Source organism: Canis lupus, chromosome 16, assembly GCF_048164855.1.
Source record: "Canis lupus baileyi chromosome 16, mCanLup2.hap1, whole genome shotgun sequence".
NCBI classification, from domain to species: domain Eukaryota; kingdom Metazoa; phylum Chordata; class Mammalia; order Carnivora; family Canidae; genus Canis; species Canis lupus.
Window position 1 is genome coordinate 8,734,990 of NC_132853.1, and position 1,142,076 is coordinate 9,877,065.

At 48.8% G+C, this 1,142,076-nt stretch overlaps 20 protein-coding genes, 5 long non-coding RNA genes, 2 other non-coding genes and 1 pseudogene across 143 annotated transcripts; 15 read left to right on the top strand and 13 right to left on the bottom strand.

Annotated features, from left to right (window-relative positions):
- Positions 1 to 211: 211 nt before the first annotated feature.
- Positions 212 to 197,029, bottom strand: MED27 (mediator complex subunit 27). 6 transcript variants are annotated; one of them, XM_072778430.1, is made up of 9 exons: positions 196,779 to 197,026; positions 194,646 to 194,790; positions 130,251 to 130,381; positions 65,771 to 65,864; positions 30,353 to 30,460; positions 21,133 to 21,174; positions 2,977 to 3,054; positions 1,268 to 1,347; positions 655 to 790 (listed from the first exon to the last, which is right to left on the bottom strand). In XM_072778430.1, the coding sequence occupies exons 1-8, from the start codon at positions 196,979 to 196,981 to the stop codon at positions 1,306 to 1,308; spliced, it is 843 nt and encodes a 280-aa protein (XP_072634531.1). In that variant the 5' UTR covers positions 196,982 to 197,026; the 3' UTR covers positions 655 to 790; positions 1,268 to 1,305. The 6 variants fall into 6 exon arrangements, 4 of the variants coding, with proteins under 4 accessions (XP_072634530.1, XP_072634533.1, XP_072634531.1 ...); XR_012008414.1 differs by lacking the exon at positions 1,268 to 1,347 and adding an exon at positions 13,296 to 13,677 and having other exon boundaries at positions 765 to 790; positions 196,779 to 197,028; XM_072778429.1 differs by lacking the exon at positions 1,268 to 1,347 and having other exon boundaries at positions 212 to 790; positions 196,779 to 197,025.
- Positions 81,050 to 81,175, top strand: LOC140607632 (small nucleolar RNA SNORA63). Its single transcript, XR_012009592.1, has one exon. It is a non-coding gene; the product is annotated as a small nucleolar RNA SNORA63 (small nucleolar RNA).
- Positions 197,030 to 269,585: 72,556 nt separating the features above from the next.
- Positions 269,586 to 339,551, top strand: NTNG2 (netrin G2). 18 transcript variants are annotated; one of them, XM_072778433.1, is made up of 14 exons: positions 269,586 to 269,715; positions 273,340 to 273,468; positions 273,705 to 274,401; positions 300,564 to 301,207; positions 325,001 to 325,173; positions 328,922 to 328,948; positions 329,767 to 329,904; positions 330,156 to 330,376; positions 333,217 to 333,291; positions 334,744 to 334,845; positions 335,587 to 335,662; positions 336,228 to 336,395; positions 337,869 to 338,003; positions 338,564 to 339,551. In XM_072778433.1, the coding sequence occupies exons 3-14, from the start codon at positions 274,189 to 274,191 to the stop codon at positions 338,797 to 338,799; spliced, it is 2,208 nt and encodes a 735-aa protein (XP_072634534.1). In that variant the 5' UTR covers positions 269,586 to 269,715; positions 273,340 to 273,468; positions 273,705 to 274,188; the 3' UTR covers positions 338,800 to 339,551. The 18 variants fall into 18 exon arrangements, 11 of the variants coding, with proteins under 11 accessions (XP_072634534.1, XP_072634539.1, XP_072634537.1 ...); XM_072778438.1 differs by having other exon boundaries at positions 335,587 to 335,653; XM_072778436.1 differs by having other exon boundaries at positions 273,971 to 274,401.
- Positions 339,552 to 352,407: 12,856 nt separating this feature from the next.
- On the top strand, positions 352,408 to 373,504 carry LOC140605906 (uncharacterized). The gene is made up of 3 exons (XR_012008433.1): positions 352,408 to 352,565; positions 372,859 to 373,084; positions 373,222 to 373,504. It is a non-coding gene; the product is annotated as an uncharacterized lncRNA (long non-coding RNA).
- Positions 352,716 to 433,835, bottom strand: SETX (senataxin). Of its 14 annotated transcripts, none has more exons than XR_012008425.1 (27): positions 433,046 to 433,182; positions 432,282 to 432,397; positions 431,311 to 431,392; positions 427,146 to 427,329; positions 425,924 to 426,134; positions 423,289 to 423,398; positions 413,933 to 414,152; positions 413,034 to 413,153; positions 410,796 to 410,967; positions 410,574 to 410,661; positions 405,873 to 410,093; positions 393,594 to 393,693; positions 384,609 to 384,782; positions 382,383 to 382,615; positions 381,240 to 381,407; positions 380,346 to 380,502; positions 376,674 to 376,775; positions 376,356 to 376,471; positions 374,495 to 374,566; positions 372,307 to 372,456; positions 371,159 to 371,266; positions 367,867 to 368,054; positions 366,753 to 366,841; positions 365,089 to 365,253; positions 360,935 to 361,033; positions 359,774 to 359,861; positions 352,716 to 355,985 (listed from the first exon to the last, which is right to left on the bottom strand). XR_012008425.1 is itself a non-coding variant. In XM_072778446.1 (27 exons), exons 3-27 carry the CDS (start codon positions 431,322 to 431,324, stop codon positions 355,239 to 355,241), a joined length of 8,100 nt encoding a protein of 2,699 aa, XP_072634547.1. In that variant the 5' UTR covers positions 431,325 to 431,392; positions 432,282 to 432,397; positions 433,482 to 433,835; the 3' UTR covers positions 352,716 to 355,238. The 14 variants fall into 14 exon arrangements, 11 of the variants coding, with proteins under 11 accessions (XP_072634547.1, XP_072634546.1, XP_072634550.1 ...); XM_072778446.1 differs by lacking the exon at positions 433,046 to 433,182 and adding an exon at positions 433,482 to 433,835 and having other exon boundaries at positions 366,753 to 366,845; XM_072778445.1 differs by having other exon boundaries at positions 366,753 to 366,845.
- On the top strand, positions 433,399 to 469,649 carry LOC140605905 (uncharacterized). Of its 6 annotated transcripts, none has more exons than XR_012008428.1 (4): positions 433,404 to 433,544; positions 434,409 to 434,522; positions 453,173 to 453,309; positions 454,228 to 469,649. It is a non-coding gene; the product is annotated as an uncharacterized lncRNA (long non-coding RNA). The 6 variants fall into 6 exon arrangements; XR_012008429.1 differs by lacking the exon at positions 433,404 to 433,544 and adding an exon at positions 442,285 to 442,332 and having other exon boundaries at positions 434,211 to 434,522; XR_012008430.1 differs by lacking the exon at positions 433,404 to 433,544 and having other exon boundaries at positions 434,215 to 434,522; positions 454,228 to 454,437; positions 454,530 to 469,649.
- Positions 452,826 to 478,254, bottom strand: TTF1 (transcription termination factor 1). Of its 4 annotated transcripts, none has more exons than XR_012008426.1 (11): positions 478,187 to 478,254; positions 473,496 to 474,548; positions 471,689 to 471,915; positions 470,112 to 470,297; positions 468,394 to 468,472; positions 464,572 to 464,702; positions 462,365 to 462,592; positions 460,323 to 460,412; positions 459,156 to 459,221; positions 456,196 to 456,281; positions 452,826 to 455,548 (listed from the first exon to the last, which is right to left on the bottom strand). XR_012008426.1 is itself a non-coding variant. In XM_072778458.1 (11 exons), exons 2-11 carry the CDS (start codon positions 474,539 to 474,541, stop codon positions 455,367 to 455,369), a joined length of 2,328 nt encoding a protein of 775 aa, XP_072634559.1. In that variant the 5' UTR covers positions 474,542 to 474,548; positions 478,187 to 478,254; the 3' UTR covers positions 452,826 to 455,366. The 4 variants fall into 4 exon arrangements, 3 of the variants coding, with proteins under 3 accessions (XP_072634559.1, XP_072634561.1, XP_072634560.1); XM_072778458.1 differs by having other exon boundaries at positions 462,358 to 462,592; XM_072778460.1 differs by having other exon boundaries at positions 452,826 to 456,042; positions 462,358 to 462,592.
- A 3,372-nt stretch (positions 478,255 to 481,626) lies between these two features.
- On the top strand, positions 481,627 to 612,312 carry CFAP77 (cilia and flagella associated protein 77). Of its 2 annotated transcripts, none has more exons than XM_072778461.1 (6): positions 481,627 to 481,893; positions 556,236 to 556,335; positions 556,872 to 557,100; positions 582,897 to 583,002; positions 587,341 to 587,442; positions 611,447 to 612,312. In XM_072778461.1, exons 1-6 carry the CDS (start codon positions 481,705 to 481,707, stop codon positions 611,567 to 611,569), a joined length of 849 nt encoding a protein of 282 aa, XP_072634562.1. In that variant the 5' UTR covers positions 481,627 to 481,704; the 3' UTR covers positions 611,570 to 612,312. The 2 variants fall into 2 exon arrangements, with proteins under 2 accessions (XP_072634562.1, XP_072634563.1); XM_072778462.1 differs by lacking the exon at positions 481,627 to 481,893 and adding an exon at positions 532,113 to 532,191.
- Positions 612,313 to 622,423: 10,111 nt separating this feature from the next.
- BARHL1 (BarH like homeobox 1) lies at positions 622,424 to 630,413 on the top strand. Its single transcript, XM_072782162.1, has 3 exons — positions 622,424 to 623,477; positions 627,328 to 627,550; positions 629,327 to 630,413. The coding sequence occupies exons 1-3, from the start codon at positions 623,012 to 623,014 to the stop codon at positions 629,619 to 629,621; spliced, it is 984 nt and encodes a 327-aa protein (XP_072638263.1). The 5' UTR covers positions 622,424 to 623,011; the 3' UTR covers positions 629,622 to 630,413.
- Positions 630,414 to 633,464: 3,051 nt separating this feature from the next.
- Positions 633,465 to 703,814, bottom strand: DDX31 (DEAD-box helicase 31). 8 transcript variants are annotated; one of them, XM_072778488.1, is made up of 22 exons: positions 702,602 to 702,618; positions 702,201 to 702,296; positions 698,193 to 698,449; positions 698,011 to 698,086; positions 696,945 to 696,988; positions 695,748 to 695,818; positions 694,699 to 694,763; positions 689,317 to 689,361; positions 687,920 to 687,961; positions 686,883 to 686,947; positions 685,235 to 685,354; positions 685,017 to 685,123; positions 683,784 to 684,019; positions 682,859 to 683,035; positions 679,582 to 679,641; positions 671,004 to 671,054; positions 669,104 to 669,243; positions 664,152 to 664,233; positions 656,856 to 656,927; positions 656,501 to 656,612; positions 650,867 to 651,035; positions 633,465 to 635,166 (listed from the first exon to the last, which is right to left on the bottom strand). In XM_072778488.1, exons 2-22 carry the CDS (start codon positions 702,207 to 702,209, stop codon positions 634,962 to 634,964), a joined length of 2,205 nt encoding a protein of 734 aa, XP_072634589.1. In that variant the 5' UTR covers positions 702,210 to 702,296; positions 702,602 to 702,618; the 3' UTR covers positions 633,465 to 634,961. The 8 variants fall into 8 exon arrangements, with proteins under 8 accessions (XP_072634589.1, XP_072634583.1, XP_072634584.1 ...); XM_072778482.1 differs by lacking the exons at positions 702,201 to 702,296; positions 702,602 to 702,618 and adding an exon at positions 703,478 to 703,814; XM_072778483.1 differs by lacking the exons at positions 702,201 to 702,296; positions 702,602 to 702,618 and adding an exon at positions 703,178 to 703,366 and having other exon boundaries at positions 656,883 to 656,927.
- TRNAK-CUU (transfer RNA lysine (anticodon CUU)) lies at positions 657,446 to 657,518 on the bottom strand. The gene has a single exon. It is a non-coding gene; the product is annotated as a tRNA-Lys (tRNA).
- A 198-nt stretch (positions 703,815 to 704,012) lies between the features above and the next one.
- GTF3C4 (general transcription factor IIIC subunit 4) lies at positions 704,013 to 737,624 on the top strand. Of its 8 annotated transcripts, XR_012008437.1 has the most exons (8): positions 704,015 to 704,469; positions 711,765 to 713,591; positions 716,591 to 716,721; positions 720,170 to 720,258; positions 727,772 to 727,833; positions 731,942 to 732,072; positions 735,902 to 736,023; positions 736,538 to 737,624. XR_012008437.1 is itself a non-coding variant. In XM_072778478.1 (6 exons), exons 1-5 carry the CDS (start codon positions 704,113 to 704,115, stop codon positions 727,786 to 727,788), a joined length of 2,421 nt encoding a protein of 806 aa, XP_072634579.1. In that variant the 5' UTR covers positions 704,015 to 704,112; the 3' UTR covers positions 727,789 to 727,833; positions 731,942 to 737,624. The 8 variants fall into 8 exon arrangements, 4 of the variants coding, with proteins under 4 accessions (XP_072634581.1, XP_072634579.1, XP_072634580.1 ...); XR_012008436.1 differs by having other exon boundaries at positions 731,942 to 736,023; XR_012008434.1 differs by having other exon boundaries at positions 735,902 to 737,624.
- AK8 (adenylate kinase 8) lies at positions 735,241 to 862,562 on the bottom strand. Of its 7 annotated transcripts, XM_072778490.1 has the most exons (13): positions 862,404 to 862,562; positions 859,645 to 859,729; positions 853,767 to 853,816; positions 850,560 to 850,673; positions 838,472 to 838,540; positions 817,593 to 817,674; positions 816,999 to 817,070; positions 815,805 to 816,005; positions 812,378 to 812,509; positions 804,367 to 804,456; positions 784,423 to 784,564; positions 736,729 to 736,809; positions 735,241 to 735,575 (listed from the first exon to the last, which is right to left on the bottom strand). In XM_072778490.1, the coding sequence occupies exons 1-13, from the start codon at positions 862,485 to 862,487 to the stop codon at positions 735,338 to 735,340; spliced, it is 1,440 nt and encodes a 479-aa protein (XP_072634591.1). In that variant the 5' UTR covers positions 862,488 to 862,562; the 3' UTR covers positions 735,241 to 735,337. The 7 variants fall into 7 exon arrangements, with proteins under 7 accessions (XP_072634591.1, XP_072634593.1, XP_072634592.1 ...); XM_072778492.1 differs by lacking the exon at positions 850,560 to 850,673; XM_072778491.1 differs by lacking the exon at positions 804,367 to 804,456.
- A 65-nt stretch (positions 862,563 to 862,627) lies between these two features.
- Positions 862,628 to 872,621, top strand: SPACA9 (sperm acrosome associated 9). 10 transcript variants are annotated; one of them, XM_072778511.1, is made up of 7 exons: positions 862,628 to 862,930; positions 863,697 to 863,751; positions 864,332 to 864,483; positions 864,912 to 865,004; positions 868,164 to 868,344; positions 870,683 to 870,885; positions 871,526 to 872,621. In XM_072778511.1, the coding sequence occupies exons 5-7, from the start codon at positions 868,201 to 868,203 to the stop codon at positions 871,860 to 871,862; spliced, it is 684 nt and encodes a 227-aa protein (XP_072634612.1). In that variant the 5' UTR covers positions 862,628 to 862,930; positions 863,697 to 863,751; positions 864,332 to 864,483; positions 864,912 to 865,004; positions 868,164 to 868,200; the 3' UTR covers positions 871,863 to 872,621. The 10 variants fall into 10 exon arrangements, with proteins under 10 accessions (XP_072634612.1, XP_072634611.1, XP_072634609.1 ...); XM_072778517.1 differs by lacking the exon at positions 864,912 to 865,004 and having other exon boundaries at positions 862,640 to 862,930; positions 871,526 to 871,673; positions 872,554 to 872,621; XM_072778510.1 differs by lacking the exon at positions 864,912 to 865,004 and having other exon boundaries at positions 862,629 to 862,930; positions 864,332 to 864,524.
- A 1,076-nt stretch (positions 872,622 to 873,697) lies between these two features.
- Positions 873,698 to 924,266, bottom strand: TSC1 (TSC complex subunit 1). 12 transcript variants are annotated; one of them, XM_072778474.1, is made up of 25 exons: positions 923,533 to 923,673; positions 915,792 to 915,978; positions 913,993 to 914,055; positions 910,809 to 910,832; positions 907,107 to 907,292; positions 905,759 to 905,862; positions 904,148 to 904,300; positions 902,005 to 902,149; positions 900,430 to 900,584; positions 900,006 to 900,079; positions 893,095 to 893,270; positions 891,841 to 891,956; positions 891,421 to 891,532; positions 891,006 to 891,124; positions 889,131 to 889,200; positions 888,543 to 888,647; positions 887,726 to 888,284; positions 886,772 to 886,815; positions 885,995 to 886,161; positions 884,759 to 884,941; positions 883,620 to 883,730; positions 882,692 to 882,814; positions 879,727 to 879,914; positions 879,480 to 879,641; positions 873,698 to 879,101 (listed from the first exon to the last, which is right to left on the bottom strand). In XM_072778474.1, exons 5-25 carry the CDS (start codon positions 907,210 to 907,212, stop codon positions 878,567 to 878,569), a joined length of 3,507 nt encoding a protein of 1,168 aa, XP_072634575.1. In that variant the 5' UTR covers positions 907,213 to 907,292; positions 910,809 to 910,832; positions 913,993 to 914,055; positions 915,792 to 915,978; positions 923,533 to 923,673; the 3' UTR covers positions 873,698 to 878,566. The 12 variants fall into 12 exon arrangements, with proteins under 12 accessions (XP_072634575.1, XP_072634576.1, XP_072634574.1 ...); XM_072778475.1 differs by lacking the exon at positions 915,792 to 915,978 and having other exon boundaries at positions 923,562 to 923,710; XM_072778473.1 differs by lacking the exon at positions 915,792 to 915,978 and having other exon boundaries at positions 923,533 to 923,690.
- GFI1B (growth factor independent 1B transcriptional repressor) lies at positions 924,045 to 954,316 on the top strand. 9 transcript variants are annotated; one of them, XM_072778500.1, is made up of 10 exons: positions 924,045 to 924,894; positions 940,355 to 940,549; positions 941,601 to 941,728; positions 942,209 to 942,567; positions 949,332 to 949,454; positions 949,942 to 950,079; positions 950,540 to 950,802; positions 951,586 to 951,723; positions 952,699 to 952,963; positions 953,498 to 954,316. In XM_072778500.1, exons 5-10 carry the CDS (start codon positions 949,355 to 949,357, stop codon positions 953,674 to 953,676), a joined length of 1,083 nt encoding a protein of 360 aa, XP_072634601.1. In that variant the 5' UTR covers positions 924,045 to 924,894; positions 940,355 to 940,549; positions 941,601 to 941,728; positions 942,209 to 942,567; positions 949,332 to 949,354; the 3' UTR covers positions 953,677 to 954,316. The 9 variants fall into 9 exon arrangements, with proteins under 9 accessions (XP_072634601.1, XP_072634604.1, XP_072634603.1 ...); XM_072778498.1 differs by having other exon boundaries at positions 924,046 to 924,894; positions 949,335 to 949,454; XM_072778501.1 differs by having other exon boundaries at positions 924,046 to 924,462; positions 949,335 to 949,454.
- On the bottom strand, positions 929,978 to 930,996 carry LOC140605914 (malate dehydrogenase, mitochondrial-like; annotated as a pseudogene).
- Positions 954,317 to 972,402: 18,086 nt separating the features above from the next.
- Positions 972,403 to 987,782, top strand: GTF3C5 (general transcription factor IIIC subunit 5). 2 transcript variants are annotated; one of them, XM_072778519.1, is made up of 11 exons: positions 972,403 to 972,788; positions 975,356 to 975,575; positions 976,872 to 977,070; positions 981,025 to 981,220; positions 982,348 to 982,452; positions 983,524 to 983,638; positions 984,139 to 984,219; positions 984,442 to 984,539; positions 985,420 to 985,502; positions 986,089 to 986,231; positions 987,124 to 987,782. In XM_072778519.1, the coding sequence occupies exons 1-11, from the start codon at positions 972,624 to 972,626 to the stop codon at positions 987,279 to 987,281; spliced, it is 1,563 nt and encodes a 520-aa protein (XP_072634620.1). In that variant the 5' UTR covers positions 972,403 to 972,623; the 3' UTR covers positions 987,282 to 987,782. The 2 variants fall into 2 exon arrangements, with proteins under 2 accessions (XP_072634620.1, XP_072634621.1); XM_072778520.1 differs by lacking the exon at positions 972,403 to 972,788 and adding an exon at positions 972,983 to 973,445.
- Positions 987,783 to 989,791: 2,009 nt separating this feature from the next.
- CEL (carboxyl ester lipase) lies at positions 989,792 to 997,590 on the top strand. The gene is made up of 11 exons (XM_072778518.1): positions 989,792 to 989,952; positions 992,001 to 992,151; positions 992,242 to 992,364; positions 992,521 to 992,718; positions 993,323 to 993,453; positions 993,570 to 993,677; positions 993,796 to 993,913; positions 995,129 to 995,315; positions 995,505 to 995,708; positions 996,598 to 996,795; positions 997,135 to 997,590. Exons 1-11 carry the CDS (start codon positions 989,887 to 989,889, stop codon positions 997,514 to 997,516), a joined length of 1,866 nt encoding a protein of 621 aa, XP_072634619.1. The 5' UTR covers positions 989,792 to 989,886; the 3' UTR covers positions 997,517 to 997,590.
- Positions 997,591 to 1,004,588: 6,998 nt separating this feature from the next.
- On the bottom strand, positions 1,004,589 to 1,032,099 carry RALGDS (ral guanine nucleotide dissociation stimulator). Of its 5 annotated transcripts, none has more exons than XM_072778524.1 (18): positions 1,031,911 to 1,032,099; positions 1,017,281 to 1,017,391; positions 1,015,970 to 1,016,163; positions 1,015,310 to 1,015,408; positions 1,014,658 to 1,014,851; positions 1,013,943 to 1,014,418; positions 1,013,000 to 1,013,215; positions 1,012,581 to 1,012,684; positions 1,012,115 to 1,012,199; positions 1,011,146 to 1,011,214; positions 1,010,617 to 1,010,703; positions 1,010,090 to 1,010,122; positions 1,009,677 to 1,009,798; positions 1,009,422 to 1,009,517; positions 1,008,922 to 1,009,123; positions 1,008,524 to 1,008,766; positions 1,007,260 to 1,007,374; positions 1,004,589 to 1,005,662 (listed from the first exon to the last, which is right to left on the bottom strand). In XM_072778524.1, exons 1-18 carry the CDS (start codon positions 1,032,070 to 1,032,072, stop codon positions 1,005,487 to 1,005,489), a joined length of 2,784 nt encoding a protein of 927 aa, XP_072634625.1. In that variant the 5' UTR covers positions 1,032,073 to 1,032,099; the 3' UTR covers positions 1,004,589 to 1,005,486. The 5 variants fall into 5 exon arrangements, with proteins under 5 accessions (XP_072634625.1, XP_072634626.1, XP_072634627.1 ...); XM_072778525.1 differs by having other exon boundaries at positions 1,015,310 to 1,015,405; positions 1,031,911 to 1,032,098; XM_072778526.1 differs by lacking the exon at positions 1,031,911 to 1,032,099 and adding an exon at positions 1,025,997 to 1,026,188 and having other exon boundaries at positions 1,015,310 to 1,015,369.
- A 9,333-nt stretch (positions 1,032,100 to 1,041,432) lies between these two features.
- On the top strand, positions 1,041,433 to 1,044,790 carry LOC140605919 (uncharacterized). Of its 9 annotated transcripts, none has more exons than XR_012008439.1 (6): positions 1,041,433 to 1,041,661; positions 1,042,348 to 1,042,491; positions 1,042,853 to 1,043,247; positions 1,043,498 to 1,043,739; positions 1,043,851 to 1,044,163; positions 1,044,482 to 1,044,790. It is a non-coding gene; the product is annotated as an uncharacterized lncRNA (long non-coding RNA). The 9 variants fall into 9 exon arrangements; XR_012008440.1 differs by having other exon boundaries at positions 1,041,433 to 1,041,615; XR_012008441.1 differs by having other exon boundaries at positions 1,041,436 to 1,041,661; positions 1,043,068 to 1,043,247.
- Positions 1,044,791 to 1,050,232: 5,442 nt separating this feature from the next.
- Positions 1,050,233 to 1,060,220, bottom strand: GBGT1 (globoside alpha-1,3-N-acetylgalactosaminyltransferase 1 (FORS blood group)). Of its 6 annotated transcripts, XM_072778527.1 has the most exons (7): positions 1,060,087 to 1,060,220; positions 1,059,240 to 1,059,425; positions 1,058,621 to 1,058,686; positions 1,053,971 to 1,054,021; positions 1,053,861 to 1,053,896; positions 1,053,038 to 1,053,172; positions 1,050,233 to 1,051,804 (listed from the first exon to the last, which is right to left on the bottom strand). In XM_072778527.1, exons 2-7 carry the CDS (start codon positions 1,059,308 to 1,059,310, stop codon positions 1,051,120 to 1,051,122), a joined length of 1,044 nt encoding a protein of 347 aa, XP_072634628.1. In that variant the 5' UTR covers positions 1,059,311 to 1,059,425; positions 1,060,087 to 1,060,220; the 3' UTR covers positions 1,050,233 to 1,051,119. The 6 variants fall into 6 exon arrangements, with proteins under 6 accessions (XP_072634628.1, XP_072634631.1, XP_072634629.1 ...); XM_072778530.1 differs by lacking the exon at positions 1,058,621 to 1,058,686; XM_072778528.1 differs by lacking the exon at positions 1,053,861 to 1,053,896.
- An 11,043-nt stretch (positions 1,060,221 to 1,071,263) lies between these two features.
- On the top strand, positions 1,071,264 to 1,082,308 carry LOC140605923 (uncharacterized). Its single transcript, XM_072778534.1, has 6 exons — positions 1,071,264 to 1,071,439; positions 1,072,537 to 1,073,734; positions 1,075,044 to 1,078,196; positions 1,078,388 to 1,078,586; positions 1,078,984 to 1,079,231; positions 1,079,482 to 1,082,308. Exons 4-6 carry the CDS (start codon positions 1,078,417 to 1,078,419, stop codon positions 1,080,009 to 1,080,011), a joined length of 948 nt encoding a protein of 315 aa, XP_072634635.1. The 5' UTR covers positions 1,071,264 to 1,071,439; positions 1,072,537 to 1,073,734; positions 1,075,044 to 1,078,196; positions 1,078,388 to 1,078,416; the 3' UTR covers positions 1,080,012 to 1,082,308.
- Positions 1,082,309 to 1,099,170: 16,862 nt separating this feature from the next.
- On the top strand, positions 1,099,171 to 1,101,310 carry LOC140607420 (uncharacterized). Its single transcript, XR_012009451.1, has 3 exons — positions 1,099,171 to 1,099,362; positions 1,099,760 to 1,099,970; positions 1,100,584 to 1,101,310. It is a non-coding gene; the product is annotated as an uncharacterized lncRNA (long non-coding RNA).
- Positions 1,101,311 to 1,114,918: 13,608 nt separating this feature from the next.
- LOC140605927 (uncharacterized) lies at positions 1,114,919 to 1,117,872 on the bottom strand. Its single transcript, XR_012008449.1, has 4 exons — positions 1,116,719 to 1,117,872; positions 1,116,329 to 1,116,527; positions 1,115,685 to 1,115,933; positions 1,114,919 to 1,115,434 (listed from the first exon to the last, which is right to left on the bottom strand). It is a non-coding gene; the product is annotated as an uncharacterized lncRNA (long non-coding RNA).
- Positions 1,117,873 to 1,120,403: 2,531 nt separating this feature from the next.
- MRPS2 (mitochondrial ribosomal protein S2) lies at positions 1,120,404 to 1,123,173 on the bottom strand. The gene is made up of 5 exons (XM_072778541.1): positions 1,123,048 to 1,123,173; positions 1,122,794 to 1,122,919; positions 1,122,126 to 1,122,255; positions 1,121,023 to 1,121,553; positions 1,120,404 to 1,120,743 (listed from the first exon to the last, which is right to left on the bottom strand). Exons 1-5 carry the CDS (start codon positions 1,123,085 to 1,123,087, stop codon positions 1,120,422 to 1,120,424), a joined length of 1,149 nt encoding a protein of 382 aa, XP_072634642.1. The 5' UTR covers positions 1,123,088 to 1,123,173; the 3' UTR covers positions 1,120,404 to 1,120,421.
- Positions 1,123,174 to 1,123,585: 412 nt separating this feature from the next.
- PIERCE1 (piercer of microtubule wall 1) lies at positions 1,123,586 to 1,127,337 on the top strand. Of its 3 annotated transcripts, none has more exons than XM_072778544.1 (3): positions 1,123,586 to 1,123,874; positions 1,124,970 to 1,125,048; positions 1,126,963 to 1,127,337. In XM_072778544.1, exons 1-3 carry the CDS (start codon positions 1,123,729 to 1,123,731, stop codon positions 1,127,017 to 1,127,019), a joined length of 282 nt encoding a protein of 93 aa, XP_072634645.1. In that variant the 5' UTR covers positions 1,123,586 to 1,123,728; the 3' UTR covers positions 1,127,020 to 1,127,337. The 3 variants fall into 3 exon arrangements, with proteins under 3 accessions (XP_072634645.1, XP_072634644.1, XP_072634643.1); XM_072778543.1 differs by having other exon boundaries at positions 1,123,615 to 1,123,874; positions 1,124,899 to 1,125,048; positions 1,126,917 to 1,127,337; XM_072778542.1 differs by having other exon boundaries at positions 1,123,656 to 1,123,874; positions 1,126,917 to 1,127,337.
- A 3,188-nt stretch (positions 1,127,338 to 1,130,525) lies between these two features.
- On the bottom strand, positions 1,130,526 to 1,139,029 carry PPP1R26 (protein phosphatase 1 regulatory subunit 26). 5 transcript variants are annotated; one of them, XM_072778537.1, is made up of 3 exons: positions 1,138,963 to 1,139,001; positions 1,138,044 to 1,138,141; positions 1,130,526 to 1,136,108 (listed from the first exon to the last, which is right to left on the bottom strand). In XM_072778537.1, the coding sequence occupies exon 3, from the start codon at positions 1,135,583 to 1,135,585 to the stop codon at positions 1,132,037 to 1,132,039; it is 3,549 nt and encodes a 1,182-aa protein (XP_072634638.1). In that variant the 5' UTR covers positions 1,135,586 to 1,136,108; positions 1,138,044 to 1,138,141; positions 1,138,963 to 1,139,001; the 3' UTR covers positions 1,130,526 to 1,132,036. The 5 variants fall into 5 exon arrangements, with proteins under 5 accessions (XP_072634638.1, XP_072634639.1, XP_072634641.1 ...); XM_072778538.1 differs by having other exon boundaries at positions 1,138,094 to 1,138,141; positions 1,138,963 to 1,138,980; XM_072778540.1 differs by lacking the exon at positions 1,138,044 to 1,138,141 and having other exon boundaries at positions 1,138,963 to 1,139,029.
- Between the last annotated feature and the right edge of the window lie 3,047 nt (positions 1,139,030 to 1,142,076).

Sequence of the window (1,142,076 nt, forward strand, 5' to 3'; positions counted from 1 at the left end):
TTTTCAAACTGCAAAAAAGTCTTTGAAATGGAGTATTTGCCAACACTGCCCTCTCTCCTAAAAGCAAGATGCAAGGAAATGTGTCCTCAGAACAATGTTTTAAATGCAGACATTACTAAGTGGTTTTTTTTCTTCAAAAGGGCCAGATCTGCTCACATGTTCACCCAACTGAATGTAGAAGGTGCTTTAAGAAACAGGAGACAAAGCCCTGTCCGGGGTATAAAAGGTTTACTGCTTATTAAAAAAAAAAAAAAAAAAAAAAAAAAAGTTATAAAACAAAACACCAAGCCTGACAATATGTATGAACATGGGCTCTTTCAAATGATAACGGCTCGTGAAAATGACTTAGAACACAGACCTAGGAGGATCAACTGGCCAGCTGCTTACAAGGACGTGCTGCAAATTTTCCTGATTCTGAGTTCTATAAAGTTCCTCTCTGCCTTCCACATACCAGTTATAGTGTGCAATGTGTCCCATCAACACAAGATGGAATCTGCTCTGCAAGAGGATTGGCCTTAACATACGACTTGCTGCTAGGAAAACGGGGCAGAGTGGCGGTACTGGCATCTGGGCAGTGAGGACAGTCCGAGCCATTGGTCTGCTTGTCTGGGAAGTGCTGGGTGGGGCCTGCAGGCAGGACTGGGGCTGGGGCCGGTCACTGCCGGCAGGTGTCATGGAAGGCTTCGAGGGTTCGGAAATCCCTCCACGTCGGGGGAAGGCCATCTTGTAGAAACTTCCCGCAGCGTTGGCACGGGGCCTGGAACAGCTTTATGTAACTTCTTAACCAGGTCTAAAAAGAGAAGTGAAGAGAGAAATAAAAGAAATGGGATCTGGGTGCTTCCAATGTCATCCTTCCCGTCAAGCCTAATGATCTCGAGGCCGGAGAACTCAAGTTGGCTGGGACCCAAAAGATGGCCTGTGATTTCACAAAGCCCTGCATACAGAATCCACAAGGTCATAATGCTGCTGATTTTCAGTTCTGGCACTGCCCTCCCCCACCCCCACCCCCACCCCAACTGAGAGAGTTTTTAAAATACAAATTCCTCCTCTTAGGGGCAGGAAGTGCTCTTGGAAGAGCAGCTATGCCCTGGAGCATGGCCTGTGGCTCGGGGCTGCACATAACCACGTTTTACTTCTGTGCCCTGTGGCTCCTGAATATGTGCACTGATCCTTGCCTTGTCCCCGGCCGAGGGGCGGGCATGGACACGTGTGGAGGAAGACTTTGCATTGATGACAATGTTCAAACTCTCCACTGAGGTCAACATACCTTCTTTCTAATTTGATTTCAGAGGTCACTGCTCACTGTCACAACGTGGCCCAATGCACCTGGGGGAGGGCAGGGACAACCTGGTGCCACCAAATAACATTATAAGCGGCAAATACACACTTGAGTGGTTCAGAGTGCAGAGTTCTCTCAGGCATCATACATAAGGATGAGACTCACATAACTCAATTCTCAAACTCAAGGAGATTCAATACCAAAACAAAACAAAACAAAACACACCGCCCCCCACCACCAACAAAAAAAACCCCAACCCACAACAATAGGCAAGTTAAGCAAGTTCTCACTGTGACAGGGGCACATGAATCTCATCATTTAATGTCGTCCTGAATTACATCGATGAGAGAAAATTGTTCTTTGAAGAGGTAGGTCGAGTGTATTGATACAAATCCTTCTATCTTCATCACAGCTGCCTTCATGGTGGCAGGCTATGGCCCATTGATACTGTCCCCCTTCTAAAGGCCAGGTGTTTGAGGGTTTGGCAATAAATGTGAGAAGGTTGATGGATCACTCAGCTAAACTATTTATCCTTCAGTGCTGATCCAATTCAAATCCTCCCCTAACCCCAAAGTCAGTTACCAAAGGGAAATCGGGCATGACAACAAGTTAGGTTAAATAGCAAGACTAGCTGCCCAGAAATGACTGTCAGCTGAATTGTCCTCTCGACACATGAAGAGCTGCTCTGTGTGTGGCCCCAGCTGAGTGCCTGGGTTTGATCATTCACCCTCCCCAGCACCGTGAAGCAGATCAATAAGTCGGGTTTGTGTCTTCCAAGAAATGAACTGCAGGTATTCTAAGAAGCTCACTTGCTGAGGCAAACCATGATGGGATGAAGCGGGTAAGCACTATTCCACCTGGCTGTCAACACTCATTTGGACTTGCTAACAGGTGTCTTCTGAGTAGGTCTCTAACTGGCAGCCTTCCTAGTGTGAACTGAAAAGGGAGTTTTAGCCTCAGTGAAAGATGGAGCCTACTGAGGTGAGAGCATGAAGCCATGTCTGCATGATGTGAAACACACAGCTGCCAGTTCTGCCAGGATCTGATGGAGCTGGCTGATGGGCCAGCTTGGGCCAAATGTTGGTCATGTGACAGATTTGGGCCGAGGTGTGCAGATGAATCGGCTTGAGGGGTGGCGGGGAATCCTGACTTGTAGTGTTTGCTGATTTCGTGGTGTAAACATTCTGGTTCAATTTCCAGGTATCATGCTTAAATAACCAGGTTGCAAAATTCTCAGCACTTAATAGGATGGCAGGAGGTGACTCCCATACACCAGTGCAATGGCTGTTTGGAGGGTCGTTCCCCATCCCAAGTTTCAACTCTGAAAATGTACATGTCTTGGGGACACTGCAAGATTTGTCTTAGTCACCGCTACCCACTCAGCACCAAGCACAGGGCCTGGCATAGATGAGGAGCTCAATAAATATCTATTGACTAAATCAATGTGGGGAACTGTGTTAGGAGATCACTTCTGAAACCACCATTTGTTCAGCATGACAGAAGACACCAGTTAATTAAGTGGGAAACGGTTTCTCATAAATCCCTTCCCGGTTTAAAGAAATCAGTTCTATGCTGGCCCATCTCCCATTACGAGGCCCTGGTGATCTAGAGACGGAGCAGCCACCTTCTGATCTGCTGGCTCGTACCTGGAGGGAGTCAAGGTTTCCAAAGGAGATTCGGCTCTTAAGGCCACTTACCATGAAGGATCTGACCACGACGTCAGGCATCTGTGGCAGCTGATAGTGAAGCAGGGCAGTGGTGGCATGGTCTGTCACCTGGAACCAAGGATAGCAACTGGAGTCAGAGGCCACCCGAAACCAGCACAGAGAAAACAAAACCAATGCGTTCTCTTGATAGGATAAACCAATCTGCTTCTGAACGTCTCTTGGAGAAAAGGACATCTAAAATAAAATCTCAAGTACAAAAATTAGTTAGCAGAGTTGGGGGCAGGGACCAGGGAGGAGGAGTGTTGTAGGTAGAGAGGACGCAAAGTATCCAGGTCTGGAGGCAAGAGGCGTGAGTTCCAGCAACTACCAGGCCGGGGATAGCCCCTGAGGGAGGGGTGTGGCCAGAGGCCAGCAGAGAGGGGAAGACGGGGCAGATCACAGAAATGTTCTAAGCCAAGTCACGGCAGGGAACACAGCATGGATGCAGAGAAGCTTTTCCACCTGTCCACATTCGACTTCATCTTTACACCAGACCGATGTCCCTGGCAGGGTAACTGGTCTTTCTGTCCCTGCAATTTTCATTCTGTCTCACAATTTGTAGTTGTAGAGATTTTATGATTCCGTCACCCAGCATCTGGTAATTTCTGATGATCTTTCCTTCGAGTCTCACGTTTCCATTACTCTTGTTGAGGAGCCTTGCCACTCAAAGTGTGGTCTTCTCTTCAAAAGCTATGGCCTATTTCAGCATCCTGGTGGGTCATACCCACTGTCCCCAAACTCCAAGTAGGGGCCGAGGGCACGACTGCATTAGACCCTACTAGAGGTCCCAGTGACCAGAAAGAATGCACACTGGGCTAAAGTCCCAGCGCTGTCCCGCGACCTCTATCCAACTACTTAATGTCTCTGGGTCTCAACATCCCTTCTGAAAAACAAAGGAGTAGTCTAAGATCCCCTGTAGTTCTGCAATTTGATACCACAAGCTGCTAATGCCTGCCATTGATCTGCAAATTAATAGATGATACCTAATTTGACAGTTGTGTTCAAAATCATAGTTTAGCTGACTGTCCCTCACTGGGGATTCTTGTCACTATGAATGTTGTGATTAAAAGCCAAAATGAGGGGATCCCTGGGTGGCTTGGTGGTTTCGTGCCTGCCTTTGGCCCAGGGTGCCATCCTAGAGTCCCGGGATGGAGTCCCGCGTCGAGTAGAGTCCCAGCATGGAGCCTGCTTCTCCCTCCTCCTGTGTCTCTGCCTCTCTCTCTCTATCATAAATACATAAAAATAAATCTTTAAAGACAAAATGAAACAACCACACACACACACAAAAAAAACCAAAAAACCCCAAAACCCTACCAAGTAAATGATCAGTTTTGTTGAGCAGGAGTAAACAAACATGGGTCTACCTGGTGTAGGCTCCTTGGTTTTCTACCTGTCACAAGACACCATGTGACGTGCCAATGGACCTAAGCAGCAGTGGGGGGAAGCAATCCAGTGGAAGGAACCTGGAAGGGCCGCTCCAGGTTCCACATGGTAAGTGGCAAACTCACCAGATTCCCAGATGTCAGTTCAGCCAAGGTCAGAGAGGCCACACCCCAAAGCGTGAGGGTACAGGCTCCCTAACTTACAGAACCTGAGCCTCACCTGCCCTAAATAAATGGCCACACATGTGGTGCACCTCCCTTCCAGCCAGGCTACAGCTTTGCCTCTCATCTCCCCTCTGCTCCTCCCGATGCCAGATGAGTACTCTTTCCCTGCTGGACTTCCATGGCCTGCCTGGTGGCTGGAGAATCCACAAGACGATAAGCTCTGTGGGGACAGGCATCATGCCCATCTCGTTGATGTTACATCCTCTCAAGGCCTAGAACATCACCTAGCATCTAGCAGGTGCTCAATACATATTTGTTGAATAAAGAAAAAAAACTTAAAAATGTCCACTCACGAAAGGCCACATACCAGGGACATTTGTACTCGCTTTCTTGAAAATATAGCTACAGGTCATGTATCCAACATTGCTGAGAAATTGTTACCCAAGTGACTTTCAAGATAAGTGGTACTTATCCTTTCAAGCGCAGACTGGTTTTATTTTAAGCATTTCTGACAGACAGCTTTCTAAAATGAGCAATGCTTTTTTTTTTTTTTTAAACAGTAGTAATGATAATTTGGCAAGATGGTGGGTGGTGATCAGTGGGGTGAAATTATGGCTACAAAACACAGCAAAGCAAACTGGGTCGGTCCCTGTGCGTGGAGGCTGCTTCCTACCCACCCAGACCCCTTGCTAAATAAAACCACCCAGGCAAGTGCCATTTCATGGGAAATTTATAAAAGAAAGAATTTCTGGAGAATTCTTTCTGCAGCCCCTACTATTTATTTTACAATGCTTCTAACAAGCCCTGCCCTACACATTAGTGCTGTCATAGCAGGGATGCCAGGCTTGCTGGTGTGCTGCCGTCCCCTAGTTCTGGGTGTGCTCCTTCCTCAACAGCTCATCACTAGCCCCAGGAGTCCCCTGGGACAAGCCCAGATTCAGCCACTTTAGTAGCCTGAGCACCTGTCCTGGGGCCAGGTTCCTCAGTCACACTGGCCACTCAGAGGTCATGCCCCCAGGCTGGGGGTATATTGGCCTTTTTTGGCTGCACATTTTCTTTGCTTTTCTTTGTAGAATTTTTAACACGGAATATTTTATATGACCAACATATAAAATTCAGCAGCATAACTGAAGTGGGTGTATTCTCCTTGTTTTCATTTTATAGAAGAGGAGATGGTGACTTCCAGAGGTTGAGAAGATGGCTAGGTCACACAGCTAGTGAGGTGCAGCGGGTGTTTTGAGTCCAGACTGCAAGGCCAAATCAAACCTGGGCCATTCCTCCCAATAGGAACCCCCAGCCAGCAATGCAGGTTCTGAAAAGGCGCATGCCGCAGGTGCCCAGGCATCGTCTGCCCACACGTCTCAGCCCAGTGAAGTTGTTGGGAAGCCACAGTACAGACCAGAAATGCAGGCTGGGGATTTGTAAATGTGGTTGCTGGATACCTGGCTACTTGAGAGCAGAACAACTGAATGAACCAGAAAATGTGCTCTAGATCCCGCTCCAGATATGCCACATTGCTGTTTTGGCATCTAGCTCCCAGATAGGGCACCTAATTAGCTTCTCTTAGTCGGTTGGCAACCTGGCCAAATTTAGCCACTTTCTCAAAAGGTCCAGTATAAATTACTCCCTTAAACTGCCAAACGGTGGCATTTTTTTTTCTCGTGCTGGTATGATCATTTAATTTCCCATCACTAATGACAGACATCTTAATAGACCATCTTAATAACCAGATTTGTTATATTTTCTTTCCCTTCCTCACAAACTTCTCCATTACTGGTTTTGGGGCTCCTGTGACCAAACTCCAAAGCACCAGGCTAGGCATGGCTGTAGAATGCGGGGAAAATTCACCCTACGATGATTTTCCTTTCCGTAAAAGCATTCTACCTTCACTGTTTTCTTGTTTTACAGTTTTCAATAACAAAGTGGTTTTTTCTTTTTAATTAATTTTTTTTCTTCAGCATCCAAGATGTTGAAAATAAAACAACAACAGGGGGATCCCTGGGTGGTGCAGCGGTTTAGCGCCTGCCTTTGGCCCAGGGCGTGATCCTGGAGACCTGGGATCGAATCCCACATCGGGCTCCCGGTGCATGGAGCCTGCTTCTCCCTCTGCCTATGTCTTTGCCTCTCTCTCTCTCTCTCTCTCTGTGACTATTATAAATAAAGAAATAAATAAATTAATTAATTTAAAAAAAAAACAACAGGCCTGGGGCAACAAAATATTTTTGCTATTAACTAATTTAATTTAAATCTACTCTGTGTTAGCCCGGTGGAGGCTCGGGCCCCACTGTAATGTAAGTACGGCTCATAAGATTCCATTGGGAGATGAAAGCCACCCAGACCAGCAGGGGAGGCTGACGATGGGCACTAATGCCCCTCAGGAGGAAGGGAGGCCATTCATCCCTCCAGTGAGTGCTGGTTAGGAAAGCATCGGAGAACAGATGAAAGCAGCCCCCGAGCCCATGGTAAGGGAGGGAAGAGAAGACAAGAAACAATAGCCAAACTGTGGAAGGAGGCTCGATGCCCTTTCGAAAGATGAATAGATAAAGAAGATGTGGTCTATGTATACAATGGAATATTACTCAGCCATTAGAAACGACAAATACCCACCATTTGCTTCCATGTGGATGGAACTGGAGGGTATTATGCTGAGTGAAATAAGTCAATCAGAGAAGGACAAACTTTATATGGTCTCATTCATCTGGGGAATATAAAAAATAGTGAAAGGGAATAAAGGGGAAAGGAGAAAATATCAGTGGGAAATATCAGAAAGGGACACAGAACATGAGAGACTCCTAACTCTGGGAAACGAACAAGGGGTGGTGGAAAGGGAGGTGGGCGGGGGGTGGGGGTGACTGGTGACGGGCACTGAGGGGGGCACTTGACGGGATGAGCACTGGTTGTTATGCTATATGTTGACAAATTGAACTCCAATAAAAAAAATAGTGTAAAGATTAAAAAAAATTAAAAAAAAAAAAAGAAAGTAACAATACACCAGTGAGGACAGGAGAAGTACAGGCATGGAGAGACAGGGCCACTCACAAAGCTGTGGGGAGGGGTGCCTGGCTGGTTCAGTCCACAGAGCATTGCAATTCTTGATCTTGGGGTCATGAGTTCGAGCCCCATGCTGGGGGTAGAGCTTACTTAAAAACCACCACCACCACCACCACCACCACCACCACCAAAACCAAAAAGCAGTGAATAGCAGCCACACAGGGGCTTTGCCAAGAGGTGTCCCTTTTCACCTCCAAGCAAGGAACACTGCAGATGCTCTGGCTCAGTGTGGGTGCGCTTCCCCCTCTGGCTCAAGGCTGTGTCACACTGGAGAGTTACTCTGAGTAGCATGACATTCCCATTGCCCATCACAAATCCTAGGGGCTTTATCAATCTCACTTTCAGCTTCCTCTTCCTCCTCTGCTAACTTGGGTGTACTGAGATTCTGTCCCCAGCTCAAACAGGCAGAGAAGGGCTTTGGGCACCCAAACTGGCAAGGAACTAAGCTCTGGGGGAGAAAGGAATCTTTCAAGAAACAGCTGCCAGTCAACACTCTGGTGAAGGAGATGCCAGTCAAAACAAGACTCCCGAAGCTCCCCCACCATATTGTGTGCAAGGCTGACGTCTTCACTCCAGGACCTGAGAAGAAGAGGGTGCTTGGGAGATCACGAGTTGTGTTGGCCAAAGCCAAAGCAGAGCTGCCTGTTAAGAGCTGCGGCCCCGCATGAGGTGGTCTACACCACTCAGCTTGGGAGGCATCGGGGCTTGGGAGCCAGACCATGTGGGCCTGAGTGTTGTCTGTTACTTATGAGCCACATGACCTTGGACAAGGATTAAATGTGCCAATTTAGGGAAAGCACTGAACAGCAGCACCCACTCACAGTGAGTCTTTCCCTTTCTCTTGCCCAATCCTCACAACCACTGTGGGAGGGCGCTGTGAGGAGCCTGTCCATTTCCGAGAAGGAGTGGTCACAGCAAGGTTAAGTGACCTGCCTACTCAGGCAGCTCCAGAGCAGCACACCCAGGCCACCTCCTCCCTTTAAAGGAATGGCCCCCAGAACTCTCAGGGAGGGAGGACTTCATGCCCCAGCTCTTGGCACTCACACGACTCTCCCTCTGACTCTTGCCTGCTGCTACATCCCAAATGCCCATCCCAAAAGGGCTGGACACGAAGCTCTCCGCATCTCATGAGTCTCTGGCCATGCAGAATGAGGGGGGCAAGGGGGCAAACACAAGTCTAAGGCTGAAGAATAAAGGGGATGCAGAAGAGAGAGGGTATCAAGACCAAATTCCTCTTCCTACTGGTGGTCTCTGGTCAGCTGCTGGGGAGAGAGGACAGGGGTAGGGCCAGCAAGGCTGAAGGTCAGCCCCACAGAGCCCAGGGTTCCTGGCGGCCACAAAGACCTTGTTTTGTTTTGTTTTTTTTTTTTTTATCTGTTGGGGAAGAACAAAGGACAGAGTGACGGCATGCAGAAAAGGGGCAGCAGGACACAGGGAGGGGGCAGAAGCTCTCAATGTGCTATCATTCCTTGGCAGTTTACTCTTCTAAAAAGATGGTCTGGGGATGCCTGGGTGGCTCGGCAGCTCAGGGTGTGATCCCAGAGTCCAGGATTGAGTCCCACATCGGGCTCCTTGCGAGGAGCCTGCTTCTCCCTTTGCCTGAGTCTCTGCCTCTCTGTGTCTCTCATGAATAAATAAAATCTTGATAGATAGATAGTCTGTTGTACCGATCTTCCCCGACTCACGACAGGGGGTTACATCCCGATAAACTCACTGTTAAGTTGAAAGTGCATTTAATGTACTTAACCTGGCCTACCTTATGCGTGCCCTGAACACTTAACTCGCCTACAGCTGGGCAGAATTGTCCTGCACAAAGCCGATTTTATAATAAAATGCAGAGTATCTTATGTAACGTACTGAATACTGTACTCAAAGTGATGCACAGAATGGTTGCCAGCCTGGGGGTTGGTCACCTCATGGAGGTGGGGCTGGCCGAGTGCTGCAGCTGCTGCCTGGCATCATGAGAGAGGATCATACCACTCCCTCATTGCTAGCTTGAGAAAAGATCCAAATTCAAAATTCGAACTATCGCTTCTACTGAATGTGTGTCGCTTTCGCACCTCATAAAGTAGAAAAATCCTAAGTTGAACTCCTGTAAGTCAGGGATTGTCGATACTGCATTACTTGGTGGCATACGGCCTGTCCTTGGGGATTCCCGGGCTCGCCAAAGGCGGAGTCTTCACCTTGCCTATGTACGGGCTTCCAGGCCAGAGTGGAAACTGTGTGGAGCAGCAGAGGTGAGGAGTGCAGAGGTGAGATGGTGCCAGGTACCATCCCTCAGCTTCTGAAAGGAAGTCTACACTGGGGGCCAGGATGGGTGTGGTGAAGAAGCTCCCCAAGGTGACTGTGACGTTAGCAGCATTAGGGACCACGGATGAACAGGCTGCTGTGGGCTACTGCCTGCTTCCCACCCATGGATGCTGAGCCAGGCCTGGGCTCGGGCATTTGGGTGCCACTCTTCTCACTACACAGCACTGATGGCATCAACTCAAATGCTTGCCACACAGCCCGTGAGGCCCAAGGCCACCCCCACTAAGCCAGCAGAGCTGAGGCTTCTGTTAAAAGTGTATCCCACAAGATTAATAGGGAAAGTTAAGTACCCAAGTGTTTAGGAGCTGCTTATTTAAAAGAGCAGTCTGGTAGAAACCCAGATCCTGGCTTCCCTTCAGCCAATACCTGCTTCTATATACTCTGAAGAGAACATTCTCTCTGGCCTACATTAACATAACCAAAGGCGGCGTGCTGGGAAAGGTGATGTGGAGCTGTCAGGAGACCGGGTTCAGTCGTGGATTCATCACTAATTATCGGGGTGACCTTGGCTGCATCACTCTCCCCGCTGGCCCTGGGAAAGGAGCACAAGGCTGGGATCACTGGCGCCCCAGTGGACGCTGCTGCAGGGCCTGGACACACGTCCTGAGGGTACACCTGTTCTGAGCTCCACCCTCAGGCCTGCCAGGGTGACATTAAAGCCCTTTGTTCTTTTAAAAAGGATGAGCTGATCTGTCCCACTCCAGGAACCTACCCCCCTGCCCTGATGTGACCCTCTACCTCCCCCTGTAGTCCTCAGTTTCTGGACCAGCCACAAAGGGCTTGGAGCACCCAGCTCAGAACCGGGGAGGCTGTCAGCACAGTATGACTCTTGTGCTAGAAGCCTCTTCCCACCTTGATGGGCTTCAAAGAGACTCTGGAGCACAAGCCAAACATGTGCCAGTTGGTTGTACACATGCTGCAAGTCAAAGAATAAACAGGAACTACTTTCATTCACTGGATATACTTTAATGCTACATAAGGAGATCAGTCCAAGAGTCTGGAGTCTCTACTCAGGGTTCTGCCAAGGACGGACCCATCCTTAAGGAGAGGGGCCCTGGGAACCTCTCGGAATGAGAACATTCTCTGTGGGTCCAGGAGTCAAAGATGTGAACCTCGTGTGTTAAATGTTTAAAGAGACAGTAATCCCTGCCAGCAACACTGCTCTGAGGAGGAGCACTGGCTTTATGAAGAATATTTAAAACAGTCCCAGAAGTACTCATTCCATGAAAAGAGAAGCCATCATTATTTCAAAATGGGAATGCTATGAAGTCAGTCCTGAAAGTGCTGGGGGGCTGTGGATGATGGGGGGCAGGGCAGGGACATGCTTCTAAAACCGGGATAAAAGTACAGTAGAGCAGAAGCAGGCAGTTTCGTTTTTATTATGCGGCCCGAGTCTCTACGCTGTACCCTGGATTTGTATGCTGTGGGTTCACCGGGCCTGGAGGCCTGAGGAAAAAGCATCGCAGTCCGGGGGGACTGGGGATTACTCAGACAAGATCAATACTTCCCTCTCTGCTTGATGAAGGGGCCATCTGCACGGGCTTTGATGGGCTTCTAGCTGCCCCCTGGGGCTTGGCGGTGCTGCTGGGGGTAAGACCAGAGGCAGGGCTGTCCAGGTGGGACTGGACAGGTGAGGATGGACCCTACTGCTCCATCTTGCTGGAGAAGTGGCCATAGTCTTGAGATCAAGCTGCCTGAGAGGGGTGTGAGGCCTTGTCTATAGAGTATTGAATATAATATACTAGGGCCTCCATAAAGGAGTTTTTGTTTGGTTTTGAGGGTTTCACTCCTATTTCTTTCTTTATTTTAAAAAAGATTTTCTTCCTTTATTTGACAGAGAGACAGAGAGCACAAGTAGGGGGACTTGCAGAGGGGGAGGGAGAAGCAGGCTCTCTGCTGAGCAGGGAGCCCAATGCGGGGCTCGATCCCAGGTCCCCGGGGTAATGACCGGAGCTGAAGGCAGACGCTTCACCCACGGAGCCACCCAGGTGCCATCCCCCCAATCTCTTTAAAGTGGCAGCCAAGATGCCACGGATGCCCTGAAGGGAAGCCCCTCAACTCCCTGGGTCCAAGTGCAGACTGCCTGCAGATTTTCTCCAGAGGAAAAACAATCACAATAAACCACGCACATGCCCAGAATCTGCAGGGAACTTGGAAACACTGTGGAATGGCATGTGAGGCCCTCGATGACCTGGGTCTCAGCTTTGTCTCCCTCAGGTCCATGACATGCTCCCACATTGCCAGCTGCTCCAAGGATCCCTCCCCATAAGCCTGCTCCCCTGAAGCCCTCCGGCCCCCTCTGCCTGTGCCTCAAGCGGCACCTGTGGACACCCCAGCCCTGCGCTTGCCTGTGACCAGGAGCCCTGCCTCACCCCAGGCTGTGGTCTCCGTGAGGATGAGGCCACGCTGGGCCTACCTCAGGGCATGTATGCAGAGGACAGTGCTCAAAGAGGTGGCTCTGCTCTGGTGCCACTCACCTGACAGCACCCTGATATGTAGACAGGATTCTATTGATTTATTTTTGGCCAGTGGTGTTAGGGGAGCAGAGTGAAAGAGGGATTTGGGAGTGGGAAAGTCTGGGGTCATGGGCCACTGCAGGGAGGAGGGTCTGGGTGAACAGGGAAACGCCAGAGTGGCCACAAGGGAACTCTCCAGAATCCCAACCAGCCTGAAGCTTCTGCCAAAGCCCTTGTGCAAGGCTGAGAGGAGCTGCACACAAAAGGTCCTTGACATTTCCCAGGATTAAGGAATTAAAGCTCTTCATTTAGATGAACGAAAGAGAGTTCAACACTTTCCAGATGGTAAAATGCCAGATTCTGTTGCTGGCTGCCAGCAAAGTCCAAGCCCCAAAGATACCTGAACTGTTCTGTACCCACTTGGTGTGATGTTATTTTCTGCAGGAACAGTCTTGCAGTTAGAGAAACACATCCAAAGACATCTGGGCTCCCAAGAAAATCCAGACAATCCCACCTACTTCCCTACCAAAGCCGAGGCAACTGTAGGGGAAAGATGCCGGTGTGCAGAGCAGGGTGCGGGGAGCCCTGCCAATGAGTTGGCTCTGCCAACACTGTGCCGGCTGCCTTTTGCCCAGGCCTCGCTGGGCAGGGAAACAGGAGGTCACCAGGGGGGCCGCGAGCCCTCTCCAGACATGAGGGAATGTTCCAGGTCCTGGGGCTGTGACTGTGTTGGGATGTTGGGGCTGCCCGAAGGACACTGCTGGGTGGTTGTAATTCTAGGTGCCTTACTACCTGTGTGGCTCACTCTCTGACCAGGAGTGGAGATCATATGCCTGAAGAAAAGAGGGAGGGTGCTGTGGTGGGAGTGTGTGGGGTGTTCATGGCAGCCGGTCTTTGGTTCGCTTCACAAAGATCACCTAAGGTAAAGTGGGCCACACGCATACACCTGGCCATGGACTGTGAGTTCCGTGCCTCTTTCCCTGACCAGGAGAGGAGCGGCAGCTGTCACACACTGAGTGCTTCCTCTGGGCAATCATAGAGCTCAGAACTTCACGTGGAACCTTCAGAGTACACACCCCATGAGGCAGGTTCTATTACGTCCCCTTTTTGTGGCCAAGGGACCTGAAGCACGGAGAGGGGCTACATCGCCAGCCGGCCAGTCCACACAAGGCAGAGCTGGATGTACATCCAGGCCAGTCTGATGCCAGAACCTGAGTCTTCACATCTGTGTCCACGATGAAGAGACCACGGAGGGGCAACGGTGGAAACACGAGGAGGCATGAGGAGTGATCATCAAGGTGAGAGACTGGTGGGAGGAGGAGAGTTTCCTAAAGAGAAGAGGGTGGTCATTGCTGATAAGCACCTGAGAGCAGTGTCAGGTGAGCCCCAGACTAGAAGCTCACCTTACACTTCATGCCTGTGGACTCAACCTCACCCCGTTTCTGTGAGGCAGGTACTCGTATGATGTCTATTTTACACATGGGGAGACTGAGGTGAGTGAGACCAAGCGGTGGTTGGCTGGGGCCTGAACACACGGCAGAATGGATCTCAGCCAATGCCTCTCAGGAAAGGTCACCATGGGGAATGTGGACTGGGGCCCGAGAGATGGGGGCAGGCCCAGTGCTAGAAGCCACCCTGTAGCGCGACGCAGCCTGCTGGGCTGTGGGAATGGGGACCGGGCAATGGTGGCTGGCCAGGCTGCCCAGAAATATTTGCTGGATTCTGACCTGGGCTGTACCGAGGCTTGTGTGAGCCCTCAGGAAGAACCAAGCTCTGGGAGCAAGACGGACTCCTCTAAGGCAGTGAACCAGAAACCAGTAGGGTGGGCGCAGCCTTCCCGCTCCACTTGAATTGTGAATCTGGCTATGTGTGGGGACCTGAACTAGGCTTTTGGTCATTACCACATTCAGCGGTGGTGGATGGAGCCTTGCAAGCGGAGGGTATTGGGGTATCGTAAGGGGAAAACCAACGATCCACTCTATTCTGGATTTAGAAGCTTGAGAATATTCAAAGCTGCCCCTGAAGAGAAAAGGTGGCCATAAAAGGAATTCCAGCAGGAGGGGGAATGGACAGATCCCTCCCTGCCATCCTCAGGGCCCAGGGCCCCTGGGGGCTCACACTCACATTTTCCTTCTGCTTATCCAAGTTGGTCAATACAGCCCAGCTGTCAGCTTAGGGAAGGCTGGTGTTTGGAATGATCCTGGGATTGTGGGCCACCTCCCAGTCCCCGAAGTGCACCGACAGCCTGACACTGGGCTCTGGCAGGCCTTCCTCCTGCACTGCCCTTTGTCTGGAGTCTGCCCACTTGGTCTCACACAAGACAGTGGTGCCCTGGGTTTTATCTGTCTGGGGGCAGCAACACACACTTAGGAGGTGGCAATGGGATGCACAAAAACATAGAGCCAGACGCCACCACATCTGGTCTATAAAACTAAGTTCTCCTCCCTGAGGAAAGTTATTCAGCATCTGAGAGGAAAGGGCACTTGTCAGAGCAACGGTATCTGAAAAAAGGTATCTGTTACCCTTTCGACAACATAAGAGACCCCTTTCTGGGGCCTGCAGAATCCTCCTAGGCGTGGGGGCCTTGGCTGACCTAAGCAGGGGATCAGGTGAGGGAAAGGATGGGGATGTGGCACTAGGGCTTCAAACTCTGGCTACAGCCACAAGTGCTTCAGGTCTTTGTGGCACTTCAGGAGGGCTTTCTGAAAGGAACGTAAATGAGCCACTGGGGAGAAATTTTAGATATTAGAGAGATGGAGATGGAAAGCAACTATTTATTGCGTCTCTTTGGCGATGTTGCGATGCTGCAGCAGATACACATACTCCAGAGACACATGCCACACAGCCTCATTCAAAAGAGGTAGTCTTGTCTTCTGGGAACCATCCTTCATTGGGATGGCTCCCTTTCCAGGGACCTGGGATTAGTGACAAGTGAGGTTTATCACATACTACTTGGACAGGCACTCAATTATGGTAGGTGTTCAATGCATCCAAAATTTCTGATCAGTGACTCTTCTACAGATGACTCCCTCTCTTATATGGAAAAGCCCTGGGTGGCCACTCAGTAGACAGACCCCAACAAAGTCTGCGCGAGTCGGAGGCCAGTCTCCAAGTATGAATGAGGGAGGGAACGTATGAGTAAGCGAATACTGGAGCAAGGACACAGTGGCAGCCTGCCCAGAATGCCGTCTGCCACTGCTGTCCGGACAACCCGCCCGTCCACAGCGATGTTCTGTGATGGCACAGCCCCGAGAGAGCCACTCTTCCCACTGATGCCTCTGGAATGATGACTCTGAGCTGGATGTTCACCGGTGATGACTCACGTGCTTCCAAGTGAAAACACTACAAAGGACGTGCCAGCCCTCCTGGTACTGCCTCTCCCATCTCCACCTGCCTGTCTGTGGCTGCACATGCTCCCCACCTCTTTCCTCAGCGTCCCTGCCAAGACTTAACGCAGTAAGTAGCTGCAGATTTTCTCTCACTTTTCCTAAGTTCCTGGATGAAAATGCACAGTGTTTTGAAATGAGGAGGTTAAAGATCAAAACAGTGACTGCCCCTGCAGAGTTTAAATGTCAGAAAAATATGAACACGCCTGAAACCCTTCCTGGCTCTTTGTGTGTCTGCCCTTTCAGATGCCCCCCTATTTCTAAGTCCCATTCTCTGAGTCTGCTCTGCTGGAGACACGCTGGCTATAAAAAGCCTCTTCGCCCTAGGATGAAGTGCACAGAGCCTCTGGGGCACCGCAGTAAATGACGGGAGCCTGTCAGCAGCCACGGCCCCACAGCAAGCTGTCCCCAGCCCTCTGCCGCTTCCCTGCACCGGGGTAAGGGGTCTAATGAGGAAGAGGGACAGGGCTTGCTGACAGTCCCCACCGCAGACAAAAGGCAGGCCTCATTTAGTTTCACGTGGTGGGACTTGTGACAGGGCCTTATGTGCCTGCTTTAACCCAGGGAGTCCCGCAAATACGGCCTGAGGAGAATGTGACAGGTGTGTGTTTCCATTCTCTTAGCTCCTGGCATTCTCTTCCATGAATAAAAAGGCGAGCATAAGCTGGGGCTGACTCTGTGAGGCAGCCCTCCTCCCACCATCCTGCTTTGTCACACTGAGGGGAAAGACCTGGGAGGGGTCCCACCTTCCCAGCAAGCCTCTCTGTGGCCGCCACCATTGCTGCTTGTGAGCAGGAAAACACACGCAGTCCACAGTGATTGCGACCACATAATGAATACCAAAGAAAGGCAGTCCTGGGGTCCTACACCACAGCAATGCTGGGAGAGAGTTCCCCCAACTGTACTAGGAGGGTCGGTGCTGGTGGCCTGGACTCCTGTCTTGGGAGTTGGGGTGCAGGTCTGGCACCAGTTGCCAGGGTGAGGACGTTCGGGTACAGTGTTCTGCTGGAGAGATCCCTTCCCACTTGACAACAAGGACCCTCCTTGGCCATGTCACTTTAGTCTGAAAGAGCACCTCCCTCCTGTTCCAGGTTGAGCCTTTCTGGACAATGCAGACAACCAGGCCTCCTGGTCCACGCACATGAGTGTAAGCAGACAGATGACAGGCGGGAGGGGATGTTTACCACACGCTTGCAGTGTCTTTGTGGGAAATGCTCCCAGGAACATCGATCAGGACACCAAAATTCCAGTGGGTGGACAAGAAGCAAATAGGATTTCTGAGAAAAAGCTAAGACTAAAAAGCAGAGTTAGAAATGTTGCCACCTAATCCTTCTCTTCTGGCATTTTGAGTTGGAAATGCTAACCACCAACCCATAAATCGCACCAGGCCTTTGGAGTCTGCCACAGATGAAGCGGTCCCAGCTTTGTTTTCATTGTGCAGTCTGTCCCCTGTCCACCAACGCGGCCTGAGGCTAACAGAAAAACAGGCATTGTACTGTCCTGCCCTTTCATGAGGCCACACTACCTGTCCTCCATCCTTCCCACCAGCATCTTTGGCAAGGCAACGACTTTCTTTTAAACAAAATCCCAAACCCCTCCTGTGTGATGATGATTAGTTGAAAGCTTTACCGATGAAGGATGAAGCTTAATTCTGTACTGTGTTATTTTCCAGTATATTCCTTCCTTTGACAGCAAAAAGACGTTTTAGTAGGAAAGACAGAAGACTCCTTAATTCACTGACTCTTACCTGCCCCTAGAACAGGAAAAGGACTTCATTACCTGCAGTTAGTTGTAATCAGAGAGCACTATCTCCCATCCCCAAATTGTGGTTCTTTAATTGAGTACAGGTCAGTATCAGGTCAAGTCCATTTAGTTAAAAATAGGTGAAGGTAGGAATGCTGAAGGAATCTCAGAAAGGGCTCTGCCCACACACAGACAACATGCCATTCACCAGGGGGGTAAAATCCCATCCCAACAAACACATCCACTCTCACTGCTTCAAACACATCACACAGACTGCGAGGGAGAACCTGGCCGGTGCGCCCACGTCTCTCCGACTGAACTAATACGAGTTTTAAACCCTGCTTCAGTGTGTGCTTTAAACAAATACAGAGAGCGCTTGGCAGGTTATTTTTAGGGGAGGTAGAATAAAAATACAGTACTGTCTCTCCGCATCCATGCTTCACCAAATCTGTATTTCACACATTTTACAACTTCCTAATAAACTTTCTGCTTGCATTCAAAAATACTTAATTCTACACAGAACATTAAAAAAAGGTATCTCTGCAAAGGCAAGCATGTGCAAGCCCCTCTCTCACAAGGGGTATTTGAATGGAAATGAGGCCATTGTTAAAAGACCAGTTCCGGTTGGCAGTGCTCTTGGCTCCCTGAAGCCACTGGCTGCCTCTGTGGGGCCTGGAGGAGGTAAGTCACTGCAATACCTCAGAGGACACGGAGATAAACCCAGCTAAAAAAACAAAACTGCTTTAATGTTCCTCACTACTAAAGCAAAACACGATGTGGATAATGACCAGTGTTCTCTTTAGGATGCTTTTCCACCAGCTGCTGGGGAAAAAAAATGACAAAAGCAGTCAGCACAAAGTTATTAGTATTTAAGGCTGAGACTTTAGGTATGCCGAACAAGTAAATGCCTCAGGTATATGGTCACTTAGATAAGAATGCCAAGATTCAAATGTAGCTGCCTGTCCTAGAGCCTACCTATGACCACATACACCTTCCGTTCAGGCTCCTGACTGAGGGTCGGGGGTGATTTTCTCCACTATGCATCTAGCTAGTTCAGCTGAGTAAAGGAGTGTTAGAAGAGTCAAGAGGATTTTGTTTTCAGGATAAACTTGATTTTGGACTGGAAAGGTTGCAAAGATGGTGCGCACAACTCCCATGTATCTCTAGCCCAGTTTCCCCCACTGTTGACACTTGTCATGACCTGGGACCTTTGGTACAGCTAAGAAACCAACATTGGTTACTTATTAGTGACTACGCTCATTTTCTCATTAACCTCTCTTTCTGCTTCACAATAGCATGTTGCATTCAACTGTCATCAGATCGTGAAGTTTTAATGCTTTCACAGGCTTCTAAATGTGTGGCGTTGGGCCTCATACTTCTCTCCTAGCTGTAGGCATCCGTCCTCGGCCTAGTCTTTCATGGTGAGGGGTCTAGGGAACAATGTGAAGTGACGTATTAAACACCATTAGAGAGCTGGTCCATTATGCTGCTTTGATACAGGAGCTCTACACTCACTGCTTAATGGGGACGGGGTTTCCTTTTGGGATGATGAAAAGGTTCTGGAACTAGATGGGGGGGGCATGTCCCACAACATTACAGAAGTCACAGAATTGTGTTAATTTCATGTTATGAGCATTTCACCTCAATTAAAAACAGCCTGCTGCCTGGGAATCTCTCCTTGTGGCTTTTCAAATGACCAGTTCCTCCTCATGAGCGGCCAGTCTCGGTTTAGGTCCTGCCCACTACAGGCCTCCTGTGACCGCCCCAACATCAGGAACCCCTCCTGTTGTTCTTGACTGCAGTCCTCGAGGTAACTCTCTGGAGTTACCTTCCATCCCTCCCTTCCTGTCTGTCCGCTTGTATTCCTGGCACCCAGCATCGTGCCTGGCCCTTGGCAAAGGAGTTCTGTAAGTGATTGTTGCTGGGCTGGTTGGGGCACTGAATGAAACCACAACCAATCCCATTGTGTGTGCTGCTGGAGGAAAGCAGGGACAGAGGGAGCCCTCATAAGCCCCAGGTGCTGAGCTGCTCTGGGTGCTCTGGGAAAGGGCCCCTCTTCTATGATCAGAAGCTGGGAAAGGATTTTCTCTAGTCACATTTCTTCTCACATTTCTGAAATAGCCTTACATGGGGAAGCCTTACATTGGAAAAAGAGGTGGGCAGTGTAAAGTGGGGGTGGTGGTAGGGTGAGGACAGGGCCAGCCTGCCTCCTTCAGCCCATACTAGCACCTACGGAGACCACAGGGCTCTAAGCAACTGAGCTTAAATACCAAGTAGGCTTGGAACAACTCAAAAGCCTCTGTGTTTTAATTTTTTTTTGGTAAAGTATGATGTCCATACTGCAAAATTCACCCTTTGTTGGTGTGAGGTAACAGAAAAAAATGCACACATATTTTTTTTTGATCTGTCCATGGTTCCTGGCATAGAGCTCCTGAAACCCTAATAATTTCCTAAGTGGTAAGAACACTAGGGACACCCCTTGTTCTAATGAGGCGACTCTGGGTGGGCACCTGGGTGGGGGCTGGTCACCAGAAAGGCCATGCCATTATTACAGTAATTAGACACTTAGAATTTTCTCTCATCCCCCATCTTCCAGGAAGGGGAGTGGGGCTGGAAACCGAGTTAATGATCAATTATGTCTACATGAGGAAGCCTCCTTCAAATCCCAGCACTATGGGCTTTGGAGAGCTTCCAGACTGGCCAACACACCACTACAAGAGTGATGATGCACCCCAACTCCATGGGGACCAAAACTCCTGTGCTAGAGGCCCTCCCAGATCTTGCTCTATGTGTCGCTCCATCTGTATCCTTTATCATGTCCTTTAATAAACTGGTAAGCCTAAGTAAGCATCTCCCTGGGTTTTGTGAGCTGCTCGGGAGGACCGACAGAACCCAAGGAAGAGGGGCATGGGAACCTCCGATCTACTGCCTGTAGGACAGGCAATAACCCAATTTGTGACTGGGGTCTGCGTCTCTGGGTAGATAGTGTCAGGCTGAGTGAAACTGTAGGATACCCAGCTTGTGTCCTGTTCCTGTGGGGCAAACCCCAACGTGTTCGGTGATCAAGAGTGAAGTATGGAGATTCACTGGAAACCTCCCCTCCACAGGAAGGAAAGTTTAAGTTTACAGTTTCCCTCTACAGTAGGTGTACAGCTCTGTGAGTGTGGGAACATGATCACCACAATTAAGACACAGAATACTTCCATCACCCAACACATTTCTTCCCACCCCCCACTGGGGACAACCTCCTGCCCTCAGTCCCAGTGCCTGGACACCACTGATCTGATTTCTGTTCCTAAGGTTTCATCTTTTCCAGAATGTCATATAAATGGAGTCATACCATGAGCAGCCTTTTGTGTATGGCTTTTTTTCAGTTTTTAAAAAGCTTCTAACTTGGGGATCTCTGGGTGGCTCAGCGGTTTGGCGCCTGCCTTGGGCCCAGGGCGTGATCCTGGAGTCCTGGGATCGAGTCCCACATCGGGCTCCCTGCATGGAGCCTGCTTCTCCCTCTGCCTGTGTCTCTCCCTCTCTCTCATGAATAAATAAATAAAATATTAAAAAAAAAAGCTTCTAACTTAAGACCAATGTTTTCACCTTTGAGCATCCATATTTCCATTACTGCCCCTTGAGTAAAAAATGAAAAGTTAAGCTTACCTTCTGGAATACTTGATAGTTGGATTTCGACCATATATCAAGCTGGAGGGAAGGAGAAAATATCATGAGCATCAATTTTAGAATTGTAGACTTGGAGAGATGACACTGGAACTACTGCGTTCAGCTTGAAATAATAAATGTGATTATGGAATAACAGAATCATGGCATCGCATGTGCATATTAAAGGTCTTGCCTGAATTTCTTCTCTCTTCACCAGAATTTCCATTCTACAAGGAAATCAACAGAAGGAATATAGGGAAGTCAGCATCAGGCACTTGTTCCACAGCCACATGAGCTGAGTCCCTGGCTCCCTTTTCTTACCTGGGCTCCTACCATGGTTTCCTTGCATGCCAATGTCAATCCTGTCTCAGGATCTTTGTACAGATTGCTTTTTCCCCACAAACCCTCACATGGCTCCTCCTAACATTCTTCAGTTCAAACGTCACCTTATTAGAGAGTCATTTCCCAGTTACCTTGTCTAAAATATTATTTTCATACCTGTTGTCTTATCTTTTCAAAAATTTGAAATTTTTATTGCACTTAAAACCACCTGGAACTTTCTTTTGCTTGAGTTGTCCTGGTGTGGGCCCAAGCATATCATAAGCATCAGCAGGTCCCTGCTGAGTGGAGAAAAACTAGCAGCTCCCAGTTGCTGAGCACTTGCTCCACACCAGACACCCGACTACGCCCTCCACACACACTCAATTAATCCCTAGAACAAGCCAGTGGCTGGTCCCACTAGCAACCTTACTTTCCAGATGATGAGACAATGTTTCAGAGCCATTTAACTGTCCATGGCAATCTGGAGAGGCTTTTTATGGATGGTATGGCCTGGCAGTGCTTAAACTTGGCTGGCATCAGAAGCTGCTGGGGGAATTTTTGTTTTTTGTTTGATATATATTCCTTGGTTTCTCCCCTGGAGTGTCTGAATCAGTAAGTTTACAGTGGGCCTGAGAATTTGTTCATCTGTTTCAGCTTTGTTCCCTCATGGTGGTGTAACTGTGATGGCTAGTCAGGCCAGGGACCCTTGATCTAGGGCACCTCTAGTTCACAAGGGAGTAGGCTGGAGGTCTTGGTTAGGGCTCGGAGTCAACTCAGTCCAGTCTTCCTCTGGCCACACTTGGTCTTGTACAGGGCATGTCAGTGGCTTATTCTGACCAAAAGGACGTTTGCTTTAGTTTTGTATGGTAAGTCGTCAATGCATTCTCACTGTTTTGTGAATTTATGAGTTAAGTATAGCAAAAACAGAATTGTCCCCAATACAGTGTTAGAGGATAGCTCAAGGACAGTGCAGATCAGAAGAGTCAGTATATCCCATGGGTACTAACAAGTCAACTGCAATATATGAGTTCCAGAGCTGAACAAATTAAAACACTTGCTCAATGGGCCTCTTGGAACCTGCCTTTGGGGTTGGCCAGTGGTCAAGGTAGAAACCTGGGATACGACTGTATGGTCTATAGGTTGTGTTATCGATTCTGGAGCACCTGGGAACACGAGAAACAATCACACGGGAAGGTTCCTCTAATAGGACAGGAGTGAAGTGTTGCACTTGACAATGGTTAAGTTTAGAGTTCTGTTTTTGTTCTGAGGAAAACACCAAAACCTGGTTTGTTGCAAATGGTCCTTGGAATTGAAAGGTAGTCTGCACACAGGCATTCAGTTCTCTCTGGCTTCTTCCTGCTCAGAATTAGTTTCATGTGAACTGCGCTGTGTTTGAGAACTTTCAGGCCACGGAGGAGGTTTGGATGATTCTGAGAAGGTCCCTCTGGACTCCAGCAGGGCTGCTGTTGGAGAGTGCCAGGTTTAGCTGATCCAAGCCCAGGAGAAGTACTAGAACTCTGCCTGAAGGTTCATGCGAATGGGTCCACTTCTCCCTCTCCCCTCTGGTGTTATCATCTTGTTCCTGGATTTCCAGAGAAGCCTCTGCCTCTAATTGATCCCTCTCTCCTACTCTGGCTAACCTGCTCTCCAGAAAAGTGACATCAACTTTTAGTCACTGGACCCTACCCTCGCTCCCTGCCTTAAGCCACTTGATCAAAAAAAAAAAAAAAGGCTTTAAGTATTAGAATTTTAATTTGGTAGGTGAACAGTTTGTAGGGGGGAAAAGTGACGTTACCTCCAGATAACGCTGAAGGAAACCTCAAAAGAAACAGAAGGAATTTCCCACATTGTCAATTCCGCTGAAGAAAACTGCTGGCCGGCTGGTCATTCCAGGGAGAATGCGAATTCCTACTGTGTTCCCAGTGCCGCAGTGGAGCCTCGAGCTTAAAAATGCAGCACTTAAAGATTATTCAGAGAGTGCAGAATGAGTAAGAATGATATTTTGTATCCCTCAGTTCTGCCAAATCACCACCAAGATGACGGGGAGATGCCAAAGATTCGAAATCTAAATTTTAGAAAGAGTAATATCATTGTCTCAACTTGGAGCTAGCACAGCTCCCTTTCCATCTGAAGCCCACAGCTGTTTCTTCGGAGGTTCTCCACTGTTTATCCTTCCTGCCTGTTCCCACCATACGTAGGCAGACCAAGACATAAACATGGGGCCACGGAGAACGAGAAAAGGAAGAAGCTGCATATAAACTGAAAAGTTATAGTTTTTATTTAAAAGAGACAATTATTAAAAAAAAAAAAAACCAATAACCAACCCCAACTCTTCAGTATCTGCGGAATGTTTTAATAGAGAAATCATCTAGGGAGAAACGTGGACAACTTTAATTAAGAGTGGACTCTCCAGCCTAATTGTTAGCTTCTCAAAACACACCAAGCTCATTCAAAGTGAGCATGCTGCTCTTTTCTGAAAGGCGGTTTAAATATATAATTCAGGGCCCTAGGGAATAGCTGCAGCCATCTGGGGCAGAAGGATGTTAGACGATATGCCCTACGTACCAGGTGTGCACGGGTAAGAATGGGAACTGGTAACAATGGGCTCCCCTATTGCCGCGAAGGCGCAGCAGGCGGTTTGTACTCGATTTTCTGCTAGATTTATGCCAAAGAAAGCCATGTAAGTGAGTGTTCTGGAGTCAGTGCTCTGCATTTCCTCAGGGCCAGGAAGATTTCAGAAATTCATTTCAGGGAGCCGGGACTGATCCAAGTGAATATTTATTAGCTTCAGCTTATTTGCTGCAAAGGCAGGCATGGCTACCAATTTATTTTTGCTGGCTGTGATATTCAAAAAGGATCATTCTGGAAGCTGTAAACTTTCAGCCTGATGAACAGGAAATTATTCTGAACTACAATGTCAGGGAAAGAAAGTAAAGCACCTCTCAGTATTCTGGGCAAACATTAGATCTTAAAATGGAAAAGCCAACCTTATGGTAATTGGTGGCTGAATCTGCAGTCTTAGGAGCAGCCTCTGGGACTCTGGGGATTGGAATGAGTATTTTGGGGGTAGGAATGTGTTCTATTCTTGGGTAAAATGGAAACAAACCCCACAGATAACCAATTGCTCTAGCACAGACATATTTGCTCTCAGGTTAAACATCAAGATGTCAAAGGGCCTCTTGACTAATAAGAATGGTAACAATCAAATTGACTTACTGGAAAGAAAAATTAGAATGGCCCACTATCAGAAGGCAAGGGCATGCCAGCTATGACAATGACCACTGCCATCAGCATCGCCAGCACACCCATGAGGGCAGACACCATTCACTGAGGACAGTGCATTTGGCCTGCACTATACCTGTGTTAACTTTTTTTAAAAAAATATTTTATTTATTTATTTTGAGATAGAGAATGAGTGAGGAGGGGAGGAGCAGAGGGAGAGGGATAAGCAGATTCCCCGCTGCGTGCAGAGCCTGAGGACACAGGGCTGTTGCATTCTCCCAGACATCTGGATGAGGATGATGAAACCATCCCCAACTCCCAGATGAGGACACAGAGGCTCAGAGAAGTTAAGTAAAATGTCTAACATCACACAACGAGGATGTGGTAGAAAATTCAAAACCAGCTCTGCTGCCACAAGGCCCAGACCTCAACCTGGAAGGAAGATGGCCTTTCAGCTAGAATTCAGGAGGGCTGACTTCGAGCCCCCCTGCCCGACAAGCAGTGGCAGTTGTTGTGGTTGGGGGGTGGGGTGGGTGGTACTCTTGAGGAAATTCAACATGATAAATCTGCTCCGAGGCCTGCTCATGTGACAATCATCACCCCTGAAATTCACTCAGCAGCCAGTAAAAATTCTGGCAGCTTCTCAGAAAGTTACCGATTCTTCATTTCAAAAAATAGTGTAAGATACCATCAATAGTCTAAAATTGACAATTCCAAATAAAACTCATAAGCTTCACACAGGCCTTCAATGTTTAAAACTTCTATTTATTAGCATCTTCACCTTGTAAGGTGATGCGTCCATAGGGGCAGAGGGCCATAAACCAGCAATGGTGGCATGTTTCTCCATGATAACCCAAGTTTTCAAAACCATAAGCTTCTGGGCAGCCCGGGTGGCTCAGCGGTTTAGCGCCGACTTCAGCCGAGGGCCTGATCCTGGAGATCCAGGATTGAGTCCCACGTCGGGCTCCCTGCACAGAGACTGCTTCTCCCTCTGCCTATGTCTCTGCCTCTCTCTCTCTGTGTCTGTCATGAATAAATAAATAAAATCTTTAAAAAAAAAACAAAAACATAAACTTCTACCTGGTCACCTTCTTAATGTACCCACTCCTCCCCGGAGAATAGAAAAGTGAGTAAGTCTCCCCAAAGAACTAGTGTTACAGGTCTGTTGTTCTTCAACTTTTCACTTTCGATCAGGACAGACATTTATTACTAGAAACTGCTGAAAGCACAACTCAGGGCACCGTCGGTGTGCAAATTAGACCGGAGTCCCCTTCCCCAGCTTTTCCCCCTTCCCCCAGAAGGAACAAGAGGCCGCTTTTCTGAAGGTCGTCTGAACAATTTCAAAGGCTATAACAAATCAAAATGTTCCCTGCATCTAATATCAAACGGGGCTGATGCCAACACTTATTAGAGAAATCAGATTCCAGCTTCCCCAACCCCCTCGACCCCCCCCCCCCCCCCCCAGACACACACACATCCAACTTTGAAGTGGGAAGAATGCAGGGATCAGAAATTACCCTGGAGACAGCTCTGGCTGTCTTTGAAGGTTCCCTTTGATACCACTATTTCTTTTCCTCTCTTTCGCTAGGAGGCTAAAAGCTGCCTTTTTTTTTATTGATATGGGGTAATTAATGAAGCTATAGCATTAACATAACCTAAATCCTCTAATAAGATAAATTCAACCGAGACACTTCTATTTTTTTCAGTTAAGTCTGGTGGGTATAAAATCAGGACAATGGCCAGGTATTCAACTTAAATCTGCCTTTTAACATGCTGAGTCATGGCTCTCTGCTCCTCCCTGGTTACAGTGAATAGCGAGTTGGTAAGTTTTAAAGCATTTTTATATTTTATTAGAGAAATTAGTCTACTGGAACTTGGTCTCAAAAACATGCATCCCAGGTAAAGAGGCAGACGATCAGGGTAGTGGTAGTGGTAGTTACTGCAAAGTGCAAAGCGATAGCCTTGCTGGGATTCTGATGGGAAAAAACCTGCTGGCTTCTGGAAATGGGGGGTATGTGTGTGTGGTGAGGGTGGCGCTGGGTTGCTGTTGTAGCAAGAGGGATAATTAAACCTTTTAGGATGTGCTAGTTGCTTTGGGTTTGGGGGACACAGACTTCTGCAGTTGCAGTTCAGACCCCAGCTAGTCCATGGCTTTCCAAGCCACGCCCACATATCAGTGGCTGTGCTTTAGACTGCAGCAAATCACCCCCAGGCAAGTACTCAGGCACCAGCTCAGCAAATGCAGAGCTGCATGTTTGGAACAGTAGAACTGCAAGCAGCAATTTGTTCTTGAGGACCACACCTCAAGCTCCAATAGCTCCTTCCAAAGGTTACATTTTGTTTGGGATGTGCTAGACATTTCAACACATTAATTACACTTACACATATATAACTATATATAAAATCCACATAAACCAGCATCAGTACTCAAAAATAGAACACTAATAATGCCTGCATGGTTTTGCAAAGTGCTCTGAAAAAAACAAGGGGCTAATCAAATTGGCTAGGACTTGATTCTGGGCAGAGCGGTCGTTCCGAGAGCTTCTCTGCCAAATGTGGTTAATGCGTCTTTAAAATAACAAAAGCTTTGGTCCTCTTGATCTTGCTATTCCCAGTTTTAGGGTCCCTGCTGACCACGTAGGCCAATGTGCACAGCTGTAAAACGCAGCAAGAGGCCTCCTGTATCACATTTGTGTTATGAATCATAGCAGAATTCAGGTTCCCAGGCACACTCATTTTCTTTCTGATGAACAGAGAACCCACACTAATCTCTCATTAGGAAGACACATGCCTGTGTGCCCTTGCATGTGTGTATGTCTCCTTCATTGTCTGATGCACTTATGACTCTAATCCCTGCTGCTCTGCTGCTTCTTTTGGTCCTCATCCCTGAGGACCTCCACTTTTCCATTCCAGGTAAGCACTTGCACATCCCAAGTAGGCTTCTCTATTGTCCCCTTCCATATATTCCTGGGCTTCTTCAGCACTCTAGGCACTGTGGCATCTCCTTGGGACGGCATCATGTGAGTGACAGGGTCTGGGTCCCTGAGGTGCTCTTGGCAGATTGAGGTCTGAGGCCTGGTGGGGTGTGACTGCAGGCAAATTGCTGTACATTCTAGGTCTCAGTTGCCTTATCTGGAGAACGAGTCTAATTTAAACAGAACCTAGGACTCGATGACCACTGCAGGAAAAGTTTGCTTAGCACAACACCTACAAGGCCAACATGTGGAGTACTCTTAGTGTGCTTATTAATTGCAAGATAGACATGTAAACAAATAACCATGATGTACTAATTCTAGTCCTAGAAAAAGACTTCAAAATGCCAAGGATGTGTTCATGAGGAGGCTAACTTGTGCTTTAAGCAGACACAAGCCTGGGCTTGCCAGCTCCAGAGCCTGTGCCAATGTAAGAAGCCCCTAGGAAAATAGGGACAGGATGAGAAAGAGGATGGCAGTAAGCCAGTGTGAAGGGAAGAGTGTGTCTGGTGGACGAGGAGGACAAAGCATCTCAGGCTAATGGCACAGGGGTTGTAGATGAGTGAAAGCAATGTGGGAGCCCCAAGTAGCATAAAAGACTGGAGAGGAAGGCAAAATGTACATACAGAATGATGGCAGACAAGGTCAGAAAGGAAAGGAGGGCCAGATGACCTGGCATTTCTATGTGTTGCTAAGGAGTTTGGATTTATTCTAGAAGCCAGGGTTTTCAGAAGTGAAGTTTTGGGTGGGCTAAACATGAGGTACACCTGGGGAGGAGAGGTCCCACCTAGACACAGGTCAGGAGTGATCTCCATGGGCTGACACATGAAACCACGGTACGTATGTATGGGGGGTGGGGGGAGACAATGGTCGGAAGCATATGAGCGGGAGTAACCTCAGAGAAATCCTAGAAGCACATGTATGTGACAACTTTCTAAGTTCCTTGTTTTAAGTGCAGAATAAAAATGATATTAGCTCCTTACTGAGTGGTGACTAGGCGGCAAAGTGCTAAGTGCTTTACATGGCTTGGTTAGGACGCTTCCAGAATGGGGCCATCAAATACAGTGTTAAAGAGATCATACAAAGTAGGTAAACCCTCACTCCTCAGAATCTATCAGAAATGCTTCCTCCCTCTCCCAAATTTGTGACTTTATCACACACTCGCTACTGTTGATTAGCTTTCTATGTTTCTAGCCTTCTCTCCCCAGGGCACTAGTAAATTCCTGGAGGACAAGGGCTATGATTCATATCAGGTGTGACTAACAAGTCGTGAACCTTGAACAAAGGCAACAAGAACCACATCTCTATAACGGTCTCTATACGGTCTCATCTCTATACAGTCAGGACCAGTGACTCAGGGTCACTTCTCCTGCTGCTAACTAGTCTGGAATTGCTCGTCAGAGCTGCTGCCAGGGTTTACGAATCATGTACACACAGACTATGTTGCCCCAATGACATGCTTTATTCTCCACACCTGCTCTAAAGACACTGGTTTTTCCAAAAAAGAAAATCTCCCCTTGAGGAACGCTTTGGCTTTCAATGGGAGATATATGAGAACTTGGCAAAGTCCTTGAAGTAAGAGTAGCTTTCCTTGTTGACAACACTTGTGTGGGATGTGGAGATGCTGGGTTACTAGTTCAAAACACAAATCTCATCACATTATGGGTCATAGCTCTTATGTAACACACTGTTATGTGCTAAGCTACATTTGTCACTTTTTTGAAGAACGTTCTATCCTCATTATAATGTGGCCATTGGGTGGTGAGTGCTAGTACTATAGCATACTTTAAAAATTTTAATGGGATTCATGAAGAGAAAGGAAAGCTCAGGAGAGAGGGGCAGACAGAGGCTTAGTGCAAGGAAGTGGCCAGGGTGCATCCGGGTGGGTATCTCAGGCGGAGCACTCATTACACTCTGGAAGCCAACACAAATGAAGGCTGTCAGCTCCCATTAGCATCCTCTGATGCTCTCTGTAGAGCCATATGGACAGTGTGCAGTCCGGAGAAATTAGGGGTTCACGCCAGTGAACTTTCTATGAAACAAATCACCCATGGAAAGAACCTATTTTTCCAATGGCAGTGTTCAGTATGCACTGCTGCAGATAAGCACTGTCCTTAGGGCTGCTTGTTAATAATTTCATGGGAAAAGATCCTGAGCAGGTTGTGTGTCAAAGTACCTTGAATTTTCCTCATGGTTCTAGGAAAAGCAAAATGCCAACAATGCCAAACCCTGGGCTATTGATGTACTGTACTACTGGGTGGGGGGGGGGAGGAAAGAAAGGAAAGAAAAGAAAGAAAGGAAAGAAAAGGAAAGGAAAGGAAGGAAGGAAGAGAAAGAAAGAAGAAAGAAAGAAAGAAAGAAAGAAAGAAAGAAAGAAAGAAAGAAAGAAAGAAAGAAAGAAAGAGAGAAATCCATTTCCTCAGAAGACACATTTAATGAGGCAACTGGGGTCTAAGGTGATAAATTAGAAATTCAACTAAGGGCATCAAGCTTAAAGGAAAAAGCAGAAGCTTGATGAAAAATGCAAGGGGAGAGAGAGAAATGTTTTTCTGTAAAACGTTCATCTTCATACTGATAAACCATGTTTGTTGATCATTTCAGCTATGACTGCTAGTGTTTAATATCATTCATTTGGGACTCTACTACGTTTGTTCTGGGACAGAGAAAATAAAGGAAAATGAAACAGAAGACTCCAGAATGCTTACCTTGCCATCTTCTGTGTAGACATTTTCACTATATCCCCTTACTATTGTTCGATCAATGAACAGGCTCCGCATGACAACAATCACTTTCAACACCTTTCCCAAGGTCACCTGTCAAAACACATGCATGCAAACATGAAAGCTTACACTCGAACATGCAGAATGCATGAGGCTGGGTAAGATTATGTGAAGAGAAAAGGATCACCTCTCCCTCTTGTTGCTGAGGGGCACATGGGAGAACCCTTGGAGGGAAGGCATCCGAAAGTGATCAGGAACAGGCTTTGAGCAACAAGGCCTTCCTGCAGTGTAACTACACTGAATTTTTTTTTTTTTTTAACTACACTGAATTTATTTGTATTTTTGGCTTATAAATCTCAGGATAAGTTCCATAGATTTAATATATGCTGGATAGAGTAAAATTTCCTTTAATTTTTTCTGTCTTAAGAAAGATGATCTTTTTCAAAGGCTATCCTAAGATTCTGGCATCCTAGGACTTGGTAAACGCATTTATTTTCCTATTCTCTCATGGCCCTATGCACACCCATGGAATATGTAGGAGAATACAACAGAGAGATTAAAGGCAGGCACCAAAGGCTCGGGCCTGGCTGAACTATCTGTTTATAATAGTTGGTAGTAAGTGGAGAAGCAATACCACGTAAGTTCTGAAGGTAAATGGAAAGTAGCTGAATTTTATCTCCAAAAAGGAACATGATCCTGGATATACATTAAGTGCTTTTGCTCTCTTAGAACCTAAGCACGTATTATGGATAAAAAAAAAAAACAAAACAAAAAACAAAATGAAAAACCCCCACAGGGATCCCTGGGTGGCGCAGCAGTTTGGCGCCTGCCTTTGGCCCAGGGCGCAATCCCAGAGACCCGGAATTGAGTCCCACATCGGGCTCCCGGTGCATGGAGCCTGCTTCTCCCTCTGCCTGTGTCTCTGCCCCCCTCTCTCTGTGTGACTATCATAAATAAATTAAAAAAAATTAAAAAAAAAAAAAAAAAGAAAAACCCCCACAAAAATCAACAACAACAAACCCACACACCTAAAAAAAAGTGCAATTTCATATAATGCCAGAGAAAAAGCAACCTGTTGTATTTGCTGGAATGGACTCAGCATTAAGAAGAGAAATAGCACCTTCCTCTCTTTTAGGGGTTCATGTAACTCTTCGGTTACTTTGCTATGCCTCTATTGTTCATTCCCCAGGTGAGCCCCTGGAGGTGGACTCAGAACAGGACCCGTGGTCTGGCTTGTTCGATGAGGCTCCAATATCACAGAATGGGCTGACAAGAGCCCTTGCCCCAATCCTAATTGTGTGACCCAACATAAACTCCGTCGCTGCTGATGCCACCTTTAGGCACCCTCTCCCTTCTCTGCTGTTGGGCTGTCCTCTTCTCTTGGTTAGTCCTGCATATCAGTGAACATTCTGAGCATCTGGTTCCTTCAATAACTTCTAAGTGCTGAGAGGATCTCTCTATTTTTGTATTCCTAAAATGGTCCAGAATTACAAACAGGGTAAGAAACAGACAGGATACCCTTATTTACATTTAAGAGAAGGTTAATAAAAACATCTCATTCCTGTACAGTACTTTCAACTATTGCTACACCATGTAACATTGAATGGGTCACTTCTTGGGTAACTGGGTATCACTTACTTAAGGATGTCAACAAACTACCAAGGTAGGAGCAGTAACTCTTTCTAGTTTGCATGCAATCTACAGGGAGAAAGGGAGAGAGGGAGGAAAAGAATCAAGTTCACAGTTTTGTAATTATAAGCACTGAAATTAACAGCCTCTGGCTGGGCTGCAGTGGAGGTCCAATACACCGTCTCCAACAGGGCCACCATTTTCAACTGTCTGTTTTAACTCTCTGCTAATAAGCAGAGATAACTTAAGACATTATTTCCTTAAAAAAACAAAGTTTGGCTGATTTTAACCAATAAATTGCTTCTGTCATTTGTCAAGGTTTTAAAGATGGAATTCAGAAACAAAACCACACTAAATACACTAGAAATTTTATATATATTTTTTTGTTATTTTTGCAAGTGAATTTTGGTATTTTAAAGCTAATGAATACTAAAAATTTAACTAATAAATAGTTTTGTTATTGAAAAGCCTAAAATTAGAGTGAAAAAGAAGGAAATAGTCATTCAGTCTGCTCTTTTAAATCACTAACATTTGGGGAGATTTCCTTTCAATCCTTTTACTATCAAAGATTAATAGATTTCATAGAAAAAGAGGTCAGACTTATGGTTATCAGAGGTAGAGGGTAGTGCAGGGCTAAGTGAAAGCAGGAGGCCAAACAGTCCAAAAGTCCAGTTAAAAGATAAATATGGGGGATCCCTGGGTGGCGCAGCGGTTTGGCGCCTGCCTTTGGCCCAGGGCGCGATCCTGGAGACCCGGGATTGAATCCCATGTCGGGCTCCCTGCACGGAGCCTGCTTCTCCCTCTGCCTGTGTCTCTGCCTCTCTCTCCCTCTCTCTGTGACTATCATAAATAAATAAAAATTAAAAAAAAAAAAGATAAATATGTCCCAGGGATGCAATGCGCATATGATGACCACAGCTCGTGGTGCTGCCGGATGTGAAGAAAACTGTTTACAGAGTAAATCCTACAAATTTGTTACAAGAAGACATTTTTTTCCTTTTCTATTTTCTTCTTTCTATGGTATCTATACAAGAAGATGGATGTTAGCTGAACCTACTATGGTCATCATTTCACATAAACCACTGTGCTGGGATGCCTGGGTGGCTCGGCGGTTGAGCGTCTGCCTTTGGCTCAGGGCCTGATCTCAGGATCCGTGATCGAGTCCCATGTCAGGCTTTCTGCAAGGAGCCTGCTTCTCCCTCTGCCTGTGTCTCTGCCTCTCTCTCGGTTTCTCATGAATAAATAAATAAATCTTAAAAAAAAAAAAACACCACTGTGCTGTACCCTTGAAACTTATACAGTGATGTAAATCAATTACTTTGTAATAAAACTAGGGGAAAAAGATCTGTTTCTGAATTTTTAAACATGGTTATAACATACTACATACATAATTTCAAATCAAATTTTTATTTAAGTTATGACATAAGCATTATTCTTACTGCTGAGAAGTCTTCAAAAATGGCAGTATGTGCTTCATGGCACTCTACTGGGTGGATAGATTTATAATTTCTTTAACCATTCTCCTATCACTGGACATGAGTTGCTTCCATGTTTTCCCTGATATAAATTTGCCTACAAATGCATACTTTTGTTCACCAAGCTTTTGCTGTGTTTGGGATTATTTCCTAAAGACAGATTTGTAGAATTGCAATTACCGGGGCCAACAGTACAAATATTTTAAGGTTTCTGGTGCAATCTGCCAACTGCGAGCCACAAGGGTTATGCCAGCTACAAAGGTATAAATGTACCTACTTCACTCCTCTCGTCAGTAACAGGTGCCATTAAATCAAAAGAAAACAAAGTAAAATCCATCCCCTCCTGAAAGCAGCAACTTAATTTCTTTAACCCATTTATTAAAAAAAATTTTAGAAGACTTATTTATGTATTCATTCATTCATTCATTCAATCTAGACAGAGAGCATGTGTGCACAAGTGAGGGGGAGAGGGGCAGAGGGGCAGAGGGAGAGACTCCTTAAGCAGACTCCCTGTTGAGCACAGAGCCTTGACATAGGGCTTGATCTTAACACCATGAGATCATGACTTGAGTGGAAACCAAGAGTCAGATGCTTAACCAACCGAGCCACTGAGGCACCCCTAACCCACTTATTATGACATATTTAAACATATACAAAAGTGAGTGAAACAGAATAAAGAACCTCCACAACCTGCCCCCTCCCTCCACAGTTTCAACAACTACAGCTTTTGGCAAATCCTGTTTCATCTCCACCTCAACCTACTTTTCCCTTCCTATGTTATGCTGAAGCAGTACCATTTCATCTGTAAACATATCCTCTGTGTCTCTAAAAGGACTCTCAAAAAAATTCAGGACTACAATGCCATTCCACACCTTAATCAATAAGAACTCTCCAATATTATCAAAGCTGAAGTAGTCAGGGTTCAAATTTCCAACAGTTTTGTAAATGCCACTTTTTAAATAAGTTTGCTTGTGTCAGGAGCTGAATGTGGTCCATACAATGTGATTGGCTGACATGGCTCATGAAGCTCTCCTAGACTGAAGGTCCCCTGTCTCTACCCCTGCCCCCACATTTTGTTTGCTGAAGAAACTGGATCATTTTTTTCTACAGAGTTTTCTGTAGTCTGAATTTTGCTGATGGCATCCTCATGGTGTTCTTTACATGTTCCTCCTTTCCCTGTACTTCCTGTAAATTGGGATGAGGTGAGATTCAGGCTTGATTTCTTTTGGCACAATGAGTTCACGGTCGGTTATGGTCTACCAACAGGAGGCGAGCTAGCTTGGGTGTCTCAGCAGGTGATGTGGGCAGCTGCTGACCCATTAATTCACCAGGGGTTTCAGCTGGCCATATACCAATGGGATCGTTCCATCCTCGTTTATTAGCTGGAACACTTTTATAAAGAAAAACTCTCCCCATCTACTATTTGGCTATTAAGTGGTTGAGTTTACTACACAGGAAAGGAAGGATAAACACTCCATTCTTTCCCTTTATTTACCAGTCTTGAAAACAATGCTTCAGTTCACCAGTTTCCTTCCGATGCAGATGGCTTAGTTTCCACCCAACATTATTATAAACTCATGAATTTAAACATATTTGATGTCTTTGTACCTGATATAATTATTAGTCTGATATTCTTACTGATGCTCACATTGTCCTGTGGCCCATGGGCATCTCCCTGGCTGAGTCCTTTTGACACACTCTAGTCTCTGTGACAGCTCCTGGCTATCTGGAACAGGACAGTCCAGGCTTATCTGGTACAATTCGTGTCCGAGGTCACAAGTCAGCCATTTCCTCCACAGCCCTGGCTCTTTTCTGTGAGAAATGGCATTTCAGAACCATGGCCAGGGCAAGAGGGGCAAATAATTTTGACAGGTTAAAATTTTTGTTTTTCATTTTATGAGTATGAATTAGGTCTGTATTCTCCTTTCTATCTCCCCCCTCAGCTTTTATTCATTTTACGGTGATCATCCCCATGGCTTGTGCCTGTACTGGCAGCAGATTGTGGACAACTCCATTACCTTTCAAATCAGTAAAGCACTATGAAATTTGTCCATTCTTATTTTTTAGAAACCCAGGAAGGACCCTTGTACTCAGCTAGGTGGAATATACATAGGCTTATGGCTTTTGGAATTTTTAACATGGTCATAACGAAATTACGTATACAAACGTATACAACTTTGAAGCCTGACACTGTGAGGCTCTGGAATCAGCTGCACTTGGGAGTCACATCTCAGCCCTACTGCTGGAAAGCCTGGCCGGTCATCTACCTTCTCTGAACATCAGCTTCCTCTCACCCAGTGAGGATCACGATAGCTCCACCTCAGAGTGACCATGAGGGGTCAGTGAGACAATGCACTGAGCAAGGATACAGAACAGGCCCGGTACAGGATACATTCCCAGTGGCAACTGATGCTCCTTGGCCCAAGCCCTTGTTGGGATTTGGTGGAGGCAAAGTCATTTGAAGCCAGTTAACATCAAAGCTGGTACTAGAACAGTTGATACCTCCATTTCAGTGAACTTGCCACTGAGATTAATTTACCCTTCTGCTGTGGCACCTGGGGCTAAAAGGGAGCTGTAGACAGTGGGTGACAGTGGTGCTGGACCCTCAGGTATGAACAGAAACGCGCCCCTGATGGACGACCGCTGAGTGGAAAGTCAGCAAGCCTGAGAATCAGTTTAGACATGAACGAAGCTGTCATGTGGGCTGATGAAGACACACATTGCAGACACCCCCAAAAGGCCATTTAGTGTGCAGGTCAAGTGCATTAGGCTTTAGTACCACATGTGCCACTGGGCAGTGTGACTGGGTATAAGTCTAACCACCGCTCATGCCTGTTTATTTAGCTGTAAAATATGGAGGGGCCCGTGGGAAATCAATCGAACTGATCCATGTGAAACACAGCTATGGGTGTGGTGCACAACACCATGCAAGAGCTGCTAGCCTTTGTTTCTCTTGAGCATGGTATGGTGGAAAGGACCACAGGAGCCTTTCAAGCTCCATCGAGGTGGAGCTTAATGCACACTCTAACGTTTTTTTCCAGCCCTCACATCCCTCTACAAGGATTTGGATTCTCTTATATCTAGACTGTGCTAGTTTCAAATGTAACTGGATGCACCAGGTTTTAACGACCTTGGAGTTCTGGTAGAGGCAATGCATCATATACTGGCTAATATACATTATCCCACAAAGCAGCCAATGTCAGCCAGTCACAGGTGAAACGCCCAATGACAGGGGCTATAGGCTGGTTCTTGGCAACTGGTTGGGATACCACAAATAAAGCTAATGCCATCTGGTAATGAAGCGGGCTTGCTGTTACCAAGGAAACACTTCTATTACTGAGCAGCACATTTCCAAAGAGCTCCCTGACTACTTCTCCTGTGTCTGTCCCCATGAGTGTTCAAATGGCAAGTTGTGAAGAGTCATCAGAAGCCAGTGGGTCTCCTAGCCCATCATTGCCTTTCCAGGGAGGTGTCTTTAGCCATGCTGTCACTGCCTCGGTGTTTGTCAGGTTAATTGTGCTCTGGGCAGGTGGGCTTGCATTGGTAGTCTTCTCTATTGGATCTCATAGCAGTTACCTGCCAGGCTGTATCCCGTAAGAGAATTTCCAGTTTATGATGACAAGGCAAGTCACAAGAAAAGAAGGGAAAGTGGGAAGAAAGTTGAAAATAATAGCAAAAATATTTAGTTTTGCTCTGCCACCAACTGTTGTCTAACACGAACTTAACAAATCTGGTAGATGAGATGTTATCTATACTGGCAGACCAGTGAGCTTACAAGGTGAGAGAAACTGATCACTTAAAAGCTTATTCCCTCAGTGCTGATGCAGGGAGAAAGGCACTTGGAAACTGAGCAGTATCTGTATCCAGGAGACCGGCATGTCCCAGAGGAAGGTGGGTGTGTCCAGGAGAGAGGAGAAGTGAGTGGACCAAAAAGCTCCTTTCCGTGTGGAACCCAGCACAAGATACCACACCCCTGACCAGGCATAAAGCATCTGTGTGGGAGGCGAAGAGGGTAGCATGGTATTTGTCATTCTGACAAAGGCTGCATGGCTGAGCTCTGCTTCAGAGGAGGGGATATATTAATAAAAGGAGGGGGGAATAAGTCAACCATTTGGTCATCCATGAAAGTTATTTTCCAAGTATAATCAAAGTAAAAGTCTAACATGTAGGTATCCTTAAGGGATTTGCTGTACTTTAAGTGGTTCATCAAACAGCGTACTTAGAAGGGTGGAAGTAGGGAGAGGCAGAGGGGCACCTCTACAGAGACTCAGAAACAATTTTTCTTCAGTACAGTATATTAAGGCCTTCCTCTTCATACTAATTCCAAATAAAGAGAAGGATAAAGTGAATGGTTTCAATAAGCATTTATTGAATACCTATGTCTGTATCATGTAAAGCCCTGGGCAAGGACATGGATTTAGAGAATCACACACCTTAGAGCTGGAAAGGATTTTAAAAAATCATTTTTCCTAACTTTCCCATTTTTAAAGGGGCAAACTGAAAGCCTAAGGAGGTTAAGAAGTGTCAAATATGGCTCCAGCCTTGAAGGAGGTGATAAAACTGCCACATGCCTGGATTAATTGCAGGGCACATAAGTCCTATACCAATGTGGGGCTCACGGTGTATGAAGAATTTCGGGGAGGATGGTGTGCTCCATCACTGAGCTGTCTGGCACAATCAGAACATGCCTGGTTTGGCACCTGCCCAATTTAGCACATGTTCTGAAAGGTAGAGTTGATTGTACAGAGGAGCACTCATGGATGGTATTGCATGGAACATTCCTCCAAGAGATGTTCTTAGATGTGGCCTAGAAAAAAAAGTTCAGTGCTACGCAGGCTTTTCCTTAACTCTTGGGGGGTCTTCCACTGCATACTACAGCCTCACCTCTTGACTCTAGGATAAGGACAGACTCTAGGATAAGGACCGGGCATGTGGCCCTATGGCCGCAGCGCCCCTCCTCGAAGAACCCTTGGATGTAGCCCAGCCAGGTGTCTTACTGTCATTCTTTTTTTTTTTTTTTGTCTTACTGTCATTCTTAATAGAAGACAGCTGCAGTTTCAAAAAATTTGAGTCCAATTTCACTGCTGTTCTGTGCAGAGCCAGAAGCATGCCTCATACTGTTCCCCTTCCCTTGAGGAGCCCATGACCCCATACCAGCATCCAAATCACAAGAAATGGTGACCATAGAGTCTTGCTTCATCTAATCCTTCAGCCACCCTGCTATCTTCTCTGGGACTCTGATACGTAGCTCAAAACCTTGCTTCATGAGACCCCTGGTTTCCTTCACAAATGGCTTTAAAGTCCCATTCTGGATCCCATCAATAAAACCCTATTAAAGCACTTGTTCCATCGAATTTTAGCATGGTTTTTTTTCTGATTTGTTTTTTAAACAAAGCTTAGTGCTTTGATTTCTGCATAGATGCTAGGTATGTGTAGTCCTGACACTCATGCTAGGTGAGCTGTAGGCTCAGAAGCCACAGCAGTGAGGGGAACTGGAAACTAAGGTACGGAGGGAGACGGACTGTTGCTTCCTTCTAGGAAAACACTAAAACTGGATATAGCTGTGAGGAAATGGAGACAGACCCACCTCGAGAGGCTGAAAATCTGGCAAGGCTGAGGTGCAAAAGATACACTAACTGTCAGTGGCCTGCAAGAGGAGGCCACTAGCACTGCAAAGTGCTGGCCAGTAACCCAATCATGAAAGAGAAATGGGTGAAGTGACTTGGAAACCAAGGGGTCAAAGCAAGGGGCTGCCAGAGATAAGACAGATGTTCTCCCACACTGAAGGTCACTCATTTTGCTCAACAGGATGGATCAGTTGTACTTCCGATGATAAATACAATGCAACAAAATGCAATATAAGGAAAAAATGAAACCAGAAACCCACGTATGGACTAGACTTGTGGTATAGAGTGCTCACAGCCCCAAGATGGGAATTCTATCTTTCCTTTTGACAAAGGCCCAGGAAAAATAAGGCAGATAAGCCAACTTTAGATTCTGTCTACCAAAAAGTCAGAAATTCAACTTAGCAGCAAGGCAAGAAGGCATGGGAATCACGTTTATGAACACTAGGAGAGAAAGAGACCAGCTTAGATCTTTGCTCTGCCCCTTCCCAGCGATGTGACCCGGGACAAGTTACCTGGCCTGTTAAGCCCCTGTTTTCTTTCCTATCAACCCCGGATAAGGCTGTTGTGAGAGGGAGTGACACCAGACATGTGTGGCCTCAGTACCATGATTAAAACAGACCAAGTGCTCCAGCAGTGGTCAAGCTGGTTACTCCCAGTGATCTCCTTGTCATGGGGGAAAAGCAGCATGGTGCAGGGGCAAGAGCCAGGGCTGTGGAGACCAGAGATTCAAGTTCAAATTCTGCCCCTGCCACATACAGAGAGCAGTGTGGCCCTGGGAAAAGCAACCCAGGGGAGTTCTGGCTTTCTCATTATTGAAATGGAACCGTTATGTGAATTGAACAGCTAGTGCTATTAAGTGCCTGAAGAGGGGGGCGGTCACTATTGGCCTTTGCTACATGGTAGCAATGTTTTTAATTATTAAGCACCTTGCCCAATAGGATGAGGTTTATTTTGCATTTGTTGGCTTATTCTGTTGATGAATGAATTTGACTCACTTGCTAAAAAGCACCCATGTTAACAATTTGGGTACCTGATCCTCCTGAACCCATCCCTCTCTTCTGAAGTCAAACCCTCCCTGGCTGCAGGGGAACAGCATCAGAGAGGACTGACTCATTTGTCAAGTCTCATCGTTTCATGAGAAGGATGGCCTGAGAATTAACTTCCTATTTCACATGCTAACCATAAATTTTCTCCATATCTTCCTACCTCAGCTCCCTTCATGTCTCCCTCAAAAACAGTAATAAAAATTCACATGAGGTCAAAAAAACACAGTGAACCGAGGAAGACGGTCTGCCCTGATCTGGGTCTCCAGCTACCTTTGGGCTTCCCCTGCAGTGTTAGGGAAAATCCCCAAATTTGTCAAAATGAAACTTAGCTTACTTTCATTTATAAAACAGATCTTCAACCATGTCATAACAGCTCTTCTGGGAAAAGAGGAGGGTGCAGAACCAACGCACAGCCTGCATGAAAACAGGGTGTCTCAGTTCCAGAAAGATTTATGTGAACGCAGTGGGGTTCAGGTTAGCTGATGAAAGGAGCAGCTGACTCCTGTATTCTTGAACATACTGAAAATGGTGACTTTCTCCTACCAGATCTGAAGAAGGATCCTCAACAACAGGTACGCTTTACTCATCTCCTGTACTGAACATGACAGGAAGGAAGCCACCGCATGCGATGTTCCAGCCTCACGGGATCTACCTGCACCAAGGAAGCAGGTGCTTCCTGCACTGGAGGAGGCCCGGGGGCAGGTACCTGTCCGAGAGCGACTCTATCTGACCCTATGTGGTGGCTTGGAACAGAAGGTTCTGCCCATACTGGATAGGCCAATTAAACTGCCTCCTTCCAGAATCTGGTCTGCAGAGCATGGAAAAAAGTGGGAACAAGCAGAGCACCTCTGCCAGGAGGCTGTGGAGGAAGAGGAGGAGGGAATGAATGAGTGGAGAAGAAGCACAAATGGACAATCGCACCATGCAACCTAGAACTGCCCTGGACTATGGATGATGGCTTGCTTGCCCTCCCTCTTTCTACCCAACAATATTGCTCAATATGTGTTATGTATGGGCTAGGCATCAGGCACATGGAGAGAAACACAGTCACAGGGCTAACAGGCAACAAATTAGTATATAAAGAAAGAAACACAATTTGCAAGAAGTTCTGAAGGAAATGAAGTAAAAACTAGGTGCGAAAAAAGTGACATTTAGATCATTGAGTTCACTCAAATATTTATTCAACAGACACTCACCTACTATGTGCCACCCATTGTTCTAAGGATTAGAGAGGGAGTGAATGATACAACATCTCATAAGTGGACATTCTTCGGGGGGCAGATCTGGGTGGACCACAAACAAACCTGAGACCATTTCAACTGCATGGGGCTGTGGTTTGAGCTGGGCTGAAACCCAGCTGGTCCGTGTCCAGTGCTGTGCATAGAAGCCCGTGCTGGGGGAAGCCTGTGTGAAGGCTGAGTGGGAGAAGAGCCGGTGTCTCAGGAGCAGAAGGACAGTGCGGCGGGTGAGAAGGTGGCCTGTGCTGGCTGGTGGCAGGCCAGGTTGGCCATCAAGAGCCTCTGAGGCTGATGAGGAGTTTACTTTGGGAGAAATGGGAAGCTATTGTAGGGTTTTTAGCAGAGAAATGACATGTTTGCTGTGAGCTTTTACAAAACATGCCCCTCGCTGGCTCACAGAAGATCAAGAGAAGGCACTGGGGGGACCTGGCAGGGGTGATACCAATAGAGATGGTGAGAAGCAGACGGACTTAGGATACAACTGACACAAACTGCTAGGGACTAGATGTGAGCTGAGACAGAGGGAGCTAGACGCTAAGGAAGCTTCTGGCTGGAGCACCAGGCTGACAGTTTTGCTATTTACCGAGACGAGATGAGGAAGAAGAGAAAACCAAGGAGTGGGGAACACTACTTCCTTTCTGTCAAGTTTAAGGTGCTCTTGAACTATCCAGATGGAGGTATGAGATGGGCAGACTGGAGATGAGGATCCACAGTTCAAGTTCATGAGTAAGCACTACAGTCACTGGATTTCAAGGTGGCCCGTGGAAGTGCACAGGAGCTGAAAGCGCATCTTCACCTGCACACCTGTATGGCATGATCTGGGCTCTGAAGTGCTCAGGGACGCTCTTTCCCAGCAGAGGCAAGTCCAGGTGAAGGTGATCCCAGAGTAGATCTGCCGCTTGCCACGTGCATGCCAACAGGACCCATGGTGCTCTCTGAGACACATGCGTGCGGCCCTGCTACATCTCCACTTCTGCCGATACCCTGTTAGGTAGCACTTGTTTTTTTAAGATTTCGACTGCAGGATGTGTGCCAACTTGACCTTGATGTAGAAAATTTTAATTCAAATCAATACAGGGACAAGGTCACTTTAAAATCCAATTAATATGAATGGGAAAATATGCCCCACAGTTCTGAGAGCTGAAAATGGAACAGGTGCACGTTAACGACAATAAAAGAGACATCCACACGAGCCCGGCTGGTCCTTCTGTGTTTGATAACACAGCTAGCTGTGTCCTTAAATACATACAGGAATTAGAAGACCGGCAAACTTTTTTTTGGGGGGTGGGGGGAAGAAGGGGTCTCTATTTAGGGTAGCTTAAAATTAAACTGTAGTTTGTGTGAAGAAAATCATAAAAGGTACTGAAAACTGTGAATTCCTATAACCCAATTTTAAATAAACTAAGCCCTGGACTTTTCCTTACCCAAGAATCCCTGGAAAAATTTAAGGTGTTAATAGTCTGACTAGCAGCAATTTGCATTTATATAGAACACATTCACAAAACTGTTTGCAATGATAACCGTAACATAAGGGGAAACCGAGGCACTGGTATTTAGAAGTCTTTTATTCTCCTGCTAGCATTAGGCGACCAGGATCCTATGCCACACTTCTTCCTCAGATTTACCACTTCTATGTCTATACTTTGTTTCTTAGGAATGAGAAACATTTATTTTATGCCCTGAATCAGTCTCGCAAAAAAGACAAAACATTATTGTCATTATTAGATTCCTCCTGCTGCACTGCTATCCCGTCTGGAATCTCAGGTTTTCCACCCTTAAGCCAGGCTGGGAGAGAATATAAATGTTCACCCATCCGCTTACCACAGGGAAGACTGCTCTGTAACTTCAAGGAACAACTGCAAATTACCTAAAACTGGAATGAGATACCTGGGTGCCAGTGAAGGAGAAACCAATTTCTTAACTGATCCTATGTTTGGACATTAAAAAAAAAAAAAAAAAAAAGGCTCCCGAAGGGACTGGCACTGAGCTCCATGCGGATTGTCACACGCTTGGGACAGCTTTTTCGGCATCCTAGGAAGCCCTCGTGGAAGTGAGGTGTAGGTGTCCTGCATAGCAGGGCAGAAGAGGAAGCTTCCACCTGAGCCAACAGACAACAGCCGAGGTCACAAGACGACTGTGTGAGTGTGTGCTCGCTTGTACAGATGATACTGCAGCAACAAATCAAAAGCAGCCCAATTCTCTGTAGCCAAAGGACAAGCTGCTGCCTTGCACAACGTCTGCTCTGTCCTCCCCATATAGACTGCTTCAGAGGGTCACTCTCCTTCATTCGAAAGAATGCAAACTGTCCCTCTCGCTCCTCACCAATCTCCAGTTACCTCGTCTGCTGCTAGTATTAATGCTCTTCACATGCTCATTATTCTTTAATGATGCCTGTTTGTAAATAGCAAGATGGGATGCAATTAAACCATGAGAGGCTAAATAAACACACATACTAATTAGGATCTTTACAAGAGATTTCTTTTTTCATGTATAGACTGGAATTTACCTTTCATTAATCTAACTTAATTGCAATAGTGCACCAATAAAGAGTCAACACAAATTAAGTGCTCTAAATGATTTCCCCATATTAAGGGTGAGCAAGCGATCCTTCCTTTGGGTAACAAGGCCTATTCGGCAGCAGGTGGAGATCGAACGGGAAAACGTCACAGCTGAGCATCAGGAGAAGGCTCTGGGCAGTTAAGACAGGTACTGCACCACAATCATAATGTTGGTGCTTCAGATGCCTGACGTTAATGAGGTCAAGGCCATGGGTTCAGACTGCAGCTTCACCCCTCCTGTGAGTCAACTGGCTTTGCTCGGTTCCATGGTACCAGGCGACATCTCTCACATTTGTAAGCTTTCTGTTACCAGTTCTGAGAGATGGAAGTAAAGGTTTTGTTTCAATCGGTTAAAATCCATTCCCACAACTAGAATAATAATGCCCAGGAACATTTGCTCTGAGGCAAGACAGTACACATAGATCTTTCTGTATGAAAAGGACATCTGTTATTTGTGGAAATAGAAGTTATTATGTTTTAACCTCTGATTTCATGAGGTGTGAAAGATTATATACATTTGGCAATTAACCTGAAATGGAGTATGATGGTATATCAACATTAGGTCTTTTCTGCAAAGGCCTTGGGGCACCTAACAATTTATTCATACAACACGCATTGACTTGAGCCCCTCTAAGTAACTGGTGCTGGATCAGGGTCAGGAAACTACTTCAGGAAAAATGTCACTTGCTCTAGAACTCTTTTTATCTTTTACCTAGTTCACTTGTCCTTTCCTAATCACTGATGTTAACCATCTACCACCTTCTCTTTGTCAAATGTGGAAATGCATTGGTACACAGAAGACCCAACTTCCCTCCTCATCCCCAAATGAGCCAGTGGCACCACTGGCTTGGGACCCACAACTCTGAAAAAAAGCCAGGCCCTGAAAGGTCCAGGGTGGCAACATGACTGTGGCAACCTCCCTGAGGAGATGTGTACATTACACTGTATGACTCAGCATCAATGGAATTCTTCAGTTCCTAAATTAAAAATAAGTAGGGAAGTTCACCAAGACAACATTTCCCAACGTGCATTCCATGAAAAAAGGTCCATGGCTAATCATGTTGGGAAAACTGTGTATACCCTGTCCTCCTCTTGAACATTCATGGCACACACAGAACATTAAATGTTCTGAAAAGGACTGCAAAAAGTGTGAAATGAGTCAAGGGAAATCCCACTAAAGTAGAGGCGGGAGACCAGAAGGGGGAGCCACACCATTCAGCAGTAGTTGCAGAAGAATTATCACTTAGAGACCCCAGCAGGCACACCTGCAACAGGAGGGAATCATGACTATGACCCAACAGAATGGAAGCTACATCTCCTATGAGGAATCCACTACCCCAGTGACTTAGCTAGTGAGGTACCGCCCTCACCTTGAGCTCCTGCTTTTCTCCAGTAGCCTTTGGTCCAAGACAGCCCCTCCCAATGTCCTCTTCCCTCATCACAAAATAGTGTTCCTCTCCTTTCTTTGGTGGATTTGTCTGTGGTTTTGCCGTAGTTTGCATGTCCCAAACCACAATTCTCTGCTATTCAACTTGTTTGTTTTGTTAAAATAACTTTTATTTTTAACAGAAGGAACCTTATTTCTATGTTTATTTAACCAGTTAGTACTTCCTGAACCTATGGCACATATCAATTTCCTTAAGAGTTAGTGTTCCAAGAAGTCCACTTCAGGCAACACTGTTAGATTACTAGCCTAATTCGACCAGCTAACAGCAATCTGGATCCTGTTCTTCCAGTGAGACATACATCTTTGCTCATTTGCTCCCTGTGGGCAGACACAAGACAGCAGTTCTGCTCCTCTCTTCCTTACCCCAGAGCCTGGAACCCACTGGAATCAGGCTTCCCCACATGAGACCCACAGAGGCTTCAAGGACCAAAAACAGCTCCTGGATACACTGTGGATAACGATCTATCAACTCTAACATATTTAATTACTCCCAGTTCAAGAACTTTCAAAGATTCACTCTTAAATTTATTTTTATGGCTACACTCTAAGTCTCTGAAAATCCTAGTCTTGAAACAGCTTCACCAACAGCCCTCACTTAATCGCTCTGGTAGATCATATATAAAAACAAAATAGAGCTAAAAAAAATCATTCCGTGTTAGTGAGCAGATGTCTAGCCCATTTGCAATTAATACGACCCACTTCCATACAATCAGACTACTTAAAATTCCTGGAACAAGATGTAAAAGTTAAGATGCAAATGTTCTGATTTTAATGAGAATGAATGGAAACTATAAAATCCTCTCTCCCTTTGAGGGTAGGTACAATCTACATATAAGTCCCAACTGCACACTAAATTTATCAACAAAACAATCATTTGATAGAGCCTGTGTGAAAGAAGAAAATAGAATCGGAAAGTCAGGAGTCTATTCAGAAAGCATTTCTTACCAAAATTAAATGTTATCAAAACCATCATTCTTTTAAGAAGCTTTAAAAAAAAAAACTGGAAGCATTTCAATGCATTTCTTCCAGTTACCTGCATGTACTGGGAGCTTCTTGTATTTCTTTGAATCCCTGGGACCTCCTCATGGATAGAAAGACCAGGACTTTGGCACTTCTTGGATCTCCGTTCAAATTCCAGCTCCACCATTTAATCTACGTTGAACACACTGTCTAACCTGCTGGTCTCAGTGTTCTTGTCTATAAAATGGCAGTAACATCTTGCAAGGAGGGGCTGGTTGGGAAAATCCAATCAGTAAGTGTTCAGAGATGCAGGGCCAAATAGAGGAACACATCGCAGGCACATCACGGTAGCAGTGATTAGAATTACATTCATGGTGGTGGTGGGGACATGCTGTTCTAGGGTCACAAGACAAGTCTCACATTTGATTTTTAGCTCTCCCTTCAGGGAAAGCCTTTCTGTCCGCTCACAGAAATCTCACCCCTTCCTTGGTGATCCAGTTGTTGTGTCGTCTCTCCCGCAGCCTGTATTTCCACTGGGCAGTGGGTTTCTCACAGCATAAGTCCCACCTGATTCTTCAGAGTCAGATGCCCAACTATGCTTCACCCCATGAGCGCTGGGGTGAAATTGACCTTTCCAACAAGCACAGGGAACTCTAGCAACTCTCTGTACACTGGTAAGGTGCCTAATATGGACAGTACTCAAGTCAGTTTTTGCTGAATTAAAACAAACAGGGATACCTGTGTGGCTCAATCAGTTGAGTGTCTGCCTTTGGCTCGGGTCATGATCCTGGGATCCTGGGATGGAGGCACTGCATTGGGCTCTCTGCTCAGTGGGGAGTCTGGTTCTCCCTCTCCCGCTTGTGCTCTGTCTCACACTCACTCTCTCGCATATAAGTAAAATCTTTAACAAACAAACAAGCAAACAAACAAACAAAGAACTTGAACTCTCCTAGCACTTATTTGTGCTCCTGGTTTTTGTTCATTAGTTCAAGAACTATGAACAGGTGCCTCCTTTGTGCAGGCACAGCTCTGAGCCTGGGAAATGAGTGAGAACAAGGAAGAATTTGGTAATGCTGTGTTTTTCTGGAAGACCTCACATGACAGTGGGGGATTTGCGCTCAAGGCTAAGATTGGAAATGTGGGCGCCAAGCCCCACCCCATCTTTGATCTTCTGTGACAGGTGCAAGCCTTGTGAGAACCAGGCACGCAGGAAATATTTGATGACAGTGGTGACCAAAATCAAGATGGGGAGGCTTCAAAAGCAGTAAAACATTCCCGAGATCTGGTGGCAGCCCAGAACAGCCAGAAATGAGAAACTATGTAGGATAGCAGAAACAACATGCATTTTGGAGTCAGACTGACAGACGTTAAACCTTAACTTTGCCGCTTATTTGCTATGTGCCCCTGGCAATTTATATTGCCTTCTGGTGCAGTATCTATCTCAGAGGGCTGGTGTGGGTTACACTGCAAAACAGCACTTCAAAAATGCTTACAGGGCACTTAGCCCGGGCTAGGCACTATTCCAGGCACTGGGGATCTCACAGTCTCTGCCTTCACAGAGCTTATATTCCAGTGGGTGGAGATGGACAAGGAGCTAATAAATACCATGCCATATGGAAAATGCTATGAAGTATAATAAAGCAGAGGTAGGGATAGAGTGGCTGTGGATGGGTTGGGTGCTATTTTAAAACAGTGTGATCAGGGAAGATGTAGGAATCTTCAGGAAGTGAAGAAGAGAGCCAACGGCAGGCCTGATGTGCTCGAGGAGCCATGAGAAGGCTAGGGTGTCTGTAGTGGAGTGAACCAGGGGGCAGGTGTCAGGAAATGGGGCAGTTCATGGGGGGCCTTACAGATCATGGCAAAGAGGTCTCTAAGTGTGATGGGAAGCTAGCAGAGTCTTCCACACGCAGTCTCCAGCTGCGGTGTGCAGAGATGACAGAGGTGCCAGGGCAGAAGCAGACAGGCCAGTTGGAGGATGGTGTAATAAGCCAGGTGAGAAAGAAGAGGCAGGGGAACCTAAGAATTCCAATTTGGGCAACAGGAGGAAGGAAGGTGTCACTGGCTGACACAGCAGCCACTGCTCACACATCGAGTGCAGGTGTTAGCAGCTGTAGGGACTGGAGGCTAACGCCCAGGGAAAGACCTGGACTGAGGGTGTCAACCTGGGCATCATCAGCTAACAGAATGTATTTAAAACCATGGGTGTATGAGGTCATCTAAGGAGAACACGTAGACAGAGGAGGTCTGAGAGGAGGTCTGAGAACTGAGCCCCAGGACACATGGATGCTTTGGGAAGAGGAAGAGGAATGTTCGAGTCTGAGAACTAATCAGTAGGGAAAGGAGGGGAGATGCTGAAAGAATAACAGCAGCTATGATAAAAGGCGAAACCCAACCACACTCCCACTTGGGCAAACCTCCCACCTCCGTAATTTAAAGAATTGGAGAGATGGAATATGTTACATCCTGTAAAATGAGCACAATCCTCAAGTAGCCACCTTAGAAGCAGACACAAAGACCGTCACTGTGTTATTTTAGCTGCAATTATGAGAATGAGAGGCAAAAATGGAAGGTAAGTGTTTTCATTTCATATTCACAATGTTTCTGATCAACAGTCATCATGGTAACTATGTCATGAACCACACCTATGAAATCCCATGACTGTCAACAAAGGTCCAGCAGAAATCACAGCAGCCGGGGGCCCTCACTGTGCTCTTAGCATGCTGCCTGGATTCACAGTAGTGGTAGAGGCAGAGGTAGTGGCAGAGGCAGAGGTAGTGGCAGAGGTAGTCCTCACAACAGCCCCATGAAAGAGGACTCTGAGCAGCTCCATTTTGCAGGGGAAATGACAGCAAAGTCCAGGGAACCACTCAAAGTCACACTGTCAGCAGCAGCCCAGCCAGGATATGGACCCCGGCGCATTGACCCCAGAGCCTGCATCCTCACTGTGGTTTGCTTAGGGGCTGTGTTAGTGATGATGATGACCACCTGCTCTGATAACTGCACATAGCACAATTCAATTAATTGCAATTAAGATGAAACATAATACAATTTATATAACTAGTAATATCATAGACCATGTTACTGTGGACTCATACTCATCTTTTAATCCAATTGTCAATGGAAATAAATTGTGTATGTCACTTTTACTGGGATCGAGCAACTGTTTTATCTCAACACCCCGACAAAAGGAAAAGATTAACTAGAGGAAAAATCAACTGTGTAGATTAGGATTACAGAATAAAGTAAAATGCCAAGATAAACTGCTTTTAAAATCAGTTGAAGATTTAATATAGCTCTGGAAGGTTTCAATTATTTACATGCTTGGTCTATGCAGTGTATATCTGAGCTAATGAGATTCAATTGCGGTGTATAAATCTGAAACAGGACAACCCAATTGTCTAAAGGAAATAGCAGCTTGGGCTCCTGTGTTAATAACTCTTCAAAACAAAGATTATGATTCGGCAAGAGTAACATCATTTTTGCTTCGCATTATTGATTGCAGTGGGCGCTGAGAGAAATGGCTCCATTTGGTCAAATATAAACTCTGAGACAAGGTGCAAGGGGTTTCACAGAATCTATTGATCAGTATCATTGTTCTTTTAATAAGAAAACAACAAAAATAATTTATATCGTCTCTTTGTCCTATGGTGATTATGAAGCCCCAAGGGAACCCTCCTTTGTAAAGTTCCCCACATATAGTACCAAGAGCCATGTAATGCCACATAATAACATGGACCCACAGATGTTCGTAGGTAATTGGCCAGATCACAGCACTTCCCCTTTAGGATTTTCAGGAGGGCTTTGTGCATGTACTAGATGATATTGTTGGTACTGTCAAGTGCATTTTAAAGCAAAGCGACCCATTTCAGATCAATCCATGACATCTGTACACAGTATATTCCTTTAATACAGGTATAAACAGGGCTTAGGAGCACAAAGGAAGAAACTATCTCAGGCTGAAGTAAGGGTGAACTTCTTGAAAGGTAACGCTGGATCCCAATCTTAAAGAATGCATAGCAGTTTTGCCAGAAAGGGCAGGAGGTGGACAAGAATGCCACAGGCAGAGGGAAGGACAGGCACAAAACACAGAAACAAACTGGTATGGAGTATTTGGAGACTCTGTGGTTCCTAAGGAGCCTCTAGAAATGCGAAGGTATTTGCACCTGCTACAGTAAGTGGAGGAGAGCTACTGGTGTTTAGCAGCTTGGGGCCAAGGACACTAAAACTTCTGCAATACACCAGCCAGCTCCATACCAAGAAGAACAATTACATCCAAAATGCCAATGTTGCCTCTACTGGGAGTATTAGAGAGCACGGAGAATGCCCAGGCAGAGGGGAGAGAGGTAAACTGAGGCCAAGCTATAGAGACCATAAAGCTTCTCTATGGAGGAGGGCTTTATATCCTTCAAGCAACAAGAAGCCAACAGAGTAGGACACTGGCATGGTGAGAATTGCCCTTTGGCATGATCACTCAGATGTAGAAGATGGACAGGAGGCAGAATGTCCAGAAACAAGGAGGCCAGGAGACCAACTGGATGGCTACAGCAAGAGTTCTGGCAACAGAGTGGATAGCAGGGCAGATGGGTGGAGGGGCTGGCTGGAAGTCACCAGACAGGGCTGACGGTACATCAGCAAGTGTGCACGTGGCACTCTGTGTGTATGGGGATGGCTCCTTGCTAGAGATGACAGTTTGGGGTTATCTTTCACATGGTATTTGATCAGTAAGTACCTGTTATAAGAATCAAGTAAGTACTGGAACAGAGAGCTGTCAAACTGGGGGCAGGGTGTAAGACAAGGAATCTGGAAATCGGGTACCCTGAAATAAGAACCAACACTCAGCACTGATACAACTGAGTGACACAATTAAAAAAAAAAGTTAATTGTGGTATAGTGCATTCACTCAAGCCACTGTTCACCCTGCCTCACAAAGTTAAGTGCCACCTGTTTCTACCAGACATTAATTTCATATAATGTGTTCAAAATATTTTTAAAGTAAAATCCAACTCCTTTGGAGTTGGAATCGCTTTCTCCAACATTTATATTCACTATTGTAAATGCCAGCCGAATGAAATACACCTGTTAAGGGTGATGGAATACACTTCCCAATATTTGGGGGACAAATGCAATTGACGTGTTGAGGAAAAGTTGTACATCTGAATTATGGGCTTTAGAGGGTATCATTAGAAATGGCTGATGACTACCAGTATACTGGTATTTTGGGGTATGGTTCTAGGGTGCCTCACTGGGCTTTCACTAATTTAGACTAAGGATTTTTAGGGAATCAGGGCAACTATCAAACTAAACACACATTCCAATGACAGATGTTAAGTGTACTGTGCTGCCTCTGGAAATGGCTATGTTGAATTAATAGCTACAGATAGTAAAGACAGAGCATATACCTAGGAAATGGTATTTGAAAACAGGAAGCAAAGAAGGAAGGAAGGAAGGGAGGGAGGGAGGGAGGAAGGAAATAGTATAAATTGCTCTTGAAAGTAATTCTAAGGAAAAAAATGCTTATGTCAGGAAATAAAGACTACGTAACTAAAAAAAAGTTTTTAAAGACTTAGTTGTCAGAAAACTGAAAACCAGATTTAATGCCCAAGCCCTTTTTAAGCCGCTCCACTCTCGTGCCTAAAAGTATCAAATCCATCTGCTTCCTCTATTTGGCCCGCATTGTTAACAGCAGTACTTCTAGCACTGGAAGCCACCAGAAACTCACTTGGAAATGAAGTACAAATGTTAAAATGTACTGAATATAAAACGAGAGGACACAGAGTAGAAGCTGCAGCAGGCAGGTGACCGGCCAGGTAGCCTAAACAGACAGGACTCGGAGCTCTAGCTGGGGTTTAAGACCAGTGTAATTAGCCTTCTCTAGGCACCAGGCACCCTTTCTAATGGAAGCCACAGCCCCTGACCCTCAGGAAAAGGCATTGAAGTGCATCTGCACACAAAAACTGCAGAGATTTCTGGAAGCCAATTCATCACCTTTCAGGGGGTCACGGACCAAGATTAGGATCCCCGTCACTACAGCAACAAATAATTTTAGAAGATGAAGTAGGAACAGGATAGGGAGCCCCCACAAAATGACATCTGTATGTTTTAACAAAATACTTATCTACACAGACCTTAAAATCACATGCTTTCAAAGCTGAAGCCAAGTATATTTAGCAGAAGCACTGCATATGCTTTGCCTAAGAAACCTCAAATTAAGTGGGCCCAGAAAAATGACCAAGGCCACACTCCCCTCCCTCTGGCCCTAGTGCAGTTTCCCATTCCTGGTGTGTGGAGTCCCAAATTCATCTCTGGCAACAGGGAGGCTGGATACTCCAAGGGTAAGTGGCATCATGAGCATGCAGGAAAGTACAGTCACACTGGAAGAGAGCTAAATAACATCGAGGTAGCTTCAGATTAGTTCTCAAAAATGAATGAAAGTCTGAATTCCTGAGTCAGGCAGACTAGGGTCTGAACCATCACACCGGGACTGATGATCTGGGGCTATCTTTCAGCTGCGTGCCTTGAGCCACCCAGCACTTGGGGTCCTGACTGGGGCTGCATGGGGTCCCAAGGTGGAGCACGTAAAGAACAGAGCTCGGGCCTGGCACAGCAAACACAGGTAGTAAACGAGGAAACTTACTAAAGAAATATCTAATATCAGGACAGCCTTGCTACGCCCAATGAATTCTATACCAGAAAGGACAGCGTTTCTTTTACAAATTTTAATCCTAGAATCACGCATGATTACATAAATGCTTGCTTATTTATTTATTTATTTATATTATGTGAAACATTAACATGGTTCTGAAAGTCAAAACTATACAAAAGGTACATTCAGAGTCCTGTCACTCCTCCCCACACACATCCTACCTACACATCTACTTCTCCTTAGTTTCTTTACTGCAGGTTTATCTTTCATGTGTGTTTCTCCTCAGAGATGAGAAGGTGACAGTTATTTGATATCCTCTCTTTCTTACCAAAAAGGAAGCATATTAAAGAACATTCTTACACTTTGCTTTTTTTCTCCCAACAATATATCCTGGAAATCACTTCATAGAAGTCATAGAGGTCTTTTGCAATTTTATTTTTTAAATATTTATTTATTTGACAGAGAGAGAGAGAGAGAGAGAGAGAGAGTGAGCACATAAGCAGGGGGAGCAGGAGAGGGAGAGGAGAGAAGCAGACTCCCCGCTGAGCAGGGAGCCCCATGTGAGGCTTGATCCCAGGACCCCAGGATCATAACCTGAACCAAAGGGAGATGCTTCACCTACTGAGCCACCTAGGCGCCCCCTTCTGTGTTCTTTTTTTAAAGATGAAAACAGGAATGGCGTGGCCCCACGGTGAGGTCGTATCATAATTTATGCAGCCCCTCTCTTCATGGAGGGCATGGAGGTTAGTTCCAGGGTTTCACAATTACAAACTGTAATTCATAACCCTGTGGACATGCATGTTCATATTGTAGGAGGTGTGTGATCGGTGTAAATTCCTGGAGAAACACCACTGGGTGAACAGGTACAATGCACACACAGCTGTATCAAACATCGGCAAAATCCTTCCACAGTGGCCGCATCACTCTGCATTCCCACTAGCAGCGTACGTTAGCGTGTGTTTCCTTATCGGCTCACCAGCATGTGCTGTGATACTTTTTAATTTTTGCCAGTCTGGTAGTGAGAAATGGTACCTCAGGGCAGTTTTAAATAGCATTTCTTTACCGATGCATGAGTTAACATCTTTTCTGTGTAAGTACCATTTTTATGTCTTTTTGGAGGGAGGCATGAATGTCTGTCCCCCCGCCCCCCATTTTCTATACCATTTCTGGTCTTTTCCCCTTTATTTTTAAGATTTAAAAAATGATCTTAGGGATGTTAGCTCTGTATCTGTGATATATGCTGCAAATATTTCCTTCCAGACTACCAACTGCCTTGATTTTACTATGTTTTTGGCCACATAAAAAGCGTTTTCCTTTCTACGATTGAGGCCCCTTTATTATCATACACTAAAGTTTCATATGTACTTGAATCTACTTCTTGCCTATTTTATTCTACTAGCCTGTTTGTCTACCTATAAGCCAATGCCACACAATTTTTTTCCCCCCGCACAGTTTTAATTAGAGAAGCTTTAGAGTATATTTTCATGCCCAAGAGACCAGTTCTTTTTTGGTGTCTTCCTATCCTTTCTTTCATGTTTTTCTTCCATATGAACTTTAATATCAACTGAAAAAAATCTTTTAATGATCACATTAAATTCATTTACATTTACTGATACATACGGTGTCAACTTGGTCACATAACTGCATAGTTATCATGTGCATGGTCTTTCCAATGCTTCCTTCTGTGCGTGATGTTGTTTGTCTTTGCTTGCTCTCTCAGTAACTGATTGACTGACTGTATTCATGAAGGCTTATATTTTTGTTCTCATTATTATCTTTGTATCTATACATTTTAATGTCTGTAGACTCCCATTTTCCTAGCATTTTAGTATCTTGCTTATCAATTTTTAATGGTGTCCTCTCATGTTCATCTATCACATAGTCTTGCTTCAACAACTGAACACATCACATGCTCACTGTCAGTCCCTAGGCACAGGCTCCCCACTCAGCTCTTGGGTGGATGTATCTCATCCTTTGGTAGATTCCACAAGATGGGCTGACAGGCACAGGATTTCTGTATGTTTAAAATGGTTTTTCCTGGTCTTGCTACCTGAAAGACACATATATTCTTGATTTGCACTTTCTTTGAAAATGCCACCACTCCATCCCTGCTTTGTTTTATGTATTGTTTTTGAGACAGCTGATGTCAGTCTAATTATTGTCTTGCAAGTTACTGGATTTTTTTTGGCTTGGAAGCTCTGAGGATTTTTTCTCCATCTTTGAAGTCTGCTAGCATTACTAGTCTGTATCTTAGACTCAATTGTTGCTGGTCAATTTTCCAAAGCATCCGGCAAGCCCTTTTGATGTGAAGATTCAGCCATTCTTTAATTTAGAAATTTTTCTTACAGTCTTACATATTGAGACCATTTGTTCCATTTTTTGTTGTTGTTGTTGTTGTTTTTCTTCTCCACAGATTCAGATTATATCCACGTTGTTTCTTCTTTGCCTGGCTGTCATGTCAACCACTGTCCCCCTGACCCATTCTACTTCTTTGCCTCCTTATCATTCTTCTGGCTGTTTCCCCACCTTTCCTCGATGTTCCTTATTAAACTTCATGTGAATATCTTTTTCCTTGAACATCTTGAAATTTAGTCTTAGTATCTGAGGCAATTTTATCGTTTTCTTCCAAGTTTTCCAGAGTATACTAAATTCTTCTCATTTCTGTTCTGAGTTTCTGATTTGAGGACTTTTAAAAGTCTCTCCCCAAATGCTTGAGGGTTTTAAAACCAGTTTGGAGTGCCATACTCGACAGTTTTCTTCTGCTTTGGGGTGTTTGCTTCCTAGGGGTGGGATAGGTCTTCAGTTGAGGTGTTTATTTGTTCAACATCTTAATATGAAAAAAAAATATGAAAATTTTCAAATATCTAAAAAGTCAAAAGAACTATAGAGTGAACATCCATATTCCCATGAACCAGATTCTGTAACTGTCATTTTGTTCTACTTGCTTTATCACAGATTCATTTATCTATCCACCAACTCATCTTATTTTTTTGATGCATCTGCAAGTTGTAGTCAGTGTATTTCATCCCTCAACACTTAGGCAAGCACATCCTTAAGTAGTTTAACATTAATTTAAAATTTTTTGTAAGGTAAAATTTGCCTATAATGAAATGTATATATCTTTAGTGTACTGTCCTCTGAATTCTGAAAAGTGCATGCAGCCATATAAACCACATCCCTATCAAGATACAGAACACCTGCCCCACCACATAATGTTCCTTCATGGCCTTCCCAGTCGATGCCTGCCCTAGCTCTCTCAGGGTAATATTGTTCCTATCCACCTTAGTCTTGGCCTGTTCTAGAACTTCATGTAATTCAACTATACAGTATGTCCTCTTCTGTGTGAGGTATTTTCCCTTCAGCAAAGGCTAATAGCGAGTACACCAAGTGATATAGTGCACAAGGATTTGTTTGCATTTTCTTTTTCTTTAAATCACACATAGTTTGGACTGTGGGCATTTTTAGTCTTCTAGTTGTGCTTACTATGTGGTTTCTGTAGCTGTATTTTTGTTTTTCTGAACTGTTTGGAGAATTCGTGGAGAGTCTTGCATTTAGATGGCCATCCACAGTGTTTCTGATTGTGAACATGTTCAGACACAAAGGAAGAGAGATTGCTTAATAACCACCTGGATTAAAAAATGATCAAGACTTTGCCACAACTGTTTTATCTATCCCTCCCCTTCCTCTGCGGCAATATTTTAAAGTACACCTTGTATATCATCTCATATCAGTTCTACAAACTTCAGTGTCCACCTCTAAAACAAAGACCTTTTGTTTCATGGTCCTTGTCATTATCACACCTAACAATATTACCCAAAATTCCTTGGCATTGGTTGAAATTTAGACCATGTCCAGATCACTTGGACTGCTTAAGAAAATTTTCTCTTACAGTTGGTTTGTTGAATCAAGATCCAAACAAGGTCTACACTTCACATATTGCTGTTGAAACTTTCCAGCATTCCATCCTTTCTGTTTTTTCCCTGTAACTGATGTCAAAGAAACAGAGCTAGCTGTCTGCAGAATGTCTCCCATCCCTTTGTCTTGTACTTTTTGACTTCTTTTTTAATATCAAAGTTTTCTATTACTAATACATTTCCATTCATATCACTGCCATTGCAACAAACATTTCTGGAACCACCTTTCTGAAATTTAGTTTGACATACTAAGCATTGTAAACATGCTTAGTTAGTTGAATATACTTCTTCCCAAAGTAACAGTTCTCAAACATTTTGGTCTCAGGACCTCTCTTTGCTCTTGAAAAACACTGAGGACACACCCCCTCAAGAAACTTCTGTTTCTGTGGGATACAGCTACCAATATTTACTATATTAAAAAATAAAACAGAAATGTTTAAAGACTACTGGAGCCAATCAATAGGTGTCGGTGTGATGACATCATCTTATGTGATAGAGGTTCTGGAAAACTCCACCGTGAAAGTGCAAGTAAACAAGAGTAAGAAAGGAGAGTGATATCTCAGTATTACCACAAAAACAGTTTTGACTTTGTGGATTTCTTCAAAGGGTCTCTATGACCCCTTGGTGCCAAACCATAATCTGAGAGCTGCTGCCATAAAGAATGGATCTGATCTTTGGAAAAAATGTCTTTGGAATCAGGTTTTGTAAAGCAATTTTGATGTGTCCAAAATGAAGCAGAACTATAAAAATGGATTTAGGGATCCCTGGGTGGCGCAGCGGTTTGGCGCCTGCCTTTGGCCCAGGGCGCGATCCTGGAGACCCGGGATCGAGTCCCACGTCGGGCTCCCGGTGCATGGAGCCTGCTTCTCCCGCTGCCTATGTCTCTGCCTCTCTCTCTCTCTGTGTGACTATCATAAATAAATAAAAATTAAAAAAAAATATTTTAAAAAAAATGGATTTAAAAAAATTAAATTCAAGTTCAATTTGGCTAACATGTAGTGCATTATTAGTGATTCATCAGTTGCATACAACACAGTGCTCAATTACATCTAGTGCTCTCCTTAATGCCCATCACCCAATTACCCCTTCCCTCCAACCACCTCCCCTCCAGCAACCTTCAGTTTTTTTCCTAGAGTTAAGAGTTTTTTATGGTTTGTCTCCCTCTCTGTTTTTTATTTTTCTTTCCCTCACTTCCATGTTCATCTGTTTTGTTTCTTAAATTCCACAAGTGAAATCATATGGTATATGTCTTTCTCTTATTTTGCTTAGTAGCAAAATACCCTCTAGTTCCATCCACGTCATCACAAATGTGCAAGATTTCATTCTTTTTGATGGCTGAGTAATGTTCCACTGTGTGTGTGTGTGTGTGTGTGTATCACATCTTCTTTATCCATTCATCTGTTGATGGACATCTAGATTCTTTCCATATTTTGGTCATTGTGGACATTGTTGCTATAAACAATGGGATGTATAAGCCCCTTTGAAATATTTTATTTGTATCCTTTGGACAAATAACTAGTAGTGCAACCACTGGGTCACAGGGTAGGTTTATTCTTAACTTTTTGAGAAAGCTCCACACTGTTTTCCAGAGTGGTGGCACCAGTTTGCATTCCCACTAACAGTGTAAGAGGGTTTCCCTTTCTCTACCACCTTGTCAACATCTGTTGTTTCCTGAGTTGTTAATTTGAGCCATTCTGACTGTATGAGGTGGTATCTCATTGTGGTTTTGATTTGTATTTCTCTGATGCTGAGTGATGTTGAGCATTTTTTCATATGTCTTTTAGTCATTTGTATGTCTTCTTTGGAGAAATGTCTTCTGCCCATTTCTTGACTGGATTTTTTAATAAATCTTATAAAACGGCATTTATATCAAAAAAGCATTTAACAAAGAATTCCAATAATGTTCTGTGCTGTGACAAAAATGTTGACATGTGGGTGGAACTTCCTAAAGCGACTGCTGTGGAATCATAGAATGTCAGCACCGAATGGCCTTCAGAAATCTCTGAAGGTCAACTAAAGTCACCATCTGAATCTTTATATGTCTGGGAAAGACGTGTTTTGCTACTTCGGAATTGCTGGTAGAGTGTAAATGAGTGCAACCATCTAAGGATACTCTTTGGTGTTTTCACGGGTAATCACATGTCTGCGTGCCCTAATGCACGCTTTCTCTGCTTTGGCACTTACATTGTAAGCTGGACAGCCCTTTAAGGTGGGGGGCTGCCCTTTTCACTTTAAGATGGCTAGCAGAAGGTCTGGGCTCTACCCATTGCACGCCAGTAGCACCCCTCTCCTCAAGTTGTGACAAGTAAAAATGTTTCTAGACTTTGCCAAATGTCCCTTAGCAGGCAAAAATCACCCTGGCTGAGAACTACCACCCTAAACTGAGCTCTGCTTCTAGGAGGAGTGCTGTGAAAAACTTGAGCTTAGGGTACCAAGGATATGAACAAGAATATTCAGAGCACACTGTTCATAGCATCAAAACCAGAAACAAATCAATGACCACTGATAGAAAAAGGGATAACTAAATTAGCATATGCTCATATAATGGAAGATTTCATATCAGCAAAATCAATAAGCTATAGCTAAATCAACTATTTGAATGATATTAAGTAAAAAAAAAATGTCGTGAAAAAATTAAGTCCCTGAAGGTAACATATGATATCTTTTAAAAATAATTAAGTACAACAGGCAAAGTTAAAGAATACGTTATTTAAGAATACATATATATGTATATGTTAAAGCTTCCCTTGTAAAAGGGAAGGGAAGCGAGAATGATAAGCAAAGGGATGGTTAACAGTTCCCTACAAGGCAGAGGCAGGGGATGGGAGGGGATGCTCACCAGGTGTTTGGGTTGCAGAAAAATCCTAGCTCTGGGGCTGGGTGGTAGGTTTAATGTTTACCATATTATTAAAGAAATATGAGAGGGCCACACCTGGATCATGAATCAAGGATCATGATCAATTTAATTTTGTACACCTAAGTTAAAATAAAATTTAAAAAATCCCAGGTCTCCACACAATCTGTGAGTCTGGTCCACTGCTTCCTCAGTCTCCTCTCCTCCCCTGGCTCCCGGCACTCGGGCTATCCTAGACTCCTTGGTTTTATCCGAACACACCCACTGTCATCCAGTTAGGGTCTTTTGTACCTGTGCTGCCCCTCCCGGACCCAGCTCAGCACTGCGCCCCACTGCCTGCAGGTGGAGGGCTTCCCTGACCCCCGCCCTACTCCCACAGCACCTCTGCCTCTCTCCAGCCCCTGTCCTGCTTCCTTTCCCCTTAGCCTTAGCCTCATCTGCCATCATATTGTGCAACAACTGGTTGGTGTCCCACCCATTCCCGTTCCACAACACAGGCTCCAGGAGTACAGGGACGTTGGTCAATGCTGAACAGCACCCACAACCATGCTTTTCTCTCCTCGTGCTCAGAGTATTTACTGAGGAAGTGACTGAATGCTTCAGCAACCTAGCTCATAAAATAGCCTGACACCAGAGCTAGGACTTACCAAACAAACTCGCCTTCACTGGAACTCCAAGACCACAATGGGTTTAAAATCATTTGTCAAAACGTGCTGCACAGATTATCTGAGGCTTCAGTGGGGCACCTGGGAAATGTGCCTCTTGGGCTCTATCCTGGAGCAACAGAATCAGAATTTCTATGCTGTTTGCCATGGATGTGCATTTCCCACAAAGTACACTGGTGATTCTTAGGTCTCCTACAGTTAGAGGACTGTGGAACCCAGTGGAGAAATCAAAGTCTAGAATAATTAAGCTAGTTAAGCTGTTCACCAGTCTTTCCTTCCACAAGAGCTTCTGACAGAGCAAAATGAGATGTGTCTGAATGGTTTAAAAAAGATGTGTCATTCAAAAGCAAGGCATGAATATGTTAAAGACATTAAAGATTAATTAAAATGTATATTTAGAAAGATAGATAAATACGTTTTATCTCTTGTAAAACGTAACATAAATATTAATTTATTAAATATTGTGTATATTTCAAATACTGTGATTGAGGATTCATCTTTTTCTTTTTTTCTACATTTCTATACCTAGTGGATCAGTCAAAAATCATAGATTAATATTTTAAAGGCCAAAAGAAGCCAGCTGCTTGTTCCAGTCTCTGATTCAGTTAAGCTCTTACGATATTTTGACTGTTTGAAGCAAATTAATAATGGGATGTTAGGTGGTAGATTAACTGAAGCTAAATATCAACATAGCTAGATTTATTTTTGGATGGCTGAGCTCATCCCTTAAAGAACGGAAACAGGATTTATTATATCATGAGTTATTAACTTACACAACACTGAAGCAGCCCCCTCCACCCCCCACCAGGGCAGAGAGCCAGCCACAATGTATTTAAAGATTATGTAAGAGGCTGAAAGTTTATATTTCCCATCAGCTAGGACTTGGTGTTTACAGGATACAGTCAATTACCTAAGGCGCATAAAGATGCCAGAAGAAGTTAAGGCAATAACTGTTCTGACAGTTCTGGAATTAAACGAGTACCCATGCTGATTGCCTCTCCCCTGAGCAGCAGGTCCCCACTGTAGCCAAGATGGGCAAACTGATACATATGGAAGAGAAAGATACTTTCATCTGTCATTTGTGTTTCTATGCAGCAAACACTCCCTGAGCACCTCAGGGTCCTCCCTTCCCGCTTCTAGCTCCACCTCCCACACAGGCACTCTCTGGGGGTCCACACGTGTGGAAAGGATACCTGTGTGTACTTCAAGTCAAACACAGTGCCCAGGCCAGAAGGGGACTGCTCCTAGTGGTTCTCATGGGCTCTGAAGCCCTGGTGCCTCCAGCCAACAAAGAAAGGTTGGTTTTGCTTTCAATGAGCCAAACTGACTCCAATCGCCTTAAAAAGTACCAATTCTACCCTCTCCCTTTTCCTTTTCTCATTCTATACTGTGAAAAACCTGATGATAGACTGTGGCTCCCGATTACAGATCTTTGCACACCTACAAAGTTTCTTGGCAGTGACCGCTTGGTGAGGGGAGGAAACCAAAATGGATCATCACCACACTTGCCTTTTGTTCATGGAATGCTCTGGAGTTTAATGACTTTACATCTTTTACTATGTGTGTGCACAAAGAAATCCCCACCCCTGGTACTCATACACCCAAACTGGAAGAGATCTATAACCAGATCAGCAGAAAGTGTTGATTGCAAAGAACAGGTCACTTAACTGGAGCCATTTCTGGACACCCCTGTAGGCCAGTGGGGGCATCATGCTGTTGTGTTTCACAGCTCAAGTGGCCCTGAGGAAAAAGTGGTCTGCTCCACTGCACTAGCCCCGGAGCTTGGTTATTCATCCACCTGTATTTTGGTGTATGTGTAAAAATGCTCAGGCCACCATTATTTAAAAAGCACAGCTGGAAACAACCCAAACACATACAGAAAAAGAATAAAGTGTACATGGTCATAGAATGGACTATTACACAACAATGAAGATGATCCAATTACCAGGTATGACCACCAGCATGGATATACCTCAGAAATCACACACACATGAGAGAGAGAGAGAGAGAGAGAGAGACCAGAAACAATACACACAATCTGACCCTATTTTTATGAATTTCAGAATTTAACAAAACTAATTTGTATATTATTTAGGTATGCATGCCTATCTTGTAAAATGCATTTAAAAGGAAGAAAAGAGGAGGATTATCAGGATGGTGGTGACTCTGGCTGGAGAGGCAGGGACTGGAGAGAGGCATATATTGGTATAACCATAGCTCTGCTTCTTAAATTGAGTGGTGAGCTCATGAGGTTATCATTATGCTTTATATTTGCCATACGTTACACATATCCATTTGTAAATATCAAATTACATCATAAAAAAACCTTAAGAAGAAATTAGCAGCTCAGGACCTGGTAATCCAGGTCTTACTTGCCATCACTACGAGCTGTAACCAATAGGATGAGGAAAGTACCCCAGAGACTTAGGAGCTGTGTCCAGGCTGTGTGGCCAGGTGAACCCCCATCCCAAGTTTTCTCACTTGTAACAGGAAAACAAGTGAAGGTCTACTTTACCATGCAGACTCCTGCTTTCCCAGCCCTGCCTCTCTTTTGCTGGGGAATCATCTCCTCCACTCCATGCAGTTGCACACGGCTAACAAGGCACAACACCCCTCCTGTCCCAGAGGAGGAACAAGCCCAGGGAAGTCTGGTAGGAATGTTTCGCCCAGGCCATAGAGACAGGCACAGGATGGAAGGCAGTGGATGCCGAATCATTTGGGCCAAAGTGTCCCCCCAAAGGACCATCGTCCTGCTCTGGATGCCCCTGGAGCCACCCTGGTTTTTGTTCCTCCTCGCAGATCAGCTCTACCTTTAGGTCTGTGAGCATCTGGCATCATTAGAAATCAAGACCAAGACAAAAACAAACCTTTTCTTATATTAATCAGAGCAGGTTTCTGTTGATTGTGCTCAAGGAAGCCTGGCTGACTCAGGAGGAATTATCATTTTATTAAAAAGCACAGGTGCAGTTTGGGCCTTGGCCAAGGCAGGTAAAAGGAAATGTCAGCAGAGACTGCTCGTGTGTGTCCTGCTTCACCAGCCTTGACTGTCTGTCCTGGTCAGTCTCACTTCCCAAAGCTTTCCAGAATACACGGTACTCCAGATGTATATAACCCACTGCAGACTGATCTCCAGAAAACACCACTTCCAACTCTTGCCTGAACCTCCCACAGGGCTTTCTTAACTGCCTATGGTGCAGGTCCCAAACATTCCCACTGAGGTCATGGGGAGCCGCTGACAAGCAAGGGCAGAAGAGGAACTGCTGGTCCTGCTCTTCTGCCAGGTAAGAAGTCCCTCGGCCTCAGAGAAGGTGTCTGTGGCAGCCGCAAATGGGCCAGAGGTTGGCAACCTAATAAAATGTCATCTTGTGAAAGTAAAAGCCAAACCAAGCAGTGATGTTGAAAGTATGATTATCCACCCAGCAATCTGATTCTGAATCAGGTCTCTCACTGCTGTTCCTATCAACATGCACCACCGTATGTGAATTCCTCTGTCACCTAAGGAAGGTAACAACTAGCTGGCTAGAGGCATAGAAGATTCTGAATTAGTCACGCATGGGGGGAAAATGCACATCTAAAATGAGGCTCTTCCCCTGAATCGAGCCCTTAAACTCCCTCATCGGTCTGTTAAAACAGCGGCTCCATGGGAAAGCAGATGGGGCTGACAGGTCATTGTAACATAAAAGCCCGCCTTCTCAGGTGGAAGTAACTCTGATATCTTAGACCTGCTTACCTATGATCCTTTTCACTTTGCTCATTCTCTTCAATGCCAAATCCCTGTCTCCATCATGAAATGGAAGCTCAATGACCCAGAAATAATTTGAACAAACCTATTTCACTGAGGATGCTCTCATTTTTATCTTCATTAACTCCCTGGTCCCTGTCAAGTATGCTGAAAGCAGGATTTATGTTTTAGCTGCTGGGTCTGGAGGATCTTAAAATTTAGACAATTTGTACATTTAACAGAGGCAGAAGATATTACATGTTTTGTAGACAGATACAAATTGTTTTCTTTTTCCATTAAAAGAACACTGTATTACCTCACACTGTGTTTTTTAACTGTAAGAATTTAAAGTAGCACAATACCCAGATGAAGTTCACTAATTTCTTTCCCATATAAGAGATAACACACATTTAATAAGCCCACATCTCTTCCTTTCTTAAGAGAAAATCACACACACACACACACACAGTAAACCCATTCTCCTCAGGTGAATGGCTGGAGTGAATTGTACCTCATCCTGGGTGACTGGCTCTCTATAATAAGACTGCAAAAGTAAAATGCTAAAGTATGAGGAGTTCACACAAGGCCCGAAAGCAGCAGCAACTGACCAGACACAAAAAACACTCAGTCTTGAAGCTCACCTCCCGATGCCCATGAAAAACCATCACTCTGATTCGATTAATTCTGCTTTCTGTAAAATGTGGTGGCTCCTCCAAATCTGTTTAGAGAAGCATTCTTCAAATTATTCTTCAAATAATTATCACATACAACATTAGAAAAGCCTCCCTTCCCTGAGGTCTCTATGCCTTTCTAATTACTAATACAATTTAACATTTCTATTCCACTGTATTTCCCAATCACACCTGTCTTTGGTGAATTTATGCAAATGCGAACATCAGTGGTATGGGTGTGAAGCCAACTTGCTCAGAGCAACTCAAGATCAGAAACAACAAACTGGAAATCATCAGTGATAAGGTCTTAGAACACTTTCTTCAAATACATAATGGATTTTAGAAGCGATTTTCCGTAGAACCTGGTTCTATTTTATTCTTAGATTTTATTAATTAATTTATTTCACAAAGAGAGAGGAGGTGTATGAGTGAGCAGGGGAGAGGCAGATGGAGAGAGAGAATCTCAAGCAGACTCCATGCCCAGCGTGGAGCCCAACATTTAGCTCGATATTATGACCCATTAAATGGATCGTGACCTAAGCTGAAATTGAGTCAGATGCTCAATCAACTGAGCCACACAGGTGCCCTGAACCTGGTTCTATTTTAAAATAGTGTTTTCCTTAGCAGGATCTAATAGTTGGGCATTTCTATTGTCTTGGGGACAATATAAAACTGATTCACCAAAACATCATGAACGGACTTACATGTAGAATGGTCTTACAGTATAGTTCTCCTTTGGGTCATTCTTAGATGGGCTCCACAACTTCATTCAAAAGCCAAGTTTCAACGTGCAGAATTTTGAAACTACGGGATACCAGTGAAGAGAAAGATGCTATTTACCATCAAGTTGGGATTTAGTCTCTATTCTCTGGATCCTACAACACACAGCTGGAGACTTAATCTTGAGGCTAGGCTTCTTCCACATGGCCCTATAGACAGGTCAAGCAGAACTTACCAGAAGCATTGCTGATGTGCCATTGGGCCTGGATAAGTGGATGGACATTTCAGGAAACATCCTGTCAATGCGGCTGATCACATCGTCTACATACCTAAGTGGGAAAAAGAAATGCACACATATGAACTGGAAGCTTAGTCAAACACAAACCTACAGTGTACTAAAGACTTCTCAACAGTGGTTTCTCAGTGCAATATAGTCAAGAAGACAAATGGGATTTATAAGTCTTTTTATAAAAAATATTACTCTCTCATTCCTCCTTTTGACTTTCAGGACTAACTTGTTTTGGGGCTTTCTTCTGGTATTTACCTTCATATTTCTACACCAAAGGTTTTTTTTTTTAATTTTTTTTAAATTTATTTATTATAGTCACACAGAGAGAGAGAGAGAGAGAGAGAGAGGCAGAGACATAGGCAGAGGGAGAAGCAGGCTTCATGCACCGGAAGCCCGATGTGGGATTCGATCCCGGGTCTCCAGGATCGCGCCCTGGGCCAAAGGCAGGCACCAAACCTCTGCGCCACCCAGGGATCCCTACACCATACGTTTTTAATGCCAGTTCTTGCCTTTTCATTTTATTTTCTAAGTTTCTATTTAAATTCCAGTTAGTTTACATACAGTGTAATATCACCTTCAGGTGTACAATATAGTGATACAACAATTCTGTACAACATCTAGTGTTCCTCACAAAAGCATTCCTGAATCCCCATCATCTATCTCACCCATCCCCCCACTCACCTCCTCTCTGGTGACCAGCAGTGTGTTCTCTATAGTTAGTTAACAGCCTGTTTTTTGGGTTGTTCCCCTCCCACTTCGTTTCCCTTCCTTTGTTCATTTGCTTTATTTCTTAAATTCCACATGTAAGTGAAATCATATGTTATTTGTCTTTCTCTGGCATATTTCACTTAGCATAGTATTCTCTGGCTCCATCCATGTAGTTGCAAATGGCAAGATTTCACTTTTTTTTTTTTTACAGCTGAATAATATTCCATTGTGTATTTTTCTTTTATCCATTCTTTATCTATTCATCAATTGATGGACACTTGGGCTGCTCCCATAATTTGGCTATTGTAAATAATGCTGCTATAAACATTTGGGGTGCATGTGTCCCTTTGAATTAGTATTTTTCTATTCTTTGGGTAAATATCTAGTAGTGAGATTGCTAGATTGTAGGGTAAAAATATTTTTAACTTTCTGAGGAAGCTCCATACTATTATCTAGAGTGGCTGCACCAGTTTACATCCCCACCAACAGTGCAGGAGGGTTCCCCTTTCTCCACATCCTTGCCAACATCTGTTGTGTTATTGATTTTGGCCACTCAGACAGGTGTGAGGTGATATCTTATTGTAGTTTTGATTTGTATTTCCCTGATGATCAATGATGTCGAGCATCTTTTTATATGTCTGTTGGTCATCTGTATGTCTTCTTTAGACAAATGTCTTTTCATGTCTTCTGCCCATTTTTAAATTGGATTATTCCTTTTCTGGTGTTGAGTTTTGTAAGTCCTTTATTTTGGTTACTCACCCTTTATCGGATATGTCATTTGCAAATATCTTCTCCCATTCCATAGGTTGCTTTTTAATTTTGCTGACAGTTTCTTTCATTGTGCAGAAACTTTTTACTTTGATGTAGCCCCAGTGGCTTATTTTTGCTTTGGCCTCCCTTGCTTTAGGGGACCTATCTAGAAAAAAGCTGATATCATGGCTGATGTCAGAGAAATTACTGCCTGTGCTTTTCTTGAGGACTTTTATGGTTTCAGGTCTCACATTTAGGTCTTTAATCCATTTTGAATTTACTTTTGTGTATGGAGAAGGAGAATGGTCCAGTTTCATTCTTTTGCATGTTGCTGTCCAGTTTTCCCATCACCATTTTTGAAGAGACAGTCTTTTCCTCATTGGATATTCTTTCCTGCTTTGTTGGAAATTAACCGACCATATAATTGTGGGTTTGTTTCTGAATTTTCTATTCTCTTTCATTGATCTTTGTGTCTGTTTTTGTGCCAGTACCATACTGTTTTGAATACTGTGGCTTTGAGATCATGAACCAAGCCAAACCAAGAGCTGGACTGAGCCAAGCAGGCACCCCAAATCTCTGCATATATTTTCAGTAGCTGAGCCACGCAGTGGCTCATGAGTACATTTATTTATTTGTACAGCTTTTGGTTTTGCCTTGATTTTCACTTGGTTAGTCATCTATGTGCCTACTATAATTTCATCCTTGAACTCTCTACCTGACTGTAAGACCTCTCTCACTATAGTCAGACATACCAGCAATGTGTCAGTTCTTTTTTTTCCTGGAGACATTCCTCTAAGAGTCTTCTCTTCTTCTGGCTCAGATGGAACCTAACTCTCTTAAGGTTTAATAATTACTGAAGTTAAGTACTTATTATGGTGTCTGGCACACACTGAGGGCTGGAAAGTTACAAATACTCTCACTGGAACATCATAGGCCTGTTCTGTAGAAATGCCCTCTCTTAGAAGGATGAATTTTCCCCACCAGTGGAGGCTCACTGTGATGATGCCAACCCACAGCACTCACAGAGCTAGGTCTGGCTCACATCCTTTGAGAATAAAATTGTACCAGCATTTGTGCTCACCACCCAATCAACACTGGGGATGTATAATACAATAGCTGAGATGCAAAACTATCTATTAAGGGTTTTGCATTGGATTTTGTATCCATTGGATATGATGAATTAAATTATAAATCCATTAGATCAGGGACATATAAAAGCTATGTTCTCTTGGGGGAAGAGGGAGATTAACTCTCCACTCACAACACAAAAAGATTTTAGTTCAAAGCTGGGGTCATGAGATAGCAAACAACATAATGCCATTTGTTAAAAAGTGAACACCAATGTGTCAGTTATGAAAGTTAGGGAGTAATCATACTGATGAACTTATCAGTTTCCTTAGAGACTGTCCTGTACAGTTTCAGACTTGAAGCTGAAGGGAGGGGAAACCACAGAAGGCCCAGTGGTAAGTTACAACAGAATGGAGTAGAGATGTGTGAGAAGAGCTGGTGCGGAAGGCCACTTGCTCCTGGGAAAGGGAGTTGACAGGATATGGACATCTTTCAAGTGTGTGAAGGGCTTTTAGGGACTTAGTACCAAACAGTTCTCTCCCACCTCTACAAAAAAGACCATAAGATAAGGGCAAGGCCTTAAAAAGTGAACTAGCTCAGAAAAAATGAAAGGTATTTCTTAAAAGCAAGGTCCCACGCTGTTGATTTTTTAAAAATAATCTCTACACCGATGTGAGGCTTGAACCCACAACCCCAAGACTAAGAGATGCACACTGCACTGACTGAGCCAGCCAGGCGCCCCACCCCCCACAATTCTGTTGATTTTTTTAAAAGATTTATTTTATTTTAGCAGAGAGAGAGAGAAAGTGCATGTGCGTGTGTGCAAACGGGGGGAGGAACAGAGAGGGACAAGCAGGCTCCGTGCTCAGGGTAGACTCCAATGCGGAGCTCAATCACACAACCCTGAGATCATGACCTGAGATGAAATCAAGATGACTGAGCCAGCCAGGTGCCCCTTCTCATTCTTGTTGATTTTTAAAATGGCTGAGGAAACCACCTTTCCTGGATGGTAAGGAATAGACCAAGATACTGCATATCATCTTGCACTGTTCCCTTCCAGATTTACAGCTTCATGACACAACCTTGGCTCTAAGCATAAACTCTACAAACAGGTAAAAAGATGAACAAAGGAGGCGGCTAAGTCATGTTGCATCACTGCTGATGCTTTTTGAAATGGTGGAAGACATGTGGCAAACTTCATGTCAAAAGTTTACACCAAGTCACTGGAAACATTTCTGTATTTACATACTTTTCTAAATCTGTATGTTGAAACCCAATTACTTAAAAAAAAAAAAAGAAACCCAATTACTTCAGACTCAGCAGGAAGCACAAATCCACTGTCCTGTGTGATTGGAGGTCATTGCTAAGTATATGCTAATGAGGAGGGGGCGGGCAATGTCTTCGGAACCAATCCTCAATCAATAACCATCATAGATATGGACAGGAGGATGCAAATGAATATGCAGGACTTCAGTACAAAGATAACATCATAATTTGCTCTCCCTTGTACCTTTCACCTTGAAGGTTTCAAAATGCTTTCTGGAAAACCTGTTTCTTTAATAGGCTAGGGAAGTAGGGGAATGAGTAGGTTCAGTGAAGATTCCAGAAACCAAGTTCAGCGTGTGGATTTCTAGGATTCTACGCCAAGTATCTGACTTTGCTTGCTTTTAGTGGGGGGCAGAGTTCTAAATGGGCAGAAAACAAATGTTTCCTGCCACTTCTGGATTCCTTTATTTATGAGATCTGTTAATACAGGACAGTAGAGTCTGGGGTGGCATGTTTGGTTTCTTCCCCTGATCAGTGACCTCAGATGAAGCTCAGCAAACTTAATCCAAAGATTTTATGAAGCAAAAATGAATCTCAAGGAGACTGTTTTTCATTCACACGTCTAACATAAAGGAGATGCAAATTTTCTTTCTACAGGTGACATTATGTGTTTGCCAAAAAGAGAAAGAGAGAAAGCTGCGTTTTTAACTGAGGAAAACAATGTCTAAATCCTAGAAGCAAAAATCAAAACATTTCATTTTCAGATACACCCAACCTTTAAAACGCAAATCCACCACTAGTAACTTGACAGAAATAAGGAAAGCTAGGAACATCAAATTAAAAAGCTGGAGACAGAATGACACTTCCTTTTTTGCCTCGGGTGGGGGTTGGCATGGAAGGTGGTCTTCGCTGTACCACCTTCTTGGCAGCACTTCTAGGGATGCTGCCTCCCGAGCCTGTGAGCTCGCCAGCATCTGCGCAGAGCTCAGCAACGTGTCGCGTCCCACTTTGAGTGCAGGACTGAGGACAGGTAGGAACAGCGTGCTCTCCTCCTACACGTCCACCATATGCTCCATTCCGTTCTATGGCAGGATCAAATTCCTTTAATTTTTACCTTTGGAATATAGGCAAACAAGCAGTAACACAGCAGTGGTGACTAGTTTACACTTGAGCAGACGCGGCGCGGAAAGACATTAATTTAGTGCCAAATTGAGCAGTGAGTCACAATTTGCACATATCTGTCAACCTGTTAACAGGGTAATAACTTGGAAAGATTGCTGTTCCTATTTACATTACAGAGGCTTTTCAAAATGGAGAGCTGCTTGAAGTTCTCCTCCCAAAGCACTCGGCCAATGAGCTGGCTTATAGTCCAAGAATCGGGCTAGAAACACAAACTCCTAGAAATCACAGGTTCAGATCAAGGTGTGATTTAGAACTTCGATATCTTCAGGCAGAAAGTTAACTTTAAGCAGTTAGATAATCCAATCTCCCTGTTCTGCTCTCCAGTTCCAATCAGACTCTCAATGGTTTCCAATCCAATTTTTCCCAGTGCGATCCAACCAATTCTCCGTAAGGTTTCTAAAGGCTTCCTTAGGACTAAGGTCCTACCTCAACAACTTCAACATCTCAGTAGCATCAGAAATGATCATGCCATTCTCAGATTTCTTTTTTTGTTTTTTAAAGATTTTGATATATGATATATATATATATATATATATATATATATATATATATATATATAGAGAGAGAGAGAGAGAGAGAGAGAGAGAGAGAGAGAGAGACAGCACAAGCCAGAGCAGGGGTGAGGGGAGAAGAGGGAGAAGCAGGCTCCCCTCTTAGCCGGGAGCCCGATGTGGGGCTCAATCCCAGGATCCTGGGATATTGACCTTAGCCAAAGGCAGATGCTTAACCAACTAAGCCTCTCAGGTGCCCCATTCTCAGATTTCTAACATCAATTTTTGAAGCCCTATGAACCTTGTTCTTTCTGATTGTCTTCAAGTAGCTTGGCCTGCTCCTTACAATATCCTTAATCATAGAATTAAAGAACACTGGGCACACAGAGATCTCTTATCAGAGAACCTGTCAATCTAGGAATGAGTAGCATCTCCAAGAGGTGATCTGCATAAATGCCCCATACCACATCTCACCAGGCAGCCCCTGGACTGCTGGACTGCCACCCCAGAATCTGCACCCAATTACCCCACTGCAGCCCTCGTAGAATGACACACAAACATCACCTTCAGAACCTAAAGGTTTTCTGCAAACACATAAAAGACTAACAGGTTTTCCAATTTCTTTTATCTTCCTGGGTCACAGAACCCTCTAGGAAGGTACTGAAAACTAAAATGCACGTCTGCATAGCATTTTACATACAGCTGTCTGTGGTTCATAGGCTCCTTAAAGTCCATTTGTGAATCCCAAGTTCAGAATAACTGCTCTAGACCTGTTTTGGAATTGAGATATGTTGTTTTCTTCTTTGTTCTTTTCTGAACAGTTTTATTTTTCAACAAAGCTGCCTTCATTTAAGAAGTATGTGTGTACTTGCTGTAGCCTAGAAGTGAACACACTGAAGTAATACAAAGGAACAATGACTCTCACAGTCCTTGTAATCTGAAAATTATGCTTCCATGATGAAGTCCAAGGTTAGTTTTTGTTTGCCTGTGATAAAACACCTGCCTCTCACTGTTACTTAGTCTTTCCAACAAAGTCAAGGACCTACTTCTGGGACTGTAGAGGTCACTGGAGGGCAAGTAACCATTTCTGCCCTCCAAAGCCTTATCACCTGTGTTTTCCAGAAGCTCCTTGCTTGTATCAAGAAAGAGGTCCCTGCTTTCTATATCACTGCTTAAGGCACAGCTCGGTGGTGAGCTTAAGTCTCAAGTCCTAAGGGGATCGAGGAGGCCCTGCGGTCCAGCCTCAGCCAGCCTCCTTCTTTCACAAGCCTGAGAAGGCTTGCGCTACCTTGCATGCCGTGCACACTCTGTATTCTCCATCTAGAAGAGTCTTTCCACAACCACTTCTCTGCCCCCATGCCCAGGTCAGTCCAGCCCCATGCTTCAAGTCTCTGGTCTCCAGCTTAAATGACACTTCCTCAGGGGGCCTTCCCTGGCCCTCCCCTGCTGCCACCATCAGTCATGTACCCTACATCTCACTTTCTATGGCACTTTTAATTCTCTCTGTAGCTCCCATTCCAGTTTAATTAAGCAGTTTTTCTCATGATTATTTGCTTAGCGTCTATCTCCTCAAAAGGATTCTCTGTGGGATGTCATGGCTGCTTTATTCAGTGCTGAATACATGCCATGGTGCCTGGGACCCACTAGACATTCCTTAAATATTTGCTGAATGAGTAGACAGGGCATTAAAAGTAAGCCATGGAGATCCAGGCTAGGCAGGTATGGAACAACTCAAATGCAAAGTTCTCTGCAGTGGATGAAGATTGGAGGTGTTGAAGAGTGCAGTACATTAGCCACCGAAAAGCACGAACAACAACAATCGAAAAGCTCCACAAACAAACCTCAAAGAAAGCAAGAGAGATTCTTCAAAGTCTTACAGCTTCATACGCAGCTACAAAATCCCTGCATCTGTTTTAGTAGAAGCTCAACGACTCTTAGAAGCAAAAGCCTTCTAAAGAAGTGCACTGTGTTATTGACATGCCAGTTTTAAATGTTGCTTTTAACGAACTAATTAATTCTGCAAAAACATTAGTACAAAGATAGGTGCTACCAAATTGGGATTACAATACCAAAATGATAACAAAACAGAATGTGGAAGACATTTCTAAAGATATCAGTTTTGCAAAACATTAATCTTCTATTCCACACATTAAAATATATTACAAACTATTTGTTATTAAGAGCCTTAAAATAATTTGCTGGACAGATGGCTTGGTTCTCTAAAGTCTGACCCCGCCTCAAAAGGAAAAAAAAGAAAAAAACAGCCAACAAACCTGGACTCCAGCCAGTGATCCCGTGTTAGTGAGATGTTTAGCAGCTCAAACCAGATTTAAATAGCATCTACCCCAGTGTGTACGACACATGCTGTTCATTTTCTCCACCCATACAAAATCTGAAAGTTAGGAATGCATATATTAATAAACCACCTTTTTAGGGAGAGGATAATGCCCAGTAGCTATCAAAAAGGGAATCATTTGCAGTATCTGAAAATGATTCAAGATTTTCCTCCACACCTGTCCAGAATGATGAGTCCAAGAGGACTGCCAGTGGGTGGGAACAGAAGGGGGTTTGTTTAATTACTCCGCAAGAATGAGACTGCTGGAGACTCAACAATCGGTCTCAATAAATGCTGAAGAAAGAAGACAGGAAACTGAGGTCCAACTTCTCAGATCTGTAAGATATTTGTATCATGTCTGCGAAAGCCTTCCGGTTATTCTCTCAAGAAAATTAAAAGTATTTTCTCAACTGTACATGAAAAGGCAAGACTAAATGTATCACAGGCAGGAATAAGAGCATTTGCTTAGATTTCTGCCCCATCTTTACCACACTGCTCCACTATCCCTATTATTCTCTTCCAAGGAAAGACACTCGAAACTTCAAAATCTCTTTATGGAAACTCAACATCTAAGCAGAGACGCTGTCAAGATGAGGCAGAGTTGTTTCCTCAGAGTGAACTGGTGACCAAGTCAGAGAAGTGGAAGGGAGCTTTCTCCTGTTCTCTTCTTAGTAGCTTATGAATTTTGAACTACGTGAATACGTTACAAGCAAATATGGGAGAATCACGAGGGCAAGCTGACAAAAGCTCAAGTTGAAATCAATGCACAAAGACCCATCACATCCAGAAACACAGAAATGAACCTGCCTGCTTTCCTTCTTCCAGCATGAGGGTCAAGCAGCAGTCTCGTAAGTTCATAGGTGTATATGAACTAGAACACATGGCAAACAGCATCATAAAACCAGAATTCTTCTTCCACATGATTTAGAGAGGTGAAACACCATTAACTATCCCTATTAGATCTATTAAAGCATATATGCTGAGTGCCTACAGTGCTCGACAAACGACTGTGTTCAGGGAATGCTGTTACATACTCGGGATAGAGACAGTGGAATGAGTTGCCCACAGAAGGCTTTCTGTGAGTACCAGATGGCTGCATGGATGGCTCTTGCCTGTGCTTTCTGCTGGACACTCAGGAGAAGCAAGAAAGAAGGCACTGCTTTCCAGTTTTCAAAGCACTTCTGCATTCTTCATCTCATTTGTTTGCTCGCCAACTCTGGGAAGTAAGAAGGGCGAATCCAAAACTCCCGTTTTATAAGTGACAGAAAAAAGAAGGTTAAGCGACTGCCCAAGGAAGCAGCACAGCTGAGTGGCAGGGCTGAGCCCAGAACCTATGTCTGATTCTCCACTTCTTGCACATCACACTGCTTCCCTGAGGTCTGTAAGGATGCCACGGGAAAAGCAGATTTCATTTTTGTCATTCCCTAGACTTTTTATATAACAACAGAGAAATTTCAGTAGCATAGTAATGAAACAAAATCTATGAGTTCCTTTCTTCCCATTCAGTAAATATTCATTCAGTGCCTATGTGAGCCAGGGATGCAATACTCAGGGACTCTATCCTCATAGGGCTTGCACTTCACTTGCTTATAAGCCATTTTTCTTCAAGGCCACAGGCTTATCTCCAGAAAAACAGGACAACTAAATTAAATTTCCTTCTATTCTCCTATTGGGTTTTTCATTTTGCAACTCTCAATAATGTGCAAAATTGTCAGCTAGCAGGAAGGGACGAAATACTTGTTGTGCATTTTATCTTATATTAATAGCTAAACATTTATTCAGATAGCTGTGGGCCTCAGTTTCTCCTAAAACATTAAAACAATGTATTAAACCTGGAAAGAATTATAATTTCACTCAACGTTTACCTCCTCTACAAGCCCTTACATGTTAGAGAGACGGGGGCGGGGGAGAACCCAAACAAGAAAAAACCCATATTGAGCTTTCCAGCAACACCAATTAGCAATAGTTACTCTATCAGTCATCTCTGGTCAGATCTAGTGAAATGACACTTGGAGCTCAGACGGGCAGTGATGCATGTGTGAACAGCTCACACCGTGAGAAAGCACCCCTGGGCTTCTGACTTTCAACCAAGGAGCTGGTCAGGATAGACAGTGCATGCTGGAAAGCTATACTCCTTCCCAAATTCCCACAGCTTTCCTTCCCAGCCCCAGTTGAGGCCTGGTTTACTTAGTGCAGACTGACCCGTTCAGGTTTGGCACCTCTTGGCAATGTCCTCAGTGACCGTGTCCCACTAATTCAGAATTCGCTGCACACATGTGGAACAAGATTCTGTTCCTATCTGATTTCTAATGTCTCTGAGAACATACGTGGTAGATTTCATGAAGAGAGATGGCAAAGACAACGCAAACAATTGCTGAACACATAACTTGTTCCAATCATAATAATACATTAAGCAAATGCAGAAATGGCCAGAAACAGCCAACACATTTCAGGAAAATACAAAACTTTTTTTTTCTTTTTTTCTCCCCTCTTGGGACAAATATGTTTGTACAACACAAGTTTTATTTTCACTCATCAGGCCATCACTCCTTGAGGAGAGAGTCCAAGGCCCACTCGTCTCCAGTCCCTGCAATGATTTTGTACTTAATACACATTTCATAAGCATTTCATGGACTGGACTGGGTTAAGCAGACTGGATTGAGGCTAAATAAAAAAGTGAAGAGTCTGCAGAACTGTGTTTTGTAATTGCTCCTTTTATAAAAAGTAAAAGTAAAAAATTCTAAACCAGAAAATACCACCCACCAGTTTGTAGACATAGGTTGTTGTTTCTTTCTCTTCCCCTGGGTTAGAAGGCAGATTTGATGACGACAAATGGCAAGGAACTGGATACAGATCTTCCCAGGAAGGATCTCTCGATGGGCACTCAGGGGTTTCCCACACATGGCTGCCTGCAGCACTCATTGCCTGGCTTCTTACCCCTAATCTGACCCCCCTCTGGTTCTCTGCTGGCCCAAACCTTCAGCAGAATAATGGCCCTGTCCCATCACTCATGGTGGCCTTTGTAGTACATTCCACAGTCTCTCCCACACATCCGGAACTGACTGTTTAAGGTTTACCTTTCCCACCAGATGGAAAGCTCCATGAAGGGGAGGCCCACTTCATCTTGTTCCTTCCGCCAGCCCCTGGCACACTGGCACACAGCGAGCTCTCCATGGCTACCTGCCTGCATGGAGACTCCTGGCAGCAGAGCAGAGCCTGAAGCTGGGGCTTAGGAATCCCACGGACCCCAATGCTCTGCTCTCTACCTCACTCTGCCCTCATCTCAAACAAGTTACTTTAGCCTTTCTATGCTTCGGTTTCCTCCTTTGTAATATAAAGGTAAAAGTGCCACCTTCTCCCTCCAGTCACATGGGAATTAAATGAGAATGGAGCATATACAGCACTTGGCAGAAAATAAGCAGTGAGCAATATCAGCTGTTCCTTGTATATGTACAAACACTGCCTTTTTCTCAAGAAACTTTTGCTTGAGTCCAGAGGAATAAAGCCCCAGCAAGTCAACCACAGACTGAAAACTGCTTGAAGAATAAGCATTAAAGGGAATGTTCTTTCTAGTGTCCTGATAACTTTTAAACACACGACAGCACTGTAGCTAGTAAGGAGAGTTCTTTTCCTTATTTTCAAAGGAAAGCAAACAGGAAGGAAGGAAAACTGTTGCTGATCCAGGAACAGGGCTTTGGATGGAAGTGAGATGGAACACCTAGATCTGGCTTCAAGAATGGGACGGAGACTGGGTACCTCTTCTCCCCCTCCACACCACCTTTCCACCCTCCTCCCTATGTGCTGTGCTTCTGGAGGCTGACTTACACATAGGCTACATCAACAAGCCTTCTAACCTCTGGCTTCCAGTTGGGTCTGGTCAATGGGGGACACTAGCTGGACGTGCAGAGGGTGGCTGTGACAACTCAGTACAGACAAATACCAAGGACCCCAACCTACCACAATGAAGGTCTGGTTCATCATCCTTCTAGCACAGGTATGAGCACCAGTGGGTAATGAGGACTAGGACTGGGTGGTGGCACAAGTTGGCTATGACTACCCACTTTAATTTTGTTTCTTGCTGCAGGGGGGTGGTAGTTGCTATGTTTCATGTTTACTGTTTCTCCAGCCCCTTGCCCTACCACCTTAAATAAAGAGCATGGGGTGGGAGTAAGACCAAAGAGACCTGTTCCCTTCCAGACCAACCCTCTCCTCCACAGTGTTCCCTGACCCGACTGGCAGAGCCATGTGGACCTCAACAACAGGCTCCTTTCTCTCTGGCTTCTGGATGGGTTTGGTGGAAGAGAGGCATGGACAGGCGATGTGGAAGGTTGAAGGTGAGGGCAGTGAAGGTATGTACTCTGCTGGCACAGTCACCAGGAACGGGATCTCTCATCACAACTCTAACTCTGGCTTCCTGAAACCACATCCTTGGGAGAAGGACTAGCCTGGGGACTGCATTACTCCCCGTGGTTTCCCTACACTCACCTGGCACCTTTGCTAATAGTCTTCTGTAAAGTCTCCTCAAACTGGAAATAGCCCCCTTGTTGGAGTGTCCTCCCAGGACATGAGAAGACTCTTCTCAAGTAAAATGTACATTAAAACCAGTCCTGTAGTTTCCCCACTAGAAGAAGCAATACAGCCAATTGAAAAATATTCAAATTAGGGACACCTTGGTGGCTTAGTGATTGAGTGTCTGCCTTTGGCTCAGGGAAAGATCCCAGGATCCAGGATCGAGTCCCACACTGGGCTCCTCACAGGGAGCCTGCTTCTCCCTCTGCCTATGTCTCTGCCTCTCTCTGTGTGTCTCTCATGAATAATAATAATTAAAAATTTCAAATTAATTGAGGGTAATACTGATTGGAAAAGTCTAAGGTGGTAACAAAACTTTACAGAGCCTCCGCTTATTACTTTTTCTTTTTAAAAAACTTTTAATATTTATTTGAGAAAGAGCAAGAGTGAGAGAGCATGAGCAAGGGGAGTGGCAGAGGGAGAGGCAGAAGTAGTAGCGGGCTCCCTGCTAAGCAGGGAGGCTCCATCCCAGGACCCTGGGATCATGACCTGAGCTGAAGGCAGAAGCTTAACCAACTGAGCCACCCAGGGGCCCTCTCCTTACTACTTAATTCAACATCATTCATTTAACAAATATTTCCTGGAGTATTTTAACTGTGGCTATGGGTAGTTTTGAAATGTATGGCAGAGAGAATAAAGGAATCACAATGGAAGGATTACCCCCCTGAGAAACAGCAATACCGGTCTCATCTTCTACTCTTCCCTTCATTCCCTCTTTCTTTGTAAAGGGATCAGTGCCTCTGAACTGCAAGCACAGAGCATTCCTTCTTGGACCACCAGAAATACCAGTTTGCTTTTCTCCCAGATTAACAGTTTCTACAATGTGACATGTATATTCACAAAGTGGTACATCAGGTGATGTTAGGTGGCATAGATGGACATTCATTTTCAATCTTAAAATATATGTATACAGAAAAATATATAACTAACGAATAAAACCTGTGATTCCATTTTCAGAATGAGGCTAAGTTATTTATTTTTTTTTCTTAAAGATTTTTTTTTTATTCATGAGAGACACAGAGACATAGGCAGAGGGAGAAGCAGCTCCATGGGGAGCCCAATGAGGGACTCGATCCCCGGATCCTGGGATCATAACCTGAGCCAAAGGTAGATGCTTAGCCACTAAGCCTCCCAGGTGTCCCAAGAATGAGGCTAAGTCTTAAAAATGAGTTTACTGAACGAAAAATGTTATGACCAAGGTTATGGCAAAAATCTTAAAGGTAGCCTGTAAATGATAGGAGTTGAGAAACCCCCTTCAAAGAAAGGCAGATAATTAACCAACTTGGTTCAAAAGATTTTGCTTATCTTTGTAAATTGTGTTCTTTTCCATTCTAAATAAATCTTCACTTTCATAGCTTCACAACACACAGAAAAGATCTTCATGCATACACCTGGAGATATTGAAGACAGAGAAACGGATAAGCATCCTAGGAGGTGCCAGGGTGTTTAGGTCAGCAATCCCATGAAGCAAGGGCTGAGGATGATCAATCACCATGGGAGCTGACTACATGAGAACATGTTTCTGAGAATGTGCAATTTGAGCATGGGGGAAGAGGGTCTCTGTAATAGAAAATATAATGGCTTTTACATAGGCAGCAGCATGTATGGCCACTGGTCCCCAAATTCCTTCTGTCCTCTCCAAAAGGAGTAAAATATTGTGCCATGACACCTTTCTCCCAGTGGAGCCAAAGCTTGGATTCTACCTGAGATAGGTAAGTGATGCTTGCAGGCCCTGAACAAACTCTCAGAGAGCGCCCTCTATAGGTGTACAGTGGCTTTACCAAACTACAAATGACACTTCCTTAACTTCTCTAAACTGAGAAATCTTGTGGCTGTCTTTTCAAATCCTGTACAAACTCTTACACATTGCAAAACAGAGGAGAAACAAAGCCCATCTGTTTGACCTCCTACTCACCCACACCACCTCTGTTGCTCTAAGCTCTACCTACGAGCTCAGTCGCCATGGCACCCTATCTCAAGGAAACTTTCCTCTGCCAGGGAAAGGGGAAAACTTCAGTGGAAGAAGGCCCATCATTTATAAACAAGGAAGGTCACAAGAGTGATTTTAAAAATAAATAAAAGTTCAGAAGGATTTCTTCCAGAAGATACAACAAATCCTACATGGGTGTGCCCCTTAAAAGAGTCAACGATAGGCCTTTCTTAGTACTACCATAACAAGCAGATAGACAGTCAGTAACAGAAGATTTGAACAATGCTCTCAACTAACTTGACCTGAACGACATATATATTCTACAACCTCAAACAGTAGAATATACACACTTTTCAAGGGCAAAGAGCACATTCACTCAGGTAGACCACAAAGTGGGTCTTAAAACAAGCCTAAAAAATCATGCAGAATGCGCTGTTCCCTGACCACAGCTGAAGTTAAAAATCAGTAACAAAAATATATCAGGAAAGTCTCCCACATATTTAGAAATTGAACAACATATTTCCTAACAACTCATGAAACAAAGAATGAATCACAAAGAAAATTAGAAAATATCTTGAGCTGAATGATAATAAAAATATATGAAAATGTGTAGAATGCTGCCAAATCCATGCTTGGAGGAAAGCTTACACAAAAAAGGAAAAATGAATAAAAGATCAAAGATCTACACTTCCATTTTAAGAAGTTAGAAAAAGAAAAGCAAATTAAATCCAAAGTAAGGAGAAGAAAGGCAATAATACATGTAAATAAATGAAATAGAAGACAAAAAGTAGAGAAAAATCATTGAGATCAAAAGCAGGTAGTTGAAAGAAAATTAGTAAAACTGAGAAATCCCTAGCTAGACTGATCAAGGAAAAAAAAGAGAAAAGAAAAAAAGAAATAGAGGGAGAAAAGTCACAATTTACCAATATTAGGATTAAAAGAGGAGATACAAGTGCTGTGTTGTCGTTCCCCCTGCTCAAAATAAAGCTGTTTCTTAACTATACCTGTCTGCTATACCCCTGTAGCAGCCAGGGACGCTTGGTCTCATACATGTCAGTAAAAGTAAAATTAAAAGAGGAGATACCACTCAGATTCCAGAGACATTAGAAAGATAGCAAGGGGATATTATGAACAACATCAAGCCAATGCAATCAATGGCTCTGATGACACAACAATCCCTGAGATATAAATCAGACAACTGATTAAGAAGTAAAAACCTAAGGAGTCCCTATATCTACTTCTTAAAGATTGAATTTGTTATCAAAAACTTTCTCAATAAAGAAAGTTCCAGGCCCACATGGATTCACTGGTTAATTCTATAAAAAAATTTAGGGAAGCAATAACATGAATCTTAGAGACTTTCACAAAAGGAGAAACATTTCTCAATTCATTTAAAGGGGCCAGTATCCTCTCTGATCCTGAAACAAGACAAAGCCACTACAAATAATACATTCCTCATAAACAAAGACACAAAAGTCCTTAACAAAATATTAAGAAATACATAGAAAAGATAACATACCATGACCAAATGTATTCCAGAAAAGCATCCTTGGATTAACATTCCAAATCAATCCACGTTGTAGTGTATACGTACAATGAAATATTATTTGGCACAATGTAAATTATACCTCAATAAAGTTGATTTTTAAAGATTTTTATTTATTTATTTTTAGAGAGCGTGCAAGCATGAGCATGGGAGGTATGGGGGATGGGGGGGTAGAGGGCGAGGGAGAGAGAAACCCAAACAGACTCTGAGCTGAGTGGCGCTTGGTCTCATGACCCTGAGATTAGACCTGAGCGAAAACCAAGTCTGATGCTTAACAGACTGTATCACCCAGCTGCACTTCAATAAAGCTGATTTTTAAAAAACATTTAGAATATGTATTGAATTCTCTGCACCAATCTCAAATATTAATGGACGGGAGTCAAATGAAGTGGTTTTCGGTAAGTCTTGGGAGATAGGCAAGAGACTGGATCCCATGGGGACTCAGTCTGCTTGGTCCTGTGGCTGCATCTGTGCCAGGGAGTCATGAGTGGCATCGTAGTTCCAATGGATGTGAGAGCTAGCACCTTGGAAGTTCCAGTCCCAAAGGCTCAGGTACAATGTTGGATTTTATCGTCACTTCTGTCTTCTCCTTGGAACCTGGGCCTGATCTTTATAGTTGGTGAAAATGGACATGAATCCATCCTGAGGAGATGCAGCCCCCACATGCCAAGCACACCCCACAGCAGTCGACTTTCAGCAGGGCGACCTCACACAGCGAAGCCCTTCTGGCCTCCATATTTGCCCATCTGGACTATTAAGCATTTCACATGCTTTTGAATATAGAAAATATTTTGGGTATATTTAGATCTGTACATCACTACCAAAAATAAGATATTTCCCTCAAAACACTTTTTGGATAGAAAATATTTTCTTTTCCTGTTGAAAGGGAACAATGAATAAACTAGGAAGGCAGTAGTTGTAGTTCAGATCATGAGATCTGGAGCCCCAGTGGATGGGTTCAAGGCCTGGCTCCACTAAGTGAGGCAAATTACTGGGCTTCAACCCTCATCTTTCAAGGATAATAAGAGAACCTTTCAGGGGGTGGTTGTGCTGACTACAGGAGATGATGCATGCGAATAATTAGCACATCTCCTAGTACCTCTTTCACACAGGCAGTAATGCTAGGTTTTATAATGACGACAGTAAGGGAGTATATCAAACTCTCACCCAGAATCCAAGAAACGGGGTCCTTTGGCCATTGTATCCCCCATCACTTGTCCTTAACCCATGGTATGTAGGGCAGGGGGTGTGAAAAGACCAGGGCTCTTCCCTGGCTCTACTACTCACTTGTGGACCACAGCAGGCAGCTCTTCCAGCCTGTCTGGCTTTAGTTTTCTCTTCTTTGGAAGAGGAAGGTCTCTGATGGTCCTTCTAGCTCTACTCAATTCAATATACATTTCCTCAGAGTGTACTATGTGCACAAAGAAACAATTACACAGTTCTAAAGACTCTCCATCTTTGAATGGTACATATGGTAATTATTCTAGAAAAATCGATCAGAACACCATATTCCTTAACCTTTGTGAATAACTGGAATCTACTGTACCTGACAGATTTTAGTAAAACCCATCAGCATTTAATATTTTTTGTTCTTTTTTTTTTTTTTGAGAGAGAGAGAGAACAAGTATGAGTGGGGGGGGGGGCGGGCCAAGGGAGAGGGAGAGAGAGTATCCCAAGCAGGCTCCATGCCCAGTGTGGAGCCCGATGTGGAGCTCAATCCCATGATCCTGAGATCTGAGATCATGACATGAATTGAAACCAACAGCCAGATGTTCAACCGAGTCACCCAGGCACCCTCACCCCCATCGGCATTTTAATAGCAGGCTATTCCAAGAACGGTTCTGCATAAAACACATTGCCTTTGTCACTGTCGGGGGGGGGGGGGCATTTATTAGCAATTTCTGAAGAAACCTATGACCAGAAAAGACCACTGCAACTAACTCTTAGGACTAGAGAGGAGTATCTTAACGAGAGCCCCAGGAAACAATAATTTTGTAATCAAGGAAATTTACAGGAAGGATTCTGCCCACTACAGATCACAAATGAATGTTGACTGTGGCTGAGTAGGCTGCTCTAACGTGGTCGAGTAGGATGTTCAGAGAACATGTGTAATTAAAGGGCACGTTTCGAATATGCCTTTCACTTGAGGATCTCAGAATAAAATAGATAAAAACAATTATTTATTTAAATGTTAACAGCTTTAGAAATACAAGGAGTACAAGCAGGAGTGTAAGCATCCAGGTCCTTAAGTTCTTATATTTCAGACACCCACTCTTGTAAACAGATCTGCCACTAGAACAGACTCAGACAGACTCAGTTGTGTCGTATCAATCACTCCATTTAATCCTTCAAATATCACCATATGCACCCATAAAGGTGTAACTTGAGCTCTGATCTGTGAAGGGGTGGGTGGGTAGGTGCGCACGTGTGTATGTGTGTATGCTTGTAAAAGGGCACACAAACACAATATTTCAGTGGGCAGAACATATTATTTAAGAGTTAGGGACACAGCTCATAATGATAAAACAATGTCACTTTCTCTTACTCAGATCCCACAGTTGTCCTCGACAAGGAGGACTACAGTGAATCACCCTGTGAATGAGTCAACAACACAACGGTGTTAAAATCAACTGCTTAGAATTGTGTTAGTATGGAGGATTATGTGAAAAAGGACACAAAATCATTCCATTTGGGTAAAAACAAGTGCAGTACCAATGTGAGTAATAATAAAAGGATGACAAATCAGAGAGCATGCATGGAAGATGAACACACCAGTAATCCTTTTTTGGAAACAAAGAGTATACAGATGTAACAAGGGGAGAGGGTTTGTGTTTAGCAGAGATGAGAGAGATGAATCAGTTACTCCTAAAAATGCAAATGAAAGTTGCTAGTACAGATAGATCAATTATTCTTGGTCAATGAGAATAATAAGAGAGAGTTCCTGCAGGGAACACTGAGGTTAAATATTAGGCAAAAGTCTCCAAGTGGAAGGATTGATAGCAGAGTACAGACACTACCAGGAGAGGCAAGGAAATGACCGCCTGTAGAGGTACCTGGGGTTAAAACTTGACACTTGCCTAATTAGGAGTGGAGTTATTCCTGCCACAGTTCAGAAGAATGAAAGAAATGTGCCATTAGAGAGGTCTGTTTGGATCTAAACGAGAATGAAAACAAGGAGGTTAAACTCCTGCCTTGCAGCATCCTTAACCCTCTGGTATAAGTGAGGGGTTTTGCCCACTGGGCACAACTCTTGACATTTAAACCCATCACATGTCCATTACAATGGCCTCACATATGCCACAACTAGCAAGAAATCAACACAATGGTGACTCCTTTCAGAATAAAGAAAGGCAAGCTGTCTGGAAGGTGGCTCTCAGTAATGCACATCACAACCACTGAAAAGTATTTCTTCCCTGACTGAAATGCTCTCTGACATTTTTCAGCTTTAATTCAAAGGTTTCTTTCTTTGTTGAGTTCAAAACAATAGCATATTATTTGTTGTTAAACAATGTAAAGCATTTAAGCTTGATTAGCATGACTCCAAAACTTTTCATCATTTTCATGAAGGTTCCAAGGGCCTGCTGACAGCTCTGGGAAATAGCACTTTTCCTAGATATCCACTGTAAATAATGATCGACCACTGGCCTCTGCATTCCAAGGCGTAATGAAGGCAGCAGGGTGTGTGGCTGAACTTTTGCCTTCAATAACTAGCTAAGGAGTCTGGGGGAATTCAGCTTTCTGCCTCCCTTTCACACCCAAATCAGCAGGGTCCGTTCATGGCCACAGGGACAGTACTTCCCTAAGGCTCTCTGCAGATGACGTCTAGCACCACTCCATGAGGATGAAGGGACTTTAGAGAATCAATTTATGCTTGGAAATATATTCCACAAATTGACAGATTTGATTATTATAATAATAGCCCCCAAAGGAATCACAATTCTGGAGCTGGGCAGCAACTGAGAGGCATACAGGCATACAGTCCAAATTCTTTATTCTGTGGAGAGTGAAACGAGGCACCCAAGGGCTGGGAACTTGTTTAAAGCCTTCTGGCTGGCTGTAGGCAAGGCTGGAATGAGAACTCAAACCTTCTGAATCTGTCCTAGATACAGACCTTTCAAATGTGGCTACTAATAAAGATTATGAACCAATAAACCTTTCCAAAAAACAGATTTAAGAGCCTCTTTTAGCCACATGTATAAAAAGTTTTCAGTGTATGTTCCCATTGTTTTTTTTTTTTTTTACAATATTCATATCTACGCTAGCTTTTCCAATAGTAAATTCTAGTCACAGTTTAAGTGTAATTGAAATTATGCCACAAGGTTTTAGGAAATCTTCTTGATCTATTTTCAAGCACAGATTTAGGAGAAATAATGAGTTTGTATTTAAATGTACGCTTGGATGTACTCAAATCAGCCTATGCCAGGAGCTACCCCATGCTCAATTAATAGCTGCTTTGGTATTTTCTGAAAAACTTTTAGAATAAAATAATGATCCAGCCTTTGTAAAGCTTCTCAGCCTTCCTTCCTTCAGAGAAGAGGAAAAGCTGGACGATATACACAGGAAGACAGTTTCATCTCATGTGGATTTCAAGTAACTGGCTAATGATTTTCATTCCGCAGATGTGATGACATTTCAGCATTGATTCAAGCACACTTGATTCATCTATTTTGGTTTGTGAGAAAGTTTCCAATCCAAAAATAAAACTTTAAAAAACCGAACATATATTTCTAAAACCTGTGCTACAATGGCCAGTAAAATATTGGAGCATAATGTTCAACTAAACCATTTTCAAGCCGTACATCACTTTCTGTTTGGGTCCTACCCAACTGTTTCAAAGTTCATTTTTACGGTGTTCAGGGATAATAGCAACCGTATCATTCACAGAAGCCATGTCCAGTCAATTTCTACAGAGGGTAAATGGAATTTTTCCAAATAGATTAAGTTTTAGTGTAGAGAACAAAGACCCCCTGAGGTTAGCATTTCTAAAACAAAATGGTCAGAAATTAAGTTTAGATAATTTCAAGGGATATTTTTCAAGTGTGACTGGATCCAAACTGGAGGCCCACCATCTTAAACATGAACTTTTTAAAAACCTCCAGAAGTAGCAAGCAGGGGGGAAAAAAACGGCAACAATCAAGAGTCCCCTGTCATGGCAAAAGTATTTCTAATACCAATAGCTGTAAGGTGCAAGACTCAACTCCCCATACAAGCTGCCCTCATTTGCTCACCGCTACTGGAGGAAGCGCTTTCTCATTAGCAAAGATTTCCTGGTACCTTACAGCCTACCTCTTTGGATGCCTAAACTTAATGCTATCTGTTTTTATGAATATCTTTTAAAAACAAAGATCTACTTATTCCTAACAAGAAAACAATTTAACTTTTCATTAATGTTAGGAGTACCAATTGAAGGCTTGTGCTTTATATTTATAGTTTTCTTTTTTCTGTTTCTTTTCCTGTTACATAAGCATTGGCTCCTTGCTGTTGTTACTATGTGTGCTGTCTATTTTCCAAATGCGTTACCCTGACAACCTGAAGAAAAGACCTGCTCTGCAAGAGGGTCTTTCACAGCAACGCCAGTTAGGCCTACTCTCATATTTCTTGGCTCTGGACTATGTTCCATTCCGTGACAGGGTCAAACACGAGCAGGGACCATGTGAGGTGCCAACTGCCTGTCTGGTGTGAGCACTTGTGGTCTGACTGTGAGGTTGTGGAGTGGGCAGCAGAGGTGCCAAATGGCTGCAAACCTTGGGCTCTGGTGAACTTAGGCAAACAATCATTACAGGTGCACCTAGCTCAGGAGGTTGTGAGGATTCAATAAGGTATCAAATACTTCAAATAGGCCTGAGGCCAACTAATCATTCAACAAATCACAGCTGTCAGTGGTGCCAGTGGTGGCTGTGATGGTGCTGATGGTAGCAGAGGGAGTGGTGTGAAGCGGCCTCTAGGCTCATCTGCACCTTGATTAATGTCTTCAAGGTCAGTATGGTCAATGAAAACTTCATCTACAGGGGCAAATCACTGTGGTCACATATCAGGCCCACAAATACAAAACCATGGGAGTTTGTAATGACATAAGAGCAAGACGAAGGGATTGTGGTGGTGGTGGTGGGGGGGGGGGGGTTGCCATCATGTTATTGGTACCTAATTCCCACCCCAAACTCTCTTATTTAAACCTTGAACCAAGGACGTACAATTCTTATAAGACGGTGGTCTGTTTTAGAAAGTGGAAAGCAGAATATTTAAGCACAAGGGATCAAACTGGTCTGCTTTGATGGAGTCCTTTCCTATACAAGGACATATTAACCATATTTCAAGCTTTCCCATGGCACTATGCTAATGCATGTTCAATGTTACATCTGAAATCCTGCAACCCTTCCAGCAATTCTATACTCACTTCTTTTAAACTCACTGTATTTACATGCATGCACCTTTCCCAATGAAGGTTTTTTTAAAAAGTGAAAGTATATAAACTTACATCATGTATATGATGAGTTGTTTATCTGGATCTCTATCATTTGCAGGTATTTTCAACTTCAGTAAAAAGGTTTTGGAAGGTGAAAAAGTTGAGATCCCTTAATCTTTTCTTTTGAAAATAAATTATTCATGAAGCTGTCTCCCTCATTCCCAAATGGTTAGGTTTAAACAATTGCTTAAAGTGCTGTTTTTAACTGAAGAACACATTATTCATAAAGCCTACAGCCCAGGAAACACTTACTTGCTAACTGGTCATTTTCATCTGATCAATGACTTAGCAGTGTTGAAACATACCACAGTGGAATGTGCTTCCAGCACCGGGCCAGTAGCATTAAGTGCCTGCCTTTCATAAACAAAGCGAGTTGGTTAACAGTCATTTTATGGTCCACATATTACCCTGAAAATCTATTACAGCGTGGCTTGGTCAACCCTATCTGAAATGATTTGGGGGAACTAAGCAGAGTGGGAACCTTCCTGTAACAGGTTAATGGATCAATTTATTTATTTCAGATTTGTCCTTTTCAAGTTGAAAACCACTAAAGACTTTCCAAGAAATCAGCTCAATAACCATGAGGTGAGGTAGCCATGTTGGATCCGTTGATCTCGGCCCTTCTCTGTCCTTTATGGTTCCTAGGTCGGTGCTGCTGGTGGCTTCCTGCCGGCACAGGGGCAGAGTCAGCCAAGATGCAGAGCTTGGATTTATCTCCAGGGAGTCTCCATGTCGAGGAGACTCTCACGACACCTTAGGTTCAAAGGCATCACTGGGCTTCACTCCTTTAATACAATCCTAAAGTTAAGAAACAGTTCAAATAACAACAACAAAAAAATAGGATTCCATTTAAACAACAAAGCCTAGTCCACTCCCATTTGTCAATAGACACTATCTCAAATTTCTCATAAAAATATGCCACTAATTTTAGCCCTCCTTCCCACCCCCTCCAGAGAATTCACTTTTTAATATTTTTCAAACATTAAAATTCCAGTAATGGTAATCAACCATCAGCAAGACAGCAGGTGACAATCACAGATTCACAGTAACCATGGGTATCTAGAGAGGCCATACACTTTCAAATATGGCTCTGACCCCTGAGATGAAGAGTGCATTCCTGCTAATAATGGTCCCTAACTCGAGATTTCAACACCCAGCAGAAGAGGTTTTATTTTTGCTGGTTTTGGGTCACACGCACCAGGTTAAACACTCATTGTTGTCCCTTACAGAAAGAACAAGCTTAAAATTTCTTAGGATTCTTTTTGCTCTTTTAGCATAGGTCTAATGATAGGTTCAAAGTATGAACTTTGGGGTCTGTGAGTCACCACATTGCTATTGGGCATCATGACACAGCAGGTAAGTACTTGACTCTGGACCCTGACTGCCCAGGTTCCGGTGTTTGCTCTGAAACTAACTAGCTATCCAACGTTGGCCAAGTCACTTCCCCTCTCTGTGCCTCAACCTCATCCTTTGTAAAAGATGCATAATATGGCAGTCCCCCATTATCTGCGGTTTCAATCACCCCTGGTTAACTATGGTCCGGGCACAGATGACCCTTCCCCTGGTGCATCAACAGAAGGCCAGCAGTAGTGAACATTATGTCACCATGTCACTCCTCTCACTTCATCCCATCACATAGGCATTTTATGATCTCACATCCTCACAAGGAGGGTGAGTACAGTATGGTATTTTGAGGGAAATCACATTCACGTAACTTTATTACAATATGTTGTTATAACAGTTCTATATATTACTATTAGTTTACTGTTGTTGTGGTGCCTAACTTAGAAATTAAACTCTATCACAGGTAAATACATACAGGCATCCCCTGAAGGGGGTCTTAGGACTTATTCCCAACAGATGAGGGGGGAGAAGACCGTAGTACTGACCTCACAGGGATACATAAGGTCTAAGTGGGTTAATAAATGCAGAGTACTTAGGATAGAACACAGCACCTAGTAAGAACTATCCATCTGCACGCTCACTGGAAGTATTTTTCATGAGCTGTTGTGGCACAGTTCGCTGATCTGAGTTTCCTCCTCCATAAAACAGGAATAGTAATATTTTTCTCACAATGTGGCAAAGTAACAATGTATGTGACGTGCCTGGCACAGGGCCCCATACATATGTGCCCTACATGGTATGTAATCATCATGATTCTATCAGTAATGGAATGATTTCTCATACTGTTCTTTACTCTGTGCAAGAATTTTTGTGCGTGAACAAACAATGTGCCACAAGCTTATTCAAAATGCAACCCGGGGCCATTCCAATTTGTGAGTGTGTTAATTCAGAAGTATCAGAAATACATAGTACTATTTTCAGAACTGTACTTCACCAAGAAATCTCCCTTAAGTGTGTCCCCCATGACACCGCCACTGTGAATCAACAAAAATGCTCAATGGCTACTTGCAAATGGATAACTGTAAAATTAAAATCAAGTATATGATTTAAGGTATGACTTCTGCTTCTGTATTTCAGGTTGCCTTTATGGCAGAGACTCCAACTCAGAAAACATACTTGTACTTGGGGGTTAGAGTCTGTCTTAAGTTAATAGATACTGATGCTTATAAGAATTCTAGTATTCAGAGCTGATGGAAGGAAACATAGTGGCATTAAGCAGAAGATCCACAGTTGCATAACTGTGAAGGGGCAAGGTGGGGCAAGCATCTTGCTTTGTTTCTGGCTCCAAGTCCATCTTTCCTCCAACCATATTATGGAGCTGCAGTGGAAATGCTCTACTTGTGAACCTAGAGTTTACATTGTCTCAGGTAACAGTTACTCTTCTGTCTTCAACCATAGCATATGTATATGTATATGTGTACACATAAACACAATGGAGAGACTCTGTAGCAGAAAGGCCTAGACTAAGACATCAGTGCTCTTTGCTGGGACAGGTAAGCCTGACTTTAATTTTTTTTTTTAAGATTTTATTTATTTATTCAGGGAGAGAGAGAGAGAGAGAGAGAAAGAGAGAGAGAGGCAGAGACACAGGCAGAGGGAGAAGCAGGCATCATACAGAGAGCCTGACGTGGGACTCAATCCAGGGTCTCCAGGATCACGCCCTGGGCTGCAGGCAGCGCTAAACCGCTGCGCCAACAGGGCTGCCCTGACTTTAAACTTTTTTTGATATTTAATTCAGTGCATACTTAATTACTATTCTAGTATTTTTTTTTTTCTTTTAAAGTAGGCTCCACAGCCAGCATGGACCTCAACACAGGACTTGAATTCACGACCCTGAAATCAAGACCTGAACTGAGATCAAGATTCAGAAGCTTAACCAACTGAGCCACCCAGGTGCCCTTCTAATATCTTAAATGAAATTAATTCTTCTTTTTTTTTTTTTTTTTTTTTTGAGAGAGTGTATGTGCATGTGCGCATGTGAGAAAGGGGGCAGGAAGAGGAAGAGGGACACAGAATTTTAAGCAGGCTCCTCGCCTAACACAGAACTTGCCATGAGGTTCAATCCCATGACCCAAGCCAAAATCTAGAGTTGGGCACTTGAAGGACTGAGCCACCCAGGCACCCCTCTTTTTTGCTTTTTTTTTTTAAGTTTATGTGCCTTCAAAACATTTTAGAGAAAGACTTTTCTTTTATTTTTCAAGGTAGTATTAATCATGGTAAAAAGGGTTAGAGTTTTTAGGAAAAGTTTTATAATTTCTGAGTTGGCCAGGGAGAGACAGGGCCTTTTGTAGGTAACCTCTCATCTACTGTTACAGGGCCACCACTATTCTAGCCTAGTGGGGATTCAGGAGTGAATGTGATGTCACTGACAAGTTCCCATTCAGGTGGCAATGCATATCAGGTACACAGCTCAAGGTGGGGCAAGAAGGCAGCAGGTGGGAGTGGCTACTTCAAGGGTGGCCAGGGAGGCCTCTGAGGAAGTGATGAATTTGATGAGCCAGCATAATTTTAGAATATCTCTAAAGCTCTTCCTGGAAATCAGATAGAACTAGAAGAGTGAGAGATGGATGAATCTTCAGTAAAACTTGATTTTAAAAATTTTCCACAAACCACAAAATACAAATGGGTAGGATTGCCAGGGTCAGCAGCTGTGAGGCTGGGTAGTGTGATGGGAAAAGGGACAACTGATTTCCCCATGGGCCACAAAGCCTTCAAGCCACCAGGGAATACCCTCCTTCGAAAAGAGAGGCCCCACATGAGTGGGAGCCCTGCCGTGGGTATGGGAACAGCTGGGTCACTGAGCATATTCTCTCAGGGTCTGAGTATAGATAACGACACACATCTGAGGCAGGGCTCACCGAGGACTATAGGAGGGTCAGCCAGGGCTGCCTGGGCTGTTGAACTGTCCAACAGCCCTTCACTCAGAAAGGCAGATCCTCCTCCTGAGGGCATGTACTAGGAGGAGCAGTCATATGGAACAGAGTAGGAAGCCCCAAAAGGCAGGAGAGTAGGTTGTTCAGAGCAAGTACAGAGTAGCAAACACAGCACCTAAAGGATGGGCACCCAGCACACTTACTGCCCAGGAGGCAGGGAGTTCTGAGAAGCAGACCAGTGCATATGTCTTTTGTGAGCTGGGAAGGCCACTCTAGCCATGATGCTCAGTCCATGGACCCACCCTCCACAGAATAGGGTAGCCCATCCATCACACAGGGACACAACAGAAATTATCCTGCCCTTCTTGATAGTATAAGAAAAAAAGATAGTGAACAGGCAGGCCACACCATGAAAGAGTGACTGCAAGCAGATAAAAACTGTAACCAATTATTTCAAACTAAGCTAAAGGAAGTCATGAAAACTAACTGATTTGAAAACCAGCACAAGTGAGAAACCAGAAGTTCTCAGAAGTAAGATGGCCAGATAACAGGAGCATATGAAAAAGAACTAAGAAAACTCAGTGAAGTATGAGGGGAAAGAAAGGTTTGGAAATGAAGACCCAATGAAAAAAAAAAAACATAAGAGCAAAGAGACACCCCACAAAGCACAGAAGAGAAGTGGAGGAGAGGGGGAGACAAAAGAAGGATATAAAATTTGGATGTATCATGCGGAGTCTGTTCGGAGAAAAAAATTCACCAACTGGGAAAGGACATTTTCGAGATAATTGAGGAGCCGTGACTATAGATCAAGTAGATAATACAAGGAAATTATTGTTAATTTCGTAACGTGTGGTACTGCCATTGTGACTGTAAAAGTGAATGCCCTTATGCTGAGGAAACAAGTATTCAGAAATAAAATGACATGATGCCAGAGATTTGCTTTAAAATATAGCAATGGGGCATGCGGCTGGCTCAGTCAGTAGAGTATGCAACTCTTGATCTTGGGGTCATGATTCAAATCCCACATAGGGTGGATAGATTACCTAAAAATAAAATAAAAATATATATATTACAGCAGCAACAATTAAAAAAAAATAAAGAAAAAAGGATACAGGGGATTCCTGGGTGACTTAGCAGTTTAGCGCTTGCCTTCGGACCAGGGTGTGAAACTGGCATCCCGGGATCGAGTCTTGCATCGGGCTCCCTGCATGGAGCCTACTTTTCTCTGTGTGTGTGTGTCTCATGAATAAATAAATAAAATCTTAAAAAAAAGAAAAAGGGATACAGAAAACATATCCAAATGATAATGATTTAGAATGCAGGAAACTCTCTCTCTCTCTCTTTTTTTTTTTTTTTTACGATTCTCTTAACGCATGTTAACTTGAAAGAAGGGAAGGGGTGCTATGTGGGGATCAGGGGAGAGCACAGCAGGGAGAAGATACAGATAGTGCTGGGGCATGAGGGGGAACAAACATGGAGACTTCCAGAAGAGGGGAGAGCCTGTGGCTAGAACAGGGCGGTAGGGAGTGGATGGTGAGGAAGCTGGAGGGGCCAGATTATGTAGACCTTTGGGGACCACTAGGAGGAGTCTGGAATATTTTCAGAGTGTGATGGAAAGCTGCTTGAGGGTTTAACCATTAGAGATAGAACTGCTTTGATGCTGTGAAAGACTGCTCTGGCTGCTGTGTGTAGGGGCAAGAATCAAAGCAGGGAGACTAGTATGAGGGGTTTGTAGGACTCCTGGTGTGAGACAAGGCCACATGAGTGATGACAGAGAGAAGGGTAGGGTTGGAGATACTGCTCATGGACTAGATTGGCAGGAAGGGAGGCCAAGAGAAGAAAAGAGACATTGACTGTTGGATGCTGGTCTTGTCATCATTATCTGTGGGATCATAACTTTTCCCCCAGAAACGAGAAGAAAATTTCTTACCATCTATGGTTATCTCTAAAAAGGTGCTCTGTGCAAAGGAGCCTGTATCTCTAAAAGGAATTTTTGAAAGCAATGTCAGATTTAAATCACCATTGGAAGTCTGATTTACATGTACCCTGGCTGAGTCCACTCCCGACACAGATAATAAAGCCGTAAATGTGCAGACTTTGCTGGTAAGTCACAGAAGAGATTTTACTGCGAGGCCTACTAAACTCCTTCACCCAAAAAAAAAAAAAAATTCCATGTTAGCAACTGCTGTCTCCCTCCCAACCCTCTGAGTTCTGGTAGAGACATCTTCTAATCAGATCTGTTCTATCATGAACCTAAAGGTTTCAAATATAAGAGGTCTGAACCAATGAATATTTATTTCAGATCTTTTTGGAGGAAAGAATACTAGAATGACCTGTCCCTTCTCCCTAAATAGGAAGCAAGATCAAACTTCATATTCCAATTTCCAGTTGGAGCAAGTCCTCAATACAAAATAATATGTTTAGATTTATTGGAGAATGACAGCTTTAGCTGTCACACTGCTGTTATTCCTGTATCAAATGCTGATTATCAGAGATGTTGTACTGTCAACAGAGAAAGAGAGAGTTAAGGAGATAGCTATGTAGTTGAAGAACAAAGCACAGACATACCCCCAAGGCAGCAAAGAAGAAATGTCACCTCCAGGAGTAAATTCCTCAAAAGCCAGATCTTTCTCCCAAGGGCACCAAAGTTGGAGGTGATCTGCCCATGTAACCTCTGCAGTGGGTCGTCTGCAGCATGCAGCACCGGGCCTTGCAGACAAGGGGGCTTATTGGTAAGTATCTGCCGAAGGAGTGAATGAATGCTGTCTTAGACTCTGTCCTCCTCCCCTGAACGTTCCAAGTCCCTGGGCTGAATGAAGAGAGCCTCAAGTAGGAGTAATGCTCCAGGGGAAACAAGGTCCAGAAGACTGCAGCTGATACTACAAAAAGAGCTATTATACCACAAAAGCTACTACTGACTGGACACTGAGCCGCCTACAGCCTGCTCCATCAGTCCCATCTAGAAAATCGGGGACAAATTAGGCACCAACCTACAAGGGGGAGGAGCAGGAAATAACTAAGTCACTCAAAGTTTTAAGAAGAAGGTGGAGGGAATGGGCCACCTCTCTGCCCCTGAAGAAGACAAGTACTGTGGGCACGCAGGCTAAGGCTTGAGAAGGGAAGCTAGGTAACATGCTTCTGTATCAAGCAGCAAGTGGGCTACAATGTCTACATTTTTCCCAGACCTCTATCAGAACAAGAATAAGCAGCTACACTACTCCAAATAAAAAAGTGGGAACATTGGGATACCTGGGTGGCTCAGTCTCTCTCTCAAATAAATAAAATCTTTAAAAAAGAAAAAGCGGGAACATTGAGAACACCCAGTTCCTTTGTTTAAAGCATTTAAAAATGATAAAATTAAGCCTAAATATGTATGCAGGGAGAAAGATAAGAAATGTCCAAACATCGTAATCCAGTATCCCCTTTTAAACGAATTTTAAGGGCATCATGTCATAATATAATCAATCAGCACACGTTTAGAAATAAACTTCATAGCTCAAAAAAGTTGATAATTTTTCCAAAACTGATTATGTACTTTGCCACTGAAATGTAAAGAAAGTAATTACCAAAGCAGAATTCATAAACAATTTAATAGAGCAATAAAATTTCAAACACCCAAATGCTCAGAGCAAGAAGATCACTGACATTAATCATAAGCCATCTTCCTGTCGCCAATTTCTATCTGGAAAAATTCTAAATCCTATTTGGATACTTGCTTCAATAGTTACCCTTCCCTCTTTCCTCCTTGTGAATCAAACCCTGACTATGACAGGTACCACCCTTGGAAGGTGACCCAGTTCCCACCTGGAGGGCAAATCCTGAGTAGTCTGACTCTAACCACAACGAGGGTAATGAGGGTAACCCTTGGCAATGACTAGGATGCCAATGGGCATGTGTGGAAATCAGCTGCAAGGCTCCCCTGGAAGGTTTCCTTTTCCGTAACAAGGGCACCAGAAGAGGCAGAACCACCTGTCTTTTACCTTGTCGCGACTGGATGGGCTGCAGCCATGCTGCCACATCTGAGGGAGGAGGCTGGCCTGACAAGGCCAACGTGTTCAGAATGGCAGTCTGGAAACATGATATCCACGACCTATTGAATTACATATTTCCCTGGATTCTAAGACACATTTTCCCCCACATTGAATCACCTCTGAAATCAAATCAGATGTCTTGTAATCAACAGTTCGTCAGTTTAACTGACAGATTTTTCTTAGTAAAATGAAAAACAAGGGTGCATCTAACTTGGAGACATCTAAGGTTTGACTAAATATGGCGTAACTTAAGTACGCCCCCCCAGAGCTACCCTACCTTGGAACTTGCTGTATAACAAACTGTCTTATTATAAATGGTCCTACTGTTGAAATTACACTGGGGTTTCTGATACCCCTGAAGAAAAGTACCTGGCTTAACTGACATCCAGATTCGGAGGTAACCTGGGGTCCCCTGTCATACTGAGCCCACATCCTGATTTCCATTCCTTATCACCTGTACTACTAGGCTGAGATCTTAATGACCCTGGGCACTTGGGACGTTTGATTATATCAAACTATGTAGGTAGGTTTTTATAGGGCAAAGGGCCGTTGGAGATTGCCGAGCTTAATTCTCTCAATGAATGAGAAAACTCAGGCCCTGAGAGAAGCAACCAGCCAGTAAGTGACAGAGCTCGGCAAAGAATCCGGGCATCCTGACTGTGTGGTCTGGGCTATCCAGCACCACCCTTCCCCGGGGCTCCCCAGCCCATGTGCCCAGAAGTGTAGCACAGGAACGAAGAATGGGCTAACAGAGGATCATGCTCAACCAGGATCTTATAGCCTCCCCAATTTCAGCTCCCAGACATTATTTCTGCCGTGGGTGCTCTCCCACTGTCTCTGCTGTGTCCCAGTGGGCATTCTCCACTTGTCCTTTCACTAGTGGCTGCATCTGCGACTACTTCCTCAGTGCTGCTTTTCCAGATCTCTCCTCTATTTCTCATCAGTTCAGAAGGGCATCCACATTTTTTGAGACTGGTAAAGCCAAGAAGTGCCAGGGAGAGCTGTGTAATTCAGGTGTGAAAAGCTTGGGTGGGAGTGGGTGGTCCATGGCCTAAGTGACGCTGTCTGTGTACTCAGTTCTGAGTTTAACTCTTGTCTACTTTCACGCTGACCTTTAAGCCAATGTAAAACACCAGAAAAAGAAACTTAATTACTTTGCAGTCACTTATAAAACTTGTTTTGGTTACTTTTATTTTTTATCCTTTAAATATGTGATTTGGAGAAAGTCTGCTGAATACTTAAATAAGTTTTTATAATATCCTAGAGCCAGTATTTTTAACTCTTCCTTGAATCTTGCCGGCTAACCCCACAGCTTACTAATGCTTCCAACAGACAATGGGCAGAAACAAAGAGTGGTTTTGCTCCATGCTACAACACCAGGAACAAACTGACAGAGAAGAAAGAGGTGTAAAACCAATGGCTACAGAGGAGCACAGTTTGATAAGAGTCCCAAATTCTGATCTAGTTTCTGCTTCTAAATAAATAAGCTTTATAAAGTTTAAGCAAATATCTCTCTGGGTTTCAGTTGTCCAGTTTAAAAAAAAAATTGCTGTGGTCTAGAGCCACTTTTCTTTTTACATGATTCTTATCAATTTATTCATAAAAAATATAAAATAGCTAGAGCCATTCATTCTTTTAATCAACATTTACGACATCCTTTACTGTCATTAAGTGCTGAGGAGCAAAGATGAGCAAGATACAATCCTTACCCTGAAAGAATTCATTGCCTAGACAGACAAAAAGAAACATGAACACTTCACATTCAATGAGATAAGGAATGACACAGAAAAACACAAGGGCATAGAGAGGATACAGACGTCTTTGGGATCAACTGACTGCGAGGAATAGGAATCCAATAAAACCAAATGGAAGATAAAGGGGAAGTTCAATGGCAGGACACCCAAATGTCTCTCACAGACCCAAATAACAGGAAAGTTGCCAGGAGCTCCAAGGGACACAGCTTAGGAACTGAGGGTGCAGGGGTCTAGGCAGCATCTATCCATCTGTCTCTCTCAAGGCTAACTTTACCTGATTCTCTGCAGACTTGGTGGCCAAGAGCCATTCCACTCAACAGGGTCTGTGAGGGAGGACTGTGGGGTATGGAACAGACAGGTCCTCTAAGAAGGCAGAGTTGAGGGTAGAGGTTAACAACTGGTAGTGGCAATGACTGTCTTCTCAGGAGAGAGACGTTCTCTAAGGACCAGAGTGATAATATAGAGAGGAGTTAAAAAGAAATGTTAGAACTCTGCTAGTCCAACTTCTCATGTTAGAAGTGAAGTAACTAAGGTAAACTAAAGTCAGGTGGGCCCGAGGTCACTTGGCCAAACTGAGAAAGCCCAGGAAGGACCCCGCCTCTTGTCTCTCCCTCTGTCCCGGAATCTAACCGCACTTGAGCTCTAAAATGCTTTCATGCTACAGACTCAATTATCCTCTCCATTATCCTGATCAGTTGATGATAAGTTATGGTCTTAAAATCAAAGGCCAAGAAAAAAAAGAGGAAAATTAGAACAGACACTGGGCAGTGGGTACATTAGGTTATTTTGTTACTAAGATGACTGATGGGGCTATTTCCAGGTCTCTGAGGAACAGTCCTGCAACCAAATGGGAACAGATGCTATCACCGACCCAATCATCCAGTACTGTTAGGTTTGCCAATGACTTGAAACCAATCATGATGGGTGGGTGGGGCGCCTGGGTGGATCAGTTGGTTAAGCTTCTGCCTTTGGACCTGATAGTGATCTGGGTCCTGAGATAGAGACCTGCATCAGACTCCCTGCTCAGCAAGGTGTATGCTTCTCCCTCTCCCTCTGCAAAACTATCCCCCCCACCCCCACCACACTCAAGTGCTTACTCTGTTTCAAATAAGTAAATACCTTAAAAACACACACACACACACACAAACAAGCAAAACCAACAACCCCAAAACTCAATCCTTCTGGAAAAAACAAGGCCATATAGGAAAGTGAGCAAAGAATTATCTTCAAAGTCCCCTTTCTCCTTTGACACAGTAAACTTCTGACCAATTTGCTTCATCACTTGCTTTTTAAAAACATATAAACTATTTACAGTGATTATGGAAGTAACTATCCAAAGACACACAACCAAATAATAAATGAGCACAGCAATAAACTGAGCAGGTTCTGTGTCGAAGGTACAATGCTATTATCTAATCAGAAAAGACTGGAAAACAGATCATTATGCTTTAAGAACACTGTAATTATAAGAGGCCTTTCCCATATCTGTTCTCCCAAACCCTGATCACAACCGTTATTTCAAGATTGGACTTGCAGGAGCCCCATTTAAACAGGAAAAGCACTAATTGGGACTCTAGTAGCAGCTGTACTACTTTGATGTCAGTTACTAGGCTGAATTTGAGCAGAATTCTTGACGACCTTGCCAGGCCTGGGAGTCAGGAAGGTTAACCCTTAGACCACTCGTTATTTTAGTCATGGTTTCTAGGACTTTAGTCAAAGCTGCTTCTGCTGGAACACTCCACATGTGACACGTCCTCTGATGGGGGTCTCTGCTCTGTGACTACCACAGAGTAGTCAAGTGGTAACTGCAAAAGGCAAATAAGGAACTGTCAGCTCTAGAACCCAAGACAGTCTGGTCAAAGCCTGTTTGCTGGGAATAGTACTACACTGTGAAAATTAGAAAAATTTGGCTTCTAGTGGCCATTTTGTCACTATGGCTGTAGTCTTAGGCAATCTATCTGGGCCTTATTTTTCCCCGTCTGTAAAAGTAACGTTGGTCTAGATGGTTGTTAAGGAGTATTCCAATTCCTTGAAAACCAACATTAGGGCAACCTGATTTATCCAAACCAGTCCCCAACCCCACAGGCCCTCTGAGTGGTGTGGACCAATGTGCTTTGCTGGCTGGCTCCTGAAGAAGGCTTCCCTCCCTTTGAAAGCTGTGTACTGATCTCTCTTGGGAAGGTTCTGGAACCCAGTTCGAATCAGCTCTCCAATAGCCTGGGGATGCTCTGGGTCCATGCAAAAGACCATCTAAGCCATCTCAACACTGAGTGCTTCTAACCAAAAAAAATTTAAACACCTTAATTTTAAAATAATTAGAAAAAAAAGTGAATTGATTATTATAGAAGGATGCTATAGAACCAACTCTATTTTGAAAACTGGTAAATAAAGGGACAAAATCAAGCATTTAATCAGCCTGTCCTATCAGGTAATCCAATAGTTGATAAGGGGGAGTTTCTCTTTATAGAAGCAATAGATGAACAGAGAATGAGAGCATTAATACATTACCACTCTGTACCCTAATTAATCTAGACACTGAGCATAAACAACTGCTAATATCATCAGAAAGAGGGACACAGAGACATTCTGGTAATGAAGACATTACCATCAATGAAACAACCTTGTCAAAACATCAAGCAAAGCCAACAGGACTCTGACCAACCTTCTAGGGCCAGCTAGTAATTTAGAGCACCTAAAGAGGACAGAGAAACTTGTCCAGCAAAACCACAGGGATGCAATCAGCAGAACCCAAGCCATGAAGAACTCTAAAGCAAACAACCTGGTCTCTTCAAAGTAGGAACAAAACTGGTTGAGACACACTATTGCTCTTCAAAACAACTACAGACCTGGATGAATCACCTCAAAGGGATCTTTCATTCAGTTTTACCTTTACATAAATAAAAACTTACAGCAAAGAAAATTTCATTGCTGTTTTGAATATGGCTAGGTCATCTCTACTTCTCCCATAACACTTGCCCTTTGTTTAATACCATAAAACCCTAAAAATTATGCCAAAAAAGAGACCTTGGTACACAGAAATGAGTTATGATCCTAAACTTCACATACATAGGCAGATCTAGCTACCAGTATCTGGAGACAATCTGGTGTACAAGTTTGAATAGGCAAGTGATGCATCACAATTACGGCTGTTCACTTGTATCTCTTGCCTTTTCCTGTTTCCTGTTTCCCTCCATCCCAGGCCTTGGACCTCAGGAGATCCCCTGGGTATTGTCTGGCTCTGGGGAGGCAGAGAGCTGGAGGCTGCAGACACCAATCTAGGTCAAATGTGGAACCTAGCACCTTCCTTTTTGCCTCATCATTTTAAAGAACATCAAGCCAAGACAGATAAGATGCAATCTCTTGTTTTATAGAGATTCAGAAATTTAGCCTCTAACAGTTTGTCTTTCTTTCTGTATTAGAATATGATTTATATGAGCAAATAATCGGTTTGTCCAACTAAGTTACATTACTTGTGTGCTACTTAATATTTTTTAAAATCCCTGAATTTTATTACTGAAAGAATATCACTTAGGGAATCCTGGGTTTAGTTTTAGTGCTATTTACTATTCCTCTTGCACAGTGCCTGGCACCTAACAGGTGCTCAATGAAATATCTGCTGAATGAAGAAATGAATGGAGCTCTCAATTTAACCTAACTCCTCATTTTGGAGATAGATCATGTGACACCCCCATGGAAATATCTCTGCTCAGTAGTGGAGCCATTTACACTGGAATATTTCTTATCTTAGAATAGGGTTGTTTCCACTAGACAATGCTACCTCCTTATAGAGGAGCACCAGGCACCAGGAAGAAAGATGGATAGATAGATATTTAATAAAATCCGCTCACCCACAGGATTCTATAGGGTCTCTTTTTTTCCTCAAAACCTTAATAAGCTACTTGGTCTGCCCAAAGTGACATTTCCACTTTTCATTTAAAATAATAAAAGTATATGAAGCTCCAATTCAGAATCTCAGCTCAAACCGTAAACTGCCTCTTTAAATGTTTATTGGTCTGCAAACTAACAAAAGTACAAATATATCACCAACAAGAAAATTGCTGTTTCTTCGGGGGATGGAGACCTATACATGCATACAGACGTGTATATCTATAAGCTCACAATGCACAAATGGCCTTTAAAAAGGGGGGGGGGGGGTGGAGGGGAGAGGAGAGGAGAGCGAGCCGCCATTCACAGCACCAGCAGCTCTCAGCACTAAACTGCTTTAGAAAGGAACCAGCCACCTAGTTCATTAAGTATCAAATGCCAGACCAGGCAAAAATTTCTTTGCATTCATGGCACACCTGATTTTGACCCCAAACCATGACTACTGTAATCAGCAGAAGGCTGCAACGATTAAGAGATTCCAGCATTCAGGCAATTCGAAAACAGACTGGCAGGCACCAGCTCATGGCCATAGTCAGCTATTTCATGTGTCTGCACTTTGTCTTTCCATAAAACAAATGGGACCTTAGGGCAAAAAGGTAAGGGATACAAAATAATATATTATTCTTCTCTTATCAGGAAGAATCTGACAGTAGACAGGTAGGCTTCCCAATTAGTTCCTAAAAAAATCAGTGTACAATATTCAATCATCTTGTGAATTCTGCTCTTCTTGGAAGCCATCTCTTTAAAATGGGTTTTGACTGTTTTGTGGAAAAACTGTATAAAAACATTAGCCTGCCTAGTCCCATTTAAGAAAAAAAAAAAAAAAAAGGACAAGAAATGTCGAGCTTTTTAACTACTTCACTGCTACAGCATCTTTAGTTCAATGAGTTCTGACACCTCTCAAAGCAGACAGCAGTCAGCAAAGACACAATTTAATTTCTTGTTAGTGGAGAAACTGTTCAATGGAGCAGATTAGGAACTAAAATCCTGGAGAAGAGTTTCAGTCACCCAAAATTTTTGACAGAATTTTTACATTTTAAAAGCAAGGATTAAATTGCAGATTTGTCACCAGAAATCAACACAGCTTTCTTTATCAAGAGCTAAATCTGGATAGGGGTATGATTTCTTGAAGCAGCAGGGCTCCTAACTGCAACAAAGTACACCAATGACATTGTTACTAAATATATAAATATAATTTCAGAGATGCTGGCAGGGACTCACATTTTGCAACTCTATGAAACTTAATTTCACACCTTGTATAAACATTTGTTCATTCACAGCGATTGTTGCAAGTTTTAAGGAAACCACTATTTGTTTTGGATCAAATACAATAAATTACATGCTTCTGATTTTTGCACAGGATGATGGCTAAGGATGTTTTCCCTCAAAACTGACATATGACATACATAAACCCCCTGGGGTCTGGACTCCTGTGCTGAAATGTAACTAAAATGTCATCTCTGGTAATGAAGAAGTCAAATATACACAAGAAAAGGTACAGATGATCCAAAATTCCTGTCTCCCTCAGCTTGTTTATTTTAAACTGTGGCCATTTGTGAGAAACAGTTCTAACCAATGCAAGCTAAAGAGATCTTCCTTCATCAGCTATTCCAAGAAGAAGGAATTAACTAGTTCAGAGGGGGCTCACAGACTTTACAACCACCTGGCTGGCTGAAGCTGGTCTGCACCCACAAGAGCAGGAAGGCAATTCCTCACACTGATACCATCACAGAACAATGCTGCAAAGTGGGGAAGGAGGGCTCTGGTCAGCCATGCAGGCCCAGAATCATTTTCCTACCACCTAATGTAGCAAGAGAGCCTCAGGGAGAGGGGCACGTTGCTAGGTAAGGAATTCCCATGCTTTCTAACAAAAAGGGGCCTCAGATTTCCATCCAAATTTGACCACTGGTTTGTTCTCTTCCCACTTTATTAGCAACAGGGAAGGTGAGAAAGGGGATTCCAATCAGGAGAAAAAACATCTGGGGAAAGGAGCTTTCCAACACCAGGACCAATTCCTCCATCCCACATATATTCGTGTGTATCAGCAGCAATATCAATGGGGGCCGCAGACCCATTCATTAGGCACCTCTTATGTCCTTCCATGCAGTCACCCCTCCACTGATGGCCCCCAATGGAACACTTCCTGGTATTTATGCTCTTGTGCAGTGTCGCCCACCCCCCACCCAGTCTAGGATGATCTTGTGACTTGCTTCAGCTAATAAAATGCGGCTGTGCTTTCACTGAACTCACCCTGAGTCTCCTCTTAATGCCTCAAGAATGGTACACCTAAGAAGGAAGATTTTAAGACATGGACGCAAAACTAAAAGAGTAAGAGCTAAGCCGCCAAGCAAACTTTCTCATTTCCCAGTCATTCTGCAAACTTTCCCCTCACTAAATAGGTACTGCTAATTGCCTGGGAAGACTGTCCTTTTATTTCAGCAGTAGTTCTTATTTCAAAGGCTGCCTGGAATACTTTACAAAATTGGCTTTGACTTTTGTGTGAGACAAATACATGGAAGTTTATTACTACATTAAACCTAGACTTGCCTTCCAGTCATTAACAATGAATATTTTTAGCATCTAAAAATGTGCATCTCAGACAGATATGTAAATATTTAGCACCATCCTTTGAGACTGCTAAGCTTTCATTTTCGATCACGCAGAGGTATGCAAGTGTTTTCATTAATAGTCTAATTATATCATATATTTTCATTCCACAAAATATTTTGCTTCTATATTTGAAATAATTGAATTCATTTGTGCTAATAAATGTTCTAAATGGACAATTTAATAATTGAAATGAGCACACATTGTACCCCTCAATACAATTTATAAAACAAGAATGAATGTTTCTATTATACCAAGGGAAAACTGCCCATGATCAGTGGTTTGGCTCAAGGTCATGTATCAGCTTAAATTCCTCGTGTTGCACCAACAGATTCAACTATATCTGATCAGGGCCAGTTTTTGACCTCTAGTGTCAAGGAAAAGTCCAGGCATGCTTACTTGGTGTTCAAGGCCCCAGCCTATCTTTACAACCTTAGAGCAATGCTCCCTCTTCTTTCGTGTTCCTCTCCCTGGAACACAGCTCCCCCAGAGACCTCCATGGCTAATCTCTGCCCTATCACATTTGCTCGAAAGTCCCCATCCCAAGCTAAATCTCCCCTCATCATTCTTTTTAAAATGGTAACCCACCTCCCCTAGCTCTTCCTATCCTGCTCCACTCCCCGCCCACCCAAGCACCCATCACCTTATCTAAACCCATCACCTCTAATGTTCTCTAGGTTTCTCATTTGTTATGCTTGTCTTCCTTCCCAACGCTCACTGGCCAGAACGTAAGCATCACAAGGGTGGGAGGCTTTGTTTCGTTCACTGAAATATTCTGAGCACCAAGAACAGTGATATCCACTGTTAAATTAAGAATGATTCATCTGCCAAGCACTGTCATAGGCACTGGGGTTAGAGCAGGGAATGAGACAATCAGGGTCTCTCCTTCTTGCACAGAGATTTTGGCCAAATAATCAAAACAACAACAACAACAAACCAAGGTAACACACCAATAAAGAGTGAAGAGCACTACAAAGATAGTAAGAAGGGGGTAAGACAGAATGTGGCTAGAGAACTCCTTTAGATTGGTTGGTCAGGGAAGGGCTCCTGGGCGAGGGGATATTCCAGCTACAAACTAGAATAAGGAGATATCCGACCCCTGCACATGCTTGATTTTCTGTCTCCCTGATCTGTTGAAGGTTCCTAGGAGGAGTCCCAGTCTCCACCTACTGCTCTGTTTCTCCAGACACTTCCTGTCCTTCCCAGGGTCAGCCATTTACACCATGTGCCTCAAACTCAACTTCTCTAGTATTTATTGCAAACCTAGTTTTTTCTTGGTAAGAAACGCAGGATGTTTTTGTTCAATATCCCTTGAATGCAGTACATGGTAGACTTTTGTTTTCTGGGACAATGAATCTTTTTATTTTAACAGGTATTTATTCCATTGGTGTTCAATGAAAATACAGTATGTGGTCTAAATCTGGTCATCTTATTTTAGGTTTTCAGCTATCACTGCATTGTGTTAGCATTGCGCATCCTGTTATATGGATTGTCTTTCTTATTGCCTTGGGGGGATTGTGCTGCGGCTTTTTTTTTTTTTTTTTAAGTCCTTCTAGGGGTTTTCTTTCTAATTTTACATCATTCACCTAAAACTCTATTTCTCAGTTTAGACATATCTCCGGCTCCCAAATAAGATAAGAGAATTTGCCTACCCAAACTCAATTCTATTTGCTCTGCAAATATTGTTGTACTCCCATGATTTTTAACATTTATCCTCTGATACAGTATTATTTCCAGCAATTATCTAGCTTTGACTTTATATTTAAAATGATTAATGGCTCTGCCAATTATTCGCCATAATGTAAACTGGTATATTTTCTGTGCCTAGAACACAGCTTGGTACATAACAGCTATGTGTGCTGAATGAATGAATGGATCCCTTGACTCCCTGGATTGTCGCTGAGTAGATTTTTAAAGAAGGCTCATGGGCCTTGCCTTGAAATCATGCTCCATCCCCCACCCCCTTTTATTAAGGACTGCTGTCTTTCTGTATAATCAAAGCTGGCTGTATAGAAAAGTCTTGGGTCAAACTTTCCATCCAGATTTCATAGCATTGTTCTACTGTCCCCTGGCAATGAATGAGTGCTGTGGGAAAATGATTCCTAGAACCTTCTGTGATACCTTCCCTGGCCATCAGTTTCCAAAGAAGTTACATTCCTTCCTTTGATTAGTGCATCTTTTGCTGAATCTAACTTCTTTTATTTTTCCCCCATTAGGTGTATGAGTAGAGGCCTGGCACAGAAACCAAAATTTCAGAAAGTTTGGGAACAAGGAATAAAGGCATGGAGATAAGAATGAGCAGAAAGTTGTGGGAATGAGCAGCAGTCAGAAGTCTGACATGATGCAATGCATCCGGAAACTTGCTGGCAGAACAATTTACTTACTTAGTGAGTAAGGGGAGCAGGTGCGAAGGTGGCCAGGTGGGAGCTTGCACTCACTCCACAAGCTGTGTTAAGCTCAGAGAAATGTCATGCCAAACAGGTTCTGTCTTAAAGAAATCACTACTTCTCCAAATATCACACCTGACAATGCATGAGATCAAAATGTTTTCCTGATATTAAATCAGTCTTTTAGGTATTTCAAAAGCATTCTTATTTTCTTACAAATTTACTAATTTTCTATCTCCTCTTGCTTTCTTTTTACATTATCTCAACTGCCAGGAGGACAATATTTTGACATAATAGCAAGCAATTAAAATGCTATGGGCAGTCCTGAAGAATTACAAGTGAAATTGGTCCTCTCTTTACTGCAACAAGTTGCAGAAAACCTCATTAATCTAGATTCTACTGAGGCAGTGGTGAAAGCAGTCTACTAGGAACCAGGATACAGGGGATTAAGTCGGGGGCTGACATCCTGGCTGTCAGTCAGTGGCTGTCCTGCCCTCGGAGTTCCCAGTTACACAAGGAGAGGACACAGCCCAAGCTCCTGTGCAGCGAAAAGGTGCTGTGAAAGGTCAGTTTGTGTCTAAAGACACAGACTGAAATGGCTGACTTCTAGGTTTACAATTTTATTAAAAAAACAATCTAAGGAAAGTTACTTTTGTAAATAAAATAGTCACAAAGTAAAATGAGATTATGATGCCAAAGGGGTCAAATTATAAGCTCTTTTCCCTTTTTTTTTTTAAAGATTGTATTTATTTATACATAGAGACAGAAAGAGAGAGACAGACAGACAGACAGAGACAGAGACACAGGCAGAGGGAGAAGCAGGCTCCATGCAGGGAGCCTGATGTGGGACTCGATCCCGGGTCTCCAGGATCACACCCCGGGCTGCAGGCAGCACTAAATCGCTGTGCCACTGGGGCTGTCCACTTTTTCCCTTTTTCAAAATTTTCTCTAGCATGCTGATTGCTCACATTTTTTAATTTTAAAAAATGACAGAGTAAGTATTGAGAAAATATTCTTTGTTAGCCATTTAGATATGCTTGTTTACACAGGAACAGTTATTAATGCAGCAAATGGTACAGTCCATTAAAGAAGCCATCAATTTAGCAAGCCTAGTTTTGAAAGGAGATGTGCAGAAGTGTGGGGCAATGGAGTGGTGCTGGGTTTCTTTATATTCATCCCCTTACTTAAACTTTTTAACAACTACAAAGCATAAATACCACTATCCCTATTTTGTGGGTGAAGAAGCCAAAGCCTATGGCAATTATATAAGTAATTATATAGTTACTGGAGAAAATTAGAAATGAACACACATTTATAACACTTTGAAAATACCTTATTATTCAGCCTTCACTAATTCAGACAGAGCCTTCCCTTAGCAACACCATGAAGTGAGGAAGCTTCTCTGGTTCTGATATTTTGCCTGGGACTTCCATCTCAGACAGCAAGAGCCCAAGATTTCCCTTGATCTTTCATCCTCTAAAACTGTATCTTAAGAGGTCTCGGCAATAGGTCTGTGGCTGCCAGCCACTGTCTGATATTACCCCTTTGTAGGTATGTATTATTTTTTTTAAATGTGGTAAAATACATATAACATAAAATTTACCACCTTAACCATTTTCAAATGTACAGTTCGATGGCATTAAATCATTCACACTGTCATGCCATGAGCTATATTATTAACTTTTTACTATGAAAATGTTTGAACAAATCCAAAAGTAGAGAGAACTGTCTCATAAACTCCATCAGCCATACTCTGCCATCTAGTTTTCTTTACCCACTCCCCACATAAACATACTTTTTCAAAAATTAAAACAGAGTAACACAAATTCATGGGGGCATCTGAGTAGCTCAGTTGAGTGTCTACTCTTGATTTTGGCCAAGGCATGATCTCAGGATCCACAGACTGAGCCCCATGTCAGGCTCCATGCTGAGTGTGGAGCCTGCTTGGGATTCTCTCTCCATCTCCACCTCCCTCCCCCTCTGCTCCCTCCTCACCCCTCCCACCACCTGCTCTCTCTCTCTCTCTCAAAAAAGAATAACACAAATTCATTATCAATTCATCTATAATGCACTTCAGTATGATATAGCTGTATCTTAACACCCGCTCTTACTAAGCAATATCTTCACCTGTAAAGTAACTGAACCAGCAGTGCCTCGCTCTGTCATTGACTCCCTACTCTTTGAATCTAACTTGAGTCAGGGCCTTCCCATGCTCCTACTTACACACAAACTGTGCAGCAGGCTTTGCTACTCCTGCAGGACCAGCCCTGCCTCTGATCTTCCTCACTGCCTTGTCCTAGCCCACCCAACATTTCCTCCCCACACCTTCTCTGTTTAAGAAAGGCTCTGCTTGGGCAGCCCTGGTGGCGCAGTGGTTTAGTGCCACCTGCAACCCAGGGCGTGATCCTGGAGATCCTGGATCGAGTCCCACGTCGGGCTCTCTGTATGATGCCTGCTTCTTTCTCTGCCTCTCTCTCTCTCTGTCTCTATGAATAAATAAATAAAATCTTTAAAAAGAAAGAAAAAGAAAGGCTCTGCTTCCTTCAGAGTCCAGATCCAATATTGTCTGCAAAGGGTCAGGGTCCTTAACAGTGTTCTCCCTTCCCATGGTGGAGCCCCGGGATACCTTGTAGATAAATACCTACAGCTCATCTCCAACCACTCTGGTTCTCCAAAGAATCAACACCTCTGGAACCTTCCTGCTCTGCTGGCCATCTTCTGTTTTGTCCAGGAGCCTCCACCTGGATTCCCTCTTTCAGACCAACCCTGAGGTTCTTGACTTGGGGTCCTGAAACCGTATCCCCTATTTTATGGTCATAAGACTATTATCTCCATGAGGCCAGGGATCTTGTCTGTTTAGGCATCCCAGATCTCTAGTACATGGAATAGTATCTAGTACACTGATTCCACAAATGTTGACTAAAGCATCCTACACATTTCCCAAAAACAAGGAGGGTCCGTGATTCCAAAAAAAGTTAAGAACCATGGACTTAGTCCTTCTGGATTCACTCTTTGCTCATATGGCCTCCCTGGCCATTGATTTCAGTGTCACTCTAACAGTGTGGTCCCTGGGTTCACCTTGAACTCCATGCTCTGCAGTTCTGCCCCAGGGCCCTCAGTTCTGATCTGATCTAGGATTTCCACTAGAGTAGGAGATCTGGCCACATCATAATTTCCAGGGGACTTTGGCTCACAAGAGTCTCATGAAGGACAGACTATATAAATCATCGGGAACTGATATTCTCTGATCTGCCTCTGAAAAGAATTTCAACCTCCAAGTGGACTATAAGCTCCTCATAGTCAAGGGCACAGAACACTGCACTAATCAGACACGGGGTGGGAAATCCATAAACATTTGTGGTCAGTTCATTAATCAATGTCATTGGCATTACAGGGGCAGGGAACAATGAGACATTTGGAGGTGTGCTAAAGAGCAGAGCAAAGAAGCCCTGTCTCTTAAACCATAACCCAGAGGCACTAAAAGAAGAGCCTGCTTTCTCTTCCAAGACAAATTCTGACAGTTTTTCGTAACTGCTACTTGTACCCAAATATCTTTAAGGCAGCCATACAAAACAACAGATGCTTGCTATGTTCAAGTACAGCTGCATTTCAAAAATTGCAGGTGCCATCAGGGACCTAAGTCTGCACCTGTTGAGAGAGAAATACCCTCAAATACCACCATTCAGAACTTACCTTTTTGGGAGCTTTTTTTGTTTTTAAAGATAGCATGGAGCCTCATCAGCATGGAGCCCAACAGGGGCTTGAACTCATGATCCTGAAATCAAGACCTGAGCTGAGATCAAAAGTCAGATGCTTAACCAGCTAAGCCACCAAGGCACCCCCAGTTTACATTTAAAGCAGAACTGCTATTTCCACATTCTCTAATCCAGCCAGGAACCCATTAGAAAACAAGTTTAAAAATCCTAATTTTGTTAGTTACTGCAGAAATCCAAAGCAGCCTATTTTCTAACTCACTATTAAAAGCAATAAAAACACTTTTGATACTTATCCCTGCCCACATTTCTCAAAGATTTGAATCAAATTCAGGAAGGGTAAGGAGCAAATGTGAGCCCTATAACTAACTGATTCATCCTCTCACAGAAAGCCAGGGTATTCACAATCTAACTTCCTGTTTTAAGGTACCACACTTAACATATATAAATTAATAATTTTCAAATTAAAATACAATAAAATACACAACACAAAATACATAAAATGGAATTTAATTTTTCTTGAAGGTTCAGGAAGGAACTCATAGATCTTTTCAGTGTCTTGGATTCATTAATTATTACTAACCAAGACATTTACCAAAAATGCCTGTTAGGAGTGCTTTTAGAAGTTCATTTGGTGACCTTTGTTACGACATTTTATTATTGTTCATTGCCCAAATCCCATGACGTTATCTGGAAAGAAAACAATGTCCTCCCATGCATAGTGTGTGTGTGTGTATGTGTGTGTGTGTGCACGCGCGCGCACATATACTCAGAAAATATACATGCAAAGGGAGACATAATTTTGCCTGAGTTTAAAACTAATAAAAAAAAGAAAAGCCTCATTCCTGTTCCCACCACCATTAACAGAAATCTCTGCACCTCACAGGACACAGACATGGAAGATGGTGGCATGCAAATAGGGACAAAAATCTGTAACATTCTAATCTATCAATACTGCAACTCTTTGGTGCCCACTCTTAAAAGGAACACATATTCACACAAAGAATAATTCCTGCAGAGCCCGCCTCCACCACAGAGCCCCTCACTGCCCCTCCTTGGAAGCCCAGCAGAACTCACTGCCCACAATATTCATTTTATGAGTCATGCTACTATTACTATAAATAACAATAATCATAATAAATGAGCAGCCAGTGCTTACCAAGTGGCCACCATATGGTGGATACTGCACTCCTGCCCCATGATTATCCCTCTTTTACCAATGAGAAAATGAGGGGTGACGGAAGTTAAGTAACAGCCGTGAGGCACACAGAGAGTTAATGGGAAATCCTGGGTTCAGACCCAGTCGACTCTATAACTTGCTTTTTTAATCTACTTCCTTGTTTATTTTCATACATGCTATGTTCTAAATCCCCAGCTTGACTGTGAATTTCTAAGAACAAGGGCTCTCTGTGTTCCTCACATAAGTTTGCTGATAATAAACAACACAGTAGTTTAACATCAGTTGGTATTCATTTAAAAAAAAAAAAAAGCAAAGCTTCTTTTTTGCAAACCCTTATCATGTCAGGGGGAAAAAAGAGGGAGGGCCTGGGGAAGAGGTAGGAATTAAGACTAGTATTCTGGATCTTAGCCACAATAATAGTCTCATAGAAGAGGAAGGTGACCTTCTCTCAGACAAGGAGACCACCTCTCAGATCCCCTTGAGGAGGAAGGCCTGGTTGCCCAGCTGTGGAGTGTGTAGTCCCTCCAGCTGTCAGCTCATTCAGTGTCAGTATCGGCTCAGAGAGCCACTTCTCTGTATTGACACTAATTCCCACAAACCTGAAGCTTCATCATATCTCGCCCCCGACCCCCACTGTTGAGCATAGGGCACTCAGGGAGTCCTGGCCAAGGTCTGGCTTAATAGTGATTCCATCCACTGGCTCTACAGACCCATCTTGTGGCATATTACTGAGATCGATATACTTGGCAGTTGGCATGATCACTATATTAGGTTCTTGGTCTGTGGAGTATGACCTACCAGAGTGGGGAAGGCCAAGAAGTCTGATACTACCCTGGCCTGTCCCACTCCTATACCCCAGCCAAGACAGTAAATCAAAAACAATACTGCATCTCAGAGCACTGGCAGAGGCCAAGTGCCATCATGAAGGATCCAAAAGATGCAGAAGCAGGGGTCTCCATCATATCTGCTTATTTACCAGTCTGACCCCTACAGAAACCAGATAGATTCTGGAGGAAGACTGTAGAGCATAGGGAGCTCGATCACAGAGGCAGCCCTGATCCTGGACACTGTGTCAAATCTGCCATCTTTTCTTTTTTTTTTTTTTTTTTGCCATCTTTTCTGAAGTAAAATAATACAGCCTCTGGTCAAACAAAGCCACTGACTGAGTGAAATGCATTTGTTTCTATTCCAATCAAAAAAGAAGATCAAAAACAGTTCATGTTCCATGGAACACAGAATACATTTATAGTTCTGCCTTAAAACAAACTTTTGCCCTCCTGGATGTCTAGACATCCCTCAGATCATCCCAGTGATTCATGACATCAATGACATAATGTTGATTAGGTCGGATGTGCAAGAGGCACCCAAGTCATCAGAGGCCTTGGTAAAACACATGTTATGTCTTCCACATCCATCAAATGTTTAGAGATCCAGGGGCCAGACACATGCCAGGACTTCTCATTATTGAGAGACAGATTTCTCACAAGCCCACACATCTGCTGGGCTGAGAATGTGAAGCCCCGACCACTCTTTATCTGGAATGTCTCTCAAGGCTGTGTTTGCAGTGAGCAGCCTTGAGGGATGAGGTAATAACTCCGTAAATAAAGAATAGGCTTGCTTACAGGCCGCTATAATGCAGTGGGTTCCCCAGGCTCAGAGTTCCCTCCTATGATGTAACCCACTCATCCATCAAGCTCCCCATCCCCCGCCGCATCAATCCTATGGGAATAAGGTTTAAAGAGCCAAAAGGATCCTACTGACACTCTGCTCCTTTTGCTAGGACTTCAGCCAGCATCCATGTCACTGTGATAACGTAACATTTTAGCTTACAAGGGGGGAGAGAGGAGTAAAAGTCTTAGGCCTTTCACAGTTTTTAATACCTATCCAAAGTAAAACATGGATTGTTGCATTTTGCACCTCTTATCACAAGGAAAGAAGCCCAATGCACGGTGGGCCTCTCTTGGTGTTGTCCTAAGGTTGAGCCGGCCCAGTAACCATCAACTTTAAGATGGAAGCAGCACATGTAGGGGCTGAGCACAAGCAGAACCAGGGGCTTAGGACCCCAGAGCAGCCACCAGGTGGGCCCAGCATTTCTCCCAAAGCCCGTATCTACAGTTGTCTAGGAGACCCCATACAATTAACAAAAGGAAGAGGGAGAAGTCCATGCTCACTCTATAGATAAGCCACTGTGTTATGTGGGTACAAGGCAACAATGCCTGGCAGCTATACTGCAGACTCACTTGGGATGGTCAGGAAAGACAGCGTGTGGGGCAGGGCAACAAGGTCTCAACCTTGTATGGAGAAATAAGTGACAAAGTTTAGATGATATACAGACTCACAGGCAGTGGTGAGTGGTCAGAATGTTGAGGGTCTAGAAGAAAAGACTGGAAGGAAGCCTCTCACAGGGAATGTCCACTCCAGAGATCTCCTGGGTAGACAAGGCTTTGTCAGGCCTGTGTCACAGCTGACAGCCCCCCACTCAAGCATGCTTCTTCTGCCTTTCTCTCACAGGTGTTGATCCTTACTAAATAAACTGCATCCCCAATTCCATCTCAGCATCTGCTTCTGGAAGCCTTGGGCTGGGACAGGGGTGAATATGAGGCACGACTCTGTCCTGTATGGCTCAGATACTGTGGCTTCTGGAGTCTCAATGCCCATCCACCTAGTGCCATTACTTCCCAGTTGGGAGATGGCACAAGTTCTGAGCCTCAGTGTCATCAAGGAGAGTACCAGAACCTCTCAGAAGACAAATGAAAATCTAAATAAGTGCCTTTCGTACTTTCCTTGTTAACCAGTCCTATGGTGGTTCCTCCCTCACTGTAGATTCAGTTTGGTTGGTGATCTCTCATCTTATTCCTTTGAACTCTGAGTCTATAAATCTGGTCTCATTTGTAGAACAGAAATAGCTGTTCCTACTGGCTGATAGAGTATTGCTTTTCTGCCAAAAAGCAGTGCTAACAGGGCAGAGCTCCAGGGCCACAAGGAACGCTGAAGCAGAAAGCTGGAATTCTTAGCACACAAATGCCGAAACCATCCTCTTTCACCTGCAAAGAACCAGAGTCAACGGGCCGTGTGGCTTCTGCCTGCTTTGCAAACAAGACTCAATAAGAAATCAGTGAAGTATCCCACTCGGGGAAATCTCAGAATAGCAAAACAGGGATGGCGATTCTATGGTTCCAACCAGAAACACTACCTATCAAAAAGACACAATTTTTTAATATTCTGGTTGTTTCTCTCCCCCCGCCCCTTTTCCTTCCCTATCACTCCCACTCACCTAAGAGTGGGACACAGTGATAGAGTATTAGCCAGAGCATTACAGTCAAGAGGTTCTGGTCCTGACTCTGCTACTAATAAATCTCTGTGACTTCTTTGTGAAAAAGATTTCCCTACCTGAAGTGGAGTTTCCTTCACACTGAAATGAAGGCAGAGAAGTAGCTGTCTCCTGGCTCTTCTAGATCTGAGTTTTCATGACACTCTAGGCATGTCCCTCAACAGTATCAGAGGTTCCTCGGTAGGGAGGACAGCACCACATACTGTCTAAATGTCTGGTGAATAAATTGCATTGAACTACTTGGTGTTAGGAGATCTTTAAATGATAAGTACCCTTTGTTAAAAATAAAGTACCAAAAAATGGGGAGAGGGGAAGTTATTCATAACAACCTAGTCTAGTTCCCTATCTGACGTGTAAAGTCACATTTGGTGCATGCCATGCTATGGGAGTGGGGGGTACATTCTAATGAACAAAAAAAGATGGGATTTCTGGTGAAGATAAGGAAAAGGAATTTGGAGGCTTTATTTACTTATTTCAATTATTTTATTTTATGTTTCCCATATTTTATTTTATGTTTTTTATTTTATGTTTTGGTGGTGCACAAATCCACCAAAAAACCCAAAAAACAAGAAACAAAAAAACTCCATGTATTTTGTTATATGCCAGATAGGAAAAGAACATCTTTCTAGAGCTACTGTGCTTGGGATTTATGTTGGCTTAATCAAAGGACAAAAACAAAGGGAAACTTTACTTGAGACTGCGAGGATACTGTCTCTGGGGCGCTGAGATATAAGTGCAGGAGCAGGTGAGTGGGGTGGGAGTTGCAGAGGGGACCAGCCACTGAATTTGTAGTTAAGGGTCCTTAAGCTTCTCCACTGCAGACATGAAGCCCCAGCAAGTCTAACTCTTTGTGTGGGAAGAGGCAACTACACAAAGAGAAAGCCCCTGGAGCCAAGAGCTTTTTGGAAGAGCTCCGAGCCATCTATGTAGAAATATCTCTGCCTGAGCCCCAGATACAGCAGAGTAAGAGAAGCAGAGGGGCATGAGAAGCTTCAGCTCAGGAATGCACAGCAGAGGCCATCTGTGGGCAGGGAACACAGGGGAATCCCAAAAGGCTGTCCTATTCTATTTTTATGTGTCCACCATGATTAGAGACTAGAAACTAAACAAGTTTGATCTGAGACTCAGGCCTGGTAGAGTCTCTCATGGTTACCAAAGAGTTAAAAACAAGGTTTCTAGAGACAAAGATGAGAGGGGTAAGGGAGGACACCTGCCTTAGGAGGAGAGGCAGGGAACATGCCTGGGTCTGTGGCCCACTTTCATAGCAGTTTTCCAGTCTTCCAATCACATCACAGCACACATGGAAGATGGCATCAATAAGACCCCATGGGGATAAGCAGCTGCCTGGACCCCAGCAAGTCTCCTTGGGAACAGCAGGGAGTGGCATCTCTTCACCTCTCTGGGAGGTAGGCTCCAGAAGAGTAAGTGGGCAGAAGAGTAAGGATGCAGGGTGGTTTTACTTGGCAGCTCCCACTTCTGTCTTCACAGCTTCTTGCCTCTGCCCCCTCCTGTTGACTCTTTTTTGGGGATACCAGGTAGTGGGCCTGTTGTAGACTGTTCTAATAGGAGACACCAGCATTGTATTTAAGTCCATTTATGGGGAATTTCACTTTTCCAAGTCCACATCCTCCAGGGAGCCTTTCCTAGTTCCCTAGGGTCAATTTTATGTCCTTCTTTTTGGGTCTGAATGGCCTCTTGTCTCTCCAGGACAAGGAAGGTTGAGACTCACCCCTGACTATCCAGTAGCTAGCATTATTGTCATGGATTTATCTGCTGAATTTTAAAAAGTACTAAAAAGCAGAGCAGACTGCAAATAAATACCAATTAAAGATAAAGAGTAGCAAGAGTCTAGACTCTGGTGGCCTACCAGAAAAATCAGGACAAACTAAATTAAAAGCCTGTTCCCATAAAAAAAAAAAAAAAGGCCTGTTCCCAGCACCAACCAACTCTAGACTCATAGCTGGTATAGGAAAGAAGATGAACAAGGTGGAGAAACACCATGAAACATTCAAGTAAAATCTAGAAGGTCTGGACTCCAAGGTGTTCCAGTCCTTAACTATGATTTCCTCTGAATTCCCCACAGCAACTGGTGGAATGATGAGCACACAGGAGATATTTCCAGATCCTCACCAATCAATCAATATGTAAAAATTTATCTATGATAGGATCTACATTAAGATCTTTTCAAAGCCACCAAAGTATCTTTCTCAAAAGTATCTTCTCATGTAACAGACCTCACCCTTTTCTCTGCACTTCACTGAAGAAGATATACAGATGGTAAATAAGCATGTAAAAAGATGCTCAACATCATTAGTCATTACAGAAATGTATGTTAAAACCACAATGTGATACTACACACCTATTAGAATATCTAACATTAAAAAAACTGAGCACTCCAAGTGTTGTTGAGGATGTGGAACAACTAGAACTACAACCATTTTGAAAAACAATTTGGCAATTTCTTAAGGTGTTAAACATACACCTACCACATGGCCTAGATATTGTATTCCTAAGTGCTTAGGAATGAAAGCATATGTCCATGCAAAGATTTGTACATGAATATTTATTTGCAATAGTAAAAAACTAAAAACAACCCAAATACCCAGCAACAGATGATTGGATAAACAAAGTGTGGTCATATCCATTCAATGGACTGTAATACAGCAGTAAAAAGAAATGATCTACTGATACATGGAATACAAATAAATCTCAAAATAATTATGCTGAGTAAAAAAGTAGCATTAAAAGAAGTATATACTATATGATTCCATTTATATAAACTTCTAGAAAATGCAAGCTAATCTATAGTTGACAAAAGCAGCCCAGTAGTTAGTTACCTGGGGATGGAGCTATGGAATGAGCAGGAATCATAGAAGGGCATAAAGAAATTTTGCGGGGGGATCCTGGGTGGCACAGCGGTTTGGCGCCTGCCTTTGGCCCAGGCCGTGATCCTGGAGTCCCGGGATCGAGTCCCACATCGGGCTCCCTGCATGGAGCCTGCTTCTCCCTCTGCGTGTGCCTCTGCCTCTCTCTCTCCTCTCTGTGTATTCTCATGAATAAATAAATAAAATCTTTAAAAAAAAAAAGAAATGTTGGGGGTGAAGAAAATGTTCATTATCTTGATAATGGTAAGTAGGGCAATGATTTCACAGGTATACACATATGTCAAGTTCTATATGCTTTAAACACGTGCAACAAAGCTGTTAGAAAATGTAACACAAGAAGACTACACATCAGATTTGCAACGAACTGAAATGTACGGTTCTGATTTACATAAATAAATTGAAAAATGTCTTCAACGACAATGCAACATGCTTAGAGATACTAATTTAATGAGAGGGACCAAACCACGATATAAAATTAAAAATCTACCCAAAGAGGAAAAGTAAAATTATCTCCAGTCTGTCTTTTCTGTGGACCAAAGGGTCACGGGCTTAAACTGGTCAGGGACACACACTGGCAGCACTGGTTGCATCTAGGAGCTGATGAGGAAGCAACCAAGTTAGGCTCCACCATCTTCTGAGTTTTAAATTCTAGCAGGTTCCCATCTATGGCATTAAGCCATAAGCAATACGCTCTGCCAAGTCTCCCCACAACAGTCACTCCCCTTGTCCTAGAGGTGTTCTGATGATGGTTCTCATAGTACCCATCATTGGGTACATGACATAGTACGAAGATACCCCCCATCCCTGGAATGTCCCTTACACCCCTCCTGAAGCAGTGGTTCTGAATCTCAGATGCAAATAGGAATCCTCCTGGGAGCTGTTTAAATGTATCAATGATGGGGCCTTGCACCGCAAAGAGTTCCCCATTTGATTGTAATGTGCAGCCCAGGCTAGGAATCACTCACTGCTTGAAAGGTCCCCTCATCTCTGGAGAAGGGTGGAGTCCCCACATGTGGCTGGCTGGTCCTTCTGCTTGGGAATCCATCTAGTCTACTACAGGCATACCTCGTTTGACTGCACTTGACTGTACTTTTTCTAAATTGAAAGTTAGTGGCAACCCTGCATTAAGCAAGCTTATCAGCGCCATTTTTCCAGCAGCATTTACTCCACGTCTCTATATCACATTTTGTTAGCTCTTGCAATACTTCAAGCTTTTTCATTAACATTATATTCATTACGGCAATCTGTGATCAGTGATTACAACTCACGAAAGCTCAGATAATAGGTAGCATTCTTTAGCAATAAAGTATTTTTAAATTAAGGTATGTGCACTGTTCTTAGGTAATAATGCTAGCACACACTTAATGGAACTACAGTATAGTGTAAACATAATTTTTATATGAACTGGAAAACCAGAATTTTCATTTGATTCACTTTATTACAATATTCTTATATTGTAGTGGTCTAGAACCAAACCTGCAGTATCCCGGAGGTATGCCTATACCACCCGGCTAGCAGAATGTCCCCAGAGTGAGAACCGACCTTAATGGCTCATCCTAAGGACTAGCGGGCTTGAGCTCAGAGCTTAATCTAGGTTGAGAAGCTGCTTCCAAACAGAAAGATGACACACTACACAAACTTGGGGAGATGATACACCTAGCATCTCAGGAAGCTAGAAGAAAGTATAATCTGAGCTAAAAACAGTTTTTTTTTTTTCACATTTTCTTATTAAAAATTCCTGAATGAGGACTATCAGAGGGACTAGTGTCACCAGATCAAAGTCCACCCTGCCCTACGAGCCTCAAGCTAAGAGACAAAGCCATTTCCTACTCAAGCCTGTTCTCAGCTTACTGAGGTCACTGTACTTGTTAGAGCTCATAAAACAGATTTCAGCATAGGTGAACAGAGAATCTGGCTCACGGCTTCTTGATCACTTATAACCCTAAATAGAGACTTTCTGGACCAAAATCTATGGGCTACTAATAGCCTACATGGCAGAGAGAGACAACGAAAAAGAGACCACCAAAATGACTTTCTATTAAGAAAGAACAGAAAGACTTAAAACACACACACACACACACAAAGAAAAACAGTTTCAGTTCCCAAAAGCACATTAGATGGGAGTGACATAGTACGAAATATTACCAATCCTGAGACTCTGGCTCTTTGTTAGGCAAAAATGGATTTTAAAAATCCAAAGAGGGAAAAAAAAGATCCAGCTTATATGTGATGAGCTGTACTACACAACCACCCATTTCTTCTCTTCCTTCACCAGTAATGGTCAGAGTGATGTCATAACCACACTAGACAGCTGTCTTCCTGGAAAAAAATCACCTTGGAAAGGAGAAATGCAATTAGCGGATACAACGAAATATAATTTTCAAACTGATGCTGTAGGCTGCCACATTTGACTGGGTGCTTAATGGCCAAGTTCTTTATTATAGTTTTCTATTTTATACAATTTCTCTTTGATTCAGTATCTGTGGAAGACACTGAGACTTAAATTCTAGTTTATGTCACACTAGGTCTGAGATAAACACAGACAGAGGAGCTGAGAGTGAGGCCAGGACTAGAACCAGGCAGTAAGGGGCTGAAGTGCCACCAAGACAGACAGGGATGATGGGGTGGAAGGGCTCCTCCCTGGCTCCTCCCCAACCGACCTCCACCCGGATTCCCTCCTCAATCCCGGGCAGATTCTATCCACTCTTGAGACTTCTCCTACCACCCCTAAGGAACAGATTACCAAAACTATTTCTCCAACAACAATGCAAGTTGCAGATGTATATTTTAAAATCATTCATTGTGAAAATGTTCGAATACATATAAAAGTAGATAAAACAGTATAATGAACTCATCAACAGTATTATATTCTCTTCCCCCAGTTTCAAAGATTGGTAGCTAGTTTTATCATGTTCTCCTCACCCCCATCCCCATTCCCTTTCTGAGAAAGGGGGGAATGGAGACACAAGTCCCTCATATCATTTCACTCAAGACCTATGAGTTCCTCCAACTTAACATGCTTCAAACAGAACTCACTTTGTTTCTCCTGTTTATGGACAGCATGACTTCTGCACTTTCAGAGTTGTAGCCTGATCAAATGAACACCCAGCCCATAGAAAGTGTTTGGTCAATGCTTATAATATAAAAAGTATAAACATACACACTCACACAAACGCACGTGCACTTGTACATACACATGTACGTACATACAGACACAGGAGGGGACCAGACAGCATAAAGCAAAGGCCCAGACGGAGGGTCTAGCTAATAAGACAGGATCCAGGACTTCCTACTGGCTTCCTGCCATAGGCCAACACTTCTGAGTATGGGAACCCTCTGGCTAAACCAAGACAGCAAAGTAGTTCTGTCCATCAAAAGGATGACAATCCTGACATGGTACAGATTTCAGTGCATGGCTATTAGTAGAACTAAATATGGTTCTCTCAAGGGGAGAGAAGGATCTTTTACAACATATATGCTAATGAAGCACAGCGACAGGGAGCATTTAAAACAAAATGTCCCTATATTTATTCTCCATAGACAGATTTTTACATTAATATTTATGAGGGATTCCTCGTTTATTTCTCCCAGAGATTTTTCTCCTGCCCGAAGAGAGGGGATAAAAGATAAGTAACATGAACCAATTATCTTTTAAACAGCTACAAAAGACTACCATATTTATCTGCATTCTGCTACTTGATTAATCTTCCTAATATACCACCTTCCACACACCGGCCCCTGCTCATGAGCCCCCAGGTCCCTCCACTCCCTGCGGACACATGCTGCAAGGCCTCTGCCTGGCTTTCAGATCCTGCTTGCTGCCCGAGCCTCCGGAGCCAATCTTATCCATCCTCACTCAGCAGGGCCAGATCAGCACCTCCAAATCCTCCCCCCACTCCCGGCCAAGATATTTCTGTCGGTCCAAATGGCACCTGGTTCCCAGCCTTTTAAATACCCAAGCTTTACACTTCCAATTTACTAAGTACCATGAGCAGTAAACATCTTGTAGAAAGATGCTCTCAGCCTTATCAGCCAGCAGTGGGGGTGGGGGGGCGGGTAGCCCTGAGGAGCACTAGCTTGTAGGACTGGTTTGTTCAGCCCTCAGTGCCTGAGACAAGCCCAAGCAGGAAAGGGGAGGGAGCCCTGGCTCCCAAGGAGTTTCCAGTCTAACCAAAACACATGACAGACAATGAGTGGCAAATGCCATGGAAGAGCCACAAAGTCAAATGTCACAGCAGTTCTGAGCTGAAGGTTTCTTCCTACCCAGTCACTGGATCCCATTTTTCTGTCCCCCGTCAGTGACACACTGACAGACACACTTCCCTTCTCTACCTGCCAACAGCAGGAGCCCATAAGCACACGTGAGAAAGGACACTGCAAGGACTATTTCTGAGGGTGTCTCCTCTGAGCCCCTAAATGAGAGACTCTGAAGAGCGAGGAGTGCGAGGAGAGCGAGGCGAACAAGGCAACTGTGCAGACACATAGGAGGACGGCTCTACACCACTGGCCTCAAAATGCCTTTTGATTCTATTTCAAGGCAAATGGAAAACAAATGTGAACAGCAACAAGAAAGCAGAGGGAGCAAATGAAATGGTGCTTGGGCAGTTAAACTTTTATAATGCAATTGGGTAAGGCCTGGACTCTGAGGCCAGCAGGGCAGGCTGGCTCCATGGAGCTTGGGCCACAGGGGGCTTCTCTTCATCACTGTCCAGCTGGCCTGCCGTGTTCTCCCCAGTTTCCTAGTCACAATTACAAAAGCTTACAAGAGGCAGACACACTCATTTCCACCAGCCTTTTAACCTTCATATGGAAAACTATAAGTAAGACACTGAAAATAACTGTGGACCAAACAGGGGGAGACAACGAATTATGGGAGCGAAGATCCCTGTGCCGGTAACCCCTCCTGTATACATATTCCTGTCCAAGCTCAAGACCCCCGGAGAGATGTGGGTATATTTTTCTGGGATGGGGCCAGGACCTCTCACCGTTCCTGAGGCGGCACCAGGCTTGTAGGGAAAAGGCAAAAGCAGCACTGAGTCAGAGGGCTTCGACACGACTGACGTGAATAAATGAGCTTCTGCCAGGCTGGTTATTGGAAACTGATCTCTTCCTTATTAATATGGTCCCGCAATGGAGACAAAGATTTCTCCATGTTCTAGAATGCAAACAATGTTTTAATCTTTAATTATATTCTCAATTTCAACTCTTCTGGAGAGTTACAGCCACCAAGGCCTGGGATTATTTCTTTATTACACAGCCTCTCAGTGGTATTTAATGAATATTGTTACTTAATACGTGCCGGTAGGGGAAAGAAGGATTTAGTGAGTTCCTACCCAAGTTTTGATGACTTTTCCAAAACTCGGGAAATTCACAACCGCCAAGTTCTCTACCTCCTTTCAGGGATACTCCATACAGGCAGCACACTTGCTCTGCTCACCCGCCCAAGCTCAGGAAGAGTCAGCCTGCGGAATGAGCATCCCTGGAGAAAGGAGTTCAGAACACAATGCTGTGCGTTTCTAAAGCTCATGGCAATGAACCAGTGTGCTCCTCGCTCGTGGTTTACTAACTGTTGGTCCGCTCAGAGGCAAACTAAACTCCAGTAAGAAGAGATGCCAAATATTCTTGCTCAGGGCTCCCATCTTTGTTTATGTTGAAGAATTTAATATCAACATATTAACCAAATTCTGCCCTCAACAAAATATCAAGATCCTCATGAGGCGAACCAAAGTGGAAGTAATCAGGAAGAAAATCAGATCCCTGAAAGGAATCACATCCATAGTCATGACTCAAACATCTACATCAAGATTTTCGTAACGGCACAAGCAACTACAGAAACCCAGAGCTTCATTATCTCTGTGGCTGAGGGAAAAAAACATGTTAAAAAAAAAAGTCTTGAAAATCAGCAACAGAAAAGATAATGACACAATGGCCAAGAAGCTACAGGAAGAGGCTCTGGGTTTACTGCACTTCACCCTGGCAAACATTCACCTTGCTCAGTTTAAACATCAATGACCACAAGAAGCTCCCACCCTCCTTCATCACTATCGCCAAGGAGAGATTTATGCCACTGCTCTGCTCTCCGTGATTCCTGTCAGTTTCACATTAAGCAAAAGACAACACAGCCTCTGCCTTTCAAGAACAGGAGCAGCATTTACCACACACCCTGGAAAGAATTCAATCATGTGTATAAGCACCGTGTGTAATCTCAAGTTGATGATATTTCTGGGAATTAGTGTACTAAGTGGGGGCAGAAAATGAGCCTCTATCCGATAAATTCCCATAGCCAAATTAGAGGCCCTACCAAAGGCAATCTGTTGTTCAAACACTTGCACCCCTAGGTGTACATGCCGTGTCATTATCCCTGCTATCTCCTGAATTTCTTTCCAGCAACATTTGTCCCTGCATGCTGTTTTTGTGTTGCTTTTGTTACTCAAACCTGAGGCAGGTCATCTAAGACCAGGGGTATGAAGACTCCCTGCGCTCTGAAAGGTAGGAGTTAATACTGAAACAGATGCAACATGTTGAGGAGATGGTACTGGAAGATGCCAATGAACAGTAAGGAACACCAATCAGCAATAAAATGGAATGAACCACTGACACAACATAAATGAATCATCAAAACATCACTCTGAGCAAAAGAAAACATGTTCCACATGACTCCATTTATGTGGAGTTCTAGAAAAGGTAAGACTAGGGTATAGGTATAGAAATTAGGACGGTGGTGGCCTGATGGAGAAATTGGAGAGAACTATTTGGTCAACTCTTTCCAGGAGTTCCACTGTCAAGAGGAGAGAGGAGGCGGGAGCTGTAAGATGTGGATTATAAACCAGGTATTCCCATAGGAGGCGGGTTTGGGTAAGCGGGTTTGCGTACTCCCATGAATAAACCCGAGACAGGGAAATCCTGATGGTGTGGGACAGAAAGGAGAGAAGTTGATAAAGGGCTTGGAGTAGCTGACAGCGTGGACCTAGTGGGCAAGAGGAAGGGCTGTCCCTGGCTGGGAGCATGGACGCAGTGCCTCCCAAGTGACTAGAGGAAAGGTACCCTATGAAAAGTGCCCTTAATTTAGCAGGTTGGACCTTTTCACGAAGGATAATGTGACACAAAAGAAACCGCTGGTCTACACAACTTCTAGGGAACTGGGTAATACTTTTAAAAATAACCTTTGTGTAGAACAATTTCTCCCCTCGAATCTAAGTGAGATCGATCATCTTGATGTGCAAAATAAGAACACGTAACTATTCTCTTGCCTCCCTGTCACTGAGAGCCAGCACTTCATTAGGCCACCACCAGGTGTGCCAGGCCATTCGGCTTGCAGATGTGGATTAAAACCTGTATCCCATGTTACCACAAAAGTGCACTGAACAATGTGTCATGAAGTTGAGACCACTAAGAGAGCACAAGTAAACATGGCCACATCCTGACACCTATTAAATACACAGATACCTCAATATGTAACTTATAGATCAACCAAGTAAGACAGCCACTCTCAGCTGATCTTAATCTTACAAGGGTCAAAAGCCTGATAACATTTACACAGGAAGAAGGGACACAACTCCTTTCTGAAAATGACAGGGCCTTTTCTGCAATGGACTCAACATGAACATTCGGGCATCACAGAAGTGAGGTCGCTTTGTCAGTGCCCTCTGAATGCTAACGCGTGATAAAAGATCTTTCATCATGAACATCTTTGTCTCCTTACAAGCTTCTTTGGAGGAGAAAGATATGAATCATTAATCCCACGAATCACTAATCCTATGGGAACTCAAGGGAAAATCAGAATCTTCAAAGACCACTACTGTTAAAGCCAACTGCATTTTGAAAACAAACACACTGTACAAATCTCCTGCATTCTTGCCATGCCTGTGGTCTCAGCACACTTAGGCAGAGCCATTGGTTTTGTTGCAATAGTCTTACTGCCATCCAAATGCTGACACAAGCCAATACAGAAACCCATCTGTCACTGTATCAACAAGGTGAGTATGGAGCCCAGCCCTGGTCCTCCACTGGAGGAAACTCTTTCCTTAGAATCCTATAAGCCTATGTAAGAAAGCATTGAGCTCTCTTACTAAAGTAAAGCCTCCATTCTTCACCTGGCAGTGACAAATTCAGGGTAAGTTTGGGTAAGCCTCCCTAAGTGGAGGGTCCCTCCTCAGCACCCTGCCCATGGGCCTTCTCCAGGACTTCAGGATCATGCCATTAGGACTTGGCACACATTACTAGGATTCTTGCTACTTGTTTGTTCCTCTGTTTCTGCTCAGAGCTTCCAGAAAGTCAAAATTCTATCTTATTCTTCTCCAAATCCCCAGTACAGTGCACAGAACCAAACACTTGTTGGCCCTGAGTAAATATTTGCTGAATAACTAAGTACATGGGGCTTATGGGTTCAGCCATTCTTCCCTCTATGTGATGACTCTCCTCATCGGCAAGAGTGATGGCTTCAAAATAACAGCCACTAATTCTCTGACAATCCTTCCTTCAAAAGGGAAAGCCTTGTCCCCTCCCCTGGAGCATCAGTCAGACTTAGTGACTCACTTCTCACCAACAGGATGGGGTGGAACAGATGCTCTGTCCCTGGAGGCTAAGGTCATAAAACGGACCAGCTCTGCCTGGCTCTCACTCTCTTAGATGGCTTGTCTGGGAGAAGTCCCCACCAGGTCATAAGGGTACTCAAGCCTCCTGTGGGGCTTGCCTGCCTGCCTGCCATGTGAACGAGCCGCCCTGGACAAGACCTTCAAACCTCAGTCCAACCTTCAGATGATGCATTTCTGGCTGATACCTGATTGCAATTTTATGAGAGAATGAGCCAAAACCACCCAGCCAAGCTACTCTCAGATTCCTGATCCATGGCAAATGTAAGAAATTATGTTTACTGTTGTAAACCACCATGTTTTAGGGCGATCTGTTATGCAGCACAAGATGACTAATGCAGCATTCCTAGAGGGTTTGGGTGTTGTTTTATAAGGGATTTCCTTAATGACAAAGTTAGTTTATTATGGTCATGTCATGCCTGTAATAAAGATTTTGTAATTAGCAGTGTTCTACAGAACACAACTATAACAGAGCTGATTAATGTGCAAATTTAAATGTTCCATAGATAAAATCACACTACCTTCAAGTCTAAAAACTACATTCAATAAATATTGAGATGTGATACTTTACAATACAGTCCTTTTTGGAGGTTCCTTCTTGTTTTTAAACATTATATACGCAGAGAGGGTAGAGAATAATATCCACCAAAACCTTAGCAATAACTTTCTCAGTGTGGCAGTATTACTATGTTTTCCTTTTTTGTCATCTTTGGTTTGTTCACAGTCTGCAAAAAGTATATATTACTAGTGACCTATATTTTAATTGAAAATTTTTTTTATGATTCAGAGTTTAGCAGCTATGTCTTAGTGGTATTTCTATTCCTGACTCTAACAAAGTAAGTATCACGTAGTAGGTGCTCCATAAAAGCGCCCTGAATGCCCTTTAGCTATATAGATCCTGCCTACTGGACAGGTCTCTGAAGGGATCCAGGGCAGCGTGAACCCTAAAGGCTCAATGATGTGAAAAGGCAGCAGTCAATTTTCACAGGAAACAGGCTAAGTATAGGAAATCATTTCGATGTTGTATTCTTAGGACATGGTAACCACTTTTCTCTTTGAAACTAAGTATTTTGAGTGATTTATTATAAATTTATAATGACAGTTGTGAACACCTCCCTTTTTTTGGCACAAGAACAGAGTCTGTTGATTGCCTCGGTGCTTAAAATAGTTTCTAAGTGTCCTCATAATAGCATGTCACCTGTAAACAGGTTTCAAGCCAATGCAAATGAACAAATGGCGAACAGATGGACTAAGAGCTGACTTTTGTCAAGAGAGAGCTAGTAACAAACACTTTTTGGCTCCAGTCTTAAGGGACCATTAGAAAGTCTTTCACTTCTCACCAAACATCTTACCTCAGTAGACAATACACGCAGGGAAAATGACAAGTTACAAGGCCCATTAGACTTTGGAGAGCTGAAAGTTGGAGATCTGCAGGATCACCAAACCAACATATGGGATACAACAGACACTGTTCCTTCAGAAGTTTCCTACCAAAGAGTGAAAACTCTCAGCCTTGCATCACTCAAAGTGCCTGAAAAAAGTACACCTGTGCATCCACCAGGCAGAAAATAACTTGTGAAGGCCAACTGGTTATGTTCATCTTATCCTGGAAGCAAATGTTAATCGTGAAGAAAACCTGAAAAATCAAAGAAATGGTGGTGCAAGTATCCAGCGGCGAGGGGAAAGATCCCCAGAGACACCCCCTGGGACCTCCCAGCTCTCCCTCCACTGGCCTCTCTCCACCTAACGTCACCTCCTTGGAGAGGCCTTCTTGAACTACCCAATTTATGCAGTTTCCCCAACCCCATCTCTTACCACCCTATATGTTCCTTTCTAAGCACTAATCATAACCAGAAATTATTATATTAATTTGTTAATTTGTTTAGGGGTGCTTTTTAAGTCTTTTAAATCCCCCAGCAAACAAAAACTTCAGCAAGATGGGACCACATCTGTGTTGCTCATGAGTGTATCCCCACAGCCTAGGACAGTGCCTGGCAGACAGTAGGTACAATATGTGCTAATAAAAGAGAAAATAAATGGGATTTTGCATAAAGGCAAACAATTGAGTCTCACCTGGAAACACTCTTCTGGACTGGAATTTTTAAAAAGTATAGCTAATCCTTGAACAACAGAGTTTGGAGGTGCATGGGTCCACTTATACATGACTTTTTTTTTTCAGTACAGTACTGTAAATGTATTTTCTCTTCCTTATAATTTTCCTAATAACATTTTCTTTTTTCTAGGCTAATTTACTGTAAGAAAAGAGTTTAAAAACATTTAATATATAAAATATATGTTAAGCAATTATTTTATCTCTAGGCTTCCAGTCACTATTAGACTATTAGTAGTTAAGTTTGGAGGGCACCAAGAGTTATACATAGATCTTCCACTGTGCCCGTGACCCCTGCTTTGTTTAAGGTGTGAACTGTAGTTTGTAACTGAGGATGGAACCAAAAGAGGGTACAACAAGAGGGCAGGCCAGTCTAGGGAATGTGCTTAAAGTCCCAGCCAAGCCGTTTGGGAGTACTGCCTCTCTCAGGGGAGCGTGCACACTCACAAAGTAGCTATCAGCAAAGACTGGTGTGTTCACATTTCTGATTCCACATGGAGTGAGCCTTGGCCTTCATCTACCAGGGCTTCGAGCACAAAATAACCAAACAGATAAATGGATGACTCACTTGTGGCATATTCAAAAGAGTATTACACAGCAACAAAACAGAATAAACAACGTGGATGAATATAACAGACATTATGCTGAGTGAAAAAGAGCTGATGACAAAAGATTGTGTGATTCCATTTATATGAAGTTAAAGAACAGGTAAAATTAATCATTCAAAGAAAGTGGAACACTGCTAAACCTGGGTCGGGAGGCAGCACGTACAGACTGGGAACATGGGGAGGAGCCCTCCTGAGATTCTGGAAGCAGTGGCCACGTGTTCTAATCTGGATGGAGCTATGTGGTGGTGTGCACACGTGAAAACAATCACCAAGCTAACATTTCTGAACCTTACAGTATTTCTTTTCTCTTCTACTAGGAAAAAAGAGGGCTCATAGTTTCTGAGTTTAAAAGAGTAAGTGAGCCTAGCACGACTCTAATCCCTGCTCCCCGGATTCTCTAGGTGGCATACAGATTATCAAAATGGGCTCCTCCACTGTCTCTTCGGTTAAATAAGGACAATTGTATTTATGCTCTGCCAACTTTGGGGATGTGACAAGGAAATAAAGAAAAAGCTATGGTATCTTTAAATCCTGGGTGGAAAAGTCACAAACAAAATATGTCAATTATGAACCACATCATAACTACTTCACTTAAGATCTATGCAAAATATGTTACCTGCATGCTGGGTTTCTAATCTTAGCAGATACCTTTCCAAAAGAAAGAACAATTTCACAAAAAAATAACTTTCCATTAGCCAAAAATAAGCACCAAGGAGAGTTTCCCCAGGACAAAATAATTGTTTCAAACCCATTACTCACTGAGGTGGTAAGACAAGAGTCGTGGGCTGAGCCTTCGGTCTACGTTTAGCAGATACTCCCATCTGGTTAGCAGAACGTTTCAAGGACTGTTGATTCAAAAGGCCAGACGCCAAACCTGCATGGTACTGCAACTGCACAGAGAAACAAAACAAAAGGGGAAGAAAAATACCATTTGGTAAACACAGGCCAAGGGATATAAAACTATCAATACTTGATATATCTTACCCCCTTAGAACATTTTAAATCACTGCAAATGCAGCAGCTAACATTTTGCTTTAAGGAATGTATTTGTAATAGGAAAAGCAGCGTGGACAAGGTTGTTCATCACAGCATTACATAATGATGAACCAGGGACAACCTAATGCCCAACAATAACTGGGAACTTGGTTAAGATGTGGAAAGAAATTTATGACATCATTTTGTTGAATAAAAAACAAACCAGGTTACATTATAAATGGAGAGACACTTAAAAAGACAGTCTCTAAAATGTTAACAGTAATAGGGGTATCTGGGTGGCTTAGTGGGTTAAGTATGTGAATCTTGATTTTGGCTCAGCTGATTTTCAGGGTCATGAGATCAAGGCTCACATTGACTCCACACTCAGCAGGGTATCTGCTTGGGATCCTCTCTCTCTCTCTTTCTCTCCCCCTTACCCCTCCCATTTGTGCTGTCTCTCTCCCTCTCTCTCTAAAATAAATAAAATCTTAAAAAAATTAAAATGTTAACAGTATATTCCTAAGTAGCAGAACTTAAGTAATTTTTACTTCCTTCTTTATTTTTCACTACTTTCTTTCTTTTTTTTTTTTTTTTAGATTTTATTTATTTATTCATGAAAGACACAGAGAGAGAGAGGCAGAGACGTAGGCAGAGGGAGAAGCAGGCTCCAAGCAGGGAGCCTGATGTGGGACTCGATCCCGAGACCGCGGATCATGCCCTGAGCCAGGGGCAGGTGCCCAACCGCTGAGCCACCCGGGCATCCCATATTTTTCATTACTTTCATTAGTATTAGTTCTGGGAACTCTTGCTTATAATAAAAACCACATAACTGGGTAGTCTACTGCATTAACCTGGAGCATGATATGGTCTATCATAAACATATGAAACACACTGTGTTGAGAGCCTCAACATTTGGAACCACTGGGCCATTGTCTTCAGTGCTGAAGATACAAGTATCTTAAGAATAAGCTCCTATAAAAAAAAAAAAAAAGAAGAAGAAGCTCCTGAGTATATCTTACAACAAAACATACAAATGGATATAGGCTCACTGAAGAGAACTGGATGGAAAAGTTCATTACACTCTATACATACGTAGCTGGAACAATACAGTCCAGGGAAGGACCAAAATACTCTCAAGTGAGCTCTAGGCCTGCATCCTTTGCTTTGTTCTAGACAAACTGCCGAGCTTCAAAGTTACTCAGGACACATCATTTTACTTCTCTAGACCTCCATTTCGCTATTGGGAAAGAGAAGTAACACTGCCTAATTCTAAATCCAACAGGACTTAACAATAAAAAAAAATCCACCTCATTTGAGTTACAATTTACATAAAATCAAAGGCACACATTTTAAGTGTATAATTTGATGACTTATGATAACTGTGAAACTGCCACCCCAATCAAGGTACAGATAATGTCCATCACTGCAGAAAGTCCCCTTGTGTCCCACTGCAGTCAGCCTGCCCTCCCCCCATAACTGCTACCATTCAGGATCTTTTGTTTTAAAATATAACTCATCTTTCTTACTCTTTGCCAAGTGAAGGTTATATCCAATCTGACATCTGACAATGACTGCTATCTTCCTTTTTTAATCCCATACTTTTGTATTTTAGATCTTAAGAGTTGTCATCAATTTCTCAATAGTAAAATTATCCTTGAAAGGTATCCCAATTCTGAACAGATGTAAATAAAACATTCAAATATGAAAATGCCAAGCTAAGAATCTGGATTGAGACCATTTATAACATCCAATATGTTTCTCCTTCCCTTCTCAAATTAGGCAAGGTCCTTCAAACATTTATTTAGAATTAACTAAACATACAAATAGTAATTCACTCTGAAGCTCTGAATCAATTTCTTTTCAAAATGCTCTTCCAAGGCATAGATTTCCTTTGCAGAGTCAGCTACATTACAGTTCATGGTAATGAAACTGGTGACCACCATATCAAAGGGACTGGGCCATGCACGCAAAGGGTAATAATGTTTTGAAAAAATAAATGGCCTCACTTAAAGCCAGTGGCCTGCATACAAATACAAAGTGCAAGAAAACAGAACCAACTGAAATGATCTACTTCTTGAAAGTGGCCATAAAAATGAAGATCTCCAGTGACCCAGTAAGACCAAATTGTCTGTGTTTGGAGCATCCATATTGCTTTTTAACAGGCTCTTGATTTACTTGGTCAATTTGCTGTGGGAGCCTTATGGCTGCACAATACAAGACAAAGATGTATCACATTCATAATAAAAATGGACCTCTTCTCAGGGTGGAAAGGGGGGGCATAATTTGGCTTTAAACAACTCATCTTAGACCAATGAATTTTGCTCAAATTTGTTTTTCTCCTACAGATTTCTTAAATGGGAAATCAATGTAAGCAAGGGACAGTACAAGTTTGAAAGACAATGTTTCAAAATGTCAGCGACTTGGGTTTCGATCTTCCCCACCAGAATTTGCAATGAGTGCAATATGCATGGGGCTTTATGGAATTAAAGGGAAAGACAGCTTGGCAGGGGTCCCCTCCTGGCTCAAGGAATCGTCTCTCCTTTTGGCTCTCCTTCTTCTTTGTATCTTATTAGGGTCCATGCAAGCTCAGCCATTCTGGCCCTGCTGACTCTTTGAGTGGAAGAGTCCTGCTAACTATGCAGAGTGGCAGGGTGATTTTGCGTACCTGGCATCATTTTGATCATTTGCTCAAACAAAAAACCCCAAAGAGCAGAAATGCATGCGAGGGGCTGTCTATTAAAGGGTTCCGTTAAAACTTCTACCATCTTGGGCAGTCTCAACATACACTGCACCTCTAAGAGTACACGGAGAGGGAAGGACTCCTCTCTCCCAAAAAACAATATCTGCCCTCCAAAGCTGACTCATAGTGATTAAGCGACATTGGTTGATCATATATACGTATCCCAGTTTCCAGGAACACAGCTCCAACTGTCAAGATCTATAAGGGGCCCATTAAATATTTACCAAACCATCTTTATAATGGGAAAAAAGGTCAAAGTTAATAAAACTGACAGGCAGATCCTGTCCAACTGGATTTATACATTATTTAAGCACCAAATACTCGATTCCATGAAACACAGTTTAGATCTGAAAAGACTCTTGGAAAACGTTCACTCAGCCAATGGTTCTAAAACAGCAGAAGGGAGTTCAGAGCGAATCCACAAATTAACATTAAGAACATATCACTCCCCGAAATGCTGCCATAAGTTTTCAATTACAGGTTCCGTAATATTTTCTATAAAAATGTATTTCAATAAACATACTTTGCTCCAAATGTCTGTGGCATGGAAACAACTCTATTTCAAAAAGCAACTTACCAAAGTTCTAATGCGATTTTTCTACCCAAGATCATTTCTCCACTAACTAGCAAGAATAAAGCGAAAGACGGCAAGAAAGAAAATAATCTATTCTTTTAACTTGTGCATCACACACCTGTGGGGAATGGGAATGTTGGTGTGGCAAGCATGTATTTACTAGTAAACTACCACTCGGTGCTAATAGCTATTTCGATGTTGTTTGGATTTGGAGGGCATTTCTCTCAGCTGCAATTTTGCTATTACTGTCAACTTCCTATTTTCTATAATTGATCTAGGACTTTTCGGTCAGTTCTCAACCTGAAGCCTTGTCTAATCAATTACACCTACTAATTACCTCTATAATGGGGAAAATTTCAGCAACTCATAACCAGTTAGGGAAAACACCTCTTAGAATTAGGAAAGCTTAGATATACTGCATATTTTCTTTAAAGTAACACTGTCTTGGGGCACCTGGGTGGCTCTGTCAGTTAAGTGTCTGCCCTGGGATCAGGTCATGATCCTGGGGGTCCTGGGATAGCGCCCCACAATGTCGGGGCTCGCTGCTCAGTGGGGAGCCTGTTTCTCCCTCTGCCCCACCCCCCATCCCCCCACCCCCGCTCATGCTTGCTTACTCTCAAATAAATGAAATAAAATCTTTTAAAAAAATTTAAAAAGTAACACTGTTTTAGTAGTATTAAACATGCAAAAGTGCCAAGGGTTACCATGTAAGGTCCTTGTAAACTCTCCTGTGCAGGCTGACAGCCTCTGTAACCAGCATCTTTGAAGATGTGCTACCAGACTCTGCTACTAACAAGAACCATGTGATCTTACACATCTCACTTCCCTCTCTACAAAGCTGCATTACATCTTCTCCTCTAGCTCTGAAGTTTCATTCCTCTAGGTTTCTAAAGGAGTTACATGGGTATCTGGTTTTCATCATAAAATGGTAAAAATGATGCCCCCACAATTTCATGCAATAAGCTCTACAACCCTTTTCACCTGGATAGCGATTTCTTTACAGAAAACTTCTGAGGCCTAGATTCAATTAGCTTTAATATGTTTCAAATTACAAATAAAACACATACTGGAAGGAAATATGATTAAGACAAATTATAAAAAACAGGATTCAAATGCAAAGTTTCTGCCTTATGTCTTGGGTTCAGAGAATCAGATGAGCTACGATGTCCTTTGGTCAGCTCTCCACTTGACTTACTGTCTTCCACATTGTTCTGAATGTTTCTCTCTGCTCCAAAACAGATAGAGGCTATGTTTTGCAATGGACAGAAGTTTGAGGAGCAAATAGAAAAAAAAATAATCATACCTATCACATTCATATACTAATTAAGCCCGTGGCATTCAATTAGGTCTAGTACTTAAAAGCTGAAACGTATGCTACAACCTCCCTAGGGTCCATGGCACAGCATCTATTCATTCCCAACATTATCCTACCCATGCCATATGGTCTGAATCCTACTTTAAGAAAACCTGACATTCAAAATTCTCAAAATTTATAAGCCAGGTCAACCAAGGTTTGATTCTCCCCACTGTAGAAATCATGATTTCCTTTTCAAAAATCCACCAAAGGTTTCTTTTGGGGGAAGGGAGGGTGTTTAAAAAAAAAAAAAAAAAGTTCTCCTAACCTTAAAGCATAGTTTGCTTTATTTTTAAAAATCACTTTACATATAATTACATGTGAATTTCTAAGAACACTAGCAAGATACCCCAGTACTTCCGGTAACTAAAGCCTTTGGGTGAGGAGTGAGACAAAACTAAGTTAAACAAATTCTGGCTGGCTTAGACAAGGGGCTGTGGGAGGGGAAGAAGAGATCAAGAGGCTGTGGAGCCCCATCTCCTCCCCCAGTACCTCCAGGCCAGTTTCTCTTCTCGGAACACAGAGCTCCTGCCCATCACTGGAACTTGGCAGCCAGGAAAGGCAGCCTTGTGTTATTTCTTGGTCCAGGAATGAAGCTAAGCTGGCCACCGGGGGAGACATTTCTTGAGGGTGCAGACCTTGTTATTGATTACTCTGTATTCGCAACAGTATCCAGGATAGTGTACTGCATACAGGAGAAGCTAATGAATTTGTCAACTGCTAAGTGGACTGGCAGGTTAGTGGAACTGCTATGGGCTGACCTGGCCTGTCACTGGAGCCAACATAAAGAACAGAATGGCCTCATCAGAAAGTGCTCTTAAGGCTGGCCACTTACAGAAGCAAATACACTGCTTTGTAGGGGCTCACTGTCATGGCAGAACCACAAGGAACTCCTCCTTCCTCTTATTCTAACTGCCAAAAATGGTGGGTATGTCTAAACCTATATTCAGGCTTGAGTTCAGGAAAAGGTATCTATAGGGACTACACTCGGATGACTTCAAATCAGAGATTTCTAATGTCTGGGAAGGGCCTTGGAGACACCAACCTCCACCACCCCCTCCCTTTTTTATAGGAGAGGAGACTGGGGCCTTACAGAAGTCATTGGCCCAAAACCACACATATCCCGAGAAGGAGGGAGGCCATTCAGGATCCACCTCCCCTGTCTTTGTCCCAGGGGCTGGCGGGGGTGGGGTGGTTAAGTGTGCTGCATCTTTCTACCTGGAGGACCTGACATTTGTTACCTCTGCTGCAGCAAGACAGCACAGACTCTTCCCAGACAGGGAACTGAGGCTGTGTTCAGGGAGCACAATGTTAGCTAGCATCACTGGCATCTGCTGCCTTATTTGCTTCCTTCACTTGGACCTCTTTTAGGCATGAGATGTCACATGTTCTTCCGTTCTGATTCCAGTCATGTCTCAAGTGGAGAGTTTGAGGAAAGTTCTAAATTTTAACATTTTAAGGCTTTAATATCATTCATGGCTAAAAACTGTGGAGAAAAGAAATAAAGAAATCATAGAAACCTCAATATTGTCCAAAAATCTAAATTCTAGACTCAGCAATTACACATTTAACCTTCCTGGCATTTCTGCTATTTATTGTTCTATGATGGGGCAACTGCCTAATCTTTTTAATAAATTCTCTTACTGTCCTGTCCGGGTGAGTGCACATGTATAATCTGTTTTTACTTAGGGGTTCTCTTTGAGAATGTGGGTGATACATCATAACTACAATAAAGGACATTGGCCATGTCGTGTCACCTCCCCTGCAGATCCCTGACCAAAACAGCGCTGGTTGGTATGAGTGTGTTGAAAATCCTTCTCAGATACAATGGAACACTCCAGAGCTCACGGCACTGATATCAGGACAATATGACACATGGATCAAGTCACACCCCATACAGGTGGGATATGCAGATGTGGCAGGGTGGAGTCGGGGTGGGAGTCAATCTGAGACTCTCATGCAATCCCTATTTCTTCTAAACCATTAAACTAGAACCAATATTTGTGCAAAACCAGGAACATTACATTGCCACTTTGAGTTGCAAGACCTTTGCCCCTCATTATTGAAATATATTTTGTTTCCAGCTAATGAGAAAAAAAAACATGTATTACGATAAAGCTCTGATTCCTCTTTTGAACATAACCCTAAGGAGAGAAACAAGCAAGCCTGGCTGTTATTAGCCATGCCAAGGAAAACAGCTACAGAAAAATACCATAAATCTAATTGTTTTGCTTAGGGTTTTTATCTAAATATTAGATAATGGTATTAGCTTCTTTCCTCCTTTTATCTCCTAACGCTTCTTTCAAATAGCCAATATATAAAAAAAAAAAAAAAAAGAAAGAAAGAAAAACAACCTTAGATTTGAGCCTTTATGGGTAAATGATGTTTTTACTTGGTCAAAACAGCATCAATAAACCATAAGAAGGAAGCTTCCAATTTATTTGCCTATTTGTTCTCTACTAGGAAGCTGGGTTTCAGGCCTTTCAATTACTAGGACAGCAGGACCTGAGTCAGGGCTGTGCTTCTGCCCACCTGTGGCACCATCTACATGCTAAATGCCATTTGGGTTTCTTTTCTCCTGCACACGAACCCTCAATTGTCCAAACTTCAGAAACTGTCAAAGAAACAGAGAGGATGGGTAGCAGCCTTTTACTTTCTTAAATCTCTATAATGTTTAGTGTCACTTAGAATGGTGCTCGTCCCAGAACTCGCACCTTTACTCACAGGCCTTTCTCCACAACTGCTCCTATTTACACTACAGCTGTATGCATATTATCATACTTCAGAGATGCCAATCAGCTGGAAGAGATATCACTCACCCATCTGAGCAGATTCACTAACGAAGCAAACTGTGAATGTGGCTAAAAATGGAGGGCCTGCAGCAAGGGAACTATCGGTAAAGGAAGAGAATAAAAAGACAAAAGAAAGCAATGAAGGAAAAAGGACAGATGAGGGTATACCCGAATCCATGTCTCCCTGTCTCTGTTACTCACCTCGTACCTCAGACTAGGCTCTCGTCCTGTCTGCCCCATGCATTCCTAGAGAGCAATGCACAGGGTCATAAGGAAGATCATGCTGGAGGCACACCTGACCACTGAAGATGCAGGCAGGAAACACAGAATCAAGGCAAATGTGACAATGTGTCACGAGAGAATCCTAATGGATCATAAAAGCATAGTAACAATGCCCTCCAAAGAAGGACAACATGGTGTCATCTTGTTCACCTGTGCTCCTGCTAGAGGAAAAAGACCACAGCGGATGGGTCATCATGTCCTTGTCTCCAACTAAGCTTGAACCAGCCCAGAGCAATTACCCCTTTACACACTATATACTCACAAAAACAGACTTGTGTGCTTGACTCTCTCTGTTATGACTAAGGACAGAAGTAGAGAGAAGAATGACACATCCCCGAATTATCTGTATTGCTTCCACCAGAAATGCTGAATACTAGTCTCTAAATGCACACATAAGGCTTAGAACGAAAGTCTAAAAAAAGAGACTAGGATTATAACTAAGGCCCCTTCTAACATTGAAATTCTATGATGTTATAAATACCTCTCTTAAGAAAATGCAGTTCTGAACTTGACTTCCTCATGTAAAAATCAATGCTGGTGAAATTTAAATTACTTATGAAGTGCAAACATTTCCCTAGTCACCAAAAGTCTCCAACTGAGGCAGTTACTGAGGGGGGTGGGCAAAAGGTTCCCTGTGGTGTCCAATGCCTGGTATTAGTTGAAACCCAGTGCAAGGCTAGGGGCCTAATGGGCACAAAACATTTACAGACATACCAAAATGCCTTATTCTTCCCAAAACATTCATAGGGGAGGCACAGGGGAAGAACTGAATATTCTCACATAACACATATAGCCCTAGGTATTTCTCTTCCTTATTCCCTTCCAAAAAGGGGGCGGGGAGTTCCCAAAAGAGAAATGAATAAAATGAAAACCACTGTAGATCACAAATCTAGACACTGAATGCTAAGTATTCATCATCTGCCCAGTTATCACTGCATAGATTTCAGTCAAGAAACCAGTGGAGATGATTTTTTTTAAATGACCAATCCAATAAATATAAAATTATTAGATTATCATGAACTTCTGGGCAGTAAAAATTATTTCTATGTGCCTTCCAGTCCATTCAGATTTAGCTGGAGCTTAACTCTACTATCTGCCAATGTCAGTACATGCCCATTTCTGCTCCCAGCACCATTTTCCTTACTGTCCCAGGTAGCCCCCCATCAGCTTCCTCTGCTTCCTTCCTTCAACTGTCAACTGGGGAGGGATGGGTCAGACTTCCCTCCACCCCTGGCTGACCTACTTAGGGCATGAAGCAAGAAGAAGTAGGGAAGAGAGAAAGGTAATGTGGAGAAAACTCGGAAGGAGAAGAGGAAGTAGAGAGTAGTTCTAAGATCCAGAACTACCATGTCGGACTCAGTGAAAAGAGCAGGAGTGGAAGTAGTAGAGGAACAGTTGTAGGAATGAGATAAGATACATGCAAAAGCCTTAAGCACAGTGCCCAGCAAATAGGGCCATTCTTGTGATGACCAGATGTGACTACACCCAGAAATTCTACTCCTCCAACAATGCCAGAATGACTGAGTTTTCACAAAATGGATTAGAATCATCATCTTTTAATCAAATACTGCCACTCTAAACATGTCAGATAATAAACTAGTGTTACGGAAAAAAGGGAAAAACACACCCTAGAGGCTGTTCCGAATGAGCAGCTGTATAGAGAAGGAAACCCAACTCAATTCTTGTACAATCGAGATGAACCCATGACATTGATGGTGCCTCTCAGCCGACTCTAAATGAAACTCTCAATACAATCCAAGACTATATGAGGCCTGTGGAAACATTGTAAGCACTCTAAATAAAAAGCAATTCAGAAGATTACTTGGGAAACTCCTTCTAATATACTCTGGAAGTTGTTCTTTTTAATCTACACACAACCCAAATGCCCACAAAGGTGGTACAACATTGATGCATTCAACAATCAAGTTATAGAACACTTTTTTTTTTAAAGATTTTATTTATTTATTCATGAGAGACACACACAGAGAGAGAGAGAGAGAGAGAGGCAGAGACACAGGCAGCGAGAAAAGCAGGCTCCATGCAGGAAGCCCGATGTGGGACTCAATCCTGGGATTCCAGGACCATGCCCTGGGCCGAAGGCAGATGCTCAACCGCTGAGCCAGCCAGGCGTCCCTATAGAGCACTTCTGACTCAACCCACAAAGTACTCAGCACTGGAAGATCAAAGTCTTTTCTCCAGACTCCCAGGACCGGTTCCCTTCTTTATAGGACTGTTAAAGGTTTTTTGTTGGTTTAAGTTCTGGCTGGAACTGTCTACAAGTACTTGAAAGTATGAGTAGTATCAGAAAAAGCAAAGCAGATGTCAGCCTAAGTGGCAGGATTTTCCTATGATAAATATAAGGCTATGATTTTTTTGTTTGGAATTTAAAAAAAACATAAATCATACCTACTAAGAGTGGACATGTTTTTGGTTTAAAATGAACAACAGGCCAGAGTGAATTTTCTACTGATCAATGTGACCGAGGCATGATTTCTACTATTGTTAATCTAACAAAGAATGTAGATATGTAGTCAGCTGTCTGGATATAAATCACACCCCTGCACTTAAGTGTGTGGCTGGAGGTGAGTTATTCAACTTTCTGGAAGCTCTGTTCTTTCTCTTGTATTACTGGGGATAATGATGAGACTACTCAATGCTACTTGATTACTCTAGAAGCAATCTGGGGTTTCACTGAGCAAAATCACACTCAGGGTCTTAAAGTTAGTGAGAGTTAAGTATATGAAAGTGCTGAGCAAAATGACTGGCACAAAATATACATTCAATAAAGGTTAATTTTGAGTATTATTAACAGGCTGAGGTTTCTGGGCCATTAACAAGTAGACTGAGTATCAAGGGTAATTGAACCAGTGACTGGAAGGCCTTGTTTCTGACGAAAACACCACCACCACCACCACCTTAACCTTAGAGGAGACAGACCAGTGAAAAACAGGCCTATTTCTGGGTGGATCTGGGGAAGGCGAGTGTATAAGGATGGCTGGACCATAAATCTGGAACCCTTGCTCTGATGTGCAACTTACTCCCATGATTTTTGAAGCCCTACTCAAACTCTCCAAATTCTGCTATGAAGAACAAAGCAAGCAACCAAAATGGGGATCAGGAGCACCCAGCTGGGAATGTCCATGAAGGACTATTAACGACACATCTATCACCAATCATATCCAGAAGAAGATCTCAGATGTGGGAAGGAGCATTCTTTGGGACCAGGGGTAGGAAAAGAAGAACAGGAAACTGATGCGACATCCAGTGTTTCGTTTTCATCCACGATTCGCAAATAAATAGGCTGTCTTTCCCTAAGTGCCTGGCATGCAGCTGAGAAGAGTTGAAGCTTGTTCGAGCCAGTCCAGAAGACTTTCTGAAACACCTTTTATAGGACTTTTATTTTTATTATTTCTTAAAGATTTTATTTATTTATTCATGAGAGACACAGAGAGAGAGAGAGAGAGAGAGAGAGAGAGAGAGAGAATGGCAGAGGCAGAGGGAGAAGCAGGCTTCAATGCAGGGAGCCCGATGTGGGACTCAATCCCGGGTCTCCAGGATCACGCCCTGGGCTGAAGGCAGCGCTAAACTGCTGAGACATCCGAGCTGCCCATTTTATAGGGCTTTTATATCACTGTACATTACAGTATTTTTGTTCGTATATCTATCTTCACTCTTTTTCTGAACTGTAAGCCTCAAGAGAGCCGGAACTGTCTCATGATTTTACAAGCCCCACAGGCCTGACTCAGATGCCTACACAGGTGTTCAGTAAGTACCTTTCGAGCACGAGAAGGCCTGTAGGATGCAGAGGGTAGTGCTGGACATGGATAGATATACAAAGAAATGTTCTCTGCTTCTAGAAGGTCAAGATCTACCTAGAATGTAAGCTCTACAGGAGTAGATGAGAGCTCTACAGAGCCCCCAGTCTTCACTGCCATATCCTCAGTGTTTGGAGCAGTGCTTGGCATAATAATAACAATAACAATAACAATAATAATAATAATAATAATAATAATAGCCAGGGGATCCCTGGGTGGCTCAGCGGTTTGGCGCCCGCCTTCAGCCCAGGACCCGATCCTGGGGTCCCGGGATCAAGTCCCGCATTGGACTCCCAGCATGGAGCCTGCTTCTCCCTCTGCCTGTGTCTTTGCCAATCTCTCTCTCTCTCTGTCTCTCTCACTCTCATAAATAAAAAGAATAAATAATAAATAATAATAATAGTCAATGTGTATATAGAACTCACTGTGAGCTGTTACTCTAATTCATCTAATTCACTTCATCTATAAACGACCCTATGAGGTAAGTAGCATTATCTCTATTTTACAAAGGAGGAAACTGAAGCACAGATTTTAAGTGGCTTGACCAAGATCACACAACCTCCAAGAGGCAGGGTCAGGATCAGAATCTAGAGAGACTGGTCCAGGGTCCCTGCTCTGTAACTACTACCCCATTCGGCCTCTCCAGAATTTTCTGTGTTCTCAGTAAATATTTTTTAAACAAATAAATACATATATAGCATGCAAAGAGATCAGAACTAAATGTCACAGTGTGGTAGGAATTCGGGTTCTGAATCCTGCACAAGGTTCTCACACAGAGAGGAAGATTTTGGGGTGTTCCTGCCTGCTCCCTTCCCCAGCTCAGCCTTTTCTGGCTGCAACGGGCAGACCTGCTCAGTTCATAAAGGTTTGCTGTGTGGCTCCATGGGAGGCAGAAGAAACCGGAGATGTGTCCAAAGCAGCAAAAGTTCTGACAGTTCCCCAACCCCTCTTCCTCTGCAGCCCAGGCCTACTGAGCCCCTGGCCACTTGCTGCCACCCCCAAATCTACTGCAGATCACCACTCCACTCACCCTTGCTCGTGTCCACGCCTCAGCCTGCTGCTGTGTGAATGTGCGATTGTGCAAATGCATGTACTCAGTGCCTCCTGAGGTCTCACACAGGAGAAAGAGAAGACGGGACAGTCTTCTGTCTGGCAGAAGAATCTGCCGGTTCAGAGCATCATTTTTCCCCACAATATCAAAAATGTATAGGAAATTCTTAAAGTCAAAAGCTTTCTCCCCAACGTAAGCACCAAACTCCTGTGACAGCAAAAATTGACAGGAACTGATGTGAGTCTATTTAAATCTTAATTTATCTCACTTAGTGTGAATAGTCTAACATTTTGCTCTACAATAGCTGATTACAGGGTGCTGCCCCAGACCCTGCTGGAGAAATTAATGTAATATGTGGTATACAAACCATTCTGCCTTTCAGTAACCCAAAATATTCTAAAATCCAATATACATTCAGATCCCAAGAGCTCTGGAACAGGAGCTATGAACCCGTGCCACACAGCAGAGTGCAGGGTACCCAGCACAGTGCCTGTGCAAGCCTGTATTGCATAAACTGCTGGTGGCCTTTGACGTAGGCACCCATCTCTGATCCAACTGGCCACAGCTAGTCTACAGGGCACAGGGCATGACAGCCCACCTCACTGGAATTCAACTGCTCCACACCAGCTCACTGCTCCCCTGCCACTCTGGCCAGCTTCCTGAGAACACTAAAGCTCACTCCTGTCTTAGGGCCCCTTTCACTAGCTGTCCCCTCTACCTGAGACACTCTTTACTCTGATCTTTGCATGCCTGACTTCTCCTCATGCAGGTCTCAACCTGCACTTCTCAGAGAGCTTTCTCTGGCCTCCTAAACTACAGGAACCTCCAAGTACTCTGTCACACACCATGATGTTTTTGTTTTTTGTTTTTTGTTTTGTTTTGTTTTTTCACCATGATGTTTTTATCTTAATCATATAGTAAACCTGACTAGGTATTTTGTACATATTGTTTGTTTCTTTGTTTAGTGCCTAACTCTCCTACCTCCCCACCACCCCTACCCCCCAACCCATACCAGAACATAATAAGCTCCATTACCTCCATCTCACACCAGAACAATAAACTCCATTAGCACGAAGACCTTAGCTATCTTAGTCACTACTATAGTTTTAGCACCTAGAACAGTGCTTGGCACAGAGTTATAAATAAATACTTGCTGAATAAATAAGAAAACACTCAGACAATACCTGTAGGCATTGCAGGGACTGTGCATAGCCAGACCCATACACCCTGCCTCAACAAATTAAAAATCTATATTACTCCCAAATGGTATGAATTTTTTACATCTTCTGTGGATTTTATTTGGTAGTCTCTTGGGGGAGGGTTTTCACTGAAGGTTCTAAGCAGGGAGTGGGTACAATCAAAGGGCACTACACCTTCAAGTCCTTTTTCAAAGCACAGCCAGAGATCACTTGCATCAGAATCATGTGTGGAGCATTTGCCAAAAACACAGATTGCAGGCTCCCACCTCAAATCTGCTGGATCAGGACCTCTGCAGAGGAACCCTGGAATCAGCACTGTAAGAAGCACCGCAGCACCATTAAGACATCTGAATACGTTCATAGAACAATCTTGGAAATATCTGTGACTCACTGAGGGATCTGAGAAGTCATCTCTACCTGGGACCCAGCAAGAATTCGCTAGAGAGGGGAAACTTCAGGCAGGTCACAGCTGGCTAATGTAAGGCTGTGGCCCCTGTCTGCCCCCCATCACAGGGACTCAGGGTTGCGTCATGGAGGAAGTACGCTTCCAACATTCAAGAGGCCCCCATCCTTGCAACTCGTAAGGGGAATCTGGCTGTTTGATGCACATATTGTTGAAGAGCGGTGGAAAGGCAGCATAGGGACAAACAGCAGACACAGAGAGCTCTGGAATTCTGATGCCCTATTCTGGCACTCAACTCCATCTGATTAAGCAAATACAGAACATCCACTGCAGGAGGCCTCAAATAGTTAAATTTTCAATCTTTATAAAAAAGAAAATCCATCAGGTTTGATTGATAAGTGTACTTTTTAAAACTAAGAGTAAAAAAGTGAAGATTGGCAACATTTTTCGCCATATAATTTGCTTTCTTTGCCTTTTTCCACAGCACTGCACATAAATCAAAGAAATGTTAAAGAGGCCCATATATCACCAACTGGCATTTCAAAACTATTTACCAAGTCTTTAACAGACACAGGCCAGAGTATGGGAAACCATGACCAGGGAGGCAGAAATTAAAGGGAAAAAATTAACTCAGACACTGACAGTTAATTAAGTTTACAAATAACTCTCCAAAGAGCAAATTATGGTATTTAATAAGAACAGGGTTACAAAACATGGAGGGTTGTGGGAAGGAAGACAGGCCAACAGAGTTTTCCAAACAAGAATAATGTATATTTGAACAAGCTGCCTTTCTATGATTAAGCACAGAAATCTGGGAACAAGGCAGGGGAAATGATGTTTTAATAAGGTATGAAATAGGCTTGTGAGCTGCATTTTGCATTAGCCTTGCAAAAGAAAAAAAAGGAAGAAGAAAGAAGGAAGAAGGAAGAAAGAAGGAAGAAGGAAGAAGAAGAAGAAGAGAAGGAGGGTTGGTCCAAAGTTGCAGATCAAGGTATACTGGCTACCATGTGTGAACTGCTGCTGAAGGTGGCACAAAAGTCAAGAGAGGTGGATTTCAATGGGCTGCATTTCCCACACAGAAAATACAAGGATCCCCTAAAGGTAGAATACTTAAATTGGTGGCTTAGGTCCTAGTTTTCAAGGGCGGGAAGATATGAGAAAAGGCTTTACCTGTCTGCATTTGTCAGCTCCGATTCCTAGAACAAAACACCATAGACCATGTGGCTTAATCAACAGACATTTATCGCTCCCACTTCTGGAGGCTGGGAAGTCCAAATTCCAGGGGCTAACAGGTTCTTGGTAAGGGCTCTCCTCCTGGCTTGCACATGGCCACCACCTTGCTGTGTACCCACACGACCGGTTCTTTGCAGGCCCACAGAGAAAAAGAGCACTGGGTCTCACTTCCTCTTCTTACAGGATACTAATCTTATTATGGGAGCGCTACTCTCAAGACCTCAGCTAACCTAATTACCCCCCAAAGACCCCCAACTCCTAATACAATCACACTGGGTTAGGACTTCAAAATAGGAATTTTCGGGGGACACATTCAGTCTGCAACACCGTGCATCTGTTCAAGCGACACAAGCCTGGTGAGTATCTGGCCAGCCACTCACCACTGCTCCGAGAAGTAGGGCGTCTGCACTGGCTCCAGAGCCGCCCTCCCTCCCTGCCCCGACAGCATCACTGCACTCTCCCTCATCAGAGTGCCAGCCGCAGGGCTCTCCCCTGTCCTAGCACAAGGGTAATGGCTCTAATTCTAACAGAGTGGCTGCTTCTTTGAAAAGTTCAGCTTCTAACACTGCCATCTCCCACCAGGTACTCTTGCCCTCAACTATACACTCCAGAAAAGCTAACTGCTAACAGGCATAATAAGAAGAGAGCTCCACTGAGAAAGAGGTTTCAAAGCCAGCTTGTTTGTAAGAGGGAGAAAAAAGGTCAGTCTTTTCTTCTCAAGAACTCAGCATTTTATCATTTCTCCCTCCTGCTATATAATGAAATATTAGCATCAGATGGATCTTCTTAGAAAGCATACTAGGGACCGAGAGACATATTACTCTATTTCAAACCAGCAATGTGCAAATGTCGGCACAAATTTCTTAGAATCATACGGTGAAAAAGAGACCTTAATGGAAAATATAAGCCCATTCCATCAAAATGTACTTTTTAAAACACAAAGTTGTTATAAAGCAAAAATTATGTAAAACAAGAGCCAGAGGTCTTCATATCAAACATGGTAAAATGAAGTCACGTTCACCCTCACTACCTCCTCAAACCACGAAAATGACAGCAGAGGAATAAACGTGGGGTGTCAGCCCCCAAGGACAAAGCAACAAGGAGGAGACAGGAGCAGAAAGAGAGGCCGATCTCATTTCAGAAGACAAGAAGCAAACAGGCTGGCACTACCTTAGCAGGGAGGACAATGCTGAAATCTCACCCTACATGGGGAGGGGGTGGCAGGAGGGCAGAAGTTGTCAGTAAAGAACAAGCTGAACTGGACTGTAGAGCTCTCAAAGGCTGAGCAAGTAGAGGCACCCAGGATGGTGGAGGGTCCATGTGGAGCGGGAATAAAAGCAGGTGTACTGGTTAAGTCTCTTCTAAATACCCATATGGCTGTTCCCATGGGCAGCTGGGAGAGTACTCTCTGGAGAGGCTGACCTAGAGAGGCTCAGGCTCAGGGACAGCCAAAAACCAGGGGACAGATCTACGTTCTGAAAGGCAAGACAGCCCTCCACCCCAAGCCCTCACAGGAAGGAACAACAATCATAGTACACTATATGGCTCAGCTCAAGGCACTTCCTAGTTCTAGTGATATAAAAACTGAATTATCAGTTAAAGCAAACTAATGGAAAGAAGGTGGGATATGAGAGTTAAATCATTATCTTTCACAGTGGGGTGGACAGATAATGTCTAGAATAGCAGGCTAAGCAACTTATTTAGAAAACTGTCAGCAGGTATCCAAAGAAACAGCTACATGAGTTGAAAGGAGATGCCTCCAGGGAGTGGCACACGGAACAGTCAGGCAAAGGACTAATGCTTTTGTTATAAATCTTATAGGATTACTTATTCATCTTTTTGTGTTCCTTTGATGAACATAAAAATTATACCGGGGGGGGGCGGGGGCAGAGCCTCCAAGTTAAGCAGGTCCTGAAAATGTGAGCCCCTGCACACTACAAAATGTGTGTAATCGCCTGGGGACTATTAGTTTCCTATAGTAATACTTAATTTTATTACAAGTTTTACTGCGACAGTTAAAGGTTTTTACAATAGCAGATGCCTTCCCTCCCACACGTCAATTAATTTGCAAATTCACTCAGGTTGTAGAAATAATGAGGTGTGGAAAGCGTTTTCCTCCGGTGAGTGCTGCCATCGGAAGGTGGATGTGGTGGGTGAGGTGCTAATCTGTGGCTGTATGACAAAGTAGCCTGCGCTCTGGGGCCAGGGAACGCTCTGCTGGGAGCCTGTAGGACCCACTTCTGGCTTCAAATCAAGATCATCATGGCAACCACCTTGAAAGATGGAAAACAATGGAAAAATCCTAGACACGCAAAGGAGTGAGAGACCATCTATGCCGCATGAAATAAAATCATGGTTTTCAGGCTCCTTTTTATAGGTTCTTAGGTGGTGTTTACCAAGAAAGTAAACTTTTTGAAAAGATCTGAATTCAACTTTGGACTGTAATTTGGCAAAATTACCTATCAAGCCCACACAGTTGATTTTTTCCTTCTTTCTGAAAGAGCTGAACCGAAGTAACCAATGTTGTTTCAAAACACAGGGGTTGAAAATAGTTACGCCGCCTCTGGCTCTGCCAAAGAACTGTCTCTCTTCTCATTGTCACTTAAATCCTTTTTTTTTTAATGACCTAAATGATAAGATAAACAAGAAGACACTTTTTCATTTTCACCTATGCAAATAACATTTTGTACAGAACAAGTTATTAGCTGCAGATCGAAACTACTTGAGGAGTTGACAGGTTTCCTGAGCCAGAGCTCACCTAGGAGGGGCGCCGCCCCCCAGCACTGCGTTTAGTGTTCCTGCATCCACTCTAGGAAAGGGCTTTTTCCCACCCAGCCTCCCTCCTGGCCTCTTGTACCCTGTCCTTAAGCCTTATGGTGAGGTCCCTCTCCTTGTGGGCACAGCCTGGGATCGCACCCTACGCTGAGCTTTCTTTCTGGCCCGTGATAAATTGTCTGAGTGTGAATAAGCATTTCAAGAGGCTTCCTGCTTTGAGAATTCACCTTTCCAACAAGTGAAACAGGCGTCTCCAGCAGCCTGACAGGTAGCAACAAGAACACATTTTCTACCTCACAACTGGTGCTGAGTAGAAATAAACTATCACTCAAATATTGCTCACTCCCCAGCAGCCAAAAGCAGTCTCCTGCATGGTCTCTGTCTCCCTAAACATATCACACTATTAAGAACGCCCATCATAGCCTCTGGATTTTGAGGACAATAATTTTCTTCACACGCTTAGGAAAGCAATCCAAAGTTCCCCTGACATTTTCTGACCCAGTATTGTCTGTAAAGGGCACAGGTTAACAATGTTTAAGAAAAGATCACATACAATATATAAATCATGAAGACTCCTGGGACATTGTTCGGTCCGAGGCTTCAGATTCAATACCATATTACCAAGAAAAGAAACTGCTTTCCTTTTCACTTGCACACCATACTGGGCTCAAAAAGCACCATTAAAATGCCAACAAAGGCATTTTGGGATCTACAATCATTTGACATTTTTTCTAAGAAAATTTAAATTTGAAAAACTTTGGTAAATTTAGAGTCTTATGAAGTACCACCCACCTCCCCTTCCACTCCCCTAAAAAGGGCAAAAAAATTCATCATCAAAGGTTACCCTCCGTCGAATGTCATCAGAGCGTGGTATTTCAGCACATATATTTGTGTATACAAATCCCCAACTGTTCTGAGAGCTCTGCCATCACTGGCGTAACCAGATGAGTTAATAATGGAACGGCGGCCTTCCTAAGCTCCTTCCTATTTCCTCTTTGTTTTTGTCAGTGGAGCTTAGATCCTTAGTGTTCTCCCTAAGTCTCTGGATCCTATCTGGCATAAAAACAAGAGGAAGACACCTTCCTTTTTCCCCACCAACCCCTCACTCCCCCACTCAAGAATCCAAGGACATTCATAACTTGGCAATCAAAAATATACTTATTTCAAAAGTTCAACCATAACACATTCCCTTCTTTAAAAATTTTATAGCATCTACACTTTCAATTTGAGACTTTTCGTTCATGCTAGGTGAGCCTCTTATGTTCTATATTAAATGCAAGGCATGTGTGATCAGCACTATTAATAATATAACAGTGCCAATCTCAGAAGCAGCAACACGGCACCAATGCACAGCCCTGTACGAATAGATGTGGAACCATGATTACCCCTGCAATCTTTATTAAATATATGGGAATAAAGAATGCAGCTTACTGCTCAGCCCCTCCCTAGCTCAAGAATCAGGAGGTATTTTTTCCCTTCTTCCCAAAGGCATGACATATCATTAGCTCTCATAAATATAAACAGATCTGAAACAGAAAACAAGTGGTTACCTTTATTAGATTCAAGGCAGAAATGGAATGTGAGTTTAAAAGTATACATGGACTAATCAAGATGATAAATTCATCAAAATGTATCAGACTTAAGGTCACCAAAGCCACCTATTCAGCCTAGAACAGTAAAACAAACTGGTTTTCACTCCTCCAAGAACTGGTTTCCTGACAAAGCCTGCCCTTGGCTTTGAAGCCATCATAGTGCTCTGCCTAAGGATGCAACTGGAGAAATGTTCTCTAGAGATGTCTGCAGAAGAACCCCAAAGTACACCTCACTTCAGGTACACTGGAATCCTAAAATGACAGCTTGGGTTCTTGCCATGTTACCTTACCATAAAGACACTTAACTGCACCCCCTCCTTGTCTCCTCACTTTTTATGTACTAGTTACCTTAATTATGGCACGTGGTGGGTTCAGGTAGAGTACCTAACGAGGCACTTACTGTAGCCACCACCCTTTTCCTGTCCAGCTATGAGCACAGGTCAATAAGAAAGGGACCCAGGGCAAGAGGACATTACAGATATGTGTTTATTATAAACCATCAAACTGTCACTTGTAAAAAGTGGGGACTGTTGGTGCTGAGACTTCAGCTCTTAAAACTACCTGTGAACGTGGCCTAGTTCATTTACAGCATAATAAATCCACCAGAGCACACACACACGTGCACAAACATACACATTCACCTCAAATAAGCAGTGTGTAAACAGAAAAGACAAATCAAGAGTCTGAGTCTAAATAACTTCGAAAATAGTAAGAATAGCCTCTAAGTGTCCCCTGTGTGCCAGGTACTTAATCCTCATAATGCAATAAAGGTGAAATGAACCTCACTTCACCCTTAAGGAGGGAAGCTTAGAGAAGTGAAGTCACCTGCCCAGTCACACAGCTGATCTCAGGTCCAAATGAGCCCAGACTGTAAGTTTCATTACTAAGCTGCACTGCCTCGCCAAAGAGAATTTCATTTACTCAATAATGAATAATAATAATAAGTAATAATAAATACGTACTGTGAACCTAATATGCCTGGCACTACTCTAAGTACAATACTGGGAGCAAAGCAACAAACAAAGCAGAAACTCCCACCCTTGTGCAGAGCACATTCCAGTGTGGGGATGGGAAAGATAATAAAAGGATTAAGTAAAACATGCAAGATGATGTGGGTCATAATAAGGGTGGAAAGAAATGCAACAGGGAAGCAGACGGGGTGAGGCAGCAGCAAGAGGGTAGCAACATTAAACGGGGTGGTCAGGGGAGGCCTCCCTGAGCCAAGACCTGAAGGATGCTGCACATCTTTAAGGCAACCAGGAAACTCCTGACAGAGGAGGAGATGCAACCAATCTGTCCAGCACACCTCAACAGTTCAGACCTCAGAGAGGGGAGCCTTTGCCCATGACAGCCACGTGTCACACCTACTTTGTCTCTCTTCCCTCAGGCATGTGTGGGTTGGTGAGCAGGTCTCTGGCCTCACCATCACTACATGATGGCTGACCATGGCTGGTCCTAAGCCTGGACCTCTTCTCTCTCCAGTTCAGTGTGCCAAAATTCACTCCACACAGGAATGCTCCTTTTGACACTTCTCATTGCACACATGTCCTCCAGCACTTGGGTTACATGTAAAACATGGTAATGTGCTTTTGATCACCGAAGGGATGAGCAAAGACCTAAAAACTAGATAATACAGAGTATGAGACACTTAGGCTCTGCTGGCGTACACTGGTACAAGTACTATGAAGGGCAAAGGCACCCAATCTGCCGAAATGGTAAAGGCAGCTGCTCCTGAGCTAGTGATTCTTCTCTCAAAACTTACTATATATCCAGGCAAATACTCACATACCAGGGTATTTGGTGTAGAACTGTATGTAATAATAAAAGACCAGAACCATCTAAATTCCCTCGATGGAAAATCAGTCATGGTGCATCCATAAAGTAGACTCCAAACAGCAGTTCAAAAAAGAATGTGCAAAGGGTAGCAAGGACAGAACAGTGGCCTTTCAAAAGAGCATGTCTACTAACTGTACTGTGGCGGTGGATGAGGATGCCTTCGTCCTCGGGAATAAAAGGTCAGGATGCAGCCTTATTTATCCTCCAATGCTTTGCCAAAACCTGTAAGACTGCTAACATGTACAACACCAACTGGGCAGTACATGTGGTGCATCTAGGTAAAGAGTACAGAGTTCAATGTACTATTCTCGTCACTTTTCTGAAAGCTAGACATATTTTCAAAACACAAAGTTTAAGAGAAGTGTTAAGATCATGGCCAGACCTCAACAGGAGAAGCTCTGCAATACCTAGACCACTGGAGCCCCTTAAAGGGGAAACAGGTATCTGTGTTGGTTCCTGAAAAAGGCTCAGTGGGGGTAGGGGCAGAAGCCTCCTCTTCATGTGTGGGCAACAACCAGGCCAAAGCTTTAGTTAGCCAGAACTCAACTAGCATACTGCCCCCCTGACCCAGCCACAGACACAATAAAGCAAGGTCCAAAGTGGGTCCTCGGTCAGGGGCTGTGCAGCACCCCTCCCAGTCCAACTCAGTATGGGCTGATGTGATGGCTCTGAAAGACCTGCAGGCTCCTCAAAAGGGGGTGGGGGGAATGTACAAAATTAATTCATGTGCTAGATTGTTTAAAGCAGAAAAAGAGATATTTGGGAAACATCTGAAAAAAGCTATAGAACAAAAATATTCTTTGGCTAACATTAATAAATAAGGCTACTTCATTTTCCTAAGCGTTTGGATGCACTCAGAAGAACAGGTCTTTTGGTTTATGTATTATTGTGTTTTAACTGTAATAGTAATTACCATGTCCCCAGTGCCGGCATCCCCTGCTTATTGAGACAGAGCACGCAGAAATGATTTTGGGTTTGAATCCTGGCTCTGCCACTGACCACCTGGATGGTGTTGGTCCAATGCTTTAACCTCTTTACCCCAGTCTCCTCAGGGCAATATGTTCTGTAGAACATAAATAACATGCACACACTTCACGGGGCTGTTGGTGAAAACTCAAACACATCAAAAGCACTGCAGAAACAGCACCAATGCTATTTCTAGCTACAGAGCCAGGTGCCAGGGATAACCTCGTAGAGCTTACAGACTGGAAGTATAGACAGACTTTAAACAGATAACCCCCTAAACTACAAGTGAATGACCTTTACAACAAATGCCTCAAAGGAAAGGCACAGGTGCTAAAAGCCTACGCCAGAAGGGCATTTCCAGCAGAAGAAACAGCATGTGAAAAAGCAGAGGCAAGGGAGCTTGGCATGTTAAAGAAAGCGAAAGAAGAAAGTGTGTGTGAAATGTTTCATCACAGTGCCAGGAACAGGTTTAGCACTCAACAACGGCTGGTAGTAATAACTGACTGCTGGGTAATAAGCATGCCCCTCACCGTCATACTCACATATTAGTCCATTCACCATGGAGAATGGTCAGCTTAGTCACAATGCATGTAAGCAAATTTGAAATAAGTGCAATCTTAATTTATGGGCTCACTATATACAGGGTTGTCATACACTGGTAACCTTCTGAAACAACTTTTTGATTTAGTGTCATCTATTCGAACGGCAGTATGAACAGTAACAGCTGGGCAAGAAGCTCTTCAAGCTCAAGGTTCAGTTAGGTACCTAGATACTACCTCATTCGGCCCAAGGCGCCTGCATAAAACACGGGTAAGCTGGGCTTTTAAAACAGTGGCTCTAGCAGTTGAAAGACTAGTTATTGGCATACAAAACAAACAGCAAGCAATTGAAATCCACGGAGTGGTTGCTAATTCCTATTTCAAAATCTCAAGCTTGGCTGGCACAGAGAACAGATGGCTGTGTAATATGCAAACACATCGACGGCAACGACGGGCTCAGACTGGCTTCGGTGGTACTGAGAACAAGCTGGAGCTGCCGCACCGGTGTGGGGAGGTGAGAACAGCCTGGCAAAGAGTCTCTGGGGAACATCACGAAATGAAAAAAGGCAAAAGAGGCAGCCCCCCACCCCCAACACACACAGCAGTTGGGGTCTGGGCAGAAGTGGTGCGCTTCCTATGTATGCTTTGGCTGACACAGTGCATGCTCCCTTACCGGAAATGAGATGAGAATGCAGATCTCTAGAGCCAACAAAGATCTGCAACCTGCCTCCTCGACCAGCTAAATCCGGCCTACCCCAGGAACACGATGTCCTGGGTGCAGGGAGGACCACTAAGGGCCACATTAACACAAGCAAAATGCAAAGAATCAATAGCAGTTACGGTTGGGAGAATATGCCAGTTTATCTAGTACAAGCTGCTATTTGGTTTAAAAGAAAAAACAAAGGCCCAAAGAGGAAAGTGCCTTTAGCAAGGCTATGTTTTCATCCATTTCTTTCATTCAGTCATTCATTCCTTCATTCAACAACTACTTATGGGCGGCTCCCTAAAATGTGCCAGGCATTGTCTAAGTGCTTGAGAAACATCCACGAAGGATATGAAGAACACCTCCTAGTAGTAGAGGAAGCCAGGCAAACAATAAACTCTTTTTCTACATACCTAAAATATATGTATGTCAGAAAATGAAATGTGTTCATGTTTGAAATGTGCATGTTAGGGGCCTGGGGGAAGTGCTACAAATGGTACATATGGCACTTGAGAGGGTAACTGTTGAGCGAAGATCTAAGAATGAGGATATGGATGCTGGGATACCTGGAGGAAGAATGGCCAGCTCTGAGGCCCTGGTGTGAGATGGGAACATGCCCTGCATGTTTTACAATCAGCAAGGAGGCTGAGGCTACAGCAGGGAGAACAAAGGAGAGAGGAGAAGCAGGTGAGGTGGGGTGGCAGGCAGATCACAGCTGGTACCAAGGGCACCACAGCCACATGGGCTCTTATCCTGGGTCGGGTGGGAGCAACTGCAGGCCTTAAGCAGAGGAGTAACATTACCTGACCTTCCTGGCTAGAGAACTCTGGCGGCTGGTCGAGAAGGAACTGTAGAAGCAGGGAGAGCCAACAAGTCCATGGCAGGCCCAGACCAAGAACATGGAGGTCAACCTGAGTTAATGATGGTTTCAAATCTAACTAAGCAGAATTCTTTTGGTCTTTGTGTTTTCAACTTGGAATTCTAAATTGCAAGGAATGCCACAGAACAAAGTAACTCCCCGCGGAATAAATGGTTAATGACTTCTACATGGGGAAGAACTTTCCAAGCTCAAAAGCAAAGTAAGAACATGACAACAACGATTAGATTTGATGTACAAATATTTTAACTTTATCACCAAACCTGCCGTCTACCGAGTGTGTGCATTGTGTCAGGCACTCTGCTGAGAGGCGGGAGAGCTCTGAGACAAGGTGAAGGGTATGGCTCTGGGGCCAGTTCCCCACCACCTAGTTGTATAAGGTAAGTTCTCAGCCCCCGGTCTCCTCACCTCTAAAAAGAGAACAATAATCATTGTACACACACCTCAGGGCTGTTTAGGGGATCAAATGTGTTAATTTGCGCACAGTCCCTAGCACAGTGCCTGGCACGCGGCAAGTGCTCAATAAACACTGGCCATTGTTATTATCAGGTGCCACAGAGTAGTCCTCCTCCTGGGCACCATGTCACTGTATTGATGGAAGAAAACGAGAGGCTCTCAGGGCACTGGACACTGAGCTGAATTCACACTCAGGCTGCCTGATGTCAAAGACCACGTTGTGTACATTTTAGAAGGGGACCCCTACTTTAAGTGAGTCTACACGGACAACAACAGATGGAGAAGAGGAGCCAGGAGGCGCATGTTCCCTTGCACAAGAATCACTCCCCAGGCAGCCATCACATGCCATGTCCAGTTCGGGGCCAGGGAGACAAAGACCCACAAGACTGGATCCTGCCTCCACGAGCTTTCAGGGGGGTCACCCTTCACCTCTGTGACCACAGGTTCCTCCCTTTAAAAAGAGGGACCTCTGTGGCCTCTTTAGCCTCTCCAGCTCTGAAATTTCATGATTCCATGTTTTTTTCTTATTCTGTTTCATAATACCATAGTAGGAGGGAAAGTATCAATAAGAAAGTAGGACATTGGGCGGCCCGGGTGGCTCAGCGGTTTAGCGCTGCCTTCAGCCCAGGGCCTGATCCTGGAGACCCGGGATCAAGTCCCATGTCGGGCTCCCTGAGTGGAGCTTGCCTCTCCCTCTGCCTGTGTCTCTGCCTCTCTCTCTCTGTATGTCTCTCATTAATAAATAAATAAAATCTTAAAAAAAAAAAAAAAAGAAAGTAGGACATTTTGCTAAACAGAAAACAGACAACATATATTCCCCCTCACGTACACCCTACAATATAATAAATTTCACTGATAACGCCACACGAGCATCAGCTGCTTACACATCACTTTTCCAAACACTGTCAGATACAAACTGATTACTGGTGAGACTTCATCCTGACGTGCTTGGTACCAGTCCCCACACATGGGCCAATCGACACTAAACAAACCTGGGCCTTTCAAGCTGCCGGAGCCTCATTCTCTTCGCTGTTGGCGGGGAAATGAATTAAAAGATGAAAAAAGCAAGTGTTGTCACCTTTTTGTTAGATTTCCCTACGGGAGAATGGTTTAAACCAAACTAGGTAAGAGCCTGTGTGGTGAGTTACTCAAGAGGAGCCATTTATCATGTGCACGTCTATCACGGTGGACATGGCGGGGAGGGAGGAGACAAGATGAGGCGGTCCTACACTCGGAAGGTGTCACCTGACGGCAGCCTGCCCACACAAATGTCACGAGAAAGCTATAAATAGAGTTTGAAATCCATACATTGGGCAAAAGTGGGATGCGGCAAACAAACAGCAAGGCAGCATGTTTCCTTTTAGCCCTGCCCTGCCGGGAACAGAAGGCAGAGCTTAACGACACCCAGACCTTGCAGCCAGCCCATCAAGGCTCAAATGTGGATCAAGGACACAATGGTCCCAATAAGTGTTAAGTGACAAAGCATTATATTCACTAGGCAGACTTTACCTCTTCCCACAACTCCTGCTGTGCCCGCACTTCCCGGCATACCCGCACACTGGCTCCAGCTTCAGGATTTCCCCAGCAGCCTCTGAGGCACAGCACCAACACTGGCACCGTTACTTTTTTGGTTTTGCAAAGTTCAGGGATGAAAGATGCTTACCTTTGCATTTCACCTCATGCTGAGACTGGGCAAGGGAAGGAACCGGCAGCCTTGCTCCAAAGAGCAAAGGGTCAGGACACAGGGGCTGCATCTCACTATCTATCTGCGGAGCAGGGCAATTAGTCCTAAGACCAAACCATGGGCAGCAGAGAAGAATAAAAGAAAGGACCAAAAACGAGCAAATAAAGTAGAAGAAGGGCAGAGAAAGAGAGAACCAAAAAACAGAGGCAGGTCAAAAGAGGGTGGCCAAGACCTCGTGGGCACCCCTCAGTGCCTAACTAGGGTGGCAGCAGGGGTGCTGCTGGCAAGGAACAAAGGCAGTGGGGAGCCCAAGGTGGTGCACAGATGGCTGAGGAGTCCAGGCTCAAGAAGGGCTAAGGTGCATAGACGCTACTAGAGTGTGTGCATGTCTCCATGGCTCTCATACCCACTGTCTCTCACAGTCAGCTCTGTGATCTGGACCCAAGGAGCCATCCTGCAGACTCCAAGCTTTGAAAGAATAAGGTTTGGTATCCATGGGGCAGCATTACACGTGCATTTACCTTCAGGAACTGGACTCTGTGCAGAAGTGACTGTCCTGCCCCAGAGTGCAGTGTTCACAGAGCACATCCAGACCCTCCCATCCAGGGCTGCTACCACAGCCCCACACCAGTCAGTTGGGCTTTGGGGCTCATATGCATCGGACAAAGCTCTAGTTGAGAGCTAACCCCTGCTACTGAAAAAAAAAATGTGCAGCCACAGGATTTGCGGACCAAAGGGAAAAAAAAGATTATGTTTTACAATTTTTAAATATTCAGTGTGGCTTCAAAACTTAGGACCGAAGTCCAAATTAGTACTGCGTGGCAAAGAAGAAAGGGGGAAAATTCTGTCTGAAGCCATCATGTGCAAGCACATTCATGGGGTCTGGCCTATGGTGGCAGCTGCCACTGACTTTCTTCTTCTCAAGAATGCAAATGATTAAGATAGATTAAATACCTACTTTGCTTAAATACTCTTGATAATGAGTTTCTTTCCTTCTTTTAAGGGTGTTTGATGTTGGCAGTTGATGGATCTTGAGTTAAATTGTTTTAATTCAAAACAGCACCATCTGTTGTTAGGATCTGCCGGCTCAAGAGAGGAGGCAAGAAACAGCACTGCTGAGAGCCAGAGAAGGTGACAAGTAAATGATGAGAGAGGTGTGGAGGAAGGCAGGTGGTGGGGTGGAAAGAGCCCCTGCAGATGGGGCGGGGGGGAGGTTCAGAGACCGGGGTTCCTGTCTCAGCTCAGCCTCTGAGTGGCATAAGATTCGGAAAACTCAGTGTCTTCCTCTACAAAATGGTGACAGTGTGGACACTGGCAATCACTACTGCCAGCAACAATTACTAGTGCATTCTGTGTACCAGCCACTGAGATATGCACTGCACATAAACGATCTCATTTAGACCCATTTTATACCTTGTTTAAACTCCTTACGTCCAAGAGTATGTATACCAATGTCCCTGTTTAACAGCTGAGAAACCTGAACTCAGAGAGGTGGAGTCACTTGTCTGAGCTCACACAGCCAGGGGTGGGAAGGCAAAGTATGTGTGTCTCCAGAGGCTGCACTGGTAACCACGGTGCCCCACTGCCCAGCGGCCTTCAAAATGGAAGAGCCCTATGATTTCCACCCTCTAGTACCCAAAGTCTAGTGACCACGATCTACCTTTGCTCTGAGGTGTTGCTGAAGCAAAACCCAGATGAGGGTGAAGCTCTTCCAAAGCTGGACTCTCGATCTGTAAGTGACTCTGCGGCACCTGGCACTGCTGCTAGATAGGTCTTATTTAGTAGGCTCCACCTGCAATGCACACCTGTGATCCGAATGTTGATGTGAGTTGTAAAAATTAAAAGCTGGACTAGGTCCAATGGAAAATCCCCAGCATTTGATTTTTTTGAAAGGCTAGCTAAGTATCTTTCAAGATGCGGTGATTTATTTGGAACCATGACATTGTATAAAAGGAGTGCTCATCTTCCCATTCATCAGGTGTATACCATCTCTACCAACTCTAGATACAGAAACAAAGTAGGCAGGTTAGCACAGACATTCCACAGACCACCAGCTTACTTTCAGAGGGGCAAGGTAAGTTTTCTTTCTTTTTTAAGATTTTATTTATCCATGACAGACACACAGAGAGAGCCAGAGACACAGGCAAAAGGAGAAGCAGGCTCCCTGCGGGGAGTCGATATGGGACTTGATCACATCTTGTGGGGATCACACCCTCACGGGGTGTGTGCGGGGAAAACACCTTGAGCCGAAGGAAGGCAGACACTTAACCACTTAGCCACCCAGGTGCCCTGCAAGGTAGTTTTTAAATTACATTTGAAGTAGGCAAACATAAAGTTCTCAGTAATAAAAGCTCTACTTCCAAACACCCTGAATTTACTCTTCAGAAATCTGTACAAACTTAGGAGGGCAAGGGGGACAAGGAAAAACATACCAACATCCAAGTGGAGAGGGAGTCCAGTGCTTCAGAAAAGAAAGAAAAAAAAAAAATAACAATCATATGAGAAGCCCCAGATTTAGGTGCTAGTGTCACAGTTATTTTTACTGCCAGACCTGGGGCAGCTCACTTAACCTTCTGAGGCTCAATTTTCCCATCTACCATGTTAAAAAAAAAAAAAAAGAGGAATAAAAATGTTCTGCCTTCAAGAAATAATAGGGCAGCCCCGGTGGCGCAGCGGTTTAGCGCCGCCTGCAGCCCAGGGCATGATCCTGGAGACCCTGGATCGAGTCCCACGTCAGGCTCTCTGCATGGAGCCTGCTTCTCCCTCTGCCTGTGTCTCTGCCTCTCTCTCTCTCTCTCTGTCTCTATGAATAAATAAATAAAATCTTTAAAAAAAAAAAAAAAGGAAAAATAAATAATAGTCAAAGTCCTGGATGGTGGCTATCCCAGAGGAACTGGAGGGAGAGGGGTTTAGTGGGGAGGGGCTCACAAGGGCCCTAGCTCTGCTTTTTAAGTTAGGGGGGAGGACACAGGTGTTGACTTTATTATTTTTATATTAATAACTTCTGATATTCATATTCATGATACAAAAACAATCATAGGTTTATATATGAAATGGGACATAAGTTTTAAAAATTGGAGGAAAAAACTATTCTGATTCCCCTATAGTGGAGAGCAAATGAAAACATATGCTATCGGGGGGCGGGGGGGGGGAATCCCTGGGTGGCTCAGAGGTTTAGCGCCTGTCTTTGGCCCAGGGCGCGATCCTGGGGCCCCGGGATCAGGTCCCACGTTGGGCTCCCGGCATGGAGCCTGTCTCTCCCTCTGCCTGTGTCTCTGCCTCTCTTTCTCTCTCTATGTCTATCATCAATAAATAAAATATTAAAAAAGAAAAAAAAAAAGAAAACATATGCTATCGAGAAAGAGTAAAACTGGAAGTAATGACTTTCATTATAACATTATAACTTAAGTTAATAGATGAAAAAGAATTCCAACAGTCAGGAACTTATTTATACCTCAGGACGAAGATTTTCTGGGCAAGAGAAGCAACACCAGACAGGACGGCACGGCAGCCAGAACCCAGGCCTCAGTAAAGATAATAAATGACCACCCCTGCAACCAAAAAGGGCCAAATCCAAACATCACTTCTGGTCCAGGAAGCCAGGCTGATGCCCTGCACTGACAACACACACCAAAAATGGCAGTCACATCCACTGTTGTCGAGGGTGTTGACTGGGAGAGGTATTTTCTTCCTCATATTGGCTCTATTTTCCGGATTTCTATAATTAATCTGTTAATTTCAAAATTGAAAATGCAATTTTTAACAGTGACCTATGAGATAAGTGAAAGGAAAAGAAAAAGGGAAAGAAGGATGAGAGGTGGACGGGACAGACAAAAGGAGAAGGAAAGGTGAGCATGATTCAAGGTTTGGAGTCGGGTGAAACCTAAGCTCCAACACGTGGCAGCAGTGGGACCCAGGGGTAGGTCACCACCTCCCCAGGTTCAGTGTGCCCTCAGTGAAAGGGGGACAGCGGTGCACTTGCTACAGAGCTGCTTCTAGGGCAGGGACCAGCAAAAAACACCCAGCACAGTGTGACACCCGGTGAGTGCACTCTGTCAACACATTCTAAGCGCATTCTTCTTACTTCTCACCACCACCTTGCGCAGTGGTCTTTCATCAGAAACGCATAGCAAAAGAGGGGGGCAAGGGGCAAGGGGAACCTAGGCTTGTCCCCAGGGGCAAAGGGAGGACCACGCAGGCTTCACCTCTTCCCTGCATGCTCCTGGCAGCCTGACTGCCCACTGCGCCATGATTTTCAGTCTGCAAGTGAACTTTGTTTCTAATCATCTGCTTTGCAGTTGGATCTGCTGACCTCACATCTGAAGGACAGTTCCTGTATCCACTTAAACGATCAAAAACAGGGCACATTTATTTTACCCACAAATCCCATGGTTGGAAAATTACCTGTAGAACAGAATCAAATGAAGATATTTCTTTTTTTTCACTTCTGGTCAGTTTTCATTTAATGAGAAGCATGCCATTAACAAGCAAAAATAAAATTTATTTAATTCAGTAGAATGGCACTAAAAACATGAAAAAAGGTTGATTCAGAGTGTCACCTCGCACCATCCACCAGAAGTAATTTTACATCAATTCGAGTTAAAAGTATGAAATTCAGCCACAGACAAGCATGGCATGAATGTCTCACAGCTACTTTCTTAGTTTAAAGGGAGAGAAGACAAAAAGAAAAGGACCAACAGATTTGACTAAACAAACACTAAAAGCTTTGGTGTGTTAAAAAAAAAAAAAAAAAAAAAAAAAAAACAGAACAAAATCTAAGGCAAACAACACATTGGGAAGATACATGAAAAACAAAAAAAGGCTTAATATTAATAGTTTTAAAGAGCAACAATGAAAAATATTTGTACAAAGTATGCCAAGATGTGTGTTCAAGAATACTCCGTGCAGCACATTTAAGTAGAAAATAAGTTGGCAACCTATCAACAGGAGCCGAGTATACACATCACACAGTGCATTCCCACGACAGGATACCGCACTAAGGTGTATGTGCAGATTATCTCCCTATCATTGCATGAAAGGCAATGGTGAAGTGCTATGTTTAGTAGGATCCCACTCTTGGTTTTGGTCATCTAACACCCATACTCATACGCACGAAGTTCCTAAAGGACCGTCCATCAAGCTGTTAAGTAGTTCTATCAGAGTGAGAGTGACAAAGGGAATCCCACCCCAACTATTCATTGTTTATTTTCTAGACCTCTGTTTGTTTGCTTGCTTGTTTTATAACATATTATCTTATAATTCAAAAAAAAACCCAATACTGTGGCAGCCACTTCTAAATGCCTGTTAATATCCATTTTCCTTTACTTTCTCAGTGACAGAACGCCAAGTTTTTAAAGAGGACCCAATGCTATCCAACCAAAAGACTACATTTCTCAGCAACCCTTGCAGCTAAGTACAGTCCAAGTGTCTCTGTTCTGGCCAATAAGATATAAGCAAAATGTTCTGGCAGGTTCCTTAAAAGCTCACGATAAGTGCCCTCTTGCCCTTTTTTTCTTCTCATCTTCTTAGAGGTTCCTGCTAGAGATGAGAATGTGATGGCTGGAGGTCCAGCAGCCATACCAGACAACTTGGGAATGGAAGCCATGCATGGCAAAGCAACAAGAAAAACGGAACCTTGGTCCCTGGCAATATGGAGCTCCTATACTAGCCCTGGAATTATTTTGGGAGGACTATGTTATTATTTTGGGAGGACGAATTCTGATAAAAATAATGCCTAAATTAAGCAGATTAAAAGACGATGGATCAAAATTGACAAATGAAGGGATCCCTGGGTGGCGCAGCGGTTTGGCGCCTGCCTTTGGCCCAGGGCGCAATCCTGGAGACCCAGGATCGAATCCCACGTCGGGCTCCCAGTGCATGGAGCCTGCTTCTCCCTCTGCCTGTGTCTCTGCCTCTCTCTCTCTCTCTCTCTGTGTGACTATCATAAATAAATAAAAATTAAAAAAAATTGACAAATGAAGAGAAGAAATGAGGTACACTGAGGTAATAAATATAAAAGCAGAAGTTCACCTCAGTACTAATCAAGGAAACAAACTAACACAGTAAGCTGCTGTGGTTCACCTATCAACTAAGTACAGATGGGAGTATTCTTGTTTTATTTTTTTTTAAGATTTATTTATTAATGAGAGACACAGAGAGAGAGAAAGAGAACAGCAGAGACACAGGCAGAGGGAGAAGCAGGCTCCATGCAGGGAGCCTGACATGGGACTCGATCCCGGATCTCCAGGATCAGGCCCTGGGCTGAAGGCGGTGCTAAACCACTGAGCCACCTGGGCCGCCCTCTTGTTTTATTTTGACAATTTTTTCCAATGCTCGTGAAAGTACATTGAAATAGAACTAATTTTTTTTTAAGATTTTACTTATTTATTCACAAGAGACAGAGAAAGAGGCAGAGACATAGGCAGAGAGAGAAGCAGGCTCCATGCAGGGAGCCCGATGTGGGACTCAATCCCGGGACTCTAGGATCACGCCCTGGGCCGAAGGCAGATGCTCAACCACTGAGCCACCCAGGCGTCCCAGACCAACTAATATTGCTATGGATTATAAACAGTCATTTTGGAACAGTCATTTCAGAAAGCAATCTTGTAATACATACCAAGAATCTTTAAAAAAAGAAAACCATCTCTCATTCCAGGTCCAGGGAAGAGAGAACAAGCTCCTTCCTCTCTACCACTGCAGCTTAAAAACCTAGATGGAATGTATGGAGCAGTTATTTGAGGATTCTGAGGAATAAACAGCAACATGTGAATTAAAGAAGAAGACCAGAATTCGAAGTACCACTGACCAGAGATAAGTTTATCCACCAGAATCCTCAGCCTGGATTCAATGCTGCCTCAAACTGGAAGTATCCATCAGTGCAAACAGAGACACTCCAAGAACAGTTCTCTAATTCTGGCTCAAGGCATGGGAAAGAGTCACCAATTCCGAGACAGTGGACAAGATCACTTGTTGGTTTTCTTCCTCCTTGCCATTCTCTTATGTCCCAGCCCTTAAACAATCACAGCAGTGGTGGGGACAACAGCATTAGCAGCTATGACAGCCGAACATCTTGAGGATAAGGAAACTCCCTTCTTCAGTCATTCAGTCAGAGGAGCTGTGGTTCCAAGACACTAGAGGATCACACCTCCCTTGCTTTCATTCTCTCTACCCTCTTATTACTTTGTCCCAAATATAACAGGGAGAAGCACACAGCCTAGAAGGGCAAATAAAACCCTACTTTTCTGGCCAAGAACCAGAAAGGAGAAACCTACAGAATCAGAAATTACAAGAGAGATTGCAGAAAAAGAAGTACCTGAGGAAGCAAGCTCATAAAGTTGTTTATGAACTCCTGTCTTCATCGCTAAGCTATATAAGCATGGATTTGACTCTAGAGAGCATAAAACAGACTCTAACAACTCAACTATAGGAGAGATGACCACCAACTCACAGACACTGAGTGGCACACGAGACAGACCAGAATAGCCATGCAAAGTCTTTGAAAACAAAACTAACAGTGAAGCCACCACCCACAGAAGGTGGATCTGAACTGACAACCCAAACTCAACAGGTCAACTGCTTCCTAAAACAAAAATATCCAAATTCTATCTCCTGCCCCACCAATATCCATATTCCCAGAAGAACTTAAACAGAATCTCCTAAGATACTATTAAAATGCCTAAGATACAATCCAAAATTACTTGACATATAAATAATAAGGAAAATCTCAAAACATGTATGTAAAGATGCCACTATGATATGACAGAGATGTTGGAATTTTCTTTTTTAAAACATATTTAAATTCAATTAATTAACATACAGTGTATTATTAGCTTCAGAGGTAGAGTTCAGTGAATCATCAGTCTTATATAACACCCAGGGCTCATTACATCATGTGTCCTCCTCAATGTTCATCACCCAGTTACCCCCACCTCCAGCAACCCTCAGTTTATTTCCTATGACTAAGAGTCTCTTATGGTTTTGTCTCCCTCTCTGATTTCATCTTGTTTTATTTTTTTCCACCCTTCCCCTACACTCCTGTTTTGTTTCTTAAATTCCACATAAGTGAAATCATATGATAACTATCTTTCTCTGGTTGACTTATTTCATTCAGCATAATACCCTCTAGTTCCGTCTACGTCATTGCAAATGGCAAGATTTCATTTTTTGATGGCTAATATTCCATTTGTATATATGTAAGTGATGTTGGAATTTTCTTACAAAGACATTAAATGGATACTATAAAAACGCTCCAACAAGTAAGGGCAAACATTCTTGAAATGAATAGAAAAACAGAAAGTCTCAGCAAAGAAACAGAAGATACAGAAAACCAAATGGAATTTATAGAAGAACACGCACAGAAACATACCACTTAGTCCACTTTGTACCTTTGTAGTGGTTCAACCGATGATTTATGGTTTTATAATAAAGCTCATCCAAATCCTGAAGAATAAAAAAATCCATACCCTGGGGCACCTGGGTGGCTCAGTGGTTGAGCGTCTGCCTTTGGCTCAGGGCGTGATCCCAGAGTCCTGGGATTGAGTCCCACATCAGACTCCCAACATGGAGCCGGCTTCTCCCTCTGCCTGTATCTCTGCCTCTCTCTGTGTCTCTCATGAATAAATAAATAAATAAAATCTTAAAAAAAAAAAAAAAGTCCATACCCTTTCACCCAATAATTCTACTTCTGGGACTCTATCATCCAAGGGGCACCCTTATGTCCTCTAAGAACTTTCTAAAGTTCTCCTAAACAAAGATGAAACACTGTGCACCAGGATGTTTATTCCATCAATACTTGTAACAGTGGTAAACTAAATGTCCAACCTAAAAGGGAAATGATGGTGGGGGAATGGGAAACTATGGTAGAACATTATACAGTTTTTGGTTTTTTTTTAAAGATTTTATTTATTCATTTTTTTTAAGATTTTATTTATTTATTCATGAGAGACACACAGAGAGACAGAGAGGCAGAAACACAGGCAGAGGGAGAACCAGGCTCTCCGTGGGGAGCCTGATGTGGGACTCGATCCCAGGACCCCAAGATCATGCCCTGAGCCAAAGGCAGATGCTCAACCACCGAGCCACCCAGGCATCCCCATTATACAGTTTTTAAAATTTAAGTTTTCTGAATACTTATATAGGAATATTACCACATAATATTATCAAAATTTTCTTATGATATAAGAGAAAATGGGGTGGGGGTAGTTTTCATTATACATGAAGAATAAACAACAAAGCTAAACACAGAAACATTTACACAGAAAAAAGGACTAGAAAGAAAGAATATTAAAGTGTTAACAGTGCTAAACTAAAAGTGGAAGGATTATAGATTACTTTTTCTTCTTTCTGTTTCTCTATGTTTTTCAGATTGGGATAATGAGCACATATTACTTTGAAAACAATAATTAACTGCTTCCCACACACATGCAAAAATTTCCCTATCTTGCAAACATTCTCAAATTATCTCTCTAGACACTAAGTCACGTTATAGATTTTTCAACCAAAATTTTCCTCTCAAGCGTGAAAAAAAATGTTCCTTAAATGTAAGAATCTCAATCACTCTTGTTTCTAGTCCTCCAGTCAACTACTATGGCAAGGGAAAACATCCCCACTGCTGATGGTTAATAAATAATCTGAAATTATGCAGAACTATTCAAATCAGACCAGTCTTCCTTATTAGGAAAAAAAATTTAATATGACACATTTGCAAGAACACCATTCCAAAGTAGCTTGGTCTCTGTGGACAATTACAGAATGTCAAGCTGTCACACGTAACACCACTAATAACTAAACTGTTCTTTTGATTCCTCATAACTTAAAGGTCCCCACCCTCCCAAACTGTCAAGGAGGCCCCTTCCCCTCCATCTGTTCTACAGTACCAGGCTTCACATGAAAGGCCAACAGCAGAACCCCTCTGGACCCGTCAGCCTGGCTCATCAACCACACGTGAAGCCAACCCATTCTGTGGCCACAGCCTGTCCTTCATCCAACACGCTGGTAACGGGGTGGAGAGCAGGGCTCTGGCAACATGCTGGGGTGTCATCCATTCAAGTTAGGATTTCCAAGAACAAAACAGACCATTTCTAAGCGACGGCAGAGTAGCTGTGACTAATTTTCAGGATAAAAAATGCACCCTGGGTTTCTGCCCTTTAAGCACTAGGGTAGCCGCTTAGTAAATTAGAGCTGTGCTGTTAAAAGCAAACAGTACCGAAGGAGAGCACAAAGTCAACTATGGCACCCGGGCAATTTGGTATCTTCTTCAATCTTCCTGAAATGTGATTAAGCATGACCTTTAAGAGTATTGGATCTACCAATCAATTTTGGTGAAACAACCTTGCTGGTGACACAGGAGTGTACCCTGTAGAGGGAGGAGCCTACCATAGCATGGCCTAACCATCTTTTGTACAGGAAAAGTTACCGAGATTTATCTCAATTGATTTTACTTGCAAGAAAAACACATCATAAAACTGCAACCTCAGCAAGACACCAAAGGTCGGTCTTGGCTTCTTGAGGGATGAACTTGATATCAATAGTTATTAGGACACATTCATATAAGATACACAAGAGAGACAGAGAGAAGATGCTGGTAATCTTACTTAATCCTGATGCGGCCCTAAATCAGGCTCTGCAGGCTGTGGGAAAAATCAAGGAAAAACTTCAATATTCCTGAGATGAGATTCTGTACGCATGTGCTTACATCTGGAGCCAGAAGAAGAGCAATGGCAAGGTGGTGATTCCAGAGCACTGTGTGGGGAGACATTGTGCAGGGAGCTGGAAGGTCACCCGTCCGTGCTCCTCTGGCTCCTCGAGATTCTTGGTGACAAACTGGTAAGATCCGGTTCAAAGTCCAGCAGAGTGCTGGGTGCAACTGAGAACATACATGGGATCACAGAGTGCTTATACTAGGACAAGCCCTTACGGTCAGAAAGGGCTGAGAAAGAAACAAAGTGCTTTGGGCACTCTGCAACCCCACCTGTCCTTTCTGGTTAGTCAACTGTCGGCAGCACCGGTTCCCAGAACCCCGCGTTACCCTAACCACACACTCAATCCTCAGTAAAAGCAGCAAATAGAAAACACTGCTGGAAAGAAATGGAGGCAATCCAAAAAGAACAAAAAAAGGTAAAATTTCTTCAAAAGAATCCAGAATTGGGAAATATATATGTGTACACACACACACACACACACACACACACACACACACATAGATTTTGCATGGTCCTAAAATAAAATTATTCCTTTTCCTAAGCCTAATACCACAAAGTCCTTGAGTTCAAGCCCAAGAAACTGGAGAAATAAATCGTTTCCTAGACTGTGGAATGGGGCTGATTATATGTATTACTAAGTTAACAAACATCAGGGCATTACTCATAACGTAATATAAATGGCACTTAATTACAAATCAGGAAACAAGAGTTCTAGTCACAACCAGGTGATATGGGAAACATTCCAGAAGTGAGAGCAGGTGGACCTTCAGGATGAGGAAGGAGAGGGGAGAAAAGGGTGTTTCGGAAGTGGCATAACATCAACCAAAGGGAAATCTGGAAAGTACAAGTATGTTCCAAGGACAGAAAGTTGAATAGTTTGACCAAAGGAAGAAGCATGTGAGGCATCAGATGGGAGATGAGAGGCAGTCAGGGTAGGCTAGGGGCTGAAAGCCAGGCTCGGAGGGTGGGCAATAGCCCACGGGATCACCACTAGAGACTTGGACGTATTTAGCTGACAATGTCCAACACAGGAAGTCACTATAAAAGACCGGGTCTAGGCCCTCCTATATTCACAGGGAAAAGAACACTAGAAAATCAATATAAATTACAGATGCAGAGTATCTTTTTTGACAGTGAAAGATACTAATAGCAACAACTGTAGCAGAATGCCTTTGGAAGACTCCAAGGCTAGATTTCTTGCTGTTTCCTCTGGAGGAAGGAAGGCTCCCCCCAGGCAGCAGCCAGCTGACCCCCACTGCCATGGAGCCTCTGCTCTGAACACAGGCCTTGCCCCAACCCCATCGAAGGAGCCCCACTCCAGTCTCTCCAGCCTTTCGTCCTGCATTATATTGGCTCTAAAGCACTTATAACTGCCCAATTTTATTTATATATTTTTATTTGTCTCCTCTGCCAGAATATAAGCTCCATAAGAGCAATGACCTTGAGACTTCTTTTTTTCATGACTATATTTCCAGCATCTGAGCATATGGTAGGCACTTGATAATACTGGATGAATGAAGACTCAGCAGCGGCCTCAATGTTTCTCAACCAGAACTTGTCCAAGGGACCCCAGGCTCAACAACACATACACATATACAAATCTGACACCACCACCACCACCACACACACACAGTGCTGCAAATACTCTAAGCAACGAATCCTTTCTCAACTCAAGTGTCAAGAGAGTAGCTTTTCTAATCAATTGGGAGATGCATCCCTAATAATGTGTTCCCAATATCAGCTACAGTACATGAGACTGTCAATTATTTACTGATAAACTGAATCAGATTCAAAGTTATCACTGTAACATGTCTGCCATTCATCTGCATTTCAGCAAGCTTTCTTGAGTGTGAAAGGAAGCACTAGAATTACAGCTAGCTGGTATGTGAGTGTCTGGAAGGATTAACCCAAATGCCACATGTACTTTGTTCTAAAATCTGACTATGTGAGTGAGAAAAGAGGGCTTATCTTGGCCACAGACGGATCCCTTTAACTGAGGGTCTGCTTTCTTTCCCATCCCATCGTTACAGCCAATACTTTTCAAAGTCCTATCCTACCTTCCGCCCACATCCCTGAGCCAGATTATCAAGCCTGTGAAAATGTGCAGTTAAATAAATAAAGGGGGTTAGTACTGATCTATATAGTCCGGGATAGCTTTCCAGTCTTGAGATGTGCGTCATCCAATATAGTGCCTATAGGCTACATGTGGCTATTTAATTTTAATTAATTTTTTTAATGATTTTATTTGTTTGGAGATGCCTGGGTGGTTCCGCAGTTGAGCATCTGCCTTCAGCTCAGGGCATGATCCTGGAGTCTGTGATCGAGTCCCACATCGGGCTCCCTGTGAGGAGACTGCTTCTCCCTCTGCCTATCTCTACCTCTCTCTGTGCGTCTCTCATGAATAAATAAATAAAATCATTAAAAAAAAAAAAGACTTTATTTGAGAGAGAGCAAGAGAGCACAAGAGCACAAGCAAGGGGCACGGCAGAGGGAAAGGGAAAAGCAGGTTCCCTGCTTATCAAGGAGCCCAATTCGGGGCTCAATCCCAGGACCCCAAGATCATGATCTGAGCCCAAAGCAGACACAACCAACTGAGCCTCCTGGGTGCCTCTATTTAACTTAAATTTAATTAAAATTTAGTAAAACTTAGAAGTCAGTTCCTTAGTTACTCTAGCCACATTTTCAAGGGCTCAATAGTTACAGGTGGCCACTGGCTACCACGTGGAATAACCCCAATAGAGGACATGTCCATCACCACAGAAGATACTGATGGTGAGCACTGCTCTGGATTCCAGAGAATGTCGCATTCCATACTAAGACCAGAAGAGTTCCAACAGAGGAGACTAAGGTGCCAAAGCAGGCCCCTTTGCTTGCTATCTTTACTATGATAGGGACATTCAGCTTATGATCAATCGTACAAAAGATGAACAATAAAACAAAATGAACTGTGGTCCAGGAAAACGGGTAAGAGGAAAAATAACATGGCTGCCACTCACTTTCTGACTAATTTCATCCAGCTCATGCATTAGCTTTTGCACGTTTTGAGCAAACTGCATGCAGCACAGCTCTGACAAGCGGGGACAGAGGGCCACAAGGAAGAGGGAACTATGAGGGAGACAACAGTGTCAGCAAGTACCCAAATCTGTTGGCTCTCAGAAGTAGTCACCTTAAGATACTCTAACTCTTTTATATTTCCTTTACATACTCTAACTCTTTTATATTTCCTTTACAAGGGATCAGCTATTTGTCTACAAACTTCTGCTTCACAAGCAAAAACAAAACATCTTGAAGAAGAGCTGACATTTAATCTGCAAACTGTCCCTATTTCAAGGTTTAATAATAAAAGATTAATTCAGCACAGTGGCTACCTTGTTGTGATGCAATACGTAGGTTTTTCAAGTATATAATGGCTATCAGGAATAAAGCCTAGTAACTCTTTGTAGAAGAAGCATTTCAAAGGCAAGGCTTAAAAACAGAGGGAAAAAAAAATCTCCTATTAATAAAGCCCAATCAAACTCCGGGCAGTGAGATACTCCCCACACCCCACTCCAGGCCAACTGAAATTACTGCTCTGTTAGGAGTTTTTCTTAAGTATGTCCCTTAATGATTCCATGAAAAGGTTGCTCAGAAACCTGTTAGCTTGGCTACAAAGGAAAACATGTTAAGGGGAAAGAAGGTAATAAGGAGGGAGGTTAAGAATTTCTTTAGGATAAACACCAAAGATCTGAAGGAGGGGAAATGGGAAAAAGAAGGGGGGAGGGGGAGAGAGCAAAAGGGAGATGGGGGAAGAGGGAAAGCAGGAGACAGAGATGTGTGTAGGTATTAGGAAAAAATACCTCTCAAAACACACACACAGGCATATGGACATTCTAGTGAGTGCTTACTATGTGTCAAACCTTATAGTAAATAATTTATAGACATTATGTCAACCCTAACAATAACCCACTCTTCTAGCCCCATTTCACATGTGAAAACTGAGATACAGAGACATTAAGCAATATGCCTGAAGTCACACAGCTAGGAAATGGCAAAAAGAGGCAATGAACCCAGGCAAAACTTCCAGAACGCGGGCTTATAAATCCTGTACCACACTGCTCAGCCTCTCCTACTGTTCTCTTCACATACCTTACATTCCAGGCAAAATAGCAGAGTCTCATTAGCCAAATACAGAGTTCACCGAAGTGGTGCTTACCAGGTGACTCCTGCCTAGTTCCCAGGTGAACAAAGTTTTCCACTTTAGTACTACCTATGTATTATAATGTCTACCAGAACACATATATGACAAATAACTAAATGTCACAAAGTTTCCTGTTTAAAGCAAATGTATGAAGAAAAAAGTTAACCTATTTAAAAAATATCAAGTAACTGAAAGTAAGAATGATATGGGAATATGGCCAACAAACACACACAAATCAAGATGGTAGCATGGGAATCTAATTTGTTTAGATTGGAAAAGTTTAGAAAGTCTAGTTTATTAAGATTTTAATTTTTTTACATTTGCCCAAACTGTCCTCTCTACCTAGAATGGAAGATTCCTGTCCTCTTCCCTACCCTCCATATATACCTGTTGAAAGCACAGACATCTTTCTGGGGCAGGTCAACATCCCCTCTCCTAGTCTTCCTTAGGGTATACTCACCACAATGGTCTCCTCTACAAGATCCTAGGAGCCCTCTGTGCCTACCAGGTGATTATAACCTGCTGCCCTGAGCCACATGGATCTGTGTCCCACCTCTCCTCTCACTGTGCTAGAAGCATTGTGAAGGCAGCGTCCTGTCTTCTCTAGGCCCCCAAAGAGTTGAGCACACACAGCCTTCCACACAGTAGGCCCTCAGGAAACATTTCCCAAATGCCCATGCTGGGGTTCCCTCTGAGCATTCTTTGGAGACAAGACAAGGTATTCCTCACTTCTGTCAACAAACAGCAAACAGTATAAAATCGTTATACCCTAAATATTTCTTGAAACAGAAGACTCCAACAGGAATGTTGTAAGCCAAATCTATAAGGAACTGGAAGTTATTTTCTTATTAATGCTCATCAAGTCTCATTGCAAGTCTGCATGCCACAACTGGGATTGAGCTTTTGTAAGGTCTCCACCACGTGCCTACCCTTCTATGAGTACTTTATAAACAAAATACAGTAATTAACCTTGGGACCATTGAAAACCACATATACGACCAGACGAAATTAATATTTACAAGATCAAACAGGACAGCAAAGACGATTAAATCAAGAAGGATTTAGATGTGGGTCAACTCATCCTCCAAACCACAAATGAAATCTGCTATTAAGATGCCTTACACTCACTGGTAGCACTGACAAGCTGCTTCCAAGACAAAATAAGAAGGGTAAAGCATCTGGACTCAAGTCAGTGCAAAGTGGACTCCCCATTACCCATCCATCCGTTCATGGGAGTCAAGAGCAGCCAGGACCATTAAATCCACCGAGAATGCAAACATCTCATGTCAGTCGAGCATCCGCCCACCCCAGTACAACTGTAATGATTAAAAATTCTAAGAAAAACAGCACTGGGGCGCCTGGGCAGCTCAGTAAGTTAAGCATCTACCTTCAGCTCAGGTCGTGATCCCAAGGGTTCTGGGATCAAGCACCACATCAGGCTCCCTGCTCCGTGGGGAGGCTGCTTTTCTCTCTCCCCTCTGTTCATGCTCTCTTGCTCTCTCAAATAAATAAAATCTTTAAAAACAAAAAAAAAGGCTATTTATTGAGCCCTTATTATATGCCACATATCATTCTAATTCCTTTACGTGTATCAATTCACTGAACCCGGACCACAACCCAGTGAGGCAGCTGCTGTGGTGAGGCCCGTCTTGCAGAGGAGGAGGCACAAAGAGGTTAGCCGTCTGCCCCAAGAGCCCCAGGGAGGAAGTGGCTGAGGCAGAGTGTGAACTGGCCTCAGACAGAGCCCGAGTGCCCGGTCAACAGGGCACACAACTGCGGAGCTCACGCTGAGATTTTACCCTCCCCGTGAAAAGGCAGAACCCTCGCTCCCATTTCCACCACAGTAACTACGGCGCGCTGTTCATGTCTTGTGTTCATCACAGACCCTGTGGTTACACAGGACAATGCCGGCAGTTTCTGCAGCTCATTGTTAGTCCTAAAACATATCCTGCTCCTGCAAGCAATTCAGATCAATCTTCTGACATCTGAATGGACTCCTAGTGGTGCAGTCATGATAGGGAAGAGGAAGAATAGAACTCCGACCCCTGCGGCAGACACGCTGGTGGACGGTCAAGCAAGGACCCATCTCCCGTCCCAGCAATGACACGAGTACTGCTAGGGGAAAGTATTCCCACCTTCCCAGCAGGTAAGTGCCACTTCGAAAAGCAACTTTCCAACTTTCAGAGTCAAACAGAGGAAGGTACAGATGTGGGAACGGAGGGCACGGCAGAGGCCGCCTCTGGGCTACCTCCACAAGACCTCTTCCTCTGAGTGCGGCCCATCTCCGTGGACACAGTCATTAGACCAGAAAAAAAAAACAGTGGACTCCAGACTCTCTCTTGGAGTGTGGAACTAAAAGGTTCTTTATCCGGCCCACAGTTCACCAAAACATAAGTATTGTAAAGTCAGAGGCCCAGGGTGTCCTACTCCCCAAGGGCACCTGTCAGCATCTGCCTGCACTGGAAAACCTGATAGAGACACACAAAGAGGCAGGACAGGAGCCATGGGTCAGTCCTGGAGTGCCAAGGCTGGCTGAGCAGTTGCTCTGGTTCCTGATATCTCTCTGATTTTTGGTGCCAACTGCTTGGGAAGGCCTGGCTCTATTTCCTGCTGATGCCAAAACACACCCAATAAATGCCCCCTTTTTGCTTCCATGAACTCAAGTGAATCTCTTCCTTGCAACCAAAGGAGTCTAGACAAAGGCAAAAGTAAGCCTGCATCACCCATGATGATCCTCAGCCAATTCCATGAAGCAGGATTATTTAAAGTGTTGGGGCTTGTCTGGATCTCCTCAAACTCTAAAGGGTCAGGGAAAAAGCCCAGGTTGTGGACAATTCAAAGCTGTCTGGTTTCAGGCAAGGCTTTCCATGAGCCTTGAGGTCTTCAGCAAACCAGCAGGGACAGCCATGTTCAACTGGCCTGATTCACAAGTCACTGGGAGGACCAAGTGAGATCACGGGTGGGAGTCTGGGCTATCATGTACTGTGACAATCATTTCTATGAGGGAACCACACACGGGCACAGCCCCAGAGAAGGTATGAAAGTGCTCAGTATACCCTAACGAAGGAACACAAAGCTGGGCTGCACAGACCCACTTGGTATGGCTTTTTTTTTTTTTAAGATTTTATTTTATTATTTATTCATGAGAGAGAGGCAGAGGCACAGGCAGAGGGAGAAGCAGGCTCCATGCAGGGAGCCCGACATCCCAGGATCGCACCCTGGGCTGAAAGCGGCACTAAACCGCTGAGCCACCTGGGCTGCCCTTGGTATGGCATTTAAATATTTCCCTGCATATGTGGCCAGTTTCCTTCTGCCTGAAATAATCAGGAATAATTTAGGTGAGACCTCAGTAAACTTCAATTACTCTAGGATAAATATGAGCGCATATCGAAGCCAATGAGAGGCAACAACTTCAATTTCCAGATACAAAATTAGCAACAAGAAAATTCTGCCTACACCTGAGGTTTTCTAGCAGGTGACTCCAAGCATTACTGATCAAAATAAAAAGACTCCCTGAATTTAGTACCGGTAAGCCCTCTGAAGGCAGAAAACTGAGTTTATCCTTCTTTGAGATGCCAGAAAAATCAGTGCACCCCCTTAAATTCCTCAGCCTCTCCTTGATGACCCTGATGGAGAGGTCATGACTGTGGCTCCCCATATTCACAAAAATGGAATGCTCTGTGCCCAAGGAGGAAAAAATATCAAACATACCAATCTTATCTTTTTTAACATTAAGAATTACAGAAGACTTGGCCACCAATTATGAAAGTAAAATCTTTATATTAGGCTGAGTGAAAAATATGTTGAATGTGAGCATTTGAGAGCCATACATAAAAAACGTGATATGACACATACTATATAGGGATTCTCGTCCCCTCTCCCTACGCAAAGAGAGGCAAAGTGCATATTATTTTTAGCAATTGGAAGGTCATGTGAAGGGCATTATATGACAAAAACGTCTGGGCCCTCCAAATGCACAACTCTACAACTTCAGTGACAAGCTAAGGATTTTATAACCAGACCCCATTATGAGTATAGCATATTTCACTTATTCTAAAACCTTCTGAAATCATGATGCATCTTATGATCATGGTGTTTGAAAATTTATCTATGGCCATGCTTTGTCTTTCTCAGTGGTACATAAAGTAATAAGGCATCTTACAATCAATGGCACATTACATCCAGTAAAACAGAAGGAATTTGGTGCATGTGCTCCTCCTCACTGTCCACACTGCCTTCCCATCCCTGAAAAGAACTAATAAACCCACTCTGGCCTCGTCCTGGAAATCCTGCCGTATCTGAAAGAACGAAGCAGCAGTGGTGGTAGATGGACGACATATCTTCACTACATCGGAGAAAATGAAATTAACTCACAGATGAAGATAAAAGAGAACAGTTCTCCACAAGTGAGACGTGATCTACAGGATCAGAATCCAAACAAGTGCTTTCCCACTCTTAAAAGCTTCTAACTCAAACTAGAGTATTTACTTTGGATAGAGGCTGGAATCTCAGGGAGGGCAAGAGGAGAAAGAATCACCCTCAGAATGACTTCAGTGAAGAGCTATAGACCAGCATGGGGCTTAGTTAAAGGAAGACAAGCTTCAAGTTTAAATAGTAATTTGTGCATAATTATCTTCTCAGGTTTATACAAGATAGTTAGATTAAATAAATTAATCAATTACAAATTGCACTGGCAAGCTCCAGTGCCTAGCTTCTCCTAAGGCCAACCTGCCAACCGCTCCAAGGCTGCGTGTCACAGCCCCCAATCGGAGCTGGCAGGTGATGGGGGTAGAGGAGGTGAAGTCACGCGCTGAGCCATCTGAGGGGCGGGCGGAGGGAGGTTCTGCTGAGCCGTGACAATGGAAGCCTTAAACACAAGATCCATTACAGCCTGAACACCCACAGCCATTTACACATCATGGCTGGAAATAAATCCTCGGGAAAGCAAAGACTGGGGGGGGGGGGGGGGGGGGGCAGCCATTAATATGCCTTGCCCAAAACACAGCCCAAGATCTCTGTCTACTGAGATGTGTGACTGGGCCTCATGCCCTCTCTTACCAACCTCCTGGGAATTGTTATTAGGACGTCAGGTTAGTATCAGTTTATTAGTATCAATCTTTGCTAATATAGTTCATTAGCAAGCTCCTGAGAGCTTACACTTACTCAGAGCTAGTAAGTTCTTTACCTAATGCCGATCACCCAAGAAGGTAAGAACTATTATCACTCCCATTTAAAGATGTGGAAACTGAGCTCAAAGGAGACCCAGGGGCCTGCCCAAGGTCACACAGTAAATAAACTGCAGAGCCTGGATTCAGTCTACATATCTACCCTGCCAGGGAGGGAGGGGAGGTTCGAGGGGAGGTTCAAAAATATTAACCAATTAATGAAAATTCAGTTTCCATTCCTTCTGTAAAAGCATAAGTGAGGAGCAAAAATGTGATCCCAAGTGTCGAGATGAATGGCAGAATTAGTGGATCCCTGCTACGGGGTGAAATAGCAGTGACACACCATCCCATAGAACTGCAAACACATGACCACCAGCACAGACACAGCCAGAAGAAGCCGGGCCACAGGAACAAATAACAAGAATGGACAAAAAAGCTGTACAGCAGCACCTTGGGTTTCTGGCTACAGATTCCATCTATGCCCAGGGGACACAGGTATGCCATCACACAAACTCTATGCAAGCCAATTCACATGTGTCCTTCTTTCCATTGGCCAAGGGACTGAGCACACAGAGATAGTGTGTGTTACTGGGACCACTACACAATCCCACTCAATTATCATGTTTCTGTGGATCCCTCATTACAGAGTCACCCCCTCTTAGCTTCTGCAGGAAACTCATCAGACTCCACCAATCTTACTACATTGCTCAGCTTCAAAATTCAACTTTCAAATACAGTTTCGAAACATTTTCCTCCTTTCTTTCAGAGGAAGGGATCCACAAGTCTTACCTTTGTCCCACATCACCCCAAAGCAGCCCCAGAGTTACCCTTCATCAACTAGGACCGATATGAGCCTCCTGTGTCTGCAAGCACTTCTGCAACACAGAAAGACACTTTAGGGAAGAAAAGGGAGGATGCAAAGGAAGGACCATTCGAAGGAGGGACAAGAAAATGGTGAAGCCATGAGATGGAGGCTGAAACACAACTCTAGAAACAAGTTCTCAGATCAGATAGGAAGCCAGAACTACGAAGACCTCATTCACACTAGCACGCACATACGCATACGCACATGAGTGCACGTGCACACACACACACACACACACACACACACACACACAATCTCACCTGCTGGCCCTGGCCCTCTGAAGCCAGCCTTGGCAGGATCAATCCAGGCTGGGTCAGGGGGAGTTGTAGGTGACGTGATATAAAAAGAACAATTCTCCTAGACCTTCTGATTTTTGTTGTAAGATTTTGCTTTTTATACTTATGCTGGTAGGAGATAGTTTTTGCAAATGAAGGTTGATTTGGCATACTTTAGAACTATATTGTTTCAGCTTCAGTATTCTATAAGAATTTTCAGAGTAAAACATGCTCAATCACTAAAAAACTTGTAGTGAAAGAAGGGTGTAAATATTTTATTAATAAAATGCTTTGTTTACCAGCTAAATAAAAGAACAAATACTCTTCCTCCATAGTGGTAGCTCTTAAACTTGCTGGAGCCATAGGCCTCTGAAAGAACCTGGAGGATAGCTAAGGCTTATTCTCCTGGAAAGTGTGCCTACATACATTCAAGGACCCAACAGAGGCCTGACCACAAACCCCAAATTGAGAACTCCTGCCTTTTGTGAAGGGCCTCTTTTATAACACATATTTTATCAAATAAAGACAGGTAAGCACCAGTGAGAGTGGGAGAGAGTGGAAAAGTAACAGGCACAGAATATACAGTTCGGCCCTCCCCACAATCAAATGCTTAAATTCCCTCCCTGCTGTCTCTGCCACATGGTAGCAGAAGCCACAAGAATGGATGAGTGCTGTGATAACCAAGATCAGATATCATGTCTGTGGTCCTAAAGGTTTGTGGAGCTCAGTTATGCTTCAGCCATTCAAATTTAAAGCCAATACCATAAAAAAATTTTAAAAAAATTTATACCTGCAAATATAACATAATACAGGTAAATTAGGGAGTTAGGATTCATGTAAGAGATTCTCCTTTGCCAGCCAATTTATATACTTAAATTATTGACAATGACCTCTGTGATTTATATAAATGCTCAGGAACATAGATTCTATAATTGTTAGTAAATCTTTGGAAGTTTCTATCCCAAAATTTTACTTTGTTGAGACAGCAAAAGCAGACTACAGAATAAATGGATCAGGGAATCAGATGATGTATGAATCCCCTTGGTCACCTACACCTGTGGCTGGGGGCGGGTCACTGATTTTTTAGGAGTGGGAGTTCCCTCTTTAGTGAAATAAGGCAAAGATGCAGTGTTACTAGAGAATCTTTGGCAATAAGGGAGCTTCTCAGCCATGCTTCTTTTATTTTTTTTAAAGATTTTATTTATTTATTCATGAGAGACACAGAGAGAGAGAGACAGACACACAGGCAAAGGGAGAAGCAGACCCCATGCAGGAAGCCCGATGTGGGATTCGATTCCGGGACTCCAGGATCATGCCCTGATCCAAAGGCAGATGCTAAACCACTGAGCCACCCAGGGATCCCATGCTTCTGATCCTCACATAGGATGGGTTTTTGATCTTCACAACAACCCTGAGGGAGATATTGTTATCAATCTAATTTTACAGATCAGGAAACAGGAGTAAGTTGCCCAAGGTCACAAGCAATAGAGGGAAGAAGCGGGACTTGAACCCAGGTAATCTGGCCCCAGAGCTCATGCTTTTAAGGCCACACTAGGCTGCCTCTCCCGGGGCTGATGAGAGGAGGAATGTTTCCAAGCTTGAGAAGCAGCAAGTACTAAATTAAATATAAGGGACCTCTATAACTTTCACTGTATGCTTTCTTTGCCCTTTTCATATCTGCCTCAAAATAATCAAGATAATCTGCCTTCTGTTTGTATCCCCAAACTAGTTTAAAAAGAAAAAAAAAAACAACTTAATATGCATTATCCTTCAGCAAGTCAAGCTGTGAGTGGAATGCACAAACCAAATAAAGACATCTCAGCAGCTGTGTGCTCAGGAAACACAGTGGTTAAAAGTCATCTCTACCCAAGCCTAAAGAAAGTAGGACCTGAAATCCTACCTAAGCCCCCACCTTTTCCCCTCAAAAACACATTTAATTAGAAATTATAATATTGACTTCAAAGATAATTAAGTGACTTATTTAACTAGAAATGTCCTATTGCTTGGTTTTCTTCTGATGGGCCTTGCTGGCCACTGGAAAGACAATGCAAACAGGCAGACGTGTCCCTGTCCCCAGTCCGAGCAATCAGTACTTACAGCTCAACGGGAGTCACACCATGATGTGGGAAACGGTGCAGGCTGCAGAAGTACACAGTAGGGTACCCTGATTTGGGACTTAAAGACTCTCCCAAGTATGTGATTATAAAGACGAGAAAAAATGAGGAAGTATGAGCCAAACAAAAAAGGAGGTGTGGAGCCCATTTAAACAGGATGAGTGAAGGGAGGAAGGCAAACAGGTTAAGTATGGTGCTTCAAGGTGGCTAAGTGCCAGGGCACAGGGGTCACATTCAGACCGTTACAAACTACATTATGAAGTATGTCTTAATGCTACCACAGTAATCATCGACTCATTTTAAGCAGGAGACTTAGGTGATCAAACTTGCATTTTTAAAGGTCATTCTGACAGTGCGGGGAAAGACAGGAGGTGGTGAGATAGGGAAGCCAGTTAGGAGACTATTGCAAATGACCCAGCCATACAAGATGGCCCAAAGTAGGGTGGGAGCATGCCCTCATCCATCTGGCAACAAAAACTCACTCCATGTTTACTGTACGGGGCTCCATGCTAAGTGCCAGAAACCACAGTATAAGCATAGTGCCAGAAACGTGAGGGCTTAGGGCAGCTGGGGTGTAGACTCAGCAAAATCGCCAGAAGGCAGGGATGTTGCCTGGTTCAGCTTTGGTTTTCCTTAACGACCCTGGAGTCTGGCATTTCTAGCTGTCCACTGGACGGAGCTCTCCACATGTCACCCATGGTGAGGCTGGCCTGTTACCCACAGGGTGGGAGCAAGGGACAGGTGGTGCAGTGGTTGGGACCTGCCCACCAGCCCACACCAGGCACAGGGACCGATGTTCCATCAGGACCAAGAGCAAACTGGAGGTTTTCGAGAGGCCTTTCCCATTCTGTGACTCATCAGAATAAAAGCAACTCCCCCGAGACACCTCTGCTAACCAAAAGCTTTGAAAACCTTCCTCGAAAACAATCCATGCCCATGACTACAGCACTGAGAAGGACAACGTTTCACTGTCTGGAGGAAATCTCAACAGGAAACACAACATTCCCCACAATACATCTTGCTGGGAAATTACCACATCCCAGGTTTATAAGCAGAGGTCCCCAAGTACAGCATTTTGGCCAAGAATTCCAATGAACTGCCAGCAGAATAATGTAGTTACGCCGTCTGAGCGACTGTGAAAATGCATTAAAATCTCAATGTTTGAGCTCATCCAAGCAATTAAAATGAACATGGACTGCTCTGTTTTAGACTGGGAAAACAAGGAATAGGAAAGTACTGGCCTCCATAATCCTCTGTGGTTTCTTTTAACATCTTAAAGGCATTCAGGGCTAGCATTTTTGCTATCCATACCAAGCCTGGGGGTGACCTAGCTAAAGAGGAATGTCTCTGCTGGCAAGAGTTACATGTTTAGGGTGGAGGGCACAGTGGATGGGAATACACGGTGACCAAAGGAAAATTAACACCGCTGAGTGCCTACTAAGCGCTGGCCTGGTGCTCAGTGCACTCATCCCCCAAGGAAAAAAGTGTCTTCAAACTCATTTTGCAGGTGGAGAAATGTGGAGAGAAACCATAACATACAGAGACTACTGCAGTGATTTTAACAGACAAATGCACGTCTAACTGAATCACTAAACATAACTCGTCAATGGTCACTTAATCGTTTTCTGCTCCCTGGGAAGAAGTTGAGAATTTGGTCTCTCCTGAAACTCAGGTGATTCTAATTCTCATCACAGACACTATGGATGATGCAGGATTTGGAATCAATGCATTCAACTGCAGGAAGCATACTGAATTATAAAATGTGGCTTTAAATGGTGAGATGGAGAAATAATTGGATGGACAACCAGGCAGGCAGTCAAGCAATCAGAGAGCACAGTGCACTCAGTGGGCCCAGCCTGACCCCGGGTGAGGTGCTGAAGCCAGTACAGAAGGCCACTGTCACCCATGGGCAAAATGTTCCTCAAGACTTCAGGTATTTAAATGAAGTTTAAACAGACCGAGGCGTGAATAAGAATCACTAATGCATTATCACGAAGAACACACGGAGTGTTCTCTTATGATAGAAACAGACCAACTGGGTCAGGTCTGAGGTCAATAGCTGCAAGGAGGGCATACTCTGAAGCTGAATGAGTGTTTTTTCCCCCTCTGGACACAAACATAAGATACATATTTACTGTCCTCTAGAAATCAATGAGAACCCCTTAAGTAAATGCAGCCTTACAATGGACCAGGATAAGGGCAAATAGGAGACATGCCAAGGGCAAGTAAACCAGAAAACTGTATATTACTAGCAATAAATTTGCATTTGCATTAAGCATATGACAGAATTAAAATGCACCAAGCTATAAAAACAGGATGATATTTAAGATATCAAGACTCCAAGACATAATTTCCTCTATGTTCAGACAGTGTTCTAGATCAGTTACATATGCCAGTTAAGTCACCCAGCATGCCATGAGTTATGCTCCTTTCTGATGGTAAAGACTGGTAAACTGAGACATATAAAGGCCCCTAATTAAAAGGGGATGGGGAGAAGACCAACGTTATTACTCTTATTATTAAACCAGGTGCTTTGGGCAGTCAAGTCGTGTAATCAAGTTAGAGATTTGGATATAGATGGGAGACAGGAATTTATCAGTTTAATTCGCTGTGTCTGGAACAGTGCCCGGAACATAGCAGGTGCTCAATAAGTAAGCACCGAATGGATGGATTTGATACTTCCTAGAAAAGAGCATGCTACCCAAAAGCACAGTTTGGGAATTATTAAGATTGAGCATTTTATAACAAGTCTAACCATTGTGAATGCATCCACGGACTCAAAATCTATAGCCTCCAACCCTCCAAAATCTACCATACACAGAGTTATCAGGAGAGAACCAAGCCTGGAATGCTTAGTGGTGGCAACTACTAACAAGTTATCAGTAATCAGAGAAATCACTGCTATTTTGACCAAAAACAATTAGGATACTATGCAATTCTCCAACCCTAAAACAGGTAGACACACACTAATGGGGAAAAGATACGAGCAAATAGCATCTCATGAACTCAGTAGAAGACAATTCCTGTTGAAAAGGGAAAAAAAAAGTGGGGCCTGGCACCTATCATTACACAACCATACTTGCACGGCCAACCCAGCCAGCAAGGGCAGTAAGGGGCACCAAGGCAGTCCTGTTCTTTTCATGGCATGCCCTGCAAAGATGCCACTCAGTTACTAAGATCCCAAATTACCATATCCAAAGCTTAAGGCAGATGAAGGTGCCTGCCTCGCAGAATCTCAGGGTCTGGGGCTGCTTTGCACATGGCAGTCAGGGCAATTCCTCTGAGCACATCATGGCCAGTCTGCGCCCTACACACCCTCACTCAGCACACAGGCTATAACTGTCTTTGAATCACACCTGTCCCCAATGGTTCACTTCCAGGGATCACGTGGACTGACCACTGCTCCTGCTTCACTGACAGAGGTTCAGCGGCTGCAAAACCGCAGATTAAAGATAGTATTTTAATGGGCCTTACCAGCTGCAGGAACCTCTCTGGTGCTCTGGACATTTAGCTGACATTCCTTTTCCAAGCTCCCAGTACTGTGGGTCCCAATTAGAGGGCTGGCAGGATAGCCTTGGAGAAGTCTCCCTCTCTAAAATGAGGGGCAAAGACCTACCAGATCACTGACGTCCCTTTGAGATCCTACACTTAGTCAAAGGAGGTAGAGTCCCTGGGGAATGTTTGGAAATATGGCAGAGTGGGGAAGGGAGGGAAGCAAGGCTCAATTACTAGGTGTCTACTATGTGCCAGATGTCAGGTATTCAAAGATGATGCCACAGTCCCAACCTTAGAGAAAAGGGGACAGACCTGGACAGCAAGCAGCTGCAGCATTGTATGATCAGTACAGCTGCTGAGAGGCTATGGGGCAAAAACAGACAAAATCAGCTCTGCCCGATTATTCCAGAGGCTTCTCTGAAGCAACATTTTCATCAGGCTGGCAGAGGAAGCGATAGAAAATGCGCTCAAGGGGCGCCTGGGTGGCTTAGTCAGTTAAGCGTCTGCCTTGGCTCAGGTCATGATCCTGGGGTCCTGGGATTGAACCCCACACTGGGCTCCCTGCTCAGCAGGGTATCTGTTCCTCCCTCTCCCTCTGCCCATCCCTACACTCATGCTCATCCCTATGCTCATAAATAAATAAATAAATAAATAAATAAATAAATAAAATATTTTTAAAAAGAAGACACTCAAGAAGGTGTCAAGTGCTCCAGGCAGACAGGATGGCAACCAGTAGGCTAGCAAGAGCAGCCATGAATGAAGCTAGGGGTTTCAGAAACAGCCTCCAACCCACAGGGTTGTATTGTGGTAAGTTTACCAGTGCAACAAAGGGAGGGGGAGACAAAAGTTACTGACTTGCCAGAACTGACCAGATGGATCAGCTGTCCCCTGGAGAAGTGAGGGTATTCGGGAGTTCTGTTTACTTTATCAAATCAGCAGGGAAAAGCAGAAGCCAGAGTCCAGGGACAGACTCCAAAACCAGCTCTCCCAAGTTCAGGAAACTGCAATGAGCTGGAGCCTCCCAAAACAAAGAAGTGACTGCAGCAAAAGTAAACCGAATAAAGGGGAATGCAGGCAGCAGCTTGAGCTGGACAGACGCGTAGCTTTGCCTCCCTCAGGTATTCCTGGCAGAGGGTCTGGCTGCCAGAGAATTTAGGGGAAAGCCTTTGGCACTCACCCCCATCCCTCCCCTACAACAACAACCTGAAAAAGTCAAACAGAAGCAAATTCAGAAGGAAAAACATATACATAAATAATCTAAAAAGGAAAAGAGGAAAAAATTTAGAAGCTATGGTTTTATGACACCTTTAGAAGCAGCACTGGCAATAACTACTATTTATTAAATGCCACTACGTATCCTACCTGAACCAGAAACTGCACATTTTCTAGAAACTCAGATTAGCACCAAGATTGCTATTATGCCCATTTATAGTCCAGCCAACTGAGTTCCCAGTCTAAATTCTAGTACAGGAAGAGGCTTAATCTTGTGGGGTCATAAAAAGTCAGAATAGGGGAAAAGCAGTAGAGGTGTAAATACTGGGACCTAATTTGGGTACATTTCAGAAGACTTCCCAGAGGAGGTAACAACTCAGCTGAGACCAAGGTGAGTGAGAGCTTTCCAAAGAAAGAAAGAAGAACATGTGCAAAGGCCCTAAGATGAAAAACAATCATGGCTCCAAGGGGATCTGTGATTAACTTTGTAGCTGAGAACTGGCAGAGTGGCAAGAGAGGAAGCTGAACACTGAAGTTTCGTGATGAAATGACCCACCTGAGAATTGCTTTGAAGTACTCAGAGCCTCACCTGCCACTAAACCAGACTGTACTTACCTTTGTGCATATTTGAAATTTTCCATAATAAAGAGTTTTGCGTTTTTGTTTTTGTTTTTGTTTTTTTTCCAGAAGGGAAAAAGAAGGACAGGAGCTAGAGAAGTGAGCTGGTGTCAGTTCATGAAGTCCTATACCCGGACTGTGGATGGTAAACGGGCAACATGCCAGGCTCTGTGTAAAGCACGCAAGAGTAGGATTCATGGACTCCTCACAGCTACCCTAAGAGGCAGGCCTGTGCATGCCGTGTACAGATCAGGAAACTGAGGCTAAGGAATCTGCCCAAAGGGCTGTCTGCTTCTGGACTCAGGCCCCTCAATTTAATGACTAGAATGTCTCCAAATGCCAGCTGGGGAGTTGGCATTAATCCTAAGAGAGATGGAAGAAACCGCTGAGGAGCAACCAATCAGATGTCTACGTTCTCAACATCCCCGGGGAGCTGTGGAGAGGAAAATAGATTCAAAGGGGTAGGAATGGGCAGGAAATCAGCAGGGAGACCGCAGCATAGTCCCAAGCAATTATGAGGGCCTGGGCTCAGGCAAGAGTAGTCAAGATGGGAAGGAGAGAGTAAGAGGTTTTCAAGAGGTAGAATCAAAATAGATCTTGGTCAGCTGGTATGAGGGTCTGGGCACCTGGCTGGGGCCCAGCACCAGGAGCAGGATGGGGATGGGGGCTTCCAGCCTCATAGGCCCGAGTCTCCCAGTGCAGATGCCTGGCAGGCACTTTGCTACGTGGGTCAGACCTCAGGAGAGAGATCTAGGCTGGCGATGGAGTAAGGTGGCATCGGTGTGTGGCTGCCAAGTGAAGCCGCAGAAAAGATGAAGCAGCCCAGAAAAGGCTCATCCAATGGAAGAGAAGCACTAATTATCTAGTGCCTCTGCCCTGGCTCACACCACCACAAAGGAGGGCAGACAAGAAAATGGGGAGGCGTAACATCAGATTCTTTCTGTACTTGTAATGATATGCTTCCATCCCTACCACCAATGTGCAACTCGCCATGAAGAAAAATGATATGGGACAATTTCCTTTCTACTAAACATTCCTGGAAGAGAAGAGAAAGTGCCGTTTTCAGGCTCTGGTTACAATCTACAGAAGGCTTTTGACAAACCACACCAACCTAATCAGCCCAGAAAAGGCTAATGTAAGACAGCCAGAAAGGGAATCAAGATGAGTCCCCTACAGACAATGATCCTGGGGGCAGGCGCGACACACATCCCGTAGCCTCTGCAGCCTCCCAGGGCGGCTTCTAGACAGAGTTCCTGTTCATTTAGGGGGGAAAAAAATGAGAGAATCACAAAACTGATTCCAGGCAACAATAAAGTGGCAATTTTCAGAAACCACAACTAGTAGCAGAATGTAAAGATGTGGACTTAGGCCAAAGCCTTGGGATAGAAACCGTTTAGAATTACAGGGGCATCACTTGATTTTCATTAACATTTACACTTAGTGTGTTACAGGAGGCCACTGCCGTCTAGAGAACCTCTGGAAAGTGATTTTCCACTACAGTCCTCCAGGCTACTGCTCTGTTCTGGCACATCCTGAGATGCATACATCATACAACAACATACATACATACATACAACAGTCATGCTTCAGAAACATCACTGAACAAACACTACTCCTTCCCACTCCCCAGGTTATGGTTTCACTTCCATAACCACAGAAATGCACAAGTAACTCCACTGACTCTCTGAGCTCAAGCAGAAAGGGACTTGAGAGATCTTCATTCTACCAGCAAGGAAGCCAGAACCCAAAGGAGTAAACCCGCTGGCATAAGCTCACACAGCAGCTCACAAAGCTAGGCAGTGGATGGCAAAACTAAATACTAGTCCCTCAAAACCTCTGTCCCATGCTGCCATAACTACATGTTGCCTTTCAAACACTTCACCAAAAAATATGAAAATATGAAACGGAGTAGAACTAGCTAAGTCTGGAGCATGCCCACAACACACCAGGTACCATTCTAGGTGCTAAGTGTGGGGATGGAGGGGGTAAATAAGCCCCTCAATCCTCACCACAGCCCCGACATAGGAGCTGTTATTAACCACTCTGACTGCTAAGGAGGCTAAGACAGAGATAGGTTGCTCCAAGTCATGAAGCTGATAGAGAGAGCTAGGGATTCAAACCCTCAAAGAATCTGACCCCAGAGCCCGGCTGGTAGCAAGCACCCAATTTACCGAGTGCACAGGATGCAAATGTCTTTTTATACCAGCCTTAGTGTTCAAGCATTTTCCTAAAGAGACAATGTGAGAAATCCTAGACTAGGTCACAAGAGTTTCCCCACCAGCAAAGAGGACTACAGACCAGTCCAAACACTGAGCTCCCGGAGCCTGGCCTTACTGAGTGCCCACATGAGAGGGTCCCTCCCCACTATGGACAAATGGGCTGCCCTGAGCAAAATACTGCCCTTCCCAATCCCTTCTCTGCAGTCCTCTCATTCCTCCCATGGTTTCTTCTCAGGACTGTTGCCCTGCTTTTGCTGCCCCTCGACCCCCACATGTCATCCTACCCTGTCCAAAACCCAGGGCTGCACACCAAGAGGTTAGCTACCCTCCCTACTGACCACCCAACCCTTCACCCAACCTCCAGGTTCTCTGAGGAAAGATCCCCCTCCTGCCAGTTCCGATCAACGTGTGAACTGCTGATGTCTACGCTCAGGCTTCCCTTGGACAGAACGGTGCTGACTACCTAAAAGAATCTCTGATTTGTAGAATTTCAGGAGAATAGACCAAAATCAAGCTCAAGAAGCTGTGTGATAGAGCAGAAATCATGGAAAGACAGGCCAGTGCTGCTTGGAGGTCTGTCCTCATCATTGTTTGTCAAGATGACATCAGCCCCTATAGACCATTTACTCTGTGCCAGGAACGTGCTCCACTTGTATTACCTCATCCAGCCTCATGATAGCTTTCTGAAGTACGTACAATGATCATCCCCATTTCAGTGAAAAGAAAACGGAGGCCCAGAGACGTGAGCCTCACAGCTATCAGACAGCAAAGCTAGGATGTGAACTGAAGCAGTCCAGCTCTGCAGCACATGCTCTTAACAGCTGAGCGATACTGCCACTCCATAAATAAATACACACATACACTATAATCATGCCTGGGAATTATAACTACCGTTTATAGACACTCACTGTATATGAGGCATCTTAAGGTGTTTTATGTGCATTACTTCACACTGTCTTCACTCCAGCACTATAATACAAACACTAGTGTTATCCCCATTTCTCAGAGGAGGAAACTGAGGTTTTAAGAGTTTCTTTCTCACCTGTTCAAGAAAGAGTAAGTGCAGCGCTGTATCAAGACTCAGGCAGCAATTCCAGAACTTAATGGAAGCCAGACATTTTTCACTACTTTCTCCTTTACATCTGATTCCAACAGTATCTAAAAATCCAGAAGATTAGTTTTGTTTTGTTGTCTTTTTCTGTCTGTTACTCTTTGTTCTTTATATAATGACTCCCACAGTATCAAGGTTTGGGGCTGGGGAGAGAGGGAGAGGTTGTAGGATTCAAGGCTAACCAGGGCAGCCACCCCTAGAGCCAAACTCACTGCAGAAGCAAGCCCAATTCTGAAGGGCCAGGGGCTATGAAGGTTGGATGCTGGTGAAAAAACACCCCTAAGAATGGCACTTTTGCTAACAATAAGGACAATCCCAATCTGTGCCTGGTCCTACTTTGTGACGATTAAGGTTTGGAGGGACATCTATCTAAGTGACTGTCTTCACAAAGTGCTTAATGAATCTATAGTCCCCAAACACATATCAGCGAGAGGAATGAGTCAGGAATGGGCCTGGCGGTAGGGAAAAGGCTAGGAATGGAAATCGGGGATTGACGATACATGGAGAGGGACAACCCGAGAGGCTGATGGGGTTGACTCTCCTCTTCCCAGGTTTCTCAGTCCTGCCAAAACAACAGCTGCCACACAGCAGCTGACACCAGGTGCCGTAGCTCAAATTAGCCTGATGTGGTCGACTCCAAAAGGCTTCTATCAAGTCCCCTCCTAATGCACAGACTGTTAAGCCGGCTCTCTTAGAAAGGACACACGGGTGACAAACATCGTAGATAAAACTGCTAACCTCGGCCCTCAAGAAGCTTATCATCAGTTCACCAACTGACCTTACCCTGTCCTTCCAAATTACCCTTCTGGAATCCAGCCCTCGCCTCCAGCACAGGATCTCAGACTGTCTCTCATCTCCAAGGAGTGCAACTGGGTTTCTCAGTAATGGCCAAAAATGGAAATGTCCTTATCCGTGCTTCACTAAAAACACAAGCAAGCAAACCACAAAAGGGGTTGTAAATTAAAAATTCAACATAAAACGCTTTTATTTATTCTTTCATTCATTCAGTGATTTTAACTGACTGCTTCCTAGGTACCAGGCGCCTCTCGAGGTGCTGGGGATTCCCAGCAGGGACCAAGACAGACAGAGCACCTCTCCTCAGGGACATAAAAGAGGCCAGGGTCCCTAAAGGAAGAGGCTCAATTTCAAACAGCCCCAACCCTGTTAGCTCCAAGATGCAGAATACTTTCAAGGATGGACCTGAGCGAGATGAATGTTACAGTAACTTACAGCCATTTAACTAAATTCTGGTAAGAGCAGTTAGGGAGGTGGACTGGAGGAAATGCCTTCAGACTTGCCAACTGAATGTTCTCGGAATAGAAAGCAGCTCTTTCTCTAATAAAAATGAAAAATTAAGCATGGAAAAACAAATCAGAGGCAGCGGCAGTGGTGGCACCTTCCTCCTGGCCCGTTTCCCAACCCACGAAGCAAGTGACACTTTGGGGGCTTGTCTGCTTCAGGATTCCCCTGGGAAAAGCTGCAGTCTCAGCAATTGTTCAGGCAAATGCACAAGTGGCCTCTACCACAAACAAATGAAAAAATTCAAAGTCAGAAACAAAAGCCTGGCAACAGGATGCTGGGAACCTTCAGGAAGGGATCTTTGGAGTAAGTTTAATATACCCCTCGGCATACTGGAACATACGAAGCCACAGAAAGTCCACACGACTGTCTCACAGCAAGGACAGCATTGACGCCAATTATTTTTGCCCTCGTCAAGAGAGCTTGTCAGCCCTCTACAGAACAATTATCTATAGATGCATAATAGTTAAAAGCTAAATTCTTTCCCCAATTCAGTATGGAGCAAAGTGCTGCTCACAGCAATTTGCCATCATTTCATTAGATTAGATTAATTTTTAAATGTGTTATCCTAACAATTATGCCAACTACCATGTAATTAATATTCCAACTGACTTTACAAAAATTACAAAAGCCCCTAAAGAAAATAATTAGTCATTAAGCATGAACGAGACTTTTCTATGGCCAACAGCACATAAAACAGAAAGTTCATCACATAATGGGTGGTATCAAAGCCTTTCCCACACTTCCTTCAATTCTTAGCCAACAGTGCGTAAAGCTGACATTGGCAAGTTACCCCAAACTTCACTTAACATGTTAATGCACTCAACTGGTTTAAACTCTTTGAGGGTAAAATGATGAATGATGAAAGCTTTAGCAATTAAAAAGCTCTCTTCATTTATAGGAGAGGCAAAATAAACACATATAATTGCTTGCTGCTTCCATATCCCCAGCTGGAAATTAGAATACCAGCTTAATTCTTGGGGCTACTTCTTGAGTTTATTAAAGAAATATACATAAGGTATCTTCACCATTGTTTCCCCTCTTTCCTCTCAAAGTTTTTATGTATTCTTATAATCTACCTTAAATTCTTTCTAGAGAAAGGCAGGGAATAAATAAGTCATAGTCAAATAGGACATTATCTATCATAATGGAAATAAAAAGCATGTTTTCCCTGCAGCCCACCTTTGAATAATTGGCAGGGGACACCTAGCCCCAGAACAGAGCTGTGAGCCCTGATGACCTCAGCAGGAAGGCATGCAGAGGGTGATTAGTGGTGTCTGCCCTGGACAAGAGCAATAGTTTGGGGACCCACGTATTACCCATTTGTCATCTCCATCTTTCAATAAACCATTACAAATTAGCAAAATGCATACAGATTCATGAATAAAAGATAACGTAGGAATCGCTTCTAGGATGAATGTTGAAGGAGAAAAATGTTTTCTATAGTCAAAAACCTTAAGCCAAAATGGATTAAAGCATCAGGTTTAGAGGAAACAACACTGACCTAAGTCAGGAAATGCAAATTCTAGTCTCACTGTGAAGCTGTGGGCAGGTCAGTTCACTGGCCTGTTTGCTCAGCTATAAAATAAGGACCAAACTAAAGATCTCTTACTTGTTCTCTCTGTTTCTACTGATCAGTGATACAAGCAGCTTCCAAGCACCCCCTCCACTGGGGCACTAGGAAGCTGATGAACAGGCAGCTACTGTGCAGAAGCTCACCGGGCCGGGGACATGACTAATTCCCCTCAACCCCCGGCTCTCACACTGCTCTATGGGATTTAAACACTATTTTAATCTATAGGATCTCCAGAACAAGAAGTTCCATATACACAATATTTCTCTTTTTTTAATACAACTTCTTTTCCACCTTGGAGCAAATATAAGGGTCAAAAGCAGGGACTTTTAATATGCTATTAAATTTGGTGAATAATTAAGCCACCTTTCTTCAACCTGAAATCAGTCATTTGCACTGGATCCCAGTCACTTGCACTGGATCCCAGTCACTCGTGGTATCTCAATCTTCCCTCCACTGAGAAGTTTCCACAGCTCTAGGCTACTACAAAAACATTACCCACATGACACACCAACACAGTTTCTGGGTCCTACTGATCAGGTCCCACCCAATCCCTAAGTAAACTCATGTAAGGATGAACAACAGTGTCCCTGGGAAAACAAGGAGGACAGCCTGATAGGGCAGCATTGTCTGCACAGGGCTAGAGCAGTCTCAGGCCTGGCTGTGGCAGTAAAATAATTTTCATCTGCCGTGCAACCCCTCCTTTTGGGAACTGCCTCTTCAACTGCAAGGAGCCCCAATGCCTGTGCTTCAGGTGATCTGCACCAGCCAATCAGAGAATCCCAGCCCTGGATTCGATGAAGTGTTTAGACAGGGGCCACCTACCAAGCAAGCCCAAAATCTTCTTTCAGGGTCTGGCATGACACCAGGAGATGACCTGGTATAAGAACCATGCAAATCTACAACCGCTGGGCCATCTCTTCCATGACTTACAGACATCAGGCCAAAGAACAAGAGAGGGACAGGTCCCCATGCCAACAGGGCACCCTGATCCTCAAGACCAAATTGGGGTTCTGTCAACGGCAGCCCAGAGTTTGGGGGACAGCCCTCACTGGCTAGATGTCTGTATCAGAGGCTCAAGTTCTTTCCTTAGTACCCCATGACAAATCATCCCCCCGCCCCCAAATCTCAGACTTAGCTTCCCGGGTTCCACTCCAAATCAAAGTACACTAAATACGGGATCCCTGGGTGGCGCAGCGGTTTGGCGCCTGCCTTTGGCCCAGGGTGCGATCCTGGAGACCCGGGATCGAATCCCACATCAGGCTCCCAGTGCATGGAGCCTGCTTCTCCCTCTGCTATGTCTCTGCCTCTCTCTCTCTCTCTCTCTCTCTCTCTCTCTGACTATCATAAATAAATAAAAATTAAAAAAAAAAAAACAAAAACAAAGTACGCTAAATACTATTGAGAAACTCAGTAAAAAAAATTCTGCATACCAGAAAAACTCACAATGCTCATCTCTCATCAAGAGGGAAAGGGACCACAGACAAGAGGGAAAAGACAACAGATAACTGGAGGGGCAGAGCAGTTCCTAACCAGTAACTGTGAGAACAGTCTCCGGAGAGGTAGCAGAGTCTAGTGAAAAAGGCTTCCAAAATCACTCCAACCTATATTCTAGTTCTTTATCAGCAGGGAGAAAAAATACACACAACAACCCACAGCACCCAAACAAAAGGAGCTTGTCAGTAAACTGTTTCCAGGCTTAAGAGCCTGTTACTGTTATTTTTAGACTACAGTTCAGTTTTCCTTTTACAGCTGTCCCAGGGTCTATGCCACAGGCCTGCTTAATGAACGAAGCCACGAATAGCAAATTTCATGAAGCACATTTAGAACAATGTTCCCCAGATGTAGAGAGTAGGCAATAACAGAATAAACGGTACTCTCATGAGGTTCTTCCAGGGATGAGAAGGGAAGACAGTACAAGTGACATCAACAATATTAGTGGCTGAACATTTAGACCACCAGTCCTTAACCTTCTAGGGGTCATGGACTCTTCCAAATCTGATGAAAGCCAGGAAGTCTTCCCCAGGAAAAAAAAAAAAATGCACATACCACAACACTTTGCATATGATTTCAAGGGGTTCAGAAAAGCTGCTCCCTATATCCAGTCTCTAGGTTAAATACACCTGATTTAGGACTTTTTAAAAAAATTAATTATCTGAGCATTATGATTAATTCTCAGAGATTTCAAAGGACCCTGAAAGAGCTCATAGAGAAATTTTAAAACTTCCAACTCTGTAACCCCATGCCGAATCAGGGAGAGAGAAGAGAAGAGAAGAGAAGAGAAGAGAAGAGAAGAGAAGAGAAGAGAAGAGAAGAGAAGAGAAGAGAAGAGAAAGAAAGAAAAGAAAGAAGAAAGAAAAGAAAGAAGAAAGAAAGAAAAGAAAGAAGAAAGAAAGACATACTTACCCTCACCTTCTGCATTTATGAAATGTAAAAAAACTTGGCTTTTTCTATATTAGCTCCATTTCTGACATGCCTCCCTTACCTTGTTTGACCATTTATATGCTTGCAGGAGTTGACTATAGAGAGGAGTTTTGTCCTGCACAGGATCCAGGCTTAACAGCCCACTGTTATGGAGAGGATGGTTCTCAGATGGCTTGCCTACCAAATTGCTCAGACGTTCCAGCTCACTGAAAAATAAATAGATAAAGCAAATAAACCTGAGTCCACTGAAACTCCAGTTTTTAGCCAACCACATTGGTCAAAGGCTATTCTTCAAACTGTCCATCAGAAGTCTCTTAAGAAGAAATACTTTAAAAGGTTAAGATCAGGGACAATCAAGAAAACCCCTAACTGGGAGCTTATGTTAATTTAAAACCTAGCTCTCTGGTGCCATTCTAAAGGAAGAAAAAAGTTAAGAGCACTGGAACCAGCAAGAGTCCTAAAATCAGGACTGAACAATTCAAATTATCCTCTGGGTAGGGAGGGTGACTTTCTGGGACTTTGAAATGTGGTGTAACATTGCTTCTCACTAAGAGTTTTCAGACCCACATACAGATCATTACATTTGGCAGAACAGCAAGTACCTGAATAGATGATAATTATTTATCATTCACATAGGGCTAAACTAGTACATGGCACTTCACAGATGGTAAAACTTCACAAAACAAAGAAGAGATAAAATAAACAAATGGGATGGGAAGACACCACCGAGGGGGCTGTGTCAAACATACTTCAGTCTAGCAGGAAAACTCTAGAGAAGCTTGGGAAAGTGAGCCAACAGCAAAAGCACATTCCAGGAGCATGTTCTGTGAGGCCAGTCTCAAACTGTCAACAAAAGACTCTCTAGGAACAGCTTCTCATGCCACACTCGTTTTGGAATCTTCAGCCACCTTCTTCTTGGCACTACTGCATAAAGATTTCAAAACGCGATAGGGAAATGCGAACTTTCTAGAATGGCAGAGGGTTATAAGATCCTGAACGTTACCAAAGGGAGCACACGGAAGAGAGCAAAGAACAGCCAGTACATCCCCTCAAGCAGGGAAAGTATTTCCTGGCACCGCGCCAGAGAACAGCAAGTGGATGTGGGAGTTGAGGAGGGGTGTGTGATTTCCCGGCTTTCCACCAAAAAAGAATGGCAACTTCTTAGGGGGAAAAAAAAAATCAAGAGAGGCACCACCCATCATTCGGTCACCACCTCCTCCATTCTACCTCCTCCTTCCATCTGGTTACTAAGGAGACCAAGTTGGGGGAAAAAAAAAAATCCCACCATTCCAGAAATTACAGGATGACTATCTTACCAAATGCCTTTCCCTGCTAAGGTCAGTTCTGAGAGGTAAAAGGCAAAAATCCTGCAATTCTAACCTCCCTGAGAATGGCTGACTTTCTTAAGGGAGGGAAGACAAGTTCAGAACCTAGCCAATTAGAGTCCCTACTACCTGCTGGGCATTTCACAAACATCCTCTCACTTATTTCTTACACAACACTTAGAAAGTAGAAGAACGTGACTTGTAAGAAAGAAAAAGAAATATACCATCCTGAACCTGAAAGGACCGCACATTGATGGGGGGGGGTGAAGGGGGGGCTAAACCCAAGTGATTAAGCTGGCTAAGCCTGAGATTAGGTCTCTCTCTGGAGGAAGAAACTGAACAGGAGCAGAGTGGGGGTGAGGTCCTAATCAGGTGGTTCTGGAGGGGGCCGGGGCAGGGAGAGATCAAGTCCTGTGCTACGGTGTTTGGGGACCGGGCCGCGTGGGGCTGACGGGCTGGTGCTAGTGAAGCCAAGCGCACTGGGGTCTGCGGCAGCGCTGAGCTGGTGCTGGCTGGTACCATCAGACGCGGCGGGGCACGGAGGGCCTACAGGTGAGACACCTGCCAAGCGGAGGCCAGAAGCGGAAGTTGGCGGGAAGAGCACATCTCGTCGGGAACCGAACGAGCACACGCGGAGGTCCCGAGCGGCGGGAGGCAGCCAGGACTGGGAGGCCAGGAGAAGGGAGACGAGAAAGCGGGGGTGGGAGACGAGGCGTCCCCGAGGAACACGCATGGGCCTGGAGAGCAGGGACAGACAGCAAGCGAGCGCGGAATCGAGGGCAGCCCCTGGCTAGGGACACTCGCGCGGGGTCGGGGCCGGGTGGGCGCCGGGAGGGTCCCCGACGCCGGCCCCTCCAGCCGGTACCTACTTGAGGTCCCGGTTGACCGAATGCAAGTTGTCCTGGAAGTGCGCAATGAAGGCCTTCTCCCGGCCCTCCAGCGTCTCCTTGTTCCGCATGCCATCCTTCAGGCAGTCGAACACCCTGCTCACGCTGGAGCGCAGCGCCTGGATGGCACTGATTGCCTGAGCAAAGGCCTCCAGGTTCACTCCGACACTTAGCACGTCCGCCATGTTGCCGCCGCCACAGCGGGCTCTCCAAAGCCTGCTTCGCTTGCGAAAGGCCGCGCTCACTGATGACGCAGACCCCCGAAGGACTCTGGGAAATGTAGTTCTCGCGGGCCTGGGCTCTCCAGGGGCTTGGGTGCAGACGCTGTCTAAGACGGCTTCCACTCAGCTTAAACTAATGAGCGGGTCAGAAAGGAATCACCTAGGTTGGGGGAAGTCCGGCTGCACTCTCGGCTTCCTTAATGGTGACAAGGAACTACAGAAAGTTCCCGCGTTTCCCCGCTCTTGAGCTCGTCTTGGAAATCCTAGGGAAAAGAATTGCTCAGGGCAGAAAAGTGCCTATGGACTGAAGGATTATGACCCGTTGGATGAAATGAGTCCGTATTGTTAGATAAATGAGGGGGAAGGGAAATTTCTTCCCTACAGTAAAATTCCAACTGAGAGAAGTAAAAGAAATGGTAGGAAATTTTTCATTAGGCAACCAGTAGGATGATAATTGATTCGGCTAGAAATCAAGGAATGCTAAAACTGGTGGGTCAAAGTGTGAGGAGTAACTGGATATTTGCATAGTCTCCAACTATCACCCCACAAGACACTTATTACTTAAGAAGGGAGAATAATGATCCAGCAATCTCACTTCCGGTTATATGTTCAAAATAAGGGAAGGCAGGGACAGAGTACAGATACTTGTGCCCTCAAGTTCACGGCAGCATTACTCACAATAGCCAAAAGGCTGAAGCAACACAAGTGTCCATCGTAGGATAAATTCATAAACAACATGTGGTGGATACATACAAGGGAATATTTATTCGGCATTAAAAAGGAAGGAAATTCTGACCTTTTTTACAACATGGTGAACCTTGAGGACAGGATGCTAAATGAAATAAGCAGTCGGGGAAAAAAAAACAAATACTATACGATTCCACTGATGAGATACCTAGACTGGGCAAATTCATAGAGACAGAGAGTAGAACGGGGGTGCCAGGGGCTGGGGGAAGGAGAGAATGAGGACTTAGTGTTCAATCAGCAGGGGGTTTCAGTTTAGGAAGATGAAAAAGATCCATGGATGGTGATGGTGGTTGGATAACAACATGGATGCACTTAATGCTACAGAACTGAACACTTAGAAAGGGTTAAATGGTAAATTTTACTTTGTGTAGATTTTGCCAAGATTCTTATTTCTTAATTCAGCAATGTAAAAGAGGACGGTAATTCTGACTTCACAATGAGCAACCTGACAGCAAGCCTACCAAGAGACCACGGTTGACATCACCACTGTAGGACAAATCACCTCCGGACACAATGCTCAGGGGAAAGTGCAACAGGACTTCTGTGATAATTCTGCCAAAAATGCAAAACTGGAATCTGATCAGGACATCAGAGAAACTCAAAGATATTTGACAGAATGACTGACCTATACTTTTCCACCAAACATCCGTGTCACGGAGGGCAAAGAAGTGTGTGATCTGGGATTCTCTTTGCTGACATCATGGAGACAATTGGTGAGATCTGAACAAGGTCTGTAGATTAGTTCACAGTATTTTAATGCTGATGCTTTCATGGTTTTGGTCACTTAAGTGTGGTGATGAGAGAGGACATCCTTGTTTGGGGAGAATATACCTTGAAGGGATAAAAGAGCGTCATTATGTCTCTATAAGAAAGAAAACCGGATGAAAATATTTAGAGAGAGAAGTATAGAGCAAGTATGGTAAATATTAACAGTTATGGGATCTGGGTGAAGGACATACAGGCACTGTTTGTACTATTCTTGCAACTGTGAAATCATGTCAAGATAAGTTGTTTAAACAGCCATCAATGAAGGGCATGGAAAGTGTAAACACGGTCTAGGTGGTAAGAAAAATCTTCAGTTCTGCCAGACTCTGCAGACCAGCAACGTGAAATTGCGGAGTTCACTTCAAACCCACTTCCTTAATATTTCCCCACTCTTCCTTCTCCATGCTCACTCCTCCCTGCTCCCACACCACCTCAATTCAAATTCTCTAATTGTGGAGCCGTAAAGGTAAGCTCTACTCGAAAACTGGACCCTGCTTCTCTCCATGAGTGTTTAGATACTATTTAGATAAATAAAGAGTCTCAGAAAATAAATAAAGAGTCTCGCAAGAAAAAAAAGGGGGGGTTTCATTGTTTGGGGTTTACATAATAGCTGTCATTTCCCGACATCTACATCACCTTCATAGCATTGCCCTTGGCAGCTTTTCCTACCGCGAAGGGGCAAGAAATAGGGGAATCTTCCAGCTGTGGAACTCTAAACAAGCTCCAGAATTCCTTGATCCTCAATTTTCTCATCTGTAAAATAGAACTAGTAATAATACTTCTCTTTATTAAATAGCCGTGAGGCTTAATAACACCTTGAAGGCAGAGCTTTTGAAATAATGCCTGGCAAATAATAATTACTCGGAAGATCATAGCTGTCAGGAGTATGTGCTGGGAAAGTCTCCCATGGGTCTGTGACCTGTGCTCTATCCCCTCTTGAGGACTCTGCACAGAATCCAGCAAGGATGAACAATGGGCCTACTCGGTAGAATGATCTCTAGTGACATGACCCTGTTGCTAAGAGCTTGTCGTTTAACTGTGTCCTATAATTCACTATTTCTTTTGTTTTTTTTAAGATTTTATTTATTTATTCATGAGAGAGACAGAGAGAGAGGCAGAGACATAGGCAGAGGGAGAAGCAGGCTCCCTGTGGAGAGCCTGATGCAGGACTCAATCCCAGGACCCCAGGATCACACCCTGAGCTGAAAGCAGATGCTCAACCACTGAGCCACCCAGGTGCCCCTAATTCACTATTTCTTGGTGTCCTTTAAAAAAAAAAAAATCTCCTGCGGAGTGTAGGGTTTTGATTTTGGATTTTTTTTTTTTAAGATTTTTGGAGAAAATATTTTGTTAACTTCATAAAAATGAAGGAAAATATCTGTGTTTGTTGGCTTGTTTTGATTTTGGCTTCTGTTCTAGTTTGTTCATCCCTTCTAAGGGAATATTAGAGAAGGCAAACTCTATTATCATGGTTACTCACCTTATTGGGGATCCATGAAGGCTTAGAGAATATGACCCTGACTGCATACTTTGTCCTGAGGAAAAAGATGGACCAGTCTATTTCTGCCAGCACCTGTACATATGTACAAACTGGAGATTTTGCATACAATTTCAGGGAGCTCATAGCTCCCCTAAAACCCCAAACATGGACCTCTTATTCGAATCATGCTCTAAGGCAAGTACCAAGCTGGCTGGTAACCACCAGGTCTCCGGTGCCTGGGGCACAATAGATGCTCAGTGTCCATTTGTGGAAGCAATGAGTTAATACAATATGTTGTTTGCCTTCTTGGATCTCCCTCCAAATTACTTTATCTCTTTGTATACTCAGATATTTCTCCCTTCTGCTCAGCCCACCACCCCCGCCCACCCTCTCCCTTCCCACCCCATGCAATAAAATTTTCCTTTGTCTTATTCTCTGATTCAGTGGTTTAGATACTGATTGGAGCAATAAAGTACAAATATGCTCTGCTCCCACAGTCATTAGTTTTCAGCATTTCTCTCTGGCTCACCTCTTCTGGGAAACTCAGAAATTGATCAGTGGAAATGCACATTTCCCCTGAACCTAGTAAGGAGTCTTTCATCACGGCAACAGAAAACTTTTCATTTTGGAAGGGAATGGACAGAGTTTCTCTAAGGTGCTGTAAATTCTCGAGAATGTTGGCACTTACAGGCTTGCATCTGTGTGTGTTTGTGGGATATAAATTAGTTTAAAAGGAGTTCATTTCGAGCAATATCAGATTTTAATTATTGTGATCTTATGTTTGGGTAAAAGGCAGCACCCTGCTGCTAATATCTTCCAAAATGAACAAGCCATTAGCTTGGTGCTATCAGCTCAAGAGTATTAGAATGAGCAATCAGAATTAAAGTTGTCAGTATTTAATTAAAATATGCTGCAACTCCCATCATATTCAGAGAGCATGTGGTTTAAGCATTCAGACTGAAAAAGCACCCTCATCAATTAATAATTATTAAGGATTTACTAGATGCAGAACACTGCATCGGACTGTTGGGCAGAATGTCACCAGATAGATTTAAACCCAAATCTGCCTCGGATAAGCCACAACGTAACTAAGCCACCTGTCGTAATCAGTGTGGCATAATGCTTAAGACCTTGGGGGCTGCTCCAAGGATTAAATTGAGGCAGCATACAGTTCTAGGGACATAGTAGGCATTTGAATTAGTCATTCAACAAATAAAGATATTGGATGTGCTCGACATTTTGTTAAACAGCTGGGGAGCTGGTGGTAAAACCAGGCACAGTTTCTAGCCCTGATAAATGTCGCTGGAAATATCTGAGGTGGACTGCGTGTTCCTCCACCTTCACCTGAAGGCTCAGTGTGTCAGTGAGTTTTAAATTGCTTAGAATCAGATTTATTAAAATTAATCTTAAGTGAGTATGGTCAAGAATCTTCCTTGGTCTCTTCTGAGCCCACTCCCGTTTTCCTCTTATTTTGTCTGTCGTGATTTTGACATGATGGGGATGATGATGACCAAATGATCCCAAAGACAGGGGATCCTGGGGAGCAGGAAATCAGCCTCGATTGATGTCTCTCAGGCAAAGGAGTTAACCCTCCAGAACCTCAGATCTTGTATCTAGAAAATAAGGAAGTGGGATCACCTCCAGAATAACAATCCAAGAGCATAAGATTAGGAGGAGCATGTTAGTAATTCAAGAAGGAGGAAAGGGAGAGGATCACTCCTTGTTAATGCTGATCACAATCGCTGCACCAGGATTCCTGCACTCCAGGTTCATTCATTTACCCAGCAATGCTCACTGAATAAAAGGATTAAACAAAGATTCCCTGTGGAACCTGTTCCTGTTCTCAAGGCACTCACTCACAGCCTAGCAAGAGAGACAGACACAAATGGAACATGAAACACAGTGAGGTTCCACTGAAGGATAAGAGACCCTCACAGAGAACTTTGAAGTTCCTAGAAAAGGTGGTCATGGCATCCTTCTGCACTGAGCAGGCCTGGAGAAGCCTTCTGAGGAGTCTAGGGGATGACCAGGTGCAGTGGGGGATAGAGGTAGGGAAGTGAAACAGACAGCTTGAAGTGGGTGCTGCGATTAGATCTGTGTTTGTGAAAGTCCCCTCACTAGCTATGGAGAAAGTGGGCAGAAGCTTCCAGGCTTAGAGGCAGAGACACCAGAAAGGCAGGGGGTACCTCCACCTGCAGAGAAGCCAACAATGGACGGCACGTGAGCCATATTCTTCCCATCACAGGAAGCCAGGAGGTATTTTAAATATTTTAGTAAATTATTAATTGCCCATTTGGATGCTCACTTAACCACCAAGCATGTTGTTAGGGACCTCCACTTTCTCCCATGTTCTTACGTAATTAAGTACAAAACACCTCAGGAATGGACCGTTTTACCAACACATTAGGCTAAATCAAAGTGGAACACAATGCAAGTTGTTTGCACAGCGTCCACTGCAGCCCATTTGAGGGAAGGATTGCCTTCTAATTCTATTACTGTGTTATGTGGATGGTGTGTTTTAATCAAGACTGACAATGGACTGCTAGCATCAGAAGCTACTAAACGTGTAGCCCTCACATAGCATGTGGGAGCAGAGGGCAGATGCCATGCTTGCAGGTTCCCAGGGGAAGCCAAGGCAGATGAGCAGCCACAGCAACACAGGGATCCTCATCTCGGGAGCTCTTATTGGCACCCCCCCTACTCTTCCTAACACTCCTCTCTAGTTGCACACCCCCTCTGCCAAGCCTTAGGTCAGACAACAAAAGAAGGCACGTCAGATTCCTGACAAAGAGACAATCCATTCACCTTGACGCTGGAGTCTTATTCTTTTTAATGTGTTGCTTTATTTTACCTAATCACAAACACACACTTTGAAATGTTAGAAACTATAGGGAAAAAACCTACATAAGAAAACAAGGTTATGCATAATTGCACCACTCAACATTTTGGTTATTCACACATATATGTGATTTTACAAAATTGGAATCATACTGTATTGTGACGTGACCTCTATTGTTCATAATACAGCCTAAAAACCTTTTCCTCTCATAAAGTTGTCTTCTAAAACATTTTAATGTCTGCCAAAGATTCCATTCAAGGGCTTTACATAATTTCTTGAATTCCCTCTTATTGACAGCCCCCTTTTTCCACTTTAGACTCCGCAGCTGTAGATACTCTAGCCACAAACCTTTGTGTATAAAGTGAACACATTCCCTGCAGGTGATATCTGCTCCCCATTTGGTGGCAAGTTATTTTGCCTGTTCAGAAATAGTAGGTGTGGAGGATGGCCTCACTAGTTCCCACCATACTGGTAACACCAGTCCATTCTTGGAAGGCGGGGGGGGGGGGGGGGGGGGCAGGGAGAGGTGGAAAGAGCACAGACTTTGAAGGACAGGCAGGCACATATGTTCAAATCCCAGCTGTCCCACTTCTGAGGGATCTCATCAGAGAAGTGTTTGGTTAAAACTAACAATCACATACAACACTACAGTTTAAAGAGAAAGGGCTTATTGGCTTCACATGATAGGAGGTCTGAGGGTATGTAACACGGGGCTGCTGCAGTGGTTCATCGGGGTCCCACACCTTTTCATCAGTCTGCCCCAATACCCTTAGTTCCAGACTCATTCCTATCACTTCAAGGTTGCAGATGGCTGGGTCCCAGCTCTGCATTTCAGGCCGGAAGAAGGAGGAAGGGGCAGAGGTGGCACCAGCAGACTTCTGCCCACATCTCCTTGGCCAGAACAATGTTACATGGCCCCTCTACCTGTGAAGGAGTCTGGGAAACTGAATTCCACCTCTTTCCCAGACCATTTATTAGCACCACTGTCCAATAGAGGTGTAATATGAGCCACAAATGGGAGCCTCGTATTTTCTAATAGTTATGTTTTAAAAAGATAAAGAGCCTCACACCTATTAGAATGGCTACTATTTTATTTTTTTAAGATTTTATTTATTTAGTTCAGAAAGAGAGAGAGAGAGAGTATGAGCAGGGGGAGGGGCAGAGAGAGAGGGAAAAGCAGATTCCTCACTGAGCAGGGAGCCCAATGTGGGGCTTAATCCCAGGACCATAAGATCATGACCTGAGTTGAAGTCAGATGCTTAACTGACTGAGCCACCCAGGTGCCCAAGATGGCTACCATTTTAAAAAGAAGGAAAGAAAATACATTTTGGTGGGGATATGGAGAAGCTGGAGCCCTGGTACCCTGATGGTAGGAAGATAAAATGGCACAGCCACTGTGGGAAAGAGTATGGTGTTGCCTCAAAAATATAAAAAGAGAATTGCTGCATTATTTAGCAATTCCATTCTGGGTGTACCCTCAAAAGAATCAAATGCAGGGTCTCGAAAAGGTATTTGTACACCCATGTTCACAGCAGCATTATTCACAATAGCCAGCCCAAATATCCATCAGTGGGTAAAGGCTTAAGCAAGTGAAGCAAGTGTTGTCTAACTATACAATAGGATATTATTTGGTCTCACAAAAAGGGCATTCTGACACATCCTACAGCATAGGTGAAACTTGAAGGCATCAGGCTCAGTGACATAAGCTAAGCCAGCCACAAAAAAGACAAATACCATATGATTCCATGCACATAGGGTACCTAGAGTCACCAAATCTGCAGAGACGGAGTAAATGGTAGTTGCCAGGAGCTGAGGGAGAGGAAATGAGCAGTCAGTGTTTAATGGACACAGAGTTTCCACTTGGGAAGATAATAAAGTTCTGGAGATGAATGATGGTTGCACAGCACTATGAATGTACTTGATAATGCCACTGAATTTGTACACTACAAAATGACCAAGATAATCCATTTTGTTACATGCATGTTTGCCATAACTGGAAGAAAAAAGGTAAAGAGAAACAGGTGAAATTAATTTTAAGAATATATCCTATTTGATACAATATATCCAAACCATGGCCTTTCAATATGAAAATTACTGAGATAATTTTCATTCTTTTTTGCCTACCAAACCTTTGAAATTCTTCGTGTATCTTATACTTACATTACATTTCTAATTGGACTAGGCACATTAGCTACCTCTCAGCCCACATGCAGCAAGTGGCTACACTATTGGTCAGCACAGAACTAAAATAAAGGCAAGAGAAGCATGGCTAGGAACTGGAGGTTGGGTCAACCATCTTGACGCTCGGCTGAGTCACATAACCTCCCTGAGCTGGGAAATAGGGCATGGACAGTGGTAATGGCTAACTCTTTGTGATTGATGCAAGAATTGTATTGGATGGGGTGCCTGGGTCCCTCAGTTGGTGAAGCGTTTGCCTTCGGCTCAGGTCATGATCCCAGGGTCCTGAGATCGAGCCCCACATCAGGGCTCTGTGCTCAGTGAGGAGTCTGCTTCTCTCTCTCCTTCCCCTCTTCCCCCTCACCTCACCTGTGCTCTCTCTCTCTCTCTCTCTGTGTCAAATAAATAAAATCTTAAAAAAAAAAAAAAAGAATTGTATTGGATAATATGTGGGAAGCCCCCAGCAAACTGTCTGGCACAAAATAGCTGCTCCTGTAAATAGTAGATATTGCTATTCATGTCTCCACGTTTCCATGGAGAATGGAAGTAACAATACAAAAGGACATTATACAAACTGTTTCTTCAAAAGTTTGTAAGACAATAAGGGAAATTTGAATACATTTTGTGAGTTTTTTAAAAATATTTATTTATTTTGGAGAGAAAGAAAGCACACTCCCAAGAAGGTTGGGGGCAGAGGGAAAGGAAGAGAAGAACCAGACTCCCCGCTGAGCCCTGAGCCCAGAACCCAGAAACTGGGGCAAGGCTTGATCTCACAACCCTGAGGTCAGGACCTGAGCCAAAATCAAGAGTCAGATGCCCAACAGACTGAGCTACACAGGCACTGCTATTTTGTGTGTTTTTTTAAGAGTCATCTTTTAGAAGTACATATTTATGGGTGAAATAATGTGATATGTGAGCTTTGCTTCAAAATAAGATGGAGGCACAGAGACAAATGGGAAAAGGATGAAAGAAGATTGGGGGTCGGGGCACTTGGGTGGCTTAGTCGGTTCATAATCTCACTCAATTTCACCTGAGGTCATGATCTTGGGGCCGTTAGATGGATCCTTTGCCAGGCTCTGTGCTGGGTGCAGAATCTGCTTGGGATTCTCTCTTTCCCTCTCCATCTGCCCCTCCCCTGCCTCTCTAAGTAACTAAATAAATAAAATCTGAAGAAAAAAAAAGATTGGCGGTCAGCTGAAAATTGTTGAAACTGGTGATGAGTTTATAGGTTTCATTATATTGTTTGATGTTTTCTACAATGAAGTTTGTTTTTTTTTTAAAGATTATTTATTTATTTACTCATGAGAAATAGAGAGGCAGAGACACAGGCAGAGGGAGAAGCAGGCTCCATGCAGGGAGCCCAACGTTGGACTCGATCTGGGGTCTCCAGGATCATGCCCTGGGCCAAAGGCAGACGTTCAACCACTGAGCCACGGGCGTCCCTGGGGTTGGTTTGTTTGTTTGTTTGTTTGTTTGTTTGTTTGTTTGTTTTTTTAAGGATATTATGTGGATATTGAATATGCCTTGAGTTTTTCAGATTTAGACCTTTTTTTAAAAAATAAGAATTTATTGGTTCTGGTGATAGCCTGGTAGAAATAGATAGAGTGGCTTCTTGAGCACACTGTCCTCTGTGATAGCCATTGCTGGAAAGGAAGATGACGTGGTATTGCCAACAGGCACTTCATTCTCCTGCATAATTTCCCCCAAGAAACAGACTTCTGTTTTATCTCCATCCAAAAAGTGATGTCTTGAGTTATCTGCACTGGTGAGGGTGGGGGGCTGGAGGGAAGATTGAAGGCTGTCAAAATGGTAATTGACAGTATTCCACTGCTTGGTTGGCAGGTGGGTTTTTGTTTCGTTTTGTTTTGTTTTCCACAATGGATTAAATATGTAAGAGCTAAAACTATGCTAATCACTTTTAGTGAGTGTTCAATTACTGAAAGGTGAGGACCTTTTTTTTTTAATAACAGCTCCATTGGGATATAATTCACATGCCTTAATATTCACCTTTTAAAAAACTGTTTTTAATATATCCACAAAGTGGTGCAGCCATCACCACTATCTAATTCCACAATATTTTCCACTCCCCTTAGTCCCTGGAGACCGCTAATTTCTCTGTCTCTGTGGATTTACCTATTTTGCAAGTCTCATATAAATGGAATCGTATGATAAGTGGTCTTTTGTGTCTGGCTTCTTTCACAGAGCACAATGTTTTCAAGGCTCAACCACATTATAGCATGCATCAGGACTTCATTTCTCTTTATGGCCCAAAAGAATAGATATATCACATTTTGTTCATCTATTCAACAGTTGATGGACATTTGGGTGGTTTTCACTTTTTTGATTACTATGAATAATGCTGCTGTAAACATATGTGTACAAGTTACTGTGTGGTCACATGTTTTCAGTTCTCTTGGATATTTATCTAGGAGTGGAATTGCTGAGTCATGTGATAACTGTTTAAATTTTTTGAGAAACTGCCAACATTTTCCACGGTGGCCGTGCCATTTTATGTCCCCACCAGCAACGTATGAGAGTTATGCTTTGTCTACATCCTCGCCAATGCTTTTTTATTGTCTGCCTTTTTTATTATACCCATCCTAGTGTGTGTGAACTGGACTCCCATGGTTTTGACTTGCATTTGAGCTTCTTATGACTAAGGATGTTGAACATCTTTTCTTGTGCCCATTGGCCATTTGAATATCGCCTTTGGAGGAATGCCTATTCAATTCTTTGTTCATTTTTAAATTGGGTCATCTGTCTTTTTATTGTTGAGTTGTAAGAAGACTTATAAAGTAAATTCTAACCTAACATTATACCTAACATTATAATGAATGTAATTGAGCAAACAATAAAAGCCCTTTGAGATATTCATCATACTACGCCTCACCCAAACTGCTAACCAACACCCCAAACTGTTCTGGATGTGACAGGTTTTCATCACAAATAGCTACCATAAGCCAAAATATCTCCAAAATCTTTCTACTAAAGAGAACAGAGGGAGGAGAAGGACGTCATTCCTTTTTATACCTGTGTTTTCTGAGCACCTGTTAGCATCTGGCTGAGTGCTCTCCGGGAACTGGTGCTAACAAGAGCGATACCAACACAAGTCAGCTAAACTTCAACCTACTATAAGATCAAGGCCATCTGAATAATGACCACTGAGTTTGGAGAGAACTTATAGGAGGGAGAGTCACTTTATCTGAGAATCAGAAAGGGCTCATGAAGGATATAGCATTAAAGTTAAGCCAGTCATTCTCAAGTCTGTCTGCAGGATGTTCTGAGATTGATACCCTCAGATTGATCCTCAAACATTTATCCAATAAATATTGATGAATTGAATGTGCTCAGGGGATTCACGAGGGTCCATAGCTAAAACCCCTGCCTTACAGAGCCTACATTCTAGTGAAGAGAAGCAGATGATAAAAAGAATAGCTTTATCTGTAGCACATCATGTAGTGAGAACTGTTAAGAAGGAAAATACAGCAGGATGAATCAAAAGAGTGACAGGGAGTCGGTCATTCTGATAAATCCGTCTGATAAGGAGATCTTTGAGTGGTGACCTGTATGAGCTCAGGAATTGAGCTGCGAGGGTATCTGCAGGCAGAATATTTTTGCAGAAGGGAGCGGAAAGGAAAATCACAGGAGGTGCAAACATCTACTATGGAACAAAACAACCAGTGGGCTGCACATTGATGACGTGTCAATGCATTCCATCAAGTCTTTGTTGGAGTCACTTCAGGTTAATTCTAACAAGTTCGTTGGCATTTTGTATTTTCTCATGGTAAAAGAGAGGGAACAGGAAGGACCTGAGGGGTCTTTTGACCTGGTGCTGTGGTCGTTAGGCCTTTCCCTTTGAGAACCTCTGTGCCAATCAGAATCTAGTCTTCAGGAAAGTCTAACCCCTGAGAAGGTACATACACAGAAGTTCTGGAGGGAATAGGGGTTTGGGTTTCAAGCGAAATAGATAAAATATCCAGCTTCACAGAGATTTGAGACCTCTTCTTTGTTCTCTCCTCTATGAATAGATTCCCAAAATATTACCATCTTTACTGGAGAGAACCTGTTTGAGTTGTCACATTCTTTCCTTAGAGGGGCTGGGCATGATTAGCTTGATCCAGAGAAGATGAGAGCAGGGGGAAGGTTGTGATGGTGACCTTCAACTCACCTTCATGTCAACCATGAGGAAGGCTCCTTCTGTGGCATCTAGTGACAATTACAAGAACCACTCGTGAGGAAGCTGTGAGGAGGAAGTTTTTGCCGTAACATTGCAAAAGGCTTCCTATAATGCGAAAGGCAGTGAGTTCCATGACTAACAATATTCAGATGGAAAGTAAATGGATATTTTTCTAAGATTCTGCACAAGGGATTCTGGCATCTGTTGGTAGGTTGGAGCAGAATCCCCCCTTGGAGATAAAATTCTATAATCAATTGTACTGTCTTCTAGGTGAAAGTCAAGACCATTCACAAACAAGAAGCCCGTGGAACAACGTGAAGGTCACTTACAGTGTGCCCTGAGTCTTTTTCCTCCAGTTGCATGCTGTTAAGGGGGCTTTAATTAAGCTTTCCCCTCCGGGCACAACCAGCCTGTTTGTGGTGAGTACAATATGCCGTCCCAGAATATGTCAAACTTCATTTGCAAAATATCAGACTGCTGTTTTTTTCCCAGAGCCAATCTGCAGAGTAATACGTTCAATAACTTTTGCTCTTTTTGCTCTCAAAGATAGGTCTCTTTTTGGAGCTGATAGCGCAATAAATGCGGAATCTGGTGCAAATTCCAATGGAAAGAAAAGACATTGTTATTTAAAGGCCAAATAACGGCTTAAAATTAGAGTTGCGAAGGATTGAGAAACAGCAGACTTCCCAGATGGCTCTCAGATAATTCACTTTGCACTCAGTCCGTTCACTCGCTAAAAAAAATACTTTTGACTCTGTTTCTCCTCAGATTGAAAGTTGGTGCCTGCTTTAAACATATGTGCTTCTCTCTTTAAATTTAGCTCTGAGTCATGTTGTATTACATTAGGAATTCAGCAGGCAGGCACTTGGAAAATGTACATCAATGCGTTTATTTTTAAATTATATAAAAATAAAAATATATATGTTTAAATATATTAGGCTGTATTTTTGCCCAATTTCAAAATGGTTGTTCTCAAGAACAGATTAGATAAAACAATAATAACGATGACACTGTGGTTCTGGAGCGCTGCCCATTCCGGAGGATCCCAGAGCAACCTGACAAATCCTGGAGCGCCTCGCCCCCGGCCCAGCCAGGCGTGAGATGCGGGATGCAGGATTGGTCGCTGAAAACCTCCACCTCCACAGGGGACCAGGCAGCTCCCTTCACAGCTGTGACTTGCTCCTTCCTCCAGTAGGGACAGTCAGAGGGGCAGAACCTAGAGGGACATCTTTGGCTGAGCCTGTAGGCTTTAGGGTCCAGACACACAGGGCTGGGCTCAAAATCTGTCCTGGCCCCTTCTACTCCATGCATCTTTGGAAGTGATCGGGCCCCATCTGTGCCTCGGTTTCCTTACTTGTGAAATGGATGCTAGTTCCCATTTCACGGGATGGCTATGACGATGACCGGAGATCGTTCATCTGGATACACTTAGTCATTCACAAGGCTTGTGTTTATTAACATCTATGGGACAAAGTGCCGAGTAGGATGAGCAGGCCCACAATCTAGCCCTCATGATGACAACGGCCTAGTGCATAGAGAGACATTTAAGGAATAATCACAGCCGCTGCTATTTCATCAGAATGATGATGAATGCAATGAGGAAGAGTTTGAATGGGAGACTCATTCTGATGTGAAGGCTGAGGAGAGCATCGGCAAAGAAGTTAATGAAGGTAACCAGTTGGATGGTGCCCGGGCACAAAGTAGCTAGCTACTTGTTAGTCTCTGTAGGCTTTTCCTGTGGGCATATATTTATTCTCTTAAAGTTCTGGAAGCTATATATCTGAGATTGGCTAAAATCATGGTGTCAGCAGGACGATGAAGCTTTCAGAGGCTTGCTTTCCCTTGCCTCTTCCACGTTCTAGAGGCCACCTGCACCCCTTGGCTCATGGTCCCTTCTCCACCTTCAAAACTCATCACTCCAAACTCTGCTTGCATTGTCACATCTCCCTTTTTGGGACTTTGACCTCCTCCACTCGCATCCCTCTTATAAGGACTCTTGTGATTATGCTGGACCCCCCTGAATAGTCCAGGATATTCTCCCTGTCTCAAGATCTTTAACTTAATGACCTCTGCAAAGTCCCCTTAGCCAGGTAGGTAACACATTTACAGGTTTCAGGGATTAGGGCACGGACATCCTTGTGGGGGCCATTATTCTGTCTACCATAGTCCAGGAAGTTCAATACCCAAAAACAAGGAGTTTTAGCCCAAAAGAAAAGGGGAGGGGAGCTTATCAAATAAATAATACACAGCAATTTCCCAGAGCTGTAGGGCACATGCTTCCAGATTTAAAGGCCTTCAGAGTGCCTGCCACAGAAGCATGTCAAAAGCTCCCAAAGAGGGGTACCTGAGTGGCTCTCGGGTTGAGAGTTGACTGAGTTGGTTGAGTGTCTGACTCTTGGTTTCAGCTCAGGTCATGATCTTGAAGTCTTGATATCAAGCCGTGTGTAAGGCTCTGAAGTCAGTGTGGAGTCCGCTTCAGATTCTCTCTCCCTCTCCTTCCTGTTCTCTTTCTCTCTCTCAAATAAATAAATAAATAAATAAATAAATTTTTTTTTAAAAAGATACACAGCAAAGCTTCCAAAGGAAGAAAGCTGTGCACAAAGGATCAGGCATCAGGCACTGGTCTTTTTTTTTTTTTTCAACATTATCACTGGAGATTGGAAGATATGGTACAGGGCCTTCATAATCCCAAGGAAAAAAGGTCCCAACCTAGAGTTTATTGGTAATTTTATCAATTAAGGGTCGGTGTAGATTAAATACATTTCTGGCACTCTAGGTTTCATCAAAATTTCCTCACATGTGCCTTTCTCAAGAAGCTACAAGAGGATGTGCTTCGTCAAAATGAGAGAGTAAACAGTGAAAGCAGAAGCCAGAGAATTCAAGACACAGCAGAAGGAACATAAGAGAGAGGCAAAGTTACCCCAGAAGACCTTGACCAGAGGCCTGTATTGGGCTCAGCAAAGCCATCAGCCTCCACAAAGCCCAGGATACAGGATTCAAAGCAAAACATGCAACTGACAGGTTCCAGAGGTTTTCATTATGTTAACAAAAACTTTATAGTTATGATGGAGAGTTTGGGCATAACTTACCAATAGACGAGTACAAATTAAGCAACCAAAAAAGTTGCCAACTCTGAGAAAAATAAACTTGTACAGAAACTGTAATCATAGGGCATTGGGTGGTTGTAGCAAACAGTTTACATAAATCGTTGGACAGCAAACACTGAATATTGATTGAACAAGGGTCTATGGTATTGAAGTGTGTGTGTGTGTGTGTGTGTGTGTGTGTGTGTGTGTGTGAGCTAAACCCTCATTTTCTCTAGCAGGAAGTCAATTAGGTGAAAAATCAGGATAAAGCCAAAAGAATTGAAGGTGGCTGCTTCTGGGGCAAAAGATCAGGTGTGGCATGTGGGGCTGTTTTAAAATATAAGCCTTAAAGTCTGTTTGACTTTTTAAACTATGTAATGTCTCACTTTATTTAAAAAAAAAATTTTTTTTTTTAATTTAAAAGGGAAAGAAGGGAAGAATGTCATTGCCCCTTGAACAAGGAGGCAGGTGTTGGGTTCCAGGAATGCAGCCCCTCTGGCAGTTCCGGGTTTTTCTCCAACTCCAGCCTCATTAAATCACAGGAGGGAGATGATCTCAACAAAGGACATCAAATCCGTAGGAGGTCCAGCAAGGCCAGAAGCCCTCCACCTCCCGTAATTACAGTGGCTGCAGCAGCAAGAGCAAAAGCAGTGGTGGCCAGGGTCCTATGAGCTGTGGGCATCTGTCACTGCCTGCAGTCCTCCCAGCAGGCCTGGCGGCCCCAGTGCCAGAGGTCAGCTTGGGAGTGACAATGCTTCCAGGGACAGACCTGGATAGGGGAAAAGGGGTCAGAACAGGCAGAGAGAGCGCGCTGGAGGCAGCCGGTGAAGTTGGTGATAGGAAAATGGGCTCTCCCTTGTATTCCACCCCCTGACACTGGATATGTGAATGCTGTCTGACTTACTCCAGCAGCCAGAGACACTCTCTGTGTTCACTTCTCTGCTCCAGTCTCCAAATCAGGGAAGATCTCCAGGGAGGGAGGCAGCCCTGGCAGGAGGACTTGAGGAGCAAAAGGAAATGTTGCCCTCCATCAACAATGGAGTAACTGGCTCCTGAGAGGGGAATTCCAGGGATTCAAGAAAGACCCCAGGCAAAACTTGGTTGCACAGGCTCTGACACCCTGGAGCTCAGTACAGTCCCTCAGAAAAGTGGTGAGGAGTTTAAAGAATGTGGTCACCTCTGGTGCAGGGACTGGGGAATGGCAGGTTACCTTTACTGGTTTCCTCTGTCCCTCCTTTATAATATGTTGATGGTCACCACCAAATTATGCTGGGCTTTCACAAGTAAAACACATTTGAGATGTGTTGTCAGAACAGCAAAGCCCAGACTTTCAGCCTGCTGTTCTCAAAGGGAGAGAAGGAAAAGCAGTCTGGAAGCCCTTGAACCCAAAAAGGAATTAAGCTTATTCCCCAAGCTACCCACAGAACTGAAACCCATGTTCTTTGGAACTAACTAGTCTTGCTGATTAGTAACAGAAGTTAAAAAGGTGTGCGTGGAGAGAGCGGGAGTTGTCTAGGGTCAAATGAGTTTGGAAAAGGTTGGATTAAGTTTTTTTAAATGGGCAGGGATGCTCAAAACCCTAACATGCCTTGCAAATATCCTAAAGAGGCTTGTACCTGTTAACAGTTGCACCTGTTTTCAAGAAGCATCTCATGGGTTTCAAGTTCCATGGAAAATACTTTGGGAAACCCTGGCTAAGCATCTCAAGCACCCATCTGCAATATGCTTGATCAAGAACACACATCTGTGCTCTTTCTTCCCCAACCTCAAAATGTTTCAGGAGGGACTTTATTTCTCCTCCACCAGCCATGTGGTTTCTGGTATTCACGCAAAGTGTCTTTGTCTTTAAATTATTTCCTCAGAGATGTAGAAGAGACTTGGGAGATAGGACCTTAGTGGACCTGATTCTTCTGATTTTCTTGGATCTCTCTTTAATCCCTCACAAAATCATCATGAGTACTTTTAGTGCATACCACCCTGAGAATCAGAATTGTTTAGTTCCATGCCTTAGTTCCAAAGAGCCAAGATTTACACATCCATGAAGAAGAGCCCTCATGCAACAGTTTCAGAATACCATAGATCCACTTCCAACAGAGGCTTCTCATGCAGGATTTGTGCCTTCAAGGGCATGGAAAGCTGCGGATGACAAAAGTGATCTCATGAGTGTCCCCTGGCCCAACACCATTGGCTTTCCCATCAGATCCTGATGACTCATTAACCCCATTTCCTTTCATTTATTCATCCATCTGTCCAATTTATACTTAATTAAGTACCGACTCTGAGTCAGGCACTGAACTAGATGCTTGAATACAGTGAATGAGACGGATATTGTCTCCACCCTGGTAGAGCTGACAGTCCAACCTCATAACTGATCTTAAATTACTATTTCTGCAGGGCTGCCATGAGAGGTTGTGCAGGGTGTTCACTACATGAGGGTTCCCGGCCAAGGGTGAAGTGGGAGCTGAAATCTATCTCACAGTCCATTCACCAAGTCAACACAGTTTCAGGCTGCATCTAGCTGGAGGGGCATATTTTTCCAATTTGCACAAAGGTGCTGCTGTATAGGTTAACAGCAACTTGACTTCCTATAAGGTTATAGGGTTTAGAGACCTGTGAGCTGCCTCATGTCCATGATTTCCATGCTTATTATTGGGGCCTTTAAACCCCAAAGTTGATTTAAAAAATTAAACCCCAGAGTGCCTGGGTGGCTCAGTCAGTTAAACATCTGCCTTCAGTTCAGGTCATGATCCTGGAGTCCTGGGATCAAGTCCTAGTTCAGGCTTCCTGCCCTGCAGTGAGTCTGCTTTTTCCTCTCCCTCTCCCCCACCATGCTTGCTCTCTCTCTTTCTCTCTCAAATAGATAAATAAAATCTTTTTAAAAATTGAGCTAAGTGATTGTTAGCCCCACATGACGGGCAGCAGACCTGCATTGGCTCATCTAAGAAATGAGAAATGGTAAAGTGAGTTTCACCAATCATATTAGAATAGGTGCCAACTATTTCCTAAAAACAAGGCTCATGTCCTCTAGCCTTTGTGGAACTGCGGTATTTAGGGTTAGCCACCCAGCTTTGGAAATAAAACTGTCCCCTTTCTCCTGCGCACGCCTTCCCAATCTTGAATCCATCCTGAGTAGCACATGAAGTACCAGAGGGTGCATCAGCAGGACACAACGGCCATCTGGCAATTCTGACCACTTAACTCCAATGTTTCTCACTCTGGGTGAGGGTGGCGGAGGGGCGTGGGGGAATACTCTTTAAGTCTGGAGAGTATCATTCGAGAAACTCTGAAGACAGAATGAGGAAATGTAATGAATCCTTTTGATTTCCAAAGTGTGCACTGTGTTTGAGAGCAAGATTGTTTTTGTGTGTGAATTTCCTGGCTCAGTGCTTCTCAAATTTTAATGTGTAAATGAATCACCTCCATACTTATTAACATGCGAATCATGATTCAGCAGGTGCCTTTCTAACAAGTGCCCAAGTGATGTCGATGCCGCCAGTCCACATTAGTCGCAAGGCTGTAGTACACGTGCTTTGGCATCAGAGACACCTGAGTTAAAATCCTGCTTCTGCCGCTGACTCACTGTGTGACCTGAATGGGTTATTTACTTCACAGAGCCTCAGCTTTTCCTCGGTAAAACGGGCAGGTGAATACCCACTTCTTCAGATTCTAGTTAGGATTACGTGATGATGCACACATGGCAGCCTGATGTCTGGCCACTGGACGCACCCAATCAAGGTGGGCATTAATATTTGTCCCCCGCCTCTTAAAAAAGGAGTATTAGGAAAAGGTGGAAAACTTAAACAAAATCTCAGTTGTCACATTTACCTGGTCTTTGTCACAGATTCTAAATCACAGAGGCTCAGCCCTTTTCCTAGTCCCAGTCCACCCAAGGGCTATGAGTGTGCCTGGCATGCGGCAGGTGCTCAGCAAGCACTTGCTGAATGAGTGACTAACGCACTTCCGTCAGTAACAGTAGCCGAAACTGGCAGTGGGGCCCACTTCTCCCTACGGCAGCAAAATCAGACTATGTAGGAGGTGGAGGTAGAAAGCAGATGAGAGAAGCTCTCTCTAGGACTCTGATACCATGCCCAACGGGGCATCCCTTCCTCCCATTTAGGAATCAATAGTCCAAAGTTAACTTTGCCTTTTCTAAAATCATACAGTTCAGCTCTGTTCATTCATGGAAGCCCCCAGAGAGGAAAAGCACTCTGAAGGCAGCTTGGGATCCCTTGAGAGCTATGCTAGGAAGAAGAGTCACCCTCCCGGGGTCCCCAGCCTTAGAGGGTCCCTTTCCCTGGAGGCCTCAAAGTTCCCTAAGGCTTAGTGAGGTACTCTCTGGAAGGTTGGCAGGTCTTTGGTGCAAGATTCATACATTGTCAGCTTTGCAACCTGCTCTCACTGGCATATCTCTCAGCCGCTCTGCCCCTACCCAGCCGGAGAGGTCTTGGGATCCTTCTGCCCAAGCGTGAAAGCTCCAAGCCTTTGCCCCTCTCTCTAAGCAAAATTGAGCTGTCTCAGCCTTGCCTTTCATTTTCTTCCTCTGTGGGTATAATTGTGTTGACAGCTATGAGAAACCAAATGTTTCCCTACATCGCTTAGAATTGTGTGGCCCATGAGGTTCCCTTTCATTTTGTTGTTTTCATCATGACTGCAATGAGCACAGTTGTCAGGAGGAAAACCTCAAAACATTTTGGGGAAATAGCAAACTTAGACTAATGAATCAATCAGGCAGCCAACTCACAGGGGCTGCCCAAGCAGGATGCACCCAGCTCCAGGCAGGTGTGGCTTGGGGTGCCAACTCAGGGGACTGCTGGGTGCAGCCCGGGGCTGCATGAAGCCCAAACCCAAGTCAGAGCTGGGGGGAAGGGCAGGTGGACATACAAGGTGGGGCCCATGTCAGTCAACCAGAAGGTAAGTTACCAAAGCTCTAGTTAAAAGTAGAGAACTAGGAATTCAGAAGACTGCAAAGGTGGCAAGGGAAACAAAAGTACTGGATTCGATTTATTTTTTTCTCTTAAAGGGATAATTTTTTTCTGATTATAAGAGTTATAGCTACCCATGAAAAACAACTCAGAAAATACATAAGTTTATGAAAAGAAAAAGTACTCACAACTCCACTTTTGGCTGCATATACTATTATGTATATCCCATTGATATATGTTTACATCTATGCTAGCTAGCCCATCTTGTGTGGTTCAGAAGAATCTTGAACAATTGTTGAATAAATTCATCCCTGCTACTCTTTGCTCTGAAGCAGACTCCCCGAGGTTGCCCACGTGGGAAGCAGCCCAACTGCAGACCAACATCTACAATTCTGAACACCACACTCATGACCTTTAAGGCTCATATTAGAATTTGCTCTGTGTTTTCTATGTCTGCAGTATCTTAATATGTGTGGCATAGCATTCAATCAGTCATCAAGTCCTGATTGTTCCACCATCAAAATGTATTTCGACTCCTACCACCTCACACCATGTCCTCTGATGCCTCCCCGGTCATTGTCACAGTCATCACTCATTTAGAATGCTGCTTTACCTTTCTTTCTGGTCTCTTTGCTCTCTGTGCATGCCTCCCTGTGGTTCATTCTTTTCATTGAAGCCAAAAGTATCTTTTGAAACTGTAAATCAGGTAATGTCATCCCTTGCTTAAAACTCTCCTATGACTTCTCATTGCCCTTAAAATCCAAACTCTGTGCTCTGCCTAAGAAGACCCCAGCCCTCCTCTCCACCTCACCTCTTACCACTCTTTCCCTTGCTCACTCCATTTTAGCCCTGCTGGCCTGCTTGCTGTTCCTTGAATATACTAAATGCATTCCCCACCACAGGACCTTTGCAGGTGCTATAACTCTTAATCAGAAACTAAATTATTCCCACTCTCAGAATCTTAAGCTGCAGAATTCCAGAATCTGACAGTCATAAAATTTTGGAATCTAAATTTTACTGTTGTGGAATCTTCATCATATCAAAGCTAAGAGCTCAGGATTTAAAACCAGCCAGTCTGAGAGATACGCCACACAGAGAAACTGAGCACACTGGGATTGAATGACTTGCCCAATATTCAATAGCTAAGGGCAGAACTAGGATAGAATCAGCTTTCCCAACATCAAGGCAGTGCTATGTCTCTGTACCAGTGGTTTTCAAACCAGGTTCCTCAAGCCACCAACATTTCTCAGAAGTATCATGAAGGCTCTCCCTTAAAGGTAGAGATAAGGAAAAGGTGTTCAGAAGTGGATCCTCAGGCCCTCTTCAACCAAAACAATACTACTTTTATCCCATTTATACTGAGACATAAGTAGTTGTTGTCTTTTTATAAAGGGGTATTTCTGGGATGCCTGGGTGGGTCAGCGGTTTGGCGCCTGCCGTCGGCCCAGGGCATGATCCTGGAGTCCTGGAATCGAGTCCCACGTTGGGCTCCCTGCATGGAGCCTGCTTCTCCCTGTCTGTGTCTCTGCCTCTCTCTCTCTCTCTGGGTCTCTCATGAATAAATAAATAAAATCTTTAGAAATAAAAAATAAAGGGGTATTTCTGCCCATAACCCAGTTTCAAAACCTCTGTGCTATATATTATATTCAATAAATAATTATGAAAAGCAACAGACAATTACCTTCCCCCCCCCCCACCAAAGAAAACCCCACAGAACCACACTGGTAATACAACTGAGAGCTTTAGAGATACTGGTTGGCAAAACACAGGCTGATTCAAAATTCCAGCTATATTTCCTGCAGGTAGTGGTGGTGGTGGTGGTGGTGGGTGGTGGTTAGGACAAGAACTGTCTAAACAAAATACAGTCTAGAAATCTGCATCTGAGCTCACTTCTCAAATATAGCCTGGCAATTTCAGGTTCTGGGCACAGTGAGAAGAGAAAAGCCTGTCCTAAAATGTACTTCTGGCATCATATCAAGAACCGCATATATTTACAAAGAAAGCACACAATCCTTAAGAACTGTGGTTGATAATAATATGCCTAGAGAATTGGATGCTGATTAAGACCTTCAGCTACACAAATAAAATCTCTCCATTGATCAAGACTGAATATTCCGCTTACCACCCCTCCAAAATGTATGTTTTCCATCCTGGTGAAGCAACATCCCAAAACTCAAAAAAAGTAACCAAATCCAACCAAGGATTTGGAAGGAAAAAATCAATAGGAATAAATGGATTTACAACTGGTTATGAAAAGGCATATCTCCAGATCTGCAATGTCAACTTTAAAGAGTGATAGCATCTTCATAAATATACTGCTTCCACTCTAAGACACTTTGGGTATGTGTGTGGGGGGTGGGGGAGAGGACAACAGAAAGACACACTCTTTTAGCTTCCTAACTTTTTCTTGGTGTCCTGGTTCCCAAGGCAACACTCTCCAATAGATTAGAAAGACACACATATAAAATGTGCTTGTAAAGCACCTTAGCCCCCAAGATGGGAAACCTCACTTCCACTTTGCTTGGATCAAGATTTGATTTCACTTCAGTATTTCTGTGACTACTGAGAGATAAAAGATAAGGGATATCATCTAAGGAAAGCTACCAAGAGCAGAAGTAATTCTCAAGAGGGACAAGACCCTGCTTTTAGAGACATCTTTGTTTCTAGGGTTTTTAAGCAACCCTTTTGCTTTACTTTGTTTTTCTGCTTCTGACTGTTTTTCACAGACATTCAATTCAGGCTCGTGGAAAACCTCCACCCACAAAGCAGTGACGATACTCTCAATGTCCTTCTGTCTCTGTCTCTCCCTCTCTGTCTCTCTCCGGGTATGCTTTATTTTCTTCATAGCTGCAATTATTTTGACTTACAATCTAAACAACACTATGAGAGTGAAGGGGGCACTACTAGTAAATGCTCTGTGTTTATTTATTTCCTTGTGTCACAGATTTTGTCACTATAGCATCCGAGCTCCATGAATGCAGACTGCCCAGTTGGTCACTGTGTTTTCAGCACCGCGGACAGTGGCCTGCTCGGCGCCCGGCTTGGAGAGGAGGGCGGGTAGGCTGTCAAAACAATGGGATGCAGCCAAGGGTGTGGATGAGAAGTAACCTCATGTAAAACCTGAATGATGAGCATGGGTTTCCTAATGAACACTTGGGAAGAGAATATTCCAAATGAAAAGACTGTCTTCTGTAAGAAACCTGAGAATAGAGTGAGACAGTGGCTTGTCAAAGAGATGGAAGATGAGAGGGAACGTGGGGTAAGATGAAGCAGGCTGCACAGGGCCTCTTGGGGGTCTAGACTCTATCCCAAGGTGGGTGGAAAGCTACTGACACATTTTAAGATGAGCAATGGCTCTTAGTAATAGTCACTTTTTAGGTTCATCTATGTTGAATAATACCTATATACTTCAGGATATTATACCTGACTTTAGGATATTTTTATCTTACCAAATAATACTTTTATATGGTTCAAAATTTGAAAGGAATAATTGAAAAGTCTATCTTTCCCTTATTTTTTCCCTGGATTCAGTGTTATAATTTCTTATTTATACTTTATATTTCCAGGGAGGTCTTGTGCCTACAAAAGTGTGTATGCATACACACACACACACGTACATGTATATATACACATAAGTATATACTTATACTTACATACATACACATATACTTACATACATACATATATACTAACGCATGTATATGTGCGTATACTTTATATTCATATATATCCCTCCCTTTTGTTAAAAAAAAAAGTGAAAGCAGACCTTACACACTTTTCTACATCTAGCTTTCCTCATCTGAGACAATGCATCTTGGGGACCTTCCTCACTATTTTATATCTTAGTTCAGCATTTAAGGCATCTTGTCTTTCCACAGTTGTTTTCACCTATTCCTCATTATCTGTCTTTTTCTGTAGACCAATTAATGCTTTTGATCTAAACCTTTAGATCATTCTTTTCTAAACTGTGTTTGATAGTCATGGACATTCCTATCCCCATCTCACCTCCAAATAAGTTTGGTAATTTCTAGGTTAAACAAGGATAAGTAAGATTTGCTTTGTTTTCTTTTAATTTTTTTACTGCAAAACCTCTCTGGACCCCAATGGACTTTAATATCCACGCTGACTCTCACAGAGGGGATGTGGCGTGCAGCATTTCCCACCTGTGCTAGTGTTGGGAGCTCTTTCCTCGAGCATGTCAGGGCACTGGTGAGCTACTGAAGAGAGGCTGAAGTTGCTGCCTTAGGCAGTGTCTCTCTTCTTTGGATAAGATTGGATGAAGACTAACCAGTCCTGGGGAGGTGTGGGGAGGATGGGGGAGCTGGGTGATGGGCATTAAGGAAGGTATTAGAAGTAATGAGCACTGAGTGTTGTATGCAACTGATGAATCACTAAATTCTACCTCTGAAATTAATAATACAGTGTATGCTAATTAAATTGAATTTAAATAAAAAAATTATTAAAAAGACTGACCAGTCCCTGCTATCCAACTCCCCTTCTTTTAAACTTGCTGCTGACCAATACTTTTCTGTTAATAGTTCTTTTCCAGACACATTAGAGCACAACCGATGTAGTTACCACTTTCTTAGTCAGTCCTGATGATACACCCTGTTCACCTTGATTAGATTTGAGTGTTTCCCAAGTCAGAAAGGCATTCACAGGCTATTTCTCACAGCGAGCAAATGTCCAGATTTATATGTTCTGGGCTCATTCTTAGTAGATCCATTGAAAGAAGTCTCCAGCTCTTAGTAATAGTCACTTTGCCCAGCTCCCTAATGACTAGTTACAGTTCAGAGGGCTTGGGACTCCACCAGCAGTGCTCTCTCTGCTACCCCACAGCTTTCCTCAGCCCGTGTTCCCACACTGGATTGCAGAGGGCAGTTTATTGGACACTAGCCTCCTCTCTCCAGCATAATTGCAAAATCTTTCAATTTTGTTGAAACTTTGTTTCAGGGCAACCCTGGTGGCTCAGCGGTTTAGCGCCGCCTGCAGCCGGGGTCGTGATCCTGGAGACCCGGAATCGAGTCCCACCTCGGGCTCCATGCAGGGGAGCCCCTCTGCCTGTGTCTCTGCCCCACCCCCACCCCCTCTAATAAAAAAAAAAAAAAAAAGAAACTTTGTTTCAGAAACTTTGTTTTCTTCTTCTTTTCATTTCTATACCAACACCTCTCCCTTCCCCACAGTGCCAGGCACACTTATTAATAGTTAATTGATTTTACAATAACTATGAGGGGACAGGTTTCTATAAACTCTCTCTCCATTCTGAGAACAAAAGATGCATCGCTCAACATCAGCTCTGCAAACCAGTGTTCACATGACCCGGCATGCAACAGGCTCTCAACCAATACTGCAGGAAACAGCCTGCTCATCTATTTGAATATTCACAGAACCCAATGATTATAAAGACCGGGAAGTTTTCAAGGGTCATTGAGTCTGACTTTCCCTCACTTTACTTACGAAGGAGCTGCCAAAGAGGGTTATAGCTTGCCCGAGTTCACAGACAGCTGGGACTCAAGTCCAGGTCTGCTGCCTTGCCCTGGCTCTCTGCTGCTGACAATGTTGTCTCATTTGTAAAGTGGGATTGATGGTCCCCACCTCATGGGACTACTTGTGGGGCCATTCAGCTGAAAAGGTGCGCAGAGTGTGATGCTGCTACTGCTCAATGTGTGGTGGTTATGATTGCTAAGCAAATGTCCTTCTGCCCTGATACCTTGTAAGATTGAAAGAACAGGGCTGATTTCTCTACATTTCCAATGTTTATCGGTGCCTTACACTTACTAGGGTCCAGTAACCATTTGATGGTGATAACCCAGCACTCTGTTCATGTAACTTCTGTCTTAGAGCCCCATGCGAAATCGGCCTTGTTCTCTTCTCAGGGACCATAGGGTTGACTCTGAGGGAAAACCAAGGTCCTCTGGGACTTCAGTTAGAAAAGACTCTAAACCCTGCTGCCTCAATTTCCCTTGTTGGTTCACTGAGCTCATACTGAGGAAGAAGGTACAGTAAGCCGTGATTGATGGATTCATTAGGGCTTGGAAAGGGCCTCCGGTCCTGGAGCCAAGCACTGTTATTTAAAGAACACTGATGGAAGAGTGGAGTTAGGTATTCAAATCGTCCTCGGAGGACTGACAAGGCGGCCAGTCATTGTAGGGCATTTAGAGAGCTAATTCCTTGCTTCAGTATTTAAGGCCTTGGAAAAAGCTACATTCATCTTCCATGAAGAAAAAAAAATGTTCTTGCATCTTCTTGCTATCTAGAGATTATTTAGTGCTCTGATATTGACACCGCTTCTGTAGAAAGATTTAAAGATAAAAACGCAATGTATTCAAGTGCTGATCATTTTTCATTGTCACTTAGTGACAGTACAGCCTGGAGTCAATTGCTGCAGATTTATCTTTTGTGCTATTGATTGTGTGCATGTGTGCCTAAGCTGTTTGCAAATACCTGGCTCCAACAGCAAGGGGGCACTGCAAGGGGGGGGAGCAGGGAGGTAGTGGGCAAAAGAGAGAGGGCCCAGTGGGGACCCTGCCCCAGTACCGGAGTCTGGATGAACACTGCCAAGGAGGTCCTGGATCAGGAGACCGAGGACAAGCTGACCATTAGATGCCTGGTGAGTCTGATCTGCTGTTTAGTCATCATTTGAAGCCCCTGAGGCCCAAGGGACAAAAGCCTGGAGCCATTTATGTGCTAAGGCGTATTAAAAATGTACCGAGCTGGATTTTCAGCTTCTTTGAAGTTTTGTCTCTCTTCCTTAAATCGTGATGGGCAGCTCCCCAGTTTGGGAGGCCACTGAGCTCTAACAGAGCACCCTCATCTTCATGACAACATTGACAGAGCACCTACTGTGCACCAGGCACCACATAGGAAGTTTTCTGAACGCACTCCTTAGGAAGAGCCACCTGATAGGGGAGGGGAGCTGCAGAAGACGGGAGGGGCTGGTGGTCATTACCGCACCTTGTACAGAAAAGGCCAAACCTTTAGTGAAAAGATTTGCCCAAACCCCCTGCCTTTTGCTCCTTAATCACTTCTTTCTATGTTATCTCTGGCAGTGGCCACTCCCTGGCCAGTCTTCCCTCAAAGCCAGCCCCAAATCTCATGCAGTGTCCCTATTGGGGAAGAAAAATAAAAAAGAAACAAAAATATTGGCTTAGGAATTTGCAGTGTAGAATTCTAAGCCTGGCTCTGCTGCTAGCTTATTTGGTAACCTCGCTAGTTAGCTTCTGTGGAAGTCAGTTCCTTACCTGTAAAATGGAAATGATTAAAATTAAACAATACATTTTTCTGTAGCACAGAGTTAATATGAAAGTGTATTTAGGTGAAAGCAGTTAGTGTTACTCCTTAGTTGATTCCTGTAATAAATACTTATTGGGATGGGATTAAGGGCCAGACTCCCACTCTGTTCTGTGCAGCATATGTCTTCTATGGTAGTGGAAGGTTCTGGGCTTCAGGGTTTGAATCCCACTGTCACCTTTTCCTTACCGTGTGATCACAGGCAAGTCATTGAACCTCCCTGACCCTTGATGTCTTTTTTTTTTTTAGATTTTACTTATTTATTAGCGACACACAGAGAGAGAAAGAGAGAGAGAGAGAAGCAAGCGCCATGCAGGGAGCCCAACCTGGGACTCGATCCCCGGTCTCCAGGATCATGGCCTGGGCTGAAGGCAGCGCTAAACCGCTAAGCCACCGGGGCTGCCCTGACCCTTGGTGTCTTTATCTATACTATTGAAATATTTACTCCTGCTTTGGTGACTTGGGGGACAGGAGGGCACTTACGTAAAGATTCCCTATGTGTGTGAGTGCCTGTGCATCTGTGTCCGCAGCAGGACACATGCTGAAAGCATAACAAATACCAAGGAACTCAAATGGTTTTTGGGGCATGTCCAGGGTCTTTGCTCTCTGCCTACCCATGCCTATTTTACTGCTGGTGGAAATGCTCCTCTCCAAGCCACCTACACCTCTAGCCATCATGAGCTTAAACACCTCAGGTCCCATAGATGCCAGAGGTGCCCCATCCAGCAAAGGTCTGCTCGAGCCCCACTTTGGGATGGCTGGGCATTCTGGTTATAAATGCTGGGAATTTCTAAGAAGGCTGATCTCTCACTGTCAGAGAGCTTGTTTTTGATATTCAGTCTATATTGTCTGTTCCCAGATTTCATCAGTCAAACCTCCCTTCACTCCATGACTCTACACTTTTCAACACTGGTCCACTTTTTTGGTCTGATACTTGTTTTGATGCTCCAAACACAGCCAAGGAATGAGGACCTCATTTCCTTTCCTGCCACAGCCACAGACCCTAGGCTTTCAGAGACAAGGGTGAGGTGGGGGGCACCTTAGAGGTCATTGAGTGGTCCATGATTTTATTTTACAGCTGGGATAGCTGAGGCCCAGAGACAGCATAGCCTCAACAAAGATCAATGCCTCTGCAAGATCAGCTTTCAAGACAGTTGGCCTTTTGAATATAAATAAATAAGGTTTTTGTTGCGTTTTTTGTTTGTTTGTTTGTTTGTTTGTTGTTTTTTTTTAGAGAGAGAGAATAAGGGGCAGAGGTAAGGAGAATCCCAAGGAGACTCCCCACTAAGTGCAGAGCCTGACTCAGGGCTCAGTCCCACAATCTTGAGATCACAACCCGACCCCAAACCAAGAGTCAGAAACTTGACCAACTGTGCCACCCAGGCCACCCCAACTCTTTAAAAGTTATTTAAGTAATCAATATTAATTATTAATTAATGGTAAATATATTGATTATTTATGATAATTTATAATTAAATATTTATAAGAATTAATCATTAATATCAACATATTAATTAGAGACAGTTAATATAAATAAATATAAAATTAAACAAAATGAAATAAGTCATTGGATTTTATTGTCTAAAATGATACATACAGCTGTCACAGGTAAGGTCATTCGACTTGAGCTTTTAGTTCAGTCACAGCTTAATACTATTCACTGAGCATTTACTGCCTGTGAGGAAAGGAACTTCCCCAGGCAGATGATTTGACTCATCCATTGCTCACAGCAATCCTGGGAGGTGGACACTATTGTCCCATCTCCCAGCTGAAAAGACGGAGGCGCAGAAAGGCTAAGTTACTTCTCCAGGGTCACATGGCAAACTAGAGGCAGAGGTGGGTTTCAAATCCAGGTCTCCTTAAATCGAAGCCGGTCACTTCACTCTTGATGGCATTTGAGAGGAGAAGGCAGGATAGTAGCAAGAAAGCACAAAGAAGCTCAAATTTCAAAGACGGAAGAAGAAAAAGGCAAAGCACTGTCCTTGGGGAGCGAGTCTCTTGGCCCAGGTCCCAAGGAAAGAAAGGGCACGGCAGTTTGTTGAGTTGTTCCTCCTATACTGGGAGTGTCCCGGGCACAGGGACAGGGCTTATTCATCTCTGTATCCACAGAGCCTGGCACAGAGAAGGCACTCGATAAATGTGTGGTGAATAATAAATGGGGAGTGTGGAAAATGACCTTACAAAAAGGAAGACTGGAGAAAAAAGTTCCATACAGAAAACATACTACAGTCTACGTGTCTCCAACATCACATGCTGGGGAGAATACCAGCATGGGACATCATCCCAGCAGAAAGTAGAGACACCTGGCTCAGAAAAGGCTGGTGTCGCGAACTGTCTTGTGCACAGTAATACAGTCATAGAAGTTACATTACTGAACACTTACCAAGGTCAGACACAACACTAACCACTCTAAGTGCATTATTTCGTTTAAGCCTCACACCAATTCCCAAGAGGTAGGTGCTACTCATATTCCCACTTTACAGAAGAGAAGACCGAGTCTCAGAGAGGTTAAGTGATTTGCCCAAGGTCACACAGCTCATCAGAGTTGAAGCTCAAATGTGAAACTCAATCTGAATTCAAAAGTAACCAGTTAACTTGAACTTATAATTATTGGCTAGTGGTTCTTCTCATTGAATTACAGACTTGACACCCAAACGGCCATCAGCCTGGAAGCCACCACTGGAAAAATGTTATTCCGATATCTGTGTACCAGATTTTGACAATGATCCATGTCTTACTTTCTTCATCTTTCCAGATCCTCCTCCCTACTTCTTTAATCACTGCTTGTCATCTATTCATCTCCTGCAGGGGCTGGTTGTTTTTTTGTTTTTTGTTTGGTGTTTTTTGTTTTGTTTTGTTTGTTTTTGAGCTCATGCGATCATCTAGAGGATGATATTTTTTCCAGAAAAGAATACAGTCACATTACCACTTTCTTCTCGATTGTCTTAGAGGCAGGCAGACACCGAAGTACCAGTATAACATTTGCCAGAATACAAGTTCCAGGAGGACAAGGACTGTGTGTGGTTGGATGCCTGGCACTGTAGTAAGTGCTCGCAAAATATCTGTTGAGTGAATGAATTTTGTATATCCTTTGAGCAGAAATGGTACTAGCATCGCCAAGCAGGGTAAGATGCCTTCTCCCCTGCATACAGCCCAATCTCTGATTTCTCAGTCTCTGGGAAGATTTTCCAGAAGTCACCATTCCTCCTTTGGTCCAGAAACCACAAAGGGATGCCTTCAGGGTCATCGTGACTGGCTCTCCAGGGGCCAACCTTTCCTGGCCCACAGGATGAGCCTCTGGGAAATGTACATCTAGCCTCCAGCGAACCAGGATGACCTCACAGAGGAAATTCCCTACTGCTCTGTAAGAACACTTTCCCAAGTAGAAGGTCTGGAGCCCAAGTGACCTGTGTGACCCAGGATGAGGTCCCTGGGGTAAATGAAACTCTGGAGGAGCAGGGGAGCATGGAGATCCCATCAGAGGCAGGCATATCTGTTTGTTTTTTTTAGTGTTCTCCATAATCTTGACCATTTTCCCTCCCATATCACACTTCTAGCTAAGGTTGCTCTCTGCCTGGGCCTCTTTCAGCATTATTTTTGCATTGTTCTTCTCTCCAGGGAGTATCCTGTTTTAGAATTTCCTCCCAATTGAATTTGTCTTTCTCTCCCTGAGCCAAATCTTATTTTGTTATTTTCCATCAATATCTTTAACCCCCTTTGAGGCATCTGCATTACTTCTCTGCCCTTCTTGGCGATAGCAACACCTCCCAATTAAGAATCTTATGCAAATTTCATTAGTGTGCTGTTTACCCCGTCTTCCAGATCATTATTAAAGATGTTAAATAAGAACAGAACAAACATCAGTCCCACACACCGTCGGTGAGGCCGCGCTCTGTCATTTATCTTTGGTTTGCGTGTGTGCACTATTTCATTTCCAGAGGAAGGTTTTTCTCCATCTAGGTTTGAATTTATTTCACAAGAAAAGTTTCATAGGAAATTATGGCAAAAGTTGTGATAAAATCTGAGCTTACAACCATCCACAGCACCCCTGTACTTGTGGCCCCAGCAGAGGAAGGAGCAAGCCTGAGGAACCTGCTGGCGAGTCTGTGGTCTTTGGGATGTTAGCTGAGTTTCCTCCAATATCTCTGCATCACCTCAGTTGGCCGGCCAAGAACATGTATTAAACACCTACTGGATTCCAAGTTTCAGTGTGCTGGGAAGACACAAGAAAATGGGAAAAGTGGCCCTTGTCTTCAAGAACCTTACAGTCTGGGCAGCCTGGGTGGCTCAGAGGTTTAGCGCTGCCTTCAGCCCAGGGTGTGATCCTGGAGACCCAGGATGGAGTCCCACGTCGGGCTCCCTGCGTGGAGCCTGAGTCTCCCTCTGCCTGTGTCTCTGCCTCTGTGTGTGTGTGTGTGTGTGTCTCTCTCTCATGAATAAATAAATAAATAAATAAATAAATAAATAAATAAATAAATCCCTTAAAAAAAAAAAAAAAAACAAGAACCTTACAGTCCAACTGAGCAGAGCAGAGTACATGCACCTGCCACACGGGGAGACCTGAGCAGATCAGGATTCTGATGAAAGCACTATGCAATCAGGTACAGGCTGTGTTTAAAAATATCCGAGTGTGGCACGTGTTTTAAAACTCTAACTCGTCATTATGGAAAATGTCAACACACCCAAAAAGTGGAGTGAATACTAGCCTCCTCCATGCACCCATCACTCCGTACCAACCGCTGCAAGATTTTGCCATTTTTATTCCATGTCCTTGCTCCTCATGTCCCTTTTCCTTTTCCTGGAAAACTCTATTTATTTATTTATTTATTTATTTATTTATTTATTTACTTACTTACTTACTTACTTACTTACTTCTTAAAGTAGGCTCCATGGCCAGTGTGGAGCCCATTGCAGGGCCTGAACCCGTGACCCTGAGATCAAGATGTGAGCTGAAATCTAGAGTTGGACACTTAAAGGACTGAGCCATCCAGCGCCCCTTTCTTGCCTTAAAGCAAATCCCAGATGTCATACTGTTGTACCAATAATTAGTTCAGAATGCACCTCTAACAGATGAGGACTTTTTAAAAAAAATTTTTAAAAAAGATTTTATTTATTTATGAGAACACAGAAAGAGAGAGAGGCAGAGACACAGGCAGAGGGAGAGCAGGCCCCTTGCAGGGAGCCCGACGTGGGACTCGATCCTTGGTCTCCAGGATCACTTCTTGGGCCAAAGGCAGCGCTAAACCGCTGAGCCACCCAGGCTGCCTGAGGACTTTTACTATATATGTGTGTAACCACAATACCATTATCACATCTAACACAATGAAAGGTAATTTTTATGACACGTCATCTAATATCCGGTCCTTGTTTAATTTTTTTCCTGGATTGTCTAAAAAAATTGTCTTTTTGCAATTGGTTTATTTGATTTGGGACCCAAATGAGGACCACATTTTGTATTTGGCAGACACATCCCTTAAATCTTTTAATCTACAATGTATCTTTTTTAAAATGCCATTTATCTGTTGAAGAAACTAAGTGATGTATCCTGTAGAATTCCAAATGTAGTCCATCTTAAAGGACACTTGTTATGTAAAATATAAACACAGAGAGATATAAAGTAGGAGACTGTCTAAAAGAAGCTAAGAACGTCAAGACGAGTGACACAGGGACCCTGGGAGCTGGAAGGAAGCCTAGAGGCTATCTGCACAAACCCAGCTCCTATCCCACCTTCGCCTTGGATACAATGTACCTTGTCAGCAATGACCTTAACAGATGTCCACCCTCTTAACCTTGCAGAGGACCTCACTTTGGGATTCTTTTGTATGGCAAATAGTTCTTTTACCGCAGGTAAAAAATATATATCATTCAGCCTAGCAACAATTACGAGATATGTTTATACAGATGTATAGCGAACATCTACTGACCCAAATGCACTTTGCTGGAAGAGCCATGAAGACAGAAACAAAAGATAGGAAGGGGCCAGAAGTACAAGGAAATCCTGATCGGAGTTAGGGAAGTTTAGAAGGTTGAGAATAGGTGGCGTTAAAAGCAAAAAATGCTGAAGATTGCTGAACTAGAATGTGGCCCTACTATCTCTAAAATCATCTGTGCCTGACCCATTAGATCACTGGGTAAGGCAACAGCAAGGCGAAATGGGCCATACCCAGCCAAGATGGACCGGCCCAATACCATGCTATCTGGGTGGGAGTCCTGCAAAGGCTTCAAGTTTCCAGCCCCAGTCTCCTCCTCATCTGAAGGGTCATTGTGCCCATGAAGCCAAAGGATGTAGGGCACCCAGTACACATGTAGGGCACACGACCAGAGCTCCATGGTGGACAGTGGAGGTATGTGCTTGCCTGGGCTCAGTTCAGGCCATCCCACACCAGACAGACAACCTGCTCACTGTGCCCAACAACAGGTCATTGCCTGGGGAAAATCCATCAACTGGATGGGCTCTAGCAGCAGTCTGATGGGAGACAGGGAGGGCAGTGGTAGCAAACAAGACATTTCACCAAGGCGAAAAAGGGAGCGGTTATTCTGTGAGTGCTTTGGGAAGGTGGCCTTACGAGTGGCATTCCGAGCTTGCATGAGGGACTTGCGAATGATTCCTCTGTCTCTTCTGAGATATTTGTACCGCAGGCAGATCATCTTGCATTTCTGGTCTCATCTTCAGCCTGTATAATTTTCCCAAAATACTAAGTAGGTTAGGCAATTCCTCCAGGGCCCTCGGATGCTCATGGCCTGATATGCTGATGGTGCATTTGTTTACCCAGAGGGAACCAGGTGAGGACCCCTCCTTAGCTTCCTCCTCCCTCCCAACCTGTAGCATGTGTGCCCGAGCTTCCACAGCACTTCATGGGCTTCCATGTGCTCAAATTTAACACAAGGGAGCAGGATCTCAGCCTGCCCCATGCCACTCCCTGCCCTCCCCACAGGGGTCTGGGTGGGGAGAGGTGAAAAGCTGCCTTAAGGATCTGGACAATGACAAGAGAATGGCAAAAGACGTATGAGCCGGGGCACCTGGGTGGCTCTGTGGTTGAGCATCTGCTTTTGGCTCAGGTTGTGATCCCAGGGTCCTGGGATCGAGTCCCCCCCCCCCCTTTCTCCCCCTGCCTGTGTCTCTGCCTCTCTGTGTGTCTCTCATGAATAAATTAAAATCTAAAAAAAAAAAAAAAAAGTAAGAGCTGTTCTTGGTGTGGTCTCTGATACTGATCAGGGCTCCTAAGGCTTAAGTCCTTGCCCTCATCCAGTGGTCCTGAGCTCCCAACAGCCTTCAGACCTCGCTAATTTCAGTGCTCTGCTGAAACCAGGTCAGCCCTGCAGCTGTTTGTTGCCTCCAGCCCCCAGCTCACCCCCTCCTTTATTAGCAGACCCTCCGCTCCTCCAGTCTTCCCTTCTCCCCAGGCCAGCCCTCCATAGGTGGTTTGGTTTCAAGAGACCACCAGAGACACAGCAAAACCCTCCGAAGTCCATTAGAAACCCTTCGTTTAGGGTGGCCACCCCTACTTCCTTCCGGATCCCTCTCCCCTGACCCCAAAGATCTGAAGATCCTTCAATCAGGAATCTGGGTGTCGGGTTTCTGGAGGTAAAAGGCCCGCCTGTATCCTGTACCCAGAGAACGTCAGAGCCAAGGCCTTCCTGTTTGGACGCAGAGGAGCAAAGTGGCTGCTCCCATTAGGCACTGTCTCCCCTCCAAACTCACCTGCAGGCAGGCCTGCGAGGGCTCTCCAAGTCCTGGCAGAGAAGGAAAGTGAGAAAGGGAGTGATTTCTGAGTCCTTCAAAGCCAGCGATTCAGACAGAACTCTTTACTGCTATCCATGTCCAGCAATCGATAGCTTCTTTTCAATAAGCAAGTCTCATATTCCATCCTCCTCTCCACAAGCCCCCAAAATAAACCCAACCAGTCATTAAGGGCCTCCCCTTCCCCCACCCCTTCTTGTGCTCAATGCTGACCCAAGTTTTTTTTTTAAATGGGGATTTCCTCCACCCTCTGCCAGTGACCCCCCTGGTGCTGAAAATATGAAATAGCAGCAACAGAGAGCTGATGTCTTTGTAATTAATAAAAACAGTGACAGTCAGCCAGGCCCACCGCCTCCCAGAAGATCTGCAAGTATACATGCTCTTTCCCTCGAAGCAAGGCCCATGGAGGACTCATTCTCGCTTCTCCAATCACATCGTCAGTGTATTAATAATTTAGCCCTGGGGTGGGGTTGTCTCTGCTGGTGAGTGGCTCTGGGGCCTCAAGTTATCAAAATACTAATGCTACCAATTTATCAGCGCTGGCTGATGGAGTGTCAGAGGTTCCTGGTCGTTGCGGGGGGCTGGGCAGGGGGAACCTATAATAACAGGGAAGACCTCGTCCAAACAGGATTGGAATGGGATTTCCTGTGAGAGAAAACACAGACTGGCCTGTTCTATGGCCCTGGCTTTCCTAGGACCCTTAAGGGAAGACTTTGGCTCAGACTTTGGAGTCAGGCTCCCCGACAAGGACCAAGGGCAAAGGGGAGATAGATAATGTAGCAAACCTGGTGATTTGGATTTCTGAAATCTGGCACGGGGACCCCCAGTGGAGCCTCCTTATGGATTATTTCGCTGCCTGCCAACGTGTGGGACGTGTGGCCCCCAGTGGAAAGTGGAAGGGCTTTAGTGGAATCGGGCGTGATGTTGAGTCACGTTAAATCACAGTAAGGATTTCTCCCTTTCCAGTTCTCTTTCAACCTTCACGTTCCTTAAAGAGAAATCTGTGAGTCAGGTGCTCCTGCCTCTTTCCCCATCTTCATCTTTCTGTCTTCTTTGTCTTTCTCGGCCTCCCTAATACCTGCTTATCTCCCTCCTTAACAAGGAAAGCCGCCCTTGGGCTCCTGGCCTGGAATGGGAGCAGTACTTCTTGAGATTGACAGCACCATTTGGTTTTTGCTCTATTTATTTTTATAGTTACCTGATGTTTGCAGCAAGTTACAGATTTTCCATTTACCAGTGTGACATAAAATATCCTTTCAAAGCACTTAATATTTTTTTGAAGCACTTAATATTTGAGTTACACATCAGATGATTCAAAATAAAACAAATGAAATTGGCAATAGTCTGGGTGGTACAGGGATGTAGCCATACATGGGAGAGTGACCCGGGAGTGCCTGGGGTCTAGGAACCCTGAGTCATTGGAGTTGTCACCGAAGCTGTGAGAACGGGGTGGGGACGGGGCTGCTTAGGGAAACTGAACATCACAGGTACCTCTCCTGCCACTGCCGTGCAATCACAGGCAAGGGGCCAGGTGGGTGGTGGTGGGGTGGCACACACAGTAGATACTTCATGTCTACCTATCTACCTGATATCAAAGACTCACCTTCCTTCGGGGAAGTGCAATGATGGTCCATTAGTGAGCTTGAGACCCAGGCCAAGCCAACAGAAGCCCCTCCCTGAAAGTTTTCATGCTGAATCTAGACAGGAAAGTCCTCTTTTCCCTACAATTCTGGAATTGTAAGGCTGTGGCTGCCCCAGAGCCATTCTCTCTGACAGAATGCGGCACAGAGTTGAGACAACAGAGGGACAGAATGATACATCTCTGCTCCTGACCCAGGGAGCCCTTCCGCCAACCTCTGTTTCTGTGGCCTCTTCACCTAAACCAAGACAAATGCACTCCCTTCATGCTGAGAGTGATTTGAGGTAGGTTTTGTCACTCACGTTTAAGAGAGATGTGATGGAAAAAAAAAAAAAAAGAGAGATGTGATGGGGGACACCTGGGTGGCTCAGTTGGTTGGGCGTCTGACTTCGACTCAGGTCATGATCTCAACCATCCTCGATTCAAGATCCCCATCAAGCCCTACATTGGGCTCTTCCCCGCCCCCGATTGTGCTCTCTTTCTCTCTTTCAAATAAATAAATAAATAAAATCTTGAAAGAGAGAGATAGAGAGAGAGAGAGCCCCGTTGAAATAAGCACATGAAAAGCTGCTCAGCATCACTAGTTATCAGGGAAATGGAAACCAAAGCTCCAGAGTCACCACTTCACACCCACCAGGATGACTAGGATCAAAAACACAGAAAATAACAAGTGTCCACGAGGAGAAATCAGAACCTTCATGCACTACTGGTGGGAAAGTAAAATGGTGCTGCCACTTTGGAAATAATCTGGCAGGTCCCCAAAAGGTGAAACACAGAGTACCACTTGATCTAGAAATTCCACTCTTAGGGACATACCCAAGCGAAACGAGAGCATGTCCACACAAAAATGTGTATGAGCACGTTCATAGCAGCATCATTACTAATAGCCCAAAGATGAAAACAACCTAAGTATACACCCACTGTTGAGTGGATAAACAGAATGTGCCATCCATCCACACAGTAGGGCATGTTTTTGCCAATAAAAGGAATGAAAGCCTGATGCAGGGCACAACACAGATGAATTTTGAGGACATTCTGCTAAGTGAAAGAAGCCAGACACACACAAAATGTCATGTGATTCCATTTCATAGGAAATGTCCGGGGCGGGGTTGGGGGGGGGGCAATCGATAGGAACAGAGGTAGATTAGTCATTTCCTGGGGCTGAGATGGTGGCGGAGGTCACTGAGGGTAGGGAGATGATGGGGAGCAGGAGTGACAGGTAAGGGGAGAGGGGTGTCTTTCTAGGATAATGAGAAGTTTCCACACTTGGTTGTGGTGATGGATGAGCAATGTGTGAACATACTAAAAAGCCATCAAATTGTACAATTTAAGTGGATAAATTTTACAACATGTGAGTTGTCTCTCAATAAAGCTGTTAGAGAGAGAGAGAGAGAGAGAGAGAGCCCCAAGTGATATCATAGTTATAAGTGTGCCTTGGGAGTTGATGGAACCTGTGCAAATTCTTTCCTTTGGATCTGCTCTGTCTCAGGTAGCGCTTGGCCGCCATGGCTACTGGGGTCCCTTTCATTGCCTCTGCCAGCTGGTCCTTTGGAGGTTACTCCGGGCTCAGGGGCCTCAGCTACAGAGGACGGGACCTGGTGGCTGTCACCCTTTGACCTGGGTCTTTTATTTTGCATAGAATTTAAACGTACAGATGAGAGGAGGGAAGGGAAGGGTATTCCAAGCAGGGGAACAGCATAAGCAAAGGGAGAATTGGGAACTCATGGCTCATGTACCAGAAATAACAAGCAGTTGAATTTGGAGTGAAGGGTCCCTGGGGTGGGGGAAAGAGGAGCTCCTTTTCTTTGGAACTCCCCTGTGGTATTCACCTCTTGATGGTCCTCAGTGAAGACTCACTGACCACTCATGTCTTAGGGGCCTGAGCTCCACTCCTACGACGAATGGGGTTTTCATTGTCTTACCACCTCTTCTCTGTGTCCACCTGAGAAAGCAGGATGTGCCCTCCCCAGGGCTGGGCCTGCATGATGATGCCAGCATGTGGGCCGAGGTGATCAACCTGGTAGAAAACAGTTCTTGGAAAAAACAGAACCAGATGAGCTGCCTCCTTAGCTAATCATCATAATAATTAATAGCTGACACTGTTCTTGCAATGCACCAGGATCTGTGCCTTGCACAGTACAAGCCTTGTCTCACTAAATCTTCACATCAGCCTATAAGGGGAATGTTATCTCTGTTTTATAGGTGAGGACACTGAGGCACAGAGAATTTAAATCAGTTATTAACCTATTCATTAGTATATTCATTCCAGACCATCTGCACTAGTGGTCCCCTTGTAGGCAGTTCAAGTGACATGTAGGTAAATTGTGTCACTTCCTACAGAACATGGATGATGGGGAGAAGTGAATAAATAGCACTTTACCATTTACTGAGGGTCAGGCATGGTTCCAAGTGCTCTGCGTGTGTCATCTGGGGAGTCCTTTCAAGAGAGCTAGGAATTGGATTTTCTTTCCTTTTTATTTTTTTAAAGACTTTATTTATTTATTTACGAGAGACACAGAGAGAGGCAGAGACACAGGCAGAGGGAGAAGCAGGCTCCATGTGGGGAACCCGATATGGGACTCGATCCCGGGTCTCCAGGATCACGCCCTGAGCCGAAGGCAGATGCTTAACCGCTGAGCACCCAGGGTCCCAGAATTGGATGTTCTTACCTATATTTTGCAAATGAAGGCTATAGAACATGATCTAAGAAGTTCAGGGACTTGCAGGACGCCTGGGTGGCTCAGTGGTTGAACATCTGCCTTCGGCTCAGGGCGTGATCCTGGGGTCCTGAAATCAAGTCCTGCATCAGGCTTCCCACAGGGAGCCTGCTTCTCCCTCTGCCTATGTCTCTGCCTCTCTCTGTGTGTGTCTCACATGAATAAATAAATAAAATCTTTAAAAAAAAAAAAAAAAGAAGTTCAGTGACTTGCCTGAGGTCACTAGTACCTGACAGAAAGGGGACCCAACCAGGGTCAAGTGACTCCAAGTCCCACCTCCCTTCACAAGCTGCAGGTGCTTGGGGGAGCTGGTTGCTGAATGTGGGCCACGGCCCGAGGGTCTCTGCACCACTCTGCGTGCCCTGGAGCCTCTGTCTCCCCACCCCCCCAAGCCTGTGTCTCCAGGGTTCTTTCCCCGGCATGGAGCTCAGTGCTGCCAGGCTGGGCTGGGCACAGGTCGAGGTCTGACTTATGTGTGAGGCAAGGCCAGGTGGGGCCCGCGAGCGCAGGGCAGGGACCTCCTCCGCTTCCCTACCTATAGATAGGGATATTCAGGTTTCTTCAAGAGCAAATGAGAACAGTCTGGGAAAGTTCTAAAAATAGGGACATTGTTCTATAAAGGTAAGGAGAATGCTTAATGATGTCATTATTTCCTTTTCCCACGAACTCCTGGACCCAGCTTCCTCCCAAATGAGGAAGATTTGGGAGATGCCGATGGGCTCTCCCCTGTGCCACACTCTGCACAATAGGCCTTTGGACACACTCGCTCACCTCCCCAGCCCTAGGCGGTGCAAGGGGCCGTCCTCACTCTCAGATGAAGGTGGGGGCAGAGGTGTGGAGATGTCAGGTGACTTGCCAGGGCCCCTGGCAGGCAGCTGGGGGAGCCCCGGCTCACAGCCCAGGGATCTGACACCAAACCTGCCTTCCTACACCCAACACCTTCCTGCCTGATCTTTTTAGCAGCAGGTATTGCATGGTTTCCAAACCAAAACTATACAGAAAGGAGTACATACACTGAGACATCTGGCTTCCACTAATCTTCCTCCCCCGACCTCCCCACACTGCAGGCAAGCATTTCATTACCTTCTTTTTCCTTCTAGGTCCTCTATGCAGACTCACATAGGGAGATAATATATTATATCGAATGCATATATTCTTATTTTGCTTCTCCTTTTTGTATACACACGGTAGCATCCTATTGGCCCTTCCCTTTGTTGCTGTTCTGTTGAGTGACCCATCTTCGGGAGTCCCCATAGCAGTGCTTGCAGATATTCTCATTCTTCATAGCCACCTAGTATTCTACAATGTGGCTGGAGTATAATTTATTTCAACCAGACAATCACTAAAGGATACAGAATCATGTCTAATCTTTTGTTCGTATAAACAGCACCATGCAAGATGTCTTGCCTGTCATTTCTTACTGGTGCAGAAGGACTGGTGCAGAATAGATTCCCAGACATGGGATTATTAGATGAAAGGGAGCATTATGGAGAGTGTCCCCCAGGCAGTGAAATGGCTCAGACAAGTGGTAGCCACATCTGCCGGTGCATCCCAATGCCCTGTGGGACTTGGTAACCATACAGATTTCAGGGCCATTTCCCAGGCCTCTGAATCTCCAGAGTGGGAGTCTGGGAATTGTATTTTCTACACAGGTGTTATTACAAGCCACAATGACTTTGTTTGCTTGCTTCTAGTGTTTTCTGTCCCTCTCGCTGGAATGTAAACCCCCAGGGCAGGAGCTGTGTCCGGATCCCCAGCCTGGCTCATCAAAGCTGAATAAATGAATGGATAGATGAGGGATGATCAAAATGCCAGCCAGGCTGAGGGGGCCATGAATTTGCTTCTGCCCTCTTCTCCGTAGAAAGAGTCTCCCATGTGGCACTAAAGGTGTCCAATTTCTGACAGCACCAGAGGGATTGGAGGGAAGTAAAAAGGCAAGGTGATGTGTGTGGTGTGGTCCTGGGGGTTGGCAGGACACAGAGAGGGGTCAGGACCCCAGCCATCTGGGAACTGCCACGTAAGATGAACCCTTCGTGGAGCCCTGTCCCTGTCAAAGTCCTGCATGCAGTGGGTACACGGCTAAATGTGCATAGCCACTTGCAGCCCCCTCTCCCTCACCATGGAGCCTGATGGCCCTTCGGACAGCCTGCCTAGGAAGCTAACCCATCCTTTCTGTAATGACAAGAGGAGGACCACCCAGGAACTCAGTCCCAGTCTCATCAGCCTGGGCACTCCTGGGAAGACTGGGGACCAGAATGCTTGACCTGGTTCTCCGAGGGCCAAGTTCACCAGCTTCTGACACTTGTGCTGATTAGTTTCCTTTTTGAGGAGGGAGGATGGGTTTGCACTGAATTCTGCTCAGGGTTACCCAGAGGTGCCCATGGGTATGAGAGGGCTGGGCTTGGGGTGAGGACCAAAGTGTGGTGGAGTGGCACTAAAGAGAATTTGCACTCATCCCACTCATGACTTCAGTTGGTCATCCCATGGTGACTTAGCCACGCCACCCTTTCACAGGAAGCTATAGCCCCTACCATGGCAGTGAAGCTGGAGGAGGGTTAGAGAGAGGCAGGTGGGGATGGAGCCTGGGTGGGCTGCAGGCTCCCTGAGCATGCTCACTATAGGTCTCGGGGCAGATCTTTAACTGCCCCAAATACCTCCATAGAAAGAAGGGAGTGCTGCATGGGAAGGCCTGTCTCAGGCGCCTCAGGACAGTGCAAAGGGCAGTATTTCCCTCTGCAGGGATGGCCATCCACCCCTCCTGTGGCCGCCCTCCATTCTGGGCTTCACAGCCCGCTAGACATTTCAAAGAGCAGAAGGTGCCCTTTAAGCCCTGTTATGGGGTGAATTGTGTCCCCCCCTCAAATTCATATGTTGAAATCCTAAACCCCAAGACCTCAGAATGTGATTGGAGACAGGGTCTATTTAGAGATGGGATCTTTCAAGAAGTAAAATGAGGGACACCTGGGTGGCTCAGTGGTTGAGCATCTGCCTTGGGCTCAGGGCATGATTTCCCCATCCGAGGATTGAGTCCTGCATCGGGCTCCCTGCGGGGAGCCCGCTTCTCCCTCTGCCTGTGTCTCTGCCTCTCTCTGTGTGTCTCTCATGAATAAACAAATAAATATTAAAAAAAAAAAAGAAGTAAAATGAGGTCATTAGGGCAAGACCTAATCCCATATGACTGGTGTTTTTATAAGAAGGGATTGGGACACAGACACAGGCAGGGAGAAGATGGCCATCTTCAAGCCAAAGACAGAGGCCTCAGGAGAAACCAACTTTGATCTTGGACTTCCAGCCTCCAATAAGAAATAATTTTCTGTTGTTGAACCCCCCACCCCCATCCGTGGTATGTGTTACAGCTGCCCGGGCAAACTAACATAGGGTCCCTCATATGGCATGCACCTGGGCAACCACCTACCCTATCCTTTCCCACTCTAGGTATCTTTGACCTGCTTTTGGTGATCAAGGTGTGTTCAGGTACGATTAATCCCACCTTACTGGAGAGGTCTGTGGTCCAGGGCACAGGTGGACCTGGATTTTAATCTTGCCCAAACCACTCACTGGCTGGTGACCCCAGACCAGTTTCTCAGCCTCTCTGAGTCTCCTGTCTCCTCATCTGGAGTGCGAGGGGAAGGCAGCATTGCTGTGGCGATGCAGTGAAATCATGGGTTTAAGACACTTAACGCAATATCCGACACTTGCTTCAGTACATAGTCATTCGCTCTCTTTCATCTGCAATATATACTGAGCACTTATTATGCGCCAAGCACCGTTCTGGGCACTGCAACCTGGCAGTGGATACTGGACAGAAATCCTGTAGGAATAAAGTCCAGAGACTGACAGTAAAGACAATTGGTCCCACTCGGCTCTTAGACTGGCTCTCCTTGCCTGGGGCCGACCAAAGGATGGCCTCCCTCCAGCATCCCCAGCCCCTTCCCCACGCACTCCCCAAAGATAGACCCAGGAAGGCGGGGATTGCGTGAAACTCAGCCTGGCGCCCACAGCTCCTGGCAAGGACCTCGGATTTGTAGCATCTTCCTATCATCCACGGCTGGAAGCGTGTTCTCACCTCAATCTTTGATACCACGTGCCCTCCACACACCAAGCCCCTCAAGCTGAGCCCTGAGGAACTAGTTTCAGCTCTGGAAACTCTTCCCCATACGCCCCCATACCCCAACTCCCAAACTGATGCTCAGGCCTTTGCATTTTGCCAGCAACACCAGCTTCAGTACACCCCTTTGGTTATCATCCATTTCATCTTGAAAGTTCTAAGATTCTCACCGCACCCATCGCTGAGCTCCGGGCAGGTAATGTTCTTAGGTAGATTTAAAAAACCAGACAGCTCTTGGCAGCATCTTCCCCTCCCGCCACATGTCAGCCCACTGCTCCCGCTCCAACTGGCCTTCTGCAACGAGTTCCTGAGCAGGGCTGAGCCACACGGGGCCGCCACAGCCAGCCCCCCAGACAGCTGACTCCCCCCTTGTTCTGTTTGCTCAGGCATTTGGCTAATTTCAGCACAGAAATATCATGTCTGGAGCACCCTAGGCCTTTCCAGAACTTTCCATCCTGCACTTAGCAGACCTCCCTTCCTTTGACAAATGGACCCCATCTCCTCCTTTTAGATGGGGATTCTGCTGATTTGTGTAACATCTACATTATAAAGTATTCATATTGCTCAGCGCTGACAGTGGCCTTCTTCCAGCCTCTTGGCACTGTTCCTTCCCAGGAAGATGGGGACCTGCGGAGAATGGTGACCAGCTGTGACTGTGGACATTGCCCCCCCCCCCCCCACAGGACCTCTTTCCATTGCCTCCTCTTCCAGTCCAATTCCATAAGTGGTCACTGCAGACTCACGATGTGCTCTGAGTTATGTGCTGTGGGGGATCTGCACACAAACAAGAGTTGCCCCTACCTGGAGACACTAGCATACTGGTAGGTGAGGCAGGGCTAGAAATAGAAAGCTCTCCCCATGTCAACTGTGATGAGTCATGAGGAAGGTCCAGACAGAGCCCTTCTTGAGAGCCAGCTCTGGCAGGGACAGAGAGAGCTGCCCTGGGAACACGGCACTTGACCCTGGGTAGAATCAGGGCATGTGGAGTGGAGCAGGAGTGGGATAGGGCCATGAGTGTGACAAGCAGCAGGTGGATCATTCTGTAAGGAGAGAAGGAAACTTGCTCCTACTGAGCATCTATTCTGGGCCAGTGTATTAGTGTTCGGTTGCTGCTGTAACAAGTCATCTTACACTTACTGGCTGAAGACAACACAAATGTGTTATTTTATGGTTCTAGAGGTCCAAAGTCCAAAATTAGCCCCTGACAAATCTGTTGACAAGGTTGGGTTCCTTCTGGAGGCTCCAGGGGAGAGTCCTTTCCTGCCTTTCAGTTTCTATAGGCCGCCTGCACCTGTGCCCCATGACCCTGCATCATCATGACCTCTGCTTCCATCCTTACATCTCGTCCTGTGACTCTGACCCTCCTGCCTCCCTCTTATAAGGACCTTGGTGATCATACCTTCAGCCCAAATAATCCATGATAATCTCTCCATCTCAAAATTCTTAATTAAAGACATCTGCAAAGTTGCCTTTATCATGTAAAGTAGCATATTTACAGGGTCTGAAGATTAGGATGTGGACATCTTTGTGTGTGTGTGGGGGGGGGGTGTCAGGCATTTGACCAATCACAGGAGGGAATTTATGAAGTGCCTCATTTAGTTCCTACCTAAATACACAAAGCAGTTGTTTTAATTCCCATTTTACAGATGGGGACTTGGGTTTCTGAAGGTTTAACAGCACTTTGAGGCTACAGTTAGTGAGAGGTTCATGTAGGATTTGAACCAACCACAGAGCCCTCTCTGCCCATGAGGAGACTATTCTCAGATTCTCTGGAGCAGGGAGGATTTGCAGTGGCTCTGGGAAGATGTCACCAGGAGCTCTGGTGGGAGGTGAAGTCAATAGGAGTGCAGAGGGAAGAGGTAGAGGGAGATGAAAAATCCTGCAGAGGGACACCCATGACTTGGCCCCTCTGATGAGTGTGGGGGAGGGCCCAGAGGTAGTGGGATCAGAGTCCAAGTGTGGGGACCTCCGCAATGGGAAGTTAGTGGGGCTGGCGACAGAGTGGGGAGACGTGCCTGAGGATGGGCTCTGTTGTGGGGCCAGATGGAAAGGCACAGCTGGCAGATAGGGGCCAAAGATATAACAAACAGGGGCTGGAGTCTGAGGGTCAACCTCTCAGGTGCAGTGGAGGCCATGGGGCGGGGGGAGGCAGAACCAGGGAGGGGACAAAGCCAGGAAGCTGTGGGAAGGCTACTGAGATGTCATGAGGAAGAGAAGAGCAGCTGGCCAGGCTGGTAGACAGTCCCATGGATGGCGCCAGACCCTGACAGGAGGGCAAACTTTCAAGAAGAGGTGATCAGCCACTGCAGACACCATGCAGAGCTCTTGGGCTGGCAACTTGGAAGTCACTGGTGGCAAGTGTGGGGATCCTTCCCATTGTCAGCTTTCAGGAGGTCTTGGGAAGGGCTGTTTGGTGCTGCCCAGGCCAGGATGGCCGTGAAGACTGACCCAATCTCAGAGAGACAAGTAAGCCCAGCAATGACCCTTCTCAGCGGGGGAGCAGGATACGCCTAAGCAAGTGGACCGTGGTGACTTGTAGACGAGTCATCTGGTCCTCTGACGTTACTCCCGTAACAACCTCATTCCCTTCCCTGACTATAGACTGGATTTCCTGACTCACTTCCAACAAATGGAATGTGGCAGTGATGATGTGAATTCTGAGGCTAGGTTAGCAAAGGGGCTCGCTCCCTCTTCTCTCCCCTTCTCCTTCTGCCTCTCTCCCCTCACACACACACATGTCTTGGAGCCCTGAGCTGCCCTGTAGGAAATCTGACTGCTTGTAAGCTGCCATGCTGAGTTGATGAATGGAGGGCACGCAGAGGGACAGGTGCCCCCACTGCTGTGAGAAAGCCTCTGCCTCGGGGCCGATGCCAGCCCTAGCCACTGCCAACATGAGAGGGACCCTGAGCAAGAACCACCCAGCGGAGCCCAGCCAGGCCCCTACTGTGGGAGGCAACAGCAACATTTTTTTACAGTTTAAGCCACCAGGCCATTGAGCAGTCTGTTACACAGGATTAGATAACTCGGCACAAGGATGCTGTTGGTAGTTTGGGGTGAAAATTTGGTAGGACAGTCAAGGTCCGTTGGCAGGTATTTTGGCTTGCAGTGCTCCCTCGTTGTGTTCACTCTCTGCCTCTTCCCCCTGCCAGTACACCCCCCACTACTCCATGGGGCCCTCTGCAGGGTCCAGCCATTGGCAACCCCATTGATTGAGTCTGCTTTAGGGGAGCAACCTGTACTGAATCCGTGTGTTTTTCCTTCTGGGGGTGTGAGCTAAACCTACACTTTAAACCTGAGCCATACCTGTGAAAGGAAGAATTTCACTCCACGTTAAAAGGATTGAAGACACCAGGAATGAGGGAGGGGAGAGTCAGTGGATGTGGGTGGGGTCAGCTCTGTGTTGAGGTGGCTCGTTCTCCAGTGCAGGTTATTAAATGTCAAGAAATTTGGTGAGCTGGCTGTTAAACACAACCATTATTAGATTTATTTATTTATTTATTTATTTATTTATTTATTTATTTATTTATTTATTTATGAGAGAGAGAGCACCTGCACAAGCAGGGGGAGGAGCAGAGGAAGAGGGAGACAGAGAAGCTCAAGCCGACTCCCCACTGAACGTGGAACCCAGTGTGAGGCTCTATCTCAAGACCCTGAGATCAGGACCTGAGCCCAAACCAAGAGTCCCAAACAGCCAATATTAAAAATTAAATTATAGGAGCACCTGAGTGACTCAGCGGTTGAGCGTCTGCCTCTGTTTCGGGGTGTGATCCTGGCATCCTAGGATCGAGTTTCATATCGGGCTCCCCGCAGGGAGGCTACTTCTCCCTCTGCCTGTGTCTCTGCCTTTCTCTGTGTGTCTCGTGAATAAATAAATAATATCTTTTTAAAAAAATTAAATTATGTAGGGAAACCTGAGTGGCACAGTCTGGTTAAGCATCTGACTCGGTTTTGGCAGAAAGTCTGCTTAAGACTCTTTCCTTCTCCCTCTGCCCCCCCCCTTCATGCTCTCTCTTTCTAAAATGAATAAATAATATGTAAACTTATAATTAAAGAAATTATCTTAAAACCAGAGGTGATAAATATTTAAAACTCATCCCTTCCTGATTGTTTCGCCAGATGCTACTATTCCTTCCTTGTGAGGTTGTTCACATCTATCTCATCCGTGTGGCAGAGAGGGGGTCCAAGGATGGCCGCTCAGCATCTGTTCCCAAGTTCACATTCGGTGTGAAATCGACCATGGTGAGAACAATTACACCATGGAAATTGGCCAACACTACAAACTAGAGCTTTTTTTTTTTTTTTTTCCTCCCAGAAAACAGGTTGTAGAACTTTCACAGCACACCTCTTTGAATCTGAGGAAACGATTTTGAGACAGGGCTGAGAGGAGCAGCCACGTTTCTCGTGGAGTTCCACCTGACAGCTCGTGGTTGAGCGTGATGTGCCCGCCGTGTAGGTATGCGTGCTGTTCCCACCAAGGCCTGCAGCATCCGTTTGTCCCCTTTTCCCCCTTTTGTTTACACTTTAAGGGCACGCTTTCCTCTGGGTTTGTGTGAATGGTCTGGGCTGTGGATTCATGCCCTCTGCCCACTCTGTTTCAGGTGCAAATGTCCTGAGGTCCTCTCTGAGCCACATCCAGGAGGTGTGGGAACAAAAATGAGGTGAGGTCAAGGTGCCCCCAAGGACTTGCTCCCTCCACACTCTCACACAGACCTTTGGCTCTTCCCTCCTCCACCCCACTACTGGGGGGAGCTCAACAGCAACAAAACCCAACACTATTCTTTTCTTCAAAACATAATTTATTTGGGTGAAACTCACATAACATAAAATAAACCATTTTAAAGTGGCATTCATTGATGTTTAGCACATTTAAGATGTTGCGCAGCCACCACCCCATCTGGTTCCAAAACAATTCTGCTGACCCGAAGTAGAGCTCCCCACCCACTAGGTCCTGTCCCCCCAGCCCAGCCCCTGGCGACCACTGGGCCGTGTTCTGTGTCTAGAGATCTGTCTCCTCGAGGGATCTCATATAAGCGGAATTTTACGATATTTGAATCTTAGGATATTTGTTCACTTATGTTTTCATGATGCCGCATGCGTCAGTACTTTGTTTCTTTTTGTGGCTGTGTCATTCGATGAATCCATTGTGTGGCTCCACTACATCGTATCCACCATCTGCTGGGGCTTCCACCTGTTGGCCGCTGTGAACCTGCTGTGTGAACATGTATCAGTGGACTTGTTTCGGGATCTGCTTTCAATTCCTTTGGATCTGCACCTAGGAGTGGAATTGCTGGGTCCTACAGTAATTCGGTGTTTAGATTTCTAAGGACCCAGCAGCCCCGCCACCTACTCCTGCCCGGGTGGAACGAGGACAGAAGCTTCTGTCATCACATCCCCAGAGTCACACAGATCTGGGTCCCACCACTTACCGGCGTGAAGCCCTGAGCTCTTTCTTCAGCTCTGTTGGGCCTCAGTCTGACCCCCTGTGAAATGGGAATTATAAGGGAACTTACCTCTCAGGAAAGTGGGGAGTATGTCAGATTCTTTGACCAGGGCTTGGTCCACACGTCTCCGTAAATGGTCATGGTGCGCAGATGCTTGTGTCCATAACTTCGGCTGACTTGAAGAATGATGTTGCTGGGAGACCTTTGGGGCCGTGAGGACTCAGAGGCCTCCTTTTCCTAGTGGCCTTGACCCTGCTGTGAGAGCACGTCCCTCCTCTGCTGACTCCAGGGATCCATTCAGGCATGAGCTGCCCACACTCTCAGCCCGCCCAGCCCAGGCAGCTGCCAAGAGAGGCAGCTAAGTTTGGGGGTGGCTTAATTAATGGACCCCACAGACCCTGAGGCCACAGAAAGGATCAGAGTAGGGTCATACCTCAACTGGTTCTTGACTCCCAAGGACAGCACCATGTGCGGCATCTGGGAGCCAGGGCTCCGGAGTCCAGGGGATGGTGATTAGCCCCAAGGCAATCTAGGACCTCAGAGTCTCTGACTCCTCCTCTCCAAACTGGGACGGTAATGGGACTGCTTCACAGCGTTCCGAAGGCTCAGAGCTCACTACATTCACATCTAACCACCAGCCTGCTGACCAGCCAGAGCAAGCTCCCGTTTACCAGGGGGTTTAATCGGTTATTAGTAGGCTGCTGGCATCATTAACGATAAAGAAAAGCAAGAGGGACAGTTATGTTAATAGGCCTTGAAGAGGAAATTTAGTTGTGCCAGGAGGCAGAGGCCTGGAACCTTCTAGCCACGTGACCTCAAGCAAGTCTTTATCCCTCTAGGGTCTCAGGGTCCCCATCCATAAAATGGGAGGGAAGGACCCTGAGGAGGTTTCCAAGGTCCCCTCCAGCGCAGACATGTGAAGATCCTAGGAGTGGCCCCCATGGACTGTCGGGTGCCTCCAAATCCTGGAGGGGCAGCTGACCCACCACCCTGCAGGCTGTGACCAGCCCCAGTCAGACCCTCACCCATCCTCCCCACCAGAGACAGTGCTCCTTCCCAGAGAAGGGTCCAAACAGCTCTCCCGCCACTTGTCCCCCACTGATGGGGGAGTAGGCTTTGTGGAGAGGCTTTTAAACCTCCCTGGTTGCAGCGAGTATTGATTAGCTTTGTTCTTTAATGGGATTCTTCTATGCTGTCTGCCTCCCCTCGCCCAGCCCCCATCACTCTGGGCCAGGACTGCTTCAGGCCTGCTTCCCAGCCCTCCTCTCTGAAGATGCTCCTCACAAACAAGCCAGGCTGCTATCTGTGGGGGACTGGGGCTCTGAGCCCCCTGCCTGTCACGGGAGATAGCTGAGGGCTGAGCTCCCCATTCCTGAGGCTGCTGGCCGTTTAGGGGACAAGTCCTTGGGGCCTCTCTCCTTCCTTCCCTCCAGGGTCCTGGGGAGTGTAGGCCCTCCAGTGGGGGTGGCCTTGCCCCACCACTGAGCCTTCCTTCCCTGATGTTACCAAAGAACCCCCCAGAATTTATTTCTAAACGTTCCACCCCAGCTTCGGGTAATGATGGTGGTTTGGGAGCCGTCTGTTGCTATGGATTCAAACTCTCGGCAATTTGGTGCCTTTCGTTGGCCGCCTGCCTTGGGTTCTCTGACTTCCTTTACAATCAAGTCAATAAAAATGTCACCTCACCCTCCTCTTTTTAGCATTTATGTTTCAGATCAATGTGAGGCCCAAAGCCCGTCGATTGCCCTCCAATGAGTTGCAAAAAAAGTGCAGTACTAGAAAGGGCTGTTTCTGAGATGGATGCAGGGAAGTCACTGTTAAAACGAGTCCCTTCTCTTTCACATAGGGCCACATCTTTTATTTATACGATTGCAATGTCTGCATCTGTTTCAGCCCCATTACCTTCCCGTCGACCTTGGGGGACTGCACATCCACCCCTCTGTACCTCGTGTCCGTTGGCCACAAGCACTTTGCGGCAGCCTCCGGTCTTTTTGCAGGTGTGTGTGCCACCTTCTGGAACCACCCCAGAGGGGGCATCTTCTCAAAAGAGATGGCTCCTGGGCAGCTGCCCAGAGCATGGCACACAAACGAAGCTGAAATTGCCCATTCCTGGCCAGTCTAGGATGCGAACCTGCTTTTGCTGGGGACGTGTAATACTCCTGACGGCCGATCGATATGCAAGGTACAGTGTCAACTGCCCTCGGTTCGCACTTTCCAATAGCTCCTGCTCCGACCATCAATAAAGTGGTAAAGGCGGTCATCTCCAACCTTGTACTAGGCCTAGAGCTGCTTCTGCAGTGGCCTGCACACCCTCTACGTCTGGGAAGGGGACACAGCTGTCTGCAGGCTGGATTTAGGCACCCATGAGAGGGACACTGTGACAAGGGTCTCTAACATGCAGGCTGGAGACAGAGGACCCCCCCATTAACATCCTCCAGGTGATGTTACAATGGGGATAAAAGAAATGACCATCCAGGCTTTGAAAACAGAGAGAAGGCATCCTGAGGACACTGCAAAGGGGACAGAGCGCAGTCAGAGGAAAGGTCAGGCTTTTATGTTTCTGAATCGTTTATAATCTAGGAAGCAACAGAGCATAATGGCAAAGAGCACAGACTTTGGAGCTGGACAGGCCTGAATTTCAGGCCCGGGTCCTCTCCTTAGCTGTGTGATTTGGGGCAAGTGAGGCAACGTTTCTGAGCCATTGGTTTCCTTATGTGTAAGTTGGGAATAATAATAGAGCCTGATTGATGGGGCTGGTGGGGGTGAAATGGAATGATACAGGCAGAGCCTGGGCCAAAGGATACACTTGATCCTTTTTAGCTGGTGTTATTCCTATGCAAAATGTCTGACTCTTTTAAGCACTTTCGTGTACTAGAACTCTTTGGATCCTCAGTAATGGGATGACCAGCCAGTCATCAAAATAGTTTCTGGAAGAATCCTTGCAAATTTGAGAATGTGATGGGTGTCGGTGCCTGGCCTGAGAGGGGGCTCTCTCTTGGGGGAGTGGCGTGGTGAGGGGCTCATGATTAGAAATGCTAGGGCAGGGGCACCTGGGTGGCTCAGTGGTTGAGTGTCTGCCTTTGGTTCAGGGTGTGATCCTGGGGTTCTGGGATTGAGTGTCGCATCGGGCTCCCCTCGGGGGGCCTGCTTCTCCCTCTGCATATGTCCCTGCCTCTCTCTGTGTGTCTCTTGTAAATAAAATCTTTATTATTATTTTTTTAAAGATCCGGGATGACGCCCAGAGCCCAAGACAGATGCTCAACCGCTGAGCCACACAGGTGTCCCAAATACAATCTTTAAAAAAAAAGAAAGAAAGAAAGAAATGCTAGGGCAGATGACAAGGGAGTCCTTGCTGGGGGCCACCTGAAGGAGACAGACCATGCACAGCTGTGTCTCTGGCTTCTCACATGCTCTGTTTCTTCTCTCACTTCTTCTTCTTCTTCTTCTTCTTCTTCTTCTTCTTCTTCTTCTTCTTCTTCTTCTTCTTCTTTGGCAAAATTCATAACATATATTAGCCATTTTTTTAAATATATTTTTTTATTTATTTATGATAGTCATACAGAGAGAGAGAGAGGCAGAGACACAGGCAGAGGGAGAAGCAGGCTCCATGCACCGGGAGCCCGATGTGGGATTCGATCCCGGGTCTCCAGGATCGCGCCCTGGGCCAAAGGCAGGCGCCAAACCGCTGCGCCACCCAGGGATCCCTATATTAGCCATTTTAATGTCAACAATTCAGGGGCATTTAGCACATTCACAGTGCTGTACAACCACTACCCCTATCTGGTTCCCAAACATCAACCCAAAGTAAAACCCCATACCCATTAGCAATCAGCCCTGTTCCTTCTCCCCTAGCCTCTGACAACTATCACCTGCCTTGTCTCTAGGGATGCACCTATTATGCACACTTTTTTGAAGAATTTTTTCTTTATTAGAGAGAGAGAGAGAGCAAACCAGCATGAGGGGCAAAGGGAGAGGGAGAAGCAGGCTCTCCCACTGAGCAGGGAACCTGACGTGGGACTCCATCCCAGGACCCTGGGATCATGACCTGAGCTGAAGGCAGATGCTTCACCGACAGAGCCCCCCAGGCATCCCTCTGCACACTTTATATAAATGGAATATCATACAATATGTGGCCTCCAGACTCTTGCACTCGGCATAATGATTTCGAGATTCATCCAGGTGTCAGGTGTCAGTGATCCATTTCTTTTTCAAGGCTGGATAATATTCCATGGTACAGACCTAACACATTTTGTTTACCTATTACTTGATAGACAGTTGGTTTGCTTCCACTTTTTGGTGGTTGTGAATCATGCTGCTGTGAACGTGGGCGTGCACCCCACATACTCTTAATTGTACTACACTCAGATGTGTTCCCAAACCTGTCACTTCTCTCTTCCTGCCTCTGGGTCTCTGTATGTGCCTGTCTATCCCCAGGGCCCTCTATCCCCTCTGTTAACTCCTACCCAGACTTCAGGGATCGGCTTCATGCCACTTCCTCCAGGAAGCCTCCTTGCTGTGCGTGGACAGAGTGGCGTTCCCCTTCCTCGGGGGCTCCCGGCATCTCCCAGCAAGCCCTTCTGTGGTGGTTGTGGCTGCTCGTGCATCCGTCTTCCCTGAGGGGGATGTGGCTGTGATTGTTGTCACTACCAGTGCACCCACAGAACCTAGCCAAGGACTGGGTATCTGGTAGGTACTCCAAAATGTTTGTTGGATGAATGCATGACCATCATCTCTTCAATTGCCAGGTCTTTGTGGCAGCCTTGTGGATTTTCTGACCTGACTGAGAACAATCGCCTGATTGCAGGCTGCACAGGGTTCTCCTGGGGGAGGGGAACAGCCACCTCCAGTTAATATTCCCAGTGGCTAAAGGCCCCTTGGGAGACTTGTTGATTAAAAATGCAGTATGAAAATGGGAGCAAAGCTGCCATTAAAAATGATTAATTAGAGTCCTGCTCATTATTCTATTTGGAATGATGCTATTAATATTAATGACCCTTAAAAATACTTCACATACAAGCACTTACTCTTTATTTCTGCACTTCCTACAGGGTGGGCCCGTTCCTTACCCCAGCTCTCCAAAGCTTGGACTCTTCCCAGAATCGGTCCCTCTGGAGGGCACGTGGCCAGAGTTTTTGCCACCCGCTTATTCAGGGACCGTCACCACTGTCTTCCTGACCCCCAGCCACATGGGCTGGGCAGCTCAGAAAAGGCTGTCCTCTCTCACTCCAGCCAGGAAGCAGAGCATGTGTGCCTCTTTTAACAGTTTTATTTTGTAGCTGAACGTCATGGTGGTTTCTGGGAAGAGGAGGCCAATATCCGACCCTGGGGGGCAGGGCTAAGCTTTCCCTAATAAGATGGCAGCAGGGATGACAGAGATAGAAGGGGCCGCTTCATTAGGGAAACTGAAAGTCATTCCCGGGAGGGCAGAGTGAAAAGCCAGGGGGCAGCCTCCCCAGGAGCCGGCAGCTCCATGGCAGCTCCAGCAGGGTGAAAGCTCCAATTAAAAATATTAACCCCGCCACCAGGGCTTGGGACGCAGGGCCTGGTCACGGCGTGAGCTGTGTTCTCTGAGGAAGATTCCAGGGGACATCCCGCAAGCAATCAGGAGAGGAAGTGACAAGAACTTGACCATGCTCTGTTGTTTTGTCTGTCCTGATAGAGCAAAAATCATTGGCATGTGCTCTGTGCCTGTTTCCTACCCTTGTGGCATTATGATCATCCATCTGCCACTCTGGGTCTCCTACCGCTGAGACCAAAGGCGATGGCATGGACTCAGCTGAAAACTCTGGCTGGCAGGGACCCTGTCCCCTGTGCTCCCTGGTGTCCAGCACAGAGCCTGCGCATAGATGTGCTTTCAAAATACTCAATGAATGATCCTGATGACATTATCACTGGGTCATTTATCCCCGGTGCACCATAAGCAACTCTCGATTGTCTCTGCACAATCAGGAGAGACAGAGAACATTTAAATGCCTCTACTTGTCTTAGGAATAGCTTTCTTTCTTTCTTTTTAAGATTTATTTATTTATTAGCAAAAGAGAGAGGGTAAGCAAGCACAGCAGAAAGAGCAGAGGGAGAGGGAGAGAGAATCTCAAGCAGACTCCACACTGAGCGTGAAGCCCGATGCGGGGCTCAATCCCATGACCCTGAGATCATGGACCTGAGCCAAAACCAAGAGTCAGATGCTTAGCGGACTAAGCCGCCAGGTGCCGGAGTGGCTTTCTTGAGCTTGCCTTTACTAATAAATATATTTATGTCAGGAATTTAGCAGAAATTTTCTTCTCTGGGTTCAAGATGGGTTAACCACTTTTTTAAAAATACAAGTGACATTTTTTGGGCACTGGGGACAGACCTGGGCCTGCTCTGAGGGCTTCCGTTCAGAAGATAGCTTAGCCCTCAGACACATAGTATGAGCGCAGCCTCACTCCACGGCTAGTTGAGCGCCTAACCACTATGTCCCAAAGAATAGACAGTCTGCTCTGCTCCCCGACATGCACACACACACACACACACACACACACACACACGCAGCATCAGGCCATATTTAGCAATTGGCTAATATAAAAAGATTTTACAAAGCATCGAATGTTAAAAGAATCCCTCACTTTACCTAAAAGTCACATTGCTCACTTTGTGACCTTGATCAGGAAACTGAGGCTCAGAGAGGTTGAGTCAGCTCCTGAGGTCACAGAGCTAGAAACCAGCAGACTGCAGGATATGGTGTTTGCTTACATGCAAATGTATTCGAAACCTAGGCTAACAGCATCTTTTTCTGATATGCTATCACGTGATCTGCTCCCAGCCCTTCCGCGGAAGCAGGCTGGCGCTCCTTCCACCTCCGAGCTCCCGGCAGCCACCCTGTAGCCTGTGGCAGTGTAGTGCTTGCAGGCACAGCCCAGAATGCTCCTCACCTTGCCAGCTTGCTGCAATCTCTCTAGCGATCAGGCTGGTCTTCCCCAGCTCCCTACTTGTGCCTTCAGTTAAAGTCCTCTTTAATTAAACAGCAGCTCTCCCTGGAAAGCAATTGAATTATCTAATTATGCGCTCCTAACCTGATTGCTATCGCTGACGTGGGACTTGGCGACTCAGGTGTTGATGGGGCTCTACAGGAGCCAGCACTGGTGACGGATGTGACCCCCCGCCCACTTCCCTCCCCCGCCCCAGCTCACCTGCTTCCTCAGGGTCAGTGCATGCCCCAGCAGACACTGTCCTAAAGACTGACCAGTCCCGAGCCCAAGGCTGCACCTGCTGGAGCCTTGGCCACCACTGAACTGTCCTGAGTGGCTCCTTCTCCACTTGTCAGTGGCTGTGAAGGATGGGTGGGGGTAGCACAGCTCCTGGAGTCCCCCGCCACTGACTTGTACTGGGCCCTTTGGACTGCTCTGCGGCACCTACAATATTTGGCTCCAGGACCTGCTGGTTCATTTTGTGCGCTCATCTTGTCGCTCTCTGGCGGGCATCTCCTGTGTGCAGGCATGCTGCCAGGACCTGGGCATGGCAGCTGAAACCTGCTGTCCCCTGAATACAGTCCCGGCGAGACCTTCCCACCCAAGCCACTGTCGGGGGTGGGTGGGGGGTGGGCACTGCCTGATTCACCCCTCCCTCCACTCAGATCTTCACTCGGAGGAGGGTTCGGGACATATTTGGGAAAATCAATCATAACTATTAGGATACAATTCTGCTATTGTGTGCACACATAGCAATAATAACTGCATTGTTGAATGGGCCTCCTATATTCTAGCAAGCACTGGCTTCTTTTAAATTAAGCGCAATTGTTTTCTGTTTTTCTACTTTTTAATCTGAAAAAATTTCCAACCTCTGCAAAAATAGCAACCTCCCTATACCCTTCGCCTAGACTCACCAGTTGTTGGCTCTTTGCCACAGGTGCTTTATTCCCCCACCCCCACCCCACCCCCGCCACCCCATATCCCTGGTGTTATTGGTGATGTTTTGCTGAATCATTTAAGAGTAAGTTTGTGGACATCATGCCCTTCAGCACCAATTACTTACAGTTTGTCTCCTAAGAATAGAGACATTTTGTCTCCTTTTTCCATATGTTTTTAAAATGTACCGAGGTGAAATTCGTGTAACGTAAAATTGACCGTTTCAAAGTGAACAATCTCGGGGCATGGAGCACATCCACAGTGTTAGGCAGCCCCTGCCTCTGTCAAGTCCGGAACACTTCCAGCAGCCCAACATCAAACCCATTACCATTAGGCGATTGCTCCCAGTCCCAAAATACCCGCCTTCATTCCGAGGGTCGCTACATTTCAGGGCCTCAGGATGGTGATCGGGTTCAGGAATTTCACACCGATGGAATACTACCAGCCGGTACACGACCCATGTGCACACTCTGCTAATTTCCCCAGTGCTGTTCTTTCCGGTAATTTCCCTTTTTCCCCTTGATGCAGGATCCAGTCCAACAGCCCACACTGTGTCAGGTTGTTTGGCCTCATCTTTAGCCCTTTAGACCAGTTGCTCAGCCCTTAAAAAATTATGTATACATATATTATTGTTTTTTTAACGTTGGAAAATTTTCAGATTTACAGAAAAGTTGCAAAGACCATGCAGAGAGCTCTCCACACCCATCACCTAGTTTCCCCTAGTGTTATCATCTCCTACAACCATTATATATTTGTCAAAGCCCAGAAGTCAGCACTCTTCATGGATTTCACCTGTTTTTCCACTGTTGTCCTTTTTCTGCTCTGGGATCTGGCTTTGCATTAAGCTGCAGCCGTTTTGCCTTTCACAAGGCTGACGAGGCTGACAGTTCTTTGCACGTGTCGTTTTAATCTCCTCAGTGACTCTAGGATGGAGGTACATTATCAGGGTTCCAGAGAGGAGAGGAGATGGGGATCAGAGGTGAGGTGACTCACCCAAGACCACTCAGGAAATGAGGAGGCAGGACTCAAACCCCATCACTCTGGCTCCGAAGCCTACTCTTCGGCATCTGCACCAGGAATGCCACTTGCACACTCTCACACACACACACAAACACACACAGCTTTATGACATAGTCAGCACTTGGCTCGTATAAAAAAGTGTTCACAAAACATCAAATGGTAAAACCATGGCTCATTTTGTACAACAGGTACATTCCTGAAAAGTTAACTGTGGCTCTCTGGAAGGATTTACTAGAAAGTAGGCATGTATGGACTGCTTCCTGAGTGCGACGTGCTTGCATAAGTTTCTTTACCGGATCAGCAAGCAACCTTTGGTGGGATGTGTTTTTGCACCCATTTTAGAGATGTAAAAATTGAGTGCAGAGAGGAGAATTGACTCGTTCCAGGTCTAAGAGCCAGGTATTAGCTAACCCAGCTCCTTGAACTCAGCTTTTTGCCCCTTTCCTCGGAGTGTCCTTAACCCCCGGGCTCAAAACGACCCGCTTTGGGGTCTAGGGGCCCCCACTGTCCTCCTGCACCCTGGACCAGCGGCAGCCACAAGCTCTGGGTTTGATGGCCAGAGAGGCTCCAGGGTCTGGCCAAGCGAGGCTCCTCGCCACTCTGCTTTGGGGCTCCCGCGCCCCTGGAAGCCAGTTCAGCTGCTGGGGGCAGCCGGTGCCATTCCTCACTCACACGGGATATGCTAATCTGGGGCTCCTCTTTAATAACGGGTCCAGCTGGTAGGAGCTTTTATTTCAGCAAAGTGTGAATGCTGTTGCCATGGAATGCAGCCTTATACCCAGGGAGCAGGAATTACCGGGAGGAGAAGCCGCTCTGGGTTGTCTTTCCCTCTCTCCAAGTTTCACTTCCCTCTGTGTGTTTCACCACCGATTTTCATTTTCGTCTGCATGGAAAACTGGCACACGAATGACGTTTGAGTCAAGGCGCTCAGCACTTTCTCTTCCCCACTCTCCATATGTTTACAAGCTACCCCTTCTGGGGCTGGGACAGGAGGAGGGAACGAAATGGTTCTTTTTTCCCACCATGCGTGAAAATAGCATCCGAGGGGAGAGTGGGACACGATTGGTCCAATGCAGCCAACGTCAAGTCCTCATTCCCAATAGGACGGCGATCCCCCAACTGCTTCTCCACCACTCTTGGCTCCTGTTTAAACTTGATTTGAAAGTCTCTTATGAGAAAGACAGGCTGGGAAGCCTTGGTCATGTTTGGCTCGGTGTGTACGCACACGGTGAGCACCCCTCTCCTGCCACACCGTCCTCGGTGGCTGGGAGCACCCCCTTCAGAGTCAGCAGTCCACTCCCCACCACCTGGGTGATCTTGGACCAGTGACTTAACTGCTCTGAACCTCAGTTTCCTCATTTGTAAACAAGGGGGAGAGAATGGTTACAGCACATTGCCGGGGGTATAAAGGTGATGGTTAGAGCACACACGGCCCCACACAAGCCAGCTGCTTGGTTGGGATTTGGTAACAGTATTGCCTTTTCTTTCTAGTATCACTACTTCCTTCTTTCCTTCCTTCCTTCCTTCCTTCCTTCCTTCCTTCCTTCCTTCCTTCCTTCCTTCTTTCCTTCCTTCCTTCCAAGGGGGTGGGGGTGTGAGGGCAGGAAGGCACGGGAGGAAATGAAAGACTAAAATGAGACATGAGTGGTCCCTGACGTCAACTTCTTTGCAGCCTCGTCGAGGTGGGAGCCATATGTCCAAATAGCTATAGTGCAAGTCAGACCGTGATCATGTACTCACAGCCTGTGTGTGCTGAGCGCTCATGATGCGTTACACACCGCTCTGGAGTGTACTTGTGCGTGCTTCTTCTGATCTTCGGATGAAGAGGCTGAGGTTCAGCTAACGTGTCCAAAGTCGTGTACTGAGGGTGGGGCTGGGACCCCAAGCCGCGAGTCTGGAGGCATGAGCTCCATCACCACACTGTGTCATCTCCCCATGAGAGTGGCCCAGGGGCCTCGGGTCAAGGGCTGGGCTGAGTTCTCCTAGGATGAGAGTGGAGGACGGCTTCTCAGGGAAGAGAGCCTCCGAAGCCATGCAGGGCTTCCTGAGACCCACAGAGGAAGGGGTCCCAGCCAGAGGCTCAAATCTGCTCAAATCCATTTGAGCACCTGCATTTTTTTTAAAGATTTTATTTATTTATTCATAAGAGACAGAGAGAGAGAGGCAGAGACACAGGCAGAGGGAGAAGCAGGCTCCATGCAGGGATCCTAGGTCTCCAGGATCACGCCCTGGGCTGAAGGCGGCACTAAACCGCTGAGCCAGCCAGGCTGCCCAGCACCTGCATCTTTGTTCCCACATCTGTGGAAGGCAGATGTGGGCAGGGGCCACTCCCACCCAGCATGTTTGGGAAATAGCCTGTCCCCCACGGACTGAGGCAGGAGGGGGCAGGTAGGTGGGGCGCCATGAAGGGATCGGGAAGGCAAGCTGGGCTGGTCTTGAAGTATCCCTTTTGAACCTGATTTTCTAGGCTGAGAGCTGAGTGTGGCCAGGGATGGAACCGAAGGTAGAAGGAAGGGGCCTGGGGATGACAGGATCAAAGACAGATGACAGGAAGTAAGCCGTTGGCTGGGGAACCCGTATGGATCATCCATGTCTTCCCTGGAGGCATCCTTTCCACTTCCCCAACTTAAAAACTCGCTGGGGTCACACGGAGGAACATATTTCTTAGGTGTTCATAGGGTCCCAGGTCACGGATGTCCAATGATCAGATGCTGCCTAGTGGTGTCAATACCTCATTTTGCACTCCTGAAATCATGAGGGATGTCTGGAATCGTGATGGAGATCAGAACCCAGGGTGGCTTGGCGGGCAGCCCATGGGGCCGTGTGTGGCCATGTCCTGTCTTCCTGTGGCAGGAGTTTTTGGTGCCCCTTGATCCACCTTGGGGATTCCAGACAGGGTGGGAGTGCCCAGGTGGGCCTTTTGAGGCATAGCAACGCCAAGGGATGCACACAGAGATCCATACGCTTTGTTATCGGAGTGACATCAAAGTCAACAGGTGACACACGGGAAGAGCTGACAGTGGAGACAATTTTGTTCGGGGGAGAGGATGAGAGAGGGAGAGAGGAAATGAGCACTGTGCCAGCAAGAGCAGGAAGGAAATTTGATTTTAATATTCCAATTAGCAGCTATACTGACCCTATTAATCCCCTAATTACTCGGCTTTACCTGTGCACACAGGAGTGATTTAGAATCAACACCCTCTTTGTCTTCCTTGCTGGTCCGTTCTTTCAGGTAGCAAACGCTGATTGAGCACCTACTATGGCTTAGACACTGGGAAGTCCACGTTGACCAGATGGTCCCAGCTGGCCCAGCAGAGCTTATAATCCAGGAGGTTGTGGGGAAGGGGCAAGAGGAACCAGGCAATCACAATACACTGTGGGAACCTCCTTGTGAGCAAAAGCCTGGGATCCACTGGGGGCTGCCAGGTCCTGGGTCCCCCGTCAGAGGCCCCCTATCTGCCTCCTGACCCATCTGAGTTTTTTTTTTAAGATTTTATTTATTTATTAGAGACACAGAGAGAGAGAGAGACAGAGAGACAGAGAGAGAGAGAGGCAGAGACACTGGTACACAGGCAGAGGGAGAAGCAGGCTCCATGCAGGGAGCCTGACGTGGGACTCGATCCTGGGTCTCCAGGATCATGGCCTAGGCTGAAGGCGGCGCTAAACCGCTGAGCCATCCGGGCTGCCCTCATCTGAGTTTTATGACCATAGGACTCTATGGGTTGCTTGCTCCCCCAGGCAAGGCACACGGATCGGCCTCCGTGGGTACTTGGAAGAGCTGTCACCACTTTTGAACATCTACGAGCCCAGCCCTGGGCATCAGCAGCCGTTTGATGCTATGGGGTTGCATCTCTGATCTCCTTTTTGTAGATGAAGGGATGTTTTTCGTTTCTCATGGGGGCCTTATGAGTGGCGGAGTGGGGATCTGAGCCTGCTCTCTCTCATGGATGGTCCCAGGGTCCGTTCTCCCCACCCAACACCTCTTTCCAGCAGCACCTGCTGCCTCCCGACAGCCAGAGAGGCAGGTGGAGGCTTCGGAGGAGGGGCAGGTGGGAGGGAGGGAGGAGGGAGATGGCAGTCAGGAGTCACGAATATCTAACATCTTGTGATGCTGAAACTCAAGAGCCCCCTGACTCAGCAGGATATTAATAACCTCTGCTGGTCCTTGGAGGGCGGCTCTGCCAGGGAGGCGAACAGCAGGGCTGTATCCGCCCCCTGCCGCCAGTGGCAGCTCACACACCACCCGTACTCACCTGTCTGTCTCCCCACACCAGGCGGGGAACCTCCGAGAGCAGAAGCTGGTCTGTATCTCCAGCCCCAGCACAGAGCTCAGCACCCAGTAGGAACTCAATCAACAACTGTGAAGTGGGTGCACAGATGGATGGATAAACAGATTGACCCTAAAATCTCCCAGCAACATCACGGCTATTTCCTCTCCCTCCGAATCATCTACGTAATTGCTCGTAGTATGTCCTCAGTAAACGCAGGTTGCTGAGGTCAGGTTTCACATCTTCCTCAAGGAGCAGCGTTTCCCAAGTACCTGTTTGCGTCGGGTACAATTCTGGGCTGTCCACACGGTGGATGGAGACTCATCCCCACCCTCTAGATCGGGGAGACAAGGTGAGGCCTACTATGCTACTATGTGTAGCTCCCAGACATCACAAATCCATCACCAGAGAGCCAGACTCCTTAATCTCAGCCCTGTGTCTTGATAAGCTGGGGTCCCACTCAACACAGCCCTCTGGGTCATTCAGCAAGCTGGGGCCCTGAGGGGTGCCTGGGGATGGGGTCTTCCGGAAGCCACCCATGGGGACTCTGTGGGACAGCAGAAGACCGCACGACTGACCTCTGGGCTCTGGTGGGGGTAGTGTGTGTTTGTGTGTGTGTGTGCAACCAGCAGGGATCATTAGAATAGTTCCCAACCTGCAGGCCCCCAGTGCTGACCAGTGAAAGCAGGTGCCAGGTGAGTGCAGGGGTGAGGCCTGGAGGCCCTGCTGCTGGGCCAGGCACTAGCCTGGGTAGCTGCTGGGCCCTGAGGGTTGCCAGGGAGTGGGTGTTGCAGGGGCTCTGGGCAGTACCTCCACCAACCAGGGAATGCATGAAGCATTTCATCAAATGGGAGAAACGATCCTTGAAAAGAGCAGGGGAAGGGCAGTGGCCCTGCCTGTGGACACCTCAGGCTACGAGGCTTTTTCTGGAAGCAGCCCTGTCACATTTGGCTAAGGAGTTGCAGTCTCGCTCTTGGGTGCCTGAGACCCCGAAGGCACATAGTGGTTGCTCAGGATGTGTCGGACCTCAGGCCTGTGGCTCTGTGTCCCCCACCCTGCCCTGAGGCCACAGCACTCACAGCTCGCCTGGAGCTCGCATGGGTCTCACCTGTGCTCTGTGTGTGGCGTGTAAATGCCAGGCTCCTGGCAAGCGTGTTCTAGACACAGTTGCTGCTCTCCTTGGGGAGTTGTCATTCTGTTGATCGTTTGGGGAGACACTTGTACTGGGTGATCACAGACTGTGGCATTGGTATGGGACCTGCCAGGCCAGCAGTTCATCAGAAAATGCTGGCACTGGAAGGACCCCCTCGCTTGCAACCATGAGGGTCCTGAGGCCCAGTGAGGGAGTGCAAGACTCAGCCAGTGTCCCAAAGCTCACAGGGGACATACTTGGGGCGAGGAGCTCCAAGGCAGGGAGGTGGGGGGTCAAGGGCACTGGCTCTGGGGTCAGGAGGGTCTGGGGCTGAGTCCTGGTGTAGGACGCGGAGCAAGCTGTGTCACTCACTCTCTGAGCCTCAGTACTTCCCTTGGGGTCTGGCACGCAGTCTGTTGTCAGTTGATCAAGATTTCTTTAGACAAACCCCAGGAGTCTCTCCAGAACTCTGCTGTCCAAAGCAGCTGCAGCCACACAGTAAGGGCTGACAGGTGAGCATGGGGGATCTGGGGATCTCAGGGAGGCAGAGTTTGGAAGAGAAAGGGTCTCTTCCCAGCCTCAGGGTGGTTGGTGATTTGATCTGGCCTCCTGGGGAACAGTTCATTTTCATAGGGGAGGACAGGGCACCATTCCCTAGGGGACCCAAAATGACACTCCCTGGGGCTTCTGAGATCCCCTGGTTTGGGTGATCACACTGGGGGTGGTCTTTGCAGCCCTCTGAGCACCCCAAAGCTGTCAGTTAATTATTTAATTGTTAAATCCCCACAAAGAGCCTGAGAGGTAGGTGCTGTTATGTCTCCATTGCACGGATGGAAAAATTAGGTGCAGAGAGGTGCCCAAGGAAACAGGCAACATGTGGGGATTCTAAACCCAGGCTGTCAGGCTTGGGTGGGGGGCTGCTCGTAAACGCCAGAGGCCAGAGGCCCTCACACAGGGTCTGAAGACTGTGTCTGGTGGTGGTGGGGCATTACCACTTGCTCGGCGACCACCCCACAGGTGGGTGGCTCAGGACGCTAGGGGCCCCCACAGCAATGTCCGAAGCAGTGAAAGTAGCTGGGAGGGGTGTTTAGAGCAGTGCAGAGGGGTCCCTGATGTGGTGCTAGGCAGGGCCTGGAGAGGGGTGAGTCATGACGAGCCATATAGCTGCAGGTGCTAGAAAATTTGGATTCAGAAATTAGCAGAGTCAGGATATGAGGAAATTGGATTCAGAGCTTATGTTTTTCCAGATTAATACTACTACTACTACTACTACTAATAATAATAATAATAATAACTCCACTTCTGGGAGTCCTCCACAGGGTGGGATGCAAGAAGCCATGCCCTTCTGCCCATCAGATGTCATAAAAAGTAAAGCCCACAGTCAGGTGACCAGCCGGCTTGTCCTCCCCAGCCCTGGACACATCTGCTAGTAAGAAGGGGGAGCAGGGGTGGGACCAGAAGGTGGAAGAGTCTGGAGGACCCCGTGAAGACAAAGGCTAGTTAGGACCCCTCAGAGTAGGAGGAGCCCTACTGGGAGTGGAGGCGGCATGAGTTAAGTGTGGACATACTAGAGGTTACGGGCAACAGGCAGCAGTCAGCGGAGAGGGACAGTGTCACCTGCGAGCTGTCCCCGTCCATCAGGCCAACTGCCATTAAGTGAGACATGGAAGCCGGTTTCCAGGATCAGGGGTCAAGCTCCACGCGTGATGGGACCTGCAACTTCTTGGGAGCCCTTGTCTTGGGCTCCGGATCCCCCGAGCGGAAGAGCTTGACCAGAAATGAGGGGGAGCCAGGACTCTTCAGAAGCACAGGGGTGGGCCCATCAGAGCAGAGCCACCTCGTGCCCTTTGGGCAGGACCCAGAGCAGGACCAAGCATGGAGGGAGCAGGAGTGGGGCTCCGAAGACTCGGTTTTTGTGGTTTTTATTTTTAAGATATTTATTTATTTATTTATTTAAGAGAGAGAGAAATCATGGGCAGGGGGAGAGGCAGAGGGAGAAGCAAGCTTCCTGCAGAGCAGGGAGCCCGATGCAGGCCTCCATCCCAGAACCTCGGGGTCATGACCTGAGCCGAAGGCAGACACTTCATGGACTGAGCCACCTGGGCGCCCAGGATTCAGTGTTTTGATGGCAGAGAAGTTTGTATGCCCAGTGGCCCTGCAGGTGACAACTTGATGACAAAACTGTTGCACGTTGAGTGTGGGCGATGAGGAAAGACAGAGTTGGAGGGAACGTCCTTGGGTTGATTTATTTCCCCGCACTGGAAGCCGTCTTCCAGAACTTCCAGCTGCCTTTGGTCGCAGGGGCTCTTGCTCTCGGGCGGCCCACACCCAGATGGTCTGACCAGGACGCAGCACATCAGCTTGGTGGCGACCTGAGCGGGGCTCTGGGGCCCAGGCCACTCCAGGATCCCTCGGCTCTCCGGGGAGCAGGAGGGAACCGGCCGAGGCAGCAAAGCAGGTACTTCTATAACTGGGTGATTTTGTGATCAGCACATGTCTGAGGGGAAAACCGCACCTGCTAGCTGTCCTGGAGGCTTTCTCAGTAAGAAAGAGAAAGGTTTTCCTCTAGGCGAGGAGTCCGGGGTGGGAGCAAGGAGCAGCTTCCTCCAACTACCACCACCTTTTCCGTTCAGATTGCCACTTTTATTCAACTCCTCTCTCCTGGCTGGTGTGCACCCCACCTTCAAACACCCCGCGAGCAGCCTGCACACCTGGCGATCACGGGGAGGACCCAGGCGAGGGATCCCACCTTTGAGAGTGGGCATGGTTCCTTCCTCAGCCCCCCAGTTCTCACACCCCCTGACCCTGAGAGCTGGGAGCAAGGTCCCCCACATCGGGAGAGGGATGGGTGGGGATGGGGGTGGCAGTTCAGCCTCCTGAGAGTGGATTTCGAACGGTGGTTTTCGCTAGAGGAGCTGCCCCGGCCTGGAGGAGGGCCAGGGCTGGTATCCCATACATTTCCCAGACTCACTGAACCCCGTGGTTCTCCTGACACAGAGCAGTCCCCTCTGCTGGGCCACTGGCTCCCTCGGGGCCCCGGACTTGCCTTCACCGAGGCACTCAGGGGAGGAGGGCTTGCCAGAGCCTACATTTAGGGAGCACTTACTACGACCAGAGTTAAAGATTCCTACGCGTGTCTCCAAGAATCCTCCCCAACAACCGTAGGGAGTAGGTGCTAGTATCATCCCCATCTGACAGATGACAAAACTGAGGCCAGAAGGGATGGGAGTCAAGGTCTGGGTTCCCACAGAGCCTGGGTATGATAGTTCTCCTAGCTCCTGGTTTGAACTTTCCTCCCTCCTATCCTCTGCTAGGATAGGAGTTAGGACTTGCCTCTGCTGTTGGCTTGGGTTTGTCTAGTGTTCTCTGGCAACGCTGCCAGGCTGGCACACTGTACACTGAGCCTTATACACACATATGTGCACGTACAAATGCACACACACGTGTGTGCGCATGCTCCTTCATACTTCCCCAGACTCCGCAGCCTCCCTAGCTTTACCTGACAGTATCTGGCATGCAGTAGGTGCTTAGTAAACCTTTGTGAGGTGCACAGGCAGCCTGGTTCTGGTGACATGAATAAACTGAAGGCGAGACCCAGTGGACTTGTCACCACTTGCACCCCCAGGGCCTAGTGGGGTGCCGGCATACAGTAGGTGCTCAACGGGTAACCCAAAGTCTCCTGCAGGGAGACGTTACCACCCAGCAAAGCTGGCAGGGCCAGGGTAGTTACCCGCCCCCACTGAGGGAGGGAGGCCGGTGCTCCTGGGTATCCTCCATCTCGAAGACCTGAAGGATCCCCAGAGAGTCTGGAACCCACAGGCGTGAGCAGCAGTTGGCTCTGCAGGCTGGAGACCTGCAATCAAAGGTGCTCAAGGCATCGACTGGGCTGAAATCCCGGCTTGTCTGCTGGTCCCCCAAGAACAGGGATGGGGGGTTTCACCCCTGCATCAGCCACCTCTCCCGAAGGAGCCAAGCAGCGGTGCTTGGAGGAACCAAGCTCTTCCTCCTGGGCTGGGGGTGTTCACCGGATCAGGAATGAGACATTCACACGTGGACCCCAGGATCCCAGCAGGGCTTCGAGGATGGCGGGGGGAGACCATACATCAGTGAGCCCAGCCGTGAGGCCTGAGCTCAAATACTGGCACGGCCCTAACCGAGTCACCCGGGGTAGGCTCCTCAACCTCCGTGTTCTCATCTGAACAGCAGAGAGGACAAGAGCGTCTTTCACAGGGTGGTAGGAAAGCAGTAAAGTAACGTGCTGTGCACCATGCCTGGTGTGGAATACCAGAGCCACCTTGTGTTAAGCACTTTCTAGAAGCCAAACAGGTCTCAAGCATTAGCCCATTAAATCCTTACACCAAGCCTAGGCACTGGGTACTGTTATTATGCCCATTCTCCAGAGCAGACAACTGAGGCTTGGTGAGGTGAGTCCATTACCCAAGGTCACACAACTAGGAAATGGCGAGCAGGAGTGCGAGCCCAGGGCTGCTCATTTCTGAAGCCTTGAGTCCCAACCTTTATTATAGCACATGCCCATCTAAGACCTGGAATTAACCCTTGAAGCTGACTCATCCCATTTTACAGCAGATAAAAAACCTGAGGCCCAGAGAAGGAAAGAGAGTAGCCTGATCACGGAGCTGCTGCTGCAACAGGGCCTCCGACCCCCATAGTTACTGCGCACGTTTATCCAGCGCTTACTCTGCGCCAGGTATGAAGAGCTTTACGGGCATCGCTGCACATACATTTTCCAATAACCCTCGGCAGAGAAATGCTTTTGTCAATCCCATTTTTTGTTTGGGTAAACTGAGGCAGAGAGGGGTGGTAGCTTACTCAAGGTCACCCAGCCAATCAACAGGACAGGTAGGACTCGTACCCAGAGAGTCGAACTTTAGAGCCCTGGACCAGTACCGCTGTGTCCCCGCTTCCCCGCAGAGCCCGAGCCAGCCTTGCCCAGCAGCCTGGGTCCCAGGCAGACTTACCTGCCAGGGGAATGGGGTCTGCGGGACCCCCAGGGCACGGCCACCGCCAGGCAAGGCAGGGTGCAGCCGGAGCCCCCAGCTGCGAGAGCGTTGCCTCAGCTAAACTACCCAGGGAGATGGGCACGGACCCGGGGCTGGCAGGCCCGGCCTGCCTGAAGACCATTAGCCCCCTGCCTCCACGAAGAGAAGTTTATCCAACAAAATGCAGGCGAGCACAAGATCACGTTCTGCTTTATGTGTCTCTTGTTGTAGGCAGCGCACATCTTGGGAGATGTGTGGATGAAAGGCACCATATAAAATGCAATCAATTATGAATCACCATTACTGAATTAATCACATGTATGATTAATACAGTAATAATAATTAATGGGAGTATGGTCTGGAGATTAGAGCGGGGAACTGGCAGGGAGGAGCCGGGGTGCTTCTTGAAGGCTCTGCCATCGCCTGGAGGTGTCACCTTGGGGAAGGCCCCGGGCTTGGGTCTCGGTCTCTCCCGCTCTCTGTGTACCCCTGCCTTGGTTGTGGAAATAAGGGGCCTGGGGATGCCCTGAAACCCTGGACGGTCCTGGGCTAGTTCCCAGGATCTTACTACTCACAGCTGCATCGCAACTGCTCAAGGTCAGGGGGACAAATCAAAATCTGGGTCTGGCATAACAGAGACCAGAGCGCAGGAGGCAGAGGGTGAAAGCACGATGGAGGGGGGTGGGTGTCTTGAGCTTACACTTGACTTTAATCAGTGGTGCGAGCTCATTTTATCTGTCTGTCCTTTTGTCTGTCTGCAGCAGGTTTTGCCTTGTCTCAAAAACCCCAGAGGGCCTGGACCTCATCTGCTACCTCTCATTGCAAAACTACTAGATCATTCTTTTTTTTTTTTTGCGTGTGACTTTATAATTCCTATTATTCGTCTACCCCATCCATGCATATTTCCTCATTGCAAAGGAGTCAAGCAACACAGAAGGAATATGTATATAATAAAGCATGTCATCCCCCCATCTTTCCTGTTCATACTTTGGTATCTTTATTTTATATATATCCTTAAAAAAACATAGATGGAATAAAATTAAATGCATTGTTCTGCAGATGCTTTTTGGTAGTAGGTTTGACATACACAATTCAAATTAAAGCTGCCTAGTGGAGCCAAAACCCTGCCACTGGGGAGGATGGTTGGGCTGCTGGGGGTGGGGGGGGTGTTGTCAGCAAGGATTTTCATCTTATTGCATTTTATTTTGGTGGGGGGAGGGGAGAGTCATTAACACTTTCCTGCCCCTGGTGCTCAGCTTCATTTCATCACCAGGAAAAGGTCATTTGTCATAAGGTACCTTGATGAAGTTTTAAAATGAACATCCCTTGACCACCTGGTCCCTACACAGTCGGATCCTATTTGTTTCCCGTCTTTATAGTTCACTTGACAGGACCTGGGTCTTCTGGATGCTGCATCGGCTACTGTCGGGATCATCACAAAGGGACCCTTCCGGGGCAAATCCTCTCATTATGCAGATGGAGAAACTGAGGCTGACAGCTGGGAAGGCATGACCCCAGGCCACACATCTAGTTAGGGGCTGAGTGGAGAAAAATCCAGTATCCTGACTCAGGGCAGTGCTCTTTCTACCATCCCATCATTTCCAGGGTCTGGAAATGGGGAGACCGGAAGATGGTTTCCAGATGGGTCCCTGAAAAAGTCTATTGGCATCAGCTGGTTGGAGAGGCAGGAAGCACTGGGGAGGTGTTGTAAACATCGTTTCCAGTGGCCCAGAGCTTTGCATATGGGTCACATAAACCATCCGGGTAATAACAGGACGATGCACCCAGGGCCCCTCCACTGTGTTTAGACGAACCACAAATGAGAATCATCTTCCTCCACGTCTTGTTGGGTGTTCCTGACAGCATCCAGTGTCGGTGATGATGGAGGAGCAGGGCGTGGGGGTGACAGCAGGCTGAGGACCTACCCAGGTTATCACTCATGCTGCCTGCACAGAAGTCCCACACTGTGCCCTTCACTGCTGCCTGCAGGCCCAGTGCTTAAAAATCAAATTGCTGGGATCTGTTCACCTCTGACGAGGCTCCTCCTGCTAGATGCTTTGAGACCAGGGAGCAGGTAACCGGGGACTGGCATCTATTCGCTCTCCTAGACATCTTTTCATATGGAGCCCCTCTCCAGCGAGATGGGAGGATCTGAGAGCAAGTGTCGGAGGAGGCAATGGAAGGCCTTGTTTTGACCCCTTGGAAAAGGAAAGATTCACATGTCTCAAATGGGGAAACTGAGGCCTCAAAGCAAGCTGCACTGTGCCTCAAGTTAACCAGTGAGTCAGGCAGTGACAGAGTACCACCCGGGAAGCCAGAGAGCCCTGCCTCCCAGGCCAGAGTCCGCCTTAGCTGTGTGACCTTGGGCAATCTACTTATCATCTCTAAGCTTCATCTATAACTTGGGACTTTGCTAATAGGAGTTAAGTCATGGGTCTGTTGGGAAGAATCAGTGGCTGATACATATAAATCGGTTTGCATGAGGCCTGGCATAAAACAGGTGTTCAATAAATGTTAAATTATTGTTACTGTTATTATTATTAAAGCAGATGAGAGTCTCTAATTCTGTCTGGTTTTGTGACCACAGCTGAAACATTTGGCAGTACAGCCCTCTCCCAGTGAAAGGGGGAACCACCAGCAGGGAAGGGGTCAAGGTGGAGGTAAGAGGCGGTAAGAGGGGGGTGGGGCCCAGAGGTGCCACATCTCCTTCCTGTCCCTGACACCCTCTGTGACCTTGGACCAGTCCCTCTCCCTCTCTGTCCTCAGGCTCTTTGTTCTCGGTGCATCCAAATGGCAGGGCTGGCTGCCTGAGCCCTGCAGTGAGAACCCACCCTGGAGGAGGCCAGGAGCACCTGAAAACCACCCGTCCCCGCTGGAAGATGGAAGCAGCTCTCTGCATGGCCCTGGGAGACAGGGCGGCAGGAAGCTTCCCCCAGCGTTCAAGAGCCGAGGGCGGCTGGCCCAGGGTGGCAAACTCCTTGGCCTCTGCCCGGGCCCCTGCAGGAGTCCTCCCCGCCCTCCTCCCATGCTTGCCAGGAGTGAGGGCCCTCCTGCCCCCCTACTCTGCACTCCCTCCGGAGCTGGCTTGGCTTCATCAAAAGCAGGGCCCATCAGGGTGGAGGCGGCGATGTGTCAGCTGGTATTCAGGCTCTGGTTGTGCGCTCAGATCGCTCCCCCTCCCCATCTCCCCAAATCCACCCACCCACCCTTTTACCCACTGCTTGGGGCCTTCTGGGTGGCAGCACTTCACAGAGGGAGTCAGAGCGGCAGCCTTGAGCCCTTGGCTGTTGGGGGTGGGTGGACTGACTCACTTGGCCCCCTCCCTGGTGCCGATGGGGCAGCCCCCACACCCCTGGGCGCTGGCACCCCGTCAGGCCCCGGGCTTTTGGAAAAGGAAGCTGCAGCCCCGCGGCGCCTGACCCGGGCCGCCTGAGGATGCGCTCTGCGCGCACCGACCCGCCGGCCCCCGAGCCCGGAGGAGATGCTTAGGCAGCGACCCCCCGGAGCAGGCTCGCTCCCGCGGCCGCCTGCTGGGGCCACCCTGGCCGCGGGCCCGCCGGGACGCCCCTGCTGGCGGCGCCCCTCCCCGGGCCGTGGCGCGTCCCCCGAGTCTCGCAGTATTTCCTTCCTGCACCTTTAAGAAGACCGGTGCTCCGTGGTGGGATGGTGTGTTAAAGCCACACAGAGGAAGTTACGCAGCCCGGATCAGACCGAGAGATAAAAGCCCCGATGGTGATCGTGAGAGATGGCAAGAGGATTTAGCCTCGGCATTAACTTGGAGCGGAGTGCAGGGGGGCGGTGAGGCGCCCGCCATCTGGCCCCGCGCCGCGCGGGGGGATGCCCCGGCGCCCCGACGAGCCTCCGCGAAGCCCACCCGGGCCGGGGGCCGCCCGCCGCCCGCGCGCCGGTCCTCTGCGAGCCGCCCCGGGGGCCCAAAAAGTTTGCACTTGTTAGAGGCGACCTTCCGCTCGGCCGGGGCGGGCGATGCGGGCGGCGCGGGCGGCCCCCTCCCCCGGCCCGCGTCTCCGGGACGGCTGCGGGCGGCCCCCCCGGCGGCCGGAGGGCTCCCCGGCCCGGGTCTGACGGCGGCGGCGGCGGGAGCGGCGGGAGCGGCGGGAGCGGCGGGAGCGGCGCGGCGACAGGCAGCGGCCCGCAGCCCTCCGGCCCGCGCCCCCACCCAGCGCCGGCCAGGGCGGGCGCAGCGCCCGCGGGCGGCGGTCCTCGGCCTCCCGGGTCTGCGCTCCGGGAGGCGGCTCCGAGCCGGGGTAAGGCGGGCGGGGAGGGCCGGGGGGGCGGGGGGGCCGGGCTTCGCCTGCCTGCTTCCATTTCTAAAGGGCTTCGGTGAGCACGCAGGCTTCCCCGGGCCCGGGAGCCCCTGGAAGCGGCCCAGCAGAGGCTCGGGTGCAAAAGTTATCTGGTGGCTGCTGCTACTAGCGGAGGACCGGAGTCGCCCGAGAGGGGTGTGTGAGTGTGCATTTGTGGCAGCATCTTAAAGGAAAAGCTTGTCTTTCCGGCTGGCTTTTTCCTCCCAGGGTCTTTTTCCATCGTGTGTGTGTGAGACAGAGAGAGCGTGTGTGCGCGCGCGCGCGTGTGTTGGGGATAGATGTTGCAAGAATGTGTGCATGTGTTTGTGGAAAGGAAATTAACCCTTCTCTCGCGCCACTCCTCCGCCGCGATCTGATCGCCACCGGCGGCGGCACCCCCCTCCGTCTTCCCCGCACCCCCTCCCGTCTCCCCGAGAGCTGGGCTGTGTGAGTCGCACAGAGAAACTCTTGGCCAGCCGGGCTGGAAACTTCTTTCCGTGCGGTGGAGGGGTGGGCTGGTGGGGGAGGGGGTGAGCGGGCAGCGGCCTGGGGGCGGCCCGGGAGGCGCGCAGCGGGGAGCAGAGCCGCGGGGAGGCGGGAAGAGCACCGCGGGCTCGCGGGGGTCCGCCCGCTCCGAGTAAGTTGCCGGCCCGGGCGGGGGGCGGCGGAGGCCCGGGCGCTGGGGGGAGCGGCGCCGGGGAAAAAGGAGGCAACTAATTCCCGGGCGCTTTGCTCGGTGTCTGCTAATTGAGGGAGGCGGCGCCGAGTCGGGGGGCACCCTCGGTGCCGGCGGGGCCTTGATCCAAGGCGTGGGTAATTGCTGCCGGGGCTTGCACTCAACTTGGGGAAGACAAAACGCAGCTGCGGGACTTGGGGGTGGGGGGCACGCCCCTGTGCGATGCACGCCCCCCACTCCGTGCAGCCCACCCGGAGCTCGGACTCTGCCCCGACTCCTCGGGCCGCCGGGACCGACCCCAAACCCCCGCCTAGCGGAAGCCTCCTTCTCGCTCCCGGCTCCCCAGCCCTCAACTTTCCGGGGCTCCCCGGGCGCCGAGATGCCCCCGTTCCAGGGCTGGGGGGCACCCGGGCTGGGCCGTGGCTACCAGGATGCGAGCCGAGCCAGCGGCGCTCGGGGCACTCCCCCACCTCTGGACCTGGCCCGGGAAGGTGACTCGGGCGCGGCGGGCTCCTTTCCTTCCCAGCCCTTGGGCACCACCCCCTTGAAGGCAGATTTCCCTCGGCCCGCAGCCCCCGCTGGGGAGGGAGAGAGGGAACCTCGGGGTGGGCAGCCCCCGGGACCCCCCCTCCGAGCCCTTCAGGGACCCTGCGCCCACAGCGCCAAGTTTCCCAGGAGGTGGGGGCGCAGCCGGCAACTCCGAGAGGACCTGCTCGGAGCCCAGGGAGCTCGCAGAGGCGCTAATTCAATCAGACAGAGAAATCGGAGTTCAGAAATCCTGGTAAAATCTAATTTTCAGGTTTTAATACCCTGGCTATCAGCCCCCCTCGGTTCCTGAGGACTCTTAAAAGAAATAAAGCGCATTGATTCTATTTGTTTCTGGGAGCTGCAGTTTCTTAATAATATCAGGTGAAGATTTATTTTCCAAGGAGAAAATGATCCACCGGGATACAACCTCTTACTCTGAAATTTCCTCTGCTGGCTTCTCACTCCCTGCTTTCCGCCTCGTTATTCCGCCGACTCTTGCTTCTCTCCCTCCTCCCTCCTTGTTTTTTTTTCCCCCTTTTTGGCAAAAGCCGACTGTAATATTCGCTTGCTGAGCTCACAATTCTCCCTATAATACCAGCAATGCCCGGTTGATGGACTAGTTGTAAACACGTTTGTTACCCCGCCCCCAGCAGATTTGGTTGTTGTTGGCTCCATCAGCCCCCATCACCACCCCATTTTCCAGGGAATGCACAGCATTTGAGCCAAAAGAACTGCAAAGCAATTAATAGAATTTCAAGTTGCTCCGCCCTTTGCTCTCCGTGGCCTCCCGGCCTCCGGGCCTCGCTGCCTCCCCGGGCCGGTCTGGCGGCGCACAGTGGAAGCCCTGAGCAGCCGCCGGTGCTGCAGATGAAGGCAGCCCGCAGCCGCGCCCCGGTGCCGCTGCCTGTCAGGAGCTCCCTACCTGTTACTGAACAGTTAGGAGTCCGCGGCTGGAAGAAATAATTAGGGACGTGCTGTTTTCTGGGCAGCAAAGCTTGGGTAGAGGCATCCAAACCTTTGCCGGCCGCGCTATTTTATTTTTACTACATTTTCTCAGGTTGTAAAAATAGTCGCCAGGCGGGTTCTTTCTGAGAGTTTCTAGCAAGGAGCGCATTCAAGGCCAAGCAGGTTCTATAACAGGTTTCTCTTTAAACGGCCAGAGGTGAGCAGTGAAAATGTGGTCCCCCCCCACTAGGCTCCTCATTCATCTCCATCAAGAGCCCTTCAGCCAAGAGAGAGGGGCAGGGGCCTCCCTAATGCAGATTTATGATTCCCCCAACCAGGAGCGTGGGGCACTGGCTGGGGGCTTCTGCAGGGAGCCCAGGTGAGCGGCCAGCTCCCTCTGGACAATGTCCACCTTCCCGGTTTGTCATTTTTGGCAGCAGTGTGTTTGTGTCTGGGTGGAGAACGGGGTTTCATGGAAAAGGGATTAACTCTTCAGGGACTCTTCCATGTAGAGTGGCTCTAAGAGGGTGTCAGGTGAGAATCACGCCGAGGAGGTCAGCACCAATGCCGTAGCAGTTTGGGGATTGAGAGGCACTAATCATAGGTATAATAATCAGAATAATTAATAACGCAGGTGCTTCTGCTGTGACTCATTGCATAACCTTTGCCCTATTGACTAGTATTTTTGGCCAGGATCCCACACTGACTGGACTCAAATTCTCCTGGTGATGTATCAAGTGCCTGGGAACACACCACATTACTGGAGTGATGTTTTCTGCAATGTAACATTTGTCTTAGTTATAGCTCTCTGGGCTCTTAAATGATTATCAGTTGCTTAAAATAGTAAAGCAATAATCATAATAGTGACTCGTTTATAGACACACCCTCTGAGGATTATTGCAGAATTTTGGCCTCGATCGGAAAATCTAACATGACAAACCATAGTCACTTCTGTGGAAGTCTTCAATATCTCTAGTTTCTTAGTGTTGAAAATTAAGTTCATCGCTGCAGAATTTGGAGGGGGATTTATCGGCACCTGGTTCTTACTGGTTGGCCCACACGTGGACCATGCTTTACCTGTACCTGTACGTCCAGACTCATCTGCACCCATGGTGACAGCTCTGACATTTTGACTTGTTGGTCACAGTATTTTAAAGCGACCACTCAATCTTGACTCTTGAGCATGTTTTGCAGTCAGTGACCCCCAAACAGGGGGCTCTTCTGCGGACCAACACCCCCGTAAATGAGGGAAAAAGCGAATCACCTTTGAAATAATGTGTCCAATCTCCAAATGTGCAACTCTGATATTAATAAAAATAACCCAGTTTTCTCGGGAGACCTTGCTAATGCAGCCTCATTTTTTGCACATTTTGCCAGAGAGCTTTTGTTCTTATACATCTTTATCGCCCCCCCTTTCTCTTTTTAATTTGTTGCAGGTGTTGTTGCTAATGAGCTCTCTCCTCCCCTCTTACAATGAAAGACGAGCCAGCCCCCGGGTACCTGGATGGATTGAGAGCTGAAGTGTCAGAAACTTCATAATAAGTTGCCGATGGCTACCAGCCAAGGTCAGCTGGCCCCCATTAGGGCCTGTCCCCACAAAGCAGAGTCAAATAAGCTTCTCCCCAGTTAAAACCTCAGTCGCTTTTTTATGTTGCAGTCCAGCCACACAATTGTGTCACTTTAAGCCCATATGAAAAGAAATCTCTTTTATTGGTCTGAGATGCCAGTCCAGTCCCATAGAGGGAACATGTTTCCAGCTAACACGTACACCTCCTGATTTTATTTTATCTTTACAACACAGGCTGGAGGGTTGTTTTGCAGTTGTGTTGAGCACATCACCCATTAAGGGCCCTTTAAAGACCGGGATTGATTGGAAGGACGAAAATTAAAAGCAATCTGATCCGGCCTCATGCCAGATCCCTGAGGATTTGCTCCCTATCCCATTTCCATCCACTGTCACAATTTGAGAGCCTGCCTGATTTGATCAGATTCACCTCTGGGAGAGGTTAATGCCAAGGTTAGGAGGACACGAAAAAGTTATGGGCAACTTTTTGATCTGCCCATCAGCAGTCTGAGAAACGCTGGCTCTGAGTTTTCCGAATCGGCCTTTGGGAAGAAACAAGTTCCTCGCTCCTTGCAACCTGGCACTGCTCGAGGCCCTGGGACATCCAGCCACCGTTGCCTGGTACATGTGGCACTTCCATGCTGAGGCCCAGAGTCCCGCCTGACCCAGCCGCTGCCTCTCCAGGGCCTCTCTGGGCCACGCCCCTTCCGACAGCGCAGCCATGCTGCACCTGCTGGCACTTTTCCTGCACTGCCTCCCGCTGGCCTCTGGGGACTACGACATCTGCAAATCCTGGGTGACCACAGATGAGGGCCCCACCTGGGAGTTCTACGCCTGCCAGCCCAAGGTGATGCGGCTGAAGGACTATGTCAAGGTGAAGGTGGAACCCTCAGGCATCACGTGCGGAGACCCTCCTGAGAGATTCTGCTCCCACGTAAGTCAGCCCGCTGCTGTTCCTTTTGCTCAGGCCAAGTGGGAGGGGGCCTGGGCCAGACCCTTGTGATGGGTGAGCAGAATGGGAGGACCAGGGGCAAGGTTGACTTTTCCATACCTTGGAGCGAGAGCAGATGGCTGTCCCACCTTGGAAAAGTGCCAAGGCAAAGGCCATCCCAGGCTCTGCGGTCCTGTGATGTCATTCTCTGGGGTGGGGACCTTCTTGGCCAGCTGACCACTAGATCGTTTTCTCTTGGGAAGACCATAGTAGTGATAGTGCCTGCGCCACTGGCCGTGCAGACAAGCCCCGCCTCCATTGTCAGAAACTCAGCATTCTGGGCGAGGGAGCAAGGTGCTACTTGCAATGTAACACTCTGTCCATCCCTTCTGCGGTGCCTCGTCCTGTCCCACCTGATCCAATCCAGCAGGCAGTTTTGCCAGGCCAGTTATGCCCTCACCGAGCCACAACTTTGCCGGGGAGAAGGTTTGATGGTTGTGCAGAGGGGATTCCTAAGGGTGGAAAGGAGACAGACCAGGATGGACGGTGTGGTTCTCATTTCAATTCCATCCCTTTGTGCGGTGGCTGCAGTCACTGGTCAAGTCAGGGGCACGGCAGACGGTCAGAGATTGTCACTTGAGCCTTAATTAGAGAAGGATGAGGTCTTAGAGCAGGGATGACTTCAGTACTTCAGTACTCAGTGTTACCGACAACAACAGCTGTAATGATGGTAGGGACCATTCAAGTGACCTCGTGTGGGGGCCAAGACCTTGATGTGCAAGTCCTCCCGTCAGCTCAGCCAGGTTGATTCTACTGTATGAAGGGGGAGTTATAGGGTGTGGGCTCTGAACTGGTGGCATCTCCGGGCCTCTGTTCCTTCATCTGTAAATTGGGCATCATAGGAATAAGAGAGCTGAATCATATGTGTAAAATGCTCAAAATAGGGCCTGGCACACAGCAGGTGCCCATAGATGTTAGCTGTTGTCATTCTTGTACAGATGGAGAAACTGAGGACCAAAGTCGCACACCAGGAAGTGGTGAGGCTGCGATTCAAGGGTCTGGCTCCAAAGCCACTGAGCTAAACTGGCTGCTGAAAGGGGCCTTCCTGCTGGGCAGTGCCTTGGACCCCCACACACACCCTCTGTCCCCATCCCCATGCTTGGCAAGAGACTGGGCCGGGCTGCCAGGCTGCAGGAGCTGATAGGAGCAGCTCATCGTCACCTGTGGGGTGGTTGCTGCCTCCACGTGTTCTTGAGAGGGCCTCTGGGCCTCTGGGCTTCCACCTGGACTGAGCAGGTGCCCCGCTGGGCTCCTAAGGACACCTCCATCCCACGGGGAGCTGCACTCCTATCACAGAGCAGTCAGCCTGGGAAGATAAGCTTCCTGCTTGGACAGCCAGCAGCCAGATGTGAGGCTGTCACTGTGGATGGTGGCTGGGCCAAAAGAGCCAGCTGGGGATGGAGGGCGGGGAGAAGGCAGCACAGGGCTGGGAGTGGGGACAGGGGGCGGGAGCACCAGATAGATCATGGGGATCACTGCACTGGGGATTCCAGGACTTCACTGGCTCAGGGATGAGCAAGGAGGTCAGCTCCTGAAGGTCAGGGGGAAGCCAGGTTGGGGGCAGGGAGCCTAGTTCTGAGCCTGTACGTTAGGCTGGCAACCCGGCCCAGCTCATGCAAAGACTTCTCCACACACACCCTGAACAGAGTCAACCTCTGCCTCTCGTATTGGAGTCTTGACTGTATTTCTGCTCTGAAATATTAATCATTGCCTTAATGTACTAGGGGGAAGGGTGCGGGACAGGGCAGCTAAATCATATTTCATTGGACCCGTTTCTGGTCAAGGGCTTGAGGGGTGGAGATGACCATCAGATGCAAGTCTGAGGCCCTCTCCTGGCCAGAGCTGGCTCAGGATGTCCTCAGCTCTGGACCTCTGCCCTGCCTCCACCCCCACAGGGAGGACCCAGTGCAGCTGCCAGGGTGGGGTGCTCACCCCACCGCTGATCCTAAGGCTGCCCCACCTGAGCCCGGCAGGTGTCATTGAGCACTGGAGTCTGGGAGGAACTGACATCCCTTCCCTTCCCTCCTGGGAACACAGGAGACGAAGAGCGGTGTCTTCAGCATCTCCCCCATAGGTGTGTCCTCAGTGTCTCCACACCAGGAGACACACGGGCTGCCATCCCGCTCTGCCTTTGATTACAGTTGTGTGGCCAACAAGACTGGGGACTCTGCCTTGGCAGGTGGATGGGGGCTGGCTTCTGCAGGGATCGGGGAGGGGGTGTCATATCCAAATAGTCAGGCCCCGTGCCACCTCCCCTGAGCAGGTCCTGTGTGTGTCTCATGTAATCATCTCTAGGATGCCCGGAGGTGGGTGCTGTTCTAATCCTGTTTTAGGGATTAGAAGGGGTTGCCTAAATCCTGCCAAGGTCACTCAGTTTAAGAGGCTGGCTGGCAACTTGTCTGCAGCCAGGGCCTGTGCTTACCCACTAGGTGTCTCGGCCTCCCCTCTCTGAGCTTCAGTTTTGTTCCCTGTAAAGTAGAGGTGATACTGTTCACACGTCACAGTGCTAGCAAGAGGGAGCAACCTGGCCGGTGCCAGGCCTGGGCTCCGTGCTGGCACGCAGTAGGCACTCGATGTGCAGTAGGTGCGGTGCATTTATTAGTTGTTAGGATGCCCTCGGCAGTGTCCCTGGCTTTGCTTCTTTGCCTCTGTCCAGCCTCGAGATGGCCACACCCTGAATTCCTGGGCTCCGGGCAGCAGGCCTATGCGGGGTGGTTGGGGAGCTCGAGTTCCCGCATGTGTGGCTGGTGCTGTGCACCACCAGGGGGCGCCCTAATGGCAGCCGGCCCCCCGCTGCCCAGCTACCCTGGCTAGTGCCCAGGGGGTCGCTGCGGCCACCTAGCCAACTGGAATGTGAGCCCTGGAGCACCCCCGGGGGTGCAGGAGGGGCTGAAACGTAGCCGCCCTTCCTGGGGTTCAGGATGCAGACCCTCCCTCCTGCCAGGCTCGCCGTCCTTCTGCAAGGCCACCTGAGAGCTGAATTGTAAATTCCAGCCTGGTGAGGAAGGGGCGGGGGAAGAAGACCAAGATAAATGAATAAATAAAAGCGTATTGGCTCTAAATGCACAATGAGAATTAATAGGGATGAGCTCTCAACCAAGGATCCTAGGGCAAGGGCAAAATTTCAATGAGGACTACAGGAGAGGAGGGCAGCCCCAGGCCCCCCACTCCAGGCCCAGCCAGACAGGGCCAGGCTGGCCACACTGCAGGGCCCGGGGGGCGGGGGAGGGATACCCACAGAGGCTTCTCGACCCCTGGGCAGTTGGGTGTAGGAGGCAGCCCCCCAGTGCTCCCAAACACTCTCCCGTGTCTCTGCAGACAAAAGCTAACCCCGCGTCTCAGGAGAGAGAAGGTGAGATGACAGGGAAGAGAGAGGGGGTGAGGCTCTGGCCACAGACCAGGCAGGTTTCAAGCGATCCTACAGGCACCCACTCGTTACCTAAAGTATAGTCCTTGGACTCACCTTGTTAAAAATGCAGAATCCTCGGCCCTGCCCTAGACCTGCTGCGCCAGAAACTGCATTTTAACGAGAAATCCAGGCGATTTGGATGCATGCGGGATATGGTCTGAGAAACCGCTGCTCTCCATAATTGCTTGGTGGGGGGTGCCACCCGTGGCTGACGTTCCCCGGGGATCTTTGCGGGTTAAGTAGGGAGTCCCTGTTGAAGGAGAGGGTGAGGTGCAGGAGGCATGGGGGGCGGGGGTCAGGAGGGGGGGTGGAGCCGGGGGCTGACATCCCTGAAACCCTCTGCAAGCTTCCAAACAGAGGCTGCAGGTATCCTGCCAGGGTGATCTGGGGCAAGGCATTTCGATTCTCTGAGCCTCAGCTTCCTCATCTGTACTGGGGGGTGATTACAGGGGTGACCCTGCCTTGCCCGCCCCACCAGCTTCCTGGGAGGAGATGCCTCTTTCAGAATATCTGGAAGTGCTTGAAGAGGGTGAGTTCTGCTAATCCAATCCATTAATCCAATTGATCCTCTTGATTTTGAAATAGATGAGGGAGAAACTTTGTATCCAAGGAGACTTTCCATGCAGAGGAGAGCCTTGGTCTTGGTCTTGACAGGGAAGCCAGGAAAAGGCCATGAAGGTGTGTCTTGTAGCACACTTCCTCTGCACCTGTTTTACCATCTCTGTGCCTCAGTTTACCCAGATGCAGAGCACATGGCCCTATCCCCCCAGCCGAGGGGACTGTTGGGCTGATTAAGGTAGATGGAAGGTGGATCCTCGGGTCCTTGAGCTCCCCCTCACCGTGACATTGAACTTGTATGTAGAACCAAGGTCATAGCCCTCCTGCCTCCTGCAGACCTCAGTGTTCTCATAATGTTCCGGGGCAGCAGTGCCCAGCTGACTGGCCCACTGGCTCAGGCCTCCTCCCCCCATCCCCCCGCCACATTCCTGGCCCCCACGCCCATGGGGAGAGCATGAACACCTCACCCCAGTGGCAGACGTTACAGACATACACTACTATCAAGGTATGGGGGACACAGAGCTGGTGGGGTGGGAGCCCCCAGGGGATGAAGGCGCCTCTCTCCCAGCTACCCCTGCTTGTTTCAGCCCGCCACACTTCTCACCTCTGCACCTTTGCCTGGGCTGCCTCCTCCATCCGCCACATCTTCCCTCGCTTCCTTCATTTCCAAAGCTTCCCCATTTACCTGGAAAACCCCAGCTCGGTTTTCAGGATTCAAGTTGGACCTCACCTCCTCTAGGAGGCTCTCCCTGATTCCCTAACCCAGGCGTCACATCCCTCTCATGGTGCTCACCAATGTCAGCTTAGTGGTTAAGGGCTCAGGTCCTAGGGGCAGAGAGATAGGGGTTGGAACCCTATGCTGTGCAACCTTTGGCATGAGGCTTAACCTCTCTGAGCCTTATTTCCTCACCCTGCTGTTATGACTAGGACACGCAAACATGACTGTCATGTGCACAGCGCCTGGCATACAGTTGATGCTCGTTTATGTGGTTGTTATATTCGTGGTGTGTGCTTTGGCCTTGGACTGTGAGCTCCTCGGAAGTAGGGCTGTCTCATGTTTCCATCCCCAGCACTTCCCTCTTGGCTCAGTCAGTGCTAGGTAAGCAAGTGGAGGGCCAGTGTGATCCAGGAAGACTTCTCAGAGGAGGAGGGCTTAGAACCAAGTCTTACAGGAAGAACTAGGGTTTCTTTTTTTTCTTAAAGATTTATTTATTCGGGGGGGGGGCGGTGCAGAGACACAGGCAGAGGGAGAAGCAGGCTCCATGCAGGGAGCCCGACATGCCTCCTGCCATGGGACTCAATCCTGGGTCTCCAGGATCACACCCTAGGGCTGCAGACGGTGCTAAACCGCTGCGCCACCGGGACTGCCCAGAACTAGGATTTCAACCGGGACAAAGGAAGCACTAAAAGCTCCTGCTTGTCTCCGTTAGAGGCCCCAGTTTGTGGGATCTGTGGATGACACCAGGAGGTCTGCATAGCTCTGTCCTTAAGTAGGAAGTGACTTTGGAACCTGATCTTCACCCAACCTTTAGTTAAAACCACTCATTCTGATGAAACACCCGAGGCTGGGCCCACCTTGGGACAGGAATAGTTCTGTGCATGACATCCTGTTGCACAGCAAAGTTTCCCTTCCTGGGGAGCAGACAAGTGACAGGCCAGGGGCAGCGCTGCAGTGCGGTCTGTGCCCACATGCCTCAGATCTTTGCCCCTTACTTTCCTTAAGGGGATGGCTTTGGGTCCAGACACCCCATGGAAGGTGGGCGCAGTACCTGGAGTGCAGTGGGGAAGAGAAAGGGCCTGGAGAGGACAGCTTTCCGAAGAGTGTTGGAAGTTCTAGAACTTTCCAGCTTACACGTCCCTGCCTTCCCCAGGCTCATCTTCCTCCTCTGTCGTTGCATTCCTCTGGCCTTGGTTTTTAATATATTTTCATTTTTCTCCGGTGTTGCCTGTATTATCACCAGCTGCCTCGAATCCCACGTGCAGGGGAGAAGGGAAGGAAGGACCAGCAGGCTGCACCTGCTGTGGACAAGAACCTGGCATTTGGGAAGGGGCAAATGTGAGCTACGGTTATCCTGTCCCTCTGGGCAGTGGGACTTTGGATAAATCACCTGTGCTCCAAGGCTCAGTTTTGTCATCTGAACATTGGGATGACACCAGCCACAGGCTCGGAGGAAGGCTGACGAATGAGATGAGACAGGGCTCGGAGAGCCCTCCGCTGGGTGCCTGGCGCAGAATGAATGTTCCAAAAAAAGGGATTTTTCTTTTTCCATCCCAGAACTTAGCTGGAGAGACAAAAGGAGTGACAGTAGCATGTAGCAGACAGAAGACGATGCAGTCGACCAGGCATGGAATGGGAGGTAGAGTCCGCGTGCGCTGTGGGAGTTCAGAGATGGGGGTCTGGGTCTGGGTGAAGGGTCGGAGGGACTCGGAGGAGTGACAGCCAGCACAGAGGGAATGGCAGGTGCAAGGACAGGGGGCAGGGAGGGGTCCAGGGGACATGAGGGCGGAGCACATCGATGCCTGGGAGGGGACAAGCCATGCTGCCACCTCATCCCACTCACCCCCTGCCCTGTAAGCCTGTGGGGTGGGCTGTTTACCGGATCATCAGGCGGGTGACTGGAGAGCCCAGGGCCTCCCTAGGTCTCTTTAGTGGTGGAGCAGGGATTCAGCCTTCCTCTGTCTGGCTCCTGGCGCTGGGGGGAGGGGAGGAGGGCCAGGCTAGGCGTGTGGTGGGAGGGGACCGGTGGGCAGGCAGGGGGTGGTGGGGAGCCCGCAGGGCATGGAAGCCCTGACCCAGGGGCCGGAACAGAGCGTGGCAGCTCAAAGGAGCGGGGGCCCTCGCCACCCACCCCGGGACTGACCGGGTCCAGGCTGCAAAGCTCTGTTCCCATCACACGACCCCGGGGGCCCCGGCTCCCCGGCCTCAGGCCTGGCCAGGGTCCATCTGGCCCGCGAGCGAGGCACCAAGTGCCGAGGAAACTAGGAAGTGGCAGAAACGGTTCTGTTCGGCTTTGGTTTGCAGGTTCTGGTTTGTTTTTTGTCAGCAGCAGATTTGCTTAAATATATGAGAATGTGTTTCTAATTCCCTGAGCACACACCACCTGCTGGGGGGGGGGCGGCGGGTGGAGCGCAGACCAAGCAACGGACGGGAGGAGCCCGGCATCCCAGGTTCTGGCCAAGTGTCCTTGCTGCTGGGGAACCAGGCGAAGCCCCTTGGCCTGTTCCCCCCCATTGTGCCAACACGGGGTTCACCTAGATTCACCAGTGGTCCTGGAAGATGGCCAAGTAGATCCTGGCCGTTTGGGAAATCCAGTCTGGGGTTCAGCTTTGGTCACGAACAGACGAAATGGGGATCCCCGTGCTGATGGAGGGGTTCTTTTTTTTTTTTTAATTTTTAATTTTTTAAATTTTTATTTATTTATGATAGTCACAGAGAGAGAGAGAGAGAGGCAGAGACACAGGCAGAGGGAGAAGCAGGCTCCATGCACCGGGAGCCCAATGTGGGATTCGATCCCGGGTCTCCAGGATCGCGCCCTGGGCCAAAGGCAAGTGCCAAACCGCTGCGCCACCCAGGGATCCCAGTGGAGGGGTTCTGAATGCCGAGCACAGCACTAGACATTTTTTTCCCCAAGTTCAAACTCCCTTAAAAAAAAAAGATGTATTTATTTATTCATGAGAGACACAGAGAGGCAGAGACACAGGCAGAGGGAGAAGCAGGCTCCCTGCAGGGACCCTGATGTGGGACTCAATCCCAGGACCCCAGGATCATGCCCTGAGCCGAAGGCAGACGCTCAACCATTGAGCCACCCAGGTGTCCCTCAAACTCCCTTATTACAGTATTCTCATAAAAGAAAATCAAAGGAAAATAAAGATGTGAATGCTAAAAATATAATGGTGCATCACATAATTTCCCTTTGGTTTTCTAAATTATTTTTTTTATTGAGATATAATTAATGTATAACACTGTACTGGTTTTAGGTGTACAGCATAGCAACTGGGTATATGCATAGGTTGCAAAATGGTCCCCACGATAAGCTGAGTTAACATCTATCACTACCAACAGTTAGAGGTTTTTTTCTTTTCCTTCTTTCTTCTAGTGAGGCCATTTTTAAAAGAATTTTTAAAAATTTTTAAAATTGAGGTGAAATTCACACCACATGAAATTAACCATTATGATTTTTTTTTTTTTTTTTTTTTACTGCAGTAAAACATATAGAGCATCAAGTTTGCCTTTTTAACCATTTTTAAGGACACGGTTTCATAGCATGTAGTACACTCAAGATGTGGTGCGACCACCACTTCTGTGTACTTTTCTTTTTTTAAGATTTTATTTATTTATTCATGAGAGACACACAGAGAGAGAGACAGAGACACAGGCAGAGGGAGAAGCAGGCTCCACGCAGGGAGCCCGACGACGTGGGACTCTATTCCAGGTCTCCAGGATCATGCCCTGGGCTAAAGGCATCGCTAAACCGCTGAGCCACCCGGGCTGCCCCACTTCTGTGTACTTTTGAGAAAGTTTTCATTACCCCAAAAGGAAATCCCGTTTCCATTAGCTGTCACTCTCCAAGCTCCCTCCTCCCAGCCCCTGGCGACCCCTAATCAGCTTTTCTCTCTCTGTCGATCCTGGACTCTTCGTCTAAATGGAATCGTACAATACGTGACTTTTTGTGCCTGGCTTTTTTCCCTTAGTGCTATGCTTTCAAGGCTCATCACGTTGTGCCAGATGTCAGTACCTCATTCCGTTTTTAAGGCTGAATGATATTCCATTGACGGGCTAGACCACGTTTTATGCATTTGGGCGCCAGTTGATGAACATTTGGGTTGCTTTTACTCTGGCACTGTTATGAATGATGCTGCTGTGTACATTTGTGTCTAGTTTTTGTGTGGACATTGCTCTTGGGCATATCCCCAGGAGTGGACTTGCTGGGTCATTATGGTAAATCCATATTTAAGTTTTTGAGGAACCCCCAAATGGCTGTCCACAGCAGCTGTACCACTTTTCATTCCCGCCAGCAGGCCACGGGATTCCCATTTCTCCACATCCTCGTCAGCACTGGGTATTTTCCCTCTTTTGTTTTTTATCATTATGGCCAACCTGGTGGACGTGTGAAGTGGCATCTCGTGTAGTTTTGGTTTGCCTCCTTCTAGTGACTAATGACCCTGGGTGTCGTGTGCTTATTGACCATTCTTGTATCCTCATGGAGAAATGTGTCTTCATGTCTTTTGCCCATTTTTTCATTAGGTTGTCCTTTTGTTGTTCATTCGTACACGTCCTTTATGTATGCTAGGTGCCAGATCCTTATCAGATACATGATTTGCAAATATTTCCCTCTGCTCTCCGCATAGGCTTTCCACTCTCTTTGTGTCCTTTAATGCACAACATTTTTTTTTTATTTTAGTGAAGTCTAATTGATCTAGTTTTTCCTTTTGTTGCTTTTGCTGTGGGTGTATTGTTAAATCCAGGGACGTGACTGTTTACCCCCATGTGTTCTTCTAAGACTTTTATAGTTTTCACTCTCATGTCTAGATCTTTGATCCATTTTGAGTTAATTTGGGTAGATGGTGTAAAATAAGCATCCAGCTTCCTTCTTTTGCATGAAGAAAGCTAGTTCCCCCGGCACCATTTGTTGGACAGACTGTTCTTTCTCCAGTTAATGTCCTTGTCACCCTTACGGGCAGTCCATCGACCATCAATGTGAGGGTTGACCTCTGGGCTCAACTTTTTTTCCATGGAAACACTGAGCATCCCACGTGCAGTGTCTCCTCACATCTTCCCAAATACCTGCGGGGTGAAAACTACTTTCCCCATTTTACCGATGAAGAAGCTGAGACCCCAGTACTGGGTGGACAGTCTGGTCTTGAATCAGGTCCCAGGCATTCGATGCGATACTGTGATGAAGCCTGAGGAGGATGAGCCCAAATGCTCACACTGTCCCCCTCCCTCTCTCCCCTCCCTTCCTTCCTCCTCCCTGTCTCCTTTTTTCCTGAACTAGCTTTTAGGCCAGGATGTTAGCTTTGCTGCCCAGAGGAGGGTAACAGGGGAGGGGTGCCCAACCCGTGACTCCTCTCCGGCCTCAGAGTGTCTCCTCTCCAGCTCCCGCTGCACCCCCTGCCCCCCCACTCGGCAGGGCACCGGAGCCTGGGTCTCACTTTGTCCTACCACGTAAATGCTGCTGCAGATTTTCCTTTGTCTCAAGCAGGGAGTGCAGTTAGGAAGGGGTCTCAGACATCAGAAGAACCTCAACAGCCATGAGCACCTTAATGTGGAACTAACGGCTCAGGGGAAGGTGGGCTCCTCAGCCCTGGCTGCTGATGTCCCCCAGTCCCCGGCCCGGGGTCCCTGAGTCCCCCACCCCCAGGCAGTCCTAGGGCTCCTGTGAATGCAGTGTGAAACCACTCGTGACCCCAGCTCGCCTCATTGCCGACGTGAGGGAAAACTGAGGCCCACCAGGATGAAATAACTTCCTTGGGCCCCTGGTGACGGACAGCAGACCCAGGAGGCTCCACTGTAGGTCCCAGGCTCAGAGTGGGCCAGGGCCCCAGGGACATGAGGCGTTCCACACCAGGTCTCCATCTAGCCACTCATGCCCTGGATTTGGCCTCCCGAGATGGCCTTTGGTGGGGCACATGGGATGCCTGCCTGAAAGCCACCTGCAGCCCATGCGGTGCCAGAGCCACCCCCTTGGGTGGAGTTGTGACGTAAGGGTAAGGCACTTGCCCTCTGGCCCCTCGGGTGAGCTCTCACACAGGCGTGCAAACCCAGGTGACGCGGCTGTGCTCAGGGCCGGCTTTCCTAGGCCCGAGGGCTCCAAGGCCCCCATCCCAGCCTCCCCCGCGAGCTGTGGTCCCCGTGCTGTGGCAGCGCCGTGAAGGTGGACAGGAAGGGGACCCGGGATGTCAAGGTGTGGCTGCGCAGGGGTCACCCCCATTAGAGAGACGTAACCCATCTCTCTCTGTGTCTCTGCATCTTGCACATCTGATCTGCCCTCCCCACCTAAACCTGGGAATGTTCTAGAGCTGCCCCGCCCCCGCCATTAAAGGGACTCTGCTCTCATCAAGGATCTGGCATCCTTGTTCCCCAGACATTTGCCCTGGGGTGCTGCGGGACCATTTGAACCCCTCAGTCCCTCATCCCACTTTCCCTCGTTCTGCCCATGCCATTTGTCCACTTGACTCCAAGTGTCGACCAGGGAAATAAAAGGAAATGAAACATGACCAGGACATTTCCCCTCGGTCGCAGCAGAGTCCATTGTTGGGCAAAGGTGAAAAGGAGGCCAGTGGGAGATGCAGCCGGCACGTAACCCTCAAGCTCCCTCCCTCTGCTCCAGCCCACGTGGATGGTGGTGTCCATTTGGGGTTCTTGGGGAGTTCCCTCCCTCGGGGAATCCAGACACAGCCAAAGGCAGGTGACAATAGAAGGAGAAGCCAGCTAGCTGTCTGTGTCCCTGTCCCCGCTCCAGAATCCTCTCCAACAGCTCTGGGGCTGGTGCTGGGCTGGAACTGGGCTCCCCACTGGACCGGCTTCCCGGGGGCTGGGTGACCTCAAGGCAAGTCTTGGGGTGGAGATTTCCTGCCTGCATGCTCATCCTCAGAAACCCCTGCATTCATTCCCTGGTTCTGTTTCTAGCCTTTGGGACACAGGCTTTTTTAAAAGATTTTATTTATTTATTCATGAGAGACACAGAGACAGAGAGGCAGAGACACAGGCAGAGGGAGAAGCAGGCTCCAGCCGGGAGCCCGATGGGGGACTCGATCCCGGGACTCCAGGATCACACCCTGGGCCAAAGGCAGGCACTCAACCGCTGAGCCACCCAGGGATCCCTATAGCCTTTGGGATTTTTAACCTTGGAGAGGGGGCCAGAGCGGGGAAGGGAGAGGGAGAGGGAGGGAAAAACCAGGAATGTGCCAGGCACCCAGGAGGACCTGGGCAGCCAAGCAAAGCTGGAGATCAACCCTCACCTCAGCAGCAAAACCTCAGAGCAGGGGCTCCTGCCTTTGGGGATTCACAGACCCTCTGAGAATCCGTGGTGCTCTTCCAGGAACAACACACACACACACACACACACACACACAGACACACGCGCATGTCTGCAAATACTCTTGGGCTCCCCAGACCACCCTGAGTCTCCCCAAGGATCCCTATGGTCCCTCTGGGGACCCTTATGCTCAGGAAAATGAAATCTGTCTTCTTGTCACTGACTGGTCCTATGATCTGAGGATTTTCTTGATTTAACATCTTCTTCCTCCCTCTCCTCGGAGGAGCAACAGCTTACATTTATTGAGTGTCTACTGTATACCAAGCACTTGACCTAAACAAGCTCATTGAACCCTCACAGAAGACTTACGGTAGATCCTGTGTTTGTGCCCATTTTGTATATGAGGACCCGAGGTTCAGAGAGGTTAAGGCACTTTCCAGAGTCACACAGCACTGAAATAGGCTTGGCACCTCCACCCTAGGCTGCCGGGACCCAGCACTTAGCTGCTCACCAGGCCATTTATAGCTGATGGGAGGTACTCAGAGTGTCTTAGAAAGCACCTGATAGATCCAGTTGGTTGTCATCTGTGTGCATGCGTGCAGGTGGCCCTTTGTGCCAGGCGAGTGAGTACTGTCCCCCTCTCCTCCCCCAGCAGGGCCTGACAGTCAGCCCGAGGAGGGAGGGAGGGGGCTGGGGAGGAGTGAGTGATGGTGACGGTGACCCACCCCCCTGTCCCCTGAGACATGTCGGAGTCTGCTAATCCACTTATTTGATAATTCAGTTATATCATGTCTATTTGGCAGTGTGCACGCCCCCACACACCAGCTCCGGGGAAGGCGAGATTTCTTTGCCTGGAGGAACCCGAGCTGTTTTCCTGAGGAAGGAGTGGGAAAAGAAATACCCCCCCCCCACAATGGACAGTAATGGACCTAAAAATAGAGGGGGGAGGGAGCGCTACAGGGGGAAGGAGCTGCAGGGAGGAGGAGTGGGGTATCTGGCTCGCATGGCAGCCCGCCCCTTCCCTTCCCACCTGGGGTTCCCCCATAATCGGGTGCCTTTCAGCCTGGGGGACAGGCACTGAGATGGGAGGGATAGGAAGGAGGGGCTGGTTGGCCAGGTGCCACACCCCCCCCCCCCCCATGGAGGATTGTCCCATGCAGGGTCCTGGGGACAGTGGCCCTAACCTTGGCTGCACACTGGAGTCCCGTGGGTAGCTGAACCTGCCTGATCTCCAGGACTCACCCCTGAGGGTGTGCGGCTGTGGGTCTGGGGGGCCCCAGGCGAGGTGAACATAAGCAGTGTCTCCACATGCGGAAAGGGATTCAGGTTTGGGGCCCATCTCCTCAGCCTTGGGGTGGCCTTCTTGAGGGCTTCAGGCCCAGATGGACAGTGGGACTCGGGGTGGGAGAAGGCAGGGCCAGGGAGCTGTGCAGGGTGGGGGGCTGTGGGGTGGAACCTGCACCCCCTATCCCCACGGCCATCGCACAGTGTCTGGGGCTTTAGTGCAGCTCCCCAGGGGGTCCTGGGGCTCAGCCAAGATGCACCATTGCAACCGCTCCTCTCCTCAGACTGCATTGCATCCCCTCCAGCCTTAAGCGCCTTGTTGTCTTTTAAATTCAAAGGCCAGAGGGGGAGAGGGCTCTTTCTCAGAACCATCCTTGGACCCCAGCCACTGGCGTTCCTCCATCCTTGCTCCAGTCTCAGTAGGCTGAGGGGAACCCGTCCCCCTCATCACAGACCCTCACCCTCTGTTCCCAGCTTCTTAACCCCTCTTCCTGGAGGGAGGCTGGCCAGCCAGAGTCAGGGCCTTCCTGCAGCTGCTAAATGTCAAGACGGACGCTGGCTCTGGGCCGCCGCTTCGCCCTTCTCCCCACGCTCCCCACCAGGCCCCTGGCCTGCCAAGTGCATTAACTCCTCTCTTCCTGTGCAAAGTCTGCACATCCAGGCTGCCTTCACTTGGCCTCGCTACCTAGGGTACCTCCCTCACAGCCCGGTTAAATCTTCCTCCACCTGCCCAGACCTCGCCCACCCCTTCCTTCTTCAAGGCCTGCCTTTCTGAAATCCCACCTCCCCCAGGAAGCCTTCCTGACCATCCCAGCCAGTTCCCATCCAGGCTTGTCATCTGTGCCATTTGTGGGGACCAAGCCACAGCTTCTCTGGGGGTCACTGCAGAGGGCTCAGTGCTCTCTCATAAGGGGTCAAAGCGCCTGGGTTACTAGAAGCGTGACCTGGAGTCAGGGCCTGGCCTCTGGGAGCCTCAGGTCCTTCCTCACCTATGGGGGTGATGTTGATAGCGGGGCTCATGTCATAGAATTGGTGCCCTTGTTTGGATCCTCTGTACCAGGCCCCAAACCTGGCCAGGCATCTGAGTCACTGCGGAAGGGGTTTGGTTGGTTTGTTGGTTTCTGGAGCAGAATTCAGGCCTTGAGGAATATTTGCATGCCCTCCCCTTCCAGGAATTTTGATGAGCAGCCAGGTCTGATGGCTGCTGCCTCCCCAGGACTATTTTGCACACAGAGGACATTCAGAAATGGTGGGTGCAGAAGTGACTAAGTAGATGAATGAAAGATTGCTGCCTCAGCCCTGCCACTCCCACCCTCAGCAGAGGATTCGTGCACAGAGTGGTGCACCTGTCTAGGGTTGCTCAGGTGTGTCTGCCTGTGGAATGGACCCAGGGAGCTTCCTCTCCCCTCTGATCCCCTGCTTCTTAACTCCTCGGAGACCAGAAGGGAGAAACCCTTGATGGTCAGTCAGTCTCGGCTTGTGGCTGTTGGCAGAGGCTGTCCCCGTCCGTCTGGATGTTAAATCCACTCCTGAGGCTCTTTTCAAGTTTGGAGGACCCAGACAGGGGACCTGCCGAGGAGTGGGGAGCCACTCTGCAAACCTTGCATATACCAGGTTCCACCTCCGGGGAGCACACAGTGGGAGCACACATTAACCAGAGGAGTTGCTAAGAAAAGCTGACTGAGTGCTCATCTGGGATAGGGACAGGGGCCCTGAGGAAGGAATGGTTAAGCAGACACCGCAGGGGGCAGGGTGGGGGGGTCCAGACAGGGGCTGCCCCATCCAGAAAGCCCAGGGAGGAGGCAGCCAGAGAGGAAGCAGACACTAGGAAGCCTTTCTAACAAGGCAGGAAAATGCCTTCAATAGGATCATAAAATAATTTGTAAAGACATCTGTGGTGCGAAAATCCATTTAATCGCCCCTCAGCCGGGCAATGACTATGCCCCCCTCAGACGGGAGGCAGGGTGGCTCGCTAGGCTTCCCACCCAGCACGTATTTTGGAGCTTCTAACACCAGTCCCGCCTTCTGCTCACCAGAGGGACATTGGCCCCGTTGCCGAGCTGTCCATGCCTCCCTTCTTCATCTTAAAAACAAAATTCAGGGTTGGATTCTAGGTCACAGGATTGTCATCAATAGACAAAATGAGGTTTCACGGGAAAAATCATAATTTCGATGTGCCAATAAAAATAGTGTGGAAGTTTGGGGAAGAAAGACAGAAACAAGGCGGGGGGCGGGGGGGGCGGGGGGCAGAGCCAGGAGCCCTTTGGGTCTGGACTTTGTCTGGAGGGGCAGCCTCTGTGGGGCAGCCCGGGAGCTGAAAGCGCCAGCGTTACTGGTGGTTTCTGAAGAGCATCTGGGTGGGGGCCGCTAGGGGCAGCAGGGCAAGGGGGAGAGGAGGGGCTTCCACCCCTCTAGTCCTGAACCCTCCCCCTTCCAGCAGGTGCTCCGCCTCCCCACCTGGGCTTCTTTAGGGACCACCGAGGCCCCATTGTTCAAGGGCTGCTCCCAGAGAGAGGGAGGGGGCCACTCGCTGCTCTGCCCTCCACCCCCACCCCAGCGTTTAAATCCTCCAGGCCAATTTTTTTTCCTCCATGATAAAATATTCATGTCAGCAGAGCAGGCCCTCTTTGGGAAGGCTGCTTGTGTCTAGCTTAGGCTTTGCACAAGCTTTTAAAGAGCAGGACGCTTTTCCTACTCTCTAAGCATTTTCTGAGTCCTGAATCAATAATGCACTTTACTGGGCTTTTCTGGATGCAGCTTTTCCTCCTCCCTGCACCCTGCCCCCATCCTGCCAGGTCTCTCTCTCTCTCTCTCTCTCTTTCTTTCTTTCGTCCTCCCATCTTCCTTTGTTTACTTTACTTTTTAAAGAGATATTAAGTAAAAGTGTCGGGCTGTTTGGGTGGTGGGCCTTGGGGTGGGGGGAGCGGGGTGTGCCAGAAGAGAGAGCAGAGAGCCTCTGGGCAGCTGCCAGGCGGGCAGTCCTTGGCTGAACAGGTCGTGTCTGTGCGCAGGAGGAGGCGAGGAGGAGCGAGGAGGAGCGAGGAGGAGCGGCTGAGCCTTCACGCTGGCCCTGGTGGGGAAGCATTTGAGCTCCTGACGTCGGGGGAGGAGGAGAGCTTCTCTCAATTCTTTTTCAAACCAATTAGAAAATGTTTACATCCAACCAGAGACAACAGGACCAAATAAAAAAGGAAGGGGGCCTGGAGCAAAGGAAATATGCAGAGTGTGAGCCAAAATATATTGCCAAACTTTCTAGGGAGCGAGCAGTCTAGTTTGGGCCTATCTGCTTCCTATGGTAATGAGTTCCCTGTCACCGGGGGTGTGCAAGTGGCAGAGGAGCCATTCCTTGTCTGAGACGGATGCCTATGCATGTCTGGTTGGTTTTGTGCTGCCAGGTGAGGGTTGGGGTGCAGGAGTTGTCCCTGGCGGGGGGCACACAAAACAGCATGGGCTCTCTTAGACTGGGTTAGAACTTCCCATCCTAAACATTCCTAGAAATCCAGCTGTGGAAAGAATCCACATATGCCCAGGGCAAAACTGACTGTATCCTTTTTTTTTTTTAATTTTTTTTTTTTTTAATAGTATAGCGGTCCCCCCTTAGTGGTGGTTTCAGTTACCCACAGTCCACCGTGGCCTGGAAGCAGAGGCTCCTCCTTCCGGCCTGTCTGTGAAGGTCAACAGTAGCCTAATGCTAGGTCCCCACGCCCACGTCGCTGCCCTCACTTCATCCCATCACGCAGGCATCTTATCATCTCACGACACAGGGGTGAGTGCAACACAGGAAGGTGTGTCCAGAGGAGTCCACGTTCACGTCACTGCTGTTACAGTGTTTGATTATGATTGTTCTATTTTATTATTAGTCGTCATCGATGTTAATCTCTTACGGTGCCTAACGTAGAAATTAAGCTATATCACGGGTATGTACATATGGGACAAACAATGTATCTTGGATCTATCTGGGTTTTCAGGTATCCACTGTGGGTGCTAGAAGGTGTCCCCTGTGGATAAGGGGGGATGCTACTATAAAATTCGAAGCTCCTGGAAGGATGAACTCTGGTCTAGCCAGCCGGAGCCCTGGCAAGACCCCGCCTAGCCCCTCCCTCCCCTCAGCCCCTGCAGGAAATCAGCCCTTCTGGGCCTGCAATCCCCCACAGCAGCGTTTGGCATTTTGGCATTTGCATCCCTGCCCCTCAGGCCCTGGCTTCCCCGCTGACCTTCTCCTGGACAGTCCTCCGGGGCAGCCTGACACCCTCGGGTGGGCAGGTGGTCTTGCTGGTTACGTCTGTCAGGGAAGCTAGAGGTGGGGAACGGGACCTCGGAGCTGGAGTCCCTGCTGGCTGTAGAACAGCACCTCGCCGGCTGCTCCCGCATCTGTCGGTGGTCGGTGAGCCACACAGTCCTAGCTGGGTGGTGCTGGGCAGGTGGCTTACCCTCTCTGAGCTGCAGCAGAGCAATGAGACTGAGTGAGACCAGTGAGAAGATAGATGCCCCTTGAGTAAGCACCCAAGGAACACTCTCGTGGGATCCAATTGCTGGGATGTTCAGCAAATACCACTATACGCAAACAAGTTGTTGGATGGTTCTGGAAGGAGGTAAATCACAGGCAAGGTTGAAATGAAAGGCCACCCTTTCCTCCCAGACAATTTGGGGAACTGGAGCAGTGGGGAACTGCTCTGAGCAGCTGAAGGCCTGAGGCCAGGGCAGGCTTCGGGGGTCCGAGGTGGACCCTTGGCCAGGAGATGTCCACTGTGGCTGGTTCAGAGTCAGGGTCTGTGGGTGATCTAGTCGGTGGGGAATGGCTGCCAGTGTGGCCTCTGGATGCTCACTGCTGAGATGGATGAGTCCGGGGAAGACTGCTTGACCATGCTCCTGGCCTTACCTATGAGTAGTGGCTGGGCTGGGAAGAGATCGCTCCAACAAGAAACCAAACCAAACCAAAAACACCAAAAAAACCCCCACAAAACCACAGCAAGAACAAAAACCCTATCCCAACTAGAGAAGCCTCCCTGGCTAGTTGCAGCTCCTTCTCCGAAATGCCATTCGGGTTGGTTTCCTCTGATTCCCGAGCAGGGAGGCGTGACCTTGCCCAGAAACCCGAAAGGGCAGAGGAGAGAAGCCTGCAGGCCCAGGGAGGTAGAGAGGGGAGGGCATAGGGCCCGGGGTCTGGAACCACGGAGGAGAGGGCCGGGAAGGAGGGGGAGTGGCAAGAGTGGGGTGATGGTTAGAGACCCACCCGGGCAGCTAGAATTAGAATCTGTTCCCAACAGAATCTCATTTCCACTTTGTTAATAATTTATCCCCACTGCAACTTCTTTTACCAATAAATAGGAAATAACTTGTTAGGGAGAAATCCCTCGGCACCCCAGCTTTCTCCCTGGAGTAGAGGGAGGTGGGGATGTGCCCCTGGGCCCTTCCTCCCAAATGGTGTGGGGGACTGAGGCAAGTGAACTTAGGGAGGTCAGTGTCAGAGTTGCTCGATCATCTCATGAATGGGGAAACTGAGGCACAGGTAGGGCAAGGCTCCACCCAAGGTCATACATGGGGTCAAGAACAATCTCCTGAATCCCAGCTCCATGACCCTGTGGGTCAGGGGAACTTATTCTTTTTTTTTTTTTTTTCAGGGGAACTTATTCTTGACTTGGGCACGTGCTCAGGCTGAAAGAGTTTCCCCTGGACTTCTAGAAGCATCATGAGAGGTGGAGGTGGGGCTAGCTCAGCTGCCCATTGGCTTCCCTCACTTTTGCTCCTCGCTAAGTCCTGTTCTGCAAGAGGGAGCTGGTGCTGCCTGGTGTAACCCTCAGTGCCCCGGGCCACCCCTCCCTAGGGCTCTCCGTGGCCGCCTCCCGCCTCCCACAGGCAGATGCCTCCAGCAGTGCCAAGGTTGACGGGCTGAGCAGGAGACAGTTCAGTTGGCAACTCGGCAGACAGGTTCAAAAAAATCTGTCAGCTGCTAAACTGTTCCCTGGGCCTGCCCACATGCTGGGGTGGCAGAGCGATGGGCTGTCTGCCTCCCGGTGGAACCCGCATCTCCAGGGAGCGGCCCCAGGTTTGGGGTGACAGTGTCCTTCCCTTTTGGGTGAAGGACACAGTTTCCTGACTTGTACCCGAGCCCAACTCCCTGGCTTCTTGTCCCACTTCGGCCACTTGGAAGCAGCGTGACCTTGAGATGTTGTTCAGCCTTTCCCTGTTTCTAGAGTGTTCATTGAAGGGCCCCGTCTTCCAGGACAGTGCACATGCAGGGTGTGCAACTTGCTGCGTCCTCAAACCTCAGGGCGGGTGATGACCATGATGACGTCTCTTCATCCATCTCGGGCCATGCAAGGGACTTGCTAGGAGGCACCTGCTGTAATCCTCACGAGGGCCCCGACCAGTCGGCTTCCTGGATTCCATCCAGTCCGCCAGGGTTTCCCAAGCAGCCTTGAGGAGTGCCAGGGTGGCCTCGGCTGCAGTGAGGACGGAGGCAGATGAGGCCGCTGCCTTGGTGGCGCTTCCCCTTTGGTGGAGAAGTTGACACTCGGGGAAGTGAGGAGACATGGGTGTGGCAGGGGGAGCCTGGGCGAGGGGTGCCCCCACTCATCTGGCTACAGATGGCCGAGCCCTTCCCACCATGTCCCTGCACGCTGCCGCACATTCCCCAAACTCGCCCCATGGGTGTCCAGCAACTGAAATTTCATCTCGACACAAGGCACAGGCTCCTTGGTAGGGGTCCAGAGGTCCAAACAGCCCGACTTCCCCTGGGCTCTGTTACCTCCGTCCCTGCTAACAGCCTGCTTTCCCACTCAATTATATTTTTTGCCTGAAGCTTATCTACACTGTTTACAGCCTGGCCTCTGACTCCCAACTGTACCCTTTGCACAGAAAATAACATAAGAGCAAAAGCATTCGAGAGACCAGTGAAAGGTTTGAACATTTTGGGGTACGAAATGGTTTCTCCATAGAAAAGTTCTTTTCAGGAGCCTCCTGCTTTGTGTCTCTGTAGGTCTGTTTGTTCCCACCCCGCTCTCTGGCAGTGTTGTCCCAGCTGCTTGTCCTCCCCTGGTCCTGCACCCCTGCCTTCACCCCTCCCCATCATCCCCACTGCCTAACCTTTCAGGTGACCTGCTTTTGTGTGTCTGCAGAGATAGGAGAGGCACAGAATCTTGGGGCTTGGTTCCCCCAAGATTTATTTCCTTGGCTGGATCCCACTGTGTCCAGAGGGGGTGACGTGGGGCCTGCAAGCGCTTGGTTTCTTCATCTGTGAAGAGGAAGTAATTGTAGCACTGACTGTCCCGGGGGGTTGCTGGGAGGATGCCATGCGGAGTGGGTGGGAGTGCCCAGCCCAGCCCTGGCACAGGGTTCGCCCTCGATGGATGTCATGATCGTCACGCTCTCCTGAGCCTGCAGTCCCCAAGGTAGTCGGCGTCTTGTACAAAGCTCTGGTTTTAACTGTTAACGAACTGGTTGGCCTCAACCTTACTTCTTCCCACTGAAGGTTGCTGGGAGAGCCCCTGGGCTAGTGTATTTGAAGCTGCTGTTTAATAAATATTGCTGCCATTTGGAGATGTGTTCTAGGCATTTCGTACACATTATTTCACACGATGTTGAGAGAGACTACATATTCAGAGATGTAAAGCAACTTTCTCAAGGTCACACAGCCTCAAGGGATACAGCTGAGATTAAACCTAGGATGTTCAGGCCCCAAAGCCAGTTTCCTTAGCTGCTCCAGAACGGGGGTTCCTAACTGGGGAGATGGGATCCCAGTAATTTCCATTTGCATGGAAAATGCAGTATGTTGCATTTTTTTGGAGAAAGTTTCAAAGTTTTTGATCGGGGGTGTGATTTTTATTTATTCACTTTTCTGGGAAGATTCACGAAATGTCTAGAACAATAATTATTGCTTTCCATAGGATCATATGTTGGCTTCAGTATCATCCTGAAAGGTTAAAAGTGTGGCTCCCACACCCCTAACTTTCTCTCAGGTGTTAGGCCAGGTATTAGGCACTAGGTATTGTTTGGATTGTCTGTTTCATTGAATCTGATCTCACAGAGCTCGGTGGAAATGTGCAGACCAAGAAGGCGGGCAGACGCCCCCCTCCAGCCCGGCCCCTCCCTCGCACCTGCCGTCATGAGCTGTCAGACTGAGGCACAGCACTGGGTAGGGGGGGGTTGGGGTAAACTGGGCTCCTGACCCTGGGCTCCTCCTCAGGAACCCTCACTCAGGGAGAACAGAAGGAAAGTGAGCGCAAGAGCAAATGGTGTTTGGGAAGGATCGCAAGTGCAGCGTGGACAGCGCCCTGAACGGGAGCCAAACCCCGCACCCCAAAATGGTTACATGGAACTCCAAGATCTTGGGGCAGGAGGGCGGTGGAAGGAAGAAGAGAAATAGGAGTGAGAGGGAGAGAGTTGTGCTGGCGATGGCTTGAGGTTTATTTATCGTGCTCGCTGTTGATTAAGCCCGCTCAGCAGCAGGCGCGGGGCTGGTAAATACACAGGCTGATTCATTAGTTTCTGACCATCTGCTTCCTGGGCTGAGGAGCGGGGGGCCAGGGGGCCCCGCAGGTTATGGCAGCGTGGTGTCGGCAGCCGGGCTGGAGCCCCCGTCCCCTGGCAGAGCCGGCCGTGTCAGTTTTCCTGGTGACAGGCCGGCATGGCTGGGGGCTGTGTGGGGTCCCATGTCCTGCAGTGGGGACCACCAAGAGACTGGGCAGGGTGAGGGAAGGTAGGGCAAGGGGATGAAGAAGGACTGGGGAAGGTGAGGTGTGGGTGATTCACGGCAGTCAGGGGATGGCAGGAATAATATCAGCATTCAGCGTGAGATATATTAATATTAACCTAATTGTCATTATATTGATAATTATTACTATTATGGCAGTATATTATAATTATTACTATTAATTAGTTATTAATATTAATATAATGACGGTATATTACTATAATGACTGTAATAATGATAATTTAGTGAGTGGCTACTGAGGTCCAGGCCCTACGCAGAGGTTTTCCTACACTGTGCCAGATGAACATGCAACATCCCATGACGGATGACGAGGGAGCTGGGTTTAAATACTGAGTCGGGCATGAAGGGCTTCCTGGAGGAGATGCATGGGGGGAGGGCCCTGAAAACACTGAGGGGGACAGAGTCGCTGCAGGAACACAAGATCAGAGGCAAGAGGGGATGGGACAGCCAGAGAAAAGGCACAGCCTTCAGAGCTGGATTGATAGGAGCTATCCAGGTGGGCAAGGAAGCACGGTGTCGCCTGGTACCCGGGTGCTGGAAGCCAAGCTTGCGGAGGAGGATCCCAGAAAGAGCTTCTGGGGAGATCATGAAAGACTCACAATTCAGTCCTGCCCCTCGGGACCGTTCCTCCCACCCTGACCATCCCCGGCCCCCACGATCCCCGGCTCCCGGCTGAGGACTATACTCATTTGCTGGGGCCCAGGTGGCGTAAACCACAGCAATCTCTCTGCTCACCGCTCTGGAGGCTAGCAGTTTGTTGGAAGACAAGGCGGGTCTGGTTTCCTGAGGCCTCTCTCCCAGGCTCGCAGATGGCCACCCTCCTACTGCTTCTTCACATGGCTTTCCTCCACACGCACTCGCCTCTGGTGTCTCTCTGTGGATCCAAGTTTCCTCTCTGTACAGGGACACCAGTTGTGTTGCATTAGGACCTGTCCTCATGGCCTCATCTTAACTTAATCACCCATTAATGGCCCTATTTCCAACCAGTCACATTCCGAGATCCTGAGGTTTAGGGCCTCAATGTATGAATTTGGAGGGAGCTGCGATTTAGCCCCTGACAAGGTGCTGGGGCCGTGGAGGGTCCTGGGGAGTGGGAAGACAGAGATCGCTGGTTGGCAGGTGGGGATGCCGACCTAAGGGCAAACTGTGTCCTCCCACCCCCTGGTGCATCCCAAATGGCATGACCATGACCATGCCTCTGGACAGAGAGCTCTTCCCTGCTGTGTGCCGGTGGAGGGGCTGGGGCAGCGGCTGGCCCCATGGGCAGGCTTGCTCCTCCTGTGTGAGCAGCCTGGCCCTCCCGTCACCAGGCCTGGCCTCTGTAGGCCAGTGAGCCATCTCCGGGGGCCTCTCGGCCCCTTCACATTCAGGGAGATGACGGCGCAGGATCACTGAGCTGGAGCTGGGGGAAGCGCAGGGCCCACAAGCTGAACCAGACCCTCTCCCTGCTGCGTTGCATGTGAGGTTGCTAATGTTTTCCCGACAGCCCCGAGGCTTTCCAGGACAGGAACAGGTTCATTCTCAAACACCTCCCGCTATCCAGGAGGCCTGGGCCAGTCCCGCCTAGTTCTGGGCCTCCAGCAGTTTCCCCATCTGCTGAATGAGGGGTTGGATTCAGCAGTATCTCCCTTCCATCCTGAGGTTTGTGGGTCCTGAGAATCAGCGGGCCTGGGCCAGGTGGGGTGGACGGTGGCACCACAGGGGACCAAGGACAGAGCTATTTTGGGCAAGGAGGGCTTTGTGGAAGCTGCCTCAGTAAAATCCTGGGCCAACCCGCCCACCCCAGACCCCTGGGCAGAACGTGTCCTCCACGAAAGGGCATCAGCAGTGACCACCAGAGACCACTGTGGTGATGCTGGCGGGGGCACCAGCTCAGCCCCCCAGGAGGGCAACGTGCCTACTCCCCGTGGGAGCCAAGTGGCTCATTTTGGAGTAAGAGATTTTAACTCAGATCCAAGCTGTTTTGTCTCTGAGCAAACCAGACACCTGAAATATTCATCAAAAAGGGATGTGAGTGGTCTGGACGCTGTGGTTCTTCATGGCAGCTTTTTTTTTTTTTTTAATTAATAGACTGTTTTAGAGCAGTTTTAGGCTTACAGAAAATTGAGCCCACAGTGGCAGGAGTTTCTAATGCCCCCGTCTCCCCATGAACAGTTCCCCCCTACTTTTTAAAAGAATCTTTATTTGGCGGGGGGGACATGAACAGGGTAAGGGGCCGAGGGAGAGGGAGAAGCAGACTCCCCTCTAAGCAGGGAGCCTGATGCAGGGCTTAATCCCAGAACCCTGGGATCATGACCTGAACTGAAGGCAGACTCTTAACCAACTGAGCCACCCAGGCTCCCCAACAGTTCCCCCTACTATTCATATTTGCACTGGTTTGGTACATTGGTTATAGTTGACGAGCTACATTGATAGTTATTGTGAGCCAGAGCCCACCGTTTACATCAGGGGCCATGCTCAGTGTTGTCAGCTCGGTGGGTTTGGACAAATGCACAGTATCCTACATCCACCAAGAGAGTGTCACACAGAGACGCTTCACTGCCCTAAAATCCACCGGCCCCCCCACCCCCAGGGCTCCACCTATTTATCCCCCTGACTCCAGGCAACCACCACATTGGTGACATTTTCAAGGCCTCTAGCCGAGTTCACACAATGGGCAGACTCAGGGAATGGATTTGAACTGCCACAGAGGGGAGCCACAGCTGGTGCCCGCTGGGCCCAGGAGTGGGCTGCCGGCCTCCCCGGGGTGGGGTGAGAGGAGAGAGAGCAAGTGGGGGCTGTGTCCTGCCTTCCACAGCCAGTGTCCCCCACTGAGCCTGCCAGGCCTGTGCCAGGGCCCTGGAAATGACTCGCCACCAAGATGCACCCCATGGAGAGGAGCTTGTAGACACCCAGCCTCCTCCCAGGGTGCTCAGATTACGTACGAGGGGGGCACATGGGCTGGGGGGCAGAGGCGGGCATGACCACCACCCTCTGCATCAGATAGGCCTGGGTATAGCTCCCCGCGCTTCCTGGTGGGTGCCTTGGGCGAGGGACACTGCCTTCCCGAGGCCGGGGTTCCTTCATCCGGAGCACGGAGCTCATACTCGCGCTCTGTGTTTGGAGGTGCGACATGAGACAGAAGAGAAATGAGACAATGAGGTCTGTAACAGACATAGAGTCCCTGGCACTGGGTGGCAGTTCAGCAGATGTTTGCAGTGACTTTGACTTCCTCTCCCTCGGCCATTCCTGCTGCTATAATGGTATTATTTTAAAGGGTCAGGAAGGCCTCTTGCTGTAGATGTTTAAAGAATGAAGAATGTGAGTAGGAATGGGGCACCTGGGGGGCTTAGTCCACCGACTAAGCATTTACCTTCGGCTCAGGTTCTGATCCCGGGGTCTGGGGATCGAGCCCCACATCGGGCTCCCTGCTCAGCGGGGAGCCTGCTTCTCCCTCTGCCCACCCGCCCTCCCTACTCAAGGCAGAGTAGAAGGGCACGTCAAGGAGAGGGAATACCGTCAGCAAAGGCTCAGAGGCTCAGACAAGCTGGGTGTGGAGGACAGAAGTGCTCAGGTGGGCCAGGCTCCGGGGGCCCGAGAACAGTGATTCCAGGGATGGTGGGAGAGGAGTCCTAAAGAGTCCTATTAAAGAGGCAGGACTTGGGACACCTGGGTGGTTCAGCGGTTTAGTGCCACCTTCAGCCCAGGATGTGATCCTGTGGTCCTGGGATCGAGTCCCACATCGGGGTCCCTGCTTGGAGCCTGCTTCTCCGTCTGCCTGTGTCTCTGCCTCTGTCTGTTTCTCATGAATAAATAAATAAAACCTTAAAAAATAAAATAGAAGAAAGAGGCAGGACTCTATCCTGCAGGCCATGAGGAGCCACAGGGGCCTTGGGAGCAGGTGACTAACACCTGCCCTTCTTGCTTCTCTGTATCTGGAGCAGGAGCAAGTGCACATTTTCTCAGAAAGCCGTAGGCTTGCCTGCCTCTATGTGCTTTGGGGACACAGGTGCAGGTCGCCAGCCCAGAAGAGGCTCCCAGTGCCCGGACACCAGAGCGCAGGCTCAGCCAGCCCCCGGCGGACGCCCGGGCACACGGTGCGGGGGCCAGGCCGGGATGAGGCTCCCTGGGGCCCCAGAGCAGTCACGCCCAGCCCTCCCGTCTCGCCCTCCCCCCCCCACAGGAGAACCCCTACCTGTGCAGCAACGAGTGCGACGCCTCCAACCCAGACCTGGCCCACCCGCCCCGGCTCATGTTCGACAAGGAGGATGAGGGCCTGGCCACGTATTGGCAGAGCGTCACGTGGAGCCGCTACCCGAGCCCGCTGGAAGCCAACATCACCCTGTCGTGGAACAAGAGCGTGGAGCTGACGGACGACGTGGTGGTGACCTTCGAGTACGGCCGGCCCACAGTCATGGTCCTGGAGAAGTCCCTGGACAACGGGCGCACGTGGCAGCCCTACCAGTTCTACGCCGAGGACTGCATGGAGGCCTTCGGGATGGCCGCGCGCCGGGCCCGCGACCTGTCGTCCTCGGGCGCCCACCGTGTGCTGTGCACCGAGGAGTACTCGCGCTGGGCGGGCTCCAAGAAGGAGAAGCACGTGCGCTTCGAGGTGCGGGACCGCCTGGCCATCTTCGCCGGCCCCGACCTGCGCAACATGGGCAACCTGTACACGCGGCTGGAGAGCGCCAAGGGCCTCAAGGAGTTCTTCACCCTCACGGACCTGCGCATGCGGCTGCTGCGCCCCGCGCTGGGGGGCACCTACGTGCAGCGGGAGAACCTCTACAAGTACTTCTATGCCATCTCCAACATCGAGGTCATTGGCAGGTAAGGCCTGCTGGGGGCACCGGGGCGCTCCCCAGGTCCCGGGGTGTCGCCCGGTTCCCGGGGGCTTAGCTAGTACTCAGGATGTTACCTGGTTCCTGAGATGTTACCTGGTTCCCAGGATGTCGCCTGTTTTCCAAGATGCTGCTTAGTTCCTGGGATGTCACCTGGTTCCTGGTACGTTAGCTAGTATCAGGATGTTACCTGGTTCCCAGAATGTTACCTGGTTCCTGAGATGTTAGCTGATGCTCAGGATATTGCCTGGTTTCTGGGATGTTACCTCTACCTGTGATGGTACTTGGTGTTACATCAAAGGGGCTGCTTATGGTGGCCAGGGCTGCACAGATAAGACGCCTGGTTTTTCCATGGAGGGAGGTGAATGATGGATGATAATTGTCCTTTGTAGGGCCTGGAGGGCTGGAAGGTCTAGAGGAGACCAGGGGAGCTGGGCAGTGTGGGCTTGGGTGAAAGCTGGGTGCTCAGGAGGTGCTCTCCAACTATCCAGCAATTCAGCGAATTGTGCTTGTGTCTGGGGGGGTCCCTAAAACTACCCTCAGGCATAATGATTTTCTAGAACAGACTTAGCAAAACCGTTACACTCTTGATTACAACTTATCACACTGAAAAGCAACAGAAAAAGGTGCATGGGTGGGCTCCCAGAGACACCAGTGTGAGCTTCTGGATGTCATCTCCCCATGCGGTCATGGAGACAGTACTCAGTCCTCCCAGCAATGGCGTGTGATAACATGTGAGGGGTACCACCAGCCAGGGAAGCTTGCCCAAGCCTTGGGATCTGGGGTTTTTGTTGGAAATTGATCACGTAGGTATGGCTGACTGCCTGTATGGTGCACCTTAGTCTTCAATCTCTTGACCCAGAGGCTCCCCTGCCATAAATCACATCACCATAAACCAGCTGATGTGTCCTGAAGCCCCAGGTAAACAAAGATACTCCTACCAGGCAAGACATTCCAAGAGCTCAGAGATTACCTCCCAGAAGCCAGTTAAAGGCCAAACTTTTCTTTGGAATATCCTGGGTGTGGACAATCCCCACCTGTTGAATTAATCCTTTACTCACAGCTTTGGAGAAGAGTATGTTTCAAGGCTACTTTGGGGGGAAGGCAAAAGACCATCATAGATTAAACCAGCCTTGATCCCCTGGAAAGATGGCAGACGATTAAGTGACTCCACACTGTCTGGGTCATTTGTTCATTCACCAGATAATGTGCCGGTCTGTAGGGGCAAGCCACATGACACACTGGTCTGCACTCAGGAGAGAGGCTCAGGAAGCCACATCCCTGGGTCGGCTAGGGGCAGTGATAAGGGGCAGCAGCATGTGATGCTCTCCAAGTGTGACTCTCGGACTGGCAGCATCAGCAGCACTTGGAAACTTGTTAGCGATGCAAATTCTCGGGCCCCACACCAGACCTTCGGCATCAACACTCCAGGGGTGGGTCCAGCAATCTGTGTTCTAACGAGCCCTCCGGGGATTCTGATGCATGTTCAAGTCTGAGAACACTGGTGTGCCAGTTGGGGGCATGGCTCTGGTGTCAGACAGCCTGGGTGGATTCCCGGCGCTGCCATCCACTGGCTGGGAGACTCTGCACGGGGAGTCTGTCCTCTGTGGCCTGGTTTCCCCATCTGTAGAATGGGGATGATAACAATCATGCCCCTCTCAGCGGACGGTGGTGACAGTTAAACGGGCTAAGGTGGGGCACAGTCAGGATCAGGAGCATGGCTCAGGCCGTGGGCAGGGGCCGCACGAAGCACCCCGCTGGGAAAACATATGCTGGGGGCATCTTTCCGCAGCAGGCTCCAAAGACCCCAAGGTTAGAATTACTGATAAGAGGAAAAAGCCATTTGTTGCGTGGTGTCTAGTATAATCCCGTTTTTGTACAAAGTGTGAAACACCCATGTGCATAATTTCTACACATTGGGGAGGCACTGGGAAGAAGTGTGTCCAGGCACAGCAAGAGCACTGGGGGTCTGGGGCCAAGGCTGAAGCTCGTGTGCGGACAGATCGCTGTGGTCCTGCCTGCAGAGTGGGGTTGGGCAGGAAGGTGCGGGGCTGTCGTCTTCCGCTCATGTTCGCATTTTATTTTACCTGGACTATGCGCGTGTCTTCCAAATGGGCCAAGGCAAAGGCAAGCGGTTGAATGAGGCGGTTCAGGCTCAAGGATGGCAGGTGTATATGCACAGGTCTGTGGTTCTGACACTTGTGACTTCTAATCCTCCCCATACTTGGGCAACATATGTTAAATCAGGAATGTTCTGGAAAACATCTGACAAACAGCCACTGTTGTGGAAGCTGGGGGTTGAGGGTTGAGCTCTCTGATCAGTGTCCGGGGCTTTGGACCGCTGGGTGACCCCTGCCTGCCCTGGGGATGCCACGGGGGTGTAAGACCCTCCCTCCACCCTGCAGTCCCAGCCGGCTTAGCAGCATAGTGGTGGGAACCAGATCTCTGCACCTTCTGGGGGTCGCAGCAGCCCCTCTGATCTGCCTCGGGCAGCTGCAGGGGGATCCTCCTCTTCAGTCTGGTCAGCGGCCCTCCTTCCACCTCACTGGGTGATCTGGGGCCGGGTGAGCCTGTTTCAGCTCTGGCCCTCTGCAGCCCTCTCTGGGCCTCAGTGTCCGACCTGTAACCTGAGGACTGGGCGGCTGGAGCCCACGTCTCCCTGGCAAGGTGGCAGGGCGGCCCCTGCTCAGCAGCTCCCAGCTCCCCTTGGCGCCCAGCCTCTGTGGGCAGCAGGATTAGACGTAGCGGTGGCGAAAGGACGGCAATCAATTCACAGATAAGGTAAGTACTCTTCAGGCGGCCGGTTGGCAGGAAAACAGCAGCTTGGCTTATCGATTAATTAGGACTGGTGAGATGGTTCAGCAAAGGGCTGCAACTTCCTCTGCTTTTCCTTTTTAAATTCTGGGGTGGGAAAGCCCAACAGTGCCAGGGAGCCAGAGAGGCCCGGGACGATGAGATGGGGTGGCAAAGGCATACGTAGGCACCGCCCAGATGGTGCCTTGATGCTCCTGAGTGGGCACCTGGAGACCGCCCCCGCCAGGGCCTTTCAGGTTCTGGGATCTCAGACTGAAACCCTTTCTGGGATTCCTTCAGAGTCTCATGGCCCTGAGTGCCTCCCTCTGTAGCCTGCCAACAGCAGTAGCTGATACTTATTGAGCATTTGCTACAGTCTCATTGACTGAGTCTCATTGAGCTCCCAGTTAAGGGCTTCATGTGCATTTTCTTATTTAATTAATTTGATTCCCCAATGGTTATTGAATTGCTAAGATCCTGTAAGCCAAGAATGTGGCATTGAGCAAGCCAGACCTGATCCCCACCTCATAGAGCTTTCTCTACAGAGACAGCACTTCCCTCTACTTCATGTTTCCAGATGCAGAGGCTGAGGTCAGGGAATATAAGGAGATCACACAGCTGAACTAAACACCAGACAGCCAAGATCCAACCCAAGCACATCCAACCTCAAGTGCATCTCTATATAGGCCATCTCACTGACCCCCTCTCCCAAATCCAAAGGTCCCCGGTACTGTGGTTGCTTCCAACTTGCCACTGTTGTCAGCTATTTCCACCTTCAAGGGAGATCCAGATTGAGCGGTGGGAGGGAGCAAGAGGGACCTGGCTGCCAGGTCATGAGGAAGGGAGGTAAAGCAGCTGGAGAAGGCCTAGGGCCCTGGGGAATGAGGAATGAGGACGGGTCAGGGGTGAGAGAAGGAGCAGATGGAGAAACCCCACCCAAAACAGGCTCCAGCACCTCAAGGCCTCTGCCCCCACCCCTGGCCTTGCCTCCCTTCCTCTCTGAGCCCTGGCAAAACATCCTTGCCAGTCCTGCCCGCTCTGGGTCTGGGATAGAGAGAAGGAGCGGGGGATCCCACCTCCTATTCACTCCCATTCCTGGAAGGCAGGAAGGAGGTGGGAGCTATTCTCTCCTTCCACACAGGAGAAACTCAGGTGTGGAGCAGGACAGCAGCTGGCTTCAGCCATGCCCCAAATCTGGGGTGACATCTGGATTTGGGAGGAAATGTAATCATCCCTTTACTGTCCTTAGAGCAGAGACAGAGCCCCCACCTCCACCCCAAGTGGTCCAGTGCAGCAAGGCCCAAACCCAGCTAGCATCCTCCAGTAGAGCTTTTTAAGTTGATGGGTTCCCCAGCTCCACCACCAACAGCCTTGGATCCCATAAGTTTGGAGCAAGGTCCAGAAAGCCATCTCTTTGCAAAGCCCCTGAAGCGAGTTGGAGAGACAGAGGCTCCATCACTGAGCTGAGCCTCAGTTTTCTTATCTGCAAAATGGAAATAGAGTAACTCCCCCATCAGCTTGTGGTAAGGATCCAGTGAGCTTATGTGTTTGCAGAGCTTATTCTAGCATCTGCTTTCCTCTGGCTAGGTGGCCGGAGAGGTAAGGGACGGAGGCATAGGGCCGGAGCTGCCAGGATGGGAGGCCGTGGCTACATCTACCCCCAGAAACTAGAGCTCAGAAAAGATGCAGGGAAGCATGCGTTCTTGGGTCAGTGTGGTGGCAAGCCCAAATGTCTACGGGGGCCTGCAGGACAACACCCCCGGGTAATGTAGACCAGTAGAGACAACAGGGAAGGGTGTGGTCTGTGGAAAAAATGTGGAGAGCAGGCCCTTTGCAGAACAAGAGACCAAATATTGCCAGATTTTCTGAGGTTACAAGAGAAGGCACACAACAGATATCTCTGGAAGATCACTTGATTTTTAACATTTTTTTGGCATCTACTGTAAAGTTTTTGGAAAACCCTGTGTAGGGCAGCCCGGGTGGCTCAGCAGTTTAGCGTCGCCTTCAGCCCAGGGCGTGATCCTGAAGACCTGGGATCGAATCCCATGTCGGGCTCCCTGCATGGAGCCTGCTTCTCCCTCTGCCTGTGTCTCTGCCCCCCCCCCACCACTCTCTCGAATAAATAAATAAATTTTTTTTTTTTAATTTTATTTATTTATTCATGATAGTCACAGAGAGAGAGAGAGAGAGGCAGAGACACAGGCAGAGGGAGAAGCAGGCTCCATGCACCGGGAGCCCGACGTGGGATTCGATCCCGGGTCTCCAGGATCATGCCCCGGGCCAAAGGCAGGCGCCAAACCGCTGCGCCACCCAGGGATCCCAAATTTTTTTTTTAAAATGAGAAAAGAAAACCCTGTGCAGGTACAACAAAACACACTTGAGGCCCAGGGCAGCTCCTGGGCTGACTGTGTGCCCCTCGTGCTCAGAGATTTTCCTGTCTTGTCATAGGTGTGACAGCATAGGTGCTGTCAGCTGTCAGAATTCAGCAGGCCCCTGGCAGGGTGGGCACCTGGAGCTGGGGCACGGACAGCCCAGCAAAACAGTGTTTCCAGTCCTGTCTACTCTGGGTGTAGGACAGAGAGTAGTCGGTGGTCATCCTGTTCTCATCCCCAAGTCTTGACCAGGGGCAAATTCCTCTGCTCAGAAAATTCTCGGAGGCTTCAGGGAGCCAGTCCAGTTGGGCCTTTGTCCACCGGGGACAGGGAAGGAGGGGTGACTTCCCTGTTGCTAGAGGTATCCCAGCCCAGCAGGGTGGTGTTTGTGGGAGATGGTGGAGAGAGGTCCCATGTGTCAGATGAAGGTCCTGTGTACCTGTTCTGTACAATGATAATAAATGTTGATCAAGTGAACAGGAGCGGGAAGAGACGGGCTACATCCCCAAGACAGAGTTGGGCCCGGATGGCCACCTGGCTTCACCAGATTCTGCTCCGAGTCCCTGGGCCGGCTGCCATCTACTCGGTTTCCTCCTCCCCTCCCCTCTTCCCTGCATCTGGCCTTCTCGTCTTCTCCCACAAACGTCCTGTCTCTATTGATCACCCGGTAACTGGAGGTGGACGGAACTCAGGACGAGAATAGAAACCTAAGAGGGAAGATTTCAGCTCTGGGTGTGAGTGTGGAGGGCACCAGGGTACAGTGAGGGGGGGTGCATTGGAGAGAGAGGCACCTTCTGGCCCAACCTGTGCACCCTGCCCTCCTTCTAGACTCTTCCCCGGGTCCTTTCTGCAGGGAGCCAGGGTAAGAAGAGAGCATGTGACCTCCCTGTAAGCTGGGACCCCACTTGAGGCAGAGGAGGTGGGGCCCCCCCGTTCAGTGATTTTTTTTAAGATTTTATTTATTTATTCATGAGAGACACACACACAGAGACAGAGACAGAGAGAGAGAGAGAGAGAGGCAGAGACACAGGCAAAGGGAGAAGCAGGCTCCCTGCAGGGAGCCCGATGCAGGACTCGATCCCAGATCCCAGATCATGCCCTGAGCTGAAGGCAGATGCTCCACCACTGAGCCGCCTTAGCTGAATCTGCTGAGCTTCCCGCATAATTCAAACGGTACCGTCCATCTGCTGAGAGCTGCGTGGGGGTCCCCTGCCCATACGGCTCCTCCCGACACCTCCGCTCTGCTCACCTACCAGGCGTGGCCCCATCTCAGCACGAGGTGGCTCCAGGGGCTCCTGGTTTGTCCTGGTCACAGAAGATGCGGGGAGACCTGCAGGTGGGTTGGGGGACGGGAGCGCCAACAGCAGTGCCTTCCCAATGGCACCGGGGAACCGGGCCCCCCTTGCTCTTGCCAAGGGAGAAGGATTTCCTGGGAGCTTTCTCACTACCGTGTTAATTCATCCAACAATTATTTTGAGTGCACGCTTTCATTTGTGTCCTGGGGCCACCATAACCAAGTACCACAAATTAGACGGGCTTGAAAAAACCAAAACATATCGTATTACAGCTCTGGAGGCTTGAAGTCTGAAATCAGGGGGTGGGCAGGGCCATGCTGGCTCTGACATGTGTAGAGGAGAATCCCCTCCACGCCTCCCTCCTGGCTTCGGGGGCCACCAGCAACCTCTGGCACGGCTGGCTGTAGAGGCGTCCGTCCAGCATGGCCTCTGTCTCCTCCCTGCCACTTGCCCTGTCTGGTGTGCTCTGCAGCTCTTCTTGGAAGGACAGCAGTCATGATGGATTAGGGTCGCCCCATTCTCGGGCCTGTATCACCTCATCTTACCTTATATCTTAATCAACTCTGCAAAGACCCTACTTCCATATAATTTCATGCACCAGTGTATATCTTTTTGGAAAACACAATTCCACACATGGGCCGACACAGGTACCACAGGCCCTAGAGCCTCGTGGGTTCACAGTCTAGTAGGGAGATGGGAATAAACAAAACAAACCACCTCAAAGTGCTAGGAAGGAAATACAACTGAGGGGAGCGTGGGAGTGGGTGGCTGGGAAGACCGGCCTGTCACCAGGACCCAGGTGGTTGGGGAGAGCTCTCCCAGGAGGCAGCTTTGAAGGTGAAGCCTGAAGGGTGAATGGGAGCAGGTAGGGGTGTGGGTGGCTTCCTAGCAGGAGAACAGCAGGTGCAAAGGCCCTGCATTCTACACACATGGCGCTTTCTAAGTATTTAATGTGACGTGGCTACAGGGCGTGCGTGCTGAAAGGCAAGAGAAGGGACATGGCCAGACCCTACCAGCCCTGCCGCCAAGGGAGGGAGTTGGTTTCATTCTAGGTTCAGTGAAAGCTCTCGCCAGATGCTAGGAGGAAGTGACGTGATCTGATTCCTGATGCTTAGACATTGGAGTGGGGAGGGGACCTAAGACTGGCAGGAAACCAGGCAGCTTCTTCCAAGGCTGACAGTGGCCTGTACTGGTTCTGGCGGTGGAGGTGGGAGCCGGGAGCCACCCGGAGATGGGTGGCCTTTGGCAGTAGTCAGCCGTGTGGCTGGTGGGGAGAGCAGGAGGCGTCCAGGGGCCTCCCGGGATGCTGGCCTGAGACACCGGGCCAATGGAGATTTTACCTGGTCACAGGTGGACAGCCATGAGGGGAAGAAGTTTCTGGAGGAAGTTGTTTTTACATTTTTACGTTTTGTCTTTCATTTTATCATACAGTAAAAACCATACCCTCCGGGGGCGGGGGGCGGCACAGTTCTGTGAATTTTAACACATGTACAGATTCAGGGGACTGCCTCCAGCCCTCCAGCATCAAGACACAGAGCACTTCCATGTTCCCATTGAGCTCCCTCTGGCTGCCCCTTTGTAGCTGTGCTCTCTGTTGGTGCAGTTATCTTTCTGGAAATGTCCTATGGGTGCAGTCAGGCAGCATGTGGGTGGCTTTCCTCAACGCAGTGCCTTTGAGGAACACGGTGCAGTTACCTGTCAAGCATGGTCTTCCTTGTTGCTGGGTGGAGTCCCACTGTGTGCTGGGGTGTCCCGCTGTGTGCACCCACTGTATGCCAGGTGCTGTCCGGCTGTGTACTGGGTGGTGTCCCTCTGTGCACCAGGTGGTGTCCTACTATGTGCCAAGTGGTGTCCCTCTGTGCTCCAGGTGATGTTCCATTAATGTGCCAGGTGGTGCCCTACTGTGTGCCAGGTGGTAGCCCTCTGTGTATACCCACTGTGTGCTGGGTGGCATCCATGGTATGCTGAGTGGTGTCCCTCTGTGTGCCAAGTGGTGTCCCACTAAGTGCACCCACTATGTGCTGGCTCTACCTTGTTTCCTGTTGGCCATTCAGCCGTTGTGGGTTATTTCAGCTGCTTCCAGTTCGGAGTGATGGTAAGTAAAGCTGCTAGAAACATTCATGAGAGGGGTTTTGGGTGAACATAGTTTTCATTTCCCTTGAGTAATTGCCCAGGCATGGGATCGCAGTGTCCTACAAGAAGTGCATGTTGCATGTTATGAGAAACCACCACAAGGTTTTCTAGAAGGGCTGCATGTGGGGAAGAGGAGGCTCTGCTCTGGACCTGTTGCTGCAGGTCGCCCTGGAGGCGTCCATGTCTAGAGTGCAGGCCAGATTGGGCCAGACTGGGCCCTGGGGCCTCGGGGGCTTAGGGAGACCCCAACTCCGTGGGAGTACTCACGAACCCCGAGAGGGTGGGGAGATGGGGAGAGCGTCGGGCCTGGGATGGAGCCCGGAGAGGCCGGATAGTGAAGGCCAGACTCAGAGCACGAGGAGCCAGGAGGGAAGAAAGTCCAGGAGGACGGTGCCCAAAACCAAGTGGAACGAACGTGTCCAGGCGGAGCAGCCACTGTGTCCGATGCTGCTGGGGGGTCCAGACAGAGGAGTGCAAGGCAGGCCCACGGATTGGCAACAGGGAGGTCAAAGGCGACCTCTTCCACCTCGTGGTGGACTCAGGGGACAGAAGCTGTCTCGGGGTGTGCTCCAGGGTGAATGCCAAAAGGTGAAAGAAGATGAATGAGGGGTAAAAATGGGAGTGTTGTCAAGGCATTTAAGAAGTGCGACCCTGAAAGGGGCATGAGCTGGTGGGGAGAAGCAAGGAGGAGAGAGTTGTTCCTACAAATGGGGGAGGCACCGCAGCACATTGGGGTTCTGCTGGAATAACCCAGAACCAGTGTGGGGAGAGCGAACAGGGTGCAGGAAAGGGCTGGGGGGGACTTGCACCACACGTGAGGGGGAAAGGCACATGCACGCTGTAGGATGAAATATTTGGGACAGAAACCCAGCTCCCAACACTTCTAAGGACCTGATGTCAGTTCTGGCAACCAAGGATGGCACCCCCTCCCCGCCCCGCGGCTCCAAGAGGTCTCTTGGTGGTGACAGGGCTCTCCGTGTCAAAGGGAAGCCTACATGTGCTTCTGACTCTTTTGTTTCAATTTTTTGGCCCAAGGAAAGTCTCCCAGCCCGGAAGCAAGTTTCCCCACCTATAGGATGGGATCCCACTGTTGTAAGGATTGTCCCAGCACTTGCAGGTTAACTCAAGGCCAACGGGGCACCCTTGTTACCTGGAAGGAGTCAGTTTCAACTCACCTGAGCACAAACCTCATTCCCAGGTGCGTCCCCCACTAGGAGGACCTTCTCCAGCCAGGTGGGACCTCTGGGTCTCATCTCCCATCTGGTGCGGTTGCCAACCCCTGCAGAGCCCACTGGTGGGCAGGGAGAGATGTCCCACGTAGCCCAAGTGACTTGGGAAGACAATGTTACTGCCAGCAGCACAGCAGGTAGTGTGGCCCCCCCAGCCTGGCAGCCCCCTGTGGACAAACCCCAGGCCCCAACAGGCGCTGTGCCCTGCCCACCCCTGAGCTTTGTGACCTGCAAGACCTGGAGGTGTAGGTGGGACACACAGGGCCGAGGAGGGGCAGCGAGTTGGGGGAAGGGAGATGGATTTGAGACTATTTGCAGGCCCTGGCCTCCTCCGCAGAGGGAGCCTGCCGGGGGGGGGGGGGGGGGTGTCATTCTGAAGCCTCGCTGGCAAGTTGCCCCATATCAAGCACGGGGTCATTCACAGCTGCTCCCTCTCTGCACCCCCGCCACCCCCCCCCACGCACCTGTGTGTGTACCTGCCCACCCACAGCCAGAAATCTGCTTCCACAAGCACCTGTTACTTAACACACCACTCGCTGAGCCATCGAGTACACGCTGCTCCCAGACTCCAGCCGTAGGATGCCCTGAGGCCTCGGGGGGAGCCCAGAGTTGGGGGGGCTTGGCTTGGCTGTCTGGGACTTGGGGTGTCTCTGGGCTTCCCTCCTTCTTTTAGAGTTGCCCATTCTGAGCTTGGGATCCTGGAAGCCTCTTTCCGCTCTGCGGGGCAGTGCCCTCCCTCTCCCCCGACTCTGGCCGTGAGCAGGCTCTTTACGAGGACTCCCATCACCACCCTCCTGCCCCCCCTGAGAGGGGCACCACCAGCACCTGGATTTCTTCTGGGGAGATGACTGGCTTCTCTCTTTAGTCTTGCCCTCCTGTGCGGAGATTTTTTCCCCCAAATACAAGTCCAGCCGCGTCGCTTCCCATCAGTGGCTTTCCACTGACCCTAGAATCAAGCCCGCCCTCTGCCGCTCTGCCCCAGCGCCCACAGGCTTCTCCTCCCTTCCTGCCGCAGCCTGGGCTCTGAGTCCTCACAGATAGGGCCCCGGACCTGAGTCTCTGACTTGCTGTCCCTTCTGTCCTCCCCGCCCTCGTGTCTGGCCAGGTCCCCTTCCCTTGGGCTTGGCTCAGCACCTCTCTTGGGGCTTCCGGAGGTTGGTGACCTGGGCAGCCACCCCTTGGTGGGTGTCCCACTCTGGCTTTCAAGGACCGTGGTGGTCCCACTGCTCTGCCACAGCTCCAGCGGCCACCCACGGATACCTGTGACCCCTGTCCCCCTGCCCCACCCCAGGCACTGGGCTGAGCAAGCTGGGTCTGGCTTCTCCACCCAGTGTGGCTGGTACCGGGAACCAGGTGGGCATGCTGTGTATTTATTGAATTCTTTCACTCATTCATCCATGAACAAACGAGCTCGCATCAGTGGCTCCTTCCAGAGCAGGAAGGGAGTGGCAGTAGCAGCTCACAGGCGGGGAGCAAAGCCAGCTGGGCTTGCTCACACCTAACCTGCAGCTGCTCACCCTTCCACCATCACACCCAACAATGCCTGTCACCCTGGCCTGGCCCTCCCTCCAGGGTGCTGGGGCCTTCCACGGGGGTGGGGGGTGGGAAACACCGATCTGGCTTTAGTCAACAGCCTGGCCAGGATACAATGGGTGGGTGGTGGCCTTTCCAGGCCCTCCCAGGCTATACCCCCTGTGCCACCCCCAAGCCACACTCTCAGGCGCCCCTGGCTCCCTTCCACCAGCCTCTCCCGGTGGCTGGGAGGCTGCCTCTGGCTTTATAATGGGTAATAGGATTTATCAATAGTCTGGAGGAGGTGATGTACGTTAAAGCACTTAATACAAAAGGACTTCGCACAGAAGCCCAAATTTGATTTGGCCAATGAACTCAATTGCTGGCCTGACTGCGTTCCAGGAGGAGAGGCAGCCAGCATTTATCCACATTATCCCAAGGAAGCCAGACCCCTCCCTGCAGCTCTGCTCTCAAGGTCCCGCCTTCTGTGGTCTCTGGTCTCAGGGTCTTGGTCTCGTTCAAGTTTTCCAGCACCCAAGGGCCCTCTTCCCTTTCTCCCATACCCAGCCCTGCCCCCTTCCGCTAATTCCCTAGAAAAGTCCAGCATTTTACCAGTAGGCGAAGCATCCCTACTGGGGCCTTCTGGTCCCTTGTCACCTCTTGATCCAGCTAGATCTCTAAGCTTTTCTCCTGACCAGGGCTTGCTTCTGCAACAGCTGCCCATCCCTCTCTACTGCTGCGCCCCAGCCAAGGACATGGTCTCTTCCTTCCTCCCCGCAACAGAAGGTCTAAGGCTCCAGTGGGTAGAGAAAGAACACATCAAAGGATGACCTCTGGCCAGCACACACCCTGAGACCCAGCCGTTTCCATGGCCACCTGCTGGCTGGGAGGGGAAGCCACCCCCACACCTCCAGGGAGCCCCAGCCCCCCTTCCAAGGCCAAATCCTTCCTCCTGGGAGTGCAGACCCTAGCCCTGAAGGCTGAGCCCCTCCACAAGGGACATGCCCTTGCAGATGTCACCTTCTCCCTCGTCCTGCAGAGCACTGTGTCCACCCTCTTGTGCCAACATGTCCAGGGCAGCCCATGTTTGGGGTGTGCCTCCCTATAAACCCAGCAGCCCACTGAAACGTCTCTCCCCACGCAAAAAAGAACCATCTTTACCCAAAGGTACAGGCTCTGTTGGGCAGAGAAATGGGCAGACACCATTGCTGCTTAAAAATAGTCGCTTATCCTAACAGCTCCAGCCTTTAGGGCATGGGGAACATGCAGGTCCCCTCTCCGTTCACCCTGCGTGTGAACACACAGAGACAGCAGCCAGCTAGGGCGGGGGCGGGGGGGTGGGGATAGCCAGGCAGAGGCAACCTGTTACTGAGAACCACCAGCACCCTGGGCTCTCCCCCAAGCCCCTCCTGTGCCTCATGTCCAGGAGTCCCTGCAATTGTCCTGCAATCCTGGCGGGTTTGACCTTGGCGGGGAGCCAGCCCCAGGCCCCTCCTCCCTGCTCCCTGCTGGGCTCCGGCACCCCCCTCTCATCCCCCCCCCCACCCCTGCCCAGGAGCGATGACATCACTCTTTCCGGCTGCCAGGCGTTGACCTACATTCCTCCCGCCCTCCTGTCTGGGAGGCGCTCCAAACACCCGCTCCTCTCGCCCCAAGGAGGGAAGGACCCGCTCACGATTTTCGTGGAGCACTGGTGCCAGGCCCGAGGCCAGATGGTGCTCCTGCCGGCAGCTCCCAGGCACCACCCGCCCTCCCTGTGGGGCAGGGCACGCTCTGGCCTGGCCAGGCCCTGCAGGTGGACTGGAGGGGGTGAGGTCGGTGTGCCAGGCGCCTCTTGGCGGGAGCAGAGCACGGTCCCAGAGAACTGGGGATGTCTCGGATGGCCTTGCCCTGGAGGTGAGGCCTGGCCCTACCTGCAAACTGTGTGGTCCCCTGGGGCTCGTTAGGGACTCATCGATTTGAGAAGGTGGCTGAGGCCCTCCGTCTGGAGGGTGGACAGCAGGGCCAGCTGCCAGTGGGCAAGTGGGTATATACCCCATGCCAGGCCTCAAGAGGAGTCAGGGGGTGGGCTGGAGGGCCACGACTCTGCCATATACAAGAGTAGGAGTGGTGAGTGCAGCTGCCAGATCAAATGCCCAGTTAAATTTGAATTTCATATAAACAACAAAAATTTTTATAGTGTAAGTATATCCCAAATATGTCGTGGGATATACTTATACTAAAAATCCATTCATTGTTTACCTGAGATTCAAATTTAACCAGGCACCCTATATTTTTATATGCCAGATTTGGCTCCTTGGGAAAGTGGCTCCGAGATGACAGTGGGTATGTCCTCTGGTGGGGACCCCCAAGGCCTGGAGAATGGACAAGCTGACCTGGGGGCTGCTGGCTCCTGACAGGCTCCGGGATAGGATGTTGACAGGACAGATGAGGGGGCCTGTCTCAGGCTGGGCACCTGGGGGCTGCTAGGTAAGGCCAATCTTTGTTCCTAGGAACCCCACACTTCACCCCTGTGACCACCAGCCCTTGGCAAGGGAACCAAAGGTAACAGCTGACATCTGTGCAGGGCTCGCTCTGCGCAGGACCCTGGGCTGTGCGCCCCATGTAACAGCGCACCTCCCTCCCGACGGCCCGGTCAGAGGGGAGACTAACACCTTGAGGCTGGTCACCTGCTACCCTACACTGCTCCAGCCACGACACCGCTGGCTGTTAAGGGAGTAGCTGCTCCTTCCTGCATTCAAGATATACCAAGAGCCCCCTGTGTGCCCAGCAGTGTGTCAGTCACTAGCAAGCAATGAAATAGCAGAATTGAAAATCTCTGATGTAATTCAACCCTCCCAACTTGTGAAGGAAAGGTCTGAGTCCCAGAGAAGTGACTTGCTCAAGGTCACTCAGCAAATTAGGAGCAGGGCCTGGCCAAGAGTCTAGCTGCTGACTCAGCACCTCTCCTTCTGTCCCTCTCTCTGTGTCTCTGTCCTCCCTCTCTCCTCTCCTCTCCTCTTCTCTCTCTCTCTCTCTCTCTCTCTCTCTCTCTCTCTCTCCCCCCTCCCGTCTTCCCATTCTCTCTCTCCTCTCACCCTCTCTCTGTCTCTCATGGAGCTACTCCTCTTCTATCAATAGACTTAAAGCCTGGGACTCAGAGATGGGGCTGGGTGGGGAGGGCCACCCTGGTGGGCTGGGAGCGTCCGCTAGCCGGTGGCAGGCCCCCTGGGGCTGGCTGGCCTCACGCTGTCCCTCTGTTCATTATTAAATAATGCTTCCTGATGGATGAGCTGGAAAGTGCTGTGTAGCAGGGTCAGGTGGCTCAGGTGATGGTTTTCTGGTGAGATTGATGGTCCTCAAAGGTCAGATTCAGAAAGCAATTCCTTGGGAAAATTGATCCCCTGGATGCAGGGCAGCGTTGGGGCTGGAAGGGCAGCCGGGCATGGGTACCACCCACCCAGGCCTGCACACGGGCAGAAGCCAGTGTCGGGAGGGCAAGTGGGAAAGGGAATTCTTTCTTCTGTGGCCGCTTGTTTCCTAGGCCAAGGCCAAGCCTCAGAGTTGCTAAGGCTGTGGGCAGGGGCAGAGCCTTGTGTCCCCTCTCCTGGCCTTAGTCCTCTCTGTGCGATCAGCAGGAGGCAAGCTCCAAGACCCTCGAGGTGGGACACGGGCCACGAGGTCCACTGCAGGCACCCGACAACCCTGAGTTCATATCCCGCCTATCCCACCCAGAGGCCTGGGTTGAGTTACTGATACTTGACCTACCAGAATCTTGCACCCTTACCTGTGACGTAGGGACAGTGTGCCTTCTGGGTTTTCACAAGGATTTGGTTAACTATGCACGTTACACAGCGCCTGTCCACATATGAGTGCTCAATAAATTATTGATATATACTTTTTTTTTTTTCACCTCCCGAGGGCCTTCTGAAATAGCAAAGAGAAATCCCGGAAGGACAGCAAGCAGTCGGAGGGAGGGCAGGAAGGGACGTGCCTGTGTTTCAGGGACCATGGGTGGGTCAGACTTCTCTGGGTCCCATGTCTGTCTGACGGCCAGCCCCGGGGACTCCCCAGGCCACTGCCCCCTGCCTGCTTGCAGCTCTTCCTAAAGTGAGGCTCACTGGCTGTGTGGCCTTGGGTGACGTACTTACCCTCTCTGTGCCTCATTTTTTACCTGTAAAGTAGAGACGATAGTAATATAGTAATAAACCCCCATAAGGCTCCAGTGAAGAGTGGGCGCATTTATTCATGGAACGCTCTCAAGATCCCTGTCTCCAGGAGCGCATAAGTTTAAAGAATGAAAAAACCAAGCAGACACTAACATTTGGGAAACACTTCTATGTAGTGAGCAAGTCCTTTATAGACCACGTCTCAGTTGGATCTCGTGACAGCCCTGGAGGTAGATGCTACATCTCGATTTTTTTTTCTAAGATTTTATTTATTTATTCAGGAAAGACACACACAGAGAGGCAGAGACACAGGCAGAGGGAGAAGCAGGCTCCCTGCGGGTAGCCTGATGCGGGGCTTGATCCCGGGACCCCGGGATCACACCCTGAGCTGCAGGCAGACACTCCACCGCTGAGCCACCCAGGCGTCTCTACTGTCATCTCCACTTTACGGATCAGAAACTGAGTTCGTGGGGAAGTTCTGCAACCGTCCTAAGGTCACACAGTAAGTGGCCAAACACTCCAGGCTCGTGTGACCGGGGGCCAGGGCCAGGCCAGGAAGGGGCACAGACCCTGGATGGTCGCTGCCGTGTGCAAGGGCTTCAGTTTCGGCCTCCCTATATGTACAGTTAGTGATGTAGCAGGTGCATTACTTCTGTCCATTTGTCCGTTCCCTCACTCACGAGTGACCCATGCCACCGACCCTCATGACAGCCTTGGGGAGAAGCAGGCTTGTTGCCCCCCCCTTCAGGTGACAAAACCGGGACTCCAGGGCTCCGTGGTATCCCCACCCCCATTGGCCACCAGGGAGCTCAGGCACTGAGTGTGAGCTCTGGCATCGGGCTGATTCGAGTTCTGGCTCTGCCCTTCGGGCTGGGGGACCTTGGGCAGTTCACTTCCCCATCCCAGGTCTCAGTGTCCCCACCTGCTCAATAGCTATCATAACAGTATGCTGTTCATAGGATTGTTAGGAAAGGCCAGTGTGCTAATTCACGTGGAGCTCTCAGAATGGTGCTGCGTGTCAGCCACGCTCACCCAGCAGCCCTCTCTACGGTACAACTCAATAGGTTACTGAAAATAGTAAAACAAACCTCAGAAGTTTCCTAGGAGAGAGATTATAATAAAACCCTGTTTCCCAGGCTTCAGTCACTTGGGTAACCCCTTCACAATTTTCCCATATCCCAATTATCATTCATTCATTCATTTAACTGTTTATTGAGATATAATTTACATAACACACAACACACCCGTTTGAAGTGTACAGTTCCATGGCTTTAACCTACTCACAGGTGCATGCACCCATCCCCAGGGTGACACTCTCAAACATTTTCATCACCTTAAAGAGAATCCCTGCCCTCCTCCCCACCAACCCCTGGCAACCACTAATCTACTTTCTATCTCGGTGGATTTGCCTAATCTGGGCATTCTGTATAAATGGAATCAAGCAGCATTTGTCCTTTTGTGTCTGGCTTGTTTTGCTGAGCGACAGACTTTCCAGGTTCATCTGTGCTGTAGCAGGTGTCAGAGCTTCATTCCCTTGTATGGCCCAAGAATATTCCATTTGTGTGTACTTTGCATTTCTGTTGATTAACACTTGGGGTTGTTTCTGCTCTTTGGCTGCTGGGAAGGACGCTGCTGTGAACATTGGTGTACACGTTTTTGCGTGGACACGCTCGCGTTTCCCCCAGGGGGTGTGCCTATGGGTGGGATTGCTGGGTCACGTGTTGGTGCCAGACAGACACCTGTCCAAGACTCTGCTTGGTCTTGGGAGGAACCGCCAGACTGCTTCCCAAAGCAGCTGCACCATTTTACCTTCCCACCAGCAGTGGCGATAAGGGTTTCAGTTTCCCCACATCCTTGCCAATGCTGGCTAATAACCGTGTTTTTGATAACTGTCCTAACATGCACGTGGAGGGGTAACTCATAGGATCTTTGATTCGGCTGAGGGTTAATGATGCTGAACATGCTGTCAAGTGCTTGTTGGCTGTGTGTCTCTCTCGGGGAAAGGTCTATGCAGACCTTTTCCCCACTTTAAAAATTGGGTTGCGTCTTTTATGATTGGGGTGCGAGCGTTCATTACGTAGTCTAGATAGAAGTCTCTTATCAGAGATCTAATTCACAAAATTTCTCTCCTGTTCTATGAATTGCCTTTTCACTTTCTTGACCGTGGCCTGTGACACACACAAGTTTTGAATTTTGATAAAATTCAATGTGTATCTTTTTTTCTTCTGTTGTCTGTGCTCTAGGTGTCATGGGTAAGAACCCACCACTGGACCCAAAGTCACAGAGACTTGCCCGTACCTTGCCATTTTTCTAGTTTTGGCTCGTACACACAGGTCTTTGATCTGTTTTGAGTTCATTTTTGTTTGTGGTGCAACTTCATTCCCATGCATGTGGTTATCCCTTATTATGTATTTACTTGCTTAACCGTTGCTTTAAATGCATATACTTCATTGCCTCACCAAGACAATCATATTTTTAAGATCCCAGGTTTGATGCGCTTGTCACTTTTTTATTTATTTATTTATTTTTAGTTTGTTGCTTTAAAAAAAAAATACCATGTGTTCAAAAGAAATACTAACCGTGAAACTGTTTTTACGGTTCACACCTACGTCTCCCGCAGTCACATCGTGTGCTCCGCCATGGGAGACGGTGATGGTGCTGATGCTTATTGGGGTGAGGGACAGCATAACAGAGGTGGACGGGGTGGGGATTCTGAGAAGTCCCCCTGCAGGAGTGACATTTGGCCAGGTGTTACCTTTAGGAGAATGGGGCAGGGCCTGGCAGCGGGCTCCAGGTAGAGTGAACAGCATATGCAGAGGTCCATTAAGGTGAGAACAGGACATATGCTGTAAAGAGACATAGATAGAGAGGGACACAAGGAGAGAGCCAGAAAGGCCAAGCCCCATGCACGTGTGTGTGTGTGTGTGTGTGCACGCATGAGCACACACACACACGTGCATACACACAGAGGCAGCGTCACCCAGACCTTCCCGCAAAATCAGGAAGTCTAAGAAGCACCTCCATTGACTGGGTTCTGTTTCTGTGCCAGCCCTGGTGAGGCTTTCCCCCACTATGTGGGCTTCTCCTGGCAGCCATGCCCAATAGGGAACTTCTCTTCTTGGTGGAGGAGGCACTGAGCTCATTCCAGGCCTCGGCTAGGAATGGTGGAGAAGCCAAGATTACCTCTGGGAGAAGAGGCCTGAGGATGGTTGGCCAGCATGGGACTGGGCAGAGCTGGGGTCAGGGTCTGGAGTAGCCAGCTGCATGGCCTTGGCTTCTCCCCAACCAGGACCCCACGGGCCTGTCCAGCTCTGACACCACCAACTCCCTGCTATCATCCTTACAATATGCTTCTCAGATTCAGCTGGTCTTTATGCCTTTTTAACAAGCCAAGGTCAGTGTTATCGCCCAAAGTTGAGATGGCCATCTTTTCTTTATGTAGCTGATATCTAAAAATATCCCGTCCTCAGGCCAGAGGCATGGAGTACATTCCTGGTTCCACACAGCTGAGGTGTTCCTCTCCAGCTAGCTCAGTGGGATATTAAATAGGAATTCAGAAGGGAAAAAAAAAATCTTCTGAGGTCAAATACATTTTGCAAACAAACTTCTGTTAGACAAAGTCAGACAGGTTTTCTTTCCTGCAGGACTTGTCAGAGCCTGTCATATGCTAATGCATGCTGTGCATGGGGGCGATCAGGGAGGAGTGCTGACCAGTACAGTTAAGCACAGGACATCTCTTTGCCAAGGACTAGCTCTGGGGTCTAGTGTCCCTAGGAAGAAGTGTCGCCAGCGCCAACAGGTGCCTGCCCAACCCCCTGGGCCTTTCTGAGCGGCGAGCATGTGGTAGGCCCACAGCACGTATGTGGCCGTGGATTGGAGCTCCGGAGAAAGAGTGAAGTCCAGCTGTGTGCTCGACGGGGTCAATGCCCACGGCAGGGCTGGAGCTCAGAGTACAGACTTCAGCACCTGCTGACCCCACGGACGGGGCCTTGCGTCAGAATTCCCTTCCAGAGAATTCGGGAGACATCCCTGGACCCGAGAACTGAGTCATAAACAGCGGGTGCTATGTGACTTGGAGCAGGGTTTCCCACTCAGCGCCCCCTTCCGAGACCTGAGAGACCCACTTCTCTGTCCTCCCCCGGAGGAAAGGTGTGTGTGAGCTCAGCAACCAACTGCCCTCCCCACCCTGAACCTGACTGCCTGGCTTAAAATAACCTTTGTCATCTACTTACAAATGTAATAACTGCTCAAGACAAGGAACGTAGGAAACGAGCAATGTGACAAAAAGGAAAGTCCATTTATCATCCCGTCCCTTCTGACCTAGGACAACCACACTGGTAGCCAGACACATTTTCTGCTGGTTATTTGGATATGGCTATGTGTATTTTATTTTATTTTATTTTTAAAATTTATTTATGATAGTCACACAGAGAGAGAGAGAGAGAGAGAGAGAGGCAGAGACGCAGGCAGAGGGAGAAGCAGGCTCCATGCACCAGGAGCCCGATGTGGGATTCGATCCCGGGTCTCCAGGATCACGCCCTGGGCCAAAGACAGGCGCCAAACCGCTGCGCCACCCAGGGATCCCGCTGTGTGTATTTTAAATGTAACCAGAAGATGCATAGATTAGTCGGCCTGGGCTGCCGTAGCCGAATACCACACACCGGCTGGTTTAAACACTGGACGTTTTATTTTCGGATAGTTCTGGAGGCTGGAAGTCCCTGATCGGGGGGCTGGCAGGGGCTGGCTTCCTGGCTTGCAGACGTGTCCTCACATGGTGGGGAGACAGCTCTGGCGTCCCTCTTCTTCTAAGGGCACCGTCCCTAGCGGGTCAGGGCCCCACCCTTATGACCTCATTTAGCCTTAATTACTCCCAAGAGGCCCCATCTCCACAGAGCATCACCCTGAAGGTTAGAGCTTCAACACATGGAACTGGGGGGGGACACCACCAACCTCTAACACTACTGACATACAACTGGGGAACCTACTTTCTGGCAAACCCATATTCTCTCCCACGTTGGCTTGGGCGCTGCTGGAGTTGAATAGCTCTGAGTTCCAGTCTCCGCCGTATTTCTGGGCAGCCCTGCAACTCTGGGCAAGATGCTTACCCTCTCTGAGCCGCCTTTTCCTGGTCTGTGAAATGAAGGCGACAGGGGTACCCACTCTCAAGGTCATTAAGGTACTGCGTGAGATGCACACTGGCAGGCAGGAAGCTCTCAGCAAGTAGGGGCTTTTCATTTGTATTAGGAACATCCCCCACGGTTCGAGATAGCCTTTAACAACATGTTTGATCTGTTCTAATACTGTATTAAGAATATATTAATGGTAAATATGATAACATTCCAGAACACTATAATATTTCAATGCATTGATACACCTCCACATCCTTAACCGGTACACAGGATCGTCTGAGGGCAGTGAGAAGCTGCAAGAAGAAAGGCAGCCCTGGCCATTCCCACAGACCACAGGTTAACTAGGGGCTGCACGGCTGGGGGGGACCCGGGACAGACCAGGCAGGGAGTCCTGGCTCTGGAGGGTGGCCCCACACAGAGCTCTGGGCAGATGGAAGCAAAAGGGGACCTGAGGGGAGGCAGCAAGGGCCAAGACAAAGGGTGCGGCAGGCCTGGTGTGCAAAGATGGGGGACACAACGGTTACATATCCATTGTGTGGATGAATGAAGGCCGAGGGGAGACACCCCCGGAGGCCTCAAAGCAGACGGTGCAGAGTGAAAAGCAGTCCCCTGGAAGGTGAGGGATGAAGAGAAGGGAATTGTGAGCCAGAGAAGGAAACAGTCTGGGATGAGGGGAAGGCCACCCATGCCAGGCCTCACTGCTGGGCCTCCGTGCCTCCACCTGAGCCCAGGCCTCTCTTCTCTCCTGCCGGCCAACACCCAGCTGACCTCCCTGCCCTGCTCTGGCGCCCTAGACAGGGCATTCTCCACGGAGCCACCACGGTGATGTTAACTTTGCACTAGGGTGGATGGCCTCCAACCTCCCAGCGGCCTCTGTGTCCTGGGCTGGCCTCCTCCCACCTGCTGGGCTCCTTTCAGACCTCATGGGTGGGATTCTTCTCAGGCCTAAGGTCTTTCCTTCTGTTGTTGCACTTTCCAGAAGGTTCTCTCCTCCTTGTCTGGCAAACTCTTGATCCTTCAGGGGAGGGTCTGTTCTTCCTGGAAGCCTATCCTGCTCCCCCTAGGCTAAGTTAGGACCCCCCACCACCACCATGATACCCTCTCCTCTGTATGATGCTTGGGCACCTATAACAATCGCCATTAATTAAGGATTTGCTCAATGACTTTTGTCAAATTAATAGACTTCATGTTCTGAAGCAGTTTGAGGCTTACGGAAAATCAAACCCATGGTAGAGAGAGTTCCCAATAGCCCCGTCACCCTGGACACAGCTCCCCCTGTCACTACTGTTTGCACTAATGTGGTACATTTGTTACAGATGATGAGCAGTGATGTGTTATCATGAACCAGAGCCCACTGTTTACATCAGGGGTCATGTCAGGGTTGTCAGCTCAGTGGGTTTGGACAAATGCACAGTGTCCTGCATCCACCAAGAGAGTGTCACACAGAATCGCTTCGCTGGCCTGAAATACCCTCACGCTCCACCTGTTCCTCTATTCCTCTCTCCTCCCCTACCCCAGCCACTGGTTTCAATCATTGCCCTTCTAGACTGTATACTCCAGAGCAGGGCCCCACCTGATTTGTTGACCATTCCACTCTGTGTTCCCCAGCCCAGAGCCTGGCACATAACAGGTACCCTCTCTATTTTTTTGCATTTTTAAAATAAAAACAGGATTCTACTCAACACCTTATTCCACAAGTTGCGTTTTACAAATAATGACAATATACCTTGTATCAGAACCTAGAGAATGCCGGCTTTCTTTTTATTATGGGGGATTTCCAACATGCAGGTGCAAATACAGGACCTCCATATATACCTGTCCCCCGACTTGGCCAGCTATCAACTCGTGGTCTCCCTGCTTTCATCCCCATCTCCGGCCACCGTCTTCCTTTCCGTGTTATCCTGAAGCAAATCCCAGACACCAGATCATTTCATCTGTAAATGCCTCAGTGTGTATCTTGAAAAGAGCAGGGCTTTAAAAAACATAACCACACTGCCATCCCCGCACCTAATCAGCATTAATCTAAGATCATCAAATACGGTCTCCAGATTTCCAATTGCTTTGTGAACATTTGTCTATTTGAGTTTAGAGGTTGCAGTCAGCGGATGCCTTTGAGGCTTCTTTTGATCTGGTGCTCCCTCACTGGTTTTGGCCTCCTGCACTCCAGCTGGTCAAGAAGCTGGCTCGTCACTCCTGGAGTCCCCTCTGCCTGCATTTGGCCAACGGCGTCCTGCTGCTGTTGCTCTGTTCGTTCCTCTGCCTTCCATGTTTCCTGTGAATCCGTAGATGGAAGCGGAGGCTCCCTCAGGTTCAGGTTCAGGGTGTTTTGGTGCAACGGCTTCAGGGTGCCATGTGTCCTCGCGTCGGGAAGCTCTGGCTGGTTGGCTGTCGCCGTGAGATGGCAGGCTGCTGATGCTCAGAGCATAGAGCTGTTCACGAAGGCAGGGGTGGGGGGTGGCGGGGCTGCTACATGGCGACCTTCTAATCCTACCTTCCCTCTTTCATAATTAGCTGGATGCTTCTATAAAAAGAAACATCCCCTCATCCATAGTTGGTTACCCAGAGGTACAGTTTACACAGGACATGCTTCATTCTCTCCCTTTATTTACCGGATATCAGAATAATGAGCGGCCTATAAATATTTGAATGAATGAATGAATAATACATGTGTGGATGAACCGACAGGGGTTTGGGAGTTGGGGTTCTCTCCATCTGCCCTGGAGGGTGTGGGTGTGGGCGGAGGCATAGCCCTGGGCGGGGGCCAGGCCCACACGGGGAGGGCTCGTGAGCAGCTCTTGCTACCTGCCAGCCTGCCTCAGTCAGGAGCAGAGGGGATTAGGACTCAGCGTCTGGGTCAAGGTCACCAGCACCCCTGCCCTGGGAGGTGGGAAAGCCCTGGCAGCAGCATCAGGGCAGGGGGTGGAGGCCCATGGTAGGGGATCCAGGGGCAGCTTTATCTCTGGAAAGGTCTGAAATGGTGCTGCTCTCTGAAGAGCAGGGCGATCGGGGCATCTTTGTCCTGAAGGAGAGTTCCAGCAGGTGGGCGTGGTGGTGGCCTCCAGGGTCACCCTCCCAGCGCCCTCCCGGCTGGGCTCTCCCTCCCCCAGGGCAGTGCCCACCTGCCCCAGGTTCACTGACCTCTCTGGCCCTCTGTGTCCTCCCCCCGCCCAGGTGCAAGTGCAACCTGCACGCTAACCTGTGCTCTGTGCGGGAGGGCAGCCTGCAGTGTGAGTGTGAGCACAACACCACAGGCCCCGACTGCGGCAGGTGCAAGAGGAACTTCCGCACGCGGTCCTGGCGCGCCGGCTCCTACCTGCCGCTGCCCCACGGCTCTCCCAATGCCTGTACGTACCGCCAGGGTGCCCCTGCCCCTCCGCCCCGGCCCACGAGGCTGCGGTCTCCCCCACTCTTCGGCCCTGGGAGCTGTGGGTCACACACCCGTGCCCACCTGCCTCCTGTGACACCTAAGCCGCCCTTCCTGCCCCAGGGAACCCCAAGATGAGCTGCTCGGCATCTTTCCCACTGTCCTTCTGCTTCTTGACCCTGCGGGCTGGAGAGAAGGCACCCCTGGGCATCAGGAGGGGGTGGCGGAGACCCCTCACTGCAGGCTGTGGTTAGCAGCCCTGTCCCTCATAACCAGCCTCTTCAGGACATTTACAACCTGCCACGCAGGTACCACCTGCTGTGCCATCCCTGCCCCCTTGACCCTCAGAGTAGCCCCCAGAAGTGGGTCTCTTTCATCCCATCTTACAGAGGGGTCCTCTGAGGCCCTGGGCAGAGATCCCCCCACCCTCTGGGCCTCCTTCCTCTCCATGGTCCTCTCCTCCCACTCAGCCTTCCCGAGCCAGGGGAGTGCTCCATGGGGTGCACCCACATGGGTCTGCATTGTGAACACCACTTTGAGGGGCCCCACTCATCATCAGGGATCCTCGGCATAGTCCATGGATGTTTTCTTGAAATCACAGATCTCAGGGAGCCCCCAAGCTGCAGTGGGGAGTGGGGAGCTGGGGCTGGTCCCTAGGGTGGACTCTCCCTGACCAGCCCCCTGGTGACCTCGCTGATGTCTGACATTTGTCAGGCTCTTTGGCAGAGGCTGCACTAGGCACTTGGTGCACAGCTTCTCCCTCAGCGCGTACCACTGCCCCGTGGGTGTAATTATTATTCCCCCGTTCTCCAGACGAGCAAACTGAGGCCCAGCAGCCCTGGTCCAGCAGCGGCCAGTGCGCCAGCACTGGGCCCGATTCCAAAGCCAGAGCCGGGCGGCAGCCCCCCTGCCCCGGGACCACCCACCTGCTGGGCACCCCACAGGAGCTGCTCCATTGGCACCCTCCATCCACCAACCTGAAAGATTTATGTGGCTTTAGGCTGATCAAAGCTGAAAGCCTCACAGCGAGGCCATGACAGGCATGTCGTGCCTGTGCTGGGCGACAGGCCTTTGAAGGGGTGACTTGCCAGGCGCTCACAGCACTCTGGGCCTTCAAAGGCACCCAGAGCCCCGGGCGCTGACAGCCACCCCTCCCGGCTCCCTCCTCGACTGGCCAACCCATCTCTTTGTTGGAGCCACTGCTCCAGCCCTTTCTTTAGTGGCTGTCACCTCCCTCTGACTGGCAGCCTGCCTCCCGTCCTCTGTCCTGCGGCCTCCTCCTCCCCTGTCCACCCCACCTCCCGAAGGATCTGCCTGAGGTCTCCTGACTCACCCCTGCTCCGACCCGCAGGCTGCACGCTGCGGTGCCCACCCCGTGTCCAGCCCGCAGGGGGCAGATGCGCCTACGCACACACAGCCCACCTTGGCCCCTGGGCCCCCTCCCCTCCGTCCTGCGGGGCCAGGCAAAGCCCCTCTGTCTGGGGGAGCTCCTGGAGCCGGTCCCTGCTTCCCCAGAGTCCCCCCAACCTGCGAAGGAGGGCTTTCTCTGGAATGCCTGAGAGGAGAGCAGAGGTTGGAGGTGCCCCGTGTCCTCACGCTTTCTCATCCGGGACCCCCACCTTCTCTAGGACGGCAGGAGAAAACAGCCCCCAAGACACAGATGGAAACAAGTCCCAGGTTAATTTTGGGACTACCCTACCCCATGTCCCCATCTCAGGAAATGGCACCAGCACCGGGGGCCAGGCTGCAAGTGTAGGGGTCACTATGGATGCTAACCCTTGCCCACCACTGCCACCTCTCGGTCTCTGCATCCCTCCTCGCTGTGGCAAGAGCGACCCTCTCGTCAGGGCCCCACCAGTACATCCTCCCTATCCGTCCTCCCCATCCTCTCCATTGTCTCTGTCCTCCCAGTCTTCCTCATCCTCCCCGTCCTCTCAATCTTCCCCATCCTCCCAGTCCTCTGCATCCTCCCCGTCCTCCTCCTCTTCCTCCTCCCATACTCCCCATCCTCTCCGTCCTCTCTGTCCTCCTCGTCCTCCCAGTCCTCCCCATGCTCCCTGTCCTCCACGTGCTCTCTGCCCTCCCAGTCTTCCTTGTCCTCCTCGTCCTCTCAATCTTCCTCATCCTCTCAGTCCTCCCTGTCCTTCTCCTCCTCCTCCACCCGTGCTCCCCATCCTCTCTGTCCTCCCCGTCCTCAGTCCTCCTTGTCTTCCCCATGCTCTGTCCTCTCTGTGCTCTCTGCCCTCCCCGCCCTCTCTGTCCTCACAGTCTTCCTTGTCCTCCTCGTCCTGTCAATCTTCCCCATCCTCCCAGTCCTCTCCGTCCTCCTCCTTCTCCACCCATGCTCCCCATCCTCTTCATCATTCTCCCCATCCTCGCAGTCCTCCTTGTCCTCCCCATGTTCTCTGTCCTCCACGTCCTCAGTCCTCCTTATCCTCCCCATGCTCCCTGTCCTCCCCATCCTCTCAGTCCTCCCTGTCCTCCCCGTCCTCCTCATCCTCCCTGTCCTTGCTGTCCTCTCAGTCCTCCTCATCCTCTCCATGCTCTCTATCCTCCCCATGCTCCCTCTCCTCCCCATCCTCTCAGTCCTCCCTGTCCTCTCCATCCTCTCTGTCCTCCTAGTCCTCCCCATCCTCCCCTTCCTCTTCATCCTCCCCTTCCTCCTCCTCCTCCCCATCCCCCCCATCCTCCCCACGGCTGCAGGCATGGGGCCCTCCTCACTTGGGTGTCCTCAGAATCAAACCCTAACCCGGTCCAGCCCCCATGCCCTACACAAGGCCCCGTGAGATCACCCTCCTGGGCCTCCCTGGCTGTCCCCTGGGCTCACCCCGGGAGGTCTGTGTGCCACGCAGCCTGCTGTCCACACCACAGCCTCCCCCCCTCAACCCTGGAGGGCCTCCCAAGTCACGGAGGGGGTCTTCACCCTCTGGTCTTGGGAAAGCCTGGCACCAGTTCCTTTTTCTTGGGACTCATGTTCTTACCCTGGTCTCTCAAGACTCCCTGGTCAACCCCTGACCTTAGGCCTTCGTTGGCCCCCAGAGCTTGGACACACACATACAGAAAGGCCACTGCCCCTCAGAGCTGTGTGGCCTTGGACAGGTCATTTTACCCGGAGCCCTGTTTCCCCAATCCGTAGAATCAGGACCCTAGCGACCCCCTGTGGGGTTTTGCGAGGACTGAATTGCCCACGCGGAGCCCGTGCTGAGTACGTGCCTGGCACACGGCGTGCTCACATGCGGCAGCTGCTACGATTCTGTTTCTGTGAGTCCCTGGGCATTCTCTACCTCTCCCCAGATGGGAACCCACACTGTGCTTTCCCTCTGGTGACAAATTCCATCAGCGCCTCCAGTAAGCCTATCTGCCCCCGTGCTGGTGCCCCTCACGTTCTCTGACATCCCAGTGGGCCCCCCCAAAAGATCTCCCGCCTCCTTGGCCTGTGTGGGAGGGTCTGAGTGTCTAACATCGAAGACAATGGTGCATACAAAGCCCCCAGGGGAGTGTTTGACACTTACCCGCAGGTCCCCCAGGCTAAGTCATGGCTCTGAGACTCAGTTTCTCCATCTGCCAGATGAGCTAAGTAAGGCAGCCCATCCCTCTCAGGGTGGCTGTGGGGATGAAATGGGATAAACGGAGCCAGCCCTACATGTGGCCTCTAGGTCTCCATCCCCAGCCCTGCCACCCCCTGCCCCCTGCAGGGGAGGCCCTGTGACCCTCCTTCTCTCCCCCAGGTGCTGCTGCAGGCTCAGCTGTTGGCAGTAAGTATGCTCCAGATCCCCTGCCCTGGGGAAGGCCCCCGGTGCACGAGCCTCTTGACGACTCCCATCGCACCCCATTCACTCCGTCGCCTGTCCCTGCTCCCTCCTGTCCCCTGGCTGTGGCCTGCAGCCAGCACCTCCCACACTTCTCCCCTTGAGCTTCCTGGTCAGTGCTGCTTTGGAAAGGGCCCCACAACCCCTGGGTGAACTCCCCATGCCACCCTCTCCTCTCGGGCAAGAACGGGGATCCCTTCTTCCTGGCCAGAGGCAGAAGGCCCCCCCCGCAGCCTGACATTGGGGTTTGCCTGCCTTGGGGCAGCTTGCAGGTAAGCCGGGATCCTGCCACCTGCAGGCCAGCTCAGAGGGGGCAGACCATGGGACGGAGTGGGGGGGGGGGGGGCTCCAGGGAGGGTTGGGCGGGGGTGCCTGCAGGCTGACAAGTGGTCAGCAAGCTGCTGGCCCTCCAGTGCTCACAGCGCCAGGCACTGGCTAGTGGGGTACTTCTGGTACCCCACTTCCTCCTGGCATCCTCCCCCTGGGTGGGATCTGCCATCAGCTTTTAGAGTCAGCAGGAGAGGACTTGCCAGTGTCAGAGGCCAGCTGGTGGCCCACCTCATATTTCAGAAATGCTTGAGGGAGGGCCACGGCCCACCCTGGGCTGCTCCCTGCTGGGACCCCTGGAGGGGCAGAGAGGGTCCCAGAGGAAGCTGGATCCTGGAGGGGATGCTGGCCCACTTAGTGAGGCCAGAAGTCATTTCTCTGTGTTTCCCCCACACCTGCCAACTCCCCACCCTCTTGCTTTTCTCATCTCTTGCCAGGCATCAGCGGGCCCCAGAAAGACCCCATCCCCAAAGCCCCTGTGGCCACTGTGGCCATGAGAGGGGACCCCAGCACTCCTGCCCCCTCCACATCCACTGGGCAGGCCCCCATGGCCCCCAGCACCCCGCAGCCCACAGGTGGGTGCCCAGGTACAGCCCAGCTGCCCTGCTCTTCCCTACTTCCCACCAAGTCCCCGCCTCTGTTTGTGATGTGTGCTGCTGTAGGGGCATCAGCCCTGGGGCTTGGCTCTTAGAGTAGAGAACATTAGACCCTCGAGCCACGAGAATGTGGGGCTGAGGGGCCTCTAGGCTGTCTGGGCCCACCTGCCAGGAGATCTGGGGCTCACTTCAAGCCCCTGGATGCTTATTCCTCCCAAATCACCGCTCAGGAGGGTCCCAAGACTGGCATGGCCGAGAAGACAGGGTGACTGAGGAAGAGGGTAGTGCTGAGAGGCATCAAGACCACGCAAGGTTCACCCAAAGCCTGTCTCCCAGGGGAGCTCCTCCCTCAGTGCTCCACGAAGCTGGCCCACCACCCCACCCCCTGCTCTGCCTCCAGCACCCAAGCAGCCGACCCGTAGGAATGGTCAGCACAGAGTTAGCCAGGAAGGTGAGCTCCTCTAATCAGCAAGGCAGAAGGGCACCTCCGGGCCAGGCTGTGTAGACTAGGGACTACCAAGCATGTGAGGCAGGGCCAGGCCAGGGCCAGCATCCTGTCCCACATCAGCCACAGCAGCCCTTGGAGACACCTGCTGTCTGGTTTGAATTACCCTCCAAAGCTGGATTGGTGCGTATTCGAGGCCTGGGGTGTGGCCCTCTGGGTTTACCTGTCCCTGCCCGCTGCAAATGCCAGGAGTCTGAAAGGACGCATCCTTCCCAGAGAGTGTCAGGAGGCTGTGTCTAAGGGAATCCCTCCCAGCCCCAGCGAGGAAGGGGTGCTCCTGCAGTGTGTCCCAGCAGAGAGGAGATGGCAGGGGCTCCTCACTCCTGGGCAGTGCCATGACCCTTCCTATCTGCACACGGACATGTGGAGGGGCGGACAACATCTCCAATGGGCAGGAACTCCCCCCACCTTCAGCTGGGGAAGGGATCCACACTCAGCCTCTCCCCCCTTGGGACTCAGCCCTCTCCACGCTGGGTGAATGCTGTGGAAAAGTTGGCCTCATTCCTGGGCCATCTTGCTGAACCCCCCATAGGACCCGGAGGGTGACACAACCCAGCTCTTTGGATTTCTGCCCTCCACCCTTCTCCATAGAGGCATTTACAGGAGGCAGGGTCTAGTCAGGAGACTCAGGGATTTCAGGGGAGCCTCCTGGCCCAGGGATCCTCTTTGGGGTGAAAGACGTAAGCTGGCTCAGCCACCTGATCCTTGGCCAGTGCTTGTTTGTGCTAAGCCTGTGATGGGCAGAAAGGAGCCAAACTCTGTTATAGCAGGTGCCATGTCTGCATGCAAACAGTGGCCTGTCTGGGTGGGAGACCAAATGCTCTATCACCACACACACACACACACACACACACACACACACACACACACACTGAGAAACCTTGAATCCATTTTCTAAGCTGCTTCTGATTTGGTGCAAGTGGTATAGGCAGCCTCACAGCTGGAAGCTAAGGAGAGAGTCCAGGGCCAGGGCAGCGAGTCAGGGCGAGGTGGGCTTGAATCGTGAGGGTCCCCAAGACCCAAGTGGCGAGAAAGGGCACTGCTCAAGCATTCAGTGGGTTGTAGTCAGCTTTGCATGCTAAGCCCAGTGCCAGGCAGCAGGGTGCTCAGGGGAGAAGGTGGCTCCAGCACCACAGCCAATGGCCCGAGCAGCCCATGTCTCCGGGGCCGTTGCTCCTCTTAGTAACTAAAGCCTGTGCCCTGGGCCCCACGTACCCGGACCCCCGCTAATAATGACAATCACTCCAGGTGTCAGAGCGTGGACCTCTCTTGGGCTCACAGCTCTCAGATAGGCAGTTCCTGGCCCCACAGGTGAGGATGCTAAGGCTTAGGAAGAAGCAGCTGGATTTCACAGTGTGTAAATTATACTTCAATAAAGCTGTTTAAAAAGAAAGAGGCAACTGCTGGAGGTAATAGGATTACAAAGGCGCCCAGACAGGTTTCGAACTCAGGGCTCACGGACTCCAGAGGCGAGGTGCCCCCTTGGCCACCCAGTGCTGCCACCCCGCAGCCTCAGAGGCCGTAGGCTGGTGCCTGTCTTTAAAACTCGGCTGGTATAGCTCCCCGATTCCAAAGGAACAAACGGGGCCTCCATCTGGCCTTGGCACACAACAGAGGCCGTTGCGAGACTGTTCCTCCTGCACACCTGAGCGTGCCCCAGAGAGCCCAGCCAGAGGTCTCTCTTGCCCCCAGATAGGTCCCAAGTCCCCCCTTTGCCTCCCAACAGGTGCTCCAGGCTCTTTGGCCAGAGTCCAGCTGGGCCTGTGAACCTCTGGCCCAGATGTTTCTCCCTCCAGCCAATGTCAAGCTGTCTGGAGGGCAGGGGCTGCCGGGCAGGAAAAGCTGCTCAAGACCACTAATCCTCCCCCACAGAGGGTGGTGGGAGAAAAGGCTCCAAAGCAAAAAGCCTTCGGGGCGGGTTTTATTGCGGCTCTAATTAAGCCCTTGCCAATTTGGGCCGTGTAGCCTGCTCTCCTCATTGAGCACCATATTAATGTCAATTTGATGTCCAAAGGCTCCCAGCTCCCAGCTGGAAAGTCTCCTGCATTTTTTAGCTGGTAGGTTTTCTTTTTCTCCCCACCAACCAGCATCGTGCGTAATCCCTTTAAGAAGCGGAAAGAATCTGATTTCTCCCCTGTCCCTCTGGGTTTGTCCTTTGAAATTCAGCGCAGAGCCATGCCTCGCCTTCGCCAGCCCAGCCTGCTTCCCCAGCTTTGTGTCCAGTGAGTCTAGGAGATAGGCACCCGGGGTTGACTCACACTGGGGTCCCGGGTGAGAACGGGTCCTGGCCGTGGGTTGGTGGAGGGGCTCTGGTCCCCACACTGGTGATGGACCAGAAGCCTTCGAGAACCCTTCTGGACATTTTGATGACTCATGTCCCCCTTTACAGTCACTAGCCAGGGACTTCAGCACAGAGAGGTCTGGGCCCAGACACGGGACCGGGTCCAACTCTACCCTCAGTAGGAATGGGGACAACACAGGGAGTTTGGAAGAGTCGGGTAAATCAGGTGTCCCACTGAAGGAAGGACTACCCAAAGCACGCAGATTCTCGGGCTCTCCCCACTCCCCTTATCTGGCTTCAAGTCCACGTGTGCCCTCCACAGGCTGTAGTTGTGTAGATGCTGCCTCTCCAGTAGATTTGGACCCACTCCCATTTGGCCAGTTTAGATAGAGCCGCTGCTTTCACTGCTGCTGCTGCTAAAGGCGTGTGATGCCTCCATGTGTCTCCAGGACCCCCCAGCCCCACCCAGTCACATAACTGGGTTTCTTCTCTTCTTTCCCCCAAGAGTGGATCGGGCCATCTACCGCTGCCCCCCTTGGGGAGAGCTACCCCTGGCCCCAGATGGCCTCCACTGCAGAAGGTATGGGGGGCAGGGCCTCCAGGGGCATTAGACAACCCCCCACCCCAGAAAGCTCCTTAGACCGCAGGCCCCTCCCTCTTTAGTGGAGGTAGCAGGTGCATGAGGTGGAACTGGGGTGGGAGGGGACCCTGTGGGAGCAGAGGGGGAGGGGCCTTGGAGCTCTACCTGCCCCCACCCCAACTCTCACCTTTCTAGAGATGCTCCCCCTCAAGGGCTTTGGAGCCAAGTGTAGAGTCTGCCCTGATAACAGGAATCCTGTCCTGCCAGTGTCAGCCACAGGACACTGGGGACAGGGATGGAGCTCAGAGTCAGTGCAGGAGCCAGGTGATAGACCCAGACCGAGGGGCTGGCTATGGGTAGATGAAAGAAGATAGCGCATTCCAGGTGGCAGGGACAGCTAGGGCAAAGGCTTGGTGGGGGGATGGCAGTGAGCAGGGCAGGGGGTGTCTTAGAAGGCACTGGATACCTAGCGCAGAGCCTCAGTCTCCCATAGCGGTGGGAGGAGACACGCGTGGGCCTGTTGGTAGCCGCAGATGGACGTGCGCAGGAAGCACACAGGGCCTTGCTCGACTCTCTGAGAAGGGAGCCTGTACCCATCCCAGCTCACCTGTTCCCTGGCCATTAGGTCCTAATGCCTGTGTGGACCACCCCGGCCCCACACCTCCCGCCCCTCTGGGAGCAGCGAGCAGGGCTCTGAGCGCCCTCTGCTGGCAGGCAGTTCTGGAGCTGGAACCGCACTCAGGGGCTGCAGTTCCCAGCGACCAGCAGGCGCTGAGTGGGGTACCCTCCCTGGTGATGGAGCTCCTGGAACCATCACTTCCCTGCCCTGGACCAACCAGGGCACCGCAGGCTCCCAGAGGGAAGCCGAACTGACTTTGCTGCCAGGACAGCGTCATGCTCACTCACCAAGATAGGGCCGAGGCCCCAGTGGGTTCCACGCGGAAGGCAGGCCAGGTCTGTGCTCATGGCTCACAACCCCTGCAAGCAGGGAATCCGTGGATAGTAAAGGACGCACTTTGGCTGGAGCAGAGAGGTTGCTTCAGAAAGGTAGCTGCCAAAAAGCCTTGTGAGCCAGGTCCACACTCTTAATGCTCACGGGAGTTAGGACAGGAGAGGGGAGAGCAAAGTGATATCTGCATTCAGTCAAAAAAAAAAATCAGCTTCAGCAAAGCATCTTGCACGTTGTCAGGGGATGCTGGAGGTAGAGAAGTAATGTGGGAGAATTAATACATGAGTGTGTACGTGGTTTCCGGAGGGACACCAAAGGCAGGGCTGCTTCCACATACTCCTAGATGTGCCATGTCCCCTCAAATCTGAGCAGGTGACAAGGCTGCCCCAGCGCATGCCCAGGGCACGGTGGAAGCCTTTGTCGGGCCTTCCCTGGGCCCTGACAGCCTGCCCTGGGCAGCTGGACCATGGCGACGAAGGAGGCTTATTTCTCATCTCTCCAAGCTGTGGGCACCTCGGCCGCTGCCCCTGCCCCTGCCCCAGCCTCCAAACCTTTCCAGCTCAAGCCCAAATCTGCTCAAGTGGTGCCCATTGAAGAGTTCCAAGGTAAGAGGAAGGTCCCCGGGCCAGACCAGCCCTCCTCCACCACCTCTCCCCTCGCCTCCATTGGAAAACAATGATGCAGGACGAAGGACCCAGGCCTGGCTCAGAAAACCCTCCTGGAGTAGCTGGGTCAAGGTGAAACCAAGCCTCTCTTCCCTCCGTCCTCCCTCCCCAAGGGAGCTGGGAGCAGGTATGAGTCAGAAGCACAGTGGGCAGGCACAGGGCAGGCAGAGCGGCTACCAGAAATAGCCTGTCCTGGCTCCCCTGGGAGGTGTGGCCCAGGGGCTCGTCTCAGTTGAAGCAAGAGCTGGGACACAGGGGTCACTGACACTACTCCTTGAGACACCTGGATGCCTCACCGGCTTATTGTGCCTGGAGGGACAGGTGAGAAGGGGGCAGGTCCAGGAGGCCCAAGGTGTGGCATGCCCGCTGTCGCCTCCCGGGCACGGCTCTGAGGCTCGTTTCTCCAAGGTTTCTCCTGCCCTTGACCACCAAGGGACAGCCGCCTCCTTGGGCAGGGAGCAAAGCCCTGGGTCTTCACGATGCCTTGTCTGGGCAGTCATAGGACTCGCCCAGTCCCCAGAGCAGGGGGAGGGCTGGAGGAGACGGCAGGGTGGCACAGAGATCCCTGTCCTCATTTTGGAGCCGTGCACGGGCAGGAAGAGTCTGAAGCCAGGCCGAGACGACCAGGAGGCAAAACGAGATGCCCCGGGGCACGAACCCTAAGATGGCATTCATTCTCAGGGTTGTGCAAGAGGAGGCCCTCTGGTGCCAATCAGATTTGCAGAACAGCTCAGGCTAATAATAAAAGGTCTGGCAGGTGGGCGTTTTCCTTCCAACCATCTTCCAAAGCAGCATGTGGAGGAAGCTCCTGGCCCATTCCATCCTGCCTGGCTCGCGTGCATGCATCTGTCCCTCACTGAGTCCCGGGGTACGAGGCCATGAACCCAGGCACTGTCCTTCGAGCTCACGCTGGCCGCAGGACCCATCCTCCCTGCATGAATCACCTCCAGCCACCCCGGCATCTGTTGGGAATCCTTCTGGGAGCACCTCACCCTGGCGCCCCGCCAGGCAGGTGCTGGTCCCCTGGCCCTCCCTGGATTCCTGCCCCCAGGGCCAGGGGGGAACTGGTGGGTGGGGCCAACACTGGTCCTCGCTCTGGCCCAAAGCGGGACACGCCTGCCTCCTCCCAAATGGTACCGAAGTGCTGTTGGAGGCCCGTGACACCCTCCTGTGCCAGGTCCTGCCTCCCTGCATGTCGGGGGGCTGGTCTGTCCTCGCCCTGTGCCTCAGTTTCCCCTAATACACGGTGCAGGGGGTGGCAGGAAGGCACAGTCTCCCTTGGCTCACTGACCCGTGGTGTTTCTCACGCTCGGCCGGCCCAGACTGTGAGTGCTACGGCCACTCCAACCGCTGCAGCTACATCGACTTCCTAAACGTGGTGACCTGTGTCAGCTGCAAGCACAACACGCGAGGCCAGCACTGCCAGCACTGCCGTCTGGGCTACTACCGGAACGGCTCCGCCGAGCTGGACGACGAGAACGTGTGCATCGGTGAGCCCCCGGGCGGCGGCCGGGGAAGGGGCGCAGGGGGCGGGGACCGCGGGGGCGGAGCTAGCGGCGAAGGGCGGGGCGAGGGCGGGGTCCGGAGACCCTGGAGCCTGCCCCGGGGGAGCCCCGGGAGAATTTCATTTGGGGGAGGGGAGGCCCATTTCCGTTAGGCGTCTTCCAAGGACAGAGGCTTGCGGAATCGGCTTTGTTAGTAACCCACCCCTGCCGGTCATCCCCACAGGCACTGGAAATTCAGAACCACTAGTTAGAGTCAAAGACCGGTTCTGGAGCTTGCTGTGTGCCTCAGTTTCCCCGCTTGTAAAATGCGGAAGTGGATTAGACCAAAGGTTTTCAACTCCGTTTTGGGGCCGAAGCTTTTCTTCCAATGAAGTTCTTCTAATGCTTTATAAGCAGAGGCCCAGCTTATAAGACCCAATGGGTACTCGGTCTGCTCTCTTCAGACTCTGCTGCAGGACTGGCCGGCCTTGGGATAGAGAAACAATCCCTGGGGGGCCCGGGCAGGGGCAGGACAACCTGAAAGGCCAAACCCATGGCCTCGGCCGACACCCACCAGCCTGGAAGGGCTGCCCACCGCCCCTGCCTCTCTCTCCAGTGGAGGTCACTGCTCAGTCCTAGGTGCCCAGCCCCCTGGGCACCCCACTGCCTATCCTCCACCCACCACCAGGTCAGCTCTGACTTCACAGAGGAAGAGCTGCACGCAAGGCTGGAGCCCCTTGTCAGTCTGGATTATGGCACTGGCCTTCAGAGAATTCCATCAACTCTAAAGTTATCCAAAGAGAATTGTGCTGCCCGGGTCACACCGGCCAGCTGCAGGCACAGGGTGGGGCCTCTGGATCCCAGGAGAAGCGTTCCCCCCTCCCAATACCCTCCTCACCCGGGCCCAGCTCTGGGCTTCAAGGACTCCCCGAGTGGGGACATGTTTGCCCTCTCCCGCAGAGCAGATGCCCCAGGAAACCAACTGGGAAGGGGCTAGGGGGAGGCTGCAAGCCTCTGGGGCTGCTCCTCCATCCGTCCTGAAGAGGAGATGCAGGTGCGGCTACAGCCCCCCAAACCCCTAATCGGATGCCCTGCCTCTGATGAGGCTCCTCCCACCTGTGAAGAATCTTACAGCCCTTTGGAGCTGGGAAGGATCAGCGCTCCCTCCAGTTACACGGACGGAGACGCAGGCCCAGAGAGGTGTTGGGGCTGCCCCAGCGCCAGAGCCAGGGAGAGGGCATGGGAAATGGAAGCTAGAGAAACAAGTCAGTACAGTCTTCCCTCAAGATCTGGACACTCGGGCAGCCGTGGGCTCACGTGGACATGGTGTGGGGTGCACCACCGGGGGAAGTGCGGGGAGCCGGCTGGAGGGATGCGGCCCTGGGCCAGGAGGGATGCGGCCCTGGGCCAGGTGGGGGTCCGTGCCCCGAGGACGCCCACGGGTTGTCCTGACCACACGCCATGCACGTGTCCGTCCAGAGTGTAACTGCAACCAGATCGGCTCCGTGCACGACCGGTGCAACGAGACCGGCTTCTGCGAGTGCCGCGAGGGCGCAGCGGGCCCCAAGTGCGACGACTGCCTCCCCACGCACTATTGGCGGCAGGGCTGCTACCGTGAGTGCAAGCTGGGCGGGCGGGGCTCGTGTTGTGGGTGGGGCCAGGGGCGTGGTCCAGGATGGAAGGAGGGGCCTGCTGTTTGGGGGCGGAGAGTGGGTTGCGGGTGGGGCCAGGGGCGGGGTCCGGGGCGGCGGGCGGGGCCTGATGCGACAGGAGAATGGGGTGGGTGTCAGGGAGGTCGGGGGTTGGCTGAGATGGGAGGTGGAGGCAAAGGTGGAGCTGGCGGTTGGTGGGACTTGGCTGGCCCCGACGAGTTTGTGGGGAGGGAGGAAGGGAGGCTGTCCGAGAAGATGATGGGCCGGCGCCTGGGGAGGGGGATGGAAGGGCCCTCCAGGCACAGGGAGCAGCAGGGGCAAAGCTCTGGAGGAGAGGGAGCAGGTGCGTCCCAAGGCCGGGGGCAGTGGCGGGAAAAAGAGCAGGGCCAGGCCTCGCCGGGGGCGTTTCGCACCAAGTGCGCCCTGAGCCTCCAACACCCGCTGGCCCGTCTCAGTCGCCGAAGCTCCAACGAGGTGGGTGGACGGGCCACCGCCCGCGTTAACTGCCCCTCCGCCCCGCAGCCAACGTGTGCGACGACGACCAGCTGCTCTGCCAGAACGGCGGCACCTGCCTGCAGAACCAGCGCTGCGCCTGCCCGCGCGGCTACACCGGCGTGCGCTGCGAGCAGCCCCGCTGCGACCCCGCCGCCGAGGACGGCGGCCTGGACTGCGACCGCGCGCCCGGGGCGGCCCCGCGCCCCGCCACCCTGCTCGGCTGCCTGCTGCTGCTGGGGCTGGCCGCCCGCCTGGGCTGCTGAGCCCGGCCCGGAGGACCCTGCGCCCGGGGAGCCGGGAGGGTGGTGCCCGGGGTGCGGAGGCAGGCGTCCGAGGCCGGGGCGGCGAGAAGGGTGCGGCCCGAGCCGCTCCCAGGTGCTACTCCGCAGAGTCCTCCCGCCTCCTCCCCCGCGGCCAGTGGCCCCGCCCCGCCCCGCCCCGCCCCGGCCCGCCCCGCCCCGGCACTGCCCTCCGCCGCCGCGGGGGGGCGCTGTGCGGCCCCGGCCCCAGCAGCCCGCGGCTTGGGTCTTAGTTTTTCTTTTGTATCACCCGCCGCCCCCACCCTTTTCTTCGCTGGCGGTGGGAAGGGGGTGGGGGGGGCGGGGAGAAACGCTGCTCACCTCCACGCCTCCAGGTCCCGCCTCCCAACACGCGCACACACACACACGCACACGCACACACACACACACACACTCTCACGCGCGCGACTGTTGCGGAGACCCCCTGCGCCCGTCCCTGGCTTACCGTCGGCGGGAGGACCTGGAGGTCCAGATGCCTACAACTCTTCTTTCTTTGTTTTCCTTTGCAACAACCCACCAGACTCCGTGAGGCCTGGTGACCAAGGAACTCACCGTCTGGGGGAGGGAGTTAGGAAGGAGGGTTGGGAGGGCTGCAAACTGTTTTGTAGAGAACTATTTTTGTTTGTATTGATCGTCCCGCGTCAGGAGGACATAAACCGCTGCAGGTGGTTGATGGTGTATAATCCGACGGAGTAAAGAGTCTGCTCACTGCTGCCTCCAGGGCCTGTTTTCTGTGTTCCTTTACACCCGGCAGGTTTGGAGCGTTAGGAAGCCCACAAAGTAGTCTTGGAGAACCCCTTCCCCTGTGAAGGCCACCACCTGCGCGGGCCTTCCTGTGCCTTAGACCGGGAGGGCCCCTCCCCGCAGGTGTGGTTAGCGGAGCCCCTTAACCCCAGCCGTGACCCACATTAGGAGCTTCCTCTCCGTCCTTTCCCTTAAAAAAAAAAAAAAAATCCAAAGTTTATTGGCGCTTTTCCTCAGCTGTCCTTGAATTGTAAAGCACATGGTGGATGTTGGCATCATTGCTGAGAAATCCAAGGGAAGGGAACTAACTGGTGGTTTATAAATCAGGATGGATGTGTCTCTGAGACCCGTGGGACCCCCAGCCTCAGGCCTGCTGTCTGCTGCTTCAGCCTCCCTCCAGCACTCCATGCTGGAATCTTCATGGAGTCTGCAGCTGGCCACCCTCTCCTTCCCCTTCCCCTCCCAAAGATCACCCACGGGGAGGCCAAGGGGACGCAGGGGCAGCCTGGGAGTTGTGAGAGGACACTCTGAAGAATGGGGTCCGTTAGCTGAGGCCCTGTGCCATGGGAGGGTTCCTCGGGTCTCTCCTGCCCTTGGGTGCTTTTACTTTCCCCTTGCTGACTCTCAAGAAGGTCCAGATTTGTCCCAGAAGCTTCTCAGCACCATGGGTCAGTGCTGGCTCCTAGCTGCTCCTAGCTGCTCCTGCAGCACCCACCTGCAGTCACCTCCTGGCACCTGCAGCCACTCTACCCAGGCTGAGAAGTTTAGACCTGCCCCCCACCAACCCTGCTCAAATCCCCAAAGCAAGGTGAGCAAATCAGTTCAACAAAACTTGGCCTTGAGGACATCCTATCAATCCTGATATGAAACAGGATTCCAGGCCCCTCAAGGCCAGAGGCCAACCCTGCTACCCCTCTTGGCATCCATCCCCCACACCAGGTTGCAGAGCTCAGCTCCCAGCCCCTAAAGGAAGTGCCTTCCCTCAGGCCCCCCTGGTTTCTTCACCTTCTTCCTTACAGCACCCCAGGGAAAACCAGACATTCCAGGGCTCCTGGTGTACAGGGGTGGGCATGTGACACAGTTCAGGCCAATGAAATGTAACCAGGAGTGATGAGTGGGGCTTCTGGAAAGGTCCTTAGAAGCCCTGCTCCTCTCTACCCCCCACCAAGGTTTATTTGGCCCAGTATGGGGACCCGCCCTGCTCTCTTGCCCCTCCCCTGGTGCTCAGCCAGCAGGAGGGAGGGGCCCTCTGGCAACCCCGGTGCTGTGAGGGCATCCTTCTCAGGATGGTGGAGCCGAGGAACTCAGCAGAGCCAAGCTCACCAGGCCTGCCTGCCAACCTCTGCACTTCTTCATGTGTGAGAAAAAATAAATCTTGATGTGATTAAAACACTGGAATTGGGCTTTTCTGTTTCATGCAGACTTACCAGTTCCTAAGCTATCGACTCTCCCCCCACCACCACCTACCCCCGCGCCCGCCACAATCCGCTGAGGCCAGAGACACTGACACCCTCTGTCTCTCGGCTGCAGCACCCCCAACACTGCCGCTGACGCTGACGAGGACAACCCATTACAGCATTGGGCCAGGGTACCTGCTGGCTGCGATTTGCAAACAATGGCCCCTTCCTCCTCCTCCTCACAGGGTTAAACTACAAAGGCATCCCAGTAACATACCCCCAAACACACACACACACACACACACACACACACACACACACACACACACGGTGGTTCCCATGTGAGAAGCAGAACTTGCGACAGGGGTTCAGGCGTGCATTTTCTGAGATGGTGAGAGAATTAGGATGTGAGGCAGGAGAAGGCCCAGCACCGATGTTTCTCCTCAGCCAGGTCCACTGAGGGGCTCTGGACCATGCACCACATCTGGGCAAGCGGCAGCTTCAAGTCATTGGTCTCATGCTGCTTTGGGGGGGCTGCAGTATCGCCCCCCCACCCCGTACAGGAGGTGGGAGGCCGTAAGGCCAACACAGCAAGGTGGAGGGCGCTCCCATAAAGGGGCTCTGGGCTGGGCACCAACACCTCTCCTGCACTTGCACACACGCAAGCACACTCTTCCCTTTGTGTCGCCCTGGGTGTGTGCCTGGAAGAGTCCCGGGGATCTAGGAGGAAGGGGCCTCTGTGGGCAGCACTCAGCCAGCCCAGCACTGTGTCAGCCCCCCTGGGACTGCTCCCAGCAGAGGCAGGGAGGTGGAGAGCATCATAAATGAGAGCAGTGGCCCCAGTCCCTGACCTTGGCCGGAGGGTGGAGGAAGAGTTGCCAGCGACCATTTGGAAAACTCTGACATTTTCCAGGCAGCAGGGAGAAGGAGAAAACAAGGTTAGCCGGCCCGGAAGCCATAGCCCAGCCTCCCTTAAACAGCACATCCTGGCCCCGAGATCGGGTTTTGACACCTGCTTCTGAAAGGCCAAGGTATCCAAGGCTTGGATAGCAGCCGGCATCCTTGGGCACAGGGTACAGGAAATGCTCGTCTTCATCCTAGGACAGGTTTCTCAACCTCCGTGCCTTTGACATTAGGGCTGGCTACCCAGGGGCTCGGCAGGAGGCTGTCAGCATCGGGGCCTTGGCCTCCAGCCACTAGATGCCAGTAGCACCTCCTCCTCTGTGCAAAAACTAAAAGTGCCTCCAGGCACCAGGGGTTGGGGGCAAAAATCGCCACCCCCCAGTTGAGAACCACTGCCCTAGGCAGAAGGGACTGTCATACCCATTTCACAGAAGGGAAGGGGAGGTCCAGCAAGGGAGGCAAGGGGAGAAGGAACTGGCCTGAAATCACACTTCTAAGCCCGGGGGGAGGAGCTGAGTCCAGAGCCCAGCATTTAACGCAGGGCCACAGGGGGCAGGGGGGCATCTGCCCTGGGTGGGAGGGGTCCCTCACTGCTCCCACTCCTGCCTGTTTTGCCCTCCGTCCCTGGGCCCCACGCAGCCCCTACAGCGGGCTCCAGAGAAGGCAGAGCAAGGAGCCCTGGGGAGCTGGGCTTCATCCAAATAGCTCTGCTGTCAGGGGCAACGTCTCCCCACCCGCTCCTCTGTGGCAGCCTCACCTCACCCCTGCCCCCACCCGCCCCCTCTAAATAAGCAGGACTGCTGTGTTAGCATTTCCTGCCTCCCCTGCCATACGTCACAGTTATGAGGCACTTACGGGTGCCTGGGGAACAGCCTTCAGCATCGCCAGGCCAGCCTCGGTGGCAGGGCTCAGAGGGGGCTCACCCCATGCCTGCACCCCTGCCCTGGGCCCTGCACTTGTGGCTGGACCCGTCTCCCCCAGTCCCAGAGGGACCCCCGCACGTCCCAGTACATCTCGGACCAGAAGAGTTAAGGGCAAAGGCCCAGGGAAGGGAAGCTCTACTTACTTCTCTTTCCTTTCTAAAACACAAATCATACTGTAGGGAAGTTAGAAAATATAAAAAAGCGAAATAATAATAATTCCAAAAATTAAAATCACCCACAATCCTCCATTCGGAGCTAATAACAGTTAATATTTTCTGATATACATTTCTAGTACTTTTCCATAAAGCAAACCCACACAGTTTTGGCCAGCATTTGTCAAGCCCAGTAGTAAGCACTGGGGTCAGGCTCGACATCCTTATTTTGAGAATCCCAGCAGTAAAGCTGGGCCATGGCTGTATCAGTAGAGCCACTTTATAGCTGACAACACCGAGCTTCAGGAAACGTCCTGGTTAGAGAGCTTAGGCACAGCACAAAACCCAACTCTGGGTGACTTAAGCAGAAAAGATTATTTGAAGGCACATGTCAGGGGAGCTAGATGTACAAAGCCAGGAGGGCAGTTTCCAGCCCACGGTGGCCAGAGGGACCCTTGCCCCAAGCCTGCCTCCTGCTGGGTCCTCACCAGGTGCACACAGCCTAATGTCCAGGATTTCGCCCTCCACCAAGGGAGATGGCCTCTCTTCCCCAACCAGAGGAGGGGCACAAAGAAACAATGACTATCCAGCTACGGAGAGGGTGGGCAAGCCTCCCAGAGTCACACAGCCAGGAAGAAGCAAGGTCTGGGATCCAAATCCAGTCTCTCTGGCACAGAACCAAGCTTTTAACACGGAGCTGCACTCTGCCACCTTTTCTCTCTATTTTGTTTTATTTTTTAAGGCAATAATGGCCTCATCTTATACACACCCTTCTTTGTACCTTGCTTTATACAATTTAGCAATATGTTCTGAATATCGACGGGGGTCTTTTGCAATGAAAAAGAAGTGAAAGCACATCCTTTCATTCTTTGCTTCCACCTAGTACATTCTTCCTCACCCAGAACCCGTACTCTGGGGGCAAGAAGGCTCCAGCTACTTGTTATAAGAGCAACTCTCTGCCAGGCCCCATGGGCTCCTCCTACCTGACAGGACCTGGTCAGGCCCCCGGAGTCTCTGTGACTGTGTTCCTGGTGGCACAGAAGACAGTGCCGTCTTGCAAGAGTGGCCCAAGTCCAGAAGACCAGGTGGAAGTACCTGCAGCAGCAGGGCTCCCAATGACTTCTGGCCAGGCGACACTTCCTTGGCTGTCCAAGCAGGTGGCCCTGGGAACCCAGCCAGGAGAGGTGTGTCACTCAGCTCTCCTCCCGCCCTCAACATATAGTTGAGTACCTCTGGTGTCAGGCCCCAGGGCCCATGGAGGCAGGTGGACACCCTGGCCCCAGCCCCTGCCCCAGCCCCTGTCCCTGCCCTGACCCCAGCTCCTGCCCCTGCCTCTGCCCCTGCCCCAACCCGGGCACAGAGAGCACCCATCCTCATCACTGCCATGTCCAAGGCCAAGGCACCGGGCACATAGAGGAAGCTCCCACTCAGGGGCCCCAGTATCTGGTCCCTAAAACAGTAGAATGTGGGAGCCAATGGGGCAGGCAAGGGCAGGAAGGGATCTGGAGATAAAGATGGGGACACTCTCGCATCCTGATTTTACCGCAGGACCAAGAAAGTCTGGGATGAGCCTGGAACCCTTTGTATCACAAGGTAAGGGGGTCCTCAGAGGAGAGGCTGCATCCACGGGAATCACTGGGGTGTAACAAGGATAGTGACAGAGATGGAGTTTCACAGTTTTTTTTAAAGATTTTATTTATTTATTCATCAGAGAAACAGAGAGAGAGGCAGAGACACAGGCAGAGGGAGAAGCAGGTTCTCTGCAGGGAGCCCGATGTGAGACTTGATCCCCGGTCTCCAGGATCACGCCCCGAGCTGAAGACAGGTCAACTGCAGAGCCACCCGGGTGCCCCACAGTTTTGTTTTCAAAGAAAAGGAAATCCTGAGGCCACGGTGATATTCAGAAACAGGAGTGAAGGGGGCAAGCAGTGAGAACTCTTCTTCATAGAATCGTAGGATGATGACACATTGAGGAGTCGGCCAGTGGAAAATCACCATTTCGCAGCCACCAGTGCAACAGCCGATTTGGGCAGAGTCATCTGTGGACGCTAAGGGCAGCGGCTGGAAAGTTCGTGAGCAGCATTTCAACCCCCAAACTGTGGGTTAACTACAAACAATGGAGCTGTCGGCACCACCTTTCCCAAATGACCAAACTCAGCATCACCAACAATGAAGCAAATGAACACTTTGGTGCCTCCCGGTCTGATGCCGCAGAAGGGACACGCCACCACCTCCACTCTTGCCAGAAATAGTTAACCTGACTCTAATCACAAGGAAACAATCTGACAAATCCAGATTATGGGGCATTCTATAAGATTCCTGGCCTTTACTTTTCAAAAACGTCTATATTGGGGCGCCTGGGTGGCTCAGTTGGTGAAGCGTCTGCTTCTGGCTCAGGTTATGATCCTGGGGTCCCGGGATCGACTCCCACATTGGGCTCCCTGCTCAGCGGGGAGTCTGCTTCTCCCTCTCCCTCTGCCGCTCCCTACTGCTTGTTCTCTCTCTCTCTCAAATAAATTAATAAAAATCTTAAAATAAAAAAAGTGCAGATCATGGCAGACTGACACAAAATACAATTTTAAAAGGACTGGAATATTTTACACACAGGAGGTAGAAGAGACAGGGCAACTAAATGCAATATGTAATCCTTGATTGGACCCAGAATTAACATCTTAAAAAAAATACAGTAATGAAGGACGTTTTAGGATAATTGTTGAAATTTGAACACAAACTAGATAATTCTGTCAGTTTTCAATAACAGTATTACTATTATGTTTTATTCCTTGGAAATATGTTCTCTGGTATGTTCTCTGGTATTTAGGAGTGAGGGATCATGATATCACAATACACTTTGAAACTGTTCAGTGAGAACCAAAAGCATAAAGGGATGAATAGAGCAAGAAAGACAATGTAACATGGTGAGGTGTTAAGAACTGGTGAATCCAGGTACTTTAGGTCTTTATGAATTTAGGTCTCTTCACTGCACTATTTTAACTTTACATTAAAAAATTTCAAAACAAAAAGTTGGATGAAAACAGTAAGAGATTTAAAATAAACTCATTAATAATAGCGTTATTTGGCTGTATTTATGAGGAGCAGGGACTATACAATTGGATCCTTTCCTCTTGTCATACATAAAAATAAATTCAAGAGGTTAAAGGCAAAGTAATGCTTTGAAACCTTTAGAAGATGGATAAATTCAACCCCATTACAATAAAAATCTTCTCTACCATTAAAGCCCCCGGGAAAAAAATGCACAAGTCATGACTGAGACAAGATCTTGGAAATGCATGAAAGAGATAAAGGATTAATGTTAAAAATATATTAAGAATTTCTAAAAAAAAAAAAATCAGGGATGAAGACAGCTCAAGGCAACGATGAGTGAAGCAAATCCTGGAGGAGGGAACCCAAATTGTCAACAAACCTAAGAGAAGATCAATCCAGTGGGAATCTGGGAAATACAAATTTTACCCGCATCAGATTGGCCAAGAAGCTTTTTGAAAAGTCTGGTAACACCTTGCGTTCATGAGGACGCGAGGCGATGAGATTTCACATGGGCTGCTGGTGGGGAAATAAATATATGATATATAAATATATGATAAATATATGATCTCGTATAATGTGCCTCTGCCTGGTGACTCCACTCCTAGGTATACATTCTAGAGAAAACCCCACATGAGGAACAAGAGTATCCATACAAGAGTGATCCCTGAAGTATAGAACAGTGAGTGATATACAGGAACAGTCCAGATGCCTCTCCCCAAGAGGCTAGATGCGGGGGCATCCTGTGCTGGGGTAGCATCCAGAAGTGGCAGGGGATGACTGGGAGAGGGTCCCGCAGCTGCAGCATTGCTGGCGTTTGGGACCGGATCGTTGTGCAGCGGGGGGCCGTCCTTGTGCACCATGCCATGTTATGCAGCACCCCTGGCTTGTGATCGATGCTAGTAGCACCCACCCCCAAATGGCAACAACTGCCCCCCTCACTTGAGAACCACTAAATCAGAGCTATATGCCTCACCACGGGTTGTTCTTAAAATACAATGTTGAGCAGCAAATTCAAATCACAGGAGAGATGTAGTTAGTATCACATCCTCCATAAAAAGGCTAAAACATACAAAACGATTGCATCAGTTTGCCTAGAGTCCCGACTAGAGCCAGAGTGGGGCCAGAAGCCCCCCTGGTGGCACACGTTTGTGCCGTTTAAAGAAGTCAGCGCCTAAAGTTTATAGATTTTGTTTTTTTTTTTTTTTTTGCGCATGTTGGCGCATCTTCCCTGATGAAGCAATGCATCCAGTGCCAGCAGCAACGGCGCTAGATGCCTTTCTTTTGTCTCCCTCTGCCCCTCCTCCCCTGGGACTTGTGGGGACACTGGCAGAGGCTATCAGGGGCCCCAGGTCTAACCGACCTTGAGAGCAGCCAATGTAGATGGACAAAATTCACACCTTTCGACCAAGACCGCAGAACAAATTACATTTATCGTGGCGCACAACCGCGCGGGGGGCGTATCCGAAGGAAAATCTGCTCCCCTACCTGCCACCTCCTTTCAGCTCTGCCCTGCTCTTTGCCTCTTGCTCTTTGTACGTGGAGGCTGCAGGGCGGCAGCGCTGTTTGCTGTCACCATGGCCCACCTGGAACTGAGCAGGGGTGCAGATCCCCAGGCAGGTCCCCTCCATGTGCCCAGGGAGCTGGGGGCAGGCCAACAGCGCCCTGAGTTCCAGCACCGGCACACTTGGCCTGCACACCTGGCACTGTGGGGACCACCGGCATCCCTGGTGCAGCATCCAGCTGATGTGGACCCTGGGCAGCAAGGGAGGCTCGTGTCCCCTGCCGCGCAGCTGCCCCCCACCCAGCCATTCATCCTGTGAGCCCCTGCTGCACCCCTAGAACTGGAGGTCCTGAGAGGGAAGGCCAGGGGGCCTGGTGGCTGAGGCCGCGGGGGAGCCCAGGAGCCGGGGGGATGATGAGCACCTGCGCAGGGCGGCCACAGCCCAGGAGCCCACCGCGGGCAAGTGGATCATCAGGCAGGAGAAAGATTTGTTAACACAGCCTTTCTTTAGGTGCCAGGGCAACACTATTTGTAAAAGAGAACGACCAAAGGAACTGGTGTTTCCTTTAAAATACAATTATTTTTATTACAAAAATAATTCATGCTCACTGGACAACAAAGGGAAAAATGAAAAAAAGTATACAAAATAAACTTGCATTTACTCCCTGGAATAGTCAGGGCATGGAGGATTTCTCAGGCTTTGGAACTATCCTGGAGCTTGCTGCTCCTATGGGTGTCCTATGGGTGTCATCACAGGGCCATCCAGAACCATGGAAATCAGCGAGTGGACCCTAATGTAAATCATGGACTTTTGGTGATACCAACCTATTCAGTGTAGGCTCATGGACTGCAACAAATGTCTACACCCAGGACAGGGGTGTCGGCAGTTGGGGAGGCTGTGGATGAGTGTAGGGAGGAGGGTCTTTGGAGAATCTCTGTACCTTCCTCTCCTCTTGTGAACCTAAATGCTCTAAGAAATAAAAACTATTTTTAAAAACCCAACTATCTAACCCTTGTTAAACATGTTGGCAAATGTTCTTTTAGGTATTTTTTTTAAAGATTTTATTTATTTATTTGAGAGAGAGAATGAGTGAGCATGAGCAGGGGGAGGGGGGCAGGGGAGAAGCAGATTCCCCACACTGAGCAGGGAGCCCAACTTGGGGCTCAATCCCAGGACCCCAAGATCATTACCTGAGCTAAAGGTCGATGCTTAACCCATTGAGCCACCCAGGCTCCCCTAGGATTTTTTTTTATGACAAAAATCTGTGTGTTGTATGTACACACACACACACACACACACACACACCAAAAATATGACCACACCTTACCACAATATTGTGAACCTTTTCCAGGTCAATAAAAATAATTGAAAACTATATTGGGGGTCTGTCACTGTGCCCCAGAGAGGTACCATCATTCACCACTCCACTGCTGTTAGTTATAATGGCACACCAGGCATTGTAATGTGGCTGGTGCTGCAGGACCAGTCCCCATGCCCCATGAGACCTGGGAGGAGAGTGCCAGATATGAGGGTTCCAATCAAGGCATTTGAGTTGCTTTAAAACCTTCAAGGCCTCCCTATTGCCCTTTGGGTAACACCTGGGTGCTCACCAGCCAAAAAAGAACCTGCAGGAGCTGGCCTTCCTTAGCCAGTCCCCCCCGCCTCACTGCTGGCTCCTGCCGCTGGGTTCTCAGACCCAACCATGCTCTTCTTTCACTGGGGCTTCCCGCCTTTGTCTGCAATGCCAACTTCTACTCTACCTGTCACCTGTCAGTCAGCCTTCTCGCCTCCTCAGGTATGCAGCAGAACACTATCTCATTCTTCTTTCTATCTCATTCTTCATGGCATTCTGTGGGTCAGAAATTCTAATGCAGCTTAGCTTGGTGCTTCTGCTTCAGGGACTTTCTTGAGGCGGCAGTTGGGGTGTCAGCTAGGGCTGTACCATCTGAAGGCCTGACTGGGGCTGGAGGGTCCACTTCCAAGATGGCGCCCTCACCGCCCATGTTGACGCTGCTGGCTGTTGGCACAAGGCGGTTCCTCTGCACAAGGACCTCTCCCATGGAGATTCTTCAGTGTTCTCACAGCAAGGCAGCTGGCTTCCCCCACAGCAGGAGGTCTGAGAGAGAGAGAGAGAGAGAGAGAGGCTCGTACCTCTGCAGTCACACGTTTCCACAATGTCCAGCTGCGTCTCAGTACCAGAGGGGACTACCCACTCTGCTACTGGGAGGGACCAGAGGGTTCTAGTGACTGAGAGTTCAGTTAAGCAGAACCACTGTAAAGAATCAACGTCAGGTATTATCTCCTGGACTTGGCCTTATGCAGTTAGGAGCTGGTTGAACCATCCCAGTGAGACAGTTGTCCTCACGCCTCCTGCTAGAGCTTAAAGTCTACAGGCGGGCAGTCAGGGAAGGAAGGCGGACGTGAAGTGGGAAAGGAAAGGCAAGCTGCAATCTGCGAGGTGGACTGGAGCCTGCGTCGGTCTGCCCACTGTTTTGGAGACAGGGCGTCCCCCAGCAGAAGCTGGGGCCAAACAGCCACCTGGCCCAGGTAGTGGACAAGCTCAACGACCGTTGCAGGCCCCATGCCAATGAGCCAGCGGTGACAAGAGGCACGAGTTCCGACAGGGCCTCTGGCCTGTCCCAGCCTTCAGAGCCTGTGATGGTAGGGCTGCTGCCTTCCTGGCCTCACACGGTGTCCCCCTGCAGCCCCTCCTAAAGCAAACCTGCAGGGAATTCAGCCTGCCCAAGCTGATGACGTACAAACGTACAAACGGCCACGGCCACGGAAGGAATGTTCGTGTCTCCTCCTCCCCCACTCTGCCCCCCAAGGTGATGGGATCAGGAGGTGGTGCCTTTGGCAGGTGATTAGGTCACACAGTAGGAGCTCACAAGTGGCATTAGTGCCCTTACAAGAGAGGCAAAAGAGGCCCTGGAGAGCTTCCTTTTTTTTTTTTTTTTTTTTTTTAATTGGAGTTCAATTTGCCAACACATAGCATAACACCCAGTGCTCCCTTGCGCCTCCTGAGGACACAGCAAGGCCAAGGCCATCACCAGACACTGTCCGCTGGTGCCGTGATCTTGGACTCCCAGCCTCTGCAGCTGAGAAATACATGTGGTTTATAAGGCATCTGATCTCTGGTAACTTGTTATGGCAGCCCAAATGGGCTAGGACAGAAATCCATCACCCTCTTGGCCTTTCTCCCCAGAACCTCATGGATCAGGGCCTAGAATTTTGGAACTTACTTATGAAAAGAATCAGAAAAAAGAACTCAAACGCCAATCTCCACTTTGGGAAAGAAAGCAAAGCCCACGGAGGCTGCTAGCTGTAGGAAGCTGGCGGCCAGGACAGAGCTAAGGTGGACCTGCCTCCCCGCAGCTAACACCAAGTCTCTCTGAGGCCTGTTGTGTGTACACAGGCCTGGGCTGGCATTTGGTCCTGCTGGCACCTTCTGTTGGGCTTGTAAACAAGCGCTGGTCACCAGAACTAGAGCTGTGCTGGTTCCTGGCTCTCTCGCCCCGGGCAACTCATTCCATCCATAGGAGCTTGAACTGGAAAACCTCCAGCAACAAGGTGGTCTGGACATCAGTGCTTGGAGGGAAGGCTCCAGGATCACGTGCGGCAGGGACACGGGCCTCGAGGACCCTGCTGTGTATGGTCTTGATTCAGCCTTCCTTGCTTACACAACCACAAGGGCTCCCTGGGGGGCGAGCACAGGCTGGTCGCCTTTTTGAGGACTCTGGCCACACGGACTCGCTGTGGATCTCCTCCCTTCTGATGGCACCAGGAGTCACCCGAGAGGTTTCCAGTTCTCCCCGCCTCCTGCTGTCCTTGGGGACCTCCTGAACACGCAAGCGAAGATGTCCAGATACCCTGTCCAGGGCTCCTGGGGGAGATGATGCGTTGAGGAAGCAGACAAGACCCCCATGGGCCTTCGGGCTACTCCTCTCTCTTCCCGAGCCCTAGGAGCCAGGCCTCAAGGCTGGCTGCTCAATGGAATTATCTGAGTGAGTTTAAGATAGTTTATAAAAAAGAATGAAAGAAAAAAAAAAAAAAGGCAGCAAGCGCTGGGCTCTAAACCCATGACATCAGAAATTCTTGGGTAGAGCCCAGGAGAATTTTTCAAAAGCTCCCCAGGAGACTCGGAAGTGCGTCCCCAGGTTGAAAACCGCACATTAACACTTCTTGCAGGAATGTGTCTGAAATACAAAGGCCATTGCGTCAGCCAACGCAGCCGAGCTGGAGTGCCGGGCAGCAAGGCACACGGGGACTGCCTTGCGGGACTCCAGACACCCCATCTGTCTGTGGACACCGTGTATGCCACTTGATGTGGCCAATGCCTCCATAACAGTAGGACTGGGCGACAATAACTCAGGTCCCTTAAGGGTGATGGAGGGGTCCCTTGTGCACAGAAAGTGCTGCTGTGGCTCTGCACAACATGTAAATTCTATGTTAGCTGAAGCAAAATTTTAGTTTCCTCCCTGAATTATTTATTCCTCAAACAATGAATGGCGAAACCTGGGAGGTGGTGGGGACTGCGTGGGTGAGCTGAGCAGGAGGGACTTTAAAAATCACCACTACAGATGCTGCAGTAATGAATTCTGCAGACAAAATGGCCATCAGGACCCTGGTTTCTCACCAGGTCATTTGGCTAATTTAGGATGCCCCCCTTTCCCCCATCCGTCTTTTGGCCCTCTCCGGGACCTGTGTGCACGACTCTGGAATGAGCAGGTGCCATCCCACAGGAGCGCGGTAGTCCCACGCCACGCTCTGGAGCTACTGCTCATAAGCAGCATGGCCCACTTGTGGCCATCACCCTCCCCAGCCTTTGCCTAAAGGTGAGCAGGCTTCTGGGTCAGGGCCAAGTCTCCACACAGGACTGGCCACCACAGCTGTTGTGACACACCTTGTGACATCATGGAGCAGGTTTCACAGGAGGCCAGGAGGGGGCACTGGAGAAGAGACCTGAATAAAGCCAATCCGGGCCTCCAGCTTTTTGTAGAGGACACACCAACAGCAGGCTGAGTGCACCAGGAGCACACTGCCCCTGAACCCCACCTAACTCAGGTCAGTTTTCCAGTGTCCACTTTTAATTTCACCAGTTTCTCTTAAGTGGAGGTTTTTAAAGAGGTTTTAAAGAGGGCTACTGTTTACCAAATCCCAGCCGTGAACAAAGAACGTAGAGTCAAAGCTGCAGCAAAGAATTATCTACACAACTACTTTTAGAAAATAGTACATTTTTGTTATAAAATCCATTTACAGGAGGTTATTCACATGTACTTATCAAATTTGCTCCTGGAAATATATGAAAACAGAACCATGCATATAAATCCAAGGAAAATTATACACAGAGAAGCAAAACAAGTTTTTAAGCAGAATATATTCAGGTCGAAAAGAACAGAAACTGAAGACAGGACACTTCCTTGTAACGCCGTGGCTAGGACGAAGCAAACAGCTGTACTCTTCACTCTGTGAGAAGATTAACTACCAATCAACAACACAGCTATGACAGCCACATCAAGAAAGGCCATGTTGCATGTAGGAAATGTTTTATGCCAACATTTTTTTTTTTTTTTTTTTTTACCAACTGGAATAACAAACGGTTTCAAATGCAGTGTCAGATAGGATGTGTTTGCAGGGAAGAGGCTGCCAAGACACTGGCTGCAGATGCTCCCCTGCTCAGGCAAGGAGAGTGTGGAGCCAGCCCATGGACACGGTGTGGTGAGAAGAGGGATCATGCTCAACAAGAAGGGGGAAGGAATGTGGCCCAGGTGTGGCAGCAAAGTCTGCAGGCTGGGAACCTTTCTTTCTTACTTCCCGGGCTGCACCAGCAGAGGGGGAACCTTCCTGACCCCAACTGTGGCTGTCACGCCTCCTTTCTCAGCCTAAGGAGTTGTAGACCTTTTAAATTGCTACCAAGAATCTGCTCAATCAAGCACTTTGCCAAGAGAGTAGTAGGAGGTCAACTCAACGTTACAGTGACATTTCTTGCCAAAGGCACAAGCAGGAAGCTTACAGAGCCCTGGACCTGGACAGGGTGCGGCTCGTCCTGCACTTTCTTACACTGTGTAGCCAAGGACCAGCACTCTACAAACAGGGAGCAGGTACTCCCTGAGGGCCAAGAGCTTCCGCTCCACGTCAACAGACGTCTGGACCCCACTGGGGGTAAGATGTGGGTAATGAAGAAGCAGAATGTTTGAACTTTTGGCAAACATTGTTTTAATGCTTTTAACAATCGGCTTGAGTAGAATTTCTGACACAAAGCCCTCTTTGCTTAAAGAACAGGTGGCAAAAGTTTGAATGGTGTGCACTAACCTTCAGGGGTCTGTTTCCCTCCTCAAATTAGCTAATGGGCTGCATGGCATTCCCCACCAACCACTAGTTCTGACAAGTGGCAAATATCGCTACCATATATTCTTGTGTCTGTTTGGAAAACTGGACTTTGCAATGAGAGAGCCTCCCTTGTGCAGGTACTCCAACATCAACTCACCATGGCACCCTGTTCCAGAGCACAACCCTCTCTAACCAGGTGACCCTACAACAGTGGTGTCTTTTCATCAGTTAACAGTCTCCAAAGATCACAGGAAACCTGTCAACTCTCTTCTTCTGGAGTCCCAACTTCAAGTATCTGCCCTTCCCTTCACCTTTCTCTTTAAAAAAGGTGTTTCTCCCCTGCCTCCAGTATTCTATCTGGCCTACCCTCCTGGATCCCAAGCTGCCGGGTCGGTGAGTGGAGTCCCCTAGGGAGAGGTCTAACATGAAGCTCCCCAGGCTCCCCCACAGAATGGACTGGATTCTCCAGGCAGCAGCAAGCTTGTGCACACAAGCATCGGGTTCTTCCAGGGCTGACCCAGCACCCGGTAACCACGGGACCCATAACCCACCAGTTACAGGACACTCACTATGCTGGGGGCATCTGAGTGGTGTGTCAAGAATTATTCTTTCATTTTGTATTTGTCTATTCCAAGAAGAGTAAGAATTTTAGCTAGAAATTCTAAGAATTTCTGAATTCTAAAATTCTAAGAATTTTAGCTAGAAAACTATGTGCTTCTGAAATAGGTGGATGGACTTATCAGAGAAATGAAACATCTTGTGCCAAGGAAACTCAGCTGCAAATTTCCAACAACAGCAGAACTTTACCTAACATGACTCTGCTTCCCAAAGTTTCCCCCAGGAGACTCCACTTGTTTTCTTAAAAAGAACCAGAGCCACCTGACCCACCAGCATTAACTCCGCTGCTTCCAGATGACCTGGGCTTCTGAAGAGGTCTGTCCTGCCCTGACAGTGTCTGAAAGGGCCTGCCCTGCCCTCCTCTTTTTTTTTTTTTTAAATATACAGTTTGTTCTGTTGAAAATGATTTAACATTTTAAGCAGGGGAAAGAAAAGTGGTCTACTAGGTTAAATTTTAAAACAATTTTGTTATTTGCTATACAAATATACATTTCAACTTTTACAACATCCACTCCAGTCTGAGCCCTTATCTTAGAAGGACAAGAGACCAACATCTCAAGTCTCCCACTTTATGGACATTACAACACACGGAGGCCCTCGAAAGCTTTTACAACTGACAGAAACTATGGAAGATGACCAAGAGGCACAGGTGTTAGGATACATTTTCCATTTTTCCAACAGCACACCAACTCCTTTAAGGAAAAAAAATAATCTTATGTGAACAGTCCCGTTCACTGGTCACCTAAGTCTGCACGCTGCTGTGGCTGCAGCCCGTGTCACCAGGCTGTACTATAAAAGCTTTCTTTTCTTAGAGCCACTGTCATCCTTCTCCAGCCCTCTCCTGTCCCAGTCCAGGTTCCTCCTCGAGTGCTTGCTGTTGGGGCTCCAGCTCTCCTGGTCCCCTTCACTGAAGGCCCTGCTCTCTCTTCTGTGGCTCAGCCCTGCTTCCCAGTCACCTTTCCTCTTACTTGTGGGAACATCTGTGCCCGCCGCTGGAGGCTCGCCCTGCACGTGAGGTCTGTGGTTGTTTGGCGTGGCTCCTTGGGTGGTGGCCTGGGGCACACCCCCTGGGTCCTGGTGACTCATGGGGAAGCCTGGCTCTCCTGAGGGAGGTGTTGCTCCAAGATGCTGGGGGCTCAGGGGCTGCGGCTCCCGCAAGCACGTCCCTCTGGCCTCGGGGTCCATGCCCAACCTCCGAAGCAGTCGTGGGTCCCGCAGTCGGTCCTGAATGGGAGGCCTTTCGGGGTCCTTTGTAGTGACAGTCCCAGCAGATTCCTTGGAGTCAGATGCCGTGTGATACAGGGAAGACGTGAAAGAGGTCTTGGCAAACTCACTGTCTAGCTTGCCGCTGAGCAAGCCATCCTGGGGTCTGGATGCCTCCGGGGCTATGGCAGGAGGGTGAGTCAGACTTCTCTGCAGCACAGGCTTCAGCTTCAGAATCTTCGCCGCATCGTGCCTATAGTTCTTGTCACAGGTCTTGATGATGGCGCCCCGCTTCTGTGCATCCTGAATCAGGTGATTCCAGTGCTGATTTTCCTTGAAATAGAAAAAAGAGAAATAATTACACACCAAAGACACTCACATGCTTGGGAAGCATGAAGTTTGTTTTCATTCCTGAGTAACAAGAAATATACTTCATGAATAGATTCTCAAGAATCCATTAAAGGAAAAATAAGTCCAAGTACAGAGCGATGAAGCCATGTTAGCAGGAAAGAGCACCGGTCATCACCTTTAAGAAAAAACTTGCACCATTTTACTTTATGACTCATGCCATGTGGTAACCAACCAGCAGTTCTGCAGACTGTAGGGGCTGCCAGCAGACACAAGCAGCTATTTAAATTTCAACTACTGGGACGCCTGGATAACTCAGTGGTTGAGTGTCTACCTTCGGCTCAGGTTGTGATCCCGGGGTCCTGGGATCAAGGCCCACCATCTGGTTCCACATGGTGAGCCTGCTTCTCCCTCTGCTTGTATCTCTGCCTCTCTCTGTGTCTCTCATGAATAAATGAAATCTTTTAAAAAATATTTTTTAATCAAGTATATTTGCTGCATGTCCTTGGTCAACTCGTCCTCTCTGAGCCGGTTTCCTAATCTGTAAAATGGGCATGTCTTATTTAACTGATGCTAAAATACACGTTGTTTTCACATTTTATCATTTCTTAGTTTGGGTTACCTCCTGGCCAGGTGGTAGTTTCCAAGGACCTAATCCTGAAGAATTCATGGCTAGCCAACCACAACTCCCTGACTTTTAATCAATAAACCATTTAAAGAAAGAATGAGGGCAGTCTGGGTGGCTCAGCGGTTTAGCACCACCTTCAGCCCAGGGCGTGATCCTGGAGTCCCAGGATCGAGTCTCACATCGGGCTCCCTGTGTGGAACCTGCTTCTCCCTCTGCCTGTGTCTCTGCCTCTCTCTCTCCTGTGTATTCTCATGAATAAATAAATCACAAAGAAAAGAAAAGAAAAGAAAAGAAAAGAAAAGAAAAGAAAAGAAAAGAAAAGAAAAGAAAAGAAAAGAAAAGAAAAAAGAAGTCCCAGCTCTTGCATGAAAACTTATCCACTGATACCTTCTGATAAGAAAGTACGAGTGCAGGCAGCCCCGGTGGCGCAGCGGTTTAGCGCCGCCTGCAGCCCGGGGTGTGATCCTGGAGACCCGGGATCGAGTCCCACGTCAGGCTTCCTGCATGGAGCCTGCTTCTCCCTTTGCCTGTGTCTCTGCTTCTCTCTCGCTCTCTCTGAATAAATAAATCTTTTTAAAAAAAAAGAAGAAAAAGAAAGTACGAGTGCTAACACTTGGGAGAATGGAGACCAGGAGTTGGAAGAGAATCCTAAAGACCATGGCAAGGCACCCTTAGGAAGTGCGGAGTCCCCAACCCTCTTGACCACACAGAGGGGACAGTCTGTGCAGGAACAAGCCCACACGTGATTGTGACCTGGGAACCGATCCTGTAGTGCAAGACTCGGGAAGTGACATCCTTTCAGAAAGATCTCAGCCTATTCATTTTGTATTTTCTCTTTTATGAATGAACAAGGATGAGAGGATAAAAGTCTGTCTTGTTGAAACAAATCTAAAAGAATTCTTTTAATACAAAAACTCTAAGTGAAGATAAAGTGTCACAGTTTAATAGTAGTCCATGAAAATCATGATTCTTATCATAATGGCTTCTAGAATCTGACGAGCTGAGATTCTGTGAGGGCTAAAGGAAGTCTTGTACACACTCACGTGTATGGGACCAGCGTGCACTGGGCAGGCCCCAGGGCTCGAAGCCCTTCCTCACTTTGGAGCACTAGTCTAGAGATCCTCACCCTGAGTCTGAAACACAGATAGGACATAAAGCAGAGGGCCCTATTTTTTGCCAAGTTGACAACACCTCAACTTGGTATTTAATCTGATCCTAGGATCACAAAAACAGTTTTGAGAAGGGGCAACTCCTCTTGATTTCTCAAAGCAAACCAAGTGCTTTCCCTGTTGATTCTACTTCCATAAGGGAAACCGTACTATTTTTAAAAATAAATAAATAAAAAATAAATAAATAAATAAGGAAGAAAGCTCCAAGGACCACAGAAGTCAGTTGGAAAGACCAGGTAGTAAATTGAAAGTTTTCCTTTTCTACTTCTTCTGTGTCCTTCTTCACCAGTGGCTCCTGTGAAGACACCCCAGCTCCCTGCATGCTCTTGGGACTCTCCCGCCCCACTCCAACCTTCATGGTCCCAGCTCGTCCACCCCAATGCTGACCACTCCAGGCACATGCAGAAGAGCCGAAGAGAGGGGGCAGTCAAGAGAGGGGTGCCTATGAAGGCTCCTTCAATCAGGGTGTCACTAGGAGACATGCAGCTCTAACATTTTACCTTTCAGGTTAAAACATTACCAAAACTCAACTGTGTAAAAATAATAATTCTTATAGATTAACCAGTTGATAAGAAATCATTTTTTAACACTTAGATCCTTATGATCCCAGGAAAAACAATTCTATAAAAAGTCTATTCTTTTGAGGTAAGTATAGGTTCATAGGAAGCTGTAGAAAAAGCAGAGAAGTTCTGTGTACTGTTCACAAAGCTTCCCCAAAATACTTATAAAATAAAAATATATTTTTTTTTAACTTTCAATTTGTATATAAATTTTTGTGGTAGAGAAAGGTAATATATATAGTGAGATAACAGGAAGGCTTTTAAATATGTATCTTCCTGAATTTTATCCCAAGCAAGAACAAATGGAAATTCAATTTCAAAGAACAAAATGACTCATATTGCTATCTGTCCCACTGGATTTAAGATTGAGGTAAATGATTTATCTGTAATAATTTTAGTTTTATTTTACGTCAACATTTATAATACATTCAAAACAAAATCTTTAGCAATACTTCAACTTACAATAATAAATTTTCAGTATCAACTTAAAAATAGGCGGTATGGGGGCAGCCCCGGTGTCTCAGTGGTTTAGCGCCTGCCTTTGGCCCAGGGTGCAATCCTGGAGACCCGGGATCGAATCCCAGGTCGGGCTCCCGGTGCATGGAACCTGCTTCTCCCTCTGCCTGTGTCTCTGCCTCTCTCTCTCTCTCTCTCTCTCTCACTGTGTGCCTATCATAAAAAAAAAAAAAAAAAAAAAAACTAAATGAGAAAGACTGTATTTGAATGCCCTCTGGTGGTACTAACCAGGAAATAAGGGAAAAAGTGAAAAAAATCTCATGTGCTAGCTTCCTGTCCTAAGATAAACCAATGGTTTTGCGAAATACAGAAATTAGAAGAATTCAGGGTCCTGACCCCTAATGAGGCAAGCAGCAAACATCTGCTTTAAGAGCTGTGATGCCAGTGAATGAGGCCACACTCTCTCTTACTGATGGAAACTTGCCATCTATGCTAGAGGAGCTCTGACACGGCTTCCCTCCTGCCAACTGACACAGAGCAAACAGTACTGCTTTAAGTGCCCAAAAAGAAAAGAAGATCCAAGCTTCCTCTTGCAAACTCCCTCTACTGGCATTAAGCTGGGCCACATAGCTGAGTGCTAAGAGCCAACAATTGGTCTAGTACTTTACATGCATGGTTTATTTATCTCAATAATTCTATGATGGAGACATTAAAAAAAAAAAAAGTCATCTTGAGAACCTGTTGTGGATACTTGGCCTTGGATGGGAAAAGGGTTACAGGTTTACACGTGTAAAAGCTCCCAGGCAGGCACTGCTGAGAGACAGGACAACCAAGGGGAACAAAGTTCATGATTTTGTAATCCTGTAATCAATTCCATTTTGATGGAAAATAAAAACATAAACCCAGCATCAGTAACAATGGGCAAACTTTGGAGTACTCTGATCCCGAGAATGCACCTACCATCAGGGTCCTTAAATGTCCGAGGATGAAGAGACTGTACTTGGCTCGTGTGATGGTGACATTCAGTCTCTGCAAACTTGCCAGAAATCTAAGCAAAAAAAAAAAAAAAAAAAAAAAAAAAGTTCCTTCTTTCTGCAGAATGACTTAATATATTAAGTGCAGGTGAGACCCAGACACTACTTCAGACAGATTTCCTTGGCTCCTTCTCCTTCTTTAACGGTACATCATTGTCTCCCTCTTTCCAACAGAGTTCCCAGCACAAAAAAGCAATTCCCATTAAAAACAGCAAACAAAAGGCCTGGAGCTTTCCTTCAAAGTGATGCACCTGTCCGTCAATTTCCTATTCTGACTTGAATGAGATGCTGGGAATTTTAACACTGTCATTCTTAAGCTTTACAAACATCCTAAAAATATGTTCCTAGATCAGTTACTCTTAATTGAAATATATTTGAGGATCAGAAAAAGGTTGTGGGGCCGGAGCAGAAACAGAAAAATGCACCAACAGATCTGAGGAGAGCTCAGAAATAACAGAACTGCTGTATGGAAAAAGTAACTTTTCCAATCCACAGGACGCTCCAGAGATCCCACGCCTCCATTGGTCTATGCAGACTTGCTCCAAACAGGGCAGAGGTAACTCACAGAACTATTTTCTTTAAGAGCAAGTAAACATACTTAAAACGTGTAAATTTTACCTGCTGCTCAGCAGCAGTAAAAGACAGCTCACGCAAGAGTCTCAGGGTTCCGAGACTCAGGGGGTATTTCTGCCATTCATTATAGTGTTCTTGGCATCATTAGTGAGTAAACTGACAGTAGTTATTAAGGTTTACAAACTTAGCCAAAGCACAAAAACACAGAGAAGATGAAAAGCCACTCTGTGACAGATCATGGAGAGAACAGGCCCCCTGCAAACTGCCCCTGAGCCAGGGGTCAGGTCACTCAGAAGTAAAAGAACAGACTGTCCCTGGATGCAGGTTACATACCAGGTCCCAGAGAAACAGATCTGACAGGGCATCAACTTCACAAATGAAAAAGGAGACTCTCATGGTGTTATCCAAGTTTTTATAAAGGAAAATATAACAAATCGTGGTATTCTCCAACAGTGATCAAAAACAGATCTGACTCGAGATTACAGACAAGTAAAAAGCCAATAATGACACTCACCCAATTGAGCCCTGCATGGCATTTGCTCTGACACATGTAACAATAACACAATCCTTCTGCCGGCCCTGGAACCCATCCACGGTATCTACTTCTGCTGGCCTATTTACAAAAGACAAATATGCTTATTGAAATAAGTTAATTATTAAATATGCAGATTTATATAGTAGCACTTTTCAGTATCTTTTATCAACATACAATTCATGTAACAAAATTCACCACTTTCAAGTACAGCATTCCATGGTTTTTAGTATATTCACTATGTTGTATAACCATCACCACTATGTACTTCAACATTTCCTTCACTTGTGCCTATTAGCAGTTAATCTCGATTCTTCCCTCTCTCCAGGCCAGGCAACCACGCATCAATCTACTTTCTGTCTGGAAATTTCATATAAATGGAATCATAACATGTAGGCCTTTCCTGCTTGGCTTCTTTCACCTAGAACATATTCACGGTCCATCCCTGCCATAGCGTGTAACAGCACTGCATCCCCTCTAGCACTGAATATTTGTACAGATTCCCCATGACTTATTTATCCATTTACAACTGACGGACATCTGGGTTGTTTCCCCCTTTTGTCCATTATGGACAATGTTGCCATGAATGTTTACTACATGCTTTCGTGCTAACATTTTTTTCAGTTCTTTCAGGTATGAATCTAGGAGCGAAACTGCTGGGTTGTATGGGAATTCTATGCTTCACTTTTTTTTTTGAGAGAGAGAGAGAAAAAGAGAGAGTGCCCGCGTGAGCTCCTGCACATGAATGGTAGGAGAGGCAGAGGGAGAGACTCTCATAAAGGCTCCATGTCCAGCATGGAACCCAACTTGAGGCTCGATCCCACAACCCTGAGATCACCACCCAAGCTGAAATCAAGAGGACAAGTAACCGACAGAGCCACTCAGCCCCTATGTTTCACTTTTTGAGGAACTGCCAAACTGTTCTCCACAGTGATCTGCCATTTTACATTCTCACCAGGAGTCTGTTAGGGTTCCAACTTCCCAACATCCTTGCCCAAACTTGTTATTGTTAATGTCTTACTAGTCATTTAGGTGGGTGAAATGGGACCCTACTGTGGTTTTCATTTGCCTCTCCCTAATGACAAATGATGTGGAATGTCTTTTCATGTACTTGACCGTTTTGTTTACAACCTTTTAAGAAATGATACTCAAATCATTTGCCTATTAAAATTATTCAACTTTTTATTATTGAGTTGAGTTCTTTATATGATCCAGAGGACTCATCAGATACATGATTTGCAGGTACAGATTTTCCCGGACTTGGGATGGGGTTATATTCCAATAACCCATCAGAAGTGAAAAATATCCTAAGTCAAAAATGTAATTTACTACACTTAACCCACTGATAAACACTGTAGTTTAGCTTGGCCTACTTCCCAACAGGCTCTGAACACTTCTATCAGCCTACAGTTGGGCAGAATAATCTAATACAAAACCCCTTATAATAAAGCGATGGCCACTTCATAGAATTTATTTACTACACTGGAAGAGGTACAGAATGGTTGTCATCCTGGTCGTTTACCCTGGTGACTGAGGGGCTGACTGGGAACTGCAGCTGCTGATGGACCAGCATCGCAAGAGAGGCTCGTGCTGTATCACCAGTGCGGGAAAAGAGCCAGATTCAAAATTTGAAGTATAGCTTCTCCTGAAGGTGTACTATTTTCACACCATCGTAAAGATGAAAAATTCTAGGTCAAACCATGATAAGTTAGGAACTAGACATATAGTTTCCCATTCTGGAGGCTGTCTTCACCCTTTTTTGATGGTGTACTTGGACATACACAAATTTCTAATTTTTAGGAAGCCTAATTTACCTATTTTTTCCTTGGTAACCTGTGCTTGGGTGTTACGCTGAAAAATTATGGTCTAATGAGGTCACACAGATGTATACCTTTGTTTCGAGCTTTGTAATTTTAACTCTTAAATTCAGTGTTCTGATATACTTTTGAGTTCATTATACTCTATATGGTGTGAAACAAGAATCAAAATTTATTCTCACAGTGCCTGGGTGGCTCAGTCAGTTAAGTGTCCGACTCTTGATTTAGGCTCAGGTCATGATGTCCCAGTGGTGAGGTAGAGCCCCATGCTCAGCACTGGGCACAGAGCCTGCTCAAGATTCTCCCTCTCCCTTGGCCCGCCCCTCTCATACCCCCACTAGCGTACTATCAAAAAAAAAAAAAATTCTCTTGCATGTGGAGATCTAGTTGGCCCAGCACCATTTATATAAAGACTATTATTTACTGATTGAATGGCCTTGGCACCCTTGTTGAAAATCAACTGGCCATAAGTGAATAGGTTTATTTCTGAAATCCCAATTCTATTCTACTGGTCTACAGGTCTATCCTTAGGACAGTATCCGTTCTGATAACCAGCTTTGCGGTAAGTTTGGAAATAGGAAAGGGCGAACCCTCTAACAATATTTTTTCAAGATATTTGGGGTATCTTGCATTTCCATGTGAATTTTAAGTTAAGACTGTCCATTTCTATAAAAGAGGCAGCTGGACTGTGACAGTCACTGAATCTGTAGATCACTCTGGGGGAGTACTGCCCCCTCAACAGCATGAAGTCTTCTGATCCACAGACATAAGACTGTCTTTCCATTTACCTTGGTATTCTTTAACTTCCTTCAACAATGTTTCGTACTTTTTAATGTTTAAGTTTTATACTTCTTCACGTTTTTTCCTATTTTGTTCTTTTTGATTCCATTATATACAGAATTAAGATTTCCTTTTCAGATTGCTCGTCGTTACTGTACAAATGCAACTAATTTTTGTATACTCATCTTGCATCCTACAAGTTGGCTGAACTCATTAGAATAGTTTATGTGGATTCTTTAGGGTTTTCTATCTCTAAGGTCCTGCTAACTATGAAAAAAGATGGTTTTATTTCTTTTATAATATGGAGTTTTACTTCTTTATAATATGGATGCCTTTAATTTCTTTTTCTTGCTCAATTATTCTGCTTAGAACCTCTGATACAGTGCTGCACAGAACTGGTGGGAGCAGGTGTCCTTCCTGATCCTGGGAGGGGGGCAGCACTCTGTCTCATCATCAAGTATGATGTTAGCTGTGGGTTTTTCATAGATCCCTTTTATTAGGTTGAGGAAGTTCCTTTCTATTCCTAGTCTGTTGAGTGTTTTTATCAAGAAAGGGTGTCGGATTTAGTCCAATGCTCTTTTTATATCTACTCAGACGATCATGTGGGTTTTCTCCCTTTATTCTATTAATATGGTGCGTCACATTGATTTCTGTATGCTGAACCAACCTTGTATTCCAGATAATTCCACTAAGGTCTTGGTATATAATCCTTTTAATATGCTGCTGAATTCAGTTCCCATTATTCTGTTGAGGATTTTTACATCCATAATCATAATACGGGCCTGTAGTTTTTCTCTTCTTGTGATGTGTTTCTGTGGCTCTGGTACAGTAATATTGGCCCATGAAAGGAGTTAGAAAGTCTTCCCTCCTCTTCTATTTTTTTGGAAGAGTCTGAGAAGGATTAGTGTTAATTCTTATCTTAATGTTTGGTAGAATTCACCAGTGAAGGCTAGTCCTGGGTTTTCCTTTGCTGGGAAGTGTTTGATTACTAACTCCCATCTCTGTATTTTTTTACAGGCCTTGTTCAAATTTTCTATTTTTTCTAGAGCCAATTTTGGTAGCTTTGTATGTTCCTACGTTAAGAAATTTTTGAGTTAATGGATTTCCAATAATTAATCTTTAATTTATTGTTGACGAGTAAAAAAACATCATCTTCACCCTATACATAAAGGCACGGAAAGAATTAAACACTTTATTCTAAGTGAAAGTGTTACTTCGCAAATCTTACTAGATGAGAATTCAGATTAACCAGCCCTGGCACTGAAGGAAAAGGCCTGGAGGGTTTCTCAGTTGGCTCCATGACCAATGGCGGTGGTGAGGACACTGCGACCAGCAGGAGGTACTCTGTCCAAGGCTGGTCTGTGGGGCTGGGAGTGTGAGCGTTCCCTACCCAGCATGACCAGAGCCTTGAGTCTCCTCCTGCTATACTACCACCGACTAAGACCATTTCCTAGAGTTAGATTTCCTTTTATCCCCTCTTTCTTCTTTTTTAATTCAACAGAAATACTGGAAATATCTGTAAAAATATAGATGCCTCACCCTTTTCTATCAAACTCTTTGTCCAAATCCTTCTGAATCATCGTCTTCTGAGCCTTGTAATGGGTTATTATGCCAATGTTCCGGAAAGTAACATCCCTTCTTTTGTCTTTAATAAGTTTAATTATTTCCATTACCAGTTTTATTTCTTGAACATTTACATATGAGCTAAATAAGATGAAAAAACAAACAAACAAACACATCAAAACTAGTAGCAGCCCAACTGCTAGCTTCTGTGCTACTTTGTTTCCATTACAGCAAGAGCAGACAGGGAGGTTTCACCTTTATTCAGTCATCTGTGCTCAAAGAAGCTGGTACAATGACCATTAATGTCCTAAACTTGAAGACCTATAACCACTCAGTGAAACAGGGAGTTGTAAGAAACAAAAGGCTCTGAAATCAACTGAAGTTTACTCACTGATCCCTGTTGTAACAGGGTTATTAGCAACAGAAAGAACAGAAGGTATTTATGATAACAAAGATATGAATAATAAAGAGCTAACACTAAGAACTATCTTCCACACACTGAGAAAAGTGCTTTAGCTGTATGATCGTCCTTCATCCCCAGCACCAGCTGTGCTGTGCGGCCAAAGGAGTGCTGTCCACACAGATTGTGCCGCAGCCCCTAGAGGTGAACAGCGTGGAATCTCACAGCGGGGTTGCATCCTTACTGGCCTCCCCACTGGCCACCTCCTGCACTCCCAGCTCATCTCCCAAACTACATGCACCCCCTCCCTTCCTTGCTGCTTTAAGAGCAACATGCACCGCACCTGAGGCAACTTTAACAGCCTCAAATACAATCTTAACTTGCGACTCACTCCACAAAAAAGCCCCCTAGCCGACTATCTCTTCCATCCCTGAAGTCTAATTTACCTTCTTTAGTCACCTCTCATGTCAATGCTCCTCTGTGACCCCCACGATGCTCTATGGCAACTGCTTCATTCTGTATCCCTAATGTCCTCTCCCCCCACCTGGGTAGCTCACCTAATACCTAATTCTTACTGAGGATGCCACCTGTCCTACAGCACTCTCAGCAAAGAGGTGACATCTGTATTTCCCTGTGCTACATGTGAGGACCTATGTTAACAAATGCTGCCTCCAAACTGTTACTCCTTTGTTTTCTCCCGAGAAGCCCTGACTCCTCTGCAGTTTCTCCTATTAGCAGTCACAACTCCTTTCTGTCCTTCACAGACCACCTGCATGTGTTACCTTAATCACAATCCCACACATCAGGTACTGCCCCCTCTGTCTCCCACCTTAATTCAAATGGATCTATACTGAGACTCACACCCCAGCTGGAATAAGTAATTTTCTTGGTGATAGCTTGATGATTACCCAGGTATGTCTGTCTCGCCTCTTAGATCACAAAAGCCATGCACTGGGGCCATGTCTGTCTTACTCACAGCTGTGATCTTAGCATGTACTTACTCAAGTGCTTACCATGCTAGGGATTACGATTCTCGTTATACAGTTAAGAAGAACTAAAAGGCCGAATTGTACAGAGAAAGAGATTAGTAATTTGCAATAAAAAAAAGGAAAAGCTAGTAGCCTAGGTACAGAAGAATGTGCACTAGCATTGGGCAGAGAGATGTAGAAAAAATGTTTTCCGTGTAAATATGAAAATAACTGTGGGACTATCACCAGGGATTAGAGAGAGGAGAACATACTCATTATCCCGTCTTTCTGAACCGTCTCCGACATCAAACACCAGGTAAGGTTGAAATGGCCAGTCTGATGAACACCGATTGGTTTCAGTCTGTCTACAAAAAAGCAGCCACCATTCAGAAGATAAGTTATAAGAAAATGTTTTCTTTTTCTTACTAATTTTTTGTTAGGGAGGGAGTTGGGAATAAGAAATACTTTATTTGACCAAAATGTGTTTTAGCGAAAGGTAAAAAACAAATTTTATTTCTGTTCTAGGTGAGGGAGAGTGATCTCCCTGTAACTAAAGATAACTGCAATTAAAATGTCACTCCCGATATAGTTAAGTGAGAAAAAAGCAAGACAGTCCCCAACTTAGGGGACTTAACAATTTTTCAACTTTACTATGGTACAAAGGCAATATACATTTTGGTGGAAACTGTACTTGGAATTTTGAATTTGGATCTTGCCCAGGACTAGCAACACGCAGTACCATCCTCTCACGAGATGCTGGGCAGCAGAGAGCTACTACTCCCAGTCAGCCCCACAGTCACAATGGCAACCAACCTCTACGCTGACAACTGTTCTGTCACCAACAGTACAGTACTCAATAAATTATACAAGATACCCAATACTTTATTACAAAATAGGCTTTGTATTAAATGATTTTTGCCTAACTGTAGGCTAATATAAGTGTTCTGAGCACATCTGAGTAGACGAGACTATGTTTGGTAGCTTAGGTGTATTAAATGCAATTCTGACTTATGATACGTTTAGTGGGACATAACTCCGCCGTTAAGTCAAAAAAGATCTGTACTATGCAGAGTATGGTGTGATGCTTTTTTTCAAAAATTTAGAAAGTGAAAAAGTAAAAAAAGATATGCATAGTACAAGGACTGGAAATAGATATACCAAGATGTTACCAGTGATTATTTCTGGGTAGCATAAATAAGGGCAATGTTCTCTTCTTTTTTATCTGCATTTGCTAAAATCAACATGGCTTTTGTAATTAGGAAAAATTATTAAACCTTTGATTTATGCTTTTTATGACAAAACATAAGAACACAGTAAAATAACTATTCTTCCCAAGCACCTAAGCCTACAAATCAAATAAGCTAATGAGCAATGAATGGAACTCACCTATTTGTTTTCAAGCTTCTGTTATAAACATAATTAGAGGGGAAGAGACATATGTCTGGATGCATCCTGTACTGAACAGTCAACTGTAAAACAGGCAGCCTGCCGATCATATTGTGCTCCACATTGTCTTCTAGCAGCTTGTAGAAGCGTGCCATCATTGATTGGTCATAGCCATATTCCTGTGCTTTCTGCAAAGGGACAGAATAACAATTTCCAAGCATCTGTCTATACTTTTCCCACTATTATAAAAACAGTGACTGAGCTCTAATATGTAAACAGCGAGGTTTAAGGTTTAAGTGAAAACAGCAACATAAGATGACCAACAACCACAGATTCAGATCAAGATGTTTCTGACTTCAGGCCTTGAAAAGCCATGTAGCATGACTATACAAGTTTATTTACAAAACCCACATACTGATCATGTGATCTGGGGGGCTTGGCTGGCTCAGTTGGTAGAGCATGCAACCCTTGATCTCAGGGTTGTGAGTTCAAGCCTCATGTTGAGCATGGCACCTACTTCCTTTAAAGAAGGAAGGAAAAAAAGGAAAAGGAAAAGGAAAAGATGTGACCTTGTAATGGCCATAAGCAAAGCTATTTTAATGCTAACAGAGGTCACCTAAAAGAACCAATGATAAAAGAAACAACTGCAATACAGATTTTAACAATTATTTCTAAGGTATTCTCTCACAAATGGAAATATTGGCTGTCATTGTACACAAGACTTTTTATTTTTATTTTTTAAGGTTTTGTTTATTTATTCATGAGAGATGCAGAGAGAGAGAGAGAGAGAGAGAGAGAGAGAGAGGCAGAGACACAGGCAGAGGGAGAAACAGACTCCATGCAGGAAGCCTGACGCAGGACTTGATCCTGGGTCTCCTGGATCACGCCCTGGGCTGAAGGCGGTGCTAAACAGCTGAGCCACCCAGACTGCCCACACACAAGCCTTTTTAAAAGACCAATCTCCTCATTCATCCATCCATCCAATATACATTGAGCACCTAAAATTTGGGGTGCTGAGACTGCTAAGGTGAATGAGATCAAGTGCCACAGAATTTCCAGTGGGCGGGACAGACAACTGACAGTAATTACTAAGTTGATTTCATAAACCCATTAATGAGTTGATCTGAAAAATCAGTGACCTAAAAGACAAATGAGGAGACAGTTTTAAGCTGTACCCAGGGATATATTTTTCAATGTCAACATCATACAAATATTCAAAAAGTATTACGGTCTTAAATAATCTAGAAGCAAATGTGCACTGAAAAATGCCCTAAGACAATGGATATGCGCTCTTCACACGTGATGCTGCAAGACACGTGTGAAGTTTGAAAAACCTATTTCACAAATAATGAGTGAGCGGAGGAAAAAGGCATTACTTCCTAAATCATAGGTTGTTTCTATATGTGATTTTAAAGAGGTTTGTGTAAGTAAAAAAAAGTATTATTAGTAGACGTTCAACAATTTTATCTACATCCTCAGAAGTTGATCTGTTCATAAGTTAGCTAAAACCTATTTTGAATCTTCTCTCTTGAGGAAAAGAAAAGGGTATAGTTCCACTTGTAGAAAAAAACTGAGTTTATCCTACAGAATAACACAGATTCCTATGTTTCTGTCAAGGAAGGATATTCCTGATCTATTTACTGACTGGAAAAAAGACAACTTGGTACAGAATGCTTCTGCTCCCTTTAAAGCAAACCTTACATATATATACAACCACACACAAGTCTTACAACAACCACACACAAGTCTTACAGCCACCTGATATACCATAACTTAGTGACTTATTTACTTCTGTTACCCCATAGATGCAAACTCCATAAGGGCAAGGATTTTTCCTGTTTTCCTCACCTTCTTAACATCAGCACCTAAAACAGTACTTGAATTAGGCTTGGCACTCAATGAATACTGAGAGAAAGAAATAAATAAACAAACACACGCCCAGCAAAATCTGTTAAAATACTCACTGAACTGTTCACAGTAATTCTCCTTAGAAACAGGTAGACAGAAAAGCATGTTGAGAAAATTAACTCTGTAACTGTTTTCTAATTTTTTCTCATAAGCCTATATTGCTTCTGTAGTAAAAATAAAAAGCCCAAACAGATTTTTCTCATTTTTGCTGCTTTTATCAATCACCATAGAAGGCAGTAAAGTTGGGGCCCATCAACAATCCCTTTTCAGTACATGCTGAGGTCCTGGGAGAAATCAGTAAATTTGTGAAATGCTGTGTTATTTACTTTTTATTAAAATAAAAGAAATGCAATACTGAGTTGGTTCTTCATTATTTTCCATGAACAAAATCACCTGCAGCTTTTCCCTACTGACACAGCTCTCCACTCAGAGACAAGTGTGCTTCTAGGACAACGCCCTAGCACAATCACACACGTGTGCTCAGATGTGAGGGACCACACAATCATTTTCAGTAACTGAAGTCAAAACACAGTAATGACAACAATACCCACTTGCTTTCATTCCCCAACTGAACAGAAATGCTGTTAAATGATCTGTCCTCTGGTTGTTAATGCATCCATTATTCTGTATGTATTAGTGAAATATACAACTATTATTAAATTCGGAGCCATGGTCTACACCTATTCAGATTACCCAAAACAACTACTAAGTCCCATTCTGGTATGCATTTCAATGAGCCTCTAAGAGCCTGTGAGATAACAGAGAGGAGCAGGCCACAGCAGAGATGCTGGCTGGTCCTTCCCACATGCGGGGCTCATTGCTCCTTTTCTTTTCCTGAAGCTGCACTTCCAGAGGATGGGAGAGGCAAGGCGTTTTTTTTTTTTTTCTTCTTCTACGACAAGACACAGAACTCTAAAACTGGAAATGTACTCTAAAAGTACATTTAAAGTACTCTTTAAAATGTTTTCCTCAAATTTGCATACATTTAAATATAAATCAGGAGGTTAGGAAACGTAAAATTTTTATTACTGTTTTGGTGTTTGTGTTACTAAAATGGACTGGATACAGCCCTTAAAATTTAAATCACATGCTGCCTTTCCCAAAGAAAAAGCCCAACACACACACACGGAACATGGTCGTTCTCATCTTCTGGTCCCTGACGCTCACACTGCTCAGGTCACACATGCACATAAGCACAATCAGGAACAAAGGGACATTTTCACAGACCTTTACTATTAAAATTCAAACAGTGGTTCTCTTTTCTTAGCCATTCCCTACCTTTCCCTCCAAGTAAGAGGTGATGATCCAAGAAAAGCCTCCTCCAAACACAAGAACAAAAAAGGCTCTTCTACTTTAAAGTGGTATGAATGTGAAACTAACTTACCATAGAAATGACGGTGGGAGGGAGCTGTTTAGGATCTCCTACGAGGATGAGCTTGTTACAACGATGGATGAGCGGAGTCAGAGTCTCAACCTCACAAGACTGACCGGCCTTAGGAAAAAAGTATAGAATGAGAAAGTATTCTTAATCATCTTTGCTGTTTCTTTATCCATGTACACTTTATCTAATTTACAAAAGTTGGAACATTCAGACAAGTATCACATTTTCTCCTCCTGCCTTGAGTATCAAAAATAAGGATTTCTGAGTGTATTTGTCATGATGAGCACCAAGTGATTAAAATAACTTAAAAATGAGAAATGAGAAAAATGATAAAAAAAAATAAGGACTTTTTTTTAGTTAGAAAATAAAATAGCAACAACAGAAACACTCTAAACAATCAGAAAGAACCACCGCACTTGTGCCATTAAGTCAGCACCACTTGGGTGCCATGACCACTTGGGAACCAGCCATGAGCAGGAAGGAGTGTAATGCCCCAAGCTCTGTTCTTTGTTCCTGCTGGGCACATGCCCAAGTGAACTGCGGGGCTGTGTGTCCCTCTCTATCTGCTACCCCCTTTCTTCCTCGTTCCCTGTAGGCCTCATCATCTGCAAGACTCAAGCTTTCCTTCTATGACATTTTCTTCAATTATTTTATCACTTCCAAGCTTTCTGTTCTTTGGTTTTGGTGAAACTGGATCTTGGATTGATCCTCTGTATCTCATTTTCCGTGTCTTTTCTCTTCTGGCTCTACATTCTGGCAAACGGCTAGTGCCCAACAAATGTCTGCTCAGTGAATGAACTACGAATAAAGGATGTTAACTAAAAATATTGTGGCTTGGGGCTGTCCAAAGTTATATTAAAACTGCTTCAAAAGGGAACCAGAGCTATTCCAAGCAGAAGCGAGATACTTCTTGGGAAGGATCTGCTGGGAATAATCAGGCATCCTTAAGACTATAATCCCAATTCTGGAAAAGCCATTTTAACTGTGGGGGGCCATCAGCAGCATGTTTCAACCTCAGAGACTACACATACATGACAGCAGGTAAAAGCTAGTTGCAAAGGCCTCTGCTCTCCCTATCTTGGGAGGAGCATGGTTCCCCCAGACTCGCTCTCACAGTACCATCCAAGTCATACGGCCAACTACCTACTGACCTCATCGACAATGACACAACTGAAGGGGACACCCCCTTGCCCACGAAAAGCAGACTCAAGCAGTAAACCACCACTCGTGCTCAATGTGCAGCAGATAACATGGGACTCTAAGATGATGATGCTCTGTGTTTTTTGTGGGCGTCCTTGAACCTAAGACAACAAAGAAAGGTTAATCGATATTTAGCTACATAGAAATTCAATTATGATAGGCCTATTTTTACTATAAAATGTCCACCATTTATTATGCAAAGATATTTAGGCAAGTGCTGAGGGGAAACCTCAAGTCTAGAGAATGGCAGAAACCCCTCGAGAGAATGCTGCTCTGCTCTACAGTCTAAGCTCAGAACAGGATTTTAGCACACTAGGAAAAATAAATTCAGGCTTGATTTGGTCAAAGCAAATTACAATTCTTACAGCAGATGTATGTAGGCAGGTATCAGAATGCGTAGAGATAGTTGTGAAGCAATTATCTGAGTTAAACTAGGGTCAAAACTCAGCTTGAACATATATTTTTCTGTTTTTAAGTATATAATATTCTTTCTTTTACAATAGCTTGTACCAACAACAATGCTGTGAAAATGAGGAGCACTCTGCCTGCACAATAGGAAGACTACCTCGGTCTATCCCTGCCACACAGATACCATCATTGGCACCAGACAGTGCAAGTCCCTCTAACGTCCAAGCTAATAAACCAGTGTTATTATCAGAGATTCTATGAGCCTGCTGGTTCATCCCCATGCATTTGTTCAACCACAGACTTGGACCCCCAAGCACGTGTGTAAGCTTCAGGGAGACGGTGGCAACTGTGGCGCTCCCAGGAGCACCGTGAGAGCATGGTCATATATATACCTTTCCTCTCAGCCATCAACTGAGGGAAACTGACAAGTACAATTAATTCTTTTTTTTCTTTTTAAGATTTTATTTTTTCATGAGAGACACAGAGACACAGGCAGAGAGAGAAGCAGGCTCCATTCAGGGAGCCCGATGTGGGACTCAATCCCCGAACTCCAGGATCAGCCCTGAGCCGAAGGCAGACGCTCAACCGCTGAGCCACCCAGGCGTCCCAACTACAATTAATTCAATGGCCTACAGAACAAGGTGATGAGCAGCAAACTTGCCACAATATATGCAAATACAGACTTCATCCTTAAATTTGAGAAGATTAATCTCGGGCTCAGATTAATTTTAATAAAAACCTTTCCACATAATTTTTTATTTAAATGAATAAACAACTAATGGAAATATGGATTAAGTTCAACTATATTTATTCAGCTCTATTGGGAAGGCTAACAAATACATTCAAGAGAAAAATCTCAGCTTAAAAATACTAATACTGTTACCAGCTGCTATATATAACCTGTTCTCCCTGACCCCCACTGGTTTATTAGGGCTGCAATCTGGTGATGAGGATATACATCTGACTCTTCCCAGCTTTGATTAATCTAAATCTTGTTCCTTTTTTTTTTTTTTTTTTTTAAGAATTTTAAGTTCTATGCCCAACGTGGGGCTCAAACTCATAACCCCAAGATCGAGTCACATGCTCCACCGACTGAGCCAGCCAGGTGCCCCGTGGTACTTTTATATCCAAAGAATACTAGGGAAGATGTGACACATGCTACAGATTCTTACAATCAAAAACAAATGTAAGTTTATGCTTTCAGCTAAGAATTGTAAAACACTTAGTTTGTACTTTCTTATGCAAAATCCCTAGCCACTGTCACTCTACTTGAATCCAGACATGTGATCTTCCTTTCCTTCTTTTTTTGTGTGTGTGTCCCTGGGTGGGCACAAATTTTATTTTCTTTTTGATAGGGAAAACACCTTCAAATCTACTTTCACTAACTATTCATCTGATGATAATTATCATAATGCACTTTTTAGTGGTGGGGCCATGAGGAGCACATAACAAGGGAGTTTAATACTTACCCAGACCTAGAAAAGAACAAGGTATTTTAAAATCACCTCTTTCTCAGAAATCTCAGGTGATGGTAAGAATTATTAGGCTGAAGCAAAAAAAGCAAATGTACACGTACATAACTGTACCATTTTCTCTACTTTAACATTTAAAAAAGTTTTTCATAATAAACATTTTAAATGCAATTGAGAAAAGCCCATCAGTTGTGTGAAATAATTCATAATAAAGAGAAAGAGAGAAAAGCCTGGAAAATGCTACAGGTGAACCACTTACCTCCTTAATTTTGGAAGCTAGTTCCTGCCTCTCTTTTGAAACTTTCGCAATTTTTTCATCTAATTCTTGCCTCTGGAAAAGGTTAGAGTAGAATCATTAAAGTTAAACCGATCATTTTAAAAAGCTTTCCAGTTGACTGCCTTGCATTCAAGTGACACTACAATCTGCCCAACAGACATGCTATTCACTCAGTTCCTTCTCTCTTCACCAACAGAGCCCTGACACCCATGCTGTGCTGCTCCCACACTACCCTGTGGTACTGAAACCTCACATCCATCTTGTCTGGCCAAGCAGCCTACAGAGACCTTCCTTGGACACCAGCCCTCACAGAAACACAGGCCCCAGGCAGGAAAGCAGCCACAGTCCCAGCAAATGGAAGATCCAACAGGACTCCCCAGTTGCCCTCATGACCAGCAGTCTTCCCTGCCTCTGGCACCTGTGTGCCTTATGCATCCCCATGTAGCTTATCAAAACCCCACTCTTGTGGTCTGAGTTGACCAATCCAGCCCTAGCCCAGAACCCCCAAAGCACCCCACCCACAGATCCCTAACAAAGATGTGTGCCCCAGATCCTGCCTCTCTGCACTCTGCCTTGACCTCCTTGTGTGGCCCCTTGAGGCAGGACGAGTACTTCCTCCAGAACCTATGAGTAATAAACTTTTAATTCCCATTTCTCTGTGGGGTGCCAGACCACAGAGAAATTAAGCATTAATTTGATAAACCCTTAACCCCGTACAAGATTCCATTCTGTCCAGTGTCCCCCATGTGTGCTATTCTGTCTAAGCAGTCCAACCCCTGGGACTCATTTCTCTATGAATTTTTGGGTGCTTCAAATAGGTTATTAATCACATCCCAGTCACTCCTCTAGCCACAGTGATGGGCATATAACACAGGCCTGGTAAACTATGGTTCACATTTCCTTAAACAGGGATTAGACCTGTACACCCAGGGACTAGTCAAACTCCTTCCATGGAACTGATGAATGGGTAGTGTGGAAAGCAACCCCTTCCATCCCTATGGGTTTTCTTTTCTTTCTTTAAGATTTATTTGAGAGAAAGAGTGCCTGCCTGCACAGTCAGGGGGGTGGGGAGAGGAGGAAGAGAAGCAGACTCCCTGCTGAGCATGGAGCCCAACTCGGAGCTCAATCCCACAACCGTGAGATCATGACTTGAGCCAAAATCAAAAGTTGGATGCTCAATCCCACAACCGTGAGATCATGACTTGAGCCAGAATCAAAAGTTGGATGCTTAACCAACTGAGCCACCCAGGCACCCTTCCCAAGGGTTTTCTAAGCTGGGGTGGTGGTACCCAGAATGGTGGCACTTGTCTTTTCCAAGATGAGAAATGTCTAACACACAGAAAAACAAATCAAAGAATGGAGAAATGACATCATCTGAGCCTCTGGATCCAGGTACACAGGTACACTTAATCACTCCCAGAGCTCCTAGGTATATGAGTCCATGAATTCCCTCTTTGTCTAACTTGGGTTTAACTTGCAACTAAAAGATATCTAATAAATTCGCTACAGCTTTAATATAAGGCAGGCAACAGCAAACTACAGGCTGTGGGCCAAATTCAGCTCACCATTTGTTTTTATAAATAAAGTTTTATTGGAACATAGCCACATCCATTTGTTTATGTATTATCTATCACTACTTTTATGCTACCACAGCAGAATTGAGTAGTTGAAACAGAGTAAACTTTGGCCTGCAAAGTCTAAGTTATTTATTACCTTTCCTTTTTAGAAAAAGTCTGTTAATCCCTAATATAAGGCAATGATAAAACAATGAGATCAAATACTCATCAGTAGCTTGTGTTCTTATCAACTATTAAAAAATATTCACCAAGAAATGTTTAGATACCTGTATTTCCCTTCCACCTCGGCATAAAGCACGTTGGCGGGAAAGTTCATCAAGTTGACGATCCAGAAATTCCTTTCTTCTGTGCATCTCCTGAACATGAGAGGGTAAGTCTTTTTCTTAAATAAAATAAAATAAAAAATTATGATTTGAGAATTCTGACAAATACATAAATAAGCATACACAATGAAAAGAAAAACTAGGTCTCAAAGCAAGACTATTTCATCAATTGTCTCCAAAGTACCTTTAATGCCCAAGACTTTACTTATCACGTAAAAGGAATTAGAAGTAATGTTACTATGTGCCTTAATTAGTACTTACTCATTCTGTGGTTAACTTGGCTATCCAAACTGAATTTTAGGACTTCATTATTAATAGACTTTTCTGGACCCAGACGAACTAAATTTATATCTCCACAGTTTCCTGTTGATTAAAAAAATCATACTTACAGATTAATAAGGACACTGCCAACCTATTGGCAAGTAAGCATATTAACAATTAGGGAAGGGAGCCAACATTAATTATATCAACTACACACCTGAACTCCACTAGAGGCTTCATACACATTAGACATTCACTAACCACCCTACACGGTACTTACCATTTCTACCAAATAAAAGCTACAGAGGTTGCATAAACAGGACAGTACAAAGTTGAGACTGAATTGTATCAACATTTCTCAAACTATGTTCTGTACAACATTCCACAGTAAAATACGTTTGGGAAAGGTGAGTAAAATAAGAAACTTCTTAACCACAGGATATTTCAGATATGTAAAGATTTTCATATATTAATACATATTTGAATTTCCAAGAAAGAATCATTTAGTAAAAACTATCAAATCCTTTTCTGTGGTATATTCACAACAAAGTTTTTGAAACTTTATTCCAAACATCATGCTGCTACCCCAGAATCTAAGGGACACAAAGTGCTGGAAATCGTGGAGTAGAGAACTGCCAACACTAGATCTCATTTAAGTGGCTATTAACCACACCTTTATTTTAGGTCACCACATTTTATATGTTATTTAATCTAAAAATCTCCAGCTCCATCATTGCGCTAAAATAGCAATCAGCACTTATCCTAAACTGACACATCACGTACTTCTTCTATTGTCAATCTCCTTCCACTGAATAGGGTTTTGCTGTGGTTGCCAGCTACTTCAGCGGCTGGCACAGAAGTACAATAAATCTAAGTTGAATGAATGAATAACTTATTAAAGCAGATATCTACAACATATTTTTGTTCCTAGTTCAGCTCATTCTTCTAAATTTGAAGCCATAATCTCTGGCCAAGATTTACCTGAAGATTTCAAAACTGCTAACCTACTTGTGTTCCCATGATAAACGAAGACGAAATTACCTGGAAACTCACCCACTACAAACACCTAGAAATGCTCCATAAATTAAAACAGACATCTTTTAAACTGCAGGGTGAGCTCACAGAAATGGAAGAGAAATTCCTAGGAGCCAAAAACAAAGAAAAAGCTCAAAACCAGAATTGAAAGCCCATGAGCTGCAGAGGCTTCCCTGGGGGAACAGGATGAGTTGGGGCTGGTACTGTCTAGGTGCTCAGAATTTTTTTTCCCCATACACTCAATGAAATGCACATATTTAAAAATCTTTAGTTCTACAGAGTTTTGACAAATGTCTATATTGGCAAAACTATCATTCCAATGAAGACAAACTTTATAAGAAGGCTTGGATTTTAAAGACTCCTGGAAAGGAAAAGGGTCTGGAAGAGACAGGAGGATGAAAATGAAGTGAATCTAACTGTGCCGAGGCTTAGCTGGGAAAAACTAAATTCTCTTCCAGGACTTTCCAACCATAGGCCCATGCCACATGCGGATTTAGAGACCAAATATATAATACAGGGAATGACAAAGGTGACCCAATCAAAATACATTGAGAGTTTTAAAATGAGAATACAATGGGCAACCTTGTGCCAATATATTTGAAAACTAAGAGGAAGTGTCAATTTTTCTTGAAAGAAAAAAAAATTAGCCTAATCCACTAAAAGAAAGAAACCTGAATATGCCTATAACAGTTAAAGACATTTGAACAGTAGATTAGAACTTACAATCTGTCAAAAAAGACAACAACACTAAAAACAAATTAATCTTTAAGGAATGGATAATCTCTGTCATATATTAATCATTCCATGAATAAACAAAAAATTCTCCCCAATTCCCTTTTTAAAGTCAGTGTAACAAAAAACAAAGATATGACAAAGGAAAGTCACGGGCCGGCCTCATTCATGAGTACTAGTTTTAAAATCCTAAATAAAATAGCAATCCAGCAATGTGTTAAAAAATAATACATAACCAAGTTGGTCTTACTCTATGAATCAAAGATACTTTAACATTACAAAAACATTGTAGTTTTCCCAATTAACAGATTAAAGAAAAAAGCTTCATGAAAATGCAATAAGAAGAATGCATGCAATAAAATTCAATGGCCCTTCAAGATAGAAACTGACACAGGAACTTCTTTATCTTGATAAAGGGTAAATACTAAACCCCAGAAATCAACACCTACTTAATGGCGAGATGTCCAAGACATTTCTTTAAAGACTCTCAGGGGCAGCCCGGGTGGCTCAGCAGTTTAGTGCCGCCTTCAGCTCAGGGCATGATCTTGGAGCCCCGGGATCGAGTCCCACGTCAGGCTCCCTGTGTGGAGCCTGTTTCTCCCTCTGCCTGTGTCTCTCATGAGTAAATAAAAAATAATAAAATAAAAAATAAAGACTCTCAGGACAGCTTTTCAGTAGTGAAAAGAAGTGATATGAATGCAGTGTAAAAGACCAAAGTTCTTTCCTACAGCCAGAAGACACTATTTTCTAACAAAATTGAAGGGCAACCCCAGTGGCGCAAAGGTTTACCGCCGCCTGCAGCTTAGGGCGTGATCCTGGAGACCTGGGATCGAGTCCCACGTCAGCCTCCTGCATGGAGCCTGCTTCTCCCTCCTCCTGTGTCTTTGCCTCTCTCTCTCTCTATGTCTATCATAAATAAATCTTTAAAAAAAAAAAACAAAAAACACTAAAGTTGAAGATCCAACCCGGATGCCTACGTGGCCTTGTCCTGATCCTAGCCCTGCTGGGCTGTCAGCACACATGTGAGAGTGCTCACCTTTCCTCAGCCAGGGAAATGTTAAAATCACATCAATGCATATGCATGGGAGCCGTTCCAGAGCATGTAAACTGTTAGAACCACTTCCGAGAAGAATCTAGCACTACCTAGAAAACTGAAGATGCACAAATCCTTCAACCCAGAATTTTTACTTCCAGGTCTACTTATGCAAGATCAAGGTTTTTTTTATAAACTCTTGACCTATCACATGAAGTCCACTTGACATCAAACCCAATACAGAACTCACACACCTCCCCAATGAAAACAGTACCTATTTGCCCTCACCACCTGTATCTCACTGGAGAGAGTACAGTAAACAAACCCCCAAACCTTCGCCTTCATGGGGCTCATTATACTCTAGCTGTACTTACTACACAGAGGTTCTCTCACCTCTGGTCATTTCTAGTGAATAGAAGCTTCTGCTAGAGTTCTCCACATCCCCCTTTATCCTTTCCCATGGCTAACTCCTAATTGCTCTGCAGGATTCATCTCAGACATCATTTCTTCCAGAAGCTTTCCCTAACCCTCCCATGACTGGACCAAGGGCCGTTTTAAGGTGTCTGAGAGCAGCCACATCTTACTTTTCTTATAGAACGTATAGCTTTATACTCTAATTGCCCACTGATCTGCTTCCTCATTACTGTCTCTTGGAAGGTTTCACTGTTGAAATGTCAGCACTTAGCACAGTGCCTTGGCACAGAGTTAAGTGCTCAATAAAATCTGCTAGATGAATTGATGAGTACATATGCGCCACAGCCCCAAGCAGAAGTTACTACTCAAACTGGCTTGCTCTTTGGCATTCAAAATTGACCATACTAAACACTGAGAATAAAACCAAAAACAAATTAAAAGCCATATAAGTATCATACCCAAAGGATTCTTCTTGTCTTTACATTTTTCTTTAAATTCAAGGATGATTTTTTTCATAAGTTCATCAACAGCTGCGTTGGAAGGTGCACACACAAGGACACGGTTTTGTTTGATTTTGGCATTGGAGTTTTCATCTGAATGCCCTTTCCTCTGGTTCTACAATTTGACACACACATGCCAAACAGACAAAAAATACTGATGAGCTTTGTTACAGAGTTTTCCAGTTTTTTTCTACTTCCATTATGTTTGAAAGCTCCTCCTCCTTACGAATATTTAAAAATAAGTAAGAGGGGAATCCCTGGGTGGCCCAGTGGTTTAGCACCTGCCTTCGGCCCAGGGTGTGATCCTAGAGTCCCGGGATTGAGTCCCACATCAGGCTCCCTGCATGGGGCCTGCTTCTCCCTCTGCCTGTGCCTCTGCCTCTCTCTTTCTCATGAATAAATAAATAAAATCTTAAAAATAAATAAATAAAGTAAGAGCACCTACATCTTTACATGGACATTAAAATTACTCTAGCAGGACACTTTATCATAGCTTCCCTGAGCCTCACTTCATGTCCACTTATTTTACTCCATATTCAATCCAACCAAAACGTAGCCCAGCAATACAATACAATCCAGACAGTTTCCTGGCATTACACATGACCCATAACAAAGCCAGGAGGCCACCATTCTAGCCCTTCAGAACACTGTCACACAGGCCAGCATTTTCTGCCCTCTTCACTCTTTATACCCTCTCTCCTGCTACCTCTTTCTCTGATATGGTTTCACATGGTATCAGAAAGATACACACAGTGCAGGGGAAAAGACCGATAGTAGTTATTTACACATATCAGTTAATCTGTGTGTAACAATGCTCTCAGCAAACAACAATGACACCCTCACATACTCTACCTCTGTCAGGAGGCGGTACAGGAGGCCAACAATAGTTTTTGATTTCCCTGTTCCTGGTGGTCCATGAATCAGACAGATCTTGGCAACTGACGGGGAGTGTTTGACCATGGCATATGCAGTTTCTATTGCTTTCTTTTGGTCTTCATTGAAATCTCTTAAGTAGGCGACCTGTGCAAAAGACATTAGTGAAAATGAGTTGCTCTTCCTGGAGTGGCAAGAAGAGGAAACCTCCGTTTGAATTTCTTCTAACCTTTATAAAACAGAAGGTTTGATGATGATCACCCAAAATGACCTTTAATCTAAAGAAACAATTTCACTACTATCAAGTTATTTATGAGTGTCTGCAGGCTTCACCCCATCTACAACTACTATAACTGCATTTGTATTTGTGGTTCTTACAAAGAGGATCACAATAAACTGTTCTATACTTTTCTTCTATTTATTTTTTCCTTAGACGATAAAAAAAATTCCAAGACTTTCTTTCCTAACTCAAGTGCTACAGTGGAAAGAGCACAGATTTTGGGTCAGATCTAAACTTAAACCTCAGCTTCACTCACAAAAGCTAGGTCTCCAAACTCCTAACCTCCTCAGCCTATGCCTCTGTCATCCATTAAACCTGGGACTTCTGGGAGGACAAGAAGTGAATGAGATACTGTACAGGAAAGCTCTAGCACACAGCAGTGGTCCAAACACTATTACTTTTCTCTTGCCTTCCTCTGTATTAATCTCCTGGAGTGACTATATGGCTCTCACAGCTAGAACATGTTTTCATGCAAAATGGCAACTTTATCTGTAAATTCTCTTTCAATCATTCAAATGCAAAATTAACTCTATTAACCCACTCCTACCTCTGAATTTTAATTACCTAACAAGCATTTAAGTAGGATACTCATCTAACATTTTAATGCTGCTCTTTAAGCATATTTTCAATTCTTTATTGCACTATGCCTTTTTCCTGAGGTAAGCTGAGTAACATAACACAGACTGCCAACTTAAAGAAGATGGAGCACTACATCACTGTGCACGCACAGGGATATGTCTTTGTCCCAGATACAAAGGAATGTGCAATGAATAAACACAAAATGATGTCACATTCTGACATGAAATTTTCTGACTTTCCATTCTCGTTTAACCATGACTCACAATTCTCTCAGACGTTGTAGTTAGTAAATCTTTTGTACAGAAGTCCATGGGATTTGGATTAAGAACAGCTCTGGCCAGTTGGTTCCGTCCACTCAACAGAGACATGGCTTTCAACTTCCTTTGCGTAGTTACCAGAGAACTGATTACAACACATTTCACGAATTCATTTAAATTGACTGGCAAATTATCTTGAGTCTGGATGTAAAGGAAACACTCAGACTTCCCGTTGCGCACTATTATCAAGAAGGAGAAAAAACAATTTCAGTTGCCAGTGAATAATGCGATCCAACTAATAAAAATGTTATTCAGAATTATGTATGTATTTTATAACTTATGTTTTTGTATGATATTATTTTTTGTATGATATATTATTTAAGTAATTCACTCAAATGTGAAATAATGCCCAAGAACCAGGCAATTATTTTTTAGAAGAAGGAAGCAGATAACCACATAAACATGTCAGGTAGTGATGAGCACAATGAAGAAAGCAGAGAAAGGGAATGAAGAAGTATGAGGGATGCAAGGGGTATTACCATTGATAGGTGAGTCAGGGGAAAGTCTCCTGATAAGATGGTATCTGAGCAGAAACTTGAAATAATGAGTAAGCCATGTCCTCATCTGGAGAGAGGGTGTTACTGGTAAAGACTCAGCAAATGCAAAGACCAAGAAGCAGAGATGTGAATGGAGTATTTCAGGAATAGGATCAAGCCTAGAATGGCTGGAAGAAAAAGTAGGGAGATGTGTGTGACAAGAGTCGAGAAGAAAACGGGGCTCCATTTTAAAGGGGTCTGCAAGACCACGATACTGAATTTGAACCTTATTTTGGGTCAAGTAGGAAGCCGCAGGGCAGCTTTCTACTGGGAAGTGACGTGCTTGAACTTACATATTAAAAGAATCACTTTACTGCCGATGAAGAATAAATGCAATGGGAAAAGCACAAAAGCAAACGGGCCACAGGAGGCCACTGTGGTTGATGGTCATGTGGACCAGGATGTAGTAGCAGATGTGGGGCTTGGACTTTGGGTACTTTGCTAAGGAAAAGTCAACAGGATTTGCTGATGAATTACATGTAGGGTGTAAGACAAAGGATCAAGGATGACTGGGGTTTTTGGCCTGAGCAACTAGAAAAATGCAAGCCCCACTTACTGAGATGGGAAAAAAAGAAGGAATAGTTGATGTCAGGCAGAACATCAAGTGCCTCCTTTGGTCTTTTTTGTCTAAAAGATATTTAAATGGAGATGTCAGTTGGACAACTGAGGAGTTTAGAAGGAGAATACCTTAGAAATATAAATACGGCAAGTGTCATCACTTCCAAGAGTCAAAAGCACAGACTAAGCTATGTACCCTTCTGCTATTCCCCTATATGCATTCCACAGAAGAACTGGGGCTGGACCACAATTATGATAGAAATACAGCACACCAATTACAGCGCAGCATGACGCTCAACTCTAAAGAGCTCTGTTTTTAAGACTGGATGTAAAAAGGCAAAGGAATAATGAACTCATGTTCTCTTCACATAATTGAGACTAAGAAAGCAGCAATGTTAAAAAGGCTGCCTGGCATACAATAAAGAATGCAGACTACCCTGCAGTCAAAACATATGCAGGTTTCAATTCTAGGCCTACCACTTAATACGGAGAATAACACTGTGTAAGTTACTGAACATCCCTGAGCCCTCATTTCCTGATGAGGACAAGACAAATAAATCTTACTGCTTTATAAGGCTCTGAGGAAGATAAATGTGCCCAGGAAGGACAAGGCACATGGCCTGGTATTCAGCAGGTACACTACTTCTGTGATGCTATTCCCAGAAGGGTCCCTACAAAATAAGGGATGGGAGTGATGGAAACAGCAAAACCTTCAAGTTGTCTTATAATGAATTACATGTCTTGGTCTTCTAATGATACTTAGCCACAAAACCAAGGTTGGAATGTGATTTAAGATATAAAAAAGATGATTTTGCATATTGTTTAATAACAAACACAATGAAGGAATGTATCAGAGAAAGAGAGGACATTACAAAAGAAAGCTTTTTTTCCTAAGTCTAGAGTAATAAGAACTGGGCCTTTCCCAGATGAATTTAGAAAAACTAAAAAAAGGACTCTGAATGACAGGTAATCAACCTGGCAAATACATGTTTCGAATATGTGTAACGAACATGTGGCTAGTAAAGCACAACTCAGATAAAAATTAAAAGACATGTTACTCTTTACATTATCTACTTACTGACTGAAGTGCGGCGAAACTTATGAACATAACCGCAATGATATTCACGGAGATCCTGCATGCGATTTCTCTCTGTATCTTTCTTCTCTCCATTTTGTCTTTCAGAAATCAAAAACACCAAATCATTTTCCTTTGGATGAAGCTGTTTGGCTAGTTCACATTCTTCAAGATGAACTATGAAACAATAATAAGTTGGCATTGACTCTAACAGAATTATTTTCAGTAAGATTAAAGAATATTAAATCCCTGTACTAAGTTCAAGCAAGTGTACAGCACTAAACTTTGTTAATATACTTCCAAATGATACTCTAAGCCAGTTAACATTCTCAAATACAGGTTATACAGTATTATAAAATGTTTAACAATGGCTAAAAAGCCAAAATAAAATCATAATATTCAAAAGGAGTAAATTTCCTTGAAGTTTATTTTACTTTTTAACCAAGAAATTTTCTCTTCTGCTCACTTTTACTTTCAAAATCCCAGAAGAAAACTCACAAACAGATCTAAGGACATGTAAGAATTTTGAACCTACTAGTAGTGGCATTTCAAATAAGGGGGTAAGGCTAGTTGTAAACTACTAGGGCTGGGAAAACGGAACAAGCACTAGAACAAGAAAGTTCAGCACCAACTGCCAGATCCAGCAACAACACAATGACTAAAATACAAGCACTGGGATTGGGTAGACAGGACCACTAAATCAAAACAAGATTTTACAATGTGGCAGGTAAGAGGCATCTGGGTGGCTCATTTGGTTAAAATTCTGACTTTGGCTCAGGTCATGATCTCAGATTCCTGGGATCAAGCCCCACATCGGGTTTCAACAGGGAGTCTGCTTCTCCCTCTTCTTCTCCTCACACTTGTGTACTATCTCTCCCAAAACAAATAAAATCTTTCTAAACAAATAAATGAAACGTGGCAGGCAAGACTATCTATTTGAAGGCATCAGAGATCAAATACAGTAGTGAAGAATTACTGCTGGGATTCAAAAGAATGTGGAAATCCGCTGGAGTCAGCCCAGTATTTCCCATAGAAACACCTGAACTACTCTTGGGAGTGGCAGCCTAGAGGCCAGGCCATACCTGGGACAGCTTTGTCGGACTAAAAAGACAAAAATTGTGGAGTCTGGGGCCTGCAGAGTAGGGACCCTGGTACCCCAATATGCTTCAGGTTGGGACTACAAAGGACTAAGGATTATACCCGAGGATGAACTAAGAGCAAACCCACCTTGACATGGACTACAGCCCCCCGAGGATGAACTAAGAGCAAACCCACCTTGACATGGACTATAGCCCAGCTTCCAAACACCTGGGTGCTTCAGAAAAGCCCAATCCCTTAAACCAGATGATCCCACATTGCAGGTGCCCCCAGAAGTCTGGCAGAAGTAAAGGAAAATCCTCTCTGGAGGAAGATAATATCATCCTAGGCCTCAAATTATTTTTATAAACGACTTTTCAAAGATAACGACCAAAAATAAGCAAAGCACAGGAGAAGATAAAAACTCAATAAACAACAAAGGACTGTCCTGGGAGCTACAGATTATGTCTCACACAGTTTAAAAGGTTTTGCCTTAGTTATGGAGACACTTAAAAGAGCTACTAAATCTACAGACTTTGGGTACCTGGGTGGCTCTGGTTGAGTGTCTGCCTTTGGCTCAAGGTATGATCCCAGGGTTCTAGGATCAAGTCCCACATCAGGCTCCCCTGGGGACCCTGCTTTTTCCTCTGCCAATATCTCCGCCTCTGTGCCTCTCTCATGAATAGTTTAAAAAAAAAAAAACTAAACAAAACCTTAAAACTTAAAAAATAAAACTACAGACTTTGATAAATCAAGGATGCATATAAGTTTTAACCTGTTTTAAATAGCTAAAGATTTATAAATTGAGGTATAATTTCCAAACTAAAAACAGATAAAAAAGAAATTTTAAAATGAGAAAAAAAAAAAACAGAAGTATTCAACTAAAACAAAAGGTAATACATGTAATATATAATCAGGTTCATTTACTTCTATTTTGTCTCATTTACTTTTTTTTTTTTTTAAATTCACTTTTGGTAATTTAATGGTTCAAAGCCTCATATATGTGTAAAAAGTATACTCTAATTCTATCTGAGACTTCTTTATATATTTTATTAGGTATATAGATACATTAAGAATTGTCATCTCTTCTGCTGAATTATTATGAAAAGATCTTTCTTTGGTAGTATTTTCTGTCTTAGTTTATTTAGTCTGATATTAACAGAGCTAAACAGGTCTTTAAGATTTTATTTATTTTAGAGGAGAGAAAAAGAGAAAGTATGTGCACATGTGGGTGACTCCCCACTGAGCATGGAGCCTTGAATGGGGCTGGACTCCACAACCCTGACACCATGTCCTGAGCTGACATCAAGAGGAGGATGCCCAACCGACTGAAACACCCCTAAACACATATTCTTTTAGTGCAATTTGCATAAGTTTCCTTCTCCAATCTTTTTTCCCCAACCTTTCTGTATTCTTATGTCTACATGAAATATAGTGTATTATTATACTGTTTTTTTTTTTTGAAGATTTTATTTTTCTGAGAGAGAGGGAGAGAAGCATGAGCGGGGGGGAGGGGCAGAGGGAACAGACTCCTCGCTGAGCAGCGAGCCTGATGTGGGGCTTGATCCCAGGACCCAAGGATCATGATCTGAGAAGGCAGATGCTTAACCAACTAAGCCACCCCATACTATATTATTCTTGAAATACCATTTTCTTCTACAGGATGCTAAGGCTACTTAGCGAATTGCCAAGTTCAGATACAGGATCAAAGAATATAGAGGATATCGGTCATATCAGACAGCCACTCTCAAAAACTTGTAGGGTCCTACCTAAAGGGTTTAAATTATAATAGACAGAAACACAAGTATATTTAAGTCCATGCATTTATGAAATTTTTTTTAAAAAGCACTTTGGTCAACACCAGTGCTTGCAGTGAATTAACTCATTATTTTAAAAACTGGTCAAGAGTCAAGTACTTTTCTACCTTTCTATATAAAGTATACCAGAGAGTAACCAGATAATACAGAGAAATTTCTTCATAGAATTACTGCAGCTAATAAATAAATAATCAAATAACAGTATCATCACTTTACAACTTTAATAAATTAACTTAGGCATTAAGCATCAACAGTTGTAAATACTAATAAAAGAGAAATTAGAGATGATACACGTCCTGATAAAGGCACATACCACTATCTATGAAATAGTCTTGCCAAAAATAATAAATCAAACTAGAATCGATGGTGTCTCTAGATACAATTATCAATTTACAAGAAATGCAGAGGACAAAAAAACATACTAACAAGCACCAGGGGGACAAATCAATGAGTACAGACAATAATTCTAAAGGCTCACCACCTCAAATTTTTCAATAAAACAAATTACAAAGGGGGGAAAAATAGGAAGAAAAAATTGTAGTTAAAAAAGACACATCAGGATCCCTGGATGGCTCAAGGATTTAGCGCCTGCCTTTGGCCCAGGGTGTGATCCTGGAGTCCAGGGATGGAGTCCCACATCGGGCTCCCTGCGTGGAGCCTGCTTCTCCCTCTGCCTGTGTCTCTGCCTCTCTCTCTGTGTGTCTCTCATAAATAAATAAGTAAAATATTAAAAAAAAAAAGACACATCAACTAGTGTCAATTTCAAAGTGACTGAAAAAATTGTTATTCATGAGCAGCCCTAGTGGCTCAGCGGTTTAGTGCCGCCTGCAGTCCAGGGCGTGATCCTGGAGACCCGGGTTTGAGTCCCACGTCAGGCTCCCTGCATGGAGCCTGCTTCTCCCTCTGCCTGTGTCTCTGCCTCTCTGTGTCTCTATGAATAAATAAATCTTTTTAAAAAATTGTTATTTATGAGGAAATTGGAAATTTGAAAACTGACTAGCTATCTGATATTAAGGAACGACTACAATATTAGCAATAAAATGTTACCTTATTATAAATTTTAGGTCTGTATCTTTCAGCAATATTCACTGAATCTAATTACAAATGATGCTTGCCCCAAAATCAAACCAAAGATGATCTGTAAAACCTCTCCATCATGAGAGGTGCCTGGATGGCTCAGTTGTTTAAGCTTTTGACTCTTGGTTTCAGCTCAGGTCATGATCTCCAGATTGTGAGATCGAGGCCCACGTTGGACTCTGTGCTCAGTGCAGAGTCTGCTTCAGATTCGCTTTCCCTCTCACCCACCCTCTTGCTCTCTCAAATAAATAAAATCTTAAAAAAAAAAAAACTTCCCCACTGTAAACTATAAAACATTATTGAAAATAAACAAAAATAACTGAATTCATAAATTAGAAAATAATTAGAAAGATGGCAATTCTCATATTAAGAAAAAAAGAGAGAGGGCAGCCCAGGTGGCTCAGAGGTTTAGTGCCTCCTTCAGTCCAGGGTGTGATCCTGGATCTCCGGGATCAAGTCCCACACATCAGGCTCCCTGCATGGAGCCTGCTTCTCCCTCTGCCTGTGTCTCTGCCTCTCTCTCTCTGTCTGTCTCTATGAATAAATGAAATATTTTAAAAATATAAAATAAGTGAAAAAAAATTTTAAAAAAGAGAGAAGATGTTAATTCTTGCCCAATTTCCCCCATTTTTTCCTCTTAAATTTATATGGGAACTCAAAGGAACAAGAATAGCCAAGACACTCTTAAGGCAAAACAAAGGAGGAGGACCTGTTCAGTGGCCACTAAAACTCATTATAAAGCTGGACTAAGTAATTAGGCAATGTGATATCAGCACAAGGGGTGGCAAATGATCCAATCAAGAAGAAATCAGTACAGAAAAAAATCTATGAATTAAATGGACACTAGATTTAGGCAAATATGGCACTGTAGAACATGGAGAGAATAGTCTTTTCAACAATAAGTAACACCAGGAAAACCACAACTCCATTTGGAAAAAAACTGAAACATGTTCCCTATACATCCCATTCATGCATAAAAAGAAATCCCAGGTTGACAAAACAATGAATCATCTAGAAAAGGGTTGCAAACTTTTTGTCAAGAGTCAAATGTTTTCTTTGCAAGCCACACATAAAGTCTGTTGCATATTCATAGACTTTTCCCAAAATTCTTTAAAAATAATGTATAAATCATACTCCAAGGCAGTCCACTAATGGGATATGGGGTAGTTCTGCAAGTTGTCATTTGCTGACACCTGGCTCTAGATGTTAAGATAATATATTTATGATCTGCAGCAGGGAAAGGTTTCTAAATGAGGCAAAGACTAACCATAAAAAAAAAAAATTAGCGGCGTCTGAGTGGCTCAGTAGGTGGAGCGTCCAACTATTGATCTCAGCTCCAGTCTTGATCTCAGAGTTTTCAGTAAATAAAAAAAAAAAAAACAAAAAAAAAAAACATGTATTTACTATGTTAAAAATAAGAAATTCTAGGGGTGCCTAGTTGGCTCATTTGGGGAGCATGCAACTTTTAATCTTGGGGTCATGAATTTGAGTCCCAGGTTGGTATTAGAGATTACATCCATACATACATACATGGATGTAATTACATACATACATACATACATGATGGATTTTATGGATTACATACATCCATAAAAGAAATTTTTAATAAAAATAAAACATTTAAAGACATCAGTGAGTCAAAATGGAAGTCAAATTGAGAGAATGGCATGCATCCAGATTATATAAGGAACTACTACAAATCGATAAGAAAAAGATAACAGAAAATTAACAATAACTTTGAAAAGGCGCTTCCCAAAAGAGATTACTGAAGTATCTACTAAATATATAAAAAAGGTGCTCAACCTCACTGATAACAAGGATATGACAAAATAAAACCACAAAAGGCCATCAATACAAACATGGCATAATGGCTGAAACTAACACAACAATCAATACAAATGTGCTGGTGAAGACCTCGAACAATGGGACTTCTCATACACTGCTGGTGGGTATAATGTATAATGGACTGGGCATTTCCTAGTCAACTTGAACATACACATACCCCGAGACTTCACAAACCACCCTAGATATAGGACTCAACAAAAATGCCCTCACACAAACATTGAGACAGGAATATCACAGTGGCACTGATCATAAAATGTTGTGTAAGACTTAACATAGCATGCCGGAGGATACTATCCTCAGAAAGGTAGGTCTGCTTATGAGGTTGGCCCTTAGCACGGAGATCCTGGATCTCAGGATTATTGCTTGATGATGAGAATGCCTCGCTGTGCCTGTTTGCAAAAAGAATATGGTCTATACCAAATACCTGCTTTCCTTCCGGAAGTCAGGAATTTAGGTCAGGCAGAGAGGGTGGTTGGGGCACTAAGTTTCAAATAAGCTTCCCTAGGAGGTAACAGTATGCATGCCACACATTCTGACAATCCATTTCTGGACTGATTCTACTGGGAGAAGACTCTTAAGAGGCTTGCTCCTGGTATTGTCCATACTTCACCCCATGCGCTTCTCTCCTTGCTGATTCTGCTTTGTAGTCTCTTAAGATAATAGGCACAACCATGAGCATGAGTATATGCTAATACCTGTGAGTTGCCCTAAGAAGTCCTTGAACTTTGGGGACCTGACACACAGGCCAAAAACTACTGAAAAAAAATGTCTATCAACAGTAAAATAATAAAAACAGAACAAAAACAAAAATCACACAGTATAATCAGGACAAATTCACATATTGAAATATTACTATAATGATGACACACAAAATTAATGAATCTTACATATGTGTTAAAGAAGCCAAATATAGATATTATGTGATTCTAACAGAAGATCACGATAATGCCAGATAAATTCATAACTTAAATATCAATATTAAAAAGAAATATAGGGACACCTGGGTGTCTCTCAGTGGTTGAGTACCTGCCTTCGGGCCAGGGCGTGATCCTAGAGGCCCAGGATGGGAGTCCCACATTGGGATCCCTGCATGGAGCCTGCTTCTAATCTCTGCCTATGTCTCTGCCTCTCTCTCTCTCTCTCATGAATAAATAAAATCTTAAGGGGACCCTGGGTGGCTCAGCGGTTTGGCGCCTGCCTTTGGCCCAGGGCGTGATCCTGGAGTCCCGGGATCGAGTCCCGCATCGGGCTCCTGGCATGGAGCCTGCTTCTCCCTCCTCCTGTGTCTTTGCCTCTATCATAAATAAATAAATAAATATTTAAAAAATAAAATCTTAAAAAAAATATATATATATATATAAAAAAACACTACAAGAAAATATGAAAGTGGGGCACCTGGGGAGCTCAATCAGTTAAGTGTCTGCCTTTGGCTCAGGTTATGATCCCAGAGTCCTGAGATTAAGCCCCACATCAGGCTCCCTGCTCAGTGGGGAGTCTGCTTCTCCTTTCTCCCCCTCCCCCTGCTCTCTCTCTTTCTGTCAAATAAATAAAATCCTTAAAAAAAAAAAAAGAAATGAATGAAAATATCCATTTTCTAGGACCAACGTCAGAGCCATAAAGAAGTAAATATGGTATTTTTAAACGTGTAGAAATTGCACCTCAAAATCTGCACATGAAACTGAGTAACAAACTGCAAAAAGCACACCACAACAATACATACACATTAAGAAGAAAACAAGTTCCTTAGTAGAAAAAGGGCTTGGGGGGGCACCTGGTGATCAACCAACTCATGTTTTTGGCTCAGGTCCTGATCTCAGGGCATGGGATCAAGCCCTGAAGGAGCGGAGTCGGCTCCTCTCCTTCTTCCTTTTTACCTCTGCCCCTCCCCCCATGCTCACCCTCTCAAAATTAAAAAAAAAAATTTTTTTTAAGGGCAAGAACAATTACCCCCATTTCCTCCTAAGAATATACATGGGCAGAAAAGATTTAGGAAGGAAAGTACAACCTCAGATGAGATACATTTTTCAGACATAAAACTGGAAAACAAAGTTGAAACTAGCAAATGAGGGAGATCTACATTCTTACATTTTCATGTTAGAAGTGAGACAGATTCCTTTTGGTAAGCAAAGGCAATATGATCAAGTCTTAAAATGTGCACGCTGTTTGACCTAGCAAAGTTTACTCAGTATTCGTAACAGTGAAAAGCTATAAACAACGTACATGTCTAAGTAGACACCACTGGTTAAACAGATCTGTGGAATAAACTTACAATGGAATTACAAATATTAAATACACTTATTTAATAATGCTGGAGAGGCATTTACAATATATTAAATAAAATTAAGTCAAATATAAGCTTCTGAAAGCAAGAATCTTATGTTTTCTTCACAGCTATATACATAGCATCTAGGATTATATGCTACCTATCAGGTACCATAAAGTCAATAAATATTTGCTCAATGAATGAAAAAGGTCATAAAATAGGTAAAATGACCCTACTACATTCATATGTACACAATTCACATAGGTGAGTAGACAGTGTCACAGTAAGATATATACTAATATTTTCATAGGATTATCTTGGAAAAGTGGGAATTGGTGAATGATAAAATTCATTTATCTTTCTGCTGGCTAATATTATTTCAATGTCCTACAATGAACATACAGTACCTTTCCCCAAAAGGATAAATGCCTTTTATTTTAAGTCATCCTATGGAGTAGGATGGATTAGGGGTGAGTGGGGAAAGCAAAATTTTTTAAAGAATTATGGATGTTTGGTTGATTTATAACTAATGCCTAAGTGTGATATGTGTTTCAGACCAATGATGAAATGAGTAGATGACAGCAGGATGATTTACTCAGAAAATCTATTAACACTATTATAGTCTTGTCAAGTTCCCTTCACTCACCCTTCTCTTCCATGTCCAGCTTCCACTTTGGCCTGTAGTATTCTAACTACAGAATGGTTAAAACCATGAATTTTATATCTGTAACTGTCCCACTAATTAACCTCATTAATTAAGACTTTAAACATTCTGTGTAAGAGATTACAAATTACAATTTCTAGGATCTTAGGAATCCTAGGTCCCAGAAAATTTAAATGAGGTTGAGAGTTCCTCAAATAGATATCTCCAGTTACCATATATTTCAAATTACAGAAGAAAGAACTTACCCACAAACTCCCAATATTTTTTATAATCAGCAGGAAATTTTCGTAAATGCAACTGATAGAATTTCTCTTTGTTTGGAGAGCTGATCCACTCCTGTGCCACCTATATACACAGCAAAAAAGCATATTAAGAAAGTAAAAACATTCTGGCAAGTCAATGTTAAACAGCGAAGTTTCCCCAAACAAGCAATAGTAAAATCCAGAACCTAAAATTCCAAGTGGGAGAAACATGGAAAATTTGTGACTTTTGGTTTCCAGTTCAACATATATGGAACTTAGAAGTCACCATTTCATCCTAGTAAGTAAAAAATTAAGCTGAAAAAAATCAACAACCACTCAGTGCCAGGAGAGGGGAAACCCTGAACTAGAACAGATGAGCTGCTTGAGGCTCAATATGGATGGCTCTGAGCGACAATAAATCTAGGGGGACCCTGTCATAAGGGGGACCCCACAGTTTGCTTAGTTCTACCTCTAAGGAGCCCCTCCAAGCTCTTACACCGAGTACTAGAGAAAATCCCTTCATGCTTCCAGCACAAGGAGAAGGAAAGAGACCAGTATGAAATACACCAGAACCTTCTGATCTTTTTTTTTTTTTTTAAGATTTTATTTATTTATTCATGAGACACACAAAGAGAGAGGCAGAGACATAAGAAGAGGGAGAAGAAACAGGCTCCATGCAGAGAGCCTAATATGGGACCCGATCCCGGAATCCCAGGACTACGCCCCGAACCAAAGGCAGACACTCAACTACTAAGCCACCCAGGCGTCCCTAGAACATTCTGATCTTACCAAGGCTTGATCTTGGAGAAATTCTTTAATTACCAGAGTCAAACTACTTGAGGAAAGAGAAATAACCAACTACAGCCCATTCTGGCCATCCTATCCCACCTGAGGTGGTGGAGGAAACTGATAAGCATGTGTATGGTTCACAGTCCAGGAGACAAAGCTCACCAAAGACTGCGAGTAACCTGTCACAGGTTTACAGAACAATGCCCCTCCTCCACAACCAACCACGACATTACTAAAGGTCCACTTACTGCTGGCTGTTCCTTTTCCCTACATCATTTCCACCTTACAATAAATATGATAAGGCACACTCAAAGGCCAAAAACAGAGAATAAGCATCAGAATCAGAGACAGATATGGCAGGAATGTTAGAATTATTAGACCAGGAAATTAAACTGTAATTAATATACTAAGAGTTTAATGGAGAAAGTAGAGCACACACGAGATGATAATGGGGGTGCATGGGTGGCTCGGCTGGTTAAACGCCTGACTCTTAATTTTGGCTCATGTCATGATCTCAGACTCGTGAGATCAAGTCCTGCCTTGGGCTCCAAGCTGGCTATGGAGCCTGCTTAATATTCTCTCGTCCTCTCCTTCATTCTATTAAAAAAAAAAGAGAGAGAGAGAAAAACGATAATGTAAATTCTAAGAGTAAAAAAGAAATGCTATAGAGATCAAGAAACACTGACAGAAATGAAGGATGCCTCTGGTGGGTTCATCAGTAGACTGGACAAGGCTGAGGAAAGAACTGCTGAGTTTGAGAATCTAGGAACAGAAACTACCAAAGCTGAAAGGCAAGGAGAACAAAAATGGAAGAAAAAATAATATCCAAGAACATGGGGCAAGTGCCAAAGACTCAACATCCACGCAATGGGACAACCAGGAGTGGGAGAGAAAGGAACAGAAGCAAGATTTGAAGCAATCATGACAGAAAGTGTCCCCAAATTAATATTTGACACCAAATCACAGATCCAGGAAGCTCAGAGGACACCAAGCAGAATAAATGCCAAAAACTATACATACACATATCATACTCCTACTTCAGGAATCTGAAACATCGAAGATAAAGAAAAAAATATAAGAGAAGTCAGTAGAGAAAAACATCTTGCCTACAGAGGAGAAAAGATAAGAGTAAGAATTACATCTAACGTCTCAGAAACCAGGCAAGCAAGAAGGAAGTGGAGCAAAATATTTAAGTTGTTGAGAGAAAAAAACCCACCAACCTAAAATCCAGAACAAAATGAAATTATTCTCTAAAAGAGAAGGATAAAGACTTTCCTAAAGAAAAATTAAGGGTATTTGTCACTATTAAATCCATCTTGCAGGCAGCTGGGGTGGCTCATGGGCAGCCCGGGTGGCTCAGTGGTTTAGCGCTGCCTTCGGCCCAGGGCCTGATCCTGGAGACCCGGGATCGAGTCCCACGTCGGGCTCCCGGCATGGAGCCTGCTCCTCCCTCTGCCTGTGTTTCCGCCTCTCTTTCTGTGTGTCTCATAAGTAAATAAAGAGAATCTTAAAAAAAAAAAAAAAAAATTTCCATCTTGCCAGAAATGTTGAAAAAAGATCTTGAGAAGGAAAGTCATATCGGTCAGAAACTTGGATCTACAGAAACAAAGAGCATCAGAGAATGAATAAATGAAGGTAAAATTAAAATCTATGTTTCTTTTTCTTAACTGATCTAATATTCAAAATAATACCAACGATATATTCAATTACATTTGCTTATGTGTGTATATGTATGTTTATACATAAGTGAAATGAATGCCAACAATGATAAAAGGGATGGAAGAATCAGTAATATTTTATTATTATAATGTACTCACATGACCCATGAAGTATTATCTGAAAGTGGATTCAGATTAGTTGTAAATATGTATTGTAAGCTCTATGGCAACCACTAAAAAAATAAAAAAATGATATGCTAAGGGGAAAGAGAAAATAGAATCCTATAAAATGCTCAGTTAAGACCACAGTGGCAGAGGGGTGTCTGGGGGGCTCAGTTGGTTAACTGTCCAACTCTTGATTTTGGTTCAGGTCATGAACTTGGGGTGGTGAGACTGAGCCCTGCCTTGGGCTGGGCATGGAGCCTGCTTAAGATCTCTCTCTCAGGACACCTGGGTAGCTCAGTAGTTGAGTGTCTGCCTTTGGCTCAGGGCTCCTGTGAGGAGCCTGCTTTTCCCTGTGTCTATGTCTCTGCCTCTCTGTCTCTCATGAATAAATAAAAATCTTAAAAAAAAAAAAAAAAAGATTCTCTCCGTCTTTGCCCCTCTCACTCCTCCTCTCTCTAAAAAAAGAAAAAAAAAACATGATGGCAGAAAAAGCATAGAAGACAAAAATAAGAACAAAGAACAAGGGTAACATATAAAACAGTTATATACAGGAGAAATTTCCACTTTTATCAATAATCATCTTAAATGTCAATGATCTAAATATACCAAATAAAAGATTGTCAGAGTGAATCAGAAAACAAGACCCAACTATATGCTGTGTACAAGAAACTTACTTTAAATATAAAGACACTACAGATTCAAGTGAAAGGACACTACAGGATTCACCTGGGTAGGTCAGTCAGTTAAGCGTCCTGACTCTTGATTTTGGCTCAGGTCATGATCTCAGGGTCATGAGACTGAACCCACGAAAGGCTCTGTGCTCAGCAGAGTCTTCTTAAGACTCTCTTCCTCTCCCCCTTCCCCCCTCCCCCACTGCTGTGGCACGCTCTCTCAAATAAATAAATCTTAAAAAAAAAAAAAAAAAAGAAGTAAAGGGACAGAGAAAGATAAACCATACTAACACTAATCAAAGGAAAGGGAATAGTTATCACATGAGGCAATCTACATGTATTTAACACAACTCCACCTGCTAGTAGATTCCATTTCCAGTTGAAATAACATGCCCAAAACAATACAGCTAGTAAGTGACCAGATAGGTTTTTTTTTTTAATCTTTTTTTTTTAAAGATTTTATTTATTCATTCATTCATTCATCCAGGATCACACCCTGGGCTGAAGGTAGCACTAAACCGCTAAGCCACCAGAGCTGCCCAGATAGTATTTTTTTTTTTTAAAACTTATCTACATTTTCTAACAGTCAACAGAAAGAACATTTTAAATAAGAAGGAAGGAAGGAAGGGAGGGCGAGTAGGAGGGAAGCTATATTAATTTCCAACAGAGCAGAGTTCTCTTTAAAAAAAAAAAAAAAAAAAGGGACGCCTGGGTGGCTCAGTGGTTAAGTGTCTGCCTTTGGCTCAGGGCATGATCCTGGAGTGCCGGGATTGAGTCCCACATTGGACTTCCTGCGTGGAGCCTGCTTCTCTCTCTGCCACTCATGAATAAACAAAATCTTAAAAAAAAAAGGGGGGGGGAGACCTTAAGCAAGGAAAGTTATTAAGGATAAGAGGGATATCATGTGCTTGACAAATAAATCACTACTCCAAGATAAATGCGTCAATACTCCAAGAAGACATAATAAGCCTTCATATATATGTGCCTAAGAACAGAGAATCGAAATAGGTGAGGCAAAACACAAAACTGAAAGAAAAAAATAAATACTTTAACACTTTTCTATCAGAAATGAGCAGATCTAACAGGCAGAAAATTAGGAAAGACACAACTCAAAAGCACCATCCATCAACCAGAAATAAATGACATCTGGAGACTAACAGAGGCAGACTATATGTTCTTTTCAAGCTCACATGGCAAAACAGACCACATCTGGGGCCAAAATCCACACCTTAACAAATTTAAAAGAATAAATCACACACTGTCTGTTCTAGACTACAACAGAATTAAACCAGAAATCAACAAAAGATAACTGGAAAACCCAAAATATTTGGAGATTAAACAACACACATGGTCAAAGAATAAATCTCAAGAAAAAAATTAAAAATATATTGAAGTAAATGAAAATGAAAAATACAACTTATAAAAGGCGCCTAGGTGGCTCAGTTAGTTAAGCCTCTGCCTTTGGCTCAGGTCATAATCTCAGGGTCCTGGGATTGAGCAGGGATACTGCTTCTTCCTCTCCCACTGCCCCTCCCCCCCCAGCTCATGCAGTCTCTGTCTCTCTCAAATAAACAAATAAAACCTTAAAAAAAATACAAGTTATGAAGATTCGTGAGATGTAGCAAAAAGCAGTGCTTAGAGGGAAATTAATCCACACTGAATGCATATATTAGAAAAGAAGATCTAAAATCAGTAATCTAGGATTACACCTTAGGAAACTAGAAAAAGTAAGCAAATTAAATCTAAAGCAAGCAGAAAAAGAGAAATAATAAAAATTGGAGAAATCAATGAAATTGAAAATAGGAAATCAATAAGATCAAAGAAACCAAAAGCTGGTTCTTTGAAAAGATCATAAAAGTGATGAGCCTTCTAGCCAGGCCAAGAAAAAAAACAAGATACAAATTTCCATGGGACACCTGGGTGGCTCAGCAGTTTAGCACCTGCCTCCGGCCCGGGGCGTGGTCCCGGGGTCCTGGGATTGAGTCCTGCATCGGGCTCCCTGCTTCTCCCTCTGCCTGTGTCTCTGCCTCTCTCTGTGTTTCTCATGAATCTTAAAAAAAAAAAAAAAAAAAAAAAAATTCCAACAGCAGCAATGAAAGAGGAGATAGGACTATAGATCTCACAGGTATGAAAAAGATAATAAAGGAATATTAAGAATAGCCCTATGACCACAAATCAGATAATGCAGGTAAAATGGACATATTCCTGGAAAGAAACAATCTGTCAAAATTCACACAAGAAACAGACAACATAAAAAAAAAAAGGGGGGGGGTGCCTGGGTGGCTCAGGGGTTTAGAGCCTTTCAGCCCAGGGCCTGATTCTGGGGGCCAGGGAACGAGTCCCACATTGGGCTCCCTGCGTGGGGCCTGCTTCTCCCTCTGCTTGTGTCTGTCTCTCATAAACAAAATCTTAAAAAAAAAAAAAAAAAGAAAGAAAAGAAACAGGCAACATGAATAGGCCCACATCCAGAATAGAATCAATAAAAAAAGAATCTTCCAAAACAAAAAACACCTAGGACAGCTGAATTCACTGGTGAATTCTACCAAATTTTTGAGGAAGAAATTATACCAATTTTCTACAATCTCTTCCAGAATACAGAAGCAGAATAATATTTCCTAACTCATTCTATTAGGCCAACATTACCCTAATACTAAAACCAGACAGACATTACAGGAAAAGAAAACTATAGCTCATATCTCTCACCAACATAGAAGTAAAAATCCCCACCAAAATATTAGCAAATGGAATCCAACAACATAAAAAAAAAAAAAAATTACACATCACAGCAACCAAGTGGGATCAATCCAGGTATGTAAGACTGGTTCAACATTTGAAAATCAGTTAATGTAATCTATATGATCAATAGACTAGTAAGGTTGCAGAATATAAGGTAAAATACAATACTCCATATATACTAGTAATAAGTGGAGCTTGAAATATATAACAATTTACATTAGTACTCCCTAAAATGAAATTAAGTATAAATCTAACAAAATACATGTTAAGAGTTACATGAAAAAAACCCACAAAACTCTGATGAAAAATATCAAAGAACTCAATAAATGGAGAGATATTCCAAGTTCTTGGATAAAGAGTCAATATTGTCAAAATGTAAAAAATTCTTCCCAATTTGATCTGTAAATTCAATGCAATCCCAACGAAAATCCCAGTAAGTCACCAAAAAACTGAATTCTAAAGTTTATATGGAGAGACAAATGACCCAGAGTAGCTAACCCAATATTGAAGAATAAAGTCAGAAGACCCAATTTCAAGATTTACCATACAGCTACAGTAATCAAGACATGTGGTACTGATGAAAGAACAGTAGATCAATGCAACAGAACAGAGAGCACTGAAATAGACTTCCATAAATGATCTGACTCCAGTCAACTGATCTTTGGCAATGGAGCAAAGATGGTCTCTGTCAACAAATGGTGAACGACTGGACATCCACATCCAAAAAATAAAGGTAGACACAGACATTACACTTTTCTCAAAAACTATCTCAAAAATAATCATAGATCTAATGTAAAATGCAAAGCTATAAAACTTCTAGAAGATAACACAGGAGAAAACCTAAACATTATGGGTATGGTGACAAGTTTTCAGATATAACACCAAAGGCATATTTCATGAAAGAAAAAATTGGTAAGCTGGACTTTGTTAAAATTAAAATTTTCTGCTCTGGAAAGACACTGTCAAGAGAATGAGAAGAGAAACCATAGACTTAGGAGAAAATATTTGCAAAAGATACATCTGATAAAGGAGTATTATCGAAATTTATAAAGAACCCTTAAAACAGAGAACTCAACAATAAGAAAAACACTTAAAACTGGGCAAAAGACCTGAAGAGACACCTCACAAAAGAAGATATACAATGGCAAGTAAACAATGGAAAAAAATGTCCAAAATCCAGAATGAAAATTAAAATGAAGATGCCACTAAATGTCTATTAGAATAGCCAAAATCCAAAACACTGACACCACCAAATGCTGAAGAGGACATGGAGCAATGGGAACTCTCATTACTGGTGGGAATGCAGTGTAGCTATCAAGCATTTCCAGTAAAGCCTAAAGGACTATCGGACAGCCGATAGCTGAGATGATGCTACTTCCCAGCCAGGCCATTTCACAAGTCCACAGGACCTAGGTCTGTCACAAATTCTAATCAATGTGTTACATTAGCCATCCAGTTTCTAAAACTCTCTGCACTTATCTCCCAATCCTTTCCTAAAACCTCAAACTCAGAAGCGTCCTTGAGGATCTTCTAAAAAATAAAGAGGACAACCCCAAGTTTATAAAGTAAACTACTTGTGTAAGTAAGTGCTTTCAGGTTTCAATTAAAAAAGAAAATCCACCTAACAGAAATTACTTTTTGGGCTTAATTATGTGCTTTATCTAAATGTTAACAGTTTAGTTATTGAGTACTTAAAACTACAATTGACTTTCATCAATGATGAGACTTATTACCAAAGACTACTTGTGGTAAGCTGCTTCTGCACAATGGTTAACCAACCAAGATTCTCCAGCAATTAATTATGTGGCAGAGCACTAGATTTGTGTTATTTGCTAGTGAGGTCAGATTCTGGTCCAACACAGGTACAGTTTGCATCACTTACTTCCACATCCAGAGTGCCTACAGTATGGCAAGTCTGAACAATCACCTTCAAAGGTACATTCTATTCTATGTTCATAGCATCATTCCTGACTGCCAAAACCTGGAAACAACCCATGTTTTATTCATCAACTGTGACTAGAAAAACATACATAATTTTATCCATACAATGAAGTATTATTTGGCAATAAAAAGGCCTGAACAATATGGATGACCCTCAATATCATGCTAAGTAAAAGGAGCCAAATGCAAAAGGTCACATTTTTTTATCATTTTATCTATTAGATATATCCAGAAACAGCAGAGTCACAAAGTAGATTCATGTCTGCCAGGGGGTGGGCTGCAGAATGGGCATGGCTGAAAATGGGCTCAAGGGATGGTTTTAGTGCTACTGGAAATGCCTAAAACTTGGATTATGGTGATGGCTATAAAACTGAATTTACTCAAAATTATTCATTTGTATAGTTTAAAAGGATTAATTTCACAGTATGTAAATTATACCTCAATAAAGCTATTATTTTTTTAAGATTTTATTTAGTCATGAGAGACACGAAGAGAGAGAGGCAGAGACACAGGCAGAGAGAGAAGCAGGCTCCATGCAAGGAGCCTGATGCCGTACTCGATCCGAGGACTCCAGGGTCACGCCCTGGGCCAAAAGCAGATGCTCAACTACTGAGCCACCCAGGTGTCCCTCAATAAAGCTATTAAAATGCATCCTAGTAGGTACGAGTTTTTTTTTTTTTTCCCCCAATCAATCCTTGAGTCTTTTGCTACTGATGGCAGTTGGAATTCCTATTTTACTCATCCATCCTAACTGGTTCCAATTCCATAAACAATCCTATAAATAACATCCTAAGACCTACAGATCCCTATGGAGGGGCACAGGAACGTTCTCCTGGTGATTACACCCCATGTGAGACTAAGAAGCCAGCAGGGATCACAAACTTTGGCTCACCACCCTGTTAGCTAGTTTCACATACTTTCCTTCTTCATGTAGTTACCATTTAGTCTTCTCTTGGAAGACTAGTGGACTAATTGTATTTTTTAACCATCTCCTATTATATTCCCTGTATTTTTTGATTTCCAAAAGCTTCTTAAATATTCTGTCTCTTGTCACTTTTGGAATATTTTAACTCTTCTTCCCATCTGTTAACTATGAATATGGGGTCCTTCACTGAAAATTTCCTAACTTTGACAGAGTAAAATCCGTATTTTTCATCTCGTGGTTAAGATGTTTTGGGTTTTTTAAGACTTTAGTCACCTAAATTGACGTATTTTCTGATAGTTTATTCTAACTTATGTAATTCTACCCTTCAAATATATGTGTTAATTGAAATTATGTGCTGTAAGGCAGTGATCTAGGCTAATTTTTTTCTGCTGGAGTAGGCCAATTTTCCCAGTACTATCTATCTTTTCCCTGCTGACTTGTGGCGGCCTATTAGTCTTATCCTAAGTTGTCATACATGCAGGGAAGAGTTAGGTCTCAGGAGCCAAAGGGTCTCTCTCTTCCATTTCAGTGAGCTGTCTGCCCCTATGCCCCTCTCTTATCTACTACTATGCTTTGAAATATATCTTTATGTAAGATGAGTGTCCCTGCTGCTTGTTCTTTTTCAAAGTGACTATTAAAACATTTTATTCTCAGGGATCCCTGGGTGGCTCGGTGGATAATGCAAGCCCCAGGATGAAGAACGTGAGTACTTCAGGATAACCATCATAAACCAAGAATATGAAATTCAGATTACCTCATGTACCTGATCATGAGAGATTTAAACATCCAAAAGAGTCTGAAGCTAATTTAGTTATATTAAGCATACAGAAAATCAGACAATAAATCCAGAGAAAACCAAGAGCTGGGAAGGAAAGGAAAAGTAGTAGCATACTTACAGGACTTAGCTGTAGGTACACTTTTATAAAGTCAAAATGACAAACGCTGACCTAAAAATCCTAAGACAAATCCAAAATGAGGATGAGGGAACAGCAAAGTTGTGTGAGAATACAGGGCTAGAAGAAAAAGTACTACCTATAGCAAAAGAAGACGCCTAAAACTGAAAAATTAAGAAGTCAAAACAGTGATGTGTTATTATTTAGAAATACGGAAGTAAATATCATAAGGATCCATTAATAATTAAAAACTGGTTACTGAGGAGGTAAGGGGTGCCTGCCATTTTTCACAAAAGCATTCGACTATTTTAAACTACATAAGGGGTGCCTGGATGGCTCACTTGGTTAAATATCTGTCTTCACCTCAGGTCACAATCTCGGGGTCCTGGGATTGAGCCCAGCTTCAGAGCCACTGGGCTTTCCTGCTCCTTGAGAAGTCTGCTTCTCTCTCCCTCTGCCCCTTCTCGTGCTCTTTCAAATAAATTTAAAAAATAAAAACCTTTGTGTATGTATAAATGGAACTTGTGCCTATACTGTTTTGAAAAAGCTAGAGTTACAAAAATGTCCTGAAAGGAAGAAACCTTATAGAGATTTGTAGGATTACCTCTTAACTCAGGGAACAAGAAATAAAAAATACATCTGTCCCAAATATCAGGGCTGTGAATGGCTTCTCAGTGAGTTAGTGCTTTCCAGCAACAATAAAAATTACTAAGCTTCATGAATGAATAAAACTTATTTTTCCCAACTTATTTAACTACATATGCTGTTTACTGAGCCAAGAAATTTCCTATGGAAAGAAAATAATTCTAAGTCAGTATTTCACTTTGTTGGAGATATTTTATGGAGATTTTTTTTTCTTAAAGATTTTATTTATTTATTCATGATAGACAGAGAGAGAGAGGCAGAGACACAGGCAGAGGGAGAAGCAGGCTCCATGCCGGGAGCCCGACGTGGGACTCGATCCCGGGAACCCAGGATCGCACCCTGGGCCAAAGGCAGGCACTACACCGCTGAGCCACCCAGGGATCCCCTATTTTATGGAGATATTAAAGATCCTTTGTTGAATAGTTTCTAATGCTTTTGAAATGCTACTAAAGTAAGTCTTTTTAAAACAATGGCTAAAATTAGGGGCATAAATTGAATATAGAAGTCCCATTTTAAGGATGTTTTGATTCAAATTTTATAACAAATATTCACGACTTCTTTGATGACCTTATGTAGTATACTTGCCCCTTCCTGCAATACATTTCCTTTTCTTTCCTTCAACACACTAAGCTTGACCTCACCTTAGTGTCTGCATTCACTCTGCCTGGAATATGCTTCCCATGGTTGATTCCTTCTATTTACTCTGGTCTCAGTGTAAATACTACTCCTTGCAGAGGCTGTCAGACATTCCTGTCAGCAGTGCCCTGTCCTTTTTGTGCTGGATCACACAAGAGCCCTTCTCCTGATCTGGAACGATCACATCCAGAAGGCAGAGGCCTTGTCTGCCACATTTACCACTTTACTCCCCAGGCCTGTAATAAAACTTGGCACCTATCAGGCACTCGAATATCTTGCAGGTAAATGAATACATAAATATTTACCTCAGTGTTCTTGGTTTTTAAGAATCTCAGGTTGTTACACACTCAGGTTATTTTTTTAAAATAACTTGAAAAAGTAAAAATCTAACTTCTGATCCCTAGCCAACTTTGAGAATAGCAAAGCCATCTTTCAAAACGCAGTTGGACACTTACGCTGAAGATTTATTAGCTGCTTTTCTGAGGTTCAAATTTAACTGGGAATCTTGCATTTTATGTGGGGCGATCCCAGTCAGGAGGAGTAACGAAGACAGAAGTAGTAGAATGGGATACAATGAAGTAGGGGAGGCAGTTAAAGGGAGAGAGCAACTGCTAAGATGAGTAAGCAGCTGGGAAGACAGATACATAAAGGGAAATTTAGGATTTACTGCTTTGTGTTATTCAGGGCCACCTCCTCAAGAAAACTTCAGTAAAGGTCTCTGTTACTTTAAAAATAAATGCAGGGACGCCTGGGTGGCTCAGTGGTTAAAGCGTCTGCCTTTGGCTCAGGGCGTGATCCCGGGATCAAGTCCCACATTGGACTCCTTGCATGGATCCTGCTTCTCCTCCCTCTGTGTCTCTGCCTCTCTCATGAATAAATAAAATCTTTAAAAAAAAAATGCAAAAGAAAGACTATCTCCTTTGAGAAGTCTTCCCTTCCCTCTGTATCAGAAAACACTTACTCCCATGCTACTTCTGGACTTGGTTCATTAGCACTCTGAATTGTGCCTAGAAGCTCCAGAAGGGCAGAGGTTAAGAGTGCTTCTCTGCATCATCGGCATCTAGGACGACATCTGGCAAAAATGCCCATTCAACATGTAATCTAAGAGCTACATCTAAATCAAAACGAGGGCAGTTATTTTAACAATACTCTACTTACTATTGAAATTAAAAAAAGGAAGGAACTTCAAAGTCTGGGCAGGTGTACAATTAACATATACTTACGGTTTCAAAAGTATTCAATATCATCAAAGGGAAGAAAACATTAAAATAATCTCCACAATCTTGAAATCTGACAGGCACAGGTCTTGAGATGGACTGACAAAGGCTTGCTGGGGGCCCGCACTGATCAAAGTTGACGAACATTTCGTACTTCCATTTTAAGATCTCTTTGACAAAGGTGTCAGAAATGGACTGTGATGACAAGAGAATGTTTACTGGAGAGGAAGCTGAGAAAGATTTGTTTTCACCAAATGTCAGTTTGTAACCTTGCCTGTTGGAATTATTTGGAGTCTGAGGATGAAGAACATTGCACAGACTCTTCACTTCACCCACTGCCTTTGGAGACAATAGAGAGACAGGCTGTGGGGCTTTCAAAATAGCCTGTCCCCCATTTGACTTATTTTTTAGAGCTGGTGGAAGCCCCGAGGAACTCTCCAAAGACTTGGAAAGACCAGCAATTCGTGACGTGCTGCTGGAGCTAAAAATCTTAGCAGTGGAAGGTCTCGAAGGCTTAGATGCAGAAAGAGGCAAGGCAGGTTTACGAAATACATCTTCATCTGCTGCTTTAGCTTCACAGTGTTTTGAGCAGTATTCACCCTGGTTTTCCGGGGTTTCAACACAATCTTTGTACTTACATTTTGTGCTACTCCACGATGCCAACTGAGGCTGACCTACAGAATCTTCTTCCACCTGAGCTGTATCTCTTCTATGAACTATTTCAATGAGTTTCTCATTACCATTCTCCATCTGTGAACATAAATCCATATCTTCAGGATGGTGCTGGGTTAGAAATATATTCTCATCTTCTGTATCACTGTTGTATTCAGGCTCTCCCTCTTTCAAAGTTGCCAACTCTAAATGATGTATTGTTGGGTCACCTCCAGCTAAGGGGTCTGCTGATGGAGAGACAATGACTTCATTTGTTGGTATTCTTCCATTTAACACAACAGAGGCACACTGGTTCAAAAGACAAGTATCATCAGTCACTCGAGAGGCACATTTTGTTTTTATGGGTTCTGGTTCCGAAGACACACATTTTATTAATTGTTTCCCAGTGTTGTTAGCAACCACCTCAGTTCCTCCTTTAGAACTATAATCTGAGCTATCGGATTCTGGGACAAGTATGTCAGAATTCTGTGCTGGACGAGGACCTGCTCTTGTAGTCTCTTTACTTTCATAATCCAAAAGTCCTTTTTTATTTTGTTGTGATTTGGGTCTCATCTGCCTTCGAAACTGAAGATCCTGACTGGTCAGCAGTTTCTTATTGTTTCTGACAGAGAGAGTCTGAGGAGAAATTAACTTTGTCTTTTTTCTAGTATCAACCACTCCAACAGTTTTGCCGTGGTCACGTAATTGAACTAAATAATCTAGAGATCGCTGGGACAACTCAAATGCCCTACGAGGAGCCTTTTTCAGGCCAAGTTTCTCAACTGTCGAAGTTGGTTCAGGGCACTGGCGAAATTTCTTCGGTGGAACTACAGCAGGAGTTGTTCTACAACTTATGTAATTAGAATTTTTACTCTGTCCTTTTTTGGTATCTGAATGTGTCTTCTTGGGAGTTTTAGAAAGTGGGACTCTCCTAATGGGTTTGGAATAAGTACGAAGCTTTGGAGAAGACTTCTTTAGTGAAACTGTAGTGTTTTTGTCTCTACGAGCACTTGAACTGGGACTTGCCATCCTCAGGTCCCTATTTTTTAAATCATTTTCAGTCAGACCTCTCCCATTAAGAATATCAGGCTGGTCCTCATTTCTCTCAGATGATGAAGGCCGTACAGGATCTTCAGCCACAGGTTTCTCAAATCGTTTTCTCTTACGTTTTTTTACTTCAATTTTACAAAATTCCCCAACAGAACTACTCTGTGGTTCTGTATGTTTTTCAATGCCCTCTGCTACTTTCTTAATAACCTCTTCAGATACATAATCTGTCTCATAACCCCAATCATTCATGAGATCAGCTATGTCAGTCGAACGTGAATTTTTTTCACCCTCTTGAACTGAATTCTTGTCGGGTTCCTGATCTTGCCAAACTGAAAACACTTCACATGGACTTTCAAACTCAAAAAACTGAGAATCTGATTCCTCAAACTGCAGAAGGGTCTCCTCTTCCTTCATTAGCTTCTTTTCCACATTCGTACTAGCTATTGAAGTATGCTGCTTCAGATATTCTTTCTTGATGCCTATTTTATCTTGTTTTATAGGTTTCTCAAAACCCAGAATTCCTTCTTCTTCTTCTTCTTCATCATCATCATCATCATCAGAATCTGAAATAATGATAACCTGGCCCCAACAGGCTTCCCCAGTATTATTCTGGTTGGCCAGGAAACATCTGTCTTTTACTTTTCTTCGTAGCTGGGAGGAGCTTTTTTGAGTTGAATCTGATGGGAACTTAATAACGCTGGCTTGAGCTATTAAAGATAACTTGTGGAGGTCTCTGTCTATCTGAGAATCTGTTAAGGTGTCAGACTGAGGACTGAGGCCAGGAATGCGTTCTCTCAAGTGAGAAGATACCGGACTGGTACTCTTGCTAATTTCCTTATCTCTTGACTCAAGAACAGTCACAGTCACAGGATCTTTGAAGGGAGAAGTTTTCTTCACAAAAGTATTGGTCATTTCTGTAAATGAGACCAAATCTTTATCATCAGTATGACATTCCTGTATTTGATAGCTGTTTTCATGGTAAGAGAAGATATCAAACTCTTCACTCTTTAACTGTTTCTTTTTCAGCAATAGACTCTTATGAGATTTTTGTTCCCCATTTTTATCATCTAGAATGCCATTAGGGTCTAAAGAGAGACTGTGCATGAAGCTATCCCCTTTCTGATCGCCTGACTCTTTCCTTGAATAGAAATTGTCAACATTAGATACAGTCAGGTTTTCCTCTAAATTACCAATATTATCGATAAAAGTACTTTTCCTGTGTTGCTTCTTTATTACGTGTGATAACTTAGCACAGATTTCATCTTTCTGTGACTTAATTTTTGTTTTTGAGGTTTTGCCAAGAACATCATCCTTGAAAGAGAAATCCTCATTTGATGTGGACATCTTCTCTAGAGAATCGGTGCTGGAATCGGTCAACAAATGTGTTATTATTCCTCTGTCACATGCCCTTTCTGGACCATTTCTTGAAGTAAAATTCTGCAGTACACTTCTTGAAGTACAATTCTCTTTCACAGACTTCGGCTTCTCTGTACTTATTTTAACTTGATCTTGAGCTCTTTCAGTGAAAAGGCTTTTACTACTCTGCTTTATGCATGACTCGGCTGAGAGATCTTCTAGCTTCAAATCTTTTATGTAATTTTGTTCATTATCCTCTTCTACGGTGTTACTTGCTTTAATCAGTATGTTCTCTTGCATTTGATACATCTCAGCTTTAATTGATTCTTTAGGAAATGTTGGACTGGAGTTTTCCAGACAGAAAAGGTCTTTTTTAGACTTCCTCTCTATTTGTTCACTTTCTTCTTTATTGTAAGATACAGGAGAGCTTTTACATGTAGGACTCAGATCCACAAAATTGCTACATTGAGGTACTTTGACTTTAATGTTTTTAATAATTTGCTTTAAACAAGCTTGTAATTCATGGGTCTCCTGAGTAGTCAACTGCCAACCTAGAGATAAATTTCCACGCAGAAATAAGTTGAGCTTATCCCAGAATCGCTTACATAGAGTTTGCTGCCCAAGCTGATAACCTTCTTTAAGGAGACTTCTAATCAGCTGCACACAAGCCAGCTGTACAGAATTTGACGGCATTGAATGCAAAGACAGAGATGAGATCATTGCTGTTCCCTTGGAGCAATTTCCAGATGATTTCTCAGAATTCCTTGTGAATGCCGTAGTAGGAAGCTTGGCACATTTTACAACAGCTTCTACCCACTGCTGGGAACTAATCCACAGCAAATGCAAACATTTTTTATTTCTATGCAGCTCAATCACAGACACCAAAATCAGAAGAAAAAATTCAGTAACTTTGTCACATATGGCATCTGTTTGGTTGAGGACATCTTTGACTTCGGAGTGCAGATGATGAATAACCTCTACTATGTAAGCCATACCCAAATCCTTAAGATCCATTAGGGACTGAACAAAAGGGATGAACCACAGAAATGTGCTGTTATGAACACGCATGTCTTGACCAATATCTGATTGAAGCACACTGGCTAATGTTTCCATCTCTTCATACATGTTAGGACAATAATCTGGGCAAATGGCTGATCTCCACCCTGAATCCTAAAATCAAAGAAATACTGACGTCAGATAAGCAAGCAGCATTCATGATGGGTTTAACACATGGCTGTAAACAAGAAAATACACAGCCCAGTTTTCCTATTTTGGTTCACATTTATACACATACTTCCAAGAAATGGACAACACAGTTCAATGTCAAGGTCAAGGGTTCATGAGTACACCTCTATGTACTCTGGTCTTCCTTCCATTTGCTGGTTTTGACTCTAGTCATGTTACTTATCTCCTCCATCCTGCAACCTTTCCACCCTTCCTAACTGCCCTTAATCTTCCAGAGCGTGCACCCTGTACCGAGAGTCCATTTTCCCCATGCACAATACATCTGTTCAATCAGAAAGCCACTATGCAGCAATGGATTCAGTACAACGATGTTATCATAACATCAGTAATTTAACTATCTATAACATCAATTACACAATAATAAAGGCAATACAGGGTCATCTGAATTCTCAAAATGTTTTATACCTTTTTGGTCTTTTCAGGATTATAGTTGTATACAATCTGGCTGCAAGTCACCATATCATCCGAATATGACTCCGGCTCTAACTTGGTCCTTAAAGAGTAAGAATAAATAGAAATTACTGAAATGAAGAAGAAAAGCAAAAAAAACCCTATTGTTAAGTCAGTTACAACAGATTTCCTCATTGGGATTATTCTTTAAAATCCTGATGCATTAACTGAACTAACCTTACAGAGCTGTTCCGTATATTTTGGATCTCTCTATTGTAGCTTACATTGTTGATAATGGTCTGAAATGCCTCAATAGGATCAATACGTTGACCCCAGACCTTAGATCCAAGGCGATCCAGAATCACCATGAAACAGTGTAACGCTGGCCAGAAAGGATCCACACTATCATCTGAAATACAATGAAATAATTACTGGATTACACAAAGTGATTAGAAAAAGATATTAAAACATACTGAGAATGAAGCATTCTTTATCTGGGTAGCAATAAAACTGAAAGCAAAGCAGCAAGTACTTTAAAGTGCTGCCAACCACAGGTTTTAAAAACCTGGTAAGCTTCACAGCTTTTTTTGCATTTTTTTCATTCGATACTATACAACTCTAAGAAATGTTTTAATGGGGAACAAATTGAGATACTGTAGGTAAACTCACTTCCCCTACCCTCTTTGTTATACCTGAAACAATCCTTCCTACTGAATAAAAGCCCATGATACCAGAAATTCTGGTTTAGCATGATCTGAATGATGTATCCCATTTGGCTGCTGTAAAGGACTGAAGCCCTTAGCTAATATTAGGCTAGGCAGATACACACACATTTCATCCATCTATATCTCAACTTGGCTTTGCTATGTACTTTTCATCCAATTGGTCAGAATTTCCATTACTCCCCTCCAGTCCTTTCCCTCTTCTCTATCAGGTATGCAGTAGTAAAATACTGCCCTACTCAAAGGCCTTCAATTGTTCCTTAATGTCTTCCAAGAAAATTCAAAGTCCTCAGTCATCCACTTAGAGAACATCCTATTCTACTATTTCTTTCCAGCTTTATTCTTCATACTCTCATCATAGCACTCTATGTTATAGCAAAAATAGCTGGCTTTTTCCCAAGTCAGAACCAGAATGTCTTCACTATTAGCCAACACCTCTCAGAATCCTATCCATCCTTCAAGCCCAGCTCATATGCTCCTACTACATCAAACGTTCCCTGGTCACTCTTCTCTAGCACTCTTCTGACACAGGTGCTCTCACTCAGTTCCTGATGATAGGTTATCCGGTCATTGCAGAATTTTCTACTTTATTTCCTTCAAGGGTCTTAAACTCTATCTTTACCATAGGCATTTGTGTAGACTTTCTCATACACTCTCTTATTCTCTGCTACAACCGACACAGTATCTTAGGCCTAGTAAGCTCTCAAGTAAGGAACAAAGTCATCAGTTAGGTGAAGACCGTTATGAAAGGCTTCTTAAAAAGAGAGAACTTTCATCTTGAGGAATGTTAGGGGAGCTGGATTAAAGGAAAAGACAGTATTGTAGGGGCAAGCCAAAAAGAAACGAACTATTAATGTAGTAAATGCTGGACAACGAATTACTAATAACTTCAAGAATAATCTAGCAAGAAAATAAATGCAATCAAAAAGATTATTAACATTTACACAGTTCTTTTAGAATCTTGCACAGATGAGTTTATATCTACGCTGGAGTTGTCTAAAGAGAAGTGAATGTGGGGGAGAAATATTATGTTTACACAGGATGTGGCATCCTTGACCTTTGTTCATTTCATCAAGATTAGAAATATTCAGTACAGATCCTCCCTGATCAGCTTGATACAACCATGAGCACAAGAAAGTTAAGGTATGATAATAAACATTACAAGTTTTACACCCTATTTTCTAGACTATCTAAATAGCACTGTCCAAGAGTGCTTCCTGCGCTGATGGAAATATTCTTTATCCACACTGGTCAATACAGTAGCCACCAGGTACATGTGGCTACTGAGCACTCAAAGTATAGCTCGTGGGACTGCAAAACTGAATTCTGTATTTAACTTAAAATTAACTTAAGTTTAAATAGCCACAGTTGGCTAATAGTCACCATGCTGGACAGTGGAACCCTAGAGAACCAAAGTGAAATGAAGAAAAAGGAAGACACTGGAACAGGGGAGGCTTTCTCTACAATTTTGACTACCATGTCATTAGAAATTTATCTGCTAGTCTTGATTCTACCACTAACTGGCCATTTCAACATGAAACAGTTTAAGTTAACTTCCCTGGGCTTGTCTCCTCCTTTACGAAGGTAAGGTATTGAAATTAAACTCTAAAGGTCCCTTCCAATTTAAAAATCTGAATCTGTGACTTAACCAAACAAATGTTCATACTTTTCTCCACATTGTACTCCCAAATTCTTAAAATGACACTAGCATTTTACAGTATTCAAGAAGTAGTTAGCAAATAAAAGTTATTACCATCTGCTTGCCTCTCCATGGTGTGAAGTATTGATTGCATAAAATCATTCTGTTTGTCTGAGCCCAGCAACAGTGAGTCCATGGCCTGCTCCTCCAGAATGGTCAGCAACATGCAAATACCTGTAAGATCATTTACAGTTTTCTTTCTTTTTTTCATTTACAGTTTTCTTAACTTGATTAAATAACACTGCTTTCATGATTTCTCTGGTTCAGTTGGCAAAAGAGTAACACAAGGCGGTAAAATGAAGCAAACCAGTATCCAACTCCTCAAACATTTAAGTCTTAGATATTCATACACAACTGCTCCCAAGTAACAGGACTTTAAACTGATTTGAAAATCAAGAGAGAAAATGGTACAAACTTCGTTAGAAAACAATTTCTAAGGTGACTGCCACAAAATTTCTATATCCTCAAATCTAAGATGCCTTTAATTTTAAGATCACCATATTTTGAGTACCAATCACTGCCAAAGGCCCATGACTATAAGACTCAGAAGCAGCAAAGTAGGGTAGAACATTGTTGAATCAGTATAGAACTTGTTGAAAACCAAGCTAATACTTCTTTCAACCAACCAAGGAGATACTTTATAGATGGGAAAATCTCTTTAAAATATATCAAGCCCCTAAAATAAACTGCTATACTAAGATTTTGTTATATGTAATATTGCTTTACATAGGAGATTTGCCATACCCAAACATGCACCTCTTATGAAGATGGCTTCTAGGATAAATAATGTTTAAAAACAATAATGTGTAATGGCTAAGTCAATTTAACAACAGAACACGAATTGGGAACTATGAAATCCTTGATCAGATCACAAAGAAATTACATCCTTTGCGGAATACTCATTAAGAATTATGGAAAAATGCTAGATATATTTGTGGAGGAACAATACTTACCTAACCAATAGTTTTTGTAGTTGGTGGTATCATACATGTGTGAGGGCAGAAGAATCAGTTTACCCTTCTCAAGGACAGAAGAAGTATAAATGTCTGGACTTTCCAAAAGCCCCAACTCGATGACTTTAAAAAGGCAAGTCAAAACCTCCTGCAAGTCATAATAATCATCTCTGTCCACTTTTCCCAAATTTCTGGCAGTGAGGATAGCCCAACGCCGAACCTAAAGGCATAACATGTTCACTACTTCATTCAGCAAACAATGGTCTACAAGCAGTAAGAACCTAATTAAAAAAACAGGATTCTCTATAGACTTTAAAAGACCTGCGATACTAATAATGCAATGGTTGGGCCCTATTTTATCCAGATTTGAACTAACCCTAAAAATACATTTAGGAGATAAGTCACTTCCATTAATTTAAACATTGATTAGATGTATATTAAGGAATTATTTTAGGTATGATGGTGATACTTAGTATTTTATGGATGAAATGCTCTAATGTCTAAGATTTGCTCTAAGTAATTCAAAGAGGAACAGAATACTGACCATGTATTCCTAATTCCTAAAACTCAGTGATGGGATGTATGGGGTTTCATTATACCATTCTCCTCTTGTAGGTTTATAATTTTCCATAATAGAAAGTTAAAAGGGGGAGAGGAAATGGAGCCTCAAAAGAAATCAAGTCATTTCTAAATGTCAATATAACACAGGGAAGTGATATTAAATTTCTCATGGGCTAAAGGCTCCTGTGTGGTATAGTCGGTTAAGTGCCCGACTCTTGGTTTCGGTTCAGGTCATGATCTCAGGATCATGAGATGGAGCCCCGAGTTGGGCTCCAAGCTCAGCATGGAGCCTGCTTAAGATTCTCTCTTCCTGGGATCCCTGGGTGGCGCAGCAGTTTGGCGCCTGCCTTTGGCCCAGGGCGCGATCCTGGAGACCCGGGATCGAATCCCACGTCGGGCTCCCAGTGCATGGAGCCTGCTTCTCCCTCTGCCTGTGTCTCTGCCTCTCTCTCTCTCTCTCTCTGTGACTATCATAAAAAAAAAAAAAAAAAAAAAAGATTCTCTCTTCCTGGGATGCCTGGGTGGCTCAGTGGTTGAGCATCTGCCTTTGGCTCAGGGCATGGTCCTGCAGTCCCGGGATTGAGTCCCACATCGGGCTTCCTGCATGGAGCCTGCTTCTCCCTCTGCCTGTGTCTCTGTCTCTGTGTCTCTCATGAATATATAAATAAAAATTAAAAAAAAAAAAAAAAGATTCTCTCTTCCTGGGCAGCCTGAGTGGCTCAGAGGTTTAGTGCCGCCTTGAGCCCAGGGCCTGATCCTGGAGATCCAAGATCAAGTCCCATGTCGGGCTTCCTGCATGGAGCCTGCTTCTCCCTCTGCCTGTGACTCTGCCTCTCTCTCTCTGTCTCTCATGAATAAATAAAATCTTAAAAAAAAATCTCTATTCCTCTCCCTCTGCTCCCTCCAGCCCCATGCGTGTGCATGCATACTCTCTCGATAGTAATTAATCTTATAAAACCTTCTTGTGGGCTATGGATTAAATTTAGTTATCATAACCTATCTTTTAAAACTAAATAAAGAAAACAAAAAATAAATTAATCAAATAAAGAAAATACAGATAAATTTCAGCATGCATCCTGCATGGAGAATTATTCTAGGAAATGTTTGCATTACATATGCATATTTACATGCATACCCAAAGAAAAACATTTTTTATTATAGATTACAGTCAAAAAAGTTTGAAAAACATAGAGCTAATAGATATGATCGTAAGTAATGAATTTTAAGCTTTTGGAAAAATACAAAGGAATTCATGAGTCTACACTGTAATAAATAGGTAAATAAATGAAAAAAAGGCAAAAAGCTCTTGATTATAGTAAAATCAATGTCAAGTGCTAACTGGCAAAGGGGTAGAGTGCTGGGACTGGAAAATTATTTTACAATCTTAGAAAAACTGGTTCAGGCAAAAGCATAAATTTAGTAACACTAAATTTAGGAGAAAACTATGATGAGGAGGACAGTTCTGTGATCTCCAGTATCTAAGAAAAAGAGATTACACAGTGAAGAAACATGACAACATCTTGACTAGCTGATCAAAATTAACGTAACCACAATGGGCAAATGATACGGCATGCACCTATATAGGACAACTCTGAGAAGGACCTAGTATCACTTTTATGGAATATCCCAATTGGGAATGCATAACCTGACTCTAAAGACAAGGAAATATTAGTCAACCCCAAAATGAGGAGCATTCTATTTTTTAAAAGGGGTGGGGGCAGGGATGACTATGCTCTTTAGAAATGTCATCAAAGACAAAGGCTGAAGAAACGGTCCAGTATAAAAGCTGATCCTGGACTGGACACCAGAGCTACGAAGAATGCTAGGGCACAAAGTACAAATGAAGATGGACATTACTAGATCAGTGTTCAATTCCCTGAAGCTTGTAACAACACTGTAGTTACAGAAAGAAAAGCGCCTCTTCTTCAGATATACACAGCATGTATTTAGGGGTAAAGCACACTGATGGATGCAAGCAACTTTCAAATGGTTCAGGAAAGGGATGCTCTCCTGCGAGAGCCTGCTTTTCCCTCTGCTTATGTCTCTGCCTCTCTCTGTGTCTCTCATGAATAAATCTTTAAAAAAAACACAAATGGTTCAGGAAAAAAAGCTGTATAACTTGAAAGCAAATGATAAACTGAATGGAGTGAAACACTAACAATTAGTGATTATGGCCTAAGATTAAACATAATATTTTCTACTGTTTTTATTTTCTGACCATTTTCTCAAAGTGTGAGGGTATTTCCAAACAGTTACAAAACCAAAGCTAGTAGTTCTGGAGTTCAGCTGCCCATCTATACACCCAGACCACCACACACAAGCCTGTGTGACTAGACAAGTCTGATTTGGTTTCCTCATCTATGAGATGTGGGCATGACCTGCCTTAGAGTTGCTCTAAGGTTTAAAATGAGCTGGCATCCAGAAACTATGCAATAGTGCATCCGAAATACAGTGGACCTAAATATTTACTGTCATGAAAAACCCATAACCAAACAAGCGGCATGTCATGGAATTCTTGGGATTGTCCAAATGACGTGAAAAGGCTTGACATTAACTCTGCACAGAGACTGCTGGTGGCAAAGCACCCCAGCTAGTTTGAAAGGTCTTTATTTCCCCTTCTCTCTTGTGCACTTGGTTCCAGATCCGACAGCTACCATTCTTCGGCACAGGGAAGATACAGTCTCCACTATCATTCTAGCTTTACTCTTGTACTGAGAAGCTAACTGTAGCTCACCTGTAGGCAATCTTTTCTCTGGCTCCTTTAAGACTTCCCTGTCTTCAGTGTCCTCAAGTATTACTATAGTGTGAGTTGGTGTGGGTTTTTCTTTTATCTTTCCACCTCAGGATCTCTGTGCAGGCTTATTAGTCTTTCACTGGCTTTGTAACACACCACTATCGCCTCTATATTGTTCCCAACAGAGTGAACTAGATTAGACCTTCCCACTGTATCCTGCCCTTTTCAGCTTTCCCCCCTCTACCCCTTTGTCCGTTGGCTAAGTAACCTATTCACCCTTCCAAATTCATGAATTCTCTCTTCAGCCACACTTAACTAGCCACTCAATCCAAGTGTTTAATTGGTTTCATTTTTACATATTTTAATTAATCCTTAAAAAATACTCCTGGATCTTTTGATAATGGGTTTTAAGTCTCTCTCCTATTGAAGCACTTGATATTCTGTATCTGCTCATTCTAATAAAGGAATTCTTTGGGTACACTTGCTTATTTTTATTACCACTCATGCACAGTAGTTTTGTTGTTTTAATTTTGGCACCATTAGTTGGGATATATCCGTGGGAAACTGGCAAGGACTCAGCTGATGATGTGTCTCTCTGGAAAGAGCTGCTAATGGTTTCTGCAAGTATCATGCAAACAGGAACTTCTCTTATGAAGAGAGGGCTTTGGTTAAAAATTTTCATGGAAGCCTTTTTTTCCCCACCCGGATTTCAGAGACAGGCATATTTCTGTCACCCGGAATTATTTTCCACTATCCTTTTGACTGAAGGTGTGGCTCATCAAAAGTCTGTTTTATGGTAGAGCCTCTAGCTCCCTATCCCAATGCCACACTATACATCTGTTAAACCCACACTTTTAGGTTTTACCAACTTTGGCTAATGCCTCTCTGGGTGGCTGTGGCTTCACTGTCCACCTCTATTCTGGGTTCCAGTTCCCTGTCCATTACACTCTTGCCTTCTTGGACAAGCATATAAAACCTGTCATATTTTATCTGGCATATATAAGGGTTCTGAAGGAGCAATATTTTTCAATTTACAGAGACAATAGACTGCCAGAAATTGAAGTCTTTTGCTGACATCTTTTTTGGATGAGGGTTAGGGAAGAAGACCTCAAAATTAAGACTATAATCTTTCATTTATGACACTTTCATCTTTGGTCTATGCATCATAGCCCACGTTTAAATTTTATTACTAATCCAACATGCATCCATAAACTCATCATCCAATACAAAACTAAGGCCCTATTTACCATAACACGCATCTAATTATATGGGGCCCATCCCCCTATCTTCCTGCCCCTTCCAACCTGAGGTAACCGTCATCTCGAATAACATGTTCCTCATCCTCCTTGCTTGTTTTCTGAAATAGTTATGGCATCTAGCTATATTCCTAAATAAATGTTTTATTTTTAACTTTATAAAAAGGGTTTCCTCCTATATGAAATCTTTAGAGACTTTATTTCCCTTAATATTATATTACCAGGATTCACCTATTGTTTCAAGTTGATGGTTTGTTTAGATTGCTACATGACATTCTGTGTTAAGGTATTTCAGTTTACTCATGGATCCTCCACCACCAGGCATCCCAGCTGTTTGAAAGTTTTGTGAATTCTGAGTAGTGTGCTATGAAATGTCTTATATATGCCTCCTGTTACAAATGTTCAAGAGTATCTCTCTCTTACATATACACTCAGTTATGAGACTACTGCATCGCAGGACATATGAATATTCAAATTTAGATGAAGCTAAACTACTCTCCAAAGTGGTTGCCCTGATTTACACTTCTACCAGCAATAACGAGGTCCTACAGATCCACATCCTAATACTAGTAGCATCAAACTCGCACATACCACAGAATATTCACTGTGGTTTTACTATTTCCTTGTTATTAATGTCAAATTTTCCTTCATATGTCTATTGGCCACAGGTGCTTTCTCTTCCAGGAAAATGCCTGTTCAGGTCTTCTTCCATTTTTCTTTCTGGGGTTTTGGTGTTATTTATAGCTTCTCCCAATTTTTAACTTGTCTTTTCACTTTAAGATGTCTTTGATAAAAGTTCTTAATTTTGATATAGTTACATTTATCAACCTTCCTTTCATTACCAATGATCTCGCCCTAAGATCTAAATGACATATATGTGTATTTTCTGCCAAGACTTTTGCCATTTTATTTTTGCCATTTAATCCATTTAGAGTTTTTAAATACATGATGATTTAAGTATATGATTCAAATATATGATTCTCGGGACGCCTGGGTAGCTCAGCAGTAAAGCATCTGCCTTTGGCTCAGGATGTGATCCCGGGTCTGGGATGGAGTCCCACATTGGACTCCCTACAAGGAGCCTCCTTCTCCCTCTGCCTCTCTGTCTCATGAATAAATAAACAAAAATCTTTTAAAAAAATGTTTATCTGTATGTCTGTGTGTGTGAATGTATATATATGATTCTCCCCATAGAGATATCTTTGTATATTTCCATTTCCACTCCTTTTTCCCATTGATCTTATGTATCATCTCTATCAAATACCAAAGATCTAAGTATCAGTGAATCTGAGTCTTTATTCTACTCCACTGGCCAAAGTGTCTGTCTGTACACTAATATCACACGGTCTCAATTACCATAGTTTCATAGTAAGTCTCCCTAGTCTTCAGAAACAACTTGGCAACTTTGGATCCTTCCTCTTCTATATACATGTTTTAGAACCATCTTAATATATTACATCAAGAACTCTGCTGTTAAAAAAAAAAAAAAAAAAAAAAAAAAAGAACTCTGCTGTAATTTATTTAAAACACTGAATCTATAGATCTGGAGCAAATGACCAGATCTTTGTTACTAAACCTTTTTTTTTTTTTTTTAAGATTTATTTACTTATGATAGACAGAGAGAGAGAGAGAGAGGCAGAGACACAGGAGGAGGGAGAAGCAGGCTCCATGCCAGGAGCCCGACCTGGGACTCGATTCCGGGACTCCAGGATTGCGCCCTGGGCCAAAGGCAGGCGCTAAACCACTGAGCCATCCAGGGATCCCCCTAAACCTTCTTATCCATGAACACAGGGTCTTTCTTATATAGGTTTCCTTTCATTTGTTAATTAAGTTCTGTGATTTTTCCTGTGGAAGTTTTATATCTGTTAGATTTATGCTTGGGTATTTAATATTTTTGTCAATCTATAATAAATGGAAACTTATCTTTGTTAATTTTTGGCTGACTGTGTAGAGAAAGACTACTGACTTCTATAAATACATCTTTTGGGGATCCCTGGGTGGCTCAGCAGTTTGGTATCAGCCTTTGGCCCAGGGTGTGATCCTGGAGTCCTGGGATCGAGTCCCATATCAGCCTCCCTGCATGGAGCCTGCTTCTCCCTCTGCCTGTGTCTGCCTCTCTCTCTTTCTGTGACTCTCATGAATAAATAAATAAAATCTTAAAAAAAAAAAATCTTTTATCTAGTTACCTTATTAAATAAACACCTATTTCTCAAAATTTGTAGATTCTTCAAGGTTTCCTATGTAAATGATCTTATTGTTGCAAATTATAGGATTTTATTTCTTCCTTTCAAATTCTAATGCCTCTTAATTTCATTTTCTTTTTTTTTTTTTTACTGCATCGACAAAAAGCCAACACTACAAAAAGTGATAGTGAACACCCTTGTCTACTTTTGATTTGATTTGATTTTTCATTTTAATTTTTTTACTTTTGATTTTAAAGGGAATGCTTCACGGGATGCCTGGGTGGCTCAGTGGTTGACTATCTCCCTTCGGCTCAGATTCTGATCCCGGGATCAAGTCCCATATTGGGCTCCCTCTAGGGAGCCTACTTCTCCCTCTGCCTGTGTCTCTTTTATTTTAAAAAATAAGAAATAAAAAAAAATAACAAAAAGAATGATTCACTAAAAGTTAAGTCAATTTGGATAATGTTTTCTTCAGGTATCTTAGAATTCCCTTCCGTTCCGATCTGATAAGCATTTTTAATCTGAATGGGCATTGAATTTTATCAAATGGTTTTTCTGTATCTAACATATGGATTTTTTAACTTGTTACTAAGGTGAAATTCTCTTTACAAATTTTCTAGTATTTTGTTTAGGATTTTTGTATCTACATTAATGACCATAATTTACCCTTAATGTGTTAGGTGTTTTGTTTTTATTATAAGTATCATAATGGCTTCATAGAAAAAATTTAAGAGTATTCTTTTTCTGGAGTACATACATAAAAGCAGGATAATCTATTATGAATAATCAGCTTATTAATTTGGAAGCTTTCTTCTTTTCCATAATTAAAGATATAAATTTTCCTGAAAGCACCTCTTCTGCTACATCCTATAATTTTTTTTACGTAGCATCTTCATTATGATTCAGTTCTAGATATTCTTAAGTCTTGATGATTTCTTTTTTAGTATGTGTTAATTTCAAAATGTGGAAACTCATTCATCTTTTCATTAACTTCTATATAAACTATGTTATGATCAGAGATCATGGCAGTCCTTGAAATGTGTTGAAACATTTATCTTGGGGATCCCTGGGTGGCTCAGCGGTTTGGTGCCTGCCTTGAGCTCAGGGCATGATCCTGGAGTCTGGGGATTAAGTCCCACATTGGGGTTCCTGCATGGAGCCTGCTTCTCCCTCTGCCTGTATCTCTGCCTCTCTCTTTCTCTGTGTGTGTGTGTCTCTATGAATAAATAAATAAAATCTTAAAAAAAAAGAAAAAAATTTATCATGGCTATGTGATCACTTTTGTCATGTTCAACGTATATTTGAAAAAATGGTTAGATGCCCAGCTCACATATATATCTATTAAGCTATGTTTGTAAACTAGTCTATATGCATATTCCCTTTCTTGCTGGGGTTTTTTTGTTTTTGTTTTTGTTTTGTCTACTGATTTCAATACTGAAAAAAAGGACGTGGAAATCTTTTATAATAACGAATCTACTATCCCTTCTTGTAGTTCTACCAATAACTGCGTCTTTTGAGGCTATTTTAATTAGCATATTACTTATTTAAAAATGCTATATGGCCTTGATGAACTAAATTTTGTTCCTATGTAGTAAGTAACCTTATCCATCCTTGTCTAAATGTCTGTTTTATTTGATATTACAATAGCTTTACTGCTTTGTTTAGGTATTTGCCTATTGTTTTCCCATCTCTTACATCAACCTTTTTGTACCCTATGTTTTAGGTGCGCTTTTCTTAGAAATAAAGATATGGATTTTCTTTTGTAATCCAGTCTTGTCTTTTAACTGACAACTTCAGCCTTCTTACATTAAATATTGTTATGTTTAAACCTGTTTATAGGTATGAACTATTTTTTTGCAATTTCTTTTAAAGCATTTTAAAAATAAATCCATCATTTGAAATAAGTCACTATCTAGCTTTTTTGCCCTAACCAGTTGAAAACCTAGCATGCATACTTTCGCGTCTTTCATCATCTTCTTGCCTGCCAACCCTATCACACTGATACTACCTAGTCCAAGTTATTGATCAATTCACTTTCCTTGATCTTAGTGGGTTTCTTTTTTAATTAATAAACTTTATCACAGTATTCTATCAATTTTATATATTCCCAACAACATCTGAATTCTTCTCTCTCAAGTACTTCATTCAGCACTCTAACACTAGCAGCTCAGAACTCCCAACCAATGGTCACTTAAGGGACACTGCAGAATCAGTCTCGAAGCCCGTGAGTGCAGGGCCCAGGTCCTGGGTGCTCAGCTGGACCTGCTTCTATACAGCTGTACAAGGCCAGACCCAGAGGGCTCCTGGCTATACTTTCTGCAACTTTCTTGCACAGGCAGGGGAGTCTCTCACCTTCATGTTGAGCACAGGCCTTGACTGAATTCCTATTAGCCTGACAAACTATATCCCCAGCTACCTACAGCCACCTAGGCCTACAGGTTTCCACCACTGGTCACTTTCTGTTTCTGCTCCATTGCTGGTCCACAGAAACATTTACCTTTTGAGAGCTATGATTATACACTTAACAGTTTAATATTTTAAACAAAATATACCCCAAACTCTCTATTATAGCGAGCTATGTGCAAAACCTATGTCCTTTCATTGCCTACCACTCATACTCACCATTTCATTGGGATGGACCAAAAACAGATAGATGCCTGGATGTTTGTCAAAAACCTGAAAGGAGCAATTAGCTTGTTCCATCCGACAAAGTGCTTCAACACACAGTTCACCTAAATAGAAAATATAAGACAGTAGATACAAGATATAAATATTATCAGCTTATCAAGAGTCCCTAAATCTGGGGACTCTTTTTTCCTTTGGTTGTTCTATAAATAAACTAGTTCTTTTTTTAAAAAAAACGAGGCATTAAAAATGCCCATTGCATAACAGTATTTACCTATCTGAAAGACTAAGCTAAGCGTAATTGATCACAGTGTGCTCCTATGAACTATTCTTTCCTGATATACACATTTTTTTTTACACTTGGCATAATTATATCCAAAGGGTATCTTTTTAGAAGTATGGTTATAAGTCTAGTCCATTAGTATTTTGCATTTTGATCCACATGGGCTTTATTTGGTATTAGCATGATAAAGTGAGCTTTTCCCCAAAATGGCTATTTTGTCCTACCCTCATTTATTGACTACTCCACTTTCTCCAATGCTTGGAAAAGCTACCATCATCAAACAAGCTTCCCAAATATGATTGGTTCATTTCTGGACTCAACACCATCTCACAAGTCTATCCAGGCTTGCACTGTTCTGTTTCTGTTGCTTTACGGAAATCTTCACACTAATCTTTGAGAAATGTCCTACATTTACCTTATCTTTAATTTCTCAAACTTCTATGAGCATTGTTAGTGATAGAAGACAGCTTTGGGGAACAGTGGTAATGATTGGAAAAGCATGAAGGAAGCACTTGGATCCTATTAATGGTTTGTTTGGGTGCTGGCTACATAGGTGTGTTTGTTTGGTGAAAAATGATCATTCCTGTATTTTTCTTGGATACAGTATCCATCAATAAATGCTTGGAAACGGACTTGTTAGAATTTTAGAACCTAATTATTTAGAACTTATTTAGAAACAATTGACGTACCTAACCAAGACTTTTAAGATCTTTTCAGTTTACTGAAAATACAAAGAACAAAGAAATTAACATCACAAGGAAGCAATCTGAAAAATCCAGAAAGTGCATTATCCTACAGGGTAACTATATGGTCTCAATAAGTCAAGGTTATGGCAAATAAAAGAAAAAAAGGAACGCCTGGGTGGCTCAGTGGTTGAGCGTCTGCCTTTGGCTCAAGGCGTGATCCTGGGGTCCAGGATCAAGTCCCACATCGGGCTCCTTGCAGGGAGCCTGCTTCTCCTTCTTCCTGTGTCTCTGCCTCTCTTATGAATAAATAAAATCAGGAAAGGAAAAGGAAAAGGAAAAGGAAAAGGAAAAGGAAAAAGGAAAAGGAAAAGGAAAGGAAAAAGAAAGAAAATGTGTACAAGTTGATGGTTTTGGATTTAAAGAGATATACAAAATATGAACCCATGTAATATATGGGTCCCTGATTGGTTTCTTATTTAGGCAAACCTGCCAAAAACCTCATTTTGCAACTATGAGGAACATCTGAATACGGACTACATACTAGATTACTTAAAGGTATTGCTATTTGTGGGGGGAAAAAGGATCACAAAAATGTCTTTACTTTTGTGAGATTCATGTTAAGAAATGCTAATATAAATGACCCAAATCTAGGCAGCTGTAATATGCCATACTGCAGTAATTAGTGGAAATTACTACAGACCTGTAGTTCTCAACCATGGATGGTTTTGCCTCTCTCCACTCCTGCCCCCTCAATGCTCAAGGGACACCTGGCAATATGTGGAGACAGTGTCTCCACAGTGTTGTCACAATCCAGGTAGGGGGGAAGAGCAGAGTGCTACTGGCACCTAGTAGAGAAGAGGCCAGCGATACCACTAACATCCTATGACAGACAGCACAGCCCCCACAACCAAGTGCCCAGTCCAAAATACCAATTAGTGCCAACGTTGAAAAACTCTGCTACAGGGATCCCTGGGTGGCGCAGCGGTTTGGCGCCTGCCTTTGGCCCAGGGCGCGATTCTGGAGACCCGGGATCGAATCCCACATCGGGCTCCCGGTGCTTGGAGCCTGCTTCTCCCTCTGCCTGTGTCTCTGCCTCTCTCTTTCTCTCCGTGTGACTATCATGAATAAATAAATTTAAAAAGAAAAAAAAAAAAAAAAAAAAAAGAAAAACTCTGCTACAGACAAATTACAAGAATGAAAATTAACTGAAGGATAAATAAATGTGTGATAAAATACGGCAAGATGTTAGCAACTATAGAATCTATGTGCTGAATATATGGCATTCACCATATCATTCACTTTTCTGTATGTTTGAAACTTCCATACTAAATATTGGGAAAAACTATTAAATATCCTAATTAATATCCTAAAACTTTAACAAGCAAATTTTCAATATAGATAAAACTTCTTACAATTCTTAAAATAAGACTAATAAAACGGGCTCCCTGGGTGGCTCAGCGGTTTAAGGCCTGCCTTCCGCCCAGGGCGTGATCCTAGAGTCTCGGGATCGAGTCCCACATTGGGCTCCCTGCATGAAGCCTGCTTCTCCTTCTGCCTGTGTCTCTGCCTCTCTCTCTGTGTGTGTCTCTCATGAATAAACAGGTGAAATATTAAAAAAAAAAAAAAAGACTAATAAAACTTGTTTAACACCCATGATACTCACTAACACGCTCATGTAAAAGCAGATAAGGATATTTCAGTATTTCAAGAAGAGGAACTCGAAGCTTATTTTCAAAGTCTTGGCCAGTAAAGTCAAACAGCTGTGCCTCTCCATTATTGTCTACTATATACAATTCATCATCGTCTCCAATTTCTGCCTTCATGGATTTTTCAAAGTGATTTATGAGACGTAAGGTTTCTAATTCCCATAAAACCTACAGAAAAAGAAAAATCAGTTGCATGTTTTATATCTTACTATCAACAAAATACTGGATGTCATGATCTTTTTAGAAACCTTTCTGAGTACAAAAATACAGTTTAAAGAAGCAGTAGATATCACATTAGATTTATCTGAAGAAACAGTCACTAAAACAAGGCCACTCTTATGATACATGACTACATGCAGCATGAGGTGTGTAAACACTGCTCTTGCAGAGTTTTGCTATAAGTATCTCAACATCCCTTATCAACTATTAAAAAGGGAATGATAGGGCACCTGGTGCCTCAACTGGTTAAGCATCGAACTCTTGATCACGGGTCTTAATCTCAGGGTCATGAGTTCAAGTCCTGCGATGAGCTCCACCATCCACTCCCCACAAAAAGGTAGGAGGGGATGAGAAGTTGGAGCTTCTCTGTCTTCACTTCCATGGACTAGCCACAGGTACCCACCTTAAAAATTAGCGTCAGCATAAAGATACTGGTTAGCTTTAGTAACTAGGAAACTGTAAATACAAAAAATTTCTCAATAGATTCATAATTAACCTCTCCTCCTACCTATATATCTGTACGTATCTCTACAGTCTGATTGTGTTTTTCATGTAATAAAACAAATATTCAAAGCCACATTTTTAAATTTGTTTCACTCTGGTCACTATGACCAGCAAATATACTTGCCCTTAGAAGTTTATACCATTTACCTGTTAAAAAATGAAAAGAGAAAAAAGAATCAACCAATAAAAAAACAACCCAAGCCATTTAGACACATGAATGCAACACTGTCAAATATACAGACTTAAAAACATAAACTAAAAAGACTCCATACATCAAGTCATAAAATTGCTTTATAGCACAATGACTAAAAGCGAGTGATCCTAAAATTCTGCTTTAGGTTTCAATTCAATTCCATCTGTCAATCTTGTTTCCTGAATGCTTCCAAAAGAGTTCACAGTTTTTTCTCTTCATCATTACCAAGCTCTGAAAAGTACTGTCCATCAAATGTAAATTACCTCATGCAAGAATGGCAGCTCATCCCTTGCTTTGTGGTATTCAGTCACACACTCTAAGCAGTAGCAGAGGTCTTCATCAGCTGTTTGAAACTCACTGGAGTAGATCTTGGATGCATACCGCTGCAGGAAGTCAACGGTGGAAATGCCACCTGGCGTACACCAACAACATGTGCTCATTCTGCACCTGCATCCAGAAAAGACAACATCTAAAGACTAAAAAAAAAAAAATAATACTTCAGGCCTCTTCTGTGTGACTGTCGTCTCCAACTAAGCATGTGACTCCACCATATCCAGAATGTTCTGCCAGCTTATCAATGACTGACTAAACTCAAATTTAAGCCCTTTTTAAAAAAACTTTACCTTTGACATGTAAAAAAAATATGAGGCAAAGCACTTAGTAAAAAACATCATGTAATACATAATTGTACTACAGATAAAGCTCAAAACTGGGAAGTATTGATGGAAAATTATAGAGACAGAGACTTATCAATGATTACGGTGTTCTAGTGATATACTGGAGTCAAGTCAAAAGTTCAGGGAACCTTTACATTCCTAGAAGACATGTTTTCCAGAAACCCGTGAAAAAGTAAAAACCTTTAAGTATTAATTCATACCAGTAACAAAAACTCAGGGAACTTTCTCTGGTTTAAAAAGTATGGATACAAGAATCTGCACATATGTGTATGAACTGCTGCCCATAACCCATTGTAAACTATAACAGCTACAAATGTTAATCATCTATTGCTACTAAGTTTGTTACTTAGAATTTTTGACTGTCTCCAATTTTTTGTTTGTATACCACCAGAGCCTCCACCAAACTCATGTGAAAGGGTTAAGATAAAGTAATTTTCCAAACCTTAGCAGTGTCAAAAAGAGCAAAGTAACAGGAAGGTACCAGGAAATGAGGAAATCCCAAGAACCAAATGTGTCAAAAGATTTGAGTAAAGATACACGAATGAGGCAGGTTTATGAGAACTACAGACAGCATGACAGAGTGGATTAGCAAACAGGATGGAAGGCAAAATCCAAAGATGAGCTGTAATAATGAGCTGTAATAAAAAAAGATGCAATCTTTTTATCCCTAAGTAAATGCATATAAAAGTAAATACAAAGCTCGCAATTAGTAAGCAGTGTATAATGGCTAAACAAAAATACAAGGTGAGCCTCGAAGTATCATAAAGTAATCAAAATACAAAAGGATGTGGGCATGTCAAAGGAACATAGAAGTCAACCTGAAAGAGCTCTGGATGACCAAAACTGAAACAATCTGATCAACAAAATCGAACAATGTAATTGTGGATTATACCCCACAGTATAGATACACATGAATCCATTCCAATATAAATGAATGAATAAATAAAGGTGGGAGAGTAACCTTCCTTACAGAAGAATTCCAAGTAATACATATAGATACTCTCTCTTCCAAGAGGTACATCTTGAGTGTGGGCTGGACTTGGTGACTCACTGTCAAAAAATGGAGTATGGAAAAGGGGGATACTGTAACATTACAGTGGAGACATCTGGCAAATACAAACTAATTAACCAAGTAATCAAGGCTCACAACCCCAGAGTTGATAACCTCTCACATAATGTACTGAGGAAGGAACTTCAACCTTGTGAGATGCTTCTCCAAAACCCGTATGTCCAGTCCATGCTCGAGGAAAACATCGGACAAAGCCAAAGTGACCCTTACCTATACAACTAAGAGCCGGTCTGCCACAAGGAGAAAACGCCACCTATGAGGAATGAAGCAAGTGTTCTTTCCTACGAAAATGATTTATTGGAATCAGGCCAGGAAAATATCCAACAAGCCTGATCTACAGAAATTTAACCTCAAATTAACTATCCAACAAATGTAAAATATCAGCCTAATTAATGGGAAACAAGTCAGAAACCCAAGTGTCCACCAACAATAAGGCCATTTCATAACTGGATGGACCTAACCCAGGCATTTGTCATCAGTGGTGACATCATCCTCAAGGAGACAAAAACTGGTTAGTGGGACACAAAACAGTCCTACCTCTCTTTATGTGAAGGCACAGATATGCATAAAGTACCTAAAGAGATATATAATGTATTGGTGGTTTAAAATTCATGGGGAAGAAAAAAAAAGAAAAAAAATTCATGGGAAATTCATAGGAAAAAAGGTCTAAAAAATTTCCTTTCAGGGAGGGAGAAAAGACACTAAAAGGTTAAGTAAGAAACATGACCAAGTCATTGAATATTTGGGTACAGAAACACAGCAGTGTGATGTTATCAAATAAATGCATTATCCTGAAGCTCAAGAGTACAAAAATCTCTGCTAATGGAAAATTAATGACATCTTGATAGAAATTTTATTTCACTGCTGAGGCTTTTTTGGCATAATGCCAGTTCCTAAAAGAAGCGGATTTTTTTTTTAATTATGTTTTTTTATCGATTAAAGAATCATGTAAAAATGCGTTCAGTAAAATCAAATACATGCATCTGTCATGTGAGGTTTTTAAATTTATTAAGTACTAATTGTATGCTTTTCTCATGCTAAGTTCTTAAAAGAACTCAGGGTGGCTTTCAACATTAAAGCTGAAGAGGACAAACAAAAAGGGACATTTAGAAAACATACAGAAAAGGACATTAAAAAGGACAAATCAAAACTCATTTAGAAGACTATTTCACGGGGATCCCTGGGTGGCGCAGCGGTTTGGCGCCTGCCTTTGGCCCAGGGCGCGATCCTGGAGACCCGGTATCGAATCCCACGTCGGGCTCCCGGTGCATGGAGCCTGCTTCTCCCTCTGCCTGTCTCTGCCTCTCTTTCTCTGTGTGTGAGACTATCATAAATAAATAAAAAGTTAAAAAAAAAAAAAAGACTATTTCACGAAGTCCTAAATGAGGAGCTTCCCGAAATGCAGGAACAAAAATAACGTGAGGTAGACACTGCTCACTTGAAAAATTTTTAAGAAGTAGGCTAGTTCAGCTGGAGAATCCTACTCCTTCCTGATACTAATTCTAATTCAATTTTTTTCTACTAATGCCTACCCTGTGGCAAGTGTACAGCCAACTAGGGAACACCAAATAGCAAAATGGGTATTATGGTTTTGAATAATATAAAATTATTCAAAGAAAGAGTTTCTTACATTAAAAGACCAATATCACAATATTAGAAGTTAAAAGTCTGCAGAGGCTGTTTTTTTCTGGTGATCTAATTCAAAGTGGGGAGTGAACTTAGAAGATCTAAAAACAGAAAGTGAAACTCCTTGGAGACTTCTCAATGGTTGTTGTATCAAGCAGGATTTGTGCAGTCAATCAAAACTGAAAAAATTGGGGACGCCTGGGTGGCTCAGCGATCGACTATCTGCCTTCTCCTCAGGGCATGACCCCGAAGTATGGGGATCAAGTCCCACATCGGGCTCCCTGCATGGAGCCTGCTTCTCCCTCTGCCTGTTTCTCTCTGTGTCTCTCATGAATAAGTAAATAAAATCATTTAAAAACAAAACAAAATAAAATTAACACTTAGCCAAAAAAACTTTCCATTAAGAAAATTAAGGAGTCTTTTTATTTCACTCAAAGAGCTAGCCTTCTCCCATACCCCAAAATGTAGGATAGAGCAGGTCAACAGCAGAAAAAAGTTTCCATGATTCCTCTCAAAAGGCCATAAAAATGGGTGGTTATATCCCTAAATCTAAAATCATCATTGGCCTGATAGGTGAGCCCAAAAAAATCTAAATGAGGCACATAATGTAAATTTTTATTTTTAAGGGAAAACTGCAGGTAGATGACCACAAAGCATGTAAGTTTTTGCACAACTTAGTTCTTCTGAAAGTCAGTTTTGTTCATTTCAGATTTCAACTGCTTGGAACCATTACTAAGCCACAGATGGCAGTGCCCAGGGAACCCTCAAACTACAGAAGAGCCACACCGTGAGCATCAAAAAGGGAGCCAATGTGTCAATAAAATAGGACACTTTGCCAGAAGTAGGACCAACGTGCCCTGGGGCCATTTCTCACTATTAGCCGGCAATCACTTCCCTCTACCTTTCTCAGCTAAACTTCTTGAAAAAAAGTAATCTCGATTCACTTCCTCAGCTCCCTGGCAGTCTGGCTTCCACCTTTACATTTCACTGCATGTTGAAATAAGCAGTCCAAGTCCCTAACAATCTATTACCAAATCCCAGACGTTTATTACTTGCCTCTTTTGAAGCATAGCCTAGCCTCTCAGATACGTTCAATATCCAGCTGCACGAAGTTAACTTCTAGTCACCTCACAGGCACCTCAAAGACAAAAACAGAATAAAACCCCTCCCTTGTATCTGTTAACCTGCCCTGTGTGCCCTATATTCATGACATCACTATCTCTACAGTTTTCAAATCAGTAACCTGGTAATTACCCATGTACAGTCTCTACCCTGAGCCCCCACACTGATAAATTCCATCAAGTCTATCCCCTTGATTACATCTGTACTTCACTCTCAGTGACGCTGCCACCGTCTTAGTAGAATACATTTCCACTATTTGTGTGCGTTACAGAAGCCTAAATAATGTCTCTGGCTCTTGTTTCATCCATCACCAATGAATTCTCCCTCCAAAATGCTGAAGGGTAAAGCGAAAAGTAAGCTTTCAATTCTCACAGCTTGAGAATAAAATTCAGATTTTTGACCTCCTCACAGAAGGCCCTCCCTAACCAGCTTCAGCATTTCCTGCCATCCTCCCTCACTTGCTCTTCCTAAAATGCTTCATAGTGTTTGGCATTTCCCTCCCTTTACAGAAGCTCCTTCCTGCCTTGAGAACCGAATCTGCCCTGTGTCCCCCTGCCTCGTTTTTAACCCTAAATGCACACCGGAGTTAGCAAAGGAGCTTAAGGAGAGGAGACATAAAATCCAGGTTCCTATTTTAAAACGACGTCCCGGTGGTTCTGACAGAGCTCTGAGAGCTACCGTGTGCAGAGCGTCCCTGGGCGTCCCCACCCCCCCTTCCGCCCGTGAGGACCCTGCCCGTGCCTCTGTGGCTGGTTTGCGTCCCCACCCCCACCGCCTACTTGCTCCATCCCCACCCACCCTGAGTCCATCGGGGCAGCGATCCGTTCTGTGTAGTTTTACTCCAGTGCTTGACACACATTCAGCGACAGAAAAACGTCTTAAATGTTTCTTTAGAAAATAATTACCTGGGCTAATGGCCTACAGAGAAGTGATCCTCTCAGTCGAGACTCCTAGGCTTATCTGTGAACGGGTGAGGATTTGCACTCCTATATACCCAGAGTCTGGCCCCAAAATAACATTTCTGAAATAAGAGAGAAAACAAAACGAAACTGACGAAGTGGCTTCGCTACAACATGTGAGCGTCATTCTCGTTAACCCTACAGAGTGGAGGCAGATGCTGCCAATCCGCCCGCCCGCCCGCGGGCCCGGCCCGGGCAAGGGGTCCCCGCGCACGGACGGCTACGGCCCGGCACCTCGCCCACACCCCCGGTCGGCGAGCGTCGGGCAACCGCGCCCTCCGCCCCCTCCAGCCCCGGGACCTTCAGGGCGAAGGGGGGCGCCACCGGGACCAGCACTCTCTCCGAAACGGGGAGCAGGACCCCGGGGCGCGAGGACCGACGCGGTCTCCGGAGAGCCCCCGACTCATCCTCAAACAAACTACGCAGTGGCCAGACCGACGGCAGCTGGCACGAGGCCGCGGGGGAGACGACGGCGAGGGAGGGGCGGGGGTCCGGGGGTCCCGGGACCCGGCTGCAGGCGGCCCCGCGGGCTGCTCCCGCCGCCGGCCGCGGCCCCGCTGAGGAAGCGGCCCCGCTCGCGCCGCCCCTCCCCCACCCGCCGCCCGGGCCTCACGCGCCGCGGCGGTTACTCCACGCGGCCCCGCGCGCACCAGCCGCGCGAGCGCTCAGGGCCGCCGGGCCCGCAGCCTCGAGCTCGCCGCTCTCCTCACCCCGCTCGGCCTCGCGTCGGCGGCTAGCCCACCTCCATGTCTCGGCTCAACAGCCGGCCGAGGGCGGATGTGCGGCACAGCGCCCCGGAGCCTCCGTCCCCACCCGGCCACCCAACCCGGCGGCGCCGCGCGCGGAGGCCCCGCCCCCCACCTCCGGCGCGCCGCGTCCGCCAAGCGCAGGCCCCGCCCCGGCCGCCGCTTTCTTGTTTTGGTGCGACGAGGGGCGGGACGTGGGAAGAGAGGCGCCCCGACTCCGCCGGGAGGCCGGGGTGCGACGTCACTTCCGGGATGCCGGGCTCGGCCAATCGGGAGCGCCCGTGGAGGGGGGACGGGAGGGGCGTGGGCCGCGGAGCGCTGAGCGCGGCCCCGCCCAGGACCTCCTCCGGGCAAGGGTCGCACCCGGATGTGGCCTCCCCGCGGCGACTCCGGCGCGTACCCTCCTGTCTTTTCCGTTCCGTGACTTTTCTTCTCTTTTCGACGCCTCAGGTGCTTCCGCACGGTGTGTTCCGAATCGAGAATTTTTTTCCGCTTTTCGATTTCTAAATACCTAAGATATAATATTTAATCCACGCCTACTTTGAGGTGGGGGTAGATGAGACCCCTCGCGTTACAGAAAAAGGATACACGAAGTCCGGTGAAGGCCGCCGCCTACCGCTGACCCCGACGGCGCGGTGCCTCCAGCGGCCTCTGCTCGGAGGGCGGCTGCCGACCGGCCGACTGACGGGGGCGGGCGCTGGCGAGCACTGGCGCCCAGCGACGGCCTCACCCTCACCGCAGGACCCGTCCCCGGGGACTGAGCGGACGGCGGGGGCGCGGGCGGGAGAACATTCCAGAAGGGGCGGGGCTGGGGCTGGGGCGCCCCTCCCCCCTCGGTCCGTTGGAGCCGCTGAACTGACGGCGGAGCGACCGTTGGTCGCCGGGTTTCTAGACGCTTCTGCGCACGTGCCCCGCCCCCGCCCCGCCCCGCAGGGGGAGCCGGCGCCGCTTCCCGCCCGCGCGTCGTGCGCGGCCACGTGTCTGCGGAGCGGGGTCCGCAGCCAGGCTCGGGCGCAGACGCGGGGAGGCTTCGGAGAACGCCCGGGCCTCGCTGCCCCGCCCTCGTGTGCGCAGCCCCGCAGGGCGTTCTCCCGGCAAGGGGCTCACACTGACCTGGTGCCTCCCTAACACGGCGCTCCTCGCTGCCTGCCGTGCGGAGCGGGGACCTGCCACCCCACACGCGCCCGTGTAGTAGCGTCTCAGGAGATGGGGGGGGACCGCGCGAGTGCAGGTTGGGTCAAACCTTAGTGAACATACTGGTCTTTGTGCCAACAGTCACTAGTACAGTTTTTGATACTTCTTTAACGATTTTACTTACCCATGACAGAGAGGCGGAGGGAGAAGCCGGCTCCCCGCGGAGAGCCCAATGCGGGACTCGATCCCGGGACCCCAGGATCACGACCTGAGCCCAATGCAGACCCTCAACTACTGAGCCACCCAGGTGCCCGCAGCTTTTTATATTTTTAGGGAAGTGCTGATGGAGGCAGAAAGTGATGCCCAACCCAAGTCACTTTCATGCTGCCTCTGAGTCCACAGACTGCGTTTGCTTTCAACCTGTGAATGATCTATTGGTGTATTTGCTGGCTTTTTTAGTTTTATGAAGTAGCACTGAGTGCGTTTTTTCTGGAAACTTTTCTTTTTTTAACCCTCCACATCATGTCCCCTGACTCACTGATCCAGGATGTACGCAACTGGAGGGTTGGGGTTATGGGCTGTAAGACCCCAACAGTCTCAGTACATAAGTACAAAATTAGGAATGAAATTAATATTTGGAATGACTAGCACAAATTATGCATTTTGTAAAGAGACAATCCACCAATATAAACCCCACCCTAACAAAAAAACTGCAAACATAAATCGACAAAAATTGTGTATTGTGGCTTCACACACTTCAGTGACCTGGACAATAAGGTTGAAGATCAGTTTCAATAGAGAACACAAAGGGAATGCGGTCTTTTCTCTATCAAGGTTGATGGAATTTTATTCAGAGTTTAGGAAAGATTTGGGCACCTGGGTGGCTCAGTCAGTAGGGTGCACAACTCTCGATCTCTGGGTTGTGAGTTTGAGCCCCGTGTTGGGTGTACAGATTACTTAAAAAGAAAATTTTAGGGGTGCCTATGTGGCTAAGTTGGTTAAGCATGAGACTTGGTTTTGGCTCAGGTCTTAATTTTAGGATTGTGAGGCAGAACCCTTGCCTGTGCGCTCAGCAGGGTCTGCTGGGGATTCTCTTTCCTCTCCCTCTGCCCCTCCCCTCACTCCCTGTCTCTTTCAAATAATAAATCTTAAAAAAATAAAATAGGAGCACCTGGGTGGCTCAGTGAGCTAAGGATCTGCCTTTAGTTCAGGTCATGATCTTGGGATCCTGGGCATGTGTCCAGCTCTTGGCTCATGCTCTTGGCTCAGTGGGGAGTCTGCTTCTCTCTCTCTCTCTCATAAGATAAAATCTTAATAAAAATGTTATAAAAGTTTATTTCAAATTATTCAATCTGATGTCATGAAATTTTTAAGATTGTCAAATTAAAATTACTATCAAGTTCTTTTTCACATATGACCTATAAGATTTCAGAGCACATAGTTTCTGATGTAGTGACTGAGCCTAAATATTTAGAATTGATGACACATTATTACAAGGTTGTGATAGATGTTCTCATTTTTTAGCAACATATTGTGACTTTTATGTGTCAGTTATGTTAAAATTTCAGTACTTTCGGGGTGCCTGAGTAATTGGTTGGGCATCTAACTCTTGGTTTTGGCTCAGGTGTGATATCAGGCTCCATTATTAGTGAGAAATCTGCTTGGGATTCTTTCTCCCTCTGCCTCTGCACCTCGCCTTGCTCACATGCTCACTCTCTTTCTCTCTCTCTCTCAAATTTATAAATCTTTAAAAAAGTTTTCAGTACTTTCTCCAGTTTGATCATGTGACTCATTCCTCATTATTATTTGCATAATCAACAAGCCTGAGAACCGTTATTATTTCTATTTGAAATAGATCTCTTGGGTCACCTGGGTGGCTCAGTCAGTTAAGCTTCTACCTTTGGCTCAGGTCATGCATGATCCCTGAGATTGAGCCCCACATCAGGCTCTCTGCTCAGCGGCAAGCCTGCTTCTCCGTCTCCTTCTGCCTGCCACTCCCCTTGCTTGTGTGCTCTGTCAAATAAATGAATAAAATCTTTAAAAAAGAAGAAACGAATTTCTTAATAAATTGTTGAATTTTTGTTATAATCGCTACTGATTTCAATGTCATTTATCTTACTTTTGCCTCATAGTCATTTTGTCAAGTTTATGTAATTTATATAAAATCATACACAATAAAACAGAGATTCTAAGTGTTTGAGGACTTTTAACAACTCCACACTTTCATGTACCCATCTCCAATCATGATATAAAACATGTTTTTTCGTCCAGAAAGTGCTCTTGGGACACTCTGCAGTAATCCCCTTCTCTATACTCACCAAATAGAACTGGTGATCTGATTTCTATCACCTTATTTATCACCACAGATTCATTTAATTCTAGAACTTTTTTTTAAACATTTTATTTATTCATGAGAGACACACAGAGAAAAAGAGGCAGAGACACAGGCAGAGGGAGAAGCAGACTCCATGCAGGGAGCCCGACATGGGACACCATCCTGGGACTCCAGGATCAGGCAGGCCCTGGGCTGAAGGTGGCGCTAAACCGCTGAGCCACCCGGACTGCCCGAACTTTTTTTTTTTTTTTTTTTTTTTTTTTTTGAGAGAGAGAGAGAAAGAATCTTAAGCAGGCTCCACGCCGAGTGCATAGTCGCATAGGCCAACACAGGGATCAAATTCACAACCCTGAAATCATGACCTGAGCTGAAATCAAGAATCAGGTGTCTGGGGATCCCTGGGTGGCGCAGCGGTTTGGTGCCTGCCTTTGGCCCAGGGCGCGATCCTGGAGACCCGGGATCGAGTCCCACATCGGGCTCCTGGTGCATGGAGCCTGCTTCTCCCTCTGCCTGTGTCTCTGCCTCTCTCTCTCTCTCTGTGACTATCATAAATAAATAAAAATTTAAAAAAATATATTTCAAGAATCAGGTGTCTGACTGACTGAGCCAGCCCAGGCACACTAGAACTCTTTTTAATGGAATTATACATTATGTAACATTTTGTCAGTCTTCTTTTGTTCAAAATAAAGGGTATGAGGATCAGAGATGTCACTGCATGTATCAGCATTCATTTTTATTATGGAGTATGATATTAAGTGAATATACCACAATTTTTTTCATTCATCTACTGATGGATATTGGGTGATTTTAAGTTTTCTGGTATGATGAATAAAACTGTTATGAATTTACTGTACAAGTCTTTCGATGGACATGTTTTCACTTAACTTGGATAAATAACCAAGAGTGGAAACGTTACATTACAGGGTATGCCCTAAGGTTAAGGCAATTTACAAGAAACCTTCCAAAGTAATTTTTACCATCTTACATTCCTATCTGCCAATGCAAGACTTCCATTTTCTTCCACAATCTTGTCAAAACTCCTTATTGTGAATCTTTTAAACTTCAGTCAACCTATTGCGTTAAAAGTGTACCTCATTTGTATTTTCAATGATAACTAATAATGTAGAATAGCTTATTGGGAATTAGTATATCTTTGGGAATTGTCTGCATGAGTTCCTTTGGCCATTTTTTTAAGGACTTAATTTTTTTAGAGTAGTTTTAAGTTCACAGCAAAACTGACAGTACAGAGATTTCCAATATGCTTACTGCCACCCTATATATGCACAACCTCCTCCACTGTCAGCATCCCTCACTAGAGCAGTACCTTGGTTACAACTGATGAAACTACGCTGATACATCATTATCACCCAGAGTCCATGGTTTATATCAGGGTTCACTCTTTGTGCTGTACAATCTATCTAGCTTAAACAAATGCATAGAAAGGTATCTATCATTATATCATAGAAGGCTTTCACTGCCCTAAAAATCCTCTGTGTCCTGTCTGTTCATCACTCCCTGGTCTCACCCCTGGCAACCACTGATCTTTTTACTGCCTCCATAGTTTTCCCTTTGTTTTCCTTGTCATATAACTGGAATCACACAGTATGTAGCCTTTTCAGATTGGCTTCTTTGACTTAGGAATATATATTTAAGGGTCCTAGATGTCTTTTCATGTCTTGCTAGCTCTTTTTTGTTTTTTAGCACTGAATAATACTCCATTCTCCAGACGTACCCACAGTTTACCCATTCACCTACTGAAGGGCCTCTTGGTTGCTTCCAAGTTTAAGGGATTATGAATAAAGTAGCTATAAACATCTATGTGCCAGGTTTTGTATGGACATAAGTTTTCAGTTCATTTAGATAAATAGCACAATCACTGGATCCTATGCTAAGAGTATGTTTAGTTTTCTAAGAAACCATCAAACTGTCTTCCAAAGTGATGGTGCCATTTTGTATTCCCACCAGCAATAGATGAGACTTCCCATTGCTCCACATCCTCACCAGTATTTGGGGGTGTCAGTGTTCCAGATTTTGGGCAGTCTAACAGGTGTGTAATCATATCTCATTGTTGTTTTAATTTGAAAGCCTTCAATGAAATAGGATATGGAGCATTTTTTCAAATATTGCAACCTGTATATCTTCTTTGGCGAAGTGTCCAAGTCTTTTGCCCATTTATTCATCAGTTTTTTTTTTTTTAAGAGAGAGAGCGAGAGCAGGGGAAGGGACAGAGGGAGAGGGAAAGGGAGAATCTCAAGCAGACTCCCCGCTGATCTCAGAGCCTGAAATATGGGGCTCAATCCCACCACCCTGACATCATGACCTGAGCCAAAACCAAGAGTTGTATGGTCAGCAGACTGAGCCACCCAGACACTCCTGTTTGTTTGTTTTTTTTTCTCATTGTTGAGTTTGAAGAGGTTTGTGTATATTTTGCATGACAGTTCTTGATCAGCTGTCTTATGCAACAATGTTTCCTGAGTCTGGTTTCTCTTCTCACTCCACATTGTCTTTCACAGAGCAGAGGTTCTAATTTTAATGAAATCCAGAGTATCAATTATTTCTTTCACGGATTATGCCTTTGGTGTTGTATTTGGAAAGTCATCACCATAACCAAGGTCATCTAGGTTTTTTTTTTTTTTAGATTTCATTTATTTATTCATGAGAGACACAGAGAAAGAGAGAAGCAGAGACACAGGCAGAGGGAGAAGCAAGCTTCAGGCAGGGAGCCTGACGTGGGTAGGACTCAATTCCGGGTCTCCAGGATCACGCCCTGGGCTGAAGGCAGGCACTAAACCACTGAGCCACCCAGGGATCCCCTCTAGATTTTCTCCTATGGTATTTCCTAGGAGTTTATAGTTTTGCATTTTATGTTTAGATCTATGATCCATTTTGATTTAATTTTTGTGAAGTGTGTATGGTCTATGTCCACCTTCGTTTTTTTTGAATGTCCAATTGTTCAGCGCCACTTGCTGAAAAGACTATCTTTGCTCCATTGTGCTGCTTTCAAAGATCAGTTGACAGGTCAGATCACTTACAGGGATCTATTCCTAAGCTCTCTATTTTGTCCCATAGACCTACTTGTCTATTCTTGTACCAATATGATGCTGTCTTGATTACTATAGTTTTATAGTAGGTCTTGAAGTTGGGGTAGCATCAGTCTTCTTTGTTCTACTGCAGTATTGAGTTGGCTCTTCTGCATCTTTTGCCTCTCCATATAAACTTCAGAATCAGTTTGTCAATAGCCACAGAAAACTTGCTGGGAATTTGACCAAGACTGCACTGAGTCTATCAAGTTGGGAAGAACCAACATCTTGACAGTATTGAGTCTTCCTATCCATCTATTTACTTCTTTGTTATTTTTCATCAGAGTTTTGTGGTTTTCCTCATATATATGTTGTACATAATTTGTTAGATTTATACCAAAGCATTTCACTTTTGGGAGTGCTAATGTAAGTGCTATTGTGTTTTTAATTTCAAGTTCCACTTGTTTGTTGATGGCATACAGGAAAGCAACTGACATTTGTGTATTGACCTAAATCTTGCAATCCTGCTATAATCTCTTATTAGTTCCAAGGGTTTTTTTTCTTAAGATTTTATTTATTTATTCATAGAGACAGAGACTGAGAGAGAGAGAGAGAGAGAGAGAGAGAGAGAGAGAAAGAGAGGCAGAGACACAGGCAGAGGGGGAAGCAGGCTCCATGCAGGGAGCCCGATGTGGGACTCGATCCCCAGTCTTCAGGATCACACCCCGGGGCTGCAGGCGGCACCAAACTGCTGAGCCATCCAGGCTGCCCAGTCCCAAGTTTTATGTCAGTTCTTTTGGATTTTATAGATAGATGATAAAGTCATACATGAACAAAGATGGTTTTATTTCTTCCTTCTCAGTCTGTATACTTTTTATTTCCTTCTCTTGCCTTAATGCATTAACAAGGATTTCCAGTATAATGTCAAAAATAATGGTACCTGATCTGAATGGGAAAGCTATGAGTGGGACATAACTACTTAAATCTTTCCTATGGCTTCTTTCAAGAATTCTTTTTTTATCTTTGACTTTCTGTGATTCAAAAATGATATGCCTAGTTGTAGTTTTTTTTGGCATGTATCCTCTTGGTGTTCTCTGAACTTTCTGATGTGATCTGGCATCTAACATTAATCTAGGGGAAATTCCCCACCATTATTTCAAATATTCTTTCTGTTCTTTTCTTTCTTTCTTTTTTTTTTGGCAAACAGCCCCCAGCTGTCCTTTTTCTTTTTTTTTTTTTTTAAGATTTTATTTATTTATTCATGAGAGACACACAGAGACAGAGGCAGAGACACAGGCAAAGGGAGAAGCAGGCTTCATGCAGGGAGCCCAATGTGAGACTCGATCCCCGGTCTCCAGGAACATGCCCTGGGCTGAAGGCAGAGCTAAACCGCTGAGCCACCTGGGCTGCCCCCTTTTCTTTCTTTTTCTGGTATTCCCATTATGTGTATGTTACACCTTTGTAGTCCCACAATCCTTGGATACTGTTTGTTTTTCAATCTTTGTTTTCTTTGCTTTTCAGTTTTGTTGTTGCTGTTTTGTTTTTTGCTTTTGTTTTGGTAATCTTCACTGCTATATCCTCAAGCTCAGATTCATTTCTTTTTTTTTTTTTAATTTTATTTATTTATGATAGTCACAGAGAGAGAGAGAGAGGCAGAGACACAGGCAGAGGGAGAAGCAGGCTCCATGCACCGGGAGCCCGACGCGGGACCCGATCCCGGATATCCAGGACCGCGCCCTGGGCCAAAGGCAGGCGCCAAACCGCTGCGCCACCCAGGGATCCCTCAGATTCATTTCTTAGCCATGTCCAGCTTACTACTAAAAAGCCCATCAAAAGCATTCTTCATTTCTGTTACAGTGCTTATTTCTAGCCTGCCTTTTTAATTGTTAGGATTCCCAACTCTGTACTACATTGCCCATCTGTTCTTGCATGCTATCTACTTTATCCACTAGAACGCTTAGCATTTTAATCATAGTTGTTTTATTTTTATATTTACTTGAGGGACAAAGAGCATGAGGAAGGGAGGGAGGGGGGGAGGAAGGGAGGAACAGAGGGAGAGGGACAAGCAGATCCCTGCCGAGCACGGAGCCCAACACGGGCCTTGACAGGGGGCTCAATGGGGCTTGATCCCAGAACCCTGAGATCATGACCTCAGCCAAAGTCAGGTGCTTAACTGACTGATCCACCCAGGTATCCCAATCATAGTTGGTTTTTTGTTTTGTTTTTTTAATTCCCAGTCTGTTAAGTCTAAAATCCTGGCCATGTCTAGTTCTGATGCTTGCTCTGTCTCTTCAAATTGTGTTTTTACCCTTTGGTATGCCTCAAAATGTTCTTGATAGTTGGGCATAATGTACCATGTAAAAGCAAAAGTTGTAAATAGGTCTTTTGTAATGTGATGGCGAGATGGGGGGGGAAGTGTTTTAGTCTTAGGATTAGACCTCAGTCTTTCTTTTAAGATTTTTAATTTATTTATTCATGAGAGACAGAGACACAGGCAGAGGGAGAAGGAGGCTCCATGCAGGGAGCCTGACGTGGGACTCGATCCCAAGTCTCCAGGATCATGCCCTGGGCTGAAGGCAGCGCTAAACCGCTGAGCCACCTGGGCTGCCCTAGATCTCAGTCTTTTAGTGAGCTTCCACCATTGGACTGTTAACTTTAAACCACCATTGGACTGTTAACTTTAAAAGTGTTTATAATTTTTTTCTTCCCTTTAGGAGAGAATGGCCAGAGTGGGCTGCAGTTGGGCATTCCCCTACCCCCAGGTACTGGAGTTGATTGGATTTGGGTCTTGTCCTTCCCCCCAGGTTATTTAGGTTCTGACAACACCCGGGCAGATTGGACTCTGGTTAGCTAGTTTCTCCTGAGGGCAGGTCTTATGAAAACAGGGTGCTCTAGTGTATCTCAAAATGATTTTTTCCCTTCTCCCTGCTGGAAAAACAAGGGTTTTTTTCCCTCTGATATTTATTTACTGTGGAAACCTGGTTAAGCTCCTGGAGGTCAATCTCCTAAAACAGTGAAGGCGCCTCTCCAAATCAATGTTCCTGGAGTTTGTAATTCTAAGTTGTCTGCACCAAGCCTCCAAGGATTCCTCAATCACAGGGCAGGTTTTCCTACTCAGCATTTGCTCCCATGGTGGTTTCCATTTGTGGTGTCTGCTCATGGAAGCTGTTATCCTATTTGCCTGCTTGTCTCTCTAATCTTTGAAGCAGCATGTTGCCTGTGTCCTCCTCTCTCTTATAGACCCCAGAAGAGTTGATTTTTCAGTCAGTTCAGCTTTTTACTTGTTAGGATGGAGCAGTGGCTTCTAAGCTCCTTACATGTAGAACTGGACTTGATTATATGTATTTGCCTCTCTCAACTTGTGGCTTACATTTTAATTTTCAGCAGTATCATCAGCAGAGTATAAGTTTTAAATTCTGATGAAATTCAGTTAGGGACAGGTGGGGCCAGGCAGGGAAAGATAAGGGAAAGGCCCAGAGTCGCTCCTATAAATCTCTGGGCTCCCATAAATCCCAAGGACACCAAAAGGCCCAGAGTCAGGTTCCTACCAATCCCAAGGAAACAGAGATAAAGCAACAAAAACAGAGAAAAAAATTTTTTTAAACCCTGGCTTCCTAGCTCCAGAATGTTAGGGAGTATCTCCCTTTGATGGTTACTAAGCAATCACAGAAACTCACCAGACCCCCCAAACAGCCATATGTCAATCACACAAGACAGCACAAAGAAATCTCAAGGCTGTGGGCTCCCTGGTTAGTTTCTCAGTAAATGGCCAGCCAAAAAAGCTGCCCTTAGTGGCAACCCTGTTGGGACCCCTCTCACTTCTGAGAGCTTTCTCTGTATCTTTGCCTAATAAACATTTATCACTTTACTCACTCTCTTTGTCCTTGAGATTCATTCTTCGACTCTTGAGACAAGAACCTAGCTTTCCTGTATCAAAATCCAATTTACCAACTGCCTCCTTAATGGTTCGTGCTTTTTGTGTCCTAAGAATTTATACGGATTTTGTCTTATATTTTCTGCCAGAAGTCTTATATTAACATTTTTTCCACTGTGTATGCAATGAAGTAAGAGACTAGATTTCCATTTTTCCAGTTCTCAGAGGGGAAATTACAGCTGTAGATACTTTCATTAAAAAAACTCAAATCACTTTACACTTTAAAAATCTATTAAATGAAGAGCAAAGAGAACCCAAGATTAGCAAAGGAAGGAAATAAAAGTAAGAGTGGGGAGAAATGAAAAACAGAGAAAAATTAACAAAAGCAGAAGTCAGTTCTTTGGAAAAGTTAACAAAATTGGCAAATATTTAGCTAGCCTGACAAAAAAGAGGTAAGAGCCAAATCACTAAAATTAGAAACAAAGTGAGGACATTTAACACTGGCCTTACATAAGTCAGAAGGGTGCAAGAGAATCCTGAGGAAATTGTAGGCCGACAAATTAGATAAACTTGGTGCAATGCACAAATTCCTAACCATCCTCCTCCCCCCCACCAAACTATGAAGACTGACTCAAGAGAAAATAGTGTCTGAAAAGACCTGTAACATTACAGAGATTGAATCAGTGACTGTTTTTTTTAAGACTTTATTTATTTATTCATGAAAGGCCAACTCGAAACCACTGAGCCACGCAGGCGCTCCTGAATCACTGATTAAAAACTTCCCAAGGGGCAGCCCGGGTAGCTCTGCGGTTTAGCACCGCCTTCGGCCCGGGGTGTGATCCTGGAGACCTTGGATGGAGTCCCACGTTGGGCTCCCTGCATGGAGCCTGCTTCTCCCTCTACCTGTGTCTCTGCCGCACTCCCCCCCACCCCGTGTCTCTCATGAATAAATAAATAAAATCTTTTAAAAAAAAAACTTCCCAAGAAAGAAAAATCCAGGCACAGATGGTTTCACTTGTGAATTCCACCAACCATTTAAAGAAGAATTAATGCCAATATTTCTCAAAGTCTTAAAAAAAAAAAAAAAAAAAAAAAAACAAAAAAAAACAGAAGAACAGGAGGTCATTCCATAAGGCCAGCATTACCCTGATACTAAAACCAGATTAAGACATCACACGAAAATAAGACTACAGGCCAGGGTCCTTTATGAGGAAACACGTAAAAATCCTCAACAAAATACCAGCAAACCAAACTCAGTTATACATGACAAAGATTATTCACCATGACCAAATGGAATGCAGGGGTTGTTCAACACAGGAGAAATCAACCAATGTACATTAATAGAATAGAGGGGGGGAAAACATAGGATCATCTCAATTGATGCAGAAAATAACATCATCTTTGACAAACCAGACCTCCTTTCATGATTAAAAAAAAAAAAAAAAACCACTCAGGAAACCAGAAATAGAAGGGAACTTCCTCAACATGATGAAGGGCATGTATGAAAAACCCCTAGTGGACATCATACTCAATGGTGGAAGACTAAGAGCTCTCCTTATACTTAGATGAGGATCTCGATGAGGATGGCTGCATTCACCACTGCTATTTGATATTTCTGGAAGTTCTAGCTAGAACAAGTGAACCAGAAAAAGTAATAAAAGGCTTCCATATCGGGCAGGAAGAAGTAAAACTATCTTTAAACCCAGGTGATGGGATTCTGTATACAGAAAAACCAAAGAAAGCACAAAAGACTAGAAATAACACCCTTCAGACAAAGCAGGAACTTACAAATTCTGTCATGTTTTTGAAACATTCTGAAGCATCTTTCCAAAGTCGAAAGTTGTATTTCTTTCCTTTTTTTTTTTTTTTAAAGAGAGAGAAAATCTTAAGCACTCCACACCCAGCAAGGAGCCCAGCACAGGCTCCATCTCACAACCCTGAAATCATGACCTGAATGAAAATCAAGAGTTGGATCCTTAACCAGCTCACCCAGGCACCCCAAGAAGTATTATTTCTATATGAAACCCCCCTAAAAACACATCCCCAAAATGTCCACCACCCTCCCAATGCCACCTTCCCTAGAAGTGACAGAAATTTAAATCAGTTAAAGTTGAAATAAATACCATGCTTTTGAAATGCTTATAAAAATGTTTTACTTGGGATCCCTGGGTGGCTCAGTGGTTTAGCATCTGCCTTTGGCCCAGGGCGTGGTCCTGGAGTCCTGGGATCGAGTCCCACATCGGGCTCCCTGCATGGAGCCTGCTTCTCCCTCTGCCTATGTCTCTGCCTCTCTCTGTGTGTGTCTCTCATGAATAAATAAAATCTTTAAAAAAAATGTTTTACTTCCTAATGCAACAACTTCAAATACAGTTTTTCCCAGTATTTGGTAGAAAATTTGATCCTAGGAGAATAGAAAGTGAGGTATTTACTGTCACAGCTGAGCTAAATTTCAGTCCCATGCCCTTCCATCCCAGGTCCTAGGCCCTCCTCATACCCTCCAAACGTCTGCCTGTGCTTCTCTTCCCATGCTGTGAGAGTTGGCAACAGGGCCACTTCACCATTGGATCCATGAACACAGAGTCCAGGACTTTGGAATTTGCAAGCGGTTATTAAAATATTGCAATTCTGGAAGGAAATTACTGAATAAAAAATCTAAAACTATAATAAATGTTGAAGCTTTTACAAAAAGAAACATGTCTAACCATCAACTGCAATTCATTTCCACTCACAGGATTTTATGCCAATATCCTCAAATGTGGGCTGTGGGTATCTTATATAACATGAGAGACATAGGGCTTCCAAGAAAGCCAGAGTGCTTGGAGCCAGTAGAGGCCTTCGAACAGCCCTTGCTGGTACCTTGGACTTCTCTTCAGTTTTATCAGTGTTCCCAAAATCAGGCTACATAGCCTCCTTCCTCTGCTTGCAAACAATGGTGCCCCCAGAGGAGATGAACGAACATTCCTTCTGGACCTGCCTGTGCCACTATGACAAGCCTGAGGGTGAAAGGTGTTCTTTGATCCCAAGCTGAAAACCACTCAACAAAACAGCATTTTCAAGGAAGGAAGTCAATGTTCCAGAGGCAATGACTGGTCTGAGAGAAGAGAAATGCAGGCTTATTAATCTTTTGATGGGTCATATGAAAGACATGCTCTCAAGTGAATAGATGCAGCACACAGGGACTTTATTACTGAGCCTGGGGAGGGAAAATAAAACCCACAAAATTTAAAAAAAATTTAACCTTCTGAATACATGATGAGAACATCTCTAAGCTCCTGAGAAAATGCCCTTGCAAAAGATGGCCCCCAGAGCTTGAAGATTTAGGAGCTTCATGGTCAGTTCATCTCTGCATCCATCAATTCATTCACTCATGAAATATTTATCGATCACCACCTAACTAGGGGGACAGCTATGAAAAGATCATTGCCCAGAATTATGATGTGCTGTTGTTGTATTTTTCTGTTTGTTTCATTGGTCTGTCTTTGCAACAGTGCTATATTATAGATTTATAGTAACTCTTGAAACTTGCATGTAAATATTCCCACCTTGTCTCATTCCGAGATTGTACTCACTACTTTTTGTCTTTCCATATAAGTTTTAGAATTAGCTTAATTTCATAGCAAATCCTATTGATATTTTTACTTTATTGTATAGGGTCTATAGGTCAATTTGGGGAGAACTATCATCTTTACAATGGAGTCAATCATTAAATATACTGTATCTCCCTATTTGTCTTTTAAAATTTCCGTCAGTAATATATATGTATATATGTATATATACATGATTGTTTTGTTTTATTTAGACATATTTAATATTAAGGCATATACCTTTAAAAGTTTTTTTTTTTTTTTTTTTTTTTTTGGGACGCCTGGGTGGCTCAGGGCATGATCCTGAAGTCCCATATCGGGGCTCTCAGCTGGGAGCCTGCTTCTCCTCCCTCTGCCTGTGTCTTTGCCTCTCTCTTTGTCTCTCATGAATAAATAAATAAAATCTTAAAAAATAAAATTAAAAAATTAAAAAGATTTTATTTTTATTAATTTCTCCACCAAGCATGGGCTCAAACTCACCTCGATATCAAGAGTCACACACTCCACTGAGCCTGACAGGTACTACAGCATTATTACCTTTTTAAAGAAAAGTATTATTTATTTTTTAAAAAAAGATTGAGAGATAGAGAGTGCGTGCTAGAGAGACCATGAGCGGGGCAGGGCGGGGCAGGGCAGGGAGTGGGGCAGAGGGACAGGGAGAAGCAAACTCGCTGCTGAGCAGGGAGCCGCATGTGGGGGGTTGATCCCAAGATCCTGAGATCATGACCTGAAGCAAAGATGCCCCAAATAAAGTATTATTTAAAGAAATTATATAAGGTAAAAAAAAAAAAAAGTCAAATATCAGTATTTACCAATGCTTTCTTTATCTGAAACGTTATTTCAGTTGTAAAAAAACCATCTCCTATTACAAAAAAAAAATCAAAACCTTTACTGGATTTAACTCATTTTTAAAAAGTCCTAAATCTTTTTTTTCCTTCTTTTTTTTTTATAGATTTATTTGAGAGAGAAAGAGAGAGAGAGAACACACGCATGGGTTTGGGGAAAAGGGCAGAGAGGGAGGGAGAGTGAGAATCCCAGACTCTGTACTGAGCCCAGAGCCTGATGTGGGGCTTGATCCCACAACCTTGAGATATGAACTGAGCCAATACCAAGAGCCAGATGCTTAACTGACCAAGCCACCTAGGTGTCCCTGAAGTCCTAAATCCTAAGTAGAAAATACGGTAATTTTAAAAGTTTGGTATATTACTTCTATGGCTTATTAACATATATTATGTACATACAGCTTGTCCTTTTTATAGTAAACCTGGCTAGATGAATCACTTATACTAAGCACTGTAAAATAAAAGCAAGAGCAAAATGTTTTTAGCAAAATTCTCTGTATGAGAGAACTCTAAGTATCAAAGATATTCATTAGTAGTTGTTATGGACTGAATGGTGTCCTCTACCTTCCCAAATTCATATGTTGAAGCTTCATCTCCAATGTCACTGTGTTTGGAGACACAGCATTTAAGGAGATAATCAAGGTTAAATGTGGTCATAAGGGTGAGTCCCTAAAACCAATAGGATTGGTGTCCTTATAAGAGGGAGACACCAGGAGAGCACACAGAGGACCACAGAAGACAACAGTGAGAAGGTACCACCTGCCAACCAAGGGGAAGGCTCACCAGAAACCAACTCTCCTGGCATTCTCATCTTGGAATTGTAGCCTTCCCAACAACAAATTTCTGTTGTTTAAGTGATATTGTTATGGTAGCCCTAGCCCATGAATACTGTGGTTGATCATCATCTGCTACAAAACATGTAACAAAGCATCTTCATTGAATTGTTTTCCCTATTGCAGCTGTCCTTTGGCATCTAAAAGGATTTCCCATAAAAATAAGCTGCAGTGAAATTCACTTAATGATTAGTTTATAACAATCTCTTTAAAAAATTTTTTTTTCTTTCTGCCTATTCTCACAGGGGCATCATGATATTGGAAGTATTTGTAGGAAGATGTTATTTGAGTAATTTCAAATGATGCATAGCCCTTCATGTTAGAAAGGTGCTTTGTGGTCACAACTACTTCAAAACATTAATTATATTCAAATAACCTGACATATCAAGCTTCAGCCATTCCAGAAGCATGGTTTTGACACACAGCAATTTTTTAATCATGCAAATGTGAAATGTGCAGTGCTGAAAACTAAAGTGTACAGTGCTGCAAAACTCAGATGATGACCTAATGTCCAGATAACATAACCAGCTCACAGTAAGCCATACTACATCATCAAGACTTTGGGGAGCATAATTCCAAAGAAGGGAATACCTTTCCCATTGTTACAACATTTCACTATATCAATACAGTAGTCTTTAACACAATAGTCATACTTTTGTTGGAATCACATACTACTTTCAAGATGATTTTCACTCCGTGATTTAAGTACCAAAACAATGTAGAGTCTCATGATGGACTGCAAGATCACAGAAACTCATAAGGCTTTTTAAAAGAATGTACTTCTCCACTTAAAAGTAAATTTACTCATGCAAGCTGTTGAGGTTTAAGACAGCAGAGCAATTGCGCGTATATAAAATGTGGCTCTTTTTTATCCAGGGGTTGGTCTGAAAGCATGTAGTTTCAATGCACAAAAAAGCTTCAAAATTCTACCTTAAGGAGATCCAACAGCCTTTAAAAAATTTTCCCAATAATATTTTATAGTTCTTTTGCACAGAGGACTTGGACATTCATTCCTAGGAAAGTGATACTTTTTCATGTTATTATAAATTGTGACTAACAGACAGAATCATAGTCCTCAAAGATGGCCATATCATAATCCCCAGAGTCTGTGACTATGTTACATTAAGTGACAAAAGGGACTTAAGGTTTGCAGTTGGCAATTAAGGCTACTAATCAGATAATCTTAAAGCAGAGATCATCCAGGTGGGCCCAATCTACTTAGCTTAATGGCTAAAGACTGAAGCAGAAGAGTGGGTCAAAGGGATGCTACACAGGGATTCAATCTCTCTGCTGGCTTTGAAGATGAAGGAAGGAGACCACAAGCCAAGGAATGCAGTGGCCTCCAGAATGACCTTGAATTTACATCCAGCAAAAAAAACTGCTCTGCAACCACAAGGAACTGAATTGTTCCAACAAAGCCAAAGAAGCAGGAGGCAGAATCTCCTAGATCTTCCAGAAGAGTGCAGCCCTGAAGACCTCTTCATCTTAGCCTTGGGACTCCGACCTTTGAAGATACTATGACATAGAGTTTGACATTCCCCCCAGTGCAGAGTAACCCATAGGGAACTCACATCATGGATTTTAAACAGGGTGGTGTGATACAACCACATCTGTAGCTGTGGGAGGACACCGGGAAGGGCCAGTAAGTGGAAGCAGGAAGATCAGTGTAGTTCAGAGAGGATGATGTCTGAAACCATGCCAGATGGTGGTGGAGATGGACAGATTCCAGATGATTGACTGGAGGCACAGTTGATGGGTTTGCCAAGGGACTGGTTGTAGAGGGTGGGCAGCAGCAACACTGGATGGTTCCTAGATTTCTGACTTCAAATCAGTGAATATGGTTTCCCTGGTGGAGATGAGAAAACCTGGGCAGGTGACACACTTTGATGTACGTGTGAGTGACTAAGAAACTAACGTGTCAAACTTGAGATGTGAGACACCTGAATGGAGATCACAGGTAGGCAGATACATTTTTCATTCTTAAAGAAATTTTTAAAAGCTTGTGTTAGGTCATCTCTACCCCCAACATGGGGCTCAAACTCACAACCCCAAGATCGAGAGTGCACGCTCTACCGCCTATGCCCCGAAGGTGCCCTCCAGCAGATGTCTTTTTAAGCTTGGAGTTCAGGGGAGAATCTGACCTGCAACCACACAACTGGAAGCCATCAGCATGTAGATGTTGTTTCAAGGTACTGAGATGTGAAGAGAACCCCCAATAGCCCTGAGGAACACAAACATTTAGAAGTTGGGTGCAGGGGCAGCCCTGGTGGCTTAGCAGTTTAGTGCCACCTTCAGCCCAGGGCATGATCCTGGAGACCGGGGATCAAGTCCCACATCGGGCTCCCTGCATGGAGCCTGCTTCTCCCTCTGCCTGTGTCTCTGCCTCTGTGTGTGTGTGATGAATAAATAAAATCTTTAAAAAAAAAAAAAAAGAAGTTGGGTGCAGTGGAAGGAGCACCGTGTTAAGTATTGATTCCACACTTGTACTAATACATACATACATATATATATATGTATGTATATAAGATTTTATTCATTTATTGAGACACAGAGAGAGGCAGAGACACAGGCAGAGGGAGAAGCAGCCTCCCCCCAAGGAGCCCGATGCGGGACTTCATCCTATGATCCTGGGATCACAACCTGAGTCAAAGACCACTCACTCACTCAACCACTCAACCACTGTGCCACCCAGGTGCTCTTATGTATATATTTAAAGATGGAAAAAAAAAAAGGATGGTATGGGAACACTGGAACAGGTGACGATGATCCAGAACAGGAGAGACAACAATTTAGGAGAGGGATAAGCAAGAGATCCAACTCTCCAAGAGACAATGTAAGGGGCAGAGTGCAGGGCTCAGGTGCAGGACATGGCTTCTGGCAGGAGGAATGAGTACAGAAGAGGTAGGTTTGCCTGGCTGGTGGAGGGAAGAGGGAGTATAACATCTGCCGCCTTCATCCTGCTCAGTAAATCATGAAGAGCAGAAGGGTGTGGGAGGGTTGAAGGTACAATAGCTGATGTAGGGAAAGAACAACTAAGTATCAGAGGATCAGAGTAGGATCAGATCCTCTGGTGACTGTGTGTCTGAGGTTGACAATCATTAAAGTGAAACCAGCCAGCTCAGTTGTGTGGTTTTCTTCTAGAAATACTCAGCTCTTAGGTACAGGGAGGAGGCACTCATCCAGGCTTGGCGTCTTGAACAGGGAAGGGCCAAGGGAGAGGATGCAGACACGGGGTGTTGGAAGAGAGGGACTGGAACAACGGACTCTGACAGCTTGGTCAGGCGATGAGCCAACTGGTGGATGGATGACAAGGTCAGAGAACTAGGACTGGTGTGTATTTCAGGAGGTGAACTGGAAATGGTGTTCAGCAAGCTTTTAGACTGTGTAGCCTCCAAATCTGCACTTTTAGCTCCCGGCAGCACCTGACTCACCATGTGTGGTCAACGCTTGCATAACTGAAAGCACATAGGAAAATCAGGGTCTTGTGTGATTACGACGTTCATGCTCCACCTCCTCTGTGGTGTGGTTTTGGACCTCTTTTTTGGGGAATGATGTCTACAAATGAAGCTGAAGAGTTGAAAAACATGCCTATTGAAAAGTGCAAGTGGCCAGCACTGAGCCAGGAGTTCAAACCATGCACAAGCCAGACTTTCAAAAACAATTCTCTTTGCTCCTCCGTCTTGTTTCTTATGAGCCAGGTGCGCTTTTTTCTCTCTGGGTCTGCTATTCCTCCTCCACGTCCTCCCAAGTAGACCTTATGTTCCTCTTCCTTTTTTCTGACTCTAAATTGCGCTTGTCCCCTTGCTGGCTCAGCCCTCACCTCCGTGGAGTTGACAAATCTGCATCTCTTGCACAGCTGCTTCTCTTCCACCCGTTCTACTCATGCCATGGACCAGGCATCTCCGCAAAGCCTGTACATCCCAAATTCAACTCAGTTTCCCCTCACAAGCCTCTCTTCTTCTGGACCTGCATTTGACATATACAGTTTACCCTAACCTTTTTCTCCCATATTCCTGGATTCTATGTAAAGACAGTGTTTGGCAAAGGTTAATATTTGCATGGTACTTTTTTTTTTTTTTGAGGGGGTAGGTATGGAGATATCAAGAAAAAGTTACGAAAATAGAACTTTTACAAAAAGTATACAAGTTTATTGGGTAAGAAGATTCATGGCACGGGCAATGACCCACTGTCAGCACACAACTGTGGGTTGCATCCTCAGAGTCCATTCACCTCCTCTGCTTAGGGGCCCTGACTTTTTTCACTGGGGTATTTATCCTCTCAGCTGCCCCAGGCATGCTGAGCTAAATCCCAGCTCCAGAGGTGAGTCCAGACTGGCTGAACACAGTCCTATCTTCCTGGCTCCAGTGATGGTTCAGAGCTGGACACAGGCTCTAATTTGGGCTCTAGAAGCAAAACCCAGGATGTAAGCAAGAGTAATGGAAGAGACCTTTTTTCCTTCCTATGAACAGGGACCTGGTCTGCTGAAGCATGTGGCTGTGTAAAGGGGCCTCCCTCCCTGTGTGCACTGAAGATGAATACACACATGGCAAAGGGGGGAACAGAGAATCTGCAAGGAACCCCATCTTTGGTGACTCCAAGTAGCTAGGTCAGTTCTTACTTAAAATGAGCACTCCCTCCAGACTTCCAGGCTTGAGAGTTCCTGGATTCCTCAGACCTACCTGGGTCCCATTTTCTGGCATTTGCAGATCAAGAGTTGTACCCTGTAAATTCACAATCCCACTGCCCCGAGAAGCAATGTCGATACTTTGGGTTTAATTTCTCCCATATGTTTTAATGCATCTATGTATATACAATTTCCTTTTGTTACATTAACAAAATTGAAAATATATACTCTTCTGAAATATTTTAGTTGATAATATTCTTTACCCCTTTTTATGTTGGCCCAATCTATCATGATTGTTCTCAATTATCAGATGACGTCCCCTTCTAGGAATATTCCATAATTGAGATTTCCATTAGGGAACATTTACATTTTCGTCTGTTTCTCAAACTATAAACGTGCCATTCTTATACATGAGTTCTTTTACTTCTAAAAAGTGAAACTGCTCTATTTCTATAAGTGAAATTGCTGGATCATAAAATATATATATTCTTAAGGCTGTATTTCACCCGATCGCCCTCCAGAAGGAACTTCTATTCCCATCAGCAAGGAGACAGGTTACATTTGACAGATCGGAGGTGACCAAAGGTAAAATGCTCACTAAAAAGAAATAGCCACTTGTTTGCTGCATATTTACTGTGTCTCTTTTCTGTGCCCAACACTGTGGCAGGTGCTGGGGATACACCAGCCTCCTCCTAGACTTGTCTCTGGATCCTTCCTTCTCCAAGGATGGCAGCTTTGGAGAAATGTCTAGCTTTGTGGATGACTTAACAGCACACACATCATGATGTTAGATAAGTGGCATCAGAGAGAACACTTAGGAGATGGTAGAGTTCCATCTTGGCACAGATGGTGACATCGCCGCAGGGGATGCTGCTCACCTACGCTTTCTCTTATGTTCAGGTGCGGCCAGAAGCCTGGAAAGCTCACACCCCTTGCTGGCAGGGTTCTGCTGAGGGAAGGCTCATGGAAGACACTCAGAAGATGCTGGGAGGCAGCAGGTGCTGTGTTCCAAGAAGACATAGACTCCAGCAAGGGCAGGGGCAGCAGACAACCCAGGTCACCGCGGGACATGCAGGGCTGCAGTACCTGCCCTCAGCTACCCATGGCTAGGCAAGTCGGGCTTTTCTGTTTGCGCCCTCATCCTGTTTAACATCCTGTTTAACAATCCCTACCTTAAGTCCTTCTCTGTTTGAAACATCTAGAGTGGTTTTGTTTCCTGACTGACGGAATCGCCCAACATCTAAATTATCCTTGAAATTCCGTGAGGGGTGATGAGCTGTGCCTTAGACCCACGTGGCATCTTTCCATAAATCTAACAGAGTCAGACCTTCTGGAAGCAATGGAAGAGACTGCTGGGTTTTTGTTTTGGATTTTTTTTTTTTTTCCAGCTAGAACACCAGATGAATTCAGTAAATGGCTTTAAGCTTTGAGAATGCAGCTTGGATGCAAAATATGTATCCTTAAACACTCGGCTCCTTCAGGAAGATGAGATCCACACGTGAGGCAGGTACATACAAACAGAAGCCAGTTGGAGAGAGCAGCAGATCTATGACCCCTGCTAGTGCTTATCTCATACTCACATACACTGGGAACATAGAGTGATGACCAGGAAAAGAAAAAGCAAACTGGCCTCACGCCAGACTATGTCGGCAATCCCCGTTTTGCGGAGTGTGTGTACGGTGAGATCCACACAATACAATGTTCATGGGACATGACTCTACCTCTGCTGCAGTGAGAGGGATGTGGGATACTGTTGTTTTATAGAAACTGCTAGTTGTGCTTCTTTTCAATGGTACAGAAATAGTAAATTGACCCTGATGCTCATTTTTCTTTATGCGCTCCAACACACTAGAGTATGAATGTGTGAATCACATAGGGGTGCTCCACAATATGAAATATCATAGACATCCCCTCCCTTGGCCAGGACCCCTTCCCTACTAAACATCAATACTGAAAGCAGTTTCTTTGCCCCATGCATAGAAATACAACCAAACCTGGAAAGCAAACGTGGGGAGGCGAACAAGACACAGTGCCATCCCCTAACTCTTCTCCTCCCCGTCTTCTCCTTCACTGTCGTCATCACGATAAAAGATGTCTCTGAACAGAAAGACCTGCCTGGGTGCTGCGGGACTCTGGATTTCGGTACCCTCTTTCTCCATCTTCTTCTCTAACTTTTCCTTAAGCAGAGGCAGGGTGGTCTCGTAAAGGTAGTCTATAATCTCTAAAAAAAAGAAATGTTAGTAGGGGCAAATGCAGCCAGGATTCAAACCCTGGCAAGCTTTCTGCTGAGTGCCAGAAGGAGGTCATCATACACTTCAGGGCAGAGTGTCACCCAAACCCATGGTTCTGGAATACTGCTGCTGGGCAGACTGAGTGAGGCTCTCCTGTCTGCTAAGAGAAAATTTAGACTCTAGACGCAGCCTGGAGGTTAGGATTTGGGATGTATGGGACAAGGCCCAGGTATATGTGTTCAACAAAGTCCCCATAGGAGTCTGATGATCTGAGTTTGGGAATACCTAAAAAACCCACAAATGGCTGCAGAAAAGGAACTGGACGTCTTAGGTTCATTCTGGAATTGTGTGTGTGGCGTGGTGTGTATGTGTCATGTATGTTGTGTGTGCCCAAGATGGTGATCCAGGAACACTCACAGTTATTTACTGAGTGCTTGCCACGCACCGAGCACCCTGCTGACCACGATTCATCTATTATCTTGTCCTGTCAGGTGGGGATGAGGATGTGACAATCTGTACCATTTTACAATTGAAGAAACTGAGGCTCCCAGAAGATAAGTCACGTGCCCAGGGTCACACTCCCACACAGGGTACCACCTGCTGTGTTCTTAACTATTTCAATGTTGGAAATACTGACCTGGAAAAGTCTTCTTCTGCCAAAAGGGAACACAGGTAGCTTTCAGCTTATAAAATTTAGTTTGAACATAGGACGGAGGAACATCACTTTAGAAAGGAAAAGATGAAAAAAAAAAAAGTTAGCATCGGTTTTAAAATCTGGCCATTTCACCACTGTGTACGGACCATGCTGATTCGGGGGAAGCTACAGACAAATCCCACACTCTTTACTGCTACACTTAGGGTAAATGCATTTTTGTCATAATCCAAATGCAGACGTCCCCTGATTTTTTATTTTGTGAAGCTAAAAAAAGCAGATGCTTATGATATTTTGGTGAGTCACATGTGTTTTCAATTTATGCTAAGGACAGAAATGACCAAATCAAAAACTGTTTCTTAAAGTGAAAATCCCTGACTTCATGTACTGGACACTTTTTCTTAGACAACAAAAGCATGGCTTACTTGTTTCTAATAATTACTCTAGTAGTTAAAATAATTAGTGTGAATAACTACTCTTATCAGATGCTTCCTCACAGCAACCACTAGCCAGATGCACACTGTGTCTGCACTGGGCTATGTGTCCTCCATGCACGATCTCCCTGGTCCTCATTATGGTCCTATTAAACCATTTTATGGATGAAGAAATTGAGGCTCAGACACAAGTTAGGGAACAAAGGGCCCAAAGGCAGCTAGACAATCATCACCAAGAGTCAGTGCCAGGTCAGTCTGACCACAAAGGCCAAGTTCTAAGGCCCCTATGCCTTTCCTCTTCTGCAGTGCCGTGTGCCCAATGGGGCGTACTGCAGACCCAAGCTTGGGCTTGGACAACTCACAGTAACGGATCTGGATGTTTTCAAACCCATGAGGCATTCATTATATCTCAGTAGGCGGACATGCTTCCTTTATATCCTGCTTAAGTAATTCATAAGAGAGGCTTTAAGACTCCAAAAAGACTCAACTTTTAAATTTAATTGATTATTTTTCACTGTTTAAATTCATTTTTAAAACTTGACAATGCACTATTTTAAACAGTATTGGACTAGATGCCATCATCTCTATTTTACGGTTTTGAGATTTATTAATCTTAAGTGGAACAATCTGTTTTTAAAATACATAATTTTACTAAAAACCATTAAAAGCCCATATTTTAAAAATATTTTATTTATTCATTTGAGAAAGAGACAGAGGGAGAGGAGGAGAGAGAGAAAACTCATCACTGAGCAGGGAACTCAACTCGGGGCTTGATCCCAGGACCTGAGCGGAAGGCAGACATCTAAGCCATCCAATCCAGGTGCCCCATTTTAATTTAAGAACTTGTGATCTGAAGCAACATCATAAAATATACAAGAATTACTGGAAAAGCCCAATTTTTCAAAAAGTGGTTTGCTATTCTTTACAAAGAGAGGGCTTTGCAGCCATGAATGCTTCTCAAGATGGGAGTTGGTGGGTACAGAGCAAGGTCCCCTCTTTCAAAGCACCTGCCACCCTCACCTCTCAGGGACCCATGATACTGAGCAGTGGGCTTCCCACCCCCTCAGGTCAACTGGAAAAGGGAAGGGTTTGGAACCATGAGCATGTCTGGGACATGGCAAACTTCCCATTCTCCAAGTTACAAAAACCAAACTAATCGTTCTTTGTCCATAATCCCAAGGTGCTAATAACTATGAGACCCAGTTTAAACCCTCGTGGATCAAGGACAATGTCACACTTCTGAAAGTCAGCCAGGTGGCAGCAGCCCTGCCCCACTGTCCAACCTTCCAAAACTAAATGCCAAATGACACCTAACACCCCCGCTTCTGAGAGCTCATCAGTCCCCGCACACCACAGCTCTCAATGATCTGCTCTGTTTACGGGGATCACACTTTGCGAGCAATAAATTGATGCCGAGAGTGGTGGCCTCTGTCTTCAGTAGCAGGAAGGGTTTCAAAACATAAGGACGATTCACAACAAAGGCTCATAGCAAAGGCCAGCAGAGGTAGCTTATATATATAGGAAAGTTCACTTCACCCCCACAGATGAGAGATGCAAATGAACATCGCCCTCAAAGTACCAAGGGAGCCTTGAAGGAGGAACAGAACCTTCACACGGTCCCAAAATATCTCCCACACCCTTTCTTATCCCCAGGAGAAAAACTGGTATACAGTTAAACAGCGAGGCAACATGGCAAATGCCACCAGAGCCAAAGAATCAAAACTCAGAATCGTGGGCCTCACGACATGATAAAGACACAGCATCACCTATGTCATATTTCTGCCTAAAATACAAAAACCTAACCACGAAGAGGCACCAGATAAACTCCAAGCAAGGGACAGTCTACAACCAGCCTATGCTCGCACACTTCCTCAACGTCCCAAAGACATAGAGATTCCTGATGGAGAAGACTTTGAGCAGACAGGACAGTTAAACGTGTAGAGCTGGATCGGATGGTAAATCGGGGGGAGATGCTATAGAGGACATTACCAGGACATCGTTAGTGGGGAAATTTGAATGTGGACTGTGGTTTAGAGCACAACACTGCACCAGCATCTGATTTCCTGAATCTAATAACTGCACCGTGATTATGCAGGATGACGTTCTTGTCAGGACACGCTGCCCACCACTAACCCTGTGGTTAAAGGAAACTACTTTATTCCCTTGGAAGTGGGAGCGGGAGTGGGAGTGGGAGGGTGGATGACGGAGCAAATGTGGCACACTCAAGAATGTATGATTTGGGGCACAGGGTGTGTGGGGTCTCTATGAGTCATTCAACTTGTTAGCTCCCAGAAGCTCTCACTTTGCACATGTTTCACTCACACTTCCTACGGGTCTTCAGTGAGGTGGAGGGGTAGAGAAAGGGTCTGATTGGCCCAGGCACCCTGATCAGAGGCTCTATATACACACGCACATGCAGAATGATTTACATGCGAATCCCATCAAATCTCAGTCACTCACAAGGCCCGCTCTCACCTTTCAATTAGTCTCACACTGAACACATGGCCTTACCCTATGGCGCTCGCGAGGTCTTCCCAGTCTATCTCGTTAGTGTCCTCCACATTTACCTCATACAATCTACGAGAAAAAAATGAACACAAGGTTTTTGAGCACACATGAACATGAGGGATACCCTCGTGAACTCACATATGTCCCAGCTTCCTTAGCCCAGTGAGGTTAGCATGCCAGCCCAAGGTTATTCACCACAAGAAAAGCCATCTCTCCTCCTCCTGGGCCCTTTGCATCTCCCACCAAACCGTGTTGCTTTCCCCCAGTAAACAGTCCTGCAGACACATAGTAATGGCATGTGTGTGCCCAACATCACCATGTGCCAGAGCTGTGTTGAGACTTTCACACCTGCTGAGGTCAGGGGAGTACCTCCGTTCCACAGCAGAGGGAACGGGGCCAAGGGCCTGAGTCATTGGCTCAAGGTTTCATGACTATTGGGGCATGCCAACACTGGAGCCCAGGCCTGCCTGACACGATGGCCTCCTCAGGGCTGCTAGTCTCTGTGCTGCCTCTGGTAGAAGGGAGGTGGAGGCACCACAGGCCAAGCCACTGTGGAGAACTTCAAGCAGGGCTTAGGACACAGAGCAGGAAGGATGAGGCTGGACAGGGTGGCCGAAATCCCAAGTTTCTCCTGCTCTTTGCTGTTACCCATTTGGGCTCATGAGCCCAGCCCATGAGCCTTGATGGCTTTGGAAATAAAACAGGCCTGTGCCTCCCCTGCCTTCAGTGGAGGGAGGACTCTGGGTGGACCAGGAACCAAAGACAAAACCAAAGACCAGGCAACAGTGATACCAACTAAGCCATGCTGAAGAGCAGCAGGGCTCAGCTAGAATTATTGACCTCCACTTGCCAAAGGACAGACTTTCACCCACACAGAACTTTCAAAGTCTGAGACCACTCCATTTATCACGTGTGTAGTTCATTTTACATGCATTATTTCACTTCTCCTCCCCAAAACACCAAGAGGCAGGTACTGTTATTATCACCCTCATTTAAAAGGAACCAACCAAGACCTAGAAAGGCAGGAAACGTCCCCAAGGTCATACATGTAGGGAGCACTGAAAGATGGCTCTGAACCTTAGCAATGTCACTGCGGATTGTGCTGCTCAACAGATGCTCTTGGGTGTGAGAGAGAAATAGTTAGAACAGCATTGCTTTCTATTTCGGTACCTTTCGATCAGGTTGATTTTGGCCTGCAGGGCATTAACTCCGCGGTATACATCCCGACCATTTGTCATCCTCTTGGTTAGGATTTCCGTCCTGCATGAAAAGAAGCAAACACACAGTGTCCTTTCAGGGGTGAAGTTTGCATTGATTTCCAGCACTTTTCTCACCTACATCACCATTACTGAGAACTAGTTTCTGACTTGTGACTCGTCACGGCTAACATTTTCCACCATGGAGAGTATGTCTATTTCCTTTCTGAAAGTGGGAAATGATCAACAAAATGATAGAAAGTTGATAGTTACTGAAACTGGATGAAGGATATAAGTTCTAAATTCTTGTGTGCTATGAAACTTCTGTAATACAAAGTTACAAAAGGGAGAAGAGAAGCAGGTGCTAAAAGAAACTGTAAGCTCTATTTTTGATTGTTTTAAAACAGAGGGACACTGCTGTTGTGACTGTCACCGGCTCTCGGAAACACCGAGAGAGACTTAGTACAGTCATAAATGATTCCACTAAAGACCCAAAGCTAATGGCTGGAGGGAAGGGTGACTGGAGCTCCTAATGAGAGGTCCAAACAACCCAGTCAAAAATATTTTTTAAGTACTCCTCTCAAATAGCAAAACTGGTCATGATCTGATGGATAGGATCTCTAGCTGGATAAGGGGATTCACAATACACATCATGAGGATGATGCTGCTGTTCATACTAGCAACCCTCTGTTCGTTTGAAATGCATCCTCTAGGTGCCTGGGTGGCTCAGTCAGTTAAGCAACTGACTCTTGATTTTAGTTCAAGTCATGATCTCAGGGTCTCAAATGAAGCTCATCACGGAGACTGTTTAGGATTCTGTCCCTCTCCATCCCCCACAACCCCTGCACATGCTCCCACTCAAACAAATAAATGAAACATATCATCTTTAGGTCATTTCAATTTATAGGAAGGAAATCTACATTCAGGTTTCAAGTTTCCTGCTCTTCAAGTTAAGCACTCTTACACACCATCCTAATTACACTATCCTGAAGCATGGCTGCTCCGCAGCATTTCCCTTTTAAAACACTGATCTGTCATCCTCCAACTGCTTATAAAACACTCCTTCTTTTAGTCTAAACTATAAGGGTAGAAAAGGACCCCGGTTCCTCCATATTATATGCTTCGTCCCCTAAAACATCATCTGTTCTGTGGAGTTTATGTCCTAGTGTGTAGACTTCCATGAAAATAAACAGATAATTCTACAACAGAATTCTAAGGTAACAATAAATGATATTAATTTAGGAGTCTGCTTTTAATATAAAATATACCAAACTCTGGATCTCACTCTTATTTGACACTGATGATGACTGCATGCCCTTTGTGAACGAGGTGTGGGCCGTGAGCTGTGGGACCCCTACTCCAAGGGGCCCTGTAGCAGCTGAACACCCAGCTCAGAGACCTTGCAGGGCTTGGAAAAGCCACGTCAGGCAGAGAATGTGCAGGGAGGTCAGGACTGAGAATGCTACTATGTGACAAGTCTGTCTTAAGAAGTTCTACAGTGAATACCACACCTCGAGCTAGTGAGGATAGAGGAACCACCAAACAAGACAGGCTTGTGGAAAGGGCAAGCTACTGCATAGCACCGTGCTCGTGATCTCTCTCCTAAAGGGGAGTTTTGTGTTTTTTTTGGTTTTTTTTTTTTTTTTTTTATGCTGCAAAGAGACAACTATCTTGTTTTACTAAAGACTTAGCAAGGGACAGAGTGAAGAAACTAAAAGTCAATAATGGGTATTAAAGATGTTCAGGTTCCTTTTGAGGAAACCACATGATGAATCAGGGTTAATGAAGTGCTAACTTGGATCGGATGCTGATACTGAAGTGGTTGGAATGGCTGGCCAGAGATGATCATTCTTGCCATAGAAGGCTTTGTACACACTACTCACACAGATCTCCTTACTAATCCCACTCATCTCCCCACTCTAATGATGTGCGTGGTGTGTGTATGTGGGGTGGGTGGGGGGGAAGGAGGGAAATATCTTGAAATTTATATAAGAAGCCTTAAAACTTACCACTTACTTTTACACTGCATCCAATTTCTGGTTTCTACTTTGGCTTCTACTTCTACCCAAGATATGCCCTTGTAGAGTTTTTCCCTAACAATAGACAAGCAGCCTTCAGGATTATCCTGGAGTTTAGAATCCACCTCTTTTAACTCATGGGGAGACATTTTCTTTAGAATCACTTCTTCGACAGCCTTGATAAGTTTCTGGGTTTCCGTCTTACTCCAAGCACCGTGATTTCTTGCTACAGACATAAAAGGATGATTTTATACTTGCTATTTGTTTTCAAGCACAGTATTAAGAAAAAAATGATAGTGATGGATACATCCCATTACACATTTGTCCAAACACATACACCACCAAGGGTGAGCCCTAACATGAACTATGGACCTGGGGGATAATGATGGGCCAGCGTAGATTCATGGACTGTGTCATTTGTGGAAGGGAGGGAAAGATGTTGATAATGAGGGAGGCTGTGTGTACATGGGCACAGGGCACATACGGGAAATCTCTGCACCTTCCTTTCCATTTAACTGTGAACCCAAAGCCGCTCTAAAAAAATAAAGTCTAAGGGGTGCCTAGGTGGCTCAGTCAGTTAAGTGTCCGACTTAGGATTTTGGATCAGGTCATGATCTCAGCTCAGGTCATGATCTCAGGGTCTTGAGATCCAGCCCTGCGTTAGATTTCATGCTGAGCGTGGAGTCTGGTTGATATTCTCTCTCTTCCCCTCCCTCTGTTCCTTCCTCCTTTACCCACTCACTCTTTTCTCTCTAAAAAACTAAATAAATCCTTAAAAAAAGATAAGTCAGGCACTTTTCAGAAGACAATGGGCAACATCTCAGTTACACAAACATACAACCGTCAAACATAGCTACACACAAATTAAAATGGAACCACTTCTTTTTAAGGAACACTGCCAAGAGGGGCTGGGAGGCTTAGTTGGCTAACCATCCACTTTTGGATTTGGCTCAGGTCCTGATCTCATGGCTCATGTGATCAAGCCCTGCATCAGGCTCTGTGCTCAGCAGAAGACTGTGGGAATATTCTCTCCCTCTGTCCACCAAGCCCCCAACTCTGTGCTCATGCTTGAGAGCCCTCTCTCTCTCAAATAAATAAATAAATAAATCTTAAAAAAAAGGGGGGGGGGACCAATGCTAGAAAAGTCCTTTCTTAAGGCAATGTATGTTTTTTTATTTCAAAAACATTGTTCTTGTTTCTGAGAATAATGTCTCCCAGGTGAACCTGGGATGTTCTCAAACATTTAAAGGGGACAAAAGAACCACACACCACCACTCTGTTGGCCAAACCAAAGATATCTGTAGGCTGGTTTGAGGCCTCTTCCTCAGCCTGACTGTGACCATCTAGACAAGGAGGATGAACCACAGATGGTTTGATGCCCTCCTCAGAGGTTGCCTTGAAGTTCAGGTGCCTTTTGTCATCGTGGCCTGGGGTCGCAATGCAGCCCAGTGACCCACTGGGAGCTCCTGGGGAGAGTTACAGACAATATAAAGTGGTGGTGTTACTTTTTCTCCACAATTTAGATGAATATTTAAAAATCAAGAGTACCACAGGAAAAAAAAAAATCTACACTACACACACACACACACACACACAGACACCCCAAATCCAGACTTCTGTTTTACTTCTCAGAACCTGGGAGAACTGGCCACACTGAGTCCTTGCATGGCTCCAGTGGCTGGACGTGGTGGCACAAAAGGCATGGCTCCCAGTCACGCCAGGTCTACAGATGCCTGGCCACTCCTCCTGCCACACGGCCCTGCCATGTGATGGAGCATGTCACCCCTTGTGGGCTGTCCTCTTGAAGCAACTCAGGATTTTATAATGCAACAGATAGAACCAAGAAAACTCTTTATGAAAGAGGAGAAAAAGACACAGCAGTTTTGGAAAAGTCCTTGCCTAACCTCTGTCGCCCTCTGGTTGGGGGGACCTCCTCCATGCTGGCTCTGCTACCCGCCAGCTCCCTAGGGTATTGGTCAAGCTGGTGGTGAGAGCTGTGCTGAACGGGACCAACCTCAGGTGGCAGGAATCGGGCTTGTGAATAGAGGCTGCATGGTTTCAGAAACACACATGAGGAAATGCAAAGAATCAGGATGGAGGACGGCTTAAAAAGTGCTTCCTCAGAAGACAGGCAGGCCTGGATGCCTGCACCAGGGGTCCGGGGGCTCATCTGCTCACCCGGGGGCACCAGAGACCACCACTTACGACTGCCAATTTGGGAGAACTTCAGGGCAACGGAGAGGCTACTTCGAGCTACCATTTCGCCAATCTTTTTCCAGTCGTTCCCATGCAGGGAATGGTATATCTTTAACTTCTCCATATCTCCTTTGCTATACCTGAGAGAGGGGAAACGTGTCACAATTCTCAGTTAAGTACAAGATGCCTGAAAAACTGTATTTTCGGGGTGCCTGGGTGGCTCAGTCGGTTAGGTGTCTGCCTTTGGCTCTGGTCGTGGTCCTGGGGTCCTGGGATCGAGCCCTGAGTCGGGCTCCCCACTCAGTGGGGGAGTCTGCTTCTCCCTCTTCTCACTGCTCATGTCCTCTCTTGCCATCTCTCAAATAAATAAGTAAAATGTTAAAAAAAGACAAATGAAGTGTACTTTCTTTGCAGTTCCCTGTAGTTCTGAGAAGAGTTGCTGGGACAGGCTGGTCCCAAGGACCAGAGCTCCCGTCACTTCCTATCCCAGCATCTTGGATATGGTCACCCTATAAATCAGTCACTGCAGTCCCAGGCCACAGGCCTGGCTCAGTTACACAGGAGCCAGAGCAAATAACTGGGTCACTTTATTCCCCATCCAAACCCCCAAGGCTTTGTACTGCACACACAAAATACCAGCTCCCCCATGTGCCTACTAGGCCCAGCGCTCCCTACAGTTCAGCCCCACTAGCCTTCTTCTTTTCCTTCTTCCTCTTTTTTTTTTTTTTTTTTAGAGATTTTATTTATTTATTCATGAGAGACACACAGAGAGAAGCAGAGACATAGGCAGAGGAAGAAGCAGTCTCCCCACATGGAGCCCGATGTGGGACTTGATCCTGGATCACGCCCTGAGCCAAAGGCCAACACTCAACCACTGAGCCACAATGGTGCCCCTCCCCACTAGCCTTCTTTAGGCCTTTCTCCCCTAGGAGCCTCTGTGCTGTGGTGAAAATGGCCTTTCTCCACCCACCTGGATGGCTCCTGAAAACCCTGCGGGTGGCCCATCTTCAGCGAGGCTGCCCCGACCACCTGAGCATCCTGTCCCCTTGCTGTTCTCCTCCAGAGAAAGCTCTGCCCCTTTCACTGCACTCCCCACAGACAGGCAGTAGCACATCTAGGGGTCCCATCATTTACCCATCTCTTCCCCTAGACCAGCGCTGTCCAACATAAATGTACTATGAGCCATATATTTAATCCAAACCTTGTAGTGGTTGGGTAAAAATATCATTTTAATAAATTTAATAAAATACTAGATTTAATCCAATATATTAAAAATGCTAATCATTTCGACACGTAACTGGGATCTGAAAGTATTAATGAGATATTTCATATTATTTCCTTCTAACTCCAGCATGTATGTCACTCTTACGACATCTCTGAACTTGGACTAAATTGATTTCAAGTCCTCCTCAGCCACTTGAGGCTGGTGGCCACTGTGATGGACAGGACGGTTCTAAAGGGCATGTCCTATGAGGGCAGGGGTGCTGTTGTTTCTACACCATGGTATCCATAATGCTTGACAGACAGCAGACATTCAATAAATATGTAACAAATGGCTTCACACAAATACTCAATTATTTAAGGAACATACAGTGTATTAATCCCACATGAAAACAAATATTCTAAAGACAAGGACCAAAAAAAAACACTAAAAGTAGATTTGGAGATTAAATCCCTTCAGTGTCTAAGTGAAATGAAAGCAATCCTTAGGGCATTCTATAATTCCTTAATATGGGGATGGGGAATGGTGGTTATGTTATTACTAACTCAATCTAAGAGAAGCCTTAGCAAACTACTAACCGTTCCTGAGGACAGTGATCCAGAACTACTTTCAACAGTGCCTAGCACTCTCAGAAATTCAACTACAAATGCAGAGTGCAATTTAGTAGAAACCTGTAATTCTTCAGTTAAGAATCAAGCTTTCTAGCCGTTTCCTTCTCAAGGCAGTCAGGGTATTTCTGAGATTAAAAACAAATTAATCAACAAAAAAGGAGGAGAAGAGAGAGAAAGTGAGGGCATAACAATGAGGAAACAGGTACTGACCTCTGAAGTCCCCCAGGGCTTTAAAACTCTTTGATTTTTGACTTTCTGTGGGGTTTTTTTTCCAGTTAAGAATCCTTAACTTAGAAAAAATATTCTAAGGGCGAATGGTTAGCATACACAAATCATGTGGTGCAAACAAATGAATTAACTTTCTTATTAAAATGACAGACTTCTATTATTCTAAACCTTTCATTCCCATGCTTATGTCGCAGTTAGAAAAATTCACCTCAGCTGCCACCATTCATTTGCCAAAAGCACATTCTTTCAAGTCTCACTTAAAATGTCATCTTTAGTGAATATCCTTAAGGCTCTGTCCACAGATGTCCAATCCCAGGGCTTGGGAAAAAGGGGAGGGCAGGTATTAGTCTTTGGGCAATCTTTCCCTCTGCTTAAGGTGTATTTTTTTTGGTCAAAATTTAAGAAACCAAGGTCATATCAGTGTTTGGAGATCAGATAATATGTATGTCTTGGTTTAAAATCATGCAGCTAGGGGCGCCTGGGTGGTTCAGTTAAGTGTCTGTCTTCACCTGGGGTTGTAATCCCAGGGTTCTGGGATTGAGCCCCATATCAGGCTCCCTGCTCAGTGGGAAGTCTGCTTCTCCCTCCCTCTGCTCCTCCCCTCTCCCTCTCTCAAATAAATCAATAAAACCTTTGAAAAAAGAAAAAAGAAAAAAAAAAAGACATTGATGCAGCTACCTGGAACACAACTGGCCCTGCCACTAGATTTACTAAATCTGCTTTCCAGAGTGAGATAAAGTAGCTGAGCCACTGGTTGTTTGTCTGGGCCCTCAGAGGGAGAGGCTGATGCCTTCTTGCCTATTCCCTCTCTCCTGAAGCAAAGTGCTTACCTGTAGCTAACACCCGAACTATGCTAGTTTTATCTGGAACGTTAGGAACAAAATATAATTGGGTATTTTACTTGGGGAAAAAGGGAGAATGGCTATCATAAGACACTCTGCATTGTCACTACCGACCCACTCCTATGTGACCTCCTCTTAGTGTTTATCCCACCTTCAAATATTCACTAAAAACTCAAAGAATTGTGCTGAGTGCTGAAGGGAACACCGCATTGAAAAGGAACGTTTGAGGGGGTGCCTGGGTGGCTCAGTGGGTTGAGTGTCATGGCTCAGGTCATGATCTCAGGGTCCTGAGATTGAGCCCCACATCTGGCTCCCTCTTCAGCAGGGAGTCTGTGTCTATTTCTCCCTCTCCCTGCTGCTTGTGCTCTCTCACTTTTTCTGTATCTCTCAAATAAATAAAATCTTAAAAAAAAAAAAAAAGGAAAAAAGAAAAGGAATGTTTGGGTACACAGGGAGCTCAAAAATTAGCAGAGAGCAAAGAACTTCATGACTAACATAAAAGAGCCATGGTACACTTAGTGCTAAAAAAAAAAAAAAAAAAGCCAAGGATTTAGAATGGGCAAGATCACAAGTGTTTACTAAAGATGCAGACACTGGGCAGCCCGGGTGGCTCAGCAGTTTAGCATCGCCTTCGGCCCAGGGCGTGATCCCTGAATGGAGCCTGCTTCTCCCTCTGCCTATGTCTCTGCCTCTCTCTCTCTGTCTCTCATGAATAAATAAATAAAATCTTAAAAAAAAAAAAAAAAAAAAGAGGCAGAAACTGAAATGGGCTCTGAAGATATACACCTGACCACAGACATACAGTCTGCTTTCACACACAAAAGATGTTCATGGTTTTTTACCTCTAATGTGTTGTGGACATTCTGATTTACACCATCAGCGAAGACCAGAGAAATGTTCTGCTCAAGCTGCTAAGACTTTTTCTTACCTGCCTTTGTAGTTATTGATATCAAACATCTTCTTTGCTCGATAGTAAACAAGCTTCCAGGGCCGGGCGATGCCCTTTCCTAAAGCCAGAAGAAAGGCAGTCAGAGGGACACATAGGCTTGAAATGGAGTCACAATTGTAAAAGGAACCCAGCATGGCTCCTTTTAACACCATGACCCTAGACCCTGTGTCAAGGCTGGGATCTCACACACCCTGCACAGCGCCAGGTGGGAAGCAGATGCACAAAATCACCAGAGTCCTCGGAGAGATCTGAAAACTACCTGCTTACTATGTCAAGGCTCTCATTTTTGGTCTACCAAATTCCAGGGAAAGGCCCTTATAAAGCAAAGTATCATTAACAAAATTTGATTCAAGAGCAAAGGATGCTAAAGTGGAGGACACATGCCAAGTTTCCCATAAGATTAACAGAAGAACTTTCCAAACAAGCAAGCTTTGCTTGCTTCCTCACTCTAAGGACAAAATGGCCTCTTGACAGGGGCGCCCTAGTCTGTTTTCTCTTGTACACTTGATAGAACACTTAAGAAATCATCCTCTTTAAATTCAGGGATTTTTTTTTTTTTTTTTCAGTCTGATGACGTGTTGCTTCTCACTTTCCAAGGACATCTGTAGGAGGAGGGTTCCAGTGGCAAAGCACAGATGCGGCAATACTTGGAAAACTTTGAAGACCCTGGTGCACATAAGAATGTGCTTTGGGGTGCCTGGGTCGGGTGAGCATCCGACTCTTGAGTTCAGCTCAGGTCATGATCTCAGGGTCATGAGATTGAGCCCTGCATCAGGCTCTGTGCTCAGCAAGGAGTCTGCTTGAGATTCTCTCTTTGGCTCTCTCTCTAATAAATAAAATCTTCTTGTAAAAAAGAATGCGCTCTGTGCAGCATATGCAAAACAACACATAATAAAGACCGGGAAGAGAAACCAAAATGATACTTATTACCAGGTAGGAAAGCTAGAAGTTGGTCGTGTCACTTTTTATAAAATCTGTAAAAGCGCTATACTGGGGAGACAAGAACACATTCCAAATGCCCAAAAGTACAGGCTGTCAGTAAGAATGCTACTGAGTTAGTGACAGATGGGGCCAGGCAGGGAAAGATAAGGGAAAGGCCCAGAGTTGGGCTCCCAAAAATCCCAAGGACACCAAGGCTCCTACCAATCCCAAGGAAACAGAGATAAGAGAGCAAAAACAGGCAAAAAAAAAAAAAAAAAAAAAAATCTGGCTCCCTAGCTCCAAAATGTTAGGAAGTATTTCCCTTTGATGGCTAGCAAGTAATCACAGAAAGTTTTCACCAGACGTGAAAGACCAGACCACAAAGAAGTAAGTCCTTAAGGATATTATCAATAGTCTTTGCTCAAACCAAAACTACACAAGAATCTCAAGGCCACAAGCTTCCCAGTCAGTTCTCAATAAAAGGCTGCCACTAACAGCCTTTAGTGGCAACCCTGTTGGGACCCCTCTCACTTCTGAGAGCTTTCTCTGTATCTTTGCTTAATAAACTCCTATCGCTTTACTCACTTTTCATTGTCCACGAGATTCATTCTTCGATCCTGTGAGAAAAGAACCGAACTCTCCCGTATTACTACTAACCACAGCAGCAGGTAACATGTACCACGTGGGCCAGGTGCTGCACTAAGTACTTACCATGGGTTCTCCCTTTAGAGTTGGAAGGCTGTGGATGGTCAAAAAGCAAACAGTTTTAAACTCACCAATGTGCAATCGAAATGCATATTTTCTTTTTAAGTCGGTGATCACAGATTTCTCCTCTGGGTATCTGTCTGTGTACAGCAGTTTGTCTGCATTCTCGATTCCTGTCAGGGACAGAAATTCTTGCACATTTTTCTCTAGCTGCTTATTTTCCTTTACAGAAAACTTGCCAAATCGAATAGCAACACCTAGGATTTGGATGGTGAGAAAAAGTATGTATTGTCAATAATGAAAAAAGCCTACCACCTGATCTTCAGCAATTACAATAAGGTGGCCTGCCAGCTGCCAGCACCCCCCCTCCCCAGCAAACTCCCCGCCCCCTGCTGGCAACAGCCCCTGGCACTGGAGGTGAGCTTCCCTGGCCTGGCTGGCTACACTACCCCGACCCCTGCTGTGGACCTCTTACCCCTTCAAGTATAGCATAAGCCCCTCAGCTCCCAAAGTCTTCCCTGGTCATCCTCTTCCAAAGTGATCTTCCCCATTTATTAATCTCTTTTGAAAATAGTTATTTTTTATATTAAAAAAGAATATACATTCATTAAAAATTCAAGCAGTATGGAAATAAACATCTAAAAGCAGCATCCTTCCCCTTTACTCTCTTCTGCTACACTCCTCTCCCCAAAGTGGTGCTGTGAATTGGCCAAGAAGAGCTTGAATATTCACATACCCTCTATGCATACCTATGCGGGGTAGGGGTAGCAACATCACCAAGCTTTACATTCTTTCATAAATCCCTTTTATAACTCAAAGCAATCAAGTTTTATTTTGTATTGATAGTCTTATATACTATGTTTTTCTATGCTTAGACTCATTTTAAGAGTATCTTTTTTATAAAATACAGAAATAGAATGGGACCATTCTATAGATACTACTCTATGAATTATATTTTTTCTTGTCTGTTTTTTCAAATGAATCTTTTCAACATGATTAACTCCATAAGGCCAGCATTCTACTTTTCACAATGACCAGAAGTACTGGGCCTCACGGAGCTACTCAGTAAATAATCACTTATTTGTAGCACACAGCCTTAAATTTGTAGTTTACTCTTCAAATTCCATAAGCTTTCTGGGAGGTTCTTAAAACATGAAATTTCACATGAAATTTCATGTGACATGACTTACACATGAAATTAAGGAGACCACACTGGGTCCTTGTGTGAAACAGTGGCCACTACGACCAGCCTACCCTCAACTTAATACCTTGGGGAAAGAAGCTATAGTTCATCAATACTGTTTTCATTTTCTTTTACTACTGCATCCTCCCCAAGGGTTCAGCCACCGGGCCTCCTCTTCTTCTTCTGGGCTACACTGGGCTCCTCCACCCCATCCTTCTGTGCCTCCCCTACCAGAAGCTAGGTGGAGAAGACCAAGAACCGGGCTTCTAGACCCAGGCTTCTCATTTTGCTAATTTTATGGCTCAGATAACAATTCAGGAAGGAGGGGAAGCTGAAAGCACCCTAGAGGATGCTTCTTGTGAATCTAGATATCTGCATCACTCACAAAACAAAGGCAGGGGCTCCCGAGGCAGACAGGAAAGTAGACAGGAAAGTTTGACAAATATTAAAGTGCCACCAGCTCACCCTGTGCTTTAAATTCCTTAAACCGCCCCAAGTCATCCCGGTACATCCGCTTGATTGTAGTGGCGGCCCTTTCCTTGATGTCTGGAATGAATTCTTGGAGCTGCTTCACAGCCGAGTCCAAATCCACATCTGAGTCACCCGAATCTCTTGAATCTTCTGATAGATATTTTGTTTCAGAATCTTTGGCCAATTCCAAGTGGATTTCCTCTTCATTTGTAGGTTCTAAGCTGTGAGGGGAGAATTGGATGGACTCACATTAATGTATCACTTGCCCTAGTGGATTTCTGATTCTTTTCTTAAAATGATCCTTACTTAGGCTAGACAGTGTTAGAGCTAGGAGGGATGTTGGAGCTGATTTGGTCTGTGACATTTGGACTCTCTGATGTAATTTTACTAATGTGCACACACCTCAGAGGCCAGGAGTCCTGAAGCCCTATTTCCAGGATGTGCTAGTTATTTATGTCGCTATGTCCCAATTATTCTTGTTTCAGATACTGACTTCTTAATGAGCTAAGCCCTGTTCTATCCCATGGACACTCAAGACACCTCCCCCTCAACCCTTCCAAGCATTTAAATTTTGTGATAATGGTTACTAATCAATTAAATCACTATTCAGGGTCCATGTGGTTACAGTTCCTTTGCTGCAGGTGACAATGGCCACATTTTCCCCCTCTGCTTAGTTTTCTATGCATCTGTCACTAATTAATCCCCAAACTCTCTGCCAGATGTCCAAATCCCCTCTATGGTCAATCTTATCAGCTAACCACTCAGGCAGGAAACTTAAAAAAAAAGAAGAAAAAGAAAAATCGTGTGCATTTGTCTGAGCAAAGGCTCAGCAGCTTTCAGAAGGCCCACAGCCCAATACAAGTTTCAAACCACAGTCCTCAATATGCCTGCCTCACATCAGCATTTCCCCTGATGGAGAAGAGGTGAGTGGGCCCCACTTACTGATACTACCTGAAGTGGCATCCTCTCCTATTGAACTTTTTTTGTGGAAAACCATTTTAGGCCAGGGCTACCTAACAAATATGAGAAAGAAAAAAAGAGCCATTGAGTAAAAACGGGGAGAAAAATCTGTCCCAAGTCCTAGGAACCAAGATAAAGTGGTTTAATAAAAAAACAAAAACAAAAACAAAAAAACCCTGCTCTATTATGAATGCTGTGTTTATTCTATCAGCCAGCTGACTTACACAATAGTTATATAATTACGCCTAAATTTCTTTTATTAGGGAGAACCCTACTTCAAGGTCTTTCCTGCTCTATAAAAATTCTAAGTTACATGATCCTTTTCTTCTGTGTTATGCACACAGACAAACAAAGGTAATTCAGAGGTCTTAAGATGCCCTTTTATTTATTATTATTTTTTAAAGATTTTATTTATTTATTCATGAGACACATTGAGAGAGAGAGAGGCAGAGACATAGGCAGAGGGAGAAGCAGGCTGCATGCAGGGAGCCCAATGTGGGACTCGATTTCTGGACTCCAGGATCACACTCTGGGCTGAAGGCAGATGCTTAACCACTGAGCCACCCAGGCGTCCCTTAAAATGCCCTTTTAAACCTATTTGTAGAATTTCAGGGATGGGATAGTTCTCAGTGAAAATCCAATCTAACTGCTTTACTTTATACATGAAGAAAGGAAGCTTCCTGCCAAGTCACTCAGTTCAATGTATACATGGTTCTGTACATTTGATGGTCTGTCTCTCTATGATTTCTGCCATTTACTACAGATGCACTGGATAAAGAGGTCATGGGCAGAATTCACACAAAAGACATACACACCAGGAGACACAACATTCCCACGTTACCTCTGCACCTCTTCCAAACAGGCCTGGGTTTTCTCCTCCTGTGGCCTGGGTTTCGCACTTTCTTCAATCAGGGCACCATTACCTTCTAGTGAATCAGAATGTGCATCCTCAAAGCTTGTAGCAGGCACTGTGAAATCACCACCTGGCATTACGAGACTTTCAGCAGAAGACCTTCGCTTCCTCTTCTTAGACTTTTTCTTCACTCGACCAGCAGTCCCAACTTCACTGACCCCTTGCCATTCTTCTGTGGTCCCAACTTCACTGACCCTTTGCCATCCTTTGGAGTACGCATTCTCGACACTACCAGGCCCAGCCAATGCCTCAAGTTCCTGGTGGTGTGAAATTTTTCTCTTTTTTTTCTTATGCTTTTTTTTATCAGCTGCTACTGGTAGTTGTGGGATTCCGCCCTCTGGGCCCACAGAAAGCAGGCCTTCCAGCTCCTGTGGATCCGGACCCGACTTGGGCAGGGCGAGCCTAGCAGGTGGGCTCTCCTGCTCAGCATCACAGGAAGCCTCTTTCCTCCGATGTTTTTTTTTACGCTTTGTCTCCTTAACTCGACAGTTCAGCTCTTCCAACTCGTTTTTATGTGACTTAGGAACTGAATGTAGTTCACCTGCTTCAGGATCTTTTGCTGGTTTTTGTTCCTGGCTCACATCAACATACACGACATCGACATCCCTCCTAAAATTCTTTGGGGTGTTCTCGATATTTTCTTTATCCACTAGGACATACACCACACCTGTTTCCTCATCCACTCCTGAATCTCTGTGCTTTTTCTTTCTTTTCTTTTTGGGTACAGAAGTGGCCGTTTCAGTCTCATCACATATTTCTGATTTTTTCAAAGGGGAAGAAAGAAGATGCTGGAAATCCTTTCTTTTTTTTTTATTCTTGGTTACACGAGACTGCTCACTTGCCAGGGGGGAGTCTCTGACACTTTCATGGGGATGCCTTAGATGTCCTTCCTTATATACAGAATACTTTTTCTTTTTCTTTTTCTTGTCAAAAACTGGAGTATGAATTTCCAGTCTGCTCGATTCTCCTTCCATTCTGTTCCTGTGGGGAAATGACAACAATGGTTTATTTTGGCAAAGCATTTATTTACTTTTTATTTTTTTAAAGATTTTATTTATTTATTCATGAGAGACACACAGAGAGAGGCAGAGACATAGGCAGAGGGAGAAGCAGGCTCCTCGCAGGGAGCCCAATATGGAACCTGATCCCATGACCCTGGGATCATGCCCTGAGCTGAAGGCAGATGCTCAACCATTGAGCCACCCAGGTGTCCCCTGGCAAAGCATTTAAAACCTCACTCTCAGGAAAAAAAAAAAAAAAATCACAGAAAATTGAGATTGTATGACAAATGACAAGGCTGGTGTCATGATCATAAATTTTGTATTATTCTAAATGCATAGGAAGTTCACTGTAATTTGCTGTCTGGTCCCACTGGCTTTATATGGTAAAAAAAAAAAAAAAAAACTTAACAGAGAATAACAGTACCCAGCATGATCAGGGCCCTGTTCCCCCCCTTCCTGCCTCATCTTTTACCTCTCCTGTCCAACTTTGTGCTCTAGCCACACATGCCTTTTTTTGGGTTCCTCAAACATGCCACATTCTTTCCCTGGCTCAAGGTCTTAAACCCTAGGAGTCCCTCTTTCTAGAATGCACTCTGCAGCCTCCCCATCCTCCTACTTCTTTTCATCCTTCAGAGCTTGGCTTTAGTATGGCCTCTTCAAGAAAGCTCTCCCTAGCTAAAGAGTTACATTTTGATACTATGTCTACTAAGTTTAAAACCACAAAACAATTTTACATTATCTTTTCTGATAACATTTGTCTTTTCTGATAACATTTATTTTATAGGTGTGGGGATTACAACTGGCAAATGCAGAGATCAGGGACAGTACAGAGCCAGTTTCTCTTATATATGTCATCTTTCATTTCTTTTATTAATTGGTGGTAATGAGAACAAGGGTGTTTGTTATATTTTTATTTACACTTATTTGAAAGCTTGAAATAGTTCACTTAAAAAGCAAGAAGTAGGGAAGCTTGAGTGGCTCAGCGGTTTAGTGCCGCCTTCAGCCCAAGGCCTGATCCTGGAGACCTGGGATCGAGTCCCACGTCGGGCTCCCTGCATGGAGCCTGCCTCTCCCTGCCTCTCTCTCTCTCTCTCTCTGTGTCTCTCATGAATAAATAAATAAAATCTTAAAAAAAAAAAAAAAAAAGCAAGAAGTAGAACAAGGGTACAGATGGCTTTCATTTGTATTTAAAAACAAGCAGGGATCCCTGGGTGGCGCAGCGGTTTAGCGCCTGCCTTTGGCCCAGGGGGCGATCCTGGAGACCCGGGATCAAATCCCACGTCGGGCTCCCAGTGCATGGAGCCTGCTTCTCCCTCTCCCTCTGCCTATGTCTCTGCCTCTCTCTCTCTCTCTCTGTGTGACTATCATAAATAAATAAATAAAAAAAATTTTAAAAAAAAAATAAAAAATAAAAAAAAATAAAAACAAGCAACTAGGGATGCCTGGGTGGCTCAGTGGTTTAGCACCTGTCTTTGGCCCAGGGCGTGATCCTAGAGTCCCAGGATTGAGTCCCACATCAGACTCCCTGCATGGAGCCTGCCTCTCCCTCTGCCTATGTCTCTGCTGCTCCCTCTCTGTATCTCTCATGAATGAATGAAGAAATAAATAAATCTTAAAAAAAAAAAAAAAAGCAAGCGACTAAAGGATATATACATATAAGTATTTACAAAGGAGGAAAAGAAGGAGGAGGAGGTGATGGAGAAAGAGAAAAGCATTCTTTGACCCCCTGGGTCCATGCATTCCAAGGTGATATACTTTCAGAGCAAGCTGTACTTCACCTTTGCAGCACTGAGATCACACTGTACTTTAAATAAAATGCTTAGTTAACTAGTCATTTCATGTCTGTCTCCTCTGCTAAAAAAGTAAACTCCCAAGAAAGAAGGCAGTTTGCCTGTCTTCTTGCCCTCTATATTTCCACCATCTAGAATCCACATTCTGGAATTCCTTTAGAGATAAGTTTCCATGCATCTTTGGGTGACACCAGGTAGAAAGGCCTCTATGTGTCTCCACTGAAGGGGAGGTCCTGGGACCGGGGGATCTGACTTATGGGGATAAACCCACATGTTCTTTCATACTTTTCCTTCCCTCTAGCCACACAATTCTCAAAGCATCTTCACTACCCATGAAAAATTAGGGACCCTATCCCTCTCCTGTATCTTCAGGCTGTCTCTTCTGCACTGGCTCCCTTCTGGCCACATTAACTTCTTTGTAGCTTCCACCCCCACTCCTCTGCTGAGACTGCTCCAGTAAGAGTGCTTATGACCTCCAAACCACTAAATCCAAGAGACACTTTTCTAGCTCATCTTTCAGGACTTCTTAATAACAATGAACAAAGCAGGTAATTTATTTAAATATTTTCTCCTTTCTCTCTCCACCATTCTTTTCTTTTTTTCTTTCTTTCTTTCTTTCTTTCTTTCTTTCTTTCTTTCTTTCTTTCTTTCAGTACCTCTTAAACTTCTCCCTCTGGTCTCTGGAACTCAGCATGAACTTTTATTTTTTAAGATTTTATTTATTTATTCATGAGAGACACAGGTAGAGGGAGAAGCAGGCTCTATGCAGGGAGCCCGATGGGGGACCGGATGCTGGGTCCCGAGGATCACACCCAGGGCCCAAGGCAGGCACTAAACCGCTGAGCCACCCGGGCTGCCCTCAGCATGACCTTTTAAAAACATAGTTGCACCTCACCAAAACTTTTTATTTTTTATTTTAGATACAGAGAGAAGTGAGTGAGCATGAGGGGGAGTGGCAGAGGGGGAGAGACTCTTAAGGAGACTCTGTGCTGACCCTGGAGCCCAACTCAGGGCTTGATCTCATGACCCTGAGATCATGACTGAGCTTAAACCAAGAGCTGGACACTTCACTGACTGAGCCACCCAGGTGCCCACCCCACCAAAACTTTTTATGGTTTCCCTGTCATTCTTAAGATCAGGTCCCAAATCCTTATAGACCTACCATGCCCTTCGTCATCTGGTCTGGTCCACGTCTACCTCTCCCCCTATCATTTTTCTCTGGGTTTCAGACACGCTGCTTCTTCTCTCAGTTCCTAGAATGCACAAGCCCATTTTCATTCTCAAGGACTTTTCAAAAGCAATTTGTTCTGCTGGTGATGCTCCTTCCTCTGAGTTACCTTTCTTCGCGTTAACTGGTCTCAGTCCGAAAGTCGTTTCCTTAAGAATGCCTCTCTCTAACCGCTGCCTGGGTGCCGGCTGCCGGGACGCAGCTGCCCTCTAGCACTCGGTGCCGCCGGAACACGATCGGCCCCCCTAAGGCTGGCATCTCGTCGATCTGGCTCCTAAAGGTGCCCTCGTGCTCGCCACATCCGGGGACAAGCATCTGAGCCCACCGGCTGCGAACACGCCCTCTCCCGCCACTTGTGAGGTGCGACAGACACCCTGCTCGGCGACCGGCGCTCCGGGGCCGAGAAGGGCGGCACGGCCCGGTGTCCGACTCTCGACCCTGTCCTGCCCAAGACCCAAGCCTCGGCCCCCGCGGGCCGGCCTGGAGGCCAACGCCATAGGCGGCCTCTGCGAGGCGAACGCCCCACCACACACCACTGGACTCCACGCGCGCATCAAAAATCCCCAACAATCAACGAGCCGAAAAGCTTTTTCAACCTACCGCCCAAAACGCCGCCACCTTTCTTCCAATCCGGAAGTGCAGCGGTGGTGGAAGCGGAAGTAGTCGCGCGTCACTTCCGGTCCCCGCCTCGGCATCACGCTGCCATGGCAACAAGCCCGCCGCCGCGCTTCGCGCTTTGACGTAGGCGTCGGAGCCGGTGGGTTCCGTTCCGGGTCCTCCCGGAGCGCAGTGGCGTCGGGTAGAGCGTGATCCGACAACAGAGAGGGGACAGAAGTCCCCGCCTGGCCTTCTGGCTCGCGCGTGCGTTCCGCCTCGTCACGTTTTTGCAGAGCTCGTTCTAGTTCAGGAGTGAACCAGGCGGTGAGATACCTGAACTAAGCAAGACATAAACAAACGAACCATGATCCTGTTACGTTATCCTGGGGAAAGGAAAACAGGGTACTGTGCTGGAGAGTGAGGGTGGACAGCGAGTGTGGATGGAGTATCGTAGTGCTGTGGGTGGAAGGGGAGTGGTGCTGTAGTTCTGCAGGTGGAAGGGAGGTAGCGCTGTAGTTCTGCAGGTGGAAGGGAGGTAGCGCTGTAGTTCTGCAGGTGGAAGAGGGATAGCACTGTACTACTGCAGGTGGAAGGGAGATCGTACTGTAGTATTGTAGGTGGAAGGGAAAGAGTACTGTAGTACTGCAGGTGGAAGGAGGATAGCAGTGTAGTACTGTAGGTGGAAGGGGGATATCCAATACTGTAGTACTGCAGGTGGAAGGGAGATTGTACTGTAGTTTAGGTGGAAGGGAAGGTTCTTCCAGAAGTAACATTTGAGCTGAGTTGTAAATGATAACAGGGAGTAGAAATCTAAATGGAAGATTGTTCGAGGCTGGAATCAAGGGCAAAGGCCCTGCTCTTGGTCACTGGTGGAACTGGAAGCCAGCCAGGCAGCTTGAGCAGAGTAACTATGAGAGAGGGTGGTAGAAGTTGAAGGCAGAGGTGGGCAAAGGCTACTGCGTTAAGCTGACTTGAAGCTAGAAGGATCCTTGTATTCCAATCCTCCTGTTGCAGCTGTGCCCTGAAGAAACTTGGCTCATGATTCAAAGTAAAGCTTTTAAGTCGAGGCTAGTATATAAACTACTCAAACTTTTAGACTCATTGAATAGTGGACATAACCATATTGGCAACTAGTTTTTTCACTGAATCCTACAACTAGCCCATGTGGGTATTGTAGGATTATCTTTATGAGGTGTTACCAGCCTCATGCTGTGGATGAGAAAACTAGGTCTTACTGTCATTTGTCCAAGGGGACTTATGTGGCCCAGGCAAGATTCAAGCCTGTGCTCTCTCCACTACTCCACTAACCTGCCCCTCCCTATGATAAGGAAAGATGTTGGGGTTTGGAGCCCTCAGCCAAGAAAGAATTCTTAAGTTGTCTTTGGTGCAAAAAGGTGGTTTTATTAAAGCATGGGAAGTGGACCTCTGTGCAGAGAGAGCTGTACTCCTCACGGGAAGTGATTGATTATATACTTTCAAATTGGGAGGGATTAGGGAGAGCCTAAGTCTCTAAGGAATTTTGGAATCAAAGTGTCCAGGACCTTGAGAGGGCTAGTTATTGTTAGGAAAAGGTCATTTATTACAGTCTAATAAAACCCGAGTCACCAGACCCTTCAGATGTGTATGGGTGGGTCATATGCTTGGGGGATGGTTGCTAACATGTATCTTGGGGGGTAGATATAAAGAATGCTTCCAAGGGAATTTTTATACATTAGACTCATAGGATCCTGGGAGTCAGGCTAAGGTTGCCTCTTGCCCTTAGCAAAGTATTAACATTGAGGCAGCTGAGTTCCTAGAGGAATGTCACTCTGCATGTTTCAAGGACTTGCCAGTGGGCTGTAGGTAGTAAGGACATTTAATTTTTCTTTTGCTTTGGTCTCCCACATCGCCTATACCTACCACCTGACTTCCTCTGTGTGAACTGCCATGCGGTTTTGATTAAAAGTGCACACCCTGTATTTCTGTGAAAGTCTAGAAGTAAAATAGGCTGGAGAAATCATAAGTACATACCATATCACACACCACCATTGCCACCACCACCACCGAGCAGCTGCTCCAGGTCTTGGATGAGCGACTGGAAGTCAGTATGATCTGCCCTGGAAATGCAGTGCTCGTGTTGTCCACTGTTGGTCTATAAGAACTTGAAGTGCAAGTTTGCTGCTGATGCAGCTTGCTCTTGGTAAACCCTCTTACCCAGAGCGTTGTGAGTATTTGCGAATTTAATGAAGATGGTGAGGGATGAACGAACCCACAAAAGGCCGGAACTAGAAGGCAGAATAGAGATCATCCAGGCCAGTGGTTCCAAAAGCACTGTGCCAATCTCCTAAGAAGCTTTTAAGAAATAGATTCCCAACTTGGCACACAGACATCAGGCACTACTGTTGTATCATATTAAGATCCATGGACATGATAATGACACTGTAGTACTGTCAGAATGTCCCTGTTCTTGGCAGATTCATGCTCAAGTATTTAGGGTCAAATATGATGCTGTCAGCAGATATTTTCAAGATGATTCTGCAAGGTGTGTTGTGCATGGTGAATTTAGGTGAAATCTATATGGGTTTTCACTGTACTCATTTTTTTCAAACAATTCTGTAGTTTCAAAACTTCAAAATTAAAAAAAAAAAGTCCAAAGGGAAGATTTTTTTAAAAAATGCAGATTCCCAGATCCCATTTCCAGATATTCGAAATCAGTGAATCTGTATTTTTCTATTTCCCTCCATTCTGTTGCACGAAGTTGGGTACCACTGATGATAGACAATTCTAGACTCTCCTCCTCACCCATTTCGCAGGAGAAAAAACTGAGGACGCAAGAGGATGACAAATTCAAGATAACCCAAGTGGATTAGCGGTAACATTAGGCCTGCAACACAGATTTCTATTTCATCAGGACAAATTTAGCGCTCCATCTGGGTGTGTGCGTGTGGCGAGGGGAGAAGAGTGGGAAGGGGCCAAGAGTGGAGGGGAGTGGGTCGAGGGAGGTATCGCCTGGGAAGTCAGGTGTAAATGGCCTTCTAGAGCCTCCTTGCTTTTCACACAACCGAGTGGTAATTCTTGTGGGTTTTTTGTTTGTTTGTTTGTTTTTTGTTTTTTGTTTTTCATATCCGTTGAAGAAAGCTCGAAGGAGTTCCCCTTTGGTGGCCAAGAGTAGTTTCAGGAAAGAAAACCCGGTCGCTCCGCCCCGGCGCCGTTGGCGTCCCGTCGCCATGGAGACAGACCGTTCCATTCCTCCTCGAGGGGTGGTCTTGATTTTCTGTCCGTGCCCAGTGTGCCGAGCGGTGCTCACAAGTTGTTCCGAGGAACCAGAGGGGTTTATTTCGGGCGCTAGGGCTCCTTGCGGGGAGCGGGTGGCGCGAGGCGGGTGCACGCCCCTCCGAAGGGGGCCGGGCGTCTGGGGCCCCCACGCCCCGAGTGGCGCGGCCCGAGGGGGACTGGCTGGGGGCCTTCGGAGCTCTGCGCCCGCCCGCCAGCAGGGAAGCCGCGAGGATCCCGCCACCCCGGGGCCGTCCCGCAACCGCAGAATGCCAGAGGCCCAAAGCTCCCGCCAGGACCCCCGGCGATGGAAGAAGCAGCCGGTGCGCCGCACGGTCAGCCACATCTGCCCGCCCCCGCGGCGGCCCCTGACCGTGGCGGACATCCGACCCGGCATGGAGAACGAGAGGCTGGGGGTCGTGCGGGATTCCATGTTTCAGAACCCGCTCATCGTCAAGGTGAGCCGCCCCCACGCCCGCCGCCCGCCTCCCGCCGCCCGCCCGGCGCTCGCCCCCTCGCCGGGCACCCACGGGCCCGGGGCTTCCACGGCCGGCCCGAGCGCACTGTGGGAAGCCCCCCCCCCCGCCCCCGTCCCCCCCCCCTCCGCTCTAGACAGACCTGGACCCCCGAGCCGTCCGGGGTCGCGTAGCCGCTCTGCGCCTCAGTGTCCTAATCTTCCAAGTGGGATGCTAAAGGCGCTCATTAAAGGGACTGACCGGGAAGGTTGAATAGAGACCCCTGGCGCGGGGCCTGGCACGCGGGGAGCGCGCAGGGTCGGCTGCTGCTGTTCACCCAGGAGTCTGCCGGGGAGCCCCAGGGTGACGGGCAGGGAACACGCACCCAGACTATGCCCTTGCTCGCCAGCTGCCAGCCCTCTCGGGGTGCAGCCGCCTCCCCCCTTTCCCCTGCGCGCCTGGGCGGCTTCCTTGCAGCGAGCGTTCCGAATCCCTCCTGGAAGCGTCGCTTGACAAGTTAATTTCCATCCAATCACACTCTGACCCAGAATTACAGCCCTAAGAGAAAAGAGCTGGAAACTCTGCCCTGGGGACTTCGCCGACACCAACGAGGGAGGGGCTGCGATTTCTTAACCAGATCGCCTCCCCTTTTATTGCACGCACCCTCACTTCAGAGGTTTCGGGACTGGTGATCGCCCAATGCTGGAGTAGCATCGCCGCGCCTTTCCCGAAGCCAGAGGAAAAAGTCGCGTTGAGGTTTGGCCCTCGGGGAGCCGGTCGGGAGCAAGATCCTCTTGTGCCGCTGGAGGGCGGTGTGCTTTCAAAAATGCGCGCAGGTCCCGGGTGCCAGAAGCAGAAGGCACAGGTGTAACCCTGGATTCAGTAACAATGTACCTGAACGCGCCAGGAGCTCGATTGGAGCCCAAAGGTTTTTGTTATTTTGTGTTTTGTTTTTGTTTTTTGGTACAGGGAACCTGGGCTTTCTTTTTATTCTTATTTTATTTAAATTGAGTGAATTAACATATAACGTATTACTGGTTTCAGAGGTAGAGGTCAGTGATTGATCAGTCTTCTAGGGATGATCGCATCACCCAGTTACCCCATCCTTCCCGAACCTGGGCTTTCCTAACATCCTGCTATAATTAGCTGAGTTCACTGGCTCCTAAGAAAACATTGACTCTTTCCTCTTGCCTTCCCCAAATTTTGTTCCAGGGCTACCCTCCAGGGGACAGCTAGCTTATCATGCTAGCACCCTTCCGTCTAATATGCTCCCTTTCTTAGCACCCTCCCCCCAAGTGGAAAAGAGTCCTTTATTTATATCTAGGTGGGAAGAGCCACTCTCAGCAGACAGATGGGACAGATGGGGCTCACCTTTCTGGGATGGAGGGGAGAACCAAGTCCTTCACCTCTGATCAGCTGCTTTAGTGTTGTCATTGCTTTCATGCAGGCAGGTATTAGTAGGCCAACTCCATTCTGCTTACATATAAAATAAACCGCATGGGGCATCTGGGTGGCTCAGTGGTTGAGCATCTGCCTTCAGCTCAGGGTGTGATCCTGGGGTCCTGAAATTGAGTCCTGTAGCGGGCTCCCTGCAGGGAGCCTGCTTCTCCCTCTGCCTGTGTCTCTGCCTCTCTCTGTGTGTCTCTCATGAATAAACAAATAAAATCTTTAAAAATAAAATAAACAGCATTATAGAGTTATTAGTATTCTTCATGGTGAATTAGTAGTGTGAGATGCCCACCCCAAGCTATATATGGTTGACCTTTGAAGAAACAGACTTGAAATTGGACCTTAAAGTGTGGAGAGTTAGATTCTGATCAGGAGCAGACCAGGAAAAATTCAGCTGTCTGGAGCCAAATGATTTCACCCTCCTTAGATCCTAAGTGTTCAAATGATCTTATGCCAGTCCATTTATATGCAGGTTAAAAAATACAGTACAATACTGTAAGTGTTTTTTCTCTTCTTTGATTTTCTTAACATTTTCTTTTCTCTTTACTTTTTTGTAAGAATACAGTATACAGTACATATGACATACCGAATATGTGTTAACCAACTATTGGCTGTTAAGACTTCTGCTCAACAGTAGGCTGTTAGTGGTTAAGTTTTGGGGGAGTCAAGAGTTATAGTTGTGAGGTGCCTGATTCACTCAGTCAGAAGAGCATGCGACACTTGATCTTGGGGTGGCTAGTTCAAGCCCCACGTTGGGATTAGAGCTTACTTAAAAAAAAGTTATAGTGGAGTTTGAAGTGCTTGGGAATCAGCACCCTAATCCTTGTCCAAGGGTCAACTGTATATACATATACACATACATACCGATAGGTATATGCATATGTATATGCACACATATATTACACATATATGTACATTTTATGTGTATGTGTACACACACGTACACACAGGCATATACGTATATTATATATATAATACACATGTGAGAGTAAAACTCTCCCTCCCCTCCTTCTTTTCCTTTTGCTCACCCTGTATATCAAGAAAGGCAATATTTGGCCTCTGGATGGCACTAGCTGAACAGCTTCCAGATAGAATTCAATGCCTTGATTCCTGAAACTGCACTTCAGGGTTAGAAAATATGCAGGAGATGACTGACCCACAGCTGGAGGTTCTGTCTTCAAGGCAGGAGATGAAGAGCAGGACCAATCTGGCGGGTGGCCACTGAGCCTGAGCAGCAGGAGGCTACTTCCAGGAGCACTCTGGTGATTGTGCCTTGCTCTTTTCAGGTCAGGGACAGCTAGCCTGTCTTTATTGTCCTCCCTCCAGTTCCTGATGGGCTATAAGCTCCTTTCTGTAGCAGTCAAGATTATGTCCACATTTCAATATTTACAACTACTATAAGATTTTCCACCAAAACCTGGCCTAATTAACAGTTGCAGAAACATTGAGAGCAATAAGGAACCTTGACTGTTACCTTTTCCAGACCCTCCTTACAAATGGATACATGGAGGTCGTCTGTGGTGAGCCCTTTGCACAAGGCTGTGGCAGAGCTTGGGTTAGAAGCTATGTTCACTTGGCTCCCAGCCCAGCATTATTCTCCCACTCCAAACAGCTTCCTACATTTAAATGAAATTTAAATTGTGAAAATGCTTTGGGATTTTCAGCTTTAAAGCAAAGGAGATTTGAAAGCATTCAAGATTGTGGAGCCTTTAAAAACTGTTTTTGTAATACGTTGCTGGGATTCTGTTGTGTCTTCACTGTGGCACACCAAGGCACAAGGCCAAGTTTCCAGAACCCCATGTGAGTGTGTGCCTTCTTGTGTGTGACGGAGTTGGGAGTGCCCTCTCCCGAGGGTGTCTTTAAGAGGATGAGGATGAAATATATTTTGGTCTTGTCTGAATCTGAATCCGAAGGTTGCATCTATATTGAAAAATATACCACCTTTGAAATAGTCATTTATCCCACCGTATTGGGGGGAGGGGTTGTTGCTCATATTGTTTTCTCCAGTGAATAGGATCAGGATTTGTTTAATTTAAAATGCAGACACACTGCCTGAACAAACCCAACACTGCTATTTCACACCCATGGAATTTACCAGGATGTATACACATCAGTTATTCAAGAACATGTCTGCAAGATGCCACGGCAACCAAGTGAAAAGTGAAAAACTCAGACATCCAAGCAGGTACTTTATCTACAAATGCTCAACAACTACTTGCTTCATTTAAAATCAAGCCCACTGGTTATTAGTGGGACTGATTGAATCAACTGGGTGTTTTATGTGGCCGCAAAAAAAGAGGTAAATGTTTTCCATTAGAAAAGGCTTCTACCCTCTTGTATAAAGTGATGTGCAGTTAGCCAGTTTGCCTTCAAATGTGACTCTCCGGGAAGAATAAAATTAAATAGAGAAAGAACCAAGCTTCTTTCGGCTTGATTCCCATTCCCCCAGAATCCTGTGACTCAACATAGGATCCTGCTACAGTAGCCTTCAAGGCTCCTTCACAGAAGCTGTCAGGGTGCACCCTGCCTGCCATCGGAACTCAGGTGATATCTTGTCAATACAATTATAGGGGAGAGACTGCTTGGTTTGCTCCACTGACAGCCTCGAATCTTCTGTCGCCCTGGAGAGGCAGGCAATGTACAGGGGTGGAATTTATTGAATCGAGCACCCTTAGAAAGTGCAAATGATCATGGCACCCGATTTTTTCATAATTTATTATGGACTTTGTTTTTCTGTGGGGGTTTATGTCACAAATAAGAAGTGCATGCATTTGTAAAATAGAGTCATAAAATCACATCATTTGAGGCTGGAAGGAGGCTTACAGATATCTAGTCCAATTTTTTTTTCTTTCTTTCTTTTTTTCTTTTTTTGAGGATGTTAAGGCCCAGAGAGAAAAAGACACTCTTTCAAGGTGCCCTCTGACCTGGTCACAGAGGTGGGATGAGATTTGTGTCTCCTGACTTCCAGCCCTGTGCCCTTCTGGCCACATTACATAGCCAATTAATAAATTAATGACAACCCAGATTGGTTACTTCTATATGGCAGGCAGTCAAAATAATGTTCACCAATGAATCGGACTCCAATATCATTTTTCCTCAATGCTCCTTCCAATGTGAGCTCTACTAACTTCCCAGGATTTGTTGGCAGCCAAGAAGTGTTTATTGAAAGTTTACTAAGTGCCCAGTACCATCCTAATCTCTTTTGGGGGAGGGAGGGCGTAGAAACAAGTTCAGAACTCAGCCCTTGCCCTCTTCTCCCCCACAGAAGTCACAAGGAGTTAAGTTTTTAGCGAGGAGATGGAGCGTATATGTGTATATTGCTTAGCACAGCACCTGCCTTTAAAGCAAGCTCTCAGGAAATTAGCCTTTATTGTTGCACACAAACACACACAGGCACACACATGCATAATAGGATAAGCAATGTCATGGGTCACTCCTGGCAAGTTTCAAGTGTACCACACCAGCTAAAGGGTCCAGCTTTAGGGGGAAGAAGGTGTGAACAGGACTTGGGGGGCTTTATGAAGAAACAGACTTGAAATTGGACCTTAAAGTGTGGAGAGTTAGATTCTGATCAGGAGCAGACCAGGAAAAATTCAGCTGTCTGGAGCCAAATGATTTCACCCTCCTTAGATCCTAAGTGTTCAAAGGTTTCCACCCCAAACGGAGTTCTGATTTTTCAAGACTAGGTGCTGCTGCTGGGATCATTATCATTATCATCACGAGGAAGCATTTATTTAGAGCCAGTGTGTTCAAATTGGATGCTCTACAAAATTAGGCAACCACACCATGCCTACTAATGGTTTAACATCTCTAATAAATATTGATGCTGGTGAACATAAATGCATAGAGACAAACGCAAAGAAGGCAGGCAGACAAACACGGTTGTACAAATATCCCAGCGTGGGTCAGTATTTTTATTACGTTTGAGTAAAATATGAAAATGTTACATTCTGCTTTATCTGTTGAAGAGAATATACCTCTAATGGTTCAAATCTTTTTACATTCAATTACGATGTAACAGGAGAAAATAAAACGTTAGGAGAGGGATGAAAGACTGAACTGCCCATCCTAATGGCTCCTCTCGGCTGGCCAATACATAGGGTTCATTTCTCCAGGGAAAGCCATGGGGTTCTCTCTCTCTTGGTCCTTTGTACTTTTTTTTTTTAATCAAAGCTTACCCCTTCCAAGTGCCCAGTAACACCATTTGGTGAGCAGAGGCTGAAGCAGTGACCCAATCTCTCTGCTCAGGCTTCAGCTTTTCAGAAAGCCAAGTTGCTCCCTTGTAGGCTTCTTACCACTCTCTGGGGTGGCTGCCCCACTGGAGGAGCCCACCTTCCTCCATCCTTCTGGAGAAGGGGTGCTTTGGCTCTGAGACATTAAGGAAAATCAATCCTTGGTGTGGTGGGAACTCAGCCACCTTCTGATAATGTGGCTCTCCAAACACTGCAGCATGGTGGGAAGGCCATTCCCTCAGGAAGAGTTCTGAGTCCATGGTGAACAAGTCAGCAGTCACTTCTAGCACCTTCCAGAATCTTCCAGGTTCAAGTGCTATTCATTGTATAATTCAGGCTGCCTTCTCCTTTATTTGAAAGACAAAGTGTTCTTGATTTACAACTGGCCCTGTGGACAAAATTTCAAATCCCTGTTTTCTATTGCAGTGGTTTTCAAGCTGTTTAGTGGTCACCAGAAGCATTGGAGTTCCCATTAAATGTCTGGGTCTCGCTCTTCTTAAGAAAATGCATCTTTAATTGTTGAAAAAGTGTAATGAAAAGGAAACTCAGTTAAAAGTGTTCTCGATGGAATGCTAACACTGAGGAAGACCAACTCATTAGCTATTGAGTTGACTAGTTTGGGGGTGTCAGTTCTGTGTTTGTGCTGGAGCCACAGTGAACATGTCATAGACAGGGAGGATTGTAACTACGTACAGATCTTTCTGGACTCTCAGGCTGGGTGAATCTGTTCTCATGGGACGTTGTGCATAGCCATGGCCCCCAGGAGCTGGGCTCTTTCAAACTCAGACCCATTGCTCCTGCTTCACAGCCTTCTGGCTGGTCGGGCAAAAACAAGTGAACACACAGTCTCAATCACGTTGCATTTTGATTGGTTTTAGTGTATATTGTAAATAATGATGTATGCTTCTTGTCTGACTTTTGTATTTGTAAAAAGAAAAAAAAAGAAAAGAAATAAGAGCATTTGTTGGCATTGGTAACAATTCAACTCTCCATGAAATTGCTCCTTGACTCTCTTTTCAAGCTCCTGAGTCAGTAGGACTGTGTTTTTTGTTTTAAGATATTATTTATTTATTTGAGAGAGAGAGAGAGAGCATGAGCAGGGGCAGCAGCAGAGGCAGAGGGAGAAGCAGACTTCCTGCTGAGCAGGGACCCCAATGTGGGACTTGATCCCAGGACCCCGGGATCATGACTTGACCCGAAGGCAGACGCTCAACCACTGAGCCAGGTGCCCTCAATGAGGACTGTTAAAACAATTCCAGGCTGTAGCTATTGTTGTCCTACAACCACACACACACACACACACACACACACACACACACACACACACTCACTCCTAACCAGGCAGATATAAAGCTGTAGCCACCTCCTGGACAGAAAGGCCAGCAAACGCAGATGGCAGCCTTTGGATCCAGGCAGATGAAAGGGTGAGCTTTGTCTCAGTCACTTTCTTGGTTTCGTGTCTTACCTTTGAGCCTCAGTTTCCTGTCTGCAAAGTGGGTGATCGTAACTGGCACCTGGGCATGGGGGGCTCGTGAGGATTCAGTAAGATGACATGGGTATGCTGCCCCCAGAGTGGATGCTTCTTTTCCTTTTCCATTATTCCAATTCCAAATATTTGTGTTCCTCCAAACAACCTTCATGTTCTCATACATCAACTCTAAGTATACGTTGTAAATCTGAACTTATAAAATAAATTTATAACGAGGCAAATCTGTGCAAGTGCAGCTTTGTCCCTCTCTTCATGCTCCTGTTGAAAGAAAGTGTCACCCACTGATGGTAACCACACTTGCTGTGGTGAGAATTTCGTAGTGTTTATAATTGTCAAATCACTATGTTGTACACCCGAAACCAATATGATATTGTACGTCAACTCTGCTTCATCAAAAGAAAAATACCGTTTTCCGCCTCATCTCAAGTTTTGTGCAACCATGTGCCCTGGAGCTGATGAGTTCATCCTGGCTGAATGAGAATGGCTCGGTTTGTAGCTCTTTTGAGGGTCCTTGGGCAAGTGACCTCACTTCTGAGCCTCAGTTGCCTCATCTATAAAGTATGGGTGCTGATACCTACCTTGCCCTTGTCAAGGATGCAACAAAGACTGATTTAAATGAGACACTGTCTTATGGAATGCACAATGACCTTATGGAATGAACCAGGGCTTCTCAACTGAGGGAGGTGCTTTTGCTCCCCAAGGAACACCTGGTCATGTCTGGAGGTGTTCTTGGTTATCACCACTGGGTTGGGGGGGGGCTATTGGCATTGAGTGGGCAAAAGCAAGAAATGCCGCCCCTCAATGTTCTCTAATGCACCTCCAGCCCCCGCAGCAGGGAATTAATCTGATCCCAAATGTCAACATTGCTGAACCCTGAATCAGAGAGGAACCGCATGGAGCATTCATGGCTAGCTTCCTTATGGTCCAGGGGCTCTTGAAACTCAAAACAAACACTGTAGCAGTGAAACTGTTCTGTTATAATTGCTTCTCTCTCCCTTGTTTGGCTTAGTTTCCCCTCTCACATATTTTATGGCAATTTTATTGATTGATTGATTGATTGATTGATAGGGTGGAGGGGTGGGGACAGAGAGAGAGGAAGAGAAAGAGAATCTTAAGCATAGAGCCTGACATGGGGTTCCATCTCACCACCTTGAGATCATGATCTGAGCTAAAATCAAGAGTCTGATGCTCAACTGACTGAGCCACTCAGGTGCCCCATTTTATGGCAATTTTAAATCTGTCCCCTCTTTCTCTCAGTTATAGCTTTCAAAAGTTTTCTGGCTTTTATCTGGGGCTTGTCTATCTTCAGCCTCACCCATGTTGTTTAAAAAAGTAAAAAGTGTTTCCAACAATTCATGCAGTGTGGCTCATTAGGTCAACAGATAAACACTATTGGTGCAGAGGCTGGTTTGTTGACTAACCGTGGACCACCACACAAGCTTTGTTGCCCTGGCGCACCACTTTCCAAGGGTTCGGTTTGATTTGGTTTTTCTCAGCATAAACTCATCTAGGATCTTAAACAGAATTGATCTGGTACATCAGATATTAAGCTCTTGGTGGGCCAGAGCCCCATCATAGCAGGGCCCTTATACTGTCATTATGGCACTAAGGACAGTATCTCAGGAAAGCAAATAAATGTACTTTATAAAGAAAACAGCTGTGTTTTTCCACCCAATAATTTAAAGGCACATCAGCTTTCGGTCAAGAAACTGACTTATGTGGGTCAATGAGCAGAAAGGTCAATGTGCGGAGCACACGGGTGGCAGGGACAGCAGCTGGCCAAAACCACTGTAGAAAACACATAATGAGCCCAAAAGAGGGATTTTTGATCTCTATGTGAACCACATAATACATATTTGGGAGACCAATGAACCCAGATGCATACAAGATAAATTTCTTTGCGTGGATCAAAGTCTATTGTATGTGCCCAGAGAAATGAAAGTGGAGATTCAGAAAGTTTTGGATTCTAGGGCCCAGCATTAGTGCAAGGCCATAGCTTGGCCAGGTGGCCCACCATCACCTCAAAGCTGCGTCACAGTACCAGAGAAAAAATGCTAGTGAGCTCAGACTCCACAGTCCCCCATGGCAGTGGGGCCGCCCAACGAGACATTGAGAGAGGTGATATATATAAATATAGATTTATTGGTTTTTTTTTTAGATTTTATTGTTAAGTAATCTCTACACCCAACATGGGGCTTGACCCCACAACCCCGAGATCAAGAGTCACATGCCACGCCACACCAGCTGAACCAGCCAGGTGCCCAAAGAGACGTGATCTTTAGGCTATAACATTTCAGTTGAGGGAATTAGAAAAGTTGCTGGCAGCCTTGTCGGGCAATGTTACTGGACAGTAGTGAATTTGTATTGCCCCATTCAAGTGCCATTTTAATGTACCCATTATGTAGAATTGCATTCATTTCCTCCCTCTGTCCTCCAGTAGGTCTTTTAGGACAGAGAGGTTAGCTTGCTTATTTATTGGTTGGTTGGTTGGTTGGTTTATTTGTTTCTTTTTTAGTGTGTATTGGAGACTGTCAACAGGCCCATCAATCACTGAGCGAGTATTTAGTAAGCCCCTACTGTGTGCAAGGCACTGGTGGAAACATAAGAGGTTTAAAGATTCATTTCCAAGAAGTATATGGTCTGGTGAGGGGAGAACCAGACTTTGCACACCACGACCAATAATAAAAGTTACTATAAAGGTGAAGGAGAGGAAAGGAGAGGCAAGAGGGGTCATATCTCAAAGCTTGTGCACTTGGGCTGGGGCTCTGGGCCAGGCTGGGTGCCAGTGGGTGCAGGGAGAGGAGGGGCACCAGGGGCAGGGGTGGCTGGCCTGAGCAAAGGCACAGAGTCTGAAATGGACGAGGTTCTTCATGAAGAATGAACGACTGTATGAGCCTGTGTTCATTATAAGGAAAAGAGCAGCAGATATATTCATTCACTCACTGCTTGGATTAAGAGATACTTCTGAGCACCTACATACAGCAGGCCCAGAGCTAGGCACCCAGGATATGGGGGTAAACTGACCTGGAGATAGGCTTTGCCCTCAAAGAACTTATAATTTAGTATGCAGAAACACCCAGAAAAGCAGCTAAGTGGGACTGATACAGTGACTGCCATCCTCCTGATGGATTCCTTGCTTAGTGCTGAGGGCAGCACCCTGGGTGGGGGTGGGGTGGAACATCTCCCAGGCCAAAAGGCTTGAGCAGCTTGTGCTGAATCATAACATAAAGATTGGTAAGTGTATATAGGGAGCTGGGGACGGGGGAGAGGTGTATCCAGGTTTTGTATGGCCTGTAGCTTATACCATTTTGAGATTCCTCTTAAAAAAAAAAAGGGATGCCTGGGTGGCTTAGTGTTTGGGTGTCTGCCTTTGGCCCAGGGTGTGATCCCCCCCAGGGATCCGGGATTGAGTCCTGCATCGGGCTCCTTGCAGGGAGCCTGCTTCTCCCTCAGCCTGTGTCTCTGCCTCTCTCTCTCTCTCTCTGTGTCTCTCGTGAATAAATTTTAAAAAATTTATTCATGAGAGACAGAGAGGCAGAGGGAGAAGCAGGTGCCCCACTGAGCAGGGAGATGGGTGTGGGGCTTGATCCCAGGACCCCAGGATCACGAACTGAGCTGAAGACAGACACCTAACTGACTGAGCCACCCAGGCTCCTTGAGATCCCTCTTTAAGGAACAGATAAATCATGTTGGAAATTAAATCCAAGGGCTTGGATGGGGCCATGTGCAAGGAAGCAACTTTGGGGAAGAGCCAGCTTTCTAGGAAAAGGTGTGGAATGTTGAAAGGGGCCTGGGGGAGGAATGCCCGGATGAGCAGACCCGAGGGTCCTCAGTTCTAGTTACCTGTCATTCGTTCACTCCGTAAGCATTGTGTCAGGCACACCAGGCCCCAGGACCACGGTGATGAGCTCTCAGCCTACTACACAACTCTTGCTGACTCTGAAACCTTGGGAGAAACTCAGCCTCCCCTACACACCTGAGTGGCTGAGAATTACCCTAACCAAACTTTCATTTGGTTATTCCACTATTTGCAAAATGCTTATGAAGGGGCCAGTAGGTGCAAGTCCAGGGCTGGGCTTTGAGGGCAGCTGGGCGGAAGGAAGGGCCTCAGTTTCCACCTGTAGGCAGCTTGCAAGACCCTGCTGAAGACAAACAATAAGGCACCGTCCCTTACCTATGGAGAAGCAACCCAGAGGAGGACTGGCCACTAAAAGGTGTCAACCAGGAGTCTAGGGGAGGTCTACCTGGAGGAAGTGACATTTTAGCCCAACCTTCTGAGCTGAGTAGAGGTGGTCAGTTAAGAGGTGCTGGGGCAGAGTGTGCAGGTGGGCCATTGGTGGAGACTGTTTCTGGCAAAATAAGAGGTACCTCGATGGCAAGGAGGAAGTTGGAACCCTGGAGGCTGCAGTGAAGCGTCAGGGGAGTAGTGCTGAAGGGAGGTTGGCAGGGAGTGAGACTGGATCTGGCCAGGCCTCCAGTTGGCCAAACTGGATAAACAGGGAAGAGCACAGAGGGCTGCGAGAAAGGCCCAGAAGTCAACAACGGGGCCACAGAGCCAGCGCCTCCCTCCCTACACTCATGGGGACACAGGCCAAAGAGAGGGGGGAGCCCCCACTGGGAGTGCTGTGCTGTGCTGTGTGTGGTTTGACTGGAGGGACATTGGGGCGCCCTCCGCTGCCAGAAGCTGCTGGAATGGACATATCATCCTGTTCCCTACCAGGCCTCACGTTTGGAGCACAGCCATGGGTAGGGGTAGCGACTGTAATTTGTTTACTTTTTGCAAATTAAACCAGCCCCCTGGCCTGTCAGGCTCCAGAATCTCCACAGCCCTTTGAGGGAACCTGCTGGAGTGCTACCCAGGGTCCCTCAGGGCCAAGTGCTGGGCTTTGCGGCTGCCTCCGAAAACTTTGTGAACTGTCACTGAAGATTTTGCTCGCTCTGTAGGCACCCAGTGGGCATAAATTTGGAGGTTTGAGCAAATCTTTCAAAAACTCCCCTTCTAGGAGGAAAGCATCTGTCTGGTGTTTCTGAAAGCTCCGTCTTTTCTCAGGCAGCTGCTCTCTTCTTCCCAAAGATCCTCCCTGAATCGCCTGGCTGGATGCTTGGGCCTGACTTCTCCAGAATGGGAACAGGAGGAGGCTAAGGCCTGGGCTCTGGGTTCCCAGGAAGCTCCCGGCTGCAGCCCCATTTGGCCAGCAGCGACCCCAGCAGCTGATACCAGCTGTCCTCCGCAGAGCCCACTGTGTATGGGGCATTATTTCCTTAAAGTCTCTGCAACAGTCCTAAGGAACAGGATTGGTGGCATTCCATTTTACAGATGGGGAAGCTGAGGCTTAAGGAGGTCACACATGTTTGCCCACGGTCATCCAGCCAATGAGAGGAGGAGCTCAGCTTCGAGCCTGGGCTGTGACTCCATGGTCCGTGGTCATAACCATTGCACAGCTCAGGAGAGCTTGGTGACCATCCATACCACCATTTGTTGACTACCTACCAACTGCCAGCCTCTTCCATACAGGATCTCAACTCTGCAAGGTCATGGACCTTTGGAGAATGACTGAGGTCACATGGAGGGTCAGTGGCAGAGTAGGGGCTGGCACTGTGGCCTGTGCAAGTCCACTGCTTGTCATGGTCTTTACATGTTGTGCCACACTCCCATTTCCCTGGAGACTCCTTTGTCCCGGTGGAGGAAGAATCCAGTTCATCTTTGCCATCAAATCTACATCGATCAGAAGGGTCAACATCACCTGGAGGTGTGCTTTCTGTTCTCGAGGAGCTTGTAGCCTAGTTGGGCACCTGCACACACACCTGGAAGTGGCTGCATGAGGCTGAAATCAGGAGGGTCAGGGTAGTGAGGGCAGGGAGTGGCTGTTAACAGGGGGCTGTTAACAGAGTTGGTTAGCAAGTCCTGGAGGGGCCACAGGACTGGGTAGCACTCAGCTTGCCATGTGGAGATGAGGGAAGGTAATTTGAGATGCAGAAATGGCCAGACAAGTGAGAAATGGGATACCCCAGAACTTGGGTGTGTTTGGAGGACAAGTCTGGAGTGAGCCTAATGTGAAGAAGGCAGGGCAGCAGGAGGGATGTGGCACCAGATTGGGATGGTGTCAGGGGCCTGCACTTTGGGTGAACGAATTGTTTCAAGAAGAGACAAGCCAGAAGGGGGTCACACACCTGACGAATGGATACCTGGTTTCCCAAGAAGTCTGGAGTTTAGGCTGTCGTACCTGTGCACATCTACCTGCTTGCTGGGGAAGCCTGCATGCTTGGGGGACAACTGGCCTCTGGGCTGACCAGACTGGCTTTCCCCTTTCAAAGGGAAGGCGCCCCCTCCTCCTCTCCGGCCCATCACCCCGTCCCCTCCCCGCCTCCCTAATCAGCGAGAGCAAATTGTTATCAGATTAGTGCCAGCAATGAAAAGCACAGTCCCTCTCACCCTCCCAGTTAGTTAGCATTTAGATAGACTGTGACAGGGGCCCACACAATAGGCATCAAAGCCCTCTAGGGCGGCGGGAGGGATTAATTTCTTTAACCAACAGGCCTGATCTGGCCTAACTCATTACCTTGCCTTGTCAGTGTGGATGTTAGATTCGATTGAAGATTATACCATTTAGGCCTGTCTCTTGTTTTCTGCTGAAACTGGGGGGGGGGGGGGGGGGGGTATTGAGTTGCACACGCTCGCATCGCCCGCGTCAATACTCAGCGGCCTGAGGTTCTAATTCTGCTTCATTTAAACTTCATCAACTTTTCCAATCAAGTGGAAGGATCCGAAATAGGCTCTGTGAGCAGAAAGGCCCGCTTCCCTTTGTCAGATAATTTATTCTGTTTTCTCTTCCCTCCCAGACTTGCTCTCTTTCTCTCTCCAGCCTCGCTCCCCTCTCTCCCCCTCCTCACCCCGGTGCTGAAAATGAGATTACAGTATTTAAATGACTATGATAATCAATCTAGGGACCCGGAGCTGAGATTGAGGTTAATTATTCTTAACAGAACAAAGAAGCCAGATGCCTTTGGGGACTCGGAGGTGCAATCTGGGTTTCTTGCTTGTGTTTTTTTCCCCCTGAAATTGCAGTTTTAGGAGTCTTTTCTTGTTCCTAACTAGGCACCAAGTGTGATTCTTAGCGGCGGCAGCCCCTAAGAGAGCAGAAATGTAATTTTGAGCTGATACACAGCTAACGGCCTTCAATCAACAATTTTAATAGGAAAAAAAAAAGTCACTTATATGGTATGAGTACAGATCTAATGAAAGGGTGATCATTTACCTTATTTATTTTTAAACACACTAGGAATAATTTCCCACTGCGTTAGAACTAGTAATTACAGCCGCACAGTGCACCCGTAAACTTTTGAATGAAGAGCCTTGTCACTCAGGCGGTCTTCTCCCTGGCAGCTTTTGCCGCTATAAAAGTTGAAATTTTGTCATGTTTTGGCTAATTGGAAACAGGGTCATTATAGCATTGAAACTCTACATGAAAGTGACTTGTTCAATTGTTACCTGAAGCATTCACAAGCTGGCCAGTCATCGCGCCGGTGCCTACCCCCAACCTCAGCTTCTAAAACAGAGAGAATCAAAATATGTATATTTCTTTGTCTCCCTCTGCTATCTTGTCAGAGCTGTTTTACATGCTGCCACCCAATGTTATCTTTTATTTGTGTCAGGAGAAAGGATTTGACAAGTTCAGTATACAATGTTCATTTGGCAAGGCAAATTTTTCATACCAATTTTGAGTGGGAAATGAAACTATCTTTCAACGGAATGAGCAACATCATTTTTGGACAGACTTATTATGAGAGAGAGAATTGCAGAACTTTATTTCCTCGCATGATCCTGAAAAGTCTAATCCATTTTTTAGAAAGTAGGATTTGGTTTCCACACGCAACCCTAGTTGGGGGAAATAAGAAAGGCCCGTAATGTCTTCAAAGAGGGATGCCTACTATTATATTCCCCTCCCTGCTCCCTACAAGTTATTAATAGGCTAGAATAAATTGTTGCTCTTCTATATTATAATGACTTTGTTTCAGGCCCTTTAAACTGCGGGGGAGTCTCTGACAGTTCTCTGCATTTGCAAAGCAAAATATTTAATAACCACCATCGTATGAAGGAGCAGCCAAGACCATAAGCAACCCGATTTGTGAGGAGTGACCCCCCCCACCTCCCTATCCTCTTTCCATCACTGTTTACCTAAAAAAGAAGACTCTCTCACCCTCTGTGCTACCAAATTCATTTGGGGCAGTGGTTTATGGTGACATTTTTCTTTCTTAAAGCAAATATTGACTCACCATGGGGAAATTAAAACTCCATTAGGCATTGCTACATTGTACAGCGGGCTGCATTACAACAGCCAAGCTACTATTAATTGGTTTCTTCCTCAGGAATAATTCAGGGAGGGCCGAAGCAAAGGGGAAAGGGAAGATGGATCGAAGCCATAATTTCTTAAAATGACACCATCTAGATCAGCCAAGGTGATCATTACGTGGTTATTAATCTAAATATAAAGAAGATGCCGCCTAATAACATAATGAATTTATCAATGCAAAAAGCCTGCGGTCGGGTTATTTCCAGGCTGGGCAGAATGTATTTCAAGCCACACGTGGGCCAGCCTCGGCCAGGTTTGGGCAGCTCAGGACTGCCTTCCCAGAGCACGAGCAGCCCTGATTCTTCTTTTTCGGTGTAAGATGTTTTTCTTTCTCCTTCCAGCCTGTTCACTGCTTCCCTCCCAATGCGAATGCTCTGCTTTTCTGCAGCACCCCACTCCCTCTCTTGCCACTAGCTCTTTTTGGGCTGCCCAGCCCAAATCCACCAGCCCCATCATGACTTCTCTGGTCCCTCTCGGGTCTATTTTTGCCCTCCACCTGAGTTGGCTAGGGCTGCTGTAACAAATAACCACAATGTGGACAGCTTAAAATCAGTTTATTGCCTCCCAGCCATGGGAGCTTAAAGTCTGAGATCAGGGTGTTGACAGGGCTGGTTCCTTCTAGGGGCTGAAAGAGAAGGATCTACTGCGGACCACCCTCTCTGGCTTGTATTTGGCCGTCTCCATATTCACAGGCATACTCCCTGTGTGGGTGTTTATGTCCATATTTCACCTTTTATAAGGATCTCAGTCATACTGCAGTGAAGGGTCCACTCTTCTTCACTAAGACCTCATCTAAATGCATTATCTTCAAAATGACCCTATGGCCAAATCAGGTCATATGTTGAGGTACTAGGGGTTAGGACTTTGGCCGGTGACTGGTTTAGGCTTGGGTCCTGGTCCTTGGTCCATGAGTTGTGGTAAGGATGATGGGGCTATCAGTAGAGTGGCATCCTTTGTGTTGGATTTGAGGCTGCCGTCCTGATGAGGGCTGTGGATATGGCAAATATTTAGAGCTCTGTTGTCCCTCCCCATGTGGTGTGGACCACTCATAGGATAAGCAGTCACATACATTCCTGTGCCGTTTATGGTACTTTTGCCTTGTTGGTATTTAATGCTTAAGCATAACTAATTTGGGTCACTAACCAAGTATACAATACTCCTGGAGGGCAGATTCCACAACATGCTTCTTTTTATCTTCCACAGAGCTATTTATCCAACCATCCATCCATCCATCCATCCATCCATCCACCTATCCATCCATGCATTGATCCATCTTGTGTTTTAGTCAACAAATAGCTTAGTATTCACTGAATTTCCAATATACGTGCCTGGCACTGGGCTAGGCAATAGAGAAAGATTGATGAACGAAATTTGACTTGATCATTACTCTGTAGAGCTTTACAGTCTAATCAGGCAGATAAGCATTAATCAAAACATCAGGCATAAATGTGAGATTTCAAGCATGGTAAGAGCCAAGGGGGAGAAGCTTCTGGTACATCTGATTGGGAGGCTTCAAGTGGGTGCAGGCCAGGGAAGTCTACTTGGATAAAGTAAAGACTGAGCTGAGAATTGAATTAACCAGGGGAGGAATGTGTGTGTATATGAGATAGGGTTTGGGGTGTGGTGAAGGCAAAGGACAAGGGCATTCTAGCCATTTAGGAGAGTATGTGCAAAGAGTCTGTGGTAGAGAAAGTATGGGGATTCAAGGCACTGAAAGAAGGCCAGAATGGCTGGGATGTTGGGGTAGGAGAGAATGGTGGATCATGCAGGCCCTTAGTAGAGGTTAGTTAAGGAGTTTGCCATGTAGCCCAAGAGAAACGGAAGCCAGTGAAGGCCTTTAAGCAAGGGTTAGGACCGACAGCAGAGGGAAACAGTCAGATTGGCATTGGAAAGGCCCTCTGGCCAGAGCATAGATTGGAGTGCCTAGGGTGGCCATGGGGAGATCGATTAGGGGGCTTACAAAGTAATGTAGGAAGGAGAGAGGCTGACCCAAACTGATTGCTCCAAAAGCATCTCAGTCCCTGACTGTTACCCCAGAGCCACTCCTCTTTTCTGTGTGTTTGATCTGGACCTTGTATTTTCCTGAAAACTCCCTGGTTCCATGGCAGTCATTTCCTACATATAGTCCTGGTGGTGATCTCCTCTGGTTTTGCTTTTCTATATGTCTGGTCCTATCTGATCTGGATCATTTGGAAATTTCTCAAAAATTTAGGTTTTTAATGGAGCTCTTTCTTGTTTTTCTACACTATATTGGATTTTTTCCTTTTGAAAAATACTTTCTTTGTCCTTTCATGGTATTTTGAGAGGGTGGGAAGGTAGACATGGGTGCTCAGTTCACCATTTTGAGCCAATATCCTCATTTATCCTTCCTAAGATTTTGAAAGCATTACATCTCATGATGTGCTATTGGGAGCATTCCAAATCATAGCCTAAGGATAGTTATGTTTATCTATTTTTTTAAAGATTTTATTCACTTATTCATGAGAGACAGAGAGGGAGAGAGATGTGGAGACACAGAGGCAGAGGGAGAGGGAGAAGCAGACTCCACATAGGGAGCCCCACGCGGGACTCGATCCGGAGTCCCCAGGATCAGGCCCTGGGCTGAAAGTGGCGCTAAACCACTGAGCCACCTGGGCTGCCCCTATCTTTTTTTTTTTTTTTTTTAAAGATTTGTTTATTTATTTATTCATGAGAGACAGAGAGAGAAAGAGGCAGAGACACAGGCAGAGGGAGAAGTAGACTCTATGCAGGGAGCCCGATGCAGGACTTGATCCCGGGACTCTGGATCAAGCCCCAAGCCAAAGGCAGACACTCAACTGCTGAGCCACCCAGGTGTCCTGAGTTATGTTTATCCTTTTAAAAAGTTTTAGAAGGTACCTTAGAATCTACCTGTAAGTTAAACATAACAAAGTATGTTTCCATTTTTCCCAAATGACCAGAGCTATGAACTAGAAAACCACTTTCTTGAGATTTGAAGAAAAACCCTTCTGTCCTAATTGTTCTACCAGGCTGCTAAGATACTAGAAAATCTCAACAGAATCTCTACTCTTATTTGAGGCATCTGGGAATTCAGTGAATATGTCCAGAGGAGGCAGCATATTAAGCCATTTTATTATCCAGTAACAGAATACTTGTTCCTCCTCTGGTCACGGCGAGTAAGCTGCTCTCAGACCAACCAACCCTCCCAGAGGTAACATCTATAAACTCTGGGTCAGACTTAAAAAAACAAACAAAAACTCAATTACCTGAAGATTCTGGAAAGGCAACAAACATAGGTGAATAGAGAAGTCAGATGAGGATGTCGACGCACGGAAGAAGAGAAAAACAGGCAATGGTTCTCTCATTTGGAAAATGACTTTTAGGGCAGCCCTGATGGCTCAGTGGTTTAGCACTGCCTTCGGCCCAGGGCATGATCCTGGAGACCCAGGATTGAGTCCAGCGTCAGGATCCCTGCATGGAGCCTGTTTCTCCCTCTGCCTGTGTCTCTGCCTCTCTCTCTCTCTGTGTGTCTCTCATGAATAAATAAATAAAATCTTTTTTTTTAAAGATAGTATGTTAAAAAAAAGGAAAATGACTTTTAGTGAAATGCCAGGCTGCACATGGTATCTAGAATTTGGATAGAAACCTATGGTTCCATCCAACCCGTGATTGAAGAACCAGAAGATAGAGTTTGAGGAAACCACAGTCACCAGGAAATGAGGGAAGAATCCAGGAAAAGAGAGAACCAGAGAAGAGATGTCCAAATTCAATATATAAACTTCACTGTATGTCTCCGGAAGATCCCTGAACCACATATAGGGGGGACAGACTCTACAAGTTCAACAAAGGCTAAAATAAGTGAACTTGGATTTGAACTACTGTGTATCACAGAAGACAGACTTTTCAGTTTAAGTTCAATCAACTTAGCCACTTGCAAACAAAACAAAACAGAACAAAAATTCCTAGGAGGAATATAACCTAATTCAGAGTCCCAATGTCTAGAGTATAATTCAAAAAATACTTGACACACAAAGAAATAGGAAAACATGACTCATCTTCAAGTGAAAAGACATTTAATGGAGACAAACCTCATAGATTTCTCATATTTGGAATTGATAGTTAAGAATATTTATTATCGGGGCGCCTGGGTGGCTCAGCGGTTGAGCATCTGCCTTTGGCCCAGGGCGTGATCCCGGGGTTCTGGGATCGAGTCCCGCATCGGGCTTCTTGTGAGGAGCCTGCTTCTCCCTCTGCCTATGTCTCTGCCTCTCTGTCTCTCATGAATGAATAAATAAAATCTTAAAAAAAAAGAATATTTATTATCTACTTATTCGTGAGAGAGAGAGGCAGAGAGAGAAAGGGAGAGCATGAGCAGGGGGAGAAATAGGGGGAGAGGGAGAAACAAACTCCCCACTGAGCAGGGAGCCCGACTTGGGGCTTGATCCCAGGGCCCTGAGATCATGACCTAAGCCAAAGGCGGACTTTCAACTGACTGAGCCACCCAGGTACCCCAAGAGTCAAGAATTTAAAGTAGTAATTATAAGTATGCTCAAGATGTAGAGGAAAATATGTTAATAATAGATGAAAAGATAGGAAAACGAACCAACAAGAACCAAAAGGAAACTTTAAAAATGAAAATACCTGAGACAAAAAAATTTACTGAATGAGCTCAACATCAGAGTTTAGATAACAGAAGAGTCAGTGAACTTGACTATATCAATGGAAATTATCCAGTGGAGGAATAGAGAAAACAGATTTTAAAAAGTAGGCAGATCCTCAGGAAGCTGTGAGATCAAAAGATCTAACATACATGTAATTGAAGAAATAATGACCAAAACTTCCCCAGATTTACACAAAGACATACTTTACAGATTATAAGCTCAGTTTTTAAAAAAGTATTTTTAAAAAGCAACAAAACCAAACCTATGTACAAAATAGTCAAATTGCTAAGAACCAGAGAAAATCTTGATATCAGAAATAACACACTGCCTACAAGGAAATAACAATTCAAAAAAAAACCCTGACTTCCTATCAGAAACAAAAAGTCCAGTAACAGAGACAGTAGTCTAAATTTGTTTATTAGAATTTCTAGTTTTTTTGTTTTGTTTTAGGATTTCTGGTTCTTTAAAAGAGAATCAGGGAGCCAGACATAATACAGGTGAGTCTAGGTTGAGCTGAGGGAGGAAAGGTGATGTAAGGAAGGAAGGAGAAGGTGTGCTTTCGGGGACAAAGTGGATGAGATCCCTAAGCAACATGTGCACAGAGAATCTAAGGGATGTGAAGAGGTGGATGGCTCTGAATCCACATTTGAGAAACACTGACCCTCCTTCTGCTGCTCCCCATCCTCATGGCCTCAGAGAACTGTCTTTACCTCCTCAATCCTCAGTTCCCTGTTTATAAGAAAGGGGTGATCATGGGTACCTACCTCATGGGGTTGCTGCAAAATTTAAATGAGGTAAATGTACGTTAATGAGCTAAGTGCAAAGGTTAGTAAATGGTAAGGACCAAATACATGGCAAATGCAATGATTATTGCTGTTTTTTTCTGTGTCCAGCAGCCCCTTTTTGCCAACATTTCAAGTGCTTTATGAATTTTTATCACACATCACTCCCTGTGAGGTGTTATCACGATGTGGCTACTTGCCCTCTTGCATCCGTAAGGAAAGATACCCCGGATGGCATGAACTAGTCAGCATGACTAGTCACCTGCCTGTGGGCAAGCTGCTCCCCTCTCCTCCCTCCTGTTCTCCGTGACCATGCCTCACTAATTGTTTAAAACCTGGCTCTGAGTGCCCTCTCCTGGAAGCCTTTCCTGACCCTACTCCTGCTCTGAGATGTTTTATGTGCCTCCCTCTTTGCCTCTGTAATATCCTATATGTGTTTCTGTCACTGCTCTTAGTGAACGTATTGTAATGTCTGTTCTTGTGTGTTCCTTATGGGCAGGAACCAGACCTCATTCATCTTTTTATTCCCAGTGCCTGCAGTGCTTGGCATAAAGTAGGTGTTCAATAAATGTTTGTCAGATGAGTGAATAAATAAATGGTTTAATGAGTACCTGGGAGACTGTTTCCTAGTAAATAGTAACCCTGGCATTTGTATGAATGTCTAAATTTATTTTCAATTCAAACTTGAGACACTTTAATTTTAAGATTTAAGGATGGGGTGTTTGTTCTCCATGAAGGAACACATGGCTTTGTGCACAGGTGGCTGAGAGCTTATGAACCTGCAATTCAACCTTGTGGAGAAGCAGAATATCTATGCACAGAATTTCGTGTCGCTAAAACACAACTAAAGTTTTCTTTTCTTTTTTTTTAAAGTAATCTCTACACCCAGTGTGGGCCTTGAACTCACTACTCTGAGGTCAAGAGTCACACCCTACCGACTGAGCCACTCAGGGGCCCCTCATTGAAACACAATTAATATCAGTAATGCATGTGTTTTCAAGACTCCACGTGCCTAAGAGCAGCGGAAATGCATATAGGAACTTGCTGGGGGCTTGAGGGGACTATTTCTGATCCATCTTTAGATTCAAGCATTTAACAAGTAAATCCAAATGAGGACACGGGAGCGATGGTCCCACTGAGCATGGCCATCCTGTTCTGCCTGGAAGCCTGGAACACAAAGGCAAAAAAGAGGGAACACATGGCCAGTCCCAAACTAGAAAGGGCTTTTCTATGGCAGGATATTGAGCTGTTTGATAAAAGCCTAATATTACGCTTGAATTATACTTGAATGCTTAGCAAAAGCACATTGTTCAAAGACACTTAACGTGGACTCGGGTGGATCCCCTTTCTTCTGTCGCCTTCTGAGGTGGTTTTGTGGGCTGTAATGATTTGTATTGTATTTATAAGCTGACAGGGTAATCCTGCGAACAGCAGGAGGGGAAGCAACCCAAGCAAGACTTCTCAACCCTGCTAATTAAAACAATCCTTCCTCCCCCCACGAAGGCTAATGAGACAGAAAGAAAGTGGGCTAATGAAAATGTCACCACAAGATTGCCCACTTATTTTATTTATTTACTTAATGCTGTAACTTCCATTTGGGGGTTCTGAGAGAAAGAGAGAGAAAGGTTTTCAAAAATTTGCTAAGAAGACCCTTTCTTATTCATCATGGCTCCACACGGCATGAGCTGTCACCAAGCATATCTTTAGGGATAGGAGATTTTATCTTCAGTTGTCAATAATAACAATATTCTAGGAAGAGGGGTTTGCCTGTGGTCACTTTGAACAAAATAAAAATGAAAGGAATCTGAATCCCTTTTCAGAGTATCTTCCCCCAAATCCAAGAGGCCAGTATGCTTTATTGAAAAGCCTTGGCTCCCCAGTGCAGGTGGCCAGTCAAGTTGAAGAAGTGTCACTAATATTGAGTGGTGTTTGGAGAGACAAGTTCACTGTGCTCAAACAGACTTAATGTTGATCCCATCATCAGCGTTTGGCTCTGCCAAGATGGTGAGAATTCTATTTATACATTATTTAACGGAGCACAGCGTGACCTGACCCTTCAATACCATGGGGGTGCCCAAGGGTCTTCCATCTTCATTTCAGTCCCTTAAATGCTTGATGATTTCAGTTAATGCCTTTATTGGCATCCAGTGTCCAACCAGACTAGAAGGAAGAAGGAAGGAAGGAAAGAAGGAAGGAAAGAAGGAAGGAAGGAAGGAAGGAAGGAAGGAAGGAAGGAAGGAAGGAAGGAAGGAAGGAAGGTTGCAACCTGGTATTGATCTGCTAAGTGGGATTTTTATGCTGGTCAGTCTGAGTTTTGTTGCCAGAGGGTATTTGCACAACAGGGTACTTATGCTGAGAGGCTTAGTGTCATGGTCCCTCAGCAGCAGATGCTCATTTCCTGGGAGAATCAAGGGAACCAAGAGAAGGGAGTCTGGTTATGAATCTGGTAGGTATATCCATTTCCCATGGCTGCCATAACAAACCATCAAAAACTGGAAGGCTTGAAGCCACGGAAATATATTCCCTCATAGTTCAGAGAGCAGGAGTCTGAAATCAAGGTGTCACCTTGAGAATCTTCGAGAATCCTTCCTTGCATGTTCCAGCTTCTGGGGGCTCCAGGCATCTCTTGTACTGAACCAGTACTCCTCTTTCTGCTCCAGTGGTCACATGAGGGCTTCTCCTCTATGTTGGTCTTCTGCTATTCTTTCTTTCCTTTTTTTTTTGTGTGTGTGTGGCTAAATTTTTATTTTTTAAATTTTATTGAAATTCAATTGATTAACACGTAATGGGCAGTCCGGGTGGCTCAGTGGTTTAGAGCCACCTTCAGCCTAGGGCATGATCCCTGGGTCTTGGGATTGAGTCCTGCATTGGGCTCCCTGCATGGATACTGCTTCTCCCTCTGCCTGTGTCTCTGCCTCTGTCTCTCTGTGTCTCTCATGAATAAATAAATAAAATCTGATGAATCACTGAACTCTTCCTCTGAAACCAACAATCTATTACATGTTAATTTTTAAAAAGATTTTATTTATTTATTCATGGGAAACAGAGAGAGAGAGAGAGAGAGAGAGAGGCAGAGGGAGAAGCAGGCTCCATGTAGGGAACCCAACACGGGACTCGATCCCAGGTCTCCAGGATCGCGCCCTGGGCTGAAGGTGGCACTAAACCACTGAGCCACCCAGGCTGCCCCATCAGCCTTATATAACACCCAGTGCTCATCACATTACATGCCCTCCTTAATGCCCATCACCCAGTTATCCCATACCCCACTCCTCTCCCCTCCAGCGACCCTCAATTTGTTTCCTATAAGAGTATCTTATGGTTTGTCTGCCTCCTGCTACTCTTTCTTATAAGGACACTTTTTGCTGAATTTAGGGCCCACATGGATAATCCAGGATGATCTCATCTCAAGATCCTTAGCTTAATTACATCTGCAAAGACCCATTTTCTGAATATGATCCCACTCACAGGTTCTGGGGATGTGTCTTTTTGGAGGCCACCATTTAACCCGCTGTAGTGGGACTGGGCCATATCAAGCTGAGTTAGTCATTTGGTCCTAGTCAATTAAATGAGCATTTCCCACCTCTGCTTCAAGAAAAATGTGTTCTTACCCCTTTTACATGATATGAAGATATATACAGAGTGACTTTTATAAAAAGAACATTCAGAAAAGGACACAACTTTTATTTTTAATTTTTTAATTTTTATTTATTTATGATAGTCACAGAGAGAGAGAGAGAGGCAGAGACACAGGCAGAGGGAGAAGCAGGCTCCATGCACCGGGATCCCGATGTGGGATTCGATCCCAGGTCTCCAGGATCACCCCCGGGCCAAAGGCAGGCGCCAAACTGCTGCACCACCCAGGGATCCCTTTTTTTTTTTTTTTAATTTTTATTTAAGGACACAACTTTTTTTTTTTTTTTTTTTTTTTTTAAGGACACAACTTTTAAATAAAGACTTTGTTCATTGATCATTCCACCCTTCCATATTTAGAGTTGCAGATTTGGGGCAGCCCCGGTGGCGCAGCGGTTTAGTGCCACCTGCGGCCCGGCGTGTGGTCCTGGAGATCCGGGATCAAGTCCCACGTTGGGTTCTCTGTGTGGAGCCTGTTTCTCCCTCTGCCTGTGTCTCTGCCTCTCTCTCTCTGTGTCTGTGAATAAGTAACTAAAATCTTAAAAAAAAATAAAGTTGCAGATTTTAATGCTGTAGCAATTAAAAGCAATACTTATGAAGACTTTGAGCAATGGGAAAACACTCATGACATAATGATAAGTAAGGGAAAGCCTGGAAGAGAACTCTGAAAAATGAAAGTGGTAACAATTATATATAAGGGATAGATATTCTAGGTGGTTCTCCCCCATCGTGATTTAAAAATTCCTGTTACAAAGATAATACAAAATTGTAGTAGAGATTGCCTCTCAGATGGAGAGGGGAATTCTTGAGAGACAGGAACAAGAGGAAGGCTTACTCTTCATTTTCTACCTTTTGCACCTTTTGAATCTTGTGCCATGTGCATGTAATACTCATTCAAAAAAACAAATACATAAAAAGATAAAGTCCTGTTATTGTGAAGCCTCTGATCACTGTCTCCCCAAGAGCTGAACCTGCTTTCTGAAGTTTCCCTTAGCTGTTTCTACAGGATTGGGCATTTATCATAGTGCTCTGCGATGGTTTGTGTATTTGTTGCATCTGGAGTGTAGATAACAGCAGGTGCTAAAGTCCTGGAGAAAGACAGTAGGGTATATTCCAAGAACAGAAAGATGGCCAGTATTTGCAGGTTCAAATTTGAGGCAGGACGTGGCAATAGAAGGGTCTGGAAGAAGGAATCTTGGATGCCATTGTAGGAGTTTAGGCTTTGTTTGAGGGCAGCAGGAAGCCACTGAGAGGGAAATGATCACACTGGCATTGTAGAATGAGTGTGGGAAACACGTATACAGTATTTCCACCATGCAGATATAGTAGATGTAAATAAATCCCAAAAGTATACATAATAGTAAAATAATTAGGAAATGATGAGTTTTGACTATTTACTGCCTTTGTTTTTAAATATAAGTTACTTAATTGTAAGTTTATATAATTTAATTTTAATAATGACTTTAACAACTGGCTTGCAAAATACCTGAATATTTAACCAACACAGTGAGCTGGTACAAAATGGCTCTGCACACCACCGGTTTCAGCTGAGTCTCAAATGTGTATATTTTAGGAGAATGTAATTGCCACCACACAGCAGAATCTCTGGGATAAGAGGATCCCTGAGTTCCCCTTTATTTTGCAGGGTAGGGGAGATACCATCACTATACTTTTTTCTTTTTTTAGAGAGGGAGGGAGGGCAGGGAAGGGCAGAGGGAGAGGGAGAAAATTGCAAGCAGCTCCACGCTCAGCGCTAAACTGACCAAACCACCCATGAGCCCCACAGTTTTTTTAAAGTAGGCTCCAGGCCTAGCTTGGAGCCCAAATCAAGGCTCAAACTCATACCCCAAGATTAAGACCTGAGCTAAGATCAAGAATTGGATGCCTAACCAACTGAGGCACCCAGGCACCACTTGGTCACTATTCTTAGGTAAAATCTTAGGAAGAAGTTGAACATGACATTTCACTAGCATTGGGCCCAGCCCTAGGTCTCCCAAAGACCTGGAGGATGCAGGTGGAAACTGATCGGCAATCGAGGGGCTTCTGTGGTAGGGCATGCAGGATCAGCATTCTCTGTCCCTTCACCTGCTTAAATCACTGGCTCTGGCTCCCCATGGTTAAGCCAGCCCCAGCAGCATCTTCCTCCTCCCACCAATCTCTAATCTCTGGGCTGATCTGCTTCCATCTCCCCAGCTTATCCTCAGAGAAACCAGCCACTGTTCCAGTTCCTCTGGGTAATCTGCCTTACTCTATATGTCCAGAGCTGGCCTCTTTCTATGATCACCACCCAGGGAAGAGTGGGAAATCTCACTACCAGGAGCAGCAGAAATATCAATATTCTCATTTTCATTATTGACATCATCACCGTCAGCATTACCATCACCATCAACATCATCACCATCACTATCATCATTATTACACCATCATCATTGTCATCATCATCACTATTATCATCACCATCACCATCATCATCATCACCATCCTCACCATTATCATCAGCAGCAATAACAGTAACAACAACCCACATTTACTGAGTCCTTTCTCTGAGCTAGGCACCAGTTTTAACATGCATTCTCTCATCAAATTCTCACAATAAGCCCTCAAGAGTAGGTACTACTGTTATTTCCAGTTTTTCAAAAAAGATTTTATTTATTTATTCATGAGAGACATAGAGAGGTAGAGGGAGAAGCAGGCTCCCTGTGGGGAGCCCAGTGCAGGACTTAATCCCAAGACCCCGGGATCACAACCCGAGCCAAAGGCAGATGCTCAACTGCTGAGTCACCCAGGCATCCCTGTTGTTCCCAGTTTACAGCTGAGGAAATCGAGGCCCACACTGCTAGTGAGTGGTGAAGCAAAGATCTGAACCTCAGTTGGGCTGACTCCAAAGCCTGTGCCTCAATTTCCATTGATGAGCTATTGACAATAATGATTAGCAACTAGGTAATACTTGAGAGTTTACAAAATACCGTTGCACTCATCATTTGCTACCACCCCTGTGAGGTCAGCGTTATTACTGTTGTTATTTGATAACCAAGGAACCTGAGGCTCTGAGAGGTGAAGGGACTTTAAGATCCCACACATGGTAGGTGGTGGAAGGGTTCTGGAACCCAGCTCTTGAACCCTGAAAATGGGCTGCCCTATTTTACATATACGCCTTCTGGGGTCTGGGCCATTCTTGAGTAAAAATCTCCCATACATGGCACTTTCTGATGCAACCTGTGTATGTTCCCAAAATAGCTGTTGAGTGACAGTCTAGCCTCCTTGATTTGAAGCTTGCAAAGACCACCATATTCATCACCACCACCCTTCTTTTACTCACCCTTGCATTCTAAATCTGCAGGGGGGTGTGGGGGTTTTGTTTTGAAAGTGAAGTGTGGAGAAGCACACCCCATAAATCTGCCATTTGCATATGTTTCTTTGGGAGTAGGGGAGAAAGGAGGCTGGGGCCAGATTTTCGCATGCAAGTCTACTCATTATTTACACAGACAAGGAGATATTTCAGTAAAACTGCAGTCTACTCTGAGTGACAAGATATCTTTCTGCAGTGCAAGGTTCAGGGAAATTGTAGTGAAGTTGACAGCTTTTTAATGTACAGTTGCTATTCCACTGAAATACGGCATGTTTTTATTTTGGAAGTACAAGATGACCTGTTTATTAGCTGTGATTCAAACTGAGTGTACATGCTTGGAAACACAAAGGCAGAAGAACAGCTTGTTTCTTTTGGGGGGTCATAGGCGCCCCCTCCCCCTCCCCCCCACCACACTTAAGAAAACATTGAACACATCGAGTGTTCCCAATTGCGGTGGACGTATTTTCCTTGAAACGACAGCCTACCTTAGCATCACGGGAAGAAGTTGCCAATTGCTTTAATCATCCTCCTCTGGGTAACCAGAAAGTGCTTAGGTTCCTCTGTGGTGGGGGGGGGAGGCAGAGTGAGCAGTGAGATCTGGGGAGACAAACAATCTGGGTATTTGACTCGGAAACCTGCACTTTTTCTTCAGTGGCAGGGCTTGAGTGGCGTGTCTGGACTTTTGCTCCTCCAAGTGTGGCTGGTGGACCAGCAGTGTTTGCATCCCTGGGTGCTTATTGGAAATGCAGAATCTGAGCTCCCACCCCACACCAGCCTCACCAGAATGTCCATTTAACAAGGCTCCAGGTGATCTAAGTGCACATTCCAGGTGGAGAAGGGATAGCCCTGAGTACCCAGTACCCTTCACCCTGACTGATGAAGCTCAGCTGCTGGTGTCATTCACTTATTCAGTACACATTTATTTGGGATCTACCATGTGGCAGAAGCCAACATACTAGGAACACAGAATAAGACAGAAAAAGTCCCTACTCTCCCTTCGGGAGCTTGCAAACCAGTGGTGGGGAGCCAGACGGGGAACAAGGAATTACAGGTGAGATGGATTACAAAACCATCCTCACCTGGACAGGATGGCATCTGCATCTCAGTGGGATTGTAAGTGGCAAAACGTAAACAAATGAGAAAAAAACACATCTGTGATAGTTTGTGCTCTAACGTTTTACACATTCTCATAAACTTTGTAAGTTACTCTGTGCTTGGAATTTTTTTTCCATTGAGGTGAAATCCACATAGTATACAGGTGACCATTTAAAGTGTATGGGGACGCCTGGGTGGCTCAGCAGTTGAGCGGCTGCCTTTGGCTCAGGGCGCGATCCCGCAGTGCCAGGATAGAGTCCCGCATCGGGCTCCTTGCGGGGAGCCTCCTTCTCCCTCTGCCTGGGTCTCTGCCTCTCTCTTTCTCTGTCTCTCATGAATAAATAAATAAAATCTTTAAAAAAATAAAAATGAAGTGTACAGGTCAGTTGCATCTAGGGTATTGACATTGTTGTGCAACTACCACCTCTCTGGTTACAAAATGTTTTTATCACCCCACAGAAATGCGCCATATCCGTCAAGTGATCAGTCTCTAATCCCTTCTCCGCCAGCTCTGCTTTCTGTGTATCTGCCTATTCTGGGTCCTTCACATAAAGGGAATCATATAATATGTGACCTTTGGCATCTGGCTTCTGTTGCCTCTACTGTTTTCCAGGTTCATCGTATCATAGCACTTCATTCATTTTTGTGGCTGAATATTGTTCCATTGTATGGATAGCACACTTGACTTATTCACTCATTTGTTGATGGACATTCATGCTTTTTAAAAAGAAATCTCTCCATTTATGGGCACCCGGGTGGCTCATTGGTTGAGTGTCTGCCTTTGGCTCAGGTCGTGATCCCGGAGTCCTGGGATCGAGTCCCTCATCGGGCTCCTGACTTCTCCCTCTGCCTATGTCTCTGCCTCTCTCTCCGTGTCTCTCATGAATAAATAAATAAAATCTTTTTAAAAATAAATAATAAAAAATATCTCCATTTAAAATAGGCCTCTATTGAGGTGCCTGGGTGGCTGCTTAAGAATCTGGCCCTTGGTTTTGGCTGGGATCATGATCTTGGGGTCGTGAGATTGAGCCCCACTTTGGGCTCTGTGCTCAGCATGAAGTCTGCTTGGGAATCTCCCTCTCTCTCTCTCTCCCTCTCCCTCTCCCCCTCTGCCTTCCTCCTCCTGCTTCCCCTCCACCCACTCATGCTCTGGTGCATGCTCCCTCTTTTTCTCTCTCTCCCAAAATAAATAAATAAAATAGGCCTGTGTCTATTTTATGCAAAATAGACCATCTTGTTAGCTTCATGAAGCAACAGTGCTCATTTTGGATTATCACATTAATAGACTGTCCATTGTCACTTATATTGGTCTGTAAGGCTCAAATCAGAGTGTTCCCCTGAACACAGGACTCCGGGTTACATGCACAGGGCTCCTGGACACATACTTGAGTGGTAGATACTGGCTTTTGAAAATCACTTGTTTGGCTTTGCAAAGCATGAATTTTGCACCTGCCACACTGCATGAAATCAATGGCACTTCTGGGCCATTTTCCCATTTTATTCAAGCAACCACTGAGTTCCTGCCACAGCCTTTTTTTGAGGTTCAGCTCTGCTCTGGGTCCTAGATGGATGACAGTGGCCCTCTGGCTCTACTGCTCAGATGCCTGGATACTCCCATAATGAGAGCGGAGTAGCCACCAGGGTGAAAGGCTCCACCTGGTGCCTCACTGGGTTCTGAAGATACCCCTCCCCATTTCCTGCAGAGAAGGGGCCTTGCAGCTCTGAAGGAAATCAGCTTGAAAATGAAAGCCCTGAGCATAAGCAGAATCAACGGAAGAAGTTATTTGTGAGGATAAGGCGCTCAGATGGAGCTTTCCATCCAAGTAAACCGAGAGCCACCTGCAGCCATTGCCAGGGAGACAAATGCCACATCTGGAAAGATATCTGCATAATCCACAGCGTGTCATTTGGGCAGGAAGTATTCTCTCTCCTTTGAGAATCTGCCTAATTATGGGTTGGATATATGCCAGGAAAGAGGACCGAGAGAGAAATGAAGCAGTACACACGACACATCCAAGCCATGGTGCGTCCTCCCAGATCGCAGGCCATCTCCCGGGGGCTGCGGTGTCAGCAGGTACCTACGGTCAGATCAAGAGAGCCAGCCAAGGCAAGGCAGGAGGGTGATCTATGACCTGCGGGCTGGTTTGCGGAGTCTCCGCTGTGGTCTCCTGAAACGCTGCAGTGTTTGAACCTTTGTGAGATGTGTTTCAAATCATCAGGAAAAAAACTGACTTTTGCAGATTATTGCATTTTTTGGTCCTTCTTTTAAATTTTTAAGAAGTGTGGTGGGACGCACATGACACTTGCCAGCTTAACCATTTTTAAGTGTGTTAAGTATATCCACTTTGCTCGTGCCACCATCACCCTCATCCCATCTCCAGAACTTGTTCATCTCCCCAAACTGAAACTATCTGCATTTAAACACGGACTCCCCACACCCCCTTTCCCAGCTCTGGGCACTCACCACTCTCCTCTCTGTCTTTGTGAGTTTGACAATTCAAGGAACCTCATCTAAGTGGAATCGTATAGAATCTATCTTTCTGTGTGCAGCTTGTCTCGGCATGGTGTCCTCAGGCTCATCCATGTTGTAGCTTGGGTTTACAATCTCCTTCACTTCATTGTGTGTAAATACCACATTTTGTCTAGCCATCCACTGATTAACGGACACTTGGTTGCTTCCAGCTTTTGGCCATTGTGAATGGTGCTCCTGAGAACACGGGTGCAGGTAACTGACTTTTATTTTTTTTTGGTTACCGACTTTTAAACAACAAATAAATAGAGCATTTCTCTAGCCTTGCTCTTTAATGAATGCTTTTGGGGGAGGCCTTGGGCCCTGCTCTCCACCATCTGATTATGGCCTGCAGTGAGAGGCAGACAGTGTCGGCTCTTATACAGTCCTGTTAGTTATGAAGGACTGTTTTGATTTAATTGTGCTATAAATGATCGTGGGGGAGCTTTCCTCCCGGGCACTGTGAGTACACATGAACTTGGCCTATCAGATAGTTCACAATGGGAAAGGTTTGAAAAGAGCCTCCTTAAAAGCTAGGAAATTAAAGAATCAGCTGCCTGAGGCTGTTGCCCTAGACCCTGGGCTTTGGAGTTCACCAGGTATGGGTGGTCCATCCTTGCCATAGAGACACCAGCCCTAAGGAAGCTAGGACAGACCCTTCCCACTTTACTAACGACCCAGGGAGCTTGTAAAAACTGTGGCTCCCTGGGCCCCGGTATCTGGAATGTCTGACTCAGAAGGGGGCCAAGGAATCTGCATTCTGGTGATACCCACACAGGTTGCCCCTGGACCACAGCAACGGGCACCCGGTGGTGCTGAGGTGGTGGTGTTTAAGGAGGTGAAGTTGGATGCTGGCTCCCCTCCCAGATGTCCTGCCTTTGTGGGATGACGTGCCAGAGGCTGGGTGAGCGCAAGGAGATATGTTAGAGGCAGTCAAATCCTTACCAGCGGGCCTCTCTGGGGGGCGGGGGCGTGCTTATGTTGATTTCAGAATTAACAACCCTCCCCCCTTCTTTTGTTCATTCCTGAATTCATTCCTTTCTATGGCAACTCTTGCATTGAAGGCTTGAATGATAAGGAGGAGAAAAACCTGGTAAGAGTTGGGCCTCTAATCGTCCCCATGGTCACCCTGGCTCAGAGTTGGGCCTCTAATCATCCCCATGGTCACCCTGGCTCCTAAACTTGCCTTGGAGGGGCTTTATCCGCACTGGACACCTGAGCATGGCTGTTTCCTTCTTTTCTCTCACAATTAGACACAGAATTGACGATGAAGGCTACACTGTGGTTTCCTGAGGGCTCTGCTCTGCTTTGGAAAGCATGCATTGACATCAGTGCATGCAGGTTAACCCCCATCCCCCCCCCCCCCCCCCCCGCAGCCTCATGAGAGAGGAATCCATTCCCCCATTTTACAGAAGAGAAAACTGAGGCTCAGGGAGATGAGGTGACTCGCCTCCCCAACCCCCCGGCCCCAAGTTCTCAGACTCAGTGAAGTGGGACAGCCAGGATTCAAATCTGAGTCTGACTCTCTAGAATCCACACTCTGCCACGGATTCTGCATTTTTTTTTGTGTTTTTCCCCCTGAAAATCAACTAACTAATGAGTCAAGCCTGATGCGAGATGCCGGGATGCCGCTGGTGGTGACACACCCCCGTCTGTCAATTAGCACCTGTCTCTTCTTGAGGATGCAGAGAATGAACTAGGTCAAATTAATTGATCATTTTCTATTTCAGGGGATCCCTCCTAAGAAAAAAAAGCCGTATTATTCTAATTCTAATTCATTTCAAGCCTAGCAAATAATTGAAAGCAGGTCCCGAGAAGGCAAAGCAGTTCACCTGGCAAAGCTGCCAAGGAGCTTCGTCTCCGCTCTCTGCTTGGACTGGTCCTCCTCCTGCCACCCGGAGCATGTGGCCTCTCCTCTCTGTTCCCCACAGAGCAGGTGCAGGCACGGTCTCAGTCCATGCAGACCAGCATGCCCGCTACACCCGGGATGCCCTCCCCCGTGTGTTCCAATTCAGACTCCCCTTAAATGTACTAAGCTGCTGACAGCAAACACGGAGACCTCAAAAGCCCAGCACCATGCATATGTTGCAAGGGTGGATTTCTAGAATGCCAGAAAGTAGAACACGGCAGAAAATTGGTCTGATTAAAGAATCAACCTGCTACTTCCATTCTGTACCCAGCCCTCGAATATTTCTTAATAAAACCACCCAACGTTCAAAGGATGTCTGCTGAAGGGAAAGACCTACTTAGGAGTGCAGTTTACACGGCAGCAGGATTATTTGTTTTACAGCGAGCCACTGTGCTCTGCAGTTAGGGGCTGCCAGGGGAGGTAGCCATTGTTAATGTGGTGACACTGTTATGTGCTTTGTTTGGGAGAGTGGCTTAATTAGGTGGCAACTTGGAGGTGCTAGCTGTTTGCAAGGTAACACTGGTCTCCCTGGCGGAGGGCTACTTTAGCTTTTTAGTTTAATTCGAGAAAAAGTAGAGAGAAAAAGCTCAGATTTTAGTAGATCAAGAACACACACACCCACACATACACGCGGATATTATACGTACATCACAAAACTTTGGTTGTGTGAACCTGGGAAGACCGAGTAGGGGAGGAACAGAAGGCTTCCTTGACAACACATTGTTTCTCGGGGATTTCTCTCAGTCAAGTGCTGCGTTGGGGGGTATAATGTAGTGTGTAAGGCACAGTCTTGACTCAGACAGACAGACAGACAGACCTGGTGGAAGCCCAGTCCCACCATTTGGAGCTGAGGTTGGCAGGTATTTATTCACTCAACCCTTCTGAGCCTCCATGTTTTTGATAAAACCAGATAGTAATACCTGACTCCTGGGGTTGTGGGGAGCTCAGTCAGGATGGGGAAGTCAGCCCATGACTGAGTTCTTGGAGCATGATCAGTGCTGCGTGAGGGAAGCGTCCTGATTGGGGAGCAGGGGAACAGGGATGAAGGAAGGAACCTGGGCCCTGCCTCTGGGTGAATGGAGAGACAGACCCGTCCGCCTCCTGCCAAGACCATAGGAACAGTCCACCGATGGTCATGATCAGGACAGAGCAGCTGGAGGGGAAGTCCCAGGAGGCGGTACAGAGGGGGCCAGTCTGGAGGTTGGCTTTGGACTTTTTCTTCCTTTACTGTTTTGTAATGTATGACTTTAATATAATAAAACTCGCCCATTTATACGGTTTGGTGACTTTTGATAGTTGTGTACAATCACATAACTTACTGCTGTCAAGGTACAGAGCAGGTTCCTTGCCCTAGAAAGCTTCCTTGAGCTCCTTTGTGCTTCATGTCATTCTCCAGTCCTGGCCCCAGGCAACCACAGATTGCTCTTCATCACCACGGTTTGCCTTCCTGGAATTTTTTATAAATGGAGCCACACCATGACTTATTTCATCAGCTCAACGCATCTGAGATTCATGCAAGTTGTCGTATGTGTTGGTACCTCGTTGTTTCTTGTTGCCAAGTATGTCTCTGTGATAGGGATGGACCATATTTTGTTGATCCATCCATGAGCTGATGGACATTTGGGTTGCTGCCAGTTTGGGGCTACTGTAGAAAATATGCTATGAACTTCCACATGCACATTTTTGTCTGGGCATGTGTTTTCATGTCTTGTGGGTAGCCTCTAGGAGTGGGATTTCTGGGTTACACAATAGGTGCGTGTTCAACTTTGTAGGGTTCCTCCATATTGTTTTCCAAAGTTGCCATACCATTTTGCATTGTCGCCAATAGCGTATGGGAGGGAGCTCTAGTTTGCCCCACGTTCCCACCAACACATGATAGTGTCAGTATTTTTAACTTTGAGGCTTGAGTTTGGGAGGATGATTAAGAGTTTGGTGGGCATGTGAGATGGGAAATATATTCTAGGTAAAGAAAATAGCAGATGGAGAAACACGGAAGCAAGAAGGATGCCATGTGGAGAACGACAGGTACATCAGTATTGCCGGGGAGAAAAGGGTATACGGTGCAGGAGTGGGCAGGTTTGCAGAGCAGGAGATGACCTCCGGATGTGGTCATGGATGAGCTTAGACTGTGAATAATATACACAACGACCACAACCAGCATCCACTGAATGCTGCGTACCAGGTACCAAACGTCTATGAGATGGGTCCTCATATTATCTCTGCTACCAAGAAGACACAGAGCCATGACTCATGAATAGAGCCAGGGAGGTCCACACAGTTAGTAGACAGTAGAGCAGAGATTTGAACTCTGGCTGTCTGGCTGCCCAGGCCATGTGCTTAAAAGCACACTGCCCAAATCCTGCTTCTGTCTGATCTGACGGGCCCATGGAATGCTTTTAAAGGTTTTAAGAGGGGAAGTGGAATGAATAGACCTTTTTTTTTTTTTTTTTTGGAAGACCAGTTGGCTGCAGAGTGATCATGGCTTGGAGGGGGGTAAGCCCCGGGGGTAGGGAGATGGCAGATGGAGTGGGGGCCTGGCTGCCACAGGCAGGCCAGGGACAAGTGAAGGTGGGTCTTGAGTGAGTCAACAGCAATAGGGAAGCAAGAAAGCAATGGACTGGAGAGCTGTTCAGGAGGCATCTGAATGACTGTGGAGGACGAGGAAAAGAAGCTGAGAATAGATATTAAGTTTTTTGCCTCAGGCAACTGAGTCAGTGGAGGTGCCGCTAACCAAAATAGAAAATTCTAGAATGGGAGAGAGTCTACAGAATGATCGTGAATTTGTTTTGGGTTTGTGAATGTGGACAGAGGGTCTGGCGCAACTTATGGTCTTTCAGTGCTGGTGGATTTAACACAGGAGGGGCCTGAAGTCCTGTGATCAGTGATTCATAGTTTGGTGGAGACATGCATTTGTATGGCATTGTGTGTGTGTGTGTGTGTGTGTGTGTGTAGTAGTAGTCACTTAAACTAGTGAGTGTGCCTAGTCAGAGAGAGTATCCACACTGCAACCTCCCTCTGTAGCTTTTTTTTTTTTTTAAGATTTTATTTGCTTATTTGATCGAGAAGAGCATGAGCAGGGGGAGAATCAGAGGGAGAGGGAGAAGCAGTCTCCTTGCTGAGCAGGGAGCCCCTGATCTCAGGACCCTGGGATCACAACCTGAGCCCGCGGGGCGCTCCCTCCCTCCTCCTTGCATGACACTCTCGAAGAGTCTTTACCCCTTTACTCTCGAAGAGTCTCCACCCTCTCCTCCTAAATTCTGGGTCATCATTTGCTCCAGAGGCTAACTGCAATTCCCTCCTGTCTCCTCTGCTCCGTTCCCTATGCAGAGTCTATTCCAAAATTAAAAAAAAGTCTTCCCCAGATAAGTCAATTCCTATCATTCCCCCACTGCAAGCCCATTAGGGCTCCCCCACTGTCCACAGGGCTGGTCACTGTGGGTGTCTCCCCTCCTCCAGCTTGGTGTGAGCTCGCAGGGAAAGGACCATGGAAGAGAGAGCGTTTCGGCACTTCATGCCTTGACAAGAGCACCGGCCTTGCCTCTTTGGGAGCCTAAGAGGAACTGGAGTTTGTTCATGAGAACAATCTTATGGGAGCCAAGTGGTGTTGGTTTGTGCAATGAAGTTATGAATGTCCATTCCCCAACCACCCTCTTCTGCGGGGAGGACCTGGGCTCAGCTCTGGTCACTGGGGGATGCTGGGTGTGAAGAGGCCAGGGAGAGCTCAGTGGCTCAGTGAACAGTCCAGAAACCATGAGAGGACCAGCTGAAGAAGTCCATGGTGGTTCAGTTGGCATGAACCACTTGGTTCTCCTTTGGCCCAGTACTGTGGCCTTGTCAGGCTGGAGGAATCTGGGCCACTGGTGTGACAGTTAGGCTGGACCCTCTTCTGTGTAGCCTCAGACAGACTCAGCTTCCTTCTCCATCAGAGGAAGGGAGCAACTCAGTGAATCCTACAATCCTTCCCCAACCTAACATCCATTTTTAAAAAGCCAGTGTGATTCTCATCTCTTAAAGAAGAAAACCTATCTCATGGTGGCTAAGACTGAAGCCAAAAGATCTTTTTTTTTTTTTTTTTTAAGTAACAAACATTTTAATGGAAAGGGCTTTCGTCTGGGCCAGGTGCACCAGACGATGGTCCTCAACCCTGTTATGTGCTGCCCACTTTTGTAGCAATTCCCGGATACCGGGGCCGAATTCGGAAAGCCCAGTCATGGTGGATGTTTTCCCCTCCGGCTATCTTTTGGCCTCTCACTGCTGAGTATTTAAGAATCATTTGGTTTTCCAATTTGTAACATTTCCTTTTGGAATGTTGTCTCTTACTGATTTAGAGAAAGGAGGACATTTGTTTTAATAGATTTGAATTTTATCAGCCTGTGTATTTGCACCGAAGCATAATAATAATAAATTATGGTCCTAATAAGTAGGCTGCCCAGAAGGACGGTGGTGGCACCCCCAATAATTGATGCACATTCTCTGAGATTTAGGGGTCTCATAATTTATCGGGGTTCATGTTTTTCTATCCAATTTGAGGAAAGGCAGCTGTGTTTTGTAAGCAATAAACTCTGCCATTGTATTTCTTGGCTATGCAAAGAAAAGCATTCTTATTATTTTCTGCCTATTTCCTAGTTATTTCTGCAGTATCTAGTAGCCTCTTTATGGGAAAGAGTTTATCAATATTTCAATTATAAACTCCGATTTTCAGGAGTCGGTAACTTGCCTATTTAAGAATCAGAGCAGTTGGAAAACACAGTAAGTAGCTCATCATCCCAGGAACCTGAGTGCTTTCCAAAATATTAAGCGACCAGTACAAGTAAGTCCCATTCCTTTCAAGTTTTAGCGTGAGTCTTTGGTTTTTCTAAGCTACATGCGTAAGATGGAATTAAGCCTCTTTTTCCATCAGATGTTACTGAGGTTCCTGCCTGATGATGGAATCAGGGTCTCCACATATGCTCAGTGCAAGATACCCTCTGGAGAAGCTCACCACCAGTCTCTTTTCTAACCAGTCAAGTGATAGTTTGATATAACGCCTTTTTACACTGCACAGTGGGTCTTTTTCTAGAAGTGAAGACTCTTCAGGAACACAAATAGGCACTCTTAATCATGGGACTGGCATACTGGCTTTTAAGAGAGTAGACGTACTCGTAAGTGTAGCCAAAGGCCAGCACTAGCCTCACCACGGAGCTAACGAGGTGGAGCCAGCCATCGGGTGGTGTAGCCCGCAGGGACGACGTGCCAGGCATCCCAGGTACCAAGGGCAATCTGTTGACCTCACTCAACCCTGACTTGAGCCAGCTCTTTCCACCCATGCCACATGCCAAAAGGCTCTTCCTTCCAAGTCCCCATGAGCCAAAAGTTCTTGGTCATTTAGAGCATCCCAGGGCCACTTGGAGTGAGGACACAAAATGTCATGACACCTCATGCAAATTATCCCCTGGTTACAGCCCTGAATAGATTTTGTTTTATTGGCTTGGCCTTTAAAAGAGAAGCCAATAAATTAGCCTGCAGGAAAAACTCTAGTCTGTGGCAAAGCTCAGCAATATCTCATGTAGGAGCAGGTGGCCTCTTTATTGTACTGGCAGATTCTGTCCGGACTGTTCCTAGGCCTTCTTAGGGATAGATGGAGTCATTTCTGGCAACGTCACTGTGGCAGAGCCCACCAGGACTGTGCTGTGCGTGGGGTTCTCACAGTAAAAACGAAAGAACCCCCCCCTTAAATCTCTCTCCCCTCGGCCCCCAGTAGGACATACGGTCAAGGAAAAGCAGTGAGCCCTAACTTTAGGGTTTGGGGAGGCCATGCCATGTGTGGCCAGAACACCGGAGTGCCGATCCTGCTTCAGCACCTCTTGGCTGTGTGACGCTGGGCAAGTTACCTAACTGCTCTTAGCTTTCCCATCTGTAAAATGGGGATAGTCACACATACCTGTGAGCATTGTGTGGAGATTGAATGACAAAGTGCTAGTGCTGTGCTTGGCCTTTTTATGAAGCACCTACTATGTATCAGGCGCTATCCTAGGCTCTGGGGATGAGACAGATAGATAAGGTGCCCCTCTTGTGCTTATGTTTTTTTTTTTTTTTTATTGTTGTTGCTTTTAAGATTTTATTTTTAAGTAATCTCTACCCCCAACGTGGGGCTCAAAGTCACAACCCTGAGATCAGGAGTCATATGCTCCTCCAACCGAGCCAGCCAGGTATCCATCTTATGCTTCTGTTCTAATGCAGGAAACAGACAATATAGGAGTAAAAAAAATGGCATTTAAAAAAAGGTTTTATTTATTTATTTGAGAGAGAGAGTGCAAGCAAGAGCAAGAGAGAGGGCATGAGCAGGGGGACTGGCAGAGGGAGAGGGAGAAGCAGACGCCTCACTGAGCAGGGAACTCAATGCAGGGCTGATCCCAAGACCTGGAGATCATGACCTGAGCCGAAGTCAGATGCTTAACCTACTGAGCCACCCAGGTGACCCGCCCCCCCGCCCCCAAAATAACATTTTTTTGTGGTAGACAGCTGGGCAGTGGTTACCGAAGGCTGCTCTGAGCCATCCACGGTAGCTATCATTGTCCTTCTTTCAAGACCCATTTCAAAGAGCACCTCCTCCCGCAGCTTGGCCTGACTCCCATCCAGATGGATGTCCCCTTCCCTCCAGCCTCCGGACACCTATTCCCATCCATACCCCATCCTCAGCCAGCACCTTGCCTCCACATTAGTGCTGATGGACCAGAGCACAGATGCAAAATCTAATTGAGACTTCCAGAGGGCTGCCCTTCATGGTGACCCTGCTCGGCTCATGGGGCCTTGAGTCTTCCTTCTTCCTCTGGTCTTCATGGAACAAGAGCAGGTCAAAGAAACTGTCCAGTCTGGGGGATGAGGAAAGAGGCCTCTGATCCACTTGGAGGATGAACTGTCTTGCACCCTTGGGTGGCCCCACCGTGAAAGCCACTGAAGGCAATCCTTCTTCTGTGCCTCAGAGCCACATGAGCCCCTGGAACAGTAGCCCCTGAAGTAGGGAAGGCAAAGAGGCCTCTGAGGCCGAGCCCCCCTGCCCTTGGCGGAACCCCTGGCCCGTGCAGTCCTGAGCAGCCCGATCGCACGCGTGCCCACAGCCGCCCCGAGTCCCGCTGACTGACAGCATGCTGTATCCTATAAAGGAAAAAAAAAGGATTAAAATCGAGATTTTGCTATTATTTTCCTCTGATAAAAGTGCAGCAAGGAATGGCTCAATTGTGTCACCGCCTCGTTCTTCATTTTGTGTTTTTCTTTCATGCTTCAATATCTTCCTCCAGCTGCTCGTGTCTCCTTTCTTTCTCCTCGCTTTGATCTATTCGTTTTCCCCAGAAATGGGGTTTATAAATCATTGTAATGCAGCCTTGGGAAAGATGGTGCTTAGTGCAGGGAGAAATACATCGCTGCTAACAGCCCCGGCAGGGAGACAAACCCTCGGCTTGTTGCTGGGTTCTGGCGACGGGTTACTGATGGTATTTGCTTTTTATGTGTGCGCGCGTGCCATCGGGGCAGGGCCGCGGGGAGCGTTCCGCACGCCACCTTTGTAATATTTCAAGCCTCCTCCGGCAGTCGAAAACAAACTGCTCCTGCCTGCTCTCAGGGAAGCAGAGAGAGGACGGGAAGGAAAACGTAAATGCGAGAGAGAAGCATAAAGAAGTGTGCATGCTTTTCTTTGGATTCCACCTCTGGTAAACCCAGCTCCTAAAACACCTCTGTCCCCCCTTCCTTACACCAGCCTAGCAGGGCCGCCTTAATGAATCTGGCATCCTGGGTCGTCGGGCCCAACTCTCTCCGGCACAGTTAGGAGTCTAACGGCCCAGATCCCTTCTTGGCGAAGGCCTGGGGCCTCCCTTGTCATGTTTTATGGTCCCATTTTCTCGGTAGCTCAGAGCAGCGTTGGGCGCGAGGTGTGGGTTTCCTCCCGACTCAGTGCGGTCTCGCTGTGCATGTGAGATCCAGGACACTGCAATGAAAAGCCTGCCAGGCCTTAAATCAGAACATGAAGACGGATCCTGTTATCTTGAGTCACACAGAGGGGCTGCTTGGCGTTGCAGTGACATGCTCAGGGAGTCCGATGTCTTCCACTTCCACGTACTGGCCTGTGGGTTGTTGGGGGGTGGCGGGGATACAGGGAAGGCTAGACTGTTGCCACCTTCCTTCTTCCACACCAGGCTTCTTGGCTGCCTCCTCCATTGGAAAAGTCACCATATCCCATTTCCTGCTCTTGTCTCGGCCCTTGTCCTAGCTCCTGGGCAGCTCAGTCATCAGACTGCCTGGCCACATCTGTGTTCCTCCACCTTATGAGTTATGGGGACTTGGGTCAGTGACTTGAGCTCCCAAAGCCCCCATTTCCCTCTCCAGAGAAAGGAGGTGATAATAGCACCCCCTACAAAAATGTACAGACATCCATCAACGAGCAAATGGATGCACAAAATGTGATCTATCCAGACAAAGGAATATTATACAGCCAGAAAAAAAAACACATTGAGGCACCTGGCTGGCCCCATTGGTGGAGCATGCGACTCTTGATCTTGGGGTTGGCAGTTCGAGCCCCATGTTGGGTGTTGACATTACTTAAAAATCAAATCTTAAAAAAAATGAAGTATCGACACATACTACAACGTGGATGAACCTCAAAAACATGATACTAAGTGAAAGAAGCCAGACACAAAAAAGTCACACATTGTATGATTCCATTGACAGGAGACGGCCAGGGGCTGGGGAGATAGGAGAACAGGGAGTGATTGCTTAATGATAGTGATTTTTCTTTAGAGGTGATGAAAACTTTTGGCACCAGACAGAGGTAGTAGCTGTATACACCACCGCAAATATGCTAAATGCCACTGAATTGTATACTTAACAACGGTCAGTTGTATGTTGTGTGATTTTCACCTCAATTTAAAAATGAATTAAAATTATATATGAATGTTCTTTGACATAAAGACCTCAGCCCTGCGCCTGGCATGTGGTAAGTGTTGAATAAAAGCTGGCCTTAAAACAGCAGCAACGGTAGCCCAGCACGCATTTTCTGATCTCTGCAGAAATCTCCTCTTTTGACCATAGGCATCTCTCAGGATGAACAGGCCACGCGCGCTTGAGTGATGTGTGCGGGGAGGATGCTTACACAAGGCACACGTGAGCGGGAGCATGGGCACAGGGCCAGCTGTTTCTGGGTTACACAAAACCCACACGTTGGAGATCATGTGTGGCCAAGGATGTGCCCTGCTTCGGGGGCACACCTGCCCGTCTCTCCCTTGTGGCGTGGTGAGTTAGAGACCCCACGGTCCTTTCCAGCGGTGCCTGCCGAATCCGGCTAACACGCCCATCGCACTTGCCCCCGTAGCCTTCCCACTGGCTCAGGACCACTTCCAGTTCTCCGCTCCCTTGTCCCTGGCAGCCACAGGGGCAGGCGCTAGCGGCGGGAGCGGCTTGATTTCTCAAGCCCAAGGAAGCTATAAATCTAGAGCTTTAATCATGTGTTCATGATCATTCAGCAAAGAGCAACGGAGGATTTATTCTGTCGGGACCACAACGGGGAGGCAGCAGGGGGTTGTCATGGGGGATATTGGTTTAGCAAAGGTAGAACTGCTCCCCCGGGCCCTTCCCGGGACTGGCCGATGAACGATGACACCGATGGCCATAACAAGGCAATTACTGGTGTGTGCAGGCAATGCTTTGTTAAAGAGGCAGGCTTCCTACGTGGGCCCAGAGCGGGCCTTTGTGGCTCAGCCTCGCCCAAGTGGCACAGCCCCTGTGATGTTCCCCCATCTCGGCTCCAGGGCCTGCGTCCTTGGGAAAGCAGTAAGCATTTTTTAAAAGCCCCAAGGGTCCCTTCCAGTCTTCTCTGCCAATGTTAAGGAGGAGAAATCAGGGAAACCTAGAGACACTCTGTGGCCCCTTGCATGCAGCAGGCGTCTAATAGCTATTTCTTGAAAACCTCTGCTCCTTCGATTTACAGGAGAGAAGAAAGGCTCAGAGGGGTAGCGATTAGTAACTGTCACTGGGCTGGTCTCCCCTTCTGAGTGGGAGCTGGCTGCCTCGGTGCCTGGCCTTGTTTACAAACCTCAGCCCCAGCAGCAGAAAGGGAGTGGCCTCCCCTGGGGCAAATAGGATGAGCCCAGCCCTGTTTCCTTGGGGGATCTCTGTGGGGTGCTTCTGGTGTGTTACTCTAGAAAAAAATTTAAGGGCATGCAAGGGTTCCTATCCTTGCTGTTTGCTTTTGTTTTTCCACAAATGGGTTTCTCTTCACTTAACTTTCTCTGTGTCAGGATTGGGACACCTTTTCGTAGCAGTAGGTACACCACTCCCTGCTTTCTCAGAGATGCATTTCATTCCATGGACCATATCTGCCCTGCCCCTGTCATATCTGGGTTCTCAACATTACAGCATCACACTGCAAGGACATGTTCTCAAGTATTTCCATAGGATACGCCTTAGCTGGGGAGTTGCTGAGCTGAGGGCTACAACTCACATTTTAAAATGTCACAGGTGCTAAGAATTGCCCTTCCTGGAGGTTGTCCAGCCTGCTGCACCCCCTGCCCTCCCCGCCACAGCCTACTATCCAGCCCTCAGCTGGACTGGAAGACACAGATTAGGTGCTCATCGATAACAAACACATGTACGAAGGCCCGAGCGCCCACTCATGCCAGGTGCCAGGCATTGTCGCCGGTGCTGGGATAAAGACTCAGGCTGGTCTTCACGGTCAGAAGCTCTGTGTCCCCCAGGCCACCTGCGTCGGTAACCTGGGGAAGGCAGGCTTTCCCAAGTGGGTACCACACACAGGAGATTTCTCATGCTAGAGGAGCAAGCCTGTCCCCACTAGAAGACTCCTAGTAACACCAGAGAAAGAGGGGCACAGCCCACAGACACAGAGGGAGAGGGAGGGGTCGCCATACCTAGGGACTGATGGACTGAGGCGATGCCTTCTTGCATTCAGCACACCCAGCTTGGGGCCACCTGGTGTCCCCACTGTCTTCAAATGGAACTGCCAACAGGAAGAGGGCAAAACCTTGGGGGGCTTGGCCCAGAAGGGTCACACACTCAGCCTGGGATGCAGGGGCTGCTCCTAGGGGACCTGAGCTGGGAGTCCCTAAACGTGAGAGCCCTTGGCTGGGACAGCAGGCAAAGGAGGTGGACAGGAGCCAGGGAGAGAGGTGGGCTTACCTAATTCCCAGTAGCAGCCCGCCTACAGTGAACGTCTCTCTACCCCAAGACTAATTTCTTGTTTACTAACAAGACTTTCAGGCTTTTCTCAGGAAATGCTGTCTTAAACCGCTACAAGTGCTTTATGACTTCATATTTGAAGGAAACATGCTCATTTTCCAATCGATGGCTAGTATATTGATGGCTACCATTGACTGAGGGTGTGCTCTGACCCAGACCCCAGGCTTGTCCTCTGCAGATGCTATTCCATGAACCCCCCCGCAAGAGCCCCCATTTTACAGATGAGGAAAACAAGGCTTCTTACCCAGGTTTGAAGAAAAGAAAACGCAAGAAAAGACAGATGTGCCTGTCTACGAAGCGGGCTTTCTGGATGCCACAGGCCTATGGGGCATGAGGATCTGGGAAAACTCTATGAGCCATACATGTGCTTTGAAACCTTCTAGTAGCCACGTTAAAAAAGTAAAAAGACACAGGTGAAATTAATTTTAATAGTGTATTATTTAACTGAATTGTTTACGAGAGCGTGTCTTCAACATGTCATCAATAGGAAAGTTATTAATGAGCTAATTTACACTTCTTCCCTTGAACTCTGGCTTTGAAATCCAGGATGTATGTTGTACTCACAGCACATCTGGGTTAGGTCCAGCCGCAGGTCAAGTGCTTATTGGCCACACATGGCTGGAGGCTGCTGCCCGGAAGAGCATAGCTCAAGAGAAGGAAAGCTGACCATCTGATGTGCAGATGCTGCTCAGACAGTTCCCCCGACCTGCCATGAGGGCTGTGCCTTTGTGGTCAGTTGTCTCAGGAGATCCTATTAAAAGGTGAATTCACATCCTTTGGTGCCCAATACATCAACTTTGGGGAATCTCTTCAACAGAAATCTCTTAGGCATGAATATATGTGTGAAACCTTATTTGCAGCAGCAAAGAATAAAAACACACAACCCCCCCCCTCCCCGGAAACAGCCTGACTGGCCCTAGTCAGGGGGAGAGGAGATCCACCCTGTGGAATATTATATAGCTGTGAAAAGTGAGAAAGGCATAGAAAGACAAAGCTGGTAATGGAGGAGACCTTGGTGAGGGGGAAGGGGGCAAGATGATTACTCTGTCTGCACACACATCTGATTATTTGACTTGTACAACAAACATGTCTTGCCTAAAATAGACCTCCCATAATCTTTCCTAAAAAGCCCCCTCCACTGCTCCGACTTTGTCAACCTGTGCCCCTGGGTCCCCACACAGATTAGACAGCTTCTCTGGCATGTGCTGCCAGCACTTCATAGCAGCCATTGGTTTTTAGAAGGAAACAGGGTGAACTGGGTGAGGACATGAAGTGACATAAAAACCCAATAGAGGGCAGTCCGGGTGGCTCAGCGGTTTAGTGCCTGCCTTTGGCCCAGGGCCTGATCCTGGAGACCGGGATTGGGTCCCGCAGTGGGCTCCCTGCATGGAGCCTGCTTCTCCCTCTGCCTGTGTCTCTGCCTCTCTCTGTGTGTCTCTCATGAATAAATAAATAAAATATTAAAAAAAAAAACAATAGAAGCAAATGAATGAATCGGTTAAGGTAGTTCGAGGTGAGATATTGAAGGAACCAGCCAGGAGGAAGGCTCTCCCCAGAAGACTCCCAACGTTCCTGTCTGCTTCTATCTGTGGGTATCTGGCACCGATACCATTTGAACTTGCGAAATCTGCAGGCGAGGGGTTACGATGTGGGCTACAAGGGATTCGTGATGATGGGAGTATTATCTAGGGTGGGACCCAGACATGAGCATTTAAAAAAATATTTATTTATTCATGAGAGACACAGAGAGAGATGGGGGAGAGAGAGGCAGAGAGAGAAGTAGGCTCCTCGCAGGGAGCCCGATGTGGGACTCAATCCCGGGACCGGAATCATACCCTGAGCCAAAGGAAGATGCTCAACCACTGAGCCACCCAGGTATCCCATCGATGTGAGCATTTTTTAAAACTCGTGGGCGATTCTAAAGGGTGGCTAGGATTGAGAATGCCCATCCTGTGGTCCCAGCAGGACCCGTCCCAGGATGGCCTTAGACGACATTTGTACACAAATTCACATAGCCTGCAGGCTGCAGGGCGATGTCTCTGCTGTGCGGAGCCAGGCACACCTGTAAACCAAGCGCCAGCAGGACTAGGGTTCCTGGAACTTGTGGGCAGGGCTGAGGAACGTTCTGCAAGGTGGGATGCCAGATAGCGAATGTTAAAATTGCCCTCCGGACTGTAAGAGCAATTTCCCACTTATCAGGTCCCTGGGAAAGAAAGACAGGGTTGACCCGGGGGCACGTGGTCAAGGGAGGCCTTGAGAAGCCATCTCCCCTTTGAGAAGAACATAAGCTCCCCCAGTTCTCAGAGCCTCTTCCGGAGGCCTGAGGCCTCTCCTCCACGGCCAAGAACTCACCTAGAGGACATAGCTGGGAGAGGCCACCCCCGGGCTCCTCCCCCAGCTCAAATTCTTTGATCCAAATGAACCAATGACATTTGTCACAGCCAGGTGGCCCAAAGCTGGGAACTTCTTTTTTTTTTCTTTTAAAATTGTTGTAAAATTCATATAACCTAAAATGTACCGTGTTGGCCATTCCTAAGTATTAAGTCCATTCCCCACTGCTGTGCAAGCGTCACCACCATTGAGCTCCAGGGCTCTTTCATTCCGCAATATGGAAACTCTAGATCCTTTCAACCATGTCTCCCCATTCCTCCTTCCCCGCCCCAGGCATCCCCTTCTACTGTCTGTCTCTGAATTCGACTTTTCTAGGGAATTCCTGGATGTGCGATCATACAGTGTTTGTCTTTTAGTGACTGCCTTATTTCACTTGGCATCACACCCTCGGTTCATCCCACACTGTCACAGGTGTCACGACTTCTTCCCTTCTTTTTTTTTTTTTTTTTTTTAAAGATTTTTTAATTTATTTATTCATGATAGTCACAGAGAGAGAGAGAGAGAGAGGCAGAGACACAGGCAGAGGGAGAAGCAGGCTCCATGCACCGGGAGCCCGATGTGGGATTCGATCCCGGGTCTCCAGGATTGCGCCCTGGGCCAAAGGCAGGCGCCAAACCGCTGCGCCACCCAGGGATCCCAACTTCTTCCCTTCTTAAGGCTGAATGCAGTTCCACGGTGGATCGGCCCCGTTTTGCTTATGCGCTCATCCAAGGATAGACACCCGGGTTACTTCCACGTTTAGCTATCATGACTACCACTGCCATGAACACCGGTGTGCAAATCTCTCTTTGAGACCCTGTTTTCCCATTCTTTGGGGTAAATACGCAGAAGTGGAATTGCTGGAATAGGGTAGTTGTATGTCTGATTTCTGAGGAGCCGCTGTGCTGTTTTCCACAGTGCCTGCCCCGTCTTGCATTCCACCCGCAGTGCACCAGGGTCCCCCTTCTCCACGTCCTCGCCAATGCTTCTTCTTTTCTGTTTCCTCCTTCTTTTTGGTAGTAGCCATTCTAACGGGTGTGAGGTAGGGAGCATCCTCTTAAAGCTCTACGAGTTACGCATCCTGGGGTAAAGGTCCACAGCAAATGCAGATATGATGAAGTCACCTTCCCTCTCATGTTCGAAAGGCTTCGAAGGCTCCTTAGTGCCTCATACCCACAGATCAGAGCCCCTGACACGAGCCTCAGCCCTACAGGCTCCAGGTTGTGCCTTCATGCTCCTCCCTCCAGCTCTTGTCCCTTGCCCAGTTCATCCTCGCTCATTTATTCCCACTCACCCTTGGGTCTCAACTCAAATGTCACTGCCTCAGGGAAGACCCTGACCACCCTAGACCAGGCCACAGCCCTCAGTTGCAGCCTGCAACACCTACCACAGTGGGGAGTGAAGTGCTTCATCCTGTAACATCTGTCATTCTGATCAGAGTGCAAGAGTCACATAATGGGGCACCAGGATGTCTCTTTTGCTCATTGCTCTGTCCCTAGTGCCTTTCCCATAGTAGGAGCTCACTTAAATCTGTTGAAAAAGTGAACAAAGACACATGCGTACTTGTGAACACATGTGCGCACATACGCACACACATATGCAGCCACACACACACAGGCATGCACCTGTAGGCACATACACATACACACATGTGCCCACATACACATCCACACAGCACATGTACATACTGTACATACATATACATACTCACACACGAGGCATGCACACACATGCAAATACACATACACACACATGCACACACAGACACATACATACAGATACATGAACACAGGCACACACGTACAGACATGTGCACACATATACACAGGCACGCACATGCATGTATACACACAGTCACACACATGCATACGTGCACACAAACAGATACAGGCACACAGGCATGCACATGTATGCACACACATACAGATACAGACACACGTGCACACAGACACATACAGGACACACAGAGACACATGCATACAAGGCGCACACAGATACACACACATAAGCACACATACACACAGGCATGCACATGTGTGTGCACACAGATACACATGCACACATACAGAACATACATGCAGGCACACACACATGCGTGCACGCACATACGTACATGGCCCCTGTATATTCTAGTTTCACTCTCAGCTTGTGTACAGAAACCGAGGCTGCCCTTTGCAAAATGGAAGAACCAAAATCATTATAAAATGCATCATATTTTGAGTTTCCCCTCCTTCAAATTGCCTCTCTCTTATCAAGCATAAATGCCTAAAAAGTACCCATCTTTGCCCCTTGCGTCTTGGTAGTGGAGCTGAACAGCTTTCTGACAAAATACCCCGGATTCTTTCTCCCTTATCCGAGCAGGGGTGGTGCGGGGCACCCCTGCTTGCCTGGGTGGCAGGGGATCTCTGTGAGCAGCCAGGTGAGAGCCAGGGCAGAGACACCGGCCTCCAGAGGGGCTGGGGGACTGTCATGTGTATCACAGGGAGATTTTTCCTCCAAGTGCCTTCCAAAAGAAGATAAAAGCAAGATAAAAATATCTTCCATTTCCCCCCTAATTTGTAGTTTCCTGGTGTTAGCGAGGCTTATAAGACACATGCTCCCAATTAGCTGCTCCTCTTAATTTAAATGCTTCATAAATTATCTCCTGCGCGTGTGGATTATCACTTCATAATGCGAGTTAGCATTTAAATAAATAGCTGTGGTGTAGAAAATTAGAGAGGTTTACTTCTGAGGCGCTGGCATAATGAAGGAAAAGACCACAGCAGCTGAACAGGGGCAGTGGGGGGGACGTGAGGGGACACACGAGCTCCTCAGAGTTTCCCAGAAAATGAGAGTTATTCACGAAGTCCATTCACCCTTTGTTGGCATTCATATTCTTTATTTACGAAGGGCATTTCTTTGGCCCCATCTTTTCTTTTCTTTTCTTTTTACTTTTATTTTTTTATTTTTATTATTTTTTTTCTTTTCTTTTTACTTTTAATTTCAAAATAATTATCAACCCATAGAAAGTTGCAAAAACAGTACAGAGGGGTCCTTAGGTCCCTTTCCCTAGCCTCCCCTGGTGGTGACATCTCAGATAACTGATAATGCGTCAATGCCAGGAACTTGGCATTGGCTCCCTCCTACCAGTTGCGCCATCGTTTCTTTTCTTTTCGATGACATTTCAGTGTGCAATAGTCACAGGAATAACAGCTACCCTTTGGTGAGCACTAACGAGGTGCTGAGCCTCATACTGAGTGCTTTATGCCTGCCTGGTCATCAGAGCGGCCCTTGGTGGTAAGTGGTGTTGCCGTCCCCATTTTATGGCCGCAGGAGCCAAGGCTCAGCGAAGACACCCCTTATTCCAGGCTTTCACAGCTGGTAGGCAGTGTAGGCAGGATTAGAACGCAGGTCTAGATGACTGCAGAGCCTGGACCCCCCTCAGCACCCACATGGAGGCCGTGGTGGTGGGAGGAGGTGGAGTCAGTTTCCTGCTTTCTCTGTGTGTTCTTTCTGCAGGAATGTGTGCTGCCCCCTGGGCAGCAATGCCCTGAGTTCCAGATGCTTATTCCTTTCTGAGAAAGAAACTGGGACCATTTCCCCAGCCATGCGCTTGGGGCACTTCTGCTGTCATGAACCTTTAAAAAAATGAAAAATTTTATCTTATAGATGGATAGGTTTCTTTTCTTCTGCTTGGGAAAGAAATTAAAACATTTTTGCAGGCCCCTCTAAGTCCTGTGGGCCCTGGTCACTGTGTCCCAGGCCTGATGGATGAGCCGGCCTTGCATCCAAGATTCAGAGGTTCCAGGAAGCACTATAATTTGTTAGGAAAGCCGTGGCCCTTGAAGCGTGCGTGCAACCCTGACATCTGTGACCCTAAACCCAGCAGGAAATGATGCTGAACAAGATGGAGAAGCTGGAGGGGCTCCCAGAAAATGATCTAGAGGAGGTGGCCACAAGCCCAGCTCCCCGGAACTCTATGGCAGGGGACAGAGTCCCCGAGCAGATAGTGTTGATGTCATCCTGGAGCGCCCCATCTGCCCACAGTACTCTTGGGCCCCTGCAACGAGATCCGCTCGCTCTCTCCTTTCAATCACTTTCTATAGACCCCACAACCACCCCAAGTCAACGACCATGCCCTCAGTTCCTGCACAGATGTCTAAAGCTGCTTTTCAAAATTGCATGTTGCTTCTACTCTGGGACGCGTTGACATTGTGCCATAAACAGGAAGGTTGGTGCTGGGAAGCCCAGTCGACCTCAGGTCATTCTGTTTTAGGGGGAGCATGATTTTTACCTGAAAGATATGCTACAGCAGACTGTGTTTGTTCTCCCAAATTCATATGTTGAAATCCTAACCCACAAGGTGATAGTATTAGGAAGGGGGGCTCCTTGAGAGGTGATTCATCATGAAGGAGGAGCCCTCATTGTCGGGATTTGTGCCCTTATAAAACGGACCTCAGAGAGCTCCCTCACCCTCTTGCTGCCATGTGAAGACATGGCAAGAAGTGAGCTGTATGCAACCACAGAGGGTTCTCAACCCAGCCAAAGTGCTGGTGTCTTGATCTTGGACTCACCAGCTTCCAGAACTGTGAAAGTAAAGGTCTGATGTATTCTGTTAAAGCAGTCTGACAGTCTAAGACAAACGTGTACCCCGATCGCTTGGTGATGTGCCGGGGGTCATTACTAGCTTCTGAATGACTACTCATGGGGATGCCCACAGCCTCTGGCCCTCCCCTCAGGGTGAACTAGGGCTCCCTTCATGTCATTTCTACCCAGCGAGGGCTGCCAGATAAAATACAGGCTGTTCAGTCACATTTGAATCTGTGATAAACAATGAATAAATAATAAGTATGTCCCACGTAATAATTGGGACACATTTCTACTAAAAATTTTTTCATTGTTTATCTGAAATTTGAATTTAGCTAGATGGCTTGTTTTTTTGTTTTGTTTTGCTAAATCTGGCCTTGGAGCCCAGCACCCAAACAGACCCCTGCAACGGCTCCCATGACTCTGCCCCATGCCCACCCATTTCCTTCTTTCTGTACCCCAGAAAATTATAAGTTTTGGGGGCACCGAGAATTGTGTCTCTCATTTCAGTACACCCAGCACGGAGCACAATGCCTGGCACACACCTGATAGTAGATATTGTCTGTCAATATGGGCTAGTTATTTTGGGTTATTTGCAAGGTTCCTTACTGTAGGATGGAAATGCCAGGCTGCTCAGGGCGGCAATGTGACCGGCCCTTTGGTGGGTACTTGGACCAAGCACGGCAGATGGGAACGCGAGCATAGCCATACCGGCTCCCTTCTCCCGAGGCTTTGGTGGGTGCAGACGCTGGGCAAGTTACCAATGGGACTGAGCTGCATGAGATTGCTAGTGTTTTCTGGGTTTGCACCCATACCACCAGTCGCTTTGTGTTCTCTTCTCGGATGCTCGTAACCACCCTCCGAGGAAGTTCCTATCTGCATCCCCACTTTCTAACTGGGAACTCTGAAGCAAAGAGGGGGGCAGTCGGGGCGCCTGGGTGACTCAGTCAGTTGAGTGTCTGACGTTGGCTCGGGTCATGATCCTGGGTCCTGGGATCGAGCCCTGTGTCAGGCTCCCCACTCAGCGGGAGACCTGCTTCTCCCTCTCCCCCTGCCATTTCCCCTGCTTGTGCTCTCTGGCTCTATCTCTCTGTCAAATAAATAAAAATGGAATCTTTAAAAAAAAAAAAGAGGGGGGCAGTCGTGTGCTCAAGGTCTCTCAGCTGGGAAGCAACAGAACTTGGATTTCACCAGGCAGCCGTGGCTCCTAGCCTACACATTAAACTTCCAAACTGCATGCAGGTCAGGATGACAACTTGTGTCTAGAGAGAGCCCTTCCAGGCCCAACCCAATGTGTGAAAACTGGACAGCCCGTGGACACATCCCGGGAGCTTTCCCGGCCCTGGTGCATGGCTCCCGGCCCTGCTGCATGGCTCCCAGCTGCCACAGGAGCTGGCGCTGACGATCCAGGTTCAGAGGGTCCCACTGATCATGTCGGTTCCTCCTCTGATAAACCTGAGTCCATCACCTGCCCTGGAGTCGTGGTTGGGGTGCCTGCGTGTGTCAGAGTTCGTTTTTAGAATTGGGGATTGGCTCTTGTAAGGGTTTGCATTTGACAAAACTCTTGCTTGGCTCTAAAAATGAACTGTGTTGTGCCTTTTAAGAGAGATTATCTCTTTTTATTTAAATAGGGAATGCATGTGGTCCAGCGGATGCCTTCCCCAGGAAAAGTCGAATTTTCCTAGTTCCCATCTGTGTGGCTTTCTGCTGGACAATCATACACTCAGGAAGGCTTTGGGCTTTCGTTCGCTCACCTGTTCATTCATTCGCTCAAACATGAGAATTATCGAACTGTGACTGGCTCCATTCATCCCAGGAAGGAGTATGGCTCCAGTGGCCTGGGAAGAACGTGGTGGTTCAAAGTGCACTTGCTGAGCCGGGTTCCTATTGCTCAAGGATGCCAGGGATCAAAGGCCACCGTGGGAATGTTCTAAGCCCTTTGAAGCTCTTAACAAAGGGGTTTCTGAAAAGTTCAGTCATTAGGACCAGAGGAAAGCTCACAGACAACTACGAGCTGCCGGGAATGGGCTGCCAGGGGAAACGTGAGTAGGTTTGTGGCAGCAGATTCCTCTGGGCAGAGAATCATTAGGGAATTTCGAAATTCATGATGATTCATGCAAGGATAAAGGACAAAGGCAGGAGAAATGGCACCCTCGTCCCAGGGCAGGCTGGTTGGGGGTGTTTCTCTGAAATAGTCAAAATTGGATCTGACTGCTTATGCCTTTCCAACTGATCTACTAATTATATTTCTTCAAATTTTATATCCCTGACCCTTGTAAAAGGATTGCATTGAAGGCGTGTTTTAAGCTGCTTTTTAATAAGTCAATAAGAAAGCTCAAAATTATTTAAAGCTTCTTAAAGAGGATTATATTTGATTTCTTAGGGGAATTCTGGGGTGTAGAATAGTAAAGATGCTCTGTCCTTCTGAGATTGTTTTACATTGAGGAAGCACATCATTTAAGAGGAAAACTTTTAACCATTTTATTGTTGGAAAGGGGTTGACATTTCCGTACAAAAAGACTTTTCCTACATGCCGGCAGCAGCATTAACGGAGTCTTAGGTCTTCGAGGGGGCAGGGATGGCATTTGAAGCTTTCCAGCAAAGGCTGGGACTCTCCTTTGAAGTTTGTTCCCCATTCTTTAAAATGAGGCTTTTCTGACATTCTGAAAAGAACAGATTCCCCGGGTAGCTGGGAGAGCCCAGTCTGGACATCATGCATCACGAGGAATGAAAAAAATCTGGGCAAGAGCAAATATTTAATTATTGTTCTTTAAGAGTCACGTGCACCAGTGAGGCCTGACTCTAAACCTGGTCTGCAGCGGAGAATGTCACAGGATGCAGGAGGGCTCCAGTCTCACTGCCAAGGGGACTCTGGGGTGGGGAGGAGGCCCGCTGTGGGGCAGAGCAGAGAATCTTCTCCAAATGTCCCTAGTGCTCGCCAGTCCTGAATGCCCCCGGCTAAGGAGAGCTCCTGGGGAGCTGGGCAGGGAGAAGGGGATAGGTTAGGGGCAGGAAAAATAAAGAGGCCGCGTGACATCAGCCTGCAGCTTTCTCTGCACTGAATCACCTTTGGAGATTCTCGAGACTGACCAGCTCAGATGTCCTGCACTGACCACGTGCCTCTCAATTCAGACTCTTATTGTCCCCCCACTGGAGCGTCAAGCCAGACTCCTGGGGACCCCCTGCCTCCCAGGCTCTGCTGTGCTACCAGTCTGACTCTCCTAACTGCTGTTTGCTGATCGTCCCACGACCACTGACCCGCAACTGTACAGGCCACGGCCTGGGCACACGCTGTGAGATGCTACCCGTATCCTGTTGGTCAGCTTTCCCAGTCCTGAAATGCTGCCTCTCCCGGGAAGTCTGCCCCTTAGCTGGAGGGTAGACAAGCCCGATCCCTCCTCAGCACCCCCACAGCCGGATGTACTTATGATGCCGATGTGCCACGGGATTCTGCGTGTCCCAGCCTCCACGTGGTCTCTGTGGCCACATGCTTCCAGGAATGCCCCTGGCATGTTACCACTAGAAAAACCCACTTCTCCCTTCACTCCTACTTCACATACCACATGCTCTGGGAAATCTTCCCCACGTGATCCCACAGCATCCTGGGAGGGTGGGTGGTGCACTTCTTTCAGCTTCTGGGCCCCTAGAACCTTGCTTATCTACCTATTTGAGCTCCTGTCTCCCCGTGAGCTGTAATAAGGGTCACACACACATCAGCCCCAGAAGATGGGGTCTGGCTTATCCTGATACACTGCTTGGCACCGAGGTGGTTCCCTGACATCTGTTTGATCAGGGCTGTGCATTGATAGGTGCCCCCATGCCCCGCCCCATGCTTGTCTGTGGGTGGCATTGCTGTGCCATATCATTGGAGGGTGTGGAGGGCCGAATGTGTCCCCCAAAAGGATTTGTCCTAGTCCTAATCCCCAGTACCTGTGAATGGGAACTTATTTGGAAATAGGGTCTTTGCAGATATCATTGAGTTAAGGATCTTAAGATGATATCTTCCTGGATTTTGGGTGAGCCCCAGTTCTAATGACCAGTGTCCTTGTAAGGGAAAGTGTGGGGGGGAGGTGTGAAGCATAGACACATAGGAGGAAGAGGCCCAATGACTCGGGGGCAGAGGGTGGAGGGAGACCCCCGCAAGCCAGGGTCTGCCAAGGATTGCTGGGGCCACCAGAAGCTCGGAGAGGGACACAGAGCACATTTTTCTGAGTGCCCCTGGAAGGAAGCAATTCTGCGGACACCTTGATTTCGGACTTGTAGCTCCCAGAACTGGGTGAAAGCAAATTTCTGTGGTTTTAAGCCACCAAGTTTGTGGCAATTTGTTGCAGCAGCCCCGGAAAACTAATAGATGTCTGAGGGCAATGGAGGGCTTCCTGACCTGTCCAGGCTGTGACACTGACTGCAGGCCCCAGGGACAGCTGGAGACACGAGCAGTCTCTTGTGCCCACTTCCTACCAAGCTGACTGTTGTGTCTGTGCTGCAGGCTGGTGAAGAGGCTGCAGTACACAGTAGAGGCCTTAGCAGGAGGGAGGCCAGAATCAGGCATCCCTGGCCTCCCAACCTCCCAGCCCCTGGCCATTAGCTGGGTGGGCCTGGGTGCGCATGTCACCGCTGAGCACTAATCTGTGTCACTGGGATAAGCACAGACCTGCTTTGTAGGATACAGTGAGAATTCATTCATTCATCCATCTATCCTTCGACAAAGATTTGAGCACCTACGATACGCCCAAAACTATTCTAGGCACTGGAGATAGAGCCTCGAGCAGCAGCAGCAGAATGACCCCTGCAAGCTCATGTGTTACGGGGAAGAGACAGTTGGTGAGCACAATTCATCAGTAAAATACATGGTTGGTAAGTGCTGTGGAGGAACACTAAGGGGGGTGGAGATGAGGAGAGGTGGGGGCACAGTTCTCAATGAGAGGTCAGGTCAGAGACAGTCACTGAGGGTCCCTGGGTGTCAAGCACTTCCCTGACCAAGGCATGGGGCACAGAGTACTTCCTTGACTTCCAGGAGCTGTGTGTGCTTGTCTGAGCCAGCTCGGGCTGCTGTCACAAATTGCCACAGACTGGCCTGGGGTGTGGGGAGGGCGCCCTTAAGCAATAAACATTTATTTTTCCCAGGTCAGAGTGCCGGCACAATCGGGTTCTTGGGGAATGCCTTCTTCCCGGGGTTCACGGCTGGCTGGCTTCTCCTTGTGGCCACACACATGGAAAAGGAGCAAGCTAACCTTCCGGCCTTTTCTTAGAAGGGCGCTGATCCCATTCAGGGGGACTCTGCCCTCATGACCTAATCACCTCCCAAAGGCCCCACCTGCAAAAGCCATCACCCTAGGGATTAGGTTTCAACATATGAATTTGGGGGTCCGAAACCAGCACCCGTAACAGCACTCAACACAGGAGGGAGTTCGTGTCTTCTGTGTCTCCCCGTTTCCTGTGTCTCCCCATCTCCTGTGTCCCCCCCCAGGATGCATGCTCTGTGCTCACTCACCCTGCATTCTGCTTGGTCCCTCCTGGCTTCCCGCCCCCCTCGGGCAACCTGAATGCCAGGGCAGGCATCTGGGGGTGCAGAGAAGCAGGGGCCACTGACTCACACTGGCAGTCTGGGGGGCGTTCTTGGTCTGAACCTGTGGTCATACAGAGGGGGCTGCCGAGGGCGACCTGCCATGGCCTCCTGCCTCTCCCTCATTCAACTTGCTCCTCTTGGAACCATAAAGAAGCCAAGACGTTTGCAATTCCTTTGAACACAAGTTGGAGAGCGGAGATGGGAGATTGTGGCGGCAGAGTCAGGCAGTGTATTCTGTTTTTCTCTTCTCATCCACCCACCCTGGTCAGGTCTTACCACTCTGCCCCTTCCACTGGCGGTGGCTGTGAGTAGGGTATCACCACTGGGCAATAAAGGGTTAACCCAGCAGGTTGGGGATGTCCCTACTCTCTCAAGTTCCAAAGAAAGGATGAGGCCCCGGCTCCTTGGAGGCAAACCTCTAAGCTCTCAGCCCTTGGAATGTCCTTCCTCATGAGAACGTCTGGCTTAGCTGAGGTTGTGCTGAGCCAGTGGGTCCACGCTAACAGTCTGACTTCTGGTGGGGGCCTCGGGCCACACGGCGTCATGGAGCTCTGGAAGGGCTGGAGACTAAGATGAGCCATCCCAGTGATCAGCCCGTCTCTGTGACCAGCTCCCAGTAAAACTCTGGACACAGAGGCTTGGGGAGCTTCCTTGGTAGGCGATGCTCTGTAAGGATGGTCACACCTCCAAGCTGGGAGGAGTAAATGATATCCACACAACTCCGGGGGGCAGAGGAGAATACTGCTGGCTCCTACCTCACCTGCTGGTTCAGTCTGTGTCCATAAACCGTGACCGTGAGAACAGTGGCTTTTCTGAGATCGGTGGTTCCTTCTGGTCAGTGTCTGAGCTGGAGATGGTCTTGGGAACCCCCACAAATGGCAGCCACACTTTTGGCCTCTGCTCATCCCTGAAGACCTGGTGTGAGGCGGAGAGGCAAGGTGCACCTTCTTACCTCTGTGGGCCAGAGTCCACCTGCATGGCTGACCGAGCCTGTGAGGTGGCTGACCTGGGGGGCACTCCGGCCCATGCAGGGGTGCTTCCCCCGCGAGTCGCTCCGTGCTGCTGATGGCACTGGTGTGCATTCCACCCTCCGGGCTTCAGAAAGTGCCCCCTTGGAGAACAGCAGATTAGACTCCTCTAATCAGCACAACTCCATTGGCTTTTATTACTTTGGGCAAAAGAAAATTTGCTCCTGAACAAGCAAAAGCTCCCTGAGAGTTCTCGAGGTGTCCTGTTTGGAAAGATATGAGGGACGAGGGACAAGGCAGGTGGGGTGCTCGTGGGCTTGGGTGACAAGGAGAGAAGTCATCGTCTGAGGAAGAGAGGTCTGGGCCTGGCCCTTTAACACCAAAATGATGGAGTTCATTTGCATTTAGATCTCCTCCGCTCCCTCTTTTCATCTAAAGACAAATCCTCACAAAAGGCTGCTTAATTAGACCAAATTAGATTTCCGCTCAGCAGCTTGTCATTCATTACAAAATGCTGTTCTTTTTCTATTTTGGTAATTATAGGCTGGTCTGTACGAGTTTGTAAGCATTCACTCCAGCCAGGGAGTATGACTAGCATTCCTGATTTTGTTCAGAGAAGAGGAAAATTATTCAGTTGCACCAAATCTGTCTATTTTATAAGTTGGATCAAGACCATCGCCGGAGTCTTTTACAATAATGAGTATTCTCCCTCTTAATTCTTTAATGATTAATTGTAGGAGCAGCACAGAGCTTGGTAATTTCCAAGACTAAAAGCTAAGTACAAACAGATTTCACATGTAGCAATTATGCCATATATTTGAAATCTTTACCTGAGTTATTCAGCCCTATCGTGTGTGAGAAGCCACCCATTAAATCATTTATAGCACGGCCCTCATCCTCCGTTAATATCGATCAGCAGGCGCCTTCAGGGGAGCTCGGATCTCTTTTCCCATCGCTCATTCCCTCCTCCCAAGCGAGGAGCTGGAGCCGGGGCATCTGCAATGTTCACCTGCAGATGCAGATGCCAGAGGCTGGGGGCCTGGGTTTGGCGGATCCAGGGCCTTCATTCCCATGTTGCTCACACGCCCTCCATCCATTGCCCGCGGTGCAGCTCAGCATCTAAGAAGGCTTCCCACAAACCGGGGAAGGTTCTCAGAGTGGCTGCCGTGTGTGCTGGAGAAGCCAGCGCAGTCCCGTCCCAGGGTGGCCCAGTTGGCTTCACGTTGGTCACTCGGGTTGAGGGCGGGTGGGTGGTGTGAGCCCCGGGCGGCATGTGGAAGTGGGACAGGCGCCATCAGGTCTCTCTAATTAGTGCCACTCGTCCCTGTTCCCTGAGCTTACTGCGTGAGGGGCGCTGAGGCCTCTCTCCTCGCCCAGGCATGAGCTAACAAACAGGAGCGTCCACACTGGGCCCAGATCACGCTAGCTCTGAAGCTTTCTTGCTGGCTGCTCTGCCTTCCTGAACAAAAGACCTGGATGATGTGGATCGGGGTGACGGGGATCCAGGCATGCTCCGGAGAGAGAAAGGCAGAGCTGGAGGAAGTCCTAGAAATCAGCTCATCTTCCCTCTCACTCTATCGATGGGATCCCTGAAGCCAGAGCAGGGGAGAAGGAACCTCCTCTGGGCTGCCCTCCTGGACTGACCCTCTCTTTAGCCCTCAGCCTCCCCCACCTCATGTCATTGTCACAAGTGGGAAACTGCCCAGGCTCTGGTGTTCTCACCAACTGCAGGAACTGTGACCCTTCCATGGGGCCCACTGCGGGGCAGGACTGGTCTTTTCCACTTTTTGCCCTCAGAGCTCAACTCCCTGGAGAATCTGGGAACAGATGCCATACTGACAAGTCAGGCCTGGGAGGAGCAATCTTTCCATGAGCTTCCAGAACAGCAGCCGCCTGCACGACTCATTGATACTTAGTCATGTGAACAGTCCTGAAGTGTTCGTTGAAGACCTACTGTGGGAACACCTGGGTGGCTCAGCGGTTGAGCATCTGCCTTCAGCTCAGGTCATGATCCCAGGGTCCTGGGATCAAGTCTTACATTGGGCTTCCTGCAGGGAGCCTGCTTCTCCCTCTTGCCTATGCCCCTGCCTCTCTCTCTGTGTCTCTCATTAATAAATAAATAAATTCTTAAAAAAAGATTTACTGTGTGCCCAGTACTGGGGACACTGTAGTAAATGGAACAGAGCTGCCTGGTGCTCATGCCACTGATGTGCCATTGAGTGAGCTGTGGCCAAGACCACCACCCAAATGATTGGTTGGCTATAGTGAGGTGGGTCCAGGGAGGAAAGTGAGATCATGTCACAGAGGCTTCGACTCAGGGATGCAGAGTCCCGAGGCCGTGACAGTTAAGCTAGGAGTTGGTGGGGACCCAGGAGTGGATGATGGAGATGTGACTGATGGTGGATCTGGGTCCCTGGGAGGTATACTTCTTCATAGCAGGCTGAGACTCCTCAGCTCAAAAGCCCATTGGCACCAACACTTCACATACCCAGTTGTTTTAAAAACAGCCCGAACAAGCAGATTTTTAGCCATTTAGGGCCTGCCTAAATGTATATTTCAAAATATCTCATCGATTGTAAATTTTTAGCCATTTAGGGCCTGCATAGCTCTCTAATTAAAAAAAAATTTTTTTAGAATTTTTAAAAAGATTTTGTTTATTCATTTATTCATGAGAGACACAGAGAGAGAGAGGCAGAGACACAGGCTGAGGGAGAAGCAGGCTCCTCACAGAGAGCTAGATTCGGGACTCAATCCCTGGACTGGGATCACGCCCTGAGCCAAAGGCAGATGTTCAACTGCTGAGCCACCCAGGCATTCCCTGCATGGCCCTCTAAATGACACCAGCATCTGCTAGCCATTGATCAAACAGAGCCTCAAGTTCATAAGACCCCAAATAGTCTCATGTTCCATGTTTAAGACTCCAAACTGCTGCCGCCCAGCGGAGCCAGCAGAGCCAGGCACCCTGCCCTGTTCTGAGCCACATCACCTGGACACGGAAGCCCGTCTCCATTGCCTTCCCCCACCCTGGGCTCCTGTGCTTTCTTCCCCTTCTGGATGGTGGTCCCTCCCCCATAAGCCTCTGGACAGCCTCACACTGTGAAGGATTTCCCTCGGGTACAGCCCTGGCCAAGAGGCACCCCCTGCAGCTTGTGCGTCAGTGCCCCTTGAGGTCAGCCCAAACGCCTGCACTCACTCCCTGACACTCCTTCATCCCAAACCAGATTATTATCCATCTCCGTATGCTCCCAGGTACCGAGCACTGTGCCCTGCTCCCTGCAAGTTGCCGCCACTGCCCGTGCTGGAGGGGTGATGCATTGCTTGGGTCCCCACATCACTTTGTATGAGCAGCGGCCCGGAGCCAACCAGAAAACAAGCCCACAGTTGCATGGAGGGGGGAGCAGTGGGGCCCTGTCCCCCAGCCATCCGGCTCCACACTGCAATCAATACCCATCCTTATTAACAGGCTTCATCCTAGAGCCTCTTCCTCCGTTTCTGCTACATGCTCTGCTAACAGGTCAGCTGCCATTTTGTGTTAAACTCCTTCTCATTTATTACAATACCAGTTTTTTATTGACATGGAAATAAAACTTACAATCAATGAGATATTATGAAATATACATCAAAACAGAAGTCACTGGAGCTGGCGTTTTCATCTGTTCTCGGGAAGGAACAAGGGTGTATGTGGGGGGGGCGGGAAATACTGAACATTTTTCTTCCCTATTACATGATGCGATTTTCAATGAATCTATAAAGAAAATGAAAACATAAATAGAGTAACCAAACAGAATGATCCTTGCAGCTGTCAAAACTTAAAACAGTTCAGTTCTCCTTTGATTTCTGTTTTAAGTTTTGAAAAGTACATAGATCATTCTCTGCTTTTTCTTTTTCTTTCTTCTCTCTCTCTCTCTTTTTTTTTTTTTTTTTTTTTTTTTTTTTTGGTGGGGAGCCTCCTTCTTGGGTCTGTGGTCCTGCAGTCCTCTGTCTTTGACCCTTGGCTGCTGAGGTGACCAAGTAACCAGATGAATATGTCATTTATCCATCATGCTGACGGCTCCCTGTTGGCGGAGTGGCTCCTGGTCTATTCCTTACTCCTCAGCAGTCTGGAAGCGTGCTCCTGTGCTTGTTGGACGCCACATCAAAGTCAGCACAGACGTGTTTCTTCCCTTTACTGAGGCAGTGGTGCGCTGGAGAAGGGGAAGGAAGAGCCCATCCCAGCTGGTGCACACCTACTGCGCACCTCTCACCCCTTGACTCTTCAGACTCAGGTATCTCTCTAAATCTGGTCTCTCCACTCAAGGTGGGGATGGTTATCCCTGTTTCATGAATGATGGCAAACTGAGACTCCAAGGGGTCACACAGTCACTTGGTGAGAAGGATCAGAGTCTGGATTCAGATCCCATCTGCCTTGCACCAGGTGGACCTGGTGAGGACTCCCGAGATGGCCTCGCTGAAGGAGTCCCATTTTTTTTTCCTGAAAGTCTTAGAGCCCGCTCTGCAAAAGAAATCTGATGTGGAGACCCCCCTGTGAATAAAACTTGTATGATAGTGGGCGCCTGGCTGGTTCAGGATGAGGGCTTCATACACTGGGGAACCTCTCCTCTCCTCTTCAGGTACCCCGAGCTCCTCTCTGAGCCACAGGGGACTTGTGGCACTTGGTGGGAAGGTCACTGATCTCCTAGTGTCTCTCAGTATAGATGAGGCAGGGGCCACGGGGAGCAGGCAAGGTGGTCGGGCACCAGCTCCCAGGTCTCCGTTTGCACGGTCCAGTACTCCCTCTCCACCATTAGATGGTACATAATGTCAAGTGAAATCCATCAAGTTCCACTGGCCCTTGGCCTGCTTTGGAACAACTACTTCGTGAAGCTCTCAAAAGCCTCTCGTAGATGTGCCTTCACCGGCTTTGCCATACAGACTACCTCAGAGAGCAACGAAACCACATGGGACCTGGCTTAACTATTTGAGTCCTGGCGGAGACACCACCTACCCATGCCACGCAAGCTTACTTCCTTAAGATGGAGGGATGTTTTCCAACTTTCCAATGTGTCGTGGTGAGATAGATATTTGCATTTCTTTTCTTTCTCATCCCAAAGAGAGAGGAGTTTCCCAAATTGCTTGGGTGGGAAGCATGGCATATCTTTCCTGTGGACATACCAATTTTTCATTTTATTGAGGCAAAATTTACATAGAATTCACCATTAGTCATTTGTAAGTGTATTCAGGGCTATGTAGCACATCCACAATGTCAACAACTGCCTGTCTAGTGGCAAGACCGCAAAAGGAAATCCCATACCCATTAACCAGTCACTCCCATCCTCCTCTTGCCCTGTTCTCGGGCAATCACTAATCTACCTTCTTTGTCTGTGGATTTGCCTGTTCTGGACATTTCACATAGATGGAATCACACACTCTGTGGCTTTTATCTTGGGGCTTCGTTTCCTTTAGTGTAATGCTTTCAAGGTTTGAGCACATTGTAGCACGTATGAGGACTCCATGCCTTTTTATGGCTGACTAATATTTTACTGTATGGATCTAGCTCATTTTATTATCCACTCATTGGTTGATGGACCTCTGGCTGGTTTCCATCTTTTGGCAACTGTAAATAATGCTGTTGTGAACATATATTAGCTTGAGTACCTGCTTTCAATGTCTTTGGGTATGTACCTAGGAGTGGAATTGCTGGGTCATCTGGTAATTCTATGTTTAACTTTCTGAAGAGCCATCAAATGGACATATGAATCTTATGACTCGTTCTCTATGGACACAAATGCAGACAGAGTTGCTGATAATTCAGAATAGTGGAGAGGCTCATGAAGACCACTAGCTAGTATGCCTACTTTTTATTAAGAACCTCTGCTCAGGGGATCCCTGGGTGCCACAGCGGTTTAGCGCCTGCCTTTGGCCCAGGGCGCGATCCTGGAGACCCGGGATCGAGTCCCACGTCGGGCTCCCGGTGCATGGAGCCTGCTTCTCCCTCTGCCTGTGTCTCTGCCTCTCTCTCTCTCTCTCTCTCTCTCTGTGACTATCAAAAATAAAATAAAAAAAAAAGAACCTCTGCTTAGAACTTGCCCTGCATTATGAAATGCCCCAATAACCCTATGAGCTAGGTACTCTCATTGTACCTATTTTATAGGCTCAGAGGTTAAGTGACTTGCTCAAAAGTCACACAGAGTTGAGAAGCTAGAATCCTAACCCAAGCGGTTTGGTCCCAAGATGGCCAAATGGTAATGTCTCTGTAACGTTCCAAACAATTTCTGTTTGGATCTGGAAGGCCACAGGGTACAGGCTGGCGGCGGCAGCTCTCCACTCCTCATTATGCCTGGGCTCAGACTACTATGAGAACAAGCTTGCCTTCCTCGAGTCTGCCCCAGATGTGGGCATCTGGAGTGGGCCTGCCAGTTCCCATCGTGCACCACCCACAAAACACACAAGTGACAGGTGACTGCAAAGCATGACAGTGAGGGACTTCTCTCCATGGGAGCATTTAGCTTTATTCCTTGTTTCTTCCTTAAACAGCCAGTTTATTGGGCATCAGCTCTGTGTCACCATGGTTTGTGGTCAACTCAAACACATGGTTGTTCACTCATCTCAGCCGCAGACTAGAGAGCTGGGGTCGTTTGCCCCATTTTACAGATGAGGAGCTCGGGGTCCGGACCATACGGGTATAATTGGCAGCGCCAGTGTCAATCCTGACTTTCAGGTCTGGGAGCCCTGCCAAGTGGGCAGAAGCCATCCTAGCCACCTTCCTACCTTGGGGGCACCCTCTCTTTTAGGAGCCTCTGCTTTTGCCGGGGAGGAAAACTTTCTGTGAGTGTGTGCTCCAGGACAATGAGCCACCTCAGAGAGTGGCTTGGGGCTGTTCATAATTCAGATGACATCGTAGCCAGTTTCTATTGCTTTCATTAAAAAAAAAAAAAAAAATCGAGATCATGGTGTTTCTCCTCCCAGCCTCTCACGTTCGCCTTTTGAAAATGCTGCGCGTTTCCCCCTCATCCGCCTAAACCTGCTGTTGAGTTACCGGCCCCCAGAGGCTGCAGGCTCCGAGAGACGCATCCATGCACTTTGCTGCTCACCGCCTTCTCCGAGTGTAATCAAACATCAAGCTAAGTAGCAAATAAATCTCTCGATCTCATAAGCTGCACAGCGAGATCATGTAAATGCAAATGAAGGACCTGGTTTCAAGCTGTCGGGGGGAGGGGAGGGAGCGCAGGGGCCCTGTCACTGTGACCGCCTCAACTGCAAGGGCCATACATCAGTCGCAGTAACAGTCCCCGCAGCACGAAGGGAGAAGGGAGCCCGAGCCGCCCCAGGGAGATGGAGGAAGCAGGCCGGCTGCAAAACACATGCAGCGCTGGCCGTGAGAGCAGGGTGGCCGGGCAGGTGCCATGGGGCCTGGAGAGGTGTCCCGCTGCCTGAGACTCCCCTTGGCCTGAGCTGGGGAGTTGCTCTAGTAAAACCAACTCTAACCGCAGCAGTGGCCAAAGCCACAGCTAGGGCCAGATCCCACTAAACACTCAGTGCAGCCCCGGGAAGTTTTACAGATGCGGAAGCAGGGGCCAGACAGTTTAAGTGACTTGCCCAAGGTCACACGGGCAATGGCAGAGCTGGGCCTCTGTTCTATGTGACATTAATAAGCCGGCTTCCTGCATCCTCACCCTGGCTCGCGGCCTCCCCTCCACCAGGGGAGCAGCCAGCTAGGCCCCCATTATAACCCCCACAATTACACTGACACTGGTTTGAATGTGGCCCTTGACAGGTGCATAGGAAATAGAAACTTATGCTTTAACTCTGCCATTCGACTTTTTCAATTATAAAAGTAAACTCCCAGCACCCTCTCCAAAGGCCCCTATCCCTAACCACATACCCTCACACAATCAGTTACATTAAGTTTCCTTCCAGTATTTTTTTCAATGAAGCTTTTTTTTATACGCTCGCAACCATAGTATATGTAAAATTCTGAACCCTGCTGTGTTTTTTTTTCACTTGACATTATTTTATATGCCTTTGATCATATATGGATGTGGTCTTCCCATGTGTGCCTTTTTAGTATCATTATTCGGTGTTCAACTGCCACTCACACAATGCACATGGTTCAAAGAATCTGGCTTCTAAGACGGTGCCGGAGTCCTTTGATGCATAATGCACCTTATTTCACATGATTGTTTATCTGAGGTTCTCATTATGGAAATAAATAAATATCCTCTATGCTAATCAGGATCACAATTTGCATTTATATTGTGCTTTTCATTCGAGGATCTTAAGTTGTTTTATAATAATGAACTATCCCTCTATGAGCGCAATGGTATGTGTGTGCATACGCATGCATGGGTATAGCTATATACAGATATTTATTTAATAACTACCAGGCAATAACTGTGGGATTTCACGTAACTACACTTTAATAGGATGCAGGAAAGTGAGTGGAGGCTTTTCAACTGTCGGACAAACATTCATTTAGTTCAGACGCTGGGCTAGAGGGTTAATGAACTACATTCTGTGTGGCTGCCAGGAAGAGGGAGGGATTCCTCTACGGGGATTTCTCCGGATGGATTGAGTATCTAAGGTAAGTCTAGAACCCACACACTGAGCTCCCAGACTGGAAACCCATCTTGGAAATGTTCATTTATCTAGAGTCAGATCTGGTTCCGGGCCAACCAAGACATAAAAGGTGAACTGATTTCACCCATTTTCACCTCTTGGCTGGGAAACAGGGGCTGGTTAAAAATTTGCAGATTTTCAGAAGCATATTGGGTGGGAAATTCTTAGACTTGAATTGCAAGGCCAGCTCGCATGTTGTGAAGTTGTTTCACGAGCACCGGCTTCGGTGAGGCTCTAGGGCTAGGGGGGTGGTCTTTCTTACCCTCAGGTGACTTCAGAGCAAGGTAGCAGCTGGAGGGGAGCGCCATCTGTACTTGCCCCTGGAAAACCCCCGTGGTCCTCATGCCAACCAGTGCCTGCTCCGAGGGGGCTTCCGTGAGGGGGTGGGGGGTGAGGGGCTGCCTGGCCAGCCCAATCCGGGGCCTGTTTCCAGAGCCTGGTCCCTCATGCAAGTGGCAGAGGGAGCTTCAGTGCAGAAGGAGCCCAGAGAATCCGGAGACCCCTGGGACAGGGAGAGAGCTGGTTTTAATTAGAGCTGAGAGACGGGAAATAAGGCAGCGAGGGATGACATCTTAATGAGGTTTAATGAAGCTGTCTGCTGATGGGGACAGCTGTCACCCAGAGCTGTATTCCAGCCAAGCCACGTTGTGACAGAGGAAACTCAAAAAAAGGCACAGTTTGAATGCTGCTGAGGAGGGCGGGGTGGTCTGATGCAGAGCCCCGATTCTGCTCCCACCTCCAACACCTCTTGACTCAAGCACCTCAACCACCAGGAGGGATCCCAGCTACTGGGCCATATTTGAACAGCTTCCTACGGTTCACACTTCCCTGCGGTGCAAAGCTAAGGCGTCATGCCTCTTAAAAGACCTTGAGGATTTTGCAGGAGACTCCTTAGAATTCCACTATCAGACATGGGAAATGCCAGAGGGCCTTGCACGTGCGGGCTAAAAGGGATTCACGGATCCCTTCTCTTCCTGAGCCTTGACTTCCCCATCTGTCCACTGGCGATGATGTGACCTCCCTCAGAGCGCTGCTGGGGGGTCAGCATGTCTGGGAGAGCTGAGTTATCTACCTTGGCTATTCCATTTACTACTGGGGTGGCCTTGGCCAGGTGTGAACCTTCGGGTTTCCCATCTGTAGAATGGGAAGCCTACCTCCAAGTGGGATTAGCAGGGTTCAGGGGGGAAGCACAAGAATTTCTCAGGACAGAGTAAGTGCTCAGTAGAAAGGTTTACTAAATAAGATCAGATCGCATGAGCCCCACACTTAAGAGGTGCTCAGTAAATGTTAGCTCTCTTCCTTGTTTCTTTCTTCACTTCTGCAGCAGACAGAGGGTGATGGTTCCAAGGCATCCCCGTGTGGGGAAGGTACTTACAACCTTCACATGGCCCAACAGCCTGGCCATGTCACCTGCCCCAGGACCTTTGCACATTCCAACTTGAGAGCTGTTGCCTCTGGGCTGCCCCTCATCCTGTTCTGGGCTGGGCCAGGGGAGGGGGGGTGCGGTTGGTGGGGGCAGGTAGCGTGGGGGTCTGAGTGGCCAATTAAAGTGGAGATTTGTGGCCAGTCTCATCAGTTTCATGGATATCAGACTGGGGTTGCCATGGCGAAGCCGGTGACTACTACATCAGACCTGAAGTCACCTTCCCTTTCAATGGCAGCTGATCTCAGATATCTGTCATGACTCACTTGCCTGCATCTGGAAGTTCAGGGTCAGGAGCTCTGATCCTCAGCTGGCTTTACGTGGCTCCCCTGAGGTGCCCAGAGACCTGCAGAGCCCTCCACTGAGCAGCTTTCCCCTGGAGGCTTCTAGAAGGGCTTTGTGGACAGCTGGGAAAGGAGGCCCAGAATTGGCTCCAGGCCCTCACACCTCTGGCTCAATGTTCCTTCCTGCTTCCAAGAAGCCCCTCGGAGAACCCTTGGCTCTCTGGCTCTCCCTGGCTGACCCACTGGAACCTTCTTCAGGTTGACTCTCTCCAAAATGCCAATCCAAGGTCGGCATCTTTCTTTTTTTCCTGCATACTTGTCCCTGACCCAGTCAGGACTTTCCGTCCTGTGTCCATGTCACATCAGCCTACAGTGTTTTCCGAAGGGGCAGCTCTTGCCAGAACTCCAAGCTATTCGTGAAAACAGCGGACTTTACCTGGGGCCGTCCTGGGCATCGGCTCCCGAAATGCATGCTCTGTGTGTGCAGAGGGAGGGGCAGTGCAGAGGCCAAGGCACATCCACTCTGCACGAGCAGCATGTTGCCTGCAGAGCTAAGATGATGGGTATACTAAATGCCAACTGAGCAGTTCAGAGGCAGCAAAGACCACATGGAGTCAGGCGTGGGTTCAAATCCTGCCTCGGCCACTCATTAGCTGTGCAGCAAAACAGGCCTTCCAGTTGCCCGGGCCTCTGTTTCTCCCCCGGAAGCTGGGCCAGTGGTGACCATTTTGCAGGGTTATTTTAAGCCTCAGAGGTGATGGAGGCTGAGGAGCCTGGCTCGTGGTCACCAGGATTACAGGGGTCACTGTGGTCAGTGATGTTGGCACAAAGTGGGCTGGGGAGCTTGTCTCATTGGTCAGCTGAGCTGGTCATGGGTGAGTCCGCTGCTCCTCTGGGCATTCACATGTGAACACAGGGGTCCCGAGGCACCCGGCCTTTGGACCTAAAGGCCTGAGCTGCCCAAGGTGGAGTTTCAAGCACAGGAGAGTTTGGGGCTGGGTGGAACCCCAGAAAAGATCAGGGAGCACTCCCACAGCACTAGCCTGGGATGCTCTGCGCACAGCTCTGGGGGTGCGCTTGAGACAGGCCCGGGGATCCTTTGTTGTCCTACAGGTGACCCTCTCGGATGCTGGGGTGTGACCTGCCCAAGAGGGAAGCCAGTCCAGCTGTGGGGCTGGAAGGCTGAACCTCCTTCTCGGCTGAACTCTTGGAGAGCCCTACCTCATTCCGCCGGCTGATCCTGCTGCCTGGAGAAGTTAACACATATGACAAAACCAACACTCAGGCAATTCCGGGCACGAACCCACCATTGCAAAAGCACACAGCAGAGCGCCCTTTGGGACTTGACAAATTGTTTTTGTGCTACTGCTGCCAGTGCTTACACTGTGCTTGCGCGAAGAGGGGGTACCCCATGGTGCTCGAGAACACAGTGCTCCTTCAACCCGTAGCCATGGCCACATCACAGATGAATGGGTTCTGAAGGAGGCCTGCATGCAGGACTGCACGGCCTGCGGGGCACCCACGTCAGGTCAGGAGGCAGTAGGACCAGCACCCCCGAAGCCCCCTCGAGCTGCTTTCAGCCGCCACCCCTGCCCCAAGGACTCCCGGCATCCTGCAGGGGTTCGAGCCCCTTTTGCTCGGCCCTTGCGTGTCTGGCTCCTCTCACCCTGCACTTCATGCGAGAGCTGCCGTATGGTTGTGTGTGGCTATTTTTTTTTTTTTAAATTGTTGCCATAGAGTGGGACTTCCCAGCCTGGGCAGTACTGGCATTCAGGGCTGGGTAATTCTTCATCGTTGGAGGTGAGGCCTGTGTTGTGCTTTGTAGGACGGTTAGCAGTAGCTGGCCTCCACCCACCCCGTGGAAGGCAGTACAGCACCCCTTCCCAAGTTGTGACAAGGCAGAACGTGTCTGACAAGGCCAGGTGTCCTCCGGGAGGGCAAACCTGATTGAGAACTGCTGCTACGGGGCGCTCTATGGAGCAAATACGTCACGACTTTTTTTATCCACTTATAATGGCCATTTGGATCGTTTCCAGTACATGGTTAGTAGGGGTTGAGGTGCTGTGAGCATTCTCAGACATGTCTTTGTTGAACATGGGCACTCATTTCTGGTGCATGTCTGGGGGGAACTGTTGGGATACCGTAGCCATATGTTTAGCTTTAATAGATATCGCTAAACAGTTTGCCCCAGTGGCTGTTTATACCTCCCACGAGGTGCATCTGTGTTCTGGTTCCTCCACATTCTCACCAATAGTGTTGAGTTTTTACTTTTTTTTTTTTTTAAGATTTTATTTATTCATAGAGACAGCGAGAGAGGGGCAGAGACACAGGCAGAGGGAGAAGCAGGCTCCATGCAGGGAGCCCGACGTGGGACTCGATCCCCGGTCTCCAGGATCACACCCTGGGCTGCAGGCGGCACCAAACTGCTGAGCCACCAGGGCTGCCCGAGTTTTTACTTTGCATTGCTCAGAGATTAAACAACTTTGAAATCTGGATCTTGGCCACTTGGACATCCTCTTAATGAAGTGCCTGTTCAAGTCTCTTGCTCATCCTTCTATAGGATTGCTGGCCTTTTTTTCTTATTAATTTGTAGCTGCTCTTGATATACGATGGATAAGGTTCCTTTGCCAGGTATATGTATTGCAAACATCTTCTCTCACTGTGGACTGAGATTTTTAGAGCTAGAGGCAATCCGTGCTCCCCCAATCCAACTCCTGAGTGCACTTGACTATGGGGTTACTCGGTCAGTTGTCCTTTTTACAAAACAATAAATTTCATAAGGGCCAAGACTTTGTGTCTGCTTTGTTTGCCCTAGAACTCCCAACACAGGACTGGGTGCAGAGTAGGTACAAAATAAATATTTGAGGAGTGAAAGAATGGGTGATCCTCCCATGGGATGACTCTTGCAGCCTAAGGCTTCAAGGCATTTGGGCAGTGGTTGATTCCAGTCAACTGTTGGTAAAAAGTGCAGAGATAGGCACCCATGTGCTTTTCCGCCTCCCCACCCACCCCACCCCACCCCCAACATAACAGCCAGCTCTTGAGTCTGTCTGTCCTTTCTCTGCCAACTGGAAGTCTGCCCACCTGCACCTGCCCTGAGGGAGGCGGCGGGGTGGGGGAAGCCTCTCCTGGAGAAGTCACATTTTAATTAACTTCCCCTGCAGTCACCAGAGAGGCCAGATCATTTTCAAAAACAAATGAGAAGCCAGAGCTTTGTCTGCAGCTCAGAGTGAGTCTTTCAGAAGGAATTCAAGGCAAACCACCCAGCAGAGGCCCCATGCACTTGCCTGGAACCCAGGGCTCCATCCCTTTCGAGGGAAGTGGGGCCTCCTGGGATTTGAGTTGGGAAAGAAGAGGGAGAACGATGTGTAGAAGAGGAGTGATAGGGTCTCCAAGGAGGCATTTCATTCATTCATTCATTCATTCATTCATTCATTCAGCCCCTACTTGCCAGCATCTTTTCAATGGCACAGGGAGAAAGAGGGGTGAGGATAAGGGGGCAGGGGGCACAGGGGCGATCTCTGTACCTTCTGCTCAATTTTGCTGTGAACATTAAACTGCTCTAAAAAAAACAAGGTCCAGTGGCACCCAGGTGGCTCAGTCGCTGAAGCGTCTGCTTTGGGCTCGGGTCATGATCTCGGGGTCCTGGGATCGAGCCCCGTGTCTGGCTCCCTGTTCTGTGGAGAGCCTGCTTCTCCCTCTCCCTCCTGCTCGTGCTCTCTCTCACTGTCTCTGTCTCTCTCTCTCTCAAATAAATAAATAAATAAAATCTTAAAAAAAAGGTCTATCTTTAAACAACAACAACAACAAAAACTAAAAAAATAAACCTTAAAATAAATGAAGAGTGAGAGTACATTCTACTGGGAGAGGCATGTTAAGCTGATCATCATGCAGTTAATGACTTGATTACTCTGCTTTGTAATTTCTAACGGCTTTACTGACACTAAGTCACACAGTGTACAATTCACACAAAGAAAGTGTACAATCCAGTGGCTTTTCGCTTATTCCCAGACTCATGCAACCATCACTACCATCAATTTTGGGATACGTCTTAGCCATCACTCCCCACCCCAAACATTCCAATCCCATCCCCCTCCCAGCCAGAAGCAACCACGAATCTACCTTGTGTCCATTTGGACTTGCTACTTGAGACATTTCAGGTCAAGGAAGTCATGCAGTACGTGGTCCTTGGTGCCTGGCTCTTTCCCTGAGTGTCATATACAGACCCAAAGCCCTTCTGTGCTGCAGAGGTACTACTGGGCAATTTTGAAAGTGTCCTGTAGATAGAGTTCACCCTAGGGTGCCGTATGACAGGGAAAGTCTGGACTGAAGGCAACCCGGGAGAGCTTCACAGAGGAGGAGGTTTTTAATCTTGGGCATTTATTGAGCACCTGCAATGTGCCAGCAGGAAGGGGAAGGCCATAGAAGTCATGGTTCTGTCTGTGTGGGATTTTATCATCCAGACATTTGGGTGGCTCATGGGTATTCGTTTAGCCAGTGGATCTGAGCGTGGGCTGGAGACAGACGGCTGGTGTTCAAGTCCCAGCTCTGCCACTTTCTACTGTGTGGCCTTGTGCCAACTGCCTGACTTATCTGTGCCTCAGCTTCCTCATCGGAGAAATGGGGTTAGCAAGGGGGGCTGCCTCACAGGGCAGCTGTGGGGACTCAAGGAGAGGCGCAGGGGAAGGGCTGAACATTGTATCTGGGACACGATCAGAAGTCAACAGAGGCTCCATGAAGCAGAGAGATGTTCTAAGCATCATGAGGAGTAGGACCTCTGACCTCAGGAAGCTGCTCCGCTAAAGAGCTGCAGGGCGATCTAATGATTAGGAGTCCTGGCTGGAGGCCTGACCCAGCCCCGTGTGGAACCCAGCCCAGCCCTTAGGAGCTGTGGGTCACGACCGCCTCTCTAAGCATCCGCTCCCCTGTCTATAAAATGGGGGAGTCACGTGGTCAGTTATAGGGCCATTTGTTCCTACATCTCCCTCCTGGGGGGCAAGGAGGAGTGCGCCAGAGACGCCGAGAATGAGAGCGGCACCTGGGTGACTCAGTGGTTGAGTGTCCGCCTTTTTTTTTTTTTTTTTGGATGTTTTTTTATTGGAGTTCAATTTGTCAACATATAGTATAACACCCAGTGCTCATCCCGTCAAGTGCCCCCCTCAGTGCCTGTTACCTTTGACTCAGGTCGTGATCCTGGGGTCCTGGGATCGAGTGCTGCATCGGGTTTCCCACAGGGAGCCTGCTTCTCCTCCTGCCTGTCTCTGCCTCTCTCTGTGAGTCTCTCATGCATAAATAAATAAACTCTTTTAAAAAGAGAGACAGAGAGACAGAGAGACCCAGAGAGTGAGGAAAGCTATCTAGCCACTCTGAAGGTGATACAGGCCTTGTTGCCATAGCCCCACCTGCAGGTGAGGATTTGAGAAGCCTTCCACATCTTCACGAGCTGCAGTGAGTGCCATATAAGCCATCGTGTTTGGTAGGAATGAAGAGTCAGGTAGGAAAGATGCCCCCCACCCCACCCCACCCCAAGGGGGCCTCCAGGTGAATCTCTGTGAACCAGGCCTTCCAGCATATCTGCGTAGGTGAGTCACCTCCAGCTCCAGGCAGGCAGATCTGGGCTGGGCCCCGAATGCACCTACACTGGACAAATGCGCCTCCTCTTTCAAGGCCTCAGGGGTCCTCCTGACTTGACTCTGCTCGCTTGTCCCTCAGCACGAGCACCCCGGCAGCCTCCTCCAGCGGGAAGAAGTGGCCCCTTCCAGGGAGGCTCAGTCATCCACACCCTGGCAGCCCTGCGGTCACCCACAGGGCCTGTGGCAAAGTGAGCAGGTCCCATGACTCTCACTGCTGAATTTGGTATCATGTGGTTGGTCCGGTATTCCACTCCTCACCCCTGATCTCTATCTTTCCCCAAACAGGCTGAACTCGGGAAGCCCCGAGAAAGAAGCTGCAGTCTGCCTGGGATCGACTTTAATTATGGACTCTACATCCGGGGGCTGGATGGAGGCGTCCCCGAAGGTGAGCAAGCCGACTCTGCACCTCAGGGGATTGAGCTCTCAACCCAGCCTGGCCACTCGGCAGCAGGCCACGCTCCGGGAAAAGAGCCAAAGAGTCACGGTGTCTGCCCCGCAGCATGATTCTGATAGAAACCACAGTCAGGGCTTGGCCGAGATGGGGAGGTCCAGGCAGGGCCCAGGTGAAAGGAAGCAGGGACATAGCACGGGCCCCAGCCAGTGTCCAGCCTTGTCCCCAGGCAAGGGACTATGCTCCGTCCCGTGTGAGCTTTGAGCACAGATGGGGCTCAGGCCCGACCCTCTGATGGCCTCAAGGAGGTAAAGGCCAGGCCGACCCAGCTCCACCAAAGATGCTCAGGTGCCCTGTGGGATCTCTGGGGATCCTGACCCCTCCCTTCCCAGCAGGCTGAGCAGGGCTGTCCCCGTAGCAGGCTCTGGGCTCATGGGAAGGTATGCATGCCCGGTTCTCCTCAGTCAGGTGCCACCGCCTGCTTCCTTCCCTGACTGCCACACCGTGGTGCTGTCTCTCCCCACCCCTAGCCATCGGACACTGGAACGTGTTTAAGCAGCAGCCCACCTGCCCCCACGAGCTGACCCGGAACTACATAGCCATGAACCGTGGGGCCGTGAAAGCCGGCCTGGTAACTGCTCGGGAGAATTTCCTCTACCGTCAGCTCAACGACATGCGTATCAGTGACCAGGATGACCGGCACGTCAAGAAGGAACTGCCCTCTCTCCCACCAAATATGACGTTTGGGATCCGGGCACGGTAAGGTAGCTGGCACGCAAGGCTGTATCCCTCGCCGTGGGGCAGGAGGGTGCCCAGAGGTGACTGCATCAGAAAACAATGTGAGGCACGATTTTTGACTCCAGGAAGGGGCGAGAGTTCCAGGCCTGTTTGATCAGTGTGTGTCACAAACCTCGGTCACAGTGATTGGTACAGCAGCACACATGTAACCCGTGTCCCAACTCTGGAATGCATGACACTCTATAAAAGCAGAATGTGGTTGCATGTAATCAAATCTCAACTCAAACTGCCTTGATGTTTTTGTTGTTTTTTAAGTGGGATTTACTGGCTTATATGATTGAAAAGCTCAAGGGTACAGTTTCAGGCATGGCTGGATCTAGGTAATCAAGGGATATGATCAGTGTTTGGTGTGTCTCTCCGTGTTGTGGCTGTGCTTCTCAGTCCTGGCTTCATTCTCTGACAAGCTTCTTCCTCATGTAGCAGAATGACCAGGAACAGTTCCATTTTTGGTGGGAAGAGCACAGAAACTTCAATAGCCTTGAGATTAAAATTCTTTGGTCCAACTTTAGAGCCTGGCCTATCCCTGAACCAACCACCATGCATAGGGATTGTGAAGTATACCGATCGGTCAGTCCTGGGTCACATGTCTGCCTCTGAACCAGTTGCCGAGACCAGGAGATCCTGATGCCCTGATCTGCCAGGCCTGATCTTCTGCCCTTTCTTGGAAGGGGTGGGGTTTGGAATCAGGGTCTACCATCTCAGGGGCTGGTGGTGGGAAAGACGCAGAGATCTGGGATCTGACTCCAGGAGGAGGAGAGCAGAACACAACAGCAGACAAAAACATCTGACGTCCGATACAGCAAGCCTTCCTAACCTGTGCTGTGTCACAGTCCAAATCGGACAAAAATCCCTGATATTTGTGCCTCAACTGTACAAATAAAGAGAAGCACTTGCAGCTGGCCAAATGGCCAGGGGCTGCCAGCTGCCCCAAGCACCCCCAGATGCCCGAGACTGAGAAGCCAGTATCCTGGTCCAACAGTGCCTCTGATGATCTGTCCCTCACCCTCATCTCACTGTTCCTGGATAGGTGACTTCCTCAGGCTCTGCCACCATACTTTATTTGTTCATTTATATATTTATTTGGTGGTTCCTTCTTTATTTTTATCTTTTTCTAATCTTTTTTTTTTTTTTTTTATCGTGGTAAGCTTTACTGTTTTTAAATGTATAGTTCCCTGGCATTAAGCACATTCACATTGCTGTGAACCACCACTGCGTCTTAGTGGGCGCCCGAATTGCCTTCCTTTTTAAGGTTGAATAATATCCCATTGTACATATATACCACGTTTTGTTTCCCCATTTATCCATCAATGCATTATTTGCATTATTTCCACCTTTTCGGCTATTGTGAATAGTGCTGCTATGAACGTGGGTGTGCAAATGTTTGAGTCCCTGCTTTCAATTCTTTTGGGCATCTGCCCACCAGTGCAATTGCTGGATCATAGGGGATCCTAGGTTAAGTTTTTTTGAGGAACTGCCACAGTGTTTTCCATAGCGTGAGTCACCATACTTTTGCATGCTTTTCCCTTGCCTTTTGACCCTACCTAGTAAAACCTCCTTGTTCTTCAGAGTTCAGCTCAGCATCATCTCTGCGGTAAGCTCACCTACCTTCCATGTAACACGTGGACATCTCTCTACCTAAAATGCATTTCTATTCACCAGCCCTCAAAACCCACAACGTGACACTAGAGACAAATTGGAAAGTCATTCCTGGACTGGCTTATCTAATCGTCTGTACACCATCCTTTGCCCCCTGTCAGTCCCTCCAAGGCCAGGCAAGGTTTCCCAAGATTGCCCGGAGTGCAAGGGGAACAGAGAGTCCCACTATGCGCCACATCACTAGATGAGTCTGGGCCAGTCACCAGTGTCTCCAAGACAGCATGGTTTCTGGGCGCAGCTCTGGCTAGGGGTCAGCCTAGGGTTCTAGTTCTGGCATGGTCCCCAACTATTCTCCCTCCAAGGCTTCCAGTTCCTCCTCTGTAACTCGGCATTCCAGGATTCTCAAGTTATGTTTGGGTTCTGTGCCAGTTTCCTTTCCTTGTCTTTTAAACCCCTGTGCAGGAGGTCTGTGGGGGTAACTTGCCAGCTTAGGCAGGGAGAAATTAGCTGACCTCCCTAAACTGTGTTCTTGACCTGATGTGCTTATATTTAAAATAACAAAGTTTTAGCACCTGGGTGTGCAGTCAGTTGTATCTGATTCTTAGTTTCAGTGCAGGTGGTGATTCCAGGGGTTGTGAGATGGAGCCCCACATCGGGGCTCCCTCCATCTCTGCACCTCTCTACCACTCTCTCTCTCTCAATAAATAAATAAATAAATAAATCTTTAAGAAAAAATTTTTAGAAGACATAGAACATTAGCCATCATCTAGTTCAAAGCCTTTATTTAAAACAAGAAAGCAGGCCACCTGGCTGGCTCCATCGGTAGAGCATGTGACTCTTGATCCTGGGGTTGTGAGTTCAAGCCCCATGTTGGGCATAGAGCTTACCTAAAAAAAAGAAAAAAAGATTAAAAGTAAAATAAATAGGGACACCTGGGTGGCTCAGTCAGTTGGGCAACTGATTCTTGATTTCGGCTCAGGTCGTGAGATCAAGCCCTGGTGTCAGGCTCTGTGCAGATTCTACTTGTCCCTCTCCCCATGCTCCTCTTTCTCTCTAAAATAAATAAATGAAACCTTAAAAAAAAAAGAAAAAAAGACAAGAAAGCAGAAGTTCAGAGAAGTGAATAGACTTTTCCAGGCAAGTTGTGACCCAGACAAGAACCAGATTTAGAGTCAGGCCGGCAGACTCCCTGTCCAGTGCTCTTTCTTCTACACCTTGCCTCCCTGGGGACTGAGTTACATTGCGAACACCCACAGCTTCTGGTCCTGGGGCTGCGTTGTTCCACGTACAATGGAAACGCTTAAGTCAGCCGGGCTCAAAAAGGACATCCATTATCATCTGGCTTTCAATATAAAATCTTAAATTGCTATAAAACTGAGTGGCTACAATTCCAGGGGAAGGACGTGATGAAGTGCCGGCTATATCTTCTGTGATGGTAAATGGGCTTTGCATATGCAAATTGAATGGATTTTAAAATGGTATTTAATGACAATTTTCGTAGCAGACGTTAACATTAATTGCACAAAAATGAAAATGCTGCATTAGGTTGCTGTTAGCAGCAAATATCGTGGCCATAAAGCTTTATCTTTATCAACAGCAGCCCTTTCTCATGTGACAGGGCAGCTCAGCAAATTGCAAGCAAAAGGGCTTTTACGGAGCAAAGATATCCCCCAAAGCAGGCCCAAATCAGCATCAATTCCGCTTTATTTCTTTGTAAGTGGAGGTTAAGTGGCTGCTGGAAAAGCTTTTACCAAGATGCCCAGCCTGCCTGCAGAGCCCCTCCACCTTACAATGTAAGTGCGAGGAGCAGTTAAAAGATGATCGCCCCTCTCCATAATGGGGCTATTACTTTGAAGTTATGGGGCCGAGGCCCATTTCCTAATGATCACCTTTTACAAGTCTCAATTGTATTTATTTCTTTACTTTAAAAGCATGTTAAAAAACCAAATCTGATTACACACGACTACCCGAGGAGTTGTTGGGGTGATTTGGTCCAATAAATAAATAGACAAAGAAACAAATGAGTGCCATTTACTCACACGTACAGATATGTTAAAAAAAATAATAAAGTCCCATCTCAGACTAAATACATGGAAAACACACTCTAAGCTAGGGATGCTAATGAGCATGCTAAGTGCCACGTGAGGCAAAATTCTGACCACAGCTATTACTCTTGTGCCCCGGTATCAAATCCTCTTGCCCTTTGTGTATCTTACAGTGCGCAAAATAACAGGTGTGAGGGGGCAGTGCACAACTCCACCTGCCCACCTTCCCAGCCTCTCCATACCAGACGGGATTCAAACCTGAATTTGGGGTTGTTCAGTTATTTCCTCTCCAGTTAGCTCATTTGGTTTCCAATCCACGCCGATTTATCACAGATTGTCACTATGTTGGAAAAGTACATTTCAGTTCATGAGCTGATGTGGCTAAAAGAAAGTGGAAGCCCCAAGCAATGATCAGGAAACAGTGCCCACGTGGACGTGGGGTCACGAGCTGGGGCCACGGCCAAGTCAGCCCACAGAGATGTTTGGCCCCTGCAATAATTTTAAAGTTTTGAATGAGTTGCCACTTTTGAAAGTCAGGCGATTTCTTTCTCTCTCTCTCTTCTTCTTTCTTTCTTTCTTTCTTATTTATTACTTTATTCATGAGAGACCCAGAGAGAGAGGCAGAGACACAAACAGAGAGAGAAGCAGGCCCCTCGTAGGGAGTCTGACACGGAACTCCATCCTTGGACCTGGGATCACGCCCCCAGCCAAAGGCAGACAGTCAACCTCTGAGCCACCCAGGCATCCCAGTCAGTCAATTCCATATAAAACCCTGGATTTCCCGCTTCTCCTAAAAAGTCAAGAGCCCGGCAACCGCCACCCTGCCTGGCTGTTTCTCCCCTTGTTTGCTATTTGTCTTGTCCTGGTGGGCACTGAGTTTGCAACCCACTGGTGTAGACTAGCCATCCTGACTCCTCAGCTAACTGCTGGTTCCTTTTGTCCTTTGATAAAGTCCTCTGTTGTCCGCTGACAGCAGCTGCTCTGAACTGGGTTTATGTGTCAGGCACTTCGTGCATGGAATCACCAATGCTAACGTCAGCCCCATGAGGCAGGTATCAATGTATCATTCACTTCTCAGGCCAGGAAAGTGGGTACAGCTTATGGTTGCAAGGTGGCAGAGCAGGACTCGTGCCCTGCCTGGCCGGCCGGCTTGGAACACCACACCTCTCAGATGAGGCAGCTGGCGAGAGCCTGCGCATCACTGCTCTATTGCCTCACCGTCAAATCTCAGGCTTCAAGTCAGGGAAGGATTTTAAATTCTCATTACCCAGGTGTAGGGCCATCACACAGATCTCCAAGCACACTGTGACCCGAGGTCCTATAAACAGATATGTCTGGAGGCCAGAATGTAACTATTAAAGAAACACTTAATTATTGATGCATTTTAATAAGTGTTTGCAAATGTTCACATGCCCTTGGCACATCTTAATTGTTACTGCTCCTAATTGGTCCAGCATTGTCAGTTATGATGAGTCAGGGATGGCGGGGAGGGGAGGAGCAGCAAGGGCCGGGCAGCAGCTGGTGCTCCTGGCAGATTCTGGGCACCCGGGGCCCTACCACTCTCCTGCCTGGAAGCCTCATGCCGCACGCAAGGCAAGGATGCTACTCTGTGTATGACATGGGCCAGATGAAAGGTAGGTAGCCCCTGCTCTGAACTCATAATGGCAACTACGTATTATTGCTATAATTCCACATCAGGCCTGAGCACCTCCAACACACCCTCTCCTTAAATAACTCTGAACAGCTCAGTGAGCGCCAGTTGGGGCTCTTACATCCCATTAGAAGAAGAGACAGAGGGTCAGAGAGGTGAAATTATTTTTGCCCTGGCCGCCCCGTGCTGGGATGGGGGTTGGTGTGGCCTGGACACTTGTGACAGTGACTGTGGCACCTGCCACAGGATGGAGGTGACGTGGGTAGAGATGCTACCCAGGTTTTCTCTGTGTTAGAGAGGGGTTGAGACGGAATGTGTGTATACACTACATAGAGTGTAAAGCCATTCAGTCTGGATTTTTCTTAGAGCTTTATTTTTTAAAAGATGTTATTTATTTATTCATGAGAGACACACAGAAAGAGGCAGAAACACAGGCAGAGGGAGAATGAGGCTCCACGCAGGAAACCCAATGTGGGACTCGATCCTGGGAATTGGGGATCATGCCCTGAGCCAAAGGCAGATGCTCAATCGCTCAATCGCTGAGCCACCCAGGCATCCCTTTCTTACAGCTTTAAATTTAATCTGAAGACAACGAGCTTCCCTTCCAATGTGCCCCTTCTCAGTCCCCTCCCCTTTAGTGGCCTCCCACTTCCTGATAGACAAACTCCTCGATGGGGCACCCAGAATGCACTGGATGCTCCAGGCCGGCTTTGGGCACCTTGGTATCCCTGCTGCTGACCACAGTGCCCTTGCTGGAGGGGATCCTCAGCAAATACTGGCTGGATGAATCCACCAACAAATGGTCCCACTGGAATCTGAACTCAAAGCCAGTAGCAACGTGCAACTTTGGTAGGATACTTGGTTCACCCACCAATTAGTCTTGTCTAGGACCGCCCCCAGCCCCCGATCCTGGTGCTGAACGCATTCAGACCATGGAGAAATGAGAAACACAAGAAAGGTAGGAGACGCTACCAGCCCACCCTCTGTCTGTGCTGCTGCTCGCCCAGCTATCAGATGCATCATCAGCCTGACGTTGACAAATGTGAAGGATGGAGGAAATTTTACAGGCTGTTAAAAAATGTTTGCTGCCTGACAGGTTTTTTGAATCTTTCTGCCAAGCTGATTTATTTTACAAATTTACAATGGGCCCATCAATCACTCTGGGTTATTTTGTTTCTCCCAGAGCTGACGGCCAAAATCCAAGCCGCCCACCCAAACTCCTATAAAATAATAATAAGCCCCTTCCCAGACAGCCGTCCCAGGGATCCAAGCCAGATTCTGAATGGCGAGCCCAGCTCCAGATCTCCGGGTGGCCTGAATGAAACCAGCCTGACCACGAGGGGGAGCATGTGGATCTCGCAAAGTCCCTCGCACCTGACACACATCCTGCTGGTGAAAAAACCCACGGGGCCAAAAAAAAAAAAAAAAAAAAAACAAACCAAGGGGCCTGACCGGCTCCCAATACTGACAGTGAATAGTTCTCTGCTCTCCTTGACGCCCTCGTCCTGGAGACCAGGGGCGATGTCAGTTTTGTCCACTGCTACATCCTTAGATACGGTCCAGGGCCTTCAAAGGCTTTGAAACGGGGTTATTGAACGTGAGCACACACAGTCCATTTGAAACCAGAGAGGAGATGGTAAAGCCAGAGTCTCGCATCATTTAACAGACTGTGCTGTGTTGCCCTGTGGTTGATGCTATGAATCGATATTGTGGTTGATGCTGCCCCAAAGGGTGGATGTGTCCCTTGGCCATGTTACTAGAGTCTCAAGTCCAGAACAAAGGGAGGTGACCTTCCTACTCTTTTCTGCGGCTCAGGTCACACCTGTAGCATCAAGTTAAAAAATGTGAGGTCATACATTCGGGGAAGGCCCATTCAACAGGAAAGTGACCAGAGACAGCAGGACTGGGGGTGGGTGGGATGAGGGAGAGAAACCACTATGTACAAAGAACATGACAATAAATGAGGACAGTGGAGGGACTTTGTTCTCAGAGATTTGAGAGAACAAAATGAGGACCCGTGGGTGTGTTTGGAGAGCAGTACTGGTGGCCCAGGTGGCAAAGCCTTTCTAAGCAGCTGACAGGTGCCTCATCTCCTGAAATCCCTACAACTCCATCCAGCAGGGAGTAGCATCTCCGTTTCATAGATGAGGACACTGAGGCTCGGCCAGTGACTTGCCCAAGGCTCACATGGCCAGTTGGTGACAGAGCCAGGATCTGAGCAACGTCTCCTTCCAGAGCCTCTGCTCCTACTCACAGTCTGCATGTTTCCGGGAGGCAGAGCCAGACCCTGGGTGAGGAAATAATTTCTCATCCTGAGCCCCTGGTCTCAGGATGAAACTGAGGCAGGGGGCAGTTATGTCCTGCAGCAAGAGCTCACAGGTTATGAGAGTGAAAGCTTGGGGATTTGGGTCCAGGCAGTTTACTCTAGGACTTAGAACAATCTCACCTTGGGTAGAGGTGTTGGCTGGCACCCCAGATCTGCACATCACTGCCAGGCTGCGTCCCAGGACACCCCAATCTGGGTCCGACAAGGGTCCCCTCCTTGGGGGCTGCCTGCTTCCATGGTCCTGACCTGGGGGGCCTTTTGTTAAAAAGAGGCCCAGGCAGGGAGAGTAGCTGGGAGGAGATGTGGCGGGGGGCCCATCCTCTCCCCCTTCCTCTCTGGGCCCCCTGCCTGACTGCTGCTCCTCCAACCTCCATCGCCCCAAACTCCTGCTCACTCCTTCCTCAGAGGTGGCTTTGTTGCCAGAGTCAGGAACGAGACATTTTTCATGCTTTGCCTTTTTTCCCTCCTGGCTCTCCTGCAGCCCAGACAGAGATTTATTCCCGGCCTGAGGCTCTGGGCGTTCGGAGCAGGGAGGGCTCAGGGAGGCGCTGTGGGCCTATAATGGATAGGGCCGCGCTCCCCTGGGGCCTGGCCCTCCCGAACCCCATCCATCAGGAGCCGCTTGGTGCCAGGGTCAGCGCTAACGAGGCCCTGGGCCCTCCCCCTCGGGACCTCCCCAGCTCCTGCTTCCCGCTTTTGATTTTTGCAGAGCTGGGCCTCGCCTGCCCTCATTGGTGGGCTAAGCGCAGGAGTGGGCCTGGTGCCCAGCCTCTGCAGCTCCAGCCTGGACGCAGCTGGAGCGCTTGCTGGGCTGCAGCTGGCTCTGCCCCTTGGTGACACAGTGGCCCCTGTGACCTGGGACATGGAGGAGCTGGTCCTGCAGGGAGCCAGCCAGCACCCCCAGGGCCGCGAGGAGAGCCAGGCTTCGAGCCCAGCACAGCTCCAGTCCTGCACCATGCAAGACCCACAAGCAAAAACATGCATAGAGTAAAGCGTGTCACTGAACATGTTGTACTCAAGGGCCAGCTCCGTCCTTTTCCCTTTGGAGGCCAGATGGAGGTGGCCGTTGGTACCAGAAAACCAGGTGCCCTGCATCAGGTTCGAATAATAATAATAATAATAATACCAGCTTCCATTTCATTTGCTCCTTGGGAGTCAGGCATGGGAGACAGGTGCTCATGCACATCCTTTTATGTGACCTTCAGAATGACCCTTTAGCAACAACGCTCTTTGGGGCATCTGGGTGGCTCAGTGGTTGAGCATCTGCCTTCGGCTCAGGTTGTGATCCCGGAGTCCTGGGATCAAGTCCCGCGTCGTGCTCCCTGCATGGAGCCTGCTTCTCCCTCTGCCTGTGTCTCTCTCTCTGTGTCTTTCATGAATAAAGAAATAAAATCTTGGGGAAAAAATGCTCTTTTTACATATAGGAAAACTGAGACCTAGAGACACTTGTCTGTGAGCATGTGGCCAGAGAGTGGGAAGGTCCTATCTGTTACTCCTGTCCAGGCTTTACTCAGTGCCATGAACTTAGGGCTTCAAACAATAGAGATTTATTCTCTCCTAATGTGGAGCCCAGAAATCTAAAATCAAAGTGTCAGAGGGCCCTATTCCCTCCGTAGGTTCTAGGTGAGAACTGCTCCTACTTCTGCCAGCCTCTGGTGGCCCTGGGCCCTCCTGGGCTTGGGGCTGTGTCCTTCAGCGTCTGCTCTGTGCTCACAGGGCCTCTTCTCCATGTGTCTGGGTCTCTCCTCTTTTGTTTCTCGTTATGAATCCAGGGCTTCCCCAGTAATCCAGGTAATCTGACCTCAAGATCCTAAAGCTAGTTACACCTACAAAAGCTCCTTTTCCAAATCAGGCCACATTCATGGGTTCTGGGGGTTAAAAGGAGGACATATCTTTGGGGGGGACACCCACTATTCACCCCACTATGATCATCGAGACGTCTTGCCACAGAGTCAGAAAGCCCTGCATTTTAGGCACTGTGGGGTTTGGGGGAAACTGCTTTATTGATAACTGAGTATTTCCTTTGGGATGCCTACTGCTGGAGTCTTATTACATGTTGCCCATCATGTTTTTGTGGAAAATAAGAACGTGGTTTGCAATCAGCCAAAAGATGATAGATATCAATGCTTTCCAGAGGAGCAAACGTTTTTGCCACCCCTTTCTTCTGTTTATTAGGAAACTCTCCAAACATACAGAAAAGTCCAGGAGCTTCATAACTAACTCCATGAACCTGCCGCTCGAATTTAGCAAATTTTTTTAAAGATTTTTTTAAAAGATTTTATTTATTTATTCATGAGAGAGGGAGAGAGAGGGGCAGAGACAGGAGAAGCAGGCTCCATGCACAAGGAGCCTGATGTGGGACTCGATCTGGAGACTCCAGGATCATGCCCTGAGCCAAAGGTAGATGCTCAACCACTGAGCCACCGAGGCGTCCCAAATTTAGCAAATTATATATATATTTTTTGCACTATATTTGCACCCGAGCCCTTAGCAAAGAAATAAAATAGAACAAATGCATCCCGTAGCCCCTTCTCAGACCTTCCTAGCCCCACGCCCTTCCCTCTGTTCCCAGAGGACCATCCTGAGGTTGGAATGTGCATGCTCCCCATCCAGGTTTTCCCATCTTTGCTACACCGTTAGATGGCCATAAATAATGCATATTCATTTGTTTGTGTGGCTTCAAACCACATATATCCCTTTGCGTGGCGACTTGCTTTTTTCACTCCACACCTCTGCAAATGTCACCCTGGTCTGCTGGGTGGGGGTATTCATCTCCCATCACCTCACATGCAGGTGTGCGAGAGTCCCCAGGGTCACGTCCACAGGCGGGGTTGCTGGGCAGAAGGGCCCTCCTCAGCTTCTGCCAGACACCAGCGCCCTCTCCGCCAGCCTCACTGCCCCCCACCCCCGCAGGACAGAGAGGCCCCGTCTGCTAATCACTTTGTCCCCAGTGCCAGGACCCCTGCACAGCAGACATCTGAGCAGTCTACGTGGCATTTCGTCCCCAGGCATGTCCGTTGGCTTTGCTGGGCCTTCTCCCCCAAGATGGGCTCAAGCCTGGAGCCCAGGCAGGGGGGAGCAGGGGATCGGTGCTGCAGGTGATCAGGGGGAGCTCCCAAGTTTCGGGTACAGGCCCTCAAGGTTGAGAGAAGCTTCCGGAAAGCCCGTCCAGCTCTGCTGCCCATCCTGCTGCCGCCCGCCTCTGGGCGCCTGTGTGGGGAAACTGCTAATTGACTTCACCCTTGCGAAAAATGTTAACAAATTGCAAATGACCTCTTAGACAAATTTAGAAGTCAGGAGTGTGCTGCTAACTAAGCCTCCCTCCTCTGTCATTAGCTTTTATGTTGGATCCACAAACAATTAAAAAATAACCACAAGCCCAGAGGTCCTCTTCTCTAATTAGCTCTAAGAGTCCTGCCAGGGAGAGCTGCACCTCAATTACCACCCCTTCCTCTAGGCTAGTTAGAAAAGACAGGCCCTCGGGCCAAGGGGGGGCAATTAGGAACAAGGCAGTGGGGGTGAGGAGGAGTGTGGGAGCCGCAGCGGGGCCCCCAGGGCCAGAGCTGATGGGTCGCCCACCCGGAGGAGGTGCTCGTGGCCGCTGGGTTGGAGGGTCCTCTGCACGAGCGAGCGAGGAGCAGAGCTGGAACCCCCAGAGGGTCCCAGGGACCACGTGAGCCAGGACCTCCTGGGGGGGGGTTGTGTAGAGGGGGAGCTGCACCCTTGGTGAAATGCAGAGGCCTGGGCCCCAGGCCTGGTGAATCAGAAAGTCAGATGACGGATAAGCTGTTGGGGCGATTCTTGTTGGTCAAGGCTGAGGATCTCTGGCTGCAACAGGATTGAAACGCAGCCTCTGATGCAGGCACAGGCTGTGTCTTCCTGCTCCTGGGCCGGTGGTGGCAGCACGACTTCTGTGGCTCCTGGCCCTCTTGCCCTCATGAGCCCCTTCCTACACACACACACACACATACACACACAGTATTCTAATAATTTAAAATATTTTATGGCTGTGCTGATTTTAAAAGAAATTAAAACATTTTTAAGGGCCCCTAACAGTGTCTTAGGGCCTAAGCATCATGGTCCTAGGCCAGTGGACAGGCTGGCCCTACTTTTCCCCTTCAGACCTGCCCAAACCCTTCCTCCTCCTTTCCCACCCCTGCCTGAGGGAGCAGAGAGGGAGGCAGGAAGAGGCTGGAAAACTAGCCATGAAGCCTGAAGGCCCCAGACTCCACACGGCTCTCTCCTGCTCCCATGGTGAGGGATTCTAAGCACATCACTTACTATCTCTGTGGACCTCCATTTCTACGTCCCCTTGGGTCCGAAGAAGTGGTGTGAGCTCATCAGTCAGGAGTTCTTTGAGCTCTTGGGAAGAGAGACACCATGGATTGTCAGATATTGTTGGGATTCAAGAGGCATAGAGCCTGGGCTACAGTTGCACCTGCCTGGAGAGGCCTGGCAGGTAGAAGGGGAGGAAGCTGGTGCTGTGTAAGGCAGTAGGGAGTGGTGGGGTCTATGTCACACTTGGGCACACGCCTGGCCTAGGGGCAGCGGCTGCACCCGGTTACTGACATGTGGGAATGTGGCCCAAGGTGGCCGTACCAGACAATCTAATACCTCATTAAGGAAAGCCAGACATTTGGATTTTTATGTGAGTTCCGATTTTCTTTTTTTTGAATATTGGTAGCAAAGAGTTTTTCAACAACCACACTGAGCACATGTGCGGGCCAGTGGGGCCTGGAGTCTGCTATTTACAGCTGTGCTGGCATAGTACTGCTAGTTCCGGTCCGAGCAGGATACTTCATCTCCTTGAACTGTACCAATAATTTGGTATCATTATCAACTAGTTCTTTATCAACCGGTTCCCTCATGGGAAAAACGGGGAGTGATTATAGTCACAGGTCCTCCCTTTAGTGGGGCTCTAGTTGCGGGGTGCGGGGGACAGGAACCAGCCCCAGGCATGCAGGGGCAGTGTGGGAAGGAGGGGGCATGGGGGTCAAGGGTCCCCAGAGGGGTCTGGCAGGGGACAGGACTATTTTGTATCTTGACTGTGCGGTGGGTGTGTGAACCTCCCTGTGTGATGAAATTGCATAGAAATAAACACATAACACACAGATGAGTCCAAGTAAATCTGGGGGGATCCAAATGAGATGGGCTGAGATGGGGGGACTGTGTAAGTGTCAATATCTCAGGTATAATTTTGTTCTTTGGTTGATGTTACCATTTAGTGGATGTTACCATTTCGAGGATCTGACCATTTATTTGATGCTGCCATTTCGTTGATGTTACTCCCCTTTTATCGTTACCATTGTGTTAATGTTGATGTTCCCAAGCTCTCACCATGGAGAGAACCCAGGTTAGGGGTTACACAAGGGATCTCTCCGTTTCATTTCTTACAACTGCCCATGAAATCTACAACGATTTAGATTTTTTAAAAAATTAATTTAAAAAAAGCAAAATAAAAAGTGGATGTAGCCATCCGCGGCTTCGGTACCATATAGGCAAAGGTAGCTGGAAGCACTTACTAGAAGAAACAGCAGTGCAGCTGTAGGCAAGAGCCAAGTGCTCGGTGGCCGGTCACTGAAGTCACCTGGCTGTCAGACAGACGCAGCAGCCCGATGACCAAACCTCAGGTGCGGAGAAGGGAAGGCCACCAGGCCCCGAAGCACAGCCGCGCGGTGCTTCTGAGCGCGCAGACCCCACCAGGCAGGAGGAACGCCTCCAGCTGACGCTCGGGAAGCTAGGGCTCCTCGGACCGTGGTGCCACTGCTGCGTGTCCCTCGTGGGCCCGGTTTCCTTTGAGAACCTCTGACAGAAGCCCAGCCCTCCAGCCTTCTCCCTCCTTCAAAACCAGACCTTCTCGAGTCCTCGGCCGCGGCCCACCCCGGAGGCCACTGGTCCTCCTGCAGCCCCAAGGCTAGTGCCAGTGCCTGCGCCTGCCCCCTGGGAGCAGCAGACCCCTGGCATATGAGAGATGGATTTTAATTTTATTTTAACAAAACAGCTGTCTCCACTGGAAGAAGCATCGAGCGCCAGATAAGGACCAGTTTTGAGCGGAATCACGTTGAACAGACCTCCATGCTGTCATTGATTTGCCAGGAAGAAAAAAATTGCCTCTGGCTACTAAGCCGAATTAGTAGTCACTGATGACCAATTATTTTAGCCCGCTGTGAACGGAGAGCCGTACTAAAATCCGGTTTGTCAGACCCAAGGCTCCTTTCTCAAACACCTTTCAACAAATGTGTACCTGAAGTCCCTCAGAAGGTTCCTGCAGCTTCCTCTCTTCCGCCAACTTCTCCAGCTCCACAAAGTTTTAATGAGCCGCGAAGATGAAGATGGGTTGCCATGAAAGGGGCCCCCCTAATCCACAGAGCGCTCTTTGGCAGAGAGGAGCCGTGCCGGCAAATCAGAGCTGTCAGCCCTCATCCCCCGCACGCACAAAGTGTCAGCCTAATGTTTGCAAATGATAATTTCCATTTCCCTTGCTCGTCCCTGGTGCCTTCATCCGAGATCAACCCCTGGTCTGGGGTATCAATCGCGAAGCCGCAAAGATGGATTGGATTGAACTAATTTGAAGTTTCTTGCAGGCCTACCCCGAGTAGAGCTGATTTCGTTGCATTTTATTCCCCATTTTCCGCTTTATTAGACTTAGTTTTGACACGGTTTTGTTGTTAGTGAAAACGTCAGGGTGGTGAGGAACTTCTCCGAGAGGTTCCTGCCAGGTTATGGGCAAACAATTTGTCACCGACGGGCACTGCTCGGACACGGCGGAAAGAGCACGCAGAAAGCCTCGTAACTGCGCGTGAGGACCCAAGGCCCTCGCGACGGGGTCGCCCGGGTTCAGGACCCCTTGGCCTCTTGGCGGAGGGAGCGCTGTCGGAGCAAAGCGTAGGAAAGCACAGCTTTACCACCTGGGCGCCGAGCAGGACCAGCGATGAGGCCACCCAGACAGGCCGCTGCACCGCGACCACCGGATCTCCTAGATCCACTTTGGGGTGGCTGAGCTTACAGCCCGGTCGTGAGGAAGCAGACTAGAGCCAGGGGAAACCTGGATGGGGACCCCGGGTGGGCACCCCAACCCTCAGCTCTGGCACCTGGCCGCTCTGTGTCCGTGAGCAAACCCTGGGCAAGGTGCTTGATCTATCTGAGCTTCAGTTTCCCTCTGTGAAAGTGCGAATGTTCCCCTTCACTTTGGGAGTCATGAGGGAGGAATCAGTGGGACCACAGCTGGAGCGCCCAGCAGCAGGCTTGGTGTAGTAAGTGGTATTAAAACAGGAGGTATTTCTGACCCGCGGTTAGTCTCCAATGCCCACCAGGCCGGGGCTGGGCTGGGAGGCACAGCGCCAGCCTGATCACACTCCCTGTCTTTGTTCATGCCCACCCCTCTCTCTGGAGTCCCCTGGCTTCACTCCCCAAAACCAGCCACACTCTGCTCATCCTCAAAGATCTGTGCCCTTGCTGAATTAAGTTCCTGCCTCCTGGCTCCAACAGAGGCTCTACCTCGGTGCTTAGGCATGGGGTGGGGAGGTGGGGGGAGGCAGTGCAGCAGGCCATGCAAATGCCACACTCACTTGCTGTGTGGTCTTCGGCAAGACAGTGAACTTCTCTGGGCCTTGGATTTCCCATCGTGAAATGGGAATATTAATATCTGTCTCTAAGCGCGCTTGGGTGGCTCCGTTGGTTGAGCGTCCGACTCTTGATTTCAGCTCGGGTTGTGATCTCGGGCTCATGAGTGCAAGCCCCATATCCATCTCTACGCTCAGCACAGAGTCTGCTTGTCCCTCTCCTTTGGTTCTCCGCCCCATAAATAAATAAATAAATAAATAAATAAATAAATAAATAAATAAATAAATATCTTTTTTTAAAAAAAAGACATTATTTATTTATTCATGAGAGACACACACACATACACAGAGAGGCAGAGACACAGCCAGAGGGAGAAGCAGGTTCCATCCAGGGAGCCCGATGTGGGACTTGATCCCAGGACTCCAGGATCACCACCTGAGCCAAAGGCAGGTGTTAAACCGCTGAGCCACCCAGGGATCCCTAAATATGTCTTAAAAAAATAAATCTGTCTCTCGAGCTGTTGTCCTCAAGATTGAGGAAGCAGGTGGGAAGTGTGCACTGTGATGATTATTGTTATTTTTGCTGCAGGGTGCAGAGAGCATGTCCCTGCATTTTGTAGAGTCCAGCCCTTTAGGGGGAGCACCTTCATGCTTCTGGGTGGGTGGACAAACAAGGGAGTGGACACTGGGCTGAGATGTCACTCATGGGATATGTAGCCCTTCCTACCCTGGAACGGTCTGGCTCCTCAAATCCTGTGCCACCACCCCACTCCCAGCCTAATTCACTCCACCACAGCAATGGGTGTGACGTGTGGCTGTCACCATGCCTCTTCCTCTCTCCTCTTGCTCAGAAACCATCTGCAGCTCCCTAGTACCCTCACCAACACCTTCCTCTGTTAGGGCTCCTGCCTTGGCCATTCTTCCTTCAATCTGCCTTCTTAGTTTTTCTCTTAAAACAACTTTCTTGGGGGGTGATTTATAGACCCTGACGTGATTCGTGTACAGTTTGATGAGTTTTGACAAATGTATACAACCTTAGGGAGAGGGATGCCTGGCTGGCTTAGTTGGTGGAGCATCTAACTCCTGGTCTTGGGAGCCCCACATTGGGTGTAAAGATTACTTTAAAAGAATTTATATGCTGGGTATTCAGTCAAAATACTGCACATTTCCATGACTCCCAAAAGTCTCCAGAACCTGTTTGTTGACAGTCCTTCCCCTGCTCCCAGGAGGACCCCCACCAGGACCAAGCTCCCTGACTCTGGGGTAGACTTGGCCCCGTGCCTTCTGCCTTCTGGGCCCCTCCCCAGACGCTTGCGCATGGCCAGTCCTCTGTTACTCTCTGCGCTTTGAAGAGCCTCCAAGCAGCCCCCAACCCCACCTCTGGGGACCCCTCCTGTATCACATGAAAGCACAGCCTTTCACAAGCCCTAATCACTTTCAAATGGTTTTAAAGATTCGCAGTGAATGGGTCTGAAAGTCCCAGATTCTCCTGGCTGGGTGGGCCCTCCGAGGACCACCCACCCCCTAGCCGGAATCCTCTTAGACTATACATCCTCAGGGAGGGGCTGCTGCCCTGTGCCACCTGTCTTGACTGGGCCCTCTGTTCTCTGAGGACAGCCACTGCTGCCCCTTTCAGGGTCCAGGATCCACTCCAACTTGCTGGCTTTAATTACCGAGCCCCTCATGACAGGGAGAGACAGGAACCAAAAGACCCTGTGGCTGGCCCTCCGTGTCTGTGCCCTTCCTGAAGGATGGAAGGGCCACCCCACCCCCATCACTAGTCTCCCCAAGGAAAAGCTCATTTCTTCCAAAAACCTCCTCTTGGGCATTGCAGTGGAGGAGGAAAGCTGTCCTCAGGGAAGGGGTCCTCACCAGGAGAGGGAGTGGGATTCTGGAGCCACTCAGCCTATTCACCAAGCGCAGGCTGGCTGTCCAGGCTGGGAGGTGCCCAGAGAACAATGCAGCCTCGACCCCTGTTCCATGGAGCTCAGAGCCTGATGGAACAGGTGGACACTGAAGTTGTTGCAATAAAAAATATCTAAAAGACCTTTATGGGTGCGAAGTGCAGGGACAGTCATCCTGCAGAGCTAAGGGAGGTCTCAGGAGGGATGGTGGAGCAAGTGGGGGCAGGGGGTGGGTCTCATTTAAGCTGAGACTGGAAGATGACACAGGAGGTATCCTGGGGTGTGCTGGTCTGGGAGGAGGTGGGAGCCGGATGCAGTCCGGGAGATAGCACAGAGCCCTTGAAAATTGTGTCCCACGCCCCAAGGGCAGTGAGAAGTCACCCACGGGTGTCGAGAAAGATAGGATCCGATGTGCATTGGTAAGAAAGCCTCAGCTCCTGTGTGGACCAGGGCTGGGGGCTGTTACAGGGCCTAGTGAGAGAGGAAGGGTCTGGGAAGGTCTGGGGTCCTACCTGAGAGTAGCCGGGCCCCCTGAGTCTGGCCTTGGTCTGCGGTTGGCTCCCTGGCGGACCCCTTCAGTCTCCGTGTACATCAATTGGCATTCTCCTGGCTGTAGCCCGAGGGCAGGAGTCCGGGCTTTGCTGGTGGAATGTGCCGTGTGACCCTGGTTCAGCCATTTGACCTCTCTGGGCTTTGGCTTCCCCACTCCCACCTTTCCCACCTCATTTAGTGAGGATAAATAATTAAGACCTTCCGTGTGCAGCCCCTCCAGCTTCTCAAAAGCAAGCTGCAGATAGGATAGCTGTAATTGTGACCACAGGGGCTTCTCAGCCTGTGGCAAAAATCATTCACTTTGGGGTGGAAAAAGAATGCCGTTTTTAAAAAAAAAAAAAATCATCATGATAAAGAATTACATTAACTTAAAAAAAACCAAAACCAAAACGCTGAACATGTTTTAAGGTAGCAGCAAAAAGTAGTTGCAGAAGAAGACAAGGAAATAGCTCCTCAAGATGCATCCTCAAAGGGTCTGGTACCCAGGGAAGCGGGTAAATTCCCTGACACAGCCACGCACGGCACCTCCCTGGCCCCGAAGGCCTGGCCACCCTCAGCTGCTTGCGAGGAGCTGCTGCGAGTTCCAGTCTGATGTTTTCAGGGGCGAGATTGGGGGGCTTGCATCTGTCACCCCTGTTACTGGCTGTGTGTTCCTGGCCAGGTCACGTGACCTCTCAGACTTGGAGCTCCCTTCCTATCTCCTTCTTTCTTTCTCCTTCTTTCTTTCTCTTTCTTTCTTTCTTTCTTTCTTTCTTTCTTTCTTTCTTTCTTTCTTTCTTTCTTCTTTCTTTCTTTCTCTCTTTCTTTCTTCTTTTCTTCTTTCTTTCTCTCTCCTTTTTTCCTTTTATTCATTGCAAGAGTCCTAGAAGCAGTAAACAGACTGAAGAGGAAGGGCCCTCTTGCCTCTCCCCCGCCCCCCCCCATCATCCGCAAGCTTCCTTCCAGCCTTTTCTCCACCGGTCCACACCGGTGTGGATGCAGGTGTCTGCATTATGGCTCTTTCTCCCAGACTTGTGTTTTTACACTTCACATAGGTCTCCAAGATCTTTCTGGGTCATTTACACGGTGGCCAGAGCCACCCTATTCTTTTTGGTGGCTATACAATATTTCCTAATAAAGACACTGTTGCTTTTATAAAAGTGACTGGCACCCTAAACAAGTGGGAGAATTCTAGAACACCCATGTTGTGTTCAAACCTGCTCTGAGGGCCGGGTGCTTCCCCAGCTCCTTGCCCTGGTGAAATCTCAGACGTCCTAGCCTTTTCTGCTCACATCCAGTACAAAAGACATTCCAGTGCACTAGTTAAGATGTCCAGTCGAGTGTAATAATCCAAACTTCCGGCTTCACTGGGAGAAAACTTTCTCCCCCTGCTCCCCTGCCCTGGGCTGGAAGCTCAGTGGGCAGGGACAGGGATTGAGCTGCCCTGTGTGACCTGTCTCACCTCCTTCTAGGCTCAGGGGGCAGGTGGAGGGCTGACAGCAGGGCCCCAGTTAGTTTGGGGTGTTACAATGATTTGGGAATCTTTCTTAGGAACAGTCTGGAAAGCCCAGGAATACTGTCTAAAGCGAGGTTGTAGGAGCTGGTGTGACGGATCCCCAGGCCCAAGCTTGAGGCTCTGTTAATATTTTATGCACATGGGTCAAATTGGAACTTTCATGTCATCCTAGACCAATCACCCATTTTGTTTTGGTTTTCACACATATTAGCATAAAGTCATCGACACTATCCTCTTACAATCAAAATAAGATCTTACTTACACTCGAGGGCAGCTTCAGGATTTGTGCGCCTTGGAGCTTATTCAAGCTTGAGGCCCTCTTTGAGAAAGAAAATTCAAAATCATGAATACAAATTTAGGTTCAAAACTTAACACCTAATTAGACCAAGAAAAGAAAAGAGAGCAGATTGCAAATTTAAGTCAGCTGACGAACACCACAAACCGCAAAATTACAGAAAAATCAAACTTGAAAAAAATTAATTGCCTGACAAACCCTGTCTTCATATTCCTCCCTCCCACATTTTGAGACCTCCTACTCCTTGTTCACCTCTTTGTATGACAGGAATTTTATAATACTTTCCCCTAATATGCCCATATTAAGCAATATTGTCCCTTGAAATAATTCTAAATTCACAGGAAGTTGTAAAGACAATACAGAGAGATCCTGCATCCTCTGCATGCAGCTTTTCCCCAGGACAAGATCCTATATAACTATGATGCAATGTCAAAACTAAAAAGGTGGTGTTGGTACAATACACCAACTTTCATCACTTTTATATGCGCTCATGTGTGTAGATCTGTGTAGTGCAGTCAAGATACAGAACTGTCCCGTCACCTCAAAGATCTCCCTCCTGCTACCCCATCGTGACTTCCCTCCCTGCTGGACCCTAATCCCTGGAAAGTTCCTCAAGGTTATGTGCATGAAATCACATGGTGTGTGACCTTTTGAGATTGTCCATGTCCACTTGGCACAATGGCCTTGAGATCCACCTAAGCTGTGGGTTCCAATAGCCAATTCCTTTGTACCGTTGAGTGGAGTTCCATAGTATGCGTGGACCCTGGTTTGTTCATCCACTCATCCACTGGAGGATGTTTCGGTTGTGCCCAGGTTAGACTAATAAGAAAGCTGTCCTTATGGGTCATCCATACTTCCTCCAATGAAATGCCTCTTCGTTTGCTTTCCACGTTGACTTTGAGAGCCCTCCACAGGTTCTGAGAGGAGCACTTTGCCAGATGTGTGGTTTGCAGGGATCTCCTCCTGGTCTGGGTAGCTGGTCTTTTCATCTTCTTGAGAGGACCTTCCACAGAGCAAAAGTTCTTCATTTTGAGGAAGTCCCAATGTATCACTTTTGTTTTCTCATATGGATCATGCTTTTGGTGCCAAGTCTAAGAAGCCAACATCGAGCCTAGCCTGAGCTCCTAAAGATTTTCTCCTGCGTTTTCTTTAGAAAGTTTAATTGGTTTACATTTATATCGAGATCCTTGATCCATATTGAATTAATTCTCGGGGAAGTTCTGAGAATTCAGTTGAGAGTTGTTTTGTGTTTGTTTGTTTTTGCCCACAATGTCCAGTCATTTCAGGGCCATCTGTTGAAAAGACTATCCTTCATCCATCCAGTGGCAATGTCCATCAACTTACAGACTTTATTTTACCTTCTGTGTACCCTAACTTATAATACCCTGAATTATGAAAAAATGCGTCTCCTAGAATTTTTCCTGATCTTTCTTTCTCTGACTTACCTTCCTTCTTTTTCAATGACACATAATTGCTAAGAAATGCACTGTGCCAGCTCATACCGGACACAAGCCATTCCTGCCCTGGTGGTGTGGGCATCCAGTGGCCGAGGCTGGTGACAAACCTGTAAACAATGAACCTGAGCACTTGTGCATGGTGGGCACCTGGCAGGGGCCATCCAGGGATGCACTGTCGGGCAGGTCCTCTGGGGAGGCCACCCCACGGCTGAGACTAGGGGAAGCTGAGCGTGTGCCAGGTGGAGTAGGGGTGGGGAAGGCTTGGGGGCCCATGGCCTGAAGTCTAGGCTTAGTGTAAAACAAGAAAGTGTGATGTGATCTGGTTTATGTCCTGACAAGCCTCTCCACCTTTCTATCCAAGCTAATGAGCCAGAGCAGAAATGGGCAAAACCTGTTGGATGTCCCTCAGCCAGCCAGGCTGGGGCTGCCATGACCCCCAAGGTTTGTCAGCTGTTTCAACCTGCTCTGAGCCCCTCCCTGCCTGTCTCCAGGTAATAACCACTGACCGGAGCAGGACACAAAGACGGTCAGCCCAGGCTGCAAGAGGGCCTCAAAGGGAGGCTCTTGGTGATGTATGCAATGGGGGCTGCTGGGAAGACAGCTCTTCTGTTGTGAATGGCCTCTTGGGGTAGATACTGTGAGCTTACGCATCTCATGTCATTAGAAAGCATGGCCATAAATTAGGCTGCTCAGAAGCATGGGGTGTGTAATAATTAAGCAATAAAAGTCACCACAGGGGTAAAGGAACCAGAAAACAAAGAGCCACTGTTTTTAGACGCACTGCAGACTGCTCTGTAAAGAGACCTCTGAGCTTGAGTGGCATTTCAAAGCTGCTGAACCTCTGCTGGAATAGAGGCCTGGCTCAGCCCAGCTCCAGGGAGGTCTGCACACTGGAGAGTCAGACTACACCAGGAGAACACATGGGGCATAGGGTAGATGTTTAGGGTACCATCGATTCTATATCCCCTTCTGGGGCCATGAAATCCAAAACCTGGAGGGGCCTCACAGGGAGTGAAGACAGTGATGTAGAGGGGTGACAGGGAAGGGAGAGGGGTGTGGCAAAGTAACACCTGATGCTTGGCTCCAGCCAGTTGTCGCTACACAGGCAGATAGGCCACATGGTCAGAACTTGCATATTTTCAAGGCAATCTGGAAAGCTGGGTTTTCATGTAAAATCTCCCACCTTTTTTTTTTTTGTTAAGATTTTATTTATTTACTCATGAGAGACACAGAGAGAGGCAGAGACACAGGCAGAGGGAGAAGCAGGCTCCTGGAGGGGAGCCCGATGCAGGACTCGATCCAGGACCTCGGAATCATGCCCTGTGCTGAAAGCAGACGCTCAGCCTCTGAGCCACCCAGAGCCACAGATTTTAGGCACCAAAAATATCCCAATTTTTAACTGTTGATGACAGTTTGAAGTCTCTGAAGACTGCTGTGCAGGCCAAATCAAACAAAGCCAGAGGGGCATCTGGGTGGCTCAGTTGGTTGACTGTCCAACTCTTGATTTTGGTTCAGGTCATGATCTCAGGGTTGTGAGATCAACCCCATCAGGCTCCATGCTGGGCTTGGAACCCATATAAGATTATCTCTCTTTCTCTTTCTGCCCTTCCTCTCCTAAACACACACACACACACACACACACACACACACACACACACACTGACACACAAACAGACTTGAGGTTTGCCTTGAGATCCTGGGTAAGGGGGGATGTCTCTTCTTAATATTTTCATTTCTGCATTCCTTGGTCTGTGGGATAAGGTCACTGGGGAAGATTAGAACCTTTCCTGGGAGCACTCGCCTTTCCAGAAGTGCAATGAGAAAAGCTGTGGATCCTCCCCTCCAGATACCAGCTCAGAAATTATTGTCCACAACTTCTTGGGACCTGGGGAGCTAAGACCCCTGGGGCTAAGTCTTAGATCACAACACCTGTGGGTCCTGGGCCCCAACACCCGTGGCCACTCCAGACCCACCAAACCAGAATGTCCTGTAACAAGATCCCCCCATGACCCACGCGTGCATGCCAGGTTGCAAAACGCTGCTCTGTGCTTCCTTGGGCTGTAAAAGACTCTGTGATTTCTAGTCTTGGAACCTACAGTAGACGTCATCCATTAAACAGTTTCTACTGGTGTTTCCCCGAGGTGGGCTGAGGAACCCCTGTGTATCAGTTCCCTGGGGTCCTCAGTAACAAATTACCATGCTCTTGGTGGCTTAAAGCCACAGACACGCATTCTCTAATAGTTCTGGAGACTAGAAGCTTGCAAGGTGATGGCAGAGCTGTGCTCCCTCTGGAGGGTTTAGTGGAGAAACCCTCCCCACCTCTTCCACCTGCCACCAGCATGTTTGGCTTGTGGCAGCATCACTGTGCTGTCACCTCTGGTTTCCACACGGCCATTTCCTCTTCCCCCCGTGCCTCTCTTCGCTGTCTCCCATATGAGGACACTTGTCATTGGAGTTAGGTCCTACCCTAAAAAGCATTTGCATAATTATTAATCCCATTTCAAGATCCGTAACTGGACTACATCTGTAAAAGCCCCCCCCCTTTTTTTTTCAAATAAGGTCATATTCACAGGTTCCAGGGGTTAGGATGGAAACAGCACTTTGAGGGCCACCCTTCAACCCACACACCTGTATCAGAACTATTTCCTATATTTGCTTAGAAAAATGGGATTTCTTGGGCCCCCCTCCCACTTCCCAACTCAGAACCTCTGGGGGTTGGGCCCAGGTGATTCTTATGCACCCCCCAAAAATCTGAGACTCTCTGTCCCAAGGAAATAAGGAAATGATCAGCTCAGACATGAGAGGTAGAAAAGCTGGCTGTTCGCCATCAAAAGGAAAGTCAGAAAGACATAATGGGGGGAAAGCAAATGAGCCTGTTTCACTGTTTCTTCTTCTTTTTCTCTTTTTGCTTAGGACGAAAATGTTCAAACATGCATTAAAGCATAGCAGACAATATAATAACATGCCCATGATCAACCTCCATCACACAGCTTCAACTGTTATCGATACACTCTGCCACCTGTTTTCACTTTATTTTACTGTATTTTATTTTATTTGGTGGACGTTCCTTCTTAAAGCAAACTGCAAACAACCTATTATTCTACCCACAAGCCCTTTTATAAGCATCTCCAGCAGAGACACTTAAATACCTTCCAAACCTCGGCTAGTGTTCACTCAATCCTGGTTGCTGAAAAACAAACCTTCCCACTGATGGTTTGCTGGACTCGGGGTCTGAACAGGTCTGCAGACTACCTGGTGGGTGTGTTCCTTAGGTCTCTGTAATCTACCTCACTTCCTCCTCCTTCCTTCCCAAGTTCCTTCTTTTGCTGAAGTGCTTGAGTCACTTGTCCTGAAGAACATCTCACACTCGGGACTTGGCCCTTAGCATCCTCGCGTGAGCGTGTAGCAAGCTCCCCATGCCCTGCACTCCCTGTGAAGCGTGGCAGGTGGGCCGACAGCTTGCGAGTCCGACACACGGGCACTAGCCACATGTGGCTCCTGAGCCCTTGCAACATGGCTCAAGCCGCCGAGGAACTAGATTTACCATCTTATTTAATTTTGACTAATTTGAATTCAAACTTTGGAACTGAACCTTTTGAACACCCCATGAATATTTTAAAAGGATTATATGTTGGTGTGATAATATTTTGGATAGATTAGATCAATAAAATATGTTAGTAATGAGAGCGATAAAATATATGAATAAAACTAATCCTGCCTGTTTCTTTTTCACATTGCAACTGGAAAAACTCTAGTTTTGTGGTGACTCGCATTGTATTTCTATTTGACAGTGCTTGTCTAGAAGTTTGATTACCTGGAGGGTCACTTTGGTTTCTTTTCCCAAAGAAATGGGTCATTTGGTCCAGCTGCTGCAGGCTGCAGCAGCCCCCACCAGCTCTCCACCTAATGGCGTTAGCAGCCACTGCCGATTATTACCTCAGTCCATTCTTTTCTTTTTAAGATTTTATTTATTTACTTATGAGAGACACAGAAAGGCAAAGACATAGGCAGAAGGAGAAGCCAACTCCCTGTGAGGAGCCTGATGTGGGACTCCATCCCAGGACCCCAGGATCAAGCCCTGAGCTGGAGGCAGATGCTCAACCACTGAGCCACCCAGGCGTCCTGATCTCAAGCCATTCTTTCACTGGGAGCAGCATACCTGTGATTCCCTTCCCCTCGGCTCTGTCATTCCTCCTGCAATTATCAGCTCTGGTTCTTCTGTAAAGAACCTGTCCTTGTCACCTATCTGGTTACTCTGGGCTGGTCTCACCTGCCGCCCCCACTGCTCTGGGACAGAGACAATGATGGTACCCGCCTGACAGTGTTGCGAAGAGATGGGGCATGCAACATGCTCTTCACAGGGTAGATGCTCTCCTATCCCTGAGACCCTTGTCAAGGAGACCCAGAGTCAGAAACTAGAGGCCATAATTATTTTACTCCTGCAAAAGGAGAGAGACTCGGTGGAAAATGGGGCTCCATTGTGTACACAGCACAGGTGGGGACTTACAGCCTGGGAACAGGGGGTGAGGGGTCAGGGATGGACACACAGAGGCAGGCCGATGCTTGCTGAACGGACCTGATAGGATTCTTGGTAGAGGCAGGCCAAGGTGATCAAATACGGAGGGGGCGATGGGATGGGGGGACTGACCTCACAGACTTTTGATGAAGACTGGCTTCAGCAGACCAAGGACGGGGCCCAAGGACAAGGTCTAGGTGAACAGACGGCTCCAAGGAACCTGTCTAAAGTCTGATATCAGAGACAGTCTTTGTTACCATCTCTCAGAGCACAGCCCTAAAGGTCAGGTGGGCATCCTTGGTGGAGGGGACACCACTGGCCTTCCAAGACATCAAGCCTCTGCACTTCCTCCCTGCAGGCCTTCCACCCCTTTCTTTGACCTACTGCAGCACCGCTACCAGCAGCTTTGGGTGCAGGAACAGAAGGCCACCCAGAAAGCCATTAAGCTGGAGAAGAAGCACAAGGTACATGTGTCCTCCACTCCAGAACGGCCGCCCTTTGGGAAGGGAGTGGCAGGAGGGGCTGGCCCGGCAAAGCTTTGAGATAAACATCGGTGCATGATTCTCACTGTGGGGGAATGGGGGTAGGAATCAAGCTACTCCGTGCTGTGCTAAAAGGGTCTTGGTGATGATCACGCCCAAACACTACTCAAGCCCCAAAAGTGGAAGATTCTGGCCCGGGTCCTGTGTGCCTCTGAGACAGGAGCAGGACCCAGTGTCCAACTCCCACCTGGGGACTCCTTCCATCAAAACTTCACATGAGTTTGCTCATCCAGAAATCTGATTTTAAACTAATCTGACCCAACCTTGACAGAAATATGCCCTGTATCATCTGTAAAGAAAAGGCTAATAAGGCAGGATCACACATTTTGGGGGTGCCTGGGTGGCTCAGTTGGTGAAGTGTCTGCCTTCAGCTCAGGTCATGATCCCAGGCTTCTGGGACCAGCCCTACATCAGGCTTCCTACTCAGCAGGGAGTCTGCTTAAGCTTCTCTTTCTCCCTCTCCCTCTGCCCCTACCCTTGCTCGTGCTTACTCTCTCTCTCTCTCTCTTTCTCTCTCTCTCTCTCTCAAATAAAGAAATAAAATCTTAAAAAAAGGGACGTCTGGGTGGCTCAGCGGTTGAGTGTCTGCTTTCAGCTCAGGGCATGATCCTGGGGTCCCAGGATCGAATCTTGCATCAGGCTCCCTGCAGGAAGCCTGCTTCTCCCTCTGTCTGTGTCTCTGCCTCTCTCTGTGTGTCTCTCATGAATAAATAAATAAAATCCTTTAAAAAATTTAAAAACCACATTCTGTTATACTTTAGGAATACATTTTGTTTCAAATTAATGATGAGGCCACATACTAAACCCATTCTGTACATCACGTACATCATTTCCGTGATGTTTGACAAAAGCCCCAGGAGTGGGTATTATTCCTGTTTCCTGGGCATGGAAACTGAGCCTCAGAGAGGCAGCACCTGCACAGGGAAATTGAAGCTTGAGGACAGAACCATGTCCCCATACTGCCACTTGCTAATTAATGGTGTGAGTTGTAGTCGATCCAAACAGGTGGATGTAGTGCTACACAGATTCCATGAGAAGCATGATTGTAGCGTGTCCGGTGGGTGCAGCAATCCAGCCAGGGCTGTCCCTATGTCGTGTTCCATACAGGGAGCTGGGCTGAGCATGCACCCGTGTTCCTGCGCTCTTATTTCCTGAACACCCCAGCAGGCTAAGATCTCATCAGGGCAGGGCGGTTGTTCGGTTTTCATATGGTCAAACTCAAGCTCAGAGGGATTAAGTGACTGGCCAAAGGCATCAGAGCCAGGCCTGGACTCGAGTGTGTGCAGCCCCAGAGTCTCCACTCTTCTTCTTTTATTTTAATTTATTTTTTAAAATTTATTTATTCATGAGAGACACAGAGAGAGAGGCAGAAACACAGGCAGAGGGAGAAGCAGGCTCCACACAAGGAGCCCAATGCGGGACTCGACCCCGGGAATCCAGGATCACACCCTGAGCCAAAGGCAGACGCTCAACCACTGAGCCACCCAGGTGTCCCATCTCCACTCTTCCTAATGGCAAGGTCCCACTCATGCTGGTTATGGGACAGCCTGGAGTTCAGCAACAGGGCAAAGATGTTCTAGAACAAAACTGGGGAGCAGAAGAGTCTTACTAAGGGTCCTGGCACTGATGGGCACAGGGTGTCAGTCTCCCCAGGCCCATGGCCAGCGGCCAAGGCCCCTCCCGCTGTTCTTGGCATCGATAGAGCGCGAGACACCAGCTCATTAAAAAGCAGAGTGTTGTAATAACATTTTAAAAGCAGCCCATGACTAGTTTATTCGTTAATGGCTCAAGAAAGAGTCAACTTACTATGGTAACGACCAGTTTCAGAGGGAGCACTGCCATTACAAACTGCTTTATAGCTCCAATTTGGTCGTGTTTTTTAATTAGCGGCAATTTCACGGCAACTCAGAGTGTCGCAAATCCATGGAAAACCGGGCTCCCGAGGACACATCTTCTGACTCTAGAGACAACTGTGGCCAGTGCCCCTCCTTGTTCAGCAGAGCACTCTACTGTGATGTTCCCAAGCACTGGTTGGGAACTGGGGCCAGCTCCAGGGGTGTGACTTCGAGTGAGCCACCAACTTGGGATCTCAGTTCCCTCATTGGGGAAAAAAATGGGTCAGACTAAATGCGGCTCCCCCCCCCATGCTGTCCCCAGCACATAGTAGGCCCTCAGAAACCACTTGTGGAACCAACCCCAGGGTTCTCTTCCTGTTCCAAGATTCTCTGTGGCTGTACATTGTCTAACAAACAGCTGATGAACTCCCAGACCCACAAACACTGGGGCTGAGGTTAATAAGATGACTGGTCTACAAGGCCAAGTTGCCACCATCCAAGGGGAAGCCTGTATCTCCAACTGCTAAGATGTCCTGGGTTTTTGATGGTGATGCCCTCAAGTGAAATCGTGGGCAACAGCTTCCATGTAGTGAGTCATCATCTTGGGTCCTTCTGCTCAAAGCTGAATCCAGCAAATCCTACGGCAACCAACCCTGTCAGGCATCAGTGACCACTTCCAGCAGGGAGCCCCACCTCCATTTAGAAAGGGGAAATGAGGTGCTTGTATCCCTCTGATTCTGAAGGCCAGCTTGGTAACTCCCGGCCAGATAGCATCTCTGGTTTGCGGATAGTTTCCAAACTGTTCTAGGAAACAGAGAAGACAGCTAACCCAAAGGGCTTCTAAGTTATCCAGAGATACATTCAATAAAATTAACTTAGGGACACCTGGGTGGCTCAGCGGTTGAGTGTCTGCCTTCAGCTCAGGGCGTGATCCCAGGGTCCTGGGATCAAGTCCCGCATCGGGCTCCCTGCATGGAACCTGCTCCTCCCTCTGCCTGTGTCTCTGCCTCTCTCTCTCTGTGTCTTTCATGAATAAATAAATAAAATCTTTAAAAATTAAATTAAATTAAATTAATGTAAATGGGGGTGCCTGGGTGGCTCAGTGGATTAAGCTTCTACCTTTGGCTCAGGTCATGATCCCAGGGTCCTGGGATCAAGCTCCGAATCAGGCTCTCTGCTCAGCGGGATTCAGTGGGGTGGTGGCATCTTCAGCTACATTTGGGTCAGTTTTTATTGTCAGCTCCTCCTTTTGTGTGCCTCCTGTCACAGCAGCAGCCCTCCTGGGAGAGCGCTGGAAGTTTATCAAGCCCTGCCCTCTGAAGGAGAGACGAAGCACAGCCCCAGTAGAACCCAGGGCAGATACAGATTTTGAGAGACCTGAGACTTCCACACGTTGGAAGTCCTATTTAAGGGGAGTGGGATAGGGGCACCTGAGTAGCATCTGCCTTTGACTTAGGTCCTGATCCCGGGGTCCTGGGATCGAGCCCCATGTCTGGCTCCCTGCTCAGCAGAGTCTGCTTCTCTCTCCCTCCACCTCTCCCCATGCTTGTACACTCTCTCGCTCTCTCTCTCAAATAAATAAATAAAATCTTTTTATTTTTTTTCTTTTGTTTTTTAATAAAATCTTTTTTAAAAAAAGGGGGGCAGAGTGGGACATACGGGTTCTAGTTATGGAATGAATTAGTCCCAGGGAATAGTCAATGGGACTGTGCCTGTGGCGAGTACCTCATAACCTATAGACTTGTTGAGTCACTATGTTGTCCACCCGAAACTAATGTAACATAGTGTGTGAGCTATACTTCAATTTATTTTTTTTTAATTTTTATTTATTTATGATAGTCAGAGAGAGAGAGAGAGAGAGAGAGAGAGAGGCAGAGACGTAGGCAGAGGGAGAAGCAGGCTCCATGCACCGGGAGCCCGACGTGGGATTCGATCCCGGGTCTCCAGGATCGCGCCCTGGGCCAAAGGCCCACGCCAAACCGCTGCGCCACCCAGGGATCCCCAATTTAAAAAAAAGAAAGGAGAAAGTATATAAAACGTATTACCGTTACAAATTTTAGAGAAACAGAGCCCATGAATAGGACCCCCCTCCAGGACCTTAGGAGGGACCCTGTGTCATGAGGATCCCCCAAAGCTCAAGCTGTATCAGATCATGGGAAATTTACGTCTAGAGCCAAACCAGAAACCAGAGCAACATGCTTGCAACAGCGGGTGGTCCCACGCCTTAGTCCACTGAGCAGTGTGGCCAGGGAAGCAGGTGCAGTGAAATCAGACTCAGAGAAGGGCTGGAGCCAGGAGGAATGTGACCCCTGGGTCTGCAGCACCAGGAATCCCAACCCTCTGCCCTCACCTCCCTTTCGTCATAGCTTGGGCTCCTCCGGGCAGCCAGGAAACCACCTCAGCTCTTCATTTCTCTGGCCTGCAGGTGATCCTGGGGAAGCTGTATGAGACCCGGAGCAGTCAGCTGAGAAAGTACAAGCCGCCAGTGAAGCTGGATGCCCTCTGGCATATGCCTCATTTCCAGAAGGTCAGTCTCGCCTCCAAATGCCCCTTCCCATACCTAAGGTGGATGCCTCTCACTTTGCCTGGTCTTTGTCCTCTAGACAGTGAAATTCTGTGGCCTTCTACCCACTGGTTGGCATAATAATAGATACTATATTATTGCTGCAGTATCTTATATTATCTTACTGATTCTTCGTACTTACTGATGTGGGGGCTGCTGCCATCCTCATTCCCCAGATGGGGAGCATGGCCAATGCTGGCTTAAGTGGCGGCCCTTAGCTGAACTTGGGCCACTGACCACAGAGACTGAGTGTCTGTCTACTGCAGTGGACACTGTCTGAGCCAAACCACCCCCCTCCACTGATGGGGTCATGGGTGCACCACATCCCGCGCTGGGGATTTGACCAGCGCTAAACCTCCTTGCAGGATGGCATTCCTGGGGCAAGGGGAGCAAATGTCTACTAGAGGCTGACATAAGGGGATAGCACACACCCAGAGTGATCTTAGCACCCACCGTGCCTCAGCCTCAGAACTGCACTGGTGCTCGTTAGGCCACGTACCCCTGTCCCACCCAGAGTGGGATCATCTTCAGGGCCTTTTAGTAGGGGAAGAGCAGTGTGAGAGCGAGGTGCGATATCCAGAGGAGGGGAACTGGGAGACTTGGAGACAGCAGCTTCTGAGTGGGAGGGGAGCCGCACATTCCCAAGTCGGGCCCAGCGAGTCTTTCTAGGGGCCACAGGGACACGCCTGGCTCTAGGAAGACAGCTGGACAAAGCAGCGTTCCTGGCCAGCCCAGCCCACCCGTGGTATTGAGTTAAACTGCAATTTGGACAAAGAAGGGGCCAGTGCCTTCCTGAGCCTAATGCAATCGAACAAGCTGCCGAGCTTCATGGAGAAGCCTGCTTGCCCCCCGATGTGGCCTTTTGCATCCTGCCCAAGTGGCCTTTGTCAGCATATGTCAGTGACCATTCACCTGGCGCCCGTCAGCCCGTATCACCCTGCACATGAACGTGACTGGGCACTGAGCAGGAGGCACCAGGAGTCCCTGCCCACGTCGCTTTGTTGCTCCTCCACCCTGGCCTGGTGGTATGGCTCGGTTCTGGTTTCTCTGTCTCCCCCAATTTCCTGCCTTTTTAACCACCTTCCTCCCCCCACTCCTCTCTCCACAGCCTCCTTCCAGGCCCCTCCTCTGCAGTTTTCCCTCCTTTGCTCTTTTTACTCTGATTTTATTCTCTGATTTTCCCTGGGAGGCTGCCCAGGGAGGGATGGGGACCCAGCACTCTCTGAGCACCAGAGGCCCTCTGCAGCACTCTGCTCGATGGTGTCACCTCTACTCCTCAGCCCTAGATTTAGAAGCCACTGAGCCACTGAGGCAGTGGACAAAGGAGGGATCGGGGGGCTTGGGCCAGTGGAGCAAGGAAAGGGCCCCTACCCTTATGCCCCCAGATCAGGAGAGCATGTCCCCCAATCTGATGTCCCCACGGTGGCTGGCCCAGAGTCCGACATGAACCAATCAGCTTCTATTTTCAAAAGCGGGACTTTGACTCAGCTGTGCCTGAGTTCTTCTATTCTAGACTGCTGTTATTGAAACACGGTCAGGAGCAACAGGAGGTAGCCTGTACATGCCACCCTGTGATTGGGTGCCAGGCATTGTGCTAAGTCATCTCTGTGCATTATTAGGCTTCATGTTCAGAACGAGTTCCCCCCACTGCTTCGTGGTATGGGGGTGGGCAGAGTGCGCTGTCCTCCTCCAGTGAGAGGGGTGGTGGGCCTGGAAGTCTGGTTCCTCTGACCATTGGCCCCAAGCTCCAACACCCTGCACATGGTGCCATAGAAACAATGAGAAAGAATAAACATGCAGGCCCCAGGATTCATAGGACACTTTTCATCTTTCTGGGGATGTTTGCGGGTTCCTCTCCGGGGCTCTCAGAGCAAGGCTCGTCCCTGGGCGCCACTGTGTGCAGCCTGGCAGAGACCCTAGCCACCTCCCCCACAAATGATGGCTTTATGAATACAACACTTAGCCCCCTACTTTTAGGAAACACTACCAACAGGATGTGTTCGTTACTCTCACTGTGCACCCAGCACTAGTCACGCATGGTTTTGTAGACAGGATGCCCCCATTCAACTGGCGTGGAACCTGAGGGTCAGCTGAAGGGACATGCCCTATAGGAAAGGGTCCCAGATTCAATCCAGGGCCGCAGAAGCCCGGGGCCTCCTGAGGATCCTACCCTCACTTCTGGCTGCACCCTGGCAGGTGCCTCTGCAGCATCTCCGGGCTCCTCTCTCCCCTTCACAGTGTGCGTCCTCATTGCAATTAATTAGTTAAGTGGGCAATTAGTTGTCCATCTTCCCCAGCAAAACGGGAGCCCCCAAGGCCCATGCCTGTTGTCCTTGGACCCTCATGGTGTCCCCAGAGCCCCGCACCCAGTGAGTGGTCATTGAATGTCTCCGGGAAGAATGAATGAAGGGGGAGATGGAATGAATGAATGAATGAATGAATGAGCGGTACAGCCCAGGACGGGGGAAGAATTACCAAGCCTTTCACCGAGCCGCTGACAGCCCTTTCCCAACCTGAGCATCCTGGTGCCCCCCACCCTGGCCACCCCCACCGGGTCCAGGCTCAGGAGGGCCAGCGCGGGTGGGGGCCGTGGGGGGCTACTTGGCATCCTGCACGAAGCCCCAGGAGGGTCTTTGTCTGTGCCTCGTGTCTGTGTTGAGCCGTCGCCCCCCCCTCACCCCCCAGACCCATTATGAAAGGGAAAAGCGCTCCCAAAAAAGTTGAACCTGTCACAGTGATGGATAACCTAAATGGACTCTCCCCGCTCGCGAACAGATGTCGCCGCTGAACCCTGTCAGAAATAATTAAACACCTCTCACGTGGAAAAGCAGCAGGCAGGGGCGGGCGGCCCGCTCCTTGCGCCAGTGGACACCGGGCGAGCTGGCTTCCTGCACCTCGGCCCGCCCTCTAGGGGACCAACCCCGGCCACCAGGGGCCACCCAGAGCCGGCCACCTGCGGCACCACGTGGCCGGAGGTGAGGAAGCACCCCGTGGGCGGCCGGCGCCCGTTCTGCTCTGTGCCGCCAGCCACCGCACGGATGGCCGTGTCCCAGAGACTGGGTAGGCGAAGAGGCTCTCTGGGCCTCAGTTTCCTCCTCTGGAAGTGAGCGCTAGCACAGTTCTTAAGGGCGTCCTCCAACCTAAGGCCTCGCGGTCCCAGGGTTCACTGATCGAGGAGCCGTGTGGGAGGGGGCTTGGTGGCTCCCGGAGGTAGCAGATCCCCAACCCGGAGGGAGCTGTCAGGGGAAATGGCTGGGACCTTTTCCCTCAAGCTCCCATTTGGGGGACGGGATGTGAGCTCACCGCCTCCTGTCCCTGAGTGAAGGCACTGCTGGGCTTGCAGCCGGCACCCTCGGTACCCAGTGGCAACAGGGCTCGTGCCCTTCGCAATGCGCCCGGGGGACAGGGGCGGGGGGGCAGCCAGCGGGGAGGGACCCCGCGAGCTATGTCTGGGTGTGCATGTGACTCGGGGCAACCCTGCCACTCCCTGCCTGTCACGTGGCTTTACCCATCCAAGACCCCGTTCCCTCTTCTGAAGATGAGGGTGGCAGAAGGATTCGATGTATACATGCAGCAGGGCACCTGGACTCTATTAAGGTGCCAATAAATGGTATCTTCCCTGGGGAAGGTCCTGGTGGTCATTCATTCACTCACTCATTCATTCACAAATCTTGTCGAGCATCTTTGCACCAGACCGGGTTCTCAGTCCCTCCTGAATTCACAAGTGCTCTGCGCTGCTGGCCGTGCTCGGTTTCCCGCACTGGCTGCTGGTGACTGGCAAGAGAAGAAGTGAGTAGATGGACAGAGGGGTGCACAGCTAGATGGGGAGGTTTGGAGCAGCTCCACTCCCTGGTGTCCAGGGTTCAAAGCCTGAAATGGTGGGGAGACCCTAACCTCAGCTGGCAGCTGTGAGCTGGGGACTGGGGGGCAATGTGAGTAACCATACCCCCGTCAACATCATCCTGGTACTGGCTGGCCCACCCTGCTCACCTGCCTTTCTGCAGAAACCTGCTCGGGTTTTCCAGGCAGGGCCCGGAATCCAGGCTTGCCTGTTGGGAGGGGGGATTATTAATAGTCCTAGTCTGAACCCGCACATCGTGTGGCCGCCTGATATTAAGCCAGGAAAAGCAGACGGTTTATCCTTCTTTACAAAGATTGCCAGTGATAATAGCCCAGAGACAGATATCCGGGGGGAGTGCTCCCAAGTATTTATGGCTACACCCCCACAACCGTGTCAGCCCAGACGTGCCAGTAGAGGCAGCTTCCGTATGACTTGAAGGATCCTATACTGACATCGCATAGATAACATATAATCCTGTGAAATAGTATACAGCCACTGAAAATAATGTTTATAGTCCCCTTATTGACATGTTCCTAACACATTACTGGGGAAAGAACATGTGCTGTGTGGTGCCATTGGCATGGAGGCCCACACACCTGCACAGGTGTCTGTCCAGAGGGAGGGGTCCCCAGGTGGCAGCAGCAGTGACCTCTGGGGTGGGGTGAGGCTGAGTGTTACTTTCTCTGCTTCTCTTTTCTGCATCGTTTGAATTTTTACAGTGAGTACATGACTTTTACAAAACCAATAAGGCTATATTTTAAAAAAAAAACAGATTTGAAAGGTGGGGATGTTATGTCCTTCCTCCAGTGCTTGTCCCAGGGCTCAAGACCCCTTCTGCCCAGTCCCTCCTGAACTCACAAGCGCTCTGCACTGCTGACCATGCTCGGTTTCCACCCTGGGTTTCCATCAGGCGCCGAGATCAGAGGCCAGTGCTCTCCCCGAGCAGTGAAGGCAGTTGGCTCCCTGAGTCTGGTTCTCCTTGGCCAAGTCTATGCTATAATTGGAGATCCCCAGCCCATTTTAGAGAGAGGTTTGCCCAAGCATCTCGAGGTCACCTCTCGCAACCGAATACTGTGCCTCTCTCCTGACAGACCTGTCTGTCCTCCCCAGTGCCAATACCCACTGACATTACATAGTCATTCAGTCACTAAAGTATGAACAAATTGACTATATTTTCATTTGGCTTTTGGTTTCAGCCCCACTGCTTTAGAATAATGGCCGAAGCTATTAAACTAACAGTTTGATTTACAAGCTCTTGTGCTCTGAATGCTGGGATCAGACTCCTCTCTTTGTGGAAGACTAACCCTGCCTTGGGTCTCCTGGGCCCCTAGCTCCCTAATAGAACCGGAGATGGAGACGGCAGGAAAAAAAATCAGCAGTCAGCCAAGCAGTGACACCCAGAGATGCAGCTGATTAGTGAAAGCTGCTGAATCTAAGAAAAGGATTTTCTTCCCCACCTTTAAGCTCCCTTACAAATCATAGCCGGCTGGAAAGTTAACTCTCTGTTAAACCCCCAGAGCGGGCTCTGAGCCCGTCCACCCAGCTGCTGCCACCTCTCCAAAGGGCTCCAAAGGGCCAACAAAATATGAGCCCTTCCCCGGACAGATGTGTCCAGCCCCAAAGTCACTCCTTCCAAGCCTGGAAAGGACAGATGCCAGATCTGCTGCCCCTCCCCGAGGTCCCCGCACCAGTGATGTATTTTAAGAATCCTGTCGCTCTGCTGCATTGAAATAAGAATCAGCCCATGTTGCTGCGTAGGGCACTGAGCGCAGGGATGGAATGTGTCACACGCAGAAACAGGGCAATAGGGAGAGTGATTCAGAGGTCCTGATGCAGTTGACATTTCTTCCCTAAATACAGATGCCCCCATTATAAATCAGATCAGTATGCAGAAGAGCTGCCTTGCTGGAGAGATGAAAGCGGGGGCCTAATTGGTTTACATAATCTTGGCACCTTGGAGGGACAGAATTTTTAGGCACCTGCTCGTGAGGTGACATTGCTGCTCAGTACTGGCAAGTCACAAAGAGCCAGAGCTGAAGCTCTGGGGACAAGAACAAGACAAAAGTGGTGGTGGGAGGTGGGGGGATGGCAGCAAAGTTTCTGGAACAGTGGGGACGAGTCTGGGTTCCCAGGTCACGGAGGGACAGGTCAGGCATCTATGTTGGGACCCAGAGAAATGGGAGTTTGCACTTCTAACTGGGGAACCCCGGCCTGACTGTCCCCTTAACATTTCCAGTGCCTCAGTTCACGACAGAACACTCTTCTCCCGAGCAGGGGACAAAACCACTTCTATTGGTGTTGAAAATCAACCAGAAAAGAGACAAGACAGCTTGTTTGGCATCAGGCATATATTTCTAACCTCTAGATGTAGCAAAACTCTCACTTTGAATTTGGAGTTGGTGGGGCTCTGGTGGCCCCCAGTTTCTTCTTCCAGCCCATCCCCAAGAGAACAATTCTTGGTGATCTGAAGGGGATCTCCCAGCTTGAGCAGAACTTGGGGCTAAGCTCCATTGCATGCATCCCCACGCACCCGCTTCTGTCACCAGGCACCCACGCAGCCACCATGACAGGACCCAGAGCCACCTAGCATGTGGCCAGCAGCAGGTTCCAGTGATAAACAACCGGAGGTGATTTGCTTCGGTACACTGAGCTTTGTCTAAAGTGCGGGGCAGGACGATCCAAGAGGCTGGTGTGCTTGTATCTCAAAGCCGCACGCAAGAAACACGGCCTCCCTGGTGTCCCTCAGAGATGCAAAGGTGTTGGGGAGAAAGTAAGAGGATGGGAGTGTTTCCTGGCCTCTTCCCTTCCTCCACTCAGAGAGGTCCTGGGCAATGATGCGTTAGAGCCCACAAAGGAACATGAGCAGTGTGACCTGAGTCCAGCAGCTGGACAAGCAAGAGGGAAGCATGCCCAAGAAGTTCCTCAGAGGCAGCGTTCCCAATGGCAGTGACAGTGACAACACTCAGAGCTCACGTGTCCAGAGCACCTCATAGGTGCTTTGAGGAGCACTCTCATTATGTGGCAATGCTCCCCCTCACTCTCCATGGCCAAGAAGAGCCGTGCTGTCTCAGAGATGAAGGCACTGTGGTGGGAGGCCTCAAGTCATGTGCCCCGGTGAGTGGGGGCTTGGGCCCCCTGGCAGGCTGCCCCAGGCCTCAGGCCTTGGTAGAGCTGATAAATACTACAGATCTGAAACTGAGGTCAGGGGCCAGTCGGGGGCTAAATACAGGGCCTGGGAAGGAGAGTGAAGGGCAGTCAGGAACTTGAGTTTTATAGGTGTCCAGAGGGTCGTGGCCAGCCCTGCTCTTGGCTGATTTAAGCCCTTGCAATAAACAAAATTTCCCACTGCCCTGAAAGCCTTTAGACCTTGATAAAGCCCCCGAGCATCTTTTAAATTACAATTTGGCCCCAAGGCCAAAAAGGAAAAAGGTCATTGATCGCAGGCCTGCTGCATGAAAAGGTGGGCATTGGGGGGAGAGCTGAGCCTGTGGGCTCGTCTGCCTCACGCCGGCCTCTGCACCTGCACCCATAGCATGGGGACACATAAAGTGCCCGGCGTGGGCCTGGCCAGGGGATGGTCATGGAGCAACACAATCTCTGTGTTGGATGGGGCTTTGGCGTCTGCTCCTACAGATGCACAGGTCTCAGACTTGTCTGTGCCTGGGTCCCCTGAGGAGAACTTTAAATGCAGATTCTAGGTGCCTGGGTGGGGCTCAGTTGGTTGAGCATCTGACTCTTGATTTCAGCTCAGATCATGATCTCAGGGTCATGAGATGGAGCCCCAAGATGGGCTGAATGCTGAGTGTGGAATCTGCTTGGGATTCTCTCTCCCTCTGCCCACCCCCAACCCCAGCTCTCTCTCTCTCTCTCTCACACACACTCTCTCTCTCTCTCTCTCTCTCTCTCTCTTAAAAAAATGCAGATTCCAGAGCCCCTCCCAGGATCCAGGCTGGTGGGTCTGGGGTAGCCGCCAAGCATGCATTTTCAGCATGCAGAGCCTGGAGTTCCCTGGTCATTGTCACTCACTCTGCACAGGGATGCTTAAAGCATATATCTACTGTGGCATGTGGGCGCACTTCCATATGTTTGCTCTGAAGCATGCTGGGGCCTTCCAAAGGAAACGCCTGCAGGAGGCAGGCTCTCATCTGTTAAACAGCCCTGAGGATTATGAACTTCTGTCTTAATCTGTTCAGGCTGCTGTAACAAAATACCATAGACTGGGTGGCTTACATAGCAGACATTGACTTCTTAGTTCTGATGGCTGCATGTCTGAGATCAGGGACCGGCATGGTGGGGTTCTGGTGAGACTCTCCCTGACTTGCAGGAGGCACCTTCCCGCTGTGGCTTCTCATGACAGGGAAAGAGAAAGTGGGCTCTGCAGTGCCTCTTCTTATAAGGGCACTAATCCCATTGTGGGGGCCGCCCTCATGACCTCGTCTGAGCCCAGTTACTTCCTAAAGCCGTACCCTACATGCCATCACACTGAGGGGCAAGACTTCAATATAGGAATGTTCAGGGGCAGCCACTTCTTTCTCAAGTTCAGCTGAAATCCACCTCCTTTCACAGAATCACCTGCCCCCCCCTTTTGCCTGCCAGTACACTCTCTGCATGGATGCCTAGGCTCTTGATAGTTCCTCCGGGTACAGAGCTCTGAATGCCAGAGGTGGGGTGCTATGAGGCAGTGACAGTGGACTGCCCAGGTGCCATGACCTCTGCCACTTGGTGTTGTATTCTCTACCTATATCTACAGTCATAAAGATTTGTCAACTTGGGGCACTTGGGTGGCTCAATCGGTAGGCATCTGACTCTTGGTTTTGGCTCAAGTCATGATCTCAGGGTCATGAGATTGAGCCCTATGTGGAGCTCCGCGCTCAGCTCGGCATCTCCTTGGGATTCTCTCCCTCTCCCTCTGCTTCTCCCTCCACTCACATTCTCTGTCTCTGAAAGAAAGAAAGTCTTAAAAAAAAAGATTTGTCAGCCTTTCTACATATTTGTGAGTGAGGCTGTGGTTGAAGATGTCTGTCAGTGTCACTTGAATCATTTAATACAAGAATCTATGTGAATATGCCCTGCTTGGGGGCAATCTCAGAAAAACATCACAGTCAGATTTATATCTGATAATAAAAGTAATAATAGTAGCAGCCACTATGTCTCGAATGCTTACTCTGTGTGCCAAGAACTGTCCAGGAGCTTGGCAATGACCCCATGGGATGGAGAATGTGACTCTACATTTTCTTCAGAAAGTCTCTGCTTTATACAACTCTTAAATACTTAATTTCACATCATGCACAATTCATTAGGCCTCTTAAAATCATTTGGTTAGAGACAAGAGACAGTGAAGAAAATAAAGTATCTTTTCTACTCAGCAAAGCAGATGGAGAGGATGTTAAGGATGCCCGTATCTTGGATGCATTTCTAATGGCTGTTACTCTATCTCAGCTCCTAACCCATCCAACAGCCCATCTATCTGTGCTTCTCTCTGTCTGTCTGTTCATCCATCCATTCATCCATCTTCCCCTCTGTCTACCCACTCATCATTCTGTCCATCTATCCATCCACCTGCCCGTCTATCTGTCCATCCATCCATTTGTCTGTCCATCTGTCCATGTGTCCATCCATCCATCCTTCCACCCATCCATCTATTCATCCACATAGTCATCTAGCCAAGATTTGTTTAGTTCTACAGAGTGCCCCTAGCAGTCGAGTAACCCCTGTAACTTGAAGTTACTTATCTGTCGCTATTTCCCTGGAACAGTGTCCAGAATGTGGCATAACATCCTCACTGTCTAGCTAAGGACACTTAGCTCCATTCCTATTTCTGAATTGACAGTGTCAGCCTTGTCAACCACAGAAAGGGTCTGTTTCTTCTTAAGAGTTACCCTCCCCGCAAATTCTTCATGCTCATTATTTCAATAAGGAAAAAGGGAAAGACACCAAACCTCACCATGAGTGCCCCAACGCAATGGGCCGTGGACACCAAACATCTGAGTGTGTCCCCAGCTTCCCTGGCAGAAGCACAGGAGTTGTTCAACAGCCGATATGAATAAGCGATAAGGCACCAACGGGCACTGTACGGATGGCTCAGCAAAGGACTTAATTTGCAACCAAGCACAAAATCAAAGACTCTGTCAACCGAGGAACTGTGCGCCCGGATAACCACCTTGCGCTACCTGAGAAAGCAGTGTCAGGTAAATTTCCAGAGAAAGTAATTAAGGAATCCCCATTGTCTAAAACCAACCGCAAAATTTGGAGCTCTGGAATTTGATGCTCGCTGGGGATCTGGTATCTCCTCCCAGCCTGATCCTTCATCAAAATGAACAGCGGAGGTTTATGAGGGGATCGGCTGGTGTGTCTCCCCCTCACTCTCCCAAAGACGCCCCTCCAGCCCCTCATGCTCCTGCAAGCGTTGTCTTGTTGGACGTGCAGTAGGCAGCAAATGAGGTCACTGCTTGTGGGACGGGGGTGAGATTAATATACAAATCTGTAGACCTCTCTGAGATCTGCTAGCGCCAATTAATATTTATCAAGTACCCATGGCGTTCGTGATACCAGGCATCAACATGCAGCACGTACAGTCCCTGGCATCAGGGAGTCTACACTCGGATTCAAAAGCTACACACAGATAGATGCTCCACGTGCTTGGAGGCCCCCACCCTGGTGGGAGAGCCCACTGCGAGTCTGCGTTAATATTTATAGCAGGTGGCCTCTTCCAACGGAGATGATGTAGAATTGTCGGCCGGGCACAGCACCATGGCCTCCGTTGGGGGAGCACTACGGAGACGCCAGCCCAAGTGGCCTCCACTCGGGGGCATCCGTTCAAAAACTCGAAGGGCCTCAGCAACACACCGCTTTCATTTAATTCCCTCCTTGGCTCTTCCTTGAGCTTAAAATCAAAGACAGGGTCCTGCTGTCCACGGAAGATCAGCCTACCATGACCTCCCAGGTCCCATTCTTAGATGTTTCTGAGTGGGAAGGGTGGGCTAAGCACCCCGACGGACCATCCCGTCTCCCATTGGCAGATGGACGCCTGACGGCCACCTCTCTAAAGAATAGCACCGAGCAGACTCCCATCATCTGGGCTCTGAAAAGAAAAGGAGGCCCCCCCTCCCCGGCAGCTCTGCCTGTCACGGCATTTGTTGACAACCCCATTGAAAACAGCCTCTACCGCCGCTGTGAAGGCTCGTTCTGTCTCCCATTCACTCCTTGCTCAGACAGTTTTTGAAAGGCGAAGAGTCTGGAAGGCACACTACCCACCCCCATCCCCCGCCTCTGGCCCGTCACGGAGGGAGAGAGGCGTCAGCCTGGGTGAGCAGGGCTGACGAGCCTCCTCACCTGGCCCCACGGTGCACCGCCTCCAATTAAATCAAAATGGCTTGTTTTTAATGGTCTTTTACACTGACAAGTGGGCGATCATTTCGGGCCCACTAGCTGTCAGGGAGCGGAGGCAAATCCTCGGTTGATAATGCCCAATGCTTCCAATTAGGAGCCGAGGCCGCTCCTGGCGCGCTAACGATTCCCCAGCCGCCCCCTAGGCCCCTTTGGCGCTGGTGTTTCTTCTTGCCTCCTCCGCCGCAAATTACTGACACAAAACGGAAGGCCCCTCGTCTCCTCTGCCACGCCAGGCCGGGCCCTGTTGGGCTTAATGAGCCGATGGAAGTTTCGTGGCTCCGGCGCTAAATTCTTTTCTTGTTTGACAGCTGCTCGGCTAAGGCGAGTGTTGACCTTATAAAAGATTTAGTGTTTCTCATTATTTTCTGTCAAGCTTCACAAGTGATGGCTCTGCGGTTATCATTTGCATCCTGGATGTGTGTGTGTGTGTGTGTGTGTGTGCACGTGCACACACGTGCTGGATGGGGGCTCCGGGGTGGAAACGGGGAACGGGATGGGGTCCTGCTCTTCCTGCCTCGCATCTGGCTCCCACACAACAGCTTCCAGTGTGACATTCTTCTTGAGCTGAGCTGTTTCAAAAAGGAGTTGAGAGGCAGAGCCCAGATGATGGATGGTTCCAACGAAGGCATCCAGGGCTCCCGGATGGAGCCTCCGTGGAGGCTCCCTGAGACTGGCTGACCCCAACAGCCCAGACAAGCTGGGCAAGAGGAGGATGGGAGTCAGGAGTCACTGCTGGGGACAGTCTTTGGGCCACACTTTGTTTTGTTAAGTTTATTTCAGCAAACAGCACAGCTGACATGGGGCTCAAACTCACAACCCCAAGATCAAAAGCTGTATGCTCTACTGAGTCAGCGGGGCATCCCACGTACTTCGGATTTCATTGGAAGGGACTCCTGCTTAAAGCCATTGCCCGCCAGCTTCCTCCCCCTGCTTTGCATCCTACATAAGGATGTGGTTTTTAAAAGCAGAACCACTAAAAAAAAAAGTGGCACATGTTATCCCCCATGACATGACAACAGCAGCACTGGTCAGATCTCACTCTGTTTCTGTGTCGCTGCCGCTTTGGGGCCACTACACATTAACAAGACTCCAGGCGGTCCATGCTGGCTTCTTTGCCAGCCTCCAGCTGGCCTCCCCACTTCATCCCTTTTCTATCTCCATGCCCTCCCCTCGCTCATGGACCCACTGGCCATCCCAGGTAAGGGTGACCCAAGGGGACTTGAAGAAGGAGGCAGAGTTAAGGGCAGATGAGCCGATGGATGTCTTCTTCTCCTGGGGGTTTGAGTCTTTATTCGTCTCCAATAGAGGAGACTCTTGTCATCTCTTAGAACAAAAACATGGTACCTTCTCTCTCTCATGCCCATGGCAGGCCTTGCCAGTTGATCCCTGCACACTTTTACATGAGCTTCAATTCAGCCTGAGAATATTTTATAACACACAGCCACCATCAATCTATTCGAACTGATATGATATATGAAATGAAGACTGCTCACCGTCCCTGCCTTAGAGGGGCTGTGTAAACAAATTGCTAAGTATCTCCTGAAAGTCCTCCCTTTTATGGTGCATTAATATGATATGTATGTAAGAGGAAACAAATATAACCCACTAAAGGAAAACAGGTAAATTGGATTTCATCAAAACGAAAAACTTCGATGCCTCAAATGATACTAAGAAAGTGGAAAGCTGACCCACAGACTAGAAACAAATATTTGCAAATCATATCTCTGATGCAGCACTTGTATCTATGAATATAAGTATTACCCTTACAATTCAGTAATGAAAAGGTAAATATTCAAATTTTAAACGGGCAGAGGATCGAATGGATGTTCCTCCAAAGAAGATACACAAATGGCCAATAAACACACGAAGGATGTCCAACATCATGAGCCATCAGGGAAACACAAATCAAACCTCAATGAGACACCAGTTCACTCCTGCTAACTAGGATGGCCATGATCAAAACACAAGAGCGTAACAAGTGTTGGTGAGAATGTGGAGAAATTGGCAACCTCCCATGTTGCTCATGAGAATACAAAACGGTGCAGCCACTTTGGAGAACCCCATGGCAGCTCCCTCAAAAGGCTAAACACAGAGTTCCCACATGGCCCAGCGATTCCACTCCCAGGTATCTCACCAAGAGAAAGGAAAACATGTTTCCACATGACAACTTGTGCATGAGTGTTCACGGCGGCATTCTTCATCCTAGCCCCGAAGTGGAAACAACCCAATGTCCATCAGCTGGTGACGGAATAAAACTGTGTAGATCCATACAACAGAACATTATTCAACCATAAAAAGGAATGAAGTTCTTACATCTGCTACAGTGTGGAAGAGTCTTGAAAACATGATGTGAAGGGAAAGAAGCCAGTCACAAAAGACCATGCCCTGTATTATTCCATTTCTACAAAATGTCCAGGCAAATCCATAAAGTCAGAAAGTAGGGGTTGCCGGGAGCTCGGGAAAGGGAAATGAGGAGTGAGTACAAATGGTATGGGATTTCTTTTGGGGGCAATAAAAGTGGACAATCCTATGCATGTACCTAAAATCACTGATATATATACTTTAAATGGGTGAGCTTTATGATACATGAATTATATCTCAATAAAGCTCTTTTAAAAAAAAAAAGGCAAGCCGCTTGAAAAATAAGAATAACCCACTTGAGTCAGATGAGTGTTCATTGCCTGGATGCAGTCTTTGGAGGCTGGAGTAGGGTGATAATTGGCTGCTGTGAAATGGTCTCAGATGGTGAAGGAGGGTCTGGTGTGTTCTCAGCTCTCCCAGATTATCCATTATGACTCTCACCTCCCTGAAGCCTATGAACATTATAAGCTGAAGAAGCAGAGGTGGAGGTTTTGGGGACATTCAAACACCCCACCACGGTGTTACCTTGTTACCTATCAGCCAGCATCTAGCGAAAAGATTCATTGTCCAACTTTGATCGCAACTGCTAACTAGCCTTAGCTAATCCTCAGAAATGATCTAGAGATACCGTATAGTTTCTGGAAACAGCAAGTTGATACTCATTTTCTTTTTTTTTTTAATTTTTATTTATTTATGATAGTCACAGAGAGAGAGAGAGAGAGAGGCAGAGACATAGGCAGAGGGAGAAGCAGGCTCCATGGATCGGGAGCCCAACGTGGGATTCGATCCCGGGTCTCCAGGATCACGCCCTGGGCCAAAGGCCCGCGCCAAACCGCTGCGCCACCCAGGGATCCTGATACTCATTTTCAAAGACATGCGTGGCCATCTTTCCTCCCACCCCTGTAATCTCAAAGAGCACAAGAGTCAGTGGAGCACGACCTGGACCCCAGTTCTGGCTTTGTGTGTAAGGGAGCTGGGTCTCCTGGGGCCAGACACTTAACCATCCCAAAGCCTCCTTGTCAGATGAGGATGGTGTCCCCCAGCCCCTCAGAGAGCTGTTTTTCCCACTGCTTGCCCCCCCCACCCCCGCCCCCACGCCAGCTCACCCGACGTGGTGATTCCTCGTGATGCCACATGAGACCCTCCGTGGAGGCAGGAAGTTTGCTTCCTAAGCCTGAGCTTGGATGTTCTTTGAAAACGCAGCATGTGTCAGCAGGGAGGGTCAGGCCCCGTGTCCTTGCTTCATCTATTTTTGGACCACAGAGAAATTGGAGCCAGTAGCAGAATAACAACTTAGGGGACCAGATGTCTCAGGAGAGACTGTCACCCTCGTTAATTACTTAAACCATGAACCTTCTACATCAGAGCTTAGGACGCAGCCTGTGTGCCGACGACGTCTTGCACGGATTTGTGCTCTACCAGGGCCTCTGACCTCCAGCTGCCCTGAACTTGACAGAAATTACTGACCTGGGACTGATCCATAATTTTCAAGTACCTCTCATTAGAGGAGACAGCCCCTCAATCTTTTAAAGCAAAACCTCTCTCCTGGTCCCCAGAGTGGATGTCACTTAAAAAACAAAAAACAAAAGAAAAAAAAAAACTAAACTAAACTAAGATCTTTATAGTTGTCTTTTTTGTTTGTTTGTTTTTGTTTAGCTCTTTGGCAGATTTTTTTTTTTTAAATCTGGCCTTTTTTTTTTTTTTTTTTTTTTTTCCTCAAATCCTGCTTTTTGCCTTCTTGGCTCCCAGACTGGGCACTGGAAGGCTTGATGTCCAGTTGGGGGGCTATTGTGTGGCTAATGAGAGGGGACTGGAGGGTCAGCTGGCCCAGCTGCCCCTTTTAATAGGACCGTGTTGGAGACCTGGGCTCAACAGGCAGGTGGGGAAGCCGTTCAGCCTGCGCACCTGCCCGGTGGCAGGTTAGTTGCTCCAGCTGCCGTGGGCACTTGCACATGCCCTCCATGTGCGTCTGGGGGTGGTTTCATGAACAATCACAGGACCTGACCTTCTATAAAGAGCCCTGTGCTGTGGCTGCCACCACATACCATCTACAGAGGTCTCGTATGGAAGGGAGAAGACAGGAAGGAGACAGGGACAGAGAGAAGGCGAAATGCCGCTCACTCTTCAGCATGTGGACTGGACCAGAGGCTGGTGTCACCAGGCAAAACGACCGCGTCTTTCCTCCTTGGGTCTCAGATGTGTTCCTGGACATTGAGATGAATGTGCCCAGTGAAGCAGGATTAAGTCTAACAGGGGAAAAGTCAGCACAAGCCAAAGCCACAGACCACCGGCCATGAAACTTCATTTGGCTGCAAAACTCAAATGATTCAAATGGATTCATGCACAAATCTCCAGCAAATAAATCTCTTCAAACAGAGTAACTCTTTCTAAGTTGTGTGTGGAGGGAGGAGCCCCCGCACGCCTCCATCCCTTGCCTGAGTCACTTCTCCAAGACGCAGTTCCAAAACCCCGCCTTGTGTTTTCACATCAAAAAGAAGAAAACGCAATCGTTCCTTACAGATAAAACTGACGCCCTCGGAGCTTCCCTCCTTGTTCCCACTCCCCACCCTCCCCGAGGCAGGGCTTTGCATGACTTCCTGGCACATCTTTTCCTTCCAGCTCTATTTAACTAGATTCAGACACATGCTTGAGCAACACAGGGGACTCTTTTGTAGGTTTTAAATCTTTCATACAAATGGCATCATCCTTATGTTCTATTCTGTAAATTCAACTTTCTTTCCCCTGCAACATTGTTTTCGAGATTCACACGTGTTGACCCAGACCTAGAGCAGTGCTGTCCCACAGAACTTTCTGTGATGATGGGAATGTCCATCAGTAGCCACTGGCCGCGTGGGGTCCCTGAGCACTCAGAATGTGCTTAGTACGACAAAGGGACTGAATTTTTTTTATTTCCCTTAATTTTAGTTACTTCAGATTTAAATAGCCACATGTGGCTCGTGGCCACCGTGTTGGACAGGACCTCTCTAGGGTGTTCGTGTTAAGCAATGCAGGGTGTTCCACCGTATGAATTTACCACCTTTGGTTTGTCCAGTCCCCACTGATAGACATGCAGTTATTTCTAATACTTTGTATCCTGTTACCACGAGGATTCTTTTATTTATTTTTTTTATTTTTATTTTATTTTTTTTTTTTAAAGATTTTATTTATTTATTTGAGAAAAGGGGATGGAGAGAGAATGTGCGAGGGCACAAGCAGGGGGTGGGGCAGAGGCAGAGGGAGAAGCAGACTCCCTGCTGAGCAGGGATTCCCAACTCAGGGCTCCATCCCAGGACCGTGGGATCATGACCTGAGCCGAAGGCAGACGCTTAACCCACTGAGCCCCACAGGCGTCTCTACCATGAGGATTCTTGTACACATCTCTTAGTGGACATTTTTGAAAGTTTCTCTAGGGTCTACAGCTAACCATGGACTCATTGGTTCACAAGGCGTGCACATGCCCAGCCTTTCCAGGTAATGCTAAATCCTCTTGAGTTATTGTACCAAGTACCACCCTTGCTAGCAGCATATGAAAGTTCCCACTTCTAATGTCAGGCTCGTTACCATTACTGCCGCCAGCTGGTGTGATGGGCACGACATGGCATTTTGTCTCTTCATTCTCTGGTTGCATACATTAGGTTGAGCTTCTTTCCTGCATTTATTGTCCTTCAGATCTCCCCTCTGTGAATGGCCCGTTCATTTCTTCTTTCTGTTTTCTGACCGCCGTGGGATAGCAACACCACTTTCACCCCCAACCCCCAACCGCACCTCTACCTTATTTTTGAGTCACTGCCTGTGTGTTATCCCCTTGGGAAACCTCCTCTGTCTCCAAAGTAGGAGTTTGGTTCTCTGTTATTTAACTTCTCACAAATCTGGTACTTCTGGGGGTTCTTGCTGGCTCAGTTGATAAAGTGTGTGACTCTTGATCTTGGGGTTGTGAGTTCAAGCTGCATGTTGGGTGTAAAGATTACTTAAAAAAAAAATCTTAGCACTGGGTGTTACATGCAACTAATGAATCACTAAACTCTACCCCTGAAACTAATAATACACAGTATATGTTAACTAAATTGAATTTAGGGCAGCCCGAGTGGCTCAGCATTTTAGCGCCGCCTTCAGCCCAGGGCGTGACCCTGGAGACCGGAGATGGAGTCCCATGTCGGGCTCCCTGCATGGGGCCTGCTTCTCCCTCCGCCTGTGTCTCTGCCTCTCTCTCTCTCTCTGTCTCTTGAATAAATAAATGAAATCTTTAAAAAGATAAATAAATTGAATTTAAATTTTTTAAATGACATTATATCCCTGGAAAAAAAATCTTAAAAAAAAATCTGGTACTTCTTTTGAGTACTCAGCACAAATGAAACTGAGTAATTAGTTATGTGATTACATTTTTATTACTGTTTCCTGGGTCCATGATAGCAGAGGCTTTCTTCTTCTTCTTCTTTTTTTTTTTTTTTTTTTTTTTAGAAAAGCCTGGTGCCTAGCACAGAGTCCAATCTCCTGGTGCCTAGCACAGAGTCTCAGACATCACAGATACTCAAATAACCAGTACAGAAACAAAAAGGACAAAAAGGACATGTCTTATCCCTGAACCCAGATCATGTGGGCACCAGCTCCATAATGGTGCCACTTCATTCCACTGAGGGGTTTTCTGTTGAAAATAGATCATATTTTCAAGGAAGCTTAAAAATAAAAGCTGAGCAAACACACAGGATCTGATTCATGCAAATTACATTGGCACCAAAGAAATCAAATTAGAAATCAGTCACAGATGTAACTAATACAATTGCCTGGAAATTTAAAAGCACATTTATAAATCACTAAAAGAGCAAAGAAGGAACCCAAACAGAAATCTGATAGCAAAATTAGATGAAAAGAGAATGGAACAAAAATAAATATACTCAAAACTCGAAGCTGAACGGAGATCAAAGAAAATTTAGAGGGCAAAGGAGTTGCTCATGCTATGTTATATAAACGGTGATATTAGAAAAAGAAGGAGTGAAGGGTAATTAGCTCGCAGATGACTCGAGATGCCAGGAATAGAAGTTCGGTAGGAGTGGCCTCAAAGAAGGAATCAATGAAGTCATGAGCAAAATTAGGGAAGAGGTGATGGTACAACTAAGGTACGGAGCGGATGAAAAGCTGGTCCATCGAAAGTGGATTGGAAGAGCAGAACACAGGTGTGTTCCACAGCAGTGGGAAATGGAATCCAGGAATCTAGATCCCCTGGGGGCCAAGCAGGGCCACAGGCGGCAGGGGTGGACTCAGGGGTGGACTCGGGAAAGGTGATGGGCTGGCTGCTGGGCTCACTGCCTGGGGCTGAGCCCAGAACAGGGCATTGCTTCCTACTTGGGGGCCTGGATTTGCGTCTATAGATTTGGATTCCATGGGGGCCAAGGTCTCTTCAAACCCTGGGAATCTTTTATTCAAGTTCAGTTGCTAAAAATATCATCTGAGGGGCACCTGGGTGGCTCAGTTGGTTGGTTAGGCATCTGCCTTTGGCTCAGATCATGATCCCAGGGTCTTGGGATCAAGCCCTGCGTAGGGCTCCCTGCTCAGTGGGGAATCTGCTTCTCCCTTTGCCTCTGCCCATCCCTCCTCACCCCCTGTCCTGTACATGTTCTCTCTCTCTCTCTTAAATAAATACATAAAATCTTTAAATATATATATATATATATATATATATATATATATATATATATATAATCTGAGGAGGGGATTAGGAATCCTAGGACCAGCAGTGAACACTAATCTCTTTTGAGATCTGATGGCTGCTCAGCGCCTCTGCCTCATCTCATCTCCCAGCTACACTGATACACTTTCATTTGCTCTCATTTGCCCAAATTCTTCCCACTGCAGGGCTTTGGCAGGTCCCCACCATCGAAGACTTTTCTTCCCTCGCCGTCCCCTGCCCAGCTCCCTCATCCTCTCCAGGAAGGCCTTCCTGCCCCCTGGATGGAGTGAAAACCCTCATCCACAATCCTAATAAATTGCCACTAAGCATGTGTAGTGTTTTCAGCAGCCACTTCCCATGCCATCTTGCAGGGTCCACGGGTACAATTGCCACCGTCTGCCTCACTCACTGGCATATCCCCAGGTATACTGCACGGTGGAGGTGCCCAGTCCCGATTTGGGCAACACTATTTGATGCTGCCCATTCAAACGGGTCCAGGGCCTCGGCCAACACAGGTAGAGCTGCCCCCACCTGCTCTGTTCCCAGGGCTCCTGGCAGGCTGGGACGCTCGCCTCTTATTTACCTGCATGGACCCTAGAGCGACTCAGCTCCATTGAGCAAAGCTGTCTCCTGCCAAAGCCGTTACAATTTCTTAGCTCCAGGCAGAGGCAGACCGCAGATGGCTTAATTTAGAAGCATCTCTGAAGGAATTCCTTGCTCCATAGCTCTTCATCCTTTGACTCCAGGGGTCCGTGGGGGTCGTGACCATACACGGCTTGAGGCCTGACTTGTAATTAGGATCCTTATTCCTGGTTGAGTTGCTATTTTAGGAAGGGAGAGTGTGCCTGTGGGATAGGAGCCACTAGGTTCCCAGCAGTGACTCTCTTGACTCATTTCATGGGCGATTATTAAAAAAGAGTGGAGTCTCTCAATGAAGAGCTAGGCCGGTCCCATGGCTGTGGGTTCAATCTATGCAACCAGGGCGAGTGACTTAACCTTTCAGGGCCTCTATTTCCCTATCTGTAAAATGGAGACAACGTCTGGATGTTCTGAGGCTCATGTGAAATCCGTGCGTTGTGCCGGGCAAACAGCAAGTTTGGCGCCGCTGATGGGTGCAGTGGTGCAGAGCAGGACAGATTCCGCAGACGGGCACCCTGCTTCTTGGCATCTGAGAGCCAGACCTCCCCTCTCCATGGACTCCTGGGTCCTGCTGGGGGATTTGGGGATTTCAAGGGATCCAGTTTCCCTTCTCTTTCCAAAGACCCATCCCATGTCGAGGGCGAGCTTTTGCTTGAGTTAGGCCTTAGGAGAGCCCATTATACCCAACAACACACATCTCCTTTGGTTTTCACCTTGGACACACACACCAAGCCCAGGACACATGCACCCCCTGCCACCCCTGCTGACACCATGTTCCCTACACCTCCCTTCCTACCTCCCTCATTCCAACCCCTCCAGGCCATATTCAAGGTCCACCTGGCCTGAGGAGCCTTCTCTGAGCCAGATGAGCCCTGCCGACTGCCTTCATTCACTCACTGGTTCATTCACACACCTTTCCAGTTTTGTTTAAACATGGCCCCAGGCCAGGCACTGCAGGGTCCTGAACAGAAGAGGTGCACACCCTGCCTTACAGGGCCCCAGGGCTGGGCACTCGCTTGAGCTCCCTGTCTTGGATGACTTAACCAAGTCATCCATCCAAGTCATTTTAGATGAATGTTTGAATGAAAATACCTTTCCTACCAAAGTCTCTAAGTAAAGGGGGGCTGAAAAAAAGAAAATTTCCAGATTTCTCTTTTGTGTGTGTGCTGATTTTCACCTGATTATTTCTAAACTGAGCAGCAACTCAGGGGCTGTATCTTTCTGCCACTTCCTCAGGGATGAGAGTGAGTACTGAGCCTCCTGCCACCAACACCAAATTAACACCACCTACCACTGACCATCAACACCACCCACCATCAACACCATCTACCATCAATACTACCCATATCAACACCACCATCAACCAACACTATCCACCGTCAACACCAAATCAACACCATCCATCAACACTAACCACCATCAACACCACCATCCATCAACACTATCCACTGTGAACGCCAAATCAACACCAGCTACCACCATCCATCAATACCACCCACCATCAACACTATCCAATACCAACACCACCATCCATCAATACTATTCACCATCAACACCAAATCAACACCATCCACCAAATGCCATCAGTACCATCTGCCATTCCTGCATATTGAAATGCCCAGGGAATGGCTTGAAGGTTGTATTCATTTCCTGAGGCTACCATAACAAATTACCACAAACTTGGTGGCTTAAACAATAGAAATGTATTCTCTGGCAGTTCTGGGGGCCAAAACTCCAAAACCAAGGTTTCAGCTGGGCTGCACTCCCACCAAAGGCCCTAGGGAAGAATGTTTCCTTGCTTCTTTCAGCTACTGCTGGCTCTTAGCATTCCTGAACTGTGGCCACATCACTCAGCCTATGGCTTCTACCTCTACCCTGTGTCTATGTCTTCTGTCTCAAGCATCCATGTCATTGGAGTCAGAGCCTTCTTGAATCATTCAGGATGTTTGCATCTTGAGATCCTTAAATTAATTACAACTGCAAAGACCCTTTTTACAGATAAGGTCACACCCATAGGTTCCAGTGGTTAGGATGTGGAAATATCTTTTTGGGGGTCACCATTCAGCCCACTACAAGGGCCAGGGGGAGGCATAGAAATAGCAGAGATGTGGGCTACTGAGCCAAGCTTCCCTGTTAAGAGCCTGGCCACCAGGGAGCCTTGCCACACCCTCAGTGCTACAGGAGACCATGGACATGCAAGAGTCCCAGCCAGCTGGTCATCTGAATCAGCCAGGGTGCCCACAAGAGCTCTGGAGATCCAAACTGCCAGCCTTCCTGAGCATCTCTAGCTGCCTTCTGGGAAGCATGGGTGTCAGCTCTGCACCTGATCTCAGTGGAGACATTACCCAGTTTTCTGCCATCAGGAAACCAGTTGGGCTATGAGCTTAGATGAAGGGTTATGACTTTCCCCAGGGGTGGGGAGCTCCCAGGCCTCTGTGTTCCCAGACGGGGGCCAGAGTATGGGGCCCCCAAGCAAAAAGTCTCTTTACAAATCCCTCCCTGTCTTCTAGTGCCTTTTACTATTGTATCCTCCTCCTATCTTTCCCTTCCCCTGTTTTGACACCTAAAGGCTGCCTATAAAACATTTAAAAAATAAATAAATAAAGGCTGCCTATAGCACTGGGGCTTAGCTACCCCCACCCAGAGGGCGGCCCTGGCCTGGATTCTTGACAAGAACGGGGCCTGCTTTATCACCTTGAAGATGTAGCAGAGCCTTCAGCTGCTCCTGCAAACCCATAGGGAACCCCTGCCAGCTCCCCGCTGTGGCCACCTCACCCTCTTGCAAACTGGAGCTCCAGTGGGCTCTGGGGCCAGCACACACCTGCCCCCTTAGCCTGGGAAAGCCCTGCTCACCCTTCCAGCCTCCCCTTCACATCTCCTCCCCAGAGGGGCACCCCCAACTCCCGTGAGGGCTGAGCTCATGCTATCCGTGCTCTCTGCACACCCTCTACTCTCTGAGTTCTGGTGAAACAGCTGCCTAATTATTGTTGATGTCTGCTCCTCCTCTGGATTAAAAACTCCCCCCTGATGGGGCGCCTGGTGGCTCAGTTGGTTAAGCACCTGCCTTAGGCTTAGGTCATGATCTCGGGGTCCTGGGATCAAGGCAGGAGTCAGGCTCTCTGCTCAGTGGGGAGTCTGCTTCTCCCTCTGCCTCTGCCCTTCCCTGCTCTTCCTCTCTCTCAAATAAATACATAAAAATCTTGCAAATAAGTAAATAATCAATTAATTAAATAAAAGCTCCCTGAGGGGACAGAAAATCCCCCATTTCCTGCTGTATCCCCAGTGCCTGGCACAGAGTTTTACTCAATAAATATGCATCACCTGAATGAATGAATGAATCAGTGAGTAAATAAACAAGCAAGCGCAAAACCTTTCCACTCTGGGCCTCCCATAGGTTGTCCTAGAGGAGATTTTCTTGCTCTTGGAGGTGATGGAACTGACCCATGAGGCAGGAGGGGTTTTCGCCTACCACCATTTCTTGAGAAGGAAGGGCAGCCTGAAATACTGACTGCATACCCTTTCAACGGAAGAGACACTCATTGGATCTGTCCCTCACGTTTCTTCTGGAAGGGTGGCATTTGTAAACTCTGGTTCTGGTCCCGTCGCCTCCTCGGGCAGCTGCCACCTGGCAGGAGGGACTTGGAGCTTACTCCCAGGAAGGAGCACTGGCGGGGCCAGAAGTCCCCCCCCCCCCCCGGAGAGGGCAGCTTGTTTAGGGTTTTTAATGGTGGAAAACCAGCATGGGAAGAGTGATGCTGGCTATTAGGTCCCACTGCATGGTGACTCCGGTCATCGTCAGGTGATGTTTATCACTCGTGCATCTTCCCTAACAATGAGCTGGACAGAAGGAAAACTGCTGACGCCAAGCAGCCTTGGCCTCGCCGCCTTTGGCCCATGGTCATAACCCATCGCCCCTCGGTGCCAGGATGCTCACGGCACTGACTCTTCCCTTCCTTCCCCCATATGGTGATTTGTATTACTGCTCTAAGATCGAAATGGAGGGGCGGGCAAGGAGAGAAGGGAGCACTGGGAAGGCGCCTTGTACCCACTGACCTGCTCCCCTCTATCCATAGGTGTGTCCCCATCTCGATACCTTCCCCACCGAGGCTGATCGCCAGAGAGCATTCAAAGCCCACCAGGAGGAGCATGCGGTGCGCCAGGGAACCCTGCGGATGGGCAACTACACCCACCCCTAAAGCCTTCTCAACACAGTAGAAAATTCTCCAAGGACTCACTTTTCTTGCCCCAGCTCACGTTAGACACTCCCCTAATTTTATGCAGGTTCTGCTTTGGCAAGGACCTCAATTCGGGTCTTTGATTCTTTTTGGTACGAGTCCCCCCGCCCCGTCCCTTTTTAGATTAGCCAATACTAACTTACTTTAGCCCCAGCAACCCTCTACCTAGGGATTCTCCCTCCTGCAGGAGGCCACCCACCCTTGGTTCTCAAGCCCTCACCTGGTAAGACAAACCCAAATCACTAGGCAGCGGTTAGACTCCAGGCTAAGGGTAGATTCCAAGGCTCTGCCCATGGAGTGTGAACAACCTGTGTATTTCCTGCAGAAAGCAGGACAGCAACGTGGGTAAGAACCCTTGTTTTATATTCCAAACACCAGTTTAACTGTGAGTTGGGGATGCCTGATGTTTCACCATGCCGGAGGACCCCACGCTCGGGGCTCAGGGCCTACCCCCACCTCCTCCACACCAGGGGCCTGTCACTCAGGCTGGCCAACATGGGCTTCTCCACCCAAACAGACCTTGGGAGGGTGACCCCACAGGAGAGAGCCTTCCGGGTGAGTGGGTCGGGGGATGATACACAGGCCGAGAACCTCACCGGCCAAACTCCTGGGTGCTCCCTACCTCAGTCGTTCTGCACGTTCTTGCCTTCTCCCCACAAATTATATACTGGTCTATTTTGAATTAAAAATGCTATTTGTCCTCATCCTGCTGTGTCTTTATTTGAAAACCAATAAACCTACAGCCAGTGCAAGAACCAACCTCACACTCGTCAGACGGTGTCCTGATCCGGGCATTCTTTGAGGTAGATTACCTCCCCTGACACATCCCAACGGTGCCTGTAGGAAGTCAGGCGCAGCCTCGAGTTCTTAAATCCCAATTCTGGCCTGAAGATGCCAATTGCTGATCTTCGACCCAGAGCCCTCCCTGGGATTTCAGACTCACTCGTCCAACTGCCCGCCTGACGTCTCCACTCAAGCGTCTGGTATTCATTTCAAACCAACACGGTCAAGACAGAACACTTGATTTTTTTTTCCCCCACCAAACTTGTTTCTCCCTTGGTTGTTTTTTTTTTTTTTTTCCCATCTCATATGTGACACCACCATTAGCCCTGTTGCTGAGGCAAAAATCATCATTACTCTGTTCCCCTCCACTCTCACCTTGAATCCATCGACGAGCCTGTCAGCACCACTTCCAAGACACCCCTACCCGTCCCCTGGTCTCCGAGCCCCACCAGGTCTCTGGAGACCTCACCCTCTCCACGCTACCCTCTCAACCACACTCTCCACAGGGCAGCCCCTTAGCATTCCAGAAGCTTCTGTTGCTCTGGAAGGAAAACTCCACGCTCCCCACCCAGCCCATGGCACACTAGGTGAGGCGGCCGAAGGCTGTCCTGGCTTCATCTCCCATCTTTGGCGCCTTTCTGGTCCTGGCTACCCCCAGCCACTGTCCTCACTGCCGCCTTTGGCTTGCTGCTCACTTTTCCCTCTGCCTGGAACACCTGGGCCCCCGATTGTCGCCAGCCCACCCCTTCTTGTCATTTAGACCTTAGCTCAAAAATCAATTCCCCTCAGCCCGGGTGGCTCAGCGATTAGCACCGCCTTCAGCCCAGGGTGTGATCCTGGAGATCCAGGATCGAGTCCCACATCAGGCTCCCTGCCTGGAGCCTGCTTCTCCCTCTGCCTGTGTCTCTGCCTCTGTGTGTGTGTGTGTGTGTGTGTGTGTGTGTGTGTGTGTGTGTGTCTTGTGAATGAACAAATAAAATATTTAAAAAAAAAATCAAGTCCCCTCCTCAAAAGGCCGTCCCTGAAATAGCCACCAGTAAAATTCACATCAGCTTGTTTGATTATCTACAAAACAATGATGCCTTGTTTACTACCTGTCTCTCCTGTGGCAGGGATGTCGCATGGGATCAGGGACCCGAGATCCCAAGGGCCTGGCATACATGGTAAGGGCTAGTGCTATCTGTGGAAGGACCTCCTGCATGACTGTCTGCTCCGGCTCCTGCCCCCCACAGGCCGAGTGCTGGGCAGGGAGACACAGCACGTCTGGTGATTACGGGTCTGATTGAATTTCTTGATCAGCCCTCCCACCCCCGCCCCCACACGCACATGTCTTCCCATGCCATACAAATGCCACACACACTAACACCCCTCAGGAACCTAGCCCAGCCAGGACCTTGACAGACTCCAACCTACTCCAAGGGCCGAAATCCTCCTGCCACCACACGAGCCAGGGGGAAACAAGCACCCCTACTGATTTTGGCTAAAGCCACCCTGAAGTCTTTTGACCCGCAGGGAGCAGTGGGCCTGGTGTGGGCACATAGGAGAGCCCCAAGGAGCCTGGCCACTGAGCTGCAGCCATTCCATGTGGTCAGGAGCGTGAAGCCCAGCATCATCAAGGGATTTCTGGTTGACTTTGAGCAAGCGTCTTAACCTCTCTACCTCATCTGTGAGTCAGGACCCTGGCACAGTATAGGACATTTCCTCAAGCTAAATTATTATTATTACTTTTTCCTCAAGCTAAATTAGATCATGATTACAGCAAAGAATGTGTACAACATGATTAGCACAGGGTGGGTCTGGCACTTTTAAGCAATAGATTAATGTGAATCATTGTCTTCTTATTAATAAAGCACACTAAAAAAAGCAACCAGAATCCTGTGACAAGGGCATGCTTTTAAAGGAACAATGCCTGGGTGGCTCAGTCGATTAAGCATCTTGCCTTTGGCTCAGGTCATGATCTCAGGGTCTCAGGATGAGACTTGCGTTGAGCCCTGCATCAGGCTCCCTGCTTAGTGGGGAGTCTGCCTCTCTCTTGCCTTTCGCCCTTCTCCTCAGCTCATTTTCTCTCTCTCTCTCTCTTAAATAAATAGAATCTTAAAAAAATTGTCTAGGTACATCAAGAAGGTAAAGATAGGGGTCCCTGGGTGGCTCAGTGGTTTAGCGCCTGCCTTCGGCCCAGCGTGTGATACTGGAGACCCGGGATCGAGTCCCACATCAGGCTCCCTGCATGGAGCCTGCTTCTCCCTCTGCCTGTGTATCTGCCTCTGTGTGTGTGTGTGTGTGTGTGTGTGTCGTGAATAAATAAAATCTTAAAAAAAAAAAAAGAAGGTAAAGATATTTTGAATTAAATCCACTTTTTTTGCCCTGATGTCCCCTTTAGAAAGTGGAATGGGGCACGCAGAATTTCCTGAGGGACCTGAATGTAGGCTCTGTCCACCAAAGGGTGAGGCGATCTCTACTAAGACAACTTAGGGAGGGGGTCGTTGTCTGCTTTTCCAAGGACCTGGGCCAAGGGGGAGGTCCAGGAGTGGGACAGAAAAAGCTATGGGGTGTCTCTTTTGCTTATATGATCACGTCGTGTCCCAGCAGGGTAGGCCGCGGGCCGTGACACCCCCTGGGGCTGTGGCAGGTGATCCTGGAGCAGCACCCTGGGTCCTGTCCTGGAGATGCCAGCCGCTCTCCACGGAGAGCCCCTCAGCTCCTTGTCCTATAGCGCCACCCACTGGCGAGTCCTAGTCAGACGCCTTGGAAGTTCCCGGTCCTTCTGTCCCTGCGTCCCTCCCCCAGCTTGGTTCTTCCCTCTTCATTAATTATTCGTGCCCACACGAAGCCCCAGGTCAGATTCCGATCTGATTCCACTTTCTTGGGTGTCCAGTTGCATCAGGCTGAGCACTTGTGCTCCCCTGCGTCAACCCCGGCCGGGGGTCCCCCAGCACAACTGGGGTTGCTCTGACTGCCCTTTAATAACCTGGGGTAGAACCCCTGAAGGTTCCAGCCAGGAGGGGCCTTGGGAATCATCTGTTAACCTCCCCCCACCACGTCCACTCCCCTTGTTTCGCACATAGAAAACAGATGTCAAAGGAGGCCTGTCGGCACTCAGTAAGCCAGCCCCAGGCCCGTGTCCAGTCCATCACCATGTGTTCCAGAGCCTTCTCCTCAAACCACTTCTCCAAGGTGGGTGGCAATGGGGAGAGCTTAGCTTTCCATCCCAAGTCCTCCTAATCGCCCACCAAGAAGTGCCATGCCAGGATGGCCATTATCAGAGGTATGGCCTTATGTCCCTGGTTTTGCTCATTTCCTTGATGTTTGGCAGGTTACCTCCTGGTTGGGTTTCTTGGCAACATCCCATCAGAGATTTACCCAAACAAAGAGGCCCATGGGCACTGCCTTCATGACCCACAGGAAAGCAGCTGGACCTTCATCTGGACAGCTTGAAATTCCTTGGGGTGCCCCCCACCAGGTGGAAGGGGCCATTTGCACGCTGCTCAGTACTTAGCAGGGGAGGGAGCAAGTGCAGGTGTGGGGTGTGACAGTGGCAAGATTGGGCCTCTGGAAATAGGACCCGTGACAGGGAGGGGCTTAAGAAAACAGCTCCTCCTGCCAGACAAGACAGAGGGTTGCAGAGCCACTTAGCAGCCAAACTAGGACTGGGACAGACCTCATGGATGATAGGTCTGGCTTTCTGTTCGTACTCGACCCCCACTGACTTCAGTCTACTCCTGGGTTTTTAAACCAGGGCCCAAACCAAACCAGAGCCCAAGCCTCACTCATTCTCTCCTCCCTCTCTCTTTCTTTCTCTCCCTTTCCCTCTTCCTTTCCATCTCCCTCTCCCTCTGTCTCCCTGCCTCTCTGTCTCTGTCTCTCCCACTGACATAACCAGATAAATGTTTTCTAGGCCAGAAGAACAAAGGTGGGATTCTGGAATCTGACAGTCCTGCAGCATTTTTATCAGTGTTGGTAGCAGTGAGCCAATGGAAATTTCTGCTTCTGCCTGGCAGGGCGTTGCTAGAAGTCTGAAGAGGAAGCCTGTTGGTAGGCCCCAGATTCTAAATCCAGTCCCCAGGGTTGGGCCTAGGATCCAGATGGAGATGGTTTGGCTTTCTGGTTCACCTATCCCATGCCTCAACTAGTGCTGGTTTAGAAATCAGAGATTTAGGGCAAGAGAAGGCACGTGTCCATGGCAGCAAGTGGACCAGCGGCTCAGATGCCCAGGTGGGCCTCATGGAAGCCAGATAGGTCTGTGTCCAATCAAGTACTTTCTCTCACATTTGGCTTTTTGGACCAAAACAGTCTTTTTGCTGCATTTCTTTTTGGGTCTGCTTTGATGCTTGAAATCATCATTAAAAAAGAAAAAAGAAAAAAAAAACTAGGTTGGCTTTTTACACTGGTTCCTAGAACTGAATGCAGGTACACTTTAAACTTGAATCCACAAATGAGAAATTATCTATGAAAAGGAGTTTATTTTTAAAAAATATTTTATTTATTTGAGAGAGTGAGAGCATGAACAGTGCGGGGTGGGGGGGGGGCGGAGGTGAGGGGTGGAGGGAGGGGCAAAAGGGAGAGGGAGAAGCAGACTCTTCCCTGAGCAAGGAGCCCGACAACAATGCAAGGCTTGATCTCAGGACCCTGAGATCATGACCTGAGCTGAAAAGGCAGACACTTCACCAACTTAGCCATCTAGGCACCCCTAAAAAGAAGTTTGTTTGTTTGTTTGTTTGTTTTAAAGATTTTATTTATTCCTGAGAGACAGAGAGAAGCAGAAACATAGACAGAGGGAGAAGCAGGTTCCTCACAGGGAGCCCGATGTGGGACTCGATCCCCAGACCAGGATCATGCCCTGAGCCAAAGGCAGACGCTCAACTGCTGAGCCACCCAGGTGTCCCCCTAAAAAGGAGTTTAGATTGATGGACACCACTGTCCTCTTTGGATTCATGAGGCAGATCCTTTCTCTCATAATCCCCATGGCATTGCCAGCATCTAGACCAGTGCACAGGCCAGAGTGCATGCTCAGAAGGAAAAAAGTGAGGAGGGGAGGGAGGGAAGGGAGGGAGAGAAGGAGGAGGGAAAGAGGGGAGGCAGGAGGGTGAGAAAGAGAGGAGGGAAATAAAGGATATGCTCTCTTTCTGGTTTCAGGAGCTCCATGGGGTTTTGAGCTAAACAACACAAATGGTTGAGAACAGCATGACCTTGAGGCCCATGAATTGTCCAAATCCTTGTCCAACCCATCTGTTTGCAGAGAAGAGAGATATTAGCATCCAGGCCTGGCCTCTGTCATCCAAATCCCCTGCCCACTCCACATTAAAAACAGGTTTTAGTTGGAAGGCTCTGGGCAAAGGTGGGGAGCTGACCTCTGCAGCAGGGGCTGAGGAGACAAGATAACCTGCCAGAGAAAAAGCTCTGGCTGTTGTTAGTAGTAATTGTATCATGAGTTGCATAATCACCACTCTCCAGGATCTGAGCCAGGTACAGAGTCCTCACAAAGACCAGATAAAGTGGGCCACATCATCCTCACCTTATAGTTGAAAGAGCCATGGCTCAGAAAGTATTTGCTCAAAGTCACAGACCAGGGCTGGGACTATAATGAGGCAGATAAAGCACAACATTTACAGGACTGCCCCCAAACAGTAACCAAGACAAACAATACTTTAAGGCAATTTTTTAAAAAGATTTTATTTATTCATTCATGAGAGACACAGAGAGAGAGAGAGGCAGAGACACAGGCAGAGGGAGAAGCAGGCTCCATGCAAGCCCAACACCGGACTTGATCCCGGGACTCCCTGGGCTGAAGGCAGGCGCCAAACCGCCAAGCCACCCAGGGATCTCCTAAAGCAATTTTTTAAATCAAAATTTTAAAATTTCTGATGGACAAAATAGCAACCGTTTCAGTACAGATGTTGGTGGCTCACCTCACCTGCCTCCCCTTGGTCCCAGCCTGGACTCTAGAACCAGGATTCTTCCTCAAGTCTGGCCAGTTGTGCAGTCCATATCCTCAACCACCCGCCCTGACCACCGCACTGCCCCTGGTCCCAGTTACTCAGGACCTTGAATGGCATTCAGGTGACAATTCTTTATGGGCCAAGAGGACCTGAGGAGCATTCTCAAAAGGCTGTGGGTGCATCTCCCCTGTGTTGCTCTGCTCGCTGAGCCAAGGGAACAAAACTGGCCAGAACAACCCCTCCTCCATGCTTGGGACCTGGGGGCATTCGGTGGAGAGGGAGGGGAAGCTGAGAAGGAAATTGGTTGGTAAGAACCATGGCCCAGCCAGAGGCCCAGACACTCCCAGGGCAATTCCTGACCCAAAGCCAAACCTGAGGCAAGAGCCTCAGGTGGAGCAGGAGGATGTGTATTCTCCATCACCATCTTCATCCCCATCCATGGGCCTCTTCCACCCACACCCCTGGCTACAAATCTCTGAAACTGAATGTTTTTCCAGGCCAGAGTAATGTTCTGCCCAGAGTAAGGTCAGAGCCAGAACCCAGATCTTCTGAAGACTTGTCCATGAAGCTGCCCTTCCTGTCCCTGGAGAAGAGTGACAGCTCCTTCTCTGTGGGTATCTCTGTCTGTGAGTGAGTGGTTTGGGACCATCTAGGGCTCTGGGCTTGTTTGTTTGTTTGTTTTTTTAACCCAGGAGAGGCTGAAAGGTTTTTTTAAAGCCACCTCAGAGCCCCTGAGTGGCTCAGGAGGTGAAGCATTTGCCTTCTGCTCAGGTCATGATCTCTGGATCCTGGGATTGAACCTTGAGTCAATCCTTGGGCTCCCTGCTCAGCGGGAGAGGGAGAGGGGGCTCTCCCTCTCCCTCTGCCCCTACCCTACTTGTGCTGTCTTTCTCTCTCAAATAAATAAAATCTTAAAAATTAAAAAAAAGAAACGTCAAAGAGCCTAAATAACTGGAATGTGAAGCTAGAAGGTCCAAGAGGAAATGAGAGGCTGAAGAGGGAGAAAAAGGAGCCTGGCACAGGGGTCTGGGTGCTGGAGTGGCAGTAAGAAGCCCTTTGTAAGACAGAGCGATCCTGGGAGCCTGGTCCAGGAAGTGCCCTTGCAATACTCATTCACTTTGTTTTCCCTTGAGGCCCCCAAGTCTCCCCACCAGGCTCACTTCCTACTTGGGGAGTGGGCAAGAAGTCTTCCTCCTGCTTTAAATGGAGCTTTCCGAGGTAAGTCACTTGCTAAGGTCCACACCCAGCTTTTCTGGACCTCAAACCCCTTTTGTCCATCCAGGACCAACCAAGCTCCTTTCTGAAAGGGTCGGTCGTATTACCTGCCCGGGAACCCCTGGATGCTCAGTCAAATGCCTATTCTCCGACGCCTTCCCAGCTAAACAAGAGCCCAGGTGAGCACACACACACAAACCTCTTAGGCTGTGGACAGGCTGAGATGCAAGAACCAGCCAGGTGACAGAGAAAAAAGAATGGAGGAGGACTGGTGGTGGAGCTGGAAACACCCAGATAGGAATAAAACGAGGTTAATGAGACGCTGAATCTCAGAGAAATTTCCAAATGAAATAAATTGCATAGCATGTTCTATATTAGAATAGACCATGATCATTCAATACTAATGATAGCACACTAACAACTTGTTAAATATTCTCGGGCTCTAAGGAATGCTGAGAAGCCAGCCAGGGCTGCAGGAAGTCCGGGTTCATGCTGTTCTTTTCAACTGTAAGTTTCGCCCTTGCACACACCCTGCTGCAGCTCTGTTCCCCGTGGCTCAGGGCTCAGCACTACTGGAGGCTTCGTTTTTTCGATAGGTCCGGGATCCAAACCCCAGCCTAAGACCAGGAGGCCAGAGAAGGTCCGTACCCTGCCAGATGCAGGTCTGCCTGGCACAGGGCTGACAAGAGCAGGACAACGACTTTCTCAGGACCTGGGCGGGTCCATGGATCCTGGCCCTGGGTGCATCATGACCTCTCAGAGGCCCAGGATGGGGGATCTTGTTGGTTGGAGTTGGGACCTTGGCTGCACTGTTGGGGATGGTTGCTTCAAGGATGCAGCACCAAGCCTCAAGGAGCAGGGGTGGGGCGACAGAGTGGAGAAAGTAGAAAAGGCCTCCAGAGGCACCCAGAGCAGGAGGAACGAGGCCCGAGCTGGGGGCTGGCCGGGAAGGACCAAGGCAGCCTGCGGCCCTGGTGATGTATGTCCCCTTCCCTATCCACCCAACGAAAATGAACGAGCTGCCCGCCCGCCCGCCACAGGAAGCGTCCACTGCAACCGGGGCCGAGCCGGGGCGGGGGCCTGTCTGCTCGCGGCCCCTCGGCGCCCGCCCTCCTGCTTCCCCGACAGCTTGCAGCCGAGCGGGGCCCGCGGTCCCCGGGGAGCTGCCCGTCCTCGCTCCCAGCCCGGCCGGCGGCGAGGCCGCTTCCAATCTGCCGGCAGGCGCAGGGGGAGAGCGTGGGGAGCCAGGCGTGAGGCCACCGCCAACCTCGCCGGAGCAGGAAGAAAGTTTCTGCTCGCCGGGCCATGCGGGGCTCCCACCGGCACCCGGTCTCGGGTTTAGGGGGAAGCGGAGGCCTCACGGTTCCACTGCCTGCTCGGCCGCTGAGCCTGATGCGGGGCCCGGGTGGTTTTCTGGGGGCCTGTGGGGAAGGGGTCGGCAGCACACAACCTGCCTGGGAAGGCCTGGGCTCCCGGCCTGGAGCTGGCCAAGGGTGCCCAGGGCCTGCGGGGCTGCCTGCAGGTGCACTGGCTCGGCTCTCTCCGCCCTTGGCCACTGCCCTGGGTCGCGATCCCTGGGGCCGCGCCGGGAGGATCCAGGCTGATCCAGGCCGGGCCGCGCTTCAGATCTGCCCGCCGCCCTGGGCCCCACACTGGAGGCTCAGCCCGTGAAAGGCACAGAACTCGAGCACTGTGGCTGGGGGCGTCAGGAGGGCGAGGGCGCATGTTGTTCTCAATGAAAAGACCGTGTTTCCAGCGCTGCCTTGAAAACATATCCCCCGAGCGAGCTCCGGCTCTGTGCGGAGTAAGAAACCAAGCCATTTGCAGACATCTATACTCGCACTCTCTTTTGCGTCCGTGTTTAGAGGTACAAAAACACCTGGTGCCTGGCACACACACCACAGGAGGGGCTGTGGGCTGGGCAGAGGTCTCTGCCTTCTTTGTCCGGTGCGCTGCCTCCCGGGGAACCAGTCAGATTTCTCGGGGTCCTCAGTGTCCCCGACACGATCTCCCCATGTGCTCCACCCTTGCCCCACAATGAGGCCATCGTTGTGCCCGATTCCATTTCAGGGCCCGGCTCCAGGCTTTCTCAAACCCCTGCGAACCCCGCAGGGTCTAAAGAGGGCAGACACAGGGCTGCAAGTGTCCTATGTGGGAAACATCTAAAGCCCAACGAAAACACTCCAAAACAATGTCGCTTAAACTAACATCTCTTCCCCCACGACCAGGTCAGGGCTTCTTCACAGACACACACGCTTCTTTCTCAGCTGGGCTTAGTCCCTTTCGCTGGAGGAAGAAGAAAGCGCTGGAGGGTGTGTGTGGCGGGGGAAGAGATGGAGAAAGTATCTCCGACAGCCCCGCGGACAAATAATTTGAATCACTGTGGAAGAGGTTAGGGAAAACTTTAAAAACCTCCATCCCGACCGACCGGCAGAGACAGCCGGCTCCGGACCCCTCCCCGCTAGCCCGTGCCCCCCTCGGCTAATCACCCTCATTAGGAGCCTCATCACCGGCCTAATGAAAGCAAACCGTGTGGAAATCGCCGGTAAACAGTTGGGTCTGTGCTGTAATTAATTCAGTGTCTCTTTTAATCAAACTGAAAGGGAATCGGGCAGCGGCTTGCGGAGCCGTGACATCACCCCCAAAATCGGCCGGAGCCAATCAGCGTCATCACTCCGGGGACACGTGGGCGAGTCCCCTTTAAAAAAAACACACACAACACAACGAAAAAAAAAAAGAAACAAAAAAAAAAAACCCAGCCCCAAAGTAAAAGTGACACAAGTTCATTTTTTAAAGGAAGGGGGGGAGGCGACGGCTCGCGCGGAGGACGCGGAGAGCTGCGCCCGCGGAGCCGGGGCGCTGTCCTCGGTGCTGACGGGCCCGGAGCGGTGGGAGCGCGGCGACAGGACCTCCCCGGCCAGGTGCCCCGCCATGCGCCGCGGGCCGCTCTCCGCGGTGCTGACGCCGCCAGGTGCGCTCCGTTCCGCCGGCTGGTAGCGCGGCTCGGCCCGCTGCTATCCGCGGTTCTGACCCTGCTGCCCTCGGCCACTGCTAGCCTGGAGGAAGCGTGCGGTTTGGATTCTTTTTTTTAAGCCGTTCTTTATTTAGATTCCAACATCCTCGCATCTCTTCTGTGCCAAAGGGGCGCTCAGGCCGTCCATCTCCCCCTTTGCTCTCCCCAACTTGGCGCACCCTCCCTCCCATTCCTCCCTGACACTCCCACCACCCCCCCTCGGCTCGGCAGCTCGGCGCGATGCTGCAGAAGACGCGCTGAGCCCTTTTGGATCTAATGCGCAGAGGAGGTTGGCCCAGAGCTCCCCGGCTCCCCCAAGGCTGAACTCCATCCAAGGTGCCCGCAGGCTCCCTGCCCGCCTTCCCCATGCCAGCCCGCAGCTAGGGGCAGGGGCAGCGGCGGCTGGGGTTGGGGGTGGGTGGGGAGCTTTTGGGGAGGACAGGTCGCAGCTTGGCTATGGAAGGCTCCAATGGCTTTGGGATCGACTCCATTCTCTCCCACCGCGCGGGCAGCCCCGCCCTTCCCAAGGGGGACCCCTTGCTTGGGGACTGCCGCTCGCCCCTGGAGCTGAGTCCTCGCTCCGAGAGCAGCAGCGACTGCTCTTCACCAGCCTCACCAGGAAGGGACTGTCTGGAGACGGGCACCCCGCGGCCTGGCGGGGCATCAGGCCCAGGTTTGGACTCCCACCTGCAGCCTGGGCAGCTCTCAGCCCCAGCCCAGTCGCGCACCGTGACCTCCTCCTTTCTGATCAGGGACATCCTTGCCGACTGCAAACCACTAGCGGCCTGTGCACCCTACTCTAGCAGCGGGCAGCCGGCCGCCCCTGAGCCTGGGGGCCGTCTTGTGGCCAAGGCTGGGGAGGACTTTAGAGACAAGCTGGACAAAAGTGGCAGTAACGCCTCATCGGACTCTGAGTATAAAGGTAAGAAAACGGGAGAAAACTTGGCAGCGGGGGGTGGGTGGCATGCTACATCTCTAAGAACTGCTATATTTCTAAAAGCACACAGGGACATGGACATGCTCACTTGGCATTCCCCCCGGGGCCCGGGCTGAACCTTTTGGTCTTGTCTGAACCTTTCAGCTGGCCCCGTGGCTATGCCTTTGAGCAACAGAGCCCAGCAGAGAAAGTAGAAGAGGGACACTCTGTTTCCCAGGAGAGATTCCCCAAAATGCAAAAAGCGAACTTTCTCAACTTCACCTGGGACCACTCTTCCAGCATCACTGGTGGGCAGGAGCTGTTTCCTATCAGGCTAATGGTTCTCTGGGAAAAAATCTTGCAGAAGCAATGGAAGATTCCCAAGGGTTCTGCTTGAACGCCCTTTTAGAAGAGTAAAAACCTAGCAGGATATTTCAGACGGAGCCTTAAAAACAGTCAGAATTTCCCCCTTTAATCTGAACTTCCAGGCGGGAAGAGGAATTGAGCTTTCCCTCCCGTTGGGCCCAGTGAGATCTGGGCCCTGGGAATCATGCAAAAGAAAGGCTCACTTCAAAGTAGAAACAGCAGCTGGTGGGGAGCAGGTTCAGAGGTCTGGTCAAGAGGAGAGGACCCTGCACCCACCCAGTGGTTCTCACTGAATTTGATTTCAAGTGCATCGAGCAACCAACTTCAGGCTGTGTATGGGGCCCAGAGACTCCCAAGTGACCCTCCCTGCATCCCCAATATTGGAGCTGCCGTCCCCTCGTTTGCCTTTCCACCTCTGTGAATCTTTTTGTTGATGTCATTCTTTTTCCATCCCGTCTTGATCTGGAAGCTAAGATTGGGATTCAAAGAAGGAAAGAGTCCCTAATTTTCTTTCTCACTCCCAGCCACTACCTTGACTTTAGCTCTTTGGCGAGGCCAGAGGTGCAAAATTCTTTCTAGGAAGAAGTCAAGAGGCAGGAGGGAAAGGAGTCTCTGGCTGGCAAGGGAGAAAGCTCTGTGTCCCCATCCAGCAGAAAACTAGGGGCTGGTAGAGGCTGCTCAGAGCTCTTTCCGTCTTACAAATAATTCTGAGAACCCTTTTCATGAGATAAAACTTCCCTAATAAGGCAACCTCTTTATTGTCTTGGGAGCCCTGCACCTGCTCCACCCTATTTGTACAAAGTCTTCAGAAGAATTTAGGGAAGCTCACTTTAACGCTCTCCTCCCAACCAAGAGTTCATTTGTGGACAGACCCTGACCACAAACCGAAATCCATTTGGGGTCCTGCTCCACATCTCACTGCTCTCCACTTCCCCACACTAGCTACTGAGAGTCTCCTTCAGCCTCACCGGGCCAGCCATGCCTAGAAAAAGGGCCGGTTGGGCTAGAGAAGCCAGGAAGGAGGAGGTCCAGAGGCATTTAGTCCAGCGACCCTTGTCCCGCCCACCCCACCCACCGCCCCCGGCCCGTTTAGAGACGCAAAGAAAACTTGCCCCGGAGAAAAGACAGGTGCGGGGGGGAGGGGGGGAGCAGTGTAAATATGTATTTATGACATAGTGGTTTGTTATTAATAATTCTCAATGACACCCCAGCATTATGGTTACAGTAAGGGTGAAAATCCCCAAAGCTGCTTGCTAACGGCTGGTGCTGGTGGAGGTGAAAGATAGTTTGGCTCTTGTCTCTTTTTATTTCTTTGCCCGTAGGTGGGATTTTGAGGCGCGATTTCGTTTAAGATAATTGGAATATCAATTTTCTTCTCCTGTCCCTGATGATATCTGATCAGGGAGGTGATGAGGGCCGGCTGTCCACATATCACTTAAATAGGTTTGGAGCAGGGGAGGGGGGTGAAGTTCTCCCTACCACCACCACCCCTAGGCACTGCTGCCTTTGCACTTACAAAGCTCCCGGGTAAAAGCGGAAACATCCACTGCTGAGACATTGTCTGGAGCGTTTCTCCAACGTGGAGGCGAGTTTTTCAGGGACCGAATTAGGAAGCCTTTTTGCAAAAGAGACACACTGAGAGAGCCAGGCAGCCAGCCGGCCAGCCTGGGCGGGCATCTCAGCAATTCAACTCCCCATCCACATTCCGTGCTAAGAATAATTTCTTCCAAGGAGGGTAGAGAGGGAAGGTCAGCCCCATCCCGTTTTTTTTTTTTTTTTTTTTTTTTTTTTTTGGCATCAAAGGCTCCTCGATCATCATGCTGAAAGAAACCGAAACCAGGCTTTGAAGTAAGGCAGTCTGCGGCCAGGTCCTGCCTACTAGAGCCAGTGTCCGTGGAGAAATCCAGCCAGCGCTTTGCTTGGAGAGGCTGGGTCGGTGGGCCTGGAACTCTGGGGGCATTGAGATGTGGCCTCCAGACCACAGTCTGAGGCCCCACTGGGCTAAGACTGTTTCGGAGGCTGATGCTGAGCAGCACCCAGTGCAGATCCAAAGGGTCCAGCCTGTTCCAAAGAAGGATTAGAGAAAAGCCCAAGTATCCAACCCGTTCCTGACACCACAAACTCAACCCCCCATCTCACCCTAAGAAGCTAGGGATTTCCATACTCAGTCCAGGCCGGTCCATCAAAAAGCAGGGTTTCCACAATATCAAGTTTGAGGTTTGAATAATTGTTTCCTCATGCTCATGTCAACTTTACTTTCGGGCACAGACAACTCAAATTTTGCCCATCCCAACACCTCCTGAGGCTGACGTACCCTAATGTGGCCCCAGCTCAGGGGGCGGGCAGGGAGAGCCTGGGCCAAGAGCCCTGTGGAAACAGGAGGGAAGCATCCGGTGAGGTTTCGGCAGATCAGGCCCTCCCTGCTCCCCGCCTCTGCGCACCCGGTGCCGGTGCCGGCGCTCTCCCGGCCGAGAACCTCTGCCTTTCCAGTTGAAAAATCTGGCTCCCTAGCGGCTCAATTAACCGGATTATTGTTTCCTACAGAGAGAAATCAACTTGCATTCAGCTGAACCCTGTCACTGCAAATGCCACGCACAATGAAACTCACCATAAAAGAAAATACGGAAACAGAGGGGGAAGCCCCAGCTCGCGCAGCCAGTTTTGGGGACACGGTCTTGTGGGTTGTATCAGCGCGTGAGGGAGAAGGGGGGAGATAACTGAGCTTGTTCTATCAAGCGCGCATTTTCAGTGCAGTCGACCAGGAACGAAGGTGTCTGAGGGGGAAAAAAGAAGCCGCCCCTGTCGGGTCCATTCTCAAGCCTCAGGAGCCCCGATCGGGCGTTGTATTGACAAGGGAACAGGGACAACGGGGACAGGCGCATTGGAGGGGCGAACGCTCCTGTATTTTCCCTGGCAGCTCAGGGACGGCGCGGGCGATCGCTAGGGTTAGGCGTTTCTTAGGACAGTGCTTCGCTGCGGGGTGAACAGGTTTTTGCCTCTCCACGCGGGTTTTTCTCCCCACATTCGGGCTCTCAGCTTCCTCCCTGTCCGCACGTGGCCAGAAAATCGGGGTGCGGCTGCAGAGCCCAGACCCACACCCCCCGAGACGCGCACCTACGCCGCCCACCCGCCGGAACCCCCCCCCCCCCGCCCCACCCCTCCCCAGGCGTCTCCACCCGGTCGCCAGGCGCCTTCTCGGTTACTCCTCCGTTCGTCCCTCCAGGGAGCGCAGCGGAGAGCGAGCGGGTCGCGTCCTCTCGCTTTGGATCATTTGTCCCCGGAGGTACCAGTCCTGCTGCTCCTCCGTGAGGGTTTGGGGAGCCCGGACGTCCCGCGCTCGGAGCCGCGCTCGAGTGCGGCGGGGCCACGGCGGTCGGGAGCCGCGGTTTCCACCAACGGGCCGGCGGGCCGACGAGGGCCAGGCCGGGGCTGAGGGCGCGGGCTGGCAGGCGGCGAGGCCGGGCCCTGATGCACCGCTGTGTCTCCGCAGTGAAGGAGGAGGGCGACCGCGAGATCTCCAGCTCCCGGGACAGCCCCCCAGTGCGCCTCAAGAAGCCCCGCAAGGCGCGCACGGCTTTCACTGACCATCAGCTGGCACAGCTGGAGCGCAGCTTCGAGCGGCAGAAGTACCTGAGCGTGCAGGACCGTATGGAGCTCGCAGCTTCGCTCAACCTCACCGACACGCAGGTCAAGACCTGGTACCAGAACCGCAGGTGAGGCCTGGCTGCGGGGTGGGGAGTGCAAAGGGCCCTCCCTCCTGTCCTGACTGCCCCTCCAAGGGACCCACTGGGGCACCGCCTGGCGCTGAGAAGGGCCTGAGCCTTCCCTATTCTGTAAAAGTAAGGAAACTCCGGCCTGGGGGTGGGGGTAGGGGGAAGGCCTTTACCCAAAGTCCACAGTGAGGGAGAGCCACAGGACTGGACTCGGTCTCCAGTGCCCAGTCATCCCCCTCAAGGACAGGAGGACAGACACATGGGCCACCAGAGAGGCCCAAGGCCTGCCTGCATCCCAGCCAGGGTCCTACCATCCCCCTCCCTGGGGACTAGCCTTAGCCCCTGTGGGGGCCACTGAGCTCTCCTGGTGGCAGTGCCAGGCCAGGGGTGGGGTGGTGGCCTCCGTATCCAGAATGTCTTGGAGGGTAGGAGTTACTACGTGGCAGTCCTGACATGTCTGTGTGAGGCTGGGAGGGCCTGTCCGAGCTCTCCTGGGACTCTTCTGGCCTCCTCAGCCTTTACAGTCCTGAAACCCGAGGAAGGAACAGACCCAGCTCCAGCTCCTTGGGGACAGGATGATTTGGAAACTGGTGGTGGGCATTGGTCTAGAACCTGCTGCTTCCTCATCTCCCTCCCCAACACAGTCACAGGATGAAATCATTCACACACACATCCACGGTCACACCCACACTTGCAGGCGCACACTCACATTGACACAACTCACACGGTCACACACACCCACACATTCAGTGGAGGCTGGAATGGTGCTTTCCACAAACAAGCCTCAGAACACATCTCCCCATTAATAATAAATACCGATTACTGCTCGGGGCATCAATAATTAAGGCCCGTTACAGTAATTACACAATTATTATGATGATGAATAATTCAGGGAAGGAAACGCAGTTGGTGTGGCTGTGCCTGCCTCGGTGGGACTGTGGTCGGCTGGCCCAGCCTCGCTGGCCAGGTGCACGCAGGGGTCCAAGCTGAAGCTCAGGCAATGAACCAGCAGGGCCTCGACTTCCCTGCCACCCCCAACCCCAGGCGGACACTCAGCTGGTGGTCTCCTAATTCGGGTCCCCACAGGCCTGAGAGCTGGGTGCCCGAGGCATCCGGTGTGGTGGAGAGGGTGTGTGCAGCCAGTACTCATACTCCCCAGTGGCCGACTCTGGCCTGGGCACTTCCACAGAAACCCCCTGCTGCCAACAGGGGCACCTCATGGTGTTTGCATCCACCAGCTCCACGGTTCAGCTGCCGGTTCAGCTGCCGCGGGGCCCCTTTCCACCACTAGCAAACCAACCTCTTCTACCCCTCACCCCCTTGCCCCCACCATCCTCTCCCTGCGGTCCGCCTTCCTAAGTCCCCCCATATCCCTGGCTGGATATGCCCAGGGGAGCCACAAAACCCAGTTCCAAATGTCCCCCGCGATCCCGGGAGCAGAGTGTGGTGAGGTTGGAACCCCATCTTTGGGGTCAGGAAGCCTGGCTTACAGCCCTGGCTCTGCCTCTTTGGAAACCATCTGGAAAACTGGCCAACGCCTCAGTTTTCTGATCTGTAAAATAGAGATAAATAGCCATGGAAGGCGGGAAGAAGATCACAGGAACGGGTGCATGTGACACCTGAGCACGGTGCCAGGCACTCCGTTATTTATTGACAAATTCGTGTGATCCCTCTCCGCCTCCCTGCAGGCGCTCTGGGCCAAGCACACGAGACCGGTGGGAGGTCTTCGGGTGCCGCAGCCCTGACCCCGCGGTACGCGTTTATTTCGGTCCCTAGGACTAAATGGAAGCGACAGACGGCGGTCGGGTTGGAGCTGCTGGCGGAGGCAGGCAATTACTCAGCGCTCCAGCGGATGTTCCCGTCGCCTTATTTCTACCCGCAGAGTCTAGTTTCCAACCTGGATCCCGGCGCGGCGCTGTATCTGTACCGCGGGCCCAGCGCGCCGCCGCCGGCCCTGCAGAGACCTCTGGTGCCCCGCATCCTCATCCACGGACTCCAGGGCGCCAGCGAGCCGCCCCCGCCGCTGCCCCCGCTGGCCGGCGTCCTCCCGCGCGCCGCGCAGCCTCGGTGAAGCGCCCGCCCGCCCCCGGGGCTCTGCGCGGGCCCCTTCCGCCTGCCCTTCGCGGGGCGCGGGGTGTCAACGCCCCTCCCCGGAGTCCCAGCCAGTGTCCCCCAAGGGCTGTACGCCAAGTCTCCTGAGGCCCGGACCCAGACTGAGTGTCCCTGAGCCCCCTCGGCGTGCGCCGTCCTGTCCGCGCCATCAGGGAGCCACTTCCACCCGCCGGATGTACATACAGGCACCCCCCCTCCCGGCTCCCCAGGGCGCCCCGGCACCTCCTTGGGAGCAGGTGGGGGCCACCCCGGCTGCACTCTCCCCCTTCCCCTCCGTGCTCCAGCTGTACACCCAGCCCTCTCCCCGCACCCCACAGGCGGAGGGGAGCGTGGAGCCCTCCTCCGAGCGCCGGGTGGGGCAGAGCTGTACATAAGGTGTGCAAAGTGTATATGAAGTTATTTATTCGTGACCCATGAGCCCGTGACCGTGTCCGTGAATCAGTGAGTCTGTGGCCTGTGCCCTCTTTCCTCCCAGGCGAGGCAGGAAGGGGTCAAGGGGCTTGCCCACCACCCCGACCCCCAGCCCCCACCTCCAGCCTCCTGCCGGGGGCAGCCAGGCCCTCGGGTTCTCTCTCTTTTTTAAATGTCGAAATAAACTTCTTACAAATGACCACGGGCCTGTCGGCGCTCAGCCCTTCTTTCCCACCCTCCTTAAGATCCATTTCCCTTGCTGGGACTCGGCCTCCTTCCATCCTTAGTAAGGAAATAGATTTTTGTCCACCTTTCTTCCCTGGCACTGTGGTCAGGGGCAGGGGCCCGATCGGGCTTGTTGGGGTGTAGGCCCAGGGCCCCCCACATCCCCGGCCTCGACCTTCCTGTCTCTACAGTGAGGTGAGCCCGTGGCTCCCCCCACCCCGCCACCCCGCCCCCTTCCCTCTCCATCTGGTTTCTCGCCGCTCACAGCCGGTCCCGGGGGCTGGAGCGGGGGTCAGCGCCTGGGCTCGCTCGGCTGCGGGCCGGGCTGCGGTGCCCTCGCTGAGCCGGCTCATCTGGCCGCAACGAGGGCGCCGGCAGCTGGTGACCGGCTCGCGGGGCGCGGGGCCGACAGATGGGCTCCGAGGCTGCTCCCCCCGCCGGCCCCCTCCGCCCAGCGCCCCGGCCGCGCTCGGGCTCCGGACGCTCACGGGCGCCCAGGCGGCCCCGGCCCCGCGCCGCCAGGACCCGACGAGCCTTCGCTGGGAGCCGTCACCGCATCGGTAACCCCCCAATCCTTCACCTTCTCATTTCCTCCTTTACCCCGGGAGTACAGAGATGAGACCTAGAGGGGACCGTCTGCCCCCTGCCCCGGCCCCGCGGCTCCGGGCTCTCAGGGGGGGGGGGGGGTTTAAGGCCCCAGCCAGACTCCCGGCCTCCAGTTCACAAAGGGCCAAGGTCACCTCCTGAGGCCCTTCCCTCTCAGGGGAGGTGGGCGCAGGTGCTCCCTGCCACACACCACCTGCAGCTCAGACTCTCAGGGCAGAAGACAAGTCTAGGGCTGGGAAGTTTTAGGGCCCGGCAAGCCGAGCCCCCTCCAGTTTAGTGGCAGGATTGCTCTGGGAGAGGGCTGCCTCCTGGGGGAGGGGTGGAGGGCATGTTTAAAGTAGCCCTCCCCAACGGACCCTGCTACTGTTTCCTGCCCCTCCGACGCCCCCAACCCTCCACCCCCTCACACCACCGCTTTTCTTTCCTGGGATGGTGAGGGTATTATTCTAATTTTGCAAAATGCACAGCAGCTAATTAAGTCAAGGAGCCTCTCGGCTTTTGAGTTCTTTTGCATGTGAATGGGGGTTGGTAAATCCCCAGCTCTGGCTGTGGTGGGGGGCGAGGGGAGACTGTCCCCAACTCAGGGTTAATGAAGTGGGAAAGGAGTCTCTCATAGCCTCCTGCAAACAAAACCCCCCATGCAACAAACCCAGCCCAAATCCTACATGGATTGACTTAAGCCCAGGGGATAAGTGCTTTAAATTAATCTCATTGAATAAGAATGAGACCAAACAAAACTCTTTAAAATCATATTAAAAATCTATCAAAGGACAACTTGCACTGGTGTGCTTTTCATTTTGTGAAAGTGAAGGAGGTAGACCAGAGCAACCACCCTTACATTTACACAGCGGCAGTGTAAACCACAGACACATTCTCAACTATGTAATTGTCCTTGTACCTCAGAGGCGATTTCATATCTTACATTAATGAAGAACAAGGCTTCCCTACAAGTTTATAATTACAATATTTTAAATTGTCCTGCACTTCCCATCTGTAATAATAACTTTACAACCTTTGCAGCGAGGTGGGCTTCTGCTTTCATCCATTTAGAAGGCTAAATTGGCTTCTCTGTTCCCAACCCTGGGGCGGGGTGTGAATGCTTTTTAAAATACAAAGAAAGAATGGATGCAAACCCCCACCCCTCCCCTGCGGGCAGAACAATAGCAGAGACTCCCAGGAGGCATCTCCTATGCTCCTCCAGCGGCCCACCCCAGTCCCTTACAAACCTAGGCTCAACAGGGTAGGGACAGCAAAGTTTAAAGCAAGTTTAGATTCCCCCTGTGAGCCTTGTTACAAGGATTCTGGAGATTTCTGAGGAGTCTGACTCCAAGGGTGCCCCGCTGCCCCCACACAGGTGTAGGCTCTGCTCTGAGTCTTCCTCATGGTGGGAGCAGATTAAGAGAGAAGGTGAGATGGTCACGCAGGCAATTTAACAAGACCCAAGAAGCGCCCTTTCCAAGCAGGGCCACTTCTCCAGTAGAAACAGCTTTAAATTTGTATCATGGAAACGATGCTTGGATTCGAATGGCTTTCCCTGGCTTCATGTTGAGGGCAGCAGTGCTAACTAGCGAGGTCACTAGCAGTTTGGGATGCACCTGCCTTAAGGAGCTCTCATTTATTCCCCTCTTCCTAAATCTCACCTCCCTTCACTACAGGAAAGGAAAAAAAAAAAAAATCAAAGGAATCCTCTGGGCTTTGTCAAAATGTCCTTTGCTGAGACCCGGTTGGCTCTTTGCTTCTCCAAGAGTGGAAGATGCTGTGCACACCAGCACTGACTTAATCACTCGACAAGGGCTCTCTGCCCTTCAGTGTGTGGGAACGGGGCCCCTCTGAAGAAGTGCTAGAAACTGCAAACATGATGTTTGGATGCAAAACCACCATTCGACAGGCCCGTGAGGGGAGACAGCTTTAGGTTGCAACACTCCACGAAATGTCCACATTCTGACTTTTAAATACAGGCGATCAGGCTTGCGACACAGAGAAATAGGTAAGTTTGGGAAATCAGAAAAAGAGGTATGATTAAAAATACACACAAAATTAGACTATGTACAGTGGAATTAGGCCAAAGCTTTGCCTAATTGGTGCCTGAAATGTATAATCTGTCAGGAGCCAAAATGGGAGAAAGAGATTTATTTTAAGGTTATTTAAATTTAGATAATATTAACCCTAAATCTGTTAAATCCATGTTTCTTTATTAACTGGGGGTAATAAATTGATTCTGCCTAGAAACAGGTCCACAAAGCATCCATGGCAAGAAACTCTCACCTAAGTGTTAGCAGATAAGGACAAGTCCCACCTCAGAATCACAGTCCTTTACACAAACCGCAGGTTCCAGCACTCCTTCCCCAGGAACGCAGAACCCGGATTGGACCGCTTGAGGAATGAGCACACGAGGGGGTCGGGGTTGGCAGGGGGTGGGGGGGAAGCAGGGCTTCTTTGATCCTCCCCAATCACCGGCATTAATCCTGTTTCTCACACAGCTGGGTTTTGTCTCTAAAGTTTGATGCCTCCTTTTCTCATCCAAATCTTGTGAGCCATTACACACTGCAGTAAAGATGGCAGGGTTCCCCAGGTCAGCTTGACATCTGTGGGGGTTTGAGGATGATGATTCTTCTTCTTTTTTTTTTTTTTTTGAGGATGAGGATTCTTAATGTTAGAAACTGCACCAAGCATCCCTGCTAATTCCTATGTAACAGCCAACGTAAGGAGGCCCCATCTTCCCTCCTGTGGAGGATCTGTGCTCACTGGGTTCACACTGGCCCTCTCCCTGGGTCCTCTGGTGTGGGTGTCAGCTGACTGCCGCTACCCTGGCTACCAGAGAGGGACAGAGGCAAGGACGCCAACCCCTCTGTGGACCCGGCAGACGGCCCACCTTGCAATTCTTACAATCCTCTCCTGGCCACTTAGTTCCAGGATCTGGAAGGTTTTACTAAAGTGGGGCCCCAGCACTCGCTGCAGGACCTGGAGGAGGAGGAGGAAGGCAAAGAGAACAGGAGAAGGTGGACACAACAGAGCACCTGCAGACAGAGAGGTGCTGAGCTCTGGCCTGGCTCCTTCCAACCTCTCTAGAGTCTCCAAATCTGACACTTACTGGGAAATTGGTAGGCCCCCCTTTCAAACCTCCCAAGAATCACAGAGCGGGAGGGGTGGCTGAGGACTGGGCCACACTACAAAGGACCCCAGACCCCAGACTTGAGGACAAGGTGGGATTTGATGGGAGAAGAGTAGGAGACCAGTACCTTTGGACTTCAAAGGCAAATAATCAAAGGGCCACAGTAAAAAAAAAAAAAAAAAAGAAGAAAGAAGAAATAAAAAAGGCATCAGTACATCCATCAGCCGTGACAGAAGTTTCCCGTGGACATGAAAAAGGAAGCCACGCTCAGGAATGCGACGTGGGGTTTGGAGCAGCCTGTACACGGGACTGGGAGCCTTCCAACCCACACCCAAAGCTGCTGGTCCTTTTACACAAAGCACTTGCATATCAAGGAAAGAAGCTGATTTTTTTTTTCTCGCTTTCACACACCGCATCCCAGTTTTTAAAATCCTATTTTACAAAATGCATTGTAGTCCGTGTGCTGATACAGGGCAGCTAACGTAAAACTCGGGAGACTCATTCAGAACCCTGTCCTGAGGCAGGAAGAGGCCTCCCTGCAGCTGCTTGCTGCACCAGGCCCTCGCCCGAGGTTGAGGGGGCACCATGCAAGCTGCAGGCCAAGATGAGTGTGTAGTGCTGGTGAAAAGAGTACAAGTATGAGCTATCTCACAGAAGGTAAGCATTAACTGGTTCGTCTACATGACGCTGACCCCTGCCCTGCTGAGATGCTGGGACAAGGGCTGTGGCTTCTCTGGGTCAGGGACATGTATCTACAGGGAAAAGTGGCACCATTATTTCCCACAAGGCTCCTGGCAAGGACGGGCAGTCAGCCCTGACCTCTGGGGCCTCCAGGATCCCCCCAAGCCCCAGGCCTGTGGAGGCAGAGTTTAAAAAACAACAACAATGCAAACTTTTTTGAGAAGTCTTGTTGAACCCTGATAAGTCTTTTAGGGTTATTCTGCTTCATGGAAAGTGTTTCTTAGTTTTTCCCACGGCCAAGGCTGGGCACCGGCTACAGACGGCGATGCGTGGCTGGCTGCCGGGCTCTGCATGTTTGTTTTGCTTTTCGACCTTGGCGATGCCGGCCTCCATCCCACTTGAGTATTCGGAACGCAAGATTTCAGCAAGGCGGTGGTGTGTACTGTGGCTCTTCTTATGAAGGTCAGGCCTGAGGAACAGTAACAGCAGAGGGGGGAAAAGAAACTTTATTATTTTTTTCCTTCCCATTGGAAAGAGGCTGAGAGCAGCTGGTTCCAAGACTGTGGAACTGACATTTTTGTATTAACAGAAGCACAATCCCTTCAATAGCGCCTGTTTTGATATTCTATGCACTGGAAGATTAGATACGGCGCTGACAGATTTTCATAACGGTGGCAAAATATCATGGCATTTTTAAAAGTGAGGCTTTGTTCTATGTTGTTTTCATGGAAAAAAAAGAACGATACACACTCATACTCTGATGGCAAACGAAGTGTATGATCCAGCTGTTTGCCAAAGGATGGGGGGAAAACCCGCCTGAAAACTCAACAACATTTCAGCGGTGAGAGCTCACCAGTGGCTTCCTGCAAGCGAGCTCCGTGCAGTTCAAAGCGATTGGCCTCCTCCTGACAGCGACAAAGAGGCCAAACAGGGAAGGCTGGCATGTCAGTCACAGATACCTCTTCACTGACCGAGGACACTCAAGTAAATATTTCTGACCTCAAAAACCCCAAATCAAGGGTGTGCAGGGGCAGCCGGGTCCGTGTCTGCACAGCAGCCAAAACGGCAGCCCTCAGCTGACCACAGACATGGGGCAGCTCGAGAGGGGTCTCCCTGCCCCCAACCAACTCAGAAAGTGCCCAAGGCTGAAATGAAAATCAGTCTCCGAAGTTGAATCCTAATAACTGTTTTCAAGAGACAGCAGCTTACCATTTGATCAGAAGATCAGAGGGAGATATTTGTAGAAGTTCAATTGTACACGGGAAGAAGGATTATGAAAATGGAAGAGTAAATGTTTCTTAGGACACGATATTAAACCCAAACAACAATACCAGAAACTCATACTGTTATGTGGGCCATTCTCTCAACCTCCCAATGGTGGTGTCCTGGGGTATCATGGTGTCTTGGGGTTCTTACAAAAGGCACATCACCCTCTGTGACTTACAGTTACAACCTTTTCTTTGTAAAAATTAGAGATCGACTGGACTAAAGCTATGCTCAAAATAAACATAATGGAACTCCTTTAAAACTGAACAATTAAAAAAAATAAAACTGAACAATTAGCAACAGGACTAATTTATGCTAATAAACAGATGAGGCTCTAGGATTCTGTGACAGTGTCATAAGTAGGCTCTAGGATTCTGTGATGGCGTCATAAGTAGGTTAAGGCAACTACACCTAATTACAGGCACACTCCACGAGGTGGGGTTCAAGCAACAGTGCAGCTAAATCCGTGGTACAGTCAGAACATGGTTTCCTACCATGAGACACAGGGGGAAATACAGTCACATTTTGTTGGGAAAAAAGTTAATTTAAGGATAATTACGAGCCCATATTTAAGCGTTAGAATTTACCATAAGGGTGCCTGGGTGAGTCAGTGGCAATACTTAGCGAGATTAGGAATATAGAGGGAAGCGCTTTCCGGGTTCCACATAATCTCATATAATCTCTGCTTGGATGATGGAGGTGTGATAGCACCCTCCTCTCACAGATAAGGAACCTACTCTGGAGGAGCATAAGTACTTTGCCCAGGACCATCTAGCTCCTAGGTGAGAGGCAGAGATGCAAACACACACCAGAGGGACTCGAGCCCACCGTCTTTCCACCAGGCTGCTCTGGTCCAGGGGCGAACAATGAGGAAGGCCAGCAGGATCAAAGGTGACAAATACTACGATTTGACACAGGAGAGTCCTGTGCTCACACAGGAATGCCACAGGGGACAATGGGGGCTGAATGTGGGTGGCAGAGGAATGCAGAGCAAGGCTGTCTCAGCTTCAGTTTCCTCATCTCAACAACAGGATGACACTTAGAACAAAGCTCAGAAGTGATATAAGGGTTTAATAGATACACAGGCTGCTACCGAGCATGTGGATTTTGGTCAATCAGTTAAAAACGAGGAAACTGAGGTCCAGAGGTGCCAAGCAACTCCCGTAAGGCCACACAGGAGGCAGGCCAGGGCACTTCTGCTTACAGCCCCCTCTCCTAATGGGGTGGACATTGTGACCCAGGTGGGGCAGTGGACAGTGTGGCCCACTGTCCCCGGCGGAGGGCCGGGAAGAGGAAGGACACAGGCCTGCAGTTGGGAGCACTCAGCATGTTCCAAAGCGAAGGCTGCCAGTTCTCATGCTTGTAGTTTATTTTTAGTCGGGTTACATGACAGGCGGAGTGAAAAGGTTCTGACAGGAAGAAATGCTGCTTCTTCCCCTTTTGAAGCCAGGTACTCACAATGTGTATAATTTTAAATGTAACAACCTAAGTTTCAAAATATGCAAAATTTCAGTCAAAATATCCTCCCCAGCATAAGCTCTATCACTGCAGTGATCGCTCCTGCCACAGCTAAAGCAGAATATATAACCAGAACCCGACTGGAGCGATTGATACCCTAACCGCCGACAGAGCAAGCACGGCTGCAAGGGGGCATACTCCCTGCCAAAGGTGCTCGGTGGGGTAGCCTGAGCCCCCCAACCAGTGGCCCCACAGCCAGAGCGAAGACCACATGGACAGAGGCACCACGCAGGCAGGCACACGCGCGCGCGCACACACCCTGTCCCCTTCCCTGAAGCTGGGTCTTCCAGGCAGCAGAACATCCCGTCTGGTGGGCATGTTTATGAAGGATCTTCAAGTCCACACTGTGGTAGAGGACAGCACTGAAAGCATGTGTTGGAGGTGGTCTCGCTTAAGCCTTGCGCTCACCATCTCAAAATGTCCTAGCTATTTTATGATCTGCTTCTGGTTAATGTACTTTCAGCCTGGAACCCAAGACCAAACTCCGAGGCTCTTGGTGGTCCTGAGAGCAAGCAGCGTTTCACCTTCCAGACCCAGACTGCTTCCTCAGGATGAGGACCTCAGGATGAGCCTTGCAGAGCCTCGTGCTGTCAGAGCAGCAGGATCTATCTTCCCCCTCGGCCAGCTCCAGCTCGCTGTATGCTGTTCCTTTGTTCTGAGGCCCAGGGCGGAGAAGGCAAAGTACAGATGGGAAGGTGGAATGTTCTGAACCCAGGCCTGCAACCGTGTGCATGTGGGCTCTCGCTTCCTTCTCCTGCCAAGCTACAGTTCTCCCAGGGACTTGCCAACTTTCTTGCCCTCCTTGCCCTCCAAATACTCGAACCCCTCTCGAATGGACTTCCCAGTCCACCCGAGTAATCCCGCAGTTACCAAGCAACAGATCAGTTTATCTAACCACAGGGAGCTCCCTTGTAGTGAAGGCTGAATGAGCCCCCTCGGTCACCAGGCTGGATTACCCGGCAGGATGGGCAGATGCCACTTTCACTGCCAATAAGGTGAAATCACAGCCTAATTAGGAAATCAATATGCCTGCTTGGGTTACTGCTGCAGAAGAGGGGCCCCAGGACCTCCTCTCAGCTTTATCGACAGACTCACAGAGAGCCACCCCAGGTAGGAAGCCACCCCAGCCCAGGCTTGTGTTAGTGGTGTCCTTTTGCAGGACAGAGTGTTTCACTTTATTTTTTTATATTTATATACTATCCAGCCAATCAATGTTTTCTTTTCCATTTTATCGCTTTAAGGTCAGGCTCAGAAAAGTCTTCCTCATCCTAGCATTGAAAAATGTTCAAGCCTATTTTCTTTCAGTCTGCTACTCCCTTAATTCCATCTAGATTTTCTTCTGGTTTAACGATTCCTCCCCAACAGCTATCCGGTTATCCGAGACAGTCACTGGACAATAAATTTGCCCCCCGGGGACTCAGAATATGTCCCTGTCACACCCTTTAGGATGTTCAGAACACTTCCTGCAGGCAACATTTAAAGAGATGAGGATGACAGTAGCTAACGTTAATGAGGTCTACCAAATATATTAACACGTAACTGACACGGGGGTGGTGAAGGGATTTGAAGGCAAAAGAAGTCAAATCCAAGTCTTTCAAACTGGCCATGTGACTTGAATAGTAATTCTACCACACTCATGTGGCCCTTGGAGCAGGTCAGGTACTGTTTTTGGCACTTGACAAGTATTCAACTCACTTCCTTCACCAACGACCCCCATGATACAGGCACTGTCAGCAACCCCACCTTACTGGTGAGGAATCCCAGGCACAGGGAAGAGAAGCAGCATACCCAGAGTCACCAACCACTGACAGAAAAACTGGATCAGCCCCGAAAATCTGACCCCATGACGTGCACACTTAACTACCATCGTGAGTCCTTATCCAAACAAGAAGTCTCTTTCATGACATTTTTTTTAAAAGGGGGGTGCAGGGGGAGAGAGAATCTTAAGCAGGCTCCATGCCAAGCAGAGAGCCCAATGAGAAGCTCAATCCCACAACCCTGAGACCAGGACCTGGGCTGGAACCAAGAGTGAGAAGCTCAACCGACTAAGCCAGTCAGGTACCCCAAAATATTTTTAACAAGACAACGTTCATGTTATCTTAAAACCTCAGACTCTTGGAGGCCCTAACAGAGTACATCTTAAATGTAATGGTTGGATAACTTAGTTGAGAAACAGCAGTTTAAAAAAAGCACAATCTAAAAAAAAAAAAAAAAAAAAAAAAAAAAGCACAATCTGTTTCAGTTTCATTATAGACACAAACACAAATATGTACACTTGCAGAGGAAGTCTGAAGGGCACAAAAGATGTGATTCAATTTTAACTCGGATTGTGGGTTTATGGGTGATTTTTAAGCTTTTCTCTATTTCCTGAATTTTTACAGCAAACATGCATTATTTTTATAATCAGAAAAAAACTATATTTATTTTAAGAAAAATAAAATAAACCAAATGGTAGATTTTTGTCCTATAACGAAGTATCAAAGTATTTAAATCTTTTTTTTTTTTTCAAAGTATTTAAATCTTTACTTACCAAAACCTCTTTCCCTTTGGCTGGCTGAATGAGTCTGTGAAGGATTTTTCTCTTAAAATAGACACACAGAGGAGTAGTAAAATCTACTTACTTCTCTGATTTGAAAGTTGCTGCATGTAAGCCAATGACTCAGAGCCACGGTGAGGCCCCCACCAAGGACTCTGTAGGGAAGCAAGCCCCCGAGCTGTAAGAAAAGCTGGGATCTAAGTGATCTTGGTTGGAAACAGTGATGCTTTCAGATGGCTTGAGGTGGACTCAAAAGTTTCTACTTCCCACCTTGCTCTTATGGATGAAGGAAAAGTCAGCAATGTCTGAGCGGGGTTTTGGTGGCTCTCAGATGACAGTAAAAGTAACGTACAACTCCAGGGAGAATCTGACAAGCAGTCCCTCTGGTGCAACAAAGTAGTTCAGGTAAGGAATCAGGTAGCATGGGACGATAATTTTGCCTACACACTATTAAACCCAAAGCTTTCAGGTCACTGAAGAGCAACTGTATCAAGACTCCTCTAACCTCTGGATTCTGTTTTGGCAGAGATGTAAGCTGGTAGGTGGACCCTATAAAGGATGTTTTCTTTGTGACTTCTTAGCATCAAACCAACGCTAGCTTCTGTGAACCTATGAGGGCCCCAGAAAGCACCCCATTTCAGGGGAGCCTCCCTGTGGCAATGGACACTGCAGAAAAATTCCCGAGTGTGCCTTTGTGGACACGGGGATTCATAAACAGTGGGTTTCTGCCTTATGTCCAAGAACAAGACCCAGTGAAAAGCAGAAGACAACTCCATGCCCTGGGTTGAGGGCAGGCATGCTGCTAGGCCACACTGGCCACAAGCAATCAATACATTGACAGCATGATAGATCTGCCATCTGGCGGGCAGCACAATGAAAGGGAGGACAGAGATAATGTTTTGAGATAGCAGAGGCCTAAAAGGGAAGAATGGAACCAGAATCTCAGAATGGACAGGAACTTTGAGATTATTTACCTGAGTGACAGAAATTCTTAAAGCAGCTTTATCAGGATGCAGGCATAGACATCCCTGGGCAGGTGGGCAGCGCTGGGGAAGGAGGGGGTAGAAGCCCAGAATTCTGATGACTCTGGCTAGAATCCCAGCTCTGCCCCTCACCTAGCTGATGTCCCCGTGGAGTCAACTGCTTTCTTTCAGCTGAGTACCCCCCATGTCAGAAAGTGCCTCCACAGACACCTATGAGCATGTTAAGTGCTCTTTACACATTTTAATTCTCTGTGAAAATACCAAGATGGAGAAAAATCAAGTAGGTGTGGAAACAATTAAGCGTATTTGTAACTGGTAGGGCTATATCCTGAAAATGCTGTCTGAGATTGATAAGCTCGGTGTAAAATTGCAGCATCAAACCCCAGAGCTCAGCCCTCTGGGCCTGTCCTGTTTGACATTACTATGGATGCCTTGGATGATATTACGGAGCATATTTATCACATCTCCAGATGAAAAGCAGCCTGCAGGGACAGTTAACACAGGGGATGACAAAACACCTGCCACACCCTAGCAGGCCAAAGGGATGGGCCTTCAGCTAACAGGTGAAACACAACAGGGGCACAGGCAATGTCTTGCTCTTGAGGCCAAGCAGCGGGCTGGTCAGAACTATCACACGTGCAAACAAGATGGGGCTTAGTTGGCCAGTTTCAATCTAAGCCACAGGATGACCCAGATGACAAGAATGCGGGAGGCAGGGAGCCAAGAGGCCTGGATGCCTAAGAACACTTGCCCCTCCCTGTGAGGGGCAGGACACAGGGAGGGGCCCCACTACATTGTAAGCCCAGTCCATGCTGAGTCCCCCACACGCTCTTACCATCAACAGACCCAACAGCTACCATATCATTGTCCTCTTTTGTGCTGGTCAGTCTCTGCTGCACATTTGAGGAGTCTCATAAACCTGATTTTGTAAAGAACCTGGGCTGAGAGAAGAGCTGCTGAGATGAAGGACTGTGACCAGCTGAGGTGGCCCCTCCAAGGGAGAGGACCCTGGCACCTTCCCGCACGGGCTGTGCGACTCTTTCGGTTTGGCCGAGGCCTGATTTCTCCTCGTGCCAGTCTGCTCACTCACAAAAGGATTAAGTGAACTAATGAATCAAAGCGCTTCTCACAGTGCCTGTTGCGAAGGCCCTCATTAAATGTTGACTGTTATTGTTATTAACAGTTATGGAAAAGAGGAAAGGCGGGAGAGAAGGAGCCATCATCAGATATCCGACACCTGTCATATGGACCAGGGATGGCTTTGATCAACAATAACAACACCTTGTATTTTTGTGTTTGCAAATCATGCACATTCAGCATTTGAATCTCACAGAGACCACAGAGTGAAAATCAGACCAATGGGAAAATGAAAGTGGTCCAGTGGGGCTCATTTCTAGGAGCTCTCACAGTAAGCAGGGGCCACTGGGGAGGTGGTGGCCCCCATAGCCGGGAGGCCTAAAGCAGAGGCCTTCCAGACTGAGGAGCCACACAACAGGCAGCAACAGGCGGGTCAAGGGCGGGCTGTGGCGGAAGCACTGAGAAGATTCCAGGAAGCGCTCACCTCTCTTACAGACTCAAAGAGGAAGCAGGATGGGACACTGGGAGAAAGCAGCATTTGCTCCAGGCTCAGCACGGGCCAGCTGTTACACGGTTAGTACCTCCTCCCACTCCTCACAGCCCCATGAGCCCCACAGCACAGGTACACTGTCGCCAGGGCTGGGATCAAGCTCAGAACATCTGACACCAGCTCTAGGCTTCCCTAATCCACTGCATCCTTCTGCCTCTGGATCCGGAAGGAAGCCAGAGAAAAAGGGGGATCCAAATCCTCCCTGCCATCATCTCTTCTCAGAGATCTTTCAAGGTTAACTGCCCCACAAACTCAAAGCTTCTACCACCCACTCCAGTGGTCACCACTCTGATGGTTTCAAATCAAATTTTTCCATATACACAACCCAATGACCTCCTGCTTCAAGTCTGTTTCTTCTACTGCTATGGAGAGCAACTATTTGCACATAGAAAAATATGTGTAGCAAGTTCCAAATACTTTTTTCTTTGTCCAATATTAACTCTAGAAACTGGAAACTTCCACAAAGGGTACCAGCCAAGTGCTCAGAGGTGGGCTCCAGGCTCTCTCAGACTCGGGGCCACAGGATCAGGCCTGCCATGTCCACTGGGTTACTAGGGACCAGCCTTGGTCACAGGGCCCTGGTGAAGTCTCAGTGGGATATGCACATGGACTCAGCACAGCCGAGGGCACACAGAGGCCCCGAAGAGTCCCAGGCCCAGCTGCTGCTCCAGGGCGATGCTCAAACTGCATCCCTCTTCTGGATTACTAAGTACTTAAGATGTTACTCTCCATTTCAGACTGCTGCTGTAACGTCAGGGCCAGAATGAAGAGGACACCTGAAAAAGACCTGGAATCATTTCATTTAGGTGTAACAGGATGCAAAGACTCTGGCCTCTTTGAAGTAAGGAGAGCATGGAGGGGCTGGGGATGCATGCTTTCCTACTCAGAAAGGAACCCGAGGCCCATGGGAACAGATTAGAGGAGTGAGTCACCATAGGAAGGGCCAAGACAGGTCAGAATGACTAAAACTGAATCGAACCACATGGAGTGAAGGAAAAGCTAGGGTCTGTCACGTTCTTTCCTATTTTTTCAATGGAATAAACCACAAGAGCTCTGGGCAAGGCCAATCTAAAGAAGAGCTGGGCATCCTGTTGCATGCAGCCTCAACTGCCGTCTGCTGAGTCATGCTGGGCCAGCCGTGTCTCCCAACTCCAGTGGCTGGGAGGCTCCAACAGGGACCGTGACTGCCCAGCATCCTCCCAGGAGAGGCTGGCTGGGTTCCTGTTCTTTGTCGTTGGCCCTGACTGCTTGACTGAAAGCACAGCCTGTGTCTCCCACGGTCTGCAGGTGACCCAGGTGTGGAGGAAGAGCAGGGTCACCATGAAATCCCTCTAATCGCCTCATTAGCCAGGGGGGATGAGGATCTGTTTGTTCCACGAGGAGGCACAGGGCTGGTAATTGCATGGTGTCAGAGAGAAAAAAATAGTGGTAGAAGCAAAAGGCTTCTTCTGTAAAAAGCTGCATGTGCACTGCTATAATGAAGTCAGGCCACAGTACCTGGCAGGGAAGGAATGAAGACTGGGTGTGTAGCAGGTGAGCTGGGTAGAAGGGGCCAAGCCCTCCACCAGAGCCTGCGCCCACACTGTGTCACCTGCCCGGAGCTGCCTGTGAACGCAACTTGGCGAGCTCAAAACCAATAGGGGACTCGCCGACACACAGGCTCTGAGCGACAACTCTGCTGTGCTGTCTTTTCCACCAGAAGAGGCCAGGCCACCTTCCGCAGTACTTTTTCTGTCCCTGTCCCAGTCTGGACATACAAGAGTAGATTCTCTTTGGTACAAATGCCCCAAAGTGATAATCCAGTGTGAACATCAAAGTGACCCTTTTAGCTCCCAAACAGAGAGGCCAGTGGGACATACTTTCATGCACAACCAGTGCAGCCAGCACCTCACCGTCTTACTGTGTTAAGGACACCCCATCACCTGCTCCGAGGACCTGGGTCTAGGGACCTGTTAAGTTCATGACTCCATCCCACTCTTCATGACTCCAGGCTTCACTGAAGCGTGGTTGCCTGGGTTGGGGCCTGGGCGTCTCTACTGTATACAGCTCTCCAGGAGAGTCTGAGGGCAGAGTCTGCTCCCCTGTTCAACAGGACAAGCACATCTTTCTCAAGGTGTCATCTGGTGGTCCTCAGCTGTTTCTCTCTGGCCTTCAGGCTGAAGTCAAGCTATCTGGCCTTCCAGTGGAGTATCTGCTCTGGTCCCCTAGAGGCAGGGTCCTGACCTGGCTTATCCCTAGGCCTCCCCTACCTGTGAAGCCAGGGAAACTGTGTCAGAAGATGATGAACCCAATTCTTGTTCTCCCAGGACAGTCTGACTGAGGAGTGGAACAGGGGGCAACAGGGAGACAGCTCTGTAAAGCAAGTGTGCTCCCCGCCCACCCCCCTCCCCAGCAATTCCCCCACACAGGATTGGCTGTTTGCAGAGTTCACTAAAGAGGTAAGTAAGAGGTATTTACCTCTTTTCCTTATCTTTCCTTTCTTCCTACCATGCTCTTCCTCTTGAAATCACAGGGTGCTTTCATTTTCTATTCTCCTGTTCAAAACTATTCCCCGAGCATCCACTGTATACTAGGTACTATGGGAGGTGCTAGGAATGTGATGAGAAAAACCAGACAGGTTTCCACCGTGAGCTACACTTGAAGGACATAGACATGAACCACACAAACACCCACACAAACAGATGGCAGTCTAGGGTGAGGGGATGGTGGGGTGCTCACCTGGGCAGGCAGCCCAGAGAAGACCTCCTTGCAGAGGAACTGGGTCCAAAGATAAAGAGGAATGGCGAGAAGCCCAGGCCCTCAGGAGCTAGGCAAAAGCCCTGAGAGAATGGGGAAGTGGGGGCCATGCAGGTCCTCGGGAAGAGGGGGTCTGCTGTTGTCACTTGTCGGAGTCATTAGAGCCATGAGACCCAGAGAAAGGGTGGCCACAAGTGTAATGGGTGAGGGGTGTGAAAGCTCTTCGGCTCGGAGCACAGGTCAGAGGGGAGCAGAGTGGCCACAGACAACAGCTCCAGAAGGCCAAAGAAGATGAGGGGCCGAGGGCTGCCACTGACCGCAGCAGGGTTTGAGAAGTGGTATGAAGACACTTGTGCAAAGCAGCCAGGGTGATCAGCAGTTTTCAACGCTGCTGCAGACCAGAAAAGGAGAGATCTGGCCTGCATGTGGGGGGTGAAGACGCTCTCACAGAGATCCCCATGCTTTCAAGTGTGGCTTTTGTCTAGCCTCTGATCTCATGTTTGGCCAATCTGTCTTTTTTACAGAATGAAATCGAGAAAATTTTCACAGTGGGCAATATTCCAGGTTTGCCTTCAGCTAATTAAGTGATATTAGGGAGGTTGTAAATGCCACATAAAAATTGGCAGGCAAGCTGCTCCTAATGATGAGAATATTGCTTTACAGGGAAGTGCAGCTGCAGCTTCTTAATGCTCATCTTAGAGAGGACCAGTTCCACATTTTCAAGGTTGTTCCTGATAAGACAAGTTCAAGGGTGCTGCACAGCTGTTAGCCACACTTCCCACTCCCCATCCCAGGGAAGCTCACAGGGACAGGGAAGGAGGGCGCAGAGAACCACCAGTATTGTCATTTTTGTAACCAACAGCCAAGGGCTCCTGCATGTTCATGTTTGGGAGGCGAGGGGACTAGGTAGAAAGAGGGAGAGTCAACCATCCCAGGGCACAAAGAGGGTTAAGTGGCTCAATCCCAACTCTTTATCACTGGGTGATCCTCCCTTGCTCAGCACCGAAGACACAAGTGGGGCACTAGATTACTAGTCAGTGCAGGAACTCTTGGTAGTTGTTTAATAGCTACTGATTAGGCCAGGGTGAGAACCAGAGCAAGTGACTGGGCAAAGGCCTCCAAAACTGAAAAAGGCCCTAGATGGAGCTATGTAAAACCCCTAGTTTAAACTTTGGTGATCAAGCGTTTGTGGTAATTCAGATGGGAAAAGTCTGGCAAGCATCCTCTCCAGGAGGATGTTTACTTGTAGAGAATACACTTTATCTGGGACTTTGGGGTTAAGGCAAAGCTCTGCAGTGCTTGGGTGCTGGTGGCTCTGACCTGAGGCCAGGATGCAGGGGAGCCAGCCCCATGTACCCCTGCATTTGACTACAGCCTGCTGAGCACTGGCCAAGCACATGCAGATCCAGGTGTTAGGGATTAAGAGACCTATCATTTCAGATTGCTTACCTGTTTGATAAGATCAGGTAACACTTTAACAAGGTTGGTTTGAGAAAACTTATACAAATAAAACAAAACTACATTTCTTTTACGACCAGTCAACAATTCAGACTGTTGTTTCTCTACTAATTTTAAGAGGAGGGAGCAAGAACAGAGGAGCATAGTTAATGGATTACTGATAAAGGCGATGCCCCAGATGGTTCTAGGTACTCAGAAAAACATCAGAAAGACACAGGTGGCAGTGGCCAGAGGTGAACAAGTCTTAGGTAGCTACAAACTAAATCATTTGGGGAAGCACAGCACATTCATGATAATAGCACATAACTTACATGAGACAGGGTGGTTAAAACCAGCAGACTTGCTCTTCCATATTGGCCCGGTAGCACTAACATGGTGAGGTATTCTATTCTTGAACCATTTTCCACAGTGTCAGATAGCCCTCCACAGTGTGCCTCCTCACGACTCATGTGCAACTGCCCACACAGACAGACACCCTGGCAAACAACACAACTCTGCCCTCCCGCAGCAGACAGTAGTACTAGGGTTCAGTGTCTCCTGGGAAGATGGAAACTTTGGAAGGTCTGTTACCTTTGCTTCTCAGAAACTGCTGAATCTACCTTGCTTCAAAATCAGAACTATGTTTCACAGGGGGAAAATGCTGTGTTTGTGATGGATGTTGCTAAGGGGCCATTCAATATTTTACCAACAGTACTGACTTTCTGTGTGCATGTCTATGTCGGTGGTTGGGGTGGGGGTTGCTTTGGCAGGCCTGTGTGTAGGTGTCAGAAGAGTTTTGTAACAATGACTGTATTTGTGTGCAGGGGAGAAACATCTTGTGTTCCTTTCAGAACTAAGCACTGAAAAAATAGACACAGACCTGGTGATTAAGATCTCATTTGGGGACATTTCTTTTTCTGAACAGTGGTCAAGTAAAGGAATAAAAGCATACAGATGAGATAAAACTTCCCTTTGCTGTCACACGGAAATAGTCTCCTAAGTTAACTTGTCCTTGCTTCGTATTTTTAACGCTCAGACGAACCCCTTGCTTGATGCATGACAAGGTGAGACAGGATCTTGCTTAGCGTGGGATGGATCTGGTTCACAGGTATCAGAGGTCTGCATGTAACATCTAACTATTCTAGGCAGTAAACCTCATCAAATGGAATGCAGAATAATTTGGCAAATTTAGTGCTATTACTTGATCCACCCATACAAAAACATAAGAAACCACTCTCTTTCTTGACAGATGGATTTCAGGAGACGCTTGAGCTCAGAACAATCACTGTGGCCACAGTATAACTCTCTGCACTTTGTGGGCTTTAATGGACTTTTCTTCCCAGTCCTCAAAAAGCAGCAACTGGCATTTGCTTGAGCCTTGACTGAGGTGTGGAAAATCTGTCAAGTTTTCTCTGCTGCTTATCCTGACCACAATTATACGGTCCATGTGCAGATTAGCTGCAAAGTCATTCTTCTTGCACGAGTGACAAGATTTTCCCAAATAAAAAAGGTGCCTACTGTATCTGTGAGTGCCCGTCTGCGTTATCAAGGCGGGGGTGGGATGGGAGGATGTCAGTGTGTGGAGAGAAATGCCTTCAAAAGAAGGGCATAACAACCCAAAAAGTAGCTGTAACTGAGTGGTGACATGGCCAGAACAGAGAGCGGTATTGTCACGGGCGGAGTAATCCTGTGACACACTGCTGTCACTCACCACCCGGCTCCCTGCCGCGCCAGCCAGACATCAAAGGCTGCCCCATACCATCTTACATGCTCTTTATCGGCTAATCAGCCCATTCTTCCCTAAATAAAGCCCTGTTAAATCCCCCGCTCACAGGGGTATCGTAGTCCTGGTGCCCATCTGCTAGCAGGGTCAGGCGAAGCAGGAGGCGGTGGCTTGCTCTCTCCCTAGTGGCTTCTCAAGGTAAGGACAATGCTGGCTCCAAGTCCCCCTCCCAACGGCCTCCTTGCCTTGCTGCTCTGCTTTCCAGGGTCTGGGTAAGAGCTGAGGACATCCCAGTCTGAAGAGCTGCTATCTGGATTAACACTTGCTAATGCAATTCCCAGTCATAAAAGTAGATCGGCTGCTAACAATAAAATACTGGGACTGCATTTATTTGCGGGGAGAGGAATCAGCAAAATATGGATTTCTTACCAGTCATCAACTGGCAGGTGCATTATCTTCTTGAAGTGCCAACATTTTAGAGACGGTGGCAGGATGGCCTGGCTTCCAGATCACTAGGAGGTCACCCTCAGGCCTGACCTCAAACTTCACAGACTCAAAATCAAAGTTAGCATGTGGATATACCAGCCACCTCCAGTCTCGGGACAGCAACCTAACTCTGGCACACAGCTGTCGTGTAGGGGAGTAGATGTGAGGCATCTTTTCCCACTGGGAGGACGGGTCAGTGAAGTCTCTGGCTGTAGCCCTGCCCAGAACATGTAGCAGGGGCAGCAGGCAGTGCCCTGCGCCTCAAAACTGCCTGGAAGAAACCAGTGCCGGATGTGTCTTAGTCTTGTTTGGGCATGCATGAATAGCAGCATGTGGAGAACTACCTGCCTCACAGAATTACTGGAGTGGGGTCCTATCTGAGAGGTACTAATATAAGAAAAAAAAGCAACCATCTTAAAAAAATCCAAAACTAGCATTAAATTTAGGCAAATTTTATCCATTACAAAGAGCCTTGAAGATGCCAAGTCCCTGAACAGATCAAGCTGGATGTTCCAGCATCTTAACCCATCTGGTTTCTAGGTCTCTGTTCTAAGGTGCTTCATCTGTATGGCCCACCCTCATGCTGATGCTCAAAACAATCTTGGGAAATCACTAAAAACATCAATTTCCTTCTCCCTTCTGTAGTTGGGGAACCTGAGGCTCTGGGAAGTTAAGCAGAGACATGGCCCAAAGCTCCGAAGCTCACATCACAGTGGAGCTGGAACTGAGTCCAAGTCCCCTGCTTCCAAGGCCAGTGATCATTTTCCTATACTGGGTGGTCCTTTCTCCCTTTTGTCATCACACTCCAGAGAAACCAGACCCTGACAAGGGTGGTAACTGTGAATGCACGAGCAGGCATTGTGTGGGAACGTGCAGGAAGTGTGGCACGCCCACAGATGCTCAGAGTCAGGGCAAGTGGATTTTGGTGTTTGTAATTAACAAGCAAAAAGAATGATGTGCTATACAAAATAATTGTCCAGAATATTCAAGGGTTCACAGACCCCAAATGTGTGTTCAATGTATCCTTTTCATACACGTGCTGTAAAAGCAGTATCAACAACCCATCCCCAAATTCCCCATAAAGCAGCCCATGGGATCTGAAGTATTCTGGTTCTTGCAAGGGGCTAGGGCTGGTATTAAAAGTACACCTGTCTCTGAGGAGAGAAGACCATTTCCAAAGGTATTTTGTGGAGTTTCACAACCTCCTGAGACTGTGGAGGGGGACTCAGAGCTCAGGCTTCAACCTGTAGGGCAGCCCTCCTTACTCTCCTCCCTACTCCCTAAGACCTCTGGACAGTTCAGAACATGCTTTTTGAGGGAGAGGAGGCAGGGAAGGGAGGGAGAGTCTGGCGCTTGCCTCCACAAGTGCTCACACACCAGAGGTACATGTTAGCGCCAAGGAGAGCAACGTGGTGCAGGGAGTCAGCCCTCAGTGCCAGGCTGCAGCGTCAGCCCTCAGTGCCAGGCTGCAGGAGAGTCATGCTAAGCAGGAATCCTGGACACAGCCCCTCCCATCTCACCAGGACAGGGCCAGGGGAATTTCACAGAGCATGCCAGTTTTCAAACAAGTCCTTGAGGCTTTCCAGGGTGATCCACAGCACATCTGAAGCTCTGACTCCAGCAAGTCCCTGAGTTACTCTTCTGGTAGGCAGTGAAGACAGCCCAATAGGTTGGTCTTGCTACCCCAATAATATCCCTACATCTGGACCCGACAAGAGACCTCACTGCATTTCTGCAGGTGCCTTAAAAACATTCAGATTAGGTATCTTTCCTCTTGTTCCAAGCACTGTCGGTAGAGCTCTCCATACCCACCTGAATCCCAGCCATTTGTCACAGGACCAATTCAGCTCATCTTACCTGTTCAGGTTTGCTTTCCTTCTCTTCACAGCTGTGACACTAAGCTTTTGGGGGGCATCTCTCAGCCCGAAGCTTTTAGCCACGTGACCAAGGTGGAGCGATCGGACATGAAAGATGTGCTTCAGCTCCCGGGGGTAGGTTGCATAGGCTCGGATGAAGGCCTGTAGAGCTGCAAGGGAACAAGGTCAGAGAGGCCGTCAGGATGGCAGCTTGGAGCGCCACACATGCCCTGGCCTAGCAGCTGTCCAGCACACTTTGTCTTGCTAGGCAACGTGAGATGCACAGCCAGGATGGCACAACATACGTGAACCACCTCTATCTATACTTGTGTATATATTTTTTTAATTCCTCAAACTCCTGATAGGACATAAGTATCTGTTGACTAATCTAATTTCAGATTTTACTGTGCATCTTATCATCATCCTGGAGGGCGGGGGCCCCCTTTTCTCCTTCATTACGGTCTTGGGGCCTCGCATAGTAGCTGGAACACAACAGGCAGCTAGTGTTTGTTGTAAAAATGACTGAAAAAACAGAATGAGTGAAGAAACCACAACATGTTCAATGTGGTAGTCTCTCATGAAAAATGAGATTAGACCTTTATGTGAGGAAAGCATTTTTCTAATTCATTTATTTTTTGCATAGCTAATACATGCACGTTATAAAATTCAAAAGGTTCCAAAGGCCTTACTGCGCTTGTTATTATGCTATCACTGCGATGTGTTGCTACTGCTATAAGGTTGCTCACCCGCAAGTCCCACCTCCAGCTCCCCTATCCAGAGGGATGGCTGCTACTTCTTCGTTTACTCCTGGGATTTTAAAACCAAATTCATTCTAAAGCATCTAAGATTTATTGATACAGTGCTTCTTACCCACTTGAAAAATGCATAAAAAAGGCAATGAAAACAGAATTTTAAAAAGGCAGAAGGCAATTATTAAATTTCTAACATAGTCCTTCCCATTGAAGATTGCCAACAGTTTTGAGATGTCCATCCAACATTGCATGGTGGTTTCAGTCCTGTCTTAAGAAGAAGGCCCCTATTCTAGAGCCCAGTGCTGGCCAGAGAAAAAGGCAGACGTGGTTCCCAGGAGCATGGAGCTCTAGCTATACCTTAATTTAGTATTCCTATGAGGAAAGAGACGTTCCTATATCCAGATGCCCTCGAATATATCGAATTCCAATGAAAATCAAGTGTCTGCCTCTTCTCACTACAAAAGGGCAGGAGAGGATGGATGGCTCTGAAGGGGCCCCCATCCCATCACTGCTCACTTTCCTTCCAAGCCCAGCTCTTCCACTGGCCAAGCTGGGGCCCAGCACTGCTTGTCTCATGGAAAAGCAGGTGCTAAACACCAGCCTCTCTCGCCCTCGCTTGTTGAGCCACTGGACTGGCAAGTTTGCCCACAGCTTAAACGTAATATCCCAGCAGCACCTGGAGATTGGCGTTTATGAACAGTAATAAAAAGTGTCATTTTAGCAGATCAGCTCCTAGAAGGATCCTGGGAATCCACGAAAGCTCTATTTACTGAGTAAAGTGAACTCCTTTTCCCAATCGATGAGAAATAATAACCAAGGCAACTCCTCTGCACCCCTCTCGTAAATCTGTGCTTACTCCCCTTTTTAATAACTGGGGACTAGCTTTTTCAGGGAAAATCTTTAACACTTCAAATGGCCTGCGCTGTCTGCAGGTTCTGGCACCTGCAGGTTCTGATAGCAGGTTCCAGACATGGAGCTATACACTCCAGTCCTCAGGGAAGCCCTGCTGCCACCACCCTGGGACACAGGCCTCTTCTCCTCCACACCTCACCACCCTTTCCTGAGCCTCAACTGGGACTCGGGTCTAACAGAGGAGACAGCAGCCACCCTGAGCCAAGTCAAAGACTCTGCACCTTTACAGTCTCATGCACACTGCTTGTAAGCACATCAGCCTCCTATTAAGGCTGAGGATGGAGAGCACCAACTTAAGAGCTGAGGATGGAGAGCCTCTGTCCCAGGAAACACAGGTGCCCAGCTAACAGCTCTACAAGCCCAATGAGTTTGCCAAGAAATGGCAGATGTGTCTTCTCTCTCCACAACTGCTCAGGCAGCATTTCACACTATGAATTTTTACTAACCCTCCTTGTCCTGGGGGCTCCTGTCTCACTGGGGCCAGGGATACTTGGCTGTCCTCACATCCTTGAATGGCCTCCTGTGTCTGGATGGTTCAGAGAAGCAGGAATTCCAGCAGAAGCTGTTCATAGATGCTTCCCAGAGGCAGTGTCGAGAATGTGCAGCAGGAATAGGGGTTGTGGGGCCCAGAAGAGAGGAGAGCAGAAAAAGAGGGCATTTATTCAGGCTGGTGGAGGAAACTGCAGCCACTTAGAACACGTGCTTGAGTCACAGTCTCCCATCTTATAGCCGTAAGAGAGACAAACTAAGGGAAATCTACTCTAAAATACCCTACATGGCCATTTCATCCTTGTTCCTAAAATCAGATTTATTCTTGGACATCCGAGCAGGAATATTAGTACCTTATGGATGATGCTTAAGATCAAGGAGGTACGGAGGAAAAGGAGGGAACCTCGCCCCCTCTGCCCCCAGAAAAACGAACGTCCGTACAGAATAAAGGCACGTGCATCTGACTACCTGGGATCACACTGAGGGAGGGGGACTGAACTGTCACCAGTGGTTTGGGTTTTCTTGACTTAGAGAAGCAGCCCTTCCAAGCCAGACTCAGCTTCTCTGTGTGTGGCCCCTGCCCCTCCAGGAGACCTGAAGCAGACCTCACTATATGAAAGGGGTGATTTGTAGGTAAAGGACTCCAGTTTCTGAAATTTTTGTTCAGGAGTCTGGAGTTCAAACTTCTGTTACCACAGTCTTTAACCACTTGATCTCTAGCTAAAGGAGGCAAGAAATGAAGAGGAAAAGAGGTGGCTGCTTCTGGAAACTGACAATTAAACGCTAGTTATTAACAATGACTGGGTCAGGAAATGCAAAAGGAAAACAAATGCATCCTTGGCCCAGTTTCTAACTAGTTTTCTGCCATAAAGGCAAAAACCAGCTGCTTTGTTAATTATTTATGAGGTAGGCTCTGAAATGGCATAAAAGAGAGGCACGTCTGGAGTGGGGAATTTGCATATGCAGATTGAAATGCTGAAGATAGTTTTGACTTCCGGGTGCAGTCACTGTCCCCACGTTGTGAACTGAAGACTCTGAGTGGCGCTTACATGTCTGCTCCCCCCATGCCTCCAGAGCTCACCATGCCACGTACCAGAAGAGAAGGGAGGGAGTGCTTAACATCTATGTGGAAAGGCCAAGACCTACTGCAGGCAGTCTCCTCCCAGACCATCACCAATCTGATGTGGAAATCAATTAGCAGAGGAGGAAACTGCATGTTTCTTTCCTTCTTGGGGCCTGAACATTGCAGAGCAGCCCCACTCCGACATCCTTTAGAGAGAAGACAAATAACTCTGCTTGTTTCTTGGTATGAACGATTTCTACGGTGATGATGACAAAAGAAAACACAAAACCACACTCTCTAAGGACTCCTTACTACAGCCTCACTCTGACGACCCAGACACCCTGAGACAGCTGTAGTCTCACTAGAATATCCAAAACACCCCTGACCTCAAAACCAAAGATGAAGATGAAGGTGTGAGCTTGATTTCTTTCTTTTCATTGCAACTTTGTTATTAACCCAGAAATTCTGCAGCACAGCACCTAGGGAAGTACCACCCAGCAAGCTCACTTTGCCTGTCAACAAACGACCAACCTCTGTAGTTATGCTGTGACAGATAATCTATTCCTCTTGAGAGACATGTGCCAGTACTTCTCTAAAAGTAGGTTCTGAGGAAAACCCTTAGGAACTGCTGAATTCACTTGAGGGAAATGCAAGGACAGGCTACCATGAGAAATGGGTCCAGAAGGATACACACTAATTACATATCAGTGGTTATGGGGCCATCACTGGGACTTCATCTTTCATCCTGGATACTTCTGATCTGTTCCAGTGGTATACCACAACAACCAAGGGCTGCTTTTATAATGTGCCAGGGTATACAGTAGGCACTCATAAATATCTGCCGACTAACCCATTCTTATCCTCTATTTCCTGATGACCACAACTGCCTGTAGTTAAGTCCCCCAGCACTCACTCTCTCCCACCCCTCCCAAGTCTATTCTCACACAGGGCATCTTTTCCAACCTTGGTGGGCCATGCTATGTCTCTGCTCCAAGTCCTGCAATGACTTCCATTGCCCTTGGGGTGCCCCCAAAGTTCTTGGCAGCTTCTAAGCCTCCCTTTGCTGCATGGGCCCTCCCCTCCTGTGGCCACACTGCCTCCCAGAGCTCCTCTGGGCCTGGAACACTCTTCTGTCGCAGGAGGGCATGACCCTCAATTTGCTCATGCTGCATCACAGCAGGGCTCATGTCGACCCTCTGTGTAAAATGCACTCTGCCCAGCTACCCCTTTACCTCCCTTACCTGCTTTATTTTTTCCACAGTTAACACCTATTTTATTTTTTTAAAAGATTTTATTTATTTATTCATGAGAGAGAGAGAGAGAGAGAGAGAGAGGCAGAGTCACAGGCAGAGGGAGAAACAGGCCCCATTGCAGGGAGCCCGACACAGGACTTGATCCTGGGTCTCAGGATCAGGCCCTGGACTGAAGGCAGCGCCAAACCGCTGAGCCATCTGGGCTGCCCCAGTTAACACCTTTTAAAAGACTAATTCAGTCATTCATTTTATTTTTACTATGTACACTGTCTGCTCCCTCACTAGAATGTTAGAAAGGTTACGATTTCTTTCTGTTTTGATTCCTGATATTCCGAGCACCTAGAACGACTAACTCAATAGCTCTGTTAAATGATTTAAAAAAAAGAATTTTCAATTCATAAAAGGAAAAGATGATGCTGTGGTGTTCACATACTGGTAAGCCAACCTGGCATTCTTCTCTAAATAGCAGATAACCATCAGAAAGAAGCCGGGGGAGGGGGGGGCCCTGCATGGACTGCATCTCATTGGCACGAGACACAGTCACCAGCCATGACACATGGCACACCCATCCAGCTGTTCTGAGCCCCCTTCCCCCAGGCTCTTTGTCCTGTACGCCAGGGAATTGCTTGAGTCCTGGTGATCCCAGGAGCCAAGTTATCCTATAAGAGGGCCTGAATGTTAAATGAACACCTAGCTCTCTTGTAAATTCCCTACGAATTGGGGTCAGGGTCTAGTGCCCTCCCCCTCAGTACTGTTCTTTCTCATCTTCCTTTGTATGTCCAAACTGAGACTGCTCAGGGCTGATGCTTCTTGTCCTTACCTTCATCTCCAATTTCCATGCCTACGACGGTCTCTGCTGATGTGTCATGTCTCTTCTATCCAGTTTTCAAAGACAGACAAAAATGGATCCCTGAGATCCAAGTCACTGGGTCAAAGTTCTAGTCTTACGTAAGCCAAGATAAAGCCTCATTTGTGTGAAACATGGGAAAGGATGAAATTAACATTTAATACGGCTTTAAAGCCTTCCGTGCCTGCTTCCAGACCCTGTAGGACAAGCAAGACAGAAGACCCTAGGTCGGCCTCTCAGCCCATCAGGGGTATGCCGGTAAAGTGGGGACAGCGTCCTTAGGGTTATCTGTCCACAAGCACCTAGGAAATCCACCAACCTTTCTTCGCCCAGGAGACCCTCCTCTCATTGGAGTGCACATAATCTTCAAATACCGTCTGCAAGACTGTGGCTCGCTCTCGGATTTCCTGGGGGCCAGAGGCTCGGGATTTCTGGGAGGGTGGCGGAAGGATTAAAAGAGAGACAGAGTCAGAGTCAGGAATAATGAAGCACTTTATAATAGATTTAATAACAGTAAAACCACCCGGGAACCACCGAGGGTCCAACAAGGGTAATCCTTTCAATATTACTAGAGGAAAAACAGGAGCTATAAAGATGTTAAAGTCAAGCAAAGATGAAGATAGCTTTGTGAGGGAGTAGATTGGGTCTGTTTATTTGTTTACTTGTTTGCTTACTTGTCTTCCTAGCCTCTTGTCACTCACGTTCAAAATGAAGGTCCACTGGGGATACTCTGGAATTGTCCGAATCTGGTTTGGGCATTGAAAACACCACTGAACATAGGCAGATCTCACATGACCGGTGTGTCCTATTCCTACCAAGGCCTGAAATCTTGCCCCTCCCTTACATTCCACAGGGGAACAATGGGACATTCTCTTGAAGAGGGCCCCATGGGGGCCTGCCTAAAATTGAATTTCAGAGCATGCTCCCTCATTCCTAGGGAGGTTCAGACTTGAGTGTTTCAGATCCATTCTTTCAGTCCGGGACCACTGGACTGGATGCCAGGGACCTATTAAGGAGTGGTCTGTTCCTTCACGCCACATGCAGAGAAGACTGCAGAACCTCTGCAGCAAACCATCCCTGTATGAGGAGTGACGTCTGGATGCACTAAAGTTCTACAGATGGAAAACGTTAATAAAAAAAAAAAAAAAAAAATCCTATCCTTTTCAGTCTTCAACAATCCTGGAGAAAAGATTTCCTTTCTTTATATCCCTCTAAAACCAAGTGCTGTTTCCTGTATCTTTTTTTTTTTTTTAAGTAAGCTCTAAGCCCAATGTGGGGCTTGAACCCACGACCCCGCGATCAAGAGCCGCAAGCTCTACCAACTGAGCCAGCCAGGCGCCTGTTTCTTTCTTTTTTTTTTTTTTTAAACTTATTTTATTTTTTTAAATTTATTTATGATAGTCACAGAGAGAGAGAGGGAGAGGCAGAGACACAGGAGGAGGGAGAAACAGGCTCCATGCCGGGAGCCTGACGTGGGACTCGATCCTGGGACTCCAGGATCGCGCCCTGGGCCAAAGGCAGGCGCCAAACCGCTGCGCCACCCAGGGTTCCAGGCGCCTGTTTCCTATGTCTTAAAACAAACATGAATGCTTTCTACTGAATGTGAAACTGAGATCCAAAAGAACCCAGATTCTTCAAACTCAGTTTGGCTAATGTGTTCCCCCAAAGACACGGATTTTCTTAGAGATGCTACTCAGCCTCTACTATAACCCACCACACACCACCCACATGGGTCACCAGGAAACAGCCAGTGTGAGTCCCAGTCCCTGCTTCCCTTAACCCCCTGTGGAGGACAGGGTGCCTGCACCTCTGTCTGGCTCCCCGTACCTAACCTAGACTCCAGAGTCTCTTTCACTTTTAAAGCTGACAGAGGAAGAACAAAGGGGAGAGAAGGAAAAGCCTCATTCTTTGGGTCGACGTCCCTCTCTGTGTTAATAGAGACTTAACAACCTAAAAATGTTTTTAGCTTCGTCAAATCATTCCTGCTACCTGTTTGGTTGATGACAGTCTAGCCGATTTCACAGTACATGGTCCCCTAAGGGTTTTATCCACTCAAATGTCAAGAGAAAAGTCACTCAGGAGCTGTGTTATGAAAGTGGACATTTGCTATTGTTATTAACAAGGATTTTTTTTTTTACCCTCTTAACTGATGTGAAATGCAAACTTTTTTTTTTTTTTTTTTTTTGCTGCCCTCCTTTCGTTAAGCCACCTCAGCAATGCAACTGTCACCTTCCTTGTGTGTGTGTGTGTGTGTGTGTGGTTTTTTTTTTAATATGAATGTGAAATTAGCGAGGATGCCCTTTCCCCTGGCGGACAGAATCCTCTGTTATTAAAAAGTAAAGCACTTTAATAATGAAAACTTTTTCCTCTTTTTCCTGTGTTTTAACTGTTTAAAATTAATGAGAAGGGCAGAATGGTTGTCAAAGCGATATTGAAAGCCGGGCAGCCAGGACCGAATAAGCACAAAAATCCCTCTAGAGTGTTAGATAAACAGAGCTCCAGCCCGCTCGAATCCCTCTGTTGGTTATTGTATACATTCTGTAACAGCTCTCAGAATAGATCTGAGAGCCAGGGAGGCAGAGAGGTTTCAGAATTCCAATAAAGGCCTCAAATTAAAGACAGCCTGGTGCGAATTCCAGGAGAAAATTAAAGAGACCTCAAGCTTAAGTGACAGGTGACTTGCTTCTGTGTCACAACTGTCAGGGGATTTAGTGATAATATGGCAATATATTACAAAGGGCTTTTCTTATTCCCCCTTTAGGTTTCAAAATGAGGCATCTTTTCTTCCCAACCCAAAAAAAAAAAAAAATTACATACACACACATATATAATGTGTGTGTACAAGTGAAATAGGTAGAAAAAAGGCGATAAAACTAAGTTCACACGTTTGAAATGATGAGGTCAGTTTTAGTAAAATATAAGAAAAAGTTAATGCAGAAAACATAATATACTCAGGAAAAAGCATGTCTTTCTCCCCCTACCCCCACTTCCAGAAATACTTTATTTTAAAATTACCCCTCTTGAGAATGAGGTATTTTTCAGTTGTCTTCTGGGGAGGACAGTCTAAATTTAAACTGAAGACAGGGGCAGAGTTATGCACGCAGCACCATCTCAGCCCCAGACAGGTAAAATGCTCCCGTAATGAGAGCGGGTCAAAGCCCGGAGGGCGCATGAATGCCCTGCAGGACTGGCTCGCCCACCCCTCAAAGACGCATAGACCCAGTACCGGTTAATGAAGCTAACTTGCAACCAGTGGACCAGGGCTAGCTTAGGAAAATACAGTTCCAATGGTCCACACTCAGTATTTCTTAGGCTGTAAAGCCCTACTGATCCTGGAGAGAATGATGATCAAAGGGACTGAGGGAGGGAAGGGGCTGCTGATCTCATTTTAATATCTCACCATGGCCCAGTCTTTTGTTAAGGTCTGTTTAGAGGCATATTTCACAGAACAAAAAAAACTTGTAGAAAAAAAACACATTTGGGTGTGTCCATACTTTGAAGATGAAAATTTCACACCAAGAGGCAACAGATGAGCTGAAGATACTCAGGCTGCATTTTTTTTTGTTGTAAAAAGTTTTAGGTAGTAGCAGTGGTGGGGGGAGGGTGGCTTTTCTTTTCTTTTTCTTTTCTTTTTTTTTTTTTTTTGAAGCATGTCTTGATGTTGCTAACTTCTAAGGTATTTTTAAACTAAATGGAAGGATTTTGTTTTAATCACTTGATTGCCAAGTTGAGTTCCACCCTTATGCTTCCCTAGAACCTTCTGAGTGCTTCCCAGTAAAGTTGAAAGATCAAATTTATTCTCTTTGTAGGTGGGTGAACATTCGCACACCCAGACATAGCTATATATATTTTATATACCTAAATATGAAATATACATTTTACAGATGCTTCACTCACTCTCTTTCTGTTCACAGAAGCCCAAAAATGTATGTGCCAAAGGGACATTTACAATGGACTTCAACCAAGTGAGAAGAGGGGCCTTATAATGAGGTGTCTGGCTAAGTGTGTAATGGCCTATTTAGTGAGCTCACATTTATCTGTCTGGCACTGGTCCATGTGCTAGACAGAACTGCCCAAACTGAGAGCAACAATTAAAACATACAGTATTTCTTACTGAGCAACAGAACTAAAAGTTGTATCCAGCATCTACTTTATTCATCTTACTTCTCACACGGATCACACACATAAAACACTCTTCTAGGCTGTAGCTCTGTGTGATAATTAGTAATATAGTCAATTTCATTTAGTTTCTCTTTAGCCTCTGAATTCAAGTTAACATTGGTTAAACAAGCCAGGTTTGCATCAATGGGACACGTGGGACTCTAGGATGATTAGTTTTGTAAGCTAATCAGTTATTTTGGTGCCAGTGAAAGCCCAACCTTGCTGAGTGTTTTTTTCTTTTTCTTTTAAGATTTTATTTATTTGAGAGAGAGCAAGAGAATGAGCACAAGCAGAGGAGGGGGCAGAGGGAGAAGCAGACTCCCCACTGAGCAGGGAGCCCCAAATGGGGCTTAATCCCAGGACCCTGAGATCATGAACTGAGCCACAGGCAGACACTTCACTGACCAAGCCATCCAGCACCCTGAGTGTTTTTTCTTTTTGAAAACAAAGTTCACGGGCAGCCCTGGTGGCTCAGCGGTTTAGCGCCGCCTGCAGCCCAGGGTGTGATCCTGGAGACCCGGGATCAAGTCCCAGGTCAGGTTCCCTGCGTGGAGCCTGCTTCTCCCTCTGCCTGTGTCTCTGCCTCTTTCTCTCTCTCTCTGTTTCTCATGAATAAATAAATAAAATCTTTTTAAAAAATTAAAAAAAAAAAAGCAAAGTTCACCACACCTTAAAGATATAAAAATATTCTGTCTGTCCCTCTCCATCAAGGCAGGAACTTGGGGCTGGGACAAACTGAAGTGCATGGAGTGTTTTCTGCCTCATTTTGGGTCAACCTCCCAGCAACCTACAAGATGGGCACTCTTGTTCTCAGTTTACAGATGGGAACACTGAGGCTGGAGAGAAGACAACCTGCAGGAGGATGCAGAACCACCAGCTGTGAAGCAAAGACTGAAACCCAAGTCTGCTTGCCTTGGGGCCCCAGCAAGGCCTCAAGGCTGGCCTCATGCCAAGGAAAGGACTTATGGAGAAAAACCACACAAGGCCACCAAAGGGCAGAGGTTAAGACATGGCTATCGCCTGCTCCTGGAAGAGCAGAGGGCACTGCAGCTGCTCTGCTACCTCTCCCCTACATCCATAGCAGGGGCTCCATCCAGAGATGCACACAACGATCAGCTCCCTGGACAGAACTGATGTGTGCCCAGTTCAGAAACAAACACCAACAACAGAGCCAGTCCCAGAAACAGTGTAAGTGAAGATGAGCCTGGACTGAATCTTTATGATCTCATTTCGTGATTTTACTGCTTGTTCTGATTACTGGAGAGGAGGCAGATGCTAACGTTCCTCTGTGACACAGCAAAAAAGCACTGGGCTTCGTGTCACTGAGTCTCAACTCTGAATCCCACATCCGCTACTAACTGATAATGACGATGAACACCCTTTAGAACCAATGTTGGGCTTTCAGGTTATTTCTTACTCTAGCCTCCAATCTCCTAATGAGAAGAATACTAACATGATCTCAACTTGACATATGAAGAAACCAAGGCTTAGGAAGGTCCAGTACTTGCCCAGAGCCTCGGAGCTGGTAAACGAGATTAGGAATCCAACCCTGAGGCCGTGCCCTTAACCTCTCTGCTCTGCTGCCTGCAGGAACAGCATTTCTGAACCTCTCTGCCTCCCGTACACTGTCCTGGGGCTATAATGAAGTGTCCATGGGAACATGAAAAAACCCTACTTAGATGGAGCTTCAGGGACACCTGGGTGGCTCAGCAGTTGAGCATCTGCCTTGGGCTCAGGGTGAGATACTGGGATCCGGAATCAAGTTCTGCATCGGGATCTCTGCAGGGAGCCTGCTTCTCCCTCTGCCTATCTCTCTGTGTGTGTGTGTGTGTGTGTGTCTCTCTCTCATGAATATATAAATAATCTTAAAAAAAAAAAAAATGGCAGCCCAGATGGCTCAGCGGTTTAGCGCTGCCTTCAGTCCAGGGGCTGGGAGAGAAGCAGGGTGCCTGTGTCTCTGCCCCTCTCTCTGTGTCTCTCATGAATAAATAAACATCTATTTAAAAAAAAAGGATGGAGCTTCAGAAGAAGCGTGCCAGGAACAATGTCTGGTCACTGTTCCATTCCCTTGACAACGAACTATTGATAAGGGATGTTTCATAATGAAACATCGCTTAAAACAACTTGTTGATCAACTGAGTCTCTAACTCTTTCTCTTGCTTACAGGGATCTCTGCTGTGGTAACGTTCATTGACCAAGTGTCACCTCTATGACGATGGCTAACATTACCTGATTGAGCAGTCATCTAGCTGCACTGCCTCAGTCTCGTGAACAGTAAGGGAAGCATGTGCTCTAGGTCAGGCTGCCCCTGCGATGGCCCCTCACCCCTGCAGGTCCTGGTTACCTCACCTAGGAAGTGGGATGAGCATCTGCCTGCTGGGGTCACTGGCAGGATCAAATGGGACCAAGAGTGTGAAGAGGGCAGCATGGTCTCAGGACCTGGACAGGTGCTGTAACTGTGTCCCTGCCTTTTCTTAGATACATCTCCTTAGGTTCTCTCTGGAACAAGAGGACTGAAGTCAGGGCCAGTCAAATCAGGCCCCAGCCTCAAGGAGAAGATTTGATTAAAATAAAGACACCTCTTGGGATCCCAGGGTGGCTCAGCGGTTAGGCGCCTGCCTTCGGCCCGGGGCGTGATCCTGGAGACCCGGGATCAAGTCCCATGTCAGGCTCCCTGCACGGAGCCTGCTTCTCCCTCTGTCTGTCTCTGCCTCTCTCTCTCTCTCTCTCTCTCTGTGTCTCTCATGAATAAATAAAATCTTAAAAAAAAAAATAAAGGAATTAAAAAAAAAGACACCTCTTGATGCCTAAAGAAACTCTTTTTTAAAAAATTTTTTTAGATCTTATTTATTTATTAATGAGAGACACACACGGAGAGGGAGAGAGAGAGAGAGAGAGACAGAGACACAGGCAGAAGGAGAAGCAGGCTCCATGCAGGGAGCCCGATGTGGGACTCGATCCCGGGTCTCCAGGACCACGCCCCAGGCTGCAGGCAGTGCTAAACCGCTGCGCCACCAGGGCTGCCCTAAAGAAACTCTTAAGTCTGATCAATTTGGCTCTGATTTTCCAGTCTATCCTCAGGCTTAAGACAACTGATGTAATATATTCAAATAATTAATATTTCATAGACAAAATTATATTCAGCAACATTATACACACGGATCTGTGATATATGGAGTAATGGGTTGGAGTGGTGTGGGAGAGCCATGGACTGGCAGAGGCAAAGATGCAGAAAACCAGCAGGAAAGGATGCTCAGGGCTATCTGAACCTGCTCAGGGTCTCCGTATGGAACTGCATGGATAACACACATTTTTCTCCTTACCAATCCCAACTTTATTCTTCTTCTGTGTATGGCACCCACATTAAAAAACAGATGAACTGAGCATGTCTGAAAGGAGATACAGAGAGATCTAGTCCTTCCATGGGTGTCTTGGGTGTATGGGTCCAGTCAGTTGTCCTTGCTGATAGTCTGGACAGGGACCACCAGGGCTGAGCAACGTAACACTCCCTCCAGACTCAATCTGGGCCAGAATGAAACCTCCTTTCTGGGAAGCCTGCCATGGCCCAGCGGACCTCCAGAATGGACAGTAGCCCGTTAACTGGATGAGACTGGTAAACACATCCAGAAGCAGAGAGAGAGAAAAAGGAAAACACGAATAAGGTGTGGCTTCATCTAATGTTCACAGTCCCTTAGGTACACGTCTGCTTGACAGAGGAACTAACTATCCCACACACACAGTCTCCACCACCCCAAATCAAGAAAGGAATCATGTCTGTTCAGTCAAGTATAATAAATAATAAAACTCACCTGGCTTCCCCATCGGCTCCTTTTAAAACAATCATCCCTTGTCAGAACAGACAAAATATCTTCCATCTTAATCTCAGAAATGCTGTAAAAGGAAGGGCACATCAAGGCAAACTTTTAATTCTCCCAATAACATCTGGAATCTTGATGCATAAAACTGGCCTGTTCTCAAGCTAATCAAATATAAAGTAGAAGCTATGCCTACACAGGAAAGAAAATCGTTTCCTAGACCTTTAGGAGTTTGGAAGGAAGGGATCTCTATGACATAACAGGGACAGATGCGGTCATATGCCCAACATTCTCCATCCTCTCTGATGACTTTCAAACAGGCTAAATTTAGAATTTTCTGTATAGGGATCACATCATTGTTTCTTAATCCATCTCAAATACTAAACAAGTAGGCCTGCTTATTAACATACTACTTTGATTCGAGCAGATAAGGAAATAAAAAATATTTTGGGTAGTCACTTTAGTTTTGTACTAAAAAAAAGTGGGGGTGGGGAGTGTGAATGGCTAAAGGTCCTTAACTGTTGAGGTCAACTCCTCAGGGAAGGGTAACAAGTGACCACAGCACCAGAGCTCTCTTCTCATCCACCCAGAAGGACATCTACCCTCTCACCTCTTAATTATTAAGGGGTGAGAAACAAATGACTTCTGATGGACCTAGAGCTATGTATAAACAGCTGAGATCAGAATCTGGACTTGACAGAAGCCACCCTGAGCCAGAAGAGGAGGCCCATCCTGCCTCGTGGTGGGGAAGGGAAGCCACGGCACTCAAACACGGGAGGTGCATGCAGATTCAAGTGTTAGAGCCCAAGGAAGAAACGGGAGCTACTGAAAACATACTTCCCAGGGAGAAAAAAAAGGAAGGAGGAGTTCTGGGGAGAAAAACAGATCATAAAAAGATAAATGATTTCCCTGTATGTTGTTTCTTTCTTTCTTTTTTTAATGTAACAGCAAATTAAAACATGAATGGCAACCTCTCATGTGGGAGAAGACAATTCTCCCCCTTTCCCCCAAAGGTTACTCTGACAAAGCTATGAATGAAAATGTCACATCTCTGACAGCGATTTACCTGAAATGTGTCACCGCTTCCCTGAACACCCCCAGCCCCCCGCCCCTCCACATTCTCTTCCTCTGCTGCCAGCTCATAGCCCTATGGATACATGAAATCTTTTTACAGCAGGAGGAGTCAACCGGAGAAGGCAGAGCATGTGTTTTCGAAGGTAGCAGTTTGGGGGAAAGGGCTCATGATTTCATGGAGAATCTATTTTTCATATGAGAGAGAAAAGCTGTGGCTGTTGAATGTGTCTCTTGTTTATGCCTGGAAATCTGAAGGTGAAAACACAGCCCAGTCCTATCTTTTTCTTTGTCTAATGGACTTGCCTCTATTCATCACTTTTTTTCTTGAGGGGAAAAAAAAAAGGAAAGTAAAAGGAACATAAGGACTTGGGGGTGAGATCTTGAAGCAGGGAGAAAGAAAGAATAAGTCCATTCAGAGTCAGGGATGCAAATAACTAAATACAGCGCAGAGAGGCACTGTTTTCTGAAAGGCATGGCAGTGTTGACACTCCAGCCAGGGCACAGCTCTTTGACTGTGTGTGTCTGTGTGACAATGCTGGGGGACCCGGCACAGTAAGTGAACAGGAGCTGGAAAGGAACTGGAGTGATTTACAGTTTAAAAGGGGCTGCCTCCTATTCTAAGAAGTCGTTGCTGCTGAGGAACAAAGCCAATCTAGTCTGCCTGTTTATGGTTCTACCAACAGATCTGAATCACCCTGCCTCACTATGAAAAGAGACAGATAAATAAATTCAGGCAACTGTCTCATGCCTGATCTGAGAAATGCATGTTTTGATGAAGCATTTACATTTTAATAAACCAATGACGACTTTCATTAGAAACACATTTAAAGGAGAAGTGGAAAACAGGGAAGAAGCTGGCAAACACCAGGATATCAGAAGGATGCAGAAACAAAGTCCTGAGCATTCAAATAGAGGTGGCAGTGGCCCAGGGCGCCTGTCTCTAGCCCTGGCTGCTAAATCACACTGTCAGGGCGAGTTCCACGGTGCTTGCTGTAGGAAGGCAGGCAGCAATTTGTTGTGATGGCCCTTGCTGCCACGAGCCTCGGCCTGCCTTCCTGAATCTCTCCTGTAATTCATCAGCCGTCCTAGCATCCTGCTGCCTGGCTCCCAGGTTCTAAGGCACAACACAAACACATCTTCCTTCTCTTTTTTTTTTTTTTTTTTTAAATATTTGGATTCCAAAGACATTCAAGTTTGCTTCTTTCCATGGCACACTCTGCTATCAGATCTTCCTAGGTATAATTTTTTTGTATTAGGTCAAGATACCCAACATATAGCCCTTCCTCAGACAGAAATCGGAAAGCATAATCCACAGCTACAACACGGTAACTTAGATCTGATATTTTGGGGGAGAGACTGATCACATCAGGCCCACAAAGCAGTCAGTGGTTCAGGAATACAAGCTTCAGTAGGTGCATTTTCAGGGCAGAAACGAGTGAGGCTGGACCCCTCCAGGACTCTCTTCCCCTTGAATGGATGTTCTCTCCACAAAAGACCTGAATTTCTTCCTTGGGGTACTTCTGTCTTCATCTTTCTAAACTTGCCCTACAAGTCCAAATATTGAGAATTACTGGATCGTGGAGTTGTCTTCTGATTGTGCACATGGTTATGCTGGATTTTCCATGAACACCACGGGCAGTTTTTTCCAGAAGAGACCATCAGAGAAAATGAGCGTTATTTTTATACACATGGCTCACTAATAATTCAGGTTGGTGCTAACTATTATCTTCCCCTTTTGAATGCAGGCTTATATTTGAACCTTTCATAGCCATTAGCCTGAATGCATTTATTAAAGAAGACCTGAGAGCAGAGAGAGGCAGAGGCATCCGTGCAGGTAACTTTGGGGCTAGACAATAATCATCTGACTTCCCAACGGCTAGCACCCACTTTTCTGAGCATATCAGGTCAAAGTGAATGAGCACGGGAGAACATCCAGGAACTGCTGACAGTAAGGAAAGGAGAACATAAATTGGTAGATCTAGAACAGAAGGTGGGGGAAAGCAGCCATGGGTAAGAGGCCACCAAAGTGCAGTGACTACATGTTTTCCCGTGGATGACAACATACGCCTCTGAAAACACTTTCCAGAGGTCTACAAATTCCTGTGCCAGAGGAAAACAGTCACAGCGCCGTGATAGGCTCCCAGCCTGGGAGAACAGGGTAAGGGAAGACAGGAGGAGGGGCTACACCTATGGGTCTTCATTCAACTCCCAATGTTTCCGGGGTATAGCTGCCCAGTCAAGCACCAGCCAAGGCCCTGAAAGCTCCTGCAAGAAGAAGGACCAGTCAGCCCCTAGCCTTAGGGCACTGAGAAACCAGGTGGAGAGGAAGCTCTTGGTGAGGGAGATTGATGAACTGACCACCAAAATTCCTCTTACAAGTGAGATAAAATATGCAATCTTCCTGAAACCAATAGAATCCACTATTTCAGTCGTGAAATTGTTTTAAGATCTTAAATGACAGGAAAACCCAAACCAGCATTAGTTGGGCCCAGGTTCATTAGTAGAGGGGTCCTGCCTCCCCACCACTGAAGGGTATATAAAAAGTACATCTTCTGAGGAAGCCCCAGCCCACAGATGTTCCCATGAGCAACCCCGAGACTGCTGAGTGCTGCGAAGTCTGCCTCGGGTGCAGGGAAGGAGGGAAAGAGAGGGGAGCTCTCTCCCCAGGTGGGAGAGGGACAGCTCTGTAGGCGGGAACTGTGGCAGGGTGGTGGGGACAGTCACAGGCAGTTCTCCATGTGGGTGGCCTGCACTTGGTCCCCAGACCAAGTCCTATGCCACCTGTCTGGGAATATCAGTACAGGTGCAGAATGCAATGACTCTGCCAGCGCTTTACTATACAGAAAGTAAGTCTCATCATTTTATTTGCTGCTTTACATAAAACACTGGCTGGGCAAAGTGAAGCACCAGCAGGCAAGATCCTCGGGCACAGCGGTACAGGGGAGCTATGCGCCAGTTCACAGCGTTGGTTCCAAGCAGCACTCAGGGCCCTCTGTGCAGCAAGGTCCGTGTCCTACCCTCCCGAGCATACACACAAAGGACTCTTCCTATACCTCCAAAAACGCTTTCTGTATCACTGTGCTATGTCTGAGCACAAGAAATTTGTGAAAGTAGACCAGTGTGAAGAACCCCATGCTTTTAGCAGCCTATTATTAGCACTTGTTACTTCAGGTGCCGGAGGATGTACTGAAAACAGGACAAAACATGTTCATTTCTGTGGCCCAGCGGAGTTCCTTCTGCCTTCATTACATTCACTCCCGGCCATGTTGAGACCCTATTCTCTGTTGCTGCTTCACTGTCCTTCCTGGGTGAGGTCAGGATCTGCTGGAGGCCCTGACTGCGCTTCCCGGCCATCAAGGTGCTGGCTGCATAGCCCCGGCTGTGAGGGTGTACGGGCATCTCGGCTGCCCCTAAAGGATTTTTTCCCTGACTTTATTTTCCTGGGGGGAGCAGGGAGCTGTGTGAGGAGTCAAAGCACTATTTTTTTTTTTCAAAGACAAAAATCATCTTTAAAGGTACAAAACGTTGAGCATAAAAATAAAACCTGTGAATGATAAAGGTCTTTAAGCAGCTGGCTACAAGGGCCGTGCACACGTATCTTACAGAAGGTGAAGTGAAACACAGACCTCTATCATACAGAAAAACCAAGTGCAACAGATCCTTCTGTGACTTAGTCTGGCAACACAATGAAAATTGTCATGTGCTGACGGTATGAAGGGTTTTAGTGTTTGCCACTGGCTATTCTGGGACTCATTTAGGGATCACAAGGGTTAATGGCTCTTCGTCAGCTTACAAGGCCCATCCACTGTAGAAGGCGACAGAAAGTTAATTAGGTGAGATCAGCCGAAACCCCGTTCAGGTTTCTGACTCACTTGATTTTGTGAGAAGCCAACGAGTTGACATATTCTGCCTCCGAAGGAGCCAAAATGAGCAGGCTGCTCCCATGGCAGCCAATCCGGGCGGTTCTCCCGATCCGGTGGATGTATTCAGCAGGTGAAGACGGCGCGTTGTACTAAAAAGGGTAACAAAAATGAAGCATTCACAGATCAAGGGATTGTCATTAATTGGAAGTGCAATACCCCTCACCTGCCTCCAGGTATCCCAAGAATTAAACCCTGGTGCTATGGTTACCCTCACACAATCCCAAGGAGAAGTCACTCAACTCTGAAACCCCTGACTTCACTGGAAATAACGAGGCTCTGACACGCAGACGTGAACAGTGGCCAAGTTTCCGATGAGCGAGCCGCCTTCCTGTCCCAGTATCTCCTCTGTAATTTTACTTCTCCACAGGTCTCTTCATTTTCCTATCTGCATCTTTTCAACCATGATGACTGTGCAAGGTGAAGTCAGAGGCGGGCAGGGGCACCTTTCTGCAGGATGGCCACGTGACCTTGGCCTGCTTCTGTGGCAGACACAGCAGTGGGGCGGAGGCCAGAGGACCAGACGGGGTCAGCAGGGAGGGGCCGGCTGCTCTGATCAGAGTTCACTCTGCTGCAGAGCCCCTGGGAGCTGGTCCCCACCACCTTACTGCACTTCCACTCAATCCCAACGGCACAGAAGTATAGGGCAATTGAGAGGCAGGTTCCCCTCCTGCAGGGACTTACTTCTGCTCCCAATGACAACATTCCTGACTCAAGGGAAAAGGCAGACTCTAACTCAGCAGAATGCATTATCTTTATGGCAATAACTTCGTCATCATGAAAAGGAATTAACCATCTATCCATTCTTCCTTTTTTCGCTTTGTTGCTACATGACTCAAAGATCAGAGGCCCAAAAAGGATAGAATATATTGGGGGGTAGGTGTGTGCCAGGCACATGAATCTCATCAATCTCACAATACAGGAAAGCTCTGAACAGTCTGTCCCGCACCCCCAACATTAAAATATCCTTTTTTTTTTTTTTTTAAGATTTTATTTATTTATTCATGAGAGACAAGGAGAGAAAGAGAGAGGCAGAGGCTCCTCGCAGAGAGCCTGATGTGGGACTTGATTCCGGATCCTGGGATCAGGCCCTGAGCCGAAGGCAGATACTAATCTGCTGAGCCACCCAAGCATCCCTATCCTGCCTTTTTATCTTTACTTTGCTCCGTGGCCATGAGGAAGACACAATGCCTCTAGTCGAAGAGTAGTCTTCTGCAGGGAGCAGATCAGATTTCCTAGCCAGTGACAGGCATGCAATTCCACTAAAATGTGAATAAACCATGACTCACGTAAATGGGGCACGTGTCCCCTGGCCCCCACACAGAAGGCTTAAAAATACCATTCTGCAGACTAACGAAAAGAAAAAACAAAACTGAAACCACTAGACTCTAGTGCTAACACCTGTACCCTCTGGCAAAGCGTCTAAGGCTAGAGGTATGTGTAAGATGCTGTCAGGGACTTAATTGCCCCCTGCAGGTCAATGTACATGGACACAGCTCTTAGGACAGCTGAGCCATCTCCTTCTGGACACAATGAGACCTCCCAAGGGCCCTAGTAATTCCTGTTATTTTCAGATTGCTGAAACTTTGTGTGTGACATGCATTAGTCTGGGAGCAGGGGAGCCTGCCTCTCCCTCCCATGACCGCTCAGCCTTGGCTGTTTCCCTGCAGCGGGTAGGTAGGCTGGGTTAGGGAAAGATACCAGGAGAATTGTGCAGATAAGGCTGGCTGCTGCCTGGTTACCAGGGCAACACCCAAGAGGCTAATAATAATTATTCCACTTAAAGCTAATGTATCTACTCACAATCTTATATTTCTGCCTTGAGCTCACACCTTAAAAACTTAAAAATTACCTGAACAATCCACGTGACTTGAGGGAGGTCTAAGCCCCGAGCTGCAACATCCTTCAAAACAGAAAAGAGTATGGCTTATGACTGAGTTTCTGAACTTTTGGGCCATGGATCTATCTGATAATCTAATGCAAACTGTGCACCCCCAATGTGCACAGTGGGTACACATGTGTACGTGTACACACACACACACACACACACACACACCAGCATTCAACTTCAGGGACCCACTCAAGTCCATCTGTTCTTGAAAATTCCAACTGAGGGGTAAGTTTCACAGAACACGTCAGTGAAGTGGTCACCACTCTACCTGAAGAACATAAACTGTTAACCTCAAAACTGTCATTATCAGTTGTGTCATGTAAGAACTGTGAAAACGTCTAGCATGTCTTATTACTTTCACGTGGTACCTGAACCACTCTATGATGAATGCATTCATCCCTTCCCTAACAGCAGTGCCTAACAATGACATGGCTTTGAGGCATGCATCTAGAAGATCACCCCCAAATATTCCCTTTCAGAGGTGAGTTGCAAAGTCTTTACTGAGGACTTATCAGCCTCAGATAGCAGTAAAGATCAAATAATGTTCCAAAGACTTAATCAGACATGAAAATTATACAAGCAAAGGAGATATAGTTTTCCTTTTTAGTTGGTTACCACCCAAAGAGTAGAGTTTCTCTCTCTGCTCTCTAGTGTCTGTGTGGTCATTCTGGCAGAGATTAGAGAATAAGTACCTCTCAGTTTTGGGGGATAAATTTACATGGGGCATTCATGTTTAAGCATGACAGTCATAATAAGAATATTCCCCTTCGACATTTACTGAGCACTTACTATACACCAGATGCTGTGCAACACTTCACCTGCATTATCTCAAGTGATCTTCCAAATAACTCCTCAAACAACCTGTACTCCCATTTGATGGTCAGGAAACCAAGTTTCAGACAGATTAAGTAACTTGTCCAGAGACACATAGCTAAAATGTAGAGGCAGTCCGCAAATCCAGGTCTGTTTTACTTTTCCACAGCCATATTATACTATTCCACCATCAAAATAGATGCTGCATCCTTCACAAGCTGCTGGTAGGAATGCAAAATAGTATAAAACCCTATAGTAGGAAATTTGGTAGTATTCAACAAAATTCATATGCATTTGCCCTTTGACCCAGATGCAATCTCACTCTTAGACATCCATCCCAAAAATATACTGGCAAAAATACAACATGCTGCATTTTGGCAAAATGTGTAACTGCACGTGTGGAAAAAGCCCCAATATCTAGCAGGAGACAGGCTGACCAGAATACAGCCATACTTACCCCTGCAGCATAGCGTTGCACAGCTGAGACAGGATGGAGATGCCAGCGTGCAGGCATGGACAATCTCTATGATCTGTTCTGGGTGTGCAGAGTAGGCTTTTGCATGAGAAATGAGGGAAAGGAAATATATCTGCTCATCTTTCAAAAAGAAAGAATGGAGGAAAAAAGCCAAAAGCTTACAAAAAGTTACCTGTAGGGGACGAGGCTGGGGTGGTGGACAAGGGTGGAAGCTGGGCTTCAAGAGGTTTTTATAATTTTGACTGTGAAACATTAGTGTTTTGACAAAAAGAGAAAGACAATGAGCTGTTGTGCCGCAGGAAGTGTGGAGTATCGCCTGTGGTGTATTCTTGCCAAAAACAAAAGCAAATCTAGCCAGGTGTGTAGCTCCAACTCCTGGCTTATAGGATGTGCAGGAGAGGGAGGAGCACGTGGGCCCAACCAAGAAAGTCAAATCCCAAATGTCAAGTATTCTAAAGCACGAAGTCTGGTTTCTTCCAGAAAAAAAATCCAAGGAAAAAAAAGGAGGGTACCTAAAATAAGACATCACATGGGTAGATGGATACATGGAGAGAGGAACTGAGAGATCACCGGGGAACCTACCCCTACAGAACTATCCCCTGTGGTTCTCAGATGGTACAGGGGTTGTGGTAACTTTTATGTTTCTCTTTACGATTTCCTCCGTTGTTTGCTTTTTCGTTCAATGAATGCATATTGTTTCCCCAATTTTTATCTAGAAAAATTTAACCCAACAGAAAAGTTGGAAGAATAGTATGATGAACAGTCATATATCCTTCGTCTAGATTAATCAACTGCTAATCTTCGCACATCTGCTTTCTCTTGCAAAGTAAGTTGCAAATACCACGACATTTTATCCCTAAATACTTTAGCACTTAGTCCCTAAGTCAAGGACAAGAACATTCTTCTACACGATCACAGTATCATCATCGTACCTAAGAAATTTACTATTAAATAACATTATTTTCTAATAATCACCTCATACTCAATTTTTCCACCTGCACCTAAGATTTTTTTTCTTGCCCAACTCAGGAACTGACTCATAGATCATGCATTGTTTTTATTATATCCCTCTAGAATTTCTTAATCTAGAACAATACCCTTGTCCTTAATATTTATTTAACTTTTGAAAGCTCAATTTTGAAGGAATCCAGGAGTCTTGGAAGTACATCCCCGAATCTGTATTTGTCTACCTTATGTCCTCATGGTGAGATTCTCGGGGAGCTCTCTGGCAGAAAGACATCAGGATGGGTGTACTTCCCAGTACCTGATGCCAGGAGACACGCCAGGGCAGCCTGTCCCGCACTGGTGGCACTATGTGTGATCCCCCAAGGAAGTGGCATCTACTCGCCCTCTCCACTGGAAGGTACCTTTCTCTTTTGTAACTAATCATTAAACTGGGGAGTAAAACTTTGAGACTGTTTCCCAAAACCTTTTGCCCAAGGGCTTTAGCGTCTACTGACGTTGCTTGTGTGCATCGGCTGTTGTCCTGATGGCAACAAACCGATGGCTTCCTAGGTCTGTCATTCCTGTTTTCCATTTACTAGGAAGTAAAGCACTTTCCCATAAAGCACACACAGCTCGCCTTCCTCTCTCCTTACTTTTCATGCAGAAAGCTTTCCTGGAGAAGAAGAACCCTGCGCAAAGTCTCTGCAGGAAGCACGTTGAGACCCCTGTGCCCTGTGCAGCCCACGGTCAGGGGAGGAGCTGAGGAAGATGCTGGCCCACTGTCATCTAACTCACCAGGAGGGACCACTGAGGGCAGCTGGGATTTGTCTGCCTTCGCTCCGAAGACACCTGAGCTGGCAGGTTTCCTCTGAATGGTGGCTAGGCTGCATTTATTAAGTGCTCAGTGAGAATTTAATGTACTAAGTGTGTCAACCACCCACGAAATGTTTTCAGACAGCTTCCACTGCCCTGAAAACTGAAGGCTGATGTTCCAGAGCTGATGCCTTTGAGAACACAATTTAGAGAGTTCTCTATCTTAAAGGGGATCAGGCACTGCTTTCTACACTAACCACAGTTGATGTCTTTAGAAAAACTGACGGGTTCTTAAATCTGCTAAGCTCTTGTTAAGAAATGATTTATTTTATTTAAGTGCTCTGCAGTGGGAGATGCATGTAGACAACGGGCTGTCTGAGCTTTACAGGCAGGCTTTGTAAAAAATTTAATGCTCATCAGTTTAGTAAATTCAACCAAGAAACACAGATGAAACTCTAAAATAGCATATGACGTTCGTGGAATTCACAGAGCACAAACATGCTGGAACAGTAAGGAAGAATGCCAGCAGCCTTCATGGGACTGTTTGCAGTTTGATTTCCCGCCTGGTGATCAGGCTCGGGGTGGGGGTGGACTGGCTGAGACACCATCTTCCCATCTCCCACTACGTCTTGTCTCGGGCTGTGGGACCCTCACTGCCAGCTACCACCGCTCAGGCTTCACCTAGCCATTTCTGCAAGTCCTCCTTCCTATTCTCAGCCTAGGCTACTACAGAGAACGGTAAAAGGGATAACCTTTGTGGTCTAGGAACAGAGAGAACAGGACTCTACCATCACTGTACAGCCATCCCATCTGAGTCAATGTAGCTCTCTAACCATCAGGTTAACCACCTATACAATGGCTATAAGATCCACCCTATTTATCTCCTATCTTGAGGTTGCTATGAAGACTGCACGACACTGTGCACGTGGAAGTGCGCTAAGAATTACAAATCCAAGGATTTCATTCCACGACGAAGTAGGAAGCGGCATGGTGGCAATTAGGCGGTGGTTTGCTGATTCTCTTCACACCCACCCACCCGCCTGACCTGGGCAGAGGGCCACAGAGAAGTGGGGTCTGCTCCGTCCCCTGGAATGTCGTCAGCTGGAGGTACTGGACCAACAGGAAACTGACCTGCCCTAGACTCAGCAAGGTTTCACTTCTCTGCCCATCTTAGAACTTAAATCTGGCTCAACTGTATTCCTTTAAGCTAATTAGGGCAAAAGAATTGCTAAAGTCAGTTCTGAAAGACACTCAACGGTGAGGCCTTGAAGGCTCAGGGCTTGACAATTGGCTGCCTCCATGAGACCAAGGAGTACAGATGGAAGGCAGCTTGCTCAGGTGCCAGCCTGTCAGTTGGATTAAAATGACTCATTTATTTACCCAAGAACCTCACAAAGTGCTTTTACTAACAGGGAGAGGGGGCCTGCCGGCTCTCTGAGCAAGGGACGCAGCAAATTCGCCTCTGCCGCCTTCCCGGCCTGCCAAAAGTCATTATTGCCGTGTGTGGAAAGCCATCAGCGGGGTACAGGCCCCCGTTGTCCGGGTGACAGATTGGGCTGCGTAATCAGAGGAGGAAGGAGAGAGTGCAGAAGCTGTCAGAGGCAAGAGATCTTGGCTGGAGCCGCCAAAAAACTGGCAACATGAGTTAGCGTAACTGAGTAAACAGCCAACCATCTCCAAATGATCTTGCCATTAACACGAGTGAAATAAAGTGGAAAAGATAAACTTTACCTCAAAAGCACACCCCAGAGAAAACCAAGAAAGTCTACATTTATTGTCAGTGGTGAACTCACATTCCCATGACTCTTGCAGCCTCACCTCCTGGCCTCCTTTGTCTCCCAGCCTCCTGGCACAGTGGAAATTCCCCAAGAGGAAGGGAAATTAAGAACTGCACAGACGTAACAGTGTGCTTCAAGACAAAAACAACAAAACCCACAAAAAACAAAGAAGGTGGAGGGAAGCAGCATGGGTGATTTGGCTGTCTTCTAAAGAAAGCATGTGCTGGACAGACAACCAAGATATGGTCCCACGGAGAAGCAGCTGGCAGAGCAAGCGGCACTAGGAGAAAGGTTATGGTGCTCTTTCTACCCAGGATGATCAGGGAGCGCCATGTGGATAACCGAGAGCCCAGTGTCAGCCTTAAAACCTCTTCCAGAATATGCTCTTCCAGTTCCTTGTGGGGCTTCCCTTTATCAACTCATCAACACAATAATGCTGTTGAAACCCACCTTCCTCTCCCTTGGCTTAGGGTGAGTTCTTTACCAGAAGCAGGAGGAAGTATTTTGTAAGTAATCTAGTATCTCCTAACTGGTTCCTTTGATTTCTTAATTCCATTTGGGAAAGTGGGCTTTGAACTTTCCAATGGCTCCTTCCTACTAATCCCTACACTCCCTTAACTTGATTTCTTCTCAGATCTACTTCTCTGGAGGACACAAAATTATATTCTGAATGTGTAAGGACCGCTCTTTCACCAACGGGTCTCTCCTGCCCAGACTATTCTCTCACTCCTGCCTGTGCTTCACACCGACCAGCATGGTCTCGCACATTCACTGGGAACCCACAATACACAAAGCCACGGACCAGCGTCCTGAGAGGCTGTATAAAATAAGAAACATTCTTGCTTGAATATGTGTATAATTAGAATGAAAGAAACATACACACACACACCCTCAACCGTTCTGAACAACAGAAAAGTCGGCAGAGAGGAAAATGGATTGGGGGGGGGGGGCGGATTTTCAAGCAGTAACTAGCAGCACTGTGAGTTTCTGAGCAGTTATACCACAGTTCCCCACTTCTCATGCAAACATTCAGTCTTCTGAGCTTGCTAACAGATCTTGGAATGATAAATCAAAACAGCAAAAGGCATGGTACGAAGGGGAGGGACAATCCCCTTGCTACAATTAACAACATGATTCCTCTTTATCAAAAGAAGCCAGTTCTCCATCTGCCTTGTCCTGACATGGCCCCCGTTCCTCATTAACACTAAGGAGGCTCCTGGAGAGCATGCAGAGGGCCTGGCAAGCAACAGGCTGCTTAAAAGGCCACGGAGTGACAGCATCTCCCCAATCTAGCCATGATCTATGGCAGTGGGTCTCCTGTGCCTACAGCTCTCAGGCACCAGAAGCTTCAGGCTGAAGCAAACGAATATGGTAAAAGTAGAAGGAATTCTGACAGCGTGAATGAAGACCTCCTCATCACCAGGGGACCATGTGCTTGGACCCAGGCTTAGAGATGGCTGGGAGTGAGCCCCTCCCCCAGCTCTTCTGAGGTAATCTTCACTGCACAATGAAAGGGAGGTGAGGCTGGCAGAAGGGCAGCACACTGGAAGGTTCCTCAACAAGCAAACAAACATACACCAAGAAACTTTAATGAAATCAGATTGTGGGCAAGTGAGAGTTGGCTTCCTGCGCAGCACCCAGGACTGGTGGGGGACGAAGGGGTTGGGGTGCTATGCTCTGCCAAGTCAGTGGTGCTCTTTGGCTGACCTCACTTCATGCAGGTATTAGCCAGATGAAACAAGTAAAGTCATCACAGGCTTCTGACCCCACTGAGAATTATCCATCAGAAAGAATGACCTTTACTTCCATGTAAACCTACTAAAAAACCCAAAACCAACACCAACCAAAACACTGAACTTCAAATCCCTGGAGTCCTCTTTGAGACCCAGAGTTGAACCGTGTCTGTAAAACACACCAGGAGACTTGACAATTTTCCACCAGGGATAAACCCAACATCTTAAAGGTCAAAGATAAAACATTTTGTTCTGTCATAAACTCCACACAAAGGTTCCTACCGCCTCCTGTTTCACCTTGGACAGCCTGTAACATTCACCCCTCAGGCACATCGAGTGTATGAAAAAGGGGGACTTATTCCCACTGTGCAAGCATAACATCAGCCTCCCTTTCTTTAGAAAAAGGCAGGCAGACATTGATGGTTCTCAACACTGCTGTTTCTTGGGCCCCAACTATTCATCCATTCGGTCCACAGGTATTGAGTGTGTACACGCACCTGCTCTGTGCCAGACACTGGCATGAGACTGTAGACAAAACACAGTCTATCTCTAGGGGCTTGCGATCTCGGGGAAGAATACCTAGACCAGGTGTGATGAGTGCTGTAAAAGAAGTGCAGGGTGCACTAGGAGTGCCCAATGGGGAAAAACTGGGGCTCCTGGAGTTCACTTTCCTGAAAAACTGAAATTGAAGGGGAGGCCTAAGGAAGGGCTAGCTTCCCAGGCAGAGGGAATGCATGTATGAAGGCCCCGAGGCCAGAAAACAGGAAGGATGGTACATTCAGGGAGCAGAAAGAGGAGCCTGCCTGGCTGAGGGCAGGGAGCAAGTAGTGGTGGTGGTGGTGGTGTGGAGACCATGGCGACAGGAAGGGGTCAAGTATATTATCTGGACTCATCTTCACTTCAGATCTGGCCTTTCAAGATTATTGAGGATGAACACAAGCTTCTGATTTGTGAGTGGGCTTTACAAAGGGTAAGGCTACTGGGTCAGACACAGTCTTCCTCAAGAGGCAAGCATGTCAGTAGTGAGACTGTTCCCAGATCTGGACAACCAAGTCACAGAGCCACCATTTGCCACACTCGTGTGAGAGCTGCCACCCTATGATGAGCGGGTGACTGGGTAGCCACCTTGTACAGAAGAAACAAAGCTGTACTCACTCACCCTGTGTTTAGAAAGATGACAACGTGTGTTACCTTGAAAACTGAATGCAGAAGATGGGTTTCTTAAAAACTAACTGCACGAAAAAGTGAGGCCTAGACAGATATGCCAATAGCCAACAACAGTCTTTGTTCTGCCCAGCACTCGCCCACTGGATGACCCTGTTAACAGTGCAATTTCATGACTGTATCAACAGGGATTTCTCAAATAACCAGCTGGGGGTTCAGTTACACCCTCCAAAACAGCAAGGAGGGAAGGTACTTTAATCTTGGGAGCCACGGTGAAGTGAATCCCCAGACAAGGAGGCACTGAAGGTGTGAGTTTTCAATCTCAAAACAGCACACAAGAGGTAGATGAGAAAGGCCAGCTCTGTGCTGGAGGTGGTGGCTGTCCACGCCCACAAAGACTGAAGTCGAGTGACAAGGCCCTGAAAACTACAAGGGCAAATGAGACTTTTAAACAACAGCAAAGAAAATCTGTCCAAGTTCATGTATTTTCCTTTTAAAAAAGGCAAGCAGAGGCAAGGAGAGTGGTTCTGTTTCAAAAAGACTTTCTCAGCTCTAATTACTCCCGATAGCTGTAATTTACACGTTTTTGGTGGATAGAAATCGCCAAGATTCACACGTTTTCAGACCAACAGCTGCCACGATTAGTGAGCAAATCGGCAAGACTTCTGCGCAGTGGCACAGTCAGGTGACACAACCAGAAGTGCAAGGCAACCAGCCGCACCCAGAGGCCCCTGCTATCCCTGCAGTCTGTGAGGCGACCTGTCGAGAGGAATGGCAGGAGTTTCCAGCCTCCCTGGGGAGTGCAGAGGAGTACGTACCGTGCACAGAAGGATGCCTGTTTCACAATGTGAGAATTCTTGAAACACTGCTGTTCTTTCCTACAAAAAGAAGGAAAAACACAGCCTTACAACTCTGAGGTCAGTCCCAAAAGAGTGGGCTTAGGTTCCCCTAACTCCCCCATGCCTTGCTGCTAGAATAATTTTTAGGCACTGAGAGCCTTTATCAAAGAAGAGGAAGAAGCAGATTCTTCACATCTTTTCACCAGACCCTGTCCTTACAGGACTAGGCTTTCTCAGACTGTAACAAAGTAATGGAGTTTTGGGGGCAGCACATCTTACGAAGGCAGGCCCAGAGGGGCATACCCTTCAGGAACAGCCAAGACCAGGAGCAGGCAAGGCCAAAGGCCACAGATTACTGCACTCCAGGTTCCCAACTCCGAATTTATTCTAAACATGTTTTTCTACAGGTAGTCTAGAGGCATGAAGAACAGCCACCTTTCTTACAGGGCAACTTTTTAAAAAGTGAATTTTAAAGAAAACACAAAAATTATAAAAACCATGTATTTTAACTGTGGAAAATTATTTATTTTTAAGTCAGAGGAAGAAAACCAAATTGTCCCACCACTCAAAAGCAAATCACCACTAGCAATCCCTTCTAGGCACATGACCCAACATGTGGGTTCTTAAACAGAATATGAACATCCTTTCATGCCAATAAATCTCCAAAATAACATCATCTTTCGTGACTACAGTGTTCAGCCCATTCAAGGCTCCGTTACCAGCGTTTGTCTCCAGTTGTTTGCTGTTATACCCAGTGCTGTGATAAACACCTTTAGAGATTAATAGTGGTATACATGTTTCACTATTATTCCCTTGGGGTAAAACCCTGAAGGCAGTCTCACTGCACCACATGTGTCCACTTAAAAGGCTTGCTAAAGGCACACTCAATGTAGGTTGAGTCACAGCACAGGAGCAGTTCAGATTTGGCATGTCTCTCTGTCAGCCAATAGGAAAAGGAATACAACCAAACCACTAAAAGTCTGGAAAAAAGAAAAAAGTGATGTCTCTCTGTGTGCTGGCACAGCCACCATGCCACTGGGGTGTAGCTCATTTTGATCCTTTGCGTCCATCTATTTTGTCACATGGCTAGAATTCACTTAGTCCAGTGGGTAATGACAACCAGCATGCACAGAATGCTGCCATGTTCCACATAGCTTCTTGTACTCTACATGCCTGGACTTCACCTAACCCGTGTGACAACCCCACAAGCAGTATTATCACCACCCCCATTTCCAGAAAGAGAAGCTTAGCTTGGAAAGGTAAGGTCACTTCTTGCCCAAGAGACACGCACGCAGCAAAAGGATGGACTGGTACCCGGACCCAGAGAGCCATGTTCCAGATCTGGCACCCAGGCACCTGCTACATTTGCCCAGAGTGCTGCACAGTCTTTAGAAGGGCCATGTTTAACAGTTGCATTGGAGAGTGATAATTAGAAAAGTTCAGAAAAGCCTGTGAGACATCCTGTGGACTGGACGTAAAATATTCAGATGTGGTGTAAGGAAAAAACTGCCAAACCCAGAGTATTCCTCACAGTGATCAGGCAGGCAACTTCTTCAAACAGCAACTTCTCCCTAATGCTCACAGTCAGGGCCACGTAACCACCAGGGAGACCACACTAAGGTCACATGGAGCAGCGGCCAGGCAGATTCTTTTAGCTTAGTGTGGGACGAGATGGCCCATAGAACGAAATATAGAGATACCACCTCCTATTTCTACCCATCTCATGAAAAGGCCATGAAGGCTAAATACTTAATAAACAGAGTAACACAAGGGGTACACTAACCATTCCAGAAAGAGTGAGAACAGCAGTAATAACGGCACCTACATCCACAGAGCATGCAGGAACCATGTCCTACACTGAGCACGTACTCTGCGTTAACCCAGTGCATCATCACACCAACCCTGTAAAGTAAGTACTAGGATCACCTCCATTTTAGAGATGTGCTAACTGGGGCACAGAGAGGTGTCATGCTCTTCTGAGGTCCTACAGCCAGTAAAGGTGGAGGCAAGGACAGGAGCACACAGCTGTGAGTGCCCTGCTAGGACCACTGCCCTCCCAATGTGAGCCAAATGGTTTGAAAGATTTTTACTACAGAGTCTTCTGCATAACCTCTTCAAATTCTTAGATCCACCTGAGTCCATCCCCAGCTCCCTTGTCATCCTCATGGCCACCTGCAGAAGGCCTCAGGTGAAGAAGACCAAGAGGAGGAGGAGCAAACACTGTAAGTGGCATTAAATTGTGAAATCAACAAACTCAATTAAATCAGGGACCCTGAAGTTAAAAAAGCAAGAGTTTATAAAATGCATGAAGCCTGGACCACTCAGGAAATTCAATCCAGTCTTGTGGTAAATAGGAAGCTGTGTCCTTGAGTGACCTTGAGCAAGTTCCCTTTTCTGAGGCTCCACACCCTTAATTATTAAAATGACAAAAGTGAGCACAAGAAGTATGCTGGACCAGATTGACTTTAACATCTCCTTCAGCTCTAAAGATGTGTTTTCAAGCTGGTTCAAGTCTTGCTCTGATTCCTGGTTGTCTCTCCTTCTGCCTGTCTCCTGGTAGCGCTTGGTCACCTCCTCCTTAGAAAAGATGGCTCCCCCACACAGAGCCCACACGTTCCTCTTCCACGCCAGTGGGCTCCCTTCAGCGTGCTCTCCACTGACTCCCTACAGGGAACGAGGACCATGCAGCTCAGAACCTAAAATCAGGGAGACACTATTCTCCTCTTCCTGAACAACAGATTACTCAGAGCTGAGACCCTGAAGCCCCTCTCCCAACCAAGGTGTTGAGTGAAAGCGCTGTATCTTGTTGACAATGACAGCAGTCGCGCTCAGCAGTACCATATGGGATCCACAATTTAGCTCCATTAATGCTCTTAATTTGAAGACATCAAGCCCTAATTACACACTGGGTACTAAAAAGGCAAAACCCTTCCCTGGTGCCAGCTACTTAGTGGTACTCTGTTGCCTTAACAGCTGGTTGAGGTAGATTCAGGCCAAGACAGGCCTGTGAGCTCTCTCAGGTGGAAGAGGGCAGCTCTTGGAGCAAGAGCACACAGGAACAACAGACGCCCTTGCCCACACCGACGCAGCCGAGGTGTCCGCTTCCAGGCCCAGCAGGTCGCCTGCCTAAGGCTCATCCCTGCCTCACCCAGGGGAGCCTGAGAGGGAAGGCAACGCTGGCCCTGGAAGACATATTCATGTTCCTCGGACATGGGTGTGCTCCTGGGTCCACCCCTGGGGACAGTGTGGTGCTCACCTCCTGCGCCATGTTGCCGTGCAGTCGCAGGAATTTTAATTGTGTGGAGGCAGATGGTGGCCGTCCTGACGCCAGGGCCCCTGAGCAGCTCGGCAGGGTCTGGAGGAAGAGGTGGTAGTGGAACTCCACCAGCTCACAACTTGAGAAAAAAACGAGCATCTTCTGGTCTTTTTCAAACTACATAGGTACAAAAGGGGAAAGAATGACCACACATTTTTATAAGATCAGGTGAGGCTAAGATGAGGATTTCTCTAAAATCTAGTCAAGCTGGCCCCAATTTGGCCACACAGGTGACAGACAGCTCTGAATTATTTTACAAAAATAACCCTAATACAACATGCTACAAAGAGGAGATGAAAGGAAAATGACAGAGCTGTAACTTCCACTGGCTTTCCTGAATCTGAGATAAACAAATATGCCGTAGTCTAAGGCTGTGCACCACTGTTCCTGTCACCCATCCAGGGCTTGCCACACACATACCCCTGCCCAGCTAGGACCATGAATGCGGCAGATGTGAAGCTTCACCCTCCGGCCTCTGCATGCCCCCGTCTCCTACCTACTAGGAAAAATTATTACATGGTCCAGGAAATAATAAATGCTGGGATTGTAAAAACCATGAGCACAGGGGCCTCTGTCTGGCCACGTTTGGTAGGTCTCTGCCACCTGTGACACTCCTGGTTCTCAGGCCCAGAAGAGGACATGGACAGACTTCCTATCAAATGTGACAGTGATTGCTGACCTCTGGTTCTATACCACAACCCTGGAATTGCTGACTCCTAAGGTCTGCATTTGCAAACATGGAGGAGTTGGGAAACTTCCCTGTGTGTGTGAGGGTCTCTCAGTTCGTTGCTATCAATGCCTGACACACCCACAAAAGAACAGGATCTTCTTCCCTCAAATGGGCCAGGCCTTAGTGTAGTCCCACCTTGCACTTCTGTAGGATGAAGGCTGCCAGGGTGACAAGTCTCAGTTTGCTGGGAACTAATGTCACATGCTGATCGAGACTCTCAGGAATTGCAAAGCTGTCCAGCTCACCACAAGCTGGAAGAGGGGAGGCCTCAGGAACCGCTCTGCCCTTTAGGTCAGACTGCCCATGGTGTTCGTCCAGGACAGAAATCCTAACTGGACTGAGCAAGCTGATACCAGCGAGCCATGTCACACCTCGGAGCAAAAGTGAAAAAAGTAAAACAGGTGACAGGTACAAGTTGTGAAACTTATCTTGTACAGGTACCACACCCCCACCACCACCTGCCACACATCCAGGCTTAGGAAGAGGCTCCCTATGGGCAACACCAGGGCCACAATGGCCTGCCCTCGGGTCAGTCTGGTGTGGGAAGCCCACTCATTCCACACAAGTGTTTCTCAGCTCTAACCCAGGGAAGACCACTGAAAGGAACACTAACAGCCATCTGCTCCCCAGACGGAAGGGTTCTACAGTTTTATCTATCGATGAAAGGGTGTCATGGGATTCTTTCACAGGGCTTTATAGGTTTATAAGCCTTCTCAGAACCTTTATTGTATTGACATGCACTAGGAATTTCTAAGAGAAGGAGGAAACATGAGGCATCCCCCAAACTTCTGAGCACAGCGTGATGGATTATCTCTTAAAATTAATGTCACTTAGGATATACATTTTGAGAACTGGGATGTGCACACTGTCAGAGGGCCAGTAAAATGGGTAACCCAGACCTGAGAACACAAAAGCTGGGTTGTGCTAGGTGGGTGACTCTGCTGGCAGCCACTGCCAAGCCTTGGTGCCCCCAACTATGAAGGATAGCTCAGAATGTCTATCTTATAGCATGGAAAGATAGAAATGAACTTAAAGAAGTCTCTGCTTAAGGATCCGTGTTCTTTAGCAGAAAGGTAGCCTGATAACACCGACAAACGGGAGTCAGCGTTTTCTCTTCCTCTTGCCCTGCCACGAGCAGCTCTGCATCTGCTCCACCCTCCCCTCCCATGCCCCAGGGAGCACAGCAGAGCCTGACAAGACTAAAGAAGGAGGCTAGGGGTGCAGGACAGGAGTCTGAAAAGGCAGTGCTTCAGGGACACCTCCCTCTTCACCCTCTGCCCCCTGCCCTGAGAACCTCCGGACAAATGATGCGTGTTACGTCCACATCCTTCCTCCTGGCTGAACAAAGAGCATTCCTTTTCAATTCACCTTCTGTGAGTGTTGCTGACAGCAAGACATTCTGTCGTTTCTGGCACTCGGCGTTGAGAGCATTGAGTATCACAGTGATATCCTTTTCAAAACCCAAATCCAAGATTCTGTGGTTTCAAAAGAGGGAAATTTTACTCTGCATCCAAAGTAAAGACTGCAATGAGGACAGAAGAAATAGCTCTTTTCTCCTACTTTTCATGCTTCTGGGTGAGGCTCACCTGTCTGCTTCATCCAAAATCAGCCACCGTATTCGACAAAAATGAATGTTCTTCGTGGATTTTATATGATCCACTAGTCGCCCAGGAGTCGAGATAAGGATATTTATTCCTTTGCGGAGTCTGTTTAAAATTATGTATCATAAAGTAAATCAAATGGAGCTGTATCAATAGCAAACACAAGAAACAGGCATGGGAGACAGATTCATGTCTAGCACCGATGTGCACAGCTTGAAGCCATGACAAACACGATGACAAATGGATATACATATATCTGAGTTTCCATTTTCCTCCAAAGTTTCTCTTATAGAATGTAATTATTAAGATCCAAAATTCTATTAAATTCATATAACCTTAAATTTGAGAATAATCTGTACTATATAATCCAATGCCCTTTATCTGATCCATGGATCCTCTCTTTCTAGAACATTTCAGATAGATGGTTATCTAGCCTGTTCCTGAAAGTCTCTGTGCCAGGGAACCTCCAACCTAAACGAGTTATTCCACAGCTATGTGATCTAATGGCTAGAATGTTTTCTTATATGGAATACTTTCTCTGTAAGCTCCGTACAATGGGGGACCAGCTTTGTCCCGTAGACTAAAGAGAATAAATCTAAGTTTTTGCTTCCAAGCATCCTTTATCCCATATTTCCACAGCAATAAAATCTTCCAATTTTTAGCTAAGTATAGTTTCCAGCCTCTCTTGAAGTTAAGTATGGTTGTGTGCCTATGTTTAAGGATGGGATAGAAGGATAAAGGGAATATGCAAAAACCACAGGTATCTTTGGAGGGAGGACGTACAATTATCTTTGTTCATACTGGCAGGGAACAAGATGTAATGGCTGGAGCTCTAGCAACTCTCTAAGACTATGGAGTACCCTTAAAAATGGAAACTTGATACAAAAAGATAAAAGGGACCTAGATCCGGACACCAGAGCACCAGAACCAACCTGCAATGGGCTACCGTCAGGCTTCTCAAATGTGAAAGAAAAATAAAACTGCCACATGTTTGTGCCACTGCTGTTTGTGGTTGTTATTTATAACTGAATCAAATCTAACCAATACCTTTAGATTTCAAGTTTAACATTTATTCAATTACAAACTGCATACATACACACACATGACTGGGTGTTACTACTGAACGTCAAGATTTAATATAATAGAAATGTTTCAGAAAGAATATACAATTTGGGATTTACCTGTTGCAACATTTTCTCCTGACTTCCAAAACAGAATTAGGAATCAGTGTTTAGGATATAAAAGCAAAGCATAAAGCATCATGTAAGTTTATGATCTTGTTTTCATAGAGCCAAACAAGACCCTAAACTCCCAATGTACACATAAAAGAGACGCCGAGGGGGATGGACACCAAACAAGGCAGACTAGGGGCATGGGGCGGGGATGGAACTTAAGAGGATAGTGTGCATCACTACCAACCACATCAGGAGGAACCCCTTGTCGGTATTTCTTAAGACAGCCCCGTCCACAGGTGACAGCTCCCTGTTGCCTCAAGCTCTCCCTATGCTCTGGGACTAGGAAGCACAGTTTGAGACAAGGCTCTCTCCAGGTTTAGAAGGAACAAGTCTCACTGAGTAGGAAAGCAGAACAGACAGATGCAAATAGCAACAGACAAAAAACAAAGCCCCCATACCTGGCCTTTTCTGACTTCCTCTTCTCTCCTCCCATCAACACTCCGGGCACAATCCAGGTAAAGGGCTATGGAAATCCATCAGATGTGAATTAATGCAAAGCCCCCTTTACTGAAGACACAGAAACTGACTCCAAATTCTTTCTCCTTAGAGAAGCTAGGAGGGAAGACCCAGGCTTCTCATTTGTAGGAGGTATGACTGTGCATGCACAATTCCTAGGCATCACTCTTGTCATGGTTACTAGCAGCAGTCACTTAAATTACAGCTCTATAATGAGCTTCCAGAATTGTGAGAGAAATGGGAGCTTTATTTTATTTTATTTTATTTTAAAGATTTTATTTATTTATTCATGAGAGACACAGGGAGAGAGGCATAGACATAGGCACAGAGAAGAGAAGCAGGCTCCATGCAAGGAGCCCAATGTGGGACTCAATACCGGCATCCAGGATCACACCCTGAGCTGAAGGCAGACACTCAACCGCTGAGCCACCCAGGTGTCCCCAAATGGGAGCTTTCTAAATGATTTCTGTAGCTTCTCTACCTCTCCCCATGAAGCCTGAGTTGAAAACACATTCCTTCTTTTTCCTTTCGGGGTACGACAAAACCTAAGCACAAAACCCTCCTTACTCCCCATCCCTGACAAAAGAAAGGACAGATAAGTTCTCCATCTAATTTGGTAGGCTGGCAGGCTATGGCTCTGCAGCCCACTCTCTCTTCTTTCTTAAGCCCTACGTGCAGCCTTCCTGTAGCTTTCCAAGTGATCACTTTGTGGTCGTCCCTCTGAATCTCCACATGTGTCTTGGTAAGGACCACAGTGAACAAACTACAGGACACTAGTCACCTAAGCTAAAAACTGGCAGTTAGTAAAGTTTAAATGAGTAAAATCCTACAAATTATACCTGAGTAGAGACACCCAGAGAATTGAGAAAAACTGAAATAATTCCTTGCTTTTTGAAAACAAAAATAAGACTGGTAGACTTCTCGTTTCTTAAAAAGTCAGGGGGAAAAGAGACAAAACTGAACCCATGGCTTACCTTACCTTAAGCAGTTTCTGGACAGTGTCAAAGCTTTGCAAAGCCAGCTGTGAAGAGTGAAAAGTTACAGATAATGAACCAGGCTGTTTTCCACTCCTCCCCAGCAACCTTTTAAAAACTGTTAGACAATGTAGTGATTAGGATTCCAACTCAGACCTTAGGGTAAGATTTAAGAAAAACAAAATGTGATACACAGAATCTACTCAGAATAATATGCCTTGTTCTTATACTTCTGGAATCTGTCAGTTTAGAGACTGTGGACAGAGATACCACGTCCACTCCTTGGACATATACAAAAATAGTGTCTTGTGCTCCCTCTGCTGGCTCAAATTCCCTGAGTGCCACACAGAGAAGTACAAGTCTACAGTGCACACGGATGGAGAAGCGAAACAGCATCAGCCTGAATATGCCTCCCTTTAGGAAGGTAGAGAATAGAATATGCAGGAAGGAGTAACTTGGAATAGCGGTCAATAGGTGACCTTCTGGGCACATTGCTTTACAGGTGGTATAAGGTATCCTTGGAATATGCAAAATAGAGCACCGAGAGATGGTCACTCCCATTATTAAAGGAACAAAATCCAACAAGCCCAATGGAAACCAGAGGAACTGAAAATTAATGTAGGTTATAACCATTAACAACCATCAAGAAGCCTCAACATAATCCCTTTATCCAAGGAGATATATATATATATATATATATATATATATATATATATATATATATATAGTTTCCACATGCTTAGTATTCATGATGCATCCTAGGGAAGTAGCAAGTTGCTGCTGTAAAAATTTAAATAGCTTCATGCCTGCTCCTTTACAGGACTGAGCTGAGATAGGGCACTGCAGGCTATATAACAGGCTAAGTAGAAACCTCCATCTCCATGATCAATTCTCTGCAAGGAAGTGATTAGCATTTGATATGGGAAACAGATACCCTAATCTAAACTTGACTCTGTAGGCAAATAAAATAGATCAGATAGAAGAGATCTCCACCAAGAAAGAAGAAAAATGTCAAGAAGCTTAACTCTGAAGAACAAGTAAAATTTTTGGTATACTAGCCTCTTTTTTTAAAAAAGTTTATTTTAAGGCCGACTGCTCTAATTTTTAATTAAGTTGTAATACATACCAAAAAAAGTAGATGTAATTAATTCCTTTCAATAGTGCAGAAATTTATAGTATCATTAGTTTTAGACAATAGGGAATGCTTTTCCACACTTAGCTTATGATTTTCAAAGAGTACCTGAATTTTTCTTCTTGATGGTAGTCAAAAGGATGGCCCCAGGCAAAGGTAAGAGAGCAGAAGGGAGAAAAAAACGGTAAAATCCACTTTTAAATTCCAAAGGATCTCACTTCCAAAAGGAAGTGCCTGTTTAAAATTCATCCAGAAAGTGAGAATGCTTACCTCTCTCGTTGGCACTAGTACCAGGGCATAGGGGCCGTCACTGCGCTATTGACACAGAAGGAAAGAAATGCCATGAGTGGGTGAACGAAGGTCACAGGACTCCAGGTGGACTGATCATGAGGGTGGCCACTTGCACACATCAGCAGCAGTATCATTAAGAAAGGGACTATGATGCCCACTACCCTTACTATTATGCAACCTGTTCTAAAGGTTCTGGCCCATGCAATCAGACAAGAGAAAGAAATATGAATAAATCTGGAAAGTAGGATATAAATCTGTCATAATTAGCAGATGATATTTTACCCTAAAAACAAAACAAAAAAACTTAAAAGAATCAACTGATAATCTACTAAAAAAAGGACAATTCAGGTAGCTGAATGCAAAATTAATATCCACAAATCTACAGCTTCCAACACAAAGAAGTTACAAAACACAATAGGGGGGAGGGAAAACAAAAATCACACCAGAGCAGCAACAACAAGAAGCCTGACAAAAAAAATGTATAAAATCTATATGAAAGTTTAAAACACTCCTGAGGAGCATAAAATAAAATTTGAATAAATGGGAAAATGTATCCTATTCTTGGATAAGATGGCTCCAAATGACAAATAAGCTAAGTCAACCCGCAAATGTAATACAAATCTAACAAAATTGCCACAAATAGGCATGTATGCATACATATATATAAAATATATAAAATCAGACAAGCTGATTTCAAAGTTCCTATGAAAAATAAATGTGTAAGAATAACCAAAATATGTCTGAAAAACACCAGATGTTAAAACAATTAAGACTACCATAATTTTAGCAAATTGATACTGGCATATGAATTGAAATCACAACAGCAAATAGTCTACACCAGAATCAAATACACACAGAAATGCAGTAAATAAGGTACATTTTACATCAATAGGGAAAAGATAAATTATTCAGACTTCAAGAACAAAGACAGAAAAGTTAGAATTAAGCTCTCCTTTTTACAAATGACATAAAACTCAAAAACTATAAAAGAAAACACTAATAAATCCTATTACATAAAAATTTTTGACTTCAGAATGGGAAAATAATACCTAAACAAAATCAAGTATTAAATGACACAATGAGGAGAAAACACACTACACGTAAGAGAAAGGGTCAATGTCCTTAGTTTACAAAGGTCTGTGATTCAATTAAAAAATAAAGAAAAAAGACCACAACAACTGAAGTAGAAAAATGGAGAAAGGACATAAGTAGCTAATTTATGGAAACAAGAATTCAAAACATGGCTTTAACAAATATGAAGAGATGCTCAACTCTACTGTTAAATGAGCAAACGTAAAATAGCTGGTAGTGTCACGAGGGTGCAGGTGAGCAGGGAGGGGCTCCTGTGTGTCCCTGCTGCTGGGAAGGCACTATAGTTTTACCCATTTGAAGTTCAACTGCGGTGTTTATCTACCAAATAAACATGCCAGTTTCCCTTACAGGAATTTCCCTAACAGATATACCTGTAAGTGTGCATAAAAAAGTAAAATTATTTTACAGACCTTAAAGTATGTACAATAATAGCCTTCTTTATAGCAAAATATTAACATAATGTAAATTCTACCAATGAGGGAATGATGAGGTAACCTGTGGTAGTGACAGGCGTTGGGATACTAGATAGCCATTAAAAAAGCAAGGCAGGGATGCCTGGGTGGCTCAGTGGTTGAGCGTCTGCCTTTGGCCTAGGGCATGATCCTGGGGTCCTGGGATCGAGTCCCACATCAGGCTCTCTGCATGGAGCCTGCTTCTCTGCCTGTGTCTCTGCCTCTCTCTCTGTGATTCTCATGAATAAGTAAATAAAATTTATTAAAGTAAATAAATAAAAGACAGATTGGGCAGGGTACCACTAAGAAATTATCCCAAAACATACTAAGTGAACAAAAGCAAGGTACGAAACACCATGCACAGCAAACAACCACTTATGTATCAAACCAAACACAACAGAAAAAAACACACACAGAAGCTCCAACTGAAAGGGGAAAGGAACTCTGTGTGCTCACACTTGCTCTCTCTGCAGAGACTAGCCTTGGGAGGGCCACCAGGGTGGGTCTGAGGGCCTTGCACCCAGAGAGAGCTGGGCCACGTAGGGGAGAGGGAAGTATAGAACTACTTTCCACCATGTACTGTTTGGTAGTCTTTTAACTTTTTTAAACATGTAAATTATCTCTAAAAAGGATCAATGCAGATAAGAGAAAACCAAAAGGAACCTAACAAAGGCCTCAAAGTCAGTGGCATCTTGAATCTCCAAAGTGCTCACAGACCCTCAGGAATTAACCAAAACAATGTTAATTTAGAACCTAGGTGCAGAGGTAAAGCAGATTTGATTGCAAGCATGGTTTTCATGTTTTGCATAGGAAACATTTACCCACTAAGGAGAAAAGGATTTGGGATTCAAACTAGAGCTGTCTGTACTCGACATCAAGTCTGGGAGGCTATGCTGAAGCCCGGGTGAGGAATGGTAAACATGTTAGTACAACGGTATCAACGTGCCAGTGTGACGTTAGGAGATTCTGACATTTCAAAAGGTGTTACTACACAGAGAAGAAGAAAGAAAAATCAATTCCTCGCAGGGCAGAAGTGAGTAAAGAAGGATGGATGTGTTGTTAAAAAAAAAAATCAGAGCCCAAATAACTGAAAGAGTGAAAACCCAGAACAGCAATCCATTCTCATTCCATCACCAAAGTAATTTACGACTCTGCTGGGTGCCATGAGTTTGCTGCTTCCTCCAGATAGGTTTTTTACAGGTCAAATCATTTTACAATGAATTCCAAGGGTCTATACTGAATATTATTTGAAATAAGTGAATTAAATTTGCCCAGAGAAAACTCTTTTTACAGAATATTTCGATCTTCAATAAAATGAGTTGTTATTGATGTTAAAACATATGGAATAAATAAAAACAATGGCATGGCTGGTGAACGTTTCTGGGTATAAGCAAATCAAATCATTGCCGTTCAGACCAGCCACATGCCCAGGTTGTCGACAGTGAGAGCTAACACTTCATGAGCAAGTACTATCAAGAGGCGCTGGACACCAGCTCTCTGCCCTCCACGTGCATTAGCTCAGGAGCCTCACGGAAACCCGGGAGACAGGCATTGCTATTGGCCCTGCACCACAGGTGAAGCCACAGAGGGATGAAATGGTTTGCCTGAAGATACACTCAGACCCAGGCTTTGAGCAGAGCTGCCCACCACATGGTCTCCCTAATGGACATAATTTAATCTCTCCTGTCCTCAGGTCACCAACCTATGAAATGAGACACTTGGGTTGGAACTACAGGACCCAGGCTAGCTCAAATATTCCCTAATTCTCCAACCTTATAAAAAACCCACCGCTAGCAAGAAACTCTCCTAGAATTTATAAATGGATGAGACTTTACCACATTATTGCAATACTTGGCCTCTCTCCTTCTCTAGCAAGGTATCAGTAATGATGCTAAGTCCTTCATATGAATTATCTCACTGAAAAGTGCCCGATGGGAAGAAAAAAATCAGTCACTTGTAGGAAATAAATTCCTCATTTATCCACCTCAGAGGAAAACAGTATTAATAGTTTCTTTCTTGTCTTTTTATGCACACAAAGTATATTTATGAAATCAGATCATACTGCACACACTGCTTTGTACCCTGCCTTTCTTTAACATGTAAGAACATTTAAAATTCACAAAGAGTAATTGAAAAAAAATGCCACTTTTAATGTCTATGTAAGGTTCCATCACTTGGATGTTGCATAGGATTTATTGATTTTAAATTATTTAAATAAAATTTAAGTAAAACTTAAACGCTCATTTTGAAATAAATTTAGGCTTACAAAAAAATTACACAAATAGTACAAAGAACTAATCTCTCATACCCTTCTTCCAGCTTCCTTTTGTGGTATCAATTCTCAAAATCCCAGTACAATGATCAAAACCAGGAAATCAGCACTAATGTGATGAATTAATCTGCAGTCCATATTCTGACTTCACTAACTGACCTATCAACATCCTTTCCCCAGACCAGGATCCAGTTCAGTACTACATGGTGTATTTAGCTGTCCTGCCTTGTCTCTTTTAACTTGGGGTAGTTCTTCAGCATTTCTGTTTTTGGTGAAATACTTTGGAACAGTAATGGCCAGTTACTTTGTAGAAGGTCTCTAGATTTGCGTTTGTCTGATGTTTGCTTATGATTAAATTCAGGTTACACATTTTAGGCAGGAAAACCACAGAAGTGGCTGTGTCGTCTGGGCACCTACCTGGAGGTACATGAGGCTGCCACGTCCTGGCACTGGTGATGCCCACACCTGGGTAAGGTGATGACAGCCAGGCTTCCCTATTGCAAAGTTACTGTTTTTCCCTTGTGATTAGAAGTATCTCATAGGGAGATCCTCTGAGACTAACTAGGTAAATAACCCATTTTTCATCAGATTTCCACCCACTCATTTCAGCATCTGTGATGATTCTTGTGTCAAACAGTATTACTAAGGCACTTGCCAAATGGTGATGTTCTACTTCCATCACCTCTATGTTTATCCACTGGAATTCTGTGAGGAAGGCCTCTCCTTCTCCCATTTGTTTATATATTTATTCAATAATTCATTTCTATCAGTTTGTACTCATGGATATTTGTTTTAGCCTATGGGCTATAATCCAATGCTATCACTACTTATTTGTCACTGAGTATCAGGTAGGCTGGATACATGCCTAATTCTATATGTCCAAACTGAGGGCAAAAGTAACTGATTTGCTCTTCTCATCTGCCTTGTACCGACCTCTCTTCCTATTTCAGATCCCACCATGTCCTCTCCACTGAGGACAACCAGGACATATTTGTAGGACTCTGGGCTGGGTTTTGAGATGATGCCTGTGCCTCTGGAGCCGGGCAGTTAACTTGCCTCCTATGGGACCCAGGGAACCCAATTCTGGTCCCTTTGGCCCAAGCACTAACTGTATTTCCCAACTGAAGACAAGTATTCCACCACTGCTCCTCAAGCCTCCATTTCTTTCTGTAAACTTAGGGTAACAGTAATATCTGTAAGTCACCAGGGTCAGGGGTGGGGTTTAAGATTCAAGAAGATAACATGGGCAAAGAATGCAGCACAACATATCACACAAGGAGCATTTATTTAACCAATGTTCCCTATTAGACCTGCCATGATGATTACAAAATCTATTCTATTCTATTCTGGGCACTGTCCTCAGATGCAGCGTGTTTCTGTAAGAAGTGAATTAAAAAAAAAAGAAAATAATGCTAAATGAAAACAGACTCTTTAAAAAAAAAAAAAAAAAGGAAAACAGACTCTTTAGGTCCCCATATTATTGCTTTGGTTCAGTTCAACGTTACTAATGCACTATGAGCAATAACAGAAAAACACTATACTCACCTGTATTTTCGGTTTCATTGCTTGGAGAGACTGGACCACAGGGATGCAGTAGGCGAGGGTTTTACCTTTTAAAAAAGTATAAAAACAATGAAAATCACAGACCCTACAGATGTAGGAAAAACAAAGACAGTAAAGAAAAGGGGCTTTGCTATCTTTGGGTAGCACTAAACTCTGGCAACAGGAAAAGTTCAAGTCTTACATCCAGGAGAGGTGAAAACAGAATTTGCCCATCTGCCACAACTCCCAATTTTGTTTGTAAATACAGTACTTCCCCCAAAATCTGCAGCCTCAGCTCCTTTGTCCAACTAGCAAGGGAGACAATGACATATTTCCCAAGTTACACAAAAGCTCAACTTGAGGACTACCCCTCAAAGACAGAAAACTCCTTTAAAGTCATCCTTAACTGCACAGATGAGCTTCACAGACAAGTGAATGACCTGGATGGTGCTGATATGCTTAGGAGCCAGTCTGAACCCTGCGCCAGACTCTAAAGACTGTGGAGAAACCAAGGACAGCAAAAGCTTTGGGCTTCCACCCACCTGAATGGTGGCTGAGCTGGGGAGGGGGGTGGGGAGAGTAGTGAATAGCCAACCTATCATTCTGGGCACAAGAGGGTCAGAAGAACAAGTCTACCGACAATTGGAACATGTAATATCTGTGTTCCATATTGGAGCAAAACAACTGGTATCCAATCACTGTGTGCTCATGTTAGAATTGGGCTTCAGTATCTGAAGAAAATATTCATCCCCCCACTGGAGTGAGGAAGGCAGCGTGGGCCATCCACAGTGGAACTGGGCAGAGCCCTGACAGAGGCTCAGAAGAGGGACAGTGGAACCCAACCACCTCCTGATTATTCCTGATCACAGCACCATCAACCACCCCCTTCCTTTCCCTAGGGAAAAAAAGCTCTAATCAAGAGCAGACATGGCCTTCCTCCCTCCCCCCAAAAGACAAAGCTGCCACCACAGACAGACACCTTACTATAGAACCGACTATGTGAATGGGGCCCAGATATCAGGGGATAAGGGGCAGAAGTGATGATGACTGACCTGAGCCTGTCTGCGATCTCACCAGAGCATCTCTGCCTTCCAGCAATGCAGGAATACTTTGCTTCTGAACACTTGGGCCACCCAAAAGAAAGAACACATGCTGATCTACAATATTTTACTCTCTCATGTTTACAGGCAGAGAGGCAGGATACATAAATCACAACCAGCCACATGCTTTGCTTTGTCTGCCAACTGCTACCTTCGAAGTTACCTAAATGTTTAAGCAAAGGTGCTGAGAAACTTTTGATAACTGGAAAGATAAAACCACAGTCCAATTTCTGGAACTCAGCTGATAATACTGAGGCAAGCCAGGAACTGGCTGCTCCAGCAAACTGATTAAAAAGAAAAATGGCACAGGCATGATGACCAGCTGGAGCGACCACGAGCGCCTATCACACATCTCCCTGCCTTCTGTGGCAGACAGTGTGACACAGTAAGATGTGACGGACAGATTCCCATGCACAGGGAGGCTCATGAGCCATCCAGATAGCTGGGGCTGCTTCCCAGTCTCCAGAAAACCAAGGTGTGACTATTATACGCACACTAAGACATGTGTCCACATGTGTATCTAAAAACAAACAACAACAAAGGGCACAGAATTCATTTAAATTTGGTTGATGAAACTGAACAAAGCAATTGGTATGGGACTCCTTATTTTATTCAATACTCTTATTCATTTGTACATGTAAGTGAAACACGATGATTAGTAAAATGTAAAGCATACATAGTCACTAAAAGGAAGTTCATCTCTAGCCTACACCTTTTTACTATTCTATTTTCCAAAAGTTATCACTATTAAATGTTCAAAATAATTTTTTTCTTTATCCCATTCTATTTGACCAAATATCTACTCTCTTTTTGCTCTAATTCTTAATACTAAAAAATGACGTGGTAAATTCTATATCGTGGACATATTATTTTCAGGGAAGCATGGACAGCAGCAGGATCACATGCAGATCACATCTTTTGGACCAGTTCAGAGCTGAGAACAGCAGTAGATGGGGGTTCAGTCTCCCCATTTAACCAGTAGGGAAACTGAGTGGTTAAGTGATGTGTCACGCCCTCGATAGGCAACAATCTGGCAGTGTTCTCTAACAACAAGACACAAATTTGCTCTGTGCTCCACAAATTATTCAGATTTCACTGATTATGCCCATTCAAGTCTTAAGAAAAGCAAGACTGGTCTGGAACCCTTACCTGGTCATACTAGTCATGTTTAAAACCGTATTTATTGTAGAAATCTAAAAGAAAACACACACACAAAACATTTTTAACTACCAAATTTTTGGCATATCTTTAATGCAAATGAGGATGCAAAGTAGCCGAAGAGACTGGGATTAAACGGATGACCGTGTTCAAGTCAAGTTCTTCCAATCAGTGTTACCTGGGGATGGTTCTGCCCACCCCTGCCCCCAATATGTGGCAATGTCTGGAAAAATTTTTGTTGTTATAAGTGGGGCAGGGGACATCACTGGCATCAAGTGAATAGAGACATGGAGTGCTGCTGCACATCCTTACCATGCACAGGATGGTGCCCATGACAAAGAGTTATCCATTCCCAAATGTCCACAGCATGAACCTGCTCAATATCTCCATTCAAACCCGCAGATAAAAAAAAAAAAACAGGTTATGTAAGTTACCCTAAAGGAGTAAGCTGTGGCCACAGGAGCAAAGGAAATCCAGACTCCCTAAAAGTTAATGCATTTCTCTCTTCTTACTCACAAATAAGAGCGAAAATTTCATTTACAGCCCCCCCCCCAAAAAAAAAACCAAAAACAAAACAAAAAAAAACCACCAAGAAACCATCTATTTGTTGTTTGTAGAAAATGTAAGTTAAAATAGCCTCATCTTCCTTCAATTCTCTGTAACAACAGCCTACCCTTGCTATAAAGATGCCAGCTTAGTTACCTCTCCTGTGATTACTGTGACCCCTGCTACCTAGATCAGCCTCATGTCCCATCTACCCACTAATGAGGAGCTGGTCCTGGAGTCTAATAATTGGAGTCCCAGGCCTAATTTGAATTAGGTAAGTGTTTAGTTCTTTAAAAAGGCGATGGGGATGGAGGTAAAGACAGCAAACAGTAACCTGAGCTCACTGGGACTGTCTTAGAAGAGCATCTTATCAATCTGACTTCGTTCGGGTAACTTGGAGCAGAAATAACCATTCTTTGACTTTTCTTCCTAGAACTGTCATTTCACAGACATTCCAAATGAATAACCACACTGAAAAAACCAACTGCACAAGACACTGAGAGATACTTACTAAATGTGGGTGGAGGTCCAGTTCATGAAAAGCATCTGAAGTAAACACCTTTTCTTGTACCTGCTTTACTACAGGTCTGCAAGTGATGAACAAAACCCAGGCATCAGTTCCAATCAACACAGAAAAGGACAGAACACACTTAACTCCTCTTATTCCTGAAGCACACCTGCACCCGAACATACCTGTGGAGCTCTGGAATTTCAGGATTATTTTTAAATAATGATGAAGTCCTAATGCACAGTTTCTGTTCTCGGTTTCCATCAGTCACACCAACCAAAGATTTCTTCGGAGAAAACGTTTTCTGTGCCTTCCCCTTAAAAGTCCTTTGTGTTTCTTTAGCAGCAGCTTTCTTGGCTGGGAGAAATGATGTCTCATTCCTCCGTTTCGCTGGGGGAGCCTCACTGGATGCTTGGTGTTTTCTTTTGGTGGCCTCTGCTTGCTGCGTTGTTCCCAAAAGGCAAGAGCAACAAGAGATGCATTAGTCCATGAAAACAGACCTCAGAGTGAAGCCTGACTGCCCACAGAATTGCATCTCTCCCTGCAGAGATGATTATGCCCCATATGTCAAGCAACAGTTTAGGGTCTGTAATCAGATTCTTTGACTCAGCTTTTTTTTTTTTTTTTCCCCAAAAAGAAAAATTCAAAATGAAACAGAACACAAAAATCTTCAGCTCATTCATCCACTAGACCTCACCATCCATCTTAACCATCAAATCAACCAAGAGGAAGGTGAGGATCCAGAAGGAAGAATTTGGGCTGAATATGAACAAATGGGAGTCCCTTTTAAGGGAAGAGAGAACTCACCTTGTGAAATGTGCATGCTAAGTCAATCCTTATCCCTAGATGTCCATCTACACAAAAAGGACAGGGGAGGGGGCAGTGCATCCTCTCTCTCCACCAACAAAGCCTGTTGGTGACTAGACATGGGAGGCTGCATCCCAGCCGATGCCCAGGAAGCGGAAACCTTCATTACTGCTCTACCCCAGAGTGCTTGGATCGCTGTCATCCTCCCCCCTCACACTGCTCCCCCAGATTCAGATGGCTTGGAGACGATTCCTACTTGCCGTTTTCATTCCAAATGAGAATTCTGCTCCATCCATCACTTCTACCACAATTATTTCCAACTCTCCTTGCCTTTCAGTTCCCCCATCTGATTGCTGATTATAGGCTACAACATTCAGTATTTTCTTGCCTGTTGCTTATTTCTGTAACATGAATGTAGCTACATGTGCGATGTCCAAACTTCTAGGAGAAGAAACATCCAATTTTCTTTGGGCTACTCTTCCAATTTACACATGAGTAAAAAACATCCTATGAATAGATAGGGCTTATTATTAGGGCATTTTGGTTTCTCTTGGTATGTTATTTTCACCTTAGCTTGAAATGATGAATTCCATTTACACATCAGCTTGTTTTGGCCATGACTAACCTACAAATAACAATAGTTGTTTGTTCCTGGCATCTACAGGACTCCTGTATCTAACTAATTCAATAAATACAACTTTGAGGGCAGCCCAGGTAGCTCAGTGGTTTAGCGCCGCTTTCAGCCGAGGGTGTGATCCTGGAGACCCAGGATCGAGTCCCACGTCAGGCTCCCTGCATGGAGCCTGCTTCTCCCTCTGCCTGTGTCTCTGCTTCTCTCTCTCTCTCTGTTTGTGTCTTTCATCAATAAATGGGTGAAATCTTAAAAAAAATTTTTTTGGAAAAAATACAACTTCGAGTATTTACTATTAATAAAGAATTAATATACTCTATCTTACAAATCTATTTTTACAAAGTCTCAAGTTTCTGAATGTTCAGATTAAAGAAAGAGATTAGGCAAAGTTCCAGGTCTACCGAATCATTTGCAAGGCAGAAGGAAATGTACTGACATTCCTCGATTTTCAGAACTATAGGCTCTCAGAGAATAAAACGGCCTACAGGCCACTCCTGCCATGCACAGACTTCCTATAGCAGGCTCCCTGACAAGTGGCCTTGCAGTACGCCTTGCCTACACACCTCCCCTTATTGCTCTCCATCTCTCCAGACATACCAAATCCTAGGGGTTAGAAAACTATTCCTGACACTCAGACAAGATTCGCCACTTTGATTATCTATCTGCTAGTCTGAGGTCTGCTATCTGCAGCAACACAAAACAAGCTTACTTTCTCTTGTACATCACATTCCTTCACACATCCTCTAACTTTTTGTTTCTTCTTTGGACTAAATGGCCCAAACAAGACACGAACTTTCAATCCTTTGTCATTCCAGTCAGCTTTTATTCCCATGTCAACTGTTCTCTAAAAGAAAGTGTTCAGATTTATAAATAGTATTTCATAGGCTTTCTACTGCTCTTAGGCTAAAATAAAAAATCTGTAACATGACTTACAAAACCTTCTAGAGGCTGGCCTCTGCCCATCTCACCAGCGTCAGCTGTCCTGGTCTTCCTTAATTCCTAGAATGTATCATGCTCCTTCCCTCCTCAGGGCCTTTGCACATGCTATTGCCATACCTATGTCTGCAACCCTTCCTTTGGCTGACTAACTCAAACTCCTCCTTCAGACCTAGGCTTACAGGGTCCTCAGAAGAACCTTTCCTGACCTCTTCTCTCCACCTAGTCAGGCCAGGTACTTTGGCTCTCCTGGCACTCTTTTTTCTTTGCTGTAGCACTCAGTACAACTACAAGCATAAAATGTAATTTGTTACATGGTGTCAGTCCTCCCCATTAGACTGTGAACTCTACGAGAAAATGGACAAGTCTGTCCTGTGTGGCACTGCATCTCCTGTATGGGCTCAATTCTGCCCAAAGTCAGTGTTCAATAAATGCTTGTAAGATGAATGATACACAATGAAATTATCCCTTTCCATAACAAGAACAAACAAGGACACTACTCCACTACTTGTTAACTACTACTTGTTAGCTTTTCTGCCCCAGCATCCACAACACGTTCATTTAAAAAACTGACCATTAAAAACAAAAAAACAAACAAAACAAAACAAAAACCCCAAAAAACAAAAAAACTGACCACTTAGTAGCTGTCAAGTAGCTTGGTTCTGAAAATGCAAGTCTAGAAAATTAGGCAAGCCCTTGAGGAACTCATAGGTTTGTGGAAGAGACAAAAGTATAAAACCACAAACCCAAGCCTATATTTGTACTCAGAAGAAGTATGTTACAAAGAATTATGAAAGCACAAGATGTCTACCATGGCCTACAGGTAGGGTAATGGAGGCCAGGAAACAGAAATGCTTCATGAGGTGGCATCTAACCAAAGAGGAACAAGAGGACCCAAATCTACTAAAAAATCAGCTCTACATTAAGCAAATCACCTCCCTCTGAGTCTCTGCTCCTACCTGTAAAATGAGGGGGTCCTGGCAGATGACCTCTAGGGCTCATCTAGCCTTAAAAGTCTAAATGCTACATCTCTGATATTAAAAAAATATACCATCCCCCAGGCAATATGCTAAGTATGTATGTGAATTATTTAATGTATCAATATAGGTAACGGAATCATCCCATTTTAAGATGAGAACACTGAGATAGAGATACAAAGTAATTTGTCCTAAGATCCAGGCTTTGCTCAGGCACGGATTCCAAAGCCAGGGTTGGTGATGATTATGCTATGACACTATTTATTATAACTGTATCCTGTTTGGTTGGAAAAACATCATGTGTAGCCTGATCCCTCTGTTTGTTTTCTAGAAGAGCATACACCGAAATGTTAACCAGAGTTACCTCTGAGTATGGCAATTGTAAGTTTTCCATTATCATACTTCCCCTGTTTCCAGTAACAAATTTGTAAATTTGATTACTTGAGTAATCAAAAACATTTTTAGAAAGAAAACACTGCATAGTGTGAGGTATAGCCATCACTTGAATTGTCAAGGCCTTTCCAAATTCAGCATATTAGCTACCCATCCCAAATTCAGGCCACTGGTGAATCTGATTGGCATACCTATAATTCTCATTCAAGACAAAAAAACGCAGACAAGGGCCCCGCAGACACCTGTCATCACCTTATTAGTGCATATCCTTGACACCGTGGTTCAAGAGATCATAAATCCAGACACTGTTTCTATCCCTTCAATTCACTCAACAAGGTGTTAATAGCGCTTCTTCTGTTCCTGGGCACCTCTATGGCGCAAGCACCCCACTGACCTCCGGACATAGCAATTCTATTACTCAGAATGGAACCGATTCAACTTTTACTTACCATCGGCATTTATTAAGTGCTTCTACCGGCTGGAGAGTAGAGCTTCTATGTATATAATTTCATTTACTCCTCATGATAACCCTGATGCAGAAACTGCTGCTCTCATTTTACAGATTGAAAAAGTGAGGTTCAGAGAGGTCAAACAACTTCCCCCAGTTCACAAAGCCAGCATGCTGCAAGCCGGGCGTCTCATCCCAGGTCTGTCCTACTCCAAATCCCATGCTCCTGGGGGCTCTTCGGTATTTTTCCCCTTCCTCCTCCCAGAGAAGCACCGACCCCACTGGCTGGCTGAAAAATCCCTACTCCCAAACCTCTAAATCCTAAAGCTTGACTATCACTGAAAAAACCACCAAAGAGAATCCGTGTGCGACCTCGAGGAACGTGGGCTTCAACGGAATCACCTGTTGCTCTTTGGAGGAGGCAACACTCCTTCCTGGACACGAGGTGGTAGGATTTCTGGCGCCTGCGCGAACTCGGGGTTCTACGCACACTTTCTGCCCTGCAGCCCTCCCCTCTTCCAGGAGAGAAGTCAAGCGGCCTAGAAACCGGTTTTCAGAGCCGGCTCGGTTCAAACGAAGGCGCCGGCCCCGTCCGCGGGGAGCGCTTCCCCGGCGCTCGGTGTTGCCTTCCCCCCTCCTCCCCCCGGCACGTGGGTGAGAACCGGGGCCGTTTCCGCGGCTCCTGGGGGAGCGCCCCGCTCTCCGGCCCTCGCTCCTCCCCCAGACGCCGCTCGGGTGAGCCCCGGGGGCTGAGCGGCCCTCGGAGGTGCGGCCGGCAATGCCCGGGCGGGGATCGGCCTCCCCTCCCCTCCCCTCCCCTCCCGAGCCGAGCCGAGCCGAGCCGAGCCCGGGGCCCTCCATCCCGGCCGGCGGGCGCTCCCGGCGCGGACACGTGCCGCTCGGACGTCCCCAGAGGCCGCCAGGCAGCCCTCGGAGCCCCAACTCCGTCCGCGGTCCGAGCCCTACCCGGAGCCCTACCCGGAGGCGAGGCGGCAGCTCGCGGCGTGCGGCGGGCCCGGCCCCGGGCGCGGCCGGCTCTGAAGCGGCGGAACTCAGCCTTCCCGCCGGCGCACGGCGGGGTCCCACGGGCGTCCTGGGAGCGGCGGCCGGAGACTCGGGGACGTGGACGGACAGCCGGCCCGCGGCAGCCATGGCGCACGGCGAGGCGCGGACGCAGGCCCCCGCCCTGCCCCCCGGCCCTGCCCCCGCCCCCGCCCTGCCCCCGGCCCGCCCCCGGCCCGCCCCCGGCCCGCCCCCGGCCCGCGGCGAGGCTCGCACCCACGTGGGCGGCGCGCGAGGACCCCGCGCAGCTGCCCCGCCGGCTCCTGCGGCCGCGCCCCTTCCGGCCCCCGAAGGGCCCACGGGCCGCGGCGCCCGCTCGGCCTGGTCCCTCGCGGTCCGGCCCGCGGCGGGCGATGCCCCAGGACACCGAGCCCTGGGGCTCATGCTAGAGGAGCTCTCTGAGAAACCAGGGGCCGTGTGCCTCCGGGCCAACGCTTCCTTCCCGTGCCGCCCGGCTACCGCTCCCTCGGCACCAGCTCCCCGGGAGGTGTCCACAGGGGCCCGGGGCGTGGTGGCCCGGAGACGGGGCCCTGCAGGAGGGCCGCTGCCCCCGGCCCACCTCGGCCGGGCCCAGGCGCCGCTCCTCCGTCCGGCCCGCGGAGGCGGCGCGCTTTCTGGACAGGCAGCGCCTCGGCCACCCGGCAGGGCTGGGTCGCCTAGCAACGGCGGGGTCCTTCCTGGCTCGGCGGCGCTCCGGGCCTGAGCGGAGAAAGCCGCGGCGGAGGGCGCTGGGGGCCGGCGGCTGCGGCGGCTGCGGCGGCTGCGGCGGCTGCGGCGGCGCAAGAGGCGGCAGCGGGACGGCGGCGCGGTGTTGGCGCGCCCCGGCATCCCGCCTCTGCACCCGAGGGGAAATGAGCTCGGCCGACAAGGCCCGGGTGGGGCCCGCGGCCGACGGGCCCGCGCCGCCCGAGGAGGACGAGGGCGAGGGGGGCGGCGAGGCGGGCGGGAAGGGGCCGGCGGCAGAGGCGGCCCCCGGGCCCAGCGCGGCGTTCCGCTTCCTGGTGACTCGGCGGGAGCCGGCCGTGAGGCTGCAGTACGCAGTGAGCGGCTTGGAGCCGCTGGCCTGGTCGGAGGACCACCGCGTGTCGGTGTCCACGGCCCGCAGCATCGCTGTGCTGGAGCTCATCTGCGACGTGCACAACCCGGGCCAGGACCTGGTCATCCACCGCACGTCGGTGCCCGCCCCTCTCAACAGCTGCCTCCTCAAAGTAAGTCCCCCCGGGGCCCCCGCCCTCGGGTCTCCTCTTGCCCCTTCTCGCAGCGGCGTTACCCGGCCCCCGCGCCTATTCCGGGGCTTCCCCTCGTCGGTCCAGAGCTTGGGGCTGAGCGGCCGGGGTCGCCGTCTTTTAGGGAGAAAACAAAAACGTGGCAGCCGTTGGCGCCCGGTGTTGCAGATCGCCCTCCCCCTTGCGATGCGCACAGGTATCCCGGGAGCTCCGGTCGCAGCCAGCTCCTTCCTCCGCCCCGGCGCCTGCCCCACTGCTGGCGCGGAGGACTCTCCGCGGTGCTTTCTGAGACTCCACCCCCTTTGACCCAACCCCAGACCTTGCCTCCACAGTTGCTCCTATTGTCTGGAATCGACTCCCGAGGCCCTCGTCTGGCTTTGTTTACTGTGACGTGCCCTCCTCCCGTGCCTCTTCTGCTTTGGAGGAGAAAATTTGGTCCTTTTCATTGCCTTAGCTTTCTTAGCGACTTTATTATACGAATGTTCCATCTCCCCTTGAGCAGCTTGAGTACTCTAGTTTTTTGTTTTTGTTTTTTTTTTTTGTTTTTGTTTTTGTTTTTTTTTAATAGCAGAAAGTCTTTGGGATGGGGAATGAAAAGTAAAGACTCTGGCAATAGAGGCGATTCTTAAACTTCAAGGCCTTTGTGTAGATTTAGGGCTTTCGGCTTCGTAAAAACTAAGTTTGCTTTCAGAACTTTAGGGTTCCTAGTTCGACTATTTTAATGTCACTACTTTCAAATTTATTTTTTCCCCCCAAATAGTAAGTCATATTGTTCGTTGGTGGGTTTAAAAGTATGGGAACTTCCCCAGTTTCCCTTATAAGTCTTTAGTACACATATATGTGATCTGTAAAAACTGGGCGTTCTGTATATACACTCATTCAGCAGACATTTGAATAGCAGCACCATGTATCAGGTAGGTGCTGATCTAGGTTCCGGAAATAAAGCAGTGTATGAAACCAAGTCCTTGCCTTCATGGAGCTTATGTTCTTTGGCACGTTATGAATGAGAAGGACCATCATATCGTTTAGCGATAAGCAGGGTAGAGGTATGTATCTGTGCCCAGAAAATGCGTTTATGTGAAGATGAAAGGTTTGTAAACTCTTTCTCTGCACTGCCGTCTTAAATATGAATCATTAGCTGTGGGTAGGGTTCAGAGCACCCATGCCACTTTTTTTTTTTTTTTAAGCACAAGAGTTTTATTTTTATTTTTTTAAAATACAGAATCTTTGTTTTCTGTAACTTTTTAAAAAAAATTTTTTTTAAGATTTTATTTATTTATTGACAGAGAGAGAGAGAGAGAGAGGCAGAGACACAGCCAGAGGGAGAAGCAGGCTCCATGCAGGGAACCCGGTGTGGGACTCGATCCCGGGTCTCCAGGATCACACCCCAGGCTGCAGGCCGCGCCAAACCTCTGCGCCACTGGGGCTGCCCAAGCACAAGAGTTTTAAACAATTGAGTTAAATCACTGGTAGACTGATATGATTAAACCCTGTGAGATCTTCTTGAGAAGATACGAACAAATTGGTTCTACCTATAAACAAATTGGTTCAGGTAGACAGATATTGGTAATACTGTGAAATTGAGAAACCAGGAGGGAGGCAGAGGAAAGGGGCTTTAAAAGGTATATCCTTACTATTTCTAAGAATGTTCATGTGCACATGAACTAGAGGAAACTTTGAGTGTGTGTGTCCAACATGGTCCAGATTTAATACTTTAGCAAAGAGAATTTTTTTAAGGGGGTGAGGGATAGGAGGGGCAGAGGAAGAGGGAGATTCTTAAGCAGGCCTCATGCCCAGCACAGAGACCATCTCTGGGCTCAGTCTCACAACCCTGAGGTCATGACCTGAGCTGAAATTGAGAGTCGGGATGCTTAACCGACTGAGCCACCCAGGTGCCCCTAGCAGAGAGAATGTAAAGAATCGAAGGAATAGTGAGGGGAGGCTCTTATATCAAGTGTTATCTGGTGTTGAATCTGAAGGAGATCTGAAAGAACATAGGATTTGGTTCATAAGAGGAGCAGAGGAAAGTGGCATCCACGTAGCAGGAATGAGGTGTCCATCTTATTCACAAACATAGTTAAGTCATGGACATACTTTATTGTTTGGATAAGTAATGATGGATCAACAGATGATCTCTTCTAGAGAGAGAAAGTGAGGTGAGGTCAATTGGGGAACTTCAAAGGTCAGTCTGAAGAAGTTGGCTTCAATCTAAGAAGCCCAAAGGTGCTGTAATAGTTTCATAAGAATGGATTGGCCTGGGATGGTTCAGGAATACGAGTCTGGTGGGCCTAGGAGTAATTTAACGATTGTTGGGGTCAATTTAAAATAGAGGGTACGAGATTGAGCTTTGGCTCAAAATAGCAAGATAGGCCTGTCTGTAGGAAGGGGATGATAAAATCTGTGTTGTTTCAACTTTTTTTTTTTCCTTCCCTTCTGAGAGAGAGAATGTGTGTGTCCAAAGGGTGGGAGGGGCGGACAGAGAGAGAATCCTAAGCAGGCTCCACACCCAGTATGGAGCCTGACCTGGGGCTTGATCTCATGACCCTGAGACCCTGACCTGAGCCCAAATCAAGAGTCTGACACTTAACCAGCTGATCCACCCAGGGCCTCTAGACATCTTGGAAGATTAAATACAAATACATACGTGTATGTGTGTGTATATACGGATTTGTATGCATGTATATATGCACAATCAGTATGGTTCCTGGCATGCTGTAAATACTGAGTAGTAAATGCAGTCCTACAAGTATGAAGGAATAAGGGTCTGGATTAGTACTAGAGCTGTGGATATGAAGATTTACATAATCTTCTGATAAAAATTGGACTCTTACTGGTTGCACAATTGTCTAACAAGTAATAGGAAATTTTTTGTATTCTGCTTGTAATTGGTAGATAGCTTGCCTGAAGTTAATTAGTGGCATCTTTCCTTCCTGTACTGTTCTTTGGCATGCGAATCACACAAACCATCCATCAGTTAACAGTCTTACTAGACTAGGACCATTTGGTGAATGAATGCCGAGTTGTCCCTGCAATTATGAAAGAGGCCTCTGTGGGGTAAATCCGGGCTGTGATGGTAGGAATGTAAAGAAGTCTGTGTCAGTACTTTGATGGCTCTACCCATTGGCAATGCCTAGGGATTTAAACTGCTCAGTGCTGTCCAGCTTGCCTTTGCTCTGACACAAAAGGTGGTCATTCTGCAGCCTGGACCCAGTTTAGTGTATGGCACTGCTAGAAGGCTAGATGCTAAGCTCCTCGGAAGCTTTTGCTTTTATGACCATGTTATTTAGATTATGAATTTCTTCCAGGAAAATACACAGTTATGTAATAGTTCAAATATGATCTGCTATTTGCAAGTTACTATGCTGGACACAGGTTATAGGATATCAAGGAGGATGCTATAAATGAATGATATGAAAAGGAATAAAATTGTGATCTAAGAATAATTTGCAATTTTTCTTCCCATTGGACTGCTGATTTAGTGAATCATCTAGTTGGGCACAGTTCCAAATTCTAATAACATTTGTGTAACTCATTTTATTCTGCATGAATCGTTAGGAGCATGAGAAAGTTTTAACATCATCGACATTAAGTTAACTCTTGGCTGTCTTTGGAATCCTATTCCTGCCTTCAAGAAGTTTCCTGTCAGGTGGCTTCAAGTGAATTTCTATTCATTGGGTACTTACAAAGGATTTAGCTATTAGCAGTAATACTGGCCAACTTGAAACAGGATAGTATATAATGAAATGATTGGCTGGGTCATCTGGGAGCTGGACTTCTAGGTGGTGTGCTCCTTGGCCATCTGAGTACATGGCTTAATTTGATGGCTGGTTTTGTGATATGGAGACTTAGAAGAGCAGTATACTCATTCAGACTAATATATCAGAAATTACTACACAAAACCATGCAGGTTTTCTCTACTGTTGAGATCCAGGCAATGAGTGAGACCAAGGGTTGCTTTCATTTCATCACTGTTTGGGTTACAGGTCCTATGAAGTTTACTTTTAGTTCTATAGCTTTTATTTATAGTAAATTTACATATTATAAAGATTATTGCTTAGTGTACAGTATTTCAGGATTTGGTGATTTTTATATTTACCCTTCATTTGGTGGACTTTATGTCTACCCTGCATTTTGCATACTTTTATTAAGCCTCATTAACTTTAACTTTTACTTAATCCTTAGAGAGTATTCATCCTCCTCCTTCCCCTCTCATCAGTAACATCTGTTGACACTTATTAATAGATGCTTTATAGGTGTCTGGTGGCTCAATCACTAGGGACTCTTTGATCTCAGGGTGGTAAGTTCAAGCCCCAAGTTGGGCATGGACCTTACTTAAAAGATATCTTACGTGTATTGACTTATTTAGCCTTCCTAACTCTGTGACACACGTATTATTGTTCTCTTTTTATAAATGAGAAAATTAGGGCCAGATGGTTAAGTAATTTGTGCAGGGCCGCAGGGCTAGTGTGTGATAGAGTCAGGATTTGAACCCAGGTAGTCTGGCACTACACAGATTTTCAGTCATTATACTGTGCTTCATTCTATCATATTTCAAATTTTATTTATGCATACAAAGCTCTGGGCTTTGATTAGCATTCTATTAACAGGCTAGCCACCTACACCTCTGTTTAATTGGAATTTCTAGTTTGTATTTCTCTGGCATGTCCATAAGTATATCCAAGAGGCTACTTTAAATGTCTTTCTAAATCAAGATATACTGTGCAAGACACCGTTTCCAGAGTATTATTTAGGACAATAAAAGATGAGACCACCCCAAAAAAGTTCTATTGTTTAAAAAAAAGTTTGGAAAACCCTGGGTAAGTCCCTCAATAGCTCCCTGGCCAGGGTACTTAATGTGTTCCTGAGACTCTTCAAGGAGGAATGATGTGTAACATACAATGTTCTCAAGACTTATTTGGAAAAAAAAAAAAAAAAAAAAGACTTATTTGGCCACAGAACTCTTTTGGACAATTTAAGAGAGTAGTGTCTGTGTAACATGTAACAAGTTAGTCATCTAATTAATTTGTTGAATGACTTTTATATCTGCTTTTCTATATTATGTCTTTTAGGAGTTTTAGCAGAAAAGAGAGTAAGATTAGATTTTTCCAATTATCCTAATCTAGTTTCTAATCAACACTTCTGTATACACAAATGTTTCTCCTTTTTTTTTTTTTTTTAAGACTTTTTTTAGGGTGCCTAGGTGGCTCAGTCATTTAAGTGTCTGCCTTCACCTGGGTCATGATCTCAGGGTTGGGCTCCCTTTCCCTCTGTTCATGCTCTCTTGCTTTCTCTTGTGTGCTCTCTCTCTCCCAAGTAAATAAAAAAACTTTTTTTTTTTTTTTTTTTAAAGATCTATTTGTTACAGAGCACAAATACAAGCAGCTGTGTTAGGAGGTGGGCAGAGAGAATCCCAAGTAGACTCCCCACTGGGTACAGAGTCCATTTTGAGACTCAGTCCTACAACCCTTAGGTCATGACCTGAGCCAAAACCAAAAGTCAGACACCTAACTGACTAAGACACCCAGGTGCCCCACAAACCTTTCATTTGTTAATAACTGAAGGATTTTATTCCTTGGCAGGCTTAATGGTCTATAGTATTTGTTACCTATTTTCCATTTGGGCGATATTTTTTTTTAAATTTATTTATTTATGATAGTCACAGAGAGAGAGAGAGAGAGAGAGAGAGAGAGAGAGGCAGAGACACAGGCAGAGGGAGAAGCAGACTCCATGCACCGGGAGCCCGATGTGGGATTTGATCCCAGGTCTCCAGGATCCCGCCCTGGGCCAAAGGCAGGCGCCAAACCGCTGCGCCACCCAGGGATCCCTGGGCAATATTTTAAAACTGTTTAGTGCACTCTGGTTTTCTGACACATTCTCACTTTTCCAAGTTTTATCAAGTTGTTTGGAGTTCAGTGTCTTCCAAAGTTTTCCTGTGTCCTGGAGTGTAATTCCTTTGGGTTTGGGAACTTAAACTCATTTAACATGACTTTTATTATATCTGTTTTTGTCTTAGGCTTGAATTCCTTTGTAATCATGTAATATCTACCCTTTCCAGTTTGAGGATCAGCCTCTACATAAAAGGAGATTGTCACTAAAATTGAAAGATTCTGCTTTCTTTCTCTGGATCCATTTCTCTAAAGACAGTGGGGTCAAGTCCTTTCCTCTTCCTGCTTTTGCACATAACAGAAGGCTTAGTTCAGTTGATTTCTGCTTTGTTTTGGCTTCAGCCTTCCTGGCTCTGGATCACTTTTTTTTTTCTTTTTTTTTTTTAAGATTTTATTTGTTTATTTTACAGAAAGAGAGCAGGAACAGGGGGCGGAGCAGGGGGAGAGGGAGAAGCAGACTCCCTGCTGAGCAGGGAGCTGGATGTGGAACTCATCCCAGTAACCCGAGCCCAAGGCAGACCTTTGATTGAGCCACCCAGGAGCCCCATGGATCACTTTCTTTTGATCATTTGTCTTTTCCTTTGTCTTTAATGTCCCTTTAAAATCTTTTTAAAGAGCTTGCCATTGTACAGCCAGGTACTAAATAAATAGCCTGCTGATACATGTCACAAACTTGGAGAAGGGAGAGATGGGTGAAAGCCAGAAAGATCTCAGAAGGCTTCAGAGAGAAAATTAGACCTTGAAGGATGGATGGGATTTAGATAGGAAGACAGCATTCCAGACAAGGGCGCCAACAGAGGCCAATGAGGGAATATTCAAGGAATAGCAAGTAGTCTAATCAGAGTGGACACTATTCTGTAGAATCAGTGGACAAAGCAATTGGAGTTGGCTTTCAACATCATTTCTAAGTGAAACTTTAAATAGAAACTTAAAGCTGACATTTGTATCACAAAGAAATTGTAAAAACCCAAATATCCAATTGTAGCAAAGATGTATATGGATATTGTTTTCATGAATACAGTAACATGTGTATGGTTTTGTAACTAGTTCAGCTAAATGCTCTGTTGACTCTTAAGGATCAAGTACATCTTTGTCATGACTATTGCTTACGGCAGTTCTAGGAAGAATATGGGAACTATGCTTTGAATACTGGCCACATTTATTCTGACCCTTAAAAAAAGTCTTTGCTTTCTGAGTAAGTACTCGTTTATTTTCAGACATGTACTTGATCTTTTAAATGTGTATCTTTCAAAATTAACAGAATTGATGCAAAATTCCGTGTGTATTAACACAACCCAGTTAATACTGATTAATCAGTACCCTGAGTAATGTACATATATTCCTTTTAGAGTGAAATGTTTAACTAATAGATTTTGTATCTCTTCTTTTCAGGTTGGCTCAAAAGCAGAAGTTGCTGAGTGTAAGGAGAAATTTGCCACCTCGAAAGACCCCACAGTCAGTCAGACTTTCATGTTGGACAGGGTGTTCAACCCTGAGGGGAAGGCGTTGCCACCAATGAGAGGATTCAAATATACTAGTTGGTCCCCCATGGGTTGCGATGCAAATGGCAGGTGCCTCTTGGCAGCACTGACCATGGATAATCGCCTGACCATCCAGGCTAACCTCAATAGACTACAGTGGGTCCAGTTGGTTGATCTGACTGAGATTTATGGAGAACGTCTTTATGAGACCAGCTATAGGCTCTCTAAAAATGAGGCTCCAGAGGGGAATCTTGGGGACTTCGCGGAGTTTCAGAGGAGACATAGCATGCAGACACCGGTCAGAATGGAGTGGTCGGGCATCTGTACCACTCAGCAGGTCAAGCATAACAACGAGTGCCGGGATGTAGGCAGTGTGCTCCTGGCAGTCCTCTTTGAAAATGGTAACATTGCTGTGTGGCAGTTTCAGCTGCCATTTGTAGGAAAGGAATCCATCTCTTCTTGCAACACTATTGAGTCAGGAATCAACTCTCCTAGTGTTTTGTTTTGGTGGGAATATGAGCACAATAATCGGAAAATGAGTGGCCTTATTGTGGGGAGTGCTTTTGGACCTGTAAAAATTCTTCCTGTCAATCTCAAAGCAGTTAAAGGCTATTTCACTTTAAGGCAGCCTGTTGTCTTGTGGAAAGAAATGGACCAGTTGCCAGTGCACAGCATTAAATGTGTTCCACTTTATCACCCTTACCAAAAGTGTAGTTGTAGCTTAGTGGTGGCTGCAAGAGGATCCTATGTGTTTTGGTGTCTTCTTCTGATCTCCAAAGCAGGTCTCAATGTCCACAATTCCCATGTCACAGGCCTTCACTCCCTGCCGATTGTCTCCATGACTGCAGACAAGCAGAATGGAACAGTATATACTTGTTCTAGTGATGGTAAGGTGAGGCAGCTGATTCCAATTTTCACCGATGTTGCATTAAAGTTTGAACACCAGTTAATTAAACTCTCAGATGTGTTTGGCTCAGTGAGGACACACGGGATAGCAGTGAGCCCCTGTGGTGCGTATCTGGCCGTCATTACAACTGAGGGCATGGTCAACGGCCTCCATCCTGTGAACAAAAACCACCAGGTCCAGTTTGTTACTCTCAAAACCTTTGAAGAGGCAGCTGCTCAGCTCCTGGAATCTTCAGTTCAGAATCTCTTCAAGCAAGTAGATTTAATAGATCTTGTACGCTGGAAGATTTTAAAAGATAAACATATCCCTCAATTTTTACAAGAAGCTTTGGAAAAAAAGATTGAAAGCAGTGGAGCCACCTATTTTTGGCGTTTCAAACTTTTCCTCCTGAGGATTTTGTATCAGTCAATGCAGAAAACCCCTTCAGAAGCATTATGGAAACCCACCCACGAGGACTCCAAAATCTTATTAGTTGACTCCCCTGGGATGGGCAATGCTGAGGAAGAACAGCAAGAGGAAGGCCCTTCTTCCAAACAGGTGAGTCGGCAAGGCCTTCAGGAGAGGAGCAGAGAAGGTGATCCAGAGGACCCCACCGAGGATTCGCTGACCCAGTCTGGAGATGCAGGGGGCCGTGAGCCAATGGAAGAGAAGCTCCTGGAGATCCAAGGGAAAATTGAAGCTGTGGAAATGCACTTAACCAGGGAGCACATGAAGCGCGTTTTAGGGGAAGTTTACCTGCACACCTGGATCACTGAAAACACAAGCATCCCCACCAGGGGACTCTGTAACTTCCTGATGTCTGATGAAGAGTATGATGACCGAACAGCACGGGTAGGTGTGTTTTGTTTTGTTTTGTTTTGTTTTGTTTTGTTTTGTTTTGTTTTGTTTTGTTTTTAAACAGAAACACTAAAAGGTCTGTGTGCTTCATCAGGGAGAGATGATCTGAGTGGCATTCCTAACCCAACTTTTGCTTTGATATTTTATAGGTAGTTGATTGGCATGGGGTGCAGGAGCATAAATGGGAAACATGGATTAATGCAGATGACACACTCATATCAGACAGAGAACATTTCAATTCTTCCTCTCACTGCAGCCTTGATATGCCAGATTTGCGGGCTGAGATCCCCGAGCCGTGGATGAGCTGGAAGAGGCTTCATTTAGGGGATAGTATGTGACTGGGCAGTTAGAACAGGGGAAGTGTGATACCCCGCTTTCTTCCCTTCCAATTTCCCAAGGGTCTGGGGTTCTAGGGGATATGGGGGTTGGCAGCAGCACAGGGATTGTTCATATTTGGGAAGATTTGAGATCTTTTGATATAATCAGGGAGGACATGTAAAGAAAGTAAGCAAATTTTTCTCATAATGTTTCTTTTTAGAAAAACTGGGTATAATCTTTATTTTGATTTAGAAGCATCTTAGAGTCTTATCCAAAATGTATTCCACAGAATTCAGGTTCCTTGGTAGAACACTAGGGTTCCAAGCTTGAGGAAATGCTGTACACTCTGTCCTCCTCCTAGAGGTTCCTAGTGTATCTTATCCTTCTAAGGATTCTGAGACTTCCTGCAGAAAAGAAACCTTTTAACTTTATGTAGCTCATTGTCATCCTGACATCAGGATACTTTTCTTGGTGAACTAACAGCTGCTAAAATCCTGAAGAACTTGTGTTTCAGGGAACATACTTTATGACTAAAATATTCAAAAACACAAAAGCCTGTGTTCCTTTGTACTGTTAAGATTGACACACTCTCACTGCCTAAAGTCTTACTTTGAAGGTAATAAATTCAAATATCTTTATGCCTAATGTTAAACCACTCACAAATTCCTTGTTGCAGTTTCCTGTTGGAAAGTGTTTGTCTGTGTCCCCCTCTAAAATTATTACTCATAGGATAATCGCAGTAATCTCAAGCATAGTTACGATGTACTTTCCATGTAACTGACTTTTTATCTTTGAAAGTCAACTTTTTTAAAAATTGTTTCATTGTGGTCTGAATTGTGTGGAAGAGTTTTCTTGTAATCACTGTTTCACAGGACCTAGCAGGAATATTACAAGAGTCTGTGAGAGATTGACAAAACATTTTAGGAAATATGTGGTGGAAGTTGGCAGTAACGGTTTAGATAATTGTCCAGGTGTGGAATGAGCACGGGAAGCCACCAGCCATCATGAGGCACCAGCAGAGTCAGTTTAAAGAAGGGAAGATGGTGCCTCCGCTAATCAATATAACTGAGTTTTGATTAGAAACACTGCATTTCAGGTCTTAAAAAATCCCACTATGTGCATAAAGTGAGCCTTTTCAAAACTAGTGCATTGACCTGCTGGTAACTATGAATTGTTTCTGAGACTCTCAGATTGTGTGCTGGTGCAGTTAGACCCACAGTTTTCATTATCACCACCACTGCCCCTGCCCCAAGCGTTTTTAGGCATATTTTTTCTTAATTGTTCCTGCCTGTGACGTTCTAACAATACTAGTTATCTATTGTGTGTATATTCATGATAGTCATGTGCCTAAAAGCACTTTATGAATAAAGAGGGTAAGAATTTTTGTCCCCCCCAAGAACCAGTATTTGCCCCTTGGAAGGAGCAATGTCTCCGCCATTGGGAATGTGTGAGTTACACTAATACAGCTGGGCTTGCATGGTTGAGGCTAGTGAGAGCAAATAGAAGCAGTTCTTCCTTGTGTAAAATTTGAGTGCATCTCTCCCGGAGGAATTCTGAGCAGATTTTGTCATTGTACCACTACCAGGATACATGAGCTGTCTGGAAAAGAAGGGAAAGGTGGTTTTCTCTGCTGTAAGGGACCATAAATTAGAATTCTTAAGAGCTAACAAACCAAAAGGCCAAAAGCCAAGGCTTTAAATTCGTAAATTATATGCAGAGTAGGTAAGACACCCTTCTGAGCTATTAAGATACCCTTTAAAACTTCAGTGAACTAATTTTAGTGAATGGCTGAATTAGAGAATTCTTCCACAAGAACTTAAATGTAAATGGATTAAGAACCTTGAAGGACACTATCTCCTAGTAAGACAATGAGAGTTCTTAAGGCTTGGTGTATCCCCTGCCTCCAAATGATGTAGCCAGTGAAGGTTTTTTTCAACAAAATGGTAAAGTAGATCAGTGTTCTTTGGACTTTCATTTTTAAAGTGATGTAATCCTCATAAAGCAAAGAAAAGCAAAGCTGAGGGAGGGTCAAGGTCTAGAGTCTTCCGTGTTGACTCTCTCTGCCATACCTTGCTGTCACAGAGGGGCCCATCCTGCCTCTGTGGTGGGACTCAGTGGATACAGGCTGCTAGACTAGATTGGTCATGGGTCTTAGGGCTACCAGAAAGGGAAATTATCTTTTTAAATCCTGATTATATTTGTACTTTGTAAGCCTCTCTGAGAGAATGGATATTTGTACAATTCTACAAAGTTAATATTTCACGTAATACTTGGCCTTATAGAGATGATGCTTTTCCTTCTTAAAGTCATTACATTATAAAGGAGCTAAGTACTTTGTCTTCCAACAGAACTCTGAACTCCTTGTTTCAGGGACTGCTAAAACAAGGCAAGTGATGAGATTTTGGTTTTCAGAACAGGTTTTCCTTTAGTGGTTAGAGTTTACCCTGTTGTCACAGGGTCATTGAATGAATTTATCCTACTCAGCCGGTCCACATGAGGTGAGGATCTAGCTTTGTTTCGTGCAGACTATATGAGCAGCCTACGTAGAAATGCAAATCTCCCGGCTCGTGTACAGCATGGCATACAGTTTCATCCCTCCATCTTCTCAGTAGGCTTTGTCTTCGGGAGCTCTCGCACTCACGCTGCTGAACGTTGCTACTGCTTTGTCTCACTAGGTGCTGATTGGACACATCTCAAAGAAGATGAACAAACAGACTTTCCCTGAGCACTGTAGTTTGTGTAAAGAGATCTTGCCATTCACAGATCGCAAACAGGCAGTCTGCTCCAATGGCCACATTTGGCTCCGGTAAGCCATTTTAAGCCAGCTCCTGCTTTTGCTCATTTTCCAGTTTTGTATAACATAAGCCCTTGTAAAGTGTTTATCCAAAATCTCTGTTGCCCATGCCACTAGGTTGGAGAAAAGCTGCTCTTAAAAAACCAGGTGTAGAGTTGTTTCATTAATCTGATTAAGGCAGGACACTCTTTAAAGAGCATTTTTTTTACTGCTTGAGCTAGACAAGGATTCTTTTTTTTCCTTAAGATTTTATCTATTTGAGAGAAAACAGAGCATAAGCGGAGAGGGAGAAGCAGGCTTTCTACTGAGCAGGGAGCCCAGTGCGGGGTTCGATCTCAGAACCTTAAGATCATAACCCAGTGCTTAACTGACTGAGCCACCCAGGCGCCCAGAGAGGGATTTCTTTATATTACTATTTTCCTTTAAAATAGCATTGAATTTGTTAAAATTATTACAAAAGTAACATCTGTTAAAGCTAGTGAAATATAAAAGAGCTTACGTACTTTTTTTTAGTTTAACTCTATACATAAAGGTGGAAGTCTTCTCTTGCCGTCCTGTGTCTCACTGTAAGAGGGCGTCTTGGTGTGTTCAGATTTTATGGACCTGTGAGCTGCTTTCCATACCAGTGATAACTCCCCCTCTTCCTCCTGGAAGCCCCTTCATCTTCCAGCTTCTCACACACAGTCTTCCCTGATTTTTTCCTTGCCTCTGCCTCTTCCTCAGTCGTCTTTTCTGATTTCTCTTCCATCTACTTGATGTCCATCTTGGAGCTGTTTTTCTTTTGTCAACACTTCTTAACTATACTCTGCTGGCTTAAATGGATAGCTTTAGCCTGAATCTCTCCCCACTAAATCTGTACTTTTATGTCTGACCCCCTGGTCACTGTCTCTGCTTGGAAGTTTAGGAGGCATTACAAATTTGCATCCAACCTTTTCTCACTACCTCTGCCTCTATAATCCTGGTGCGAGACACCATCTTCTATTGCCCAGATTATTACAGTTCTCTCCCCACAGGGCTCCTCCTGCCTTCCTTGCCCCCTCCAGTCTGTACTCTGTGTGGCATGATTGTGATCCTGTTAAGATTTCATCCACTCCACCCCTCTGTCTCAGAAGTCTCCCGAGGCTGCCCATTTCTGATGAGTAAAAGCCAAAATCCCTTCAGTGATCAAGGCTGCATGACCTCCCCACTCTGACCTCATTTTCTATGTTTCTCCGCCTCACTTCACTCTCGGGGCACTGGCCTCAGAGTTCCTCAGGTACACAAGACACCCCTCCTACTTCAGGATATCTGCCTGGATTGTTCACATGTATTCCTCAAGTGTCCCTTTATCATTTAGGCCTTCCTTCGTGGCCATGCTGCCTAGAACTGTAACACCTGCTGGCATCCCCTGCCCTCCTAGTGTTTCTCCTCATTCTTCTCTGCCTTACTAGCCTCCCTAGCAGCCACCACCACTTCATATGTGTTTTACTTTCTGTTTCTCCCTCTCCTTTGGAGTAGAAAGCTCCATGAGGACAGGGAATTTTGTTGTTTTGTTCACAGCTATTCCTAGAACAATGCCTGGTCCATGGTAGGCACCCACTTAATTTTTTTTTTTTTTTAAGATTTTATTTATTTTAGAGAGAGCATGGCCCATTAATTGGGGAGAGGAGAAGGAAACTCAAGCGGACTCTGCACTCAGCCAGAGCCCGACTCAGGGCTCAATCTCTCGACTCTGAGATCATAACCTGAGCCAAAACCAAGAGCCAGATGCCCAACCAACTATACCACCCAGATACCCTCACCCATTTAGTTTTTTTAACTTATTTTTAACAGAAACAGGATTGTGCCACACATCCTATCTTTTTTTAAAGATTTATTTATTCAAAAGAGAACATGAGTGTGTGAGCAAGGGATGAGACAGAGGGAGAGAGAAAGAGAAAGAAGCCTCAAGCAGACTTCGGGCTGAGTGCAGAGCCCGACTCGGGGCTCAGTCCCAGGATCTTGAGATCATGACCTGAGCTGAAATCAAGTGTTGGCCGCTCAACCGACTGAGCCTGCTACATACCCTATCTTAACAAGTTGCCAGTTCTCTTCTCAAAATATTGTGGACAGTTTTTCACATTAGTACATAGATTTCCCCTCCCCTTCCTTTTAAAAAAGATTTATTTATTTGAGAGAGAGAAAGAGAGGGTATGAACAAGGGCAGAGGGAAAGAGAGAATCTCGAGTAGACTGCCTACTGAGCACAGACCCCGGCTTGTAAGGTAAGGCTTGGTCCGATGACCCTGAGATCATGACCTGAACCAAAATCAAGTCGGACACTCAACCGACTGAGCCCCCAGGTGTCCCAAGATCCCCATTTTTAATGGCTGTAGAGGTTTTCACCGTATAGATGTTCCAGTATTTACTTCCTTATTGATATTTTGATTTCTTCTGATTTTTACTGTGTTCTTATGCTTTTTTTCTAATTTGATTTTTAGGGGAAGAATGGGAAGCAAGTTTGTAGTAGTAGTAGGCTTGTAGTAATAACATCTAACATCTGTTGAGCACAACAAGCATGCATGGGGGCACTGCGATTGTTTCTGTTCTTACAGGTGAGGAAAGTGGGGCCTGGGGAAGATGAATAATTTGCCCAGAGTCTTCCAGGTGGTGACTGGCAGAGCTGAGAGCCTGGCAGTCTGGCTCCAGAGTTCACATGTGTCACCACTATGCATCATTGTCTCTCGATGGGTTCTTTCCCAGAAATTATCTTCATGTTTGCTGGATGGAGTTAGTGCCAGAATGTCTCGGTATAATTTCTCCATGTGAGAATGGGTGCTTGCTCTCACTCAAGTATACCCTTTCTTCCCGTATACCCACATCTTTACTCAAGGTGATCCTACTTGAACTCTTCCCCCCACTCCCCGCCCTCTCTCTATTTCTCTGTTCCTTAGTTGCTTAACTTAAAACTCACCTGCACAACCCAAATGTACTCTCTGCCATCTCCTAACATCCCACCGCCGCTTACTAGCCTGGTCCTGGTGGACTCAGTGAGTAGTCACAGGATGGAGCTGAGTCTGTGAACATTTGTTCATGTCCCATCTCTTTTATTACACCATTAATTTTGTCTTCTGTGTCTTTCAGGTTTTCCCCACTGTACTGTCAGATTCTTAGAGACAGTGCTTATACATAATCTTAAAAATTACATGCAAGAATAATTTTCCATATAATAATACACGTTCCTCTTTTTTTAACATGTCAAAATCCAAAGTATGGACAGAATAAACTCTTTCTCAGAGCTGAAAATGGCCAAAAAGGAGTTACAGTGACTGGATTGGAAGCTTTGTATCTCTTGGCTCAGCAACCTGACCCTCCTAAGTGGGCTAGGCCTGGCCCTTCTGTGTGCAGAGGGATACACTGTTGCCGTGGACTTGAGAACTATTGATGTGCTTTACTGGCTAGTGTACATTTGACTCCCGATGATACAGTCTGTCTTCTCTCAGGTGCTTTTTAACCTACCAGTCCTGCCAGAGTCTGATATATAGAAGGTGTTTGCTCCATGACAGCATTGCCCGTCATCCAGCTCCGGACGGTGAGTGCTTTTCCAACCTTGGGCGGGAGGCACTGACTCAGCTCAGGTCGAGCTCCACCCTGCTTTGTCTTAGGCCACCGGGGATTCACCGCAGGCTCATTCTGCGCTCTACAGTATGATCATGAAGCCACCGCTAATTAAAAAATGAAAAGTGGAATATGTTGTGTGAAAGTACATACTGCATTTTAGTGTGTAAGTAGGGCTGCAGTTTGCTGTTCTGTTACTGCAGACAAATTATTCATTAAAAAAAAAAAAAAAGCTTGTTTTGGATGACAGATATAGACTATATTTGGATGGAAATTCTGTAAATGATAAGGTATACAAAGACAGCATTGCTAAGCCTGAGTATGTCCTTGGAGTCATTCTTCAGGAGCCCCGGTGGGATTTTTCTGGTTGGTCTGCATTCTCTTTCCTGATAGCCCCAGTGACAAATCCCACATTTCTGAGATGATGAGTTGGAAAAGATTATAGACACGAGCAAGGAATTAGTGACTTAAATAGTCACATGAACGTTAGATTCATGACCCAAGGCTTAGTCACATCGCACCCCAGCCAAATAAGCTAACTAGACGTGAGCATAACGCAATTCTATACACGTTTGGGGGACATTTGTGGTCTTGAGTAACTAAAACAGAAAACATTCCACATAAAACTCTGCCCTTTCTCTTGATTTTTACTCTAAACTGGCTGAGGCTGTTTCATTCTGAAAAGTCGGTGTATTGGCAGCTTGTGTTCTAACTTGTTATCGTGGAAAATGCAATCATATACAAAAGTAGAATAGTATAATAAACTGACGTGCCCATCATTCAGCTTCAGCAGCTGTCAACTCATGGCGTTTTATTTTTCATTTGTAGTCCCCCCATTCATTTTCCTCCTCTTACTGCATTATTTTGAAGCAAATTTGGGGAACACCTAGACACTCATTGCAAGTCTGTATAGTCTATAGACAGGAAATCAGGAAAAAATCAAAGCAAATCAGAGAAACAAGCACACCTGAGTTGAGCTACACACAGTGTTAGGGGAGAATGAGAATCTGCGGGATCCCGGAGACCAGACATGGAACAGGGCACTCACAGACCAGGGGAGGTTTTTAAAGGGGAGAAGGTGGTGACCCAGTATAATGACGTTTTTCTCCAAGTTATACATTTGAAAAATGAGCATTACTGTAATTTTATAAAAGAATATTTTAACATTAACAGCATATGAAGGATTGCTTCCCAGAACAAAGTATGGTCCTTTCTTTCAACTGAATAAATGGAGCTCCATGAAGCACTCATTCATGACCTGTATGTTCCTGTTCCCTCAGAGGGTTGAAAATGTCACACACGCGGAGCTTTGGGAAGCACAGATTTAGTCCAGCCTCGTGTGGAATGTGGGAGTGAGGTGCTTTGTCCGAGGACACAGAGCCAGGACCGGGTGCCTGTCCCTTTCTGCTGCGGCCCAGCGAGGGTTTAGCCCAATTGCCTGCCTTCTCTGAGCTAACACTCAATACCACTTGTCTTCCTCTCACAGATCCTGACTGGATTAAGAGGTTACTGCAAAGCCCCTGCCCTTTCTGCGATTCTCCTGTCTTCTGAACGTCAGCCATGGGGAGCTAGAAAGGGCACGTACTCTGTGTCAGAAATTTCCCTCTGGCCTGAAGACATAGGATACGCTGGCTAAGCCTGGCCGTCAAGTGGGAAGGCCCTCTTCAGGAGTGTAAATAGGGCCCTGGGACTCATTCCTGATGTATGGCCTCTGTCTCTGGGGACTAAAGGATAGCTTTAAAATGACTGAATGCAGAGATTATAAGTCATTTTGAGAGGAATGCTAGCCCCCGCTTCTTACCCAGTGTGGAACACTTATTTTTCAAGTGTTTGGACTGAAGCAATTTGAACAAAAAGAATGTTCTATCATTTATGGGAACAGAATAATCTCTTCTAGAGAGTTGGGGTCAGGGCCTTGCTGGACCGGGTTAGGCTTTAATACTTGCCTGAGTCTGGAACTGCCTTGTGGCTCCCCAGAGCTTACACTGCCTGGCACGTGTGTTCAGTGTGCCAGCAGATCTGCAGAGTGTCTAAAACAACGCTTGGTCCTGATACTTTGTTCTCGACAAATAGCCACAGATCTGTATCCCACCAATTCTTGTTTCTCCTGCATACAGAAAACATTTTCATAAAACTGTTTTTAAGAGGTTGAGCCCAAGACTAAAATTGGTTTTAATGTGTCAGAAGATCAGGTGATTCTTATAAGTAAATGATTGTGACTTATTTTTTGATGAGCTCCCACGTTATCATATTTCCTGTCCTAACTCCTTAATATGTCCAGGATATCAGGTATTGCCATTCACCCATGTCACTTCCCTGTGTCAGACTGTCATGGCCCAGATGAGATATTTATACATAGAAGAAAAAGAATATTTTCTCCTTAAAACTTTTAGTGTTTTTAATGTTGACATGTCCAGACATTTCATTTATATCCACCAAAAGAATGTGCAGTCCATCTAGAGACTTCAGAAAACTAGAAAGTGATGGGCAGGCCAGACGTGCAGGTGCTTGTGCTCTGGTGCTACAGGTGTTGTGTGGCTTAGTTGATGAGAGCCTGCGAATTTCTTCACACCAAAGGTCCTTGATATTTATAATACCAGGTATCTTCCTGTGGGCTGTTATTAAGAGGAGATAATAGACATTAATTGGTCTTAAAATCTAAAAAATGGACATTCGGGAATTACAGTATTCTTGGATTGCAAAAATAGCATCCTAGGGATTGGTGCTAATCAACAGGACTGTGATGCACGTGACTAGAAATGGTGCATACTGCTGGGGAGTAGGATGGGAAATACAAAAAATGTGAAATTCTCCTATTACATGTTGTCTATTTTGCCTTTATTCTGACATTTATTCCTGTCTTTGTTGGGATTCCTCATGAAAGACTTTTGTCCTTGCTTTAGAAACATTTGCTATTTGGACAAGACGCTCACAGACACACACGCTGCTGTGTTCTCACCCCCTCCGCTCGCACACATGGAGCTAAGAGCCCTTCAGAGGTGTCGCCAAACAGCTTGTCCTGAAATGTCTTTTGTTTCCTATTCAAATTTTTTTGTTGTCTCCTGTGTTTAATTCTGTATTTGCTGGAGTCTTCTGCTTATCTTTCTCATCTTGGTAATTTCAAGAATACTGTTGATCCAGATTCTGGGTTCTGGCACATTAAATTGATTTTCAAGAAAGAGAACCAGGCGGCATTAAAATCATGAGTAACACAGCTTAGAGGTTGTGTGGTTGCACTCGCCTGTGCCTGTAGCTGTTTCACGTTACAGTAACTACAACAGTAAAAATTGAGATCATGTCAAGGAATTATTGCAGTTTTCATAATCATGGGATGCTTAGTTTCACTTATTTTTTGTTCCTAATTAGGGTCCGTGTCTGATTCGTTCATATTGGGGAATTTTGTGCTGCTGCCATTTAAAACTTACATTAAGTTTTTATTTAAAGCAGTTGTACATTTTTGGGGGAAATATACCTCTTGGGAGGTAACTAAAAGGGTCTCCTGAATTATTTTTGTATGTCTGTGTAGGAATAAACACGGCAACTTTTTTACTAGAATGTGGCTTCTCTCTGCATGGGGCTAGGCCCAGTGGCATTCTTCAGACTCGTTTTGAAACCCACCACCCACCACTGCAGTCTGAGTTTCTGCATCCAGAGCAAGGAGGCCTCCCCCCTCCTCCCTCCTCCCATCCCAACCCCCTCGTCCCTGGCAGCATCACAAACACAGTCCGCTTCTGATTTCACTAAGGGTCAGTGTACGTGGCAACAGAGTGCCAATCAGTGGGACTTTGGAAAAGCAGGGGTGACACCCGGAATCTTCCAGCTCATTGCTTCTCCTGGCTTAAACTTGTCATGCCCTCCACCCTTCCTAAAATGCCTGATCTGTTTAGTGGCTTTCAAGTTTATCTCGGCTGTCACTGTAAAAACTATTTCAGAAGTGGCAGCCGTGTTGCTGTGCTGCCCGGGAGTGCAGGCACAGAGATTGTATGCAGTTAGACCTTTACAGCTACAACACAATTGCATTCGGGGAGTCTGATAGCCACACCTGTATCACACTTTCTCTGCCTGGGGTTAATTTGTCCCTATTACTCCAGATAAGAAATTGATAGCTTGTTATGCTTGATATTCATTCTGAAATCCTCATGTGTCCACCACCCAGACTTCAAGCGGTCTCTACCTACTATTACATCTGCCAAAACTACCAATTATTTTTCAGTGTCAGGAGTTATTAGAACCACTGGCGAAGCTTGTGGTTGAGTGTGACATCTTTCTGCTTCTAAGAAGTTTTTGGGAATGTTAATGTTGAAGCATGCTGGTTGGACCTATTTGCCAGTGTCATGGGTTAATTAGGTGAAAGGAATGTTAAAGGTAATAATTAAAAATTAAAATATTTTCTTTTGTAATTACAATGCTATCAGCTAAGAAGCAGAAGTAGTTGGTTTTTATGGTGCTTGTTAAGAGGAGCACAGAAATGCTGGTTTTACACAACACCTGCTCCCCTGGCAGGTAGAGTTTAACTGCTTCAGAGTTTGGTGAATTACTGCAACTCCTGGCATGAAACCAGGAATTACTGTCACCCATCCTAGTCTGTAGGGTCTGTTCAACCTTCTTGCTCCTGACCCCTCCGCGCTTGCTTTTCCTTCCTGATGAGGGCCTCTTGATCTCCCTTGCTCTAGCTTTCTCAGCTTCAGGACATGTCCAGAGCTTGCAGATTTCATGTTTGAAAGAGCAATAAATCAGTGATAAGATTTCTAAAATTTAAATCACACAGTAGGTCTCTACTATCATACACAGTGTTTTTTCTCTCTAATGGTAATTGTTAGTTGTTAACTTGGTAAACTATATCTGGTCTTCTTCGAAACTCTTATTTCCCTGGCACAGTGCTCAGTAACTCTTGGCTGGCCTCTGGGGCTAGAACCTGTGAAATTTTAGCTCATTGTCACTACCCGCTGCCCTCCCCAAGCCATCGTTGTTCCTGATGAGCAAAAATGCCTGTTAAGCCAGCCGACCTAAGTTTTTTAAGGGAAAGGTAGATTCTGCCTTTTTTTTTTTAAGAGATTAGGCAGCAAAAACAGCCAATAGCTAGAGAAATAATGTCTTCAGTTAGCCCACCATGGACTGCGGTGGACCTCCTCGTGGCTCTCGTGATGGATCATTAATATACCTTGACACTTCTTTCCTGTGTGGGTGGAGTTTGAACAGTTCAGTGAGACTATAGAGGGTTTTGAGTCTAACCTTTCCCCTCAAGGTTGTGTGTTTTAAAAATGGCTTTAAAAGATCTAACTGAATTGTTTTCATTTGCATTATTAGCATAGTATAGTATCAATCAACAGCTTCAAGCAGAGGAAGACTGTGTCTCAGGTCTCATAGTTATTAAACTTTGAACTGCTCTTTCTTGAAGCTAAAAAAAAAGATCTTTGGAGTTAAGATCTCCACATCTGCTAACAGGATGTCTGCTGTTTAAAAGGATTACAGAGCATGTGAAATCTGACTGTCCTTAAATTTGAATTAGATCAAATTTATGGAATGTTAGAGTTGCTTCTAATGATTTAAAGTACTGTGGCATCACTATCCTGATGAAAAAGCAGGATTTTTCAGAAGATTGGGAGCTCTTTCCCAAGGCACTGATATAAATCAGTATCAAGACTTGGAGCCAGGCTGAGCCTAGTAGACAGGATGCAGCCTTCTATCTGCATATGTACTTTGTTTTAGAACAGGGCTGTTCCTGAAAACTGCTGGGGAAACCAGTCAGTTTCATGGAGAAATAACTATAACAACATCCTATAAAGAAGTTAGTCCATTTGGTATATGACTAGCTCTCCCTCAACCTCTTTATCTGATTAGGTGATTTCAGCTTTTCTTATCTTGCATTTTTTGAGTTATACTGTGGTGGTGGTGGGGGGGGTGTTTTAATATATAGTTCTAGTCAGCTTATTCAAAACAGTATTACATGAATTACCAACATGGGGGTGCCATTCATTCCAGGCTTGGCAGGAATTGAAAAAAAGGAAAGATGATGCTCTCCTGCTGGCGATAAAGGTGTAGGCTATCTAGGTGAAATGTCAGTGGGTTGGGGAGATTTAAATTGCAGAACTCTAAATCTTGTTGGTTTCTGCAGTAAAAATTTGCTCGCCTCACCATCATGAAACTCTGTTACTTTCACAGAAAGATCCTGTAAGGTGGTCAGATGGACCATGTAAGAGGTTGTGATGGCTTCAAGACATTTCATATTTTATCAGTTTTATATTTGCCGAACAGGCTGGTGGGGTTTGGGGTGTTTTGTTTTTGGTACTAGTACAAAATTAAAAGCAAAAATGGATTATTAGGTCTTTTTCAAGACCTTGACTCAGATTTGTACTTTACTGTATGAAAGGAACATGAATATCAAACCTGTTGATACAGAAATAAGACTGTATAGAGAAATAAGTCTGTGTTGTGTACAGTGATATTTTATGTTTACCCAATGCCTGTGCTAATCTTTGTGCTCTGCTTTGAATTCTATGTATGTTTACATAGGACATTTTTTTAAATAAAAAGAACGGGCGTCTAAAAACCTAAGGTTATAGAAAGGAGATATTTTCTTAATTCTTACCATCTGACTAGGTGATGTGTTCTAGACTTTTGGTGTTTAAATAAAACTTTTTAAGAATAAGAACAGCTTTTGCTTGGTATACCCCGCATCCAGAAAATTGGCTGCTTCTCTGCATTGTATATACATACATAGTGTTCATTATTAGATTGTAAGCTCCTCATGGGCAGGAACTGTCTGCTTCATCTTGGGCGTTCCTGCAGCACCTAATATAAAGTGCCTTGCACGGAGTAGGTGCTCCTGATTTGTAGAATGAGTAACTTCCTGCCAGCTTTAAGATGGAAGCACGGTTCCCTTTTTCCAGTGCGTTCGAAACCACAAAGACTTAAGGACCCGAGGAAGGCCAGAGTCCTTCTTGGGTTTGAACAGATATCCCAGGCTGAACCAGACCATGCTGTATCTTTAGCACTATTTAGCCTTCTTTTTCTGAAGATCACCCACCAGTGTTCTGAGCTTTTATTTCATACTAGGGCAAAGGTTGCTGGGGCAAGTTTGAAATGGAGAAGATTATAGAAAAAATGAAATGGAGATTTTGGAGGGTATGTGTGTGTGTCAGTACACAGCCCTGTGGGGCAGTCTTACTTCAGTTACCACTAAAGAGGAAGGTAACAGGTGACTCGGCTGCTTTGCCACTTAGCTGGTTGGCCAGTTTTCAAGTTAATGAAAGATCATTGGCTTTTAGCTTTTCCCCATTTTGGATGCCCTTCAATTACTCATATGATTCTAGTGTTCAGAGTCTAATCAAGTTGCTGTGAATACCCAGTGCCGGTTCTGTAAATGTGGAGTAACCTCGAATATGTTGTGTTTTGTATGCAGAGCCACTAGTATTCTCTTGGCCACTTTTTTATTCAAAATAAATAAATAACAGAATTATTTGTATATTGTTTGCATATCTTATCAGGTTCGCATGGTTTGTAGCAAAGTTTAGAAACCTCCTCAGGCCTGATGCCAGCAGCGGCGGAGGTAAGTAACGCCCCAGCGTGAGCAGCAGGAGCAGAAAGAGGTACATACGTTAGAGAAATGGCCAGTAATGACTCCACCAGGATGAGTTCGGTGCGCCTTGGGTTTACTCCAGAACAAGGTACGAGGAACGTAAGGGGAAATAATGGGTAGAGCGTCAGTAGTGTGCTAAGCCACGTGTGCTCACCAGTGTCCAGCGAGTTCCTAAAAGAAGTAGGGTTTGTGGGGTTTGCACAGTGATATGCCTGTAACCTGGCCCTGTGGAGAGCAGCCAGGAGAGCGGGACACAGACCAGGATAAGAAACTGGTTACAGGGAGCGGTAGGTAGTAAGACTCCAAAAGGACTTCCCGACGGTGACGGGCACAGTGGGAAGGCTGCAGGTGCACAGGAAGGAAGGAGCACGCGGAAAAAAATGCCCTTGAAAAATGAAAACAAGACGTTTTCAGGCAAAAGTGGGAAATAATGCATCCAGCAGACCAGCGCTAAAGGAAATTCTAAAGGGTGGGTGGGGAGCAGAGGTCGGCCATGGAGGACACACCGAGGGCCCGGAGGCTCCAGAATGAAGCAGGACCAGAGCCGGGAGGCACTCCCTTCCCTAAATGCTCACCTGCTCTAGGAACAGGAAAGCTAATCCATGTGAGACTCCAAAGTTTTCTCTAGAGTCACCCGTTGAAGAATAATAAAAGGGTTAATTATGGATTATAGATTAAGCTAATAAAGGGAGGGGATTGGACCATATTTTAAATAAGCCACAAGGCAAGAAAGGAGAGAAAATATAAACTAGGCGGGGAAAATGAAAAGCAAATAAGGTAATGGGTTTACACCCAACACAGATTACGCGGACTGTAAGTGAACAAGTGATCCAAATCAAGGACTGTCAAGACTGATACAAACCCGTTGCTGATAAGTGAAACATAAAATACTTAAGATCTTATATATATGAAATCCAGAAAGTAAATTTTAAAGAATGGAGAAGCTAGCTGATGTCCCATTCACATCCCCAGGCGTCATGCCACCCGGGCAAAGAGCTCCCTTCTACACATGTGAGCAACCCGACATACAAAGTTCTGTGTTTTCTTTTGTTTATTTATTCATGAGAGAGAGAGGCAGAAATACAGGCAGAGGGAGAAGCAGGCTCCGTGCAGGAAGCCCGATGTGGGACTTGATCCCAGGACTCCAGGATCACGCCCTGGGCCGAAGGCAGGTGCTAAACCACTGAGCCACGGGGATCCTGTGTTTTATTTTTTTTTAAGATTTTATTCATGAGAGACCTAGGCAGAGGGAGAAGCAGGCTCCCTGTGGGGAGCCTAATGCAGGATTCATCCCAGGACTCAAGGATCACGACCTGAGCTAAAGGCAGACGCTCAACCACTGAGCCACCCAAGTGTCCCAAGTTCTGTGTTTTAAGCACCCAATTATCTTAGCTCTGGCAGCCATGACAAAAGACCACGGGGTAATGGGAGGCGTAGAAACATCAGAGCTTTAGTAGAGTTCTGGAGGCCAGGAAGTGCGAGATCAAGATGCCCTCTTAATCTGGGGCCCTTACTCTGGGCTCAGGGGTGGCCACAGGTGGTGTGCTTGCTTTGTGGGTGGGCCACCCACTCCGGTCTTGAGGGTCCCACCTTCATGACTCCTCTAGATCACCTCCCAAAGGCTACCTTCAGGTACCATCATCACATTGGGGTTTGTCCTACACATCCGGGCTCCCCTGCTGATGCTCCCCCCTCAAGGATTTACCGTGGTGACACATTTTCTCATCTTTTGTGTGTCAGATCAGTGTTCTCTTTTTTTTTTTTTTTTTTTTAATGTGGCTATATGCATTTTTCCCCCACTCATTTTTGGAGAATATTTTCATAGGGTATAGTGAAAAAAAAAATTCTATTTCTCCCAACCCCGCCCAGCACATTTATATTCTAGTTCCACTGTTTCCTCTGTTTCCTAGCCTCCATTGCTTTATTTTACCCCCTATATGTAATGTCCCTAGCCCGTCACTGTGGCCACTTCCTGGCCACCAACACACTGAGGCATCTCTGCCAAACAGCAGATTGTGTCTTTCTCAAGGTTCTCTGTTCAGTCACGTGAGTTGCTACGTGAGCTGATCTCAAATGTAGTCCATTCTGACCACGAACATGTAACACAAACCACAGAGGCCACAAACCATGTGTGGCTAGGATTTATGTGACCACAATGACACTGGTAGTAGAGGCCTCACCACAGAAGGCTCCCTGGCGCCCGGCCTCGGCCAGGGACCCCCACCTCCACCCCATGGATGACTTTACTGTTGCTGGCTTCTATTATTGATGGGTGGATCTAGAGGGCATCATGGCTAAGCAAAGTAAGTCAGAAAAAGACAAATACCATATGATCTCACTCGTAGGTGGAATTTCAGACACAGAACAAATGAGCAAAGGGAAAAGGAGAGAGAGGGATAGGCAAACCTAGAAACCAACTGTTAACCATGGAAAACACCCTGCTGGTGACCAGAGAGGTGGTGGGAGGGGGCTGGGAAGCCGGTGATGCGGATCCAGGAGCCACACCTGTCCTGACCAGCATCAGGGTGAGGCATGGAAGTGCTGCGTCACCACGTACACCTGAAACCAATGTTACACTGTGCATTCACTGGAGTTTAAAACTTAAAACCAGTTGATGGAGCCTTGTGTTCCCAGTTTAGGGCTAAGACGAACGGGCCCACCACCCTGCCCGCACCAGTCTTTCTGTGCAGTTGTCCTGGGGACAGCGGAGAGGAACTGCTGCTGGTTCCTGGGGCAGGAGGTGTCACAGCTCTACATGTCTCCAGACTGGTGTTCCCTCCCACTACCAGTATCTGGTACCTTCCAGAGAGTTCCCTCAAGGCTTGTTGCTTTTTTTTTTTTTTTTTTTTTTAAGATTTTATTTATTCATGAGAGACACAGAGAGGCAGAGACACAGGCAAAGGGAGAAGCAGGCTCCCCACGGGGAGCCCGATGTGGGACCTGATGCCAGGACCCCGGGATCACGACCTGAGCCAAAGGCAGACACTCAACCACTAAGCCACCCAGGTGTTCCATCAAGGCTTGTTTCAGAAGCTAGTGGTGCGCATGCAGGTGAGCAGGCCTCCCAGACTTGATGGCATTTCCCTGATTGATGATGACGTCAGCATTTTCCACATGTTAATTGACTATTCCTGTTCCTGTTAACTGCCTGCTCCTGGGGCACCTGGGGGGCTCAGTGGTTGGACATCTGCCTTAGGCTCAGGTCATGTTCCTGGGGTCCTGGGATCGAGCCCTACATGGGGCTCCCTGCTCAGTGGGGAGACTGCTTCTGCTTCTCCCTCCATCTCTCTGCTCATGCTCTCTCTCAAATAAATACATAAAAGTTTAATAAATAGGGATGCCCGGGTGGCTCAGCAGTTAAGTGTCTGCCTTCAACTCAACTCAGGGCGTGATCCTGGAGACCCAGGATCAAGTCCTGCATCGGGCTCCCTGCAGGGATCCTGCTTCTCCCTCTGCCTGTGTCTCTGCCTCTCTCTCTCTGTATCTCTCATGAATAAATAAATAATCGTTTAAAAAGTGTAATAAATAAAAGGTTCTGGAGATCTGCTGTAGACATTGTGCCTATACTCACCTCTACTGCATCGTACACTGAAAAATTTGTTAAGAGGGTAGGTCTCATGCTTAGTGTTCTTACTACTATTTTTTATTTTTTATTTTTTTTAAAGATTTATTTATTATTTATGAGAGAGAGAGAGAGAGGCAGAGACACAGGAGGAGGGAGAAGCAGGCTCCATGCTGGGAGCCCAATGCGGGACTCAATCCTGGGACTCCAGGATCGCACCCTGGGCCAAAGGCAGGCCCCAAACCGCTGAGCCACCCAGGGATCCCCTACTACTTTTTTTTTTTTTTAATGGTGGTGTTCATACCCACCTGTCCATCCGTCCATCCATCCATTCACCCCAAATTTCTGACCCTACTTACCTCTAGTGAATGGCAATTAAGGGTTTTATTGTGGCAAGGAAAGGAGTTCCACGTCCTCTGTGATGTGCTTCTGTTGTGTTGTGCGGGTATAAGTAACATTGCAAAAGAAAAATATATATAATACTACAATGATCTATTTTTTTTTATTTTTTTACAGATTTATTTATTTATGATAGACATAGAGACAGAGAGAGGCAGAGACACAGGCAAAGGGAGAAGCAGGCTCCATGCAGGGAGCCCGACGTGGGACTCCATCTCGGGACTCCAGGATCACACCCTGGGCCAAAGGCAGGCACCAAACCCCTGAGCCACCCAGGGATCCCCAATGATCTATTTTTAAAAATGGAAGTATGTTCCATGATCAGTTAGTACATCATGATCAGTTAGTACGTCACTCGTCCTGTGCCTCTGAATCCTCCCATGTGCCTCAGCTCAGCCTCTGAGACCCCCTCACCTGACCTGGGGGACCTCCCTGAGCCCTGGCTTCATTTAAAATCTCTCCGGCCCGCTGCCTCAGCCCCAGGCCTCCACCCAGCCTAGGCCTCACAGCACCACTGTGCCCCAGAACCTGGTCTGAGGCCGAAGCAAAGGAAGGGGAGACTGCTGGGAGGACATGGGACCCTGGGGCAGAGATGGGACAGGGGAACCTTCGAGAATGAGATGGTCTCTATCTCTCGTCTCTCTTTCTTCATCTTTGTAAAGCAGCAGCTTCGCAATGGCACAGTCTGTCCTTTCCCCTTGTCCCCGGGCGGGGGCATGCAGGAGATGCAGTACTTGCTTCAGTCTCTGTTCTTCTGTGCTGTGCTCATTGCTCTTCTGTGCTGTGCTCAGGCCAGGAGGACCCCAAATGTCCTTCCTGCAAGTGGCAAGACAGTAACCAGCTGCCCTGGGTTCAATTCCCCAGGCAGAGAAGCTGGTTGGTCCCGTTCCGAGAGACCAGCAGGGGTAACCCTGGCCCCACCAGAGAGTCTCCTACAAGGCTGCGGGTGGGGCTGGCAGACACCCCAAAGGGGCCTTGGCACCCCTGGATTTCCCCTGCCAGGGCAGCAGGGAAGGGAGGGACACGCACAATGGCAGCCGCGGCCGCGCCCCAGCCTGGGGTGCCGCCCTCCAATAAGTGGGATTGGAAATGAACCGAGCAGCCACGTTAATGAAGACAAGGTCACAGTGACTTGTTCCCTCCGTGTTCCCGCTAGTCACTCAGTGGGGAACCTCAACACAGCAGCGCCCTCCCGCCACCGACTGGGCCACCGACTGGGCCTCTGGCGGAAGCCCCAAGTCGGCATCGCCCGCGGGCCCGACGCGCATAGACTCCAGGCGGCCGCGCACCTAGGCCGGGGCAGAGCTGGGGGCGGCGACTAGGCGGCCTCCCTGGCGGCGGAGAGCTTCGCTCCGCCAGGGGTTCCGGGGAGCGGGCTACACCAGCCCGAGCTGCGGGCGAGGAAGCCTGCCACTCGCCACCCCCGGCAGGTGGCGCCCCGGGCCCCCCACGGAGTTTGGGACCGCAGGGCGCATTGAGGGGCCACCCCTCCCCACCACTGGCTGCCTGTGGCCTTGGGCAAGTCATTGAATTTCTCCCCCACCCCCCCAGTTTTGTCACCCACGGATGAAAACAGCACTGACCTGGGTGGCGGCTGGGGGGGGGTGGTTGTGAATCAGGAGCGAGCGCATTTCCCCCGGAGGTACCTGCCCTGCCCCATTTTTGGCCTTAATTTGCATTAATTAATCCCACAGTTGTCGCTCAGCATTGCCTAGGAGGCAGTGACTATTTTGCTTATTTTATAAGGGTCCAGAGAGGTCAAGTAACTTGTCCAAGATAACACAGCAGCGTGGGGACCCAGGCTGCTCCGTTCCACAGCCCAGGCTCTTGGGGGACATCGCCTCCTCAGAGCAGGCACAGAGCGCGCCCACCTGCCCATCCGAGCAGGCAGAGAGAGGCGGGCATCCACAAAAGGGGCATGAATACATGAATGAATGTGTGCCTTGTCTTTGGCTAAGGATTTACAACCAAATGGCACCTTATGGGGGGAGTTCTGGTAAAGCGAGACCACATTCTCTGAGAAATGACAAGCAGAGGAGTAGAGTGGGGAAAGGGAAGCAACTCCTAGCCAGGCCAGGCCTGGCTGTCGCCTCCAATCAGAAGGTGCCGCGTATAAGCGGGCCGACTTTGATCACGCGTGGAGCGTGCGCAGCCTGGCCATGTGGTGTGTGACTGGGACACTGGGCAGGAGCCCCCCCCCACCCCAGTCAGGGGACTTTCAGGGCAGATGCCCTCTTCTCTGTGGGGTCCGGGAAAGGAAGGCCCCTGGGAGTCTCACGGGGTGGGACCCAGTAGCTGACAGGGCAAGGAGGGGAGGGGCAGAGGCTGGCGCATCACCTGGAGGGAGGGCCCAGGTCCCGGGCTCGCCCCACCTGCAGAAGCAAGGCCCAGGGGTTGGCTCCGTGCACACAGCCACGGACTGCTACGGTTCCTGGCTACGCGGTCCATACCAGAGTCAGATGGTTGTGGAGGGATCCGGGCCACCCTGGGCCAGAAGGGGCCTCCACACAAGACCCAAGTACCTGAGCACCCTCAGAGCCAAAAGCCTGGAACCCTAGTCTTGGGCAGAGTTGCTAGAGCACCAGGCCCAGGTGTAGTGTGGATGAGGGGACCTTAAGCAAGTCATCTACCCTCTGTGGCTTCAGAGTCCTCATCAAGGATGTCACTGTTCTATCCCCCTGCAAGCTCTGCAGGCCCCAGAGGGGCTGTTTCAGGGGGACCCAAAAGCAGGTCTTCTGGCACTTTTTTTTTTTTTTTTTTTTTTTTTAAGAGAGGGAGAGAGAAAATCTTCTGGAGGCTCCATGCCCAGTGCAGAGCCCAATGCGGGGCTCCATCTCACCACCCTGAGATCATGACCTGGGCTGAAATCAAGAGGCGGAAGGAAGCTTAAGCCTCCCAGGCGCCCAGGTTCTAGAACATCCTTAGCAATAGCAAAGTATGTCTAGAACTGCACTGTCCGCATGGCAGCCAGTAAGCCACCCGGGGCTATTTATATTCAAATTATTAAACATTCAGTAAAATTTAAAAACCATCTCCTCAGCTGTGCTGGCCACGTTCCAGGGCTCAATAAGCACTTGCAGCTAGTGGCCGCCGTGTCAGGTGGTACAGGAGAGCACGCCCAGCGCTGGGGACAGTGCTGCTCTAGAAATACTAACCTTTTAAAACAGCATTTGCTGAGAGCGTGCTGTGTGCCAGGCACCGGGCTGAGAGCTCTCCTTGAGCCCCACGAACACAGACTGTCATCACCCCGGCCTCGGCTGTCAGCGAGGTGCTGAGGGTTAGGGCCTTATCCAAGGGCATCCCTTGGTCCTGGAGCCGCGCTTCCTTCCACCGCCTCCCTGGGCTTTGTCCTTGTCCGTCCTGTGTTCCCAGACCCCGAAACAAGGCCACCTTCCAGCTACAAGGACACACAAAACTGCACCTGGCACCTTTTATTGGCTTGGCTGAGCTTGCGGGAGGTTGGGGAAGGCATTAACTTTGTTTCCCTGGGGGATGCTCCTTGCTTGGAGCACATCAGGGGACTTTCTTGGGCAGGGGATTAATGATCCCACTCTCTATGTATTCAAAGACTGTGTACGGGTCCTGGTCAGCGTTGATGGTGGTGGCCTGCCTATAGAACTCCTCCAGCTCCAAGAAATTCCTGTAGAACAGATCCAGCTTGAGCTTGATCTGCTCTTCAGTATCCTTCGGGTTCTGCAGGAGGCGGGCCTGGATTTCCAGGGTCGGAGGCGGCTTGTACATGAGGTGGTACCTATGAGAGAGGAGGGGAGCCGGTGATCTCTGCTGCGGCCCACAGGGCAGGGGAAGAAAGGGCTTCGGTCCCACTGTTGACCCAGTTGGTCAACAGCACCACCCCACCACCACACATGTACTATCCACAACTGTGCACAGCCTCAGCTGCGCCCTGCCGCTCTGGAGATGCAGAACATGGTCCCTCCCCCAGCACTACCACCCCGGGGAGAGGATGCAGGTGGGTGACAGGTGGACTGAATAGAATAATTAAGTCCCCAACTCCTTTCTTTCATTCCTCCCCTTCCTTTCTCCCCTTTCTTCTTCCCTCCAAACATTATTTATCAGGCATCTGCTATTCGTCTGGCGTTCTGAGTGCTTCTGGCAACACGAGGCAGGCAGGACAATGTTGGCTCTGCACTCCTGGAGCTTGCAGCCGAATGGGGAAGTAGGACATCGTAACAATGACTGTGAGTGGAGAGGACAGGAAGAGCCACAGAAGGTCACCACGGGGAGGGGCCCAGGGGCAGGGCAGCATGAAGGCCAACCTACTTGACATTGGCCAGCGAGACTGTCCCTCAGCAGCAAGGATGAGAAATCAGCCTACAGTTTAGACAAATCCTGGTATTTCTTTCCTGCCTCCCCACTCCACTCCTGAATCCCTGCCGAGAAACCTGGCCCTGCGTACCAGAGACGATGGAGGCTTCTACCTCTTTGTGATTGTGGGGACTTACAGCCTGAACGCGGTGATGGTACCTGGTCAGACCGCAGAATAAAACTCAGAGTTCCCCTCTGGTGATGATGGGTTGGCCCCCAGGGAACCGGTTCCCTTCAGCGTGCCTCACAGTGAGAGCAGAGGCCTCTAAGCTTCCCGGGGACACCTGCCCGACCCAGCCATGTCACATGCCAGGGTCAGAACTGCTACTCAGGACAGAGTGGGCAAGCATTTCGCCTCGGACATTCATTCCCTGGCTTCCCTTCCAGGCAGAGGGTCCACAACCACTGCCCAGAGGAACTGGCTGGAGGAACCCACTTTCTCAAGTTTTCTGCAGTATCATCCCCAGACCCAGCCTGCTGTGGCATCATCGGTCAGCTGAACGGACAGGGGAGGCTTCCCAGCAGGGCCTGACCCTCGGAGCCCTCAGATGGCCAGCCCCCGGGAGCCCGGCACAAACCTTTCTCCCGTGACGGGATCGAGTCTTCTCAGGGTCAGCCGCTCAATGACAGAATCGAATGGCACATTCAGGAAGAACACCCTACGGGGAGAGAACAGCACCACAGTCAGCTGGAGGGGACCCCGGGCTGGACCCTGGGTACCTGAGATCAGAGACAGCATGGCCCCCCACACATGCACGGAGCCTCAGGAGCTCCGGGTTCCAAGCTCTCCAAGGTCACTGGAGAGAGAGGTAGGCAGAGGGCTCCCTGCCATGGCAGCTTGGGTGAGAATCCGCCTCCACCACAGACCTGCCGTGTGACCTCGGGCCACTCACAGCCTCTCTCAGACTCCGTTTGCTCAGCTGCAAAATGGGCCAATGACCATTCCCTGGTGTTGAAGATCTTATGACATGAGGCATGTGCCAAGCTCACTGCAGGGCCTGTGGCAGCTGGGGCTATATCGGCATCCCTGTTGTTGCAGGGCACCATTCTCCAGGGTTCAGACCCCCTGGCTGCCCTCCTCCCACAGAGCTGGGGTTGTTCTCAGCTCCCCCACTTTCTCGTTCACAAAGGAACCTGAGGGAGCAGGGCCTTCAAGGGTAAACAGCCCAGATCAGAGCGCAGCAGAAAAGACTTCTGATAACCCAGGTCTCTCCCAAATCCCTAGGGCAGATGGCCGAATGCCCACTCTTTGGCAATGGGACCCTTTTTATATATAAAACTTGAGGACAGGGACACCTAGGTGGCTCAGCAGTTGAGCATCTGCCTTCAGTTCAGGACATGATCCTGGGGTCCTGGGATCGAGTGTCGCATTGGGCTCCCTGCGTGGAGCCTGCTTCTCCCTCTGCCTGTGTCTCTGCCTCTCTTTCTGTCTCTTGTGAATAAATACATAAAATCTTAAAAAAAAAAAAAAAAACCCTAAGGACAGAGGTTCTCAATCAAGGGTGGTTTTGCCCAGAGAAGACATCTGCCAACATACGGGACATTTCTGGTTGTCACAGTGGGGAAGGAGGTGGAGGCCAGGGTGCCAGTGGTGCCAGAGCTGGCAGGTGGGACAGAGGAGAGAAGCTGGCACTCCGGGTGGAACAGGTGGGGAGAGTGAAGGGCCAAATGTTCGAGGTACCTGCCCATGGCTCTAATCCATACCCTGTCTTCTCGTGTGAAACCACCCCCATTTGTTTTTCAAACATTAACTTCTGGAATATTCTGAATTCTCACTTACTGCTCATTCATCCTTTGATTAATCCATACATGCATTCATTGAATGCCTGCTGCATGCCAAGCACGGAAGTAAGCTCCCACGTTTACCAGCCTGTTGTGTGGAACGGAGCCCCAGGACTCTGTGGGGCCATTGTCACAGACCTCAGGGTTCGTGATAACTGCCATGTGCACCTTCTGCTGAGGACAGCATCAATGCCGATGACACCATCGACAACAAGCACTCCCCGCGCACCCACAGCCTTGTTCTTTCCACTTCCAAGTAAGTAAACCCAGGCAAGAAGCAGCTCTAAGTGCGAGAAAAATGCACATCAATGAGATTTCCTGCCTTGGCTCTGGGGGCGGAGAACCTTCAGGATGGCTACGCTGCCTGCTTCACGTTAGAGACCTGGCAATCTGGCAGGCACTGGAGGGAGCCCGGCACCCCCCGAGCCTGGATCTGCTGCCTAGGGGGGCACCTGGGCTGGGACTCAGTGCCAGGCACCCTTGTGGGTCCCATGTCCCCTAGGAATTCGATGCCATCGGTTGACTGTGTATATTTTCTGGGAACGAGATGGGTCCATGGTTCTCAGAATCTCACAGGGGTGCCATTTTTAAAAAAAATAAATGACCTTTTTTTTTCCCAAAGATTTATTTTATTTATTTATCAGAGAGACAGAGAGCAGGAGCAGAGGCAGTGAGAGAAGCAGACACCCTACTGAGCAGGAAGCCCGATGTGGGGCTTGATCCCAGGATCCCAGGATCATGACCTGAGCCCAAGCAGATGCTTAGCCCGCTGAGCCACCCAGGCGTCCCAATAAGTGACTTCTTAAAATTTCTAAATGAAGCACAGCTGACACCCAATATTGCATTAGTTTCAGGTGCACAACATAGTGATTCAACGAGTCTCTACATTCTGAACTGTTCCTACGCTAAGTGTGGTCACCACCTGTCACCACACAGAAGTTATTAGATGTTATTGACTGTCTTTCCTGTGCTATACAGCTCAGCCCCAGGACCTACTTATTTTATAACTGGAGGTTTGCACTTCTCAACCCCCTTTGCCCATTTTGCCCATTCCCATCCACCCCCCCGCAAGCACTGGGTCTGTTTTCTGTAGTCATGAGTCTGTTTCCGGGTTTTGTTTGTTCGTTCCTTTGTTTTGTTTGGTTTTGACTCCACAGATAAGTGAGATCTGTGGTGTTTTTCTCTGTCTTATTTCACTTAGCGTCATTCCTTCTACGTTCACCCAGTTGTCACGAATGGCAGGATTTCATTCTTTTTTATGGCTGAGTCATGTCCCATAGCAGATGTTACCCCGTGTCTCTATCCAGCCATCCACTGATGGACACTGGGGCCGCTTCTGTATCTTGGCCATTGTTACTAATGCTGCAGTGAACGGAGGTGCAGGGGGGCAGATTCATTTTTTTTAAGATTTTATTTATTTATTCATGAGAGACACAGAGATACAGGCAGAAGGAGAAGCAGGCTCCTCAAGGGGAGCCCGATGTGGGACTTGATCCCCAGACTCCGGGATCACGACCCGAGCAGAAGGCCTACTCTCAACCACTGAGCCACCTAGGTGCACCCTTTTTTTTTACTTTAAATTTTTTTTTTTTTTAGATTAATTGTCTTCACAAGTGGAACCTACTGGGTCCTCTGGTTGTTCTACTTGTAATTTTTTAAGGAATTTTGCTATACTGTTCTCCAGAGCAGCTGCACCAGTTTGCATTCCCACCAGCAGCGCACGAGGGCTCCCCTTTCTCCACGTCCTCGCCAATACTTGTTGTTTCTTGGGTTTTTGATTTTAGCCATGGTGACAGGCATGAGGTGGTATCTCGTTGTGGTTTTGATGTGTATTTCCCTGGTGATGAGCGATGTGCAGCATCTGTTCACGTGTCTGTAGGCCATCTGGAAGTCTTCATAAAAATGTTTATTGAGGTCCTCTGCTCACTTTTAATCAGATTATTTGTTTTTTTGGGTGTTGAATTGTGGGAGTTCTTAAGACATTTGGATATTAAGAAGGGGTGCCAATTCTTTTTTTTTTTAAGATTTATTTATTTACTTGAGAGAGAACAGGGTGAGAGACAGGGGGAAAGACTCTCAAGCAGGCTTCCTGCTGAGCATGGAGCCTAACTTGGGGCTCGATTCCAGTACCCCAGGATCATGACCTGAGCTGAAGGCAGATGCTTAATTGACTGAGCCACACAGGCACCCGAAGGGGTGACAATTCTTAAAAATGGTTATGAGTCACTGATCTGAGCAAAGCCTCCTATTTTACTGAGATGAGAAACATGACCATGGCTGAGGAGGGTGCACAGCGGGGCTGCTCCACATGATGCACTTGGTCTACACACTTGCTGCTTCCCTGAGCTTATAGATGCCTGCTGATTCCCCGTGGGAGGCTGCCCTGGTTGTCTCTCATCTTTGTGACTTGTCTGAAGTTAACCCACCCCAGGGCTGCAGGGCTGGGCATGAAGAAGGCCTGGGGTGTGGCCAATCTGAGGGCCGGCTCCTCCTGTGGACAGGAATTGGATCAGGATGCAAGCTGATCCAAGCCAGGCCAATAAGAGGCTGCACCACGACTTGCCAGAAAGGACCTTTCTTTTTGCTGGGACTGCTAAGCTGATGGTGTGAGACCTGGGGCTGCCTGGGGAGCCTACCTGAGAATGAGGCCAGCCACAACAGAGAGGACACAGATGGTGAGAGACACGTTTGGTGCCCTGGATCAAGCCGTGCCCGAAGCCGACACACCCCTCAGTGTTTCCCTGACGTGAATACATAAAGCTCTTCTTTGGCTTACGCTGGTTTGAGCTGTGTTTCCTGCAATTGTTCCCCAAGGGACACTTAATACTTCTAGTCTCTTCGATGCCACTTGCTTCTAGAAAATGTGTACACTTTTTAAGAACATGAGTCCCTGAGCCAAGGCAAGTTCTCCCCACTGCCTTCTTCTCCCTGCCTCATTTTGCCCACGCCGTTTGCGTAGGTTTGCTTCTGCCCAGTTGCCAAGAAGACCCTCGCCAGTGCCTGATGAAAGCCGCAGCCACCCCTGCACAAAGCGAGAGCGGTGGTTTCCACAGCAGCCTGGGGGGCCAGGAGCCACGAAAACCCACTTCTTCCCTGCACATGTTCTTGATAATGATTTCCATTCACAACGTGGCTGCAAAATAACAGCCACCAAATAAAACATGCGAGATTGGGGAGCATCTGAACACGGGAGCACAGGTGTTTCAACGAGCTTTTATCCCTCACGCTCCAAACACGCTGGGCCCCCCACCCCCACCCCCGAGACTTGCGAGGCCCAACAGCAACACCAACACACGGCTGTCACCGCGGCTGGCGGCTGGCGGCGCCGCTCTGGATGCCGACGCCAGTAGAAAGGAAGCCAGTTTGGAAATCCCTGATAATTGATGCTGTTTCGTAAACAAACAAGCCCCAATTGAAAGATTTTTAACCCAGCATATCAAGACTGCTTGTCGTCATTCAAGGGAATGGCTTGTGAAAGGCTGGCGAGATCAGAAGCACAAGGACACCAACTTGGTACTTGAAACGTGTCGCGGGGAAAAGCCTCACTGGAGAAGGAGCTGTGCTTCCATGCTGGAAGCTTCTGATTAGCCAGGCTCCTGGAGCCGTGGTGCCGGAGCCGGGTGGCGGGTGGAGCAGGGAGTCTGAGCAGCTCTGCGGAGATGCACTGGCCCGTGTGTGCCCTGCCTGGCCTGTGTTTTGCATTCTGCTGCTCATTTCCAGTCACACAGCCAGGAATGGGACAATGAAGGCAGCCGAGAGTACCCACAGCAGGGTGGCAGGCAGAAGCCGGCCGGCTGGGAGCACGGGGGAGCCAGGATTCACCAGGGGCAGGGGTGACACCTGCTTAGGGAATCACAGAACCTTGGGCCGGTGGATGCTTCAGGAGAGAAGGAGGAAGGTCCACTGGGAGGCCTCTGCTCCCGTGCTGCTCAAAGTAGGGTCCCCGATGGGCAGCCCCAGTACCACCTGGGAGCTCTGCTTCCCCGCCCGCCTACCCGCTGAATCGGAGTCAACATTTTAACAAGATCCATAGTGACTTACACCCACAACCAGGTTGGAGAAGCACTGCCCCCGATCCCACGTTTCCAAGATATGTCTGGTGTTGAGAGTCATGGGGAGGACTTTTCTGAAATACATTCTGGGCAGCCCTCTCTGAGCTACCAAACAAAAACCGCCAGGGGAAGGGCTGGGAGTCCTGAATTTGTAAACCAGCAGCTCAGGGTGATGAATGCTCAGGCAGGGGTGGGAGCCAAGGCTCTAATCCCAGCTGTCACCGTTGGCCACACCCTAGAACCATCACAGCAGGTCTGAGAATCCTGAGGACTGGTCCCTGCCGCCCCCTGGAGATTCAGCTATAATTGGCCAAAGGTGAGGCCTGGGAATGGAGGTTTTAAAAAGCTCCCCAAGTAACTGTAGTATATAGTCAAGGCCTAGAACCACTGTTCTGGTCCAATCTGCTCGTGTACAAGATGGGAAGACAGAGTCCCAGAGCGGTCAGGGCTTATCTTCCATCACCCAGGGTACTGGTGCCTGATACCCAGTGGCAGCTGGAATCATACTCATTCTCATGGTGCCCCCTCTGGCCACACTGTCTGGGGCTCTATTTGGGGAGCTAAGACAGCCTTCTTTCTCAAAGGCCTTGAAGCTTACCACCTGCTCTAGAGCTAAGTCCTCTGGAAGTTGAGGGACAGAACTTTCCTTGAACCCCAGCATAGACTTGGTAAATTGAGCGATCAGATGTACGACTGCTGACTTTAAGTAAATACGGTGTCCACTGCAGCCCAGAGGCAGCATCCTTCCCTTGGTAGCCTCTTGATTTCAAGCAATAAGCCTCTACTGGGGAGCAAAACTCTATACGAAGCTCATGGTGTAACTGCAGTGAGATACCACTTCACACTCATTTGGATAGCTATTATAAACAGCCAGCAAATAACAAGTGTTGGCAAGAATCTGGAGAAAGTGGAACCCTTGTGCACCACTAGTGGGAAGGTAAAATGGTGCATCTGCTGTGGAGAAGGGCCTGGTGGCTCCTCGAAAAAGTCAACATAGGACCCTATGATTTAGCTATTCCATTTCTGACTGTATATCCAAAATGAGGGAAAGCAGATGCTAGAACAGACATTTGCACACCCAAGCTCACAGCGGCATTATTCACAATAGCCAAAAGGGGGAAAGAACCCAGATGTCCATCGATGGACGACTAGATAAACAAAATGTAGTGTGTACACACAATAAAATATTGTTCAGTCTTGAAAGGGAATGAAATCCTGATACCTGCTATAACGTGGATGAACCTTCAAGGCATGACACTAAGTGAAATAAGCCAGACACAAAAGGATGACTAGTGTTTGGTCCCATTTCTATGAGGTCTCTAGAGGAATCAAATTCAGACACAGAATGTAGAATGCTGAACACCAAAGTATGGGGAAGGGAATGGGGAGGGGAGGAGGAGGAGGCACAGGAAGGGGTGGTGGGAGGGGACAGGGGAAGGGTGGGGAGAGGGGAGGGGAGGGGGAGTTCGTGTTTAATGGGGAGAGAGTTTCCGTTGAGGAAGATGAAAAAAGTTCTGGGGATGGATGGTGGTGAGGCCACACAACACCGTGAATGTACTTACTGCTACTGAATTGTATACTTAAGAATGGCTAGAAGAGTAAATTTTACATTAAGTATATTTTATCTCAATAAAAAAGTAAGTACTGTGGTGTAGTTTATAAACATGATGGTGAAGGCAGGGGGAGGGGTGGTTCTCTGGCCTTACAATTTAATGAGGTTCAGAATATACACGTGTACAAATAAATGGATGAACCAAAGAATACAAACCATGGGATAGTACTAAGTCTAAAGTAACTATAATGCCAATGCTACACAAATGTTCAGAAAACAGAGGAGAAGAGAAGAGAATTTACTTTATTAGGCAACCTTTCCCTGATTCCCAAATGCGGACAAAGACCCTACAGGAAGCCAGAGACCAATATCCCCCCCAGGAAGCAAAAATACTCAACAAAATGTTAACAAACTGAATCCAGCAACATGTAAAAAGAATGATACCTTACAGCTAAGTGCAGTTTTGGGAGTGAAAGTCAAAACATTCACCAATCAATGTACTTTACTACATAAAAGAGAAAAAACTATACAATCATTTCAACAGGTGCAGGAAAAGCATTTAACAAGATTTTACACCAATTTCTGATAAATACTCTAAGCAAACTCGAAATAGAAGGTAAATTCCCCAATCCAATAAAGGATATTCACACACAAAAAAACTATAGCTAACATCATATTTAATGGTGAAAGACTGAATGCTTTCTGCTAAGACTGGGAACAAGAGAAGGCTGTCCATTCTCACCACGCCTCTTCAACATCATACCAGAAGTCCTGGTTAATGTAATATGACAAGAAAAGGGAATAATGTACATACAAATTGACAGGGAAGAAATAAAATTGTATTTGTAGAGTATGTAAGTATCTAAATAGAAGTACCAAAGAATCTTCAAAAGGTTTCTATAATTTATAAGTAAGTTTAGTGAATTCACAGGATACAAAATCAATGTACAAAAAATAAATTCACTTTCAAGGTACCAGCAACAAACATTTGGAAACTGACATTTTTAAGTATCATTTACAAGGGCACCTGGGTGGTTCAGCCAGTTAAGCTTCTGCCTTCAGCTAAGGTCACAATCTCAGAGTCCTGGGATCAGGCCCCACATCAGGGTCTCTGCTCAGCAGAGAGTCTGCTTCTCCCTCTCCCTCTGCCCCTCCTCTTGCTCACTCTCTCTCTTTCTCAAATAAATAAAACATCTTTTTAAAAGCTACTGTTTACAACAGTATAAAAAAGACATATAGGTAAAGCTAACAAAATAAGATCTGTGTGCAGAAAACTACAAAACACTGATGAAAGATTTCAGATTTAACTAAATGGGGAGTTATACCATGTTCGTGGACTCAGAGACTCAGTATTGTTAAAATGTCAATCCTCCCTAATTATAGATTTGGTGTAATTCCAACCAAAATTCCAAGGTTTTTTGACGATTCTATACACGGTAACTCTCAAGTTACATGGAGAGTGTTTCTGGAAGAGAACTGGATTCGGTAGAACACTGCTGAACGAGAACAAATTAATTTCAAGGCTTACTACAAAGCTACAGTAGTCAGGATAGTATGAGTGTTAGTGAAAGGCTAGACACATAGATTAAAGGAACTTTAATAGACTCACACAAATATGGTCAATTACTTTTCAGTAAAGGTGGCAACACAATTCAATAGATAAAGGTGGTGCTGGAACAATTAAACATCCAGATGCAAATAATGGTAATAATCTTGACCCACACCTCATCCGATGCACAAAATTTAAGTCAAAACAGATCATAAACCTAAATATAAAACCTAACACTATGAAACTTCTCGGAGAAGACCTTTGTGACCTTGTATTAAAGATTTCCTAGATAGGACACCAAAATTGTGTACCTGTAAATGAAAAAAATTGGTTAGATTTCATTAAAAATTTCTGCTCTTCCGAAGACATTAAGAAAATGAAAGGTATGCCAGCGACCAGGAGAACATATTTGACAAATGTATACCCGACAAAGGATTTGTACCCAGAGTACGTAAAAATGTGAACTTTATGTACACAAATAACATACAGAAGGAGGCACAAATAGATCCCTAATTACCTTGTATTTCCAAATTTGATACTGAAATTGGGCAAGCCTAATCTAGGAAAACAGTTTCCTGAAAAAGGCTCAAACTGCCTTCTCTTTCCACAATTCTTTCAGAGCCTTGGGGCTGCGCCAAGCCCACTGGAAGGCAGTGGCGCTATCCTAGCTTTAAGCAAAGACCAGGCCTCTGCCATTTGGACCCTCTTTCTGGGGCTGAGACACTCGCAGAGCTCACCCTTCTGTGTCTGCTGCAGCGACTCTCGGGCTTCAGTATAATCAAGGTGTCTCCTCTCAAGGGGAGCATCCCCCACTGATGCAGGGAACCAAAGAGAAAAATGCAGAATGACCCCGTGCATTAACACTTGGGATGGTCTGCTCGTCTTTAACTAGAATGTGCACGCGTGACACCCAGAGAGAGAGGTCATTGAAGAGAGGCGACATTGAAGCAGTTGCCAACCAGTCCTCATACAATGGCAACCCCTGGGGCGCTCGTATGGCACACGGTGGGAGTGACCATTTTTTATAGACTTGTCAGGACAAGAAACCCTGTGAGTCTGAGGGCAGAGAGAGGCAGCCTCCGTGTCTGGAGACAACCGCATCGGAGGCTGGGTAGAAGGAACAAGTGAATCATGCAGAGACTAGCAAAACACAAAAACAGGAAAACTGAGTCACCTGCAGGAAGATTCACACCTCGGAACACACTAGGCCTGAGCTGTCTGAGGACAGGCGCTGGGGGGGTCTTGTCGGCATCCTTTGCACAGGACATGGGGTAAGGGCCAGATGTGCATGCAGTGAACAGGCAGATGCTGACTGGGATGCCAGGGGAGGCCTAACAGAGAAGCACCCCATCATGGGGACCCCCAGCCCCCCAAGTCCTCATGCAGGTCCTGGGCTACAGGCATGGCTGTGGCTTCCTGTAGCACCGTCATGAGACTGTGTGCAGGGGAGCACAATGTAGGAGAGGATTTGGACACAAGCCCTCCCTGAGTCTGGAATGGGCCATGGCCAGCACTGTATAATTTTTACTCTGTATATTTTTTTTTACTCGACACATGTCCAATTTGAAAACTAAAGGCCAGACATCTCCACCTCATTTCAAAACCTCACGCATCACGTCTCCTGCCCTCAGGCAGCAGCTGCGGTGTCCCTCACTTCCCACTCCCCACTCCTTAAAAAAAGGAGGCTCCCGCTGGCCATTTCTTGTTTAAAACTGCGCATAATTGATGATGGTAAATCTACCCTGGCTGAGTCTAAAATCTCTCCAGGGGCAAGAGGGACACTCTCCGTGACTGTCATTAACTGGTAAATTAGGGAGTGCTCCTGGCGGTTTACCATGCGCCATACAAAATGCAGCAGTCTGGTTTGAGCAGAAGGACCCAGGGATCAAATTCCTGCATAATCCATCTCAATTTTAAAGTTGTCTTAAAATTGCTGCCTCCCTCACCACCGGGAAGAAAGAGTCATTCCTCCGCCTGCCGCCACCCAGACGCTCCCTAGACAATCGTGAAATGCAAATCACTGGAAGCCAGAAAGTTGGGCAAACTTTTCCCAAAAAGAAAGGCGAATGAGCTGAAGGCAAAAATGACAGTAGGTGAGTGGAACCATCTCAAGAGCGATGTGATGAGACGGGCCAGGGCGCGCCAGACCATGGAGTCACAGGGGACACGCAGGAGCTGGCTACAGGGTCCTCCCGGCAGCAGGCAAGGCCCCGTGTCTGCACTCGTCCTCCCACTTTGCGGGCTCACCCAGCCCCGCCGTGGCGGCGCTAATGCAGCCAGTTCCAGGCACTCAGTGTGGTGGGGCCACACTGATCACTCCCTTCCTTCTCTGCTGGCCGCCCTACAGCTCCAGGTCTGTGTTTGAGGCGCTCATGGCCCAGCTGGTCTCCTCTGTGCGCTCAGGACATAAAGGTCCCGCGTGTTCCAGAAACCCCCATCTTCCTTGGGCACAGGCCGACCACGCTACACCTTCCAGCCTGCACCCAGAGCCTCGGCCTGCGGCTACACAAAAACCCTGCTGGCTCGGGGCCCCCTCCGACAGTAGGAACACTGGCCCACCCTGCTCAGCACTGAAGTCCACCAGTGTGGACACCAGTCCAGATCCAATGGCCAGCAGCCATTGTTCCCAAAAGAACATCTGAGCTGGTGGACATTTGGTGGGTGTCCTGGGGTGTGGCTGACACACAGGCGCTCCGTCAGATTCCCGTCTAGGAAACAATCTGTGGCTCAGCTGTAAGGACTGTGATCAGCTCACAGCCGCCGGCTGCAAAGATCTTCAGAGGCTTGCACCCTGTGTCACCGTTTTGGCCACATTTATTGAGATATAATTCACCCCTCGAAAGTGTGCAATGTAATGATTTTCTCTACACTCACAGAGTTGTGCGAACCGTCGGCACACTCTAAGTTAGAGCCTTTTCATCACCGGCAAAGGGAACCCGATACCCATATGCAGGCCGTGCCTCCCGCTACCCTCCTCTAGCCCCTACGATCTACGGATTTGCCTCTTCTGGACATTTCCTAAAAATACAAGCATATGCAGCCTTCCCAGTCCTCATTTAGGAGACTAGAGAAAAAAAGAGGAGTACGCCACGGGGTTAGTTTAAGGACTAAACACAATAATCCATATAAAGTATGTAATGTGGGACGCCTGAGTGGCTCAGTGGCTGAGTATCTGTCTTTGGCTCAGGACATGATCCCAGGGTCCTGGGATCGAGTTCTGCATCAAGCTTCCCGCATGGATCCTGCTTCTGTCTCTACCTCTGTGTGTCTCCCATGAATAAATAAATTTAAAAAAATAAAGTACATAATGCATGATAATAACATAGAATATCCATGTGGGCCTGCATGCCCCGCATCTTCCGGGAGGCCTAACGTTCCGGACATCCACCTGCACTGCAGTGGGCGTCAGAGCCTCCTTCCCTCTTCTGGCCAAGTCGTGTTCCATTGTATGGGCAGACCTCACTGGTGTGTCCTTTCATCAGCTGATGGACATTTTAACCCAAGCTTCTTTTCTTTTTAATTTAATTAAAATTCAATTAATTAACACATAGTGTATTATTGGTTTCTGAGGTAGGGGTCAGTGATTCATAAGTCGTATATAACACCCAGTGCTCAACATATCACGTGCCCTCCTTCATGCCCGTCACCCGGTTACCCCATCCTCCCACCCCCACCCCCTCCAGCAACTGTCAGTTTGTTTCTTAGAGTTAAGAGTTGCTTATCATTTGTCTCCCTCTCTGATTTTGTCTTATTTTATTTTTCCCTCCCTTCCCCTATGCTCCTGTTTTGTTTCTTAAATTCCACATATGAATGAAATCATAGGATAATTGGCTTTCTCTAATTGACCTATTTTGCTCAGCAATAAATAGTTCCATCCGTGTCGTTACGAATGGCAAGATCTCTTTTTTTGATAGCTAATATTCCATTGTACATACATACACCACATCTTCTTTATCCATTCATCTGTCGATGGACATCTGGGCTGTCTCCACAGTTTGGCTACTGTGGACATTGCTGCTATAAACTTTGGGGTGCAGGTGCCCCTTCAGATTACTGTGTTTGTTTCCTTGGGCTAAATAAATCCCTAGTAGTGCAATTGCTGTTAACCCAAACTTCTGAACATGGTCATACTCCTCTGGGGCAGCCATTGGCCTGTGATGGAGCACAAGCAGTACCCAGGCCTGGCTCTCCCACCCAGGGCAGCCCCCTCAGTGGGGGAGCCTCACTCTGGAGCTCCCTGCTGGGTTAGTGGAGCCCAGGTCGGGGCCGCCCCGCTGACACCATGGCTCCCCACCCCATCCTGCTTCAGTCCCCTGTCTCTGATCAGCTGTTGGTTCCTCATCAAGCTTTTTACATCCTGACTCCATCTCGGTGTCTGCTTCCTGGAGCACCCACCCGGTGACATATGCCCTGGAAGGCCTCAGTGCCCTCTAAAGGAACGGCAGCTTCCTGTTCCCACGTCTGCCCCCGCCAGACTGCCAGCTCCCGGGGGCAGGGCGCAGCGCTCCTGGGGCAGGAGAGAGAGAGGAGCAATTTATCCTCCGGGTGTCCCTATATAAGGATTACAAGGAAATAGAACCTCACAAGGTTATTTCAAGGATAAATACGATAATCCATACCGTGCTGAGTGTACCATAAGAGGAGAATCTCCACGAGGGCCAACATGCCAGGCACTCTCCTAAGACCCAGCATGCCTTAGGTCAGCTCCTCGTCACAACCTTACAGGGGTGAACGCTATCATCTCCCTGACAGCAGCTGAGTAAACCATGGGACGGAGAAGGTCAGCAACTAGCCATAACTCACCAGCTCCAACGTGGCTGGGATGGTTGATTTTAGGTGTCAGCTTGAATGGGCCACAGGTTACTAGATGTTTGGTCAAACATTTTTCTGGCTGTAGCTGTGAGAGTGTTTTGGAGATTACCATTTACGTTGCTGAACAGAAGGAAGCCGACGGCCTTCCCAGTTGTGGGTGGGCCTCATCCAATCAGTTGAAGGTGTGACTAGAACCAAAAGCCTGACCCTCCCCTGAGTAAAGGAGAATCTTCCTCTCTGATGGCCTTCAGGCAGGGATATGGGAGGGCTTCCTCCTGTCTTCAGATCTAATGAGGTGGGGTGGGGTCAACATTTATGCAACCTCATCCTCAAGGCTCACTGGACCCCACTTCAAATTCCTTTAGGCCAAAGCCTTCCTGTCTTCTGGCTCTTCCTGGGTCTCAAGCCCTCCAGCTTTTTCTAACTCACCCTGTAGATCTTGGGGGTCACCAGCTTTTATATTTCATGAGCCAATTTCCTATAATGAATCTGTTCTCTGTGTACCATACACATCCTATTGGTTCTGTTTCTCTGGAGAGCTCTAACACGGTGGCAGGGCCAGGATTCAAACACAGGCAGTCTGCTCTGGTGTCCGTGCAGCTGACCTCCTTGGTCTGTTGTGAATTTGCTAAAAGAGGAGGGAAGGAAGGAATTTGCTAGGTAGGTCTCAGCCTCCCACTGCTCAGCACAAACCACAGACTCTGACACATGCGCTCTGGGGTTGGGCTGCACAGACCCCCAGGTTCAGAGCCAGCTGGGGTCAATGGCATCTTTCTTCATGTCAAGCAGACCAGCTGAGAGGACCTCAAGTCAGGGAACGGGGCAAACGCTAAGGAGGCCTCCTCATGTGCCTTTGTGGGCAGCCCAACCTGCCACCGAGCCAGCCCCTGGTGCTGCTCTGGGAGCAAGAATTTGCTTCAAGGACCAGAGAGCAGGGTGAGGAAGATCTGGACCCTTGGGCCCCCTGGGAAACAAGTGCTTTTCCTTGTCACTGGTCCCCCAAGACAAGGAGCAGAGGGAGGGGTATGTGAATTCATTTCGAGGCTCCCCTGCTCCAAACCACTCTCTGTCAGTGACAAAAGCTGTGTTAAAATGTGTCCCTGGTGAAGCGTCCTCAGCCTCACCACTTCTCTGCCTGTGCTCAGAACCTCCGCTCTGACTTTTCCATTGTATGTTTTAAGGGGCTGCAGAGAAGCTTCTGTTTCAGCCCTTCCCACAGCTGGGGTTTCCTCCAGGAGTCTCTCCCTCCAAACATGGCTCACTATGTGGCTTCGATTTTAATTCCTTGGTGCTCATTAGCTACCACCTCCATCATCATCACGGTCCCGCGAACGTTCACGTACTTACTGCATGCCAGGCACCTGTACTAAGCATGTTACACACATGTGTTGCCCTGTGTAATCCTCACAGGAAGCACATGACACAAGCCCTAGGATCCTGCCCGTTTCAAGGACGAGAACCTCTCAGTCCCCCAAGAGGTTAGGTGATGCCTGCAGGCTGGGCTCCAGGTCTAGCTGCTCTAAGACCCTCCTTCCTGCCCTGCTGCCTTCCTGTTTGTAAAATAATTCAGCTTCATGCCCTGCGGTTTTAGAGCATCATGAGGCTTCGGCTGAGAATCAGGACACGGTAAGTGAACCCTGAAGCAATTTAGGAGAAGGGCCAGTGCAGCGGGATTGGGGTAACGCTGCCAATGCACCCGGGCCTCAAGGCTCGCTGAACCCCTCCTCAGACCCCCCGTGGGCCAAAGCCACCGCTTCATCGGTGTGGCCACCTGGCTCCCCGGGGCCGGAACCCCCTCCTCAGGGCCTTGTGGGGACACCGTGCACAGTTACCTCTCAGGGTTAAAGATAAATCACGTGGATTCCAGAAGCTCCTTCATCCCCAATCACAGCTGCCTTGCCTAAGGAATCCGCCACCGTGTTTGTTAAACCCACACTTTAATTACTCCAAAATTATGTTAAATCCTTGCATAAATACTGCAGTGACATCTTCCAAAGAATTTCATTACAGGAAGTTGGGTTGCTGCCAGAGCTCTCGGTTAAAAAGTAAGAGGAGAACAGACACATGCAAAAAAGATAGATATTGTTTTCAAGATAAAAAGGCAAGGGGGTTAGCCTTTGTCAGATCACCCAGGTGTCAAAGAGAAACAGACTCACGGGAGCAGAAATCTCCCATTTTACAGACCGAAGGGGAAAACCAATCCCCTTCTGCCCTCCAATCTAATAGGTGTTTACTTCTCGAGAAACCTAAATCTGATTAAATATTAATAACCAGTGGTATTAATTAACAGGGAAAAGTCCATCAAGAGAACCCCAATATGTTTACAGTGTCCTCGGGAAACTGGGAAAATTCACAATCAAGTGTGTAAATGTTCTAAAAAAGGGTCCTGAATATTTTATGAATATTTGTCATAAAACAGAAATAATAACCACTGTGCAGAGCTATTAGAATTAATATTTATGCTGCCCGCCATGAAATATTCATGGGGACAGAGAAAGGGGGGCCCGTAAGACAAGAATTAATTTACATTGGGCTCGGTTTACCCGCTGGCTTGATGTTTAAAGACGGTTGACAAGCCTCCGTATGAATCCGCCAGTCACTTCCCGCAGTCGGGAGCGGAGGGGGTGGGCGACGGGTCCGGGCTGCTGACAGCTCACAGATTGAGTTTCTGACAGCCCTTAAAAAACCTAAACGGCCCCCCACCTTTTTTTCCTTATTCCATTGCCCAAGGCGCTCTGTTCTGCCACCGTTCATGCGATCTCCCCTTCCATCTGCTGAAATTAACGAATTAATGAGCGCGATCCGCTTTACAGTGGGGCCCTATGAATGTTTACAGGCGATTAAATTATAATGCGGGACGGCTGTATAATTCATGAACCAATTAAAGGAAGTGTTAGTTGATTTGATGGGATGAGGGCGTACAAAATGCATTTAACTAATGGGGAGCCACGGGCTGCCGAGGGCCGGCTCCCTCTCTCGGATTACGCGGCTAATTGCTGCACTTTATGGGGCTGTCACGGATAGCCATGCATATTTCATTGTTCTCAAATACTTCAATTGTGTGCGTCCGTGTCGCGGCTGTAACACGGAGAGGCTGGGCCAAACTCGGCTGTAGTTACAGTGGCCGGGCCGCGGCCCCAGCTTGGAACCCGAGCCCCGGCGTTGGGTGTCCCGCCATTAGGTGATTAAAAGGGCTCAGCATGTGACCGCTTTTGTTTTACTGACGATTCTGGACATTGGCTTCATGATGTGGCTACGCTGGGAACCTGACCACCTCCTGCTGGGGGAGGGTGGGGGGCGAAGTCCGAAGCCCCTGTATTGTTCCCACAGTACCTGCACCGTACCTGATGCAGGGCCTCAAGGGTCACGCAGCAGGTGAATCCCTGGGGGGAGTCTGGGCCTTCTGGGTGACCCGGGGGACCCTGCACCCTGGACGTGGGCACGAGCCAAGGGTTTCCTCTGGACTGACCTTGTCCGCCCACACAAGGTGGCCACTCGGGGCTTCATTAAACACAGTGAGTGGCCCACTGGAAGCAAACTCGAGGCTCTGTTGTCAGAGGTCGGTGTGGGTTCAGAAGGGAATCGCCGGGAAGAGGGAATGAAGGAGGAAGGTTATCCTGGTGCTCAGAAAGAGAGAGCATGCTCCCGGATCCTATGGCCAAAGGACAGAGAGGCGAACATGCCTGACTTCCTGGCTGGAGCGGCGGGGTGTCTGGTTCAGGAAGATGCCACCCTTGTAGCCACGATCTCAGTTTCTCTGCGAGGACCAGGTGGACATCCCCTAGATGGTCAGAGCCCTGCCTCAGTGGCCAGTGGATCTCAGTAGCCCAGCTGCCCGGCCAGTCCTCTGAAACGGCTCTACTCTCTCCTCTGATTTTATATGACACACACACACACAGTGGCTAAATGGCAATCGGTCTGCAGGCGCCTCAGAAAGAATCTTTCTGCTGCCACTTTGGCACCCAGAGTTGTGAGGAGGGAGTGGCCTGGACCGGAGGCCACACTCCTCATCGACATTCACACTTGTGCTCTGTGCCCAGACCCAAATGGCCTGGCAAGCCTTGGGTTCCCCCTGTCCACACTGGGGATGTGGGTGCTGTACATGGAGATGAAAAGCACTAACCCATGTGCTTTGGATGTGGTGTGGCATGTAAAGTGCCCACGTTGTCTTAACCAAGACTATTACCAAGTTTCTAATGTGTCCATTATGGAGACTAGATTCCTTTTCTCCTTTACTGTGCTTGGGGTCAGCCTCCACCTGCAACGACATAGTGGATGCTGAGTTGTGGCATGAAGCTAGCAGTGGGATCTACAAGGAGGCTGATGGAGCCAGCAGAGCCTCTTCTTTGAGGAGGAAAGGGCTGCAGGGACCCAGGGACCCCAGGGAACAAGGATAGAAGAAGAGCCCATTGTAGATTAGCAGAAAGTGAGCTAACTAAAACACCCAACATATCTCCTTGGGGCCTAAGCTTAAATGTGAATTTGCGATGGGTAGCAGAGCTGGATTCAATGCATTGGTTTCAAATAGAATAAAAATATCAATTATCAAACACCTATTATGTGCAACCAACAGTCCTAAGTATTTGGCAGACGTGATGTTATATAATCCCACAAGATAGAAACTAGTATCCTCCAGGAGCAAATGGAGAAACCAGGGCCCAGAGAAGCCAAGTATCTTGCTTTAGGAATTTCTTCTGAGTAAATACAAGTACAAAGATATATGGGCAAGATTTCCCACTGCTGAATTACTTGTAATAGAGACACTGCAAATATGTCCACAGAGGAAGGTTGAACAAATTGTGGCAAACCCACATTCTGCAGCTTTCAAAAGAAATAAGGTAGATCGAGAGTGCTGACGTGGGATGAAAGTGTGACACAAGCTTCATAAAAGTAAAAAAAAAGTTCTATAAGATCCTGTATCATATGAGCCTATTTACATTTAATAAAAGAATAAATCTAAAAGGATAGCAACAAATTGAACATAATGATTATTTTGGGGGAGAGACCAGGGGAAAGACAAGTGTTCCTTAGTTTATACATGTCTGCCTTTTTTTACAATGAGAATATACCATTTCTATAATTAAGAAAAACACTAATTAGGGGCAACTGGGTAGCTTAGTTGGTTAAGTGTCTGACTCTTGATTTTGGCTCAGGTCATGATCCTAGGGTCATAAGATTGAGCCCTGCTTAGGGCTCTGTGCTCAGCGGGGAGTCTGCTTATCTCTCTCTCTCTCTCTCTTTTTCTCCATCTGCCCCTCCCCCTGCTCATATTCTCACTTGTTCTAAAATAAATAAATCTTTAAAAAAAAAGAGAAAACCACTCATTACAAAATCACAAGAAAAAGAACACTAGTCACAAAATCACAAGAAAAAGGTTATTTTAAAAAAGGCAAAGCATCGGGATCCCTGGGTGGCGCAGCGGTTTAGCGCCTGCCTTTGGCCCAGGGCGCAATCCTGGAGACCCGGGATCTAATCCCATGTCGGGCTCCCGGTGCATGGAGCCTGCTTCTCCCTCTGCCTGTGTCTCCGCCTCTCTCTCTCTGTGTGTGACTATCATAAATAATAAATTAAAAAAAAAAAGGCAAAGCATCCATTTTAAACAACGGCCCAGCGTCATGGTGCTGACACGTATGATTGGGCCAGACTTTCTCATGTGGACGATCCTGTAGGTGGACTGCACCTCCTACCCACACGGCAGCCTTCCAAGTGCCCCGGGGTATGAAGAGCCTGGTGAGAGAGTCTGCAGAGCTAGGCCAATGCCTCTGATTTAGGAAAATCAACTTATGTCCACTCATTCACACAACAAATACTTACCCAGTGCCTCCTATGTGCTACACCTGTCGCAGGTACATGGATCCAGCGGTGAACGAGCCGGACATGTTCCTGCCCTCACAGAGCTTCCTCTGTTTGTTTACAAATATGCAGAGAAAGGCTACCTCCTCATGGTACCGGGGTTGATCTGCCATCAGAAGATTAGAACATACAACCAGCAAGGAGACAAGATGCATCCTCGGCAAACATGATTTGGGCAGACGAAGCATACCCTAACGGCCTGGGTGGGGTGATAATTTCCCAATGAAACGGCTGTCATTAATCAGATTCCAGTTACAGCTTTTGCTGTGGGCTGAGCACGCTGTATATGTAACGTTATCTCGTAGAAGCTTCTCCAGCCAGAGCGAGGTACCACTATTATGCCTCATTTCACAAGCATGGAGACTGGGGTTCAAAGCAGCTAGTGAACTTCTCAAGGTCATGTCCATAGGAATAGCAGACTTTTTAAGTTCAGGTTGGTGGGACACTGCTGTCTGAGCCGTGGCAGCTGGGTACACTGCCTCCCTGGATGCTCTTGTGCACATCGCCTCGTTATGAGTTGCGGCTCCTCACACAATCTGGCCTGGCATCACACTGAGGCTGTGTAGACGCCACCTCACTCATCTCCACCACAAGCCTGGGACATAGGTGTTAGCAGCATCCCCATTTTACAAATGAAGCACCTTATGTCCATACCGGCTCGTGAGTGACCTGACAGACTTGGGACCCACAGCGGCTGGACTACTGAGGGTTTACCAAGTGCAGGGATTTTTCCACGTGCTCCACTTGCATTGTTTTATTTACTCTTTCTGGAGGCACGTTTGTTTATTTTTAATTTTTTAAATGAGAAATTCACAGAAGTTAATGATTTTTTAGGGTGTGATTCAGGGGCATTTGGGATGTTCACAGTGTCATACAAGCACCACCTCTATGTAGTTCCAGGACATTTTCATCTCCCTAAAAAGAGACCCAGTATTCACTGACTAGTCACCCTGGACTCTCCTCTCCTGCAGCCCTGGGCAGCCACCAGTGGCTTTCTATTTCAGTGGATTGCCCCATTCTGGACATTTCATTGAGGGATATCACACAATATGTGACCTTTTGTGGTGGCTTCTTCACTTAGCCTCATGCTTCTGAGGGCATATTTACGCCTCATGAACAATCTTCCAAAGCAGTTCTATAGCTTGGGACCCATTTTGCCATGAGAAAGTAGGAGTCTCAGAGACAGAGGAAGGAACTCGCCCAAGGCCATGATGCCAGTCCAGGCCAGAGCTGGAGTCCAACCAGGAGCCTCTGATTCTAGAGCCCATAATTCTACTGGCTCCACAATGAATTTTTAAGACAATTTCTTAAGGTGATTTCTTTCAAAATGGATTGACTGAACAGTTTGCACCTGCTTAGCTTGGGTCCTGGGTGTCAGCTGTGGGCCGACCTCATCCTCTCTAGGGGCCCCTGCTCCTGACTCCCCAGCCACATGACCTCCTTGCTGTCTTGGGACCCACCCTCTGCACAGGCTGGCCCTGAGCTCGAACATGCATGTCCCCAGTGGCCACAGGGTCACCCTCATTTGGTTCAGGACTGGGCTAAGGTGTCTGCCCCGTACCCCAGGAAGGAGCGGCACCCTGGCCTCTCACACGTCTGCTTTGTTCTCCTTGAAATCCCTTCCCTGGGAGACCATCATGTTTATCGTCTGCCCCTGAAGGCACATGATGTGTCTGCCCCTAGAACCATACTGGCACATAGTCGGTGCTCAATAAATGTGTGTGGACTGAATTGTGTTGTCCTCAAAAGCATCACCCTCAGAATGGAGGGAGACGCTCTGAAGGACAGGATGGAGCTGAGGGCCGCTGGAAGGGTGAGTGGGACCATGCTGCCAATGTCAAGGCAGAGTGCCCCCAAGGATATGCTGCCGAGGAAGGTGGCCATGTGGGGCGGGCATTCGCCATCTTTTCATGCTCTCCATGACCTACCACCTCTCCTTCTTTTGCTTGTGGCATTGACACTCAACACACTTTTGTTGAGTTTTGCCATGGTGTGGAGGTTCCTGGGCCCCTCCTGTCCCTTCTGTCCCCTCCCCCAGCTAGCTCATCCTCTGCCTCCCCTCAGCACCTCCAACCCCGTCATCTCATCCAAGCATCTTTCTCTCCAGCATGCTGGCTGCACTGGCCCTACGGGAGACCCCTCTGCAGCCTTCCCAGCACAAGTCAAAGGACTTTCCAGAACATTTCATCTCAGGGAAATCCTGTCTGAGCCACATTCCAAAGGCCACTCTCTCTTTCTCCTCAAATTTCTTTTTTTTTTTTAATTTTTTATTTATTTATGATAGTCACAGAGAGAGAGAGAGAGAGAGAGGCAGAGACACAGGCAGAGGGAGAAGCAGGCTCCATGCACTGGGAACCCGACGTGGGATTCGATCCTGGGTCTCCAGGATCGCGCCCTGGGCCAAAGGCAGGCGCCAAACCGCTGTGCCACCCAGGGTTCCCTCTCCTCAAATTTCTAAGTAAGATAGGAAGCTCTTACTTGTGGGCCGGCAAAGACATAGATTCAGATTACATCACATCAAACAGACTCCACCTGGTGAATCCCACGGTGACAGTCCCACCCCCTGCTGCAAGCAGCTTCAGAGAGGGGCTTCCTTAGACCCCAGACGCTCCCACACCTGCACCTCACTTCCAGCTGCATCCAGGTACACACTCTACCCTGGCCTTGACTGATGGCACTTGGAGGACTTGGCCCTGGGAAGCCTCACCCAAAGGCCAGCCCTGCGGCGGTGCCAAAAGAAGACTCCCCTAATTGCCTACTGAAAACAAACCCAAGGTTAAACTGTTTATCTGGGTATGCTCCTGGGTTAAACTTCCTAATGAACCTACCTAGGAGGTGAAACCTGAGTTTCCAGATAAAGCTTTTCCACGTCCTTGGCTGGGGACACAGGCCTGCAATTTAAAACTTCTGGGTTTCGATAGTTGTCTATGAATTAAATCTGTTATTCGAGTCCAGAAGCCTACCAGTTCTGCTGCAGTCTACCCTAAGAGCATCTCGCAATAATCCTGTGCCCCGACACCGCGGCTGACTGGGCCAAGGCCCTCAAAGCAGGGCTGAGCGCGGCTCGCATGGGGGCTGGGAGAGCGTTCCGAGTGCAGTGAGCCCTCCTCAGAGGGGCCTTCCCCAGTGTGGAACCTGCCACCTCATCCTTCTCCTGTGCCGGTTTGGTTCCTGGCCATGTGCTCCCGTGGAAATGATTTGTTCACTCCTGTGGCCCGAGGATCTGGAACAGTCTGGCAATGAGCAGCCCACAACCAGTACTTGTGCAACAGACAAAGCAGTGTGTGAGTCCCTCCTTCCTTTCGTACTATGACGGGGCTCCCAGCCGTGTGCTCCACAGCATTCCCTGGAGAAGGAGCCAGTATTATTCTTCCACTCTTTTTAGCAAGGAGGAGCCTGACACTCTGGGAGGTAAAGTCACCTGCAAAGTCACCCCCTGCTGAGAGTTCTCAGTCTACCTCCTTATCCCTGGCCTCTCTTCATCTTGAGCCTGCATTGTGGAGATCATGCCAGTGGGTGAGCGGGCCCCACAAGACAGGACCGGGGCTTGGGGGACAGCAGGCTCTGCCCCAGCCAGGCCCGAGGTGCCAGAAATTCTACTGTGGGAAGGGCTTGGGGCCGTGGCCTGGGTAGAAGTGCTCATGGGTGTGTGCAGTGGCAGGCTCTGCTCAGCTGCTGGCTGGGAGCTCACAGAGGGAAGGGGCCAAAGCCATCCCAGAGTCCACCCCAGGTGCGCTCCTCCTTGGAAGGGAAGCGCCCTCCGCGGGCTCCAGGACAAGCAGTTTCCCAGGTGGCCCTGAATGGGTCTCTAAAGGACCCACAGTGGGCGCACTGGGTTTACTTAGGGCTCCCTGAGGACCCACACGCCTCGGCACAAACTCGGGGCACCTGCTTTGGGGTGGCTGAAGGTCGGGGCGGGGGGAGGCACGGGAAGTGCTGAGCAGGTTCCGTTCTGCGACGACGCCTCTGCAGGACCTGGGCCACCCGCAGGCACCGCAGGCAAACCGAGGTGTTCCTCCGTTCAAAGCAGCACCTGCTCTCTGCATTTCAGTGTTTGGGCGGGAGCGCGGGTCCCAGTGCCAGGAGGGGCGGCGGCGTCTGCACCCAGCCTCCCCGCCTGCGCCGACTCGCGGATTCCCGGAGATTAAATTTTCCCGGAAGCTCAGCGCATGCAAATGAGGCGAGCGCGCGGGTCGCTCCGTCTCCCTGATTGGACGCGGTGTGTCAGAAGCCCCGCCCCCTTCCCCCCGAGCAGGTGTCCTTCTGCGGCGAGACCTGGCCCCGGGTCGCCCCTGCCCCTGGTCCCCTCTCTCGGTGGCGGCTCCTCTCCCGTTCCTGCTCCGGGGAGCCAAGCGCAGCTTCTCCTCCCCACCCCCTCCCAGCCACGCCGTCTCACTCTCACAGGGGCCCGACGTTTTCCGATTCGATTCAATTTTTCCCCAACCACATAAGGAAGAAGGCCTTATGGCCAAAACATTACGGCTGACCTGATTAGCCGTTCTTTGGTGATATTTTTATCAGCATCTGCCCTTCTTTTGGCTGACAGGAGCGAGCACTCGCTGTCCTGCCAGGATCTTTGGATTACAACTTGGTTGTCGGAAATATTTAACAGGTTTTCCTATTTCCCACGTGTCAGGGAGCCGAGCCGCCTTGGTGTGCTCAGCAACCGCTTGCCCGTGATTATCTTGTTGGGGTGTCTTCCTGGTGTTGCAGGCCCTACCTCGCACCCCAAGAACCTCTCCAGGAGAGACTGGAGGGCAGACCTCCGGGGGAGGGGCCGCCGAAGGCACCCACCTCGGCATCCCCAGAGCCTGTACGGTGAGAGTTTGTGGAGATCCACAGGCCACCAGCTGTGGGAGCAGCAGGCCCCGGGACCAGTTGCAGTGAGGCACTTCCCCTAGCAAAGAGAGCCCAGAGGCCTTCAGTTCTGCAGGCAGAATGGCCTGGGACCAGTGATGGGCTCCAACGCTGAAGGATCTGCAAGGAGAGAGGTTTATCCCTCAGCCTCCTTTGGCTTTTTCTCTCAAGGCCACCTTTATAGACAAGACCAAAGGTCTCTTGGTCCAGACTCCTCCTGCTATATTTAAATTGTTTCCCTCTGTTTTCCTTTTCTAGGAAATAGCAAAGCAGTGGCTTGCTCTTGTGTAGAGAAGAATCACCCTCCCAAAAAGAAGCTCCTCGGTTCTAAAGAGAAAGCTTCAAGGCCTATAGCTCAAGCCAATTGTCTTTCTCAGCATCTACACAAAGTACAACATCCAGCACCTGGTCTGTCCTAGGGGGACCTCAGGGTGTGGCAGCTCTGCTCCCGAAGCAGGGCAGGGGCTGCGGGGATGGGGCAGCCTGAAACCTACAAAAACATCCATTAAGTAAATAATTTGCATACTTTAAAACTTTCACTGTTCTTGGGAACAAGTTCCTTCTAACCCACCTCCCCACCAACCATGAAGCCATGTCTAGCCACATGGAGGATGGGTGTGGGTGGGGATCCACTGCCAGGGGCCACCACTCCAAAATAAATCGAACCTCAATCACCCTCTCACCAGACTCACTGGCACCCTGCTCACCTTGACTTCCAAAATCCTTCTGGCCAGTAAGAGGGTGACGATCACCCCATCTTTGGAGCTTCTGTACACACTGGCCACTTACCGCCTCATTTATTTCTCACCACACTCACACGACTGGCTGTCGTGCCCGCTCTTGTACAGTAGGTAAGTGACCTGCCCAAGGTCCTGTAAATGGCAAAGCAGGATGTGACCCGGCCAGCATGGGCCCTAACTGCTGTACCTAGTGTGGGGGGCAGGGGCTCTTTCCTAGCCACACAGCGGCCAGCCATAGGGACCGCAGCAGATCAGGGGCTCCAAGGCATGGTGCTTGAGGGCTGACTCGGTGCTGTGCTCCACTGGCATCCAGACAGGCCAGTCTGACCCATTCCCCAGCCAGCTGCACCTCAGCCCCCCTCCCCCTACCCTCCCCACCCCCCCGCTGCAGATGTCTGAAGGACAAATAGCTTCACGCTTGGTGTGATGCAGTTACTCAAGGCAGTGCAGCCCCACGTGCACGTACTCCTCAAATTAACGTCCGCACATCCATAAAACGGCTCACTCAAGATCATTACTGGCCCTACATATATAACTCACCAGATTGGTATCTGGAGAGTTCCGCCTGGCTGATTTCCTCTGTTCTCCTAACTACTCCACAACTAAATGTTTCACAGAGCCGTTTCCTCCCCCAAATATTTATGTTCTCAAATGTTTATTAGGCTCTCTATCATGATCAAGATTTTATGAGCACTCTATACCAACTGTGAACTAAATACATAATTTTGGATCCATCAAACTCCACTTTGGTGCTACATTTGTCTCCTTTACACCGTAGCAGTTGCTGTGGATACCCAGCAAGTGACAGCTGAGCGTGTGTGTCCAGAGGCAGCCAAACTGACGTACCACCACAGGCAGGAGGGAAATCTCCACAGCTCACTGGCATGGTGGGAGGATCCGGAGCAAGAGGCCAAGCTCAGGAGGGTCTCCCAGCCCTCCATCTTCATTCCACCAACGAGGCCATCTCCAACCCACCATCTCTGGGAGAGAAGGGCCCACTATATATGAAAAGTTAGATCAGATAAGAGGCAAGACTGCCTTGGGGCACCTGAGGGGGTCAGTAAGTTAAGTGTCCAACTCTTGGATTTGGCTCGGGTCATGACCTCGGATCGTGGGATCAAGCCCTATGTTGGGTTCCATGCTCAGCAGGAAGTCTGCTTGAGTCTCTCCTTCCTCCTCTGTTCTTCCCCCCTCGCTTTCTCTCTCTCTGCAAAATAAATAAATCTTTAAAAAGAAGATGAAAGGAAGGCTGCCTTGTCATCTGATGGGCAGTCCCAACTCTCTTATGGAACCACAGGGCTGTGCCTGGGGGGCCTCCTCTGCAAAATATAGAGGCAAGAGCAGTTCACCAAGCCTGTAACATAAATAGCCTATTATTGCTCATATCTACCTGTACTCCCTCATGGGACCTAATGGTGACTTTCACCGCATATGCTATCAATTCTGCTTCACAAATGAAGAAAAGTGAAGTGACCAGAAGGAAGTGGAGCTAGTTCCTATCTCCGGACCTTTGTCTCCCTGTTCTCTCTGCTTCCTCTGAGCTACTCATAGCAGCTTCCCATACACCCCTGGGGCCTCAGAGCCAAGTCAAGTGGACTGTGTTCTAAACAACTTGTTTACTGTTCAGCTTCCTTTCTAGAGCAGGGCTCCTCCCCAGAGGCTAAGCTCCTCTGTCTTGCTCACTGTCCCAGAACATAGCACGTGCTCACTAAACAGCTGTCAACAGACACAGATTCAGAAACTCCAAAGCTCCTGCCCTTTAATACCAAACCTGCCACTTCTAGAAAATGCCATGGCAAAGCCAGCCAGCAGCTGGTCCCTGGGGCACTGAATAGACCTTGCTTCCAGATGGTGCTTGATGTCCATGCTTTTCCCAGATGCACATCTGCTCCCACAAAGGGTGGGTGATCCCAGCATGCTTCTCCCACCTGGCTGCAGGATGAGCAGCCTGAGAGCCAAGGGCAGAGTTTCCGGGTACTTGTCTTCCTGAAGGCTAAATGTCTGGGAGACACCCCAGTCTCAAGGCAGATCCTCATGTTCTATGCGGCACAGGTGCTGAGGCACATTAGCCTCCAGCCTCTTAAGGAGGCAGTGCAGGTCTTTCAAGAATGACTTTCTATCATGATTGGCCTTTATGTTTGTTCATAAGCCTTGTCATGTTTGAATTGTGGCTCAAAGCTAAAAATTAAAATAACTGTCATGACTTACATACTCTACATGTAAATCAGAAAGTAACCACTGTGGGCAATACAACCATTCTCAAAAGGAAACATTTAGGCATATTCTAAATCCATTATTGGTCCTAAGAAAAAAATTACACTCCCTAAAATTTTGCTTACATGACATCAAGCATTTTCCATAGCTTGAGCAGGTGTGTGGTTCACTGAACTATACCATGAACTCAGGTGGCTCCAGGGCCACCACCATGTTGCTGTCTAGGTGACCCCCCCCCCACCCAGAGCTTAAATGAAGCCTTTGTTTCTTGGATAGTGTGGCTGTTCCCAAAGCACACGCCACCTTTGGTCGTACAATGTTTTATCTCCACCAGTAAATTAGGGGCCCTTGGGCACGTTGGGAGTGCCCATTGGAAATAAAACTACAGCTAAAATTCAGCAATGCCACTTCTAGGATTTTACTCTGTAGGGAGAGTCTTCCGAATACAGAGTCTCACATACGTTTACTCTAGCATTATTTGCAAAGTGAAAGAAAGAAAACAGTCTAAATGCTTTTCAACAAGGACCTGGTTAAAGAGACAACTACATAATCATAGGCTGGAAGACTGACTATGTGGCCATTAAAAGAATGAGGACTGCTATATGAAACAAACAAACAAACCTCCAGATACAGCATTTAGAGAAAAAAGTAGAGTGTGTATGTAGTATGTCTCCATCTACGGAAAATAAATGCATATATTTGTCTCTTATCTATTTTTTAAAAAGATTTTATTTATTTATTCATGAGAAACACACACCGAGAAAGGCAAAGATACAGGCAGAGGGAGAAGCAGGCAGGCTCCCTGCGGGGACCCCGATGTGGGATTTGATCCCAGGACGCCAGGATCACGCCCTGAGCCAAAGGAAGACACTCAACCACTAAGCCACCCAGATGCCCTTTATCTATTAATGTAGAGAAATTTTCTAGAAGAATACCCAACAAATTATGAACAACAGTTGCTTCTAGGGAAGGGAGTAGAAGTGTGGGATGAAAAGAAAGCTTAATATAATCCTCCATTTTTAATCTTGATACATTTTGATACATAAAAATAAGTTATGTAACATATAGTCATAAGGTTCACAAATAATTGTTGAGCACTTACTCTGTGCCAGACATTATTATTTTGAGAGCTTGAGATATATTGGTGAAAAAACAAGGATTGTATTCTTGAAAAAATGTCTATCTGGGTAGATACATTTAATATATATATATTAAAAATAACCCCGTGGAGCACCTGGTGGCTCAGTCAGTTAAGTGTCTAACTCTTCTTTTTGGCTCAGGTCATGGTCTTAGGATCATGAGATTGAGCCCCACATCAGGCTCTGCACTCAGCACAGAATCTGCTTGAGATTTACTCCTTCCCCCTCTATCCCTCCTCTCTGCTCGTGCTCTCTCTCAAATAAATAAGTAAAGTCTTAAAAAAAAAAAAAAACTAACCCCATGAACCCAGTTAAGAAATGCATCACTCCAGTACTGAGGAAATGCTCTAGATGCTTTTAACCAATTCCATTTCTCTATTCCGATGACCAAAGAAAACCACCATCATGAATTTTTAAAAAAATTTTTAAAGATTTTATTTATTTGAAAGAGAGCATGAGAGAGAGCACAAGCAGAGGTAGGGGGTGGTAGAGGGAGAAGCACGCTCCTCACTGAGCAGGGAGCCCAGTGACCTGGGGCTGGGTCCCAGGACCCCGGGATCATGACTAAAGCCAAAGGCAGATGCTTAACCAACTGAGCCACCCAGGTGCCCTCACTATTGTGAATTATTAAAGATGTATAAGAGTACCTAAAAACTGCATTGCTCCATTTTCTTATTTTGATATCATGCTAAATGTGTTCTTCTTGTATTTGCACTCAACATTATTTTTCTAAGATTCCTCCATGTTGATGTGTGTGGCTGTGGTCCATCCCCTTCTGTTGCTTCGTAGTGCACTGCTCTGTGGCTTTGCTGCAATTCACGTAGGATCTCCTGCATGGTGGTGTCTTCTCAAAGGTGTTTTGCTATCACACACAGTGATGCCACGAGTGTTCATATACAGGAGTGTCTGGGAGAGGAGAAGCTCTCACTGCTATGATTCGATGCATTTAATAGTTATAGGATTATTAGGATTTTTCTATTTCTTCTTATGTCAATACTGACAAGAGTTTTGTTTTGTTTTGTTTTCCTATGGATTTATCTATCTTGCCTATGTTTCTAGATTCATGGTCATAAAGTTATTCATATTTATGGTTATAGCCCCTTTTTATGTCAAATGTTTTTTATCTGCACCTTCTCTAGTTTGCTAGAGGTGTGTCAATTTCATTGACTTGGTTAAACAACAAACTTTTGGCTCTATTGTCATTTTGTCTTCTAGATTCCCAATTTCTATTCCTATAGTCTCTTTCCTGCCACTTTTGGCTTTACTATTTTTCTAACCCAAGTCAGAGGCTTAGTTGTCTAGTTGTTCTTCTTTGGAGATTTCTCTTTCACTGGCTATCCACTGGTACTCTCTCAATTTCTGACTCCTTTCAGTTAAAAAATTAACTTTTTAATTGTGCAGACCCTATGGCCCAGCAATGCCATTCCCTGATTTTTTCCTAAAAACAAAACAAAACCAATGCACAAAGACTGTGTGTGCTGCCTGTTGCTGGATTGATTGTAACAGAAAAAAACTGGAGGACAGCCCCAGTGGCCCAGCGGTTTAGTGCCGCCTTCAGCTCAGGGTGTGATCCTGGAGACCCAGGATCAAGTCCCACGTCGGGCTCCCTGCACGGAGTCTGCTTCTCCCTCTGCCTGTGTTTCTCTCTCAATCTCTCTCTTTCTCTCTCTCTCTCTCTCATGAATAAATAAATAAAATCTTTAAAAAAAAAAAAAGAAAAAAGAAAAAGCCTGGAACCAACTGTCGGCCAGAGGGCATTTAAATACATTCTGATACATCTGGACTATGTAGCAGTGGACATGAACTGTTACTATGTAAGAATTTGTATAATGTAACATTTTACAAACATTAAGAGTTGTAGCTTTATGTAATGATAGAGAAAGATGTCCGCAATATTTTATTAAGTGAAAGAGAAAGTTACATGTACAGGATTTTACATTTTATTTAAAAAATTCTTTGTTTTAAAATTCACTGGAGAGCGACCTGTGTTTTAGTCCAGCTACACACCACTTTCATGGTTCCTTAGTTAGTTCAATCACCTAAACTGTGAATATAGTGCAGTCTCTGCCTCATGGAGAAGAAATATAGGCCAGCGGGCGAGTGCCATGAGGGCGAAGTGAGGGGCCAGGAAGCACATGGGTGGGGCTCCTAGGCTGGTTCCCCCAGGAGAGAACATGTACCATCCACAGGGAGGGGCTGAAAAGGCAGGGCAGTTCTGGGGGTAGGGGATGCAGGGCAGGACCAGCAGCACCCACCCCACCCCACCAATCCCTGCCTCGGGATGTGAAGTCCAGGCTTTCGGGCTCTCCGAGCCCCCCCCCCACTTCATGGGGGGTAAAATAAGGGACCTGAACTGGTGATCTCCAAGGACTCTCCAAAGCCTGAGAGTTTCTGGGGGTGTTCACCAACTGCAAGGGGACACCATGCTGAGTCTGAAACCCCTAGGGAGGCTGGGAGCCTCCAGCCAAGTAAGAACCCTCTCTGTGAACGCTCCCAAGGCAGGGCGTCCAGGCTCACTCCAGAGAGGCTCTGTCCGTGGGAGTGGAATGAATGGATGAGAGAGAATGAATGAGGAAGTGAGTGGAGAGAATGTGCCGGGAAGCGCGTAACAGAAGGGCCTGAGCAAGATTTTGCAGGAAGAGTTTTCTAAAATGGTTCCTCAAGGCAATCATGAGCTTGCAGCTAACAGCCAAATGCTGGGAACAGAAATCAGGGCACAGGTCTCCCATCTCCCATTTGTGACAAAGCCGAGTCTTTCCGCCCACACCTTCACTTGCCACTCCTGCTAGGTAATCAGATCGCTGTTAATTAATAAAGCTGTCAGGTGAACCGTCCTCTCTGGTCATTAGTATCCTTCCAGAAAGAGAATCCTGCCCACCACCCCATCCGCCCCTCGGCTGGCGGCTCAATTAACTTGATGCTATGCAAATGAGAGGCTCTTCTCGTCATTAGCTTATAGCCCACGAATGTTAATCGCATAATTGGGCCTTCAACAGGGTAATTAGACACGATTTCGTCCATTAGTCTTACAAGGCTAATTATTGTTGAGAGGAGAGGGGGATGCTCCCAGAGCTCTGCAAGAAGAGGGGCATCTGGTTCAAGCAATCACGGGGGGAGCTGCTGCCAGGTATGTGGCAGCCCGAACCCGTCCTCCCAAGGAAAAGGGGACCCCGGGAAGACCTCAGGTGCTGGGCGTGATCGCAAGGTGGGCAGCGGCTCTCCGCACTGGTGTGCTAGGATGGGGGAAAGGCATATGGCATTTCAAAAAATATGGCACTCAAATAAGACAACAGGCAGCCCGGGGCGAGGACGCCTGCTTCCGGCCCCTACTCACTCACAGTGAGACCCCAGTCAAGTTGCTTAGTCTCTCTGAGCCCCAGTTTCTCCCTCTGTGCAATTTGGGGGATGCATTAGGTGGTCTCCAGGGGCCTCCTGGGTTTGACTTGCATGAAAGCTCAGAGATCTGGCTGGGGTTGAGGGCGAGTGCCGAGGAATGGGAGGGTGCACTGGGGGAAGCCGTGGGCTCCTTGAGCCATGCCTGGCTGTCACCAGGGCAGCCATGAAGGTGTGACTGAGAAGCGCACTAAGAACCTGTGGGAGTTTGCTCGGGCTGCCACAGCAAAGGCCCCTAGAGGCCACTGTGGGCTGAGTGTGCCCCTTAAAATTCCTATGTTGAGCTCCAGCCCCCACTACCTAAGAATCTGACTGTATGTAACCTATTTTTAATCTTTCTTTCTTTCTTTCTTTCTTTCTTTCTTTCTTTCTTTCTTTCTTTCTTTCTTTCTTTCAGAGAGAGAAAGAGTGGGGAGGGGTAGAGGGAGGGGAACAAGCAGACTCTATGGTGAGCATGGAGCCTGACAATGGGTTTGATCCCATGACCCTGAGACCATGGCCTGAGACCATGACCTGAGCCAAAATCAAGAGTCAGCCACCCAACCAACTGAGCCACCCCAGCGCCCCGACACAGGGTCTTTAAGGAAGTGGCTATCAGGGTGGGCTCTAACCCAATCTGGTGTCTTACACCAAGAGGAAATGTGGACACCCAGAGATCGCAGGGACACGAGCACAGAGAGAAGACCATGTGAAGGGGGCAGCAAGAGGGTGGTCTTCAGGCCAAGGGGAGAGGTTTCAGAAGAGGCCAACGCCTTGATCTTGGACTTCAGCCTCCAGAATGTAGAGAAAATTCATTTCTGTCATTTAAGCGCCCTGTGGGCTTTTGTTATTGCAGCCCTGGGACACTTAGACAGACTCCTGACAGGCATCTCAGGCCTCCTGGGTCCAAAACCAAGCTGGTGGCCCCTCCCCAAGCCTGCTGCTTAGATGACTGGCCGGCCTGTTCTTCCCAGACACTCCAGCAAAAACTGTGGAGCTCTCCTCAGTGTCTCTCTCTCTTCTCATATGCCCTGCATCCAATCTGACTGCATCTGTCCTACCTTCCAAATACAGTCAGAGCCCGACTACTTCTCTCCACCTGCACAGCTACTACCCTGGGCTGGGGCACCAGAATCTCTCAGCTGGTCCTTGCCAAGGGCCACCCACTTGCTGTCCCTGCTTCTGCCTTTGTCCTCCTGCCTGTCGTCCACTATCCACCCACTTACCTGCTCAGGTTCCTCAGAGCTCCCACCTGACTCACAGGAAAAGCCTGAGACCTCAGGGGCCCTGTCCACCTCTGACTACCCACTTCCTACTCTCTCCCCCACTCCTTTGGCGGCAACCATCACGGTGCCTCTTAAGCTTGCCAAGCCCTTGCTCACCTCAGGGCCTTTGCACTTGCTGTTCCAGGCCTGTATTCTTCTTCTCCATGATTTCTTTAAGCCTCTGTTAAGTGTCCTCTTATCAGAAAGGCCATCCCTGACCACCTTCTACACAGCACACCATCCCTTCCTCTGCCTTCCTGCTGCCCATCTGCCCTATTCCCCTTCACCCTGCTTTACTGTTCTCCATGAAGCCCAACGTATTATGGGTCTGTTGGCTGTATACGGCCTTTTTCACCCCAATTAGAACATAAGCCACGTGATGGCAAGTGTTTATTAGCTCTCATTTCCTTCTGTGTTCCTAGAACTGAGACAGTACCTGCATGTAATGGATGTTCTGTGAATGTGCATTGCTTATTTGAACAAAGCCACTCTCATCTCACACAGGAAAAAAACTGATGCCCACGGAAGGTCAAGCCTGCCCAGCCTCACAGAGTCTGGAAGGGGCAAATCCAGGCTTCTAGAGCCTCTTGCTTAAACCCTATCCTGTTAAGCTGTTTCCTTGTCATGAGAACAATGTACAAAGGCCCCAGAAGGTACAGAGCATGGAGAAGCATCAAGGTAGGCTTCCTGGAGGAAGTGAAGTTTGAACTTAGCTTCATAGAAAAGATAAGATTTAGACAAAAACCCATGGTGCTCTGGAAGAAGCCATATCATGAGCAAACACCAAGTGTTTAGGAAGCAGGAAGGAAGTGGATGTGCTTAGAATATATGAAACATGAATGGGGGTGGGTGGGAAAGAGAGACTCTTCCCTCTCCTGATCCCCACCTTGCCTCTGCCCTGTGATCGGGAGTCCCAGGCCTGGCAGGTCTTTTCTTGAGGGATGCAGTCTTCTCCTGGGATCTCGAACCCATACTTCATGAGACAGAGGCCCAAGAGAGAAAGGAGATGCAATGTCAGGCCCTAGGATGGAGGCTCTGCCCAGGAGCTGCAACAGGGTGTTGGAGGGGGGATCCAGTGCACCTGCCCCCGAGGGGCTGGGTGTGGGGTCTGGAATCTGCAGAAACCTCAAAACCAACAAGGCAGCAATACCCAGAGTTTTGCCATCTCAGAAAAAAGTAGAGCTGAATTTCTATTTGTGGAAGACTTTCTTTAAAAGTTTTCCTTTTATTAAATAATGTCCATGATATTTAGGAAGGACAGCTTCAAGCTTTTAGACATCTGCCACCTGAATCTGGCAGAGGCCCAGGCTTTTACAGCACAATGCTGGGTTCACAGGTTCAGCACTTTATTTACGCCTCTAAGGAAGATGGAAAATTGAAGTACACTCTGATGTCTTCCAAAGTCTCCTTTGGGTAAAGAAAAACAAACATGATTTCTGCAAGTCATCCCGGCATCTCGGCCTCTTGCCTTTCTCAGGGAAATGACTTTAAGCTAACGGTGGAGCATCACACCTGCCAAAAATGGGGGCGTCTCCATCAGAACCAGACTCAAATGCCAACCGCCCCGGGCTCTGCTCTGTTAAAGGTCACCTGTCACTCTCCACCCAGGCATGGAGATTGCTCGGGATCTCTGATCACCGTGGCGGGGAAGGCATGTTTATCTTCTCCGATGTCTTATTCACCACCGGCAGAGGCCCGACTGTTACTGGTTGGATAAAACCCACCGGACCCCTAATAAGAGCTTAGCATCCACAGATGAGAAAGAGATTGAGATGTGCTTTGCCAGTGAAGGACAGTAAGTCTCAATGGGGGGAGAGGGGAGGTGGACGTGAGGGGGTTTCCTGGCTGTGAAGGTTATCAGACACTGAAATAGGAAATGGAGGAAATGTCACTTTCTCCCAAAATGACACATTTACCTAGAACGGTGTGCTAAACCCAGAGGGTGACAAACTGACCCTGGATATCTTTCTAGACCTCCTATGGACAGCAGGGACATCTGCTCAATGCTGTAGGCAGGACTGAGTGTTCTCAGAAAATTCTTAGGAAAAAAATTTTACCTGGTTAATAAATAAATGGAGTTTCAATATACTCCAGGTAAGACTGTTACTCTCCATCTTTAACTAACAAAATTACCAACTAAGAAAATGCCACAAGAACCTGTTATACATATGTCGTCTCTTCCTAAAGATCCTCAAACACCCCACGAGGACCAGTTCTCGCTGGCTCCCGGCTCAAAGCTCCCTGGTTTCTGGCTGCTGCCCCCCCAGGCCACGTGCCTTCAGAATCCCCAGCTGCCGTCTGGGACCACAGAGCCAAGCCTGTGCTTGCCTGGGCTCTGCTCTCTCTGGGAATCACTGTATTTTTATTCTCTGAAAGACCCTGGAGGCTGCAGGCAAAAGGTTCAAAGGTAATGTACATTTTTGATGTCACTGCTTCAAAAGTAATTGCTCTTATGCTCTCAAAGATAGATGACAAACCTAGTAACAGACTGTCATAAACTAAGTTTTAACCCAGGAAAAAAGCAGCGTTGACCTTCCACATTTGCTCAGAAACATCCTCACCAGACTTTCTTACACAAACATTGGAAATAAGTGGTAAAATGTCAACAGTCCCCAGGCAGGAAAATAATGGGAGAACCTTCCTTTTTCTACTTCAGTTCTTATTTACTGGAAGATTAAAATCTACGACTGCAGGGGCTGCGGGCTGTGGCCCCGTCACCACCATTACTGGCCATGACCTGGGGCTCCAGGCCCAGGAGTACACCTCCTTCCTCACCACTGGCCAAGTGACCTAGCTGCCACCTCTCTCCAGAGGCAGGCCTCACTTCCCAAACCCCTGATGTGGCCACCAAATTCCCATCACCAACTGGGACTTAAGTTTGCTACAAGGAAGCATAACCCTGCTCTCAGAGCCGGTGGGCAGGGTGTGCCATTGTCACTGGGCACTAGAGTCAGTGAGAAGCATGGTGGAAACCAAGCTGGTGGCCCAGGAAGATGACACCCCTGTTGCACAGGCCTGTGCCAAGTGGGGGCCAGTGGATAAGAAAGCCTGGACAAGGCTTGTTCCAAGGCTGGAACAGCCCCAGGACACCGGAGTGCATGCTAGAGGTGCTTTCAGAGGGGCTGGTGGGTCACCACATGGTGGGTGGAAGGACTGCAGGGATGGATGGCCTTTAGGCTGAGCTTAAACCTCTTCAAGGTTGTCTGCAAAAACGTGCCTCAACCATGGAAGGTGGAGAAGGTGGAATTAGGCCAGGTTGGCTTTGTCAGTCCACCCCACACAGGACAGGTACGACAACACATGTCTCACAAGCACACAGTTTTGAAGTCTCTGCTAGGAACTCTCAATTCCTCTTGTGAGGCTGCTTGCTGAGTACCACCCTCAACCACTTCCCTTATGGGGCTCCTATACTCCAACTGGGGATAGTCCCTATGCCCCAGAGCCCCCACATTATTTAAATTAGCCAATCCAGGGCTCCTGGGTGGTTCAGTCGGTTGAGCGTCTGCCTTCCGCTCAGGTCGTCATCCCAGGGTCTTAGGACCGAGCCCTGTATTGCACTCTGTGCTCAGCAGCCAGTCTGCCTATCCCCCTCCCTTTGCCTCTGTGCTCTCTCTCCCTCTCTCACACTCTCTGTCAGATAAAAAAATAAAATATTTAAAAAATAATAAATTAGCTAATCCAGAGAGCCCCTAAAACCCAAGTACTCCTGCCCCCTTGCCATACATAAGCAGCGTTCCACGGCTCAGCTGCTCTCGCCCGTCCCCAGAGTGCAATCCCCAGCACAGCCCCAGCCACCTCCTATTTGGAACTGTCACAAAAAAGTTCTGCCTTGCATCTGAGCATCACTGTGTTGTGTCCAGCCATCAAAAGAACCTTTAAATCGTATAAAACAACAGGGGACAGGTGATGAAAATCCACATATTTTTCAGGTTAGTTTCTCAGCTCCCACACAACCTGCCAGGCCATTCTAGCCTGAAGATCTTCCTCTTTGCTGGCTCCAGGGTGTCTCTAGTGAAAGGGCGATTTGTCTTTGTCTACTTGCTGGAACTTTCTCGTGCCCCACATAGCACGCTGTAGCACTGGTGAGTAAGAAATTACCTTCTCTGATCAGAGTAAAGCAGTCCCTGCAGAGCAGCCAGGGAGCCAGTTGGGGCCACAGAACCTCGGGCCTGCTATTTTGATGAGCTCTGGTCTCTCTCCAGAAGCTCTGACCTCCATGGACAGGCTCAGAGTCCCCAGTACACGAGGAATGGTCATGCCAGGCTCTATGCAAAGCACTTACCTGCACCAACTCATCAAACTTTCCACCTGAGGTCCTACAGGCCACTGCCCCTGGTTGTCCATTGAGGAAGCTGAGGCGCAGAGAGGTTAGCTAATAAACTGCTGCGGGGAAGTCAGATTTTGAATTTGAGTCTCCTGCAACATTATCTTGGTTGTACAGGGCATTTTCCGATTCATAGACCCCTTCCATCCATGTTTTCTCAGAGAATACCTATGTGCAGCCAGCAAAGGGTGAGGTCAGGCGACAGGCTTATTACCCCATTTGGCAGCGAAGGACACTGAGGCTCAGAAAGATTAAGTAGCACACTTGGCTGCTCGCAGGGAAGCAAGGTGGTTGGAACCACGCCACGAACTGTCAGGCACCGTCGGGGCAGGAAGGCTGGGCACAGAAGAGGCAGCTGCCCAGGGTCACAGGACAGAGGACAGCCAGAGAGGCACGGCTGTGGTCCACCCCTACTCTCGTCCAGCGTGCCACGCTTTCTTTTTCACCCTTGACCCCAGACACCCTGTTGAGACAGTTGCTACCTCTTCCAGAGCTGTTGGGTTTGAAGCTAAAGCCCAATAGCCAAGCGGCCTCCACTTGAGGGGCAGGTCCTGGCCACCCTACCCTCAGGAAACAAAGTCAGGGGGACCTGGGGACCCCAGTGCAGACACCTGCACCGTGGCTCTGCTGTGAGGATGGATCTGGTGGCTAACCAGCCTTTGAGAGAGATCTCTCCTCCAAAACAAAGGCACCCACAGAGCACACGGGGAGTAATATGTATTCCAGCCCATGTCTGGTAAACTCTCAGACTACAGCGGCAAGGCAGGGTCACTCGGGTTCTATTAGCTCAATTAATGAGGAGTAAGATAAGGCTAACATGCCGCTCGTCGGGCGGCTCAGCATAGAGCTGGAGTAATGGAGTTATTAACCTCAGTCAGCCACTGAATTGGGCTGCTGATTCCAACTCCATTTCCTGGTTCAGGCCTCCATTAATGGGCTGTTTATTATCCCTAATCCACGTAAGGATCAGCGGCAGAGATATGAGAGCTTCCTGGAAGGACCAAGTGATAATAAAAAAGAGAGAGAGCGGAGGAAGGCGAGAAATCCCCTCTATCTTGCATTTTAATTGTTCTCTGGTCCTACTGCTGTCCCCTCAGGAGATCAGAGCATCCTTCTCACTTCAGAACGCGCTAGGAAAGGCAAAGCTATTATCCGAGGGTGTCATTGTGCTGTCCCCGAGCACACAGTGTCACACGGAACTCAAAAGAACAAGCTTTGAAATCAAATTAGAGAGCTCTGGCCGAGAAACTACATGCCCGTTCACTTCTTACTTTCATGATGCCATCTTATTCCATCTCACTCCAGTCTCTAAAATTTAACATAATCAAAACCAAGAAATCAAACCAGCATTCAGCAGAACAAGTCATCGACACCATTAAATGCCCTGTGATTTCCCAGTTTGCCTGGCCCCAAGAGGTCCTTCTGGACAAGAGGGCCTATTTCAGGGTTGTCAGCCTGTCCCACATGCCACTAGGTGAATAAGAAGTCACCTTCCCCAAGTTCAGGCCACCCCGAGTCTTTAAAAGGTCTTATGTGGAGAAGAAATGCAAACAGATTGGTTGCCATTAGAGAAAAAAAAAAAATTTAGGTATCAGCAAGTTATATGTACAAACCCATAATGAGTAGATGAGCAACTGCTCCCTGATGGCCATCCCTTCCAAGTATATTTGCCGTTTTGGCTTCTTATTATGTACCAGGGATTCAAAACCAAATGAGTGGCTACCATAAATATTTTCACACCTCTGACCATGTAGACAAATCTGCAGCATACCCACTTGGGGTATGTGTGTGTGTAACACACTATGTGAAAATGGAAGGGGAGGGACGCCTGGGTGGCTCAGTGGTTGAGGATCTGCCTTGGGCTCAGGGCGTGATCCCAGAGTCTTGGGATCAAGTCCCACATCAGGCTCCCCACAGGAAGTCTGCTTCTCCCTCTGTTTATGTCTCTGTCTCTCTCTGTGTGTCTCTCATGAATAAATAAATAAAACCTTAAAAAGAAAAGAAAATGGAAGAGGAAACTTGGTGCTACATTCTGAATGAGAGTTTGCCCCACCAGAAGAAGTTGGAGCCAGCTCAAGCAGCTTCCTATATCCAATTATAAATCACACATACATTCCACTTACTCTCTAGGACTACAGTGCCATAAGGTTCAAAGAGTAGAATTTATCGCCCCATCTGACAGATAGGAAAACTTAGATTAAATGTAGCTTTTTCAAGCCGGCCAGCTGGGATCAATGCCAATCACATTGCAGAAAGGATACGTAACAGTTGAGAGCAAAGAGCTGGTTCAGACCTGGTCTCCTCCACAAGATCCAAGGCTATGCCAAACCAAGTGCTGAATAAGCCTACTTTCTGGGTCTGTTGAGTGGATTTTTTTTTTTTTTAGTGGATTAAGTGAGATGTAAAGAAGGCATGTAATCTGCACTCAGCTACCAACATCATTCTTGTCAGGATGAGGATGACAATTCAAGACAAGGGGGCAGTTGAACCAGAAAAGGAAGAAAGTAGGGATTCTTGGTTAACACGAGCGGCAGCCTGGGACCGGCCTAAAAACACCAAGCAGAGATGTCCTGGCTGGAGCCACCAGGGCTGGCTTCAGGTCCCTGGCCCCTGACATCTGAAAGCTTCTGGAACTGCTTCTCTGGACAGGCCAGGCTTGCCCCGGCAGGCTGCACTTGGGTGTGGGATTCCCAGCCCCTACTGGCATGGCACTAATGTTTGCTACCCCATTCCTCTCCAAAGTCTGCCCTCCCGCTCCCCGGAGGAAAGGACCGCGTGTTTAGTAAAAGCCAACAACACACTCAGCACAACTGGGAGCCAAATGCAAGGAGCAAAAATGGGTCACTGCCTTCCTGGGGACAACCAAAACTCCTCTGAGCTCCTCTGGACATGGGACACCACAACCACCTTGCTTAAAAAATAATAAGGAATAGAAATCCCAAAACACCCACTCTCAAAGAAACCCATCAAGCAGTTTCTAATTTGCACAAAAATGAGCTGGGACACAAAGGAGCTCATCTAAAATCTGGCCCTTGGGTGATTTCTTTCTGCCCCCCAAAGTTAGTCCACTGAAATAGAGAGAGAGACACAGGCTGAGCCAGGGTCTCTGAGACCCTCTTCCCCAGGGATCTCTGAGGGATGTCGTGGCAGCTCTGACCTCTGGTGGGTGGTGTCGTTGGACAGGACAGGGACCTTGGGTGCCTAGCCATGGTGCAGGAGGTGCAGGGGGTGGGGGCTCAAGGCCACAGCTTGCCCTGTCCCTCCTGGCAGCACTGAGAGAGATGGAAGATGCAAAAAAAAAAAAACCCAGTGTGTCTGATACACTGTAAACTTCCCAACATCAATCAGAATCCTATACTTTTTCTCTATAGTAAACATTAATTTTAAAGGGAACGACTGCGCAACAAACTTGCAGCATGAAATGAATTATTTTGCAGCTAGGCAGAGGGCAGGTTCCTGGATGCAGCCTGGGATAGTTCTTTGTTTCCTTCCTCTTCTTCTCCCCCCCCCCCTTTTTTTTTTTTTACTATTATTACGTTTTAACAAACTTTATAGCCCATTTTATTTGTTCTCAAATAACTTTTTCTCCTTCTTTGCAACACATCAATTACTTGGCCTACTTCCCTCACCATGTGATGTTGGAATCCAGAGATTGATACTGCTCGGCGGAATATAATTTAGTATTATGTGCCATGGGTTTATGAGGTAGGAGTCAAACAAAACATTGCGTTTGAACACTATCCATTTATTAGCTCTGAGAAGAGATTTATATTTGACAAGGAGACAATAACTTTGTTTTCTGATAAGCCAGAGAGGTCTATTTCTGTGTCCTACACAGAGCAAGGCTTCTCCTTCTCCAATAACTCTATTTACTAGCATGAATATATTTTAATAATAAAATTGATATATATGTAAATTTATTTTAATCTAATTTCATCGAACCCTCCTAAAAAAAGAGCCTTTGTAGATTGTTTTCATATCTGAATTATAGATTTCTGTATCGTATTCCCAGATTGATTTCTAGGCTATAATTCTGTCAAGATTTCCTCCTGGTGTCAAAAACAGCAACACCACAGCTAGAGTGCTTTATAATTGGCATCACAACCGAACCAGAATTACAGCCCTGATATTCATCCCATTGCCAGGTGGGCTCATTTTAGAATATTTCTTGCTTTCTTAGCCTATGCCTATACTTGAAGGTTTATGGCTAAAATTACCTTCTGAATTAATCATAAAAATGTTAATTGAAAGCGAAGGTGTGCGGAATGGAATAGTCGGACACGAGGAGGAGGAGAGAGCCCTCCCCGGTGACGGCAGGGAAATACGGAAAGGTGATTAAAACAGGCCTTAAGATTAAACCTGTGTTGTAAACAATCATCGTTTCCCCCCAGCTTGTCCTCTGCCCTGGGGTCAAATAAATTAAATTGGCATTGTTTACTAAGTCTTTAGAAACTGATTTTATTCAGCGGTGAATAGAGAAACAGTTACTCGCAAGCCTGCCCTAAATCAAAGAGGTTCCTGAATATTCTTTCCTGTGTGCTTCTGAATAAACACCGTGCCCTCGCCGGTGGGTCTGGCACCATGTGGAGGGTCAATAAATAAAACTGTTAAAAAAATAATAAAAAATAAAAAAATAATAAAACTGTTGTTTTCTCCCTGGGGGTTAAAGAAATCGAGGCCCGGATTGGGACTGTCTCCTCTACCGGAGTCAGTGACCCACCCAGCCTTCCTTTCGGGGGCTGTTCCATCTCTTTCCAGAGCTTTTCATCTTCAGGTAGATGATGACCTTACACGGAAGCTTGCCCCCTGACATCAAAATGTGTGCGGTTGCCAGAAAACAGAGGGTGGAAACTTAGCCTTGTGGCCCTGTGATCCCTGGAAATTCGTCGGCAACATGGGCAGTCAGACAGGAACTAGCAGACATCTCAGCCTGCCAGCAGAAAGCTCTGCAGCCTCTCCTCGAGGAGCAGAATGAGACAAGGTGGAGGAGAACCCAGCCATGGAGGGCAGAATAACACCCCCCGACCCAGATGGCCACCTCTCCACCCCCAGAATCTGGGAGTGTGTTACTTTACCTGCTGGCAAAAGGGGCTCAGCAGATGAGATTGAGATAAAGACCCTGATATGGTCAGATTATCCCAGATTTCCTGGGTGGACCCAATCTCATCACATGGGTCCTTGAAACCTGAGAAGTGTGCCCAGCTCTGGTCAGAGGGGAGATGTGACTACAGAAAGGGGTCAGCGGGTACAACGTTGCTGGCTTTGGAGATAAAGGGATCCAAGATCCAAGGGCGGTGGGCAGCCTCCAGAAGCTGGGGAACGGAAGGAAACGGATTCCCCCAGAGCCTCCAGAAGGAACGCAGCCCTGCAGACTATTGGTTTTAGCCTTGTAGCACTGGCTGATGATAAATCTGTGTTGCTGAAGCCACCAAGTTTGTAGGGATTTATTATAGGAGTCGTAGAAACAAAACTAATATACCAACTCATGCTATTCTTAGGCAAAAGACAGGCCTATTATTCAAAGACAAATGGTTTGCAAAATACAACCATCTGGGGACCCACAGATAGATGCTGCCAAAAAAGAGTCATAAAAGGGGGAAAAAACGGAAAAAATAGAAAGAGAGAGACAATGAATACCCTTTGGAGGAAAAATTACTCCAGGACACATGAGCACATTTTCAAAAAAGACTTATCAATATACTCAACATAATTTAGGGAGAATAGGCTCTGTGATGTGGCAAATCACAGAAAAGACGTTGAAATAAAAGGGGAGATGAATGAAAGCTAACAGAGTTAAGGGGCAAAGTGAAGGGAAACGTAAAAGAGTTCTAGAATTGAAAAGCTAGGGGCAACGAAAAAGTAATACAATAGAAGTTAGTTGAAGTTATAATGCAGGACAGACAGGGAAAGAACTAGGGATAAAAGCTACCAGAAAAAAATCTTAGGGGCACCAGAGTGGCTCAGTTGTTTGAGCTTCTGACTCTTGGTTTTGGCTCAGGTCATGATCTCAGGGTCCTGGGGTCGAGCCCAGAGTCTGGCTCCGCACTGGACATAGAGGCTTCTTGAGATTCTCTCTCTGCCCCTCCTCCCACTTTCACTCTTTAAAAAAGAAAAAAAAAAAGGAAAGATGAATCAAAATTGGTAAATGGGGAGGTTGAATCTTGTAAACAGCGAGTGTTGACATCTGAATCCAGTTGAAGAGAGAGAATTAAAACCTCACGAGTTTAGTAATTATTGCTAAAAGAAACATAATTGTCCTATTTCTAGAAAGAAATGTTTAGTAATCATAAAAATAAGAACGTGTGTTGAACAGAGTAGGACTAAACAACTTGAGAACGTGTCTGTCCCTGCCTCCCCCTCCACACAGTGGAGAGTGGACAGGCAGGGGGTGAGGAGGAGGCACACAGGGAAGTTCTTCCTCTTTCCTCTTCCATGTTACATGGTCGGATACTTTGTTTCATTTCAAAATCAACCAATTAGAAATACAGCCCAACCATGTATGTGAAACATGCCAGCAGGGCTGGAGATCAACAAGACGAGAACTAGAGCATCATCTGCATGGATTGTTGGGAAGGGGAGAAGGGAGCAACCTCAGTAACAGGAGTCAAAGGAGACACAGATCAGAAAGAAAAGATGGGCGCCCGGCTGGCTCAGTCTGAGGAGTGGGCAACTCTTGATCCTGGGGTCGTGAGTTCGAGCCCGGTGTCGGGTGTAGAGATTACTAAAAAATAAATAAATAGACTTTTTAAAAAAGATGGAAAACAAAGGAAACCATAATGAAGCATAAAATAAAGTGAGAAAGGCAAAAATAAGTGGGATAATTTCAACTATTCAAGGAATAAAAAAGCAGGTTGATAAGAAAATGTTAAGCTCAATTTTATTCTGTCCACACTACAACAAAAAATAAGGGAAGCCAAGCAGCTGGAAGTAAAAGTGAGGGCTGCAGAAGTGCAACAGAGCAACCATGAGCTGAGTACCAGGTCCATGAAAGCCATGTTGGAACACACACCAAACTGTTTCCTCCCAAAGCCCACCCAGGAAAATGACCAGAGGGGAAAGCTTACCTGATGTGACAGAGAGAACAGAGGAAGGGACACAACCACAGAATGTCTGGGGCTGGAAAGCAGGGGGGCCCATGACAACCAGCTATAGAGATCCCCCCCACCGCCCCACCAAAGGACAAACCTCAAGTCAACAGTAGAAATCACTGAGAACAAACCAATTGTCACCAGCAAACCCTCCAAAGGCTCAAGCACAAGCACCACTCTGGCACCAGTGGCTAAAATAAGGAGGATTGGTTGAAACTCATCTCAGAAGACATCAAGCCCCAGATCCCCTCTCACTCCACCTAGCCGGGCCAATCCCACTCTTCCATTTGGGTAGAAATGGAAGGAGAGGGTATAATCAGGCTCTTCAGGCTGAAGAGTGCCAGGCACTACTTGAGAGCCTGCACCTGTACCGAAATTAGGGGAACCAGGTCAAAAATATGCAGATGGCGTACGGTGTGCGACACCTCTTCCCACCTCTTACTGCTTCTCCCTTCCCTGGACTCCACTCTGTCTACCCTCCAGCAGGAGGCTTAGAACCTGAGCAGGACAGAGGAATCTGGTGGATGGTTCTGCACAGATGGCCCCAAGAGATCACCTTTCAATGAAGACAAAGCCTGTGGGCTCCTCCTATGCTGCTGTCCATTGGTGTCTTACTCCTCCAGTCTTACACAGGAACAAGCCACCAAGGGTACCCAATGTCTGAAAGACAATCAAACAAAAGAATCTACTGAGGGAGAATGAGACCAAGACACACGAAACCTCAACAGGAGCAGGCTGTGCAGGAGGGGAGCCTCCCACCTCTTGCAAAAACAAGCCTATCATGTCACCATCTCCAAGAGATAAAATAATCCAAGATACAAGATCAAGAGACTTTAAAAGGAATGAAAAAAGAGCTCTTGAATCTTATAAAAATAAATATTACAGCCACAATTAGAAATGCAATAGGATTGGGAGAAGAAGTTGAGAACTGTAGAAAGTAGAGCAAGACAAAATAAAACCAACCATGCACATGAGCAGACCAAAAAACTAAAAATATAGGAGAAAAGAGAGAAAAGATATTTTTAAAGAATTTAGAGGGCCAGTCCAGGAGGTCTAATACCCAAATAATAGGTTCCAGAGAACGGGGGGGCGGGGGGAGGAAAAGAAAAAAAAAAAAAGAAATCTATCAACAAAATAATTGAAGAGAATTTCCAGAAGTGAAGGACACAGAGGTTCCCAGATTAACCTCAGGTACAATGGAGTAAATTAGACCCATACCAAAGAAATGAATGAAATTTTACGTGAAATTTTAGAATTGTGGGAACAAAAGGAAGATCCTACCAACTTCCAGAGAGAGGAAAAAAGGTCATTGATGAAGGATCAGAAATCTGATTGGCATTGGGCTTCTTAATGGCAATTCGATATTGTGGAGGGAGAGTGACTTTGGTTAATTCCTTGCCCAGGGCGCCTGGGTGGCTCAGCCAGTGTAGCGTCTGCTTTTGGCTCAGGTCATGATCTCAGGGTCCTGGGATCAAGCCCTAAGTCAGGCTCCCGGCTTAGTGGGGAGCCTGCTTCTCCCTCTCCTTCTGGCCCTCCCCCTGCTTGTGTGTGCTCTCTCTGTCTCACATAAATAAATAAATCCTTTTTAAAAGATTTTAATTCCTCATCTAACCAAACTACACAGCAAGTATGAAGGTAGGATAAGGACACTCTCAGACGTGCCAAGTCCCCCAAAATTTACCTCCCATGCCACCTTTCTTGAGAAGCTACTGATGTATGTGCTTGACCAAAATGAGGTAGTAAACCAAGCAAAAGAAAATTGGGGGATGCCAAACAAGCTCCCTTCCGTGGGAGAGAGGCGAAGGGAGTCTTGGGTGATTATTAAGTTCAGGAACGACAATAAGAAAAAAGAAAGGCAAAGCAAATGGAAGGAGCTCCTTCCATTCTGGTGCAGCTGGCACCCCAAGGGAGGGTTTTCTGGAATAACCACACACCTGTGTGCTTGCACCACAGTGGCCAGAACCTCTGCAGTCCCTTTATCATCGTGACAGAGAGTGGGACACAGGATCTGCCTCTTGGGTACCAGCATGCTTCCCTGAAAACTGATGTGTTGGTGCTAAGGAGGACACCCTGAATGTGGGTCCCAGTTCTGTCACTAATGGCCACTCCCACCAAGATGGTCCTTCACAACGAACATGTTGCTAACATAAGCCTTTATGAACTGTGTAACTTGGTGCCAAAACATATAAAGCAAACACTGCAGGAAGAGAACAAGAAACATTAATAAAAATACAGTAGAGGGCGCCTGGGTGGCTCAGTCAGTTAAGCGTCCAACTCCTGACTTCCACTCAGGTCAGGATCTCCGGGTCATGAGATCGAACCCCACATTAGATTCCTCACTCAGTGCAGGGTCTGCTCGAGATTCTCCTCCTCTGTTCTGCCCCTTGATGTTCTCTTGCTCTCCAAAAAAATAAAATAAAATACACTTCTTTTCAAATACTCACTGAAAAATCACCCACAGAATATAGCTCAATAATTTTTTTAAAAAATTAGAGGTTGGGGATCCCTGGGTGGCTCAGCCATTTAGCACCTGCCTTTGGCCCAGGGCGTGATCCTGGAGTCCCAGGATTGATTCCCGCATCAGGCTCCCTGCCTTGAGCCTGCTTCTCCTCCCTCTGCCTGTGCCTCTGCCTCTCTCTGTGTGTCTCTCATGAATGAATAAATAAAATCTTAAAAAAAAATAAAATAAAATAAAAAATTAAAGGTTGTACTTGAGCAAGTTCTCCATACTCCATACTCTGCGCTAAAATAAAAAACTAATAATGTGAGTTGAAAAAAGCAATAAACTGCCAACTACCTAGAAATTTAAAACTCTCCTAAACCAAATCACAGTTTCTGCAACAACTGACCCCAAACAGCCAGGAGCTGACTAACCAATAACTAGCAGTGTCAGGTTAGGACCAACCAGAGAAAAGCCATATATGCTCCCCTGGCCAACCACATGGGGTGCCCTGCTGCCAAGTGGCTGCCTCCCGCTCCCCCAGGCCACACCTGGGCAGGACACACTTGTAGCGGCCCGTTCGTCCACTGCCGGCTTTCCCGCTCCGCCGCCCCCTCGGAGCCTCTGCCAAACCCAGGTGATGTGACGACTCCCTCATGAGCAAGGCCTGGCTAAGTGGCCTTTGGATCTGCTTCTTCTACCTCCACAACATACCCAATGACAGTGTGCTCTCAAGTGCAAGTTACGGGAAGAAGAGCAGAATATTCAGCAGCACTGGACACTTGTTTTGGAACACATGGCCAGCCTTTTGGGGAAAAAGTGTTCAGCTCATACTGCATACACATGAAAACAACTATCAGATGCACCAAAGCTTTCGATGTACAGAATGAAAGTGTGAAAATAGTAGAAAAAGGAGTGTCTGTTGATTGGCACAATTCCCTGAGGAAGGCAGGCCTGGCTGCTAGGGGCTATGGCTCACAGGTCCAGCACCGCGAGTGACAGAGCCTGGATCCGAAACCAGGCTTGACTCCCGGTTCACAGGCAAGTGCAGTGGGCAGGCGGGGGTCGGGGTGCCCAAGAGACCTCCCACTTTGGGATCACAGGGGGCTTCTTGCATACCACAAGCCGTCAGGTGGACCTTGGCAGCTGAGCCCCTGGGGAGAGGGTGGCCGCTAGCAGGGAGCTTCTGGGAGGTGGTGTGGTCCGCGGCCCCACCGGAAGGGGACAGCTTACCTGTTGGGCTGGTAGCCCAGGCTGTTCAGCATGTGTGCCTGGTCCAGGTCTTTGGGGAAGCCGTGTAGCACCCACCCTCTCTGAATGCAGTCCTGCTGGCTCAGGCGCTGGCTCAGCACCTTCATGATGATGCTGTCAGGGACTGCAGAGAAAGGGGGCCGGTGGTCACTCTGTCATCCTAGGCACCATTCCTTACCCAACAGGAGTGTGAGGTTGCGGTGGCAGCCTGTGGCCCATGGGTCTCCCAACGCCCTCGACCCTGAACTGAACTGATGAAGAGTAGGGTTTAGGTGGACGAGACTTCGGGTGCACAGGTCCCTCTGAGGTCCCAGCAATGGGAGGAACGTGGCTGCTTGAGAAAGGAAAAGCACTGGTGACCTTGACCTTGATCCTTCCCCGACCTTGACAGCATACCATGCATGTCAGTGGCCAGGGTAGTTCCCAGCCCTCCAGCAATATGTGGGCAGCCCTCGTGCACCCACGATCCAGTGTTTGCAGCAAAAGACTTTCCAGGGCAGCACACCAGGCCCCCAGGGGAAAGTTTAGCTTTCCTGCAATGGGACCCCATTGGTGCCTCGGGGTGTTCTCTGCTCATCGGCAACACACAAGCAACTCTTGCTCTCTTCCTTCCTCCTTTCCTCCCCTCCTTGATGTCTAGAATCAAATCTCAAGAATTATAACTCTAGTTATAACCAGAGACTGAAATACAGTCTCCTGGAGAATGAGATATTGAGAAGCTTCTTGTTTACATTACCACAATTGACATTTTCCTGAAATTTATACCTCTTTCTCAGACTCATTAAATGTCCTATGTTGCTGATGTACTGTGTTTTAGCAATTTGCACTGCATTTCCTGCACTTTGCACTCATTTTTCCAGAAATACTTGGTAAATATTACCAGTGTTTGCTATGGATGTGGCCCCAACAGGCTGGTTTCTTAGAGTTGCAACGAGGGTGTTTGGCGGCTTCTCTGGAGACGCCCAGTCCCCCTCCTACCAGCCATCCACAGTTTGGGCAAGTGGCCGTGGTGCATACATCTGAAACCTTCCAAAAGGCCCTCAGGCTGGCAGCCAACTGACCACAGAGGTGAGAGAGGCAGAAACAGCTGCTTTCCTCTACGGCCATGACACACTCCTTACTCCCTTTGTCACCAAAGGACCATAAACCTTATTCTGAGTGATTTGCATTTCCCTGAATTTGTTCTTTCTAACATCTTTCAGCCTTTTTTTCACCAGTCTCGAGGAAAGAGCAGACAAGGCTTTTGCTGTAATAAGAATATCTGGCTATATAACATGAGCGAGAAGTTGATGCAGCTAATCCCATCTCTCCCCCTGCTTACACCTGCTGTGGCTCCCCAGTGCTGGGAGGATATGAGTGGTCACTTCCCCCATGGCCAGCAGTCCCTGCAGTCTCGGACTCCTGGATCTCTCCCAGGTGACTCTCCCCCAGCTCCTCACCTCCCTTTTGTGTCTGCCAGTCCCTCCATCCAGGACATTCCTCCCCCACACCCGGCCTGGGGCAAGCCTTTGGACTCAGCCTTCAGGCCCAGTGGAATGTCTCCCTGAGGACTGCACCCAGCCTGCGTTAGCACCTGTACCTCTCCTTTGCTTGCTACCCTTGTAGCTGGCTAAGTCTTTGTGTGATGTCTGCCTCTTCCAAAAGACAGTGGGTTCCATGAGGGAAAAGACAATGTCCAACCTCATTTCCCCCCTGGATTAAGCATGAAATAGATGCAGAATAAACACACAGGAGGCTTCCCTTTTCAAAAGCTTCACTGCAACTAACCAAACATGTTAAAAACAACTTGCCCAGACTCTGGGGACCCCAGGTGGTGGAGAGAACACAGGTTTGAGGGGCACACAAATCTAGGGTCTGGGGCCTGCCCTCACATGACTGACCTCAGCTGGTCACCCAACCTCCCCAACCAAGTGTCAGATTCCTCATCTGTCGGAAGAGCAAACAGGATCTGTCATCATGGGGTTAGTGGCACACATGGCTTTCCAGGCATGTGTTAGACACTTGAAGATGGTGGAGGCTGGTACCTTTCAGTTCAGGAGATGTATGTTGGAAAATAATAGGAATATTTCCATGTTTTCCCATGGTCAGGGTGTTCTGAGAACAGACTGCTGGCTCCTGGGATATAGGATGACTGACTTCAGGCCTTGAGAGTTAAAGATAGAGACTGCGCAGAGACTTAGGGACCTGTCTCGAGACCTTTGTTCATATTCGCAGGGTTGCAAACCTAGGGCCAGCTGCCCTCCATAAGCTCCAAAAGTCATAATTTCAGGGCTTGTCCCCTGTGCTACAGATCCCTGTATCTGTACACAGGTATTTCGGCTCTCACAACATCACCCATGAAGATCTGCGGTGTGGGGAGCTAGCATTCAGATTATGGTATGAATAAATAACAGGCCTGTTCTTTGTTCCAGAACCCTATGTCTTGTTACAGGATAAATAAATATAGATTAAAAACAAAATAGGTTAAGAATCTGCCATATTGCTTTCTAATCCCAGTCTACCCTTAACAATTTATGGATATTTTCACCTAAATCAGAAACTAATACAGAAATAAACCCTTCCTAGTGATCTGTCCAATGGATAGTTATGGAGCATCCATGCTATGCCAGGCACTGTGTCGGGCATGGTAATATGTGGCAAGCAAGAAGCCAAGGCCCTGTCCCCCTGAAGTTGACATTTTAGCAAGGGGCAAAGACAATGCACAGATAAACAACCATTGCAGGGAGTCATAAGTACTGTAAAGAAAATAAACCAAGTGATGGGAGGCTGCTGGTGTGACCGGCTCTAGGACAGCCTCTGAGGAAGTCCCATCTGGATGAGAACTGAATCGTAAGTCCAGCTGTGTGAAGACCCAGGGAGGGGTTTCTAGGCAGAGAGGGTGGTGAGGGCCCAGGCCCTGAGGCTAGAATGATCTGGGCACATTCAAGGTTCAGAGAAAGGGCCCCTGTGACTGGAGCAGAGAGGTCTGCAGGAAGTGAGGGCGGACAGGCCCAGCCAGGTCTGCAGGAAGGAAAGGGGGTGGGATTTGGGCCACACACAGGCCAGGCCACCTTGGGAATCATCATGTGTTGGCCCTTCAGTGCATATTTATTGAATGAACACATGGGGGTTAATCTCAGGATGCTGCATTTGGCCACATCTGCACATGGAAAGCTCATTTTGTGATATCAGCCAGTGGAGTCCCCATTTGGGGTCCCGAGGTCCCAAGGATGTGGCTAAACAACAGTACGACTTTCTAAGTGGTCACTGCAGGCTCCTAAGGGCAAAAATGGACCCCCTGTAAGATCTGCAAAGAGCTTGGGCTGAGGACCCTGAATCAAAGTCACCAGCTAATAGCCAACTTTTTAAATTTCTAGAAAGGAAACATCTGTTGCTGAGCCCCCGCACACAGAGCCCTTAAAGTTTGTGGGAATCTGATTCAGCAATGCCCTGTCAGAGAGAGGCCAGCTGTGGTAAGAGGGGGCCTTAGCTTCCCTCTCCTGGTCCCAGTTCTGCCCCAATCCCCTCTGACACTCTGAACCTCAGTCTCTCTGCAAACTGGGAAGGTGGGTGAGCTGTGCCTTGAGCAGGCGTCGAGGAGAGGGGGTTACAGGAGGATTTGTGATACAGCTGCATTCCTTAAATTTATTCTAAGCAGTTCTTAGAATAAAACTCAGAAAACTCACCACTTCATTCCCCTGGATTCCTTTCTCAGGGCAAGTGTGAGCTGAGAGCCCAGTGGTTCAGCAGACTCTGCTTGGCAGCAATGGGACCTCCTTGAACCTCGGTGTCCTCCTCTGTAACACCTGCCTCACTGGCTATTGTGGGGCCAGTAGAGGACTCACTGAAGATGCCAGATCCATTAGAGGTCTTCCAAAGGGCCGGGTAGGTATTCCTAGTCCTCTCCCAAAGTTTATTCAGATTTCCCATCAGATCACTAGGATGAAGCCACTGGCAAGAATATGTGACCCTTGAATTTCACACTTTTCAGATTAAATTTCAGAAATTTAACACCTGAGCTCCAATCAGACTTTAGGAGAGTGCTGTAGGTTTGAAATGGGCTTGCCAGTGGAGAAGGAGATCCCCTACGTAAGGACCAGTGACACCCTGGGTGCATTAAGGCCTCTGTTGTGTGGGAGTGAGGGCTGGATTGGGCCAATATTTGTCTCTCTGACAGGCCCTATGGTAAAGCAAGCTGCGCCCTAGGGAGGCCTGAGCTGCTAACCTGCAGCCTTCTCGAGGCAACAGAGGGCTGCTCATGAGGCTCAAAGCCCTGGGGATTCGCATAGGGAAGGCCCTGGAAGGTCATCCCCTTGACCTCCCTCATTTCAAAGGTGAAAAACCAAGGCCCCGAGAGGTTGTGGCTTAAGTGACCTTCACTGGAGTGAAACATGACTTGAGGGAAGAACGGAAGACCAGATGAAAACACAAAGAGACTTTCTGTAGGGGGTCAAGGGGGGATAAATTTACAAAGATTTCTAGAGAGAATTTCCCAATTTCCCATTACAAGTTACAATGTAGGGGAACCTGGGAGTTGAGGGTCTGACTCTTGATTTCAGCTCAGGTCATGATCTCAGGGTTGTGGGATCGAGCCCCAAGTTGGGGTTCGTGCTCAGCACAGAGTCTGTTTGGGATTCTCTCTCCCTCGCCCCTCCCCACCTCACATTCTCTCTAAATAAGTAAATAAGTAAATAAAATCTTTTTTAAAAATTTAAGAACAAGTTAAAATGTTCATGCCTTTCAACCCAGCAATCTCGTTTTTAAGAACTCATACCTCAGCTATAATAGCACAGACAGGAAGCGACGTGTGCACGAAGATGTCCATCTTGGTGCCGCTTCCGGTGTTGACAATCAGAAACACTGTATGTACAAGGTCTGTCAGCTGAAGACAGGCTCAATAAAGGATGGTACGTCTACGTGATGAGATACGATGCACCTTTCAACAAACCATTTCTACTCATACTAACTTGGAAAGAAGCCTCTGACTTCTGATCAGGGGAAAAAGCAGGTCAACAAACGGCGTGTATGATATGGTCTAATTCAAATACACAGACACGTATACCCACGGCATACACACACCCACATGTACACACACTCCATGCACACGAGCCAGTGGAGAGGCCCCTCTTACACCGTATGAATCAGACCCGAGCCCTCGCAGAGCTCCGGGCCCTGGAGTCGAGAGAGGCAGGGACCAGTTGGAAAGGCAGGAGGACTACAGAGAAGCAGAAGTGCTAAGGGCTGCAAGGAGGGGGAGACGCATTTTGGTGAAGAAGGTGGAATGCACACTGATTCGGACTTTGGGCCTAAACCAAAACGAGTGCCTCTTTTCAGGAGTCAAGGAAACACAGACCCTCAGATCAGCACTTCTCAGGAGGGCTCACCATAATTTCGAACCGCTAATTCTTTGTTCCTGTTAATCTGCTGTTGCCTATGTCCCCAGCTTCACGCTACCCCCTGAGAATAGGGACCCCAGGAAAGTCAGGCACATGGCAAGCACTTAATAAACACTTGAATGAATAAATGATGGATGATGAATGCATGAGTGAGTGAGTAGTACCACTTCTAAAACCAGAAGGCAAAAAAATAAATAAATAAATAAATAAATAAATTAATTAATTAATAAAACCAGAAGGCTCTTTGCTCCCTTCCATGTTTGTGGCAGAACGAGGGATTGTCCTTCGGCGCACAGAACCAGGTCCCTCGGCAAGGGCAGACCACCAGGCTGGCTCTGAGCGATCCCTTCTGGCTACACCACGACCCACTCGTGGATCAACCCACTCTTGGATCAATCAGGTAGTCCTAAGACTGTGAGCTGATGGCTAGGATGTTTCAAAATAAAATCCTGTGTGTGTTTGTGTCTGTGTGTGTGTGGTGGGCGGCCTCCGGGTGGGTGCAAACACAAGCTTGGGTGGGTTCGAGGGATGGGTCCCTGCAGCTTCCTTTTTCTTTCTTTCTTTTTTTCTTTTTTTTTTTTTTGTTCTCTATTTTTTACAATGTTTAAAGGCTTCCATTTAAAAAGCAGGGTTTTTTAAAAGAAAATTTTTTTTCAAGATTTTATTTATTCCTTCATGAGAGACACACAGAGAGAGGCAGAGACACAGGCAGAGGGAGAAGCAGGCTGCCTGCAAGGAGCCTGCTGTGGGACTCAATCCCGGGACCCCGGGATCACGATGCTAGGCAAGGGCAGACGCTCAACCGCTCAACCACTGAGCCACGCAGGGGGCCCAAAAGGAAATTATAAATGCCTACAGGAGGTTGGAATGGCCACTGGAGAGACTGTCAGAAAAAGACAAAGGATGCAATCTCCCCGAAGGCCATCCGTGCCCCCATTAGTGGCTCTCACTCAGGGGGGAACCAGGGCTGCTGGAGGGGGCCTCCCAACCCCGTTACTGCACCAGCTCCCTACAGGGTCTGCCCAGGCTCTGTGCCCAGACCCGCCCTTCTCAAGTAGTCTGGGAAAGTTGCCCGAACCCTCCCTCCCACCCACAAGGCCGGTTCCTCTGTCCCTCAATCTGGGTGGAGGAGCTTCTGGAGGGGCTGCAAGGTCCTCTCCCAGCATGGACAGATCGGACAGATCGGCATAACACCAAAGGGTCTCCTCCGCAGAGATGGCAGTGCCCCCCAGCGGGGGCTGGGCAAGGCGACTGGTGGCGGCTCTGGACACTGCTTCCTGGCCGTGCTGCGGCCCGAGCAGCCCTCCAGTCTCCCCTCCGCTGGACAGGGCTGGGGTGAGGGGGGCAGCCGCTGCTCTGCCTCCAGTGCCTTTCCCCGGGCCCACCCCTGAGCCCCCCCCCCCCCCGCCCCAGCACCGGGGCTTCTGCTCTGCACCTTTGTTTAGCTACTGCCTTTCTTTTCCTGAAGGCTATCGACTCATTTTCCCAAACCCACAAGGTCTGACCAGCCAGTTCAGCAAAAATGTAGCTTTTCGGAACAGATCTCGCTGGATGTGTTCTGCTGAAAGTTTAAAGTCTCCTTGATAATGCTGTCCATTTACCCTTTATCCTCCTCTCAGATAGAGATTTTCAGCGCAGTCTAAAGTCTTTCTCCACTGAGTCAGGTGCCTCAGGCTTGATTTCTGGGCTTGACAGTTAACATCTTACCCTGCCTGTAAGCTACTGCCGAGGGCTACCTCTCCAGAATGTCCTGTCAACCCTAAATTTAGCAAAGTGCAAGATATGAATATCCCATTATTTCATAAGGCCACACCACATGGTTTCAGGGTGTTTTTTTTTTTTTTTTCTGAAAATCTTCCATAAAAGATGGCAGTTTCACACTGACCTCGAGGTTATTAAAATCTCAATCCATTTATTCCCTGCTGGCTGGGTGTGCTTGGCACAGGGGTTCATGGGGAGCCATGGTCACAGGTGAGAGGCTCCCTGGCCCCATAAGGATCCTCCTGGGTCCCCCATCACTCTACCCAGGACTCCAGGCCCACCCACTGTCTTGAAAGGAAGGCATTGCTGTTAAAAACCCAGCTCAGGTCAAGCTCCTTCGTGCACATCAATCCTAACAGGAGAAAGAGGCAATCGAGAGGGGCCCCCATGAGATGCCCGGACAGACAGACCAGCCAGATTTTCCTCCCCCGGCTATGAGCCCGATGTGTCATCTCAGTCAAGTCCAGCTCAGAGAGCTGCAGAGTGGGAGGCCAGGGGGAGAGCACCTGGGCCAGCTGAGGATTTTCCTGGGCAAGCTGGAGCTGAGGGGCAGAAGGGATGGGCTCCAGGCCCCACTGGAGCCCTCCTGCTGCACCACACTGCCGCCTGCTGTCCGCGTCCTTGCATTCCTGCACTCGCTGGCCGGTTAGCGCCCAGACTTGGGACTCAGCTGGGAGGGGCGACAGGAGGGGGCTAGGGCTACTGGAACTGGCCCCAGGATGCCAGGACAGGAAGTGGAGAAAAGGAACCGGCTCCCTCAGTCAGGGCTTATAAGGTAAAAGAGACCGCAGACTGATGGATATGCCCAGAATAAGCTGATTACCCTCCTCCCGCCAGGGCCGATCAGAAACAGCTGGGTGCCTCATCACACCCCCTACACACTGCAGGTGCATAGCCTTCTACCCACGCTCAGAAACCCACTTCTGTCTACCACACACTTCCCTACACGCATCCTACACACGTACACCTGCATAGACATGCTATGCACACACTCAGACCCACGCACTCGCCTTCAACACCCCGACACACCCACCACACAATCACCTACAACACCCCTACACAGCCCACACCCGTACAACACCCCAAACCCTTTACTATATACACACATTGCACACCCACTACATGCACATTTACACACACACCTATATGTACCCCCAAGCACCCTGAACCCACCTGCATGCACAACACCTCCACCCTGTACCCCACACCTATCCACATGTGGTATGTTACATACCACCAACCCTCGCCTATATGCACACCCCACGACTACCCCATGGCTTCTTCCCTCTTCAAGCCCGCCTTGAAATCGAGGTAAAGGTGACATCCAGCTGTCTGGCAGGTTTGTGGAAGACTCAGAATGTGCTTCTCTTCCCCCTTCCAGACATCCCAACACAGTGCCTGGTCCTGCCAGCTACCAAAGGGGGTCGGTGGGGGGAGTCTTGGAAGGGAACAGGACTGTGAAGGAGAAAGGGCTGCTTTGTTTCTATTTTTCGTTTCCATCTTATAGGGAGATTTGAAAGAAAAGGTGCTCCCACCCCCCCACATGCATTTCTTGGCCCAGGACATAGCTGAGGCCCCTGTAGGGCCTCAAATTACTACCACTGTAATTCAGCAAAACCTAAACTCCTACCACTTCCAGGAGACTGTTACTACCACCACTACTACCCCGCCTTGGTACTGCTTCCTGGTGGCCGAGGCTTGCAAGCCCCCCTCACTGCCGCCACTGCCTCACCGGAAATCACCAGCATCGGAGAAGGACTCAGGACTCGCATCGCCAACCCCGCCTGGGGGGGGGGGGGGTGCCTAGGTGTTCCACCAGTGATGCCGGTTGTTTGTTATTTACTGCCACCTGCTGGCCAGTCGTGGACACTGCGCCCCAAGTGAGCACTTCAAATGATAAACAGGACCTTTCTGAACCGTGTGTGGGAGATAAGGAGGAGAAACTAGATGCTTCCGTTTGATCACACCCTGCAAGTCGTCAGCGGGGAGTAGGCCCACTGGGTAGTTTGCCTCCTTGGTAAACTCAAGTCATTTGCTCCAGACAAGCTCCTGTCTTGGTAGGCACAGGATGGAACAGGCACCTAAGACTTTAGGTTCCCAAAGTCCATATCCTAACATCCATACTGCTTAACAACAGCATTTAAAGTTGCTTGGCAGACAGTGATGCCAGGAAATAACAATTTTTTTAATATTGGATTTTTTTTCAAGTCCGGAGAAGTACATTAGCCCTGGGGCTCTTACCAATTAGGAGGATATTGCTCACTGCTCATCCCTCGAAGGACAGCTGCCTCCTTTCTGTCACTCTCTTCTCTGCCTGTCTACTTGGGCAAAAAGCAAAGGCAAGATGGGGGTGTCCATGCCCCACACGTGCAGCACGGCAGAGAGGCCCAGCCTCCCACAGTGCATACTGTTTGTCTACTGGTTTTAGATGAGAAAAAAAAGACCATTTTAAAAATAGACATTCCTCTATAAATAAATGGTGCTTCACTTAGCAAATTAATAGGACTTTTAGAAAATGCTCACTTAGGCACACTGTGGATAACAATTTGATAGTTTGTTATTCTGATCTTAAAACACACTTATGTCTGTCAGTGGAACATGCAAGTACCCGGGAGGACAAGGGGAGGCAGCCGGTCTATATGTGGACCGGGCTGTCTTAAAAGTGCAATGCACACTGCAGATGAAGAGCTTAAGGAACATGGTTTTCTTCCACTTTAATGGAGCCGGGGCTCAGAACCAGCTCTTTCCCCTACATCTCATGGGTAGCGAGAACACTATTAGCCATGTGATCTGTGAGAGCAAACTCTGCAGCTACGAAGAAACCGGGAGACACTCATGAGCCCATTTCTCTGGGATGGCAAAGATATGGTGGCACATTAACTAACAAGCATGTGAGCCTCGCTCTGTCCTAAGCATATATTTGTTCGATTACAAGTACTAATTCCTGTGATCTCCTGATAGCCCCATTTCACAGATCAGCAAACTGAAGCACAAAGAGACATAGTAATTTGCCCAAGGCCACACAGCTAATAGCTGAAGGAGCCCAGATTCAAGGCCAGGCAATCTAGCTCTGGGGGCCACTTGCTTGGTCTCTGTGCCCTCCACCTGTCCTTCAGAGGAAGGAGCCGCATGGATTCTGCGCCCCGCTCTGCATTTGTCTCTCAGTGAGCCCTTGGGTGAACCCACTGGGGTTTCTTCCTCTTTAAACAGAATTGGACTCTCAGGTCTCTGAGCTATCTGTAAGCCCCTATGTGGCATGTGAAGTCATGCTGCTGCCCAGCTCCTGAGGATCTAGAAGGCTGCCTATCTGCTGCACACAGTCCCAGGAGACAGCCAATCCTGACAAACTGCAACACTCAACCTAACCTCCCCTGGTGTAGCAGACTAGGGATACTCCTCCCGCCAACAGGTAGGCTCTTAATGCTCTTCTCTTGAACTTGGGCTGGTCTTATTGACTAGCCTGATGAACAGAATCAGGTGGAAGCTCATTCTGAGACCTCTAGACCTGAGTCATAAGAAGCCCCATAGCTTACCCCACCCTCCCCCCCAACCGTGGACTCTCTGGGATGCTTGTTCTAGAAGCCAGTCATCACATAAGAGGGCTAACACCAACCCAAGGCTGCCATGCCGTGAGGAAGCCCAAGCTAGCTGTGTGAAGAGGCTGCATGGAGACAGATGCTGACCAGCCGCAGCTGCTCTGAGGGTCCCACTGCAGACGCCAGGCATGGGACTGCGGAATCTGTCTTGGACATACCAGCCTTAGCAGATGCAGGGAGAAGAACCAAGGAACCAGGCTGACACCAGAATTGAGAACCAACTGCCGTGCTCAAATGAGCCAGCCTAGTTGGCCCCAGCCATTTCATGTCAGCACCAAGTGGAGTCGATCCTCTCTGCCATGCGTGCCCTGCCTGAAATCTTCATCCATGAAATCAAAAGCAGAATAAAGGAGTCATGCCATTGAATTGTCAGGCAGCTGCCAAGAGATAACTAGAGTACCAGAGGGGCAAACTGGGCCTTTGCCAGCTCCTGGTTATGGAACCAGGCACCCAAGGCGGTTCAGTAGTCACAGGAAAACAATATCCACATAATAAAACATACGTGTGTAGCCCATGGAGCTTGCTCCTACTACCATTGCTTCTAGTACAGTGGCGATGACAACTACTATCACTACTGATACTAATATTAATTAGCTATTATTAGTAAGTATCCAACATAGATACAATTTCCTTGTATCTAGCTAACCAACCCATGGCTTTGATACTGTGGCAAGCTCACCCTACTGATGAGGGCACCATAGCTCTGAGTGGCTTGCCCAAGGTCATGCAGCTGGGAGGTAGCAGAGTCTGAACTGGAATCAAGTGGTGTGAGTCCAGGGCCTGAACCCGTGGCTGCTCACCTGACTGTCTAGAGGTGACCATGGCTGAGCACCAAACTGGAAGCTGGTCAGGCCTTCTGTCACCTATTCTCCATTTTGTTCCTCCAAATTAGCGGGTTTTCACCTAAATGGAAAAGCCAGCAGAGAAGCTTCTGGGCCCCAGGTGCCCCAGGGCGGGTCTGCCTGGTATTGCCACACCATGCTGTCTGGGGCCAATTACTATGTGCTCCCTCATTCACTCGTTCATTGAAGAACATTAGCTGAGCTCCTACTATGAGCCATGCATTCATTCATTCATCCATTCATAAGTGTTAGCTGAACTCTTACTACAAGGCATTCATTCATTCATTCATTCATTCATTCATAAATATTAGCTGAGATGGGAACTGAGGAGCAGACCACTGGTTGGGCAGATAGAACCTGAGGAGAAATATGCAGCGTGAGGTGCTGGGGGGATAGACACAGGTAGGGAGAGGTCCCAGGTGAGGTCCATCTTACCTCCCTGTAACCCATACATGACCAGAAGGCAGGGGCAAGAGATAAGAGTTCTCATAGTCAGGGTCAAAGGGGATCAATCAGATATGTACATTCAAGGTCTGAGGTGGGAAGTAAGGAGGAAGAAGGTGTCTCTCTCCTCCCCTGTTGCCCCCCCCCCCAGGGCCTCCCAGGAAAGCAGGTGGGGGCGGACACTTTCCATTATACTCCATACTCTTCCATCACCTCTCATCTCCCACCCCTCTCCCCCTGCCCCACCAATCCCCTCTCTACCCGTGCCTGCTTCCACCCACCACTCTTCCGCCCCCTTCTCAACACAGCACCTAGACAGGTGCAAGGCTGAAGGTGTGGGCCTGGCGCTTCCCTCATCTATCACAGCAGTGCCAAGCTCCCTGCGGGGATGCCTCAGCCAGCCTTCTGGCTGACAAACTGCAGCAAGTCTCATGTCCCTGATCTGTTTCGGGGGTGTGGTGACTGTCCAGAGTGTAGGACCCACAGAAGGTCATTAGGGCAGCCTCCCCCTGGACACTTCAGGCCCCACTCAGCCCGAGGAGAAAGGAGCCAGTGTCAGCTCCCCATTGAGGACATTCTGAGAGGGAAAGGGGCTTCTAGCTGCACCTGCCTCTGGGGTGTGAGCAGCTGCCCAGACGGCTGCACTGGGAGACCTCCTGGCTGGAGAAGACTGGGGCCTCCGGGTCTGGCCTGTCGCAGACAATTTCACAGCTGAGTGGATTGGAAGCCACTGGGGCTGCCCGTGGAGGGGAAACACTTCCAGAAGCTCTAGTCGGAGTGAGAAGGACACCATGCACCTCTGGACTCACCTTAGACTTCGCAGAAACGTTTGGACTGTTTCATTGCCCTTTGTAATCTAGATGCCGGCACATAGCAAGCACTGGATGAACACTCAGCCCAGCAAAAACATCTGTGGCTGTCCCTCTTTGGTGCCACAGCTAAGGGGAAGAATGGCACTGGAGATGCCCCATCCTTGGTGGGGAGAGTTTCCGTTGAACGAATGCACAAATAAGTGGAGAGCCCCTTGCTGCCTCAGTTTCTCCACCAGACCCACCATTGAACAAAAAGCTTTTTCAACCTTTAGGTGACAAACCTTTTGATGATGCCCCAGCAATGCACCCATCTGTGATGAAAATCGAGTTTGAAAAAACAAGGAGGCGGACCCTCTGAGGGCACGAACCCATTGATAAACGGGGGCGCTGACCCCCTTTCTGGAACCATCTTCACTAACGGCCTTCTGGCCTCCGAATGCAACCACCACTTTGAGACCTGCTGCTCTGTTGGGCTATCTTGGCCCTGGCTTCCTCTCAGGCTGAAAAAGCCTCCTACCTAGTTTCCATAAGGAAATCTTTGTAGCAGTCCCAGTGGAAAAGTCAAAAGTTTGACTTGAAAAAAGGAGCTACTTCAAAAGCATTGTCAGACCGAGGTGAGGGTTCCTTTAAAATGCATAAATTACAGGGGGCGTCCATTAATCAATCTATAGGAGGCCCCATGCGGGAGCTCTGGGTGGGGGTGCCGCAGGGACACTCGGGGACACATCCAGGGGAGGCGAAGCGCATAAAACACACGCTGAATAAAAGAGTAAATTAATGTGTTTATTACTTACTGCCTGGACTGTGTGCATGCGTGCGTGCGTGTGTGTGTGTGTGTGTGTAGAAAAATGAAAGAAAAATGTAGAGTTTTTTCAATAATAAAAAGGGAGTTGCACTGCGGGGCCCCTACAGCTTGTGAAAAATTAAACTCGACGGATTCAAACTGTCCTATTTCCACTTCAAAAGAGATGAGGCACTGAGCTCTTCCCAACTTGTCTTCAAACGCCCAGCACCCTAGAAAGTTTCTTTAAAAAAATAAAGGCTCCTGTTCCCCCAAGCACTGTACCGGTTACTGTACCCACCGTCTCTTCCTCTTCTAATTATACCCCTGTGAGTCTATTAATCAACTGGTAAATTATTTAGAGAGCCGCGCGCTGTCTTGAGCTGGTACAAACACGCCGCGTGCAAAGCCCTGCTGCAGCCGGGCAGAGGTCCCTGGGGTCCCGCCTCCGCCTCCGCTGCAAGGCTGCGTGCAGCTCGCCCAGGCTGCACCGAGCAAAACAAGCAATCCCGTTCCGCTTACCTCCTCAGACGGGAAGATTTACTTTGTCTTTCAACTCAGCAACTCCTTGCAAGTTTTTAACAAAAGAGAAAAGCTGGTCTATTGTCAGATCTTTAGTGTGCATTTAGTGCTGAGAATATTAATTCCCCCTAAAAAGGGCAGCAGTTCGGTGGAGCTCTGATCCCCCGCCCCTGGGAGGCGGGCTCGCCGAAGGCTCTGGAAACACTCATAATCATGCCAATTTGGGGCTGGTTTGGCTGGTGTGTGTTACTGAGGGCTGCATTTGCTGTGGCGAGGGCTCATCACCAGAAAGAGTGCAAATGAGCCTCGGATCGCCCCCAAATCTCGCGCCTCTGCTCGGGTTCGGGTTCCATCAGGCCGGAAGGGACCTCCTCCAGACAGCAGCGTTTCGGAAAGAGGAGGGCGTGCAAGAGGGGACAGAAGGAACTCTCGCTAATGATCTGTCTTCCACGTTGCCCTACCGCTGCATCAGCACTGACGATCTTAGGGGAAAGTTATTACACCAATTAAACAGCTGTTTCTCACCTGGAGTCAGTGTGTGCCTGGCGTGTGCACCAGGGAGTTTGGGCCTTCTGGTCATTGAACTACCTTAGCTGCCGGGGGTGCTGGCAGGGCAGGTTGGTGATGAAGGTGACGGGACTTAGGAGCCCACTGTAATTTGGCCAACAGGCGGGCCGGCAGGTGTTGGAAGGCACGGTTCTCTGTGCTTCTCCTGGAAAGCCTCCTAGAGGTGTCTCAAATGCCACTGCTGGGGATGTGCCTGGTCCCCTGATCTGACAATCCCAACACGTTCTGAGGGCCACATGGTCAGATCAAGGCGAACACTTCATGCACTCAGGGCAAAGAGTGACACCAACAAAGACAAGATAGGCCTTTGGCTATTTTTAATACCTTCCCTAGGTAGCTGTTCTTTAGAGAAAGCCCAAGCAATGTTGGAGAAAGGAAACAATTATCAGAGCTGGGATAGAAGGCAGCACTTCTGAACCAAAGAGATGGTTGCATACCACTAATCAGACCCAGGAAGGAGACCTCTGGAAGGAGGTTGTATCTACCGCCACCAGCCTCTAGACCATGAGTTCTGGCTGGAATACCCAAGGGAAGGGATAAGACTAAAGCAGTGCAGACTTCTTGCTGATGGCATGAGTTGAGGCCGGTGAGGAAGGCTGGTTTTCACATTTAAGTGAGAACTGGAGAACCAGACATCCCAATGGGGAAAGACGGAACAAGTGCTTTCCTTGTGACATTCTAGGCCTCCAGAATTAAGAAATCCCACCTGCCACAAGACCCTTTGGTAGGAAGGAAGCCCCAGGGAAGGAGCTGAGCCCCTCATTTGGAGGTGGTGACCACTGTGAGTTGCCGCTGATTTAGGCAGAGTTGAGATCTCGTGGCTCCTTCGCCTGATGTTGGCGAGAAAAAGAACAGCACATGTCGGCATTGTGCGAACTGGATGAGGAATCCATCAGCACCAATCATCTCATTTTAAATGGTATGTAAACAGCTGAGAAATGATTTTTCCAAACACCCAGAATAGTTTTTCCCTGTTTCATACCCATGTAGAAGTGACAGGAGCTTCCTGGCAGCTAAGCCTGCATGATTTAAGGCCCAGCCCCGTGTGTCGTGTACAGCCTGTAATGGAGGTTGCCTGCATAAAGAACACGGTGCACAGAACCCTGGGGAATAAATTTGTTCTGTTCACTGCAGCTAGAGTAAGGATAAGTTTAGGAGGTCAGACCTATATATTTCAAAGTCCGGGACACAGAGTGTGCATCTCCCCAACCCTCTGTCCACAGTGAGGTCGCCAAGAGCCTAGGATCGAGAGATTTAGGACAGGCTGTGACGGGCCCTGGAGCCCTCTGCCCAGTAAATGTGGAAAGATGGGAAAACAACAGTTATTAATTTTGCCACTGATTCCAAAGAAGGAGGTGTTGGCAGCACCTGTGAGGACGGAGGAGAACATAACTGAGCCTGCAGAGGTCACAACTGGGACATAACATCATGAGGCCCCGCGGTGGGTACTAAGAGGATAAGAGGAAGTGGCTCTGTGGGGGGAAAGATGACATCTGGATCTATTCTGCTGCGCTGGCAACAGTGGTGACGGTGACCGTGAGGGTGGCCGAGATGCACCACCATCGCAAAGCTGCCCGTCTCTGGGGCTTGCAGCTCCAAGGTGAGTGGAGAGAGGGCAAGAGCCTGTGATGGCAGGGGTCCCAGTGAGGGCCAGGCTGGAGGGCTGGCAAGCAGGCCAGCAGCCAGGAGCACAGGGCAGAGTCCCCAGTGCGGGAGGTCTGGTCCCCAGAAGGGCCCTGCCCAGTATGAGGGGTTCAGGTGAGGCAGATTTCTACACTGAGGTGGCTATATGGCAGGATGCTCTGGTGGGGACATCTGCCACTTCTGCCCCAGGGTGTTGGGGCCTCTGGGCCCTGACAAGAATCTTCGTCCTTTAGCCAAGCTCCCTGACCCTTCTGGACTTCACGTGTAAAAATATATGCAGGAGAGTGGCCAGGCTCCCCTGTGTTCCCAGGAATGCTACTGGCACTCAGGGCACAGATATTTGAAACTCATCTAGGCTTGTGAAGATCTGACAGGCCTCAACAGGCCCCCAAGAGCAACAGAGGATCATCACTATCGAGTTCTGCTGGAATTCTGCCAATGGGGTGCCTTGCTGCTCTCAGTATGGAGGGGTCACCTTCCAAGCCCAGGGCAGCATCTGGGGGAGGACATCTGCTCCCCTGCCCTTTGCCTCACTCTTCCCCAGAGACGAGAGTCATTGGTCGGGCTGGCCCTTTCCCTCTGGTTCGCATCCTCCAGCTGGCTGGCCCTCGCCCCCAGTAGGGTGGGCTGCCCTGCCCGCTCCTGCTTCTGCTCACTCAGGGCTCCTCCTGGGGAAGGTCTGAGGCTGGTCTCCCCGTCCCCACCATCAGGGTGTGGACACTTAGCAGGAGGAAGTGTCTCTACTGGCTCATCCCCAGGCCTGGACTGGGAAGCCACATCAAGAGGCCCAAGTGTGCCCTCACTGCACTGCCATATGTCCATCCGATGCCCCCAGGGAATTCTGGGTCTGCCTCCCTCTGGGCTCAGCACTCTGGGCTGTGGGGAGGTGACCTGCTCCTGAGGCCCAGGTGGGGGATCTGCCAATCCCAGTGATTCACAGATAAGCAAGGCCGTGGTGGGCTAAGCAAGAGCCTCTGTGCTCAGTCTGACCTTCCCTTCAAAACCGAGTTTGGTTAGCATCATTTACATTTTCTTCCTGTTTCAGCTGGTGGCAAAGTGGGGCCCCCGCCAGACTTGGGTGGCTCTGGTGTTCCTCCTGTGTGGGCCCAGCACTGGGGCTGTCTCAGCAGCTTCCCTACGGCCCATAATGAGACCCTGATAGTGGCTATGAATGTAAATGCACTCTTTGTTATCTCTGCGAGATCGGGATTAGTGAAATGACAGAATTTATTGCTTCTGTTAGGAAGATACAGTAATGGCTGCTGTTGTGTCTTTAATTCTATAGGAAGTACAGAAGCACAGAGCTGCAAAGCCAAGTAAACAACAGGGTGCAGAGGAGACAATGGAGAGCAGAGCCCAGCCTTACAGGGACCTGTGCCCCCCGTCTCCTTTGTAGTCACCAAAAAACCCAAGGCAAAACCCAATCTGCCTCTTGCCCACCACTGGAAAGACCCCAGGGTTTATTACCCCAGCGGTCGGGGAGCGAGGGATCTGAAGGTACTCCAGTGCTGATTGTGGGGACAGAGGAAGGGCATCTGGGAACCAGAGTGGGTGACGAAGCAGACTCTCTCCAGAGCCTCCAGAGGGAGCACAGCCATACCTGGAACCCACAGCTCAGGTCCCGGACCTCTGACCTCCAGAGCTGCCAGGAAACAAATGGCTGTTCTTTGAAACCACTAAGCTTGTTTCAGCAGCAACAGTAAACAAGTCAGTCAGCTGTATGCGGAGAGATGGCGGGGACACAGAGGAGGACACCAGCCAGCACGACAGCTCTCTCTTGACCTGGGCACGACCCACCCTCCCACATCAGGGGTGTTCGCAAGCCTGTGCAGGTATAAGGGGGACCCGATACAGTGTTTTTGAGGGACTGCAAATTTGGAAACCACCTAAATGCTGACTTTTGGTAACCCTTTATTTGGAAAGAAAAGAAAAAGTCAAAAGGACAGAAAAGTTGCAAGAAGCATCAGAGCTCCTTGCCCAAGATCTGCCGATCATGAGTGCAGCCTTATCTGGTGGGTCACGGTCCTTCTCTCCAAACCACCACTTGCTAGTTAGTGGGGAGTTAAACTGCCCTCCAGTCCAGGCAGGGGACTAATTTGCAGCAAAATTTAGAATGGTATAAATCTATGAACTTATTACATTCACCCACTTACTCCACAAACGTTCTTCAGGATGCTAAGAACGAGCGGCACCCACACCCATGCCTGCAGAGGGGCATTACGGGAGGGAGACTGCTCAGTGAGCTCAGGCACCATGCCGGCCTGCTGCAGGCCCCAAGACTCCCCCACTGCATGCCTGCCGGCCACCGGGTACACACGCCATGTCCTGTCCCCACGGGAACCCTGCGACCTGGGGACTCCCGTCCACATCTCACCACTGAGAGGCCTCGGGCTCTGACCAGGGCTGAGCAGCTCATGGGAGCGGCTCTGAGATCTGAACCAGACAGGGAGGCACCAAAGCTCACCCTGGAGCTTCCTGCTTCCATGGCACTTAATACCCCAGTGATGGAGGAATGAATAGACTCGCGTGTCGCCTTCTACACAGATCACTGTGTCCAAAGGATCTGACCCCACCTCCCCTGAACCTCACCCTGGGGGCCTGGAGCATCTTAAAGGGGGCTTGGGAGAACCAAGCCAGGACATGGTCCCAGGGGGCCTCGGCTGATGGCTCAGGAGCAAGCTGCCTGTTCTCATGTGTGTCCCTCAACTTGCTCCATCCAGAAGATGGAAGGAGAAGATAAGGAGCGCTCTGCCAAGAGGGTGTCCTGGTCAAGGCACGTACCCTCTCTACAGAGGGTGCTTTTGTTCTGGGTTTTCTTCACAAGACACTATCACATCAGACTTAGTGATGTCCAGAGGAGCTATAGCACTTGGTGAGGGAAGGAGGATGTGGGAGTGTGGAATGCACTGCCCCGGGGAGGAAACACCTGGTCCAGAGGAGCTCAGATGTGAACTGGCTGTGCAGCCTCAGCAGCTTGGCCCCTTCTCCGAGCCTCATTTATGGGCTCAGGAAATTGAACTAGAATGATCTCAAAGGCACCCCTCCTGGGGGTTGACAGAGAACACTTTCAGATGGTAGATCACAGAGGGGGCTGGAAAGAAGGTGTGGCCCAGCCTCCCTGCTCAAAACCCCTGAGGACCAATGGCCAGTCATCTCTTATATCTGGAAAGCTGTCTGAACCTTCTGGGTTTGGACTTTGATTAAATCAGAATATTTACCCACAGTATTTTTGTATGCCCAATATGAAGGATGTGGGCAGCTCCATGGCCTCTCATGGCTCTCAATTTAAATGTTATCAGTTATGAAAAGCATATACTCTCGAGAAACAGAAACATGCCAAATCTCCAGGAATAACACCTCCTATCAACACCCCACCCCCTCCCAGCTCAGGACGGGGCTGGAAGCCAAGGGGCCCTGCTGGGGAGCAAATGCAGAGCCTCTGCTGACAGGAAAGCCCCATTTCCATTTCCCAGCCACAGTTTCCAGGCTGAGCCCCACCCCCTGGTGCTTGGTGACCCCCGTATAGAGCCCTCTGCCCCCCTAGCCTGCAAGGCTGTGGCAGTTGAGGACCGTGTGGCCTACCTGCCATCTCCTTCTGAAAATAGGGCTGGATGAGCTCGCCGAATTTTGACTCGCCTGCTACAGCCTCTTTTAACAGTTGCCCACAGTGGACTGGGGGAGAGAGGAACAGAAAGACACCCATTAAATTTTAAACAGAAGGAGGAACCAGAAAAAAAGAAGCGCTAGTGCTGCCTGCTGGAGGGAAAAAAAGGTCACTGAAAAAAATATAAAAGGGTTTTTCTGAGTGTGGGTGTGTGTCCAAGTGAAAGCAAATATCAAAAAGGACCTGGGGAATAGAAAAGAAGCTGAGGAGGAAAGTGCAGAATGAAAAGGAATGCATTTGGTAGAGAATGGATTAAAAATGGACAGTGCAAGGAGGACACTGATGAGATGTGCCACCAGAGGAGCACCTGCAAGGCCTCGCTCAGGCCCAGAACCCCGACAACAGCTCTGGCCAGGGCTGAGGAATGATGCCTGGGGTTGGGGGGGTGGGACAGGGGAGCCGCCTGTTTGCCTGTTGCTTGTGTCCACCCGGTTGTTGCACAGAAGAGGCCGGACGGTTTCACAGTCCTTGCTGTGGCCCAGGCGCTTCCATGGGATACCATCTATGTTTACATGAGGGATGGACATGTTCATAACTAAGGCAGCTTGCTGGGGTTGCCTGGTCAGTAGCTACTAACCCTCTTCAGATGTATGGCCCGTGCAGGCAGGAGCCATTCTATCATGAGCTCCATCATGTCTCCAGACCCCAGCCATGGCCACCACACAGGTGCTGGTGAGTTAGCAAGCCCTGAACAAATCCAAGCCACACTGTCCTTGGCTATGAGCCCCTAGGAGCCTAAGATGGAAGGTTTGGCTATGTTTTCATGAGGGATTAACTACACAGTCTTGCTAGTCTTCACTTTAAGACCAAGGGGTTTTCTTCATATATTAAAGAAACCAAAAACCACTCCTAAAAGTAAGTGGAAAAGGTAAATGTTTAAGACAATAACCATCACCAAAGACTTATCCCTCAGGGACGTTGTGCTTCACTCACTGTTTGAAGGACAGCAGTGATCATAGCAGTGCAACTCACTAAGGGAACATGGGTGATGATGAAAGCTGATAGTGACGAGATCTTTCCACATGCCTACCACCGTGCTCAGTGTGCAAAGAGGTGGAGCACCTGTCCCAGGTCACAGAACAACGAAGTGGCCAATCTGGGATTCAAACCCAGGTCTGTGTGACATCAAACCCACACTTAGCTTCCAGCTCTGGACAGGAAGGAGCAAGAGATGTTATATGTACCTTCTGTCATAAAAACCCATAAAACTGACCAAAATATGTGAAACAACTCTCTTCAGGCATTGGAACACTGACAGCATTGGGCTGTGACCCTTGAGAGTAGGGAGGCACCCAAAGTGCCTTATAGATTTCCATCTATAAGCACTTTTCCAACCACAGCACAGCACAGGATAAGGAGAGCCAAACTCAGGAAATAAAGACTGGATTGAGAGCTGGTATTTGGGGAACAAGGTGATGGAGAGAAGGGAGTTGTGCAGAGAAGTGGTTTCAGAAATCCTCATGGGGACTCCCTGGGGTCTTTGGTCAATGCAAAGCTGTGCACATGCACATGGTGGGTGAGATCCCCTTCCCCCAGGCCTGGAAGAGATAAAGCTACCAGGAAACTGTGAGCTAAGGGAGAGGCACACAGTGCAGGGAGACACTGGCACTCTGACAGCCAGAGTGAGAGGTGGTGCCAGGTGCCCAGTCAGCAGAGACTCTGGGTATGCGGGCAAATAAACCTGAGAGAGGACATATACTCTGGTCCCACCTAAATAAACACTAAAAGTCAGGCTCCCTGCATCAAGCTGATCTTGCAGCAAAGTAACTGCCTGTTAGACCTCAACTCTTAACTCAGTATTCTTAAAGCAGAACCACACAATCCAGATTCCCAGCCATGTGAGATCCACAATGTCTAGTATATAATAAAAAACTACTTGAGATGCAAAAATCAATCAATCACCCAATCAATCAGGAAAGTGTGACTCCTATAAAGAGAGAAAACAGGCTACAGAATCAGATCAAGAGATGATATGGATGTCAGAGCAAGTACGTGAGAATAATACAACAGCTATTATAAATATATTTAAAACTGTTAAAGAAAAGATAGTCAAAATGAGTGAACAGTTGGGGAATCTCAGCAGAGAAATGGGAACCAGATGCAAATTCTAGAACTGGAAAATATACTATCTTAAATGGAAAACATCATTGGATAGGCTGCAATCTGTGAATCTGGAGACAAGAAAACAGTACAGAGAAAGTATCCAAACTGAAACAAAGAGAAGGTAAAGGGAGTCCTGGAAAGAAAGAATAGACCCTTAGTGACTTGATGGACAGTATTGGCTAATCTCACATATGTGTAATCAGAGTTGCAGAAAGGAGGGAGAAGGAGAAGGAAGGAAAGAGGGAGAGAGAAGTGGGGAGAGAGGGAGAGAGGGAGGGAGGGAGAGGGAGGAGGGGAGGAAGGGGGAGGAGGGATGGAGAGAGGTGGGGGAGGAGGGACAGAGAGGCAGAAAAAATATTTGAGGAAATAATGGCAAGAGAATTTCAAAAACTGAAGAAAAACATTTCAAAACGTGATGAAAAATATCAATACACAGATCCGAGAATCTCTGAGACCCAAGCAGAATAAACACAAAGTAAACCCCACCTTGATACAACTTCAGAGTTAAATTTCTGAAAACTAAAGACAAAGAGAAAATATTGAAAGCAGCTGGGTGGGGGAGATGCTTTATATGTAGGGGAACAAGGATAAAAATAATCTCTGAATTCTCATCAGAAGCAACGCAAGCTGTAAGACAATGGGATGACATGTTTAAAGTGCTACGAGGAAAACACCTGTCAACATAGATTTTTATGTGCAGCAGAAGCGTCCTTCAAGAATGGAGGTGGAATAAAGACATTTTCAGACAGATGAAAGCAGAATTTGTTGCCAGCAGACCTGCACAACAAGAAATGTTAAAGGAAGTTCTTTAAGCAGAAAGAGTACGGTACAGATGGAAATGTAGATCCAAACAAACAAGTGTTGATGTGTGTGGGTACATAACAGAGCCTTTCCCCTGCACTTCACTTAAAAAACCAAATGACTGGGACACCTGGGTGGCTCAGCGGTTGAGCAGTTGAGTGTCTGCCTTCAGCTCAGGGCGTGACCCTGGGTCCCGCGGTTGAGTCCCACATTGGGCTCCCTGTGAGAAGCCTGCTTCTCCCTCTACCCGAGTTGCCTCTCTCTCTGTGTGTCTTTCATGAATAAATAAATAAATAAAATCTTTAAAAAGAACCAAATGACTAAGGCAAAAATAATTACAATATACTGCAGAGTTGATAGCACATAGAGAAATGAAATGTATGAAAAAAAAGAAATGAAATGTATGACCGAAGATAGCACTTGGGAGAGAGTGAGGGAAATGGAAAGACGCCTGTTGTGGGTCCTCCTATTACAGTATTAAGTCAGGGCACACTGTGAGAAATAAATGATGCCATATGACCCCTAGAGCAGCTACTAACAGAACAAAGCAGAAAGACACAGCTTAAAAGGCAATGGGGGAAATGAAATGCATTACTAAATGACATTTAGTTAATCCAACAGTTGGCCGGAAAGGAGAAATAAAGATGAGGGGACAGAAGACAAAAAACCGGGATGGTAGGCTTGAAACCTACTAAAAACTACTCAAAATGGAGATGTACTAAAGACTTTCATGAAAAGGCAGAAAATGCCCAGACTGGATTTTAAGAAAGCGAGACCCAATTGTATGTTGGGTACAAGACACATACTTAGGATCTAAGACACAGATCATCTAAAAAGAAAGAGGACAGAATATATCCCATACAGACACCAATCACAGGAGAGCTGGAGGGGCTCCGTTACTATCAGACAAAGTACACTTCCCGGAAGAGTCTTTCTGGAGAGACAGCGGACCATTTCCTAATGAGAAAGGGGTCATTTCATCAAGAAGACACAGCAGTCCTCAGTGTCTGTGCTCCCAGGAACACTGCTTCAAATGACATACAGCAGAGGCTGGCAGAGCAGTAGACTCACCCACAATCAGAGCTGGAGATTTTAATGTCTTGGTAACTGAGATAATAGTAGTGAGAAATCACGAAGGACGCAGAAGATCTGAACAGCATCAAACATTTTACCCTAACTGACATGTGTGTAGCATTATGTCCACCAATGCCAGAATACATGTTCTTTATGCTGAGCTATAAAAAAGTAACAATAAATTTCAAAGGACTGAAATCATATAAGGTATGTTCTCTGAGCACAGTAGAATTAGAAATCAATACTCTTCCCCCAAATCTAGAAATTTCTCAAACAATTTGGAAATTTAGCAGGGTCATGAGATCGAGCCCCGAGTCAGGCTCTGCGCTCAGGGTCGAGTCTGCTTGAGATTCTCTTTCCCTCTGTCCCCCGCCCGGCTTGTGCATGCTCTCTCTCTAATAAATAAATACATCTAAAAAAAAAAAAAAAACAAGAAACCACAAGGCAGATAAGAAAATATTTTGAGCTGAATGATAAAACACAACACATTAAAATTTTGTGAGATGCAGCTAAAGAGGTATTTAGAGGAAAATGTGTAGTGTTCAGGGCTTATATTGGGAAAGGGTGGTTTAACACTCCTGCCTACAACAACCTCACTTCACAATGTCCTATGAAAAAAACAATGTAACCGCCTCCTCTCTCCTAACAGCTCCCAGTACCAAGGCTCTGAACAGTCAGACCTGGAACTATGTTGGATAAGCTCATCTTACCTTGTTCACACCCCCTGCCCCAGCCCAGCCGTGTACCTGGATCCTTATGTTTCTCTCTGATTCTTTCTACACCTTCCCTCTACTGTGTATAGCAGTCACTCAATGGGGATGATTATATGTATTTTTTATTTTAATTTAAAAAAAATTTTTTAAGTAATCTCTACACCTAATGTGGGGCTCAAACTCACAACTCTGAGATCAAGAGTCACATGCACTACCAAGTGGGCCAGCCAGCTGCCCCTATGATTATGTTATTTTAATAAAACTTTCATGGTTGTCTCTGGTTAGAAAATTCATGCTCATAGCAAAAAAAAAATCCAAATTGTATAATATGCCACTGTACAGGGACAGCCAGTTTGATGTGTGGATGTTCCTTCAGATGTTCTCTGAGTGTACATGAACACACTTTTTAAACAAAAATGAGATCATCCCCTGAACACTGTTGAATGACTAGCTCTCTACCTCCTCCCTCATTAAACAAGAGATCACGGACATCGAGTCACTTTGCAGGTCTCTTTTTAATAGCTGCCTCCTCATTTTGAGTAATAATTACATACTAGCACTAATTTGCTCTAGTATACGGGGTTCTCACAGCTTACTTAACTGTGCCTCTTATTAACTGAGTTCGGGTTGCCTCTACTTTCATGATGCACTCTCTTGTTCAGGGTCTGAGTGTCAGTAGAATAAAATCCACAGAGTGAGGGATGCCTGGGCAGCTCAGTGGTTGAGTGTCTGCCTTTGGCTCAGGTTGTGGTCCCAGGATCGAGTCCCGCATCGGGCTCCCTGCAGGAAGCCTGCTTCTCCCTCTGCCTGTGTCTCTGCCTCTCTCTCTCTCATGAATCAATCTATCAATCTTTTATTTTTTTTAAAAGATTTTATTAACTTATTCATGAGACACACACAGAGAGAGAGAGAGAGAGAGAGAGAGAGAGAGAGAGAGGTAGAGACTCAGGCAGAGGGAGAAGCAGGCTCCATGCAGGGAGCCTGATGCAGGACTTGATCCCGGGACTCCAGGATCACGCCGTGGGCGGAAGGCAGGTGCCAAACCACTGAGCCACCCAGGGATCCCCTCAATCTTTTAAAAAAAAATCCACAGAGTGACATCCACTGGGCCTGAGGATTTGCAGGGTTCACAGTCAACCAATGGTGCCTTTGTCTTTCAAAAAGTTGTGCCTTTTTATATTCTCACCAATTATAAACAAATCTTCTAATCAGTCTTGTTGGTGTGAATATTGGGGTGCTTGCTTATTTGGAGCTGTTTTCCCACAACTGAATGATGCATAAATGGGGAGATGAGAGCCAAACCAGGGAGTGGCCATGGGGGAGCAGGCAGTCCTGGAAGCTCTGGGTACAGACAGGCCTCTGCAGAGAAACCGCTGTGAACAGCGCCATGCTTGGCTCTGCCAACTGGAGGTCCCACAGGTCGGTGTACTGAATTCTAGTGATTTCTTGTACTTATCAAGAATGCATTTGAGAAATGTGAAGTTTCTTTTTTTTTTTTTTAAAGATTTTATTTATTTATTTGAGAGAGAGAGAGCACAAGCCAGGGAGAAGGGCTGAGCAGGGAGCCCAACATGGGGATCCATCCCCGGACCCTGGAATCATGACCTGAGCTGAAGGCGACGCTTCACCCACTGAACCACCCAGGCACCCCACTATGAACTTTCTGAGCTCAACTACCGGGGAAAAAAAAGCCCCCCAGTGGCTCTTCAGCTATAAAGCAGAAACCATGTTGAGCTTTCTTATTTTCATTTCTGGAAGAAATCTAGGCATATAATTTCATTTCTCGTGACTGGTACTCAGAAAACAACATAAACTTAAAAATGCTTTTCTTGAATGACTGCTTGTATGAACAAAACACAACACAGTGATTGTGACTAAAATAAGGCCGTGTGCTGTGTTAAGGTATTGTGTGGAGGCTCTTAGGGGCGCCCTCCACTCCTGCTCCTCCTATGGCCAGACTTCCTGCCCTTGGTGCCACAGCCCCCTCCATAAACATGTGGGTGCAGCCACAAGCAGTCTGGGGCTCACTCCTCCCACAGGAGCCACTACCAGAGCTGCAAAGTCTGCCTTATAAAACTTCAAGAGGTAAAAGCAAAAGAAGGAATTACCTAAATAATGCAGTTAATCAACAACAACAACAAACCATCCATACAAGCAAAAGCATTTTTCATCCTGAGGCCTTGAGATTATTTCTCCATACTAATCGAATCAGAGTCCTACTATTTAGTATTTTTACAAGACTATTAGTGAGACTATTTTTCTTTACTAATCAGAATAATTGTTCACTTCCCTAGCTTTATTTCATGGGTACGATTTTTGTTACTGATTCCTGACTAGTCTGTCCATCGCTCTCGGATTTTATATTGGAGGAGGCCCATCTGAAAAGCATTTTTCTTTCAAAGCCTGATCCTTCTAGGGTGGTACATATATATCTGTGCATGTTTGTACATGCATATATTTGTATGGTGTACCTGCAGAATTTGGAGGTATATATATGCATATTTTTATATTTGGGGTGCAGGGATCTTTTTTTCTTCATAACCAGAGGTAACTCAGGCTTGTGGAGCATTCACTGGAAGTTATGTCGGTGGTGACATGGTGACAGCAGTTCTTGTGCTCCCTGCAGCCGCCCTGTGTGTCTGCTCTGACTCTTCCTCCTTTCTGGCTTCATCTTCCTGAAGGCGGCTGGCTCCTGAGACTGCCTGGGACCACCTCAGGACAGGCCTGGAGAAACTGATTTCAATCTTTTCTCTCCTCCTGGTAAAATATTTATTGAAACTACACAAGCAAGAAGTCTATGTCTGGTTCAGAAACTGTTTGCCTGTGAAAACATTGACCTGGGTTCGGGGAGCCAAATGGGACTGGAGAAAATAAATCAACAGCAGCTCCAGATTATACAAGGGCTGTGGCTTCCAGGGAGGCCACGGGGGCTGGAGGAAGTGCCCGTGGTGCAAAGCACAAAATAGCCACTGCTTCGAAGGCTAGAACGAACAATGACTGGAAAATGTGCTGGCTCTTGGGGCTGCGGACACCTTTTTATTGGTTAATGCTTTTATTGGCCATATTCTTTGTGAGGAACAAAAGCCATCCCTGTAAAGATGGAATATCTGAAGGCTGTTGACAGCAGAGAGCGAGAAAGAGAAGCGATTTTGCTCCTCACCACCCTCATAAGGCCAGAAAGCTCAGGAAGGCAGTGGGCGGGAGAAGGCTCTGGAAACAGCATGGCCAGGGCACTCACCGTTGACGAGGCCGTACTTCTGGGCCAGGAGGGCAGCCTGCAGACTCTTCCCACTGCCCATGGGCCCGAAAAGCAGCACCCGTGGGGTGAATGGGGCATTTGATCGATGGTTGGTTTGGACATAGGTCAGAGCTGGAAAGAGAGGATATGAGGATAGTAAACTCAGATCATAAAGAAAGGAAACTGGCTTACAGAACCGGTATGCGGGCTCTTTGAACAGCAGGGATTCTTTCTCTCATTTACAGCTCCAGGAAACCCTCCGTGTGGCTGCTAGTGGCCACGGGGTGAGGCTACAGGGAAGGGGAAAGATTTCTGCTTCAGGCCTGGCCATGAAGATGGGAGGGGGCAGTGGATCCACAGAAGCCACTCTCTGAGCCTGTCCACCCAACAGTTCCTCTAGGACACCTGCCTTTCCCTCCTGGTTGAAGGGGGGCTGGGTGTGCTGCTGGGGTGAACTGGCATCCTGGTCCCAGGACACAGGACACATACTTGATAGGTTGGGATGTTTCCAAACTGAATCTGGGCTGAGCCTCCAGCCTGAATGAAGCCCAGGACCAGGCCAGTCTCCCAGTGTCAGATGTAGACTTTGATTGATAAATGCATCAGGCCTTGCACATGGGGGCTTCTAAAGGACTCAGGAATTGGTAGAGAATAATTTCAGCTGTGCTCCAGTGACACCAACTTTGTTGGGAGTCTCCAAAGAGGCAGTGATCAAATAGGTCCCAGGAGTAGGCAGATTCAGCTGCTTGCCTGGCCCATGGCATGCCCTGGCATTTGATGAACAAGGAAGTAGGGACATGGGGCCAGTGTCCCCAACACTGAGGCAACTGCACCATGGAGGGCACTAGATGACAACATCAAACCAGGTCCCCCTGACCTGAGCACGGAGGATGCACTGAGAGCAGTTGAGGAGGCTGTTACAGGCAGCCACTTGGAACCTGCTGAGGCCAGGAGCCGGCGCCAGCTCTCCAGTGGCTGACATCAAAACAGGGGCTCCCTCCCCAGCCTCACCTCCTGCCAGGGACCCAGAGCATCTTGCACAAGGTCAGCCATGCATGGCCCTCTAATGGCTGTCCTGCCTTCAGTGGGTTCTGCCCCAGTAAGGGGCTGAGCCACCATGCCACCTTCAGGGACCTAGTGCCCCTGAATCAAGAGACAGGTGCTGCAGGGTTTGCCAACCTCGCCCTCGCAATATTTTGGGCATATCCACCAGGTGCCAGTAGCACAACTCCAAGTTGTGACAACAAATCTCTCCAGACGTTGCCAAATGTCCCCAGGGTGGGAAAAGGGGGGCAAATGAGAAGCCCTGTGCTGTTCACTGTATGAATTTTGACCTTTCAAATCTTTGTAGGATTTTTTTTAAATTGGAAGGATCATTACAAATATCGCAATTCCCCTCGTTTTTAGAACTAAAGGTACAGGTAAGTTAATCGACTATCTTAAAGGTTGCGTTATTCATCATTGTCATCGTAATATCATACACACCAGCTCGTGGGAACCGCTAGGCAAAATACTCTGAGGACATGCTCTTACTCGGTTGGTGCACATTCCCACGAGAGATGTATTATTCTTGCTCCGTTTTACAGAGAGCTGGCAGGGCTGGGAGGGCTCTTATGAACCTGCTGCCTGGGTAACATTTTCTGCCCCTGAGAATAAGCTGGAGGAAGCCATACAAGCAAACCCCTCCATCCTCAGAACTGCCATGATCCAGCACATCTGAAATGCACAAACGCTACAGGCAAAGCAGCCTGCTTACAAATGATGCTTAATTTACAGTAAATAACTAAGTTAATTAGAAGTAATGATCCCCCAGACAGTCTCAACATCTAATTATTCTTTTTAAAAATATGTGGTTGCTGGATGCACTGCAGAGAGATTAAAAAAACAACACAGAGAGAATTTTGCATTCCAATTTTCAATTTATCTGTCTGCATTATTAATTAATAATAATTAATATGCAGACACTCACATTTTTATTTACAATTCCAGGCATGAATTCTTTATGAATGATCATATGAACTTTTAAATTTAATTAAGTAATTTGGAGGTAATTAATGTGTAAATTCAGAATCATGCCATAAGATAAATGTTGTGGTTGTTTATCTTCAGAGCGCAGCGTTTGCTACTAAAGACCCTTCCGAGATGCAAAATCACTGGAAAACTGTAGGGTATCCACAGCCTGGCTTGTTTCAACATAGAGATGTCTGCTAGACATCCCCCCACCAGGTGACTGAGCTGTGCCAACCTTGGGCTCTCAGGAAAGTGAAGTCCACCAGCAGGTGGGGGCTGGGGGCTCAGAAGCATCTCCCCACCACAACACAACTTTTCTTAAAGAGATTTGAGACAATATACCAAAAAGGGCTGTTGTTAACCATCAAGTATCTTAGATACCCATGCTGGCATTTTTATTGTGTCATTTACCTGGCATTGCATAGGAGGGGATAATTTGATGTAGAGACAATTATAAATTATAATTCGGTTGCCCTGGGATCTCATCATTCTAACTTTCCTTGGCCTTTCTGGACAGGATGTGGAGTCCCAATAGCAATGATGCCTGACACTTATGAGCATTCCTCTGCATCAGCTGCCAGACTCATGGCTGTGGATACGTGATCTGCAGAATCCCCATGTAATCCTCACCCAAGTCTGGGAGGAAGACATGATTTTTGTTCCCATTTTAGGGATGACAAAATTGAGGCCCAGAGGGGTAAAAGAGTTGCCAGAGACTGCACAGCTGATGTGTAGTGGAGATGAGATTTAAACACGAGGCTCCTGGCTCCCCACCCCATCCCACCTCCCACACACACATGCACCTGCTCCAGCCACTTTCTGTGAGCCTTTGCTACTGCTCTAACAACAGTGCAGTACCAGGCGTGGGGCTGCTTACCCTTGCTTTATTTTATTTTTATTTTTTAGAAGATTTTATTTATTTATTCATGACAGACACAGAGAGAGAGGGAGGCAGAGACACAGGCAGAGGGAGAAGCAGGCTCCATGCAGGGAGCCCGACGTGGGACTCAATCCTGGGTCTCCAGGATCACACCTGGGCTGAAGGAGGCACTAAACCCCTGGGCCACGGGGGCTGCCCTTAACCTTGCTTTAAATGGAATCATGACCCCCAAGTTGCATTGCAGGTTTGGGTGATATTTTTTTGTGGCGGAGTGGGTTCTGTTCATACGTTTGTATTTTAATTTTTATAAATTTTCTCTTCCTTCTCCCTCACCCCCAAGGTAAAACTTGCTCCCACACTCCTCTCACCAGAGTACAGAACCTCACCCAGGGTCTCCGAGCAGGGAACCTGGGCCATCCGTGACTTGATTCCCAGGGTCTCAGACACAGCCTGGTCACTGGCATCGCTGCCATATTAAGTGACACTGGGATGAGGAGGGTCGAAGTGCATGCAGGACCCACTGCCATCTGTGTTTACCCTGGTAGAAGACGTCCACACATGGCTGGTCGGCATTGATGACTTTCAGGATTTTGGGGTAAGCTGGGAGGATCCTGATGATGTTCCTGTGATACTCCAGCAGTTTCTGTGCTGTCTCCAGCTCTGAGATGCCCCCCGGCACCACCAGCCGGTTCTGAATTTCAGATTCGGGGGGCCAGTCAAAGGTGGTGTGATAAATCTCTGCAAGGGGGAGACGTACAGGGTTAGACTCACCCACCCAGGGGTTGCCAAGGCCAGCACTGCATCTGGCCGGTGTGAAATCCACAGCCTGTGTGAATCCTAGGCATATTCATTCACCCTAAACTGTGCAGGATACACTTTGGTCTGGTGCTGCTCCTATGTCTCTATTAACAATAACAAAAGGATGAGGGGGTGCCTGGGTGGCTCTGTCAGTTGAGCAACCAACTCTTGCTTTCCACTCAGGTTGTGATCTCAGGTTCAAGGCATCAGGCCTTGCGTTAGGCCCTGAGCTCAGCAGAGTCTGCTCAGGATTCTTTCTCCCTCTGCCCCTCCCACTTGTGCTCTCTTTCTCTCTCTCTCAAATAAATAAATCCTATAATAATAATAATAATAATAATAATAATAATAATAATAGTAACAAACAGATGAGGATTTTTGGCACCAGGAAGCGTGGCTGTGGCTCCTGAGTGCTCACCCCCCCGGGCATCACCTGCACACGCTTGTCCTCATGGCAATCAGATCACAAGGTAGATCTCACCCACGTACAGGAAAGAAAACTGAGTCTTGGCAACGTTGGGCAGCTCATCCCACATCACACAGATGGAAAGGGGTGAGGCCAGGGTCTATGAACCCTGGTCTGTCTGCTGCCAAAGCCTCAGGCCAGAGGTCAAGGGCTCCGGGCCCCTGCTGAACTGCCTGGTCTTTGGGAGCTGAAACCCATCTCCACACTAACAGGGCTCTTCCTTTCAGCCACTGGGGCCTCAACTCCTGCTCTGCTGTGGTTCATCATATCCCAAGTGACCTCCTGCTCCGAGTCCAGCCTGCAGCATCTGAGCCTGTGCTCGCCTACGCGGCCCCCATGTGGCCCTCTGCTGGTGCCCCGAGTGGAGAAGGGCTCCATAGATGGTGGTTGGGACTACTCCTTGGATAATCATCAATCACAGATCGCCTCTGAAACTCCATGGAGCAGGGGTAGAGGTGGAGATGTCATACCTCCTGTTTGAGGGTCGATTCTCTTCCCCAGGTTTCTCTCAATCAGGACAGTGTCTGGAGCGCTCAGAGCAACTGGATGGAGAAGGACAACAGCACAACTGACATGTCAGGTAGCAGGTCCCAAACATTTGGATCTCATGGGCCAATAGCTTGTCTTATGTCTCTCTTGCTGGGTAACAACACTAACACAACACCCACCCCCACCCCTGAGAATCCCTCCGAGAGATCTTCAGTCTCAGGACAGCAGACAGCCCACACTTGAACATCTCATCTAACAATTTTCACTGTAATGCTCTTGTGCAGAATGTTCTTGCCATATTTTGGATTATTTCCTAAAGAGAGTTTCTCAGAAATGGGATTCCTGCAACAAGGAACCACCAGGGCCAAAGCAAAACCCCCTTTCTCTAAGAGCAATCCCTGAAGGCCTTTAGCTTTGTGAAAAATTCAACTGTGCTGTCCTCCTCTTTCCTGCTGGGTCTTGGATGGTATGGGGCTGAGAGTGGGCACCGGGAACCAGCAACACAGAGCAGGGTCCTCACTCCTGGGGTCTGGGGACTGCAGCTCTGGTGGGAGGGCCCTTCGCAAGCTACTCACTGACATGTCTGGGGGTGATCCCGATGGTCTGGATCATCAGGGCCTGCTCCCGAGTTGCAGGGATGCCATCCAGAATCCAGCCCTAGACAGAGAATTTGGAAAGGTGCTTATCTACATTTATTTTTTAGATTTTTTTTTTTTTTTGGAATTCTAAAAGGAGCAATATAGCTTTATAGAAAAACTAGAACTTTAAGGACAAAAAAAGTAAATGTTTCTGACAGCCACATCAGAACTTAACAAGTATATTCCTATTGTTACATCCCCTTCTGAGTCTTATATTTATGACTAGAATCACGACATACATATTTTATGTCCTGATTTTTTCCATCACACATTATGGCTACCAAAACACTTTCTCATATCGGCACGCCTCTGCATTGCCATTATTTTCAGTGTCTATACAATGTCCTACCAGTGAGCATGCCACAGTCACTTAGCCACACCCCATGATGGAACATTTCAACTGCTAATAATTCTTGTGATCATAAATAATGCTGTGATTAACAGTTATGTGCATATGGCTTTTTCCATCTCGTGGATTATTTCATAAAGAGAGTTTCTTGGATGGGGGATCCTGGGAGGAGGAACCAAGTGAGTCAAAACAAAACCCTACTCTCTTAAGAAGAGGCACCAAAACTTGGAGCTTTAAGAGACCTGGGCTTGGGGTGCCTGGGTGGTTCAGTTGGTTAAGCTTCTGCCTTAGACTCAGGTCATGATCCCAGGGTCCTGGGATCGAGTCCCACATCAGCTCCATGTTCAGTGGGGAATCTGCTTCTCCCTCTCCCTCTGCCCCTCCCCCCACTTGTGTGCTCTCTCTTGCTCCCAAGTAAAATCTTTTAAAATAATAGTTTAAAAAATTTTTTAAAATTTGTTCTTCCAAGTAGGCAGCAAAAATATTTTGCAAGTTCAAACTAGAAATTCTGCCAAGCAAGTTCAAAATTAGAAATTCTGCTAAAATTTTGGAATGACATTAAATGTATCAATGTATGAAGAACTGACACTTTCACAACATCAGTATCTTCCCTTCCCATTTGTGTAAGTTGATTTTTTTTTTATATCCCTCAGCAAAGTTCACATCAAACAATTTCTAAAGTCCTTTCAAGTCCCAGGAGTCTGGAGTTACACACACACACTTTTTAATGGTTTATATTTGATGTCCAGATTATTAGGTAAAGTGAGCTCTGGAAGGTGAAATAAAGCAGCTGTTTCAGGCCTTCCCTCTGCTGCAAGGCAGTTGGGTGACCATCCCAGAAGCTGCAGTTTCTGACACTGGTTCCCTCACCATAGACCTTTCCCTGGAGTCATTGGGAGAACTTGGTTGCTTTAAGGTCAGACAATGGACCTATAGGGATGAACTCAGATTCAAGCTCATTTAAAACCCGGAACATCTAATTTATAGAACACCTGTATTCCTAAAAAAGGAACTAACCAGAAAAGGGCCTGCATTTCTTCAATATTAAAATATTTAGGTTCCAACGTCCTCCACTGACAGTTAAAAAAAAAAAAAAAGACTAAACAAATTTACAGAGTAAAGAGTGTTGGAAAAATCAGGCATGCTTTCATTAATTTCTTAAATTATGCAGGAAAACGCGCAGCCTACGGAACCTTGGTTTCTAGAACTAATGAAGCAAAAGTGCAAAAAAAATTCTTAACAGCCTTTTGCTCCCTCAAGTCCTTGTTATAGCCAGCCTGGAGCTGGGCTGTTGCTCTTAAGAAGAGCAAACACCTACAGATGTGCTCACCACCAGAGGAGCTGGGAGGCAAGGCATCTGAGAGCTCCCGCTCGCAGCTCTGGAAGCCCAACCAAAATTTTCTGAACTTTAGCTATGTTCAGACCCCCTTATTTTTTCTCTATTTGGAGGGAGGGGCTGGGAGCTCACCAATTGCTTCTTCTAGTATAGGGGCTAGGGATTATTTCGAGTTCCTTTTTTGAAGCTGAAAGAAGGTTGGAACTCCGTCTCCACTCAGCACCAAGAAAAGACCTCTGCTTTTAATATTGCATTAAGGAGCAATCATTATAATCTTGCCCATAAATTGCAGCTGTATCAGTATGTGGTCCAAAGCTTTTAGAACTATTCAGGGGAACAGCTCTCACCGACTTCTCGCTGGAGAAAGCGGGCCTTCCAATTACACAGGAAAAGTGCAGCAAAATGAGGAACATCTCCCTAATTAGCCTAGCCCCACTGGTGCGTCATTCTGGTGTGGATGTGAAGTTTTCAAAAGAGGCAAGGGAGGGGGGTGTTCTGAAGTGAATCCCAGGCCACTGGCTCTCCAGGGTTGCTCTTTCAGACTCAAGGGGATGTGTGATCACCCAGGCAGTAAGGTCCCTAAGGGACCCCTTAGGGCAGCACTCATGCCCCATCAGTACAGCCTCGTGCTTGGTGGGAAAGGCAGCCATGGAGACCCCTCATCTCCACATGGGCCCAAGCCAGTTCTCCTGGGAAGGGAGGGTAGTAACCAAGGCCACTGCAGCAGGCAGCATAGGTCCTGGGGCATCCTTAAGTTGGAGGTACCAGGCTTTGTGCTCGGAAAAGATCCTCCTTCCCAGAACTCTTGCATTTACAGAGGTGCTGTGCAACTACCCTGTGCAACTACCCAGTGGCAGAATGGACGGCTCTTTCCAGGGGAAACGACAGTGTTGGTTGGGAGCAAGTTAATGGCTGCAAAATCTGGCAAAGCAAGGAGTCATAAATCAGTAAATAGCACCCAGCCAGTGCCATGATGGGACACTCGTTAGGTTCATGGGTCTGACTACCAGGAGTGGCTGGATGCGGAGGTATCAGTCAATCCCTAATTAGAATACATTATCCATCTTCCTGACACTTCAGTGAAATGTCTATTCCACTCTGGAGCCGTAGCTTTGTTCAGAGCAGGTTAATTGATATTCTGATGCCTTCGCTCGCCATACCCCCGTGGCTTGGTTCTGTTTTATCACACATCAAAAAGGCCGTATGCTCAGGGCACTCCACGCACCAGGGCAGAGCTGGAGTTCTGCACAGCTGCGAGGGGTCCGGGATCACAGGAGGGACAAGCACCGAGCAGATGTCACAGATGAAAAAAAGGGAAAGAACGCAGCCAGCCAGCCTAGGGAACTTGGCGAGGCCCAGAAGAGCACGGCCCGACGCGGAGCGGGCTGTCCTGCTCTGTGTGAACACTGGCCTTTCCTGCCCTCCTGACTATTATTAAAGCACAATTAGCAGCTTCACGCAGTAAAACTCTTGCCCTCTGGGTCCTCTGCCTTTCTGATGCATTGCTCCTGGTCTCCTCCCCTCTCTTCTGAAGACCAGAGTGGGGGGTGCTTCTCCTGGGATGCCCCTTCCCTGGCTCCCAGCTCCAACTGCAGATGCGGGAGGCTCCACAGCAGACGTTCCCTGGAGCTGAATGCTGATTGCTCACAGTCCTGAGGGGGTGATCTGAGGCTGAAGATTTGGACTTGGTGAATCAGATCCACTCAGCTCAAGTCTGAACCAGGGGAAGTAACATGAGACGCACCCAGACCCACCAGCCATCTCTCTTCTTTCTAATGAAGTGCTCTGTGATTTCCCAACATATAAAAGAAAGGAAAAAAGAAGAGAGAGATTACCAGCCAGAAAGAAATGCAACTGAAAAGGTTGATTTGGCAAACTGATGTGTTGTAAAGGTGATCTGTGAGAACAAGGAGGCTCTTTTTATACCCAAAAGTTGACATCAGATTGCCCCAGTATCAATTCCTTTGGCTTATACAAGCCCTGGACACCGTAGCCTACCATATAATCTTAGGATGCCTTCGTATCCAATTCATCTGAAAGATGACCAACAAGAATTTTTATTTCAAAGTTTAACTAACCTTAAACAATATGTAACACCTGCTGGGATTCCTGACCACACTCAAGTATATGAGTATAGCAGAATCCTTAGGATGGAAGCACCAGGCTTAGCGCTCAAAAAAGATCATCCTTCCCAGAGCTCTTGCATTTATAGAGGTGCTATGCAACTACCCAGTTGCAGAATGGACTCTACTTTCAAGGAGAAACTGCAGTTTTGGTTGAGAGGAAGTTAATGGCTGTAAATTCTGGCAAGGCAAGAAGTCATAAATCAGTAAATAGGATCGGGCCAGGGCCATGATGGGAAGGGGCTGTTTCTTAACTTGCTCCTACTCACGGGCTCTGCCACCAACAGGGTGTGCCCTGGGCTCTACTTGGCCTTCTGCGCACACCCTGGCAGTAACGCACATGCTCAGAACAGGCTGAGCACGCTGAGTGACTCCTCTCAAAAACCAACTGTGCTGAGCCCCACTCTTGCTCATCAGCGACACAAGTGTGGCACTCCATACACACATGCAGATCCAGGACAGTCGGTATTCCTAGGTTTGCAGGTTAAAAGCCTAGCAAGCTTTTAACTGTTAAAATTTGGCACACATAGATAGGAATGTTCCTGAATAGCTAAAAATATACAGATATATTTTCAAGTCAAATTCACGTTAAATGTCATTGGTGCCCCCCCCGAAACTGCTCTGCAGAGGAAAACCCAGTCTGAAGACCACCCTGTTCTGTCCACAGATGGACCAATCCTGTCCCATCTCCAAGGCTGGGATGACACCAAGATAGCCCCCTGCGGAGACAACACACTTCCTGGGGTAATGTCTCATTCCCAGGTTCAGACACAGTGGCTCTGGTTGGAAATGAATGACGTGGGGAATCCAACAACATTCCTCCCTAACATTTCATAGCATGTCTGTGGTGTGCTCCCACCTCTTCAGAAATAGGACTTGCCCTTTAGGGTGTCAGATTATCTGCTGGTGAAAAGCAGGGGCTTTGGAATCCGCTGTGCCATCACCAACTGGGTAACTTCCAACTGGTCACCTCAAAGCCTCTGGCCTTGTTCTCCTTACCTGAAAAGTAGGGCAATAACCACAGTCTAGCCCATACCTGTTGGGGTATTTAAATAAGAACCCTAAGTCAGGGGCACCTGGGTGGCTCAGTGGTTGAGCATCAGGCTCAGGGCGTGATCCTGGGGTCCTAGGATCAAGTCCCATATCAGACTCCCTGCAGGAAGCCTGCTTCTCCCTCTGCCTATGTTTCTGCCTCTCCCTTTGTGTCTCTCATGAATAAATAAATATTTTTTTTTTTTAAAAAAAGGACCCTACGGAAACACCCACAAAACAAGCAACAAAGAAGAGAAAGATGAACTAGGCTCTTTTTCTCTACCTACTTGCAAGAAGGAATCCTATTTAAGTTTATAGAACTTTTAAAAAATATTTTTATAGGTTTTATTTACTTATTTATTTGGAAGAGAGAGAGAGTGGGCACATGAGAGCTCGAGTCAGGGAAGAGGCAGAGGGAGAGAGAAAGAATCTCAAGCAGACTCCCCACTGAGCATGGAACCTCATGTGAGGTTCAATCTCATGACCCAGAGATTACGACCTGAGCCTAAATCAAGAGTCAGATGCTCAACTGACAGCCACCCAAGCGTTCCTTTCTTAAAGATTTTATTGTTAAGTAATCTCTACACCCAACGTGGCGCTTGAACCCATGACCCCAAGATCAAGAGTTGCACGCTCCACTGACCAAGCCAGCAGGGCAGCCCAAGTTTGTAGAACTTAATATAAAGGATTCATTTAGAAAGGCAGTCTCTTGGAAAGAGGAATAACTGGCATTCCAGATAGGAACTGAGGAGAGCTTTCCAATTAAAGAGGACTTGGAGAAGACAAGTTTGGATTAGAACGAGGGGGGTCTGGTGAGTGGCCTCGGCTACAGTGGACCTGCTCCAGAGTGCTCAGGGCCATTTGCCATTGCCTGGGCAGCTTGCTCCTCTGGAAATGGGCAGGAGCCACAGGGGCCAGTCAGAGTCCAGCAGGTGGGTAAACAGTCATCATGTTGTTACAGCTGGGTAAGATCCATCCATTCATTCACACACACACCCATCTATCTGGATATTAATTCATTGGGGTGTTTATCCACCACCCTGTGTGGTACACTGTGCTTCCATATTGACAGGTCAGTGCCTGCACCTGGGGGGTGAACTGTCACCCACCGCCCCAAGTCTGCCTCGCTCAGCTCCTTTCTACCTGGCCCCTTGACCTGGGCAAGGTGCTGAATGTTCTCTGTGAACCAAGAGGAATGGACCAGGTGACTTATAAGCAAGGAACTGTTAAGATTCATGGCCTAACCAATACATTTCAAGAGTGACTGGCACATTATTAATAATCATGCAGGAGAAACAGGCAACAATAGGATGAGCGACAGGCCTGCCTCTGATGCTCTTCAAACACTGTGACATCATTTCCTTCCCACTATGCAGCTTGCTTCTCCTACACAATTCTTCCCTGAAATCAGGGAAAGAAGGGGGGACCCCCTTGGGGCAGCAGGAACAGTCTGAGGGAGGGGCTGACAAGGAGCCTAGTCTGATCGACAATTAAAACGACCCCTCGCTGAGGAATTCCCAAGTACGGCCCACGGGCCAAGTGCTGCATCCGAGTTTGGGGACCGATGCTGGCTGAGCACCTGGCCTCGTCCTCAGAGGCCACAGTGTCCCCCGTCCACAGACCCCAAAGTGGCTCCTCAGACCTCACTCCTCCCTCCCTGCGTCAGGTCCACTGAGCCAGGCACAGGCCCAAACCAAGGCAGCCAGCCCTCGTTCCTGTCTCCCCTCAAACTGGAGCTCTCCCCTCACCCTGGGGCCCCCACGCTGCCCTTCCTGGCCCCGGGCAGGGAAAGCACTGGCCATAGATGGCACTGTGGCTGGGTGCAAATCTTGGCTGTAACCAATGACCCCACCCCGAGTCTCACTGCCTTTGTCTGTGCAGTGGGAACAGTAAGACCACCCACGAGAAAATCACTGAAATGACCGCATGAGGTCATTGATAACAAGCGTGATGGTCAAATACCTGGCCCCAAGGAGGTGCTTCACACACACACACACACACACACGCTACTTTCTCTCTCCTACCAGCAATCGGGATGTTAGGGCAGCCACATTTCCACAAGACTTAGAAAGGCAGAATCCACGAGAGGAATGACTTTACGAAGCTGTGACGCCAGGTCCCAAAAGGCAGGCAGTGCCCTGGGCAACAATGGGCCACACCTCCACAAAGAGCAGCTGTCCCTCCAGATTCCCACCCCATTCCCAGTGGGTGCAGCCTCCTCTGTCCCCCATGTATTGGGTCACTTCCTCGAGAAAGCACCCTCCCACCCTTACTTATTCCTTCTCTCCCAGTCAACAGGGCCTTCTCCCTCGGCCCACTGCCCTAGGGACATCGCCAGGAGGCTGGGACCACTGCTCACATCTTCCTCTCATCTCTGGCCACAATCTTCTACTTCCAGAGATTAGACCCCCTTCAGCAACTCCAGGAAAAGCCCAACCTAACCAACTGGTGCAAGGGAAAATGTGAGAACATCTTTTATGTCTACAGAGAATGAGAATTTTCACCAGGCTCAATAGTAGTGAATGCCCCCAAGTCTCAGTAAATACAAGGCATACCACAGAAACACATACTTGCTCTTGTATTCTAATATTCTGATGTACAGTTAATGTTATAGGTAGTCTGTTAATAATCAAAGTTGGAGGTAGTGAATATGTTACAGATTATAGCTAAAAACCACCCATGTGACTTTCCACATGTCTTTCAAATCCTACTGACTGATGCTATTAAGCCAGATGGGGACCCCGGGACCCCCACCCACCAGCTGTGTGACTACTTGCTGTCTGCAAAACAGGCATAGCAGCGAGTGCCTGCCCTTGCTGGCGTTTGGGGCTGGGCGCGACAATGCACATGAACAGCTAGCACCGTGTCTGGCAGGTGAGGGTGCCAGGGAAGTGGAGGTGCTCAGCGTGTGTTCCAGCCTCCGGCACACAGCATGCTGCTCATAGTGGGCAGCTCCCTGAGGAACCAAGCAGTTAAGAGCTTAGGAATGAGGGCATAAAGAGCTGCCAGCATCTCCTCTACCCCCCTGGCCAGAATTTCCAGCTCTCAGGAAGCAGGTCTCTGTTCCACCTCTGAACGGGCGCTCCACCCACCCCAGGCAACATGCTGGTGGCTCCAAGTTCAGCCCTGTTTCCAGCGTCACCAGGCCTCTCGATACTCTCTGCCGGTTCCAAAGTTATGGCTGCTCAAACATCAGCCTCAGTGCTGCATTCCATCACCTGGTTTTCCTCCCGACTACAGCGAGACGGATCGTCATATGCACCTGCCACCCACAGAGCACCCGGTGCTGCTGCTCTGCGTGCACACAGCTGGGCCCCACAGGCCCCACATCATACCAACCGGCCAACCAACCAGCCACGGCCTCAGGCGAGGGGCCAGAAACACCCTCAGATGAGGGATCCCTGAGGGTGTACTCACCAGCTCCCTCCGAGCCCTGCCTCACCGTGATGCATGCCTTAAGTTTGCTGAGTGGAGGCCAGACCGCCCCTCCAACGCCCTGCAATCCTAACTGTGTCTGTGTTAGAGGAACACACAGCCCCGGGCCTCCGCAGAGCTGTTGATCAATAAAACCGTGCTCCTCAGAGGATGTGCATGACATCCATAAACCTGAGAGTGTCAAAACAATGGTAAGAAAATCCTGTGTTCCTCCCGTCAGAGGATGAAAGGTGGGTGATGAATGCCAGCCCGATGGCGCCGCGAAGAGAAGTAAAACAAACAGCTGGTGGTTCTGCGGCCCAGACTCAAGCTCCTTGGCTCTGCCAGCATTTCCACTATAAATACTGACTCCCGTTACAGGCAGGGAAGTATAAATCTGTGCCTAAAAAGGGGAGAAAGGAAAAGACTCCAGAAACCTGCCAAGTGCATTTTAAACTTCAGGTTCTGGTTGAAAACCTGTCGTAATATTCCCTCCTCTCTCACCAAATAACCGAGAGCCTCCAGTACAGTAAATGAGCTAAAAAAAAAAAAAAAAAAAAAAAAAAATGTCATCCTGGCAACACAAAGTATCATTTTGCATTTTGTGTGCAGTGCACATCCCCCACCCCACCCAGTGCTGGACCCTCTTGCAGCAAGTGCCACAGACCTTCTCCTTGACTGAGAACTTGAGTGTGGTCAGCATTTGCCAGACTGAAGTCTGGCTTCTGATTATGACACTCTTTCTTTAGCCCAGGGAGGGAGATGATGTGCAGCCAGATACTTTGAATGTGATGGACTTCTGGAAGGTCTGTTTTCCTTTAGGTAATGCACACCCACTTTTGGATCCACAGGGAAGGTTTCTGACACTGCAACCTCCTTTGCAGCCAGAGGGAGGATGGTAGCATAGGCCCTCCACCTGCAGCATTGACCCCCCCCCCACCTGCAGCACTGATCCCCCACCTGCAGGAATGACCCTCCATCTATAGCACTCAGTCCCCCACCTGCAGCACTGACCTCCCACCTGCAGCACTGACACCCACCCCCACCTGCAGCACTCAGCCCCCAACCTGTAGCACTAAGCCACATGCCCATGAAAGGGGGCACTGCTTCCCTTGTTCCGGTTCATCCCCAACATGACTGCAAATGCGTCTTGGCACACAGTAGGTGCCCATAAGTCTTAGTTGACACCTTCATGGGACAGTTGTGTGGCTCCCATCAGAAAATGCCTCAGAGCTTGGCACCAGGTCTGGAACCTACCATGTGCCCCTAAGTGCTGGCAGTCATTTGTATCTTTATCTTGATGGACTGATTCTGCTGCCTGTGCTCGGACATTGTTTTTTATTCCTCCTGCCTCCTACTACAGCAAGACCACAGGCCTGGTGAGTTGGGGGGCAAGGTGATATTTTTTGAGCTCACTGATGCCGATGCCTGTTTACATCCTATGTGGCTAACCACACATCTTGGCGGACAGGTTCTGGTTTCCACTCCAGGCATTTGGTGGGGGTCTAGGAAGACCTAACTGACTGCTGGAGATTGGCAGAGCTGGCAAGAACTCAGAGACCTGGGTGCAGACAGGGGTGGTGCCCCCTCAGGTTCCCCTTGGGCGGGGCTCCAAGCATCGTGGTTTGGGATGCTGGGACACAGAACACGGTTGAGGAGAGCACTGATAGCCAGCTGAGCACCAAGGGGGCCAGTTCCTGCCTCGCTCACAGAGATCCCTGCCCAACAACCCAAAGAAGCCCTCAAGGGGAGTGGGCTCTGTGTGCTTGGCTTCTGCTTGGCCTCATGCTCTGCCACCTACCGAGCTCGTCCTCACCTCCAGACCGCTAGAACTCCATCCCAAGTGGAAGCTCACAGAATCAAAGAAACACCAAGGCACATGGACAGAAGTAGAGACAGACTCCAGCTGCTTTTTAAATTTCATTGGTTTGTTCCCTTGGGCCCTACATTTAAAAGGCTGCTAATTCTCATCCATGCGGGCTGTGTGGACGCTACAGAACTCACTCGAGTAATGAGTCCGATGGCATGCTGTGCCAGCGGGTCATGCACTGACCCCAGAAGTACACGGGACTCCACTGCCCATACACAGTCTGTTTTCACCCGCTCAACTTACATGGGAAAGTGTCTTCACCCTGCCTAACTGGACCTCAGAGCCAGGTGCAGTGCTGTGCACTTGCTTGTATGATCTCATTAAATAGGGAAAGCCAGCCAGCCCCATGGACCCTGGAGTGCACGCAGCCTGCCTGCGGCTACATGGAGCCCCACACAGAGATGTGCCAGGCCTGGGAAGCTCTTCCCACTGGGTCCCTGCTGTCTTCTTCCTAGCTGCTGCCCACCAGCCCAGACATGCCAGGGACATCTCTGGCTGGCAGAGGTGGACACGAGCCATCTGCGGAGCCTATAAATCATATCTCTGATACACAGGGGCCTCTGCCTTTTCCTGGGTGATAAACTCCCACTGTCTGACAGGCCATGGTAATTGAGTACAAGGCTTTCCTTCTCCACCACACAGCTGGGGTACAAAGGTGACCATACATCAAACATTTCTTCTTTTTCTCTTAGCTGGATATTTTCTGGCCCATGACATTCCAACTTAGTCTGGTTCTGGTGACACAAAAGTGCCTTTGTCAAAGGGCCCGGCATGACAGGACAGAGACCCCGGCCAAACCTGGGCCTGGAAGAACCTCAGTGGGGCAGTGGCCACAGTGCCCTGCTGTCCCGGCTGCTGGTCCTCTGACTTTAGTGAAGTCTCTTCTTCCATCTGGGCCTCAGTTTCTCCTTCTGTAAAAGGTTTTAGGTAGGATGATTTCTAAAGATGATATTAAAAAAAAACTGATGTGGGATCCCTGGGTGGCGCAGCGGTTTGGCGCCTGCCTTTGGCCCAGGGCGCGATCCTGGAGACCCGGGATCGAATCCCACATCGGGCTTCCGGTGCATGGAGCCTGCTTCTCCCTCTGCCTATGTCTCTGCCTCTCTCTCTTTCTCTCTCTGTGACTATCATAAATAAAAATAAAAAATTAAAAAAAAAAACTGATGTAAGATGAGTTAGAATTCCTTCACAAGGCACGGTCACTTTTACGATATGCCTTCATTTAATATTTTAAAACCCAGTGTCTGGGTGGCTGGTCCTTGTTACAGTTGATTAAAGAGATGATGAGAGAGGACACAGGAAGTCTTGGCACAAGGCACCATGATCAAATTGGAAGATGGTTCGCAAAACCTTAAACCCTGGGGTCTCAGGGCACAAAGGCTATCCTTGAACCTGTCAAGCTGTGGGGGACTGAGACCAAAGGGGGACCTTGAAAGCACTGACAATGGAAAACAATTTTAAGATTGGGATGTTTGGGTGGGTCAGTGGCTGAGCATCTGCCTTTGGCCCGGGGTGTGATCCTGGAGTCCCGGGATCAAGTCCCACATCAGGCTTCCTGCATGGAGTCTGCTTCTCCCTCTGCCTGTGTCTCTGCCTCTCTCCCTCTCTCTCTCTCTCTCTCTCTCTGTCTCTGTCTCTCATGAATAAATAAAATCTTTTAAAAATAAATAAAATTAACAAAACATTTAAAAAAAAGAAAACAATTTAACAATTTTAAGATGTGATGAGGAAAGTCACTAAATAGGTCTCCACAGGTTACATAAAGCCATGCCAGGGCAACAATCAAAATATCTTCCCCAGAGAAGTCTTAGGACAAACATGCTTCTGTTGTCGAAACCATAGTTAGGATGTTTGGACTCGATTGCATAGTCACATTATATTTTAAGCACCTTCTCCTCCTTGGGCCAATAATGAGTGAGGACAGGATTTCATCGCCCTGGTGGTATCATCTGGGGAATCATCAAAATGGGGAATCATCAAAATGGTGTTCTCTCATTCATAAATGTCATAAATATTTCCCGAGCCTGGCATCTATGCCAGGCACCACGTGAAGAGCTGGGGGTCCTACACTGATTGGGACAGATGGGATCCCTCCTCCCACACTGTCACTGTGAGGGTCCAGAGGAACAGGAGAACAAGAGGTCACGAAGACGTGTAACAGGGCACCCAGCCACCCTGCGGCTCAGCGAGCTCAGAGGCCTCCTTGAGGGAGTGACTCTATCCTGGGACTAAGGAATGAGGAGCAACTGCCCCGCTGTGGAATGGGGATCTCAGGCAGTGAGAAGAGAATGTGTGTATCAGTTTTCTATTGCTGTGTAACAAATTCACAGTGTTTGTAGCTTAAATAGCACATTTATTAGCTCAGTTTCTGTGGAGTAGAAGTCTGAGCACTTATCTGGGTTCTCTGCCGAGGGTTCTCTGCCGAGGTCTCAGAGGACAGCAACCAAGGGGGCAGGGTGCGGGCTGCATTCTTATCTGGAGGCTTGACAGAGGAGGGAATCTGCTTCCTTGTTCATTCAGGCTGTTGGCAGAAGCCCCTTCTGTGCTGCTGCATGACTGAGGGCTCTGGTTTCTCGCTGGCTGGAGGCTGCACACTCGGGCCTCTCCCATATGGCAGCTTACTTGTCACGCCAGTAAGGAGACTCTCTCTCCAGTCCACTCAATGTCTGGAGTCTAGGTAGTGTAACATCACCATAGGAGTGACCTGTCCTCACCTCTGCCCTCTTCTGTTGGTTCTGTGCTCACTTGGGGAGAGAGGCAGACACAAAGTGTGGGCACCAGGGGTGGAAAACCACTGTGAGTCCTTCCCCTGCAGTGTGCAGAGGTCCTGAGAGGCACCTCACAGGTGACACCAGAGCAGGTATGAAGGGCAGTGGGCACAAGGAGACAGAGGGATGGTGCTGGGCAGCAGGCAGGCCCAGGCCTCCAGAGCTTTAAGGATGGACACCAAGAAGGGTGGGAAACATTGAAGTTTCTTGGCAGTGGAGGGCACTGTTATATTTGTTTGAAAAACACAAACACTTCTGTAGGCATAAAATATAAACATTTTTCTGAGAGGTATTCTTACAAGGGAGTGTTAACATTAGTTGCCTCCTGGAAGGGGGCAGGTGGCTGGGGAGGCAGGAGGGTGAGGGGTATTGGGCACCTCTTGAACGCTGAACCATATGAATGTATTGTGGTCAAGAAATAAAGTCATTCATTTTATTTTAAGCAGTTCCCAAGGTGGCAATAGGAAGAAGGGGCCAGCAAGAAAGCAGGGTGGCTGCAAGGATGGATCAGGGCTGGAGGAAGGAAATGGACCTCAGTAATCCAAACTGTGAGAGCAAATGTGACTCCAGAGAAGTAAGACTTAGCATCTCTCTAACATTAGAGCCTTTTCCTTTCTAATTTCCTGAACTCACCGCCGCCTCACTTCTTAGCTTCCCTCTGCCCTTAGAGACGTGGTCTGGAGAGCTTTTGGACTTCAAGACCTTGGCTGTCCCTAAAGAAAGGCCATGGGTCTCTGACAGGTAGAGAACACCTCCTTTTCATCATCCCAATACAAAGCGCTAATTTCTCTTTCTCTAACACATTTGATGGTCACTTCAAAGAAATTCTTCAAAGAGATTGCATTAGACCAAAAAAAAAAAAAAAAAAGGAAAAGAGAAGAAAAAAACCTCTGACATTAACTACAGAATCCTGATGGGTTATGATTGCATTACTTTTCCCTGAACGCTATTCCCTGCTTCCTTTTTGTGCTCTAAATTACCAATTCTAGTCCCTGTGTAGCTAAATAATAATAATTACCATATAAATGAATATGCATATGTGTCATTTTTCTCCCTAAAAGCAAGAAAGCCTGTTTATTTTGGATGAGGGTTTGTTTTGTTTCTGAACAACCAAAGCACATAATTAGGAACCTCACCTCTTGCTCTTGAAATCCTGTCTCCACCGGGAAGAGATGAAAAAGGTACTGGATGCCCCTTGAAGCTCAGAAGAAATTTAAAACAAATTAAAGGAGATATTTCTTTGCTCTGCAGGTAACAATGGCTTGGACAAGATCAGAATCAGAATGTAAGGCCAGAAGGGGCTTCAAAGCTGAAGCCAAGCCTGTCCTTTTACAGACAGGGAACCGAGGCCTCTTGAAGAGAAGTACTCCCTGGAGGAACACAGTATGCATTGGTGAGACAAGAACAGAGCTGCCAAAAGCATGACTTCACATTCGCATTTCTGTTCTGGGGACTGGCTGTGGGACCTTGAGGAGGACACACGACCTCTGAAAGTCTCAGATTCTGCATCCCTAAACACAGTGAGGGCAGTACCTCCCCCACCGGGCTGCTGTCAAGATGAATGAGGCCTTGGATGTGGCCCTCTACTCTATGTACCCATCAGTGGTCCCCGTCAATGGTATAACGACTATAGCCCCAATGCACAGGGCCCTGGGTCCACAGCACAGAAGGGGATTATGCCAACAGTCTGAATGAGCAAGGAAGCAGATTCCCTCCTCTGTCAAGCCTCCAGATAAGAATGCAGCCCGCACCCTGCCCCCTTGGTCCACTGTGCAGTGGACAAGATGCCAGGCCAGGTGCCCCAAGTCCTTGGAGTCCAGACAATATCTAACCACCATCATCAGCATAGTAATAATGAAATGGTCACTAATCTCATTATAATACTAAATATATAGTATTAAATCAACCAAGAGTATTAATTATAATGTAGTCATATAGTATTACAGTATAACTAGTAATAATATCATTTACTATATAATGAATTAACACTAATAAATATTATTACCATCTTTTTTTAAAGATTTATACTTATTTATTTGACAGAGAGAGAGAGTACGAGCAGGGGGAGAGGCAGAGGGAGAGGGAGAAGCAGGGAGCCCAATGCGGGGCTCAATTCCAGGACCCTAGGATGATGACCTGAGCTGAAGGCAAATGCTTTACTGACTAAGCCACCCAGGTGCCCCTATTATTACCATCTTGATGGTGGTACCTGTTGGAAAGGACCAGGGACACCTGGTCTCACACTCTGTCCATACCACAGGTACACAGGGCAGAGAGGCTGAGTGGACTAAACTTTTAGATAAACTCAAGAAGGTCCATAGTAGTTAAATGCACATTTCAGAGACTATTCTAGGTCACCAATGGCAAGGTTGGGATGTCTAGCTGAAATCAGAGAACCACCATCTTAATTCCAGAAATGATGACTTAGTGACTTACAGAGATTTAAAAAAAATTACATTAACAAACTAGCCCAGTCCAGCTAGATCCGGTATCTGGATCCAGTGCCTGGATCTCTGATGCATGAGTTCAAGGCAGTTTCTCTCCCCTGTGGAATGTACCCAATGACCCAACCCCATGATTCCACACCTCTGAATTCCAGGCTAAATGCTTATGCACAGAAAATGCAATAATTTATAAAAATCGCTTACACAAAATAACACTGTTTTGTATGTCTTAAGGCTGGGTTATGTAAAGATGGGTAAAGCCTGGCCTGAAACCAAGAGAAGGGTCTGAGTCTAGAAACTGGGTTCGCACACATGCCTGCTGGACTCAGCACCTTTCTTGTTCCTGTGGTCAGCTGGGCTGGGGTTCTGGGCCTCTCCGGTACCAAGGCAGCCAGCAAAAGCCAACATTTGACCTATGAGCAGAACAGCCAGGACACAGCAGTTCTGGCTCGAACACCTGGATCATGAGATGGTTTGGCATTGTGTCTTACAAGGAAATCTGAACTAGGGCTTGGGGAGATCCTACTGCCTTTGGTGACACCAAGATGGACCATGGAGCTACCCCCCTGGGATGGTAGCTTGGCCCAGGGCAATAATCCTCATAATCCTCAGGGCAAGTAAGATTCCCGGGGCAGGAACTGAAGAGTTACTGTGTTTAGAGCCACAACGAACTGAGCTGACAGCCCCAGTTCCAGGAGCTCTTCAGCATACTGAATTTGAATTAGTAAGCAAGGCTGTGCCTGCCTGGCTCCACTTTTTTTTTTTTTTTTTAAGATTTTATTTTTAAGTAATCTCTATACCCAACATGGGGCTCAAACTCATGATCCCAAGTTCAAAAGTCACATGTTGTACTGATTGAGCCAGCCAGGTGCCTCCTGGTTCTGCTTTTAAATGCAGCCCCCATCCAGCTGGCAGGTTCCAGTCTGGGCAACTTGGGTAAACTCATTCCAAAGGAGGAACACCCAATATTTGGCCAAATGGGACCAGCACTGCTCTAAACAGTAGAGAAGCATCTTAGCAAAGAGAAGAGAAGCAGACCTGAATGCTTTCAGCCTAGTGATCTGCAATGCAAGAGTTTAATTTGACTTGGCAAATTCATAATCAATTATGGATTAAGGCATAGAGCGTTTTGTACGGGAAAGTGCAGGCCTGTTTCCAGTCACTTAGGAGGTTCTCCCCTCCCTCTTTATTTCTGACAAATGACTGTACCTGCATGTCCCAGATAAAAGAGAGGAAATCTTCAAAAGAGTGATCAATTGATAGGTCAGTTTTAAGAAGAGTTGATTAGAGCTTGGTTGAACTGAGTATGGAGGGGAGCTCATGCCTCATTCTGCCTGCCAACCCCTCTGCCTAAGACAGACCCTCTGCAGACCACCTTGGCCCCATCTCTGGAGGTTTCTGGAACAACCTGACTCTCCTGGCCCGGTTAGCGGCCCTCACGGCCCTTCTCACAGCTGGCCCTGCTTTGGTCATGCAAGGCTGTCTCCAGCTGCAGATGGTAAGCTCAAGACCAATAAAGTTTTATTGGAACAAACCATGTCCTTTCATCTATGTATCATGTGTGGCTGCTTTCACATTACATCAGAGTTGAGTAGTTGCAACAGGAGACCACATGGCCCACAAAGCCCAGAACAGTTACCATCTGGCCTTTACAGAGAACATTTGCTACTCCCAATTTAGAATGGCCTCTGAATTTTGGGCCCTGGCCTGGCCTGGATGGTGAGAGACCATCAGCATATTGAACAACCTGAGGTTGAAGGAAAACACACTGTTTAGACCAGACTTTGAAACCCAGACTGCAGCTTAGCTGTAGCTGTACCATGATTTACTCACAGGGCTGAGGACCATGCAGACCAAGCCTGTGAGAATCACTACTCCATCACCAGCACTCTGGAAAGATACATGGGGATCTTCCCAGATTTGGACCTCTCAGTGAATTTTGAAGCAAGAGAGAGAGAGGGAGAGTGTGTGTGTGTACACACTTGTGAATGTTAGAACAGTGCAAGCATACAAGCTGTGGTTCTGGGCAGGATGAAGTCTGCACAGCCTGCCCTCTCATGCCCACCAAAAGCAGCTCTGATGCACGGACAGCACACGCAGGGCAGCTATGTGAGGAATCAGAAAAATAGACAGTAGTCTACTAAGGTGAATTGGGAAAGAAGACCAGAATTCAAAATACCACCAAACCAGCTCTCCTGGCCTGGTCTTCAGGCAGCCTTGAGACCCAGCAGTAGGTGGCAGGTAGAGACCGAGAGAGGCCCAAGAGGCACCCTGTCATCTGGCTTGTGCAGCGGGAGAGGAGGCTCCTGACACTCAGGACAGTGGGGGAGATTTCCATGAGTTTTTCTTTGCCACTTTCTTGTACCCCAGCCTCCAGGTAATTGTGCTGCTGCGGCAGTGACACAGGGTGGCCATAGGTGCCTGCAACCCTGCAGTCAGCAGAGAAGAGAGCCAAGCCTCATTCATTTTTCCTCTCTCCACCCTCCTGCCACTTGGCCCCAGTTGCAGAGGCAGTCACAGGAAGCCTGTGGCAGAGTGGGACAAATAAAGTACCAGCTTTCTGGCCAGAGGATCAAAAGGAGCAACACTGACAAACTGGAAGCTCCCACGGAAATGGAAGAGAGAGCAGTGCAGGCAAGCAACCAAGTGAAAGTGTTTATGGACTTGTGGGCTTCCCCTCAAGTTGTATGGACAAGGGTCTGATGCCAGGCAGCGTTCTAAAGACATGGCGAGATGAAGTACAGCACAGACCACTACCCAGGCCCTACTGAGTGGTATACATAGCACAGAGCTGCAGAGCGCTGCACAGCACTTGCAAAGGCTGGGAAGACAGGAGTAAGATGGGAATCACAACAAAGCAAAATGGGAACCACAGCACAGAGAAGGTGGCTGGCACCTGTGGCCTGAGCCCAAATCGTCTGTGAAGACAAAAATGCCAACATCTACCATAGGATTTAAACAACAGCTGGAGTCTCACAACAATATGAAAAATGTCCGGGATATAAAATCATGTAAAAAAATAAAATAAAATAAAATAAAATAAAATAAAATAAAATAAAATAAAATAAAATAAAATAAAATAAAATAAATCATGTAACACAAGGACAGCCAGGAAAACCTCAACTCATGGGGAAAAGACATCACCACTTGTGTGACTTGGTTGTGAGAGTTACCAAAGACTCTGAAGCAGCTGGGGTTTTAAAGCAGGCTCCAGGGGATCCCTGGGTGGCTCAGCGGTTTAGCACCTGCCTTCGACCCAGGGCGTGATCCTGGAGTCCCAGGATCGAGTCCCACATTAGGCTCCCTGCATAGAGCCTGCTTCTCCCTCTGCCTGTGTCTCTACCTCTCTCTCTCTCTGTGTCTCTCATCAATGAATAAATAAAATCTTAAAAAAAAAATGTTTAAAAAAAATAAATAAAGCAGGCTCCATGCCCAGTGTGGAGCTCCATGTGGGGCTTGAACTCAAGACCCTGAGATCAAGACCTGAGCTGAGATCAAAAGTCAAATGTTTAACCAACCGAGCCACCCAGGTGCCCTACTGAAGCAGCTGGTATTAAAACATAATAATAACAACAGAGCTCAAACAAGTAATGAATGGACAAAAAGAAAGTCTCAGAAACAGAAGACAGCAAGAAGAACCAAATGAATTTTGAAAACTGAGAAACATGGCCATCCAAATTAAAAGCTCACCGATGGGCCCAACAGGAGAACAGAGACAAGGGAAGGCAGGCCTCAGTGGGCCTCAAGATGCTTCAACCCACATTACCCAAACCATGGCAGAGGGGAAGGAAACAGAGGATGGGGACTCAGTGACCATGGGCGTACCATAGGCCTGGTGCTCATGGCCCTGGAGCCTCAGGAGATGGGGGAGAGGACGGTGCAGAAACTATCTGAGGAGATAATGGCTGAAAACTGCCCAAGTTTGGAGAAAAATTTAAACTTGTAAATTCAAGGAACTTAACAAACCCTCAAAAGAATAAATCCAAAGAAATGCATGCCAGACATATGGTGATTAATCTGCTGGAAACCAGGAGCCAGGAGAACAATCTTGGAGAAAGCCTTGGGGTTGGGAGGGGGGGTGAGGGAAAGGGACGCACTACTGGGCGGGAGTCTGGGCAGCTGCCCTTCCACCAGACACCACGCGGGCCAGAAGGAAGTGGGACACTGTGAGGTGTGAGAAGAACGAGCTGAGGATCTAGAATTCTGGATCCAGGGACAAACATCCTTCAAGGATGGAGGCAATAAAGACATTCTCAGCTGAAAGGAAACCATGAGGGTTCACTGCCAGCAAAGATGCTCAGAGTTTTCCAGGCAGAAGGGGCCACGTGCAGCATCGGGAATGAATGGAGAGTGTCAGAAATGGAAATGCTTGGATAGATCGGACAGGCAGTTCTCCTCTTGAGTTCTTTAAAATAGGTTTGATGACTGAGAGTAAACTGCTAAGGCTCCGGCCAGTGTCTCCAGTGTACACACGTGGAACACACAGAGTGGTCACAAACTCAAAGAGGGGAGGGGACTATGTTGGACACCATGCTCCAGATGGCACAGAAGTGACTCTAAATAGACTGAGAAAAGGTGAGTCTGTAAACTGCCATCACTGGATCACTGCTTTAAAAAAGCTACACAGAGATATAGTTAAAAACACGAGAGATAAGTTAAAATGGAATACTTTAAAAGTGTTCAAATCATTGATAAATGGGCCTTCATTAAAATTAAAACCATTTGCCCTGTGAAAGCCACTAATATGAAGATACTAAGGTGAGCCGTGGACTAGGAGAAGATATTTGGAGATCACAGAGCCAACCCTCCATTTCCTCATCTGTAAAATCGAGGAGTCACGGTGCTTGCCCAACGGAGTTCCTCTGAGCATCCAAGGAGTCAGGCTGTAAAGCCTTCCCCTGGCACCCACCGTTCCTGTTGCCTGCTTTTTTCCCTCCAGATCCTCTCCACTCTCTCCATCCCCTTCCATGCCCCAGAAGGCTGACTTCCACAAATGGACTGCTTCACCTGGACACACTGCCCTCTGGCTTCACTGGGTCTGGCCAAAGGTGGTGCTGGCAGGAGATCAAAGGATGGCAGGAAACAGTTTGGGGTACCCATCAGCTCTCCCTCCGCTCCTCCAGGTCCAGGAGTGTCCGGCTCCCTGTGGGGCTGGTCTCAGGTGCTTTGGCAGTGCTTACCCCCTACTTCCAGAACTGTCCTTTCCTTAAGGCTCTCATGTGACCCCTTGAGACAAGCCAGCTCTGTCCTAGGATCCCTGATGGACACCCCAGATTCACCAGGTTATTTGGCTCCAACCAAGGCGAAACCCATGTCCACAGACAGAACTTCACCGAGATCTGGTTTGTCTGTTTTACCCTTCTCTGAAGGCCTTTGGTCATCTCTGTGCCAGGACCTGATCCCACATCCCTCACCCTCCCTCTGTGTGATAACAGAGCCCCCCCAGGAGTCCTCAAGCTGCCGCACACGGGGTGTCTTACCCGCCTGATGCAGTCCTCTTCCCTCAGGCGTTCCTGAATCAGTCTGACAAGCAGTGTGTTGGACAGTTTCTAAAGGAAAGACAACACGCAAAATGAGGGTCCCAACTCACATTCTGAGCGGAAAAGGACATGTAACTGGCAGGGCAGTGGGCTCAGCTGAGCCCTGAGGAGCTGGCTGTGTCAACATGGAGGTTCCCCCATCCCTGACTGATGGTCTAGTGGCCTCGGTAAAGCCCGCCTTGCAGCTTCCACTCCTACCCTGAGTTTTATTTTACACCAACCACCATTTTGACGGCTCCACACCACATGTGCACACCGATCTTCCCTGCCCAGATGCTCCCCCCACCCAGCTGAGTGACTCCAGGCTCCCTCAGAGCCTTGGCCCAAGTGTCACTGCCTGCAGGCAGCCCTCCCTGGCCCTCCCCAGGCTAAGCCAATGTTCCTGTGGGAAAGGGACCAGTCTTAGTATCTTTGTACCCTAGAGAGTGTGTGAAAAGGGGCTGTGGTGCCCATCTCTTCCCAACTCTGCGCTCAGAGACCTCACGTGGTAGCTTGAAGTCAGCCACGGTGGGAGTATTTATACCATGGAAATGGGCAAACGCTGCCAAGACAGGCTTTTTTCTCCCCAGAGAGCTGGTTGTTAAATGTTGACCAGCACACCTCTGCCTGAGCCCCAAGTCAGTGCCAAGGATATAGGATGGCCTTACCAGCTGATGAGTTCATGACACTTTATGTTCCTGAATACATTCATCAAATAGTAATAATGAGCTGTGGATTATACCCTTTGAGTTGGGCACTGTGCCCAGCTACATTATCTGTACTATTTTTATCACCTCTTTACAGATGGGGAAGCTGAGTCTCTGAGAGCTTAAGCCCCCTCCCCTGGGTCATACAACCAGGAAAGAGCAGAAGCAGACCTTGAACCCATGCAGGGCATCCAGAGCCCTACCTCTTAAGCACTCCACACTCCCTGGGACCAGCAAAGGCAGGTGGGGAGGGAGGGGAGGTGCACAGGTAGGAAGTCAAGGATGGCCCCCTTCTGTCTCTCTTCTGAACAGAATCAACATCTCAATTTTCACAACCAGAATCAACATCCCAATTTTCACAACCAAGTCTGGTTTGTCTAGCAAAACCTTGATGCTTTGGAGCCGATACCTGGAAAACCCATTCCCAGGTGTCCCCTTGACCCAAGATCACTAGAACCCCAAACACTTGGCCAAAGCAGACTCCCAGGCCAGCCCCAGACAGCACATCCTGAGCTATGTCAGGGCTGAACCGGCTCCCAGGAGGGGCGGGGCTCCTGCCAGGTGCAGGTGAGGGTCCTTGGGTGTGCTCTGGGCAGCATGAAATCTACCTTACACTTCTTCCCCCCAAGCTGAGGATCCTGGAGTGGGACCATGTAGGCTTGGGGAGGAGGGCAATTTCCTGAAGTATCCTTAGGGCTAAATGTGGCCCTGGTGATATTTTAGTGACACTGGAGATACATTTGGATCTTTCATCCTAGAGCCAGTATTTGTGAGGGTTTGGAGAGACCAGATCTTGCCTCAGGAATGCTGTCATGTCTGCCTGGAGTGCTGTTGGAGCACCTAGAGAGACAGCTGGGACACCACAGAGCCTCTCAAACACGCTACACACTGTCCAGGCTGGCTCAGAAATGGTGCACATAGCAGAATGTGTCCATGCCTCATGTTCGTTATGTCATGGCAGCGAGAGTGTGGGGAATAGACAGTGCCCAACCGCTTCTAACTGTGGATGTTTGCCGTATTTTGACCCCCAATTAACATTTCTCTGTGCTCAGTGAATGGGCTTAGGTCAGTTCCCCCACAGAGCAATTCAGAGGGAGGGAACAGGGTACTGGGGCAGGCTGAGAGAAGCTGGGGGTGGGTGCTCAGCTCCTCCTCCTTAAGCTATTTGACTGGGTTCCTGGACAAAGCAGGCTGTGTTTGGGCAGATGATGTTTGGCAGCGAAGGACGCCCTTGGGGACAGGACATTCCAGGTAACTGGCTCACAGGGCAGGGATAGGAACTGGAGGGAGAGGGGGCTAAAGGCTCCAAAGCCCTAAGAGAGTGTGATTGCAGAGGTTATCTCTGGTCTCAGGAGGGGGATGGGCTGAGTGGGTAAAGAATGTTCCCAGGGAGGAGCACCTGGGTTCAGTTGGTTAAGCATTGGACTCTAGATTTTGGCTGAGGTCATGATTTCAGGGTCATGAGATCGAGCCCCATGTTGGGCTCTGCACTCAGCAGGAAGTCTGCTTGGAGTTTCTCTCCCCATCTCTCTCTCCCCCTCCCTGTACTCCCTGCACACTTGCTCATGCTTTCTCTCTTCAATAAACAGATAAATCTTTGGGAAAAAAATGGTAAAGAAGCTACATTTTTTAAAAAAAAGAAAAAGAGGGACGCCTGGGTGGCTCAGTGGTTTAGTGCCTGCCTTCGGCCCAGGGCATAATCCTGGAGTCCTGGGATCAAGTCTTGCATCGGGCTCCCTGTATGGAGCCTGCTTCTCCCTCTGCCTGTGTCTCTGCCTCTCTGTGTATGTCTCTCATGAATAAGTAAATGAAATCTTTAAAAAAATAAAAAGAAATAAAAAGAAAAAGAATATTCCCAAGGAGGCCCTTCAGAGGCCACTGGATTGGTCAGGGACTCATGATTTGGGCCCTGGCCACCCACTGAGTGGCATTGGACAAGTGCCTTCAATGCTCTGAGCCTCAGTTTCCTCATTTATAAATGAGACAAAGACAATGTATTTCAAATAGTTGTCCTGAGGATGAAATGAGATGATATGCATGATGAGCTCCCAGCAAGGGCTCAGCACCAGGGCTATGATGGTCAAGTACCCTTAGTATACCCTGCACACTCCTTCCTCAGCATGGGTCTGGACAAGGAAGCAGCTCTGACCAAGGGGTCCACTAATGTATCTGTGTCGCCTCTCCCTATAGTGCACAATCAGGGACCAACATCTCTCCCAGCTCCCACTTATATCTCTGATAACGGATGTGGGAAGTCAAAATAAATTCCAAGCACTGCTGGGTGGGGGTTTCCTGGAACAGCATTTCTTACATTGAACACAGACTCATGCTCAGCATCAGGGCTCATATCCCCAGCTCTTGCCCTGGGCTGGCTCCATTTGTGTCACGCTCCCTGCTCTTGGCTACATAATGGCTGCTGCAGCTCCAGCCATCTGGGCAACCTTGGACAAGTCTTCACCTCTTTAGGGTTAACATACCTCACCAGTAGAAATGAGTAACAATATTGTAGTTTTTCCTTTTATCTTTTACCCTACATCCAAACAGCCACCTCCAGTATCACACCTTCCCCCAAAGGTCTTTGAGGAGCCACCCCCCTTGCCTTTCAGCGTGTATGGTTTCCATGGGGGTCAAGTCCGCCCTCAGATATAGAGGAGGGCCCTGACTGGTCCAAGCTGATCTGTATGTCCCACCCTTGGCCACTGTGGTTGCTTCAGAGGCTGCCCATAACCCAATCCCAGCCAAGAGGCATCAGGTCCAGGACATAGGTACAGTCAGTGGAAAGCAGGAGTCCTTGCCTTCCAGTGGATCCAAAGCTGAGAGGCTAGAGCTGCAGCAAGCACTTTGCAGGCACGAGGAGAGTGCAAACCACCGAAGCCAGCACAAAGGGAAAGGGAAACTAGGTGTCTCTGCCTCAGAATGGCTTTTCCAAGGATGTGGAATTGGAAGAGGAAGACAACAGATGGCAAGAGGATGAGGGAGGGTATGCCTCTGATGAGAACCAGATCTGTAATGTGTCCACTTGAAAGTTCTTGGGGCCACTATGGTTTCTACCAAATGGACAGCAAAAGTCAAGAGCAATAATGAGCAGGAGAGAGAGAAGGAATGAATGAAAGCATGACAGGTAGAGCAAGACGAGGCTGGAGAGACGAGAGGAGGCCAGCCAGCATGCAGTCCCCAGCTTCAGGATCTCCCAAGACACCTACGTCCTTACATCTGCCCTCTCCCCCATCTTGCTAATTTCTTGCTTAAGCAAGCCAGTTACTCCCTCACCTGAACACACACACCCAGAAAGCTTGTGGAAAGCACAGCTCACAGGGCCCATGCCAGGGTTTCTGATTTGGCAGGTCTGGGGAAATGCTGAGAAGCTGCATTTCCAACAAGTTTCCAGGGATGCTGAGGCTGCTGGTCCAGGGACCACACCTGGAGAACCACTGCCTTAAAAGCAAACTCAAGCACCCGAGTGCCCTACCCCACATGGGAGAGGTTGTTGGGGACAGTGCCTTTCTGCTCCATTCATATCTTCCCAGCAATCCTAGGAGACTTCCCCCGGTTGGCAAGGAAAGGGTCAACAGGGAGTAGCCCTTTCCTGTCCCCTCCTGTCCCCTGCCAACCCCAGGCAGAGCCAGCTTCCATCCCTTGGCCTGTTTCCCTTCAAGATTTGTCTCTTGTCCCTGACAACACCCATGCAGGAGGCAGCATTCAAACAGGTACTGGGGCAGGTGGAGGGGTTGCAGAGGAGGAGGCAGGGGAATGCAAGCCAGTCAAAGAACACAGGTTGAAAGGAGACAGGTCCAGGTGGGGTACAGCACCCGCCGGGGTGTGCCCGGCGGGGGACAGGCCCATGACTTTGAGCACAGCCCCTCCCGGGTGCCCCCTGCCGCTCCCCGCCTTGGCGCTGTCTCAATGCCAGCTTTGATGTGTCACGTCAGCAGCAGGGCTTCCAGGGGGTGCCTCTCAGAGTCCTGCCAAACTGTCTTTGTAGGAATCAGCCTCCCTCCTCCCAGAGCTCTGCCATGCTCTCCCATCCCAGCCCCGCAAGGCCTGGCTTTGTGGGGAGAATCAGGGACAAACCGATCAAGCTCAGTGAAGCCCCCGCTGGTCACAGAGAAGGCCCAGATCCGATGCAGGCCCCTGGCCCCTCATCTCCCTGTTTTTGTCTCATCAAGGGCAGAATTGGCTGCGCTGGCTCCTGTTTGGACATTTCTTCTCCATCCAGCTCCCAATGTCCAGAGCCGTGGGGCAGAAGAACTGATCTGCCAACCTCAGAGGTGCTGCCCTCCATTAAATGACACACTGGTTTGTTGCTGTTTGTAAGTCACCAGTTATGGTGGCAGGTCAAACCCTGGCTCTGCCCTCTGGGGCACCTTACTTCACTTCTCACACCTGGGCTTCCTTAGTGGGATGACACAAGCTGGCATGGGTCCCATCACCAGGCCCTACTCTCAGGGCCCCTACTGTCCTGTGTCACCTTGGGTGACACTTGTGCAAGAGCCAGAGGGCATTTTTATCTACAGTATGAACTTCCACCTGGAGCAGAGACAGGAGGGGAAGAGTTGAGACTCCTGGTCTGCCCAGTCTGGCCTCTTCCTCCTACAGGTGCTGCTGGTGGTGGTGGGAAGCCAGTACTCGGGACTTGAGCTCACTCAAGAACGGGTCAGAGAATCCTTAAAGACAACTCTCATTTCAAAGTTCCTACTGCTCCCAGGATCGTCAGAGCAGGTGTGGATGGCAGGCATTCTCACAGTTCTGAAAGGCAGGGCCCTGGCAGGGTCTGCAATAGGTGACAGGAGACAGGAAGAGGGAGAGAAGGGGAGACTAGGTGATGAAGGAAGAACACACCCCTGACCACGTGCCACACGACAGGCCCACAGAGGGAGGTGGCCCAGAAGAGACTCTACAGTGGGAAAGGCCAATGAGCTTTACAGGGAGTATGGTCCTTGGGCTTCTGTGTCCCTATCCTGGGTGGCAGGCAGAGCCTCCACGACCCCAAACCTTCTGCAAGGCCTGTTCACACTGCCACCTTGAGTGGCTGACAAGGGACAGGAGACAGTAGGAGGGCTCCAGCGCTGAGCACTTGGTCTCAATGTGGCCTCCAGGACATGGAGCAACTAGGTTGGAGAAAGCATGGCTGGAGCTGACAGAAACCACCCACCGGACTTGGGCAATCCCAGAAATCCTCTGTGACCCTGGAGAGCCCTCTATCCCTGTATATAGATGGAGGCAGGACAAGGGCACAAGTTCTTTTCTTTGTATGTTAAAGAAAATGGTGACCCTGGCAACTGGGCACTTGGGTCCCCTGGGCCACAGCTGATTTACTTTGTAAACAGAACTGAAATGAATAAATGACACTGCAGCTAGAAAGAATCCAGCTCTGGCTCCTTCCTGTCTGACTGGCCTTCGGAGCCTGGATCACTCATTCATTCAACAAACATATGCTGTGGTGCTCGTATACAAAGGCCGCATGCCGAAGAAACTTTGATTTGGGGACTATTTATAAGAATAACAACCACAATGAGAAAAGGGGCTGGTGGTTGGTGGCGGAGGGCACATTAGAATTCCTTGGGCAGCGTCTGAAACCCCCGATGCCTGGCCCCACTCCCGGGGAATCAGACTAATCGAGTCCAGCAGTGCCCCAAGAGAGTCTCATGTGCCACAAAGATTGAGAACTTCTGGACCAGGCAGCTTCTCGAGTGTGCTTGCAAGTATTTGTTCTCCCTGCAGGGATTTCAACACTAAAGTTCTTTAGAAATTAAAACATTCCAGAGCGATCACACTCAGCTCCTGCTGCATAGAAATATCCTTTCCCCAGGGAACCGCTTCACCTTCCTATCACCTCCTTTGTGATTAGAAACCCACAGGACTCAGTTTTCCCAAACTCCAGCAGGGCCTGGACTGGGGTGAGGCGTTCTAGGAGCCCTGGGCCAGAGTTGAAGGAAGCGCTGACTCTCAGGCTTGTACAAGTGCAAGGTCAGCACCTAACAGCCGGTGCCTCCCTCACTTTGGTGCCCTGGACTCCTGGTGGTGCCCATCTTGCTCTCCCCACCCACAGGGGTCCCCTACCCAGTGTCTGTGACCTCCAATGAGGGCGGGCTTAGGGAATGGACCAGAGCAGGCATATGACGGAAAAGGATTTAACAAAACAGGATAAACTGAGAGCAAAGGTGGCCTTGGTCAAGGTGAAAAGGAGATAAGAAACACCTCCCGGGATCCCTAGGTGGCGCAGCGGTTTGGCGCCTGCCTTTGGCCCAGGGCGCGATCCTGGAGACCCGGGATCGAATCCCACGTCGGGCTCCCGGTGCATGGAGCCTGCTTCTCCCTCTGCCTCTCTCTCTCTCTCTCTCTGTGACTATCATAAATAAATAAAAATTAAAAAAAAAAAAAAAAAGAAACACCTCCCAAGAGAGGTGTTTATACCCAGAGTGCCCTGGGCCTGGACAGAGGGGGGGAGCTGGAGGACTCAGAAAGGCATCTCCTCAGGGAGACTTTAACACAGACCAGCTACCAAAGAAAGACTGATGGGGCACCTGGGTGATTCAGTCAGTGATGTGCCTGCCTTCAGCTCAGGTCATGATCCTGGGGGTCCTGGGATCGAGTCCTGCATCGGGCTCCCTGCACAGCGGGGGGCTTGCTTCTCCCTCTCCCTCTGCCCCTCTCTCCTGCTCATGCTCACTTATTCTCTCTCTCTCAAATAAATAAATAAAATCTTAAAATAAAAAAAGAAAGTTTTCTAAGTGTGAACGTGTGTGTGAGTTTAAGAGAAAAGAACACATTACCTTCTGGAAAGTGAAACTAAATGAAGGCCGGCCAAATGAGAAAAAACAAAGGCTACTTAGCCAGGGCTTCGCTCTGGTGAGGGAGTCGCCGCATCATTTGGGTGCGGCAGAGGCTCCAAGGGGCCGGCAGAGCAAGAAAGCCTGGCGGTGGACCAACAGGCAGCTGCGCCGTACCCTGCCGCAGGTCGCTGCAGGTTGTAGCTCAGAGCTCCATTTTATATAAGGTCTGGTCTGGTCACTGTGGATTCAGTCTCTCAGTGGATAGAGACCAGTAAAACAGCTCCAGGTGAAATGGAATACCATATGGGTTTGCTCTCATAACCCGAGAGCAGGCAGGCACAGAGCGACACAGGGAACACGACTGTCGGGAGCCAAGGCTGGTTGACACCGGGGATGGGCCCGGGAGGGTTCTCATGCCTTTCTCACTGCCTGAGTAGCATTACAGTGTTTTATCATAAACAGTTAAAAACAAAGATGGGTTTTGCGGCCCTTTGCCTGATTCTGGGCTCTCCCACAACACACATCCTGCAGTTATGCCCTCTAGGAAGGCTTTTCCTAGCATGACGGTGGTGAGGGCCCCATTGAGCCAGAGTCTTACAGCCCTGCCCACTCTGCCAACGGAGAGCCGGTGCCTGGGACTCAGTCAGAGAAGGCTTCAGGGGCGAGTGAATTAGGCAAACTGCCGGAGGCACGAGGCTCCCAGGTCCCTTAGTCTGGGTCCCCTCACCTCCCCCCAGAGCTCCCAGAGGCCAGGGGAAGGAAGAAAGTCATCTTTGGGTCTCCCATGGCACACAGGAGGGGATGAAGAAGTATTTTGGGAACCGTCTGGAAATGCCTAAGATGAGGTCTTGGTTAACACCCGAAACGTGGGAGAATTCTGAGTACAAGGGCAGAGCTGAGATTCATAGAAGATTAGGGATCTGAAGGTATCATCGCTACTTGCAAAAAGAGCTATAAAAGGCTCCTAATCTGCGGACGTTTTAAAGATGACCCTTAATGAGAGGCCAGGCCTGGACACGGCCACCTGTGGCTGCCTGACACACACCCATTCGGGCTCTTCAGAACCTATTACTCCTTCATCAGTCCTGATGGCCTGCCTTTCATCTTCCCTCCCCCATGCTTCTGAACTGAGGAACCCCAACCAGACACCCTTGAAAGCACTTCGATGCGGTCTGAAATATGCTGATAATTAGCGTAATGAAACCCAGAAGGAATTTCCTTAAAATCCTTCTCTCTGTTGAATTTGATAAACCCGATAAAAGCATCTTTATCCTAGAAATGAGACTGCCTCCCCCATCCTGAGAAGCTATCTGAATATGAGATACACACTTTCTTTCTAAAACCATATTCCCACCCCAGATGCTGGTGTCCCCCCCCCCCCGCCCCCCGCCAGCCATAACCACACGGCGATTCCTGCAAGACTGCAGGGCCAGAGAGCAGGTGGGGCATCACATGCTCTGCCCCAGGGCCCCTGCCAGGCAGTGGGGGCAGGAGGTGCTCTGGACTGAGCATATTCAGTATCGTATCACTATGGCAGTGACTAACCCTGCCGAATGAGGTCTTCCTTCCATCGAGTTGTGGGAACTGGTGAACTTGGGGTTGGGAGTCCCATCCCCAATCCCTGAAAACACCCCCTGCCCTGTCAGGGTGCTCCTGGCCTTGTCAGGGCCCAGTGACCTTGCTGAGCCCTCTTTGCACACTCCTCACCAGAGTTGCCTGGGGCCTCTGGACACCTGACCAGTTGGCCCATGCATTGGGCCTTGGCACTGCTTCTGTGGGTGGTTTGAACCAGGGAACAGAGTGTGGGCCAAGAAAGATGAAGAGAAACCTCAGAGAGGATGGAAACACAAGAAGTGGCCACAAGTGGTGCCTAGTTCTGGCTGTAGAGCTAAGGAGGAAGGTGCTACTTCCATCTGGGCCCCAGGAGTCACTGCAGCCCCCTGCCCGGCCCATACCCAACTCCAACTGCTGGAGTCGGGCTCTGGGTGAGGCCTGAATCTGTCCTAGCCCGGGGGAGGTCGGCACCCCCATGCTGTGCATGGAGGTCACGGAAGTTATGAGATAAGGATGGAGGCCTGGAAAACACTCAGCAAACACAGGGATTCTTATCCTTCTCAGCTTCCCTCACAAACAAGAGGCAGCTGGAGCCTCCATGAAGAACATCCAAGAGGGCATATCCCTGCTGCTATGGTCTGAATGCCTGTGTCCCCCAAACTCAGATGCTGAAATCCTAACCCTCGAGGTAACAGTATTGGGCTGAGGTAGGGGGGCTTTGGGATGTGATTAGGTCATAAGAGTGGAGCCCTCATGAATGGGATTAGTGCCCTTAAAATAGAGACCCAAGAGTGCCCTTGCCCTCTCCACCACATGAGGACACAGCAGGAAGATGACTCTCCCAAGACACCTAATCTGCTGGTGCCATGACCTCAGATTCCCAGACCCCAGAACTGGGAGGATCGATCCTGTGCTGCCAGGCTACCCAGTCTGTGGTAGTTTGTGATTGCTGCCCGAGTGGACTAAGAAATCCGCTTATATTCCAAAGGGGATTATGGGGACGCCTGGGTGGCTCAGTGGTTGAGCACCTGCCTTCGGCCCAGGATGTGATCCTGGAGTCCCGGGATCAAGTCCCACATCAGGCTCCCTATGAGGAGCCTGCTTCTCTCTCTGCCTATGTCTCTGCCTCTCTCTCTGTGCCTCTCGTGAATAAATAAAATCTTTTAAAAAAGGGGGGGGTATTATGAAGAAACATTTCGAAGTTTCTATTTGTATTAAAGAGAAACAACATAATCAAGCTATTTCCCATTTTTTTAAAAAAGTTTCAAATATGGGGTTGGTGAGATTTTAGGAACAGAATAGCCAATGCCCTGGGATGCTGCACACAGCTGTGTGGGAGTGAGTAGGACGAGGAGGGCAGCCCCGGTGCCACAGAGTGCCAGGAGCACCACAGAGCACCAGGAGCATCACAGAGCGCCAGGAGCACCACAGAACACCACAGAGCACCAGGAACACCATAGAGCATCACAGAGCCCAGGAGCACCACAGAGCATCACAGAGCGCCAGGAGCACCACAGAACACAACAGAGTGCCAGGAGCACCACAGAGCACCACAGAGCACCAGGAGCACCACAGAGCACCACAGAGCGCCAGGAGTACCATAGAGCACCAGGAGCACCACAGAGCACCACAGAGCACCAGGAGAACCATAGAGCATCACAGAGTGCCAGGAGCATCACAAAGCACCACAGAGCACCAGGAGCACGACAGAGCACCACAGAGCACCAAAAGCACCACAGAGCACCACAGAGCGCCAGGAGTACCATAGAGCACCAGGAGCATCACAGAGCACCACAGAGCGCCAGGAGCACCACAGAGCATCACAGAGCACCAGGAGCACCACAGAGCATCACAGAGCACCAGGAGCATCACAGAGCACCACAGAGCGCCAGAAGCACCACAGAGCACCACAGAGCGCCAGGAGCACCACAGAGCACCACAGAGCGCCAGGAGCACCACAGAGCATCACAGAGCACCAGGAGCATCACAGAGCATCACAGAGCACCAGGAGCATCACAGAGCACCACAGAGCACCACAGAGCACCAGGAGAACCATAGAGCATCACAGAGCGCCAGGAGCATCACAGAGCACCACAGAGCACCAGGAGCATCACAGAGCACCACAGAGCACCAGAAGCACCACAGAGCACCACAGAGCGCCAGGAGCACCACAGAGCATCACAGAGCGCCAGGAGCATCACAGAGCACCAGGAGCACCACAGAGCACCAGGAACACCATAGAGCATCAGAGAGCGCCAGGAGCACCACAGATCGCCAGGAGTACCACAGAGCACCACAGAGTTCCAGGAGCACTAAAGAACACCACAGAGCACCAGGAGCACCACAGAGCACCACAGAGCGCCAGGACCACCCAGAACACCACAGAGCATCACAGATCGCCAGGAGCACCACAGAGCACCACAGAGTACCAGGAGCACCACAGAACACCACAGAGCACCAGGAGCACCACGGAGCACCACAGAGCACCACAGAGCATCACAGAGCACCACAGAGCGCCAGAAGCACCACAGAATGCCTGGAGCACCACAGAGTGCCCAGAGCACCTTGAGTGGAAGGAGGAATCTCCAAAGTACAAGGCATCGGTCTTTCTAGTGTGGAGACAGCTGGAGGACTACCCTTAAACCCCCTGCCTGTCCAGATGGGGGCTCCGTCATATGTAGAGGGAGCTCCTGCCCCTGGACACCCCTGTGATGTGGCTGATCCTGGGGAGGAGCGAGCCGAGGCCACTCCATCAGCAAGGGGCCTTCTTGCTCTATGAATGGCCCCTTTTGCCACAAAACCCTCATTTCCATCTCCACCAGGATGTGTCCTACTTGAGAACTGTCTCCTCCTTCCATCACACCCTGCCATCTCATCTTACCCTAGCCTCTCCCTTACTTAGTCCACAAGGACATGGAAACTAGCTGGCAGGGCGGGCAGGGGAGCCATGGGAGCTGTTGTCCTGTCTCCCCTTCCTGCCCTCACCCCCACCCCCACCCCCAGGGCCAGTCCTACCTTCATTTTCTGATAATGCTCCCTGGCAACTGCAGCCAAAGAGGAAAATTTTTGGGCCATCAAGTTATCCATTGTGAGAAGGTTGCTGCTCAGATGTTTGCACAGCCACATTGCCTGAAGAAAGGAAAGAGGACAAGAACATTTTAGTGAAAGCTGTGATGGAGGGAACTCCATTAAAATGTCCAAGTCCTTCTATCTTCTATATTCTACTAGAAAAGGTTGGCCACAAGGAAGCCCAATGACTTCTGGTGGGAAGGAGGCTGCCGAGGGGAACAAGTCCATAGAGTCCTCGCCCCCCCAAGCCAAGGCAGGAAGGGGAGACAGGGCGAATGCTCTGTCTCCAGCAGCCAGTGACAATGAGGAGCTAGAAGACCTACAGAAAGCCATGCCTGTAGCTGCCCTTGGCATGCCTTTCTCAACTCTGGGCACCTCAGAAGGTTTATGACTAGAAATGCAGGGACAGGACCTAAGTATGGGTCACAGCCATGCTCATTCATTTTTCCTTAGATTGGGACATGACCTAGTCTAGCCAAATGAATATTTAGGTCATTGATGGCTATGTATACTCTACAGACATGAATACATTTTAGGGAATAATAATGCAGTAAAATGTTCTTAATGCCCAGATTATACTGATGACCATTTCAGCATCAGGATGACTCAGAAGGCCCTAAAGTCCCCTGGGGCAAGTATGAACCTTAATTCTCTCTGCTGTGCATGCTGGGAGATGTCAGTGGTGACAGCCTTTTAGGGCTCTGTCTGGATTTTACTGTATATCATCTTACTGCAAAATTAGAGTCTGTGTGTCCCCAGGCAGCGGTGAGAGGCAAGGATAGCGAATTCACCAAAAGGCTTGTAGCTCAAACACCAGCCAAGCACTGTGGGCCCTGACCTCACCAGGAGGCAAAGTCGATTGCCTCAGCCAAGCTGAGCCTTGATGAAAAAAGTTGTCTGTGCTCCTGACACTTCAGGAATTCTACCCAGCAAATTCACCAGAGGTCAGGGGGAGAGCTAGACCTGGGGGTAAGCGCGGTGGGCCCAGAGCCCAACATCTCAAAGACAAAGGCCCTTTGCCAGAGGAGACCCCTCAGGCTGAGTGACTTGACTCTGCCTTTACGTGGCTTGTGGCTCGGGAGCCTGTCTGTCCAGTGCAGAGGCTACCACCTTGGAGTGGCTTCTACAGCCTCCCTGGGCTTTTCCCCAGGAGATCAGATCAGTCAGATCTGGAGGGGAGTCTGGAACCTGCATCTTCCAAAGCACCCTGGTAATGCTTGCGACTGCTCGGCTTGGGAGCCCCTGGTTTCTAGCAGCAGAACAACATTTAGGGGGACGGTACTGCAGACAGGAGGGAAAGCTGGCAGCCTGATCCTGAGGAACACAGTAGAAAAAACTACAGACAGACTGACAAGCAGCAGGATAGAGGGATGGATAGATAGGCAGCTGGATGGACAGAGAGAGACAGAATGGTAGGATATAAATGATGCCAGAATATAGCACAGGCAGGTCAGCTTGGACAAGCCTTGGCCATCTTAATTCCTTTTTTCAAACAAAACTATAAATAATATATAAAAAGTAAAAAAAAAAAACCATATGCAATATATACATATAAAATATTTATAAAACAAAAATATATAAACATATATATTTAACAGAGAGAGAGAGAACACACATGCACAATTAGGCAGAGCAGCAGGCAGAGGGAGAGGGAGAAGCAGGCTCCCCAATGAGCAGGGCTCAGTCACAGGGCTCAGTCCCAGGACCCCAGGATCAAGACCCACAGCGAAGGCAGATGCTTAACTAAGCTACTCAGGCACCCCAATTCCTTTTCTGAATAAAGCAAAGTGTCAGCTCATCAGGGGACATGGCCCCCCACATCATCCAGGCCCGGGATGAGGGCTCACAGCAATGGCACAGTCATCAAGGAAGAGTTAACTGATGTTCACTAGCCAGGCTTTTATTTTATTTTATTTTTTAAAAGATTTTATTTATTTATTCATGAGAGACACAGAGAGAGAAAGACAGACACAAACAGAGGGAGAAGCAGGCTCCATGCAGGGAGCCGGACATGGGACTCGATCCTGGGTCTCCAGGATCACACCCTGGGCTGAAGGTGGTGCTAAACCGCTGAGCCACCCAGGCTGCCCCACTAGCCAGGCTTTTATTTATTTATTTTTATTTATTTATGATAGTCAGAGAGAGAGAGAGAGGGGCAGAGACATAGGCAGAGGGAGAAGCAGGCTCCATGCATCGGGATTCGATCCCCGGTCTCCAGGATCGCGCCCTGGGCCAAAGTCAGGCGCTAAACCGCTGCGCCACCCAGGGATCCCGAGCCAGGCTTTTAAAAGATAGAGTTCTACCTCATATGATTACACCTTTCACAAGTTTTGACAATTGACAGGAACTTAATACTGAAACCGTAGGCAGGAGGAGGCAACTAGCATCCGGATTGGGGCTGTCTCCACGGAAAGACCAGGAAGGGGGAGGTGGGATGAGGTATTTGCTGTACCTTTCAAGTCACGGTCTTCAAAGTGGGGAGAGAATCATCAGAGCAAATATGGCAAAATGACAACTGCTATAAAATCTGGGGGAGCTGGGTATGTGAGTATCTATAGTGCAGTTTCTATGCCCTTCTGATTGAACTATTTTGTAATTGAAAGTTTCAGAATGAGTGAAGAGTCCATTTCAAGGGCCACCTGGGTGTCATAGTGGTTGAGCATCTGACTTTGGCTCAGGTCATGAGCCCGGGGTCCTGGGATCCTGTCCCACATCGGGCTCCCCACAGGGACACTGCTTTTCCCTCTGCCTATGTCCCTGCCTCTGTCTCTCATAAATGAATAAATTAAAATTCTAGGGGGAAAAAAGTCTCTTGACTCTGGTCTGGTTCTGGGAATGTATCCTAAGGATATAAACTAAAGAGTGTGCGAGTCTGCTGTCCGTGCAGCCTGAGAACACCCTGGAAGGTATATCCCAACTGCTAAAATAATGCTCAACCCGGATGGGTGGGGAATATAGTTTTGTGTTCTGTGCTTTCTAGGTTTCCTACTAGGCGCACATGCCACCTCTTGTAATAAGAAAATAAGAAGCAAGAGAGGGGAAGGATGAAGGAAAGCTCAGTCGTGGTGAAAACCCACTGAGGGGCAGCCTCATTCCAGCTCTGCAGGTAAATGAGATATTACAGTATTACAATACTTAATATGATGCACTTACTATAGTTGTTTTCCCCGAGGCGGGTGGACCTAATATCACAATCTTCGGCACTGTGGAAGAGAAAGATTTGAATGTCACCACCTTATATGACAGAGCAACCTCCAGAGCCTGCGGTGCTCCGAGGGTATTCATTTCCTTCCTTTCCCAGATTTCATTTTCTGCAAGTGACATGGTCGTTTGTAACCCAAGGGCTCAGAGATGCTCTTACCACAGAACATACCCTCTATGTTTAGAGAGGTAAGTGATCACTGAGACGGTTTATTTTTCTGTCTCCAAGGGGACATGGACACAGTAACTTGTTTGCCAAACTAATAAATATCAAGAACAATTTGGATTTCAAGCACCATAAAGCATTTTAAACAGGGACTTTGTCTTAGGGACACGCTCTCAAATAAAGCTGTATTTTATGTAAATGACCTTCTGAGCATATACACACACATACATGCCTTTTTATTTAGCAAATTGTATTCCCCATCATATTACTGAGGGAAATAATGGGGGAGAGCCTGGAGTATATAGGCCAGATTTATAAAACCCCAGATAGAAAAGTCTTTGTTTTCAAATGTGGGCATTTCTATGCAAATGGCTTGCTTCAGAGGGAGACCGCTGGCTCTGGGCGGTTGCTGGCTCCACATAATTCCTATAGCAGCTTTTCGATGACTGAGTAGGTGCTGGCCCACTGGAAAAGACCAGACCAGTATCTTAGGAAAAGGACTGGAAGGCATGTGTTCCCGGGTCAAATTGGGATTCAGGACATGGTGTCTGGACAGGTGAATCCATGCTGATTCCTCTGCGCACCACCTTGACTTAAAGCCACCCCTCTGCCCCTAAATGTGGGGAACCAGGAGCACAGAACACACATTGGGAAAGCAGATCTCTCTCCTCACCACTGTTGGCCTGACCCCTGAGCCAAGGGGACGATGAACATGTCCCATCTTGTTCATATACTTCAACTCACTTGAGCTTCTGAGGTCTACATGCAGAGCCCATTCCTGCCAGGCCACCGGGAGGGCCCCTCATCTGTGCAGAGGACAATGGATGTGCATGACCTTTTAGTTTGGAAGTGGAAACGGAGAAGGAGCTAGTGTCCATTTGGCCCATGATTTAATGATCAGCACATTTACACCCAGCCAGGCTGCGTGGGTGTAAATATAGACCTTTGTCCAGATTCACAGCACCTTCTCGTTTTCAGGGAAAACATGGAGGGAAGGTTTAAGATGATTCACTGATTCACTCATGGAGCACCTTGTCCTTGCTCAGTGTTGGGACCGATGCTGCCAAGCAAAGCATAATGGAACATTGGTAATTGTGTTAGGTGGGAATTGAAGGGGAGCAGTCGTCCTCCGTGCCTGTCCCTGACTAGGCACTGTCCCTCTCTCCTGGAGAACATGACAGCCTCAGCACATGTCATGGCTTTTTGCTGCTTCTTCGATTTTTATGTGTCCCAACTAACTGCTCTAGAGCACTGTTTCCTATATTTCTAAACACTTATAAACCTGGTCCTTTAGCCCCAATGATGTGTGAATTTGCTTCTTGGAAGCCCCAGATCTTTCCTGTTGGTGGTGATGTGAATCAGGGATGGGGGTGGGTGGGAGGAAGGCCCTGGACAAGGCAGCACTAGGGCATCTCCTCCAGCCCCAGCTACTGGCCTAATGTTGCCACGCTTCAGCTCAGCAAACCCTTGCACCCACTTTCCTCTCCAAGGCAGGCTCAGCTGGGGTGCTTCCTGCCCGCCCCAGTGCGGCAGACACAGTTGGCCAGAGCCACAGTAAGGGAGCAGCAGGTGGACCGGTCCGGCTCCTGTGCCCTTCGCCTGGCTGCCTGGCTGGGACTCTGGCCACAGGCATCTGCTCAAGCTCCTCAGACCTCAGGCCAGACACAAAGGGACTCAGGGTCTGCGGAGCCTGAGGAGTAGGGGCCACACCCCCACAAGAACCTTTTGGGAATGAGTTGACTCCCAAGTCATGTATTCATCTTGACAAAGTTGCGGGGCTCACAGGCTGCTGGGGAAACCCTCCCCTTCCGGGCTCCCATAAGTGGCACCCAAATTGTACACATCTATGAAATTGCTTTAAAAGGGGGAACATCCACGGCCTTTCTCCCCACCTAATTTCTCGCACACATTTATGTGATTAATTTCAGTTTCTTAAAATCTAACACCTTGAAACTCCAGCTCTGCTCATGAGTAATTATTTATAAACAGTGTCATAAAAGGCTGCTTGACTGCCAAGAGTAATCAACTTCTTCAAACCACTTCAAAGGAAATCAAAAAACCTTTCCATCCACAGATCCTTTTGAGGTTTAACTAGGAGCATGATTTAAAATTCACAAGAAAACCCTTAGGTATTGGAGCTCTAATACACAGCTTTCTTGGACAAACGTTTGATAAAAAAACGCAACATACCATTATATACACCATCACCTGCTTTAATATTGCCCAGGGCTACTGTAAATGCTCACTTTGTACTAAATCTGCTTTTCTCGAGGCGAAGGGGCTGCCAGCCATGTGCCGGGGGCTCCCCTTGTTCCCTCCTGTGCATGCTCACCAGGATGAGTCTGGAGCCTTTTCTCCCTCTACACCAGCCACTGGCCATGTGAGCCACTCTCCACCCCACACCATGTCCAGTAAGTGGAGATGCTGAGTGCCCAGCTTTCTGCAAACCCAGGCCCCTGCGTGGCTGGAAGGAGGCAAGATGACCTCACTTACGAGCCCAGGGCAGTGAATATACTCACTGGACGTCAGTGGGCCTCCCTTCATCTCTGGTCCTCTTCCAGACCACACAGGAGCAGGGTTCAACTGTTCTCGGCTTCCTTTCCCTCCAAGAAAACTCATAAAAGGCCTCTTTTGCTTTACTTGTTGGCAGAGGCCTGGGCACAGGGGGAAACCCGCATATGTCCCTCTCTGTTCTTTACTTAGTGGTTGGGACTTGAGCAAAAAGGGCAAAGAGATTCCACCATCCATAAGAGCAGCCAGCCCATGGCCTGAGAGAGGTTGTGGGAACAAAACACCCCCCTCCAAAACAGTGGCCCCTGGGATTCAATGCCTCTACTCCCTTTGGGGCCAAAAACCTTGACTCTGGCTCTTGAGGAGGCCAGGAGGCCGGCCCCAGCTACAGCCAGACGGGGCAGGTCTGCATTCTTTGCACCCCTGCTTGGGAGCAACATGGCATGCTGTGTGGTCTGGAGAAGGAATAAAGGCTCCGTGGCAGGTGCCTCAGAAAACACCATGAGTGAACGGAGGAGGTGCTGAGGAGGATGGAAGAAGGTGAAGGGACGGAGGGAGGGAAGAGGCTGCACAGGTGGTGGTAAGGCCAGCCCCCAGTGTCTGCTGCGGCGCTGAGTCTGAAACAGAAAGATGCTGGTAAAGTGGATGGTTTGACACTGAAAATCAAATCTGCACACAGATGAGCAAGATTAAAGTATAATGAGAATCTGCCTCAAATTTCAGCTCTTGAACTTCCAGCTGAGGGGCTGGCCGAGTCCTGGGGCTCAAGGTTTGAGAACGCATGGCAGCATGTACCCCGAAGCGAAATGTTTCAAACTGGCAGGATGAAGCGGCCCCTGCAGCCGCCCACCGCTGGCCAGGCACTGCCCCCTCCATCCCAGTCACCCAAGCACGCCCCCCACCCCCCCGGTTACCAATGAGGACACTGAGGCCCAGGTGGGGCCAGGCTCCCTCGCCAGTTTCTTTACATTCTTTTTTTTTTTATGATAAATTTATTTTGTATTGGTGTTCAATTTACCAACATACAGAATAACACCCAGTGCTCATCCCATCAAGTGCCCCCCTCAGTGCCCGTCACCCACTCACTCCCAGCCCTTGCCCTCCTCCCCTTCCACCACCCCTAGTTCGTTTCCCAGAGTTAGGAGTCTTTATGTTCTGTCTCCCTTTCTGATATTACCCACACATTTCTTCTCCCTTCCCTCATATTCCCTTTCACTATTATTTATATTTCCCAAATGAATGAGAACATATAATGTCTGTCCTTCTCCTATTGACTTACTTCACTCAGCATAATACCCTCCAGTTCCATCCACGTTGAAGCAAATGGTGGGTATTTGTCATTTCTAATAGCTGAGGAATATTCCATTGTATACATAGACCACAGCTTCTTTATCCATTCATCTTTCGATGGACACCGAGGCTCCTTCCACAGTTTGGCTATTGTGGCCATTGCTGCTATAAACATCAGGGTGCAGGTGTCCCGGCGTTTCATTGCATCTGTATCTTTGGGGTAAATCCCCAACAGCGCAATTGCTGGGTCGTAGGGCAGATCTATTTTTAACTCTTTGAGGAACCTCCACACAGTTTTCCAGAGTGGCTGCACCAGTTCACATTCCCACCAACAGTGGAGACCACAAATGTTGGAGAGGATGCGGAGAAAAGTTTCTTTACATTCTGACAAGAGTGCTGACATGCAGTGAACCCAGGGGCCCCGGGTGGTGGCACCTCACTGAATTCACTCACTGAATTCACATGCCATTAGCTCTTGCTCTGCTCCTATTTCACTTTTCCTTTGCTTTCGCTTTGTTTATCCTGTACTTTTGCTTCTGCTCTAACTTTGCTGTTATTTGGTGGTGGCAGTACAAGAAAGCCAAACTCGGCAGAGGGCACCCAGTAGGGTTCAGGTAATAGCAACACCTAGTCCCTGTCCAGACTCAGGTGGGAGGAGGTGGGAAGGCAGACACATGTGCCTCCAGAAAGCCACAAACGGAGGCCTGGGTAGGAGAGGCCTGGCTGGTAAGCCACAGTCCACAGCAGGGCCGCCAGGAAGGAAGGGCCACTCTGCCCCCCAACGCCAAGAAATAAACAGCCAGTCAGAGAATGGAGGCCTCTCAGGAGAGTCTCACACCAGAAGGCCAGGTGGACAGCTCAAAGTGACAGTTCTCCTGGCCTTCCGTGCTCTCAGCTCCATTTCCACCTGTGGCACGTGGGCTTACCACCAACATCAATCCTCGAGTCAGCAGAGGCTCAGAAAAGGGCACAGTTGTGCTCTCCATGAGCCACTCTGCTTAGGTTGGTGAAATGGCACTGGGATCTGAGCAGCCCCTCACTCTGATGCTCTTCAGCCAAGCCTGAGAAGGTTGGTATCAGGATCTGTGTCTGGGACATGCAGAAAAGGCCAGGTATGCCCGGTGCCCAGGCAGGCCTGGGGTCTCCTCTCTCCCGCCTTTCTTTGTGCTTGTTTTTCAGACTCCTAGCGTCCTTCCTCATCTTAGGCTTGTGAACCTACCACGGGGCACTTCAGGCCTCTGTCCCTCTCAGCTGCGCCAAGTGCTAATTTCACTGGTGCACTGGTACCTCCTTCAAAGTGGCCAGGATGCCAATGAAAAAAACATCAAAGCTCCCAGATACCAGCTCTCCCTGACGGTTCACACAGGACGGGAATGATCCTCCACTTGGCAAATCGATTGTGGAATGGAATGCCCTTCCCTTCTCCCTGGTCCTGGGCTCTGGCTTTGGGGCCAGCTGGCCTGCACTTGGGCCGAGGTTTGGGAAGCTCTGGTGCCCACTAACGGGCACCAGTCATGAGACCCTCAGGAAAAGCTGAGTGCTGCCTGTCTAGGTAGACCAGAAACCAAATTTCCACCTGACAAGTGAAGTCATCACAGAGCTTAAACCCAACAGGCGAGATCAGATGGGACCCACAAACATATTAATAATTGATTCCATGGGCCATTCAGAGGTTTTTGTTTTAATAACTTGGCAAGAGACTTTTTTAGCTGTGCCCCCGAAAGAAATTAAATCGGCCACCATTCCATGTTGTCAAAAGCCCTCCCCACCCGGTCCAGCCCTCCTTCAGACACAGGGAGGACAGAGGGGTTCACAGTGGTTAGGCAGGGAAAGGAGAGGGAGGAGGCCCATTCGGATGCTCACCATTATCATTGTCTTGTTGCAAGTGAGTGATCATGAACGGGATGGGGTCCTTGGGCTGGTAGATCAGGAGTTGCTCCAGCATGTTCTGTGGGCACAGGGCAGACACCCAGGGGGTTAACACCTGCATGGGCATTCAGGGCCCTGGGCTCAGGCTCAGGTGGCCCAGCACCCCGGTCGCTACCAATATTGGCTGGTCTGATCCCTCCACCACACCCACCAAACATGCCTTCAACTTGGGATCCAGCCCCTGCCCCAGGTGCCATCTGCTTTAGTTCCCCATGAGCAGAGACATGAGGGAAAAGCCACATAGGTATCGCTGGGAGACCCCTGCAGGGACTGCACCCAGATCCAAGAGCAGGTGGGCCCAGGATCCTCTACCCCAGTCCCTTGGTGCCTCCCAGACATGCCTTCTCTCAGTTCTCTTCATGCACCATGTTCATGTGCCCCTCAGAGCCTTAGCAAATGCTATTCCCTCAGCTTGCAACGCTTTTCCCTCTGAGTCATGAGGTCTCCATGCAATCATACCTTCCTGATTACGCTCACCAGATAAATCCTGTCATATGTTCCTGTAGCCCCCACACGTCCCTGTAATTTCCTCATCCTTGTCCCGGTGCTGGGCATACTCACAGTAGGTGCCCAATGCCAATGTCTGCTGGGGAGGGCATGGCCAACACTGTTGCCCGTGTCCATCCAGAATGGGAGAGTGGGACAGAATAGTTACCAGCCAAGTATCTAAATAGTCCTGGGACAGTCTGGCCATTCAGTTCCATGGAAAGGCAGCTTCCACGGTTTCAGAACAAGAGGCACAGGAATGAACTGGGGAAGTGATAGGAGCTGAGCTGGCGCAGTAAGGAGCATCGTTTAGGGACAACCTAGAGGGCGGGGGACTTTTGTCCTTTGGGGGTGTTGAGCTCGTGGATGCGTGTGTAGACAGCAGAAAGCTGTGAGAGGTCCTAGCTCCACTCTGTGCCTCACCAGCAAGTCCCTTCTCTTCTCTGAGCCTCAACCTCCCCAGCTGGTGGAGACCCCACTGGTAGCGGCCTCTGATCGGTCTCACTGCAGAGGTGGTGTTGAGATGACGCTAGCTGGTTCACAGATGAGTGTTTTTCATTTTACTTTTCAACAGTTGCATATCTAACGCATATTAGCAAACCTAGGATTTCAAGGATTCTGCCTAGGAGGAGGTAAAACAGGCTAATCTTTTAAAAAATGGGCTGATTTAAAGAAATGACTACATTAAAGTGGAATTGTGGTGGTAGTATGTGAATTGATACATGTGATAACATTTCATAGAACCGTACACACACTAAAAGAAAGAAGTGCAGGTAAAGAGCGCCTGGGTGGCTCAGAGGTTGAGCGTCTGCCTTTGGCTCAGGTCATGATCCTGGGGTCCTGGGATCGAGTCCCACATCGGGCTTCTCACAGGGAGCCTGCTTCCCCCTCTGCCTATATCTCTGCCCCCCCCCTCTGTCTCTCATGAATAAATTTAAAAAATCTTTTAAAAAAAGTACAGGTAAATACACATGAAATCCAAATAAGGCCTCAGTGTGGTTAACTGTTTTGTGCCAACGTCATTGTCATGGAGTTACGTTAGATGGTATTAGCGGCAGGAGCTGGGGAAGGGTACAGCAGAACTCTGTGCTGCCTTTGTAATATCCTGTGGATCTAAAATTATTTGAAAATAAAAAGTGTAAGAAGTGAAAATGGTAAAAACCATGGAGGGAACCCACACAAATGACTAAGGACTGGAAATTCTGGACAAAAACCTTTCTCGGACTGCTCCGTCCACAATCGCTCTGAGGTACACCGGGCTCTCTAGAGCAAACCACAGCCCCCTGGGGAGCTGGCCCAATCCTGCCCACCAGCAGGTGATTTTTAACTCGGCTGGCCATTGCTTTTTCCTGGACTGGCCCACTCGGTTTTGGAGAAGTCTCTCCCTCCGTCAGTTAACACTTTCCAAAGGAAACACGTGTTTGGTGGAGAGATGGAGACGGTTCTGACTCTGAGCTCTGCTCCCACGGGTGCAGGTCAGAGGCTCCACGGAGCACAGGCATCACCACAGGGGTGCCTCGGGATGGGCTATGCCTGGAGGAGCAAGTGCTCTGGACACTGGGCTCCAGCTTCTCTTAGGCCCTCACCACCCCTGAGTGGCAGAGTTCTTTCAGTCCAGCTCCTGAAAGGCTTTGCCTCCAGGAGGTGCAGAAGGGCACCCAGAAGGGGCAGGGCTTTGCCCAAGTGCACACGGGGACTGAGGGCCCCGACAACTCAGAACCCAGGACGAGAGGTTGCGGGCAGCCCCGAACTCCTGGCCCTAATGAAGAAAGGCCATGTGGGAAATGCTGCTGTCCCAACCGTAGGGCTGGGATCCTGGGAGGCAGCCCTCTCAGGGGACGGGGATGTCGCCCGGAACTCGAACTCGGACAGGCCCCAGCTCAGAAACCTGGAGGTGTCAGCGCGGGAGGGGCCTCCCCGAGAGGAGACCAGCTCTCGCCTGTTGGCATTTCACAGTTGCCCGAACTGTGGAGCGAACGGGACTTGGCCCAGGCCTCGGAGCGGGCTGGCCCGGAGCCATGTCCACATCCTGGCCAGGCGGCCTGCCCTCTTTCCTCCCTCCTTGGTCCGCAGGGCAGGGGCAGGGGGTCCGCCGACCGAGGCATCCCTCGGGGTCCCGGCGGTGCCGGAGCCGGACACCGCCCCCCGCTGCGGGGAGGCCCCCGGCCGGCCCCGGTGTCGCGACGGGGCGCGGCTGCCCCGGTCACCTGCATCAGCTCGAACACGTGGCGCTCCTCCCCGTACTGGGGCATTTCCGGGGGTATGTGGTGCGGGGCGGTGGTCGCGTCCATGCCCGGTGCAGCGCGCCCGCTCCCTGGAGACCGCCGTCGCTAGGGCCGCCGCACGCGTCATCAGCGCGCGCCCGCTCCCTGGAGACCGCCGTCGCTAGGGCCGCCGCACGCGTCATCAGCGCGCGCCCACCGGGGGCAGGTGCTTCCCCGCGGGCAGGTGCTTCCCCGCCCCGGCCTCACCCCGCCGTCTGCACGTCTCCGCGGGCCCGCGAGGCCTCTCCAGCTGCGGCCTTCTAGGACCGGAGGTGCTCCAGCAGGGCCCCGGGTGCCGAGACGCCGAGGGGCACGTCCACACCCCACCCAAGGGGGCGGGTCCTGCGCTGGTTCCGCCAACGCACCCCGACCCGGGCGCTGACAGCTCCGAGGGCCGGCCCGGCTCTGCTATCGGGGCCAGACTTTCCCCATCTTTAAAATGAACAGAGGTTAGGGGACGGCTTGAGAAGGTAGGGGAGTCCCTGGGGGGCTCCTAGGGGGCTGGGCGGGAAGGCCTGGGCTCACGGGAGGGGCCAGGGCGGCCACGTGACCCTGTTGCCATGGCACCCGCGGGAACAATCGGGCCCGCGGCTCCTCCCCTTCTCGCCGTCCCCCCACCGCCCCCACCGCCGCAGCCCTGCGAAGGGCCTCCCCGCCCCCCGGGGCCCCAGACACCCTCGGAGGCACTCCAGCTTCAGCACGCTCTGTGAGTGAAGGCCGCTCTGGGACCAGGGAGGTGCAAGCGGGCCGGGGACGGAGCCGCCGCCGCCCCGGGGCAGGGGGATGGGGTGGGACCTGGGGGGCGGGAAGGAGCGCTTCAGTTGCGCTAATGCCCAGGGGGACAGAGGCAGCCTGGTATCAGACGCTGCGCTGGACTGAGAACTCTAGCTTTTTGTCTTTTGCCGTTTTTCGGAGGAGCTGCTGGTTTTGAGCTCTCGGTGCTCTTAACAAAACTTGTGGGGTCTGTACATTACGGACAGGACGTCCGGCATTGTCAATACAGACTGCTCCGAGTTCACCTCCTGGCTCCACCTAGCCGTGTGAGCCTGCTCCGTGCCTCACTTTCCTCCCCTGTGAAGGGGAGATTATGGAAGGATTTCATGAGCTAATGGGCCTGAAGTATTGGTAGCTGGCATGGAGGAGTGCACCATGTGTAGGGGCTACTATTAGGCATATTATCTCGTTTAACCTTTGCGCCAGCCCTGAGAAATAAGTACTTTCATTCCCATTTTACAGGTGAGAAACTGGAGGATCAAAACGGTGAGAGAAGTAGTTGGCTGAATGACTTCGGGCAAGTTATTTCCCTTTTTGGGGCCTCTTTCCTCATCAGTTGTTGATCGTGAAGCATTAAAATCAGAAGTCCCCTTGCAGATCTTATCCAAACCACCTCATTTTACAGATGGATAAACTGAGGCCCAGAAAGGGGGGACATTCTCGGCCAAGTTCAGTGTTGAGCAAAGGCAGAGCCAGGGCTTGACTTCTAGCCAAAGGCTGCACCACCAGCCACTTGCCCAGAGATATGCTCTCCCGTGTAAAAGGCTCCAGTTCTGTCTTGTGCCCTCAGAGCTGCTTCCTCAAAGCGTGCACACCTTGGTTGGCTTTCAGAGCCAACTGCAAAGACAGCTGGGGAAGAAAAAGCGTGCCGCCTCCCCCTGAACAGGGAACACAACAACCAAACCTGCAATTTGCACTGGAGAGGTTCAGTTTGCTTCCTGGACATTTCTGAAATGACTTGCCTTTCTCCTCATTTATTTTAAGCCCTAGGCGCTTTTCATACCACGATTTAATCTTCTTTAGCAGCCTGGGAAAATACAAATCAATTAAAGCCTAAAACCTATTGGGTAATCATTTTTTCCTTCCTCCTCCCCCAGATCGAGAAGTGCCTGCACCCTGTGCCTTTCATCCAGACTAATTTGGCTGCAGTGACTCTCGTTCAAGGGACAATCACTTTGGATAGCTTATTACAGCTCTTCTCACGACATTCCTGGCGTGCATGTCACAAGTCGCTAGGATCAAGAACCAAGTCAGTTTTGCTCTCAGGGGCTCTTGGGGCCACCAATTGAGGTAGCATTGCATCCGTAGAGAACTTGACAGCCCCAGGAAGCCCCAGGAGGGTGGCAGGGAGGCAGACACATAGGGCAGCCCCTTCTGGGATGGGGAACAGAGAATTGTCTCACAGGAATGGAAATGAGACCCCAGGGTCCAGCCAGTGCATGACCCCTAGGGGGGTTCCGGCAGCTTTTCAGGCCTTTGGTGTCCTCTCCACCCCACCCACTGGCTTCCAACCCTGGCCAATCTGATGTGTGGCATGTCTATCTCTATGGACCATCATGGGAGGGAAAGAGGGAGCTGTCCAAGCCCAGACTTTATGAAGTCAGGCAGAGCCAAGTGGGAAATCTTGGCCTGCTCACTTCTAGCTGGGTAACTTCAGGTTTGTTGTTTCTCACATAGGGGTAATCATGGTACCTTCAAGGTGAGGACTTAACGCATGGTCAGCGCTTTCCTACAGCCCCGTTGAGAGTAACTGCTGTTAGGAGGATTGGGGTGGGTGTTCAGGATCTCCTTGAAGGCTGGAGCGTAGCTCTAGTTTGTCTGCCCCCCCACACACCCAGCCCCTGCAAAGGACCCTCTTGCAGACAGAAGCTCTTCATCCTGACATGCTAGTCCCACTGCCCTGCTTGCTTTTGTTTTTAGCAGTGCCCTTATCTAAAACATGGTTCATTCGCTCATCCTTACTGTTGGCCTCCCATACTGAAAGATAAATCCCTCCAGGGAAGGAGATATTGTCTATTTTGTTCAGTGCTGTGTATAGCCCAGCACTCAGAATGGTGAGGAATGAATGAAGGAACGAATGAATGCATGATGTGCTTCTTATCCCTTTTGGCCTGCAGCGGTTCTCCTAGCTTTGTGTGATACTTGGGGTCCCTTAGCCTTACCCTGTCCACTGCCTTCTGTGCTTGCTTTCAGTATTCTCACATAACCCCCTCCCAGCCTCGAGCCAGGGGCCCTACCTCTCCTTTCCGGGAGTCTCTGCTGCTTTCAGGGCACGCACCATGCCTGTCATGGCATGCCCCCTGACTGTGTGCACACGGTGTGATCACAACAGCCCTGAGTGCCCTGGCAACCAGGCACTGCCACGTGCCAGGCCCTGGGCTCCACACTGCCACCTGCCACCTCCTGCAGTGCTCACCCCAAGGCTGGGAGGCTGACACTGTTCTCTCCTGACAGCCTATTAGTACTCAGAGGCTCACTCCAAGGCCGGCAAGGAGTGGAACCAGGATTTGAACCCAGGACTATGCAACTCCAGGGCTTGGGTTCTTCACCACCCACCACAGCTCTGAGCATTTTGGAGGAGGGCCAGACAAAGCATATGCTCCTCCTCCTCCCCAGAAACCCACCTGTGTGCTGGGCTCCGACTTTTCTAGGCTTCAACCCCCAGGTCACATGTAAGCCAAGCCCCAGGCCTGTGGTAGGTGAGGCAAGTGAGGCACTTGCCTTGATGCAGACCGTGAGGGGTGCCTGAAACCCCGGTAATCAGGACAAATAACATCAAAATTAATGCAAAAACTCCATTGAAAGGGAACTATTAAAAATGTGAAGCCAGGATCAATATTACTTGTTCCTTTTGCCCAGGCTCCCCGGATCAGCAAGGCGTGGCACTGGATCGCATCCCACATTTACTTAAAATTCAGATACTTTGTAGACTTTCTGGTATTAACTTTTATTTCTCCAAATTGTGTGACAAATACTTTTACCTAGCTCGACTGCTGAGTTTTGGGATGTCCCCTGAAATGTCACACTGAATGCCTCACCTGCCCTGGTAAGCCTATACCATGAGAGGCACACCCCAAAACCTTGCCCCCCCTTTACTGTGTCCACCATTTCTGCCTCTGGGCAGGGGGAGGGGGACTGTGGCAGGTGTTCCAGGTATCTGAAAAACACAGGTACCCACCACAACCCCACAGCCCAGGCTCCCCTTCTCGCTCACCCACTATGGGCAGGGCGCCTGGCCCAGGCCCAGGCCCACGGAGCTGCAGCTGCTGTGAGCAAACACAGGCATCATGGTTCCCAGGGTGGGGCCTGGGCACTGCTGCTGAATGCGCTCCCTGGGATGTACAGTAGACCACTGAGTTTCCCGGGGTACTGTTATCAGGGCCCATCCTGGTGTGGCTCCATTCCCAGATCTCCCAGTTCTCAGCTTTGCTGCTCCCATCATGTCCTGGAGGCCACCTCCTTTTTTTTTTTTTTTTTTTTTTAATTTTATTTATGATAGTCACACACAGAGAGAGAGAGAGGCAGAGACACAGGCAGAGGGAGAAGCAGGCTCCATGCACCGGGAGCCCGACGTGGGACTCGATCCCGGGTCTCCAGGATCGCGCCCCGGGCCAAAGGCAGGCGCTAAACCGCTGCGCCACCCAGGGATCCCCTGGAGGCCACCTTCTGATGTGTTCTTGCACTTCCTTTCATCCCTCTTCTTGCCATGGGGATGCCCTCCCTGCTCCAGCCCTGCTGTGGGCTCAGGATGCCAAGGGACACCCAGCAGAGAGAAATGCCTTCTGTCCCCCTCGGGCTCGGTCCTCTACCTAGGGCCTTCCAGGAAGCCTGGGATGTCTTCTTCCCCACCCTTGCCCTTGCCAGGTGGTGTCTGGCCCCTTCCACTTGCAGCAACTCACTCAGACCCTAGGTTGGCTGGCCTCCTCTGACCCCTGCTCATGTGGGGCGTGTGTTGTACTGGGTCCTCGTGGTGGAGGCACAGTGGCTGGGGCAGCTTTGAGGACTCCAGTTACAGGTCAGGAAGCCTGGGACCTAGAGTGTCTCCAACAAGCTTGCTGTGACACCCTGGACTTCGGTTCCCCCCTGCCCAGGAGTTAAAGGGAGTTGACCGACCAGGGTCTCCAGTTCTAGCACTCTGTAAATCTGTGACCTGTGACATCTTGCGTGGGCTCAGCAAAACTGTGATGTCACAGAGAGCAGAATCCACAGGCTCTGCTCACAGAGGAGATTCTAGACGCATTGTGGGCTATCTGAACCACGCTAGGGACAGTCTGTGAGGCACCAAAAGAGAGCACTCCCTGTGGCGTGGATATTTCCCATCAGGCTCATTCTTTCCATGAACGTGGGAGGCGGAGAGGAGTTGCCGAGGGCCAGCCCCTACCCTGAGAATGTGCAAGGCTGAGATCAGGGCTCCTGACCCAAGCACAGAGCAAGGAAACCGCCTCTTCTCAGACTTGACAATCCAGTACAGACTCTTCCGCTGCTTGGCCCAGTGGAAACAGTCCCTAGACTTTCTCACGAATTGCAAAGGGGCAGGTGTCTTACGATAAAAATCACAGATTTGATACTCTGTGACCTATTCTGTGATCCCCTCTGTTGCTGACAGCACAGGAAGGCATCGGAGGCTGTGTGTGCATGTGTGTATGTGTGTGTGTGTGCATGTGTACCCCCACAGCCTGGAGAAACTGAGGACCAGAGTAATCTTTGTCCATGCTTGAGAGAAGGAAATCATGGTTCATGGCAAAGTACGTGTCCTTGGAGGGTAAAGGGACCTGGGTCAGGCTGTATTCTGTCTTGGACAGCCTGGGGGGATCTGGAACTAGTGAGGTGCTCCCCGGAGAAGGCCCTGGCCATGCTGGTCGGGGCCTCCAGAGCTGGGTCTGCAGTCTGTTTCTGAGGGCCTCATCCCTGTGCTCTTGTTCCCTGTAGATCCCTCTCCTTCTGTGAATAATCGCTGAGGAAGACAATGAATGAGGCAAAGGAGTCCCTTCGGAGCATCGAGCAGAAATACAAACTCTTCCAGCAGCAACAATTCACCTTCATCGCCGCTCTGGAGCACTGTAGGGAGAATGCCCACGACAAGATCCGACCCATCGCCAGCATTGGGCAGGTGGCGTCCCGTGGGCTGCCGGGCGGTGGGGCCAGGGTTCCCCGGGGACTCCCAGGCAACACCTTGCTTGGAAGGTGAAACTGAGGCTCAGAGTGCGGCAAGCATGCTTGTGCCAGGGTCAGGACTAGTGGGATGAGCCCTGCATCCCCTCCCCAGATATGTGAGTGAATAACAAAGTGGTTACACATGAGGGCTGGAGCCTGCCGACCAGGGTTCAGATCCCAGCTCAGCCCCACGGGCCTTCAGGGACCTCAGGCCGAGAGTCACCTGTGTCCCAGTCGTCTGCTCTGTAGAGTGAGAACAACTGCACATCCCCAGGGAGTATGTGGATTTAGGGAGATCATGAGGGAGACGCCCCGCCCGTGTCTGATGCCTGTGGTCCTGGCTGTCTGATCCCACTGGGGCCTGAGAAACTGCGCCGTGCTGGGCACATTGCTCTTCCCGTGTGCAGATTATCACAGTGTGCTCTGCAGGACTTGGAGGCCTGGAGATGAGACACGCCTTCCAGGAAGTGACCCACACCTGGGTGGGAGCCTCCCAACTGCAGACGTGCTGCGGGCCCATGGGCCAGCTTGTGGAAGGCCAGCGGTGCACAGGTGGGGGTGGGGGTGGGCAGTGGAACTCAGAACTCCTTAGGAGAAGCACGTGTGCGCCCCCTGCCCACCCAAAAACAGCAACCATTGCTGGCAGCATCCTTTAAAAATCCTTTCGTCTAATAAATGTAAAAGCTTCGCCCAGTTTTTTAACTTGAAAAGTTTTAAACCTACAGAAAAATACCCTTTCCCCTGAACTATTTGGAAGTTAGCCACAGCCTTTCTAGCCCATTCCCCAATGGCTCAGACTTCCAAGGCCATTGGACAGGTTTTTGGCGTCGGGAAGGAACATCTGCGACCCACACCCCCACCGCGACCCACACCCCCAGCCCAACCCCCAACCCCAGCCTCTGCTCAGAGTCTGCATCAGCGGTTGGTGACCCCCGGCAATGCATGCGCACAGGGGAGTGGCCTCCTTGCCTTAAGTCCAGCGGGAGGCTCTTGGTAAACAATGCCCCATGGTCTGACTCTCTGTGTGAACTGTTGATTCTTGGTGCTTGCCCTGCCCTCCCCGGGCCTGGGTTATCCTGAGGTAACCCGCACACACACCAGATAGCCCGGTGACTCTGTGTTATAGCTACAGCGTGGTGCCTCAGGTGGCCGGATGTGGTGCCCCACATCCATGGAGGCCGCCAGAGCCTCCCCCCCTTACAGAGCTGCTGTCCTTAGAAGGAACCACTCAGATCATTTGGGAAGACCTCACCCCAGCAAAAGAAAAGCAACCGGCAGTGGCAGGAAAACCCTGGCTTAGACTTAGGAATTTCTGGCTGCTAGAGGAGGGAGGTAATGCCCCCAGCCACCAGTTTGTCACAGGGCATGCGTTTGTGAAGTGGGCCAGTGAATCTGGTCTGGACCGGAGCCAGTTCCTCCTCAACCCACGGCTAGGCCTCTTGCCTCTCCCGACCTCAGATCCAGAGTGATGGGCAGGGCAGGGGGGGTGGAGGTTGCATGGAGGGGAAGAGCCCCTGCCAGGGAAGGACCTCCATGCCCCCTGAGGAGAGTTAAAAGTGGATCAACCATATTACCATTCTGAGCACCTTTAATGATTTCAGAAAGGTTTCCCTGCTCTTGTACCTGGAACACCTGGGAGCTTCCGTGTTGTTTTGGCATTGAAGCTCTTCATCCTAGAGTTGATTTCGGTGTGTGGTGTGAGGTAAAGACTACCTTTTGTTCTCCTATGGAAGATCCCTCTCCCAGGGAGAGGCCCTGGAAACACAGGACAATGAAACTTCAAAGGATTGTAGTGCCTTCTGCTTGCTTCTCACTCCTGAGGAGTGGGTCCTCTGAGCAGGCTTGAGGCATGAAAGGTCAGGGAGCAGCCCTCTTTAGGTATGGGATGAAGCATGTGGAGCCTGGTGCAAGGTGGGAGCTCAGGGCCCAGAGCTGGGGCCAAAGGCCAGCCTAGCCACTCTCCCTGGTGCCTGAGCAAGTGATTTGACCTCTATGGCCCCCACTAGTCACCTGCAAAATAAGGACTTGAAAAGGCACCCAGCGCGTAGGGCTCAGGTGAGGGTGTTGTGAGGGCCAGGCCGCAAAGCTCGGCACAGTGCAGGGGGCACTCCATGACGTTAACTGTATATAGCAGCCTGTGCATGCAGATGCTTCAGTGTGACTGGCCTCTGCCCTGTGACTCTGGGAGGCTGGGAGGAACAGGGGTATGGGGCGCTGCTTCCTGGTGTTTGGCCCAGAAACTCACCAGGGGCCCAGTGGTGCTGCCTCAGCTCCCATCGTGTGGGCCCTCACAGGTGCAGAGCTACACAGAGCACTACTGCAACAACTCCACAGACCGGCGCATTCTGCTCATGTTCCTGGACATCTGCTCGGAGCTGAACAAGCTGTGCCAGCACTTTGAGGCCCTGCACTCTGGCACTCCAGTCACCAACAACCTGCTTGAGAAATGCAAATCCCTGGTTAGCCAAAGCAATGACCTAAGCAACCTTAGAGCAAAGTAAGTCGCTTCTGGGCCTGTTTTGGAGGCCCAGGCAGCAGGGCGGGGCTGGAAAGGAGGGGTCCAACAGGAAGAAGCAGCCTTCTGCATGAGGGCAGGTGCCTCCAGGCCCCCTGCCCAGGTGGGAAATCTCAGGCCCACTGATTTATTGGATAGCCCAACCCCACCGATCATTTTACTGAAGCTGAAGATAGAGTGGGACGCAAGCCCTCTCACTGGAGTTGACACCCGGCAAAGGGAAGGGGATCACAGAGCACATGTTCCCAGAAGCCCACAGAGAAGCCCCAGCCCTGCCAGTGTGGCTACCTAGTTAATTCTGCGCCCTCGGCACAAAGTGCCATATTCTGGAGCATATGGTTTAGTTATTGGGGTGAAGAAGAGTCAGAGGGACTAAGCAGTACATTTTGGAGCAGTTATGGCAGGTTTCCACAGCCCCTAATCTGGGTTTCTACAACCACAGGTGAGTGGTTCCAGAGTCCTGCCCCTCACAACAGGATTAGCCAGGGTTTGTTGCCCAACATCTGGTAGAGAGTGTGGTATGGCCCATGCAGCCCTGAAACCTCCCCAGGGGATTCTGATGTCTGCAGTCTGGATCAGAGCCTGCCCCAGGTCTGGATGAGTCCCTCTTGCCACCCCACAGGTACCCTCATGATGTGGTGAACCACCTAAGCTGTGACGAGGCCAGGAATCACTACGGAGGCGTCGTCAGCCTCATCCCCATCGTCCTGGACTTAATGAAAGAATGGATCGCCCACTCGGAGAAGCTGCCCCGCAAAGCACTGCAGCATGTGAGTGAGTCCCAGGCACGCCAGGAAGCCATCGGGGCGGCGGCCACTCATCCTTCCTGGACCACAGGCACCCAGCCTCGGTTAAGAAAACACAAACGTAGGCAACTTACAAAAGACAGCCCCAAACCTAGGAGGAATGACAAAGGATGTTCAAAACCTCCCTGGAGACCACCTGGCGGGAAACTGTAACTCAGAGCTGACAACCTGCGTCCCGTACAGTGCTTTGTCACTTAACTTGGTCTCCACTGTCTGATCCATTCTTTGGCACCCACAGCCCCCGCCACTGATGAACCCCAAGGGGGCCTGCCCAATATACTGTCGAGAACCTCTCTCCTTTCTCACTTTAACTTCTAAGCTCTTGCCTCTGAGTGTCAAGGTCTGTGCCAATGAAGAGGACCCCCACTTCCAGTGTTGTTGGGAGAGGGTGTTCTGGGGAGGCAGCTGAGAGCTGGGGCCACTGGCCTGCCCACGTGCACCCTGCCAGGCCCGGCCACGCTGCAGGTCTGGCTTTCCCGATCGATCCACCGAGCTGGAGGCCTCAGAGCTCCTTTCCCGCCATAGGGGCAAGTAGGCAAGGCCCAGCTCTCTACAAGACAAGGCTGTTCGGCCTGCCGGGAGGCTGAGGGCCAGCATGACAAACTTCCTCAGTGTGATTAGGTCTCTGGGCCAAAACTCAAAGTGGAGTGAACCTGCCTTCACTTCTCCTTTACTTGGGAGAGGGAGACCATGCAAGAAGCCGGAAGAATTCTGGTCTTATGGCTCCTGTGCAAGGACGGTTACCTGATTTTCACAACACTGAAGGCCCCGACATTATAAAATGTGTCTCTGGCTTCTGAGCTTGCTGGAAGTTCTCTCTGACTGTTGGTTTTTCCCTTCACAGGGGGCGACTTAGCTTCTGTATTCTTGCTTCCTCGAGTGCAACCATCAAGAATAAAAAGTGTTCTCCTACCTCTCTGCCTGGCTCGGGTTTCCTGGGACTTATCCCTTAAAGACAACTGCATTTATCCTAAGCCCTCAGAGGACACTGGGCAGTAGCCTCACAAGCAAACCACGAGCAGAGAGCAACCACTATAGATGCTTGCTCTCAGGAGGTTCATGCCAAAGACCCACAGGCTGGCGCGGGGACTCCTTCCATAGTCAGAAGCTATTCAGATGAGAATCTGAATAGACCTCTGAATTTTCCAGACAAAATAAAAAACTGCCACCTCTGAGTCTGCTTCTGCCATTATCATGGGCAGAGCACACTGATGTCCGGGGGCAGCTGGAAATGTGCGTTCCCAGGAAGAGATGTGAGGTGAGGCTGGACCTAACAGCTGGGTAAGGTATTTCCTGCCATCTTCCAAACACCCAATAACATCACAGAAGGAAGGTGGTGGGTGCAGCCTGCACCAGACCAGTAAGCTCTTGACAACCTCGGTGTTGTTGGGCTCCACCAAAAGGACTGTATTTTTTTTTTTTAAGATTTTATTTATTCATGAGAGAGAGAGAAAGAGAGAGGGGGCAGAGACACAGGCAGAGGGAGAAGCAGGCTCCATGCGGGGAGCCTGACATGGGACTCGATCCCGGGTCTCCAGGATCATTACCCTGGGCTGCAGGCGGCACTAAATCACTGCCTATCCTGTCTGCCCCAAATCACCACGGCTGCCCCAAAAGGACTGTATTAAAACCAACGGCCAGCAACCCCCAGGGAGGTGAGCGCACTCTAAGCATGGACAGCAGGGCAGGCGGGCAGGCGGGAGCATCTCAGAGATGACTCAAGTCACCCCTCCCATGTCCCCGTGCCACTCCAGGGGAAAGGCAGGGAACTGAGGCAGACAAAGGTAGGACCTATGGCTGTGCCAGGTCATTGGCTAGAACACAAGGGGACTTACAGAGACCACAGCCAGATTCTACTTGTCAGCCCCTCCTCCAGCTGCCCGAGGTAGCCAACCAAGCCAGGAGCCACCTGCATCCAGACAGGTCCCTGCTTTACCTGCAAGGCCTTCGGAGGCCAGCATGAGTCACTTCATGTCAACACAGCAGAGTAGTGCAAAACAATAGATTTTTATTTGTTCACAGTTAAACACAAGCAACTGCCTTGACATTTTAGAACATTCTAAGAAGGACAGCAAACCCTTTTGATTCCAATTCCCATTCATTTAAGATTGTACCATTTTCTCTCGCAGTTCTTGTTTATGGCATCTGACGTGGATTGTTTGACATGCTTTTTAAGATCGAGGCGGGAAGGTTTAAACCTTTTGACGAGAGGACTTTCTCAAACTTAAGTAAAAGCAGTCAGTTAAAAAAAAATCTTTTTTTTTTTCACTGATGGGATCCCTTTAAACTGCAAGTTAGCCATATGTGGTTGATCCATGATTGAGTTATAAAACTAGATTACGTCTTAGCAAAATCTGTTCCTCCGTAATATGTTTATTATGGTCCATAGAAGTCTTCTGAAAAGTGATCACTGATTCTTCCTGGTGCAAAATGCCTGGCTGCCTCTTTGATCAGCCAAAGTATCTGCTGCATCCAGCAGCGCCGTACCCTCCTGTCCAAACACTGTAGCGAGGTGGGGGAAGGGAGGAGGGGTTGACGTTGGCGGGAGGGGGTCTCCACGCTCAGGACTCTCCTCTAAAAGATCTATTCCAATGGTTCAACTATCCTACTTATCCCACAGGATAGACAATTCGGTGGCAATGGGAAGGGATAGGAAGGGAAGGGGGAAGGGGGAAGGGGGAAGGGAAGGGGGCAGAGGGTCCTCTGCCTTCAGTAATTATTTTCAAGGCCAGAATCAGTTGTGGACACAGGTGCTCACTATCCCAGGCAAGATTCCCTCTTCTCTCAGGTGAGCACGTACAGACTGGAGGACGGTGTGGAAAAGATGGAAACACCCTCCCCATGCATGTCAGACAGGCAAGGATGGGAACATGAGCCTCAAGGGGACAAGGGTCACAGCAGCAGCCTCAGGGACGGGCCCCAACCTAAACTTGCTCTTTCACCTATACAGAAAAGCGCCATCAAGGGCACTGATTCCTCTGCAGTGTCAGGGAGGGTAAGGCTCGTGTGACACAACTCTGGACAGAAGCACATACACAGACACGGTGGTGCTGGAGACGTGTTCCGGCACGTGTGCCTCGGGAGTGGACAGGGAGGTGTGCTGATGGGTCATTCCTGGAGCCCCTCTCTTCCCCGCAGGAGACAAGCTCTGGGTGGGATTGTGCTCGTCAGGGACCACCCCAAGAGGGGCTGGCTTCTTCCAAGAACATTCCCAGGCTGGGTGGCCCCTCACCTGCACAGCAGCTGGGGACCAGGCCTCCACTCTGCCCACACCCTTCTTACACCTGCGTGGCTTCCTGCCACTTCTCGGGAGTCTCCATCAGAGAAACAGTCATCTGCATGTGGCACTTCCTATCACTTGTCTTCCATTCTGGCTTCGAGTGGCATGTTCTAGTATTTGGTACAAACTCCCACTGTCTAGTCATAGCACATGCTATAGTCTTTACACACAGACACCCAATTTTTCATTTGAAACTGTGAGTCTGAACTGCTGAGGCCCAGCTCATAGGATCCCCTCATTGCAGCCACTGTTATCAGTCATCCCCTCGTATGCAACAGCAAGACTTTGGCCTTTTGTGACAAAACCACTGGAAACTACACAGGTGGTGGCAAATGGGGCCAGCTCAGGGCCTGGAGTTTCATGTTCTGCCATCCTGACTTTGCTCTGTGATGTGCCAGCCTCTGGGACCACGGCGGCCTGCTGGACTCCCAGGCTCCCTGCTGAGGAGAGCTGGCCTCTTCCCCTCTGCACAGCACATGCACTCCGGCTCACACAGTAGCTTAACCTATCGCCTCCATCTGTGCTCCCGGAGCCTGGTATGAACCCCTGGCAGCTGAAACACAGCTGAACACTAGGGAGGCCACGTGTGCCCACCGGCCGCACCCAGCTGGGCCTAGCACTCAGCTGCACGGATGCTTTTAAAAAAAACCTCTTGACCCAAAAAATGACCCCTGTCTCCTCTGTGTCCTGCCTTTGGATCGGTTTTTTCACCCATGACAAGCCCCTCCTTCCAATATCATACTAACAATTTTTGTGGACTTTATGGCAAAACCCCGTCAAAACCTTTTTTAAAATCCCTCAAAGTCCTGTCTGGGAGAGGTCCATGTGCATCTGTCCTACAGCAGACTCAGGAATGTGCCTTCTCTGTGGAGACAATGCTGCCATCTCTGCCCGCCCCTGCCCCACCCCACCCTTGACCCCCACCGCTGATACTGTAGTGCTGCTTTTGAAAACAAATTTCATGCTGCCCAAGAAGCAGACTCCAATCGCAGGGCCTGTGCCGACCCTGGTTAGTGTCATGTGGGGATCAGAGCAGGTCACGCACACTGGCCACATGGCCCTGAGGCTGACAAGCCTGCTCTGAGTGGCGGGGTGGAGGCTGCTCAAGCCCGACGTGGGTCAACACCAAGCGGCTTGAACCATCTGGTTCTGCCCCTGATGCTAATTATTCTAAAACATTTGCCTCGCTGGCTCCCAGATTCAAATTCCCTCTAGTGTCCCTCTACTATCACCTTTCCATCCTTTAAAAAACTTGCCACAACCCGATCAAGTGACCTGTTGACTCCTGGCAGGCAGGTTTCTCGTTTTTAAAACTGAACTAAATCTGGCTGCTGACTTGATTCCTGAAACTGTTTAGGCTGGGTAAGTTCAACAGGCATCCAGGCCTCAATGCCCCAGCCTTGGCTGAACAAAATGCATGACCCGCTAGAACCCAAAGGAGGCTGAGCGCAGCTCCCCTGGGTGGGCTGTGGTTGTCGAGCTGAGCAGACAGCTGGGTGGGAGGGATGTGCCAAGGGCCCTGGGCCCAGACACCTGCCTTAGAGCCTCCAGCACAGGCTGCAGCCCACTTCACCATGTGGCCACCTCCTTCCCTGGATTTTTACAATCCACCCATGTTTTTTAAAAGGTTTTTTTCTTTCTTTACATTGGCCTCTGCCTTTGCCGATTAATCAGGGAAAAGGCTTTGATTTAAATGCCGGGTGTCTTTGTTCTGTGGCACAGGTCTCTTGGGCTGGGGGAGGGTGAGCATTTTGACCTGGTTTCAGTAGATATCCAGTTAACATTTTTTTTCCCTTTCTGAATTTGTTGTGTTTTCCTTTTCTAAAACCGACCTAGGAATAGGATATACTCGATTTTAAGCTTTCCTTTGGACAAATTCACCACATGGGGTTATCAGTAATCCATAGAGGACATCCAGCAGCAATTGCCAGGTGGGGCAGGGCCAGGCACAGTCGAGCACACTTGAAGATTCTGTCCTGATGAGGCCTTGTGCCCTTGTAGTCTTGGTGACACAGCATCTCTTATGACCTAGCTCCCTCTGGTCAGAGGTGCTAGATTATTTACTGCAACACTACATAGAAGAGACCTTTACCCTCACATGCTGGAAGCTTCTGTATGCGGTAAGCTTTCGTACTGTTACAATCCGTCTTTTCCTCTTTCATGGCTGACCCCTCTTTTAACTCAAAGAATAAAAAGAGGAAAACCAAGTTCATCAGCTCTTTCCTACCAGTCTCCCCCTGCCTCAGCAAGGACACTAAGCAACAACTCTTAGGCTTCTAGCATCAACCTCCAGAGCCTGCATTGAGTTCAGATGCTGTGCTGGGTCTCCTCCCCTGAGCATGTGTGGTCATCCCAGGGTGCACGTCAGACTAACTTTGTCAATGCTCAGCCATTACTAACATGCAGGAAGGGAGCAGAATCAAGCTCCCTGGAGGGCCGGCCCCAGAAAGTTAGGGTGATGTGAGAAAGCTGTTACCTTTTTGGTGGTTTAGAACCTGCAATGGTGAGGCGGCTCTACCAGCCTGAGAAGCAATGAAGAAATTCTTTGGACCTTCAGAGCCTTTCTGCTGCAGCATCACCAAGAAACATAAACTCAAAGCCTCAAAGAGGCTCATGGGAACACAAAGGGAGAAAGGCAGACAGACGGGGGCAGGGTGCGGGGGGAGTGGGGTAGGGATGAACCACGAGGCTCAGCTAGCAGATCCCTGCTCCAGGGGCAGTTCCCCATCCACAAGGGCTTCTCGGGCAACTACTCAAGCCACCAACCTTCCCTCCTGCAGAGAGTAGGTTTTACTGCCCCCATGCCAGTCTGGTCAGAGCAGTCCCAGCTTTCCAGCAAACACCAAATAAATAAGAGGTAGGGGGGAAGGGGATGGAGCATTCCCTAAGGGGAAGGATGGTCTCCACGGTGCCAGTTCCAGACTTCTCTAACAACAGACATTTGTTCACACAGAACTTTCTAGGAAGCTTATCAGAACTGCCAAAAGAACGTAAGGATGAATAAACCATTGTTTCTCTAGATCTGCTGCTTCAGATGCTGAACTTCAGAACCAAAAAGCAGTGAAAAAGTCTCATGTAAAAAGTTTCCACATGAAGATGACCAGCCTTGCATGCTACATCCCTGTGGAAAGGGACAAAACCAGACTTACCTGCAACACCACCAATTACCTGGGCTAATGGAGAGCCAACCCATTCTCCAAGTTTCAGGAAAGGAGAGAGTGGTGTGTTAGACTCAAAGAGTAAATTTGGCCTCATATTGCACAGGTTCAAAGGGTGCAACCATTATGGGGGAAGGAAGAAAATAAAGCTACTGAGGAACGCAAACTGGCCCTCGGATTAGTCCACACTGCTGGGTAAATTAAAGACAGGCTGGGGAGTGGGCTGAGGGGAAAGTTAAGAGGCATTTCAATGCCAGATCCAAAAACCGTTCTGCATTCAGTCAACTGTCAAAAGGACCTCCATCCCATTTCCACCGCGTGAGCTAGCCACCCAGACCCTAGAAATAGGAAAGCCTGGGAACGAGCATTCACACTTCCTGTTCTATGCCAACAACCTGCAAGTTAACACTGATTGACCGTCATCCTTCACTGTGTTCATGATGAGTCTCATTGTAGTCCATGATGTGGAGCTGTCCAACACTGTCTGGGTTCGGGGAGGTGGGGTGTGGGCCATCAAGGGTTGGGGGAGTCTTGGCTTCCACACCCAGGTCTTTGCCCAGTTCTGTCTTTAGCGTCTCAGAAAGGCTACTGATGGTCACACTGTCCTCATCACACTGGCTCTCACTCTTATTACGAAATAACTCTCGTGCCTTCATGCCTAGGAAGCTTTTTGAACTGGGAAGGGAGCCGACAGTAGTGGGAATGCTGGTGGCAGGCTCTCCCACGGTCGTTTCCCACCGACTGCTGAACAGGCCTGCCCTCTGGTTGGGGGGTTTCTCTGGGGTTGAAAGCTCGCTGCTGCTGCCGCCACTGCTGCCACCTCCACCCCCTCTACTTCCACTGCTGCCCCGTGCACCACCAGGCCTGGGGGGCTTGGTCTCGCCGTTGTGGCCAGATGCCTCTTCATGGTGGTCTGTTACAGAATCTGAGCAGCCATCCTTACAACAGGCAAGCCTATAAGAAATCCAGGGGGGAGAAAAGGGACAGTGTTGGCAGCATCTGTGCTGGGAGCCATGCAGCTACAATGGCATGCTCACACAGACACTGAGCTCTGCACTTTAGAGCAGAGAACCCAAGAGTGAGGTCTCAGCAAGAGAAACCGAGTCTCAACGAGGGACAGGAGACAAATGGCACACGAGGACACCTCCTGTGACTACATCTCGCGATTCGGGGCCAAGGACAGGGACGCAGAGAGACCACCGGGCGCAGGGGGAGTCTGAGTGCCGCAGCCCTGCCTAATGCAGGGAGGGTTCTCATGCCCTGAGAAGCATGCCCTGTTTTGCTGCTGGCAGCTCAGGGACGAGGCTCCTGCTCTCGCCTCTTTGTTCCTACCTTTCTTCTGCCGCTTCAGCTGCTTCTGCTTTTTCTTCTTCAAGTTTCTTCAGGAGCCCATCCTTCTCCAACCTGCCGTATAAATCTAAGATCTCCAATTCAAACACTTGGGTGATCCTTTTCTGAGCCTCGTACCTGCTCTCTGCCGCCTGCAGCTGTCCTCTGAAATACAGACCATCCCAGAATATAAAATGCCCTACCAACAAAGGAACACATCACTGCAGAAACCTGTCCCCACGGGAGTTACCTTGCCTGGACTTTGACGTCCTCTAAATATTTCTTCTGCTCCAAAAGAAGGTGGTCTTTCTTGGCCAAGTGAGATTCCAGTTCCAAAATCCGTTTCTGAGAGGTATCGAGCCTCTGATTCTGCTGGAGAACGTGGCTTCTGTTTTTCTCTAATTCTTTCCGACACGCAGCTTTCATCATCTCTACCTCCTACAAGAGGTGCTGGAGTTAGTCCCTGAGAAAACGAATGTGCTGCATCCACTGTGCAAAACCGAGGCACTAAGCATTGAGGAGGCACTTTGGTGCACTGCTGCTGGAAATCGGATTTGGTACAACTTTCTACAAAGTAAGCTGGACGAAAGTATTAATCTAATAACCCCTCCTGGAAATCTGCCCCTGAGAAAATCATTTGAAACAAGACTAGACGTTTTGGCACAAAAAGAATCATGCAGCATGTTTAGAAGGGCAAAAAAAAAAAGTACTGTTAGTCTAATGCCAGGAGAACAGTTAAGTGAGTTAAGGTACATTTTGTATATACTTTAAAGTTTTTAGTAAACTTACAGTGTATGTGTCAGTAAAAAGATAAAAAAGCAGGCTTTACATAAAACCACATGAACAGTAGGATCAACCACATAAACGCTGACAATCACAAACACCCAATGAAACCATATAGATATTCAGTTAAAATTTCAACACAGTGATGTCGTGGGTGCTTCATTTTCTTTTAGATTTTTCTCCTCTCACACCGATTAAGGGAAAGCTAGTGGGCGCAGCATGGTGGGCAGGTTGCCCTGCAGGCTTACAGATCACGCCAGGCAGATGCGCTGCCTGCCGACAGACCAAACCAGGTGAACCCACGGCAAGTGTACACTCATGCTCAGGAGAGACACAGAAAGAACATTCTTCTAACAAATATGTGTTATGTTCTTGTTGTGTGTTTTTTACTGCAGTAAGGTATATATAACATAAAACTTACCATAGATTTTTTATTAAAAAAGATAAACCCTAAGTAGCAAAGAGATGAGCTTCCATGGAAGTGTCCCTGCCTTGATGATTAGCAGTGAATGCTTTCTTGGAGCATAGAACTCCACAGCTTTACACTCAGAACTGCACACCAGATCATGTGGCCATTCTAGCTGTGCCCAAGGGCTCCAGACTTCAACACAGGTTAGGTGAACAAATCGGGCCTTTGTCATCAGTGACAGTAGCTCTTTATGGAGAATCAAAGGAAGTACTGAACTAGGAGCATCCATGTGCCTCCATGAACCCTCACAGCCACCGCAGGAGGTGCTATACTCAGCACCTACCAGCCAAGCCCAATTGACCCTCAGATACTACCACCCTGCCTCCCCACTTGACTAAACAAGAGGAAGCCTGACTCCTGGCCCAAGGGCAAATCCTGACAGGTTCAAGGCAATGACTGAGCTAGGAATGGGCACAAGACACATTCTAGCCAACAGCAACGGTGGGAAGGCTGGTAAGGGGTTCCTGGCAAAGTTTCCTCACTGAGAGAGACCCACAGGAAGCGACCTCTCCTCTTTCCAGGGGAAATAGTGGTGTCTATCTGTGAGCACCCTACCTGTGCATACACCATGCAACCATCGGCAAGCCAGCCAGAGGACAAAGTTGCTGCGATATGTCAGGTGAGGCAGGAGAATGGAAAGAACTGGGAGCTTTTTAGGAAAAAAAAAAAAAAAAAGTCCTAAAAAAAAAGAGTGGCACGTTCTACTGAGTGAGCCAGTCAGATGCCCCATAATGAGACTCTCTGATGCTGTTCATAAACTGCTTACATGACCAGCCTGGAACTCACCTGCTTTGGGACTTCTTGTCAAGTGAAAGCAACTTCTTACTGTTAAGCCGGGTTAGTGGGCTTTGTTGTTCCGGCTTATGAATACAGGCATGACATAACTGCTGTATGTCAGGGTCATCACGTCTCCTTAGGGAGTGTGAAGCAGGGCCCCAAGAGGTCAGGTGGCTCCAGAGGCCCCGGGAATCCAAGTGTTCCAGTTGAAGGCAGCACCAGAGAGGCCAGCCCAGCTGTGACTTCTCTCAGCAGATATGAGGAATGCATTTCAGTCAGCATTTTCAGAGGTTCTCCTGTCTCTTAGGTCTGTTTACCCCTCGTTCTTTCCCAAACCCATTATACCTCCAAAATGAGTGCTAGCTGGTTTCTAGAAAGTTCCACATTTAACATCCTTCTAAAGGGAGTCTGAATCTGAGAGCTGAGAGGAGCTGAGAAATAAGGAGTAACTCTATTATGAAAATTGCATCTCTTTGTTTCTAAGACTACTTTTTACATTTGGTCAAAAAAGGAGCTTTACAAAGCACAAGCCTAAGAAATCCTAAAAAGAAAACCTGTGTGTGATGGAGAAGTTAGTGACAGGAAGCATCTGAGCATTTACTATTAAAATTCCATTCGAACTCATTCCCGACTCATTCACTAACATTACCCGAGGCTATTTATGAAGTGACATAAAACTTCTGCCTCAACACCACTGGTGAGACACTAATTAGTGTAAGATCATCCTGATGCTGGCCTTGTTGCCAGGACTGAACCACCATCTGCTGAAATTAAATTCAACATAAAAAGGAAGAAAAAATACGTATACCAGTATATACCCACATTCCTAAAAGTTATGTTCAACAGAACTGGCTCCCTATCCTTTTTTTGTTTCTCTCCCCTTCTGCCTCTTGAAGCGGGCACAGGTAAGAGAAGACAAACCCTTTACCAGCTACTCTGTACCAATTACCATGAGATGCTTTCACTTACCCCTGACTTAATTTCAAAGCAAGCCAACTAGAGGAAACAGGCCTATACAACAGCTGAAGAGTGCTCACCCACCAGGCCAGTGAGCGGGGACGGCCACTAGGAAGGCACTTAGACCTCTTGGGAACCATCCTGTGCAGCCTGCTGCAGACACGCTGCCTGCGTCCTATGGGTCCCCACCCCCATACCCTGGGCTGTGGCCCCCCGGGCCCCAGCATACCTTCGTGGTATCCGAGTGCTTGCTCTGCAGTTGCTCCAGATACAGCTCGTTGACCTCCCCCAGGACCAAGAGCTGCCGATTCAAGAACTCCATCTGCTGCTGGACCGACTCGCTGTTTGAGAGCTAACCAAAACACGGGGGGGGGGGGGGGGGGGGGGGCAAAGTGAGGGATGCCATGGCACACATCTGGCAGATGGGCAGTACACAGGGACCAGCTAGTTAGCACCTCAGGGTTTCAGTGCTAGGAGACAATAAAATCCCACAATTTCAAATCCCTTAATGCAATGGCTGCTGGTGAAGAAGGTGTCCAAGGGCCACGATGATGGACAGAAATGCACTTCAAAATGGTGCTGTGCAAAGGCAAAGCAGCAGAGATTTGCTACATCAAAATGGCCACCCACAAGACACCTATAGAGGACCTATAGAGACATCACCTATAGTGATGTCTGTGACCATCACTGCGGGGACATGAGGTCCAGGTTTAAAGCACAGGAAAACTCACTTGTTCATAAGTGACTTATACATAGTGCAGTGAATCCCAAGAAGGGAGGGATCCCAACTCAAGAACTTTTCGGGAACAAACTTTCCACATTTACATAAATGAGTATTTAAGTAAGAGTTCCCTGGGACACACACAGACAAGGTGCACCCAGGCAATTCTCTGCTGCAGAGACTGTCCTGTATGTTGTGGAGTGTGTGCAGCACCCAGGCCCCTGCCCCCTTGATGTCAGTAGCACCAAAAATGCCCCTATACATGCTCACCTCAGCAGGACATATGCTAAAATTGGAACCAAATGCCTCCACACAGTGCCCCATTTCCCCTGAGGAGTGGGAACCCCTGCTGGAGGCACTCAGGTAATATACTTGCCCTGTCTGAAGGAAGAATGTCAGCAAGAGATGTGAGGAGAAGCCCACACCCATTTCTTACCTTCTGGGACACCTGACTGAGCAGCAGCTCGGTGTGACACACCTTGCTGTTGGCCTTCTTCAATTCCAGACGCAGCTCTGCGATCATGTTCCTGCAGTCCTCCAGCTTCGTCTGTTCAAAGAGATGTGCCAGGAAGTTACACAGCACCACCCAGCTGCCGGCCCTCGGATGAGTGGGGAAGCCCAGCCTCTCAGCTGCTCTACTATTCTCGGGCCATTGGGATTTAGCTCCTTAGTTTTAAGAATTAAGTTTTGGTTGATTCCTAAGTTCTTGATTTGTTTAGCAAAAGAACAAAAAGATCTGAGATCAGCTGTCCCCAAATTGTGCACTGAAGAACCCTGGAGCCTGGAGCCACCACAGGGCTGCTGGGAGATTTTAAATTTTTGAGAGGAACGCAGTGACACCTGTCGGTCATCATGTGAATTACAAACTGGAGGAGTTCAGAGTGAGCATGAGCCTGTGGTGACGTAGTATCTTTGTAGAGCTGGGTTCAGGTGTTTGTTGGGATAAAAGCCACCATGTGAATATCAGTGTGAAGTGGGAAATGAGGGTGTTAGTGTCCAATGTGACTGCAAGGTCTGAGCCTCTATGGGTGTCTGACAGGGGCGCACACAGTAACTGGTAAGTTACTGTGGTCATTTAAAAACAAAATCTAAAAAAAAAAAGAAATACCACTTAAATTTAAGTGTATTGTTTTCAAACAGCTGCTGAGTTGTCAGAATGTAAATACTAAATTGTTTAGACCTGCTTTAACAAGTACACCTGGGGATCCCTGGGTGGCTCAGCGGTTTAGCGCCCACCTTCAGCCCAGGGTGTGATCCTGGAGTCCTGAGACTGAGTCCCACATTGGGTTCCCTGCATGGAGCCTGCTTCTCCCTCTGCCATGTCTCTGCCTCTGTGTGTGTGTGTCTCATGAATAAATAAATAAAATCTTAAAAAACAAAACTTTTGGTTGTGGAATGCCAGGGAAGTTACCAAACTGCTACCGGAACTATGGACAACCCAAGAGAGCCGGGGAACCTTTGCCCTAAATGCAATCTATGTGCTGCAGTGTAGAAAAGCCCTTTGTGCTGGCTGGGATGAGCGAGGCGCTGGTGTGTCCTCTCCTGGCTGCCCGTGTCTGGGGCTGCCGCCCATACCTGCAGCTCCTGGCTCTGGTTATAGAACTCCTCCCGGTCATGCTGCAGCTGTCGGATCTGGCTATGGAGCTGGGTGACCATCGTGTCTCGCTGATCCTGCAGCTGGCTGTACCGGGCTTGTTCCTTCTGTAGACTAACCTTCCAGATCTGGATGTCCTTCTCCTGTAACTTCAACTGGTCTTTCTAGCAGAGACCAAAGACGTAATCATTTCAGCTGCCTTCAAACGTGAGTAGTGAGGAGCACATGTAACCCATGCCAACAGCCACACGCCACCCTGAAGCTGTCATCACAGGCCCCAGCATCCGCCGGTTCACAACCGTCCAGCTGGGCTAGAGGTCACAGGTTACCAATTTCACAGTAGCCAATGGATCGTAAGATGCTGGAAGAACTTTTCTCAGGTACCAATTACTCCCAACAGCTTCCAAAGTGCTAACTAGGGGGATCCTTGGGTGGCTCAGCGGTTTAGTGCCTGCCTTCTGCCCGGGATCGAGTCCCGCATCGGGCTTCCTGCATGGAGCCTGCTTCTCCCTCTGCCTGTGTCTCTGCCTATCTCTCTCTGTGTCTCTCATGAATAAATAAATAAAATCTCTAAAAAAAAAAAAAAAAAAAAAAGTGCTAATTAGCAGTGCTGGCAAAAGACCTCTAATAAATGCTATCAATCAAGGTCACCAAAAATAATGAACATTTATTGGCTGCCCACTCAGGCACCGAGCAAGTAGTCACATGACTTCTTTAGCACCATGCTTAAAAAGTGTGTGCTATTATCATTATTCCTGTTTTACAGAATTGGTAAAAGAGGCTGCAAGAGACTAAGCTATTTTCCTAAGGCAAAAAAGTGGCAGAGCCAAGGCTAAGCCAAGACCAGTGGCCTCCAGGTCTGACTGGCTTCTCCACTATGCTACAAGAGGTCTGCCATAAAATAACTTGAGGAGAGTTGATTTTGTATTTTGAGAAACAAGATAATGCTCTATGATCACTCTAGGCAATTACAGACACACACACACACACACATACACACACACACACACACACACACACACACACACACACACGAAAATCACTCATCCCACAGGTTCCGAGAGCAGCAAGGCCATTTGGAGACCCAGCCAGCACCCCCAACTGCAGCATTGAGTAGACCAGGGACGGAAAGCTTAGGCCCCAACTCAGTGGCCACTGTCTACACATGACCAACAAACACTGCAATGCCCCTTCCACGTAGCCCCCGTGACGCTCACCATAGCAGCATTGTGCTCCTCCAGAGCTGCCGCCTTGATCACCTTGCGGAGGAGCCGCCTGTTTCGGAGAGCATGCTGCTGCCTCTTAAAACGCTCATAGAGTAACTGGTTGTGCAGTAAAAGCAACTGGTTACGGAGGGTTCGGATCTCATCTGAGGGAGGAGAGCCTGATTTTAAAGCAGAGGGAGGGTGGCAGAGATGCCTTTTACAGATGGTTCCGTCAAGACCCTCCCACGGTTAGCTAGCTTAAGAAACACAATTCTTTCAGAAACAAGTCACCATTCTGAAATGGTCACCTGGGTCTCAGCAACAGTCACGTACCAGGGGAGGGGGGAGAGGATTTACTACCCAGCTCCCCGTTAAAGGAACACAAAAAGCTAGAACATGGCAGGACTCCTAAGAGCTTCACTGACTTTTCCCCACAGACCCAAACCATACGTACAGTTACTCAAGGCTCCTTTCTTCTCTCCCATGTTGTGTACTCCCCCAGGCACAGCTCCAGCACCACTGACCTCAGGGTCTTTCCTAGGAAAGCCTGGCACAAGGTTTGTACTCTCTGCACTTCTACCCTCAGACACATGCTACGTGGCACTTTTCACAAGTAGAAATGCTGGCATTGCAACATTTGAGACAATAGAGGCCAAGCAGATACGCTGGCTGGAGCCACAGCAGAGGGGAGACCTGCTCCTACAGGGCACACCTCCTTCGAGGACAGAAAAGGCGACAAGCACGCAGGATCCACACAGGCTGGGCCTACAGTGCAAGTAACAACTTTACCTCCAAAGTGGGTCCAGTCGACAGACTTGCTGGGTAAAGACAACCTAGGAAGAAAGGTTTGGGGGAATAAAGTTACCAAGCTCGCCTGGACAACCGTCTCTGGAATGTTGATTGCGCAAGGCTAGATCACATCCTTGTGGTCAAGAGCAGGAGAGGCAGAAGAAAGTTTCAATCCACAGGTCCACGGGGAGTTAGAGGCGGTGGCGTGCACTGGACGGAGGGTCGACACCCCCACCAAGCATGACCGAGTCTCCAGGGTGCCAATGCCCTCCCTTGGAGCTCACGCCTGGGCCAATGTTTGCTCAACTCTCCAAGGCGACTGAGAGATCAAACATACTACCAGCTATTTTCAACCCTCTGCACTGAAATACACAGCGGGTAGCCAAGTTTAAGGAAAAAGTAGGTAATGTACCTGAGCCTGTTACACCAAATCTCATTCAAAAAGACAAATCTCTGTTAAATTCCACCTGCTGGAATTCTCAAGCCCCCTCCTAACCACTGGGAAGGGTAGTAGGAGGAGGCTTTGAACAACAGCTCAGACAGGCCTCTCCTAGGAAAGCCTGTGTGCCAGCACAGAGGAGGGGTAGGGCCCCCTGGGTTGCCCTTGGGTTGCCCTTGAAATGCCACTGACTAGACCTTCCATCTGACGAACCGTGCTACCCAAACAGGAAAACCAAACCTGCAGCTGGAGGACTACACACCAAGACAGAGGTTCCTAGGTCACCTAACACCAGACCCTCATCCTCACATTCTGAGAGCACGTGTGAGCACGTCCTCGCAGGACAGCGGTGAGGACACCACACAGCTGCGCACGCGCAAAGACGGGAGCTGGGAGGACAGAGAGGAGCCAGCTGCCTCTGTGAACACAGAGAACAAATCCTGTCCCCTCCTGCACTTCCCATATCTTATGCTGAGGGGATGCCTAGGGAAAGGACGCAGCGGCTGGGCCCTTACCGACTCAGCTCCTTGCTGTGCGCGTCGGCTCCCTGCTGGATCAGCCTATCCAGAACTTCTGCTGGGGAGGTTGAGGGCGGGTAGTCTTCCTCTGTGTTTCCTTTTGCTTTCTTTAACAGTTCCTTGGTCTTCTTGCTGACAAAATGATGGGCGGTCTTTGGCAATGCCACCTCAAAAAGATGATCGTAAGGGGGAGGCTGCCCACTTCCAAACCCCACTCCCCTCTGAGGTGGAATTTTACAAGGGCTGGGAGTGAGGATGTTGGTCTCCAGCGAAGTCTGGCGCTCCCTGTCCCCGGCAGGGCTTTCGTGGGTGCCTCCACAGGGCAGGTCTATGGGAGTAAAGGCTTGCTTTGGTGTGTCTGGCCCACGCTTGTCCAAGGAGGAGTTGAAAGGTTCAGGATTCACACTGGTACCCTGAGGACCAGAGGTGGCTGAATGGGTCTTGCGAGGACAGCCCGGGAGACTGTCCGGGTAGAAGGGAGAGTCAAAGCCTCCTCGAGGAACCAGGGGCTCAGTGTCAGCCGTCGTGATCTCTGAGAGCTCTTTTGATATCGCCGCTGAGAAGACGAAGGGAGGTAAGAGACACCACTGTAAACAGGCCATCTAGGTGAGGCTAGGCAGCGTGGGGCTGTGTGGGGTTAAGGGCCATCCAGAGCAACCCATAAAAGCAGCCTTCCTTTCCCTGGCATAGGGCCCACAATAAAACTCCCACCTCCTTCCCCCAGGAGAAGAAAAACCAAGTAAGCCTGGGAGTGTTGACACTAAATCCCAGTTTTCGTAGCAATCGCATCCAACCCCAGAATCCCACACACTACCTTCTTCTTTGTCTTTTTCAACGCTATCTTCATCAGAGGCAAGGTCCCCTAAAAACCCTGGAAGATCACTTAGAGTGACAGAACCTTTGAGGCCAGGTAGCTCTTCTAAAGAAAAACAAAGATTTTATATATATACATATATATATATACACACACATATATAAAACCCCCACAACTGTAACACTGCTCGCACAGCAATAGACAACATCCATACTGATTCCTCCTGCCAAGTGAAGGGAGAAGGCTAGAAACCACTCTCCCTGGAGTGACTCCAGAAAGCAAGGCTACCACAAAGGGTCTAATTAAAGGTACCAAAAACATAATCCCACAGAAAATAAAATCCTCCATTCTTAATGTCTCAGAGAACAGATAAATACCACAGTCTGACCAGCTCAAAACACAGGTCACAGGTACTTCACTGCAATAGCTTAAAAGCTTTTTTTGGTGTTATTATTAGGTCGGTTTTTAGAATTAATTATACTTCATTATCTCTGAGCTTCATTGTTTTGTGGTGTTCCTGAATTTTCTCCGTTGCACAGATAACCTAAGAAGAGACAAGCAAGGTCTAGGGTTACCCAGAGACTTTACCTAATCCTCTGTCGTTTGGAAGATGGTGCTGTCTGTGTAGACAGGGCCTTGCTGAATCTGTTTTCTCTTCCTGAAAAGATAGGTACCATTTAAGTCACAGGGCAGAAAATTACGTTCCCTTAGGTAAAATACATATTCTAAAAATCTAAAACTTTAACACAATATAAAAGAGTTTAAAGTTTAGCTCAGTGGTTCTCAAACTATTTGGTCTCAGGGTGCCTTTATGATCTTAAAAACTGAGAGTCCAGGGCACCTGGGTGGCTCTGTTGGTTGGGTGTCTGCCTTCAGCTCAGGTCATGATCTTGGGGTCCTGGGATCAAGTCCCACACTGGGCTCCCTGCTTAGCAGAGTCTGTTTCACCCTCTCTCTCTGCCCCTCCCTCCTCTGCTCATGCTCTCATTCTCTCTCAAATAAACAAAATCTTTAAAAAATAAAAAATCAAAAAAGAAAGTCCCATAAACTTGTATTTATGTGGTTCTCACTATTGATAGTTACATCAGAAATCAGACCAAAAAATTTAAAACTATTTACTAATTCACTTAAAAATAACAAATCCATTACATGTAAACCTAAGTGATTTAAATTTTTATGAAAAACAACCATAGTTCCCAAAACAATAAAAAGAAACTTAGAGGGGTGGAACTGTTTTACATTTGTGCTATCTCTTCAGTATCTGGCTTAATGGAAGAGAGCTAGATGCTCAAGTCTGCCTCTACTTTCAATCTGTTGCAATACGTTATTTTGCCTAAAGTATATGTAGGAACTTTTGAGCCCCAGTGTTAAGTAGTTACAAAAAGACTTAATCTTTAATGTCACACCAAAACTTGACAAGGAGTCACTTCTTAAAGGTTAGTTACAGTGTAGGATCTGAAACCATGGCACTCCACCCCTCATACTGTGCTAAAGTCCACTAGTCTACTCTGTACTCTGAATGCAGCTTTTACCTACAGTGGCTCCGAAACATCACACACTGGACATTTAGAAGATACTGGCTTGCCGCATTTTGCAGGGTTTCCCAATGAGGAACTATTCACTATATGACATCAAAAACTCAATTATTCACCAAGCTCTCCTGGACTTTTCAATCTCTTCATAAAAGTCTTGGAGACACTATCAAGGATCATGGTGACAGAGATCAGGTTTTTCATATTCTAATTGCACCTGAAAACCAAATTTTATCACTGATAGCAAAGACTGTCCATTGTTTATTTTGAAGTGACAGACTCAGCTGGTCACGTAAGCAGTAGCCTGTCCCACACCCAGATCTAAATAACCACTCAGTTTGTCAGTCAGCTGATCTTCCAAATAAGACTGGTACTCCACAAAAAATGCAGCTGGTCCAACAATCAACTCAAGTAACGGCACAAGTGTTTGTGATGTCTCTCCTATTTTATCTCAAAGAATGTTAAACATATAGAAATGTCAAGGGTCGCAATATAATAAAATTAATCATTTTTACTGCTTTCTATAGCCCTCTCTTAAGATACTGGTATTTCGGGTTTATCTTTGTTCTTTTAAACTGAAGAAAACATGCCAAGGAAGAAGGCAGCAATGCACACTGGACAGTTTGCTGCTTGCCCTGATTTGTGCTGGGGGCGGGCCCTTCACCCTATTGTTCTGGACCATGCTTATGAGCGCCAAAGTAGTCAAAAGGGGAAAGAGCAGGTTAGTCTTACTACAAAAGCAATCCACCTCCCAGGGTAAGCAGATCATGCTCTGAGAGCTGCTAGCCAGTCTATTTTCAGTTGTTCTGATCCAAACCCATCACATTTCAGGTCCAAATTCCATCTGACACAACAGGGTTCCTTCCCAGAGCGAGGCTGCACTCAGGGCCCTGTGCTGGGGCAGAAGGACCATGGACAAGTCTGTACATACCTTCTTGGGAGCTGGGACTGTGGCCTGCTGGAGGGAAATGTGCACATAGTCATCCGAGTGGCACAATGGGGCTGGAGGAGGAGAAGTTGCTGGGGTTCCCAGAGGAGTTCCTTTTCCACCTGCTCACAGACAAGGACAACATATACACCATCACTGAGCCTATTACAAAACTCTGAATTCTTTCAGCCTGCCTGGGACAGTTAAGAAAGCTGCTAGAGAACTTTCTCGGGATCTAAAGCCATCTTTATTTGTTTACTTTCTAGGTTCTGAAAACCCCAGAGTTTGCAAAGCATGAGTTGTCAAAGACAGGCTATTATAAGCAGCCCCTAACTCACTGCTGGATCTAAAAGACAGTTCCTTGCCCTGCACAGTGGGCCCAGGCCAACCAACTGAATCCCACCTCAGACATACATACCAGCTGTACCAAAGACTTTACTGTAAGGGTGTGAGAGATCAGGTGGGACATTTCCAGGAGAAGTTGGAGGAGTGGTCATACCACAAACCATAGATGGGCTCCAAAGAGTAGCCTGGGAAGTTAATACAAAATGTCAGCAATGAGAAGTGAACACCAAGTCATCCCTAAGGCTTATATCCATGACCAAATGGAAAAAGGCATCTTATTTAAAGCTTTATTATGAGACAAGAGGCATTCTGTAAATCTAGCCTCCAAGAGAAACCCAAGTGGGAACAGTGACTAACTTTCCTAAAACCACCTGTCCTTAAGAATAACTCCTAAAAGGAGCAGAATGAGATTTTCCCAAGCATATGCTAAATCCTGACCCAAACAGCTTCACCAGCAAGCAGAGAAGCAAGCAGGCACTCTTTAACACCATACTTGTGGCGGCTCAGTCAACAGCCGTGTCGACGGGGGACTCAGAGTCTGAGGTGGCTGCCCGGGCGTATTTAGCAACGTCAGCCGAGAGCTGGAATAAGGGGTCGAGGTAGCACTCCCTAAAATGAAAGGGAAAGGACATGTGAGGTTAGTGTGCGACTTTAAATTATTCTGAAAACAACAACAACAAAAAAAATATGGCCCTCTAAACCATTTGATAATGTTCATACTTAAAAGAAAACTGAGGGGACTCCAGACATCCCAGGGACAAAGTAATATTTGAATGGCTCTTTAAATGGCTCTTTGGAAATAAAGTCCAGTAAGGCTATTTCTTTGTTTGGTTTTTTACAATTTTATTTATTTACTTGGGAGGGAGAGAGTGGGGGAAGTGCAGGGGAGAGGGAAGGAAGAGGGAAAGAATCTCAAGCAGACTCCCCAGTGCAGGGCTCCCAGGACCCTGAGACCATCCAGACCATGACCTGAGCCCAAACCAAGAGCTGGACACTTAACTGACTGAGCCTCCCAGGCACACCAAGTTCAGGACAGTTTGATGTCAAGTGAAGTTTCAGGATAACATGAAAAAGCACAGCCTGGATGACCCTTTTAGTGGGTACTACCTACAGATTAAGCCTGCCTTTTCTAGAAACCAATTCTTTTTTTTTTTTTTTTTTAAGATTTTATTTAGTTATTAGAGACAGAAACAGAGAGAGAGAGAGGCAGAGACACACAGGCAGAGGGAGAAGCAGGCTCCATGCAGGGAGCCTGACGTGGGACTCAATCCTAGGTCTCCAGGATCACACTCTGGGCTGAAGGTGGCACTAAACCGCTAAGCCACTGGGGCTGCCCTCTAGAAACCAATTCTAAATTGTCCAGACTCACTCAAACTCTGTCAGTACTACAGCCCAGCCCAGGAGCCTCACTGCAAGTGTCTGAAACACAGAAAGACTCCCTGAGCGGGGTCTGCCTAAAATTTGAAAACTTGAGTCTATTTCCCTTTTTATGTATTAAAAACCCACCCCCAAGCCCACTGGCATACTCTCGGGTAGGAGACCAAGGACATAGGACTCTGAATGAAACCTGAAAGACGGGTTAACCAGGAAAAACTGGAGGCAAATTCTAATTTTCAACATTTGGGAAACTGTTCCTGGGAGCTGAATTGAGTTTTATCCCAGGAAAAGAAAACACAGTTGATATAAATGAGCCATGCTTTCCAGAAACAAACCCGTGAGGCAGGTTAAGTGCCGGTGTCACTCTTACCACAGCTGTTTTGCGTGTCAACATAAGGGCTGGTGGCCACATCAGCCGCACGATGAGGAAAGCGCGCTGACACCTGCGGGGATATGGAGTCGCCATCTTCGTATGAGGCTTCTGCGGGGTCCAGAGAGATTTTGGCACACTCTATTACAACATCATGTGTTTCTAATCTCTTCCACCTGGAAAAGGCAACGGCAGTTAAGAAAGGCAAATTGTAATCCATTTAATCAAGCAACCAAGCCACTGAGAACACTAAAGCAAGGCCAGGTGCAGAACTGGCACCTTCAGAGGACGAGACAGACCCCCCCGCCTGCCCAAATACTAAACAGTGCTGGTATATTAAGAATCGGCCGTTCATTTTATAAACTTCTACCTTCCCTATTGAAAATGGTCATATCAGGTTATCAGAAACTAATCTGAAACAAAAATGTCATCAACAAAAGGCTGGGCATATCCTCAAAAGAGAGCATGAACTATGCCAAGCAGTCACCAGGGGAACCTGGGAATCGCTTTCAGAATGAGGGTAATCAAAGAACAGGGAGGGCCAGAAACTGCTGTGTAGCTGAGGCCAACTGAAGATCTCCTATCAAATCCTGGGGCATTCTAATCCATCTCTAGGCTGGAAATGCTGCACAGAAAGACTCAAACCTAGAGAGCACCCACGAGGACAGTTCCACTTCTAAGATTTAGCCTGTGGGAACCGACTTATGTCAAGATGTACAATGCTCAGCACAGCCTGTCACAGAAAAAAGACGAGAAATAACCCAAAATCACAACAAAGGGATGTATTCTATGGAAGAAAAACTCTTACACCATCAAGAAAAAGCATCCCTTCAGCAGGTCACTGGTTGCCAAGTACTGGGAAGGAGACTGACAACAAAGGGCAAGGAGGAATCTTGGGGGCGATGACACATTCTTTATCGTGATTGTGACTTTTGTCAAAACTTAACAAAATAATGAATCTTTTTTCAAAAAAAAAAAAAGATTTATTTATTCATGAGAAACAGAGAGAGAGAGAGAGAGAGAGAGGCAGAGACACAGGCAGAGGGAGAAGCAGGCTCTATGCAAGGAACCTGATGTGGGACTTGATCCCAGGTCTCCAGGATCACATCCCGGGCTGCAGGCGGCGCCAAACCGCTGTGCCACCGGGGCTGCCCCACTAATGAATCTTATCGTATGTAAACAATACTTTCCTAAAGCTGATTTTAAAACTCATGCTTCCAAAGATTCAGTGATGTTAGATGGTCAGGGTATGAGCTTAAATGAATAAAGGATTTAAAACTACTCAGAGATAAGCCCCAAAAAGAGAGAGATGACGACGCTTAAGTGTTCAAATTAAAAGAACTGAGGTTATGGGGGATGTTCTTTTCCTTTCTTTTTTTCCTTTCTTTCTTTTTTTTTTTTTTTTTTTGTTCTTTTCCTTATCTCCTCAGTATTTGCTACATTCTACAAAGCCCTAATAATAACTTGCTGAAGCATAAACTTCTAGATGACATAATTTTGCTATACAGGTTTCTAAGTAAATAGGAATCTTCATGCTCCAAATTTCACAGAAAAACAGCCCAGCACTAAGGGCATGCCATAGTTTACCCCAACAAAGCATCTGCTCTTACACAGCTGTTCTAGAATGCTCAATATTCAATCTGAGATGCTGAAAGTGTGATATCAAATACAGAATGAGAATGTCCAGGGTATAAGCCACATCCCTAAGGGGAAAGCCTTTCGACATCAGTGTCACACCTCTGGTCTTCACAGGTGCTCGATGCCTGAGGCAGGCACCTATGTGTTACGGGTGGTAGCCTCCCCAAGGATTCTCAGCATGACCAGCAAGGGATGAAGTGAGAGGAAGGGTCAGGAGTTCATGTACACATAGGAATACAGCTTTTAGAGAAGGTGAGAATCATAATACAGTAAGAACACATTTAAATGTCTGATTTAATTGGTAATATGGGCATTTATACTATTTCCTTGATTCTTTTTTTTTTTTTTAAGATTTTATTTATTCATTCATGAGAATACACAGAGAGGAGAGAGAGAGGCAGAGACACAGGCAGAGGGAGAAGCAGGCTCCACGCAGGGAGCCTGACGTGGGACTCGATCCCGGGTCTCCAGGATCATGCCCTGGACTGAAGGCGGCCCTAAACCGCTGAGCCACCCAGGCTGCCCAATTTCCTTGATTCTTAAAAAGACTTTTCATATTTTAATCTCTCTGAAACTGGGAAGTAGAATCTAATCAGTCGCGTGTTAATTTCTACGGTACTTTTTTTTGCTTTCTCAGAGGAACATAAGACAGAAGTGCTCCATGGTATCTAACATTCATCAATGAAATAAATACATTTAAAAAGTCAATTAAAAGGTCCCTCCAATGCCACTCCCCAGAACCACTTTGGCAACTGCTTTGGCTGTGACTGAACAGGTACCCTGCTCACATATTCCTAAAGAATACGCTCTGTGCTCCGAATTTCCCGATGTACAGATTATACACTACATCTACTGACTTCGACTATGGTCAGTGAGGATGTAGGCCACTTCTGTATCCTTTTTCCTCCTCCCCAATGCTCTCAACACATGTGTATCATAGTTTTGTTTTCTCCAAAATCAGTTTTCAGTGACTATTATTCGCTATGCAAATACTATGTGTGAGTGAGCTCAACAGTGTACTGTGAGATTTCCTTTTCTGTTAGATTTAGTTTGTCCTGGAATTTGGATTTTTCTGTTCCTTTTCCTCAGTCTTCTGTGTATCTACTATAATTCTTCCTAAACTTACTGTAACAACTCTGAAACAATGCCTGATACAATTTTTACATAATGATATGTACATAAGCTATAAGAAGTATCCCCATCCCCCTCTAACCAGCTTCCTCTGGAGCCTTCTCTTCCCCACTTTTGTCGAGACTGGTTTGTCCCGAGGGCTGCTGCAGCACAGTGTTAGCCCGACTCATCATGACCATGATCCTAAGTCGGATCCCTTTGTTTCCTGGACTCTGTCTCACAGAATTCTACTCTCATTTTGATGGAACACATGCTCAAGTAGTTAGCTGAGAAGGGGTCGATGGGAGGTAAATTTAACTCCTTGCATATCTAAACATGTCACACTTGACCAGCAGTTTGGCTAGGTCTAGAATTCTATGTTTAAAACCTTTTCGTCTCAATTAGTTTCAAAAGCTAATACCATTCCAACTTAATCCTTATTATTATTATTTTTCTTAATCCTTATTAATAAGCATTTTGGTTTTTCTCTCTCTGAAAGGTTTATCCCTGGTGTTTTGAGACTTAGGAGATTTCTCTCTTAGTGACAGAGGCTGGGCGCCAGGTAAGCCCCTTCAATCTGGAAATGCGTGTCCTTTAATCCTCCCATTGTATTTTTTTTGTATTTTTCACAGTTGTGTTGGAAATTTTCTTCTCTTATATCTTTTACAATTTCTTCCCCCACACAAGTTTTCTCTTCTCTTTCTAAAGCTCTCTTTTCTTGGACGTTGGACCTCCTGGACTGATTACTTTACATTTATCTCTCTGCTCAGAATACTCATCTCTATCCTTCAATTGCTGAGATGCTCTCAACTTTACCTTCCAGTTCTTTTGTTGAAGTTTTGACGTTAGCTCTCAGTTTTCATCTTCAAGGGTTTTTTTCTTTGGCCTCTGAATGTTCCCCTCCATGGTACTCTGACCTCTACATGTGTTCAAATGCCCCGTCTTGGGGGCTACTACAGATGCTCTCCTCTGCTCTCTGCATTATCACTGTTTCTGTCTAGCTCCTTTTTCTTCTATGTTGGTCCCCTGTCTTTTGTTAGAGCTTTCTTCAAAAGCCAGATGACCCCTGCCTACCCACAGGGAGAGAGGCTCTCTAAGCTGGGAGACATGATAGACCGAACTTACACATCCAATTGTACAACCTCCAGACCCACCAACCCTACAGCATGGATTTGTTTATTTGTTTTAAAATATAAATCTCTGAGAACGAGAAGAATGGGGGAAGACAGAACAGCACTACAGGTTCCTGAAACTAGAAGGCAGATAGCCCAGAGGTAACCAATGTAGCAAGTCCAAGAAAGCAGAATCCTAAGCTCCTGTTGTTTCAAAGCTAAAAGTCAACCTGACTTATACTGCAGAATCCTTCAAAAGCTAAAGAAATTTTACACCTCAAGTACTTCTAGAACTGGAGATGAGCAACAGGTAGATGAAGACAGCTAGCATTAAGAAGACGGTGAAAACTGTTTGAGGGACAGTTACAGTCCCCTCCCTGACTCCACGCTCCCAGGCAGCAGAAACCTGGGCTATTCTCTGGAGAGAGTAAAATAGATTTTGGGACTGAGCTACTCCAAAAATAGTTGAAGGCATGAGTACCATTCAGAGAAAGGAATTAAGTGAGCATATACATTCTGAATGCCAAGACCACTAACCTCTCCCACCATCAGTCTCTTCCCTACAGTAGCAGCCAGACCCTCCCCAGGCTAGAGATCTTCTGATCTCTACAAAAATTTGACCAGCTCAGGAGGAACACGATACTGACATCTCCAACAGAGGTTCAGATAGATAGATACACACACACACACACACACACACACACACACACGGGAAGCTTAGAGGTGACAAGTCCCATCCCTGTGAACAGAGTTTTTTGGTCTTCCTACCCAGATACAAGCAGATTATCAGATCTTTGGAGAAAAACCTCGAAGACTTCAAAAGAACAAAAGTCCATGGATTACACAGGGAACAAACAACTCTCAGTATTCTCAAAGCTGTGAGAGGTTGCATCCATAAAACCCAAAACAGGCTACCAGGAAAAGGAACATTCAGAGACCTATAAAAAGCACTTAGATGCTAAGAACATGGTGCTAGGAAGGAAACTTACAACAGGATTCAAAATTGAAGATGAGGAAACCTTCAGAAAGAACAAAATAGCAGAGAGAAAAAAACTGGAGAGCAAAGAAAAGCAGAGAACACTCTAGGAGGCCGCAATTTATATCCCAGCAATTCCAGAAAGACAGACAAGACACAATGGAGGGAAGGAAATCAAGCACAAGACAATTAGAGAAAATTTCCTAGAGCTTAAACATAAGAGTTTCAAGATTAAACAATGAGAACAGATTCTGACCAGGCAACGTCAGAATATAAGGAGAACAAAGAGAAGGCTCTCTGGGCTCCCATGGAGAAAATCATGGCAGATACAGACGTGAGAAAAAAGAACAGCTCTGGATCTCAAGTGACATGGCAGCGAGATAGCAGCAAGGTGGCAATGGAATAATGCCTTCAGAATGAGGAGGGCCGGAAGTCTGTTCCCAGTCACAGAACTGCTTCCATTCTCTAAGAGCTACTAGAGGGTACACTCCACGAAAACAAGAGCAAATCCAGAAAAAGGGAGACATGGGGGATAGGAGGTCCTGCATGAGAGAGAGGCAGAGGACAACTGTGCATGAGGCATGAGAGACAGCCTGTTTGGATCCAACACGCAGGCCTTTGCCCTTGTCCCTGCTGCCACCACACTATCTTCCTAATGGAGGGACACAGCGTGCAGATGACCCATGCTGTCTGTGCTTAGTCTGTCCCAAGTAAAGACTGATGAAGGCCTTGTGCTCCCCTCTCCGCCTGGATCAGCCCCACAGATGGACTCTGCTCTAAACTGCCCCTGGAGGTGGGCCACAGTGAGCCAAGCAGCAGCAAACCAAGCAGTCTTCATCCTCTGCCATGTTTTGGCAGCACATCCAGAAGCCAGCCTTGCTACAGGCCCTGCCAGATGTTCTGACAAGGGTGATCATTATGTTTCTCAGGTCTCAGTCATGAATGACCTTGCCGCCAATTCCCCTCCCCCGACAAGGGGATCCTATAAACTCTCAGTGAAAAGAAGCCAGACTAAGACACAGATGCTGGGCTCTTCCCCTTGCCTCCTAAGAACCTTTGTCTAACATTGACAGGACTGCCCTTTCCTTAGCCTGGTTTGGCTTCCTAATTAGCTTTCCAAAGCACAACAATACATGGGGTAAAACTTTAAAGAAAAGAAAGAACGATTAATATAAAAGCAAGAACGGTAGTTTCTCTGAAGTGGGACAGCGAACAGGGAGATAGATACCCAGTAATGTTCCTGCTGAGAAGCTGGGTGGTGGCTGCGTGCACAGGTATTTGTGTGATGCTATTCACCATTACAGGCACACGGTATATCTCTCTACACATGATATCTTTCAGATGAAGTTGTTTTAATCTGCCTGAGGCTCCATGTGACAGGGGGAGGGCCCGTGAGGTAAGATCAGGCAGTGAACTAGCTTTTTACTGGAAGATCCCCAAATGTCAGTTATCTGTAGACTGGTTTCCCCAAAAAGGGTTCAATCCTCTGCAAGAGGGAGCATCAGCCTAGCTGCCAGTCAGAGAAGAGGTGGGGGAGGGAGGTGAGCTCACAGCTCCATGAAGAGAACTCCACTCCCTTCTCAGCTCCACCCACCCTGTGCCAGGCATCCTCCAATAGGAAGCCTCACAGGTATACTTCCTCCAGAGAATAAACCTGGAAACTTCTCAGGGCTCCCTGGAGAATGGCAGTCACTTGGCTATATGCAGGTGGAGGCTCACCAATAGGCATCCACACTTCCCACAATCTGCTTGTTCTCAACCACACACTGCTCAGTCTCCCTCACAAAATCACTGCTACCACGAAGCTGGAAGCCTTTCTGGGGTTCTGTAGGGCGGGTTTCTGCACTGCAGCTGCCTCTGCTCCACCAGAGAAGTTATTAATTCTCCATCAGAGAGGAGTATATTTCAGAATCATAAGAAGTTTTAGCTGTACAAGCCCTTCAAAACAGAGCAATTCTGTAAGTTGAAGAACCTGTCTTCCCAAATACTACCTCAATAGGGACATCGCCTAGATCACACTATTAATCTGTCAAGAGATGCTGTAAAATTCTGAGTCACCAGCTTCATTTCTATACCTTCGAGGGTCCAGTTCGTGGTCCTTGGATCCAGTCACTAATTCCGGGTGAATTCGCACATGCTCCATCATTGGCTAGAAAAGTTTGGGTTGACAAATTATAAAAGGCTTAAGTTCTGTGGTGTCTCCACACAATGGATTACTTGACAATAAAAGGGAATGGACTCTTGACACTTGCTACAGCATGGATGAACCCTGAAAAATTCCACCAAATGAAAGAACCCAGTCACAGAAGACCCCATGTCTGTGAAATGCTCATCAGGAGAGGCACATCTGCAAAGGCAGAAAGCAGATCAGTGGCTGCCTAGGACTGGGGGTGGGGGAAGCTGAGCTGCTTTTCAAAATCTGTCTCCCACTGAACACAAGACCCAAGTGTAGCCTGTGCACACAGTATGGCAAGTATTAGATGAGCAGTCTTCACTTACCCTGACCACTTCTTCAAAAGTGTCCAAGTTCTCCTTCATACTGTAGTGAGAGCGTAGAAAGGAGACAAAGTTGCAAGGGTACATTCCGTAGAGGCGATGAAAGAGAGCATAAACACTGGCATGGAGATGGACAAGATAGATTTCTGTCACATGGCCTAAAACAGGAAATCACGGACAGGAGACTTAGCCAAACACAAGATGACGTGTGTAAAGCAGACATGAGCATGTGGCTGCCGGTGTGACCTGCGGTCTATTGCTCCTACCTCTCTCCAAAGATAGCAAGAGTGTTTTTCTAAAATGCAAACCTGAACCCACCAAACACTATTTAAAATCCATCAATGTCTCCCTACGGCCTTTGGATAAACTGATCTACTTGGAATGACCCATAAAGACTCCTACTGATCCAGTCCTCCTCTCCAGTCTTCACCCAACACTCTCACAATACTGACCTTTGTCATGATAATTATGCTCCCTAAAATTTTTTAAATTAATTTTAAGTAAACTCTATGTGACACATGGGGCTCGAACTCATGACTTTGAGATCAAGAGTGGCATGCTCTGTCAACTGAGCCAGCCAGATGCCCCCCTAAAATCTACTGTCCTGTTCAGCATGAGTTTCTTGAGTTTCTTGAAGAGCACTGTCATACTCACTTCTGCACCCTCAGTGCCTTGCACGATGCTTGGTGCAGAACATGCATTCAGATATTTGCAGAACAAATTTGAGAGATCCTTTTGAAATCAGCTTGTATTAGCTATGCAGATTTGTAACTAAAGAGTGAAAAAACTATTATCCAGGAACTGGCTTAAGGAGCTGAGAATGAGAGAATCTGAACACTTTGTTCATCGAGCCTCACCCAGACCACAGTATCCATACAGCTCTTCCATGATGGACAGATTGCTCCTTTCCTCCCATAAGAGCCTACTAAGTAACCAGCATCACATGGGTCTTGGACTCGTTATTTAATCCCATACAGGAAGCTACAGTATCTGGTGTCACACAGCTTACACACTTGGTCTTTTCAACATGAGTATCTGATGCTGGGCTTACCAAAAGATTCCAAATACCACATACTTATAGCTTAGGAATCATTTGGATAGAGCTGGACCCCCTGCCAGTATGGGGGAAAATAGCCCACCCTGTTTAAAACAAGGACACTAATTAGGACCCACTGCATTTTCCCTTCTCCACGTACAAAAGATAAGTTCTCAAAACCAGAAGTCTATTCTGTCACAACAGACCAACAGAGCAAGACAAAGGCTCCGCAAGTTCAGCCCCGCACTGCTATGACATGGACTGAAGGTGTTTTGACATATTGAGGTTTAGTGACAATTAAGGAGTTTTACACCCTACCAGTTTCTCTGACAACTAATCCTTTTAGGCCAACAGAATGAGGAAGGTTTCCCACAGTCCTGCTTCTTCTATGTGCCTACAGTGGGTACACCCAAGGTACTCCTCAACTGGCTGGGAACAACCACCCATTCCAGCTACAGAATTCTACATGTCCTTCCCTTACAGCTCATCACTGACGAAGCCTTCACCGGTAGGGAATGAGAGGTACGTAAGGACATCTTTACCTGGTTTCTTCAGGCACCACGACGAAAGACGGCCAAAAATATCAAAGAAATCATGAAGGTGCTGCTTCCCCGATTGTGGAATCATTGGTAGCATGGTTATCAACACTAAGACACCTGTTGTGAGGACAATGACGTCGGTGTCCATCTGCGGAAGGAAAGGTTGAGCAGAAGAAACACCCATCAGGCACAACATAAGGATCAGCACTAAAAGCCCCCCGAAAGGCTACTCTACATCCTGAGGGGATCACAATTAGAGGTCCCCTCACAGACTCATGTCCTTATCCCTCCGGTTTGAGGGGGAACCACGCTGATCAAACTTGACCATAATGAGTCTGCCAAAACCACTTCTGCTGCCCCCAGACAAACCTATCTGGGAGAGAAGCTTCAACTTGACCTGGGGACAGATGCCCAAGTTCTCTAGCTGGGGATGCTCTACCTGTGGCACCTGAACAGAAACATGAGGAGACGGCTTTAACAGAACAAAGGAACATGACTGTTTCTGTTCATTTGACCAAATCCTCAAATATTTACTTATTATCAATTTAAAAAACATTACATATGGTCAAGCAATTTAGTATTTTTTTTAAAGGATTACAACAGAAGTATAATTTAAGAAGAAATTAGCAAGGCGCTCACAAGTCTCCTGAGCAGCTCACCTTCACAGCAGCACATATAGATTAGCAAATAAAAGGAGATACAGTGACCTCTGACCATGTCTATAGTTTAATATCAAGTCATATAACTTCAAGCTAATTGAAAATACTTCATACCCAATGGATAATGAATCAACTCAGGATAGCTACAGCGGCTCACCTGATCCATAATTAAATCATGAATGTTTGCCAAGTAACTGTATTTAGATTTAACAAACAAAGTAGTAATCAAAAACTACCACACAGGCTAAGACATTTATTGTTACTATTAAAAAGGGAAATCTTAAAGAAGAAAAAAAAAAAAGGGAAATCTCTGAGTCTGGAAATAAAGCCTTAAATAGATTTAGCTTTTACGTTAAGCACGAGGTCTTTTGTCATAGCCAATAGCTACCTAGTTAGAAGAAAGTAAAATACCAGTAGGAGACTCAAAAATACATAACCAGTTCCAGTAAAAAGGACTAACCCTAATTTTGTTTACAGTAATATTCTAACCAACAACTTGGACAGCTATCTATGAATAATTATCGGAGTTTACTTTTTTGGAAAAGGTAAGTGTTTTACAGTCTGAACTGAATTGTATGCCTCAAAACTGAGTTATATTCTCACCGATCCATTCACTTAAGAAAAATTAAATCGTTTCAATTGTTCGTTTTTTCTCAACATTAAATGCATGTTTTTAGAATACTAACGTGACTCTTTGGGACCCACCTCTAGTGATAAAATGAACCAGTTACCCTTGTTGACAGAGACAAAAATCAAGAGACAAAAACCAATTTGCATGGTGCTGTATCAGATGATCCAGAGGTACTACCATCCTGGAACAAACACGTAACAGATCTTTTTAGGTCTCTGTGAGGTACGAGCAGTTATTATTAACCATATTTTCTTATTTTGTAGATAGGAAACAAGCCCAGGACTTAAAACAGATTAAGCAGATAGCCTGGAGTGTTTCAGCAAGCTACTGTCAAAAGTAAAACCATAAAGTTCTATTTAGGTTTTGACTCACCGTGTAGAAAAATGCACTAAATCTACTGTAAAAGACAGAATGCAATTCAGTAGGCCTTATGTCAACAAAACCTTAATGATGACTGCAACCAGAACATGCTCCTAAATGGCTAAAAAAAAGCCATGAACCATTTTTCTCCTCATTAAGAGAAAACCTGGGCTTCCCTGAAAGAGAAGCCAGATGTTTTAACGGATGGAAGACCGGACAAAGATGGAATCCAAGAATGTGGGAATAACGTCACGTCGAACTAGTCTGACCCAAGTATTGCCAAATCTGCTTAGACTAAGATCCTGGACAGTCACCAGGACCCACTGAGAATTTACTAAGTACCAACTCTGGTCTATGTTAAATCCAAGGAGAGCCAAACACTGAAAGTTTCTAAATTCTCAAGGTTCAATTCTAGCTTGCTTGCTTTAGAGTTACACAGAATTTCAGAAATTATCTTCATAAAGGCATTTCATTCAAACCCTTGTAAACACTGTACCTTGAGACATTTGAGTAAAGAAGGCAAAAGAGGTGCTTGAGAGAGTTTGTGCTTCCAAGGCGGCTGCAGCCTGATGACGTGCCCCAATAACGACAGCGCGGGCAGCCGAGAGGCCGCTCTGCCCATACAGTCATTCATTTTGTCCAAGAGGTGCTAAACAATTAAAAGAACAGGGAAACATGTCTCAGTAAGGCTGGGGGGAAGGGCAGAGGAAATCAGGGGAAACAAGGCAAATCCTCATGTGAATATACGAAGGTGACACAGAGGTACAATAATGACACCAGTCCCTTGAGTCCCCATTGACATGAAGCACAGGCCATCCAGATAAAGAGATCAAACCAAAGATCTTAAAAACCACGTTGGCACACAAAACACCACTGTATTTGGCCCGAGAGAGGGCAGCCAGTTGTCAGGTCCTGAAAAAGGATCCCATGATACCCATGTGTAAGGGGGGTGGAAATTCCTTCATGGACCCTCTTATTAATGGCTTACAAATAAGCCACTTCTTACAATAACCACTGGTCCTGAGCCTGTGGCAGGTTACCGAAGCTGTGAGAGGATCCTGCTGGAAACAGCTACTTATTGCTCCCATAGCCCGGTCTACATGGTTTGGCTCCAAACATAAATCGGGCAGTCTAGAAGTTAAAATTCAGCCCAGAAAAACAACAAAACAAGATATACTGGAAAAGGCATAGGTCTTTAAATCCTAGTGAAGCCAGTAGCATCTAGAAGCTCAACACTTGGGGCACTCCAGTGGCTCAGGTCATGATCCTGGGGTCCTGGGACCGAGTCCTGGATCGAGTCTTGCATCGGACTCCCCACAGGGAGCCTGCTTCTCCCTCTGCCTATGTCTCTGCCTCTCTCTGTGTGTCTCTCATGAATAAATAAGTAAAATCTTTGAAAAAAAAGAAAGTCAACACTTAACCAAAGTATGCAACTACAATGCTTTGTGAGCTTTTTATCATCAACAAAAATAAAACACTAAGGAGCTCTCCAAGTGCCTGCTACGGGGCAACAGGACTCGTACATTAGCTGCATTAGCTGTCTGGACCTACAGATTTTTCCACATTGATTAAGTCTAAAATCCTATTCAGGGGCGCCTGGCTGGCTCAGCCAGTTAAGTGTCAGCCTTCGACTCAGGTCATGATCCCAGGATCCTGGGATCAAGCCTGGCATCAGGTTACCTACTCAGCAGGGAGCCTGCTTCTCCCTCTCTTCCCTGTTCATGTTCTTTCTCTCTATCACTATCTCTGTCTCTCTCTCAAATAAATAAATATCTTAAAAAAATAAAAAATAAAATCCTATTCAAAGCATGGATTTAAAGATGGGCACCTTACAGGTCAAACTGGCACTGTACAACGATAACACCAGAATTTATAGGATTTCTTGGAATAGCAAAAGCTTAAAAAAACCTCTGGAATACATTTTATTTTGTAAACTCTTCAGGACACACAGATTCCACAAATTATTTTTCTACTCAGTGGCAATCTGGGAATAAGATCATCTGTGGCACAGAGAAGTCAAAGGAGCAAGGTCGTGACAGACTGCATAGTGGGTGTGCGAAGAGGCAGCGGCACCAGCAGGGAACAGAGGACAAAGCCCAGCAGTTACCTTGTCGTGAGGCTCTTGCAAGGTAGTCAGGATGTGTAATACCGGCTGAGAATTGGTTTCCAGGTAATAATCCACCAAGGTGTTTACAAGCATCGGACCACGGTCTGCACAAAGGAAAGGAAAATCATTATTTCCTCTAACATTCTCAATTTGCCTCAAATGGCTATCTGTCACGAAATCCAGCAAGCGTATCTCTATGTGCTCCCCAAGGTTACATAAAAAATTCTATTTCCACCTTTCAATCCATTTAGGTTTAAAAACTTTCAAAAATCTACAGACTGTTAATGTGGTTGAGAACTAATCGCTGATAGTCAAATAAAGGTATAAAACTGAAAAGAAAAAAAAAACAGGATATTATTCGAATTTACCTAAGTATCCGGAGAACCACTGAAATGCTACCTTCTTTTTTATTGCTTTCTTTGATTATAAAATTGTAACCAGGTCCACTGGTAACAACTCAGATTATGTCAAAGTACATAAAGTACAAGTCCTCCTCGCTACTGGCCTCTCTCAACCCTCTCTTCAGAGATAAGCATCCGACTTTGGTACACGTCCTTTCAAACCTCTTTCTACTTGGGTAACCGCAAACACGTGCACACACAGGCACATGGCCCCCACACCCATGTACTTGCAGTCTGTGTGTGTGTGTGGTCTTACACTCGACAGTGTGTTGTAGATGCCCTCCTGTGGCAGCACCTCTGACCTGCTGCTCCACTGCACAACTCTACACAATTCATTTAACTAGTCACCTACTGAAGGATACTTGGGTTTCCCCATTTTTCACTAGGTTTCATTCAAGACCATAAAGAAATACAGACTCTTGTTAAGTGGGACACATGGTACAGGCTTTTTAATGGATGGTGGATACTCCAAAAAGGCTGAACACTAATCCATTCTCCTGCCAACAGTACCCATTTCTGTAATCAGTGTTTGATTTTTGTCAACCTAGTAAGCAAAGAAAGGTACTGTGAAATTCATGTTTCTCTGATTAAAGTGAGGCCATGCATTTTATACCAGAAATCACATATATGATTTCCAAACAGCATCTCCTTGAAAATACTTGGACAGGGGGAGCAACAGGGGTGAGATGAAACAAGAAGGCAGCAATTTTGAAGCTGGATCGGGAGTTCATTATGTGATTCTTACTTCGTAAGTTTGTGTGTCTATTTGAATATTTCCATAATAAAAAAAAAAAAAAGCTTAAAGCACACAGAGAATGAACCCAGCAATAGATGCTCTTTTCTCAGTGGTTTTCGAGACTCTCCTTAGAAGATGAAAACCTGTATCAGTGGACTATGGTCATTCCCAGGTCAGTCGTTCTGACGTACATGGACGCGACCCTGCTTACCAGAGCTGAGGTTCTCTTTGAAGACAGCTGTCACATCGTCGCGCACACTCAGCACAGGGGAGTCCAGCATGGAGAGGAGCTCCCCGATATTTGCTTGCTGGGCCATTCTCTTACACAAATGTGCTGCGCCGGGTCCGGGACGCACGCTAACAACTCTGCAGGCTCTTCATTGGTGTCACTACCAGACTGAGAAAACGGAAGATAGTGTGACAAAATGGCCCCATTTTTCCCCAGAAAAAAATTACCTGCAAGACAACCAGCGCATGTGCTCAATGCAGAAAAGCCTGTCCAGAATTCTGCTGATGAAAGAAGGTAGGGTGTGAGAATAATTCTGTTTGACAAATCTGTGAAGAGGAGGTCTATGGAATACAACCACTGGAGAGAGACAGGGAACACTGCAACCAGTCAGAACCATCACAGCAACTTAATGCCAGGACCCAAGCGAAGTTTTTTATTTTTATTCCTACTTCTGACTCTGCCTTGGGTTTTGGCTAAGGCTATGTTTACATTTCAAATCATCGATCCAAAAAGTAGATGAACTATTTTCAGATGAAGAACTAAAAGCATCCTATTTTCCTCATGAAACTCCCATCCCTGCCTAAAAGCTGGTCTAGCTTTTTAGGTCATGAGGCTGTACATTTAATATCTCATTTGAACAAGGGACCGTGTCTCGAATTTTCATACAAATGCCTCCTCACAGAAATATGTCACACTCAAATGCCGTTGGTCACAGGCAAGAGGCATGAAGTGGGGGCACAAGGGTAAATCTCCTCTCTTCAAAGACTCCATTCCTCCTGGTGGTAGATCCACTGCCTTATCTTTATATACAGAAAAGCAGCTCATTCTCCAGGTGTCACTATCCGCATTTGCAATAATTTCTTTGTCTCCACTTACGTCTCTAAAGGTATATTTTCAAAAACAAGTAAAACCAATGATCATTTAAGAGATAGGAACTGCACATCTTTTACAAACATCAGTGAATACAGTCCTTAGACCAGTATCATGAGGTTGGTTCATCTGTCCCCATTTTACAGGGAGAGAAACAAAAATGAAGCCATTTGCCTGGAGTTGCAAAGCTACCAAGAGGCAGAACCAGAGAACTAAAATTTGAACCAAGATCTGCTCGACTGTAAAGCCCTGAACCCCTCAATATGACATCAAGCGAACTCATGGTTTCCATCTTCACAGCAATTCTGTGAGGTAAGCAGATATCCTCTTTTATAAATAAGAACATGGAGACTCAAAAAGGTAAGTAACTTCACCAAGGTCACACAGTAAAGCAGACCTGTGAGGGCTCAACTCCCAGGCCCATGGCTGTATCATGTGGCTTCCTCTGTGCTGCTTTGAGTGGCTGGAGTAGCAGCCCTCTGGCTTCAACATGGACCCAGACCACCCAGGATGCCTCTCAGAACCTCAATCTCCTGGCCCATTCCACAGCTGGCTTTGGGACTTAGGAACCTGCATTTTAACAAGCACTAGGGAGGAAACATTATGCTATAGAAAGAGTCCACTAAAGAGTTAAGCTCCTCCTGCGAGAATGCAAAATTTAAAGCATCAATGGGCCCCAGAAACTGGTGAGTATTAACTATTATCATCTATGCTCTTGTTTAATTACAACCCGGCAGTGGCCACTGATTTGGCTCTCAGTAAATCAGAAGTTCATAAGCCAAAAAATAAATAAATAAATAAATTTAAATGCATTTTTGATAGCTTATCGTGATGTGATATAGGAAGTTGCTGGCTCACAACTATGAATATAAATCTTTTAGGTAAATCACAAAGGGAGTCCATTTCAAAGAGCTTACAACTGATAAGATTTTCTTCTAAGAGTTCAGAGCTGAAAATAGAAACAAATTTCACCTTGTGAGTTGGATTAAATTTAAAAGTGAAGAAAATATCAACCTGTCAGGATTTATTGTCTGTGGAGAGAATTAAATGAGAGAATGTATGCATACACTAGGCACGAATACTCCCTGAGCAGTGCTCATTAATTATCAAAAAGAAAACTAGTAGCAATCTTGAGGCCACCACTTTTTCTTTCTTTCTTTTTTTAAAAAGATTTTATTTATTTATTCATGAGAGAAACACACACACACACACAGAGGCAGAGACACAGGCAGAGGCCACCACTTTCAAGATGACTTTTTAATAGCAGATTTTCTGGCTAGTCTTCCCATTCCTTTCTACTTCAGGTAATCACAAATTATTCTCAGGTTTAGAAGCATTTTGCCCTAAGTTTGGTTGTGTTCCAATAAAATTGCTACCCATCTACTCTCAGTCTAGTGAGACTTCTGAGCTTGTATTTTGTGTCTTCAGAAGGCAGGAATATCAGAGCTGGTCCCCCAAGTCCAGCCCAGAATACATGATAGGAGCTCAATTCCAAACAAAGATGGTGTCCATCCATGCAATTTGGCCACAGTCAGGACTGACCAGCTTGGACTACCTTGCTTGCTTTTCAGTTCACAAACGTCATCTTAGGTGTCAAAGTCTGGTTTCTGGAGACTGCTCCTTCCAGATCCTTTATAGAAAGCAAAATAAATATTTTAAAAATTAAGTTTTATTCTAAAACACATTAATGGGGCATCTGGGTGGCTCATTCGGTTAAGCGTCTGCCTTTATCTCAGGTCACAATCCCAGAGCCCCAAGATCAAGTGCCTCATTAGGCTCCCTGCTCAGTGGGGAGTCTGCTTCTCCGTCTGTCCCTTACCTCGCTTGTGCTCTCTCTCTCTTTCTCTGGCACGTTCTCTCTCTCTCTCAAATAAATAAATAAAATCTCTAAAATAAATAAACAAGAAAATAAGACACATTAGTACAGTTTTGGCAACCAGCTTTTCTGGTTTAAAATTCTGTTTTAGGCCAGCCCGGGTGGCTCAGCGGTTTGGCGCTGCCTTCAGCCCAGGGCCTGATGCTGGAGACCCAGGATCAAGTCCCATGTCGGGCTCCCTGCATGGAGCCTGTTTCTCCCTCTGCCTGTGTCTCTCTCTCTCTCCCTCTCTCTGTGTCTCTCATGAATAAATAAAATAAAATCTTTAAAAAAATAAAATAAAATAAAAATAAAATTATGTTTTAAATTTCTACCTTTCAACCATAGTTTTTAATCCCCCCAAAAATATAAATCTTGGGTTTTATGTAAGGTTCCTCATAAGTGTCCCACAAGCTCAAGGATTCTGACATTCAAAAAAGTCCTCCAGGCAGCCTGGGTGGCTCAGCGGTTTAGCGCCACCTTCAGCCCAGGGCGTGATCCTGGAGACTCGGGATGGAGTCCCGCGTCGGGCTCCCTGCATGGGGCCTGCTTCTCCCTCTGCCTGTGTCTCTGCCTCTCTTTCTGTGTGTCTCTCATGAATAAATAAATAAAATTTTTAAAAAACAAACAAAAAGCCCTCCCAAGAGTTTAATAATGAGCTTTTAGAATCAATGCCATGATTAGATTATCTCTTCTTTTTAAAACTCATTCAAACATTTCTCAAGGGGCTAATGCAAGGTGCTGAGAGGGAAGACAGACTTATAGCACGTGCAATGGAAAACTGGTGTGGGAGAAGGAAGTGCGGAGGGCCCAGTGGGCGCACAGAATGAGGAGAGGGCCATGCATGTGGTGGGGGCAGGTGAGGCATACACATGTCAGACACACTTCCCAGCCTGGGGAAGATGGGCTGGGGAAAGTCACGTGAAGATTAGCACTACAGGCAGGCAGCACCAACTTACAGCTGTGAAAGTCTCTCTTCCGTTCTGGAAATAACCAAGTATAGAACACAGGAGTCAGGAGAAGCCGCAAGTCAATACCTAGGTTAGTACATCTCTGTATCCCACGTGCCAAAGCAGCATTCCACTTAGGTGAACATTATCTTCAGTGGCCGTGTGCCACAGTACAGTGCTATAGACCACACTGTTCACATGGGAAGACATGACTTTCAACAGCTACTCCTACCCCAGAACCTGTCAATCTGCCAGTCTTCTGGATCTCAGGAAAACACACAACCATCAGTCTGTAGCCAACATGAATCCATGGTGACATCCTCAACTCCTCCACAGCTCTCACACTCCCCCCTGATCTATCAGCAAGCCCACCAATTTTGCTACCCCCTTTGTTGTGGGCCACTTCGAGCCCCATCACCTCCCATCCTGCTCCCCTACGATGTAATTGCCACCAAACCACCATAAAGACTCTGAAATAGGGAAATCAGAATCCATCCCTCTCCTGTTTAGAATGGAGGGAGTAAAAGCAGAACCCCAGGAGTGGCCAAAACGCTCCACGTGCTTCAGCCACTTGTGAACCCCCGGCCTCTGTCTGCTTCCTTTCATACCACTCTGCCTTGTCGTTTCTCTGCTCTGCTCCCAGTCTCCCAAAAGCCAGGAAAACTGGTTCCTGCTCAAGCCTTCTGCCCTTGCTGCTCCCACTATCCCTGGGAATGCCTCTCTCTCCCAGATCTTTGCACAGCCAACTGTCACTGAAGTCTCTGTTCAAAATGTCACCATCTCTAAGAGGTCTCCCCTGACCACTCAATTGGAAGCAATAGGGGATTGTTTGTTAGTCACCACTCTTGAATACACCAAGTTTAAACTTTACAACTGGTCATCAGATTCAATCAAACAGAACAGAATACTTAGTATGATCTCAACGTGCATGGAAAATAATGAGTCACCCAAGTTTGGCTTTTAGTCTATTTGGCCAACATCTGGCTTTGGTCTTGGTCTTTAGAAAGCGTAAAACTTGAACTGTCAAATGCCTACTTCAGCAGCATTTGCAGAACCCCTGAGCACGTATAATCAATAACTATATGTCATTACTATTACAATAATCTACACGATATCTGTAATGTGGACAAGGTATGTGCTTAGAATTACTGTTAAAAATCTGAATACTCACTTTTGAATAAAACGCTCTAGCTCTAACATCCAAGTTTTGTGTTTATAAGTTTAAGTACAAGTTTATACTGATTAGAAATATAAAAACTTTAGCTAATGAATGTGACTTTTATGTTCAAAAACAATCAAGAACTTACAAATGGCTAAATATGTTAACTAATATGAATATTAAAAGAAGGTAGATTAGATAAATAACTCTACAAGTAAGAGTAATTACTCTAAGCCAAATGTTTATAAAAATTTTAATAAAAGATGGCTAAATAGAAAGGAATTAAACTATATTTTAATTCTAAATATTTTAGAATTGTCTTACAGCATTACAAACAAAACAACCTTTAAAACTGCATTTAACTTAAAGTCTTAGTCTTTCAAGAAAAATTCATATTTGGGAATACTTCACATCTCATGCGGATGAATGAAAACTAAAACGTCAATCTGTCACCTCGATTTTATGACATAAAAAAATCCAAAATCACAATCAACATCCAGGATAAATTATCTTCGAGCAAAGATGAAGAATATAAAGACTATAAAGAAAACGATGTTAGTGAAAAACTGAAACCCCCTCATATATTTTATAGTCACTAATCAAATTTAAAAACAGACCTTACAAAAAATGCTTTAGGGAAGACGGTGTCTTGTAGTTTTGGGTCTATGAAGGTTAAAAATGTAAACAAAAAGTTTGTCAAAAAGATATAGCTATAGGTTGCCAATAATTTTTAGTAGCTAAAGACAAAGGATCTGTGAGACTTGCCTAAGCTATCAATCCCAGATACAGCTTCCTTCTAGAAAACCATCTACGAGAAACTTCCCTAAATTGCATTCTACTTTATCCATTAAGGTTAGTGACAGGACTGCCTATGGCAGCCGAGGATGAGCGTCTATTTAGCTCATCTTCAGCTTGTAACAGTGACCACAGGAACAATCTGGCTGCTAGTCCTAACAAAGTGATTTTTCCATATTAAAACTCCAAACCTTATAAGTCTAGCTACTAAGATGTTCATATAATTGCAATACTGAAAAATGTGGAATAAAGTTTGAGATTTACAATATGTGTTATTCAGTTTGGGCGTAAATGATACGAACATTACCATGTGATGCTCGACACATATATTGAGAGAAACCAAACACTTTCCCTATCTTCCCCACACCTTCCCACAGACACACAATGCTGTTGCGTTGGGCATTCCTGCCAGCAAACTCAAAATCACAGCTCAGTGGTAAGTCATGTCACTAAGACCAAATTCATATCCACAAAAGTGCCAGCACCTCAGTATTGATGAAGGATATATCCTGGGACCTTGAGCATCCTCCAATTCCTAGAAACTGTCACAGCATATAATTCATCCCAAAATGCTAATTAAGACAATTAATAAATAAGGCCACGTTAAGATGTAAACGCTAATTCCCTAGGCTCAGGGGTTCTCAGCCTAGGATGTACATTAGAATCAACTGGAGATTTTATAAAATCCTGAAGCCCAGGCCTTACTCCAGAACAGGTTAAAGGGTGGGGCAGAGAGAACACATTTGGTTTGTTTTTATAGATCCAAGTGGATTTCCACAGCCAAGGCTGAGAACCTCCACACTAGTCAAATGACTCACCCCAACACAAAGGCTTCAATATCATTTAGTGTGAAAACCAAACCCTGCTGCTGGACAGAAATGATCCAAGTCGCAGGTCCCCCAAGTAGCAGCTATACAACCCTAGGAAATTCAGATAGTATCTCCGAGCCCCAGTCCTCATCTGTAAAATGGGGCTCCACCAAAAGTGTGCCTGTGAAAAAGAAAATGAGTAATGCCTAAAAAGAAAGCACCAAACACAGTGTCTGGCACTGAATAAGTAATAAATCATGGGTAATTTGACAAATTACTTCACGCCACAGAAGGACCAGTTCCTAGCAAGTAGCTAAAACCAGAACTGTTAAATCCTGAGTGCAAAGAAACAAGCACACACCTATGCAACCATATAGGTGAATGATTCCCTTCTGTCTTTCCCAACCACTGGACTGAATTTATACCTTACCTGTTCTGGGGACAATTGGTACTTCGGTTTCCAGTGCTGCCAAGCTGGTGTCTTTCATGGTCACTGAAGGGAAAAAACACATATAATGTATACAATAATCTTACAATGAAGTGAAATCCCAGATGTACCCAGAGGGAGTTTAGGGTTCACCAGGTTCGACCTCCTTCCTGCCCCAGCCCTGACAGGTGGCCAGCTAGTTTCCACGGGAATGAACACTTACAATCAGTGGGCGCACGTGCCTCTCTCCCTGTCTACATTTCTGAACAGCTGGTTGCTGGAAAACTCTTTATATTGTGCTGAACTTGTATTCTCTACCTTTTGTTAGCTGTCTGTTTACTGGAGCTATAAACAAATGGTCAGGATGGCCTCTCGAGTCCTAAAGCTCTGAGGTGCAATCCCAGCTCTGCCACGTATTAGCTGGGCCACTTCTGGCAGTTATCCTCAGGTGCCTAACATCTGACCTTGTTACCTCATCTGGAAAGTGAGAAGAATAGCAGCCTCTACCTCAGAAGGCTGTGTGGGGTTACACAGGACGATGCATCCTTGAGCCCTGGCACAGCCTGGGGCACAGTCATCGCTCAAACAGCCCTGGGATACACACCCCAAAAGCAAGAACAGGACCAGGCGCAAAGCACTTAGTGGGCCTGCACCTCCCTGTCCTCCCTCCCATGTATCCCCTCCCTCTCTACAGCACTGCTGCCCCTCTCGCCTCCCTACTCCCAAGCTAAGAATCAATCCTAAAATCTCAACTTAAATGTTTGCTCCATCACGTGTGGGTGGCTCAGTCAGTTGAGCATCAGACTCTTAGTTTCAGCTCAGGTCGTGATCTCAGCATCCTGAGATCCAGCCCCACATCAGGTTCCAAGCTCAGCAGGGGAGTCTGCCTGAAGATTCTCTCCCCCTGTCACAGGGGGGAGGTGGGGATGCATGCTCACTCACTCTCTCTCAAATAAATAAATCTTTAAAAAAAATTTTTTTGCCCCATCAGAGAAGCCAAGCCTTCCCTTCCCTCCACTCCTGTACCCTAGACTAGGTCAGGTCCCCTGTTATATTTGCTTAGCAGCCTATATTTCTTTGTGTCACTTACCACAACCCAATTAAATAAAATGTGACATTCAGTAATTAGTTACTGAACACATCTCCCTCATTAGAACAGAAGCAACATCCAGGGAGAGACAGGAGCTCAGTACTATCACTCTAGTGGCTATCACGGCGTCTGGTACTTGCTGACTATATGGAAGTTGTTACAATAGTGCTAAAATAAACCTATGAAGCTGAATCCTGCCTTAAAAACAGCACAACCTTTATCTGATCCTTCTACAGGACAAGCACAAAATATTTGTGGGCAGCTATCATTTCTCTACTTTCTTCCTCTCTTTACCATACTTTCCATCTGAACGATCTCATGTTAAATGAGTCTATACAAATACATTCCAATTTCCCTTTAAAACGTGGGCCTTTCAAACTATATTTAGGTACGGTCTGGTCATGAGATGGTAAGCTCCACGAGGACTTGGACATCTGTTTGGTTCCCAGGTACCCCCTTCCCCCCCTTTGGGCCCACTGCAGCACCCAGCACACAAAAAGCAAATATATCCTGTGCAGGCCAGCCAATGTTTTACCAACTTCTTTGGTCCCCGCTCCAGGGTGGGGTGTAGTGTATGGAAGCTGAGCTTCACGCACTGCATACGTCTGGTGAGTGAGCCTGAGAAAGCTTGCAAACGAGCCCTTCAATATACTGTGATGCTCAAAGTCAAACTTGTGGAGGCAGCAACCCTCTAACAATTCAAATCTCTTGCCTCAGATGTCCGGGTAATTGTATTTCCTCATGGAGCACATTCTAGGCTTTAAACACCAACGGTCCTCAGTGGCATACTGCAAGTGTGCGCCCACTGCTGGGAGGTGGGCTGGCCTCTCAGAAATTCAGCCAAATCATTCAGACCAGGAGTGCTTGCGTGGCCTCAGTCAATCAAGTAAAAACTGGAACTAAAACATAGAAGCCTTTAAAATTCAGAACCTTAACATCAGCTGTTAGTCCAGTGAGTCATATAGATGTCCTCTTACAATTAATCCTTGTTGGATCTTTTACCTGAAAAGGAATATCCAGGGCAATGATAAAGTTGGTATATAAACAAGATGAGCTCTTGTAGCCTGCCCAGCCATCTTGGACAATGGACTGGCATATGAAATCACAATATTTTTTTTTTTTTGTCCAATGCTCAACAGTAAGATTTCCTAACCTCTTTCTCGCTGAGCCAAAAAATGGCTAATGGTAATAGATTATCATCAATTTAATGCTGGCTTGTCAAAGGCTACTTGCCATTATTTATGTTTAACTGCTTACTTACTTATTCATTCATATTCTTTTTAAAGATTTTACTTATTTATTCATGAGAGACACAGAGAGAGAGAGAGAGGCAGAGACACAGACAGAGGGAGAAGCAGGCTCCACGCAGGGAGTCCAACGCGGGACTCCCCAGGTCCCCAGGATCACACCCCAGGAAGGTGGTGTTAAACCGCTGGGCCACCGGGGCTGCCCTATTCATTCATATTTAAATCATGCCCTAAAAAAAAAAAAAAAAAACTCCTGCCCTACAGAGTACTGCTAGGTAACAGAATTTGGGTCAGTCAGTGGATGTGACCTATGAACTTGTGATGTTAGTGAGGAATGGAGAAAACCAGCCCCTCAAAGATGTGTACCCCAAAGGGGATGGAAGCACCTCAGAGCATAACAGGGTCAATCCACATTCTCATTTTCAAGAGCCAAATAAAAGAACATGCCCCCAGATCTAGATTTTTCCTCTTTCATATCTGACGCAAAAGCTGTGTTTTCACCCAAAAGCAACACTGTGATGGCACTTCCTACAAGCAATTGGAAGTTTTTTCTTTTTGGAAAGTATTTTCTTTTTGGAAAATAAATAAATAAATAAATAAAGGGCAGGTTTGAGAAAGAAGGTTCTGTGTTTGTTAGTATTTTAAGATGTAAGAGAAAGAGCACAGGTCAATTTGTTTTCACAGTTCACCTTAATTTCATTCTTAAGGTGTTTACAGATAGATAGATGGCTTCTATACGTAGGACTACACATGGACTTCATCTTAACAGCCATGGATAGCTGCCACTGGCAGGACACATACAGGTTTTCACATCTCTGCCCTAAGCATTACAAGCTGTGGGAGGGCTAAGAGCTATCTGTTTATGAAATGTTCATGGCAGGCACTGAAAATGCCTTTAGAACATATTTTATCTGAAAGTATCAGTTGAACGTATTTTATCTGAAATATCAGTTGATCATTCAGACTTTTGGAAAGCCAGTACTGTGTGGCCTTCTAGCCTAGGACTCTTCCAACCTGCAAACCACATCGCCTGAGACGGTTTTATGCACACTTGTCTATGATGTTTAGATGCAGGCAGATGCCCTTTGCTGTAACTTGCTATCCATACTCAGGTTTTTCATCTAAAAAACTCAAAGACAATTCAGATACAATTCAGGCACAGACAGACAATTTCAGTGTGAAGTACACTACAGATAAAAAGGAACCATTATGTTAATAGCAAAGATAACAATAATAATCATATACTAGTACACTATTGGGTTCAGCTCTGGCTCAGTAACAGTCTCAGGTGATTTCTTAGGGCAATACTCTACCAAGTGAACAAAGCTGCCTTCAGCACAAATGCATCCAAAAAGGATGATGCTAGCTCCGATTCTCTCTTCCCACGGACACACAGAAGGAAGGAGAAGACAGTAGGAAACATTACTTTGTGTGTCAGAGTGAAGCAGCTGATGGCAAAACCTGCCAAATGTGTAGTCGTGGGTAACTTCCACGGTCTCACAGCTGCAGGCCCTCTCCAGGTCACATGAACTGAGGCAGGGGAGCTCCAGATTCACCATTCAGAATTCTTGCCATTAGGGACCTTGAGGGACAACTTGCTGAAGCTTATATCCTATGTCAAAGGTGAATCTTATAGAACTTGGACAGAGCCTGATTTCAGTAAGATATATGTCTTCTATAAATAACGTTTCTTTTAGCCTGAACAAAATTATTTACCAACAAAATACAGGTCACGCAGATATCATGTATGTTTCAAAGAGTCACTCTACAGAGCTTCTCCTAAAAGAAATCTGAGTAAACTGTTAAGATCTCTTTAAGTTTCAAGTTCGTAGAATATAGAAATGCCCTAGGGAATAAAGGCCCAAGGTTTAATAGTCTAAGGTTTAATAGTCTAAGACAGTGGTTCTCAAATGTGGTCCTCACACTGGCAACAGCAGCATCGGCTGGGGATTTATGAGAAATGCAGATTCTTGGGCCTTGCACCACACCTCTGAACCAGAAACTCTGGCGGTGGGGTCTTCGGGGTCATTCCGATGCCCACTAAAGGCTGAGAACCACTGGTCCAGGAAGGAGAAGGATGAAGCCAAGAAAGATTAAAAACATATACTTAATATATAATTTTAAAAATATTTTGAGGTTCAACGGGAAAAACTACATAGTGCATAAGCCTTGGGAAAAAGCCCAATGGACTTCTGCCAGGTGCTAAAGGTACCGGCACAGACTGAAGGCCAAGCTTGACAAGCATTTAGCATGTTACACACCTGAGATCTCCACTTCTAATTTTTTTTTTAATATGGCATTTAAAGTTGAATTCCCAGGGAAGTGTAAAGAATCTTTCAATATAAAAGTTTAACAAGATGATTTATAACACAGAGTACAGGTCCATCTTTAAAAGAAGTCTTGGGGGAATCCCTGGGTGGCGCAGCGGTTTAGCGCCTGCCTTTGGCCCAGGGCGCGATCCTGGAGACCCGGGATCAAATCCCACGTCAGGCTCCCAGTGCATGGAGCCTGCTTCTCCCTCTGCCTATGTCTCTGCCTCTCTCTCTCTCTCTCTCTCTCTCTGTGACTATCATAAATAAATAAAAAAAATAATAAATAAATAAATAAATAAATAAATAAATAAATAAATAAATAAATAAATAAATAAAAAAAGAAGTCTTGGGCCTTGGGCAGCCTGGGTGGCTCAGCGGTTTAGTGCTGCCTTGGGCCAGGGCGTGATCCTGGAGACCCAGGATTGAGTCCCACATCGGGCTCCCTGCAAGGAGCCTGCTTCTCCCTCTGCCTGTGTCTCTGCCCCTCTCTCTCTTTCTGTGTTTCTCATGAAGAAAAAAAAAAAATCTTAAAAAAAAAAAAAAAAAGTCTTGGGCCTTTCCCACCTACTGGTTTAAAAAAAAAGTTTTTTTTTTTTAGTAAAACCCAAGTCCATTTTTAAGAGGAATAATCTATCTAGAATAATCAGCTGAGCTGCAGGCTGAGTCCATAAAGTTCCAAAGTGAATTTGTATGAATTGTTTGGTAATGATGGGACAGAAAGGGATATTTGGTCTAAAGCTTCCTGTAGATTTTCAGAGTGGAACTGAGGACCCCCAAAAGTTAAGAACCACTGACCTATGATTTAGTTATGAGATTAGCAGTTCATGTCATTTATCGAACTGAAAGATGAAATGTTTGGGCTCTGAAGCCAGTCAACAGGGTTCAAATCCCAGCTCAGAAGCTGAGTAAGTGACCTTAGGCCTGTGTCCTCATCTCCCTACCCTGTCTATTAAGGCTGTGGGAAGAGTTCACAGAGATCATACATGTGAAATACTTAGCGCAATGTTAGGCACATAAGTACTCAACAAGTATAAACTTGATTATAACAGTATTACTAATAAATAAAATGTATTGCCAGGTACATTAAGGCTTAGCAGTCTCTCCATGTAACAACTTGCATGTGAAACATTGATAAAACTATTCCATAATTTAAAATGGATACACTTCGTGTTTGCTTCTGTGCTCTGTGAATCATTCAAAGCAGCATTGGTCTTACCCAATGCTAGCAGATGTTAATAAGGTCACTACATCTGTTCTTCCTTATCACTCCCTTCTGGAACTTCCATCACCAACAGAAAGGCAAAACTGTCCCTTGTTACTCAAATGCTTCAGGGTCTCTACTGTCTTTACGTTAGAAAGTGACCTGTGAGTTGTAGGCCAGTAACTACCATGCCTTGTTTTGTATCAGCAAGGTTTTTGAGGCACTTTACTCATTAGATGACAATCTGAATTCATTCATCTGTTACCTTTTGCTACTTCCCTCGACAGAACAAAAGTTAGCACTGTACAAGGGACAAGAAGAAACTAGCAAGATCCTAAGATCATATACCTTATTTATATATAAAAAGGTATTCACTCTTTTTGGACGGTTCTTTTTAATTTATTCATCTCCCCCCAAAAACACAGACATCAGATATTAAATGGCTAATTTCTCATAACTACAGGCTTAAAAAGTAAATTGGAAAAAGAACAATCTCAAATTGTTGATGGCAGACCTCTTTCAAACCAATTTAAATGGTAAAAAAAAAAAAAAAAGAATATTGTCGTGCAAACTAAATTATACAAAGCACTGAGGTGAAAAAACTTGAGTGTGAATGTATGCTAATTACACATATTTTTTAAAGCAAAAAGCTGCAGGTTTAAATGTTATTGAGTACATTTTGCTTTCATGCTTAATTTCAACTACATACATGGCAAACAAAACTAAGACAGATAAAACTAACCTCTCAAAGGGAGACTTATGATGAACTTATACGGAATTACATTTTCAAAAAGCATGTGATATAAAAGAAAGGACAAACAAGTCATCACTCAACGGGTCAGGCTAAGCGTCACCAATTTCCTTACTTATTATAAAGCCATTAACACTTGGACTCAATCAATTTAGTCAGAATGTTTAGCTGAAGCCCCAGGAGGACCTGAAATCCCAGAAATTTCGACTCAGAAATACTCTAATTCACAATCCAACTCTCTTATTTCACAGATGAAGAAACTGAAGCTCAGAGAACTTCAATGGCTTGTTAAAAGTCGAAAGCTATTTGATTTTAAGGAAACCTTAAAATGGTGTGTTCCTGTCTTTGGCTCATTCCGATGAGCATCCAAGAGTATACAATGAATTCCAGAAAAAGCTAAGTTTAGTCCACTATGGCTCTGGAACCCAGAAAAGAAAAATCCCTGTACCCCAACAAATGATAAAAGAAGACAAAGCTACAAAATCAAGTCAGCTATAGTTGAGAGCCCACCCCACTCACTCACCACTACCCACACCAGAGGTGAGACACTATTTTAGGAAGATGCCTCTGCAATAAATTATACATTAAAGGAAAAATAGCCAAATTGATACTCGAAGCCACTGGTCTTCAACCTCTGGTGTACATGAGAATCTTCTATGACTTCTTCCAAAATATATATATCCAGGGTATCCTTGAAGACCAAAAATGTAGGTCCTCCTACTATGAGGCTAGACATCCGAGCGTGGAGTTCTGACGAACACTACTGCTTGAGATCTCTTCCTGGCAATTTTATTATTCTGTAAATACTAAATAGACAGGTTTATATTTGTTTTGTCCTAGTAACACTGTTCAGTTTCAGCTCCCAACTGAAACCAAGCTTGCACAAAGGGCATCAGATTACACCACAACAGTAGCAGTATGGGATGTCTTCGCTCTTAGCCCAGCGAAGGGAGAGGTACAACTGAGTCACAGGACTTGAGACGCTCCAACTTAACGAAGATAAGTAAGAAGGCCAGCAGTCGCCTAAGAATCTGTCTGACTAGGAATTTAAAAACATACCACGTCTTTCTGACACCAGGAAATGCATGAAGTGAAGAAAGCTTACATCATCTACCCTTCCAGGCACGTGATGTAAGAGTGTTTTGGATAAGATATTAACTTTAGTAAGAGGATATTTTCATTTTACATCTTCTATAAATACCCTTTAGGTTTACACCGGGTGGTTAGAGGAAGATTCTGCAGCTCCCCAGGGCAATGGCAAAGAATGCTTCAGTGTTTCTGAGGAGCCTCATTTGCCTGATGCATGACTGTTACAGGTGCATTTCCCTGCACAACCCTAAATCAGCTTTCACATTTGCATATTCCAGGTTTACTCAGGAATGCTCAACTTAAGAATCACAGGTGGTTGCTCAGTAAATCAAGGGCTCCCAGAAGATTCGGTTTTATAATGCTTCTTGAAATTTACAGCTCCGCTTTGCCGGAATGTTTGAATTCAGATGACTCCAAGTTGATCCCAAAATTATAAATCAAAGCATCTCAGAAGAGTATTATTCTATTTTAGTACTTTTACAAGCTCTCACTATGTAAAGTGAAGTGCTATTTCTATGCTTTCTATAAAAAAACCCCAGCAAGGATTTTAGTGGGCCTTCTTTCTGCGGTAAACGCATCAGGTTTTATAAAAACACCAAATACTTCCCAGCCTAATTCAGACTAACATATTTACAAGCACAACGCTGCCATCCCGAACAAGGCTAAAGTGAATGCGCACCCAGAGCTCTGCACCTATACAAGCCCTCTTCAAAATTAAACACACACACGGACAAGAGGCGCTTGTGCACACACTCTGGCCACTTGATTCTAATCGCTTGATTACAATGACAGGCTGGCTTTGCTCAAGTAACTGGTAAAGGAGAGTATAAACAGAGGAACCTGAGTCTAAACGATGACAGAGGCACAGTCCTTGGAACCCCCGCGGCACAGTCCGTGCTAAACCCCAGTTTCAGCCCTGGCTCAGCTCATCCCAGGGGTGTGACCTTGGGCCAGTAGCCCTAATCTCTCCGGGCCTCGGTTTCTTTGCCAGAGAAGTGGAAGTATTAACAGCGGCCGCCTCTTGCCCTGGTCACAAGGGCTGAAGGCGAGGGCGGCTGCAAAGCACTTCCACAGCGAGTACTGCACGAGCCCGAGCTGCGGTTATCAGGCAGCCGCGCCCCCCGCCCAGCTCCCCCACCCCCCAAACCCAAGGCACGGGAAGCAAGACTCTTGAACGGGAGACACAAAGAGCTTTAATTCTAAAAGGTCTCTCAGACCGCGGGCTCTTCGTCCTCCGGCTCCTCAAATGAATGAACGAGCGCCGGGGAGCGGCTCCGCAGGCAGCTGTCACCGCTGCGGACTCAAGACAACCGCCTTCCACCGTCGGTCAGGCGGCAGCGGCACGCGGGGAGCGAGGCCCGGCCGCCCGCACGCCCCGGCCGAGGCCCCGAGCCGCAGCACGCCTCCATTCATTCTCCCGCGCGCCCCCCGCCCCGCGCCCCCCGCCCCGCGCCCCGCCGCCGGCCCCCGCCCCCCCCGCCCGCGCCCCCGCCCCCGCCCCCGCCGGAGCCTGTCACCCGCCGACCCACCGACGGAGGCCGGGGCCGGGGCCGGCGAGGGGGCCCACCGCACCGCTGCCCTCGGCGCCGCGCCGGGAGCGCCACCATCCCCTCGGCCGCCGAGGACGGGCGACGCGCCGGTCCCGCCCGCCTCTCCTCCCCGGGGACTCGCCGGCTCCGCGGGGCCCCGCCACAGGGAGGGGAAAGCTCTCCGAACACCCCTTCCCGGGCTTCCCTCTCCGGCCGGCGAGCCCCTCGCCCCGGCCCCTCGGGGCCTCCCGGGCCGGGGCCACGGCGCCAGGGCCGCCCCGAGAAGCCCCCAGGAAAAGGAGGGGGCGACACCCCCATACTCACCCACCGTCTCCTCCCCCTCGGCTGTTTACCTCACAGCTCCTCCAGCCTACAGGGCGCCGCCATCTTGGACGCACAGCACCTCCCCCCGGCGTGAAGTGGCCGCGGCCGCTGCGGCCTCCGCCGCGAAAAAGAGTGCCCGGCCGGGCCTCGCCGCCCCCGCGACCCCGGCGGCAGATGACCGCGGCCGGCAGCCCCGCCGGGCGCACGAGGCCGTCCCGTTCATTCCTGACGATGCCAGCCGGTCGACAAGGGGCCCAGGAGACTTTGAAGGGAAGGGGGCGGGGACTGGCGGAAGGATCCCGAAAGGAGGTCGCTGAGCGATCTTGTGACTCCGAAGGAGGCGAAAAGAAGGGCCGGCGCGGCGGGAGGAGCCACGCGAGGGGGCGAGGGGCGGGGCGGAGGTCACGTGCCCGGCCGGGCGGGAGGGGCCGAGCCGGAGGCGTAAACAAGGTGGCGGGGCTGGGTGTGGCTGCGGGGCCTGGGGCCTTCCCTCGGGCCGCCCCCGCCCCTTCCCTCGGGCCGCCCCCGCCCCTACGGACCCGGGCTCCCCCGACCCGCGGGCTCGGCCCCGCCGCGGAGCCGCGGTCGTCTTTCCTGAGTCGCCGCCGGGGCCCGCGCGGGTGAAGGGTCCGCCCTGGAACCTCGGAGCGGCCGCTCAGCCCGGCCAGGAGGGAGCAGCTGCCTTTGCGGAACATTTGCAAAAGCCCACCTTGCTGACGCTTCGGACGTGGCCACGGCAGCTGTGGGAGGCCACCTTGGGCTGAGCAGGCAGCTTTAAAATAAGCGGCCTCGATTCCGTGCCTGCTGCTTCTTGGCTGCTGCGAACCGGACAAGGACTTCTCTGAGCCTCAGTTTCTTCCCCTGTGAAACGGGCTTAATGGTGTTCCCCAAGGGAGGATTCAAGTCCCAGGCGCAGTAAAGGCTCCACAGGTGATGCTCGACATCGGAGGCCGGATGTGATAAGCACTATGGTACAAAGAGAGTGAGATGAGTCTAAAAGTGGATTTTTGAAAGGTCTTTGAGGGAGTGGGTATCTGTTTGGTTTTAGGTTTTATGAAATAAGCTTCATGAAATAGAAAGGGAGAGGCGGTTGGAAGGAAAAGAAGCACCAAGGAAGCAAGAGCCTGCCGACAGTAAATGCTGGATGACTTATGGGAATAACAAGTTTTGTCATGGGAACCAGTTGGGTCACAATGCAAGTCAGCCTATGATTTAAGGGGCCAGATGTGTAAGTGGCAGCACAGTGGGTGCTGTCAGAATTCCCAGAGGCCCAGCGTGGTTCCAAGTCTACGGCTGCTGCTAGCTTGTATGGTGCCTTTGTGAGAATCAGAAAGAGACACCCGTTCTGAGCCCACGGCCCATGTGAGCAGAGCCCAGGGTGTATTTCAGCCCTTACCCTCCCACCCCTAAACCTCCTGGTTGTCCCTTATAGCACAACCTTTATAACCATGCTGGCTTATGGGGGAGGTGGGCATTGAGCTGGGGATTCAACCAGACTAACGTGGTTAAAGAAGCGGGGAGGGCAAGAGTTCTTGATTCACATAGACCAGAGTCTGGGTGCAGGTTTCTGCCATTGTACCAGCTGAGTTACTGTCAGTTTCTTCATCCACTACATGGGGAACGATAATGCCTGCCTAGTGGGGATGTGAAATTGAATCAGTGAGACATTAACATATAACTAGGGTAAAACCTAGTTCAATAAATGATACTAATGTTACTGTGTTAATTGTGCTCACGGCCAGCATCCATCACTCTCAGGAGCTGATCCACCAAATGCTAAATTCTGTGTAGCCGCCCAGCTTGGGGTACAGCGATGAAAAGGTCTGGGGAGAATGAGAAGGATCCGGTTTCTCCCAGTGCCGCCAGTCCACAAACCATTTCACAGGAATGGACTACTGCCTTTGCATTCATACCAGGGCAGGGACTCAAGTGCATTCAGAGATTTCTGAGTCCAGTGATTGGAACACTCAGGTTAAGGGGTGGAGTTGGGGGCCAGGCACTGCTCCAGAGCTCTGACCCACGAACCTCCCTCCCTACCCCCAATTTTCCTTGGCTCTCTGACCTCATCCTGCTGGAATGTTCTTCTCTGTGGAAGGGAGCAGTGATCCATGGAGCTCATCAACTGCTGGCCCCCAAGGGGGGCATAACCACATTGTTAACTGTTTATACAGTGTCTGGAAGAAGAATGGTAATTGTTCTCTCCATATGGACCACCAGGGGCTTGCAAGAAGAGGCCAGAAAGAACAGGCAGAAGCAGCCTGGCTACCATCCCCTGCCACTCTTAGTTCGGACTGCCTGGATCTTTTCTCCTTCTCTGGGATTAAGTTTTGTCATTTGCTGAGTAGATGTTAATGAGACCACTACCTCCCAGGCACCACCCTGGAGCCTCCTTGTGGCAGGGGCTCCACGGCTGGGCTTTCTCTCTCCACCAGCCATGGTCCACCTCTCTGAACAAAGGTGCTGAGCCTGTACTGGCAGGTGGTGCTACATGGGGACAGCCACAGTATCACCTTCAGGCCATAGGCACCTGGGCCCAGCCTAGCCAGTCAATCCCAGATCCCCATGGTTTAGCCAAAGTGATTGGCCTTTAGACATGTGACTTGAGCTGGACCAATCAGGGTGCTTCCCTGGGTCTATAAATGGATGCTAAAACAGAAATTGGGTTGCTAAGCTGGGATGAAGAAGCTGTGATCCTCCACCTTCCCATCTCCTCCATCAAGCTCTGAGAAAAGTCCAGCCAAAAGATAGGAAAGACCTAGATGGAGACAGAGATATGAAAAAGAAATATAATTTGCTGTCAGGGGATAAATAGAAGGGTTGGAAAGGACAGAAATTTTCAGAGTCCTTAAGGACAGAGTTGCTCTGGCCTCCTGAATTCCATGAGGCAACAACTATTTTTGCTGATGCTAGTTTGGGTTGTAGGTCTCTCTCTTTTGCAAACAAAAGGCCTTCCAGATGCAATGAGATCTGAAGGCCTTGGGAAGGACGCCACTAGTTCAAAGAACTTCTACCTCAGTGCCTTAATTTCATCCATCCCCATGGTCCTCTTGCCTCGGCTTTCAGCTTCTGTATGGCAGCCTCATGCCAGTGACACTGCCTCCAGCGGCCACACATCTCGTGCAGGTCCGAGTCCACATTTCTGGTGGTAGCCTCCACAGCTCGGGATCCTGGTCTCTTCAGCAGCCCCTCGCTGCCTAGCACTGTGTCCAAAAGACAAAGATGATACATGTCTAACATACACGACTAGATATATGCATGTGCTTTGAACTCACGTAAATAGTTTATGTTTCAGATGGCAATCTGTTTCTTACTTTTTTCCCCACTCACCATTGTTTTGAGACTCTGTGCATGTTGCTTTGCATTTATCTAGCCAGTAGCTTCTAACTGCTAACAGTTATTCAATGATGCAGATCTACCCTGATCTACTGTCTACTCTCCCAGGGAATGACAGCCACAGTACCACCAGAAACAACACTGTGAGAAACATCATTGTCCTTGTTCCCTTATGGACACGGCTGAGAATCTCTTTGGGATGCATATCTAAAACTGGTGGAGGACTTAGGTTTTGTTTGTTTGTTTTGTTTGTTTGTTTTTAGAGAAAGTGTCTTAGCTTTATTGGGGTATAATTGATTTACAAAAACTTGCACACATGTTGTTGTCCACATCTGGATGCCTGTGGACATATGCATATACATGTGATACCATCGCCACATCAAGTTACTAAGCACATCTGTCACCTCCAAAAATTTTGCACAGACATACCACCACATTATTCCCCGGAGGGCTGCTCCAGTCTACTCCCCAACTAGAAGTCCATGGAAGTGCCCCCATCCCCGCCAACATTTGGCATTGACTAGCTCTTTCATTTTTTTCAGCATAATAGGGCTATAATGACATGTTCTTGTTTTAACTTACCTCCCTCTATTAGCGAGATAGAGTGTTTCATCATATTCTTGTTTTTTTTTTTTTTTAACTTTTTAATTTACTTATTCATGAGAGACACAGGCAGAGGGAGAAGCAGGCTCCATGCAGGGAGCCTGATGTGGGACTTGATCCCGGGACTCCAGGATCACACCCTGGGCCAAAGGCAGGCGCTAAACCGCTGAGCCACCCAGGGATCCCCCATCATATTCTTGTTAAGCTTGTGGGTTTCTTCTGCTATAAATTGCTGATCCTTATCTTTTGACCATTTTCGTGGTAGTTGACAGAGTTACTATCTTTCCCTTGTTGATTTGTGGGGAACACCTCCTATGTTCTAGCAATGTACCCCTTGTCGGCTACAGATATTCCCAACGTCGCCCCCAATTTGTTATCATCCTGTTTTTCTTAAGAGTTTATTTATTTATTCGTGAGAGACACAGAGAGGTGGAGACATAGGCAGACAAGGAGTTCAATGCGGAACTCGATCCCAGGACTCCGGGATCATGACCTGAGCCAAAGGCAGATGCTGAACTACTGAGCCACCCAGGTGCCCCTGTTATCATTCTATTAACTGTATCGTAATTCATTTGAAAGGAGACATTAATCCTGATGTTATCAAATTCATCTTTTTTTCTTTTTGAGACTTACACTTTGGATTTTTTTAAAGATTTTATTTATTAATGAGAGACAGAGAGAGAGAGGCAGAGACACAGGCAGAGGGAGAAGCAGGCTCCCCTCAAGGAGCCCAATGTTGGACTTGATCCAGGACCCTAGGATCATGCCCTGAGCCAAAGGCAAGACACTCAACCGCTGAGCCATCCAGGTGTCCCTACACTTTAGATTTTTGAAGTTTTGTTTAAGAATGCCTTTTCTGGGTGCCTTGGTGGCTCACTTGGGTAAGCATCTACCTTTGGCTCAGGTCATGATCCTGGGGTCTTGGGATTAAGCCCCATGTCGGGTTCTCAGTGGAGAGCCTGCTTTTCCCTCTCCCTCTGCCTGCTGCTCCCCCTGTTTGTGCATGTGTGCTCTCGCTCTGTCAAATAGAATCTTTAAAAAAAAAAAAAAGAAAAAAGAAAGAGAAAGGAAAGAAAGAAAGAAAGAAAGAAAGAAAGAAAGAAAGAAAGAAAGAAGGAAAAGAAAGAAAAGAAAGAAAAGAAAGACAAAAAGAATGCTCTTTCCAACCCTTGTCTTAGTCAGAAAGGAGAACTGGTCATGGTGGCTACAGGTGTGCAGTACACAGACCAGGTTGTCTGGTGAGGCCAGAAAGGCCCTGGGGAGTTGGAATCTTGGGTTTACAACCCACCTGTGTGGCCTGGATGAGTTGCTGAGCAAGTTAAGTTTCTGCACCCGGAGAATGGGAATGGTGACCATACCTTAACCACCTGATTCAGAGGGTTGCAGGGACAGTCAACCATGAGACACAGAATACCTGCCATAGCATGGGCATCAATAAACATTGTTTTTGCTCTTACCTGCCATATGAATGTTAGGCTGCCCTAACAAAGTGCTATAAGTGGGATGCTAAAAACAATAGAAATGTATTTTCTCACTGTCCTGGAAGCCAGAAGTCTGAAGTCAAAGTGTGGGCAGGGTTGGTTCATTCTGGAGGCTCTGATGGAAAATGTATTCCATGCCTCTTTCCTGCCTTGTGGTGGTGCGACAATCTTGGACATTCTGTGGCTCATAGCTGTGTCACTCATTTCTCTGCTTCTGTTTTCATGTGACCTTCTTCCTGGGTGTCTTCACATGGCCCTCTTCTCGGTATGTGTCTGCTTCTCTTCTTATAAAAAGGCTGTCATTGGATTTAGGCCCCACATTAATCCAAGCCAGCATGATTTCATCTGAACTGCACTACACCTGTAAAGACCCTATTTCCAAATAAGGTCACATTCTGAGGTTCCAGGTAGACATGAATTTTGGGGAAGAACATTATTCAATCCCCTGTGCATGCTTTCAAGGAGCATAGAATCCAGCAGATGGAATGGGAGGGACCAACCATACTGTGATTCGGAGTCAAGTCCAGCCCAAGATCAACTTGCAGTGAGGGCCACTTACTGGTGGGGGTGAGTTATGAACTTTGCTTCTGGATCAGGAGTTTGCTAAATGGTGATGCAGCAGAGGGGCTGTACAGGAGGAAGACCCAGCTTGAGCCAAGGCATTCCAGCAAGATGACCTACGGCTGTTTGCTTGATAAATGGTCAGATTTAAGAGATGTGTGAAATTGAAGCTAAAAATGTCAGCATATGGAGGGCCTCAAGGTAAATAAGAAACCTCAATTATATCTGGAGGCAGTGAGGGGCCCCTGAAGGTTTGTGTGTTGTCTGTTGGTTTGTTTGTTTGTTTTTAAAGAAAATGCAAGCCTGCTTTTATTGATGCACGCATCGATGGACCTGCAATTGGAAGGGGTGGCGACATTAACATGACACTCGTGGTTTGGTTAACAACGGAAACATGAGGACAGGAGATGGCTTTGCAGGGACATGATGCCTTCATAAGTTGGGGAAACTGCTAGCTGCCTGCCCTCTCATTTCATGTTCTTCACAAACTCCTCTCCCTTCTTGATGGAGGGCTTCAGCTCGGGGATGGTTTCCACTATCATCTTCTCTTCAAAAGGGGAGATCTTGCCAATGCCTAGATTCTTTTTTGATGCTCTTTTCCCCCAGCAGTAACGATGTGGAGAAATAGGCACAGTCTGCTTCCTGGGATTTAATGAAGGAACATTCAACAACTCCTTCCTTTCCGTTCATTGCATCCACAAGGCAGAAGACAAACCGGGCTCCAGCATACACCCTCCCCACCATGGGCAGGGTGGCAGAGCCTGCTCCAGCTTTGGCCTTCACCACCTCCGTGTGGCCTCCTGGATCCACCCAGTCAGCTGGTCCTGGGGAAGGTCCACCTTGGGAGTGCACTGAGAGATTGGGGAGCGGGGGGGATGATGGTCTTCCCGGCATGACCGCCAATGACAGGAACATTGACTCACATGGGATCCAAACCCTTCAGTTCTGCAATGAAAGTGTTGGCCCTGACAATGTCCAGGGTTGTCACCCCAAAGATTTTATTGGAGTCGTAAGTTTATGTTTCTTGAAAACCTCCAATGCAATTGGGATGGTGGAGTTGACCGGATTTGAAATGATGCAGATCGTGGCCTCAGGGCAATACTGGGTGCCGGCAGCAGTCAGGGTGGCCACAATTGAGGCAGTGGTGTTGAACAGGTTGTCCCGTGTCATGCCTGGTTTTCTCGGGACTCGGGCTGGAATAACCACCACATCGCAGGCTTTGAGGCAATCCGGCAGCTGCTCAGGTCCGAGGTAGCCTTTCACGGTTGCTCTGGTCTCAATGTGGCTCAGACCTGTGGCCTCTCCAGGCCTATGAGCAATATTGTAGAGGGTCAGGCGGTTCACTAAGGGGTTGTTCTTGAGAAAAAGTGCAAGGGGCTGCCCAATTCCTCCGGAAGCCCCAAGCACGGCTACCTTAGCATTGTTCTGGGCCGGGGAGCTGAAGCTGCAGTGGAGAGCGTGCAGGGCGGGCGAGGGCGGAGAGCATGTTGGTTGGAGCAGGCAGGGAGCCGAACAGCAGGCGAAGGAACTGGCGGCTGGCAGGTGACACCAATGACTCTGTGTGTTGTCTGTTGAATATTGCCAAAGGTTTAACCTTGACTCTGATGCCTACTAATTTAACTTGGAAATGCTGAGCTGGCTGTCTTTTTGGGCAAATCCCCATCATACCTCTGTTCCTCCCTTGCAGTGCTGTGTGCAGGGCCACATTCCACAGAGGCCCCGTGTTAGTCTCATATTCACCATGACACCTCCCCTGCTCCACAAAGCACCGGAATTCTCAATTAGAGGTTCTATGTTAGTCGTGTCTCCTCTGAAGAATACACAGGGATCATTTTAAGTTTAGATCCCTACCTCACACTCTATGCCAGAATAAACTCCTAAGGGACTAGAGCTCTGTCGAAAGTAACAACACACAAGTGCTGGAAGAAAACATTAGTGAATTTTTGGACTCAGATGAAAAAAAATCTTTCCAGAAATGGCCGAAAAGTCAGACGCAACAAAAGAAAAGGCCAACAAATTAGACAGCGTCTCAAAACAGAACAACTTTTGCATGGCAGGAAGAAAATAAGCAAAGTCAGAAAAGAAATAAGCTGAGAGAAAGTATTTGCAACTTATAGCACAAGCCTCCTAACATGTTCAGAGAACTCTTAATAATTGTATTAAAAAACACAATTATTTCATAGCAGAAAAGGTCAAAACACACAAACAGAAAGTTCACGGAAAAAGAAATGTAATTGAGTTCAGATTTCTTTTTTTTTTTTTTTTTTAAGATTTTATTTAGGGATCTCTGGGTGGCTCAGCGGTTTAGCGCCTGCCTTCTACCTAGGGCGCGATCCTAGAGTCCTGGGATCAAGTCCCACATCAGGCTCCCTGCATGGAGTCTGCTTCTCTCTCTGCCTCTCTCTGTGTCTCTCATGATTAAATAAATTGTTTTTAAAAAGGTTTTATTAAAAAAAATAATAAATAAAAAATAAAAATAAAAAGGTTTTATTTATTAGAGAGAGAGAGCATGAGCGGGGAGCAGGGGTAGCAGCAGGCAGAGTGAGAGGGAGAAGCAGGCTTTCTGCTGAGAAGAGAGCCTGACATGGGGCTCCATTCCAGTATCCTGGGATCATGACCTGAGCTGAAGGCAAATGCTTCACCAGTTGAACCCCCAGGCACCCCTGAGTTCAGACCTCTGGCCTCCAGAACCATGGGGGAATAAATTTCTGTTGTCTTAAGCCACACAGTTGTGGTCATTTGTTATAACAGCCCTCAGAAACTGACACATTGACCATAAAAAGGAATTTCTATAATTCATCAGTTACATTGAATAAATAAAAACCCATGACTTTATACTGATATTCAAATTTAAGGGGAAGAAAGAGGAGAGAAGAGCAAAAAAAAAAAATCTAATTATGCCAACATCTTATGATGAAAATTAGCAATTAATGAGAAAAGATTAATCATTTACATTTTCATTTTTGGAAGAACTGTGGCTCATTCACAGTTTATGAAGGAAATCTCTTTACAGAAAAGGTGCCAGAAGACAAATAGAGGAAGAATGGTAGGATTTGAAGAATTATTATACATAACCTCCAGCAAAAGGACTGACTCAGGCAAGGACCAGTAGTGGGTGCCAAAGCCATGGGGGAAGGAGGAGGATGCTTGCCTAAGGACAGTCCTACCTCACAGATTGCTCCGCAACTCACCTTTATGATGATGAGAACGGCTGTCACCACATTAACTAGCTGACCAGACTGCGCATCACTCTGGTGGGGGCAACCTGACTTTAGGGTCGTCCAATACCATGCAGTCTGTAGCATCACAGGGGAAGTAGCCACATCTAAAACATCCCACATGAATCTACTCAAGCCTTGGCCCCAACTTCCAGTGGGTATGTGGTAGACAGCACCATGAGGAATCAGACAAAGCTCGAATGCAGGACCTTCCACCGGACTGGTTGGGCTTTTATAGGTGGAAAAAGAAAACCCCTAAAACAAAAACAATGTCCAAAGAAAGGGGTAGGGGGCGCTGTTGTGTCACAAAGGAGACAAAAGCAAGCCAACACAGCACTCAAAATTGGGCAGGATCCTGATTCTAAAAGAGCAACTCTAAAAAAAGGGGGGGGGGGGGGACTGCAAAAATGTGAATATGGGCAGGATATCCAATGGGATTGGGGAACGATTGATAATTCAATAACTGTAGTTACGTGATGATGCAAGAAATATCTGTTTTTCAGAGATGCACGCTCAAGTATTTATGGGTAAAGCATCATGATGTCTGCAGCACACCTTCAGAATGTTTTATAAGGGGAGCCCTGGGTGGCGCAGCGGTTTGGCGCCTGCCTTTGGCCCAGGGCACGATCCTGGAGACCCAGGATTGAGTCCCACATCGGGCTCCAGGTGCATGGAGCCTGCTTCTCCCTCTGCCTGTGTCTCTGCCTCTCTCTCTCTGTGACTATCATAAAAAAAAAAAAAAAAAAAAAAAAAAGAATGTTTTATAAGGAAAAAAACATACGTATGCATATAGAGAGATAAGCCACACTTGGCAAATGTAACTACTATTGAGTCACAGTGGTGGATATAGAGGTGCCCATTAGACGTGTTTCATTTGCTTTCCTGTTTGAAATGTTTCATAATAAAAACTTGAAAAAATATTCGAAGAGCAAAAATTAATGGGAAGAGACAGTGAAGGAAAATCTGTGATTCTGATCACGGGATGGTGAAGTCCTCTGGACTCCAGACCTGTCAGTTCCTCCCTGCACCTCCACTTTCTCCATCTATGAAAAAGAGGGGTGGGGCAGGATGGCTTGTTCTTAAATTGTGACAAAATCCGCACTACACAACATTTACCATCTTAACCACTTTTATGTGCCCAGGCCCATGCCACAAGGCATATTCACACTGTCGGGCAGCCATCAGCACCATGCCTCTCTAGAACTTTTTCCTCTTGCAAAACTGAAACTTGGTGCCCATGAAGTACTAACTCCGCATTTCCCTTTTCCCTTTTCCCAGCCCCTGGAACCTGCCATCCTTCTTTCTGTCTCTGATTTTGACTTCCTTCCGTACATCCCTTATTCACATGGAATCCTACAGGATTTATCCTTCTGTGTCTGGCTGGAGTCACTCAGCATCTTGTTCCCTAGGCTCATCCATGTCTTCTCGTGTGTCAGGGTATCCTTCCTTTGAAGGCTGAATAATATTCCACTGTCTGGATAGACTGTGCTTGTCTATTTTTTTGAAGATTTATTTATGTATTTGCCATTTGCAATGATGCAGTTGGAACTAGAGTGTATTATGCTAAGCGAAATAAGTCAATCAGAGAAAGACAAGGATAAGTTTCCACTCACAGGTGGAATTTAAGAAACAAAGCAGAGGAGTGTAGGGGAAGAGAGGGAAAAATAAAACAAGACAAAATCAGAGAGGGAGACAAACCATAAAAGACTCTTAATCATAGGAAACAAACTGAGGATTGCTGGAGGGGTGGGGGGTTGGAGTAACTGGGTGATGGGCATGAAGAAGGGCACATGATGTGATGAGCACTGGGTGTTATATAAAATTGATGATTCACTGACTTCTAAAACTAATAATACACTATATGTTAATTAAATGAATTTAAATAAAATAAATTAACTTTTTAAAAAAGAAAAAAAGATTATTTTAGAGAGGTACGGGAGAGACAGGGGGAGAGGGAGAGAATCTCAAGCAGACCCCCAGATGAGCAGGGAGCCCGATGCAGGGCTCCATCCCAGGACCCTGAGATCATGACCTGAGCTGAAGTTGGATGCTTAACCCACTGAGCCACCCAGGCACTGTGTAGACTGTTGATTCGTGTCCCCATCGATAGACAGTTGGGTAGCTTCCCCCACTTGGTGGTTGTGAATACTTCTGCTGTGAACATGAGTACACATAGCTCTTTGAGTTCCTCCTTTGGATGCTTTTAGGTGCATACACAGGAGTGGAACGGCTGAGTCTGGGCAGAATGGTTTGTAAAGAACCCTTCCCTGCTTCCCAAAGGAGGACATGTGTGTGTCCTTTTTAATCTACAAACCGCTCATCTTGCAGAAATGCATGGACATGCCACCTTCCAAGGACATACTGTCTGAGTCGAAAGGGCACTGGGTCTTCCTCCTCCCCAGGCCAGCATCTAGACCGCTTTCTTCAGTGGAGGCAACCTTTCTGCATGCTCACGGGGTGATAAGAAGCAACAGGAGGAGAAGAATGCTGGTCCTTCAGTCAGCTCTGATGAAACGTAGCCTGAAGGGACGCCTGGGTGGCTCAGAAGTTGAGCGTCTGCCTTTGGCTCAGAGTGTGATCCCGGGGTCCTGGGATGGAGTCCCACATCAGGCTTTCTGCATGGGGCCTGCTTCTGCCTCTGCCTGTGTCTCTGCCTCTCTCTCTCTCTCTCTCTGTCTCTCATGAATAATTAAATAAATTTTTTTTTAAAAAAGGTAGCTTGAAAATTGGTGAAGGCAGCTAATACATGCAAAATAGATGTAAACTGAGTGCAAATTGCAGAAGCTGGAAGCCCCTCTGCTGTGGATTCCACACAGTGTAGCCTGCAGGATGCTCCTCGTGTGGATGAGCCTTGCGAGAAGGCTCTTTCCCAGACAAGTGTGAATTTTTAGTCCTCTGCAAAGCTGTGTGCCTGCTCCCCAAATGTCTTTCCTCCAACTCCCAACCTCCGTGTTCCTTTGAGGCTTCGCTTCCTGGGTCTAGAGGCTGCAGCAAGGGCCCCAGGCCCAGGTTGGGCGTTGGAGGGAGACAAAGCCTCTCCCTTCCCAGTAGCCTTGGCAAACTCCTCTAGCCAGGCAGCAAGGCCTTCACCTGCTGGGGGTGTTCCTCACTGGGGCTCAATTAGGGAGGTGAGCCCGTCCTCCTCCCATGGCTGGGCTAGTGGACACACACACATACACACACACACTCGCATGCACAGACTTGCATTCATGCATCACATGCTTAATGATGCTGGGGAATCTCTGGGGAGTCAGAGTGGGGGACCGTACTTGGCTATGGTGTCAGCCACACCCAGGCAGTGGTTCTTGGTTTCCCATCATTTGGTGGGTGATTCCAAGTGGCAAGATGCTCTCACAGACTCAGAGAGCCACAGCTTGTGAAGCCCCCGCACCCAGTCTGGCCCAGGTCACCGAGCTTTTGGCCCATCCTCCCGTCTGCAGCCTCTGAATGAGCTTCCCGTGAGTAGCCAGGGAACATAAACATGGAAGTCATGGGGAGATGACAGCAGTAACCAAATGTCAGGCATTTCATTAATAATCAGCCTGCCATGTAAATGAGCACAGCCCACCTGATAGCACTCAGGCTGACATGCCCTGTTTTTCTTCTTTCGTGTCCCTAGCAGCTAAGACTGCTCCTGACCATCTCCTTGGAGAGAAATCGATGAATCCTATCACCAGCTACTAAATATCTCTGCTGAGAAATAATAACTCGCAGCTACAAAGAGTTTTAGCATTTATAAATGTTTTTGCCTGTATTTGCTCCTTTCCTACCTACAATACCCCCAAGGAAGCATTATCCTCAGCCCCAATTTCGCAGACGTAAAGTGTGAGGCTCAGAGGAGGCTGGTGCCTGGTCGAGGTCCTGCAGCTGGTAGGTGTGAAGACCAGGCTGCAACCCCGGGTCTGAATGCCACTACGATGCTTCCATTTCACCCCAGTGACTGGAGAACTAGAATCTTCTCTGATGGTTGCTACCAGGGATTTATGTTTTATAAGACACAAGTAACAAACCTAGGTTAGAGCCAGTAAAAGAACTGTTACTGTTATCAGGGGCTTTGCAAGAAGACTAGGAGGCCAGGGTCCCAGTCCTGGCTCTGCTTCTTAGGGTTGTCTAAGCTCAGTTTCCCCTTCTGAAGTGGCAGATGGCTGAATGTGGGGATCTGGGGCCCCCTTGCCTCTCTAGTCCCCAGAATGGGGTTTCACATTTGCTAGAGGGGAATTGTTGGAAACTTTCTGAGGAGGGTTCCCATGAGAAGTCACAGTGGGGGTGGATGGAGCAGGTGGGCTTCTCTGTTGTCTGTTATCTCCTAAACCTTGGGATGGGGGTCCCCATGAGCCCTGTTTAACACCCCTGCCAGGGTTGCTGGGAGGCTCCAGACAGGAACACAGACCCTGGGGTTGCTTACCCACACCCTGTGCCTGAGCAGAGCACCCCTCCTCCCATGCTTCACTAGGGCAAACCGACCACCTTGGGGAGTGAGGGCACCCCAGAATCCGGCCTCATGGTCTTCCAAGGGGTGTTTCCCATCCTTATCATGAGATTCATGGAGGCAGGATGGAGGAGCTCACAGACTGGGGGAGGCATTGCCTGACTGTGTGGTACACAATAGCAAAGGGTCAGCAAAGATTTGTTTGAGTTGAAAAACATTATAGGCACCTATGCATTTGTGGAGAGGGGAAAGGGAGAAAGGGAGTGGGAGGGAGGGAGGTGAGGGAGGGAGGGGAAGGCGGTAGGAGGGAGGGAGGGGAAGAGAGGGAGGGAAAGAGAGGGAGGGGAGAAAGGGAAAGGGAGGGAGGGAGGGAGAGGGGAGGAAGGGAAAGGGAGGGAGGAAGGAGGGAGGGGGAGAGGGGGTGGGGGAGGGGGAGAAAGAAAAATTTAACACACATGGAGGAGATGAATACTCTTACTTTTTTCTTTCTACACAGATCATATATCACTCTTTTAATTTAAGCAGTAGTTAGATAGGTGGAAGGATGGATGGATGGACTGACAGGTTTTCACCAGAAGAAAAGGAGGCAAGAGCCACCTTGTGGCGGTCTGATGAGTTGCTTTCCGTGGAAAAGCAGGACGCCAGTGTTGGAGTTGCCTCTGGCAGGGCACTGCCACACGCCAGTGCAGGCTGTGTTTGCAAGTGGGGCTCCCGCCCCCTCAACTGCCTGCAGCTCCTGGCAAGGAGCCTGGGCTGGGAAAGAGCTCCAGAATCTCCCCCGAATGACTGAGTCACGGGAAGGCAGAGAGCTGGAGCTTTTCTGGTGGAGGAGGATGGCCCTGGGGCACAGCGGCCCCCTGGGCACCCCAGCCCCAGAGTAAGGACCACCCAGTCCATCCTCAAGTTCCAGGGTGGGTGGACTCAGCTCGTGTTTGTTGCATTCCACCTTGTGCGGCCATCCTAAGCCAAAGCCAGAAAGGTGCCCAAGGTCACACAGCTAATGCCAGCTGGTGCTGGGACCACAGCCTGGACCCTCGTGCTGCCTGCCCAGCACAGCACGTTCACCCCCCTCATCTCCCTCACCAAGCCCACCTGCGCCGGCCTGGAGTGTCTGCACAGGGGGTAGGGAGCTCTGCACACTGCCTGCTGCCAGACCCGAGGGCAGCAGTCACTAATTCAGCCAGCATCCCCGAGGTCGGCTGTGCCCCTGCCTGCTGAGACGACTCCTACCCACAGGTGGCTGCTGATCCCACAGAGAAGCAGCTCAGGCCCAACTGACAGAGACTCCAAGGGCTGTGGTGGGTGGCCTCAGGGACTGTGGGCATCTAGGAAGGCCTCCTGGAGAAGGTGAGAGCAGAATGAGGCAGCAAAAGAGAAGATGGAAGAAAAGAATGTTCTGGACTTGGGGAACAGGAAGGGCAAAGGAATTTTGTCTCCAACAGGAAAGGACATAGTGTGTTCAGGTGACAATGAGAAGATGCTCAGAAAGTGGAAGGTCAGAGCCATGGCCCAAACACCTTTCTGGCCTCATTCTGCATGGTGACAAGCGCTTTCCTCCCAAATCAACCCTGCCTCCTCGAGGTTGGGGCAGAAGGGTGGGCCACTCGTGGCCAACTCAGAGCCCAAGGCCCTCCCCCAGCCACAGTGATTGGTGCAGGGATGATGGTTTGTGAGTCAGCTCAAGGCCTCCTGTTCAAACTACCCGGGAAGGGGCTTTCTTTTCACCGGTATTTCCAAGATCATAGACTGCAGCTGCCAGTGTTGGTGATCTCAGCCCCGGGGAAGACAGCCAAGCTGAGACATGGAGAAAGAGAGAAGCATGCACGGATTCATTCATTCGTTCATTCATTCACCCTGTGAACACATCCCTAGTGTCCACCATACACTATTGTGAGCCAGGCAAATGCCACCCCTGCTCTTGTATGGCCTACATTCCAGGTGGGCAGTCAGGCCAAACAAGAGATCAATAAAAAGGTAATAACAGGGCATTTCCGGATATTTGTGGTTGCCAAGAAGAGCAAAAGGGTAGGATGATGGGGCAGAAAGTGGCTGGGGTGGGAAGGTCCTGCTTTAGTCGATGGCCAAGAAAGTCTCTCCACCAAGATGACATTACAGCTGAGACCCTAATGAGCCAATCGTGGGGGAGATCTGGAAGTTAGGCCATCCAAGCAGAAGGGACCAAAAAATGCAAATGTCCTGAGGCAGGCATGAATGAGGTCTAAACAATATCGTCCGAGCTTCTGGATCCAGCCATCCCTGAAGCTGGACTCTTCAGTGCCATGAACTAATTGTTTGGTTGCTGTTATTCAATGAGTATAAACTGGGTTTCTGCAACTTGCATTAGAAAAAGTGCTGTCATTTGAAAACAGTCTAACACTGTGAAAAACATTGCTGATCTCTGAAGCTAAAGCTGTGTCCTGTTAGGTAGAGGGAAATCTTTGAAGATTTTTTTTTAAGATTTTATGTATTTATTCATGAGAGAGAGAGAGAGAGGGAGAGAGAGAGGCAGAGACATAGGCAGAGGGAGAAGCAGGCTCCTTGAAGGGAGCCCGATGCAGGACTCGATCCCAGAACCCTGGGATCAGGCCCTGAGCCGAAGGCAGATGCGCAACCACTGAGCCACCCAGGTGTCCCCATTGAAGGTTTTTATTTTTTATTTTTTTAAAGATTTTATTTATTTATTCATGAGAGAGAGAGAGAGAGAGAGAGAGAGAGAGAGAGGCAGAAACAGGCAGAGGGAGAAGCAGGCTCCATGCAGGGAGCGCGACGTGGGATTCAGTCCTGGGTCTCCAGGATCAGGCCCTGGACTGAAGCTGGAGCTAAACCGCTGAGCCATCGGGGCTGCTCACCCGCCCCCCCTCCACCCGCCAAGGTTTTTAAGTCAGGTTTTTAAATTCCTGCTCCATTCTAGGCTCATCTCTCCCTCCCCTTCTACCCTCTACTGTCTACCGGTACTGAACTTGGCTGCTGTCAGTTCACTGAAGGTCCTGCCTCCAGCTCTTTATTTTTTTTTATTTTTTTGCCTCCAGCTCTTTAAACCTATTACTCTTTTTAGACATTCTTCCCTACTTTCCTCCTCCTGACTAAGATCAGCCTGGCATCAACCAAGATGTCCCTTCCATTAGCCTCATTGAAGCTCATGACTTTGCATACACGTTTACATCACCGAACTTATGAGTCCAATTTGCAACTTTCAGGATACTCTGTCCCACCTGTGAGACCAGGAAGGCGCTCAGGACGGGTCCCGTCTGGCTTGAGTTGGTTACTACAGGGGGAAGATAAAGATCCCAAATGGGTTTACAACCCTAGAGCGGCAGCTGAACTGCGTAATCCAACACGGCAGCTTTATCCCAAACAGCGAAACACTCCGAATGAAGAAAGGGGTCGGTGAGGTGAGCTGTTAAATATGCTCATAAAAGCCCCAAGGGAGGGCAGCCCGGTGGCTCAGCGGTTTGGCGCCGCCTTCAGCCCAGGGCGTGTGCCTGGAGACCCCGGATCGAGTCCCACATCGGGCTCCCTGCATGGAGCCTGCTTCTCCCTCTGTCTGTGTCTCTGCTTCTCTCTCCGTGTCTCTCATGAATAAATAAATAAAATCTTAAAAAAAAAGCCCCAAGGGAATTTGGGAAGTATTTAAATAAAATAACAGCCGACGGAAAAAAAGAAAGACCCACTGGACAAGACGAATGTGGATACGCCTGTACCATGGAGCGAGAATGGGAAGAAATGGGAAATTTTCTCAATGTCCTTGGATTGTCTTACATTTTCTGCGTAATGATAAACAGTTCCAGTTGACTGTTAGCAATGCGGAACATCCAAAGAATATTCCAGATGTTCCCACACTCTCTCTACCGAAGAGGGTGCAAGAGGGTGACCGTCTCCATCTCTGGGGTAGGGCCTGTAGGTTGGGACCCGGGCCCCCACAGCATCGTAGGTCCCGCTGACCTCCAGGCTGGCCTCGCAGCAGAGAAGCCTCCCCACAAACCGCCTTTCTCCTCATGTTGGGGCTCCAGACCTGCAGTTTAAGTTGGGGCTTTCTGTCGCCAGACTTGTTTTCTTTATGAGGGAAACATAATCTCTCCAGTGCTGGGGCTTGAAGAGCATGCAAATCAGCCTAACAGTGCTCTGTTTTGTGAGTGTTCCTCTTATGCAAATCCTCCTGAAATCAGGCTGGAGGGGCAAAGGAGGGAAAAGTGGGGGATCCGGGAATGGGGCTCCGTGCCAAGGGGGATGTGATGTACAAGGCTAGCTGTGCCAACTGACCCCACAGACCTGGGCCTCCCCGGTCTCCTCTGCGGCCACCAGATGGCGACACACGCAGGGCCTGGGACCCTGAGCCCGGAGCGGGCTGAGGGCTTGGGGACACCGCTGGGGCGCACCTCACTGGCTCCTTCCCCTGTTCTGGGGTCCAAGTTGGGGAAGGGTGACTTTGACTTTTCTTCTCAGAGGTCACCTGTGCAAGGACAAGAGGGGCCTGCCTAAGAGGGGTCTGCAGTGGCTTTGGAGCAGAGCGCTGCTGGCTTGAGATGGAGCAGAGACAGAGGAAGGAAGGAAAGACTAAGGAAAGTTATGAGGTTTGTTGCTTTTTTTAAAAGATTTTATTTATTTTTTCATGAGAGACAGAGAAAGAGGCAGAGACACAGGCAGAGGGAGAAGCAGGCTCCCTGTGGGGAGCCCGATGTGGGACTCTATCCCAGGACCCCAAGATCATGCCCTGAGCCCAAGGCAGATGTTCAAGCATGGAGCCACCCAGGCGCCCCAGAAACTTCTGAGTTTATGCAAAATTAGGTATATAAGTGTTTTATTTTTAACTTTAATTTTATTTTTTTTAAGATCTTATTTATTTATTTGAGAGAGGCAGAGGGAGAAGCAGGCAGAGGGAGAGGGAGAAGCAGATTCCCCGCAGAGCAGGGAGCCCGATGCAGGACTCAATCCCAGGACCCCGGGATCACCACCTGCACGGATGGCAGACACTTCATTGGCGGAACCACCCAAGCGTCCCCTTAACTTTAATTTTAAAAACAGACTGATTTAACCATTCCTCTCTTTTCCAGCCTGCAGTAGCTGAAATGTCCGGGCGCAGAGCGGGCTCCCGGGGAGGAGGGCTGGCGGGAGCGTCGAGTCGGAGCCCGGGGGAGCTTTGATAAGCAAATGCAGCCCAGCGCTCGGGCGCTCTCTATTGGCTGTTCCTTCACCGCCAGATTTTGACACAAATAATCAGATTGAAAATCAAGGAGGGGAACAGAAGAGGAAAGAAAAAAAAAAAAACACACAGAGAGAGTGGTTGGGGGGGGGGAGGAGAAGTATCTATTGGAGCAGAGTGCGAGGTTGACAGAGTGGAGCCGATCCCCAGAGAGACTGCGAGGTTCCCACCAACACCGCGGCAGGGACCGGACGGCAGAGCTGGGGACAGGTGAGGGCTGTCATCCCAGCCTCTTCTTTTTAAATTTGCATGTCTGACTTAGATTGTTTCCAGGCAGGTCACCGGGGCCCTTTGACAGTTACAGGAAGAATAAGGTGGACTGGGATATCTCTTTCACAGGATGCAGCTTTCAGCCCTTGAACCCCGTGGAGAGGAGGCGGTGGGAGAAAGAGCCCTATAGGAGTTCCACCCTCCACCAACATGCATAAACAGCCTTTCCAAAGCCCACTGGGGTCGGTGGGAGATCGCCCGTGTGTGCCAGCTCATGCCCGCAACCCCAGCTCTCCCAGGGACCTGGGCAGAGCATGGGGGCGACACTCGTTCAGGTGCCTGGCTCAGTGTGGCTCCTCAGGCACCGACTGGCTGCCCCCCCCCATCCCCCAGCACCCTGAGCTTTCCTCATCTATAAAATCGGAGAACTCTGGGGGAAGTTCTATCTCCAGCATCCCACACTCCCAGATGCCCTGCACCTGAGTTCCTGGGGCACCTCGAGAGCGAGTGCCCTCTCATCCAGAGAACCTCGTGAGGGGGCGAGAGAAAATGCGTTTGTCCACCACCCCCAACCCCAGCCTCCAGGAACAAGAAAGCTGCAGAAGGGCAGGTGGCATCTCAGTCTTTTCTACCTAATTTTGAAGAAAAGGCCAAGTTTAAAGTCTGGGCATCTGGGGTGAAGCATCTGCTCTAAAATAGGGCTTGTTAAGGCAATGGGGTTGTGGGGGGCATGTCTATAGAATAGCTGTGGGTATGTGCTTGTGTATATTTTTCTTAGGGGAAAGTCCTCAGCTTTCATGAGTTTCCTGGAGAGGGCAAATTAATTTGCAGGCTCTGGGCATGCATGTGGTAGCAACTAGCTGAGCGGCACCTGCTCACGCCTCCTGAATATTTCTTAGCAGGCAATGAATGGGTAGATTTTAGTCTCAGCAAGGTGGCAAGATGGCAAGGTGCACCTTGGAATTGATGCACAAGGAACTCTTTGAATAAGGAGATGTGTGAGGGATCCTCCAACTCAAGATTTGGGGAGGTTGGTGTGCTTATTTCCCTGCAGAACGTGCCTGGGAAGCCTCAGAAAGCCATATCTGCGTTGGGTTTAATGGATGGAGTTACTCAAAAACAATGCAGGACATTTTCTTAAGGCTTTTGGGATGGTGGGTGGGGTCGGGGTCCTCTTGGAGAACCCCGAAGGTTCTGGGACCAAATCGCCCCTGGGAAAAAAGCCAGATCACATATGATTCTCTCATCCCTTTTCAGAAGCAGCAGAAAACCTTAGCCCTCCTTAAATGCAGAGGGAGGATTTGTTGTTGTTGTTGAGTTTTCAGGAACTCAAACCAATGGGAGCTGCTCCAGTTCAGAAATGTTCAGGGAATGTTCTGTTCACTCATTTTTGTTTCTATTGTAGTGAAATATACTTTACAGGGAAGCAACCATTTTAATCACTTTTAAGTGTACAATTTCTTTTTTTTTTTTTTTTTCTTAAAGATTTTATTTATTGGGCAGCCTGGGTGGCTCAGCGGTTTAGCGCCGCCTTCAGCCCAGGGTGTGATCCTGGAGACCTGGGATCGAGTCCCGTCGGGCTTCCTGCATGGAGCCTGCTTCTCCCTCTGCCTGTGTCTCTGCCTCTCTCTCTCTCTCTCTCTGTGTGTGTCTCTCATGAATAAATAAATAAAATCTTAAAAATATAATTAAAAAAAGATTTTATTTATTTATTCATGAGAGACACACAGAGAGAGGCAGAAACACAGGCAGAGGGAGGAGCAGGCTCCCCACAGGGAACCAATACAGGACTCAATCCCAGGACCCCAGGATCATGACCCAAGCCAAAGGCCATTCCAGGCATCCCAAGTGTACAATTTCTGTAGCATTAAATGCGTTCTCAGTGTTGTACAACCATTGCCATCTCCAGAATTCTCTTCATCTTCTTAACTGAAATGCTGTCCCCATCAGACACTGACTCCCCTCTCTTCTCCTCCCTGAGCACCTGGCTCTCACCACTGTCCTTTCCATCTCTACTAGTCTGACGTCTCCAGGGATCTCATATAAGCAGAGTCCTGCAGCATTCATCTTTTTTGTGACTGGCATATTTTGCTTAGTGAGGTCCTCAAGATTCATCTACGCTGTGGCAGGTGTTCCTTCCTTTTTAAGGCTGAATAATGTTCCCTTGTATGGATACACCAATTAGCGTTCATCCATTGTCTGTCGATGGACACCTGGGCTGCTTCCATCTTTTGGGTTCTGCGAATAATGCAGCCGTGAATTTGGGTATACAAACATGTTTTTTCCCTGCTTTCGATTCTTTTGGGTATCAGCTCAGAAGTTGACTCACTCCTCTGTGACATTGCAGCCTTTGAACTCAGGAGGAGACATGTGACAACTGCTTGGAAGCTGCAAACACAAACAATGACCTCTTTCTGTTGGGGGCCCCTAATGTGACCCAGGCCCATTTCCCCTGACTCCTACATGGAAAGGGTTTTTTTTTGTTTGTTTGTGTTTCCCCTTGAGTCATGTCTTTAAACATAAAGGAAGTCCAAAGGGTCCTCTGTCACAGACTCTGAGAAACAGCAGTCTTACCCAACACTTCCAAAAAGGGAACCCGAGTGATGAGGCTCATAGTCAAGGCAGGTCAACAAGGCGCTGAAGATCAACAAACTGTGCATGGGATTTTAATGCTAAAGGGAAGTTTAGAAATCTCTTAGTCCAACGGTCCCTTTTGAGAGATAGGAGTACCAAGCTCCAGGTTGGAGGCTGATGCGGTCAAGCTCAAGGTCACAAAATCAGACTCAGCCCCACAGGAGGCCCGTGGCACCTCATTGTGTGGAAGCAACTAGGCTGCAGCTGCTAGTTAACCTGGAAGGAGGGGTGTGGGCCAAGATTCTGACTTGGGGTCAGGGCACCCTCTATTGGGATGGAGAGTTTTGGAAGAGATGTTAACAGCAAGTCTCTTTCCGGAGGCCGATACCATCAAGGCCTCTGTCTCATGAAGAAATCTTAGGGTTCTTTCACAATCTCTGCTCAGAGCTCTTTCTCAGAATGGTTCGTGTGAATCAAAACGGTGTGGTTGTTAATTAACTACAGTACAGGTGATTGGTTCCTGTTTTTTTTTTTTTTTTTAACTCAGCTAACAGGGGCCAAAAGGAAGTTCTCCTGGTGTGTCCTCACGGGGAGCTTGATGGCTGGGCCACAGGGTTGGCTGTGCCACCCTGCCAGGCTTAACTGAGAGAACGTTCTGGGGAGGGAAGGTTGAGGAGATAGATCGGAGGCTCTGAGTGGGTCATGAGAGTCAGCCCTGAGAGTCCCCTTCTTCCAGCCAGAGACCCCAGAAGCTGGGACCCGTTGCTCATGAACTTGTGTTGTCCTGACTGCTAAGCAGTTGACCTCTATGGTGTCAGGCTCTGAGTCCAAGGGAACACCAAAGCTTCCTGAGGGAGTCTTTCTCTCCTGCCTCTCTGCTCAAAACCCTTCAGGAACCCATGTGGAGCTTCTGGGTTCTAGAAAAGATAGAAATCAAAAGAATTTGATTTTTCAACCATCTTGTCCCACCAACCAGCCTTCTCTCCCTGCTCCAGGCAGGCTGTCTTCATGGGTGGCTGGAAAGACCACAGATGCCAATAAGCAGGGCCCCGGGCCAGGAGTCAAGTCCCAGCAGGACAAGAACCCATTGGGGCCTGGACGAGCCACTTTATTCCCTCGGCCTCAGTGTCCCCTGTGAGCCCAGAAGACAATCACTGCTTCTCTTGCCCCCAGTGGCTGTCAGTTTGATGGCATAATGCACACCAGAGCTTCAGACACCTTCCTTAGCATGTCAGTGCAGTTATCTCCACACCAAATAAGTGCCCACCCCGTGGTCTGACAGTCGAGAGTGCAGAGGCCTGCGGGACAGCCTGGGATCTGCCTGGGATCATGAGCCAGTCTCTGAGCCTCAATTCCTCCTCCAGGAAATGGGACAGTAGCGACACAGCTCACAGGTCCAATTTAACGGAGCTAAGGCTACGCAGATCCTGGCTACAACAAGTATCTCCTGGCATTCCAGCAGGTTCTCATTGCCTACCTTTGGTCCTTGTTGCCTTCTAATAGAATACTATGTAAAAAAAAAATGATAAATCATCTTTTGATAGACTGTGGCCCTTGGAGGCACCCCCAGAACAAAAGGCAAAACCACGCAGCCCCTTGCCTTCCCGGGCATGTGTGGGTTTCCTCTGGCTTGGCCCAGGGTCTGGCCTCCCCAGGGGATTCCTGGAGCCAAGAGTTAGAAGGGGGAAGGAGGGGATGATGGTGAGAGGAGTCCTGGCCGGGGAGGGGGAAGAGGCAGAAGGAAGACTGCCCCCAGCAGATAAGGCCACCGCGGGCTTCCTGACAAGCCTGGGGGAGACAGCAGGCCAGGCAAGCCTGGTGAGGGCAAAATCTGACAGCTGGACCAGAGCCTTCAGGTCCTACCTCTTCATTTCAGATCCCAGAGAGGAAGGGTGTGAAGCATGTCCCTGCTCCTGGTCCAGGGCTCGTCCCTGTCCCCAGAGCCCACCTGCTTCGGCAGGGTACTGCAACCAGATGGGGGAAGTGACCAGACTGGACAGGACAGGACGCAGGCTGTGCCTGCCTTCCTGAGGCTTCCCCTCCCGTGGGCTGAGATGCCACCACCTGCTCTGTTCTCCTGCAGCCTCAGCATTATGCCGAGCACTTTGCACACTTGCTTGCAGTAGAGGTCCTTTCTGCCACAACAGTCACGGGCAGGTGGCTTCTGACCCCATCCCCATTTAGACTGGACACTGAAGCTTATAGTGGGGAGGGCAGGGTCTAGCATTGCCCCGGGGTGGAGTGGCCTCAGCAGACTCCTGATGCCCTGGGGGCTCTGGTGAGGGGCAGACAGGCCCAGGCACAGCTGGAGGTCCCTCTCCTGCCTGGCTTGGGGTCACCCCTGGGGGAAGGGACGACTCCCTGAGCCTGCTCCAAAGGCAGGCCTCCAAGCTGCCCTCTCTAATCTCCCTCCTCCCAGCTGGCTCCTCGCCTTGGCCTTATCACCCAGCACTGGCTGCTGTTGGAGCAGCTGTAATCCTTTTCCCGCGCTTGGCCCTATCACCCCTTAGCCTCGCAAGGTGGCTGGCCTGGAAGGGGGCTCCTGACCCACACCTGGGAATGGGACCAGCAAAGGAGCCACCAGGAATGGTATTGGCAAAGGATTTCCTGAACTCCTGCCTGGGCGCAGCCTGGGGATGGTGAGAAGGAAGGACCACTTAGATGTTCTCTGTCTCCCCTCAGGAGAGCCTCATGGCCTGAGCACAAGGATGTGAAACACCTGGGGGGAGTGGGGGCAGGAGACGCTCTCCCCATGGCAAGCTGGGAGAGTCCAGGTGTTCAGGCTGAGCGGCTCTGCCCCTCCCAACCCCCGCTCAGGACCAAGGGCAGATCTCTTTCCTGATTTGGGCCTCCAATCTCCCTTTACCCCCTGACCGGGGGATTCGGGGATGATGGGGCTGAGCTGGGCTGCCCACCACTTAGTTCCTGCAATTGCTGGACATTGGCCTCTTCCTCCATGTGCACGACATACCCTCTGGCTTCCCAGTGGGCTGGAGTGCGGGGGTCCTCTCGGGCCTTGAGCCCTAACACAGGACTCCAACCCTCCCTTCCACCCCACTCAGAAAACGAGAGAAGGCTCCTCCCACTCTGGGCACCAGGCTCTGGGCTGGCGCCATGGATAAGGTGCAGCCCTGCTCAGTGCCACAGTAATGTGGCTTTGCAATTGAGGTGCCCCCTCCATGTTGCAACCTGTCTCCCCACAACACCCCCACTATGATAAGCGCTGAGCATGTAAGATGCACTCTCTGGCACCACCAGCCTGGATACTGCAACTTACAGAAAACAGAATAGGCCCAGAGAGGTTAAACGTCTGCCCCAAAGGGCACAGCAGGTGAGCTGAGATTCTAACCCATGAGCATCTGACCCCGAAACCTGAGCTCAGACCGTCCCTTTCGTATGTAGCCTCCGAATGCAGATCCCACAGGGGCGCAAATGCAGCTTTCTGGATGCAAGGCCCATGGTGTGTCACGTTTGGAGACACCCCTGCCCTTCCTTCTCTGCTCCCAGGGCCACTCAGGGCTTGTGGGCAGGAGCACACTGACCCTGGGGGTTTTCTAGAAGGTGGGCATATTAACTTCCTAGCAAGGGAGGTAGTGGGTGGCGGAGGGCAGATTAGAATTTTGTAACCACTGTAGCAAAGTCCCCGAAACTGGGTGGCTTCCAACAGCACAAAATTTATTCTTTCAACATTCTGGAGTCTAGAGATCCAAAATCAAGGTGTCTGCAAGGTCAGTTCCTTCTGGAGGTTCTGGGGGAGAGTCTGTGCGTGGCCTCTCCCTTGGCTAGTGTTTCCTCCTCTGCCCTCCCCTCTACCTCTGGATGGGGCCAGTGCATCCTTGGTGCCCTTGGCTTGTAGCTGCATCCCTTCCACCTCTGCTCCCGCCTCCAGACAGTGTTCTCCCTGTGTCTCTGTGTATTTGTGCCCCAAGATCCCTCTTCTTCCAAGAACCCTAGACCTATTGGACTTAGGGTCCACCCCAACTCAGTATGACCCTGTCTTAGGTTGGTTAAAGCTGCAAAGACCCTATTTCCAAATACGATCACATTCTCAGGTTCCGGGTAAACATGACCTTCTGGGGGACACGATTCAGCCCGGGACAGTGGATTCTGATTTCAGGAGGAGGCTCTAAAGTACAGAGGCTGTTGCCCCCGTGTCCTTCCTAACTGTTCCTTCCTCTCACCCAACCCAGCAGGTGTGGGGTGCACGCTTACAATGCCACGGTCCTTCCTGGTAAAGAGCAAGAAGGCTCACACCTACCACCAGCCTCGCGTCCAGGAAGATGAACCGGTCTGGTCTCCCGCCCTTGGCCCTGGTGAGTTAGAGCTCTCCCCGCTGCACCCACCCAGGGCTCCCTGCCTCCTTGTGTTGGGGTTGCAGCAGCATCCCTTCTGCAAGCAGAAGCTCAGTAAATGTTGACTGAGTGAATGAATGAATGAATGCACCCATCTCTTCTGACCCCTTGGAATGATGGGGGCATCAGGATCGGAGCTGGTCCTCAGCAGCTGGCATGTGGGGCTGAGCCAGACTCAGAAAAGATCTAGGACTGAGGCCAGGTGCTCAGAAAACAAACACTGGTCTAGGAGTTCTCCTCAGGAAGGGGCCAGTGTTCCCCTCAGCCTCCACCCTGCTCCCACCATCCTGAGCAGGGCCCATACATGTGAGCAACTTGGACAGGAGCAAGTGGGTCTCTGGGTCCCCATCTCCTGGGAAGGGAGTCCCCCTCCACCACCTCCCTCCCACCCCCGCTCCCTCTTCCCAGAGCTGTAGCCTGTGGCTCTGATGGTCTTGTCTCCCCACAGGGGCCAGGGGCCAGGTCCTGAGCAACACTCCTGTCCTCAGCACCCTGTTCCCAAACCAGCGCCTGACCTGGACTGATCTCAAACGGGAGCCAGAACTGGAGCTGGACCAGAGCCTGACCAGGATGACCTTGGTGCCAGGTACCCAGGCCAGCACCACCACCCCTGCCCCCGGCCATTGCCTGCCAGTCAGTGCAAGTGGAATGGAGGGTGGATGGGCTCATGGAAGCAGGGATCCTTGGAGTTCTGGAGTCAGGAAAGATCAACAAAGTCATCTGGATACAATCTGAACTCTCTAGCTTCTGCTTGGACCCTCTAGGATGGGGAGCTCACCCCAGATGAGAGCTTCTGTGTGGTGGGTCAGAAGAAGCAGCTGGGCAGGCCGATGCAGTGGGTGAGGCAGGCACTCTGCAGGTGTTGGGGGGAATTTCTGGGCTGTAAAGCTGGGAAGCCACAATGAAGACCCAGACCCTCTCCTGCAGTAAATAGTTTGGGCTAACACCAGAACCCTTAGCATGGGGTCACTAGGTAGAAAGTGCTGGGGAAGTGGTGTCCTAATTATCAATGAGTCACCCCCATTCGTGTGTCCCACTCTTCACAGAGGGCCCTGCCGTAATGCCCCGATCCCAGGACAGGGACTCCGACTCACCCCCGTTCTACAAGCCCAGCTTCTCCTGGGATGCCCTGGCCTCGTCCTATGGCCACAGCTACCGGCAGGCCCCCTCCACCATGCAGTCTGCCTTCCTTGAGCGCTCCGTCAGCCTGTACGGCAGCCCTCTGGTGCCCAGCACCGAGCCGCCCCTGGACTTCAGCCTCCGCTGCTCCCCGGGCATGGATGCCTACCACTGCATCAAGTGCAACAAGGTGAGCAGCTGCAGCGTGGGTGGGCTCACAGGTGCTGCTCTGCAGCCTCGCTCCAGGTCCCTGGCAGCTGCAGGTGTTCACAGCTGAGTGCTCCCTATGCTATGGATCCTGGGTCCTTCGGTGGGTTGAAAATGCTTGTCCTCAGGGATCCCTGGGTGGCTCAGCGGTTTAGTGCCTGCCTTGGCCCCGGGCGTGATTCTTGGGTCCCAGGATTGAGTCCCGCATTGGGCTCCCTGCATGGAGCTTGCTTCTCCCTCTGCCTGTGTCTCTGCCTCTCTCACGAATAAATAAATAAAATCTTTAAAAAAAAATTGCTTGTCCTCACCATGAGAATGAGGACCATGAGCCCTGCCTGTGTTGCCCGTCTGGCGCTAAGCACTTGACATGCGTGAGCCCTGGGATGTGGACAAAAGGCTCAGAGAGGTTGAGTCACCAGCCCAAGAGCACACATCAAGTAGATAGCAGTAACTGACATTCAAATGTGGCTCTAGCGACCTCCTGGCTCTTAACCACTAGGCTCTTTAGCCCCTAGGTAGCGCCAGCAGGGACCTTTGACCTGCTCCCACAGCCCCATTTTGTAGACAGGAAACCCAGCCACAGAGAGGCAAGGGGACCTCCCCAGGACACACAGCAAATGCCAGCAGAATTGGCAATCCCGTGCTCCTCCTGCCTAATGCCCACCTGTGCCAGGGCATGGAGGTGGAGGGGGGGTGGCCGTGGGACCCCAGGCCCAGCTCCCTCTCCGCAGCCCCCCGTGGCCTCACACTCTGCCCCTGCCCCCAGGTGTTCTCCACCCCACATGGGCTTGAGGTGCATGTCCGCCGCTCCCACAGCGGGACCCGGCCCTTCGCCTGTGACGTCTGTGGCAAAACCTTCGGCCATGCCGTGAGCCTGGAGCAGCACACACACGTCCACTCCCAGGTGGGCAGCTGGCCAAGCACAGGACCCCCCCCATTCCTGCTCTGCGCCTTCCGTAGGCAGCTGAGGGGCTATGATGGAGTCTCTCGCCTTGCCCCTGAGGGTGGCACAGATCAATGGTCCTTAACTCCCTTATCTGGGTCCCCAAAACCCCCTTGTAAAGATTATTATATAATATGTACTTTAATTTGTTCTTTATAATGAATATTTGTGCTTTTAGCGCTAGTTACATTACAGTTTTCCCAACACCTACTCTTAACATTCTTCCCTCCCTGCTGGACCGAATAGGCTCACGTGCTGCTGGAAGAGGCTCCTGGCCCAGTGAGACTTCGGGGCGGGGGAGAGGGATGTTTACGAGGCTCATTTCTGTGTGGCCTCAGCTTTGAGGCTCTCGGGTTTTAGAATCTTGGGGTCAGGCTTCGATGTCCATCTTGTCCCACTTAGCTTTTCTTGAATATTCCACTCCGGGAAAAGCACCCAAGATGACCGACCCAAGTTGCTAACACCAGAGTCTATGAAAGCTCAGGTGGGAAAGGCAGGATGTGGTCATGAGATCCACTGGTGAGCACGCATCATGTGCCTGTTGCCGGCTCCCCTCTCTACCCTTTGAGTTCATTACTGCTGCTCTAATGTACAGATAAGGAAACTGAGTATCCAGAGGCTAAATGACTTGGCTAAGGTCCCATGGCTTATTGGGACAGAAGCCAGAATCTGGCCCCAGTAATACAGACAGACTCAACCAAAGCACTGGGAAGCCCATGATCATGCCCTTGGCCAGTCAGTTTATGAGTCAATCAACAAACATGTGTTGAGGCTTATTTGGCTGGGATACAGTAAAGGTTACAGGGAAAAACCCATAGGTGGCCTCTCCGGCCCCATGCCTCAGTCCCCCTTGGGAGGCAGAAATGGGGGGTCTCTGGGTCCTGCTCCCCCAGGACCTGTTCTCGAGGCCACCCCAACAAGTGTCCTGTTCCTCAGGGGATCCCGGCAGGGCCCAGTCCTGCACCCAGCGTGGCAGTCCCGGGTCTCGAGGCCCCGCCGGCTCCTGACCCCCCGGGGCCTCGTTTCCTCCGGCAGGAGCGCAGCTTCGAGTGCCGGATGTGCGGCAAAGCCTTCAAGCGCTCGTCCACCCTGTCCACACACCTGCTCATCCACTCAGACACACGGCCCTACCCCTGCCAGTTCTGCGGCAAGCGTTTCCACCAGAAATCGGACATGAAGAAGCACACCTACATCCACACCGGTGAGGTGCCCGCCCCTCGTGCGACCCAGGTCCCCTTGACCAGCAGAGCCCTGTCCCCACGTCCCCTCCCTCCCCCTATACAAGGTCTCCGCTTCGGACAGGAGTGGGGTCAGGTCACTGAGTGAGGAGTGCTCCCCTGGCCACACTGTTCCTTAGATGCGCATTTAATGTGTAGGGAAAGCACTGGAAAGGAAACAGCACAAGTGTGATGTGTGGGTACAAGTGAGTCTAGCAGGTGGATTTGTCACGCATGCATTCCTCCAGTGGGTCACTGCTTGGCTGTTAACCAAGAGCCTCTTTGGCACTGGGCGCTGGGTGCATTGATAAACGGGACGGACCCGGGCCCCGTCCGATCAGGGTGCAACCCTGGGGGGCGGGGGTAGGGGGTGACAGAGCTGCTGCTCTCCTGCCTCCCCTCTGTAGTTCTTTCCTAAAGCCGTGAGATGACACACAACAGAGTTTGGTGAAAAACGCAGGGCACGGGGGCGAGGGGCCCGGCACAGATGGCCCTGACCTGGTCCTTGCTGCCCGCAGGCGAGAAGCCGCACAAGTGCCAGGTGTGCGGCAAGGCCTTCAGCCAGAGCTCCAACCTCATCACCCACAGCCGGAAGCACACCGGCTTCAAGCCCTTCAGCTGTGAGCTCTGCACCAAGGGCTTCCAGCGAAAGGTGGACCTGCGGAGGCACCGCGAGAGCCAGCACAACCTCAAGTGAAGTTGCACCTGCCCCCGAGATCCTGGGACCGGAGGGAGGCCAGCCTCGTGCACCCAGATTCCCTGTCTCCTGGAGATCGCACTGGACAGGAATCTCTCAGCTTGTTTTGAGACTCACAAAATTGCTGCGTGACCTCAAGCAAGTTGCTTTCCCTCTTTGGGCCATTTTTTTTTTTTTCCTGCTGCAAAATGTGGGAACTGGGCTGGGTCTTTTCTGAGCTGAAGTTGTTTTGAGGTCTGAGCTTGGGCACCTTCCCCAGGGCAGAGACCGGATGGCCAGCGTAGCGCCACCCCTCCCAAAACCCCCCGCCCATGGACAGGGATGCCAAGAATAATCCCGAACTGGAATCCACAGAGAAATCCTCCCCCTCTGCCTGCAGCCTACCATGCTGGGATCTCGTTTCTGGGGGGGCCTTTTTCTGGCCGCCACCATGGCCAGAGCTGCCTCCTGCCCCAGTGGAAGGCCAAATACCCCTCTGCTTCAGCCACATGTGCTGGCTGTCCCCCACTTCTGACTGGCACTCAGCTAGCCACGGGGGTCCCGGTTCTGCTTTCAGGCCGCGGGGCTGGAGAAACCAGGGGTCACTGCTCTCAAAAGAACTGCTGTAAATAAAAATAAAGACACCAATTTATTTACCTTTGACCAGTGTTTATTAAGTGCCTCCTGGGTGCAAGTTCGGCTTTGGGAAGGGATGGCCGGGAGCTGTAAAAGGCTGAGAAAGCTGGGGCACCAGGCTGGCGCAATTGTTGAACCACGTGACTCTTGATCTTGCGTTGTAAGTTTGAGCCCCGCGTTGGCTATAGAAATTACTTTTTAGGGACGCCTGGGTGGCTCAGTGGTTAAGTGTCTGCCTTTGGCTCAGGGCATTATCTCAGAGTCCTGGGATCGAATCCCACATCAGACTTCCTGCATGTAGCCTGCTTCTCTCTTTGCCTATGGCTGCCTCTCTCTGTGTCTCTAATGAATAAATAAACAAAATCTTAAAAAAAAAATAAATTACTTTTCAAAAAAAATTAAATGTAAAACAAAAAAACAATGGTAGAGAAAGCTCTTGAGCTACTGACTGACAGGGTGGGAGATGTGTTCCTGCTGGAGCCTCCAGGGCAGAGGCCGCAGCAGCCCTCAGCTGTGGCTGCTTCATCCGTTGGGGAAGCAGGACGCTCTGGCCTCTGCTTCTATCACCCGCCTCATCCTTCTCTCTGACATTCTTCCCCATCTTGGAAGGAGACTTGTCGTCACAGGGGGCTCCCCTGGATGATCCAGGGTAATCCTCCCATCCCTCAGGTTCTTGGTGTAATCCTGTGGTGTGCTGAATAATGGCCCTCAAAGATGACATCCGCGTCCTAGTCCCTAGAGCCTTACATGGCAAAAGGACTTTGCAGAGGGGACTCGCTTAAGCTCGGTGCCACCCTTCCCTAGCTGTATGATGTGATGGAGCTTCCTGGTCTGTTGGAAGGACGCGTGTGCACAGCAGTGAGCAGGGCTTAGAACCTGCTAAGTGCTGCTAGGCCATGAATGTCCCCTTTTGAAGTCCTGACCATCCTATGAGGCTCACTCAAATGCTGCCTCCTCCAAGAAGCCTCCCTTGGTCATTCCACCCAGCAGCTCTCCCACCTCTGAAGTCTGAGCTCCTTGCGCTGCCCACTTATGAACCTACAGTGGCAGTTGTACATGGGTGATTTTCCCCTCTGCCAGGAAGATGTCTCTGGTGCTCTCAGCACCAAGCCCACACCTGGCCCACAGCAAAGGGTGTTTCTGAATGAGTCTCTTCCAGGTACTGAGCAGGCCCCAGGGTTTCCACATATCAAATCTAACATGCACAACTCTCTGCGAAGGAGGTATTATGATCCCATTTTACAGAGGGGGTTGGTGGAATCTCAGGGTGGCTAACGTGCCCAAGATCACACAGCAGGCAAGTGCAGAGCTGGGATTAGAACCTGATTCCAAGGCAAAGTGGTCTTCAAGTCTCTCTTTACCTTTCCTCCCAATGACACCTGCAGATACTTACCCCAACCCGCTTCTCTGCTGTGAATCTGTGGGGTTCTGAGGCCTCCTGGGGAACTGCAACCCCCCAACTCCCAGACCCTGGGTCTGGCCAGGCAGGACTCCTGCTGCACTTTGTTCCAGAGGCTCTGTTTACTGCAACCAGAGTGCCTGGTCAGGTGTGCGGAGGCAGGGGTAGGGGGTTGAGATTTGCATAGGAGGGTGGTCACCTGGCCTCCTCTGCAGGCCCCTGTCTGTGGGTGGTCCCCACAAAGCCTTGGACACCACCTGCTTCCTCCTCTGCTCCTTTCCATGGACACAGTGGAACCCAGAGAGGGGGAGCCACACATCAGGGCCGGGCCTGGCATAAGTGTTCATTCCATTGCTCCACGGCAGGGGCAAGGGAGGGTGCTGGGGATGGACACACACACACACACACACACACACACACACAGGGATGGGGAACTGCTTTGCATGCTCTTTGTTTGCTAAACAAAACCACACCAATATTAGGATTTGGGCCACTTGTGCAGCAGGGCGGGGTGAGGAAGAGAAGCTGGGCTAGACAATGCACCTTTTTTTCACTGGCTGAGTTTCCAGAGATCAGCGTCTTCCACAAGTGCCCCCATGGCGTGGAGCTGGGGGGAGGGGGGTGAGCATTGCAGCTTTAGAGCCCCGGAGGCCAGAACCCCATTTGCACATTGCTGAGAAAGAAGGCCATAGTGCAGGCAGGTGAATCTTGCTCCCTGGGGAAGATGTGGCCCCATACAGAGGGCCCTGGCTCGGGGCTCCCTGGCCCCAGAAGACAGTTATTGAGCGGGTGTGGGGAATTGCAGGCTGCTCTAAATGTGCCCTGAGCCTCAGAGCGATGCCACTTGCCCCTTCCCAACCCTGAACACTCCCACAGCTGCAGGAAGCCCAAGGCTGTCACAGGAAGGGACAGGCTTCACAGGCAGGGCCAAGGTCCCCAGAGAAGGCTCTTGGATGAGCCAGCACTTTGCACGCCATGAGCTCCCCATCGAAGTTCTGGCTCCTTCAGGAGGGGGACTGTGCTCTTCATACTGGGATCGGGGCCAGCTCAGCAGGTGCAGTGGGGTACCCCCCACCAATCTATGATCGCAGAGGAGCTCTACAGTCCCATCCTCCTTGCCATTCCACTTCTGTGGCCTACCTGCTCTGAAATTTCCACCGTGTTGCCGTGTGTGAACTGGAAGACACTGTCTAACCCTGTGAAGACGCCCGTGGGTCCCCTTCGCCACATAAAGGGACAGGAGCCCAGAGAGGGGCGGCCATGGCCCATGTCACACCGCCTGTTGGCAACAATGTCCCTCAGAAGCCAGTCTAGTGGCTCTTCCCCCAGGGCTGTGGGATTGATGGCACATCTCTAGAGGACTCTGCATAGAATACAGTGCACATGGTGGCCTCTGAAGTTACATGATGATGGCTGTACCATGGGCTGCGGAGGGGTGGGTGGGTGTGGCAGGGGGCCCTTGGGAGACTTCAGGATGCCCCCAGTATCTCCAGTAGCAATTTACTCAGGAGTAAAGAACAAAATTAACAATATTAAAATAACACTTTAATATTAAAACAAACCAGCCACATTAGGGAACAGAATGCCACTTCTGAATCAATTTTCAGATAAAATGTCCTGTTAGTCGTGGCGGCTTCAGGCCACACCCAGCCCCTGGACATGGCCATATTTTGCATGGCAGCCAGGCCCTGCCAGCTCTGGGATCAGGGCCCCTGAGGGACAAGCTGGGAAATGCCCAGCAGAGCCCTCCGTGGAAATAACTGATAAGGATGGAAATGTGTCTCCCAGGGTCAGCCCAGGTTTCTGTGTATGGCTGAGTTGGCCCCAGCCTGAACCCGCCTGTCCCCACCTCCCCCACCCAGAGTGAAGTGCAGTGGCTTGAAAGGAAGAGAGGGACAGAGGTGAGGAGGCAGGGCCTGATGCTAGGGTAGCGGAGGAAGTGGAAGGGTCTAGAAGCTTGAGCTGTTCTGAGTGTTCCCTGGAAACCAAATGTACCTCCCTCCATCCCCTCATGAACGAAACCCCAGCCATTCACCATGACCTAGGCTTCACTGCCCTAGATGGGCTCCCACTAGGTGTGGGCACACACTACCCCAGAGGGAAGGAGTGGGACGCATAAAGAGGTGGAGGCAGGCAGGGAATCAAGGGGATGTGACCAGAGAATGATGAAGATCTGGATTGGCCAGCAGTCTACTAAGCCAAATGGCCACCTGCAGTGGAGCAGAAGCAGAGCCTGTGCCAACCAGGGACAGCATAAGACCCAAGACTCACGAGAGTCTTCTACAGGCACCAGGGCCCTTGACTGATCTGGAGACCAGGGGAGAAGCCCAAGAGACATCTCAGCTGAGCTCTAGAAGAGGATCTGGTGGGTGGGTGCATGGTGTGGCTTGGGGGCACTGCAATGGGGGGGCCTGAGCTCCTCCCCAGCTCCCCCACCCAGGCCTGTCAGGGAGTGGAGGGATCCTCAGGAAGGACAGGAGAACACATGAGAGAACAGCGAGGTTATTCTGAGCCGCGGTCCCGGAATTCTAAACAAACAGCAGTCTTTCCCCCGAGAGGTCTTTAGAGAGTTCTCGATGTCAGACACACGTGTCTTTGCCCCAAGTGTTCCTTCTGCCTGGAGTGCCCTCTTCCCTCTCTGCAACCCTTCCTCAGCCTCAAACTAGCTCGAGTGCATGACAGTTGTGAGCCACATGTGCTCACCAATGACCCTCCACTTCATGAACTCCCAGGAGTCTCTGTTAAAGAAATAGTCTTGGACGGGCACGCAGATTAGCAACAAAAGCATCTTCTGGGGCCCATTGGCAATGGGGAAAAGAACATTGGAACTGCCCTATTAACCCCCAGGAGAGGAGATGGGCTACGGAACAGCAGTGCATCCAGACCACAGACTTCCTACAGCCATTCAGAGGGGCCCCATGCCTTGCAAGAACTGGCCAGAAGGGGCCAGGGGGCCGCCAGGAGCGGGCTGCCTGTTTCATACAGCAGCGGGGTTCCCTAAAAACAGTGCAGCGTATGATGTGTAGATCCGTAAAGGAACAAATCTGAAGAAAATCCACCAAATCGACAATGCGCAGCTGTTTCTGGGTGCTGGGTAGGATGGCTGGACTGCCCCCTCCGTGCTGTCTCTAGAGGGACTCGCATTTGTGCATGTGTGTGTTTATATTTTTTAACTGAAAAAAAAAAAAACAATTGAAGAGAAAATAGATTTTGCAGAATAAATTTGTCGACAGAGGAAGCTGTTTGTGATATCTCAAGTGAAAAAGTGGTTTAAAAATCAGTAGACACCACCCGATTCCATTTTGTTCATTGCATACACGGAAGGAAGTTTGCGAGGATAAGGAGTAGTGCATCGACACAGGCTGTTGCTGAATAAAGGGGGTTGTGCATATTTGTTCCCCCTTATTTTTCAGCATGTGTGTTTTATTTTTCTGCCGTGGGCCCGCATGATAACATTATCACTGGCGTTAAGAAAAGGCTCCCTCTGCTCAAACATCATCCCCTGGCTTTGAGGTTTGCCTCTCTGTCTCCCCCAGCTGCGGGTCCTGAGCTTCCTTAGATGTCTGTGTGCAGCACCACAGGGCGGGGGGGGGGGTGTTCCTCTCTCCTTTACAGGTGCCCCTGCCCCCCAAGCCTGTGAGCCACCTCCCAGTGGGCGCTGGGTCCAATCCTTTGTGTCCTTACACTCAGCTTGGGACCCAGCACCTAGCAGGTGTCTAGTTAAGGCTAGGATGAATGGTCACCCTCCTCAGGGCCCCTGGCTCCTCTGTGACAGGTGGGGCTGGACCCCTAAGGGGAAGCCCCTGGCTTGGGAGCAACAGGGGGTAGGCCCTGGACATGCAGCTCTTCCTCCAGGCCTTGGGGAAGGGCTGCCCCCCGCCCCATTCAGTTCCAGCCGGAGAGCCAGGCAGGACCTGGGGTTCCCAAGCTGGGGGAGCTGTTGCAAGAAGGCAAGAGGAGGGAAATCTGAGGCAGGGGCATGTCCTGAGCGGCTGTGCTCAGGTTTAGCCTGATAAGTTTATCATACGGTGCCGGCTGCCAACCGTCAGCGTGGAGAAGGCCAGTGGGCTTGGGCAGGAGGACGCTCCCGGCCGATAGCGCTTTCCAAGCGTTATCAAGGGCCTGGCGGCCCACAGAGTGGGAGAAGGGGAGCAGGAGAGAGAAAGAGAGAGAGAGAGAGAGAGAGAGAGACTTGCAACCACTTCACCCCAACGACAAGAGCCAGGGAGGAAGAGGCACCCTGAAATTCCCCTGGGGGGTGGGCCTCAACACCCCAGCCACTCCAGCCAATGCAGCTAGAAATGAGCCCCGTGAGGGCGCAGGTTGGATACCCCACTCCTCCCGGGTCACAGAGCACTGCTGCAGCCTGGCCCTTCTGCAAGACCTATAGAAAAAGTCCCCTTTTTCTGGAAGGTTCTTGGCCCCCAAATACATACGGGAGCAGGAAGGTGTTTTCCACCGTTTCTTTCCTACCCCCACCTATGGTCTTGGGGTGAGAGTCAGACTCAGCCCAGACCCCCAAATGCCCAGCCTAGCACTCGCTGGGAAGCACCACTTGGAAGCCAAACAGCTCACCATTCCTGCTTCGTGTGAAAGGAAACTGAGTCTCAGCGAGTGTAGATGAGGGGCAGGGGGGTGAGGACCCAGGAACAGGAGGGATGAGAGGCTGAGGCCTGGCAACCACCCTCAGGGTGGGAGGGTCTGCAAGACAAGCTCATGACCTATAAGACTGACTGGTGCTTCTGACTGGTGCTGCTCCCAGGCCACAGGGCAGGGGCTCAGAAAACCCTGATTTCAGCTTCAAAACCATCTGCTGACCCCTAGATTTGCAGGGCATATTGGGGGTGAGGGTGGCATCACAATAGATTTTTTAAATTCTCCTGTCTAGAAAGACTTTTTCTGGGTTTCCCATGATTGTTTTTTTAAGATTTTTAATATTTATTTACTCATGAGAGACACAGAGAGAGACAGAGACAGAGGCAGAGGGAGAAGTAGGCTCCCCGCGGGAAGCCTGATGCAGGACTCGATCCTGGGGTCCCGGGATCATGACCTGGGAGGAAGGCCGACATTCAACCACTGAGCCACCCAGGCGCCCTCCTTTCATCAACTCTTGAATAAGCGGACAGAGAGGTGGGAGTGGCAACTGGTGGCTTGCTGGTCCCGGGCCTGCAGGGTGCCTGGGTGCTGGCGAGGGTCCACATGCAGGGCACGGCTTGCAGTGGAGGGAAGCAAGAAAGTGGCACCTGACATGTCATTGCGGCCTAGACCTCTGCTCAGCACTATGGACAATAAACTAGCATCTAATATCTATTGAGCCTTGGCGAATACTTCACATAAACGGACTCTGCAAGGGAGACATCGTTGCCCCTATGTTCCTGGGAAGGGCACAGAGGGGGGTGGGGTGGGGGGAGGGGACCAGCGGGTCCCCAGGCAGTCACTGGGGTCAACCCTTGCCGACCCAGCTGGGCCCTGAGCCGCTGCCACAAGTCAATATAGCCACAATCCCGGCCGGTGGCTCTGACCTTGGAGCACAGGCCGGGAGCCGTTCTCCCTGTCGTCCTCCCTGTCGTCGTGCAGTGGGCTGACCTGGGCTCCTTTCATGGGCTGTCCCTGCTGACAGCTGCAGCCACAGACAACCAGAGTGAAGCTTGGAGCTATTTCTGCAAAGGATGACTTGGGACTTCCTCCCAGATCTCTTAAGAATAAAGGGGTTATCGTGGCCCTCAGGCTCCTTCCTCCACATGAGGAACCCTGACATGATTTCTGGGGAAGGCCTGAGCCCCCAGGCCTCCCTCAGCCCAGCGACGACTTATCTCTGAGCTCAGTTGGGCAGCAGGAAGGGAGTGAAGCGACCACCGTGGGCAGCTCTTCCTGCCCCAGAAGCCCCTTTTGGGAGCAGCAGGGGATGTGGCCACTGACTCAGGGGCGTCAATCACCCTCCTCCCCCATCCTGCGGTTCCCCACCAGACCCTGGGGGGAATCAGAAATCGGGGAGCAGAGAGCATTCTGGGGGAGCTCCAGCACCCCCAGCCTGGCCTCTGCCCTAGGCCCTCCCACTACGTGCATCCAATAGGACTCCTGGCAGCGTCTATGGGCCACCACGGATACTGGTGGGACACCTGTCTCCTCTGGCCTGCCAGTGCCTGCAGGGCAGCCAGAGACCTGAAGGTCAGGCCGCCCTGTAGGACGTGAGGGCCGTGGTAGGGGGACAGGGAAGACCCAGGACTGAGACCACCTCTTCCTGCTCCTGGATCAGCTCTGTAGCAGAGGGGGGGCTGGGGGCCCCCTGATACCCTCTGGGGGATCTCCTCCCCACTTGCAGGTCTCAGACTCTTAGTCCTGATAGAGGGCGACTCTTCCGATCCGAGAAGAACCCCACACTCTGTTCCACAAGCATTTGCTGGGTGTCCACTCTAGGCTGGGCCCTAGTGGGACAGGACCTAGGAGAGGGGGCACCCAGGGAACTGTAGAAGGCTGAGGAGCTACCAAGCCCAGCCCCCAGCGCCAGAAGAATCTTCTTGGAGGAAGCAGACAGTTGAAAGACAAAAAGAATTTGATGTCAGAAGTGGGAAGGGCAGCCCTGAGCCAAGGAACCAGTGGTGCAAAGGCCCTGGGGAGACAGAGGACTCGGGTCAGCCCCTAGCTCCACAGCCAAACTGCTGTGGGTCTAGGGGCCAGCCAGTGCCCTTCTCAGGACACAAGAGCCCAGTGTGTAAGCTTGGGTGCTGCAGAGGATCCCGGGAGCCACCCTGGGGACGCTCAGAGCCCAACCACGTTCACCTGGCCTCGCTGTTGGCCCTCGTGGTTCCTGCCAGCCAGTCCTCCATGGCTCGAGGTATGCCAACCTGAAGCCCAGGCCTCCTCTAGCCTCCTTTAGGAGGGAGGTTCAGGTTTCCAGAGCTGAGCGTCCCCAAGGCAGCTCTGCAGGAGCCAACAATCTTAGCTGGAAACCGTCACAGCTCGGGGTTTCCTTCGGGCCAGGCCCCCAGCGCCCCCCAGCCTGGCCTCAGACTTATCACTGCCTTCCAGCTGCCTCGCCCCCAGCCCCCCTCCAACCACCTCCCCAGGATGATTCAGCAAATCTTCCCTCCCCCCCGGGGGGGAAAACAAGGATGAAAAAATCACAATGTCAGATTACAAAGCCCCAACCGTAGGGCAGGCCCCTTGCAGGGAGATAAGGGTGCCCCATCCCCACCCTCAAAGCCCTTCTGGCAGATAAACCTTCTAAAGCAGTGGGGGGCTGCCACAGGTGTGGGGTGCAGAGGGCTGGCCTCAAGGAAGTCTGGCTGAGAGAGACAGGCCGTTGGGTGGCCCTGCCAGGGCTGAGGGCCCAGGGCCCCGGCCGCCACCGCGCAGCCAGCCAAGCAAAGAGGAAGCGCCCAGGGCTGAGCGCTGGCACTGTCGGTCGTCCCACCCCTCGCCTGGAGAGTAGAAAGAGAAGGGTGGGGGCTTTCTTAGAAAGTTCACTGGGAGGGTACCCACAAACTCCCTCCACCCCAGACCCCCGGCCAGCGTGGTCGGCAAACCACGCTACATGCAGGGCCCAGCTGTGTTGAGGAAGCTGTGTTGAAGAAGGCGCCAGTCCTCACCCGAGCCGGGAGGAGCCGGGAGGAGCCGGGAGGAGCCGGGATGCCATCGACATGGGCCCTGAGCCTCCTCCAGGGAGGACAGGGATAGGCCAAAGTTGGCCCCACCACATCAGCCCTGGAGACCTCTGCAGAAGCAATCCTGGCTCTCCAAGCCGGAGACAGGCCAGACCTGGGCTGCCTTAGGGCCCTGACTCCATCTCCCGAGACCTATGGACATGAAGAGGAGGGGGGTAGTGAGGCTACCCGGCTTCCTCCACCAGTGTAGACAGCCGGCCGGAGGATGGGTTTGAGGTTGAGCCTTATGCGGGGCTCCGTCACCAGAAGCAAGTCTTTTCTCTGCTTTGGGCCTCATTGCTTGCCTGTAAAATGAGAATGGTAACAAAATTATCCCCGAGAGAGCTGTCCTAGGGAGTCAATGTGCATGTGTCCAGCACAAGCGGCCCCAGACGGTCCCCGGTCTCCGTCCCCGGGAGATGCTGTGGGGTCAGCATCTGGTTGGAATAGGAGTGATGAGGGCGCAGGTGCTCGCACAGTGCTCAGCGCACAGGGCCAAGTGTCCGGCTGTCCAAGCGTCTGGCTACCTCTCCGGCTTTGTCTGGGGAAGCTTGCAGAGGTCATTCGTCAGGGGACAGTGGGGCTGGCTAGTGTGGAGCAGGGGACGTAGACGGCACTCCTGACACAGGCTGGGTGCTCAGCCTGTTTAAATCTCCAAGTAGATTGGAACTCCTCAAATGCCCACTGCGACTTTGGGGAAGTCGCTTTCTTCCTCCAGGGCCAAGATGCACAGGGAACAGGGCTGATACAGACCAGGTCTACACTCCCTTTGCTCTAGAGTTTGGCAAAAAAGCAACTGCTCCTTGGTTACTGTGTGCATGGCCCCAGGGCCTGAGCAGAGGTGGCTTTCCCTCAACAGTATCATGCACAGCAGCCACAAGGTGGGAGCAGCCCCCGTGCCCATGGAGGGATGACAGATACATGGAATGTGGTCTAGCCATACCCTGGAAAATTACTCAGCCTTAAAAGGGGGCTGGGGAGGGGGTGGGGGAGCTTGTTTAATAGGACCAGGGTTTTGGTTTTGCCAGGTGGGAGAGATCTGGGTACGGAGGGCGCTGAAGCTGCCTGCCCCCCCAAAACCAATGTGATCTGCTTTTAATGCCACGCCACTGAACTGTACCCATAAAAAGGGTTAAAATGACCAACTTTACGTGATGGATATTTTAGCGCCATAAACAAAAAGCTGGTGGTTACAGTGTGACCTTGATGTTTGCTGTACAAAGGCGTGAGAACTGGAGCCCAGCCCCAATCGGCTCTCAGTCCCAGTGGAGAGTTGCCTCCATGGAGGCCAGCAGCGCCCCGTGGGCAGCACTCCCACCTTGGGGAAGACAGAAGAGCCCTCCCAGCCCACCGTCTGGTCTGATCAGATTGGCAGGCACACCCCAAACGCACCCTTGGTCCAATGCGGAGCACTTCCCACGGAAATAGCAGATGCCATGGGTCCCCCACGGCAGTAGAACTGAGACACGGGGGCAGCCTGGGTGGCTCAGTGGTTTAGCACTGCCTTCAACCCAGAGCATGATCCTGGAGACCCAGGATTGAGTCCCACATCGGGTTCCCTGCATGGAGCCTGCTTCTCCCTCTGCCTGTGTCTCTGCCTCACTCTCTCTCTCTCTCCTCTCTATATTCTCGTGAATAAACAAATAAAATCTTTAAAAAAAAAAAAAAAAAAGAACTGAGACACGGGCTTGTCCAAGGTAGAATTTTATTTTATTTTATTTTATGTTATTTTATTTTATTTATTTACTTTTTTTGAATTTTAAAGAAACTCTGCCCAGAGGCTTTCTCACCTGAAGGCACGCCCTGCCCTTGGAATTGAAGGGGTGTCCCGGCTTCGGCCGCTCTCTCCTGGGACCTACAGACCCGAGGGCCTGGCCAGGCAGCGGTATCTCCCTCTTTACCTCCCCACTCCCTGCTCTTCTCCCTTCCCCCTTCCTTCCTTCTCCTGGGCTGTGACCCAGATTGCTGGTGTACTTGACTGCACCAGTCATTCCCCTGTACTTCTGAAGGTCCCTGAGCCCCCAGACCAGCAGGCTTGGGGAGGTGCCCCCTTCACTGGCTGAGATGTTTCTTCACCCTCACCCGATTTGGTGTCTGTCTGCCTGTGAAACTGGCCAAGGATACCCAGCTCCCCACAGTCAGGCAGGAAAGTCAGGCAGCAGGTGTGCTGCACACAGGGGCCTGGAAGTGCCAGGAGGACACCCCTTCTCAGAGGTCACCCCAAGCTGAAGGAGAGAGTGGGGCAAAGGCAAGGAGGCCCGGGGAGGGGGCCCAGGGATTTGCGGGTGGGGAGCAGAATGTGTCTGGTTGGAAGGAGGCGGGAAAGTCAGGGGGAGCTGGCCCCGAAGACTCTCCATCAGTAGGAACCACAGCAGGTGTGAGGCAGCCAGGGGAGGGATTGCTTTCAGATCGAGGGGAAGCAGCGCCCCCTGGCTTCTGCAGGGGGAAGGGGGGGGAAGCCCTGCAAAAGACAGTGCCCCAAGGGGGCCAGTCAGCCCGCACTCCCCCACCCCCTACCACTCAACACGAAACAGCTCCTAGGTTTCGGGAACCCTGGCAGTCTGGTGCCGGGGAAAGTCCTGAGACCCACACACAGCCTGGCCTCACCCAGGCAGAGATCATAAATGGTGCAGGCCCCAAAGAGGAAACATTTTGTGACGTCCAACAAAATCACAGGTGCACATACCCTTTGACCCAGCAATCTCTTACAGCCCGTGTGTGAAAGGACTCACAACAGTGATTCATTGCGATGCTGTATTTGCCAAAGGTTGGAAACAACCTAAGTATCCCTCCAAGAGGGCTGGTGAAGGAAATCATGGGCCAACCACATACTGGGATAGTGGGCATCTGTTCAGAAAAATGAGGAAGCGCCATGTGAATTGATGTGGGGTAATCTCCATGATATATTGTCAAGTGAAAAAGGAAGGTATGGAAGGGAGTGTATAGAGAGCTACCCTTTGTGGTCAACTAATTTATAGTTGGCTTTAATAGATCAAGGGGTCCTATTATCTCTCCAGGGAAGCCAGTAAAAGCATGTGCAACTATTTATTAGAGGGGAAAACAGAATAGTAACCCATTTGTGGGTTAGCTGTTCACTTTTTAAAGGGGGTGGAGAATATAAATATATATATATATATATTTATATACACACACACTCACATATTATTATATGTGTATATATTATGTATTTTATATATATTATATAATTTTGCTTGTAACTGTAGTTTGTCTCTGGAGAGATAAACAAGATAAGCAAGAAGGTGGTAACAATCATCACCTGGAGAGAAAAGAGGATCTTAATGTCTGGGGAAAGGCATTGGAAGGGCTTTTCTCTTTGTAGATCTTGGTGTCTTTTGGATTTTGAACCCCACATATCATTGCCCATCCCCCTGGGGGGGGGAACATGTCAGATGCCAGTTAGGAACTATTCACAGGAGTAAGGCTGACAGGTGATATGAGAGCTTCATGGCCAATGGAAGGAGCAGGAGAACACAGATCTCTGATTCAGGGGATGGAGTGGACCACGTGGCAGTGGATGGATGGATGGATGGATGGGGGGGCCAGGGAGCGTGGGGAATCCAGGGTGACATCCAAGTTTCCATTCCTGAGAAAGGACCCCTAAAAGAGTAAGTGGGGGGAAAGGGTTTGGGGAGAGACAGAGGAATCCAATTCGAGCGTTACTTGCCTTTTCTCCCCCCGACTGTCCAGGACCCTCTCCACCTCCTTTGTGGAGAAATTTCTCCTTGTGGGTGGTCTTGGGGGAGGGCAGGTGCCAGCACCACCCTTGCATGTCTGTGTGAGCCCTTGGGCCCTGGTCTGGCTTCCCTGCCCAGCTGGCGGGTGACTCACTGCAAAGGAAACCAGGGAATTCTTTGGGTGACTGAAATATTCTCTATCATGATTACATTCATGTATTTATAGATATACTGAGCTATATACTTAAGATGGGTCTATTTTATTGCATACAAGTTATACCTCAATAAAGTTGATTTAAAACTATATATATATTTAATATATACTTATTGTATATATTTTATGTGATATATTAAAAGTATGCACAGATATATGACATGATTACAATGGTACGAAAGGAGTCTAAATATGTCTGCATTGTTTGTTTGTTTTTAAAATTTTATTTATTCATGAGAGACACAGAGAGAGGTATAGACATAGGCAGAAGGAGAAGCAGGCTCCCTGCGGGGGAGCCTGATGTGGGACTCAATCCTAGGACCCCAGGTGCTCCTGTCTGCATTGTTGTGGAAATGGTAAAAGTACCAACTTTTTTATTATTTAAAAAATATTTTATTTATTTGTTTATTTATTTATTTGAGAGAGAGCACAGCAGGAAGAGCAACAGAGGGAGAAGGAGAAGCAGACCCTCCGCTGAGCAGGGAGCTCGATGTGGGACTCGATCCCAGGACCCCGGGACCATGACCTGAGCCAAAGGCAGATGCTCAACCACTGAGCCACCCAGGGACTCCAAAAGTACCAATTCATAGAGAACAAAGATTCATACTCAAATCTCTAGGGTAACCAATAAAAGTACACACAACAGTTTATTAGAGGGAAAACAGAATAATAAAATATAATTAGTATAAAAAAGAGGAACTGAAAGGGGAGGGGAAGACTGAACAGGTGGGACAAATAGGAATATAAAAGATTTACACCCAAATATATCAGTGTTACATTTTAAATATAAAAGAATGAAATACTCCAGTTCAAAGACAGACAGGAGGAAGAGCATGACTACATCCTGTTTACAAAAGATAGACAAAAATCTAAGCACACAGAAACATGGGAAGTAAAACGATAGAAAACCATACATCAGGAAAACACGAACCAAAAAACCTCACGTCGTGACATTCATATCACACGACTTAAACTTTCCTAGAAATGAAGAGGAACGTTTCATGACAAAGGCCTATTTGCCAGGCGTATGTAACATCTCTAAATTTACGTAGACACAAAAACACGGACCTCAAGTCAGAAACAAAGTAGAATTGGGGCACCTGGATGGCTCCATAGTTGAGAGTCTGCCTTTGGCTCAGGCCGTGATCCTGGGGTCCTGGAATCAAATCTTGCATCAGGCTCCCCGTAGGGAGCCTATTTCTCCCTCTGCCTGTGTCTCTGCCTCTCTCTGGGTCTCTCACGTATAAGTAAATAAATAAAATTTTTTGAAAAAGAGAAACAGGGACGCCTGGGTGGTCAGGGGTTGAGCATCTGCCTTTGGCTCAGGGCATGATCCTGGAGTCCTGGGATAGGGTCCCCCATCGGGCTCCTTGCATGGCGCCTGCTTCTCCCTCTGCCTGTCTCTCATGAATGGATAAATAAAAACCTTTAAAAATAAAATAAATTAAAAAAGAGAAACAAAGTAGAATTGACCAACCTGTAAGAACAGGCAGTCATGATTACAGTATGAAATTTTAACTTTAACTTCTCTGCTTACAATTATTTAAAAGTTGTCGTCATGAAATCCACAGAACATACAATTTACCATCCTAACCACTTTCAGGTGCGTGGTCCGTCACCACCATCCAGCCCCAGAACTCGTTCATCTTGCCAGCTGAAACCCTAGATCTGTTAACCGCCAGCTCCCCATTCCCTCTTGTCCTCCAGCCCCTGGCAACCAACACTCTACTTTCTGGTTCTATGAATTCAACTGCTCTAGCGACTTCGGGTGAGTGGAATTATATGGTATTTGTCTTTTTGTCATTGGCTTATTTCACGTAGCACAACCTCAAGCTTCATATACGTTGTAGCGCGTGTCAAAATTTCCTTCCTTTTCAGGACTAATATTCTGTTGACGGGCTAGACCATGTTTTGCTCAACCGTCATTTGTGAATATGGACACTTGGATCGCTTCTGCCTCTTGGTCACTGCGAACGATGATGCTATGAACCTGGGTGTACAAATATGTCTTTGCGACCCTACTTCTAACTCCTGGAATTGCTGGATCATGTGGACGTTCTAGGTTTAATTTTTTTCAGTCGCGGTACTCTCTTCTACAGAGGCTGTACATTTTCCTGCCCTCTGCTCGCGTCTGCTAACTGAAGGCATTTTCCAGACTAGCTTCTGGCTCTGACTGCAATACCATTTTTGGCCCTGGGCCTTCACATCACAACACTAGCAGGTGCCAGAGAAGGTGGTAGGGTGTGTATTCCTGGAAGCCAGTCCCACAAAGGATGGACAACAGCCGAACGAGACACAGATGTGACTGCAGACCATGCACATGTATTCTATGCAATCCAAACCAGATGTACTATCTGGACTTCCCCTTTGTCAAGCCCCTTCAATGCCTGCGACCACTTCAATGCCTCCCAAGGCAAGGGCAAGGGTGATGGAGGGCACGCTAGACAGAAAGAGCCAGAAGTCTTAACCAATTGCAGTTGGAAATACCTTATTTTTAAAAATTTTTATGAAAACATATGCCCCTGTGAACACAATGAAAAGGCACCCCCCAGGGCCTCAGGGTGGGAAAGGTACCTGCAATTGAGGGGCCCTGATGTTTTAAATTTTATTAGCTTCATTGTAAATTTATCCCTGCCTGGCACATATTCAAGAATATTTAACTTGGCAACATAAACGCTACTAATGAACAACCTTTGAAGTTCTGTCCTGAATGCGTTTAGCTTAATTTTGCTTTGGAATGCCAAGTTGACTAGGAAGGTGAGACTGTTCCTGACAACAGTGTGTCCCGCTTGTAGCTAGAAGGGAATCTGAACAAGCCCCCGGGGAGGGGCCCTGCGGGAGGAACCGCGGGCCGGGCGGCGCGTGGAGGGAAGAGGCCCGGCCTCCCTGCGGCCAGTCGGACGTGCTGGGAAGCGGGCTGCCCACCCCCGCCCCGCGCAGGACTCGGGAGCCTGGGTCCCCAGCGCCCCCAGCCCGTCTCCGGTCCTTCAGCGGCCGCTCCGCCGGCTTCCAGGTGTCGCGGGCACCGATGACCACCAGGTGGCGGTGCTGCCTGCGAGGACGCGCTGTGGCCACCCGGCGGCCCAAAGTGAACACTACTTCGTCTCTCCAATGGCAAGGCTGCAGGGACAAGCCAGGTCCGGAGAGGGAGGAGCAAACACCTACCCTGTGCTTCCCACACTCACCCAGAGGCTCACAAAGGTATATTCAGATTCTGGGGCCCAAAGGAAACACTTTCCAAAGCCCTCCTTGCCCTCCGTGCACACAGAATCGATAACCTCCCACTCCGGGGCCACCTGGCAAGGATTCAGGACTGACCTCTCATGCTCCAAACCCACAGGGGTCTGATGTAATATGCCAGTTTATTGATATACAAGATAGATCTGTTATTTGGAGTCTCCTTTCTGGAAAATTAAACAAACCATCAGAGGATTGCTTGGTGAGCAGGAACTGGGAACAGAAGGACACAGGAAATTTGAAGCTAATTTCATCTCAAGGCATGAAAAATTCTGGAGAATTATCCCAGCCTCACTGCACAGAGTCCTCGTTGGTGACAGAAGATGCACCGTTCCCGCCAGAGGCAGGTCAGGGACTGCCAAGGCCTCACATGCAACTCCCTGGTGTGGTTCCTCCAGCTCAGGCACCAGTTGCAGCTCTGATTCCTCATGATACTGGCGCTCTCAGTTTCAGAGCTCCTGTCTGGGTCTCCCAATTATAATCACCTACATTCACAGTCAGCTTACAGATGTTTTTCTTAAAAATCTATCTAATGACCTATTTAGCCACCTGGGTGGCTCATTGGTTGGGTGTCTGCCTTTGGCCCAGGGCGTGATCCGGGGTCCCGGGATGGAGTCCCACATCCGGCTCCCTGCAGGGAGCCTGCCTCTCCCTCTGTGTCTCATGAATGAGTAAATAAAATCTTAAAAAAAAAAAAAATTGATGGCCAATGCAGCCAGTTATTCAGTCCTCTTACATCCATCTGGAACGCAGACATCCTCCCCCTGTGATTCAAAAGTCCTTTCAGGGATCCCTGAGTGGCTCGGCAGTTGAGCGCCTGTCTGCTGCCCAGGGCGTCATCCTGGAGTCCTGGGTTCCAGTCCCGCTTCCGGCTCCCTGCATGGAGCCTGCTTCTCCCTCTGCCTGTGTCTCTGCCTCTCTCATGAATGAATAAAAAAAAAAAAAAAAAGTCCTTCCAGAAACTTGGGGTACCCACAACCGAGAGGTCCCTTGGCCTTACTGATTTCTATATCCTGATAAAACCCAGCCTCATGGGCACTTACCCGCTGACAAAGCCTCAAGGGGGGGGTCTGCATCTGAGCCTGCTCCCCACCAGCACCCCCGACCCCTGGCCTCCAGCCCCCTGACCCCCCAACCTCCAGCCACCTGGGCCCTCAGCACCCTGGCCCCCAGGTCCCCCCCGCCCCCCAGTCCCCCAGGGGCCCCCGACCCCCGCCCTCCAGCTCCCCCCCATTCCTCACGCAGCAGCCCGTCCTCCCGCCGCACAGCTGAGCTCAGCCGCTCCAGGTACGAGACCCTTCCAGGGCTCAGCCCCGCGCCCGAGGGGAGCCCACCGGTTGGGCAGGCTCGGATCTCGGCTCCGTCCGGCCTGCGGCCCCTCCGGCCCCTCACGCCCCCACTCTGCTCCCCACAGCTCCGGCCGGTTAAGGGCCCGCTGGTGCCCAGCACACAGCAGGCGCTTAATAACGGTCCGCCGCTCCGAGGCCCGGGGAGCGCCGGGGTGCTGCGTGCGTGCAGGGGCGGCGAGCCTTCGAAGCGCAGTCTCCTCACGCCTGCGTCTCCAGACTCGACTCCACTCGGCCTCCGCGCGGGGAGCAGCGGGGGAGCCCTTCCCGGAGCCGCGCGTGCAGGGCCGCAGGGGCCCCCCCGCAGACCCGCCGGAAACCCACTCAGCGCCGGGACGTCCCACGCCGGAAGTGTGTCTCGGGCCCGCCCCCGAGCCGTCATTGGAAGGAGCCCCGGGGGGGGGCGGGTCTCTTCCCAGTTCTGCTTCCTCATTGGCTGACGAGTCTGAGCTGGCGAGAAAGGGTGGAAGCCGGCTGTCCCGGGACGGGTTGCCATTGGCTGAAGTCGTGAGCTGGTCCGCGGGTTGCTAGGAGCGACATGCCCTTGCCCCGCCCCTCGGGCTATCTTCCTTCTTTTTAAATCCAAAATTGAGGCCCAGGTGGCCCTTCACCCCGCAGCCTGGGGGCCTGCCCGCGGGTCTGCGCTTCCAGGGGCCTCGAGTCTGGAGGAGCCCAGGGATACAGAGACTCGCGGGCAGCCGGGGCGCCCGGAACGATTCTCTCGCGGAACCATTGCGGCGAGGCCCCTCGGAGCACGCGCAGGGCCGGGCCGCGGCGGGCCGGGCCACAGGGGCAGGGATGGCGGCGACGGTGGCTGCGGCGGCCGCCGACGCGGGGCCGGGGGTCGCGGTGCCCGTGGACCTGCGGCGCGAGCAGCGCATGGTGTGCGTGGAGTACCCCGGCGTGGTGCGCGACGTGCCCAAGATGCTGCGGACTCTGGGCGGCGAGGAGGGCGTCTCCCGGGTGAGGAGCGGCCGGGACCGCGGGGTAGACGGCGTCTCGAGACCTCGGCCGGGGGGCGGGGGGTGCGGGGGGACCACCCGGGGGAAGCGCAGTTTCCTTGGCAACGGCGCTGGGGGCGGTCGCTGGGACGCCAGTGGGCGGGCACCTACCTCCCCTCGCCGGGGAGGACCGCCTGCCGGGCGAACGCCGGGAAGGGGCTGTAGTGGAGACCTGGGGCGGGGCGTCCTTTCCATCCTCTTCTCCGGGATCCGGGGAGTGCAGCTCGGCTGCAGCCCCCGCGACCTGCTGGGCTGCCCCTCCCTCCTTCACAGAGTAGACCCAGGCGCGGGAGAGGGGACCAGGGGCTGCGTTGTTAGGGTTAAAGGTGGTAATGGGGAGCGCCGCCTCCTTCCGCTCGGGTCGTGACCTCAGGGTCCCGGCATCGAGTCCCACGTCCGGCTCTCTGCTCAGCGGGGAGTCTGCTTCTCCTCTCCCTCTGCCCCTCTCCCTGCTTCTGCTCTCTCTCTCTTTGCCAAATAAGTAAAATCTTAAAAAAATAAAGGTGGTGATGACCAATGACGTCTTCCGTAACAGTCGCAATTCCAGGTGCTTTACTCCTATATCATCCTCATTAGAACCCTGCTGGGTAGCAAGTGACGTGGTCTGCATTTTACCCAGGTAACTGAGGCAGTTTGTTCAAGGTCTCTGGGAAAATGGGGGAGCTGGGATGAATTCTTACCTCGTGCAAGGCTGGGGGGAAGTGATTTTCATGCGTCAGAGCTTGAACTGTCTCTTCTGTAGAGAGTCCTTCTCTGACTGCTGTAATTGAAGTGGCTTCTAGTAGTTCGCATCTGGCTCCTGGACCTGTTAATCCCACCCTCCCCCCACCCCTCTCTTGTAAAGATTTGGTTTATTAGAGCAGCATGCCTAAGCACAAGTGGGGATGGGGGTGGAGGGGCCAAGAGAGAAGGAGAAGCAGACTCCCAGCCAAACAGGGAGCCTGAGGCAGTGCTCATCCCAGGACCCTGGGATCATGACCTGAGCTGAAGGCAGGCGCTTAACCAGCTGAGCCATCCAGACACCCTGACCTGTTACTTCCAGCCTGAAATTATGTTTTAACATGTTTATCGTGTCTTGGCCGTTTGGCTCTGAGACTGTAAACTCCATGAAAGCAGGACCTTGTCTCATTCGCTTCTGTAGTCCTAACATCCACGATAGTACCTTCTTCCAAAAATATTTGTCAGGTGCACGACTGAATACTCACGACAGTCTAATGAGTTAGGTACCATTATTCCTATTTTTCAGATGAAGACTCAGGCAAAGTTGGGTCAGACAGTACAGTAGGGATTTGAACTCATGCATGTCTCCCCTTTGAAGTCTGAACTCTTTTACCTGCTGCTTTCTCATCCTTAATGAATATTGAAAACCTGTCATTGAACACAGGAAGCCACAGAGGCACAGTTAGTCACGTTTGGTTCTTTTACCCTGACTTACTCATTTTACCGTGGCATTGACAGGACCCTTGCTCCCACTGACCCCAGGGGTATTTGTATCCGGCTACAATGTGAGCCCTTTGGAAGAGACTGGTCATTGATTCATTCTGTTCATGCTGCTTGTGCACTTCCTCTGCCAGGCCCGCATCTGGGATTATTCCCAGCCTCATGGTCTCGTAGATAATGTGTTTCATCAGAAGGGAATCCTGAAGGTTGAGGCTTCTTTTAACCTTCTTTCCCTCCATGTTTTCTGAGCACCTACTAAAGGCCAGGCTGTGTCCTTAGTGTTGGGAGCCAGCAAGCTAGAAGGCAGATGCTCTTGGCCCAGTGAGCATCGTTGAAGCTTTCATACACACACAGCTGACACTTACAGGGTCCCTCCTGGCCTGTTCAGGGCAAGCACTTGTGGGTGGGTGACCCATGTAGCATGTTCATCACGAGTTAGACACCAGACTAAGCGTGTTACATATCCAACGATTCAGTGATTCGTTTAATCATTGTAACAATCCTGTGAGTAGGTACTAGTCGTATCTCCATTTTAAGGAGAAGGAACCAAGCTTTGGAAAGGATAAGTGATATCCTGTCAGAGTCTTAGTGCTTGCTACTAATTAATTTCCTTTGGACCTGGAAACATTTGCCTGTGAGACTGAATAGCAAGACCCTTTGGGGCAGGTAGTTCCTAGAGTAGGAAGTCAAGACAAGCCACCCACCCCTGCCGGCCTCAGTCCCCTCCATGGTAAACCCGGGGTTGAAAAGACCACCATGGATTGTTGCCAGAGGAGGCTTATGATTCCCGGCACTGAACAGGCACAGGGAGGAGGCGGGAGGTGGGGGGAGGCTTTACTTAGTTGGCAGTTAGTGTCTCCAGCCTATTAGAAGGTAGAGACTATCCTTATTTTCTCTGCTAGGTAAACACTAAGATACTCAGGTTAAAAAAAAAAAAGGGTCTCTTGAGAATTAAAAGCTCAGAATGAACCATAAGCCTCCTGGCCCTTCCCTTAGCAGCCAGGTCACCATTAGGCTTTTGCTGAGAGGGGAGCAGCCCCCTACCAGCTGCTTAGCTGGTCACTACTTCACTGTCTTTGTTGGCCACAGATCTATGCAGACCCCACCAAGAGGCTGGAGCTCTACTTCCGGCCCAAGGACCCTTACTGCCACCCCGTGTGTGCCAACCGCTTCAGTACCAGCAGCCTGCTGTTCCGGATCAGGAGGAAGACCAAGCGGCAAAGGGAGGTGTTGGGGCTTGAGGCCCAGCCGGAGGTCACATTTGACATCGAGATTCTTGGCATCATCTCCACCGTTTACAAGTTTCAAGGTAACTGCAACTTTCTGCGTTGGATTATGTCAGGGCCTGCGTCCACATTCCTGCAGGTGCTCTGTGGGTCATCCACAGGGAAGGGGGCCAGTCTGTGCCCAGGAGTGAGGGGCAGGGGAGGAGCAGAGCGGGGCAGCGCAGGCCCAAGAGGCACACGTTCCTCCCTCCATGCAGCAGTTCTCAGTGGACTGTGGGCTCACTGCTGCCTCATCTTCCACATCCCTAAGGAATCCCTAAGTCTCTGAGTCCATTATGTGGGGGCCAAATACAACTGCTTAGCAGGTCTCTGGTTTTTGACCCTCAGCGTTTTGGAACCTCCACTAAGTCTTGGCTGGTACTGGTCCTGCTTTTCCTCAGCAGCCTTCCCAGATCACTCAGCCTCTTGGGACCTCCTGTTTCTTTGAAGTCTTAGCCAATTGGTGTCTTCCCTGAGGTCCCCAGTCAGTTTGCTACCCGTAGGGAACCCCAGTGAGGAGGCCGTAAGGGGTTGAGTGGGACAGGCAGTAAGAAGGAACGAAAGGGCAGGGGCAGGGGCTCGGCTTCCCTCAGCCTTGGGCACTTGTCTGTAGTGTGGGGCCCTGGGTTTCTTAGGCCCTTGTGAAGGGTGGGGGTCAGGGGGATGGTGTTAAGGGACCGGCTCATGCACACAGGAGGCACTTGGCAGGTTACTAGCGAGCCTTAGGGATGCACAGTGCCTGCTGCTGTTCTGAGAGAGAACCTGCAGAGAACACAGATGGGCAAGGAAGAGGGGCTGGAAAGTGGAAAGAAATGAAACCAGGACCAGGGACCCTGCACTGTGCATGTTGAATGTCAGTCATTCTGGTGGAACATGGTATCCCCCTCCCCCCAACAGAGAGAGGGCTGCCCCTCCTCCTGGGGGGAGGTCTCTCAGTGATGCATTTTCCATCTGTCTGATTGAGCCGGCACCCCACTGCTCAGTGCACCAGCAGCACCCGCCCCCCCACCTGGGAGCTTGTCTGAGGCACAGCATCCCAGAGTCTTTAGCTAGGTCCCAGGTAAATCGTGTGTGCTCTGTATTTCAAGAAGCACCAACCTAGACCAGACTTTTGCACACTGCACCGCCCCCCGCCCCTCTAGGAGATGCCCAAGCACATGGAGTCAAGTGCATGGAAGCATTTCGTAGGTGCCATTTCGGCTCCCACCCCCATTGCCCAGAAGTGTCCACTGCCCAGCTGTCTTGGCACCCCGAGAACATGTGGGTGTTGATATGCAGCAGCTGCTGTTTCCTGGGAAGGTGTAATAGGGTGTCCACCGTCTGGCTGCCTCTCTTTCCAGGGATGTCCGACTTCCAGTACTTGGCTGTGCACACAGAGGCCAATGGCAGGCACATGTCGATGTATGACAGAGTGCTCATGCTCAAGCCTGAGAAGGAGAGTTTCTTCCACCAAGAGCTGCCGCTCTACATCCCCCCGCCAATCTTCTCCCGGCTGGATACCCCAGTGGACTATTTCTATCGACCAGAGACGCAGCACCGGTAAGCCCCTCCAGTCCCCCTGCTGCTGCAGCATCAAGACTCAGAGCAAGGGCTCTGTGGTTAGAGCTCCTGGGTCCAGGGCTCAGCTCTGCCACTCCCGAATCAGGCCCTCAGCACTGCTGGCTTTGCAGGCCTGTGGCTCCAACACCTCTGGAGGTGGCGTAACTGGTACCTGTGCCCCAACCCAGAGATCTTGCTCAGAGGTCCCAGGACACGGAGAGGGTAACAGGATGTCACCTTAAGACTTGAGAGACCTACGCCCAAAAGCATGTACCCGAAATACTTAGAGCAGTGAGTGTTCATTGATAGAATGAAGTCATCAGTCCATTAATAGGGATGTGGCTGATGAATTTACAGCCCCTCTCTGCTGGGGAACACCATGTAGTGTCTGAGAGAGCGGGCTCGTGGACCAATGTGGCACTTGCCCAGGGTACCCTGCTCTATGAAAAGGCAGCACCTTTTGTGGTATGGAAATAAATTGTGGCATGACAATAGAAACCTAGAAAAATCTGGAAGGTAGGGCCCAGAGCAGTTATCTGTGGAGGGGCGAGAGGATGAGAATGTTCTCTTTCCTCACTAAATGTTTTCATCAGCAAGTGCTGACCACGGGTCATGGATCCCGGCATCGGCAGAGAACAGACCTGGACCACACTAGGCTGGGTGGGGTGCTGGATGGCGCATGAGTGAACCGTGAATGAGCGATGGGCCTGTGGTCAGGTGTGTGTCTTAGAGAAGACAAAAGGGGTGCGGGTCATAAGGGCAGTGAATGGGGTGAGGTCTCAGCACCCTCGAGGGGCTGACGTTTGAAACAGACCTGAATGATGACAGAGCTGGGCAGGTAAAGATCCGGGGAGAACGTTCTAGATCAGGGGACTGGCACCAGCTGAGGAGTGGTTGCAGAGGGAGTCCAGGAGAGTGGTAGGGCTAAGGGTCTCAGACTGAGGTGAAGGGCTTAGATTTGATTCTATGGAGAAGGTGTATTGTCCCCTTTAAAAAACACAGAGGTTCCCAAACACAGCCCGAAGTAGGAGAGTGGCTCCGTGGAGGCCCAGCTGTGGCACAAGCTTCAGTGATGGGCATCTGTCTGCCACTTGCCACACCTGCCTCGGCCCCCCGCTTCCCAGTGCATCCTCGAGAAAGCGGTCTGCGTGCCTCCCACGGGGAAGGACTCATGTTCTCCCACGAGCCTGTATGCTCTTGCCAGGGCCAGGGACAGCACCTGACCCTTCCTGACCACAGGAGCTAGTGGTGGTTTGAGGGGCAGAACGTGACAGACTATAGGAACAGAGCAGGTCAGGCCCCACCGCCCCCAGCCGAAGCCCTCCATGCGGGGTGGCAGGGTTTTCTGCATGTGTGGTACTTGGCACAGGAGTCTCAGGTTGGTGGAGGACAGACAATTTGCATATTTCTGAAATGCTTTGAGTATTTCCCTCATGGCCAGAAACAGACACGAAGCATTTGCCCTCATGGCCAGAAAACAGACACGAAAATAGGCAGAGGAAATCAGACCCTCCGCACTCTGGGTCCTGACAGGGGCTGGAGCAGCTGAATCCCCCCACTGTCCCGTGGGGCTGGGAGGCAACTGCTCCCAAGCCTCTGGGAGGGGGACAAGGGAGGAAGGCCACCTACCCTTGGACCACACATCCTGTTCCCCTCCCCATGTGGCTTATTGATTTTCTAGCAAATGGAAACAACCTGCCTTTTTTCCCAGGGCCACTATTGATTTCTCAGCTCTGCTGGCCTTCCTGGATCTGCCAGGGCTGGCGGGGAGGCCAGGCTGCAGCCTTGCTGGACCTCGTCTGTTCTCTGCTGATGCCAGGCTCCACGACCCGCGGTCAGCACTTGCTGATGAAACACCCCCTCTAGGGTTCAGGACGTTGAGCCTCCTACAGGACTGTGGGCAGAGGACGGCCTGGAGCCTGGCCTGAAGGGGGTCCTTCCTTCCTCCTTGAGGGAGTTAGTAGGGCAGCTGGCGAGGCAGCCAAGGAGCCATTTCCCCATGGTGACAGGCCCCAGTGGACTACCTGGGCTGGAGTCAGTCACTGAGGCCTTCCCTCTTGGGGGTGTCCAGGGTCTTGGGGGATGTCTTTGAAGACAGGGCAGTAGTACACCTGTTCAGGGTGGTTTCTAATAGAGTCACTGTATAAAAAAGGCACAGACTCGCTCCCTTCTTAGTCATTTTATTTCCCAAAGTAAAAAATCACTTTGTCTTTTATAAGTATGCAGGTAGTTTATACTCATGTTGAAAATTAAGGTAGAAATGAAACAATTTTAAAAGGTAATAATCACCGGGGGGATGGGGGGGTGCCTGGGTGGCTCATTTGGTTAAGCGTCCAACTCTTGACTTTGGCTAGAATCATGATCTCAGCGTCATGAGATCAAGCCCCAGGTCAGGCTCCTTGCTCAGGGTAGAGTCTGCTTAAGACTCTGTCTCCCTCTCTCTCTGCCATCACCAACCCCCAAAATAAATAAATAAGTCTTTTTAGAAGTCTTAATTAAAAATAAGTGAAACAGGGATCCCTGGGTGGCGCAGCAGTTTGGTGCCTGCCTTTGGCCCAGGCGCGATCCTGGCGACCCAGGATCGAATCCCACATTGGGCTTCCGGTACATGGAGCCTGCTTCTCCCTCTGCCTGTGTCTCTGCCAATCTCTCTCTCTCTCTGTGACTATCAATAAATAAATTAATTAATTAAAAAAAATAAGTGAAACAATATATTTCAAAATAATTTTGTAGGTTTGGAGTAGGGTATGGATGAAATTAAATTGGCTGTGTGGTGATAATCATTAAGGCTCACGATGGGTTGTGAGGCTTCTTGAGACTCTTCTCTCTGTTTTAGTATGGGCTTGACATTTCTGACATCCCACCTTTTTTTTTTTTTTTTTTAAGATTTTATTTATTTATTCATGAGTGACTCAGAGAGAGGCAGAGACACAGGCAGAGAAGCAGGCTCATGCAGGAGGCTGATGCAGGACTCGATCCCAAAACTCCAGGATCATATCCTGAGCCGAAGGCAGACACTCAACCACTGAGCCACCCAGGCATCCCTGACATCCCACCTTTTAAAAAATACATATATATTTTTTAATTTATTGATTAGAGAGAGAGAAAGGGCATGCACAAGTGGGGGAGGGAGGGGCCAAGGGAGAGGGAGAAGCAGATTCCCCGCTGAGCAAGGAGCCTCATGTGGGGCTTGATCCTAGGACCCCAGGATCATGACCTGAGCACCCCCAGCTCCTCTACCATCCCACAGGAATAAGGTAGCCACCTTAGCATCTCAGCCTGGTGCCAAAAGAGAGGGGCCTGTGCATAGCTGGTGCTTAACCCTCACTTTGCCCTCTGTACTGCTCAGTAATGTCCCTCATTCCTTCACCTAGCTGTTGTCGAGATGTTTCTGGGTCAGACATGCTCTGTCAGAGGTGGTAGGTTGGGGTTCTCAGGGCCCTGGAGTCCCAGCTCTGTCCTCATGAGCTCTGACTCAAGGTAGGTATCTAGCTGCTGCTGGTTACTTCATAGGAAATTGATTCCCTTCTTATAGGATTGTTTTGAAGGTTTAGTGAGTGAGTCGTAAAAGTCAGCAAATGTAGGTATTGCCTGCCAGCTGATGAAGTGGGTCCTGTGTAGCCACACCATCCTGAGCTCACCATTCCTGCCTGGTGGACACTTGCACAGTTTCCAGTTTCCACAGGCTATATGGCGCTGTGCGTACACTTCTCAGACCAGCAGCCTCACCCCTTTTGGCCTCCCTGAGCTGTCCTCGGCAGTCGCTGTCCCTGCTCCTGCCTGGCCATCAGCCTGAGAACACAGGTGCTGAGAGTCTTCCCCAACCCCTGACCCAGGTTCCAGGGAGGGGCCCCTACATGTGTGCTGCTGGCATCATCACGTGGTGGGCTCCCTGCCTGGTCCGGCCTGGGGTCTTCCCAGTGCTGCAGCCCACACCAGCTCTCTCTGTCTCAGGGAAGGCTACAACAACCCCCCCGTCTCGGGAGAGAACCTGATTGGCCTGAGCAGGGCCCGGCGCCCCCACAATGCCATCTTTGTCAACTTTGAGGAGGACGAGGTGCCCACGCAGCCGCTGGAGGCTGCTGTCCAGACATGGAGGAGGATTTCCACCAACCCCATTGACCAGAAGGTGGAGGAGGATTTGAGAAAGGTGAGCTTGGGGCCTGCCTCCTCACTGACCACCTCCCGTTTGCCCACCTGGGTCCCTTCCCTCCTTTTGCTGTTGGCTGTAGTGACTTTAAAACTGGTTCATCAGCATATGGGAACGTCTCCTCTTCAGATGTCACATCTCAAAGCCACATCAATATAAGCCCTACATTCCCAGGGTTGAAAATACTTCTTAGAATTCTTGAAAGGTCCCTTAGGGGGTGGTAAGCAGTCGGTGCATTGTCTGCTCGTGACTTCACAGTGGAGCTTTGGGGTTCAGGAAGCCTTCATTTCTCTATCACTGGTGGTAAGAAACCAGATGGAGCACATACTCTATTCCACCTGATGCTTCGTCCCTGCTAGTGCTGGAGTGGACAGGAGTGGCCTTACACTGTCCCCCCAGCTGGCAGGTCCTGGGAGGAGCCTGCAGTGGCCTCTGTTACTAATGCCTCCACAAGCATGGATGGCAGGTTCTCAGTGAGGCCACACTGCAGCTGACTGAAGCTCTCCTCTGCCCTTGTGAAATTGACTCTTCCCTTGTGGTATGGGGGCATATTTCTTAAAAGACGTGTGGACACCTTACTGGTTTCCAGCAGTTGCTGGACACTGGAGGGGAGACGTAGGGGACCCTACTTGTCTTCTGGATCCAGCCCAGTCTTCTGCCTGGCTGGAGCCCTTCCTGCCATGGCCCCCTACCCTCCAGCCACCCTGGCCTTCTGCACGCCTTCCTTGGGCCAGGCCATCCTCTTCATCCTTCATGACATCCCAGTTGAGGTTCCACCCTTGAGTTTGGGGCTCAAGGTCTCAGAACTCTGGCACGTCCCCCTCTTGGCCCTGCTGTGGCTCCTTTGGTTGTCTGCCTCCCCACTGTCCTGTGAGTTTCGTGAGGACAGAGACCATGTCCTTCGTGGTCATCTCAGGACACCCAGGCCGGGCAGCAACAGCTGATCCAGGCGTGCAGTCCCCTTCTGAGGGTAGGGAAAGTGGGCACAGCATTTCCGAGAGGCCACTCCTTGCCGGGTCAGCCGCTGATCTCCACCAGTTCCTCTCCCCAAAGGTCTGCTGGGGGCCAGATGGGCAGGAAGCAGCTGGTGCTCGTCTCACTCTCTGCCTTGACAACCCCCCCCACAGCTGTTTGAAATCCGGCCCATCTGGTCACGAAACGCCGTTAAGGCCAACATCAGCGTCCATCCTGACAAGCTCAAGGTCTTGCTGCCCTTCGTGGCCTATTACATGGTGAGTGCCTGCCCAGCCTCTCACCTTGGCACCCACCAGGGCCGCCCTGATGGCTGATGTGATCTCTCTGAGCTATGGCAGGAGCATAGGCCTGTCCCTGGCCCTCCAGAGCCTCCTCCGTAACACTAGCCATACTGGGATGATTTTAGGCATAGAGAGTAATCACATAACTCTTAAGTAACGAGATTATACATTTTTAAATGATCTTTTATTGAGAATGTTCTAAGGACCAAGCACTGGGTTAAGTGCTGTGGACCTGTTATATCATGTTTCCCTCCCCGAGGGGTGACAAGCAGGATTCCCTTCTTACCTCAAGCAGAGTCAAGGCTCAGAGAGACACATAGAGACTCTGTGCCAGGGTCCTCTAGCCAGCATGGACAGAGCCATTTGGGACCCCAGCCTGTTTGGCTGCAGAGTGCAGGCCCAACCACGGGGCCACCAGGCTAGGCTCATTCTACCTGGGCTGAGTGGGTGTGAGGGTGGGAGGGGCGGATCCACCTTGGGCCCAGTCCAGGAGGGCCTGGAGATGAGGTGTCATTACTGAGGTTCCCAAAGGTGCTGGAGGAAGTCATCCTACCTGCCAAAGATCCCCACATGGTGCCCTGGGGAGGCAAGCCTGAGATGTGACCATGACAGTGATGACAGGTGGGGCACAAGGGAAGCTCATCCTTCCTGTGCTCCGACCCTAGCCTTCAGAGAGCTGCTGTCTGTCTTTCAGCCTTGGCTTTCTAGATAGAAGCACTTCAGGAGGACTGGTTGGGGACAGTGTGTCCCCCCATTGGGATGGCAGTAACACCGGGTACTTCCTGTGCTAAAGGCTCCCGGGGCATCATCTCATGTAGTCCTCACAGAAGTGATAGGAAAGGGGGTTTCTCTGACCTCCAGCAAGAAGACCAAGGCTCAGAAAGGCCAAGTGACCTGCCCTACGGCAGAGCTGAGGTGGGGTTCCAGAGCTGTGTTGCCATCTCTTGGGGTGTTTGGCTGCCACCACCACCACCACCCCTGCCCAATATGCATCTCTGAGGAAACCAGGGATGGACCTTGGCCCCACTTCACACCTTTCGTCTCCAGATCACAGGTCCCTGGAGGAGCCTGTGGATCCGATATGGGTACGATCCCCGAAAAAACCCAGGCGCCAAGATTTATCAAGTCCTTGATTTCCGAATCCGTTGTGGAATGAAATATGGTAAGAAATTACTAAGATCTTGGCTTTCTGAATTTCTCTCTCTCAATATCTTTCTTTTGCTGGCATTGCCTTCGTAATAAAAATGTATCTTGGTGACGGTAGAAGTCTTTCTCCCCTGGTGAGATGTATGCAGAATAGCATAGAAATGAGGCTCCCAGCTTGTGTCCTAGCTCTACCCTTCGCCCTCTGGCTCGGTACTCATCCCCTCCGTCCCCTCTGTTATTCTGCATTATTATAGTTCCTGTGGTGGGGGCCAGGCACCTAGTCAGTGTCCTGTCCCCGGGCCCTCAGTGAGCTGCCGCACATGGAGCAGCAGCACGCAGTCCTGTGCGCCGGGGGGGGGGGGGGGGGGGTTGGGGGGGTGCGGAATGGTGACTGCTGGCACCTGGGGGCACAGTGACCCTCTCTCAGGAGCCAGCCCCAGCAACCCTGGTGCACCCCCAGTGCAAAGCCAGTTCTGTTTGCCAGATGGGGCTCTGCACCCATTTCCTTGTCTGCAGGTTATGCCCCGAGTGACATGCCCGTCAAGGCGAAGCGCAGCACATACAACTACAGCCTTCCCATCACTGTCAAAAAGACGCGTGAGTGCCTCTGCTTGCCCCGCAGATTGAGGCTGATTTGCCCTCATAGAGACACCAAGGGAGATGGGTGTTGGGATGGTGGGGTGTGGTGGGGTGAGGTGGGGTGGGGTAGGATGGGATGGGGCTTCCCAGGGGCCGCTCCAGGGTACACAGGCCAGCACCCTGGGGAGGGGGATGGGGAACATCCTGCCGTATTCCAAGTACTGCTACTGTCCCTTGCAGCCAGCCAGGTTGTCACCATGCAGGACCTAAAGCAGGGCCTGGGCCCATCGGGGACAGCCAGCTCACGGAAATCCAACTCCAACAAGTACAAGCTCAAGGTGGGCACCCCCTAAGCCCCTGAGAAAGGTGGCCGCCCACCCAGTGGGAGGTCTGGGGGACAGTGGAGAGGAGGCCCCTCCGTTGTGCGGGGCGGGCACATACACACTCCCAGAGTCCTGGGTCTGGGCCAATGGGCAGGACTTTGAGAGTCACCTTTGCCCGTCAGGACCATTGCATGACTCCCAGCCTCTAGGAGCATTTTCAGGGCATTGACGACCATCTGGGCAAAGAGGCGGTAGCAAGTGTCAGAGGGAAATGTGACACTGGCAGCTGTACGTGGCTGCCTTATTTGAGGCTGTGGCCACCACCCAGATGGGCCAGATGGGGTGCTCGCGTGTGTGTAGAGCCACGGCAGACCACCGGGCCCTTGCCGTGGGTGGGGCGGGGAGCTGCCAGCTGCGCCCCCAGCCCTGGCTTCACTGCCTCATGCAGGGGGGCATGGGGGCACAAAAACCGGTGCTGTCAGCATTCTCTTCTCATGGGGGCAGCCACAGCATCGCCTCAGTGGCTGTCCTCCCCCTTAAGCACTCTCACTCTCACCATCCCTACCTCTAGAAAATGGACAGTTGGTCAGCCCTGCTTCTCAGAGGGTGGACTGCAGGGCCACAGAGCAGAACCTGTTGGTAGGAGGTGGTGAGGAATGAGGGCAGACTGCAGAGCTGGCGTGAGCCCACGCTGTAACACGTGCTGGCCACATAGCTCGTGGCTGCAGGGCGGGGGGCGCCTCAGAGCCTCTGCACACCTGCTCCTGGCCTCTGGCCTGTCCACACCCCCTGAACCCGGGGAGAGGTGGAGGGGAGCCAGGCCTGCCCGGTGCAGACCATCTGGGGAGAGCTCTGAGCTCCGGCTCACTGTCCCATCCTCCTGTTCTCTCCCCAGGACTCAGTCTACGTCTTCCGGGAGGGGGCCTTGCCGCCCTATCGGCAGATGTTCTACCAGTTGTGTGACTTGAACGTGGAAGAGTACGTAGTGAGGGGCCCTGAGGTGCCTGGGTAGGGCTGGGGACCAAAGCCTTCCCTGCAGTTCTTCCCCTACATTGGTGTCAGTGGGGCGCCCTGCCTGGGGCGGCGGGTGCTGGCACCCCTCCATCAGTCTGATGGCCCCCAGGAGCAGTTTCCAGGGTCTGCATGGGCCACACCTCCAAGCCACTGCGCTGGGCAGAGACCTATGGTCTTCCTCCTTCGCCTGCGTGGAGGCTTGGGTCACAGTCCTGAGCCTCCCGGCCACTGGAGCCCCGGCAGCCTCTCAGCCAACTCTTAGTAATGTTTAAAGAAGGGGCGAGGAGTGCTGGGATGGGAAGAGCAGGAGCACTTAGACACGGCTCGAGTTAGGTGAGAGCCGGGGTGCCCGCAGGGAAGTGTGCGTGGCCACAGCCCACATTGTGTGCGGCCCAAGGGAGGGAGGGTCCGGCGTCCGTCCACAGCTTTTCTTCGGTGCTGGGCTCGGCCCCCTGTGTGGCCAGCCGAGTGCTGATCCTCTGAGCACTGTACCGCCTCCGCTGGAGCGCGGATGGAAACCCTCCCAGAAACTCCGTGTCCTGGCGCCCAGGTTGCAGAGGATCATCCACCGCAATGATGGGGCGGAGAGCCGCTGCACGGAGCGCGATGGCTGGTGCCTTCCCAAGACCAGTGACGAGCTGCGAGACACCATGTCCCTCATGATTCGGCAGATCATCCGCTCCAAGAGGCCTGGTGAGAGCCGCTCGGGTGAGGGGAGGCCCCACTCTGGGGCCAGAGCAAGTATCCCTACAGGACTTGCTCCCCGAGAAATTGCACCCAAGAATCATCCCCCTCAGGAGCCAGATCTCCAGGCTGCCTGCCTCTGCCTGGGTGGGAGTCATGGTGCTCAGCCCTGGGCCCTCTGGCAGGAGACAGGCCCTGGGGCAGGGCTAGAGCTGGGCTGGCTCTGCCGGGAGCCACCACTTTGTGTCCTGGCACCACCCTGCCTCTTCCTGCTGCTTGTGAGCATGTTCAGTCTCCCTGTCACCCCCACACTGCCGGCCCCTTTCCCAGGACCAGGCAGCCCTGGCAACTGGCTGGTGGTGAGGACTGTGAGGAAAGGGAGCCCTTGCTAGGCTGTGGGCCTGATGAGGCGGGGGCTGGGGGGAGTGAGCAAGAGGGCCCCTCTCATGGCTTCCCCAGACCCCTCCATACGCCGCAGAGCTGGCAAGAGGAGGGGACAGGGCCCCATCTGAGAATTTGCTTGAGGTTCTGGACCCTCCCTCCAGAAAAAAGCACTTACCCAACATGTCCTGTGCATTCTCGGGGTCCCTTGGACCCAGGAAGCCGCCCAGCCTCCTCAAGGAAGTGGTTTTCCAAGCTGTTGGCTTCAGTATCTCCCTGAAGTGCTTGTTAAACAGTAGAGTGCCAGGTGCCCCAGGCCTCTGTACTTCCCGAGGCAGCTTCTCTGGGGCTTGAGCCCAGACACCCAGAGCTGTAGGTAGGCCTCCAGCAACCTGATGGCTGGTCGCAGGGCTGGGCTGTCTGGCACCTCTCTGGGCCTCAGACCTGCAGTAGCTGGGGATCTGGGGGCCACGCAGGAAGTCTGTGCTGGGACACACATGGCCTTGTCTCCTGGCCCCAGCTCTCTTCACCAGCCCGGCCAAGGCCGACAGAGAGAAAGAGCAGCTGACGTATGAGTCCGGGGAAGACGAGGAGGACGATGAAGAGGAGGAGGAGGATTTCAAGCCATCTGATGGCAGTGACAATGAGATGGAGACAGAGATTCTGGACTACGTGTGACACAGCCCTGCCAAGGCTGGGCCTCCTTGATCATGCAAGACTGACGGAGCCAGGACAAGCCGTGGCTCCCCAGTGCTGCCCACGGTAACCAGAACAGCCCTAGGAGCACCCCCAGAGGAAAGCTGGGGTCTTGGCACTGGGTGCATCTGACCCTGCTCCTGCCTGTCTGCCTGTGACACCTGCTGCTTGGGGTTGCCCTCGGGCCCCCAGTGCTTGGGGAGATCCCCAAAGGACTGGCAGCCATGAACCAGTCCATTGTCTAGCAGGCTGGGCCGGTGCATAGCACCTCTCTGTGGCTGAAAACAACAAAAGCTGGAGGTGGAGATGATGTGACTAGGGGAGGTGTCAGTCTTGCTTTGGAGCTTATGACTGATGGCAGTGATGGCTGATGACCAGTGAGGAAGCTGGTCCGTGGTCACAGATGGGCGAAGACTGTCCTTGGGTTTGCATCCCATTCATCCGGGGCCCAGTTGTCCTTATCAAATATACTTTTTCAAGGAGTCTCAGTGGCTCAGTGAGGGTTTTGGAGCCAGAGAGGAGTTTCCTCTTGCAGGTCAGGTAAGAGCAGCTTCGAGTACCCCAGACATCACGTCCCAGGGGGTCCTGTAGCCTCGACCTCATCCCTTGCTGTGCCAGATGTGTTCTTGAGAGGCTTGCAGGGACACGGTCCCTGTTGCTTCTCAGCTGCCTGACGTGAAACCCGTGGCAGTGCAGAGAGCTCTGGTAGGACTGAACCTGCCCTCCCACCCACACCATGGGGCAACTGTTCCACAGTCCTGCGGAGCAGCCTGAGCCAGAGATGAGCCCAGTCACCCCTTTCCTCAGCCAGCACACTGGGCACCTAGTGTGACAAGTCCCTAGGTCGCATTGATTCTAAAGTCAGCTGCCTCAGGAAAGCCCCAGCCCACCGTGCAGGCTCCTGGGGAGCCTCGGAGGATGGATCAGAGGCTTGGTGGCTCACGGTTGGCCTGCAGTGGCTAGTCCCAGGCACCTGCGTGTAGAGAGGAAGCTGGCCAGGCTGACCGTCCCCGATGGCCTGCTCCCTGCTGCTGGGGACCAGGAGAGGTCCCCTCCTCCCATGCTCAGAATAACTTCCTGTAGAACAGGTTCTCAGAATTGGAGCAGTGGACAGAAGACGTGGGTTCACAAACCCCTGTCCTTGGCTGGGGCAGCAGCCTCTCCCCACCTGTCCTCATACTGGAGCCCCAGCCTGGCTTGCACAGCCCCTCCCGGCTTCCTGACTCCTCCCTCCCACCAGCAGCTGCCCACCCCTCCCTACCTACCCCCTGCTTTCTCCAGCCTCTTGTGTACTCTCTGTCCCCAAAGATTTAGACTAATAGGTGGGCTTGGTGGCGGCAGTAGGCATGATAGAAGTGGAGCCATCGCCTGCATCAGAAGTGCTGGCTCGGGGGCAGCAGAGGGCCTGCCGGGGCCCATCTAAGGGGCCGTTGGCCCAACAGGGCTCTGGCCGTCCCCTGGCTCCCGAGCGTGCCCCCTCTCTGGAAATGGTTGAGCTATGGAACATAAGTGTCGGCCGTGAGCCCAGGAGCAGCCAACCTCAGAGGCACGATCACAGGCCTTATCCTTGGTAGCCTGCCTTGTCTAATAACCTCTGTTACCACAGTCCTGCACAGCCCCAGGAAACAGTGTTGGCCACTTTTGCTTTCCCCCTACTTCTCTGCTTGGTCTTCTCTCCCTCCCACTCTCTCTGTCTTGGTCTCTGTCCCATCCCTGGTCTGTTGGTCGGTCTGTCTCTGCTTGGCTTTGCCCCAGGATCTTTGCTTGGCCCACCTCTGGCCAGGAAGCGCGGCTTTTCCTTTTCCTTGAGGAAGCCCTCAGGACTGGGCTGGAGCCCCACTCCCCCTCTCCCTTGTCCACCTGAGCCTCCTGTCTTCCCATTCCAGGACTTGTCATACTGAACGTGAGTTCCCTGCACACCCCAAGGGCAAGATCGCCTGTGCTGCTATGGGTCCCCACACCTAGTTAACACTGTACACCCTGTGGGCCTTGGGAACAGGGTCAGCCATACAGCCATCTGTGCCCCAGAAATCACATGCCTGGTCCCCCACAAATCCTCTGTTGAGCTGGGGATTGGTGGCAGGTGGGCCACAGAGTCAAGCACGCCCATCTCTCTGAGGGTGGAACCGAGTCTTTGTAAATCAGTGAGCCAGAATGCAGTGCACTGCTCACCCAGCCAGGGCAGCCTTCTGCCTCATGCCATCTGCCTCTGCTCCCAGGTAGGCAGTAACCTGCACAGGTGTGCTGTGGCACCAGGGCATCAGGGGACAGCCAGTCCTGGGAAAGAGCGACTGTCCCTGCACCTGTGCTTGTGCGTGTGTGTGTGTGTGCGCGCGCGCACATGTACATGCGCACGCGTGACCCACTGTGTGACCTTGGCCCAGTCTGAGGCCAGCTGGAAACAGCAGCTGTCTCCTGTCCCCTGATACACTACCTGGAGAGTGGCCAGGCTGGAGGAAGGGGCAGAAATAGGAGGAGGGAAACGGGGCCCTCTGTGGGCAGCTGCCAACTCGGACTCCGGCCAGCTCCAGCCCCATAAATAACCTGTGGGCCAGAGGGAAGGCCACACTCGGGCTGGGCACACGCCATGGGGCGCCTAGAGCTGGTCGTCTTGGGGCTCACCTGCTACTGGGCACTAGCAAGCGCAGCAAAGGTAAGCGAGGACCCAGCAGAGGGCAGGGGCGCCTCTCTCCTCTCACTAAGCAAGATCTGGAATCTGGACAGGGCACAGTGGACAGAAGCTGCGCAGGGTCACTGGCAGGAAGAGTCAGCCTGAGAGACACCCCAGTGATCAAAACAGCACTTCCCAGGCACTTCATGCTGTGTGTATATGCTCATTCACCTGATGATGGCCTGCCAGATAAAATACAGGATGCCACATTAATTAAATCTGAATATCATATAAGCCACAAAAGTTTTTGATGCAGGTATGTCCCAAGCAAAATTTGAGATCTGCCTTTTTTTTTGTTTTTAAAGGTCAATCTATGTGAAATTCACATGTAACTGAGAGTCCTGAATTTTTCTTTGCTAAGTCTGGGAACCTGACCCACAGCACCCCTCTGGCTCCTTCCTCCCCAGAGGTGTCAACGTCGTCCCCTTTTTACAGAAGGGGAGATGGGTCCAGAGCAGAGGAGCACCTTGCCCAACCTCCTACAGCCACCAGTGGCTGCAAGCCTGGAACTCCGGTCTAGTCCAACCTCAGTCTGGCTCTCAACGCCACCCCCCTCCCGAGAGGGAGTTCCCCACCTGCTTGCTAGTAGCCAGTCCCTCCAGGGTGAGAGTCGAGGCCCCCTGGGGCCTATTTGCCATCTGCCCTGTATGAGGAACAAGGCAGGGAAGGTGCTTCGGGGTTGAAACCCCTGCAGACACGTGACCCGCATGCTGCTCACCTTCATCCTGCCGTCTCAGTCCCAGCTGCCTGGCACCTGCCCCTTGGTCCTGGAGGTTGCGGTGCTGACCTTGGGCCCCTGCTGCCCCCAAGAGGAGGTCACTGTCTCCCGGGGTCTTCCCTGAAGGCAGAAAGGACCAGGATTGCCCCCCGCTGCCCCAGGAGCCAGTGGCACCCTCCCACACCTTGCCCCTCACCCAGCGCCCTCAGGCCGATCTCAATTCTGAGAGGCAACTTCCCAGGCCCCAGGCACTGACCTGGCCTGCTGCCCCAGCCCAGCAGCCCCGAAGCCCGTCAGAGAGATTCCGGGAGGCCTGCAACAAGGCTGCTCATCCTGAGACGAGAGACGGGGTAGGGGTGGCGGTGGGGGAGCGGACCTGCACCTGCCCCTGGGCCCCTGGGCCCCCGGCCCCACCCCTGAGGCACCTGGCAGGGGTTGCTCGGGCTTCCTCTCTGCTTCCAGCCTGCCCACTCCCCTATTAGACTGGACCTTACAGGGTGCTGGGACCCCAGCTGGGCCTGGGGGGGCGGGGCTGCCCTGCCCTTGCCCCACCCCCGGGAAGAGCCGAGAAGCAGACACCTGCCACGGGACCAGACGGATGGGGAGGCAGCCCTAGGAGATGAGAGCCGGGCTCTGAGGTCAGGTAGCTCTCCCATCGGGTGACTTTGAGTGGGACAGCCTCAGTGCCCTTGTGGGACAATGGGCAGATGACCATCAGCCCCCAGGACCCTGGTGAAGGGTGGATGTGTTGTTCGCCATGGGGCCAGCTCCGTGCCAGGGCTGGAGACACAGCAGTGGTTCTGGTGGCCCAGGGGTCAGGGGTCTTGGCAGTGAGTGCAGGGACTGTGAGGACTTGGCACCAGACCACCGACTCCAAGCCAGCTGGACACTGGGGTGGCAGGGGGTACCCAGAGGGAGCAGACAGGCCACGAGGGAAGCATTGCTGCTGCCCATCTTAGAGACAGAGACCGGGCCTTGTGGTCACAGCTAGGCAGCCACAACTGGGATCGGAACCTCCACCCTCCCTCTCCTGGACTACTTGGAAGGCTTCCTGGAGTGGGAACACACTGGTTGACCCAGCTTCCTCCAGCAATCAGGGAGCAGGACACCCTCGGGGACTGGGACCAAGGCAGTACGCTGCTTCTCCAGTAACGTGGGCAAGTGGCAGGGCCCTCGGTCTCGGAGGCAGATTGGCTCACCTTTGAAGCGGTGTCGGGGGAGCCTCTGGGCACCCTGGGGCCTGCCCAGCTTACCCTCCACCCCATTCTGGGGACCTGCCCAAGCCCGCCTGAGCCTCGGCCTTTACCCCCAGCTGGGCGCAGTGTACACGGAAGGAGGCTTCGTGGAAGGCGTCAACAAGAAGCTCGGCCTCTTTGGTGACTATGTCGACATCTTCAAGGGCATCCCCTTCGCCGCCCCGCCCAAGGCCCTGGAGAACCCTCAGCGACACCCTGGCTGGCAAGGTGGGAGCGGGCAGGTGCTGGTGAGGTCCCATGCCTGGGGAACCCCAGGGGCGGCTGCCGTCCTCACACTGGCCCTGGCCACACCCACAGGAACCCTGAAGGCCAAGGACTTCAAGAGGCGGTGCCTGCAGGCCACCATCACCCAGGACAACACCTACGGGGAGGAGGACTGCCTCTACCTCAACATCTGGGTCCCCCAGGGCAAGAAGGAAGGTGGGTTCGCCCTCCCCACACCTGCAGGGCGCCACCAGGCAGCCCTGCCCTTTGGGGACTCCAGAGCCCAGATAACCCGAGATCAGCGCAGGGTGCGTGTGGAGGGGCACCTGAGGGGAGCATCTGGGGTCACAGGACCTGTCCACTCTGCCTCAGTGTCCCGGAACCTGCCCGTCATGATCTGGATCTACGGAGGCGCCTTTCTCATGGGGGCTGGCCACGGGGCCAACTTTCTCAGCAACTACCTGTATGACGGGGAGGAGATCGCCACGCGGGGCAACGTCATCGTGGTCACCTTCAACTACCGTGTTGGCCCCCTGGGCTTCCTCAGCACTGGGGACGCCAACCTGCCAGGTGCGCTGGGTGCTCTGGCCGCAGGGGAGGGGAGGCAAGTGAGCTCCGAGCCCCGTGAGGATGCGCCTCCGCTCCCATCCCGCTGGGACAGCTCCTGACAGGTCCCCTGAAAAGGCGCAGGATCCTATTTGCAGAGCTGGGGGCGCTGGAGATGCGCTGCGAGATGCAGGGGCCCCTTGGCAGCCGTTGTGAAAGAACAGAGGCTGCCAGACAGACAGACGGACTGGGACCCAGAAGCCCTCGGGAGCAGGTTCAGGGGCCCAGTGAAAGGAACAGAACATAAGACATTGAGGCGGTAACACAAGCCGCAGGACAGGAGCCAGACAAGGACTGTGGCAGGGAGGGAGAGAAGGGAGCAGGCTGGCCCTCCTGCTTCCCCAGCCCCCCCGGGCCCCATCCCCATCCCCAGACTGAGCCCCACACCTGCTCCAGCCTCCAGGGGACCCATCATTCCACATCCTGGGGCTCAGCCAGGGTCTCCACACAGCCAAGGACACACTCATCACACCCACGCGGATGGTGTACCTCGCGTGGGCCAGGCCCTGGCACCCCCAGCCTCGGCCAAGGGTCCCCAATGAAGGCCCATCCCCCACCCTGCCCCCAGGTAACTATGGCCTTCGGGATCAGCACATGGCCATCGCTTGGGTGAAGAGGAACATCGCAGCCTTTGGTGGGGATCCCAACAACATCACTCTCTTTGGGGAATCAGCTGGAGGCGCCAGCGTTTCTCTGCAGGTCTGGGGTCCCCAGGGATGTGGGAGGGGGCCAATGGGGCAGGGACAAAAGGGGCGGGAGCTGGTGTGTGGGCAGAGGGTGCGGAGCCTTGGTGACAGAACCTCTGTGTGTTGCAGACCCTCTCTCCCTACAACAAGGGCCTCATCCGGAGAGCCATCAGCCAGAGTGGCGTGGCCCTGTGCCCCTGGGTCATCCAGAGGAACCCCCTCTTCTGGGCCAAAAGGGTAAGGAGGAGCTGCAGGGGGCAGGGCAGGGGCCTCCCTCCTTCCCACGCTGTCCTGGACTCCATCACCCTCTGCCCGGAGCACCTGTCCTCACCTACCTGCCTACCTCCCACTCCAGATTGCTGAGAAGGTGGGCTGCCCCTTGGACGATACCGCCAGGATGGCCAAGTGTCTGAAGGTTACTGACCCCCGTGCCCTGACGCTGGCCTATAAGATGCCCCTGGCAGGCATGGAGTGTGAGTGGAGACTGCTGGGCGGGGCCCCGGGGGCTCCGGGTCAGGGGAGGGGAGGCCAAGCTCCAGGAAAAGAGAGGAACTGCGGGTCTGAGGCTGGCCCTGTCACCAGATGGCCGGCGTCCCCAGGCAGCTTGCTGCCGCCACCGCCCTTGCAGGCTCAGTGACTCCGGCCATTCTTTCTTCTTATCCTTGGTGGGTCACGACCCCCGTGAGAAGCTGAAGAATGAGTGGGTCCCGGCCCCTGACAAAGCACACATCTGGGGTCACCTGTGTGCAATTTGAGGGAGATCCATGAACCCAAGACCAAGAGCCTTTGTCCTAGACAGTCATTCGTTCTTGCTGCAACTCACGCATTGCACACTCACCCACTGAGCACCCTCGGGAGCATCTGGCCCCCCCAGCTCTGCTCCTCTGCCCCTCAGGATGCCAGGGACCTCATCAGTCCGGCAGGCTGGGATCTGCTCTTGCTCACCCTTTTGATGCTAAGAGGCCCCATCACTTGCTTCTCTACCTGATGCAAATTCAACCATAAGCGCTAAGCAAAGCACAGAAGCAAAGCAAACACGTTGCTGCAAACGCAAACCAGTCATTTCCTCTGGTGTGAACTGGAAAGGGAAGCCAGCTGGGCTGGGCCTCATACAGGCCAATGCCTCTCCCTTCTGGGGCAGTTCTATGGTCCTTTTGGGGCCAGTTTAGGGGGTCTGGAGGGCAATGTGGACTTCACACGGTTTCTGGTGAACACCCCAGAACCCAGCCCTGAGAGGGGGTGCCTCTTTCTCTCTGGGTCCTCTCAATACTTCCAGGTCTTCCTTCTCCCTGATTTAGGCTCACTGAGAAGAGAGGCTGGAGGGAGGACAGGCTTGGCCTCTAGACCGGTGGTTCTCAGCCTGGGTGGCTTTGCTCCAGGGCACATGTGGCAGAGTCTGGAGACAGTTTTGACTGTTACAGCTGCAGAGGGGGTGCTACAGGTACCCCGCGAGCTGAGGGGTGCTGCTACACAACCTGCTGTGTCCTGGACAGCCCCCACAACAGAATTATCCTGCCCTAAACATCAGTAGTGCTGAGGCCCAGCAAGTTTGGTTTAGATCAGAGGAGGCAAGAGGGCTCCCCTGCAGCCTTGTCGGGATGGCAGGATGGCTCCAAGCCCTGCCCCAGAGGCTGAGGGGAGGAGCAGCGGGGACCCCAGGTGTCACAGCCTACTACTCTCCCACTCAGATCCCATGTTGCACTATCTGGGCTTTATCCCTGTCGTGGACGGAGACTTCATCCCTGATGACCCCATCAACCTGTATGCCAACACGGCCGACATCGACTACATAGTGGGCACCAACAACATGGATGGCCACATCTTTGCCAGCATTGACATGCCGGCCATCAACAAGAACAAACAGGAGGTCACCGAGTAAGCAGCGGGTGTGGGGCTCAGGGCTCAGAGCCCAGGGGCGGCGGAGAGAGGCCTCAGCCCAGGAGGTCAGCACCATGGGGGGGAGGGTGGCTATGGCCCTCTGCTGGGTGGGTGGGTGGGGGGCGGCGGCACATACTCTCCCACCAGTGCTGGGTGGAAGGTCCAGTGCTGGCCTGGTCCCTGCAGTGAGGACTTCTACAAGCTGATCAGCGGGCTCACCATGATCAAGGGGCTCAGGGGCGCCAACTCCACTTTTGACGTCTACACCAAGCCCTGGGCCCGTGACGCAACACAGGAGACCAAGAAGAAGACTGTGGTGGACTTTGAGACCGACATCCTCTTCCTGGTGCCTACCGAGACTGCTCTGGCCCAGCACAGAGCCAATGCCAAGTGAGGACCTGGGCAGGATCCCTGGGGAGGCCCACCTGGGATGGTGCACCTGCGCCATGAGGGCTTCCGGGAGGGTGGCTCTCAGGTGTCGGTGAGGCCTGAGGCCTGGGAAAGCTGGGCTCGGGTCCCCACCCATGCCTGCACCACCTGCCTTGCCTAGGCCTGACAAGACCTGAGAGGGCCCCTACTTACCTCCCAGCCTCAGGGGGCTCTGCAAGACCCTCCCATGATCCTCTGCCCAGCCCAGGACTGTGTGCGCCCCCTCACCCCATGGTCCTTCCCATTGAAAGTTCTTGAATCAACCTTCCACCCCTCACACTGTGTAGAAGGAAAGAACAATGGATGATGATAGTCTCTGTTGTGGGTTTCAACATGGCCAACTTTCAAAATAACTTACGATTGGGACCACATTAAAAGTCTCCATATAATAATAGCCAGCAAAATTTTAGAAAGTTAGGAATGCTTAACGAGGAGGAAGACAATATCATACCTAGAATCTAGAACGAAGGCTTCGTGGCAACTAAGCCATAAATGTAGCTCTGAGCTTCCCCTCAGTCAAGGGAAAAAGGGAGAGACATCTGAGGGTATGTACCTTGTCCAATTAAATTAAGAGACAAATAAATTTGCAGAGCAAAGAAAGATCTTTCTTGATACTGAATTGCAGGAGGAAGCTGCCTCAGTGTGTTTTATGGAGGTGAATTATAAACACAACTGAAATCATAGAAGCCCTGAATCTGTGGATTTGGCCCACGGCTCTCCCTTCCCAGGTGTCAGGAATCCTCCAGACCCCTCCCTGCTGCCACCTCGGCTCCCTCTGGGGCCCGTCCCTGTGCTGGTGGCCCCTGGTGAGCGCCTGGCCAATTTGGGTGCTGTCCCCTTCCTTCCCCAGGAGTGCCAAAACCTACACCTACCTGTTCTCCCACCCTTCTCGGATGCCCACCTACCCCAAATGGGTGGGGGCTGACCACGCAGATGACATCCAGTATGTCTTTGGGAAGCCCTTCGCCACCCCCCTGGGCTACCGGCCCCAAGACAGGACTGTCTCCAAGGCCATGATCGCCTACTGGACCAACTTTGCCAGAACCGGGTAAGGCAGCGGTGAGGCTGAGCCTAGGGCCCCTGCCACCTTGCCCTGCAGGCCTGGGTTGCAGGCCCTGTTCCCTCATTTACACTGAGCCTCCCCAAGCCTTGGTGCGGCAGTCTGTCTGTACATGAGGATAGAACTACTGCCTGAGGCCTGAGCCAGCACCTCTTGGGGCTCTACCCAGCCAGTGTCCAGGCACCATACAGTGAGGTGCTGCGATTGTAAGGGTCCGCATAGATGGGGGAGGACTGTGCAGGCAAACCAGGGCCAGGTGGGCTAGGGACACAGGTGTCCAGCCTCCTGTGAGCCCCCAGCCCCCACCCAGACTTTTCCTCTCTGCAGGGACCCCAACATGGGACATTCGGCTGTCCCCATCCACTGGGATCCCTACACCGTGGAGAGTGGCAACTACCTGGAGATCACCAAGAAGATGGACCACAACTCCCTGAAGCAGCACCTAAGGACTGATTACCTGCGCTATTGGGCTGTGACCTACGAGGCACTGCCCACCGTGACCGGAGATGAGGCCACTCCCGCTCCCCCCTCTGGGGACTCCAATGCCACTCCCGCTCCCCCCTCTGGGGACTCCAATGCCACTCCCGCTCCCCCCTCTGGGGACTCCAATGCCACTCCCGCTCCCCCCTCTGGGGACTCCACTGCCACTCCCGCTCCCCCCTCTGGGGACTCTGAGGGGGCTCAGATGCCCATAGTCATTGGCTTCTAATGCCCTTGGCTCCAAGAAGACCCAGGGGACCCACCTCCCCTCCAGAGCTTTTCCTGAATAAAGCCTCAACTCTCTGTCTCGTGTTTTCCTTTGCCCCCGAAGCCCCAGCTGGAAGAAGCAGGGCTCTCAGCTCCGTTGCAGTACTAGCCACTGGGCCCACCGCCTTTCCCCATGGTGTCTGTCTGGAGAACCACCCTCATTCTAGAGAGGAGGAAACAGGTTTGAAGAAGTAAAGTGTCAGAGCAGGACTGCTGGTTCCCAGGGAGCAGGGTGGGCCATGGCCACAGGGGAGAGAGGAGCTCTGCAGGCTGTGGCCTCCCCTGCATGGGTGGATCCAGTTGTACCAAGTTCTTTGGGGTGCAAGCAGTGACCTCTAGGTTCTAACAAGGGCCTGGGTGTCTGGCCTGCAATGAGAAATCGACTCTGCTTCCAGCTGGATGTGAGTTGAAGACAGAATAAAGCATCACACTGGAAGGTCAGAAGCAAAAGTTGCAAGAAAGCTGGGCATGGGGTGGCTCTGGCAGATTTTGGGGGCAGGAGGCAGAGGTCAGAGTCAGGGCCATACCCACATCCAGGAGTCTGAGCACAGGCATCCTACAGAGACCTTGAGCAGCCTGACGTCATCACAGCTACAGGGGGTGGATGCTGAGAGGGGGAGTCACATGCCCCAGGTCATGAGAGCAAAGATTCATACCCAGAAACTCCAAAGCTAGTGCATGAAACGATGTTGGGGGTATCTTCCCCACCCCTCACCCATTCTTCCGTCTCTGTGGGCTGGTGCTGAGGGCTCAAAGGAGGGAAGGTTCTGGAGTCCTGAGCAGCTCTGCCAGGTGAGGTGGGGACAGCAGCCAGCATGTTTTCCCTCTCCAGCCTCAGATGGGAGACGGAGGTCTGGGGAACTGAGCTGCACCGAGGGCAAACTTGTCCCCGCAAGGAGAGGGTGCGCTCTGACTGGCCCGTGACCACCTTGGCCACCATGGGCTTCCTGGGTTGGTCATGGCTCTCAGGTGTGAAGAGAGGATTTCTTGTCAAAAATGAGGGGATAGACCCTCATGGCAGGGTGGGCCTCTCCTGGTGACCATCCCTGCTCTTGGCCAATGGAAGTGCAAGGATGCAACAGTGTGACCCTCCTCTGCCATGTTAGTATGAACAGGACTTCTCTAAGTGTCCCTGTCTGCTGGCAGGAGCCTCCCAGCACTACAAGAGAAAACCTTGGTCCCCGGTGCCTCTGACTGGTCCTGGGCAGGCCCTGGGATGGGGTGCTTCTAGCCCTTGTTGGGGGAAAGTACAGCTGTGCCTGCCTGTCATTCAGAAAATCACATCTCTGGTGGGCTATGCCACATCCAAATGTTGGTGGGGGGCATTGGGGTGGTTTTCTGGCAGAGGCCAACCTTGCTGTATGTCTGGGGGACATCTGCCACTGTCAGGTCATCTCACAATTCGTCAGGCTTTTGCTTTCACAGTCTGTAGGCAGAGGATGAAGTTGAGAATACAGCTGAACTCTGAACAACACGGCGGTCAGGGTGCTGACCCCCCACACAGTAAAAAATCCACATATAACTTTTGAGTCCCCCCAAACTCAATGTCTAACAGCCTTACCGTTGACTAGAAGCCTTACCGATAGCATACACGATTAACATGTATTTTGTGTATATATTATAAATTGTCTTACAACAGGAAAGCAAGAGAAAGGGACACCTGGGTGGCTCAGTGGTTGAGCATCTGCCTCTGGCTCAGGTTGTGATCCCGGGGTCCCGGGATGGAGTCCTGCATCGGGCTCCCTGCAGGGAGCTTGCTTCTCCCTCTGCCTGTGTCTCTGCCTCTCTGTGTCTCTCATGAATAAATAAATAAAATAAAATAAAAATCAAGAGAAAAGAAAATGTTAAAGTCACAAGGGAAAGAGAAAATACATTTACAGTCCTGGACTATACTGAGAAGCCATGGGAAGGTGGCCGGCAAAGTTCAAACAGGTGTTTGCTCAGGGGTCAACTCTAATGACTGAGGTGCTGTCCACGGTCCTGGAGGTTCCCCAACGATGGGCCAGGAGTTAACCCTTTCTGTTAACCTTTCAAGGTGAAGCCCAAGGACAGCGTATGGGGAAACTGAGGACAGCCCCCGTTTACCACTCTGGTGACACGTGTCACTATTTTGTTGGCGAGGCTGTGCCCTAGGGTCTTGGCAGTTGTGGCGGGATTCCTGCCCCTCTCTCCCATGTCTCATCTTTCAACCCTCCCTGCAGGAAAGGTTCAAACCCCCCACCTCCTCAATGACATAACCAAATCACAGACCTGACCAAGAACACAGCTGATCTCTACTGTACTCACCATTTGCTTCGATGTGGATGGAACTGGAGGGTATTATGCTGAGTGAAGTAAGTCAATCAGAGGACAATCATTATATGGTTTCACTCATATGGGGAATATAAAAAATAGTGAAAGGGATTATAGGGGAAAGGAGGGAAAATGAGTGGGAAAAATTAGAGAGGGTGACAAAACATGAGAGACTCCTAACTCTGGGTAGTGGAAGGGGAGGTGGGTGGGGGACGGGGTGCTGGGTGATGGGCACTGAGGGGAGCACTTGACAGGATGAGCACTGAATGTTATATTATATGTTGGCAAATTGAACATAGCCATCCTAGGAGGGTACAACCTCTAAGGGCTCTGGCCTAGCTACCTTCTAGGACAAGTCTACACCAATATGACTGCGGCTATAGGTAGGTGGTTGCCCAATACGATAGGCTTCAGAACTACGTGATCCCGGAACTCATACTGGCCAGTGAGGGGGAGGGAATGTGGTGGTCTTTCATGGGAAGGACTCAGCACCCTTAACCTCACCAACCAGCACTCAGCTGGGATTCATCAGACCCCAACCAGGATGAGTGACCACCATGTGCCTGGCAGAGAGGTGGGCAGGGTGGGTGAGTGTTTCCGAGTGTTTCTGGGCAAAATCAATTCTATGTAGGATTGTGGGGAGGCTGGAAATCCTAGTTCATAGGTAGCAGAAATACTTATGGAATAAGGCTGCCCTGCACGTCCTCCTTGGGCTTCACCATGAGAGGTTAACATAAGGGGTTAACTCCTGGCCCATTGTCGGGAGCCTCCAGGACCCTGGACAGCTTCCAGCTGGCGCCTCAGTCGGTAGAGTTGACCCTTGAGCTGTAGCCTGGAGCCTGCTTTAGAGCTCTCTCCCCTGGATTCAAAGCAAGCAGAAGGTCTAAGGACAGGGGTGAGGATGCCGGGGGGCGGGGTTCCAGTCCAGGTAAAGGCCTGACCATGGGCCCCTACACAGAACGGAGGATGCGGAGGCCTGCCTGACCATAGTCCACTGGCTCAAAACCTCCCCGCGACCTTTTCTCTCCCACATTGCACTTTTTGATCTGTTTACAATCCCCACCCCCACCACTTAATGCTGATGGAATTCAAATTTAACCCTAAAATCTCCAAGCTCCTAATTAGCAATCAACAGGAACCTCAATAAAACAAGCAGAAAATGTTTCCTCTTCCTCCAAAGCTGTAGAACAACAGCAGCCACCGTCCTGGGTCAGGAAACGGTCCTTGCAAATCTTCTCAAAATCAGCGTAAAATACATGTAACACAAAATATGCTGATTTAACTACTACTGAGTTCGATTTAGTGACATAAGTGTTGTTCACACTGTTGTGCAACCATCACCACATCGAGTCCGAACACTTTTTCATCACCCCCAACTGAAACTTTGTACCCATTAATCAATACTGCTCCCTTCTCCCTTCTTGCCTCCTGCACCTGGTGGGCTCTTCTACTTTGTGTCCCAATCAGTTTGCCCATTCTAGGTGTTTCTTGTAGGTGGGATCACAGCGTCTTTAAGGGCCGCCCATGTTGCGGCATGCGTGTGAGTTGCATCCCTCTCAATGGCTCACTTGTATTCCAGTGTGTGTCCCAGGCACACAGTCAGGCATTCCCCTTCCTTACAAGCCATTTGTTTCTGTACAATTGGTAGTAATGTTCCTACTTTCATTGCAGATTTTAGTACCTCTTTTTTTCCCCCCTTGGCCAATCTCTCTAAAAGGTTTGTCAGCTTTGGTTGCTCTTTTTCTAGTTCCTTAAAGTGTATTGTTATTAGGTTACTGACTTGAAACCTTTTTTCTTGTTTAACGTAGGCATTGGCAGCCAGAAATTCTGCCATTAGCACTGCGTCTGCGGTGTCCTGTAACTTGTGGTACGTTCTGTTTCTATCTCCCCTTGTCTCAAGGCATTTACTGACATCCCCTAGGACTTCTCTGACCCATTGGTTATCAAGGGGTGTGTTGCTTAATTGCCACATACTTCTGAGTCTTCCAGGTTTCCTTCCACTGTGGCCTTCTGCTTCTATCCAATTGGAAAAGATACTTTGTAGGACTTCAATCTTTAAAATGTATTAGGACTCGTTTTGTGGTCTCATAGACAGTGTGTTCCGGTGAATGTTCTATTTGCATTTGGAGACGCATGTGTGCCCTGCTGCTGCTGTGAAGGGTTCTGCATCTGTCTGCCAGGTCCAACAGTGTGGTTCAAATCCTCTATCTGTAGCCATCTTCCGCCTGAATTTTTCCAGCCATTACTGGAAGTGAGGCAGTAAAGTCTCCGACTCACTTCGAAGATGTCAATTTTTGCTGTAGGGATGGATGTGTACAATTGTTATTTTTTCTTGATGAATGGAAATTTTTGTCAATGTATATGGACCTTGTCTCGATACTTTTTTGACTTAAAATCGATTTTGTCTGATAATAATATAACCACCCCCAGCTGTTTCCTGTTTTTGTGGAATATCTTTTCCCACTATTTTACTTCTAACCTTTTTGTATGTCTTTCAAAGTGAGTCTCTTTGAATACAGCACACTGGTGGAGCACATTTTTTAAATCTATTCTGCCAAACTGGAGAGTTTTATGGAGAATTTTATGTGGAGAGTTTAACCTAAGTATATTGCAGTAATTACTGATGAGGACTTGTTTATCAAGTCCATTAGCTATTTGTTTTCTGTATGTCCCATATGCATTTTGTTCAATTCCTCCATTACTGCTTTTTATGGATTTAGCTGATTTTTAAATAGTGCACCATTTTGATTCCCTTTCTTTTTGTATATATTTCTAAAAAAAAAAAAAAAAAAGATTTTCTTATTGGTTACCTTTGGGATTACAATTAACATTTTAAATTTAGAACAACCTAGTTTGAATAATACCAGCTTCATCCGGTAGTATACTAACACTCAGCTCTTATAAATCCTCATCCCCACTTTGTGTTGTTATTGGCACAGATTATATCTTTGTGTATTCTGTTCCCATTAACACAGATTTACACGGCTTAATACATTTGCTTTTCACATGATATAGAAAAAAGGAGTTACAAACCCAAAGTAAAACGTTTCCAGCTTTTGTAATGACCTATAACTTACCTCTACTAGTGGTCTTTATTTTTCATATGGCTTTGAGTTACTGTCTCGTGTTCTTCCATTCAGCCTGAAGGGCTCCCCTGTAGCATTTCCTTTAGGCAGGTCTACTGAAAACAAAATCTCTTAACTTCCTTTATCTGGGAATGTCTTCATTTCCCTTCCCCCTGAAAGGATAGTTTGCTGGATACAGAATTCCTCTTCCTTTCAGTACTTTAAAAATAAATATGTTATCCCACTGCCTTATGGCCACCATGGTTTCTTTTAATCTTATTTGAGGACACCCCCTTGTACATGATGAATTGCTTCTTTCTTGCTGCTTTCAAGATTTTCTCTTTGTCTTTCAACAGTTTGATTACAATGTATCTTAGTGTGGGTCTCTTTGAGTTTATCCTGCTTGGAGTCCACTGAACTTCTTAATGTGTAGATTTATGTCTTTCATCAAATCTGAGTTTTCAGCCATCATTACTTCAAATAATCTCTCTGCTCCTCTCTCTTCTTCTGGGACTCTCAGCATGTGCATGCTGTTACATTTGATGATGTCACCCAAATCCCAGAGGGAATTGTTCATTTTTCTTCATTCTTTTTCCTTTCTGCTCTTCAGTAGAATAATGTCAATGGCCTTATGGTCAGGTTTACCAATTCTCTCTGCCTGTGCAAATCTGCCATTGAACCCCTCTGTTGTTATTATACTTACAGCTCCAGAGTTTCCATTTGGTTCCTTTTCATAATTTCTATTAAATTTCCTACTTGTTCTTACATCATTTTCTGGCGTTCCTCTAGAGATTATTTGCTTTGTTTGTGGTTTCCTTGAGCTCACTGAGCATATTTAAGACTGTCGACTTAATGTCTTTGACTAGTAACTTCAATGCCTGGGCTTCCTCAGGCAGTCCGTCAAATTCTTTTTTTCCTATACCAGCACCGGGTTCCTATTTGTCTGTATACTTTGTCATTTGCTGGGAGCTGGATATTGAGGATGACAATGTGGTAACTCTGGAAACCAGATTCTCCTCCTCTTCTGGGCTTACTTCTGTTGCTCGAGAGCCACAGTCTTCTGTTTCTATGGTGACTTTTCCAAACTATGTTGTCCCGCATATTCCTTGTTGTTCCGGGATTAAAGCTTCTGTCCTGCTGCCTTGGTAGCCAGTGTGAGGCCTGGCAGAGATCTCCTTAACTGCTCAAGTCCTGAGGCTCTGTTCGTCATTAAGCACTCCCCCGACTGTTGTGCTGGATGAGGTTCCAGAGTCCACAGACTATCCAACCTGATCATTTTTCCCTTCCAGCTGAGTGAATGATCTCTATGGAGAGACTGACCTTGGAGCTTCTTATTTCACAATTTTCTCTCACAAATGTGATTTTTAAAGACACTCGAGTTTCAGGGCTTGTTGCTATGCCCTGTGAAAGCGCCTACAGCCTTGAATCCCAGGGGTGCTGGGGTGCTGACCCAGCTTAGTGCCCAGTTTAATGACTCTGAGGTGAACATCTCTGTGAAATCAAGTAGGCTTGATGTTTCCTTAAGTGAGCCAGAGAAGGGTTGCTGGCTCTTTCCGCTTCTCCTGCATACAAATAAACTGGTAACCATGCAAGACTTCCTATTTGAACACAGAATGGGAGTCTGTATCTCATTCAAACTAGCACAGGAAGTGAAAGAAGAAAACCGCAACTCTCAGGTTATAGTAGAAACTGGATTTTAATATAATATTCAAGTCTAGCATTTGCTATTTACAACAAATAAATATTGCCCCTCCCCAACTGGTAAACTTTTTTTTTTGTTTTTTCCTTTTATACAAATATTCAACATCCCTCCCCTTCCCCCAAATTCTCCTTTCCCACTAACCCCCGTCTCTTGTGGTCTCGTGAAGCCCAGGGTGCAGTGATGAATGGCACTTGCAGTGTCTTGAGATTCGACGTGAATGGGACTCGTCTGAAACCATTCTCACTCACCAGGCGGAGTGTGATCTGTGAAAAAGGGTCCCCCTCCTCCTCTCCTGGGGGAGGGCTGGATGGGGGTGGGCGAGACTCCCTCACTCTGTTGGCCCCAATGGTGGAATCTTTGGTGCAGCCTGGGAAAGGCTAGCGTGGTGGAAAGAGGGGCCAGGACCCAAGAAGGGCGCGGGCCGATGCCCGTGGGCATGAGGAGAGCAGTGCAGTGGTCGGACCCAGTGGATGAGTGGGTGCCCTGGGGTGCTCATGGGCACAGGTGGCAGTGATCCACACCTGAGCAGGTGTGAGGGAAATGCACAGAGGGCAGTGCCCAGCAGCATGCAGGGCTCCATGCCCATTGGCAGTGCTCCTTGGCAAAGTCAGCTAGTGCTCTGGTTCCAGAGAGCGGAAGGCACCTAAGGCAGCGAGTGGTCCACGGGAGGCCAGGTCAGCCTTGCAAACAGCAGGCGTCAATCCCGGCAGCAGGAGAGATTCAGGGTGAAACTGGAGTCTGGGGGTGGCCTGAGCTGAGTTCAGACAGCAGGTGCCTGCCTGGCCTGGGCCACTGGAGTCTGTAAGTGCTTAGTTACCCAGCCTGCCAGCCCCTGACAGAGCGGTCCTGTGGCTGGCCAGTGCTGGGGACTCATTAGAAGATGCCCTTGGCTATCTTGAGTCCTTTCTGCTTCATGCGAGGGAGAGTTGAGCTGGCGCCATGCCTGACCTTTGTCCCCTTTGTGAAGGTCCGTTTCTTTAGGACAAAGTCATAGTTGGCCGTAGAGTTCATGGCGTAGAATACGTTGGCGTTGTCAGGGATCTTCAGCTCTGGCGGGAGAGGGACAGAAGGAGGGTCAGTGATGCTTGAGAGCCCTCCCAGGGCTAGCCTGAGACAAAGACCTGGGAGCCCCCAGTGCAACCTCAGGAGTACCAATGATCACTCTCAGTGACACCTGCTGAGGACAGACTGCCGGACACTCAGGAGATCCAATGACTCTTATTTAAAAAGGGACTCTGAATGAAAAGTCCTTACCTCAGTGTGGAGCTGGCAAAGGGTCATCCATCCCAACCCCCCTGCAGCCTTCAATGACCATGATCTCAAGTTGGAAGAAGCTTCCTAGAATCCAGAATAGCTCCCCTAAATCCTGTCCTACTCAGGATCAAGGTTGGTGGCCTAGCAAAGGGCAGGCCTTGCCCTGGGTCTTTTGTTCCAGGGTCTAGGAGGCCTCCCTGACCCCCTGGGTAGCTCCTCTTCTCCCCGACCTGCTGCGGATGGGAGCCTGCAACAACCCGGACCCGCTGAGCTTTGTGCTCCTGCCTCACCTTCCCTACCCTGCCTTAAGCCTCAGTCCTCCTGTCCTGTAAGATGGGGGTCACACTTGTCCTGCTCCTCCTCCCCACCAATATGGTGTGAGAAGGTGAGAGAAGGTTCAGGAAACAACTTCTGGGGATGCTGGGGGTCACTACGAACTGTCTGAGCTAATGGGTGGCAGGTCATGGGAAAAAGTGGGTGAGGGCAGTGTCTACAGTCACCTTTACTGCATGTACATCTAGGTGTAGATATGGATTAACCCCTGGCTTGTTATCTCCTTTGTGGCAATGAGGAAACAGGCACAGATGGCATAAGGGCCATGCCCAAGCTCTCCAAGCCCTGCCATCCGGCTCCTGGTCTCTGCTGGCTCTTGGTTCTGTCGCTTTCCCTGCTCTTACCCACTGAGTTATATCCTCGTAGCCTGTTTTTAGTGTCTGCTATGGTCTGATTGTTTGTGTTCCCCTAGATTCATGTGGGAATCCTCATGCCCAAAGTGAGGCTCTGGACCGTGATAAGGTCGTGGGAGTGGGAGCCTCAGGAATGGGACTGATGTCTTATAAAAGAGGCCACCCAGGAGGCCCTTCCTTCTGCCACGTGAGGGCACAAGGAGAAGGCGGCCATCTGCCCCCTAGGAGAGGCCCTCACCAGAGCCTGACCACACTGGCACCTTCCTTGTGGACTTGCAGCCTCCAGAACGGTGAGAAATAAATCTCAGTACCTTATCAGCCCTCCAGTCTATGGTATTTTGTTATAGCATCTGCAGCGTACTTAGATAGTGTCACACGTGCATGGATTTTTTTGAGGCTTAGGTCCACAGCAAGCATGACTCTTTCGGAAACATGCATTTCCCATTTCAGCCACGGTGCCCCTGGGAATGGCCCACGGGCTTGGCCATCTGGCTGCTTGGCCCTGGAAGAAAAGCCTTCTCTCTCTACTCCGGGTGCTGCTAGCTTTGAACTACAAGGGCACATGCCAGGGGCTGGTGAGGAGGGCAGGGCAGGGTGATGTCGGGGCAGTATCTGGGAATGTCCGCCTGGGGCCGGGGTGCGGCGTGTGGTGCTGTTTCCCCCCGGCCCACCCGCCTGGCCCCCCACCTCGCCAGCCCTGACTTACTTCGATCATCTGAAATGACTTGCACTAGCTCGTAGTCATCTGGCTCGTCCTCATCCAGGTTGTGTTTGTCCATGGCCTTCCGGATTACGGCCGGAGCCTTATCTTGGCTGGTTACCTAGATTGGGAAAGGGGGAGACTGTCAGCCAGGGGCCTGGAGAAACCCTGCCACAGGGCAGCAGCAGGGGCCCTGCACACAGAGGCTCAGCTTCTGGCTGGGTGCTAGGTTTGTGGGGGCCTGGCCGCCTTGTCTGGCCCTGGGAGGCCTCTGTGTGGTCACAGGGGGCTTCTCCCAATTGTTCCTGTCCCCCCATTTTCCTACAAGCCTGCCACCTCCTCCCGTGCCACCTTGGAAAACTGCCTGCTCTGGGGGGCTGCTCCCCTTGATCCTGCCCCCTGCAGAACAATGGGACCAGTGAACTCAGGGGACAGACAGCATCTAGGCCCAGCCCCGGAGGTAAGAGAGGCCTTGGCCAGATGCCCTGTGGCCGCCTCTGGCCAGGCCTGCAGAGGCTGGAGGCTGCAGTAGTGCGGTGGGTTGCACAGGCCGATCCCTCTTGCCTCGACCCCAAAGGCCAGAGTGCAGACAGGCCTTGGACATGGGATCATACGGGTAACTGTTAATGGCAGTCAAGCTAGCACAGGGTGGGTATGTAACGGGGCACCTGACCCAGTGTGAGCGGATGGGGGCCTCTGGGGAGTGCAAATAAACGGCTCCTCTGCAGGGTGAGTTCTGGAACATGAGAGGAGTCCCTCCTCTTGCCACCAACACACACAGTGTCTAGAGACACATCCCCTTGGCTTGATCTCAAGCCCTAAATGACATCCACTGCCTGACACTGCTGGCCACCACCACGGCCACCAGCCTGGCATGGTCACTGCCCACCCTGCCCACACTGCCTCCTAACCAGCCTCCCTACGTCTCCTGGCCCCAGCCCACCCCTAGAGATAAGCCCTAAGTTACGACTGCCCCCTGTCTGCTCCAACCACCGGTGGTGCCCATCTTCCTCTGAGGAGATCCAGGCCCCAAGCCCTGAGCCCTTGACCTCAGGCTTCTGGTTGCTCCTCCAAGCCCCACAGCCTCCCTGCCTCCCTGCTTCCCCAGAGGCGCCTTCTTTGTGGAGCTCTCTCTGGCCCTCGATCTCCACGGGAGCTTCTGACCATTTGTCCTCCCTGGCTCCTGAAAGGTTAGCTCCAGGACGGCGGGCAGGGGATGGCGCTCAAGACACGTGCTGCCTGGCAGAGCAAGGGCGCCCTCGTGGCTCACCAGGATGCTCTTGTACATGTTGCCGTTGTCCACGTCCAGGCTGACGCGGATGATGCAGCAGTCGCCCACCTGCTGGTTGTAGAGCGGCAGTGAGGAGCTGTAGCTGCAGACCCCTGAGACGGAGCGCTTGTGGGTGCGTGTGGCGGACACGGGCGTGGTGGAGGCTGAGGAGGAGGAGGTGCTGCTGGAGGCTGAGCTGATGCCGGAGGTCTCCGGGGATGACTGGGAGGTGGACTCCCAGAACTGTGGGGATGGCATGATCAGCAGAAGCCCTGGACCCTGCAGGGCACCCAGGGGATCCTAGGAGCTCTGTTTAGGAGCTTCTTGGCTACTTGTGGGTGGGGCGTGGCGACCTGAGCCCGGGCAGGACCATCAGGGGGAAGGGGTGGGGCAGTCACCTTTTTTTCCTGACCGTCGGGGGACTCTGGGACAAAGCTCATGTTGATCTCATCCACATCAGAGCTGGAGGAGCCGGCTGAGTGGACGCTGAGTGCGTCGGCAAGGTCCCCGCTGCTGAGGTAGGGGCCGCACCTGAGCTGGTCGCAGGACTTGGAGTGAGAGCTGCCACTGGTGCTGAGCTCTGTGCTGGGGGCCTGGCGGCTGCATGGGAGGATCAGCTCACTGGGGGGCCCTCCCCCGGGAGAACGTGCCCAGGTAGGGAACGGTGCCCTGGATGTGCCCGGGGACACATCCCACCCCAGGCCCTACGCTCCACATTCCGGGCTCTGCACCTAGTGCTCGGTCAATCACCAGCCCCGCATCCGTCCCTGTTTTGGGAGTAGTCAATTTAGGATCACTCTACTTTGCGGAGGAGAAAGCAGGCCCAGAGGGGGAAGACAAGGGGGCCAAGGCTTCCCTAAGCCAGGGGGGAGCCCTTCCTGCCAGCCCAGGCACTCACTCGCTCCAGCGCTTGACAATGGCCGTGTTCTTCTTGGCTTTGAGGGTGTTGCTGGCCGACTCGGAGGGGGGCTCCAGCTCACAGGACAGGTTGTAGCTACAGGACAGATGGGAGCCGTGAGGCTGGCAGGGGGGGCACACCCAGGTCCCCCTCCTGGAACCTGCCCGGCAGCGGAGGTCCAGACACCCCAATCTAGCTGACCAAGATCCCACACCACTGGCTCCCTGGGCTGGCCCGGTTCCTGCGCAGCTATACCTCTCCGTCTCGCTGAGCCGCTCCATGGCCCGGAACCAGGCCCCAAAGTGCTCCTCGGGTGCGATGCTGTAATTGTTGCATGCCGACTGGAGCAGCTTGATCTGGGCGATCACCTCAAATTCCTGGGGCCAGAGGGAAGGGCAGGATGGTGCGAGGTGTGGATGGGGTGCAGGGTGTGGCCTGGGGCCCTGGGTCTCTACATCCCCTCCTGCTTTCTACTCCTTCCCGGGCCTACCCTGTCCCTGGAGCTGGGTCCAAACAACCCTTCCCAGGAAGTCGTCCCTGCCCTGGCCTCCCGCGCCCACCCTCCTGTGTATCCAGCTCTCCCAAATATAACAGGAATCGGGGTGGGTGGGTGGGTGGGTCTCTGGTTTCCACATCCTGGCCAACACCTGTGGCCTGCAGCTGCTCACCTTCCTCCTCTTCTCGAAGTTAATCAGTCTTCCCTGGAAGGCAAACAGCCAGAGACCATCAGAAAGTGGCCCCTTGCCTGCGACCACCCTTCAACTCCTCTCCGGCTGCACTACCCACAGCACACACCAGGGGGCAGGTGGGTGCACATACCCGTGGCCCTGGGTTCTGGGGGGTGGTGGGCAGAGTCTCAAGGAACTTCTTGCCCAACTCTGACGAGGGGTGGGGATACTGAGGCCTGGGGCAGGAAGGCCCAGCTTGGCCACACCGTGCCTGACCCTGGAGGGCGGGGGCCACGACCTGAGGGAGGGCTGTGTGGAGCCGGGCCAAACCCTCCTGTAGCTCTAGGCCTCACCAGCCGGGCACCTACCTCTTCACACATTGGTGAGGCGGGCAGGTGCCCTGGCATGTGGTACCTGTGAGGTATGCCTAGAGCTGAGAGCTCCGGGCTCAGTGGGAGTGCTTCCCCCTGGGGCTCTAGGACCCCGGCCCTGCTCCCACCCTGACCAGGCCCCCAGGGCTCACTCACATACAGATAGTCCTTCATCGCGGTGTCCAGCATCACCAAGTCTGTGAGGAACGTGCCCAGGTAGGGAACAGTGCCCTGGATGACACCCTGTGACATGAGGGTAGGGCGGATGAGCCAGGGCCAAGACTTCCCTCAGCCTCAGCCTCACCCTAGCCTCCCACTTAGAGCTGCCTGGGGACCTTTAGCTGCCTCCCCCAGACTCTCCCCTAGTGTCCATGGACCCCAAACTCCCTCTCATCACCTGCCGGGCCTGGTGTCTTGCACACGGCCAAGGTTCTGTGGCTCTCGGACCCTCCCCACCCCTAAACCCACCATGAGCTTGGCCCTCCTGGACCATTGCCCTGGTGGCCGCCACCAGCACCGTTAAGTCACCAGGTGGTCAGGGTGTGCCCCCCCCACCAGGGCCCAGAGGAGGTCAGATGTAGGGGGCACAGCAGGCACTGCAGCAGCAGGGGGCAGGCTGGGGGTGACCTTCCTCTCCTCACCCGGAGGCCGGCCCCTGCCTCTCTCCAGATTTGCGTACACTCACCGTCTCCTTTGGTCGCTTCTGGGCTCTCTTGGGGTTCATCTCCAGAGTGGCAAACTTGGAGGTCCCCTCCTGAAAGGGTTGAGGGCAGGGTCAGTGAGGCCTTCCCCTCCTCCCCAGTCTGGGCCCCGGTCACTGGTACAAATGCTCTGCCACCACCCGGGTGGCACCTGGCCCTCACTGGGTGTGGGAACGTGGGCCAGCAGCCTGGCCTCCTGGGGGGCCTCCAGGAACTCAGCATCCCATCCCACGTCTGTTCCTGTCACTGTTCTGCCCTCACCCGCTCCGAGGTGGGGGCTCTGCACAAAGCTCCTGTGCATTCCTTTTCTCCTTGCACCTCATTGCCTCCCCATGAGTCCTGAGACCAGAGGGGCCCCAAGCTCCTCATTCCTCCATTTTCCGAGACGGGCAGTAACTCAGAGGAGAGTCCCTCCCGGCGGGAGACCAGCTTCTGCTAACTGGTCTTCCGGCTCATTTGGGGCCCTGTGGTGAGAGCCCAAGACTCCCTGGGATCCTCTGTGGCGTCTGGCCCAGGGCAGAGTGAGGATCCCCTAGTGCACCCAGAGCTGCCTCCCGGGGCTGCTCATTTGGTTCCAAGGCTGGTCAGCCCCTTTGGGATTTGGCCTCCCTCTGTGGTTCCTCATCCCTGGGCAGGCAGGCAGGCAGGCAGGCTGGCTGCCCTCCCCTTGAGCTGCAGTGTAGACAGAAGGAGCCTCCCACCCCTGGCCCATCCACCCAGCAGCATGGAGGAAGCAGGAAACCTACTAATCCTGCCAGCTCACCCATCCCTTCTGGAACACCCCAGCTGCTCCCACATCATCCCATTGCCAGGGCCTCCTGGTCCCCAAACTGCTCCCCACCAATGGCCACAAACCAAAAAGATCCTCCTCTCCCCAAAGTCCAGACAAGACAGGACTGGAGTTCTTCACACAAACTTTCACTGAGAACTTTCCTCCTCTGGCCAGGCCTTACCTTGATGAGCAGCTCTCTGCTCAGAGAATAGTTGTTCTCATCCGAGAAGATCTCTGACAGCTTCTGGAAGACTCGGAAACTGTCCCTGACGGAAGGAAGGACAGGCTTGGGAATGGCACGATGGGCATGAGCACTGAACTGTTTCTAGAACCCACAGACCCGAACTGCCTGGACGGGTGGTTTGCACCCAGGGTCCTGCGGGGCCCTAAGTGCTCTGTGGACCTGGTGGGGAGAACTCCGTGTGTGTGGTTGTCCTGATCCTGTGTATCTGTCACCAGTACACACAGGAAAATCTCCAGTGTGGCTCTCCCCGATAGCTGACAGATAACTGAGTCCCAAGGCAGAACTACTGGCCTGAGGCCAATGGATGCTTTGGGGTCCCACCAGCAGGCCCACCCCAGAATTCGCAGCCTCCTGGCAGGTCCCGGGTCCCTCCTGGTGCTCCTGCAGAGAGATGCCTGCCCACCTGGAAACTTCCTCCCATGTCTTCTTCAGCCGGTGGACAGAGTTGCTCTGTAGGGCTGACAGGATAGCATAGAGTGACGAGAAGTTCTTGAGGACCCGGCACTCCTGGCGGAGGGACAGAAGGGCCGAGGTATGGCTTCAGTCCCTACAGCCGGGACCTCCCGTCCTGGGTAAGACGGACGCCTGCCCGCAGAGCCCCCGGGATGCCCCTGGGCCTGGTCAGGAGAGGAGGATGTGGGGTCAGCCTAAGGGAGGGGGTTACAGGGGAGTGAGCACCCAGGTGGCGGGATGTGCAGGTCAAGCCTGGCGTGTCCCTTGGAAGGATGGGCCTGGGGTCTCTGCAGGGCCTTGGAGTTCAGACCACAGCCCTGGGGTCAGATAAAGTGAGAAGGGGGTTCCCAGGGTCCCTGTGAGGCCTACCCTGGCCACCTCGATCCAGTGCTCCACTACCCTGGCCCTGTCCCGGGCTGTCACATTCCGGTCCCCCAGGCAGGTGGTGATGACACAGTTGGCCACACTGTTGAACTGTGTGACAGTGGCGCGGACGGTGGGTGCCAGGTGCTCCTTGCCCTTCTTGTCCCGCTGGGACCAGATGGAGCCCAGGCAGTGGTAGGGTACCACCTTCTTGAACAGCTCCTGGGGATCATGGGGAGTGTCACCCGGCTCTGCCACAGCCCAGGGCAGTGTCCATGCCTCCCCAGTCCCTGGCAGGGTCCCTGGTCAGGGCTTGAGCCTTGCAGGGCCGGGGGTGGGGAGGGGATGGTGCAGGTCCCTGGACTTTGTTCTCTGCCCACCGTGCGTGCCCAGCATGAGTGACCCAGGACGACTCGCTGGAGGAAAGAGGCTTTGGCATTTTTGGCAGCTCATCCTCACTAACTGCAAGCACAGAGGTGGCTCACTCATAGCTGCGCATACTGGGTGGCACCTGCCACTCCCTGTCAGGTCTCAGGTCTGCCCCCCTCCTGCACCCCCACCCAGATGCGCACTCGCTGTGGCTGCTACACCTATGGGCTCCGCTGTCTGCCATAAGCTAGTACACAGCAGGTGCCTCATAAGTGCTGAGGATGGTGAGGTCTCAGGGAGATAGGAGGGCGACCCGTGGAGCTGGATGCACCTCAGTGAGCTCCACTCCTCTCCCCACCCAGCCTTCAACTGTCTTGCCTCCTGTAATCCGCAGTCCCTGTGTGGAGGGTTGGGCTGGGGAGAGTCCCATCTATATGTCCACAGTCCAGAGACCACACGCTGAATCCTGGTGGAACTGGGACATGGACCCCGACATCAGTTCTGGACCAGGGAATGGCAGGGAATGGACCGGATGCCAGGGGAAGGTGCCCTGCCTGCCCTGCCCAGGAAAGGAGCTCACCGCATCCATCAGTGTAAACTGCTCCGCCACCAGGTCGGGAGGGAACGTCAAGACATGAGGCTTCTCATTCAGGCCATTTTCTGCAGCCACAGGCGAAGGCCAGGGAGGCTCGGGTGCGGGAGCTGCCTCTAGCTCTAGAGTTTGTGACAGAGCTGGCTCTAGCTCTGGAGCTGGTGCTAGAGCTGGCTCTAGCTCTGGAGCTGGTGCTAGAGCTGGTTCTAGCTCTGGAGCTGGTGCTAGAGCTGGTTCTAGCTCTAGAGCTGGAGCTGGTTCTAGCTCTGGAGCTGGTGCTGGTTCTAGCTCTGGAGCTAGTGCTGGAGATGACTGTAGCTCTAGAGCTGGGGCTGGGGCTGGGGCTGGTGCTGGAGCTGGTGCTGGAGCTGACTGTAGCTCTGGAGCGGGCACGAGAGGTGGTGCTAAAGCTGGCTCTAGTTCTGGAGCTGTTTTTAGAACTGGCATTGGAGCTGGCGACAGAGCTACAGGAGGAGAGAAGTCTCCATGTGTCTTTGCAGAAACAGAACATGTCTCTGAGCCTCCCAGGGGAGCCACAGTCAAGAACCCCTACAGAGGTGTCCCCGCAATGCCGTCCCCCAGCTGGGTGCTCTGAGCCCGGTCTTGGATCCTGGCCCCACCCCAGCCTCTGGGGGCTCCTCCCTGTGGGGTCCAGCACCCACCCATGCTCAGACACCCACAGACACCCTGCCCAGCTTCTCACCCTCAGGCTCGGCTTCAGTGAGTTCTGAATGCTCCAACTGGGCCAAAAGAAGGTGGGCACGGCGCTCCAGGTCGGAGCCGGGCATGTTGAGCTGCACATAGGCCACCAGCTGCTTAAGGCAGGGAAAGTCTGGGGGCTGACAAAAGTCTTCCGAATACTGGTCCAGCCAGGTGCCCAGAATGGAGGAGATGGCACTAGAGGCAGGAGGGCAGACAGCAGCTCAGGAGCCTGGCCCTTCCTCCCACACAGACCCCTGAGCCCCTGGGGATGGTCCAGCCCGACCCCGGGCCCACCCCAGCCACCCCCAAGGCCACCCAGGTAGGGGCAGGTCTGGGCAGCAGGCGGGGCTGGATGTCCCCACAGCGGGGAGCCCTCCATGCATGGTGTGAGCGCCCCTGCCTGCCTCAGGGGAGCAGACCCCCCTCCCCTTGTCTGAGTCCCCCCTCTGCACTGGAGATGCCAGGAGGGTGGACTGGGGGCGCTCTCTGACTCCTGTGCTCCTGCAGGAGAGGCCCCCACACCTCTGCCCTGCAGCAGGAATCACAGGATATGGGGGGCCAGGCTCGGCCCAGCACCCCTGCCACCCCAAAGCCCCGCATGTCCTCCACCTGGGAGACAGGGGGCCCTCCCATCAGACCCAAAGTCCACTCACTTTTTTAACTGGTCCTGGGGTCCACCGTCTTCATCAGAATAAGGGAGAATGCATCCGTATCTAGAGGAGGCCGTGAGGGCGTCACATCTACCGTACCTGCTATGATGTCTAGGGTTACCAGCTGACTCCCCCGACTAGAGCGGGAGCCCGGAGCCCAGGGAGTTGTGTCTGCCGTGGACACTGAATCATGCACAATGTCCTGAAGGGGCTTCATGTCCATTTGGCAACTGAATGAAGCCCACCCAGCAGCTTCCAGGTGGCTGAGTGGGTCTGGGGCCCCCTGCCAGCCCCCAGGACTCCCTGCTCTGGCGACACCCAGGATGGGGCCCCGGATGGAATCTGTGACCTCCTCACAGCCAGACTGTGAGGACAGCGGCTTTGCCCCGACACAGGATCCAGGGCCTGAGGCAGAGAGCTTCTCCGGGCGGAGAGGACCCACCTCAGCCCCAGGACCCCCCTCTCCATGGGCTGGCCATAGGGTCAGCACTGTGGGGGACTTGTCCCAAAGGTCAGACCAGAACCCTCTGTGTGGGGGCTCAGGCCTCATGGCACACAGGGTCCACACAAGACACCCGAGGCTCAGAGACGGCAAGTGCCAAACCAAAGACACAGCCAAGTGTTGAGTGGGGAGGTGCTGTGGGGCACAGAGGCCCTGCTCACCTTTTGAACAGAAGGTCCAGGACCTGCTGGGTGGTGGTGAAGGCTCGGTAGGTGCACAGGAAGATAGTGACGTAGGAGAGGTCGCTGCCCTGGAAGGCAGGTACCAAGTGTTCCACCAGCTTCTCCAGCGTGCCTGCCTTCACCGTTCGCACCTTGCAGGTCTCATACAGGTGCAGGGCCGACTCGTTCTCACACTGGAGCGGGGACAAAGGAGGGGTGTATGGTCAGTGGTGGCACCAGGGACTGCCAGGAGGGTGGCAGACCAGCGCTCAGACAAAGCCCCAGGTGCCCCGTGTGTGGCCAAAGAGGAGACGTGTGTGCCCCCAGCAGGAAAACAAGCTCAGCTTTGGAAGTGGAATTTGAGATGGGGAATCACAAAAAACACAAACACGACCGTTCCAGGTCAGTCTGTGGGCTGGACTGAATGACAGCACCTCAGTGGAAAAGCACTGCCCCCATGAGTCCTGGAAAAACATGCCCATTCTAGAGACGAGGAAACGGAGTCTTCTGGGAAGATACACGGGATGCTCAGTGCAGCACCGGGGAATGGCTGCAGCAAGGAATCAAGTCAAGGCCCTCAGCACTGAAAGGCCGAATCGCTGTGACAACTCGCCTCCCTTCTGGAATGTTCCGCAGCTAGTGGAGTCAGGCCCTGCCCCTGACCTGGAGGGGTCACATGGCTGTGCTCCAGGAAGCAGTAAATTATATAGGAGCCTGAGCCTCGGCCCCTTGGGAGTAAAACTAGCCCTTTTAAGTGTGGTGACGTGGAAGGCTTGCAGGTGTGCAGGGAGGCAGGCGCTGACTGCTAGCTACTACCTGAGACAGCGGAGGGCAGGATCAGACTGAGGCAAAATCCAAAATCACCTGGGGCCCAATGTGAAGGGGAAACAGTAGAAAAGTGTCTTTTTTTGATGTTCATACAAATATGTGCAGACTGACCTTTTTTCTTTCTTTTTTTTTTTTTTTGAGAGAGAGAGGGGGAGGGAGGGAGCAAACAGTGGGGAGAGGCAGAAGGAGAGGGAGAATCGTAAGCAGGCTCCACACCCAGCGCAGGGCAGACACTGGGCTTGATCTCACAACCCTGAAATCACCATCTGAGCCAATATCAAGAGTTGGACACTTAACCAACTGAGCCGACCAGGCGCCGCGGTGCAGAGTGACTTTGCTCCTGGCCAAGCCCAGGGCTGGACCGTGGGGAGGGGCAGGTTCCTTTGGGAGCGGGATGAGGGGCCCTCAGTGGAGAAGGCCCTGGGAGGGAGCCCAGCACAGCAGCCAGAGCCTGGAAGCCGGGGCGTGCCCGGGCGCACTCACCCCCAGCCAGCGCTGGCCCTTGTTGGCGCTGTGGTGTGCCTGCACTTTCCGCAGGGAGATGGAGTAGATGACCCCGTTGACCAGCTCCTCGCCGATCTCCTGTGTGCAGCTCTGCAAAGATAGTGCCCGGCCGACGGGCAGGGGCATCAGGGGCTGCCCCCTGGGGCCTCCCTCCCCAGCTGAGGTGCCCCGTCCACACAGGCCCCCTGGCGGGAGTCACGTTGGGGCAAGCACTCCCCGTCTCACCCCCTCACAAGCTAGCTGTGAACAAGATGAGCCCCTCAGGCTCCCGAAGCCCCCAGCAACCTGCTCACACCCAGGTGGGGTCACCCCCCCACCCCCAAGATGGGTATTGGTTTTCAGTCATTTCAGATGAGCACATGGAGGCTGAGAGAAGGGCCTATGTCATGCCACTGTGGCTAAACGGCAAAGCCAGGACCCCAGGCCCTGACATGGCACCTCCTGTGTGGCCCTCTTCCCTCCTTGGCCCATCCCGCCCCCACCCCAGCTGACCCATAGGTGGGGGCAGCTCCTCCCAGCGCAGCCCTGGAGTCAGCATCATGGGTCTGGAGCAGATGCTGGGTATCCCCAACAGCCACATCCGAGGCCACTTCCTTCCCTTTCTGCTCATTCATGCCCTTGTGCCTTCTTGGGCAACAGAGGAGTTCCCGGTTCCCTGTGTGTCATCACGTGCACGGGGACAGGGTGATAAAGTGACAGTGCAGGCATCTGGGCAGATGACTGGGGTTTCACAGGACCCGAAATCATGGGGCTTTGGCTGGGACAGGAAGGGGGGGATCATCTGGCTGCTCCCTGGGCCCATAGCAGCAAGGAAAGGCCCTTGTTTTATGAGGCAGTGACTCCTCCCACCAGGCAGGCTGGCCCGGGGGCTGTGACCATCAGGCCCTGGCTGGCTGAGGCCACTGAGCCATGTGGCCCTGGGCTCTGCAGCCCCCTTGCCCATAGGTCTCTGTCCCAGGAAGGGTGAGCCTGCCGTGGGGAGAGGGGCCTCTGAGTTTAGGAAAGAGCTGGGAGGTGCCAGCTGGCACAGGGCCATCGATTGCAGGGTCTGCACCAGTGGTTGGGACCGCGGCTCACTGCCCTAACCCAAGGCAGGCGTGGAGCTTACAGAAGACTGGGGAAAAAGTGCTGACTCAGCCCACCCACATCCTTCCCTGGAGCCCTGGGCCTTAGCAGGGCCCCTACTGCACCGCTGCGGCCAGCAAGGGGTGTCTGGGCCTCACCTCCTGCCCACCCGTGTGGGCCGCGCGAGGCCAGCTGCCCTCTGCAGGGCCACTTCCTTTGACCTGTGGCTGCCCTCCCACACTGGGCACTGGACCAACGGGGAAGCCTCTGCCATCACATTCTCTCCGGAAAAGGAGAGCCAGCCTGTTTCTGGGAAGTTAGCAGGGAACCCACAGGCAGAGGTCCCCCTGAGCAGCACCACCCACACCCACACCCCTTAAATAACCCAGGCTTGTGGAGGTCCAACCCCTCCAGCGAGGAGAGGAAACCCCTCCTGAAGCAGAAAAGCTGAGACGTATGCTCACGTTCCCTCCTCCATCTGGAAGAGCCCACAGAGGAGACAGGCCTCAGAGACCAGCTGTCCTCCTGCTGGGCGGGGGCCCCAGCACCCTGGCATGTCCTCAGGGGTCCGTGGCCACTTCCAGCAGAGGCCGAGAGGCTCGGCTGGAAGGGCCTGCCCTTCCTCCAGGGTTTTCTTAGCCATATGTGGTCCAGCTGGGAGGAACACCCGGGTTGCTGGCAGGGGGCTGGAGGCTTCCCCACGCAGGAACGGCCCTGCCAGAGGGCCCTGGACTTGACCTCCACATGGCACCTGGCTCCTTAGTGGGGCTCCATCAAGGCCCCTGGGCCAGGCCAGCCATGGCGGGGGCTGCGGGCAGGTGGCTGCTATGCCCTGGCAGATCCAGATAGCGGGGGTGGGGTGGGGCCTGCAGTGAGCCATGGGCCTCACTGGCAGGGCAGCTGGCCTGCGCATCACATGGTCCTTGAGCCCCTCCCCCACCTCCCAGGGGCCCCCTTCTGCGGCCTTGGAAGGGGGGTGGGAGGCGGGGCGGGATGCCAGGAGCCACACTGGCTGGGACCCGGGACTCACTGCCCTGTCACACAGATGGGGAGCTACTCTGGCTCCTTCACACCGCTGCTGCCAGAGGAACAAAAGCAGAGCCTCAGAGCAATGCTGCGGGCGGGCGGCACTTAAACCACCTCCTGAGAGATGACACAGGAGCAGGCTCTAAAGCAAACTGCTCCTGGGCCCGGGCAGCAAGTGGCAGAGTGGGGCATTTGTTTCCTGCTCCTACCTCCATCCAGGGACAGAGCAGGGAAGCAGCCATCGGCCTGGCATCTGCCCCTCAGGACCCTCCAGGCCACCCTCTGGGCAGAGTGTACCCAGGCCCAGTAGCAGGGCCTGGGGCTCCTGGGGGACGATGGGAGTGGCCTACCAAACAGCAGATGTCCTGAGGGAAGGCCCCTGCAGGCTTCTAGGGGAATAGAATGCCACAGGGATGCCAGGTCCCCAGGGCCCTGGCACCCAGCTGACAGCTGTGCCTCACACGCAGCCTGGCCTTCCACAGCTTGAGTCAAGGGGAGTGAGGGTAGAGTGGTGTCCCCAGGCCCTGGTAAGCAGAAGCCAGCAAAATGGGTACCTTGGTGCCCCATATTCTGCTGTCCCTCTGAGTGCAGCCCAGAGCCTCAGGGACAAGGAGGAGAAGCAGCCCCAGTGTCACCTGATCAGCCTTCTCAGGGTGACAGGCCAGCAGGATGCCTGTCCCCAGATGACTGCAGGCCAGGCCCTGTTCCCTCGATGGAGAATAATGGGGTCGCCAGGGCCCATCCCACCTCCTATTTTGGGATAAATCTGAGGGGACCTGCTAGCTTTTCCCCAGGCCTGCCATCTCTCCCGGAAGGTGGCTCGTGCTTGTGCACATGGAGATGGCACCTTCACACTGATCGCCCCTTTGCTCTCCTTGGGTGCCTATAATGAGGGGCCATAAGGGGCCTCCGGACCCACAGGTACCTCCCCTGCGGACTGGCTCCTCCTAAGGAGACCTGGTCCAGGGCCAAGGCACACGGAGAGGAAGCGCTGGATCTTGTACCAGCATGTCCTCCTGTCTCCTCTTCGGGCCACATGTGGAGACCTGCTTCCACTCGGGCAGGGCGGGGGTGGCTCCGATCATAGGGCTTCCACATGCATGAGATGGGGTCCTTACTGTATCCTGCTGAGCCACGGCCCAGAGGCCACCTTGGATACTGGTCAGCACCCTGCAGCCCTGGGCACATGAGGCCTCCCAGGGCCTACCAGACCCCAGGACTCTGTCTCTCATGAAGAGCTCTGACTTCCAGCTTTGCCAGCCTCTCTGCCCCTGGCCTCAGGGAGCTCACCTGTGAGATGGGAAGAGCAGCAGCTCTCTACAGGCCAACAGTGGGGGTCCAGAGAAGGCACACAGAACGCCCAGCTCAGCACCTAGCACATGAGGGCACCCAGGAAGCCAGAACAAAAGGTGTTGGGCACCACCTGCTGACCACAGCCCCCAGGAGCTGCTGACGGACACCTGGTGGGATGGGGAGTGGGGGCCCCTGAGGGCCCCTGTGGGAGATTCCAGGAAGGCCAGTCCGTACAGAGAGGGCGGGAGTTCTAAAACTGCCCGAGCCAGCCTTGCAGCTTTCAGACTTTCTGGTGTTTTGCTCAAATGCAGGAGCCACGAAGGGAGATGGATTAGAAGGCCTGATCAGCCCTCCCGGGCTCTGGGGACAGTTTAAATGTGGCATCCTGCACGCGGGTGCAGAATGGAGAGAGCAAGGCAGAGGGTCTGGGCCGAGGAGAGAATCCAGGATTTTTCGAGTCCAAGTTCTGGTTCATCTCTCAGCCCCTAAGCTCCAACAAGTAGAAGAGAAGAAAAAGCCCTGTGGCCTGTGGACACAGACAGGACCCAGTGGGGACCCCAGGTCAGCCCCAGATGGAGGTGGGCTGTACTCGGGACCCCCGCATATTGCAGCCCACAGGGGCAGCCGTGGCTAGGGACCTGCAGGTTCCTGGTTGCCAGGGCAACCAGGGAGCGTGGTGACCCCAGAAACTAGAGTTTAGGGACAAGCCTTGGTGAGCCCCCAAAGAAGCTGTCCCCACAAACCCTCTCCACCAGCCGGAGCCCAGTTACTCATTACCATGTTAAGAGGAAGAAGGATGGATTTCTCAGGTGGGGAGGTGTGATGGGACCTCCACGCTGGCCCTGCCCACCACCTGTTCCCTTGTCCATCCAGGGTGGGCTCCTGGCTGTCAGGCCACCACAGATCAAGCCTTTGAAGGAGTGTAGCTGGTGACAGCTGAGGAGGGTGGTCCAGTCCCAAGGGGGTGCCGGGCAGGGCCAGCTGAAGGTCCAGCCCCAAGAGCCACAACCACAAGCGTCTACCACCAACCACAGTGTCCCATGTCTATGGGCACTTCCTGGGTACCAGGCTTTTTACACACTTCTCACATTTAATCCTCCAACACCTGACTTGATGAGGGAAGAGCTGGGTGGGGAGCTCACTCAGGTCAGGAGCCAGGGAGTGGCAGCCAAGGCAGTGATTTTAACCACGGCCTATGAATCTCCCACCTATGAATCTCCCGTCTAGGCCTGCCTGCTGTCTTGCTCTTCTGTGGCTGCCACATTCACGACCTCAGAGCAGAGTCCAGGGCTGAGAAGGCCTTCCTCAGGTGACACCCCTGGTTGGGCATGGTGGGTGGTTTGCTGGGGTTCTTCCTGTGGGCCTAGAGGTCAGCCATAGGACCCAGGCCTGGGAAGCACCACACCAATGGTGCGGGGCAGCAGGGCAGCAAAACCCCAAAGCCCAGGGCACGGGCACTGCCCTGGTACCTGGTCAGACAACATAATCATGACAGCCGCCACCTGCCTGGCTCTGACACTGTGCCAGACACTATGGGGACTGCCTGTCAGGCTGCTGCTCTCACTCAGGCCTCACCTGAACCCTGGGGAAGAACTGGTATCAGGCCCATTTTACAGATGAGGAAACTGAGGCTCAGGAGTGGGAGAAAGGTGTCTAACGCTGCAAGGGGCCAAGCTGGCCTATCCCTGCAGCTCTCTGCCCTCAGAGCCCCAGCTCTTGGCCCAACCAGTGTGCACAACCCCGCCCCCTGGTTCCGAATGCACAGTGCCCTCTGAGCATCTGATGGTCCCTGGAGTGCAGAGGCAACACCCACACCTGAGAGCTCCCCAAATGCAGGCCCTTGAGCCGTGTGCCCCTGCCCTGCTCACCAAGCAATCCTCTAGCTGTCATGTGCTCCCTCCCAGCTGCAGGCCGCCAGAGTCGCTTCACTAGGGCTGCGTGTCCAGGAACACTGCGTCTCTGAGCCCTGGAGGCTAGAAGCCTGAGCCCAGGACAGAGTGGCCACCGCACGGTGTCATGCCCTAGGAGCCATCTGGGCGGCTGGCTAGCAGCCCTTGGGAGCCAGTCCTGACTCCTGGGCACGGTGTCCTGAGAGCACCCCCACTGGCTTGTCAGAGGCTGCCCAGGGCCCGTGCGTAATTAGTCCAACTCCTCCTCCCAGCAGTGAAGACAGGGCCTGGAAACACAGGCCCAGCTTCCAGGTTGAGGATGGAACTGAGCCCTGCCTGGGAGCAGGCACCCAAGCCTGTGTCCTACCACCCCTGCTGCTCCTGGGAGACAGCTGGCATGCTTAAATGTCTCCTACCTAGAAGGAAGGAGGGCCCAGTAGGAGCCAGCCTGCCTCCCCTTCCTCTTCTCCCGGGACCCCTGGGGAGTAAAGCAAGAGGGGACCCCCAGGGTCTGTGGGAGCCCAGCAGGTGGTAGTCAGCTGCCCCCAGAACTCCACAGGCCCTGAGGCCTGCAGTGGCCTCCTCACTGATTACAGTATGCAGATAGATAAAGACCCCTCACAAGGCTAGCCTCCAGGGCCTCCAGTGTCAAAGGCAAATGAGCCCTGAAGGTTAAACTGAAGAGCTATACAAAGTGTGGAGACACCAGATGACCAAGAAGGAGGCGGGGTGGGGAGGGGCACACGATGGGACTCTCCCATTCATTTCTACCCAAAGAACAGAGAAGCCCTCATTCCATTCCATCCAGACTGTGATCAGGCCTTGAGGTCTCACACGGTGGGGGGGTCTGGGGGGGTCTGAGTCCTGTGTCTGCCACTTACTAGCTGGGTGAGTTTGTGCAATCTAGCCTCAGGGGATTCATCTGTGAAATGGGCAATCTGTAGTCCCGCCAGCAAAGAGACAAGACTGCACACAAATTACTCAGCACAGGGCCTCCCACAAAGCACTGGCTCACATCTGCTATGTTTCTAAACCTCTGCGGTCCAGCGGTGGGCTTGCTCCTTTCTAGAAGCTCTCCCCAGTGTCCTCTGACCCTGAGGACTTTGGCCTCCCTACCCTTCACTTGACCGGGGGCTTCTGGGCTGCCCAGGCCTGGTTCTGTTCCCCTGTCCTCCTCCATGCATTTAAAACTGCCTCGTAGCGTTGCCCTATCCTTCTCTGATCCCTGCAGTGGGCTTTTGCATACAGTAGGTACCCAATAAAGAACAGCCCACATTCAAATCCTGGGGGCACCTTAGCTCTGCGTACATTAAGATCAGAGACACTTCACTTCTCTGACCTCCCATCTACTGTACTCTGCAGGGCTGGTCAAAGCCAGCTGGAGTGAGGGGCGGTGCCTGTAACGAGGAGATGCTCCCAACGGGGACCTCCTCCAGCCTGGCCAAGGCAGTGGGCTGCTCAGAGACAAGGGCACAGGCTAGGTGAATTCCAGAAAAGCACAGAACCCCTCAGGCCAAGCTGGGTCTGCAGTGACTTGGATCAAGGTGATGAGCGGACGCCCAGATGTGCAAGGACATCTGGCAGCTCAGAGAGGGAAGGACTGGGTCGAGGCGTGGTGGGGAAATGGGCACGGGGGCGAGGGGCAGCCAGAAACTGTCTGGTGGTTTCCAGACAGGACAAGGACCACGAGCTGGGCCGCTTGAGCTCTGGCATGCTACAGAGACCAGGAAATCAGCTCCAGGATGGGGGGGGGGGGGTGTTGGCAGGAGGGACAGGGACTTCCCCAGCCCCCCTCCCTTCAGCCCATGGTAAATGGTCATTGTGTTTGGTTTCCGGCAGTGGCCTCCTCTCCTGCCAGGACCCTGGTTTTCCTGCCCCCAGCCAGAAGCTTCCCTTTGATTTCTAAACAGCAGCGGCTGTGGCCTGGATCTCAGTGCTGAGGCCGGGAGAGGGAGGGAGCTGGGAAGAGGGAGGGGTGGAGGGGAGGGGGAGGTGCGGGGAAGGCAGACCCCAGGGCTGGGGTAGGGCTCCTTTCCTCTGGGATGCAGATGGACTGAGAGGGAGGAAGAGACGAAGCAAAGGCCTGCCCCACCCAGGCCAGGAACCTGCCCGGCCCCTGTGAGCATGAAGGCCAGACCCTCCCAGCACACAAAGCCCAAGCCGCTGCCAGACATAATGAAAGTCAGATGAGTACTGGGCTGGTGTCAGGCCTCCCACCCCCATCCTCCCTGGGGGTCGCTCCAGCCGCCAAAGACTGGAGCTGTGGGTGGATGAGGGTTGGAGAGCTCGCCTGGCCCCACTGCCAGCCAAGCTCAGGGGGAGTTTCCCTCCCAGGCCCACAGTTCCCCCACCAAGAGCTACCCCCACCCCTCATCTCCACCCCCACCCCCCCACCGCCCTCCCTCCCATGCAGGGCATGGAGACAGGCTTTGGCAAATGCGCATCTAGGCCCTGTCTAGGCAGTGGGGACACACAGGGGCCGGAGATCCAGGCTGAAACTCTTGAGCGATACAAGGCTGCTGTGACCTAAAGTGATGGAAAGGAGGGGACATGGGGCGGGTGGGCCTAACCCGAAGGTGGCTCAAACTTCACCTTAAGGTTCTGGCTTGGCCTAGATGTGCCCTGGGGCCCTGGACCCAGAGAAGGCATCTGTCCAGGTCCCATGCCCAGGCAGGACATGGCGAGGGGGCCCACCCAGGGATTCCATCACCTCTGCTGAAGTCAGGTGCACAGTCAGGTGGGCGGGGGGAAGGCACCCCCCCAACCCCCTGTGACCCCGTGACCCACTGGGCCCCTCTGCCAGAGCACACCAGAAACAAGAGCCCCAGCCCTCACCTCATTGTCCCCACCCCTATTCCTGACAGGCACACCCTCCTTTTTCTGAAGCCTTCCAATGAATTCAGGTGAATTCAGGGTGTCGGCATATTTTCTAATGAGGCAGAAATGAGTCACTGGTGGGCCGGGGAGGCCCTTCTCCCGATCTCCCTGCGGGGACACCTAGCCGCACAGGTTGGATACCTGTCTGCCCTCCACCGCCCTTCTGCAGGCAGCCCCAGTACCGGATCCACGCCTGCCCCCCGGAGGTACTGTCTGGGAGGCCCCTCTGGCCCCAGCTGCCCAGGAGGCGTCTGCCCCCCTAACCACGAGCTCGCCGCCCGCCCCGTGAAGCCTGACGCCTGGTGCAGGCCCCGGTTGGGCAGCGGAGAACTGCGGCCCGGCCCGGCCCGGCTGTCCCAAGTTCGCAGGCGCCTGCAGTGACCGCCCGCGGGAACGGGTCTGCCTGGGCTGTAGGCGCGCGGAGCCGGCCCGCCCGGGATCGCGGGGCCGGGCCCGGGGCAGGTGGGGGCAGGGGCGCGAGGTCCCCCCACGCGGCCCCCGGGCTCGGCGAGGAGCGCGACTCCCCTCCGCGGCCGGTCACCCACCTCCAGGCGCGGCAGGTCGGGGTCGAGCTGCGTGAAGCTGTGCAGCACCACGGGGCAGCTGTCGGGGCCGCCCACCTCCAGGCGCACGGCGTCCCACACGCTGCGGCTCCGCCGGGAGCCCGGAAACAGCGGCTCGGCGGCGCCCGCAGGCCCGGCCGCCTCGGCCCACATGCGCTGCACCATCGGCGGCTCGCGGGCGCGCGGGGGGCCGGCCGGGCCGCGGGACCCGGGGCGGCGCGGGCGCGGGCGCGGGGCCGGCCCGGCGCGCGGCGGGGGCGGCGGCGGCCCGCGCGGCTCGGCGCTCCCCGAGCTCTGCGCCCGCGGCCCGGCCCCGCGGAGGTCAGGCCGGGGGCGGGGCCTGGGGCGGGGCCAGCGGCGCGGGGGCGGGCCTCGGGGCGGGGCCGCAGATGCCCGGGGCGTGTGTCCGTGCGCGCGCGCGCGCCCCCGGGGCCGGCCGGCGGAGCCCGGGAGTGCACGTGCTCTGCGTGCTGCGGGGCCGCGGGGCCGCGGGGCCGGCTGGGCACCCTGCGTGGGTGCAGTGTCCGCGTTGCGTGGGTGCTGACACGTGGTCGAGCCGCCCTGGTGTCAGAACTACTTCCCACGAATTCCAGTTAAGTCCAGCTCTGTGGCCTCCTACAGATTGCTTAACCTGAGCCCCGTTTCCTGCGTGCGCCTGTGCCTGTGCAAGCCCTCAGTGTCCTGTGTGTGCGTGGTGTGCGGGACAAGCCCCACCCTGGCTTTGTCTGCACTGTTACCCTTCAGCCCCACAGCTCTGCAGTGAGGACGCAGAGCAGAAAGGAGGTGGGGGTGGTGGGGGTCCAACACAAGAGTGGTCACCGGGGGTGAGGCCTTAGGGACACTCAAGAAAGGGGTCAAGGGGGACAGCTGCCTGTCTGAGCACCCATCACTGGCCTGGTCAGCTGCAGCCACTGGTGGCTTGAGGGCTCAAGATCTCAGGGCAGCAGTCAGGTGGAGAGCCAGGCTACAGGGCGAGGGAGCCTCAACTGCTCTCTCTAGAAGTCTGTGAGGTAGAGGGAGGCTGGAGGTTAACAGCAGGGTCGAGAGCTCACTTATTGAGGCACAGATGAACGGGACAGTCCTGCACACCTAGCCCACTGCTGGGGCCTGGCTGGCCTTAGCCCTCATAGAGCCCCGCCATTGCTGTTAGCAGCCCTAACAACACTACCAGCACCCCCAGAACCAGCATCTCACCATGGGGCCTCAGTTTCTCAGGAGAACCACGGACGGTGCAGGGCATGCTCTGCTCTGAGAAGAAAGCCAGGCTGTCGAATATTCTTTCAGAGCAGACGTTGCACACATGCATTCAACCAGAGGAGGCTACTTTGCCAAAGGGATGGTGGTTATTTCTGAATAGTATTACACATTTTTTTCTCTTCCGAGTTTTCGAATTTTTTCTACAATATTTTAATAATCACGCACATGTAATAAATACGGTTTGCTTTTCTTTTTTAAAGCAAGATGAGGAGATTTAGTTTGGGGTGAAGATCCCTAGGAGGCTGTTTAGGAAGTTTCTGGGCTCTACCCTGAGGGAGGGTGAGGTGGGGAGGCACAGTTAGAAGAAGGAGAATCTCAAAGAGCAACCAAAGGGTGACCTGGCCACTGGCCACTGCCCTCTGGCTAGAAGCTCCTCTTCCCACTCCTTCTCCTGGGGCCAAACACTCAGCACCTCTGGGGAATTCGGAGTGAATCCAGCACCTGCCTGCCGGCACTTATCTCTTTGCTCTGCTCTCTTTATCTCTTTCTCCCAGGGAGGGGCCTTGGGAAGCAAGCTCAAGCCCATTTTACAGCATGGAAAGGGGCCCATGCAGGCCAAGTGACTCATGAGGGCCGGAGAAATGCACCTGATGTCCCCACCTCTTCAAAATTGAAGGTCCAGGTGCTGGGGTTGAGGGGCCCAGGTAGGTTGGACAGGTGAGGAGTGGGGAATTCCAGCTCTGCCCCCCTCCCCGCCCCCCAGCACAGCTGGCTGGGCTGCCTCCCATCTTGGCACTACCTGCACATCATCATCTGCGCGGAGGGGGCAGGATGGTGGAGGCTTTACTCAACTGGTCCTTCTACTGTGTTGCACCGACTTTGGGGCTCCCCTCTGGGGTCCCGGCAAATCTGCTCATGGCTCCAGTTGCACACACACCCACCCACCACACACCTTAGTTCCCTTAGAGCGTTGGTTTAGCAGAGGACAGGCTTGGCCACCGAGATGCCTGGGTTTGAAGCCCAGCTCCACCCGTTCCTTACTGGGTGACCCCCTTCTCCCACAGGCAAATTACCTCTCCTCCAGGGAGGCTTTCTCCTGTGCAAAGGGAGCATAATTAATGCGACAGCGCAGGTAAAGTACCTCACACAGGTGCCTGGTGCCCCCACATTGGGCAGGGCAGAGACTCTGCCCCGTACCGTCTGTGATGGGGCTGTGGCGGTTCATGGGGCACCTCTGGCACCCATGACTCTCCCCTGAGCTGCCACACATCAGCCTTCATAATCCTGCCCCAAAGTTGCAGGGCAGATCCCTTACCAAGGGCAGGGGCAGCCTTAAAGAGGGGACCAGGGTAGTAGGTGCCACCTGATAGACAAACAAAATCACCCACAAAGTGTTCTGGCCAAAAACTAACCATAAACCCAACCAGGCTTCTTGCACGTAACAGTGATTTGGGGAAATTACGGGGGAATGGAGGAGTGTGCTAAACACACCATGAGGATACAATCCATAAACTCCAGACTGTAGGAATATCTATGGGACAAACCACCCGGTTTCTTCCACAAATATGTTTCAGGGGAAAATAAATGCAATAAAGGAAGAGGACAGAGTTTGAGCCTCATTGTCAATGTCCCTGAGGCTCCCAGCAGCAACGATCTCCGGACCCCAGGTCATGGCAGGGGTTGCCTGGCCAGCTGCCCCACTTTTCCATGTATCTGACCTGCCCCATGTGCAGGGCACTCCTAGCCTCCTTATAACAAAAGAGGCCGGGGGCTTCACTTTGGAGGCCATGGCAGCGGGCTGTCCCAAAACCGAGCCACAGGGCTCATGTGGGGGGCTGGAGGCAGCTTAGCGACCTTGGGTGAGTGAAGGCCAAGGTTATAACCCCTGCCCTGGGAGGGTCTGCTGGGAGAAACAGCATAAAGCACTGTAGAAAGCATGGGTTATTAGGATTGGGAACCCTCCTTTCATCCCTCATCTTGGTCACACCTCGCCCCACTCCCTAGCACTTCCAGGTCCCTAACCTTTCCCTGGGGAGTGCACCTGCCCTTCCTCAGGGCTTCTTGTGAGCCATTACAGTGCTGTGCCATAGGACCGTTTTGTAGCCAGGATGCTGCCTGTAGAGGAAGCTTACAAGACAGGCTCAGAACTGACAGCCAGGGGCTGGAAGCAGGCCACATCCAACCCACACGTGTGTTTTGTTTGGCTTGCAAAGTATTTTTAAATTTTTGAGCCAACAGTAAAAGGTCAGGTGATTTCACATAAAAATCCACATTTGTGGCTTCTCCCATAACTTCAGACAATCCGGCCACATGGGGTCTGTGTTCCCGAGTAACAGGAGGCTGGGTGGGAGCTGACCGGCAGCTGTCTCCTTTGGGCAGGGCTTGTGCTTGTGGGCTTGCCATGGACCCCACCAGGCCTTCCATCACTCCCTGACTTGGAGGGCCCCTGAGCAGCCACCTCCAGTTAAAGGGAGGGGGTACTGTGGCCAGACCTCTGGAGGCCCCTTCTCCTTCCTGCTTCCAACCCATTGGTCCCCCAGACCATGGCAGCCCGAGGGGTCTTGACCCTTCAAAGGTGCCACTACCCTCTACCCTCAGGGCAAAAGGCCAACTGCTCAGTATGACCCCGGCTTGCATCTCGGGGTCCTCTCTCACCTCGCCCAGCCAGGTACCTCGTGCCATCCCATCTTCTACCTGGCCTGAGCTTCCAACCTGCCACCCACCCCTTGCCCAGCACATGAGGGGTGATTCAGGATTCGTAAGTGCTGCTTCAGCCATCGTTCAAATCAAGACCCAGCTCTGCCTTTGCATAGGGTCCTAGGGAATGGGGTTTGGACCCAGCTGCATTGCTGGGAAGGTCTCAGAGCCAGAACTGGGCTCAAGACAATGTCCAGGCAGCCACAGGCCTGGCCCATCACCTCCTTCAAACTGGGCTTGGCCAAGGCCACAGAGGGCGCTGATGGCCTGGTGAGCAATAGCAGCTGGCTACCCAGACTCAGGTCAGGTGTAGGTGGAAGACCTTTCACCTCTCTCTGGGCAGGTGGAGGTCCCCATCTGTCCTTTGTGGTCTATATTTAGAGCCCGGGGAGGACATGAAGAGGGTGTAGCCTGGCCAGGTTCCTGGGTCACTTCCTGATAGCAACGTCACCATTCCTGGCCTGCCTGGCTCCTGGGCTGGCCTTCTGTGGGCGAGTGAGCACACACCTTGGCAGGAGGTGATACACCTGGGCCGGGAGCGTAGGCCGAACCCCACCTCCTCTGTTGCTGAGTTCCTGGGAACCTCCAGGAGCCTCCTTCTCTTCCTCCTCCTCCTTGGGGGGGAAGGGGTTTTCCCATGGGGCAGGAGGGTGTGCTAGGAGTTGGTCAGGAGGCAGAAAATGAAGCATCCAAACTTCTAGGAGACTATCCTGGGTGGAGGGATGTGACATCATCATCACCCCTAATCTCTGATCTCACAGGGCGTTACCATCCTGGGGCAACTAGAACAAAATACATCAACGCCTGGAGCCATGGAAACAGCCCAGGACTGACATGCCAAGGGTTCTGGATCAGCCTTGAACTTGCTCTGGGGGCTTCCTTATCCTCCTCTGGAAGTGGGTGCTCACCACCCCTGACACCAACTCCCAGGGTGTTGGGGGCCACCCAGAGGAGCACAGTGATAAACGCCGTCCAACACCGTGGGGAGCGGGGGCCACTCTGACAATGGTCCCCCCACTCCTAGAGTGCTCCTTGTCCAATACCCCAGGCTGCCCGTCTACCATGTGATGCCTGGAGGTGAAGGGAGGGGAGGATAAAGAAGCAGAAGGGGACACAAATAGGTAGAAATGCAAAAGAGCCTGAAAACACAGAGCACAATGGAGAGAGGGCAGCAGGAGAGGCAAACAGAGTTGGAGGCTGGGGTCCCGTTCTTCGCAGGGCCCGGGTCCAAGGAGCACCGGGCACAGGTGGCCGAGGAAGAGGCCTATAGGTTTGGGAAGCTCTCTCTTAAGAGCTGAGGCCTAGGGCAGCCCAGGTGGCTCAGCGGTTTAACACCGCCTTCAGCCCAGGGTGTGATCCTGGTCGGGTCCCATGTCAGGCTCCCTGCTTGTAGATTGCTTCGCTCTCTGTCTGTCTGTCTCTCTCATAAATAAATAAAATCTTAAAAAAAAAAAAAAAAAAAAAAGAGCTGGGGCCTAGGGATGCTTCTCTCTCTGCCTGTGTCTCTGGGTCTCTCATGAAATAAATAAATCTTAAAAAAAAAAAAAAAAAGATCTGGGCCTAGATTTGTGTTCAGGTCCCTGCTCTGCATCTTCCTGGCCTCAACTTCTCCACCAGGAGGATGGGGTGATACTAAGCATGCCATCGCCTGGCTCTCAGGAGAGCAGATGATAAAACAATGCACAGAAGCCCTTGGAAATTTGAGAAGCGCCATAGGAATAGGAGCTGCTAGGACAACACCTGGCTACCTGGCAGTAGCCGCCCAGGTCAGGGGCAGGTGGACAGGCCAGCCTGGGTGGGTGCACATGGCCACCACTGGTTGTGCCCCCTCCTCTCGTATCCAGACTGGGGGTGGAGATCCCCAGTGGCTTCCAGCCAGGCTCCTTCAACCAGTTCTGAGGGAGGGGAGGCGGTCAGGGCAACCACCTCCCGGGCCCGGGCGGGCCCTGGCTGTGACCCACCCGGCCTCCTGGCAGAGGCACCGGTTGCCCTGGAAACTTACCTCGGTGGCTGCCGCTGGCACAGGTGCCAGCCAAGGTGTGGGGCTTCGGAGGGTGGTGCGGCGGGTGGTGGCCCAGCGCCTGGCGGTCACCACAGAGACACAGGCAAAGAATACCCAGCCCTTCCTCACCCTGGGCTCAGTGGACCCGGCTTCCCGGGCCATGGTGGCACGGGAGCCAGGCAGGGGTTGGGCTCCTACCCTCTGCCAGTCTGTCGGTCTGTCTGCCTGTCTGCCCTGTGGCGTGGAGCACCCAAGTGCCTAGGCCTGGTGTCACCCGCATGGCTGTCATACCTGCTCCCATGATGGGCAGGGCAGGAATTCCCGCTTGTGCCAGGCCATGGGCCAACCAAGGCTGTGCAGATGGAGCTCTGTCCTGAGGTAGGCCTGCAGCTCCTGCTCACACTGGCTCCTCTTGGGGTGGGCCCAGTTGTCTCTTTCAATACCCCAAAGCCCCAACCCCATTCCCCCTGCCTGCAGGGAACTCATCACCCAGAGTCAGAAAGGTGATGGGTAGGGGCACGTGGGTAGCTCAGTGGTTGAGTGTCTGCCTTTGGCTCAGGTTGTGATCCTGGAGTCCTGCGATTGAGTCCCACATCAGGCTCCCTGCATGGAGCCTGCTTCTCCCTCTACCTGTGTCTCTGCCTCTCTCTCTGTCTCTCTCATAAATAAATAAATAAAATCTTAACAAAGGAAAGAAATAAAAGAAAAGAAAGGTGGTGGGTACAAGTCACTGACATCAAAACAAGGCTCAGCCAGTAGGGCCACCGGGCAGGTGTGAGCCCAGCTAGGGGCTACTGGGGGAGCACAGGTGACCCACGCTTAATCCAGCTACTGCTTCATTCCCAGCACTGTGTGCTCGAGCTCCTCTGCCCTGGCACCCAGGCACAGGATCTCATTTTAAACTCCAAGGACTAACTGAGGGTTGCCAACTGTTTATTCTACTAAGTAGAGTAGTATAACACCAAAAACAAACAAACAAACAAACATCAAAACCATCACTCCAGAAAAGACACCACCAAAGGTAACTAGGAGGATGTAGCATCAGAAATACCGTTCATTTAGGAGTCGTTAAATGGATACATCAGCTTTAAGAAAAGCTAACAACCTTGTGCTCATTTTGCTGCAAACCACTGACGGGTCCAATACACCCATCTGACAAATGGAAAAACCAAGGCCCAAGGGGAGCAGGGACTTGCCCGAGGTCTCACAGGGAAAAGCCAGGCTTGCATCTGTCTGCAGCTCTGCAGAACCCACAGATACTCCTTCCACCAGTGTTCAGAGCCCAGACCCCCAAACCCAGAGGTCCTAGGGCAAAGATAGAGGCCGAGTCGCTTCCTTCCCCTGCTGGGACCCTGGGTGGGTGGACGTCCTGTGCCTGGCTGCCAGGGGGCTGCGGGGGCTGAGAGCAAAGAGGGCGTCACAGGGGTCCTGGAGCTGGCCTGCAGGCACATCAGGTCCCACAGCTGTGGCGGGGTGGCTGGGGCCCAGCATGCCACCCTGACACAGAGCCCCACCAGCACTTGCTCTACCTCTCGGAGTTTCACATCCTCTTCCGGTGGCTTTGTGGGATGCGGGGGACCCGGCTGAGCGGGCTGCTCCGAACTCAGGAGCCAAGACCTGGTTCCTGTCCCCACCCAGCCCTGCCTCCCCGTGGGACCTGCAGGTTCCTCTTCTCTCGGAGCCTCGGTTTCCTGATCTGTTATGGATGTGGGGGTGGGTGGGAGAGAGACGGAGGCTTGCAAACATGAATTCTTCCCAAGCCCTGACTTCATTGCCTCTCTTGACTAAATTCTGGAATTCTGATCACTGGGCCCCAGAGGTCATTTCTTTTATGGAAGAAAGAATCTCTGTGGGTGCACATTGGAAATCTCTGGGATGTGGGCATCTAGGGGTGGGGGGCTGGGTGGTTCCAAGTGGAACAAGACCCCCGTGCCACCCTTGTGCCTCCAGCCAGAGACTGGCTCCTCTGCACCAAAATCCCTCCAACAGCTTCTGTCCTGCCCAAGTTGTCCCTGTTGCCTGCTGGCTGGCACCCCCCTAAGCTCGCCTCTACGCAGGCAGCCCCTACTGATTCTCCTCCGGCCACCATGGCCTCCTGCTCACGGTAATACTTAAATTAACCCTGACCTTTGAGAAATAGCAGAGGCGACTGGGCTCTGAATCAGCCTGCTCTGAGACCCTGGGCCACTGGCTTAACATTACTTACTGATTCGGTTTCCTCATCTGTAAAACGGGCACAAGGGTGCCTGGGGATTCGGCAAGAGCTCAGGACGGGCCTGGCTGGTGGCTGGCACCCAAGGGATGTTCAGTCTGATCATTCCCGCAGTCACAAGCCTGCTCTAGTGCCTGGCACATAATAAACACTCAAGGGATGTTGGTGGCTACTGTTGCTGGGCTCCATGTCCAAGAACAAGCTCCAAATGGCAATCTGAGGCCTGTCCAGTGCTAGCGTGGGCCCTGCAACTGGGTCCCAGTGGATAACTCAGAAATGTTTGTCTACAAGGCTGCAAGGCAGCCCTGGCCCCCAGGAAAGGGGGGTCCAAGAGGGCTGGCAGAGGCGCCAGGTCAGGTCCGCTGCTCCACAGTAGGCACTCCCCACCCCTAAGGCCAAGGTCAGTAGAGCGCCAAGGAGGGAGATAGCCCGGGAGCACGCAGGCTGTTCACAACCTCAGCCATTCAGCCCTGGGCTGTGGCTTCCTGGCTGTGGGACCTCGGGCACTGCTTGATGCAGTCTGGCTGCCCTCTGTGTGTGCCAGCGAGTTTTGAGGGGCATTAGATGAAATGAGGGGCTGGGAGGGCCTTTCCTGAGGCTTGGCCTCCTCATCTCAAGGTGGGTCCCCGGCCTCAGTGCTGTGGGAAGGGTCAGTGGATGGGAAAGTACTTCCAACTGGGTGAGTCCATTTGGGGGTGCGGGAGAGCTTTAAGAGGTCCGTGGAGGAAGCCTGCGTTATGGGTGGGGTGGTGTAGGGAGCCCAGCAGGTGTATCTGTGCATTAATGTCTCTGATTCCATAAGCATTTATTGAGCGCTTCCCAGGTACCAGGCTCCTTGCAAAGCACCACATCTCTTTCTGTAGCTCTCCAGTGTCAAACAAGGCTCTGTGCTCTTCTCCAGAGATTCCCCCAGCCGGTCACACCTGTTACCCTGCCCTTCCCCCAGGCCAGCCTTCCAACACAGGTCAGCCTGGCCTGAGGACCCAGCCTGGATCTATTTCTTTGGGAGCCAGGCCACCAGGGCAGGGCTTACCAGGAAGGCCCAGGCGGCAGGAGACCAGCTGCCAGCAAGAAAAGCGGGAGCCCTGAGGAGGCGGGGCGTGTCCACCCCTCCTCCCAGCCAAGAGGGGGAGAGCAGAGGCGCCTTTGTTCCCTGCCAGTCTGGTGTCACCACATGGTGCACCGCATCACTGTCACCGCCTGGGACGAAAGGCCAGCCACAGAAAGCCAGGGCTCTGGGGGCTGGGGACTGTTAGGGGCATTCCACCTGCACTCCTACCACGTTGCCACCTCCTGGGGCTGGGCCCACTGAAGACAGAAGCACCCACAAACGTTTCTCATGCACCCATTGTGCACAGAGCTCTGTGTGGACTCTGCATCGGGGAACCTTCACACCATCGCTGAGATGCTTGTCCCAGGATGCGAGGTCTTGTGACCTGCCCAGTCCTCGGCCCTGCCGACTATACCAGATGGCCCTAGGATAATGCACCTGGCCAGCCACACACAAGCCCAGACATAGCAAAACCCCACTCCGGAACATACATGCATGCGCAGGCATGCTGCTACTCCCCGCCACCCAGACCCAAGCTGTTTGGCAGGGGAGGGATTCCTGGGTGGGCCTGATGCATTCCACATCTGGGGGGTTCCTCTCACCCTTTGTGGGCTCCTGGGGGCAGGCCCTAGTGGGTGCAAAGCACATTGTTTATAAACACTACATGGCTGTCGCTAGGAGCTGTGACTCAGAGCCAGAGTAGTGACTCTTTTCGAAGCTGTTTACCCGGCACAACATCCTGTCCAGGAAGCAGATAGGAGAGGCTTGGCTGGCTCCAGCTCCTCCTTCCTGCAGCCTCCTGACCTGACTTGGGGTCCCGCCGGAGGAGGCGTGGGACAGCCCAGCTCCCTCCTCCCCTCATCTCTGGGGACCTGTGGCCCCTCATCACAAAGTCACTGCCAGCCTGGCTCTGATAGGTCAGGTGACACTACAGCCTTGCACATGAGAGAGACCAGCCCTCAGAGCTGGGAAAAGGGCTCAGAAGCAGGGTACATCTACTCTGGCTCCCCTTCCTCTTCAGCTAGTGAGAGGCCCAGGACCCAGTGCACTGCAAACACCTACTGCCCTGCAGCCAAAGGCAAAAGCATGCCCATGCCTAGAAGCCCAGGAAGCAAAAGTGGCTCCTGACCCCCTCTTGGCCCCTGGAGCCCAGCCTGGCTCTGCCTTTGACGCTCCTTGATGGGGGGCAAAGCACTTTTCCATGTAGCATCTGTCAGACAGATGCAGTCCTAGTGATCACCTCTGTTGTAAAACTGAGAAGACCAAGGCCCAGTGAGAGCAAACCACTTGCCCAAGGGTGTACAGTAGGTCAGTTTCAAGGCCAGGTGCACACCTTGGCCTGTTGACCCCTAATGCAGCTCAATGTCCTCCACTCTGCCCCGGGTTAAAGATCACACGTGGATTTGTTCCTGGCAGCACAGGTGGGCTTGGGGCTGCCGGGTCCCTGCCAGCAGGGTGGGTGGTCTGCCCCCCGTATGAGGCCCAGCTTGGGATTCCAACTTAGATTCCCCCCGGAACTCTGCCCCTCTAATACAGGGTCTAAGCTGGAGTCGGGGACCTCCCCCGCCTCAACATTTCTACCATTCACTGATGTGCCAGTATAGATATGATTTGAGTTCACGATGCATGAGGCAGAAGTACAGGTGATCTCAGGGACAGGAGCTTGGGGACCCATCAAACTCACCCAGTCATACAGGAGTCTGGCTTAGAGGCTGGTGCTCTCAGCTCTTTACCTTAAGGGCAGAAGGTGATTCTATCCTCGCAGTGCCCCTCTGTGGGCAGGGGACCTCTGCCTTCATAGAAGAGCTGAGAGGGGCCAGAGGAAAGCCATGAGGAGACCCGGACACCCCTCAGATGGTGGAGTCACAAGAAACACCTGCCAGGAGAGCTGGCATGGAGAAAGGTAAGGAAGGGCTAGTTATTTTGGCAGCTGAGGCTTGGCCCTCCTCCAGGCAGAACAGTAACCCAGCGGTAGGTGGGTGGGCTGCTCCAGCTGCTGATTCACCCACCGCCCAGGGCTCCCCTCTGCTGGCTGCCCGCTGGCCAGCCCTTTCTTACCAGCCCACTGAGTCACACAGGTTGCCAAGAAGCTGAGGATCCGAGAATTGAGGCCCTGCCCCAGCTGCTCTGGCTTGGCTCCACACCCAGCAGGATCCAGCACGGCCAGGAGCACCACCAGCCCCCCTCCCATGGCAGTCGGCAGTGGAGGACAGCTCCCTGCCCCTTTGGGCCTGCCCCCAGGCCCATCTCAACAAGGAGCCTAACATCTAACCTTCAGGATTAGAGCTGGGGCTCTGGGTAGCCAGAGCCCAGGTTCAATCCCCCCATCCTGCTGTTTGCTGACCCTTCTCCTCCTGGCTTACACATGGGGGTGGCCTCTGCCTCCAAAAGATTGAAATATTGGATGGAAGAGCTGAGGATAGGACCCGGCATAGGCCACATGTTCAAAAAAACATTACCCTGAAGTAGCCTAGGATGCTCTGAGTCAGGAATAGCTGATACTTAGTAAAATGCAATAGAAAGTCCTCCCGGCAAAGTCAAACTGCCACAAAACAGTTTCAATTTATCCCACATCCCTGAGGACCAGTAGTAGTCTGTGGCACACCATCGCAGGGCATGGCAGCCCCAGGGCACAACCAGAGCATCTGTGCTCAGCGCCCCCGAGAGTGACTGAGCCCTTGCTCAGGGTCAGGCTGGGTGCAAGTGCCGGTGTTACACCAGGGAGCAAGACAGGCCCAAGTTGCCTCTGGTCCTGGGGTATAAGAAGTAAGATGTATGTTGGAAGATGAGTATGTCACAGAAGAAAAAACAGAATTGGGTAAAAGGGTTTGAGCATTCTGGGCCATTTGATAGGGTGGGCGAGCTAGAAAGCACCATGCAGGGGTAGACTCTAGAAGGGGGTTAATGAAGCAATTCACAGAATGTGGGCTGGCTCTGTAAGCCCCTCCCCCACTGGGCTCTAAGCTCCCTGGGGGCAGCAGCCACATCTGTCCTGCTTACCCCTCATACCCAAGAGCCAGAATGATGCCTGGCCCATGACGCATCCTCATAACTGCTAACGGGTAGGCGGATGACTATACCGCTCGCGTATGTACACGTACCCTCGTAGGAGCAGAAAGAGCGCTGGCTGTTAAAACCAGTGTGTTTTCAGTTCTTCCCTCTTTTTAAAAATTGGAAGGGGTGTAAGCTCCTTGAGAGCAGGCGGGGACTCTGTTCCCTGATGTATCGATGCCTGTAGCCAGTGCCTGGCTCTCAACAAATACCCGGATGCCCAAGTAAATAACCTCGATGGTCCAGACACTTCCTCCAGTGTCAAAGTTCCTGGATTTGGAAATATTCAGAGTTTGGGGCTAAAGAGTGGCTTGTGAAGAGATCACCAGGAAAGCTTCCTGGAGGAGGCAGCAAGGCTGGAGAGGAGCCCGAGGGATGGCAAGGAGGAAGGGCACAGGAAGGGCAAGGCCTCTCTGCCAACCTGCTGTTCGAGTGCTTTCCAGAGAGGGAGGCTAGGAGCAGAGCCTGGAGGCAAGCCAGGCTTTCTGGGAAGCAGGAGCCAGGAGGTTCCCAGAAGCCAGCCTGCCGTGAGATTGTCAGGGTGGGGAGGCAGGCAGGCAGGCAGTTCGGCTCTGGTTCAACCTGGGGTTTTTTTTCTGCTTCTGAAATTCCTGGCACAATCATAGTTCTTGCGGAATGGGTCTCTGCTCATCGGGTAAGTAGAGGTTGCTGGGCTGTGGTCTGGCCTGTGTGAGAAGCCTGCCCCTGTAGTACAGGCAGGGCTGGCTGAGGTGGGGTGGGTAAGGGGGAGCCCAGCCCACAGTCAAGCCCCTGTGCCCGGCAGGGCCTGGTCACTTGGGGCTTCAGGACTGGGGGGAGTTGGGACAAATGGGCCCTTGTGGTGAGGAGGCCACCCGCCGTGCCAGGGACACTGTGTGCCCGGTGCCACCACCCGCCCGCTGCCTACATGCAGGGGGCCCGGGGCCTGGGAAGCAGGGCTACCCTTTCAGAGGGGGACCTCCTGAGCTGCCCTAGCCTCTAGAAGGGAGCCGGGGCTGCAGCTGGCTGCCGGGAGGTGGTGGGGCTGGTGCCTGCCGTCCTCTTTCCTACAGTCTTTCCGCAAGGAAGTTTCCCTAGGCCGGAGGAGACAGGGAGGATGGGGGCAGGGTCTCGGGGCTAAGCAACGATTTCAGAGGCACAGCCTCTGTACCCCCACCCCCTGACCCTTTGCCAAGCCCATGACTTTGCTCCTTCCTTGGTTTCTCCTCCTTGGGCAAGGTCCCTGGGCCTCTCCCTTCTGCCTCCACCTGCTTCTACATGGGAGATGTGATGAAGAAGGCCCGGCACCAGTTGGACGCCCCTGCCAGGGACCCCTCCAAGGGCTGTACAGATCTCCACACCACCATCAGGCACAGTGCTGAGCGCTTGAAAGCCTCCCCAACCTTGTGAGCTGTGCACACTTAATAACCCCCTTTCACAGACGAGCTACCTGCTACGGAGATGTTGAGGGGGCACGGACACGACTTGGGCCAGGCGCTTTGAAAAAGCAAGGTGCAAACATGCGCACACCTATACACACCACTGCTGGCACAGGAACACATGTGTGCACTCTCATGCCATATGTGCATGACTCCCCCCACCCCCATGCTGTAATCAGCCATGTGTTTCCACTCGCAGCACACGACTCCCTTCACACGCAGGCTCACTCGGCCACCGCTGGGCTCATCATGCACACCGGTGGCACAAGACGACGCACGTGGTCACATATTCACTCAAAAGTGCACGGTCACCCAAAGGCTGCCCTGCGTCCCCAGACCCAGTGCGCATGCTCCCTCAGGGCCCGCCCCATGCCTGCTTCTGGCAGGGCTGGTGAGAAGGGAAGGAGAAGGATGTATGTGCTTTGTGCAAGGATTTCCTGGCCCCACATGGCTGTAAAGGAAACTCCTTGACATACTTCAGATTTGCAATCCTCTGGTGCCGGGGGGAGGAGAGGGGGGCAGGCAGGTGACACTGCCAGCCCAGCCCTCCCACGATGGGCACTGCCTGCTTACCCTCAACTCACCTTGCTGTGGAGCCCACGGCCGTCCCCTGTCCAGTGCCTCAGGCCAGGTGGACCGCCTCACCCTGAGCCAGTAGAGGGCCAAAGGGCACCCCCAGGCAACTTCCTGGGCAGTATACACCCAGCACACCCTAGAACTCTGGCCTCGGGGAGGAAGGCGATCCAGGTGGGGCTCGCCTTCAGGTGTGGCCTGGCAATCTACTCAGCTTCTCTGGTCCCCCATGTCCCCTCCTAGAAAAACATATGGGTTCAGCTCAGGGCCAGCCCCCAGCTCCCCAAGGGCAGTCGACACTGCCTGCCTTCACAGCTGGTGGACCACACCACCATCTGCCTTCCTTGGAGGGGAACATACATTTCCTGCCACCTGCAGAGGGCTTGCAGGTGAAGGTCCCAGGTACTCCAGGAACGGTTCACACACCTTGACATCCATGAGTCCACAGGTGAGGCAGCCAAGGCAGAGGAGTTGAAGTAACTACCTGACTGGGCTCCTCGCCGCCACCCCCCAAGCCCAGCCCAGCCCAGCCCAGCCAGGTGCAGTGAGTGGAGCAAGAATCTGGCAGATTCAGTTTAGGTGGAGGCAGCTCCCAGGGCTTCAACATCTGGTCCTCCCCACGCATCCTTGCCCTCCCAGTTTTGACCTGCACCTTTACAGGTAAAGGACCTCCTGGAACGGAGGCCTCCACTCCGCAGGATCCCAAGGGGGCAGGGGCTAGGCTTCCGGACTCAGCCCCTCACCGGCCAGGACCACGCCCTCCCCACCGCAGCGCGCGCGCAGGCCAGGTGGGCACACCTGGGACCGCAGACGGTGTGCCTTCCCCGGGGGAACCCATTCCGGATCCCAGCCCAGAAAGGCGGAAGAACCCGCGTGCCCTCCAGCCCCGGGGTGGATCCCGCTCTCAGGCCTGGGAGGTGGTGCCGCGCTCTCCCGCAGCGAGCGCCGCCGCCGCGTGGCCCTGCCCCCACCCCCGGCCCCGCGGGGCTGGGGCTCACCTCGTCCGCCCGCACGCTCGGCGGGGCCACCAGCATGAACGCGGACAGGGGCTGCACCCCGCCTGGGGCCCAGGGCAGCAGCGCGCCGCCTGCGGCCGCCGGGCGCCCCGCCCCGCTCCGGGCACTGCCGTCGCCACCGCCACCCACCGGCCCGGGCCATTGTCTGCGCCGCCCTCGCCCCGCCCCTCCTCCCGCCGCGCACGAGTGACGGGCGGCCCGGCAGAGTGGGCAGGGGCGCGGCGCCCAAGCCACCCGGCCGGAGCCGCCGCCCCCAAACCCAACCCGCGAGCGGGCACAGTGCCACCCGAGCCTCCTCCCCACGCCGGACGTGGGCACCCCCCCTCCCCTTTTGACGGATGGGGCCTGGGGGGCCAGGGGGTGGGGTGATGGCCCAAGATCAGAGTGAGTGAATGGTCAAGGTCAGACTGGAATCCCGCCTCCCGGACCGGTGAGGGGGGGTGACCCCCAAGGTCACCAACAAGACCACCCATCCCTGCCCTCCCCAGAGAGAACACCTGAGGGTCCCTGGGCCTCACACCCTTCCCAGCTCCAAAATCCACTCCTTGGGGCGGTCTGGACCCCAAAGGCCCCCTGTCCTTCATTCCAAGGCAAGGCAGGGGGCTCTGGGGCCTCGCTCCCACCCTGTGGATACAACACTGCTGGGTACGGAGTCAGAGCCCACAAACGGAAGCAGGCCCTAGCAGCCCACAGGGCTGGATGTCCTTCTGTCGCTGGGTTTTGCTCACAACTGGAGAACAGCAAGGCTCAGGGTGGTTTAGCACTCATTCGAGGCCACTTGGTGATACGCACTGCGCTGGTGTCCATCTCTGAAGCCAATGGCCTTCGCTGTGAGGCTGCCTGCCTCCCCTAGTACCCAGGTGTAGAGCAGGCCAGCGGAGGGGCAAACAGAGGTTGGTCTGCTCCTGGCCCCTCACCAAAGCCCCAGTGGGTGATTCCTAGGGCAGTGTTCATGCCCCAAATGGTGAACACATGGGTACTGGGGAAGATGGGGCCACAGATGGGGAAACTGAGGCCGGCGACATGCCAAAGTCACAGAGCTAGTCAGTTTCAGCTGGCTCCGACCAGAACCACAGTCCCCCATTCCACACCTTGCCCTGCCCCCGCTGCCCCCAGGCCCGGGTCGCCGGTGGCTGCAGGGGGTGCAAAGTCCAGGGCACCAGGCCTAGCTCCCTTCACCCTGGCTGGCACCCAGCCCCATCTCCGGTGCCCTCTGACCTGACATTTTCTGATGTTGTGCCACTATCAACTGTCACTCAGGTATCCAGGAAACAGCTTCTGTTGCTAGGGGGATAGCCTGACACAGGTGGCTGGCTGGCAGGGTGGAGCCGCGGGGAGGGAGGGGCAGACTGGGGTTTCCCTCAGAAAGGATCTAGGGTGGGGATGCTGGTGGGGGGGGTGAAGGGGGGATCAGACTGCACAGCTATTGGGTCCACACAGGGGCCCCTGGAAAGCCCCAGTCCCAAGCCTTCCTGCAGGCAAGTATTTTGGGGGCCTGTAGTTGCCAAGCAACTGCTACAGGTTACCATGGGAACTCCCCCTCCTTCCCGGGCTTGTCATTTCTAAGGGGATGCCCTCTCTTTTCCACCTCCTCACTCTGACTTGGCTGCCCTGGGAGGAGATCCCTAGGTCCCGTAAGCTCACTCCCCAGCCCCCAGGGAGATGTGCTCTGCAGTGACCCTAAGTGAAGACTGAGCATCAAAAACCCAGAACTCTGAGAAAATGCAGAGCTCAGAGCCCAAGGCCTTCATTAGAGTGGGGAGAGGACGAAGGGGCTCATTAGCTCTGTTTACGTCTCCATTCTGGCTGTTAACCATCACCTTGGGGCCTGCCCAGCCCTGACTTTGGAAGCTCACTGCAATCACAAGGAATTTGGTGCCAACACCTGTGCCCTACCCCTCCCGGGCATGTCTGCACACAGGGACGTGTCCCCACCAGCCCTGCCACCACCCAGCTGGGGAGTCCATTCACCTTTCAGGGCCTCAGTCTCCCCTTCTGTGTATGAAGACGGCAGAGGTACCTCTGTTGTGGCTACCGTGAGACATTGCAGCCTAAGGCCAGGCGTGGGGAAGGCACCACTCCAGGAGGAGTGTGGGAGGGTCTGGGGGTTCCTCCGCAGAGCCCAGCCCATGGCTGGTGTGTGCCGATGGCAGACTGGCCACGACCTCAGGTCCCCAGGGTCCTGGCCGGGTGCCTTCTCCTAGGATCTACTATCTGTCCTCCACCCCCATTCCTCTATTTCCTCTCCATGGCCTCACCTTCTCAGATTGGAGCCAAGGCGAGGCCCCTGGGAAGTGAGTATCCGTTGTGAGTGACCCACTGTCAAGGGCTCGTGGCCGCAGCCTCGTGGGACCGAGGAGCACCCAATTGGCTTCACTTCTGGGGCCAACAGCATGGGCACTCTGCTTCATTTCATTGATGCCCCTAGGAGCCTACTGTCCCTGGGGAACCCAGGACCTGTTCCTCAGCCCCTCCGGCCGGTCTGAGGACAGTGCAGAACCCCACCAGGTGAGCAGCTGGGCAGCACTGCCCTTCGTTGGGCAGGGTCTCTGGGGACAGGAACCCCTCAGGTCTGGACAGCCCACCCATCCAGATGGCTGCCTTCCCTGTGCCCCTCAGACCCAGCCACCCTGCCTGGCAGCAACAGATGAGCTGCCAGAAACCACAGAGGGTAACCTGAGCTGCCCTGGGAGGAGCCCAGGGCCTTGGAAATGGCTTAGAAGGGCCCGCTCGGCTTGCAAGTGAAGAAGGAAACACCAGCTCCTGACCTCGGGAGGCCTGGCCCTGCTAGGTTCCCTGGTGCGCTGTCCTGGGCGCCACCGAGTCACTACCCCTTGGCCCCACCTTGTTTCCTTCCCGGTGTGTGTCACCCCTGAAATGATGGTGCTCCCGGTGCGTTTATAGTTGGCTGCTGTCTCCTCGCAACTGGAAGGTGAGACCTTTGTCTACCCAACTGGTGCTCAGAGCCGGGGTGGGGACACGTGAGGGGGTCACAGCGCCACCTGCTGTTCCTGATAGCACACCCTCAGAGGGCACTCACAACACAACCTGGCCAACCAGATGGGTCCTGGAGACCTCCCCAGACCCCCAACGGCTCCCCCCAGCCCCCTGGGCACCTGGGTACCTAGCCTTTGGGGCAGGAATTACACCAGTGCTCCTGTTGTGGCTTGAACTGTGTCCCCAGAAAGCATGTTGAAGTCCTAACCCTGCACCTGTGAGTAAACCTTACTTGGAAATAGCATTTTTGCAGATGTCATCAGGTTAAGATGAGAACACACTGGACGAGGTGTTTTTATAATGACTGGTGTCCCCATAAACACGGGAAACCTGGACACAGACACACAGAGGAGGCCGTAATGAGGACAGAATCAGAGTTGGGAGCAATGTGCCTGAGTTGAGGAATGCTACGAGTGGCTGGCACCACCAGAGGTTGGAAGGGGTAGGAAAGATCCTCTCCTAAGAGCTTGCAGAGAGAGCGCGGAACTGCCAAAACCTGATGCTGGGCTTCTGGCCTTCAGAACTGATGGAGAATAAATTTCTTTTGCTTTGAGCCACCCAATTTGTGGCACTTTGTTACCGCATGAACAAAAACTGAACACAACCCCTCCTCCAGTACCAACCCCGACCTCAGCCACCCTGGCCAGGTGCAGCCAAGCAAGCGTTTTAGGCGGAGCCCCAGGAACCTGATGGCGACGCAGGAGGTGACCTAGGGCAGTGAGGACGGGGAGCCTGCGGACACACAGTAGATATAAGCTCCAATTATCATCCTCATCGTCAGCCTCCCTGCCTCGAACCAAGCCTGACCACAGGACACTTCTTTCTGGAATATCTCTCTGCACCCACTCCTTGCCCAGATGAATCCTGCCAATAGCAGTGTATGCTCTTGGAGACAGACCCTGCCCCAGTCGAGCCTGGGTGGAGGCTGCAGCCTCCTGAGCGGATCTGGAGGCAGAGGCTCCCAGCTGAGCTGAGCCAGGATTCTGGTACAGGAACCAGGATATGGTCCAAGGAAGGCGAATGTGTCCCATGGCACAGACAGCTAGTACATATTTCCAGGCTGGGGTCTGGCCCTGCCCTCCTCCCTCCAGAGCTGTCTCCAGCTCTCTCTTAGCTCCTCTCTGCCTCCGAGGCTCTGCAGCTTTGCTTTTCCCCAAAGCACACTGCTTGCAGACATGTGCAGGACTGTGTTCCTTTTGTTCTTCGGCTCCCAGCATCAGGGTCACCCTGGAGGTCTATAAGACCCCAGCCAGGGGTTCCTGCCCACCCTCCTTCACCCTGCCTCACTTCCCTACAGCGCTTGCTCTTCCCTTTCACCTGAATAGGCTCTTGTGCTTTGGCCCATCTCCCCTTCTGGGCTGTGAGCTCCTGCAGGACAGGGAGCGCGGAGGACCTCTCAGCACCACCCCCAGAGCTCACACAGCCCCTGCTCAGGGTGAGTGTGAGAGGCACAGTAGCTGAGCGGGTCCACGAGAGAGTCTCAGAGCCCCGTCCTGCCTCTGAACAGCTCACATCATGGACATGGAGGCTAACAGTCAGAAGTGCCTGTTGGGGTGGGGGCAGGGGATGCCCAGAATGACCCCTGGGTGTCCCTTCCCTGCTCCGCTGGCTTCACTGAGCACAGTGGGTACAGCCTGCCCCCTCGTGGTCAGCCTCAGCATGGCAGCCCCAGCAGGAAAACCAGAAAACAAAACACACACCTTTGTTTGGGTGTAGCCAAGGCAGCGGCTCTCCCTGGCCCTAGAAGGTAAAGGAGCAGGATCTGTGGGCTCCAGGGTGGGTGTGAGAAGCCTCAGAGGCCTCCGTTGTCCCTGCTTCCCTCTCCTGTCCTGGTGCTTGGTGCATTCATCAGACCTCCTCACCCTGGCCAGAGCCCTGACTCTGGGACCTCTTCCCAGTGGGGGCCCCGAGGCCACCATAAGGAGGATCTCGACCTTGGCCCCAGCCCAGGGGTCTAGTGCTCTGCCATGCTCTGCATACCCAGCTCCTCATTCCCCTCAAGCCCCCAGGCTGCCCTCTGCTCAGAAGGACCTCCAGGCAGTCCCAAGCATGTTCCCTGGCCTGGGAGCGGAGTAAGTCAGGGATGGAGATCCAGGGCCAAGATATTCTTCCACAAGCCTGTGGGACCCTAGGTGCCCTGCTCTATGCAGCCCAACCTTCAGAGGAGTAAGCTGAGGCCTGTCTCGTAGCCCCTCCACCTAGGCGGGTGTCTCTTCCTAGTCTAGGTGCCCAGGATGGTGTGCCAGGACCCCAGAGCCTGTCCTCCCCAGGTGCCCTAGGAAAGTGTCCAGCCAGGCAGCCCCCTGGGCACCCTGCGGAGCCCCGGTCATCAGCCGGGCATGTCTCCCCTTGCCACGTATGAGCCCTGGACATCCTGCCAGGAGACTGGATGCCCCCGCCCCATGGCTGCCTCCAATCCCTTTCTTCTTTCCCTCTTGTCACCTCCGCAGTGTCCACTCCTCCTCCGACCCCATCCCATGGCCCCCATCTGTGAAGTCAGTGTGTGTATGTACCTGTGGGCGCGTGGGGATGTCCTCCCAGATGGGAGGGGGTGAAGGGGTCCCCAGGATTCCCACTGGAAACCCCATAGGAGGGGCGAGCCCTGGCCTGGGAGACCAGAACCTCTCCTTCTCTGGACTCACCTCTCACCTCGCGCGCCCCGGGCCAATCCCCGCCTCTCCTGGTCTCAGTTTCCCAGTTGTACCAGGAGGGGCTGGACGCGGAACTGCGTAAGCGCGCGCTGAGCGCGGGCCCGGCGCCCTGCTCCCTCCTCGCCGGATGGGGTGCGGGCCGGGCCCTGCGGTCCTCCGCCACCCCCCCGGCCGGGAGCGCGGCCGGGGCCGGGGCCGGGGCGGGGCCGGGGGGGGCACTCACCTGGCAATCTACCATCATCCTCAGCCCTGGCAGCGCATCGCCGGCCCCAGGGCGGGGCCCGGGGCTCGCAGAGGCCGCTCGCCTCGGCCCGCGCGCGGCGCAGGGGCGCGCCCGGCTGCGGGGCTCATGGCGCGGCCTCCCGTCCCCGCCGGGCCCGGAGCTCCGCAACCGCCGCCGCGCGCGCCGCTCCCATTGTCTGCGCCGCGCTGCGCCGCCGGCCGCTCGGGCCCCGCCGCTCGGTTCCGCCCGGGCTCCCGGGCTCCGGCCGGGTGGGCGGGGACAGCCGAGGCCCCGCCCCGCCCCGCCCCGCCCGCCGCAGGTGTGAGCGCGGGCGCCGCCGCGCGAGCTCGGGGCCCGGGGCGCTCGGGGGTCGCGCCCGCCTGCCCCGCGGGCCGTGGTGGGGACCGTCGGGGCCGCCGGGCCTCGAGTCCACGGCCGCGCGCACGCGGGGTCCAGCGCGCCTGGCGGACCGCGCCCCAGGGCCCAGCGCCCCCCGCCTGCCCTCGGCCCCGCACGCCCGCTGGGACCTCGCGCCGCCCCAAACCGAGCCGGGGGCCAGGGCCAGGGCCAGGGCGAGGGCGAGGAGACCGGGAGGCGCGGGACCGTGTCGCCCGATAGGCAGCCCGTCCCCCGTCCTGGTCTCCACACGTAACCTGCGGGGGCCCGTGGTGCAGGGCTGGGCTGGGGACCTGCGGGCGGCGGGACACGGAGCCAGGCAAGGAGGTCAGTCCGCCCCTCTCTCCTCCTCTACACCTCTTCTCCTCGTCCCCCGGCAGGACCCTGGACACCAGGTCCGGCCCTGGTTGCCGTCAGGGGGGTGGGAGCCCAGGGAGGAGGGAGCCCACCACCCGTCCCGGGCATAGTTAATGTTGCAAAGGGCACCCCCACCCCCACCCCCACCCCCACTCGGTGATTTCACCCCTTTTTGTACATGAGCAGAGATCAAGATCACTCAGCTCTCAGCGACCAAGTCCAGCTGTGAACATGAACGGGGGACTCAGGGTCATTGCCCTTCACCCCCAGCCAGGCCACACCCTGTGCCCCCTGCTCACCACCCCCACGAGGTCCTGGTCAGAGACTCCATTTTCAATGAGGCTCTGAGAAGCTACCACAGGAACTTGCCTGTCACAGGGCTGTGACATGGCCTTGCTGTGCGTTTGAACCCAGGTCAATAGACCCAAAAGCTGCGCTTGCACAGGTGCTTGAGGAGGCGGTCTCTGAGCCCAGCCTTGGATATGGGGCCGTCTTGGACGGGGCCATGTGAGGAAAGCCGTGCAGCAAAGGCTTAGTGGGCTCCCTGGGGGAGGAAGCCCTTGGGAGGCTGTAGTGGGGTGAGGGGTCCCCGCTGGGGAGGGCATCCGCACCAGATCACACAGGGCTCTGGAGGCTGGACAAGGAGTTGGGGGTCACTGCAGGTTGGAGGGCGTCGGGGACACCATCCCGGCAGTCTTATCACAGCCACTCCTCCTGGACCTGTAGGGAGCTTGGTGGGCATGTTATTTGGCCCCACTCGAGCATGGATCCCCAAAACCAAATAGGAAAGAGCAGGCTGCCTGTGTACTCCTGTGAGATGGGGGCTGTGGCGGTATCTGCCTCCTCCCAGGGTGGGGCAGGCTGCCTGGAGGGAGGAGGCAGTTGGCCACAAGGGACAGGAAGCTTTAGTGTCAGGAGCCTCCAGGGTGGACATTTTGTATTTGCGATTTTCTTTCTTAAGCGTGTTTGCAATTTAGAAAACCTCAAAGCCCCCAAAACTGAGGGGCCCTGTCAACAATGCTGCCTGTGGCTGAGATCTGATCCCTTCAGGCAGGGGTGGAGGGCTGCTGGGCCTGTCTCTGGGCCCTCCCACCTCCCTCGGCTGGGTCCCGATCCGTCCTCCTCCACCCCTCCCGACCCTCACCAGGCTCTTCTCCCCTGTGGACAGCTCTGGCTCTAAGCCCTCTGCTTTGTTTTAGAAAGTAACTTGGACCCGGGTTTGGTTCCAAGAGCTGGGTCTCGTCACTCCCTCGACTTTTGCCCTGCGACGGTGACCAGGGCCAGCCATGTTCCTGGGGGTCTGGGCCAAGGCTGAGAAGGGGAATCAGCTGGGTGCAGGAGAGGCAGGGGCTGGGAGGGAGGCAGGGGCTCCCCTCTCCCCTGCAATCCTGCTGCCGCCTGGGCCTCAGGGCCGCCTCCCCCCTGAGGCCTTCTCTGGTCACCATGCCAAGGTGCCTCTCCCTGCCTCAATGTGGAAGCTCCTTGAAGGCAAGTCCCGCTTTTTTCAACACGACGTGCGTCATGGGGCAGGTCCTGATGCCCAGTCTCCCCAGTGGGACACAGGCTGTGGGCCCACCCTGATCCCTCATCCAGGAAGCACCCTGGCACCTCTGCCTGACTTGTCTTCTCTCCAGCCCATCCATCTCCTCTGCTCACACTCTGGCAATCTGTCCTTGCTCACTGGCCAGAAGTCAGGCTACAGGAGGAGTGGGCTTTGGGCTGACCCCCAGCTTTGCCAGGGGGTGGCCAAGTAGGTGGGTGCCTGTTCCTCTTTATGTGGCCAGAGAGTACCCCTCTGTGCCCTCTGTGGCCAAGGTGCCGCTGCCCGCAAAGGAGGGAACACTGGGCCACCCAACCCTGGACCCACGCCCTGACCCATCTCTGTCCCGCCAGGCAGATACAACCACGGGGTGGGGAGGACAGAGTGGGGGGCTCTGGAGTCCCTCTGGGACTACTGTGCTGGGGGGGCTGCCCTCCCAGGCCTTCTAGTCCCAGGCCTGTACCTCAGCCTCGGAGCCCCACGCCCACCGATGGCCTCACAGGGCTGAGAGCCAGCAGACACGTGCCTTATGGGCTCAGGGACTGAGTGGCCGCATGGTGGCCAGCCGGTGGGCCTGGCTTCCCTTGATTGTCGGGAGTATGGCCTGTCCGGAAGCACGTGATCACTTCACCCTGCTCCCAGGAGGATAGGAGTGAAATTCTGTTTGTTGCAGCAGTCAGCTTAACTCCAGATTTTCTGGAAAGCTGGGCACCCCCAACCCCCTCTGCAAATTGACCGTATTTAAAATCCAGGCTGCCTGGATCCCCAGGGCCTGGCCGCACAGACACTCGGATATGCAGGTGAAAATCCCCTGGTTGGGGCTTAGCACACGCCAGCTTTTCTTTCTTTCTTAAGATTTATTTATTTAAGAGAGAGCGTGCAAATGTGCACACACGTGTGAGTGGGGGAGGAGCAGAGGGAGAGAGAGAAGCTCAACCAGACTCGCCCACTGAGCAAGGAGCTGGATGGGGCAGTGAGGAGGAGAGCTCTATCCCAAGACCCTGAGATCATGACCTGAGCTGAAACCAAGAGTCAGCCGCTCAACCGACGGAGCCATTCAGGCACCTCCCACACCACCTTTGTTAAAAGCTGCCCAAACCCTCTTACAAAGGAGGTGGTTGGTGCCAGCGAGTGTGGCCCACCATGGGGCACAGGCTAGACCTGGCAACCAGAGGGAGCCAGGCCTGTTCTGCTGCAAAGGCTCACTCCCAGGCTGAGCGAGGGATTGGCTCTGTGTGGCTGGGGGACTTCACAGTCCCCAAGACCCCCGGCAGCCAGAGAAGAGGGGTCTGGGATGCCTTTCACAGCAGCGGCTTAGAAGTGCAACTTTAAGGGCGAGAGGCAACAGAAGGGAGGCACAGGTTGGGTCTCAGGCACAGTGTAGGGCTGACTCCAGGGCCTGCCCCAAAGGCACATCTGCTGGGTGAGGCTGCCAGGCCCTGGACTTCTTCACCCGCCTCCCATCTTCCTGATTCTAGGGCTGTGTGGTCTTTGCCTTCTCCTCATGGGGAGGCAGCCCTCTACAGTGTACGAAGGCCTTTCTGCATCCATTTTCCAGGTGAGTTCTGCTAACAGACTGAGTTAGGCAAGACTGGACTGGTCTCACATGAGGCTCGAGAAGGGAGGCACTGATGCAAGGTGGCTGCTGGGGCGAGCTGGGTGCTGTGCTGGGGTGAGCTGGCTGCGGGGCTTAGGGCCCCATTCATGGAGCCCTGGCTCTGCTGTCAGCTCCTCAGCCAGCTGGTGGCCTTGTCCAGTGTAGAAAAGCGGATCAACTTCAGGCTAGGTGGCTGGGGCTTCCTGTCATCCCAGAGGTACTCAGGGGACAGCACTTTGGAGGGCTTGTGCGAGATGAAGCGACGGTTCAGGTGACTCTCCTCCTGCCAGGCTGCCATGATGCCATTGGCCTTGTCTGCCAGGATGGCCATGTGGCAGCCTGTGGTAAACTCGTACACCTTGGCCACCCGCCCCCCAAAGACCGCCCCACCATAATAGAAGTCCCCCTCGTTCTCTGCCACAAAGGCTGTGGAAATATGCCTGCGCTCGTAGGGGAACTGCTGGCGGGGTACAGCATAGTAGCCTGGGTGAATTGCAGCCACTAGGTCCCCCAAGGTCTCGGGGCCCCATGGGTTCCGGAACACCATGTCCACGTCGACACAGAAGAGGTAATCCACCTCGCGGTGTGCCCTCTGGGCAATATGCCGGCTGATGGTCTCCATCCGGCGCGTGGAAATCTCCTCCCAGCGGGAGTGCCTCTGGATGGGGATGATGCTGAGGAGGCGGCCGGGGCCCAGCGGGACCCGAGGAATGGCTGCAGGGTCATTAGTGAAGATATAGTAGTACACCTGGTAACCCTGCATGAAGAACTGCTCAGCCGACTCCAGGAAGTGCTGGACGAAGCGGGTATACCTGGGGTATGAGGAATGAGGAGCTTATCATCTGCTTTAGCCCCACGGGTCACTGCCCAGGGTCCCCACTGTGTGTGGGCACGGGGCCTGGGATCGACAGACTGGGGTCCACCTTCCTAGCTTCTCACCTTGAAATGCAACTCAGGTCTGAAACCCCGGGGTTCTCTGGTCTCACATCCTCACAGTCACAGTACCACCTCTTAGGACCATCACAGGAAGGATACTTAATGGATTCTTAAATTCACAAACTGAGCTAACTTTTAGTGAGCACTTGCTAGGTGCCAGGTGGTAAGGGATTCTTAGCTCCTTCGGGACTCAAACTCGGTAACGGCAGGCACCATACATAATCCCCATTTTAAAGTTTATTTATTTATTTATTTTTTAGTAATCTCTATACTCGCCATAGGGCTTGAACTCACAACCCCAAGATCAAGAGTCACCCAATCCACTGACTGAGCCAGCCAGGCACCCCCCATAATCCCCATCTTAAAGGCAGAGACACAGGCTCAGAGAGAGGAAGGTGAGCACGTGATGGGTAAGTGGATACATCAAAGCAAGGTGAGTGGTGCTGGGGGCCTGGGGCTGCAGGTCCCAGGTGGAGGAGAGTATAGGCCACCCCTGCCCACGTGAAAGGTGAGGGGACCAGGGGCATCACCTGAAGCAGGTGGGCCTTCTGCCGCCTGGCCAGCACCCAAGGTACTGAGGCCCCATCATAGTTTCTCCCTCAGGAGTCCCAGAAAGAGACCCGAGGGCGGCTGCGAGGTGGTGGCTTCTAAAGACAAGGCCAGGTGGGGTGGGGGAGAGGAGAGGAAGATGGGAGGCATCCAGAGAGAAGGCAGGTCCAGAGTGGGGGGTAGGGGGAGAGGGCCCTGAGGGCGGGGCTTGACCTGCCTGTGGCCTGACCATGGGCCCCCAGTTATGTGACATGGTCTTGAGCATTTCCAGCCCTTCATACCTGCCTGGATTGTTCATGGGAAGCAGAGAGGGGCTAGGCGGCCAAGGGGGTGTTGTCCCAAAGGTTCCTGCTGCTCCCTCACCTGGGCCACCTCCCTCCTTCCATGCCAGGGCCAGACCCCCTCCTCCAGGCAGCCCTCCTGTCATTACTCTCTACTCCCTACCTTCCCACATGCACAGCCTCCGGTTCAGGGCAGGGTCCTGGGTCCAGGTCCTCTCTCTTCCCCCACTGTAAGCTCCTAGGGCTCTATGACAAGCACCCACCCAGCCCACTACTCACTTCCCCACGGCAAACACTGTGAGCCCGATGGTCAGGTTCAGCGGCTGGTAGATGTGCTGCAGAAGCTCAGGGTTGAAGGTTCCCTCGGAGACAATGGGCGCCAACCAGGGTGTGAGCGTCAGCAGCTCAGTAGGCCTGGCAGCAGGGGAGGCCATGGGGACTGAGGACCTTCCCTTGGGAAAGCCTCAGCCTCATCCTGGCCCTGCCTCCCATGCTGTGTGACCCTGGGCAGCTTCATCCCTGTCTCTGGGCCTCCATATCCTCATGTGGGAAGTGGGGATGATCATAGCTCCTTCCCGGCTTGGTTGAGAGGAGGAAGAGTCAATGCACATCAAGTGTCTAAGTGAGCCTGGCACTCCATGCCTGCTAAGTGCCTAACAGGTGAGGGGTGGCCCTATTAGCTGGGAAAGTGGAGTGAGCACCTACTATGTAGGTGTACCTTTTTTTTTTTTTTAAGTAGGCTCCATGCCCAGTGTGGAACCCAATGTGGCACTTGAACTCACAACCCTGAGATCAAGAGTCGGACACTCAAATGAACTGGGTGCCCCGAGCTGTGCCTTTTGCAAACCCCATCTCATCTAGTCCTCCATTCAACCTGCTATGGGGTGGGTATGATTATCCACTTGTACAGAAAAATCTCAGAGCAGTTGGGTAACCTGCTCAAGGTCACGTAGCTAGTGACTGACTACCTGGACCCCAAGGCCACCTGACACCCCCACCACCCCAGCTTCTAAATTAGAGCTCTGCCTCCGTCTTCATGTCCCCACACCCTTCCTCCTGCCAGATCTCTCCATTCTGCACCTAGGCCCTACCCAACACCTACCTCTGCTCTAGGAGCTTGGGCTGAGGGTGCGGTGACCTGCAACATGAAGGGCCAGTGGTGAGGGGGGGCAGCCCCCAGGGTCACAAAGGGGGAAATGGTGGTCTGCTTACCGTGTCACAGGCTGGAATGGCTTCTCCCCCTTATACTGCAGTTTCATGTTGCTGGTGGCAGAGGCGAGAGAGAGAGAGAGCTGTTAGTGCCAGGGCTGGGGACTGAGATGCTCAGAGCAGGAAGGACAGAGTGGAGGGTATGCAAACACCCCCATGGGGCAGGAACCCATCCAGGTTCCAGGCCCACTCCCTGAAAGCTTCCCCACGCTTTGCCCGCTCCACAAGGGTTGTACTCCCCCAGAAGCAGTCTCTCCGGGTCACTGAGGGGCAGGGCAATGAGCTGGACCTTGTGCCGTCCGTCCCCAAGACTGACGTTTTCTCAGACACGTCACTCTGTAGGGGCCTGGCAGTGGGTAGAAGTTTTGAGAGGCTGCAAAGACCTGGTAAGCCCTGTTCTGCCTGCCACCTTCCTGCTTGGGGACCTTGGGTGAGTCCCCTGAGCCCACGGTGATGGTCACTTGTAGCACTGAGCACACAAACACCCATCAAGGCGTAGCTTCGATGGTATTTTGTGGGTGTGATTACCATCTACCCCAGCTGCCCTTAGGTAAAGATAATCCTGCATGGCCTGGGTGGGCCCTCTGGAATCAGGTGGGAAGGCCTGAAGAACAGAGCTAAGGTTTCCGTGGAGAAACTGTGTCAGCACCTGCCTGAGCTCCAGCCTGCCCTTGCTGGTGCCTGCCCCCCTCCTCCATTCTGGGTCTGCAGTGGAAACCCTGACTGAGCCCCCACCCTTCCTCATCTGCATAAAATGGGTAAACTTCTTTCACCCTCAGAGCTGCCCTGAGAGTCAAGGTATGTGCCTGTGCCCAGCACAGAGCAAACACTTCTCCAGTCCAGGCATCTTGTTCCCTTCTTGGCAGGCAGCCCCTGTGGCCAGCCTCCACTAGCGTCAACCTGGGTGGAGCTGTGAGAAGGAGGGTCCTCAGGAAGCAGGTTGCACAGAGCCTCTGGCTCGGTCACAAACTGGTTGGAAGGACCTGGGGCCAGACCTGTGACTCCCTCCAATAAAGTCCTTCCCCAGAGGGTGGAAGTGAGGCCCAGAGAAGGCAAAGGCCTTCCCGCTCGAGGCTACCCACGCAGTTGGAGCAGCTGCAGAAGAGGCCTGGGGCTGGCTGTGAGGCCAGACCACCTGAGGACATGGCACCTGCCATTCACTGAGGGACTTTCAGTATGGCATCTTTGATGTTACCTTTGGCCTTCTTAAGTTTTCCTACCAATTTTTAGTCCCTGTTTCTCTCTCTCTCTCTTTTGGTGGCAAAATGTACAAAACAAAGATTTACAATTTTAACCATTTTTAAAGAAAGATTTATTTATTCATTTTAGAGGGAGAGAAAGAGAGAACATGTGCACATGAGTAGGGGGAGAGGGACAGAGAGAGAAAAATCTCAAGCAGACTCCCTGCTGAACATGGGGCCTGATGCAGGGCTCGATCTCACGACCCTGAGATCATGAACTGAGCTGAAGCCAGGCGCCAGACGATCAACCGACACAGCTACCCAGGTGCCTGCATTTTAACCACTTTTAAGTGCACAGTTCAGAGGCATGAAGCACATTCACACTGTCATGCAACCATCCCCACCATCCCTCTCCAGAACTTTCTCATCTTCCCAAACTGAACCTCTGTCCCCATGAAACACTGACTCCCCTCAGCCCGAGTAACCATTATTCTACTTCGGTTTCTATGAATTTAATTATTCTAGTGATTTCATATAAGCGGAATCCTGTAACACTTGTTTGTCCTGTGATTAAACTCTTGAATCAACAATTTTTATCTATTTAAGGTTCAAAAAATTTATTTATCTGACAGAGGGAGAGAGAACAAGCAGTGGGAGCAACAGAGGGAGAGGGAGAAGCAGGCTCCCCACTGAGCTGGGAGCCCGATGTGGGGCTTGATCCCAGGACCCCATGATCATGACCTGAGCCGAAGGCAGGTGCTTCACTGACTGAGCCACCCAGGCAGCCGTTGAATCAACAATTTTTAAAAATGAGTCCATCAAATTGGCCATCTGCCCTAGTTTCCACACAAACAAGCATGTCAGGTTCCCGCTCAGGAAGTGAGGGCACTCTGCAAAGGCAGCAGGTGAGGAGGAAGAGCCCTACCACAGCCCTGGCAATTGGCCTCCGCTTCCCCCCAAGCCCAGCCACACTCTAGCCTCATTAAACAGCTTGTCAATCATAAGAATACTGAAGCCACAGATGAGCTGGAGCCAAAAACAAACAGCAAACAGACAACCCCCCAAAAAAAATACCCAAAACAAACCCGACTTCACACTCATAGGTAGGGAAACTAAAAGTAAAGAAATCTAGATGAAAAGATGGGAAGATGCAATGACCATTTAACACACACACAAATTCTTCAATCTATTAGAAAAAGAGCTGAGTAGAACCAGAAGATAGACAAGCTGGAGAAAGAAAAAAAAAGTAGCAAATACTTTTGGCCAAAGGTGGTGCTAAACAACCCAAAACAGGCCTGGGAGAGAAGGCCGTGGAGCAGGTGCATCAGGGAAGAGGAAATTTAGTTCTTGGGAAGGATGTGGGAGAAATGAGGGCCTCAGTAGGAATTAAAGAAATGAAATCAAACCCCAAGGGATAGCATTTCCCCATCTCTCCAATCAGCAAGGTGGTTTGGTTTTTGCTTTTCCCAACACCCAGTGCTGCTTCGAGGACTGGCCTGGGAGTGGCATCTGTGTGAACAAGAGAGTGTGAGCATGTGGAAAGCAATCTATCAAGATGGATCAAGAATCTCTCCATATCATCTGGCCCAGGGTGGGAACTATTAAATGAAAGGATTTTTAATATGGAAAAAGCTTTATATCTAAAGCTGCTCATTACAAACTCATTTAGAAAACTGGGGGAAAAAAAAAAGAAAGAAAGAAAACTGGGGAAATTGGAGGGGGCGCCTGGGTGGTTCAGTTGGTTAAGCATCTGCCTTCACAGCATAGTCATGATCTTGGGGTCCTGGGATGGAGTCTCATGTCAGGCTCCCTGCTCAGCGGGGAGTCTGCTTCTCCCTTTCAGCCCCTCTCCCTTGCTCATGCTCTCTCTCTCAAATAAATAAGTAAAACTTAAAAAAAAAAAAATCCTGGGGAATTGGAAACAACCGAAATGCTCCCTGGTCATTGGTGGGAAAAAGGTAGGCATTCAAGAATTATGACACAGCTCCTGGGGTGATCACAAAAGAGTATGAACACACGCTGATGAATATAGCCAGTTTTGGGAACACAGGCTAAAAATCTCAAAAACATATGATCGTAACTATTTTCAATAGCAAGCAGCCTTTTTGGTTTTAGAACCAAGTAAGATGCACAGTCTGTTCAAAGTACAGCAACCAGGGAGTCGACCATGAACTTTGGAAGCAAAGTATAACTCAGACTGGCTGGACACAAGATGTGTTTGTTTCTTTTGTCTTTTCTGCTTTCCAGCTTCCAAATTGACTATACTCTGTGTGTGTGTTTTTTAAGATTTTATTTATTTATTCATGAGAGATACACACACACACACACACAGAGAGAGAGAGAGACAGAGAGAGAGAGAGAGGCTGAGACAGGCTGAGGGAGAAGCAGGCTCCCAGCAAGTAGCTTGATGTGGGACTCGACCCTGGATCCTGGGATCACACCCTGCGCCAAAGGCAGATGCTCAATGCCTGAGCCACCCAGGCATCCCATATACTCTGTGTTTTTAACAGTGAAACATGCCTTGTGGTTAATTAGCAGTCCATGATCTAGATTTTATTTTATTTTTAAAAGATTTTATTTATTCATGAGAGACACACAGAGAGAGGCAGAGACACAGGCAGAGGGGGAAGCAGGCTCCCTGCAGGTAGCCTGATGTGGAACTCCATCCCAGAACCCTCCGGGATCACGACCTGAACTAAAGGCAGATACTCAACTGCTAAGCCACCCAGGAGTCGCTATGATCCAGATTTTAAACTTGACTTTAGCTACCATGAAGATACCCCCTTGAGACTGACCCAGCCCACTTTTTCATTCTTAACTATCAAAAAGTCAGGTTTGGGGCAGCCCCGGTGGCACAGCGGTTTAGCGCTGCCTGCAGCCCGGGGTGTGATCCTGGAGACCCGGGATCGAGTCCCACATCAGGCTTCCTGCATGGAGCCTGTTTCTCCCTCTGCCTGTGTCTCTGCCTCTCTCTCTCGCTCTCTCTGAATGAATAAATAAATAAATCTTAAAAAAAAAAAAAGTCAGGTTCGTTATGTAGCGGAAGACTGGCTACATGTTAATCTGCTCCTCAAATACACATTGCACACAAAATTTAGCAACAAAGTCCTAAGAGCAAGTGTCCCAAGTACCTCCCAAGTGGCACGTGCTACAGCAGACTGTTTACAGGTGTTGTCATACTTTATGTTCCAGGTGGCCTGGGTTGGGGGGAGAACTATCCCATTTTACAGATGAAGCCAGTGAAGCTCAGAGCCCTGTAGCACCTCAAGCTCAAAACCTGGTGCAGGGGGGCGGGGAGCAAGGGTTTGCCAGGACGCTGGAGGACTGACATGGGCATTTTACTCCACATTTGTGGCAGCCCATAAATGACCCAATGCTTATCAAAATAACCTGCGGAGGGACCTGAAAACTCTCCCAGTGTTCCCACTGCAAGCAGCCCAAAGGGCCCAAATTCTCCCTGCCCCATACTTACAAGATCTCTGGGCAGGGGAGATAATAGGGGACATAGGAGAAGGGCAGCCAGGTCTCCATATACATCCTGGAGAGGAAAAACACTTGCTGATTGTCACGAGGCTGAAAACCCACTTGGTGCACGTTAATGGGCTCAAAGGCCCCCAGTGGGGTGCATTTGGGGATCCCCCGCCACTCTGGGTCTGGCTGACCTCAGAGGTCAAAGCCCTCTGGGTCTTCTGCAGTGTGGCCACTATTCACCCAGTCATTCATTCCCGGGACAGGAATGTTCTTGGTGCCAGGCCCTACACATGGGGGAGTAGGGTGTGGTGGTGGGAGGACTACACAGAAGGAACACGTGGGGTGAATTTTGGTGTGTGAACAGGTGGTCTTCATTAATGGGGCTAGAAGGATGGTCCAGGCAGAGGAATGAGCAAGTGCACAGGCCAGGAGGCCAGTACAAAGCAAAATCCAGAAACCAGAACTAGTTTGGTCTTTCTGGGGCTGGGGTTGGGGGACAGGTGTGCCAAGGGAGGAGGGTGGGACCTAGGAATCTGTAAAGGGGCCAAGGTTTGGGGGTTGAGATGCCAAGAAAGGGAGGAGTCTGGGGTGAAGGGAGGGCCCCACAGGGGCATGCTCACCACAGGGACCAGAGGGCAATGCCCGACAGCAGGCTGAATCCGAGGCCCAGGGCCAGTCTGCGGCAGCGCATTGCTGGGTGAAGCCTCTGAACCCGGGCACCTGGGGAGCCTGACCGGCTTGGTGAGTCGCCCCCCTCTCCCAGGGCTGTCAGGCTCTGAGCCGGGGGCTCCGGGGTGGAGGAACACCTGCAAAGGAATGCTCCCCATCCTTGCTGCCCTGCCCTCCCCTGGGGAGCCCCAGCGGAGACCCCTCCAGTCGGTGGACATGGGGACAGAGGCTCAGGGCTCAGCCAAGCCTACGGCTGTGCCTCGGGAGGGGCCGCCCGCCCGCTAGTCCCGGCTCTCGGGTCTCCCTCCCCGGCCCCGCCCGCCCTCGGCGGGGAGCAGAGCGTGGCCCGGCCAGCAGGCCAGGCCAGCCTGGGGACTCGGGCAGCAGCGCAGGGCGGGGCTTGGGGAAGGATTCCCGGGGCGAAGAGGGGGACCCCGGAAATGGAGCCCGAGTGGGCCCCGCGGGGACCGGCCGGCCGGGGCGGGGGCTGCGCCGAGAGGGGCGGCCGTGATGCCCCCGCGGCGGGCTGCGGGCGGGCCTAGGTGGCAGGGACCCTTGCTCCGGGCGCCGGGCCTGGGCTCTCGGGGGACGGCGGGAACGCGCTGCAGCGCTCACTCGCTCGGGAACCTTGGGCAAGTCACTGTCCCCCCCCACCCCCCAGCTCCCGTGCCCCTCGGCCAGGGGGCGCCGCAGCCGCTGTCCGGGCCGGGACCCGCAGGCGACTTCCGCCCGCCGCTGCGGGCCGGGGCTCAGGGCGCTTGCGGGCGCCGCGGCGCGGGGCCGGGGAGCGCGACTCACCCTGCGGCCGGACGGGCTCCAGGACCGAGGGAGGGGCGCACCTCCACACGCAGGCCAGGGCGCGGCTCGCCGGCGCCGCGCGATCCCCGGTGGCCACGCCGCGCCCACAGCCGCGCCCCGGGCTGACCCGAGGGTGGGGCGGGCCGCGGGGTTGGGGGCGGGGCCTGCGGGGGCGGGGGCGGGGCCGGCGGGGCGGGGCCGGCGGGCGGGGGCGGGGCCGGCGGGGCAGGGAGGTGCCCGCCGCGCCCCGCCCCGGTCCCGGGGAGCAGATGGGCCCTGGGCTCCTCCCTCTGCTGGGGTCCTGCGGCCTCTCCAGCCCGGGGCCAAGGCCCGCAGAGAGAAGAGCCCATCCGGGAGCTCAGGGTGAGCGTGAGGGCTGGAGAAATCAGAAAAACTTTCATGTTTTTAGAAGAACGGAACAATCGCAGGAAGGAAAACCCAGCTGTACGTTCCGCTTCCTTTGCGGTTTAGGCTTTCCCCTTGCTCCCGGCCTCCGGGCTGGCGGGCTGGCCTAGGGCACAGCCATGCGGTTTGGTCTTGGAATCTCCCTGAGTCTGCCCTGTTCCCGCCCCGCCCCGCCCCGCCCCGCCCCGCGGGAACTGCCGTACTTTCCTCCTAGGGCTTGTTGGGTAGCATTTAGCACCGACCCTCGTCCCCCGGGGCGGGGGCGGCCCTCTGACAGCTCACTGAGGGCCCGGGGCCTGGGGGCAGAGGCCTTTGCTTGGGCACCGTTGAGGGACATACACAGGGACGAAGAGCGAGGCGCCCAGACAGTGAATGAGGGCGCGGTAAGGAGGACGCTGAGTGGATACAGCGAACCACATGAGAAAGAAGGGAGGACCATCCAGGCTCCCAGAGGTCACAGGTTTGCTCAGGGTCACAAGGATGCAGCCTGCAGCTCATAGGCCCAGGTCTTCCTGACCCCTGGGCATAGCTGCCCACAGTCTTCAGGGGTGTCGCCCTATAAGGCAGGGCTTGTGTCTCCAGAGTGTGGGGGAACTGGTGAGTGCTGGCTGAAAGGCTGTTTCCATTTTTAGCTGCAAACACTGGTTCTCTGGGAGCCAGTCTGGAACTATTTTTTTCTGAAGTAAGCTCTACCCTCAACATAGGACTTGAACTCAAGACCCCGAGATGGAGAGTCACAGGCTTTACCAACTCTTGACATTTTTGCTGATTCTAGTTGCAGCTGTATAACCAAGGGAGATAGCGGGGAGATGCTCTAAGGGCCTGCAGGCTGAGACTCAGGAATCATGGTTAGCACCACCAGAGTGACCTGGACACATTTCCACCTCTGGGTAGCCAGGTGCGAGCTGGCTTCCAACCTGAGCAGTTTTCTTCACCAAATTCCCCGCTGTGCCTTCTGGACAATGATTCCTCCCTGGTAATTAAGAGGCGAGCCAGACAGGGCTCACCCAGCCCCATGGCCGTGGCAGGCAGGCCGGCACTCTGCCAGGACCATGGCCCTCTCCTGACCCAACCAGCCCTACTCCCTCAACTCCCAGGAGAAGAGAGATTCAACCTAGGACAGCCTCAGGGCTGGGCGGAAAGAAAGGTGAAGGAAGATGGGAAGGGATGTTCATGACTTAAAGCATATGGCACCAAAAACTGGGGAGGGGGCGGAAGATGGGAGGGAGTGCAGGGCGTGCATTTGTGCATTTGGACGCCTTCCTAAAGGGAGCATGTAGGTGGCTAACCTAGGAACCCAGGCAGAGACACCCGAAGCGCTCAAGGGAGCCAGGAGGAGAATCTGAAAGAACAAGAGCCAAACAATGAAAGCAGAGGCAGAGGGAGCGGCCGGAGAAATTTGTACACTGGATTTCCACCTGCCCCCACCCTCTCGCTTGCTCTGTCCATATATATATATGGAATTAAAAAAAAAAAAACCCTATTACTTAAATATCTTTTTAGGATGAGGAGGGCCATGGGGGTTTCACGCTCCCTTCCTGGCTGTGAGTGTGAGTGGGGGCGGCATCTGAGGTTCACTATCTCGTTCTAGATGTCAGCACACAGGGAGTGGACGGGCAGATGGATGGACGAATGGACAGGGCGCCAAATGCATACGTGAACGCGTTCACACATGGACAGTTAACACAAGCGATTTCTCATCTGTAATAGAACAGGACCTTACATAGATTCATTTGTCTCTTTATCCAAGAAACTGTGTGTGCTACATGTTGGCACTGTTCTGAGGGTTCGGGCTTACAGCAATGAAGCGACACAGTTCCTACTCGCAAGGAGCTGACCCAAGAAGGGGTTAAATGATAAATTCTGATCACAGGCCACAGGCCAGTGGTCTTATTGCTGGGATCAGCTCCTTGTCCAGCAGCTTTGGACCATCCCAAGTGAGGCCTGTGGTGGAGGGGCTATGCCCGTGCTACCCTCGATAACCAAGGGACCATTACCCTCACCTGTCCTCGGGCTTCCCATCTGTAAAATGGGAGTGAGTTCACCAAGGGGATTGGGCAGCATCCCAGGGAGTGGTTCCTCTTCCGGTTAGTGGCCAAGCCGGGCTGAGAGTCCGGGCCTCAAAAGCTGATCCTCAGGCTCCCTACAACCCACAGAGTTTCACAGTTGACCCCCTGCTGTGACCTATCTCTGGGATCCTGGAGGATGCCTCAGAGTGTTTCCCAGAAAGAAGGGGCTCCATGGTGGAACATGCCTTGGAGACTTGGAATGATCAGGAATAGCAGGAGACAGCAGGTCCCTGGACCTCAATCTCCAAGGATAGGTGGGAAGGTGTGCAGAGCCTCCAGTGCGTGGACCTCTCTTTTTTGACCTTGAGGAACAACCTTTTGTCTGGAGCAAGGGCCAGCCTTTTCCCTGGGAGCCCAGCAGAAGGCCGCAGAAAGCCCAGGTTAGACCCAGACATCCATCTTAGCCCTGTGGGGTCTCGGTGCCACAGGGTGGACAGCGACAGGTGACAGGTGCCTGAGGACAGACCCTAAGTCTCAGCCCACCTGCTCAGGGTTCTGACCTCAATTTTCTGGGAGATCTTGGATGAAACCTGCTTCTCCTGGTATAAAAAGAGGCAATGGATTCCTCCCATTCTTCCTCTCAGAGCCCCGGAGGGATGGGGCCCTGGGGTGTATATGGCGGGTGGGGGATTCCAGGCCTCATCCCAGCATCACCCTGAGCAGCTCTGTCCTGTGTTTGTGACACTGGGCTTCTGCATTCAGTATCATCAGAACAACATACACCTGACACCCCAAAAGAGTGAGGTTTATTTATATTTATTTTTAAAAAAGATTTTATTTATTCATAAGAGACACACAGAGAGAGGCAGAGACACAGCAGAGGGAGATGTAGGCTCCCTGAGGGGCGCCCGATGTGGGACTTGATCCCAGGATCCTGGGATCACCACCTGAGCGGAAGGTAGATGCTTAACCACTGAGCCACCCAGGTGCTCCAAGAGTGGGGTTTTTAGGACATGTGTGGGCTGGTGAGCACTGGGCCAGTTCTGACCCCCAGGGACCCTGCTCTTCTGTTCCTTGTTGTCCTTTGTGTTCAGAGGAACAAGGGGGGGTGCAGCCTGGTGCTCAGTCTACCTGGAAGCCAGCTGAATCTGAGGGGCATTCTTGTTCTAAATTTTTTAAAAGATTTTATTTGTTTATTTGAGACAGAGAGAGAGCGCCAGCGAGTGCATGAGCAGGGAGAGCTACAGAGGCAGAGGGAGAAGCAGACTCCCTGCTGAGTAGGGAGCCCTGTGCAGGACTCCATCCCAGGACCCCAGGATCATGCCAGGACCCTAGAATCATGACCCAAGCTGATGGCAGCCGCTTAACCAACTGAGCCACTCAGGCAACCCCTCCCCCCACTCTTTTTTTATTGAATTTTGAGGGTCATTCGTTAATCAAAGTCCCATCATGCCACACTAGCTAAGGCCTGGCCTGGCCCCAGGCAGAACCCACTGCTCCCCTGTTTGGCATCAGTCTGGTCACGGGGAGCAGATCCACCAAGGTCTTCTGAGGTCAGCATGCTTGTACCCTGGAGCAGACCCGGGGAGAGAACAGGACAGCACCCCACAGGCACAGATCTGAGCCCCGGCCCTGCATCCAGGAGAGGAGCTGCCCGGCCGGGCACGGGCATAGAACCCGGACCCAGACAGGACCCAGGGCATGTTCTGAGAGGCCTGTGAGCGCCGCAGGCTCACCCCAGGCTAGAGAGAAGGGCTGGCGCTTTGGAAATGGCCAAGAGCGACAAAGGTCCAGCCTCCTTCGTCATGTGAAAACAATATAAGTAAATCAATGTCATCTCCCAACTACCAAGCCCACACGGTTTCCTCCCCAAACCCTGAAACTTGGAGCCCTCGAGGCGGCCAAGGGAGTGGACACTCCCTCCCGAGCGCAGGGAGAGGTCTGCTCTCTTCCTGGCATGAGATGCCCTCCCGGTTGATCCACTTTGTCTCCTTCCAGGAACCAGAGGAAGGGCCTAAAGACATGCGCCCAGGTGTCCCCTGCACATATGGGCACATCTGCCTGTAGCTGAGAGCCCCACAGGAGATGCCTCCAGGGCGCAGCAGGGGGCTCTGGGGTCCCTGGCCGATACCACCGCTTGGTGGGCCACAAACCCACTTAGAGGAATAGACCGAGGTTTCTAATGCAGATAGAGAATGTCAGAGAGCCGCTCTCCCAGGAAGAGTCAGGGTCTCATGGAGTGTGTGTGCGCATGTGTGTACTTGGTGTTGGATGTGAAGTGTGTTCTGGACGTGGCATCGGCCACGGTGTGTGTGTGGGGAGGGGACTGAGATATCCCAGGGCCTCTGACATCCCTGCTCAGGAGAAGGTGAACCAGCCAAAAGGGAGGACATGCAGGGAAGGAGCGGCCTTGTGCCCTCAGAGCAGGGACACCTGGCTGTTACTTACAACCCAGGAGAGTCCTTGGCACCTCAATTTCTGCTCAGAGCCGGGGGAACCCCAGTCCCCATGGGAGAGGTTCCCACACAGATGAATCCAGTTCTGCCCTCGGGCTCCGGCTCATGTAGAGGCAGCTGGGGTGACTACACCCCGTGGCTCACCCGCGGTGGCCGTTGGGGGTCCTACCACACATGTGATATGTAGGGCGGGCAGGAGAGGGGGACCCAGGTCGAGACCCCCATGTGGCAAGGGGAGGCAGATGCTCATGGTGCGGGGGGTTCCCTGTTATCAAGCACCCGGGGCATGGCTCCAGGCTCTACCACAGTGGACGCTGGGTCACTCGCCCGCTGAGCACTTTGTGGATGCCCCTAACCCTCTCTGTTCCTTGTTTACAACCTTGCTACACACAGAGTAGGCCCCCTCCCTGCCTGAGGGCTCCCTCCTGCACCAGGGGGCCTGCGCTCCTGCCAGCAACTGCCAGCCTGCAGCCTGGAAAGGCAGACACGGCCTCCAGCCCTGGGGACAGAGCCCGTGTGGGTGGGAAGTGGGCTCCCACTGGGCCCGAGGGCCAGGCCCCCGCTGCTCCCTCTCCTCCCTCGGGCTCCCTGACCCAAGTTCCCCGCTGCTGGGGGACCTCTCTCTGCCCACACTCCACATGCTGGGACTGGGAGCAGACCTTCTGGACCCTCCAGACTCGTGTGCCCATGCCCTTGACATGTCAGAGGCTGGCCCCCCAGAGTCCTCAGAGGAGGCCAGCTCCGGAAGACGCTGGCGCTGCAAGGAGAGATGCCAAGTGGCCACTGCGGGACTGCACAGGCCTCGCACAAAGCACGGGACTCATGAGGTGGGGAGTCCTGGCCAGGGTGTCCCTGGCTGGGGAGGTCCCTGAGGGGGCCCAGAAGAGGCAGGACACAAGAAAGACAGCAGGACCGAGCTTCCCAAGGGGGATGACATCCGGGTCAGAGGATCACAGGGACCCTTGGGAGAACAAAAGGCCCTGGAAATATTGGCAGAAACGCTGTCATTTGGTCAGAAAAGTTGTGTCACAAAACCCCACTCAACACTGGATGAGGGACTCTGTTGGTTCCAGGAATCAGTGTGTATGAGCCATTGTAACACACATTGCATGGAGTCTAGGATATACTTACTTGTCCTCACTAGACTAGATTCTTCTAGAGGAAGTGCCCAGCTTGAGTGTCTTCATTCTTTTGTTTGTGCAAGGGCCTCTGTTTTCAGGAGCAGATTCCTGGTGTTCATCACCGCTGCTAACCCTGAGGCCTGCCCCTGTCACCTCCCACAGTGGACCTGAGTGTCATGTGGGGGGGGGGCACGGGGGCGGGGGTGCACACTGTTGAAACCCCAGTGTTTGGTGCACAGCAGGGACCCAGATCCTCTGGGTCTACTGAGGATGGGAGAGAGGGAGGGAGGATGGAGAGGAAGGGAGGGGAGGAAGGATGGGATGAAAGGGAAGGAGGGTGGATGGGGGAAGGGAAACCACAGAAGTGGGGTCCATACGCCAGGAGCTAGTATTTGGGGTGAGGTCCCAGGGCATCACAGCCCCGGCCCTGGATGGTGGCACAGGCCCTGAGCAGCGGTCCTCCCCGTACGGACTTGCCGTCATCCTGGATCCTCTCCACCGCCTCCTCCAACAGCTCTGAAGGTGCCCAGGGGCCGGGTGGCAGGAGGGGACTCAGGAGGGCCTTCCCGGATCTGTGCCCTGAGGGGTGCGATGACAGTAGCTACAGGGCCTCCTGCAGGGGGACTGGGACCGGGGATGCCACCCACCTCCTCGGCACCAGTGTTGTCCCTTCCCTGCCATCTCCCCGACCGTCGTGATGAAGCCTCCTGAAAATACACCTTTGAAAAACCGTGCCAGGGTTTCCGGGGGGTGAGTCTGAGGCCGAGAACGGCAGGTGATGTGTGCACCTGCTGGCTGGGATGGGTGCTGCTCCCTGTTCTCCCAGACACGGGTGCCGTCACCCTTCTCTCCAGTGACCTGCGGGGGCCTCTGTTCCCTCACGTCCTCACCAGGGCCGCTGGTCCCCGCACCATGTACCTGCCGGTCTGAGGGTGACCAGCGCTGCCCCATAGGGTTTCCTTTGCCAGAGTCCCTCCCCGGGAGCTCCCGTCTCTGACACATACTCCCTGCGTCCTCCCCTCCCCTTGCACGTGCGTGTGTTGGTCTCTGTTCCTGTAGACCCCATGGACATGGAGCAGTGTTTGCACCAGAGGCTTGTGAAACCTTTCTCTGGCCTTGGGTTGTGACAATGCTTCTGCCCTCCGAGGGGTGTCTTCCAGCTTTCTGCAATTCCCCTGTTTCTGTGTTGGCCACAGGAGGAACCCACTGTCTGGGCTCCTGCCTGGGGTCTGGCTGTGGGGTCCCAGAAGGATCAGGGTCTCGACCACTAGAGTGTGCCCATATTTATTCAAGGGGCCTCTGTTATGATCTCCTCTTTCATCCTTCAGGGATTTCAGTACCGAAATAGGGGAATTCTGGGTCAAATACACACACACATACGGGGTCCTGTTTGAAAATCTGTGGGCAGCCAAAGGTACCTCCTGGGTGATTCCACTTCAGGGAACATCCAGAACACTTAAAGGAACAGAGAGAGAAAGCAGCTTAGGCTTCCAGGGGCTGGGCTGGGTGAAAAATGGGCAGGGAGGGCTTCTGGGTCAGGGTGTCCTTTGGGGACTGAGATATTCTGTGACTACACAGTAGATGCAGGGCATTCTAAATTTTATTCATGCTAGTAAATAGTGAAGTTAAATAAAATGTACTTTTATTTAAAGCCTAAAATGTATGATTCTAAAAAAAAAGTGAAATAGAAAAAAACAAAAAATCCTGCCCCTAAGAGAAACCATAATAAAGAAGAACATTTCTTCTCCTTCTCCTTCTTCTTCTTTCTTCTTTCTTCTTCTTCTTTTTTTTTAGAGGTTTTATTTATTTATTCATGAGAGACACAGAGAGAGAGGCAGAGACCCAGGAAGATGGAGAAGCAGGCTTCTCATAGGGAGCCCGATGCAGGACTTGATCCCGGGACCCTGGGATCACGCTCTGAGTTGAAGGCAGACACTTAACCGCTGAGGCACCCAGGGGGTCACAGATACATTCCTAGGGGGACATCAGGGTGACTTTGTGGAGCAGGAGGTACATTCAGGGTGGTGGCAGCTGGCGCCCCCTGCGGGTCTACCCCATCCAGAGCAGGGCCTGGTTTCCTGCAGGAGGAGGGGGACCAGGAGCCAGGAGCTCTCCCTGTACAGGTGGCACCTGTCCCCGCACCCCTGTCAGGACACCTGCTGGCTCCAGGGCCCCTGCAGGAGTCTCTGTGGACACCCCCTCTCCCCCCAGAGCTCCAGATGCAGGAGCAGCCTCTGCAGGGGGCCCTCTGGCTGTAGGACAGTCCTCAGGTTCTGGAGGGGTGCAGGCTCCCACCCCGGTCCTGGCTGCTCCACCTCTGTGAGAGGGGTCGTGAGAGGGGCTTTGAGGGGTCAGATGGGGACCCTGTGTGAGAGGAGAGAGACCCCCCACATGCCTGCCTCTCTGTGAGCCCCTGTAGGGACAGACCCAGTTGAGGGCCTCCCAGAGGGGCCGCAGCCAAGAAGGAACCTCACCCCCAGGATGTCTCCCCTACGGCTGTACCCCAGCTGGGTGCTCTGAGCCCAGTCTTGGCTCCTTGCCCCACCCCAGCCTCTGAGGCTCCTCCCCGTGGGGCCCAGCCCCTACCCCTGCCCAGACACCCACAGATACCCCGCCCCAGCTTCTCACTCTGGAAGTCAGTTTCCGTGAGTTCCGGCTCTAGGACCAGAGTTCAGTGTAGGATGACCAGGGACTGTGGCCTGGAGACCACTCTGTGGAGACTCCGTCCCCACGTCCACGCTGGCCCTGCTGGGGGGCGGGGCACAACTGTACCACTGGAGGGAGGTGGGACCTGGTGTCCCCCACCTCTCACCTCCAGCCTCTGCAGTGCTCTGCAAAGAGGGGGACGGGCAGCCACCCGGAGGCCTCACAGCCCCACCCGGACCTCCTCCCTGTGCTCCTGCCCACACCCCCTGTGCTCCCAGATCACACACAGAGCTGGGTGTGAACAGCCTTGCACCCGGGACACAGCGACCCATCCTTGCAGGGCTGGGGTCAGCCCTGGGCAGAAGGGCACGGCCTCCCCCCACCCTATCCCACCAGGCAGCCTGGACCTGGGGAGTGAACAGCACCTGCCCACCAGGCATCTGTGCCCTCATCAGCCTTCTCCTGCTCAGGGTGGGCGCACCCCACATGACCCCTCTTTACTTACACACACACACACACACACACACACAAAGGAGGGCGATGGGGCTGCTCGGTGGGATCACAGCAGTGTCTGGCCGGACTGGGCCTCTCTGTGTTCCTTGTGGGCCCCTCCAGGCACATGGTGGAGCCATCGGGGTGACAGGTCACCTACAGTCTGTAGCATGGAAAAGGCTCTCACTGCGGGCTTCCTGAGAACACATCCCGGGTCACGAGGACACAGCAGGACAGTAGGCTGCTTATTTGAGCATCTCCAGCCAAGTGAACTGGAAGGGCCGGGCTGCTCTAGAGCGTGGGTGCCCGTGGCGAGGCACCCTGGGTACCCACTGACCTTCAGCCTGGCATCTCCTCTCCTCATGCCACGGTCCTGGGCAGTTCCCAGGAGTCAATGCCCTCATCCCACGGTCCAGCTGCCTCCTACCTCTTCCTTCTTTCCCCCTTATCACCCCCAGGGTCCACTCCTCCTTTGATCCCACCTGGGGAGCTAGTTCGTGTGTGTGCGTGCAGGCACAACCTTGTACCTGGGCCCACACGAGGATGCTCAGAGGAAAGGGCCCCATATGGGAGCGGTGCGCAGGGGTCACCCAGGACCTTAGGGGCTCTCATCCCCAAAGGAAATCCCCCCTCCCCAGGAAGGTGAAGTCTGGGCCTAGGAAGAGGACCCTTCTCCTCCAGCCTCTGCTCACCCGGTGGGTCCCAGGCCAGTCCCTGTCTCTCCTGACTTAGGTTCCCAATTGCCCCAGGAGGGGTTGGAGGAGGAACATCATCATGTCGCTCAGCGTGTCTAGGTGGCACCTACCGTTTGAGAGGGTTTGACGCAGAGCACTCTGGTTGGGCGCTGTTGTCTCACCAACGGTTGGAGGCCGGTGGATCCTGCACAGGTGCACGCAGACCAGCAGAAAGCATGTGCATGGGACCCCACCTTGCAGCAGGCACGCACCGCCACGGGGTCGCTGAGGGGTTAGTCCCATGAGTCCTTGTCTCCAGTCCTTGTGCTCAGTGACCTGACTCACATCCTCTTAGGCTGGGGCCACCTCCAGTCCTGCCAGGCAGGGCCGCTGGCCTGAGTGGATATGGAGACCTAGGGACAGAGAGACAGGAAATATCTCCCACCTGCCGTCCTGGCCCCCATGTGCCACGTGGGTTCATGACTGGGTCAGGGGAGGTGGAGGTGGCCTCCAGTCTGGGCGGGGAGAAGGTCAGGCTGCCTTTTCCTCCTCTACATCCCTCCCTCTGTTCCTGGCAGCCCCCAAGTGCCCCACAGTCCAATACTTTGGACACCTTCATCTCCTGCTTTAGTCCCCAACACACCCTCCTCAAGCAGGAGTCACTGACAGCATTCTCAAACTAGGAAACGGAGGTTCCAGGAGCTACCACAGGAGCTTCCCGGTCACAGGGCTGTGACATGGCCCTGCTGGGGGTGTGAACCCAGGGCAATCTGGCCTAAAGTCTGAGCTTGCATACAGGTCTGAGGAAGTGGCCTCTGAGGCCAGGCTTGGAGGTGAGGCCAACCTGGAGGGGGCCATGGGGATAGGCAGTGGTGGCAGGGGGCTCTGAGAAACAAAGACTTTGGCATCCCTGGGTAGTAAGTCCTAGGAGGCTGGAAGGGGTGAGGGGTGCACACTGTGGAGGGTTGTTTGGACCAGATTATGCAGGGATCTCTGGAGGTTGGGCAAGGAGTCAGGGGGTTTGGAGGCCCAGGGGACATAGTCTGGACAGTCTTACCAGAGCCACTCCTCCTAGATGTGGAGGGAGCTTGGTGGGCATGTTATTGCCCCCACTCAAGCATGGATCACCAAGCCACTGCCAGGGATGAGGCAGCTGCCTCAGTTTCCTTCTGTGCAGAGTGGTGTCCATGTGGTCTTCTGCCTCTGCCCAGCCCTGGACATGCTGCCTGGAAGATCCAGAGATGGCCTCTGGTCAGGGTAGCAGCTCCAGTGAGGCCAGTACTCAGAGAGGCCTGAGTGAGGCTACCGGAGGGACTCCCCACCTGCCAGTTCACCAGGACACTCTTGTACCTTTTGCCGATCTTCACAGTAGGGCTGACACGGTTCAGGCATCATCGCCCACCTGCTGTATGCAGAGCTGCAGCGAGGAGCCATGTATGCAGATCCTGAGACACAGAGCTCCTGTGAGCCTGAAGCTGCCAGGAGTGTGGTGGAAGCTGAGGAGGACGAGGTGCTGCGTGAAGCTTAGCTGGTGCCTGCGGTTTCCAGAGGTAACTGGGAGGTCAACTCTGGAAGTTGAGGAAAGGAAAGTTCAGTGGGAACTCTGGATTGTGCAGGGCACCCCCTGCCAGCATCTAGCTCAGAGGCTTCTAGAGACTGTGTCTTCTTGGCCCTTTGTGGGTGTGGATTGGGGCCCCAGGCCCCAGGAAGGGCTGTCAGGGAGAAAGGGCAGGACAGTCACCTTCTTGTCTTGGCCACCAGGGGACTCTGGGACAAAGCTCATGTGGATCTCATCCTCTACAAGGGGCTGAGGGAGCTGGCTGAGTACATGCAGAGCGGGCAGGCAATGTCCCTGCAACCAAGGAGGGGCTGCATCTGAGCTGGCCACAGGACTTGGAGTGAGGGCTCCTTTGGGTCTTGGGTGCTGTGTTGGGGGTCTGGTGGCAGAACTGAAGGGCTGGCTGACTTTACATGGATTGGACACCATGGGTGAATGGGTGCTCTCGGGTGTCCGTGGCCACAGATGGACCTGGAACACACAGGGGAAGGTGTGAAGGTGTGAAGGAAGTGCCCAGAGACAGTGCCCGCAGCCATGCAGCATTTCCTGCCCGTGGGCAGTGCTTTCCGGCAAAATGTAGCTAGTCTTCCTGTTCCTACAGCACAGAAGGTGCCTGAGTGAGTGGTTCCTCAGAATCCAGGTCAGTCTGTTGCTGGCCTGGAATGCCTATTAAGGTAGTAATTGCCCAGGTAGCCTGACCCAGTCCAGTCTGTAATTGCTTCTCTACCCAACATCCCAGACCTGGAAAGTTGCCCTCTGGCTGGTGCCGCAGGAATGGTTAGAAGGTTCCTCTGAGGGCGGCCCCGGTGGCACAGAGGTTTGGTGCCGCCTGCAGCCTGGGGTGTGATCCTGGGGACCCGGGATCGAGTCCCACATCGGGCTCCCTGCGTGGATCCTGCTTCTCCCTCTGCCTGTGTCTCTGTGTCTATGAATAAATAAATAAAAAAATTTTTTAAAAAAAGGTTCCTCTGATTCAGTAGGAGATCAAAGTTACTACAGCAAAAGAAATTATGAAGATTGGAATGGAGATAAATGGAAGAGAAGAGCACTTGAAGAAATCAGTGACAAGAACAGTTCTCTCTTTTGCAGATTTTACCAAAATTCACAAGGAGACAAAAATGGAAGCATTTTATACCGGCAGTTGCCTACTGAAGTGACGTAGATAATTCTAGAAGCACACAAACTACCAAAACTGACTCAGAAGAAATGGAAAACCTGAGTAGACCTATAATTAGTACATTGACGGAAGCAGTCATGAGAACTTCCCAACAAAGTAAAGCCCAGAACCTGATGCTTTCCATGCTGATGTGTCCCACACATTTGAAGAAGACATAATACTCATGCTTCTGAAATTCTGCAAAAAGTACAAGAGGAGGGCACACTTCCCGACTCACCCTAGAATGCCAGCATTGTCCTGATTCTAAAGACTGACAAACATCTTTGAGAAAAGGCAACCGCAGCCCAGAATCCATTATGAAGAGAGATAGAAAAATCCTAGCAAACAAGATTCTAGCAGCACATTGACAGGACTCTACATCATGACCAAGTATGATTTAGGCCGGGGAGACAAAGGCTGTTCTCTATACTAATCAACGTCCTATGCTACATCAGTAAGACACATCCTCTTAGTTGTTGTAGGATAAGCTTTGACAAAATCCAAACCCTTTCATGATACATGCTCTCAAGAAAATAGAAATAGAATTCTCAATTACAGGGAAGGAGGAACACCTGGGGCACTTGGTTGAGTATCTGACTCTTAGTTTGGGCTCAGGTCATGAATGCATGGGTGTTGAGATCTAGGACCCATTGGTCTCTGCCCTCAGAGGGGAGTTTGATTGGAGATTCTAACCCTCTGCACCTACCCCCATTCATGTGCACACACCCTTTCTCTCAAATAAAGAAATAAATCTTGTGGCTGGTGTTGGCTCTGGAGCTTGCCAGGCTCCAGCTGGGAACTGGAGGCAAAGCTAGTACTGGACATGAGAGTGACTTGAGCTGGTTCTAGCTCTAGATCTGGTGCTAGAGAAGTATCTCTGGTGCTTTCACAGGAATTGGTGATCAAATTTCCTTTCTGGCATTCGAATTTGAACTAGGTCTAGTGTTTTCTGGTCCAGTTTCAATGTGAGAGCTGCTGCTAGAGCTTCATCTACCTCAGGAGCTTGTCCTCGAGATACCTGTCCACAGAAGCTGCTGTAAGAAGTGCTCTAACATGGGCATGGGATGGAACTTTGGAGCTCAAGCTAGATCAGTGCTGCAGCTGGCTCCTCCTCTGAACCCGGCTTTGTCTGTAAGTCTGCAATTGGTTTGGACCTTCTTCGGTCTCTAGATGAGTCCTGCTGCACTTTCCTCCTATGCAGAGCAGGGGGCTATGACATCCCCCTTTCCAGGAAGTCCTATTGGGATCCTTTACAAGGAGCCTTTCAGAAGAGGCCTGCTCTCAGAGAGGAGGACCAAGAGGAGGAGGAGCTGTGTTGGCACAGTTGTGCCAGAAATCACAGGGATGATGAGGAAGCAGACACTGGGGTGGGGGATTGGTATGATCAGTAGATTCTCTGGATCCTGCAGAGCACTCCAGGCTGGGGTCCAGCTCCAGGGCTTCTAGAAGCTCCATTTAGGAGCTGGGGTTTCCTGGCCCCTTCTGTGCAGGTGGAGTGGGGGTCCCTAGCAATTGGAAGGGCTGTCGGGAGAAGGGATTGGACAGTCAGCCACTTTTCCTGGCCATCTGGGAACTCTGGGTCACAGCTCATGCCAATCTCCTCCATGTTGGAGTTAGGGGAGGTCATGGAGTGGCAGTGTCCCCAGTACTGAGATCTGGGCCCCATCTGAGCTACTCCAGGCCTTGTGAGTGGGAGCTGGCCTTGTCCCTGGCCCAGGATGTTTGCAGGGGCCTGGTGCCTGCAGGGAAGGTGAATTCTGCAGTGTCCAGGCCAGGTGGGGGAGAGGTGTTCTGGAGTGCCCACAGAGATTGTGGGACCTATACCAGGAAAGTAGGAGAGAAGTGTGGAGTCAGCAGTAAGTGGAGCTGGCAGGGCTCTGTGCCCATGAGCAGGGCTCTTGGGCAAGAACAGGCACTCCTTCAATCACAGATCAGAAGTCACCTGTGTTTGGTCCTCGGAAATCCAGGTCACTCAGTTGAGAGCAAGGCATCATGCCCAGCGGCTGGACAGACCCAGCCTGTTATTATTCCTGAGGTGGTCTGACCTGGCAGGTTGAGGTAAAATTACCTGGATGGTCTATGTCACTCCAGTGATGCCTGCTCATTTTGGGGGCCTCTGCAGGGGGGCATCCAGGGTGAAATCTGGGACCAGGCAGCCCTCCTGTACGTGAACACGTGCCTGCCCGTGCTAGTCCACGTCCCGTGCAAACACAGGCACAGGGAGACAGGTTCCGGCGTCCACCTGGCCTCTTCCTGGGGCAGGTGAGGGTGCATGGCAGGGCGTCCCTGCTGTCCTCTGCGGGTGCCATGTGCCCATGAGATTTACAAGGTGCAGGGAAGGGAGCACCGGCTGACCAGCACCGCTTTAACTTGCACACTTCAGAATGAAAATCCAGATTTCAGGAAGGTGACCTGAGGGTCCCTCTGTGGCTTTTACCAGACGGTACTTCACGCTGCGGGAAGGACATGGCCCTGAGGTCTCAGGGAGGTGTTGGCCCCCCACCGCTCGGAGCTGCAGAGAGGAGCCAGGAGACCTCAAAATGCAAACACAGTATACAACCCAGTTGTGAGCAGCGGTTCCTGGGGGTGGGGTGGGGGGAAAGAGGCATGCCAGGCTGCAGAAGCAGGCCCTGTGGGGAGGGGCGGCCCAGGCTGCCCCCGGGACTACTCAGGTCTGGGCAGCACAGTCAGCGACACGAGGAGGCCCCCGTCCTGCCCTGGATGTAGGGGCTGGGTGCAGGGCAGCGGCCCCCACCCACACCACCGAGGATACTGCGCTGGTGGCCCACCTGGCCCCCATCATCCCCTGTCCCCGGAGGGTCCCTTGGAACGCTGCAGGGTGAAGGCTGGTGAGAACCCACAGGGGTAATGGGACTTGTTACTGGTCACCGCTATGCTCCTGATACTGGGGGGTGCTGGGGACACAGCAGGATGGGGGAGGGGGGAGCCCCTGCCAAGTGAATAGCAACCTGGACCCGCAGCCACACTGAGCAAGACACTTTCAGGGCACTAAGGACCCAAAGGCACGGGCGGGCTTCTGGGACAGGCAGGTGGGGTTGGGGTGCTCCAAGAACATCTAGGGGGCCCTGGGGGCTACTTGTAAACCGACAGAGAAGGATGACCCTGGCAGGAGGGGACCTGCAAGGTTGCCACCCTGGAGATGAACCCCAAGAGAGCCCAGGCAGCCAAAGGAGAAGGTGAGTGTGCTTAAGGCCAGAGAGAGGCAGGGCCGGCCTCCGGGTGAGGAGAGGAGGGTCGCCCCCAGCCCTCCCCCTGCTGCTGCAGTGCTTGCTGAGCCCGCTCTATCTACCTCTGGGCCCCGGCGGGGGCGCACCCTGACCACCTGGTGACCTGACGGTGCTGGGGGCGGTCACCAGGACAATGACCCGGGAGGGCTGGGCTCGGGATTCAGGACCACGGTGCGATGAGTGCCATGCCACCAACCAGGGGCCGGGGAGCTCAGGGGGCTGTGATGTGGAGAGGTCCCCAGACCCCGGCTTGGGGAGGGCCAAGGGAGGGCCTCCTGCCCCAGGTCATCCAGGAGACTGACTCCCCGGGGTTCCCCAAGGGCTTTGCCCCTCATGTGGCCATGACCTCAACCCAAGGAGTCTGGGCCGCTCCCTCCGTCCACCCCCACCCTCCCCACCCCGGTCAGCCCCAGCCCTGACCAGGGACAAACCACTCTTCACACACGTGTAAGATGATCCGAATCACCTGTTCACAAACAGTTGCCCTTCAGGAGGCAACAGGAATATTTTTGCACGGTTTATATTGTGAAGTGTCCCTCCGTTGTCCACAGCTCAGCCCCGTAGTGACAATGAGTCAGCCCTGCAGGTGGTGAGAGCCCGAGGGTGTGGAGGTCCATGCTGCCACCCTGGGAGCTGCTGGAGCCAGGGCAGCGCCCTCTCCTATGTCACCTGTCCTGTGGCCGCCCACGGAGGGCCCAGGGCTGAGGTGGGTCCTCTCCGCCCCGGAGAAGCTCTCTGCCTCAGGCCCCGGATCCTGTGTCGGGGAAAAGCCGCTGTCCTCACAGTCTGGCTGTGACGAGGTCGCAGATTCCATCCGGGGCCCCATCCTGGGTGTCCCAGAGCAGGGAGCCCTGGGGGCTGGCAGGGGGCCCCAGACCCACTCAGCCACCTGGAAGCTGCTGGGTGGGCTTCATTCAGTCGCCAAATGGACACGAAACCCCTTCAGGACATTGTGCATGATTCAGCGTCCGCGGCAGACACAGCTCCCTGGGCTCGGGGCTGCCGCTCGAGTCGGGGAGTCACCGGGAGCCCTGGACCTGGGCCTGGTGGCCTCCTCTCCACAGGGATTCCTCTGCCTCGTTGTCAGAAGGATGAGGGACCCGAGGACGAAGAGACCCCGTCTCCGAGGTGGGGGACATGCGGGGCTTTGGGGGTGGGGGACAGAGCCTGGCCCCCCGCATCCTGTGATTCCTGCTGCAGGGCTGAGGTGTGGGGGCCCCTCGTGCAGGAGCACGGGAGTCAGAGAGCTGTGGCCGGGGTCCCGCAGCCAAGGGAGCAGCGGGGAGGCTGGGGGCTGAGATTGTGCCTTGAGGGGAGTGGCCCCTCCTCTGCCCACCCCAGCCCGGCCTGTACTGACCGGACCCTGGGGCCCCCCACTCACATCCAGGCCTCACACCTCAGTCCCCCAGCCCCGCGGCATGTGGTAAGTGGACAGGGTGGGGGCTGCGTCACCCAGAGCAGCTTCAGGGAGAGGAGGAGACCCCATGTGCCCCGAAGGGAGTAGGACAGCTGTCGGTGCAGGGACGGGGCGGCGAAGGGCCCTGACAGGGACACTGGGCAGGCTGCGCAGGGGATCCGCCTGTGCCTCCCCCTCACATAGAGAAGTAGCAGCACCTACTGTGTGCGGCCAGGGCAGGGACAGGACAGACCCTGTGCCTGGCACCTCCAGTGCAGAGGGAGGACCCAGACAGACAAGGGAGGTGGGAGGGGGGTCAGCTCCCCTGAGGCAGGCAGGGGCGCTCACACCATGGATGGAGGGCTCCCCCCTGTGGGGACATCCAGCCCCGCCTGCTGCCCAGACCTGCCCCTGCCTGGGTGGCCTTGGGGGTGGCTGGGGTGGGCCCGGGGTCTGGCTGGAGCATCCCCAGGGGCTCAGGGGTCTGCGTGGGAGGGAGGGCCAGGCCCCTGAGCTGCTGTCTGCCCTCCTGCCTCCAGGGCACCTGGCGGGACCGGTCCTCGGAGGACCTCTGTCAGCCCTCAGACACGTGTGTGTCCGACCTGGGAGCAGGAGGTCGGGGCGCAGGACAGTGGAGAGGGCCAGGCAGGCTGCGATGCCTCCAGGGGGGCTGCCGGGCACTGTCTCTGCAGAGCGCCACACAGGAGATGGGCAGGGGGCTGGGCAGCGGACACCTGCTCCAGCTTCTGGAGGGAGGGCAGGGGCACCACCCCGCCAGTGCAGGCCAGTAGAGGCTCAGGATGGGTGCAGCCAAGGAAGGGTTTCCAGATCCAGGGCCCGGAGAAGGCCGGGGAAGTCCTCCTGGCCAGATGCTGCCCGGGTCACTGCCCTGCTGGTCCTGAACCTGACTCTGCTCCTAGAGGCAGAGCTCACGAGGCCGAGCCTGAGGGTGAGCCCAGGGGTGGGGGGGCTGTGTGGGTAGGACTGTGTGGACGGGGTGGGGGTGGATGGTGAGCAAGGAGCCTCTCGGGTGGAGGGCGGTCAGGGGCACCTGTGAGAGGAGTAGTTGGGTGAGAAGGCCATGTTGACCTCACCTCCCTGACCAGACCCCCCCCCCGCGTTTTGGAACCGGGTAACCAGGCACCCGCATTCCAGAGACAGGCCTCTACATGCTCACTTGGTTGGAGATCATCTATCCAAGAGCATGTTTTCCTGCTGCTTCCACATGTCTGGATGTTGCCGAGGGAGGACTGCACGCCCTGCCAGCAGTGCCACCCACGGGGAGTGTCCTGGCAGGGCTCCCCGACGCCTCTGGACACTTAGAAGGAAGGGTCGAAAGGTAACACGGGACCCCAGGGCCATCCCGCCAGCCCCACACCCCTCTGACCAGACCTTTGCAGCCCTGGGTCCCCTCCCCGAGGGTGCATGTGGGAGGCGGCAGGGGTCATGTGGCATGCGAACGGGAGAAGGCTGATGAGGGGTCAGAACCTGGTGGGCAGGTGGTGGTCACTCCCCAGGTGCAGGCTGGCTGGTGGGATGGGGTGGGGGGGCCTGCCCTTCGGCCCAGGGCTGACCCCGGCCCTGCAGGGATGGGTCGCTGCGTCCCGGGTGCAGGGCTGTGCACACCCAGGTCTGTGTGTGATCTGGGAGCACAGGGGGAGTGGGCAGCAGCACAGGGAGGAGGGCCGGGCGGGGCTGTGAGGTCTCTGGGCGGCTGCCCGTCCCCCTCTCTGCAGAACATCAAAAATGAAGTGGAAAGGAGGCTGCAGACCCCACTTCAACCCTTACCGAGGGGCAGTTGTGCCAGGCTGCCCAGCAGGGCCAGCATGGAATCCGACGCAGAGTAGCCGCACATGGCTCCCCTCACAAGGGACCGGGGCTTGTCTGGGAAGGCCTGTGACACTGCCCAAGCCACTGTACCTGGTCCAGGTCCTACACCGGACTCTGGTCCTAGAGGAGGAGCTAACAGAGGCCGAGCCTGAGGGTGATAAGCCTGGGGCTGGGGAATTGGGGTGTCTGGGCAGGGGTGGGTGCTGGGACCCACAGGGAGGCGCCCCCAGAGGCTGGGGTGGGGCCAGGAGCCACAGTTGGGCTCAGAGCACCCAGCTGGGGGATGGCAGTCGGGGAGACGTTCCATGGTGGGATCTTGGCGGCGGCTTCTAGAAAATGCAGTGGGATATTCCTACTCTGGAAAGGCCCTTCTGGAAGGCAGACATGTTGATCTCCTCTTGCAGCTTCATGGTCGCCTCAGCAGCTCGTGGTGGCTGCAGCCACAGATCCTCTACAATCTGAAGATCTCGATCCAGCCGCAGAAGCAGCAGCAGAAGCAACGCCAGCTCGGGATCTACAGGCATTTCCATCAGTCCGCGTCATGCTTCCTGCAGCAGCAGCTCCGCCTCTAGTGCCCGCCTCCTGCAGGGGCTCCAGAAAGCAAGCTAGAGCCAGGGCAGGATCCACCACCTGGGGACCTGGAGCCAGCTCTGCACCTCCTTTTGCAGAAGAGATGGAGCCAGCTTGGGACCCAGCAGCCCTCAGGGAGCGCCAGCCCTGGAGCTACCCTCACTGCCAGCTCCCAATGCACAGTTTCAGCCCGATGCCCCACTCAACACTCTGTGGAGTGTTCCTCTCCCCTATTGTGGCTTTGTTTGCTTTTGTGTTTGTTTTTACTTTGTCTCTTTTTGTTTTTGTTTTTTCACATTCTTTCTGCTGTTCTCTACTTTGGATTTTAAATAGATTTAGTTATTTTCAATTGAGCAACTCATGAGCATTAAGTACATTTCCAACGCTAAGACACAATGTCACAGAACTTAGGTGCGGAAAGGACATCCCGAACCAGAAGCCCTCATCGCTCCCCAAAGGACCACCTGAACCAGAAGCCCTCCCTGCCCATTTCTACCCAAACCAGCCCCTGGAACCCCTAAGCTGCTTTCTCTCTCTGTTCACCTGTTCTGGATGTTTCCTACAAGTACATTCACCTAACAGGTACCTTTGTGTCTCTGCCCATGTATTTTCAAAGGGACCCTTATGTGTGTGTTTATTTGACCAGGTTTCCTCTTATTCAATATTGAAATCTGATCCCAGAACTGGCAGGAGAGCTGAGACTGGCGCTGCCCCAATTTCTGGAGCTGGTGCAGGCATCAGCGTTGGACCTGGCTCTAGCTCCGGGGCAGGTGTTAGAGCTGTGAGAATGCTGAGTCCACCTCCATGGAAGATCTAGAGCTGGTTCTGCATTTGGATATGGTTCTAGAGCTGACGCTACCTCTGGTGCTGAAGCTAGAGCTACCACTGTGGCTCTGGCTCTGTAGCTGACACTGAAGCTGGCTCCGACTTCCGAGTGGGTGCTGGAGGGGCTTTAGCTGTGGATCTTGTATTGAAGCTGGCCACTGCTCTGGGACTAGTGATATAGCTGGCACTAGAGTTACAGACGGCTCTAATCATGGAAGTGGTACACGAGCTGCACCAGTGTGAGAGCTAGTATTAGAGCTGACTCTGGCTTTGCATGCTAGATCTGGTGCTTGTGGCTCTAGTGTATAGCCAGTCCTAGGTCTAGCTCTGTAGCCAGTGGTAAAATGGGTGGTAGAGCTGGTTGTAGCTCTTTGCAGGCTCCACCGATGAGGTTGGCATCAGGGCAGAGGCTAACACGAGAGCAGGGACAGGATCTGGCCCAGGAGTTGGTGTATAGCTCATGCCAGAGCATGATCTAGCTTTGAGGTGGGTGCTGAAGCCGGTTCTTTTCTCTTGAGGGGACACTGGATCTAAGTCTGCTACTGGTTGGTGTCCGTGCAGGCTTTCACTCTGGAGCTGGTGCAGGAGTTGGCACTTGTGAGAACTCCAGCTCCGGACCTGGTACAAGAACAGTTGCTGGTGTAGCCTCTAGCTCTGATCTTGGTGCTGACTCTAGTTCTGGAGCCAATGCTAGAACAGGTGCTGGAGCGAGCTCTTCCTTGGAAACTGGCACTGCCTCTGAATGCGCTTCAGGCTGATTCTCACTCTCAAGTGGGCACTAGAACTATCACTGGGCTGGCACTAGAGTTGGCAAAAAAGAAAAAAAAAAAAAGCTGCGTCTAACTCCGGAGTTGATGCAAGTGTCAGAGCAGGAGTTAACCTTAGCTGTGGAGCTGGCCTGAACTCTGTTGCTAGAGCTGAGAATGGAACCGGCTATAGCAGGGGATCAGGTGCAGAAGCTGGTGGTAGCATTGACTGAGTCTGGAGCTTTGGCTGGAGCTGGCTCGGGAGCTCCCTCAAGCTCTTGAGCTGGTGCTGAAGCTAGTTCTGGCGCTGGCACTAGCTCTAGAGATGGCTCTAGCTCTACAGCTGCCTGTAGCTCCAGCTGTGTTGCCAGCGCTAATACTGGAGCAGGCCCCAGTTCGTTTCTGTCATCTGTTAATCTGGAATTTATGTGGGGTCTGATCCAAACTCTAGAGCTGGCTGGCACTGGAGCTGGCAAGGATGTTGGCAGAGCTGCCTCTATCTCTGCAGTTGTGTGACAAAGCTGGAGCTGGACCTGGTTCTAGCCCTGAAGCTGGCTGGAACTTGTTCTGGAGCTGGCTAGAGTTCTAGGGCTTTTACAGGAGCTTAGGTTAGAACACCAGCTCTGGATTTGATACCATATCTGGTGATCAAGCTGGCTCTGTGTCTGCAACTGGCACTGGCTCTGAACTGGAAGTGGCACTGGAGCTGGTACTGGCTCCAGCTCAGGAACTGTCGCATGCACTACTGCTGGACTTGGCTCTAGCTCTACACCTGTCACCACATCTAGCTGTTGGGCTGGTGCCAAAAATTACTCTAACTCCAGATTTGGTACGGGTGCTGGACAGGAGCTGGCAATGAAAGTGGTGCTAGCTCTGGAGCTGGGGTGGAGCAGGCACCAGAGTTGGTACTGGTGCTGCAAGAGGACAGAGGTTTGTCAACATGATCCCCTTCCCACATGCCTGTCCGGAAACAGACTACTTTCCAGTGCCTTGCAGAGAAGCCACAACCCAGGACCCACCCCAGGACCTCTTCCTCCCCTATAGACTGTGTGTATGCCTATCAAATAAATTTCTTTTCTTCCCTTCCTTATCTTCTCATCTCATCTAATCTCATTTCGTCACGTGGCAAAATATAGATGCATTGAGAATAGTTAACTTCACATCATAGTATGCAAGTTACAGGATATCAAAGAAAAGAGTGCACTTCACCCAGGAACCTTGAATCCTCGTTGGGAGAGTTTTTGTGTGGTTTGAATTGTACACTGGAGAGATGTGCCATGCTAGGAGGAAAATGACTTAGGTATTCTCTTCATTTGGAGATTACATATGGCTAAAGGGGATGTGTGGGTGCCAAGTTAAGGCTGGGTGGGCTGTGACCCTCAGTCTTCCATGTCAACCTGACCAGGCCGTGGCGTGAAGTGACCCAATGTTATTGGATGTTTAATCTCCTTGCCGGGAAAAGTGTTTTGTAAACACAGATAGCGTGCACAGTTAGTTGACTTTAAGGGGAGTGCCGTCACCAGTATGGCTGAACCTCATCAAGTGAGGGCCTTATGAGCAACACCAGATGTTTCCCCAAGAAGGAAATCTGCCTTGGGACTTGCAACAACTGGAAACCCGCCGGACTTTCAAGTCTGCAAACCTATACAGTTTGGACTTGTCAGCCCACACGATCATTCACGGACCAGAAGACCTTATAGTATTAAGATGGCAATGCTCCACAAACAGAACTGCAGCTTCAGTGCAATCCCCAGCAAATATCAGGTGCCTTTCTTTTCTTTTTCCTTTTTTGCATAAATTGACAAGCCAATGATAAAATGCATATGGAAATTCCAGGGAGCCAGAACAGCCAAAACAATATCGAAAAAGAACAAAGAGGGAAGACTCACACTTCCTGATTTCAAAACTCATTACAAAACCACAGCAAGGAAGACCCTGTGGTAGTTGCATAAACATAGACCTACAGATTGGTGGAATGGAATTAAGAGTGCAGAAATAAACTTTCGCATTTACAGTCACCTGATTTTTGGTGAATGATGAGACCAAGGGAGAAGGAAATTTTTCCACAAATGGCACGCGGAAAACCGAATATCCACAGGCAAAGAAGGAAGTCGGATCCCTTCCTTACAGCCCGACAAACAAAACAGATGACAGCTAATCATAAGAGAAGACTCTTAGAAGAAAATATAAGGAAATAAAAAAGTTTTAGACCATGAATTAGGCAGTGGCTCTTCTGATATGACATCAAAACCACAGATCTAAAAACTAAATTTTAAAAATAACTACATACAGACATGGGACTTCATTATGGTTAAAAATAGCTCGATTGAAAGACAGTATCAAAAAGGTAAGAAGACACCCTACTAAACAGGACAACCTATCAGCCCATTACACATAACATGAGAGACTCATGTGTAGAAAATAGATGGAATCTTACAACTCAATAATAGGAAACTAATAAACCAATTTAAAAATGGGCAATGCGGGGGCACCTGAGTGGCTGGCTCATCAGTTAAGCATTCGGCTCAGGCCATGATTCTGGGGTCCTGTGATGGAGCCCTGCTTCGCGGGGAGCCTGCTTCTCCTTCTCCCTCTGCCTCTCCCCCCACTTATGCTCACTCTTGCGCACGCTCTCGAGCTCTCTCTCAAATAAATAAAATCTTTTTACAAACTTTAAAAATTAAAGTGGATTAATACGGCTGAATAGATTTTTTTCTCCAAAGAAGACATACAAGTGGCCAGCAAGCCCATGAGAAATGCCCAACATCACTCTTTGGGATGCAAATGCAAGTCAAAGCCACAATTAACTAATGAGATATGATCTCACATCCACTAGGATAGTTGTAATTGAAAAGATAGCTATTAAGAGGTGTTGTCAAAGATACGGAGAAACTGGCATCCTCCTACTCTGCTGGTAGAAATGTAGAATAACGTGTGTGGCCCTTTGGGAAACAGTCTGGCAATTTTTCAACATGTAAACACAGGTTCCACACCTAGGTATAACCCACACCTAGGTATATATACCCAATATTCCACACCTAGGGGTATACCCAAGAGAAACGAACACATATGAAAATCCTGACCAAGAATATTCCTTGCATGGTTAGTCACACTTGCCCAAAGGTAGAAACAAGCCAAATGTCCACCAGCTGATGAATGCATAACCAAAATGTGGTGTATCTATCCAATAAAACTTACTTGGCATAAGGCTGACCAAATTATTGATACTGCTCCAAACATGGGTGGACTTTGAAACCATCAGGCTATGTTACAGGAACCTTCACAGAACAGCAGGTCTTGTATATTCTGTATATACAAAAGGTCCGAAATACACAGCCTAGCTACAGCTATGCACCTGCTACCAGGCCACCATAGGGAAGTGACCCCAGGTGTGCCCCTGCCCACAGGCCCACCTCTCTCCCTACAGGCGCCCAGGTGGTGGGGGAGGGCAGTGCTGGAAGAGGGGACTCTCTTTGGTGACATAGATCAGTCTTCTCACCTGCAGGCTGACTGGAGTCGGGGTCCCCCGGCGGTCACAGAGGGATGGAGATCTCCAGCTCGTCCCTCCTCACCCGAATGAGGGCAGTCAGTCCCAGACAGAGGATCGAGGCTCCCCAGTGCGGCACGGCTAGCAAATGGCACCCATCCTTGCCCCAGCATGAGAAACTCCTCAGGGGCTCTGGGCACTGGGTGACCCGGACCAGGGACTGTGCATGCCCCTGGCAGGCAAGGGCCACCCTGCACCCCGCCTCTGACCCACACACAGCGCGCAGGACGACACCCCATAGGGGCTGGAGGAAACTGTCCGACGTCCCAAGGGACAGGGACCTCCCAGCACCAGGATTGGGGAAGCGCGTGCTCAGGCAGGTCCCGGGCTTCAGCGGCTGTGGACAGAGGCTGCGCCCCCAGCACGCCCACCGCCCCAGCATGCCCCTGCCAAGCACACACCCCCGCCACCCTCACCTCCCGGGTCATGGCCAGCGCCCCCCTCCACCCACCTCAGGCTAACCCCCCACCATGCGGAGAGCGGGTTCATGGCAATGCTGTGTGAGGGATGAGGTTCGATCCAGGCCTCAGGGACAGTTGGGAAAGAGACCAGAGGACGCAGGACCCCCAGGCCCGGCTTATAGGAAAACCTGGCTGCGCACTCCTGTGTCCCCGCTGTTACAGCGATGGGAAATATTGTGTAAAGGATGGGGCCAGTTTCCCGCGGAATAATTAATATGGACACGTTGCAGGGAGGGGTGAGACATGCTAAGCACGAGGCTCCAGGAGAGTCAAGCGTCCCCACAACCCTGCACCTGCCCGCAGCCCCTCGACCCTGCGCATCTGACCTGTGTCTCCTGGCACGGTGCTCGCCGGGCCCTGGCAGCTGCCCTGCCTCTGACTGTAGGGTCTCTTGTTAGAAAACCCAGAAGGAGGTTGTTACAGAGAGATGGCGTGTGGTAGTTTGCGCGACTCCCTGGTGTAGACTGAACTGTGTCTGAAAGTAGGAAAAGGTCCAAGATGGGCAGAGAAACCCAAAATCCGCCCCCACTCACCCCCCCCTGCTGTATCCCGCCCCCCAACTCAGGTCGTGCTGGGCATTGGAGTTGGGATCAAAATGGGAACAGCCTGCCTGGCTCTCACCGTCCTACTCCCAGTGTGGTAGCTAGAGGGACCGACCACCTAGAGGTCACCTGGTCAGCTCGCCCTGGATTTACAGGTGGGCAGGAGGCTGGGATGGGGAGTGGCCGAGGCCCGGGCTCTTCTCCATGCCCTTCACCTGGAGGACACGTGGACTCCATCCCCGTCATGCTCCCCCTCTGTCACAAGCCACCGTCTCCCACCTCCCTCCCTGCCTGACAGGGATGGATGGCAGGACCCACCTGGACCCCAGTTATGGATCCCTGCCCAGCCCAGCAGGACTCAGTCCTCTCACTGAGGGAGACAGGGCACCGCACCTGACCATGGAACCACCGAGTCCCCGAGCTGACCATGGGCCAGGGTCTCCAGAGAGGAAGAGTGGGATCCGGGCTATGAACCCGTCCCCCACGTGCCAGTCAGAGCCCCCACGGTGCGGTCGGGCCTCGGCACTGACCCGCAAAGAGCTTGATCATCATGCGACTGGGCTTGAGGTGGGAGCGCAGCACACGCACCAACGGTCTGAGCTCAGACTCGCAGCCTGCGTGGACTGACCAACGGGAGCACAGCGGGGACACAGGCCCCACGAGACACCACACTGTTGACCCGCCGGTCACCCCGTCATGCGCGCACCCCAGGTCCCTTCCTCTGTCCCCCGAGGGGACCTCATAGTGTCACTTCCAAGTTGGTTTGTCTTGTGTCTGACCCTCAAGAAATGGAATCAGAGTGTCTCTGTCACGTCCGGCTTCTCTCATTCTGCTTCTGGGACTCATTCCTAGTCTCAGGGGGGCTCTGGTGGTTTGTATTCCCCTATAGATTCCCCTATAAGACGTGTCACTCCCTCTATCGCCCACGCCGCTGCTGAGACACTCCCGGGTGGTGGCCCTGTGCTGACAGGAGAGGAACACTGCTCTGAGCCCTGTCTGCACACCGGGGCACCTCTGAGTTGGGGTGGGGGGGGGCGAGAAGAATGGGAGGTTCCTGGAGTAAGTGTGTGGCACTCTTGGGAGATTGGACCTCAGAGATTTCCAGGTCTACCCTCATAGCCAGTGTGAGAGCCCCAGTGCACCCTATCCTCACCCACACGGGGCGGCTCAGGTGTGTGTGTCCCCAGTGCGGCCCACGTGTGGAGGTGTCTCACTGTGGAGTCCACCTGCACCTGCCTGAGGAGGAGTGAGGCGGACACCTTTCCGTGCACTTGTTCCCATTTGGTTATCTTTCCTGGGAAACGCCTCTCAGATTATGCCCGTGTGTTCTGGTGGATTGTCTGTTTCGATGAATGTATGGTAGGTACGAATCCTAGATACCAGTCCTCTGCCCAAGAAGTAGATGACACATGTTTATTCCCTCTCTGTACCTGCCTTCCTTCCTCTCTGAAAGGTGTCTTTTTTGAAAATAGTCATTCATTTCAGTAATTCCCAATGAACCCATTATTTCGTAATGGTTAGTAATCTGCACATTGTAATACATCTTTGCTGCCCCCAAGATCTTGCAATTATCTCTTATGGTGTCTTTTACGAAGACTGTTGTCCAAAAATTCCACATTGATATTTAATATCTGCCTAGTATTGATTTGTTTATGGTATGAGGGTAGAGTAAGCTCCGTTAGGTACCCTGTTCAGTGCAGAGCTGATCAAGATTCCCTTCCCTTTCCTGGCCCTCTTTTCTCTTGTGCCATGTGCTCTCTCTTTTTCTCTCTCACCAATAAATAAAGGATATTGTTATAAATATTGGAATCTTACAGGTTGTACTCTTTCCTTAATTGTAAAAAAATCATAACATTGAGCTTCCCTTTTTAAACATTTTAAGAGTTAAGTTCAGTAGTGTTGAGTATATTGACACTGCTGTGAAACCAACCTCCAGAAAGTTCCATCTTGCAAATATGAAATTTTATACACAGGATTGTAATTTTTTTAATATAAAAAACTGCTTTATTTACTTTTTAATTTAAATTTTAGTTAGCATACAGTGCGATATTGGATTCTGGATTAGAGTTCACTGATTGATCACTTCCATACAAGACCCAGAGTCCATCCCAACAAGTCCCCTCCAGAGCGCTCATCACCTCCCACCCCTTCCCCCACCTCCCTCCAGGGACTCTCAGTTTGTTCCCTATCATTAGAGTCTCTTACGCTTTGTTTCTTGTCTTCTTTCTCTTTCTTAACTTCCACATATGAGTGAGACCATGTATTTATCTTTCTCTCACTGACCCATGATTTCTATGCTCATTAGCCCACAGCTTCGGCTTTTCCCCTCCCTTGAATCTCCTGGTTACAACCATTCCAGTGTCTACTTCCTTGAATATGGCTACTTTGGAGAATGCCCAGGTGTTGATTCATTTTTTTAAAGATTTTATTTATTCATTTGAGAAAGAGGGTGGTGGCTGAGAAAGAGGGTGGGAGGGGGAGAGACAAGCAGACTCCCTACTGAGCAGGGAGCCCCATGCGGGACTCCATCCTGGAACCCCGGGATCATGACCTGAGCCGAAGGCAGACACTTCACTGACTGAGCCACCAGGGGCCCCACACTGTGGATTCATGCAGTACTTGTCTTTCTGTGACGGCTTCATTCACTGAGCCTCGTGTCCTCAGGACTCATGCATGCTGGAGCAGGTGTCAGGGTTTCCTTCCTTTTTAAAGCTGATTTCATTGGTGGAGAGACCACATTTGGTTTCTCCCTTCATCCATTGGTGGACATCTGAGTTACTTCTACCCTTCGGCTACTGTGAAGAGTGCTGCTGTGCACGTGGGTGTGCAACTATCTCTTCCAGACCCTGCTTTCAATTCTTTTGAACATATACCCAGAGGAGGGGTTGCTGGATCATACTTTAGTTGCATTTGTAATTTTCTGAGATTCTTCAATCCTGTTTTCCATAGTGGTTCACCAATTCGCAATCAACCAGAGGGTCACAGGGCTTCTACTTTCTCTGAAACTTTGCCAGCGTTTGGTGTTTTCTGTTTCTGGTTGTCTTTTTTTCCCAAGTAGTCATCACATTGAGTACGAGATTTTATGTCTGTGATTTTCATTTAATCTCTGATTTTTAGTCATATTGAGCATATTTTCATACGCTTGATGGCCATTCATTCATCTTTGGAGAAATGTCAATTCCAGTCCTTTGGCCATTGTTAAATCAGGTCATTTGATTGTTTGGTTATTGTGTTGTAGGAGTACTGTATTTAAACTGGATAAGAAGTCATTATCAGATCCATGATCTGCAAATATTTTCTCCTCTTCTGTAGGATGCCTTTCACCTCTTGTGTCCTGTGTTTCACAACAGTTTTTAACTTGGATGTAGTCCTATTTGGCCATATTATTATTGTTGTGTTTTTGGTGTCCTATCTAAAAAACATCATTGTCATATCCTGTGTCATGGAGCTTTTCCTCTATGTTTTCTTATGGGAGATTGACCATTTTAGGACTTTCAATGAGGTCTTTGATCCATGGCTGACTCATTTCTGTAAATGTTGAAATGGAAGGTTCTGTCTTTGTATATTTGCATGGGTATATCTAGTTTCCCGACACCATTTGTTGAAGAGACGGTCCTTTCCCTGTTGTGTGGTCTTGGCAATGTTGCCTAAGATGATTTAGCCATGGATACAAGCCATCATCCCATCTCTCTGTTGTACTTCCACACTATAGATGTGTCTTTAAGCCAGCACCACACTGTTCTGATGAACGTTGCTGTGTAATATGTTTTGAAACTATGAAGTGTGAGTCATCCACTGTTGTTTTTTTTTCTTTGAAATTAAAGAAATTATATACCATGTGTTATTAGTTTCAGAGGTAGAGTTCAGTGATTCCTCAGTCTTGTATAACATCCAGTGCTCATTACATCATGTGCCCTCCTTAATGATTTCGTCAGAAAAAAAAATGTTTTGTTTTTTCCTTCTCTCCCCGTATGATCCTCTGTTTTGTTTCTTAAATTACACATGAGAGAAATCATATGATAATTGTCTTTCTCTAGTTGCTTATTTTGCTTAGCATAAAACCCTCTAGTTGCATTCATGTCCTTGCCAAAGGTAAGATTTCATTCTTTTTGACGGCTTAGTTGTATTCCACTGTGTATATATATATATATATGTTCCACTTCTTTGTTCATTCATTTGTTGGTGGGCATCTGGGCTCTTTCCATAGTTTGGCTACTGTGAACATTGCTGGTATAAACATTGTGGTGCAGGCACCCTTTGGGATCACTACATCACTTGGATCACTTAGAGTAAATCCCTAGTAGTACAATTGCGAGGCCATAGGGTAGCTCTATTTTTAACTTCTTTTTTTTTTTTTTTTTTTTTTAGATTTTATTTATTTATTCATGAGAGACACACAGAGAGAGGCAGAGACACAGGCAGAGGGAGAAGCAGGCTCCATACAGGGAGCCTGATGCGGGATTTGATCCCAGGTCTCCAGGATGACCCCCTGGATTGAATGTGGTGCTAAACTGCTGAGCCACCCGGACTGCCCCTATTTTTAACTTCTTGAGGAAAACTCCACACTGCTTTCCAGAGTGCATGCAGCAGCTTGTATTTCCATCAACCCTCCAAAGGAGGGTTCTCCTTTCTCCACATCCTCACCAACATCTGTCATTTCCTGGCTTATTCATTTTAGCCATTCTGCGAGATGTGAATTGGTATCTCTTTGTGACTTTGATTCATATTTCCCTGATGCTGAGCCATGTTGAGCATTTTTCCAGGTGTCTGTTGGCCATCTGTATGTCTTCTTTGCTAAAATATCTATTCGTACCTTCTGACCATTGGATGATCTGTTCTTTGGGTGTTGAGTTTGATAACTTCCTTACAGATTTTGGACACTAGCCCTTTTTCTGATAAGACATTTACAAGTATCTTCTCCCATTCTGTCAGTTGTCTTTTGGTTTGGTCGACTGTTTCCTTTGCTGTGCAAAAGCTTTTTATTTTATGAAGTCCCAATAATTCATTTTTGCCTTTGGAGATGTGTTTAGCAAGAAGTTGCTACTTGTGTTCTCCTCCATGATTTTGATGCATTCCTATTTACATTTAGGTCTTTTCTTCCATTTTGAGTCTACTTTTGCATATGGTGTAAGAAAATGGTCCTGTATCATTCTTCTGCACGTGGCTGTCCAATTTTCACAACACCATTTATTGAAAAGACTGACAATTTTCCATTGGATAGTCTTGCCTGCTTTGTTGAAGATGAGTTGACCATAGAGTTGAGGGTCCATTTCTGGGTTTCTCTTCTGGTCCATCGATCTATGTGTCTGTTTTTGTGCCAGGACCATACTGTCTTGATACTCAGCTTTGTAACAGAACTTGAGGTCCAGGATTGTGTTGAAAGCCATTTTGGTTTCCATTTTTGACATTCCTGTGGCTATTCCGGGTCTTTTCTGGTTCCATACAAATTTTAGGAGTCTTTGTTACATCTCTGTGAAATAAGTTGATGGTATTTTTGTAAGATTTTATTTATTTATTCATGAGAGGCACAGAGGAAGAGAGAGAGAGAGACAAAGACAGAGAGGCAGAGACACAGGCAGAGGCAGAAGCAGGCTCCCTGTGGGAGTCCGATGTAGGACTCAATTCTGGGACCACGGGATCGCACCCTGAACCAAAGGCAGATGCTCGACCGCTGAGCCACCCAAGCATCCCAAGTTGGTATTTTGATAGAGATTGCATTGAATGTATAGATTGCTCTAGGGAGCACAGACATCTTCACAATATTTTTTCTTCCAATTCATGAGCATGGAATATTTTTCCATTCATTGTGTTCCTCATTTCTTTCATGAGTGTTCTATTGTTTTCAGAGTACAGACCCTTTGCCTCTCTGATTAGGTTTATCCATAGATATCTTGTTGTTTTTGGTGCAATAAATGGGATTGACTTCTTAATTTGTTTTTCTTCTGTCTCATTCTTAGTGTAGAGATGTGCAACTGGTTTCTGCTCATTGATTTTGGATCCTGCCACTTTGCTGAATTCGTGTATGAGTTCTAGCAGTTTTGGGGTGGAATCCTTTGGGTTTTCCACACAGAGTATCAAGTCATCTGTGAAGAGTGAAAATTGACTTCTTCTTTGCCGATTCAGATGACTTTTATTTCTTTTGTTGTCTGATAGCTAAGGCCAGGACTTCTAGTACTATGTTAAACAGCAGTGTTGTTAGTAGGCATCCCTGTCATGTTCCTGACCTCGGTCGAAAAGCTCTCAGTTTGTCCCCATTGAGAATGAGATTCGCTGTAGGCTTTTTGTGTATGGCTTTTATGATATTGAGGTATGTTCCCTCTATCCCTATGCTGTGGAGAGTTTTAATCAGGAAAGGGTGCTGTAGGGGATCCCTGGGCGGCTCAGTGGTTTAGTGCCTGCCTTCGGTCCAGGGCTTTATCCTGGAGTGGCTTCCTGTGTGGAGCCTGCTTCTCCCTCTGCCTGTGTCTCTGCCTCTGTGTGTGTGTGTGTGTTTCATGAATAAATATATAAAATCTTAAAAAAAAAAAAAACGGGTGCTGTAGTTTGCCAAATGGTTTTCCTGCATCAATTGAGAGGATCATATGGTTCTTGCCCTTTCTTTATTCATGTGATATATAACACTGATTGATTTGTGGATATTGAACAATCCTTGCAGCCCAGGAATAAATCCCATTTATTCGTGGTGAATACTGCACTGTGGATCCTATTGGCTAGTATCTTGGTGAAAGTTTTTTCATTCATATTCAACAGAGATATTTTCTGTAATTCTCCTTTTTGGTGGGACATTTGTCTGATTTTGGGATCAGGGTAATGCTTGGCTCTTAGAAAGAGTTTGGAAGTTTTCCTTCCATTTCTATTTTTTAAATTTTTTACTTTTTTATTTTTTTTAAGATTTTATCCATTTATTCATGAGAGACACACACAGAGAGAGAGGCAGAGACACAGGCAGAGGGAGAAGCAGGCTCCATGCAGGGAGCCCGATGCAGGACTCAATCCCAGGTCTCCAGGATCACATCCTGGGCCAAAGGCAGCGCTAAACCACTGAGCCACCCGGGCTGCCATCTATTTTTTTTTTTTAACAGATTCAGTTAATAAGTATTAATTCTTCTGTAACTATTTGGTGCAATTCCCCTGGGAAGCCATCTGGCCCTGGACTCTTGTTTGCTGGGAGATTTTTTATTACTTGTTCAATTTCCTTCCTGGTTATAGGTCTGTTCAGGTTTTCTATGTCCTCCTCTTTCAGTTTTGGTAGTTTCTATGTTTCTAGGAATGCATCTATTTCTTCCAGATCACCTAATTTGTTGGCGTATGTTTGCTCACAATATATTGATTCTTATAATTGCTTGTATATCTTTGGTGTTGGTTGTGACCTCTTCTCTTTCATTCATAATTTTGTTTATTTGGGTCCTTTCTCTTTTCTTTTTCATAAGTGTGGCTAACAGTTTATCAATCTTACTAATTATTCCAAAGTACCAGATCCTAAAATCTTTGATGTGTTCTGTTTTATTGGTTTCTAATTCATTGACTTCTGATCTAATCTTTATTCATTCTCTTCTCCTGCGGGGTTTAGGCTTTATTTGTTCTTCTTCCTCCAGCCTCTTTAGGTGTAAGGTTAGATTGTGTATTTGAGATCTTTCTTGTAACTTGAGAAAGGCTTGTATTGTTATGTATTTCCATCTAGGACCATCTTTGCTGCATCCCAACGGTTTTGAGCAGTTTTTTTTTTTTTTCATTTTCATTTGTTTCCATGAATTTTTAAAATTCTTTAAGTTCCTGGTTGACCCAAGGATGCTCTTTAGTCTCCATGTATATTAGGTCTTTTGAAATTTCCTTTGATTGAGTCCAGTTTCAAAGCATTATCATCTGATATTATGCAGGGAAGGATCCCAATCCTTTAGTACTGGTTGAGACCTGGCTTGTGACGCAGTATGTGATGGCAAATGTTCATGTGCACTTGAAAAGAATGTGTATTCTGTGTCTTTAGGGTGGAATGTCTGAATATACCTGTGAGGTCTATCTGGTCCAGTGTGTCATTCAAAGGCCTTGTTTCCCTATTCATCTTCTGTTTAGATCTGTTTATTGCAGTGACTGGGGTGTTAATATCCCCTACTATTACTGTATTATTATCAATGTGTTTCTTTTTTATTATTTGATTTAATAATTGGCTGCTCCCATGTTAGAGGCATAAATATTTATAATTTTTAGATCTTCTTGTTGGATAAAGCCTTTAATTATAATCTAATATCATTTCCCATCTTTTATTTCAGTCTTTAGTTTAAAATCTAATTTCTCTGATATAAGGATTGCTACCCCAGCTTCCTTCTGATTTTTATTAGTATGACAAATGGTTCTCCTCCCCCTCACTTTCAATCTGGAGGGGTATTTGTGTCTAAGATGAGTATTTTATAAACAGCATATTGTTGTGCCTTGCTTTTTTAAAAAATATTTTACATATTTATTTGAGAGAGAGAGAGGGAGGGAGGGCACAGACAGAGAGTGAAAGGTAGAAGCAGACTCCCCATGGAGCAGGGAGCCCAACATGGGGCTTGATCCCAAGACATGGGGATCATGACCTGAGCCGAAGACAGACGCCCAAACAACTGAGCCCCAGAGGTACCCAGGGTCTTCTTTTTCCTCCAATCTGATGCCTGTGTCTTTTGATTGGGACATTGAGCCCACGTTTATTCAGAGCAATTATTGAAAGATATGAACTTAGTGTCACTTAAAGTCACTGTTTCTGTATATTGTCTGTGTTCCTTTCTGGTCTATGTTACTTTTGGGAACTCTGTTCCTCTGTTCACTTAAAGGAACCCTCTTAATAGTTCTTGCAGGGCTGGTTTAGTCATCACAAATCCTTATAGTTTTTGTTTGTCCTGGAAGCATTTTCTCTCTCCTATTCTGAATGATGTCCTAGCTAGATAAAGCACTTTTTCTCATTTAGCACCCTAAATGTATGATGCCAGTGTTTTCTGGCCTGCCAGGTCTCCATGGATAGGTCTGCTGCCAGTCTAAGGCTGCTACCCTTGTAGGTTACAGACCTCTTGTTCTGAGGTGCTTTGAAGACTGTTTCTTTGTCTCTGAGATTTGCAAGTTGCACTATTATATTTCATGGTATTAACCTATTTTTACTTAATTTGAGGGAGGTTCTTTTTGCCTCCTGTCTTGAATACCTGTTTCCTTCCCCAGATTAGGGAAGTTTTCAACACTAATTTGCTCCAATATACTTTCTGACACCCCACCCCCCACCAATCTTTCCTCCTCTTCTGGGATCCCAATTATTCTAATATTGTTTTACATTTTGTTATCACTTATCTCTTGAATTCTCCCCATCGTGATCCAGTAGTTGTTTATTTCTCCTTTTCTCAATTCCTCTATTCTCCATCATTTTGTATTATAGATCACTGATTCTCTCTTCTGCCTCATGGATCCTAGCAGTTAGAGCCTCCATTTTTTATTGAATCTCATTAGTAGTGTTTGTGATTTCAACCTGAGTAGATTTTTTTAATTTTTATTTATTTATGATAGTCACAGAGAGAGAGAAAGAGAGGCAGAGACATAGGCAGAGGGAGAAGCAGGCTCCATGCACCGGGAGCCCGATGTGGAATTCGATCCCGGGTCTCCAGGATCGCGCCCTGGGCCAAAGGCAGGCGCTTAACCGCTGCGCCACCCAGGGATTCCCTGAGTAGATTTTTTTTTATTTTATTTATTTATTCATGAAAGGCACAGAGCAGAAGGGCAGAGACAGAGGCAGAGGGAGAAGCCAGCTCCATGCAGGGAGCCCAATGTGGCACCCGATCCCGGAACTCCAGGATCACGCACCGAGCCAAAGGAGGATGCTCAACACATCAGGTGTCCCTCGACCTGATTAGATTTTAGTTCTTTCCTTTGTACGGAAATGGGTTCTCTAGTGTCTTCTGTATTCTCTTCAAGCCTAGCTAGTATCTTTATAATTATTCTTCTGAACTCTAGTTCTGCCGTCTTATGTCCATACTGATTAGGCCCCTGGCAGTCAGGACTGCCTCTTCTCTTTTTTGAGATGAGTGTTTCCATCTTGTCATATATAATCAGAAAGTGGTTGCTTTTCTATTTGCAAGTTGCAGCTATGCTTTTCTTAGATCTCCGGTAGAATTCGCCGGAGATCACCTGTTCAGAATGATTTGACAGCTATCAAGCTGAATTCCTGGGACCAAGGTGACTCAGGTTTCCTATTGCTCCACCATCTTGGACCCATACCACCTTTCTTCCAAATTGTTTTGGTTATTTGAGGTCCTTCTAGATTCCGTACACATTTAGGATGAATTATTCTATTTCTGCAATAAATGGCATTGAGGCTGACAGAGATTGAATCTGGAGATTGCTGCAGGTAGTATGGAACTTTGACAATAGAAGTCTTTAAGTCTGAGAGCCCAAGAAGCCTTTATTTGCATCTTCTTTCACTTCTGTCTGCAGGGTTTTATAATTCTCTATGTGTAAGCCTTTCACCTCCTTGGTTAGGTTTATTCCTAAGTATTTTATTATACTATTGTAAGTTGAGTTTTCCTAATTTTCTTTTTTTTTTTTTGATTCTTCATGTAAATTGACTCAAATGATTTTTTTCTTAGTTGAATTTATAGCCCGCACCACTGCTGAAGTCCTCTGCTGCTTCTAAAAGTGTTTGGTTGGACAACCCAGGTGGCTCAGCGGTTTAATGCCATCTTCAGCTGATTATATTGACCAAGAAACTCCACTTTCTGGAATCTGTTGCAAATAAAGAGAGGTTTATGGACAGGGGTGTTCCCCTCAGTAAGATGGAAGTGAGACCTGGGGCACAGTCCATGTTCCAGAGCCGGGGCTCCTTGGAAATCCTGATGTGGAGAGAGAGACAATGGGAGGAGGGAGAGGATGGAGGGGCTGGTGTCCTTCCTTCAAGAAAGCAAGTTCGGGAAGATCACACACCTGACATGTGCCATGAATGCACAGTAACAGGTGCACACACAGTGCCAGAGTTTATGGGGTGATCCCAGCACAGGGATGGCTACCTGATGCCAGTGGGATGGGTGCTGATCCTTGTTTTGCAGACAGGGGTGTGTCACCCTTGTCTCCAGGACACCTGCGGGGTCTCCCCTTCCTCAGGCCCCTGAGGGCCACCCGGGCCAGGCATTCACCTTTTTTTTTTTTTTTTTAAGATTTTGCTTACTTATTCATGGTGGGGGGGTGTGCAGAGACACAGGCAGAGGGAGAAGCGGGTTCCATGCCGGGAGCCCGATGAGGGACTCGATCCCGGGACTCCAGGATCGTGCCCTGGGCCAAAGGCAGGCTCTGAGCCACCCAGGGATCCCCAGGCATTCACCTTCTGCAGGAGAGGACAGATGGGGCATTTCTGTGCCCAAGAATATGAACCCTGACCCAGCCAGGAGAGCTCTCCTGGGACTCCTCACCCAGCCAGGCGGCCGGGGCCACCAAGCAGGTGACAGAACCAGAGGGGCTGGGCCTTGGAGAGAACATGTGCCTTAACCAGGCTGCTCCGGGTGGTGAGAGAGCACAGCTCCTGCTTCTTGGGGAGCAGTGATGTGTGTGGAGGAAGGAGGCGAGTGGAGCCTTCAGGGCCTCACCACAGTCTCTCCCTTGGTCCTGAAAGCCACAGATGAGGAGCTCTGAGGGGCGAGACGAGGCTCCAGGAGGATTCCCATCCAGGGAAAGGGGAGGCCGCTGACCCCTGGAGGGCACTGAAGCAGCCAGCCCCCTGGGCTCCAGGCCATGGCACAGCGTCACCTCCGGCTCTTCCTTTGCCCACCTTCCACGATCGTGTGTGTACAGTGAGTGGTCCACTCCCCGCTGGGGCACTTCCAGGTCTGGACTGGAGTCCTTCCAGTGCCTGATAGGGGGTCACATGCCAGTGGCCCAGAGAGCAGAGGATGACCCTCTTCCTCAGGAGCTGTGGAAGGAGCCACCGTCCTGGGGCAGGACCAGGTCGAGTGAGCCTTCCCTGCCTGCCCAGCACCCACTGGCCCTGAGCTGGAGGATGGCCTGTGCTCCTGGGCTGAGGGCGTGGCTGGCCAACGAGGAGGGGAAGTCCGGCGGCAGGATTGTCTTGGAGCAACAGGAGAGCGTGACCCCTGTGAGTGAGCAGGACCCACATCTGGTCTCCTTCTCAGAGCCCACCCAAGACCTGGAGTTGGGGCGCCCATGGGCTCAGCTGGCAGCAGGGTCTGTGCTGACCAGGGAGCCATGACCCCAGGAGAGTCCAGGCTGCCCTCTCCCCACACCTGCCTGGCCTCACCTCTCCTTACCCCAGGACCCCAGAATCGGAACCTGGCCCCACAGGGCTGCAGGTCTCCAGCTTGTGATGCTTGTGCATCCCCTGGAGCACCTGGATTGGCTGGGCTGGAGGGAGGCCTGGCTGCAGACAAGGTCGGGGTGGGGAGGGCTGGTCCAGGCCAATGAGGCATGCAGGGTCCCCGGAGCAGGGCTGTTCTCCAGTCCTTTCTAGCCTCACACCCCATGAGGTTCACCTGGGGAGGAGAGCCCCCAGGTCCTCAGGGACAGCCTCCCACCGCATCCCATGTGAGGACATGACCCCGGGCTCCCCAGGCAGGCAGAGAAGCACACCTGCGTGTGCACGCGCGCGCACACACACACACACACACACACACACACCACTTTGGGTGCCCAGCTGAGGGGTCAGGAGGGGTGCATGTCCTGAGAGGGGAGAATGATAAGGGGGAGAAGGAAGAGGAGGGGCAGGGGCATAGGGACTCCTGACAATAACTCAGATCCACAGCAAGGGAGGAGGGGTATCTTCCAGGTGAGTGTCCAGGGGCCCCAAGGTGCCCAGGGGCATTGCCAGGGCACTGGGAGGGGACAGGGTCTGGGGTCCGCTGTCCACCACCACCCTGGGCACCTGGAAATAGGAAGAGACACCCCCCTAGTGGGGTGGGGGCTACTGCCCAGGAGACCTCAGCTGAAGCCCAAGTAATTGGGCTGCCTAGGTGGGGGTCAATGGGGTCCCAGAGGCTCTGTGACATCAGGGACAGGGCAGAGCCATAGGTCCTACCCCTGACGGCATCCCTAGAAGGAGAAGCCTGAACCCCATTGTGCAAATGGGGCCTGAGGGGCCCTGAGAGGCACAGGGTCTGTCTGGGTCACAGCCCTGGGCAGGAGAAGGCAGGTCTGAAACCAGCTGTGTCCTCCACGCGACTCAGGCTGCACCCAGGCCTCCCCATGGGGAGTGGGTGGGCTGTGTTAGTGTATCTGTATGGACGGGATTTAGGGTAGACGGTGAGTACAGAGCTCCTCGGAGGAGCCCTCAGGGGCCTCCTGTGTGAGGAGGAAGTCTGGTGATGGGACCCCAGGCTGTGGTGACCTCACTTCCCTGATGACACAGTTGCCCGGAATTTGGAACCCAGGACACCAGGCAACTGCATTTCCATACACAGCCTCCTTACTCGCTCATTCGCTAGGAGATCCTGTGAGGAGCAGGATGTTCTCGTGCTGTTTTCGAACCTCTGGGGGCCCCAGGCTGAGGACAGCGCGCCCTACTAGCAGTGCCCCTCGTGGGGGGTGTCCTGTCAGGGCTCTCCGGCGCCTCTGGCCATTTGGCAGAAGGGGTCGAAAGGTAACACCCCAGGGCTGTCCCACCCAGCCCCACACTACTCTGCTGACCTGTGCAGCCTCAGTTCCCCTGAACATGCATGAGGGAGAGAAAGGAGACATTTAGGGTGGGCCCACCCTGAACAGGTGCAGGCTGATGAGGGGTCAGAACCTGGTAGGCAGTGGTGGTCACTCCCCAGGTCCAGTCTGGCTGGTGGGATGGGGTGTAGGGATGGTACCCTTCTGCCCAGGGCTGACCTTGGGCCCTGCAGGAATGGGTCACTGCGTCCTGGGTGCAGGGCTATACACACACAGGTCTGTGTGTGATCTGGGAGCAGCAGGGGGAGTGGGCAGGAGCACAGGGAGGAGGGCCGGGCGGGGCCATGAGGTCTCTGGGCGGCTGCCCGTCCCCCTCTTTGCAGAGCACCGCAGAAGATGTTGGAAGGAGGCTCGCGGACACCAGGTCCCACCTCCCTCCAGTGGTACAGTTGTGCCCCGCCGCCCAGCAGAGCCAGCATGGACGCAGGGACAAAGTATCAACAGAACCATCTCCAGGGGCAGGTACCCAGGACTGCCTGGAAAGGCCCCTGACCTCGCCCAGGCCACAGTTCCTGTACCTCCTACATTTCACAGGTGGGCCCAGGAGCCAAGACTGGGCTCAGAGCACCTAGCTGGGGGATGGCCATTGGGAAGACGTCCCGGGGGGGGTGGTGTTCCTTCCTGGCTGTGGCCACTCTAGGATGCCCTGGGTGGCTCTGTCCCTGCAGGGTTCACAGAGAGCTAGGCATGTGGTGGCGCGGGGGGGGGGGGGCTCTCTCTCCTCTCATGGGGACTCCATCTGACCCCTCAGAGCCCTCTCCCACGGCCCCTCTCACAGAGGTGGAGCAGCCAGGTGCAGGGGTGGGAGTCCTGGCCCCTCCAGAGCCCGAGTAAGGTTCCCCTGCATCCTGCATCTGGAGGGCCCCCTTCAGAGGCTGCTCCTGCATCAGCAGGTCTAGGGTGAGAAGGGGTGTCTGTAGAGACTCCTGCAGGGGCCCCACAGCCAGCAGATGACCTGACAGGGGTGCTTGGAGAGCTGCTACTCGAGGAAAAGGAGCTGGATCCCAAGCAGGAGGGTTGGCCTCTGTTCCTGCCTCAGGCCCTGCTCTAGCTCCTGACCCTGCCCCTGCCCCTGCTCCAGCCCCTCACCCTGCCCCTGCCCCAGGCCCTGCTCCAGCTCTTGACTCTGATCCTGACTCTGTTCCAGATCCAGAACCTGTCCCTGTTACAGTTGATGCCAGTGCTCCTGACCGAGAGACTGACCCATATTCTGATGGAGACCTTTGCCTTGACCCCTCTCCTGACCCTGCTGTTGCCCCTGCAACAGCTCCTGCCACTGATGCTGTCCCTCTACTCGTTCCTGCTCTTGACCCTGACCCTGCACCAGCTCCTGACCCTGAGCCTGACCATGAACCTGCTCCTGACCCTGATCCTGAAAGTGACCAGGACTCTGCTCCTGACCCTATCCCTCCTTCTGATCTGGACCCTGGCTTTGCTTCTGCCCCTGACCCTGCTCCTGACCCTGCTCCTGCTTCTGTCCTTATCCCTTCCCTTGCTCCTGATCCTGCCCCTTCCCCTGCTCCCGACTCTGACCCTGACCATGCTCCTGTTTATGACACTGACCCTGACCCTGCTACTGCCCCCGCCCCTTACGCTGACCCTTCTCCTTCCCCACCTCTGCCACTGCTCCTGCCCCTGCCCCTGCCCCTGCCCCTCCTCCTGCTCAGCTCCCAGAGGGCTCCCAGGAGCCCATAGCTCTTTGAAGATAATTGCTTGTACAATTACCCTTCATTCCATCACCTGACCCCAATCTCCCACCCGCATGTGTCATCCCCTCACCTTATATTCTTTCTAGTATCTATTCACTGTGTTTGTATCTTTACACATTCTGTATGGCATATACTATTTCTTTTAAATAAATTGACTTCTTTTCAATTGAACAAATTATGAGCATGAAGTGTGTTCCTGCAGCTGTGCCGTCACATCACAGGACTTTACTGCAGAATATCTCAGGCCCCAAAGGACACCCTATCCCTGAAGTCCTCCTTGAAGGCGATAAAGGAGAAACAAGGGAACACAATGACATGAGACATATAGAAAACAGATAGTGAGAGGGCAGACAAATCCCACCATTGGGTGTTACATGAAACTGATGAATCACTGACCTCTACCTCTGAAACTAAAAATAAATAAATTAAATTAATTCATTGAATTTCAATAGACTAAAATAAAATTATCAGCTAATATAACAGCAAAAAAAATAATTCCATTAAATGTGAATGGATTAAACTCTTCAATCAAAAGGAATATACTGTCAGATTGGACAGAAAACACCATCCAGCTCCATGGTCTACAAGAGAAATGCTTCAAATTCAAGATACAAGTATACTAAAATAACATAATGGAAGAAGAGACGCCATGTGAACAGCAACTGTGAGAGCTGGAGAAGTCATATTAAAATCAGAAAAATAGGCTTTAAGGCAACAGAAATATTAAAAGAGGCAAAGAAAGATAATCCATAACCAATGAAACCTGGATTCATCGGGAAGATAAAATATATAAATGTCTATGCATTCAACACAGAGTCTTCCAAATTCATGAAGGTTCTCTCCTGTACACTATGACCAAAAAGATAGAAAGAGAGAGAGAGGCAGAAACTAGGGAGCAAAGTCAAAACCAAAAATGAGAAACAGATCAAAGCTCCCAGTTGGAAAGGAAGAACTGAAGTGGCCTCTCTTCACATACAGCGTGATTCTGTGCAGAAGATCCCAGGGAATTGACAGAAACCATAAAAACCAATAAATGACTTTGCACAGTCTCAGGACACAAGATCAACATGCATGTTTCCACTGTATTTCTATATACTAACAATGAACAATCTGTAAATGAAAGCAAGAAGACAATTCCAGTTGCAATATGCTCCCAAAGAATAATGTTCTTAGAAATAACTTTAATAAAAGATGGGCAAGACCTGGGTGCTGACCCATAAAACATTGCCGAGGGCTCCGATGTTACAAGGAGATGAGATATCCCATGCACGTGGATCAGGTGACTCAGTGTTGTCAGGATGATAAATCTCCCCAAATCAATATGTAGATTCAATTCAACTGCTGACAAAATCCAAGGGGGATTTTGGGTTGATTCTTGTTTTGTTTTGTTTTAGAAATATACAAACTGACTTTGAAATTTATATGGGATTGCAAGGGACCCAAATCGCCAAAAAATCTTCAGAAAGAACGATGTTGGAGATCCAGTAAGAAGCCCAAATACTTATGGCTCATTGATTTTGACATGGTGCCAGAGCAATTCAATAGAGAAAAAGAAAAATTCCTACTAATTCTTCTGGGATAATTGTGTAACCACTTGCAAAAAGATTACTTCAGGCTTGACCTCACAGCATATGAAGAGCAACTCAAGAAAGCATAAATAAGAGAGAAAGTTATAAAACTCAAAGAAAAAAATAACACAGAGAAAATCCCCATGACCTTGGGTGGGCCAGATTTCTTACATATACACCAAAAGCATGATCCATTTAAAATAAGACAAATGGGACTTCATCAAAATTAAAAACTTTTGTGTTTCAAAAAAGACCATTGTACCCGCAATATCCAAAGACTTCTTTAAAAAATTAAATAAACAAAAAGTTAAGAACTCTAGAGAAAACACAAAAATAGTGAAGGAGGAGGAAGAGGCAGGGGGAGGGGTTGGAGGAGCAGGAGAAGCTATAAAAATGAACAACTCATCTAACTTTTTCGCAACGGGTTTGCCACCAGAACACAGGTGTCATGAAAACCACCGCTAAACCTAAACCAAAATGGGAAAGGAAAAGACTCCCATCAACATCATCATCACTGGACACGTAGATTCGGGCAAGGCTACCACTACTGGCCATCTGATCTACGAATGTGGTGGAATCGACAAAAGAACTATCGAAAAATTTGAGGAGGCTGCTGAGATGGGAAGAGGCTCCTTCAAGTATGCCTGGGTATTGGATAAACTGAAAAATGAGCATGCCCCTCTGGCTTTCACACTGGGTGTAAAACAACTAATTGTTGGTGTTAACAAAATGGATTCCACTGAACCACCCTACAGCCAGAAGAGATAAGAGGAAATCATTAGGATGTCACCACCTATGTTAAGAAAATTGGCTACAACCCTGACACAGCAGCATTTGTGCCAATTTCTGGTTGGAATGGTGACAACATGCTGGAGCCAAGTGCTAACATGCCTTGGTTCGAGGGATGGAAAGTCACCCGTAAAGATGGGAATGCCAGTGGAACACACTGCTTGGAGCTCTGGATTGCAGTCTGCCACTGCCTCGTCCAACTGACAAGCCCTTGCATCTGCATCTCCAGGACGTCTACAAAATTGGTGGTATTGGTACTGTCCCAGGGGGTCAAGTGGAGACTGGTGTTCTTAAGCCTGGCATGGTGGTCACCTTTGCTCCAGTCAATGTTACAACTGAAATAAAGTCTGTTGAAATGCACCATGAAGCTTTGAGTGAGGCTCTTCCTGGATATAATGTGGGCTTCAATGTCAAGAACGTATCTGTCAAAGATGTTCGTCGTGGCAATGTGCCTGGTGACAGCAAAAATGACCCACCAATGGAAGCAGCTGGCTTCACGGCTCAAGCGATTAGCCTGAACCATCCAGGCCAAATCAGTGCTGGATATGCACCTTGCTGGATTGTCACACAGCTCATTGCTTCCAAGTTTGCTGAGCTGAAAGAGAAGATTGAACGTTGTTCTGGAAAAAAGCTGGAAGATGGCCCCAAGTTCTTGAAATCTGGGGATGCTGCCATTGTTGATATGGTTCCTGGCAAATCTATGTGTGTTGAGAGCTTCTCTGACTACCTTCCTCTGGGCTGTTTTGCTGTTCATGACATGAGACAGAAGGTTGCTGTGGGTATCATCAAAGCAGTGGACAAGAAGGCAAGTGGAGCTGGCAAAGTCACCAAGTCTGCCCAGAAAGCTCAGAAGGCTAAATGAATATTATCCCCAATACCTGCCACCCCAGTCTAAATCAGTGGCAGAAGAACGGTCTCAGACAGTTTGTGTCAATTGGCCATTTAAGTTTAATAGTAAAAGACTGGTTAATGATAACAACGCCTCATAAAACCTTCAGAAGGAAAGGAGAATGTTTTGTGGCCCATTTGTGTTTTTTTGTGCGTGTGTGGCATTTTAAGTTATTAGTTTTTAAAACCAGTACTTTTTTTTAAATTTATTTTTTATTGGTGTTCAATTTACTAACATACAGAATAACACCCAGTGCCCGTCACCCATTCACTCCCACCCCCCGCCCTCCTCCCCTTCTACCACCCCTAGTTCGTTTCCCAGAGTTAGCAGTCTTTACGTTCTGTCTCCCTTTCTGATATTTCCCACACATTTCTTCCCCCTTCCCTTATTTTCCCTTTCACTATTATTTATATTCCCCAAATGAATGAGAACATATAATGTTTGTCCTTCTCCGACTGACTTACTTCACTCAGCATAATACCCTCCAGTTCCATCCACGTTGAAGCAAATGGTGGGTATTTGTCATTTCTAATAGCTGAGTAATATTCCATTGTATACATAAACCACATCTTCTTTATCCATTCATCTTTCGTTGGACACCGAGGCTCCTTCCACAGTTTGGCTATCGTGGCCATTGCTGCTATAAACATCGGGGTGCAGGTGTCCCGGCGTTTCATTGCATCTGTATCTTTGGGGTAAATCCCCAACAGTGCATAAAACCAGTACTTTTTAATGGAAATAACTTGACCAAAAATCTGTCACAGACTTTTGAGACTCATTAAAACAAAAGTTTAACGAGAAAAAAAAAAAAGAAAAAAATATGTGTCATCTACTTCTTGGGCAGAGGACTGGTATCTAGGATTCGTACCTACCATACATTCATCGAAACAGACAATCCACCAGAACACACGGGCATAATCTGAGAGGCGTTTCCCAGGAAAGATAACCAAATGGGAACAAGTGCACAGAAAGGTGTCCGCCTCACTCCTCCTCAGGCAGGTGCAGGTGGATTCCACAGTGAGACACCTCCACACGTGGGCCGCACTGGGGACACACACACCTGAGCCGCCCCGTGTGGGTGAGGATAGGGTGCACTGGGGCTCTCACACTGGCTATGAGGGTAGACCTGGAAATCTCTGGGGTCCAAACTCCCAAGAGTGCCACACACTTACTCCGGGACCCTCCCATTCCTCTCGCGCCCCCGCCCCCCAACTCAGAGGTGCCCCGGTGTGCAGACAGGGCTCAGAGCAGCGTTCCTCTCCTGTCAGCACAGGGCCACCACCCGGGAGTGTCTCAGCAGCGGCGTGGGGGATAGAGGGAGTGACACGTCTTATAGGGGAATCTATAGGGGAATACAAACCACCAGAGCCCCCCTGAGACTAGGAATGAGTCCCAGAAGCAGAATGAGAGAAGCCGGACGTGACAGAGACACTCTGATTCCATTTCTTGAGGGTCAGACACAAGACAAACCAACTTGGAAGTGACACTATGGGGTCCCCTCGGGGGACAGAGGAAGGGACCTGGGGTGCGCGCACGACGGGGTGACCGGCGGGTCAACAGTGTGGTGTCTCGTGGGCCCTGTGTCCCCGCTGTGCTCCCGTTGGTCAGTCCACGCAGGCTGCGAGTCTGAGCTCAGACCGTTGGTGCGTGTGCTGCGCTCCCACCTCAAGCCCAGCCGCATGATGATCAAGCTCTTTGCGGGTCAGTGCCGAGGCCCGACCGCACCGTGGGGGCTCTGGCACGTGGGGGACGGGTTCATAGCCCGGATCCCACTCTTCCTCTCTGGAGACCCTGGCCCATGGTCAGCTCGGGGACTCGGTGGTTCCATGGTCAGGTGCGGTGCCCTGTCTCCCTCAGTGAGAGGACTGAGTCCTGCTGGGCTGGGCAGGGATCCATAACTGGGGTCCAGGTGGGTCCTGCCGTCCATCCCTGTCAGGCAGGGAGGGAGGTGGGAGACGGTGGCTTGTGACAGAGGGAGGAGCATGACGGGGATGGAGTCCACGTGTCCTCCAGGTGAAGGGCATGGAGAAGAGCCCGGGCCTCGGCCACTCCCCATCCCAGCCTCCTGCCCACCTGTAAATCCAGGGCGAGCTGACCAGGTGACCTCTAGGTGGTCGGTCCCTCTAGCTACCACACTGGGAGTAGGACGGTGAGAGCCAGGCAGGCTGTTCCCATTTTGATCCCAACTCCAATGCCCAGCACGACCTGAGTTGGGGGGCGGGATACAGCGGGGGGGGGGGGGGTGAGTGGGGGCGGATTTTGGGTTTCTCTGCCCATCTTGGACCTTTTCCTACTTTCAGACACAGTTCAGTCTACACCAGGGAGTCGCGCAAACTACCACACGCCATCTCTCTGTAACAACCTCCTTCTGGGTTTTCTAACAAGAGACCCTACAGTCAGAGGCAGGGCAGCTGCCAGGGCCCGGCGAGCACCGTGCCAGGAGACACAGGTCAGATGCGCAGGGTCGAGGGGCTGCGGGCAGGTGCAGGGTTGTGGGGACGCTTGACTCTCCTGGAGCCTCGCGCTTAGCATGTCTCACCCCTCCCTGCAACGTGTCCATATTAATTATTCCGCGGGAAACTGGCCCCATCCTTTACACAATATTTCCCATCGCTGTAACAGCGGGGACACAGGAGTGCGCAGCCAGGTTTTCCTATAAGCCGGGCCTGGGGATCCTGCGTCCTCTGGTCTCTTTCCCAACTGTCCCTGAGGCCTGGATCGAACCGCATCCCTCACTCAGCATTGCCATGAACTCCGCATGGTGGGGGTCTAGCCTGAGGTGGGTGGAGGGGGGCGCTGGCCACGACCCGGGAGGTGGAGGGGCGAGGGGTGTGTGCTTGGCAGGGGCATGCTGGGGCGGTGGGCGTGCTGGGGGCGCAGCCTCTGTCCACAGCCGCTGAAGCCCGGGACCTGCCTGAGCACGCGCTTCCCCAATCCTGGTGCTGGGAGGTCCCTGTCCCTTGGGACGTCGGACGGTTTCCTCCAGCCCCTATGGGGTGTCGTCCTGCGCGCTGTGTGTGGGTCAGAGGCGGGGTGCAGGGTGGCCCTTGCCTGCCAGGGGCATGCACAGTCCCTGGTCCGGGTCACCCAGTGCCCAGAGTCCCTGAGGAGTTTCTCATGCTGGGGCAAGGATGGGTGCCATTTGCTAGCCGTGCCGCACTGGGGGGCCTCGATCCTCTGTCTGGGACTGACTGCCCTCGTTCGGGTGAGGAGGGACGAGCTGGAGATCTCCATCCCTCTGTGACCGCCGGGGGACCCCGACTCCAGTCAGCCTGCCCGTGAGAAGACTGATCTATGTCACCAAAGAGAGTCCCCTCTTCCAGCACTGCCCTCCCCCACCACCTGGGCGCCTGTAGGGAGAGAGGTGGGCCTGTGGGCAGGGGCACACCTGGGGTCACTTCCCTATGGTGGCCTGGTAGCAGGTGCATAGCTGTAGCTAGGCTGTGTATTTCGGACCTTTTGTATATACAGAATATACAAGACCTGCTGTTCTGTGAAGGTTCCTGTAACATAGCCTGATGGTTTCAAAGTCCACCCATGTTTGGAGCAGTATCAATAATTTGGTCAGCCTTATGCCAAGTAAGTTTTATTGGATAGATACACCACATTTTGGTTATGCATTCATCAGCTGGTGGACATTTGGCTTGTTTCTACCTTTGGGCAAGTGTGACTAACCATGCTAGGAATATTCTTGGTCAGGATTTTCATATGTGTTCGTTTCTCTTGGGTATACCCCTAGGTGTGGAATATTGGGTATATATACCTAGGTGTGGGTTATACCTAGGTGTGGAACCTGTGTTTACATGTTGAAAAATTGCCAGACTGTTTCCCAAAGGGCCACACACGTTATTCTACATTTCTACCAGCAGAGTAGGAGGATGCCAGTTTCTCCGTATCTTTGACAACACCTCTTAATAGCTATCTTTTCAATTACAACTATCCTAGTGGATGTGAGATCATATCTCATTAGTTAATTGTGGCTTTGACTTGCATTTGCATCCCAAAGAGTGATGTTGGGCATTTCTCATGGGCTTGCTGGCCACTTGTATGTCTTCTTTGGAGAAAAAAATCTATTCAGCCGTATTAATCCACTTTAATTTTTAAAGTTTGTAAAAAGATTTTATTTATTTGAGAGAGAGCTCGAGAGCGTGCGCAAGAGTGAGCATAAGTGGGGGGAGAGGCAGAGGGAGAAGGAGAAGCAGGCTCCCCGCGAAGCAGGGCTCCATCACAGGACCCCAGAATCATGGCCTGAGCCGAATGCTTAACTGATGAGCCAGCCACTCAGGTGCCCCCGCATTGCCCATTTTTAAATTGGTTTATTAGTTTCCTATTATTGAGTTGTAAGATTCCATCTATTTTCTACACATGAGTCTCTCATGTTATGTGTAATGGGCTGATAGGTTGTCCTGTTTAGTAGGGTGTCTTCTTACCTTTTTGATACTGTCTTTCAATCGAGCTATTTTTAACCATAATGAAGTCCCATGTCTGTATGTAGTTATTTTTAAAATTTAGTTTTTAGATCTGTGGTTTTGATGTCATATCAGAAGAGCCACTGCCTAATTCATGGTCTAAAACTTTTTTATTTCCTTATATTTTCTTCTAAGAGTCTTCTCTTATGATTAGCTGTCATCTGTTTTGTTTGTCGGGCTGTAAGGAAGGGATCCGACTTCCTTCTTTGCCTGTGGATATTCGGTTTTCCGCGTGCCATTTGTGGAAAAATTTCCTTCTCCCTTGGTCTCATCATTCACCAAAAATCAGGTGACTGTAAATGCGAAAGTTTATTTCTGCACTCTTAATTCCATTCCACCAATCTGTAGGTCTATGTTTATGCAACTACCACAGGGTCTTCCTTGCTGTGGTTTTGTAATGAGTTTTGAAATCAGGAAGTGTGAGTCTTCCCTCTTTGTTCTTTTTCGATATTGTTTTGGCTGTTCTGGCTCCCTGGAATTTCCATATGCATTTTATCATTGGCTTGTCAATTTATGCAAAAAAGGAAAAAGAAAAGAAAGGCACCTGATATTTGCTGGGGATTGCACTGAAGCTGCAGTTCTGTTTGTGGAGCATTGCCATCTTAATACTATAAGGTCTTCTGGTCCGTGAATATGGGATGACTTTCCATTTATTTTGGTCTTCTTGAGTTGCATTGAATAATCTTTTGTAGCTTCCTGGTAGCTTTCATGGTACAAGTCTTGGGCTTTTTATTCTCAATGTCACATTGTTTCAGATGCTATTATAAAGCAACTGGCTTTCTTCATGGAGTGTATAGAAATGGACTTTTCATTGATATGTGCTGTTCTTTTGGTTCCAGATATACGTGATGGCTCCATGGCTGTGCATATTGCGGAATGATCACGCAATAGGTCCAGCTAACATCTATCGCCTCACATAGTTGCACATTGTTTTCATGTGATGAGAACGTTTACAATTTACCTCTCTGCAATTTCCAATGTGCAACACAGTATTAACTATAGTTACCATGCTGTGTACTACATGCCTGTAACGTATTTGTTTGAAACCAGCAGTTTGTACCTTTTGACCACTTTCACCCAATTCAGTCATCCCCCAGCCCCTGCCTCTGGCAACCGCCTGTGTTCTCTGTATCTGTGAGCTCTAATTTTTTTCCTTAAGTTTCCACATATAAGTGAGATAATATGATATTTGTTTTTCTCTGACTTACTTCATTTAGCATAATATCCCCAAGTTTCCTTTCTTTTTTCTAAGGCATTTATTTTTTCATGAGAAACTCAGCGGGAGAGGCAGAGACACAGGCAGATGGAGAAGCAGGCTCCCCATGGGAGCCCGATGTGAGACTCGATCTCAGGACCCTGGGGTCATGATCTGAGCCGAAGGCAGACGCTCAACCACTGAGCCACCCAGGCATCTCGATATCTTTGGCTCATCACTCTTTCATCCGGGTTGTCACAAATGGTAAGATTTCCTGGGTAGTATTCTATTATGTATTTACACACACACACACACACACACACACACACACACCCATATGTATGGACACACAAGCCCCCCATCTTTATCTCTCCACCCATCATGCACACTGTGGTGGTTTCCATGTCTAGACCCTTGTAAGGAATGCTGCCATGAATATGTTGGGAGAGATATCTTTTTGAGTTAGTGTTTTTGTTTCCGGTAGATAAATACCCAAGAGTGGGATTGCTGGATCATATGGTATTTCTATGGTTAATGTTTTGAGGAACTTCCATGTCATTTTCCACTGCGGCTGCCCAAGTTACGGTCTCACACAATTGCTCTTTTGTCTCCTGCAGCCTTCTGAGCTACTTTATTACTCCAGTAGCTTTACTGGGTATTCTCTATGATTTCCTATATACATGGTCATGTGGTTTGCAAATAGAGATAATTTTATTCCTCCCCTCCAATCGAAAATGAATTTTTTTCAATTCTTTTGCTTAATTGACATGAATGAAACCTCCAGTAGAGTGTAGACTTAGAATTGGGGAAAGTGCACATTGATCATCTTGTTCCTGACCTCAAGGACAAAGCTTCCAGGCTTTTCTACATTAAGTGTGATATGAGTTGGGCATGGTTCACAGATGCCCTTTATCAGGCTCGGGAGATTCCCTTCTGGTTCTAGTTTTCTTGAGTGTATTTGTCGTGAAATAGTTTTGGATTTTTGTAGAGGATTTTCTGCACCAAGTCATCTCTCCTTATCTCTTCTTCTGTTTATCTCTCTCTCTCTCTCTCTCTCTCTCTCACACACACACACACACACACACACAGAGAGAGAGAGAGAGAACTTCTCTGGAAGCCAATCCAAATCTAAATATTAAATCCTTGCTGCAGGATGGTTAAATGAAAGTTCTGGATCTCCCGGCCTTGGCTGTCCCTGTTCTGGCTGCTGTGTACCTGGGCGTGGGCTGCTTTAGTTGACAGCCCAAGTGAGTGAAGACTAGAAACTGAATTATTAATGGTAATATCCAGGCCTTGGTTCCCTCTTCTCCCTACTGATGTGCAAATCTTTAGCATTAAAGGAGAGGACTGTACGGGACACAGAGCGTATCAAGTGTGTGTCCTCACAGGTAATAACCAATAGGCCACCTCCCCTGCGTACCCAGCATGCATCCTTAGAGGGAGGATAGCATATTCCGTACTGACCTCCTGTTGTGGACATCCACGGTGTGAAAATACTGTTTTAGGTATATTTTCAGAGGTTGCACGTCTCCTCTGTTCTATTCCAGGAGTTTGGATGCTGATGGTGTTGCCAGCTGGCCTCAGGAGTGAGAGCCCCCCAGTTTGGCCCGTTACAGGTAAGAGAGCTTGGAGCGTCATTTGTATGTCTGAGGCCGGGAAAGCCAGGCTTTTCTCAGAATTCCCAGAAAGAGGGTGCAGAGCCCACTATGAGGTGTGAGGTCTGGACTGGGTAGACACTTTGTCGGCACACTACCTGGCACTCAGTCTCTAAGGCTCATATATAACAGTGATTCTAAGGTGGGATTGAGAAGGACAAAGATATTTTATCATTGTGTTAGTTGGGGCTCTCTAGAGAAACAACCAATGGGACACATGCATGCACATGTGTACACTGTGTGTGTATGTGTGTGTGTGCAGAAAGAGTTGAGATTGCTTTTATTTAATATGTTGGTTTGAGTGATCGTGTGGGCTGACAAGTCCAAAATGTGTAGGCTTGAGAGTTGAAAGTCCGGCGGGTTTCCAGTTGTTGCAAGTCCCAAGGCAGATTTCCTTCTTGGGGAAACATCCGGTGTGGCTCATAAGGCCCTCACTTGATGAGGTTCAGCCATACTGGTGACGGCACTCCCCTTAAAGTCAACTAACTGTGCACGCTATCTGTGTTTACAAAACACTTTTCCCGGCAAGGAGATTAAACATCCAATAACATTGGGTCACTTCACGCCACGGCCTGGTCAGGTTGACATGGAAGACTGAGGGTCACAGCCCACCCAGCCTTAACTTGGCACCCACACATCCCCTTTAGCCATATGTAATCTCCAAATGAAGAGAATACCTAAGTCATTTTCCTCCTAGCATGGCACATCTCTCCAGTGTACAATTCAAACCACACAAAAACTCTCCCAACGAGGATTCAAGGTTCCTGGGTGAAGTGCACTCTTTTCTTTGATATCCTGTAACTTGCATAGTATGATGTGAAGTTAACTATTCTTAATGCATCTATATTTTGCCACGTGACGAAATGAGATTAGATGAGATGAGAAGATAAGGAAGGGAAGAAAAGAAATTTATTCGATATACATACACGCAGTCTATAGGGCAGGAAGACGTCCTGGGGTGGGTTCCTGGGGTGTGGCTTCTCTGCAAGGCACTGGAAAGTAGTCTGTTTCCGGACAGGGCACGTGGGAAGGGGATCATGTTGACAAACCTCTGTCCTCTTGCAGCACCAGTACCAACTCTGGTGCCTGCTCCACCCCAGCTCCAGAGCTAGCACCACTTTCATTGCCAGCTCCTGTCCAGCACCCGTACCAAATCTGGAGTTAGAGTAATTTTTGGCACCAGCCCAACAGCTAGATGTGGTGACAGGTGTAGAGCTAGAGCCAAGTCCAGCAGTAGTGCATGCGACAGTTCCTGAGCTGGAGCCAGTACCAGCTCCAGTGCCACTTCCAGTTCAGAGCCAGTGCCAGTTGCAGACACAGAGCCAGCTTGATCACCAGATATGGTATCAAATCCAGAGCTGGTGTTCTAACCTAAGCTCCTGTAAAAGCCCTAGAACTCTAGCCAGCTCCAGAACAAGTTCCAGCCAGCTTCAGGGCTAGAACCAGGTCCAGCTCCAGCTTTGTCACACAACTGCAGAGATAGAGGCAGCTCTGCCAACATCCTTGCCAGCTCCAGTGCCAGCCAGCTCTAGAGTTTGGATCAGACCCCACATAAATTCCAGATTAACAGATGACAGAAACGAACTGGGGCCTGCTCCAGTATTAGCGCTGGCAACACAGCTGGAGCTACAGGCAGCTGTAGAGCTAGAGCCATCTCTAGAGCTAGTGCCAGCGCCAGAACTAGCTTCAGCACCAGCTCAAGAGCTTGAGGGAGCTCCTGAGCCAGCTCCAGCCAAAGCTCCAGACTCAGTCAATGCTACCACCAGCTTCTGCACCTGATCCCCTACTATAGCCGGTTCCATTCTCAGCTCTAGCAACAGAGTTCAGGCCAGCTCCACAGCTAAGGTTAACTCCTGCTCTGACACTTGCATCAACTCCGGAGTTAGACGCAGCTTTTTTTTTTTTTTTTCTTTTTTGCCAACTCTAGTGCCAGCCCAGTGATAGTTCTAGTGCCCACTTGAGAGTGAGAATCAGCCTGAAGCGCATTCAGAGGCAGTGCCAGTTTCCAAGGAAGAGCTCGCTCCAGCACCTGTTCTAGCATTGGCTCCAGAACTAGAGTCAGCACCAAGATCAGAGCTAGAGGCTACACCAGCAACTGTTCTTGTACCAGGTCCGGAGCTGGAGTTCTCACAAGTGCCAACTCCTGCACCAGCTCCAGAGTGAAAGCTGGCGCGGACACCAACCAGTAGCAGACTTAGATCCAGTGTCCCCTCAAGAGAAAAGAACCAGCTTCAGCACCCACCTCAAAGCTACATCATGCTCTGGCACGAGCTATACACCAACTCCTGGGCCAGATCCTGTCCCTGCTCTCGTGTTAGCCTCTGCCCTGATGCCAACCTCATCGGTGGAGCCTGCACAGAGCTACAACCAGCTCTACCACCCATTTTACCACTGGCTACAGAGCTAGACCTAGAACTGGCTATACACTAGAGCCACAAGCACCAGATCTAGCATGCAAAGCCAGAGTCAGCTCTAACACTAGCTCTCACACTGGTGCAGCTCGTGTACCACTTCCATGATTAGAGCCGTCTGTAACTCTAGTGCCAGCTATATCACTAGCCCCAGAGCAGCGGCCAGCTTCAGTACAAGATCCACAGCTAAAGCCCCTCCAGCACCCACTCGGAAGTCGGAGCCAGCTTCAGTGTCAGCTCCAGAGCCAGAGCCACAGTGGTAGCTCTAGCTTCAGCACCAGAGGTAGGGTCAGCTCTAGAACCATATCCAAATGCAGAACCAGCTCTAGATCTTCCATGGAGGTGGACTCAGCATTCTCACAGCTCTAACACCTGCCCCGGAGCTAGAGCCAGGTCCAACGCTGATGCCTGCACCAGCTCCAGAAATTGGGGCAGCGACAGTCTCAGCTCTCCTGCCAGTTCTGGGATCAGATTTCAATATTGAATAAGGGGAAACCTGGTCAAATAAACACACACATAAGGGTCCCTTTGAAAATACATGGGCAGAGACACAAAGGTACCTGTTAGGTGAATGTACTTGTAGGAAACATCCAGAACAGGTAACGGAACAGAGAGAGAAAGCAGCTTAGGGGTTCCAGGGGCTGGTTTGGGTAGAAATGGGCAGGGAGGGCTTCTGGTTCAGGTGGTCCTTTGGGGAGCGATGAGGGCTTCTGGTTCGGGATGTCCTTTCCGCACCTAAGTTCTGTGACATTGTGTCTTAGCGTTGGAAATGTACTTAATGCTCATGAGTTGCTCAATTGAAAATAACTAAATCTATTTAAAATCCAAAGTAGAGAACAGCAGAAAGAATGTGAAAAAACAAAAACAAAAAGAGACAAAGTAAAAACAAACACAAAAGCAAACAGAAGCCACAATAGGGGAGAGGAACACTCCACAGAGTGTTGAGTGGGGCATCGGGCTGAAACCGTGCATTGGGAGCTGGCAGTGAGGGTAGCTCCAGGGCTGGCGCTCCCTGAGGGCTGCTGGGTCCCAAGCTGGCTCCATCTCTTCTGCAAAAGGAGGTGCAGAGCTGGCTCCAGGTCCCCAGGTGGTGGATCCTGCCCTGGCTCTAGCTTGCTTTCTGGAGCCCCTGCAGGAGGCGGGCACTAGAGGCGGAGCTGCTGCTGCAGGAAGCATGACGCGGACTGATGGAAATGCCTGTAGATCCCGAGCTGGCGTTGCTTCTGCTGCTGCTTCTGCGGCTGGATCGAGATCTTCAGATTGTAGAGGATCTGTGGCTGCAGCCACCACGAGCTGCTGAGGCGACCATGAAGCTGCAAGAGGAGATCAACATGTCTGCCTTCCAGAAGGGCCTTTCCAGAGTAGGAATATCCCACTGCATTTTCTAGAAGCCGCCGCCAAGATCCCACCATGGAACGTCTCCCCGACTGCCATCCCCCAGCTGGGTGCTCTGAGCCCAACTGTGGCTCCTGGCCCCACCCCAGCCTCTGGGGGCGCCTCCCTGTGGGTCCCAGCACCCACCCCTGCCCAGACACCCCAATTCCCCAGCCCCAGGCTTATCACCCTCAGGCTCGGCCTCTGTTAGCTCCTCCTCTAGGACCAGAGTCCGGTGTAGGACCTGGACCAGGTACAGTGGCTTGGGCAGTGTCACAGGCCTTCCCAGACAAGCCCCGGTCCCTTGTGAGGGGAGCCATGTGCGGCTACTCTGCGTCGGATTCCATGCTGGCCCTGCTGGGCAGCCTGGCACAACTGCCCTTCAGTAAGGGGATGAAGCGGGGTCTGCAGCCTCCTTTCCACTTCATTTTTGATGTTCTGCAGAGAGGGGGACGGGCAGCTGCCCGGAGACCTCACAGCCCCGCCCGGCCCTCCTCCCTGTGCTCCTGCCCACTCCCCCTGTGCTCCCAGATCACACACAGACCTGGGTGTGCACAGCCCTGCACCCGGGACGCAGCGACCCATCCCTGCAGGGCCGGGGCAGCCCTGGGCCGAAGGGCAGGCCCCCCCACCCATCCCACCAGCCAGCCTGCACCTGGGGAGTGACCACCACCTGCCCACCAGGTTCTGACCCCTCATCAGCCTTCTCCTGTTCGCATGCCACATGACCCCTGCCGCCTCCCACATGCACCCTCGGGGAGGGGACCCAGGGCTGCAAAGTTCTGGTCAGAGGGGTGTGGGGCTGGCAGGATGGCCCTGGGTTCCCGTGTTACCTTTCGACCCTTCCTTCTAAGTGGCCAGAGGCGTCGGGGAGCCCTGCCAGGACACTCCCCGCGGGTGGCACTGCTGGCAGGGCGTGCAGTCCTCCCTCTGCAACATCCAGACATATGGAAGCAGCAGGAAAACATGCTCTTGGATAGATGATCTCCAACCAAGTGAGCATGTAGAGGCCTGTCTCTGGAATGCGGGTGCCTGGTTACCCGGTTCCAAAAAGGGGGGGGGGTGTCTGGTCAGGGAGGTGAGGTCAACATGGCCTCCTCACCCAGCTTCTCCTCACACAGGTGCCCCCGACCGCCCTCCACCCGAGAGGCTCCTTGCTCACCATGCACCCTTGCCCTGTCCACATAGTCTCACCCACACAGCCCCCCCACCCCTGGGCTCACCCTCAGGCTCGGCCTCGAGAGCTCCGCCTCTAGGAGCAGAGTCAGGTTCAGGACCAGCAGGGCAGTGACCAGGGCAGCATCTGGCCAGGAGGACTTCCCCGGCCTTCTCCGGGCCCTGGATCTGGAAACCCTTCCTTGGCTGTACCCATCCTGAGCCTCTACTGGCCTGCACTGGCGGGGTGGTGCCCCTGCCCTCCCTCCAGAAGCTGGAGCAGGTGTCCGCTGCCCAGCCCCCTGCCCATCTCCTGTGTGGCGCTCTGCAGAGACAGTGCCCGGCAGCCCCCCTGGAGGCATCGCAGCCTGCCTGGCCCTCTCCACTGTCCTGCGCCCCGACCTCCTGCTCCCAGGTCGGACACACACGTGTCTGAGGGCTGACAGAGGTCCTCTGAGGACCGGTCCCGCCAGGTGCCCTGGAGGCAGGAGGGCAGACAGCAGCTCAGGGGCCTGGCCCACCCTCCCACGCAGACCCCTGAGCCCCTGGGGATGGTCCAACCCGACCCCGGGCCCACCCCAGCCACCCCCAAGGCCACCCAGGCAGGGGCAGGCCTGGGCAGCAGGCGGGCCTGGATGTCCCCACAGGGGGGAGCCCTCCATCCATGGTGTGAGCGCCCCTGCCTGCCTCCGGGGAGCTGACCCCCCTCCCACCTCCCTTGTCTGTCTGGGTCCTCCCTCTGCACTGGAGGTGCCAGGCACAGGGTCTGTCCTGTCCCTGCCCTGGCCGCACACAGTAGGTGCTGCTACTTCTCTATGTGAGGGGGAGGCACAGGCGGATCCCCTGCGCAGCCTGCCCAGTGTCCCTGTCAGGGCCCTTCGCCGCCCCGCCCCTGCACCGACAGCTGTCCCACTCCGTTCAGGGCACATGGGGTCTCCTCCTCTCCCTGAAGCTGCTCTGGGTGACGGCAGCCCCCACCCCGTCCACTTCCCACATGCCGCGGGGCTGGGGGACTGAGGTGTGAGGCCTGGATGTGAGTGGGGGGCCCAGGGTCGGGTCAGGACAGGCCGGGCTGGGGTGGGCAGTGGAGGGGCCACTCCCCTCAAGGCACAACCTCAGCCCCCAGCTTCCCTGCCCCTCCCCGCTCTCTGACTCCCGTGCTCCTGCACGAGGGGCCCCCACACCTCAGCCCTGCAGCAGGAATCACAGGATGTGGGGGGCCAGGCTCTGTCCCCCCCCACCCCCAAAGCCCCGCATGTCCCCCACCTTGGAGACGGGGGGGTCTCTTCGTCCTCGGGTCCCTCAACCTTCTGACAAAGAGGCAGAGGAATCCCTGTGGAGAGGAGGCCACCAGGCCCAGGTCCAGGGCTCCCGGTGACCCCCGACTCGAGCGGCAGCCCCGAGCCCAGGGAGCTGTGTCTGCCGCAGACGCTGAATCATGCACAATGTCCTGAAGGGGCTTCGTGTCCATTTGGCGACTGAATGAAGCCCACCCAGCAGCTTCCAGGTGGCTGAGTGGGTCTGGGGCCCCCTGCCAGCCCCCAGGGCTCCCTGCTCTGGGACACCCAGGATGGGGCCCCGGATGGAATCTGCGACCTCGTCACAGCCAGACTGTGAGGACAGCGGCTTTGCCCCGACACAGGATCCGGGGCCTGAGGCAGAGAGCTACTCCGGGCGGAGAGGACCCACCTCAGCCCTGGGCCCTCCGTGGGCGGCCACAGGACAGGTGACATAGGAGAGGGCGCTGCCCTGGCTCCAGCAGCTCCCAGGGTGGCAGCACGGACCTCCACACCCTCGGGCTCTCACCACCTGCAGGGCTGACTCATTGTCACTACGGGGCTGAGCTGTGGACAACGGAGGGACACTTCACAATATAAACCGTGCAAAAATATTCCTGTCGCCTCCTGAAGGGCAACTGTTTGTGAACAGGTGATTCGGATCATCTTACACGTGTGTGAAGAGTGGTTTGTCCCTGGTCAGGGCTGGGGCTGACCGGGGTGGGGAGGGCGGGGGTGGACGGAGGGAGCGGCCCAGACTCCTTGGGTTGAGGTCATGGCCACATGAGGGGCAAAGCCCTTGGGGAACCCCGGGGAGTCAGTCTCCTGGATGACCTGGGGCAGGAGGCCCTCCCTTGGCCCTCCCCAAGCCGGGGTCTGGGGACCTCTCCACATCACAGCCCCCTGAGCTCCCCGGCCCCTGGTTGGTGGCATGGTACTCATCGCACCGTGGTCCTGAATCCCTAGCCCAGCCCTCCCGGGTCATTGTCCTGGTGACCGCCCCCAGCACCGTCAGGTCACCAGATGGTCAGGGTGCGTCCCCGCCGGGGCCCAGAGGTAGATAGAGCGGGCTCAGCAAGCACTGCAGCAGCAGGGGGAGGGCTGGGGGCGACCCTCCTCTCCTCACCCGGAGGCCGGTCCCTGCCTCCCTCTGGCCTTAAGCACACTCACCTTCTCCTTTGGCTGCCTGGGCTCTCTTGGGGTTCATCTCCAGGGTGGCAACCTTGCAGGTCCCCTCCTGCCAGGATCATCCTTCTCTGTCGGTTTACAAGTAGCCCCCAGGGCCCCCTAGATGTTCTTGGAGCACCCCAACCCCACCTGCCTGTCCCAGAAGCCCGCCTGTGCCTTTGGGTCCTTAGTGCCCTGAAAGTGTCTTGCTCAGTGTGGCTGCGCGTCCAGGTTGCTATTCACTTGGCAGGGGCTCCCCCCCTCCCCCGTCCTGTGTCCCCAGCACCCCCAGTACCAGGAGCATAGCGGTGACCAGTAACAAGTCCCATTACCCCTGGGTTTTCACCAGCCTTCACCCTGCAGCATTCCAAGGGACCCTCTGGGGACAGGGGATGATGGGGGCCAGGTGGGGCACCAGCACAGTATCCTTGGTGTTGTGGGTGGGGGCCGCTGCCCTGCACCCAGCCCCTACATCCAGGGCAGGACGGGGGCCTCCTCGTGTCGCTGACTATGCTGCCCAGACCTGAGTAGTCCCGGGGGCAGCCTGGGCCGCCCCTCCCCACAGGGCCTGCTTCTGCAGCCTGGCATGCCTCTGTCCCCCCACCCCACCCCCAGGAACCGCTGCTCACAACTGGGTTGTATACTGTGTTTGCATTTTCAGGTCTCCTGGCTCCTCTCTGCAGCTCCGAGCGGTGGGGGGCCAACACCTCCCTGAGACCTCAGGGCCATGTCCTTCCCACAGCGGGAAGCACCGTCTGGTGAAAGCCACAGAGGGACCCTCAGGTCACCTTCCTGAAATCTGGATTTTCATTCTGAAGTGTGCAAGTTAAAGCGGTGCTGGTCAGCCGGTGCTCCCTTCCCTGCACCTTGTAAATCTCATGGGCACATGGCACCCGCGGAGGACAGCAGGGACGCCCTGCCATGCACCCTCACCTGCCCCAGGAAGAGGCCAGGTGGACGCCGGAACCCGTCTCCCTGTGCCTCTTTGCACAGGACGTGGACTAGCACAGGTGGCACGTGTCCACCTACAGGTGGGCTGCCTGGTCCCAGATTCCACTCCTGGATGCCCCCTGCAGAGGCCTCCCAAATGAGCAGGTGTCGCCAAGTGCCGCGTTGCTTGAGCACCGAGAGTGCGGGCTGTGTGGTGGCCTGCCCCTTGGTGGTCAGACCCCTGACCCCTTGGTTCTGACCCACATGAGGCTTGAGAGCACTGTGTGCTCTGTGGGCCCTGTGGGTGTCGCACAAATGCCATATCCACAAGCAAAAGCACATAAACCACAACGTGGAACTCGCAGGCCCCAAACGCTCATTTGTTCAAACCTAAATTTTATTCTGTGGGAATCCTGGGGTTTGCTTTGCTGGTTTGTTCCAACCTGGGTGTGCTCCTCTGCGGGGACTTGCCCTGCAGCCTTAGGTTACAAAGCAGCTCCAGAAACAGTGAAGTGGAGGAAGCAGCCCGGCCCTGGCATAGTTTGGTAGGGAACAAAAAGTCACCTGGCATGGGAGCATCCGATGCACACAGGACCCGATTCAAGGCATGAGTGAGGCTTTTCAGAGTCCAAGACAAGCGTGTTTCCTGCCGGGTCCTCTCTGGACAGGCTGCGTGTCCTCCGTGGGCCTGCTGGGCCCCAAAGGTCTCAAGTGGAGCCCTGCGGGGGTCGGGGGGGAAGGGGGCAGCTGCCAAATGGTGACCAGAAGCAGGGACCCAATCCATGCCTAGAGCAATGGGGAACCTGCTAAGGACCCAGCCAGACATGGGAAGAGTCTTCCTGCTCAGGGTCAGGGTGGGCTGCCACTCTACTTCAGGACCAGAGCAGGCAGGTCCCCAGGAGTGTCCCAGGAACAGTCTGGTCTAAGCCTTCAGGGAAGGAGGGGCAGCCATCCCCTGGCCCCCGGCCCCCGGCCCCTCCTTGCCCTGAAGTTCATACAGGGCCTCAATCTGCCTCCGCTTCTGCTTGGCCCGGTTGATGGTGGTCCGGAAGAGCCTGCAGAAGAGGTGCACAGCCGGGGGTGAGTCATCATTGCCAGGGATGGGGTACGTGATGAGGCATGGGTTGCAGTTGGTGTCCACGATGCCCACCGTGGGAATGTGCATCTTGGCCGCGTCTCTCACAGCCACATGGGGCTCGAAGACGTTGTTGAGTGTGTGCAAGAAGATGATGAGGTCCGGCAGGCGGACCATGGAGCCCAAGAGGAGAGAGCTGTTGGTCAGCAGGCCACCCTTGAAGTAGCGGGTGTGGGCATACTCGCCGCAGTCCTGGGCTGTGGTCTCGATCAGGTGTGAGAACTGCCGGTTGCGGCTCACGAACAAGATGATGCCCTTGCGATAGGCCACATGGGCCGTGAAATTCAATGCCAGCTGCAGGTGCACGGCCGTCTGTTCCAAGTCGATGATGTCCTGGCCCAGGCGGCTCCCAAAAATATATGGCTCCATAAACCTGCCATAGACCCCACCAAGGCTAGAGTGGGCAAAGGGCATGTGGCCAACCCCCCACCCACCAGCCACAGCCTTGGGGGCTGCGAGGCCTGTCCCTCCTGGGGCTCCCCAACCCTGGGCACAATTTGCGATCCTGCCACTGTGACAGCAGTGTCCAGAGACAGTCAAGCGGCAGTGAGGATAGGGTGAGGGTGCCCCAGCTCTTCTGCCCCTGGGAGCTGGGCCCCATTGCTGTTCCCCTAGATGTCTTCCACCACCTCCCTCCCTGGCTTCCCAAATGTCCCTCCAAAACATCGTCAAGGCAGTTGAGCCTTATCTCAGTAACCCTGGAGACCCCTGGCCCCAGCTCACAGGACTTGCTGGTGGTGGGTCTGCCCCGGGTAGGACTCTGAGACACAGAGGAAGAAATCTGGGGTGGGGACTGAAGTGGAGTCTGAGGATAGAGCCCTGTTTCTCCCTGAGCTTCAGGGGCCTCGTGTGGAACAGGATGGGGCTGCACGCATACTGATAGATGCCTTGGACTACGAGGACCCCAAGGCAGGAGTGCCCCAGGTCCCGCAGGTACCCCCACACTGGGCCCAGGGTGTCCGCTACCTGTGCCGACAGCCGGCTTTGTGTCCCAGGTGCACCCGGGCGTTGAAGAGACTTCTCACAGAAAACAACTCCTTGACGTTGAAGAAATCTGAGTGCTTGAGAGGCTCACTGAGGATATGGTGGCTGATATCTGGGGCAGGGAGAGGATGCTGTGCTCTGCGACCCCTTGGCTCCCACTGTGGAGGGGAGCTATATGGGGGCGGGAAGGCCCAGCAGCAGATGGTGATGGCCACAGGGTCCTCCCCACACATTGGGGCTGGAGCCAGGTTCTGACCCCGGCTTTGCTCCTGGGCAGTCCCTGTCAAGTCTTCACCCAGAAAGGAGGGGCCCAGCTGGCTTCTGAGGTCCTTCTGCGACGGCCCAGCCCGCAGAGGAAGGAAGGTCCCCATCAGGAGTCCCGGGAGGGCCCTTGCAAGGAGCCAGGCCGCACGTCTACCCCCCCCACCCGCCGCTGCAGGTGCAAGTGACCCCTGCCCCCAGCCCCCAGCCCCCAGCCCCCAGCCCGCGGGTCTGCTGCCTGCCGGCCTTCCGGGGCCCGCTCCCCGCTGCTCCCCGCTGCTCCCCACCCCCCAAGCTTCGCACTCGGGACTCCTCGTGGCAGACGACTCAGCCCCCGTGGGAGGGCCAGGCGCCCCCTCCCCCCCCCGCCGCAGGGGAGCCTGCCTTACCCGCGCTGCCCTCCGGCTCGCCGACCGCGGGGATCGCGGCGCCTGCCAAGGTCCTGCCGCCGGGCCGGGCCCGCCCCGGGGTCGCCGTCCCGAGCAGAGGCGGCCGCAGCGCCCGGGGCCAGACACCTGCGGGGAGAGCCGGCCGTCCTCGCGCTGTCCCCGCCCGCCCACCCCGCTCCCCGCGGGCCCCGGGCAGCTCCCGCCCGCACCCCCACGCCCGCCGCGGTCCCCGGGGCCCCTCCGCGCGCACTCACCCGCGCCGAGCAGCCGGGGCGCGGTCGCGGCGGGAGCCATGGCGCGGAGGACGACCCGGCGGGGACACGCTCTCGGGCCGCGCTGCTTCCGCCCCCGCCGGCGCCCCCGCCGCAGCGCCGCCTGCCGGCCCGGAGGTGCCCCTGCGCGCCCCGCCCCTGCGCGCCCCGCCCTCGGCCCCGCCCCTGCGCGCCCCGCCCCGCCCCCGCCGCTCGGCCCCGCCCCGCCCCCGTCCGCGCGCGCCGCGAGCCCCACTTCGGCCCGCCGCTGGCCGGGAGTCACCGGGGCGCGCCCCCCGCCCTGCCCCCGGCTCGGCCCCGCAGCCCGCACGAGTCCCGGCCCCGGGGCGGCCTCCTCACCTCCGGCCGGTCTAGCACAACCTGCCGCTCTCCCCAGGAGCATCCCGGAGGACCAGGCGCAGGTGGAGTCTGCCCTGAACCTCCGGGCGCCGGGCGGCCGTGCGGAGCTGGGCGTGGGCTTCCCGCTCCCCCGCCTGAGCCGGCCCGGGGGCAGATCCGCGCTCGCCACCCCACCGCGAGGAGCCGCCACGGTCGCCGGCCTCCGGGAGCGCGGCGCCTTCGGGGCGGGGCCGCCCGGGCAGCTGACCCGGCCGTCGCCTGGCAACGGGACGCCGCGCCGCCTCTCGCGGCCTCCCACCCGCCGCAGCGCGGGAGCCCAGGCGCATGTCGGAGCCGAGCCCCCGAGACTGCGCGGCGGCCGAGGAGCCCCCCGCCCCCGCGGGGCCCCCGCCGAGGACCAGCGACTACTACTGCGTGGACGAGAACCTGCCCGTCAGGTTCAACAACCCGGCGTGGTTCCGGGGCTACGGGTGAGGACGGATCGGGTCGGGGGCCACCGGGCCAGCGCCGGGCCTGGAGGGGGCGGGGGGCTCCCCAGTCCCCAGCCCGCCCTGCAGCCCAGGTCAACGGACTTGCCCGCGGTTAGCACCCAGGGAGCGAGGAAGTGCCGCCCGAAGCTGCAGACCCGCCTGCGGGGGTGCTCGGGTCACTGCAGGAGGGGCGGGGTGGCCAGGCAGCCGCACCCAGCCGCACGCCTCTCCAGCTGAGCGCAGTCTCTGCAGAATCCGAATCCCGCAACCACCACCCCACCCCCCCGTAGCTGTTCTTGCAAAGCCTTAGACCCAAGTAGTAGAACACCCGCCACCACACCTGCCCTGCCCTCCCTCACCTAGTCTCCTCTGCAGGCCGGTAGACCAGATCTGTTAGTATTCTTGCTTTCCAGGAGAGACTGCTGAGGGTGGAAGCATAGCATCCTGCCCCAGATCTGGTGGCATAAGGCACGGCTGACATCCCAACCACAGCCTGGGCTTTAGAGACTGTAGGCATGTTTTCTGCCCAGGGCTCTGAAAGTGAAGGGACCCTCCCACCCTGGGGTGGCAGGGTGTGGAGGCTGAGCCCTGGGTCCTGACCTACCCATCTTCCCCGGGAAATGACGGTATGTGCCAAGCCTCCACCCCGGTTGAGGTCTGCATTTGCCCTCCAGGAGTTCTTTTTTTTTTAAATTTTTATTTATTTATGATAGTCTCACACACACACACACACACACACACACACAGAGAGGCAGAGACACAGGCAGAGGAAGAAGCAGGCTCCATGCACCAGGAGCCCGATGTGGGATTTGATCCCGGGTCTCCAGGATCGTGCCCTGGGCCAAAGGCAGGCGCCAAACCGCTGCGCCACCCAGGGATCCCCCTCCGGGAGTTCTTTAGGGCTTTGGCCTCCCTTGGGGAAGAGCCAGGGTGGAAGTGAGCCGAGGAGGCAGGGAGGCTCATCGTGCCTCCCGCGGCACCCCACCTTCGGAGCCTCAGCACCAACCTGTGGCATTCCCAACAGAGCGCCACCAAGTGAATATTCTAAGACTACAGGCTTGGGCAGAATTGGAGTAACTGTTTCTCATCTGCCAGGACCAAGGAGCCTGTCTCCATGTACAGGACCAGTAACCAAGCTTACGGGAGCAGGGCCCCCACCGTGCATGAGATGCCGGTAAGCCAAGCTTGGAAGCACCTGTGTGTCATTGGAACATCTCCAGGAGGAGGCTGTGACCCTGGATTTCTCATGAGGGGCGGTGGGGAAGGGCCCAGATTTCCAACCTCACAAAACTGGAGGTGGCACATCAAGTCCTTTCCAGACAGAGCAGAGCGGAAATGAGTGAGTGAGCAAACTTAGCGATGGAATGTGTCAAAGATGGAAAAGGTGTGTGTAGACTGGCTTGAGACGTCCCACCCCCTCTGTCATCTTAAGGCCATGAGTTTTGAGGCAGACAAGTGAACAGTTGCTTTCTTTCTGGAATAATACTTGATTTTAATGAACTTGTGGCCTAAAGAGACAGGACGGGCCAAAATCACAGGTGGCAGGAGGACAAGGCATCCTCTTGGCGGACAAGGCATCCATCCCCACGTGGCTGGATGTGGGGATCTGTGCACCTTTGGGGAATCCTCACCCCCTTCTGGAGGTTGATGTCACAGTCTGGAGCTCTAGAACCCCCTTCTGAAGCCCCCTGGTGTCTCTCTTGGGCCCAGGTGAAGGGCCAGGCTGACCAGCGTAAGCATTCCCTGGATAACTCAGGACAGCAGGGCCACCCACTTTGGGCTGATGATGCTGTTGTTTCTTTTGAAATACTCATCATTTAGAGATCTGGCCAAGTTGCTCATTTGCTTGTTTCACATGGGAGATACAGCCCTTGTGAGGAGATTATTTATCTAGAAAGTTTCTAAAGCATTTAAGGGTCACTCACCCAGAATCAAAATGATTCCACATTTTTCCCAGGATCAGGTATTAACATGAAAAATACCAGCACACTCAACTCACTAACATGGGTCCAAATGTTTTACTTTTAGAAACAAGACCATTGAAAAAAAAAGTTTCTAATTTTTTTTTTAAATTGTGGGGGTTTGCCCCTCGCTGGTCTTAGCAGGTGATGGGCCGTGAAGCACTAGATGCTCTGCAGGCAGGGTCGGAAGGAGGTTCTTCCTGCTGCTAATTGACGGGCTTTACCTGCAGACTCAGGTCAGGATACCGAAAAGCGGGCTGCAGCTAAAGCTGGTCAGTAAGCAGCAGGAAGAACCTCCTTCTGACCTACAATCTTTTTTTAAAAAAAAAAAGAAAGAAAAGAAAGAAATGCACTGAAGACATTTATTTTTGCTCCTGCCTCCTGCCAAGCAAAAAGAGTATCAGGTGGTCTTGACACGAGGAGAGCTGAAGAGCGGGTCACCTGTCCAGGGTAAAACACCTAGCCCTGGCCCTGTACGTCAGAAATCTCAGGGTCTCCCCAATGACGCTGTGCTGCTGGTCCAATCACCACCCTGGGTGCCTGCGCACACGCGCATGGACTCGGCTGTGCTCCCCACCGTGCCCTCACCTCACTAGGGCAGCGCCTCCCCATGCCCCTGGGCTGGTGGGGTGTGGGCATCAGAGGCATCTTAAAGCTCTACAAGGGATCTGAGTGTGCAGTCGGGGTTGAAACCCACGGATGTGGAGTTCGTCTCTTCTTTACAGAAGAGAAAAGTGTAGTTCAGAGAGGTCCAGCAACTTGCCCGGTGGCACCATTGGCAGGAACAGAACCAGCTCTACTTGGGGTCAGGTGTGGCAGGGTTGTCTATGCCCGTGTATGATCCTCCTGTCCGTGTAGGGTGAATGGAGGTACTATTAGTGGTTATTCCCAGACATCAGGTATAAACGGGGATGGTCTGGGGCAAACCAGGCCATCCTGCCCACCCTGGCTTCTCTGCTTCCTAGGAACAGAGATGACATTTTCTTACAAATTCTTATCTTTCTTCCAGAAATGCCTGATGGCTGACTGCTCAGGGGCGTTCCCACACCCTATTAATTCCAGTGTCCCTTTTCGCTTCCAGAAAGTATTTTATCCAAATTCAAGTAAGTTTTCCAGACAACTTGCAGCAGGTGGAATGTTCCGGAACAACACTTTCAATGTCTACATGGAGAAGAGCATCGTGACAGGTCCCGACAACTACATCACCTCCTATGACCGGTTCAACTTCCACCCCAGTTACAACATCAATAGGCCATCTATCTGTGATTGAGGGACCTCGGGATGCCAGTAGGGGTGACCTCAAGTGTGACCCCTAATCTCTCATCATTTGCCCGATTGTAAAAGTACAGACTTCACTGCTTTCTCTGGAAACATTTTTTCTCTCTCTAGATTAGAAAAATATGCAGATGGCGCTGTAATGTCCTATTTGCTCTGTTTTAAGTGTAACATGGAAAAGATCCTCATGGCTTGACTTTCCATTAAAAACGTTGCCACATCCTGAATTCCTGACTCATTGGCAACTGGAGCAGGGCCATCCAGGGACCCAAATCTTGGCCTGATGCTAGGAATGTCTGGGTCCCCTACCCTATGTCGGGAGCCGGTTTATACTCGTGACAGGTTATGGAGTTCTAACGCACCCTGGCGGAAATCCGCACAAACTTGGCAAGGCCATGGCATGGCAGGAGGCTTGGGTGCCCTGCCTGGGGTGAGAACGGGGGTTGCTTGGGGAGGGAAGACCGTCCCTACCCATGCTGGCCAGCCTGTAGTCCCCGGGAATGTCCTGCAGGCACCGAGGGGGCTGGGCCGGGAGCCCTGGTCAGTGGTGTGGGGTTGGCAAGTGCCTCTTGTTGTTGGCCGGGGGGTGGGGGGGGAAGGGACTTCTCCCATTGTGTGCACTTTCAGTTTTCAATAAAAAGTTCAAAAAGCAGCAGGCAGGGAATGACACACTCTTATCTCTGTAGCTCTCGATTGATGTTTGCTATGCTCTAGGGGGTCCTCAGTGAGAAAAGTTTTCCTATACCAGAATCTTCCTCTTGGGCCTCAGTGTCCCTTCTCCCTTCCTGAGAGCAGGGCAGGTTCACCGTAGGAAGCCTGGAAAGCACTGTCCACGGGCAGCATCATCGTTACCGACCACTGATGGTAACTTGCTTACAAAAATTCTAGTCCCATGAAAATGGCAAGAAATCAAACACCCTGCCTGGTTACTTCTTTATTAAAACCTTTTAATTTTTAATACACAAAAGTAAACACGTTGGCAACATTCCTGGTGTCCAATTTGGGATGGAAATGGTTTCCAGAGAAAATCGATACCGTTGATGAAAAGACACGAAGCGGAGCCTGATGCCAGGACCGGTGCGGCACCTTTCTTAGCTGCAGAACCAGTGGGCTCTCCAGGCGTCAGACTGGAAGGGAATTTGTACAGCCCTTTGCTAAAAATACCAAAATACTGAGGATACTTCTGTGTTTAGCTTCTGTTGAAACCAAAACAAGAAATAGAGTGCCTTTTAAACCAAGTTTCTAAACTCACCAAAAAGAATGAATTCCTTCCTTGGTGGTTATGAAAGGCGGGTTAGCGACTCCGGGGAAGGACGAAGTGCCAGCTGGCCAGTGGGCTTCCCAGCGTGACCTGTGCCTCCTAGAGCGTGGGTGCTTTCACGCGTCCTAGCCAACAAACTGCTCTCTGTGTCAGAGCTGCGAACGAGGTAAAGCTTAGACTCTGCATGTATTCTAAATAGAATCCTCTAAATAGAACAAATGTCTGGGAAGATGGAAAACAGAAGTAACTTTGATAGAACATATGTGCCCATCTTGAGGAAAGACCGGGAGTGACTCTGGCTCGAGCTCCCCATGGCCACATCCTGGCGTCGGGGTTCTGGAGCATGGGGTGGCTGTACTCCTGCTCCTGTCTGTCCACTGGGGTTCTGGATGAAGGTGACATCATCTCCTGGGGCAAGTCCCAGCCCTGCAGCCCCTGGATTGAAGCCCACCTCGGGTGGCCCAGGGAGGGGAGGGTCCGGGCATCGGGCATCAGGGCCTGTGGGCCTGGCCTCGACTCTGCACACAAGTCATACAGAAACTCTGGTGATGATGAATGTCTCTTTTTTGGTACGTTTTCTGCCTGGAATCTCTACGCATGGAGTGAGGAGAAGAGTCTGTCGGTGGGTGGTCCTATGGGGGCTACAGGAGCACACCCCAAGTCAGCCTGCGACTGGGGTCGGGGTGGGGGTGCTGAGGGGCGGGAAGGACCTCTCCACTCTCTGACCTGGGTCCTGACTTCTCTTGAAGTACTTGCCGCAGTTACAAGTTAGCTAAGAGGCGAGTGCAGCATCTCCAGACTGTGTGGCCGGGGAGGCCTGTCTTCACCCCCGAGGAGGCCTGGCCCTGTGGGGACAATTTCCCCACCAGAAGACTAAACCCCGAGAGGTAGGGCTTCAGAAGACTTTGCTACTTTGTCACTCGGTGTGGCTGTGGGTGGGGCCGAGAGCAGCGACCTCCTCACTGGACAGGGGTTTTCACATCCGTCTGTAGACTTCTCTCCAGTAGCTTTTCACCTTTCAGTTATAGTCACTTAGAAGAAACAGTTTCAAACAGATAGGAGGTTCGTCAACACGGCGGGGGGGTGGGGGGAAGAGTATCCCTCTGTCCAGAACACAGAAGAGCAGAAGTACCAAAGATTCTGGAAATAACTGCTCCCCACTGCTGGTCAGCCTCGCCTGGAGCAGACCTGGCTGTGGTTTGCAGACAGGGATGGTGGGTCCCTTAAGTAGGCCCTTAAATTAATTTGGGGGAGGGGGATTGAGAATCGAGGTGGCAATACTTCCATGTTTTTATAGGAGCAGGTGCTAGTTACTTAGATTTAGGGCCTGGTTTCCTGATGCATGTGTGTCTCAGCTTGGGAAAACCTGACAATTCAGATTCTGAGCAACAGGAAGAACTAGTGACCCTTGCCTGTGGGAGAAAGACCCTTCTTCTCTAGATGTGGGTGGTGGGCATCACAGATTAGCCAGCAGGGCCCTCCCTCCCCTCCCACCTCCCTTCTATTCCACCTGTGCCCATTCTTTCCAGAAAGATGCAGTGAGTCCCAGGATGACCTGAAAATCAGGCTTCTCCCCTTCTTTGCATGAAATGAATGAACCTCTGGCCCTCCCACCCCACAAACCCCTCCTTCCCTGGGAAATGAGGGTGTAGCTTGGATGTGACTCATGGAAGCTCCTAATGATTACAGCTTGACTTGGTAACACATCATCCCTCCGATGGCCCAGGTGGGTGCCTATCTGGCATCCCACGCGGGAGCTCCCAGGACACTGCCCTTTGCAGCTGCAGCGCCAGGCCTTCCTCGCTCACCCTACCACAGCCCCCTTTCCAGACAGGGTGCAGGGGCCCAGCGTGCGCCAGAGTTGACTGTGTGGGTGCAGAAGCAAGAGCTTTTTGGCAGTCCCAGGGACAGGACCCACGCCCAGCGTGTGTGAACACAAGGCGCGTGTGAACGGCTTGGCCTGCACTGCCCAGTAACCACGCAGAATGGAGGTGGGTGTCGCAGAGGCCGCAGGAACCCAGGAGGCAGGGAGGGGGCATGTGCAGAGGGTACTGGGTCTGGGGGAGACCCACCATGCTCAGAGCTAAAGGCACGAGTGGACCCTATCACCATCCCACAAAGGCCACCCCAGGGAAGACAGGCTGGGTCAGCTGATTCATGAGCAGTGCTTCATTTATTAGCATTTTAAAAACCCATTTCTTATGTACAAAACAGGCTGATTTTGATTTTCAAGTGTTAAAAGCACTCCTTAAAAAATTAAATAAAATTTAAAGCATGGATTACAGGAATTGAATTATTTTCCCTAGAAGCCAAGTGAGCTGGAAAATGCACCCCTCGAGAGCCAGGCAGGCTGAGGGCACACAGGTGCTCACTGGCATGCGGGTACAGGGGTGGATCGCTGCTAAACCCTGGGAAATTCACTTGTATGTTAGAAGACCAACTAACCTCGGCTGGGAAGTCAGCCTGGCTCCAAGCCCATCATGCTAAATTGCTAAGATGGGTGGTAAAAGTCGGGGTCACTAATGAACGTCTGCCACACAATGGCATGCCAACACTGTGACTGCTGAGTGCCCAGCCCATGGGACAGGGCCCCTCCTGTCTTCACAGCGGCCACAAGCACAGAGCCTCTGGGCAGAAGGCACTGGAAGCCACGCTCTTCTCTACCCTGCAAGGCCCTGGCTTGGCTATGATGCAACATGAGGCCCCGTGCCCTGCCCACCTTGTGCTGTGCAGTGTGAGCTTGCCCTGAAGAGGCCCTGGTCCCTGGAGGGTGCTGGGCCTCATCCTGGGCTCTAGAGGCGTCTGGGCACCAGAACTTGTCCAGCAGTTCTCACCTCGTGTATTCCTGCACACGGATCAGGACGGGGACGTTTAAAACATACACATTGTCTGTTAAATTTTGGAACCGTGACTGAAAATGGAGAACAGTGGCTCCAATAGAAAAAGAGCTTTATTAAGCTGTTAGAATCACGCAGGGGTTGCACAGGGCTGGACGTTAAACCCCATGGGCCGGGGCATGGACCAGACGTGCCACCGAGCCTCACTCGGTATTTCCACATGCAACTGGGGATGGCCGGCCTGTGCGCTCGCTGGCCTTTGTGCTTTGAGATGTTCTCCTATCGAGGCCACAAGTGCTGTGTCCAGAAGGCTCACTTTGGCCTTGTGGGGCTGGGGCCTTCATGTTGCAAGTGCTGTCCAGCAGCTTCCCAGAGGAGACCTCTGCAGGTGCTTTTGTGAACCTTGGGGCGGGTGGGTGGGTGGCGACTGCTGCTTCCCAGATACTACCAGCCCTTTCCAGCAGCGATCGGCCCAAACTATCAGTCAGGGTCACTTTAACCCTGGCTGCGGTGGTCAAGTGTCCACTCGTCTAACACTCACATGGACACCACGCAAAGCTGCAGGTAGGCACGTCCTACGAAATCCAACAACTGTATTTTCCAAAAATACTTTTTACAGCACTTTAAATAATTTACAAAAAAGCTACAAAAATCATATTTTCCAGGACACATCTGTTAAATAACACCATCACTCCCAGCGGATATAATATGTACAGGGCGGCACAGAGGGATTTCTGGTTTCTCTCCTGGGACGGCGAGCGTCATGGCACACACACGGATACATGTGTGTCTATCTGCTTCCCATGAAGACGGAGCCTGCAAGTGTCCTTACGGCTGGAGGGCTTTGCCCTGGGTCTCCGGGCCACCACCCTCCTCCATGGAGGTGTCACTGAGCTCGCTGGAGTCACTGCCCAAGGCCTCCCGGGCCTCATCGCCTCCACTGATAACCCTCCGCCTATACCTCAAGTCTAGAACGTCCTCCTCGGAGCCTGAGTTCCTCCTGGTGGGCAGAGCGCATGCCACCTGGGACTTGCGGGCCGGCCAGTGTCCACCCTCCTTCTTCGTAAGCAGGTGTGAGCTCCCAAACACGGGGCTGTGGCCAGCAGGGGTCTCTCTGAAGGCTGAGAAGGACGGGCCCTGCAGGGGCAGACTCAGGGGTGGGCTGAAGACACTGGCCTGCCTGCCCCCCCAGGAGACACTCTTTCCAAAGTGGAATAGCTGTGTGGACAGCAGCGAGGAAAAACCTGTGAAGGGCAGGCTTTTCTTGGGGTCCTGGCCCTCTGGCCCGTGGTCTCTCTGGCCCCCGAGGCCCCCCCTCCACGTGGCCTCTCTGCCTTCTGGGCTCAGCGCCCATGTGCTCTGCAGCCGACTCTGGTGGGCGAAGTCGGCCCACGGGAGGGCGAGGCCGGCCTGGGGGCTCCCTGGCCCATCTGCTCCCAGCTTCCGAGTCCGTGGGCCCTGGCCCTGTGTGGTTGCAGCAAAGGCCACACCAGGGCTTTCTGCCTGGGCACCCGCTTCAATTTGAGTGGGCAGGGGGCCGAGAGCACGTTGCCTGGCACACTCGGTCCCTCTTGAGCTCTGATCTTTGTGAGTGCAAACCAGTCTCCGACCAGCAGCTGACCCTTTGGCAGACAGGGCCCCTGCCCCGCTGGTGTGCCTGGCCACAGCTGCAGGGAGGCAGGCCTGCTCTGCTCGGGGGCCGCTCCTCCCGCCCGGAAGGAAGGCTCTCCCTGTGCCCCCCAGACCTCTGGCCGGCTGCAGGCTGCCCCTGCCCCGCTGGCTCCGTGTGCACACACCAGGCTGAAGGGCCAGGGCAGGTGGCGGCACCTTCCGACAGGGCAGCTCCGGCCTGGGCACGCTCCCCATCCCCAGGGCGGCAGGGCCCCCTCCTGGGGCTTCTGAACCGCTTCCGGACTCTTTGGCCTTTTCAGCCAAGAACTTCCTGATCTCCAGCTCGATGCTGTCATCACTGTCCACAGAGCTGCTGTCGTCCGGCGGGGGCTGGGAGCTGGGGGCGGTGGCCAGAGGTTCACAAGCATCTACTTCCGGGCAGAACAGATTCCCTTCGGAGACTTTTCTCCTGAGCTGGAGGGCCGGGGCTGCATCCCTGGGGCCATCCACCCTGCTTCTCTCCGTGTCTCTGCAGGAGACGCTCAAAGGCTTTTTCCCCAGGTTCTCCCTGCCATCTCTTTTGGGCTTTGAGAGGCAGCTTTTCAACAGATGGGGGCTTCTGTCCTTCCAGTCCTTCCGGAAGCTGCCTAGTTTATCCAAGAACTGGGGCTCAGTGGTGCTGAACCTGACCTTCCTCTTACATGCAGCCCTGGGGTCCTTCCACCTCTTCTTGAGCCTCCGCCTGGACCGCAGCAGGTCCTTGATGGCAGTGTCCAGGTCCTCGTCGCTGTCCAGCGAGCTGCTCTTGTCCTCGGAGCTCCCCCGCTCACCAGTGCTCCTGGCTGGGGCTGCCTTCCCGCGGCTGGGCCATGTGCTGCCCCTGGCATCAGGGGCACCTTGCTGGTCACTTAGCTCAAGTGGCCTGCAGGGGATGGGCTGGCCCCTGCTCTGGCCTTCCACCCTGGGGGCCTGGCCAGGCTGTGTGCTGGCTGGGCCGTGGTCCACATCCCGGGCGGCCTCTTGCACTGCCTCTCTCGCTTTCTTAGGTGTGGATGGCGGCACAGCGTGGCTGCCTCCTCTGCGTTTCCTCTTGCAGCTCAGTGACAGGCCCAGCGTTTTAGAGCCGGGGACCCTGGGGCCTGGTGGTGGTGCGGGGCTCTGTGTGGATGGTGGGCAGCTCTCCGTCCGGGCCAGCCAAGCCCCCGACTGAGCCTTCAGAGCCAGGAACGTCCGGATCTCCTGCTCTATGCTGTCGCTGCTGTCCACAGAGCTGCTGTCCCCGTCGCAGCGGGAAGGCACGATCAGGGGGTAGGAGAGTGAGCTGGCAGGTGGGGGTCTCTCGCTGCCCCCCACAGGGGCCGGCAGGATCGTCTTGGAAATGTCCAGGATAGCTTCAGCGCACATCAGCTCGGCGGATGTGTCTGCCCGGCATGGTGGCCGTTCCAGCAGCTCGTTTTCAGTGGCTCTGGGATCCTTGGGTGGCTTGGAGGGGTGGTCAGGGTCAGGGCCACCTGGGCTGAGGTCCACAGCCTTCGGGGCCACTGGCTTCTTCCTGCCTGGTGTTTTCCTGTGGGTTTCCGGGAAGGCACTTTTTGTGGAGTGGCCTGTGCTGTGTGCAGGAGGCTCGGGCCCCTTCCCCTCCCCGAGGGGCGTCCTCTGTGGCAGGTCTCCGCCTGCCTCCTTCCTTTTCTCCAGCTGGTACAGCTGGATGGCCTCCTCAATGCCATCGTCACTGCTGGAGCCGGATGCCTTACATACCAGGGCTGTGCTCTTGGCTCGCTTTGCCCTCCGCCCGGGGCCCACACTCCTCCTGACCACACCTTTACTCGGGGCTGCTTCTGCAGGGTGGCTGGCAGTGGCAGCTGGCTTCGCGCCATCCACACTCTCTGGCTCAATGGTGGCCCTGGACCCGAGGCCTCGGGGCCGTGTGCTCACCTTTGCTAGCCTAGGAGGTTTCCGGAAGACAAAGTCCTTGTAGGTTCCCATCACATCCTGCCGATGTGCCTTGGCCGTCGGCTCTTTGCTGGATCTAAATGCCAATCTGGCTGCATTATTGCTGGGGTCAGGTTTCATGTCCATGGAAACATCACATCTTGGGGTCTCATGCTGTCTTTTCTCATTCAGAAACTGTTCGATCTCTGCCTGGATGCTCTGCTCGAAGGAGTCGTCACTGCTAACACTAACTGGGGAGGCGGAGCCCCGGTCCTGGCCAGCTCCCACGCGGCTGCCAGGGGCGCCTCCTGAGCTGGGTGGGAGCTTCAGAGGACACGGGGCAGTCGGGGTGCTACTCAGACGAACCTCGAGTTTGGACCTCCTGCCCCCGTCTGTGGCCCCAGGCGGCTGGGTGGCCCCACTCTTGGCCTTTAGGTACTCTTGGATCGCTTCTTCGATGTCCCGGTCCACGGAGTCATCGCTGTCTGAATCCAGCACCAAGGGGCCAAAATCCGCTGCTTGTTCCTCCCTGGAGGGCACAAAATCAGCAGCGAGACCACAGGCGGCAAATGCAGGGTTGGCGGCCAGCCTGGTGTCCCGGCCTTTCTCTGCCCTCTGGCTCCTCTGTAGGGCAAGCTCATCGCTCATGCCCAGAGCAGCCTTGTCGCTCTGGAGCGTGCTGATGACCATCTGCACTTTGGCACTCACAGAAGCTCTCGAGACACCCTCTTTCGGCTCCGAGAAGCACCCGGGAAACCTAAAGCTCCCAGGTGTGCCAAAAGCCTCCCATTTTGACTGGAGAGCAACCACAGGAGGAGCGTTCATTAGAAACATTCTAGCAGATAGGGAGGGATGTGCAGAGAGGTGATTCTTTATTTTTCTGCCTGTTTCACATCTTGCGAGGAAAGAGAGGATGTTGGTAGGATGCTACCCTGCTGGCACACACGGCCGCCGAGGAACAGTGTACCGGGCTAGAGTCCAGAGGGCCGGGTCAGAGGCCGATGCCGGGTAAGCTGGGGGTGCCGGGCAGGTCACTCATGCTTCCTAGGCTTCGGTGTGCTCAGCTGCAGGGGAAGCGCCGGCTGTGGAGACCGAGGAGGGAACCGCTCTGAGCCACAGGCACCGCACTTACACAGAAGCACACGCCACGGTCCCTTCCTGTCCTGTGTCCCTACTCTGGCCTTCCATCTTTTTGGTAAGAGAATTGAGGTTTTATCTACAGTGAAGGCTGTCAAGAGGTGCCGGCGAGAGATCAAGTCCAGACGTGCTTCCTCATGGGTTAAACAGAATGACTATGTGAATCTAAGCTTAGTGAGACTTCGTGGGTCATTTCACTCTTGATGCAAAAAACAAGCTCCTGAAATAAAAAGTGATATGATATGAACAATTAAAAAATTACTTCCTCGAACATCTTGAAGGAGTCACTTATACTAAAGCCTTTTTATTTAAAGACATCAAACGTGTATCTGTCAGGTAGTCTTATGGGCTCGTATTGCACTATCTAGCTAATTAGTAGAGAAGCTGCCCCAAACGCTGCCGTTGAGCCCTTTTTCATCCAGTGCAGTTACTCGGGCTCCCGCATCTCAGAGCAAAGGTGGCTGCACCAGCAGAGCTACTAGGCCTGTCTTGGGGACACTTTGAAGCCATGCTCGCACACAGCCTTTCCAGTAAAGGTTAGGACCACTCCTGCAGAGGGGAGCACGGCCTACACTGGAAAGAGTCACAGAACTATTCATTCCTAACCTGCTCTTCTGATCTCTCCTGACCACCTGCCTGCCCATGCACCCTCACACTGGAATGCAAAATAGCTGAGATGCAAGAGAACAGCTCCGCAGCATTTATAGGAACAGGGAAGTGGATTTCCACCCCAAAAGAGCACCATGTAAGGCACCCATACAACCCCAGTGGGTAGGCTGGAGCTAGCCTGCCTCTCTGCTTTGCTTTCAACTTGGATCCTCTTCTTGGATCCTCTTCTAGCAGGAGCTTTGGTCCTGACAAGCACGTGATCTTGTATCTACGTACCATAGTCCTTTCTAAGAAAGGGTGGCCAGCCACCTAGGTACAGACATGCCCAGGCAGTTGAAACCAGCAATTAACCAGAGGGCACAACAAATTCAGAAGGAAGCCGCTTGCTATGACAGATCCGTGCCCAAAGAGTGAAACTGTAATGTAAACACATTTGTTGTAATTCCTTGAAATTCTCAAGACCAGTTTTAGTGGGAAGATACAGCAGTCAATGTTTGCAAAGCATTTCAGGGATTATCTCTTCACCCCACCCCCCACCCCCCTGCATCCTTTGTCCACTTCTGAAATAGACTTTTGGCTGCCAGGGTAAGGAAAATCAGAAACACCTAGTTTAGAGGCTGAAGCTTCAGCTAGTAAAGATTTTTTTTATTTTTTTGAGGGGGGGGGGAGCGGGGGGAGAAAGAGCATGAATTTAAGGACTTGAAATTAACATTTGGAAAATCTTAATCCTCCGGTCAAAGGCAGTTAATCACAGCTAATTCACAACTGTCCTGGGCCACAGCTCTGATGCCAGGGGCAGCGTGTGTATATCTCGCTGCCGGCCACAGCCTCTCCTGAGACATCACCCTCTGAAGAGGTTCCCAGTCACAGAGCAGTGGGTATGACGAGGGTGGGCGGGGGGCTCCTGCATGGGTCAGGGGCCCATGCCCACCTTGTGGTGCTCATTATCTGAGCTGCCTGGGCAAAATGACAGATCGTGAGATGTTCACATCGGCCTTGGGCTGCAAAGAGTCTAAATCAAGAATGTTAACTCCTTAAGCAGCAATACGGTGTTTAAAAACAGGCCCAGGGATGAACCCAAAGGTGCTGGGCGGCAGTAAATTCTACTCTAGAGCAAAGCTGCGGGAGGAAGAACTCTGGTCTCTACCAGCCATGTTCCCTGTGTTCCCCATGGGACTCCCAGTGAGCGATTTTCTGAATTGTCAAATCACCTAGTGCAAGAATGAGGTTAAAATTTCAGAGGGAATCTCCAGCGACCGCTTGTGGCTTTAAAACAATCAACTACGTAAGATGAATCATTCTGAAAAATTCCCCAAAACTGTACTTGGAGAGAACCGTGAGCTGCAGCCAGGGGCTCTGGCTTTGTAAAACGGCCGCCCTTAGCCCCAGAGCCCGGACCAGGTGTGGAGGGTGCCTGCAAGGACAGCCAGCCCCGCACCGAAGCCAGGTGGTGCCAACACAGAGAAAGCGGCAGAGGGCACAGGGACATCTTCCCGGTCTGGACAGCAAACCCCAGGGAGGAGAGAACCTTGCTTATGCTCGTCACCTGAACACTCTGCTCCCGGCAGCAACACCCCAACACATCTCTCAGCTCACCAAAAGGCGGTCCAGCTCCCGTTCTTCCCTCTTGCGGCAGCTTCGCCCCTGGGTGAGGGAGGCGAGGGTCAGGGTGCCAGGGCCGGAGGAGGGCCGGGGAGCCCGGGGCGCCCGGAGTGGGCGTGGCCTGCGGGAGGGGAGCTCTGCGGGGTCGCCGCGACCTCTCACCGGGAGAAGCCGCCCGGCCTGCGTCTGCGCCTGGGGGCGCGGCGGGCGAGTCCCCCCGCCCCCCCCGCCGGCCCTCTGACCCCTGGCACCCAGGCCCCCGCCCCCAGCCCCGGGGCGCCCGGCCAGGTAAGCGCGAGCACCTCCCGCGGGGCGGGCCGGCCTGCGCCCGGGTCTGCGCCGGGGATGCGCGGGGCCCCGGGCCCCGGGCGCCGGGGGTGGGGGTGGGGGTGGGGGTGGGGGCCGACGAGGCGGCCGGGCCCGCGACCCTCCCGGAAGCCGCGGCCGGGGCGGGGCGGGGCCGCCTTTCCGCCGGAGGGTCGGGGGCGCGGGGGGGCGGGGACGCCAGGCCGGAAGCGCCCGCCGCGGGGCCTCACCTGCGCGCACCTGGGCCCGCCCGCGCCGCGGGCTCCGAGGGACGCGGGGCCGCCTCGGGGGCGCACCCCCGCCCCGCCCCGCCCCAGCCCCCGCCCCCGCCGGGCGGCGGCCCCGGCGCTCCCCCCGCGCCTGGCCCGGCCGCGCTCGCCCCGCCCGCCGCCGCCCCCGGCCCGCCGCCCGCGCGCGCCCCGGGGAAGAGAGGGGAGGGCGGGGGCCAGGGGCGGGCGCGGCCGGGGAGGCGGCGGGCGGGCGCGGGCCGGGGCCGGGGCCGGGGGCGGGGCGGGCGGGCGGGCGCGGGCGGCGGCGGCGCCCCCTCCCGGACCTACCGGCGGCCGCGCTCCGGAAGCCGTGCCCGGTGGCTGGGCATCATGGGAATGGCACGGCCGAGTTCCGGGGGAGGCGCGCGGCCCGCCGGACCCCCGCCCGCGAGCGCGCGCCCACCTGCCGGCCCCTGCGGGGCGCCCCCGCCCGCGCCCGCGCCCCCGCCCCGCGCCCCCCGAGGCCCCCCGCGCCCCGCGTCCCCCGAGGCCCCCCGCGCCCCCCGCGGCCCCCGCGGCCCCCGCCCCCGCGCGCCCAGCCTGGCTCGGGCCGGGGCGTCCCCGCGCCTGGGAGTTCGGGGTGGCTGACGTGGGGCCCCCGCCCGCCCTGCCGGAGGCGGGACCGACCCTGGGGGCCCGCCCTGTCCCCGGGGTGCCGGCGCGGCGGGGGCGCGCCCGGGGAGCGCGGGAGGTGGGGAGCCGGAGGGGCTGCGGCCCTGCCCGGTGCCGCGACCACCAGGCTGCAGCGCTCCTAGAAGTGCCCCGTGAGGTCCCGCCCGTGCGCGGCTCAGAGCCCGGCGCGGTCCTCCCGCCGGGGTGTGCGCCGAGCTCCGCGCCGAGCCCGCCCGCGGGCCTGGCCGGGCCGGGCCGCAGCCGCGCGCTCCCAGCCCCGCACGCCCCGGGCCGCTGCTCTGCTCCGGGGAAGCTGACCAGGCCGCCAGCCTCCTGGGCCTTTAGTTGCGGCCATTGCTTCCCGGCCTGCGCGCTCCCTCGCCCCAGAGTAAGACGTCGGGACCCCAGGAGGTGAGGACAGGCCAGTCACCCTCCCAGGGAGGCCAGGCAGGTAGGAGGCAACGAGGCTCAGTCGCTGAGGATGGGGTCTCCGAGCACCTGGGCGAGCACCTGGGCGTGTGGTCCCTGGGCTGGCCTGGGGCTGGGGTTCTGGGGGAAGGTGGGCAGGGGGGTGGAGTGGAAGGGGTTGCATGGCTGGCTTCCTGTGCAGACCTGCAGCTGGTTCTAACATGAGCAGATACATATTAAACAGACATCCCATCCCGGGGGCCTGTTCAAGGGGAGGGGAGGAGGGGAGCCAGTCTTTTGACGCGCCCCCCCCCCCCCCCCCACGAGGAAGTTCTGTTTCCCTCTCTTCGTTCATCTTTGCAGTTTTATGTTTCAGACGTCCCTGCTCACAGTCTGGGTGTCGCAGGTTCTGCTCGGGGTCCCTGGGCCCATGTGGCCAGAGCCTGCCTGGTGGCAGAGGCAGATGGAAAGAAGACACAGTGGCCATCTGTCTGTACATCCCCATTGGCCTCATTGGCCTCCACCCAGATGCCTCTGGGGGGAACTGGGGTTCGTTTCCCGTCTAGTATGTTCCAGAGGTTTGACAGGATGAAAGCCAGAGGCTTTTTCTCACAGGGAATAAGAAGCGGGCAGGGGGGTGGCAGGGGGAGAATTTCTAATCTTGCCAGTCTGGGGAATTTGGGGGCCAGGTGTCAGGAAACCCATTAAAGCATCATTGTAATGCCTTAGTGAGTTGTTTTAATAAATCACATCTTTTCGCTGTAAGAGTAATACTCGTTCATTAGAGTTTGAGAAAGTGAATCTAATTAATAACCTAACTACGTGGAGATGTGGACTATAACTGTCTTGGCGTGTTTTTTTTCCCAGTTTTTAAATAGTGCTGTGATGAACATTTCTGACGATATTATAGCCACCCCCCACCCCTTATCCGCAGGGGACACGCTCCAAGACCCCCATTGGCCTCCTGAAACCATGGGCATTGCGGACCCACACGCAGGCTGTTCACTCCGGTACATACACACCTGTGATTAAGCTTGGCTGGTAAACTAGGCCGAGGTCGAGAGTGATGATAACATAATAAAATAGCCTGGTAGTAACGGCATGCCGTGCTGTGGTTACGTGGCTGTGGTCTTGCTCTCCTGTCGCCCTGTGCTCACCCCTCTAGGATGCCGAGGGGTACAGGCGTGGGGTGCCATTGGGGGGCTGCTGCTGGCCTGAGCGTCTGGCAGAAGCGCCTGCTTCTGGACCGTGGCCACCGCAGGAACGGAGGTGGGGGGCTGCTTGGAAGTGTCCTTGGAAGTGGCCTGAGTGTGTCGTCCGGGTAAATTCCTCAAACAGGCACTACTGAGCCAAAGACTACCACACATTTTGCCACGGGGCCCTCTGGAGGCTCTGATTGATGTGGTGTCCCACGCCCTGTCCCCACATCCCCCTGTCTCTTACAGGCCACACTGTGCATTCCGGTTCAGGCTGACTCGAGGAATGGGCCTTTCTTTGCTTTGATTTTCATGCCTTTGACTATTGGTGATGTTGGACATCTTTTGATTTTGCTGGCAGCCGTTTGGAAGGTTGCCTGTATGAGTTCTTACGCATTTTCTTATTTCCTCTCTTTTTTGTACTCTAGAGCTCTACTCAAGGGCTTAGCTCCTCTCAACGATGTACTCATGTGCATCACATCAATTTTTCAGCTCGTCTTTTTAACTTTGGAATTCACCTTTTGTTTGTGATGCATAGATTTTAAATCTGTCAGGTTTCCTGATATGGATTCTAGCTTTGGGGAAAAGTCTAGGGTAGCTTTCACCACGCCAAGATTTCATAAGCCTTCCCCAGTTCAGTGGCTAGATTTCCAAATAAGAGAACTAGATAAGACACGAGGGGGACGAGAGTTCACCTGAGGAAATCAGAGGCCAAAGTGTGTGGTGTGGAAGAAACAGTCTCTTCCAAGGAAGGGTGCTTTCTCCACTTCTGTCCAAAGGCACGACCTTCAGATAGATATATATGAGCCCCTCCCTCACACACACACACTCACAGATGCATACATGCACACACATGCACGCACCCACAAACACACACATGCACACAACAGAGGCATGCATGCATGCACCCCCCACATACATGCACATGCACGCATGCACGTACAAATGCACACACATGCACATACACGCACTTAAAGGCGCACACACACACACATGCATGCACACCCACACATATTTTTAACTTTTGGAAACCTTATCTCTTGCATATTGTAGGATCTTCATGGGAAGAACAAGAAGCAACATCTGTTTTTCATCAAAACTCTCCTGTCAAGACTCCTGGATGGCTCAGTTGGTCAAGTGTCTGACTCTTGGTTTCGGCTCAGGTCCTGATCTTGGGGTGGTGGGA

Excerpts from the sequence above, each read along its gene's own strand:
- MED27 (XM_072778429.1), bottom strand. The coding sequence starts at position 196,981 with ATGGCGGACGTGCTAAGTGTCGGAGTGAACCTGGAGGCCTTTGCTCAG. Across the intron at positions 194,791-196,778 it reads TCGGTCAACCGGGACCTCAA|TGAGCTGGAACGTCTGAGCA; the intron begins GTAGGTACCGGC and ends TTTATTTTTCAG. Across the intron at positions 21,175-30,352 it reads TCTACACAGAAGATGGCAAG|CTTGATATATGGTCGAAATC; the intron begins GTAAGCATTCTG and ends CCTTCCCTCCAG.
- NTNG2 (XM_072778433.1), top strand. The coding sequence starts at position 274,189 with ATGCTGCACCTGCTGGCACTTTTCCTGCACTGCCTCCCGCTGGCCTCT. Across the intron at positions 328,949-329,766 it reads TGCAGGCTCAGCTGTTGGCA|GCATCAGCGGGCCCCAGAAA; the intron begins GTAAGTATGCTC and ends ATCTCTTGCCAG. Across the intron at positions 335,663-336,227 it reads AATAATAAAAGGTCTGGCAG|ACTGTGAGTGCTACGGCCAC; the intron begins GTGGGCGTTTTC and ends CGGCCGGCCCAG.
- SETX (XM_072778446.1), bottom strand. Across the intron at positions 410,968-413,033 it reads CATGGAGAGGCAAGCAGATG|ATGATAGTGTGGATCCTTTC; the intron begins GTAATAACTTTT and ends ATTGTATTTCAG. Across the intron at positions 410,094-410,573 it reads ATCCTGAAAAGACCAAAAAG|GATTCAGGGTGGAGATCAGC; the intron begins GTATAAAACATT and ends CTTTGATTTTAG.
- TTF1 (XM_072778458.1), bottom strand. The coding sequence starts at position 474,541 with ATGGAAGGAGAATCGAGCAGACTGGAAATTCATACTCCAGTTTTTGAC. Across the intron at positions 471,916-473,495 it reads TGTTTGGAAGAGGTGCAGAG|CTTAGAACCTACAAATGAAG; the intron begins GTAACGTGGGAA and ends CTCCCCTCACAG. Across the intron at positions 464,703-468,393 it reads ATCAATAACTACAAAGGCAG|GTATAGCAAAGGAGATATGG; the intron begins GTAAGAAAAAGT and ends CCCCTCTCTCAG.
- CFAP77 (XM_072778461.1), top strand. The coding sequence starts at position 481,705 with ATGCCAGAGGCCCAAAGCTCCCGCCAGGACCCCCGGCGATGGAAGAAG. Across the intron at positions 481,894-556,235 it reads AGAACCCGCTCATCGTCAAG|GCTGAACTCGGGAAGCCCCG; the intron begins GTGAGCCGCCCC and ends TTCCCCAAACAG. Across the intron at positions 583,003-587,340 it reads AGCTGGAGAAGAAGCACAAG|GTGATCCTGGGGAAGCTGTA; the intron begins GTACATGTGTCC and ends TCTGGCCTGCAG.
- BARHL1 (XM_072782162.1), top strand. The coding sequence starts at position 623,012 with ATGGAAGGCTCCAATGGCTTTGGGATCGACTCCATTCTCTCCCACCGC. Across the intron at positions 623,478-627,327 it reads ATCGGACTCTGAGTATAAAG|TGAAGGAGGAGGGCGACCGC; the intron begins GTAAGAAAACGG and ends GTGTCTCCGCAG. Across the intron at positions 627,551-629,326 it reads ACCTGGTACCAGAACCGCAG|GACTAAATGGAAGCGACAGA; the intron begins GTGAGGCCTGGC and ends TTCGGTCCCTAG.
- DDX31 (XM_072778481.1), bottom strand. The coding sequence starts at position 703,351 with ATGGCTGCCGCGGGCCGGCTGTCCGTCCACGTCCCCGAGTCTCCGGCC. Across the intron at positions 694,764-695,747 it reads GAGATCGCAGACAGGCTCAG|GTAAAACCCTCGCCTACTGC; the intron begins GTCAGTCATCAT and ends CTTTTTTAAAAG. Across the intron at positions 685,124-685,234 it reads ATTTTGGATGAAGCAGACAG|AATCTTGGATTTGGGTTTTG; the intron begins GTGAGCCTCACC and ends TTGAAACCACAG.
- GTF3C4 (XM_072778477.1), top strand. The coding sequence starts at position 704,113 with ATGAGCTCGGCCGACAAGGCCCGGGTGGGGCCCGCGGCCGACGGGCCC. Across the intron at positions 704,470-711,764 it reads TCAACAGCTGCCTCCTCAAA|GTTGGCTCAAAAGCAGAAGT; the intron begins GTAAGTCCCCCC and ends TCTTCTTTTCAG. Across the intron at positions 720,259-721,770 it reads CCGTCATCCAGCTCCGGACG|ATCCTGACTGGATTAAGAGG; the intron begins GTGAGTGCTTTT and ends TTCCTCTCACAG.
- AK8 (XM_072778490.1), bottom strand. The coding sequence starts at position 862,487 with ATGGACGCGACCACCGCCCCGCACCACATACCCCCGGAAATGCCCCAG. Across the intron at positions 850,674-853,766 it reads CCTCGGGGAAAACAACTATA|GCAATGTGGCTGTGCAAACA; the intron begins GTAAGTGCATCA and ends TCCTTTCTTCAG. Across the intron at positions 784,565-804,366 it reads TTTTCAGAAGGAGATGGCAG|TCCCTGACAGCATCATCATG; the intron begins GTAGGCCACACG and ends CTTTCTCTGCAG.
- SPACA9 (XM_072778511.1), top strand. The coding sequence starts at position 868,201 with ATGAATGAGGCAAAGGAGTCCCTTCGGAGCATCGAGCAGAAATACAAA. Across the intron at positions 868,345-870,682 it reads CCATCGCCAGCATTGGGCAG|GTGCAGAGCTACACAGAGCA; the intron begins GTGGCGTCCCGT and ends GGGCCCTCACAG. Across the intron at positions 870,886-871,525 it reads CTAAGCAACCTTAGAGCAAA|GTACCCTCATGATGTGGTGA; the intron begins GTAAGTCGCTTC and ends GCCACCCCACAG.
- TSC1 (XM_072778470.1), bottom strand. The coding sequence starts at position 907,212 with ATGGCCCAGCAAGCAAATATCGGGGAGCTCCTCTCCATGCTGGACTCC. Across the intron at positions 902,150-904,147 it reads CTTTACTCAAATGTCTCAAG|ATGGACACCGACGTCATTGT; the intron begins GTACAGTGTTTA and ends TTCCTTCCGCAG. Across the intron at positions 888,285-888,542 it reads TGAAAAAGACAAAGAAGAAG|CGGCGATATCAAAAGAGCTC; the intron begins GTAGTGTGTGGG and ends TCGTCTTCTCAG.
- GFI1B (XM_072778500.1), top strand. The coding sequence starts at position 949,355 with ATGCCACGGTCCTTCCTGGTAAAGAGCAAGAAGGCTCACACCTACCAC. Across the intron at positions 950,080-950,539 it reads CAGGATGACCTTGGTGCCAG|AGGGCCCTGCCGTAATGCCC; the intron begins GTACCCAGGCCA and ends CACTCTTCACAG. Across the intron at positions 951,724-952,698 it reads ACACACACGTCCACTCCCAG|GGGATCCCGGCAGGGCCCAG; the intron begins GTGGGCAGCTGG and ends CCTGTTCCTCAG.
- GTF3C5 (XM_072778519.1), top strand. The coding sequence starts at position 972,624 with ATGGCGGCGACGGTGGCTGCGGCGGCCGCCGACGCGGGGCCGGGGGTC. Across the intron at positions 984,220-984,441 it reads CATCACTGTCAAAAAGACGC|CCAGCCAGGTTGTCACCATG; the intron begins GTGAGTGCCTCT and ends TGTCCCTTGCAG. Across the intron at positions 984,540-985,419 it reads CCAACAAGTACAAGCTCAAG|GACTCAGTCTACGTCTTCCG; the intron begins GTGGGCACCCCC and ends TTCTCTCCCCAG.
- CEL (XM_072778518.1), top strand. The coding sequence starts at position 989,887 with ATGGGGCGCCTAGAGCTGGTCGTCTTGGGGCTCACCTGCTACTGGGCA. Across the intron at positions 992,365-992,520 it reads CCCCCAGGGCAAGAAGGAAG|TGTCCCGGAACCTGCCCGTC; the intron begins GTGGGTTCGCCC and ends ACTCTGCCTCAG. Across the intron at positions 996,796-997,134 it reads ACCAACTTTGCCAGAACCGG|GGACCCCAACATGGGACATT; the intron begins GTAAGGCAGCGG and ends TCCTCTCTGCAG.
- RALGDS (XM_072778522.1), bottom strand. The coding sequence starts at position 1,026,179 with ATGGTGCAGCGCATGTGGGCCGAGGCGGCCGGGCCTGCGGGCGCCGCC. Across the intron at positions 1,015,409-1,015,969 it reads CTGGACCTTCTGTTCAAAAG|CAGGTACGGTAGATGTGACG; the intron begins GTGAGCAGGGCC and ends TAGACATCATAG. Across the intron at positions 1,014,852-1,015,309 it reads CCCCAGGACCAGTTAAAAAA|TGCCATCTCCTCCATTCTGG; the intron begins GTGAGTGGACTT and ends TCCTGCCTCTAG.
- GBGT1 (XM_072778527.1), bottom strand. The coding sequence starts at position 1,059,310 with ATGCGCTGCCGCAGACTGGCCCTGGGCCTCGGATTCAGCCTGCTGTCG. Across the intron at positions 1,054,022-1,058,620 it reads CTCCCCTGCCCAGAGATCTT|CAACATGAAACTGCAGTATA; the intron begins GTAAGTATGGGG and ends CTCTGCCACCAG. Across the intron at positions 1,053,897-1,053,970 it reads CCATTCCAGCCTGTGACACG|GTCACCGCACCCTCAGCCCA; the intron begins GTAAGCAGACCA and ends TTCATGTTGCAG.
- LOC140605923 (XM_072778534.1), top strand. The coding sequence starts at position 1,078,417 with ATGCTCACTTGGTTGGAGATCATCTATCCAAGAGCATGTTTTCCTGCT. Across the intron at positions 1,078,587-1,078,983 it reads TTAGAAGGAAGGGTCGAAAG|AACATCAAAAATGAAGTGGA; the intron begins GTAACACGGGAC and ends CCCTCTCTGCAG. Across the intron at positions 1,079,232-1,079,481 it reads AACAGAGGCCGAGCCTGAGG|CTTCATGGTCGCCTCAGCAG; the intron begins GTGATAAGCCTG and ends CTCCTCTTGCAG.
- MRPS2 (XM_072778541.1), bottom strand. The coding sequence starts at position 1,123,087 with ATGGCTCCCGCCGCGACCGCGCCCCGGCTGCTCGGCGCGG. Across the intron at positions 1,122,920-1,123,047 it reads GCCCCGGCTGCTCGGCGCGG|GTGTCTGGCCCCGGGCGCTG; the intron begins GTGAGTGCGCGC and ends CTCTCCCCGCAG. Across the intron at positions 1,120,744-1,121,022 it reads CGGAGGCAGATTGAGGCCCT|GGCTCCACTTGAGACCTTTG; the intron begins GTATGAACTTCA and ends CGACCCCCGCAG.
- PIERCE1 (XM_072778542.1), top strand. The coding sequence starts at position 1,123,729 with ATGTCGGAGCCGAGCCCCCGAGACTGCGCGGCGGCCGAGGAGCCCCCC. Across the intron at positions 1,123,875-1,124,969 it reads GCGTGGTTCCGGGGCTACGG|GACCAAGGAGCCTGTCTCCA; the intron begins GTGAGGACGGAT and ends CTCATCTGCCAG. Across the intron at positions 1,125,049-1,126,916 it reads CCACCGTGCATGAGATGCCG|AAAGTATTTTATCCAAATTC; the intron begins GTAAGCCAAGCT and ends TTTCGCTTCCAG.
- PPP1R26 (XM_072778540.1), bottom strand. The coding sequence starts at position 1,135,585 with ATGTTTCTAATGAACGCTCCTCCTGTGGTTGCTCTCCAGTCAAAATGG.